Genomic DNA, 1,153,433 nt, shown 5'->3' on the forward strand with positions numbered 1-1,153,433 from the left:
TCGAAGCGTCGAGCTTCTTGATGGGCTTCGCTTCGATCCATTTCGTGAACTTGTCGACTGCCACCAACAGATGTGTGTATCCACCTTGGCCTGTCTTGAACGGGCCGACTGTATCTAATCCCCACACTGCAAACGGCCACACCGGAGGGATCGTCTTCAACACAGACGTTGGCTTGTGGGACTTGTTGGAGTAGAACTGGCAGCCCTCACATCGATCAACCATATCCTTAGCCATCTCGTTAGCCTGCAGCCAAAAGAAGCCACCCCTGAATGCCTTGGCTACGATTGCTCTCGAAGAAGCGTGATGACCGCAGGTTCCCGAGTGAATATCCTCCAGAATCAGCTGCCCCTCCTCTGGGGAGATGCATCGTTGAAGAACGCCCGAGATACTTTCCTTGTACAATTGGCCTTCAATGACAGTGAATGACTTCGACCTGCGGACTATCTGCCTGGCTTGGACTTCGTCTTCTGGAAGTTCTTGCCTCAAGATATATGCCATGATCGGCACAGTCCAATCGGGAATGACAACCAGAATCTCCATGACCAGATCAACCACAACAGGTACATCGACTTCAGTCGGATCTGTTGTGCTCTTGGGTTGTACCGGTTCCTCTGTGAAAGGATCTTCTTTGACTGAGGGGAGGTGGAGGTGCTCGAGGCAGACGTCACTCGAGACTGGTCTCCGAGTGGATCCGAGTTTTGCTAACTCGTCAGTTGCTTGGTTTTTCAGTCTTGGAACATGGTGGAGCTCTAGACCTTCAAACTTCTTCTCCAGCTTCCTCACTGCATTGCAGTATGTGGTCATGGTGGGGTTCCTGACGTCCCACTCTTTCATCACTTGATTGACCACCAAATCCGAATCGCCGTAGACCATGTAGCGACGGACGCCGAGTGAGATGGCCATGCGCAATCCGTAGAGGAGAGCTTCATATTCCGCCTCGTTGTTGGAGGAATCAAAGTGTATCTGCAACACGTACTTGAGCTTGTCGCCCTTTGGTGATATGATCACAACACCAGCGCCGGAGCCATTCAACATCTTAGACCCATCGAAGAACATTGTCCAATGAGCCGAGTAGATGTGGGTGGGTTGCTGTTGTTCTACCCATTCTGCTATAAAGTCAGCCAGGGCTTGGGACTTAATAGCTTTCTTGGCCTCGAACTTGATGTCACAGTACAACATCTCCATTGCCCACTTCGCCACTCGGCCTGATGCGTCTCGATTGTGGAGAATTTCCGACAACGGAGCATCAGAAACGACGGATACCGAGTGGTCTTGGAAATAATGAGCCACCTTCTTCGCAGTCATGTAGATCCCATAGATAAGTTTTTGATAATGGGGATACCTCTGCTTGGAAGGAGTCAGGACTTCGGAGACGTAGTACACTGGCCGCTGAACTTTGTATGCTTTGCCTTCTTCTTCTCGCTCGACTGTAAGAACAGAACTAACAACTTGATTTGTAGCCGCGATATACAGAAGAAGGGGCTCTTTACTGAGCGGAGCAGTAAGAACCGGCTGGGTGGAAAGTAGGACTTTGAGGTCGTCGAATGCGACTTGGGCTTCGTCTGTCCACTCGAAGGTATCTGATTTCTTCATGAGTCGGTACAGAGGAAGTGATTTTTAGCCGAGTCAACTGATGAACCTGCTCAAAGCCGCCAGGCAACCTATGAGCCGTTGAACATCGTGTATTCTGACCGGCCTCTCCATTCGGACGATGGTCCCGATCTTTTCGGGGTTGACGTCGATCCCTCGTTCGGAAACGAAGAAACCGATTAACTTTCCGCTGGGAACACCGAATGAACATTTGGCTGGGTTGAGCTTGATATCGTACCTACGAAGGTTGGCGAATGTTTCTGCCAAGTCAGTCAGCAGGTCGGAACCTTTGCGTGACTTGACTACGATATCATCCATATATGCCTCCACATTGCGACCGATCTGGTCGAGGAGACATTTTTGGATCATGCGCATAAAGGTAGCTCCTCAATTCTTCAGACCGAAAGGCATAGTGATGTAGTAGAAGCACCCGAATGGGGTGATGAAGGCTGTCTTTAACTCATCGGGACCATACAGACGGATCTGATGATAGCCCGAGTAGGCATCAAGAAATGACAAACGCTCGCAACCCGCAGTCGAATCGACAATTTGATCTATGCGGGGGAGCGGAAAATGGTCTTTCGGGCAGACCTTGTTGAGATGCTTGAAGTCGATGCACATTCGGAGTTACTTGTCCTTCTTGGGCACCATGACAACATTGGCGAGCCACTCGGAGTGGTGCACCTCGCGAATGAAGTTGGCTGCCAGCAGCTTGGCCACCTCTTCCCCGATTGCCTTCCTCTTGTGCGCGGCGGACCGGCGCAGGCGTTCTCGGACAGGCCGAGCCGTGGAATCCACGTGCAGTCGGTGCTTAGCCAACTCCCTGGGTACAGCTGGCATGTCAGAGGGTTTCGATGCGAAGATGTCCCAGTTCCCACGGAGGAATTGGGTGAGCTCGGCTTCCTATTTAGGATCGAGGGTGGTGGAGATGTTCGTCGGGGCAGCAGTGGCGTCTGTCGGGTGGATGCTGACCTTCTTCGTCTCTCCCGCCGACTGAAATGCAGACTCTGAAGCTGGCTTTTTCGAGCGCATCAGGTCGGCGGGGTCGACTGTTTTCTTGTACTTGTCCAGCTCGAGGACGGCCATCTGCTGGTCGGCGATTCTTGATCCCTGCTGCAGACACTCTTCAGCCCGCTGCCGATTGCCTGTGATGGTGATCACGCCCTTCGCGCTTGGCATCTTCAGCTTCAGGTATACGTAACATGGACGGGCCATGAAGTGCGCATACGCTGGGCGACCCAGAATTGCGTGATAAGCGCTCTGGAAGTCAACCACTTCGAACGTCAGCTTCTCCTTGCGGAAGTTCTTGTCGGAGCCGAAAACGACGTCCAACGCGATCTGGCCGAGTGATTTGGCCTTCCGTCCAGGAATGACTCCGTGGAACTACATGCTGCTCTCGCTGAGTCTGGACATCGGTATGCCCATCCCCTTGAGGGTGTCGGCGTACATGATGTTCAAGCCACTGCCGCCATCCATGAGGACTTTGCGCAGTCGGACTCCTTCCACCACCGGGTCGACAACCAGGGCCTGTCTTCCTGGGGTGGGTACATGTGCCGGGTGATCCGACTGGTCGAAGGTGATCGCAGTTTGGGACCATTTCAGGAACTTGGGACTGGTCGGAGTGGCCATGTTCACCTCTCTGTTCACCAGCTTCAGTCGGCTCTTGCTCTCGACGTCAGCAAAGATCATCAGGGTTGCATGGACTAGGGGGAACGGATCCTCCTTATCCTCCTCATCCTGTTCATGGTCCTTCTCACTCGGTTACCCTTCCCTGAACCCCTGGATCAGGAGACGACACTGTCGAGTGGTATGCTTCGCATATATGGGGTTGCCTTCTTCGTCCATCTTCGTGTGAACCGGACAGGGCTGGTCCAAGATGGGATTATTGAACTGCTTCTTCTTGGGGGTAAACTACGCCTTCCCTTTGCCCTTGAACTTGGCATTGGTCACGGCTGCAGCTTCTGCTTGCGGTGTGGGCGGAGCTTTCTGTTTCTGATTCCGAGTGTTACCTCCGTCAACATCGCCGACTGTCTTGTGCTTGCCGCTCCGGATGCGGTCCTCTTCTTCTCCATTTGCATAGCGAGCCGCTATCTCCATCATCTTACTCATGGAGATGTCGCCTATTCGACCGAACTTTAGGTACAGCTCTTTGTACCGTACGCCTGCCTTGAAGGTGCAGACTGCTTGATGCTCGGTGACGTTCTCCACCGTGTGGTAGAGAGTTGTCCATCGCTGGATGAAGTCGCGCAGGGGCTCATTCGGCTTCTGGACACAGTGCTGGAGCTCCACAAGGCCTGCAGGGCGTTTGCACGTCCCTTCGAAGGTCCTGACGAACACTCGGGCCAGATCCGCCCAACTGTAAATGCTCGAGGGGGCCAACTGGTTCAGCCACGCTCGCGCCGAGCCGTCGAGCATCAGAGGGAGGTGTTTCATAGCGGCATGGTCGTCCCCTCCTCCGATCTGGACTGCCACTCGGTAGTCATCCAACCATGTTTCCGGCTTGGACTCTCCTGTAAACTTACTGATTCCCGTGGCCAATCGGAAGTTGGGCGGGATGTCAGCCGAGCGGATGGCTCGACTAAAACACTCGGGGCCGGACACGATGGCCCTGCTTCCACTCGGACGGTCGATATCGCGACCATCGCGGTGGGCTCGACCTCTGTCGACTCTTCGTTGGGCGATACGTCCTCTTGCGTCGGGTCTTGGGTCGTAAGTGTCGCCGGCTGAACGCCGATCATCATGATGTCGGGACCCATAGGGCCCACCCCGCGGAGGGGTGCGTGAGCGGCGACGATCTTCGTGAATCACGGAACGACTGCCTCCCCTGTGGCGCTGATGGGAACCAGGGCTAGGAACCGACCGATGGGTGTTTGCGTGGACGGAACTATTGTAGATCCGGTTGTGCGACTGGGAGACTGCCGAATTCTGCTACTGCGCCGTGTGCAACAGGCTCGGATTTGCTCGATCCCTCTACCAGCTTCTGAATCAGTCGGCTGGAGGGAATCGGCTATTTTGGCAGCTGCAGCCAAGTTGAGGAGAGGTGTGCGGAACAGCTCCACGTTGCTGCGCCGAGTGTGCCGACTAGCAGAACGGCGAGGCGGACGACGTGCGCCGGATGTTTCGCCGATCTCGCGCTCGTTCCGGCCAGCCTGACGGGGATCTTCATGGGAGTTGGCCATGTGTACTTCTGCTGCAGGCCCGCGACCGGCGTACTCGGAAGGAAACTCAGTCGGAACCGAGCCCGAGCGCTGGGAACGCGGGGCAACCACAACAGACTCCAGAACTGCCACTTGAGAAGTCATGATCTGACGCGCTCGGGCATGCTGCACCCAACGTTGGAGACGCGGACGGCGGGACCGCTTGTTGCGGCACATGACGGAGGTGCAGGTCGACAACGGAGCCGATTGTTGGAGAAGAAGAACGCCGCGGGCGCCGGCACGGATGTGCGTGGCCCCGCGACGGGGAAGCACCTCGACGTCGAGAGGCGCCTCCCGAAGCCACGCCGAATTGTCGACGGTGAAGGAGAGAGCGCCGAAGAAGATCTGGTGACCCATGCTCGAATCTCCACCGGACGACATGACGAAAAGAAGCAGTCGCAAACTCGCCGGAAGTCGCTTAGACGTCTGCCCCAAGGTGGGCGCCAACTGTCGTGGGTATAAGCCTGACAGTAGATGTATAGGGTACAAATGAGATGGGCAGAGTCCTAGCTACGACGAGGTTGTATGAGTTCAGGCCCCTCTGCGGTGGAGGTAATAGCCCTACGTCTCTGTGCTGTCGGAGCTTGTTGTCGAGTGTAATATGGAATACAATGATTTGCTAACCCCCCTACCAGTGGAGGAGGGCGGCTTATATAGAGTGCGCTGCCCTCCGCAACGGTTCCGGTACAGGGGTGGAGTAACGGGGGTTGAATGCGTACGTTATAGGTATCGTATGCCCTAAATGATAATAAATGCATCCGGAAACGTACGACAGTTTCCCTCCAGAGAGGTTACGATGTACCGAGGGTAGCCAGTCGGTTAGCCTGGTATCCTTCGAATGCTAATCTCCGACTAGATGATTCAGGACCTGTTACCGACTGAATGATGGGGACTCCTTAATTCAGTAGGGGCAGACTTAGGGCCGTGTCCTTTGTGTGGGGTAGTCTTTGGGTAGGGCCTGTATGGCAGGCCTATGACCCTACCCCAGGACTATGACCCCATCAGCTACTCTAAAATACATGGAAAATAGGTCCCTAGAGCGTGAACATTTTATCTACGGCATACGAGCAACCCAGTCTTGCGCGAAAAATAATTACGGGCACTATCCTATTAGAACAGCACGCTAATCTATGCATTCGACACGTCAAACAACGTGAAATAATTATGCAAGTTTTAAAATCATATTCTACTCGAAATTCTACACGAAAAACATATACAACTCATCGCGATCCGACTTACTGATTAAAAACTACGGACGTTTTAATATACGTATATCTACTGGAATTTAATTATATCGCAAAAAATAGGAAAAAGGATAACGGGCCGAATCTACACATGGGCCGATGGGCAAGACGCTAAATGTCGCCCGGGGCGAGGGATAGTCGCTGGAGCTCACCTTGGGCTCGGCCTGGTCGGAGGACGCTGCTGGGCCGGCTGAAGAGGCGAGGCAGGCCGGCCTCGGCGGTGCAGCAGATGGGCCGGCGGATCTGGGAGCGGCCTACCTGGCGCTGCTGCGGGGCCCTTGGGAGGAGGCCCAAGCGGGGGGGGGGAGCCGGTCGTCGTTCTCCTCAGGCACAGGCACGCAGCCATGGAGGCGGCAGATCCTGGGCCTCCGGTCCCATTCCGTCCGGTTACAGCACGAGCCGGTGGCCGGAGGGAGAGATCGCGGCGAGCTTCCATGGCGGCGGGAAAGGGAGCTGTGGGGCCAAGGCGGCGGCTCCGACCGACAAGGGGCGGGGCTCCGGTGGCGGTTCCCGGTGTCGGAGGCTCCTACGACTGAGGGGAGGAGCGGGGTACGCACGGGGCAGCTCGTGAGCCGCGGGCTCTCGGGAGCTAGCTCGGGGAGAGGGCGCGGGGGCTTCTCGGGCAGAGAGAGAGAGGCGGCGGCGCGATGGGCTCGGTGGGCCGGTTGCGGGCTCGGCGGGCACGGTGGCTCTGCTGAGGAGAGAGAGACCGGCGGCAGGGGGTAGGGTTTCAGGGGTAGGTGGCGCGGATCCCGAGGTGGAAGGGGGGCTGTCTAAAAATGCACATGGGGACTATATATAGACCAATGGGGGGGCTAGGTTAAGCGAAATTTCAACCCGGATCCAATCTTGTGGTCGGATTCGGATGATTCCGCACACGGGAACGGTTACGAGGCCGTCTAGAGGGGATATCCGGAGACGAGAGGGAGATTGGGCGGCGCGGCCACGATTTTTCAAACACCGATAACCGTCTGACGGTAGACCGAATACGGTGCCGCTAAGGTCGACCGTTCGGGTACCAGACGAACTCTGATCGCGACGAAATTCGACAAGCAGCCTGGCTATAACTAATTACGATTGCATGACAAGTTTCACCCCGATCAGAGAAAGTTTTAAACGCACTTTTAAAACAGGGTTTCGACGATGCCGCGGGCGCGTGCGTGTGCGGTCGGGCTCAGAACGGACAACGACGAGAACCGGCAACTAACAACGGATGCAACTTTTGAAAACTGGTGGCAACGGAGATGCCGATGCAATGCAGATGATGCGCATAATGCGATGACGATCCGACAACATAAAATAGACACACGACGAAAACGGAATAGAAGGGGAATCTTCTGGATCGCCGGCATCGGGCTGTCACAATTAGGACCTATCTTTACCTATTAGCGTGTAGGTTGCTTGGACGTAATAAAAATGGCGAACCTAATTAACCGATGAATATAAATGCTAAGTTATATAAATATATTTCTTCTATCTTTAGTAGCTAGGCAAGATGAGTGATCGTGCGTGGATGTATACCGGTCACCCTAGTCAGAAGGAGATGACGAAAGAATGGTTTGTAAAAACAAAGGAATTTGTGAATGTCGCATTCGCAAATGGCGAGGAAAGAAACTATTGCCCCTGTCCTGTATGCGACAACTATAAAAAGACGACAGAGGCTGTAATGATTAAACACCTGCAGAGGAGGGGTTTTAAGCCTAATTATACGGTGTGGACATTTCATGGTGAGTCTATACAACGCACCAGAGCTGAGGTGGTCCGTCGTCGCACGGACGAGCATGGTACCGGGATCGAAGACATGGTGCAAGACTTTGATGATGCTCGGGATTCGGAAGATGAGATGGAGGAATCTGCAAAGGCCTTTTATGAAATGTTGGAGTCTTCAAAATGTCCTCTCCATGAGCACACTGAGCTGTGTCAGCCGGATGCAATTGCACAAGTAATGGCTCTGAAGGCTCAGTTCAACTTGGGAAGAGAATGCGACGACGCGATGATGAGACTATTTGGACGCTTCCTACCCAAAGGCCATGTCATGCCTGCAAACCTGTACCAGTTGGATAAAATACTTCGTGTACTTAAGATGCCCTATGAGAAGATAGATGCATGTGAGGAAGGATGTGTCTTATTTAGGAAGGAGTATGCACACTTGGACTATTATCCCAATTGCGAGTCTTGCAGGTATCTTGTGGTAGACAACGATATGGGTGAGAAGAGGCAGACCAAAATTGCAGTTAGTGTTCTTCGGTATATGCCAATCGTACCAAGACTTCAACATATTTTCATGGTCGAAGAGACACAAGACAGATGACATGGCACAACTTGGGCAAAAGAACCGAACTAGATGCGGATGGGAATAAGATGGTGGTACACACATCGGATGGGGAAGCGTGGAAACATTTCGATGGATTGCATCAGGATAAAGCGGCAGATCCAAGGAATCCTCGAGTCTGCATCGCCACGGATGGTTTTAATCCCTTCGGCATGACGGCAACCAAATATAGTAGTTGGCCTGTATTTGTCATTCCACTTAATCTCCCCCCAGACAGATTATGCAAAGAAAGAACATATTTCTGACGTTGATAATTCCAGGGCCCAATTATCCGGGGAAGAATATGAATGTGTACCTGCAGCCGTTTAAGGATGAATTGGAAGACGCTTGGGATAATGGGGTCAAGACATAGGATGCCGCTAGAAAACAGAACTTCAAAATGCATGTGTGGTGCATGTACTCTATGCATGACTTGCCGGCGTATGCACTATTCTCTGGATGGTGTGTGCATGGAAGGTTCCAGTGCCCCCAATGCAAGGAAGCTCTTCAGTTTCATTGGTTGCAGGAGGGTCCAAAGTATTCTTGCTTTGACTTGCATAGACAGTTCCTGGATCCTGACCATCAGTTCAGAAAAGACAAGAAGAACTTTACCAAAGGTAAAGTTGTCAAAAACTTGGCACCACCTGCGTTGACAGGCCAACAGATCCTGAGTCAGTTAAACGCACTCGAGCGTGATCCAGAGCGTCCAGGGTATTTCAAGGGGTATAATTCAAAACTCGCCTGGACTCACAAGCCATGCTTCTGGGATCTGCCTTACTTCAAATACCTCCTTTTTCCACACAATATCGACATGATGCACACTGAAAAGAATATCGGAGAGGCTATTTTTTGTACATTGTTCGACATAGATGGGAAGACAAAGGATAATACTAAGGCTGGAGTTGATCAAGAGACACTATGTCATAGACCGTTACAAAACATGCGAGAAGGCAAAGGAAAGCAGAAGTGGTCGAAGCCAAAGGCCTGGTTCAATCTTGGAAGGCCAGCTATGAGGGAAATTATCTTGTGGGTCAAAATGCACTTGATGTTCCCCGATGGGTATGCAGTGAATCTAAAGAGGGGAGCGAGTCTTGAAAAATTAAAAATCTTTGGTCTCAAGAGTCATGATTTGCACATATGGCTAGAGCGGGTAATGCCGGTGATGTTACATGGCTTTATTCCTGAGGATGAATGGCTAGTACTGGCGGAGCTGATCTATTTCTTCCGTGTTCTTTGTGCGAAAGAACTGTCGCCTGGCGTGGTAGAAGACATGGAGGAGTTTGCACCGGAGTTCTTGTGCAAGTTAGAGAAGATCTTTCCACCGGGCTTCTTTAATCTAATGCAGCATTTGATTTTACATCTACTGACCGAGGCAAGATTGGGTGGGCCCGTGCAAGATCATTGGTGCTATGCAATTGAGAGGATGCAGAAGACCCTTCGAGCTAAATGTAAAAATAAGCGTCGAATTGAAGCATCGATGGCTGAGGCATTTATTACTGAGGAGGTGGCAAACTTTGTGACAGCACACTACGAAGCGAAAAATCATCATTTGCATAATCCGAAGCCTCGGCACAATGATGCAGACCCTAAAAAAGGTGGGTACACCCTCAGCCTATTCAAAGGGAAGCTCGCACCAGCCGGTGCTTTGAAACCAAGAACGTTGTATGTCAAAGAATGGTGGAACATTTCGTTGTATATCTTCAACAACCTAACAGAGGTGCGACCGTACATCGAGTGAGTTCTCGGCACATTTTCCCGTAACTTCTAATTCATTTGAAGTGCACTTATTCCTGGATATTTAAAACAGCCGTTATGTCGCCAAATTCTCGGATGGAGCGGTGATCGAAAATGATTCCGTCGAAGAGTATGAGGTTCTGTCAAAGACAGGAGGTGGCTATCCCAGTTTCCCGGTCCTTGGTGTGCTTTGCCGGACAAATTTCCAGGGGTTTGTCACGTTGCCTGGTGAGGGTCAGGTTCCTAAACTAGGATTTTCCTGGGAGCACTACCAGGCTGCGCAGGCCCCGCCGGAGGAGATTATAGATGGTGTCTTGTGCCACACGAGGGCTGAGATGGTGATCAAGAGCTTTTGGGAAATTATCGTTTTGTACTAATCGGTGTTTTCACGTTTGATTGCAGACCTTCTATAGGTGTGATGATGGATATGAGGAGGAGGCGGCCAAGGTTCTCGAGGCCGAGTGTAGGCGGTTACTACAGAACTTACGCCACGAGGTCGGCCAAAGGGTATTCGAGACTACTACGCGACGCGTGGTATTCAGAAGTAGAAGAAGGATTATCCGTGGAAAGTTTCTGAAGAAGGAGCAATACATGAAGGTAATTACCTATTCTTAAGTCCTTCTACGTAGTTTTCTTGATTTCATTCATAGGCGTAGCGCTCACAATTCTTTCTTATAAATTACTGGTGCCCCCGAGATGGTGTGCGGATAAGATGGATTGTTGGGAGGCGTTGGTTGATGAGTGGTGCACATGCAGCTGGCGAGCCGTCCACGAGAATGCGAAGGATCGGCGTAGCCAAATGGTTGGTGTGCCACACCATCAAGGCAGCGCCAATTTACTTCAGTTCGGACGAAACTGGGTATGTGATTTGCTTCATGATTCATGCAATTCATTCTTCATGCTAATATTTTGTTCCTCTCTTTTAGGCGCATCACAATAAAATGGAGATGCCACACTTGTACGACCTTTATGGCATGATCCATACTGCCTCATACAAGAAGGCAAAGGCATTCTCTGAGTCTGACCTAGATGATCCAAATAACTTCACCAACATATCATCCCACCACAAGCTCGTGGCATACAGGGACACGGGGAAGGCTACGAAAGGGGATGACTTTAAGCCTAGCCAGGAACCTTTGGATCCAGAGCTGGTGATGATATCTGGTGGCGGGAGGCCCCATGGCTCGATAGCCATTGGAGATGGGATAATACGTTGTCCACTCACTCTCTCGGAGATCAAGGCGCGCTAGTCGAGCAGCTGTCCTGAGATAACGCGTCGTCCATGACCAGTCGATCTTGCCATCGAGGTTAGTTGTACGGACTAAGAACACTTTCATCCATTTCATTATGTGTGTCACCATAGATCATTACTGTGGTAACGAGGAATGGTGTTTCAGGCTGCTCTTTAGAAAGAGAGATTGGCAAACCAGGCTGCTCTTGAGAAAGAGAGATTGACAAACCAGGCTGCTCTTGAGAAAGAGAGATTGGCAAGCCAGGCTGCTCTTCAGGCTGCTCTTGATGAGAGGGACCAAACCACGACACGATTGATTGAGGAGGAGACGGCCAGGAATGAGGTGGGTCAACGAGCCCTGTACGAGTTTTTTGTGGTAAGTTTTTTTTTAGATTAGCCAAATCATGTGTGTAATGTCTGTTTCATTACTAACTAATACGACCCACTCTTCAAGGTTTGTGCAAGAAGAGCGGTCAAGTCCCTCCGCCGATGCCCGTCTTCTCTTCGATTGACACGGTGAGTTTCATTATAAACTAGTATTAATAATTGAGTGTCATAATGCTAGCTGAGACATTGCAAAATATCTATTCTGTAGAATAACTCCCGAGCGGCATCGCACGACCCTTCTCCAAGTGTTTCTCCTCCTTGATGACCACTAGGGTAAGTTTCTCTTCTCCTCTTTCATGTTCTCTTTGCCTTAATTTCCCCAGCAATGACATAATTAGCCCATTCAGCTCCAAAAAGACATAGTTAGCTAATTTAGCTCCAAGAAGAGGAGAAGAGGAGAAATGAAAAGGAAGAACAATAAGAAGAAGAGAAAGAGAAGAGAAGGAGAAGGAGAAGAAGGAGGAGGAGAAGAAGGAGAAGGAGGAGGAGGAGGAGGAGAAGGAGGAGAAGGCCAAGTACCTTCTAGTCCTTCTGCTACTCCTCCTGCTTCTCCTCCTTCTTCTTTATTTCTTCTTCTTCTCCTCCTCCTCCTCCTCTTTCATCTCCTCTTTCATATTCTCCTTGCCTTAATTTCCCCAATAATGATATAATTAGCCCATTTAGCTCCAAAATGCCATAATAACCTCAAAATGGCATAAGAACCTTGGTTAGCTCATTAATATTATATACTTAGCTTGTTTTCCTCTAAAATGGGATAATTAGCCCATTTAGCTCCCAAAAGACATAGTTAGCTAATTTAGCTCCAAGAAGAGGAAAAGAGGAGAAGAAATAGGAAAAATGAAAAGAAAGAAGAAGAAGAAGAAGAGAAGAAGGAGATGGAGGAAGAGGAGGAGGAGGAGAAGGAGGAGAAGGCCAAGGACCTTCTAGTCCTTCTCCTCCTTCTCCTCCTTCTTCTTTATTTCTTCTTCTTCTCCTCCTCCTCCTATTTCTTATCCTCTTTCATATTCTCCTTGCCTTAATTTCCCCAACAATGACATGATTAGCCAATTTAGCTCCAAAAAGACATTATAAGCTCAAAATGGCATAAGAACCTTGGTTAGCTCATTAATATTATGTACTTAGCTTGTTTTCCTCTATAACGACATAATTAGCCCATTTAGCTCCAAAAATACATAGTTAGCTAATTTAGCTCCAAGAAGAGGAGAAGAGGAGAAGAAATGAGAAAAATGAAAAGAAAGAAGAAGAAGAAGAAGAGAAGAAGGAGAAGGATGAGGAGGAGGAGGAGAAGGAGGAGAAGGCCAAGGACCTTCTAGTCGTTCTCCTCCTCCTCCTCCTTCTCCTCCTTCTTCTTTATTTCTTCTTCTTCTCCTCCTCGTCCTCTTTCTTCTCCTCTTTCATATTCTCCTTGCCTTAATTTCCCCAACAATGACATAATTAGCCAATTTAGCTCCAAAAAGACATTATAAGCTCAAAATGGCATAATAACCTTGGTTAGCTCATTAATATTATATACTTAGCTTGTTTTCCTCTATAATGACATAATTAGCCCATTTTGGTCCAAAAATACATAGTTAGCTAATTTAGCTCCAAGAAGAGGAGAAGAGGAGAAATGAAAAGGAAGAATAAAAAGAAGAAGAGAAAGAGAAGAGAAGGAGATGGAGAAGAAGGAGGAGGAGAAGAAGAAGAGAAGAAGGAGAAGGAGGAGAAGGAACCCTCCTTATTCTCCTTCTTCTTCCCTCCTTCTTCTCCTCTTCTTCTTCAATTTAGCTTATTTTCCACAACAAAGATATACTTAGCCAATTATCATCCCAAATGACATAATTAGCTTAGTTAGGTAAAAACATCATAAGAACCTTGGTTAGCTCAATAAAATGACTAATTAAGCTCCTAAAAGACATAATATGCTCAAAATGGCTTAAAAACCTTGGATAGCTCATTAATATTATATACTTAGCTTGTTTTCCTCTAGAATGACATAATTTGCCCATTTAGCTGCAAAAAGACATAGTTAGCTAATTTAGCTCCAAGAAGAGGAGAAGAAGAAGAAGAAGAGAATAAGAAGAGAAGGAGAAAGAGAAGAAGAAGAAGGAGGAGTAGAAGAAGAGAAGAAGAAGGAGAAGGAGAAGAAGAAGGAGAAGGAGGAGGAGAAGGAGAAGGAGCCCTCCTTCTTCTCCTTCTTCTTCTCTCCTCCTTCTTCTCCTTCTTCTTCTCTTCTTCTTTTTTCTTCTTCTCCTCCTCCTTCTCCTTCTCCTTCCCCTCCTCCTTCTCCTCCTCCTCCTCCTCCTTCTTGTTTTTCTTCACCTTGTTCTCTTCTTGCTTCTTCTCTTTCTTCTTCAATTTAGCTTATTTGTCATATATATGTTGTTGTTGTTCTTTTTCTGACTTTCTTATTCCCATTTTGTAGATTGGATGTACTACATGCATGGAAGCTGGCATTGATGGAGTGCTTTAGTTCTAGTTTTCATTTGAGTTGATGAACAATGTGGAATTATATGTATATGTATATATGGATGAATAGTATATGTGGAACTATATGTATATGTGTTGTGACCTATATATGTGCTATGAATATGGATGAAACTTTGTGCTATGAATATGAGTTGTGACCTATATATGTGCAATGAATTATATGTGCTATGTATATGTATATGTGTTGTGACCTATATATGTGCTATGTATATGTATATGTGATGTGAAATAAACAAAAAAAAAACAAAACTGTGACAATATGGGCTCTTTGCCGTCTGTCAGCGGATGGCAAAGGCCTTTGCCATCAGTTGACCGACGGCAAAGGTGCCACGTGGCGCCCAGCTGTGCAACCTGGGTAGCAGCAGCTGCCCATATAGTATCTTTGCCGTCTGCTTCCAGGGGGGCAGACGGCAAATAAGAGGGCACAGAGGAGGGGGGAGGAGCGGTAGGCAGACGGCAAAGAGTGGAGGGGGGAGGAGGTGGAGGCAGACGGCAAAGAAGAGGGGGGAGGCAGACGACAAAGAGTGAGGGGGGAGGAGGTGGAGGCAGACGGCAAAGCCTCCGTTAGCCCCTAACGGAGGCAACGCCTGCCGGCTGCCGTCTCGACATATTTGCCGACTGCTCTTGTGAAAAGATGACGGCAAAGCTCTTTGCCGTCCGCTTTGGTGAGGCAGACGACAAAGAAGCTACAATGTCGTCGTAGGCTGACGCAGAAATTTTGCCGACAGTGGGATTATTTGCAGTCTGTGATTTACTCTTTGCCGTTGGTGATGGCAGATGGCAAAGAAGCTAATTCCTATTTAGACTTCGCGAGGAAGAAGAGATGCTTCTTCCTGAGAAATATATGGATTATGACAGCATGGTTCGCCATGATTTTCTGGATAGAGATGCTAGTAGACGGATGATTTATAACCTGGTATTTAGTCAGGGTACTCGAGAGACTATTACTTTGCCTGCTCCTTCTTTGTTCGATCTTCATGCAGGTAGGTACACTATTATGCCTTCGGACATCTACGCATATTGGAGCTTAGCCCAACCACAGGTGCCCGTGCCCGAGGCGCCAGTCGAGTACCACACGTCAATTTATGAGTGGGAGCGAGAGGAGCTCACACAGCAGTGGCATCCACAGTCCGCTCCGGAGTATCTCGGAGCTGGTTATTTCCCGCCTTGGGAGTAGACCAAGCTAGGCCAAAACCTAAGCTTGGGGGAGTACGTGTTCCCACCGACCTTACATTCATGCTTATGCTTTCACTTTGTTCCTCGGTGTTCACACTTTGCCACTGTATTATCCATGCTAGTTTATTTTCGTTTTCTTATTTTCTTGTTTTGTGTCCTTTAAAAAAATCCAATTTTTTTCCTTTCTTCTTTTTGCTTGTTGGGAGCTTTCCCGTGTAAATAATTTTCTTTTTTCTTTGGGTCAAGGTAGAAGATATTGGTGACAATGTTTAGTGGCTCTTGCATGGATACCTGTTTAGCTTTCGAAGAGCCATATTACTTTGTCTTATCCTTTGTGTTTTCCTGCAGATTCAGCTTAGTCCAATGCACGAGCACGCTTATTATTGTTCACATCGTTCGATCGTGCAAGTGAAAGGCAATAATGATGATATATGATGAAGTGACTGAGACTGGAAAAGCTGGTATGAACTATATCTATTTTGTTTTTGTAAATATGACTAGCTTGTCGTCCCAGATTCAGCTTTGTTGTGAAAGAACCATGTTTATAATGACAACTTAGAGATCATAGTTTCCGATGCCATGCTTATTTAGCTAGGAGCTTATAATGGTTTGTCTTGATTGCCAACATAGATGTTGAGATGACTATGATGTAGTATGATAGGATGGTATTCTCCTTTGAATGATTCAAGTGGCTTGACTTGGCGCATGTTCATGCATGAAGTTGAAGGAAAATCAACATAGCCTCTATGGTGTTCGTGTTCATGGTGATTTATATCCTGTTCATGCTTTCACTCCATGTTAGTCAAACTCATTGCATCTTGATGACTATTGTCGCTCTCTAGTTGGTCGCTTTCCAGTCTTTTGCTAGCCCTCATTTGTACTAAGCGGAATACTGCTTGTGCATCCACTTCCATAAACCCAATTTTTTTTCCATGAGAGTCCACCATACCTACCTATTTGCGGTATTTACGTGTCGTTCCAAGTAAATTTGCATGTGCCATTCTCTAAACCTTCAAGAAATAATCTGTTTTGCATGCCTGAACCGCTCATGTGGTGACAGAGGGCTATTGGTATCTTCCATGTTTGGTGTGTTATCCTCGACATGTGTTTATTCACTATCATTCACGAGAAAGGGGCCGGTAATTGGAATGCCCAGTTCCATGCTTAAATCGAAAACATAACTGTAAAACAAGACTCCCCCGGATTGATGTTAGTACGGACGGTACCCGAGGATTCCGCTAGCCGTGGAGTGTGATTGATTGGTGGTGGGGGAGTTAGAACTTTACTTTTCTGTTTGGGAACCGCCTATAGAATGAGTAGCGTGGAAGATATTGAGAATTCTTGGTCATTGCGTTGACATTGAAAGCATGCCACCCAAAAATATTACCTCTGTTTTCAAAGCTTGAGCTCTGGCACCTGTGCAAATCAATGCTTCCCTCTGTGAAGGGCCTATCTATTTATCCTCTTCTCATTTAAGCACCAATTAGAGAGCACCTCTATCATTTTTATGCTTTGCTTTTGATTGATATTGAGTATGACTATGACTGGATCTTCGTTGCTATGAATTACAATATTTAGTCAGCCCTTGATCTTTGAAAGTGCTCTGCATTTATGTTTTGCGGTGTCAGAAAGAGCTAGCGAGATACCACCTATTCATATTGCTTCATGCTTATTTTGATTGGGTTGTTGGTATCTGAAACTCATTATTATTTGCTTGCTAGCTAATTATGCCATTGATATTAGTTTACCGTGAGACTTTTGTGTCACTTGCTTATGTGGTTAGCTTGTGATCTTGCTGAAATTCTGGTTATGAGTTAGACATAGCTGCAACAACAAGATCAAACAGAGTTTGTCAAAGTTTTTCTTTCTCTTTTAGTTTGTCAACTGAGTTGCTTGACGACAAGCAAGGTTTTAAGCTTGGGGAGTTTGATACGTCTCCATCGTATCTACTTTTCCAAACTCTTTTGCCCTTGTTTTGGACTCTAATTTGCATGATTTGAATGGAACAAACCCGGACTCACGCTGTTTTCACCAGAATTGCCATGGTGTTGTTTTTGTGCTGAAATGAAAGTTCTCGGAACGTCCTGAAAATTTACGGAGAATTTTTCTGGAAAATATGAAAAATACTTGCACAAAGATCCACCGGAGGGGATGGGCCAGTGGGCCACAAGTCGTGTTGCCGCGGCCACCTGGCCGCGGCAACCAAGCTTGCGGGGCCCATGTGGCTATGCCGCCCCTAAACTCAGCTCTATAAATTCACTTTCGCCCACAAAAAAATCAGAAGAGAAGATTTCGTCGCGTTTGCTATACGGAGGTGCCGACACATCCTGTTCTTCATCTGGAGGACAGATCTGGAGTTCGTTTTAGGCTCCGGAGAGGGGAAATCGTCGCCATCGTCATCATCAACCTTCTTCCCTCTCCAATTCCATGAAGCTCTTCTTCGCTCGTGAGTAATCTATTCGTAGGCTCGCTGGGCGGTGATGAGTAGGATGAGATCTATCCTGTAATCGAGTTAGTTTTGACGGGGATTGATCCCTAGTATCCACTATGTTCTGAGATTGATGTTGCTACTACTTTGCCATGCTTAATGCTTGTCACTAGGGCCTGAGTGCCATGATTTCAGATCTGAAATTATTATGTTGTCACCAATATATGTGTGTTTTAGATCCGATGTTGCAAGTTGTAGTTACCTACTATGTGTTATGATCCGGCAACCCCAGAGTGACAATAACCGGAACCACTCCCGGTGATGACCATAGTTTGAGGAGTTCATGTGTTCACCGAGTGCTAATGCGTTGTTCTGGTTCTTTATTAAAAGGAGAACCTTAATATCCTGTAGTATCCTTTTGGACCCCGCTGCCACGGGAGGGATGGACAATAGATGTCATGCAAGTTCTTTTCCCTAAGCACGTATGACTACACACGGAATGCATGCCTACATCACATTGACGAACCGGAGATAGACACATATCTCTCCGTGTTATAAGTGTTGCATGATGAATGTCATCCAAACGAATCACCGGCCCATTGCCTACGAGTTTGTCCCACTGCTGCTGTTACTGTTGTTACTTGTTTTGCTGCTACTGCTGTTACTACTATTGCTGCTATTGATACTTGCTACTGCTGTTACTTGCTACTGTTGCTACTTGCTACTGCCGTCACTACCGTTGTTCCTTGCCACTAATGTTACTCATTACACTGCTACTACCTGCTACAATACTTTTTCGCTCGCCGTTGTCGGGAAAAGACTATTCTCGTCCACGAGCAACTTCTGGCACCATTGATACAACAGTTAGGAATAGTCTGCCGTCAACAGATCGTTTCTGGCACCGTTGCTATCATACTACTTTGCTGCTAATACTTGCTTGTAGATACTAATCTTTTAGGTGTGGGTGAATCTGACACATTCAGCTGCTAATACTCGAGAGTATTCTCTCACTTCCTGCCTGGCGAATCAACAAATTCGGGTTGAATACTCTACCCTCAAAAACTGCCGCGAACCCACGCGTTGGTGGGCCATTGCAAGACAATTGCTAATTGTTGAGCAACTGGGAGCAGTTCTGGCTCTGTTGTCGCGAAGGCATCAAGTCAGGAACACGTCAACAACATTGTTCTAGTGTCGTTGCCGGGGACTGCCGTTAGCACCCCTCACCCCACCCCGCACGCATCTCGTCAGCCCCCGGATCCGGAGTCAGCAGGAGGAGAGGAGAAGCAGTCGCAGCGCGTCCTTAGTTCATCCTTCGACAAGAGAAGGGGAGCAGCAGCCGCACCAGCCAACACGCACCTCGTCGCCACCTCTCCTCACCTTCTCTCAGGTTCCCTATCTAGAGCAGGAGGCACATAGGCTGGCGAGGCTAGCCTACCCTTGACACGCAGGTACTCCCCCTCTCCCCTTTGTGCCCTCTCTCTTTTCCCCGACCTCTCTTTCTTGGTACACACAGATTCATTGGAGCAACACACCGTATGAATCCAGAGTTACTCACGTGCTTCTTGCCTCTGTCTCCCTCCTTTTCACATGTACTCTCCTAGTTTTAGATATTTCTTAACTTCTCCTATTTGCTATTGTTGTGTGAGAACTGATGGATATCAATGATTGCTGCCTTCAAGTTATGTTCCCCGGTAGAAGGACTCCTTTCAGTCAATTATTTTTATGGCTGCAGATGTGGAATTTTCTGCACAATCAACTTTGAAATAATTAGCAAGTAGTGGTGTCAATGGCATCCGTGGGAGCCATTTTGGTGGCACATGGACATCATGTTCTGGAATAAAGTAAATCTCACAATCAACTTGGGAAGATGATGTAGGCTGCCTTCAATTTTCTATCTCGATAGCAGCAACAAGTTCATGAATCTGTCGCTTGTTGCCTTTATTATTGTGATCAATGCAAAAAGTAAATTTACCCTATCATTTATGTGTACTTTTCTTCTATTACAGATTTTGCCTCATTGACAAAGTGCAACAAAGAAAAAACTTATTATTCATATAGGTATTAAAATTCATTGTTGTTGTGTCTCTTTCTACATGATATTCACCGTGTTCCATGACAATTTTTAGTGTTTTTTAATAGGACCTGCATTTCAAATGAATGTGAATTATATTCAGATCTCCGTTATCATGTAGTATCCCATGAGTGATTTGGAGGGAAATGTATCCTGGTTACTACACTGGTCAGTCAGGCATGCTCGCACCTGCAACCCTGAGCGGTGGGACAAAGGATTCAGCCGTGGGAAGGTAAGAGGAATCTGCCAGTATCCTTGTGTGCGCGTCCTTGTTGCTGCCACTTCCTCCATGACCTCCATGTCTTGTATTTTTATGTTTTTAGCATTCTTGCCAAATACATACGACTAGATCTTGTGGCTCCTCCATTGCACCATGGGATTAGCTTGACAAGTAGCGCACGTTGAACAGCGGCAAGCATGGCTAACGAAACAACCTAACCCTATTGGTTGGCTCTCCGTGAACACATATGTTCCTGTCACATTTATCCACACCAAGGTGAGCTTCACCAACTCCAATCATCTATTGTCCCATTATCTCTCTGGGCAAAGTGATGGATATGGTCATTTGAGATTTTTGTATTAATGTTTTGATTTGGACTGCTTCATTTCGTTTTAATAGATGATTAGCTAAATTGTAAAAGTAGTGTCCTGGCTTGATGAATTATTTGAGAGTTTTGGAAAGATTCACTTGGGAAGAACAATTATGCTCTCAATGCTTCTAGGGAGCTGAAGACGCGGTGAGAGCGGTGGTCAAGACCGTGGTCATGACTTCAGGGGACAACGGTCACGACTTTGGGGGGTTGGGTTGCGCACACGTCAAGCAACGGCGGACGACAAAGGGTCACGACGGCCAAAGCCGGCGGCGTCCCTGCAGGAGAGAGAGAAGATGAGGGGGAGAGAGAGAAGGTAGGATAGGAGGGACAAATAGAGGATAATGGAGAGGGAGGTGCAACATCGAGAGAACAATGCAATGGAGAGTAGTCTTCTGGAGGTGCATCTTGTCCATACCAACCAGCGATTTCCTCAGTGTGGATTCCACTTAATGCCTTTCATCGAATCCAGAGAAGAACATTTATCACCACCAGCAGACATGTTCTTGGCTTGACTTGGGCTCATCTTTACCTGTACTTGCAGGGAAGGAGACCCATACGTGATCTAAGTATTTTGATCGGTTGTATGGAAATAGGGATTTACTCTGGAGATGTGGGTAGTGGTGTTCTCTGCACCCTCATGTTTCATAACTTTTCCCCTTGGACACCCTCCCATCTGATATGTCTCTCTTACCAATTTCATGTTGGTTCACATGCAGGTTCAGAGAGTAGCAGCATGCATGATGAGTGTTGATGATCTGTCTATTGCGAGACAATACTTTTGTGTTTCCTGAGATATATGGTCATTCTCAAAAGGTAGATCTACTATAAATTGATTGAAAATTGCATAGTTGTGCTCTTACATGACCACCTAATGTGTTGTTTAATATATTTTATTTTTCATTGCAAAGGAAGAACTTTTGGAGACTCTTGCTTATTTTTTCGGTAATAATAGGGTGTCTTTGGTGTCACAGTAAACTTCGCAACCTGCCCTATGGACCGCGGTTACATTTTTATTAAGTTCTTGAGATATTTGCACGGAGCATCTTGAATTCTTCAGTTGCAATTGTTCTGTTCATTTCCTTTTTGCCTTCTTGATTGGCTCATCATGCTCATCGTGAACGGCTAAGAGTTTATCCATCTTTCGGTATTCGCCCGATTTGAGGATGTGCGCCCTCTTCATATATCAGCCAAGACTGAACAAAAAATTGCACAACCATCTTGCTTGAAGATTACAAAACACAGAGATTGCTTGCCACACTCCTTCCCCCACTCTCTCTCTCCCTCTCTCTTGATTTGATCCCAATAAATTATCAGCTTTATTTGTGTGGGTTCTGTTTTATCTATGCCTCCTATGTGTTAGACAAAAATCCAAGCAGGCTGAGGGGAAGATTTTTTTCTTTGTTTTTACTCAATTATTTCATATTTTTCCTGAAATTTAGCTCCATTGAACTGAAATTATTTGGCATCCATTTCTTTTCCGCAGGTCATTCATCATCTCATCTCACCACGCTCATGCCAAATAATCTGGTGAGCTCACTCCTTATTCTGTTCTATGTACCATAGCTTTATTCATTAAACTGAGAGATGATGTTTGTGCTTAGTTAGCTCCTTGCTCGATTTTGACCATGCTAGCTTCAATAATCAATCTATTCACATGGGACCTATAAGCTATCCTTTGCTCATGTATGGTTCCAAATCCTAGAGCTATTCTTGATGTATTGAGAGACATTTGTCCCATTATCCTCTTATTTGGCTGTAATTCCTTGTTCTGTTAGTTGTGTTAATAAACTGAACTAAGGATGTTTGTTAATTTTTTATGGCTCGGGATCTTGCAGTTGCCGTCGTTCACTATGTGTGGCGGGGGGTTACTTCTCCTTGTGCAGTAGTACCATTTTGGAATGTCCTGTGTTTGCAACTATCCTTATCTACAATCCATGCTAACAAGGCACCGATTTAGAGAAAATCAAAGGGACAAACAAAGTAAGCTGCAAATAAATATATCCACTGAGCCTCCTTTTTTTGTTATATGCGATTTGTCCTGGCTAAATTAACCTTTTTCTGTATGCCCAGTTTTGCGTCCCGTGGGTTTTTCAGACATTGATGTCCGTTCTTTTATATGTACGCTCAGATGGACGATGCGTGGAAACAATGGCGGCGATGGATCGAGATAAGGGGAGAAGAGGTTTCCTCCAGGCTCCATCCATTAATGGCATCAGTCCAATGCCTCAGGTAATTTTTTGCTCTTCCTTCATTTCTTCATCTTAAGTTGAAGAATCATCCCTCTATTGTCTTCTTGAAGGGTGGCATGCAGCTATGTCGGGGACCAGCAAGGAAGATGGTTGTTGTACATCCTTTGGTATAAAGTTGAAGTAAGCTCTCAGCACCACTGAGCCTACCTCGCACTTGCTACATCTGTTTTTTTCTTAGTTACACACTTTGCTACTTCTCTTGGGTTATGAGGGTGATGTTATGAGTGTTGCACTAGTTAGGACATGGTGAGCCTTGTGGCGCCAAGCTAGGAGCACACAGCGACAAGTCGAGCGCACTGGTCTCAACCGCAAGAGATGTACACCATGAGGTTCACTTCCTTCCTTGCTTGATTCACGTGTGAGCCAAATAATTATGTTCATAGTGTAACAAGCTTCTTCTCTTCCCTAATGTACTTTGATCAATGTCTTGAAACTTCAGATTGGAGATTTCTAGCTAGAGAAAGGGAATAAAATACTTGTACTAATATCACTGATTTTACATGCTCAGTACGATAGGAAGAATTGCAATAATTTGCATGAAAGTTTTGGATTCTTTCACACAAAATGGGTCATACACTACTGGAATCCAATAATTTGTCATCTGCTGGCTGATGGCAAAGAAGCTCTTTGCCGTCAGCTGATCTAAAGCGGATGGTAAAAGGCTCACTGATGGTAAACACAATGTTTGCCATCGGCCAGGGCTTTGCCGTCTGCCTGTGGACGGCAAAGAGACCTAGGCCAGACGGCAAAGAGGGCAGATGGGTCCCACTAGACCTTGGGCCTGGCTAGGTCCAACGGACGGGCTCTTTGCCGTCCGCCTGGCCTTTGCCATCCGTCGTGGGGCCCTTTGCCGTCCGGGCAGACGACAAAGCTGATGTCCCTATAACGGCCGTCGTGCGCGCCTCCCTCCTGCACCACCGGCAGCCGGCCACCCCTATGCCCCCCCTACGCCGACCCCTGCGCCACCCCCTGCGCTGCCCCCTCCCCTTACCTGCCCCGGCGCCGTCCACTCCCCTCACTGGCTCCCGGCGCCGCCCCTCCTCTCATCGGCTGCAGGCACCGCCCACTCCCCTCACCGGCCCCTGGCGCCGCCCACTCCCCTCACCGGCTCCCGGCGCCGGCCCCTCCTCTCACTGACTGCAGGCGCCGCCCACTCCCCTCACCGGCCCCCGGCGCCGCCCACTCCCCTCACCGGCTCCTGGTGCCGCCACCTCCCCTCACCGGATCCCGTCGCCGCCCCCTCCCCTCCCCGGCTCCCTGCGCAGGCCCCTTCCCTCACCAGTTCCCGGCGATGCCCCTCCCCTCACCGGCCATCCCCAACTTCGGTGAGTGCCTCCGGTACCCAATTTTTTCAGTTTTTTTCTTTTAAATTAGATAGTTAATTTAGATAGTTAGTTTATTAGGTTACTAGTAGTTTATGTTAATTAGGTTAGTGCAAGATGTAAAGAAAATGAAGAAGAAGAGGAGGAGGAGAAGAAGAAAAGAAGAAGAAGAAGAAGAAGAAGGGGAATAAAAGGAAGAAGAAGAAGAAGAAGAGAAAGAAGAAGAAGAAGAAGAAAAAGAGAAGAGTAGAAGAAGTGTAGTAGAGGAGAGGAGGAGGAGAATAAAAATAAGAAGAGGAGGAGGAGGAGGAGAAGAAAGAAGAGGAGAAAGGAAAAGAAGGAGCTATATTTTAGTTACTTAGTGATATAGATTCTGTTTTTGTTATTTTTTTGCTGTTTAGTGCTATATAGGTTTAGCGATAGGTTTAGTTAGCTTGGTTAGTTAGGTTAGTTAGTTAGTTAGCTTAATAGAAAGAAGAGGAAGAAGAAGAGGAGGAGGAGGAGGAGCAGAGGAGAAGAGGAGGAGGAGGAGAACAAGAAGAAGAAGAAGAAGAAGAAGAAGAGGAAGAAGAAGAAGAAGAAGAAGAGAAGACAAATATAAGGAGTAGAAGAGAAGAAGAAGATAAGAAGAGAAGAAGATGAGAAGAAGAAAAAGAGAAGAAGAGAAGAAGACATAATTAGCCCATTTAGCTCCAAAATGCCATAATAAGCTCAAAATGGCATAAGAACCTTGGTTAGCTCATGAATATTATATTCTTAGCTTGTTTTCCTCTAAAATGGCATAATTAGCCCATATAGCTCCAAAAAGACATAATTAGATCATTTAGCTCCAACAAGAGGAGAAGAGGAGAAGAAATAGGAAAAATGAAAAAGAAGTAGAAGAAGAAGAAGAAGAGAAGAAGAGAAGAAAAATACCTTCTCCTCCTTCTCCTCCTCCTCCTCCTCCTTCTTGATTTCTTCTTCTTCTCCCCCTCCTCCTCTTTCTTCTCCTCTTTCATATTATCCTTGCTTTAATTTCCCCAACAATGACATAATTAGCCCATTTAGCTCCAAAATGCCATAATAACCTCAAAATGGCATAAGAACCTTGGTTAGCTCATGAATATTATATACTTAGCTTGTTTTCCTCTAAAATGACATAATTGGAATATTTGTGTTGATCAGGTGGATTTACATGTGATAGTTGTCTCATCGCTGTGAGGTCTACTGTGCAAAGACCTGCACGTGCGTTGTACGAGCTCCGCCCCTGCATTCGTGGGTTAGTACAAATTTCATATCCTCCCCGCCCCTTCATTTACTGTGGCTCGGTTTCCGGATGAAACTTTCTAGATTTAGGTAAATCGATTAATTTATCAGTATGCGTGACCAGTATGCGTCTCCCATTCGAAAGGGCGACATCTATAAATATGCATGTCTTTGCATATTTATAACCGCCATCCTTTCGAATTGTCCAACATTATCCATGGACAGCCCGAGTATGTGTAGATTGGGTTCGTTTTCTCGTATGCTGTGCTCTGGATGTGATGCGGAATTTCGTCAGTGCCTCCCTGTTGTTCTCCGGATGCACATCCTCTCTGTTTATTGCGGAGACGTGTATCAGGCGAACAGCTGGGAGGTGCTGCCGAAATTTTGCGTTGGATCCGGAGCAGAGCATGGGAAAACGAACCCAATCTACACATACTCGGGTGGGATTAGGACCCATCTTTACCTATTAACGTGTAGGTTGCCTGGACGTAATAAAAATGGCGAACTTGATTAACCGATGAATATAAATGCTAAGTTATATAAATATATTTCTTCTGTCTTTAGTAGCTACGCAAGATGAGTGATCGTGCGTGGATGTATAACGGTCACCCTAGTCAGAAAGAGATGACGAAAGAATGGTTTGTAAAAACAAAGGAATTTGTGAATGTCGCATTCGCAAATGGCCAGGAAAGAAACTATTGCCCCTGTCATGTATGCGACAACTATAAAAAGACGACAGAGGTTGTAATGATTAAACACCTGCAGAGGAGGGGTTTTAAGCCTAATTATACGGTGTCGACATTTCATGGTGAGTCTATACAATGCACAAGAGCTGAGGTGGCCCGTCATCGCACGGACGAGCATGGTACCGGGATCGAAGACATGGTGTAAGACTTTGATGATGCTCGAGATTCGGAAGATGAGATGGAGGAATCTGCAAAGGCCTTTTATGAAATGTTGGAGTCTTCAAAACGTCCTCTCCATGAGCACACTGAGCTCTGTCAGCTGGATGCAATTGCACAAGTAATGGCTCTGAAGGCTCAGTTCAACTTGGGAAGAGAATGCTACGGCGCGATGATTACACTATTTGGACGCTTCCTACCCAAAGGCCATGTCATGCCTGCAAACCTGTACCAGTCGGACAAAATACTTCATGTACTTAAGATGCCCTATGAGAAGATAGATGCATGTGAGAAAGGATGTGTCTTATTTAGGAAGGAGTATGCACACTTGGACTATTGTGGTAGACAATGGTATGGGTGAGAAGAGGCAGACCAAAATCGCTGTTAGTGTTCTTCGCTATATGCCAATCGTACCAAGACTGCAACGTATTTTCATGGTCGAAGAGACAGCCAGACAGATGACATGGCACAAATTGGGCAAAATAACCGAACTAGATGCCGATGGGAATAAGATGATGGTACACACATCAGATGGGGAAGAGTGGAAACATTTCGATGGATTGCATCAGGATAAAGCGGCAGATCCAAGGAATCCTCGAGTGTGCGCCGCCACGGATAGTTTTAATCCCTTCGGCATGACGGCAACCCAATACAGTTGTTGGCCTGTATTTGTCATTCCACTCAATCTCCCCCCCCCCCGGGTAGGTTATGCAAAGAAAGAACATATTTCTGACGTTGATAATTCCAGGGCCCAATTATCCGGGGAAGAATATGAATGTGTACCTGCAACCGCTTAAGGATGAATTGGAAGAAGCTTGGGATAATGGGGTCAAGACATACGATGCCGCTAGAAAAGAAAACTTCAAAATGCATGTGTGGTACATGTACTCTATGCATGACTTGCCAGCGTATGCGCTATTCTCTGGATGGTGTGTGCATGGAAGGTTCCCGTGCCCGCAATGCAAGGCTGCTCTTCAGTTTCATTGGTTTCAGGAGGATCGGAAGTATTCTTGCTTTGACTTGCATAGAAAATTCCTGGATCCTGACCATCAGTTCAGAAAAGACAATAAGAACTTTAGCAAAGGTAAAGTTGTCAAAAACTTGGCACCACCTGCGTTCACAGGCCAACAGATCCTGGATCAGTTAAACACCCTCGAGCCTGATCCAGAGTGTCCAGGGTATTTCAAGGGGTATAATTCAAAACACGCCTGGACTCACAAGCCATGCTTCTGGGATCTGCCTTACTTCAAAGACCTCCTTCTTCCACACAATACTGAAAAGAATATCGGAGAGGCTATTTTTGGTACATTGTTTGACATAGATGGGAAGACAAAGGATAATATTAAGGCTAGAGTCGATCAAGAGACACTATGTCATAGACCGTTACAAAACATGCGAGAAGGCAAAGGAAAGCAGAAGTGGTCGAAGCCAAAGGCCTGGTTCAATCTTGGAAGGCCAGCTATGAGGGAAATTATCTTGTGGGTCAAAATGCACTTGATGTTCCCCGATGGGTATGCAGCGAATCTAAAGAGGGGAGCGAGTCTTGAAAAATTAAAAATCTTTGGTCTCAAGAGTCATGATTGGCACATATGGCTAGAGCGGGTAATGCCGGTGATGTTACGTGGCTTTATTTCTGAGGATGTATGGCTAGTACTAGCGGAGCTGAGCTATTTCTTCCGTGTTCTTTGTGCGGGAGAATTGTCGCCTGGCGTGGTAGAAGACATGGAGGAGTTTGCACCGGAGTTGTTGTGCAAGTTAGAGAAGATCTTTCCACCGGGCTTCTTTAATCCAATGGAGCATTTGATTTTACATCTACCGACCGAGGCAAGATTGGGTGGGCCCGTTCAAGATCGTTGGTGCTATGCCACTGAAAGGATGCAGAAGACCCTTCGAGCTAAATGTAAAAATAAGCGTCGAATTGAAGCATCGATGGCTGAGGCATTCATTACTGAGGAGTTGGCAAACTTTGTGATAGCACACTACGAAGCCAAAAATCATCATTTGCAGAATCCGAAGCCTCGGCACAATGATGCAGACCCTAAAAAAGGTGGGTCCAACCTCAGCCTATTCAAGGGGAAGCTCGCACCAGCCGGTGCTTCGAAACCAATAACGTTGGATGTCGAAGAATGGCGGAACATTTCGTTGTATAGCTTCAACAACCAACAGAAGTGCGGCCGTACATCGAGTGAGTTCTCGGCACATTTTCCCGTAACTTCTAATTCATTTGAACTGCTCTTATTCCCGGATATTTCAAACAGCCGTTACGTCGCCAAATTCTCGGATGGAGCGGTGATCGAAAATGATTCCGTCAAAGAGTATGAGCTTCTGTCAAAGACAGGAGGCGGCTATCCTGGTTTCATCTCTTGGTTCAAACAAACGGTAATTATCAATAATGGACCATTTCATTCTTGGTCTAACTTGCGGCTAATGCAACAACCGTTTCGTATTAAACTTGTAGGCTAATTCAGAGTCTATGGACGCTGAATTGAGACAAGTCGCTAATGGTTTTGGCTATAAGGTCCGTTCATTTGAGAAATACAACATCAACGGGTATCTCTTTCGTACCTTTGGCAAAGAGCTATCTATGCCCGACCAGAAATCTACAAATTGTGGTGTCTCTGCTATCGGCGAAGGTGTTATCGAGTATTATGGAAGAGTTGAAGCAATTTATGAACTTCAATTCTATGGTGAAAACCCACCGAACGTCGTAGTCTTCAAATGTTATTGGTTCCAGCCGAAAAAGACTTGAAGGACTCATGAACATATAGGACTAGTCAAAATCAATCCAAACACCCATTTAGATGTTCCCGATGTCTATATTACGGCTCAACAGGCGACCCAAGTTTTCTATCTACCGTGGGCATGCCAAACGGATAAGAATCTGGAAGGTTGGTATGTTGTTTATGAAGTGCCGCCACATGTCAGACCACCTCTCCCAAATGAACATGATTATGAACCTCACATTAACCCAGACACATATGACGGAGAATTCTTCCAAAAACACGTCTTTCCAAGAAACGTTTCAAGAACCGCCGTGCTTCACCCAAGAACATGGAAGTAGACAGCGACAATGAATCAGACTCCAGCCCTGAGCCGGAACCAGAAGACCTGGAACTCGTAGAGGTTACTGATGCAGATGACCTGTCAATGCTTCAACGATTAAAAGAAGGCCTTTCACAACTTCACGCCGTTGAACCCGACGAGCACGTCATTCATGAAGACATGCGTGATAGTGATGATGATGATGCATTTATTGATGATGATTATTAGTTTGTAAGATTCACAACTTAAATTACATATATTTTAATCTTTATTATTCATGTACATATTATTAGTCATGTCAATTATTCATTTTTTTATGTTGTACTAATTTCTTTTAATCTTTATCATGGCAGGTCACCAGGCGTGGAAAGATGGTGGGCACTGGTCCAGATCGCTCGACGGGTTCTTCCCAGGCGCACCACACGAGGGGTGGTACTTCCCTTCCACCCCTATCTCTCCGTAGAGCCTTGGCAGACAGTCTGTCGACACCACCCGTGGGTTCTTCTTCGTCGGCGGCATTGCCCACTGGGAGAGCTGCTGGTTGGGTAGGGAAGAAGGGGAAGGGTACAGGGAGAGGTGGTGGCCGCGGAAGATCTAGGAGGACTGTTGAGCCGTCCTCGCCACCACCACCATCTCATTCACCCGAGCATAGGACTACTATGGTCGACTCGTTTGCGGACGAGGCTACGAGGACTCCGTTCCAGGAGCCTGTTGTTGACGGGCATTCGTCCCATGAGACTCCGGTCCAGGAGCAACCTCGGGTCGAGGTGCATTCGGCCCAGGAGCAGCCGGGGGAGACTACGGTTCCGGAGGCTTCATCCGACGTGGAGAGGCCCGGATGGGAGACCTAGCCGGATCGTACCGAGTTGCCGGACTGGACCGAGGGTCCAGGTGGCTCAGGGGGCGGGGATGGCGGGGATGAGCTTACGGATAGTGAGGGCAATGTGTAGGTGGACGGGGCCACCGTGTACACGCGTGGTAGTATACGTCTCCCGGTCGCGCCGGCTACCCGCAAGAAGAGGCCGGTGATTAAACCTGAAGGAGATAGGTAAGTACATTTACTCTTTTCTTAGCTTTTGCATTCAAGTTTGTTGAAATATCTAATGCGTTGACCTTATCATACTGCAGGGTATGGGTACACCCTCTTGGAGTCCGCAGGCCGAACTCCGACCTTGGTGTGCTTTGCCGGACAAATTTCCCGGGGTTTGTCACATTTCTTGGTGAGGGTCAGGTTCCTAAACTAGGATTTTCCTGGGAGCACAACCAGGCTGCGCAGGCCCCACCGGAGGAGATTATAGATGGTGTCTTGTGCCACACGAGGGCCGAGATGGTGATCAAGAGCTTTTGGGTAAATTATCCTTTTACAGAATCTAAAATTAACAATATAGCTAATTATTGTACTAATCGGTATTTTCACGTTTGATTGCAGACCTTCTATAGGTGTGAGGATGGATATGAGGAGGAGGCGGCCAGGGTTCTCGAGGCCGAGTGTAGGCAGCTACTACAAAACTTGCGCCACGAGGCTCGGCCGCACGCTATTCGAGATTACTACACCACGCGTGGTATTAAGAAGCAGAAGAAGGATTGCCGTGGAAAGTTTCTGAAGAAGGAGCAATACATGAAGGTAATTACCTATTCTTAAGTCCTTCTACGTAGTTTTCTTGATTTCATTCATAGGCGTAGCGCTGAAAATTCTTTCTAATAACTTACAGGTGCCCCCGAGATGGTGTGCGGATAAGATGGATTGTTGGGAGGCGTTGGTTGATGAGTGGTGCACAGGCAGCTGGCGAGCCGTCCACGAGAATGCGAAGGATTGGTGTAGCCAAATGGTTGGTGTGCCACACCATCAAGGCAGCGCCAACTTACTTCAGTTTGGACGAAACTGGGGATGTGATTTGCTTCATGATTCATCCAATTCATTCTTGATGCTAATATTTTGTTCCTCTATTTTAGGCGCATCACAATAAGACGGAGATGCCACACTTGTACGACCTTTATGGCATGGCCCATACTGCCTCGTACAAGAAGGCGAAGGCATTCTCTGAGTCTCACCTGGATGATACCAATAACTTCACCAACATATCATCCCACCAGAAGCTCGTGGCATACAGGGACGCGGGGAAGGCTACGAAAGGGGAGGACTTTAACCCTAGCCACGAACTTTTGGATCCAGAGATGGTGATGATATCTGGTGGCGGGAGGCCTCATATCTCGATAGCCATTGGAGATGGGATAATACGTTGTCCACTCACTCTTTCGGAGATCAAGACGCGCCAGTCGAGCAGCTGTCCTGAGATAGTGCGTCGTCCACGACCAGTCGAACTTGCCATCAAGGTTAGCTGTACGGACTAGGAACACTTTCATCCATTTGATTATGTGTGTCACCATAGATCATTACGGTGGTAACAAGGAATGGTGTTTCAGGCTGCTCATCAGAAAGAGAGATTGGCAAACCAGGCTGCTCTTGAGAAAGAGAGATTGGCAAGCCAGGCTGCTCTTGAGAAAGAGAGATTGGCAAGTCAGGCTGCTCTTGATGAGAGGGACCAGACCACCACACGATTGATTGAGGAGGAGAGGTCCCGGAATGAGGCGGGTCAACGGGCCCTATACGAGCTTTTTGTGGTATGTTTTTTTTTTCACATTAGCCAAATCATGTGTGTAATGTCTGTTTCATTACTAACTAATATGACCCACTCTTCAGGGTCTGTGCGAGAAGAGCGGTCAAGTCCCTCCGCCGATGCCCTTCTTCTCTTTGATAGGCACGGTGAGTTTCATTATAAACTAGTATTAATAATTGAGTGTCATCATGCTAACTGAGACATTGCAAAATATCTATTCTGTAGAATAACTCCTGAGCGGCATCGCACAACCCTTCTCGAGGTGTTTCTCCTCCTTGATGACCACTACGGTAAGTTTCGCTTCTCCTCTTTCATATTCTCGTTGCCTTAATTTCCCCAACAATGACATAGTTAGCCCATTTAGCTCCAAAAATACAAAATTAGCCCATTTAGCTCCAAAATGCCATAATAACCTCAAAATGGCATAAGAACCTTGGTTAGGTCATTAATATTATATACTTAGCTTGTTTTCCTCTAAAATGAGATAATTAGCCCATTTAGCTCCAACAACACATAGTTAGCTAATTTAGCTCCAAGAAGAGGAGAAGAGGAGAAGAAATAGGAAAAATTAAAAGAAAGAAGAAGAAGAAGAGAAGAAGGAGAAGGGGGAGGAGGAGGAGGAGGAGAAGGAGGAGGAGAAGGCCAATGACCTTCTAGTCGTTCTCCTCCTCCTCCTTCTCCTCCTTCTTCTTGATTTCTTCTTCTTCTCCTCCTCCTCCTCTTTCTTATCCTCTTTCATATTATCCTTGCTTTAATTTCCCCAAAGAGACATAATTAGCCCATTTAGCTCCAAAATGCCATAATAACCTCAAAATGGCATAAGAACCTTGGTTAGTTCATGAATATTATATACATAGCTTGTTTTCCTCTAAAATGAGATAATTAGCCCATTTAGCTCCAAAAAGACATAGTTAGCTAATTTAGCTCCAAGAAGAGGAGAAGAAATAGGAAAAATGAAAAGAAAGAAGAAGAGGAAGAAGAGAAGAAGGAGAAGGAGGAGGAGGAGGAGGAGAAGGCCGAGGTCCTTCTAGTCCTTCTCCTCCTCCTCCTTCTTCTTCTCCTCCTCCTCCTCTTTCTTCTCCTCTTTCATATTATCATTGCTTTAATTTCCCCAACAATGCAATAATTAGCCCATTTAGCTGCAAAATGCCATAATAACCTCAAAATGGCATAAGAACCTTGGTTAGCTCATGAATATTATATACTTAGCTTGTTTTCCTCTAAAATGGGATAATTAGCCCATTTAGCTCCAAAAGGACATAATTAGGTAATTCAGCTCCAAGAAGAGGAGAAGAAATAGGAAAAATGAAATGAAAGAAGAAGAAGAAGAAGAGAAGAAGGAGAAGGAGGAGGAGGAGGAGGAGGAGAAGGAGGAGAAGGCCAAGGACCTTCTAGTCCTCCTCCTCCTCCTTCTCCTCCTTCTTCTTGATTTCTTCTTCTTCTCCTCCTCCTCCTCTTTCTTCTCCTCTTTCATATTATCCTTGCTTTAATTTCCCCAACAATGACATAATTAGCCCATTTAGCTCCAAAATGCCATAATAACCTCAAAATGGCATAAGAACCTTGATTAGCTCATGAATATTATATACTTTGCTTGTTTTCCTCTAAAATGGGATAATTAGCCCATTTAGCTCCCAAAAGACATAATTAGGTAATTTAGCTCCAACAAAAGGAGAAGAGGAGAAGAAATAGGAAAAATGAAAAGAAAGAAGAAGAAGAAGAAGAAGAAGAGAAGAAGGAGAAGGAGGAGGAGGAGAAGGAGAAGGCCAAGGACCTTCTAGTCCTTCTCCTCCTCCTCCTTCTCCTCCTTCTCCTCCTTCTTCTTTATTTGTTCTTCTTCTCCTCCTCCTCCTCTTTCTTATCCTATTTCATATTATCCTTGCTTTAATTTCCCCAACATTGACATAATTTGCCCATTTAGCTCCAAAATGCCATAATAAGCTAAAAATGGCATAAGAACCTTGGTTAGCTTATGAGTATTATATTCTTAGCTTGTTTTCCGCTAAAAATGACATAATTAGCTCAAAAACATCATATTTTGTTCTTCTTCTGACTTTCATATTCACATTTTTGCAGATTGGATATACTACATGCATGGAAGCTGGCATTCATGGAGTTGAACAATGTCGATGGATGAACTTTATATTTATATCATCTAGTTTTCATTTCAGTTGATGAACAATGTCGAACTATATGTATATGTATATATGGATAAACGGTGCAATACTTTGTATGTTGGTTCTTTCGATATATGGGGATGTACATTGATTTATATGTATATCATATATGTGTGGTGAATTATATATATGTGTTGGCAAGTATATGTGTGGTGAACTATATATCATATATGTGTGGTGAATTATATATATATATATATATATATATATGCTGTGAAATATATATATATATATATATATATATATATAACTTTATATTTATATCATCTAGTTTTCATTTGAGTTGATGAACAATGTCGAACTATATGTATATGTATATATGGATAAACGGTGCAATACTTTGTATGTTGGTTCTTTCGATATATGGGGATGTACATTGATTTATATGTATATCATATATGTGTGGTGAATTATATATATGTGTTGGCAAGTATATGTGTGGTGAACTATATATCATATATGTGTGGTGAATTATATATATATAACTATATATATATATATGCTGTGAAATAATATAAAACAAAAAACAGGTACTATATGGGCTCTTTGCTGTCTGCCAACTGATGGCAAAGACATGTGCCATCAGCTGCCACATGGCAAAGGTGCCACATGGCACCCAGCTATGCATCCTGGGGTGTCTATATAGGCTCTTTGCCGTCTGCCTCCAGGGTGGGCAGACGGCAAAGAAGAGGGCACAGAGGAGGGGGGAGGAGGAGGCAGACGACAAAGAGTGGAGGGGGGGGGGGGGAGGAGGAGGCAGACGGAAAGCCTCCGTTAACCCCTAACGGAGGCAACGCGTGTCGGCTGTCGTCTCGAGCACTTTGCCGACTACTCCTATGGAAAGCTGACGGCAAAGCTCTTTGTCGTCCGCTTTGTGGAGACAGGCGGCAAAGAACGTACGATGCCGTCGTAGGGTGTCGCAGAAATTTTGCCGGTCGTGAGATTCTTTGCCGTTTGTGGTATTCTCTTTGCCGTCCGGGATTTAGTCATTGCCGTCTGTGATGGCAGACGGCAAAGAAGCTGATTCCTGTAGTGATATACTAAAGCAAACAATCCGTGAATTGTTTTGTAGGAGTTCGAATTATTCTGAGAACCTTTTTTAAGAGTTTGGACTACTCGCCTCCTGTAGCACCCCACAAATATTTCTTGCTCTGCAGGAGCCTCCTAGCGCAGGTCGTCCTTTCTCTCCTTTCTCCTCCTCCACCCTCCTTCTAGAGCTCATTGTAGCTTTTATGTGAAATAGGCTTTATCATGGGCATGAGTAGAGAAGATTCACATTTCATTGGTGCGCGTGGATTAGCACTGAAATTGGAAGGATTTCTTTTCCGATGTGATCTGATTGATTAGTGTGTGTGCCTGAGCATCATTCCTAAATATAGCTCATCATTTATACATTTCTTTTTGGTCCATGACCACATCGATGTGGATGTTCTAAACAAAGGCCTAAAATTGATAATCTTTGATTAGTAGTCATTAGTGTATTCCATGATTTATACTTGCCTAATCTCCCCTTCCTATGCTTAGGTTTGCCTGCCAGGTTTCCGTTTACTGTGAGATGTTATGAACACGCATACACACACACACGCATGGATGATTCATGATATATGTCATCATATGAAGGTGAAAGAATGAAGTTTCTGCACTGGTCAAGCTACTAGTCCTTGTTGCGTGTATACTTCCTGTTCAACGCCTAAATAATTGATTAGTACATTATCACACATGCTGATCTCCTATTTTCTTGGTGCATGAAAGATGGTACATCCATGCATACTCTACAGTGCACATAAGCTGAAATATCTTTTATTCTCTTTTTTATCATACATCACTGCCTATGTAGCTCGCTTTTTAAAAGCAATGTAAAAAAGGCAAATAATGGACTGATCTCATGCATTTCTAATAACGCTGTGTATGAACATCGTGACATCATATTGAAATATTTGTTTCCTAACGCTTCAAGGATTTTATGATCAGTCTCTAAATATTCTTACATGCATCAGCGCAACGGGTCATCTGCTCCAGATGGTTTGGCTATATAACCATCACCTTTTAAAGATTTCCAAATGCCTCTCGAGTTGTATCATGCAAACATTATCCACCAATGATGCTTTGCTCGAGATGGTTTATCTGTATACTCTGCTCATTGTAAATAATCTATCGTAGGCTTCTTATACTACTATGTATCAGAAGTGGGTTGTCTTAGAATGCTATTTGTCAACACTAAGTTTCTATTTGCTTCTCCTCATTGTAGACTTCAATGATTCATGTCGTCATTAAGTCCTCTTGGAACACTATGCATAAACACTACATTTCTATTTGGTTATGTTGTAATCAAGGCCAGGTATTTTTATATCTTTAAACTGATCTACGACGTCTTTGCTTTATGAAGTTGATGTATGCTATTATCAAATCATGTAATTACTTCCTCTTCACTATCATGATACCACTATCACAAACACATGGTTTCAAGGCTGGGCTGGCCGATGCTTTTTGCGCCATCGGCCAACGGGTCATCTAGTTGGTTTAACAGGGGATGGATGGTGTGTGTGCATCAAGTTCCTGAATGTTGGGAAAGGATTTAATTTGTGTGCAGTTTTTGTGTGTATGATAAGAAGTAGTAGATTCCTTTGGGATTTTTCTCTCGCTTGAGTTTTGAATCTGAAAGCTAGCCTGTGTGCTATTCTTGAGTAGCATGCATTCGCTATGTCACATGTGCTTTTATATGATCAGTCTTTATTGCTTTGAGCCCTTTTCCAATGTAATGAAGGCATGTGTGCCACTTCTCTATAGTTTGTTTGAAGGATAATGAGAAGAAACATAAACTATAAATTGACACTAACTTCTTGCAAATTATGATGAAGTGGTTGATTCTTTTGTTTTTAAGGGTAGTTCCCTAACATGTTTGATATATATAATTAGATAATTGATGCCAAGATATTAGTTAGTACATGGTTACAAATTTTGAATGGATAATCTTATATTTCAGCTCCTGACATATTCTGAACAACAAAATAACAGACACGTCTTTGCGCAGGTGGTAGATTCAGAGTTTTCATATGTGAGAGCTGTCACCCCACATAAGAGATGAACTACTTTCAGAGAACTCTCTATGGAAGTGATGGATCTAAATGCTTCATGCACATTGGTTCAGTCGGCCAGCGTCTGTATGGTGCGTCCATGTCACCTATATATCACGGTGTAGACAACACGTAGAGTGGCCGACAGTTTGGCCGACTACAACTCTCCAACTGCGTGTCAATCAAGCTAATCAACTGACCTAGTTTGTTTGTGATCTACCGTATGTTTGCATCAGGTCTGATAACACTTGCCTAATTAAACATATTCGGAGGCAGCAGCTGCATCATTCTATGGCTGCTTGTCCCCGCTGTGGAGTGAGGAACGGCGGCAACGTGCTCGGCCGTGGTGACGTGCTGACCCCATTCTCAAGAGCTGAAAAAAGGACACACGAGAAGACAGGTCGAACACATCCTGATTTGATTAAGAGGCATGGTGTAGAAAGAGAATTTAAGGACTACCAAGTCACGACTCTAAGCAATGATCGTGGAGAGGAAAGCGTGCTCGGTCTGATCATTCACGGGAGAAGTTGGAGAACAAGATCTATCCGGTGAACAATATGCGACGACCTCGCTACAATGGGAAATATGCCGTCTGTAAGCAGCGATTTGTATGGGAAAAGACTGTCGTTATTTCTGCAGACGGACCTGATCAGTTTTTTGTTTTTCTCTCCCCATGTCATATATTTTCTTAAGTGGCTAGAGTTATAGACGGCTGATTGTACACCATTGTACATGCAAGTGTATTGAAATGTAACTGGCCACATATATTTCTATCTCCATGTGTTTTTTGAAAACTTCAAGACTACATGCACGCATATCTGCTGGTCATTATGAATATAGTCAAATTGGTGTTTTTCACAAATCATTGATAATGAAAATTTCACTCTTGATTTTTCTGAGTGTTCTTACTATGAATTACTTAAACCCAGAATCTAGAGATTTCATTAATAGTTAGGTGTGAAGACATATGATGACCGACAAGTATAGGGATCAATCATAGTTCTTTCTATAAATAAGTGTGTCAAACTCAACGAGGAGTGGAGATCAATCATAGTTCTTTCGATAAGTAAGTGTGTCAAACTCAACGAGGAGCAGAAGGAAGTGACAACCGGTTTTTAGCAAGGTATTTTTTGCAGACAGTGAAATTGTTAGTAACTGATAGTTTTGTAGCAAGATAATTTATAATGAATAAGTAATAATAATAGTAAAGAAGTGCAGAAAGGTAGCCTAATCCTTTTTGTAGCAATGAATAGACCGGAACAGTCTCTGATAATAAGTAAAACGTTCTCGAGGACATATGGAAATTTCATCTAGTCACTTTCATCCTGTTTGTTTGATTCGCGTTTGCTACTTTGACAATTTGATATGTGATGGACTGGTGCTTGGGTGTTGTTCTTACTTGAACAAGCCTTCCACTTATGATTAACCCCTCTTGCAAGAATACGCAACTGCGAAGGAAGAATTAAGATAACATCTAACCATTACATTAAACATATGGATCCAAATCAGCCCCTTACGGAATAGCACATAAAGTAGGGTTTAAGCTAGTGTCACTCTAGCAACCCATCATCTAAAAACTAATCCGTAATGCTTTCCCTTAGTCCCAAAGATGGTGACGTTTCATGTAGGCGACGTTCACATAACAACACTAAGGGAATCACAACATACACATCATCAAAAATATCGAACGAATACCAAATTCACATGATTACTTATGACAAGACTTCCCCCATGTCCACAAAAACAAAAGCTACTACTCACAAATCATATTCATTCTCAATATGAGAGGGATAATAAATATGATAATGGATATGAACATTTAATCTTCCTCCAAATAAACCAACTAGCATCAACTACAAGATGTAATCAACACTACTAGTCACCCACACGTACCAATGAGATGTTTTGATACAAAAATTGAACACGAGAGATGAACTACGGATTTGCGATGATATTTTTGGAAATATGCCCTACAGAAATAATAAATTATTTATTATCATATTTCCTTGTTGATGATAATCATTTATTATCCATGCTATAATTGTATTGATTGGAAACTCAAATACATGTGTGGATACATAGACAACACAATGTCCCTAGCGAGCCTCTACAAGACTAGCTCGTTGATGAAAGATGGCTAAGGATTCCTAGACAGATACATGAGTTGTCATTTGATAACATGATCACATCATTAGGAGAATGATGTGATGGACAAGACCCAAACCTTAAGCATAGCGTTTGATCGAATCGAGTTTAGTGCTATTGCTTTGTGTATGTCAATGTATCTGTTCCTATGCCCATGAGATCATGCAACTAACTCACACCACAGGAATGCCTTGTGTGTATCAAATGTCACAATGTAACTGGGTGACTATAAGTATGCTCCACAGGTATCTCCGGATGTTTGTAGAGTTGGCATGGATCGAGACTGGGATTTCTCACTCTGTGTGAGGGAGAGGTATCTCGGGGCCCACTCGGCAATACCACATCACAACAAGATTTTAAGTAATGTGTCTAAGGTGTTAGTCACGGGATCATGTATTACAGAACAAGTAAAGAGACTTGTCTGTAACGAGATTTAACTAGGTATGGAGATACCGATGATCGAATCTCGGGCAAGTAACATACCAATGGACAAAGGGAACTCCATGCGGGATTAATTGAATCCTTGAAATCGTGGTTCGGATGATAAAGATCTTTGTAGAATATGTAGGAATCAATATGGGCATCCAGGTCCCGCTATTGGTTATTGAACGTAGAGGTGTCTCGGTCATGTCTGCATAGTTCTCGAACCCACACAGTCTGCGCACTTAACGTTCAGTGACGATATAGATATAGTTGAGTTATTGTGTTGGTGACTGTAGGTTTTTGGGAGTCCCGGATGAGATCTCGGACGTCAAGAGGAGGTCTAGAATGGTCTCTAGGTGAAGATTTATATATAGGAAAGTGGTATTCAGGTATCGGAAAAGGTTTGGTGTTTTCCGGTATTGTACTCGGAGTGCCGAAAGGATTCCGGGGGTCCACCGGGAGGGCCCACCCACCCCGGGGGCCACATGGGCCTAAGAGGTGGCGCACCAGCCCCCGGTAGGCTGGTCAGCTTGCCCCAAAGAGGCCCATGCAGCCAATTGGTTAGTGGGGAGGTGCCTTGAGGAGGAGGGACTCCTCCTCTTTGGAGCCCACCTCCATTGTTGGAGGTGGAGTCCTCCCCACTTGGCCGGTCAACCCTTCTTGGAGGATGGTCCAAGGTTTCACCCTACGTACCCCCTCCTCCTCTATATAGAGAGGGAGAGAGAGGGTTGCATGACCCCAAAAAGGCATAGGTGTAGCCCTACCTCTCCCCCTAGATCAGTTTCTCCTCTAGATCGTCGCATTAGCGCTTGGCAAAGCCCTGCCGGGACAGCTTCACTACCACCACCGCCACGCTGTCGTGCTGTCAGAGAATTCATATACCTCTCCACCCTCGCTTGCTGGATCAAGGAGGCGGAGACGTCATCGAGATGTATGTGTGCTGAACGCGGAGGTGCCGTCCGTTTGGCGCTTGATCGGGACGGATCGTGATAGGATCGCAGAACAGATCGTGATTGGATCGTGAAGACGTTTGACTACATCAACCATGTTATATACGGTTCTGCTTAGCGATCTACAAGGTTACGTAGATGCACCCTCCCTCTCGTAGATGTTGATCTCCATAAATAGATCTTGGGTGCGCGTTGGAATTTTTTGTTTCCCATGCAACGTGCCCAATAGTGGCATCATGAGGAAGGTCTATGCATAGATGACATCACGAGTAGAACACAAATGAGTTTGTGGGCATTGATATTCAGACTGCTTCCTTCCTTAGTCTTTTCATGATTCAACGATATTGTGGGATGAAGCGGCCCAGACCAACTTTACTCGTCCATGTATGTGAGACGGTTCCATCGACTGACACGTGACTTTGTTGCATAAGATAGCTAGCGGGTGTCTGCCTCTGCCACCTTAGTTGAATCGGATTTGACAAAGCTGTTCCATGTAGAAAGTTAAATATCAACTTGTATATCACCTTGTGGTTTTGCATAAGTAAGAATCATTCTTGCTAGATACCCAATGCAGCCACGTAAAACATGCATCAACAAATTAGAGGACGTCCAACTTGTTTATGTAGGGTACGTTGTGCTATGATATTGCCAAATACATGATGTAATATATTTGATGTATGAGATGAGCATGTTTTGTAATAGTTATTATCAAGTTGCATGTCGATGCATACGGCAGCCGACACGAGCCATATGGTTGTCTTTAATTATTGTATGAACTGCGTGTCAATCATTAAGCGCTATGTAATTCTTTACTTTTTTGCTAAAAGGTAGCAATAGTAGTAGAAGCATGGTTGGTGCGACAACCCTGATGGCAACACAATGATGGAGATCATGATAATGGAGTCATGGTGTCATGCTGGTGGTGATGGAGATCATGTCAGTGCTTTGGATATGGAGATCAAAAGCACAACATGATGATGGCCATATCATGTCACTTATATGATTTGCATGTGATGTTAATCCTTCATGCATCTTACTTTTCTTAGGACGACGGTAGCATTATAAGATGATCCCTAACTAAAATTTCAAGATGAAATTGTGTTATCCCCAAGTGAGCACCATTGCGAAGGATCGTCGTGTCGAAGCAACACGTGATGATCGGGTGTGATAGACTCTACGTTCACATACAACAGGTGTAAGCCAGTTTTGCACATGCAAAACACTTGGGTTAAACTTGACGAGCCTAGCATGTACACATATGACCTAGGAACACAGGAGATCGAAAGGTTGAACATGAGTCATATAGTAGATATGATCAACATGCAGATGTTCACCATTGAAACCACCTCATCTCATGTGATGATCGTACTTGGGTTGCTAGATTTGGATCATGTCACACTCGAACAACATAAGGGATTTTGAGTTGAGTCGGATTTATTAAGTAATATGATTAATTGAACTCGTTATCATGAACATAGTATAAGTTGTCTTTACAAAGTATGTTGTAGAACAATAGCTTGCACTGTAGCTTCCATGTATTTTTGATGTGTTCCTAGAGAAAACTAAGTTGAAAGATGATAGTAGCGATTATGCGGACTAGGTCCCTAAACTGGGTATTGTTCTCATTGCTGCACAAAAGGCTTATGTCCTTAATGCACCGCTCGGTGTGCTACCCCCCAAGCGTCGTGTGTGGATGTTACGAACATCTGACATGCATGTTTTAATGACTACATGATAGTTCAACATGTCAGGCTTTACGACTTAGAATTGAGGCTCCAAACATGTTTTGAATGTTATGGAACATATGAGATGTTCCAACAGTTGAAATTACGATTTCAGTGATCGTGCCCGTATTTAGAGGTAGGAGACCTCCGGAAAGATTCTTTGCCTGAAAGATGAAGGAGAATAGCTCAATCAGCGAGCATGTGCTCAGATTGTGTGGGCGCTACAATTACTTGAATCAAGTAGAAGTTGATCTTCCAGATAAGATAGTGATTGACATAATTCTCCAAGTCACTACTACCAAGCTACTGGAATTTTTGATGAACTATAACACACTAGGGATGGAGATGATGATCCCTGAGCTATTCGCGATGTTTTACACCACGAAGGTAGAAACCAAGAAGGAGCATCAAGTTTTGATGGTTAGTAAAACTGCCAGTTTCAAGAAGGGTAAGGGAAAGAAGGGAATCTTCAAGGATGACAAGCCAGTTGTCACTCTAGTGAAGAACCCGAAGATTGAACCCAAACCCGAGACAAAGTGTTTCTGTTATGAGGGGAGTGGTCACTCGAAGCGGAACTGCCCGAGATACTTGGCAGATAAGAAGGTTGTCAATGTCAATAAAGTTATATTTGATATACATGTTATTGACGTGTGCCTTACTAGTTCTCATTGTGGCCCCTAGGTATTTGATACCGGTTCAATTGCTAATATTAGTAACTCGAAACATGAGTTCGGGAATAAATGAAGACTAGCTAAGGGAGAGGTCTCGATGTGTGTTGGAAGTGTTTCCAAGATTGATGTGATCACCATCGCATGCTCCATCTACCTTCGAGATTAGTGGTAAACCTAAATAAATGTTATTTGATGTTTGCGTTTGATAAGACCTCGATGACGCCTAGAGGGGGGGGGGGTGAATAGGCTATTTAAAAACTTCTTCGGATTTGGCTTGAACCTAATGCAGAAATAAACTAAGAGGGTACTTGTCAAGCACAAATGCTAAATGCACTAGGCACTGCAACGTGTATCAACAAGACGATCTACCAAGATGGACAAAATACAGTTACTAACAAGCACAAGTAAGTTACACAAACTTACTTGAGCTATATCACACGACAAGTAGGTGAATGACACAAGATACTAGATCACACTATATCACACGATATCTCAAAGCTGCAAGTGTGAACGTGTGGATATAGAGGGTATGCTTGAATGATTAATCTTGTACAAGAAATAGCCAACACAATATAATGAGCACAACCAATATGCAATGTATGTATGCTCAAATAACACAAGTAAACCACAAGTGAGGAGTTAGGGTTAAGGATAACCAAGGTCACTGAGATGAAGATGTATCCCGATGTTCACTTCCTTGGAGGGAAGCTAGTCACTGTTAGAGAGGTGGATGTTACCACGAAGGCACACCAATGCCATGAAGGCTCACCCTATTCTCCCTTTGAGATAACACCACGAAGGCGTTTCTCAACCACTAGTGGTAAGCCTTTGAGGTGGCTTCCAAACCCTCACAAACTTTTCCGGGGGAAATCACACGAATTGATTCCTCTCCGAAGAACTCCTATCGCCTAGGAGTCTCCAACCTCCAAGAGTAACAAGATCACGGGGAATGCTCAAAACTTCCTCAAATCACAAATATCTTGGGTTGAGAGAAGGAGAGGGAGACGATCTATCTTTTGATTGGAACAACTCTCAAAGGGGCTCACAAATGCTCTTGGGATCTAAGATTTGGAGTGAGCAAATGTGTGTGAGGTGGAAATGTGTTCTTATGAGGATAAGGCTGTGTTGGACAACCCTCTCACGAAGTGGGAGGGGGGCACTTATAGTGGGGAGAGAAATACAGCCGTTGGGGATACTTTAAGTCACACAGGGTCCGGACGTCCGACAGTTGTCGGAAGTCCGGGCGTCCACGAGGGGTCGGACGTTCGATAGGGGTCGGTCGTCCGAGGCCTGTAGATACGACTGAAAGTATTTTGAATTACACAACGACGGGACGTCCGGAGAGGACCGGAAATCCGAGTTATACAACTCAACTTCTACTGGTGGTAGGTTCTGGATTTCGGACGAGGGTCGGACGCCCGGCCCTCGGACGTCCGGAGGGAGCCGGAAATCCGAGTTATAGAGCTCATGTTCTTCTGATGCAAGGCTCCGGATTTCCGAAGCCTGTGGGTCGTCCGAGCCTTGACCGGCCCTCGGATGTCCGGAGGGAGCCAGAAGTCCGAGTTATATGGCTCAAGTTTCTCTGGTGCATAGTTCCGGAATTCCGAAGCTCGTCGGCTATCCGGGCCTCGGACGTCCGGAGAGAGCCGGAAGTCCGAGTTATATGGCTCTGATTTCTGTGGTATAGGATTCCGGATTTCCCAAGCTGTCGGTCGTCCGGCCCTCGGACGTCCGGAGGAGGCCGGATGTCCAAGGCACTGGTTCTGTTTTCAGATAACAGCAGAGCAGTGGAGATGTGGTCTGAACAGAAAGAGAAGATGTAGTTTGAGCAAGTTCATTGCAAAAACCTGTGATCCCCTCTTAATAGTGCGGGATCCCTAAGGACTCAAGAATCATAAAAGAGTACTGATGATCCATACTTGAGTGTATACTTTTATTCGCTGATCATTACTCCGCACCACTAACGTCAAAGGAACTGATACCTTTGAGTTAGCCCTTTCACCTAAGCTTGGTGTTGTTGTTCCTTCTTGGCTCAAGTTGAAAGCAAGACATGATGAAGTCTTCAAGTAGCTTTCCATACACAATGCGGAAAGCCTAGCTTATGTATTCATCTTCATTTGTCCACCATTTGAACATCCACAAGGATCAAGCATGAAGTTCTCAAGAATGCTTATGTTGATCTTGTCCTGTCCACCATGTGAACATCCACAAGAAGCAAGCATGTAGTGCTCAGGAATGCTTATCTTGATCTTGTCGTTATTAGCACACGAGGTTTTCCTTGTCAGCACATGATCATTGACAATAGTTTCAATGATATATTTGTGTTGATCCGCTTGAACTTGCACACCACAATCTTGATGACGATCACCACTTGACGTCATCCTTCATGGGTTGTATGAGATCTTCCTTTTGATGCAAGCCCAATGGAAGCACACCTAACCCCCACATAGGAGTCTCACAAAGACCATGGGTTAGTACACAAACATGTAATCGACAATGCTTACCATACCATGGGATCACTTGATCCCTCTCGGTACATCTTGTACGCTTTGTGTGTTGATCATCTTGATTTACTCTTTGTCTGAGATCTTGATCAACCTAGTGTTTCTATGACCATTCTTTGGATAATACCTTGAATAACATCTTGGTCATCATATAAACTCCTTGAACCCAACAGATGGACTTCAAGAAGTTCCTATGGACAAATCCTATAAATATAACTTAAAGCAACCATTAGTCCATAGGAGTTGTCATCAATTACCAAAACCACATATGGAGATATATGCTCTAACAATCTCCCCCATTTTGGTAATTGAAGACAACCACTTCAAGAGAGTTTATATAAGGAGATAAGCATAACCAAGCGCACACATACAAGGTAATAATGCATGTGTGCAAGATGTAAATCCTTACGCAATAAAAGCAAAGCCCTCTAAACATATCCAAAGTAAACTCTCTAAACTTCTCCCCCATTGGCATCGATTGCCAAAATGGACGAAAAGTTTAGAAAGCCAATATAGTAGGTGGTCCTCCAAAAAGTGTGTACTTCTCAACAAATGAGTGCAAAAAAAATACACAAATACAATGATAAGTAGTTGGAGGAAAATAGACTATATTGAGGACCCAAAGATTGCAAATAAAAGGATCATATGCCAAAAAGACATATAAAAATAGAGGCAAGCAATCGAAAGATTCCTGATGGAACAAAACAATCATATGGTCCTTCGAACCACGTGAATAGAAGATATTATGATAAAGGCAACAAAGTGTTTTATCAAGAAAACTAGAGAAGCTCCCCATGATTTGTGCACTAATACGATATTTTTGTATTTGATACAGGTGCACAAAATAGGATCATTTCTCCCCCAAAATTAATAAAAACACACAACGAGTGCAAGAAGATAGATGAGACAATAAGCATATCGATTGCACAAAGCAAATGGTTGAGCAACATGTAATAGAAGCAACTTAAGAATAGGCTCAAACAAAGTAATGTGTATGAGTCATGGCAAAGCACTTGAGAAGACTAAGATAAGGATGAGCATTACTCATCAACATAGTCTTGATGAAATGAGATACAAAGTGCAAGACATATCATTCCCACACACACATACTAGAAAATGGGTTCACAAGCTTACTAATAAACAAAATAAGAACCAACGCTTGTGACAACCCATTGTGAAGATGGGAAGTAAGAACCTTGTCAAGAGGAGGGATACTAATTGAAAATGACAAAACCCTCATCAAAACAAGTATGAGGAAAAATAATCTTCACGGCCAAAAAGTGCATCAAGAAGTAGGAAAATAAGATACGCACTCAAAACAAATTCTTTCACGAAGCCACCAAAACTGAAGAAAGGAAATGTAACGATGGACGTGAAAGAAAAGAGGATATCAATTAGAGATGTAACTTCTCTCATGTATAAAAGATTCTAAGTAGAAGACAATCATGATGATATTTATCCACAAAGAAGGATATACACACAAAATGGTTACAAGAAGGAACAAACTAGATATCCAAACTTGGCTCCAATAATGCATGAAGTGGATACTTGTTACCGAGACAACATTGGATTGATGTAGTAGATAGTTGTTCTTTGATCATCCTAACTTGGCTCCAATAATCACATGGTCTCAACATCTTCCTTATAGGTGAGCCGAGCATCCAATGCATCTCCAGTTGTTCCTGGAACAGCAAAACAAACAAAATGGTGGCCAAACTCATTGGGACCAAAGAGTTAGAAAACCAGCAATACATAGGACAAACTCCACACACATATGTGCATATAGATATGAATTTGAATTTCATGCACACTTTAGCCGATTTATGACAGGGTGGAGTTTCCCTTATATATTGGGTCAAAGGAGGAAAGCAAGCAAAAGAACTTGTATATAGTAGCTAGATGCGCATGCTCAAGACTCTCAAGAATCAACTCAGCACAAAGTTGATAAGTCACCAAAAGACAAGGTATCAAGTGATAATAAGATCCTAAAACAAAAGAACTATCACTTGAAGGATATCAATTAAAAGATACCTCAAGGAATGAGATATCCATTGACACATGCCAAATTGAAGGCAAAAAGAAACCAATTGAAGGAAAACAAACACAAAGTATCTAGTTTCCAAGAGAGAGCTAGGTTCCAACAAACAAAGCCCTCTACAAATTTTCATGATGGCACAACGCATCATAAGGAGCAAGACTTGCCTCCCATCAACACACACTTGATGGGGATCAGATGATTTTATGATGGGTGAATAAAGAGAGTGTTTTAAAGAGAATAGGATAGCTCCCCCAAGGGACGTGCATTATATAGAACTTGCATTTGAATACAAAACGCACACGATGGGATCATCACTTTCTCTATATCTATAAAAACACTAGACATGTTAAAAATAGATTCATAAGAGGCAAGGAAGACAAACGAAACACAAAATCCAATGTAAAGATGATTAGCAATTCCAATCACATGATGGGAATACCAATTGTCAAGGACAAGAAGTATTTTTGAAATGATACTCATTGGTAGATCAGAAATATATCCAAGATCATCTTTACCCATAAAACGCAAGCAAATGACACTTGTAGAGCTAACATGCCATCTAGGAACAAGATAATTTACAATATCAACACTAAGTGGCAATACGTCAAATTTACACATTTTCTAGGTTTGTAATATGCACATAGCATATTACTCCCCCATAATGTGAGAAACCAATAACATTAACAAGTGGCAAATTAAATCCAACAAGAGATACTTAATGGACCATATAGAATTTGAATTTCTCATGAGTAAGACATACCACATAGACACTAGATAATCTTGAAGCATCAAAACTAAGTGGTATTCCCCATGTATACACATTTATAGGATTGTGAGGTGTGCAAAGCACATCAGTCCCCCACAATGGGATAGTCCATTAATCTCTCACAAGAGCCAACAAAAATACAGACAAGATGCAAATAGGCTCAATACAAGACGCACATGTACATGATGTGCAAACCAACATACACATACTCGATTACTCAAGATAAGCAAGTTGGAAGCACAACATATACAAACGCATGCAAGGTACAAAACCACAACATGCAAAGGGGCAAGCACCTAACAATGTAAACAGTTTAAGTATAAGTTACCGCAAGGAGGCACATTGAATATAAGATAGAAACTCGATAATCCAAATGACTTGGCTTGAGATAATATGAATGGTGAAGACCCCTTAATTCTTCATTATGTATCCAAGTCTCTAATGTCCTCCAAAGTCACCTATTGATCAAGTTTGAGCTTGTTGGTCCCCAACTACGTTGGGTCCTAAGAGGTTAATCACAATAGGCTTGGCAACCCAAATGGTTCTTTTCTTGATACCATCTTGAGTACCAACAAACTTGCAAACACATTGCCAACCTTATCCTTCCCAAGGGAATAGATATCATCAATAGTGATTGGGTTGGATAAGTTACCTGTTGTGCAAGATGAAGCGACGTGACCCTTCTCACGACATAAGTAGCAACATCTACCCTTTGCTTTCTTCCCAGCTGATTTCTCACCTCGGGGAGTGTTGGCTTGGGTCTTATTGGGAAGAGGCCTTCCTTCAACTTTTAGCTCAATATGTGATTGAGTTTGTGGCCGCTTTGTAGCGACCCGACTCAAGACGAGTCAAGCCTCTGTGTTTCTGTGCCATCCCTGGATCAGTATGCTGGCACACACAGTACATCAATGTATATATCAAAGTGCAATCACATGTAAAATAGCGTAAAACTGATATATACCTTAATTTCCTCAGCGGAAGCGGTCAAGGGAGTGGAGTCCCAATAAACACCAACGGCAAGTTGAGTGTAGAACGTAACCCTGAATCGTACTCTTACTCGTCGAAGAAAAAGATCTGCAACATAAGACGTTGCAGCCGTGTAGGTCAGCATATTGAATATGCCGGCAAGTCACATAAGAGAGGGGTAAAATGTCATCTATACTATATGCATATATGGCAGGTGGGGCTGTAAGTTTTAGCGTAAAGCAAACTTTTCTCCTACAACAAGAGAGGGGCTAAAAGCAAAATATTACTAGGTAGTTGGTTGTTAATGAGATGGTTCCGCCAACCAGTTCTCATACCCGAGTTGTCAATAATTATCGTCATCAAATATATATATATATATAATGGTGTTGAGAAATCCAGCAAACTTCACTTCCTTTGACTCAAGTTGTCCATGACCGTGGACACGGCTAATCGATTAGGTTTGAGTACTCTGCAGAGTTTTGCACACGTTCCCCACAAGATTTGATCGCCTCCGGGTATGTCCTCGCACTTCAGGGTGTTTGAAGACCGGATGATCATAACATGGTCTTTCAACGGGTCCCTCTGAATCCCTGTCGGTGCCCATCCATTCCTACCGTTCTTCTACATCTGCTAGCACCGCCTGTCCAGAGTCGCCGCGTTGTCCAACCAAGCCAGAGCCCATAATGACTTGTGGCTGTGCAGGTAAGCCTTGGGTCTTGAAAATATCCGTCCGTCTCTTTGAGCCTGGGTGAAGCTTTCCGCAGGATGTCATGGCCGTCCACAGCATCCCGGGCATCCACTGGGTTCTCCAGGGAGCCGATCAACCGTCCTTCACCCAGAGGTGCATTGCGTCCGAGGTCTTGAAAATCTTGTCTTAACCGGTCTTGATTACTTAATCAACCTCGCATCACTCGTGTTATGCACTCAACCGAAATCCCGTCTACTCAAGCATAGCAATATGAAATTTGTCATCCCGGGCCAAGTATCGGGGTTGTTGTGTGCCTACCACATGATACTACAATCTATACTAAAATTTCCAAGTACCTAAGCAGCATGTAATTGGGCATAGGATGGTAGAACTACGATGCATAAAACATAGGTGATAGTATGATCAAAGTGACTTGCCTGGTGATGTTGACGAAGAAGAATTTCTCGAGAAAATAACTTGATAGACTACTCGTCACTCTCCGATGAAATCAATATAGCAACATATCATTCACATAAGCACTCATACTAGCAATCATTCTAGCAATCAAAACAAAAGAGAGAGAGAGCGAATAAGAAACCGAAAGAGACTTCAAATAAGACTAGGGAGTCTTCTACTACGTCAAACACTAAATAGTTTTTGTCTAACAGAAAAATAATAACAAGGAACTGAGATATAAGTTTAACTAAGATAAAATAAAGTATTTTTCACAAAACTACTTGAAAGGATTTTCCAAACGGGATTTGAAACAATGCGGAAACCAATTGCAAGTTACTAAGGAACTAGAATTGATTTCATGAAACAAATAAAAATAAAATAAAAACTTGTTGCAAAACAACTGTTTAACTAACATAAACAAAACAATAATGTTTCTGAAATAATAAAGAAAATATTTTAAAACAAAGATAGAAAAGGAATTAGCTGAAATCCTAAAAGAGGTGAAACGGAAATTGTTTCACAAGAAAGAGTGAGCTAAAATACTCAAACAAATCTTAAGTTTAAACCACTGATAAATAAGATCACTAGTGATCAGTACCAAAAGGAATCAAATTAAAAGCTATTTTTAAACTCCTGGAATAGGCAAAACAAGGTTTAAACTAAATCGGATCTAACTTATATTTTAAAATTTGGAGCATAGACAAATTATATGTTTTTAAAAACTACAGGAAATTTGTGAGCTACTGGAAAAGGAATCAACATCATTGGATTTGGGATCAAAAGTTATGGCCAAAACAAAACAGAAACTTTGTTGTTTTTGCAACTAGACAGAAAAAGAGAAAAACTAGCTAACTAATAGGGGGTAGACGTGGCGTGCTGTGATATGCTGCGGGGGTGTTTGTTGCAAGGTTATAAACAAACGGCCGAAGGCTAACAAAACTACTGGCTAACCGTGTTAAGTGAAAAAAAGCCAGCACGGTTTTCTAATCTAAACCGAAGAGGTATCCTAAGAACTAATCTAACCCGTACATATTAGATCTAACGGTGCAATGATGAAAAGAAAAAAAAGAACAGAAAGAGGAGGGAGTCTCACCGGCAGTGGGAGGCAACTCCGGCGAGGGTGGTGCTGCCGGCGAGGGAAGAGGCTCCGGGGGCGGTGGAGGGACGGGGAGGCGGCGGCGGCAGTCCTCCATAGAGGGGAGGCATTGGGCGGAGCGAGGAGCTCGGGGTGGCTGCTCCCCCAGGTGCAGCCGAAGGTGCAGCTCGGGCTGCTGCCGGCGGTGGTGGCGGGACGGGCTCTGGCGGCGGCTCCACGTGGGCAGGGTGTGAACGGGGTGTGCCGGGGCTAGGGGCCATTTATAGGCCGAAGAGGGGACCGGGGAAGGAAGGAGTAGAGGGATCCGAGATGATCCCGAGTTCCAGGGAAGGCCTGGCTCGGTTCGGGCACAAACTTGGAAGGAGGAGGGACACGACCGCGGGGTGGGAACGGCCGGCCAGGGGTGGGCCCGCGTGGCAGTGGGGGAGGTTGCTGGGAAAAAGAAAGGGCGGCCACAATTAAAGGGATTCAGTCCGTGGGCTGTGGGGGTGGCGGCCCACAGCTATTAAGCGCTCGGGGCGGTTGCCAAAAAAAACAAGACTTTCCTATTTCTATATCTTTTCCGAAACAGAAAATCAAAAGCGAAAAAAGGAAATAAATAAAAATAGTTAATATAGGATATTATATACCAAAAAAATCAGAAAAATATCCTCTACCCGAATAACATTTTTCCAAAGCAAAAATAAAAACTTAAAAAAATGTTTTTTTCAGAAATTCCCTAAATTGCTTTATTTTCTTTTTGCAAAAATAATTTTCAAATGACCCTCTAAGTTTGAGGGTTCAAATAACTTTCAAAATGCCCGTGGGTTCGGGGGTCATGTTCCTCCTCTCTTTTTTCTGTTTGACAGAATGTATTTCCCGACATTTCTTGCACGAAGAAAACGAATAGCAATGCAAAAGAATTCAAATGCAAATATCTCCGTTCAAATTATTTATAGTTGAAGAAGTCATGTCATCTTCTCTCTTTGCTTTCAAAAGATTGAATTTGAATTCACCGGAGATGGGGAAAGTCATTTTATTCCCTCTCTTTCAAAAGTTTCGAAAAGTTTCAAATTTCACACAAGTTTCAATCACTCAGGCAACCAACGAACAATTTAATAATAATATTAACATTCTAAAATTCACAATTTTGGGATGTTACAAACTACCACACTTAAAATGAATCTCGTCCTCGAGATTCGAAGAGGCTACAAAGAAAGGTTAGGGTTTGGGGGTCTTCTAACAAATCCAATCCCCGGCAAGGTGGGATGCTACCACACTTAAAATGAGAGATACTGGTCCCTCAAAATGCTTTAACGATCCTCTGGGGTTCTGGCAACTGACGTCGCACAGTCTTCATATTAAATCCTTTGGTGATGCTCTCCCGTTGATATAAGCTTCTTCCGTCACTGGGTCTTCTTAAATGATAGTCTCGTGGTCAATTCTAAATAACATATCGATGATTCTCATGGTGGTCTACCATTTGTGGTTATCCTACAGAGAGAGGGGTCTTGGTTTCATCCTCACCGTAAAATTTCCTACGCGTGACAACAAGTGCCATGTACATGGGGCGTTCATCATACCATTCTAAGGCTTAAACAAAAGCTTCAAAAAACGTCGTCTCTCACTATGGGTAAGTCTCTCAGATTTACCATTCCGAATAGCAAGGTAAATGATAAGAGTAAGTCGTCATGGTGATCAATCCATTCCGCACCCAAATCATTTCTCTGTATAAGGTTTAGCGAATCTCGCATTCTAACATTTGGGCATTCTCACAAGCGTTGCAGAATTTCTCTTGTCCACGAAAGAAGTTCGGATAATCCATTGGTTCTGCAAGCTGAACGAAACATCTATCGTTTCTTCACAACTCTCATGTTTTCGTAAGCTCCTAAGAAAACGTTTGCTGATCCATCATAAATCATATTCATTTCATAATCAATCCTTTATTACATCCTTAATTTCTCCTCAAAAACTCCAATTCAAAAGTACTCTATTACAGATGCTGCCATTCACATTGTTCGGTATGGTCGAGCATTTCTGCCAACTTTATTCATCTGCCTCTCTTGGAGGTAATTAGGTTCCACTCGAACTTTCCTAGGTGCTTCTTGAAATCATCCATCTTTTGCTTCATCATGGTGGTCATGAGCTTCATCTCCATCATCTCCGCACGTACCTCACTCAGGTATTCCTGGGTATGACGGAGTCTTGCTTCAAGTATTTCTCCGATCTGACGTATGGCTTCCATGGCAGCTTCACGAATAGCCCCATAGTATTTGGACAAACTCCTTTCACATGGTGGAGGTGTACTTCCACGTACCAAAGTTCCACTCCGTTCTCCATGAATGGGTAGCCTTTGTAGACTGCATCTCCTTCAAGATGAATGTGCTTCATCATGTCCTTCACGATTTTCGGGTAGTCGTGATCACTGGTCAGGGTCATGATCGTTTCTCGGCCCTTGAGGAATGACTCGTAGAGAGTTGTCATCTGCAGGTGTCAGTAAATAGGTACTCAGAGGAATGTATATGTCTCCTTGGTACATTCCTTCTAAGTGGATCCTGTGGGTTTTACCGGTTGCTACCACACTTAAATGAGTTATACTCATGCCCGCATAGACCATGTTTTCTCATATCCTCATAATTGTTCAGAGATCTTTGTTCGAAGAGAAACAACGCATACAGTTTCAACATAGGTAATCATGAGACAATAAATTCCATTTATTCATGATGTTATTACAATCTCAGGAACTTCTGTTACAAAAATTTCACTCCATGATCTCATGAGAAACTAGAGTGCTACAGATTACACTTATTGCCATGGTCAAAACTTAACTACTCCATTCTAGCTTTCTTCTTTTGTGGACAACCGCTGGCAAAATGTCCCGCTTCCTTGCAACAAAAGCAAATGAGTTCTGACAAGTCTCGAGGCGTCTTAGTGTTTGCCTTTGCTCCTTGGGTTCCCGGCTTCCTTCCTGAGCACATGTATTTGTGGTGGCCAAATTTCATACACTTGGAACATCTGACATGACTCTGGTCTTTGTATGCAGAGATTTGGCTCTTCCGTGGGTACTTTTCTTCTTTCTGAACTCCTTCATTTTGGCTAGTTCTTCTATTTCAAATGGATCAAACTCCACTTCTTCCGTCGGGAAGTTTCCCAGATACTCTTGGTGTCTCTTCGTGCAGTCCTGTGAATAATGACCTTCTTCTCCACATGAGTAGCATGCATTGGAGAAAAATCTGGTCAGACCTTGTCCATCAGGGTGTTCAATATTTTTGTTCATCACCGGCTCTTCTAGAATCTTCTTCTTGAGTGTTTCCTTCATTGCATATTTCAGCTGCTGGACAACTTGTTGTACCTTGGGGTAAATGTGACACTGAGCTGGGTAGTGGGTGGTTCCTTCACACAAGAAACAAGTCACCTGACTAGTTGGGCATTCCTCACCTGGGTGATTTTCTTCACAATGAGTGCATCCATTCTTGTGTTCTTCCTGGGTGTGTCCTATTTATCCACAGATCTTGCATTCACAAGCCTTCTCCTTCGGATTATCATAGCCCTATTGAATGAGATGGGATCTTAACAGAGTCTTCTTGAATTCTTCCCAACTTTCTGCTCCACTAAATCCTTGTATGGCATGATGCATTTTCCACCAGATAGCAGCACTTTGTGTAAAGTACTGAAGAGCGTGTTCCACTTCATACTTCCTTGAGATCAAGTTACTCCCGAAGTGGTTCTCCATGTTCTGAATCCATATTTCAGCTTCCAGCTGGGTCATTGGTCCAGAGACTACAAGTCCAGCTTCAAACTCCATCTGGTAGGGTTGAGGTTTTTGGGATGAGACGGGTAAGAGAGGGAGGGAGATACACACAATACAAACAATATTTTTGAGAATAGGTTTTAGTTGTGGCCGTCGGGAAACACACACAATTGACGGCTCACAAATCATCGTAACTAACGTGGGTATATAATTGGGGTTTGGACTTCTAATAAACATTGGAACGTTTCAGGGTCTTCGAGTTCTTCGGGTCTTGAGAGTCTTCAATTGGTGTAGCTTCAACTGCATGATGAAATCCTCTTTACATTGAAGTGGGAGTCGGTTGATCCTTCACGTGGTCAAAGGGGAAAGGGCATTGTCTAACTATTTCAGGTGAGAGAGAACGTTTGATGAAATCAGAAGAGATGAGAAGTAAAAGGTGTTATTGAAGAATTTTTAGAGAGATCCTATCCTAAGAAATTTCCAGTTTCTAGGGTCACGTCCTACAGTCAACATGTGCTCTGATACCATCTCTGTAGCGACCTGACTCAAGACGAGTCAAGCCTCTGTGTTTCCGTGCCATCCCTGGATCAGTATGCTGGCACACACAGTACATCAATGTATATATCAAAGTGCAATCACATGTAAAATAGCGTAAAACTGATATATACCTTAATTATCTCAGCGGAAGCGGTCAAGGGAGTGGAGTCCCAATAAACACCAACGGCAAGTTGAATGTAGACCGTAACCCTGAATCGTACTCTTACTCGTCGAAGAAAAATATCTACAACATAAGACGTTGCAGCCGTGTAGGTCAGCATATTGAATATGCCGGCAAGTCACATAAGAGAGGGGTAAAATGTCATCAATACTATATGCATATGTGGCAGGTGGGGTTGTAAGTTTTAGCGTAAAGCAAACTTTTCTCCTACAACAAGAGAGGGGCTAAAAGCAAAATATTACTACGTAGTTGGTTGTTAATGAGATGGTTCCGCCAACCAGTTCTCATACCCGAGTTGTCAATAATTACCCTCATCAAATATATATATATATAATGGTGTTGAGAAATCCAGATAACTTCAGTTCCTTTGACTCAAGTTGTCCATGACCGTGGACACGGCTAATCCATTAGGTTTGAGTACTCTGCAGAGTTTTGCACACGTTCCCCACAAGATTTGATCGCCTGCGGGTATGTCCTTGCACTTCAAGGTGTTTGAAGACCGGATGATCATAACATGGTCTTTCAACGGGTCCCTCTGAATCCCCGTGGGTGCCCATCCATTCCTACCGTTCTTCTACATCAGCTAGCACCGCCTGTCCAGAGTCGCCGCGTTGTCCAACCAAGCCAGAGCCCATAATGACTTGTGGCTGTGGAGGTAAGCCTTGGGTCTTGAAAATATTCGTCCGTCTCTTTGAGCCTGGGTGAAGCTTTCCGCAGGATGTCATGGCCGTCCCCAGCATCCCGGGCGTCCACTGGGTTCTCCAGGGAGCCGATCAACCGTCCTTCACCCAGAGTTGCATTGCGTCCGAGGTCTTGAAAATCTTGTCTTAACCGGTCTTGATTATTTAATCAACCTCGCATCACTCGTGTTATGCACTCAACCGAAATCCCGTCTACTGAAGCATAGCAATATGAAATTTGTCGTCCCGGGCCAAGTATCGGGGTTGTTGTGTGCCTACCACATGATACTACAATCTATACTAAAATTTCCAAGTACCTAAGCAGCATGCAATTGGGCATAGGATGGTAGAACTACGATGCATAAAACATAGGTGATAGTATGATCAAAGTGACTTGCCTGGTGATGTTGACGAAGAAGAATTTCTCGAGAAAATAACTTGATAGACTACTCGTCACTCTCCGATGAAATCTATATAGCAACATATCCTTCACATAAGCACTCGTACTAGCAATCATTCTAGCAATCAAAACAAAAGAGAGAGAGAGCGAATAAGAAACCGAAAGAGACTTCAAATAAGACCAGGGAGTCTTCTACTACGTCAAACACTAAATAGTTTTTGTCTAACAGAAAAATAATAACAGGGAACTAAGATATAAGTTTAACTAAGATAAAATAAAGTATTTTTCACAAAACTACTTGAAAGGATTTTCCAAATGGGATTTGAAACAATGCGGAAACCAATTGCAAGTTACTAAGGAACTAGAATTGATTTCATGAAACAAATAAAAATAAAATAAAAACTTGTTGCAAAACTACTGTTTAACTAACATAAACAAAATAATAATGTTTCTAAAATAATAAAGAAAATATTTTAAAACAAAGATACAAAAGGAATTAGCCGAAATCCTAAAAGAGGTGAAACAGAAATTGTTTCACAAGAAACAGTGAGCTAAAATACTCAAACAAATCTGAAGTTTTATCCACTAGTAAATAAGATCACTAGTGATCAGTACCAAAAGGAATCAAATTAAAAGCTATTTTTAAACTCCTGGAATAGGAAAAACAAGGTTTAAACTAAATCTGATCTAACTTATATTTGAAAATTTCAAACATCGACAAATTATATGTTTTTACAAACTACAGGAAATTTGTGAGCTACTGGAAAAAGAATCAACATCATTGGATTTGGGATCAAAAGTTATGGCCAAAACAAAACAGAAACTTTGTTGTTTTTGCAACTAGACAGAAAAAGAGAAAAACTAGCTAACTAATAGGGGGTAGACGTGGCGTGCTGTGATATGCTGCGGGGGTGTTTGTTGCAAGGTTATAAACAAACGGCCGAAGGCTAACAAAACTACTGGCTAACCGTGTTAAGTGAAAAAAAGCTAGCACGGTTTTCTAATCTAAACCGAAGAGGTATCCTAAGAACTAATCTAACCCGTACATATTAGATCTAACGGTGCAATGATGAAAAGAAAAAAAAAGAACAAAAGAGGAGGGAGTCTCACCGGCAGTGGGAGGCAACTCCGGCGAGGGTGGTGCCGCCGGCGAGGGAAGAGGTTCTGGGGGCGGTGGAGGGACGGGGAGGCGGCGGCGGCAGTCCTCCACCTAGGGGAGGCGTCGGGCGGAGCGAGGAGCTCGGGGTGGCTGCTCCCCCAGGTGCGGCCGAAGGTGCAGCTCGGGCTGCTGCCGGCGGTGGTGGCGGGACGGGCTCGGGCGGCGGCTCGACGTGGGCAGGGTGGGAACGGGGTGCGGCGGGGCTAGGGGCCATTTGTAGGCCGAAGAGGGGACCGGGGAAGGAAGGAGTAGAGGGATCCGAGAGGATCTCGAGTTCCAGGGAAGGCTCGGCTCGGTTTGGGCAGAAACTTGGAAGGAGGAGGGAGACGACCGCGGGGTGGGAACGGTCGGCCAGGGGAGGGCCCGCGTGGCAGTGGGGGAGACGGCTGGGAAAAAGAAAGGGCGGCCGCAATTAAAGGTATTCGGTCCGTGGGCTGTGGGGGTGGCGGCCCACACCTATTAAGCGCTCGGGGCGGTTGCCAAAAAAAACAAGACTTTCCTATTTCTATATCTTTTCCAAAACAGAAAATCAAAAGCGCAAAAAGGAAATAAATTAAAATATTTAATATAGGGTATTATATACCAAAAAAATCAGAAAAATATCCTCTACCCGAATAACATTTTTCCAAAGCAAAAATAAAAACTTAAAAAAATGTTTTTTCAGAAATTCCCTAAATTGCTTTATTTTCTTTTTGCAAAAATAATTTTCAAATGACCCTCTAAGTTTGAGGGTTAAAATAACTTTCAAAATGCCCGTGGGTTCGAGGGTCATGTTCCTCCTCTCTTTTTTCTGTTTGACAGAATGTATTTCCCGGCATTTCTTGCACGAAGAAAACGAATAGAAATGCAAAACAATTCAAATGCAAATATCTCCGTTCAAATTATTTATAGTTGAAGAAGTCATGTCATCTTCTCTCTTTGCTTTCAAAAGATTGAATTTGAATTCAACGGGGATGGGGAAATTCATTTTATTCCCTCTCTTTGAAAAGTTTCGAAAAGTTTCAAATTTCACACAAGTTTCAATCACTGAGGCAACCAACAAACAATCTAATAATAATATTAACATTCCAAAATTTATAATTTTGGGATGTTACACGCTTCCCTTGTTGCTTGTGACTTTGAGACTTCGTCTTCAGAGGGCAAGATCTAACATGGTGCTCTTTAACTTTGCACTTGAAGAAAATGATTTTGGCCGAATTCTTAACTTGTTCTAGGCCCCTCTTGTTCTTATTTGAGTTTACTCCAAACTCATTTTTGTCATTCGGAGATGTTTGCTCACACAGGATGTTGTTGAGTGTGGGCATCCCTTCATGACATTGTTCCAAGTCTTTCTTCAAAGAAGTGACTTGGGCCTTGAGCTCTTTGATTTCCTCTGCACGCTTAGTATCAATGCAAGTACTAGAGGAAGTGTAAGCTTCAATGTTAGAGCAACAAGGCAAGGAAAGTAATTCATCACACGAGGTAGCAGCATTATGAGTAGACGAATTACGACGACTAGCACATGGAAATATAGTACTTTGACTAGAAGTAGTGCCATTGTCCACATGAGGCTCGCTTGATTTTACCTTGGTGATGATAGCCTCATGAGCTAACTTTTGCACATTATGGGATGTTAGAAGATCATCATGAGAGCTTGTGAGCATTATATGGTTTTCTTCCAACTTCCCATAATTGCTAGTTAGTAAATCAAGTTGAGCACGTAGCTCAACATTCTCCTTCAATGTTGATACTTCAAATGAGGTAGAGTTAGATGTACAAGTATCATCAACAATATGAGAGGAGTGAGTAGCAAATAGAGACTTCTCATGAGTAGATTGAAGCTCCTCATAGATCTTAGAGGTTTTGATGAGCTCTCCCTTGACATTATTGCATTCAAGGAGAAGGACCTCAAAATCCTTTTTAAGTTTATCATGAGCAACTTCAATCTCTCCTTTGGAAGATGTTAAGTCTCTATATGCTTGATGACTCTTCTCAAGTTCATGTTCAAGTTGTTCACTTTTAGCTTGTTCTTGATTAAGTGAATCATTACAATTATCAAAGTAAGCAAGAACATCTTGGAATCTTTGAAGAGCGTTATTTTTAGCTTTATGAAGAATTTTATTGATCACATAGATATTTTCAGTCAAGTCATCATCATCATCCTCATCGCAAATATCATCGTTATTGCACAGGGACGATGATACCTCATTATTACCTCTTGCCATGAGGCACATGTGAACTGGAGGAGTTGATGATGATTCTTTTGGTGAATCATATTCTTCATTAGTAAAAAGTACTTCATATTTCTTGATATCCCCTAAATGATTAGTCATAGAGAAACTAGGGAGAAACAAGATATTTTGAGCAAGAGGACACGAGGAAGCAGGCATATCACCACAAACATTTGTCAAGGAATCTTTAGGTGAAATGCATGACCTATCAGCACAATAATTTACACTCTGTGTGGTGCTAGATATGCTCGTGTCCATAGAGGCGATGACATTTTCATCAACATATATTTCTTCACTCACCATGTCATTACCTTGTGAGATTGAAGATGCTGAGGTGTGCAAGCAATCGGATATGGAAGTAGTGGTGGACTCTTTAAGATCGAAAAGAGTGAAGAGTTCATGCACCAAATCCTTCATCATAATACCGTCTTCATCAAGATTGGACCCACCATATATATCTTCAAGTTTAGTCCAAACTACATGAGCTGACTTGCAAGTCGAGATAGACTTAAGCACTTCAGGACTTATGGTTCGATGAATGGCAAGAAAGGCCTCACAATCAAGATACATTTCATTAGTAGATGAAGATGCATCATCCTTTTTGTCGGCAATCCCAACAAGAAGAATTCGTAAAGTATTTGGGCCCATGGCCCGAAAGTGATGAAGCATACGAATTCTCCATAGGGTATAATTTGTGCCATCAAAGTCAAAGATGCCATTGTGCACTAATCCAATAGTCGACATCGATACTCTCTAGGTCGTGAAACCTAATTAAAGAGAGACCTAGCTCTGATACCAATTGATAAGATCTCGATGGTGCCTAGAGGGGGGGTGAATAGGCTATTTGAAAACTTCTTCGGATTTGGCTTGAACCTAATGCGGAAATAAACTAAGAGGGTACTTGTCAAGCACAAATCCTAAATGCACTACGCACTGCAACGTGTATCAACAACACGATCTACCAAGATGGACACAGTACAGTTACTAACAAGCACAAGTAAGTTACACAAACTTACTTGAGCTATATCACACGACAAGTAGGTGAATGACACAAGATACTAGATCACACTATATCACACGATATCTCAAAGCTGCAAGTGTGAACGTGTGGATATAGAGGGTATGCTTGAATGATTAATCTTGTACAAGAAATAGCCAACACAATATAATGAACACAACCAATATGCAATGTATGTATGCTCAAATAACACAAGTAAACCACAAGTGAGGAGTTAGGGTTAAGGATAACCAAGGTCACTGAGACGAAGATGTATCCCGATGTTCACTTCCTTGGAGGGAAGCTAGTCACCGTTAGAGAGGTGGATGTTACCACGAAGGCACACCAACGCCACGTAGGCTCACCCTATTCTCCCTTTGAGATAACACCACGAAGGCGTTTCTCAACCACTAGTGGTAAGCCTTTGAGGTGGCTTCCAAACCCTCACAAACTTTTCCAGGGGAAATCACACGAATTGATTCCTCTCCGAAGAACTCCTACCGCCTAGGAGTCTCCAACCTCCAAGAGTAACAAGATCACGGGGAATGCTCAAAACTTGCTCAAATCACAAATAGCTTGGGTTGAGAGAAGGAGAGGGAGACGATCTATCCTTTGATTGGAACAACTCTCAAAGGGGCTCACAAATGCTCTTAGGATCTATGATTTGGAGTGAGCAAATGTGTGTGAGGTGGAAATGTGTTCTTATGAGGAGAAGGCTGTGTTGGACAACCCTCTCACGAATTGGGAGGGGGGTATTTATAGTGGGGAGAGAAATACAGCCGTTGGGGATACTTTAAGTCACACAGGGTCCGGACGTCCGACAGTTGTCGGAAGTCCGGGCGTCCGCGAGGGGTCGGACGTCCGACAGGGGTCGGTCGTCCGAGGCCTGTAGATACGACTGAAACTACTTTGAATTACACAGCGACCGGACGTCCAGAGAGGACCGGAAATCCGAGTTATACAACTCAATTTATAGTGGTGGTAGGTTCCGGATTTCCGACGAGGGTCGGACGCCCGGCCCTCGGACGTCCGGAGGGAGCCGGAAATCCGAGTTATAGAGCTCATGTTCTTCTGGTGCAGGGCTCCGGATTTCTGAAGCCTGTCGGTCGTCCGAGCCTTGACCGGTCCTCGGACGTCCGGAGGGAGCCAGAAGTCCGAGTTATATGGCTCAAGTTTCTCTGGTGCATAGTTCCGGAATTCCGAAGCTGGTCGGCTATCCGGGCCTCGGACGTCCGGAGAGAGCCGAAAGTCCGAGTTATATGGCTCTGATTTCTCTGGTTTAGGATTCCGGATTTCCGAAGCTGTCGGTCGTCCGGCCCTCGGACGTCCGGAGGAGGCCAGATGTCCGAGGGACTGGTTCTATTTTCAGATAACAGCAGAGCAGTGGAGATGTGGTCTGAACAGAAAGATAAGATGTAGTTTGAGCAAGTTCATCGCAAAAACCTGTGATCCCCTCTTAATAGTGCGGGATCCCTAAGGACTCAAGAATCATAAAAGAGTACTGATGATCCATACTTGAGTGTATACTTTTATTCGCTGATCAATACTCCGCACCACTAACGTCAAAGGAACTGATACCTTTGAGTTAGCCCTTTCACCTGAGCTTGATGTTGTTGTTCCTTCTTGGCTCAAGTTGAAAGCAAGACATGATGAAGTCTTCAAGTAGCTTTCCCATACACAATGCGGAAAGCCTAGCTTATGTATTAATCTTCATTTGTCCACCATGTGAACATCCACAAGGATCAAGCATGAAGTTCTCAAGAATGCTTATCTTGATCTTGTCCTGTCCACCATGTGAACATCCACAAGAATCAAGCATGTAGTGCTCAGGAATGCTTATCTCGATCTTGTCCTTGTTAGCACACGAGGTTGTCCTTGTCAGCACATGATCATTGACAATAGTTTCAATGATATATTCGTGCTGATCCGCTTGAACTTGCACACCACAATCTTGATGACGATCACTACTTGACGTCATCCTTCATGGGTTGTATGAGATCTTCCTTTTGACGCAAGACCAATGGAAGCACACCTAACCCCCACATAGGAGTCTCACAAAGACCATGGGTTAGTACACAAACACGTAATGGACAATGCTTACCATACCATGGGATCACTTGATCCCTCTCGGTACATCTTGTGCGCTTTGTGTGTTGATCATGTTGATTTACTCTTTGTCTAAGATCTTGATCAACCTAGTGTTTCTATGACCATTCTTTGGATAATACCTTGAATAACATCTTGGTCATCATATAAACTCCTTGAACCCAACAGATGGACTTCAAGAAGTGCCTATGGACAAATCCTATAAATAGAACTTAAAGCAACCATTAGTCCATAGGAGTTGTCATCAATTACCAAAACCACATATGGAGATATATGCTCTAACAGCGTTGAGCATGAACATTATATTGATTTTGTTTATTATGAGATGATTATTCACGTAAGTTAGAGAACAATTGGGTTATTTTCTTTACATGAATAATATCTTTCATGATCATGCACCCAATGTGAATGGTTTACTGAATCTTGATCGGAGTGATACACACGTTTGTAGTATTTATGCCAAAAGATACAAAGTTTGTAATGATAGTACCACTTACTTGTGGCACTGCCACTTAGGTCCTATTGGTATAAAACGCATGAAGAAACTCCATTTTGATGGATCTTTGGACTCACTCGATTTTGAATCATTTGAGACATGCAAACCATGCCTATTTGTGTAAACACATGAAGAAACTCCATGTTGATGGATCTTTTAGACTCACTTGATTTAGAATCTCTTGAGACATGCAAACCATGCCAGATGGGCAAGATGACTGAAGGCCTCATTTTCCCATGAGATGGAACGAGCTAGTGAGTTATTGGAAATAATAAATTTTGATGTATGCGGACTAATGAGTGCTGAAGCACGCAGTGGATATTGTTATGTTCTTAGTTCACACATGATTTGAGTATATACGTGTATATTTACTTAATAAATCACAAGTATGAAATGTTTAAAAGTTCAAGCAATTTCGGAGTGAAGTTGAAGATCGTCGTGACAAGAGGATGAAATGCCTACGATGTGATCGTAGATGTGAATATCCGAGTTACGAGTTTGGTATACATTTAAGACCATGTGGAAATTGTTTCACAACTCATGCCACCTAGAACACCATAGTGTGATGGTGTGTCCGTACGTCGTAGCTGTGCCCTATTGGATATGGTGCGTACTATGATGTCTCTTGCAGATTTGTCACCATCGTTTTGAGCTTATGCATTAGAGAAAACCACATTCACTTTAAATAGGGCACCATATAAATCCGTTGAGATGACACTGTATGAACTATGGTTTGGCAAGAAACCTAACTTGTCGTTTCTAAAAGTTTGGCTGCGATAATCATGTCAAAAGGCTTCAACCTGATAAGCTCGAACCCAAAGCGGATAAATGCATCTTCTTAGGATACCCAAAGGATACCCATAGGTATACCTCTTATCTCAGATCCGAAGGCAAAGTGTTTGTTGTTAAGAATGGGTCATTTCTCGAGAAAGAGTTTCTCTTGAAAGAATTGAGTGGGAGGAAGATAGAACTTGATGAGGTTGTTGAACCTTTACTTCAACGAGAGAGTGGCGCAATGAAGAAAGATGTTTCTATGGAGCCTACATCAATTGAACAGGAAGCCAATGATGATGCTCATGAAGCTCTGGATCAAGTTACTATCAAACCTCATAGGTCGACAAGGGCATGCACTGCTCGTGAGTGGTATGGTAACCCTGACTTAAAGTTCATGTTGTTGGACAACGGTGAACCTACAAAGTATGGAGAAGTGATGGTGGGCCCGGATTCCAACAAATGGTTAGAGGCCATGAAATGTGAGATATGATCCATGTTTGAAAACAAAGTGTGTACTTTGGAAGAACCACTTGATGGTCGTAAGTCTATTAAGTACTAATGAATCTTTAAAAGGAAGACATACGATGATGCTAATTGTCACCATATAGAAAGCTCGACTTGTCGCAAAGAGGTTTCCGAGAAGTTCAAGAGGTTGACTATTATGAGAATTTGTCACCCATAGTGATGGTAAAGTCTGTTGGAATTATGTTAGCAGTTGTTGCATTTTTCAATCATGAAATCTGGTACATGGATGTCAAAACATTGTTTCCTTAACAGTTTCCTTCAGGAAAGGTTGTATGTGATACCACTATAAGTTTTTTTTTCAATTCTAAGGATGCAAAAAGGCATGCGAGCTCCAGTGATCCATTTATGGACTGGTGCATGCATCTTAGAGTTGGAATAAGCGCTTTGATGAGTGATCAAAGCTATTTTATACCCAGTTTATGAAGAACTTGTATTTACAAGAAAGTGAGTGGGAGCACTATAGAATTTCTGATAAGTATATGTGGTTGACATATTGTTGATTGTAAATGATGTAGAATTTCTGAAAAGCATAAAGGGTTGTGTTAAAATATTTCTCAAAGGAAAACTTGGATAAAGCTACTTAAATATTGGGGATCAAGATTTATAGATATAGGTCCATACTCTTGATAAAACTTTCCATGAATACATACAAGATTTTGAAGGAGTTCAAAATAGATCAGTCAAAAAAGGAGTTCTTGGCTGTGTTGTAAGGTGTGTATTTGAGTAAGACTCAAAGCCCGACCAGGGAGAAGAAAGAGAAAGGACGAAGGTCGTCCCCTATGCCTTAGCCGTTGGCCCTATAGTATGCCATGCTATGTACCACATCTGATGTGTGCCTTGCCATGAGTATGTCAAGGGGTAGAAGAGCGATCCAGGATTGGATCAGTGGACATTGCTCAAAGTTATCCTTAATAACTAGAGGACTACGTAAATGTTTCTCGATTATGGAGGTGATAAAGGACTTCGTCGTAAAGGGTTATGTCAATGCAAGATTTGACACCAATCCAGATGACTCTCAGTTGCAAACCAGATTCGTATAATGGAGCAGTCATTTGGAATTGTTCCAAGTGAAGCATGGTAGAAGCATCTACAATATGACACGGAAATTTGTAAAGTACACACGGATCTGAATGTTGCACACCCATTGACTAAAGACTTTGTCACAAGCAAAACATGATCAAACCCCATAACTTACTGGGTGTTAATCAAAAGGTGATGTGAACTAAATTATTGATTCTAGTGCAAGTGGGAGACTTTGGAAATATGCCCTAGAGGCAATAATAAATTGGTTATTATCATATTTCCTTGTTCATGGCAATCATTTATTATCCACGCTATAATTGTATTGATTGGAAACTCAAATATATGGGTGGATACATAGACAACACCGTGTCCCTAGTGAGCCTCTACTAGACAAGCTCATTGATCAAAGATGGCTAAGGTTTCCTAGCCATAGACATGAGTTGTCATTTTATAACGGGATCACATCAATGATGTGATGGACAAGACCCAAACCTTAAGCATAGTGTTTGATCGTATCTGGTTTACTGCTATTGCTTTCTGTAGGTCAATGTATTTTTTCCTATGACCTTGAGATCATGCAACTCTTTGAAACCGGAGGAATGCCTTTTTGTGTATCAAACGTCACAACGTAACTTGGTGACTATAAATATGCTCTACAGGTATCTCTGAGGGTGTTTGTGGAGTTGTAATGGATCAAGACTGGGATTTGTCACTCTGTGTGACGGAGAGGTATCTCGGGGCCCACTTGGTAATACATCATCAGAACAAGCTTGCAAGTAATGTGACTAAGGAGTTAGTCACGGGATCTTGTATTATGATACGAGTAAAGAGACTTGCCGGTAACGAGATTGAACTAGGTATAGAGATACCGACAATCGAATCTGGGCAAGTAACATACGATGGACAAAGGGAACTCCATACTGTATTAATTGAATCCTTGACATCATGGTTTGACCGATAAGGATCTTCGTAGAATATGTAGGAACCAATATGGGAATCCAGGTCCCGGTATTGGTTATTGACCATAGAGGTGTCCTAGTCATGTCTGCATAGTTCTCGAACCCGAGGGTGTGCCGATATAGATATAGATATATTTGAGTTATTTTGTTGGTGAGATAAGGTTGTTCGGAGTCTCGGATGAGATTCCAGACATCACGAGGAGCTCCGAAATGGTCTAGAGGTAAAGATTTATATATAGGAAAGTGGTATTCGGGTTTCGGAAAAGTTTTGGGGTTTTCTGGTATTGTACCAGGAGTGCCGAAAGGGTTCCGGAGGTCCACTGGAAGGGGCCCACCCACCCGAGGTGCCACATGGGCCTAAGAAGTGGCGCATCAGCCACTCGTGGGCTGGGCAGCCAACCCCAAAGACGCCCATGCACCCAAGTGTTAGGTGGGGAGGTGCCTTGAGGAGGAGGGACTCCTCCCCTTGGGCGCCCACCTCCCTTGTTGGAGGTGGACTCCTCCCTACTTGGCCGGCCAGCCCTCCTTGGAGGTGTGTCCAAGGTTGCACCCTACCTACCCCTCCTCCTATATATCGAGAAGGAGAGAGAGGGTTGCACGACCCCAAAAAGGCATAGATGCAGCCCTACCTCTCTCCCTAGATCGTCGAGGTAGTACTTGGCAAAGCCCTACCGGGACAGCTCCACCACCACCTCCACCATGCCATCGTCCTTCCGGAGAACTCATCTACCTCTCCACCCTCGCTTGCTCGATCAAGGAGGCGGAGGAGTCATTGAGCTGTACGTGTGCTGAACACAGAGGTGTCATCTGTTTGCCGCTAGATCAGGACAAATCGTGATTGGATCACGAAGACGTTCGACTTCATCAACCGTGTAATATATGCTTCCGCTTAGCGATCTACAAGGGTATGTTGATGCACTCCCCCTCTCGTACATGCTGATCTCCATAGATAGATCTTGGGTGCACGTAGGAACTTTTTTGTTTCCCATACAACATTCCCAAGAGAGATGGTGCTTGTGAAAATGTTGATGAAGATTGATCCTCCCAAGGTGAGAGGGTTGTTGGTGATGACAATGGCTTCGATTTCACCCCCCGGAGGGAAGATCCCATGTGAAATCGCTCCGCCGGAGAGCAAAAGTGCTCCTGCCCAAGTTCCGCCTCGAGATGGCGGTGCTCCGTCCCGAGAGTCCTCTCTTCATTTTTTCTAGGGAAAATGGTCTTATGTACCAGAAGATGGGCACTCGAGGCTTCCCAGGGATACCACTACCCACCAGGGTGCGCCGGGGCCGGGAAGAGGGGTTAGGTGCGCCCTGGTGCCCAGTAATTTTTATATATTCCAGAATAAACCTCCATGAAATCTCAACTTATTTGGAGATGTGCATAATATGTATCTCTGACATAGCTTTTTCAGGACCAGAATTCAAGCTGCTGGTAATCTCCCTGTTTGTGTAGACCTTGCATATTATGAGAGAAAAGACATTAGAATTACTCCACAAAGTCTTATATTGAATGAAAACACTATAAATAACAATAGGAAAACATGATGCAAAATGGACGTATCAACATAGCACTGATATTCTTCATTCAGACAATATTACTTTAATTTTTCTACTTCCATAAGCACTAAATTAAGTGGATTAACAATGATTTGGAAACGACGAAGTGCTAATTATAGAAGATGGAATATTAAGTTGAATCTGATCTATTTATTGGAGTATAGTTCAGATACAAATCATGTTATTGTCATATAATTAGAAATGTGTTCATATTGTAAGCTTTTTAAGGGTCCATGAATTCAAGAATTAGTTGAGCCATAGGTTAAACCGTTATGTTCATCTAAATGTGAAATCATTCATATGCACATCATTCTAAAAGTGTTTTATGGCCTTTGATGCTAAATCCGGGTACAAGTTCAAAATTGATGTCGCACATGGTGCAAGACTCTACGGTTATGCGTTGCAATATAATACTAGCAATATACTCTTTGATGCATGCACTAAATTTTGTAGTGTTTTTTGCATGAGATGAGCCTAGTTTTAATAATTTGTGAACTGGTTTGCACTAGCAAAACTCCATACAACAACACTGGTTGTAGATTTTTTTTGAGTGGTAAACCAACCTTTATTAATTAGGGGAACAATTTACACGAATAACAAAAGGGTCATGGGGTGAACCCAGCCACAGGTGGCGCTCGTCATCTAAACTAGAATTAAATTTAGCTAAATTATGCGCATCAACATTCTTCTCACGACCTTCAAAAACAAACTCGCATTTGGTAAAATTATGAGCAGCTAGTTCTATCTCCTTGACATTGGCAATGTATCTTCCCACTGTGTCGCACATGATTTCTTTGACAACTGCTTCACTCTCACATGCAATAACAACTTAATCCAAGGACAGATCAAGCGCTAGGGCCATAGCTTCTCGACATGAAAGTGCTTCAAGAGTTGGTGGATCCGTAACTCCAGAGAAAACCACTACTGAAGAACCTAAGAAATGTCATTTATGATAACAACAAATAGTTGCCACTGCACCTTTTCTGCCATTCTTGGAGAGTCCCCCATCAACCTGAATCTTGGCCACTCCATGAGGTAGGGCTACCCACCTTGTTGGCCGAATCATGTAAGTGCCTACAGTTGACTGAATTCCTGTTTTTTCTTTATCCTTCATGCTTGCTAGTTCTGCAATATAGCTGGTTACGAAAGCATTTATTGTATGGAGGATCTGCAGGATACATTCATGGATAGCCGGGCGTCGCACAAACCAAATAGCCCATTGAGTAACCAACATCTTAGTCAAGCTAGCATGAGGCAAATCCTCAAAAGCTACAAACAACCACTGTTTTGCTCTCGGCTCTGCAGCGGCCTAAATATAATCAGCAATATCTTCATCCACTAGATCCCATACGTACCATGCGACCGAGAATCCGATAAGAGAATGTCTCCACGTGTCTTGCACCCCGCACAACTGAGACTTGTCATTGTCCGCCATGTTTCTATTTTGACGAACATCTTCAGTGGGAATCGAGTGCCTGGCCAGTCGCCACAAGAAATGATGGATTTTGCCAGGAATTTGAGCATACCACAGGAAAGTCCACGCCTTGGAATCATCAAAAGAGGACGACCCCGCATTGCCCTCTAGCCAATCCTATCTTCGCCTCTTAGTGTCAACTAACATGCGGTATGCCGATTTCACAGTGAAGAGCCCATTTTTCTCATAGTTACATGCTAAATGATCATCTATCTGTCAAGTGCAGATAGGAATGCTCAAAATAGCTGCCGAGTCAGCTGCTACAAAGGTTTGGTTCAAAATTTCTCTATTCCAGGCAACATTGTGGCTATATATCAGCTCACTAACCATCGAGGGCAGGTTGGCTGACAAGCATGCAATCGGCCTGAGAGCTGCATACTTTGGAATCTAATTATCTGTCCATATATGTGTGGTTGCTCCGTCACCAATCATTCTTATCACGCCCTGATTCAAAACTTCTTTCCCCTCCATAATAGACCGCCATACCTGCGATGGCTTGTTTCTAAGCTTGGCTCAGAGGATCAATCCATGCTGGTAATATATTGCCTTCACTGAGAGCGCACATAGTGAATCTGGTTGCTGTAATAATCTCCAAGACTGTCAAGCCAACAATGCTTGGTTGAATAGCTCAAAGTCTCGAAAACCTAGGCCTCCCATGTGTTTAGGTTGCGTCATGTTGTCGTGGAATAACATGAGCACCTATGGAGCCTGCGGGCTCCTTACGGTTCAGCAGGGGAGAAGGATGCACCAAGGGTAGTCCTAAGGATTGGGGCAACAATCTTTTTTTACCTAGGTTCAGGCCCCTCGGGGGCGTAAAACCCTACTCCTGCGTCATGTTGATGGTATCAAGAATTATCGGCTGCTTGTGTCAATCGTCAGATTGTCTAACCTCACCAAATGCATGCCTAAGGCCTCCTTTTATAGGTGAAAGGGGCCTCCCACAGGGGCAGCATCGGTTTTCACAAGGTGCATAGTGCACCCACAAGTTATACAATAAGCTAGAGCGGTTTTGGCGTCTTAGCAGACGCATTAAAAGCTTCGACAGGTGCCTTAGAGATGGGACAAGCGTGCGTCCCATCGGCACTCTGCTCCCACATTGTGCTTGACATGCGTCGACTGGAACGACACTATGACGCCCTCGATTCGTTCGTACGCTAATCATACACGCAAATGCGTACGATCAAACTCGAGGACTCACGGGAAGATATCACAACACAACTCTAGACACAAAAAAATACAAGCTTCAAATTACAAGCCAGGGGCCTCGAGGGCTAGAATACAGAAGCTCGATAAACACACGAGTGAGCGGAAACAACAAATATCTGAGTACAGACAGTAACATGAGGTGCCTTAGAGAAGGCTAGCACAAAAGATACAACGATCGAATGAGGCGAGGCCTCCTACCTGGGAGCGTCCTAACTACTCCTGGTCTTCCGCGGCCTCCACGTAGTAGTAGGCACCGTCGGAGTAGCAGTCAACATCGACGGGATACTCCATCTCCTGGGCTCCATCATCTGGTCGCAGCAACGGATCAATGGGACAAAAGGGGGAGCAAAGCAACGGTGAGTACTCATCCAAAGTACTCGTAAGACTGACATCAGAACTATGCTAAGTATGCACCACTATCAAAGAAGGGGTTTATATGTGGACTGACAGCAGCAATGCGGGAATAGAGAGAAGGCCGAGTCATATTGTTGCAGCAATAATTAAATGACTTCACGCCCACAGATTCTCCCTCGAGTCCCTGCAAGGAAGCAATACCGGAGCAACTATTCCAGTTAAGTAACATTTGTAGTTGTATAAGATCGGGGCACAACTCCAAGTCGTCCTGTAACCATGGACACGGCTATCCGAATAGTTAATTTTCATGCCTGCAGGGGTGCACCAAGTTTCCCGTCACGCTCGATAACACTCTGGCCGGACACACTTTTCTGGGTCATGCCCGGCCTCGGAATATCAACACGACGCAACCCCACCTAAGCTCAATAGAGAGGCCAGCCCGCTGCTCTAAATCCTAAGCACAAAGGGGTCATGGGCCCACTTGCCCTCTGCACTCCTGCACGATGCAAGGGCGACCGATGTTAGTCCTAGCACACCTTAATACAAGGGTGATGCATCTCGGGACCACTCAGGCGCGCGCCGATCCATTGCTGGCGTCTGAAGAACTTCGGCTGATACCACGACGCCGAGTACCCATAACTTCTCCCGCGTAGCCGGTTAGTGCGAAAAGGTCTCCGACCAACCCAGATCAAATACCCAAATCCATTAACATTTTAATTAACTCATGGACACATCCACATGGGAATCCACCCGCCTAACATCTATTCATCAATGATCCCAGTATCATGGTCAAGTAACTGTGTGGTTGTAATATCAGGGGGATCCGAGGCATCACCCTCGTTGGATTCCGAACGATGTAACCGTCAAGGTGGACCTAGAGGAATCACCCTCGAGGGAGTGGGGAAGGAGGAATCACCCTCCATAACCACGACCGACTAGCTGCACTACAGAGATAGCATCATGAGTACTTCGCGAGATGTCACCCTCGGTACCTGATAGTAGCTCTGTAGCATCGTACAACTAAGGGGGTGTAATTGCTGTGTCGGGTCTTGGCTCATCGATCAGGGAACGAGACACGACAGTAAAGCGGGGCACCTGGACTAAGGGGCCGGAGGGGATGACTGCTCCACCTATACTAAGCAATTTTAAGGTGCAGTACTGAAAGTAGCAGTTCATCATAAATAGGCTATGCATCAGATATAGGAGCTAACAAATACAGTAGCAAAATTCTAATGCAAGCATGAGGGAGAATGAAATGGGCGATATAGGAATGATCAAGGGGGTTTGTTTGCCTTGTTGCTCTACGGCAAAGGGCTGGTCGTCAGGGTTGTAGTCGTATTGGGCAGCAGCGGCAGTCTCGGGGTCTACCGGTAAGAAGAGGGGGAAGAAACAATAAATACAAAGCACAGATGCAACAGTAAGCATGACATGACAAAATGCAGGCTAGGCATGAGCTAACGCTGTAACATACGACATAGAAGGGTCAGGAGAATATCGGATGATATTTCCCGGGTATCTGGCTACTACCGGTTAGATGGAAAACGATGGAAATGTTCTCCGTTTGCTATGCCAGGGACGCGTGACAAATGAATAGACCGCGTATCCAGGTTCGTCTCGTTCTCCTGATCAACTTTCATGTTAAAAATATTTTCATCTGAGCTACAATTTATTTGATATTAACTTTCAAAGTTTTATTAATATTCTAGAATTAAAAGAGATTAAATTAAATCAATTAAATGTAATTATGACATCAACATGATGGCATGCTAACATGAGCAGTCAACACGGTTTGACTGGTCAAACTGACTAGTGGGTCCCATGTGTCATAGGCACAATTGAAATGTTTAGATTAACTAATAATTAATCAGATTAATTAGTGGGGGACCGACGTGTCATACTCTGTTAGGATAATTTAATTACCTAATTAACAGATAATTAACTAGTCTAATTAATCCTTAATTATCTAATTAATTAATTAATTAATTAATATAACTAATTATTTATTTACTATTATTATTATTATTATTTTAAAACATATATATATATACACATATATTTTATCCTGTTTTTTCTTTTTTGTTTATAGTAGTTTAGAGGGGGGGGGTTCTTGGGCCCCCTTTGTCATTCTCACACAAAAAGGGGTTAGTGGGGGGAGGTTAATCCCCCCACTAACCAGACCGGCCACGGGCAACGAGGGGGGTGCCTGGTAGTGCCCCCACCTGTGGTTCGTCGGTGGTCGGGCTGGCCGTAGCTGGCGGTGGGCAGGGTTGGGCCGAGGGGGAGAGGAGGAGGGATGGGAGGAGTCCGAAGGCTCACCGGCGATGTAGAGGTCGCAGAGGCGTGAGGAGGCTGTTGCGGTGGTGCTGGTGGCCGGCCGATGGTGGAGAGGCGGCCGACGCAATGGTGGTTGCCGGGGTGGGGCGCCGTGGCATCGCCGGCGCGGCCCTGGTGCGTGGCACGGTGGGTGGCGACGTGGGGGAGGAACGACGACGTTGGAGGAGGCCGGCGGTGTGGCGGGGACTCGGGCCGGCCAGTGGCGCCAGGGAGAGGAGTGTGACGTGGGGAGGGATATGGGGAGGGAGGATCCGACGGTGGGGGCCGCAGGTTACCGGAGGTGGGGGCGGTGGTGGCAGTCGGAGGGAGGTCGCAAGGAGGGCTCGGTCCCAGTGGCGGCTCGCTCGCTGGGGGAGAGGCCTCGAGGAAGGCAGGCCGCTCGAGGGAGTGAGCTAGAGAGTGGTGCGCAAGGGGAGAGTGGGGTGATGAGGGGCTTGGGGTAACGAGGGAGCCATCCCTCCTGGATTCCGTGGCGGCGGGGTGTGGGCGAGCGGGAGTGGGGAGAGGAGCGCTTTAGGGTTCGTGGGGGGGGGGCTTTATACCCCCCCGGTACCTTTTGGTTTTTTTAATTACTTTCTTTTATTATTAATAGTTTTTATTTTAGTGCAATAATTACTTCTAAATTTTACAATTCCTAAATGACAATTCTTCTAGATAATATTTGACACACCCGAACATTTTTTTATTTTTTTGCATTCGAAAAGTTTCATCCTTTGACTTTATTTTTAATTTGGAATTTGAATTGGTTTCAAACTAACACGAGATTAGCGATAGAAATTACGGTGATGTGGCATCATTAGCGTGGGATCACTGTAGATTAATTACGTACAACACTGTAGCAAAAGCTGAGGATGTCACAACTCTCCCCTACTAATAAGAATTCTCGTCCCAGGAATTAAGAGGTAGAAGGAAAGAGCTCGGGGTATTCATCACGAAGATGATCCTCGCATTCCCAAGTGGCTTCATCTTCAGAATGATTTCACCACTGCACTTTAAGGAACTTTGTGACTTTGCGACGAGTCTGACGATCTGCCTGGTCGAGAATGCGAACCGGATGCTCTTTGTAAGAGAGGTCTTGCTGCAGCTCAAGCATATCATGATCCATTCCTCGAATAGGTTATTTGAAGCAGCGACGGAGCTGAGACACATGGAAGACATCGTGAACCTGAGAAAGGTTCGCCGACAGTTCGAATTGATAAGCCACTTTTCATGCCTTTCAAGAAGAGTGAAAGGACCAATATAGCGAGGAGCTAACTTGCCCTTGATCCCAAAACGGTCTGCACCTCTGCACCTCTCATTGGTGTCACACGAAGATAAGCCTTTTCGCCAGGTTGTAGACCATATCTTGATGATGACGGTTATACTAACTTTTCTGACAAGGCTAAGAAGCCTTCAGATTGTCATGAATAATGCAGACTTGATCTCCAACATGCTGGATAACTTACGGACTGAAGAGTGATCGGTCCATTGAACGATGGCTCTAGAATCTGATACGAAGCCAAGTGTAAAAGGATACTTTGGAGCCAAAAGATGTATAGGAGAGTCATGTTTTGATCCCGTAGAACTTTGGGTTATGGGTCCACCATGTGGGCCAAGAGTAGGCCGAGCGGTGGCACCTTATACGGTCTTGGTAATAAGACATGTGAGAGGATAGCCTGTCAGTTATGTTGGCAACAACATCGGTACCAAGGGCGGGGGACGAATAGAACCATTTTCCTGCTCGTTGCAACGAGGCGGTTCAATAGGCAAAGTTCTCGTCCACCTACGGCTACCGGAATAACATCCACAATAGTAACTAGGTCTTACTGACAGAGTTGTATACCGAGGTTGTTACCTAAGCAGGGAATTAACACTGCTTAGATAAGTTAAGATTCAAGAAAGTTCAAATGGACCAATGGGAAGGAAAATGTGTTCACGCACACAAGTATTAAAGTATACCATTCTCGAGGAAAAATAGGGTATGGTATACATGATAGGTCATCAAGTACATAACCATTTAGATAAAGAGGCAAGAAGCATCATGATATTTACCAATACCATGTGTTTCTGGATAATTGATCAGGAACAATTTAGCATTGCACTTCCAATGTTCCTGTTGACAATTGAAGTAACCTATTTGTGCTTCGAGGTAGCACTGGCATGGTCATCCGATAAAGGTCGGACCTTGGGTAAAGAAAAGGATCCATGAGGAACAACTTATAAAATTTAGTCATACAATTTCCTCATGATAGAATGGCTAAGCTTACCAAGGGAGATAATATAACAACAGGTGCTTCGGCCCGGTGTCCTAGACAAGACATCACTGTACGAGGTTATATAAAGACCAAAGTTATAATTATTGGGAAATGTCGCAACCATCATATCTGCCTGTGATTCAGATCTGATTGGTGTCAGGATACCTCAGGCTTGGGATGCCTGATAATAAATGGGGGCGACAAAATCGGCAAGATGGTGATGCAAGATCCTCGGGATATGAACTTCAGGAGCATGTATTGAATCATGAGTTGGATTGTAAGACACGTGAACACAATGCCAAGACATTCGTGCCCATGTGGAACTCTTACAACCTCATGCAACCGAGCTCTGATTTGAGAATCCTCATCGAGGATATCGAGGTCCTTGTGTAAGCCTCAATTAGCTCTTATGAAGGAACTTCTTTTCCTTGACCAAATCAATCAGTAGCTTGGGGTGCTAAGAGGAATTATATGAAGTGAAGATAGCAAATCTTCAAAACATATAAGACTTCTTACATGCGTGAATGACTTGGGATGATACTAGAGGAAGCAAAACAATACTTTCACATATTCACGGTGATAAGATCGCACATGAACTTTGGGAAAACATTTCTGCTATCAAACACATTCTTCATGAGCTTGGCACAAAGATAATGCTTTCAAGAGTTTCATCGTCGAACAAGGAGAAAGTTGACGGTGTGACCGATGGGCTCAGCAACAATCCCACAAGATTTCGATAGAGATGAATTTAACAGATTATAAGATCAAGGAGATAGCATTTGTCAATCAAATGGTATAATGTCGTATGCTTGAGGGAACAACAACAATTAAACATTGGTCGACGGATGCACTCGGAAGTATGGACTGAGTAGCACAACCAATGCTAAAATGATGCGTCAACAACCAACACACCAAGAATGAAACTATCAGTCATTAATATTCAAGGAAACATGGTTGCCAGAAGTACTGGAATTAATTAATTATTCTTATTCTTGTTATTATTATTTTAAGAAAAATATATATTTTATTTTATTATCTTGTTTTTTATTTTTTGTTTATAATAGTTTAGAGGGGGGGTGGGTTCGTGGGCCCCCTTTGTCATTCTCACACAAAAAGGGGGTTAGTGGGGGGAGGTTAATCCCACCCACTAACCAGATCGACCACGGGCAACGAGGGGGTGGGCCTGGCAGAGCCCCCACCTATGGTTCGCCGACGGTCGGGCATGGTTGAGCCGGGGGGGAGAGGAGGAGGGACGGGAGGAGCCCGAAGGCTCACCGGCGATGTAGAGGTGGCAGAGGCGTGAGGAGGCCGTTGCAGTGGTGCTGGTGGCCGGCCGATGGTCGAGAGGCGGCCGACGCAACGGTGGTTTGCCGGGGTGGGGCGCCGCCGCATCGCCTGCACGGCCCTGGTGCGTGGCGCGGTGGGTGGCAACATGGGGGAGGAACGACGACGTTGGAGGAGGCCGGCGGTGTGGCGGGACTCGGGCCGGCCGGTGGCGCCGGGGAGAGGAGGCCGACTTGGGGAGGGATCTGGCGAGGGAGGATCTAGCGGTGGGGGGCCGCAGGCTACCAGAGGTGGGGGCGGTGGTGGTAGCCGGAGGGAGGTCGCGGGGAGGGGCTCAGTCCCGGTGGTGGCTGGCTCACTGCGGGAGAGGCCTCGAGGGAGGCAGGCCCGCACGAGGGAGTGAGTGAGAGAGTGGTGCGCGAGGGGAGAGTGGGGTGACTAGGGGCTAGGGTGACGAGGGAGCCAACCCTCGCGGCTTCCCTGGCGGCGGGGTGTGGGCGAGCGGGAGTTGGGAGAGGAGCGCTATAGGGTTCCTGGGGGGGGGGGGTTATACCCCCGGTTAGAGAGGGCTGTGGCGTTGGCCGGCTGGGCCGGTTGGCCCAGGTGGGCCAGGGCCTTTTGGTTGTTTTTTTAATTACTTTCTTTTATTATTAACAGTTTTTGGTTTAATTTATTTTAGTGCAATAATTAATTCTAAAATTTACAATGCCTAAATGAGAATTCTTCTAGGTAATATTTGACACACCCAAACATTTTTTATTTTTATGCATTCGAAAACTTTCATCCTTTGACTTTATTTTTAATTTGGAATTTGACTCGATTTCGAACTAACACTAGATTAACGATAGAAATCACGGTGACGTGGCATCATTAGCATGGGATCACTGTAGCTTAATTACATACAACACTTTAGCAAAATGTGAGGATGTCAGAGACACGTATCAAGTTGCTAGGGGCAGCTGGCTGTTGCGCTGGCAGGCTGCGCTTCGGGACCGTGCCGAGCTTGCTTGTGTGCTGGTGCGTTGGGAACTCCCCCGACAAGGAGCTTTCCGGGGTCCTACTACTTTCCTCCCGGCAAAAGGGGCTTGCTGGGGCCTTATTGCTGATCTTCGGTCTTGCGGATTCGGGGGCCTTCAAGGCATCTTCTTGCGGGCACCATTGAGGCCCTGTTGAGACCCTCTCGCCGGGGACCCTACTTACCCCTGGCCCGGGGTTCTGCTGCTCCTGTGCGAGCCTCCCCCGGCAAAAGGGGCCTGCCGGGGTTAGTGTCGTACTGCCTACCCGAGAGGTTCTCATGGGGTTTTCCCCTGCCGCTCGGTGTCCCTTGCAAGGCTTGCCGAGGGCTACTACTGCCCGTGCATAGGTGAGGGGCGCTAAAGCCCCCTTCTTTAGTGCAACCACACGAGCCCCTGGGCCTGGGCCATACACACGTGTGAGGCGTTGTTGGGCTAGGCCCAAACGGTGCACGGGCATGCGTGGCCGAGACTCGAGGCCTGGTTAGGGCTTCAGCTTCACTTGCTAAGTTTTCTACTGCACGCCTCTGAATGCGCGCAGTGGGAGTCATGCACGGGGTGGCCGAATAACCCGCGCGGGGGGCGGGCCTACCACGATTGGCCGTTTTCGCCACGCGTGCTGCATGCACAGCTGTGGCTAGGCACGCGGCATTGTGGCTTTAAAGCTTCTGACGAACACCGCACCCCTGATTGGAGGAGTGGGGCGGCGGCCTTCTCGCCCGTGATCGTGGGCGAGCAGATTGGTGGGAGTGGGCGGTGGCTCTTGGAACTGGGGAAGCGCCAGCCCCCGCACCCCGCCCTATAAATCTGGGCGTTTGCAGGAGGTGACACTCATCCTTCTCCCTAGGAGCTCCTCCGTCCAACTTCCACCTCCATCTCTGATTCGTGTATCCCTCCCCCTCGACAATGGCAAGGAGATGAGGGCACATCCTTCTATCTGCCTCAACAACCAGGGGACTCGTTCTCATCGTGCCATTGCTTTAGCCGCATCTGCGGAGGGTGGCCCGAGCGCCCGAGGCGGAGGAGGGGCGAGGGGTCGCTGTCGCCGCGGTGGTCGACGACGGGGGAGACGGGGCACTGCTCCAGTGCCATCTTCGCCGGCTCCGACTTCTTTGTTTAGGGAGGGCCATGCAGACGGAACGTTAGTGGAATTCTTGTAGAGCTGCACTTCCCTCCCCGAGGCCATGTGCACCTCCCTTGCCCCTTTGCCAGCTCAATGGAGGTTGACAAGGCTCCCGTTGTGTGGCTGTGGGTGCATGGGTGATCTCACGGTGCCATGAGGGCAGACGTGGAGTACCCGAAGCACCACGCCATGCTCTTTGGGCGCGGCTGGAAGGCCTTCGCCCGCGCCCATGGTCTCGAAGACGGGCATATCCTCCGCTTCAAAATGGTGGAGGCCGATATGCTCGCCATCAAGTTTTATGGGTGCTCACGTGCGCGTCTTGGCTGCTGCGAAGAGCGTTCGAGTGGCGTCGAATGCCCCTCCTCAAGCGTCAGTGACGAGGAGGACAGTGATGGTGACGATGATGGGGACATGTCAGGATCTTGGGGAATCAAGATGAAGTACGATACCCCGAGCTCTGACTGACCGTCGACTGCACTATCACGGCCATCTCACGGCTCTCCCCTTCTCCGATAGTGTTGGGCTGCCGGGCGCCACGACGGTGCCTCATGTTCCAGGAGGAGGCACGCTCGTGGGCCCCGGCTTCTCCATCCCTTCCCGTCGTCCTGTCCTTTGCAGCAGGTGCAGAGAGACCCGACTGGGCCTGTTGAGGGTCCCTCCGCTCTTTGTCTTCTTATAGCCACCATCCCTCGTCAAAGACAGTAGCATCTTGAGTTAGAGTAGCGGTGGCTATCTTTATGTAATATATCACATTATCATGAATGAGAATATAAGATATTTTCCCTGTTCGTCTCTCCCTATACGATAGAAGGAAATCCCTATGCTGTCTAGCTACTTGTCGGCACGAATGATCCCTGCCAAGAACGCTTAGAGGACGGATCCTCTGTAATCTGTCGAGGGTGCTGCTGCCGGCAAGCCACCTTGTCGCGACCGACCTTGGCGGTGCATACAACCCCGCTGTAAGCGCTTGAAGGAGCGGGTCCTGGGTAGCTTGTCGGGGTCGTAGCCCCGGCAAGGTATCGCGACAAGGCCCCTTTCCGCGTGCAGGTTCCTGGTACCGAAGGAAGTTGAAGACCCACAGGAAAAGCAAAATGCTTCGTCGGGAGCTTTGCCGGCGCGGCTGGCCCTGCCGAGGGTGCTTAGAAGAGCAAATCCTTAGTAACTTCCTGGAGGCACCATCGCCAGCAAGGTTTCCTCGGCGCTACGGACGTCGCCGCTTGGGTCGCTGAGCAGGGCTCGAAGCAAGACAAGGGTACGCCCGACTACGCGAAGTTCCCCTCGCGGCATGTCTCGGGAACTGGTTCATCAATCCATGCTGGAGGTAAGCGTAACGCAAATCTATGTATACCGAGCATATAATAAGATTGGTAGAAACTGCGAAACGCTTAACTTTTTTACTTACGTCGTGCACAATATTCTGCTCTTCTCTGCGCGAAGGTTCATATGCCTTGCTGACAAGAATTGCGCAAAGGGAAGACTGCCAGGAGCCCCCGGCATCTGAGCTTCGTGGGCTGCCGGCAAGGATGTTGCCGGCCTACGGGCGGTCAAGGCAGTGCTCGACCTCCTTGGGAGCGACAGGTCCCGACAAAGAGTTGTTGTCCTGTCGGGGGTGCTCTCCATTGTGTCTTCGATGGCAGCCCACACTCCGAGGGGCGTGCCTGCTAGAACGTGCGCCTGGGGTCTAGCCGGAGCCCCCTGGCACGTTCTCAACAACGGCGCATCACCCCTGAGGTGTGCGCTCATTGGAAGGTGTCATGTGTCCTAACGAAGTTCCCGACGCATGCGCTCGATCGCGGCACGACACCCTGGAGGAGGTGTCTTCGCCGGAGTGCGTGGAGGTCCTGGCTCCCTACCCCTCTCTTATCTTTGCTCGAGCCGCCATTCGCTTAGACGGCAGCGGACGCGACCGTGGACCATCGAGCCACCACGATCGCCCTTCCTTAAGAGGGCGCCGCGGCTCCCGTCGCTAGGTCAGATTAGCGAACCTTTAGCCCCTACCTGGCGCGCCAAAGATGTCGTGGCGCGACGCGCACGCTTGTGGTTCTTGTGGGCTACTTACGGTTCGGCGGGGGAGAAGGATGCACCAAGGGCAGTCCTAAGGATCGGGGCAACGGTCGTTTTTTACCCAGGTTCGGGCTGCTCGGGGGCGTAAAACCCTACTCCTACATCGTGTTGGTGGTATGAAGATTATCGGCTGCTTAGCGTCAACCGTCCGATTGTCTAACCTCCACAAATGCATGCCCAGGGCCTCCTTTTATAGGTGAAAGGGGACTCCCACAGGGGCAACATCAGGTTTTCACGGGGTGCACAGTGCACCCACAAGTTATACAGTAAGCTAGAGCGGTTCTGGCGTCTTAGCAGACGCATTAAAAGCTTCGATAGGTGCCTCAAAGATGGGACAAGCATGCGTCCCATCGACATTGTGCTCCCAGATTGTGCTTGACACGCGTCGAATCAAACGACACGTCTCAAGTTGCTATGGGGCAGCTAGCTGTTGCACTGGCACGCTGCGCTTCGGGACCCTGCCAGGCTTGCTTCTGTGCTGGTGCACTGGGAACTCCCCCGACAAGGAGCTTGTCGGGATCCTACTGCTTTCCTCCCAACAAAAGGGGCTTGCAGGGGCCTTGTTACTTATCTTCGGTCTTGAGGCTTCGGGGGCCTTCAAGGCATCTTCTTGCGGGCACCATCGCGGCCCTGCTGAGACCGTCTCGCCGGGGACCCTGCTTACCCTTGGCCCGGGGTTCTGCTGGTCTTCTGCCAGCCTCCCCCGACAAAAGAGGCCTACCGGGGTTAGCGCCGTACTGCCTGCCCGAGAGGTTCTTGTGGGGTTTTCCCCTGCCCCTCGGCGTCCATGGCAAGGCTTGCCGAGGGCTACTACTGCCCGTGCACAAGTCAGGGGCGCTAAAGACCCCCTTCTTTAGTGCACCCACACATGTCTCTCCAGGAAACCCACACTGGCTTACATTTTCCTTCTTTACCCCCCACGAAAACTGTCTGATCAACTTGTTTAGATGCTCACACAAGCCCCTTGGTAGTTTGAAGCAAGACATCGAGGAAACCGGGACTGCTGGTGCTATTGAGTTCACTAGAACCTCCTTTCCAGCCGACGATAAGCACTTCTCTATCCACCCCTTTACTTTGCTCCACAATCTATCTTTCAGACACTTAAATGCACCATTTTTTGATGTACCTTTGTCCGAGGGCATACCTAGATACTTGCCATTCAATGTCTCGTTGGGCACATTTATAATGATTTTAATCTCTTTAGTGTTGGCAGGGTACCCCTTACTAAAGAACATAGAAGACTTTGTTGTGTCGATTCGCTGACCTGAAACTTGACAATAACTTTCCAACAGGTTTGACACTTCTGTCGCTGCTCCAACATTAGCTTTGAAGAACAGCAGGCTATCGTCTGTAAAAAGTAAGTGATTAACCATTGGTGCCGAGGGCGCCACGTGAATACCACCGAGTTGGAATACTTGACAAAAAACTACCACATTAGGGGTTGTTGTCCCACTAAACTACCACTTTCTAAAAATGATTGATAACTACCAAAAAATTCTAATTTTGTGACATAAAACTACCAAGTTGTGTTGATGATCGTTTTAGCCACTTTAATCGTTTTCCTGGCATTTCTAGCCCACATGGCAGGCCGACACGAACCCTAACGGATAACTGCGCCCTTCTAGCGGCCGTTAGTATCACTGCCCAGTCGGAACCAACCCGGCCACATCAGAACGGCCACCTGGCCAAGATAGAGAAAGGGGGAGAGTGAGAGAGAGATGAGTTTCAGCTGAGCCAGTCGGCCATTCTGATCTGGCTGGGCCGTGGCACTAATGACCGCCAAAAGGGCGTCGTTAGCCGTTAGGGTTCGCGTTGGCCTGCCATGTGGGCCAGCAATTGCAAGAAAACAATTAAAATGGCTAAAACGATCATCAACAAGACTTGGTAGTTTTTTTGTCACAAATTAGAAAATTTCGGTAGTTATCGGTTATTTTTTTGAAAGTGATAGTTTGATGGGACAGCAACCCCTAATGTGGTAGTTTTTTGTCAAATACTCACCGAGTTGATATGACTGGTTGTAGATAGATACATAAATCATGCATCTCTTAAGTTTCTGAGCTCCAAGAAAATGATGGCGTTTGACGCATTAAGGCTTTAGGAAGAACTCGTTGGCCCATTGTAAGTAGATAGTTCGTGGCCTGAGGTGTTCAGTCGGCTTTTTACCAGGTTTTGGTCGACCCACATTGGACGAGGTGTACTGAATCGTGTTGCTTTCTCTTGCCATGCTGCGTCTCAGGGGACCATGCGTCCTTAGTGGTCGGTGAAGGGAAACGGCTTCGCAGGGAGGGTCAAAATCGGTGCCGCTGATGATGTGTTCCTCTACGGCACCAGTGATTCCCACTCGAGGCCATCCGGAGTGACATTTTGAAGGGTAGCATGGGGCTGGGAGCACGCTGTGTCTGTTAAAATAAATCCGAGGTACGCGGTCGATCCATCGAGGAACAAGCAATCACAACACAATGACGACACTGAGATTTGTTAACGAGGTCCGGCGTACTCGCCTACTCCCCGGGGCAATGACTACGGGCGCTTCTCCCCGAGATACCACAACACCGGCCACCCGGGCGCCGACACAAGCCGCCGGCTCCCCCTTGCGAGCCTGTCGCTATCTAGTCGTCTTAGGTTACAACATGGGATGCCTCCTCATATATAAGAGGTCAACGGTACGACGTGTCCGACTACGACACTACATGTATCCTACCCACACTACAACACCAAGTCCATATGTAACCCAACTCGTGCACAACACAACTCTAACAAACTCCACCTTGGCGAATATTTTCACCACTTTGAATTTGTCCGTGCATCAAACTTCCATGTACTCCGGACTTGTGTTGTCTTCTTCGTAGCTTACCGAGAGCTACCCGACGAGTCTGCCCCAGACCCGCCGCCTCCGTGGAAACCTGCTGCTACTCCTGCAACTCCAGTCTCCGTGACTCCACCTGCAATAGTGCTTCCTTGCAACTTGTAAAGATGCGAAGCCGTCCTTGCTCCAATCATCACGGTCACTTGATCTTCCATGATTTCCATGGTCTTCTTATCCCGATCACAACGGAATACCATACCACCATCATGAAGAACTCCAAGCGAAATTAGATTCCTCCTTAGCCCCGGCACATGCCTGACTCCCCGAAGCATCCGCTCAACTCCGTCAAACATCTTGATTTTAATGTCACCTACTCCAGCAACACGATAACCAGTGTCATCGCCCATATAGGCTAAACCAAAATCACCAGATTTGTATGAAGAGAACCACTCCTTGTTGGGTGTCGCATGAAAAGAGCAAGCTGAATCCAACATTCACGCTTCACTTTTGGTTGACCGCCTGTCTGATACTACGAGGGTATCACTACTGCTGTCTGAGTCATTACCATGAATTGCCATATTAGCACTTGACCCACCATTGAGCTCTGGAGAGTCCTTTTTAATATGTCCCCTCTGCTTACACTTGTGACACTGTATTTTCTTTTTCTTTTTCTTGTTCTTCCCTGCCTCATATCCCTTCCGCCAATCTTCACCCTTGACTAGCAAACCATCACCATGAGAGACTTTCACCGCATTCTTCTTTCTCATATGATAAGATAGCAAGGCCGCAGTAATATCCTCATTCTTGACGGTCTCCTTGCCTTGCGTCAAAGTAGTGATCAAATGGTCATAGGACGATGTCAATGAACAAAGAAGCAGAATTGTCCTATCCTCGTCATCAATCGTCGCACCCAAGCGTGCTAGATCCGTCACGACTTGATTAAATGCGTTCATATAATCCACAAGATCCAACTCCTCCTGCATCTTCATCTCATACAACTTTTGCTTCAGATACACCTTGGTCGTCGCAGTCTTGGACATAAATTGACTCTCTAGCTTCTCCCAGATCTTCTTCGACGAATTCTCATCCATCACATGATAAATAACCTGGTCCGACAGACACAACCGTACAGTTCTGACTGTCCTCAACTGTAACTCCTCCCAGTCCTCAGCCTCCATCTTAGCTGGCTTGGCTTCCTGCAACAATGCCTTCAAGCATCCCTGTTGTGCCAACAAATCCTTCACCCTTGTCTGCCATAACCCAAAGTTTCCAGTCCCGTCAAACTTCTCCACCTCAAACCTGGTACCCACCGGCGCCATGGTTCTTTGTACGGATGACTGTGTGAAAAAATAATCCGAGCTTCCAACACGTGTTCAAGTACACAAGATTTACTAGTAGCAAATTCCTACCAAAAAATCCTCCCGAGTAGTATCTCTTGAGCCAACTACCGATGTTGTAGCAATTTTTCTTTGCCTTGCCGATGGATGCATGCAACGCTGGACGTTCCCTGATTTGATCTGGCTGCTTTTTTCTCTCGTCACGTCCTCATACCGAGTGCCTGCACAAGCTTTTATAGCCTAGCTACAACCCAGCACGAGTCCAACCTTCTGATGACTTCTTGTGGGACTCGATCCCTGTTTTAACTTCTGTAAACAAATCCAGTTACCTACTGCGCTTCGGATTGCACCCACGTATCGCTAGATTTTGTATGCCCAAAGATCGATCGAGTCAACTCACAGTCGTTCCCTGCCTGCACGTGTCCTTCCGTCGCTTGGGTTGCCTGTCCGTGTTTCCGCTGGACTACCCTTGGCCCATCTGCGTTTCCACAAGCCACGTCCCAACCTCACCGACTCCTAGGACAACTCGGCATCCACATAACAGTGACGCACGCCAATTCTTCCGATCTCGCCGACGACAAATTCTTGCACGATATCTTCGCCTCAAGATCAACACGAGCTGTCGCCTCGAAACAACCTAGCTCATGATATCACTTGTTAAAATAAATCCGAGGTACGCGGTCGATCCACCAAGGAACAAGCAATCACAGCATGATGACGACACCGAGATTTGTTAACGAGGTTCGGCGAACTCGCCTACTCCCCGGACAATGACTACGGGCGCTTCTTTCCGAGATACCGCAACATCAGCCATCCGGACGCCGGCACAAGCCGCCGGCTCCCCCTTGCGAGCATGTCGCTATCTAGTCGTCTTAGGTTACAACGTGGGGTGCCTCCTCATATATAAGAGGTCAAGGGTACGACGTGTCCGACTACGACACTACAAGTATCCTACCCACACTACAACACCAAGTCCATATGTAACCCAACTCGTACATCAATATTCGACACAACTCTAATAGTGTCAGTGGCGTGTGCGGCTGAAGGGTCAATGGCTAGGATCACATGGTATGAGGGTTGTCCATATTTGGGTGTGGCGGCTGGGAGCACCCAGGCTGAGGGCGCTCTTTGTTTAGCCGCTCAGCAGTTCCGATCTGAACAACTAGGACATTGTTTCTTCTCCCTGAAGAAGTCTTGGCTTAACTCTTCCAGATCGTCATTGTAGCTAAATCCAGTTCGTAATCTGGTGCTCTTCGGACTTGCCACAACCGGTGTGGTTGGCAATGTCGCTCTCCTGCACCATAGTATAGGGGGGATGCCTGCGGTAGAGCTCCCCGGTCTGAAGGGCCACGGGCGGTGTAGGTAGGACGAACAGGGACGGGAATACTACCGATGCTGCTGAAGAGCGTGATGGCGGTGATGGTGAGTGGTGACCATGGCACGGGGGGTTGATGGTGTGTTAGCACAGGCCCGACCTCGCCGCTGCAATCCGCCGTGTACTTTCTAACGATACACGCGTACGAGAGTAGCTCGAGTATTTTCCGAGCTAATCGGTTTGTGTCGGAGACGTAGACGTAGACGCTGACGGTGTGCACACTTACACGAAGCAAGCAGGCAGCCTGGTTGATGGATTCCTCACGTACGTAACTAGTTATGTAACCAGCACAACGCACAAAGGAAAAATCCAGCCGCCGGCAGCTTTGATCGCGCACACACCGGAATACGCGAGGGCACGAGAGCTTATGGCTACAGGAGCGTGTCGCTCCTGATTCTCTATTACTTTGATCTGATTTGAGTCACAAGGGGTACATAGAATTATATAGTAGAAGCTAACCTGCCAACTAATACAATCCTACTCCGTGATGGTCTTGTATCCTAACCGGACACTTGCATACGCATATACGGAAGAGCCCATGTCGGGTTTAACTCCAACAATCACCCCCCTAAATACGACATCGTTACGTCACAGCTCCGACGTCGATCCTTCTTCGCATCTTGAAGAACTTCTCCCGATCCAAAGCCTTGGTCAGGATGTCCTCAACTGATCATTGGTGCGATTGTAGTTGACCTTCGCCTTCTCTTCTTCCACGCAGTCCTTCATGTAGTGATACATCGTATCAATGTGCTTGCTCCTATCATGTCGCGCTGGATCCTCACGTAGAAAGAATATAGACTCGTTATCAACATTGAGCACCACTTGTTCCGGATCTTGATCCATGAGATCACCGTGTAGCCTTAGCCACACATTTTGACACTCTGCTTCACTTGAAGTCGATGTCACCACTTTCTGCTTTCATGATAGCCAACTTACTATGCTTTCACCAAGGAAATATACCACGTCAAAGTTACCCTTATGGCCGTCAACAATTTCTTCCTTGTCACTATCACTATAGCCAAGTAGTCTCACCATCTTCTTCTTGCTCAGCTCAAGACGACGTTTCGTTGAAGCGTCAATTGGATTGCAATCTTTCATGCTACAACTTTCAAGTACCTTTCTTTCATATGCCCCCTGGCATAGTGTGACCCCTTCCGACTTTTGATGTACCTCTGGCCCAAGGTAGCAACTCAAAAGACCTAGATCATCCATCTTGAAAAGCTCCTTCATTTGTAGCTTGAACTTTGCAATCACCTCTTCATCTGCTCCGGTTATCAATAGATCATTGTCGTAGATGCCAACTAGTAGACGATCCCTTCCTTCACCTCTCTTGTACATTGCATGCCCAAGTGGGGCTTTCTCAAATCCAAGATAAATCATAGTCTGATCAAGTTTGATGTTCCACGTCCGAAGCTCTTGTCGTTGCCCATACAAGACTTTGTGTAGCTTCGATAACTTGTGCTCTTCTCCCTCTTCGATGAAGCTCGGTGGCTGATTCACACACACACACCTTCTATCTCACCGTTCAAAAACATGTATTTTACATCCATGTGATGTATCTTCCATGATTCTTGAGCCGCGAGAGCGATGAGTAATCTCACTGATTCCATCCGTGCAATGGGAACAAACACTTCTTTGAAGCCCACACCTTCATCTTGCACGTCCTCTTTGACCACTAGCTTAGCCTTGTGCTTCACACAATTTTCTTCAGCTTCTTTCTTGATCGCAAATTCTCACTTGAGATCCATGGCTTTTTCATTGTTGGGAAGATCCACAAACTCCCATGCATTTTTGTCGTGGATCGACCCCAACTCTTCTTCTATAGCATGACGGCAACACTCCTTCGTATTTACGTCTTCAAATTTTGCCGGTTCCTTGGCGCTTGCTAGACACTGTCGCTCACTCCCTTTCACTTTTACTGGATCAATTAACATCGATTGTAGCTGTACGGGTGTAGGTGATGTTATCCTTTCCTCCATTACCATCGGAAAATTTTCTTTGAAAGTTGCCACACTTTCAATTACTGGCGGTCCAGCTAACTTGGTCACTTGTGGACCTATACCACATGACAGGCTTAGTCCACCACCTGCTGTCTCTAGCGCTCCAGCTAGACTCCTAGCAGAAGCACCTTGGGATGTACTTGCGGTTTCCACATGAGCTGGGCTGTTGTGCGTTGGTGCCATGGTCCCTTTTGGACGACTACTTACACGAGCCACCTGCTCACTCGCGAGCATGCCGCTCGGTGCAACGCCTCCACTCACGCCTGAAACAACTGTGTCACACTTATGAGTGCCACGACTCATGACGTCTGTGGTCGTACCTGAACCGGCTGGCTTCGGGTACACTCGTCGTTCGTCCGCATTGTCTTCTCCTGGCACAACCACGTCGGTCGGTGTGCCATGGATATTTGGCGCCATAACAAATGTGTCATATACTTTTGACATCACGTCTTCTTCTATTACTGGACAGTGTGGCAAGGCTGGTGCGCACGTGCCTACTTTTGCATCAGCATACTTTGATTCGTGGTCTTCACGCGTCACGTACACCGAAGTGACATTCATGTCCATAGCATCGATACAAATTTCAGACTTATGCATCGCGTCAGTAGCTTCGACACGAATTTTGAAATCATCCCTCATGTTTGTAACAAGGCCGCTTCTCCACGGCCGAGCGCATGCAATGAGCGCTTCCTTCGCTCCAGCAAAGATAGCACTTACACCCGTAGCATTGGTGTAAGTTTCGGAATCACCCCCCCGCATCCATAGCATCGACACGAGTTTCCGAATCATGATCTTGAGAGCAAACTTTTCATTCATGGAGCGCGGCAATTTCTTTAGCCGACCCTTGAAGAACTGGATCCTCCTCGTCCACGAGTTCACACATCAACATCATGTCACCTTTATCTCCTTGCTGGGCCATGAGCGCCTTCTCCTTTGGGGGATTCTTGCACTCCGATTTGAAGTGCCCCATGATGCCACAATTGTGACACTTGATCTTGCGCTTGTCGAACTTCTTCTTCTTCTTCGGAGCGCCATCGCCGGCGTCCTTTTGATTTTGTTCGTTTGGCACACGATCTTGGCGTCCGTAACTACTAGAGCCCTCACCTTCTCTCCTTGAGTCCAGCGCCTGCCACTGAGCCCGCATGAGCATGTCAAGCTCATCGTTCCTCCCGGCCCCGAGACTGTACTGCATACGCTCGTCGTGAGCCTTGTAGCGTCCGACGAGATCATCCATTGAGAGGATCGCGAGATCGACGCACTGCTCGATCGCCGTGACAATTTGCACGTACCGGGGAGGAAGCACACGCAAGAACCGATGGACAACCGAGGCCTCCGTTAGATTCTCTCCAAGTGCACGGATCCGATTGACGAGAGTAGCTACCCGTGAAGCAAACGCGTCCACGGACTCATTGTCGCCCATGACTAAAGTCTCATAGTTCCTTCAGAGAGTTTGGACATTGGCTTGCTTGACGCGGTCGTGTCCCTCGAACATGAGCTCCAAGGTATCCCACACCTCCTTTGCCGTTTCTTTGGCGATCACGTGTTGAAGGACATCCATCGGCATCACCGAATAAATCGCCGACGCCGCCTGCCGATCCTTCCGATGCTCAGCTCCCTCCTTCTTGAAAGCGTCGCCTCCTGGATCGACTGCGTCCCACAATACGTTGGCGCGGAGACCACACTCCATCAGGGCCTTCCAGACCCCGAAGTTCTCGGGATCAAATTGTGGGTACGACGAACTCGCCGGAGCAGCAAATACTTTAGCCACACCGGAGTACGTCGCCATCTGCTTGGCCTTGTCGTCCTCCGACATGATCTTCCGTTACTAGGAGATCAACCTCGCTCTAGATACCAATTTTTAGCACAGGCCCGACCTCGCCGCTGCAATCCGTCGTGTACTTTCTAACGATACACGCATACGAGAGTAGCTCGAGTACTTTCCGAGCTAATCGGTTTGTGTCGGAGACGTAGACGTAGACGCTTACGGTGTGCACACATACACGAAGCAAGCAGGCAGCCTGGTTGATGGATTCCTCGCGTACGTAACTAGCTATGTAACCAGCACAACGCGCAGAGGAAAAATCCAGCCGCCGGCAGCTTTGATCGCGCACACACCGGAATACGCGAGGGCACGAGAGCTTATGGCTATAGGAGCGTGTCGCTCCTGATTCTCTATTACTTTGATCTGATTTGAGTTACAAGGGGTACATAGAATTATATAGTAGAAGCTAACCTGCCAACTAATACAATCCTACTCCGTGATGGTCTTGTATCCTAACCGGACACTTGTGTATGCATATACGGAAGAGCCCATGTCAGGTTTAAATCCAACGTGGTGTTCATGCAATCACGCTAGAGAGGACTACCAAGGTCATAGTGACCTCTGCCATGGTGCAACTCCAGGGGCATGGCCTTCTCGCACTCGGTGCCTCCATGTCTGTAACGACCAAGATGCGGTCCTTTCCGATCTGGGGGTCGAGGCCCCGAATAGGAAAGAAACGCATCTAAGTGTTTTGCAAGCAAGTAAACATAGCGCATAATAATAAATAAAGTAGACAATCTGGGATTCAACTGTCTTCTTATTAAAATACAGAGTACAACGCAGATACAAACAAGGTAGTTCCGGTACGGACTACAAAACACGGAAAATGCTATGCTACCCGCTGCAGGCCCACGATCACGACCACGGCTCAGTCCTCTGGATAGTTCACGTAAAGGCGATCTGTCTCCTCGTCGTACTGCCATGCCAGCTGGGTGCCGTCGGGATCATCTGCCTCTGGGGTACCTGTACCTGCTGGGAGTTTCGGAGGAATCCATGAGTCACGGGGACTCAGCAATCTAAGACCTTGGTGCCAGAACTAGTCATGTTATTGGGTAAGGAAGGGGTGAAGTGTTTCAGGCTGTTGCATCCTAAGGTTGAATAAGAGGCTAGCTTACGCAAAGGAGAAGTGACAGTGTTCCATACTAACGATCGTGAATACTTGATCAGAAAGTGATCCTGAACACCTTCCTACGGCATTCATAACCCCACCGTGTCCCCGATCGAAGAGAGCTCTTCGAAGGGACAGTCACGGTTTCGCACACAGTTGGCATATTTTATTAGTTTATGTTTAAGTTTTCTAATACCGGATGTTAACAAAATATTCCAAGTTGCCACATAACCGCGGGCACGGCTTTCCGAAAGATTAAACCGTGCAGGGGTCTCCAACTAGTCCATCACAAACGAACACAGGCCGCAAAGGCATCCTCTATCACGAATCTCGTGATCTCGTCGGATTCCTTAGAGGAAAACCTCAACTCTCGGGAAAACCAAAGCTTCACCGGGATTCCGTACGCAAGATATACCGCTAAGGCAAGACAAGACTAGCAGGACCTCCCGACGTGTCGACGACCCTGATAAGAGCCGCGTATCTCAGTCTCAGGACACGCCGGATGAGCGATGGTTACCACGCCAAAACTCCGAGTTGCCCCGGGGAGCGTAATAAGCTGCTCTGGTTTGGACCAACACTCATGAGGAGCACTGGCCCGGGTTGTTGATTAAGAAACCTCGGGGTAGCTATACCCTATGCAGTTTATTATTAAGTGATTAGCAAATAGTACCAATGTTGGGTCCTGCCGGACAAGCCTTAACACTACGCGATTTATCAAGGGGGTCCCCATAACAACCCCGCACGTGTTAGGAGCGAACAATATGGAATTAAACACCGGTAACCGGTAACTAAGGCGGCAATAACGGAACAAGACACCTGGCAAAAGGCTAGGCCTCCCGTCATTTACCAAATATATAGGTTCATTAAATAAATAACAGAAATTAATATAATGATATCAAGCTCATGGCAACTCATGAGTTATAAACACCTCCAACTAACAATGCTAACATTAGTAGCCGAGCAAGCCTACCTAGCCATGCAAATTTGCTAGGAAAGAGTAAGGTGTTTGGGCTCATGGCATATGAAGAGGCAATATATTATCAGTGGTAGGCAGCGAGCAATATGACGTGGAATCGAAACTAACATAACAAGTCTAGATATGGGATCAAGGTCATGTCATCTTGCCTGTGATATCCTCAGCTTGGAATGGTTCTGGATCGTCCTGCACGTACTCTCCTGACTCCACGTATTCGGTCTCCGCTCCCGGTGCTACCCAATGCAAGAACAACAGCCAATGAACAGAAGCACCACAAAATGCAACAATCACATGATGCATGAGATGAACGTTGAGCAAGCATCCCTATTTCTAACACTAGCACAAGCAAGAATAACTACAACAAGTTCCTGGGCAGAACTTTGCACTAAACTATTTGGACATGCATGGTAATGAAATGAACAGATGCATCTCGTAAAAACGGTGCAAAACCATATAAAGAACTTTGCAAACGGAGCTACGGATCAACGGGAAACAACGAAACACGATATGAAGCCCTACGTGAAAGATTCATCACCACACACACAATTGGCACAAATCTGGTGTTCCCAGGTTGCCAAGACATATATGAACCCAACATGAATGAAATGGAGCAAGGTATAACACTCCAACAACAATTAAACGCAAACTTTGAACAAAATGTCAAAACTACGCAATCTGCCAGTTTCTGCATCTTAGCTGTTTGAGAGCAACATGCAACATAGCTACAGGTCTTCAAACATGACAAATAATATATGTGGCTGTTTCCAACCAAGAACACTACCATATCCAGCAAGAATCACAGCAAAAGGAATTAAACTCTAGAAGATACAAGGCCACAAACTTTCCAAAAACCATCAGTTCTCAGGGACTTAGTGAAAATTCCTGCACCTGAGTTACTGTTTCTGTTCTGAAGCTTTTTGACAGCAATCAAAACACACGCTACTGGACACCAAATGACTTGAACATTGACAGGAAGCTTCACAACCATACCAGGTTCAAAACACTAGCACTGAACTAAGTCCAGTTCTTAACAGAATGACCAGCACAACCTTATCTACAGGGGAAGAAAATGTTCTCAGCATTCCAGACTTAGTGAAATTTTCAGAGTTCAAAATCTGGAGTTTTCCAGCCACATGCCCACTTTGTCTAGGCATAGTTTGCACACACATGTCCCCAAGAGGTGTTTGACACCACTATGGTGTTGAGCACAAACCCCTACAACTAGCACACCAAGACCCATGCCTTTGGGCTCCTTCTATACCATGGGAACAAGGCCCAAACTTTCAACAAAGTGCAAATGCAATCCATAAGGTATGCTTCTAAGATGACAAGTAAATAGGAGAGTTTCATGTGCACAATGACAAAGTGACATGGGGGTTTGAACCCCATGTTTGTGTCATGCACATCAACAACACCAACACCCATATCACAATACTACTAGATTCAAGCACAACACAATAGGATTCTAAGCTAACAAGAGAGTATGCACACCTCCACATATGGGCATGTGATGGTGCACACTCTCACATATATTCCACTTCATTTACAACAACATCATGCCCTTAAACCTAAGGAAAACTAGAGGGGGTAAGAAACAAGTAACTTGGTAGCATCATCTCTCAAACACTTTTAGTAGGTACCACAAGTGGGGTGCACTCACAACAACATCATCTCCATTCCTACACATGTTATGATGGCAATGAACACTAGGATAAGCTCTCACACACAATTATATGTGGTGGGGAGGGCACCCCTACATCCACACACTTGCACAAGGCCACCCTCATGAGGGAAACTAGCACCCACATGCACTAGACTAGCAGGGCACCCAAGTGAGAGCACCAATATAAACACACTCTCACACACATCACACCTCAAGCACCATTTACGAGCACCTAGGCCCACACCACTACTACCATCACAATACTTCTCCTACTTCCCCAACAGGTGACATGGAAGGGAGGAACATAGGCATGGATTCACACCACTACTATCATCACAAACTACTCCTACACCTCCTACAATTAACATGGAAGGGAGAAATACATAGGACAAAATATACTCTGAGCTGGACATGGGGTTGCTCACATAGCAAGGAAAAAAAAGACTGCAAAACAGGAAAAAAAGAACAAAAGAAAAAGAAATCTGGGCTGACTGGGATTCGAACCCCAGCCCCCTGATACAACAACACCACAACCCACCACTACGCTGCTGCTACGGTTGTTAACAAGAGAGGAGGGAATAGCAAGGTAAGCTGACTGCATGCCCATTGATACGAATAAAATCAAAAACAACCACCAAAAGGCGCCGAGGGGGGGACTCGAACCCGCGCCCTCCCACAGGCGTATTCATAAGACTGTGCACTTCTACCAACAGGCTACGGTTCGTTGACTCGCTAGAATGGGAAGGGAAAGCAGGTAAAGCCACTCCGCTGCGGAGGAGAGCTCCGCCGGCGGCCGGACCCGAGGACGCTGGCGGCGCCACTCCCGGCCACCACCGGCAGGGGAAACCGTCGGCGGGGCCCGCGGGACTCCCGGGGGATCCATTTTCGCCCTGAGCACGGGAGAAGGTGCCTCCTTGGCTGCCTTGAACTGCAATGGTGTTCCTGCTAAGCTGCACCGTCCGCCTGGGAGCACGGGACATAGAGCTCCGGGCGCGCCACCCTGCGGGAACTGCTGCGCTGCTAGGCTACCTACTGCTGCCGGCTGCTACTACGAACACGCACGCACACAACTCGCCCAGCTACTGCACCGTACGCACTGTTGCCGACCTACTGACAGGGAAGAAAACCGAAGCATCACAGCGACTCCGGCCGACCCAAGAAGGAAGAAGCACAGGGGCGACGTGCAGCCTCACCTTGGGGCGAAGAGGGGGCGCCGAACCGACGGAGAGGAAGCCGGACCGGGGAAGGAGACGCTGAAGAAGTTCCTCCGCCGTAGACCGAAGCAGGGAAGGAGACGCCCGGTTCGGCTCGTTGACGAGGACGAGCCCGACGGGGGGGCGCTCCTCGGGGTCCTAACGCCGGGAATGGGATGCGGGTAGCCGCCCCGAGCCCCCGGACATGGAGGCCGTGCTGCCCGACGACGCACGCGGGGGGTAGGCGCCGGCGATTCTCTCTTCTCTGCTACTTCTACAGAAACTTACCAGGGGAAGAAAAGAGAGTAGGTGGGAAGGTGGCGGCGCTGGGGAGAAGGAGAGGGAACCCTAGGGTGGAGGAGGAGGACCTGGGCTCCTTATATGGTCTCGGGAGGCGAGCCCGAGCCGCTGGATTGAGGGGGAGGCAATCGGGAGGTGGAGGCTCGGTCGTACGAGAGTGACGTCGGGAGGAAGAAGAAAGCTACTCGCCAGTGGGCTGCTGGAGCGAAGGCACTTGGGCCAGGGAAGATGGATATGACCCAAGTTGGCTCTAGGTAGAGAGAAAGAAATCATGAGATTGATTTCTAATAAAAGTAGGGCCTGAGAGAAAAGAAAAAAACACAGCCACCTAGTAGGGAAAATAAATAAAAGAAAAAAAACCCCTGGTCTTGCAAACATATGACCTAATAAAATAAAAGAGGAACACAATATTTGGAGCCTTTCGAAATAAATGCAAAACAGTAATTAATCTACTGTTTTGGGTTTATTTGCACCTTTAAAATTCGAAGATCAAATCAGCAAAATTGCACCTCCTCATAATCACAATTAACTCTAATCACAAGACATTTTAGAATCATTTTTGGGAAGAAGGAATTTTGACATGGGGAAAAAAATAGGAGGGGAAAAGAGTTTAAATAGCAAGAGCTTAAAATGACTAGCACTCACTCCTACACTCACACACCATTATCACATGCATCACAAGATAATGCAATACCACCACTTAACCCTAGCAAGGTCACATGCACTCACAACACCACAACACTACTCCTATTAAACTCAAATGCAACATGATCATGGCATGCAATCATAAGTATGGCAAGGAATGATATGTAATTCATGCATGCAAGGGAAGTAAGCACTAGGGAACACACATGAATTCATGGCACAAAATGATATCATCAAGATCTCTGACAAGGTGGCCCCACATGGAAGGTTACAAGAAGGGAAAGTTCTACACTTGGGGCATTACAATGTCGTCCTGCCACGTGGTCGGCGATGTACTCTTCCCTATCTGCCTTAGGTTTGTTAAGGATTAATTAAAATTATAAGGGCATGTACAATGATGCTATCTTAGTAATGCCATGTAGGATAAATGATGAAGTGAAGGAGAGAGAACTTATAAAAAAATGTTTGTCTTCTCTTATTTAAGAGAGAACAATAGGTGACCTCTTAGCACAATACGTCTCACCATATTTTTTAGAATAGCTAGTTATTTAAGATAAGTCTAAGAAGTGATCCATTATAAGACAATTTTTGTGTCATCTCTAAACTACATGCCAGACTTAAGATAGGACCATCTTATCAACCATTGTACATGCCCTAATAATCCATGCTTTATGCCGGTTGTGTAGTTAGCAACCGACTATGTAGTTACAACCTTGTAGTAGCTATAAATACCCCAACATTCATTAATGAGAAAGACAGTTCACTCCATCACTCTTTCGCTCTCTCTTTTCTCTTAATATGTTATCACGCACGCCTCTTCCAGAGAGCAGTTAGGCCAATAACGGCAGCGGAGAAGGAAAGAAATTGACGACACCAGCGTCCATGGCCATGGGCCTGATGCATGCTGTGGCAGCGACGCCCTCTGGCGCCAAGAACACAGCTACCCTCCGCCTCGACAGCGGTCCGGCGGCACACCACCAGCGTGCGATGCACGCGACAGAGGCACCCCCATGGTCGACGACGCCGTCCTCTGCATGCGCATCGAAGCAGCACCCTCCGGTGCTTCAACCAGCCACATGACTGCTGACGGCAGCGGCAGCAAACCACAAGGCTTCGCCATGGCCTTCGGCAATGACCCAACCTCCCAACGCAGCTGCACGCCTCCGACACGACGCGGACGCTGGTGACCAGCCATGCCTCCATGCATGGCAGTGTCACCCTTCCTACGACGCACGCCGGACTCGAATGCGAGGTACAACCGCGTGGCAAGCGCCCTCAAGCGCTTGAGTCGCAGCCCCGGCGCACGTCTGCGTCGTCGACAAACAGCCGGTGCTTTGCGCGACGTTGAAGTGGATCGATTCGTAACCACCAGTCGGCAGCACTGCACAAGAAGAATTGATGGATTCCAATCCAAGTACGCATGCAAAGGAAATTGGATTCCTATCCACACACACGCACAGGATAAGCATTCGGTCAAACCTTACCCTTATACAGTTTTGCAATTTCGTCCTTCCTATACTTATTATCAATAGGAAGGCCATGCGTTTCTGTGTTAATCTCTCAGGCTTCACAGATTTGACGGATTTCTATCATCAATTTGTTGATGCATAAAAGCCTTTATGCTTATTGTAACGTCTGATTAGGTCATTGTCAGTACAATATATACCCTCGGGTTCTTCTACATTACATTCATGTTTTGTAAGTAGATATTATAGAACTATTTCCTAGAACATTCCTGGTGCAACAACTATGTTTTTCAGTAAAAAAGTGTCTTGCATATCCTGACATGAAAATAGAAGTATCATGAAGTGTCATACTCACAATGACCAGTTTGAGATTTATATTTGTGAATCAAGGTATTTGATGACATCTAATGCATATTTCACAAATTATCCATCATTACTGTGAGATCTCATTTTGTCATTTTGTCAAGATGACTATCTTTAACACGCTCTTCCAAATATTAATGTGTATATCGCCCAAATGTTATTTGCGAGTCACAAGGTATTGGTGGCATCTAGTGCATCATTTGCATATTATCCACCTCTACTATGAGGTCTACATCCTGTCATTTTAATGAGATGCTTACCTTCAAAATGGTCTTCCAAATATTAATATTATGTGTGACTACCTCTAGATATCATAAGGTAATACTAACATCTATGACATAATTCTGCAGATTACCCACAAGTACTGTGAGGTCTATATCATGTCATACTGACATATGACTACCTTCAAAGTGATTTTCATAAATATGGCATAACATAAGGTAATAGAGATATGAGCAAAAACTCACACTATGTTTTCTATTACTGCGAGATCTATTCCATATTGGTGATTATCTTCAAAGTGTTATCCTATATAAATTGCGGTCTACACATATGGCTATATGGCATCAGGCATACTAGAATTTGCTCCTCCGAAGCATTTATTATTGTTGTTCACTAAAATATTTTACTCTCATAGTAAATATTGTCTTGCACATTTTTTTATATATACTAAAATGGTATTTTTGTGCTAATATAAACTACTGAAGCCTCACTTGGCTTGAATATGTCATAGAAAACTATGCAAATGTGTGCATGTACCAGTGATTACCTTTTATTTACATATGTAAATTACATGGCACTCGAGCCTATGTCACTAGTTTTAATTATCATGTACCTATCCATCAGGATGGCACCCTAATTTATAGCAACAAATGAGTGTCTCAACACTGTTGCAATGTCCACATCACACTGTGGTTATACTTTCGTACGAACTAACCAATGTTAAACATGCAAGTCTATACGTTTTGGCAATGACTCTAAAGTCACACACTTCCTCAAGAATGAAGTCCAAAAAATAGCAATAATTCCAACACATGTGTTGTATTAAAGGATACATCGACGTTCACCAAGGTTCACCTTGGCCATGATTATTCTCAAACAAATCATTTATTCATAGATGCCACTTACTCCTAGAAGTAAATTAAATAAATTCATTATCATTTTCATGTAACACATGGCTGACATTTCCAAATACAGGAAATGCATGATTTGGTGGGAGTATTTATTGTAAGATAATTCATGACATCAATTATTATATCCACATGCGACATTTGTGGCCACTATAACTCCACCTTTGCAATATGTGTCATGGTTATTCTCTTAATAGCTAAGTACGTGTTGGAGAACGTTGCATGGGAAACAAAATTTTCCTACGCACACGCAATACCTATCCATGGTGATGATCATCTACTAGAGGGGAGAGTGAATCTACATACCCTTGTATATCGCTAAGCGGAAGCATATATAACGCGGTTGATGTAGTGGAACATCTTCGCGATCAAAATTGCAGCCCGTCCCGCGATCTCATCACGATCCGTCCCGCGATCCCATCACGATCTATCTTGATCTAGTGCCAAACGGACGACACCTCCGCGGTCAGCACACATACAGATCGATGATGATCTCCGCCTTCTTGATCCAGCAAGAGGAGCGAAGAGTGAGATGAGTTATCCATCACGGCGGCATGGTGGTGGTGGTGGTGGAGCTATTCCAGTAGGGCTTCGCCTAAGCACCGCTGAAACTAGACTAGAGGAGAAACATATCTAAAGAGAGAGGGCAACACGTGGCTGTTTTTCTGAGTCTCAAAAACCCAAAATACCTCTAGTATATATAGGAGGGAGGGAGGGGAGGAGGCAGCCTCAAACCCTCATGGTTTTGCCGAAATTGGAGGCGGAGGAGTCCTACTCCAATCCTACTAGGAGTAGGATTCCTCCTTTCCACCTTTTCCACCTTTGAGTTTTTTGCCTCTCAAACCTCATGGGCTTAGTGGGAGCTTATGTCAGCCCACTAGGGGATTGTTTGTATCATCCCAAAGACCATAAGGCCCCTCGGGGCGTGAAACGCCTCCCGATGGTCCGCGGTAACCTTCCAGCACTCCCGGTACAATACCGATGAGCCCGAAACTTTTCCGGTGACCAAAACTGGACTTCCTATATATCAATGTTTACCTCCGGACCATTACAGAGCTCCTCGTGACGTACGGGATCTCATCCGGGACTCCGAACAACTTTCGGTTACCAACACCTATAACTCAACTATACCGAAACATCACCAAACCGTAAGTGTGCAGACCCTGCGGGTTCGAGAACTATGCAGACATGACCGAGACACCTCTATAGTCAATAACCAATAGCGAGACCTGGATGCCCATATTGGATCCTACGTATTCTACGAAGATCTTTATCGGTTGAACCTTTGTGTCAAGGATTCAGTTAATCCCGTATGTTGTTCCTTTTGTCCTTCGGTATGTTACTTTCCCGAGATTCGATCGTGGGTATCTCTATACCTAGGTCAATCTTGTTATCGGCAATTCTCTTTACTCATTCCGTAATACAAGATCTCGTGTCTAACTCCTTAGTCACATTGCTTGCAAGGCTTATTGTGATGTTGTATTACCGAGTGGGCCCCGAGACACCTCTCCATCATACGGAGTGACAAATCCCACTCTCGATTCATGCCAACCCAACAGACACCTTTGGAGATACCTGTAGAGCACCTTTATAGTCACCCAGTTACGTTGCGACGTTTGATACACACAAGGTATTCCTCCGGTGTCCTGGAATTGCATGATCTCATGGTCATAGGAACAAATACATTGACATGCAAATAATAGTAGCAATAAACTGACACGATCATATGCTACGTTTATAGTTTGGGTCTTGTCCATCACGTTATGCTCCAAATGATGTGATCCCGTTATCAAGTGACAACACTTGTCTATGGCTAGGAAACCTTAACCATCTTTGATCAACGAGCTAGTCAACTAGAGGCTTAGTAGGGACAGTGTTTTGTATATGTATCCACAAATGTATTTGAGTTTGCAATCAATACAATTATAGCATGGATAATAAACAATTATCATGACCAAGGAAATACAATAATAACCAATTTTTTATTGCCTCTAGGGCATATTTCAAACAGTCTCCCACTTGCACTAGAGTCAGTAATCTAGTTCACATCACTATGTGATTTTGATGAATCTAACACCCATACAGTTCTGGGTTTGATCATGTCTTGCTTGTAAGAGAGGTTTTAGTCAACATGCGGAACCTCTCAGATCTTAGTGTGTTATACAAATCTTTATGTCATCCTATAGGTGGCGCTACCAACGTGCCATTTCGAAACTATTCCAAATGACTGCTCCACTATACGAATCCGGTTTACTACTCAGAGTTTTCTGGATTAGTGTCGAAGCTTGCATCGGCATAACCATTTACGACGAACTCTTTTAACACCTCCATAATCGAGAAAAATTTCCTGAGTCCACTTGTTCCTAAGGATAACTTTTGACCGCTGTCCAGTAATCCATTCGTGGATCACTTTCCTACCCCTTGACAAATCCATGGCAAGGCACCCATCAGGTGCGGTACACAACATAGCATACTATAGAGCGTATGGCTAATGCATAGGGGACGACCTTTGTCCTTTCTCTTTCTTCTGTCGCGGTCGGGCTTTGACTCTTACTCAAATTCACACCTTAAAAACAGACAAGAACTCCTTCTTTGTCAATCTATTTTGAACTCCTTCAAAAACTTGTCAAGGCATGCATTTCATTGAAAGTTTTATCAAGTGTCTTGATCTATCTCCATAGATCTTGATGCTCAATGTTCAAGTAGCTCAATCCAGGTTTTCCTCTGAAAACACCTTTTCAAACAACCCTATATGCTTTCCATAAATTCTACATCATTTCCGATCAACAATATGTCAACCACATATACTCATCAAAAATTCTATAGTGCTCCCACTCACTTCCTTGTAAATACAACTTTCTCACAAACTTTGTATAAACCCAAAAGCTTTGATCATCACATCAAAGCGCATATCCAACTCCGAGATGCTTACTCCAGTCCTTAGAAGGATCACTAGAGCTTGCATACTTGTTAGCATCCTTAGGATAGATAAAACCTTCTAGTTGTATCACATACAAACTTTCCTCAAGGAAACCGTTGAGGAAACAATGTTTTGAAATCCATCCGCAAGAAGCAGCAACTGCTAACATAATTCCAACAGACTTTTAGCATCGCTACGAGTGAGAAAGTCTCATCGCGGTCAACTCCTTGAACTTGTCGGAAACCTATTTGCAACAAGTCGAGCTTTCTTAAATGGTGACTTTCACCATCATTGTCTGTCTTCTTTTAAAGATCCATCTATACTTAATAGTCTTACGACCATCAAGTAGTTATTCCAAAGTCCACACTTTGTTTTCATACATGGATCCTCTCTCGGATTTCGTGGCCTCCAGCCATTTGTCGGAATCCGGGCCCACCATCGCTTCTCCATAGCTCGTTGGTTCATTGTTGTCCAGCAACATGACCTCCAAGACATGATTACCGCACCATTCTGTAGTAGCGCGTATCCTTGTCAACTTACGAGGTTTGGTAGTAACTTGATCCGAAGCTTCATGATCACCATCATTGGCTTCCACTTCAACTTGTGTAGGCACCAGAGGAACAACTTCCTGCGCCCTTCTACTCTCTCGTTGAAGTGTTGGTTCAATAACCTCATAAAGTTCCTCCATCCTCCCACTCAATTCTTTTGAGAGAAACTATTTCTCGAGAAAGGACCCGTTTTCTAAAACAAACACTTTGCTTATGGTTTTAAGATCGGAGGTATACCCAACTATTTTGGTTATCTTATGAAGATGGATTTATCTGCTTTGGGTTCGATCTTATCAGGCCGAAGCCTTTGGACATAAGCATCGTAGCCCCAAACTTTTAAGAAACGACAGCTTAGGTTTCTCCAAACCATAGTTCATACGGTGTCATCTCAACGAAACTATGTGGTGCCCTATTAAAGTGAATGTTGTTGTCTCCAAATCATAGCCCCAAAACGATAGTGGTAATTCGATAAGAGACATCATAATATGCACCATATCTAATAGGGTGCGGCTACAACGTTCGAACACACCATCACACTATGGTGTTCCAGGTGGCATTAGGTGTGAATTTTTTTTCACATTGTCTTAAATGTATACCAAACTCGCAACTCAGATATTTACCTCCACAATCACATCATGGACATATTATCCTCTTGTCATGACGATCTTCAACTTCACTCTGAAATTGCTTGAACCTTTCAATAATTCAGACTTGTGTTTCATCAACTAAATATACCAGTATATACTCAAATCATCCGTGAAGTAAGAACATAATGATATCCACTATGTGCCTCAACATTCATTGGACTTCCTACATCAAAATGCATTACTTCTAAATAGTTACTTTCTTGTTCCATCTCAATCGAAAACAAGGCATTCAGTCATCTTGCACATGTGGCATGATTTGCATGTCTCAAGTGATTCAAAATCAAGTGACTCCAAACGATCCATCTGCATGGAGTTTCTTCATGCGTTTACACCAATAGGGATGGTTTGTATGTCTCAAACGATTCAAAAACGAGTGAGTCCAAAGATCCATCAGCATGGAACTTCTTCATGCGTTTTACACCTATATGACTCAAGTGTCAGTGCCACAAATAAGTCGTACTATCATTACTACTTTGCATCTTTTGGCATCAATATTATGAACATGTGTATCACTACGATCGAGATTCGATGAACCATTCATATTAGTGCATGACCATTGAAGGTATTATTCATGCAAACAGAATAACTTTTATTCTCCAACTTAAACGAATAACCGTATTGCAATAAACACAATCAATCATATTCATGCTTAACACAAACACCAAATAACATTTATTTAGGTTCAACACTAATCTTGATGGTAGAGGGAGCATGCGATGTTGATCACATCAACCTTGGAAACACTTCCAACACATCGTCACCTTGCTTTTAGCTAGTATCTGTTTATTCCGTAGATTTTATTTCGAGTTACTAACACTTTGCAACCTGAACCGGTATCTAATACCGTGGTGCTACTAGGAGTACTAGTAAAGTACACATCAAAATCATGTATATCCAATATACTTTTGTCGACTTTGCAAACCTTCTCATCTACCAAGTAACTAGGGTAGTTCCGCTTTAGTGATTGTTCCCCTCATAATAGTAGCACTTAGTCTCGGGTTTGGGTTCAACCTTGGGTTTCTTTACTAGAGTGGCAACTGGTTTGACATTTCATAAAGCATCCCTTTTAACCCTTACCCTTCTCAAAACTAGTGGTTCTACTAACCATCAACACTTGATGCTCCTACTTGATTTCTACCTTCGCGATGTCAAACATCGCAAATAGCTCAAGGATCATCAATTCTATCCCTGGCATGTTATAGTTCATCGCGAAGCTCTATAGCTTGGTAGCAATGACTTTGGAGAACTATGCCAATCACTATCTTATCTGCAAGATCAACTCCCACTCGACTCAAGCGATTGTAGCACCCAGACAATCTGAGCACATGCTCAACGATTGAGCTTTTCTCCCTTACTTTGTAGGCAAAGAATCATGTCGAAGGTCACATACCTCTCAACATGGGAACGAGCCTGAAATCCTAATTTCATCTCTTAGAACATCTCATATGTCCCGTGACGTTCATAACGTCTTCGACGCCTTACTTCTAAGCCGTTTAAGCATTACGCACTGAACTATCATGTAGTCATCAAAAACGTGTATGTCAGATGTTTGCAACATCTACAAACGACGCTCTGGGTTTAGCACGCTGAGCGGTGCATTAAAGACATAAGCCTTCTATGCAGCAATGAGGACAATCGTCAGTTTACGGACCAGGTCCGCATGATTGCTACTATCATCTTTCAACTAAATTTTCTCTAGGAACATATCAAAACAGTAGAGCTACAGCGCAAGCTACAACATAATTTGCAAAGACATTTGGACTATGTTCATGATAATTGAGTTTAGCTAATCATATTACTAATAAACACCCCCTCAAATAGACATCCCTCCAGTCATTAGTGTGGCGCATGATCCAAATCCACTAACTCAAGTCCGATCATCACGTGAGTTGTTTATAGTTTTAGTGGTGAACATCTCCATGTTGATCATATCAACTATATGATTCATGCTCGACCTTTCGGCCTCTTGTGTTCCGAGGCCATGTCTGTACATACTAGGCTTGTCAAGTTTAACCCGAGTGTTCTGCGGGTGCAACTGTTTTGCACCTGATGTATGTGAACGTTGAGTCTATCATCCCGATCATCACGTGGTGTCTCGAAACGACGAACTATCGCAATGGTGCACAGTTGGGAACAACACAATTTTATCTTGAAATTTTAGTGAGGGATCACCTGATAATGTTATCTCGTTCTAAGCAAAATAAGGTGCATAAAAGGATTACCATCACATGGAAATCACAAGTGACATGATATGGCCATGAACTTGTGCTTCTTGATCTCCATCACCAAAGCAGCGGCATGATCTCCATCATCACCGGCACGCACCATGATCTCCATCACCAAAGCACCGGCATGATCTCCATCACCAACGGCGCCGCACCATGATCTCCATCATCGTGCCGCCATTGAGGTTGTCGCGCTATCTACGCCATTACTACTAAAGTTACAACCTAGCGATATAGTAAAAGCATCTGCAAGCACAAACGTTAGTTCAAAGACAACCCTATGGCTCCTGCCGGTTGCCGTAGCATTGATGTGCAAGTCGATATTTAACTATTACAACATGATCATCTCATACATCCAATATATCATATCTTGTCTTTGGTCATATCACATCACATGCATACCCTGAAAAAACAAGTTAGACGTCCTCTAATTTGTTGTTGCATGTTCTACGTGGCTGCTATGAGTATCTAGTATGATCACATCTTACTTACGCAAAGCCACAACAGTGATATGCAAATTGCTATTTAACCTTCTCGAAGGACCACCTCGGTCAAATCCGATTCAACTAAAGTTGAAGAAATAGACACCCCACAGTCATCTTTATGCAACAAGTTGCATGTCAGTCGATGAAACCAGTCTCTTGTAAGCGTACGAGTAAAGTTGGTCCGGGCCGCTTCATTCCAACAATACCTCCGAATCAAGAAAAGACTAAGGAGGGCAGAAAATTGAACATCAACGCGCACAAACTCTTTTGTGTTCTACTTGAGATATCATCTACGCAAGAACCTAGCTCATGATGCCACTGTTGGGGAACGTTGCATGGGAAACAAAAATTTCCTACGCACACGCAATACCTATCCATGGTGATGATCATCTATGAGAGGGGAGAGTGAATCTATATACCCTTGTAGATCGCTAAGCGGAAGCGTATATAACACGGTTGATGTAGTGGAACATCTTCGCGATCCAAATCGCAGCCCGTCCCGCGATCTCATCATGATCCGTCACGCGATCCCATCACGATACATCCTGATCTAGTGCCGAACGGACGACATCTCCGCGGTCACCACACGTACAAATCGATGACGCTCTCCGCCTTCTTGATCCAGCAAGAGGGGCGGAGAGGTAGATGTGTTCTCCAGCACGACGACATGGTGGTGGTGGTGGAGCTATTCCAGCAGGGCTTCGCCTCAGCACCGTTGAAACTAGACTAGAGGAGAAACTGATCTAGAGAGAGAGGGCAGCACATGGCTGTTTTTCTGTGTCTCGAAAACCCTCAATACCTCTAGTATATATAGGAGGGAGGGAGGGGAGGAGGCAGCCTCAAACCCTGAAGGTTTGGCCGAAATTGGAGGTCGAGGAGTCCTACTCCAATCCTACGAGGAGTAGGATTCCTCCTTTCCACTTGGAAACCCTTTCCACCTTTGGGTTTTTTGCCGCTCAAACCTCATGGGCCTTAGTGGGAGCTTATGTCAGCCCACTAGGGGCTGGTTTGTCTCCTCCCACAGCCCATAAGGCTCCTCGGGGTGTCACACCCCTCCCGATGGACCCCGGTAACCTCCCGGCTATCCCGGTACACTACCGATGAGCCTGAAACTTTGTCGATGACCAAAACAGGACTTCCTATATATCAATCATTACCTCCGGACCATTCCGTGGCTCCTCGTGATGTCCGGGAATCTCATCCGGGACTCCGAACAACTTTCGGTTACCAACACCTATAACTCAACTATACCAAAACGTCACCGAACCTTAAGTGTGTAGACCCTGCGGGTTCGAGAACTATGCAGACATGACCGAGACACCTCTACGGTCAATAACCAATAGCGGGACCTGGATGCCCATATTGGCTCCTACATATTCTACGAAGATCTTTATCGGTTGAACCTCTATGTCAAGGATTTAGTTAATCCCGTATGTTGTTCCCTTTGTCGTTCGGTATGTTACTCTACTAGAAAAAATGCTATTAGTGGCGCACCTATTTTGGCTATTAATGGCGCACTATAGGTGGGCCACTATTATCATGCCACTACTAATAAATAGTAATGGTGCACCCCTGGTGCGCCACCGTTAATATACATAACAGTGGCGCACCACGTGGTGCGCCATTACTATCCCAGACACTAATGGCACACCTGCTGGTGCGCCATTACTATCCCACACACTAATGGCGCACCATCTGGTGCGCCACTAAAGTGCAATTTGGGGCGCCACTACTATGAATATTAGGATTTTTATTTTTTTTGCTTTTCTGATATTTGCACAGGTTACAAAATACATTCTAGCACAGAATATAAACAGCACAACATATAAACATCAGATTTATCGAATACAACAGAAGATTAGTCTCCGAATACAATTCATCATATTAGTCTCCGAATTCAAAATAACAAACAAACTTAGAACATTACGAGTCTCGAGACTGCGAGTAGCGAGTTTGTCTTCACATTACAAGTCGATATCTAAACTACCATCACATAGAAGAGGGTTGTGGTCACGATGAGCATCATCGCGATGAAACTGATCTTCATCCGGTTCCTCCTCCGCTCCCTCCTCTCTCATGCTAGATAGCGCGCGTATCTAGCTTCCGCCTCCGCCCTAGTGGTGTACCCTTTGTAACTGTTCCCGCTGAAACGGTGAACCTGTCTCCGACACTCCTCCCAGTCGTCGTAGACTCCGGGAACCTCACCCTTGTACACGACATACGATGGCATCTCTATGCACTAGACAAACAAAACGTTAGTAGAAATTTACAGATAATATATAAGCAATATATAAGTATGAAACAAAAGGATCCGAAGAGAAAAGAAACACATTAATAGCACGATTCATGGTCCTACTAATAAATAGCATCGACTACATATAAGTTGAACGACTGTCCAAACTAAAGAGACATACAAGTTCATTAAAGTTTAATTACTACATGAGGCGGCTGTTTGACGCATTCTTTGAGATCATTTGGTAGCATACGGTGATGCTGGTCCCGTACGATCGCCCGCATGTGATGGAGGGCGTAGTAGGCATCCGTTTGACTCCTAGGCGGCTGCTTGACGCAGGGGAACATCGTTACGTGGGTGAACACATGCTTGCCGGACCTAAAAATTGGCCTCCTGAAGGTGCCTCCAGATTTGGCGTAGCCAGGGAGTACATCATCAAGAACTTTCTTGATATTTGTGTAGTCTTTCTTCGACTGACGGTCCGAGTCGAAATACGTGGCCATGGAATATTTCGGGCTTAAGAGGATGAGTGTGCAATGTGTGTCACTGCACAAAACACAGAATGTTAGAAAAAAAAGAACGATAAAAATATAAGAAATCATATGTTACGGGGCGATGAGGGGATGACTTACTCGGAAAAGTAAGGCACGAGGAAGTTATCCTTATCTGCGTTCGCCAGAATGACGCCTTCGAGGTATGAACTCGCGACTTGCCGGTCCCCAGCGTCGCCCAAGAGTTTGGCACACAGGTAGAAGGGGTCGACTATCACGATGTCCGGCGTCTTGTCTCTACTGATCCGCATCTCCATACTGAGCGAAAAAAGCTGAATGAAGGTGTAGTGCAGCGAATAAAGGTTAAGCATAGCAAAGATGTCATCAAACCGCAGGACGATCATACGCTAGATGGTGCTATCGACAAAGCCCTTGCCCTCTGGCACCTTGGCCACGAAAACTGGGTATGTCACATAATTCTCGGAGAGACGCCACTTCTCCATATAAAGAACAACGTCATGCAGACTTCGCATAGCACCGGTTGCAGCATTGACCAGATTAGCAGGTAGCATCGGCCTACCCACCACATGCACCCTCTTCTCAATATCCTTAGATATTGGTGGGCCGTCCTGAGCACGGATCATACTCGGTGCCGACTGGCTCGCACCCTTGTTATTTTTTCTTTTCCGTCCCTTCTGCTTCTTCTGCTGTAATGGGATCGAGTTCTGCTCATAGACCACCTTCTTGAGTGTGTTGGGGCTGATAATATTTTGCACCTCGTCTATTTGAGTCTCGGTGAAGGCAGCAGCTGGAGGCGTCTCCTGAGAACTGAACAGACGATGCATGTTGAAACTGGGTTTCTCCGTGGTACCAGCTAGATCACCATTGTCTTTTGCAGGGTTGGGTTCTTGAGAAGGAGGCCCGAAGAATTCATCACTGTACCCATGTTCGTTGATGTACTTATCGACGTTGGAAATTGTATCGTCGTCGTCCGGATCGTGTGCCATATGCATGTTTGGATCAGCTGACAGCGGTAGCGTTGCGCTGGTCTTCCCATGGCTTGGCGCCGGCACGACTCGCGGTGTTGTCTATGTGGTGGTGTCCCCCGCCCCCAGACGAATCTGGCTCTTCGGCCAAAGCATGGACCAGTTTAAGCTGGCGCTGAGGGTCATCACATCATCTTCGTCGGCCCCAGCGGGTCGATACGGAGGTAACAAGTCGTTGCATCCCCGCAGGACCCGAACCAGTTGAACCCTATACACGGTGGGTGGCATCACATTACCGTGGAACACGCGGTTGCCGGTTCAACGATTTTGGCGTTGGCGACATCGATCAACTCGCCGTCCACGAAGTGCAGGAGAGTGCATGGAACGTTGGCGGCGCCCTGCGAAAACATGTAGGGCGTCAGGGATGCCCAATCAAAGGCAAGGAGATGAAGTCATCGACCGAGGCTTAGTTACCGTGATGGCGTCGAGCTCGGCTAATGTCGAGGCACCACCAACGGCGGGCGTGCAAGTGATGGAGGGGCCACTTGATGCCGAGGTGCCGGCCGGTGTATTCTTACCACACACAGGTGCATTAAGCTCCAATAGCGGCGCCGACGCCGGAGGCACCTGCAATGCCGTCTCCACCGGAGACACTGATGCCGGCATGTTGTCCGAGTTGCTGCCCGTGAAGCTAGGAATCGGGGGAGGCCCCTGTTGGCCGCCCGCAATCCACCCCCACAGCCCCTCAAACAAGGAAGGCATAATGGCGGTGATCGTCGCTCCCAGTTTGTCTCGCACTTGCTCTTGGACTATCTCCGGAATCCGCGCCACTTGTGCCTTGAGTTCTTTAACCTCGCGATCCTGGCTTTCCGAGATGGTCTTTCTCTCCTTTCGCCCAGCCTTATAGTATTCCGACCATTTCGTGGACAAGCCTTCGCCGGCCACACGACCAGCTGACGACGGCTTACTGAGCATATCCTTGTGTTTCATTACGTTCAACGCCCTATTTAAAGGGGCAGACGGGGAGCTCGGAGACCCCGCACTAGTGCTTTCAGTTTCCTGCGGAAGGAACGTGAACCATTTAGAAATTTGGCTTCATTAATTAAAATGCAACCATATGGAGCTAATTACGCGGGGGTGTATTCCTTACCAGAACACGCTCAAACTCCTTCACCTTCGGATACGTGGTAAGCTCCTTTGTTACCGGGTCCACCTTTTACCGGGCCCTGACATAGTTCCTGGTCTGCTATTCATGGCATTTATCGAAGAGGGGCGGTAGGATTTGCTCGGCACGCTCCACGTCCTCCTTGTCCCATTTAGGTTCCGCCACTCTGTAACCGCCGGGACTGAGTTTGTGGACCCCTAAGTTCAAGTGCCGCATATCTTTCCCCCACTGACTTGGTTCCGTGGATGCGTTGCTCTTGCACTTCATCTTGAACTCCAGGTAGTCAGCTTCGCTGATTGAAGGATTTGTCTCCTTGATCTTTTCATAACTATCACCTCTTAGAATCCTTCTCTTCACAGAGGCCCTCCAAGTACCTAGGGCCATGCCCATCTTCGTGAGGGCGGCACTATTCACTTTATTCCCTGAGAGGCGTGTATTTCGCGACGTCACTGGGGAACTTGTATCGTTCGTGCAGCTTCGTGAAGAGGAGGTTGCGCAAATTCGCTCGGCCTTGATGCCTTAGGTTCTTGGTGTTGATTGAGACGGTGCTCCAGAGAATGCACCAGAGTTGTCCCGCGTACCCACCGACTAATTGTTTGGGTGCCTTTGGATGCCCACTAGAGAACACTTCAGTAAATTCCTCCCTGACGGTGCCGACCACGTTCGGGTGCCAGTCCTTCCGTTGCTTCTTCGGTTGCCTGCCATCTGTGCGTTCGCTGCCATGATCAGTGGTGGCATCCCCGGCGGCACCATCAGTGGTGTCATCCCCGACGCCACTAGGGGTTGTGTAGTCGGGATCGGTGTGTTCCGCAGCGTCGTCATAGCGGTGAGGTTCTTCCTCCAGCTCCTGGGACAACTCCCAGAATGGCTTTCCCGAACCACCGGCCTCATCGTTGTTGGTCATGTTCGCTCTAAATAGGGAAAAAGGCTACTAGATTTATTGGATGAGATCAGGGTAGTATCTATTCTTCTCAGATTTAGAGCAAAACTGAGAATAAAATATGCAAATTGATATGATGAAGATGAAGATTTGGGAGCAGAGCTTAGGTTAGAGTGATGAGAGTGGTGTTATCATTTCCTAGCTCGCTGCCTTATCCATTATTTGGGCTTAGCAGACATGGGGACAAACAGATGTGCAGGTTTGCACACTCATACTTGGCTTGGAGAACATAAGGGTAGATGGTCTTGTGTCGACGATTATCAATTTGCAGGAAAGGCAAATGGACGTTGAATTCCCTTCTTTTTGAAAAATGGACGCTTAGGAATATTTGCTTTGTAGAAATAACATTGTCACTAAATGTTGATTAATTTTTGTTTCAGAATCGGGCACCTTCTAGGTCAAGAAAATTGGGCATGACCTTTGCTAATTTTCTTGACCTAGGAGTGCCCCATTCTCAATCGAAACAGAAATTAATCAACATTTCAGGAGAAAGGGATGACCTTCAGAACACAAGTAGTAAGTTGAAAAGGTGATACCCACCGGAATAAGCAGTAAGCTCATTATATATAGATGATAACCACCAGATGATACCCACCGAAATGATAACAGTGTGAGTACATTTTTACCTAGGCTACTCAACAAATAAATACGGAATGAGTGAGACAGGAAGCAAGGCCGCCTTTCGGAACAAAAACACAAAAAATAACATGAATCAAGTTCCCATTTAAAAAATTATATATACGTTTGAGACGTATCAAGTTATGAGTACTCTAGCACCTCATGTGAGATAAGTAGAGGTACAAATTGGATTGCATATCACTCTTTGTGTCCAAACCATGAATCATGACAGCAAATTCAGTTAGACATACAAGATAATTATGCCTAGTAGGCAACGTGGAAATTTAATATAATAGTGAATCTAGAGCGAAAGTATGTTCCTGATCGTCATACTGTCAGCATGCAGAGCAAAAGTATCGTTCTCAGCTAGAAGAACATTCATCTCAGTGTACCTTAATAAATAGATCAAATATTAAGTTTAGTAAACTCCCATGACATCACAACAAAGGTTTGCACTATGGATACTCGATTGAAGATGAACTAATAATGAGGAAATTAGTACAGTACCATCAAAAAATAGGCATAAATTGGAAAAATACCATCCAGTGTAAGGATGACATGCAGGGCCACGTGTTAGTGTCACTTGATATATATAATTTTTCAACTTGATGTAAATAGACCATTGTTGTGCTAATTGGAGAGGTTTTGTAGTTATGGTAATAAATTTCACATTTTAGACACTTTTTCAGTATTCGCAATAAAAAACAGGTGTAACAGCAATAATATAACACAAGAAGTTATGCTGCACTGTAGAGATCTCCCATTCTTTATCATTATCTACAGACATTGTTCTGTCCTACCTTGATGTAAAAAGGCCCCAAGCATATCAAGGTCTCACGGAACTGAAATGGAGAAAATGACAGCCACACAAGACACTCAGTTCCTCCACAAATAGAACAAGTAGGTAACATGAAGGAAGGAAGGAAGGAAGGAGAAAGAAAAATACCTTCTCTGCTCGTTTATGCACGTCTCCGAGCAATAAATGCCAAATAGTAAGCTTCACAACATGATAAGAGATAGTTGCTGCCCTCTAGAGTGCAAGGAACGGATCAAGGCCACGGTCAGCAAACAGCGTATGGGAACTTGATCCGAGGATTCTTTTGAACTGTGTTTCCAGCGACTCCTTTCTGATCTTTGCGTACTCCGATGACGGCCTCCCACCGTGCACGCTTGTGAATGCACTCGAGTAGCTGCAAAACAGGAAACATAACTGTCTTAAGAATCATGTCTCCAGGGTCTAGTCAGACAACGCTAGAACTATTTAACCTGCGGTTGGAGTGAGTGAAGCCGTTAATTATCTTCCCTTGAACTGGCTAGCTATTTCATGGTCAGGTGGCAAGTCCACACTTACCACCGAATGGAATAAATAAGTTAGCATTGCATTTTCCGAGTCGATTTAACTAGGCTCGAGAATCTCTACTAGCGAGGTTAAGAAAGCCTGGGGTAGGACGAAGCCTGTCGCCGGAGTGATGATCAGGCTGGATACAGTCATTTCAGAGATTTGCATGCGCATCATTCAGTTATAACCCAAAAAAATAGTACAACATTGCAGTCATGCATAATTGAGTGATGGACACCACAAAGTACAACCGGTGTAGCTCCACATGCGTATCAATCAATCTCTAACTATGTACGCAAGCAAAACGATAGAAGCCGCAAAGGGATCAGTTTGGCGGTCACAAATAAGGAGCGCTGGGCAGAGGAACAAATGCGTAGATGACAAACGTGTTCCTCCATGTCTAGGTACATTCAGCAAATACGGGTGCGGCGCATCCAAATTCCGAATGGAAGATGAAGAAGAAGAAAAATATGCACGGCTATCACCTCCTGACAAATGGCGCGGAGGAGGGGGATCGTAGGGGGAGGTCGACGGACTGGAGGGGGCGGAGGAGGAGGAGGAGGAGGGGCCGGTGGCGGGCGAGGTCGGCGCCGCGGCGGTGGCCGGGGGCAGTGGCAGCAAACCCTAACCGGCGCTGGGTGGAGGGAGGGGAGATGGGAGGGAGGGAGGGGTGCGGTTGGAGTGGAGATGTGGGGGAGAGGCGAGTGAGGGGAGGGAAGAAGGGGATAGTACGGGGGAGGGTTAGGAATGGTGCACCATTTAGGGGTGCGCCATAAGTGGCATATCAGTGGCGCACCTTTAATTGGTGCGCCATAAGTGGGGAGGGATAGCGATGCTTCTGGTGCGCCATTACTAACTTTTTTTTATTTTTTGGATTTTTAGTTGCATGTAATAATTTTGGTTAATTATCACTTTTTAGTTGCATGTAATAATTTTGTTACATATTGCATGATGATATTGTTCTCATGATGATCTTCTTTTTGCATTAATTTTAGTCTTCTACCACTTATCCATACACTTTTAACAAGGTTTCTGCCACAACGCGTGGGGTATTGTCTAGTTATCTAAATTTTTTGAGACGTATTGCATGCACATGACTTAATAACCGAAAAGTAATGGAATAGCACATGAAATAACAGTCATCAAAGATTGAGCTTGCCACTAACACACACATACGTCCGACACGTCATGATTCGATCTTAGCTATCTTTTCACAATGATCTTCTTGCCCTTCTTTCTCGCGGTTGAATAATTTAGCCCTGGAACCCCTTGAATTCTTCTCTTGAACGTACGTCCTTTAGGTAGGGTGGTCCTGCTTCTTCTTGTGGTGTGTGCTACTTCATCGTCGTCGTCATCTTCCATCTTTGGGTCACCGTACTTGTCGAAGTCTTGCTCATTGGCGACTCCATCCATTCCAATGATGTTCCTTTTGCCTCTACTCACGACAGCATGACTGGGCTTTGACGGGTCGGTAATGAAGAAGCATTGGTCCACTTGGCAAGCCAGTACGCATGGCTCATTTTTCGTGGTGATGTTTGCGCTCGCGGTCTTGGATTTGGCTTCGTGTATAACCGTGGTGGTGAAATACCGGTCTTCTTTTAGGACGCTCTTGCCCCATCTGACACGGACGGATCCTTCTCTCTAGCGTAGCTCAGCTCCCAGATCTGCTCGATCCTTCCGTAGTATTTGTCCTTGTCGTTACCGGTGTAGGATTCCATCGTTACCTCGGAGTTCCGATAATCGCTCTTCATGTCCTTTTCCTCGGTGTAGAATGTGTAGCCGTTGATATCGTACGCCTCATAGGTCATCAGGTTGTGCTCGGTGCCGTGTGACAAGGTGAATATGAGTTTTTCTTCCGTGGAAAAATCCTCATGTAAAGGGTACGAGAGAAGCTTGTCCTTGAACCAACGCGTGAAATATGAGTTGTGCTCTTTGATTATATCTCCGTCCGTCCTCTGTTGGCCTTGTTCATTGTACGTCTTCTCAATAAAGGTTTTTTGCTCTACCACCCAAGGATCGACCACGTCTATGTGTTCTAGCGCGACTAGGTTTGCTCTTTCAAAGTCGGCGAGTTGACCCTTGAAGTCGACATGTATTTCGCGGCGACCCTCGCGGTGACCCCATCCAGCGAGCCTCCCGAAGTGCCTACAGACCAACGGGGTTCTCGATGCCTAGATAATTCGTGCAGAAGGAGATGCACTCTTCGGTCAGAAAGCCCTCGGCTATGCTTCCATCTGGACGTGCCCTGTTGCGAACGTATCCTTTGATGACACCATTCACCTTTTGAACGGCATCATGCTGTGCAGGAACGTCGGCCCGAGTTGGATGATATCCTCCACGATATGGACCAGCAGATGCACCATAACGTCGAAGAATGCGGGCGGGAAGTTCATCTCAAGCTCGCATAGTATCACCATGATCTCTTCCTGTAGCCTTCTGAGTTGCCTCACGCCAACCGACTTCCCAGAGATGACGTTGAAAAAGTTGCATAGGCCAAATAGCATTTCACGGACGTGCGCGTCCATGATCCCACGGATTGCAAGTGGAAGTATATGTGTCATCAGCACATGACAGTCGTGAGACTTCATCCCGCTGAACTTCTGCTTCGCTAAGTCTAGGTATCTGCTTATCTTCCCCGCGTAACCGTAAGGAAGTTTTACTCCTACGAGGCAGGTGAAAAACTGATCGATCTCCTTCTGACATAGAGTGAAGCACGCCGGAGGGCATTTATATTTGATCTTCTTGGCCTTTTTGCCTTTGGGATGACTTTCCGTGTCCTTCGCATCATCATCATCATCATTACGGCGTTTTGCGTGAAGCTCCTCCCTGATGCCCATTGATTGCAAGTCTGCCCTTGCTTTCGGCCCATCTTTGGTCCTCTCTGGCATGTTGAGAAGGGTACCAAGCAGACTCTCGCACACGTTCTTCGTGATATGCATGACATCAAGGCTGTGAGGCACACGAAGGATCTTCCAGTACGGCAAGTCCTAGAAAACAGACCTCGTTTTCCATACCTTCAGCAGCGGCTCTGGCGCCTTTCTCTTCTTTCCCTGTGGTGGGAACTCTTTCCAATTTTTCAAGAGCTCGTCTATTTCCTCGCCGCTCCTCATACGTGGGGGTCTTCGGGGTTCAGTTTCACCATCCAAGAGATCCTTGCGTTTTCTCCATGCGTCATCGTCACGAAGCCACCTTTGATGTCCCATCAACATGGTTTTCGAAGACCCGGGATCTCTATCTAGCTGGCGATACGTTGTGTCATCCATGCACCTGACGCATGCACAAAATCCGTGGACCACCTGCCCCGCGACATATCCATAACCGAGATAGTCGTGCACCATCGTGAGCAGTGCGGCTCTCATAGGGAAATATTGTTTCGCTGCGGCGTCCTACGTATTGGCTGGTGTTTTCCACAGCGTGTCTAGCTCCTCTTTCAGCAGCCCCAGATACAGATTGATGTCGTTCCTTGGTTGTTTCGGCCCTTCAATTAGTATACTCATGTGAATGTACTTCCTCTTCATGCACATCCAGGGGGAAGGTTGTACATCCACACAAACACATGCCAGGTGCTATGTGTGCGTCTCTGGCTGCCAAACGGATTGACTCCATCGGTGCTCGCGCCCAGCATGATGTTCCTTGGATCGTCCCCAAATTCTAGGTGTTCGAAGTTCAACACTTGCCACTGGCTCACATCCTTAGGGTGACTCAGCATCTTTTATTTTTTATTTATCTCTGGATCATTTCTGTCATCTTCTCGCTTCTTCTCCTCCCTATCCGCGTGCCAACGTAGGAGCTCTGCTTGCTTAGGGTCCGCGAAATACCGCTGCAGACGAGGAGTGATCGGAAAGTACCATGCCACTTTTTGAGGAGCTTTCTTCCTCTTCTTGTATCGAGTGACGCCGCACACCGGACATATGGTAGAATCCGCGTGCTCGTCCCGATAAATGATGCAATCGATCAGGCACACATGCTATTTCACATGCGGTAAATCTAGAGGACACACGCTTTTCTTTGCCTCCTCGAAACTGGTCGGGCACTTGTTCCCCATGGGAAGACGTTCGTGCCAGAATGACATGTTCTCGTTGAAGCATGTGTCGGTCATTTTGTGTTTTACCTTCATCTCCAAAGCCGTGAGCGTTACTTTCAGGCGGGTATCCTTGGGCCTGCATCCTTCATACAATGGAGTAACAACGTCTATCTCCAGTTGATCCATCTTGGCTTTCTCTCGGGCGGCAGCTCTTGCGTTACCCGTCTTCTTGAGAAGCAGCTCTTGAATATGAGGGTCCTGCACCCAGCCCATCGATGGTCCATCGTCGTCTACTCCGGCATCTTCATCTTCATGATCATGCCCTTCGTCTTGATCTTCCTCATCATCATGTCTGACATCTTCTACATGATGACCGTGTCCTGCATGTACTTCGTGATCATGTCCTGGTGATTCTTCGTCTTCTCGCCCGCCCTCGCCGCTATTGTCTTGCAGCCCTTCCTTATTACTAATGGCGCACGTGGTAAGAATGCGCCATTAGTAGTTTTTGAAAAAAAACTGAAAAAAGAAAATTGTTAGTAGTGGCGCACCTTGGATGTGGTGCGCCATTACTAGTTAAAGCTAGTAATGGCGCCCTGATACGTCCATTTTGCATCATGTTTTCATGTTGATATTTATCGCTTCTTGGGCTGTTATTTAACTTCACGGTACAATTCTTATGTCTTTTCTCTCTTATTTTGCAAGGTTTACATGAAGAGGGAGAATACCGGCAGTTGGAATTCTGTCCTGAAAGTGGAGCAAAGTTGAGATATCTATTCTGCGCAACTCCAAATGCCGTAAAAATCAACGAGGATTTTTTTCTGGATTTATAAAAAATACTGGGCGGAAGAAGCGCCAGAGGGGCTCCAGGGGGTGGCCACAAGCCTGCACGGCGCGGCCACCCCCCCAGGCCGCGCCATGAGGGCTTGTGGGCACCCTGTTGGCCCACTTGCCCCCCTCTTCTGCTATATGAAGGGTTTCGTCTAGAAAAAAAATAAGAGAAGAGCTTTTTCATGGTTTCGCCACCGCCATGAGACGGAACTTGAGCAGAACCAATCTAGATCTCCGGCACGACGTTCCTGCCGGGGAAACTTCCCTCTCGGAGGGGGAAATCGTCGCCATCATCATCACCAACACTCCTCTCATCGGAGGGGACTCATCACCACCAACATCTTCATCAGCACCATCTCATCTCCAAACCCTAGTTCATCACTTGTAACCAATCTCCGTCTCGCGACTCCGATTGGTACTTGTAAGGTTGCTAGTAGTGTTGATTACTCTTTGTAGTTGATGCTAGTTGGATTATTTGGTGGAAGAGTTTATGTTCAGATCCTTGATGCTACTCATTACCTCTCTGGTCATGAATATGATTATTTTTTGTGAGTAGTTACTTTTGTTCCTGAGGACATGGGATAAGTCATGCTAATAGTAGTCATGTGAATTTGGTATTCGTTCGGTATTTTGATGTGTTGTTTGTTGTTTTTCATCTAGTGGTGTTATGTGAACGTCGACTACATAACACTTCACCATTATTTGGGCCTAGAGGAAGGCATTGGGAAGTAGTAAGTAGATGATGGGTTGCTAGAGTGACAGAAGCTTAAACCCTAGTTTATGCGTTGCTTCGTAAGGGGCTGATTTGGACCCACTAGTTTAATGCTATGGTTAGACTTTGTCTTAATTCTTCTTTCGTAGTTGCGGATGCTTGCGAGAGGGGTTAATAATAAGCGGGATGCTTGTACAAGTAAGTGCAGTACCCAAGCGCCAGTCCACCCACATATCAAGCTATCAAAGTAACGAACGCGGACCATATGAACATGATGAAAACTAGCATGACAAAAATTCCCGTGTGTCCTCGGGAGCGTTTTTTTCTCCTATTAGACTTTGTCCAGGCTTGTCCCTTGCTACAAAAGGGATTGGGCCACTTTGCTGCACCGTTGCTACTTTTGTTACTTGTTGCTTGCTACAAATCATCTCACCACACAATCACTTGTTACCGACAATTTCAGTGCGTGCAGATTTCACCTTGCTGAAAACCACTTGTCACATCCTTCTGCTCCTCGTTGGGTTCGACAGTCTTACTTATCGAAAGGACTACGATTGATCCCCTATACTTGTGGGTCATCAAGACTCTTTTCTAGCGCCGTTGCCGGGGAGTGAAGCGCCTTTGGTAAGTGGAACTTGGTAAGGAAACATTCATATAGTGTGCTGAAATTTATTGTCACTTGTCACTATGGATACTAATCCTTTGAGGGGCTTGTTCGGGGTATCTTCACCTCGAACAGAAGCACAAAGAATTGCTCCTCAACCTGCTGCACCTACTGAAAATATTTTCTTTGAATTTCCTTCGGGTATGCTTGAGAAACTGCTGGCTAATCCTTTTACAGGAGATGGAACACCACATCCAGACTTTCATCTAATCTATGTAGATGAACTTTGTGGTTTATTTAAGCTTGCAGGTTTACCCGAGGATGAGGTCAAGAAGAAGGACTTTCCTTTATCTTTGAAGGATAAGGCGTTGACATGATATAGGCTATGTGATGATACTGGATCATGGGACTACAATCGGTTGAAATTGGAATTTCATCAAAGGTTTTATCCTATGTAGTTAGTACATCGTGATCGGAATTATATTTATAATTTTTGGCCTCGTGACAGAGAATGCATCAGTCAAGCTTGGGGGAGGCTTAAATCAATGTTATATTCATGCCCCAACCATGAGCTCTCGAGAGAAATTATCATTCAGAACTTGTATGCTCGGCTTTCTCATGATGATCGCACCATGCCTGACACTTCTTATACCTGTTCTTTTATGAAGAGAGATATTGACTTCAAATGGAATTTATTGGAGAGAATTAGACGCAACTCTGAAGATTGGGAGCTTGAAGAAGGTAAGGAGTCATGTATGAATTTCACGTTTGATTGCGTTAAATCCTTTGTTGAGACAAATACTTTTTGTGACTTTAGCGCTAAGTATGGACTTGATTCTGAGGTAGTAGATTCATTGTGTGAATCTTTTGCTGCTCATATTGATCTCCCCAAAGAGAAGTGGTTTAAATATCATCCTCCTTTAGAAGTCAATGTAGTTAAACCCAATCGAGTTGTAGAGAGAGTCATAGCCTAAAATGATCCTGTGGTTCCCAGTGCTTACATTGAGAAACCACCTTTCCCTGTTAGGATAAAGGATCATTCTAAAGCTTCAACTGTGATACGTAGAGGCTATATTAGAACACCTACACCCCCTGAGAAAATTAGAGTTGAACCTAGCATTGCTATTATCAAAGATCTTCTGTCCGACGATGTTGAGGGACATAATATTTACTTCTGTGAAGATGCTGCTAGAATTGCTAAACTTCACGCTAGAGACAAACATGGGCCTGTTGTTGGATGCCTGTGGTTTTTGTTAAGATAGGAGATCATTGTTATCATGGTTTATGTGACGTGGGTGCTAGTGTTAGTGCAATACCTCAATCCTTATACGATGAAATCAAAGACGAGATTGCACCTGTTGAGATAGAGCCTCTTGATGTCACTATTCAGCTTGGCAATAGAGATACTATCTGCCCTGTGGGAATTGTTAGGGATGTTGCAGTCTTGTGTGGTAAAACAAAGTATCCTGCGGATTTCCACGTTCTTGCTACTGCACAAGATAGCTCTTGTCCCATCATAATTGGCAGAATTTTCTCAATATCGTCAATGCTCATATTGACTGTGATAAGCAAACTGTCACTGTTGGCTTTGAAGGTGTGTCACATGTGTTCAATTTCTCCAAGTTTGGTAGACAACCTCATGAAGAGGAGTTGCCTAGTAGGGATGAAACTATTGCCTTAGCTTCTATTGCCATGCCTCCTACTGATCCCTTAGAGCAATATTTGCTTGAGCATGAAAATGATATGCATATGGATGAAAGGGATGAGATAGATAGAGTTGTCTTAGAACAATATCCTATCCTTAAGAATAACTTGCCTGTTGAACTGCTTGGGGATCCACCCCCACCAAAGGGTGATCCTGTGTTCGAGCTTAAACAGTTGCATGATACTCTTAAGTATGCCTATATTGATGAAAAAGAGATATATCCTGTCATTATTAGTGCTAGCCTCTCAGAGCATGAAGAAAAGAAGTTGCTAAAAACTCTGAGGAAACACCGTGCTGCTATAGGATATACTCTTGATGATCTTAAGGGCATTAGTCCTACTCTATGCTAGCACAAGATTAAAACTGATCCTGATTTCAAACCAGTTGCTGATCATCAAAGGAGATTAAATCCTAAGATGAAAGAGGTAGTAAGAAAAGAAATACTAAAGCTCCTGGAAGCGGGTATTAGCTATCCTGTTGCTCATAGCGATTGGGTGAGTCTGGTGCACTGCGTCCCTAAGAAGGGAGGCATTACGGTTGTCCCAAATGATAAGGATGAATTGATCCCACGGAGGATTATTACTGGCTATAGGATGGTGATCGATTTCATAAAACTGAATAAAGCCACTAGGAAAGATCATTACCCTTTGCCTTTTACCGACCAAATGCTAGAAAGGCTGTCTAAACACACACACTTCTGCTTTCTAGACGGTTATTCTGGTTTCTCCCAAATACCAGTTGCACAATCTGATCAGGAGAAAACCACTTTCACCTGCCCTTTCGGTACCTTTGCTTATAGACGTATTCCTTTTGGCTTATGTAATGCACCTGCCACTTTTCAAAGATGTATGATGGCTATATTCTCTGAATTTTGTGAAAAGATTGTCGAGGTTTTCATGGATGACTTCTCCGTTTACGGGTCTTCTTTTGATGATTGCCTCAGCAACCTTGATCGAGTCTTACATAAATGTAAAGACACCAATCTTGTCTTGAATTGGGAGAAGTGCCACTTTATGGTTAGTAAAGGCATCGTCTTAGGACATAAAATTTCTGAAAGAGGTATTGAAGTCGATAAGGCTAAGGTTGATGCAATCGAGAAAATGCTATACCCCACAGATATCAAAGGTATAAGAAGTTTCCTTGGTCAGGTTGGTTTCTATAGAAGGTTCATTAAAGATTTTTCTAATATTTCTAGGCCTCTTACCAATCTCTTGCAAAATGATATTCCTTTTGTTTATGACGATGATTGTGAGGAAGCCTTCGAAATACTTAAGAGGGCTTTGATAACTGCACCTATTGTTCAACCACCTGATTGGAACTTACCTTTTGAAATCATGTGTGATGCTAGTGATTATGTTGTTGGTGCTGTCCTAGGGCAAAGAGTTGATAAGAAGTTGAATGTTATTCACTACGCTAGTAAAACTCTAGACACTGCCTAGAGAAACTATGCTACTACGGAAAAGGAATTTTTAGCAGTCGTGTTTGCATGTGAAAAGTTGAGGTCTTACATAGTTGATTCCAATGTCACTATTCACACTGATCATGTTGCTATTAAGTACCTCATGGAGAAGAAAGACGCTAAACCTAGACTTATCAGATGGGTTCTCTTGCTACAAGAATTTGATTTGCACGTTGTCGACAGGAAGGGTGCTGATAACCCTGTAGCAGATAACTTGTCTAGGTTGGAGAACGTTCTTGATGACCCACAACCCATTGATGATAGCTTTCCCCATGAGCAATTGAATGTCATCAATGCTTCACGTAGTGCATCGTGGTACGCTGATTATGCAAACTATATCGTTGCCAAATATATACCACCTAGTTTCACGTACCAGCAAAAGAAGAAATTCTTCTTTGACTTGAGACATTACTTCTGGGATGATCCTCGCCTTTATAAAGAAGGAGTAGATGGTGTTATTAGACGTTGTGTACCTGAACATGAATAGGGACAGATCCTACAGAAGTGTCACTCCGAGGCCTACGGAGGACACCATGCGGGAGATAGAACTGCGCACATGGTATTGCAATCAGGTTTCTATTGGCCCACTCTCTTCACGGATGCCCGTAAGTTTGTCTTGTCTTGTGAAGAATGTCAAAGAATAGGTAATATTAGCAAAAGTCAGGAAATGCCTATGAACTATTCACTTGTCATTGAACCATTTGATGTTTGGGGCTTTGATTATACGGGACCTTTTCCCAAATCCAATGGGTATTCTCATATCCTAGTTGCTGTTGATTACGTCACTTAGTGGGTAGAAGCTATCCCCACTAGTAGTACTGATCATAACACTTCTATCAGGATGCTTAAAGAAGTTATCTTCCCTAGATTTGGAGTCCCTAGATATCTAATGACCGACGGTGGTTCACATTTCATTCACGGTGATTTCCATAAAACGCTTGCTAAGTACGATGTCAACCATAGAATTGCGTCTCCCTATCACCCTCAGTCCAGTGATAAAGTAGAGCTAAGCAACAGAGAGATTAAACTAATTCTGCAAAAGACTGTCAACAGGTCTAGAAAGAATTGGTCTAAGAAGCTCGATGATGCACTGTGGGCTTATAGAACTGCCTATAAGAATCCCGTGGGCATGTCTCCGTACAAAATGGTGTACAGTAAAGCATGTCATCTACCTCTTGAGCTAGAACATAAAGCTTATTGGGCAATCAAAGAGCTCAACTTTGATTTCAAACTTGCCGGTGAGAAGAGGTTATTTGATATTAGCTCGCTTGATGAATGGAGAACTCAGGCCTATGAGAATGCCAAGTTGTTGAAAGAAAAGGTTAAGAGGTGGCATGATAAGAGGATATCGAAGCGTGAGTTCAATGTAGGTGATTATGTCTTGCTATATAACTCTCGTTTAAGATTCTTTGCAGGCAAGCTTCTCTCTAAATGGGAAGGTCCCTATGTTGTTGAGGACGTATATATCAAGATCAACAACATGGAAGGTAATTGCCTGAGAGTGGTAAATGGGCAGAGAATCAAGCATCATATCTCAGGTACTCCCATAAATGTTGAAAGCAATATTATCAATACCATAACTCCGGAAGAATACGTAAGGGATATTTATCAGCCCGTTTCAGACTCCGAAAACGAAGAGGTATGTGATTCGGTAAGAAAACAGAGTCCAAAACTTTTCCAGTAGGAAATTTTCTTCGTTTTGGAATATTTGAAAAAATGCAAAAATAGGAAGTACTCCGGAAAGTGCGCGAGGAGGCGACAAGCCTGCACGGCGCGGGCTCACCCCCTGGCCGAGCCGTGATGGCTTGTGGCCACCTCGTGCGCCTCCCGGACTCTGTTTTCGTGCGGGGTACTCCTTCTGGTCTGAAAAAAATCATTATATATACTCCCGTTTGGTCTACTTGCATCATGCAGATTTCCTTTGTTTTTTGTTTCGAGCCTGTTGCTGTTGCAGATATAGATCGCTATGACTTCCCCAAAAGCTCCGAAGGACAAGATCTTCGAGAAGGTCATCAATCCCTACCTCACGGGAGTGCTGCAACACCCTCAATCTATCGAGATGCGTAAGGGGATGTTGCACATCCGTGATGTTGAGGGGCCGAAGAAGACCGGAAGCATGGAGACGAGGCTCAAAGCAATAGAGCAACAAGTCTTCAAGTGCCAAGGGATGGTGGAGCATGGACTCAACGCCAACCACATGATGATCACAAAGTTCACCAACAAGCACAGGATTGATGCCAATGACATTGGGAAGCACCTCTCCAGGCTCTATGACAGGATTGATCAACTCCTGGCCCTGGTCTATGACCTGCAGAACCAAAACTGTGAGTATGAGTATAGATTTAAATCAATATGGTTGGCTGCATATTTGAGGATTCTGGAGACTCGTTTATCTTTCCATGATGGAGCACCTATGCCTTGGAAGATGGAGGATCAAACTCATGTTGCAACAACTCCTCCACCACCACCAAAGGAAGACAACAGAGCATTGGTATGGGCAATCCCCTTGGCTTGTGCCAAGATTGCGGGAGTTTCCCCGGTATCGTATCACCATCACATCTTTTGCCTTTACCTTTGTTTTAGTTTTCCTTTTCACTTTCCTCTTTCTCTAGTAGATAAAAGTCTTAGTGTTTTAGTCTTAAGTTTTGCTTTGTGTCACCCCGATGTATTTGAGCTCGTGAGACATATAATAAAGAGTGTCTTAGTTGAATGGCTTTGCCTCTTGCCATGATCAAAAGAGTGAGAATAGAACAAAAGCATATAAGATCATGTAATGATCTTATGGGAAGTGATGGCTTGACGTATAAAAAGAATGAGGATTGAAACTTGTTGAGGGTAGGCAAACGTAGACCTTGGTCATTGTTGCAATTAATAGGAAGTGATAAAGAAGGAGAGGTTCACATATAAATACATCATCTCTGACACCATCTATGATTGTGAACACTCACTAAACTATTGCATGCCTAGAAGTAGATGTTGGACAACGAAGACAACATAATGAGTTGTGTTTGCTTGGCTCCGAACAATGTTATATGATTAGAGATCCCTTAGCATGTGACGATTGCTTCCACCTCACATTAGCCAAACCTCCCGCACCAAGTAGAGATACTACTTGTGCATCCACAAACCTTCAAACCAGTTTTTCCATGTGAGTCCACCATACCTACCTATGGATTGAATAAGGTCCCTCAAGTAAGTTTTCATCGGTGCAAGCAATAAAAATCGCTCTCTAATATGTATGATCTATTAGTGTGTGGAAAATAAGCTTTGTACGAACCTGTGATGAGGAAGATATAAAATCGATAGACTGCATAATAAAGTTCTTTATCACATGAGGCAATATAAAGTGACGTTCCTCCACACTAAGAGGACATGCATCCAAACCTCAAAAGCGCATGACAACCTCTGCTTCCCTCTGCGAAGGGCCTATCCTGTACCTTTACTTTTTTGCCCTTGAAAGAGTCATGGTGATCTTCACCAATTCCTTATCTCGCCTTTATCTTGGCTAACGTCATATGCTTGGGAAAGATCTATATTCATATGTCAACTTCGAGGTAAGTATTCATGAATTATTATTGTTGACATTACCCTTGAGGTAAGCACTTGGGAGGCAAAACTATAAGCCCTTATCTTTCTGTGTGTCCAGCTGAAACTTTGATCTATGAGTACCACATGAGTTATAGCAATTGTAGAGAACGAAAGAATGATTGAGTATGTAGATTTGCTGTACAAGCTCTTATTTGACTCTTTCTGATGTTTTGATAAATTGCAATTGCTTCAATTACTAAAGGCTATCGGTTGTTACTTCTCGGTAAGGTTCTTGATCCATTCTTTACCTTGTGAAGGAATTATCACTTTAGCATGAGAGATTATATGTTGGTATTGTTGTTCTGATCATGATCACGATGCCTGCATGTTTGTATCTTGTTTTGTCGACACCTCTCTCCCTAAACATGTGGATGTAGCGACCCGACTCAAGACGAGTCAAGCCTCTGGTGTTTCCGTACCATCCCAAGATCATGCTGGTACACACGCAGTACATAATGTATATATTCAAGAGTTCAATCACACAACTTTATTAATCGAAATCTCATAAAGAGTACTTTATTACAATAAAGGATTACAATAAAGTGGCTGAAGGCCATCTCATGAGATATCTAACGAAGACTAGCGGAAGCATCAGGTAGACGAGTCCATCCGACTCCAAGGGCATGTCGTTGAGGGTAGATCGTAGCCTCACTCCTGGTCGGAAAAGTACTCTGCAACATGATAAGTTGCAGTCGTGTAGGTCAGCATATTGAATATGCCGGCAAGTCATCAAAGAGAGGAGTAAAAATGATAATCAACTATCTCTACATGCATATTTGGCCAGTGGGGCTAAGTTTTGCATAAAGCCAGTTTTATCCTACAACAAGAGGGGTTGGAAGCAAAATATTACTACATTGTTTGTTGTTAATGAGATGGTTCCGCCAACCAATTCTCGTACCCGAATAGTTGTTAACACCCACATCATTATTAAGTTGTGTCGAGAGTTCAGGGGAATTTCAATGCCTTTGGCTCAAGTTGTCCATGACCGTGGACACGGCTAATCAATTAGGTTGGGCACTCTGCAGAGTTTTGCACACGTTGCCCACAAGATTTGATCGCCTCCGGGTTTGTCCTCGCACTTCAGGGCGTTTGAAGACCGGATGATCAAAACATGGTCTTTCAATGGGTCCCTCTGAATCCCTATCGGTGCCCATCCATTCCTACCGTTCTTCTACATCTGCTAGCACCGCCTGTCCAGAGTCGCCGCGTTGTCCAACCAAGCCATGAGCCTTGAAGTCTCCGTCCGTCTCTTCGAGCCTGGGTGAAGCTTTCCGCAGGATGACATGGCCTCTCCAGCGTCCCGGGCATCCACTGGGTTCTCCATGGAGCCGATCAACCGTCCTTCACCCAGAGTTGCATTGCGTCAGAGGTCTTGAAAATCTTGTCTTAGCCGGTCTTGATTATTTAATCAATCTCGCATCACTCGTGTTATGCACTCAACCGAAAACCCGTCTACTCAAGCATAGAAAATATAAAACTGTCGTCCCGGGGCCAAGTATCGGGGTTGTTGTGTGCCTACCACATGATACTACAACTTATACTAAAGTTTCCAAGTACCTAGGCAGCATGCAATTGGGCAAAGAAAGGTGAACTACCATGCATCGAAAACATAGGCAAATAACATGATCAAAATGACTTGCCTTGATGATAGTTGTCTCGCTCGAGCGCTTCTAAGTAACACTCTTTGCACTCCGAATGATCTACCGATACAAACACAAAACACACCATAAGCACTACGATCAAGCAACAAGTAAAAATAACATCACAAGTAAGGATTTGCTAATGCCTAAGTAAAAGAATTCAACACGCGTCACTATGGCAGAAACTTGTTTCTGTTGAAAACACCAGTAAAGATACTTTAAAATTTTTGAAACTTCTACCACAGTAATATTTAATCACTAGGAAGCAGTAGCAAAAAGAATCAAGTCAAAATCATTTTTAAACTCCTGGAATAGGCAAAAAAACGTTTCAACTAAATCTGATCTAACTTATATTTGCAAATTTCAAACATAGACACATTATATGTTTTTAAAAACTACAGAAAAATTGGAGTCTACTGGAACAAGAATCAATATCATTGGACTTCGGGATCAAAAGTTGTGGCCAAAACAAAACAGAAACTTTTCAGTTTTTGCAATAAGACAGAAAAAAAGAAACTAACTAGCCAACTAACAGGGGTATACGTGGCGTGCTGTGATAGGCTGCGGGGGTGTTTGTTGCAATTGTTAGGAGCAAACGGCCGAGGGCTAACAAAAACTTGCTGGCTAAAGAATAAGTGAAATAAAACCGATGGTTTTCTGAGCTAAACCGAACAGGTATTCTAAGAACTAATCTAACCCGTAGGATATGGATCTAAGTGCTAACAAAACAAAAGAAAAAACAACAGAGAGAGGAGGGAGTTACCGTGGCGGTGGGAGACAACTCCGGCGAGGGGAGGTGGTCGCCGGCGAGGAGAGGGGCTCCGGGGGGCGGTGGAGGGACAGGGAGGTGGCGACGGCGGTCCTCCACCGAGGGGGGCGTCGGGCGGAGCGGGGAGTGGCTGCTCCCCCAGGTGCGGCCGAAGGTGCAGCTCGGGATGCTGCCGGCGGTGGTGGCGGGACGGGCTTGGGCGGCGGCTCGACGTAGGCGGGGTGGGAACGGAGTGCGGCGGCGGCTAGGAGTATTTATAGGCCGAGGAGGGCGCCGGGGATGGAAGGAGTAGAGGGGATCCGGGGGATCCCGAGTTCCTGGGAAGCTCGGCTCGGTTCGGGCAGAAACTTGGAAGGAGGAGGGAGACGACCGTGGGGAGAGAGGGGGTCGGCCAGCGGGAGGGCCCGCATGGCAGTGGGAGGAGGGGGCGGGGAAAGGAAAGGGCGGCCGCAATTAAAGGGATTAGGTCCCTGGGCTGTGGGGGTGGCGGCCCATAGCTATTAAGCGCTCGGGGCGGCGGCCTAAAAAAAAAAGACTTTTCTATTTTTATATCTTTTCCCAAACAGAAAAACAAAAGTGAATAAAAGGAAATAAATAAAAATATTTAATATGGGGTATTATATACCAAAAAAATCAGAAAAATATCCTCTAGCCGAATAACATTTTTCCAAAGCAAAAATAAAAACTTAAAAAAATGTTTTTTCAGAACTTCCTCAAAATGCTTTATTTTCTTTTTTGCAAATATTTTTGCAAATGATCTTTGGATTTCTTGGCTCAAATATTTCAGAAATTGCCCGCAGTTTGGAGGGTCATTTTCCTGCGCTCTCTCTCTTGTGTGCAAGAGAGTATTTCCCCGGGCATTTCTAGTGCGAGGAAAAAGATGGAAATGCAAATCAAAAGACGAAAGAATTCAAGTGCTAAATTTATTTCAATCAATATGCATAGATGCTTAGCTACAATGTAAAACATTCCCTATTAGGAAAATTGGGATGTTACACTGGACATATTTATTGAGCTAGGCTTTCCCTTGAGGACAAGCGAGGTCTAAGCTTGGGGCAGTTGATATGTCCATTTTGCATCATGTTTTCATGTTGATATTTATCGCTTCTTGGGCTGTTATTTCACTTCACGGTACAATTCTTATGCCTTTTCTCTCTTATTTTGCAAGGTTTACATGAAGAGGGAGAATACCGGCAGCTGGAATTCTGGCCTAAAAGTGGAGCAAAGTTGAGATACCTATTCTGCGCAACTCCAAACGCCGTAAAAATCAACGAGGATTTTTTTCCAGATTCATAAAAAAATACTGGGCTGAAGAAGCGCCAGAGGGGCGCCAGGGGGTGGCCACAAGCCTGCACGGCGCGACCACCCCCAGGCCGCACCATGAGGGCTTGTGGGCACCCTGCTGGTCCACTTGCCCCCCTCTTCTACTATATGAAGGGTTTCGTCTGGAAAAAAAATAAGAGAGGAGCTTTTTCGTGGTTTCGCTGCAGCCACGAGGCGGAACTTGAGCAGAACCAATCTAGAGCTCCGGCAGGACGATCCTGCCGGGGATACTTCACTCCCGGAGGGGGAAATCGTCGCCATCAACATCACTAACACTCCTCTCATCGGAGGGCACTCGTCACCATCAACATCTTCATCAGCACCATCTCATCTCCAAACCCTAGTTCATCACTTGTAACCAATCTCCGTCTCGCGACTCAGATTGGTACTTGTAAGGTTGCTAGTAGTGTTGATTACTCTTTGTAGTTGATGCTAGTTGGATTATTTGGTGGAAGAGTTTATGTTCAGATCCTTGATGCTACTCATTAGCTCTCTGGTCATGAATATGATTATGTTTTGTGAGTAGTTACTTTTGTTTTGAGGACATGGGATAAGTCATGCTAATAGTAGTCATATGAATTTGGTATTCGTTCGATATTTTGATGTGTTGTATGTTGTTTTTCCACTAGTGGTGTTATGTGAACGTCGACTACATAACACTTCACCATTATTTGGGCCTAGAGGAAGGCATTGGGAAGTAGTAAGTAGATGATGGGTTGCTAGAGTGATAGAAGATTAAACCCTAGTTTATGCGTTGCTTCGTAAGGGGCTGATTTGGACCCACTAGTTTAATGCTATGGTTAGACTTTGTCTTAATTCTTCTTTCGTAGTTGCGGATGCTTGCGAGAGGGGTTAATAATAAGTGGGATGCTTGTCCAAGTAAGGGCAGTACCCAAGCACCGGTCCACCCACATATCAAACTATCAAAGTAACAAACGGGAATCATATGAACATGATGAAAACTAGCATGACAGAAATTCCCGCGTGTCCTCGGGAGCGTTTTTGCTCCTATAAGACTTTGTCCAGGCTTGTCCCTTGCTACAAAAGGGATTGGGCCACTTTGCTGCACCATTTCTACTTTTGTTACTTGTTGCTTGCTACGAATCATCTCACCACACAATCACTTGTTACCGACAATTTCGGTGCGTGCAGATTTTACCTTGCTGAAAACCACTTGTCAGATCCTTCTGCTCCTCGTTGGGTTCGACACTCTTACTTATCGAAAGACTACGATTGATCCCCTATACTTTTGGGTCATCACGCACTTTCCCTGGTGCGCCACTGATAAGTCTAGGAAAGGGTGTGGGGCCAGGACAAAGATAGTAATGGCGCACCACACACAAGGTGCGCCATTAGTAATATGGACAATAATGGCGCTCCTGTATCTGGTGCACCACTGCTATATAGCAGTGGCGCACCACATACATGGTGCGCCCTTAATGTCCATATTAGCTATAGCCCTTTTTCTAGTAGTGCTTGCCCGATATTCGATCGTCGATATCTCTATACCTACTTCAATCTCGTTATCGGCAAGTCTCTTTACTCGTTCCGTAATACAATATCTCGTGGCTAACTCCTTAGTCACATTGCTTGCAAGGCTTATTGTGATGTTGTATTACCGAGTGGTCCCCGAGATACCTCTCCTTCATACGGAGTGACAAATCCCAGTCTCAATTCACGCCAAACCAACAGACACCTTCGGAGATACCTGTAGAGCACCTTTATAGTCACCCAGTTACGTTGCAACGTTTGATACAGACAAGGTATTCCTCGGGTGTCCGGGAGTTGCATGATCTCATGGTCATAGGAACAGATACATTGACATGCAGAAAACAGGAGCAATAAACTGACACAATCATAGGCTACGTTTATAGTTTGGGTCTTGTCCATCACGTCATTCTCCTAATGATGTGATCCCGTTATCAAGTGACAACACTTTTCTATGGCTAGGAAACCTTAACCATCTTTGATCAACGAGCTAGTCAACTAGAGGCTTACTAGGGACAGTGTTTTGTCTATGTATCCACACATGTATTTGAGTTTCCAATCAATACAGTCATAACATGGATAATAAACGATTATCATGACCAAGGAAATATAATAGTAACCAATTTGTTATTGCCTCTAGGGCATATTTCCATCAGTACGTACATATGTATTTCATCTGTCACCAAAACTTAGTTCTCATACTAAGTACGTAATGGATGAATATTTATTCACCTTGAATATTTCCCTTAAGAGAAACATGTTGCCATGAGCACATTTGGAATGCTCAACCACTAAACTTTCAAGAGCTCAAAGTCTATCAAAGCTCGCTATTGTGTCACCTGATCAACTTCAAGTTGAGATCTCATGATGAGGCATTTTCGTATGGAGATCGGATTGAAATGTCCTTGATACACATTACATCTTCTTATGATGGTATTACCATTTTGCATGGTAAAGAAACATAAAACAATTCCTTGAAATCACCAGATTCACCCAACGGGTGCTATTCCATTATTTGAAATTCTTGCTAGTAGCGCGAATACTAAGCAAGTCATTGGTCACAAAATAGGACCATGATGAATTAAAAATAAAGTGGAGGCTAAAAGACAACCAAAGATAGAATTAACTCTTTACAGGGAATATGTCGTTTTCAAACGATTACAAAGACAACTCTCAAGTTTGTCAAATGTGTGGTTACATAAATATCGTACATATGATTACCAAACCCTCAAACATATGGTCAAACCACACCATGAATTTACTAAAAGCAAATAAGTTCATTGGGATATTTCAAATTTTGGAAACATACAACCAGAAACTATTCTCGTAAATGATGTTATCAAATCTTCATGAGAAGGAGAACCAAAAAAATAATGATATAAAAGAATGATCAATTCTTTTGCACTTATGATATGTTTACATCATTAATTTTTCAATAATATGGGAGACCTCATGTAATATTATGATTATTCCCAAAATATCATTAGCTTATACTATTGCTACTATATGTAGTGTGATGTCCATTATCCTATTGCTTGGACATTATATTTGATAAATTTTGAATGTATGGATCAATTCATACTCAGTTTTGTTGTGTACAAAATAATTTTCTAAATCTTACAAAATATTTTGCTTTAAGCCTTACAATCATGGGGGGTTGGATTATAAAAATTATTGGCAATTCTATTGGTCACGACTTTTGAAGTTACACTATCTCCCAAGTCAACAGATTTTATATGCACCACATGTGTCATATGGGAAATAAGTTTTAAGGCTCTCTCACCTTAAAATTCTAAATGAGCCACTCATTCTTCCTTGAACATGTTCAGAAGATATGTGAATTACTCAACCATTATGTTGTATTATTTAGATACTTCATGTCACTCATGGAAACATTTACAAAATGATTTCATGTGTGTCTCTTGCCACACACAACCATGAATGACCTTACCAAATTAATCGCTCAACTTATCAAAGTAAGAGATATCCTAAACAACGGATATACCCATTTGAATGGACAATGTTGTTGAACCCATTTCATTAGCAATGGTACCTTGTGTACATACCCGAAATGGTTTAATTAAATATATTAGCAAAGATAGTGAAATTAATTACATGACCAATCTTAAAGAATTTTAAATTTCCCTGCCCCTTGTTCGACAACTATGACCTTACACAACGTAAGTATGATCTAAATCATACCAACTGCATATCATACTACTTTCCCCTTGTAATAATTACGTGGAAATCAACAAAGTATTTTCTATCTGCGATAATTCGATTACATATCGATATCACCACTCGAGTATACATCAATGGGCCCTCACACAAAATTAGGGATCTATGTGAGGAATAACAATTTATCCGTCAAACAAAATTATTCTTAGCCCGTATGCTAATTGCATCAGCAATAATGACATTTCTGGAATTAGGGGGAGATTAGTACCACAAAGAATGCTGAGAAATAAATTACTAATGTTATTGACATTCAGTCCTTATATCCACGTACTCAAAGAATGTGACCAAGAAGTTTAGAATCACATATTTGTAACTCAGTGCTAATCTGCCACATACATTTACTGTCACTCAATTTTATATTCCTACAGTAAACTGTCAGAAAGAGTGGAGGTACCTGATAAACCACTCTTCTCCCCAAATGAGAGCGACAAGGGGAGAAATCTAACCACACGATATATAATCTAGCATATGCTTCCGCGGAAATAGAGGAAATCAAATCATCAACTAGTAAATGTAATTCAACATCAAGTTGAAAGACATCCCAGTGGATGCTCATCATCCAAAGCTCGACATAAATGTGCACAAATGTTTTGTTGTCGGGACTTCGAGACACGGTCACACCCTGTTTTTACTACCACTTTCTTTGTAATGCAAAAATCTGAGCTTGTTAAAACTTTTTCAAAACTAATTATGAGAGTACCATGATTTGTCATTGTATGCTTGTGTATTTGATCATGTGATGATAAAAACCCATTTCACAATATTAAATTATTTCCAAAAAGCTTTACTTGTTTGTGATCAAGGTAAAACCCTACTTTGAGTTGCACTACATGCCGTTGATGGCAAGGAGTGTTTCTACCCAAATTTACTGATATGATTTTAAATTCATTTTAGTGCTTCAAAACCACAAAATAATTATTTTTAGAATTATTTTCCTAATTAAATTACATGTCCATTTCTGAGGCCAGAATTGGTATTCCTACTTGGAAAAATACTTTTCTGCCTTAGAAAAACCTGATTAAATTTTGAGATGATCAGAAGGACATATATTTTCCATACATAAGATTTTAAACCCCTATTTATATTATAATTATTTGAGTAAAACTCTAAAAACCATTTCTGTCTGTTTTGACCTTTTGAAATATTTCCAATGGAAATATTCTCAATAAAATCCTAGAAAAATTCAGTGGTATCCCTAAGCCATATTTGGTGTGCACGTAAAGTTTCACCTTGATCCAAGATGATTAAGGACCCCAAATAACCCTAAAACCCCTTCTGTCCAGATTGGAGTTAGAGCAACTCTACATAGCAAAGTTTGTCCTATGATGCTGAAACTTTGCAGGAGTGCCTAATACCTCAAATGAGGGCTACAAACCAAAAATGGGATTTGTGGGACTTAGTTTGCCCACACTCTCTTTGGAAGGGACAGATCTGGTGAAATGGTGGTGTATTCAAGTTTACAAAGCTAAACTGGTCCAATGGAGCTCAAACTTGGTGAAGCCCCATGTTTTAGCATCAAACTTAAACCTGTTAAGTTGCATCACCAGTTGTGGGGTGCAACCCCCTCAAACCACTGTCGAGCACCTTCCGACGGTTAGGAAAAAGCCACCTTAGCCACAGCTAAACCCAACCCATTTGCTCCAAACTCATAGATTAGGTGGCGAGTATCAATAACTAATGCCAGTAAACTGGCCCGTCACTCGTTCAAAGTAGAAAGGCCAAAAACTCCAATTTAGGCTTCAGTTCAAGGCTGACAGCACCAGAATTTCGTGTCTCCCTTGACCAGCCAAAGCTCCCACGAGACCCAAACGGCTAGCCACACTCCCAGCTAGTGCCAGGACATGCTAGACATGTCCAAAGTGCCTCAGAGCTCACCAGCATGCCGTGGCATGCCAAAACTACGCTCTGGGCGCGCTACAGGAAGCTACCAAGGTGGGGACGACGCCCTCGGCCAGTTCCAGCCTCCCCCGAGGTGTCCAACCTCTTCCCCGACAACCCCTCTGCATCGAGCGACCATTAGGGAACCTCCTCTCCGACGCTAGAGCTCGTGCGACGCGTGCCCGCACGCACCAAAACCGGCCAGGGTTGCGCGGCCACGGATACTTGACTCCTCTCTCTCCCCCTCTGTTGCAGATGGTTCTGGCAGTCCAAAACCATGTCCAGAGACCGAGGTTTCAACCCCAGCCCCTCTCTGCACCCCATGCGCGCCACGGTGAGTCACCGGCGCTCCCGAATCGGCTCACCGTCATGGGCCTATAAATAGCCCTCCCCCTCGCTCCTGCACCTGTGAGACAGCTTCGCCACGACCACTAGCACCTCCCTAGCCACCCCCGCAAGCTAGAAGAGCAACGGTGCTCGAGATCGACCGAGGCCCCTCCGCCTCAGAGCTCCGGTCGATCTCCGGCTAGACGACGGCTCCTGCGTTCCTCGACCCCCCAAACTGATCCCCTTGACCTCGGGAAGCTTTCCCCCAACGTTCCCGAGCATTTCTGTTCCCTAGCTACCCTCTCGACCACCTCCCGAAACTCCTCCGCCACGGCCTCCTCGTCGCCGGCGAACCCGTGCCTCTCCGTCGTTGTTCCGACCATTAGTAGGCATGCGGCGTCGAGCCGAACCCATTTCTGTCCTCGTTGGGGCTTGAGAGCGTCGGCAGCCTCGCCGGCTTGCTCCTCCTCCTCTCTGGCCAGAGGTAGGAGACGACCCCGATAGGTGTGACCCACCTGTCGGTGGCCCAGCCCTCTCCCCCTCGCTGCCCGCAGCTGCTGACCGCAGGACTCCGCACATTAGGTTCAAACCTGACGGCGCGTGCGCCTGGGTAGGCTGTCGGCTCGCCTTGGGCCAACCCAGTTCTAGGCCGAGCCAGGCCAGGGACTTAGCCCATTTTTCTTTTGTTTTAAAAATCTGATTTCAAAGATTTTTACAAAAATATTTAACCAGTGTAAATATATATTTTTCCATTGATATTCTTCTAAAAATATGTAGTATTTAATGAAACCATTGGATGAATTTTTCAGCAACTATTCTGTTTTACAATAATTAAAAGGACTAAATTGGAATAGTTTTGCTTTTGTTTGGTTGATTTTAAAAATGTTCCTTCATTGGAATCAGAGGCAAATATGTTTCAAAATAGCCACATGGATTTATCAATAATAAAGAACATTTTTAAAATGACTTTGTGATCTGTTTTTGAGTGAGCTATTTCTTATTTATTCTTTTGACGATGATAGAAAATCCGTGTGACGAGGGAATCGGAGTGGAAGACCTCGAAGACCCCGGATACCTAGCTGACCACGGCAAGCAGCCCTTTGACCATGACTGAGGATATTCTATATTGCATGCTAGTGTAGCAAAATGTTTCCGTTGCATATGATCATAAGTGCCGGTAAATCATTGATGTGATATTACCGATGGCTCCTCCGGAGCACATGCGTAGAGCTTGATCCTACCCCCTTTTGAGGATCATGCTAGTATCATGTTGACAAGTAAAGCTAGAGTAACTGTAGCATGAGCATGTGTTGGTATAAATCAAAGGTTTATAAAAACCCCGTCGGGTGCCACTAATGCCCGAGGGTGATGATGAGTTAGGTGGCCACTTTCGGAGAATTGGTGCACCGGGTATTTGTGTGAGTATGGTTTTGGAAATGGGATTAGATTTATGATGTGTCGACCGTCCCAACCTTACCTGTATGATAACGTTACCCCTTTATGGGACGGGGCTTTGTTGATTACTCTCGTCGGTACTAGCAAAGATCCACATTACTAGTAGCGGGAGTGATATGTGGTCACTCTCGTGATGGGGTCATGCCAGGTAGGGCGACTATGCCATTTTATGTGTTCCAGGCACACCGTTGGTACCCGCATGGTTGATACTGTCCAGAGTTGATGCTCGTAATACGTACAACATGTGGGCTGGGTACCAATCGAGTGGACCTCTTTGTCTAGTATCGGCTGGGGAAAGGCATTGATCGGGTACTTACCTCGGGTATGTTATATACCGGGAGTCGTGGATTACACGGAAGTTTCCCGGATCTCGTGGGTCTAGCGTACTAATGATACCTCTCCAACGTATCTATAATTTTTTATGGTTTCATGCTATTATCTTGTCAAACTTTGGATGTTTTGCATGCCTTTTATATATTTTTTGGGCCTAACTTATTGACTCATTGCCAAGTGCCAGTTCCTTTTTTTTCATGTTTTGACCCCTTTCAGAGGAGATTTTGAAACGGAGTCCAAATGGAAGAAAATCCCCGAAAAGATTTTTTTCGTAATGGAAGAAGATCAGGAAGCTTGGGAGCCAAGGCAGGGGAGCCTCAGGGGCCCCACAAGCCCCCACCCTACGGCGAGGGGGGTAGGTCGTGACGCACAGGCTTGTGGGCCCCCTGGGCACCCTCTGCCCTAGGGGTTGCGCCTATATGTTCCCTAAAAATCCCAAAAAAAATCAGGAGAACATCGAAATCACTTTTCCGCCGTCGCAAGCTTCTGTCTCCGCAAGATCCCATCTGGGGCATGTTCTGGTGCCCTGCCGGAGGGGGATTCGAACACGGAGGGCTTCTTCATCAACACCATGACCTCTCCAATGATGCGTGAGTAGTTCACCATAGACCTACGGGTCCATAGCTAGTAACTAGATGGCTTCTTCTCTCTCTTGGATCTTCAATACAAAGTTCTCCATGATCTTCATGGAGATCTATCCGATGTAATCTTCTTTTGCGGTGTGTTTGTCGAGATCCAATGAATTGTGGATTTACGATTAGATTCTCTATGAATCTTATTTGAGTTTCTTCGGATCTCTCTTATGCACGATTTCATATCCTTGTAATTCTCTTCGAGTTGTGAGTTTTGTTTGGCCAACTAGATCTATTATTCTTGCAATGGGAGAGTGCTTGGTTTTGGGTTCATACCGTGCGGTGACCTCACCAAGTGACAGAAGGGGTAGCGAGGCACGCATCATGTTGTTGCCATCAAGGGTAAAAAGATGGGGTTTTCATCATTGGTTTGAGATTATCCCTCTACATCATGTCATATTGCTTAAGGCGTTACTCTGTTCCTCATGAACTCAATACACTAGATGCATGCTGGATAGCGGTCGATGTGTGGAGTAATAGTAGTAGATGCAGAAAGTATCGGTCTACTTGTCTCGGACGTGATGCCTATATGTATGATCATTGCCTGAGATATCGTCATGACTTTGCGCGGTTCTATCAATTGCTCGACAGTAATTTGTTCACCCACCATGATATTTGCTATTTTGAGAGAAACCTCTAGTGAACACTATGGCCCCCGGGTCTACTCCACACCATATTTTCTGCCTTAAAATTTTTACTTCGTTGCACTTTCCGCCTTCAGATCTCACTTTGCAAACAATCTTGAAGGGATTGACAACCCCTTTGAAGCGTTCGATGCAAGCTTGTTTGTGTTAGCGCAGGTACTCTGGACTTGACGAGACCCTCCTTCTGGATCGATACCTTGGTTCTCAAAGTGAGGGAAATCCTTACTGCGCCTGTGCTGCATCACCTTTTCCTCTTCAAGGGAAAAAACAAACGTAAGCCCAGTCTCCATCAACGTGTCAATTTCTGGCACTGTTGGTTGAGAAGTAGCAACTACCTCAGCAGAGTGTAAAACTATTCGAATAGCCGTGTCCACGATCAAGGACAATTGGGTGGTTCTGCTTAAACTACGTCTCGTTGTTTCCACATAAACCAAGTGTGTGTGAGTTTGTGGTATATGGAGTTAATATAAAAGTGATGATATGACCATGTTTGGTGACTTGGCATATAGGGTGAGCCCGGATGGCTCAACCCTTGACAGATATACTGATAACTGTAACCTGTTCTTTAAAAAGTAACCCTTTAACTTGATGCATATTCATGATCATTCCACCAAAGATGCATGTTATTGTTATCCTTCACTTTCATTGTTCATAGCATGGGCTGCTTGCGAGTACATTCAAAGTACTCATTGGCTTGCCACTGGTTATATTGTTGACCAGACATGAAAGGACCGAAGTTTGGAGATGAGTACGTCTTCAGAGATGCCCCTGCGAACTAGGACGCTTCCGAGATAGAATGCCTGTCGGTGTAGGCTTGATGGTATGGGCACCTGCTTAGCACCTTCGATTTCCGCTATCAGTTGTATCAGTATGATTTGGCCTTAGGCCCAAACTTGTCAACTTGACCATTCGGTCACGTGATGTAATAACTCAGTACTTGGATGTAAGACTCTTATTATTAAGTATATGTGTGTTCGGTGAGCATTGATCTCTGGGATCACTCAGCACGTTCACCCGGCGATCTCGACTTGTAAGTCGGGGTCCCCACAGACACCTTGACTCGATTGTTGTAGGAAATCACAAAGAGTTAAAAGGACTAAATATATTTCCAAAAATTTCATTGATTCCACCAGAATCATATAAAATAAAGACTACATTTGTCGACAGATATTTCTTCTAAAAATTGCTAAAACCTTTTGGGCCCTGAACCGAAATCCATGGTAGAGTGCCTCTTGTACTCATCCTGGTTTACATAAAAGGAAGAAAGTAATGATGAATAGACCTTGCTGTGCAAACAAGTGGTATTTACCAAAGTAATACCTACTCCTCATAAGTATCTTCCATATGGAATACTAAAACTTCTCATTCATAGACAAACTCAATGAGGTGGTGAGAAAGCGAGGCTTGTAGCAAAAGGGTTCATGCAGAGATCCGACATCGATTACGATGTAACATACCCTCTTGGTATGAGTGGAGCTATGTTTCGATAGTAAATATCATTGGCACTACAAATAATATTATCCATGTAATTAATGGATGCAGTGACTACATACTCATATGGGTTACTCATTTCGTAAATTTATAACAAAGTCCCTGAAGGGCTTATAGTTCCGAATCCAAAAAGTAATCGCGACATGTATTGTGTAAACCTTCATAAGTCAATCTAAGGATCGAAATAGTCGTAAATCATATGGTACTGCCGACTAGATGAATTCCTTCTTCAAAGGATTTCTCAAAGGATGATGATTTTTTTATGTGTTAATAAAGGAATCCCAAATTTTGATTTCCTTACATCACCTGAGTGTATATCGATGATTTCGTCATCAATGTCTCTACAAGACAAAAACATACACAAAATCATCTCAAAGACGGAAAATTTGGATTAAACCAAATTTAGCTTAAGTTTACAACTTGAGCATTCTCCCAAGAATACATATCAGTATACATATATCCAAAAGATATACGAGAAGTACAAGTTGGATATATCGTATCAATAAATGACATATATGGTCATACTGCCTTGATCGGGTACAAATATATTCTTACCTGAAGTTCTATCTCACTAATATCAAAGCACTCACATGATTGCAAACTAATTCAGGCCTGACACCATATTTGCTATGTTTGTTTAGAGTGCAACCCCCAATAAAGGGTACATGCTTGATATATGGAATATCATCCTATATCTGAAGCTCACAATAAATCTTGGACGTTTCCATCAGAAAATACAAGATATGACTATGATATGATGTAATGATTTTGGCTTTTTATTTGATCCCCAAAATGCCATATCAATGACTGAATTTGCTGGAATAGCCTTCATATTGAAGTCATCTAAATTGACTTTATCATTGTGACATAATTGCTTTATTTAAAGGCACTGTAAAATATAAGTGATTTGTCAGAATGATTAACCACACTTAAAATCATGTGGTTGAGATTCATCACAATCACATAACTTGTTTTATCAAAATTCTAGCACTTGTGTTACTCGATATGTATAGGTTATATGAAGAGCAGTATCATATAGTACATTGCTCAAAATTCACTTATCCTCACGAATTAATGGAAGTGAAGAAACAATTTGCAAACAAAATATTGGAAAATCCAATGGATTATTCATAATGTCTTGATCATGCCAATGGAATTGGTCTGACACATCCTTTAGATTTCCAAATTTCAGGGGGAGTAATCTCCCAAAGTATAACTTATTAACAATCATTAGATTGCATATATTCTACTCCTTTTCCCTTCATGAGTTTTTCCTTAATGGTTTCTCATAAAAGGTTTTTAGCGAGACAATATAAATACAAGTGTTCACATATGTCATAGTAGTCATAGTAGCGAGACAATATAAAAGGAGTTTTAAATGGCATGTCAGATCGCACACTTTTCCGTTATGAGTTTACTCTCAAAGTTTCTTATAATTGTTTTTAATGAGGCAATATCTTCGCAAAGATCATATGTCATGCTTTGTGTTTTCCCTATCAGGGTTTTTAAAGGAAGTACTCAAGACATATTTATTGTTCTCTAAACTCAAATACGAGTTTCACCTTCTACAAAGGTTTTCTCAAATGAGTTATCATGAGACAATAATCATTATATGTTGTATCATTTTCTCTTTATTTTCCCTGCAGGGTTTAAAGGAGTTTTAACAACATATAAAATACTAATCCCCTCATATTTTTCCCATAGGGTTTTTGGAGGAGACTTTAAAGATTATACAAGGATTTCTCAAGATGAATATGATGAACATTTTCAAGGGTGGCTATATATTAGCACAAGTATACCAAAATGTTGTACATTAACCTAGTCAAGCGTAGATTAGGGGGAGTGTTGAGGATTCATTAAAATCCTATTAATCCATGCTTAATGTCGGTTGTGTAGTTAGCAACCGACTATGCAGTCACCGCCTTGTATTGGGTATAAATACCCCAACATTCATTAATGACAAAGACTGTTCATTCCAGCACTCTTTCGCTCTTTGTTTTCTCTTAATAAGGTTCAGTGTCATTGTCATTTATGATGCCATGGGTACCATCGCAGACTGAATTGAGCTGGTGCTGCTACCATTGCTTTATCCATTGCATGATTCTTCTATTTAGTTGCACGATGATTTTTTTGGACGAGCCAATTGTATACTGTGAAGCAAAGCAGAAGCAGCTTGTTATTTGGGAGAGTCGGCTATTTTCAAGTTATGTTAATGGGTGAATGAGTGGAATTCAGCTCACACTTGTGTAGTTTGTATCGAATTATTCATGAGGGATAAACTGTCAAATTTTCAACTCATAATGATGCTAATGTTTGGTCCATGCTAGATTTACTAGGATTTTTTGGGTTGATACCAATCCTATCAATTGTTACATTGTATGAAAGTGTGTACAATTTGATGTTGATAAGTAAAATATCTAAATTGACACTAATACATATTGAGCTTATCCTATTGTGTGTATCTAAATTCTGATGGATGTTGAACATTGAACTCAGGAAGTTCAATGAATACATACTCACCCGACTGCATGTACAGTTTCATTATTCCGGTTACATCTATGATTTCATTGTTAAACAATATACTAACCACTTCCTTTAACTAAGAGAAATTTTAGTTTTATGTTGTTCCTGTATTGTTTCTCTTAGCCAAAATGGACATACTCGCTATTTGCCCATTTGAAACATTTGTTTCTCATGTGAGGGGATCAATATGCTCATAAGACTCCTTAATCGTGCCATTTCTGTCCATTATTCATACATTAGCGAGTTTTTCAACCGATGAGTTTGGAAAAGAAGTACTACAAGGTTTTGTGGCCTTATAAGGCATCTACTGGAGAGCCTATATCTGTACATATATATAGTAAGTAGAACGCTCATATGGCTGATGATCTTGGAAGCACTGCAACTTTTGTGTGCTTTCTCTTTGATATAACCAGCTTTCAAGCTTCAATGTAACACTATGACGAAATCTGTTCCTGTGACTATTTATTTTCCAGGGGAAAATATGGGATGCCATGTTTAACATGTTTAGCACAAGCACAATAATATTTTCATCGATATATAATATATGTGCTATCCTTGTAACTGGTCCATATTTTTTTATGTAAACTATATGGCACAACAAATTGTGATGCCTAGTGTGAGCGACAATGATCCATTTTCCCCATATGTGAGTTGTCTCACATAATAATGTCAATTCAAGATGACACAACGAAGCGCGTGTTTGCCTCTAGTTATAGTGATATATTGCTTAAGTAAATTGGTCAATAGCTATGTCACACGGAATAATCAACTTGTGACATATGATAAGTTAATGATAAATAGATTTATGAATAAATATTGTTCTAATGCATAACAATTTCTAAGTTGAATCATACAAAGAGTAAAATTTGGCCACTTATCTCGCTTTTATGTTGGATAATTGGAATATTGGGCTTAGCATTTTGAAAATTACCTCCCATAATCTTATTTGGATATGGATATATCCACTTCCATAACCATATTATTGTCAAAATTTCATACTATATTTATCATTTTTTATTAAATAAGGTCCGATACCGATAATTTTCATTTCCATTTTGGTTCGAATGCGGATGTTTAAGATACGAATAGTCATTTTCTTGAATACGGATATCAGATATTCCGATTATCCACTGCCACTTTTCACCCCTAGCCACCGCCCAACTCATCGAGTTATTAAGCGTGTGCAAGTGTACATGCTGGGAGGTAACCGAACCACTATCTCATTTTGCTCACTAGTCCAAAACTGTATGCAAAGTTTATGTTAGAGAAAAGTGGAATCCCTTAATCCGTTTATGTGCAGGAATCTGCACTTTATACATAGAGGGGAGACGTGACGATCCTAGGGGATGCGTGAGTTCCACGGAGATGAGACGGTTTCAAGGGACAAGGCGTTTCTGCATGTGCAACCTCACATCCTTTGGGCAAGGGGAGATTCCCCTTAATTACATATTGTAATTTAATCTTAACACTCCCTCTAATCTATGCTTGACCATGTAGAATCATCCCACGATTGTCCGGGTAGTGCTATCATCTCCAAAGGATTCTCCTCCAAAAAGTTCTTCATGAAAACTTGATGAGGACCTGAAACATAAACTCACAAAGAGATAACATAATGTGATGTCATAAACAAGGATATCTCAAGAAGAGACTCCCCCTGATGCCTGCAAGTCCCTAAGTCATCTCATACCAATTACATGAACATATTTCTGAAATGTTGAGTTTGGTAGAGACTTAGTAAATAAATCAGAAAGGTTGTCACATGATTTTACTTGCAAGATGCTTATTTCCCCGCTTGTTTGAAGATTATGGGGGGAAATCACTTAGGATAAATATGCTTAGTGACATTACTCTTGTTGTATCTCGTTTGCATCTGTCCAACACACGCCGCATTATCCTCATAGATAATGGTGGGTGATCTTATCGAAAAAATTCCACATGACTGTTGTATGTGGTTTATCATTCTGCGAAGCCATACACATTCACATGATACTTCAAATAATGAAATTATTTCAGAATGATTTGTAGATGTTTCCACTAGAGTTTGTGTTGAATAATTCCATGATATAGAAGAACCACCATGTAGGAACACAAAGCCGGTCTGTGATCTGGCATTATGGGGATGAGACAAATAACTGGCATCTGCTTATCCAATCATATCAGAGTCTAGATTTATGTGGAACTTGAAAAAGAGTCCAAGATCCTTTGTGCCTTGGAGACATCAAAATATATTATTCACTCATACGTCTCAAACGTATCTATATTTTTTGATGGTTTCATGTTGTTATCTTGTCAACTTTGGATGTTTTATATACCTTCTATATCTTTTTGGGACTAACTTATTAATTCAGTGCCAAGTGCCAGTTCCTGTTTTTTGTGTTTTTGACTCTTTTCGGATCTGATTTTGGAACGGAGTCCAAACGGAATAAAATCCCCGAAATAAATTTTTCCAGAACAGAAGAAGATCGGGGGACTTGAGGGCCAAGGCAGGAGGCCCATAGGGAGCCCACAAGCCCTGTCGCCGCGGCCAGGGGGGCCCGCGGCCACCAGGCTTGTGGCCTCCCTGGAGCTCCCCTGCCCTAGCTCTTTGGCCTATATATTCCCTAAAATCCCAGAAAAAATCAAGGCATCCACGAAACCACTTTTCCGCCGCCGCAAGCTTCCGTTTCCGCGGGATCCCATCTGGAGACCCTTCCCGGTGCCCTGCCGGAGGGGACTTTGGAACTGGAGGGCTTTTATATCAACATCATTGCCTCTCCAATGACTCGTGAGTAGTCCACTTCACACCTACGGGTCCGTAGTTAGTAGCTAGATGGCTTCTTATCTCTCTTGGATCTTTAATACAAAGTTCTCCATGATCTTCATGGAGATCTATCCGGTGTAATCCTCTTTGGCGGTGTGTTTGTCGAGATCCGATGAATTGTGGATTTGTGACCAGATTATCTATGAATTATATTTGAGTCTTTGCTGATTTCTTATATGCATGATTTGATATCCTTGTAAGTCTCTCCGAGTCTTGGGTTTTGTTTGGCCAACTAGATCTATCATTCTTGCAATGGGAGAAGTGCTTGGTTTTGGGTTCATACCATGTGGTGACCTTTCCCAGTGACAGAAGGGGCAGCAAGGCACGCATCATGTTGTTGCCATCAAGGGTAACAAGATGGGCGTTCATCATAGATTTGAGATTGTCCATCTACATCATGTCATCTTGCTTAAGGCGTTACTCTGTTGTTATGAACTCAATATACTAGATGCATGCTGGATGGCGGTCGACGTGTGGAGTAATAGTAGTAGATGCAGAAAGTATGGGTCTACTTGTTTTGGACGTGATGCCTATATGTATGATCATTGCCATAGATAACGTCATGACCTTGCGTGGTTCTATCAATGGCTCGACAATAATTCGTTCAGCCACCGTCTACTTGCTTTCATGAGAGAAGCCACTAGTGAATACTACGACCCCCGGGTCTATTCACAACTATCATCTCAGCTATTACTTTTACTTTGCTTTGTTTACTTTTTGCTTTCAGTTCTCACTTTGCAAACAATCTATAAGGGATTGACAACCCCTTCATAGCGTTGGGTGCAAGCTCTCTGTGTTTGTGCAGGTACTTGTGACTTGACGCGATACTCCTACTCGATTGATACCTTGGTTCTCAAACTGAGGGAAATACTTACCGCCATAGTGCTACATCACCCTTTCCTCTTTAAGGGAACACCAACACAATGCTCCAAGACCGCGGGGAATCCTTTGCATATTTGCCAAGCAAATCCCTATAGGCGTAGCCAGCAGCAGAAGGATTTCTGGCGCCGTTGCCGGGGAAGGTCTGTTGTTACCGTAGCAGAAGGATTTCTGGCGCCGTTGCCGGGGAGAGATCAAGTCAAGATCTATCCAAGTAAGTGTCACAAACTCATCTCTTGCATTTACCTTTTTTGCCAGTTGCCTCTCGTTTTCCTCTCCCCCACTTCACATTTACCGTTTTCATTTGCCTTTCTCCTTTGCCGTTTTCATTTGCCTTTTTGCCGTTCCCTTTTTGCCGTTTTACTCGCTTACTTCCTCCTCGTTTGTGTGTGGGATAGTCCATCAATGGCTATACCCACATCTCCAAACGATACCCCTGAGAACGAAGTTCTCAATTTCAAGTAGAACGAGGAAGAAAATGTAAAGGACGCTTGGTACAGGATTTGCAATGCTCAAAGTAGTTCTACTCGTAAGCAATCCACTACCGTTCTTCTTCGTAGTTTTTATGTTGGAATCTCTCCTTGGAATAGGTATATTCTTGATACCATCGTAGGCGGGAATTTTTTGGGGAGCCATACTGTTGACTCCAATGGAGCTATCATGAATTTGGTAGGCTCACCCCGGCTCATGGTTAATGGAACTACCTTGACCTTGGAACACGTGATGCAAAGGCTTGACGCCATTGAAAACAAAATTTCCACAATTGAACTTATTGAGGATTTGGATAGAAAGATCCACAATCAAATTACTCAGTACGGATCCAAAGTGGGAATGGTTTTGAAAAATTTAAGGGAGAAGGAACCTATAGTTAATAATTCCTCTAGAATTGGCAAACTACAAGATGTCATAACCAACTTGGGTTCTGCTTTTGCTGCTGTGCAAAATACTCCAAATCTCACTCTCAAAAAGACCGTCAAGTCTGTTTTTGTTCCTAAAGCTAGTGGTGAGTCATCCAATAAAGATGAAGATCTTAAGATGATAAATGATCACACTACTTATGGTTTGAGCACCAAAGATGACTATACGTGATTCCATCACCTTATGCCTAGCTAAGGGCGTTCAACAATATCGCTTGTTGGAAGGCAACCCAACGAATCTATCCTTTTCTTTCTGTTTTGTGTTTTCCACACTTTCATAATTCTGTTATGATTGTTTTTTTTATGTTTCTTTTGCGTTTGTGACAAGTAAAACCGTTATGATTAGTCTTGGGGATGATCGTTTGATCATGGTGGAAAAGACAGAAACTTTCTGCTCACGAAAAGAATTGTCATTTTTTCTGTGAGAGCTTTTGAGTTGATTCTTTTTGCTGCTGATTTCTACGCAAATTCTTCAGACTGTCGTAATGTTTCAGTATTTTTGAAGGACCAGAAGTATACGAAGTATACAGATTTCTATAGACTGGTCTGCTGTTAACAGATTCTGTTTTTGTTGAGTTGGTTGCTTATTTTGATGAAATTATGGATAGTATCGGGGGGTATTATCCATGAAAGATTGAAAATACAGTAACCCAACATCAACATAAGTAGAATTTATGTTTTCTACAGTACCTAAGGAAGTGGTGGTTTGCTTTCTTATACTAATGTTATCACGAGTTTCTGTTTAAGTTTCGTGTTGTGAAGTTTTCATGTTTCCGGTGAAGTTATTAACGCCAAAGATATAAAGAGTGGCAAGAGCTCAAGCTTGGGGATGCCCCAGGCACCCCAAGTTGATTCAAGGATGTCGAAAAAGCCTAAGATTGGGGATGCCCTGGGAAGGCATCCCCTCTTTCCTCTTCAATCCATCAGTAACGTTACTTGGGGCTATATTTTTATTCACCACATGTTATGTGTTTTTCTTGGAACGTCTTGTACCGTAGGAGTCTTTTATTTTTGTTGTGTCACAATCTTCCTTACTGCACACCTAGAGAGAGAGACATGCACTCACCGTGATTTTGTCGAGCTTCACTTATATCCTTTGGTTAGGCAATTCAACTCACATGTGTTTCACTTATATCTTTTGAGCTAGTTGATTTTGCTCTATGAGCTTCACTTCTATCTTTTAGAGCATGGAAGCGCGTGGCATGGTAGTTGATCTATGCTATTAAAGTAGTCTCAAAAGGGATAGTTATCCAAAGGGATATGAATACTTCCACCTTCATGTGCATTGAGTAGTTAGAGAAGTTTGATTCATCTCAATTAGTTTTGAGTTGTGGTTGTGGTAATATTGAAGTTATACTAGTAAGGTGTTGTGGATCTAGAAACACTTGTGTTGAAGTTAGTGATTCTCGTAGCATGCACGTATGGTGAACCGCTATGTGATGAAGTCTGAGCATGATTAGTTTATTGATTGTCATTCTTTGTGTAGCGGTCGGGATCACGCGATGGTTTATACTTACCAACCCTTCCCCTAGGAGTATGCGTTGAATGCTTTGTTTCGATTACTACTAAATTTTTTGCAACAAATATATGAGTTCTTCATGACTAATGTTGAGTCCATGGTTTAGATGCACTTTCACCTTCGACCATCACTATCTTCTTTAGTGTCGTGCAACTTTTCCCAGTGCATAAAACCACCATTAGCCTCCCTCAAAACAACCACCATACCTACCTACTATGGTTTTTCAAAGCCATTCCGAGATATATTGTCATGCAACTACCACCATGACATGTACCACAGCTTCTACGTTGCCATTGCATGATCATAAGATAGCTAGCATGATGTTTCCATTGATGTCTATGCCATGCTAGATCATTGTCACGGTACACTACCGAAGGCATTCCATATAGAGTCATCATTGCTCTAAGTTTTGAGTTATAAGTGTGATGATCATCATTATGGAGCATTGTCCCATGTGAGGAAATAAAAGAGGCCAGCGAAGCCCATTTACAAAAAGAGGCCAAAGATGCCCACCAAAAAAAAAGAGGCCAAAGAGCCCACCAAAAAATGAGAGAAAAAGAGAGAAGGGACAATGCTACTATCTCCTTTCCACACTTGTGCTTCATATTAAGCACCATGATCTTCATGATTGAGAGTCTCTCGTTTTGTCACCACCATATAGCTAGTGGGAAATTATCATTATATAACTTGGCTTGTATATTCCAATGATGGGCTTCCTCAAAATTGCCTTAGGTCTTCGTGAGCAAGCAAGTTGGATGCACACCCACTAGTTTTCTTTAAGAGCTTTCACATACTCTTAGATCTAGTGCATCATTTGTATGGCAATCCCTACTCATTCACATTGATATCTATTGATGAGCATCTCCATAACTCATTGATATGCCTAGACGATGTGACCATCTTCTCCTTGTTTGCCTTGCAACCTCCACCACACTCCATTCCACTTATAGTGCTAAACACATGGCTCACGCTCATGTATTGCGTGAGAGTTGAAAAAGTTTGAGAAAGTAAAGGTGTGAAAACAATTACTTGGCCAATACCGAGGTTGTGCATGATTTAAATTCGTTGTGCAACGATGATAGAGCATAGCCAAACTATATGATTTTGTAGGGATAACTTTCTTTTGGCCTTGTTATTTTGAAAATTCATGATTACCTTGCTAGTTTGCTTGAAGTATTATTGTCTCCACGTCAATAGAAAACTATTGTTTTGAATCTAACGTATCTGAACATTCATGTCACATAAGACGAGTTACAAAGGACATCTATGCTAGGTAGCATGAAAGCATCAAAAATTCATTCTTTATCACTTCCCTATTCGAGGACGAGCAGGAGTTAAGCTTGGGGATGCTTGATACATCTCAAACTTATCTATAATTTTTGATGGTTTCATGCTGTTATCTTGTCAACTTTGGATGTTTTATATACCTTTTATATCTTTTTTGGGACTAACTTATTAATTCAGTGCCAAGTGTCAGTTCCTATTTTTTCTATGTTTTTGACTCTTTTCAGATCTGATTTTGGAACGGAGTCCAAACGGAATAAAATCTCTAAAATAAATTTTTCCAGAACAGAAGAAGATCGGGGGACTTGAGGGACAAGGCAGGAGGCCCACAGGGAGCCCACAAGCAGTGTCGCCGCGGCCAGGGGGCGCGGCCACCAGGCTTGTGGCCTCCTTGGAGCTCCCCTGCCCTAGCTCTTTGGCCTATATATTCCCCAAAAATCCTAGAAAAAATCAGGGCGTCCACGAAACCACTTTTCCGCCGCCGCAAGGTTCCGTTTCCACGAGATCTCATCTGGAGACCCTTCGCGGTGCCCTGCTGGAGGGGACTTTGGAGCTGGAGGGCTTCTACATCAACATCATTGCCTCTCCGATGACTCGTGAGTAGTCCACTTCAGACCTACGGGTCCGTAGTTAGTAGCTAGATGGCTTATTCTCTCTCTTGGATCTTCAATACAAAGTTCTCCATGATCTTCATGGAGATCTATCCGATGTAATCCTCTTTGGCGGTGTGTTTGTCGAGATCCGATGAATTGTGGATTTGTGATCTGATTATCTATGAATTATATCTGAGACTTTGCTGATTTCTTATATGCATGATTTGATATCCTCGTAAGTCTCTCCGAGTCTTGGGTTTTGTTTGGCCAACTAGATCTATGATTCTTGCAATGGGAGAAGTGCTTGGTTTTGGGTTCATCTCATGCGGTGACCTTTCCCAGTGACAGAAGGGGCAGCAAGGCATGCATCGTGTTGTTGCCATCAAGGGTAACAAGATGGGCTTTCATCATAGATTTGAGATTGTCCATCTGCATCATGTCATCTTGCTTAAGGCTTTACTCCGTTCTTATGAACTCAATACAATAGATGCATGCTGGATAGCGGTCGACGTGTGGAGTAATAGTAGTAGATGCAGAAAGTATCGGTCTACTTGTTTTGGACGTGATGCCGATATGTATGATCATTGCCATAGATAACGTCATGACTATGCGTGGTTCTATCAATTGCTCGACAGTAATTCGTTCACCCACTGTCTACTTGCTTTCATGAGAGAAGCCACTAGTGAACACTACGACCCCCATGTCTATTCACAACTATCATCTCAGCTTTTACTTTTACTTTGCTTTGTTTAATTTTTGCTTTCAGTTCTCACTTTGCAAACAATCTATAAGGGATTGACAACCCCTTCATAGCGTTGGGTGCAAGCTCTTTGTGTTTGTGCAGGTACTTGTGACTTGACGCGATCCTCCTACTGGATTGATACCTTGGTTCTCAAACTGAGGGAAATACTTACCTCCGCAGTGCTACATCACCCTTTCCTCTTCAAGGGAACACCAACGCAAGGCTCCAAGGCCGTAGGGAATCCTTTTCTTATTTGCCAAGGAAATCCCTATAGGCGTAGCCAGCAGCAGAAGGATTTCTGGCGCCGTTGCCGGGGAAGGTCTGTTGTTGCCGCAGCATTCACTGTCAAGTAGATTCACTTCAAATGCAATATCAGGTCTTGTGCAATTTGCAAGATACATAAGCGCTCCAACGGCACTGATATATGGAACTACAGGTCCCAACTCCTCTTCTCCATCATCCCTTGGCCTGAACGGATCTTTCTCTACGTATGGAGATCAAACCACCATAGGAGTTTTAAGTGGATAGGATTTGTCCATATTGAATTTCTCCAATATTTTCTATATATAGGCAGCTTGGTGTACCATGATTCCCGAGGGAAGGTGCTCAAGTTGGATACCAAAATAAAATTTGGTTTTACCCAAATCCTTCATCTCAATTTCCATATTTAGGTGATTGTGTACTTCATTAATGTCTAATGTGTTGCCAATGATGTTGAGATCATTAACATACACAATAATGATGCAAAATCATGTAGAGGACTTTTTGATGAAAATCATGGGTAATCATCACTATTGGGGTAACCTTTCTGAAGAAGGAACTCACTGAGTCGGTTGCACCACATCCGTCCCAACTTCCTTAAGCCATATAATGACTTATTCATCTTTACACATTACATCTTACGATTAGCACTTCTATTCGAGGCAGAGATTCTGTCACGAACCTTCATATATATGTTTGAATCTAGTGACCCATAAAGATGTGCGGTCAAGACGTCCATCAATTGCATGGATAGACGATTTTGCACTAGCAAAGGTATAAGATATCAGAAAGTGGTTCCACTCATTACTTGAGAGTATGTTTCATTTAAATCAATACCGGGTTTCTACGTGAAACCTTCTGCTACGAGCCTTGGTTTATATGTCACCACCTCATTGTTCTCATTTCATTTCCGGAGATAAAAACCATTTGAATCACATGGAAAACATTCGGAGGTGTAGGTATTGCTTTAGTGAATACCTTTCCTTTGTTAAGCGAGATAATTTCTGCTGGATTGCATCCTTTCATTTAGGCCAGTCAGAGCACCTTTGGCACTCAACGATAGACCTTGGATCGTGATCAATGAGAAGGGGATTTGCAATTTTTCAGCAAAATATATGTCTATAGTCATAGTCTTATGGTAAAATGATTTTCTAGAATCAACATAGTTGATGGAAATTTCCTGCACCCCTAAAGACTCTTCGTGGTTTCCCAATACGATTGAGTCTAGGTGTTCCGATGTTCCAGCCAGTTTGTGCACACTCGAGCTCGATTGTGGAGGTTTCCCTTCCAATGGGTGTATACTACCCATCAGGTGTTTGTCAATGTTGAGTTGACCTGCATTTACTAACTCTGAGGTTTTTCTCCTTGATTTCCTTTGCTGCTTGCTAGAAGGTTGCTCCAGGTGAGAGGCCGAACTACTCCCCCTCTTTTTAGGAACAGGGAGTTGAGTGATTTTTATTGGTACCTCCACTCTTTTGGTGCATATCTGATCGGATTTAAAGATTTTGTAACACCTTTTAGATTAGTAATTGAATCTCGAAGATTATTTGCAAGATGTTGCAAACTAATGATCTTCCGAACTTGAAGTTTGGTCTCATGGGTATGTGGATCAGAAGATGAAATGGCATAAGCATTCCAATCAATTTTCGGGCATTCTTTCTGGTACTTGAGATCTCCCCTAATGCAGGGAAATGTTCCTCATTGAATATGCAATCAGCATGACGGCTATGAATATATCCCAAGAAAGGGGTTCCGCGTACTTGATAATCGATGGTGATTTGTACCCCACATAGATCCCCACACTACTAGGGAAAGGCCTAGCAGCAGCGCGGGTTTTAGGCTTATTAGTAGTGCGGGCTCTCATGCTACTAATACGGCGCTACAGCTAACCTTTAGCAGTAGCGCAGGTTCGCCCGCGCTACAACTAACATGTAGCAGTAGCGGGTGTTGGCCCGTGCTAATGCTATGCATGAGTAGTAGTAGCGGGCTTTACATAAGCGCGCTGCTGCTATACATGCGTAACAATAGCGACCTTTACATAAACGCGATGTTGCCATACATGCGTAGCAGTAGCGAGCTTTGCTAAGCCACGCTACTGGTAAGGGTTTCTGTTTTTTTTTGCATATTTGTTTTGTATTTGAGCAGGCTCTATACAATAATATTTAAGCACATACAAATGTCATCATCATTCACATACAAATGTAATCATAGCACAAACATACAAATAGTCTCATCAAATCATGTCATCATCATAATCATCATCCAACACAAAGTGGTCTCTCGTCATCATCTCAAAAATGGCGATACAAGTCTCGAATACTTGCAACTACATCGTCATCCATCTAAACAATGATATACGCGAGAAGAACTAAAACTATGAGTGAGAGCAAAACTATGCAGTACATGAGGTGGCTGTTATGAGCCCTCTCTCGCGCTAGCGTGAGCCACACGTAACTAGCTTCTGCTTCTTGTCTGCTTTTGAAGCCTTTATGGCTGGCGCCCAAGACCCCCTCCACTTTCGCGTGACACTCGGACCACTCGTCGTATACTCCCGGAACCTTTACTTTGTACACAACATAGCGCCGGTACTTCGCTATCAAGAATCTAGGTACCCCTGTTAGAGATGCATCTTTATCAAGAGAATGTACAATCATATGCAACAAAATATACTTGAGCAACACAAAAAAGAAAGGGTTAGCAACTAGATGCAACATATAGTAAACATAAATAATCAAGACAGTTTCATCGTACGGAAACTAATTAACTAGTGGTACGCACGTCATCGTACCCAAACTAACAAAGTATCATTACGCAAGTTCGGTAGGGACCGTGGACATCACAAAGTTTCATCGCTACAGAAAGTATATACAAGTTCAACCGACACATATCATCATCATCGGCATCATAAATCACTAGAACTTCCATCCTTCGAAATCATCGAGGATGGACCCTAGCTTCTTGAATGGCGTGAGGTCCTGACGTTGCATGCCTACGTAAGTTCGGACGTCGGCTCGCGATGTAGGGTCGTGGTGGAACATCCCCTTCACTTTGACGACTTCTTTCATGATGATCGTCGCAATGTCTCTCTGGATGCGAAAGAAGTCATCTTTAAGTTTATAATCTGCTTCTCCTTGAGATTCTACCCACTTCAGGATATGGTCATCGTTTCTGGTTGTCATGCGAAGCTTTTGGTGATACCTTCTGAACTCCATCATGATATGGAGGAGGTATAATCCATCGTTCGTACTTGATTTTGGGACATGGATGCAACAGAAGTTGGTTTTATGCCAGAAACCAGTCTCGCGGTTCCTTTGTTTCCTGATCTGTATGTGGCCACCCCTGAAGTTGAAGCCTTGGAGAGCACCATCTAGAATATTCATTAGGTGGGTGTAGTCCTTCTTCTCGTTGTTTCTGGTAGGGTCGAAATACAAGGCGTGGGAGACTAGTGGGTAAAGAACGATAAGGACGGCACGATCGTTGCTGCTGGGAAAAACACCTCAAATTATTTTCCATATGAGAGAGAAGGAATGATTGAAATCTACGAAAGGGTTGTCCGACACTGACTTACTTTGGATGATAAGGCAGGAGGACAATTTCATGGTCCTTGTTCTGTACCATGAAGTTCTCGATGTACTCCCTAGCAGTTTTACTCTCAAAGTCGCTGAGACTCAAGAAGGACTCGTGCATGTAGTATGGATCCGCGACACAAATTTGCGAGACTTCTTCTCTCTTCATGACGGAGCTCATATGTAGCGCAAAAAGGTGGATGATTGTACAATCGAGCTGCCTTGTCAGAAACATGTCGAAAATATGATCATACCGCAGGAAGACCACCTCCGCGGGCCGTGTGTGGACGTAGCACTTCCCCTCAGGCACACGAGCCATGTATGTCGGATATCCTAGATCCTTCGAGGCTACTAGGATTTTCTCAGTCGACAACACATGGTCGTGCAGTCCCCTGAGATCCTCATATATTGCCTCTAGCAGTTTCGGCGGTAGCATCGGCTCGCCCGTGACATGCATCATGGCCACCGGCTGGCAGCTATGTGCTCTTGCTTGTTTGTAGGCAACTGGGCCTATCTTACTCGATCTCTTCCTCTCCTTTTTCTTGGGCGGACCTTCCAGACCTTTCCTTAACCCATGCCCCAATGTTGTCGGGCAAAGCACTACCGTACGACCCCTTGCATCTTCAGGCGTGTCCTGTGAGGATTGCATGAAGAGAGACTTCTTGCAATCCCTGCTAGGACGTTCCTGCCCGAGCATATCATCCATATCCTCATTTGCTTGCTGATAGCCCGAGCCGTCATATGCTTGACTCATCATATGTAAGTCACCGTCACCGGCGCCTGTATTGAGGAACTGAAGAGGGTACTCCTCCATCTCATCATGCATTCTTTGTTCTATGGGAGCGATTACATCAACCACTATTGGACCCCCTTCATCACGTCGTCCGCCACTCTCACCCAGCACTACATGCGCTGGTAATTGCGTAGGCGGGGTGGTGGTGTCCATACCTGCTTGTTGATGTGTGGTTATTGGTGTGCTCTCGGCCGGCTCCAAACGAAGAAGATTCTTCGGCCATAGCAGCACCCAACCCTTGTAGCTTCCAATCCTCGACGGGGTCTTGTCGTCCTCTCCCCCTAGCCGTACTGGAGGAGGCAAATCCTCGTGCCCCGACTTCACACTCGACAAGGTAACCCTCCAGTGCCCAACGGGCATTTGCTCGCCGTGGAACGTGAGTTCCAAGGGCTTCGTTATCACCCCCTTTCCCATGTCCACCTTATGACCTTTGATCAAGTAGAGTACGGTGCACGGGGTTTCATCGGCCTGCAAACACATGTATGCGGCATAAAACCTCTGAAAGGCAACAAAAATGGAATATTCTAGATATATGTTGGTGCGACATGTAATTACCGTGAGGTCATCGAGCTAAGCCAAAGACACAGGCCCGCCTAGCGCGGCAGAGACTGAGGACGGGCTGCTATGAGAGGGTGCGGGTGCGTGTGTGGGAGCAGGCCCGGTTGCGTGAGAAGGTGATGGTGCGGTGGTGTTGTTCACTCAGTAGCTCCCGACGAAACTGGGCATGGGGAAATCATGTACCGTCTTCTCTGGATTTTCCTTCGTCTAGTTGATGATAGTTGGGATCAAGTTAGTAGCGAATTCATTTCTGCATGCATGTACAGCTGCGTCGACTGCCTGTTGTAGCAACTCGTTTTTCTCCTCGGCTGCTTTTTCCGCGTCCTCAGCTGCTCTTTTCTCGAAGGCAAGCTTCACCTTCTCGTCGATGTCCGTCTGACTAAACTTCTTTTCGGCTTCTTGGCTTCTGGGCCCTTGTTGTAAAACACCTTCCACGTGGCACCGTCTCCGGAGCCGTGCACACTTCCTTATTGCGGCTGCGGGCCCAAAGGGAGTCCCTTTAGTTCGTTCAAGGCCCGGTTTAGAGGGGTGTCCCACTTGGGCCTCATCGGCGAAGTAGGGCTTTTGGTGCAAGCTGGTGTTGCTTCTCGTGCAGAAGGAACGTGAACCATATACGAATCTGTAGTCGACTTGATCAGAAGCTAAATGTAAGGTGGTAAAAGAATAATTACCAGTATTCTTATCAATTTCCTCGTGATCTGGTCCGTCTAAAAGACCTTCTTTTCCTTGTCCCACTTGTAGCGGGCCCTCATGAAGTCACGCTCCATGGGGTTGGTGAACTTTGCGAAAGGGGTCTGGGAGACCCGCGACTTCACATTCTGCGTCCTCCTTATTCCATATGGGCCTTTTGCCAAGGTATCCATGGCTTCCGAGGCGATGCTTCCCCGTGTTCCTTTGCTCAAGGCTCTTGAATTTCGCAGCCTTAGCCTTGGCTGCCTCGGTAGCGCAAGTGCCCTTGAACTTTTTGAACTCCTCTTCTGTAAGTGTCGGATTTTCCTCCAGAACCTTGGACATGGGATCCTCAGCCTCAATAGCTCGTTTCACCCTCCCTTTCCAGGAGGCCAAATCATTGTTGAACATGCCCAGTGCATGATTGTTAATCTTTTTCATCTTCTTATCATCCCACCGGTGTTCTATGGTGTCATCCCGGTCGGGGAACTCGAATCTCTTGTGCAGCTTCGTCAGGAGCAACTACATCAAATGTTGTTTACCCCTTATGTCATCGTCGTTGATGCTCACGCATTCCCGTAGGATGCATCCTACTTGGTTCCCATAGCACTTGTGAGGTTCTTCCCGCTCTAATGGCTCAAACTTGCCAGGGGCCATCTTTGTGATCACCAGTCGTCCGATGCCCAGTTTGTTAGGTTTTCGTATCCTCTGCTTCTTCTGCTTCTTCTTTTCGGTAGCGACATCGGCGCCGGTACCTTCCCCGACGGTACCTTCCTTGCCGGTCTCAGTGCCGCCATCGATGCCGGTGCCGTGGGTGTCGATGTCGGCGTCGGTACCATCATCTAGGCCGATCTGCAAACCTTGACTGTGCTTACCAGACAAAAAGTTGAGGTACTGTTGTTCACCCTCATAATCCATCTAGTGTGCATCTTGGTCAGAAGGCCCGGATTCTTCGTTGTTCAACATGTTTCCTATGACGAAGTCTCCTCGTTTAATTCTCAAACTATGTTTGCCAGAATGTCGTTTCCCAGCAAAATCCCAGCATTCGATATGCCTACTTTCTAGCACAAGTCATGCCAAAATTCACGGAAAATTTCGGCATGAACTTTGCTAAAAAGTGGACATATGGAGCACCTGAAATTCATCAGAACGAAAATGAATCAACATTCGTGCGAAACATAGGCCACTCAGATCATCAACCCTGCACATAATCATCATTTTCCAAATATGACATGTCCAAAACAATACATGTCCAAATATGACGTGTCCAAATTCCAAATATGACATGTCCAAATCACATGTACACATATCACATGTGCACTTCAAATTTGCATATAAAAGGAGGAAAAATATAGAACTTGAACAAAAATGTAAGAAGTACTAAGTTTCATACTAACTAGGGTTTAAAATATAGCCAAATTAACCTACTGGTTTGATAACTAGGGTTCATAACTAAATAGATAACTTAATTAACCTACTTCCCTAACTAAAACCTAAGTAAATTAACACAAGAACCCTAGCTAGCAGAGAGAGGAGGAGCGGTGGGGGCTTACAGAGGGTGCAGGGGCGAGGAGGCAGGCCTGACGGAGGCCGAGGTTGGGAGGGTACAAAGGAGAGGAGGGAGGCGTGGCGCGCCGGGGCCAGGGTCGGGGGCGAGGGCGATGTCACCGGGGTTGGGGGGTCGGGGGCGACCGCCGGGGTCGGGGGCGAGCGCCGGGGTTGGGGGCGAGGGCAGGACTCCGGCGAGGTCGAGGGCGAGGTTGAGGGCGAGGGAGAAGAGAGTATGGGGATTTGGGGGAAGAAGCACAGGCATGATGCAGATTTTGGGGTTAAGTACCTATAGCAGTAGCGCGTTTCTAGGAAATGCGCTGCTACTACCACAAGTAGCTATAACGCGTTTCTCGAAAAAACGCTACTGCTATAACCCTGTAGCAGTTTTCCTTTTTGTTTCTTCTATTGTCTTTTCCTTTATTTTCTCTTCCTTTTATTTTCTTATTTTTCTTTTCCTTTTTCCCAAGAGCAGGAATGAAGGGAGGGTGATACAATGTATATAACTAAGGCGATATATATTGCATCATTTGACGGTTAAGTATGTATACAAAATAGGAACATATAGATTACATCATTTAACCCATGCATAAGGTTAAGTGTGTACACAAAATAGGAACATATATATTACATCGTTTGACCGATAACGGTTCCTCAGCGTCGATGTTTTTGTTTTTGAGTGAGCTTCTTTCCCTTCTTGTTCGTCGAAGAATAATTGAGCCCCTCACTGCAACTTTTCCTTTTCCATGGAGCATGATCTTTCTTAGATAATGTAGTATTGATTCTTATTTTGACATATACTTCATCTTCATCGTCATCTTCCCTCATTGGGTTGCCGTAGTGGTCGTAGTCTTCCTCGTTGGCGACTCCATCCATTCCAATGATCTTCCTTTTGCCTCTCCTCACGACAACACGACTGGAATTGCACAGGTCGGTTATGAAGAAGCATTGTGTCATGTGCTTAGAGTGTACCCATGGCTTGTTTTTTGTGATAGCGTACACGGTACCACTCTTGGCCTCGGGTATAGTCATGGTAGTGAAATACCGGCTTTGTCTTTTGACATTCTTAGCCCATCTGGCACCGAACATCGTCGCGTTGTGCAGTCTAGAGGAGTCAAGCTCCCAGATCTCCTTGACCCTTCTGTAAAATCTCTCAGTTGCGCCGTTGTTGTTGTCGGTCATGCATTCCATCGTCACCCCTGAGTTATGATCATCACTGTCCATATCTTTGGCCTCCGTGTAGAATGTGTATCCGTTGATATCGTATGCCTGATAGGTGAGGAGGTTGGGCGAGGGGCCATGTGCTAAGGCGTATATGAGCAATCCGTCCTTAGAACCCTCTTCCGGGGGATTAGCAATAATATACTCTTTGAACCAATGCAGGAAAGTGGAGTTGTGCTCTCTAGTAACTTCAGCGTCCGTCCTGCATACCCCCCAGTCACGATACTTCTTTGTGATAGTTTCTTTGTGAAGTGTCGCGAAAGGATCCACCTGGTGTAGGTGTTGTAGCACTACCAAGTTGGCTCTATCAAAGTCGTTGAGTCGATCTGAGTAGGCCACATGCAGTTCCCGCGACCATAGGAGTGACCTTCTCCTTCGAGCCTCCCATCGTGCTTGTTAACGGGCAATCCAACACCACGCGGCCGGTCTGCGCCATATGGAAAATGCTCGCAGAAAGAGATTCACTCTTGTGTCAGATAGCCCTAGATGATGCTCCCCTTGGGACGGGACATGTTACGAACGAATCCTTTGATGATACCATTCATCCTCTCAAAGGACATCATGTTGTGTAGGAATGACATCCCCGGGTCTATTATGTCGTCCACAATATGGACACACAGATGCACCATGACGTTAAAGAATGCGGGCGGGGAGTACATCTCAAGCTCATTTAGTATGACAACGATCTCTTCTTGTAGCCTTCAGAGGTGCTTCACACTGATCGCGTTTCGACAGATGACGTCGAAAACGTTGCAGAGACCAATAAGCGTCTCACGGACGTGCTTGTCCATTATCCCTCTAAGGGAAAAGGGTAGTATCTGCGGCATCATCACATGAAACTCATGGGACTTCATCCCGCTGAACCTTTTCTTCTTCGTGTCCAGATATCTGCTTATCTTGCCACAGTAGCCGGAACTAACTTTGATTACGGTAAGGCACTTGAAGAATTGATCGATCTTAGCCGGACTTAAGGTGAAGCAAGAAGGGGACAATAATCCTCTTCCTTTACTTTTTTGCCCTTCTTCTCCAACGCCTGTGTCTCCATCTCTATCTCCTCCGACTTTTTATGGGGTGGCATTTGCAGATCTGCCCTAATCTCCAAATCTTGCAAGTCTTTTCTTGCCTTCGGCCCATCCTTGGACTTATCCGGCATGTTCATCAGTGTCGCAAGCAAGCTCCTAAGGACATTCTTACAGATATGCATTTGATCAAGGGAATGAGGTGTGTCGAGTTTGTGCCAGTACTCCAAGTCACAGAAAATAGACATCGTCTTCCATATATTCAGCAGCGGCTCCGGTGCCTTTTTCATGGTCTTTCCCGGCACGGGGCACTGTTCCCAGTTTTTCAACAGCTCATCGATTTTGGTGCCGCTCCGCTTACGTGGAGGTCCTCGATGCTCAGCCTCACCATTGAATAGATCTCCACGATTTCTCCAAGGGTTGTCCTTCTCGAGCCATCTTCGATGACCATGTACATGATTTTCCCAGACCCACCATCTTTCCTTGACGTTAGCTACTGAGATGTCGAATCATCCATGCACCCCGTGCATCCGCTATATCCATGGCACACCTGTCCTGTGACATATCCGTAACCTAGATAGTCGTGCACCGTCATGATCAACACGGATCTCATATAGAAATACTCGCCTTTACTAGCGTCCCATGTCTTGGCCGGTGTTTTCCATAACGTGTCTAACTCCTCTTGAAGTATCCCCAAATACAGATTAATATTATTTCCTGGTTGTTTCGGCCTTTGAATCAGCATGCTCATTTGTATGTACTTTGACTTCATGCACAACCAGGGGGGAGGTTGTACATCCATACAAAGATGGGCCATGTGCTATGGTTGGTGTTTTGGTTCCCAAACGGATTCATGCCTCGTGTACATGAGCCGAGCACGATGTTCCTTGCATCACATGCAAAATACCGATATTCGCCGTTCAACGCTCTCCACTGGCTTCCATCCATGACGTGTCCCAGCTTCGGATCATCTCCATTGTCGGGCTTCTTCCTCTCTGCATGCCAGCGCATGAGCTTTGCTTCCTTGGGATCTACAAAATACCGCTGGAGAAGGGGAGTGATCGGTAAGTACCATACAACTTTCTGGGGAGATTTCTCCCCGGCCTTCTTGTATCGAGAACCATTGCACACCGGACAACTTGTTCTTTCCGCGTGCTTCTTCCGATAAATTATGGAATCGTTGATGCATGCATGGTATCTAACATACGGCAGATCAAGAGGGCACACGATCTTCTTGGCCTCATCCACACTAGTAGGAAATAGATTCCCCGCAGGAAGGACATCCTTTAGGTACCTGAGAAGCTCATCGATACTAGTGTCGGTCCATTTGTTTTTAGCCTTCATCTTCAGGAGTTCGAGCGTGAAACTCAAGAGGGTCACCTGGGATTGCAATCATGATAGAATGTAGTGTTCGAGTGTACCACCAATTGCTGTAGCTTGGCCTCCTCTCAAGAAACAACTCTCTCAGTACTTCTCTCCTTACGAAGCAGTGCTTGAACATGAGGGTCCCGCATGATGGATCTTAGTACCGACGAATTCTGCGGCGTGGATTCCACGTTTTCTCTGCGGCCATGTCTGGCCCCTTCTCCGTCGCCTTGTCCGGCGCCCTCTTCCCCGTCGCCATGTCCGGCCCCTTCTCCGCCGCCATGTCCGGCCTCTTCCACGCCACCATGTCCAGCCTCTTCCCCGCCGCCATGTCCGGCCCCTTCTCCGCCGCCATTACCGATCATCTCTTCGCCTGGCCCCGTGTCGTCATTGCCTACCCCATCGGCGTCCTCAGTATCATCATCATCATCTTTAATTATCCACCGAGTATAGACATCCATGAAACTAGTCATCAGCAGGTGCGCCATCACACGACCATCGTCATAGGGGTTGAGCCAAGCTCGTCCTTTGCATCTTCGACATGGACATAAAACATGTGTCAGGTTATTTTTCTTTCATGTACTGCACCGCCGACCGCAACCACATGTCCACCACCATTCCACTAACCATCATGAACACCTGAACGGTAATAATAATAAACAAATTGATTATAAAGATGCATGCATGCATCAAAGTCATACAGAAATCCGGTATGCCCTTCCCTAAACATAGGACATATAGAGTTTGCCCGGTATTCGCTGAAATAGAAATAAATCGACATTTCAGCAAAACATAGGCAAATCACAAGCACAATTCGGCGGCAACTCATGCCACACACACAATTTCCATCATATCGCCCGATTATGTCATATCGCACACATACACATATTTCCATTCTTGCAAAAGCAGAATTTTTTAATCACCCATCTCGAGATCGAGCATGGTGATGATGATGTTGATAGGTGTCACCACACACACCTATGGAATGATCAAAAGTGGACAAAGCTCTTCTTGACAAGGCTATAGATCTAGTTAGGGAGGTACATAGGTCACTTCACTGAATGCTAGCTGGATCTACCTAGCTTGCTAGTTTGGGAGGAGACAAGTTCAACTAGTGGATGGGGAAGGAAAAATAGAAAGGTGATGCATTAATGGAGGTTGGCATAGTTAGCTAGGAGTAATAAAAAGAGAGAAATATAGGTAGAAGAAGGAGGGTAATGGGGGGAGAAGTAGTGTGGAAGAACCAAAGTGAGGGAGAGAGGAGGTGGGAGCTAGGGGAAAGTGAGTAATAGAGGAGGGGAGGGGAGGGGAGTGGGGAGGAAAAAGGTGGTATGGATATGGTTTAGCAGTAGCGCGGGTAGAAAACCGTGTTGTTGCTAATAATGTAGCAGTAGCGCGTCTTTGTCACACGCACTACTGCTAAGCGGGGCCCGCCATGTGGCGAGTTTCAGAATTAGTAGTAGCGACATGAAAAAAAGCATGCTACTACTATCACGTTAGCAGCAGCGCAGTTATTCCAAGTGCGCTACTGCTAAACCTGGCGTGGTAGGAACTATCGGTCAATTTTAGTAGCTGTGCGCTTCTACCGAGCCGTGCAGCTGCTAAGTTTATAGCAGTAGCGCTCGTATTTAGAACGCGCTGCTGCTAAGTAGCAGTAGCGCTCCTTCCTGTCCCGTGCTGCTGCTAAAATTCTGTGAATATGGTTTTCCCTAGTAGTGCCAACTTTTTGTGTGGGCCCATAGATGTCCTCTGTGGTGGTGAGATCAGGATGTATGCACAACATCCGAACTTACGCAGATGGTAAATTCTAGGAGGATATCCACGTACCAATTCCAAAGGAGAAGAACTATGATATGCAGTTAGCCTCAATTGTATCAAGACAACATCGTGTAAAATAGCGTGACACCAACAAGATGTTGGCGAGTTGGAATTCATCAACAAAGGCCTTGCAATGAGTTTAATCCTCTTAATCATTGCTTTAGCCAAACCATTTTGTGTGTGAACATATGGAACAGAGTGCTGAACTTCAATCCTCAAAGCCATGCAATAATATTGAAAGCACATGAGGAGAATTCTACATTGTTATCCATTCAAATTGACTTAATTTGACTTTTAGGATAATGGGCTTGCAATTGAATGACATGGCTCATTATCTTTGCAAATTCATGATTCTGTGTGGATAGAAGACACACATGTGACCATCGTTGTCACATCCCTGGATTCCCCATTAGGGTTTTAGCAAGTTTGAGCTCATATTTTCTTCCATCGCATCTTAAGATTTTGATTTGCATTGAAGGAAGGAAAATAAATCCAAAGCAAAGTAAAGAAAACCAAAGCAAAACCCTAGCCACCTTTTATTCAAAAGATTTCCAACAAGTGCCAAATCAATGAACCCAAAATGGCCATTAGAAATGTTCATCTTTTCTGATAAATATAGAAAACAATATATCAGAGATGAAAACTATTTTCAAAATACTTTTGGCATTTTAAATTTAATTTAAAATCTACTGAAATAAATTTTATATTTGTTTTCAAATAATTCAAAGTTTCCAAAAATGTTGAAAACTTTATGAGTGGTTGGAAATATTCCAACTAACACTCTAGTATTTTTCAAACTATTTTAGGAATAGTTTGGAGCCAAAAATAAAACAAAACAAATGTCAGAAAGAATAAACAGAAAACAGAAAAGAAGAAAAATGGGAAGAAGCTTACCTGTCACTCACCTGAAGCCCAGCCCACCTAGCGCTGTCGTCTTCCTTTCCCAGCGAGCAGCAGGAGGTGGCTGTCGCGTTCCCCGGCGCGCCCACGCAGCTGCGTGCCTGCCTGGCCGCCGCGTCGCGCTAGCACGAACGGGGATAAGCTCCTCGAGGCCTCCCCGAGGTCATCCCCTCCTCATTCGCCCTGCTCTCTTCTCCCCCTCTCGGCCGCCATGACCACAAGCTCAAGATTGAGCTCGTCTTCGCTCCTCCCGTGTCCCTCTCTCCTGAGCTGTGCAACACCTTCGCCGTGATCCCCTGAAGCTCTCCAGCTAGTCGCTCGACGCCGAGAAGCTCTGAAATGCCGTGGCGCCATCGTCTTCCTCCTCGGGTCACATGAGCTCGCCGTCGTCGTTCTCCCTCCTCGGGCCATCCCCGAGCCCACTCTCGACACCTCTGCTCTCCCTGTGAGCTCAGGGTCCTTTCCACTAAGTCTTCTCCCTCGATCCCTTACTCTAGACCCCGATTCCACTGGAGCCCGACGAGATCCGTCGTGGGACCTAGTTGCCGGTAGCTCTCCGGTGATCGGCTGGTCCTTCTGAGGCCACCAATGGCTTCAGTGCGTCGCATAGATGCTGTAGGATCCCAGCCCCGCGTGTGATGCCCTTTTGTTTGGATGACCCCGATGATGCCCGAGCTTCGGCCGCCGCCAAGCTCGTCGCCGACGTCATCTTTGGCCATCTTAGCCTCGGGTCTTTGCAGAAATGGAACTGCGGCTGTGTGCTGATTCGTTTGGTGCCCTCCGTCATGCATTTGGTCATCGGAGATGCATTCCCAAGCCCCTCCGCCGTTCTGGTGGTCGCCGGAGGCTCACCGCCGGCGAGATCGACCTCGCCGCCGGTGGATTTGACCCCCCTGAGCCTATGACACGTGGGGCCAGCCCCCAGGCTAATTAGGATTAGTCTAATAAAAATAATTAATTAAATAAAAACTTAAATAGACACTAACAGTCCTACTCTGTTAATTAACTAATTAAGTTAAATCTAAATTAAAAACTGGCCAGAGTCACTGACCAGTGGGTCCCAATAGTCAGGTTTAACTTTCAACGGCCAGATTGACATACTGATGTCATGCTGATGCAACAAAACCTTTTCTATTCAAAAATAATTCCAGAATAAGTTCAAAACTTTGGAAATTCATAGAAATTTGAAATAACTCCAAATTTGACAAATAATATATGTAAATGGATCAGAAAAATCCAAGGAATCCAATGGTTCTATTCTCATGCATGAAAAACAAAGTTATGAAACAACATCAGGTCATATCAATTAAAAGAATGTAATAAATTATAATTCAAATGATATTTGAATTATGATTTCAAATCAAGATCACCCCAAAGGGTTCTGCTAGTCATCTCAAACCATGCTACATTGCATTTCATGCATCATTTTGTTGCATATGTTTGATATTGTTTGGTTGTTGTTATTCCGGTAGGCTCCGCCCCTCCGGATATGTTTGATTATCCGATTGACGGATATCATCCCTCTGTTGAGCAACAAGGCAAGCAAACGTTTTGATCATCCCGATAAATCCCATGTTCTCGCTCCTGCTCTTATTTATTGCATTAGGTCAAAATGCTTTCACTTCTTTTATCACGTTAGTTGAACCCACTTCCTTTGCATGACATGTCCTTGTCACAGTAAATAGCTGAACCTTGCAACCTAGCATACCTGGTAAATGCTTGAGCCATGATGTGCCTTATCCTGCTATGTATGCTATGCTTAGAGTTGTGTATGGTCTGTCATCTGGGTGATGAACATAATTGTGAGAATGTGTTCAGTGAGTAAAGGTGGTGTGTTAAACCTGATTTGGTAAAGGTACCGGTGAAAGGCTATGTAGGAGTACATGGCGGGTTGTTTCATTGGAACCGTCCTTAGGAACTGAGTTCCGTGTATGTAATCCAAGACAAGATACTACCACATGCTGGGCCCTGAAATATGACCACGCTCGACTTATTAATAGCTTAATACTCGGACCAGGAGTTGCAACTAGTTTCTGGTGTTTATAGTCATGCTGGAGGCCGTGCGTAGCGCTGACCTTAGAGGTGGGCTATGATGCGGTAGGAAGTGGCACGGTGTACCAAGTGGCAGCCGGATGGTGGGCTTGGGAACCCTGCGCACATCGTTTGGGGCCGTGACAGAAACCTCGGCCGAACTTCCGTGCGGGTTACCCTCAGATAGGCGATAGACCTGGACTAAGTATTAGCATGGTTAACGGTCGTGGCCGACTCCCTCGCTGGGCTTCCGCTTGAAGGTTGCCGAGGTGCATGACGTGCACATGGCGATAAGTGGCGAGAGCATGTGTGAAGAAGTACACCCCTGCAGGGTTATGATCTATTCGAATAGCCGCGTCCGCGGATATGGACTACTTGGAAACATATGTTGTTCATAGATAACTATAATGGCTACTCATAAAATTGTCAAGATAAGCGTGAGTGTCGTGGACGGCATTTCCGTAGGGAGACGGAATGATTCCATGATGTAGTATTGTTGTGGTGTTAGTGGACTCGTGTGCGAGAAATCAAAGTTGTTAAAACTATTTAAAAATGCAAATTGTCTAGCCAAGAGTCAAATGTTGGCTTTCCGGATGAAACCCCACGACTCCTTGTTGATACATTGCATGAGTAGATAGATTTCCTAAAGTCTTGCTGAGTACTTTTGTACTCACGTTTGCTTAATAATTTGTTGCAGAGGTTGTTAATGACCCTAATGGAGGGTTCTACCTAGACATCGACGACGACGAGTAGCTGGTATCCCAGCTACGATCTGGCCCTAGGTTGGGTCTGTAGATAGTCAGGCCATGTGCCTTTATCTTTCCATCTGTCTGTACTCAGACAGTTATAATTTTCCGCTAGATTGTAAGACTTGTGTGTATGAATTGTGATGATGGGTCGTGAGACCCCTATCTGTGTAATATTATGTGTGTGGCTCGTCTGAGCCTTCTAAAATAAGTTTGTATGTTTATGGTTATGTTGTGATGCCATCGATGTATCTATGCATATCGTTATGCCATGCGTACGTGTGTTGTACTTGATATGTATGGGGTTCGAATACCTAGTCATATGCCTTAGTAGCACTCCATACGGGGAAATGCCCCTTTGTGATTCCATCGAGCCATGGTAGTTCGCTACTGCTCCGGACACATTGGTTGACCGGCATGTGTCCTTCTTAGGTGTTGTGTATTTCCCTTTGGGAAATGTCACACGATGTAATGGAGTCCTTGTAGCTTGCTACGACTCGTCTACATTCGCTGATGACCGACACCTGCTTTGCTGGGTCAAGTATGCATGTCCCTGTACGGAACTGCCACTTTAGTTTATGACTGGACATGTCGATCCGGGTTCTTTGACATTGGATTGCCAGCGACACAATTGCATACGCGAGTCAAAAGGCGCAAACGGTCCCCGCTAAGGTAAGGTTGCAGCCGTGGGGATAACCGTGCGTGAGAGCGCAAAGAGATGCGATGTGTTACAGGTTGGATTCCTATGGCTTAGGATCGGGGTCCCTACAATCGTGTTGATGCGTCAATGAGAACTATGAAATGCGTGAAAGGTCTAGATAATGGTTGAATGGGACCACAAATGTCTCCTTGAATATGTTCAAGGAACCGAAGTGGTTCACCTTGTATTTTGAGATGCAAGCGCCTCAGAAATAGCTTTCCCGTGGCACAAGATATGCACACAAAATCAGAAGATTGAGGAAATTTTGACTCAAGAAAATTATGACCAATGAAATTGCTAGTATTTTATCTCATCATCCCGATTCCAGGATCGCCCAGGTGATCATGCCAGGTTTGGAATGCGTCAACATTCTGAAAAATTACTTTGTATGCAACATGTTCCACGGGTTTGATATATGTTTAATACAAACCAGACGATAGAGAAGGAATTTTCTCATGTGCCTTTTTTCCATATCCATGATCTTTAGTAAACAATACATACTCCTCTTTGTTGTCTTCATGGGTTTCTATATGAAAACCATTCTTACAAATAACTCGATTACTGATCAGGGTACATGATGAGTGGGGATTATATCTGGCCTGGGCCAGGCCTAGGCCGGGCCTAAAAAATCCCATAGCAGAAAACTGAGGCCTAGGCCCGTCCCTGGCCCTACCATCGTGCCTACTTTTCAAGCCCAAGCCCGACCCCTCTATCGAATAGTCCGTTGGGCCTAGGGCCATGGGCCGGGCCTCTTCCTTAAAATCTCAATAAGCCAAGCCCAAGCCCAACCCGGTCCTATTACCAGGCTCAAAACTTAGGCCCAAGCCCGGCCCACGGGCAAGCCCGTTGGGCCTAGGACTTGGATTTTTGCGTCGGGCTTGGGCGGGCGGGCTAGGCCGGGTCGGAGATGTCCAGGTATAGTGGGGAAACAATAAAGCATCCTTGATCGTCACTTGTGCACCACTTGGGAGGGTGAATATGGTACGTCCAATACCAACAATCAGTGTATCGCATCCAATGATAGTTATAATATCTCCATTCATCTTTTCTAGTGTTTGGAAATATTTCATCTCCCTGAGTATGGAGTTTTTGGTACCACTGTCCACAAGGCATAAATCCTCTTCCATCGGATTGTTCCCATAGAAAACTATATAAAACAAAAGAATTTTCAATAGGAAAACCTTTTAATACATAGAATACAATCTTATTATATCAAATGTGTTGATACAATACAATATAGTACAAAGACAACAACAAACTTATGTTCTTATTACAATCATCACAAATGGAGATAATTAAGTAGATCTGTAAGGAGATCGAGGGACTAGTCAAAGTCGGCAAACATATTGTTTGAGGTGTACTCAAGAAACAGGGCCTCCGTTTCAGCAGGGTCCTCAAAAGGATAAGGAATCATGCAGTTTCTCGGTCCGAGAGGAACATCGTGCGAATCACCAGCTCCAGTTGTGATGTGTGGATGAAGGTTGAAGTTGGTTCAAGCCTTTTCCCTTGAGGTTCTTTGCGTCCCTGAGATTGCTGGTACAGCATAACCACATGCTTGGGCATTGAGCACTTTTTAGTAGAATGCATGTAGCATTAACTTGTTGCAAAGCTTAGATTTATCAAACCTGGGCTTTGCAGTGACTTTTTCCTTGCGTGTGTTTTTGAATTTTCTATTCCCATTGCGCTTTCTCTTGTGCTCAAAATTGGATTATTTACCTTGAAAGGTACCATTAAACTTCTGGCTATTTGCGACATTCATATGAACTTCAAGTAAATTTTGTGTCCTAACCGCGCGCTGAGAGCCATTCTTAGTGAGTAGCTCATCATGCTTTTTAGCCTGAAGTAACATGTGAATATGCTCAGAATAAACAATGTAGTTACGAGCACGGTATTGCTGTTCGAGGATCTTGTGTGAAGGGAACATAATAGACAGAGTTTTTTCTATCTTCTCCCACTCAGTAGGTTCCTTCCCACAAAAGCGTAGTTTGGAACATATCTTATGAACAACATGATTGTACTCACCAATGGACTTGAAATCCTGAAGGCGGAGATGAGTCCAATCATGGAATGCTTCTGGGAGGACTACTGCCTGCTGATGTTCATACCTCGTTTTTAGAGTGAGAAATAGAGTACTCGGAGATTCCTCGTGTAAATACTCAGGCTTGAGATTTGGATGAATATGGTGCCTTATGATGAATAAGGCAGCATACTTCTATTGTTCTGTTAGCGTCGTGGCTCCAGCCGGAAGTGAAGTCTCCAATGGCTGGATTGCATACACTATCCCATCGACGCAAGACTGATCTTGATGTCCATAGCCCATGTTGGGTAGTTGTGGGCATTGAGGTCAAGCTCCTCAAACTCTTTGCCAGTCATATTTGCTTACATGGGGCACTAGAGATAATTAATTTACGGGCTGTAAATTAAAAACCATCATAGTTATGTAATAAGAATGCAAAAATTTGATAGTCAAGTGAAAACTTGAAAAAATCTCAACCTCAATTGCATGAAAATAACACATTGTAGATCACTTAATCCTCACAGTAATATGCTACATTGCCATTACCGTGTGTATGCTACACTTAGATATAAAGAATACACATTGGAGATAATCGTTTGTCGAGATTGACAAAACGTAGACCTCATAGTAAGAGAGGATAGTCTGCAAATGAGTAGTAGATCCTAACTCATTACCTTGTGATTCCAAATATAATAAGAAAGGAAAAATATTCAAAAAAATGCTAGTTTGATACACGAGAGAAGCTGATCTCAATTGCAAAAACATGTTCAAGAGATATGTGGTAAACACATGGAACATGTCATTCTTTCCGGATGAAATCTGGTACTTTATTTATATTATCAAGCCATTGTTGTGGGATCAATAGAAGAGGTGTCTAGAGGGGGTGAATATATTAATTGCAAAAATTAAAATCCTAGCCTTTTTCCAAATTAATGGTTGGTAGATTTTAGTGATTCTAACAAGTCTAGTGCACCCTACACATGCTAGTCAAAAAATATGGCAGCAAAAAGTAAATACTTTGCATATGTAGTAAGGAGTAGAATTCAGGAAGATCAACCACGAAGAAGTTGACATGATGATTTTTAGGCATGGTTCCAATAGGTGGTGCTATCGTATATCCATGTTAGTGGAGGCTTCAACACACGGAGGGCTCCACTCACTAGGGGTCCACTAAGAAGCGGCCTTGTTTATTCAACCACGGCTTCCGTCCACATAGGACTAGCCTGACTCACGGTAGATCTTCATGAAGTAGGCGATCTCCTTGCCTATTCAAAAATCTTTGTTCATCTCCACAACACGAAGTAGGAGGCTCCCAAGAAACACCTAACCAATCTAGGAGGCACCACCCTCCAAAAGATAATAGATACGGTAGAACGATGAACTCATTGCTCTTGTGCTTCAAAAGATAGTCTCCTCAACACTCAATCACTCTCTCAGATTTGGCAGGGGTAGGAGAGATTGATCTTGTGGAAAGAAACTTGGGGAGGCTAGAGATCAAGTTTCATAATGGTTGGATTGGAATCTCTTGATCTTAACACATGAGTAGGTGGCTCTCTCTCACAGAAACGGATCTGGCAAGTGTAAGTGTGTTTTGAGTGCTTCCTCTGCGAATGAGAGGTAGGTGGAGGGGTATATATAGGCATCCCCGAAATCCAACCGTTAAAACATTATTTCCCAACTCGATGACACGGAAATGAATCTCGATGGTACCGAGTTGCACTAAATATGGCAAATTTTGGAATCTCGATGGTACCGACACGATGATCTAGACCAGTTTCCAATTCTTGGTGAGACCGATTTCAAACTCAGAATTTCCGATTCTTGAAATCTTCTCCGCATAAAGTTGGTCACTGAATCTCGATGGCACCAATGTGAAAGTTGGTGGTACAAAGATGGTAGGGTTTGCCATAGGATCTGTCAAATGTAAAATCGATAGGGCGGCGTGGAAATTGTTGGTGGCACTGATTTTGCTGGTTTGGCTTTGGGCAGAGATATTTCGTGGGAGAATGGGTGAGTATTTTGGTGGCTACGTCTAAGCACTTGAGCAACCAATTCATCATAATACCTCACCCTATTTTAATAGTATTGGCTTCCTATGGACTCAAAGTGATTTCTCACAAATATAAAACGTAGAGTTTTCTTGCTTGGAGCTTGAGCCAATCCTATTCTTTTCCTTCATCAAGGGGCTTCTCCACACAATCCTATAGACAAGGCTCTTTGTGGACTATACCTGAAATATAGTAGGTAAAAGATTTAGCCAAGATACAATGTATGTTTTCATGAATTATCAAAACCGCCAAGGGAGCATATGTGCTTTCAATTGCATAATATAAACACACTAATAATTACACAAGTTCTATTCTAGAATAAATGTAGAACTAGACTAAATGTAAGTAGTCAAATAAGGTACTAAACAGTACTAGATATAGTCTAACATTACACTAATACAATAATTAGTACTAAATATAACTCAAACAAAGAAACAAAATGAAAACCAAATCCTGGAAGGGGTAGCCGGGCGCTTGGGCCGCCATGGCCTTTCGCCGGCCCACTCCAGCCACCGCATAAGAGAGAGGGGAGGGAGGGGTTGTTACATTATAAGGCTATAGCCTCCCCACACCACCCACGAGCCCCACGACCTCCTCGATCGAGCCGACGGGAGCAGAAGCCGTCGGTGCCTCCTTGCTCCACTCCGACGGTCACCGACGAACCACGGGGGAATCTTCCTCGTCGAAGGAAGAGGCGACTAGGATAGGGTCGAGGCCTGCCAGATCCCATGAGCTGGCGCGTAGGCCGGGGCGATGGTCCATGGCAGAGACAACGCGCTCAAAGAGGCGGCCGAAACGCCTCTCCATGCGGCTGCTACAGCCTGGAACCATCTCCGGCTGAGGCAGAGTGGTGGTGCCGATGCGCTTCATCCTAGCACCAAGGTGGATGACGCCGGAGGCGCAAGTTGGTGCCGAGACGGAGGCGAGTGCCTCCTCCGCATCCACGAAACTGCGCATAGGCATGTGGACGTAGCCGGGCGGGCCGCGACTCGGGCCGGCGGTGTTTGGGACAACAGCCAGTGCTGGTGTAACGCCCCGGACACACCCTCCGACAGTCGTTATTCCTGACGGGATATATACTGGCCCCACATATCAATACTAGTCTTTTTTGCGCACTTTGTCCTCACTCATGTGCATCCGGGATTAACTTCCCGGTTGATCACCCATCCTAGAACTTCTCCAAGCCGAGCACGCTTAACCTAGGAGTTCTGTTCGAATGGGCTCCTGAAAAAGGAGGAATCCTTATTGATATGAGTAGTCTATCATCCTTAATAAGCCTGGCTATCACATACACCACCACTCAGAGGAACCGACGTTCTCGTCGGGCCACACGAGCGTTCCCTCTTGGCACAAACGTATGTTCATCCAGTCCATTACATGTGGCATGTCGTGTGCCACGACGGGTGACAAACATCATGAACAACATGAGTGCACACCTGTCTGCAAACATCCGTGTAACCGCGAGGGTCAACTCTGATACCACTTGTAACACCTCGGACACACCCGCCAACGGTCGTTACTCCTGGTGGGACCTAGACTGGCCCACATATCAATACTAGTCTATTCAACAAACTTTGTCCTCACTCATGCGCACCCGGGATCAACTTCTCAGTCGGTCATAGGGAGGTGAGGGACTTCGGCTGATTTGCTAGAAATTGATTCAGATAAGCAAACTGTTGACCACCATTGTTGAAATTACCCTATTGCCCTTGGTTCCTCTCTTGCAATAACTAAGTGTTGAGTGTTTGCATTGTTTGTCGCCATCATAACATGACATGCCTCATGAGGAGGAGGCAGAGGGGGTGGTAGAGGGTTTGACTGCTCGCCCTCATGGCCCGGATTCTAGCGAGTTGGTGGAGCCATCCTGGAGATGGACAACAACATTAGACCAGAGATGAAAAGTTTTGAGATGAAGCTGATTCAATGGACAGAAATATGTGAACCAGAATTCTTAGCAACTACACTCGAACTAAATTAGTAAGAATGCTTCCACAAAATTACTATCGACAACATCTGATTCAAAGCCACTTGCAAATGACAAGTATGAGCTAGGATTGCTCAGAACAAATGTATATTCCCAACATACATCTGATGAAAGAATTCCTAAGTTACTAATGGAATTCCCACCTAAGAACTTCCAAAATTTCTGGTCATGCAATCGGGTCCACTGAAACAAGGAGAAAAATCATCACTCAGCTCCTAGCAATAACACTTACCCATCGAGTGTATCACATCCGTCAACACATAACCAAAATTTTGGAAACTCGTCTATCTCGGACCCTCGTAATCACAAGGATACTTAGTATGACAGTAGATCTGAATGCTCTCCACTAGTACTAGGGATGCGGAACTCCTCTCGCCACTACTATTATTGAAGCGATTTTGAACATCCTCCATCCTGAGATACTAAGAAATCTGATCGATAACGATGTGCTCAAGAATCCTCTGGAGCTCAACTCCTCGGAAGAAATCAAGTCAGACAGGAGGCACCAAGTCAGAACTCCATCACATCGGTATCATATAGATTCCAAAATATCCGCGTGATCCTAAAAAAATTGAGCGATAAGAGGTGTAGAATCAAAATTTCCTAAGTCGTGAACCTCACCAGAGCATACTAGAGGAGTAAAAAGAAACCTACTCTTCGATATAACTAAGACTCAAAATATTTTTCACTAGACTCAACTCGGCCAAGTACGATCAAGCAAAGGCTACTATGGTCGTACGGCTCTGATTACCAATAAGGAATATTAGGGATGATAGGCTAGTCATATCAATAAGGAATTCCTTCTTTTTTGGGAGCCCATTCGAAAAGAACTCCCAGGTTTAGCGTGCTCGGCTTGGAGTAGTTCTAGGATGGGTGACCTGTTGGGGAACATTGCATGGGAAACAAAAAATTTCCTACGCACACGAAGACCTATCATGGTCATGTCCATCTACTAGAGGATATTTGGATCTATGTACCCTTGTAGATCACACAGCAGGAAGTGTTAAGAAATGCGGTTGATGTAGTGGAACGTCTTCACATCCCTCGATCAGCCCCACGAAGCATCCCGCGATCGGTCCCACGATCCGTTCCGATCTAATGCCGAACGGACGACACCTCCGCGTTCAGCACACGTACAACTCGACGATGATCTCAGCCTTCTTGATCCAGCAAGCAAGACGGAGAAGTAGATGAGTTCTCCGCCAGTGTTACGGTGCTCCGGTGGTGGTGACGATCTACTCCTACAGGGCTCTACCCGAGCTCCGTAGAAATACGATCTAGAAGTAAAACTATGGTGTCTAGATCAGAGTTGCACGTGGCAAAAGTTCTTTCAAATCAGCCATTTATCACCACTATATATAGGAGGGAGGGGGAGGAGGCTTGCCTTGAGGCCCAAGCCGTCAAGGGTGCGCCGGCCAAGGGAGAGAAGGAGTCCTACTCCAATTAGGATTGGAAAGTGGAGTCCTTCTCTTCCTTCCCACCTCTTTTTCTTTTTCTTTGGTTTTCTTTCCTTGGTGCCAAGGCCCTCTTGGGCTGTCCCACCAGCCCAGTAAGGGCTGGTGCGCCATGCCTAGGGCCATTGGGCTTCCCCCAGGTAGGTTGCCCCTCTCCCAGTGAACTTCCTGAACCCAGTCTTCATTCCCGGTACATTCCCGGTAATGCCCGAAAACATTCCGGTAACCAAATGAAGCCATCCTATATATCAATCTTCATTTCCGGACCATTACGGAAACCCTCGTGACGTCCGTGATCTCATCCGGGACTCCGAACAACATTCGGTAACCACACATATAACTCAACTATACTAAAACATCATCGAACCTTAAGTGTGCAGACCTTGCGGGTTCGAGAACTATGTAGACATGCCCCGAGGTACTCCTCGGTCAATATGCAATAGAGGGAATTGGATACCCATATTGGATCCTACATATTCTCCGAAGATCTTATCGGTTGAACCTTAGTGTCAAGGATTCATATAATCCCGTATGTCATTCCCTTTGTCCTTCGGTATGTTACTTGCCCGAGATTCGATCGTCGGTATCCGTATACCTATTTCAATCTCGTTACCGGCAACTCTCTTTACTCGTTCCGTAGTACAAGATCCCGTGACTTACACTTAGTCACATTGCTTGCAAGACTTGTGTGTGATGTTGTATTACCGAGTGGGCCCTGAGATACCTCTCTGTCACACAGAGTGACAATCCCAGTCTTGATCCATACTAACTCAACGGACACCTTCGGAGATACATGTAGAGCACCTTTATAGTCACCCAGTTATGTTGTGACGCTTGATGCACACAAGGTATTCCTTCGGTGCCAGTGAGTTATATGATCTCATGGTCATAGGAACAAATACTTGACACGTAGAAAACAATAGCAATAAAACGACACGATCAATATGCTACGTTCATAGTTTGGGTCTAGTCCATCACATGATTCTCCTAATGATGTGATCCAGTTATCAAGTGACAACACTTGCACATAGTCAGAAAACCTTGACTATCATTGATCAATTGGCTAGCCAACTAGAGGCTTGCTAGGGACATTGTTTTGTCTATGTATCCACACATGTATCTATGTTTTCATTCAATAAAATTATAGCATGGATAATAAACGATTATCTTTAAATAGGAAATATAATAATAACTATTTATCATTGCCTCTAGGGCATATTTCCAATATGACCGACCGGTAAGTTGATCCCGCCTGCGCATTGTTGGGGAACGCCGCATGGGAAACAAAAAAATTCCTACGCACACGAAGACCTATCATGGTGATGATCATCTACGAGAGGGAGATCAGATCCACATACCCTTGTAGATCGCTAAGCGGAAGCATTAATAAACACGATTGATGTAGTGGTAGGTCTTCACGATCCATCCCACAAACCGTCCCACGATCCGTCCCACGAACCGTCTCACGATCCGTACCGATCAAGTGCCGAACGGACAACACCTTCGCGTTCCTCACACGTACAACTCGATGACGATCTCTGCCTTCTTGATCCAGCAAGAGAGACAAGGATGTAGATGAATTCCCCGGCAGCGTGACGGTGCTCCAGTGGTGGTGGTGATCTATTCCTGCAGGGATCCGCCCGAGCTCCGTAGAAAACCGATCTAGAGGAAGAACTACGAAGTAGAGGTTTAGGGTTGCACGTGGAAAAGTTGTGTCTTAAAAACACTTAACACTCTAGTATATATATGAGGATGGAGGGGCTAGGCCTTGTGCCACAAGGGAGGAGCCCTTGGGTCGACGGAAGTGGAGGAGGGAGGAGTCCTCCTCCAATCCCACTTGGATTAGGACCCCTTCCTAAATTGCCCACCTCTTAAGGATTTTGCACCTTCTTCCTCATGGGCTTTCCTTGGATGACTTGCCAGCCCATTAAGCATTATGGCGCATCCAATAAACCCATGTGGACCCCTTGGGGCTTGGTGGGCCCACCCAATGGGCCCCCGGAACCAATTTGTCACTCCCGGTACACTGCCGGCAATGCCCGAAAACCTTCCGGAATCCAAATACCAACTTCCTATATATCAATCTTTGTTTTTGGACCATTTCGGAACTCCTCGTGGCATCTGGGATGTAATCCGGGACTCTGAACAAAACTTCGGTCGCCAACACATATAACACAACTATACCGAAACATCACCGAACCTTAAGTGTGTAGACCCTGCGGGTTCGAGAAGTATGCACACATGACCTGAGACACTCTCTGGTCAATAACCAATAGCGGGACCTGGATGTCCATATTGGCTGCCACATATTCTACGAAGATCTCTAGCGGTTAAACCTCTATCTCAAGGATTCAGTTAATCCCGTATGTTGTTCCCTTTGTCCTTCGGTATGTTACTTGCCCCAGATTTGATTGTCGGTATCTCCATACCTAGTTCAATCTCATTACCAGCAAGTCTCTTTACTCGTTCTGTAATACAAGATCGTGTAACTATCTCCTTTATTCACATTGCTTTCAAGGCTTGTTGTGATGTTGTATTACCGAGTGGGCCCCGAGATACCTCTCCCTCACACGGAGTGACAAATCCCAGTCTTGATCCATGCCAACCCAACATACACCTTTGGAGATACATATAGAGAACCTTTATAGTCACCCAGTTACGTTGCGACGTTTGATAACCCACAAGGTATTCCTCAGGTGTCCGGGAGTTGCATGAGCCATGGTCATAGGAACAGATACATTGACATGCAGAAAATAGTAGCAATAAACTGAGACAATCATATGCTACGTTCATAGTTTTGGGTCTTGTCCATCACATCATTCTCCCAATGATGTGATCCCGTTATCAAGTGACAACACTTGTCTATGGCCAGGAAAACTTGACCATCTTTGATCACCGAGCTAGTCAACTAGAGGCTCACTAGGCACAGTGTGTTGTCTATGTATCCACATATGTATTTGAGTCTCCAATCAATACAATTCTAGCATGGATAATAAACAATCATTATGAACAAGGAAATATAATATTAACCAATTTATCATTGCCTCTAGGGCATATTTCCAACAGTCTCCCACTTGCACTAGAGTCAATAATCTAGTTCACATTACTATGTGATTGTAATGAACCTAACACCCATACAATTATGGGGTTTGATAATATCTTGCTTGTGAGAGATGTTTTTAGTCAATGGGTCTGAACTTTTCAGATCCGTGTGTGCTTAAAAATCTCTATGTCATCCTATAGATGCTGCTACCACGCACCATTTGGAACTATTCCAAATGACTGCTCCACTATAGGAATCCGGTTTACTACTCAGAGTTATTGGGATTAGTGTCAAAGCTAGCATCGACGTAACCCTTTACGATGAACTCTTTAATCACCTCCATAATCAAGAAAAATTCCTTAGTCCACTAGTTACAAAGTATAACTTTGACTGTTGTTCAGTGATTCAATCTTGGATCACTCTTTGTACCCCTTGACAGACTCATGGCAAGGCACACATCAGGTGTGGTACACAGCATGGCATACTTTAGAGCCTACGACTAAGGCATAGGGGACGACCTTCATCCTTTTTCTTTCTTCTGTCGTGCTAGGGCTTTGAGTCTTACTCAAATTCACCCCTTACAACATAGCCAAGAACTCCTTCTTTGCTGATCTGTTTTGCACTCCTTCAAAAACTCGTCAAGGCATGCATTTCATTGAAAGTTCTATTAAGCGTTTTGATCTATCTCTATAGATCTTGATGCTCGATGTTCAAGTAGCTTAATCCATGTTTTCCTTTGAAAAACACCTTTCAAACAACCCTTTATGCTTTCAAGAAATTCTACATTATTGCCGATCAACAATATGTCTACCACATATACTCATCAGAAATCCTATAGTGCTCCAACTCACTTCTTTGGAAATACAAGTTTGTCACAAACCTTGTATAAACCCAAAAACTTTGACCATCTCATCAAAGCGTATATTCCAACTCCGAAATGCTTGCACCAGTCCATAGAAGGATCACTTGAGCTTGCATACTTGTTAGCATCCCTAGGATCGACAAAACCTTCTAGTTGTATCACATACAACCTTTCCTCAAGGAAACCGTCGAGGAAACAATGTTTTGACATCATGTGTGCAATATTTCATTAATAATGCAGCAACTGCTAACATAATTCCAACAGACTCTTAGCATCGCTACGAGTGAGAAAGTCTCATCATAGTCAACTCTTTGAACTTGTCAGAAACTTCTTTGCAACAAGTCGAGCTTTTCTTAATGGTGACTTTTCACCATCATCGTCTGTCTTCCTTTTAAAGATCCATATGTACTTAATAGTCTTACGACCATCAAGTAGTTCTGCCAAAGTCTACACTTTGTTTTATACATGGATCCTCTCTCGTATTTCATGGCCTCCAGCCATTTGCCGGAATCCGGGCCCACCATCGCTTCTCCATAGCTCGTAGGTCCATTGTTGTTCAACAACATGTCCTCCAAGACAAGGTTACCGTACCACTCTATAGCAGTACGCGACCTTGTTGACCTACGAGGTTTGCAGTAACTTGATCCAAAGCTTAATGATCACTATCATCAGTTTCCACTTCAATTGGCGTAGGCGCGACACGAACAACTTCCTGCGCCATACTACACACTGGTTCAAGTGATGGTTCAATAACCTCATCAAGTTCCACCACCCTCCCACTCAATTCTTTCGAGAGAAACTTTTCCTCGAGAAAGGACCCGTTTTCTAGAAACAAACACTTTGCTTCCGGATATGAGATAGGAGGTATACCCAACTATTTCGGGTGTCCTATGGAGATGCATTTATCCACTTTGGGTTCGAGCTTATCATGCTGAAACTTTTCCACATAAGCATCATAGCCCCAAACTTTTAAGAAACGACAGCTTAGGTTTCTCCATACCATAGTTCATAGGGTGTCATCTCAACGGAAATATGTGGTGCCCTGTTTAAAGTGAACGCAGTTGTCTCTAATGCATAACCCATAAAAGATAGTGGTAATTCGATAAGAGACATCATAGTATGCACCATATCAAATAGGGCGCGGCTATGACGTTTGGACACACCATCACACTATGGTGTTCTAGGTGGCATGAGATGTGAAACGTTTTTTCACATTTGTCTTAATTGTGTACCAAACTCGCTACTTAGGTATTCATCTCTATGATCATATCGTAGACATGTTACCCTCTTGTCACGACGATCTTCAACTTCACTCTGAAACTATTTGAACCTTCCAATAATTCAGACGTGTGTTTCATCAAGCAAATACACTAGTATCTACTCAAGTTATCTGTGAAGTAAGAACATAACGATATCCACTGCATGCCTCAGCACTCATTGGACTGCATACATCCAAATGTATTACTTCCAACAAGTTACTTTCTAGTTCCATCTCACTAGAAAACGAGGCCTTCAGTCATCTTGCCCATGTGGTATGATTTGTATGTCTCAAGTGATTAAAAATCAGGTGAGTCCAAACGATCCATCTGCATGGAGTTTCTTCATGTGTTTTATACCAACATGACTCAAGCGGCAGTGCCACAAGTAAGTGGTACTATCATTACTACTTTGTATCTTTTGGCATCAATATTATTAACATGAGTATCACTACAATCGAGATCCAATAAACCATTGAAGGTATTTATTCAAGAAAATAGAATAACCATTATTCCATTTAAATGAATAACCGTGTTGTAATATACACGATCTAATAATGTTCATGCTCAACCCAAACACCAAATAAAAATTATTTAGGTTTAACACTAATCCCGGTGGTAGAGGGAGTGTGCGATGTTGATCACATCAACCTTGGAAACACATCCAACACATACCGTCACCTCGCCTTTAGCTAGTCTCCGCTTATTCCGTAGCTTTTATTTTGAGTTACTAACACTTAGCAACCGAACCGGTATCTAATACCGTCGTGCTACTAGGAGTACTAGTAAAGTACACATCAATATCATGTATATCAAATATACTTCTCTCGACTTTGCCAGCCTTCTCATCTACCAAGTATCTAGGGTAGTTCCGCCTCAGTGACCATTCCCTCATAACAAAACCACTTAGTCTCGGGTTTGGGTTCAACCTTGGGTTTATTCATTAGAGCATCAACTGGTTTGTCGTTTCATGAAGTATCCTTTCTAGCCCTTCCCTTCTTGAAACTAGTGGTTTTACTTACCATCAACAATTGATGCGCCTACTTGATTTCTACTTTCGCAGTGTCAACCATTGCGAATTGCTCAAGGATCATCATATCTATCCTTGATATGTTATATTTCATCACGAAGCTCTAGTAGCTTCGTGGCAGTGACTTTGGAGAACCATCACTATCTAAGGTGAAAGATTAACTCCCACTTGATTCAAGCGATTGTTGCACTCAGACAATCTGAGCACGTCCTCAGCGATTGAGCTGTTCTCCTTTACTTTGTAGACAAAGAATCTTGTCGGAGGTCTCATACCTCTCAACAAGGGCACGAGCATGAAATCCCAATTTCATCTCTTAGAACATCTCATATGTTCTGTGACGTTCAAAACGTCTTCGGCGCCTCAATTCTAAGTCGTTAAGTATTACACACTGAACTATCACGTAGTCATAAAAAATGTGTATGTCAGATGTTCGCAACATCCACAGACGACGCTCGAGGTTCAGCACACCGAGCGGTGCATTAAGGACATAAGCCTTCGGTGTAGCAATTAGGACAATCCTCAGTTTACGGACCCAGTCCGCATAATTGGTACTATCATCTTTCAACTAAATTTTCTCTAGGAACATATCTAAAAACAATAGAGCTACAGCGCAAGCTACAACATAATTTGCAAAGACCTTTTGACTATGTTCATGATAATGAGTTCAATTAATCATATTACTTAAGAACTCCCACTCAAATAGACACCCCTCTAGTCATTCGAGTGGTGCTTGATCCAAATCCACTAACTCAAGTCCGAGCATCACGTGAGTTGAGTATAGTTTCAATGGTGAACATCTCCATGTTGATCATATCAACTATATGATTCATGCTCGACCTTTCGGTCTCTTGCGTTCCGAGGGCATGTCTATACATGCTAGGCTCGTCAAGTTTAACCCGAGTGTTCCGCGTGTGCAACTGTTTTGCACCCGTTGTGTGTGAACGTTGAGTCTATCACACCCGATCATCACGTGGTGTCTTGAAACGACGAACTATTACAACGGTCGGGGAGAACACATTTTTATCTTGAAATTTTAGTGAGGGGTCACGTGATAATGCTACCGTCGTTCAAAGAAAAATAAGGTGCATAAAAGGATTAACATCACATGCAAATCATAAGTGACATGATATGGTCGTGATCTTGTGCTTCTTGATCTCCATCACCAAAGCACCGGCATGATCTTCATCGTCACCGGCGCCACCCAATGATCTCCATCATCATGATCTCCATCATTGTCCCTCCATCGAGGTTTTCGTACTATCTATGCTATTACTACTAAAGATACTACCGAGCTATATAGTAAACGCATCTGCAAGCACAAACGTTAGTTTAAAGACAACCCTATGGCTCCTGCCGGTTGCCGTAGCATGGACGTGCAAGTCGATATTTTAGTATTACAACATGATCATCTCATACATCCAATATATCATATCATGTCTTTGGCCATATAACATCACATGCATACCTTGCAAAAACAAGTTAGATGTCCTCTAATTTGTTGTTGCGTGTTTTACGTGGCTGCTATGGTTATCTATTATGATCGCATCTTACTTATGCAAAGCCACAACGGTGATATGCAAATTGCTATTTAACCTTCTCCAAGGACCGCCTCGGTCAAATACGATTCAAGTAAAGTTGAAGAAAGAGACACCCGTCAGTCATCTTTATGCAACAAGTTGCATGTCGGTCGATGAAACCAGTCTCTCGTAAGCGTACGAGTAAAGTTGGTCTGGGCCGCTTCAATCCAACAATATCGCCGAATCAAGAAAAGACTAAGAAGGGCAGCAAATTGAACATCAACGCCCACAAACTCTTTTGTGTTCTAATCGAGATATCATCTACGCATGAACCTAGCTCATGATTCCACTGTTGGGGAACGTCGCATGGGAAACAAAAAATTTCCTACGCACACGAAAACCTTTCATGGTGATGATCATCTACGAGATGGAGATCGGATCCACATACCCTTGTAGATCACTAAGTGGAAGCGTTAATAAACGCGGTTGATGTAGTGGTACGTACTTACGATCTGCCCCACGAACCGTCCCAGGATCCGTCCCACGAACCGTCTCACGATCCATCCCGATCAAGTGCCGAACGGACGACACCTCCGCATTTTGCACACGTACAGCTCGATGACGATCTCCGCCTTCTTGATCCAGCAAGAGAGACGGGGATGTAGATGAATTCCCCGGCAGCGTGACAGCCCTCCGGTGGTGGTGGTGATCTATTCCTGCAGGACTCCGCCCGAGCTCTGCAGAAAACCGATCTAGAGGAAGAACTACGAAGTAGAGGTTTAGGGTTGCATGTGGCAAAGTTGTGTATTAACAACCCTAAACACTATAGTATATATAGGAGGAGGGAGGGTCTAGGCCTTGCACCACAAGGGAGGATCCCTTGGGTCGGCCGAAGTGGAGGAAGGAGGAGTCCACCTCCAATCCCACTTGGATTAGGACTCCTTCCTAAATTGCCCACCTCTTTTGGATTTTCCACCTTTTTCCTCATGGGCTTTCCTTGGATGACTTGCCAACCCATTAAGCCTTATTGCGCATCCAATAGATCCATGTGGACCCCTTGGGGCATGGTGGGCCCACCCAGTGGGCCTCCGGAACCCATTCGTTACTCCCGGTACACTGCCAACAATGCCCGAAAACTTTCCGGAATCCAAATACCAACTTCCTATATATCAACCTTCATTTCCGCACCATTCTAGAACTCCTCGTGACGTCCGGGATCTCATCCGGGACTCCGAACAAAACTTCGGTCACCAACACATATAACTCAACTATACCGAAACGTCACCGAACCTTTAGTGTGTAGACCCTGCGGATTTGAGAACTATGCAGACATGACCTGAGACACTCTATGGTCAATAACCAATAGCAAGACTTGGATGTACATATTGGCTCCCACATATTCTATGAAGATCTCTATTCGTTGAACCTCTATATCAAGGATTCAGTTAATCCCGTATGTTGTTCCCTTTGTCCTTCGGTATGTTACTTGCCCGAGATTCGATCGTCGGTGTCTCCATACCTAGTTAAATCTCGTTACCGGCAAGTCTCTTTACTTGTTCCGTAATACAAGACCCCGTAACTAACTCCTTTAGTCACATTGCTTGCAAGGCTTGTTGTGATGTTGTATTACCGAGTGGGCTGCGAGATACCTCTCCGTCACATGGAGTGACAAATCACAGCCTTGATCCATGCCAATCCAACAGACACCTTTGGAGATACCTGTAGAGCACCTTTATAGTCACCCAATTATGTTGCGATGTTTGATAACCCACAAGGTATTCCTCCGGTGTCCGGGAGTTGCATGATCTCATGGTCATAGGAACAGATACATTGACATGCAGAAAACAGTAGCAATAATCTGACCCGATCATATGCTACGTTCGTAGTTTTGGGTCTGGTCCATCGGTTATCAAGTGACAACACTTGTCTATGGCCAGGAAACCTTGACCATCTTTGATCAACGAGCTAGTCAACTAGAGGCTCACGAGGGACAGTGTGTTGTCTATGTATCCACACATGTATTTGAGTTTCCAATCAATACAATTCTAGCATGGATAATAAACGATTATTATGAACAACGAAATACAATAATAACCAATTTATTATTGCCTTTAGGGCATATTTCCAACACACATGAGTGAGGACAAATCGCGCGGAAAAGACTTGTATTGATATGTGGGGCGGCATGTTGGCCGCGTTCAATGGCACGCCAGTCACGACCAGTGATGCTCAGGCCGCGTCCAGTGATGCTTAAGCCGCGTCCAGCGGTAACATGGCAACGACGGGCAAGGAAACGACACCGACAGTTTTCCTCATTGATGAGGCGGAGGAAGAACAAAGTGAGGGGCGACATCCCACCGGAGGCAAGCGCTCATTCTCGTCTCTCTTTCTCTGTTGCTTTTTGCTCTCTCTGGTAGACAAGTGCTGATATACACTTTATACATCTCTTAATCCATTGATGTGCATGAATATGCACCTTATACATAGAGGGAAGACGCGACGATCCGAGGGGATGCATCGGCTCGAGGGAGATGCGACGGTTGCGAGGGACAAGGCATCCGTTCGTGTGCAACCACACATCCGTTGGGCAAAGGGATATTCTCCTTAATTACATATTGTAATTTAATCTTAAAAGTTTAGAACTACATTGATCTGACTAAAGGAAATGTAAGTGCAACAAAAATTCCATTGCGAGAGCAAAATGCGCCATGCATGCTCCAATAAAAAGGGATTTGTTCACCTACACGAGAAAAGGCCCCCCACCACATCTCGTATTAATCCCAACCAGTAGGACATGGAGAAAACACCCAAACTAAACAAGCAACATATTGACCCAAATATTGTTGTGCCCAAAGTAGAAAAATATGATAGAGTAGAGTGAAGTTGTACTCACGTGAGGCGGAGGATCTCCTTCGACGGAGAACTATGCCATAATAGACTATCTGATGCTAGCTCCCCAATTCATTGGTTCTTCGTGATCCCTTTGTACATCTCCTTGACAAAGCACGCGAGCTTCTCTAATTGTGTCTCCTCGGGTGTAGGTTGCTCTAAATTTGTCACGTTGGTGAAGAAGATGGAGAAAAGTAGATAGACTCCACCGGGATCTGTGTCTCTCGATCTGGTCAGGCCTGCGTGGATCTAATGGAGGGGCGAGCAGTAGAGACGGCAGGTTCCTCTAGTGGAGGGTGTGAGGAACCTGGCCTTGGGTAGTGCTAGTGACTTTAGTCCCACCTCGGATATGGAAGGATGCTAGGAGCTCCTTATAAGGGAGGGTGCCACACTTCCTTCAGACCGGTCTTTTGCGATGTTGTGGGATCTTTGCTTGTAGTGGAGTGTCTGATGCGCACTGAAAACGTCCAAACATATGCCGATGGACCGGGAGCTGGGCCTAGGCTGCTAACAAATGATATCAAAGCTAGACCCCACGCCACCCTAGGGGGCTTCCCTAGGAGGGTGGGGTGCTAGGAGCTCCTTATAAGGGAGGATGCCACACTCCCTTCAGGCCGGTCTTTTGGGATGTTGTGGGCTCTTCGCCCGAACATATGCCGATGGACCGAGAGGTGGGTCTAGGCTGCTAACAAAGGGGGAGGCCGGCGGTGACTAAGGTGAGTGGAGTGCACGTGGGTCGCCTGCTCAGGGTGGTGTCGACAAGGCCACATGGAGCGTGTCGGTGCAATGTGCGGGTTGCTGGGAGTCGAGGAGGTTCGGTAAGGGGTCCAGGAGGGAGGCGAGGCTCCAGCCGATGGTTGTCCTTCGAGGACGCTTTGATCCACCAGTAACGGATCTGGCGATCTGGTCCCCCGCATCTATGGAGGCCACCAAGCAAGGGAGGACGACATCGTTGGGCCACTCCCTTGACCTCTCGGCGCGACGCCCTTGTTAGAGCATATATCTCCATATGTGGTTTTGGTAATTGATGACAATTCCTATGGACTAATGGTTGCCTTAAGTTATATTTGTAGGATTTGTCCATAGGCACTTCTTGAAGTCCATCTGTTGGGTTCAAGGAGTTTATATGTTGACCAAGATGTGATTCAAGTTATTATCCAAAGAATGGTCATAGAAACACTAGGTTGATCAAGATCTCAGACAAAGAGTAAATCAAGATGATCAACACACAAAGCGTATAAGATGTACCGAGAGGGATAAGTGATCCCATGGTATGGTAAGCATTTTCCATTACGTGTTTGTGTACTAACCCATGGTCTTTGTGAGACTCCTATGTGGGGGTTAGCTGTGTTTCCATTGGGCTTGCGTCAAAAGGAATATCTCATACAACCCATGAAGGATGACATCAAGTGGTGATCGTCATCAAGATTGTGGTGTGCAAGTTCAAGTGGATCAGCACGAATATATCATTGAAACTATTGTCAATGATCATGTGCTAACAAGGACAAGATCAAGATAAGCATTCCTGAGCACTACATGCTTGATTCTTGTGGATGTTCACATGGTGGATAGGACAAGATCAAGATAAGCATTCTTGAGCAATACATGCTTCATTCTTGTGGATGTTCGCACATGGTGGACAAATGAAGATAAATACATAAGCTAGGCTTTCCGCATTGTGTATGGGAAAGATACTTGAAGACTTCATCATGTCTTGCTTTCAACTTGAGCCAAGAAGGAACAACAACATCAAGCTCAGGTGAAAGGGCTAACTCAAAGGTATCAGTTCCTTTGACATTAGTTGTGCGGAGTGATGATCAGCGAATAAAAGTATACACTCAAGTATGGATCATCAGTACTCTTTTATGATTCTTGAGTCCTTAGGGATCACGCACTATTAAGAGGGGATCATAGGTTTTGCGATGAACTTGCTCAAACTACATCATCACTTTCAGCTCAGACCACATCTCCACTGTTTTGTTGTTATCTGAAAACAGAACCAGTTCCTCGGACATCCGGCTTTCTCCGGACGTCCGAGGACCGGACGACTGACTAGTTCGGAAATCCGGAATCCTATACCAGAGAAATCAGAGCCATATAACTCAGACTTCCGGCTACGTCCGGACGTCCGAGGCCCGGATGTTTGGCCAAGTCCCGGAAATCCGAAAGCCTGCACCAGTAGAAGTTGAGTTCTATATCTCGGAAATCCGGCTCCCTCCGGACGACCGAGCGCCGGAGGTCCGACACCCGTCAGAATTCCGGAACTATGCACTAGAGAAACTTGAGCCATATAACTCGGACTTCCGGCTCCCTCCAGACGTCCGAGGGCCGGTCAAAGCTTGGACGACCAACAGGCTTCGGAAATCCGGAGCCCTGCACCAGAAGAACATGTGCTCTATAACTCGGATTTCTGGCTCCCTCCGGACATCCGAGTGTGGGACGTCCGACACCCGTCGGAAATCCGGAACCTACCACCAGTAGAAGTCGAGCTGTATAACTCGGATTTCGGGTCCTCTCCAGACGTCCGGTGGCTGTTAAATTCAACATAGGTTCAGTCGTATCTACAGGCCTCGGACGATCGGCCCCTGTCGGTCGTCCGGCCGCTGATGAATTCAGAAGAGCTCCAGTCATGCCTAAAAGTCTCGGACGTCCGACCCCGGTCGGACGTCCGGTCCCTCACGGACGCCCGGACTTCCGACAACTGTCGGACGTCCGAACCCTGTGTGACTTAAAGTGTCCCCAACGGCTCTTTTTCTCTCCACACCATAAATACCCCCCTCCCACTTCGTGAGAGTGTGGTCTAACACAGCCTTATCCTCATAAGAACACATTTCCACCTCACACACATTTGCTCACTCCAAATCTTAGATCCCAAGAGCATTTGTGAGCCCCTTTGCGAGTTGTTCCAATCAAAAGATAGATCTTCTCCCTCTCCTTCTCTCAACCCAAGCTATTTGTGATTTGAGCAAGTTTTGAGCATTCCCCGTGATCTTGTTACTCTTGGAGGTTGGGGACTCCTAGGCGGTAGGAGTTCTTCGGAGAGGAATCAATCCGTGTGATTTCTCCCGGAAAAGTTTGTGAGGATTTGGAAGCCACCTCAAAGGCTTACAACTAGTGGTTGAGAAACGCCTTCGTGGTGTTATATCAAAGGGAGAATAGGGTGAGCCTTCGTGGCGTTGGTGTGCCTTCGTGGTAACATCCACCTCTCTAACGGTGACTAGCTTCCCTCCAAGGAAGTGAACATCGGGATACATCTTCGTCTCAGTGACCTTGGTTATCCTTAACCCTAACTCCTTACTTGTGGTCTACTTGTGTTATTTGAGCATACATACATTGCATATTGCTTGTGCTCATTATATTGTGTTGGCCGTTTCTTGTACAAGATTAATCATTCAAGCATACCCTCTATATCCACACGTTCATACTTGCAGCCCTTGATATATCGTGTTGATATAGTGTGATCTAGTATCTTGTGTTGTTCACCTACTTGTCGTGTGATATAACTCAAGTAAGTTTGTGTAACTTACTTGTGCTTGTTAGTAACTGTATTGTGTCCATCTTGGTAGATCGTGTTGTTGATACACGTTGCAGTGCCTAGTGCATTTAGGATTTGTGCTTGACAAGTACCCTCTTAGTTTATTTCCGCATTAGGTTCAAGCCAAATCGGAAGAAGTTTTTAAATAGCCTATTCACCCCCTCCCTCTAGGCGTCATCGAGGTCTTTTCAATTGGTATCAGAGCTAGGTCTCTCTTTAATTAGGTTTCACGACCTAGAGAGTATCGATGTCGACTATTGGATTAGTGCACAATGGCATCTTTGACTTTGATGGCACAAATTATACCCTATGGAGAATTCGTATGCTTCATCACTTTCGGGCCATGGGCCCAAATACTTTACGAATTGTTCTTGTAGGGATTGCCGACAAAAAGGATGATGCATCTTCATCTACTAATGAAATGTATCTTGATTGTGAGGCCTTTCTTGCCATTCATCGAACCGTAAGTCCTGAAGTGTTCAAGTCTATCTCGACTTGCAAGTCAGCTCATGAAGTTTGGACTAAACTTGAAGATATATATGGTGGGTCCAATCTTGATGAAGACGGTATTATGATGAAGGAGTTGGTGCATGAGCTCTTCACTCTTTTCGATCTTAAAGAGTCCACCACTACTCCCATATCCGATTGCTTGCACACCTCAGCATCTTCAATCTCACAAGGTAATGACATGGTGAGTGAAGAAATATATGTTGATGAAAATGGCATAGCCTCTATGGACACGAGCATATTTAGCACCACCCATAGTGTAAATTATTGTGCTGATAGGTCATGCATTTCACCTAAAGATTCCTTGACAAATGTCTGTGGTGATATGCCTGCTTCCTCGTGTCCTCTTGATCAAAATATCTTGTTTCTCCCTAGTTGCTCTATGACTAACCATTTAGGGGAAATCAAGAAATATGAAGTACTTTTGGCTAATGAAGAATCTGATTCACCAAAAGAATCATCATCAACTCCTCCAGTTCACATGTGCCTCATGGCAAGAGGTAATAATGAGGTATCATCTTCCCTGTGCAATAACGATGATATTTGCGATGAGGATGATGATGATGACTTGACTGAAAATATCTATGTGATCAGTAAAATTCTTCATAAAGCTAAAAATAACTCTCTTCAAAGGTTCCAAGATGTTCTTGCTTACTTTGAAAACTGTAATGATTCACTTAATGATGAACAAGCTAAAAGTGAACAACTTGAACATGAACTTGAGAAGAATCATCAAGCATGTAGAGACTTAAGATCTTCAAAAGGAGAGATTGAAGTTGCCCATGATAAACTTAAAAGGGATTTTGAAGTCCTTCTCCTTGAATGCAATAATGTCAAGGGAGAGCTCATCAAAACCTCTAAGATCTATGAGGAGCTTCAATCTACTCATGAGAAGTCTCTATTTGCTACTTACTCCTCTCATATTGTTGATGATACTTGTACATCTAACTCTACCTCTTTTGAAGTATCAACATTGAAGGAGAATGTTGAGCTACGTGCTCAACTTGATTTACTAACTAGCAATTATGGGAAGTTGGAAGAAAACCATGTAATGCTCACAAGCTCTCATGCCGATCTTCTAACATCCTATAATGTGCAAAAGTTAGCTCATGAGGCTATCATAACCAAGGTAACACCAAGCGAGCCTCATGTGGACAATGGCACTACTTCTGGTCAAAGTACTATATTTCCACGTGCTAGTCCTCGTAATTCGTCTACTCATAATGTTGCTACCTCGTGTGATGAATTACTTTCCTTGCCTTGTTGCTCTAACATTGAAGCTTACACTTCCTCTAGTACTTGCATTGATACTAACCGTGCAGAGGAAATCAAAGAGCTCAAGGCCCAAGTCACTTCTTTGAAGAAAGACTTGGAACAGTGTCATGAAGGGATGCCCACACTCAACAACGTCCTGTGTGAGCAAACTTCTCCGAATGACAAAAATGAGTTTGGAGTAAACTCAAACAAGAACAAGATGGGCCTAGAACAAGTCAAGAATTCGGCCAAAATCATTTGCTTCAAGTGCAAAGTTAAAGGGCACCATGTTAGATCTTGCCCTCTGAAGACGAAGTCTCAAAGTCACAAGCAACAAGGGAAGCGGCCACAAACTCAATCACATATTCAACTACAAGTTGAAGGAAGGCATCTTCCCAATAAGACCCAAGCCAACACTCCCCAAGGTGAGAAATCAACTGGGAAGAAAGAAAAGGGTAGATGTTGCTACTTATGTCGTGAGAAGGGTCACGTCGCTTCGTTTTGCACAAGAGGTAACTTATCCAACCCAATCACTATTGATGATATATATTCCCTTGGGAAGGATAAGGTTGGCAATGTGTTTGCCAAGCTTGTTGGTACTCAAAATGGTGTCAAGAAAAGAACCATTTGGGTTTCCAAGCCTATTGTGATTAACTTCTTAGGACCCAACGTAGTTGGGGACCAACAAGCTCAAACTTGATCAATAGGTGACTATGGAGGACACTAGAGACTTGGATACTAATGAAGAATTAAGGGGTCTTCATCATTCATATTATCTAAAGCCAAGTCATTTGGATTATCAAGTTTCTATCTTATATCCAATGTGCCTCCTTACGGTAACTTATACTTAAACTGTTTACATTGTTAGGTGCTTGCCCCTTTGCATATTGTGGTTTTGTACCTTGCATGCGTTTGTATATGTTGTGCCTCCAACTTGCTTATCTTGAGTAATCAAGTATGTGTATGTCGGTTTGCACATCATGTACATGTGAGTCTTGTATTGAGCCTATTTGCATCTTGTGTGTATTTTTGTTGGCTCTTGTGAGAGATTAATGGATTATCCCATTGTGGGGGAGTGATGTGCTTTGCACACCTCTCAATCCTATAAATGTGTATACATGGGGAATAACACTTAGTTTTGATATTTCAAGATTATCTAGTTTCTATGTGGTATGTCTTACTCATGAGAAATTCAAATTCCATATGGTCCATTAATTATCTCTTGTTGGTTTCAATTTGCCACTTGTTAATATTGTTGGTTATCACATTATGGGGGAGTAATATGCTATGTGCATATTACAAACCTAGAAAATGTGTACATTTGAGGTGTTCCCACTTAGTGTTGATATTGTGCATTATCCTGTTCCTAGGTGGCATGTTAGCTCTACAAGTGTCATTTGCTTGCGTTTTATGGGTAAAGATGATCTTGGATATATTTGTGATCTACCAATGAGTATCATTTCAAAAATACTTCTTGTCCTTGACAATTGGTATTCCCATCATGTGATTGGAATTGATAATCATCTTTACATTGTATTTTGTGTTTCGTTTGTCTTTCTTGCCTCTTATGAATCTATTTTTTAACATGTCTAGTGTGGTTATAGATATAGATAAAGTGATGATCCCATCGTGTGCGTTTTGTATTCAAATGCAAATTCTATATAATGCACGTCCCTTGGGGGAGCTATCCTATTCTCTTTAAAACACACTCTTTATTCACCCATCATAAAATCATTTGATCCCCATCAAGTGTGTGTTGATGGGAGGCAAGTCTTGCTCTTTATGATGCTTTGTGCCATCATGAAAATTTGTAGAGGGCTTTGTTTGTTGGAACCTAGCTCTGTCTTGGAAACTAGATACCTCGTGTTTGTTTTCCTTCAATTGGTTTCTTGTTGCCTTCTAATTGGCATGTGTCAATGGATATCTCATTCCTTGAGGTATCTTTTTAATTGATATCCTTCAAGTGATAGTTCTTTTTGTTTTAGGATCTTATTATCACTTGATACCTTGTCTTTTGATGACTTATCAACTTTGTGTTGAGTTGATTCTTAAGAGTCTTGAGCATGCGTATCATATCTACTATATACAACTTCTTTTGCTTGCTCTCCTTCTTTGACCCAATATATAGGGGAAATTCCACCTTGTCATAAATTGGCTAAAGTGTGCATGAAATTCAAATTCATATCTATATGCACATATGTATGTGGAATTTGTCCTATGTATTGCTGGTTTTCTAACTCTTTGGTCCCAATAAGTTTGGGCACCATTTTGTTTGTTTTGTTGTTCCAGGAACAGCTGGAGATGCATTGGATGCTCGCCTCACCTATAAGGAAGATGTTGAGACCATGTGATTATTGGAGCCAAGTTAGGATGATCAAAGAACAACCATCTACTACATCAATCCAATGTTGTCTTGGTAACAAGTATCCACTTCATGCATTCTTTTCTTGCAAAGGACCCAACCTGTCTTTCCTTTTCCAGGTTGCATCATGGCATGAATCTCTTGATTCGTTCTTGTAGTACTTGTTTGCTTTCTCAAAGCATCCGAACGATGATGTCTTACTACTAGTTGGGATGTCTTTGATGTTCGTATGTTGGAAGTTCATATTATACAATAAGAAAATATTAGGCCATGTGCTATGCTTCCAAGCAAAAGATCTCATTGATATATTTATGACTTCCCTTTTTGGATATCTAGTGTTCTTCCTTCTTGTAACCATTTCGTGTGTACATCCTTCTTTGTGGATATATATATCATCATGATTGTCTTCTACTTAGAATCTTGGTCACATGAGAGAGGTTACATCTCTAATTGATATCCTCTTTTCTTTCACGCCCATCGCTGCATTTCCTTTTTCGGTTTTGGTGGCAACGTGAAAGGATTTGTTTTGAGTGCGTATCTTATTTTCCTACATCTTGGTGCACTCTTTGGCCGTGAAGATTATTTTTCCTCATGCTTGTCTTGATGAGGGTTTTGCCATTTTCAATTAGTATCCCTCCTCTTGACAAGATTCTTACTTCCTATCTTCACAATGGGTTGTCACAAGCGTTGGTTCCTATTTTGTTTATTAGTAAGCTTGTGAACCCATTTTCTAGTATGTGTGTGCGGGAATGATATGTCTTGCACTTTGTATCTCATATTCATCAAGACTATGTTGATGAGTAATGCTCATCCTTATCTTAAGTCTTCTCAAGTGCTATGCCATGACTCACACACATTACTTTGGTTGAGCTTGTTCTTAAGTTTCTTCCTTTACATGTTGCTCAACCATTAGTTTTGTGCAATTGATATGCCTATTGTCCCATCTATCTTCTTGCACTCGTTGTGTGTGTCTATTAATTCTGGGGGAGCAACGATCCTATTTTGTGCACCTGTGTCAAATACAAAAATCTCATATTAGTGCACAAATCATGGGGAGCTTCTCTAGTTTTTGATAAAGCACTATGTTGCCTCTATCATAATATCTTTTAGTCATGTGGTTCGAAGGACCATATGATTGTTTGTTCCATCTGGAATTCTTTGATTGCTTGCTTCTATCATAATATCTTTTATTCATGTGGTTCGAAGGACCATATGATTGTTTGTTCCATCTGGAATTCTTTGAGTGCTTGCCTCCATCTTTGTATGTCTTTGTGACATACGATCCTTTTATTTGCAATCTTTGGGTCCTCAATATAGTTTGTTTTCCTCCAACTACTTATCATTGTATTTGTGTCTTTTTCTGCACTCATTTGCTGAGAAGTACACACTTTTTGGAGGACCACCTACTATTTTGGCTTTCTAAACTTGTCATCCATTTTAGCAATCGATGCCAATGGGGGAGAAGTTTAGAGAGTTTACTTTGGATATGTTTAGAGGGTTTTGCTTTTATTGCGTAAGCATTTACATCTTGCACACATGCATTATTACCTTATATGTGTGCGCTTGGTTATGCTTATTTCCTTATATAAACTCTCTTGAAGTGGTTGTCTTCAATTACCAAAATGGGGGAGATTGTTAGAGCATATATCTCCATATGTGGTTTTGGTAATTGATGACAATTCCTATGGACTAATGGTTGACTTAAGTTATATTTATAGGATTTGTCCATAGGCACTTCTTGAAGTCCATCTGTTGGGTTCAAGGAGTTTATATGTTGACCAAGATGTTATTCAAGTTATTATCCAAAGAATGGTCATAGAAACACTAGGTTGATCAAGATCTCACACAAAGAGTAAATCAAGATGATCAACACACAAAGCGTATAAGATGTACCGAGAGGGATAAGTGATCCCATGGTATGGTAAGCATTGTCCATTACGTGTTTGTGTACTAACCCATGGTCTTTGTGAGACTCCTATGTGGTGGTTAGGTGTGTTTCCATTGGGCTTGCGTCAAAAGGAAGATCTCATACAACCCATGAAGGATGACGTCAAGTGGTGATCGTCATCAAGATTGTGGTGTGCAAGTTCAAGTGGATCAGCACGAATATATCATTGAAACTATTGTCAATGATCATGTGCTAACAAGGACAAGAGCAAGATAAGCATTCCTGAGCACTGCATGCTTGATTCTTGTGGATGTTCACATGGTGGATAGGACAAGATCAAGATAAGCATTCTTGAGCACTACATGCTTCATTCTTGTGGATGTTCACACATGGTGGACAAATGAAGATAAATACATAAGCTAGGCTTTCCGCATTGTGTATGGGAAAGCTACTTGAAGACTTCATCATGTCTTGCTTTCAACTTGAGCCAAGAAGGAACAACAACATCAAGCTCAGGTGAAAGGGCTAACTCAAAGGTATCAGTTCCTTTGACGTTAGTTGTGCGGAGTGATGCGAATAAAAGTATACACTCAAGTATGGAGCATCAGTACTCTTTTATGATTCTTGAGTCCTTAGGGATCCCGCACTATTAAGAGGGGATCACAGGTTTTGCGATGAACTCGCTCAAACTACATCATCACTTTCAGCTCAGACCACGTCTCCACTGTTTTGTTGTTATCTCAAAACAGAACCAGTGCCTCGGACATCCGGCTTTCTCCGGACGTCCGAGGACCGGACGACTGACTAGTTCGGAAATCCGGAATCCTATACCAGAGAAATCAGAGCCATATAACTCAGACTTCTGGCTACCTCCGGACGTCCGAGGCTCGGATGTCCGGCCAAGTCCCGGAAATCCGAAAGCCTGCACCAGTAGAAGTTGAGTTCTATATCTCGGAAATCCGGCTCCCTCCAGGCGACCGAGCGCCGGAGGTCCGACACCCGTCGGAATTCCGGAACTATGCACCAGAGAAACTTGAGCCATATAACTCGGACTTCCGGCTCCCTCCGGACGTCCGAGGGCTGGTCAAGGCTCGGACGACCGACATGCTTCGGAAATCCGGAGCCCTGCACCAGAAGAACATGTGCTCTATAACTCGGATTTCTGGCTCCCTCCGGACGTCCGAGCGCCGGACGTCCGACACCCGTCGGAAATCCGGAACCTACCACCAGTAGAAGTTGAGCTGTATAACTCGGATTTCTGGTCCTCTCCGGACGTCCGGTGGCTGTTAAATTGACCATAGGTTCAGTCGTATCTACAGGCCTCGGACGACCGACCCCTGTCGGACGGCCGGCCGCTGATGAATTCAGAAGAGTTCCAGTCATGCCCAGAAGTCTGGAACGTCCGACCCCGGTCGGACATCCGGCCCCTCAGGGACGCCCGGACTTCCGACAACTGTCGGACGTCCGGACACTGTGTGACTTAAAGTGTCCCCAACGGATCTTTTCTCTCCACACTATAAATACCCCCCCTCCCACTTCGTGAGAGTGTGGTCTAACACAGCCTTATCCTCATAAGAACACATTTCCACCTCACACACATTTTCTCACTCCAAATCTTAGATCCCAAGAGCATTTGTGAGCCCCTTTGAGAGTTGTTCCAATCAAAAGATAGATCTTCTCCCTCTCCTTCTCTCAACCCAAGCTATTTGTGATTTGAGCATGTTTTGAGCATTCCCCGTGATCTTGTTACTCTTGGAGGTTGGAGACTCCTAGGCGGTAGGAGTTCTTCGGAGAGGAATCAATCCGTGTGATTTCCCCCGGAAAAGTTTGTGAGGGTTTGGAAGCCACCTCAAAGGCTTACCACTAGTGGTTGAGAAACGCCTTCGTGGTGTTATCTCAAAGGGAGAATAGGGTAAGCCTTCGTGGTGTTGATGTGCCTTCGTGGTAACATCCACCTCTCTAACGGGGACTAGCTTCCCTCCAAGGAAGTGAACATCGGGATACATCTTCGTCTCAGTGACCTTGGTTATCCTTAACCCTAACTCCTTACTTGTGGTTTACTTGTGTTATTTGAGCATACATACATTGCATATTGCTTGTGCTTATTATATTGTGTTGGCCGTTTCTTGTACAAGATTAATCATTCAAGCATACCCTCTATATCCACACGTTCATAGTTGCAGCCCTTGATATATCGTGTTGATATAGTGTGATCTAGTATCTTGTGTTGTTCACCTACTTGTCGTGTGATATAGCTCAAGTAAGTTTGTGTAACTTACTTGTGCTTGTTAGTAACTGTACTGTGTCCATCTTGGTAGATCGTGTTGTTGATACACGTTGCAGTGCCTAGTGCATTTAGGATTTGTGCTTGACAAGTACCCTCTTAGTTTATTTCCGCATTAGGTTCAAGCCAAATCTGAAGAAGTTTTTAAATAGCCTATTCACCCCCCCTATAGGCGTCATCGAGGTCTTTTCAGCCCTCACGTGTAGGGGCGGCGACTGGAGCAGTCATCGGCTGTCAAGTTTTCCGTCATGAGCGCACGTGGGGCCTGGGTCGCCAACCTCTCGACTGTCATCACACGGGATGATAGCGCTAGTGTGGGATCCTTGTTGCTACTCTTGCGAACGTGGGAATGGGAATGACAGAGTTTTCGCCCTCCTAGGAAAATGCTAAGCGTAGCTTGGGATATGGGTTAGTGTAATCTCGACGGTTAGATAAAATTATGTGATCTTATTGAGGGTTGTAATTCTTTCGTGTAGTTATGTGTAGACTAGGCTAAATGCATTTTGAGCGATGAATATGTTTGCCTGTTTAATAGTACAACTGAATTTTATGCAGGTTAAAAATAATACAACATAATTGTCACACCGAAAAAAAAGATAATTGCATTTCTTAGGTTTAATACTCACCAGTCAACAAAAGCTCCAATATTCAAGAATGTACTGCCTCTTGAATCTTAATCAACAATCACATATTATCACATGTGTACAAGGGAAATGATACTTACCTACTAAATTCGCCATCGCTAGAGGCGGAAACGGATCAGATGCGGATTAGATAGTGCTCTTACCACTTCCGTTTTCATATTTTCAAAATGAATACATATGTTATTGGATACGAATGCGGCTCGAATGATGTTCGAATACGGATACATATCGGATGTTTGTTCTATTTGGAACGGATAAGAATAATAGTGATATATTGCTGAAGTAAATTAGTCAATAGCTATGCGACATGAAATAATCAACTTGTGACATAAGATAAGTTAATGATAAATAGGTTTACGATGAGTAGATATTGTTGTAAATGCATACTAATTTCTAAGTTAAATAATACAAAGAGTAAAATTTGGCCACTTATTTGGTTTTTACGTTGGATAATTACAATATTGGGGCTAGGATTTTGAAAATTATCTCCCATAATCTTATTCGGCTACGGATATATCGACTTCCACATCCATATTTGTGTCAAAATGTCATACCATTAAATAAAGTTGGATACGGATAATTTCCATTTCCATCTTGTTTACAATGCGGATGTTTCAAGCGAATAGGAACTTTCTCGAATACGAATGTCGGATATTTTAGATTATCCACTACCACTTTTCACCCCTAGCCACCGCCGATCTCATCAAGCTGTTAAGTGTGTGCGGGTGTACAGGCTGGGAGGTAATCGGACCACCAACTTGTTTAGCTCACAAATCCAAAAATGTGTACAAAGTTTAGAACCACACTGATCCGTCTAAAGGAAATGTAAGTGCAGCAAAAATTCGATTGCGAGGGCAGAATCCGCCATGCCTACCCCAAACCAGTACCACACGGATAAAACAACCAAATTAAACAGGCAACACATTGACCCAAAGATTGTTGTGCCTAGAGTAGAAAATACGATAGAGTAGAGTGTAGTTGTACTCACCTGCGGCGGAGGATCTCCTGTTAGGTTGATCTCTCCGCATGGGCCCAACGGCCCACCGGACCCTTGATCCATATGCGCCCTGATCGGAGGCGTCCAACCAAACCATGGTTGATGGGCCCTTGTCGCCGCGCTGTATATAAAGGGGTGTGGAGCCAGCCGCACAACTCACGAGGTTGATCATGCGACGCCGTCGCAGCCAACATCCCCTTCCGATTTAGGGTTTCTAGCGCGTGCTGACAGGAAGCACCACCACCACTCCATCACGTACACCGCCGCCGCCTCTACACATCTTTGTCACCGCTGCCGTCTCGAACTCACCAAGGACGCCGGCGGAAGTTCCTCGAGTGCAGGACAAGGTAAAACCCTCTACTCCTACCGGACTAATCTAGCCTAGTAGATCAAAGGATCTAACAATGGTTTCGGAGCCACTAGGCATCAGATTTGTTTCGGTAGAAAGCACATCAAAGAAAAACCCTCCCCAAAGAACCCAAAAGGGTAGAAGTCACCGGAACCCTCTCCGGCAAAGAGCGCCTCCGCCTCGGCCGCACCTGTTCCCCTCGATCCCCACACGCATCGGCAAGCCGAGGTGTGGGGAAGAAGAACACCACCCCTCATCAGGGCAAAGATACTACCCCTCCGGGGGCAAAGCACAGATCGGACCGGATCCGAAAACAAAGAGAAAAAAAGGCAAAGTCCACGGGCGCCAACATTGGGGCCACTTGACGGCGACGCGCTCACCGGAAGGTGGACGTGCACAGAGGCAAGGGGGCCAACTGGGTGCCGCCGTCCGTCTGCCGCCTCTGCTCACTGTAGGCTGGTGGTGGTTGGAGAAAGAAAAGAAGAGGGGAAAAGAGCTCCGTCGATGGAGCAAGCCCCAGGGCTCGCTAGAAAGGAGAAAGAGGGCGCCGCGGCCAACCCACTCGACGGTGGCGCGCTCACCCCAAGGGAGCGTGCCACCGGAGAAAGGGGAGGCAACGACGCCGTTGACAGCACCGACAAAGGGGAAAACGAAAGAGGCGCGGCGAGAGGCAGTAGCAGCGCTCGATGCGCGGTGGTCTTTCGACCACGTCGCCGGCGGACGGACTGCGCCCTGCAGGAGATCCGCCGCCGGGGGCGGACCGCTGCCCTGCTGGCATTGATGCGCGCGCGAGAGAGTAGGAGAGCGGCGCGGGGGGCAGGTCGCAGCGCGTGCGGCGCGGAGGGCTCTGCCCCGATGCCGGCGGTTGGACTTTGCTCCGCCGTTTGGTGGCTGCTACTGTCTCGTACGAGAGAATGAGCTCTACTGGAGAGCAGCCAGAACAAGAAAGGAGGAGAGCCTCGCGGTCAATGAAAATGGGGTTAGAGTTTTTTTTGCTGGAGGGGGCTGTGGCAGTTTTTGTACCAGCCGAAATGGGTGGGCAACCATCGGATTAGATCCGATGGCCCCGATCGATCCACACCGAAACTCTAGCCCCAGCCGGGCCTTTTGGGCCAAAGAGGAGGATAGGCCGAAGCAGGCCCGGAACGCGCGGGAGCACTTGTCGGGCCAGGCTGCTTTCGGCCGAGAAAGGCTGTGTCGGATTTTCTTTTATAAAAACGAGGTTTCTGTTTTTTTTTCCAACGGAAAATTTCTTTAGAAAATAGAAATTTTTCTGCAAAAAAAAAATTAAACGTTTCTGGAAATAAAATAGAGATTTTGCAGAAAAATGCAATCTTCATGGATTTTATAAAAGGGTTAATAAAGTTCATGAATTTTATATTCACGTCTTCCGCTGCAAAGTAATTTAATAGTGCTCTTGTACGAAGTAAATAAAAGTTTAGAGAGAATAAACATTAAGAGCATATTAAAGTGATTATTGAAATAAATATGGTTATGTTATTTTTCTGACCAACATTGTTAAGAGCATGATCATGTTGTATTATTGGCATTAAAGATGCATTTATTTCTATTATTTGCCCAACGGTAATATATATTTATTTGCATAAACATTTGTATGTTTAATTTGACCAACGTTAGATTATTACATATAGGTGTTGTACTGATCTCACTTAAATTGTGATTTCAGGAGGTTTCCACCTGATGAGTTGCCTAAAAGATGTTCCTACACTCAAAGGTGATAACTACTATGAGTGGAGGAAGAAAATAGACATGGCTTTTGTCTGTGCTGAGGTTCACTCGGTTTTGGAGGAACCACAACCCGTTAAACCTACAAAGCCAGTCAGAGAGGCCGATGATGCTGATGATGCATGGGTGAAAAAAAGAGGGATCATGCTCCAGTGGAGTTGTCCTACTCCCAAAGCAACCAAAAGTGTGTAAATCCCAACAAAATGTGTCTGGCATTCATAAAGAATACAATTGAGAACGCCATTGTGGGCTCAATTACAGATTGCACTTCCGCAGGGGATATGCTAACAAAGATAAAGATCTAGTTCACTGGCTCTTCAAAGACATATGCCACCAAGTTGATCAAACAACTGGTAACTGAGAACGACAGTAAAGCTCAAGCCAATGGGCGCGGATCTGGAAATCAAACTAGCACTCCTTGTACACTTGGTCATGGCTTCACTGCCAAAGGAGTTCGAAACTTTTGTTGTGAACTATAACATGTCCCCGGAAACATAGGACATTGAAAAGACAATAGCAATGTGTGTCCAAGAAGAGGCTAGACTGAAAGCTACACATGGTGGTTTAGTCAACTATGTGAAGGACAATAAGAAAAAGAATTTCAGTCAAAACAGCAAAAGGTTCTCCTTCAAATCCACATGGTAAAGTCCCCGTGCATTTTCAGCATCAGCAAAAGCCTCTTCCAGTGGACAAGGACACTTGTCTCCACTGCGAGAAAACAGGGCACTACAAAAATGATTGCACTGACTGGATCAAGGCCTTCATGGCAAAGAGAGGTAACGACATCGTTTCCCTTGTTAATGAATCCATGTACTCATAGTTTTCAAAATCTACTTGGTGGATTGACTTAGGTGTCATGTTGCAAACTCTTTACAGGGATTCAGTTCGACGAGGATTATGCAAAGAAAATAAAGAAGTATGGAAGTTGCAAATGGTTCCAAGCAGAAGTTGAAGCTGTCGGTGACGTCTCCTTGGAGCTAACCGCAGGATTCAATCTTTCGCTTAGAGATGTTCTATTTGTTCCTTCATGTAATAGAAATTTAATTAGCATTTCATGTTTGGATAAAGACAATTATGAATGCTATTTTCGACATGGAAAATGTACCATTTGGTATAATTATGCTTATGTGGGTGATGCTTTCCTTCACAATGATCTTTATTTATTATTACTTTGTGAAAAAGCGCATTATGTGTGTAATGTAAATGAGTTTAGTTTTTCATCGACAAAGAACAAAAGAAAAGAAAGACAACTCACAACTCCTCCACTACAGGAATCAGCTTCTTTGCCGTCTGCCATCACAGACGGCAAAGAGGACTCAACCGACGGCAAATGTCTTTGTCGTCCGCCACCTGTCGGCAAAAATTCTGCGTCAGCCTACGACGGCATTGTAGCTTCTTTGTCGTGAGGCTCACCGAAGCGGACGACAAAGAGCTTTGCCGTCAGCTTTTCATAAGAGCAGTCGGGAAAGAGGTCGAGATGGCAGCCGACAGGCGTTGCCTCCGTTAGGGGCTCACGGAGGCTTTGCTGTCTGCCTCATGTCTTCTTTCCCGTCTGCCTCGCCCTCTTCTTTGTTATCTGCCTCCAGCTCCTCCCCCCTCCACCCTTTGCCGTCTGCCTCGCCCTCTTCTTTGCCGTCTGCCTCCACCTCCAATCTTTGCCGTCTGCCTCCACCTCCTCCCTCCTCCACTCTTTGCCGTCTGCCTACCCCTCCTCCCCCTCCTCTGTGCCCTCTTCTTTGCCGTCTGCCCCCCTGAGGAAGCAGACGACAAAGAGACTATATGGACACCTAGGGAGCACGGCTGGGTGCCATGTGGCACCCACGCCGTCGGTCAGCTGATGGCAAAGGCCTTTGCCATCAGCAGGCAGACGACAAAGAGCCTATATTGTCACATTTCTGTTTTCATTTCTCCTCTTCTACTCTTCTTGGAGCTAAATTAGCTAACTATGTCTTTTTGGAGCTAAATGGGCTAATTATGTCATTATAGAGGAAAACAAGCTAAGTATATAATATAAATGAGCTAACCAAGGTTCTTATGCCATTTTGAGCTTATAATGTCTTTTCGGAGCTAAATGGGCTAATTATGTCACCGTTGGGGAAAGTAAGGCAAGGAGAATATGAAAGAGGAGAAGAAAGAGGAGGAGGAGGAGAAGAGTAAGAAATAAAGAAGAAGGAGGAGAAGGAGGAGGAGGAGGAGGAGAAGGACTAGAAGGTCCTTGGCCTTCTCCTCCTTCTCCTCCTCCTCCTCCTCCTCCTTCTCCTTCTTCTCTTCTTCTTCTTCTTCTTCTTTCTTTTCATTTTTCCTATTTCTTCTCCTCTTCTCCTCTTCTTGGAGCTCAATTAGCTAACGATGTCTTTTTGGAGCTATATGGGCTAATTATCCCATTTTAGAGGAAAACAAGCTAAGTATATAATATTAATGAGCTAACCAAGGTTCTTATGCCATTTTGAGCTTATAATGTCTTTTGGGAGCTAAATGGGCTAATTATGTCATTGTCGGGGAAATTAAGGCAAGGAGAATACGAAAGAGGAAAGAAAGAGGAGGAGGAGAATAAGAAGAAGAAATAAATAAGAAGGAGGAGCAGGACTAGAAGGTCCTTGGCCTTCTCCTCCTTCTCCTCCTCCTCCTCCTTCTCCTTCTTCTCTTCTTCTTCTTCTTCTTCTTCTTCTTTCTTTTCATTTTTCCTATTTCTTCTCCTCTTCTCCTATTCTTGGAGCTCAATTAGCTAACTATGTCTTTTTGGAGCTATATGGGCTAATTATCCCATTTTAGAGGAAAACAAGAAAAGTATATAATATTAATGAGCTAACCAAGGTTCTTATGCCATTTTGAGCTTATAATGTCTCTTTGGAGCTAAATGGGCTAATTATGTCATTGTTGGGGAAATTAAGGCTAGGAGAATATGAAATAGGAGAAGAAAGAGGAGGAGCAGAAGAATAATAAGAAATAAAGAAGAAGGAGGAGAAGGAGGAGGAGGAGGAGAAGGCCTCCTTCTCCTCCTTCTGCTTCCCCTTCTTCTCTTCTCCTTCTTCTTCTTTCTTTTCATTTTTCCTATTTCTTATCCTCTTCTCCTCTTCTTGGAGCTCAATTAGCTAACTATGTCTTTTTGGAGCTATATGGGCTAATTATCCCATTTTAGAGGAAAACAAGCTAAGTATATAATATTAATGAGCTAACCAAGGTTGTTATGCCATTTTGAGCTTATAATGTATTTTCGGAGCTAAATGGGCTAATTATGTCATTGTTGGGGAAATTAAGGCAAGGAGAATATGAAAGAGGAGATGAAAGAAGAGGAGGAGGAGAATAATAAGAAATAAAGAAGAAGGAGGAGAAGGGGGAGGAGGAGGAGAAGGACTAGAATGTCCTTGGACTTCTCCTCCTTCTCCTCCTCCTCCTCCTCCTCCTTCTCCTTCTTCTCTTCTTCTTCTTCTTCTTCTTTCTTTTCATTATTCCTGTTTCTTCTCCTCTTCTCCTCTTGTTGGAGCTCCTATAGCTAACTATGTCTTTTTGGAGCTATATGGGCTAATTATGCCATTTCAGAGGAAAATAAGCTAAGAATATAATATTCATGAGCTAACCAAGGTTCTTATGCCATTCTGAGCTTATATTGTCTTTTCAGAGCTAAATGGGCTAATTATGTCATTGTTGGGGAAATTAAGGCAACCTAATTTGAAAGAGGAGAAGAAAGAGGAGTGTGAGAAGAAGAAGAAGAAATAAAGAAGAAGGAGGAGAAGGAGGAGGAGGAGGAGAAGGACTAGAAGGTCCTTCGCCTTCTCCTCCTTCTCCTCTTTCTCCTTCTTCTCTTCTTCTTCTTCTTCTTCTTCTTCTTTCTTTTTATTTTTCCTGTTTCTTCTCCTCTTCTCCTCTTGTTGGAGCTCAGTTAGCTAACTATGTCTTTTTGGAGCTATATGGGCTAATTATGCCATTTTAGAGGAAAACAAGCTAAGAATATAATATTCATGAGCTAACCAAGGTTCTTTTGCCATTTTGAGCTTATAATGTCTTTTCGGAGCTAAATGGGATAATTATGTCATTGTTGGGGAAATTAAGGCAAGGAGAATATGAAAGAGGAGAAGAAAGAGGAGGAGGAGAAGAATAAGAAGAAATCAAGAAGAAGGAGGAGAAGAAGGAGGAGAAGGACTAGAAGGTCCTTGGCCTTCTCCTCCTTCTCTTCCTCCTCCTTCTCCTTCTTCTCTTCTTCTTCTTCTTCTTCTTCTTCTTTCTTTTCATTTTTCCTATTTCTTATCCTCTTCTCCTCTTGTTGGACCTCAATTAGCTAACTATGTCTTTTTGGAGCTATATGGGCTAATTATGCCATTTTAGAGGAAAACAAGCTAATAATATAATATTCATGAGTTAACCAAGGTTCTTACGCCATTTTGATGTTATTATGGCATTTTGTAGCTAAATGGGCTAATTATGTCATTGTTGGGGAAATTAAGGCAAGGAGAATATGAAAGAGGAGAAGAGAAGCTTACCGTAGTGGTCATCAAGGCGGAGAAACACCACGGTTGCTCGCGGTGGCTTCGTTTGGAGACGGTTGCCCAAGAGAAGGGTCGTGTGATGCCGCTCGGGAGTTATTCTGCAGAAAAGATACTTTGCAATGTCTCAGTTTACCTCAAGCGTGGCAGCTGACTGGCAGCCCTCGGCCGCTTACCGTTTACCTCAACAGTCCAGGACTACGCCGACCGATTCCAAGCCCTGGCATGCCACGCGCCAGGCATATCCGGGACTTCGACGCCCTCACGATGACATTCTGGCGGCTGGGACGCCAAATTGGCCTTGGCCTCCTCCTCCTCCTCTTTATGTCTTTTTTGAGCTAAATTACCTAATTATGTCTTTTTTGAGCTAAATTACCTAATTATGTCTTCTTGGAGCTAAATTGGCTAATTATCTCATTTTAGAGGAAAACAAGCTAAGTTTGGAGGAGAAACTTACCGTAGTGGTCATCAAGGAGGAGAAACACCACGGTTGCTCGTACCGGCTTCGTTTGGAGATGGTTGCCCTGGAGAAGGGTCGTGCGATGCCGCTCGGGAGTTATTCTGCAGAAAAGATATTTTGCAATGTCTCAGTTAGCATGATGACACTCAATTATTAATACTAGTTTATAATGAAACTCACCGTGCCAATCGAAGAGAAGACGGGCATCGTTGGAGGGACTTGACCACTCTTCTTGTAGAGACCCTGAAGAGTGGGTCGTATTAGTTAGTAATGAAACACACATTACACACATGATTTGGCTAATGTGAAAAAAAAACTTACCACAAAAAGCTAGTACAGGGCCCGTTGACCTGCCTCATTCCGGGCCCTCTCCTCCTCAAGCAATCGTGTCGTGGTCTGGTCCCTCTCATCAAGAGCAGCCTGAAGAGCAGCCTGGCTTGCGAATCTCTCTTTCTCAAGAGCAGCCTGGTTTGCCGCTCTCTCTTTCTGAAGAGCAGCCTGAAACACCATTCCTCGTTACCACAGTAATTATCTATGGTGACACACATAATGAAATGGATGAAAGTGTTCTGAGTCCGTACAACGTAACTCGATGGCAACATCGACTTACCGTGGAGGACGCGTTATCTCAGGACAGCTGCTCGACTGGCGCGTCTTGATCTCCGGGAGAGTGAGTGGAAGACATATTATCCCATCTCCAATGGCTATCGAACCATGGGGCCTCCCGCCACCAGATATCATCACTAGCTCTGGATCCAAAGGTTCCTGGTTCGGGTTAAAGTCATCCTCGTGTCCCTGTATGTCACGAGCTTGTGGTGGGATGATATGTTGGTGAAGTTATTTGTATCATCCAGGTCTTTGAAGTAAGGCAGATCCTAGAAGCATGGCTTGTTAGTCCAGGCGTGTTTTGAATTATACCCCTTGAAATACCCTGGACGCTCTGGATCAGGCTCGAGGGCGTTTAACTGATCCAGGATCTGTTGGCCTATCAACACAGGTGGTGCCAAGTTTTTGAAAACTTTACCTTTGGTGAAGTTCTTCTTGTATTTTCTGAACTGATGGTCAGGATCCAGGAACTGTCTATGCAAGTCAAAGCATGAATACTTTTGACACTCCTGCAACCAATGAAAGTAAAGAGCTGCCATGCATTGGGGGCACGGGAACCTTCCATGCACACACCATCCAGAGAATAGTGCATACGCCGGCAAGTCATGCATAGAGTACATGTACCACACATGCATTTTGAAGTTTTGTTTTCTAGCGGCATCGTATGTCTTGACCCCATTATCCCAAGCTTCTTCCAATTCATCCTTAGGCGGCTGCAGGTACACATTCATATTCTTCCCCGAATAATTGGGCCCTGGAATTATCAACGTCAGAAATATGTTCTTTCTTTGCATAATCTGTCCGGGGGGACATTGACTGGAATGAAAAATACAGGCCAACAACTATATTTGGTTGCCATCATGCCGAAGGGATTAAAACCATCCATGGCGATGCAGACTCTAGGATTCCTTGGATCTGCCGCTTTATCCTGATGCAATCCATCGAAATGTTTCCACGCTTCCCCATCCGATGTGTGTACCACCATCTTATTCCCATCCGCATCTAGTTCAGTTCTTTTGCCCAATTTGTGCCATGTCATCTGTTTGGCTGCCTCTTCGACCATGAAAAGACGTTGAAGTCTTGGTATGATTGGCATATACCGAAGAACACTAACTGCGATTTTGGTCTGCCTCTTCTCACCCATACCGTTGTCTACCACAAGATACCTGCAAGACTCGCAATTGGGACAATAGTCCAAGTGTGCATACTCCTTCCTAAATAAGACACATCCTTTCTCACATGCATCTATCTTCTCATAGGGCATCTTAAGTACACGAAGTATTTTGTCCGACTGGTACAGGTTTGCAGGCATGACATGGCCTTTGGGTAGGAAGCGTCCAAATAGTGTCATCATTGCGTCGTAGCATTCTCTTCCCAAGTTGAACTGAGCCTTCACAACCATTACTTGTGCAATTGCATCCAGCTGACAGAGCTCAGTGTGCTCGTGGACAGGACGTTTTGAAGACTCCAACATTTCATAAAAGGCCTTTGCAGATTCCTCCATCTCATCTTCCGAATCCCGAGCATCATCAAAGTCTTGCACCATGTCTTCGATCCCAGTACCATGCTCGTCGATGCGACGACGGACCACCTCAGCTCTTGTGCGTTGTATAGACTCACCATGAAATATCCACACCGTATAATTTGGCTTAAAACCCCTCCTTTGCAGGTGTTTAATCATTACAGCCTCTATTGTCTTTTTATAGTTGTCGCATCCAGAACAGGGGCAATAGTTTCTTTCCTGGCCATTTGCGAATGTGTCTTTCACAAATTCCTTTGTTTTTACAAACCATTCTTTCGTCATCTCTTTGTGACTAGGGTGACCGGTATACATCCACGCACGATCACTCATCTTGCCTACTTACTAAAGACAGAAGAAATATATTTATATATAATTTAGCATATCTATTCATCGGTTAATGAGGTTTGCCATTTTTATTACGGCCAAGCAACCTACACGCTAATAGGTAAAGATAGGTCCTAATCCCACCAGAGTATCTGTAGATTGGGTTCGTTTTCCCATGCTCTGCTCTGGATCCAACACAAAATTTCGGCAGCACCTCCCCGCTGTTCTCCTGATAACGTCTCTGCAATAAACATAGTGGATGTGCATCCTGAGAACAACAGGGAGGCAGTGACGAAATTCCGCATCGGATCGAGAGCACAGCATACGGGAAAACGAACTCAATCTACACATACTCGGGCTGTCCATGGATAATGTTGGACAATTAGAAAGGATGGCGGTTATAAATATGCAAAGACATGCATATTTATAGATGTCGCCCTTTCGAACGGGAGACGCATATTGGTCACGCATACTCATGATTGAAGAAACCTATATATAGCTAGCAAGTTTCATCGGCACGAAGACCGGGACAGAGCAAATTAAGGGGGTAGGAGGAGAAGTCATTTTTGCTCACCAACAAACATAGGGGCGGAGCTCGTCCAATGCACGTGGAGTTCGTGGAACAACTGCACATTGAAATTCACCCGATCAACACAAATATGATGTTTTTATAAGATAATCAGAAAATATGTGACGTAACTCTTATTCTTCTTCTTGTTCTTCTTCTTTTCTCCTTCTTCTCTTCTTATTTTCTTCCTCTTCCTCTTTGGCCACTTCCTCTTCTTCTTCTTCTCCTCCTCCTTCTAATTCTTCTTCTCCTTCTTCTTCTTTTCTTCTTCTTTTCTTCTTCTTCTCTTCCTCTCCTATTTTTCTTCTTCTTCTTCTTATTTTTATTTTATTTTTTATTGTTTCCTCTTATTCTTCTCTTCCTCTCCTAATTGTCTTCTTCTTCTTCTTCTTATTTTCTTTTTTCTTTTTTCCTCTTATTCTTCTTCTCCTTCTTCTTGTTTTCTTCTCCTCCTCCTCCTCCTCTAGCTCTTCTTCTTCTTCTTCTCCTTTTTTCTTCTTCTACTTATTCTTCTTCTTCTACTTTTTCTTATTTTCTTCTACTAAACAGGAAACTAACCTAAGACTAAACATAAACCAAAACTAAACTAAAACTAAACCTAAACTAAAACTAAACCTAAGACAAAAACAAACCTAAAACCTTTAACTAATTAAACAAAACTATTACAAAAAAAGCTAAAAAACTCAGCTCGATTCGGTGGCGCAGGGAGGAGAGGCGCGGGGAGGAGGGTCGCAGGGGGGAGGGGCGCGAGGAGGGCGTGGGGAGGAGGGCCGCAGGGGGAGGGGCACGAGGAGGAGAGGCGCGGGGATGAGGGCCGCAGGGTGAGGGGCGCGAGGAAGGCATGGGGAGGGCGTGGGGTTGCGTGGCTGCGGCGGCGCTGGGGTGGGGTGGGGCGGCGGCGCTGGGGTGGGGTGGTGTCGGCGGTGCTGGGGATGGAGGTTGCGGTCGAGAGAGAGGAGAGATAGTGAGAGAGAGTGGGGGAGCGGGTGGGCAGGACGACCGTTAACGTTAGGGGTCCATCCCCTTTGCCGTCTGCCGCAGACGACAAAGTAAGTTAGGCAGACGACAAAGGGGTGGGGTGGGGCGGGGTGGGGTGGGGAGAGAGGAGAGGTGGGGTGGAATAGGTTTGCCGTCTGCCTTCACTACCTTTGCCGTCTGTTGATGGACGGCAAAGAGGTGGCTGATGGCAAATAGGTATTTTGCCATCAGCCATATCTTTACCGTCTATTTTCTCAAAGCTGATGGCAACTAGGTTCTTTGTCGTCCACTGGCTGACGGTAAAGATGTGGGAGACGACAAATATATGAATTCCACTAGTGCTCAAAGTTATGGCATTGTCGTTTGGGCCATATTTCTTAAGGGAGGATAGAAAGACTAATTAAAAGTGACATTCTTCCTCCACTAGAGTTCTCAGATCTAGAACAATGCATTGATTGCGTTAAAGGAAAGTATGTAAAACAAATTAAAAAGGGTGCAAACCGAAGCACTGGAACACTAGAAATCATCCAAAGTGATTTATGTGGACCATTTCCCGTGAAAAGTGTGGATGGCTATGACTCATTCATAACATTCACAGATGATTACTCCCAATTTGTTTATATTTATCCAATCAAAGAAAGAAATGGAGCATTGGATAAATTTAAAATATTCAAAGCTGAAGTTGAAAATCAGCTTGACAAATAGATAAAGATAGTGAGGTCTGACCATGGGGGGAGTACTACGGTCGACACACTCCATATAGCCAAGTCCCTGGACCTTTTGCAAAGTTCTTTCAGGAGACTGGCATTGTAGCCCAGTATTCAATGCCGGGCGAGCCTCAACAAAATGGAGTAGCTGAGAGGTGTAACCGTACCCTTATGTATATGGTGCGCAGCATGATGAGTTACTCCAACCTGCCATTGGGATTATGGAAGGAGGCGCTTAAAACTGCCATTCACATTCTCAATAGAGTACCAAGCAAGTCTGTGCCCAATACACCGTACGAGTTGTGGACAGGAAAAGTACCATCCTTGGAACACTCAAAAGTGTGGGGATGCCCAGCGGAGCCCAAGATGTTTAATCCAAATATTGCAAAGTTAGATCCCAAAACAGTGAGTTGCCACTTCATTGGCTATCCTGATAGATCAAAAGGTTTTCGTTTCTACTATGCAGAAAGATACACAAAGTTTGTAGAAACAAGACATGTAATCTTCTTAGAGGATGAAATGATGTGGGGAACCTGGTAGCTCGAAAAAATTGATCTTGAGGAGAAGAGGGTGCATGCACCTAATCCAATGATTCAAGATCCATTTTTCGCACTACCTGTTGTAAGTCCAACGATGAAAATTATGGGATAAGATCCGGAACATGTCCTTCAGGATCCGACTGAAGCTGTTGTTGAGCATGAAACGGAGGTACAACAAAAAATTTTAGAGGATGTGTCAGAGAATGAGGCACTTAGAAGGTCTAACGGGACAAGAAGATCAGCTATATCTGCTGATTATAAAGTTTATAACACACAATTGGTTCATATGGAAGGTGATCCCACTTCATATGAAGAAGCGATGAGAAGCCCTCACTCATCGAAGTGGCTGCAGGCAATGGAAGACGAGATGAAATCGATGAGTTCCAACAATGTTTGGGACTTATAAATTATTCCTAAAGGAGCCAAAACAGTAGGATGTAAATGGGTCTACAAAACAAAGTATGACTCTAATGGGAATATAGAAAAGTATAAAAGCACGACTCGTCGCAAAAGTATTTACACAAAGAGAAGGGATAGACTACAATGATACTTTTTCCCCAGTCTCATGTAAGGATTCCTTCAGAATCATAATGGCATTAGTTGCACATTTTGATTTAGAGTTGCATCAAAATGATGTAAAGACGACATTTCTGAACGGAGATTTAGAAGAAAATGTCTACACGAAACTACCCAAGGGTTTTATCATGGAGGGCAAGGAAGATATGGGATGCCGCCTAAAGAAATCCATTTATGGACTAAGGCAAGCCTCTAGACAGTGGTATCTAAAGTTTAGCGGTACTACTAAAAGATTTGGATTTAAAGAAAATGTTGAGGATAACTGCATTTATGCAAGGTTCAAAAATGGGAAATACATTTTCCTAATCTTGTATGTGGATGATATCTTGCTTGCAAGCAATGGTGTTAGTCTTCTACAAGAGACAAAGAAGTTTTTATCCTCACACTTTGATATGAAAGGCCTTGGTGATGCTTCATATGTTTTCGGAATTGAATTTCACAGAGATAGGAAAAATGGAGTCTTAGGATTATCATAGAAAGCATATTTAGAGAAGGTTCTCAAAAAGTACAATATGCATGCGAGTAAGGCCACACCTGCTCCTATAGTCAAGGGCGACAGTTTTGGGAAATTGCAATGTCCCAAGAACTAGTACGAGCTCGATGAGATGAAAGCAGTCCCATATACTTCGGCTGTTGGAAGCTTACAACACTACTGGAATTAATAAATTTGCCGTCTACCATGCCTTTGCCGTCCGCTGACACATGGCAAAGATCCTCTTTGCCGTCAGCTGGTACAAAGTGGATGGCAAAGAGGTTGCTGATGGCAAAGGTTTTCTTTGCCGTCGGCCACCTCTTTGTCGTCTGCTGACGCATGGCAAAGGCCCCCCAAGTGGACGGCAAAGAGCGCGCAGATGGCAAAGGGGCTCCACCCTAACGGCCAAACCCCGCCCCACCCCACCCACCCCTTGGACGTCTGCCTCCCAGCCTCTGCAGACGGCAAAGGGGTGCTCCCCCTAACGGCGCCCAACCCCCACCCCCCGTTCCCTGAACGGTAGTCCACCCCGGCTGCTCCCCGCGACCTCCTGCCTCTCTCTCGCGCGCCCCTTGCCCACTCCAGCGCCACCGCCACCAGCACCTGAGCCGCTCCCGCCCACCACCGCCGCCCACGGCCGGAGCTCCCCCCGCCCCTCCTTCCCGCGCCCCTCCTCCCCGTGCCCTGCCCACCCCAGCGTTGCCGCCACCACCACCGGAGCCGCTCCGGCCCACCACCTCCGCGCGGCCGGAGCACGCCCTCCCCTCCTCCCCGCGCACTTCTTCCCCATGCCCCTCCTTCCCGCGCCCTGCCCACCCGAGCGCCGCCGCCACCACCACCGTAACCGCTCCGGCCCACCACTGCCGCGCGGCCGGAGCTCGCCCTCTCCCCCCCCCCCCCCGCGCACCTCCTCCCCACGCCCCTCCTCCCCGCCGCCCAGGGCCGGAGCTCGCCCTCCCCTCCTCCCACTGCCCCTGCACAGGTAATGTTTTTTTTCTTTTTGGCTTTATTTCCTGTTTTTTCTTTTAAATTAGATAGTTAATTTAGATAGTTAGTTTATTTTGTATTTTTTTGTTAAACTAGATAGTTAGTTTTTTTTCTGTTTTTATGTTAAATTAGATAGTTAGTTTATTAAGTAGAAAAAGTAGATAGAAAAGAAAAAAAATACATAGAAAAAACTTAGAAGAAAATAAGAGAATAATAAACTAGAAGAAGAAGAAAGAAGAAGAAGAAGAAGAAGAAGAAGAAGAAGAAGAAAGAGGAGAGGAGGAGAAAGATAAAAGAAAGAAGAAGAAGAGGAGGAGGAGGAGGAGGAGAAAAAACAATAATAATAATAATAAGATGATCAAGAAGAAGAAGAAGAAAAAGAGGAGAGACGAGAAGAAGAAAGAAGAGCAACCCGACCCCCGGCCCACGACGACCGACGCTACCAACCCGTGACCCACGACCCCCGACCTCTGAAGCCACTGACACCCGACTCCCGACCGCCGATGCCCGACACCACTGAACCCCGACCCCCAACCCCCGACTCCACTAACCCCCGACGCCCGACGCCCGACTCCAATCAAGTGGCGTCACTTATCTTTTAGCACTGCTTTCCATCCCCAATCAAGTGGTCAAGTAGAAAGAGTGAATCAAATCCTAGAAGATATGCTCCGAGCTTGTGTTATATCGTTCGGTATGAATTGGGAGAAGTGCCTTCCATTCGCCGAATTCGCTTATAATAATAGTTATCAATCAAGATTGGGCAAAGCTCCTTTTGAAGTTCTCTATGGACGAAGATGTCGAACACCTCTTAATTGGTCAGAAAACGGAGAGAGGCAACTCTTTGGCCCCGATATGATCCAGGATGCAGAAGAGCAGGTTCGCATTATTCGTGAAAAGTTGAAAACAGCCCAGTCTCGTCAAAAGAGCCAATATGATCGTCATCATAAGGCTGTGACCTTTGAAGTTGACGAGAAGGCTTACCTTCGGGTTACACCTTTGAAGGGTACCCATCGATTCGGTATCAAGGGCAAGTTGGCTCCTCGTTACATTGGTCCTTTTCGCATTCTTGCTAAACGAGGAGAAGTTGCCTACCAGTTGGAACTTCCTCCGCATCTTTCTAAGGTTCATGATGTCTTCCACGTCTCGCAACTCAAGCGTTGCTTTTCGGATCCTATCCGTGAAGTGGACCACGAAACGCTTGATCGCCAAGATAACCTTTCATACCGAGAATACCCCGTGCGTATTCTTGATCAAGTTGAGCGTACCACTCGACGTCGAAACCTCAAGTTTCTTAAAGTTCAATGGTCAAATCATTCTGAGAAGGAGGCAACTTGGGAAAGAGAGGATCGTCTCCGACTTGAGTATCCTGCGTTATTCCCGACGACTTCTAAATCTCGGGACGAGATTCTTTTGAGTGGGGGTGAGTTGTCACATCCCTGGAACCCTAACCAAGGTTTAGCATTGTGCTCATATCTTCTTTGTGTTGCATCCAAGAGAATTGCAACAAGAACAAGAAAGTGGTGGTAGGAACACTCAAAAACCCTAGCCACTTCTCTAATTCAAAGGAATTATAAACTTGTTCAAATCAATGAACCCAAAATGGCCTCAAGAAAAGTTCAACTTTTCGGATAAATCATGGAAGTAAATAAGCAATGAAGAAAACCATTTTCTTGATACTTTAGGAATTTTAAATAAATGCAAAAAGCTACTGGTTTCATGTTTAAATTTGATTTCAAAAACTCTAAGTTTTAAAAAATGTTGTAAACTCCAGGAAAGATTGGATATATTCCAACAAATATTCTGGTGTGTTCAAAATAGTTTTTTTACAAACTATTTTGGAGCTAAAATAAATAGCAAATCAAATAGTTAGTAAAACAGAAACAAAGCAGAAAAAAGGAAAGAACTACCTGTCGCTCACCTCAGCCCAGGCCTAGTAGCGCTGTCGTCTTCCTCCTCGCCAGTAGGAGCAGGAGGTGGCCGCTGCGTCGCCGCGCGCCTCCACGCAGCTCTCTGCCTGCCTCACCGCTGCTTCGCGCTGGCAAGCACGGGGATAACCTCCCCGAGCACGTAGCTATCCATTCCCGTGCTCCTTCTTCACCCTCTCCTCTCGGTTCTTCCGATCCCCACTGCCTCCATTGACAGAAGCTCGAGCTCGAGCTGCCCGTGCCCCTAGCCACAAGATCTTCCTCCCGAGCGTGTCATTAGCTCCGCCTCAACGAGCTTGTCCTCCCTGCAGAAGCCAAAGCCTCCCCGAGCCCTCCAACGCCCACGACACCGTCGTCTTCAACCTTCGGCCGTTGGCGAGCTCTGCTCGATTCGTCGCCCTAAGTGCTTCCCTGAGCCGTCCAAGCCCTCCTCTGCACTCCTCGTGAGCTTGCGCAACTTTCCCCTAAGATTTCCCTGTCGATCCCCTCCTCTAGTCCTAGTTCCGCCGGAGCCCGACAAGGACTGCCGCTGCAGCTCATCGCCGGTAGCCCTCCGGTGAAGGGTTGGTCCATCTGAGGCCACCAGCAGCCTCAGGACATCACGTAGATGCTTTAGGAGCCCATCCCCGCGCGTTTTGACCCTGTGATCGATGGCTTCGACGATGGCCGAACTTGGTCACCGCCAAGCTCATCGCCGGCGTCGATTCCGACCACCCCAGCCCCTGGGGTTTGTGCCATCGTCCGCGCCATCGAGTGGTCGTTCTCCCCGTGGTCTCTGCCGTGAGTTTGGTCGTCGGAGGCGAGTTTCCGATGTCCTCCACCGTACTGGTGGTCGCCGGAGGCTCCTCGCCGGCGAGGACGACCTCGTCGCCGGTGGATCTCAGCTGGCCTGAGCCACTAACGTGTGGGGCCAGCCTCTGTATAATATGGAATAATAAAAATAAAATCAAATATTCTAATCAGTCACTGACATGTGGGTCCAGTGAGGTTAATTAGCTAATTAAGATTGATTCTAATCTAAAACTGACCAGAGTCACTGACCAGTGGGTCCCACTGGTCAGGTTTGACTTTCAACGGCCAGTTGGACCTCCTAATGGCTGGTGTGTGCATGGAAGGTTCCCGTGCACCACATGCAAGGCAGCTCTTCAGTTCCGTTGGTTGCAGGCTGGTCGCAAGTATTCTTGCTTCGACATGCATAGACAATTCCTGTATCCTGACCATAAGTTCAGAAAAGACAAGAAGAATTTCATCAAAGGTAGAGTTGTCAAAAACACTGCACCAGCTGCGTTGACAGGCCAACAAACCCTTGATCAGTTAAATGCTCTCGAGCCTAATCCTTTGCATCCAAGATACTTCAAAGGGTATAATGCGGAACATGCCTGGACTCACAAGGCATGCTTATGGGATCTGCCTTACTTCAAAGACCTCCTTTTCCCACACAACATCGATGTGATGCACACTGAAAAGAATATTGCGAAGGCCATTTTTGGTACATTGTTCGGCATAGAGGGGAAGTCAAAAGATAATCCTAAGGCTAGAATTGACCTGGAGGCTCTATGTGATAGACCATTGCAAAACTTGCGACAACGGAAAGGAAAGCAACGCATGGCGAAGCCAAAGGCATGGTTCAATCTTGAAAGGCCAACTATGAGGGAAATGCTATTGTGGGTGAAAATGCGGTTGATGTTCCCCGATGGGTATGATGCGAATCTAAAGAGGGGAGCGAGTCTTGAGAAATTGAAAATATTTGGTCTCAAGAGTCATGATTGGCACATATGGATTGAGCCGGTAATGTCGGTGATGTTGCATGGCTTTATCCCTGAGGATGAATGGCTAGTACTGGCAGAGCTGAGCTATTTCTTCCGTTCTCTTTATGCGAAAGAACTATCGCCTGGCGTGCTAGATGAAATGGAAGAGTTGTCGCCGGAGTTGATCTGCAAATTAGAAATGATCTTTCCACCGGGCTTCTTTAATCCAATGCAACATTTGATTTTGCATCTCCCGACCGAGGCAAGAATGGGGGGCCCGTTCAAAATCGATGGTGCTACTCAATTGAGAGGATGCAGAAGACGGTTCGAGCTAAGTGTAAAAATAAACGTAGAATTGAAGCATCGATGGCCGAGGCATTCATTACTGAGGAGGCGAAAAACTTCGTGACAGCACACTACGAAGCCAAAAATCATCATTTGCATAACCCGAAGCCTCGGTACAATGATGGCGATCCAAAAAAAGTTTGATCCAACCTCAGCCTATTCAAAGGTAAGCTCGCACCATCCGGTGCTTCTAAAGGGAAATCGTTGGATGTCGAAGAATGGCGGACCATTTCATTGTATATCTTCACCAACCTAACAGAAGTGCGGCCGTACATCGAGTAAGTTCTCGGTAATTTATTGTTCTGCAACTTATAATTGCTTTGAACTACTCTTATTCCCGGATATTTGATATAGTCGATACGTCGCCGAATTCTCGGATGGAGCGGTCTTCGAAAAGGATTCCGTCGAAGAGTATGAGCTTCTCGCAAAGCATGGAGGCGACTATCCCGGTTTCATCTCTTGGTTCAAACAAAGGGTAATTAATTACCATTAAGGGCCCATTTGATTTCTTGGTCTAATTTGCGGCCAATGCATCCATTCTTTCGTATTAAACTTGTAGGCTGATGCAGAGTCTATGGACGCCGAGTTGAGACAAGTCGCTAATGGTTTTGACTATAAGGTCCGTTCATTTGACAAATACAACATCAACGGGTATCACATTCGTACCTTTGGCAAAGAGCTATCTATGCCCGACCTAAAGACTACAAATTGTTCTGTCTCTGCTATCAGCGAAGGAGACACCGAGTATTATGGAAGAGTTGAAGCAATTTATGAACTTCTATTCTATGGTGAAAACCCACCGACCGTCGTAGTCTTCAAATGTTGTTGGTTTGAGCCGAGGGAGACTAGAAGGACTCATGAACATATAGGACTAGTTGAAATCAACCAAAACGCCCACTTAGATGTTCCCGATGTCTATATTACGGCTCAACATGCGACACAAGTTTTCTATCTACCGTGGTCCTGCCAAACTGATCCAAATCTCAAAGGTTGGGATGTCGTTTATGAAGTGCCACCACATTTTAGACCACGTACCTTCAATAAAGAGGATTACGAACCTCACATTAACCCAGACACATATGAAGGAGAATTCTTCCAAGAAACACGTATGTCCAAGAAACATTTCAAGAACCGCTCTACTTCACCCCAGAACATTGAAGTAGACAGGAATAGTGAATCCGTCTTAACCCCTGAGCCCGAACAGGAAGAGCTGGAATAAGAAGAGGTTACTGCTGCGGATGACCTGTCACTTCTGCACCGATTACATAATGGTGGCCTTCCACATGTTCTTCGTGATATTGATGATGATGATGCATTTATTGATTACAGTGATGATCATGATGCATTTATTGACCACGAAGCATATATAGACGAGCACGATTATTATTAGTTCATGTCTGGTATTCAACTATTATACTATATATAAATTTTGAGTTCATGTTAGGTATTCAATTTTTATTAGTCATGTTGGTATTTATGACAATGATACACTTAAATTATATAAATTTTATTACTCATGTTGGTATTTATGTTGTACTAATTTCATTTACTCTTTGTCATGACTGGTGTTGAAAGATGGTGGGAAAGGTCGAAAGCACTCCGCGGCTCCTTCTTCGTCGGCGGGTGATGGGATGGGTACTTCAATTCCTGCCTCGCCTCTTCGGAGAGCATTGCTCTCTACTCTGCAAGGAGCGCCCCCCGTGAGAGGAGGTCAACCCCCCACGAAGCCGAGAGGTACTAAAGGTACACGTTGTACTCATGTTGGTATTTATGTTGTACTCATGTTGTATGCATATTGATATTTATATACATTTTATTACTCATGTTGGTATTTATGTTGTACTAAAGGTACACGTGGCCGCGGGAGAGGTAAGGCGGTGGCTGCCACGCCTTCTAAGGTGGAGGCTACACGGTCTGCGCCACCACCCCAAGCTGATTCACTTGAGCACAGGACTTCTAGGGTGGATTTGTCTTAGGTGGAGGCTACACGGTCTCCGGTTCACGAGCCTCGGGTCGACGAGCCTCAGGTCGACGAGCCTTTGACCCACGAGACTCGTGTCCCAGAGGCTTCGTTCCAGGCGACTCCGGAGCAAAGTAGGGATGAGGGTACGCCCCAAGAGACCCAGTGGGATACCTGGGCTGAGCCAAGTGGTCATGGTGGCAGCGACGAGGAGCTGGGTGAGGGGTCTACCGTCTACCAGCATGGTAGTTCGGGGCTCCCGCTCGTGTCGGCGACCCCCGAGTAGAGGTGGTCGATTAGGCCAAAAGTGGGACAAGTAAGTTAATTTACTCTTATTTAACCTTTTGCCTTCGCGTTTTCTCAAATAACTAATGTTTTGGATTTAATTTTTCATACCGTAGGGGTTGGATTGTTGCCAAGGGTGTCCGCAAGCCCAACAACGTCCTTGGTGTGCTTTGCCGTAAAAATTTCCGAGGGTTTGTTATGTTGCCCGGTCGGGAGCGAGAGGTAGGAATGATCTGGGAGCACTACTTGGGTGCCCCGGCCCCGCCGGAGGTGGAGACCGACGGTGTTTTGTGACACACGAGGGCCGACATGGTGATTCAACAGTTCTGGGTAATTTCTCCTTCACACAATTATAAATCAACCATAGCTATTTATTGTACTAATCGGTGTTGTCTCGTTTGCGGACCTACTACAGGTGTGAAGAGGGATACGAGGAGGATGCGACAAAGGTTATCGAAACCGAATGTCGCCGCCTACTTCAAAACTTTCGGCACGAGGCTCGGGTGCACGCTGTTTGAGACTACTATGCCACACGGCGTATTAGGATTGACAAGGCGAAGTGCCGTGATACTAAGATGGAGAAGGAGCATTACATGAAGGTAATTACATATTATTAAGGCTTTGTAGTTAGTTTCCTTGATTTGGTTCTTACGCGCTCAAATTTCTCTTTATTAACTTAGGTGCCCCCGAGATGGTGTGTGGATAAGATGGATTGTTGGGAGGCCTTCGTGGATTAGTGGTGCTCCGAAACATGGTAGGCCAGCCACAACAACGCCAAGGAGAGGCGTGGCAAAATGGTTGGTGTGCCACACGATCAAGGGAGCACCAACTTAATCCAATTTGGCGATAACTGGGTATGTGGTTTGCTTCATGCCTCATGCAATTCATTCTTAATGCTATCTTGAGCCCTTTACTAATACAATTTTCCTCTCTATCTCTTTTAGGCGCATCACAATAAGACGGAGGTTCCACAGATGTATGACCTGTATGCGATGGCCCATACTGCCTCGTACAAGAAGGTCAAGGCATTCTCTGAGTCTGACCTCGAGCATCCAGAAAACTTCACCAACATCTCCTCCCACCATAAGCTCGTGAAGTACATAGATCACGGGAAGGCGAGGAAAGGGGAGGAGTTTAACCCGAGCGAGGGGCCTATTGATCCAGAGCTGGTGATGATAGTTGGCAACGGGAGGCCCCCATGGATCGATCGCCATTGGAGACGGCCTTATACGTTGTCCTAGCACTCTCCGGAGATAAAACGTCGTCCACGGCCAGTCGAGCTCGCCATCGAGGTTAGTTTAATGGACTCAAGTATCTTTCCGCATTATGTTCTGCATTGGAACCAATATGATTACATTGCTAACAATGAGTTGTGTTGCAGGCTGCTATTCAGAAAGAGAGAGAGGCAATGCAGGCGGCTATGGTGGAGAAGGATAAGCAGATTAGGGAGCTGGAGGAGAGGACGACTACATTGGTGGAGGCGGAGAGGGCACGGAATGATGCGTCTAACAGGGCCATATACGAGCTCTTAGTGGTAAGTTTCTTCTTCATGTTATTTCAAATCTTGCATTTGAATGTCCGTTTCATTAATAAATAAAAAAGTTTGACTTGTCGAAACCAAATGTACAGTCTATGTGCGAGAAGAGCGGCCAAGTCCCTCCACCGATGCCAGTCATTAACGTGGCGGGGACGGTGAGTTTCATTTTAGTGCAGTGATCTTAAGAGTGTCCTCATGCTAACGACACATTGCAAATGATGTTTGGTGAAGAATATCTCCCGAGACGCATCGCACGACCCTCCTGTAGTGGAGCCTTCTCCAGGGCAGCCTTCTCTAGGTGAAACAAGCCAGAGCCACCGTGCTTCACCGCGGTGATGACGATAATGGTATGTTATTTCTAGTGTTTTAATAAAAATTAGGTAGACTTCCATCTAAATGACATAATTAGCTTAGTTAGCACCAAAATGGCTTAATAAGCATAGTTTGCTCCGGAATGGATTAATAAGCTTAGTTAGCTCCAAAATGGCTTAATAAGCTTAGTGAGCTCCAAAATGACCTATTTAATAAAAAAAATGACCTATAGTTATCTAAATTCTCTCCTAAATGACATAATAAGGCTTACGTAGCTGCAAGATGACCTATTCCCCCTAACTTAGGTATTAAATGGCCTATAATTAGCGTAGCTAGATCCAAAATGGCTTTAAGCATAGTTTGCTCTGGATTGACCTATTTTACCCAAGTTAGCTCAGAAACGACCTATAGTTAGCTAGGCTTCCACCTAAATGACATAATTAGCTTAATTAGCTACAAAATGGTCTATTTAATAAAACATGACCTATACTTAGCTAATTATCCTAGAAATGACATAATTAGCTCCAAAAAGGCATTCTTAGCTAATTTAGCCCGAAGAAGGGGACAAGAGGAGAAGAAAGAGGAAAAATGAAAGGAAGGAAGAAGAAGAAGAAGAGAAGAAGAAGAAGGAGGAGGATAATAAGGAGAAGAAGGAGTAGAAGAAGGAGAAGGAGCTCCTCCTTCTTCTTCCTTCTTCCTCCTTCTTCCTCGTTCTCCTTCTCCTTCTTGTTTTCTTCTTCTTCTCCTCTTCCTTCTCCTTCTCCTCCTCCTCCTCCTCCTCCTCCTCCTCCTCCTTCTTCTTCTTTTACTTCTTCTTCTCTTCTTGCTTCTTCTCTTTCTCTTCTTCTACGTAGATTAGACTCATCCAAGAAATACTAAATTGGCTAATTATCCTACAAAATGACATAATTAGCTTAGTTAGCTCCAAAATGACCTATTTAATAAAAAATGACCTATAGTTAGCTAAGTTCTCTCCTAAATGACATAATAAGGCTTACGTAGCAGCAGATGACCTATTCCCCGGAACTTAGGTATTAAATGGCCTATAATTAGCCTAGCTAGATCCAAAATGGCTTAATAAGCATAGTTTCCTCCGGAATGACCTATTTTACCCAAGTTAGCTCCAAAACGACCTATAGTTAGCTAGGCTTCCACCTAAATGACATAATTAGCTTAGTTAGCTCCAGAATTGTCTATTTAATAAAACATGACCTATACTTAGCTAATTATCCTCAAAATGACATAATTAGCTCCAAAAAGGCATTCTTAGCTAATTTAGCCTGAAGAAGGGGACAAGAGGAGAAGAAAGAGGAAAAATGAAAGGAAGGAAGAAGAAGAAGAAGAGAAGAAGAAGAAGAAGAGAAGGAGGAGGATAAGAAGGAGTAGAAGAAGGAGAAGGAGCTCCTCCTTCTCCTTCTTCTTCCTCCTTCTTCCTCCTTCTCCTTCTCCTTCTTCGTTTCTTCTTCTCCTCTTCCTTCTCCTTCTCCTCCTCCTCCTCCTCCTCCTCCTTCTTCTTTTACTTCTTCTTCTCTTCTTGCTTCTTCTCTTTCTCTTCTTCTACGTAGCTTAGACTCATCCAAGAAAGACAAAATTGGCTTATTATCCTACAAAATGACATAATTAGCTTAGTTAGCTCCAAAATGACCTATTTAATAAAAAATGACCTATAGTTAGCTAAGTTCTCTCCTAAATGACATAATAAGGCTTAGGTAGCTGCAAGATCACCTATTCCCCCCAACTTAGGTATTAAATGGCCTATAATTAGCCTAGATAGATCCAAAATGGCTTAATAAAGCATAGTTTGCTCCGGAATGACCTATTTTACCCAGGTTAGCTCCTAAACGACCTATAGTTAGCTAGGCTTCCACCGAAATGACATAATTAGCTTAGTTAGCTCCAAAATGGTCTATTTAAAAAAACATGACCTATACTTAGCTAATTATCCTCGAAATGACATAATTAGCTCCAAAAAGGCATTCTTAGCTAATTTAGCCCAAAGAAGGGGACAAGAGTAGAAGAAAGAGGAAAAATGAAAGGAAGGAAGGAAGAAGAAGAAGAGAAGAAGAAGAAGGAGAAGGAGGAAGAAGAAGGAGAAGGAGAAGGAGAAGGAGGAGAGAAGCTCCTTCTCCTTCTTCTCCTCCTTCTTCTCCTTCTTCTTGTCCTTCTTCTTTTCTTCTTCTTCTCCTTATCCTCCTCCTTCTCCTCCTCCTCCTTCTTCTTATTCTTTTTCTTCTCCTTATTCTTCTCTTCTTGCTTCTTCTCTTTCTTCTTCCACGTAGGTTATTTTCCCCAACAAAGACATACTTAGCTTATTATCCTCCAAAATGACATAATTAGCATAGTTAGGTAAAAACATCACAAGAACCTTGGTTAGCTCATTAAAATGACTAATTTAGCTCCAAAAGGACATAATAAGGTCAAAATGGATTAATAATCATAGTTGGCTACAAAATGACATATTTTTATCCAAGTTTGCTCTAGAATGACTACACTTAGCTAAGTTGTCTCCTAAATGACATAATAAGGCTATGTAGCTCCAAGCTGACCTATTCCACCTAACTTAGCTATTAAATGGCCTATACTTAGCTAATTTCTCCTCGAAATAACCTATATACTTCTTCATCTAGTATTATACTTCTAACTTTCTTATTTGTCATTTTGCAGATTACATTCACTACACGCGAAGCTTGGATTATATTGATGGAATGATTGAAGATGATTTCTTGTACCATGGCTTCACGGAATCTTGTATAGAAACTATTGTAGTATATGGATATATGTGGAACTTTGTATGCATCTGGATGAAACTGGTGTAATATATGGTTTGCTACGGATGCAACTTGCATAATATGTATGTACTATGGATTAAAGTTATTTTCATATGGTTATGAGTACGGAAAGAAATTTATGTATGTCAAATATATATATATATATCCTGATTATTGTGAAAAATGCTAGATATAATAAGAAATAAATTAAAAAGGGGCTGGTTCCCCCCTTTGTCGTCTGCCCCCACATGGCAAAGGGGGGATGGAAGACGGCAAAGGGGGGGAGAGGGGCTGGTTCCCCCCTTTGCCGTCTGCCCCCACATGGCAAAGGGGGATGGCAGACGGCAAAGAGGGGAGAGAGAGGAGCTGGTTCCCCCTCTTTACCATCTGCCCCACATGGCAAATGGGGAAACAACCCCCCTCTCTCCCCTCTTTGTCGTCTGCCCCCACATGGCAAAGGTGGGATGGCAGACGGCAAAGAGGGGAGAGAGAGGGGGCTGGTTCCCCCCTTTGCCGTCTGCCCCCACATGGAAAAGGGGGGATGGCCGACGGCAAAGAGAGGAGGCCTGCCGTTAACACATAACGGGGCCGTTGGTGTATGTGCTGTCCCATTTAATTTGCCGTCTGGCCCCTAATGGAAAAGATTCTTTGACGTCCATTTAAAAAAAGCAGACAGCAAAGAACCTCTTCACCGGATTTTTTTGCCGTCTACTTTGCCGTCTGCTGACCGACGGCAAAGCCTTTGCCGTTAGTGGTTCCCCCCTTTGCCGTCCGCCATGGCAGACGGAAAATTTCTGAATTTCAGTAGTGCAGAATGCACAAGTGTGCACCCGCCCTGACATAGCTTTTATCACCAGGGTACTCGGTAGATATCAAGAGAATCCAGGCCTAGAGCACTAGAAGATGATAAAGAAAGCATTGCGCTATGTGCAAGGCACAAAGGACATCATGCTAATATACAGAAGATCTGATTGCCTAGAGATAAAAGGGTATTCAGACGCAGATTTTGCGGGAGATAGAGATGATAGAAAATCCAGGTCAGGATACATGTTCACTCTCGCTGGAGGAGCTATTTCATGGAAAAGCTCCAAACATACCATAGTTGCATCGTCCATGATGCAAGCAGAGTTTATATCATGTTTTGAAGCCACCGGGCAAGTGATATGGTTAAAGAAATTTATACTCGAATTGAAAGTGGTAGATTGTATTCACAAGCCACTAAAGATATACTGTAACAACCAGCCTGCAGTATTTTATGCTCACAACAACAAGTCGAGTAATGCTTCCAAGACAATAGATATAAAGTATTATGTTGTCAATAGGATATGCTTCTGGATCCGCTAAAAAAGGCTTACCACCCAATGTGTTCAAGGAACACTTAGCCGGCATGGGGTTAATGGAAAGCCTATGATTCCTCGATCATAAGAGGCCCAAAAGTAACAAAATTTGTTTCAAAACAAAACGTTTGTTGTGGTTGTATGATTCTATTGGCAATTAAGTTGTGACGATGAGACATGCTCTACGTGCCTATATGTGATGGAACAAATAAAATAGAAAGTATAAAGTTAAAGTAAAAGTTGAGATCAAGGGGGAGAATGTTAGGTTGATCTCTCCGTGTGGGCCCAACGGCCCACCGGACCCTTGATCCATATGCGCACTAATCGGGGGCGCCCAACCAAACCACGGTTGGTGGGCCCCTATCGCTGTGCTATATATAAAGGGGTGTGGAACCGGCCGGACAACTCACGAGGTTGATCGTGCGACACTACCACACCCAACATGCCCTTCCGATCTAGGGTTTCTAGGGCGTGCCGACGGGAAGCACCACCACTCCATCATGCACACCGCCACCACCTCTACACCTCTCTGTCACCACCGCCGTATCGACCTCACCACGGACGCCGTCGGGAGCTCCTCGAGTGCAGGACAAGGTAAAATCCTCTACTCCTACTAGACTAATCTAGCCTAGCATATCAAAGGATCTAACATCTCCGTCAATGGATAACTACATCACCATAGACAATATGATGCTAGCTCCTCAAATCATTGGGTCTTCGTGATCCCTTTGTACATCTCCTCGAGAAAGCACACAAGTTCCTCTAATTGTGTTTCCTCGAGCACAGACTCCTCTAAATTTGTGACTTTGTTGGTGAAGATGGACATAAGTGGATAGACTCCACCGGGATCTCTGTCTCTTGATCTAGTCGGGCCGGCGTCGATCCAATGGAGCCATGGAGGGATGAGCAGCGGAGATCGGAGGATCCTCTAGAGAGGGATGCCGGTGGTGACTGAGGTAAAGTCCACAGGAGAACTGCTAAAATTTCATTAAGAAGAAGTACGCCGCCAATGAGAACGACTCGGTTTATTGAAGGAAAATCGGGTGAAAACCTGTACAACAGACAACCCCACCTAGCTTTACTAGGCTAACTGCACTGAAAGACATACGAAGATGCCGGACAAACTAAACATGATAGACTAGAGCACACCATAGCTCCATTACAAAGTCATCATATATCACACGGCGACTCCGACTTCACAGGAACAAAATAATGAGCGCCTTCAACGAGCATGTTCGCCACAAGCGTGTTCATCAACCTCACCGACGTTGGATAGAGAAGACATTCCAAAGAGAGGCGGAGATGTGCCACTCCGACTACAAATGGAGGACAAACACGATTTGGCTGACGTTCCCCGCATGCCATCGAGCTTCAGTTATCAACACCACCGTGCAAGGGTAAGCCACGAGCGGACACGACAACGCAGACTCTACCACCATCACCAATCGGGTGCATCGACCAAGAACCTCTCCAAAGCAATGCTTTAAACAAAGTAAGGCTGCTAAGGCCGCACCATTGCCAATCCGACGAGGTGGATTTAGGTTTTCACCCGGAATAGGGATCCCAAATGGCAAAAGGGTGACAAATCTCCTTGGTGATGCCTTGAAGAAGGAAAACATCATCCATGGATGTTACCATCACCTGCCTAAAGCAAGACTTTCGTCCGGAGGATCTGCCCCCAACGCCGAACCACCACCAGCAAACCACGCACCACCACACGCTGCTCCACTCCAACACATCGTGCATGGTCTCACCTCACGTCACTCCAAAGGCGACCAATGCACCCAACGCACTCAGGACGCGACCAGATCTGGCCTGCCAACCTGCTCGCATCCATCCACTACGGGAATCAGGTAATTTTTCGTCTATTAAGATCTTTGCAGTCAGCTTTTCATCGTGAATGATGGCAAAGAGCACTTTTTCCGTCAGCTGCTGACGGCAAAGAATGAGTGACGACGTAAACATATTTTACCGTCTATAATAAAAATTGTAGACGGCAAAAATATTTCGCCGTTGGTAAAAATAAACGGATGACGACAAAGACATAATTTGCCATCTGTAACAGAAACTGATGACGACAAAGAAGAAGCACAATACACGGATTGATCACGCAGATCGATGCTGGGGCAAGATCTGAGACACACCAGCCCACCCCATCCCACCACGCACAGACGTGAGTGGAAAACTATTTTGCCATGTGTAAAATTAACCGGATGACGACAAAGACATAATTTGCCGTCTATAAAAAAATGGCAAACGGCAAAGAAGGATGACACCACGCGGATCGATCACACGGATCGATGATGTGGCAGTATCCACACCACACATCTTTTCCCATCCAGCACACCCTGAGTCCCCACCCCACCGACGCACATCCCACCACCCCACGTCTCTGTTTCTTCTCTCCTTCACCAGCCACAATCTGCCACCCCCCCGCCCACCCCCCGCGCCCACCACCACCCACTCGTAGCTCCAACGCCTAGCACCCCCTCCCTCCGGTGCCCGACAACCCACCCTACCTCCGACGCACCACCACCCATGCTCCCGATCAGGTCGCCGGCAGCGCTGCCCCACCCCTCGCGCCAACCACCACCCACCCCTACCTCTGATGCCCAACCACCCCCTCCCTCCAGCGCCTCGCCAACCACCCCTACCTCCCGCGCCCCACCACCCTCCCTCCAGACCAGGTCTCCGGTGGCGATGCCCCCACCCCCCGTGCCCACCACCACCCATCGCGTCAGATCCGGCGACCTGAGGCACAAATCCATCGATTCGGCCCCGGATCCGACGACCTGAGCCACCATGACACTACCCGACGCCACCGCAGCTCGCCTCTCACGCGGCCCCGCCTCCTTCCTGCGCCTCCATCGGCTCGGCCTCGGGGTGGCTGGCCCCGGATCCGGTAAGATCCGTGCGGCGCGGCTGCGGGAGTCGGATGGGGTGCCCGGGGAGCTCCTCCCTGCCTACTGGCCCTGCACCCGCCGACTGCTGGCCCCACACCCTCCGCTTGTTGGCCCGGTTCGATGATGTGCTGCGTCCATGCAGTGGAGAACAAGCCAAGGGACCTAATTGCTTTTTTATCTTTAGTTCCAGGGTGCTTTATGTAATATGTGAGGACTGCTTTAGTAGTTGTGCTAATGTCAAGGTCCTTTGTGTAAATTTATATCAACTCGTTGGCTGATTTAGTTTCCACGCCCTTTTGTGCCATTTTGGTTCAGTGAGCGACAATGGATCAGATCTGCACCTGGGTAAAGAGTTAAAGATCCTTTGTGTAAATAATTTTTCTTTGTCTATTGATAACAACTGACGGCAAACTCCTAACCTTTGCCGTCTTGCATTCCGGTTCAACTGACGAGAAAGAGTTAACGCCGTTCGGGTGGTTCTGTTAGGTTTTTGTTGTCTGCCTCATAATAGCTGACGGCAAACCATTTTCATTGACGACAAATTTTTTGCCGTCTGCCAGAAAAAATGCTGACGACAAAATTACCCTTTGCAGGCACATGGGTTGATGACATTTTTTGTCGTCATGAGCTGACGGCAAAATTGTTGCCGTCTGTAATATTCTGTTTGCCGTCTATAGCGTCATGACGGCAAAATGCCCAATTCCTCTAGTGATTGCTGCCTCCCCACCCGAGGCGAGGCTACTTGCTGCCTCCCCACCCGAGGCGAGGCAACGCCCCCGCTTGGGATTCGCCCCACACAGCTGGCCCGTCGAGGAGCCCCCGCTGGAGCCACCAGAGCCCGCCATCGACCCGGAGCAGGCCAAATCTGGCAGTCCCACCCGCATCCTCTGTAGCAAGCCCGCGCCCACGCCTGCGTCCGCAACCTCCATCGACGGCCACCTCCACTACCGCTCGTAGCCGAACCAGCCCGAGATCCGGCAGGCAACCGACAACCGAGGATTTGCCTCCTGGAGATGCCACTTGCAAGAAGAAATGCCCCACCGCCACCATCCCTGTGGCCGGTCGGACTTTGCCGGAGAGCCCTCAGGCGACGGTGAGGAGAGGGAGGAAGGGGAGGTTGGACGGCGCCGGATCTGCAGTTTCTCCCCCCGAATCGCCAGAGGAGGGCGACACGGGGTCGGGTGCCTCGGTATCTCAGACTGACTAATGTGAGTGGTGTGCGCGTGGGTCTCCTGCTCAGGAAGGTGTTGGAAATGCCACGAGTAGTGTGCCTGTGCGCGTACCGGCAAGTGGGAGTCGGGGAGGTCCAACAAGGGGTCAGGGAAGGAGGCGAGGCTCCGGCCGATGGTTGTCCTCCGAGCACGCTTCGATCGGCCAGCGACGGATCCAACCATATGCACTCTTGTGGATGTGGGAATGATAATGGCAGAGTTTTCGTCCTCCCAAGAAAATGCTAAGCGTAGTTTTGGATATGGGTTAGTGTAGTTTCAATGGTTAGATGAACTTATGTGATATGATCGGGAGGTTGTAATTTTTTTATAGTTATGTGTAGGCTAGGATGGATGCATTTAACATGAATACATTTGCTTGTTTAATAATAGTATAGATTCATTACCCAATACATTTTTAGGAAAATGTATTGAGGGCTTATCTAAATATGACGTAACTATGTCACTTCTAAGATGACATCACTAATTTTTCGTGGCCCTTTGTATGATCTTATTTATTTGTTGGGAAAATCTAAATAATGCATGCCGTACAACGACCGTCCTATGTGGAAGACTCGTGAGCATTGTGACTTTGCATGATGGTGCTACGTGGAAGACTCGTGAGCATTGTGACTTTGCATGATGGTGCTACGATGCGCTATACTCCCTCTGTTTTTTACTTCGCGTATAAGATTTGCGTCAAGTCAAATTTTATGAAATTTGATTAAATTTATATTAAAAAATATCAGTACCTATAATATCATATATATATATATAATATGCATATACATTCCATTAAGAATCTAATGATATTGATTCGGCGTTATGAATGTTGGTACTTTTTTCTATAAATTTGATCAAAATAAAGATACTTTAACTTTAGATGAAAATTATATGAAGACTAAAAAGAAATGGAGGGAGTACATTTTTTCATTGCTACAATACCTTGCATTCTTGCTCTGCGTTGTGCTACAATACACCTTTTTCCCTTTTGCTATGCAATAGGGCTAAACTCCGACATTACTTTTCTTTGAGTTATATTGCACACATGTCATAAACTTGGAGCGCATGGTGTACTTTGGTTCTTGAACTTTAAAAGGAATGCACATGACCTCAAACTTGGCTCGCCCGTGACGAGTTAGTGACAAGCCACTCATAACACACCCGCTGGCAGTCACATCGTCTCACTAGTGAAAGTGGGGGAGCTAGGGGTGGTCGGGTGGGCCACGACCCATCGTTGGATTGGGCCTCCCTTGATAGCAAGGATATAAAAATATGAAAATATAGTAATTATAGAAACAATTTTCACTATTTTCCCACCATGGCCTATTAGGCTAACCCCGCTATTGACTAGTGACACTCTTATTGGCCTTTGGAACCTTGTTGATAAGCCCATGTTGCCTATCGGAATGAACCCGCACTATTTAGCATCATTCTCGATCCAACTCGGCCGACATGGTTTTTAATATGGCGATCTTGTCCTATCACTTGTCACTCCCTATCTCTTTAGGGCCCTGTGCAGGCAGGAACCTCACTTCCCAAACCCTAAATCTCGGTTCGATGCGGGTTGATCATGGTGAGAGGCATGCAAGCAGTCTCCACGATGGTCGCGCTCGTGCCCCTCTCAGTCTCATGCGTTGTTGGTTCTCTAGAGACCATCTTCACCCGAACTCGTGATCGCCAAGCCACCGGTCGTCATGGTCTCTTGGAATGATGGCGTGAGCAGCGACGACTCCGTGGTGTTGTTCGACTCTCACATATGCTCCTCGCTCCTTGATATTGTAGGGTTAGGGTTGCTAGAGATTTGGGGATTCATTAAGTTTGGATCTCCATTTGAACCAATATGACCACAATCTAGGCTTCTCCAACTATGGAAGACTTTGATTTTGAGGGCTAAGTCGACATTGTTTGCGACCACAAGAAAAATGTGATGAAAATTGTTGCTTTCGATGGCACTGTGAGTGAAAGGAGGTTCTATTGTTGTGCACAGGTCCATTGTCTCTTCACATTATGATGTATGTGAATTTTCTAGATGTGATATTTGGTACTAGCTTTAAAAGCAAGTTCGTATAGTGATATGTGAAAAGTGTATTGTGTTCCTTCAAAACTAAATGTATTGATGCATCTATTTGTTTTATTGCTCTGAATTGTCTTAACTGAAAAGTGGATGTATTTAGTAGATTTAACCAAGTTAATGTGGTGTTATGTGAATCATGTTCAGTGATGGAAATTTAGTTTTTTTAGTTTTAATACTCTACAAAGGTGGATAGAATGTAAGCTCGGTGCATTGAACTATCACCATTTTGCTAGGTGTTCATTGTTGCTTTGAATTTCTTTGTTACAAAGTTCCGTTGTGTAAAACTGTAAAATGCTTGCATTAACTACAAAGTGGCATTGGTCTGGTTGTTAAACATTTGTGGATTTCTTCAATGGGTTGACCAGGAGTGGCCTGAAGCATCGAAGAAGGCACTACAAAAGTTGTGGGATAATATGAGGACTTGATTCAAGAAGGCCTCGCTCCTTTATATTGTAGGGTTATGGTTGCTAGAATCCAAGAAGGGCTTGATCATGTAGATGAAGTGCTCAATCTTCTAAGACAAGAACATGTAGTTGGACATTTAATACACAAAGCTTGTTGCAGATGTGAACAAGCTAATGAAGTAGACAGTACAAAAGGTGCAATAACAGAATTACCATAAAATAACGACAAAGGACACTAAAGCCGTGCATAAGTAGTTAGAGAACACTATGTGATCAGTGATCTAAAGGTCATTCAGGTTATTCGAGCAGAAGTGATCAGAAACACAAGGAAGGAGAAACATGAGCTAAAGGTGGATAGGGGTATCATACATCTTCGTCATATCTATATACTTTTATTGTTTGTGCCAATATTCTACAACTTTCATATACTTTTGGCAATATTTTATATTGTTTTTGGGACTAACAAATCGATCCAGTGCCTAGTGCTAGTTCCTGTTTTGTGTGTGTTTTTATTTCATAGAAAATCCATATCAAGCAAAGTCCAAACGCGCTAAAACATACCAAAGATTTGTTTTGGAATATATGTGATTTTGGGAGTTGGAAGCAATGCAAGACGATGCTCGAGGTGGTACCAATGTATCTTGGTACGACCAGTGGGTATGGGTGCTCCGGGTTGCCTGGGAACTCCCTTGTAAGTCAGTTGGGGCCCATCTTTGTCACAATAAACATAATCTGGTGAGAAAAATGTGGAGGAATATAGTAATTTCAAAACAATTCCTATGTCACAATAGTATCTATCTATGGAGAAACCAGCAACGAGCAATGGGGTAAAGCATCTTCATACCTTTGAAGTTCGCTAAGCGGAAGCGTTGCTAGAACGCGGTTGATGGAGTCGTACTCGCAGCGATTCAGATAGCGATGGATTACGTTCTATGCACCGAACAACGTGCCTTCGCGTTCAACAGACGTGCAGCCCGGCGACACCTCCAACACCTTGATCCAGCAAGGAGGGAGGAGAGGTTGAGGGAGAGCTCCGGCAACACGACGGCATGGTGACGGTGGAGCTGTGTGGTATTCCGACTGGGCTTCGCCAAGCACTACAGAGGACGAGGACGAGGAGGAGTTGGGCTGCGTCGTGGAGGTGGAAAATTAGTGTTCTTTGCAGCCCTAAAACCCCACATATATATAGGGGGAAGTAGTAGGAGGGCCGGCCACCCCTAGGGAAAGCCTAGGAGGTGCGGCGGCCAAGATGGGAAGGAGGGGCGACGCCCTAGGGTGGCCTTCGGGCCCAAGGCAATCCATCCACGCCTAGGGTTTGGCGCCATCCACCCCTTGCTGTGCCTTGAGCCCTTCGTGGTGGCGCACCAGCTCACCTAGGGGCTGGTTCCCATCCACTTTTGGCCCATGAAGCCCCTTGGGGCTGGTGCCCCTCCCCGTGGATGCCCGGAACCCTTCCGGTGGTCCCGGTGACGCCCGAATCCCTTCCGGCGATCAAATCCTTACATCCTATGTATGAATCTTTACCTCAGGACCATTCCGGAACTCCTCGTCACGTTCGGGGTCTCATCCGGGACTCGGAACAACCTTCGGTAACCACATACACTATTCCCATATAACCCTAGCGTCATCGAATATGAAGTGTGTAGACCCTACGGGTTCGGGAAGCATGCAGACATGACCGAGACACCTCTCCGGTCAATAACCAACAACGGGGTCTGGATATCCATGTTGGCTCCCACATGTTCCATGATGATCGCATCGGATGAACCACGATGTCGGGGATTCAATCAATCCCGTATGCAATTCCCTTTGTCTACCGGTATGATACTTGCCCGAAATTCGATAATCTGTATCCCTATACCTTGTTCAATCTCGTTACCGGCAAGTCTCTTTACTCGTTTCGTAACACATCATCTTGTGGCTAACTCTTTAGTCACGCTGAGCTTAGTATGATGATGGATTACCGAGTGGGCCCAGAGATACCTCTCTGTAACATGGAGTGACAAATCCTACTCTCGATTTGTACAACCCAACAAACACTTTCGGAGATACCTGTAGTGCACCTTTATAATCACCTAGTTAAATTGTGATGTTTGATACACCCAAAGCACTCCTACGGTATCCGGGAGTTGCACAATCTCATGGTCTAAGGAAACAATACTTGACACTAGAAAAGCTTCAGTACACGAACAATACGATCTAGTGCTATGCTTAGGATTGGGTCTTGTCCACCACATCATTCCCCAATCATGTGATCCCGTTATCAATGACATCTTATGTACATGATCAAGAAACCATGATCATCTATTGATCAACGAGCTAGCCAACTAGAGGCTCCCTAGAGAGACATTGGGATCTATATATTCACACATATAATATGGTTTTCGTTTAATGCAATTATAACATGAATAATAGACAATTATCATGAACTAGGAAATATCATATTAACCACTTTATTATTACCTCTAGGGCATATTTCCAACAAAAAATCCCCTAAGAATTTCATCCTAATTGGAGTTAGGGATATATCAATATTTGAGAAACGATGAAATGCCAGAAAAGTAATATGAAAACAAAAGAGAAACAGATAGAGAGAGAGAGAGAGATCCAATCTCGGAGGGGTTCCTGCCCACCGGGAGCCATGGCGGCCATGGACGAGAGGGGAAACTCTACTACCATCTAGGGGGAGACCAAGGACGAAGAAGAAGGAGGGGGAGGGATCCCTTATCCTCTCTCCCAACAACACTGGAACACCGTCGGGCCAATCACCGTGTTACGGCGATCTACTCCAACAACTCTATCATCTTCATCAACACCTCCATCACCATCCATCATCTATTTTCAGCCATGTACTCTACCGTAATCCACTGTTCTCCTTACTTGAACATGGTGCTTTATGCTTTAAATTATTTTCCAATGATGTGTTGCTATCCTATGATGTTTGAGTAGATTTTGTAGTCCTATGGGTGATGGTGAATTGCCATGATTGATTTAGATTGCTTGTGGTTATGTTGCTGTCCTTTGGTGTCCATCATACGAGAGCACGCGTGGATCAAACCATAGGATTAGTTGTATGTTGATAGGACTAAGCATTGGAGTGTAAGAATGACAAAAGCTTCTTCCTAACATAGAAATTGATTCATACGAGATTGAAGGGGAGCCCATATATCTTAATTGTATGGTTGGGCTTTAACTTAGTGAATGTTAGTAGTTGCGGATGCTTGTTAATAGTTCCAACCATAAGTGCATAGAACTCGAAGTAAGGGATGACATGCTAGCAGTGACCTCTCCCACATAAAAACTTGCTATCGGTCAACTGACTTAGCCAATCGCTTAGGGAGAATTCCGCAAATCCCACTCATATGTCTCCAACGTATCTAAATTTTTTGTTTGTTCCATGTAACTAAGTTATCACTCTAGGATACTTTTTAGGGAGTTACTTGCTATTTTACATAATTTTGAGCACTAACGTATTAACTAGTACCAATTGCCAATTGTTGTTTTCTACATGTTGCTGGCTTTTCAGGTTTACAGTACGAAACGAAGTCCCAATACACTAAAACTTTTTTATGGTTTTTTCTGGACCAAAAGGACACTTGGATGCTTCAGGAGTAGACTGGAGGCCCCAAGAGGGCCCCATATGCCAACATGGCGCACCCAGGGGGTGGACGCACCGTGATGGCTTGTGGCTGCCTCCCCCGGCCTCCGATGCCCTCTTTGTCCTATAAATTCTATTAAATCCCGAAAACCCTAGAGAGCCTCTCGAAACACTTTTTTTGCTGCTTCAAGTCTTTGTTCCGCCATGTGCCCATTTGGAGCCCATGACCTGTGCCATTTCGGAGGGGGGATCGATCATTGAGGGCCTCTACATCAACGTTGCTTCTCCCATGGTGATGTGTGAGTAGTTCACCAGAGACCTATGGGTCCTTAGTGAGTACCTAGATGGTGATACGTCTCCATTGTATCCATAATTTTTGATTGCCACATGTAATTATATTATCACTTGAGGATACTCTTTGAGTAATAATTTACCAATTTATATTATTTTTTAGCACCAACCTATTGACCAGTGCCTAGTGCGAGCTGCTATTTTCTGCGTGTTTTTTACTTTTCAGGTTTACAGTACCAAATGAATTCCAACTTCCCCGAAACTTTTTTATGAACTTTTCTCGAGCAAAAGAAGAACTAGAAGCCTTGGGAGAAGACCGGCGGCTACACGAGGGAGGCACAAGCCAATAGGGCGCGACAAGGGGGTTAACGCGCCCTCATGGTCCCTCCGTGATGGCACCCGTACCTTCGCTCTCTGGCCTATAAATTCACATATATTCCAAGAACCCCAAGGAGCATCGTGAAATACCTTTTCCGCCACCGCAAGTCTCTGATCCTATCTGCAGCTCCATTCCACCACCATGTCGGAGGGGGATCAATAACGGAGGGCCTCTTCATCAAACTTGATGCCCTCATGATGATGTGTGAGTAGTTGACCATCGACCTACGGGTCCGTAGTTAGTACCTAGATGGCTATATCTCTCTCTTTCTTGATCTTCAATACAACGATCATCACATCTTCGCTTTGATCCATTCAATGTAATACTTTTGTATGGTGCATTTGTTTCGATCCGATGGATTGTGGGTTTATGTTGAGATTATTCATGAAAAGTATTTGTGTCTTCTCTGAAATTATTATGTTTCTTAATTGCATGATCATTATAGCTTTGTAAATCTCTGTGATCTATTGAATTGCTTTAGCCAAGTAGCTTGGTATTTGTTAAGTGAGAGGGGTGCGTTCTAATGGGTTCAACCTGACGGGTTTCTATATCCCAGTGACAGAATGGTACAAGATATGTCTTTGTGTTGTCGCTAATAAGGATAAAACAATGGGGTTTATTCATATCGATTGAGTTTACTTTGTGTACATCATGTCGTCATTCTCCAAGCATTACTCCGTTTGTTATGAACTTAATACGTAGAGAGGCAAGCATAGAAATGCTCTTGAAGTGGAGTAAAAGTAGTAGGTGGAGGCAGGAGTCGGCCTATTTTCTTCTGAACGTGATGCCAATATACACATGATCATTGCCGTGAAAATCGCATAACTATCCATTTTTCTGTCAACTGCCCAACAGTAATTTGTTTACCCATCGTATGTTGCTTTCACGAGAGATGCCATTAGGGAACAGTATGGCCCCGGGTCTATTCACTTATATATTCATGAAACTTATCTTTACCTTTCTGCCTTTATTTTTCTTTTCTTTTATTTTTCAATTTACAATTGTCTACAATTATTTACACACCTCATTTGCTTGCAAATAACGAGGTCAAGGGGGTTGAAAACCCTCTTGCCTGCGTTGGTGGAAGTTTTTTGCTCTTTTGTGTGCAACCGCTCAAGACGGTTGAGGATTAATTTTCCTATTGGTTCGATAAACCTTGGTTTCTTAACTAAGGGAAATATTTACCTGTATTATGTTTCAATTGCCCCTTCCTCTTCACGGAAACACAACACAGATCACAAGTATCACATCTCTCTCTCTCTTTCTCTCTCTCTCTCTCTCTCTCTCTCTCTCTATATATATATATATATATATATATATATATATATATATGTTCTTAATTGCCAAGATCACCGTAAGTCCTGCGATAATCTATCTTATGTAATTACTTCACGGTGTATTTGTTGGGATCCGATGAACTCTGGTTTATGTTCAGATTAGTCATGAAAAATATTGGAGTCTCTTCTGAATTTTTATTTGATTCTTATTTGCATTATCATTATAGCATCATAATTCTAACTGATCTATTGATTTGGTTTGGCTAACTAGATTGATCTATCTTCAATTAGAGGGGTGCATTGTAGTGGGTTCAATCTTGCGGTGCTCCATATCCGAGGGACAAAGTAGGGGAGAAGACACGTATTTGTATTGCTGCCACTAAGGACAAAATGATGGTGTCTATTCATATTAACTAGATTTACTTTGTCCACATCATGTCATTGTTCTCCAAGCATTACTCTGTTTTACTTAAGACTTTAGATGCATGCTCGACAGCGGTCGATGGATGGAGTAATATCAGTAGATGTTGGCAGGAGTCGGTCTACATGCTTATGGACATGATGTCCATATAAACATGATCATTGCCATGAATAAATATAGCATAACTATGCGCTTTTCTATCTATTGCCCAACAATAATTTGTCTATCCACCATATGCCTTCTCCGAGAGAGAAGCCTCTAGCGAACACTATAGCCCCGGGTCTGTTCACATATATATTTACAAACGCTCTCAATACATTTCTGCCATTATTACTTTTTATTTATTTTTCAATTTAAAAATATCAACTATCATCTACACTAATCATATTCTTGCAAGGAATGAGTTCAAAGGGATTGATGATACGTCTCCGTAGTATCTACTTTTCCGAACTCTTTTGCCCTTGTTTTGGACTCTAACTTGCATGATTTGAATGGAACTAACCCGGAATAACGCTGTTTTCAGCAGAATTGCCATGGTGTTCTTTTTGAGAAGAAATAAAATTTCTCGGAATGACCTGAAAATTTACGGAGAATTTTTCTAGAATTAATGAAAAATACGTGCGCAAAGATCCACCGGAGGAGGTGTGCCAGTGGGCCACAAGCCCCTGGGCCGCGACCACCCCCAGGCCGCGCCGTGAGGGCTTGTGGGGCCCACGTGGCACCACTGCCCCCGAACTCAGCTCTATTTATTCCGTCTCGCCCGGAAAAAAATCAGGGAGGAGGATTCATCGCGTTTTACGATACGGAGGCGCCGCCACCTCCTGTTCTTCATCTTGAGGGCAGATCTGGATTCCTTTCTGGCTCCGGAGAGGGGAAATCGTCGCCATCGTCATCATCAACCTTACTCCATCGCCAATTCCATGATGTTCTTCACCGTTCGTGAGTAATCTCATCGTAGGCTTGCTGGACGGTGATGAGTTGGATGAGATCTATCATGTAATCAAGTTAGTTTTGACGGGGATTGATCCCTAGTATCCACTATGTTCTGAGATTGATGTTGCTACTACTTGGCTATGCTTAATGCTTGTCACTAGGGCCCGAGTGCCATGATTTTAGATCTGAACCTATTATGTTGTCGCCAATATATGTGTGTTTTAGATCCTATCTTGCAAGTTGTAGTCACCTACTATGTGTTATGACCCGGCAACCCCGGAGTGACAATAGCCGGAACCACTCCCGGAGATGACCATAGTATGAGGAGTTCATGTATTCACCACGTGTTAATGTGTTGGTCCGGTTCTTTATTAAAAGGAGAACCTTAATATCTCGTAGTTTCCATTAGGATCCCGCTGCCACAGGGGGGATGGAAAATAGATGTCATGCAAGTTCTTTTCCCTAAGCACGTATGACTACATACGAAATACATGCCTACATTAGATTGTCGAACTGGAGCTAGTTACTTATCTCTCCATGTTATAGCTGTTACATGATGAATCACTTCCGGCATACTCATCCATCACAGATCCACTTCCTACGAGTCTTTTACTACTGGTCCTTGCTACGTTACTTTGTTGCTGCTGCTGTTACTCTGTTGCTACTGCTGTTACTCTGCTGCTACTGCTGTTACTTGCTACTTTTGTCACTACTGCTGTTACTTTCTACTGTTGTCACTAGTGCTGTTACTTGCTACTTGGTTGTTACTTGCTGCAACACTTTACTGGCGCCATTGATACAACAGTTAGGAATAGTTTGCCGTCAACAGACCTGTTTCTGGCACCGTTGTTGTCATACTACTTTGCTTGCATACACTAATCTTTCAGGTGTGGTTGAATTGACAACTCAGCTGCTAATATTTGAGAATATTCTTTCGCTTCCCCTGAGTCGAACCAATAAATTTGGGTTGAATACTCTACCCTCGAAAACTGTTGCGATCCCCTACACTTGTGGGTTATCAACACCTTTTTCTAGCGATATTCTCCCATCAACGTTCCATTTTTCTGGCGCCGTTGCCGGGGAAGCACAATTATATTCTCTAAGTCACTTGGGACTGATGTCTGCTGATCACTATGAGGAATCCGAAAGATCCAAGAATAGAAATCTTACCCTCCACTACGAGGACAGGTAAGGAACTGCCATCTAGCTCTGCTCTTGATTCACCCTCAGTTATGAGTAAGTTTGCGACATCACCTCCTGCTAGAAATCTTGATTTGTCGCCTGTGCTTCATACTACTGTGCTTGATGATGCTACTTCTGCTTCCCATGATGCTTATGATAATGCTATGCTTGATACTATGCCTGATGATGCTATGCCTGATCTACTTTGCCTGATGATGCTATGCTTGATACTACTTTGCCTGATGATGCTATGCTTGATACTACTTTGCCTGATGATGCTATGCTTGATACTGCTTTGCCACTAGGTGCATTCCTTGATGCACAAATTGCTATAGTTGCTGCTAGATGTGACGATACTTCTGAAACTTCTGATGCTACTGAAGTAGAACCTGCTACTATGCCTGAACTGCCTGTTATGCCTCAGAGCTATGTTTTGGAGGGAGAGATAGCTGAGGATTTTCGTGCGTGTAAGGATAGCTATGATGTTGAGAAACTACTGCGCAAGTGGAAAGAAAATCTCTGAATGCTAGGATGAAATACGACCCGAAGTTTGCTACTTCGCCTATCTTTGTGACCGATAAGGATTATGAATTCTCTGTCGACCCTGAGTTAATCACTCTGGTCAAATCTGATCCTTTTCACGGCTATGAGTGTGAAACGGTTGTAGCCCATCTTACCAAACTGCACGATATAGCCACCCTATTCACTAGTGAGGAAAAGATCCGCCACTACCATATCCTCAAGTTGTTTCCTTTCTTGCTAAAGGATGATGCTAAGACCTGGTTCGCTTCTCTTGCTCCTGGTTGTGTTCGTAGCCCCCAGGATATGGTCTACTACTTCTGTGAAAAATATTTCCCTACCCATAAGAAGCAAGCTTCCTTGCAAGAAATATACAACTTTGCTCAAACTGAAGAAGAGAGTCTCCCACAAGCTTGGGGGAGGCTCATCCAGCTACTGAATGCTTTGCCTGATCACCCTCTTGAGAAGAATGAAATACTTGATATCTTCTATAATGGACTCACCGATGGTTCCAAGGACCACCTAGATAGTTGTGTTGGTTGTGTTTTTAGGGAACGAACTGTAGAACAAGATGAGCTCCTATTGAATAACATCTTGTGCAATGAGAATGCTTGGACTATTCCCGAACCACCTCCCAAGCCAACTCCGAAGGAAAGAGGTATTATATTCCTCAGTCCTGAAGATATGCAAGAAGCCAAGAAATCTATGCGAGAGAAAGGCATTAAATCTGAAGATGTCAAAAATCTACCACCTATCGAAGAGATCCACGGTCTCGATAACCCGATATAGGTAGTAGAAGTAAAATCTCTGCGTAGGTTTGATGAGAGTGATATTCCTTTTGATAAACCTGCTAGCTTATGCCTGGATGAATTTGAAAACTTGTTGCCAAAGAACAGAGTTTCAATGATTATGTTAGCAGACAATTGGAACAGAATGCTCGTATGCTTAGTCATTTAAGTGCTTGTGTGGACAGAAATGTCAATGATCTTAAGCTTCTGAGTAAACATGCCTCTATGGTTACTACTCAGGTAGAACAGGTACTTAAAGCTCAGAATGACTTGCTCAATGAGTTGAATGACAATTCTATCAGAGTCGTTACTAGAGGCGGTAGAATGACCCAGGAACCTTTGTACCCTGAGGGTCATCCGAAGAGAGTTGAACAAGATTCTCAAGGAGTTAGCACTGATGCACCTAGTCATCCTGGAAAGAAGAAGAAAGATGATAGGAACCTGCACGCTAACAACCCTGTTGCTGCTACCCATGAGAGTCCAAACGATGTCTCTGTTTATGATGCTGAAACACAATCTGGTGATGAACATGAGCCTAATGATGATATCAATAGTGATGTTCATGTTGATGCTCAACCTAGCAATGATAAGGATGTGGAGATTGAACCTGTTGATCTTGATAACCCACATCCTAAGAATAAGAGATACGATAAGAATGACTTCGCTGCTAGGAAGCATGGTAAGGAAAGGGAACCATGGGTTCAGAAACCCATGCCCTTTCCTCCCAAACCATCCAAGAAAAAGGATGATGAGGATTTTGAGCGATTCGTTGAAATGATCAGATTTGTCTTTCCGCAAATGCGTTTGACAGATATGCTCAAAATGTCTCCGTATGCTAAGTACATGAAAGATATTGTGACTAATAAGAGGAGGATACCAGAGGTTGATATTTCCACCATGCTGGCTAATTATACCATCAAGGGTGGAACTCCTAAGAAACTAGGTGATCTCGTTGTGCCCACTATACCTTGCTCCATTAAAGGTAACTACGTGAGAACTGCTTTATGCGACCTTGGAGCCGGTGTTAGTGTTATGCCTCTCTCTCTTTATCGTAGACTTGAACTGGATAAGTTGACACCCACTGAAATCTCTCTGCAAATGGCCTAAAAATCAACTGCTTTCCCTATAGGCATTTGCGAGGATGTGCCCGTTGTGGTTGCTAACGTCACCATCTTAACAGACTTTGTTATCTTGGATATTCCCGAGGACGATGTCATGGCGGCCATCCTCGGAAGACCCTTTTCAAACACTACGGGGGCTGTTATAGATTGCAACAAAGGAAATGTCACTTTCCATGTCAACGGTAATGAGCATACGGTGCACTTTCCGAAGAAACAATATCGAGTACATTGCATCAATGCTATCGAAAAAACTTCATCGATTCTTATTTGGAGCTTTGAATGCCCTATTCCTCGTGTCAAGATGAAGTATGATTTGCTTGTTGGGGAAATACACATCACCATAGAGGTCACCTAGTGACTATTCGAGAATTCTCCGTTCTCTTTTGCGGTTGGAAAAGTTTTGTCAAAAAGGCTTGATCAACCTCACTGACGGATTTCTTTCGATGACCATGAGATGGATGAATCGAGGAGTCACGAACCTCTGTTCCAAGCTTTCACCTTCGGTTGCTTAGAAGAATAATGATAGATTTAGTTTAGTTTTCCCTGTTTTCTGTTTTAGCATCCGGTAGAAAAGTACCCCGAATATAAAAGTTCTCCGAACGTCCTGAAAATCAAGTATGATTTTTTCTGGAATTTTTGAAAAATACTGGGACGAAGAGCTTGTCTGGGGGCTGCACCAGTGGGCCACAAGCCCTTGGGGCGCGGGCACCCCCCTGGCCATGCCAACCAGGATTGTGGGGCCCACAGGCACCCCCTCCACTCATTCTTTCTCTCATCTGATTCTCATACCTCCAGAAAAAATTGTTTCGCAGCTCAAACCTGTGTTCTTGCTCCTCTTGCCGGGATTCTTGATCTTTGATCAAATCACCATTCTCCGAACTATTTTCGTGAAATTAATCCTTGGTAAGTGACTCCTCCATTGGTCCAATTAGTTTTTGCTCTAGTGCCTTATACTCCGCATATTTATGCTGCCTTGGTGACCATGTTCTTGAGCTTTGCATGCTGATTTTAGCTGGTCGCAAGTAGTTTTGATGCGTAATATGTCCTCTAGGCACTTGTGGGAGTAGTTGCTACGAGTTTCGTTGAGCCTTATTCACTTTTCCTTAGAATCACTAAAAATTTCAGAAATTTTCAGAGATAGAAAAGGGAAAAGATGAGGAGGTTCTTAAGAGGCTCTTCAAGCCGTGACCCCAACGATGATGGGAGTGAGAAGAAGCCCAAGTATCAGGTCCCTCGAGTCGCAAAAGTTCGAGCGTGTGAGTGGCCAAGCGATGTGTTCTCAATCGCCGCTGGAATTTATGAGGACTTTTATCACTTGGTGTAAAACGCATGCCTTACCGCCTTCCTTGAAGATAAGTGTCCGCAATACCTCCTCCTCACTAATATCTTTGTACAAAGCTTTAACTTCTATCCGAGGAAGCATCCTCCTATGGTTGAGTTCAAACTTTATGATATACCCAACGCATGTCACTCTAAGATTTTTGCAATGTCTGCAAAGTACCTTACGTTGGGGATATTCATGAACCTCGTCCACGGGACTTGGAAGCGTTCATCGGTACAATTGATGTAGGAGAGGAGGGAGGAGTGTCTTGCGCTAGAGCTGCTAGCATTCATTTTCCCGTGCTTCGGTACTTCTCATTATTTGTGGGAAAATGTTTGATTGTCCGTGGGAAAGCTGGGTCACTTAGTTCCCCAGATCGTGCGGTCTTGCGGAAGCCCTTTATAACGATAAAACTTATAGCTTGGGCGCCATAGTAGCTCAACGGTAGAACAGAACCATTCTAAGGGCATTGTCTATGGAGGTATCTATGATGCCCGTCTTGCGAGACACTTTGAGATACCCATTAGACTAGAGGAGGAATAAGAGATTCTTATTCCCGAGAGATATCTAGATTACGATAGCATGGTTCGCCATGACTTTCTTGATAGATATATACGTAGAAGGATGATTTATAACCTGGTATTTAGTGAGGGTACTCCTGAGACTATTACTTTGCCTGCTCCTTATTTGTTCAATCTTCATGCAGTCAGGTACATTATTATGCCCTCGGACATCTACGCATATTGGGGCCTAGCCCAACCACAGGTGCCCGTGCCCGAGCCACGAGTCGAGTACCAGATGCCAATTTATCAGTGGGAGCCAGAGGAGCTCACACAGCAGTGGCATCCTTAGTCCACTACGGAGTATCCCGGAGCTGGTTATTTCTCTCCTTGGGAGTAGACCAACTTAGGCCAAAAGCCTAAGCTTGGCGGAGTACGTGTTCTCACCGACTTTACATTCTTGCTTATGCTTTCACTTTGTTAGCCGGTGTTCACACTTTGCCACTGTATCATCCTTGTTAGTTTATTTTATTTTTCTCGTTTTCTTTTCGTGTGTCTGTCTAGTTTGAGAAAACCCAAAAAGATTTCCTTTTTCTTCTTTTTGCTTGTTGGGACCTTTCCCGTGTAAATAGTTTTCTTTTTCTTTGGGTCAAGGTAGAAGATATTGGTTACAGTGTTTAATGGCTCTTGCATGCATACCTGTTTAGCTTTCAAAGAGCCATATTACTTTATCTTCTCCTTTGTGTTTGCCTACAGATTCCAGCTTCAGTCCAATGCACGAGCACTCTTATTATTGTTCACATCGTTCGGTCGTGCAAGTGAAAGGCAATAATGACGATATATGATGAAGTGACTCAGCCTGGAAAAGCTGGTATGAATTGGATCTATTTTGTTTTTGTAAATATGACTAGCTCATCATGCCTGATTCACCTTTGTTGCGAGAGAAACATGTTTGCAATGACAACTTAGAGATCATAGTTGCTTATGCCATGCTTAGTTAGCTAGGAGCTTATAATGGTTTGTCTTGGATGCCCACATGAATTTTGAGATGATTGTGTTGTAGTATAATAGGATGGTATCCTCCTTTGAATGACTCAAGTGGCTTGACTTGGCGCATGTTCTCGCATGTAGTTGAAACAAAATCATCATAGCCTCTATGATGTTCATGTTCATGGTAATTTATGTCCTACTCATGCTTACACTCAATGTTAGTTAATATCAATGCATTTTGATGACTGTTGTCGCTCTCTAGATGGTCGCTTCCTAGTCTTTTCCTAGCCTTCACTTGTACTAAGAGGGAATACTGCTTGTGCATCCACCTCCATAAACCCAAACTTCTTCCATATGAGTCCACCATACCTACCTATATGCGGTATCTACCTGCCGTTCCAAGTAAATTTGCATGTGCCACTCTCTAAATCTTCAAGAAATAATCTGTTTTGCATGCCCGAACAGCTCATGTGGTGACAGGGGGCTATTGGTATCTTCTATGCTAGGCGTGTTATCCTCGATATGTGTTTATTTACTATCATTCATGAGAAAGGGGCCGGTAATTGGAATTCCCAGTTCCATGCTCAAATCGAAAAGATAATTGGAAACAAAACTCCCCCATATTGATGTTGGTATGGACGGTACTGTTCCATGCATCTTCCCAGTTCCATGCATTTTGGGGTGGAGTGTGATTGATTGGTGGTGGGGGAGTCAAAACTTTACTTTTCTGTTTGGGAACCGCCTATAGCATGTGTATCATGGAAGATGTTGGGAACTCTTAGTCATTGCGTTGACAATGAAATCATGCCACCCCAAAATTATTATCTCTATTTTCAAAGCTTGAGCTCTGGCACCTCTGCAAATCAATGCTTCCCTTTGCGAAGGGCCTATCTATTTATGTTCCTGTTGCGTCATCCTCCTCTTACAAAAGCACCAATTAGAGAACACCTCTGTCATTTTTATGCTTTGCTTTTAACTGTGTTGAGTATGACTGTGACTGTATCTTCTTTGCCATGAATTACAATGTTTAGTCAGACCTTGGTCTTTGAAGGTGATCTGCATTTATGTTTCGCGATCTCAAAAAGTGCTAGCGAGATAACACCTATTCGTACTGCTTCATGTTGTTTTGATTGAAGTGTTGACATTTGAGGCTTATTATTATTTGCTCGCTAGTTGATTATGCCATTGATATGAGTTTACCATGAGACCTAGATGTCATTTGCTTATGTGGTTTGCTTGTGATCTTGCTGAAATTCTGGTTGTGAGTTAGACATAGTTGCAACCACAAGATCAAACACAGTTCGTTAAAGTTTTTCTTTTGTCTCTTTCAGTTTGTCAACTGAATTGCTTGAGGACAAGCAAGGCTTTAAGCTTGGGGGAGTTGATACGTCTCCGTCGTATCTACTTTTCCGAACTATTTTGCCCTTGTTTTGGACTCTAACTAGCATGATTTGAATGGAACTAACCCGGACTAACCCTGTTTTCAGCAGAATTGCCATGGTGTTGTTTTTGTGCAGAAATAAAAGTTCTCGGAATGACCTGAAAATTTATGGAGAATTTTTCTGGAATTAATGAAAAATACCCGCGCAAAGATCCACCGGAGGAGGTCTGCCAGTGGGCCACAAGCCTCTGGGCTGCAGCCACCCCCCAGGACGCGTCGTGAGGGCTTGTGGGGCCCACGTGGCACCACCGTCCCCAAACTCAGCTCTATTTATTCCGTCTCTCCTGGAAAAAATCAGGGAGAAGGATTCATCGCGTTTTACGATACGCAGGCGCCGCCACCTCCTGTTCTTCATCTGGAGGGCAGATCTGGAGTCCGTTCTGGGTTCCGGAGAGGGGAAATCATCGCCATCGTCATCATCAACCTTCCTCCATCGCCATTTCCATGATGCTATTCACCGTTCGTGAGTAATCTCATCGTAGGCTTGCTGGACGGTGATGAGTTGGATGAGATCTATCATGTAATCGAGTTAGTTTTGGCGGGGATTGATCCCTAGTATCCACTATGTTGTGAGATTGATGTTGCTACTACTTGGCTATGCTTAATGCTTGTCACTAGGGACCGAGTGCCATGATTTTAGATCTGAACCTATTATGTTGTTGCCAATATATGTGTGTTTTAGATCCTATCTTGCAAGTTGTAGTCACCTACTATGTGTTATGACCCGGCAACCCAGGAGTGACAATAGCCGGAACCACTCCCGGAGATGACCATAGTATGAGGAGTTCATGTATTCACCACGTGTTAATGCGTTGGTCCGGTTCTTTATTAAAAGGAGAACCTTAATATCCCGTAGTTTCCATTAGGACCCTGCTGCCACGGGAGGGATGGACAATAGATGTCATGCAAGTTATTTTCCCTAAGCACGTATGACTACATGCGGAATACATGCCTACATTAGGTTGACGAACGGGAGCTAGTTACTTATCTCTTTGTGTTATAGATGTTACATGATGAATCACATTCGGCATACTCATCCATCACCGATCCACTGCCTACGAGTCTTTTACTACTGGTCCTTGCCACGTTACTTTGCTGCTGCTGTTGTTACTCTGTTCCTACTGCTGTTACTCTGCTACTACTGCTGTTACTTGCTACTGTTGTCACTACTGCTGTTACTTGCTACTGTTGTCAGTACTGCTGTTACTTGCTACTTGGCTGTTACTTGCTGCAACACTTTACTGGCGCCATTGATACAACAGTTAGGAATAGTCTGCCATCAACAGACCCGTTTCTGGCACCGTTGCAATCATACTACTTTGCTTGCAGACACTAATCTTTCAGGTGTGGTTGAATCGACAACTCAGCTGCTAATACTTGAGGATATTCTTTCACTTCCCCTCAGTCGAACCAATAAATTTGTGTTGAATACTCTACCCTCGAAAACAGTTTTGATCCCCTACACTTGTGGGTTATCAATTGAGAACCCTCTTGCCCGCGTTGGGTGCAAGTGTGTGCTCTTTCGTGTTTGGGTGCTGAAGACGAGAAGTTGTGTGATCCTCCTATTGGTTCAATAACCTTGGTTCTCACTGGGGAAAATACTTATCTATACTGTGTTGCATCATCCCCTCCTCTTCGGGGAAAACCCCAATGCAGATCAGAAGTATCAAAAAGGATTTCTCGCGCATTTGCCGAGGAGTATCATCAACTTACGATGAAGTACCTTCTCAAAAATTACCAATCACCTGTTATACTTTTATTTCCTGATATATTTTTCTTTCTATAAAAATGAAAAATGCAAAAATATTTCGCTTTGTTAGTTTACTTGCTTGCTCGCCTGCTATAATGTATGCATGACGAGTTAATGTTTCACTTGATTCTGAAATACTATTTTGAACAAAAACATGGTGAGAGTATGAAGGATGCTTGTATCGTATAATCGAGTTTCACCATAATACTAATACAAAAAATGATACGAATATACTTCTTCATAACTTTTATATAGGACTAGGAATGTCCAATAGACAAGTCCTTGACGTTGCTACAAAAGGAAATTTTATTTAATTGGACCCTAATGCCACCTATGAAATAGAAGAAGGAATAGTAGGAACTCCTCCGTTACCTCAAATATCTTCTTTTACACACGAGGGAGTCAAAATATTAGATAAGTTGGCTGATTTTCAAAAAAACTATTAGTGCGATAGAAAAGGTTAATGAACATATCAAAAATTTAGGCCCTAGCCTTCATCGTATGAATTCCTTCCTCACCACCTCCACTAAAAAACTTGAGTCACTTCAAAAATTGGTGACTTCACTTTCATAGGTTATGAATAAAAAGATAGGATCCTCTGAGGATCGATAAGGGTCCCGCTAAATTGGTTAAGGTGGATGAAGTCACTTGAAAGTATGCATTATGCCTAGCTAGGGGCAAAAAACAATAGCACTTGTTGGGAGGCAACCCAACAGTCATATTATTTTTCTTGTTTTACTTTCTATTTGTGCAAGATAATATGATTATTTCTAGTGTAATGATTGTGTTTTTATGTTTAAATTAGTGTTTGTAATAAGTAAAGCCATTGGGATGATTTGAATCATACGTAGAATTGATATGGTGCAAAAATAGAAGCTTTTGTGTCCAATGCAGAATTTCTCTAATTTTACTGGATGCCTTTTTGATATGATTTTTTACAAAGTATTTATATATAGATTCCTCAGGTTTTTCTAGTATTTAAGAATTTTTTCAAGTTACAGAAGTAGGGTGTCCTTGCTGATCACTACATATTGTTGTGTTTTAGACACATTCTATTTTTTGCTTGCATAGTTTTCTTTTTTTGACTATGTTATGGATTTTATCGGGGAGTATAAATCATGGAGAAGTTAGAATACAATACATTATGAAATAACAAAATATGAATCAATTTATAATGGTACCTCAAGTTTATGGTTCTCCTAGCCTACTAACAGATCTCATGAGTTTTCTATTGAGTATTGTGTGTTGAAGTTTTCAAGTTTTGGGTGTTATCATGATGGATGAAGTAATAAGGACCAGCAAAGAGCTTAAGTTTGGGGATTACCGAGGCACACTAAGTAAAATTCTAGGAAGACTCAAGCTTCTAAGCTTGGGGATGCCGTCTCTTTTATCTCAATCCATTGGTATGTCACTTGGAGCTATATTTTTATCCATCACATGGTATAAGTTTTGCTTGGAGCATCGTGGATTATAGTTTGATTTAGTTTTAGTTTTCCACAATCATTGTTTTTTGGACACAACCACTTGAGATATACACATGTTCACGATGATTTGTTAGAATACTTCATATGCTTCACTTATATCTTTTGAGCTAAGTAGTTTCTTTTGTTCTTCACTTAGATCTTTTAGAGCACGGTGGCGTATATATTTTATAGAAATAATTGCACTCTCGTTCTTCACTTTAATTTGTTTGAGAGTCTACAGGGAGCAACAATAATTTGCATGGGTTATATTGCTAGTCCAAAAAGGTTAGGTATTCATTGTTGATATAATAAAAACTTTCATGTAGCACACAAGAGAGAAACTGTGGCTTAACGATATTGATGTGGTAATATGAAAGGGAGTGAGTACCGTGTTGTTGGTTAGTATAAATATGGATAGTTAAAGGGTGTTAACTTGTTGTTCATCTAAATATTGGTTATGGCATGGTGATGATATGTGAGCATTCTAATTCCTCGTTGAAATCCTAGTTATGTTTAGGTCGGGGGCGTGTGGTGGTTAACTCCTACCAACCTCCTCCCTAGGGGCATGTGAATAGTACTTCGATTAGAGAGAGTTAATAAATCTTTGGAATAAGTATGTGAGTTCTTTATGAATAACGTGAATTCATGGATGTGCACACTCTGACCTTTTCTTATTTGCTCGCCTCTTCGGTACCGTGCATTGCCGATTCTCACCTCGAGGATCGATGCAAAATTTGCTGGTGCTTCCAAACCCCATGACATGATACGCTGTGTTGCACATAAACCATCTTATATCTTCCTCAAAATAGCTACCATACCTACGTATCATGGCATTTCCATAGCCATTCTGAGATATATTGCCATGAAACTTCCACCGTCATATCATATGACTAGTACACTCTTTGTCATATTGTTGTGCATGATCATCTAGGTGACATAGTATTTATGGCAAAGCCACTGTTCATCATTATCATACATGTTATGCTAGATCATTTCATATCCCGGTACACTGCCAAAGGCATTCATATATTCATATTGTTTAGTAGTTTTTCATATTGAGTTGTAAATAAATGAAAGTGGGATGATATTCATTATTAGGGCACTCCCTAAGTGAGGAAAGGATGAAGGATACACTGATTCCCCCACAAGTCACGATGAGATTCCAGACGGAAAAAAGAAAGGAAAAGAAAAAAAGAGAAAAAAAATAAAAAATAAAAAAAGAATATAAATAAATAAATAAGATAAAAGAGAGAAGCGACAGTGCTACTACCCCTTTTTCCACAATTTTGCTTCAAAGTAGCACCATGTTTTTCATAGAGAGACTCTCATGTTTTGTCACGTTCATATGCTAATGGGAATTTTTCATTATACAACTTGTCTTTTATATTCTGATGATGGGCTTCCTTAAATGCCCGAGGTCTTCATGAGCAAGCAAGTTGGATGGAAACCCACTTAGATTCAGTCAAGCTTTCATACACTTATAGCTGTAGTGCATCATTTGCATGGAAATCCCTACTCCTCACATTGATATGTATTGATGGGCATCTCCATAGCCCGTTGATTTGCATAGTTGATGCGGGACTTTCTTCTCCACTTTTTACCCCTTTGAAACCTACCATCATATTTTGTTCCACCTATATGTTATATCCTTTGTTCACGCTCATTTACTGAGTGAGTAATAAAAAGATGAAGCATGTTAAGAAGTACGATCCAATTGCGTGTCTTAACACTGTGGTGCTTGACATTTGTATTTACGTGGTGAAGACGGATCCATGCCATGCTAATATGAAAAAATGAAAGGGCCAGGGGGTAAACATTCTTTAAGGATTGTATATTTTGAACATTTATGATTATTTTACTTCTATTCATGGATACTACTATGTTGACGTTTCTTAATTCATCATTTCTCAATGATCATACGTGGAAAAGATTACAAGTTGGGTAGCATGTCACATCAAAAAATCTATTTTTATTATTTACCAACTTGAGGACGAGCCAAAATTAAGCTTGGTGATGCAGATATGTCTCCAACGTATCTATAATTTTTGATTGGTCCACGCTATTATATTATCATTCTAGGATACTTTTTAAGCATTTACTTACTATCTTAAATTATTTTTGAGCACCAACGTATTAACCTAGTGCCAAATGCCCATTGTCGTTTTCTGCATGTTTTTCGCTTTCCAGGTTTACCGTACCAAACAATATCCAAATACCCTGAGACTTTTTGATGATTTTTTGGGACCAAAAAGAGACTTGGAAGCTTCAGGAGAAGAACGGAGGCCACATGAGGGCCCCACAAGCCAACAGGGCGTGCCCAGGGGTGGTGGTTCTGCCTTGATGGTTTGTGGCCGCCTCCCTCGGCCTCCGACGCCCCTATGTATCCTATAAATTCTATTAAATCGACAAAACACTGGAGAAGTAGGCAAATCACTTTTTTTGTTTCCGCAAGTCTCTGTTCCACCGTGTGCCCATGTGGATCCCTGTTCCGGTGCCCTGTTGGAGGGGGGGGATCGATCACGGAGGGCCTCTACATCAACCTTGCTTCTCCCATGGAGATGTGTGACTAGTTCACCACAAACCTACAGATCCATAGATAATACCTAGATCTCTCTCTCTCTCTCTCTCTCTCTCTCTATATATATATATATATCCATCTATCTATCTATCTATCTCTCCCTCCCTCCCACTCCCCCTCCCACTCCCTCTCTCTCTCCCTCTCTCCCTCTCCCTCTCTCCCTCTCTCTCTGTGTATGTGTTGGGGATATTACGTGCGGTGTAACCTGCCCTAACTGGGCCTGGACACTAAAGGGGCGACTCATACATGGTTAATGCAAGCCTTAGCCCAGGGGCCCATGAACCGGATGGCGGTTCAGGATTGACGCAGAAGATAAGCCGCCAAGGAGGTTTCCAGTCTTGGAAGGCACGTCGACTTAGAGATATGGAAGGCCACGATCTGTAGCATGGCTAGGACTCTTGTAAAACCTAGGGCCTCGACCTATATATAAAGGCGAGTCTCTGGGGTAGATAGGGCAAGTAAGAAATCATCGAGAGCTAGGCCAGGCGAGTTACGCCCTCCTTGCAATCGAATTTATAATCAATCTACACAAAGCAGGACGTAGGATTTTACCTCCACGCGACGGGAGGAACCTGGGTAAATCTGAGTCTCGCTTTCGCTCACCCCCTTTAAGTCGCCACCAAGGTGCGATGGCTCCTTCACTAAGTCCTTTCACGAGGACATCTTCCATGACAAAACCATGACAGTATGTGTGTGTGTGTATTCTTCATTGCCAAGATCACCACGATTCCCGAGGTGATCTATCTTATGTAATCACTTTTTCCGGTGTGTTTGTTGGGATCCGATGGATCGTGGGTTTATGTTTAGATTATTCATGAAAATGATTTGAGTCTCCTCTAATTATTATTTATTCTTATTTGCATGATCATTATAGCTTCGTAATTCTGTCTGATCAATTGATTTGGTTTGGCCAACTAGATTGATCTATCTTCAGTGAGAGGGGTGCGTTGTAGTTGGTTCAATATTGTGGTACTCTATATCCCAGTAAAAAAGTAGGGGACAAGACACGTATTTGTATTGCTGCCACTAAGGATAAAATGATAGGGTATATTCGTATTAATTGGATTTACGTTCCCTACATCATGTCGTTTTTCTCCAATCATTACTCTGTTTTACTTAATACTCTAGATGCATGCTGGATATCGATTGATGGTGGACTGATAGTAGTAGATGCACACAGGAGTCGGTCTACTTGCTTATAGACGTGATGCCTATATACACATGATCATTGTCGTGAATAAATATTGAAAAACTATGCACTTTTCTAGCAATTTCCCTATAGTAATTTGTCTACCCACTGTATGACTTCTTTGAGAGAGAAGCCACTAGGAACAATATGCCCCCGGGTCCATTCATACACACACACACACACACACACACACACACACACAAACACACACAAACACAGACGCACACATACACACACGCACACGCACACACACACACACACACACACACACACACACAGATATATATATATATATGTCACACCATGTGTTTCTACCACTTTGCCACAATATGTTTTTATAAAATTTGGTACCAGTCTTTTGGTGTGCTTGTGATGCTTGATTTGATTTCTATTTGCTTGCTTGCTTATTTGGGTTTTTAAATTTGCAGAAGATTCTCCTTCTCTCAAGACTCATCTTGTTGCTCCAAATCATTTCCCAATGACCATGCCATGTGTATACGGCGTAAAACTATTTTTAGCAAATATTATTTTGACCAAAAAGAGTTTATTTAATTTTAGCTTTCCAAAACCAATGAATTGAGGTTTGTACTACAAGTACTAAAATTGGGTGGAATATTTTGCCCCAAAGACTTCATTTGGAACCTACCACATATAAGACTTCCCAAAACCACCAAGTATTTATTTTAAAAATCATTTTCCTACTTATTTTAAATTCTAGTTTTTGAGGACATAAATGGAATTTTATAAGGAAAAATATTTTCTAACTTCAAAAATATTTGACAAAATTTAGGGAAACTTAGTGGGCATATATTTTCCATATATAACAGTTTCGGCACATGGTCATGTTTAAAATATTGGACAAAACCTTTGAAAAACTTTTATGCCTATTCCAAGCCTTTCATATATTTCCATAGGAAATATTCTCAATAAATTCCAAGAAAATTCTAGAAAATCACACATGATACATGTGATAATCTTGCCAAGTTTCATCCTAGTCCAAGTTGATATGGTTCAACAAAATATTCCAAAATCCTCCGTGTCCAGAATCAAATTTGAGCAACTCTACATTGCCAACTTTTCCCATTTACTCCCAAACTTTTTGGGCATGCTCTAATCGCCAAATAAAGCCTTCAAACCAAGTTGTGCATTAGGAGGAAAGGTATTGCATGGTTAGATCTACATAAACCTAATTTTGTCCATTTCTAGGGTTTTTCGTGTATACATTTTCAACTTTTCTCAAATGAGCTCAAACCATGTGATCTCTCTTATTTTTACCCACCATTCAATACTGTTAAATATCACAGTAAGTGGGTAAAATTACCTTGCTCAAAACAACATCAAAAACCTTTTGGTGATTTGGTAAAAGCCATGTTTTGACCCCTTCTTTCCTTCCCCTTCACCTCAAACTTTTACCATAGTGCGTGTTATGTCTCTTGTACCTCTAGTAAAAAATACCTAGCCCTTTTGTCAATGATGGGTAGGGTACAACCCCCATTTTATCCCCCTGCACAAGAAAGATCAGATCCTTTTTTCCTCCCCACCTTCTTACCTCTATTCTCCTTAGCCTCCCTAGCCCCTAGAGCATCTTAAGTACCACCACAAGGTAGTGCACAAAGTGGGGCACGCCGAGAGCACGTATACATGCCATGGCATGCCAAAATGGCGCTCTGGAGCGCCCTACAGTGCGCTCCTGCATTGTAGCTGTTGCCCAATGGCCAGCCCCGACCGTCTCGAGCCTCTCCCTGGTGTCCCCCGAGGTGCCCTCAGCGTCCGGGACACAACACTTGGTCGGCCCCCTCCTCTCTCCTACTCCTTGTCTCCCCTCCCAAGCGTGCCGAGCACCGCAAGCTCAACGAACCTAAAGCTTCACACGCGCGAGCTCACTTCCTCTTCTCTCCGTTCCTCCCGTCATGGACAAACTCCAGGAACAGCCCCAAGTCACCCCCGCTCGCCCATGTGCCTCTAGCATGGAGTGTGTCCTCGCTAGCGCACTAGCATGCGGTGGGTCACGGCTGGGCTATACAAGCCAGCCCTGAGCCCCATCCTCTCCATACCTGGCCTTCAGGCACCCCTAATAGACCCCCGTGAACTGAGCATTCATCCTGCCCTGCTTCCTGTGGGCGGGATCGACCGAAGATCGCCACATCAGCTCAGTGTTGATCCGCTCGGTACATGCTCTCTCCGTCCTCGTTCTTCTCCAACACAATCCTCTCTCACGTCCCTTGTCCCTTCTCCTCCTTTTCCTGTGCGCTTTGCATCTAGGGGCGTCGACTTCGACCACCTCCTGAAGCATCTCCGCCTGGAGTCCTTGTCACTAGCAACCTAGGGCCCTCTGGCGCTCCTCTCTCGTCCCGCGTGACCTACGGCAGCTCCCAGAGCTGAGCCGTTCCTGCCAACCAAATCGCCGTCGCCCGAAAATACCATGGTGAGTTCCTCTACCGCCCTTGCGCAAGGAAGAAGATGACAAGTAGGCCCTCCTTGTCATACTCCCTTCCCTCTCTCTCTATCTCTATGGTAGACGGGGGCCATCGGTTGGATTCAAACACCGACCGACGTGTGCACCCCTTCTCCCTTGGGCCGATTCTTTTGGGCGGTCTCGGGTTCCCCTCTGATGCGGCCCATAGTTAACAATGCTAAATATCTTTTTTGTACTTTATCAGACACTTGAAAAAAATCCCCAAGTAGCAAAACTTGGTCAAATTGGATGATACCAATTTCTAAAAACTCTAAATATTCAACTCTATTTAATAGTACCACTTGTGGAATTTTGTCAGAAACTTTTACACACTATTTGTAGTTAAAACCTAGTTCTTAATATTTTATCCATGTGTTAAAATACCTTTTGATACTTTTTACACTTCAAAAACCAAAATCCAGTAACTTTTACAAAGCTTATATTCACCCTATTATTTTACAAAAATGGTGTAACATTTTTAGGAAGACTTTATTTCTCTTTTTTTGTCATGGTCTTATTATTCTCATTATAATTGCAACGATCGATTACGTTGTTGACAAATGAGTTGGACTTGAAGACTTTGAAGACCTTGGAGACTTTGTTCAGCCACGCAAGCAGACCCTGGACCATGACTTGAAACCATTTTTGCATGGCATATAGCACCTACTTTCTTGCATTGAATCATGATGACTTCGCTGACCACCTTGATGGGTTGTCTCCATTACTTCCTCCTTGATACTTGCATGACTTGACTCTAATTGTTCTTACAATTGGGTGTGTGGGAAGTAGATAGGTTGCTATGTAGTTGTTGCACAAATGGGAAGGATTGTGCATGTTTTGGAAACAACGATGTTTTCAAAGACCTTTCAAAAACCCCACCGGGTACCACAAATGCCCGAGGGAGGTGGTGATGGGTTTGGTAACCACTTGAGAAAGAAGTGGTGTACCGAGGCAAGGTGTGTGTGTTTTCTCAAAAATGGATTAGATTTAAGACATGCTGACCGTACCAAACTTACAAGCGCAACCACGATACCCCTATGGGATGGGGCTTCATTGATTAGTATGGTTGCTACTAGCAAAGAGCTTGCATTAGTAGTGGCGGGAGTGATGTGGTCACTCTTGAGACAGGGTCATGCCCAGAAAGGACGACCATGGGCTATTTTTATAGACACTTGGCACAGCGTAGCATGCCCTCGTGGATGATACTAGTGATGTACATCACCAGGTATGGCACCAACAATTGGACACTTAGTTAGTATCATCATGGGAAAGGGATTGTTCGGGTACTTACCTCAGGTACGAAAAATACCATGAGCCGTGAATTACCATGCAAGTTTCCCGAGTCTTGTGGGTAAAGTGTGCAACCTTTGGAGAGTGTAAAACTATTCGAATAGCCATGTCCATGGTCATGGACAGTTGGTGGTCCTCCTTAGACTATGTCCACATGTTTTCACAACTTGGTGTGTGTGTGTGAGAAAGATGATGGTGTGATACTTGAGTTAAGTCAGATGCCTTGGAATGGTGGGTGAACATGAGACGTTCAAGCCCGATTTATATTGATAGATGTAACTTGTTCATATGGATATCGGTTTCCTCATAATGCATACCCTCATAAGACATGAACAGTTTGTTGGAGACGAACATGCAAACTAGGACACTTCCCAGTCAGAATTCTTGTTAGGTTAAGGCAGATGGCATGGGTTCACACTTTCATTCAGGATTTCCACTGTTAGTTGAGTTTGGTGTGTTGGCCTTCATGGCCCTATCTATGTAAGAATTGACCTCCATGGTCCTTATTTGTATCAAGCAGTATGAATGGATGTAAGACTCTTATTATTCAGCTTATGTGTATTAAGTGATCATTGATCTCTAGGATCACTATACATGTGCATTCAGTAAGCATGACTTATGAGTTGGGGTCCCCACATAGCTGGTATGAGAACCAACCTGACTATAGGAAGCCTTAGTTAGCATGGACGTTAATTAGGATAAAACCCCTTGCAAAAACTATACCTAAAACCTATACTTAGGAAGTACTTCACTTCTCACCTCCTCTACTCTACTTCAAAACCTTACTGACACCCTCCCCTTTCAAACCTTTGTAGATGGGCGTCGTACCCGAAGACCTACTAGCATACGACTTTCCCCTACTCCTGGAGGAGAGCCTTGAGAAGTGCCAAATCCTACAATCTCCCGTTTTACTCTACCACGAGCACTGGTTTGCTGACGCCATGAAAGAGTACCACATTGGTGTGGTCGTGAAGGAAAATGAATCCCCGATGAGTTGGTTCTTCGGAGGAACACATATGAAGATCTTGGTGATCGCAGTCGAGACTGCTGCACGGAAGGAACTCATTCACCCTCGAGACATCATCCCAGAGATGGGTGACGAGCCCTCTACTCGCCACTTTCCTTTCAGGAGGGATGATATTGCCAAGAGTTGTACATTGATCCCATCCAAGGAGGATGGAACACCACTTAGATTCCAAACCTATTTCAGACTCTCTGCCGACAGTCTAGCTCACAACCTGAGTAAGGAGTCCGTGAAGATCCTCAAGGAACTTCACCACACCCGTGAGCTACTTTGACTAGCAAAGGCGAAGCCAGACAAGATTAAGAAGGATGGATCCCCCGAGGGACGACCAGCTATCGCTTACACAGGAGAAGTACACTACAGGAATCACCTTCTTTGCCGTCTGCCATCATAGACGGCAAAGACAAATACCCGGACGACAAAGATTGTCACGGCCGGCAAATTTTCTGCGTCAGCCTACGACGGCATAGGACCTTCTTTGCCGTCTGCCCCCTTAAAGCGGTCGGCAAAGCTCTTTGCCGTCAGCTTTCCTGAGGAGCAGTCGGCAAAGAGTTTGGGACGGCAGCCGAGAGGCGTTGCCTCCGTTAGGGGTTAACGGAGCCTTTGCCGTCTGCCTCCTCGGCAACCTTTGCCATGTCTGCCTCCTCGGCAACCTTTGCCGTCTGCCCCCTCGGCAACCTTTGCCGTCTGCCCCTTCGGCAATCTTTGCCGTCTGCTTCCTCGACAACCTTTGCCGTCTGCCGTGTCACCTCCACTTTTGTATTCTGCCCCCTCCTCTGTGCCCTCTTCTTTGCCGTCTGCCCACCCAGCAGGCAGACGGCAAAGAGACTATATGGCCAACTCCTACTACCCAGGTTGCACAGCTCGGCGCCACGTGGCACCTTTGCCGTCTGCTGGCAGACGGCAAAGGTCTTTGCCATCAGCTGGCAGACGGCAAAGAGCCTATATTGTCCCATTTTTGTTTATTTTGTCTATTTCACATCACATATACATATAATTCAGAGCACATATATCATAAGTAGATCACAACACATATATAATATACATATAAAGCTCATCAATGCCATTTGTTCATCAACATACATCCCATATATCAAAAGAACCAACACATACGAAGTTTCATCCATATATACATACATATTGTTGCACATATATTGTTCATCAACACATACAAAGAACCAACACATTGTTCATCAACTCAAATAAAAACCGAAACTAAAGCACTCCAACGCCAGCTTCCATGCATGTAGTACATCCAATCTGCAAAATGGGAATAAGAAAGTAAGTAGAACAAGAACAACAACATATATATGACAAATAAGCTAAATTGAATAAGAAAGAGAAGAATCAATAAGAGAACAAGGAGAAGAAAAACAAGAAGGAGGAGGAGGAGGGGAAGGGGAAGGAGAAGGAGAAGGAGAAGAAGAAAAAAGAAGAGAAGAAGAAGGAGAAGAAGGAGGAGAAGAAGGAGAGAAGAAGAAGGAGAAGAAGGAGGGCTCCTTCTCCTTCTCCTTCTTCTTCTCCTCCTTCTTCTCTTCTTCTCCTCCTCCTTCTTCTTCTTCTCCTCCTCCTCCTTATTCTTCTCCTTCTCCTTCTATTCTTCTTCTCTTCTTCTTCTTCTTCTTCCTTCTCCTTCTTTTTGAGCTAAATATTCCAATTATGTCATTTTAGAGGAAAACAAGCTAATTATATAATATTCATGAGCTAACCAAGGTTCTTATGCCATTTTGAGCTTATTATGGTATTTTGGAGCTAAATGGGCTAATTATGTCATTGTTGCGTTAATTAAAGCAAGGATAATATGAAAGAGGAGAATAAAGAGGAGGAGGAGGAGAAGAAGAAGAAATCAATAAGAAGGAGGAGGAGGAGGAGAAGGAGGAGGAGGAGAAGGATAGAAGGTCCTTGGCCTTATCCTCCTCCTCCTCCTCCTCCTCCTCCTTCTTCTTCTTCTCTTCTTCTTCATCTCTTCTTCTTCTTCTCCTCTTGTTGGAGCTAAATTACCTAATTATGTATTTTTTGAGCTAAATGGGCTAATTATGTCATTTTAGAGGAAAACAAGCTAAGTATATAATATTCATGAGCTAACCAAGGTTCTTATGCCATTTTGAGATTATTATAGTATTTTGGAGATAAATGGGCTAATTATGTCATTGTTGGGTTAATTAAAGCAAGGATAATATGAAATAGTAGAAGAAAGAGGAGGAGGAGGAGAAGAAGAAGAAATCAAGAAGAAGGAGGAGGAGGAGGAGAAGGAGGAGGAGGAGAAGGATAGAAGGTCCTTGGCCTTCTCCTCCTCCTCCTCCTCCTCCTCCTCCTTCTTCTCTTCTTCTTCATCTCTTCTTCTTCTTCTCCTCTTGTTGGAGCTAAATTACCTAATTATGTCTTTTTTGAGCTAAATGGGCTAATTATGTCATTTTAGAGGAAAACAAGCTAAGTATATAATATTCATGTGCTAACCAAGGTTCTTATGCCATTTTGAGCTTAGTATGGTATTTTGGAGCTAAATGGGCTAATTATGTCATTGTTAGGTTAATTAAAGCAAGGATAATATGAAAGAGGAGAAGAAAGAGGAGGAGGAGGAGAAGAAGAAGAAATCAAGAAGAAGGAGGAGGAGGAGGAGAAGGAGGAGGAGGAGAAGGATAGAAGGTCCTTGGCCTTCTTCTCCTCCTCCTCCTCCTCCTCCTCCTCCTCCTCCTCCTTCTCTTCTTCTTCATCTCTTCTTCTTCTTCCCCTCTTGTTGGAGCTAAATTACCTAATTATGTCTTTTTTGAGCTAAATGTGCTAATTATGTCATTTTAGAGGAAAACATGCTAAGTATATAATATTCATGAGCTAACCAAGGTTCTTATGCCATTTTGACCTTATTATGGTATTTTGGAGCTAAATGGGCTAATTATGTCATTGTTGGGTTACTTAAAGCAAGGATAATATGAAAGAGGAGAAGAAAGAGGAGGAGGAGAAGAAGAAGAAATCAAGAAGAAGGAGGAGGAGGAGGAGAAGGAGGAGGATGAGAAGGATAGAAGGAGGAGGAGGAGAAGGATATTATCTTTTGTTGCCCGGCTCTCCAAGGAGCCGGAACCCTAGCCTCCGCCGCACCTAACCCTAGCCGCGACGGTGCCATCTCGCCGGCGGGTCCGCTCCAGCCCTCGCTCCCCTCCTCCCTGCCCTTACAACCTACGCCGGAGGCCCGGTAGGAACCCTAGTCCTACCAATTTGGTATCTAGAGATTCCAGGCTGATCATGTCGCTCCCTCCACCACCGCCGCCGCTCAACACCACCACCGCCCCACTGCCGCAAACCACCACCACCGCCCCGTCGCAGCTGCCGCTCACGTCCGGGTCCGCTCCCTCGCCAGTGCCGATCATCACCGCGGAGGAGCCGCTCCCCATACTCTCGCCCGAGGCGATATCGGGCGCCCTGCGGGAGCTTGTCCAAGCGGTCCGAGGCATCAGCCTCTACCTCGCTGGGACCCAACCCCCGCCGCCGAGCGTCGCCCACACTACCTACGGGCCGCCGTCGCTGCCGTGGGCCACCCCGGCCTTCCAGCCACTCCACGGAGGGGCGCCGCCGCCGCCGCCGCAGCTGCTGCTGCAGCACTACCACGCCGCGGGCACTCCCTGGCCGGTGTGGCCGGCCACCACCGCGCCGCTGGGGGGGCTACCCCAACAGTCGCTACCGGCCACCACGGCGCAGGCTCCGGCACCGCACTAGCAGCCGCCGCCGCCATCGACAGCAGCACCTCCAGCGCCCCGAACCACCGGTCGGCCCCTGCACCAGGTGCAGTTCCCGTCATCGCCATCGCCAATTCCCGCGTGGGCAGCCGGATCATCTTCGGGTCCGATCTATACCCCGGCACCAGAACACCCGGCGCCCTCTCTGCCGTTCGAGCGGTCCTCCAGCTCGGCGCCCTACAGCCCGGAGTTTCCCGACCCGGCATACGCGAGGCCACCGATATCCGCGGCTCCCGAACACGGCGGGCCGACATCTCCTCGGTTCGCTAAGCTGAACTTCACCACTTACGACGGCGCGGAAGACCCCCTCAACTGGCTCAACCAGTGCGAGCAGTTCTTTCGGGGGCAGCGGACGCTCGCGTCGGATCGCACCTGGCTCGCGTCCTATCATCTCCGTGGTACTGCCCAGACTTGGTACTACGCCCTCGAGCAGGACGAGGGCGGCATGCCACCGTGGGACCGCTTTCGCGAGCTCTGCCTTCTCCGGTTTGGCCCCCCCATCCGTGGCAGCCGACTGGCAGCCCTCGGCCGCTTACCGTTTACCTCAACGGTCCAGGACTACGCCGACCGATTCCAAGCCCTGGCATGCCACGCGCCAGGCATATCCGGGACTTCGATGCCCTCACGATGACATTCTGGCGGCTCAGACGCCAAATTGGCCTTGGCCTCCTCCTCCTCCTCCTCCTCTTTATGTCTTTTTTGAGCTAAATTACCTAATTATGTCTTTTTTGAGCTAAATTACCTAATTATGTCTTCTTGGAGCTAAATTGGCTAATTATCTCATTTTAGAGGAAAACAAGCTAAGTTTGGAGGAGAAACTTACCGTAGTGGTCATCAAGGAGGAGAAACACCACGGTTACTCACGCCGGCTTCGTTTGGAGATGGTTGCCCTGGAGAAGGGTCGTGCGATGCCGCTCGGGAGTTATTCTGCAGAAAAGATATTTTGCAATGTCTCAGTTAGCATGATGACACTCAATTATTAATACTAGGCTATAATGAAACTCACCGTGCCAATCGAAGAGAAGACGGGCATCGGCGGAGGGACTTGACCGCTCTTCTCGCACAGACCCTGAAGAGTGGGTCGTATTAGTTAGTATTGAAACAGACATTACACACATGATTTGGCTAATGTGAAAAAAAACATACCACAAAAAGCTCGTACAGGGCCCGTTGACCCGCCTCATTCCGGGCCCTCTCCTCCTCAAGCAATCGTGCCGTGCTCTGGTCCCTCTCATCAAGAGCAGCCTGAAGAGCAGCCTGGCTTGCCAATCTGTCTTTCTCAAGAGCAGCCTAGTTTGCCGCTCTCTCTTTCTGAAGAGCAGCCTGAAAAACCATTCCTCGTTACCACAGTAATGATCTATGGTGACACACATAATGAAATGGATGAAAGTGTTCTTAGTCCGTACAACTAACCTCGATGGCAAGTTCGACTGGCCGTGGACGACGCATTATCTCAGGACAGTTGCTCGACTGGCGCGCCTTGATCTCCGGAAGAGTGAGTGGACAACGTATTATCCCATCTCCAATGGCTATCGAGCCATGGGGCCTCCCGCCACCAGATATCATCACCAGCTCTGGATCCAAAGGTTCCTGGCTAGGGTTAAAGTCATCCCCTTTCGTAGCCTTCCCCGCGTCCCTGTATGCCACGAGCTTCTGGTGGGATGATATGTTGGTGAAGTTACTGGGATCATCCAGGTCAGACTCAGAGAATGCCTTCGCCTTCTTGTACGAGGCAGTATGGGCCATGCCATAAACGTCGTACAAGTGTGGCATCTCAGTCTTATTGTGATGCGCCTAAAAGAGAGGAACAAAATGTTAGCATAAGAATGAATTGCATGAATCATGAAGCAAATCACATACCCAGTTTTGTCCAAACTGAAGTAAGTTGGCGCTGCCTTGATGGTGTGGCACACCAACCATTTGGCTATGCCGATCCTTCGCATTATCGTGGACGGCTCGCCAGCTGCCTGTGCACCACTCATCAACCATTGGCTACGTAGGACTTAAGAATAGGTAATTACCTTCATGTATTGCTCCTTCTTCAGAAACTTTCCGCGGCAATCCTTCTTCTCCTTCTTAATACCACGCGTGGCGTAGTAATCTCAAATAGCCTGCGGCCGAGCCTCGTGGCACAAGTTCTTTAGTAACCGCCTACACTCGACCTCGAGAACCCTGGCCGCCGCCTCCTCATATCCATCCTCACACCTATAGAAGGTCTGCAATCAAACGTGAAAACACCGATTAGTACAATAATTAGGTATATGCTTAATTTTAGATTTTGTAAAAGGACAATTTACCCAAAAGCTCCCGATCACCATCTCGGCCCTCGTGTGGCACAAGACACCATCTATAATCTCCTCCGGCGGGGCCTGCGCAGCCTGGTAGTGCTCCCAGGTAAATCCTAGTGTAGGAACCTGACCCTCACCAGGCAACGTGACAAACCCCGGGAAATTTGTCCGGCAAAGCACACCAAGGACGGAGTTCGGCCTGCGGACTCCAAGAGGGTGTACCCATCCCCTGCAGTATGATAAGGTCAGCGCATTAGATATTTGAACAAACTTGAAGGCAAAAGCTAAAAAAAGGGTAAATGTACTTACCTATCTCCTTCAGGTTTTATCACCGGCCTCTGCTCGCGGGTAGCCGGGGCGACCGGGAGACGTCTACTACCACGCTTGTACACGGTAGCCGGGGCCCCGTCCACCTGCACATCGCCCTCGCTATCCGTAAGCTCATCCCCGCCATCCCTGCCCCCTGAGCCACCCGGACCCTCGGTCCAATCCGGCAACTCGGTACGATCCGGCCAAGGCTCCCATCCGGACCTCTCCACGTTGGGTGAAGCCTCCGGAACCGTAGTCTCCTCCGGCTGCTCCTGGGCCGAATGCACCTCGACCCGAGGCTGCTCCTGGACCGGAGTCTCATGGGAAGAATGCCCGTGAACACCAGGCTCCTGGACCGGAGTCCCCGTAGCCTCCTCCGCAAACGGGTCGACCATACTAGTCCTATGCTCGGGTGAATGAGCTGGTGGTGGTGGCGAGGACGGCTCAACAGTCCTCCTGGATTTTCCGCGGCCACCACCTCTCCCTGTACCCTTCCCCTTCTTCCCTACCCGACCATCACCTCTACCAGCGGGCAATGCCGCCGACGAAGAAGAACCCCCGGCTGGTGTCGAAAGACTGTCTGCCAAGGCTGTACGGAGAGATAGGGGTGGAAGGGAAGTACCACCCCTCGTGCGGGGCGCCTGGGAAGAACCCGTCGAGCGCTCTGGACCCGCGCCCACCATCTTTCAACACCTGCCATGATAAAGATTAAAAGAAATTAGTACAACATAAAAAAATTGAATGACAGACATGAATAATAATATGTACATGAATAATAAATATTTAAATATATATAATTTAAGTTGTGAATCTTACAAACTAATAATCATCATCAATAAATGCATCATCATCATCACTATCACGCATGTCTTCATGAATGACGTGCTCATCGGGTTCAACGGCGTGAAGTTGTGAAAGGCCTTCCTTTAATCGTTGAAGCATTGACAGGTCATCCGCATCAGTAACCTCTACGAGTTCCAGGTCTTCTGGTTCCGGCTCAGGGCTGGAGTCGGATTCATTGTCGCTGTCTACTTCCATGTTCTTGGATGAAGCACGGCGGTTCTTGAAACGTTTCTTGGAAAGACGTGCTTCTTGGAAGAATTCTCCATCATATGTGTCTGGGTTAATGTGAGGTTCATAATCCTGTTCATTTGGGATAGGTGGTCTGACATGTGGCGGCACTTCATAAACAACATACCAACCTTCCATATTCTTATCCGTTTGGCATGCCCACGGTAGGTAGAAAACTTGGGTCGCCTGTTGAGCCGTAATATAGACATCGGGAACATCTAAATGGGTGTTTCGATTGATTTCGACTAGTCCTATATGTTCATGAGTCCTTCTAGTCTCCTTCGGCTGGAACCAATAACATTTGAAGACTACGACGTTCGGTGGGTTTTCACCATAGAATTGAAGTTCATAAATTGCTTCAACTCTTCCATAATACTCGATAACACCTTCGCCGATAGCAGAGACACCACAATTTGTAGATTTCCGGTCGGGCATAGATAGCTCTTTGCCCAAGGTACGCAAGAGATACCCGTTGATGTTGTATTTCTCAAATGAACGGACCTTATAGTCAAAACCATTAGCGACTTGTCTCAATTCGGTGTTCATAGACTCTGAATTAGCCTACAAGTTTAATATGAAACGGTTGTTGCATTAGCCGCAAGTTAGACCAAGAATGAAATGGTCCATTATTGATAATTACCGTTTGTTTGAACCAAGAGATGAAACCGGGATAGCCGCCTCCTGTCTTTGACAGAACCTCATACTCTTCGACGGAATCATTTTCGAGCACCGCTCCATCCGAGAATTTGACGACGTAACGGTTGTTTGAAATATCTAGGAATAAGAGCAGTTCAAATGAATTAGAAGTTACGGGAAAATGTGCCGAGAACTCACTCGATGTACGGCCGCACTTCTGTTAGGTTGTTGAAGATATACAAAGAAATGTTCCGCCATTCTTCGATATCCAACGTTATTGGTTTCGAAGCACCGGCCGGTGCGAGCTTCCCTTTGAATAGGCTGAGGTTGGACCCACCTTTTTTAGGGTCTCCATCATTGTGCCGAGGCTTCGGATTATGCAAATGATGATTTTTGGCTTCGTAGTGTGTTGTCACAAAGTTTGCCACCTCCTCAGTAATGAATGCCTCAGCCATCGATGCTTCAATTCTACGCTTATTTTTACATTTAGCTCGAAGGGTCTTCTGCATCCTCTCAGTTGCATAGCACCAACGATCTTGCACCGGCCCACCCAATCTTGCCTCGGTCGGTAGATGTAAAATCAAATGCTGCATTGGACTAAAGAAGCCCGGTGGAAAGATCTTCTCTAACATGCACAACAACTCCAATGCAAACTCCTCCATGTCTTCTACCACGCCAGGCGACAATTCTTTCGCACAAAGAACACGGACGAAATAGCTCAGCTCCGCCAGTACTAGCCATTCATCCTCAGGAATAAAGCCACGTAACATCACCGGCATTATCCGCTCTAGCCATATGTGCCAATCATGACTCTTGAGACCAAAGATTTTTAATTTTTCAAGACTCGCTCCCCTCTTTAGATTCGCTGCATACCCATCGGGGAACATCAAGTGCATTTTGACCCACAAGATAATTTCCCTCATAGCTGGCCTTCCAAGATTGAACCAGGCCTTTGGCTTCGACCACTTCTGCTTTCCTTTGCCTTATCGCATGTTTTGTAACGGTCTATGACATAGTGTCTCTTGATCGACTCTAGCCTTAATATTATCCTTTGTCTTCCCATCTATGTCGAACAATGTACCAAAAATAGCCTCTCCGATATTCTTTTCAGTGTGCATCATGTCGATATTGTGTGGAAGAAGGAGGTCTTTGAAGTACGGCAGATCCCAGAAGCATGGCTTGTGAGTCCAGGCGTGTTTTGAATTATACCCCTTGAAATACCATAGACGCTCTGGATCAGGCTCGAGGGCGTTTAACTGATCCAGGATCTGTTGGCCTGTGAACGCATGTGGTGCCAAGTTTTTGACAACTTTACCTTTGGTAAAGTTCTTCTTGTCTTTTCTGAACTGATGGTCAGGATCCAGGAACTGTCTATGCAAGTCAAAGCAAGAATACTTCCGACCCTCCTTCAACCAATGAAACTGAAGAGCTGCCTTGCATTGGGGGCACGGGAACCTTCCATGCACACACCATCCAGAGAATAGCGCATACGCTAGCAAGTCATGCATAGAGTACATGTACCACACATGCATTTTGAAGTTTTCTTTTCTAGCGGCATCGTATGTCTTGACCCCATTTTCCCAAGCTTCTTCCAATTCATCCTTAAGCGGTTGCAGGTACACATTCATATTCTTCCCCGGATAATTGTGCCCTGGAATTATCAACGTCAGAAATATGTTCTTCCTTTGCATAATCTGCCCGGGGGGGAGATTCAGTGGAATGACAAATACACGCCAACAACTGTATTGGGTTGCCGTCATGCCGAAGGGATTAAAACCATCCGTGGCGGCGCAGACTCGAGGATTCCTTGGATCTGCCGCTTTATCCTAATGCAATCCATCGAAATGTTTCCACGCTTCCCCATCCGATGTGTGTACCATCATCTTATTCCCATCCGCATCTAGTTCGGTTGTTTTGCCCAATTTGTGCCATGTCATCTTTCTGGCTGTCTCTTCGACCATGAAAAGACGTTGAAGTCTTGGTACGATTGGCATATACCGAAGAACACTAACTGCGATTTTGGTCTGCCTCTTCTCACCCATACCGTTGTCTACCACAAGATACCTGCAAGACTCGCAATTGGGACAATAGTCTAAGTGTGCATACTCCTTCCTAAATAAGACACATCCTTTCTCCCATGCATCTATCTTCTCATAGGGCATCTTAAGTACACGAAGTATTTTGTCCGACTGGTACAGGTTTGCAGGCATGACATGGCCTTTGGGTAGGAAACGTCCAAATAGTGTCATCATCGCGTCGTAGCATTCTCTTCCCAAGTTGAACTGAGCCTTCAGAGCCATTACTTGTGCAATTGCATCCAGCTGACAGAGCTCGGTGTGCTCATGGAGAGGACGTTTTGAAGACTCCAACATTTCATAAAAGGCCTTTGCAGATTCCTCCATCTCATCTTCCGAATCCCGAGCATCATCAAAGTCTTGCACCATGTCTTCGATCCCAGTACCATGCTCGTCCGTGCGACGACGGACCACCTCAGCTCTTGTGCGTTGTATAGACTCACCATGAAATGTCCACACCGTATAATTAGGCTTAAAACCCCTCCTCTGCAGGTGTTTAATCATTACAGCCTCTGTCGTATTTTTATAGTTGTCGCATCCAGGACAGGGGCAATAGTTTCTTTCCTGGCCATTTGCGAATGCGGCTTTCACAAATTCCTTTGTTTTTAAAAACCATTCTTTCGTCATCTCTTTCTGACTAGGGTGACCGGTATACATCCACGCACGATCACTCATCTTGCGTAGCTACTAAAGACAGAAGAAATATATTTATATATAATTTAGCATTTATATTCATCTTTCGCCATTTTTATTACGTCCAGGCAACCTACACGCTAATAGGTAAAGATAGGTCCTAATCCCACCCGAGTATGTGTAGATTGGGTTCGTTTTCCCATGCTCTGCTCCGGATCCAATGCAAAATTTCAGCAGCACCTCCCCGCTGTTCTCCCGATACACGTCTCCGCAATAAACAGAGAGGATGTGCATCCGGAGAACAACAGGGAGGCACTGACAAAATACCGCATCGGATCCAGAGCACAGCATACGGGAAAACGAACCCAATCTAAACATACTCGGGCTGTCCATGGATAATGTTGGACAATTCGAAAGGATGGCGGTTATAAATATCCAAAGACATGCATATTTATAGATGTCGCCCTTTCGAACGGGAGACGCATACTGGTCACGCATACTGATAAATTAATTGAATTACCTAAATCTAGAAAGTTGCATCCGGAAACCAAGCCACAGTAAATGAAGGGGCGGGGAGGAGATGAAATTTGTACTGACCCACGAATGCAGGGGCGGAGCTCGTACAACGCACGGGCAGGTCTTCGCACAGCAGACCTCACAGCGACGAGACAACTATCACATGTAAATCCACCCGATCAACACAAATATTCCAATTATGTCATTTTAGAGGAAAACAAGCTAAGTATATAATATTCATGAGCTAACCAAGGTTCTTATGCCATTTTGAGCTTATTATGGTATTTTGGAGCTAAATGGGCTAATTATGTCATTGTTGGGTTAATTAAAGCAAGGATAATATGAAAGAGGAGAAGAAAGAGGAGGAGGAGGAGAAGAAGAAGAAATCAAGAAGAAGGAGGAGGAGGAGGAGAAGGAGGAGGAGGAGAAGGATAGAAGGTCCTTGGCCTTCTCCTCCTCCTCCTCCTCCTCCTCCTCTGTTATGACCGGCTTGGCCTATGGCCGGCGTAGGCCCATTGGGCGTTAATATTAGCGGCTTGGCCTGCAAGTTATCTTAGGTAAATTACTTTAGGAAAGTTATCTTAGGCTCGAGTTATAAATACTAGTTGTAAGACATCAATTGAGATCAAGCAATAAAGATATTATCTTCTGTTGCCCGGCTCTCCAAGGAGCCGGAACCCTAGCCTTCGCCGCACCTAACCCTAGCCGCGACGGCGCCATCTCGCCGGCGCGTCCGCTCCAGCCCTCGCTCCCCTCCTCCCTGCCCTTACAACCTACGCGGGAGGCCCGGTAGGAATCCTAGTCCTACCAATTTGGTATCCAGAGATTCCAAGCTGATCATGTCGCTCCCTCCACCACCGCTGCCGCTCAACACCACCACCGCCCCACTGCCGCAAACCACCACCACCGCCCCGCTGGGACCCAACCCCCGCCGCCGAGCGTCGCCCCCACTAGCTACGGGCCGCCGTCGCTGCCGTGGGCCACCCCGGCTTTCCAGCCACTCCATGGAGGGGCGCCGCCGCCGCCGCCGCAGCTGCTGCTGCAGCACTACCACACCGAGGGCACTCCCTGGCCGGTGTGGCCGGCCACCACCGCGCCGCTGGGGGGGCTGCCCCAACAGTCGCTACCGGCCACCATGGCGCAGGCTCCGGCGCCGCACCAGCAGCCGCCGCCGCCATCGACAGCAGCACCTCCAGCGCCCCGAACCACCGGTCGGCCCCTGCACCAGGTGCAGTTCCCGTCATCGCCATCGCCAATTCCCGCGTGGGCAGCCGGATCATCTTCGGGTCCGATCTATACCCAGGCACAGGCACTGCGGCAACCGCCCGGACGGGGCGGCCACCAGCCTAGTCGACCCGTGCCGACCCTTCCAGCACCGGGCCGGCCTCCGCGAGCCGCAACGGCCGCACCTCCGGCCGCCACACGGACCTTCCGCAGGTTGTCCCCGGCCGAGCAGCAGGAGCGTCGACGTCAGGGTCTTTGCTTTAACTGCGATGAGCCCTACACGCCGACACATGTCTGCCCCGCCTCTTCTACTTGGAGACGGTCGACTACAGTGAGGCGGACGAGACGAACGACGCACCAGACCCGGCCGCAGATTCTACGGCGACGGCCTGCGTCGTCTCTCTCCACGCCCTCGCCGGCATCCGCCATGAGCGGACCATATTGCTGCCCGTGACGATCCATGGCGAGCAGCTGGTCGCCCTGCTGGATACGGCTCCACTCTTCTTATTTTTTTCTTATTTTCCTTTTGCCTTTTCCTTTTATTCCTTCTTATTTTCCTTCTTCTTCTTCTTCTTTTTATTCTTCTTCTTCTCCTCCTCCTCCACTAGCTCTTCTTCTTCTTCTTCTCCATTTTTCTTCTTCTACTTATTCTTCTTCTTCTACTTTTTCTTATTTTCTTCTACTAAACAGGAAACTACCTACTAAATCTACTAATTAACTAACAGAAACTACCTACTAAATCTACTAATTTATTCTTCTTCTTCTTCTTCTTATTTTATTTTTTCTTTTTTCCTCTTATTCTTCTTCTCCTTCTTCTTGTTTTCTTCTTCTCTTCTTCTTCTTCTTCTTCTTCTTCTTCTTATTTTCTTTTTTCCTCTTATTCTTCTCTTCCTCTCCTATTTTTCTTCTTCTTCTTCTTGGTTCTTCTCCTTCCCTTCCTTTTCCTTCTTCTTCTTTTCCTTCTTCTTCTTATTTTTTTCTTCTCCTTTCTCCTTCTTCTTCATCTCCTTTCTCCTTCTTCTTCTTATTCTAAACCTAAACTAACTAAACCTAAACTAAAACTGAAACTAAAACTAAAACTAAACTAAAACTGAAACTAACCTAACTAAAACTGAAACTAACCTAACTAAATCTGAAACTAACCTAACTAAAACTGAAACTAACTAAACTAAAACTGAAACTAACCTAACTAAACCTAAACTAAAACTGAAACTAAAACTAAACTAAAAGTAAGAACTAATTAAACAAAAACTATTAAAAAAAGAAGAAACTTACCAGGGGAGGAGGGCCACAGGGGGAGGAGGCCGGCGGTGGAGGAGGGTGCAGGGCGGCGGTGGGGTCGGGTGGGGAGGTGGGGTGGGGGGTGGCGGCGGCGGCGGCGGCAGCGCGGGCGCAGGGAGGAGGAGGAGGGCCGCAGGGGGGGGCGCAGGGTGGCGGTGGGGTGGGGAGGTGGGGTGGGGGTGGCGTCGTCGGTGGCGGCGGTGGGGCGGTGGCGGCGGCGGTGGTGGGGCGGCGGCGGCGCTGGGGGCGCAGGGAGGAGGAGGAGGGCCGCAGGGGGGGGCGTAGTGTGGCGGTGGGGTGGGAGAGGGAGAGAGTGCGTGGGGGAGAGGAGAGAGGTGGGGCGCGCGGCGACCGTTAACTTTTGGGGGGTCCATCCCCTTTGCCGTCTGCCACTGATCCCCTTTGCCGTCTGCCACGGATGACAAAGCTACTCAGGCTGACGGCAAAGGGGTGGGTGGGGCCGGGGTGGGATGGGGAGAGAGGGGGGGTGGGGTGGGATAGCTTTGCCGTCTGCCATCCCTACCTTTGCCGTCTGTTGACAGACGGCAAAGAGGTGGCTGATGGCAAATATTTATTTTGCCATCAGCCTCCTTTCTACCGTCTGTTTTTTGCCAACACACGGTAAAGAGGTTCTTCGCCGTCCGCTGGCTGATGGCAAAGATTTGGCAGACGGCAAATATAGGAATTCCAGTAGTGGTACTCCTAGCTAGGAGTGCACCCACTCCAAGAGCATCTCAATGATGTCGCATGAGTGCGGAGTTGCTTCGTGTGCTCTATGTTGGCCCACCGATGAAGCATCACCGAAATGGACCTCCTTGTTGTTCGACTCCCTCGACTGGAGACGATGCCCATACCGGAAACGACCAGGACGAAGACCCTTAGGAGCGTGAGTACGAGACCGAGCATTCCACCACTTGAGTCCGAGAACCCCCTAGGGTAGGATAAGTCATGTATCCCTCATGCGAAGTCGAGTCCGTGTAAAGGTTCAGATGAAACCATGTGCGCTTGTTGTTTGTTTTGTTATTCGTGTTTTGATGCAAGTCGCGCTTTTGCCTTACGCAACATGTAAGCGACTACATCGCCCCTCTAATCTTAATGTTATGTGTTTGGTATTTCGACCTTTTGTTTTGTCACACTTGCACTGTACCAAGCCCCTTAGGCGTGTCCTCCTCTTGTTGCTTTTCCCTTTTGCCTATTCTAGTCGTTTGACTTGGATGCTCCATGTAGGATGGTGAGTGCAACCCGCACCACCACTTTCGGCAACCCCATCTCCAACAACTCTAGCCAACAGCCGGGGGCTTGTGGATCTGCTTAGTTTGGAGATCACGAGGAGTAGAAACAAGGCAATATTCCCCCGCCACCACCTCCAACGGAGAACACGACCATAGCTCAATTTCATCAAGTTCTCTGGGAGGAAAGTCAAGCCAACACTACCGCTGTCCAACAGAAGCATCAAGTCCTTGTGAACGACCAACAACAAACTAGGAAAGACAATGGTCGTTCCACTTTGTCGGAGTTCATGGGCAATTCTCCCCCAACCTTCATCGAGACTGTTGAACCTTTGGATGTTGATCACTAGATCTGCACCATCGAGGACCTCCTTGCATTGGTCAACTGCAATGAGGATGGTGAGAAGGTTCTCTATGCCTCTGACTGCCTCGAGGGAACCGCTAGCGCTTGGTGGGATGGATTAATGGTCATGCAAGGTGACTGTGTGATCACCTAAGCTGATTTCTAGCAAGCATTTTGCACTGCCCACACTCCTTTAGGAATCATGACTATCAAGAAGCAGGAATTTCGAGCGTTGAAGCAAGGAAGTGGCTCTATGAAGGAGTTCATGTAGAAGTGCAACTTCCTATCAAGGTATGTGTCGGCATTTTGGGAATGGGGGTACCCAGACCTACCTGCCTGCGGCCCAGGGCCGTCACACTTCATCAACCTCAAAACAACGGGCCCGACACAACTCAGGAAAAGACCCTCGCGATGGGCCAAGCCTCGCGAGGAGGAGCAGCATCAAGACCCGCAGGGGAACTCCTCAGGACCACTCCAAAGCGACGGATATTCCAAAGCAAGGCCCAGCGTTAGGAGTCGAGCGTGACGCGGAAGAAGTACAGGCGAGGAGCTGACAACGAGGCGGTGAAGTTTCCCCTTTAGTGCAAAGGGGGCAAGGATGTACCAGAGGTTCCCAAGGCATCACCAAAAGGTTTCCAATCTGGTGCAACGAGGCCATGGCCGCCCGCCGGCAGGACGAACGTCATCCCTCAACCAGCCCCTGTAGCACTGGCAGTTACATTGCATGCGAAGACCAGTTTTGGACAAGGGAAGCATGTTCCCCTGTCCCCCTTTGAAATTGGCCGTTGTGGGATCCCTTCCCGTCGAAACGGTAAGGGAAGAAGGCTAAGGCCGCCACTATAAATAGAGGATAGGTAGCTTCGTAGAAGGGGATCCGATCGAATCTCATCCACACACCCACACACTTCCAAGGCCATCCATCCTTTGGAGGCCGAAGAACACTGTACTAGTTCATCCACCAGCCTCCGCGAGAGGCAATCCACCAAAGCAAGAGTAGGGTTTTACGCCTCGCAGCGGCTCGAACCTGGGTAAACTGTTGTGTTCCGTGTTTCCCTCACCATCGAGTGAGTCCTTCGTCGTTCCCATTGTGCAGCGTGCTAGGCGAGGTTAAGCAAGGAGAGATCTTCATACACGCCCCTGAGTTTGAACCTTTAGGGTTTTGCGGAGCCCGAAATCGTACATTTGGCGTGCCAGGTAGGGGGCATGTTAAGGTCTTCTCCGAGCTTCGTCTTTTCTGGGCCCGCTGCTCCGATGGCCGGCGCCCAACCAGGTTCTTCGAGCCTCTCGAGCTAGCCTCCAACCACTAACTCACAGCGGCCGGGAGCGCGCACGCTGGCATTGTGGTACAGGGCGGCTCGTACGAGATCGTCAACGTCGTCTCCACCATCGCAACCACCCGCGCCACCCAGGCGCACGGCGGCTGGGTGGTACCCCCGGCACCCACGACGCACCGCATCAAATTGAGGAACCTCGGCACGCCCGACGAGTTGCAGATGGCGAGCTACATGCTATGTCAACAGCTGATGCAAGGGGGCTTCAACGCCTGGGCGGACCACGTCACGGAGCTGATTGCCATTGCCGAGAAGACCATCCAACCCCTCTCTTCTTCAAGGCCGCAAGCGTCGGGCGCTGGGGGCTCGCGCCTCGTGCCGGCCCCCAGGCCTGCAGGCAATGGGACCCTTCCTGCACTAGGCGGGGCCGAAAGATACGCGCCTCGTGCAGCCCTCCTCCTCCTCAGGTCCCGGCGGCCGGCCCTGAGGCGCATCACACTGACAGCCACGAGGGGCGCGAAGAGAACAGCAGAACGATCGATGCACACACCAGTGTGCATCGCCAAGACCAGGTCGGCCCCCGAGAGCCCGGGGCGGCCAGAAAAGAGCGCTCCCTCCAGCGCAGCCAGCAAAGGGCGGAGGCGTTGGCGCGGGCAAACTACGACAATGGAGACATGCCGGGGCACCAAGGGGGGAATCAACACCGAGCGGCGCCGGGACCAACCAACAACAGCAACAGGAGCAAGCAACTTCGCGTAGAGGCTTATCGCAGAATGATCTCTGAGCAGTGTGGCCAGGGGGACGCCCCTCCACCACCGAGAGGGACCGCCACCTGTCGCGCTGCTGAGCGGCCATGGAGGGCGATTGAGCGCCTACATGGACCCGTACGTGCCGGAGTATGCGGCATCACCTCACCCTCTCGACGAGGAAGAGCTTCTGGCGCCCCCTAGACGCCTATCTTCCTTAGGAGTGAGGAATGCTTCGGGGCTGCTCCTTGAGCTGGGCCCAAGAGGTGCGGGCAGGGAGGCGCCCTTGAGCCGTGGGACGCGGTGCGAACCGCCTTCCCTGCGGAGGAACTACGAAGGGCCGAACCGCAGGCCTCAGGAGGACGAGTCAAATGCAGCGACGAGACACAAGTGGCACGGGTCACCCGCGACAACCATGATGCAGGCGTGGGCACCAAGGGCCAGGCCTCGCGAGGCGCTCCTCATGCACAAGGAAGCTATTCGAGGTAATTTTTTGGATTTACCTCCTTAGGAAGTGTCTGCTGACCGCAGGGACTTCAAATATTCAGGGCATACTTCTGCCCGTCGCATGGTTTGCGCAATCTTTTACAATTTCTGTTGCAACCACTTGGCGACCAGACACATTGCCTTGCTTGGATCTTCGGGCGTTCTACCCCCCTTCTCTCGGGGGCTCCGGCCGGTGCGCATCGCCCCAACGCGGGGACTGGGAAGCCCCGCGGCTCCCCACGGCCACGATCAACATGATAAAATGAGAGTCACTTGAGCGTCAAAGGGGCCTCCTGAGCATCGCGCCTCAGGGGCCTTACATGTCACAAGGCTACCTGCTGCCCTTGATATCGTCATTGGATAGTCGGTCGTTATCAAAGTGGTACGGCTTCACCCTATGGCTGAGATCGTCCATTCGGTTGCAAGCAGCGGCGATCGGGAGCGGGACCGGGTCCTGGCGACGCAGAGTTGGTTGAGCGTCAAAAGAGGCCTCCTGAGCATCGCGCCTCATGGGCCTTACCTGTTACAAGGCCACCTTCCGCCCTTGACATCGTCCTCGGACATCCGGTTGTTATGAGGGGTGGTAGGGCTAGACCCCGTAGCTACATCCATTCACTCGGTCAGACGCAATGGCGGTTGGGCAATGTGCGGGACTGGATCCTAGCGACGTAGAGCCGCACAAATGTAAGGGTGGTTCCTGAGCATCGCGCCTCAGGAGCCTTACCGGTCACAAAGCCACTTGACCACCCTGGTGTCATCCAGGTTTGGTTGGTATCGGGGGGTGTCGAGGCCTTGCCTCGTGAGGCGCCTCACGATGGCAGGGAAATGTGAGGGATTGGGTCCTGTCGATGTAGAGCCATAGAAAAGCCCTTAACTGGCCTCATGAGAATGAGCACGTAGGACCTGCATCGACCCGTCGCACCTCTGCACCATCCTTCAATCCTTCCGGAACCTACTTCATCCCGTGACACTCTCACGTAATAACGAGCCGAGGCTGTATGGACTCCACGCCTAGTGGTAGCCCTATGCTCAGCGCTGGGGAGAAGACGGCGAAAATCAACACAGTCCACCAATGACTTCCGGAATCAGGCGCCTAATGCCTCAGGGGTAGGGACACTCGCGAGGCCAAAGCGTCCTTGCGACCTGCCATATACACCCGCACCATGACACTCTCATGTAATAACGAGAAGAGGTTGTATACACCATCCCCCCTCCCCCCCCCCCCCCCCGAGGACACAGAAGGGGTGCACCCCATGCCTAGTGGAAGCCCTACGCTCAATGGTGGGGAAGGGGGCACCCAATACAGTCTGGCCATGACTATGCCCCCGGCTTGCAAAGGAACCAACACAGTCCACCAATGGTTGTGCCAGCTTAGGTGCCGGAGGCGTGTTTTTGCTTGCCTCTTCTTGGGTCTTGAACTGTCTTCTACTGGACTTAAACTTGTACATTTCAAAAGTTGGTTTTTAATTCTCAGTGCCTGACTTTTGGAAAACAAAAAAGGGGGGAAAACTTTCTCTTGCGCTTTCTCATTTCGCTCACTCTCAAGCCTCCCGTACGGAGGATATTTTCGGAGATCAATGCTCCGCACCACCCCTAGGAGTCAAGGAGCACGAAAGCAAGGACTTTCCACCCCAGGGGCAAGCATTTTTCAGTAGTCAATCCACGCTCGGGGGTACGGACCGAAACTTGATACTACCACAAAGAGTCTCGGGAGGCCTCAGGGCCCCGTGGGGCGATGACCAAAGGAACGGAGTGCGGAATCGCTCGAGCGGTAGAAGGTGGGCTCCTGGGCACTGCCTCAGGAGCCTTACCGGTCATAATGCCACTCGCCACTATTGGCACCATCCGGGAGCTCCGGTCGGTGTCAGGAATGGGGGGCCCCGCCTTGTAAAGTGAGAGCCTAATGACGGTGGGGAAATGTGCAGGACCGGGGCCTCACGACGTAGAGTGTCTTGAGTGTCAAGGGGGGCTCCTGAGTAGCACGCCTCAGGAGCCTTACTGGTCACAAGGCCAAATGGCATCCGGGCCAGGGCTTTGCCCCGTGAGGAACAACCTTGTTAACGGGTTGCGCATTACGAAGGCAGGGAAATGTTCGGTACCGGAACCTGCAGACATAGAGCGGCAAAAGGGTCTTGACCCCGTCCCACCTACAAAACAGGAGCTACTCAAGGGGGACTATGCGGGGGAGCAGCGCAAACCCACGAGTTAAGTACCCCGCAGACCCAGACTGGGACCCTCTTCTCTCACGTCAAACTAGCAATGAGTTAAAAACATGCGTACTAACGAAGGGATGTAGAGCCTAAGGATTCAGCCACGGCAAGGAAGGGGGCAATCAGCCGAGCACGCGGCGGCGTGAGCGGCGCCTCGGGAGGAAAGGACCTCCTGAGGGTCCTGACCCCCCGTCACCCCCGAGCGATGGTTGGGCCGGTGATGAACCCTAAACTTCGAAGCCAGGCCGCGACGACCACCGACGAGCGAGCCATCAATTCGGCAGTAAAAGGAAAAATGAATAATTACGAAGGTAACGAACAAAAGTTTAACGCCCAACAGGGGAAGTTCTTGATCCACATCGCATGAGAAGATAAGCAGAAGTTGGGGGACGCTTAACGGGAGAGGTTGCCGGCGATGCCCTTGACGACCGCGGCCTTGGTGTCGGAGTCCTCCGCCTCACTGGAGACGGGCACCCGAGGGCACCGCCCTACCAGGACGTCCACGTGCGAGCGGACCTCGTCCCGAAGACGATGCCGGGACTCAGCAGTCACCGTCTCGACGACACGCTGGAGGTCGAGCTCCAGAGCAAGGCGACGTACGTTGGTGAAGACTAGCGTCAAGGCTAGGCCCAGAAGCTCAAGCGCATCGGCCGTGTTGTCCTCCTCCATGTAGGAGACGCCGGTCTCTAGCGTTTGCACCACCTTCTAGAATAAGGAGAGGTAGCCCCCGTTGCTCATCACATTAGGCAGCGCCGGGGCCTCCCCCACCAATTGGTGCGTAGCGACGGCCACCCGGCCAACGATGCCCGCGAACTGCTTGGCGCGCTGTTACGCCATCGTTCGGGCATACGATGCCTTGTCCTTGGAAGCCAGGACGGGGTCGGTCGCCTCCTCGACCTACTGCTGCAGCGACGCCAACTCCGACTTAGCCTCTGCCTCGCCATGGCAGGCGACCTGAAGGGTGACCTTGGCTCTATCAAGCTGGGCCCGCAACCCTTCCACCTCCTCCTGAAGCTCGCCAAGCTTGGATTTCTTGGAAGAGGGCGCACTGGAGAAGAGGGGAAATAAACCACCAAGCAGTAGATGAAGCAACAAGTAAAGAAGATGCATACAAGGGGCTTACTCGACGGCCAGAGCACAACGGTGACGAATGCGCGGAGTCCCCGAGGGCCCTCCACCGCTGCCTCCGGGGGCGGACGAAGGCGCAGGAGGCGCCGCGCGCTTCCCCTAGCCAAGACTGTCTCTGGGAGACGCCATGAAGACAAGGAACAAAGGGGAGAAGAGGTTTTTCGTGGCGAGCAGAGGAAATAGAGAGGAAGCTCAAGATTGCAGTGCCTCCCCCCTGGCGGGGGCGGGGCAGATTTATAGGCGATCCAAGGCCACCAACCGTCGTGGGAGCGGGAGTGTCGCGCGCCCCACGAGGGTCGCGAGGCGGGCCGACGGGAGCACTGCCGCCCATGTCGCCTCACCTGTCCACTGAGCGGTCACGTTCGCGAGGGTCGTTAGGTGTGGTCAGGCCACACCTGTGCCATTCAATGGGAGGAATGATGGAATGCGCGCCTCTTGGAGATCGTGCCATCGTGGCCTGGGACACCCAGGACGCCTCGAGGAGCGAGAGCGTCACCACATGGCTGTTGGACACGTGTGCTGCCTGGCCCGCATGCCAATAGGGCCCGGGATGCTTCAGGCCGCCCTCGAGGCTTCGCCAAGAAGCCAACCATGGCAAGCCTTGGGCCCGGGGGCTACTGTCAGCGTTCAGGGAATGGGGGTACCTAGACCTCCCTGCCTGCAGCCCAGGGCTAGCCCACTTCAGCGACCTAAAACCAACGGGCCCGACACAACTCAGGACAAGGCCCAGGCGAGGGGCCAAGCATCGCGAGGAGGTGCAGCATCAAGATCCGCAGGGGGCCTCCTCACGACCCCTCCAAAGCGGTGGATATTCCAAGGCAAGGCCCATCCTCAGGAGTCGAGCGTGATGCAGAAGAAGTACAGGCGACCAGCGGACAGCGAGGCGGTGCAGTTTCCCCTTTAGTGCAAAGGGGGAAAGGACGCACAAGGGGTTCCCAAGGCATCCCCGAAAGGTTTCCACTCGTGTGCATCAAGGCCATGGCCGCCCGTCGGCAGGACGAACGTCATCCCTGAACCAGCCCCCGTAGCGCTGGCAGTTACTTTGCTGGCGAAGACCACTTTTGGACAGGGGAAGCATGTTCCCTTGTCCCCCTTCGAGATTTGCCATTGTGGGATGCCTTCCCGCCGAAACAATAAGGGAAGAGGACCAAGGCCGGCACTATAAATAGAGGATCCGTTGCTTCGTAGAAGGGGGTCCGATCGACTCTCATCCACACACCCACACACTTCCAAGGCCATCAAGCCTCTGGAGGACGAAGAAGACTATACTAGTTCATCCACAAACCTCCACGAGAGGCAATCCACCAAAGCAAGAGTAGGGTTTTACGCCTCGTAGTGGCCCGAACCTTGGTGAACTGTTGTGTTCCGTGTTTCCCTCACCATCGATTGAGTTCTTCGTCGTTCCCATCGTGCAGCATGCTAGGCGAGGTTAAGAGGGGAGAGATATTCGTACACGCCCCTGAGTTCGAATCCTTAGGGTTTTGCGGAGCCCGAAATCCGACAGTATGCACTGAAGATGTCACTACTGAGGCAGCCAAGATAGAACGCTTCATGCAAGGACACCAACAAGCACTGAAGTATCAACTTGTTGTGTGCGATTGTTGAACCTTCTTCGAGTTGGTGAACAAGGGCCGCATGCTTGAGGACAAGCATCGTTCCATGGAAGAAACTCTCATGAGCAAGATGATCAACAAGGAAGTTCTAGGAACAAGAAGCCTCACCCCTGGCAACCAGCCCCAGCTAAGCCAAGCTTTCAGCCTCATCAAGTCATGACTCCTCCACCTCATCTGAGTTACTAGCCTCAACAGTATGCGAACCCCAGGCCTACATACAACAACCCTAATAATAACACTGGTGGCAAGATTAAAAACTTTGGGCAGGTCACGTGCTTTGGGTGTGGTCAGCCTGGACACATCTCGAAGCAGGAAGTCAGATGCACCGCGCCCTAATGTGCCAAGCCAAGGACAAGGTTGAGGAGTGTCACCAAGGAACCAAGCTCCCTGCAACTAGCCCAACAATGACAAGGGTTGTGTGAATCAAATCACCACTCAGGAAGCCCAGGAAGACTCAGATGTTGTACTGGTACGTTCCTTGTCAACTCAACATCAGCAACAGTTATGTTTTATTATGGTGCTTCACATTATTTTGTTACCCAAAAGTTTGAGCTAGAGATTGGTATGAAGCCTACACCTTTGGGTACTCAAATGGTGGTACAAACCCCGGGTGCAGTATTAAGGATCAATATAGGATGTAAAGGAGTTGGGATTAACATCAACAAGGTAGACTTCCAAGCAGACCTCATAGTTTTGGATTCGCCAGGCTTGGACGTCATCCTTGCCATGAATTGGTTGACCAAGCACCCAGGCTTGCTAGACTGCTCTAAGAGAATTGTTTCCATGACCAATATCCAAGGAGTTGACGTCAAGTATGTTCCCAACCCTACCTCCACTCAAGCCCCTCAAGTAAATTGTTTGTCGGGAATTGAGTTGGATCAAGTACCAGTGGTATGTGAATACTGAGATGTTTTTCTGATGAGCTGCCTGGAATGCTTCATCACCAGGACATTGAGTTCACCATTGAGCTAGGACTCATCTATAATAAGCCCTATAGAACGGAATCTTAATGGTTGGTTGATCTGAAGAAGCAACTAGCAGAGCAGCCCATGAAGGGATTTATTCGTCCTAGTGCCTCTCCTTGGGGATCACCTGTTCTATTTGTGTCAAAGAGGGACGGAACTATTGGATTGTGTGTCGATTACCATTCTCTCAATGAAGTGACAATAAATAACAAGTACCCACTCCGCAAGATTAAAGATATGTTCGATCAGCTGAATGGTGCCAAGGTGTTCTCCAAGATCAATCTCAGGTCTCGGCACTACGTGTTGAAGATCAGACCCCAAGATATTTCGAAGACGACATCTGTGACCAGGTATGGTCTGTATGAGTACCCGGTCAAGTCCTTTGGGTTATGCCCCAACCTACTTCATGTACCTCATGAACAAAGTCTTCATGGAGTATTTATACAATTTTTTAATTGTATTCATCAACGACATACTTGTCTTCTCCAAGTCTGAAGAAGAGCATGAGGAACCCTTGAGGATGGTCCTGGATAAGCTTCAAGAGCACCAGCTTCATGCCAAATTCTTTAAGTGTGAATTCTGGCTGCATGAAGTTGGATACTTGGGTCATGTGTTGACGGCAAAAGGATTGTCAGTGGATCCTGCCAAGATTGAAGCCGTGACTAAGTGGCAATCTCCAAGCAATGTGATGGAATTCAGAAGCTTCCTCGGACTTGCGGGATATTACCACAAATTCGTTGAAGCATTCTGAAACATTGCTCGACCTAGGACTCAGTTCTTGAATAAGGAAAAGAAGTTTGAATTGACGTCAAACTGTGAAGAGAGCTTCCAGAAGCTCAAGAAGAGATGGGTAATGGCCCTAGTTTTGGCCACTCCCGGTATTGACAAGGAGTTTGTGATATATTCTGATACATAAAGAACTAGGCTTGGTGATGTTATGACGCAGGAAGGAAGGGTCATAACATATCTATCTAGATAGCTACACCCTCCTGAAGAGAACTATGCCAGTCATGATATTGAGTTGGCAGTTGTAGTTCATGCCTCGGATACATGGACACATTACCTTCTCGAAAAGCGATGTGAGATATACACAGACCAAAAAAATTTAAAGTATTTTTTTCACCGAAGAAGAATTGCACATGAGGCAATAAAAATGGTAGTAGTTAATCAAGGAATATGACCTGAGTGTTTAATACCACCCTGGGATGGCCAATGTGGTAACTGACGCCTTGAGAAGAAAGGCTTGTTCCTTGAATGCTATGATTAAGGAAAGGCTACCCGACTTGTATGAGGAACTTGAAAGCTTCGGGTTGGAGCTAGTCGCACTAGGAATTTTGGCCAACCTCGAAGCGAAACCTACATTAATGGACGATATCAAGGATGCTGAGAAGGGACACGAGAGCATCAAAGGCATCAAGAACAACATCAAGAAAGGCAATACCCTAGGTTTCTTAGTGGATGAACAAGGAGTTCTACGGTTTGGGAATCGCATTTGCGTACCCAACAAAGCTGAACTCAAGAACTTGCTCTTGCAAGAAGCCCATGACACTCTCGATTCCATCCATCCTGGAGGAACCAAGATGTACCAAGACCTCAAGGCAAGATTCTGGTGCCATGGCATGAAGAGAGAAATACCATCCTTTGTGGATAAGAGTGACACATGCGAGAGAGTCCCAGTTGAGCGTCAGCAGCCCGGTGGACTCTGGCAACTGCTCAAAGTGCGTTAATAGAATTGGGACAAAGTCGAGATGGACTTCATCACCGGATTACCCAGGCCAAGCAAAGGACATGATTCCATTTGGGTCATTGTTGATCACCTGACGAAGGTGACTGACTTCATTCCCATCAAGGCCTCTTACTATGGACTCAAGCTAACCGGTCTGTACATCGAGCGTATTGTGAGCCTCCACGGAGTTCCAAAGGAGATCGTGTCAGATCTAGGTATGCAGTTTACCTCAAGATTCTAGAAGCAATTTCAAGAAGCCATGGGCACCAAGCTATCCTTCAACACCGCTTTTCACCCTCAGATAGGCGGACAAACGGAATGAGTAAATCAGATACTCGACGACATGCTCCATGCCCGTGTTCTGGCATATGGAGCCAAATGGGAAGACTTCTTACCCTTCGCCGAGTTCTCCTACAACAACATCTACCAGTCCAGTCTCCAGGTTGCGCCATTTGAGGTCTTGTATAGGCACAAGTGTTGCACTCCCCTCAAATTGTCAGAAACTAGAGAAGGGCTAGTCTTTGGACCAGGTATTCTTCGTGAAGCAGAAGAGAAAGTTCAACTTGTCAGACAACGTCTAGGGGCTGCCAAGTTAAGACAGAAGAGCTACATTGACTCCCGACGCCAAGATGTAAGTTTCAACAATGGAGACCACGTCTACCTTCGAGTCACGCCTCTCAAGGGGAATAATCGCTTCCACGTCAAGGGGAAACTCACACCAAGGTACATAGGCCCCTTCAAGATCACATCAAGACGAGGAGAAGTTGCCTACCAGCTAGAGATATCCTCCGAGCTTTTAGATGTGCACAAAGTTTTCCATGTGTCATAGCTCCAAAGGTTCCTTCAAGATCTAAACCGGCCCCATCTCTACAAGGACATCGATCATCACGTCATCGACCTTCAGCCAGTCCTCACTGAAGTAGAAGCTGAGCATATCTTGGATGAAGCGGAGCGTTGCAACAGAATCCACACCATTAAGTACTTCAAGGTCTAGTGGACCAACCACACTAAAGCAGAAGCAAGAAGGGAGCATGAAGACTACCTTAGATCCGAGTTACCTTATCACTTTAGCTCTTATCTTAGGAATCTTGGGGACGAGATTCTTGTAACGGGAGTAGGTGTGTCACACCTTGTGTTTGTACCACTTTGCCACAATATGTTTTTATAAAGTTTGGTACCAGTTAAGTTTTTTTGGTGTGCTTGTGATACCTAATTTGATTGCTATTTGCATGCTTGCTTATTTGTGTTTTTAATTTGCAAAAGATCTCCTTCTCTCAAGACTCACCTACTATCACACCCTCTTTTCACTTTTTTCAATTGTAGTCTTTTCAAAATCGAGTTTATTAAAACTTTTTAACAAATTTCATGAGTGCCATGATTGCCATTGTTTTGTGTGGATGCTTGCGTGTGTGGATCTAAAAACAATATTTTTATAAGATAATATTTCCAAAAAGATCCTTTTCTCATTTTTTATTAAATCAAAACCTTGCTTTGGGTTTGCACTACAAGTCCCTGATTCCAAGGGAGTGCCTTCACCCAAAGATTGTATTATGATTTTAGCACTATTATAACTCTCCAAAATCATAAAATAATTATTTTATAAAATATTTTTCTATTTTATTTGCATGTCCTTTTCTTAGGCCAGAAATTATATTTCTGAATGGACAATTATTTTTCTGCCTTGGAAAACTCTGAGAAAATTTGGAGATACTCAAAGGACATATATTTTCCATACATAAGATTTTAAACCCGTATTTAAGTTCAAAATATGTGAGCAAAACCTTGAAAACCAATTCTGTCTATTTAGACGTTTTGAAATGATTTCAAAGGAAATATTCTCAGTAAATTCTCAGAAACTTCTAGCATGCTTCCCAAGCTATATTTGGTGATCATGCCAAGTTTCACCTCATTTCAATGTTGTTTGGTTCACCAAATAGTCCTAAAACCCTTCCTGTCCAAAAGCAAATTGTAGCAACTCTACATAGCAAAGTTTGTCCAAATGGCCTGAAACTTTGTAGGAGTGCTCAATACCCCAAATGAGGAGACCCAGCCAAGTATTAGATTTTTGGGAATTAATTTACCCACATTCTCCTTTAATAAGATAGAACTGTCCATTTGGGGGTGTTTTCAAGTTTACACCGTCAAACTTGTCCAATGGAGCTCAAACTTGGTAGAGCATCCTACTTTTGCCTAAAACACAATCCTGTTGGCTTTCATCATCATTGGTGAAGATTAAATGCCCCAAACCCAAATCAAAGACCTTCAGCCAGATTGGTCAAACAACCCCCAACACTCTCTACACCCACTCCCTTCTCATAAAACTCCTAGCACAGACTGCCATCACCACTCCTCAATAGCAGACGAGTGGCCCCTCTTTGGTTCCAAGCATCTAACCCAAAATCACAAATTTAGTCTCTGATTCAAAGCTGACAACATCTCCTAAAGCACTTCCCATTGACCAGCAATGCATCTTTTGGCTCCTAATAGCCGAGGGGCATCTAAGCCACCCCCCAGACACGCCAGACAGGGTAAAAGCACCCAAGAGTGCGCCGACATGCTGTGGCATGCTAAATCTGCACTCTGGGCGTGCTACAGGGCGCACCCAAGGCAAAGGAGGCCAGCCCCGGCCGGTTCTCAACTCCCCTCGTTGTCTCTCCGCGTCTCCGACAACCACCTGACTCCGGGCAGCCTCAAGGCCCCCTTCTTTTCCTCTCTACTGACCCAACCGACGCGTGCCCACGCGCACCTGATTTGGTTCGTAGTGCGCGGCCCCGCAGCACGCGCACACCGAGCCCCCTCTCCCTCTTGTTGAGTCTCTGGAGTCTCAAACCACGTCCGTGAAACCTTGGTTTTGACCACCAGCGCACCGCCGCTCGGTGCACCATTGCTGGCATAAAAATAGGCCCTCCCCCTTCACTCCAGCACCTCACCCCTCTCCTCCAGACCCTCAATCGAGCCCCTAGCCACTCCACTCGAGCAAGAAGAGCTCCGGTGCTCGAGATCAACCGAGGCCCCGTCGCTTTGGAGCTCCATCGATCTCGAGCTAAAGGCCAGCTCTCGCGCTCCTCTCACCTCCTCCGTGACTGTAGTGAGCTCAAGAAGCTTCTCCACCTCTTCACCGAGCCTTTACCTGCCCGTTGCACCCATCTCCACCACCACCCGAATCATCTCCACCGCGGCCATGTCGTCACCGGTGACTGAGGACCTCTCTATCGTTCCTTCGACCACTACTAGGTAGGCGATGATGCCATGGTGTTATTCCTGCTATTTCATAGCCACGAGGCCGTCGGAGCCGCCCCAATATCTAGAGGAGGAAGACGACCCCGATAGGCATGCCCCACCAGTCGGCGGCCAGCCTCTCCCCCTCTCTGCTCTCTCTGCCGCTGATCACAGTGTCGATGCACTAAAGACCGGGGTCTCCTGTGCCCCAGACTTGTGCATGGGCACCGGCAACACCCTTGGCGGCAGTGCACGAAGAGGGCTGACGGGAAGATAAACCCAAGCTCACCAAGGCCACACCCCTCCAAGGGTGTAAAGAACAAGCCCAAGCTACAAGGCCCCGACAATCCCTCCTTGTCGTGATGACCAATAAGGCCCCATAAAGCCCTCCTTGTCGGGAAGAACCACAAGGCCCCGGCAAGCCCTCCTTGCCGGGGAGACAGGCAAGGCCCCGACGAGCCCTCCTTGCCGGGAAGACGTCCAAGGCCCCGGAAAGCCCTCCTTGCCAGGAAGACAGGTTAGGCCACCAGCAAGGACGCCAGGCCGGCAAGCTCCCTTCGCTCGCCAGGTGTCCCTCCTGCCACAATGCCACTGACTGCCACTACTCCAGCGCATCCCTCATGCGCTAGCACAAAGCTCAAGTGTCAAAACACCTGGATACGTGTCGATGCCACCTTGATGCAGGTCAGGGGGCCTGACAAGGCATCTACTGCCCCTGACGCTACGGTAGATAGATAGCGGTGAACCCTGTTCACTGTGTGACTCGTGAACCCACTGCAGAGCTCTGTTGGTGACCCCTTTGCCTATAAAATAGGCCCAAAGCTCAGTTCTAGGGTTTGGACCTTTTGGGGGTTTAGACTCTTTGATCACCAGCCGAAAGGAAATTACTGTAGCAAGTAACCCTACAGTAAGCACCCAATACAACAAGCAAATCAGGAGTAGGGTTTTACACGTTAAGCAGCCCGAACCTGGGTAAAAACCTTGCCGGTGTTGATCGCTAGCTTTCCTCTTGGCACCACCCATCTTCCCGCTGAACGATCAAGGGATACGTCGAGGTTCCCATAGGCGCATCAATTTTCTTGACATCTTTGGCACGCCGTGTAGGGGGTTGAGAGCTTTTTTGCAAATCCGAGCGAGCTCTGCACCAGATATTTGGAAGTTGAGCGCACCACCGCGGTTCCCCAAAGTGCGACGCAACGGTGGTCGCTCCACTCTGCCATAGCCTCCTAGCGCGTGCGTAGGCGCGCTGCTGCACAAGCGTAGGCCAAAGAGATGGAGACCTCGAGTTCGACGCCATCAGGCTGATGTGCCGCTCTAGGGCAGTGCGTTAATGTCGAGGATGTGCATGGGGGCTTCGGCGTCGCCTCTGACGAATACTCCGCCAGACGCACCTCTACGGAGTGATGCATAACCGTGAGAATGCACCAACACGTCCCTAAGCCCCGACAGGCACTCCAGCAGAAACGTTTTCTCCCCTGGAAGCGTCGCGTCGCCGCCGAAGATGCGCTCGGGGGCTTCGCCAGCACGACCTGGCAAAAGAGAGAAAGGAGTTACACCCCAGCAAACCCCTTTCATACGTGATAGTCACAGACTATCGACAAGAACCTTGCCGATGGGGAGGTTGCTGGGAGGGTGTAACATCCTGCTTGGTAGGGATCTTAGGCCCCGCCAAAAGATCCAGACGTCACTGGAAGAAGTGCCATGGCACAACAGATAAGCGATAAAAATTATAGATGAAATTGTTGAGTAGATAGTTATTTCCTTTCTAGAAATCCTAATCTTTGTTTGAGAAACCTACGCGCAGAAGGAACCTTGCCAGGATCAGTGCACCTTGAATCTGTTTTGAACTCGTTCAACGACCTGAACGGCCATAGAGCGCCTTCACAGTATTTCAAACTTGCTCAACAAACCAAGCGGCTATGCAGCGCCTTATTTCGCCTCGAGCCGCGCTCGACGATTTAACGGTTGCACTAATTGCGACAAGGAGTCTTGATGGTAATGACCCCTGATGTCCGTTATGCACAAAAGACCTTTCTGTGGCGCCAGAAATGGGCACGTTGACGGCACCAGGAATCCTTCTGCGTTGGTGTTCCCTTGAAGCGGAGAGGATGATGTAGCACATCGGAGGTAAGTATTTCCCTCAGTTTGAGAACCAAGGTATCAATCCGGCGGAGGAGTATCTCAAGATCCTGCACAAACACGAAAACTTGCACCCAACGCTATGAAGGGGTTGTCAATCCCTTATAGATTATTTGCCAAGTGAGAACTCAAAGGAACAAAGTAACAAAGCAAAGTAAAAGCGGAGTTGTAAATGATGGATGTGAATAGACCCGGGGGCCGTAGTGTTTACTAGTGGCTTCTCTCATGAAAGCAAGTAGACGGTGGGTGAACAAATTACTGTCGAGCAATTGATAGAACTGTGCAGAGTCGTGACGATATCTATGCAATGATTATTTCTATAGGCATCACGTCCGAAACAAGTAGACCGATACTTTCTGCATCTACTACTATTACTCCACACGTCGACCGCTATCCAGCATGCATCTAGTGTATTAAGTCCATAAGAACAGAGTAACGCCTTAAGCAAGATGACATGATGTAGAGGCATTATCTCAAACCAAAGATAAAAACCCCATCTTTTTACCCTTGATGGCAACTGCTTGATGTGTGCCTTGCTGCCCCTACTGTCACTTGGAAAGTGCACCACATGGCAGAACCCAAAACCAAGCACTTCTCCCATTCCAAGAATCATAGATCTAGTTGGCCAAACAAAACCCAAGACTCGGAGAGACTTACAGGGATATCAAATCGTGCATATAAGAAAGCAGCAAAGACTCAAATATATATCATAGATAATCTGATCACAAGTCCACAATTCATCGGATCTCGACAAACACACCGCCAAAGAAGATTACATCGGATACATGTCCATGAAGATCATGGAGAACTTTGTATTGAAGATCCAAGAGAGAGAAGAAGCCATCTAGCTACTAACTACGGACCCGTAGGTCTGAAGTGAACTACTCAAGAGTCATTGGAGGGGCGATAATGATGATGAAGAAGCCCTCCAACTCCAAAGTCCCCTCCGGCAGGGCGCCGGGAAGTGTCTCCAGATGAGATCTCGCGGAAACGGAAGCTTGCGGCGGCGGAAAAGTATTTTTGAGGCTCCCCCGATTTTTTGCGGAATATTTGGGAATTTATAGGCCAAAGACCTAGTTCAGGGGGCGGCCAGGGAGGCCACAAGCCTGCCCACCACCTCCTCCCCCTGGTGGCGGAGTGGGGGCTTGTGGGCTCCCTGGAGCCCACCTGGCTTGGCCCAAAATCCCCTAGACTTCTTCCGTTAAGGAAAAATTAATTTCGGGGTTTTTATTCCGTTTGGACTCCGTTCCAAAATCAGATGTGAAAAGAGTCAAAAACATGAAAAAACAGGAACTAGCACTTGGCACTGAATTAATAAGTTAGTCCCAAAAAGATATCAAAAGGTACATAAAACATACAAAGAAGGCAAGATAATAGCGTGAAAACATCAAAAATTATAGATACGTTTGAGACGTATGAGGCATCCCCAATCTTAACTCCTGCTCGTCCTCGAGTAGGGAAGTGATAAGAATGAATTTTTGATGCTTTCATGCTACCTAGCATAGGTGTCCTTTGTATTTCCTCTTATGTGGCGTGAATGTTCAGATCCATTAGATTCAAAACAATAGTTTTCTATTGACGTGGAAACAATAATAATTCAAGCAAACTAGCAAAGTAATCATGAAATTTCAAAATAACAAGGCCAAAAGAAAGTTATCCATACAAAAGCATATAGTCTGGCTATGCTCTATCATCATTGCACAATGAATTTAAATCATGCACAACCCCGGTATTGGCCAAGTAATTGTTTCACACCTTTACTTTCTCAAACATTTTCAACTCTCGTGCAATACATGAGCGTGAGCCATGGTTATAACACTATAGATGGTGTGGAATGTGGTGGGGGTTGCAAGACAAAAAGGAGAAGATAGTCACATTAACTAGGCATATCAATGAGCTGTGGAGATGCTCATCAATAGATATCAATGTGAATGAGTAGGGATTGCCATACAAATGATGCACTAGAGCTACAAGTATCTGAAAGCTCTTAAAGTAAACTAGTGGGTGTGCATCCAACTTGCTTGCTCACGAAGACCTAAGGCAATTTTGAGGAAGCCTATCACTGGAATATACAAGCCAAGTTATATAATGAAAATTTCCCACTAGCTATATGGTGGTGAGAAAAACGAGAGACTCTCAATCATGAAGATCATGGTGCTTAATATGCACAAGTGTGGAAAAGTGTTAACATTGTCCCTTCACTCTTTTTCTCTCATTTTTTTTGGTGGGCTCTTTGGCCTCTTTTTTTTATTTTTTTATATTTTGGTGGGCATTTTTGGCCTCTTTTATTTCTCGCATGGGACAATGCTCCATCAATGATGATCATCACACTTTCAACTCAAAACTTAGAGAAATGATGACTCTATCTGAAATGCCTTCGGTAGTGTACCGTGACAATGATCTAGCATGGCATAGACATTAATGGAAACATCATGCTAGCTATCTTACGATCATGCAATGGCAATGTAGACATGGTGGCACATGTCATGGTGGTAGTTGCATGGCAATATATCTCAGAATGACTTTGAAAAAGCCATAATAGGTAGGTATGGTGGCTGTTTTGAGGGAGGCTAATGGTGGGTCTTGTGCATCGGCGAAAGTTGCACGGCACTAAGAAGATAGTGATGGTGGAAGGTGAAAATGCATCTAAACCATGGACTCAACATTAGTCATGAAGAACTCATATACTTGTTGCAAAAGTTTTATTAGTAATCGAAACAAAGCATTCAATGCATACTCCTAGGGGAAGGGTTGGTAGGTATAATCCATCGCGCGATCCCGACCGCCACGCAAAGGATGACAATCAAAAGACTAATCATGCTCAGACTTCATCACATAGCGGTTCACCATACGTGCATGCTACGGGAATCACTAACTTCAACACAAGTATTTCTAGATCCACAACACCTTACTAGCATGACTTCAGTATTACCAAAACCACAACTCAAAACTAATTGAGATGAATCGAACTTCTCTAACTATTCAATGCACATGAAGGTGGAAGTTTTCGTATCCCTTTGGATAACTACCCCTTTTGAGACTACTTTCAAAGCATAGATCAACTACCAAGCCACGCACCGCTGTGCTCTAAAAGATATAAGTGAAGCACATAGAGCAAAAGTATCTAGCTCAAAAGATATAAGTGAAGCACATGTGAGCTGAATTGTCTACCAAAAGATATAAGTGAAGCTCGACAAAATCACGGTGTGTGCATGTCTCTCTCTCTAGGTGTGCAGCAAGGATGACTGTGTGACAACAAAAATAAAAGACTCCTACGATACAAGACGCTCCAAGCAAAAACACATAACATGTGGTGAATAAAAATATAGCCCCAAGTAACGTTACCGATGGATTGAAAACGAGAGAGGGGATGCCTTCTCGGGGCATCCCCAAGCTTAGGATTTTACAACATCCTTGAATCTCTTGGGTGCCTTGGGCATCCCCAAGCTTGAGCTCTTGCCACTCTTTATCTCTTTGTCCATAAGAACTTCACCCAAAACTTGAAAATTTCACAACACGAAACTTAAACAGAAACTCGTGATAACATTAGTACAAGAAAGCAAACCACCACTTCCTTAGGTACTGTAGCAAACTTAAATTCTACTTGTGCTGATGTTGGCTTACTGTACTTTCAATATTCCATGGCTAATACCCCCCGATACTATCCATAGTTTCATCAAAATAAGCAACCAACACAACAAAAATACAATCTCTTAACAGTACACCAGTTTGTATCAATTTGTATGTTTCGTATACCTCTGGTACTTCAAAAATTCTGTAAAATTACGACAGTCTGAAGAAGTTGCGTAGCAATCAGCAGCAAAAAAAATCAACTCAAAAGATCTTACAGAAAAAAATGAAAATTCTTTTCGTGAGCAGAAAGTTTCTGTCTTTTCCAGCATGACCAAACGATCATCCCCAAGACTAATCATAACGGTTTTGCTTGGCACAAACGCAAAAAGAAACACAAAAAACAGAATCATCACAGAATTATGAAAGTGTGGAAAACACAAAACAGAAAGAAAAAGGATAGATTCGTTGGGTTGCCTCCCAACAAATGCTATTGTTTAACGCCCTTAGCTAGGCATTCAATGATGCTCTCACGAAAGACAAGAATTGGAGCACAACGAGAGCATCCTAAAGCATGTGAAAATCACATCTAAATCTAACGTACTTCCTATGCATAGGCATTTTATAGTAAAACAGATTGTCAAGACAACCAATAGTTGCCATATGCAAGGAAGAAGAAAGAGACAATAGCGATCTCAACATAGCGAGAGGTAATTTGGTAACATGAAAGTTTCTACCACAATATTTTCCTCTCTCATAGCAATTACATGTGGGATCATATTCGAATTCAACAATGTAACTATCACATAGGATATTCTTTTCATGATCCACATGCATGCAAAGTTGACGCTCTTCAAAAATTGTGGGATTATCATCAAATAAGGTCATAACTTCTCCAATCCCACTTTCAATATTGTTGCAAATGTCATATTCATCATGAGGTTTGAACAGATTTTCAAGATCATAAGAAAGATCATCACCCCAATCATGATTATTGCAACAAGTAGTGCACAAAGCAAAACTAGCATCCCCAAGCTTAGGGTTTTGCATATTCTTAGCATGATTTTCACTAATAGGATTTATAGTGAAACCATTGCAATCACGCTTTTCATTCCAGGAGCCCTCATGAATCACTTCATAAGTTTCTTCATCACGATTTTTAGATTCTCGCATCTCAAGCAAAACTCCATAAAGATAGCCAAGGGCCCTCAACTCACTAGCAATTCGTTCTACATAAGTGGGTCTCTTAAAGAGATTAGCATGTGGATGAGGATTCATATCACTAGATTTTCAGCAAACGAAGATGCAAGCATATTGAAGGCACATAGCACACAAGCAACAGAAAGGCAAATGAGAGAAAAGGGCGAACGAAAAAGGGAAATGAAAAAGGCAAAGGAGAATGGCAAATAAAAACGGCAAATGTGAAGTGGGGGAGAGGAAAACGAGAGGCAACTCGCAACAAAAGTAAATGCAAGAGAAGAGTTTGTGAGACCTACTTGGATAGATCTTGATTTCTCCTCCCCGGCAACGGCGCCAGAAATGCTTCTGATGTCCGTTATGCTACTGCACAAAAGACCTTCCGGTGGCGCCAGAAATGGGCACGTTGACGGCACCAGGAATCCTTCTGCGTTGGTGTTCCCATGAAGCGGAGAGGATGATGTAGCACATCGGAGGTAAGTATTTCCCTCAGTTTGAGAACCAAGGTATCAATCCGGCGGAGGAGTATCTCAAGATCCTGCACAAACACAAAAACTTGCACCCAACGCTATGAAGGGGTTGTCAATCCCTTATATATTATTTGCCAAGTGAGAACTGAAAGGAACAAAGTAACAAAGCAAAGTAAAAGCGGAGTTGTAAACGATGGATGTGAATAGACCCGGGGGCCGTAGTGTTTACTAGTGGCTTCTCTCATGAAAGCAAGTAGACGGTGGGTGAACGAATTACTGTCGAGCAATTGATAGAACTGTGCAGAGTCATGACGATATCTATGCAATGATTATTTCTATAGGCATCACGTCCGAAACAAGTAGACCGATACTTTCTGCATCTACTACTCTTACTCCACACGTCGACCGCTATCCAGCATGCATCTAGTGTATTAAGTCCATAAGAACAGAGTAACGCCTTAAGCAAGATGACATGATGTAGAGGCATAATCTCAAACCAAAGATAAAAACCCCATCTTTTTACCCTTGATGGCAACTGCTTGATGTGTGCCTTGCTGCCCCTACTGTCACTTGGAAAGTGCACCACATGGCAGAACCCAAAACCAAGCACTTCTACCATTGCAAGAATCATAAATCTAGTTGGCCAAACAAAACCCAAGACTCAGAGAGACTTACAAGGATATCAAATCGTGCATATAAGAAATCAGCAAAGACTCAAATATATATCATAGATAATCTGATCACAAGTCCACAGTTCATCGGATCTCGACAAACACACCGCCAAAGAAGATTACATCGGATAGGTCTCCATGAAGATCATGGAGAACTTTGTATTGAAGATCCAAGAGAGAGAAGAAGCCATCTAGCTACTAACTACGGACCCGTAGGTCTGAAGTGAACTACTCACGAGTCATTGGAAGTCCCCTCCGGCAGGGCGCCGGGAAGGGTCTCAAAATGAGATCTTGCGGAAACGGAAGCTTCAGCGGCAGAAAAGTATTTTCGAGGCTCCCCCGAATTTTCGCGGAATATTTGGGAATTTATAGGCCAAAGACCTAGGTCAGGGGGCGGCCAGGGAGGCCACATTCCTGCCCACTGCCGCCTCCCCCTGGTGGCGGTGTGGGGGATTGTGGGCTCCCTGGAGCCCACCTGGCTTGGCCCAAAAGCCCCCTGGACTTCTTCCATTCGGGAAAAAATCATTTCGGGGTTTTTCTTCCGTTTGGACTCTGTTCCAAAATCAGATCTGGAAAGAGTCAAAAACATGGAAAAAACAAGAACTCGCACTTGGCACTGAATTAATAAGTTCGTCCCAAAAATATATTAAAAGGTTCATAAAACATACAAAGAAGGCAAGATAACAGCGTGAAAACATCGAAAATTATAGATATGTTTGAGACGTATCAACCCCTTCGACGAACTGCTAAGGATCCATTCCTCAAAGCACTAGCGGCAGGACCAGTCACGGCGGCAATCTTTCGGAAAATGCAAAGGGTGTATCATACAAAGAGGGGGAACAGACAAAAGGGAAAACAATATTTCATTCATTTGTTTGAGGCAAGCTTAGACCTATTAGATGGATGACTTTTACTACTCTAACGTATGATATTGTCTTTGGCGACGGACAATGCTTGCGGGACAGAAGTTCAAAAATACAAAAAGCAGCAAGGTCCCCGACGCAACCCAGGCTGGCTCCTCCTAGACCAGCACTGCGCGGAGGAGAACGGGGCGAGAAGGGACGGCGGAGCTGGGAACCAAGCGCTGCCAGCAATCTGCAACAACGTTTATTCTTCCGGCTCGTCGGTCCCAACTCGGGAGGAGGAGAGCCGCAGACTGATGGTGATGGTGCGACCGGCGGTCAATCCGAGGTCAGGTCTTCGTACCCAGGCTTAGCCTGCCGAGGATCTGACCCGTATCCGTTGTCGCTCTCGTATGTCCCGTCCTCGTCGCCCTCGCGTGAGGAAGGGCTTTCAGTCCCGCTCGAGCTCTCTTCGCAACAGCTCAGGCATACACCTGAGCTCCCGTATATGTTGACAGAGAGCAAGTTGTCTGCCATCATCTTGAAGTGAAGAACGTGCCCGTCCCAGAGATTGTGGGCATGAGCGAAGCTCTTCCACCCGCGACCAAGGAACAGGAGCCGAGGCCCCGGTTGCTCCATAGCCACCGGTATGGCGCCTTTGTCGCAGCCATGCACCCGAAGCCATAACATCGGGAGCTTCTCTTTGCTCGTCGCCCTGGCGAAGGCGATGGGGACTTGAAGCCGGGTCCTGATGCGGCCTTGCAGTTTGACAAGGAACTCTAACGGAGTCCTTTCAACATGAGTCCCTGTGAGAACAAGCCTTGGAGAAGGCGGGGGTGCTGGAGTAGCATCCCGCCTTCCTTGGCCATGCCCTCAGCGTCGACTGCGACCCCTCGCCCCTCCACCATCTCGGGCACTTGAGCCGGCCTCCACAGCCGTGGCTCGTGAAGCTGTGGCATGATCCGAACAGGGTCCTCTCGCCAGCCTGGCGGCTGATGGTGGCCGCCCTCGTCCCCTAAGCGTGGTTAGGGACGAGCGCCACGTGAAGCTAAGAAAGATACTACAGAAGAAGCTGGGGATGATGAGTGTTTCACGTGTTGGATGGATGAGAAAAAACCCCTCGCAAACCCCCTAATTTATAGGGAGAGGAGCGGGGGCTAGTCCTCCTCGCTCCAGAAACCGCCGCCCCTCTCACCCAATCACCTATAATCACGGGCAAATAGGGGGCTGCCCTGTTGCAGCAATGCATGCGGGGGCGGGCCCTGCCACGACTGCGACCTTTAAGGCCACCATCTCCACTTGCCTGACCGTTACTACGCATGCCTCACGCGTGGTAGTAATTTTTCGGGAGGTGCGACGACCACTTTGCGCACGCCTCTCCACCTCGCGCGCTCGGTGCGCGACGTGGGGAAAGGCCACTTGCAACGGCTCCAAACTGCAAAATACCATGTTACAGAAGCCCGTGCACCACTTTGGCCCTGGCCCAACGAAGCCTCGCGCTTGTGTGTAGCCCAGGCCCGGAGTCTCCTGTCGGTGCACTGAAGACTGGGGTCTCCTATGCCCCAGACTTGTGCACGGGCGTCAGAAACACCCTTGGCGGCAGTGCACAAAGAGGGCTGACGGGAAGATAAACCCAAGCTCGCCAAGGCCACACCCCTCCAAGGGTGTGAAGAACAATCCCAAGCTACAAGGCCCTGATAACCCACAAGTATAGGGGATCAATTGTAGCCTTTATCGATAAGTAAGAGTGTCGAACCAAACGAGGAGCTAAAGATAGGACAAATATTCCCACAAGTTCTATCGACCACCGATACAACTCAACGCACACTTTACGTTCGCTTTACCTAGAACAAGTATGAAACTAGAAGTACTTTGTAGCTATGATAGGCTAGGTTAGCAAGAAAAAGTAAATAAAAACTACGGGTTGGTTAGATAAAGAAACAATTTCGTTAGTTTAACGAGTGTGGAAAAGTGGTGGTAGGAGTTGCGGAATTGTCTCTATGCAATTGACTACGTTACTAGACCGATAGCAAGTTTTATGTGGGAGAGGCCACTGCTAGCATATAATCCCTTACTTGGAATTCTATGCACTTATGATTGGAACTATTAGCAAGCATCCACAACTACTAACGTTCATTAAGGTAAAACCCAACCATAGCAATAGGATATAGTGGTCCCCCTTCCATCCCGTATGCATCAATTTCTATGCTAGGCTGATGCTTCTGTCACCCTTGCCCTCCAATACATAGTCCTATCAACATACTACTAACCCTATGGTGTGATCCACGCCCGCGCTCATATGATGGGCACCAAAGGACATAAACATAACCACAAGCAAATTAAACCAATCATAGCAATTCATCAATCACCGATAGGACAACGAAAATCTACTCAGACATCATAGGATGGCAACACATCATTGGATAATAATATGAAGCATAAAGCACCATGTTCAAGTAGAGGGTACAGCGGGTTGCGGGAGAGTGGACCGCTGAATATAGATGGGGGAAGGTGTTGGAGGTGTTGGTGAAGATGACGGAGGTGTTGGTGTAGATCGCCGTCACACGATGATGTCCAGGGAGGCATTCCGGCGCCGCCGGGAGAGAGGGGGAGAGAGACCCCCTTCTTATTCTTCTTCCTTGACCTCCTCCCTATATGGGAGAAGGGTTTCCCCTCTGGTCCATGGTCTCCATGGCGGCGGAGGGGTGAGAGATCCTCCGATATTGGAGATCTCTATCTGTGTCCTTCTGTTTGTGCACTCCGAGATTCTGCCTTTCACCGTTTCTTAAATTCCCGGAGATCCCTAACTCTGATTGGGCTGAACTTTTAACACGATTTTCTCCCAGATATTAGCTTTCTTGCGGCAAAAGAAGGGCCCCAACCGCCTTAGGGATTGGTCACAAGCTTGGCTGCCGCGCCTGTGGGGGTAGGCCGCGCCTCCTAGGCTCGTGACCCCCTCGGGTATCGTTTCGCATTGATTCTTTTTCCCAAAAATCATAAATATTTCAAAAAAATCCCCGTAGGTTTTTATATTGCGTTTGGACTTTGTTTGGTATGGATAATCTGCGAAACAAAAAAATGCAACAAACAGGAACTGGCACTCGGTAGTGGATCAATATGTTAGTCCCAAAAATAGTATAAAAAGTTGCCAAAAGTATTTGAAAGTTGTAGAATATTGGCATGAAACAATCAAAAATTATAGATACGATGGAGACATATCAACATCCCCAAGCTTAATTCCTGCTGGTCCTCGAGTAGGTAAATGATAAAAAAGATAATTTTGTATGTGGAATGCTACCTAGCATAATCTTGATCATATAATCTAATCATGGCATGAATACTAAAACACGAATGATTCGAAGAAATAGTCTATCATTTGACATAAAGACAATAATATTTCAAGCATAATAACAAAGCAATCATGTCTTCTCAAAATATAATGGCCAAAGAAAGTTATCCCTACAAAATCATATAGTCTCGCTATGATCCATCTTCCCCACACAACGTATTTAAATCATGCACATCCCCAGTTTTAGCCAAGCAATTGTTTCACACTTTAGTGTTCTCAAATTTTTTCAACTTTCACGCAATACATGAGCGTGAGCCATGGACATAGCACTATAGGTGGAATAGAATATGGTGGTTGTGGAGAAGACAAAAAGGAGGAGATAGTCTCACATCAATGCTACGGCAAGAAAAGTCCTTCCCAAGCAACGCCAGGAATTCTTCTTGCTACTTCTCTTGTTTGCGTCGGTTTTTCCCTTGAAAAGGAAAGGGTGATGCAGCACAGGAGCAGTAAGTATTTCCCTCAGTTTGAGAACCAAGGTATCGATCCAGAAGGAGGGTCTCGTGAAGTCCAGAGTACCTGTGCAAACACAAACGAGCTTGCACCCAACGCTTCAAAGGGGCTGTTAATCCCTTCAAGATTGTTCGCAAAGTGAGATCTGAAGGCGGAAAGTGCAACAAAGTAAAAAGTGTAAGGCTGAAAATATGGTGTGGAGTAGACACGGGGGCCATAGTGTTCACTAGAGGCTTCTCTCAAAATAGAAAACATCATGGTGGGTGAACAAATTACCTTCGAGCAATTGATAGAACCCCGCAAAGTCATGACGATATCTAAGGAAATGATCATACATATAGGCATCACGTCCGAGACAAGTAGACCGATACTTTCTGCATCTACTACTATTACTCCACACATCGACCGCTAGCCAGCATGCATCTAGTGTATTGAGTTCATGACGAACAGAGTAACGCCTTAAGGAAGATGACATGATGTAGAGGGATAATCTCAAACCAATGATGAAAACCCCATCTTTTTACCCTTGATGGCAACAACACGATGCGAGCCTCGCTTCCCCTTCCGTCACTGGGTGAGGTCACTGCACGGTATGAACCCAAAACCAAGCACTTCTCTCATTGCAAGAATCATATATCTAGTTGGCCAGACAAAACCCACAACTCGAAGAGAATTACAAGTATATGAAATCATGCATAAGAGAGATCAGAAGAAACTCAAATAAGATTCATAGATAATCTGATCATAAATCCACAATTCATCGGATCTCGACAAACACACCGCAAAATAAGATTACATCGGATAGATCTCCGTGAAGACCATGGAGAACTTTGTATTGAAGATCCAAGAGAGAGAATAAGCCATCTAGTTACTAGCTATGGACCCGTAGGTCTATGGTGAACTACTGACGCATCATCGGAGAGGTCATGGTGTTGATGAAGAAGCCCTCCGTGTCCGAATCCCCCTCCGGCAGGGCACCAGAACATGCCCCAGATGGGATCTTGCGGACACAGAAGCTTGCAGCGGCGGAAAAGTAATTTCGATGATCTCCTTATTTTTTTGGGATTTTTAGGGAATATATAAGCGCAACCCCTAGGGCAGAGGGCGCCCAGGGGGCCCACAAGCCTGTGGGCCGTGACCTACCCCCTGGCTGCGGGGTGGGGGCTTGTGGGGCCCCTGAGGCTCCCCTGCCTTGGCTCTCAAGCTTCCCGATCTTGTTCCGGTACAGAAAAAATAGTTTTGGGGATTTTCTTCCGTTTGGACTCCGTTTCAAAATCTCCTATGAAAGGGGTCAAAAACATGGAAAAAACAGGAACTGGCACTTGGCACTAAGTCAATAAGTTAGTCCCAAAAAATATATAAAAGGCATGCAAAACATCCAAAGTTTGACAAGATAATAGCATGAAACCATCAAAAATTATAGATATGTTGGAGACGTATCAAGCATCCCCAAGCTTAACTCCCGCTCGTCCTCGAGTAGGGAAGTGATAAAGAACGAATTTTTGATGTGGAATGCTACCTAGCATAGTTGTCCTTTGCAACTTCTTTCACGTGACATGAATGTTCAGATCTGTAAGATTCCAAACAATAGTTTGCTATTGACATGAAAACAATAATACTTCAAGCAAACTAGCAAGGTAATCATGAACTTTCAAAATAACAAGGCCAAGGAAAGTTATCCCTACAAAATCATATAGTCTGGCTATGCTCCATCATCCTCACGCAACTAATGTAAATCATGCACAACCCGAGTATTGGCCAAGTAATTGTTTTCGCACTCTCACTTTCTCAAACTTTTTATAACTATCACACAATACATGAGCGTTAGCCATGGATATAGCACTATAGGTGGAGTAGAGTGTGGTGGTGGTTGTGAGACAAAAAGGAGGAGATGCTCACATTGACTCGTCGTATCAAAGGGCTATGGAGATGCCCATTAATAGATATCAATGTGAATGAGTAGGGATTGCCATACAAGAGATGCACTAGAACTATAAGTATGTGAAAGCTCAAAAGGAAAACTAGTGGGTGTGCATCCAACTTGCTTGCTCACGAAGACCCAGGGCAATTTTTAGGAAGCCCGTCATTGGAATATACAAGCCAAGTTTTATAAAGAAGATTCCCACTAGCATATGGTGGTGACAAAGCTATAAGCTCTCAATCATGAAGAACATGGTCCTATTATGTTGCACAAGTGTGGAAAAAGATAGTAGCATTGTCCCTTCTCTCTTTTTCTCTCTTTTTTTTCATTTGGGCTCTTAGGCCTCCCTTTTTTCTATTTTTTTGGGCTCTTTGGCCTATTTTTTTATTTCCTCACATGGGACAATGCTCTAATAATGATGATCACCAAACTTTTATTTACTGACAGCTTCAAAGCTCAAAATGATGATGACTCTATAGGAAATGCCTCCGGCAGTGTACCGGGATGTGCAACGATCTAGCATGGCGTATGATGTTGAAAACATCTCTCTAGCTATCTTACGATCATGCAATGGCAACATGATAGTGACGACACAAGTCATGAGATGGAACGGTGGGAGTTGCATGGCAATATATCTCGGAATGGCTATTAAAATACCATAGTAGGTAGGTATGGTGGCTATTTTGAGGAAGGCATATGGTGGGTTTGTGTACCGGCGAGAATTGCGCGGCACTAGAGATGCTACAATGGTGGAAGGTGAAAGTGCATATATACCATGGACTCACATTAGTCATGAAGAAGTCACATACTTATTGCGAAAGTTTTTACTAGTAATCGAAACAAAGTGTTGAACGCATACTCCTAGGGGAAGGGTTGGTAGGTCTAAACCATCGTGCGATCCCGACCTCAACACAAAGGATGACAATCAATAGATCAATTATGCTCCGACTTTCTAAGATAGCGGTTCAGCATACGTGCATGCTACGGGAATCACTAACTTTAACACAAGTATCTCTAGATTCACAACACCCTACTAACATAGCTCTCAATATTATCAAACCCACGTCTCAAAACTAATTGAGAGCAATCAAAACTTCTCATTCTACTCAATGCACATGAATATGGAGGTTTTTGCATCCTCTTTGGGTACCTATCACATTTGGGACTACTTTCATAGCATAAGCCAACTGCCAAATCACGCACTGCCATGCTCTAAAAGATATAAGTGAAGCACTATGAGCATTCTAGCAAAATCACGATGAGTGCATGTCTCTCTCTCTCAAAAAGGTGTGCAGCAAGGATGATTGTGACACAACAAAAAGAAAATACTCTTAGAATACAAGACGCTCCAAGCAAAACAAATATCATGTGGTGAAAAATATAGCTCCAAGTAATGTTACCGATGGATTGAAGACGAAAGAGAGGATGCCTTCTTGGGGCATCCCCAAGCTTAGGCTTTTTGGTGTCCTTGAATTTGGATTGGGATGCCTTGGGCATCCCCAAGATTGAGCTCTTTCCACTCCTTATATCTTTGTCCATGAGAACATCACCCAAAACTTGAAAACTTCACAACACAAAACTTAAACAGAAACTCGTGATAACATTAGTACAAGAAAACAAACTACCACTTCAATTGGTATGGTAGCAAACTTGAATTCTATCTATATTGGTGTTGGGCTAATGTATTCTCACTTTTACATGGCTAGTACCCCCCCCCCCCCCCCCCGATACTAACCATAGTTTCATCAAAACAAGCAACCAACTCAAGAAAAACAGAATCTATCAAAAACAGACCTGTCTGTAGCAATCTGTATACTTGGTATACTTATGGTACCTCAAAAATTCTGACACCTTGCGACTGCCTGTGAAAAAGGCATATAAACCATCAGAAAAAAGAATAAACTCAAAATCTATTTCTGAATAAAAATGAAAAATCATCTCGTGAGCGAAAAGTTTCTGTCTTTTTCCAGCAGGCTCGAACAACCATCACCAAGACTAGTCATAAAGGTTTTGCTTGGCTCAAACACAAAAAGAAACACAAAAGACACAATCATAACAGAATTATGATGGTGTGGATGCAACAAAACAGAAAGAAAAAGATAAATTCATTGGGGTGCCTCCCAACGAGCGCTATTGTTTAACGCCCTTAGCTAGGAATTGATAAATCAATGATGCTCACACAAAAGAGAAGAATTGAAGCACAATGAGAGCATCATAAAGCATGTGAAAATCACATCTAAGTCTAAGATACTTCCTATGCATAGGAATTTTATAGGAAAACAGATTGTCAAGACAACCAATAGTTGTCATATGCAAGGAAGAAGAAAGAGACAGTAGCAATCTCCACATAACGAGAGAAAATTTGGTAACATGAAAGTTTCTACCACAACATTTCCCTCTCTCACAGCAATTACATGTGGGATCATAATCAAATTCAACCAAATAGCTATCACAAAGGATATTCTTTTCATGATCCACATGCATGCAAAGTTGACGCTCTTCAAAAATAGTGGGATTATCAACAACTAATGTCACGACTTCTCCAAACCCACTTTCAATATTATTGCAAATATCATTTCAACAAGTAGTGGACATAGCAAAACTAGTATCCCCAAGCTTAGGGTTTTGCATATTTTTAGCATGATTGTCATTAATAGAATTTACAATAATATCATTGCAATCATGCTTTTCATTCAAGGAGCCCTCGCGAATCATTTCATAAATTTCTTCATCACGATTTTTAGATTCACGCATCTCAAGCAAAATTCCATAGAGAAAGTCAAGTGCACTCAACTCACTAGCAATTGGTTCCACATAAGTAGATCTCTTAAAGAGATTAGCAAGTGGGTGAGGATCCATATCACTAGATTTTCAGCAAGCGAAGATGAAGCATATTGAAGGCACATAGTACACAAGCAAAGGAAAGGCAAACGAAAAAGGCAAATTGTGAAGTGGGGGAGAGGAAAACGAGAGGCAACTGGCAAACAAAGTAAATACAAGAGATGAGTTTGCGACACCTACTTGGATGAGTTCTTGACTTGATCTTCCTCCCCGGCAACGGCGCTAGAAATTCTTCTGCTACGGCAATAAAAGTCCTTCCCAAGCAACGCCGGGAATTCTTCTTGCTACTTCTCTTGTTTGCGTCGGTTTTTCCCTTGAAGAGGAAAGGGTGATGCAGCACAGGAGCAGTAAGTATTTCCCCCAGTTTGAGAACCAAGGTATCGATCCAGAAGGAGGGTCTTGTCAAGTCCAGAGTACCTACGCAAACACAAACGAGTTTGCACCCAACACTTCAAAGGGGTTGTCAATCCCTTCAAGATTGTTTGCAAAGTGAGATCTGAAGGCGGAAAGTGCAACAAAGTAAAAGTGTAAGGCTGAAAATATGGTGTGGACTAGACCCAGGGGCCATAGTGTTCACAAGAGGCTTCTCACAAAATAGCAAATATCACGGTTGGTGAACAAATTACAATCGAGCAATTGATAGAACCACGCAAAGTCATGACGATATCTAAGGCAATGATCATACATATAGGCATCACGTCCGAGACAAGTAGACCGATACTTTCTGCATCTACTACTATTACTCCACAATCGACCGCTATCCAGCATGCATATGGTGTATTGACTTCATGACGAAGAGAGTAACGCTTTAAGCAAGATGACATGATGTAGAGGGATAATCTCAAACCAATGATGAAAACCCCATCTTTTTACCCTTGATGGCAACAACACGATACGTGCCTTGCTACCCCTTCTGTCACTAGGTGAGGTCACCGCACGGTATGAACCCAAAACCAAGCACTTCTCCCATTGCAAGAATCATAGATCTAGTTGGCCAGATAAAACCCCAACTCAAAGAGAATTACAAGGATATGAAATCATGCATAAGAGAGATCAGAAGAAACTCAAATAAGATTCATAGATAATCTGATCATAAATCCACAATTCATCGGATCTCGACAAACACACCGCAAAAGAAGATTACATCGGATAGATCTCCATGAAGATCATGGAGAACTTTGTATTGAAGATCCAAGAGAGAGAATAAGCCATCTAGTTACTAGCTATGGACCCGTAGGTCTATGGTGAACTACTCACGCATCATCGGAGAGGTTATTGTGTTGATGAAGAAGCCCTCCGTGTCTGAATCCCCCCTCCGGCAGGGCACCAGAACGTGCCCCAGATGGGATCTTGCGGAGACAGAAGCTTGCGGCGGCAGAAAAGTGATTTCGATTATCTCTTTATTTTTTTGGGATTTTTAGGGAATAGATAGGCGCAAACCCTTGGGCAGAGAGTGCACAGAGGGCCCACAAGCCTGTGGGCCGCGGCCTACGCCCCTGGCCGTGGGGTGGGGGCTTGTGGGGCCCCTGAGGCTCCCCTGCCTTGGCTCTCAAGCTTCCCGATCTTCTTCCGGTACAGAAAAAATCTTTCCAGGGATTTTCTTCCGTTTGGACTCCGTTTCAAAATCTCCTCTAAAAGGGGTCAAAAACATGGAAAAAGAGGAACTGGCACTTGGCACTAAGTCAATAAGTTAGTCCCAAAAAATATATAAAAGGCATGCAAAATATCCAAAGTTTGACAAGATATTAGCAGGAAACCATCAAAAATTATAGATACGTTGGAGACGTATCAATCAACTAGGCGTATCAACGGGCTATAGAGATGCCCATCAATAGATATTTATGTGAGTGAGTAGGGATTGCCATGCAACGGATGCACTAGAGCTATAAGTGTATGAAAGGTCAAAAAGAAACTAAGTGGGTGTGCATCCAACTTGCTTGCTCACAAAGACCTAGGGAAATTTGAAGAAGCCCATCATTGGAATATACAAGCCAAGTTCTATAATGAAAATTTTCCACTAGTATATGAAACTGACAACATAGGAGACTCTCTATCACGAAGACCATGGTGCTACTTTGAAGCACAAGTGTGGTAAAGGATAATAGCATTGTCCCTTCTCTCTTTTCTCTCTTTTTTTTCTCTTTTTTTTGTGGGCTTCTTTGGCCTCTTTTCTTTATATTTGGGCTTCATTGGCCTCTTTTATTACTTCCTCACATGGGACAATGCTCTAATAATGATGATCATCACACTTTTATTTATTTACAACTCGATATTTAGAAAAAAATATGACTCTATATGAATGCCTCCGGCGATGTACCGGGATGTGTAATGATCTCTCGTAGCAATGAAATCACAAAACGGACAAGCCATGAAAACATCATGCTAGCTATCTTACGATCATGCAAAGCAATATGACAATGATGGTGCGTGTAATAATAAACGGAACGATGGAAGTTGCATGGAAATATATCTTAAAATGGCTATGGAAATGCCATAATAGGTAGGTATGGTGGCTGTTTTGAGGAAGGGTATATGGTGGATGTAATGCACCGGCGAAACTTGTGCGGTACTAGAGAGGCTAGCAATGGTGGAAGGGTGAGAGTGCGTATAATCCATGGACTCAACATTAGTCATAAATAACTCACATACTTAATGCAAACGTCTATTAGTCATCGAAACAAGGCACTACACGCATGCTCCTAGGGGAAGGGTTGGTAGGAGTTAACCATCGCGTGATCTCAAGGATGACAATCAATAAATAAATCATGCTCCGACTTGGTCACATAACGGTTCACCATACGTGCATGCTACGGGAATCACAAACCTTAACACAAGTATTTCTACGAATACACAATTTCTCACTAGCATGACTCTAATATCAAATCTTCATGTCGCAAAACTATTGCAAGGAATTAAACATATCATATTTAGTGATCTACAAGTGTTATGTAGGATTTTATGACTAACCATGTGAATGACCAACTCATGTGAACTCTCTAAATAGGTATAAGTGAAGCATGAGAGTTTAATTCTTTCTACAAAAGATATGCCCCGCTCTAACAAATATAAGTGAAGCAAAAGATCATTCTACAAATGGCGGTTTTCTATGTGTAAGGAAACAGGCAATCCAAACTTCAAATGATATAAGTGAAGCACATGAAGCATTCTATAAATCCATACTCAATAGATATAAGTGAAGTGCAAAGAGCATTCAATAAATCAACCAAGGACTATCACATACCAGCATGGTGCATAAAATAAAAAGGAAAAAATAAACACAAAAGACGCTCCAAGCATTTGCACATTTCATGTGACGAATAAAAATATAGCTCCGAGTAAAATTACCGATAGATTGTAGACGAAAGAGGGGATGCCTTCCGGGGCAGCCCCAAGCTTAGACGCTTGAGCCTTCCTTGAATATTACATTGGGGTGACTCGGGCATCCCCAAACTTAGTCTATTGCCTCTCCTTATTCCTTCATTCATCGTGGTCTCACCCAAAACTTGAAAACTTCAATCACACAAAACTCAACAAAACCTTCGCGAGATCCGTTAGTATAATAAAGTAAATCACCACTTTAAGTAGTGTTGTGAACTAATTCCAAATTCATATTTGCATTATATATACTGTAATACAACTTCACCATGGTTCATACCCCCCGATACTACGCATAGATTCATTAAAATAAGAGGACAATGCAAAGAAAACAGAATCTATCAAAAACAGAACAGTCTGTAGTAATATAAACATTTACCATACTTCTCATACTTCAAAAATTCTGAAAAAAATATGATAATTAAGACAATTTTTATATCAATTTTCAGCAAAAACAATCAACTCAATAGCACTCTCTGTATATAAATAAGAAATGATTTCGTGAGTGCAATGTTTATGTCTTTTTCAGCATGATCAAACAACTATCACCCAAACAAATCATAAAGGCTTAACTTGGCACATTATTTTTATAATACAAAGGAATTGTACAAGGGGATAATTATTTTTGCGAGAAGCTTCCATGAAATATTCTTCATTGTTTCCATGAGCATGAACACAAGTGTTCATGGTCGACCCTCAGTTCCGCAATGCATCACCTTTCAATCGCTTCTCTTTTTGAAAAAGTTTTAAGTTACCCTCTATATTTTTTTTGTTTTTGAACTATATAAAATCACTCAACAGAAATAAATGACTCCCTAAAACTTCTGGGTTGTCTCCCAAGCATCGCTTTCTTTAAAGTCATTAAGCTAGGCATAAAGTGCTCCAGTTATGGATCCACCCGGATCCCAAGGTATATCAAAGCCAATTTTAATTAACAATGATTTGTAATTTAGTAGTGAGCACAAGGTAACCTATATCATGCAATGACGAAGTCTAACTCTCTTGCTATGCATTGGCATGTCATAAAAGAACAATTCATGCACATCAAGTAAAGGCCAATACATAGCATAAGCAGTTTCTTGCAATTTTATCGAATTGGAAACATAGAGAGGTGGAGATCTAGTTCCTCTCTCATAATAATTGCAAGTAGGAGCAGCAAGCACATTCATATTATATTCATCAAAATCATCGTGTGTAATAGTAGAAGGCTACCCATCTATGTAATCCCTAATAAGAGCAAACTTCTCCGATATAGTGTAGTTGGGAGAGTTCAAAAAGACAATAGGACTATCATAAGTGGGTGCGATAGCAAAAATTTCAAGTTTAACATAAGGAACTATAGCAAGTTCATCTTCCTAAGCATCATTCATATTGGCATCATGGACACAAGCATAGCAAGCCTCAAGTTCATCAAAAAGGGATATTTCAAATGAATCCAAGGGATCCTAGTAATCAAGATAGCATTCATCCTTCGGTAAGAACGAAGGAAAATTAAACAATGTATGAGTTGAAGAGTTACTCTCATTAGAAGGTGGGCACGGGTAGCTAGTCCGCTCTTCCTCCTTTTGTTCTTCACTCTCCTCGTCATCTTTTTCATCTAATGAGCTCATAGTTTTAGCATTTTCTTCTTCCATAGTTTCCTGCAAAATATTAGTCTCTTCTTGGGCAGCGTAGAATTTCTCCATAAATTGATAAATATGGGCATTATATTCATAATTAGTATAACAATAATGAAGCATAACCAAATTGTCAGAATGGTAAATAGCATCTTCATTATCATCACACCTTTTAAACAGAGCTTCAATTTCATAAGCACCCATAAAAGCAACAAACTATTCTATTTGTTCCACATCATAGTAATCATATATACCATTAGCATAAGAAGCCAAGGTTTGATTAGCATTAAATTTACAAGAAAAGGGAAGGTGTTCAACCTTCATCCTAGAGCAACAAGTAATATCATATCTCAAGCATTGATCCCGAGATACCATTTCAACATATGAATTTGATCCCATAATAGTTCCCCTTTTTGACTCAAGTGATAATCCCTAAAGTATTCACGTTGACCCAACGTGTATCCCATTATATAATTGAATGGGGTTTTCTCAGGATTATTAAAGAAGTGCATAATATTTTCCACATAATGAGCATCGAGGGTTTTAGGAGATTCCCCATCTCCATGAGTAGCAAGTACACCTAATTTTTTTGGTATTTCGTGTTCCATATCCATAACTAAAGATAGAGAACAACTTAGAACAACAAATAAATCTACATAGTGATAAAGCAAACAAGCACACACGAGAATATTCACCCCATGCTATCTCTCCCTAGCAACGGTGCCAGAAAAAGGTCTGGATAACCCACAAGTATAGGGGATCAATTGTAGCCTTTCTTGATAAGTAAGACTGTCGAACACAACGAGGAGCTAAAGGTAGGAAAAATATTCCCTCAAGTTCTATCGACCATGGATACAACTCGACGCACACTTTACGTTCGCTTTACCTAGAACAAGTATGAAACTAGAAGTACTTTGTAGGTGTGATAGGCTAGGTTAGCAAGAAAATGTAAATAAAAACTAGGGGCTGGTTACATAAAGAAACAATTTCGTTAGTTTAACGAGTGTGGAAAAGTGGTGGTAGGAGTTGCGGAATTGTCCCTAAGCAATTGACTACGTTACTAGACCGATACCAAGTTTTATGTGGGAGACGCACTGCTAGCATGTCATCCCTTACTTGGAATTCTATTCACTTATTATTGGAACTATTAGCAAGCATACGCAACTACTAACGTTCATTAAGGTAAAACCCAACCATAGCAATAAGATATATTGGTGCCCCTTCAATCTCGTATGCATCAATTTCTATGCTAGGCTGAAGCTTCTGTCACCCTTGCCCTCCAATACATAGTCCTATCAACATACTACTAACCCTATGGCGTGACCCATGCGCGCGCTCATATGATGGGCACCAAAGGACAACAACATAACCGCAAGCTAATTAAACCAATCATAGCAATTCATCAATCACCGATAGGACAATGAAAATCTACTCAGACATCATAGGATGGCAACACATCATTGGATAATAATATGAAGCATAAAGCACCATGTTCAAGTAGAGGGTACAGCGGGTTGCGAGAGAGTGGACCGGTGAATATACATGGGGGAAGGTGATGGAGGTGTTCGTGAAGATGACGGATGTGTTGGTGTAGATCGCCGTCACATGATGATGTCTCGGCGGCGTTCCGGCCGCCGGGAGAGAGGGGGAGAGAGACCCCTTGTTCTTTTTCTTCCTTGACCTCCTCCCTAGATGGAATAAGGGTTTCCCCTCTGGTCCATGGTCTCCACGGCGGCGGAGGGGCAAGATCCCCTCCGAGATTGGATTTCTCTCTGTGTGTCCTTGTGTTTCTGCACTCCCAGATTCTGCCTTTCACCGTTTCTTAAATTCCCGGAGATCTGTAACTCCGATTGGGCTGAAATGTTAAAACGATTTTATTTCAGATATTAGCTTTGTTGCGGCGAAAGAAGGGCCCCAACCGCTTTAGGGATTGGTCACAAGCCTGTGGGCTGCGCCTGGGGGGTACGCCGCGCCTCTTGGGCTTGTAACCCCCTCGGGTATCGTTTCCCGTTGATTCTTATTCCCAAAAATCATAAATATTTAAAAAATATCCCCGTAGGTTTTTAATTGCGTTTGGAATTCGTTTGGTATGGATAATCTGCGAAACAAAAAACACGCAACAAACAGGAACTAACACTGGGCACTGGATCAATATGTTAGTCCCAAAAATAGTATAAAAGTTGCCAAAAGTATATGAAAGCCCTCCTTGCCGGGAAGATCCACAAGGCCCCAACAAGCCCTCGTTGTCGGGAAGACCCACAAGGCCCCGGCAAACCCTCCTTGCCGGGAAGACCCACAATGCCCCGGCAAGCCCTCCTTTCCGGGAAGACCCACAAGGCCCCGACAAGCCCTCCTTGCCGGGAAGACACGCAAGGCCCCAGCGAGCCCTCCTTGCTAGGAAGACGTCCAAGGCCCCGGCAAGCCCTCCTTGCCGGGAAGACAGTTTAGGCCACCGACAAGGACCCAGGCTGACAAGCTCCCTTCGCCGCTACGTGTCCCTCCTGCTAGAGTGCCACCGATTGCCACCGCTACAACGCATCCCTCATGCGCCAGCAGAAAGCCCAGGTGTCAAAACACCTAGGTACGTGTCGATGCCACCTTGATGCAGGTCAGGAGGCCTGACAAGGCATTTACTACGCCTGACACTGCGGTAGATAGATAGCGGTGAACCCTGTTCACTATGCGACTTGTGAACCCACTAGAGAGCACTGTTGGTCAGCACTTTGCCTATAAAAGGAGGCCCAAAGCTCAGTTCTAGGGGTTGGACCTTTTTGGGGTTTACACTCTTTGATAACCAGCCGAAAGGAAATCACTGTAGCAAGTAACCCTACAGTAAGAACCGAATACAACAAGCAAAGTAGGAGTAGGGTTTTACGCGCTAAGCGGCCCGAACATGGGTAAAAACCTTGCCGGTGCTGGTCGCTAGATGTGCTCTTGGCGCCACCCATCTTGTTGGTGAATAGTCACAACATATGCAATCGGTTGCCTAAAATCGGTGAGAACCGAAGTGGCAACAGAGGGCACTAGGGGTGATGTTTGTACAAGCATGGAATGCACGATGTACCCAGGTTCAGGGCTCTCCGTAGAGATAATACCCCTAGTCCCGCCGGAGTGTATGATGTATATGGATGGATTACAAGGTTGCTCCTGGAGCTGTGTTGCGGAGGAGGAAGAGGGGAGCAGCCGGCTGGTCTCTGCCTCTCCTATGTGGTTGGTGAGTGTGTGTGTAATCTGTTGACCGACCCTCTGCATGGAGGGGGGCCGGGGGGTTTTATAGGCGAACCCACCGGCTAACAATATGGATAATGGGTACAAGAGTGGGACCCGGCTGGCAGCCTCGCCGGCTGGCCAGGGGGGCCACGAGGGTCTCGTCTTGTCGCTTGAGGGGCCCGCAAGCTGTGAGGTCCCGTCGGGCTGTGGGACCCGCCAGCTAGCCAATGGAGCTCTCGCGTAAGGTTGACCCAGGGCACGCGCGGTACGTCCGGCGTCGTCCAACGAGATTCGTCATGGACAGACGGTACGACTGCCTCAAGTGTTCCCATGCCGAGTGCAGTAATGGAGTGGGAGTTTGACGGTTCGACACTATGTTGGGTGATGGATCAGAGCTGGGGTAGGTCAGCGGAGTGGCCGACGATGCTGGTACCTGCCGTGCACTCCAATCCAGTACCTTTGCTGACGGGTAGCCACCTTTAATCGTAGGGTCTCGTCATGACCTACGATCTGATGTGACTTGAGATTCCCGGCCGGCTAGCCAGCTTGGCTAGCTGGCTTGGGCACAGCCGCCTCGTCCCTAGCCGGCTGGCTTGGCCTAGGCGGTCAGGAAAAAGGTAGACGTCTCACCTCTAGTTGGCAGGTGTTGCCTGGCCGGCCAGAGAGTTAGCAGTATCGCCCTTAGCCGGTAGGTGTGGCCTAGCCGGCCAAAGGGCTTGGGCCTTGCAGAATGGTTTCTGGTCATTCTTTTGGGGCCGGAGATAAAGAGGAGGCTCGTTGAGCCTACCCCGGGGTTATCCCCCCGACAGTAGTCCCTGAAGCTGGAGAGGCCCGCCCCATGCTCGCGTGTGGCCTCACCGGCTTGTTTGTAGTTACTGTATTCCTGCCGCCACCCGTGGCACGGTTCGCTGGTTGGCTTCGAGGCGACGCCTCGGCTTCATCGTAGGCTGCACAGATCGCTCCATGTGCCAGGCCTGGCTTGACGTAATGATGGTTATTACTGGTGACGGTACCGGGCCTCGGCCCTGGGTCTCGCCACGACGCCCCCTCGGCCTCCGCACGGAAGATCCTCTACGGATTTACTCCGCGACAGTTGGGTTTCGGGAAGCGTTATCGCCCGTAAGACACGAGGTTAGTGGGGCTCCGCGCGCACCGGATCCCCTCCCGACGATGCTTCGTGGGGTTTAAATGGGATGTGGGGGGTTCCGAGGAGGCCACTCACCCCCTTCTCGTCCTGAATCGACGCCCTCTTCCTCCCTGAGCCCAGAGAGAAAGAGCACGCCCACTTCGTCTTCTTCTTCCCCGTCGCCGTCGAGCCTCCAACCTTCCCAAGCTCCGCCACCCGCAGCCTTGGCCGGCCGGTCTTCCTCGAAGAAGAGTTCGTCTCAGGGAGCCTGGCTTGGCAGCGAGATCTGCGAAATCCGCATCGAGGCGCTTTGCCACCGCCGGTTGCTGCCCCTGGCTTCCCAGGTGCTGGTGCTGATCCCTGGCGCCGAGACAGCCCCAACACCGGTAGAGGGAGAGATCGTCGTTTTCGACGAGCACTTCTAGATGGGCTTTGGGCTCCCGGCGAGCCCCTTCTTCTCTGAATGGCTCCACTTCTTCGGCTTGCAGCCGCACCACCTGGCGCCGAACGCCATCTTGCAGCTGTTGGTCTTCGTAGTTTTGTGTGTGGGCTACCTGGGGATCAAGTCCCGCCTTGATCTCTGGCGAAGCTTGTTTTTCTTCAAGCAGCAGTAAATTGTGATGGACAAGGCTGAGCTGGACAAGCTCGCGGGGCCACACCTGATGAGGCCGTGCGAAGACGCACTGGTGCATCATTGTTCGTAGTCCGACTTCCCCCAGATGCCGCTATAGGAGTCCATAAAGCAGTGGTAGAGGGGCTTCTTCTACATGAAGAATGACGACCCTGCTCACGACGCCCTCAACATGCCCCTGTTCAACATTAACCCTCCGATGAAGTTGAATTGGGGGGCGAAGTTCCTGAAGCCGATTCCCGAGGTGGTGCAGATCAGCGCCCACCTCGACATCTTGCAGGATCGCAGCCTCCTTGGCCGTGACCTGCTTACCATCATGGTGACCCGCAGTATTCTGCTGCTGCAGAGGCGGCCCCACCTGGTCTGCCAGATGAGTGGCCGGCACGACCCCTGCCGGACCTCCACCAAGATATTCAACCCGGCACGGTGGCGCGGGGGGTAAACAGATTTCCACCGCCAGCATGGACGACAGTGGGAACTGGTCGTGGGGGATGGCCCCTTACTGCAGGTCCCGTCCGCCTTCGGTGGTAAGCATTCTTCGTTGCTATGTTCTTGCTGTTTGTCTCGTGGTCGGCCGTCTTCTTCAGCCGTCCATCAACTCCTTCGTGGAGGTGTTCGAGAAGCTGCTGGCAGCACTCAACCCGCCTGCCCCTGACGTGCCGACGTCTGACGCCTTGGAGATCAAGGACGAGGGCATGATCAAGTCCCACTCTGCCTCCTCCGAAGGCTCGGAGTATGCGCTGGAGTCGGAAGGGACGGAGCCATCTGGTGAGCATCTGTGGCCCTCCATCATAGATTGGACGGACGATGACGAGACTCCTTCCTCCCTACCTGATGTAGCCTTGGAGGAAGACTCCGACGGGGTGGAGGAGGTCACCAGGCCGCCTCGGACGGGCGGATGGCGTCATAGGGCCGAGGCGGCCGGACCTGACGAGGCGGCCAGGAAGAAGGGCAAGGGTGCCACAGCTTCCTGGCCGGTCCTAAGCGCCCGGCGACGGGTCCACCAGCCAGAGCACGGGCAGGCGGCGCTAAGAAGCGCCGTGCTAGTGGCGGCAGGAGGAAGGTGCCCATCGTCGGAGGATAAGGGTTCCCCTCCCTTCTTTTTATTTTCTTTTGTGTGAAGCTTCGTTCCTCAAAACGTCGCCTGACAGGGAGGCAGAAGACATGGAAGAAGGCACCACCTCCGCAGCCGAGCGAGCCGGCTAGGCAGCGGCTGACGCTACCTGGAAGGATCTCGACGAGCAGTCTACCCGCCGGTGGAATGCGGCCGCGGGGAAGACGACCGAGGGCCAGTCTCGCCCCAGCCGGGCCGAGAAGCCGGCGGAGAAGCGTACGAAGTCTAGACATGACCGCTCCTCGCATGCTCGCGTGGAGAAGCCAGCTAGTGAGGCGGTGCCGAGGCGCGCCCCGAGGACCAAGGAGGCCCGTCCATCCGAGCTTGACGCCTCTGCGCTGGTGGATCTAGAGGTGATCCCTGATTCACCTGGGGCCGAGGCGGCACCCGGCGCGCCGGAACTGATCCTGGACGCGCCAGACGCGGCCCCGGATGCGCCAGGGGTCAACATAGATGCGCCGGACGTGGCCCATTGTGGGGACCCCGACTGGTAAGTCGGGATCGCCGTGCCCAGTGATCCCAAGGATCAATGCTCACTAAACACAGATACTGAATAATAGAGTCTTACATCCATACATACCGTTTGATACAATAAATGACCACTTCGGTCGAGTCTTACACACATAGGGCCTTAAAGGCCAAAGCACCAAACTAGACCAATAGCGGAATTATTGGTTGAAAGCGTGAACCCATGCCATCAGCCTTAACCTACAGGCATTCTGACTGGGAAGCATCCTAGCTCGCAAGAACGTCACCGAGTTAATCTTCACTGTATCCTGTCTTTCACACCTGGTCAATGAAATAACCAGTGGCAAACCAATGAGTACTTTGAATGTACTCGCAAACAGCCCATGATACGAACAATGAAAGTGAACGATAATGATATCATGCATCTCTAGTGTAACTCATCTGGGTGGAATGATCATGAATATGCATCAAGTTAAAGAATTACTTTTGAAGAATAGGTTACAGATATCAACATATCTCCTAAGGGCTGAACCATCCGGGTTCACCCTATATGCCAAGTCATCGGACTTGTCATAACCTCAATGTATTAATCAGTGCTAAACCATCCGGGTTTACCCTATATGCCAAGTCACAGAACTTGGTCATATCAATTCCTCAAGTAACTCCGGTTATTAACACCATCCACCAAACTCACTCACACACACACACTTGGTTTACGCGGAAACGCTTGACATAGTTTAAGCAGCACCACCCAACTGTCCTTGTCAGTGGACACGGCTATTCGAATAGTTTACACTCTGCAGAGGTAGTACGCTAGACCCACGAGAAACGGGAAACTTCCGTGTCATCCACGACTCGCGGTATATCACATATACCCGAGATAAGTACCCGATCATCATCTTTCCCCTGACGATACTAGACAAAGAGGTCTACTTGATTGGTACCCAGCCCACATGTTGTACGTCTTACGAGCATCGGCTCTGGACAGTATCAACCATGCGGGGACCAACGGTGTGCCTGGAACTCATAATAATGGCACAGTCGTCCTACCTGGCACGACCCCGTCACGAGAGTGACACCGATCACTCCCGCCACTAGTAATGTGGCTCTTTGCTAGTACCGACCAGAGTAATCAACAAAGCCCCGTCCCATAAAGGGGTATCGTGGTCGTACTGGTAAGGTTGGGACGGTCGATACATCATAAATCTAATCCCATTTCCGAAACCATACTCACACCAAAACACCGGTGCATCACTTCACCAAAAGTGATCACAAACCCATCATGACCCTCGGGCATTAGTGGCACCCGACGGGGTTTTCATAAACTCTTTATTTAACTCATCATCATGCTTGTGATAATATTCTCTATCTTTACTTGTCAACATGGTATTAGCATGACCCTCAAGGGTAGGGTCAAGCTCAATGCAATAATCTAACTCTACTAGTGAACATGACAATAGCATGATCCTCGTAGATGATAACATCAAGCTCATCATGCTCATGCTTCGAGGAGCCATATGAATAACATCACTACCGTGCAAGGGCTTTGAAGAAGCCTCCGGTGCCATCACCACAATGATGAACCAGCATCGTGATCACATGCAACGGGAAAGTACCAACTATACTAGCATGCAACAATGTTTATGTTCAAGTCATGGTCAAAGGCTGCTTGCCTTGCTCACGTAAGTCCTCAGGGTCTTCGAGGTCTTCCGCTCCGTCCCCGAATACTCCGTCTACCGTCAACTATCGTCGGAAACAACTATAGTAAGCCATATAGCAAGCAGAATAAAAGTGTTCTATAAATAGAAGTTTTATTTTTCTTGGACCTCCCTAGTCATAAGAAAAATACCTGAAGCTTCTCACAGGAGATTTGAATCATCAAGGATTTTTGAATAGCTGAAAGGAGCAATAGGTGGCCATTGAAGAAGCCAACAAAATCATTCTGTTCAAAATGAGTGGAGGCACCCATTTAACAGAGAATGATTTTAGAAATATTTAGGAAGTGGTTTCACTGGATTTGGAGATGGTATGAATATTCTAGAGATTTTACAATGAGGAATAAATAGCAATAGGAGCTATTTATTTATTGCAACAGAAATAAGTCACACAAAAATGTTGACCATGGTTCTAAAAATGGAGAAGGATTTTAGAAGTCTCTGGAAGTTTGAATCACTCCATTTGGAGTTGAAATGAAGCCTATGGGATTTTTGAAAGATGGGGTTAATAATATCCACATGTGGATTTTAATTAACACACCACAGAAACATGTCTTGGAAAAATGTGCAAAGCACATGGGTGGATAGAGTTTGAATTTAGGAACCTGCGGAAATTTGAACCAAGTGATTTGCAGTTAGAATGATTTTACAATGGATTTTACAAGATAGGAACAAAAGAAAAAGGAGAAAGGGGGGTACTTATCCCTTGAGTTAACAAGTGCCAGGGGCGGTAGATAGCGAATGGGCCGGCCTGCTGGCTCGGCCTGGCGCGCAGGGCCATGCAGGAGACGTATTCAATAGAATACGCCTCCGGCTGGGTGGACGCGCAGAGCGCCTGGAGCGTCTCCACTTATCTGGTGGGCCTCTGCCCTGGCCCACCGACGAGGGGGCCCCGCCTGCCAGGTGCTTCCCCTACCTCCTGCCCTCACAGGAGAACAGCAGGGGCGTGGTTGTCGCGGGGCGCCGCGCCTCGGGCAACCCCCTGCCTAGGCGAGAGTGCCGGCGGGCTCAGAAGGCCGCGCCGCCTCCATTCCCACCCACGGCGCCCCTGGAGAGGGGATGCACAGGGGAGCCGACGCGCATCTGCGGAAAGCCGACGACGTCGTTGCCCTCGGCAACTGCAGCGAGGAGGAGGGCCCGGAGGGGCTCGAAAGAGGGCGGTGTAGTGGCCTGGGGATCTCCAGCAGGGAGGAAGGAGGCGAAGGGAGGCCATGCATGCCAACTCGCAGAGGCCGAAGCTCCCCCCCTTCGGCCATGGCTATGGCAGGAGGAGGGGGAGGCTTGGGGAGAGAGCAGGGAGGAGAAGAGGGCTCCGGGAAGAGAGGGAGAGCTTCTGGAGGCTTAGGGAGCTCGGAAGGGAGCCATATGGGGAGGGGGGAAAAGGAGAGAAAGCCCAGGAGCCTTTGGAGCTCTCTGGTGCATGGATGCCACGCATGTCTGAGGGGGTCTGGAGGGTAGCTAGTGATCGGCAGTAGCTTGGAACGGTCAAGGGATGCTCTGAGACATGTTGGGGCAACCTGCCTCGCCAAGAAACGGTCGGGAGGAGAGAAACTAGGTGCAGAGCACCCGGTTTGCACGTCAGGGTGGTGGTCACCACGGCCACTCACGCCCACAGGTTTGCAAAGACCAGTCAATCATGTCTGGGAGGTGGGGCATGCTATCAGGAAGAGAACTCTGGAGTTTGGAGGCTAGTGAAGTTGATTTGAATGGCTCTTCACTGCCGCAAAGTTCCTAACAACAAATTTGGACCTGATAAAAGTGGGTCTTAGGTGGGGATCCTTGGAGAGAAATTATGTCTGGCAGTGCTAGACTTGGAGGGACTTTAATAGTGGAGAGTTTCAATTCAAACAAAGGAGGATAGCTACTACTTGTTGTTCAAAGCCATGATTCAGCCAGAAATCCATTTGAAGAAGTGCTGCTCATTTTTCCCACATGATCATGCCATATCTTGGTTCTAAATGAAGCCTTGGCATATATTAGATGCTCTGGAAAGAGTTGGGGGTGATAGCTTAAGCAAAAGAATGGGAAGAAGGGTAAAACAGTGTTGCCAAGGGTGAAAATGAGAGAAAGTTACAAAGGAACCTTCTCCAATAATTGACCAGTGGTCATGGGAAAGTTACTGGAGGTGAAATGTAACTATGTGAGGCTGTGGTAGAAAGTTGAGCTCAAGGAATAAAGTGGAACGGGCAATAGAAGCCAAATTAGTGAGTGCACACAAGGTGTTTGATCTGTGGTTGGGCCACCAGATGAATTCCAATGGCTATGAAACTTAACAAGATCAAATAATAGATGAAAATAGGTTCGCACACCAAATTTGGGATTTGCTGGAGGAGTTTTCCAATGTAGACTTGAAAAACCCTAGAAATGGGAAGAAATGGGTTTCTTCTTAGAACCCTATTCAAATGAATTCCCACAAATCCAATATTTGGTGTAGGGGCATTATTTGAGCATTAAGGCATGCACAAAAAGTTTGAGGATAGTTGGAGAAACTTTCTAATGTAAAGACTGTCAAATTCAGAAATCAACAAAGAGGGTTTTCAGGATCTTAGGACAAGTTCCTCTATTCTCCTTGGTGTACCACTTGGTGTGGATGCCTTATTGGAGTATTAGAACATGTCCACCAAATTTGAGCACAATTGGAGACACTTCACAATGTAGAGTTGCTCAAATTTGATTCTATGCAGATAGGGTTTTAGAGTGATTAGGGGAGCCAAATCAACTTGGAATGAAATGAAACTTGGCAAGATCATCAATAATATCATAGATGACATGCTAGAATTTTACTAGAATTTATTGAGAATATTTCTTATAGAAATATTCCAAAAGCTTGAAATAGGCAGGAATGGTTTTGGAGGGGTTTGCCAAATATTTTGAACATGACCATGTGTTGAAACTCATAAATATGGAATAAATACATCCACTGAGTTTCCCTAAAGTTTCTTAAATATTTTGAAGGCAATAAAAATAACTTTCCTTCATAGGAGACCATTTCTGGCCTCACACAAGAGCTTTTAAATAAAATAATAAAATAACTTTAAAGTAATAATATGGTGGTTTTTGAAAGTCATTTTGATAATGGTTTTAAATAAAACAATTGGTGCAAAAGAAACTCCCTAATTTGAGGACTTGTAGTACAAACCTCATCTCGGGGGTTTGAAAGTTTAATTCAAAGATAAGCTTTTTGGTGAAAATAATATTTGGTAAAAATAGATATTTATCCTAAACACATGGCATGATCATTAGGCAGGAGATCATGGAGTGAGGAGGTGATTAGGAGGATGGCAAGAATGAATGGGGAGCAATCACATGCATTCAAGCAAACAGGCAAACAATAGTCACTCCAAGCATCACAATCATTCACAAAAATTTTAATTGGTCCTAAATTTTGAAATAAGTTACTTAGTCAGGAAAGCCAAAAATTGGGGTGTGATAGGCCTTACCCTCTTAAGAAAATCTCGTCCCCGAGATTTCTAGGCTAGGGGTTGGTGAGATACAAAATCTTGAGTCGGAGGTGGTCTTCATGTCTCCATGTTGTTGTGGTGGTCTTGAGGTGCTTGATGATACAACTTTAGAATGTCCGCACGTCCATGACTGATCATGAGCGGGATCGGGCAATAAGTTAGGCTTGACCGAGGTCAAGGGCTTGGTAAGCTAAGTCCGTGCAAGGTTCTGGCTTGCGAGTGTATTCCAAGTGAGAATACGTGGCAAGATAGTGTATCTGGGATCTAGTCCTGAGCTTCGCATGCCGGTTAGTGACATCAAGATGTCTCGTGTTAGAACACACTGTCAAGTCTTCGCATGGCTTCCTGCTTACGGGGAAATCCTTGACTTCCTTTCGGCAGGCAAGCTATGGTCACAAATAGTCTTCGTAGGCTTCTCGTGAAAGGGTCCGGGTTGGGTCTCAGCTACGAGCCTAAGCTCGGAGGCTCAGAGTCCAGAACAGGTCCTGCCATCTTGGGAGTTTGCGAGGGTTTCTGGATAAGCTGGCTACCCAAGAGTATAGACCAGTCATCCAATCCCAAGGTCTGCGACTCGACAAGCGGAAATCACCTTTAGCAGGTTTCCACCACGACCTACTAGTACTTGCGTCCTTAATATGGACCAAGGAGAGGTCGTCTGATCCTTTCGCTTGTCGAAGGGCTTCATCATCTTGAATCGTCGAGGTTTCTTGACGTCGTTGATGTGGTCGTTGCGTAGTCGGTGGTTGACTTCTGTTGCTTCATCGTCATTGTCGTGGCTTCCTCGTCACGGGACGAATCTCTTTGAGTTTCTTTTCTTGCTTTGCTTCTTTAGCGGGGGCGCGCTAGCGCACCAACTGGGTGTAGTCCCCGAGAATCGGGCTGGTTATGACTTAACCATGACGAATCTTTCTTCTGCTTTTTCCTTGCTTTGTAGGATATTTACGATGCCCAGGTGCAAGCCTACAACATGCTGCGGGCTCAAAACCAGGCGGCTGATGGCCAGGTTGCCGAGCTTCAAGCCCGCCTAGGCGAGGTTGTCGTGGAGCGGGATGCCCTGCGCGATGCGGACGGCCGGCTCCAGCAACAGCTGGCTCTTCTCTAGACGCGGAAGAAGGAGCTTGAGGCGGCTAGCCGGGCCGAGCTGGAGCAGCTGCGCGCCTCTCTGCAGGATAAGGACGCCTCCCATACTGCCGACGTGGAGCGTCTTGAGACGCTTCATCTCGGGGAGATGAAGCTCAAGGATGTTGCCTTGAAGGAGAAGCGGAACGCCCTGATCCAGAAGCCGGTGCAGCTGGCCAAGGCCCTCGACGCGGCGGCGGCTCTCCAGGACGAAGTCGCCCACCTCACTCAAGCAAGAAAGGTGCGGGTGCTCGAGGCCCTGGAGATCGCCCATGAGACTGATAGCGCCTTCGACCGTGAGTCCTCTTTTGTTTTGTCTTAAACTTTGTTTGTCGTCTCTTCTTCTTACTCTTTTTTGCGCCCCCTCCCCCATCTCAGGCCTCTTCCCTGAGACACGGGACGCGGCCAACACGGCCGAAGAGGTTAGCCGCGAGGAGCACCGCGCGGCCGGGCAGGAGGTAGACGCTACCTCCGGCTGGAGCGTGGAGGAGATCGGGGTGGGCCTTAGGGCCCGCCTGCGCGTCCTGGGCGGGTCCGTGGCTCGGCTCCAGATCGCAGGCTCGTCGATGGTGGCAGCCTTGTGGCCTGAAGGCGTGGAGCCGGCGTCGATGAGCCGGCTCTCCCGCTGGCTTTCGGCAGGTGAGGACCGTCTTGACGCATGGCACGCTTCAGCCGCGCGCGCTGGAGCCTACATGGCCCTGCACTTGGCCAAGTCTTGGTACCTAAACCTGGACTTGGGCAAGCTCGTCGCTCAGCAAGACGGCTCGGAGGTGGAGCTGCAGGCCGTGGAGGAGGAGCTGCGCGTAAGGGCCAGCGACATCGCCTCGTACGGCGCCTGGGATGAGCTCAACTTGGAGCGCGGCAAAGTCGGCAATGTGATCCTTGAGGATCTGCATGGCCTTCTGCCCTATGACGCCGATGGCAGCTCCGACGAGGCGGCCCATGAGGTGGAGAATGCTGCCGCCTCCAGCGACGCGGCGTATGCCGACTCCGACGCGGACAGAGCCGGGAGCCCTCGCGGAGGAGATGGCGCCACCGCCTCGGGAGCAGCCGGCGATGGTGAAGCCACCACTTCAGGAGCAGCAGCCGGGGCGATCGACGAGGCGGTAGCCCCTTAGCCGATCCTGCTTTTTCTTTTTGTTGTGTGAAATTATCTATTCAGTCCAACAGTTCCACCCACTAGGGGGTGTAATGAACTTCGGCCGTGGGCCAATGCATTTTGAATGTATGTATTCAGCATTATATTCGTATTGCTATGCGTGTTGTTTTATATCTTTATCTTTTGATTCCTGTTTGACTTCTTTTTCTCCAATTCCTGTACCCCCCCAAGTTTCCACCCCGCCAGCCCGACAGTCGGGGGCCGATATGTGACTGTGTCGAGGTTTCTGACTTTGAGAATATAAGATTTAGATTTTTCAAAGCCATCAAGACATAAATATTTAGACATAAACCAGCAGAGGTCGGCTAGAATGAGTTCATAAAATAGATCAAGCCAACCCGAGCCGGCGACCTTTTTCTAGTCAAACTTTGAATGCATGCGGCCTTACCTGGCGTCGCCTCGCTAGCCGAACAGCCAGGAGCCGGTCTGTAGATGTTACGAGGTGATCAGGGATTGGTCCGGCGTACACTATGTGTTTTTCTACAACATAAGGAAGGCGTCCAGGCGGCTAGCGAGCCCCCGAGCTTATTAGAGCCAGCAAGGGGCTTCACAGAGTGAGCACTCTAGATATGAACTTAAAAAGAAGCATAAGGCATGCTCTTTTCATTGCATTCATTAGAAATACCTGAAGAGGGAGAAAGATACATAAGTGCATGCTCTTTCGATGTTTGATACTTGCCTTCTAGCAATAGAACTGGCGAAGCAACGCCGCGTTCCTGGCCGGAGTCGTCCCTCTTGCACTTCCTTGGCTTCTGGGCAGCGATCAAGTAGTATGCATTGTTGTGCAATGCCCTACTGATGATGAAGGGTCCCTCCCATGGGGAGGAGAGCTTGTGCTGGCCGGCGGTGCGCTGGATTCTTATGAGCATCAAGTCTCCCTCTCTGAAAGAGAGAGGCTTGATCTTGTTGCTATGGTAGTATCTCAGCTTCTGTTGATAGATGGCCGTCCGGCTCAAGGCCAAGCCCCTTGCTTCCTCAAGGAGATCAACACTGTCTTCTCTTGCCTCCTTCGCCTCCATTTCCGTGTACAAGGTGACCCGAGGCAAGTTGAACTTGATATCTGTAGGATTGATGGCCTCGGACCCGTATACAAGAAAGAACGGAGTGAAGCCGGTTGACCGGTTGGGCGTGGTGCGGAGATCCAACAGTACAGCCGGCAGTTCTTCGATCCAGCAGCTGGCTGACCTGACAAGTGGTGCCACCATCTTGGCTTGATGCCGGCTAGGATCAGGCCGTTAGCCCTCTCCACCTAGCCATTGGACTGGGGATGTGCCACTGACGCCAAGTCGAGCCGGATGCCTACCTTGGAGCAGTAGAGTGCTAGAGCGCCCTTGGCAAAGTTAGTGCCGTTGTTGGTGATGATGTTGTGGGGGATGCCATATCGAACAGAGATGTCCATGTTGAACTTGACAGTCGTGGGGCCATCAAGCTTCTTTATGGGCCTAGCCTCGATCCACTTGGTGAATTTGTCGACGACCACCAAGAGGTGAGTCAAGCAACCACGAGCCATCTTGAAAGGCCCCACCATGTCCAGCCCCCACACGGCGAAAGGCCATGACAAGGGGATGGTTTTGAGAGCGGAAGGCGACATGTGGCTCTGTGTGCCAATGAATTGGCAGCCCTCGCATTTGTTGACCAAGTCCACAGCCTCTTCGAGGGCCATGGGCCAGTAGAATCCATGGCGAAACGCCTTGGCTACCAGGGTTCTAGAGGAGGCATGATGCCCACACTCCCCCTAGTGAATTTCTCTGAGGATCTCCTGTCCCTTTTCTGATTCGACGAAGCGGTGGAACACGCCAGTCATGCTACGCCGAACCAGCTCGCGATTGATGATGGCGTAGGCTGCAAATCTGTGTTGGATCGGCCTCGCCTCCGCCTCGTCTTGAGGAAGCTCGCTGCAAAGGAGGAAAGCCAAGATGGGTTGAGCCCATGACGAAGCCGACACAAGAGCTGGCTCCATCTCGACCTGACTATCAGGGGCTTCTGCAGCCCCCGCGCTTGATGAAGCAGTAGTCATGGGCTCGATACAAGGTGTCTCTCATGCCGCCGTGGTGGCCGGATCAACGTCTACCTCTATGACTTCCACCCACTGGGTGTCGAGACGACATGATTCGAGGCAGGGCGGAGCCGGAGTTGTTGTTGTAGCCGGCGCCGCAATTGGAGTCGGCAGAGCCATTGTAGCCGGCAGAGGAGGTGTAGCCGGTGTAGCTGGTGGAGCCGACGACACTTGCACCGAAGATTCAGCCGGTGTCGCCATTGGAGTCAGCGGAGCCAGCGTAGCGGGGACGGGAGCTGTAGCCGGTGTAGCTGGTGGAGCCGACGGCGCTTGCACCGAAGATTCAACCGGTGCCGCAATTGGAGTCGGTGGAGCCAGCGTAGCCGGCACAGGAGCCGTGGACGGTGTATGTGGTGAAGCCGACGACGCTTGGACCGAAGATTCAGCCGGCACGAAGATCGATGCCGACTCTGGAGACGACCTGATAGACGACTTGTGGAGCTTTTCGAGGGAGACGCTGGCTGGGATAGCCTGTGTCATGGAGCCAATCTTGGCCAATGTATAGGCCGCCTCATTGTCCGCCCCGGGAACGTGGTAGAACTCGCTACCCTTGAAGGGGACGCTGAGCTGCTGGATGAGGAAGCGGTAGCTTGCCATGTTGGTGTAACTGGCGTCTCATTCGCCAAAAACTTGCTGCACCACCAAGTCTGAGTCGTCGAAGCAGATGAGCCGCCAGATGCCAATCTCCTTGGCGAGCCGGAGGCCATGAGCGAGCGCTTCGTACTCGGTGACGTTGTTGGAGGCGGCGAAGTGGATCTGGAGAGCTTACATGAGCTGGTCTCCTTTCGGAGACGTCAAGACGATGCCGGCTCTGAGACCAGTCCGCATATTTGAGCCGAGAAGTGCATCCGCCAATGCATAGAGTCTGGAGGTGGTGGCTCAAACTGGGTTTCGGCCCAGTCGACCAAGAAGTCGGCCACCACCTGAGATTTGATGGTGGTGCGAGGCTCATAGCGGATATCGTGGTCCGCCATGGCGATGGACCACTTGGCGATCCTACCAGTTGCATCACGGTTTCCCATTATTTCTGAAAGCGGAGCAGTGCCCACCATGGTGATAGCATGCTCTTGGAAGTATTGCTTCAACTTCTTTGCAGCAAGGTAAACGCCATAACATATTTTTTGGTAGTGGGGATAGTTCTGCTTGGAGGCAGACAAGACCTCGCTGAGGTAGTAGATAGGGCACTGTACTAATAGTACTTTGCCCTCCTCCTTGTAGTGAACTACCAACACTACACTAACCACGCGAGTGGTCGCTGTAATGTATACGAGTATGGGTTCCCTTTCAGCCAGCGCTGCCAAGATTGGTCGGCTCGAGATGACCCGCTTGAGGTCGCGAAAGGCTTAATCCGCCTGGTCGTTCCACTCGAACTTCGTCGTCTTCTTCATGAGCTGGTAGAGTGGAAGGGGTTTCTCGCCAAGCCGGCTGGCGAACCGGCTAAGGGACGCCAGGCAACCGACGAAGTTCTGCACGTCTAGGATCCGAGCCGGCCTCACCATCCACTCGATGGTGCCAATCTTCTCGGGGTTCGCCTCGATGCCACGAGCGGACACGAAGAACCCCAAGAGCTTGCCGCCTCGAACCCCAAATACGCACTTCTCCGGGTTGAGCCGGATCTTATATTCGTGCAGGTTGGCGAACGTCTCCCGCAAGTCATCGAGGAGGCTGAAGTGCTGCTTCTTCTTAACGACGATGTCAGCCACATACACGTGGATGTTTCTGCCGATCTACGGCAGTAGGCACTGCTGCATGCAGCGTTGGAACGTCGCACCGGCGTTCTTCAGACCGTACGTCATGGTGGTGTAGCAGTAGGCCCCGAAGGGCGTGATGAAGGAGGTCTTCACGCGATCAGCTGGATCCAGCTTGATTTGATGGTAGCCTGAATAAGCATCCAGAAATGACAACATTTCGCAGCCTGCAGTGGAGTCGATCACTTGATCTATCCTAGACAACGCGAAAAGGTCTTTCGGACAGGCCTTATTCAAGCTAGTGTAGTCGATACACATTTTCCAGGTATTGTTCTTATTCAGCACCAGGACAGGATTGGCCAACTAGTCCAGGTGGAAAACGTCCATGATGAAGCCGGCTGCAAGGAGTCGGGTAATCTCGTCTCCAATTGTGCGCCGCTTCCCCTCGGCGAAGCGGCGCAAAGGTTGTTTACCGGCTTTGCATCCGGTCGCACGTGAAGTTTGTGCTTGGCGTACTTCCTCGTAACACCCGGCAAGTCTTTGGGGGACCATGCGAAGATGTCCCGATTCTCACGGAGGAAGACGACGAGCTCGCCTTCCTATTTGGGGCTAAGGCCAGCCCCGATGGAAACGCACTGCTTGGGGTTTGCAGGGTCGAGTGGCACCTTCTTGGTCTCTTTGGCCGACTTGAAGGACCTTCGCCGGCCGACTGGGACGGAGGAGAAGGGATCGCCAGCTGCTCGGTAGCATGGGCCACGAGCCGGTCGATCTGTCTCTTCTCCTCAACAATCACCATGGCGTCGGCCAGGCGGCTGCTGTCTTGTGCGCACTCGAGCGACTTCTTGCAGTCCCCAGCAATGGTGATGATGCCCTTCGGACCCGGTGCTGTGGCAACAGACAACAGCGCCAAAAATTGGCACGTTAACGGATACTGGGCTTGCGTTGGTTTTTCCCTTGAAGAGGAAAGGGTGATGCAGCACAGGAGTAGTAAGTATTTCCCTCAGTTTGAGAACCAAGGTATCAATCCAGTAGGAGAATCTCGTCAAGTCCTGAGTACGTGCGCAAACACAAAAGAGCTTGCACCCAACGCTATAAAGGGGTTGTCAATCCCTTCAAGATTGATTGCAAAGTGAGACCTGAAGGCAGAAAGTGCAACGAAGTAAAAGTGTAAGGCTGAAAATACGGTGTGAAGTAAACCCGGGGGCCATAGTTTTCACTATAGGCTTCTCTCAAAATAGCAAATATTACGGTGGGTGAACAAATTACTGTCGAGCAATTGATAAAACCGCGCAAAGTCATGACGATATCTAAGGCAATGATCATACATATAGGCATCAAGTCCGATACAAGTAGACCGATACTTTCTGCATCTACTACTATTTCTCCACACATCAACCGCTATCCAGCATGCATCTAGTGTATTGAGTTCATGACGAACAGAGTAACGCCTTAAGCAACATGACATGATGTAGAGGGATAACCTCAAACCAATGATGAAAATCCCATCTTTTTACCCTTGATGGCAACAACATGATGCGTGTCTCGCTACCCCTTCTTTCACTAGGTGAGGTCACCGCACGGTATGAACCCAAGACCAAGCACTTCTCCCATTGTAAGAATCATAGATCAAGTTGGCGAAACAAAACCCACAACTCGAAGAGAATTACAAGGATATGAAATCATGCATATAAGAGATCAGAAGAAACTCAAATAAGATTCATAGATAATCTGATCATAAATCCACAATTCCGGATCACGACAAACACACCGCAAAAGAAGATTACATCGGATAGATCTCCATGAAGATCATGGAGAACTTTGTATTGAAGATCCAAGAGAGAGAAGAAGCCATCTAGCTAATAGCTATGGACCTCGTAGGTCTATGGTGAACTACTCACACATCATCGGAGAGGTCATGGTGTTGATGAAGAAGCCCTCCGTATCCGAATCCCCCCTCCAGCAGGGCACCAGAATGTGCCCCAAATGGGATCTTGCGGAGACAGAACCTTGCGGCGGCGGAGAAGTGTTTTCGTTGATCTCTTGATTTTTTCTGGGATTTTAGGGAATATATAGGCGAAAGACCTAGGGCAGAGGAGGCCCAGGGAGCCACAAGCCTGGGAGACGTGGCCCCCTAGCCGCGCCATGAGGGTTGTGGGGTCCTTGGTGACCCTCTGCCTTGGTTCTCAAGTCCCCCGACCATCTTCTGTTTTGGAAAAAAATCTTTTCGGAAGTTTTATTCCGTTTGGACCCCGTTGAAAATTCTACTCTGAAAAGGGTCAAAAACACGAAAAAAACAGGAACTGGCACTTGGCACTGAGTTAATAAGTTAGCCCCAAAAAAGATAAAAAAGGCATACAAAACATCCAAAGTTTGACAAGAGAATATCTTGAAACCATCAAAAGTTATAGATACGTTGGAGACATATCAAGCATCCCCAAGCTTAACTCCTGCTCGTCCTCGAGCAGGGAAGTGATAAAGACTGAATTTTTGATGTGGAATGCTACCTAGCATAGTTTTCCTTTGTAACTTCTTTCATGTGACATGAATGTTCTGATCCGTAAGTTTCAAAAAAATAGTTTGCTATTGACATGAAATCAATAATACTTCAAGATAACTAGCAAGGTAATCATGGAATTTCGAAATAACAAGGCCAAACAAAGTTATCCCTACAAAATCATATAGTCTGGCTAGGCTACATCATCCCCACACAACTAATTTAAATCATGCACAACCCCGGTATTGGCCAAGTAATTGTTTTTTCACACTCTTAATTTCTCAAACCTTTTTAACCTATCACACAATACATGAGCGTGAGCTAGCTATATCACACAATACAGGAGTGTGGTGGTGGTTGTGAGAGAAAAAGGAGGAGATGGTCACATTGACTCGGCGTATCAAAGGGTTATGGATATGCCCATTAATAGATATCAATGTGAATGAGTAGGGATTGTCATACAAAGGATGCACTAGAGCTATAAGTATGTGAAAGCTCAAAAGGAGAACTAGTGGGTGTGCATCCAACTTGCTTGCTCACAAAGACCTAGGGCAGTTTTGAGGAAGCCCACCATTGGAATATGCAAGCCAAGTTATACAATAAAGATTCCCACTAGTATATGGTGGTGACAAAGCAAGGAGCTCCCAATCATGAAGAACATGGTGCTATTATGAAGCACAAGTGTGGAAAAAGATAGTAGCATTGTCCCTTCTCTTTTTTCTCTTTTTTTGTTTGGGCTCTTTCCATATCTTTTTTTTATTATTGTGGGCAACTTTGGCCTCTTTTTTTATTTCCTCACATGGACAATGCTCTAATAATGACGATCATCACACTTTTATTTACTCACACCTCAAAGCTTAGAACGATGATGACTCTATAGAAAATGCCTCCGATAGTGTACCGGGACATGCAATGGCAATATGAGAGTGGCGGCACAAGTTTTGAGATGGAACGGTGGGAGTTGCATGGCAATATATCTCGGAATGGCTATGAAAATGCCATAGTAGGTAGGCATGGTGGCTGTTTTGAGGAAGGCATATGGTGGGTTTGTGCACCGGCGAAAATTCCGCGGTACTAGAGAGGCTAACAATGGTGGAAGGTGAAAGTGCATCTATACCATGGACTCACATTAATCATGAAGAACTCACATACTTGTTGCGAAAAATTTTATTAGTAATCGAAACAAAGTGCTAAACGCATACTCCTAGGGGAAGGGTTGGTAGGTGTTAACCATCGCGATCCCGAACGCAACACGAAGGATGACAATCAATAGATCAGTTATGCTCCGACTTCCTAACATAGCGGTTCACCATACGTCCATGTTACGGGAATCACTAACTTCAACACAAGTATTTCTAGATTCACAACACCCTACTAACATAACTCTTAATATTACCAAATCCACGTCTCAAAACTAATCGAGAAGAATCAAAACTTCTCTTTCTACTCAATGCACATGAAGATGGAGGTTTTTGTATCCTCTTTGGGTATCTATCACCTTTAGGACTACTTTCATAGCACGAGCCAACTACCAAGTTACGCACCGCCGTGCTCTAAAAGATCTAGGTGAAGCACATAGAGCAAAATTATCTACCTCAAAAGATATAAGTGAAGCACGATGAGCATTCTAGCAAATTCACGACGAGTGCATGTCTCTCTCAAAAGGTGTGAAGCAAAGATGATTGTGACACAACAAAAAAAAAGACTCCTACGATACAAGACGCTCCAAGAATAACACATATCATGTGGTGAATAAAAATATAGCTCCAAGTAATGTTACCGATGGATTGAAGACGAAAGAGGGGGTGCCTTCCCGGGGCATCCCCAAGCTTAGGCTTTTTGGGATCCTTGAATTTGGCTTGGGATGCCTTGGGCATCCCCAAGCTTGAGCTCTTTCCACTCTTTATCCCTTTGTCCATGAAAACATCACCCAAAACTTGAAAACTTCACAACACAAAACTTAAACAGAAATTCGTGATATCATTAGCACAAGAAAACAAACTATCACCTCTTTAGGTACTGTAGCAAACTTGATTTATATTTATATTGGTCTTAGATTACTGTATTATCACTTTTCCGTGGCTAGTACCCCCCGATACTATCCATAGTTTCATAAAAATAAGCAATCAACACAACAAAAACAGAATCTGTCAAAAACAGACCAGTTTGTAGCAATCTGTATACTTTGTATACTTCTGGTATCTCAAAAATTCTGAACCATTACGACAATTTGGGCAAAAGTCATATCAACCCGCAGCAAAAAGAATCAACTCAAAATCTCTTTCTGAATAAAAATGAAAAATAATATCGTGAGAAAAAAGTTTCTGTCTTGTTCCAGCAGGATCAAACAACCATCACCAAGACTAGTCATAAAGGTTTTGCTTGGCTCAAACACAAAAATAAACACTAAAGACACAATCATAACAGAATTATGATGGTGTGGACGCAACAAAACAGAAAGAAAAAGATAAATTCATTGGGTTGCCTCCCAACAAGCGCTATTGTTTAACGCCCTTAGCTAGGCACTGATAATTCAATGATGCTCACACAAAAGACAAGAATTGAAGCACAACGAGAGCATCATAAAGCATGTGAAAATCACATCTAAGTCTAATATACTTCCTATGCATAGGAAATTTATAGGAAAACAGATTGTCAAGACAACCAATAGTTACCAAATGCAAGGAAGAAGAAAGAGGCAATAGCAATCTCAACCTAACGAGAGGTAATTTGGTAACATGAAAGTTTTTACCACAAAATTTTCTTCTCTCATAGAAATTACATGTGGGATCATAATCAAATTAAACAATACAGCTATCACAAAGGATATTCTTTTCATGATCCACATGCATGCAAAGTTGACGCTCTTAAAAAATAGTGGGATTATCAGCAACTAAAGTCATGACTTCTCCAAATCAACTTTCAATATTATTGCAAATATCATAATCATTACGAGGGTTAAATTTTTTTTCAAGATTATAAGAAAAATCATTACCCCAATCATGATCATTGCAACAAGTAGTGGACATAGCAAAACTAGCATCCCCAAGCTTAGGGTTTTGCATATTTTTAGCATGATTGACACTAATAGGATTTATAGTGAAACCATTGCAATCATGCTTTTAATTCAAGGAGCCCTTGTGAATTACTTCATGAATTTCTTCATCACGATTTTCAGATTCACGCATCTCAAGCAAAACTCCATAGAGAAAGTCAAGTGCACTCAACTCACTAGCAATTGGATCTCTTAAAGAGATTAGCAAGTGGATGATGATCCATATCAATAGATTTTCAGCAAGCAAAGATGCAAGCATATTGAAGGCACATGGCAACACAAGCAAACAGAAAGCATGCAAAAGAAAGGGCGAACGAAAAAGGCAAGTATTTTTGTAAATTTTTGTTTTTCAGAAGTGGGGGAGAGAAAAACGAGAGGCAAAAAAGTAAATGCAAGAGATGAGTTTGCGACACTTACTAGGATGAGTTCTTGACTTGATCCTTCCCGGCAACGGCGCCAGAAATTCTTCTGCTACGGCAACAAACAACAGCACCAAAAATTGACACGTTGACAGAGGCTGGGCTTGCGTTGGTTTTTCCCTTGAAGAGGAAAGGGTGATGCAACACAGGAGCAGTAAGTATTTCCCTCAGTTTGAGAACCAAGGTATCAATCCAGTAGGAGAATCTCGTCAAGTCTAGAGTTCCTGTGCAAACACAAAAGAGCTTGCACCCAACTCAATAAAGGGGGTGTCAATCCCTTCAAGATTGATTGCAAAGTGAGATCTGAAGGCGGAAAGTGCAACGAAGTAAAAGTGTAAGACTGAAAATATGGTGTGAAGTAAACCCCGGGGCCATAGTGTTCACTAGAGGCTTCTCTCAAAATAGCAAATATTACGGTGGGTGAACAAATTACTGTCGAGCAATTGATAGAACCACGCAATGTCATGCCGATATCTAAGGCAATGATCATAATTATAGGCATCACGTCCGAGACAAGTAGACCGATACTTTCTGCATCTAGTACTATTACTCCACACATCGACCGCTATCCAGCATGCATCTAGTGTATTGAGTTCATGACGAACAGAGTAACACCTTAAGCAAGATGACATGATGTAGAGGGATAAACTCAAACCAATGATGAAAACCCCATCTTTTTACCGTTGATGGAAACAACACGATGCGTGCCTCACTACCCCTTCTGTCCCTTGGTGAGGTCACCGCACGGTATGAACCCAAAACCAAGCACTTCTCCCATTGCAAGAATCATAGATCAAGTTGGCGAAACAAAACCCACAACTCGAAGAGAATTACAAGGATATGAAATCATGCATATAAGAGATCAGAAGAAACTCAAATAATATTCATAGTTAATCTGATCATAAATCCACAATTCATCGGATCGTGACAAACACACCGCAAAAGAAGATTACATCGGATAGATCTCCATGAAGATCATGGAGAACTTTGTATTGAAGATCCAAGATAGAGAAGAAGCCATCTAGCTACTAGCTATGGACCCGTAGGTCTATGGTGAACTACTCACGCATCATCGGAGAGGTCATGGAGTTGATGAAGAAGCCCTCCGTATCCGAGTCCCCCTCCGGCAGGGCACCAGAACGTGCCCCAGATGGGATCTTGCGGAGTCAGAAGCTTGCGGCGGCGGAAAAGTGTTTTCGTTGATCTCTTGATTTTTTTCTGGGATTTTAGGGAATATATAGGCGAAAGACCTAGGGCAGGGGAGGCCCAGGGAGCACACAAGCCTGGGAGGCGCGGAACCCCCTGGGCGCACCATGAGGGCTTGTGGGGTCCCTGGTGACCCTCTACCTTGGTTCTCAAGTCCCCCGATCATCTTCTGTTTCGGAAAAAATCTTTTCGGAAGTTTTATTCCGTTTGGACTCCGTTCAAAATTCTCCTCTGAAAAGGGTCAAAAACACGGAAAAAATAGGAACTGGCACTTGGCACTGAGTTAATAAGTTAGTCCCAAAAAAGATATAAAAGGCATACAAAACATCCAAAGTTTGACAAGATAATAGCATGAAACTATCAAAAATTATAGATACGTTGGAGACGTATCACCCGGCATCTTCATCTTCAGGTAGGCATAGTTCGGGATAGCCATGAACTTAACCAGAGCCGGTCTGCCAGCAACACGTGATACGGGCTGCTGAGGTCCACTACCTCGAACCATATGGACTCGTGGCGGAAGTGAGCCTTGTCGCCGAAGAGAACGTCCAGCTGGATTTTGCCGATAGGCGAGCAGGACTGCCCAGGGACGATGCCGTGGAAGACAGTGCTGGTCGGTAGGACGTCCGCCTCCTTGAGCACGAGCTTGTGGAGAGTGCCGACGTAGAGGATGTTGATGCTGCTGCCGCCATCGACCATCACCCGGGAGAACCGGCAGGTGAGCCTCTTGGAGGCGAAGGTGGGGTCGAGGACGAGCGCGTATGAGCCCGGGTTGGGCATCACTGCAGGATGGTCTACCCGGCTCCATGTGATTGGTCTGTCAGACCAGTGCATGTATTGGGGAACCGGGGGGACCGTAGCATTCACCTCACGCCGTCGTTGGCGCAGGCAATGCTTGTCGTCGCCTTCAGTGGTGAAGACGACGAATGCTCCGTGTTGATGGGGGTAGTCCTCGTGGAGGCGGCCGTCGTCGTGAGGCGCCGGCAGTGGAGCTGGTACAGGACCAGGAGCCAGGGCTTGAGGCGCAACCTGTGCACCTGGGGCAGCCGGCAGGCCCTCCCCCTGCGACAGATGTCGTGCGAAGCTGCACTGTTGAAGGGTGTGGGTAGAAGGTTGTGCCCCAGAATGTGTCTTGCAGGGGGCGTCAAGCAGCTGCTCGAAGGTCTTCTTGGGCAACCATTTTGTATTGCCCCTGTTTGGGCCGCTTCCGCTGAGAGCCAGCTTGAGAAGTCGACGCCTCACCCTCCACGCTAGCTACCAACTTGTTGTTGGAGCGCGAATCTAGCTGATCTGCCTTGCGCTTGTTGTTGTTCTGGCCTCCTCTACTGTCTCCACCCGGCGTGGGAGTAGCCGGCGTAGGGACAGCCTTGTCCGAGGTGTTTACCTTGACCCACATCGCGTAGTCGGCCGTGGTGTACTTTTCCACCTTGACCATGAGCACCGCCAGAGAAGTGGGCTCGGAGCACATGAGCTTGTGCTTGAGGAGGGTACCGTCTCAGAAACCGTCGATGAAGTACTGGATGGCCTGTACCTCATGCACCACCTCACAGGAGTTGCGAAGCTCCGTCCAGCGAGTGACGTAGTCGCGAAGGCGTTCGTCGGGCCTCTAGACGCACATGGCCAACTCGCAAGGCCGGCCAGGGCCCTTGTAGGTACTAGTGAAGTTGGGGACGAACGCCTCCTCTAAATCCACCCATGAATTGATGCTGCCGGCTGGAAGGCTGTTGAGCCAAGTCCGAGCCGAGCCGGCCAACATGAGTGCCACGTACCGGACTGCTATGCGCTTGTTGCCCCTGGCAATGCCAACGGCGGTGGTGTAGTCGATCAGCCAGTCCTCTGGCTTGGCGGTGCCGTTGTACTTGGGAGTGTCCCGAGGCAAGGTGAAGCCTCGGGGAAACGGCTCCCCTCGGATCTGGGGGCCGAAGCAGGCCGGACCGATGGGGCTGTCCTCCTCCAGGGGGGCTGACTCGGCCAGGTCGTTGAGACGCCTGCGGGCGTCCTGGTCGCCATGGGGAACGCGAGTGCCGATTCGAGCTGCGATCGTAAGTGCACCTTACGAACCGGTGGCATGGGTCCTCCCCGGACGAGGAACCTCATACACCGAGTCGCTCTCGTCGCCTCCGCGACGCCTGCTCGAGGTATGCTTGCTCTGGGGCTGGGAGCGCCTGTCTTGACTTCCCTCTCCCCTCCGGCCGGAGGTGCGATGCGAGGAAGATCCCTCCACATGGTGATGACCGCTAGGGTTGCGGCGCGCTCCGGGGTGGGGTCCCACAGACTCTGACTTGTCCGGACCAGGGTCAAGCCGTGTCTACTGCTTGTTGGCGGCATCAAGGAGATCCTTGACCCGCTTCTCCTGGAAGGCGCACTCCTCGCCCTCCAAGCTCGGCAATTCTTCCATGGCCGCCAGCGCCGCCCGCAAGTTGGCTGCAGGGGTCTCGTAGACGGGCTGCTTGCCGCCTAGAATCTCAGCAATGAACCGGCCGCGACCGCAGACCGACCCAAGCCGGCTAGGCGCCTCGGAAACTAGAGTGAGGCCGTATGCGGAGTTATACTCGCGCTGCGTGGCCTCCATCCGACGCTTTGTCGAGGCGAGGACAATGCCCTCCTCCAAGATCTGCTTGCGAACCTCCTCCATCGAGGCTCGGGCATCGTTAGGGTCCATGGAGGCGGCAATGTGTGTCTTCAGGCCGGCAAGCGCAACCTAAAGAGTGTCAGCGGTGACAGCAGCAGGCTCACCAGCATCCGCTGACGCCTTGCCATGAGCCGTGCTGGTGCCAGCACCGATGAGCATCACCTCCATGACGTTGGAGATGGTGGCGACATGGTATGGGGTGAAGAACCCCACTGACGGCGGAGGGCCATCGAAGACGAGTACGTTGCTGGGGTACACGTCATGTGCAGGCATCTCAGCGATAGAGAGCCTACTGAAGCTGGCGCACAGCGCCTCAAAATCGAAGTCCTCTCCGAAGTAGCGAGGACCATAATTGAGACGCAGGTCGCTAAAGAGAACGCTGAGATTCTCCATAGCAGCGACGACGACGCTAGGAGGCGCCTCATCATCAGAATCTTTATCCGAATCCGCATGGTGGACTGGGAAATCGATCATCATCGGTGTTGCCTCATCGAAGGCGGTCTCCACGGGCATGCAGATCGATCCGGAAGCGATGCATCCGGTGGTGTAGGTGCGGGGCCCCGCCCAGCGTGTGAAGCCAGCCGATGCCGCGATCGGCCCCACGGTGGGCGCCAAATGTCGGTGAATACTCACAACATATGCCATAGGTAGGGTAACGTCGGTGAGAACCGAAGTGGCAACGGAGGGCGCTGGGGGCGAGGTTGGTACAAGCATGGAACGCACGATGTACCCAGGTTCGGGGCTCTCCGTAGAGATAATACCCCTAGTCCTGCCGGAGTGTATGATGTATATGGATGGATTACAAGGTTGCTCCTGGAGCTGTGTTGCGCAAGAGGAAGAGGGGAGCAGCCGACTCGTCTTTGACTCTCCTATGTGGTTGGTGAGTGTGTGTGTAATCTGTTGACCGACCCTCTTCATGGAGGGGGACCGGGGGGTTTTATAGGCGAACCCACCGGCTTACAATATGGATAATGGGTACAAGAGTCGGACCCGGCTGGGAGCCTCGCCGGCTGGCCAGGGGGCCCACGAGGGTCTCGTCTTGTCGCTTGAGGGGCTCGCCGGCTGCGAGGTCCCGTCGGGCTGTGGGACCCGCCGGCTAGCCAATGGAGCTCTCACGTAAGGTTGACACAAGGCACGGGCGGTACGTCCGGCGTCATCCAGCGAGATTCTTCATGGGAAGACGGTACGACTGCCTCCACTGTTCCCATGCCGAGTGCAATAATGGGGTGGGAGTTTGACGGTCCGACACAATGCTGGGTGATGGATCACAGCCGGGGTAGGTCAGCGGCGTGGCCGCCGACGCTGGTACCTGTCGTGCACTCCAATCCAGTACGTTCGCTGACGCGTAGCCACCTTTAATCATAGGGTCTCATCATGACCTACGATCTGATGTGACTTGAGATTCCCGGCCGGCTAGCCTGCTTGGCTACCCGGCTTGGGCACGGCCGCCTCGTTCCTAGCCGGCTGGCTTGTCCTAGGCGGTCTGGAAAAAGGTAGCCGTCTCACCTCTAGCCGGCAGGTGTTGCCTGGCCGGCCAGAGAGTTAGCCGTCTCGCCCCCTAGCTGGTAGGTGTGGCCTAGCCGGCCAGAGGGCTTTGGCCTTGCAGAATGGTTTCTGGTCATTCCTTTGGGGACGAGAAAAAGGAGTAGGCTCATTGAGCCTACCCCGGGGTTATCCCCCCGACACATCTCCCCGCCGAACGATCAAGGGATCCGTCGAGGTTCCCATAGGTGTCACTTTCGCGACACGCACGGGCCCGTGCGTCAGGTTTAAACCTAACGGCGCACGCGCACCTGTGTTAGATGCCTGGCTAACTGACCAGTTGGGTCGCCCAACCACTGGCCGAGCCAGGCCAAGGGTTGAGCCCTTTTTTTCTAGTTTAAATATTATCTTTAACTATTTTAGCAAGGTAAAATATTTAATCAAATTTAAATATCTTTCCACCACAATTCTTCTAAAAATGTGTAGAATTTATTAGTGCTAGTGTGCCAGTTTTTGCAAAGACTTTAATACATAGGTTTAATTAAAATGCCTAGTTTAAATATTTTAGCTCCTGTTTAACAACTTTTGAAAATATGTTTTTTCATCAAAACCAGATACAAACATTTTTAAAACTATAGTTAAGATTTCTCAGAATAGCTTAACATTTTTAAAGTGAGTTTGTGCTATGTTTTTTAATGTTCTTCTTATTATCGTTACTATTCTTACGGCGATAGATCACACATTTGATGAAGGGATTTGACCTGGAGACCCCGAAGACTCCAGATAACTAGCTGATCAAGGCAAGCAGCCCTTTGACCATGTCTGAGAAAAAAAATTCATGCATGCCAAGTTGAATGCTTTATTTCGATGCATATAGTTAAAGTTATTCGGTGCACCCAAGCATGTTGTAAACAATGGATCCTCCGGAGCACTTGCATGGAGAATGGCCCTACCACCTATGAGGGTCACACTGATAAAATTTTTACAAATAGACATTAGTACTACGCCTAGGATGAGCATATGCATGATGATGGTAACATAAAGGTGATATCAAAGGTTTTACGAAAACCCCGTCGGGTGCCACTACTGCCCGAGGGTGATGGTGTTGAGCTGGATGACCACTTGAGAAAGAACTGGTGTACCGGAAATGTTTTGTGTGAGTGGTTTCAGAAATGCGATTAGATTTATGATGTGTCGACCGTCCCAAACTTACATGTGCGACCACGATACCCCTTTATGGGACGGAGCTTTGTTGATTAGTTTGGTCGGTGCTAGCAAAGAGCCTACATTACTAGTGGCGGGAGTGATATGTGGTCACTCTCGTGATGGGGTCGTACCAGGCAGGTCGACTATGCCGTTTTTACGTGTTCCGGGCACACCGTTGGTCCCTGCATGGATGCTATGGTCTAGAGTTGGTGCTCGTAAGACGTACATCATGTGGGATGGCTACCAATCGAGTGGACTCTTTGTCTAGTGTCGTCAGGGGAAAGGCAATAATTGGGTACTTACCTCGGGTATGTTATATACTGCGAGTCGTGGATGACATGAAAGTTTCCCGGATCTCGTGGGTACAACGTACAACCTTTGCAGAGTGTAAAACTATTCGAATAGCCATGTCCATGATCAAGGACAGTTGGGTAATCCTGCTTAAACTATGTCGAGTCGTTTCCGCATAAAGCAAGTGTGTGTGTGTGTGTTCACAAGTGTTATCTGAAGAGATGATATTGTCAAGTTCGATGACTTGGCATATAGGGTGAACCCGAAGTGTTCATTCCTCAGCAGATATGTTGATATCTGTAACCTGTTCTTATGATGACCATCTAGCTTATGATGCACATCCATACAAGTAATTGACGATGCATATTCTAAAGTAAAACTTGTTTTCCGCAAAGGCTGCATAGTACTTATTGTCATACCAACTGCATTATCCACATGATGGGTTGTTTGTGAGTACATTCGAAGTATTCACTGGCTTCCCACTGGTTACTTTATTGACCAAACATGGAGGAACCGGAGTACGGAGAAGAATTTTTCATTGGAGATGGACACGCGAACTAGGATGCTTCCCAGTCAGAATGTGTGTCGGTGAAGGATGATGGCATGGGTTCCCGTTTACTACCAAGTTTTCCGCTAGTAGATGAGTTGGTGTGATTGGCCTTATAGGCCCTACCTATGTAAGACTTGACCATGATGGTCAATTGATGTATCAAACGGTATGTACGGATGTAAGACCCTATTTATTATGTTTGTGTGTGAGCATTGATCTCTGGGATCACTCAGCACGTTCATTCGGCAATCTCGACTCGCAAGTCGGGGTCCCCATAGAGCTTGTATCAGAGCCATCCTCACTATATGAAGCCTTAGGTAGCATGGACAATAGCCGCAAGAATTAACACACTCAACCCTTACACTTCAGATTTTGTACACCCTACTACCATTTCAAACCATCCACAAATTTCTAACCCTCTCCTAAAAACCTTGTAGGTGGTCGTCGTACCTAAGACGCTTCTAGAGACTGGCTTTCCTCTACTCTTGGGAGATAGCTTGGAGAAGTGTCAAGTACGCCACACGCCCGTTTTTCTCTACCGCGAACACTGGGTTAGTGTCGACACAAAAGAATGTCATGTGGATGTGATGGTGAAGGCAAACGACTCCCCAACTAGTTGGTTCTTGGAAGAACCACATATGGAGAATCTGGTGTTGGAAGTGGAGACAACAACACGACAGGCGCTCGTAAATCTCCGTGATATCCTTCCCGAAATGGCCAACAAGTCGGCTACTCGTCACCGACCTTTTGTTATGGACGGGTTTGACGGGAGCTGGACAATCAACCAATCCCCGGAAGACGGGTCACCACTCAGGTTTAACACCTACTACAGCCTCTCCGTCGACACCCTAACTCACCTTCTGATCAAGGAATTTGTGATGCTCTGCTAAGAAGTTCACCAAGTCGAGGACCTACAACGCCTAGAAAATATGAAGACATGCAATGTCAAGAAGGACGGAGCACCCGGAGGGCAATCTGCCATCACCTTCCGAGGAGGAATATCACCGCTCCAGGACACTCCTATACAGAGTCGTCGTTTGACCACAGAACAATACACTCAGCTCCTCACCACTTCGCCGACAAAGTATTGTCATGATGGACTTCTCCTTCCCCCACACCCAGAACGAAGAAGACACCTGCACCGACGAGGATGAAGAGGAAGACCCTCAAGAACCCGCGTACGAGACCGAGCAATCCGTCGCTTAGAGGAATGCCTTAGGACAAGTAGGAGTCTCCCATGCGAAGTCGAGTCCGTGAAATGGTTCATGAGAAACCATGAATGATGTGTGCTTCCTGTTTATGTTTTGATGCAAGCCGCGCTCTTGCCTTAGGCAACATGTACGCGACTTCATCACCTATCTTAATTAAAGTATTTCCATAAGGTTCCTTAAACCTTTTTGTTTGACACACTTGCACCATACCAAAAACCCCTTATGTAGGCGCGTCATACCTTAATGATTTCCCCTCGGCCACTTCGGAATATTGACCTGTCTGCTCCAAATAGGATGGTGATTTCTACTCGGACGAGTACCTTCGGCAACCCAAGCACTGGCACCTCTAGCCAGCAGCCAGGAACCGGTGGGTCTGCCCAGACTAGAGATCGCCCCGAGCAGCACCAAGGCGACATTCCCCCACCACCACCTCCTCCAGGGAGCATGACCATAGTGCGGTTCCTCCAATCTCTCTGAGAGGAACGTCAAGCCATCAATGCCGCCATCCAGTAGTTGGCTCAAGTCTTAGCGTACAACCTGCCGCAGGGCGGAAATGGCAATGGTCCCTTCACTCTGTCTGAGTTTATGAGGACTACGCCCCCATATTCATAGAGACAACTGAGCCCTTGGATGCCGATGACTAGATCCACACCATTGAAGAGCTCATCGCGCTGGTTAAGTGCACCGATGACAGCAAGAAAGTCCTTTATGCTTCTCACTATATTGGAGGCACGACCACAGCTTGGTGGGACGGGTTCCAAATTATGCGGGACGCGGATGCTATCACTTGCACTATCTTCAAGGAAGGATTCCGCGCGGCTCACATTCCCTGTGGGATGATGATCATTAAGAAATGGGAATTCCAAGTTGTGAGGCAAGGCGGCGGAACAGTCCAGGAGTACCTACAGAAGTTTAACCTTTTGTCGAGGTATGCACCAGATGACGTCAACACTGAAGTCGCAAAGGTGGAACACTTCATGGAAGGGCTTCAACAGTCGCTACAATACGAGCTTGTTGTTTGTGAATTCTGGACTTTCTGCAATCTGGTGAACAAGGTCCTCATGCTGGAGGACTAGTGTCGAGCAATGGATGACACCCGCAAGAGCAAGCTGATGGACAATGGAGGTTCCAGCAGCCAGAAGGCATCTCCATGGCAATCCACCCCGACAAGACCTACCTATCAGCAGCAGCAGTACAAGACACCTGCATTCCGTCCGAACTATCAGCTCCAGCAACAGGCCAACCCCAAGCCAACGATCAATCCGCCCAACAGCAGTGGTGTCAAGCCCAACATTCCAGGGCACGTTACCTGCTTTGATGTGAACAGACTGTACACTACTGCACGCAATGCCCCAACAAGAAGCCCGATGCATCGCGCCCCAATGTGTCTAATCAAGGACAAGGTCATGGAGCACCAAGGAGGAACAAGTCTCCCAGCAACCAGCAGTACCACAGCAGGGTACGCGTGAATCACATCTCCGCAGAAGAAGGCCAGGAGGACCCGGACTGCATTTTGGGTACATTCCTCGCCAACTCCACCCGAGCAACAGTATTGTTTCATTGTGGTGCTTCGCATTCTTTTGTCACCCAAAAGTTTGCTACAAAGTGTGTTTTATAGCCTACCCTCCTTAATGGTCAAATGGAAGTACATACTTCGGGAGCAGTGCTAAGAACCCACCTAGGATGTAGAGTACTTGGGATCAACATTAATAGGATAAGCTTCATAGTAGATCTCATCGTCCTTAAGTCACAAGGCTTGGACGTGATTGGTTGGCTAGGCAGCAATGTATACTGGACTGCACCAAGAGGGCTATTACCATGACAAGTGACCAAGGGGTCAAAGTCAAATATGTACCTGAGCCTACCTCCACTCAAGTCCCTCAGGTTAATTGCCTTTCGGAAAAAGAGTTGGAATGAGTGTCAGTAGTTTGTGAATACCCGGACGTCTTTCCTGATGAACTGCCTGGGATGCCTCCTGATCGAGACATCGAGTTCATCATTGAACTCATGCCTTGATCGAGGCATATCTATAAGAATCCCTATAGGATGGGATCCGAAGAGCTTGCAGATTTGAAGAAGCAGTTAGATGAGCAACTCAGGAAGGGATTCAACCATCCAAGTGCATCACCTTGGGGATCACCTGTTCTATTCATGTCCAAGAAGGATGTGACTATCAGGCTCTCCATCGATTACCGTTCCCTCAAAGAGGTCACGATAAAGAACAAGTAGACACACCTCAAAATTTAAGACCTATTTGACCAGTTAAATGGTGCCAAGGTATTTTCCAAGATCGATCTAAGATCGTGGTATTACCAACTAAAGATTCGGCCCGAGGACATACCTAAGACGACATTCGTGACCCGGTACGGTCTGTACGACTGCACGATCATGTTGTTTGGGTTGACCAATGCCCCCGCATATTTCATGTACCTCATGAACAAAGTATTCATGGAATACCTCTATAAGTTTGTTGTCGTCTTCATTGATGACATACTAATCTTCTCCAAATCTGAAGAACATGAGCATCACTTGAGGCTAGTGATGGAAAAACTTTGAGAGCACCAACTTTATGCCAAGTTTAGCAAATGCGAATTCTGGCTACACGAAGTTGGATTCTTGGGTCATACCATAACGGCAGATGGATTGGCAGTCGATCCTTCCAAGATTACCACGGTAACCAACTGGGAGTCGCCAATCGATGTGAAGGAAGTTAGAAGCTTCCTCGGACTCGCGGGATACTACCACAAGTTCGTCGAAGGGTTCTCGCACATAGCCCGACCAATGACACAACTCTTGAAGAAGGGCAAGAAGTTCGAATGGATGCCGGAGTGGGAAGAAAGATTCACGAACTGAATAAGAGATTGACCACTGCCCCGGTACTGGCCACTCCAGATATCAACATGGAATTTGTGATATACTGTGATGCCTCAAGAATCGGGCTCGGTGGCGTCCTAATGTAAGACGACGGGGTCGTGGCTTATCTGTCATGGCAACTGGGCCTACATGAGGAAAACTACACCACTCATGATCTCGAATTGGTAGTTGTAGTGCATGCCTTGAAGACGTGGTGACATTACCTTCTGGGGAAGCGATGTCAAATATACACCAACCACAAGAGTCTGAAGTATATTTTTACCCAAAGGGAGTTGAATGTGAGGCAGCGAAGATGGTTGGAACTGATTAAAGACTACGACCTCAACATTCAATACCACCCCGGTAAGGCCAACATGGTGGCCGATGCCTTGAGCCAGAAGGCTTGCACCTTGAATGCTATGATCAAGGAAAGGCTACCCGCCCTATATGACGAGCTGGAGAGCTTCGGGTTAAAGCTGGTTGAACAAGGATTCCTGGCTAACCTCGAAGTCAAACCCTCTCTGGTAGACGACATCAAAGAGGTGGAGAAGGGACACGAGAGCATTGAAGGCATCCATTAGAAGATCTAGGAAGGCAAGGCCCCAAGATCCTCCATGGATGAACAGGTATTTGTGTGGTTTGGGAAACATCTATGCGTACCCAACAAGTCTGAACTCGAGAATTTAATATTGCAAGAAGCCCATGACACACCCTACTCAATTCACCCCGGTGGGACCAAGATGTATCAAGACCTCAAGGAAAGATTCTGTTTGCATGGCATGAAGAGGAAAATAGCTTCCTATATCGCCATGTGCAACGTATGCCAGCGGGTCAAGGCTGAGCACCAGCGACCTGTTGGGCTGTTACAACCGCTCCAAGTACCTGAATGGAAGTGGGATAAAGTCGGTATGGACTTCGTCACCGGTCTACCTAGGTCCAACAGAGGCCATGACTCCATATGGGTCATCGTCGATCACCTGACCAAGGTCTCACACTTCATTGGTGTCAACACCACTTATGGTGGTGACAAGCTGGCTAGTCTCTACATTGAGCGTATTGTGAACCTCCATGGAGTTACCAAGGAAATTGTGTCCGATCGAGGCACGCAGTTCACCTCAAGATTCTCGAAGAAGTTCCAAGAAGCTTTGGGAACCAAGCTCTCTTTCAGCACCGCCTTCCACCCGCAGACGGGCGGACAGACAGAGCGAGTGAATCAGATACTTGAGGATATGCTCCGCGCTTGTGTCTTAGCACATTGGACCAAATGGGAAGACTATCTGCCATTCGGAGATTTCTCATACAACAACAACTATCAGTCCAGTCTCCACATAGCCCCATTCGAAGTGCTATACGGACATAAGTGCTGCACCCCGCTCAACTGGTCCAAAACTGGTGAAGGGTTCATTTTTGGGCGAGACGTTCTTCGTGAAGTTAAAGACAACGTACAACTTGTCAGGGAACACCTAAAAGCTGGGAGGTTGTGACATAAGATATATGCGGATTCTCACCGCAGAGAAGTGGAGTTCAACCCCGGAGACAAGGTGTACCTCCACGTCACACCTCTCTAGGGGACTAAGCGTTTCCACGTCAAGGGGAAAATGTCTCCAAGATTCATTGGACCTTTTAAGATCACGGAAGGCGTGGAGAATTTTCTTACCAGTTGGATCTACCTCCGGAATATTCGGGTGTTTACAACGTCCTCCACGTGTCACAACTTCAGAAGTTCCTTCAACCGCCAAACCGTCCATATCTTTATAGGGACATCGACCATCAAGCCATCGACCTTCAACCTGATCTCACTTATCGCGAGAGACTGATCCGCATCCTCAACGAAGCTGAGCATTGTACCAGAATCCTTACCATCAAGTACTTCAAGGTTCAGTGGAGCAACCACACCGAAGCAGAAGCAACATGGGAGCGTGAATACTACCTCCAATCCGAATTTTCGTACCTTTTTAGCACCTAGCTTAGGAATCTCGGGGACGAGATTCTTGGAAGGGGTTTAGGTCTCTCAGACCCTATTTTCACTTTGTTTCAACTGTAGTCTTTCCAAAATTGGAGTTTATCAGAAGTTTTTAACAAATGCCATGAGTGCAATGCTTGCAATTGTTTATTCAGATGCTTGAGTGTGTGGGTCTAAAAACAATATTTTTATAACATAATATTTTCAAAAAGATCCTTTTCTCATTTTTGATTAAATCAAAACCTTGCTTTGGGTTTGCACTACAAGTCCCTGATTCCAAGGGAGTGCCTTCACCCAAAGATAGTATTCTGATTTTAGCACTATTATAACTCTCCAAAATCATAAAATAAATATTTTGTAAAATATGTTTCTATTTTATTTGCATGTCCTTTTCTTAGGCGAGAAATGATATTTCTGAAAGGCAAATTATTTTTGTGCCTTGGAAAAATCTAAGAAAATTTGGAGATACTCAAAGGACATATATTTTCCATGCATAAGATTTTCAACACCTATTTATGTTCAAAATATTTGAGAAAAACCTTGAAAACCTAATCTGTCTGTTTTGACCTTTTGAAATATTTTCGAAGGAAATATTCTCAGTAAATTCTCAGAAACTTCTAGCATGCTTCCCAAGCTCTATTTGGTGATCATGCCAAGTTTCACCTAATTTCAAGGTGGTTTGATTCACCAAATGGTCCTAAAACCCTTCCTGTCTAGAAGCAAATTGTAGCAACTCTACATAGCAAAGTTTGTCCAAATGGCCTGAACCTTTACAGGAGTGCTCAATACCCCAAATGAGGGGACCCTGTCAAGAATTGGATTTGTGGGGATTAATTTACCCACATTCTCCCTTAATAAGACAGAACGGTCCATTTGGGGGTGTGTTCAAGTTTACACTATCAAACTTGTCCAATGGAGCTCAAACTTGGTGGAGCATCCTACTTTTGCCTAAAACTCAATCTTGTTAACTTTCAGCATCATTGGTGAAGGTTAATTGCCCCAAACAAAGATCAATCACCTTCAGCCAGATTGGTCAAACAGTCCCCAACACTCTCTAGACCCACTCCCTTCTCATTAAACGCCTAGCACAGACTGCCACCACCACTCCTGAACTACACATGAGTGGCCCCTCTTTGGTTCCAAGCATGTAAGACAAAATCACCAATTTAGTCTCTCATTCGAAGCTGACAGCATCTCCTAATGCACTTCCCATTCACAAACAATGCACCTCTCAGCTCCTAACAACCGAGGGGCATCTCAGACAACCCTCGGACACGCTAGACAGGGCCAAAGTACCCCAGAGCGCGCCAGCATGCCGTGGCATGCCAAATCCCCGTGCTCTCGGCGCGCTACAGGGTGCACCCGAGGCAAAGGAGGCCAGCCTCGGCTGGTTGTCACCTCCCCTCAGTGTCTCTCCGCGTCTCCGACAAGCACCTGACTCAGGTCAGCCTCAGGGCCCCCTACTTTTCTTCTCTACTGTCCCAGGTGACGAATGTCCGCGCGCGCCTGATTCGGTCAATGGTGTGCAGCCCCGCAACACACGCACCGCTAGCCCCCTCTCCCTCTCGTTGAGTCTCTGGAGTCTCAAACCAAGTTCGCGAAACCGTAGTTTCGATCCCGAGCTCTCTCTCCCTCTCCTACAGCCGTGGTGTAACCACCGGTCGCTCCCCAGCTCGGTGCACCGTTTCTGGCCCATAAATAGGCCCTCCCCCTTCACTCAAGCACCTCACTCCTTTCCTCCAGACCCTCAATCAAGCCCCTAGACACTCCACTCGAGCAAGAAGAGCTCCGGTGCTCGAAATTGACCGAGGCCCCGCCGCTTCGGAGCTCCGCCGATCTCGGGATATAGGCCAGCTCTCGCACTCCTCTCACGTCCTCTGTGACTGTAGTGAGCTCTAGAAAGTTCTCCACATATTCCCCGAGCTTTTCCCTGCCCGTAGCATCCATCTCCACCACCACCCGAATCATCTCCGCTGCAACCACGTCATCGCCGGTGACTCAGGACCTCCCCGTCGTTCGTTCGGCCACCAGTAGGTAGGCGATGATGCCATGGTGCCATTCGTGCTATCTCCTGGCCACGAGGGCGTTAGAGTCGCCGCCAGAGTGCCTCCCCTCCCCTCTGTCCATTGGAGGAAGACGACCCTGACAGGAATGCCCTACCTGTCAGTGGCCAGCCTCTCCCCCTCTCTCCTCTCTCTGTCGCTCACCACAGGGGCCCATGCGTGAGGTTTAAACCTGACGGCGTGCGCGCACCTGGGCTAGCTGGCTAGCTAACTGGCCAGTTGGGCCATCCCAGCCATTGGCCGAGCCGCGCCAGGGGTTGAGACGCTTTTTATTTTTTCTTTTAAATCTGATTTTATACTATTTTTGCAAGGTAAAATATTTAATCAAATTTAAATACTTTTCCACTACACTTCTTGTAAAAATGTGTAGGCTTTATTAGTGGTGTCATGCAAATTTTTGCAATGACTTTTATACATAGCTTTAATTAAAATGCCTAGTTTAAATATTTTAGCTCCTCTTAAATAGATTTAAAAAATATCTTTTTACATCAAAACCTGAGACAAACATTTTTAAACTATAGTTAAGATTTCTCAGAATAGCTTAACATTTTTAAGGTGAGCTTGTGCTCTGTTTTTGAATGTGCTTCTTATTATCGTTACTATTATTTCGGCGATAGATCCTGCGTTTGATGAAGGACTTGGACCCGAAGACCCCAAAGACCCCAGATACCTAGTTGATCAAGGCAAGCAGCCGTTTGACCATGTTTGAGAAAATAATTTCATGCATGCCAAGTTGAATACTTTATTCCGATGCATATATTTAAGGTTATTCGGTGCACCCGAGCATGGTGTTACCGATGGCTCCTCCGGAGCACTTGCATGGAGCATGTCCCTACCACCTATGAGGGTCACACTGATAAAATGCTGACAAATACAGTAGTGCTACGCCTAGGATGAGCATATGCATGATGATGGTAACACAAAGGTGATATCAAAGGTTTTATGAAAACCCCGTCGGGTGCCACTAATGCCCAAGGGTGATGGTGTTGAGCTGGATGACCACTTGAGAAAAAGTGGTCTACCTGAAATGTTTTGTGTGAGTGGTTTCGCAAATGGGATTAGATTTATGATGTATCTACTGTCCCAACCTTACATGTGCGACCACTATACCCCTTTATGCGATGGGGCTTTGTTGATTACTTTGGTCGGTGCTAGCAAAGAGCCCGCTTTACTACTGGCGGGAGTGATATGTGGTCACTCTCGTGACGGGGTTGTACCAGGAAGGTCGACTATGTCGTTTTTACGTGTTCCGGGCACATCGTTGGTCCCTGCATGGATGATACGGTCTAGAGTATGTTCTAGTAAGACGTACCTCATGTGTGCTGGGTACAAATCGAGTGGACTCTTTGTATAGTGTCGTCAGGGGAAAGGCAATGATCGGGTACTTACCTCGGGTATGTTATACCGCGAGTCGTGGATGACACGGAAGTTTCCCGGATCTCATGGGTACAGCATACAACCTGTGCAGACTGTAAAACTATTTGAATAGTCGTGTCCATTGTAAAGGACAGTTGGGTAATCCTTCTTAAACTACGTCGAGTTGTTTCCGCATAAACCTAGTGTGTGTCTGTGTGTTCACAAGTATTATCTGAAGTGATGATATTGTCAAGTTCGGTGACTTGGCATATAGGGTGAACCCGAAGTGTTCAACCTCAGCAGATATGTTGATATGTGTAACCTATTCTTATGATGACCATCTAGCTTCTTATGCATATCCATACAAGTAATTCAGCATGCATATTCTTAAGTAAAACTTGTTTTCCGCAAAGGCTGCATACAACTTATTGTTGTACCAACTCCATTATCCACATCATGGGCTATTTGCGAGTACATTCGAAATACTCACTGGCTTGCCACTGGTTATGTTATTGACCAGACATGGAGGAACGAGAGTACGGAGAAGAATTCATCGTCGGAGACGGACACGCGAACTAGGACGCTTCCCAGTCAGAATGCCTGTCGGTGAAGGCTGATGGCATGGGTTCCCGTTTACTACCAAGTTTTCCGCTAGTAAATGAGTTGGTGTGATTGGCCTTATAGGCCCTACCTATGTAAGACTTGACCATGATGGTCAATTGTTGTATCAAATGGTATGTACGGATGTAAGACTCTATTTTTTTAGTTTCTATGTGTTCGGTGAGCATTGATCTCTCGGATCACTGAGCACGTTCATTCGTCGATCTCGACTCGTAAGTCGGGGTCCCCACACCTACTTGCTCCAAACCTTTGCCGAATGAAAATGCCATGTGTATAGGACATACAACTATTTTTACCAAATATTATTTTGACCAAAAAGAATTTATTTTATTTAAGCTTTCCAAAACCCGTGAATTGAGGTTTGTACTACAAGTACTCAAATTGGGTGGATTGTTTTACCCCAAAGAGTTTATTTGGAACCTACCATATATATATATAAGATTTCCCAAATCCGCCAAGTATTTATTTTAAAATTTATTTTCCTATTTTATTTAAATACTCCTTTTTGAGACCAGAAATGGTCTTTTATATGGAAAAATGTTTTGTTACTTAAAAAATATTTGAGAAAATTTAGGGAGACTCACTGGCTTGCCACTGGTTATGTTATTGACCAGACATGGAGGAACGAGAGTACGGAGAAGAATTCATCGTCGGAGACGGACACGCGAACTAGGACGCTTCCCAGTCAGAATGCCTGTCGGTGAAGGCTGATGGCATGGGTTCCCGTTTACTACCAAGTTTTCCGCTAGTAAATGAGTTGGTGTGATTGGCCTTATAGGCCCTACCTATGTAAGACTTGACCATGATGGTCAATTGTTGTATCAAATGGTATGTACGGATGTAAGACTCTATTTTTTTAGTTTCTATGTGTTCGGTGAGCATTGATCTCTCGGATCACTGAGCACGTTCATTCGTCGATCTCGACTGGTAAGTCGGGGTCCCCACACCTACTTGCTCCAAACCTTTGCCGAATGAAAATGCCATGTGTATAGGACATACAACTATTTTTACCAAATATTATTTTGACCAAAAAGAATTTATTTTATTTAAGCTTTCCAAAACCCGTGAATTGAGGTTTGTACTACAAGTACTCAAATTGGGTGGATTGTTTTACCCCAAAGAGTTTATTTGGAACCTACCATATATATATATAAGATTTCCCAAATCCGCCAAGTATTTATTTTAAAATTTATTTTCCTATTTTATTTAAATACTCCTTTTTGAGACCAGAAATGGTCTTTTATATGGAAAAATGTTTTGTTACTTAAAAAATATTTGAGAAAATTTAGGGAGACTCAGTGGACATATATTTTCCATATATAAGAGTTTCAGCACATGGTCATGTTCAAAATATTGGATAAAGCCCTTCCCGTCTATTCCTATGTAATGAATTATTTCCATAGGAACTATTCTTATCAAATTCCAAAAAAATTCTACAAAATCACACATGAGACATGTGATGATCTTGCCAAGTTTCATACCAATCCATGTTGATTTGGTTCACCAAAATATTCCAAAACCCTCCATGTACAGAATCAAATTTGAGCAACTCTACATTGCCAAGTTTTCCCATTTACTCCCAAATTTTTTGGGAATGCTCTAATCACGAAATAAAACCTCTGCATTAAGTTGTGTAATAGGAGGAAAGGTATTGCATGGTTAGATCTACAAAAACTTGATTCTGTCCATTTCTAGGATTTTTCATGTTTACATTGGCAAATTTGCTCAAATGAGCTCAAACCTTGTGATCTCTCTTATTTTACCCATTATTCTATCCTGTTATATATCATGGTAAGTGGGTAAACTTTCCTTGCTCAAAACCACATCAAACACCTTCTGGTGATTTGGTAAAAACCATGTTTTGTCCCCTTCTTTCCTTGCCCTTCACCTCAAACTTTTACTATAGTGCCTGCTATCCCTATTTTACCTCCAGTATAAAATCCATAGACCTTTGCTCAATGATGGGTAGGGTAAAACCCCTATTTTATCCCACTGGACAACAAAGACAGTATCCATTTTACCTCCCCAGCTTCTTACCCCTATTCTCCTTGGCCTCCCTAGCCCCTAGAGAATCTTCAGAACCACCACAAGCTAGTGGAAAAAGTGGGGCACGCCCAAAGCATGCAGACATGCCATGGCGTGCCAAAATGGCGCTCTAGAGCATGCTACAGTGCGCTCATGCACTGTAGCCGCCACCCAAAGTCCATCCCTAACGGTCTCGGGCCTCTCCCCCGTGTCCCCCGAGGTGCCCTTCGCGTTCGGGACATGACCCTTGGTCGACCCCTCATCTCTCCTCCTCCTTCTCTCCCCTCCCACGTGTGCCCAGTGCCGCGAGCTCAACCAACTGAAATCTTCACATGCGTGAGCTCCCCTGCTGCATTGGCTCGCCGTCTAACCGCTCGGTACAAGATCTTTCCACCCCCGTTCTGATCCTCCATGATCCTCTCACATGACCTTTATCCCTTCTCCCGTGCACTTTGTGGCTGGGGCATCGACTTGGACCACCTCCGAAAGCACCTCCAGCGCCACCTGACCTACGGAAGCTCTCGGTGCCTGCCAACCACCTCACTATCGCTAGAAAACACCACTTCGAGCTCCTCCGCTGCCCTCACGAAAATAAGGAGATGATAAGGGGGGCCCTCTTGTCATACTCTCATCCTTCCATCTCTCTGGCAGATGGGGGCCACTGGTCGGGTTCAAACACCGGTCACCGTGCTCACCTGTTCGCCCCCTTGGCCGATTCTTCTAGGTCGACTTGGGTTTCCCTTTAATGCGGCCTAGAGTAAACAGTGCTAAGTATGTTTTTCTAGTTTATCAAAAACTTGCAAAAGATCCACGAGTTGCAAAACTTGTCCAAATTGGATGATAGCAATTTTTCAAAATCTAAATATTCCACACTATTTAATAGTAACACTTGTGGAATTTTTACACAAATTTTTATACACTATTTGTAATTAAAACCTAGTTTGAAATATTTTCACCATCTATTAAAATGACTTTTGATACCTTTTAAACTTCAAAACCAAAATCCAATAAGTTTTACAAATCTTATATTCACCCTACTATTTTACAAAAATCGTGTGCCATTTTTAGGAAGACTTTAGTTTCTCAGTTTTTGCCGTGGTCTTATTATTCTTGTTATAATTACGACGATAGATTGAGTTGTTCACGAAGGAGTTGGAACAAAAGACTTTGAAGACCCCACAGATTTTGTTGAACCAGGCAAGCAGCCCCTTGACCATGACTTGAAACCATTTTTGCATGGCATATAACACCTACTTTGTTGCATTGAATCATGATGACTTCGGTGACCGCCTTTATGGGTTGCCTCCATTACTTTCTCATTGATACTTGCATGACACGACTCTACTTGTGCTTAGAGTTTTGTGGGTGGGAATTAGATATGTTTCTATGTAGTTGCTAAACAAATGGGAAGGATTATGCATGTGTTGGAAACAATGGTATTTTCAAAGACCTTTCAAAAACCCTATAGGACACGACTAATGCCCGAGGTAGATGGTGATGGGTTTGGTAACCACTTGGGAAAGAATTGGTGTACCCAGTCAAGGTGTGTGTGTGTTTTCTCACAAACGGATTAGATTTAAGATGAGTTGACCGTCCCAACCTTACATGCACAACCATGATACCCCTTATGGGATGGGGCTTTGTTGATTACTATATTGGTACTAGCACAGAACCGACATTAATAGTGGCAATAGTAACGTGGTTACTCTCGAGAGGGGTGATGACCCACAAGTATAGGGGATCAATCGTAGTCCTTTCAATAAGTAAGAGTGGCGAACCCAACGAGGAGGAGAAGGATCTGAGAAACGGTATTCAGCAAGGTAATAACTGCAATCACTGAAAGTAGCGGTAACAAGTTATGGTGTAGTGAGGTGAAGCGCAGCAAGCGAAAAGTAACAAGTAACAAGTAGTAGCAATGGTGCAGAAAGTGGCCCAATCCCTTTTGTACCAAGGGACAAGCCTGAACAAAGTCTTATAAGAGGAAAAGCGCTCCCGAGGACATACGGGAATTTCTGTCATGCTAGTTTCATCGTGTTCATATGATTCGCGTCCGTTACTTTGATAGTTTGATATGTGGGTGGACCGGCGCTTGGGTACTGCCCTTACTTGGACAAGCTTCACACTTATGATTAACCCCTCTCGCAAGCATCCGCAACTACGAAAGAAGAATTAAGACAACGTCTAACCATGGCATTAAACTAGTGGATCCAAATCAGCCCCTTATGAAGCAACGCATACACTTGGGTTTAAGCTTCTGTCACTCTAGCAACCCATCATCTACTTACTACTCCCCAATGCCTTCCTCTAGGCCCAAATATGGTGAAGTGTTATGTAGTCGACGTTCACATAACACCACTAGAGGAAAAACAACATACAACATATCAAAATACCGAACGAATACCACATTCACATGACTATTATTAGCCTAGCTTATCCCATGTCCGCAGGAACAAATGTAACTACTCACAAAGCATAATCATAATCATGATCAGAGGTGTAATGAATAGCATCAAGGATCTGAACGTAAATTCTTCCACCAAGTAATCCAACTAGCATCAACTAGAAAGAGTAATCACCACTACTAGCAACCTTACAAGTACCAATCGGAGTCGCGAGACGGAGATTGGTTACAAGAGATGAACTAGGGTTTGGAGAGGAGATGGTGCTGATGAAGATGTTGATGGAGATGCCTCTCCTCCGACGAGAGGAGTGTTGGTGATGACGATGGCGACGATTTCCCCCTCCGGGAGGGAAGTTTCCCCGGCAAGATTGTCCTGCCGGAGCTCTAGATTGGATCTGCTCAAGTTCCGCCTCGTGGCGGCGGCGAATCCACAAAAAAGCTCCCCCTTTGATTTTTTTTTCGGACGAAACCCTTCATATAGCAAAAGAGGGGGCCAGTGGGCCACCAGGGTGCCCACAAGCCCTGTTGTCGCGGCCAGGGGGTAGGCCGCGGCAACCAGGCTTGTGGGCCCCTGGTTGCTCCTCTTTGACACTTCTTTCGCCCAGTATTTTTTATAAATTCCAAAAAAAATCCACGTTGATTTTCAGGGCATTTGGAGTTGCGCAGAATAGAGGACTCAGACTTGCTCCTTTTCTAGTCCAGAATTCCAGCTGTTGGTATTCTCCCTCTTCAAATAAACCTTACAAAGTAAGAGAGAAAAGGCATAAGTAAGGTTCCACAAAGTATAATAACAGTCCATAAAGCGATAAATATCAACATGAAAGCATGATGCAAAATGGACGTATCAACTCCCCCAAGCTTAGACCTCGCTTTTCGTCAAGCGAAAACCAAGACCCAAAACATGTCCACATGTTTAGGGATGAAGGTATCGATAAAACAAAATACGGACCTGAGGGCATCATGATCGCACAAAGAACAACAATACATCATAGAGATTCTTATGGGAAAGTAACAATTCCTTCACAAAGCAAAGTATGAGACAAAAACCTTACCGAGAAGTGGCCAACAACAGTCCATAGTCATTGAAGCAATTGCAATTTATCATATTATTAGAAAGAGTCAAATAAGATCTTGCAAAGAAAATCCACATACTCAATCATCTCTTTTGTTTTCCATAATTATTACAACTCACGTGGTACTCATGGTATCAAAGTTTCAGTTGGACACAGAGAAAGATAGGGGCTTATAGTTTTGCCTCCCAACAATTTACCTCAAGGGTAAAGTCAACAATAATAAAGCATAAGTACTCAGCTCCAAGTTGATATATGAATGTAGATCTTTCCCAAGCATATGACGTTCACCAAGAAAAAGGCTAGATAAGGAATTGGTGAAGATCACCATGACTCTTACAAGGGCAGAAAGTAAAGGTACAAGATAGGCCCTTCGCAGAGGGAAGCAGAGGTTGTCATGCGCTTTTGAGGTTTGGATGTGTGTCCTCTTAGTGCGGAGGAATGTCACTTTATATTTCCTCCTATGATAAAGAAATTTATTATGCAGTCTGTCGCTTTTATGTCTTCCTCATCACAGGTTCGTACAAAGCTTCTTTTCCACACACTAATAGATCATACATATTAGAGAGCAATTTTTATTGCTTGCACCGGTGACAACTTACTTGAGGGATCTTATTCAATCCATTGGTAGGTATGGTGGACACTCATGGCAAAACTGGGTTGAAGGTTTATGGATGCACAAGTAGTATCTCTACTTGGTGCGGGAGTTTTGGCTAATATGAGGTGGAAGCAATCGTCACATGCTAAGGGATCTATAATCATATAACATTGTTTGGAACGAAGCAAACACAATTCATTATGTTGTCTTCCTTGTCCAACATCTACTTCTAAGCACGTAATAGTTTGGTGAGTGCTCACAATTATAGAACGTGTCTAAGATGATATATTTATATGATAACCTCTCTTTCCTCATCACTTCTTATTAATTGCAACAATGACTGAGGTCTATGTTGGTCTACTCTCAACAAGTTTCAATCATCATACTTGTTATATGTGAAGCTATCACTTTCCATAGGATCATCTCATGATCTTTCATGATATCATTCTTTTCATACTTTTGATCACGGCACAAAACAAAGCCCTTGACTAAGATACTCTTTATTATATAGCTCCCAAGCTCGAATACATCGGGGTAGACACAGGGCAAAAGACTCAAACTAAAACACTAAAGACTTATTCCACTAAGAGAAGAAATAAAAACTAAAAGATATAAAGATGATACGATACTAGGGCAACTCCCCCAAGCTTGGCAAAAGCTAAGGGGATTGCCCATACCAATGCTTAGTTGTCTTCATTTGGTGGTGATGGTGGTGGTGTTGTTGGAGCAGTCTTGAGCTTGTCTAATTTCCACTTGAGCAAAAAGTTCTGCTCCCTCAGATAGTCCAGGTTGGGGTAGAGGAGCCTCCTCTTCATCGGAACTCGTTTGTTCCTTCCCCTTGGGATCATAGTCCTCTTCCTCGTCAGTGGTCTAGCCATAAGGTTCCAAGTCCCCATTAATCCTGGAGTTAGCACGATCATCGGCCACATATATCTCTTCTTCTGAATCTTGAGAAGGCATCTTGACCTAAATCTACGACACACAACAGGCTCGAAACGAAAACATAGGAAAATTGCGCGATACGGAGATCAAAACCCTCGGGAGTATATATAATGATTTTTTTAGACCAGAAGGAGTGCTCTGCAAGAAAACACAGTCCGGGAGGCACACGAGCTGCCCACAAGCCCTGTTGCCGCGGCCAGGGGGGAGGCCGCGGCAACCAAGCTTGTGGCTGCCTCGTGCGCTCTCTGGACTGCTTTTTATTTTTCTATTTTTCTGAACATTCCAAAACGGAGAAAATTTCCTATTGGAAAAGTTTCGGAGTGCAATTACTTACCGAAAGAGATACCTCTTGGTTTTTAGGGTCTGGAACAGGCTGATAAACATCCCTTATGTACTCCTCTGGAGTTATGATATTGATGATATTGGTCTCACATTTATGGGAGTACCGGAGATGTAATGCTTGATTCTTTGCCCATTTACCACTCTAGGAAAATTTCCTTCCGTGTTATTGATTTTGATGGCACCGCAACGGTATACTTCCTCGACAACGTAGGGACCTTCCCATTTAGAGAGAAGCTTGCCTGCGAAGAATCTTAAACGAGAATTGTATAGCAGGACATAATCACCTACATTGAACTCTCATTTTTGTATTCTTTTATCGTGCCATCTCTTAAGCTTTTCCTTGAACAACTTGGCATTCTCATATGCCTCGGCCCTCCATTCATCTAATGAGCTGATATCAAACAACCGCTTCTTACCGGCAAGTTTGAAATCAAACTTGAGCTCTTTGATTGCCCAATAAGCTTTGTGTTCCAGCTCAAGAGGTATATGACAAGCCTTACAGTAAACCATTTTATACGGCAACATGCCCATGGGATTCTTATAAGCAGTCCTATAAGCCCATAGTGCATCGTCAAGTTTGCTAGACCAATTCTTTCGAGATCTATTGACGGTCTTTTGTAAGATCAATTTGATCTCCCTATTACTCAACTCCACTTGACCACTAGACTGAGGATGGTAAGGAGATGCAACTCTATGGTTGACATCGTACTTAGCGAGAATCTTGCGGAAAACACCATGAATGAAGTGTGATCCGCCGTTAGTCATCAGATATCTAGGGACTCAAAATCTTGGGAAAATGACTTCTTTAAGCATCTTAATAGAGGTGTGGTGATTAGCATTTTTAGTGGGGATAGCTTCCATCCACTTAGTGACATAATCCGCAACAACTAAGATGTGAGTGTACCCATTGGAACTCGGGAAGGGTCCCATATAATCAAAGCCCCAGACATCAAATGGTTTAATGACAAGTGAATAGTTCATAGGCATTTCCTGACATTTACTGATATTCCCTATTATTTGGCATTCGTCACAAGACAAGACAAACATACGGGCATCCTTGAAGAGAGTGTGCCAATAGAAACCTGATTGCAATACCTTATGAGCAGTTCTGTCCCCAACATGGTGTCCTCCGTAAGCCTCGGAATGACACTTCTGCAGGATCTATCCCTGTTCATGTTCAAGCACACAACATCTAATAAAACCATCTACTCCTTCCTTATAAAGGTGAGGATCATCCCAAAAATAGTGTCTCAAATCAAAGAAGAATTTCTTCTTTTGCTGGTAGGTGAAACTGGGTGGTATGTACTTGGCTACGATATAGTTTGCGTAATCAGCATACCACGGTGCACTATGTGAAGTGCGGATGACATTTAATTGCTCATCAGGAAAGTTGTCATCAATAGGTCGTGGGTCATCAAGGACATTCTCTAGCCTAGACAAGTTATCTGCTACAGGGTTATCAGCACCCTTTCAGTCAACAACGTGCAAATCAAATTCCTGTAGCAGGAGAACCCATCTGATTAGCCTAGGCTTAGTGTCCTTATTCTCCATGAGGTACTTAATAGCAGCATGATCAGAGTGAATAGTGACTTTGGAGTCAACTATATAAGATTTGAACTTTTCACATGCAAATACGACTGCTAAAAACTCTTTCTCCGTAGTGGCATAGTTTGTTTGGGCACTGTCTAGAGTTTTACTAGCCTAGTGAATGACATTGAACTTCTTGTCAACTCTTTGTCCTAGAACTACACCAACGGCATAATCACTAGCATCGCACATGATTTCAAAGGGCAAGTTCCAATTAGGTGGTTGAAAAATAGGTGCGGTTATTAAGGCCTTCTTCAGTATTTCGAAAGCTTCCTCACAATCCTCATCAAAAACAAAAGGAACATCCTTCTGCAAGAGGTTGGTAAGAGGCCTAGATATCTTAGAGAAGTCTTTAATGAACCTCCTATAGAAACCAGCATGACCTAGGAAACTTCGTATACCTCTGATATTTGTGGGGAAAGGCATTTTCTCAATTCCATCAACCTTAGCCTTATCAACTTCAATGCCTTTCTTAGAGATTTTGTGTCCTAAGACGATGCCTTCATTAACCATGAAGTGGCACTTCTCCCAGTTCAAGACGAGGTAGGTATCTTTGCATCTTTGTAAGACTCGATCAAGGTTGCTGAGGAAATCGTCAAAGGAAGAACCGTAGACGGAGAAATCATCCATGAAAACCTCAACAATCTTTTCACAAAAGTCAGAGAATATAGCCATCATACATATTTGAAAGGTGGCAGGTGCATTGCACAAGCCAAAAGGCATACGTCTATAAGCAAAGGTACCGAAGGGGCATGTGAAGGTGGTTTTCTCTTGATCAGATTGTGCAACAGGTATTTGCGAGAAACCTGAATAACCATCTAGAAAGCAGAAGTGTGTGTGCTTAAATAGCCTTTCTAGCATCTGGTCGATAAACGGCAAAGGATAATGGTGTTTCCTGGTTGCCTTGTTCAGTTTCTGGAAGTCTATCACCATCCTATAGCGAGTAATAATCCTCTGCGGGATTAGTTCATTCTTATCATTAGGAACGACGGTGATACCTCCCTTCTTAGGTACGCAATGTACTGGACTTACCCAATCACTATGAGCAACAGGATAAATGATTCCTACTTCCAGAAGCTTCAATATTTATTTCTCATGACCTCTTTCATCCTCGGATTTAATCTCCGTTGATGATCAGCAACTGGCTTAGAATCAGGATCGGTTTTAATCTTGTCCTCATCAAGATAGACATAGAGTGGGACTAATACCCTTAAGATCATCAAGAGTATATCCAATAGCAGCACGGTGCTTCCTCAAAGTTTTTAATAACTTCTTCTCTTCGTGATTCGAGAGGTGAGCACTAATAATAACAGGATATATCTCCTCCTCATCAAGATAGGCATACTTAAGAGTATCTGGTAACTGTTTCAGCTCGAACATAGGATCACCCTTTGGTGGGGGAGGATCCCCAAGCAATTCAACAGGCAGGTTATTCTTGAGAATAGGATATTGTTCTAAAACAATTTTATCTATCTCATCTCTTTCATCCATATGAATATCATTTTCATGCTCTAGCAGATATTGCTCTAAAGGATCCGTAGGAGGTACGGCAATAGAGGCAAGAGCAATGATTTCATCCCTACCAGACGACTCTTTTTCATGGGGTTGTCTTCCAAACTTGGAGAAGTTAAATTCAGGAGACACACCCTCGAAACTAATAGTGATAGCCGGTTTGATGCAATCAATGTGAGCATTGACAGTGTTGAGAAAGGGTCTACCAAATATGATGGGGCAAAAGCTATCTTGTGCAGTAGCAAGGACGAGGAAATCAGTAGGATACTTTGTCTTACCACACGGTCTTCTACATCTCTCACAATTCCCACGGGATAGATAGTGTCTCTATTAACTAGCGTAATAGTGACATTGATGGGTTCTAACTCAGCAGGTGCAATCCATCTTTGATTTCATCATATAGGGAACGGGGTATTGCACTAACACTAGCACCCATATCACATAAACCATGGTAACAGTGATCTCCTATCTTGACAAAAACATAGGGCAGGCCAACTACAGGTCCGTATTTGTCTTTCACGTGAGGTTTAGCTATTCTAGCGGAGTCCTCACAGAATTTGATAACATGGCCATCTTTGTCTTCGGCTAAGAGATCTTTGATAATAGAAACACTAGGTTCAACTCTAATTTCCTCAGGGGGTGCAAGTGGTCTAATGTAACACCTACGTATCACATTGGGAGCTTTAGAATAATCCTTTTTTCCTAGCAGGGTATGTTGGTTTCTCAGCGTAGGCACAAGGAACAATAGGATCACTAAAGGCAATGGCTTTCTCCTCAACTAGATTGGGTTTAACTATGTTGATTTCTACAGGAGAATGATACTTAAACCACTTCTCTTTGGGAATATCAACATGAGCAGCAAAAGATTCACATAGAGAAGCTACTATCTCAGAGTCAAGTCCATACTTAGCACTAAAATCTCTAGAATTGTTTGTTTCAACAAAAGATTTAACGCAATCAAACTGGAAATTCATCCCTGACTCCTTACCTTCTTCCAGCTCCCAATCTTCAGAGTTACGTTTGATTCTTTCCAATAAATTCCACTTGTGGTCAATATCCTTCTTCACAAAAGAACCGGTACAAGAAGTGTCAAGCATGGTATGATCTTCATGGGAAAGTCGAGCATAAAAGTTTTGACTGATAATTTCTCTCGAGAGCTCATGATTGGGGCATGAATATAGCATTGATTTAAGCCGCCCCCAAACTTTATCTATGCTTTCCCTGTCACAAGGCCAAAAGTTATAAATACAATTCCGATCATGATGTACTAAATGCATAGGATAAAACTTTTGATGAAATTCCAATTTCAACCGATTGTAGTCCCATGATCCAGTATCATCACATAGCCTATACCATGTCAAGGCCTTATACTTCAAAGATAAAGGAAATACTTTCTTCTTTACCTCATCCTCGGGCAAACCTGCAAGATAAAATAAACCACAAACTTCATCTACATAGATTAGATGCATGTCTGGATGTGAAGATCCATCTCCTGTAAAAGGATTAGCCAGCAGTTTCTCAAGCATACCCGAAGGAATTTCATAATATATATTTTCAGTAGGTACCTCAGGTTGAGGAACAACCCCTCGTGCTTCCGTTCGCGGTGAAGATACCCCGAACAAACTCCTCAAAGGAATAGTTTCCATAGTGACAAGTGACAATAAATTTCAGCACAATATATAAATGTTTCCTTACCGAATTCCACTTAGCAAAGGCGCTTTCCTCCCCGGGAACGGCGCCAAAAAAGAGTCCTGATGACCCACAAGTATAGGGGATCAATCGTAGTCTTTTTGATAAGTAAGAGTGTCGAACCCAACGAGGAGGAGAAGGCTCTAATAAACGGTTTTCAGCAAGGTAATAAGTGCAAGCACTGAAAGTAGCGGTAACAAGTGATGCTGTAGTGAGGTGAAGCGTAGCAAGAGAAAAGTAACGAGTAACAAGTAGTAGAAATGGTGCAGCAAGTGCCCCAATCCCTTTTGTAGCAAGGAAAAAGCCTGAACAAAGTCTTATAAGAGGAAAAGTGCTCCCGAGGACACACAGGAATTTCTGTCATGCTAGTTTCATCATGTTCATATGATTCGCGTTCGTTACTTTGATAGTTTGATATGTGGGTGGACCGGCGCTTGGGTACTGACCTTACTTGGCCAAGCATCCCACTTATGATTAAACCCTCTCGCAAGCATCCGCAACTACGAAAGAAGAATTAATACAACGTCTAACCATAGCATCAAACTAGTGGATCCAAATCAGCCCCTTACGAAGCAACGCATAGACTGGGGTTTAAGCTTCTGTCACTCTAGCAACCCATCATCTACTTACTACTCCCCAATGCCTTCCTCTAGGCCCAAATATGGTGAAGTGTTATGTAGTCGACGTTCACATAACACCACTAGAGGAAAAACAACATACAACATATCAAAATACCGAACGAATACCAAATTCAAATGACTATTATTAGCCTCACTTATCCCATGTCCGCAGGAACAAAAGTAACTACTCACAAAGCATAGTCATAATCATGATCAGAGGTGTAATGAATAGCACCAAGGATCTGAACATAAACTCTTCCACCAAGTAATCCAACTAGCATCAACTACAAAGAGTAATCAACACTACTAGCAACCTTACAAGTACCAATCGGAGTCGCGAGATGGAGATTGGTTACAAGAGATGAACTAGGGTTTGGAGAGGAGATGGTGCTGATGAAGATGTTGATGGAGATGCCTCCCCTCTGACAAGAGGAGTGTTGGTGATGACGATGGCGACAATTTCCCCCTCCGGGAGGGAAGTTTCCCCGGCAGGATCGTCGTGCCGGAGTTCTAGATTGGATCTGCTCAAGTTCCGCCTCGTGGCGGCGGAGAATCCACGAAAAATATCCCCCTTTGATTTTTTCGAGACGAAACCCTTCATATAGCAAAAGAGGGGGCCAGTGGGCCACCAGGGTGCCCACAAGCCCTGTTGCCGCGGCCAGGTGGGTAGGCCGCGGCAACCAGGCTTGTGGGCCCCTGGTTGCTCCCCTCTGACACTTCTTTCGCCCAGTATTTTTTATAAATTCCAAAAAAATCCACGTTGGTTTTCAGGGCATTTGGAGTTGCGCAGAATAGAGGACTCAGACTTGCTCCTTTTCCAGTCCAGAATTCTAGCTGCCGGTGTTCTCCCTCTTCAAATAAACCTTGCAAAATAAGAGAGAAAAGGCATAAGTAAGGTTCCAAAAAGTATAATAACAATCCATAAAGCGATAAATATCAACATGAAAGCATGATGCAAAATGGACGTATCAAGGGGTCGTGCCAAGAAAGGACGACCATGGGCTGTTTTTACACACAACAGACATACCGTTGCGTACCCTCATGGATGATACTAGTAATATATATCACAAGGGATGCCACCAATGAGTTGACTCTTCGTTAGTCTCGTCATTGGAAAGACATTGTTTGGGTACTTACCTCGGGTATGAAAAATACCGTGACTCGTGGATTGCCATGAAAGTTTCCCGAGTCTTGTGCGTAAAGTGTGCAACCTCTCGATAGTGTAAAACTATTCGAATAGCCGTGTCCATGGTCATAGATAGTTGGTGGCCCTCCTTAGACTATGTCGAGATGTTTTCACAACTTGTCGTGTGTGCGTGAGAAATATGATGGTGTGACACTTGAGTTAATTGAGATGACTTGTCATGGTGGGTAAACATGAGACGTCGAACCACGTATTATAATACTATCTATAACTTGTTCATATGGATATCTGTTTCCTCGTGATCCATACCCTCATAAGATATTGATCATGTCAATGCACTTAAAATCTAGCTTGCTGCAATTTACCTATTAGTGTTGTAATTTGCATTGTTGTTGCCTTGTTCCAAACATGGGTTGCTTGCGAGTACATTAAAAGTACTCATTGGCTTGCCACTAGTTATTTCATTGCTTAGGCATGGAAGGGCAGGAGTTTGATGAAGAGTTCGTTCAAGACGAACATGCGAACTAGGACGCTTCCCAGTGAGAATGCATGTAGGGTTAAGGGAGATGGCATGGGTTCACACTTTCGTTCACAATTTCCGTTGTTAGCTGAGTTTGTTGTATTGGACTTCATGGCCCTATCTATATAAGACTTGACCACCATGGTCCTTATTTGTATCAAAAGGTATGAATGGATGTAAGCCAATTATTATTTGGCTTACGCGTGTTCGGTGATCATTGATCTCTCGGATCACTACACACGTGCATTCGGTGATCATGACTTATGAGTCAGGGTTCCCACAGTGCTGGTACTAGAGCCAACCTATTTGTAGGAAGCCTTAGTTAGCATGGACATTAGTTAGGATGAAACCCCTTGCAAAAACTATACCTAGAACCTATACTTAGGAGTTTCTTCACTTCTCACCTCCTTTGCTCTACTTCAAAACCTTACTAACACCCTACTCTTTCAAACCTTTGTAGATGGCCGTCATACCCGACGACCTCCTACCATCCGGATTTCCCCTATTCCCGGAGGAGAGCTTGGAGAAGTGCCAAATCCGAAGATCCCCTGTTTTCCTCTACCACGAGCACTAGGTCAATCCCGCCACGAAGGACTACCACGTTTGTTAGGGCATATTTCTCTCTAAGTACTTTTAGTGATTGATGACAATGCATTTGTGGACTAATCGTGTGCATTGAGCATTTCAGATAATTCATATCTAGGCACAAGATGGTTTGTTGCTTTAATCATTTCTCTTTCGTGGATTTGAGTCATAGGAAAGCCATACAATTTAGAGGGGGTCCGCGGCGGAAAGGTTTAGTTGGAATCATCACGTGCACATTTAGCGCACCACCTTTCCCTTGCTACAAAGGAGCACCATACCTATCTTTGATGCTTATGCAAAAGGGCCAGCGGTAGTACCGCTGGTGTCAATGGTAGTACCGCTATAAGCGCAGTAGTATTTTTTTACTAACGCTCCATGAGCGGTACTACCGCCCTCGGGGCGGTAGTAGTTTTTTTACTACCGCTCTAACGGACTTTTTTGCATACTTTTCCCCCCAGAGTAGTAGGCACAGTAGTATTTTCTTACTACCGTGGTTGGTGAGATGCAGAGCGGTAGTACCACTCTTAGGAGCGGTAGTACCGCTCCTAGGGCGGTAGTACCGCTTGGCTATTATTGTGGTGGGTGGGTAACAGTTGGACTTTACCCCCCCCCCCACTATATATAGGTGCCTTCTTCCTCTAGAACCTTACCTCTTACCTCTCCAAGCTCCATTGTTGCTCCATATGCTTATTCTTGCCCGTTCTCTCTCCCTAGCCAATCAAACTTGTTCTTCGGGTCATTGGCAAACCCAGCTGACTTCTTCTTCTTTTAGAGTGAGACAGGGTGTGTGATACCTCAGTTGGCCTGCAAGTATAAGCTTCGAACGGAGCCCCCAAGCGGGGGCCGACCGCCCAAAAATACAAGCAAGGTAGAATGTTAGGGTTTGAAATGGGTGCGATAAAAACAACTGAAGCATGCATAAATGAATGTAGCGGCTAGGGAGTGCCCTGAGCTCGTGGAGGCCGCATGGCTCTGGGCGCTCTTGGAGACCGTGAGGCAAAAAGTTACCTCGCAATAGCCAAGAAAAAGTCAACTGGCGGCAATGCTGCTGAAGAGCCGAGGGCGCCACCGTCGACCGATCTCCTGCTTCCACGGTCGCGACCTTCACGGGTCCGCCGTCTCCCGAGGCTCGGGACCTTCGCTTGGCCCGAGCATCTCCTCCTCCTCCTCGCCATGCCCCAGCAGGCAAGGCATTAGCATGGCCCGCTTGCGCCGCTGGTAGGTGGCAGCCGCGTTCCACAGCCCGAAGGTCATGAGGGTGCCCGCGCCCGGGTACACCCACCGATGGTCAGCTGGCATGGGCCAGAAGCGGGATTGAGTCATGGCTTTGTCGGTGGCAAGCGCGTTGATGCAGATGCGGGGCCGATCGACCGTGCCGACGACGGCGACTGTGATTGGTGGTGAAGGGCAGTCCCCGCCTTGCATGGCCTGGGCCTCTCGAAGTTCTTGGATTGCTCTGATGACGGACTCATGGGAGATGGGCGGATGTGTGGCGAAGCTCGCCCTAGGGTTGTGCTCTAGCGCCAACCTCGCCTCACTAGTTAGGCCTGGAACCTCCCCGATGCGATCCCCCAGCCCTGACCCAAGGGGGGCGTCGATCGTGCCTTCCTATGCGATGGAAGGCATGACCCCGTCCCCGGGCACGGAGCCCGATGCCCCAGGGCGCTCCGTGGGGAGGAGCTGCTTCTTCTTCTTGCATGGGTCCCCGCGAGGTGGCTCGTCTTCTTCGTCATCCGAGTGTTTCGCCGCCTCTGCACGGTAGGCGTGCTCGAGTGTACACACGACATCCTTCTCGTCGCAGGTGATGGCGATGACGTCGCCGCTCCATGGCATCTTGAGGACGTTGTAGCCATGGTGGGTCACTGCCATGAACTTTGCGAGAGCCGGGTACCCAAGGATCGCGTTGTACGGCAGGTGGATGTGCGCGACGTCGAAGACGATGATCTCAGTGTGGTAGTTTTTGCGCTCGCCGAACGTGACTGGCAGATGCACCTGCCCGATTGGCATGGTGGACCCCTCGATGACTCGTGAGAAGGGCTTGGTCGGCATGAGCTGTTCGTACGGTAGCTGGAGTTTCTCGAAGGTCTCGACCGAGAGAACGTTGAGCCCCAATCCATTGTCGATAAGGGTCTTAGTGACGAGGACGTTGCTGATGGTCGAGGTGCACATCATGGGGAGTTTGTCGACCATGAACGGGCACCTGAGCTGATCACTTGGGTCGAAGGTGATGGTAGTTTCAGACCAGTTGAGGGGGCGCATCGCTTCAGGCCTCGGGAGAGCGACATTCACCTCCCGGGCGAACTGCTTGAAATCACGATTCGAGGTCGGGGTATGGGCGCCGCCCAGGATGGAGGCCACCGCCCTGACCTCCTCGAAGCCCCCAGCCCCATCATTCTGCCTGTCCTCATCTCTCCTTCTAGGTGGAGGGGGCAGAGGAGGCAGCCCGACCTTATGAGGGCGAGCCTCACGAGGCTGACCGCGTCCTTGCCCCTCCCGAGGGTCGTCGCGCCAGTGGTCATCCCGGGCCTGGCCGCGCCAGCGGTCGTCCTGAGGCTGGCCACGCTAACGGTCTTCATGAGGCTATTCACGCCACCCCTGACGCGGCTCCCGATCGTCCCAACAACCACCACTACAGCCACCGCCGCACGCGGGGCCTCTGTCGACCCATCCGGGGAGTCTGCTGAAGTGTTCGGCCCGGACCAGTCGGAGCTCTTGGAGCTCGGAGGTATCATGGCCGCTGGTGTCGTGGAAGATGCACGATGGGCCCCACCAGACGGACACTCTCCCCCTCGATCGTTCTTCGCCTTAGGCTCGGCTGCAAGCACCACCGGAGCCTTGCTCTTCGCCTCCTTGGCCTTGGTCTTCTTCTCTTCTGGTTCCCCCGCATGGGGCCCGTGGAGGGATAGGCGACCTTCTTCAGCCCTAGCACACTTGTTTGCTAGGTTGAACATTTCCAGTGCAGTGCTCATCTCATCACTCATGGCGAGCTCCTCCTTCATCTTGAGGTCGGTGTCTCCGTCGGAGAAGGCAGAGATGACGGCTTCTCCGATGCCTTGGGGATCTTGAGGTGCATGACCGTGACACGCTGTATGAACTTGTGCAGGGTCTCCCCCTCATGCCGCTTGATGCACCATAGGTCATTCATGGTGGGAGCGCGGTCGTGAGTGCCCTGGAAGTTGGCGACGAAGCGTTCACGTAGGTCATCCCAGGAGCTGATGGACGCTTTTGGGAGGTTGAGGAGCCAAGAGGGCGCTCCGCCCATGAGCGCCGTGTGGAACCAGCATGCCATGACCTTATCGTCTCCTCCTACCGCCCTGATGCTCAGCGTGTAGAGTTGCAGGAACTCGGCCGGGTCCAGGGTGCCGTCATAGCGCAGGGGTAGGTCGAGCTTGAACTTGCAGGGCCACATAGTTGGGTAGAGCTCAGGGGCGATGGCGAGGCACCGCACCGATCAAACGGGTGCAGCGCGCGCGGGGGCGACCTGGTCCTGTTGTTCCACTCAGTCTGCTTCGGGCGGGGCATGCTCGTGGCGCGGGACTTGCAGCGCCGGGAGTGCGCTCGCATCGACGTGTGGCCGAGGAACCACCCGATAGCTTGCTTCATCCCCTGGCCTCGCCCTGGGTTCGTGTGGTCGGTCATGGGGACGTGCTTCTTGCCTGGGCTCAAGGAGCGCGTCACACCATGGAGGTGGGGGTGGCGCGTCTTGCTCCTCGTCATTCGCCAGGGACTGTTGGGGTCGAAACGAGCAGTAGAGTGCCATGGAATTACCAGCAGCGGCGACGAGCTCCTCGATGCGCTGGAGCCAATCGTTGTGGCGGTGAGGGGCGGGTCGGTAGCAGAGCAACTCGGTGACCATGGCAAGCGCGTGCCGGCCGTGTGGCATCTCCGGCTAGGCACGCGAGGCCGACCTGGAAGCCTGGACGAGCGACAGAGTGGCGGTGCGGCCGTCGGGATACTAGGTAGCCGGCTGGGAGGAACCTTGTTGTTCTTGAGTGTCGGGGCCCGTGGCAATGTTCACCACGGGTGACGGTGACCGGCGTGCGCCAGTGGGGCCCGCAGTCGCCGCCTGAGCAACGCAGGTGGCGCGGCGCTTGGTGCGAGACCGACGAGCATGAGCCATCAGAGTGGCGGAGCTTGGTGAAGGCGGAGCTTGGAGGAAACCTTGACACGCCCCCTACCTGGCGCGCCAAATGTCGGATTTTGGGCTCCGCAAAACTCTAAAGATTTGAACTCAGGGGCGTGAACGAAGATCTCTCACTGGCTCGCCTCACCTCACTTGCTACTCGCTGGGAATGGCAGGGAAATCACTCGATGGTGAGGAAAGCACGGATCACGGCAGTTTTCCCAGGTTCGGCCGCAGCGAAGCGTAATACCCTACTCCTGCTTTGGTGGATTGCCTCTCGTGTAGGTTGGTGGATGAACAAGTACAGTGTTCGAGAGCCTCCGGAGGCCGGAAGGCCTTTGTGTGGTGCCAGAGGTTGAAGTGAATGAATCTGGGTCAGATCCATTGCTCTACAAAGTATCCTACCTTCTATATTTATAGTAACGGCCCCGGTCCTCTTCCCTTGTCGTTTCGGCGGGAAGGGATCCCACAACGACCAATTTTGAAGGGGAACATGGGAACATGTGTTGGAAATATGCCCTAGAGGCAATAATAAAAATGGTTATTATCATATTTCCTTATTCAAGATAATCGTCTATTATTCATGCTATAATTGTATTAATAGGAAACAGTAATACATGTGTGAGTAAATAGATCACAATGTGTGAATTAGATGTCATTGATAACGGGATCACATCATTGGGAGAATGATGTGATGGACAAGACACAATCCTACGCATAGCACTATATCGTATTGTTCGTATGCTAAAGCTTTTCTAATGTCAAGTGTCTTTTCCTTCGACCGTGAGATTGTGCAACTCCTAGATACCGTAGGAGTGCTTTGGGTGTATCAAACGTCACAACGTAACTGGGTGACTATAAAGGTGCACTACGAGTACCTCTGAAAGTATATGTTGGGTTGGTACGAATCGAGATCGGGATTTGTCACTCCGTATGACGGAGAGGTATCTCTGGGCCCACTCGGTAGAACATCATCATGAGCTCAATGTGACTAAGGAGTTAGTCACAGGATGCACTACAGGAATCAGCTTCTTTGTTGTCTGCCATCACAGACGGCAAAGACTAAATCCTGGACGGCAAAGAGAAAACAACAGATGGAAAAGGATCTCACGGCCGGCAAAATTTCTGCGTCAGCCTACGACGGCATAGGACCTTCTTTGCCGTCTGTCCCCCCAAAGTGGACGGCAAAGCTCTTTGCCGTCAGCTTTCCTTAGGAGCTGTCAACAAAGTGCTCGAGACGGCAACCGACAGGCGTTGCCTCTGTTAGGGGTTAACGGAGGCTTTGCCGTCTGCTTCCCCCATATTCTTTGCCGTCTGCCTCCCCCTTATTCTTTGTCGTCTGCCTCCCCCTTATTCTTTGTCGTCTGCCTCCTCCTCCTCCCCCGTCCACTCTTTGCCGTCTGCCTCCTCCTCCCCCCCTCCTTTGTGCCCTCTTCTTTGCCGTCTGCCCACCCTGGAGGCAGACGGCAAAGAGCCTATATAGCCACCCCAGGATGCACAGCTGGGTGCCATGTGGCACCTTTGCCATCTGCCAGCTAATGGCACATGTCTTTGCCATCAGCTGGCAGACGGCAAAGAGCCCATATAGTACCTGTTTTTTTGTTTTATATTATTTAAGAACACACACACACACACATATATATATATATATTTGACATCACATTTATATAATTCACCACACATATATGATATATAGTTCACCACACATATACTTGCCAACACATATGTATAATTCAACACACATATATGATATACATATAAATCAATGTACATCCCCATATATCGAAAGAGCCAACATACAAAGTATTGCACTGTTTATCCATATATACATATACATATAGTTCGACATTGTTCATCAACTCAAATGAAAACTAGATGATATACATATATTAAGTTCATCCATCGACATTGTTCAACTCCACGAATGCGAGCTTCCATGCATGTAGTATATCCAATCTGCAAAAATGTGAATAAGAAAGTCAGGAGAAGAACAAAATATGATGGTTTTCAGCTAATTATGTCATTTTTAGCGGAAAACAAGCTAAGAATACAATATTCATGAGCTAACCAAGGTTCTTATGCCATTTTTACCTTATTATGGCATTTTGGAGCTAAATGGGTTAACTAAAGAAAGGATAATATGAAAGAGGAGAAGAAAGAGGAGGAGGAGGAGAAGAAGAAGAAATCAAGAAGAAGGAGGAGAAGGAGGAGAAGGAGGAGGAGGAGACGGACTAGAAGGTCCTTGGCCTGCTCCTTCTCCTCGTCCTCCACGTCCTTCTCCTTCTTATCTTCTTCTTCTTCTTCTTCTTCTTCTTCTTTCTTTTCATTTTCCTATTTCTTCTCCTCTTCTCCTCTTGTTGGAGCTAAATTACCTAATTATGTCTTTTTGGACCTAAATGGGCTAATTATCCAATTTTAGAGGAAAACAAGCTAAGTATATGATATTCATGAGTTAACCAAGGTTCTTATGCCATTTTGAGCTTATTATGGTATTTTGGAGCTAAATGGGCTAATTATGTCATTGTTGGGGAAATTAAAGCAAGGATAATATGAAAGAGGATAAGAAATAGGAGGAGGAGGAGGAGAATAAGATGAAATCAAGAAGGAGGAGAAGGAGGAGAAGGAGCAGGAGGAGAAGGACTATAAGGTCCTTGGCCTTCTCCTCCTCCTCCTCCTTCTCCTTCTTCTCTTCTTCTTCTTCTACTTCTTCTTCTTTTTCTTTCTTTTCATTTTTCCAATTTATTCTCCTCTTCTCCTCTTGTTGGAGCTAAATTACCTAATTATGTCTTTTTGGAGCTAAATGGGCTAATTATCCCATTTTAGAGGAAAACAAGCTAAGTATATAATATTCATGAGCTAACCAAGGTTCTTATGACATTTTGAGCTTATTATGGCATTTTGGAGCTAAATTGGCTAATTATGTCATTGTTGGGGAAATTAAAGCAAGTATAATATGAAAGAGGAGAAGAAAGTGGAGGAGGAGGAGGAGAATAAGAAATCAAGAAGAAGGAGGAGAAGGACTAGAAGGTCCTTGGCCTTCTCCTCCTCCTCCTCCTCCTCCTCCTTCTCTTCTTCTTCTTCTTCTTCTTTCATTTCATTTTTCCTATTTCTTCTCCTCTTCTCCTTTTGTTGGAGCTAAACTACCTAATTATGTATTTTTGGAGCTAAATGGGCTAATTATCCGATTTTAGAGGAAAACAAGCTAAGTATGTAATATTCATGAGCTAACCAAGGTTCTTATGCCATTTTGAGCTTATTATGGCATTTTGGAGCTAAATGGGCTAATTATGTGATTGTTGGGGAAATTAAAGCAAGGATAATATGAAATAGGAGGAGAAAGAGGAGGAGGAGGAGAAAAAGAAGAAATCCAGAAGAAGGAGGAGAAGGAGGAGAAGGAGGAGGAGGAGAAGTACTAGAAGGTCCTTGGCCTTCTCCTCCTCCTCGTCCTTCTCCTTCTTCTCTTCTTCTTCTTCTTCTTCTTTCTTTTCATTTTTCCTATTTCTTCTCCTCTTCTTGGAGCTAAATTACCTAATTATGTCTTTTTGGAGCTAAATGGGCTAATTATCCCATTTTAGAGGAAAACAAGCTAAGTATATAATATTCATGAGCTAACCAAGGTTCTTATGACATTTTGAGCTTCTTATGGCATTTTGGAGCTAAATTGGCTAATTATGTCATTGTTGGGGAAATTAAAGCAAGTATAATATGAAAGAGGAGAAGAAAGTGGAGGAGGAGGAGGAGAATAAGAAATCAAGAAGAAGGAGGAGAAGGACTAGAAGGTCCTTGGCCTTCTCCTCCTCCTCCTCCTCCTCCTCCTTCTCTTCTTCTTCTTCTTCTTCTTTCATTTCATTTTTCCTATTTCTTCTCCTCTTCTCCTTTTGTTGGAGCTAAATTACCTAATTATGTATTTTTGGAGCTAAATGGGCTAATTATCCGATTTTAGAGGAAAACAAGCTAAGTATGTAATATTCATGAGCTAACCAAGGTTCTTATGCCATTTTGAGCTTATTATGGCATTTTGGAGCTAAATGGGCTAATTATGTGATTGTTGGGGAAATTAAAGCAAGGATAATATGAAATAGGAGGAGAAAGAGGAGGAGGAGGAGAACAAGAAGAAATCCAGAAGAAGGAGGAGAAGGAGGAGAAGGAGGAGGAGGAGAAGTACTAGAAGGTCCTTGGCCTTCTCCTCCTCCTCCTCCTTCGCCTTCTTCTCTTCTTCTTCTTCTTCTTCTTTCTTTTCATTTTTCCTATTTCTTCTCCTCTTCTTGGAGCTAAATTACCTAATTATGTCTTTTTGGAGCTAAATGGGCTAATTATCTCATTTTAGAGGAAAACAAGCTAAGTATATAATATTCATGAGCTAACCAAGGTTCTTATGCCATTTTGAGGTTATTATGGCATTTTGGAGCTAAATGGGCTAATTATGTCTTTTTGGGGAAATTAAAGCAAGGATAATATGAAAGAAGAAAAGAAAGAGGAGGAGGAGGATAAGAATAAGAAATAAAGAAGAAGGAGGAGAAGGAGGAGAAGGAGGAGGAGGAGAAGGACTAGAAAGTCCTTGGCCTTCTCCTCCTTCTCCTCCTCCTCCTCCTCCTTCTCCTTCTTCTCTTCTTCTTCTTCTTCTTTCTTTTCATTTTTCCTGTTTCTTCTACTCTTCTCCTCTTCTCCTCTTCTTGGAGCTAAATTACCTAATTATGTCTTTTTGGAGCTAAATGGGCTAATTATCTCATTTTAGAGGAAAACAAGCTAAGTATATAAAATTCATGAGCTAACCAAGGTTATTATGCCAGTTTGAGGTTATTATGGCATTTTGGAGCTAACTGGGCTAATTATGTATTTTTGGGGAAATTAAATCAAGGATATTATGAAAGAGGAGAAGAAATAGGAGGAGGAGGAGAAGGAGAAGAAGAGAAGAAGGAGGAGAAGGACTAGAAGGTCCTTGGCCTTCTCCTCCTTTTCCTCCTCCTCCTCCTCCTGCTTCTCCTTCTTCTCTTCTTCTTCTTCTTTCTTTCTTTTCATTTTTCCTATTTCTTCTCCTTTTGTTGGAGCTAAATTATCTAACTATGTCTTTTTGGAGCTAAATGGGCTAATTATCCCATTTTAGAGGAAAACAAGCTGACTATATAATATTCATGAGCTAACCAAGGTCCTTATGCCATTTTGAGCTTATTATGGCATTTTGGAGCTAAATGGGCTAATTACGTCATTGTTGGGGAAATTAAAGCAAGTATAATATGAAAGAGGAGAAGAAAGAGGAGGAGGAGGAGAAGAAAAAGAAATCAAGAAGGAGGAGAAGGAGGAGAAGGAAGAGGTGGAGAAGGACTGGAAGGTCCTTGGCCTTCTCCTCCTTCTCATCCTCCTCCTCCTCCTCCTTCTCTTCTTCATCTTCTTCTTCTTTCATTTCATTTTTCCTATTTCTTCTCCTATTCTCCTTTTGTTGGAGCTAAATTACCTAATTATGTCTTTTTGGAGCTAAATGGGCTAATTATCCAATTTTAGAGGAAAACAAGCTAAGTATATAATATTCATGAGCTAACCAAGGTTCTTATGCCATTTTGAGCTTATTATGGCATTTTGGAGCTAAATGGGCTAATTATGTCATTGTTGGGGAAATTAAAGCAAGGATAATATGAAATAGGAGAAGAAAGAGGAGGAGGAGGAGAACAAGAATAAATCCAGAAGGAGGAGAAGGAGGAGAAGGAGGAGGAGGAGATGTACTAGAAGGTCCTTGGCCTTCTCCTCCTCCTCCTCCTTCTCCTTCTTCTCTTCTTCTTCTTCTTCTTTCTTTTCATTTTTCCTATTTCTTCTCCTCTTCTTGGAGCTAAATTACCTAATTATGTCTTTTTGGAGCTAAATGGGCTAATTATCTCATTTTAGAGGAAAACAAGCTAAGTATATAATATTCATGAGCTAACCAAGGTTCTTATGCAATTTTGAGGTTATTATGGCATTTTGGAGCTAAATGGGCTAATTATGTCTTTTTGGGGAAATTAAAGCAAGGATAATATGAAAGAGGAGAAGAAAGAGGAGGAGGAGGATAAGAAGAAGAAATCAAGAAGAAGGAGGAGAAGGAGGAGAAGGAGGAGGAGGAGAAGGACTAGAAGGTCCTTGGCCTTGTCCTCCTTCTCCTCCTCCTCCTCCTCCTCCTCCTCCTCCCTCTGTTCTTCTTCTTCTTCTTTCTTTTCATTTTTCCTATTTCTTGTCCTCTTCTCCTCTTATCCTCTTCTTGGAGCTAAATTACCTAATTATGTCTTTTTAGAGCTAAATGGACTAATTATCTCATTTTAGAGGAAAACAAGCTAAGTATATAAAATTCATGAGCTAACCAAGGTTCTTATGCCATTTTGAGGTTATTATGGCATTTTGGAGCTAAGTGGGCTAATTATGTCTTTTTGGGGAAATTAAATCAAGGATAATATGAAAGAGGAGAAGAAAGAGGAGGAGGAGGAGGAGAAGAAGAAGATAAGAAGGACGAGAAGGACTAGAAGGTCCTTGGCCTTCTCCTCCTTTACCTCCTCCTCCTTCTCCTTCTTCTCTTCTTCTTCTTCTTTCTTTATTTTCATTTTTCCTATTTCTTCTCCTTTTTTTTGGAGCTAAATTAGCTAACTATGTCTTTTTGGAGCTAAATGGGCTAATTATCCCATTTAAGAGGAAAACAAGCTGAGTATATAATATTCATGAGCTAACCAAGGTTCTTATGCCATTTTGAACTTATAATGGCATTTTGGAGCTAAATGGGCTAATTATGTCATTGTTGGGGAAATTAAAGCAAGTATAATATGAAAGAGGAGAAGAAAGAGGAGGAGGAGGAGAAGAAGAAATCAAGAAGGAGGAGAAGGAGGAGAAGGAGGAGGAGGAGAAGGACTAGAAGGTCCTTGGCCTTCTCCTCCTTCTCATCCTCCTCCTCCTCCTCCTCCTCCTCCTTCTCCTCCTTCTCCTTCTTCTCTTCTTATTCTTCTTCTTTCTTTTCATTTTTCCTATTTATGCTCCTCTTCTTGGATCTAAATTACCTAATTATGTCTTTTTGGAGCTAAATGGTCTAATTGTCTCATTTTAGAGGAAAACAAGCTAAGTATATAAAATTCATGAGCTAACCGACGTTCTTATGCCATTTTGGAGCTAAATGGGCTAATTATGTCTTTTTGGGGAAATTAAAGCAAGGATAATATGAAAGAGGAGAATAAAGAGGAGGAGGAGGAGAAGAAGAAGAAATCAAGAAGAAGGAGGAGAAGGAGGAGAAGGATTAGAAGGTCCTTGGCCTTCTCCTCCTTCTCCTCCTCCTTCTCCTTCTTCTCTTCTTCTTCTTATTCTTATTTCTTTTCATTTTTCCTATTTCTTCTCCTCTTCTCCTATTCTCCTGTTCTTGGAGCTAAATTACCTAATTATGTCTTTTTGGAGCTAAATGGGCCAATTATCTCATTTTAGAGGAAAACAAGCTAACTATATTATATTCATGAGCTAAGCAAGGTTCTTATGCCATTTTGAGGTTATTATGGCATTTTGGAGCTAAATGGGCTAATTATGTATTTTTGGGGAAATTAAAGAAAGGATAATATGAAAGAGGAGAAGGGAAACTTGACGTAGTGGTCATCAAGGAGGAGAAACACCACGGTTGCTCGCGGCGGCTTCGTTTGGAGACGGTTGACCTGGAGAAGGGTCGTGCGATGCCCCTCGGGAGTTATTCTGCAAAAAAGATATTTTGCAATGTCTTAGTTAGCATGAAGACACTCAGTTATTAATACTAGTTTATAATGAAACTCACCGTGCCAATCGAAGATAAGACAGGCATCGGCGGAGGGACTTGACCGCTCTTCTCGCACAGACCCTGAAGAGTGGGTCGTATTAGTTACTAATGAAACAGACATTAGACATATGATTTGGCTAATGTGAAAAAAACATACCAAAAAAATCTCGTACAGGTCCCATTGACCCGCCTCATTCCGGGTCCTCTCCTCCTCAATCAATCGTGCCGTGGTCTGGTCCCTCTCATCAAGAGCAGCCTAAAGAGTAGCCTGGCTTGCCAATCTCTCTTTCTCCAGAGCAGCCTGGTTTGCCGCTCTCTCTTTCTGAAGAGCAGCCTGAAACACCATTTCTCGTTGCCACAGTAATGATCTATGGTGACACACATAATGAAATGGATGAAAGTGTTATTAGTCCGTACAACTAACCTCGATGGCAAGTTCGACTCGCCGTGGACGACGCGTTATCTCAGGACAGCTGCTCGACTGGCACGCCTTGATCTCCGGAAGAGTGAGTGGACAACGTATTATCCCATCTCCAATGGCTATCGAGCCACGGGGCCTCCCGCCAACAGATATCATCACCGGCTCTGGATCCAAAGGTTCCAGGCTAGGGTTGAAGTCATCCCCTTTCGTAGCCATCCCCGCGTCCATGTATGCCACGAGCTTCTGGTGGGATGATATGTTGGTGAAGTTATTGGGATCATCCAGGTCAGACTCAGAGAATGCCTTCGTCTTCTTGTCCGAGGCAGTATGGGCCATGCCATAAAGGTCGTACAAGTGTGGCATCTCTGTCTTATTGTGATGCGCCTGAAAGAGAGGAACAAAATATTAGCATCAAGAATGAATTGCATGAATCATGAAGCAAATCACATACCCAGTTTCATCCTAACTGAAGTAAGTTGGCGCTGCCTTGATGATGTGGCACACCAACCATTTGGCTACGCCGATCCTTCGCATTCTCGTGGACGGCTCGCGAGCTGCCTGTGCACCACTCATCAACCAATGCCTCCCAACAATCCATCTTATCCGCACACCATCTCGGGGGCGCCTATAAGTTATTAGAAATAATTTTCCGCGCTACGCCTATGAATGAAATCAAGAAAACTATGTAGAAGGACTTAAGAATAGGTAATTACCTTCATGTATTGCTCCTTCTTGAGAAACTTTCCACGGCAATCCTTCTTCTGCTTCTTAATACCACGCGTGGCATAGTAATCTCGAATAGCCTACGGCCGAGCCTCGTGGCGCAAGTTCTGTAGTAACCGCCTACACCCGGCCTCGAGAAACCTGGCCACCTCCTCCTCATATCCATCCTCACACCTATAGAAGGTCTGCAATCAAACGTGAAAACACCGATTATTACAATAATTAGCTATATTGTTAATTTTAGATTCTGTAAAAGGATAATTTACCCAAAAGATCTTGATCACCATCTCAGCCCTCGTGTGGCACAAGACACCATCTATAATCTCCTCCGGCGGGGCCTGCGCAGCCTGGTAGTGCTCCCAGGAAAATCCTACTGTAGTAACGTGACCCTCACCAGGCAACGTGACCAACACCGGCAAATTTGTCCGGCAAAGCACACCAAGGACGGAGTTCGGCCTGCGGACTCCAAGAGGGTGTACCCATCCCCTGAAGTATGATAAGGTCAATGCATTAGATATTTGAACAAACTTGAAGGCAAAAGCTAAAAAAAGAGTAAATGTACTTACCTATCTCCTTCAGGTTTAATCACCGGCCTCTGCTCGCGGGTAGCCGGCGCAACCGGGAGACGTGTACTACCACTCTTGTACATGGTGGCCCCGTCCACCTGCACATCGCCCTCACTATCCGTAAGCTCATCCCCGCCATCCCCACCCCCTGAGCCACCCGGACCCTCAATCCAATCAGGCAACTCGGTACGATCCGGCCAGGTCTCCCATCCGGGCCTCTCCACGTCGGGTGAAGCCTCCGGAATCGTAGTCTCCTCCGGCTGCTCCTGGGCCGAATGCACCTCGACCCGAGGCTGCTCCTGGACCGGAGTCTCATGGGACGAATGCCCGTCAACAACAGGCTCCTGGAACGGAATCCCTGTAGCCTCCTCCGCAAATACGTCGACCATACTAGTCCTATGCTCGGGTGAATGAGCTGGTGGTGGTGGCGAGGACGGCTCAACAGTCCTCCTGGATCTTCCGCGGCCACCACCTCTCCCTGTACCCTTCCCCTTCTTCCCTACCCGACCAGCACCTCTCCTAGTGGGCAATGCCGCCGACGAAGAAGAACCCACGGGTGGTGTCGACAGACTGTCTGCCAAGGCTCTACGAAGAGATAGGGGTGGAAGGGAAGTACCACCCCTCGTGTGGGGCGCCTGTGAAGAACCCGTCGAGCGATCTGGACCAGCGCCCACCATCTTTCCACACCTGGTGACCTGCCATGATAAAGATTAAAAGAAATTAGTACAACATAAAAAATTGAATAACTGACATGAATAATAATATGTACATGAATAATAAAGATTATAAAATATATAATTTAAGTTTTGAATCTTACGAACTAATAATCATCATCGATAAATGCATCATCATCATCACTATCACGCATGTCTACATGAATGACGTGCTCGTCGGGTTGAACAGCGTGAAGTTGTGAAAGGCTTTCCTTTAATCGTTGAAGCATTGACAGGTCATCCGCATCAGTAACCTCTACGAGTTCCAGGTCTTCTAGTTCTGGCTCAGGGCTGGAGTCGGATTCATTGTCGCTGTCTACTTCCATGTTCTTGGGTGAAGGACGGCGGTTCTTGAAACGTTTCTTGGAAAGACGTGTTTCTTGGAAGAATTCTCCATCATATGTGTCTGGGTTAATGTGAGGTTCATAATCCTGTTCATTTGGGACAGGTGGTCTGACATGTGGCGGCACTTCATAAACAACATACCAACCTTCCAGATTCATATCCGTTTGGCATGCCCACGGTAGATAGAAAACTTGGGTCGCTTGTTGAGCCGTAATATAGATATCGGGAACATCTAAATGGGTGTTTGGATTGATTTCGACTAGTCCTTCTAGTCTTTTTCGGCTGGAACCAATAACATTTGAAGACTACGACATTCAGTGGGTTTTCACCATAGAATTGAAGTTCATAAATTGCTTCAACTCTTCCATAATACTCGATAACACCTTCGACGATAGCACAGACACCACAATTTGTAATTTCCGGTCGGGCATAGATAGCTCTTTGCCAAAGGTACAAAAGAGATACCCGTTGATGTTGTATTTCTCAAATGAACGGACCTTATAGTCAAAACCATTAGCGACTTGTCTCAATTCGGCATCCATAGACTCTGAATTAGCCTACAAGTTTAATACAAAACAGTTGTTGCATTAGCCGCAAGTTAGACCAAGAATGAAATGGTCCATTATTGATAATTACCGTTTGTTTGAACCAAGAGATGAAACCGGGATAGCCGCCTCCTGTCTTTGACAGAAGCTCATACTCTTCGACAGAATCATTTTCGATCACCGCTCCATCCGAGAATTTGACAACGTAACGGCTATTTGAAATATCCGGGAATAAGAGCAGTTCAAATGAATTAGAAGTTACGGGAAAATGTGCTGAGAACTCACTCGATGTACGGCCGCACTTCTGTTAGGTTGTTGAAGATATACAATGACATGTTCCGCCATTCTTCGACATCCAACGTTATTGGTTTCGAAGCACCGGCTGGTGTGAGCTTCCCTTTGAATACGCTGAGGTTGGACCCACCTTTTTTAGGGTCTGCATCATTGTGCCGAGGCTTCGGATTATGCAAATGATGATTTTTGGCTTCGTAGTGTGCTGTCACAAAGTTTGCCACCTCCTCAGTAATGAATGCCTCAGCCATCGATGCTTCAATTCTACGCTTATTTTTACATTTAGCTCGAAGGGTCTTCTGCATCCTCTCAGTTGCATAGCACCAACGATCTTGCACGGGCCCACCCAATCTTGCCTCGGTCAGTAGATGTATAATCAAATGCTGCATTGGATTAAAGAAGCCCGGTGGAAAGATCTTCTCTAACTTGCACAAAAACTCTGGTGCAAACTCCTCCATGTCTTCTACCACGCCAGGTGACAATTCTTTCGCACAAAGAACACGGAACAAATAGCTCAGCTCCGCCAGTACTAGCCATTCATCCTGAGGAATAAAGCCACGTAACATCACCGGCATTACCCGCTCTAGCCATATGTGCCAATCATGACTCTTGAGACCAAATATTTTTAATTTGTCAAGACTCGCTCCCCTCTTTAGATTCTCTGCATACCCATCGGGGAACATCAAGTGCATTTTGACACACAAGATAATTTCCCTCATAGCTGGCCTTCCAAGATTGAACCAGGCCTTTGGCTTCGACCACTTCTGCTTTCCTTTGCCTTCTCGCATGTTTTGTAACGGTCTATGACATAGTGTCTCTTGATCGACTCTAGCCTTAATATTATCCTTTGTCTTCCCATCTATGTCGAACAATGTACCAAAAATAGCCTCTCCGATATTCTTTTCAGTGTGCATCAAGTCGATATTGTGTGGAAGAAGGAGGTCTTTGAAGTAAGGCAGATCCCAGAAGCATGGCTTGTGAGTCCAGGTGTGTTTTGAATTATACCCCTTGAAATACCCTAGACGCTCTGGATCAGGCTCGAGGGCGTTTAACTGATCCAGGATCTGTTGGCCTATGAACGTAGGTGGTACCAAGTTTTTGACAACTTTACCTTTCGTAAAGTTCTTCTTGTCTTTTCTGAACTGATGGTCAGGATCCAGGAACTGTCTATGCAAGTCAAAGCAAGAATACTTCCGACCCTCCTGCAACCATTGAAACTAAAGAGCTTCCTTGCATTGGGGGCATAGGAACCTTCCATGCACACACCATCCAGAGAATAGCGCATACGCTGGCAAGGCATGCATAGAGTACACGTACCACACATGCATTTTGAAGTTTCCTTTTCTAGCGGCATCGTATGTCTTCACCCCATTATCCCAAGCTTCTTCCAATTCATCCTTAAGCGGTTGCAGGTACACATTCATATTCTTCCCCGGATAATTGGGCCCTGGAATTATCAACGTCAGAAATATGTTCTTTCTTTGCATAATCTGCCAGGGGGGAGATTGAGTGGAATGACAAATACAGGCCAACAACTGTATTGGGTTGCCGTCATACCGAAGGGATTAAAACCATCCGTACAGTGCAGACTCGAGGATTCCTTGGATCTGCCGCTTTATCCTGATGCAATCCATCGAAATGTTTCCATGCTTCCCCATCCGATGTGTGTACCATCATCTTATTCCCATCCGCATCTAGTTCGGTTCTTTTGCCCAATTTGTGCCATGTCATCTGTCTGGCTGTCTCTTCGACCATGAAAAGACGTTGAAGTCTTGGTACGATTGGCATATACCGAAGAACACTAACTGCGATTTTGGTCTGCCTCTTCTCACACATACCGTTGTTTACCACAAGATACCTGCAAGACTCGCAATTGGGACAATAGTCCAAGTGTGCATACTCCTTCCTAAATAAGACACATCCTTTCTCACATGCATCTATCTTCTCATAGGGCATCTTAAGTACACGAAGTATTTTGTCCGACTGGTACAGGTTTGCAGGCATGACATGGCCTTTGGGTAGGAAACGTCCAAATAGTGTCATCATCGCGTCGTAGCATTCTCTTCCCAAGTTGAACTGAGCCTCCAGAGCCATTACTTGTGCAATTGCATCCAGCTGACAGAGCTCAGTGTGCTCATGGAGAGGACGTTTTGAAGACTCCAGCATTTCAGAAAAGGCCTTTGCAGATTCCTCCATCTCATCTTCCAAATCCCGAGCATCATCAAAGTCTTGCACCATGTCTTCGATCCCGGTACCATGCTGGTCCGTGCGACAACGGACCACCTCAGCTCTTGTGCGTTGTATAGACTCACGATGAAATGTCCACACCGTATAATTAGGCTTAAAACCCCTCCTCTGCAGGTGTTTAATCATTACAACCTCTGTCGTCTTTTTATAGTTGTCGCATCCAGGACAGGGGCAATAGCTTCTTTCCTGGCCATTTGCGAATGCGGCTTTCACAAATACCTTTGTTTTTACAAACCATTCTTTCGTCATCTCTTTCTGACTAGGGTGACCGGTATACATCCACGCACGATCACTCATATCTTGCGTAGCTACTAAAGACAGAAGAAATATATTTATATATAATTTAGCATTTATATTCGTATGTCAATCAGGTTCGCCATTTTTATTATGTCCAGGCAACCTACACGCTAATAGGTAAAGATAGGTCCTAATCCCACCCGAGTATGTGTAGATTGGGTTCGTTTTCCCATTCTCTGCTCCGGATCCAACGCAAAAATTCGGCAGCACCTCCCCGCTGTTCTCCTGATACACGCCTCTGCAATAAACAGAGAGGATGTGCATCCGGAGAACAACAGGGAGGCACTGACGAAATTCCGCATCGGATCCAGAGCACAGCATACGGGAAAACGGACCCAATCTACACATACTCTGGCTGTCCATTGATAATGTTGGACAATTAGAAAGGATGGCGGTTATAAATATGCAAAGACGTGCATATTTATAGATGTCGCCCTTTCGAACGGGAGACGCATACTGATAAATTAATTGAATTACCTAAATCTAGAAAGTTTCATCCGGAAACCGAGCCACAGTAAATGAAGGGGCGAGGAGGAGATGAAATTTGTAGTGTCCCACGAATGCAGGGGCGTAGCTTGTACAACAAACGGGCAGGTCTTCGCACACTAGACCTCACAGCGACGAGACAACTATCACATGTAAATCCACCTGATCAACACAAATATTCTAATTATGTCATTTTAGATGAAAACAAGTTAAGAATATAATATTCATGATCTAACCAAGGTTTTTATGCCATTTTGTAGCTAAATGGGCTAATTATCTCATTGTTGGGGAAAATAAGGTCAGGAGAATAAGATAGAGGAGAAGAAAGAGGAGGAAGAGAAGAAGAAGAAGAAATCATGAAGAAGGAGAAGGAGGAGGAGGAGAAGAAGGAGGAGAAGAAGGAGGAGGAGAAGGTATTCTTCTTCTCTTCTTCTCTTCTTCTTCTCTTCTGTTCTTCTTCTTATTTTTGTCTTCCGTCCTCCTATTCTTCTTCTTCTTCTTCTTCTTCTTCTCCTCCTCCTCCTCTTCTCCTCTTCTCCTCCTGCTCCTCTTCTTATTCTTCCTATTCTTTATATTAAGCTAACTAACTAACTAACCTAACTAACCAAGCTAACTAAACCTATCGCTAAACCTAGATAGCACTAAACAGGAAAAAAATAAGAAAAACAGAATCTACCACTATAACAAAAATAGAATCTACCACTAAGTAACTAAAAAAGAATCTAGCTACCACTAAATACCAAACAATAAAAAATCAACTTCTTCTTCTTTTTTCTCTTCTTCTCCTTCTTATTTTTTCTTATTCTCTTCTTCTCTTCTTCTTTACTTCTTCTCCTTCTTATTTTTTTCTTCTCTTCTTCTTCTTCTTCTTCTTCTTCTCCTTCTTATTTTTTCTTCTCTTCTTCTTCTTCTTCTTCTTCTTTTTCTTCTCCTCCTCCTCCTCCTCCTCTTCTTCTTCTCCTCTTGTTGTCCTCCTCGTCCTCCTCTTCTCCTCTTCTCCTCCTCCACCTAACTAACCAAGCTAACTAACTAACCTAACTAAAACTACTAACCTAACTAAATCTACCACTAAAACTACTAACAATAACAACTACTAAAAAATAATAAACCTACTAAAAAATAATGCGGGTGGGGGGGTGGGGGTGGGGGTGTGGGGGCTCACCGGGAGGGGCCGGGGTGTTGGGGTGGCGGGGCGGTGCTGGGGGCACAAGGGGCGGCGGCGCGACGGTGGTGGGGCAGCGGCAGCGGGGGCGAGGTGGGGGGAGAGAGAGGGGCGGCGGCGGGGGCGACATGGGTGACAGGGGCGGCAGTGGGGGCGACGGGGGCGGCGACGGGGGCGATAGGGGCGGCGACGCTACAGGGGCGGCGGCGCGGCGGTGGTGGCGGCGGCCGTTACAGAGAGAAGAGCGAGCGGGGTGGGGAGAGAGAGAGTGGGGCACGCGGGGTGACCGTTACAGAGAGAGAGGGGGGAAGGAGCCGTTCACGGTGTTAGAGCGTTGCCGTCTGCCGGCGGACGGCAAAGAGTCTAGATTCTTTGCCGTCTGCCTCCGGACTCTTTGCCGTCCGCTAGCAGACGGCAAAGGTCCGACTCCAGTTTGACCTAGCCACCCCGCGGTAAGGTGGGCCTATCTATATCTTTGTTGTCTGCCTCTGGACTCTTTGCCGTACGCTAGTAGACGGCAAAGATGTGACAGATGGAAAAAAGACTTTATGCCATCAGCCTGTGCTTTGCCGTCTGTTTTGCTGAAGCTGACGGCAAAGACACTCTTTGCCATCAGCTAGCAGACGGCAAAGACTAGGCATATGGAAAAAAATTGTTTTCCAGTAGTGATGACGTGCTACGGAATGAGTAAAGAGACTTACCGGTAACGAGATTAAACAAGGTATAGGTATACCGGCGATCGAATCTCGGGCAAGTTCTATACCGACAGACAAAGGGAATTGTCTACGGGATTGATTGAATCCTTGACATCGTGGTTCATCCGATGAGATCTTCGTGGAACATGTGGGATCCACCATGGGTATCCAGATCCCGCTGATGGTTATTGGCCAGAGAGTGTCTCGGTCATGTCTACATGCCTCCCGAACCCGCAGGGTCTACACACTTAAGGTTCAATGACGCTAGGGTTATAGGGAATTGTTATTCGAGGTTACCGAAGGATGTTCAGAGTCCCAGATGAGATCCCGAACGTAACGAGGAGCTCCGGAATGGTGCGGAGATAAAGATTGATATATAGGATGGATGGGTTTGGACGCCGGAAATGTTTCGAGCGTCACCGGTAGCGTACCGGGACCACCGGAAATGCTTCTGGGGGTCTACTGGGAAGGGCCACCAGCCCCAAGAGGTAGCATGGGCCAAAAGGTGGAGGGCAGCCAGCCCAAAGTGGACTGGTGTGCCACCCACAAAGGGGCCCAAGGCGTAGGAGGTGGAGAGTGGGGGGGGGGAATCCTAGGCGCTGGTGGGCCTAAGGCCCACCTAGGGGAGCGCCACCCCCTCCCCCTACCCTGGCCGCCGCACCTCCCATCTAGGGGGCTGCCACACCACCTAGGGTGGGAACCCTAGGGGTGGCACCCCCCGTCCCCTCCTCCTATATATAGAGAGGGTTTTGGGGCTGTTTTGCATACGGTTTTCCCTCTCCCTGGGCGCAGCCCTGCTCCCCTCCTTCCTCCTCTCCCATGGTGCTTGGCGAAGCCCTACTGGGAGACCTCGTCTCTCCATCCACACCACGCCGTCGTGCCGCCGGAGATCTTCCCCAACCTCTCCGTCCTCCTTGCTAGATCAAGGTGCAGGAGACGTCACCGGGCTACACATGTGTTGAATGTGGAGGTGCCGTGGTTCGGCACTAGATCGGAATCACACCGCGATCTAAATCGCCGAGAGTACGACTCCATCAACCGCGTTCTAGCAACGCTTCCGCTTAGCGATCTTCAAAGGTATGAAGATGCACTCACCCCTCTATCGTTGCTGGTCTCTCCATAGGAAGATCTGAATATGGCGTAGGATTTTTTTTGAATTTATGCTGAGTTACCCAACAGTGGCATCCGAGCCAGGCTTTCTATGCGAAGATTCTATGCACGCGTAGAACACAAAAGGTTCTGGATAATGATTTGTCAATTGCTTGCCGCTACTAGTCTTATTCTTTTCCGGAGGTATTGTGGGATGAAGCGGCCTGGACCGACCTTACAGGTACGCTTACGTGAGACTCGTTCCACCGACAAACATGCACACCGTGCATAAAGGTGGCTAACGGGTGTCTGTCTCTCCCACTCTAGTCAGATTGGATTTGATGAAAAGGGTCCTTATGAAGGGTAAATAGCTTTGGCATATCATCGTTGTGGCTGTCACGTAGGTAAGAAGGCGTTCTTGCTAGAAACCTAAATCAGCCACGTAAAACTTGCAACAACAATTAGAGGACGTCTAACTTGTTTTGCAGGTTTTGACATGTGCTGTAATATGGCCAAAGTCGTGATGTTGCATGTATGATGTATGAGATGATCATGTTACTGTAATAGGTATCACGACTTGCATGTCGATGAGTATGACAACCGGCAGGAGCCATAGGAGTTGTCTTAATTTATTGTATGAGATGCAACGCCATGTGCTTACTACTTTTACTTCATTGCTAACGGTTAGCTATAGTAGTAGTGGTAGTAGTAGTTGGCGTGACGACTTCACAGAGACACGATGATGGAGATCATGGTGTCACACCGGTGACAATGATAATCATGCGATGCTTGAAGATGGAGATCGAAAAAGAAAATATGATAATGGCCATATCTTGTCACTATATGATTGCATTGTGATGTTTATCATGTTTTTTATCTTATTGCTTAGAACAACGGTAGCATAATAAGATGATCCCTCTTAAAAGTTTCGAGAACTTATTCCCCTAAGTGTGCACCATTGCAAAGGATCGTTGTCTCGAAGCACCATGTGATGATCGGGTGTGATAGATTCTAACGTTCGCATACAACGGGTGTAAGCCAGATTTACACACGCGAAACACTTAGGTTGACTCGACGAGCTTAGCATGTACAGACATGACCTTGAATACAAGAGACCGAAAGGTCAAACATGAGTCGTATGGTTGAATACGATCAGCATCAAGTTGCTCACCATGACGACTAGTCCGTCGCACGTGATGATCGGACACGGGTTAGTCAATGTGGATCATGTATCACTTAGATGACTAGAGGGATGTCGATTTAAGTGGGAGTTCATACCAAATTTGATTAAATGAACTTAATTGTCATGAACTTAGTCTAAAAGTTGTCTTTATAAATATTGTAGCTGGCCAACGTCAACCTCAATTTCAATGCATTCCTAGAGAAATACAAGTTGAAAGATGATGGTAGCAACTATGCGAACTGGGTTCGCAACTTGAAGCTCATCCTTGAAGCAGCTAAAAAGGCTTATGTCCTTGATGTGCCGCTAGGTGACCCTCCTGCTCCCGCAGCAGCCGAGGACATTCTGGTCGTCTGGAAAACGCGGAGTGATGACTACTCTCTGGTTAGGTGTGGCATGTTATACAATTTGGAAATGTGGCTCCAAAGGCGTTTTGAGCAACACGATGCATATGAGATGTTCCAAGAGCTGAAACTAGTTTTTCAAGCTCATGCCCGTGTCGAGAGATATGAAGTCACCAACAAGTTCTTTAGCTTTAAGATGGAGGAGAACAGTTCTGTCAATGAGCACATACTCAAAATGTCTGGGTTACACGGTCATTTGACTTCACTTGGAGTCGAACTTCCGGATGATGCTATAACTGACAGAATCCTCTAGTCTCTCCCACCAAGCTACAAAGGTTTTGTGCTGAACTACAACATTCAAGGGATGGAGAAGACCATTCCCGAATTTTTCTCGATGCTCAAGTCTACAGAAGTAGAAATCAAGAAAGAGCATCAAGTGTTGATGGTCAACAAGACCACCAGTTTCAAGAAGGGCAAGAACTTCAAGAAATACGGCAAAGCCATTGCCGCGCCCGGTAAGCCTGATACCGGGAAGAAGAAAAAGAATGGACTCAAGTCTGAGACTGAGTGCTTCTATTGCAAGGGAAAAGGTCACTGGAAGCGGAACTGCCCCAAGTACTTAGCGGACAAGAAGGCCGGCAACGTTAAAGGTAGATATAATATACATGTTATTGATGTGTACCTTACCAGTGCTCGTAGTAGCTCCTGGGTATTTGATACTGGTGTTGTTGCTCACAAATGCAACACAAAGCAGGAACTGCGGAATATGCGAAGACTGGCCAAGGACGAGGTGACGATGCGCGTCGGGAATGGCTCCAAGGTCGATGTGATCGCCGTCGGCACGCTGCCTCTATATCTACCGTCGGGATTTGTTTTAAACCTTAATAATTGTTATTTAGTACCAGCTTTGAGCATGAATATTGTATCAGGGTCTTGCTTAATGCGAGACGGCTACTCATTTAAGTCAGAGAATAATGGTTGTTCTATTTATATGAGTGATATGTTTTATGGTCATGCTCCGTTGGTGAATGGTTTATTCTTGATGAATCTCGATCGTCATGTTACACATATTCATAGTGTGAGTACCAAAAGATGTAAAGTTGATAATGATAGTCCCACATACTTGTGGCACTGCCGCCTTGGTCATATCGGCATTAAGAGCATGAAGAAGCTCCATACTGATGGACTATTAGAGTCTCTTGACTTTCAATCATTTGACACATGCGAACCGTGCCTCATGGGCAAGATGACTAAGACTGCATTCTCAGGAATAATGGAAAGAGCGACCGACTTATTGGAAATAATACATACTGATGTGTGTGGTCCAATGAACGCTGAAGCTCGTGGTGGCTACCGTTAGTTTCTCACACTCACCGATGATTTGAGTAGGTATGGGTATATCTACCTGATGAAGCACAAATCTAAGACGTTTGAAAATTCAAGGAATTTCAGAGTGAGGTTGAGAATCAACGTGACAGAAAAATTAAGTGTGTACGATCTGATCGTGGAGGAGAATATTCAAGTCACGAGTTTGGCACACACCTAAGGAAGTGTGGAATCGTTTCACAACTGACGCCGCCTGGCACACCGCAACGCAACAAAGTGTGTGAACGTCGTAATCGCACTTTATTGGATATGGTACGACCTATGATGTCTCTTACCGACTTACCGCTATCATTTTGGGGATACGCATTAGAAACTGCAGAATTCACTTTAAATAGGACACCGTCTAAATCCATTGAGACGACACCGTATGAACTATGGTTTGGCAAAAAACCTAAGTTGTCGTTTCTTAAAGTTTGGGGCTGCCATGATTATGTGAAGAAACTTCAACCAGAGAAGCTCAAACCCAAAGCGGAGAAATGCGTATTCATAGGATACCCTAAGGAAACTATTGGGTATACCTTCTATCTTAGATCCGAACGTAAGACCTTTGTTGCCAAGAACGGATCCTTTCTAGAGAAAGAGTTTCTCTCGAAAGAAGTAAGTGGGAGGAAGGTAGAACTTGATGAGGTAATTTCACCCCCTCTCGAACCGGAAAGTAGCACAGCACGGGAAATTGTTCTTGTGGGGCCTACACCAACTAAAGAGGAAGTTAATGATGATGATCATGAAGCTTCGGATCAAGTTGCTGCTGAACCACGAAGGTCCACAAGGGTATGCTCGGCACAAGAGTGGTACGGCAACCCTGCGATGGAAATCATGTTGTTAGACAACGGTGAACCTTCGAACTATGAAGAAGCAATGGCAGGCCCGGATTCCAACAAATGGCTTGAGGCTATGAAATCCGAGATATGATCCATGTATGAGAACAAAGTATGGACTTTGGTGGACTTGCCCGATGATCGGCGAGCCATAGAAAATAAATGGATCTTCAAGAAGAAGACTGATGCAAACGGTAATGTGATCGTGTATAAAGCTCGACTTGTCGCAAAGGGTTTTCGAAAAATTCAAGGAGTTGACTACAAAGATACTTTCTCTCCCGTAGCGAAGCTAAAGTCAGTCAGAATCATGTTAGCAATTGCCGCATTTAATGATTATGAAATTTTGCAAATGGACGTCAAAACAGCGTTCCTTAACGGGAATCTTAAGGAAGAGTTGTATATGATGCAACCAAAAGGTTTTGTCGACCCCAAGAGTGCTAACAAAGTGTGCAAACTCCAGCACTCCATCTATGGGCTGGTGCAAGCATCTCGGAGTTGGAACATTCGCTTTAATGAGGTGATTAAAGCGTTTGGGTTCATACAGGTTTATGGAGAAGACTGTCTGTACAAGAAAGTCAGTGGGAGCTCTGTAGCTTTCCTTATACTGTATGTGGATGACATATTATTGATGGGGAATAATATAGAGATGTTGGAGAGCATAAAGGCCTATTTGAACAAGAGTTTTTCGATGAAGCACCTTGGAGAAGCTGCATACATATTAGGCATCAAGATCTATAGAGATAGATCGAGACGGCTCATAGGTCTTTCAAAAAGTACATACCTTGACAAGATATTGAAGAAGTTCAATATGGAAAACTCAAAGAAGGGTTTCTTGCCAATTTTGCAAGGTATGAGATTGAGTAAGACTCAGTCACCAACCACGGCAGCAGATAGAGAGAAGATGAGTACTCTCCCCTACGCTTCAGCTATAGGCTCTCTAATGTATGCCATGCTTTGTACCAGACCTGATATAAACCTTGCCATAAGTTTGGTAGGAAGGTACCAAAGTGATCCCGGTATGGAACACTTAATAGGGGTCAGGAATATCCTTAAGTACCTGAAGAGGACTCAGGAGATGTTTCTCGTTTATGGAGGTGACGAAGAGCTCGTCGTAAAGGGTTACGTCCATGCTAGCTTCAACACAGATCCGGATGACTCTAAGTCAGAGACCATATACGTGTATGTTTTGAATGGTGGGGCAATGAGCTGGTGCAGTAGCAAGCAAGAAGCCGTGGTAGCATCTACATGTGAAGCGGAGTACATAGCTGCTTCAGAAGCGGCTCGTGAAGGAATTTGGATGAAGAAGCTCATCACCGACCTTGGAGTGGTTCCAAGCGTGTCGGGTCCAATGACACTCTTATGTGATAACACTCGGCCATTGCCATAGCCAAGGAGCCCAGGTTTCACCGGAAGACCAAGCACATCAAATTCCGCTACAACTCCATCCAGGACCATGTCCAGAGTGGAGTAATAGATATTTGTAAAGTACACACGGATCTGAATGTAGCAGACCCGTTGACTAAACCTCTTCCTCGAGCAAAACATGATCAACACCATAATGCTATGGGTGTATGATACATCACAATGTAACTAGATTATTGACTCTAGTGCAAGTGGGAGACTGTTGGAAATATGCCCTAGAGGCAATAATAAAATGGTTATTATCATATTTCCTTGTTCATGATAATCGTCTATTGTTCATGCTATAATTGTATTAACAGGAAACAGTAATACATGTGTGAATAAATAGATCACAATGTGTCCCTAGCAAGCCTCTAGTTGGCTAGCTCGTTGATCAAATTGATGATCATGGTTTCCGGATCATGGGCATTAGATGTTATTGATAACGGGATCACATCATTGGGAGAATGATGTGATGGACAAGACACAATCCTACGCATAGCACTATATCGTATTGTTCGTATGCTAAAGCTTTTCTAATGTCAAGTGTCTTTTCCTTCGACCGTGAGATTGTACAACTCCTAGATACCGTAGGAGTGCTTTGGGTGTATCAAACGTCACAACGTAACTGGGTGACTATAAAGGTGCACTACGGGTACCTCTAAAAATATCTAGTGAGTTGGTACGAATCGAGATCGGGATTTGTCACTCCGTATGACGGAGAGGTATCTCTGGGCCCACTTGGTAGAACATCGTCATGAGCTCAATGTGACTAAGGAGTTTGTCATAGGATGACGTGCTATGGAACGAGTAAAGAGACTTACCGGTAACGAGATTAAACAAGGTATAGGTATACTGATGATCGAATCTCAGGCAAGTTCTATACCGACAGACAAAGGGAATTGTATACGGGATTGATTGAATCCTTGACATTGTGGTTCATACGATGAGATCTTCGTGGAAAATGTGGGAGCCACCATGGGTATCCAGATCCTGCTGATGGTTATTGGCCGGAGAGTGTCTCGGTCGTATCTGCATGCCTCCCGAACCCATAGGGTCTACACACTTAAGGTTTGATGACGCTAGGGTTATAGGGAATTATTATATGAGGTTACCGAAGGATGTTCGTAGTCCCGGATGAGATCCCGAACGTCACGAGGAGCTCTGGAATGGTCGGGAGGTAAAGATTGATATATAGGATGGATGGGTTTGGACGCCGGAAATGTTTCGGGCGTCACCGGTAGCGTACCGGGACCACCGGAAATGGTTCCGGGGGTCCACCACAGGGGCCACCAGGCCCAAGAGGTAGCATGGGCCAAAAGGTGGAGGGCAACCAGCCCAAAGTGGTCTGGTGCGCCACCCACAAAGGGGCCCAGGGCGCGGGAGGTGGAGAGGGGGGAAACCCTAGGTGCTGGTGGGCCTAAGGCCCACCTAGGGGTGCGCCACCCCCTCCCCCTGCCCTGGCCGCCGCACCTCCCATCTGGGGGGGCTGCCGCACCACCTAGGGTGGGAACCCTAGGGGTTGCACCCCCTCCTCTCCTCCTATATATACAGAGGGTTTCGGGGCCATTTTGCACACGGTTTTCCCTCTCCCTCGGCGCAGCCCTGCTCGCCTATTTCCTCCTCTCCCACGGTGCTTGGCGAAGCCCTATCGGGAGACCTCGTCTCTCCATCGACACCATGCCGTCGTGCTGCCGGAGATCTTCCCCAACCTCTCCCTCCTCCTTGCTGGATCAAGGTGCGGGAGACGTCACCGGGCTGCATGTGTGTCGAACGCGGAGGTGCCGTGGTTCGACACTAGATCGGAATCACACCGTGATCTGAATCGCTGCGAGTACGACTCCATCAACCGTGTTCTAGCAACGCTTCCGCTTAGCGATCTTCAAAGGTATGAAGATGCACTCACCCCTCTCTCGTTGCTGGTCTATCCATAGGAAGATCTGAATATGGCGTAGGATTTTTTTTGAATTTATGCTACGTTACCCAACAACATGCTCCCTTGCCCAAAGGTGGTCTTCGCGTGCAAAGTGGCTGTCGGTGCTTGATACGTCTCGAAAGTATCTATAATTTTTGATGGTTTCGTGCTGTTATCTTATCAACATTGGATGTTTTAAATACCTTTTATATCTTTTTTGTGACTAACTTATTAATTCAGTGCCAAGTGCCAGTTCCTGTTTTTCTGTGTTTTTGACTCTTTTCAGATCTGATTTTGGAATGGAGTCCAAATGGAATAAAATCCCCGAAATAAATTTTTCCAGAACAGAAGAAGATCGGGGGACTTGAGGGCCAAGGCAGGAGAGCCACAGGGGGCCCACAAACCCTATAGCCACCACCAGGGGGGCGGCGGCTACAAGGCTTGTGGCCCCCCTGGAGCTCCCCTGCCCTAGCTCTTTCGCCTATATATTCCCTAAAATCCCTGAAAAATTAGGGCATCCACGAAAACACTTTTCCGCCGCCGCAAGCTTACGTTTCCGTGCCATCTTATCTGGAGACCCTTCTCGGTGCCCTGTCGGAGGGGACTTTGGAGTTGGAGGGCTTCTACATCAACATCATCGCCTCTCCAATGACTCGTGAGTAGTTCACTTCAGACCTATGGGTCCGTAGATAGTAGCTAGATGGCTTCTTATCTCTCTTGGATCTTCAATACAAAGTTCTCCATGATCTTCATGGAGATCTATCCAATGTAATCCTCTTTGGCGGTGTGTTTGTCGAGATCCGATGAATTGTGGATTTGTGATCAGATTATCTATGATTTATATTTGAGTCTTTGCTGATTTCTTATATGCACGATTTGATATCCTTGTAAGTCTCTCCGAGTCTTGGGTTTTGTTTGGCCAACTAGATCTATGATTCTTGCAATAGGAGAAGTGCTTGGTTTTGGGTTCATACCGTGTGGTGACCTTTCCCAGTGACACAAGGGGCAGCAAGGCACGCATCGTGTTGTTGCCATCAATGGTAACAAGATGGGCTTTTATCATAGATATGAGATTGTCCATCTACATCATGTCATCTTTCTTAAGGCGTTACTCTGTTCTTATGAACTTAATACACTAGATGCATGTTGGATAGCGGTCGACGTGTGGAGTAATAGTAGTAGATGCAGAAAGTATCGGTCTACTTATTTTGGACGTGATGCCTATTGATATAATCAGTGCCATAGATAACATCACGACTTTGCGCGGTTCTATCAATTTCTCGACAGTAATTCGTTCACCCACCGTCTACTTGCTTTCATGAGAGAAGGCACTAGTTAACACTACGGCCCCCGGGTCTATTCACAACTATCGTCTCCACTTTCACTTTTACTTTGCTTTGTTTAATTTTTGCTTTCAGTTCTCACTTTGCAAATAATCTATAAGGGATTGACAATCCCTTCATAGCATTGGGTGCAAGCTCTTTGTGTTTGTGCAGGTACCTGTGACTTGACGCGATCCTCCCGCTGGATCGATACCTTGGTTCTCAAAACTGAGGGAAATACTTACCGCCGCTGTGCTACATCACCCTTTCAGCTTCGAGGGAACACCAAGGCAAGGCTCCAAGGCCACGGGGGAATCCTTTGCATATTTGCCAAGGAAGTCCCTAAAGGCGTAGCCCGTAGCAGAAGGATTCCTGGCGCCGTTGCCAGGGAGGATCGAATAGTCTCCCGTCAACACGCTCATTTCTGGCGCCGTTGGAAGGACTTTTGTTGCCTAGCAGTGCTGCAGGGGCGGGTGCAGGGATGACGTCCGTCCTGCTGGCGGGCGGCGCCGGCCTTGTTTCACTAGAAGGGAAACCTTTGGAAGATTCCTTGGGAACCCTGATACGTCCTTGCCCCCTTTGCACTGAAAGGGAAACTGCTCCGCCCTGCTGGCTGTTGCTCGCCTGTCCTTTCCCCCAAGACATCCTTGCCTCGGAACATCTGCCGCTCCGGAGGGGTCCTGGGGAGTCCCCCTTCGGGTCTTGATGATGTTCCTCCTCACAAGGCTTGGCCCCTCGCGAGGGCTTGCCTTGAGCGGTGTCGGGCCTGTTGGCTTGCTCGATGAAGTGGGCCATCCCTAGGACACAGGCAGGCAGGTCTGGGTACCCCATTCCTTGAACACAGACAACCATGGCTTCACTCGAGACGTTTGTGACGACCGAAGTCAAATCCATGCTTAAATAATTACTTGAGGGGATGAGGAATTCTCCCGACCCGTTGCTTGTGGCTAAACCCACCTCATCGGTGACGGAGGCCAAGCGGCTAAGGTACTGAAACTTCCTCCCCTCATGACAAGAATGGGACGGGGACTTTTGCCTCATTTCTCCCTCCCCCGGTCTATGGAGGACCGGTTCCTACACCGCACATTAACAACCTAGGACCTCCTCCAAAACTTGTTAAAGGTGATTTCGCTAATTGTGTTTTTCCATCAAGTCTCATTTGAATCACAGCTCAACAAATCTTTGAAGAATCATCGAGGAAGGCTATTACTCTCATGATCCAAGGAACCTTACTCCAAGAGAAGAGGCGGACAACTAATACAATCATTCCACATTGTTCATCCTTCAATTTGTAGTTTTACCAGAAGATCTCCCACACCTGCGCCCCTTCACTCGTGCAAAGAATTGTTGGGAGCACATCTTGGTGTTGTACAAGGGGAGATCAAGCATTCAACGGTCTAACTTTGAAGCGGTCCTTGATCAGGCCGGTGAGTTTGTGATGCTAGAAGATGAGGATCCCGTGATCTCTCTCGTAGGGTGACTGCGCTCGGTGTTGCTCTCCACGACCATGGGAGCAAAGATACGGATGACACGTGGATCAAGCGCATATTTCTCAAGGCCATCATGCCTTTCAGCAAAGTGATGTCTTCCGTCATTCGGCAAAGACCAGATTTCCACTCCTTGACCTTAGGCGAAGTGTTGGATGAGTTCATTGCTATGGATGTTATGAACAAGATCGCCGACAATGCCCTTGCTCGTGTTCGGTGAAAAACAGCATCACCCAACCTTGCCTTAAAGACCAAGGAAATTGTTGATGAAGAAGAAGAGGAAGAAGATGGCTCCCCCGAAGACACTAAATGCACTTATCATGAGCACTTGGCTCTTCCTTCAAGGCAGTTTTGTGGAAACAAAAGAAACTCAAGACCCAACTTCTCCAAGGACAACACAAGTGGGTCCAAGAACAAACAACGAGTATGGACATGCTACAACTGCGGCAATGTGAGTCACTTTGTGGCAGATTATCCTTATGATAAGAGGGAAGACAACGGGAGCAAGCTCATTCGCAAGGACAGGCCCAAGTCTTTCCCTAGCAAGAAGACCTTCACCAAGAAGACTCATCCAAGGGGCTTGGTGGCCCATGAAGAGTACACCTCCAATGATGAAGAAGAAGATACATGCCGTGAGGGGATGGCAACGGCCACCGTCGCCATTGCCACTTCCTCCCCCAAGGCATCTCTCTTCGGCACCACCAACGAGAACCGTATCGCCAAGTGCCTCATGACCAAAGGTATCAATAAGGCAACCCCCAGCATCAAGACAACTCTCACTACCTCTCATTCCTTGTTAGGTTGTGTTGATAATAGTGAGGTAGTAGAACTTGATGAAAATGAGTTTGATAAATTCTTGTGTAAGATCAAAGGTGAAAGCAAAAGACACTTTGTTGCTCTTTTGGAACAACTTGGTGAAGCCAATGATCTCATTGAGACTCATGAGGATACTATCTCCAATATGCAAGAACATAGTCGTGATTATGTCGATGGGATAGCAAAACTATTCATTGCTCTAGAAGAAGTGTGTGGTCTTCGTTTGGCTCTTGAGGAGTCACACAACGTTGATCATGCTAAATTACAAAAAGATCTTGATCATGCTAGTGTTCTTACTCATGTGCTTAAATCTGAGAAGGTTGCACATGGGGTTGGCCATGATTGTCTCAAGGAAGAATTTGACATACTTGACAAGGCCCACAAGGTCTTGAAAAGTACTCATTCCTCCCTTAAGGAGTCTCATGATCAACTCCAAGTAAAACTAACCAAGGAGATTTCCACTTGTCGTCCTTGTGTTTTAATTGATAAAGCTTGTGCTGCTAACCCTTGTTGTGAGCATGTGCATCTTGTGGAGGAGAATAAAAAGTTGAAAGAACAACTTGAAAAGGGCCTTGTGACGTGCATCCAAGGCGAGAAAAATCTAAATGATCATTTGAGTAATCGAAAGGAAGTTGCAGGAAAGAAAGGACTTGGGTTTGCACCCAACTCTAAGAAGAAAAAGAAAATAAAGACCAATATATCTTCCTCTCTCAAGTACATCTTTGTCAAAGAGGGTGAGAGTACTCATGAGAAGATGAAGAACAGAAAAGGGGGTGACAATGTCGAGAAGGGCAACACCACCCCACCAACACTGCCGGCGATTTTAACCTATGTTTTATGCCATGCTAGTGATGGGCATGTTTATGCGAAATTTGTTGGTTCTTATTATGAGTACATTGAGTGGGCTATTTGGGTTCCTAAGACCCTTGTTTCTAACATCAAAGGGCGCATTCAAAAATGGGTACATAAGTCCAAGCATTGAGCTCCTGCAGGAGTTTGCTTCCGGTGGAGTGATATGGTTGCTCGATAGTGGAGAAATAAATCATATGACCAGGAGCAAGGACTTGGTGGTGGATGTACATCCAATACCATCTATGCCCACCCATGTCCAATTTGCTGATGCTTCAACATCTAAGGTAATGGGATTTGGTAAGGTGGTCATCTCTCAAGATTTATCTATTGAGAAGGTCATGCTTGTTGAGTTCCTTGCATTCAATTTGCTTTCCGTTTGTCGGCTTGCAATTATGGGCTTTGCCACATTCTTTAATCTTGATACCGTGGCCCTTTTGTGGAGCAAGACTCTTAAAGTAGCCTTTGTTGGATATGTCGAGAACGTTCTCTATGTGGATAACTTTTTGGAGTGACCTACTAAGATTGTGGATGACTACTCAAGATACACTTGGGTATATTTCTTCAAGAGGAAGAGTGAGACTCCACAAACCATCATCGACTTTGCTAATGAAGCTCAACGTCAACATGAAGCAAAGATATTGATGATTATAAGTGACAACGACACTGAGTTCAAGAACTACAGCTTAAATGAGTTCCTTAGTGACGACGGGATCAAGCATCAATATTCAGCACCTTATTCCCCCCAATAGAACAGTGTTGCGGAAAGCAAGAACTAGACGTTGATGGACGCGACAAGAACCATGATGGCAGAATTCAAATCACCTTTCAAATTTTGGACTAAAGCCATTAGCACCGCGTGTCATGCATCCAATTGGCTCTACCTCCACAAAGGCTTGAACAAGACTCTGTATGAGATTCTTACCGGGAACAAGCCCAACCTCAAGTACTTCTGGGTGTTCGGTTGAAAGTGTTTCATACTCACTAAAAGTGTTCGTTTGTCTAAATTTGTAGCTAGAGATGAAGAGGGCATATTTGTTGGTTATGCTACAAACTCTCATGCTTACCGTGTTCTCAACAAGTCCACCGGACTCATTGTGGAGACATGTAAAGTGGAGTTTGATGAAAATAATGGCTCCCAAGTGGAGCAAAGTGGTCTTTGTCATGTAGGTGATAAAATTCCTCCTAAAGCCGTAAGAAGAATGGGGATTGGTCAAATACTCCCCATTAAGGAATCCCTTCTGGCCAAAGGAGAAGGACAATGCTGTACTCAAGTGGAGCCATCACCCTCGCTAGACCCACACGCTTCCGAAGAACAAAGTGAAGGTCCTCAAGCCGTCGAACCTGACCAAGGATAGGATCAACCTCGTGAAGATGGTGTCGCACCAAATGATGTCCAAGATCATGCTCCAGATTTAGAGCCTGTTCAAGATCAAGTGGAACCCCAAGATCAAGTGCAACCACAAGATCAAGGGAAATCTATTGAGAAAGCTCAAGATGGTGACCAAAGTGTTCAAATAGAAACCCCTCAATTATCAAGTAGGGAAGTCATGAAGCATCATGTTGCCAGGATAACCAACAAGCTCCGAGTTCGATAACATATCTTCAAGAATGTGCTTGGCAGCTTCAATAGAGGGTAACCACTTGTCAACAATTATCAAACTTTTGTATGCATCACACGTTTGTTTCGTGTGTTGAACCCCAAAAGGTACATGATGCGCTCGATGATGAGGATTGGGTTGAAGCTATGCATGATGAGCATAACAACTTAGAGTGCAATCAAGTTTGGAAATTAGTACCAAGGCCAACGAAGGAACATAATGTCATCGGAACCAAATGGATCTTCAAGAACAAGCAGGATGAAAATGGTGTTGTCATTCGAAACAAGGCAAGACTGGTGGCGCAAGGCTACTCCCAAGTCGAGGGTATCGGCTACGGTGAAACCTTTGCTCCTATCGCTCGTCTTGAATCTATTCGCATGTTACTTGCTTTTGCTTCTCATAATGACTTTAAATTTGCAACAAATGGATGTGAAGAGTGATTTTCTTAACGGTCCATTAAATGAGTTGGTATATGTTAAACAACCCCTGGGATTCGAGGATCCCAAGTTCCCCACTCATGTATACAAACTCATGAAGGCACTCTATGGTCTTAAACAAGCCCCACGTGCATGGTATGAGTATCTTACTGAGTTGTTGCAAGATCGTGGGTTTGAGATTGGGAAAATTGATCGCACTCTTTTTACCAAGAAGGTCAAAGGGGATCTGTTCATATGCCAACTATATGTTGATGATACTATATTTGGTTCTCCTAACAAATCTTTCATGTAAGAGTTTGCTGCACTAATCACCGAGAAGTTTGACATGTCGCTGATGGGAGAGTTGAAGTTCTTTCTCGGGTTTGAAATCAAACAAGGAAGACAAGGAACCTTCATCAAACAAGCCAAGTACACTCAAGACAAGCTCAAGAGGTCCGAGCTCGAGGACGTCAAGCCAGTCAAGTTTCCCATGTCAACAAAATGCAAGCTCGACGGTGATCTCAATGGTAAAGCCGTGGATCAAAAGGTATATCGTTCCATGATTGGATCCTTGCTTTAACTTTGTGCATCTAGACCCGATATCATGCTGAGTGTGGGAATCTATGCACGGTTTGAATTCGCACCAAAGGAAAGCCACTATGCGGCAGTCAAACGAATATTTCGATATTTGGCTCATACCCCAAACTTTGGCTTATGGTACCGCAAAGGAGCAAGATTTAGTCTAGTAGGTTACTTAACTCAGATTGGGCTAGAGACTGTGTTGGAAGGAATTCAACCTCTGGTGGATGCCAATTCCTTGGTTGTTCTTTGGTAAGTTGGTCTTCAAAGAAGCAAAACTTTGTGTCACTTTCTTTCATCGAGGCTAAGTACGTAGTTGCCGCAAGTTGTTGTGCTCAATTATTATGGATGAGGCAACTTTAAAGGATTAAGGTGTCACTTGTGAAAAAGTGCCTCTTCTGTGTGATAATGAGAGTGCCATCAAGATATCTCTTAATATGGTGCAACATAGCAAGAGCAAGCATATTGATATACGTCATCATTTCATTCAAGATCATAGCAAGCAAGGAGATATTGAGGTCATGTTCATCAAAACTCCAGAGCAACTAGCAGATATTTTCACCAAACCTCTAGATAAAGCCAGGTTTCGCGAGTTAAGGCATGAGCTAGATATCATCAATTCAAGTAATGTCGATTGAAACCAGGCACACCACACCTCACTCATCATTATATTTGGCTCTAGGTGTAGTCATGGATATAGGGGGAGTGTTATTCTCTCAACGAACTTCCCGTCCCACTATTATGCATAAATTGATCAAGTCTTTCACATTAGCCATTGGTGATGTCACTTGTACTTCAAAGACGAGTTGTGGTCATGAACCCAAGGATAATTCTTCGCGGTGTCATGCCATTTGTCTCAAACATTGGTGGATTCGGCCACCACCCTCCCTTCATCAGAAGATTCGGTTCTATGTTCTGGTGTGAACGTGCCTCTTCTTATCTTCGTTTGGGTTTTTCTGTGTTTTTTCCTTGTTCACTGGCCAAGTTGAAGTCCTTTTTTATCGAGGAGAGTAGAGCAAGTTTTCCAGGGTGTTTTGTCAACAAGGTCGCGGTACTACCACCCCCAACACGGTACGAAAATTTTACTACCACTCGGCGAGCGGTACTACCGCTCTGCGAGCGGTACTACCACCCCTAGCATGGTAGTAAATCTTTACTACTGCTGGGTGAGCGATACTACCGCTGTCCAAGCGTTACTACCGCAATGAGAGCGGTACTACCGCGCCGCCACGACCTCAGGGGTTATTTTAGGGCAGGGGCAGTTCTTTTCCCCCTTACCAATTCATCTCGTGTTCTTCTTGTTTTCCTCTCTCTCCTCTCTCAAGTTCCTGACCAAAGGACTCACCGGATCTCCATCTCCGGCCACCCTTCTTCGATTCCGTTTGGTGGGATCCTCTCCCTCGTGCCATGGACCTCGGTACTGCCCCTCGTTCCCTCCGTTTTTGCTTAGTTTTTGTTGAATCTAGGGTTATGGGCATGTATGTGTTCTTTTCTTCATGGCACCATATCCTCTTCCTAGAAGGATTGGGGAGTTCTTGGGTGGTAAATCTTTAATGTAGTAGGGCGACTTGTGTGTTGGGGTCCCCTGTAGTTCCAGATCTAAGTTTTTGTTAGAAGGATTGAGGAGTTTTTGTTTCATGGAACTGTCAGATCTGGTACTCTGCCTCCCGTGCGGTACAATCGCTCCTCCTGGAGTAGTACTACCGCTATGGCGCAGTAGTACTGTTGTTAGAGCGATAGTAAAATTTTACTACCAATCCAGCGGCGGTACTACCGCCCTTCCTTTAGCACACACATTGTACCCTCTCTTTTTGGGATTTTATGTTGCATAGTGATCTTTGCCTTGACTTCTTGTGTCCTTTGTGATGTGTTTGCTTTTTGCTTGTGATAGGTGGTGGCTCCAAGCACTCTAACCCACCTCGGGATGCCAGCTCCAAGCGTCCACGCTCATCAGATGTCCCCGAAGATTCTAAAGCTCCAAAGCACAATTTTAAGAAGACTGCTCAGAAGCCCAAGAACATTGTTGACTGGGTTGCCATGCCACTTGCAGAATTTTAGCTCCACCGAAAGGTCAACCCCAACACCAGCAATAGGGTTCAGTTCCCTGGAGGTGACATGTTCTGGACCAAGGACCAGTTTCTTATTTATGAAGACGTCCTCAAATCGAAGAAGAATCTGTATGTTCCAATGCAGTGGGTTGATCTCAACCATTTGAAGAAGGACCCTGCCTACTTTGATGATGCTCTGTCCATGGTGGAACAACTTTAGTTTAGGAGCTCATCACTTTTTTGCAAGATTTTGATTATGAGGTAGTGGTCCATTTCTTCGCTACTGTTCACTTCAGAGTGATGACGACCGCACTATAACCTGGCTGACAAATGGGGAATTACTGTCTGCTAAGTGGAAGGACTTCATGAACCTTCTCAATGTCCAGGCTCTGGGGCTGGACCACCTAGTTGGCTTGCACCCACATGCTAATACTGCTGCTCTAGGAAAGGAGAAGTTCCTGCCAAACTATATTGTGAAGGAAACCCCATCTGGTGAGGTCTCCTACGTTATGAACCCTTTTCTGGACGTCATGCACCGTATTTTTCACAACACACTGTTTGCATGAGTTGGCAATAAGGACCAGGTCTACTCATACATGGTAGATATGCTTATCATGTTTCAGAAAGGGCGGACTCGCTCCTCTAGACCACTGGATGTCTCTCATGTTATGTGAAGCGAGATGTACTCCACAGTCTTCAACCGTAAGTTCCCAATCTATGGTCCTTATCTGTTTTACCTTATCAAGACGACGTGGGCCAAGGCATTTCCAGCTATTGAGTTTCTTGCTCCTAATTGGATTCGACATGATCCCATCAAACTATGCCAGAAGGACAAATGGGCCAACACCACAACTACACCTGCTGCCCCTAGGGATTTTGATGAGGACGTGGGTGCTGCTGAGGATGAGGCTGTTCCAGAGTCACGTATGCCTTCCTCTGCCGAGCAGTCATGGGCCAAGAAGCTCACCGACATCATGAAGATCCTGTTTTTCTTGCAGGCCAAGGGACAATACATGATCCATGTCGCTCGGAAGGAGAGCCGTCAGCGTGACAAGCTGATCATGAGGAAGCTTGGCGTGCACATCTCCAGTGGGTCTGAGCGAGAGATCACACCGGAGGGTGAGTGGGCAGAAGAACAATCTTCAGTGGGCTGCATTTGACACGGACTCTGAGGAGGAGATCGAAGACGACACATATGAGGAGTATGTTCAGGAGGAGACTGAAGTATGATGGTTGTGTTCTCTCTAGTTGGAGCTACCACCTATGTCGTAGGTGTCCTCTCTGCCTTTTTGGTGTCCCGTTGCCAAAGGGGGAGAGAGTGTAGGATTTCCTCGTTTTCTCGTTTTCATGCTTGATTTATTTGTTGAAATTTAGTTGCTTAGCTAGTTCTCTTTGCTTTATGGGTGAAACTATGAGACGTCAGACTTTATCATATGGTGTGAGACATATGATATACCTTCCCTATATTTTATCTCATTATTATCTAATTTATTAGTAGCTTGTGAGTCTTATTATCTTGTGCATTTTTCTTCATGCTCACATGATATGCCTTGCTTCCATATATAAATGTTTATTCTATTATGTTGCAAGGATTGCTTAGTCTATAAAATCTAGGGAGTGTATTTTTCTTTGGTTGTGCGTTGGTATGCACACATCCAAGGGGAGCTTGTATCTAGTTTGTAGATCTTGTGTCTTGCATATGCTTTATCTATATCCTTTTTGTGCAAATCCTGTATTGTCATCAATCCACCAAAAAGGGGGAGATTGTTAGGGCATCATTCTCGCCAAGTGGTTTTAGTGATTGATGACGATGCCTGTGCGGACTAATCGTGTGCATCGAGCATTCCAGATAATTCATATCTAGGCACAAGACGATTCGTTGCCCCTCGGAATATCTCGAGAAATGGTTGCTTTCTACGTTTCTGTTTGGTGGATTTGAGTCTTAGGAAAGTTTTACTATTAAGAGGGGGTCCGCGTCGGAAAGGTTTGGTTGGAATCATCATGTACACATTTAGTGCACCACCTTTCCCTTGCTACAAGGGAGCTCCATCCCTATCTTTGATGCTTATGCGTCGGAAAGGTTAGTACCGCTGGCATAGTGGCACAGCGGTAGTACCTCTGGCATAGAGGCACAGCGGTAGTACCGCTCTAAGAGCGGTAGTAATTTTCTACTACCACTCTATGAGCGGTAGTACCGCCCTTGGGGCGGTAGTACTCTTTTACCACCACTCCGACGGACATTTTTGCATACTCCCCCCCCCACGGTAGTAGGCACGGTAGTATTTTATTACTACCGTGGTTGGTGAGATGCAGAGCGGTAGTACCGCTTGGCTATTGCTGTGGTGGGTGGGTAACGGTTGGATTTTACCCCCCCCCCACTATATATAGGTGTCTTGTTCCTCTAGAAGATTACCTCTTACCTCTCCAAGCTCCATTGTTTCTCCATAAGTTTATTCTTGCCCGATCTCTCTCCCTAGACAATCAAACTTTATGATTTTCTAGGGATTGCTTGAGAGGGCCTTGATCTACACTTCCACCAAGAGATATTTGATTCCCCCACTAATCCATTGCGGATCTTGTTACTCTAGGGTGTTTGAGCACCCTAGATGGTTGAGGTCACCTCGGAGCCACTTTCCATTGTGGTGAAGCTTCGTGGTCTTGTTGGGAGCCTCCAAGCTTTGTGTGGAGATAGACCTAACCTTGGTTGTAAAGGCCCGGTTGCCGCCTTCAAGGGCACCAATAGTGGAATCGCGACAGCTCGCATTGTGTGAGGGCGTGAGGAGAATACGGTGGCCATATTGGCTTCTTGGGGAGTATTTTGCCTCCACACCGCTCCAACGGAGACGTACTTCCTGTCGAAGGGAAGGAACTTCGGTAACACATCCTCGTCTCCACCGGTTCCACTTGTGGTTATCTCTTACCTTTACTTTGTACTTAGTATTGTTGTGGCGTATTCTTTGCTTGCACTTGTTATCCTTGTAGTTAGCATCATATAGGTTGCTCACATAGAGAACCTTTTGTTGCTAACGCTAATTTGTGAAGACAAGCTAAAAATTGGTAGTTTCCTATTCACCCCGCTCCTCTAGTCAACCATATCGATCCTTTCAACGTTGATGTGGTCGTGAAGACAAACGACTCCTGAACGAGTTGGTTCTTCGAAGGAACATAGATGAATACCTTGGTGACCGCAGTCGATATGGCTGCATGGAAGGCACTCATCCACCTTCGAGACATCGTCTTAGAGGTGGCTGACGAGTCGGCTACTCGCCACTCTCCTTTCAGGAAGGATGAAATTGGCAAGAGTTGGAAGTTGATCCCCTCCAAGGAGGATGGTACACCACTCAGATTCCAGACCTACTTTAGGCTCTCCGCTGATAGTCTGGGTCACAACCTCATTAAGGAGTCAGTGAAGGTGCGCAAGGAAATTCATCACACCCATGAGCTACTTGCTACTTCTTGAGCTTGCGTTGGTTTTCCCTTGAAGAGGAAAGGGTGATGCAACATAGTATATAAGTATTTCCCTCAGTTTGTTGAGAACCAATGTATCAATCCAGTAGGAGGAGAAAGCAAGGCCCCAATCTTAGCACCTATACAAACAATCAAACACTTGCACCCAATGCTAAAAAGGGGTTGTCAATCCCTTCACAGTTATTTGCAATGATGAGGTCTCATAGAGATACATATAAAAGATTGCTAGAACTAAAAATAACACAAAAGTAAATAAATGTCAGCAATATATTTTTGGTATTTTTGGTTTATGGACCTGAAAGTATAACATGGAAAATACATCCCGGGGCCATAGGTTTCAATAGAGGCTTCTCTCATGAAGGAAAATAATACGGTGGGTGAACAAATTACTATCGAGCAATGGATACAAAAGTGAATAATTATGAAGATATCCATGGCAATGATTATGCATATGGGCAACACGTCCGTGTCAAGTACTCCACTAATCGACCGACTCCTACCTGCATCAAGAGTATTAAGTTCATGAAGAACAGAGTAACGCATTAGGTAAGATGACATGATGTAGAGGGATAAACTCAAGCAATATGATGAAAACCCCATCATTTTATCCCCGATAGAAACAATGCAATACGTGCCTCACTACCCCTACTTTGTCACACGGTGAGGACACCGCAAGATTGAACCCAAAACTAAGCACTTCTCCCATTGCAAGAATTACCAATCTAGTTGGCCAAACCAAACCAATAACTCGAAGAGACTTGCTAAGATATGAAATCATGCATATAAAAATTCAAGGAAGATTCGAATAATATTCATATATCATCTGAACATAAACCCACAATTCATCGGATCTCGACAAATACACCACAAAAGATTAATACATCGGATAGATCTCCATGAAGATCGTGAGGAACATGGTATTGAAGAACAAAGACAGAGAAAAAGCCATCTAGCTACTAGCTATGGACCCGTAGGTATATGGTGAACTACTCACGAATCATCGGAGGGGCAATGGAGTTGATGTAGATGCCCTCCGTAATCAATTCCCTCTCTGGCAGATTACCGGAAAAGGTTCCCAGATTGGATCTCATGCGAACAAAGGCTCCCGGCTGCATAAAAGTATTTTTTGGTCTCGTTCTGGTAGTGGGGGAATATTTGGGAATTTATAGGACGAAGATTAGGGCTAGGTGTCCTGCAGGGGGGGCCACAAGCCAGGGGGTGCGACCCCCCCTAGGGCGCGCCCTGCATGCTTGTCGTCTCTCGGCAGCTCTCCTGCACCTTCTCCCAAGTCTGTCAGGTTTCTTATGGTCCAAGAAAAATCATTCCGTAGATTTTATTCATTCGGACTCCGTTTAATATTCCTTATCTGCAATAGTAAAAAACATGGAAACAACATAAACTTGCACTAGGCTCTAGGTTAATAGGTTAGTCCCAAAAATAATATTAAATAGCATAATGCATATAAAACATCAAAAACAAATAATATAATAGCATGGAAAAATCGAAAATTATAGATACGTTGGAGACGTATCAAGCATCCCCGATCTTAATTCGTGCTCGTCCTCGAGTAGGTAAGTGATAAAAACAGAATTTTTGATGTGGAATGCTACCTAACATATTTATCCTTGTAATATTCTTTATTTTGGCTTGAATATTCACATCCATAAGATTCAAAACAAAAGTCTAATATTGACATAAAAACAATAAGTGGTTGTGCAAAAGATTAAATTCCACTAGTTATATGAAAGTGACAAAATAGCAGACTCTCTATGAAGAACATGGTGCTAGTTTGAAGCACAAGTGTGTAAAAAGATAGTAGCATTGTCGGTTCTCTCTTTCTCTCATTTTTTTGGTGGGCATCTTTGGTCTCTTTTATTTTTTTATGGGCTTCGCTGGCCTCTTTTATTTTTTTGTAATGTCCGGAGATTCATCCCAACTTCTGAGGGAATAATAGCTTCCATCATCCTTTTCTCACATGGGAAAATGCTCTACTAATGCAAATCATCACACTTTTATTTACTTACAACTCAAATATTCCAACTCGATGTCTAGAACAAAATATGACTCTATAAGCAATATGGAAGTGATGGTCCGTGTCATAAAAAGACGGGACGGTGGTGTTGCATGGCAATATATCTCGGAATGGCTATGAAAATGCCATAATAGGTAGGTATGGTGGCTGTTTTGAGGAAAGTATATGGTGGATGCTTTGAGGAGGGTGGGTTTAATGTACCGGCAAAAGTTGCGCGTATTAGAGAGGCTAGCAAAGGTGGATGGTTGAGAGTGCGTATAATCCATGGACTCAATGTTAGACATAAAGAACTCACATAGTTATTGCAAAAGCCTATTATTTATCGAAGAAAAATATTAAACGCATGCTCCTAGGGGGAGGGTTGGAAGGAGTTAACCATCGCGCGATCCCGACCTCCACAAAAAGGTTTACAATCATTAAATAAATGATGCTCCGACTTCACCACATAACGATTCACCATACGTGCATGCTACGGGAATCACAAGCTTTAACACAAGTATTTCTTCCAATTCAAAATTACTTACTAGCATGACTCTCATATTACCATCTTCATACCTCAAAACTATATGCAAGGAAATAAACTTCTCATCATATTCAATGCACTTAATATGAAAGTTTTATTATATCCCTCTTGGATGCCCATTATATTAGGACTAAATTCATAAACTAAGGCAATTACCATGTTGTTTAAAAGACTCTCAAAATAATATAAGTGAGTACGAGAGTTTAATAATTTCTATAAAATAATACACCACCGTGCTCTAAAAGATATAAGTGAAGTACTAGAGCAACATTGCCTAGCTCAAAAGATATATGTGAAGCACATAGAGTATTCTAACAAATTCATGATTTAGTGTGTTTCTGTCAAAATATGTGTGCATCAAGGATGATTGTGGCAAACTAAAAAGTAAATACTCGTATCATACAAGATGCTCCAAGCAAAACACATATCATGTGGTGAATAAAAATGTAGCCTCAAGTAAATTTACCAATGGATTGAAGAGGAAAGAGGGGATGCCCCTCTTTGGTATCCTTGAATATTTCTTGGGGTGCCTTGGGCATCCCCAAGCTTAGGCTCTTTCCACTCCTTATTCCATTGTCCATCAAATCTTGACCCAAAACATGAAAACTTCACAACATAAAACTCAATAGAAAACTCATGAGATCCGTTAGTATAAGAAAAATAAATCACCACTTAGGTACTGTTGTGAACTCATTCTTTATTTATATTCGTTCAATATTTACTGTATTCCAAGTTATCCACGGTTCATACCCCCCGATACAACCCATAGATTCATCAAAATAAGCAAACAACACAAAGAAAATAGAATCTATCAAAAACAGAAGAGTGTGTAGCAATCCATAAACTTCGAATACTTTTGTAACTCCAAAAATTCTGAACAATTCGGAAAACCAGGGCAATTTGTAATCAATCTTGTGTATAAAAATCAGATCAAAAGCATGTTCCATTGAATTTACAAAATTCCTAGACTAAGAGCGAAAGTTTCTGTTTTTCAGCAGAATCAACTTGCAAACACCGTAGACCATCCAGAGGTCTTACTTGGCTCAAACACTAATTAAACCAAGAAAACACAATTATTACACACGTAATAATGCTTCCAGCACTCAAAAAAGAAGCAAAAACAAAAGCACAAAAATAAAATTGGGGTTCCTCCCAATAAACGTTTTACTCCCCTAGCTAGGCATGATGATCTCAATGATGCTCGCATAAATGTAAAGAATTGAAACATAAAGGGAGCATCATGAATCACATGGCAAGCATATTTAAGTCTAACCCACTTTCTATGCATAGGGATTTGGTGAGCAAATAAATTATGGGAACAACAATCAATTAGCATAGGCAGGCAAAACAAGTATAACTTCAAAATTTCCAACACATAGAGAAGAAACGGGATATTATTGCAATATGTAAAAGCATATGTTCCTCTCTCATAGTAATTTTCAATAGCATCATGAATAAATTCAACAATATAACTCTCACAGAAAGCATTATTTTGATAATCCACATGCATAAAAGTCTTACAATCTTCCAAGGTAGTGGGATTAACATTTACTAAAGTCATGACCTCTCCAAACCCACTTTTATAAAAAAAAACATAAGATTGAACACACTCCAAATATGTGGGATTCTTTGTACCTAAAGTTGACACTCTTCCAAACCAACTTTTGATACTATTGCAAACCTTATTATCAATTACATATGCATTATGAGAATTAAATAAATTTTTAAGATCATAAGAAGCTTCACCCCAATCATAATCATTACAATGAGTAGTGGACATGACAAAATTATCATCCCCAAGCTTGTAGTTTTTCATATCATTAACATAGCTGACAATAACATAATCTATAGTAACATCATTGCAATCATGCTTTTCAATCAAGGAGCTATCATGAATCACTTTATAAATATCTTCTTTCAACACTTCATAAAAAAATTCAGATTCATGATTTTCGAGCAAAACTTCATAGAGATACTCAAGTGCACTCAACTCACTAGCAATTGGTTCAAAATAATTTTGCCTTTTGAAAAGATTAGCAAGTGGATGAGGATCCATATCAATATATTTTTAGCAAGCGAAGATGCAAGCAAATAGAAGGCACATGGCAAGACAAGCAAAGATAGCAAACAAGGAAAGTGGCAAACTCAAAAGAGGGCGAATAAAAACGCAAATCTTTTCGGTATTTTCTGTAAATCATTTTAGAAGTGGGGGGAGGAAAAGTAGAGGAAAATGGAAAATAAAGTAAATGCAAGAGATGAGTTTGTGATGGGTACTTGGTAAGCTTGATCTTGCTATGTGTCCTCCTTGCTACTTCTTGAGCTTGTGTTGGTTTTGCCTTGAAGAGGAAAGGGTGATGCAACAAAGTAGATAAGTATTTCCCTCAGTTTATTGAGAACCAAGGTATCAATTCAGTAGGAGGAAAAAGAAAGGCCCCGATCTTAGACCTACACAAACAATCAAACACTTACACCCAACGCTAAAAAGGGGTTGTCAATTGCTTCACAGTTATTTGCAAGGATGAGATCTGATAGAGATAGATATAAAATATTGCTAGAACTAAAAATAAAACAAAAGTAAATAAATGGTAGAAATATATTTTTGTATTTTTGTTTTATAGATCTGAAAGTATAATATGGAAAATAGACACGGGGCCATAGGTTTCACTAGAGGCTTCTCTGATGAAAGAAAATAATACGGTGGGTGAACAAATTAATGTCGAGCAATTGATAGAAAAGCGAATAATTTTGAAGATATCCAAGGCAATGATTATGCATATAGGCATCACGTCCGTGTCAAGTAGACCGAAACGATTCTGCATCTACTACTATTACTCCACACATCGACCGACTCTTGCGTGCCTCTAGAGTATTAAGTTCGTGAAGAACAGATTAACGCATTAGGTAAGATGACATGATGTATAAGGATAAACTCAAGCAATATGATGAAAACCCCATCTTTTTATCCTTGATGGCAACAATGCAATACATTCCTCGCTACCCCTACTTTGTCATTGGGTGAGGACACCGCAAGATTGAACCCAAAACTAAGCACTTCTCCAATTGCAAGAATTTCCAATCTAGTTGGCCAAACCAAACCAATAACCTAAAGAGACTTGCTAATATATGAAATCGTGCATACAAGAATTCAGAGGTGATTCAAATAATATTCATAGATAATCAGAACATAAACCCACAATTCATCGGATCTCGACAAACACACCGCAAAAGAGTATTACATCAGATAGATCTTCAAGAAGATCTCGAAGAACATGGTATTCAAGAACAAAGAGAGAGAAGAAGCCATCTAGCTACTAGCTATGGACCCGTAGGTCTATGGTGAACTTGTCACACCCTGTTTTCACTATCACTTTTTCTGTAATTCAAAAATATGAGTTTATTAAAACTTTTTTGAAACTAATGTTGTGTGTAACATGATTGTCATTGTATGCTTGTATGCTTGATTATGTGATATCGAAAACCATATTTCACCTAAACTATTTATTTTAAAACCCTTTTTCTTATTTCTGGTAAATGCAAAACCCTGCTTTGGGTTGCACTACAAGTCCTTGATGGCAAGAAGTGCTGTCACCCAAAGTTGCTGATTTGGTTCTAAAACCATTGTTGCTCACCAAAACCATAAAATAATTATTTTATGAATTATTTTCCTATTATAGTTGTGTGTCCATTTTTGAGGCCAAAAATGATACTCCTATATGGAAAAATACTTTTCTGCGTTAGAAAATCTGAGAAAATTTGGAGATACTCAAAAGGACATATATTTTCCATACATAAGTTTTCAACCCCTATTTATATTATAATTATTTGAGTAAAACCCTCAAAACCTTTTCTGTCTGTTTTGACCTTTTGAAATATTTCCAAAGGAAATATTCTTAATAAATTCCTAGCAAATTCCAGTGATATCACTAAGCCATATTTGGTGCCCACATAAAGTTTCACCTTGATCCAAGGTGGTTAAGGTCACCAAATAATTGAAAAACCCCTTCTATCCAGTATGTAGTTAGAGAAACTCTACATAGCAAAGTTTATCCAATCGAGCTGAAACTCTGCAGGAGTGCCTAATACCTCAAATGAGGACTCCATGCCAAAAATGGGATTTGTTGGACATGATTTTCCGACACTCCCTTTGGAAGGAACATATCTGGTCATTTAGGGATGTTTTCAAGTATACAAAATAAACTTGTCCAGTGGAGCTCAAACTTGGTGAAGCCCCATGTTTTCGCACCAAACCAAATCCCGTTAAGTTGCAAAGCCAGTGGTGGGGTGCAACCACCCCAAACCACTGTCGAGCACCTTTTGACAGTTGGGTAAAACCCCTCCTAACCTTAGCTAAACCCAATCCCTTTCTGCCAAACTCATAGATTAGGTGGGTGACATCAATGCCTAACTCCAGTCAAGTGGCCCCTCTCTTGTTCAAATTAGATAAACCAAATCTCCAATTTAAGCTTGAGCCCAGGGCTGACATCACCTGTTTTCTTGTCTTCCTTTGACCAGCCGAGGCCACCACAGGACTCCAACGGCTAGGCATCTCCAAGCCAGTGCCCAGGACATGCTAGAGACATCCCAGGCACCCCCCAGAGCGTGCCAGCATGCCGTGGCATGCCAAAGTTGTGCTCTGGGCATGGTACAGAGAGAAACCGAGGTGGGGGTGACTCCCTTGGCTAGTTCCAGCCTCCCCGCGATGTCTCTTCTCTCCCCCGACAGCCTCCCTGCATCAGGCAGCCCTCAGGGCCCCTACTTTCCCGCGCTAAGAGATGATGCGACACATGCCCGCACGCACCAGAAGCGCCAGAGGAGCGCGGCCACGATAGCTCGCCTCTCCTCTCTCCCTCTCTCTCGTAGTGAGTCTTGGAGGTCCAAAATCACGTCCTGAGACCGTGGTTTCGACCCCAGCCTCTCTATGCACCCCTATGCATGCCATGGTGGATCACCGGCGCCCCCGAGTCGGCTCACCGTGGCGGGCCTATAAATCCCCACCCTCGCTTCACCTCATCGAGACCTCAATCACCTCCCTAGCCACCCCATTGAGCAAGCAGAGCCCCAGTGCTCGAGACCGACCGAGGACCCTCCGCGTCGGATCACCGGCGCCCCCAAGTCGGCTCTCGCGTCCCTCTGCCCCCCAGAGCACTCCCCGTGACCCCATGAAGGTTTCCCCCCTCTTCCCCAAGCGAATCTCTGCCCGTAGCTGCCACATCCACCTTCACCCGAAACCCCTCCACCGTGGCTACCTCGTCGCCGATGAACCGGAGCCCCTCCATCATCGACTCGAACACCAGCAGGTAAGCGACGACTAGCCGGACCAATTTCTATCATTGTTAGGGCCCGAGGACGTCGGTAGCCATGCCTGCGTGCTCCTCCTCCTCTCTGGCCACAGGTAGGAGACAACCCCGACAGGTCTGCCCCATTTGTCGGTGGCCCATCTCTCTCTCCCTTGCTGCCCGCAACCACTGGCCGCACGGGCCCGTGCGTCAGGTTCAAACCTGACGGCGCGCGCCTCGGCAGGCTGGTTGGCTGGCCAGTGGGCCGGCCCATTCCTAGGCGAAGCCAGACCAGGGGTTGTAGCCCTTTTCTTTTTATTTAAAACTTGATTTTAAATGACTTTTGTAAAAAGATTTAACTAGTCAAAAATTATGGTTCTTTCACTGTTATTTTTCTAAAAATGTGTAGTATTTAACAAAACCATTGGATGAATTTTTGCAACAACTATTTTTGTTTTATAATAATAAAAAGGGTTAATTTGGAATAGTTTTGCTTCTGTTATATTGATTTTAAAAATATTCATTCACCAAAACCAGAGACAAATATTTTGAAAATAACAATATGGAATTACCAGAAATAAACAACATTTTTAAATTAGCTTTTTGGTCTGTTTTGGAGTGAGCCACTTATTTATTACGATGATAGAAAACCCATGCGACGAAGGAGTTGGACTTGAAGACCTCGAAGACCCGGGATACCTAGCTGACCAAGGCAAGAAGCCCTTTGACCATGTCTAAGCATATGCTATATTGCATGCTAAGTAGCACAAATATTTATGTTGCATGTGATCATAAGCATCGGTAAATCATTGAAGTGATGTTACCGATGGCTCCTCCGGAGCACTTGCATTTTGAGCATGATGCTACCACCTATGAGGGTCACACTATTATCAAGTTGACAAGTAGAGATAAGAATAGAAGCATGAGCATGTTATAAATCAAAGGTTTATGAAAACCCCATCGGGTGCTACTATTGCCCGAGGGTGATGATGAGTTAGGTGACCACTTTTGGTGAAGTGGTGTACCGGGTATTTTGAGTGTGTATGGTTTTAGAAATGGGAATAGATTTATGATGTGTCGACCATCCCAACCTTACATGTACGACCACGTTACCCCTTTATGGGATGGGGCTTTGTTGATTACTCTGGTCGGTGCTAGCAAAGAGCCAAATTACTAGTGGCAGGAGTGATGTGTGGTCACTTCGTGATGGGGTCGTGCCAGGTAGGGCGACTATGCCGTTTTTACGTGTTCCTGGCACACCGTTGGTCCCCGCATGGATGATATTGTCTAGAGACGGTGCTCGTAAGACGTACATTATGTGGGCTGGGTACCAATCGAGTGGATCTCCTTGTCTAGTATCATCAGGGGAAAGGCATTCATCAGGTACTTACCTCGGGTATGTTATATACTGCGAGCCGTGGATGACACAGAAGTTTCCCGGATATCGTGGGTCCAGTGTACTACCTCTACATAATGTAAAACTATTCGAATAGCCGTGTCCATGGTTAAGGACAGTTGGGTGGTGTTGCTTAAACTACGTCCAGTCGTTTCCGCATAAACCAAGTGTGTGTGTGTGGTCAATAGTGTTAATATGACAGAGTTGATATGACCAAGTTTGGTTACTTGGCATAAAGTGTGAATCCGGAGTATTCAACCCTTGACAGATATGTTGATATCTGTAACCTGTTCTTCAAATCAACATCTAGTTTATGATGCATATCCATGATCAAGTTTATTCATAGATAAGGAGTTATCCACAAAAGATGCATATTGCTTGTTATACTTTCAATTGCATTGTTCATATCATGGGTTGTTTGCGAGTACATTCAAAAGTACTCATTTTCTTGCCACTGGTTATGTTATTGACCAGACATGGAAGGACTGGAGTTTGGAGAAGAGTACGCCTTCGTAGACGGTCCTGCGATCTAGGACGCTTCCCAGTCAGAATGCCTGTTGGTGTAGGCTGATGGCATTGGCACCCTCTTAGCCCCAAGATTTCCGCCACTAGTTGTATTCATGTGATTTGGCCTTATAGGCTCTACCTTGTGAACTTGACCTCTCGGTCACGTGATGTAATAATTCGGTACTTGGATGTAAGACTCTTATTATTCAGTGTTTGTGTGTTCGGTGAGCATTGATATCTTCGATCACTGAGCATGTTCATTCGGCGATCTCGACTTGTAAGTTGGGGTCCCCATAGAACTACTCACGCATCATCTGAAGGGTGCTACCTCTTGAGCTTGTGTTCGTTTTCAATTGAAGAGGAAAGGGTTGCACCGAAGTAGATAAGTATTTCCCTCAGTTTGTTCAGAACCAAGGTAACAATCCAGTAGGAGGAACAAACAAGACTCCAATAGTAGTACCTACACAAATAATCAAACACTTGCACCCAACGTTATAAAGGGGTTGTCAATCCCTTCAGAGTTATTTGCAAGGATGAGATCTGATAGAGATATATATAAAATATTGATAGATCTGAAAGTAAAACTTAAGTAAATAAATTGGAGCAAAGTATTCTTGGTATTTTTGGTTTATAGATCTGAAAACATGATATAGAAAATAGACCCGGGGGCCATAGGCTTCACTAGAGGCTTCTCTCGTAAAGGAAAATAATACAGTGGGTGAACAAATTACTGTCGAGTAGTTGATATAAAAGCAAATAATTATGAAGATATCCAAGGCAATGATTATGCATATAGGCATCACATCCGTATCAAGTAGACCGAAACAATTCTGCATCTACAACTATTACTCCACACATCGACCGACTCGTGCCTGCATCTAGATTATTAAGTTCATGAAGAACAGAGTAATGCATTAAGTAAGATGACATGATGTAGAGGGATAAACTCAAGCAATATGATGATAACCCCACCTTTTCACCCTAGATGGCAACAATACAATACGTGCCTCGCAACCCCAACTGTCACTGGGTCAGGACACCGCAAGATTGAACCCAAAACTAAGCACTCCTCCCATTGCAAGAATTACCAATCTAGTTGGCCAAACCAAACAAATAATTCGAAGAGACTTGCAGAGATATGAAATAAAACATATAAGAATTCAGAAGAGACTCAAATAATATTCATGGATAATCTGAACATAAACCCACAATTCATCGGATCTCGAGAAACACACCGCAAAAGAGTATTACATCACATATATCTCCATGAAGATCATGAAGAACATGGTATTGACGATAAAAGAGAGAGAATAAGCCATGCTTGCTATTAGCTATGGACCCATAGGTCTGTGGTGAACTACTCACACATCATCGGAGGGGCAAGGGAATTGATGTAGATGCCCTCCGTGATCAATTTCCTCTCTGGCAGATTACCAGAAAAGGCTCCTAGATTGGATCTCTCGGGAACAAAGGCTCCCGATGGCGTAAAAGTATTCTTGTTGCTATTTCTTGATGTTTCTGGAATATTTGGGAATTTATAGGCCAGGAATTAGGGTTAGGAGACTTCCTGGGGGCCCACAAGCCAGGGGGCGCGGGCACCCCCCCACGGCGCGCCCTGCAGGCTTGTGGCCTCTCGACAACTTCCTTGCCCTCTACTCCAAGTCTGTTGCGTGTCTTCTGGTCCACAAAAAATCTTTCTGGAGATTTTATTATTTTATACTCCGTTTAATATCCTTATATGCAATATTCAAAAACATGGAAAAAACATAAACTGGCACCAGGCTCTAGGTTAATAGCTTAGTCCCAAAAATAATATAAAACAACATATTATTGCATATAAACATCCAAAACATATAATATAATAGCAAGGGGCAATGGAGTTGATGTAGATGCCCTCCGTGATCGATTCCCTCTCCGGCAGATTAATGAAAAAGACTCCCAGATTGGATCCCATGGGAACAGAGGCTCCACGCGGCGGAGAAGTATTTTTTGGTCTCGTTCTTCTATTGGGGGAATATTTGGGAATTTATAGGACGAAGACTAGGGTTAGGAGGCCTGCAGGGGGGCCACAAGCCAGGGGCACCCCCCAGGGCGCGCCCTACAGGCTTGTTGTCTACCGGCAGGTCTCCTGCCCCCTTCTTGAAGTCTGGCAGGTTTCTGCTGGTCCAAGAAAAATCATTCCAGAGATTTTAATCCGTTTGGACTCTGTTTAATATTCCTTATCTGCAATACTCAAAAACAAGAAAAAAATAGAAACTGGCACTAGGCTCTAGGTTAATAGGTTAGTACAAAAAATAATATAAAATAGGATATTAATGCATATAAAACATCCAAAACAGATAATACAATAGCATGGAACAATCAAAAATTATAGATACGTTGGAGACGTATCACTACTCCGACTATCCAAACCAAAGCCAGACAAGAGCAAGAAGGATGGAGCCCCCGAGGGACGACGAGCTATCTCTTACAAAGGAGGATTACCCCCAACAAGAGGTGCACCCACTCCAGGAGCATCTTAACGATGTCGCATGAGTGTGAAGGAGTTCCATGTGCTCTATGCTGACCCATCGGCGAAGCGTCAACGGAATGGACATCCTCGTTCTTTGACCCCCTAGACCGGAGATGATGCCCCTACCGGACACGACAAGGAGGAAGACCCAGAGGAGCGTGAGTACGAGACCGAGCATTCCACCACTTGAGTCTGAGACCCCCTAGAGTAGGATAAGTCATGTATCCCTCATGCAAAGTCGAGTTCGTGTAATGGTTCATATGAAACCATATGTGCTTGTTGTTTGTTTTGTTGTTCGTGTTTTGATGCAAGTCACGCTTTTTGCCTTAGGCAACATGTAAGCGACTATATCGCCCTCTTATTTTTGACCTTTTGTTCTATCATACTTGCACCGTACCAACCACCTTAGTCACGTTTTCCCCTTATTGCTTTTCCCTTTTGGCTATTCTAGTAGTTTGACTAGGCTGCTCCAAGCAGGATGGTGACTGCAACCCGCACCAGCACCTTTGGCAACCCTGGCACTGAAAACTCTAGACCGCAGCCGGGGGCTGGTTGGTCTGCTTAGTCTGGATATCTTGTGGAGGAGCCACAAGGAGACATTCCCCCGCCACCTCCTCCACTAGAGCACATGGCCATAGCTTAGTTTCTCCAAGTTCTTCAGGAGGAACTTCAAGCAACACTGACGCTATCCAGCAGATGGCTCAAGTCCTTTTGAACAACCAGCGGCAAGGCAGGAACCTCAATGGTCGTTCCACTCTGTCAAAGTTCATGAGGAATTCTCCCCTAACCTTCATTGAGACTGATGAACCATTGGATGCTGATGACTGGATCTGCACCATCAAAGACCTCCTTGCATTGGTCAACTGCAATCAGGATCATGAGAAGGTTATCCTCTCATTGCCTCGGGGGAACCACCAACGCTTGATGGGATGGATTCAAGGTCATGCAAAGAGACCGTGTGATCACCTAGGCTGATTTCACGCAAGGATTTTGCACCGCCCACATTCCTTCAGGAATCATGGTTATCAAGAAGCAGGAATTTTGAGCGTTGAAGCAAGGAAGTGGCTCTGTCAAGGAGTACGTGAAGAAGTTCAACTTCCTATTAAGGTATACACCCGAAGATGTCAGCAGTGAAGCAACCAAGATAGAACACTTCATGGAAGGACACCAACAAGCACTTCACTATCAACTTGTTGTCTGCGACTGCCAAACCTTATTTGAGTTGGTGAACAAGGTCCTCATGCTTCAGAACAAGTGTCATGCCATTGAAGACACTCGCAAGCACAATATGATCAACAAGGGCAGTTCTGACAACCAAAAGCCAAACCCCTAGCAACCAACCCCAACTAATCCAAGTTATCAACCTTGGCAAGTCAGGACTCCTCCACCTCGCCCGAGCTACCAGCCTCAGCAGTATGCAAACCCAAGGCCGACATACAACAACCCCAATAAACATTGGTGGCAAATCCAAAAACTTTGGATAGGTCACGTGCATTCACTACAAGAAATATGATAACTTGTGACCATCAATATTGGTCACTGAATGGTCATTATTTTTCATGTGCGACCTTATTGTGACCAAAAACAGTTGGTCAAAAGCTTACCATCTTTAAAGAAACTTGAAGGTGTTTTCTCTGAAATGGTCTTAGAAGGTTACGACCAATAGAAAAGGTCATAGAGTTTATGACCCATTTAATATATATTTTCCTACCACTTTGTTAGGATTTGGCCTTCTACAGTCGAGTTTTCTTTTGGGCTTGAGCCTTTTTAAAGTCCATTTCTATTTTGGGCCTCAAGAACAAACATTCAGAAACTTGTGGTTATTCGAGCAACAAAGTGAAACATAGAGGGAAGTCAAAAAAGCATGGATCAAGATCATTTTGTTTCTTTCAACAGCCACGACACAAGAGTAGGTACATTCCATAGACTCGATTAACATAAAAATGAAGCAACAGAAGGTAGTCCAATCACAAAAACTACACAACATGGGACTGGAGCTATCATTTCTACCAACAACAGCAACTACCTGAAAGAAAGGGAGTTAAGCTAACAACGACCATCCATCATCAATTATACTAGAAATGAGTGGCAGCAGCGACATTCCAAAGACTTGAGACCGCCTCTCCTGCTGTTGCTCTTCTAATCCGCGTGGGCGTTGATCTTCTTGATGTACTCGGCCTTCAGCTTCTCAGCCTTGGTAACATAGGAAGCTTTCTCCTGCAATTCATAATTCATTCAAACACAGGAGAAACATTAGTGTGATGCAAGGCGATAGGTCTCAAGATAACAATTAGAAAAAGAGGAATACTTGAACAAATGGCGCAAAATGGCATGAAAAATTTCGAAACTAACATTCGAGAAATAGTTTGAATCGATGAACATAGACTGTACAAATCATAACGAGGATACAAACATTTGAACACACCAAACCATAAATTTGAACAACCATATCAAGAACAGGCAATATATCAACAATTGCATAGCGGCTAAGTTTAAAGTCTCACTAACCAACAAGGTCGAACAATTAGGCTGTGTTTGGCAACAAAGTATTCTAGAAACCGAAGTATTGGAAAACTACGGTATTTTTGTGTGTTGGCATAATTTACCACAATTTGTATATATTAAATATTTTAAAGTATGAGCGATACACTGTACCTGTCTGATAATGTCATTAGGAGTGCTGTTAAAATTGCTAGGAAGGCTTTGCATGCAAACTATAGTGGCTAGCTAGCCCAATGCACGAAGCTAGCTAGTCATTGAATGAAAACTGTAGATGTAGCTAGCCACATGCATGAAGAATAGCCATTCACAAGACTTGTAGATTACCAACGAGAAACAAGTATGATTCACAACATGGTGTAGGTACGTCTCAGCAGGCGGAGCTACGAAATGGATGACGAGACTGTTTGCCCTCCTTTCGGCACACAGTCGAGGCGTGTGGAGCAACACCCATTGGCCGGAGCGGAGAGGTGGGTAGAGCAGCGAAGAAAATAAAGTGTGCATGTGATGTCTCTTTTCACTTGCTCTGTTTTTAAAAAAGAGGTCTCGGGTTCTTTTGTTTTAAAAAAAAATATACCACGGTTTTGGTAATACTACAGTATCAATACTATAGTTTTTGGGGTTTGCCAAACAGCTTATAGTAAGTAAAACCATGATACTTTAAAAAACTATAGTATTCTTATAATACTTAGATAAAACTGAACTGTCAAACTAGGCCTTAGTTAGGACAAGTTGCTGACAGCATTTTGGACAACAAAATAGAACTATGACAATATGACAATTGACAAACAATCTTCTTCGACAATTGAGTGTCTAGTGCTATATTTCACCGTGTTACCTGCATAATGGTAATTTATAATTCACATTAGGAAATCAAGCACGAGGAGGTAATCAAACTTTAGTGCGGTACATCTGCTTACAACTAGTGGTGGTCGTCTTCACGGTACGGAAGCAAATGTCATAGAGCGCCTCGTTGTCCAGCACCATGCACTCGCTGACGCTCTTCACCAGCTGATGAACTGAGAGGGTAGCATTGTAGGGCTCGACCATCATGTCGGACACCTTCGGGAAATGGGAAATGTTTGAATAAGAGCATTTGCTGAAACTATATCATATTATGTATACAATGACGAACATGTCAAAATACTAAAACAATATGTTCATTGAAACATTCTATATTGTGTTAAACTCAAATGTGGCATACCTACAAATAAGTTCTACGATACAATAAACCTTTAAGGGGTAATATTTTATGAATCCTACCACTCGATAGGCGACATAAACTGAAACACATACACAGTATTACATAAAAACTTCTTACTAAAACTGACACTCAAAGTGTCAAAGGACCAAAATAATAACCCTACAACCAATCAATTGAATAGTTTTGTTCATCTAAATTATCTTCATGGGTTGCACACGAACTGAACGGTTCCCTTCCATCTGCCCATAAGGTGGCATTGTACAGGTATTTATGCATTAAGAAAGTCAATAGAGAATGAAATGGATGATATGATACACCGGATCTGAATTTACTGCATGCTCTCTTTCTATCATCAATATTAGAGGATACATCAGGAATCGACATTAGTAGAGCATAACTAAGAGTCATTGCAATTCATCACTTGAAAAATTCTGCAAACGAATTTACCAGAACCATCACCGAGCACTTGGATTGACATGACCTGCAACCAACATAGTGAAAATCACTTCAAAGGAAATGAACAGAGTTGAATCACGAGTAGAGAAGGGATTGTGTGGTGGAGAGAGAGAGAGAAAATTGTCGAGAGGTTGAAGATGGAGGGCCAACCTGGTGGATCAGAGACGTATGGCTGCTAGCCTGCTACAGGGGGAAGCTCCATGGCGTTGGTGGGGCAGAGTAGGCTGCGAAGTGTATGTAGGCTTAGGGGGAGGGGGACCTGGTTGTCGCGGCCGATGTTACGGAGGAGGTTGTGGAACTCGCGGGGCTTGACATCGTCAGGGAGGCTAGCGATGAAGAGCATGGCGACGCCCTACTGCGGGTCCGTGTGTTGGAGGGGCTGTGGTGCATACATGTGGTGGAAAGGGTCTCCCGCTAGCGATGCGGCGGGCGGCAGGTGGGGCGACGGTTGGAGAGGCTCATCTCGACGGTCATACGGCATGGCAGAGGGGAGAGGGTCGCGATCGTGCGATGGTGGCAATGTGATCCTTCCGATTGCGACCAAGGGGTGCATCGTCGGTGAGGAGTGGAGGGGTGTAGATCCCTCCGGCAAGAGAAAGTCGGCCGGGGGCGGTGTGGTCGGTGGGTGGGTGGGGGCCGCGACGGTGTGGCCATTGGGTGGGTGGGGATTCATAGGATCTAGGAGAGGAGTGGGCTTGGAGTGGCGCGAGGGGATCTGATGACAACCGAGGGTGATTCGGTGAGGGGTGAAGGTTGCCACTTCCGTTGGATTCCATGGCATCCGACGGTGTTTGATGCACGATTAGCGTGAGATGATGACGTTCCAACCAAAACACAATACACATGTAAGACCATTTAAATTGGTCTTAACTGACTAAAAGTAAGGCGTTAAATCATGCCAACTATTTTATGACCTAAAAATTGAATAATAAATAGAAAACCTACTCATTGTGTCACCAAATGTGACCTAGTGTTCTCTAAAACTAACACAAATATCTTTAAAGAAGTGCTCTAAAAATTGAGTTTAAAAAAAATAAATTTCTATTTTCGATGTGCCAAAAAAGATATATTTTCATGAAGAACCTACCAAATAATTGCTGCCAAATGGCGCCACTCCATTCATCAAAACCAGTAGACCACACTTTATATACAATTGGCAAAATAGTTGTATGTCAAATATTTTTGATCCACCTCTTATCAAAAAGACAAATTTACATCAATTCAGAAGTAACTCGGTCATATTTAACTACAAGTGATTGATAATTTTCTAGTTTTAAATAATATTATTTCTAGGCACGTAAGTAGCTATTTCATCAGTGATCCAACCAAAGTTTTTCAAGATTCAATGCCTAGCTAGGAACGGTCATGTCGCCATTTTGACTGCATTTTGAAAAATGGGTATAAAAAATTAAAAAAATGGAAAACCTTCACATTTCGCCATTATAAGTGACCTAGTTACCAAAGAAAATAAAAAACATTAAATGCGACAATTATTTTAAGAAATTATCCCCAAAAATGAATAATCATCTATGAGGATTCATGGCTTTCAAGCCAAATTACGAGTGTTGTGGCCACTTTCATGACACGGTTTGTTAAAAATATCTCATATTGTGCAAAATTATGCATATTGGAATGGCAACTAATGTTGTCGAAGGGAGTTTTCGTTTCTTCGCCGAAAAAAACATTTCTCATTGTTCGAGTGCACAAAATGGGTTTTTTGTGAATGACCTACCAATTTCTTCTTTCCAAACAGAACTACTCCATTTTTAAAACATATTACATCATATTTTATGTACATTTGAGCAAATGGTTGGGCCTAAAAAGTTTTCCATCCACCTCTCATCAAATTGACAAATTTCTGTCGATTCAACGGGAAGCGGGTCAAATTTGAACTAGAGCTCCCTCATAGTTTGCCCTTTATTTTTTGCAAAAATCGTTTTAGGTATGGAAGTATCTATTTCATCATAAAAGCACCAAAAGTTTCACAATATTCCATCCCTAGATAACAACGGTCGTATCGGCAAACTTGACCGCATTTTGAAGCCGTTATAGTAAATTCAAAATATTGGAAAACATTTACATTGTGTCATTATATGTGACTAAGTTACCAGGAAAAATGATAAACTTGTAATACGGTAATTATTTTAAAAATGTGTTCTCACAAATGAGCTATCATGTGTGAAAATTCATGGTTTTCAAGCCAAATGATCAATCTTATGGCCACATTCATGGCATAGTCTAATCAAATGATCTAATATTGTGCGAAAGGGTGCATCTTAGAATGTCAAACAATGTTGCCTAAGGAATTTTTCATTTTCTTTGGACGAAAATTTCATTTTCCATTTTCTGTGTGCTCAAAATGAGTTTTTTGTTGAAGGATCAACCATATCTTCGTTATAAAATTGGACCAAATCATTTTTCTAAAATATCAGGCCATATTTAATGTACAATTGACAAAATGGTTGCGTGTCAAAAGCTTTGATCCACCTCTCATAAATAAGACATATTTTCGCCGATTCACTAGGAAGTGGGTCAAATTTGAAGTGCAGCTGCCTCATAGTTTCCTATTTATTTTTTCCAAAAATAATTTCTAGGTATAGAAGTATCTATTTAATCAGAGAAACACGAAAAAAAAATCCAAGATTAAATAACTAGCTAGGAATGGTGATTCCTCCAGTATTGAAAGGGGCATGAAAAAATTAAAAAACAAATTGGAAAACCTTCGCATTGTGTCACTATATGTGACCAAGTTATTAGGAAGAATAATCAACTTGTAATACGGTAATTGTTCTTAAAAAGTGTCCTCATAAATGAGCTATCATGTCTAAAATTCATGACTTTCAAGCCAAATGATCAATCTTGTGGCCACATGCATGGCATAGTTTGTTTAAATGACATAATATTGTGCACAAGGGTGCATCTTGGAATGGAAAAACATTGTTACCTAAGGAAGTTTTCATTTTCTTTGGATGAAAAGTTAATTTCCCATTTCTTGAGTGACCAAAACCAGTTTTTTGTGAAGGACCTACCATATATTTGTTGCAAAATTGTACCAAATGAATTTTCTAAAATATTAGGCCATATTTAGTGTATAATTGACAAGTGGTTGCGTGTCAAAAGCTTTGATCCACCTCTCATGAAAAAGATAAATTTCCGCCGATTTAGTAGGAAGCTGCCTTATAGTTTGCTCTTCATTTTTTCCAAAAATCTTTTCTAGGTTCATAAGTATGTATTTAATGAGAAATATATCGTGTGGTGGTGAGACGTCGAGGTTTGGACGATGGGCGAGGGCCCTGATACGTCTCAAACCTATCTATAATTTTTGATGGTTTCATGCTGTTATCTTGTCAACTTTGGATGTTTTATGTACCTTTTATATCTTTTTTGGGACTAACTTATTAATTCAGTGCCAAGTGTCAGTTCCTGTTTTTCTGTGTTTTAAACTCTTTTCAGATCTGATTTTGGAACGGAGTCCAAACGTAAGAAAATCCCCGAAATATTCTTTTCCAGAACAGAAGAAGATCGGGGGACTTGAGGGCCAAGCCAGGAGTGCCACAGGAGGCCCACAAGCCGTGTAGCCGCCACAAGGGGGGCCGACGGCTACCAGGCTTGTTGCCCCCCTGGAGCTCCCCTGCCCTAGCTCTTTCGCCTATATATTCCCTAAAATCCCAGAAAAAATCAGGGCATCCACGAAAACACTTTTCCGCCGCCGCAAGCTTCCGTTTCCGTGAGATCTCATCTGGAGACCCGTCCCGATGCCCTGCCGGAGGGGACTTTGGAGCTGGAGGGCTTCTACATCAACATCATCGCCCCTCCAATGATTCATGAGTAGTTCACTTCAGACCTATGGGTCCGTAGTTAGTAGCTAGGTGACTTCATCTCTCTCTTGGATCTTCAATACAAAGTTCTCCATGATCTTCATGGAGATCTATCCGATGTAATCCTCTTTGGCGGTGTGTTTGTCGAGATCCGATGAATTGTGGATTTGTGATCAGATTATCTATGAATTATATTTGAGTCTTTGTTGATTTCTTATATGCATGATTTGATATCCTTGTAAGTCTCTCCGAGTCGTGGGTTTTGTTTGGCCAACTAGATCTATGATTCTTGCAATGGGAGAAGTGATTGGTTTTGGGTTCATATCGTGTGGTGACCTTTCCGAGTGACAGAAGGGGGAGCAAGGCACACATTGTGTTGTTTCCATCAAGGGTAACAAGATGGGCTTTTATCATAGATATGAGATTGTCCATCTACATCATGTCATCTTGCTTAAGGCGTTACTCCGTTCTTATGAACTTAATACACTAGATGCATGTTGGATAGCGGTCGACGTGTGGAGTAATAGTAGTAGATGCAGAAAGTATCGGTCTAGTTGCTTTGGACGTGATGCCTATAGATATAATCATTGCCATAGATAACGTGACGACTTTGCGCGGTTCTATCAATTGCTCGACAGTAACTCGTTCACCCACCGTTTACTTGCTTTCATGAGAGAAGCCACTAGTAAACACTATGGCCCCCGGGTCTATTCACAACTATAGTCTCCACTTTCACTTTTACTTTGCTTGGTTTACGTTTTGCTTTCAGTTCTCACTTTGCAAACAATCAATAAGAGATTGACAACCCCTTCATAGCGTTGGGTGCAAGCTCTTTTGTGTTTGTGCATGTACTTGTGACTTGACACGATCCTCCCACTGGATCGATACCTTGGTTCTCAAAACTGAGGGAAATACTTACCGCCGCTGTGCTACATCACCCTTTCCGCTTCGAGAGAACACCAATGCAAGGCTCCAAGGCCACGGGGGAATCCTTTGCATATTTGCCAAGGAAGTCCCTAAAGGCGTAGCCCGTACCACAAGGATTCCTGTCGCCGTTGCCGGGGAAGATCGCTTGAATAGTCTCCCGTGAACACGCTGATTTATGGCGCCGTTGGAAGGACTTTCGTTGCAGTAGCAGGCCCCAACTCCAGAGCGCGTAAACTGGCATGCCAGCCGCGTGGTCACCACGCGACCGTGGCGTTGCCACGCGTTCTAGGTGGCCTAGGCATGTCTGGTGGGTTGGAAACTCCCTCGGTAGGTGTTAGGAAGAAGAATACAATAGAAGAATCTCACGAGGATACTGAACTAAGCTCAAACATGAATTAGCAGCCGAGTGTTTGATTAGCGACGAGGGAATTGCACATGGAAAATGGGCCTGATTTTTGGTTGAGTATGATCATTTACTAAGGAGATTGTCTTGGCATATTTTTAGCGCAAATGGAGGAGCCTAGGTGGCACTTGCTTTGCAAAGTACCACACTTGGCAGAAATATGGACGTTGGCGCTGGGCTCAAATGAATGAATGGAATGAGCTGAAATTTGGTGGATGAAGTTCATTTGGACATAGGAAAGTAGTGTAGATATTTGATACCATTTGGACATGCCAAAGTGACACTTCCTTCACAATTCTCTTATATGGACAGAAAGTTCAGAAAATTATTGAGAGGAATTGGCAAAATGAAAATGAGCTCAAATTTGGTGGAGGTGAGTTATATAGGTAGGAACATGCCTTGGTAAATTATAAGAAATATAAATTATAGTTCCTTCACAAACTAAAAATATGACCAGAATAAAAATTTGGATGATGATCTCACATTGATTGCTGGACAGAGCTCAATTTTTTTTGAGAGTGATGATTTGAGAATATGGAATATTTGGAAAAATCTCACATCATTTGGATAATCCTAGCTAGTACTTCCTTTAAAAAGTTTCTCTCTCGATAGAAACATTGGAAATTTGCTGAGGAAGATTTACTAGGCAAATGGAGCTGAATATTAGCATGTGACAATGATTTGGATATGGAATAGTTCCCAAAAAGTTTGAGGGCAATAGTAGGGGTCTAGATAGCACTTGCTTTCCGATGTGCAAACCTCGACAGAAAATAGAAATTGAAGTTTGGCTCACTTAGATGACTGGATTGCGCTGCAATTTGGAGGAGGATGATAATTTAGGCATACGAAGGCAGTGATAAAATTTCATACCATTTGGATAAATAAAAATGGTACTTCCTTCACAATGTTCTCCAATGAACAAAACATTGGGAAAAATATTGAGGGAAATTTACTAAATTAAATGAGATAAAATTTTGTGGAGGGAGGTTCTATGGTGAGGTTCATGTCCTGGTAAATTTTCATCAATTATAAAGCGAAATAAAATGTAGTTGCTTCACATACTGAAAATATTACTAGAAACAAAGATTGGATGGTGAGCTCAGATGGATAGTTAGATGCGGCTCAAATTTTGTGGAGAGCAATGATTTGGGCATATATAAGATGTGGCAAAAATTCAACTCATTACGATATTCCTAGATAGTACTTCATTCACAAAGCTTCTAGTACAACAGAAACTTTGGAACTTTGCTGAGAATGATTTACTAGGCAAATGGAGATGAATTTTTTCATCACGCAATGATTTGGATACGAAAGAGTGCCCAAAATTTTTGAGGGCAATCATGGAAATATAAATAGCACTTCCTTCACAAAGTGCTATTCTGAACATAATAGGAAAATGAATATTGCTGAATTATTTTTGAACTAGGGAAGGAAGGGTTTTGACATATTTGATGAATATATGATCCAAAGAATTTATGAGAATTTTTTGGGAATTTTGGGAATGAAAGAAATGTAGGCTATTTCATAACCTAGGGCAAAATTTGACAAATGGACATGACACATAGGCCAAACTGATGAGGTCGTGCCTAGTTGTAGCAATGCACCACAACTTACAAGGCTATGACCATCTATATTGGTCATGATCAGCTAGAAATAAGGCAGTGGACCAGTACTGTCTGCTTTAGGAGCATTTCGTGTAAGGAAATTACGACCTTTCTCACCAATTGGTCGTTATGGTTTAGCATTTGGAACCCCCAAACAGCTGATGACCAATTGATGTCAAACAGTTGTAGATTTGCTATCAATTGGTCATTAAAGTAGTATGGAAGTAACGGTAACTGTGGAAATGTGACAGTAGCAGTTTTGTAGTGATTGTAACAATAGCAGCGGAAATGTAACTTAGCAAAGACCAATAAGTGGAAAGCTCGTAGGCAATAGATCACTGATGGATAATTATGTCGGATGGTATTCATCATGCAACAATCATGACATAGGGTGATATAGAACTAGCTCCAATTCATCAATGTAATGTGGGCATGTATTCCATATATAGTCAGACGTGCTTATGGAAAAGAACTTGCATGACATCTTTTGTCCAACCCTCCCATGGCAGCTGTGTCCTAATGGAAACTAAGGGATATTAAGGCCTCCTTTTAATAGAGAACCAGACAAAAGCATTACCACTTAGTGAATACATGACCTCCTCAAACTACGGTAATCACCGGAAAGCATCCGAGTTATTGTCACCCTAGGGGATGCGGATCATAACTCGTAATAGGTGTCTATAACTTGCAAGATAGGATCAAGAACACATATATATGCATGAAAACATAATAGGTTCAGATCTCAAATCATGGCACTCGGGCCCTAGTGACAAGCATTAAGCATAGCAAAGTCATAGCAACATCAATCTCACAACAAAATGGATACTAGGGATCAAACCCTAACAAAACTAACTCGATTACATGATATATCTCATCTTACCCATCACATGTCCAGCAAGCCTACGATGGATTACTCATGAATGATGGAGTGCATCATGAAATTGGTGATGATGGATGGTTGGTGATGACGACGGCATCGATTGCCCCTCTTCCGATCCCAAATCAGACTCCAGATCTGCCCGTATCATAAAACGCGATGAACTCGTCCCTCTGATTTTTTCTTCGCATATAGGAGTATATAGGAGTGGAGACAAGGTCGATGGAGCTCGAGGGGTCCCACAAGCCAGGGGCGCGGCCTAGGGGGTAGTTAATTTATTAGTAGGTGTTAGCCATTTGATTTATCATCCATTTGAAGAGAGATTTCAGTAGGTGTCAATTTATTCAAGTCAAGTCTACGATATAAAGATAACGACATAACACTAACACCAGCTCCAAGGTCACATAAAGCAGTTCTAACATAATTTGCCTCAATGGAGCATGGTATAGTCGGTACTCTGGGATCTCCTAATTTCTTTGGTATTCCACCCTTAAAAGTGTAATTAGCAAGCATCATGGAGATCTCAGCTTCCGATATCTTTCTTTTAGTAGTAACAATATCTTTCGTTTACTTAGCATAGGGAGACATTTTCGGAATATCAGTTAAGCACATACGTAAGAAAATAGGTCTCAACATTTCAGCAAAGCGCTCAAAATCCTCATTATCCTTATTTTTGGATGGTTTAGGAGGAAAGGGCATGGGTTTCTGTACCCATGGTTTTCTTTCTCTACCATGCTTCCTAGCAAGAAAGTCTGTTTTGTCGTATCTCTTATTCTTAGGTTGTGGGTTATCAAGATCAACAGCAGGTTCAATCTCCACATCATTGTCATTACTAGGTTGAGCATCAACATGAACATCATCATTAATATTATCGCTAGGTTCATGTTCATTACCAGATTGTGTCTCAGCATCACAAATAGAGGTGTCATTTGGTTTTTAATGTGACTCTATATCAGGTTCAATAGTAGCATGCAAAGTCCTATCATCATTCTTTTCTTTTTATTACAAGGACCAGGTACATTAATATTATCTCTATGAGAGTCTTGCTCAATTCTCTTAGGATTTCCCTCAGGATACAAGGGTTCCTGAGTCATTCTACCACCTCTAGTGACAAGTCAAAAAGCATGATCATCGTTCTTACTAGTCATCTCATTGAGCAAATCATTTCGATCCTTAAGTACTAGTTCTACTTCAGTAGTTACCATGGCAGCATGTTTACTAATAAGCCTAAGGTCATTAATAGTTCTACTCATATATTCACCCAAGAGATCAAGTAGGTAAGCATTATGTTTCAATTGTCTACTAACATAAGCATTGAAATTTTCTTGTTTAACTACAAAATTATCAAATTCATCCAAGCATTGGCTAGCAGACTTATTATAAGGAATATCACCTTCATCAAATCTATGAAAGGAATTTACCTCCACTACCTATGTCGGGTTATCAAGACCATGTATTTCTTCAATAGGTGGTAGATTCTTAACATCTTCAGCTTTAATACCTTTTTATTTCATAGATTTCATTGCCTCTTGCATATCTTCAGGACTGAGGAATAGAATACCTCTTTTCTTCGGAGTTGGTTTTGCAGGTGGTTCGGGAATAGCCCAATCATTATCATTGCTCAATATATTATTCAATAGTAGTTCAGCTTGTTCAACAGTTCGTTCCCTGGAAGCACAACCAACACAACTATCTAGGTGGTCCCTAGAAGCATCGGCTAGTCCATTATAAAAGATATCAAGTATTTCATTTTTCCTGAGAGGGTGATCAGGCAAAGCATTAAGTAACTAGAGAAGCCTCCGCCAAGCTTGTGGGAGACTCTCTTCTTCAATTTGCACAAAGTTAAATATTTCTTGCAAAAGGTAGCTTGTTTCTTATGGGCAGGAAAATATTTTTCAGAGAAGTAGTAAATCATATCCTAGGGACTACGCACACAACCAGGAGCAAGAGAATTTAATCATATCTCATCATCACCCTTTAATGAGAACGGAAAAATCTTAATAATAAAATAGTAACAAAAAATTTCCTCATGAGTAACTAGGGTGGCTATATCATTCAATTTAGTAAGGTGTGCCACAATAGTTTTAGATGCATAACCATGAAAAGGATCAGATTCTACCAAAGTAATTAACTCAGGATCGACAAAGAATTCATAATCCTTATCAGTAATATAGATAGGTGAAGTAGCAAACTTGGGATCATATTGCATTGTAGCATTCAAATATATTTCCTGCCACTTGCATAGCAATTTCTTAAGATCGTCTCTATCCTTACAAGAAAAAAAGTCCCTAGATACTAGGCAATTCATATCTTGGAGAGCTAGGTCTTGTAGGTGAATCATAGTGTATTGTTTCATCAGATTCAGCAATATTATCAGTTTCAGCATTCACTCTAGCAATTTGTTCATCAAGATATTCACCAAGTGGCATAGTAGTATCAAGCAAAGTATTATCATAAGCATCATGCATAGCAAAAGTAGCATCATCATTTACTTGCGACATATCTCATTCAGTAGTAGGTGGTGGTGTCGCAAATTTACTCATAACAGACGGTGAATCAGGTGGAGAGCTAGATGGAAGTTCCTTACCTGCCCTCTTAGTTGAGGGGTAGATCCTGGTTTTAGTGTCTTTCAGATTCTTCATAGTGATCAACAGATATAAATTCCAAGTGACTCAGAGAATAAAGCTATGCTCCCAGGCAACGGCGCCATAAAAAGGTCCTGATAACCCACAAGTATAGGGGATCGCAACAGTTTTTGAGGGTAGAGTATTCAACCCAAATTTATTGATTCGACACTAGGGGAGACAAAGAATATTCTCAAGTATTCGCAGCTGAGTTGTCAATTTCACCCACACCTTAAAGACTTAATATCTGCAACAAAGTATTTAGTAGCAAAGTAGTATGGAAGTAACGCTAACGGTGGCAAACGTGACAGTAGTAGTTTGTAGTGATCATAACAATAGGAGCGGAAAAGTAACTTAGCAAAGACCAATAAGGGGAAAGCTCGTAGGCAATGGATCAGTGATGGATAATTATGTTGGATGGCATTCATCATGCAACAGTCATAACATAGGGTGATATAGAACTAGCTCCAATACATCAATGTAATGTAGGCATGTATTCCATATATAGTCATACGTGCTTATGGAAAAGAACTTGCATGACATCTTTTGTCCTACCCTCCCGTGGCAGCGGGGTCCTAATGGAAACTAAGGGATACTAAGCATTAACACTTAGTGAATACATGAACTCCTCAATCTATGGTAATCATCGGAAAGAATCCCAGTTAGTGTCACCCTAGGGGATGCAGATCATAACTCGTAATAGGTGTCTATAACTTGGAAGATAGGATCAAGAACACATATATATTCATGAAAACATAATAGGTTCAGATCTGAAATCATGGCACTCGGGCCCTAGTGACAAGCATTAAACATAGCACAATCATAGCAACATCAATCTCAAAACATAATGCATACTAGGGATCAAACCCTAACAAAACTAACTCATTTACATGATAAATCTCATCCAACCCATCACCTGTCCAGCAGGCCTACGATGGAAGTACTCACAAACGATGGAGAGCATCATGAAATTGGTGATGAAGGATGGTTCATGATGACGACGGCATCGATTTCCCCTCTCCGGAGCCCAAATTAAACTCTAGATCTGCCCTCCCAAGGAAGAACAGGAGGTGGCGGCGGCTGCTCCTTATCGTAAAATTCTATGAACTCTTCTATTTGATTTATTTTTCTCCGCACATAGGAATATATAGGAGTGGAAACAAGGTCGGTGGAGCTCCAGTGGCCCCACAAGCGAGGGGGCGTGGCCTAGGGGGGCATGCCCTACAGGCTTGTGGCCTGCGGGTGGCCCCTCTCCGGTAGATTCTTTCGCCAGTATTTTGTACTAAATCCAGAAATATTCTCCGTAAATTTTCAGGTCAATCTGAGAACTTTTACTTCTGCACAAAAATAACACCAAGGCATTTCTGCTGAAAACATTGTCAGCCCGGGTTAGTTCCACTCAAATCATGCAAATTAGAGTCCAAAACAAGGGTAGAAGAGTTTGGAAAAGTAGATACGTTAGAGACGTATCACACCGCGCCCCAATGCTCCAAGCCAAGGACAAGGCCATGGAGCGCCACCAAGGAACCAAGCTCCCTACAACCAGCCTAGCAATGGCAAGGGTTGTGTGAATCACGTCACCGCTGAGGAAGCCCAGGAAGACCCGGATGTTATACTTGGTACATTCCTTGTCAACTCAACCCCACCAACAGTTTTGTTTGGTTGTGGTGCTTCACATTCTTTTGTTACCCAAAAGTTTGCACTAGAGAGTGGTATAAATCCTACACCTCTCGGTAGTGATATGATGGTACAAAATCCAGGTGCAGTATTGAGGACCAAGATAGGATGTAAAGGAGTTGGGATTAACATCAATGGGGTAGACTTCCAAACAGACCTCATAGTTTTGCGTTCGCGAGGCTTGGATGTCATCGTTGGCATGAGTTGGTTGACCAAGCACCGAGGCTTACTAGACTACACTAAGCGGACTGTTACCATGACCAATAGCCAAGGAGTTGAAGTCAAGTATGTTCCCAACCCTACCTCCGCTCAAGACCCTCACGTCAATTGACAATCAGGAATTGATTTGGATCAAGTGCTAGTGGTATGTGAATACCTAGATGTTTTTCCTGATGAGCTTCTCGAAATGCCTCATGACCGTGACATTAAGTTCATCATAGATTGCGTTGTTGACGAAGGAGATGGACCAGAAGACTTTGAAGACCCCGGAGACTTTGTTGAGCTAAGCAAGAGGCCCCTTGACCAAGACTTAAAACCATTTTTGCATGGCATATAGAACCTACTTTGTTGCATTGAATGATGATGACTTCGGTGACCACCTTCCTCCATTACTTCCTCGTTGAAACTTGCATGACATGACTCTACTTGTGCTTAGAGTTGTGTGGGTGGGAACTTGATAGGTTGCTATGTAGTTGCAATGCAAATGGGAAGGATTATGCATGTGTTGGAAACAAAGGTCTTTTCAAAGACCTTTCGAAAACCCCGTCGGGTGCCCCTAATGCCCGAGGGGGGTGGTGATTGGTTTGTTAACCACTTGAGAAAGAAGTGGTGTACCGAGGCAAGGTGTGCGTGTGTTTTCTCGAAAATGGATTAGATTTAAGATGTGCTGACCGTCCCAACCTTACATGCGCAACCATGATACCCCTTATGGGATGGGGCATTGTTGACTACTATGGTTGGTATTAGCAGAGAGCCTGCATTACTAGCGGCGGGAGTGACGTGGTCAGTGTCGAGACAGGGTCGTGCCAAGAAATGACGAGCATGGGCTATATCTACAGACACCAGGCACACCGTTGCACGCCCTCGTGGATGATACAATTGATGTACATCACAAGGGATGGAACCAACGAATTGACTCTTTGTTAGTATCGTCATGAGAAAGGAATTGTTCGGAGGTACAAAAATACTGTGAGTCCTGGATTTCCACGGAAGTTCCCCGGGTATTGTTGGTCAAGTGTGCAATCTGTGTAGAGTGTAAAACTATTGGAATAGCTGTGTCCAGGATCATGAACGGTTGGTGGTCCTGCTTAGATTGTGTCCACATATTTTCACAACTTAAGGTGTGTGCGTGAGAAAGATAATGATGTGACACTTGAGTTAAGTCAGATGACATGGCATGGTGGGTGAACATGACATGTTCAACCATGGTTTATATTGATATATGTAACTTGTTCATATGGATATCGGTTTCCTCGTGATGCATACCCTTATAAGATATTGATCATGTCATTGCACTTAAAAGTTAACTTTGTGAAATTTACATATTAGTGTTGTATCATGCATTGTTATTGCCTTGTTCCAAACATGGGCTGCTTGAGAGTTCATTTAAAGTACTCGTTGTCTTGAAACTGGTTATTTAATTGGCCTTGTTCCAAACATGTGCCGGGGTCCCCACAAAATATATGCATATATATATATATGTATATATATACATGTATATATATGTGTGTATATATATACACTCACAGACACACACACACACACAAATGCTCTCAATACCTTGCTCACATTATTTACATTTTAATTATTTTCCAATTTACAATTATCAACTATCATATATACTACTCATTTCTTGCAAGTAACGAGTTCAGGGGGATTGACAACCCTCTTGCCCATGTTGGGTGCAAGTCTGGGCTCTGTTGTGTGTAGCTGATGAAGACTGGAAGTTGTGTGATCCTCCTATTGGATCGATAACCTTGGTTCTCACTAAGGGAAATACTCATCTAAAATGTGCTGCATCACCCCGTCCTCTTCAGCGAAAACCCACCATAGATCACCAGTATCACCTACCACCATTTGCCAACACCATTGTATTTACTTTATTGTTCTTTTACTAAAACATCACCTACTTTTATTTCCATGTTCTTTATTATCTGGCAAAACTATCTCATTACACCTACAAACTACTTTTAGTTTTATTCCCGCAAAGTAGTTTATTTCTTGTACTAGGTATGGTGAATATTGTTGCACGTAGAGTTGTATCGGTGGTCTATGGAACTTCCGGGGAAAACCCAAGCTTAGGCTCTTTGCTATCCTTGAATATGTCTGGGCGTGCCTTGGGAATCCCCAAGCTTAGGCTACTTCCACTCCTTATTCCGTAGTCCATCAAATCTTTACCCAAAACTTGAAAACTTCACAACACAAAACTCAACAGAAAACTCATGAGATTCGTTAGTATAAGAAAAATAAATCACCACTTAGGTATTGTAGTGAACTCATTCTTTATTTATATTCGTGTAATATTTACTGTATCCCAATTTCTCCAGGGTTCATACCCCCCCCCCCCCCGATACAACCCATAGATTCATCAAAATAAGCAAAGAACACAAAGAAAACAGAATTTTTCAAAAATAGAACAATTTGTAGCAATCTATAAACTTTGAATACTTCCGTAACTCCAAAAATTCTGAACCATTAGGACAATCATGGCAATTTGTATATCACTCTTGTGTATAAATATCAGATCAAGAGCATATTCCAGTGAATTTACAAAATTCCTGGACTTAGAGCGAAAGTTTCTGTTTTTCAGCAAAATCAACTTGCAAACACCATAGACCATCCCAAAGGTCTTAATTGGCTCAAACACTAATTAAAACAAGAAAACATAATTATTACAGAGGTAATAATGCGTCCAGCACTCAAAAATTCTGTTTTTCAGCAAAATCAACTTGCAAACACCGTAGACCATCCCAAATGTCTTAATTGGCTCAAACACTAATTAAAACAAGAAAACAAAATTATTACACAGGTAATAATGCGTCCAGCACTCAAAAACAGAAGCAAAAACAAAAGCATAAAAATAAAATTGGGTTGCCCCCCAACAAGCGCTATCGTTTTACGCCCCTAGCTAGGCATGATGATTTCAATGATGCTCGCATAAAGGTAAATAATTGAAACATAAAGGGAGAATCATGAATCACATGGCAAGCATATTTAAGTCTAACCCACTTTCTATGCATAGGAATTTTGTGAGCAAACAAATTATGGGAAAAACAATCAATTAGCATAGGTAGGCAAAACAAGTATAACTTCGAAATTTCCAACACATAGAGAAGAAACGGGATATTATTGCAATATGTAAAAGCAAATGTTCCTCTCTCATAGTAATTTTCAGTAGCATCACGAATAAATTCAATGATATAACTATCACAGAAAGCATTATTTTCATGATCCACATGCATAAAAAGTCTTACAATCTTCCAAGGTAGTGGGATTAACATTTACTAAAGTCATGACCTCTCCAAACCCACTTTTATCAAAAAAACTCATAAGATTGAACACGCTCCAAATATGTGGGCTTCTTTGTATCTAAAGTTGGCACTCTTCCAAACCCACTTTCGATAAAATTGCAAACCTTATTATCAATTAAATATTCGTCATGAGGATTAAATAAATTTTCAAGATCATAAGAAGCATCACCCCAATCATAATCATTACACTGAGTAGTGGACATGACAAAATTATCATCCCCAAGCTTGTAGTTTTTCGTATCATTAACATAGTTGACATTAACATAATATATAGTAACATCATTGCAATCATGCTTTTCAATCAAGGAGATATCATGAATCACTTTATAAATTTCTTCTTTCAACACTTCATCAAAAATTTAAAATTCATGATTCTCAAACAAAACTTCATAGAGATAATCAAGTGCACTCAACTCATTAGCAATTGCTTTATCATAATTTTCCTTTTGAAAATATTAGCAAGTGTATGAGGATCCATATAAATATATTTTTAGCAAGCGAAGATGCAAGCAAATAGATGGCACATGGCAACACAAGCAAAATAGTAAACAAGGAAAGAGGCAAACTGAAAAGATGGCGAATAAAAAGGCAAATCTTTTTGGTATTTTCTGAAAATTGTTTTAGATGTGGGGAGAGGAAAATGAGAGGCAAATGGCAAATAAAGTAAATGCAAGAGATGAGTTTGTGATGGGTACTTGGTAACTTGATCTTGCTATGTATCCTCCCGGGCAATGGCGCCAGAAATCCTTCTTGCTACTTCTTGAGCTTGCGTTGGTTTTGCTTTGAAGAGGAAAGGGTGATGCACCAAAGTAGATAAGTATTTCCCTCAGTTTGCTCAGAACCAAGGTATCAATCCAGTAGGAGGAACAAACAAGACTCCAATAGTAGTACCTACACAAATAATTAAACACTTGCACCCAATGCTATAAAGGGTTTGTCAATCCCTTCAGAGATATTTGCAAGGATGAGATCTGATACAGATACATATAAAATATTGATAGATCTGAAAGTTAAACTAAAGTAAATAAATTGTAGCAAAGTATTTTTGGTACTTTTGGTTTACAGATCTGAGAATATTATATAGAAAATAGACCCGGGGGCCATTGATTTCACTAGTGGCTTCTCTCATAAAGGACAATAATACATGGGTGAACAAATTACTGTTGAGCAATTGATAGAAAAGCTAATAGTTATGTAGATATCCAAGGCAATGATTATGCATATAGGCATCACGTCAGTATCAAGTAGACAGAAATGATTCTGCATCTACTACTATTACACCACACATCGACCGGCTCCTGCATGCATCTACAATATTAAGTTCATGAAGAACAGAGTAATGCATTAAGTAAGATGACCTGATGTAGAGGGATAAACTCAAGCAATATGATGAGAACCCCATATTTCTACCCTTGATGGAAACAATATAATACGTACCTCGCTACCCCTACTATCACTGGGTGAGGGCACCACAAGATTGAACCCAAACTAAGCACTTCTCCCATTGCAAGAATTACCAATCTAGTTGGCCAAACCAAACAAATAATTCGAAGAGACTTGCAAAGATATAAAATCATGCATACAAGAATTCAGAAGAGACTCAAATAATATTCATGGATGATCTGAACACAAACTCACAATTCATCGGATCTCGACAAACAGACCACAAAAGAGTATTACATGGATAGATCTCCACAAAGATCATGAAGAACATGGTATTGAAGATCAAAGAGAGAGAAGAACCCATCTAGCTACTAGCTATGGACCCATAGGTCTGTGGTGAACTGCTCAGACATCATCAGAGGGGCAATGGAGTTGATGTAGATGCCCTCCGTGATCAATTCCCGCTCCGGCAGATTACCGAAAAAGGCTCCCAGATTGAATCTCTTGGGAACACAGGCTCCCGACGGTGTAAAAATATTCGCGTTGCTCTTTTTAGGTGTTTCTAGAATAGTTGGGAATTTGTAGGCCAATAATTAAGGTTAGGAGACATGTAGGGGGGCCACAAGCCAGGGGGCGCGACCCCCTCCCAGGGCGCTTCCTGCAGGCTTGTAGCCTCCCCACAACTTCGTTGCCCCTACTCCAAGTCTGTTGTGTTTCTTCTGGTCCAGAAAAAATCTTTCCGGAGATTATGTTCTGTCTGGACTCCGTTTAATATTCCTTATCTGCAATATTCAAAAACATGGAAAAATAGAAACTAGGACTAGGCTCTAGGTTAATTGGTTAGTTCCAAAAATAATATAAAACAACATATTAATGCATATAAAACATATAATATAATAGCATATAACAATCAAAAATTATAGATATGTTGGTGTCGTATCAGCATCCCCAAGCTTAATTCTTGCTCGTCCTCAAAATAGCATGGTATTTAAAAGTTATCCCTATTAATAAGGTAATTGCTTCCTTTCGAAATAGCATGGTCTTAAAAAGTTATCCCTACTAAATCATATGGTCTAGCTATGCTCCATCTTCACCACAGAAAGCATCTAAAGCATGCACAACCCGGGTGGAAATCAAGCAATTGTTTCACACTCTTTATGTTCTCAAACCTTTTCAACTCTCACACAATACATGAGCGTGAGCCATGGATATATCACTATAGGTGGAAGAAGATAGTCTCACATCAACTAGGCATATCAACGGGCTATGGAGATGCCCATCAATAGATATTAATGTGAGTGAGTAGGGTTTGCCATGCAACAAATGCACTAGAGCTATAAGTGTATGAAAGCTCAAAAAAACTAAGCAGTTGTGCAAAAGATGTGTACCACTAGTTATATGAAAGTGACAACATAGGAGACTCTCTATGAAGAACATGGTGCTATTTTGAAGCACGAGTGTGGAAAAAGGTAGTAGCATTGTCCCTTCTCTCTTTCTCTCATTTTTCCTCTTTTTTTCTTTTTTTTGAATGGGCTTCTATGGCCTCTTCTATTTTTTATGGGCTTCGCTGGCCTCTTTTCTTAGTATTGTCCGGAGACTCATCCCAACTTGTGAGGGGAATCATAGGTTCCATCATCCTTTTTTTCTCACATAGGAAAATGCTCTAATAATGCAAAAATCATCACACTTTTATTTACATACAACTCAAAAGATTACAACTCGATAGCTAGAACAAAGTATGACAAGCAATATGGAAGTGATGGTGCATGTCATAAAAACGAGACGGTGGTGTTGCACGGTGATGTCTACGCATGCTTCTATTCTTGTAGACTATGTTGGGCCTCCAAGCACAGAGTTTTGTAGGACATCAGCAATTTCTCTCAAGTGGATGACCTAAGTGTTGGGGAACGTTGCATGGGAACAAAAAAATTCCTACGCACACGAAGACCTATCATGGTGATGTCCATCTACGAGAGGAGATTTGGATCTATGTACCCTTGTAGATCGCACATCAGGAAGCATTAAGAAACGCGGTTGATGTACTGGAACGTCGTCACGTCCCTCGATCCACCCTGCGAACCGTCCCGTGATCCGTCCCACGATCAGTTCCGATCTAGTACCGAACGGACGGCACCTCCGCGTTCAGCACACGTTCAGCTCGACGATGATCTCAGCCTTCTTGATCCAACAAGCAAGATGGAGAAGTAGATGAGTTCTCCGGCAGCGTGACGGTGCTCCGGTGGTGGTGAAGATCTAATCATGCAGGGCTCTTCCCGAGCTCCGCAGAAATACGATCTAGAGGAAGAACTATGGTGTCTAGATCTAAGTTGCACGTGGCAAAAGTTGTCTCAAATCAGCCCTAAATCACCACTATATATAGGAGGGAGGGGGAGGAGGCTTGCCTTGAGGACAAAGTCCCCAAGGGTATGCCGGCCAGGAAGGGAGTAGGATTCCTACTCCAATCCTACTAAAAATAGGATTGGAAAGTGGAGTCCTACTCTTCCTTCCCACCTCCCCCTTTTTTTCTTTGGTTTTCTTCTTATAGCGCATAGGCCTTCTTGGGCTGTCCCCCGGGTGGGTGTCCCCACTAAGGGCTGGTGTGCCACCCCCAAAGCCAATGGGCTTCCCCCAGGTGGGTTTCCCCCCTCTCGGTGAACTTCCGAAACCCATTCGACACTCCCGGTACATTCCTGGTAATGCCCAAAAACCTTCCGGTAACCAAATGAAATCATCCTATATATCAATCTTCATCTCCGGACCATTACGGAAACCCTCATGACATCCATGATCTCATCCAGGACTCCGAACAACATTTGGAAACCACACATATAACTCAACTATACTAAAACATCATCGGACCTTAAGTGTGCACACCCTGCGGGTTCGAGAACTATGTAGACATGCCACGAGGCACGCCTCGGTCAATATCCAATAGCGGGAGCTGGATGCCCATATTGGATCCTACATATTCTCTGAAGATCTTATCGGTTGAACCTCAGTGTCAAGGATTCATATAATCCCGTATGTCATTCCCTTTGTCCTTCAGTATGTTACTTGCCCGAGATTTGATCATCGGTATCCGCATACCTATTTCAATCTCGTTACCGGCAAGCCTCTTTACTCATTCCGTAATACAAGATCCCATGACTTACACTTAGTCACATTGCTTGCAAGGCTTGTGTGTGATGTTGTATTACCGAGTGGGCTCCGAGATACCTCTCCGTCACACGGAGTGACAAATCCCAGTCTGGATCCATACTAACTCAACGAACACCTTCGGAGATACCTGTAGAACACCATTATAGTCAGACAGTTATGTTGTGACGTTTGATGCACACAAGGTATTCCTCCGGTGCCAGTGAGTTATGTAATCTCATGGTCATAGGGACAAATACTTGACACGCAGAAAACAATACCAATAAAACCACACGATCAATATGCTACGTTCATAGTTTGGGTCTTGTCCATCACATGATTCTCCTAATGATGTGATCCCTTTATCAAGTGACAACACTTGTCTATGGTTAGGAAACCTTGACCATCTTTGATCAACGAGCTAGTCAACTAGAGGCTTACTAGGGACAGTGTTTTGTCTATGTATCCACACATGTATTTTAGTTTCCAATCAATACAATTATAGCATGGATAATAAACGATTATCATTAACAAAGAAATATAATAATAACTAATTTATTATTGCCTCTAGGGCATATTTCCAACAGTCTCCCACTTGCACTAGAGTCAGTAATCTAGTTCACATCACCATGTGATTTTAACGAATCCAACACCCATATAGTTCTGGGGTCTGATCACATCTTGCTCGTGAGAGAGGTTTTAGTGAGCGGTTCTAAAACTTTCAGGTCTGTATGTGCTTTAGAAATCTTTATGTCATCTTATAGATGCTGCTACTACGTGCTATGTGAAAATACTCCAAATATCTACTCCACTATACGAATTCATTTTACTACTCATAGTTATTAGGATTAGTGTCAAAGCTTGCATCGACGTAACCCTTTACGATGAATTCTTTAATCACCTCCATAGTCGAGAAAAATTCCTTAGTCCGTTAGATACTAAGGATAACTTTGACCGATGTTCAATGATTCAATTCTGGGTTACTCTCTGTACCTCTTAACAGACTTGTGGCAAGGCACACATCAGGTGCGGTACATAGCATGGCATACTATAGAGTCTACGGCTAAGGCATACGGGACGACCTTCGTCCTTTCTCTTTCTCCTGCTGTGGTCGGGCTTTTGAGTCTTACTCAAATTCACACCTTACAACACAGCCAAGAACTCCTTCTTTGCCGATCTATTTTGAACTCCTTCAAAAACTTGTCAAGGCATGCATTTCATTTTAAAGTTCTATTAAGCGTTTTGATCTATATCTATAGATCTTAATGCTCAACGTTCAAACAGCTCTATACAGATCTTCCTTTGAAAAACTCCTATCAAACAACCTTTTATGCTTCACAGAAATACTACATTACTTCCGATCAACAATATGTCAACCACATATACTTATCAGAAATTCTATAGTGCTCCCACTCACTTCTTTGGAAATACAAGTTTCTCATAAACCTTGTACAAACCCAAAAGCTTTGATCTTCTTATCAAAGTGTATATTCCAACTCCGAGATGCTTGCACCAGTCCATTGAAGGATAGCTGGAGCTTGCATACTTGTTAGTATCCTTAGGATCGACAAAATCTTCTGGTTGTATCACATACAACCTTTCCTCAAGGAAACCGTCGAGGAAACAATGTTTTGACATCCTATGTGTAATATTTCATAAATAATGCAGCAACTACTAACATGATTCCAACATACTTTTAGCAATGCTACGAATGAGAAAATCTCATCATAGTAAATTCTTTGAACTTATCAGAAACATCTTTCCGACAAATCGAGCTTTTCTTAATGGTGACCTTTCACCATCATCGTCTGTCTTCCCTTTAAAGATCCATTTTTACTTAATAGTCCTACGACCATCAAGTAGTTCGTCCAAAGTCTACACTTTGGTTTCATACATGGATCCTCTCTCGGATTTCATGGCCTCCTAACCATTTGTCGGAATCCGGGCCAACCATCGCTTCTCCATAGCTTATAGGTTCATCAGTGTTTCAACAACATGACCTCCAAGACAAGGTTACCGTACCACTCTGTAGTAGTACGCAACCTTGTCGATCTATGAGGTTTGTAGTAACTTGATCCGAAGCTCAATGATCACCATCATTAGTTTCCACTTCAATTGGTGTAGGTGCGACATGAACATCTTCATGCGCGCTGCTACACACTATTTGAAGTGATAGTTCACTAACCACATCAAGTTCCACCACCCTCCCACTCAATTCTTACGAGAGAAACCTTTCCTCGAGAACGGACCCATTTCTAGAAACAAACATTTTGCTTCCAGATCTGAGATAGGAGATGTATCCAACTATTTTGGATATCCTATGAAGATGCATTTATCCGCTTTTGGTTCGACCTTATCAGACTGAAACTTTTTCACATAAGCGTCGCAGCCCCAAACTTTTAAGAAACGACATCTTAGGTTTCTCCAAACCATACTCTATACTGTGTCATCTAAACGGAAATACGTGGTGCCCTATTTAAAGTGAATGTGTTTGTCTCTAATGCATAACCCATAAACGATAGTGGTAATTCGATAAGAGACATCATAGTATCCACATATCAAATAGGGCGTGGCTATGACGTTCGGACATACCATCACACTATGGTGTTCTAGGTGGCATGAACTGCGAAACAATTTCCACATTGTCTTAACTGTGTACCAAAAACTCGCAACTCAGATATTCATCTCTATGATCATATCGTAGACAGTTTATCCTCTTGTCACGATGATCTTCACTCTGAAATAGCTTTGAAATTTACAATATTTCAGTCTTGTGATTCATCAAGTAAATACTCCTGTATCTACTCAAATCATCAGTAAAGTAAGAACATAAGAATATCCACTGCGTGCCTTAGCACTCATTGGACTGCACACACAAAAAATGTATTGCATCCAACAAGTTAATTTCTTGTTCCATGTGGTATGATTTTGCATCTCTCAAGTGATTCAGAATCAAGTGAGTCCAAACGATCCATCTGATGGAGTTTCTTCATGCATTTACAACAACAGGTATGGTTTGCATGTCTCAAACGTTTTAAAAATGAGTGAGTACAAAGATCCATCGGTATGGAGCTTCTTCATGCATTTTACACCAACATGACTCAAGAGGCGGTGCCACAAGTAAGTGGTACTATCATTATTACTTTATCTCTTTTGGCACTAATATTATGAACATGTGTAACACTAGGATCGAGATTCAATAAACCATTGAAGGTAATTATTCAAGCAAATAGAATAACTATTATTCTCTTTGAATGAATAATAGGATTGCAATAAACACGATCCAATCATGTTCATGCTCAACGCAAACACCAAATAACAATTAGTTAGGTTTAACACCAATCCCGATGGTAGAGGGAGCGTGCGATGTTTGATCACATCAACCTTGGAAACACTTCCAACACTTATCGTCACCTCGCCTTTAGCTAGTCTCCGTTTATTCCGTAGCTTTTACTTCGAGTTACTAATCACTTAGCAATCGAACCGGTATCTAATACCCTCGTGCTACTAGGAGTACTAGTAAAGTACACATCAATGTCATGTATATCAAATATACATCTGTCGACTTTGCCAGCCTTCTTATCTACCATGTATCTAGGGTACCTCTGCCTTAGTGACCGTTCCCCTCATAACACAAGCACTTAGTGTCGGGTTTGGGTTTAATCTTGGGTTTCTTCATTAGAGCAGCAACTGGTTTGCCATTTCATGAAGTATCCTTTCGCGCTCTGTCTGATTACCATTGTAGCCAGACGGTCGCCGCACATGCCAGCCCAGGAAATCACTCTGGCATGCACGTTTACAACAGGTATCATGAACATAGGCATTTCTATTAATGAATATAAGAGTTTTACAAGATGAGCTACAAGGTGATGCAGCGGAAAAGCTCTATCTAAGGCAGCATGGTCTTGATGCAGCTCCAATCCATAGGGATCTAACTCGGTTACGCTCCTAGCCTGCGAATGCTCCAGATCCTTGCATACGACGGATCCTTATGTGAACCTGGCCACGTTAAAAGCCCTTGAGTACTTTTGAATGTACTCGCAAGCAAACCAAGCTAACATATACACTAAGCAAAGCAATCCATGGTATTCAAGCATGTATTTGTTATTAAAACAATGTTAATCATCATATAAATAGCATACCTATCTAGCAAGGTTAATTATCCAGGTATAACAGGGTTATCTAACAAGATAACTTCTGAAGTAAATGCGGTAAGGCAAAGCATATTAGGTAAATGATTTATACTCCGACTATTCTCATGATCCAGTCTAAATCTGATCCAAATCCAATCCAACTCATGTGGTCATCGACCACTCATCTCATAGCCATCCCATGGCTAACATGTCATCCAACTCATGTGGTCATCGACCACTCATCTCATAGCCATCCCATGGCTAGTATATCATATGCCGGACATCTTCCGATGTCTATACCAGACGAGTTCTTCCATCATTATCATCACTCTTATGGTTGATCACCTTACTGAGGTCTGGTCGGGCTATCCAATACCATGGACTCGGCAATTCGAATAGATTTGACACTCTGCAGAGGTTGCACACTTTACCCACACTCTGGAGCACTAATCTCGTGACCCCATTCGGGTGGACCAACATTACTTCGACGAAACTTGCTTGAACCGTGATACTCTCATCGTACCACCGGCAACTACTCCCTTCCGGAGTCTTGCCCTGGGTAGCACTATGTCCTCGTGACACATGTGTCCTCATGACACCAACCACCGTCGTGGCCAAACAAAAATGTACCAACCGGCGACGGGCCCAACTCAACTTAACTGGGCTCACAAGGTTATCACCGCCTACCTGATCAGGGTCAGCGCACGTGCATGACCCTCCCTCTTTGGACGTACCGGTGAGAGCGATCACGCGAACAGCTCAAGTAACGGCCGTCCCATATCGGCAAATGTGGTTGCATGGATAAGCCTAGACAGGTGAGAGCATCCGCAATGACTTAACATGATGATGATCAACTCATTAGGTTTGGTTTAAACAACATATTTATTAAGCATGGTTGTTGTCAGCAATGACTTAACATGATGCTGATTATGCATGAAATAACGAAGGTAAAAACACCTCAACCTATCTCCATATTACGAGTCATTAATAAGACAGTATGTAAATGACAGGTTATTACTTGACGATTACTAACTTTAAGTAGACCCTCGGAACCCTCGCATGAAACCGGGAAATAAGTCTGTAGCCACCAGAATGGTCTTTACAACACAGATCTAGGACGTTACCGGAATAACTCAACCCCGACTCAAGACGGCTGGAAAGCAGGTCAGAGCATGAGGCGGTGTTTATAAGAAGAATGTAGCAGTTCCCTAAGATGGCCGAAGATCAGCTCAGAGCACAGGGTCGCTACCACAGAAAGAAATTCAACAGCTGCCCGCGACGGTCGAAAAGCAGCTCAGAACACGGGTCAGCGAATGACAAGAGAAATATGAAGTTGGCACCCACCCCGGACGGCCAAAAGCAGCTCAGACTCAGGCGTGGTGCCATCATCAAAGAAAATGCGAGCAAGGGTTCGTCAACATCTCATACAGCGCATTACTATACACTAGGACATAAGCATATTGAATTAAATATGCAAGAACATCACAAAGCAAAGCTTGAGGGCATATATTAGATGGTCAGCTTGCCTGTGGTTGAAGAATACTCCCGAAAGAGGTGCGGAGAGTCCGCATAAAGGATCGCCGGATACCGCTCTCTCTCAAAGGGGGCTGAATGAAGACAAGGGCAAAAGGGTTATTTTCACTGTGTCACCACCTTGATGAGACGAAGACGAGGGCTTTGGAATCACCCCAATCGGAGTCCCAAGCAAAAAAGATACAAGCCCTTTTCTGTTAGGGACCTATTTGCAAAAATAATATTTCCACAAGGGTCCCTGGCAGCTCGACGACTTGCGCACTTTGGAAGAATATGCTTTCCCTAAGGGAAAGCGTAATCTTCGCCACGCCATCTCCACTTAACCAGCTGGCGGCTGCACTCTCACCAACGCGTGGGGTCGGGGCCCACTTGTCGGGTCCCTTCCTCTCTCTCCTCTCCCTCCTCTCCCTCCTCTGCTCCTACCTTCTTCTTCCTCTCGCCGTAGGAGAGGGGGAGATCGGCTGCCGATGCAGCCGTCCATTTGTGGCCGCAGGAACGCCGGCTGGCGGGCAGAGGGGGTCGGGCGTCCCTCGCCATGCCCGAGGGTGGCCGCAGGGTCGTCGGAGGCGAACCACGGCGACGCCACGACAGGAGGGGATGAGGTGGCCGTCGGGCGCCCCAGATGCCATTCCTGCAGAGCCTCCCCGAGGAGCCTGAGGACGGCGGCTGCTCTAGCGGCTCGAGTGGACGCTGCCCAAGAAGAAAGGAAGGATCAGGAGGGCTCAGGGGCGGAGCTCGACCGCGGGAGCGAGAGCGGCGAAAATGGCACTGGCGGTCCTAGGGCTCGAGAGGGCTTGGAGTAGGGCTTGAGAAGCTGCTGGCGAGGAGGGCGAGCTCGGAGGCAACTTGAATAGGCTCGGGGGAAGCTCTGGAAGGCATGGGAAGGGGCCGAAGCTCCAGGAAGATCGGCGACGCTCCGATGACGGCAGATGCATCCATGGCAAGGAACAGAGGAGGGGAAATGACCGCACGATCACGAGCTATCTACTGGACATGGAGGGGACGCGAGAGGCAGAGGAAGTGGACGAGGTCGAGGGCCCAAATGCATAGAGCTTGCATTTGGCGCGCTCTGCCGTTGGTCACCACGTGCACCACCCCCTGTGTCACTTTCCTTCGTGACCAATCATGTCCAACAGGTCTTTCACAGCTCCAGGAGATAGGAACGGGGGTTGGAATGAGCTAGAAGGCTCTGGGGGAGAAGAAACTTGGTGGAGAAGATCCTGGCAGCAAGGTGTTTGATATGATTTATGAGAAATTGGGTAAGAGAAACAAGCTAGATTTTGGCATGGAGGGGTGATCCACTAAGGTGATCATGATGCCAAAATTTAAGCACCAATGGACCAGTGTAGATGGTACTTCCTTTGTAACCAAGTACTCTGGCCAGAAATTGAAATGTTGATGCTGGACAAAAATGGCTAGATGAATTTGGCTAAAATTTGCGGAAAGATGATGATTTGAATATACGGAGATGCTGGAAACAATTCAGCTCATTTGGGAATGCCTACATGGTACTTCCTTCACAGAGCTTCCAAATAGGCAGAAACTTAGGAGAATTTCGTGGACAACATTGAAGAAAGGGATGGAGCTGATTTTTGGTATTCACAAATGATTTAGCAACAAAAACCTCCATGCAAAGTTTCAGATCAAGGAGATCAATGAATAGAGCACTTCCTTTGCAAATTTCCCAACTGGACAGAATTTGCAATTTGATGTAGTGCTCAAAACTTGAACTAGGGAACTTGGTATTTTGATGGAATTGGAGAATATATGGGTAGGAGAAGTTCCACAAATTATTTGGGATTTTTCCTGGCTACCAAAATGGTAGTTCCTTTAGAAAGTGCCCAGAATGCAATATTGGCATTAAATAGGAAAATGCAATTTTCCTTTATTCTATGATGGCCAATATTTTATGGGAGCTCAATATGATCACCAAGAATATCTCTACAAGTTTTCATGAACATTGGATATGGATAGCTGTTTTCCTGGATTTAATTCCTTCAACTAGCAGAAAAAGGAATTAATTATAAATAAAAAATATTGCAAATGACTTAGCAATATTTTTGCATATCCAGGGTTTAAAGACAGGGGATGATCCCTAGGAAAAGGTTTGGGAGGCAACAGGGCAAAAGGAATTGGGGTTCCTTTGAAACACCAGAGATCAGGGTTTCCCTTCCGGCAATTCGGAAGGTAAGGTTTTGACGACAAAACCCCGAGAAGATATCTTGGGTGGAAAGGCTAGACTGGGGAGAATCTATGTAAGGCAAGGCTAGATGACCATCTTCACATACCCAAGAGCGAAAGAAATCCGGTAACATCGAGAAAAAAGACGGGAGTCAAATCCGCAAATGGAAAAAAACCAGGGAGCGAAAACCAGGGTGTTACATATACCTTCTAGACCTTGCCCTTCTTGAAACTAGTGGTTTTACTAACCATCAACAATTGATGCTCCTTCTTGATTTCTACTTCCGTAGTGTCAAACATTGCCAATCACTCAAAGATCATTTATCTATCCTTGATATGTTATAGTTCATCACGAAGCTCTAGCAGCTTAGTGACAGTGACTTTGGAGAACCATCACTATCTCATCTCGAAGATTAATTCCCACTTGATTCAAGCAATTGTTGTACTCAGACAATCTGAGAACATGCTCAACGATTTGAGCTTTTCTCCTTTACTTCGTAGGCAAAGAATCTTGTCGGAGGTCTCATACCTCTTAACAAGGGCACGAGCATGAAATCTAAATTTCATATCTTAGAACATCTCATATGTTCTCCGATGTTACAAAACGTCTTCGGCGCCTTGCTTCTAAGCTACTAAGTATTATGCACTGAACTATCACGTAGTCATCAAAAACGTGTATGTCAGATGTTCGCAACATCCACAAACGATACTCGAGGTGCAACTCGCCGAGTAGTGCATTAAGGACATAAGCCTTTTGTGCAGCAATGAGGACAATCCTCAGTTTTATGGACTCAGTCCGCAAAGTTGCTACTATCAACTTTCAACTAAATTTTCTCCAGGAACATATAAAAACAGTTGAGCTATAGGGCAAGCTACATCGTAATTTGCAAAGACCATTAGACTATGTTCATGGTAATTAGTGTTGGAAATATGCCCTAGAGGCAATAATAAATTAGTTAATATTATATTTCTTAGTTCATGATAATCGTTTATTATCCATGCTATAGTTGTATTGATTGGAAACAAAATACTTGTGTGGATACATAGACAAAACACTGTCCCTAGTAAGCCTCTAGTTGACTAGCTCATTGATCAAAGATGGCCAAGGTTTCCTGGCCATAGGCAAGTGTTGTTACTTGATAACGGGATCACATCATTAGGAGAATTATGTGATGGACTAGACCCAAACTAATAGACGTAGCATGTTGATCGTGTCATTTTGTTGCTACTGTTTTCTGCGTGTCAAGTATTTGTTCCTATGACCATGAGATCATATAACTCACTGACACCGGAGGAATGCTTTGTGTGTATCAAACGTCGCAACATAACTCGGTGACTATAAAGATGCTCTACAGGTATCTCCGAAGGTGTTCGTTGAGTTAGTATGGATCGAGACTGGGATTTGTCACTCCGTGTGACGGAGAGGTATCTCGGGGCCCACTCGGTAATACAACATCACACACAAGCCTTGCAACCAATGTGACTTAGTGTAAGTTGCGGGATCTTGTATTACGGAACGAGTAAAGAGACTTGCCGGTAACGAGATTGAAATAGGTATGCGGATACTGACGGTCGAATCTCGGGCAAGTAACATACCGAAGGAGAAAGGGAATGACATACAGGATTATATGAATCCTTGGCACTGAGGTTCAAACGACAAGATCTTCGTAGAATATGTAGGATCCAATATGGGCATCCAGGTCCTGCTATTGGATATTGACCGAGGAGCCTCTCGGGTCATGTCTACATAGTTCTCGAACCCGCAGGGTCTGCACACTTAAGGTTCGACGTTGTTTTATGCGTATTTGAGTTATATGGTTGGTTACCGAATGTTGTTCGGAGTCCCGGATGAGATCACGGACGTCACGAGGGTTTCCGAAATGGTCCGAAAACGAAGATTGATATATAGGATGACCTCATTTGATTACCGGAAGTTTTCGGAGTTACCGGGAATGTACCGGGAATGACGAATGGGTTCCGGGAGTTCACCGGGGGGGAGCAACCCACCCCGGGGAAGCCCATAGGCCTTGGGGGTGGCGCACCAGCCCTTAGTGGGCTGGTGGGACAGCCCAAGAAGGCCCTATGCGCCATAGGAAGAGAATCAAAGAGAAAAGAAAAAAAAGGAGGTGGGAAAAAAGGGGGAAGGACTCCTCCTTCCAAACCTAGTTGGATTCGGTTTGGAAGGGGAGGACTCCCCCCCCTTGGCTCGGCCGAACCCCTTGAGGCTCCTCGGACCACAAGGCAAGGCTCCCCCTCTTCCCCCTATATATACGGAGGTTTTAGGGCTGATTTGAGACAACTTTGCCACGGCAGCCCGACCACATATCTCCACGGTTTTACCTCTAGATCGCGTTTCTGCGGAGCTCGGGCGGAGCCCTGCCGAGATAAGATCATCACCAACCTCTGGAGCGCCGTCACGCTGCCAGAGAACTCATCTACCTCTCCGTCTCTCTTGCTGGATCGAGAAGGCCGAGATCATCGTCGAGCTGTACGTGTGCTGAACGCGGAGGTGCCGTCCGTTCGGCACTAGATCGTCGGACTGATCGCGGGACGGTTCGCGGGGCGGATCGAGGGACGTGAGGACGTTCCACTACATCAACCGCGTTCAAGAACGCTTCTGCTGTGCGGTCTACAAGGGTACGTAGATCGAATATCCCCTCTCGTAGATGGACATCACCATGATAGGTCTTCGTGCGCGTAGGAATTTTTTTGTTTCCCATGCGACGTTCCCCAACAGTGGCATCATGAGCTAGGTTCATGCGTAGATGTCTTCTCGAGTAGAACACAAAATTTTTTGTGGGCGGTGATGTGCGTTTTGCTGCCCTCCTTAGTATTTTCTTGATTCCGCGGTATTGTTGGATCGAAGCGGCTCGAACGGACATTACTCGTACGCTTACGAGAGACTGGTTTCATCGCTATGAGTAACTCCGTTGCTCAAAGATGACTGGCGGGTGTCAGTTTCTCCAACTTTAATTGAATCGGAATTGACCGAGGAGGTCCTTGGATGAGGTTAAATAGCAATTCATATATCTCCGTTGTGGTGTTTACGTAAGTAAGATGCGATCCTACTAGATACCCATGGTCACCACGTAAAACATGCAACAACAACATTAGAGGACGTTTAACTTGTTTTTGCAGGGTATGCTTGTGATGTGATATGGCCAACAATGTGATGTGATATATTGGATATATGATATGATCATGTTGTAATAGTTCATATCGACTTCCACGTCAATGGTACGACAACCGGCAGGAGCCATAGGGTTGTCTTTAAACTAACATTTGTGCTTCCAGATGCGTTTATTATATTGCTAGGACGTAGCTTTAGTAGTAATAGCATGAGTAGCACGACAACCCCGATGGCGACACGTTGATGGAGATCATGATGATGGAGATCATGGTGTGACGCTGGTGCCAAGAAGATCGTGCCGGTGCTTTGGTGATGAAGATCAAGAAGCGCATGATGATGGCCATATCATGTCACTTATGAATTGCATGTGATGTTAATCCTTTATGCACCTTATCTTACTTAGAACGACGGTAGCATTATGAGGTGATCTCTCACTAAAATTTCAAGATGAAATTGTGTTCTCCCCGACTGTGCACCGTTGCGACAGTTCTTCGTTTCGAGACACCACGTGATGATCGGGTGTGATAGACTCAACGTTCACATACAACGGGTGCAAAACAGTTGCACACGCAGAACACTCGGGTTAAGCTTGACGAGCCTAGCATGTGCAGACATGGCCTCGGAACACATGAGACCGAAAGGTCGAGCATGAATCGTATAGTTGATATGATTAGCATAGGGATGCTTACCACTGAAACTATTCTCGACTCACGTGATGATCGGACTTGAGATAGTGGATTTGGATCATGTACCACTCAAATGACTAGAGAGATGTACTTTTTGAGTGGGAGTTCTTAAGTAATATGATTAATTGAACTAATTGTCATGAACATAGTCTAATGGTCTTTGCGAATTACGATGTAGCTTGCGCTATAGCTCTACTGTTTTTATATGTTCCTAGAGAAAATTTAGTTGAAAGTTGATAGTAGCAAACTTTGAAGAGGATTGTCCTCGTTGCTGCGCAGAATGCTTATGTCCTTGATGCACCACTAGGTGTGCTGCACCTCGAGCATCGTCTGTGGATGCTGTGAACATCCGACATACACGTTTCTGATGACTACACGATAGTTCAGTGCAAAATACTTAATGGCTTAGAAACAAGGCACCGAAGACGTTTTGAAACGTCACGGAACATAAGTGATGTTCTAAAGAGATGAAATTGTGATTTCATGCTCATGCCCTTGTTGAGAGGTACGAGACCTCCGACAAGATTCTTTGTCCACAAAGTAAAGGAGAAAAGCTCAATCGTCGAGCGTGTGCTCAGATTGTCTGAGTACGACAATCACTTGAATCAAGTGGGAGTTAATCTTCCAGATGAGATAGTGATGGTTCTCCAAAGTCACTGCCACCAAGCTGTGAGAGCTTCGTGATGAACTATAACATATCAAGGATAGATACAATGATCCTTGAGCGGTTCGCGATGTTTGACACTGCGAAAGTAGAGATCAAGAAGGAGCATCAATAGTTGATGGTTTGTAAAACCACTAAGTTTCAAGAAAGGCAAAGGGCTAGAAGGGATACTTCGTGAAACGGCAAAACAGTTGCTGCACTAATGAAGAGACCCAAGATTAAACCCAAACCCGAGACTAAGTGCTTCTGTAATGAGGGGAACAGTCACTGAGGCGGAGCAACTCTAGATACATGGTAGATAAGAAGGCTGGCAAAAGTCGAAAGAAGTATATTTGATATACATGATGTTGATGTGTACTTTACTAGTACTCCTAGTAGCATGAGGGTATTGGATACCGGTTCGGTTGCTAAGTGATTAGTAACACGAAATGAAAGCTACGGGATAAACGGAGACTAGCTAAAGGCGAGGTGATGATACGTGTTGGAAGTGTTTCCAAGGTTTATATGATCAAACGTCGCACGCTCCCTCTACCATCGGGATTGGTGTTAAACCTAAATAATTGTTATTTGGTGCTTGCGTTAAGCATGAACATGATTGGATCGTGTTTATTGCAATACGATTATTCATTTAAAGAGAATAATGGTTACTCTGTTTGCTTGAATAATCACCTTCAATGGTTTATTGAATCTCGATCGTAGTGTTACACATGTTCATAATATTGGTGCCAAAAGACACGAGGTAATGATGATAGTACCACTTACTTGTGGCACTGCCGCTTGAGTCATGTCATTATAAATTGCATGAAGAGGCTCCATGCTGATGGATCTTTGTACTCACTTGATTTTGAATCACTAGTGACAAGCAAATCATAACACATGAGCAAGGCCTTGTTTTCATTGAGATGAAACAATATAGCAACTTGTTGGAAGTGATACATTTTGATGTATGCAGTCCAATGGGTGCTGAGGCACGCAGTGAATATCATTATGTTCTTACTTCAATGACGATTTGAGTAGATACAAGAGTATTTACTTAATGAATCACAAGTCTGAAATATTGAAAGGTTCAAATCTGTTTCAGAGTGAAGTTCGCCGTAACGAGAGGATAAACTGTCTACGATATGATCATAGAAATGAATATCTGAGTTACGAGTTTTGGTACGCAGTTAAGACAACGTGGAAATTGTTTCGCAGTTCATGCCACCTAGAACATCATAGTGTGATGATGTGTCTGAACGTCATAGCCACGCACTATTTGGTATGGTGCATGCTATGATGTCTCTTATAGAATTACCACTATCATTTATGGGTTATGCACTAGAGACAACCGCATTCACTTTAAATAGGGCACCGCGTATTTCCGTTGAGATGACACAGTATAGATTGAGGTTTAGAGAAATCTAAAATGTCGTTTCTTGAAAGTTTGGGGCTTCGACACTTATGTGAAAAAGTTTCAGTCTGATAAGCTCGAACCCAAAGCGGATAAATGCATCTTCATAGGATATCCAAAACAGTTGGGTACATCTTCTATCTCAGATCCAAAAGCAAAGTGTTTGTTTCTAGAAACGGATCTTTTCTTGAGGAAAGTTTTCTCTCGAAAGTATTGAGTGGGAGGGTGGTAGAACTTGATGAGGTTATTGAACCATCACTTCGACCAGTGTGTAGCAGGGCGCAGGAAGTTGTTCCTGTGGCGCTTACACCAATTGAAGTGAAAGCTGATGATGGTGATCATCCAGCATCGGATCAAATTACTACAAGCCTCGTAGGTTGACAAGGTCGTGTACTACTACAGAGTGGTACGGTAGCCCTGTCTTGGAGGACATATTGTTGAGCAACACTGAACCTACGAGTTATGGAGAAACCAATGGTGGGCCCAGATTCCGACAAATGGCTGGAAGCCATGAAATCCGAGAGAGGATCCATGTATGAAAACAAAGTGTAGACTTTGGAAGAACTACTTGATGGTCATAGGACTATTGAGTAAAGATGGATCTTTAAAAGGAAGACAGACGATGATAGTGATAAGTCACTATTAAGAAAAGCTCGACTTGGCGCAAAGATGTTTCCGACAAGATCAAACAGTTGACTATGATGAGACTTTCTCACTCGTAGCGATGCTAAAACTCTGTTAGAATTATGTTAGTAGTTGTTGCATTATTTTTGAAATATTGCACATAGGATGTCAAGACATTGTTTCCTCGACGGTTTCCTTGAGCAAACATTGTATGTGATACAACCAGAAGGTTTTGTCGATCCTAAAGATACTAGCAAGTATGCAAGCTCCAGTGATCCTTCAATGGATTGGTGCAAGCATCTCGGAGTTGGAATATACACTTTGATGAGATGATCAAAGATTTTTGGTTTGTACAAAGTTTGTGAGAAACTTGTATTTCCAAAGAAGTGAGTGGGAGCACTATAGAATTTATGATAAGTATATGTGGTTGACATATTGTGGATCAGAAGTAATGTAGAATTTCTGTAAAGCATACAAGGTTGTTTGAAAGGAGTTTTCGAAGGAATACCTGGACTGAGCTACTTGAACGTTGAGCATCAAAGATCTATGGAGATAGATCGAAAGCGCTTAATGGAAGTTTCAACAAGATGCATGCCTTGACAAGTTTTGAAGGAGTTCAAAATAGATCAGCAAAGAAGGAGTTCTTGGTTGCGTTGTAAGGTGTGAATTTGAGTAAGACTCAAAACCCGACCACGGCAGAATAAAGAAAATAGACGAAGGTCGTCTTCTATGCCTTAGCCGTAGACTCTAAAGTATGCCATGCTGAGTACCGCACCTGATGTGTGCCTTGCAGCAAGTCTGTTGAGAGGTACAGAGAGTGATCCATGATTGAATCACTAGCAGCGGTCAAAATTTATCCTTAGTAACTGATGGACTAAGGAATATTTCTCGATTATGGAGGTGGTTCAAGAGGTCGTCGTAAAGGGTTACGTCGATGTAAGCTTTGACACTAATCCGAATAACTATGAGTAGTGAAACGGATTCGTATAGTAGAGTAGATATTTGGAGTATTTCCGAATAGCACATAGTAGCATCATCTATAAGATGACATAAAGATTTGTAAAGAACACACACATCTGAAAATTTCAGAACCGTTGACTAAAACCTCTCTCACGAGCAAGACGTGATGAGACCCCATAACTATATGGGTGTTGCATTCGTTGAAATCACATGGTGATGTGAACTAGATTATTGACTCTAGTGCAAGTGGTAGACTGTTGGAAATATGCCCTAGAGGCAATAATAAATTAGTTATTATTATATTTCTTAGTTCATGATAATCGTTTATTATCCATGCTATAATTGTATTGATTGGAAACACAATACTTGTGTGGATACATAGACAAAACACTGTCCCTAGTAAGCTTCTAGTTGACTAGCTCGTTGATCAAAGATGGCCAAGGTTTCCTGGCCATAGGCAAGTGTTGTTACTTGATAACGGGATCACATCATGAGGAGAATCATGTGATGGACTAGACCCACACTAATAGACGTAGCATGTTGATCGTGTCATTTTGTTGCTACCGTTTTCTGCGTGTCAAGTATTTGTTCCTATGACCATGAGATCATATAACTCACTGACACCGGAGGAATGCTTTGTGTGTATCAAACGTCGCAACGTAACTGGGTGACTATAAAGATGCTCTACAGATATCTCCGAAGGTGTTCGTTGAGTTAGTATGGATTGAGATTGGGATTTGTCACTCCGTGTGACGGAGAGGTATCTCGGGGCCCACTCGGTAATACAACATCACACACAAGCCTTGCAAGCAATGTGACTTAGTGTAAGTTGCGGGATCTTGTATTACGGAACGATTAAAGAGAGTTGCCGGTAAACGAGATTGAAATAGGTATGCGGATACTGACGATCGAATCTCGGGCAAGTAACATACCGAAGGACAAAGGGAAGGACATACGGGATTATATGAATCCTTGGCACTGAGGTTCAAACGATAAGATCTTCGTAGAATATGTAGGATTTAATATGGGCATCCAGGTCCCGCTATTGGATATTGACCGAGGAGTCTTTTGGGTCATGTCTACATAGTTCTCGAACCCGCAGGGTCTGCACACTTAAGGTTCGACGTTGTTTTATGCGTATTTGAGTTATATGGTTGGTTACCGAATGTTGTTCGGAGTCCCGGATGAGACCACGGACGTCACGAGGGTTTCCGTAATGGTCCGGAAATGAAGATTGATATATAGGATGACCTCATTTGATTACCGGAAGATTTTCGGAGTTACCGGGAATGTACCGGGAATGACGAATGGGTTCCGGGAGTTCACCGGGGGGGAGCAACCCACCCCGGGGAAGCCCATAGGCCTTGGGGGTGGCGCACTAGCCCTTAGTGGGCTGGTGGGACAGCCCAAGAAGGCCCTAGGAGCCATAGGAAGAAAATCAAAGAGAAAAGAAAAAAATGAGGAGGTGGGAAAAAAGGGGGAAGGACTCCTTCCAAACCTAGTTGGATTCGGTTTGGAAGGGGAGGACTCCCCCCCCCTTGGCTCGGCCGAACCCGTTGGGGTTCCTTCGACCCCAAGAAAAGGCTCCCCCTCTTCCCCCTATATATACGGAGGTTCTAGGGCTGATTTGAGACAACTTTGCCTCGGCAGCCCGACCACATATCTCCACGGTTTTACCTCTAGATCGCGTTTCTGCGGAGCTCGGGCGGAGCCCTGCCGAGATAAGATCATCACCAACCTCCGGAGCGCCGTCACGCTGCCGGAGAACTCATCTACCTCTCCGTCTCTCTTGCTGGATCAAGAAGGCCGAGATCATCGTCGAGCTGTACGTGTGCTGAACGCGGAGGTGTCGTCCGTTCGGCACTAGATCGTGGGACTGATCGCGGGACGGTTCGCGGGGCGGATCGAGGGACGTGAGAACGTTCCACTACATCAACCGCTTTCACTAACGCTTCTGCTGTGCGGTCTACAAGGGCACGTAGATCGAATATCCCCTCTCGTAGATGGACATCACCATGATAGGTCTTCATGCGCGTAGGAAATTTTTTGTTTCCCATGCGACGTTCCCCAACAATTAGTTCAATTAATCATATTACTTAAGAACTCCCACTCAAAAAGTACATCTCTCTAGTCATTTTAGTGGTACATGATCCAAATCCACTAACTCAAGTCCGATCATCAAGTGAGTTGAGAATAGTTTCAGTTGTAAGCATCTCTATGCTAATCATATCAACTATATGATTCCTGCTCGACCTGTCGGTCTCATGTGTTCCGAGGCCATGTCTGCACATGCTAGGCTCGTCAAGCTTAACCCAAGTGTTCCGTGTGTGCAACTGTTTTGCACCTGTTGTATGTGAAGGTTGAGTCTATCACACCCGATCATTACATGGTGTCTCGAAACGACGAACTGTAGCAACGGTGCACAGTCGGGAAGAGCACAATTTTGTCTTGAAATTTTAGTGAGAGATCACCTCATAATGCTATCATCGTTCTAAGCAAAATAAGGTGCATAAAAGGATTAACATCACATGCAATTCATAAGTGACATGATATGGCCATCATCATGTGCTTCTTGATCTCTATCACCAAAGCACCGACACGATCTTTTTGTCATCGGCGCTACACCATGATCTCCATCAATGTGTCTCCATCGCGGTTGTTGTGCCACTTATTCTATTACTACTAAAGCTATGTCCTAGAAATATAGTAAACGCATCTGCAAACACAAACGTTAGTTTGAAGACAACCCTATGGCTCCTGTCGGTTGCCGTACATCGACGTGCAAGTCGATATTAACTATTACAACATGATCATCTCATACATCCAATATATCACATCACGTCATTGGCCATATCATATCACAAGCATACCCTGCAAAAACAAGTTAGACGTCCTCTAATTTGTTGTTGCATGTTTTATGTGGCTCCTATGGGTATCTAGTATGATCGCATCTTACTTACGCAAAAAACACAATGGAGATGTGCAAATTGTTATTTAACCTCTCGAAGGACTGCCTCGGTCAAAACCAATTCAACTAAAGTTGAAGAAACCGACACTCGCCAGTCATCTTTATGCAACGAAGTTGTATGTCAATCGATGAAACCAGGCTTCCGTAAGCGTACGTCTAAAGTTGGTCCGGGCCGCTTCAATCCAACAATGCCGCCGAATCAAGAAAATACTAAGGAGGGCAGCAAATCGAACATCACCGTCCACCAAACCCTTTGTGTTCTACTCAAGATAACATCTACGATCCGCCCCGCGAACCGTCCCACGAACCGTCCCGCGATTCGGCCCACGATTCGTTCTGATCTAGTGCCGAACAGACGGCACCTCCGCGTTCACCACATGTATAGCTCGACGATGATCTCGGCCTTCTTGATCCAGCAAGAAAGACGGAGAAGTAGATGAGTTCTCCGGCAGCATGACAGTGCTCCGGTGGTGGTGAAGATCTAATCCTGCAGGGCTCCGCCCGAGCTCCGCAGAAATACGATCTAGAGGAAGAACTATGGTGTCTAGATCTGAGTTGCACGTGGCAAAAGGTGTCTCAAATCATCCCTAAATCACCACTATATATAGGAGGCAGGGGGAGGAGGCTTGCCTTGAAGAGAAAGTCCCCAAGGGTGCGTCGTCCAGGAAGGGAGTAGGATTCCTACTCCAATCCTACTCGAAATAGGATTGGAAAGTGGAGTCCTTCTCATCCTTCCCACCTCTCCTTTTTTTTCTTTGGTTTTCTTCTTATGGCGCATATGCCTTCTTGGATTGTCCCACCAGCCCACTAAGGGCTCGTGTGCCACCCCCAAGGCCAATAGGCTTCCCCTGGGTGGGTTGCCCCCCTCCCGGTGAACTTCCAGAACCCATTCGTCACTCCCGGTACATTCTCGGTAATGCCAGAAAACTTTCCGGTAACCAAATGAAATCATCCTATATATCAATCTTCATCCGCGGACCATTCCGGAAACCCTCGTGACGTCCGTGACCTCATCCGGGACTCCAAACAACATTCGGCAAACCACACATATAACTCAACTATACTAAAACATCATTGAACCTGCGGGTTCGAGAACTATGTAGACATGCCCCGAGGCATTCCTCGGTTAATATCCATTAGCGGGACCTGGGTGCCCATATTGGATCCTACATATTCTCCGAAGATCTTATCGGTTGAACCTCACTGTCAAGGATTCATATAATCCCGTATGTCATTCCCTTTGTCCTTCGGTATGTTACTTGCCCGAGATTTGATCATCGGTATCCGCATACCTATTTCAATCTCGTTACCGGCAAGTCTCTTTACTCGTTCCGTGATACGTCTCAAACGTATCTATAATTTTTGATGTTTTCACACTCTTATCTTGCCTTCTTTGTATGTTTTATGTACCTTTTTATATCTTTTTGGGACTAACTTATTAATACAGTGCCAGTTCATGTTTTTTCCGTGTTTTTGACTCTTTTCAGATCTGATTTTGGAACGGAGTCCAAGAAGAAGAAAACCCCCAAAATGATTTTTTCTCGAACGGAAGAAGTCTAGGGGGATTTTGGGCCAAGCCAGGTGGGCTCCAGGGAGCCCACAAGCCCCCACTCCGCCACCAGGGGGGACGCGGCGGTGGGCAGGCTTGTGGCCTCCCTGGCTGCCCCCTGACCTAGATCTTTGGCCTATAAATTCCCAAATATTCCGCCAAAAATCAGGGGAGCCTCGAAAATATTTTTCCACCGCCGCAAGCTTCCGTTTTCGCGAAATCTCATCTGGAGACCCTTCCCGATGCCCTGCCGAGGGGACTTTGGAGTTGGAGGGCTTCTTCATCATCATCATCGCCCCTCCAATGACTCGTGAGTAGTTCACTTCAGACCTACGGGTCCATAGTTAGTAGCTAGATGGCTTCTTCTCTCTCTTGGATCTCCAATACAAAGTTCTCCATGATCTTCATGGAGATCTATCCGATGTAATCTTGTTTGGCAGTGTGTTTGTCGAGATCCGACGAATTGTGGACTTGTGATCAGATTATCTATGATATATATTTGAGTCTTTGTTGATTTCTTATATGCATGATTTGATATCCTTGTAAGTCTCTCCGAGTCTTGTGTTTTGTTTGGCCAACTAGATCTATGATGCTTGCAATTGGAGAAGTGCTTGGTTTTGGGTTCTGCCATGTGGTGACCTTTCCTAGTGACAGTAGGGGCAGCAAGGCACACATCAAGTAGTTGCCATCAAGGGTAAAAAGATGGGGTTTTTATCATTGGTTTGAGATTATCCCTCTACATCATGTCATCTTGCTTAAGGCGTTACTCTGTTCTTATGGACTTAATACACTAGATGCATGCTGGATAGCGGTCGACGTGTGGAGTAATAGTAGTAGATCCAGAAAGTATTGGTCTACTTGTTTCGGACGTGATGCCTATAGAAATAATCATTGCATAGATATCGTCATGAATCTGCACAGTTCTATCAATTGCTCGACAGTAATTTGTTCACCCACCGTCTACTTGCTTTCATGAGAGAAGCCACTAGTAAACACTACGGCCCCCGGGTCTATTCACATCCATAGTTTACAACTCCGCTTTTACTTTGCTTTGTTATTTGTTGCTTTCAGTTCTCACTTGGCAAACAATCTATAAGGGATTGACAATCCCTTCATAGCTTTGGGTGCAAGTTTTAGTGTTTGTGCAGGATCTTGAGATACTCCACCACCGGATTGATACCTGGGTTCTCAAACTGAGGGAAATACTTACCTGCGCTGTGCTACATCATCCTCTCCGCTTCGAGGGAACACCAACGCAGAAGGATTCCTAGTGCCGTCAACGTGCCCATTTTTGGCGCCACCGGAAGGTCTTTTCTGCAATAGCATAACGGACATCAGAAGCATTTCTGGCGCTGTTGCCGGGGAGGAGAAATCAAGATCTATCCAAGTAGGTCTCACAAACTCTTCTATTGCATTTACATTTGTTGCCAGTTGCCTCTCATTTTCCTCTCCCCCACTTCACATTTGTCGTTTTCGTTCGCCTTTCTCCTTCGCCGTTTACTGTTGCCCTTGCCGTTTTCCTTCGTCAGTTTCTTGCTTGCTTGTGTGCTTGTTTGTTTGTTTGTTGAAGACTTCATGTCTGAAAACACCAAACTTTGCGACTTCTCGAGCACTAATAATAATGATTTTATTAGTACTCCGATTGCTCCCGCCACTAGTGCGGAATAGTATGAAATCAAAGCAGCTTTGCTGAATCTTGTTAGGAAAGAGCAATTCTCTGGCCTTCCTAGTGAAGATGCCGCATCCCATATCAATACCTTCATTGAGCTTTGCGATATGCAAAAGAAAAGAGATGTGGATAACGACGTGATTAAGTTGAAACTTTTTCCTTTCTTGTTGCGAGATCGGGCAAAAACTTGGTTTTCTTCTTTGCCTAAAAATAGTATCGATTGTTGGGATACGTGCAAAGATGCTTACATATCCACGTATTTTCCGCCGGCTAAGATCGTCTCCTTACGTAACGATATCATGAATTTCAAGAAACTTGATCATGAACACGTTGCACAATCTTGGGAGAGGATGAAGCTTATGATTAGAAATTGTCCTGCTCATGGCTTGAGTTTGTGGATGATTATACAAATCTTTTACGTTGGCTTGAATTTCGCTTCTTGCAATATCTTGGACTCCGCCTCAGGTGGAACGTTCATGGAAATCACGTTAGGAGACGCTACAAAACTCCTAGACAATATCATGACCAACTACTCTCAGTGGCACACTGAAAGGTCGCCTGCTAGCAAAAAGGTGCACGCTATAGAAGAGATTAACTCACTTAGTGCTAAGATGGACGAGTTGATGAATTTGGTTGCTAGTAGAAACGCTACCGTAGATCCTAATGACATGCCACTATCTTCTTTGATTTAGAGTAGCAACGCTAGTTTCTACAAAAATTTTGTTGGTAGGAACAATTTTGGCAACAACAATGCTTTTAGAGGAAACTATGTTCCTAGGCCTTTTCCTAGTAACTCCTCTAACAATTATGGCAATTCCTGTGGCAACACTTATGGAAGTCACAACAAATTACCCTCTGATCTAGAGAGTAATATAAAAGAATTCATCAACTCTCAAAAGATATTCAATGCGTCCATAGAGGAAAAACTACTCAAAATAGACGATTTGGCTAAGAGCGTTGATAGGATGTCTTGTGATATTGATGCTTTGAAAGTTAGATGCGCTCCTCCCAAGATCAACTTGGATGAAACTTTGAAAGCTATGTGTATCTCCATGAATGAGAACAAAGAAAGAACCGCCCAAATTCGTGCTAGACATGAATGGTTTAAAAGGGTGCATTCTAGTGATGCAAATCACGAAGATCTTAAAGTGCTTGGTGTGTCTCCTCTTGAATCTTTGTTTTTGCGTGTCAAACCTACTTATGGAGGGGCTGGATATGAATCCACTTTGGTTGAAAAACGCCCCGATGATTCGGAGTCCACCTATCTTGATGATAAAGGTGTGGAGAGTGGAGTAGAAGAAGTCAGAATTTTGGGTAGTGATGAAACTGCCACTTTGGATTTCAAGGAATTCAATTATGATAATTCCTTCTTGTTTGAATGCATTTCTTTGATGCAATCCATTGCAAACTCTCCACATGCTTATAGCCAAAGTAAAGCCTTTACCGCGCATATCGTAGATGCTATGATGAAATCTCTTGAAGAGAAGCTCGAATTAGAAGTCTCCATACCTAGAAAACTTCATGATGAGTGGGAACCTACTATGAGAATCAAGATCAAGAACTATGGGTGCAATGCTTTGTGTGATTTGGGTGCTAGTGTTTCCACGATTCCAAAGTCTTTATGTGATATTCTTGGTTTTCACGAGATTGAAGAGTGTTCTCTTAATTTGCATCTTGCGGATTCTATTATCAAGAAGCCCATGGGGAGGATCGATGATGTTCTTATTGTTGCAAATAAGAACTATGTACCCGTGGATTTAATTGTACTTGACATGGAGTGCAATCCTTCATGGCCCATTATTCTTGGTAGACCTTTCCTAAGGACTATTGGTGCTAGCATCGATATGAAGGAAGGGAATATTAGATTTAAATTTCATTTAAAGAAGGGCATGGAGCACATTCCTAGAAAGAAAATAATATTGCCTTATGAATCTATGATGAGGGATACCTATGGTTTGAGCACCAAAGATGACTATACATGATTCCATCACTTTCGCCTAGCTAAGGGCGTTAAACAAAAGCGCTTGTTGGGAGGCAAACCAACGAATCTATCCTTTTTATTTCTGTTTTGTGTTTTCCACACTTTCATAATTCTGTGATGATTGTGTTTTTTGTGTTTCTTTTTGCGTTTGTGCCAAGCAAAACTGTTATGATTAGTCTTGAGGATGATCGTTTGGTCATGCTGAAGAAGACAGTAAATTTCTGCTCACGAAAAGAATTTTTTTACTTTTTTCTCTAAGGGCTTTTGAGTTGATTCTTTTTTCTTCTGATTGCTACGCACATTCTTCATACTGTCGTAATTTTTCAGAATTTTTGAAGTACCAGAGGTATACGAAACATACAGATTGCTATAGACTGGTCTGCTGTTAACAGATTCTGTTTTTGTTGTGTTGGTTGCTTATTTTGATGAAACTATGGATAGTATCGGGGGGTATTAGCAATGGAAGATTGAAAGTACAGGAACCCAACATCAGCACAAGTAGAATTTAAGTTTGACACAGTACCTATGGAAGTGGTGGTTTGCTTTCTTGTACTAATGTTATCACGAGTTTCTGTTTAAGTTTCGTGTTGTGAAGTTTTCAAGTTTTTGGTGAAGTTCTGATGGACAAAAAGATAAAGATTGGCAAGAGCTCAAGCTTGGGGATGCCCAAGGCACCCCAAGAGATTCAAGGATGCCGTAAAAGCCTAAGCTTGGGGATGCCCATGGAAGGCATCCCTTCTCTCGTCTTCAATCCATAGGTAATGTTACTTGGGACTATATTTTTATTCACCACATGTTATGTGTTTTTGCTTGGAGCGTCTTGTATCGTAGGAGTCTTTTATTTTTTTTGTGACAAAATCATCCTTGATGCACACCTAGAGAGAGATACATGCACACACCATGATTTTGTCGAGCTTCACTTATATGTTTTGGTAGACAATTCAGCTCACATGTGCTTCACTTATATCTTTCGAGCTAGATACTTTTGCTCTGTGTGCTTCACTTATATCTTTTAGAGCACAGCGGTGCGTGGCTTGGGAGTTGATATATGCTTTGAAAGTAGTCTTAAAAGGGGTAGTTATCCAAAGGGATACGAAAACTTCCACCTTCATGTGCATTGAATAGTTAGAGAAGTTTGATTCATCACAATTAGTTTTGAGTTGTGGTTATAATAATATTGAAGTCATGCTAGTAAGGTGTTGTGGATCTAGAAATACTTGTGTTGAAGTTAGTGATTCCCGTAGCATGCACGTATGGTGAACCTCTATGTGATGAAATCTGAGCATGATTAGTATATTGATTGTCATCCTTTGCGTGGCGGTCGGGATCGCGCGATGGTTTATACCTACCAACCCTTCCCCTAGGAGTATGCGTTGAATGCTTTGTTTCGATTACTGATAAAACTTTTACAACAAGTATATGAGTTCTTCATGACTAATGTTGAGTCCATGGTTTAGATGCACTTTCACCTTTCACCATCACTATCTTCTTAGTGCCGTGCAACTTTTGCCGGTGCACAAAACCCACCATTAGCCTCCCTCAAAATAGCCACCATACCTAACTATTATGGCTTTTCAAAGTCATTCCGAGATATATTGCCATGCAGCTACCACCATGACATGTGCCACCACGTCTACTTTACCTTTGCATGCTTGTAAGATAGCTAGCATGATGTTTCCATTGATGTCTATGCCATGCTAGATCATTGCCACGGTACACTACCGAAGGCATTCCATATAGAGTCATAGTTGCTCTAAGTTTTGAGTTGAAAGTGTGATGATCATCATTATTGGAGCATTGTCCCATGTGAGGAAATAAAAGAGGCCAAAGAAGCCCATAAAAAAAGAGGCCAAAGAGCCCACCAAAATAAATAAATAAAAAAATGAGAGAAAAATAGAGAAGGGACAATGCTTCCACTTTTTCCACACTTGTGCATATTAAGCACCATGATCTTCATGATTGAGAGTCTCTCGTTTTGTCACCACCATATAGCTAGTGGGAAACTTTCATTATATAACTTGGCTTGTATATTCCAATGATATGCTTCCTCAAAATTGCCTTAGGTCTTCGTGAGCAAGCAAGTTGGATGCACACCCACTAGTTTACTTTAAGAGCTTTCACATACTTGTAGCTCTAGTGCATCATTTGTATGGCAATCCCTACTCATTCACAGTGATATCTATTGATGAGCATCTCCACAGCTCATTGATATGCCTAGTTAATGTGACTATCTTCTCCTTTTTTTCTTGCAACCCCCACCATATTCCACACCATCTATAGTGCAATAACCATGGCTCACGCTCATGTATTGCGTGAGAGTTGAAAATGTTTGAGAAAGTAAAGGTGTGAAACAATTACTTGGCCAATACCGGGGGTGTGCATGATTTAAATTTGTTGTGCAATTATGATAGAGCATAGCCAGATTATATGCTTTTGTAGGGATAACTTTCTTTTGGCCTTGTCATTTTGAAAGTTCATGATTACTTTGCTAGTTTGCTTGAATTATTATTGTTTCCACGTCAATAGCAAACTATTGTTTTGAATCTAATGGATCTGAACTTTCACGTCACATAAGAGGAATTACAAAGGACACCTATGCTAGGTAGCATGAAATCATCAAAAATTCATTCTTATCACTTCCCTACTCGAGGACGAGCAGGAGTTAATCTTGGGGATGCTTGATACGTCTCAAACGTATCTATAATTTTTTATGTTTTCACGCCGTTATCTTGCCTTCTTTGAATGTTTTATGTACCTTTTTATATATTTTTGGGACTAACTTATTAATTCAGTGCCAAGTGCTAGGTCCTGTTTTTTCCGTGTTTTTGACTCTTTTCAGATCTGATTTTGGAACGGTATCCAAACGGAAGAAAGTCCCCGAAATGATTTTTTCCCGAACGGAAGAAGTCCAGAGGGCTTTTGGGCCAAGCCAGGTGGGCTCAGGGAGCCCACAAGCCCCCACTCCGCCACCAGGGGGAGGCGGCAGTGGGTAGGCTTGTGGCCTCCCTGGCCGCCCCCTGACCTAGGTCTTTGGCCTATAAATTCCCAAATATTCCGCAAAAAATCAGGGGAGCCTCGAAAATACTTTTCCGCCGCCGCAAGCTTCCATTTCCGTGAGATCTCATCTGGAGTCCCTCCCGGCGCCCTGCCGGAGGGGACTTTGGAATTGGAGGGCCTCTTCATCATCATCATCGCCCCTCCAATGACTCGTGAGTAGTTCACTTCAGACCTACGGGTCCGTAGTTAGTAGCTAGATGGATTCTTCTCTCTCTTGGATCTTCAATACAAAGTTCTTCATGATCTTCATGGAGATCTATCCCATGTAATCTTCTTTGGCGGTGTGTTTGTCGAGATCCGACGAATTGTGGACTTGTGATCAGATTATCTATGATATATATTTGAGTCTTTGCTGATTTCTTATATGCATGATTTGATATCCTTGTAAGTCTCTCTGAGTCTTGGGTTTTGTTTGGCCAAATAGATCTATGATTCTTGCAATGGGAGAAGTGCTTGGTTTTGGGTTCTGCCATGTGGTGACCTTTCCCAGTGACAGGAGGGGCAGCAAGGCACACATCAAGTAGTTGCCATCAAGGGTAAAAAGATGGGGTTTTTTATCATTGGTTTGAGATTATCCCTCTACATCATGTCATCTTGCTTAAGGCGTTACTGTGTTCTTATGGACTTAATACACTAGATGCATGCTGGATAGCGGTCGACATGTGGAATAATAGTAGTAGATGCAAAAAGTATCGGTCTACTTGTTTCGGACGTGATGCCTATAGAAATAATCATTGCATAGATATCTTCATGTCTCTGCATAGTTCTGTCAATTGCTCGATAGTAATTTGTTCACCCACCGTCTACTTGCTTTCATGAGAGAAACCACTAGTAAACACTACGGCCCCCGGGTCTATTCACATCCATCGTTTACAACTCCGCTTTTACTTTGCTTTGTTACTTTGTTGCTTTCAGTTCTCACTTGGCAAACAATCTATAAGGGATTGACAACCCCTTCATAGTGTTGGGTGCAAGTTTGTGTGTTTGTGCAGGATCTTGAGATACTCCTCCGCCGGATTGATACCTTGGTTCTTAAACAGAGGGAAATACTTACCTCCGCTATGCTACATCATCCTCTCCGCTTCGTGGGAACACCAACGTAGAAGGATTCCTGGTGCCGTCAACGTACCCATTTCTGGCACCACCGGAAGGTCTTTTGTGGAGTAGCATAATGGACAGCATTTCGTAATACAAGATCCGTGACTTACACTTAGTCACATTGCTTGCAAGGCTTGTGTGTGATGTTGTATTACCGAGTGGGCCCCGAGATACCTCTCCATCACACGGAGTGAAAAATCACAGTGTTGATCCATACTAACTTAACGGACACCTTCAGAGATACATGTAGAACACCTTTATAGTCACCCAATTACGTTCTGACGTTTGATGCACACAAGGTATTCCTCCGGTGCGAGTGAGTTATATGATCTCATGGTCATAGGAACAAATACTTGACACGCAGAAAACCTTTGCAATAAGACGACACGATCAATATGCTACGTTCATAGTTTGGGTCTTGTCCATCACATGATTCTCCTAATGATGTGATCATGTTATCAAGTGACAACACTTGTCTATGGTTAGGAAACCTTGACCATCTTCGATCAATGAGCTAGTCAACTAGAGGCTTACTAGGTCCAATGTTTTGTCTATGTATCCACACATGTATTTGAGTTTCCAATCAATACAATTATAGCATGGATAATAAACGATTATCAAGGACAAAGAAATATAATAATACCTAATTTATTATTGCCTCTAGGGCCTATTTCCCACACTAAGGTTTATCAAACTTAGGGAAGTAGAGGTTGAAGATGGTTTCACTGAAGCAACCTTGCAATTAAGATACAAGAAGTCTCTTGTGTCCCCAAGACACCTAATACAATTGTCACTTGTATAGGTGCACTAGTTCGGCGAAGAGATGTTAAAAGGTAAGTGATATGGATGGAAAAACAAGGTAATATAAATATGAAATAAAAATGGCGGCAAGGAAACATGACACAAAACTAAAAGTAAACAGTGTTCAATGGTGGAAAAGAAGGCCTAGGCTTCATACTTTCACTAGTGGCAACTCCCAACAATATTAACATAATCTAATCACATGATATTTCCACTAAAACATGCAATGGAGACGTACTTGGAGGTCATTCCTTTGTTATCAAGAGAGGACGAGAATTATGTAGGGCTAGAAAAGCACACCTCAAAGTTTGTAGTTCTCTTCTATGGATTTCCCAATGTCACTGTGACTGCCCGAGATCGATGCTCGAGAAGATTCCCCCTTTATTCCGTTTTCGTCGTGTGGCTTATTTGTTTATCGCATCATCATTTCATCATGTGCATCATCTGCACTGCATCGGCACTCCGTTGCCGCCAGTTTTCAAAACTTGCATCCGTTATTACGTGCTGCTTCTCTCCGTTCTCGTCGTTGCCCGTTTTGAGCCCGACCACAGTCGCAGGCGCCCTGTGGCATCGTCAAAACCCTCTTTTTAATAGTGTGCATAAAACTTTCTCTGATTGGGTTGAAACTTGGTGTGCGGTCTTATTTAGATATAGGTAGGCCACCTGCAAATTTTAGTCGCAATCGGAGTCCGTGTGGTACCCAAAAGGTTGACCGTAGCGGCACCGTCTTTGGTTATTCGTCGGACATTTTTTGGTGTTTTAAATCGTGTTGCCGCGCCGCACCATTTCCCTCTCATCCCAAGCTAGCCTACTCTAGACAGCCACTTAGCCTTCCCCGCGTTCGAGACCATACGATTTAGATCGCGCTGCTGAAACCCGGGGGGCATTCTGCTAACCCTAGCCCCTGTCTATAAATAGACAGCCCCACCTGCCTAATCTAGCCCCTCTCTGTCTCCTCCTAGAATCCCGTGCCAAACCCCAAACCCTAGCGCAGCCAACCTCCCTGTCTCCCTCCTCCAGCCGCCGGGCGCGCCCCGGCCCGAACCAAGCCCGTCGAAGCCCATCTGGGCCTGGGGATCGCGCTGCCGCCCTCCCGAGCAGCCCCACTCCCGATCGCACCCGCGCCTCCCCTCGCCGAGCCAGCCGCCCCTGCTGTTCGCCGGAGCACCGCCGCGTTGGACCCGAGGCCGAGCCGCACCCCTCTCTCTACCTACCCTTCTTCGCTCGTCTTCTTCCTCACCTTTCTTCGTTCTCCTACGCAGGTCCCAATCGCCATGGCCGCCCGCCCTTCCAGCGACGGGAACGGGTCCCTTGGACCTGGAACCGCCGGATCTGCCACCCCCGTCCTGGCCGCATACCTCGCCGGAGCGCCGGCCCCCACCAGGAGCGCCGCCGCTGGCCCCTGTGCTCCCTCTTGTCCTGAGGAGGAAGGAGCAGCGGTGGGCTGCCCCCAACCGCCGCGTGGGCCACTAGCAGCGCATCCCCAAGCTGGCCCATCTCCATCTCTAGATTCGCCGGCCCAAGAGCCACGTGGGTGAGCTGCCTATCCCCCGCTCACGCACTAAATTGCTAAGTTGCGCCCCCTTATTTTCGGCCCATTTAGATTTTAGGATTTTTTCAGAGATTTATTTTATTCCAGAAAATGCCGGATTTCGAAACGCCCGTAGTTAATTAACCGCGCATCGGATCGGAATGAATTATATATGTAACTCGTGTAGAATTTCGTGTAGATTATGATTTTAGAATGTGCATGCATGTTTGAAGTGGGTTGAACCGCCGTATGCCTAGATTGGTGTGATGTCCTAATATGCTAATTATTCTGTAGCTATTTTCATGCGTGTCCGGATTATTCAATACCATAGATAATAATGTTTGTGTTATTCGGACCCCTTTGCCATGTATTTTAGAGTAGTTGTTTGCGTTTTTGCATATAGGTTCTGTCACTAGTTTGTTATGTCGTGTTTAGGATAAAATCTCGCATATTTGTATGGCGTAGTTTTATTTTTTCAAACCCCACATATTTTATATGTTTTCGAGGTAGAAAAATCCATTGAATTTAACTGTGCCTTTAGTTTTAGCTTTTGAGCAAGTTAGTGCGCGTGATATTTTGCCATGTTGCCCTTTTGTTTATTTTGTGGGATTTAATCCATGCATGATATGAATGAGTGGTCAACTAGAGATATGCCCTTGGATGTGTAGTCTAGACTCTGGTAATTTTGGTTGCAATAGAAATCCATGTTTAGGTGTTGTTTGCTTGTTGCCAACATGCTACAAAATAGTGCTGTTTTAGAGATGCTGAAATATTTCTAAGTCTGAAATCAGTTATATTTTGTTTGTGTCTTGCCATGAGTTTTTCTGGTGATCTATAGCTCTTATGAGGTTGATGCAATGGAGTTAGTTGTAGCCCTTAAGATTCTATAGCATGCTGTGCATTTTCATGCCATTTAGAGTCGTGTAGACTATAGTTTTGCTGATGTGAATATGCCTTCAGATCAAAAACTGCACTATCAAAAACTGTGTGTGAGATGCGATTTTGTGAGTTCTTTTCCTAGTGTTCCATGCTTCCATGATAAACGTTATTAGTAGTATGTTGTAGTGCATCTTGACTACTACTCTCTCATGTCTTGTTTGAGCATTTTGGATTTATGTAGCTTATTCTTTTGGGGTGTAGAAAATGCCATGTTGCTGATTTTGGTAGATTATTACTATTTCCTGTGTAGCTTGTATTTGTTGAACCGTTGCTCCGTCTTGATCGTGCCCTATATGAAACTTGCTTAGAGTCTTGTGTAGTTTCATATTTTGTTGCTTCCTTCTTGGTTTCGGATGCTTGTGACTGTCGTGGCACACATATTGCATTCATGCCATAATATCTTGCGGTGTTCGTATCTTTTGAACCGTTGCTCCGTTGGAGATGTTCTCTATGTGTAAATTGATTAAAACGACGCGTAGAAACACGTGAACCCATTTATTTTGCTGTTTAACAAATATTAAAACGTGTTATTTCAGATCTGGATAGAATTATAAAGTAACATATGAGGTTAGTTCGGAGATGCTATAAATCGTTTCCAACCTCATTTAAAAATGCCTAGATAGATAGCTTAGTTACGCTTCACCTCTTGCCATGTTTAACCAACATTTAATATTTTCGTGTACATGATCGGGATAGAACTAAATAACTCGTAGGTGTAGTTTCGTCAATATGCAACTCGATGCATATTGAACTTCACTGAATGTGTAGTGTTTGATTGTTGTGAATTGCCATGCCATGTCTTGCATATATTCAACTGATCATGCATCATATGTGGATTGCATCTTTTCGTGCATGTGTTGTGGTGTATATCGTGTGTTGATTCTTATTTCTAGTTTGCTTCATCTCGATAGAGTTCCGTAAGCGTGTCAGATTGTGAGGACCCGTTCGACTATATCGGTTCGTCTGCTTCACGGAGTCGTTCTTCTTCCAAGCGGGATCTCAGGAAAGATGACCATTTCCCCAGATACTATTACTATCATTGCCATGCTAGTTTTATCGTTTCTATTGTTATGTCTCGCTGCCTACCACCTGTTAAATATCAGCCTCTCAGCATTGCCATGAAAACCTTCAACCTGTTCACAACCTAGCAAACCAATGATTGGCTATGTTACCGCTTGCTTAACCATGTGTTAGCGTTGCTAGTTGCAGGTGCAGTTGCTTCCATTTGACAACATGGGTTCCTTGTTATATCACCCTATTAATTGCTATTTAATTTAATGCACCTATATACTTGGTAAAAGGTGGAAGGCTCGGCCTTTCTAGCCTGGTGTTTTGTTCCACCTTTGCCCCCTTAGTTTCGGCTACCAGTGTTATGTTCCGTAATTGAGCACTCCTAACACGATCGGGGTTGTTATGGTGACCCCCTTGATAATTCGTCTTAGATTAAAACTGGTCTGGCAAGGCCCAACATTGGTACTATATTTGACCAACATAATAATTCTGTTAATACTGAAAAACGTAGGGAGTTAGCGCTACCCGAGGAGTAATTCAACATAATACAGGAGGGCCAGTGATGTTGGTGCTGGTCCAAACTAGAGCCATTTGCGGGGCCAACCCGGGGCAACTCGGGAGATGTCTATCAGGCCACCGTACGCTGTGCTTATCCTCCGTGTCTTGAGAACGAGATACGCGGCTCCTATCGGGATCGTCGACACATCGGGCGGCCTTGCTGGATTAGTTTTACCTTTGGCGAATGTCTTGTGCATCAGGATTCCGGTGATGCTTTCGGTAATCTCAGATTTGAAGTTTTCCACTAAGGAGTACGACGAGATCGCGAGCTTCGTGATCGAGGAAATCTATGCGGCTTGTGGTAATTTGTGATGGAGTAGTTGGAGCACCCTTGCAGGGTTAAATCTTTCGAAAAGCCGTGCCCGTGGTTATGTGGCAACGTGGAAACTTTGTTTAACACTGGTTCTAGATAACTTGAAGTTAACTTAATTAAAATATGCCAACTGAGTGTGTAACCGTGACTGTCTCTTTCGCGAGTTCCTTCTCCGATCGAGGACACGGTGGGGTTATGTTTGACGTAAGTAGGTGTTCAGGATCATTCGTTTGATCATCAGTAGTTCACGTTCGTTATACGTAGATCATCCCCCTCTTATTCTTGTACTCGTAAGTTAGCCACCTCATATAATGCTTAGTCGCTTGCTGCAGCCTAACCACTTAACCCTATCTCACCTATTAAGCTTTGGTAGTCTTGATACCTTTGGAAATGAGATTGATGTGTCCCGTGTGGCTCACAGATTACTACAACATGAGTTGCAGGTAAAGGTATGGTTATTAAGACATGAGCGTGATGATTATTCATTTGGAGTTTCTTCTTCTTCTTCTTCATCGATCTAGGATGGGTTCCAGGCCGGCAGCCTGAGATAGCAAGGATGGACGTCGTTCTTTTCTCGTTTGTTTTCGTCCGTAGTCGGACCCTGCTCTTCTTCGTGACATTTATGTATTGTACTGATGTGACTCTGATGTAGCTTGTGGCGAGTGTAAGCCAATTCTATATACTCTTCTCTTTAGTACATGTACTTGTAACGATATCCATTCTTTCGAAACGACGAGATGCGCTTCTATCCCTGTCGAGGACCTCGTGCGAAAATAAAGATAGGATCGCATATTGGGCGTTACAGTCACCGCGGCTATCCAAAGAGAGTACCACAATCACCACAACATATCTCAAGGATAGTCAAAGACAAGCACCAAGAGACACTCAATCTTAAATCAATTCACAAAATAGGAAATCACTCATGAAAATATTCTTCTAATCCATGTCCAATAGACCGTTATCACCATGGTCTCGGGGATTATACTAGATAAGATGAAGTAAGTACATCAATCCAATACATAGAAGAAGGGGAAACATCATGGGATCACCCTAGATTAACATAACCTATGATCACAATCAAGATCACATCATGGGAGAGAGATATGACCAGATAGCTACACGTAGAAGACATCAGCCCCGAGGGAGACTGCTCACACATGGCCATGGTGAGCAAGAGGTTGATGTAGAGGTGCAGCCCGGAGAGGAGACGACAGTCGACGGCGGCCACAGCGGCGACCCTTGACCTCCCCTTCTTCCTTGGAGATGGTGTTGATATGGAGGTGGTTCTCCACCCCAAGGCGGCTGCCTGGGAGGAGGAAATCTCGTAGGTTTTGGTGGCTCTCGAGAAATCAGGTTTTTCCTCTCCTTATATGAGTCAGGACGGTCATCCTTGGCCCTCCGATGGATGCCCCTTTGATATAAGGTCTCTTGGGCACCTCTAGAACCTTCCTATGAACCCCTCTCAGCCCTAATGAGGTCCCCAAGTCGTGGCTTGGCCGAATCCTTCTAATATGGTAAGAGTTGGATTCAATCATGTCACCAATTCCCGTAATCTAGTAATCAGATATTTGTCCTCTAGTAAAAATGGCTTTCCTGGAGCGTCCGAACTCCAAATGGGCCGAATTGTATGTCTAGAATTATCAACATAAAATTCCCCACAAGTTTCGCATGTATTATTGTTCCATTTGACGTCATTTTCAGGCGGAAACAGACGATCTCTAAAATCTATAGGGGGACAGATTTCAGGAAAGTCAGAGTCCCACTCCAACAACGTTTCCTCTTCTATTTCTGGTAGTTCCTACACATCAAAGTGTAAAACAAGAACATTGTGCAGTTTTGCAACTATTAGTAGGTTAGTCCAAATAAATCAAAAGCATAAAAGTAGCATGAAACCATCAGAAATTATAGATACCTTTTCGACGTATCACATGGCAATATATCTCGGAATGACTATGAAAATGCCATAATTGGTAGGTATGGTGGCTGTTTTGAGGAAAGTATATGGTGGCAGTTTTGATGTACCGGTGAAAGTTGCGCGGTACTAGAGAGGCTAACAAATGTCAAAGGGTGAGAGTGCGTATAATCCATGAACTCAACATTAGTCATAAAGAACTCACATACTTATTGCAAAAGCATATTAGTTATCGATACAAAGTATTATACGCATGCTCCTAGGATAATGGTTGGTAGGATTTAACCGTCATGCGATCCCGACCTCCACACAAAGCTTGACAATCATTAAACAAGTCATGCTCCGACTTTATGACACAATGGTTCACTATACGTGCATCGTACGGGAATCACAAGCTTCAACACAAGTATTTTTGCTAATTCAAAATTACTTACTATCATGACTCTCATATCACCATCCTCACATATCAAAACTATATGCAAGGAATCAAACTTCTCCTCATATTCAATGCACTTAATATGAAAGTTTTTATTATATCCCTCTTGGATGCCTATTATATTAGGACTAAATTCATAGCCTAAACTAATTACCATGCTGTTTAAAGAACTCTCAAAATAATACAAGTGAAGAACGAGAGTTTAATAATTTCACAACACTATCGTGCTCTAAAAGATATAAGTGAAGTACTAGAGCAACATTGCCTAGCTCAAAAGATATAAGTGAAGCATAAAGAGTACTCTAATAAATTCAAGATCCAGTGTGTGTGTCTCTCTCTCAAAAGATGTGTGCAGCAAGGATGATTGTGGAAAACTAAAAATTAAATACTCATATCATACAAGACGCTCCAAGAAAAATACATATCATGTGGTGAATAAAAATATAGCCTCTAGTAAATTTACCAATGGATCGAAGACGAAAGAGGGGATGCCTTCCGGGGCATCCCCAAGATTAGGCTCTTTGGTATCCTTGAATATGGCTTAGGGTGCGTTGGGAACCCCCAAGCTTAGGATCTTGCCACTCCTTATTCTCTAGTCCATCACATCTTTACCCAAAACTTGAAAACTTCACAACACAAAACTCAACAGGAAACTCATGAGATCCGTTAGTATAAGAAAAATAAATCACCACTTAGGTACTGTTATGAACTCATTCTTTATTTATATTTATGTAATATTTACTGTATTATCACTTCTCCATGGTTCATACCCCCCGATACAACCCATAGATTCATCAAAATAAGCACACAACACAAAGAAAACAAAATATGTCAAAAACAGAATAGTGTGTAGCAATCTGTTTACTTTGAATACTTCTGTAACTCTAAAACTTCTGAACAATTAGGTAAATCTAGGAAATTTGAAAATCAATATTGTGTAAAAAATTCACATCAAATCACGTTCTAGTGTATTTACAAAATTCCTGGACTGAGAGCGAAAGTTTGTGTTTTTCAGCAAAATTAACTTGCAAACACCGTAGACCATCCCAAAGGTCTAACTTGGCTCAAACACTAATTAAAACAATAAAACAAAATTATTACAGAAGTAACAATGTGTGAAGCAGTCAAAAACAAAAGTAAGAACAAAAGCATAAAAATAAAATTGGGTTGCCTCCGAACAAGCGCTATCGTTTTATGCCCCTAGCTAGGCATAGATAATTTTAATGATGCTCTCACGGAAGACAAGAATTGAAGCACAAAGATAGGATCATATAGCATGTCAAAATCACATTTAAGTCTAACATACATCCTATGCTTAGGCGCTTTATAAGAAAATAAATTATCAAGGTAAGCAAAAACTAGCATATGCAAGGGAGAAGAATAAAGCATTAAGAATCTCAGCATAATGAGATGTAAAGTAGTAATATGAAAATTTCTAGGAACATATTTTGCTCTCTCATAATAATTGCATGTAAGACTGTACTCAAATTCAACAATATAGATATAATATAAATTTTTCTCTTCATGATCTACACGCATGCAGAGTTGACACTCTTCCAAAATAGTGGGATTATCATCAAATAAATTCATGGCCTCTCCAAACCCACTTGTATCCAAAACTTCATAAGATTGAACACTCACCAAATATGTGGGATTCATACTCTTCCAATCCCACTTTCGATGTCATATTCATCAAGAGTATTAAATAAATTATCAAGATCATAAGAAGAATTATCACCCCAATCATGGTCATTGCAATAAGTAGTGGTCATGGCAAACTCATCAAATATAGCATCCCCAAGCTTGTGGGGTTGCATATCATTAGCACAATTGGTATTAGTAGAATTTATAACAATATCATTGCAATCATGCTTTTCATTCAAGGAAACATCGTGAATTACTTCATCACAATTGTTAGATTCAAGAATCTCAAGATAAACTTCATGGAGATAATCAAGTACAATCAACTCACAAGAAAATGGTTCATCATAATTGGATCTCTTGAAAATATTAGAAAGTGGATGAGGATCCGTATCAATAGATTTTTAGAAAGCAAAGATGCATGCAAATAGAAGACACATGGTAATACAAGTAGACAAAAAGAGATCCGACGAAAAAATGGCGAATAAAACGCCAAATTGGTGAAGTGGGGGAGAGGAAAACGAGAGGCAAATGGAAAATAAAGTAAATGAAAGAGATGAGTTTGTGATGGGTACTTGGTGATATTGCTATGTATCCTCCCCAACAACGATGCTAGAAATCCTTCTTGCTACCTTTTGAGCTCGTGTTGGTTTTTCCTTGAAGAGGAAATGGTGATGCAGCGAAGTAAATAAGTATTTTCCACAGTTTGTTGAGAGCCAATGTATCAATCCAGTAGGAGGAACAAATAGGACTCCAAAAGTAGTACCTACACAAATAATCAAACACTTGCACCCAACGCTATAAAGGGGTTGTTAGTCCCTTCAGAGTTATTTGCAAGGATGACATATGATAGAGATAGATACAAAATATTGATAGATCTGAAAGTAGAACGAAAGTAAATAAATTACAGAAAAGTATTCTTGGTATTTTTGGTTTATAGATCTGAAAATATTATATAGAAAATTGACCCGGGGGCTATATGTTTCACTAGAGGCTTCTCTCATAAAGGAAAATAATACGGTGGGTTAACAAATTACTCTTGAGTAATTGATAGAAAAGCAAATAATTATGAACATATCCAAGGAAATGATTATGCATATAGCCATAATATTTGTATCAAGTAGACCAAAACAATTCTGCATCTACTACTATTACTCCACACATAGCCAACTCATGCGTGCATCTAGAGTATTAAGTTCATGAAGAACAGAGTGACGCATTAAGTAAGATGACATGATGTAGAGAGATAAACTCAAGCAATATGATAAAAACCCCATCTTTTCACCCTTGATGGCAACAATACAATACGTGCCTCACTACCCCTACTATCGTTGGGTGAGGACACTACAAGATTGAACCCAAAACTAAGTACTTCTCCCATTGCAAGAATTACCAATCTAGTTCGCCAAACCAAACAAATAATTTGAAGAGACTTGCATAGATATGAAATTACGCAAATAAGAATAAATAAGATACTAAAATAATATTCAAGGATAATCTCAACATAAACTCACATTTCATCGGATCTCGACAAACACAATGCAAAAGAGTATTACATCGGATATATCTCCATGAAGATCAAGAAGAACATGGTATTGAATATCAAAGAGAGAGAAGAAGTCTTCTAGCCACTAGCTATGGACCCGTAGGTCTGTGTGAACTACTCACATATCATCGGAGGGGCCAGGGAGTTGATGTAGATGCCCTCCATGATCATTTCCCTCTCTGGAAGAATACCTAAAAAGGCTCCCGGATTGGATCTCTCAGGAACAAAGGCTCCCAGGGACATAAAAGTATTCCCGTTGCTATATTTTTGTGTTCCTGGAATATTTGGGAATTTATTGGCCAAGAATTAGGGTTAGGAGACCTATAGGGGGGCCACAAGCCAGGGGGGCGCGGCCACCCCGCATGGTGCACCCTGCAGGCTTGTGGCCTCCCGACAACTTACTTGCCCCCTACTCCAAGTCTGTTGCGTATCTTTTGGTCGACAAAAAATCTTTCCAGAGATTTTATTCCGTTTGGACTCCGTTTAGTATCCTTATCTGCAATATTCAAAAACGTGGAAAAAACAGAAATTGGCATTAGGCTCTAGGTTAATAGGTTAGTCCCAAAAATAATATAAAACAGCATATTAGTGCATATAAACATCCAAAACATATAATAGAATAGCATGGAACAATCAAAAAATATAGATACGTTGGAGACGTATCAAGGGGCAATGGAGTTGATGTAGATGCCCTCCGTGATCGATTCCCTCTCCGGCAGATTAACGGAAAAGGCTCCCACATTGGATCTCACGGGAACAGAGGCTCCAGACAGCGGAAAAGTATTTTTTTTTGGTCTCGTTCTGGTATTGGGGGAATATTTGGGAATTTATAGGACGAAGATTAGGGTTAGGAGGACTGCAGGGGGGCTACAAGCCAAAGGGCACCCCCCTAGGGCACGCCCTGCAGGCTTGTCGTCTGCCGATAGGTCTCCTGGCCCCTTCTCGAAGTCTGACAGGTTTCTTCTGGTCCAAGAGAAATCATTCCGGAGATTTTATTCCGTTGGACTTCGTTTAATATTCCTTATCTACAATACTCAAAAACATGGAAAAAACAGAAACTGGCACTAGGCTCTAGGTTAATAGGTTAGTCCCAAAAATAATATAAAATAGGATATTAATGCATATAAAACATCCAAAACAGATAATACAATAGCATGGAACAATCAAAAATTATAGATACGTTGGAGACGTATCACTACTACGACTATCTAAGGCGAAGCCACACAAGATCAAGAAGGATGGAGCCCCCGAGGGACAACGAGTTATCGCTTACAGAGGAGGAGTAATGTCACATCCCTGGAACCCTAACCAAACTATAGCATTGTGCTCATATCTTCTTTTCATTGCATCTAGGAAAATTGCAACAAGATCAAAGCAAGTGGTGAAGCAAAACTCAAAAACCCTAGCCACTTCTCAAATTCAAAGAAATTCCAAACTTGTCAAAAACAATGAACCCAAAATGGCCTCAAGAAAATTTCAAATTTTCTGATAATTCATGAAAACAAATAATCAGGGAAGAAAACTATTTTTGAAACATATTTGGAATTTTATTTAAATTCAAAAAGCTACTGATTTCAAGTTTAAATTTGAATTCAAAAACTTTAAGTTTTCAAAAATGTTGAAAACTTCAGGAATGGTTGGAAATATTCCAACTATTATTCTGGTGTGTTCAGAATATTTTCATAATCTATTTTGGAGCTGAAATAAATAGCAAATCAAAATAGTTAGCAAATCAGAAAGCAAAACAGAAAAAATGCAAAACACTTACATGTCGCTTACTTGGCCAAGGCCCAGCTCCTCCTGTCGTCTTCCTCCTCGCCAGTGGGCAGCAGGAGGTGGCCGCCGCGACGCCCGGCGCCTCCACGCAGCTCCCTGCCTGCCTGGATGTCTCGGTGCGCTGGCAAGGTGAGGATAACCTCCCCGCAGTCGACCCTATCCATCCCCGTGATCCATTCCTCCCGTCTCCTCTCGTTTGCTTCGTACCCCACTGCCGCTATTGATAGGAGCTCGAGCTCGAGCTGCCAGTGCCTCTGGCAACAGGTTCCCCCCCCCCCACCCCGAGTGCTCCATTCGCTCCACCTCAACAAGTTTACCGTCCTTGCCCAAGAAGAAGGTCCCCCGAGCGCTGCAACGCCCTCGGCACCGTCGTCTTCAACCTTAGGCCGTTGGTGATCTTTGTTGGATTCGTCACCCACAGCGCCTCCCCGAGCCGTCTGAGCCTTCCCCTGCACTCCCCGTGAGCTTGCTCTCGTTTCCCCTCTTCTTCCCCTCGGTTTCGTGCCCCCTAGCCACTGGACCGACGAGCCCGAGCTCCGGCCGTCGCCTCAGCTTGTCGCCGGTGACCTTCGGTCCTCCCCAGTCCTCCCTGAGGCCAGTACTGGATAAGGCCGAGCCTGGGGATCCTCCAAGTGCTCTTGTCCCTCGATCCCGAGCACCACAGCCATCTCCGGCGACTCTCCGGCAAAGATCCACCACGGATCTGGTCGTCGCCGGTCAGTCTCCGGCAGGGGATGACCTGGCCTCGCTAATCCATGTTTAAAATGCTAAGCAGTCACTGACAGTGGGCCCAAGTCGCAAGTCAAACGCCATCAGGGGCTGGTCAGCGTGGTGTTAACCCTGTGAGGCTGACGAGTGTGTCCCCCCTATCGGGTTTGACTCCAATGAAAATAAATTATATATGAAAAATATCAGGAAAATCCAAGGAATCTGAATATGTCATTTTCAAACATGTTTGAAAATGGTACTTGACCAAACATGTAAAATGATGAATAGGTTAAATTTAATTAATGCTTTGGAGTTGGAATTTGAAAATCATTTGAATTCCACTTCAAATTCTATGATCAAACATTGTTCAATCACAACCAGCAACTTAACATATCACTGCCATGCATGTTAAAAACAAGTTGATCTGAGCATCAGGTCGAATCAATTAAAATGGTATTCGAGAATACCTCGTTTGAAGTGATATTTGAATCTGTTTCAAATCCACTTCAACCTAATAATGGTAGCTACATTAGCATACCAACTTGCATCCTCATGCCATGCTCATGCATCATTTTGTTGCATATGATTGTTATTGATTGATGTCACTTCTATCGGTAGGCTCCGCTCCTCCGGATTCCACCGACTATCCGACTGACGGATATTGTCCCTCTACTGAGCAACAAGGCAAGAAACCATTTTGATCATCCTGATAAATCCCATGTTCTCGCTCCTGCACTTACTTATTGCATTAGGATCAAATGCTTCAAATTCTTTTGCCACGTTAGTGGAACCCACTTCCTTTGCATGACCTGTCTTTGTCACAGTAAATAGCTGAACCTTGCAACCTAGCTTACCTGGTAGATGCTTGAGCCGTGATGTGCCTTATCCTGCTATGCATGCTATGCTTAGAGTTGTGTATGGTCTGTCATCTGGGAGATGAATAGAGTTGTGAGAATGTGTTCAGTAAGTAAAGGTTGTGAGTTGAACCATATTTGGTAAAGGTACCGGTGAAAGGCTATGTAGGGATACATGGCGGGTTGTTTCATTGGAACCGTCCTTAGGAACTGAGTTCCGTGTATGTAATCCAAGACGAGATACTACCACATGCTGGGCCCTGAAATATGACCCCGCTCGACTTATTAATCGCCTAGTACTTGGTCCAGGAGTTGCAAGTAGTTTCTGGTGTTTATAGTCTTGTTGGAGGCCGTGCATAGCGCTGACCTGAGAGGTGGGCTGTGATGCGGTAGGTAGTGGCACGGTGTACCAAGTGGCACCCGGATGGTGGGCTTGGGAACCCTGCGCACATCGTTTGGGGCCGTGGCGGAAACCTCGGCCGGACTTCCGTGCGGGTTACCCTCAGATAGGCGATAGACCTGGACTAAGTATTAGCGTGGTTAACGGTCGTGGCCGACTCCCTCGCCGATCTTCCCCTTGAAGGTTGCCGAGGTGCATGACGTGCACATGGCGATAGGTGGCGAGAGCGTGTGTGAAGAAGTACACCCCTTCAGGGTTATGATCTATTCGAATAGCATCGTCCACGGATATGGACTACTTGGAGACATATGTTGTTCATAGATAACTTTAATGGCTACTCATAAAATTGTCAAGATAAGCGTGAGTGTCATGGACGGCATTCCCGTATGGAGACGGAATGATTCCACGATGGGGTATTGTTGTGGTGTTAGTGGACTCGTGTGCGAGAAATCAATGTTGTCAAAATTATTTAAAAATGCAAGTTGTCTAGCCACGAGTCAAATGCTTGCTTTCCGCATGTAACCCCACAATTCCTTATTGATACATTGCATGAGTAGATAGTTATACTAAAGTCTTGCTGAGTACCCCTGTACTCACGTTTTCTTAATAATTTGTTGCAGAGGTTTTTAATGACCCTAATGGAGGGTTCTACCTAGACGTCGACGACGACGAGTAGCTGGTATCCCAGCTACGATCTGGCCCTAGGGTGGGTCTGTAGTATAGTCAGGCCATGTGCCTTCTAGTTTCATCTGTCTGTACTCAGACAGTTCATCTACTTCCGCTGGCTTGTAACTTGAATGACTGTTATGATGGGTCGTGAGACCCCTACTGTGTAATATTATGTGTGAGGCTCTTCCGAGCCTTTTAAATAAAGCTTGTATGTTTATGGTTATGTTGTGATGCCATCGATGTATCTATACATATCAGTATGCCATGCGTACGTGTGTCGTACTTGATATGTATGGGGTTCGATTACCTAGCCGTAGGCTTTAGTAGCATTCCTTACAGGGAAATGCCCCTTTGTGATCCAATGAGCCATGGTAGTTCGCTACTACTCCGGACACATTGGTTGACCGACATGTGTCCTTCTTAGCTGTTGTGTCTGTCCCCGTTGGGAAAATGTCACACGATGTAATGGAGTCCTTGTAGCTTTCTATGACTCCTCTACATTTGCTGGTGACCGACACCTGCTTTGCTGGGTCATGTATGCATGTCCCTGTGCGGAACTGCCACTTTGGTCTATGACTAGCCATGTCGATCCGGGTTCTTTGTCATTGGATTGCTAGCGACACAATTGCATACGCGAGTCAAAAGGCGCAAACTGTCCTGGCCAAGGTAAGGCTGCAGCCGTGGGGATAACCGCGCGTGAGACCGCAAAGAGATGCGATGTGTTACAGGCTGGATTCCTATGGCTTAGGATCGGGGTCCCGACAAGTACCCCGAGCTAGAGGTGCACCCACTCCAGGAGCATCTCAATGATGTCGCATGCGTGTGAACGAGTTCTGTGTGCTCTATGCTGACCCATTGGCGAACCGTCAACGGAATGGACCGGAGAGGATGCCCCTACCAGAGACGACCCGGAGGAAGACCGAGAGGAGCGTGAGTACAAGACCGAGCATTCCACCACTTGAGTCCGAGAACCCCCTAGGGTAGGATAATTCTTGTATCCCTCATCCGAAGTCGAGTTCATGTAATGATTCATATGAAACCATATGTGATTGTTGTTTGTTTTCTTGTTCGTGTTTCGATGCAAGTCATGCTTTTTGCCTTAGGCAACATGTAACCGACTACATCACCCCTATTATTTTGGACCTTTTATTTTATCATAGTTGCTCCGTACCAACCCCCTTAGTCGCGTTTCCCCCTTATTGCTTTTCCCTTTTGCCTATTCTAGTAGTTTGACTTGGCTGCTCCAAGAAGGATGGTGACTGCAACCCGCACCATCACTTTTGCCAACCGCAACACCAACAACTCTAGACGGCAGCCGGGGGCTGATTGGTCTGCTCAGGCTGGAGACCTTGAGGAGCAGCCACAAGGCGACATTCCCCCACCACCTCCTCCACTAGACAACTGCTAAGTTACTCCAAGTTCTTCGGGGGGGAACTTCAAGAAACACTGCCGCTATCCAGCGAATGGCTCAAGTCTTTTTGAACAACCAGCAACAAGGCAGGAACCTCAATGGTCATTCTACTCTGTCGGAGTTCATGAGGAATTCTCCCCTAACCTTCATTGAGACTGATGAACCTTTGGATGCTGATGTCTGGATCCTCACCATCGAAGACCTCCTTGCATTGGTCAACTGCAATGAGGATCGTGAGAAGGTTCTCCTCTCATTGCCTCGGGGGAACCGCCAACGCTTGATGGTCTGGATTGAAGGTCATGCAAGGCGATCGTCTGATCACGTGGGCTGATTTCAAGCAAGGATTCTGCATCGCCCACATTCTTTCAGAAATCATGGTTATCAAGAAGCGGGAATTTTGAGCGCTGAAGGAAGGAAATGGTTGTGTCAAGGAGTATCTGCAGAAGTTCAACTTCCTATTAAGGTATAGACCCGAAGATGTCAGCACTGAAGCAACCCAGATAGAACACTTCATGGAAGGACACCGGCAAGCACTGCACTAAGAACTCCTTGTCTGCGACTACCAAACCTTCTTCGAGCTGGTGAACAAGGTCCTCATGCTTGAGAACAAGCGTCATGTCATGGCAGACACTCGCAAGCACAATATGATCAAGAAGGGCAGTTCCGACAATTAGAAACATCGCCCCTAGCAACCAGCCACAACTAAGCCAAGCTATCAACCTCGGCAAGTTAGGACTCCTCCACTCGTCCGAGCTACCAGTCTCTGCAGTATGCCAACCCAAGGCCGACATACAACAACCCCAATAATAACACTAGTGGCAAGACCAACAACTTTGGGTAGGTCACGTGCATTCACTACAAGAAATATGCTAACTTTTTACCATCAATGTTGGTCACTAAATGGTCATTACTTTTAATTTGCGACCGTTTTGTGACCGAAAAAGTTGGTCAAAAGCTTACCATCTTTAATGAAACTTGAAGACCTTTTCTATGAAATGGTCTTAGAAGGTTACAACCAAAAGAAAAGGTCATAGAGTTTACGACTAATTGTATTGATCACTGGTTGTGTGACCAAACCATGTCGGATCTGAAGTGGCAAGCCCACATGGGAAAATTACGACCACATGAAAACGTCGTTGATCAAAAAATCAAACTGGTCCACTTCGATCATCTATATGGGCCAAGCCCATTTAACATATATTTTCCATTCACTTTGTCTCTACTACGTGGACCAAGCCTAAGAATTCGGCCATTTTATTTTGTTAGGACGTGGCCTTCTACAATCGAGTTCTCTTTTGGGCTTCAGCCTTTTTAAAGTCTATTTCTATTTTGGGCCTCCAGAACTAACCACTGGTATAAAATGGCTCATTTGTCCCAGTTCCAGAGGCCGATGAGCCCCGGTTCTTGAACCAGGACTAAATGGTCAGGACTAAAGCCCAAACTAATAAGCAACCATTTAGTCCTTCTACAGAATATCATCTATATTGACTTACCAACTACTTGGTACAAGCACATTACGAGAATATATAGAGTTCAACCAAAGTGATAAACAAACATGGTAATGATATATTGATGAGAATTTGAATCAATTAGAGATGCGCAGAACTAGGTAATACTACTTACTGGGGGTGCGCAAATTTCAACTCTTTGGGTATACCGCAAACCTTATTTGTGAACTTCTTCCAAACCCTGCCAGGCAAAGAAAATGATTACTTGATATCAAGATATTAACGAAAGGTGCATGCCGGTATGGTCCCGGTATTAAGTGAACTTACTTCTTGACCATTGCAGTTATGTCCGAATAATCCTCGGGATCTTTACGTCTCGAGTCAAAGACAATTACTTTTGTCGAGTCAAGCTTAATGAATAGCAGAATAAAGTGGTAATTGTTCACGCATATATAACTCATTAATTGCATTTACTAATTAACCTCGAGTAAGCGAAACCGAATATACAGAGAAGACAACAACACTCACTTGAAGTTGTAAGGAAAGAGTATTTCCCTTTTGTTTTGATTTACAAGCAACAAATTTAGCAACTTAACCTCGATCTCTTTGGTTTAATTTCGTACCGACAGTACATTTACTGATTCTGGGCTAATGAACCCAACGTTGAAGGTTCCTGCTTTGTTTAATTCGAGGATCTTCAATCTGCATAATATATATAGTGAGGATAATTATAGATACATGCAATGAACGAGATTGGCTAGAGACTTAACTATAGAAGTAATACTTACAAACAGTAGGAAGTCAGGAGTTGTTTGTCGATGGCCAGTTCACTATATAACTGAAATAACTCCTCAAATTCAACAAGCAACATTGTAGCTCTGATGAATTCGTGATCTTTTTTCACTCTCATATACACAGACGTTTTTCTCCATGAAGATGTTCATGTAGCACTCAGCAATTCGTGCATCCTCGGTGTTAGAGGTGGATGACCAGGTTTGACGAGAGGCTTCCCGAGCACGTATTTATATGTTTCTTCATTTGTTACCTTAGCTATCTCAAAAATTACTGAATCGTTCACATAATCACCAGGATTGGTGCCGGGCAGCAACCCCGAATCATTAGCGACAACGATATCGCTAGACACCTTGAGCGGGGGGCACGATTGCTTCTTCTGTTGGCTGAGCTGGGGAATTGTTTTCCCACTTCTTCGTTTTGCTAACATTGCATCACTGCTAGCCGCCAAAGCGTCGGCGGAGTCTGTCTTCCGCTTGAGAGAAGGAGGAGGAGGCAACATCTTTCTTACTCATGTAATATTCAGCGGAGCGGCGATGATGTCTGTCTTTCGCCGTTGCGGAGGAGGCGGACTGCTCCGACGCGCGTGAGGAGGAGCCGAAGGAGGAGGACTGCTCCGATGTGCCTGAGGAGGAGCCGAAGGAGGAGGACGGCTAAGACGCGCCTGAGGAGGAGCCGAAGGAGGAGGACTGCTCCGACGTGCTCGAGGATGAGCCGAAGAAGGAGGCGGAGTGCTCCGCCGCGTCGGAGGAGGAGCCGAAGAAGGAGGTGGACTGCTCCGACGTGCCGAAGGAGGAGTCGAAGAAGGAGGCGGACTGTTCCGACGTGCCGGAGGAGGAGGACTACTCCGACGCACCGGAGGAGGAGCCGAAGAAGGAGGCGGACTACTCCGACGCGCTGGAGGAGGAGCCAAAGAAGGAGGCAGACTGCTCTGACACGCCGGAGGAGGAGTCGAAGAAGGAGGCGGACTGCCCTCACACACCGGATGAGGAGCCGAAGGAGAAGGCGGAGTGCCCTCACGCGTCGGAAGAGCCGGAGTGCCCTGATCATTCGCCGTAGGAGGATGAGGAGTGCCCTGATCAGTCGCCGAAGGAGGATGAGGAGTGCCTTGATCACTCGTCACAGGAGGAGGAGGATGCGTCCAGTTTGGAAGCTTGATGTACTCCTTCTACCATAAACGTGTACTCCTCAAAGCATGAACCAGCTTATTCTCATCTTCACCTGTAGGGTGGTCAAGCTCGAGCTGCTCAAAATCTTCCTTTACTTCATCCACCATCACAATAGCATAGCCACGTGGAATCGGACGGCAGTGAAAAGTTCCGTTGGATTGAGGAGGTGCAACAACGCCGATAGCAGCCTTGAAAGTGAGGTTCTGACATTTCGTCGAAAGCTCGCAAGGTCGAGACTCCGTGATAGTATCCACGGGATAGCTAGGAGCCGAGAAGTCATGTTGAACGAGCTCCGTGGAAGCCATGCTGCATCTCCACTGAGATGGCGGGGTAAATTCTGGGGTAGTTTTGTGACGCTGAGATGGTTGGTCGATAGCTCTCTGCTCTTAAGTTCCTCTAAAATTTGTAGTTTTGCATTGATCTTCTGCATGTCGCTCAGCTCCGCTTTCCTCTTTCTCACTCGGCTTATGTAACCGACTGCGTCGGGAAACACAAGCTTCCACGGAACGGAGCCTGGTGTGCCTCATGTTCATCCAGGGTGCTCAGCATTCCCTAGGGCCTCAGTCAGCTCGTCCTTCTCTCTTTCGGGAAAGAACGCCCCTTCCTGTGCTGCGGTGATACATTGTTGAAACTTGTTGATGGGTGTTGCAAGTTGTTCGTCCGTCCAACGACACCCCCTGTTTCAGGGTCCTAAGTTCCCCCAACTCCGAAGAACCAATTCCTTGAACGGTCGGACCAGTTCCATGTCTGTGGTTGGACCCCTTTATCAATCATGTAATTATCAGCTTTGTCCCACAACGGACGGCCTTTGAGGTAGCCACCTGACCCCGTGTGATGGTGATACTGCTTCTTTGCAGCATTGTTCTTGTTTCTCTTTGACATTTCCTTACTCTTGTTCGATGACTTGTAGGCCACAAATGCGGGCGAGTGATCTCCCATCTTCTCAAATTGGCCGACAAATTCTGGAGTCCTCCCTTTGTCGACATACTTTGATTTCAACTCTTTCTTTCACCTCCTGAATAGTTCTGCTACCTTTTTAAGAGCACACGCCTTGACCAGTGGCTCTATAACTGGCTTATTCGGATCCTCCTCTGAAGGTAGGGTGAAATTTTCCTTCAACGCGGTCCGAAGATCATCTTTCAGCCTATCAGTGACATAATCACCTTAAGTGACGTTGTCGCCCTTAGTCTTATTCCATATCTTGATGCTGATTCGGATGTTGTCCCTGACAATAGCTCCGCACTGAGCAGAAAATGCGTCCCTGGTCCGCTTGGGTTCAATCGGTAGGCCATCGCTCGACAGTTCTGTGATCGTGAACTTTTGATCCTTGCCCAACCTTCTCGTCGGGCCTAATCTCATTACCGAAGTTTGGCTTGATCTAGACTTTTCAACAGCTCCCTCCTCCGTTCGGTCACCGGAGCCGTCATCATGGTCTCCTTCCTCCGGGATTCGGTAGTCACCGAACCCATCATGATAATGTCCTTCCTCCGGGATTCGGTAGCCGCTCAGCAAAAATTCGACATTACTACCGTCGCCAGGGATTATATACCCCAATTTTTTTTCTTTTTCCATGTCTCTTGGAATATCCATTGTTTCTGCAAATATTACAAAGTGGGGGAAGCCCTTTACACATAATCCCAACTATTAACATAAAAACTTAATTTGTAACTTAATCTAATCTAAATATTTTTATAATTTCTAGAACTTTATTTTCTATTGAAAATGAATATAATCTTAATATTTTTTATAGTTTTTATAACTTGTTCATATTGGGGAGCTCAAAAATATACCCAAAATATTCTAATATGACTGTAATACATACACATGGATTCACAATTAGACTATGTCTTCTCACACACATGGATTTGCAAATAGGGACATGGAGAGTTCGATGGACGTGCTACCAGTGCATCAACGGGTGACGACGGCGGGCTTCGGAACGACGACGGGCTACGGGCGGCGACGACGACGGTGATGGGCTCGGGGGCTACGACAACAATGGCAACGGCGACGACAGGCGGCGACGCGCGACGACGACGACAACGATGGGCTCGGGGGCGACGGCGAGAACGATGGGCTCGGGGATGACGGCGACGACGATGGGCTCGGGGAGGACGATGACAACGATGGGGTCGGGGACAACAGCGACGACGATGGGATCGGGGACGACGGCGACGATGATGGGCTCGGGGGTGACGGCGATGGCGACAACGACGACGACGACTCGGGAGCGACGGCGACAACGATGGGCTCAGGGCGAGACCAGGCTCGAGAGCGACGGCGACGGCAACGATGGGCTTGTGGAGGAGGCGCAGGCCGGCGGCGACGGGCTCGGGTGTGACAGTGATGAAGAGAGAACATGGGGGAATGGAAGTTGGTGGAAATTTCGACAACTACCGCAATGTACGAACATCTTTGTTCTGGTTGGTGAATCAAACCGGGACCAAAGCAAACCTTTAGTCCTAGGTTGTTACACCAACCAGGACTAAAGATCAATTTCGACAACTCCCGCACTATATCCGAAACCTTTGATTTCGGTTGGTGGCACCAATCGGGACCAAGTCCGCACTTCCGTTGGCTTAAAAATGCGGGAAGAAGAGTACTTTCGTACCGGTTGGTGGCTAGAACCGGGACAAAAGGTCCGTCGACCCGTTTGATATTTTTCATACATTTACTGATTTTTATTTTGCACTAAATGACCCTTAAATTGAAAAGCACTACAAATGAACTTTGAAAATGTTGAAAGTTGGCATGGCATAATCATTTCACACACATAGCATATGCTAAAATGTTGAGAGGGTTGCGGGAAAAACTAGATGCACATCGTGTACAAAACTGACAATCTCTTTCGAAGTATTAGGGTTTCATACAAAACTCATCTGTTACAAAGGGATTTCATTTTTTTGAACTTGTTTGAACTCCAGACTTTTCGTGTGTTCAAAATGCACCATTCAAAGACACATCATCAATTTTCAACTATTTCTGGCTTCATTTGGTATTTTTCATGCATTTACTAAATGTTTTTGAGCTAAATGACCCTTAAATTGAAAAGCACTCCAAATGAACTCTGAAAATGTTGAAAGTTGGCATGGTATCATCATTTCACCCACATAGCATGTGCTAAAAAGTTGAGAGGGTTGCGGCAAAACTGGATGCACTTCGTGTACAAAATGGACAATCTCTTTCGAAGTGTCAGGGTTTCATACGAAAATCCATCTGTTATAAAGGGACTTAATTTTTTTGAACTTATTTGAACACCAAACTTTTTGTGTGTTCAAAATGCACCATTCAAAGATACATCATCAATTTTCAACTATTTCTGACTTCATTTGGTATTTTTCATGCATTTACTGAATTTTGTGAGCTAAATGACCCTTAAATTAAAAAGCACTACAAATGAACTCTGATAATGTTGAAAGATGGCATGGTATCATCATTTAACCCACATAGCATATGCTAAAAAGTTGAGAGGATTGCGGCAAAAACTGGATGCACTTAGTGCACAAAACGGACAATCTCTTTTGAAGTATCAGGATTTCATATGAAAACTCATCTGTTACAAAGGGATTTCATTTTTTTGAACTTATTTGAACTCCAGACTTTTTGTGTGTTGAAAATGCACCATTCAAAGACACATCATCAATTTTTAACTATATCTGACTTCATTTGGTATTTTTCATGCATTTAGTGATTTTTTTGAGCTAAATGACCCTTAAATTGAAATGCACTACAAATGAACTCTAAAAAGGTTGAAAGTTGGCATGATATCATCATTTCACCCACATAACATGTGCTAAAAAGTTGAGAGGGTTGCAGCAAAAACTGGATGCACTTCATGTACAAAACGGACAATCTCTTTCGAAGTATCAGGATTTCATACGAAAACTCATCTGTTATAAAGGGATTTCATTTTTTTAACTTATTTGAACGCCAGACTTTTGTGTGTTCAATATGCACCATTCAAATCAACATCATCAATTTTCAAATGTTCAATTGCACCATTCAAAGCCACATTGCGGATGAAAAGCACTACGAAAACTCATGTGTTACAAAGGGCATTTCATTTCTTCACTTTTTCTTCGCTTGTGTTCCTTGCTTATTGCATCGTAACCATGGATAATCTTCATCGTTTAATAGGGTGCTTGGGTCAGCCTTGACTTTGAAGGGAGGAATTTCATGAAACTTTTCATAATCTTCAGACATGTCTGTCTTGACCTCTAATCCCACAATGTCTCTTTTTCCTGAAAGAACTATATGGCGCTTTGGCTTATCGTATGATGTATTCGCTTCCTTATATTTTCTTTCTCTCGGTTTGGTAGACATGTTCTTCATATAGAAACCTGCGCCACATGATTGGCTAGGACGAATGGTTCCTCTACGTGCGCAAGATTGTTCAGATCCACTATTGTCATTCTGTACTGTGGGTCTATGTGTACCCCGCCTCCTGACAGATTGACCCATTTGAAATGAAACAAAGGGTCCTTCAAATCATGTCCATAGTCAAGTTACCATATGTCCACTATGTAACAATAATATGCGTCCTTTCCCCTCTTGGTTGCTGCATCAAAGCGGACACCGTTCTTTTGGTTGGTGCTCTTTTGATCTTCGGTGGTCATGTAAAATGTATTCCCATTTATCTCATACCCTTGGTAAGTCAATACAGTCGAAGATGGTCCCCTAGCCAATGAGTACAGCTCATCCGAAATAGTGTTGTCACACATGAGACATTTTTGCAACCAACTACCGAAAGTCATGATGTGTTCAAATGTAATACAGTCGTCACACTACTCCGGGTGTATGGAGCTCAGAATATTCTTGTGTTCATCGACATATGGAGTCACCAAGGTAGAATTCTGTAGAACTGTGTAGTGTGCTTGAGACCAAGAATACCCGTCCATACACATTATAGATTCCGCTCCTAGTTTGCCTTTTCCAGTCAGTCTCCCCTCATACCGCGATTGAGGGAGACCAATCTTCTCAAGGTCAGGAATGAAGTCAACACAAAATCCAATGACATCCTCTATTTGATGGCCCATGGAGATGCTTCCTTCTGGCTTAGCACGGTTACGAACATATTTCTTTAAGGCTCCCATGAACCTCTCAAAGGGGAACATATTGTGTAGAAATACATGGCCCAGAACGACAACCTCGTCGACTAGATTAACTAGGACGTGCGTCATGATATTGAAGAAGGATGGTGGGAACATAGGCTCTAAACTAACAAGACATTGCACCAAATCACTCCTTAACCTTGGCAGGATTGCTGGATCGATCACCTTCTAAGAGATTGCATTGAGGAATGAACATAGCTTCACAATGGCTAATCGAACGCTTTCCCATAGAAGCCCCCTCAATGCAACCGGAAGCAGTTGTGTCATAATTACGTGGCAGTCATGAGACTTTAGGTTCTGGAACTTTTTCTCTGCCATATTTATTATTCCCTTTATATTCGATGAGAAGCCAGATGGGACCTTCATACTTAGCAGGCATTCAAAGAAGATTTCCTTCTCTTCTTTGGTAAGAGCGTAGCTGGCATGATCTTCATACTGCTCTAGATGCATGCCATCTTTTTCATGCACACATTGATGTTCCTCCCATGCCTCCGGTGTATCTTTTGTCTTCCCATACACTCCCAAGAAGCATAGCAGAGATTCTTCTTCATGTGCATCACGTTGATTGCAGAGCGGACCTCTAGGTCTTTCCAATAGGGTAGATCCCAAAATATAGATTTCTTCTTCCACATGGGTGCGTGTCCCGCATCGTCATTCAGAACACATAGTCCACCAGGACCATTTCAAATATTACTTGTAAATCATTGACCATATCAAGTATGTGATCACCAGTACAGAGGGTCGGCTTCTTCCAGTGATCTTCCTCACCTTTGAAATACTTTCCTTTCTTTCGACATTGATGGTTGGTCGGAAGAAATCGACGAAGCCCCATGTACACATTCTTCCTGCATTTGTCCAAATATATACTGTCGATGTCATCTAAATAGTGTGGGCATGCGTTGTATCCCTTATTTTTCTGTCCTGAAAGGTTATTGAGAGCAGGCCAATCGTTGATGGTTACAAATAGCAACGCATGTAGGTCAAATTCCTCCTGTTCGTTCTCATCCCACACACGTACACCATTTTCATTCCATAGGTGTAAAAGTTCATCAACTAATGGCCTTAGGTACACATCAATGTCATTTCGGGTTGCCTAGGGCCTTCGATATGCACTGGCATTATAATGAACTTCCGCTTCATGCACAACCAAGGAGGAAGGTTATACATACATCGAGTCATGGGCTATGTGCTATGCTTGCTGCTCTGCTCCCCAAAAGGATTAACGCCATCTGCACTTAAACCAAACCATACATTCCTTGGGTCACGTGTAAAGTTGCTCCACTTTCTCTCGATCTTTCTCCACTGCGACCCCTCAGCGGGTTATCTCAACTTCCCGTCTTTCTTACGGTCTTTTATGTGCCATCGCATCAACTCGGCATGCTTTTTATTTCTGAATAGCCGTCTCAACCGTGGTATTATAGGAGCATACCACATCACCTTGGCAGGAACCATCTTCCCGGTGCGCTAGCCCTCAACAACACCAGGATCATCTCTTCTGATCTTGTACTGCAATGCACCGCATACTGGGCATGCGTTCAAATCCTCGTATGCATCGCGGTAGAGGATGCAGATATTAGGGCATGCATGTATCTTCTGCACCTCCAATCCTAGAGGGCATAGAACCTTCTTCGCTTCGTACGTACAACCGGGCATTTCGTTATCCTTTGAAAGCTTCTTCTTCATTAATTTCAGTAGCGAACTAAATGCCTTGTCACATAGACCATTGTCTGCCTTCCATTGCAGCAATTCCACTATGTTACCGAGCTTTGTGTTTTCATGTTCGCAATTTGGATACAACCCTTTTTGTGATCCTCTAACATGCGACTTCCCCCTTTCACTTTTGCATTTTCTATGTGCATCAACAATGACCGACGAAGATCATCATTGGGCAAATCGTCTGGTTCCTCTTGATCTTCAGCTTCCCCCATTGCAACATCACCGTATTCAGGGGCATGTAGTTGTCATCATCCTCTTCTTCTACGGTGTCTTCCATCATAACCCCTCTTTCTCCATGCTTGGTCCAAACATTATAGTGTGGCATAAAACCCTTCTGAAGCAGGTGGAAGTGAAGGGTTTTATAGTCCGAGAATTCCTTTGTATTCCCACACACAGTGCATGGACAATGCATAAAACCATTCTGCTTGTTTGCCTTAGCCGCTTCGAGAAAATTATGCAGTCCATTAATATACTCGTAGGTGCTCTGGTCACCTTACATCCATTGACGGTTCATCTACGTCCGTTACATAATAAAGTGTATTAATAACTACACAAATCTTGATGAAAATGGAGCTTGGACAAGGAGCTTGTAAAGGAGAAAGCTTAAGTGTGGCTCGGGCATTTCATCGAACACCTCATGTACGTTGGTCTCGGTTTGTGGCTGGAACCGAGACCAAAGGACAACCTGAGGTCCCAGTTCCAACCACAAGCTAGGACTACTAGTTGTGGGCCAGGAACGAGGCACATTGGTCCCAGTTCGTGTCTGGAACCGGGATCGAAGGTGACAACGAACCGGGACAAATGGCCCACGAGGCCCGGGCGGCGCCCTGGCCTCACGAACCGGGGCCTCTGACCACATGGGTCCCGGTTCATGAGTGAACCAGGACTAACGGGATTTCATTAAGTGGACCAAAGCCCTTTTTTCTACTAGTGAGCATTTAGAAACTTGTGATTATTCCAGCAACAAAGTGAAACACATAGGGAATTCAAACAAGCATGTATCAAGATCATTTTCTTTCTTTCAACAGCCACGACACGAGAGTAGGTACATTCTATGAACTGGATTAACATAAAAATGAAGCAACAGAGGGCAGTCCAAGCACAAAAACTACACAACATGGGACTGGAGCTACCATTTCTACCAACAACAGCAGCCACCTGAAAAAAGGGAGTTAAACTAACAACGACCATCCATCATCAATAAATTACACTAGCAATAAGTGGTAGCAGCGACAGTCCAAAGGCTTGAGACCACCTCTCCTGCTGTTGCTCTTCTAATCCGCGTAGGCGTTGATCTTCTTGATGTACTCGGCCTTCAACTTCTCAGCCTTGGTAACGTAGGAAGCCTTCTCCCGCAATTCATAATTCATTCAACCACAAGAGAAAACATTAGTGTGATGCAAGGCGATAGATCTCAAGATAATAATGAGCAAAAGAGGAATACTTGAACAAATCATGCACAATGGCATGACAAATTTGGAAACTAACATTCGAGAAACAGTTTGAATCGATGAACATAGACTGTACAAATCCTAACGAGGCTACAAACATTTGAACACACCAAACCATAAATTTGAACAACCAAATCAAGAACAGGCAATATATCAACAATTTCATAGCGGCTAAGTTGAAAGTCTCACTAACTAACAAGGTCGCACAATTAGGCCGTGTTTGGCAACAAAGTATTCTAGAAACCAAAGTATTGGAAAACTACTGTATTTTTGTCTATTGGCATAAGTTACCACAATTTATAGATATTAAATATTTTAAAGTATGAGTGATACAGAGTACTAGTCTGAAGTGTCATTAGGAGTGTTGTAAAAATTGTTGGCAAGGCGTTGCATGCAAACTATAGTGGTTGGCTAGCCCAATGCACGAAGCTAGCTAGTCATTGAATGAAAACTGTAGATGCATCTAGCCACATGCATGAAGAACAGCCTTTCACAAGACTTGTAGATTACCAACGAGAAACAAGGATGGTTTACAACATGGTGTAGGTATGTCTCAGCAGGCGGAGCTACGAAACGGATGACGAGACTGCTTGCCCTCCTTCCGCTACACAGTCGAGGTGTGTGGAGCTGCGCCCATTGGCCGGAGCAGAGAGGCAGGTACAGAAGCAAACAAAATAAAGTGTGTGTGCGATGTCTATTTTCACTTGCTCTGTTTTAAAAAAAGAGGTCTCGGGTTCTTTTTTTTAGAAAAAGAAAATACCACAGCTTTGGTAATACTACAGTATTAATACTATAGTTTCGGGGGGTTGCCAAAGAGCTTACACTAATTAAAACCATGGTATTTAAAAAAACTATAGTACTCTTATAATACTTAGATAAAACCGAACTATCAAACTAGGCCTTAGTTAGGACAAGTTGCTGACAACATTTTGGACAACAAAACAGAACTATGACAATATAACAATTGACAAACAATCTTCTTTGACAATTGAGTGTCTAGTGCTATATTTCACCATATTGCCTGCATAATGGTAATTTATCATTCACATTAGGAAATCAAGCACGAGGAGGTAATCAAACTTTGGTGTGGTACATCTTCTTACAACTAGTGGTGGTCAGCTTCACGGTGCGGAAGCAAATGTCATAGAGCGCCTCGTTGTCCAGCAGCATGCACTCGCCGGCGTTCTCCACCAGCTCATGAACTGAAAGGGTAGCATTGTAGGGCTTGACCATCGTGTCAGACACCTTGGGGAAATGGGAAATGTTTGAATGAGAGAATTTACTAAAATTATTTCATATTATGTATACAATTATGAACATGTCAAAATACTAAAACCAATATGTGCATTGAAACATTCTATATTGTGTTAATCTCAAATGTGGCATGCCTAAAAATAAGTTCTATGGTACAATAAACCTTTAGGGAAGGTTTGGGAACGAAGGGATTTGAGGGGATTTGGTGAATCCCGTTCTTCCACCCAATCCTCTCAAATCCTCGGGGCTTTGCTTCCACCAGCCCCTCGAGGAGGATCCTCAAACACATGGATAGGAAGGGATTAAAGAGGAACAGAGGGGATTCGGCTAAGCAAACCCCTCTTACCAAATGGGCGCCCGAGATTCTGTGGGATTTTTGACCCCCCCCCCCTGAAGATTTTCCTCTCGAAACCTCCTGAATCCCTCCGTGCCAAACGAGGCCTCAAGGGGTAATATTTTATGAATCCGACCACTCGATAGGCGATATAAAATGAAACACATACACACTATTACACAAAAACTTCTTACTAAAACTGACAGTCAAAGTGTCAAAGGACAAAAATAATAACCCTGCAACCTTATCAATTGAATGGTTTTGTTCATCTAAATTATCTTCATGGGTTGCACACGAACTGAACGTTTCCCTTCCATCTGCCCATAAGGTGGCATTGTACTGGTATTTATGCATTAAGAAAGTCAATAGAGAATGAAATGGATGATATGATACACCTGATCTGAATTTATTGCATGTTATATTTCTATCATCAATACTAGAGGATACATCAGGAATCGACATTAGCAGAGCAGAACTAAGAGTCATTGCAATTCATCACTTCAAAAATTCCGCAAACGACTTTACGAGAACCAGCACCGAGCACTTGGATTGACATGACCTGCAACCAACATAGTGGAAATCACTTCAAAGAAAATGAACAGAGTTGAACCACAAGTAGAGAAGGGATTGTGTGGTGGAGAGAGAGAAAATATTGTGGAGAGTTTGAAGATGGAGGGGCAACTTGGTGGATCTGAGACGCATGGCTGCTAGCCTACTACATGGAGGAAGCTCCATGGCGTCGGTGGAGCGGAGTAGGCTGCGAAGTGCATGTAGGCTTAGGGGGGAGGGGGACCTGGTTGTCGCGGCCGATATACACGAGGAGGTTGTCAGTCTCGCGGGGCTTGACATCATCAGGGAGGCTGGCTATGAAGAGCATGTCGACGTCCTGCCGTGGGTCCGTGTGCTGGAGGGGCTGTGGTTCATAGATGTGGCGGAAGAGGTCTACCGCCAGCGATGCAGCGAGCGGTAGATTGGGCGACGGTGGGAGAGGCTCATCTCGATGGTCATGCGGCATGATGGAGGGGAGAGGGTCACAACGATGCGATGGTAGCGATGTGATCCTTCCGATTGTGACCAAGGGGTGCCTCATCGGTGAGGAGAGGAGGGGTGTAGATCCCTCCGGCAAGAGAAAGTGGGCCGGGGGCGGTTTTGTCGGTGGGTGGGTGGGGGCCGCGACGGTGTGGCCATTGGGGGATTTTTTCACTGTTCTAACCTATTGTTTGAAGTTGTGCACAAAATAAACCCGGATTAAAAATATTTCACGATCTAACACTTTTTGAAACGCCATAAGCCGTGGCATTGCAGTCCCACTACCAAACGCCACTCAAGTGTGGCGTTTCTTACCACCACCAAAACACGAGTTTGTTGTGGCGTTTGCATTTCACTGCAACTCCATGCTAGTGTGGCGTTTCTGCCAAGAACGGCAATGCCAACAGCTATGGCGTTTCTACCTGCCTATTTATTATGGGGCCACCCTCCACTCACTCTCTTCTTCCACCACTCTCACCCTCCACCCCCTAGCTGCAGCCAGTTTTCCCCCATTTCTCACCCACTTCTCCCCTCTCAAATCCTTTCAAAAGGATTGGTTTGGTCCGTGGATCCGGTATCATTTGCATTGCGTGAGGTAATCTCCTTCATCTCCTCATTTTTTATTGGTTGTAATTGTCTATTTGGGTGGCTTTTTCCTCATTTGTTGTAGCCCTAATAATGAGTATATTTTTTTGCAATAATTAGTGTAGATGTTGTTTGTTTATCTACTAATGAGTATAGTTGTTCCATTTATGTTGCATTATATTTGTTGGTTTATGATTATTGATAAGATTTAGTGTTAGGGTTAGGGTTAGGGTTTGGGTTATGCCTGATTTGGATGGACAAGGGTTAGGGTTAGGGTTTGGGTAATGTTTTGAAAGTTGTTTTGTTAGGAATGTGTTATACTTAGCATTGGTAATTTTGTTCACTTTTTTAGATGAACAAGATTGTGAATATTCATTATGTTGACAAAGAGGCATTATTGAATGTTGATATTGTTGACAAATATGAGGAAGTGTTGACATTTCTTGATAGTCCTACTTATGAAGAGGTTGTGGCCGACACTCGGATAAGATTGAAGTGGGTTGATCCAAGTGACCAAGTAGAATTATTAGGAAGATATGATGTTGGTTCGGCACACAATTGTCGAATGAAGACAATGCCTATCAAGTCCAATTTTCCTTGGGTTCCATACAAGGAGGTTGTTGCATCCTTGCTACGGCAACAACAGACCTTCCCCGGCAACGGAGCCAGAAATCCTTCTACTGCTCGCTATGCCTATAGGGATTTCCTTGGCAAATATGCAAAAGATTCCCCCGCGGCATTGGAGTCGTTGGTGTTCCCTTGAAGAGGAAAGGGTGATGTAGCACTGCGGCGGTAAGTATTTCCCTCAGTTTGAAGGGGTTGTCAATCCCTTATAGATTGTTTGCAAAGTGAGAACTGAAAGCAAAAAGTAACAAATAAAAGTAAAAGTAAAAGCTAAGATGATAGTTGTGAATAGACCTGGGGGCCGTAGTGTTCACTAGTGGCTTCTCTCATGAAAGCATGTAGACGGTAGGTGAACGAATTACTGTCGAGCAATTGATAGAACCGCGGAAAGTAATGACTTTATCTATGGCAATGATCATACATATAGGCATCACGTCCAAAACAAGTAGACCGATACTTTCTGCATCTACTACTATTACTCCACACGTCGACCGCTATCCAGCATGCGTCTAGTGTGTTGAGTTCATAAGAACAGAGTAACGCCTTACACAAGATGACATGATGTAGATGGACAATCTCAAATATATGATGAAAGCCCAGCTTGTTCCCTTGATGGCAACAACATGATGCGTGCCTTGCTGCCCCTTCTGTCACTGGGAAAGGTCCGCATGGTATGAACCCAAAACCAAGCACTTCTCCCATTGCAAGAATCATAGATCTAGTTGGCCAAACAAAACCGAAGACTCAGAGAGACTTACAAGGATATCAAATCATGCATATAAGAAATCAACATAGACTCAAATATAATTCAGAGATAATCTGATCACAAATCCACAATTCATCGGATCTCGACAAACACACCACCAAAGAGGATTACATCGGATAGATCTCCAAGAAGTTCATGGAGAACTTTGTATTGAAGATCCAAGAGAGATAAGAAGCCATCTAGCTACTAACTACGGACCCGTAGGTCTGAAGTAGACTACCCACGAGTCATTGGAGAGGCGATGATGTTGATGTAGAAGCCCTCCACCTCCAAAGTCCCCTCCGGCAGGGCACCGGGAAGGGTCTCCAGATGTGATCTTGCGGAAACGGAAGCTTGCAGCGGCGGAGATTTTTTGTGTGATTTTAGGGAATATATAGGCCAAAGAGCTAGGGAAGGGGAGCTCGAGGGAGGCCACAAGCCTGGTGGCCGCGGGCCCCCCTGCCGCGGTGACAGGGCTTGTGGGCTCCCTGTGGGCCTCCTGCCTTGGCCCTCAAGTCCACCGATCTTCTTCTATTCTGGAAAAATTCATTTCGGGGATTTTATTCCGTTTGGACTCCGTTCCAAAATCACATCTGAAAAGAGTCAAAAACATAGAAAAAACAGGAACTGGCACTTGGCACTGAATTAATAAGTTAGTCCCAAAAAAGGTATAAAAGGTATATAAAACATCCAAAGTTGACAAGATAACAACATGAAACCATAAAAAATTATGGATACATTTGAGACGTATCAATCCTCGATAGTCAAGTCACTCGAAGTGTTTGCTAGTATGGTGGTGAGTGGTCCTCTTTTCCATGTTGACTTGAACCAACCCTTAGTAGATGATTTGAGCCCGTATAGTGGTGTGGCACCTATTGTTGAGCATAAAGTTGAAGTGGAAGCCAATAAGTATCCCCAATATGAGTTCGGAGGTAGTGCATCGATGATAGATGATGGTCATGACTCCGACAAAGAGTATGAGAGGCACCACAACATTGTTGGTGACGTATAGCCTCAAGTAAGGCATGATGACATGGACCCTGACATTGTGTATCAGTGTGCTTGTGTGGATGAGTCGGATGATGAAGGCCCGGTGAATGAGTTGGATGAGGATGGCTTCACTGAGAAAGAAGCGGAGTGGTATACAAAAATCACTGGTAGGGATCACAAAGTTCCCTTGTTTTGTGATGTTAGCCTTGCAGATAAGGCTTTAATCGACGGTGGCATGAGCAAGACAATTGAGGCTAGAATGTTCCCAAGTAGCACACCCGACGCGATTTCTACGTATTACCTAAAGAAAGGTTTGACGTTCGAGCACATGCTAGAATACAAGATGTGGTTGTGTGAGTATGCCGTCAAACACTACAGGCCTTTCATAGTTGTGCACTCGGACTGCCACGCGCGGTACATCATGAAAGCGAGGTAGAAAAATGCAAATGGAAAGTCAGCGGAAGACTCAGGAAAGATGGTTGGTGGAAGACAAGTAGTTGTAGTGCAACTCAGCAATGCACACCGCCGACAGATGAAGCACCAATGAAACACCGTGTGTTAACCTCGGAATTCACCGGTTATAAATACCAGAAACATATAGATGAGGATCCAACCATTAAAGTGAAGTTGTTGATGAGTTTGGTTTACAAGAGGTTTGGATATAAGGTCAAGTAGCGGAAGACATGGAAGGCCAAACAAGTCACTTTTGGAATGTTGTACAGTGGATGGGAAGAGGCATACAACATGCTACCCCGGTTGCTGGGCGCGATGTACCACTATGTCCAAGATATTGAAGGAGTGTTCCGTCGTGCCTATCGGACGTTTGGCCATGCATTGCAGCTTTTGAGCATTGTCGTCCGGTTTTGTCTATAGATGGAACATTCCTGATAGGCAAATACAAGGGCACACTAATGATAGCAATGGCACATGATGCTAATGATCAGGTGTTGCCTGTGGCATTTGCTTTGGTGTTAGTGGAGAACCAAGACAACTGGGAATGGTTCATGAGACTTGTGAGAAGCACGGTCATTCTTCCCAATAGGGAGGTATGCATCATATCCGATCGGCACCAGGGCATATTGAAGGCCGTGGATGTTCACATGCCAGGGCATGCGAGGCCTCACCATTGATGGTGCATGAGGCACTTCGTTGCAAACTTTTACAGGGATTGTAAGATCAAGGATCTGGCGAAGGATCTTAACTCCGCATGTGTGGCCTTCTCCATTGAGTCGTTCACGAAACATTTGAACATAATCTATGAGAAGGCAAATGAAGGTGGGAAAGAATTCCTGGAAAGGAATATAGATGAGATACATAAGTGATCACGGGCATGTGACGAAGGAGGCATGAGATATGGCGACATGACAAGCAATCTTGTTGAGTGCTTCAACTTTGTCTTGAAGGGGGCACGTCAGTTGCCCGTGACGGCAATAGCTGAATATACCTTTTACAAGCTCAATGCGTATTTTTTGAAGCACTCTGAATAAATCAACAAGTTGATTTGTGAGAGTGAGAAGCCTCCTAATGAGATCTATCCGAAGAAGGTTGCCGAGTGGCTAGAGTTTCAAAAAGAGAAGTCAGCCATGTAGTGAGCCACTTGTTTCGATAAATCACAGCATAATTCATACTTCAACAGCATAACTGTCTTCATAATTCATACTTGAACAGATAAATACTTAAGAGACATAGTTCATAGTTCATACTTCAACAGACAAAGTTCATAGTTCATAGTTCATACTTAATACTTAAGAAGATAAATACTTCATAGTTTAACAGCATAACACTCAGAATACTGAATAGGTCATAACACTTCACTTCCTCCCTCTCTTTGTAGCCATCTTGCCCTTAGTAACGTAGCCCTTTGGAGTGTTCTGTCTGATGTTCCTTGAGCTAGCTCGGCGTGTTTCCTCTGTTGGCTGAGTGGGTTGACTTGGCTGCGGAGCATCTTCCGTCTGCAAAGCCCCAAACTCAAAGAAGTTCGGATCCGCGGCCTCGTCATCTGTCTCCTCTTCTTCTTCAAACTCCTCAACATGTGCTCGGCTAGAAGAAGCATGTGGTCGGCTCGAAGATGGACGAGCGGAAGTAGCCCGTGGACGGCTGGAAGACGGACGAGCGGAAGATTGCACATCCATTCTGTACTGCGCACGTGCCCTTACATCGGTGGACGAAACACCATGGCAAGAAAGTAAAGCGGCTAGTGTGCGGCACCGATTGGCGACCTTCTGCGCATGAAAAGAAAATGACAGGTCAATATGGTAACAAAGCTACGAAGACTAAAACAACGGTTAACAAGACATCTAACCTGCAGAGTACTTCTAACAAGCTTGTCCATTTGTGGACATAGGGCACGACCAAGGACCACGTTACTATCGTTGATACATCTACATAGCTCTGTGGCCTGGCTAAAAGATATGTGACATACCACCCACGAATAAATGACACTTGTTCATATTTTAAAGGATGGACGTAACACTCGGTCATGGAGAGGGCCACAGTCAAGATGAGCTCCAACTGTCTCCCTAATAGAATTGTTGAATGCAGCATCAGCAGCCTCACTTGGCAGTAAGTCCAAGCAATCGGAACGAGTCCAGGCACCCTTCTGGATAACTGTGTACTCTGTACGCATCCACTCCAAATGCCTTAAATATGCAGCCTCGTCAGTGTCGAGTGTTTGATCAGTTTCAACTCGACTATGCCTCTAAGCATTCCACATGTCCACCCACATAATGTGGTGCTCCTCCCAATTGATGACACTCTTATTGTTTTGCCGGTTTGTCCTTCAAAGCATTTCAATACTACATCAGTTCCATTTTCTCGTGTTAGACATTGATCAACAGGATAAACACGTGATACGAAATACTCACTTGTGTAGCACCACACTTGTCTCGACATGATCCGGCGGGTTGTGTTGTTGGACTCTGAACTGCTTTGAAACACGATGAGGAAGATGCCACTCCACCACAAAAAACATAACATGGGGCACTACACACGGCAAAGATGTTGGTCATGAAGGCACATGTTGCTCAGAGGGAACTTCCTAAGTATCGTGTACGACCTCCAATTCACTTACATAACAACAAGTCAATCGACCATCGATCCAAAATTTCCAGAAAATTTGCTAAAGCATTTACCTGTTCATAAGTCAGCATGTCTAGCTTGCTTATGTATGCCTTATACCGCCCCATAGCTGCGATACTCGTCCATTGGACATTAGCCCATGTGTGTGCGATAGTGGGATACCGCTCCTCATCTCCATCAAACGGGTACATCCAAGGTTCTTCCGGAGGAAGGCTGAGGTTACGACCAACACAGATACGCTCCCACATCCAAACCTGTAGGGCCCAAACAAAACCTCCAAGAGTGAACGTCGACTTGCTCCTCATACATGCTCCATCCAACTAAAGATTTAATAAAATGAAAATGCAACATATACCCATTTAATATAATGAAAATGCATCATACACCCATTGAATAAAATGAAAATGCATGATATTAAGCCGTACCTGACGGTACAAGAAGGTTAGTGCCGCCGAACCCCAACTCCACTTAACATCCCAGTCACAAAGAGGATCCAAAAACATCCACGAGGTTGTGTCCCCCATGCCATCCGAAAACACCACTTGGGTCAAAAGATTGTAGAGGTAAGCCCTGGCGAACCTCTCCACAACAGACGGACTAGCATCCCTTGTGCACTTGCAAAAATGTCTCTGTATCCAAGAGGACAACACACCGGATGGCCTAGGACCCTTTCTGGTTTCATGAATCCATGGCTCGGGTTCAACACCAACCAATGCTGCAACCCGTTGTCGCCACCCATCGAACCTAACCTTCCCTGTAAGAGCCCTTCCCTCGATCGGAAGCCCGGTGATCATAGCAATATCCTCCAGAGTTATGGTCATCTCACCAAGAGGAAGGTGAAAAGAGTGCGTCTCCGACCTCCAACGGTCCGTAAGGGCGGTAAGGGCCGTGGCGTTCAACCATGGTGGTGTGCCTTTAAAGTTGAGCACAAACTGAAGAAGATCCATTTTTCTAAAATAAGGATCGTACCGAGGGTCATATAAGAGAGAATCATTCGAGTTGTGCCCCCTCAAATGAAGTAGTGGAGGAACCTAAACCAGCAAACGCATAATTTTTTAGTTGTCTCAACTTGTCACAATATGAAAATCATGGAATATACAAAAATAATCATCAAGGCCATCATAATTACCTCTCCTCTTTCCACTAGCACCGCACAATGCTTCTGTTCGTAGAACTCATCAAGGCCCGGATATCTATCCGGCTGAAACATCCTACATAATATGAACATAATTCTTTTAGGCATTAACCCAGTGTCAAAAACAATCACACTACACCTAGTGCCAAAAACCTAGGCATTCACCTAGTGTCAATAATATGTACAAAACCGGGTATCCTACAAAACCTAGGCATTCACCTTGTGCCAATAATATGAACTAAACCTAGGCATTCACCTAGTGCAAATCATATGAACTAAACCTAGACATAAACCTAGTGCAAATAATATGAACAAAACCTATGTTATACCTACAGCCTCCAAAAACTACACCTATTTCCAAAAATCTATGCATTAACCATCACAAAATAGATTTTACTCCAAAACATACGTTACACCTAGTGCAAAAAAAGCTACACAAACACTAAGGTATTGCAAAAACTAAATGGAGGGATTGGAGGAGCTTATCGGCCTCTTCGATTTGCCCCAAATAACCCACCAAAAAGTTGAGGGAGGAGGGAGATCGAAGGGGGGATCTGGAGGAGGAGGGAGAACTTTTTCGTGTAAGCTCGGAAGGAAGAGGAGGAAGAATAGGTGGTTGGTGGCGACGGGGTCGGGCTGGGCAGTTATCTCCTTAAGAAACGCCAGGGTGCCTCGCGTTTCACTCTTGGCTTGCAATACCACAATAGTATGGCGTTTCACGAGTGACCTGCAACACCACGCTGGACTGGCGTTTGATAAGTGACATGAAACACCACGGTTTATGGCATTTTTAAAAAGGGTCAAAACGTGAAATTGTTTTGAGGTGAGTTCGTTCTGTGATTTTTTTACCACTAGTGGGTCAAAATAGTGAAAAAACCCGCCATTGGGTGGGTTGGGATCATTAGGATCTCCGAGAGGAGTTGGCTTGGAGTGGAGCTAGGGGATCTGATGACAACATGAGGGTAAGTGGGTGAGGGGGTGAAGGTTGCCACTTCCGTTGGATTCTATGACATCCCGCGGTGTTTGATGCACGATAAGCGTGAGATGATCATGGACCAACCAAAACACAATACACACGTAAGACCATTTAAATTGGTCGTAATCGACTAAAAGTAAGGTGTTAAATCATGTCAACTATTTTTTGACCTAAAAATTAAAAAATAAATAGAAAACCTACTCATTGTGTCACCAAATGTGACCTAGTGTTCTCTAGAACTAACACAAATATCTTTAAAAAGTGCACTAAAAATTGAGTTTTGAAATTATAAATTTCTATTTTCCGTATGCGAAAAATGATATATTTTCATGAAGAACCTACCAAATAATTGATGCCAAATGGCGCCACTCCATTCAACAAAAACAGCAGACCACATTTTATATACAATTGGCAAAATAGTTGTATGTCAAATATTTTTGATCCACCTCTTATCAAAAAGACAAATTTACGTCAATTCAGAAGTAACTCGGTCAAATTTAACTACAAGTGCTTGATAATTTGTTATTTAAAAAAATATCATTTCTAGGCACATAAGTAGCTATTTCATGAGCGATCCAACCAAAGTTTTCCAAGATTCAATCCCTAGCTAGGAATGGTCATGTCGCCTTTTTGACTCCATTTTGAAAAATGGGCGTAAAAAATAAAAAAAAAATGGAAAACCTTCACATTTCGCCATTAGATGTGACCTAGTTACCAAAGAAAATAAAAAACTTGAAATGCGGCAATTGTTTTAAGAAATTATTCTCAAAAATGAATAATCATCTATGAGGATTCATGGCTTTCAAGCCAAATTACGAGTGTTGTGGCCACTTCCCTGACAAGGTTTATTAAAATGATCTCATATTGTGCAAAATTGTGCATATTGGAATGGCAATTAATGTTGTCGAAGGGAGTTTCGGTTTCTTCGCTGAAAAAAACGTTTCTCATTTTCCGAGTGCAAAACATTGGTTTTTTGTGAATGACCTACCAATTTCTTGTTTCAAAACAGAACTACTCCATTTTTCAAATATATTACATCATATTTTATGTGCATTTGACCAAATGGTTGGGTGTAAAAAGTCTTCCATCCACCTCTCATCAAATTGACAAATTTGTGTCAATTCAGCGGGAAGCGGGTCAAATTTGAACTAGAGCTCCCTCGTAGTTTCCCCTTTATTTTTTGCAAAAAATCATTTTTAGGTATAGAAATATCTATTTCATCATAAAAACACCAAAATTTTCACAATATTCCATCCCCAGATAAGAACGATCGTACCGACAAACTTGACCGCGTTTTGAAACCATAATAATAAATTAAAAAAATTGGAAAACATTTACATTGTGTCATTATATGTGACTAAGTTACTAGGAAAAATGATAAACTTGTAATACAGTAATTATTTTTAAAAGTGTTCTCAGAAATGAGGTATCATGTGTGAAGATTCGTGGCTTTCAAGCCAAATGATCAATCTTATGGCCAAATTCATGGCATAATTTGATCAAATGATCTAATATTGTTCGAAAGGGTGCATCTTAGAATGACAAACAATGTTGCCTAAGGAAGTTTTCATTTTCTTTGGACGAATATTTCATTTTACATTTCCTGAGTGCCCAAAATGAGTTTTTTGTTGAAGAACCTACCATATATTTGTTGTAAAATTGGACCAAATCATTTTTCTAAAATATTAGGCCATATTTAATGTACAATTGACAAAATGGTTGTGTGTCAAAAGCTTTGATCCACCTCTCATAAATAAGACATATTTCCGCCGATTCACTAGGAAGTGGGTCAAATTTGGAGTGCAGCTGCCTCATAGTTTCCTCTTTATTTGTTTCCAAAAATAATTCCTAGGTATATAAGTATATATTTAATGAGAGAAACACCAAAAAATACAAGATTCAATAACTAGCCAGGAACGGTCATTCCCCCAGTTTTCAAAGGGGCATGAAAAAATTAAAAATATTAAAAAATTGGAAAACCTTCGCATTGTGTCACTATATGTGACCAAGTTATTAGGAAAAATAATCAACTTGTAATACGGTAATTATTTTTAAAAAGTTTCCTCATAAATGAGCTATCATGTGTGAAGATTCATGGCTTTCAAGCCAAATGATCAATCTTATAGCCAAATCATGTGGTGGCCACATATCGTGTGGTGGTGATACGTCGAGGTTTGGACGATGGACGATGGCCCCAACTCTAAAGCGCGTAAACTGGCATGCCAGCCGCGTGGTCACCACTTGACCATGGCGTTGCCACGCGTTTTGGGGGGCCTTGGCATGTCTAGTGGGGTTGGAAACTCCTTCGGTAGGTGTTAGGAAGAACAATACAATAGAAGAATCTCACGAGGATATTGAACTAATCTCAAACATGAATTACCAGCCAAGTGTGTGATTAGCGATGAGGGAATTGCACATGGACAATGGGCCTGAATTTTGGTTGAGTATGATCATCTACTAAGGAGACTGTCTTGGCATATTTTTAGCTCAAATGGACGAGCCTAGGTGGCACTTTCTTTGCAAAGTACCACACTAGGCAGAAATATGGATGTTGGCACTGGGCTCAAATGAATGGATGGATTGAGCTGAAATTTGGTGGATGAAGTTCATTTGGGCATAGGAAAGCAGTGTAAATATTTGATACCATTTGGACATGCCAAAGTGACAATTATAAGCAATGACATCACAATTATCTTCTATAGATAGAAAACTTCGGAAAACTATAGAGAGGAATGGAAAAAAGAAATGACATCAAATTTGGAGGAGGTGAGTTATATAGGTAGGAACATGCCTTGGTAAATTATAAGCAATATAAAATATAGTTCCTTCACAAACTGAAAATATGACCAGAATGAAAGATTGGATGATGATCTCACATGGATTGCTGGATAGAGCTCAAATTCTTTTGAGTGAGATGATTTGAGAATATGGAATATTTGGAAAAATCTCACATCATTTGGATAATCCTAGCTAGTACTTCCTTCAAAAAGTTTCTCTCTAGATAGAAACCTTGGAAATTTGCTGAGGAAGATTTACTAGGCAAATGGAGCTGAATATTAGCATGTGACAATGATTTGGATATGGAATTGTTCCCAAAAAGTTTGAGGGCAATAGTAGGTGTCTAGATAGCACTTTCTTTGCGATGTGCAAACCTTCACAGAAACTAGAAATTGAAGCTGGGCTCACATAGATGATTGGATTGTGCTGCAATTTCGAGGAGGATGATAATTTAGGCATACGAAGGCAGTGACAAAATTTCATATCGTTTGGATAAATAAAAATTGTACTTCCTTCACAATGCTCTCCACTGAACAAAACATTGGGAAAAATATTGAGGGAAATTGACTAAATTAAATGAGATAAAATTTGGTGGAGGGGCGTTCTATGGTGAGGTTCCTCTCTTGGTAAATTTTCCTCAATTATAAAGCAATATAAGATGTAGTTGCTTCACAAACTGAAAATATTAATAGAACAAAGATTGGATGGTGAGCTCACATGGATTGTTAGATGGGGCTCAGATTTTGTGGAGAGGTATGATTTGGGCATATATATTATGTGGCAAAAATTCAACTCATTATGATATTCCTAGATATTATTTCATTCACAAAGCTTCTAGTACAACATAAACTTTGGAAATTTGCTGAGATAGATTTACTCCGCAAATGGAGATGAATTTTTTCATCACCCAATGATTTGGATACGAAAGAGTGCCCAAAATTTTTGAGGTCAATCAAGAAAATATAAATAGCACTTCCTTCACAAGGTGCTATTCTGAGCAGAATAGGAAAATGAATATTGCTGAATTATTTTTGAACTAGGGAATGAAGGGTTTTGACATATTTGATGAATATATGATCCAAAGAATTTATGAGAATTTTTCGAGAATTTTGGGAATGATAGAAATGTAGGTTGTTTCATGACCTAGGGCAAAAATTGACACATGGACATGACACATAGGCCAAACTGATGAGGTGGTGCCTAGTCGTAGCAATGCACCACAACTTACAAGGCTATGACCATCTATATTGGTCATGATCGGCTAGAAATAAGGGAGCGGTCCAGTGCTGTCTGCTTTACGAGCATTTCGTGTAAGGAAATTATGACCTTTCTGACCAATTGGTCGTCATGGTTTAGCATTTGGAGCCCCTCAAATAGCTGATGACCAATTGTTGTCAAATGGTTGTTGATTTACGACCATTTCTTCCAATGTCACTCCTAGAAGGTCACAAGTTGACATATTTCTTGAAGTGTTTGGGTGTGGTAGGCATGGACACATCTCGAAGCAGTGCCCCAACAAGAAGCGAGATGCACCGTGATAACCCAAAAGTATAGGGGATCGCAATAGTTTTCGAGGGTAGAGTATTCAACCCAATTTTTTTATTCGACACAAGGAGAGCCAAAGAATATTCTTGAGTATTCGCAGATAAGTTATCAATTCAACCACACCTGAAAGACTTAATATCTGCAACAATGTATTTAGTAGCAAAGTAGTATGGAAGTAGCGGTAACGGTGGCAAACGTGACAGTAGTAGTTTTGTAGTGATTGTAACAATAGCAGCGGAAAAGTAAGTTAGCAAAGACCAATAAGTGGAAAGCTCGTAGGTAATGGATCAGTAATGGATAATTATTTTGGATGGCAAAGGATCATATTCTACCAAAGAAATTAACTTAGGATCGACAGAGAATTCATAATCCTTATCAGTAATATAGATAGGTGAAGTAGCAAACTTGGGATCATATTGCATTCTAGCATTCAAATATCTTTTTCCTTCCACTTGCATAGCAATTTCTTAAGATCATCTCTATCCTTACAAGAAAGAAAGTCCCTAGCTACTTCTCCTTCCATAACATAAGCCTCGGGTATATTAGGCAATTCATATCTAGGAGATCTAGGTCTAGTAGGTGAGTCATAGTGTTCAGTTTCATCAGATTCAACAATATTATCAGTTTCAGCATTCACTCTAGAAATTTGTTCATCAAGAAATTCACCAAGTGGCACAGTAGTATCAAGAAAAGTATTATCATAAGCATTATGCATAGCAGAAGTAGCATCATCAATTACTAGCGACATATCCGATTCAGTAGTAGGTGGTGGTGTCGCAAATTTATTCATAACAGATGGTGAATCAAATGCAGAGCTAGATGGCAGTTTGTTACCTGCCCTCGTAGTTTAGGGGTAGATCTTGGTTTTAGCGTCTTTCAGGTTCTTCATAGTGATCAAAAGAGATAAATTCCAAGTGACTCAGAGAATGAAGCTATGCTCCCAGACAACAACGCCACAAAAAGGTATTGATAATCCACAAGTGTAGGGGATCGCAATAGTTTTTGAGGGTAGAGTATTCAACCCAAATTTATTGATTCGACACTAGGGGAGGCAAAGAATATACTTGAGTATTTGAAGCTGAGTTGTCAATTTCACCCACACCTGAAAGACTTAATATCTGTAGCAAAGTATTTAGTAGCAAAGTAGTATGGAAGTAACGGTAACGGTGGCAAACGTGACAGTAGTAGATTTGTGGTGATTTTAACAATAGCAGTGGAGAAGTGGCTTAGCAAAGACCAATAAGGGGAAAGCTCGTAGGCAATGGATCAGTAATGGATAATTATGTTGGATGGCATTCATCATGCAACAGTTATAACATAGGGTGATATAGAACTAGCTCCAAGACATCAATGTAAGGTAGGCATGTATTCCATATATAGTCATACGTCCTTATGGAAAAGAACTTGCATGACATCTTTTGTCCTACCCTCCAGTGGAAGAGGGGCCTTAATGGAAACCAAGGGATATTAAGGCCTCCTTTTAATAGAGAACCGGGCCAAAGCATTAACACTTACTGAATACATGAACTCATCAAACTATGGTAATGATCGGATAGAATCCCAGTTATTGTCACCCTCGGGGATGCGGACCATCACTCATAATAGGTGTTTATGACTTGCAAGATAGGATAAAGAACACATATATATTCATGAAAACATAATAGGTTCAGATCTGAAATCATGGCACTCAGGCCCTAGTGACAAGTGTTAAGCATAGCACAGTGATAGCAACATCAATCTAAGAACATAATGGATACTAGGGATCAAACCCTAACAAAACTAACTCGATTACATGATAGATAACATCCAACCCATCACCTGTCCAGCAAGCCTATGATGGAATTACTCACGAACGATGGAGAGCATTATGAAATTGGTGATGAAGGATGGTTGGTGATGACGACGGCGTCGATTTCCCCTCTCCGGAGCCCAAATCAAACTCCAGATCTACCCTCCCGAGGAAGAACAGGAGGTGGCGGCGGCTCCGTATCGTAAAACGCGATGAACTCTTCTCTCTGATTTGTTTCTGTGCGCATAGGAATATATAGGAGTGGAAACAAGGTCGGTGGAGCTCCAGGGTCCCCACAAGCGAGGGGCGCGGCCTAGGGTCGCGACTTGCAGGCTTGTGGCTTGGGGGTGGCCCCTCTCTGGTAGATTCTTTCGCCAATATTTTTTATTAAATCGAGAAATATTCTCCGTATATTTTCAGGTCAATCCGAGAAATTTTATTTCTGCACAAAAATAACACCAAGACAATTTTGCTGAAAAAAGCGTTAGTCTGGGTTAGTTCCATGCAAATCTTGCAAATTAGAGTCCAAAAAAAGGGCAAAAGAGTTTGGAAAAGTAGATACGTTGGATACGTATCACACCGCACCCCCAATGCTCCAAGCCAAGGACAAGGCCATGGAGCGCCACCAAGGAACCAAGCTCCCTACAACCAGCCTAGCAATGGCAAGGGTTGTGTGAATCACGTCACCGCTGAGGAAGCCCAGGGACCCGGATGTTATACTTTGTACGTTCCTTGTCAACTCAACCCCACCAATAGTTCTGTTTGGTTGTGGTGCTTCGCATTCTTTTGTTACCCCAAAGTTTGCACTAGAGAGTGGTATAAATCCTACACCTCTTGGTAGTGATATGATGGTACAAACCCCAGGTGCAGTATTAAGGACAAAAATAGGATTTAAAGGAGTTGGGATTAACATCAATGGGGTAGACTTCCAAACAGACCTGATAGTTTTGGATTCGCGAGGCTTGGATGTCATTGTTGGCATGAGTTGGTTGACCAAGCACCGAGGCTTGCTAGACTACACTAAGCGGACTGTTACCATGACCAATAGCCAAGGAGTTGAAGTCAAGTATGTTCCAAACCCTACGTCTGCTCAAGCCCCTCACGCCAATTGACAATCAGGAATTGGGTTGGATCAAATGCTAGTGGTATGTGAATACCTAGATGTTTTCCTGATGAGCTGCCCGGAATGCCTCGTGACCGAGACATTAATTTCATCCTATATTGCATGGCTGACAAAGAAGCTGGACCAGAAGACTTTGAAGACATCGGAGACTTTGTTGAGCCAGGGAAGAGGCCCCTTGACCATGACTTAAAACCAGTTTTGCATGGCATATAGCACCTACTTTGTTGCATTGAATCATGATGACTTCTGTGACAACCTTTATGGGTTGCCTCCATTACTTCCTCATTGAAACTTGCCTGACATGACTCTACTTGTGCTTAGAGTTGTGGGTGGGAAGTAGATAGGTTGCTATGTAGTTGCAACGCAAATGGGAAGGATTATGCATGTGTTGGAAACAAACGTCTTTTCAAAAACCTTTTGAAAACCCCGTCGGGTGCCACTAGTGCCCGAGGGATATGGTGATAGGTTTGGTAACCAGTTGAGAAAGAAGTGGTGTACCGAGGCAAGTTGTGCGTGTGTTTTCTCGAAAACGGATTAGATTTAAGATGTGTTGACCGTCCCAGCCTTACATGCACAACCACGATACCCCTTATGGGACGGGGATTTGTTGATTACTATGGTTGGTATTAGTAGAGAGCCTGCATTACTAGTGGCGGGAGTGACGTGGTCAGTCTCGAGACGGGGTCGTGCCAAGAAAGGATGACCATGGGCTATATTTGCACACACCAGGCACACCATTGCACGTCCTCGTGGATGATACTAGTGATGTACATAACAAGGGATGGAACCAACAAATGGACTCTTTGTTAGTATTGTCATGGGAAAGGCATTGTTCAGATACTTACCTCGGTACGAAAAATACTGGGGGTCGTGGATTGCCATGAAAGTTCCCCGAGTATTGTGGGTAAAGTGCTCAATCTGTGTAGAGTGTAAAACTACTGGAATAGCCGTGTCCAAGGTCATGGATGGTTGGTGGTCCTGCTTAGACTATGTCCACATGTTTTCACAACTTAAGGTGTGTGCGTGAGAAAGATGATGGTGTGACAGTTGAGTTAAGTCAGATGACATGGCATGGTGAGTGAACATGACATGTTCAACCCTGGTTTATATTGATATATGTAACTTGGTCATATGGATATCATTTTCCTCATGATGCATACCCTATAAGATACTGATCATGCCATTGCACCTAAAGTTAACTTTGTGCAATTTACATATTAGTGTTGTATCATGCATTGTTATTGCCTTGTTCCAAACATGGGTTGCTTGCGATTTCATTCAAATTACTCATTGTCTTGCCACTGTTTAATTAATTGGACTGGCATGGAAGATCAATATTTTGATGCTGAGTTCATTGGCGACGAACATGCAAACTACGATGTATCCCGGTCACAATGCGTGTAGGGTTAAGGCAGATGGCATGGGTTCACGCTTTCGTTCAGGATTTCTGTTGTTAGTTGAGTTTGGTATGTTAGCCATCATGGCCCTATCTATGTAAGACTTGACCTCCATGGTCCTTATTTGTATCAAACAGTATGAATGGACGTAAGCCTGTTATAATTCAACTTATGTGTGTTCAGTGTGCATTGATCTCTGGGATCACTGTACATGTGCATTCGGTGATCACGACTTATGTGTCGGGGTCCCCACAAAATATATGCATACATATATATATATATATATATATATGTGTGTGTGTGTGTGTGTATGTATGTATGTATATATATATATATGTATATATACATATAGATATACACTCACAGACATACACATACACACACAAATGCTCTCAATACCTTGCTCACATTATTTACATTTTAATTATTTTCCAATTTACAATTATCAACGATCATCTATACTACTCATTTTCTTGCAAGTAATGAGTTCAGGGGATTGAAAACCCTCTTGCCCATGTTGGGTGCAAGTCTGTGTTGTTTTGTGTGTAGCTGCTAAAGACGGGAAGTTGTGTGATCCTCCTAGTGGTTCGATAACCTTGGTTCTCACTAAGGGAAATAGTTATCTATATTGTGATGCATCACCCCCTCCTCTTCAGGGAAAACCCACCACATATCACAAGTATCACCTACCACCATTTGCCAAAACCATTGTATTTACTTTATTGTTCTTTTACTAAAACATCACCCACTTTTATTTCCATGTTCTTTATTATCTTGCAAAACTATCTCATTACACCTACAAAGTACTTTTAGTTCTATTCCCGCAAGTAGTTTATTTCTTGTACTAGGTATGGTTAATATTGTTGCGCGTAGAGTTGTATCGGTGGTCTATAGAACTTGAGAGAATATTAATTCTACCTTTAGGTACTTGTTGGTTTTAACACTCTTACTTATCGAAAAAGTCTACAAGTGATCCCCTATAATTAGGGTTATGAAGACCTTTTCCTGGCACCGTTGTCGGGGAGCAATAGCTTGGGGTTGATATTCTAGTGTGTGATTGTTTGCTTTATCACTAAGTAGATTTTATTTTCTATCACTAAGCATATTTTATCTTTTGTTCTAAGTTGTTCTCTGTCTTTAGTTAGGGATATGGAACAAGAAACACCAAAGAAATTAGTTGTACTTGCTACTGATGGATATGGGGAACCTCCTAAACCCCTCGATGCTCGTTATGTGAAAAGATTAAATACTACTTTGTTAATCCGAAGAAATCCTCATTCAACTTTATAATGGAGACATGTTGGATCAAAGTGAGTACTTTAGGGATTACCGTTTGACTGAAAAAGGGAAACACTTACGGGATCAAATTAAAATTACGTTGGTATGATTGGGATTTATGCTTGAATTGTGGTTATACTTCTTGCTCTAAGATGAAGGCTCAAAATTTTCCCTTTCAATGTGAATTTAATGATAATGAAACCTTGGCTTTGTATGCTAATGCTATATATGATTACTATGATGTGGAACAAATAGAAGAATTTTTTGCTTTTAATGGTGTTTATGAAATTGAATCTTTGTTTGAAAAGTGTGATAACTATGATGATGATGTTTATAGATCTGGAAATAATGCTATACTTTAATATTGATATGATAAGTATGAATATAATTCCTGTAATGATGAATTTATTGAGAGAATGTATGCTGCCTTGGAAGAGATTAATATTTTGCAGGAACCTATGGAAGAAGAAATTGCTGAAATTGTGAGATCATTAGATGAAAAAGATGAGGGGGGTGAAGAACTGAAGGAGGAAGAGCGGATTAGCTACCCGTGCCCACCTTCCAATGAGAGTAATTTTTTATCCCACACATTGTTTAATTTCCCTTTGCACATATCTAAGGATGATTGCTATGATAATGGCTATGAACCCTTGGATTGGTTTGAAATATTCCTTTTTGATGAACTTCATGCTTGTTATCCTTGTGCCCATGATGCCAATATGAATTATGCTTATGAAGATGAACTTTATATAGTTCCGTATGTTAAACTTGAAACTTTTGCTATTGCACCCACAAATGATAGTCCTATTATATTTTTGAATTCTCCCAACTACACTATATCGGAGAAGTTTGCACTTGTTAAGCATTACATTGATGGGTTGCATTTTATGACTACAGATGATGATTTTCATGAATATAACATGCATGTGAATTCTATTCCTACTTGCAATTATTATGTGAGAGGAACCAAATCTTCACCTCTCTATGTTTCCAATATGATAAATTTGCAAGAGAGTACTTATGCTATGTATTGGCCTTTACTTTGTATGAATGAATTGTTCTTCTACGACATGCCAATGCATAGGTAGAGAGTTTGACATTGTTGTTAAATGATGTATGTTGATTTTTTTCTCACTATTTAAATAAAAATCATTGTTAATTAAAATTGACTTTGATATACCTTGAGATCCAGGTGGAGCAATTACTTGAGCACTATATGCCTAGCTTAATGGATTTTGAAAAATGCAGCCAGGGAGACAATCCGAAAGTTTTAGAGAGTCATTTTATTTTGTTATGTGCTTTTAAAATAATTAAAAACAAGAAAATAAAGTGGGGAACTTAAAACATTTTAAAAAATAAAAGTGAAAGTGAGAAACATGAGCATCGTTGAAGTGGGGGCGTCCTTGAACTTTTGTTCATGCCCGTGGAAACTTCGTGAATCTTGATTATAGAAACTTATCAAAACAAATAATTATACCCTTGTACAAATCCATTGTTATAAAAAATTATGTTCCAATATTTACTTTTAGGATGTTTAAATTGCTTGTTTAATATGTGTTTTGCAAAAATAGAAACTTTTGGGTGTAGTGTTTGAATTTTCCTATTTTACTCGAACGTCAAAACCTTCTAAATTTTTGTACAATACTGTTATACAAATTGTTTACCATGTCCTAATTTTTTGAAATTTTGTGAGTTAAAGAAATATATGTTTCAGTTGCATATTCACAGAATTTTGTTCAGATCAAAAATGGGGCTCAATGAGTATGGCTTTATAGAATGCTTCGTGTGCTTCATTTATATAACTTGAAGTTTGGATGCTCTCCTCTCTACATTGTGAACACCGTTATTTGTAGAATCCTGTTTTTCTACACATATATTTAAGAGAGCATGTCCAGGTCTTTTGTACAAAGAATAAACTCTCATGCTTCACTTATACCTATTTAGAGAGTTAAAATGAATTGGCCATTCACATGGTTAGTCATAAAATCCAACATAAAACATGTAGATCATTAAGTATGATATGTTAAATTCCTTGCAATAGTTTTGTGATATTAAGATAGTAATATATGAGGGTACTAGTGAATGATTGTGGTTTAGTATTAATATTGGTGTTAAGGTTTTTGATTCCCAAAGCATGCACGTATAGTTTCTAGTTATGCGGTGAAGATGGAACATAATTAATCCTATACTCGAGTCCATTGTGCTATTATAACAGGGGGGCACAATCGTTAACTCCTACCAACCTCCTTCCTAGGGGCATGCGAGTAGTACTTTGCTTTGAGAGAGCTAATAGGATTTATAATAAGTATGCAAGCCCTTTATGACTAATGTGAATCCATGGATATATGCACTCTTGCCTTTCCATAATTTCCAGTGCATTACCCATTCTCACCTCGAGGATCGTTGTATCCTTCGCCAGTGCATGCAAACCCCGTGACATGATATCCTCTATCACACATAAGACACCCTATATCTTCCTGAAAAAAGCCACCATACCTACCTAGTATGGCATTTCCATAGCCATTCCAAGATATATTGCCATGGATTTTCCATCATCATCATATATGTGACTTAAGCTTTCATTGTCATATTGCTTTGCATGATCGTAAGTGTCGGTGCACTAGAGAATGGGGTCCCTCATGCCCCAGACTTGTGCACGGGAATCGACGACGCCCCCGGCAACAGTGTACCGGGAAGACGGCAGAGAGGCAATCCAAGGCCACGCCCTTCCCCTCTCGAAGTGGGGCATGGTATGCATGGGCTCCATACGCAAGGCCCCGGCAGGCCCTCCTTGCCGGGAGGACTCCCAAGATCCCCGGCAGGCACGCTCTCCCGGGAAGAATACCCGAAGATCAGCAAGACCACGACAAGCTTCCCTTGCTGGGAAGACTCGAGGCCCCCGGGAAGCCCTCCGTGCCGGGAAATCATCCAAACCTCCAGCAAGCCTTCCTTGCCAGGAAGGTGACCAAGTCACCCGAAGGAGGCTCCAGGCCAGCAAGCTCCTGTCGCTCGCCAAGTGTCCCCGCAGGTTTCTACTGTAATCCGACCGCTCCAGCACATCTCCCGTGTGCCAGCGCAGATCCCAGGTGTCGATTCACCTGGGTACGTGTCGCTAACCCCTTGCTGTAGGTAAAGGGCCACACAAGGCATTTACATCCCCTGACACGACCGAAGAAGCAAAGCGGTGAACACTGCTCACTTTACACTCCTTGAGCACACTGTTGGTGACCCTTTGCCTATAAAAGTAGGCCCAAAGCTCATTCAGGGAAGGTTGGACCTTTTGGGGATCAGGGACTCCCTAATCACCATCTAAGTTACTATAGCAAAATCAACCTACAGTAAACCTACAATAAAACTAAGCAGGAGTAGGGTTTTACGCGCCAAGCGGCCCGAACCTGGGTAAAAAGAACGTTGCCGGTGTTGATCGTTAGTTCTGCTCTCGACGCCATACCTCCCTCTCCGCGCCAAACGATCAAGGGACTCCTCAAGCTTCCCATAGGTGTTGGTTTTCCTCGACATCTTTGGTGTGCCAGGTAGGGGGCAGGGCGTCTCGTTGATCCGACCTAGCCGTCAGCACACTAGTCCCTCTTCATCACCATGGTGCCCAAGAGAAGGGGTGCTCCAGAGACAAACACACCCGTGGCCAACGGTCCTACCCCGGCGCGGGATGCCGAGGGTGTGGGCGCAGGACAAGGAGGCGGAGGTCCCGAACCTCCACAACATTCTAGGGAGCAGACCCGGACTTGTGGTATCGTTCACGACCACGACGACCGTCCGCACGCCGGGCCGTCGAAAGATGCGGCTCCGTAGGCAACGGGTGGCGCCGCCACCCCAAAGGATGTGAGGGCATCCTCGAGGACGACGACGCGGACAGACACACCGCGGCCTACTCAGGGCGCACACGGCGGGCCACAGCGGAGCGGCGGCGGGTCTCCACCCTCACGAAGGACTCCGGGGCTTTACTCCCAATATTCAGAGGGCCGACACGCCCGCTCCGCGACCGGCCAAGGCAGCACACCGCCGCGAAACCAAAGGGGTGCTCCTTCTAACATAGTTAGAAGTAAGATCCCCTCACGGTCTTCGCACATATCACCGCCGCCCATGCCGACGGAAGCCTTGAAATGGGCCCAACTGCTCATGGACTTCTTGCCAACGGCAGACAGGCTCGAGGAGTGGACTTCTACCATCTAGAACCTCGTCGCCCTCGCCAATGGGGATGGCCCCCAGCAGGTGGGGACGTCGAAACGGCCCTCCAACAAACGCGCCCACGGCCGCACCGAGAAGACTGGAGCCACCACCGCGACGGTGCACTCTCCTCCACGGCGGCGACAAATGATTGTCGTCTCTGATGATTCGACTCGGTCTTCCGACCCGTGGACCCGCCGCGATCAATGTGATCTCCTTCACGAGCGACGCAAGGAGGATACACATACTCTCATCAAGCGGCGGCGAGATACACGCCGTCAATCAGACAGACGGACACGAGCCGCTATGGACGACCCCACATCCCGGTACCTCGGCGAGCTACCTTCTGAGGTGAGTTGTCCGGCATTTACCTCCGAGTTGCGGCAGTTCCATTGGCCCAGCTCTCGTAGCTTCAAGCCAGAAATACCGGAGAAGTACGATGGCAAGACCCACCCGTCCTAGTTCCTAAGCATCTACACCATCACGGTGCATGCTTCTGGGGGACGGGACGACAAGGTACTGGCCAACTACTTCCCATTGGTTCTCAAGCCCAATGTCTGGTCGTCGTTGATGCAATTGCCCAAGAACTCCATTTCCTCTTGGAAGGAGTTGTGCCAGGACTTTGTTGGCGCTTTCGCACGCAGCCATCGGGCCCTTGGCGAGGAAAGCGACTTTCACATCATCCCCTAGAAGGAGGGTGAGACTCTGTGCAAGTACATCCAGAGATTCAGCCGCATACAACACAACATCCCGGACGTCCACTGCTAGCAGTCCCGGGCAACGACACTAGAAAAATGTTGTTGACATGTTCCTGGCTTGATGCCTCCATGGCAATGGAGCCAGAACTGTTCCCAGTTGCTCAACAATTAGCAATTGTCTTGCAATGGCCCACCAGCGCGTCGGTTTGCGGTAGTTTTCGAGGGTAGAGTATTCAACCCAAATTTGTTGGTTCGCCCGACAGGAAGTGGAGGAATATTCTCAAGTATTAGCAGCTGAATGTGTCAGATTCAACCACACCTGAAAGATTAGTATCTACAAGCAAAGTATCAGTAGCAAAGTAGTATGATAGCAATGGTGCCAGAAACGATCTGTTGACGGCAGACTATTCCTAACGGTTGTATCAATGGCGCTAGAAGTTTCCCGTAGACGGGAAATAGTCTTTTCCCGGCAACATCGAGAGAACAAGTATTGTAGCAGGTAGCAGCAGTGTAGCGAGTAACAGAAGTGGCAAGGAACAGCAGTAGTGACAACAGTAGCAAGTAACAGTAGAAGCAACAGTAGTAACAACAGCAGAGCAAAACAAGTAACAACAGCAGTGGGACAAACTCGTAGGAAATGGGTCGGTGATTTGTTTGGATGATATTCATCAACCAACAGTTATAACTCGGAGAGATATGTAGCTAGCTCCCGTTCGTCAATATGATGTAGGCATGCATTCCGTGTGTCGTCATACGTGCTTAGGGAAAAGAACTTGCATGACATCTATTGTCCATCCCTCCCGTGGCAGCGGGGTCCAAAAGGATACTACGGGATATTACGGTTCTCCTTTTAATAAAGAAACGGAACAACGCATTAGCACTTGGTGAACACATGAACTCCTCAAACTATGGTCTTCACCAGGAGTGGTTCCGGTTATTCTCACTCCGGGGTTGCCGGATCATAACACATAGTAGGTAACTACAGCTTGCAAGATTGGATCTAAAACACACATATTGGTGACAACATAATAATTTCAGATCTGAAATCGTGGCACTCGGGCCCTAGTGACAAGCATTAAGCATGGCAAAGTAGTAGCAACATCAATCTCAGAACATAGTGGATACTAGGGATCAATACCCGTCAAAACTAACTCGATTACATGATAGATCTCATCCTATTCATCACCGTCCAGCGAACCTACGAATAGATTACTCACGAACGACGAAGAGCTTCATGGAATTGGAGAGGGAAGAAGGTTGATGATGACTGACGTCAGTTGTGCTTCCCTGGCAATGGCTCCAAAAAAGGGTTGATCCTGCAATCTCTGGCGTTAGCTAGACAAATGCTTATAACAACAAACCTTCTCCTGCAACAGCACCAGAAGAATGCTGATAGCACTCCCCGGCAATGAGAGTGGAAGAATGTTGTTGATGCCCACAAGCGCGTGGGTTCGCAGCAGTTTTCGAGGGTAGAGTATTCGACCCAAATTTTAGGTAAGCCAGTCAGGAGGTGAGAGTATACTCTCAAGTATTAGCAGCTGGATTTGTCAGATTCAACCACACCTGAAAGATTATTATCTGCAAGCACAATAGTAATAGCAAAGTAATATGATAACAACGGTGTCAGAAACGATCTGTTGACAGCAGACTATTCCTAAAAATTGCATCAATGGCGCCTTCGGTGCCGCGTCGATGGAAGTTGTCAGTTCCCGTCAACGGTCGGTGAATCAACAGTGTAGCAGGTAGTAGCAGTGTAACGAGCAATGGCAGTGGCAAGGAACAGCAGTAGTGACAACAATAGCAAGTAGCAACAGTAGTAGCAACAGTAGTAGCAACAGTAGTAGCAGCAGCAGTAGAGCAAGACAAGTAAGAGCAGTAGCAACAGTAGTAGCAGCAGAGCAAGACAAGTAATAGCAGTAGCAACAGTAGTAGCAGCAGAGCAAGACAAGTAACATCAGTAGCAACAGTAGTAGCAGCAGAGCAAGACAAGTAACACCAGTAGCAACACTAGTAGCAGCAGAGCAAAACAAGTAACAGTAGTAGCAACAGTAGGACAAACTCGTAGGCAATGGGTCGGTGATTTGTTTGGATGATATTGATCATGCAACAAATATAACACGGAGAGATATGTGGCTAGCTCTCATTCGTCAATGTGATGTACGCATGCATTTCGCGTGTCGTCATACGTGCTTAGGGAAAAGAACTTGCATGACATCTATTGTCCATCCCTCCCGTGGCAGCGGGGTACAAAAGGAAACTACGGGATATTAAGGTTCTCCTTTTAATAAAGAACCGGACCAACGCTTTATCACTTGGTGAACACATGAACTCCTCAAACTATGGTCATCACCGGGAGTGGTTCCGGTTATTGTCATTCCGGGGTTGCCGGATCATAACACATATATAGTACGTAACTACAACTTGCAAGATCGGATCTAAAACACACATATATTGGTGACAACATAATAATTTCAGATCTGAAATCATGGCACTCGGGCCCTAGTGACAAGCATTAAGCATGGCAAAGTAGTAGCAACATCAAATCTCATAACACAGTGGATACTAGGGATCAATCCCCATCAAAACTAACTCGATTACATGATAGATCTCATCCTACTCATCACCGCCCAGCGAGCCTACGAATAGATTACTCACGAACGACGAAGAGCTATATGGAATTGGAGAGGGAAGAAGGTTGATGATGATGATTTCCCCTCTTCGGAGCCCAAGACGGACTCCAGATCTGCCCTCCAGATGAAGAACAGGAGGTGGCCGCGCCTCCGTATCGAAAACGCGATGAAAACTTCTCTTTTTATTTTTTCTGGGACGAAAGGTAACTTATAGAGATGGAGTTAGGGCGGCATGTGCCTGTGGGCCCCACAAGCCTGCCCACCGCCACCAAGGGGGTGGCGGAGCAGGGGCTTGTGCCCACTGGCCCACCCCCTGAGGTGGAACTTGGCGCAGGTATTTTTGATATTTTCCAAAACTGCTCCCCGTATATTTTCAGAACGTTTGGAGAACTTTGATTTCTGCACAAAAATAAAACCAAGGCAATTCTGCTGAAAATAGCGTCAGTCCACATTAGTTCCATTCAAATCATGCAAATTATAGTCCAAAACAAGGGCAAAAGAGTTTGGCAAAGTAGATACGTTGGAGACGTATCAACTCCCCCAAGCTTAAAACCTTGCTTGTCCTCAAGCAACTCAGTTGACAAACTGAGAGAGAAAGAAAAACTTTGACAAACTCTGTTTGATCTTGTTGTTGCAACTATGTCTAACTCATGACCAGAATTTCAGCAAGATCACAAGTTAACCACATAAGAAAATGACACAAAGGTCCCACGGTAAACTAATATCAATGGCATAATCAGCTAACGATCAAATAATAATGAGTTTCAAATACCAACACTTCAATCAAAACAAGCATGAAGCAATATGAATAGGTGGTATCTCGCTAGCTCTTTCTGAGACAAAAACATAAATGCAGAGCACTTTCAAAGATCAAGGGCTGACTAAACATTGTAATTCATAGCAACGAAGATCCAGTCACAGTCATACTCAGTATCAATCAAAAGCAAAGCATAAAAATGACAGAGGTGCTCTCTAATTGGTGCTTATATAAGAGGAGGATGACTCGATAGGAAAATAAATAGGCAGGCCCTTCGCAGAGGGAAGCATTGATTTCCAGAGGTGCAAGAGCTCAAGCTTTGAAAACTAATTTTGGGTGGAATGCTTTCATTGTCAACGCAATCACCAAGAGTTCTCAATATCTTTCATGCTACTCATGCTATAGGCGATTCCCAAACAGAAAATAAAGTTTTAACTCCCCCACCACCAATAAATCACACTCCATGGCTAGCCGAATCCTCGAGTACCGTCCATACTAACATCAATCCGGGGGGAGTCTAGTTTTACAGTTATGTTTTCGATTTAAGCGTGGAACTGGGCATCCCAAATACCGGCCCCTTTCTCGTGAAGGACTGTGAATAAACACATGTCGATGATAACACTCCTAGCATGGAAGATACCAATAGCCCTCTGTCACCACACGAGTGGTTCGGGCATGCAAAACAGATTTATTTCTTGAAGGTTTAGAGAATGGCACATGCAAATTTACTTGGAACGACAGGTAGATACCGCAAATAGGTAGGTATGGTGGACTCTCATGGAAAAACTTTTGGGTTTATGGAAGTGGATGCACAAGCAGCATTCTCGCTTAGTACAAGCGAAGGCTAGCAAAAGACTGGGAAGCGACCAACTAGAGAGCGACAACAGTCATCAAGATGCAATGAGTTTGACTAACATTGAATGCAAGCATGAACAGGATACAAATCACCATGAACACGAACATCATAGAGGCTATGTTGATTTTGTTTCAACTACATGCATGAAAGTTTCAACTACATGCATGAAAATGCGCCAAGTCAAGCCACTAGAGAAATTCAAAGGAGAATACCATCCTATCATACTACATCATAGTCATCTCAAAATCTATGTTGGCAATCAAGACAAACCATTATAAGCTCTCAGCTAAATAAGCATGGCATCAAAAACTATGATCTCTAAGTTGTCATTGCAAACATGGTTCTCTCACAACGAAGCTAAATCTGGGTTGACAAGCTAGTCATATTTACAAAAACAAAATAGATAGAGTTCATACCAGCTTTTCAGTCTCAATCACTTCATCATATATCATCATTGTTGCCTTTCATTTGCACAATCGAACGACGAAAATGATAATAAGCACATTGGACTAAGCTGAATCTGCAGGCAAACACACAGGATAAGACAAAGTAATATGGCTCTTTGAAAGCTAAATAGGTAAGCATGTAAGAACCACTAAACATTGTAACCAATATCTTCTACCTTGACACAAAGAAAAAGAAAGGTATTTACACGGGAAAGCTCGCAACAAGAAAAATAAGAAAGAAAAATCTTTTTGGGTTTTCTCAAAAGGACACAAAACAAGAAAACAAGAAAATGAAAAGAAACTAGCATGGATAATACATCGGCAAAGTGTAAACACCGGCTAACAAAGTGAAAGCATAAGCATGAATGTAAAGTCGGTGAGAACACGTACTCCCCCAAGCTTAGGCTTTTGGCCTAGCTTGGTCTTCGCCCATGGATGATCCTAGCTAAACCCAAAGTCATAATGGGTGTTATGCGGGAATGTTGCAGCCACTGCCTGAATAGCTGCCTCACGAAGTCGAGCAGCAGTCGCCTCCCTCTCATACTCCTCTGCCTCTCATATGGTTATGTAGTATCTTTGTTTAACCTGAAAGTCAAAGAAAGCAGGAGCAGGAAGGATAATATGGAAAACACGCTGCCGGTTAAATATCAAGCGGTATAGGAGAGATCCATGATCTCTCTCAAGGAACTGAGAGCGTGTTAGAGCGACACAGTCAAGGTAGGCTGTATGGAGAGGAGGGTCTTCTGGACGGATGGTTACTCCAAGAAAATTTGCTAAGCGTGTATCATTAATTCCACCAAGGAAATCCCCCTCACTAGCATTTTTATTCAGCCTCCTTGCTATAATAGCTCCCATATTGAAGCTCCTGTCACCTGTTACTGCGCTCTTAAGGATACTAAGGTCGGAAGTGCATAGGTGACAATGTGCACCCTTGCCGTTAATGCACCTACCTATGAAGAGGGCAAGGTAGTGCAAGGTAGGGAAATGGATGCTTCCTACGGTGGCTTGCGTGATATCTCTGGTTTCTCCAACAGTTATACTGGAGACAAAGTCTGTGACCGAAGACTTAGGAGGATCAATAACACTACCTCCATCGGGTATCTTGCAAATCCTATTGAAATCCTCCAGACCCACGGTATAGGATTTATCGTACAGATCAAACAGTATGGATGAGTCATGGCCAGCTAAAAATTTAAATCTACGCACGAAAGAGGCAGTGAGCATAACATACTATTCACATTTATCTGAGAGGAATTCTTCTAACCCGGCATTGCGGACAAGTGCATCAAACTCATCCTTGAAGCCTGCTTCGATCCTGAACTCATCGGAAGGCCATTCACATGGTTGCACCGGTGCGTCCCTTCGTTGAAAAGGTTCGGGCTCCCGAAAGGAGAGACGAGGACCCTTCTTACTTGAGGAACCACCATGAAACTTCCTCTTGAACATAATTTCCTTTTGCTGAAATTTTTGAAGTTCAAGAGAAAATTGAATGAGGACCAACCATACCTTGTAGCAACTACTCCTACTAGTGCCTAGAGGCCGTATCACGCGCTAAAACTACTTGGGACCAGCTAAAATCAACTCTTCTAGCTCAAGAACAGGGTCACCAAGGTAGCAATAATTCGCGAAGGATAAAGCACTAGAGCAAAAACTAATTGGAACAATGGAGGAGTCACTTACCAAGGAGTAATTTCCCCAAAATGGTTCTGAGAATGGTGCTTTGAGCAAGGAGATCGAAAATCATAGCCAAATGAGCAAGAGCACGGGTTTGAGCTGTGAAACAATTTTTTCTGGAGGTGGAAGAAGAGGCTGGGAGCTAGAATGAGTGGAGGGGGTTCCTGTGGGCCCCACAAGCTTGCACCCCGCCACTAGGGGGTAGGTGGCGGTGGGGGGCTTGTGGCCCACTGGTCAGGCCCCCTGACCAGCTCTCAGGCCCAGAAATTTTCAAAAATTCCAGAAAAAAACATACTAAATTTTTAGGACCATCGGAGAACTTTTATTTTCGAGGTATTTTTCTCCGGGACGCTAAAACAAAAAACAGGAAAAGCTAACTAATTCTATCATTTTACTTCTAAGCAACAGAAAAAGAAAACTCAAAACAGAGGTATGTGACTCTCTGATTCATTCGTTTCATGGTCATCGGAAGAAATTCGTCAATGGGGTTGATCAAATCCTTATGACAAAACCTTCTCGAATCGCAAGAGAGAACGGAGAATTTTTGAGTAGCCACTAAGTCACCTCAATGGGGATATGGATCTCCCCAACAAGCAAATCATACTTCATCTTGACGCGAGGAATAGGGCATTCAAAGCTCCCAATGAGAATGGATGAAGTCTTTTCGATAGCATTGATGCAATGTACTGGATATCGTTTCTTTGGAAAGTGCAGTGTGTGCTCGTTACCGTTGACGTGGAAAGTGACATTGCCTTTGTTGCAATCAATAACAGCCCCTGCAGTGTTTAAAAAGGGTCTTCCAAGGATAACAGCCATGGCATCGTCCTCGGGGATATCCAAGATAACAAAGTCTGTTAAAATAGTGGTATTAGCAACCACAACAGGCACATCCTCGCAAATGCCGATAGGGAAAGCAGTTGATTTGTCGGCCATTTGCAGAGAAATTTCAGTGGGTGTCAACTTATCCAACTCAAGTCTACGATAAAGAGAGAGCGGCATAACACTAACACCAGCTCCAAGGTCACATAAGGCAGTTCTTACGTAGTTTCCTTTAATGGAGCAAGGTATAGTGGGCACTCCGGGATCACCAAGTTTCATAGGAGTTCCACCTTTGAAAGTGTAGTTGGCAAGCATGGTGGAGATCTCAAGATCTGGTATCTTCCGTTTATTAGTCACGACATCTTTCATGTACTTGGTATACGGAGACATCTTGAGCATATCAGTTAACCGCATCTCCAGAAAGACGGGTCTTATCATCTCAACGAAGCGCTCAAAATCCTCATCATCATTTTTCTTGGATGGCTTAGGAGGAAAGGGCATAGGTCTGTGAACCCTTGGCTCTCTTTCTTTATCATGCTTCCTAGCAGTAAAGTCATTCTTGTCGTATCTCTTAGGTTGTGGATTACAGGATTAACCGTAGGTTCAATCTCCACATCCTCGTCATGGCTAGGTTGAGCACTATTATGAACATCACTGTCCACATTGTCACCAGGTTCATGTTGATCACCTGATTGTGTTTCTGCATCAGACGCATAAATATCATTAGGTTCTTCAGGTGTGATAGTATTTGGTGAACTGGCGTGCAAGTTTCTATCGTACTTCTTCTTCTCATTAGGATGACTGGGTGTATCAGCATTGATTCCTTGAGAATCTTGATCAATTCTCTTAGGATGAACTTCAGGATATAAAGGTTCCTGAGTCATTTTGCCTCCTCTAGTAATGACTCTGACAGAGTTGTCCTTCAATTCATTGAGCAGGTCATTCTGATCTTTAAGTAGTTGTTCTACCTGAGTAGTAATCATAGAGGCATGTTTACTCAGAAGCGTCAGAGCATTGACATTTCTGTCTACACAAGCACTTAAATGGCTAAGCATACGAGCACTTTGTTCCAAATGTCTGCTAACATAATCATTGAAACTCTGTTGTTTGGCAACAAAGTTGTCAAATTCGTCAAAGCATAGGCTAGCAGGTTTATCAAAAGGAATATAACTCTCGTCAAACCTACGCAGAGAATTCAGTTCCACTACCTGTATCGGGTTATCGCGACCGTGGATCTCTTCGATAGGTGGTAGATTTTTGACATCTTCAGATCTAATGCCTTTCTCTTGCATAGATTTCTTGGCTTCTTGCATGTTTTCGGGACTGAGGAGTAGAATACCTCTTCCCTTAGGAGTTGGCTTAGGAGGTGGTTCTGGAATAGTCCAAGCATTATCGTTGATCAAGATGTGATTCAGTAGGGTCTCAGCTTGTTCTACAATTCGTTCCCTAAAAACACAACTGGCACAACTATCTAGGTAGTCTCTAGAGGCATCGGTAAGTCTCTTATAGAGGATATCAAGTATCTCGTTCTTCTTAAGAGGGTGACCAGGCAAAGCATTTTGTAGCTGGACGATCCTCCCCCAAGCTTGTGGAAGACTCTCTTCTTGGAGTTGAGCAAAGTTGTATATTTCCTGCAAGGCAGCTTGCTTCCTATGGGCAGGGAAATATTTCTCACAGAAGTAATAGACCATCGCCTGGGGACTACGCACACATCCAGGAGCAAGAGAGGTGAACCAGGCTTTAGCGTCATCCTTTAGAGAGAAAGCAAACAGCTTAAGGGTATAGTAGTGGCGGATCTTCTCCTCATTAGTGAAAAGGTTGGCTTTTTCGGATAGTTTGGCAAGATGGGCTATGACCGTCTCAGACTCATAACCGTGAAAAGGATCAGACTCGACCAGAGAGATTATCTGAGGGTCGACAGAGAATTCATAATCCTTATCGGTGACAAAGATAGGCGAAGTGGAAATTTCGGATCATTTTTCATCCTAACTTCCCGAGATTTTTCCTTCCACTTGAAAATTAATTTCTCAGCATCATAGGCATCCTTACACGCAAGAAAATCCTCAGCTATCTCTCCCTCCATAACGTAACCCTCAGGTATATAAGGCAATTCATATCTAGGAGAGCTAGATCTAGCAGGAGGAAAAGCAGGTTCTATCTCAATAGCATCGGCAATTTCAGAAGCATCACGAGCATTGACAGTAACTCTAGAAATATGAGCATCAAGGAACACTCCTAGTGGAACTTCAGGCAAAGGAGTATCTCTAGCAGTATCAAGCATAGCATCATCAGGCAAAATAGCATCTCTAGCATCATCAGGCAAAGCAGTATCAAACATAGCATCTCTAGCAGTATCAGGCATAGTATCAAGTATAGTATCAAGCATAGCATCATCAGGCATAGTATCAAGCATAGCATCATCAGGCATAGTATCAAGCATAGCATCTCTAGCAGTAGTATCATAAGCATCATCAAGCACAGGTGACATATCAAGATTTCTAGCAGGAGGTGATGTCGCAAACTTACTCATAACTGAAGGTGAATCAAGTGCAGAGCTAGATGGCAATTCCTTACCTCCCCTCGTAGTTGAGGGCAAGACTTCGGTCTTCGGATCCTTCAGATTCTTCATAGTGATCAGCAGATATAAATCCCAAGTGACTCAGAGAATATAGCAATACCTCCCCGGCAACGGCGCCAGAAGAATGCTGACGTCAGTTGTGCTTCCCTAGCAATGGCTCTAGAAAAGGGTTGATCTTGCAATCTCGGGTTTTAGCTAGACGAATTCTTATAACAACAAACCTTCTCCTGCAACGGCACCAAAAGAATGCTGATAGCACTCCCCGGCAATGACACTGGAAGAATGTTGTTGATGGCCCACCAGCGCGTGGGTTCTCAGCTGTTTTTGAGGGTAGAGTATTCAACCCAAATTTGTAGGTAAGCCAGTCAGGAGGTGAGAGTATACTCTCAAGTATTAGCAGATGAATTTTTCAGATTCAACCACACTTGAAAGATTAGTATCTACAAGCACAATAGTAACAACAAAGTAATATGATAACAACGTGTCAGAAACGATCTGTTGACAGCAGACTATTCCTAACAATTGTATCAATGGCGCCTTCGTTGCCGCGTCGACGGAAGTTGTCAGTTCCCGTCAACGGTCGGTGAATCAACAGTGTAGCAGGTAGTAGCAGTGTAACGACCAATAGCAGTGGCAAGGAACAACAGTAGTGACAGCAGTAGCAAGTAGCAACAGTAGCAAGCGACAGTAGTAGCAACAGTAGTAGCAGCAGCAGCAGAGCAAGACAAGTAACAGCGGTAGCAACAGTAGTAGCAGCAGAGCAGGACAAGTAACATCAGTAGCAACAGTAGTAGCAGCAGAGCAAGACAAGTAACAACAGTAGCAACATTGGTAGCAGTAGAGCAAGACAAGTAACAGTAGTAGAAACAGTAGTAGCAGCAGAGCAAGACAAGTAACAGCAGTAGGAACAGTAGGACAAACTCGTATGCAATGGGTCGATGATTTGTTTGGATGATATTCATCATGCAACAGCTATAACACGGAGAGATATGTAGCTAGCTCCCGTTCGTCAATATGATGTACGCATGCATTCCGTGTGTCGTCATACGTGCTTAGGGAAAAGAACTTGCATGACATCTATTGTCCATCCCTCTCGTGGCAGCGGGGTCCAAAAGGAAACTACGGGATATTAACTTCTCCTTTTAATAGAGAACCGGACCAACGCATTAGCACTTGGTTAACACATGAACTCCTCAAACTATAGTCATCACCAGGAGTGGTTCCGGTTATTGTCACTGTGGGGTTGCCGGATCGTAACACATAGTAGGTAACTACAACTTGCAAGATCGGATCTAAACACACATATATTGGTGACAACATAATAATTTCAGATCTAAAATCATGGCACTCGGGCCCTAGTGACAAGCATTAAGTATGGCAAAGTAGTAGCAACATCAAATCCCAAAACATAGTGGATACTAGGGATCAATCCCCATCAAAACTAACTCGATTACATGATAGATCTCATCCTACTCATCATCGCCCAGCGAGCCTACGAATAGATTACTCACGAACAACGAAGAGCTTCATGGAATTGGAGAGGGAAGAAGGTTGATGATGACGATGGCGACGATTTCCCCTCTGAGGAGCCCAAGACGGACTCCAGATGTTCCCTCCAGATGAAGAACAGGAGGTGGCGGCGCCTCCATATCGAAAACGGGATGAAAACTTCTCTTTTTATTTTTTCTGGGATGAAAGGCAACTTATAGAGCTGGAGTTGGGGGCGGCAGGTGCCTGTGGGCCCCACAAGCCTACCCACGGCCACCAGCGTGTGGTGAGGGAGCAGGGGCTTGTGGCCCACTGGCCCACCCCCTGAGGTGGAACTTGGCACAGGTATTTTTGATATTTTCCAAAACTGATCCCCGTAAATTTTCAGGAAGTTTGGAGAACTTTGATTTCTGCACAAAAATAACACCAAGGCAATTCTGCTGAAAACAGCGTCAGTCGAGGTTAGTTCCATTCAAATCATGTAAATTATACTCCAAAACAAGGGCAAAAGAGTTTGGAAAAGTAGATACGTTGGAGACGTATCAATGACGATGGTGACGATTTCCCCTCTCCGGAGCCCAAAACGGACTCCAGATCTGCCCTCCAGATGAAGAACGGGATGTGGCGGCGCCTCCGTATCGCAAACGCGATGAAATCTTCTCTCTTCATTTTTCTGGGACGAAAGTGTCAGGACCCCGATCCTAAGCCATAGGAATCCAGCCTGTAACACATCGCATCTCTTTGCGGTCTCACGCACGGTTATCCCGACGGCTGCAGCCTTACCTTAGCCGGGACCATTTGTGCCTTTTGACTCGCGTATGCAATTGTGTCGCTAACAATCCAATGTCAAAGAACCCGGATCGACATGTCCAGTCATAAACTAAAGTGGCAGTTCCGTTCAGGGACATGCATACATTACCCAGCAAAGCAGGTGTCGGTCATCAGCCAATGTAGACGAGTCATAGTAAGCTACAAGGACTGCATTACATCGCGTGACATTTCCCAAAGGGACAGATGCAGCAGCTAAGAAGGACACATGCCGGTCAACCAATGTGTCCGGAGCAGTAGCGAACTACCATGGCTCGATGGAATCACAAAGGGGCATTTCCCTATAAGGAGTGCCACTAAGGCATGCGACTAGGTATTCGAACCCCATACATATCAAGTACAACACACGTACGCATGGCATACCGATATGCATAGATAAATCGATGGCATCACAACATAACCATAAACATACAAACTTATTTTAGAAGGCTCAGAGGAGCTAGACACATAATATTACACAGATAGGGGTCTCACGACCCATCATCACAATTCATACACATAAGTCTTACAAGCCAGCAGAAGATTATAATTGTTTGAGTACAGACAGATGGAAAGATAAAGGCACATGGCCTGACTATCTACAGACCCAACCTAGGGCCAGATCATAGCTGGGATACCAGCTACTCGTCGTCGTCTATGTCTAGGTAGAACCCTCCATTAGGGTCATTAACAACCTCTGCAACAAATTATTAAGGAAACGTGAGTACAAAAGTACTCAGCAAGTCTTTAGGAAATCTATCTACTCATGCAATGTATCAACAAGGAGTTGTGGGGTTTCATGCGGAAAGCCATCATTTGACTCTTGGCTAGACAATTTGCATTTTTAAATAGTTTTTACAGCTTTGATTTCTCGCACACGAGTCCACTAAAACCACAACAATAATCCATCGTGGAATCATTCCGTCTCCCTATGGAAATGCCGTCCACGACACTCACGCTTATCTTGACAATTTTATGAGTAGCCATTATAGTTATCTATGAACAACATATGTTTCCAAGTAGTCCATATCCATGGATGCGGCTATTCGAATAGATCATAACCCTGCAGGGGTGTACTTCTTCACACACGCTCTCGCCACTTATCGCCATGTTCACGTCATGCACCTCGGCAACCTTCAAGCGGAAGCCCAACGAGGGAGTTGGCCACGACCGGTAACCACGCTTATACTTAGTCCAGGTCTATCGCCTATCTGAGGTTAACCCGCATGGGAGTCCAGCCGAGGTTTCTGTCACAGCCCCAAACGATGTGCACAGGGTTCCCAAGCCCACCATCCGGGTGCAACTTGGTACACCGTGCCACTGCCTACCGCATCATAGCCCACCTCTAAGGTCAGTGCTACGCACGGCCTCCAGCATGACTATAAACACCAGAAACTACTTGCAACTCTAGGACCGAGTACTAAGTGATTAATAAGTCGAGCGGGGTCATATTTCAGGGCCCAGCATGTGGTAGTATCTTGTCTTGGATTACATACACGGAACTCAGTTCCTAAGGACGGATCCAATGAAACAACCCGCCATGTACTCCTACATAGCCTTTCACCGGTACCTTTACCAAATCAGGTTTAACACACCACATTCTCACAATTCTATTCATCACCCAGATGACAGACTATACACAACTCTAAGCATAGCATGCATAGAAGGATAAGGCACATCATGGCTCAAGCATCTACCAGGTATGTTAGGTTGCAAGGTTCAGCTATTTACTGTGACAAGGACAGGTCATGCAAAGGAAGTAGGTTCAACTAACGTGATAAAAGCGGTGAAAGCATTTTTACCTAATGCAATAAATAAGAGCAGGAGCGAGAACATGGGATTTATCGGGATGATCAAAATGGTTGCTTGCCTTGTTGCTGAGCAGAGGGGTGATATCCGTCAGTCGGATAATCAGACGTATCCGGAGGGGCGGAGCCTACCGGAATAACAACAACCAAACAATATCAAACATATGCAACAAAATGATGCATGAATTGCAATGTAGCCTGGTTTGAGATGACTAGCAGAACTCTTTGGGGTTATCTTGACTTGAAATCATAATTCAAATATCATTTGAATTATAATTTATTACATTCTTTTAATTGATTTGACATGATGCTGTTTCATAACTTTGTTTTTCATGCATGAGAATGGTACCATTAGATTCCTTGGATTTTTCTGATCCATTTACATATATTATTTGTCAAATTTGGAGTTATATTCAATTTTCTATGAATTTCCAAAGTTTTGAACTTATTCTGGAATTATTTTTAAACAGACAAGCTTTTATTGCATCAGCATGACATGAGTAGGTCAATCTAGCCGTCGAAAGTCAAACCTGACCAGTGGGACCCACTGGTCAGTGACTCTGTCCAGTTTTTAATTTAGATTTAACTTAATTAGTTAATTAACAGAGTAGGACCCACATGTCAGTGTCTGTTTAAATTTTCATTTAATTAATTATTTTTATTAGACTAATCCTAATTAGCCTGGGGCTGGCCCCACCTGTCATAGGCTCACGCAGGTCAGATCCACCGGCGGCGAGGTCGATCTCGCTGGCGGTGAGCCTCCGGCGACCACCACAACGGCGGAGGGGCTCGGGAATGCATCTCCGACGACCAAATGCACGACGGAGGGCACCAAACGAATCAGCACACAACCGCAGTTCCATTTCTGCAAAGACCCGAGGCTAAGATGGCCGGAGATGACGCTGGCAACGAGCTTGGCGGCGGCCGAAGCTCGGGCATCATTGGGGTCATCGAAACAGAGGGCATTACACGCGGGGTTGGGCTCCTGCAGCATATACGCGACGCACTGAAGCCATTGGTGGCCTCAGATGGACAAGCCAACCACCGGAGAGCTACCGGCGACGAGGTCCCGCGGCGGATCTCGTTGGGCTCCGGTGGAATCGGGGTCTAGAGGAAGGGATCGATGGAGAAAACTTACGGGAAAGGATCCTGAGCTCACGGGGAGTGCAGAGGCGTCCAGAGTGGGCTCGGGGATGGCCTGAGGAGGGAGAACGACGGCGCGAGCACCGGTGACCCGAGGAGGAAGGCGATGGCGTCACGGCGTTTCATAGTTTCTCGGCGTCGAGCGACTAGCTGGAGACCTTCAGGGGATCACGGCGAAGCTGTTACGCAGCTCGGGAGAGAGGGAGAGGGGAAGGCGCGACGACGAGCTCAAGCTTGAGCTTGCGGTCATGGCGACAGAGAGGGGGAGAAGAGAGCAGGGCGAATGAGGAGGGGATGAGCTCGGGGAGGCCTCGGGGAGCCTATCCCCCTTCTTGCTAGCGCGACGCGGTGGCTAGGTAGGCATGCAGCTGCGTGGGCACGCCGGGGAACGCAGCGGCCACCTCGAGCTGCTCACTCGCAAAGGAAGCCGACGGCGCTAGGTGGGCTGGGCTGCAGTTGAGCAACAGGTAAGCTTCTTCCCATTCTTATTCTTTTTTGTTTTCTGCTTATTCTTTCTGACATTTGTTTTGTTTTATTTTTGGCTCCAAACTATTCCTAAAATAGTTTGAAAAATACTAGAGTGTTAGTTGGAATATTTCCAACCACTCGTAAGTTTTCAACATTTTTGGAAACTTTGAATTATTTGAAAAAAAATATAAAATTGATTCAGTAGCTTTTAACTTAAATTTAAAATGCCAAAAGTATTTTGAAAATAGGTTTCATCTCTGATATCTTGTTTTCTATATTTATCAGAAAAGATGAACTTTTCTAATGGCCATTTCGGGTTCATTAATTTGGCACTTGTTGGAAATCTTTTGAATAAAAGGTGGCTAGGGTTTTGCTTTGGTTTTATTTACTTTGCTTTGGATTTATTTTCCTTCCTTGAGTGCAAATCAAAATCTTAAGATGCAATGGAAGAAAATATGAGCTCAAACTTGCTAAAACCCTAATGGGGAATCCAGGGATGTGACAACTCACCCCCACTCAAAAGAATCTCGTCCCAAGATTTGGAAGTCGTCGGGAATAGCGCGGGGTACTCAAGTCGGAGACAATCCTATCTTTCCCATGTTGCCTCCTTTATGGAATGATTTGACCATTGAACTTTAAGAAACTTGAGGTTTCGACGTCGAGGGGTATGCTCAGCTTGATCAAGAATACGCACAGGGTATTCTCGGTATGAAAGGTTATCTTGGAGATCAAGCGTTTCGTGGTCCACTTCTCGGATAGGATCCGAAAAGCAACGCCTGAGTTGCGAGACGTGGAAAACATCATGAACCTTGGAAAGAAGTGGAGGAAGTTCCAATTGGTAGGCAACTTCTCCTCGTTTGGCGAGAGTGCGAAAAGGACCTATGTAACGAGGAGCCAACTTGCCCTTGATACCGAATCGATGGGTACCCTTCAAAGGTGTAACCCGAAGGTAAGCCTTCTCATCAACTTCAAAGGTCACAGCCTTATGATGACGATCATATTAGCTCTTTTGACGAGACTGGGCTGTCTTCAACTTTTCACGAATAATGCGAACTTGCTCTTCTACATCCTGGATCATATCCGGACCAAAGAGTTGCCTCTCTCCAGTTTTTGACCAATTAAGAGGTGTTCGACATCTTCATCCATAAGAACTTCAAAAGGAGCTTTTCCCAAGCTTGATTGATAATATTGTTACAAAACGAACTTAGGGAATGGAAGGCACTTCTCCCAATTCATACCGAACGATATAACACAAGCTCGGAGCATATCTTCTAGGACTTGATTCACTCTTTCTACATGACCACTTGACTGAGGATGGAAAGCAGTGCAAAAATATAAGTGAGTCCCCATGTCATTCTGAAAACTCTCCCAGAAGCGAGAAGTAAAGATACTTCCACGGTCTGAGATAATCTCCAAAGGAACACCATAAAGAGACATTATTCGGGCGATATATAACTCTGCTAGCTGGCGAGCTGTTATACTCTCACGAACTGGAAGAAAGTGAGCTACTTTGGAAAGATGGTCAATGACCACAAAGATAGCGTTATTTCCTTTCTTGGTCTTGGGAAATTCGGTGATGAAATCCATACTTACTTCATCCCATTTCCATTCAGGAAGAGCTAAAGGTTGAAGGGTGCCAGCAGGACTTTGATGTTCCGCCTTAACTCGACGACGAACGTCACAGTTAGCAACGAACTCAGCAATTTCTCTCTTCATCCTAGTCCACCAAAACCTCTGGTGTAGGTCCTGATACAACTTAGTACTACCAGGATGAATGGTGAGAGGAGAATCATGAGCCGCCTTAAGGATTAACTGCCTTAGATGTGGATTCTTGGGAACCACTAGACGATTCTGGAAGAACACAACATCTTGATCAGTCATGGAGAATTACTTAGCATTTCCGCTAATAATATTCTCCCTATCCGTGATATACCCTTATCACGCTTCTGGCCAGCTATGATTTGATCCTTAAGAGTAGGCTTCGCCACCAGGGTAGAAAGGAATCCTTGAGGAACAATGTGGAAATTTAACTTCCGAAATTCCTCATAGAGATGTGGTTGACCTCGTTGTAGCATCAGGTTGTTACAACAATACTTACGACTTAGTGCATCAGCCATAACATTGGCCTTCCCCGGGGTGTAAGTTATCCCTAAGTTGTAATAGGTGATCAACTCAATCCACCGTCTTTGCGTGAGATTCAAATCCGGCTGGGTGAAGATATATTTCAGACATTGGTGATCAGTGAATATTTCACAACGATTACCAAGAAGGTAATGTCGCGAGGTTTTAAGTGCATGGACTACCGCTGCAAGCTCAATATCATGTGCGGGATCATTATCCTCATGTGGAAGCAACTGTCGAGATGCGTATGCAATCACACGACGATCCTGCATGAGAATGCAAACTAATCCTTGTCGCGAGGCGTCGCAGTAGATAACAAAGTCCTTAGAGAAATCTGGTGGTAGCAACACAGGTGCGGAAGTCAGGCGTCTTTTCAGTTCCTGAAAACTATGCTCACACTGTGGTGTCCACACGAACTTTTTATCTTTCTTGAGGAGTTCAGTTAGAGGCTTTGCAACCTTCAAGAAATTCTCGACAAAGCGGTGACAATAGCTCGCTAGACCAAGAAAACTCCTAACTTGCTTAACCGATTCAGGTTGAGTCCAATCAAGGACGGCTTGAACTCTCTCGGGATTGACAACAATACCCTTATCAGAGATTACGTGACCTAGATAGGTCACTTCTGGTAACCAAAATTCACATTTTGAAAACTTGGCATAAAGGCGATGCTCTCTAAGTTCCATCAATACCAGCCTTAGATGCTCTGCATGTTCTTGTTTGTTCTTCGAGTAGATTATAATATCATCGAGGTATACTACAACGAATTTATGCAAATACTCGATGAAGATTGAATTCATCAAGCGAGAGAAGGTGGCTGGGGCATTGGTTAAACCGAAGGACATGACGGTGTACTCGTATTGGCCATAACGAGTGACAAAAGCCATTTTTGGAATGTCCCCGTTCTTGATCTTGATTTGATGGTAACCCAACCTCAAATCCATTTTGGATAAGACTGAGGATCCAGCGAGCTGATCATACAGGTCATTGATCCTGGGGAGCGGATACTTGTTCTTTATGGTGACCAGGTTAACTGGTCGGTAATCTACAACCATCTGATCCGTTCCGTCTTTCTTCTTAACGAAGAGGACGGGACAAGCCCAAGGAGAAGAGCTAGGACGAATGAAACCTTTATTCAAGGCCTCATCTAGTTGCTTCTTAAGTTCGGCTAGATCCAGGGGTGCCATCTTATAAGGTCTTCTGGCTATTGGAACGGTTCCCGGAACAAGGTCTATCACAAACTCTACATCTCTGTCAGGTGGAATTCCTAGCAGATCCTCTGGAAAAACATCCGGGAAGTCACGGACTACTGGAATGTCTTCAAGTTCTAGAAGAGGGTTGGCATTGAGGGAATAGAGTTGGCATTTGGCAACTCGAGTAGAGACATTGACCATGTCACCCGAGGGATGGGTAAGCTGAACATTTTTAGAATGAGTATCAATCTTGGCATAATGAGCTGACATCCAGTCCATACCCAAGATGATACTGATATCCGAAGATTTTAGGGCTATCAAGCATGCTAGAAAAAATGGCCTGTCTACTAGAATTTCATTATCATAGGTTATCCTGGAGGTTTGCCACTTACTACCAGGGGTTTGGACAACCAATGGGATTGGCATATCACAGAAAGACATGTTATGCAACTGTGCATAACTTTCTGAAATGAAGGAATGAGATAACCGAGTGACAAAAAGAACAGACGATGGGTGATGATTAACAAGGAGCATACCCAGTATGACGTTGGGATCCTCTGCAGCTTCTTCTGCTAAGACATAGTTCACACGGCCACGTGCAGGAGTTGGCTTCACATAGTAAGCTTTGCCCGATTTGCCTTGCCCAACGGACTTTGGGGGTTGCTTGGCACCCATATTCTGAGGACACTCTCGGGAATAGTGCCCTGGTTCTCCACACTTGTTACAGATCACCTGATTGGCATGTGGTGCAGCATTGCTAGCTGGACCACCATAGGTTTTTGCTGGAGGGTTGGTCTGATTCATCTGAGGCACTCCATAGGATGGCCTCGGAGTGTATCTTGGCGGCAGAGAACTATTTGGAACCCACAACCTGCGTTTTGGGAACGCGGAACCAGATGACGAGCCAGAGTCAGGGGAGTGCTTCTTTGTGGCTTCATAGTCGGTATGACCAGTCTCGGCACTGATCGCCTTGTTGACAAGAGCTTGAAAGCTTGTACATTCGTGGAGGCGCAAATCACGACGAAGTTCAGGGCTCAGACCCTTACGGAATCTTGCTTGCTTCTTGGCGTCAGTTGACACCTCTTCAATTGCATAGCGGGCGAGGTTACCGAACTCGCGGCTATAGGCATCCACGGTCAATTTTCCCTGGGTGAATGCACAAAACTCCTCTCTCTTTTTGTCCATCAGGCCCTCTGGAATATGGTGCAGACGGAAGGCTGCACTAAAGTCTGTCCATGTGGCTACTGGTCCAGTAGGAAGCATCGCTTCAAAGTTTTCCCACCACAGATTGGCGGGTCCTTCCAGAAAGTATGCCGCAAAGGTCACCTTGTCGGCCTCAGAAACATTTGCTGAGCGAATCTTGCATGAAATACCGCAAAACCAATCATCAGCGTCGAGGGGATCGACGGAGTGATGGAACTTTGGAGGATTCAGCTTCACAAAGTCATTGAGGGACACTGCATCATTCCTAGGCTGACGAGTCGTATTTTTCTCAATACGCTTTAACAGACGGTTGGTCTCCCTTTTGTTTCTCTCTGCCTCAAGCATAACTTCCGCCAGAGAGGGCGGGTGAGGCAGTTCCTCCTGCGATGCTTGACTACCCTCTCCGTGCTCATGAGCAGGGGCACGGTTCAACCTGGTGAACACCATCTTGACAAACAAACTCACAGCTTAGACCAATATCAACATCAACACTAACTATGGATTAAGAATGCACTGAACACATGGAATGCGGAAATGAACATCCGAACAACATGGTAACAAGCAACTGCTATATATACACCATGGTTCATACATACCATTACATAGTTCAGTACAACCTTAACCGAAGAGGAAACTACTCAAAACATGAAACTACTCATCAGAGGCTTCCAAGCTTCCTATACATTATTTATCTATGCCTCCGAAATTCATCTCACGACACAAGCATACTCCACAAGTCACACAGGACTGTGGAAGTATAACTACTACGAGACTATCCTTCCACTCACGGGTTTCAGGCATCCGCATAGAACATCTCATAAAGGTTGCGTCCATGGCCTGGAAGCTCAACCTGCGGATCGGGAAACACTCGAGCCCAAGACCCCTGGGATCCGTAAGGACACGGTTGCGGCCTTGGTCCCCTGACTGGTGGTAGTAGAGGTCCCCGAAGAGGGTTGAATCCTCCTATAGCAGGGCAGTCTACATGAGCCGGAAGATGGGTCCTAATAGGGTTCAACATCTCCATATCTCCATACCCTGTCTGGACTACAGGTGCCAGCTATGTCAAAGCCGTCCACAGACGGGCACGTGTAGCATAGAGCTCCATACAAAGGGCACGAGCATCCCTGTCTCCATTCTCAAGCATCTCAGCGGTGGACTGCAACAGCGGATCCTCCATAGAGGAATCAAAGTAGACCCCACTAAGGTATCCTTCTTCACCTGGCTGAGAGGCAGGAACATAGCAGAACTCTGAATTCTGCAGCAGTGCATGTCTGGCCCTCATGATGGCCAACATTGAATAGGCAGCATCTAGTACTGCCATGTCAACAGTGACCCCCAATCCATAAGACCAATGGATCGGCTCCTCAGCTCCAGGGTAATCTGGGAATACCCTAACAGTGCAGAGGTACTGACTCTGATTAAAATCCCGGTACTGCTCCTCTAGTGTGTACTCTGGGTACCAGCGGTAACCGGATACTGACATCATCCTGACTAGCATGGCCGTGTGACCCGGCACATCAATGCACCTAGTCAAACGGACCACCTGACGAGAAGGACGGCTAGGCATATGAAAATAGAGAGTAATGCAAAAGCATTATATCTCTGAAGACAAAATTGGGCAGCATAACGACTGTAAATGCTCAAAAACAATTTTGAGACAACCCGTAAAAATAGGATAGCGTAAGCACTCAACTACCAAGTTCAATTCCATGGTCATCAAAACTTACTTTCTTTTCGTTGGAATAAAAGAAACCCGAAGTAACTCTCGACTCGTTGTCCTATAATCTACCGATCAGACACATGAGCCTAAGAGAAAGATAAGTAACCTACTCCTTAATCCCCGCAGAAAAGACGAGGATGGCCAGAATAGAATAACTTGAGAAGAGAAGCAAGAGTCTTACGTTCCCTTCCACAAACAATTCCCTTATATATAACTAAAATAATTCTAGACTCAACTTCGACCAGTATGGCTTAGTAATCCTATAGTAAGTCAGGCTCTGATACCAACGCTATCGGGACCCCGATCCTAAGCCATAGGAATCCAGCCTGTAACACATCGCATCTCTTTGCGGTCTCACGCACGGTTATCCCCACACCTGTAGCCTTACCTTAGCCGAGACCGTTTGCGCCTTTTGAATCGTGTATTCAATTGTGTCGCTAGCAATCCAATGTCAAAGAACCCGGATCGACATGTCCAGTCATAAACTAAAGTGGCAGTTCCGTACAGGGACAGGCATACATGACCCAGCAAAGCAGGTGTCGGTCATCAGTGAATGTAGATGAGTCATAGAAAGCTACAAGGACTCCATTACATTGCGTGACATTTCCCAAAGGGACAGACACAGCAGCTAAGAAGGACACATGCCGGTCAACCAATGTGTCCGGAGCAGTAGCGAACTACCATGGCTCGATGGAATCACAAAGGGGCATTTCCCCGTAAGGAGTGCTACTAAGGCATACGACTAGGTATTCGAACCCCATACATATCAAGTACAACACGCATATGCATCGCATACCGATATGTATAGATACATCGATGGCATCACAACATAACCAGAAACATACAAACTTATTTTAGAAGGCTCAGACGAGCCACACACATAATATTACACAGATAGGGGTCTCACGACCCATCATCACAATTCATACACACAAGTCTCACAAGCCAGCGGAAGATTATAACTGTCTAAGTACAGACAGATGGAAAGATAAAGGCACATGGCCTGACTATCTACAGACCCAACCTAAGGCCAGATCGTAGCTAGGATACCAGCTACTCGTCGTCGTCGATGTCTATGTAGAACCCTCCATTAGGGTCATTAACAACCTCTGCAACAAATTATTAAGCAAACGTGAGTACAAAAGTACTCGGCAAGACTTTAGGAAATCTAGCTACTCATGCAATGTATCAACAAGGAGTTGTGGGGTTTCATGCGGAAAGCCAGCATTTGACTCTTGGCTAGACAATTTGCATTTTTAAATAGTTTTGACAACTTTGATTTCTCGCACACGAGTCCACTAACACCACAGCAATACTCCATCGTGGAATCATTCTGTCTCCCTACGGTAATGTCGTCCACGACACCCACGCTTATCTTGACAATTTGATGAGTAGCCATTATAGTTATCTATGAACAACGTATGTTTCCAAGTAGTCCATATCCGCGAACGTGGCTATTCGAATAGATCATAACCCTGCAGGGGTGTACTTTTTCACACACGCTCTCGCCACTTATCGCCATGTGCACGTCATGCACCTCGGCAACCTTCAAGCGAAAGTCTAGCGAGGGAGTCGGCCACGACCGTTAACCACACTAATAATTAGTCAAGGTCTATCGCGTGTCGGAGGGTAACCCGCATGAAAGTCCGGCCGAGGTTTCCGTCACTGCCCCAAACGATGTGCGCAAGGTTCCCAAGCCCACCATGCGGGTGCCACTTGGTACACCGTGCCACTGCCTACCGCATCATAGCCCACCTCTAAGGTAAGCGATACGCACGGCCTCCAGTATGACTATAAACACCAGAAACTACTTGCAACTCCTGGACCGAGTACTAAGCTATTAATAAGTCGAGCGGGGTCATATTTCCGGGCCCAGCATGTGGTAGTATCTTTTCTTGGATTACATACACGGAACTCAGTTCCTAAGTACGGTTCCAATGAAACGACCCGCCATGAACTCCTACAGAGCCTTTCACCGATAACTTTACCAAATCAGGTTTAACACACCACCTTTACTCACTGAACACATTCTCACAATTCAGTTTATCACCCATATAACAGACCATAAACAACTCTAAGCATAGCATGCATAGCAAGATAAGGCACATCATGGCTCAAGCATCTACCAGGTATGCTAGGTTGCAAGGCTCAGCTATTTACTGTGACAAGGACAGGTCATGCAAAGGAAGTGGGTTCAACTAAAGTGATAAAAGGAGTGAAAACATTTTGACCTAATGCAATAAATAAGAGCAGGAGAGAGAACATGGGATTTATCGGGATGATCAAAATGGTTGCTTGCCTTGTTGCTCAGCAGAGGGGTGATATCCGTCAGTCGGATAATCAGACATATCCGGAGGGGCGGAGCCTACCGGAATAACAACAACCAAACAATATCAAACATATGCAACAAAATGATGCATGAAATGCAATGTAGCATGGTTTGAGATGACTAGCAGAAACCTTTGGGGTTATCTTGATTTGAAATCATAATTCAAATATCATTTGAATTATAATTTATTACATTCTTTTAATTGATTTGACATGATGTTGTTTCATAATTTGTTTTTCATGCATGAGAATAGCACCATTGGATTCCTTGGATTTTTCTGATCCATTTACATATATTATTTGTCAAATTTGGAGTTATATTAAATTTTCTATGAATTTCCAAAGTTTTAAACTTATTATGGAATTATTTTTAAACAGAAAAGCTTTTATTGCATCAGCATGACATGAGTAGGTCAATCTAGCCGTTGAAAGTCAAACCTGACCAGTGGGACCCACTCGTCAGTGACTCTGGCCAGTTTTTAATTTCGATTTAACTTAATTAGTTAATTAACAGAATAGGACCAACATGTCAGTGTCTGTTTAAGTTTTCATTTAATTAATTATTTTTATTAGACTCATCCTAATTAGCCTAGGGGCTGGCCCCACCTGTCATAGGCTTAGGGGGGTCAGATCCACCGGCGGCGAGGTAGATCTCGCCGGCGGTGAGCCTCCAGCGACCACCAGAACGGCGAAGGGGCTCGGGAATGCATCTCCGTCGACCAAATTCACGGTGGAGGGCACCAAATGAATCAGCAAACAGCCGCAGTTCCATTTCTACAAAGACCCGAGGCTAAGATGGCCGAAGATGGTGCCGGCGACGAGCTTGGCGGCGGCCGAAGCTCGGGCATCATCGGGGTCATCGAAACAGAGGGCATCACGCGCGGGGATGGGCTACTACAGCATGTACGCGATGCACTGAAGCCATTGGTGGCCTCAGATGGACCAGCCGATCACCGGAGAGCTACCAGCGACGAGGTCCCGCGGCGGATCTCGTCGGGCTCAGGTGGAATCGGGGTCTAGAGGAAGGGATCGAGGGAGAAAACTTAGGGGAAAGGACCCTGAGCTCACGGGGAGTGCAAATGCGTCGAGAGTGTGCTCGGGGATGGCCTGAGGAGGGAGAAAGACGGTGGCGAGCTCCGGTGACCCGAGGAGCAAGACGATGGCGTCACGGCGTTTTAGAGCTTCTCGGCGTCGAGCGACTAGCTGGAGAGCTTCAGGGGATCACGACGAAGCTGTTGCATAGCTCAGTAGAGAGGGAGAGGGGCAGGAGCGACGGCGAGCTCAAGCTTGAGCTTGCGGTCATGGCGGCCGAGAGTGGGAGAAGAGAGCAGGGCGAATGAGGAGGAGATGAGCTCGGGGAGGCCTCGAGGAGCTTATCCCCGTTTGCGCCAGCGCGACACGGCGGCCAGGCAGGCACGCAGCTGCATGGGCACGCCGGGGAACGCGGCGGCCACCTCTTGCTACTCGCTGGCAAAGGAAGACGACAACGCTAGGTGGGTTGGGCTTCAGGTGAGCGACAGGTAAGCTTCTTCACATTTTTCTTCTTTTCTGTTTTCTGTTTATTCTTTCTGACATTTTTTTTTGTTTTATTTTTGGCTCCAATCTATTCCTAAAATAGTTTGAAAAGTACTAGAGTGTTAGTTGTAATATTTCCAACCACTCATAAAGTTTTCAACATTTTTGGAAACTTTGAATTATTTGAAAACAAATATAAAATTGATTTCAATCGCTTTTAACTTAAATTTAAAATGCCAAAAGTATTTTGAAAATAGGTTTCATCTCTGATATCTTGTTTTCTATATTTATCAGAAAAGATGATCTTTTCTAATGGCCATTTTGGGTTCATTGATTTGGCACATGGAAGTCTTTTGAATAAAAGGTGGCTAGGGTTTTGCTTTGATTTTCTTTACTTTGCTTTGGATTTCTTTTCCTTCCTTGAGTGCAAATCAAATTCTTAAGATGCAATGGAAGAAAATATGAGCTCAAACTTGCTAAAACCCTAATGGGGAATACTGGGATGTGACGGAAAGTGAATTTATAGAGCTGAGTTTGGGGGCGGCAGAGCCACGTGGGCTCCACAAGCTTGGTAGCCGCCACGAAGGGGTGGGCGGCTACAGGGCTTGTGGTCCACTCGCCCATCCCCTCTGGTGGATCTTTGCGCAGGTATTTTTCATATTTTCCAGAAATATTTTCCGTAAATTTTCAGGATGTTCCAAGAACTTTCATTTCTGCAGAAAAACAACACCAAGGCAATTCTGCTGAAAACAGCGTCAGTCGAGGTTAGTTCCATTCAAATCATGCAAATTAGAGTCCAAAACAAGGGCAAAAGAGTTTGGAAAAGTAGATACGATGGAGACGTATCAACTCCCCCAAGCTTAAAACCTTGCTTGTCCTCAAGCAACTCAGTTGACAAACTGAAAGAGAAAGAAAAACTTTGACAAACTCTATTTGATCTTGTTGTTACAACTATGTCTAACTCATAACCAGAATTTCAGCAAGATCACAAGTTAACCACATAAGCAAGTGACACAAAGGTCTCATGGTAAACTAATATTAACCGCATAATCAGCTAGCAAGCAAATAATAATGAGTTTCAGAAACCAACAATTCAATCAAAACAAGCATGAAGCAATACGAATAGGTGGTATCTCGCTAGCTCTTTCTGAGACCGCAAAACATAAACATATAGCACTTTCAAAGATCAAGGGCTGACTAAACATTGTAATTCATAGCAACGAAGATCCAGTCATAGTCATACTCAATATCAATCAAAAGCAAAGCATAAAAATGAAAGAGGTGCTCTCTAATTGGTGCTTATACAAGAGGAGGATGACTCTACAGGAAAATAAATAGACATGCCCTTCGTAGAGGGAAGCATTGATTTGCAGAGGTGCCAGAGCTCAAGCTTTGAAAACAGAGATAATAATTTTGGGTGGCATGCTTTCATTGTCAACGCAATGACCAAGAGTTCTCAATACCTTCCATGCTACTCATGCTGTAGGCGGTTCCCAACCAGAAAAGTAAAGTTTTAACTCCCCCACCACTAATCCATCACACTCCACGGCGAGCCGAATCCTCGGGTACCGTCCATACTAACATTAATCCGGGGGAGTCTTGTTTTACAGTAATGTTTTCGATTTAGGCGTGGAACTAGGCATTCCAATTACCGGCCCCTTTCTCGTGAATGACAGCGAATAAACACATGTCGAGGATAACACGCCTAACATGGAAGATATCAATAGCCCCCTGTCACCACATGAGCGGTTCGGGCATGCAAAACAGATTATTTCTTGAAGGTTTAGAGAATGTCACATGCAAATTTACTTGGAACGGCAGGTAGATACCTATAATAGGTAGGTATGGTGGACTATCATGGAAAAAAAATTGGGTTTATGGAATGCACAAGCAGTATTCCGCTTAGTACAAGTGAAGGCTAGCAAAAGACTGGGGAGCGACCAACTAGAGAGCGACAACAGTCATCAAGATGCAATGAGTTTGACTAACATTGAGTGCAAGCATGAACAGGATATAAATCACCATGAATACGAACATCATAGAGACTATGTTGATTTTGTTTCAACTACATGCATGAACATGCGCCAAGTCAAGCCACTTGAATCATTCAAAGGAGAATATCATCCTATCATACTACATCATAGTCATCTCAATATCTTTGTTGGCATTCAAGACAAACCATTATAAGCTCTCAGCTAATTAAGCATGGCATCATAAAGTATGATCTCTAAGTTGTCATTGCAAACATGGTTCTCTCACAACAAAGCTGAATCTGGGACGACAAGCTAGTCATATTTACAAAAACAAAAAAGACAGAGTTCATACCAGCTTTTCCAATCTCAGTCACTTCATCATATATCATCATTATGGCCTTTCACTTGCACGATCGAACGATGTGAACGAGTGCTCGTGCATTGGACTACGCTGAATCTGCAGGCAAACACAAAGGAGAAGACAAAGTAATATGGCTCTTTGAAATCTAAACAGGTATGCATGCAAGAGCCACTAAACATTGGAACCAATATCTTCTACCTCTACCCAAATAAAGATAAAACTATTTACACGGGAAAACTCCCAACAAGCAAAAGAAGAAAGGAAAATCTTTTGGGGTTTTCTCAACAGGACACAAAACAAGAAAACAAGAAAACGAAAATAAACTAGCATGGATAATACAGTGGCAATGTGTAAACATCGACTAACAAAGTGAAAGCATAAGCATGAATGTAAGGTCGGTGAGAACACGTACTCCCCCAAGCTTAGGCTTTTCGCCTAACTTGGTCTACTCCCAAGGTGGGAAATAACCAACTCCGGGATACTCCGGAGCGGACTGTGGATGCCACTACTGTGTTAGCAACTCTGGCTCCCACTGATAAACTGGCGTCTGGTACTCGACTAGCGGCTCGGTCATGGGCACCTGTGGTTGGGCCAAGCCCCAATATGCGTAGATGTCCGAGGGCATAATAGTGTACCTGCCTGGATGAAGATCGAACAAAGAAGGAGCAGTCAAAGTAATAGTCTCTCGAGTACCCTGACTAAATACCAGGTTATAGATCATCCATCTATTAGCATCTCTATCCAGAAAATCATGGCGAACCATGTTGTCATAATCCAGATATTTCTCAGGAAGAAGCATCTCTCCTTCCTCCCCCAGTCTAACGGGTATCTCAAAGTGTCTGGCAAGACGGATAGCATAGATACCTCCATAGACGGCACTCTTTGAACGGTTTGTGTTCAACCGCTGAGCTACTATAGCACCTAGGCTATAAGTCTTATCGTTATAAAGGCCTTTGCGCAAAACCGCAAGGTCTAGAGAACTAAGTGATCCAGCCTCCCCACGCCCAATCAAACATTTTCCCACAAATAATGAGAAGTACCGAAGCACAGGAAAATGTATGCTAGCAATTCTAGCGCGAGACACTCCTCTCTCCTCTCCCACAACAATAGGACCTATGAAATCCTCCAAGTCCCGTGGACGAGGGTCATGAATATCCCCAACATAAGGTAATTTGCATACATTGCAAAAATCCTGTACTGTCATGCACTGGGGGATGTCGTATAACATGAACTCAACCATGGGAGGATTCTTCCTCGGATAAAAGTTGAAGCTTTGAACGAAAATATTGGTGAGGAGGAGGTATTGTGAGCACTTATCTTCAACGAACACGGTAAGACCTGCGTTATCCACCAAGTAATAAAAGTCTTCATAAAGCCCGACTGCGCGCAAAATTTCATCACTTGGCCACTCGCACGCTCGAACTTCTGTGACTCGAGGAACCACGTACTTTGGGTGGTTCTTCTCATCCTCCTTGGGGTTACGTCTTGAAGAGCCTCTCAAGAACCTCCTCATCTTTTCCTTTTTTTAGCTCTGAAAAATTCTGTCGGGACCCCGATCCTAAGCCATAGGAATCCAGCCTGTAACACATCGCATCCCTTTGTGGTCTCACGCACGGTTAACTCCACGGCTGCAGCCTTACCTTAGCCGGGACCGTTTGTGTCTTTTGACTCACGTATGCGATAGTGTCGCTAGCAATCCAATGTCAAAGAACCCGGATCGACATTTCTAGTCATAAACCAAAGTGGCAGTACCACACAAGGACATGCATACATGACCCAACAAAGCAGGTGTCGGTCATCAGCGAATGTAGACGAGTCGTAGCAAGCTACCAGGACTCCATTACATCGCGTGACATTTCCCGAAAGAGGACAGACACAGCAGCTAAGAAGGACACATGCCGGTCAACCAATGTGTTCGGAGCAATAGCGAACTACCAAGGCTCATTGGATCACAAAGGGGCATTTCCTTGTAAGGAGTGCTACTAAAGTTCACGACTAGGTAATCGAACCCCATACATATCAAGTACGACACACGTACGCATGGCATACCAATATGTATAGATACATCGATGGCATCACAACATAACCATAAGCATACAACCTTTATTTAAGAGGCTCGGAAGAGCCACACACATAATATTACACATTAAGGCTCTCACGACCCATAATAGCAGTCATTCAGTTACAAGCCAGCGGAAGAGTTTAAACTGTCTGAGTACAGACAGGGCAACTAGAAGGCACATGGCCTGACTATACTACAGATCCAACGTAGGGCCAGATCATAGCTGGGACACCAGCTACCCGTCGTCGTCGATGTCTACGAAGAACCCTCCATGAGGGTCATTAGCAACCTCTGCAACATGTATTAAGCAAACATGAGTACGAAGGTACTCAGCAAGACTTTAGGATAACTAACTACTCATGCAAGGTATCAAAAGGTATTGTGGGGTTTCATGCGGAAAGCCAGCATTTGACTCGTGGCTAGACAACTTGCATTTTGAAATTATTTTTGACAACTTGATTTCTCGCACACGAGTCCACTAACACCACAACAATACACTATCGTGGAATCATTCCGTCTCCATACGAATATGCCGTCCACGACACTCACGCTTATCTTGACAATTTTATGAGTAGCCATTGAAGTTATCTATGAACAACATATGTCTCCAAGTAGTCCATATCCGCGGACGCGGCTATTCGAATAGATCATAACCCTGCAGGGGTGTACTTCGTCACACACGGTCTCGCCACTTATCTCCATGTGCACGTCATGCACCTCGGCAACCTTCAAGCGGAAGCCCAGCAAGGGAGTCGGCCACGACCGTTAACCACACTAGTACCTAGTCCAGGTTTATCGCCTATCTGAGAGTAACCCATATGGAAGTCCGGCCGAGGTTTCTGCCACGGCCTCAAACGATGTGCGCAGGGTTCCCAAACCCACCATCCGGGTGCCACTTGGTACACCGTGCCACTGCCTACCGCATCAGGGCCCACCTCTCAGGTCAGCACCATGCACGGCCTCCAGCATTACTATAAACATCAGAAACTACTTGCAACTCCTGGACCGAGTACTGCGCGATTAATAGGCCGAGCAAGGTCATATTTCAGGGCCCGGCATGTGGTAGTATCTAGTCTTGGATTACATACATGGAACTCAGTTCCTAAGGACGGTTCCAATGAAACAACCCGCCATGTACTCCTACACAGCCTTTCACCGGTACCTTTACCAATCAGGTTCAACACACAACCTTTGTTTACCGAACACATTCTCACAATTCTGTTCATCTCCCAGATGACAGACCATACACAACTCTAAGCATAGCATGCATAGCAGGATAAGGCACATCATAGCTCAGGCAACTACCAGGTATGCTAGGTTGCAAGGTTCGGCTATTTACTGTGACAAGGTTAGGTCATGCAAAGGAAGTGGGTTCAACTAACGTGGCAAAAGCAGTGGTAGCATTTGATCCTAATGCAATAAATAAGTGTAGGAGCAAGAACATGGGAATTATCTGGATGATCAAAAGGGTTGCTTGCCTGGTTGCTCAGAGGAGGAACGATATCCGTCAGACGGATATTCGGTGGAATCCGAGGGTGCGGAGCCTACCGAAATGAATGGCAACATTCAATAACAATCATATGCAATCAAAATGAGCATGTCATGAGAATGCAAGGTGATAAGTTATTATTTTCAACATGTATTAGGTTTAGATTTGATTTGAATCACATTCAAATAGCAATTCAAACGGGGTATTCTCGAATACCAATTTAATTGATTCGACCTGATGCTTAGATGAACTTGATGTTAACATGCATGAAATGTCATGTTAGGGTACTGATTGGTTATTAGAACAATGTTTGATCATGTCATTCATAATGAAATTTGAATATTTTTCAAATTCCATTTATAAAGTAATTATAGGAATTGACTTATTCATTAATCTACATGTTTGGGTTCTGTAACTTTTTCAAACATGAATGAAAATAGCATATTCAGATTCCTTGAATTTTTCTGATACCTTTTGAGATATAAATTATTTTCATTGGAGTTACAGATTAATTTCTATGAATTTTACAAGTTTTACCAATTTCCTGGAATTATTTTTATACTGGAAAATACTTTTATTGCATCAGCATGACATCAGCAGGTCCAACTAGCAGTTGAAAGTCAAACCTGACCAGTGGGACCCACTGGTCAGTCTCTCAGGTGAATTTTATATTATGATTAATCTTATTTAGTTAATTAAACCCACTGGACCCACATGTGAGTGTCTTATTATTTTTACTGATTTATTTTTATTATTTCTAATCCTGCCAGAGGCTGACCCCACCAGTCAGTGGCTCAGGCCAGCCGAGATCCACCGGCGGCGAGGTCGTCCTCGCCGGCAGGGAGCCTCCGGCGACCACCAGCACGGCAGTGGGGCTCGGAAACGGCGCACACGGGGCCAAATGCTGCGCGGAGAGCACCAGAAGAACGGCACACCTCTCGCAGCTCCATTTCTGCACTTAGATGGGGCTGAACTGGCCGGAGATGACGCCGGCGACGAGCTTGGCGGCGGCCAAGGCTCGGGCGTCATCGGGGTCCTTGATTCAGAGGGAACTACGCTCGGTTCTTAGCTCCTATAGCATCTACGCGTCGACCTGAAGCTGCTGGTGCCCTCGGAAGGACGAGCTGATCACCGGAGGGCTACCGGCGACGTGCTGCAGCGGCGGTCCTCGTCGGGCTCCGGTGAAACTAGAGCTAGAGGAGGGGATCGACGGGGAAAACTTAGGGGAAATGACTGCATGCTCACGGGGAGTGCAGAGCAGGGCTTAGACGGCTCGGGGAAGGCCTGGGGGCGACGAATCGAGCAGAGCTCGCCGGCGGCCGAAGGTTGAAGACGACTGTGCCGCGGGCGTTGCAGGGCTCGGGGTGGCTTCGGCTTCTGCGAGGAGGACCAGACCAACGAGGCGGAGCTAACGGCGTGCTCTGAGAGGGGATCCTATGGCTAGGGGCACGGGCAGCTCGAGCTTTGCTCGGCTCCAATGGCGGCAGGAGGGGGAGGAGAGATCCAGGAGGAAGGAGAGAGCCAACGCTAGGAATGGATAGAGGAGGCCTCGGGGAGCTTATCCCCGGCCTTGCCAGCGTGAGGCGGCGGCCAGGCAGGCGCACAGGTGTGTGGCCGCGCCGGAGAAGGCGGCGGCCACCTCCTACTCCTACTGGCGCGAGGGAGACGACAGGAGCTGGGATGGGCCAGGCGAGTCTAGGCGACAGGTAAGCTCTTTTCCATTTCCTTCTGTTTTAATTTCTGACATTGATTTGCTATTTATTTCAGCTCCAAAATGGTGGTCAAAATTATTTTAAACACACCTGAATATTTGTTATAATATTCCCAACCATTTCCAAAGTTTTCAACATTTTTCAAAATTTATAGTTTCTGATTTCAAATTTAAAGTTTGAAACCAGTGGCTTTTGCATTCATTTAAAATGCTTAAAGTGTCAAGAAAATAGTTTTCTCCAATGCTCATTTACTTTCATGACTAATCAGAAAGTTTGAACATTTCTTGAGGCCATTTTGGGTTCATTGATTTTAACTAGTTTGAGATTTTCTTTATTTAAAGTAGTGGCTAGGGTTTTGAATTTTTCCTTTGCCACTTTCTTATTCTTGTTGACAATTCTTAGATGCAAATGTAAATAAGACATGAGCACAAGGCTAACTTGCTTAAGGATTAGGGATGTGACAAATTCTGAAATTTTTAGAGACTTCGAAAGAAAAGTGAGTAAGGATTAACCCAACTCGTAGCAACTACTCCTACTAGTGCCTAGACACCGTATCACGTGCTAAAACTACTTGGGACCAGCTAAAATCAAAATTTCAAACTCAAGAACAGGGTCACCAAGGTAGCAAGAATACACGAAGGATAAAGAACTAGAGCAAAAACTAATTGGACCAATGGAGGAGTCACTTACCAAGGAGTAATTTCCCCAAAACGGTTTGGAGAATGGTGCTTTGAGCAAGGAGATCGAAAATCTCAGCCAAATGAGAAAGAACACGGGTTTGAGCTGCGAAACGATTTTTTCTAGAGGTAGTAGAAGAGGATGGGAGCTGGAATGAGTGGTGGGGGTCCCTGTGGGCCCCACAAGCTTGGTAGCCACCACTAGGGGGGCGGCGGCTACAAGGGTTGTGGCCCACAGGTGTGGCCCCCAAGCCAGCTCTCAGTCCGAGTATTTTCCAAAAAAATCCAGAAAAAATCATACTAGATTTTCAGGACCATCGGAGAACTTTTATTTTCGGGGTATTTTTCTCCTGGATGCTAAAACAGAAAGTAGGAAAAACTAAACTAAATCTATCATTTTTATTCTAAGCAACATAAAGTGAAAGCTTAAAACAGAGGTATGTGACTCCTTGATTCATCCATTTCATGGTCATTGAAAGAAATCCGTCAATGGGGTTGATCAAATCCTCATGAGAAAACCTTTTCGAATCGCAAGAGGAAACGGAGAATTGTCGAATAGCCACTAAGTCACCTCAATGGGGATATGTATCTCCCCAACAAGCAAATCATACTTCATCTTGACATGAGGAATAGGGCATTCAAAGCTCCCAATAAGAATCGATGAAGTTTTTTCGATAGCATTGATGCAATGTACTTGATATCGTTTCTTCGGGAAGTGCACTGTATGCTCATTACTGTTGACATGGAAAGTGACATTGCCTTTGTTGCAATCTATAACAGCACCTGCAGTGTTTAAAAAGGGTCTTTCGAGGATGACAGCCATGGCATCGTCCTCAGGAATATCCAAGATAACAAAGTCTGTTAAGATGGTGGTGTTAGCAACCACAACAGGCACATCGTCGCAAATGCCGATAGGGAAAGCAGTTGATTTGTCGGCCATTTGCAGAGAAATTTTTGTGGATGTCAACTTATCTAGTTCAAGTCTACGATAAAGAGAGAGCAGCATAACACTAACACCGGCTCCAAGGTCGCATAAGGCAGTTCTTACGTAGTTTCCTTTAATGGAGCAAGGTATAGTGGGCACTCCGGGATCACCAAGTTTCTTCGGAGTTCCACCTTTGAAAGTGTAATTGGCAAGCATGGTGGAGACCTCAAGATCTGGTATCTTCCGTTTATTAGTCACGATATCTTTCATGTACATGGCATACAGAGACATTTTGAGCATATCAAATAACCGCATGTGCAGAAAGACGGGTCTTATCATCTCAACGAAGCGCTCAAAATCCTCATGATCCTTTTTCTTGGATGGCTTAGGCGGAAAGGGCATGGGTCTCCGAACCCATGGCTCCCTTTCTTTACCATGCTTCCTAGTAGAGAAATCATTCTTATCGTATCTCTTAGGTTGTTGGTTATCAGGATTAACCGTTGGTTCAATCTCCACATCCTTATCATTGCTAGGTTGAGCCTCATTATGAACATCGCTGTCCATATTGTCACCAGGTTCATAATCATCACCAGATTGTGTTTCTGCATCAGACGCAGAAATATCATTTGGTTCTTCAAGTGTGACAGTGGTATGTAGGTCTCTATCATCCTTCTTCTTCTCCTTAGGATGACTGGGTGTATCAGCATTAATTCCTTGAGAATCTTGATCTATTCTCTTAGGATGGCCTTTAGGATACAAAGGTTCATGAGTCATTTTGCCTCCTCTAGTAATGACTCTGACAGAGTTGTCATTTAATTCATTGAGCAAGTTATTCTGAGCTTTAAGTACTTCTTCTACCTGAGTAGTAATCATAGAGGCATGTTTACTCAGAAGCTTCAGATCATTGACATTTATGTGTACACAAGCACTTAAATGACTAAGCATACGAGTACTTTGTTCGAAATGTCTGCTAACATAATCATTGAAACTCTGTTGTTTGGCAACAAAGTTGTCAAATTCATCAAAGCATAGGCTAGTAGGTTTGTCAAAAGGAATATCACTCTCATCAAACCTACGCAGAGAATTCACTTCTACTACTTGTATCGGTTTATCGAGACCATGGATCTCTTCGATAGGTGGTAGATTTTTGACATCTTCAGATCTAATGCCTTTCTCTTGCATATATTTCTTGGCTTCTTGCATATCTTCGGGACTGAGGAATAGAATACCTCTTTTCTTAGGAGTTGGCATAGGCGGTGGTTGGGGAATAATCCAAGCATTATCGTTGATCAAGATGTTATTCAGAAGGATCTCGGCTTGTTCTATAGTTCATTCCCTAAAAACGCAATCGACACAACTATCTAGGTGGTCTCTAGAAGCATTGGTAGGTCCGTTATAGAAGATATCAAGTATCTCGTTCTTCTTAAGAGGGTGATCACGCAAAGCATTCTGTAGCCGGATGAGCCTCCCCCAAGCTTGTGGGAGACTCTCTTCTTTGAGTTGAGCAAAGTTGTATATTTCCTGCAAGGCAGCTTGCTTCTTATGGGCAGGGAAATATTTCTCACAAAAGTAATAGACCATATCCTGGGGACTACTCACACATCCAGGAGCAAGAGAAGTGAACCAGGATTTAGCGTCATCCTTTAGAGAGAAAGGAAACATCTTAAGGATATACTAGTAGCGGATCTTCTCCTCAGTAGTGAAAAGGGTGGCTATATCGTGTAGTTTGGTAAGATGGGCTACGACCGTCTCAGACTCATAACCGTGGAAAGGATCAGATTCGACTAGAGAGATTATCTCAGGGTCGACGGAGAATTCATAATCCTTATCGGTGATAAAGATAGGTGAAGTGGCAAACTTCGGGTCGTATTTAATCCTAGCTTTCAGATATTTTTCCTTCCACTTGAGAAGTAATTTCTCGGCATCATAGGCATCCTTACACGCAAGAAAATCCTCATCTATGTCTCCCTCCATAACATAACCCTCAGGTATATCAGGCAATTCATATCTAGGAGAGCTAGATCTAGCAGGAGCAAAAGCAGGTTCTATCTCAATAGTATCGGCTGTTTCAGAAGCAACACGAGGATTGGCAGTAACTCTAGCAATATGAGCATCAAGGAATACCCCTAGTGGCATATCGAGCAAAGTAGTATCTCTAGAAGTATCAAGCATAGCATCATCAGGAAAATAGCATATCTAGCAGTATCAGGCATAGTATCTCTAGCAGTATCAGGCAAAGTATCTCTAGGAGTATCAGGCATAGTATCTCTAGCAGTATCAGGCATAGTATCTCTAGCAGTAGCATCATAAGCATCATCAAGCACAGGCGACATATCAAGATTTCTAGCAGGAGGTGATGTCGCAAACTAACTCATAACTGAAGGTGAATCAAGTGCACAGCTACATGGCAGTTCCTTACCTCCCCTCGTAGTTGAGGGAAAAACTTTGGTTTTGGGATCTTTCAGATTCTTCATAGTGACCAGCAGATATAAATCCCAAGTGACTCAGAGAATATAGCAATCCCTTACCCGGCAACGGCGCCAGAAAAATGTTGCTAGCAGTCCCCGGCAACGACACTAGAAAAATGTTGTTGACATGTTCCTGATTTGATGCCTCCACGGCAACGGAGCCAGAACTGCTCCCAGGTGCTCAACAATTAGCAATTGTCTTGCAATGGCCCGCCAGCGCGTGGGTTCTCGGCAGTTTTCGAGGTTAGAGTATTCAACCCAAATTTGTTGGTTCGCCCGACAGGAAGTGCAGGAATATTCTCAAGTATTAGCAGCTGAATATGTCAGATTCAACCACACCTGAAAGATTAGTATCTGCAAGCAAAGTATCAGTAGCAAAGTAGTATGATAGCAGCGGTGCCAGAAACGATCTTTTGACGGCGGACTATTCCTAACGGTTGTATCAATGGCGCCAGAAGTTGCCCGTAGACGGGAAATAGTCTTTTCCCGGCAACGTTGAGAAAACAAGTATTGTAGCACGTGGCGGCAGTGTAACGAGTAACAGAAGTGGCAAGGAACAATAGTAGTGATAGCAGTAGCAAGTAACAGTAGCAACAACAGTATTAACAGCAGTAGAGCAAAACAAGTAACAGCAGTAGTGGGACAAACTCGTAGGCAATGGGTCGGTGATTTGTTTGGATGATATTCATCAAGCAATAGTTATAACACGGAGAGATATGTAGCTAGCTCCCGTTCGTCAATGTGATGTAGGCATGCATTCTGTGTGTCGTCATACGTGCTTAGGGAAAAGAACTTGCATGACATCTATTGTCCATCCCTCCCGTGGCAGCGGGGTCCAAAAGGATACTACGGGATATTAAGGTTCTCCTTTTAATAGATAACCGGAACAACGCATTAGCACTTGGTGAACACATGAACTCCTCAAACTATGGTCTTCACCGGGAGTGGTTCCGGTTATTGTCACTCCGGGGTTGCCGGATCATAACACAGAGTAGGTAACCACAACTTGCAAGTTCGGATCTAAAACACACATATATTGGTGACAACAGAATAATTTCAGATCTGAAATCATGGCACTCGGGCCCTAGTGATAAGCATTAAGCATGGCAAAGTAGTAGCAACATCAATCTCAGAACATAGTGGATACTAGGGATCAATCCCCGTCAAAACTAACTCGATTACATGATAGATCTCATCCTACTCATCACCGCCCAGCGAGCCTACGAGTAGATTACTCACGAACGATGAAGAGCTTCATGGAATTGGAGAGGGAAGAAGGTTGACGATGACGATGGCGACGATTTCCCCTCTCCGGAGCCCAAAACAGACTCCAGAGATGCCCTCCAGATGAAGAACAGGATGTGGCGGCGCCTCCGTATCGCAAACGCGATGAAATCTTCTCTCTTTACTTTTTCTTGGACGAAAGTGAATTATTTGAAAACAAATATAAAATTGAATTCAGTAGATTTTAACTTAAATTTAAAATGCCAAAAGTATTTTGAAAATAGGTTTCATCTCTGATATCTTGTTTTCTATATTTATCAGAAAAGATGAACTTTTCTAATGGCCATTTTGGTTTCATTGATTTTGCACTTGTTGGAAATCTTTTGAATAAAAGGTGGCTAGGGTTTTGCTTTGGTTTTCTTTACTTTGCTTTGGATTTCTTTTCCTTCCTTGAGTGTAAATCAAAATCTTAAGATGCAATGGAAGAAAATATGAGCTCAAAATCTTAAGATGCAATGGAAGACAGTAGGCATTTGCTTCACAATCTGCTTGTGTTCAGACTTTGAAGCCTTTGGTGGTGCTAAGGGTTTTGATGCGGATGCTGGTGTAGCTTTTTGAGGCATTTTCTCCTGAGGCTTTGAAGCTTATGGTTTTGGTGGCACATAATTCACTTGAGGAATGGTCGTGCCAGAAGTTTCAGCTGCAGAGGAGGTGGCGGCAGTAGCAGCAGCAGGAGATTCTTCATTAAATTTCCTGACGGTAGCTTCTGCGTGCTTCTGAAGCTTTGACAAATGTTTTGTCTTTTCCTCAGGATAGTCATCAATTGTCTTGAGGCTTGAGGGGTGTACATCCTGATAATCCTCAAGAAGAGGCCGTTTTCCAGGAGGCTTATGAGCAAATTTCTTCGCGTACTTGGGAGTGATGAATCTATATTATTTCCACTCCTTCACCCACCGGCGTTCTATCTTCTGAAGCCTTATCTTCCTCTTGGGCATTGTCTCTTGCTCATCAGGTGTGCAGTATTCCAGGTATATATCCTTAGGAATGTCAATGGTAGTGTTCTGTTCAGGCTTCTAGCCACCCTTTTGCTTCCTTTCATCTTCCATTTTCTTCAGCTGAGGCTTTTGGTGAGGAAATTGAACTCTTGAGGATTCTGATGAAACTTGCAAATTTTCTTCAAGAAACGCTGTAAATGAGTTAAGTTGATGAGAACCTAGAGATTCATCAGCTGACATTTTTGTACCTGTGAACAGAGTATAGTTGCAAGGAATTTGGAGAGGTCATATGCGTTCTCAGATTTGATGGAATTGTAAATTTTAAAGTTGAGGAAATTGACCAGTGGGTTGAGGAATTTGTCTAAGCACTCTGATCTTGGGTTCCAGAGTTGTACAGATTCAAAAATTTGCACAATTGAGGAATCTCGTGAAGACTTTTAGATGCTTAGTAAAATTCATCAACAGTTGAGGAATAAGCAGTGTTGGAGGAATAGATACTGATATACACTTGAGGAAAAACATGTTTCACAAATCTATGGTAAAATAGTAGATCAAAAGGGCTGTAAAAATAGGGTTTTTATTTACCCTATATAGCGCGCACGAAGAACAGAGAGAGAAGCAGCAGTAGATTCTCTTCGGTGCGAGTCCACTGCGCCCTAACTCGGCAACAGAGGATGGCTATGGCGGCGGCGGACGACGACGTTCTGGTTCCGGCGTGATTTCGACGATGAAGAGGTCGAGGCAGTGAAGATTTTCCTCGCCAGCGACGAAACTTCTAGCATTGGCGCTAGGGCTTTGATGTAGCGGAGAGGAGGTCGAGAGAGAGAACGAAGAGTTTTGACCGGAGGGGGTAAGGACATATTTATAGCCCAGGTGAAAACTGTCTGGCCGATTCTTTCAGACCAAACTACCCCTATCCTTTCGTCTCCGCATGACACGTGTAGCAACCGTTTATAGCGGTGGAGATCGTGCTTATCTGATTGTGGGAAGTGGGGTTCAGTTACTGTGTAACAATATAAAAATCATTTTTGAAGATTTGAGGATTTTGTTACAAAATCATCAGCTGACAAGGACGTAGTGAAGATTTTGAACAAAGTTTCAATTAGAACGCATATGAAGAACTGAATAGACTGGGTGAGAGTAGCATAGAGGGAAAGTAGGGTCCGATCACATTCACTTAGATGAAATATCAAATTGAAGAAATAGCTATAAGTGAATGTTGTTGAGGACTTTGAACTCACAGTCTATATATATATATATCTAGGTAAATGAAAATCATCAAGTGTTTTTGAAGATTTTGCTTAACTTGAGGATTTTGTGAAAAAGCGTCATGATGATGAATTTTAGTTTCGAAGAAAGACAAGTTTGAAGAACAACTACTTTGAATAAAATCAACATTGAAGAAATTCAGCTTTGAAGAAATTCAACTTGAGGAATTTCAAGTTGGGTGGTGGCGTGACCCACCATATAAGAATGTTGATTTCAGAGGCCGCGTCCAATTGTCGTAGGGCCGTGAGAATCAATTTCTTCGTTGGTTTCCTCACACTAAGAGTGATATTCTTCATTAGTTGAAGACAATCGATTCTTTGAGTGTTGCACATCTAAGTCATCAATTTTGCAAAAGAGTTAACATGTGTGCATGTTTTTACAAAACATTTGAAGATTCTAAGATATTTAGCTCACACCGCAACTTGCAAAACCTTTTCTCATCCAAGGGCTTAGTGAAGATATCTGCCAGTTGATCGTCAGTCTTCACATGGTCGATGAGGATATTGCCCTTTAGCACATGGTCCCGAAGAAAATGATGACGAATCTGGATGTGCTTAGTCTTCGAGTGCTATACTGGGTTGTATGCAATCTTGATTGCACTCTCATTGTCGCAGTAGAGAGGCACATTCTTCATATTGATGTTGTAGTCCTAGAGGGTTTGCTTCATCCATAGCAATTGAGCACAACATGAACCAGCAGCAATGTACTCAGCTTCGGTAGTGGAGAGTGAAACGCAGTTCTGCTTCTTTGAGGACCAACAGACTAGTGATCTTCCGAGGAAATGACATCTGCCAGAGGTTGACTTGCGATCCACACGGTCACCAACATAGTTAGAATCAGAATATCCCACAAGATGAAGATTTGAGCCCTTGGGGTAGCATAATCCTAGTGTTGGTGTGTGAGCTAAGTATCGAAGAATATGCTTCACAGCCTTATGGTGTGATTCCTTCAGTTCTGCTTGAAAACAGGCACACATGCAAACACTAAGCATTATATCTGGCCTAGATGCACACAAATACAGTTTAGAGCCAATCATGGAGCGATATACCTGCTGATCGAATTCTTTACCATTTTCGTCAGTGCAGAGGTGGCCGTTGGTAGGCATTGGAGTCTTGGCCCCTTTGCATTCATGCATGTCAAACTTCCTCAGAACATCCTTGAGGCATTTCTCCTGTGATATGAAGATTCCATTGCGTTGTTGACGAATTTGAAGACCTAATAAGAACTTTAGCTCCCCCATCATAGACATCTGATATTCTTCACTCATCGTGTAAGCAAATTCATCACTGTAACGTTTGTCAGTACAGCCAAATATGATGTCATCGACATATGTTTGGCACACAAATAGTTCATTATCATAGGATTTAGTGAAAAGAGTTGGATCGAGTGAACCAGGTTTTAAGCCTTTCTTCATGAGGAATTCCTTGAATGTATCATAACACGCCCGAGGAGCTTTCTTAAGACCATAGAGCGCCTTTTTGAGTGTGAAGACTTTGTCTGGATTCTTTGGATCCTAAAAACCTAGGGGCTGAGCAACGTATACTTCTTCCTCACGCTTACCATTGAGGAATGCACTTTTCACATCCATTTGATATAAGATAATGTTATGATGATTAGCATAAGCAAGTAGTATTCGAATAGCTTTAAGTCTAGCAACAGGTGCAAAAGTTTCATCAAAATCTATTCCTTCATCCTGCGTGTAGCCTTGGGCTACAAGTCGTGCCTTATTCCTCACCACTTGACCATCCTCATCTTGTTCGTTTCAAAAAATCCACTTGGTGCCGATGATATTGTGCTTGCGAGGATCTGGTCGTTTGACGAGCTCCCATACATCATTGAGCTTGAATTGAAGAAGTTCGTCTTGCATGGCTTGGATCCACTCCGGTTCCATGAAAGCCTCAGCAACTTTTGAAGGGTCTGTGATAGACGCAAAGGAGAAAGGCCCACAAAAGTTTACCAAGTGTGAAGCTTTTAAGCGAGTTAGAGGACCTGGCGCGTTGATGTCATCAAGGATTTTGTCAAGTTCTACTTCATTTGCAATCCTCGGATGAGCTGGTTGAGGATTTCATCTGGGCTGAGGAATTGGTTCTGGAGCAATTTCCTCAGGAGCATCTTCATGATTTTCATCAGTGCTGGGAATGAACTCTTCATCAATTTCCTCAGTGGGAACAATGTCTTCAATAGCTTTGAGCTTTATTGCTTCCTCAGGAAACATCTTATCTGGATCACGAGGCAATTGCTTTCTTCGCGAGCCATTAGTTTCATCGAACCGCACATCTACAGTCTCAACAACCTTGTTGTGATAGTTGTTGAAGACTCTGTAGGTGTGCGGGTCATTTTCATAACCGAGCATAAAACCCTCATGTGCCTTAGGTGCAAACTTTGAGCTATGGTGAGGATCTCTAATCCAGCATTTTGCACCGAGGACTTTGAAATAACTTACATTGGGTTTCTTGTCAGCGAGGAGTTCATATGAGGTTTTCTTGAGGAATTTGTGAAGATATACCCTGTTGATGATATGGCATGCAGTGTTAATTGCTTCAGGCCAAAAGCGACGAGGAGTGTGATATTCTTCAAGCATGGTTCTAGCCATCTCAACCAGAGTCCTGTTCTTCCTTTCAACGACACCATTCTGTTGAGGAGTATAAGAAGCAGACAATTCGTGAGTAATACCAAGTTCATCAAGATAATTATCAAGACCAGTGTTTTTGAACTCTGTTCCATTATCACTCCTGATGTTTTTGATCTTGACGCTGAAGTTCGTCGAGGCCCTTGAGGAAAATCGTTTGAAGACTTCCTGCACTTCAGTTTTATATAAAATGATATGCACCCATGTAAAGATGTTGCATTTGTTAGTGTGGCATAATGAGTAGGTCCAAAAATATCCATGTGAAGCAATTCAAATGGACGAGTAGTGGTCATGATAGTCTTCGAGGGGTGCTTCGACCTGGTCATTTTCCTAAACTCACAAGCACCGCAGAGGTGGTCCTTGAGGAATTTGACCGATTCGATGCTGATGACATGCTTCTTCTTCGCGAGCGTGTGCAAATTCCTCATGCTTGCATGACCAAGTCTTCGATGCCACATCCACCCTTCTAAGGTTTTTGCTAGTAGGCAAGTGGCCGGTTGAGGACCTATAGAGAAATCAACAATGTACAAATCCCCTCTGCTAACACCGTCGAAGACTTTCGATCTGTCAGATTCCATGATGACAACACATCTATATCATCCAAAGATAACAATCATATCAAGATCACAAAGCATTGAGACTGGCATGAGGTTAAATCCAAGGGATTCAACAAGCATCACTTTGTCAATGGGCCTATCCTTGTAAATAGCCACTTTGCCAAGTCCCAATACCTTGCTTTTACCTTTGTCAGCATATGTGATTTGCTTCAGGGGTGATGCAGTTAGTGGCATATTCATCAGCAAGCTTTTGTCACCAGTCATGTGGTGTGTGCAGTCACTATCAAGAACCCACTCAGTACTCTTGGGTTTGTCATCCTGCAGATGAATTAGTACAACTTACCATCTCATATGCTTCAGACTTGAAGAATATGATGTCAATTTCATCAGATATGAATTTCATCATAAACATAATTATAAGGACGAGTGAAATATTTCTATTTCATCAATATTAGCTTGCGTCCCATCAAGCGTTTTCCTTAGGTCTCCAGCAAATTCTTCAGATGATGATTTTCATCTGGAGACCTGACCTGTAGAAGTGATTAGTTCAATTTCTTCACCACCCACATCTGAAGGGGTGGTAAAGCATTCATCATCCTGTGAGCACCATATGAGAAAGGGGGCATTGAAGGTAATGCACTTCTCTTAACAGTTGGTGGGTTAAAATACTCAAATGAATATGCACAGAACTTATTTGAGAATTTATGAACATGATGATTTGAAGAATAACGCTCATATTCATATTCCTTGAAAATTTCCCTGCATATTAGAAGCATTACCACGGGTACGAGCATAGTTTTGACCAGTTGAGGATTTTGATCCTCTTGAAGACTTTGGTCCTCCTGAGGAATTTGATCTGGGGTTCAAATTCTTTATTGGTGGTGTCATGAGGACATTCACCTGAAGATTTTCAAGGAAACTTTTGGGAACCCAGATTTTCCTCAGGGGAGCCCATTCCTGCAGTTAGTTCCAACATATCAAGCAAATACTTCACCAGATGGAGTTTTGAATAGTTTATAGTTGGAGTCAAATGACTCATCTGAGGAATAGGATAATTCACATGAAAATCCTGTTAGATTGGATGGATCAAAAGGAGGCCCTTTAGCAGCAACCCATGAGGTTTTGTGATATTGCTCAGGTTTCCAATAAGATCCATCAGCATTCAATTTCCTGTCGAAGGCAATTCCTTCTTTCTTCGGGTTCCTGTTCAAGATCTGCTTTTTGAGCACATCACAAATGGTTTGGTATCCTTTGAGACTTTTGTATATGCCTCTCAAATACAATTCCTTCAGCCCTGCATTTTCATCGGTGACATTTGTGGTTTCCTCAAGTGAGGAATTTGACACTACAGGAGCAGTTGAAGAATTTGTAGCAACAGAAGCATTTGATGATTCTGGTGAAGAATTAGCAATTTCGGATTCAATGCATTTAATACATGGAGGAACAAATTCAGCTTGAGCAGCACTGATTTGTTGAGCTAGTAATGAATCATTTTCCATACGAAAATCATCATGAGAAATCCTCAACTTCTCAAGATCAAGCTTCCTTTGAAGAAATGCATAGGAAAGTTTCTCATGATCAGCGAGGACTGTATCATGACAATCTTGAAGATTATCAAATCTGAACTGAAGACTTTTCATATCTTCGATGAGGATTTGGGTAAGATTCATTTCATCATTCAACACATCATCGCTTCTGTCTAGCAGTTTCTGAAGCTTTTCCAGGGCAGTTTGTTGTTTAGTGGCAATGATAGCAAGTTTACTGTAACCGGGTTTTATAATCATCACTTTCACAGTCACTTGAATCAGAGGAGGAAGCATCATTCGGTACCTTTGAACCTTTTGCCATGAAGCTATAGGTTCGAGCGAAGTCATCAGCATAGTCATCAGTGTGGATGGTGCTATCATTTTCTTCAAGGTTGAAGATTGACTTGTTGACGAATGTGGTTGCAATTGCAAGCCTAGCTTGTCCAGATTATGAGTCTTCATGAGAACCCTCCTCTTCATCACATTCCTTGGATTCTGCCTCCGAATCCATTTCCTTGCCAATAAGTGCCCGAGCCTTTCTGAAACAAGTCTTCTTGTGCGATGAGGACTTTGAGGATGAGGATTTTGAAGATTTCTTCTTTTTCTTCGAGTCATCAGAACTTTCATCCTTGTATTTCTTCTTATTTGATTCCTTTCCCCAACAAGGACAATCAACAATGTAGTGACCTGATTTTTTGCATTTGTGGCAGGTTCTTTTCTTGTAGTCCTCAGATGAAGATTCTGATTTCCTCATATCTCTTCTTGAAGATTTACCAAACTGGCCACGTCTTGTAAACTTCTGGAATTTCCTCATGAGCATTGCAAGCTTCTGTCCAAATTCTTCAGGATCACCAATGCTACCATCCGAGTCTTCTTCTTCAGATGAGGAAATTGCTTTGGCCTTCAGTGCACGTGGTCTAGAATAGCTTGGTCCATATAGATCTCTCTTTTCTTCTTGTTGGAATTCATGAGTATTGAGTCTTTCGAGTATATCAGCTCGATCAAGCATCTTGTAGTCTGGTCTCTCTTGAATCATCAGAACTAAAGTATCAAATGAAGAATCCAAAGATCTTAGCAATTTCTTCACAACCTCGTGATTAGTGATGTCTCGAGCTCCCAGTGCTTGCAGTTCATTTGATATGTCAGTGAGGTGATCAAAGGTATCTTGGAAGCTTTCATTGTCAAGCCTCTTGAAGCGATTGAAGAGATTGTGAAGAACATCAACACGAGAATCATGTTGGGTTGATACTCCTTCATTTACTTTGGACAGCCTTTCCCAGATATGTTTTGCTGAGCCCAAAGCACTCACTCTGCTATACTGGCCCTTGCTTAGATGGCCATAGATGATATTCTTTGCTTGAGAGTCAAGTTGCTTGAATTTCTTCACATCAGCGGCAGAGACAGTAGCAATGACGATAGGGACGCCATGTTCCACAATATACCAGAGATCGCTGTCAATAGCTTGTAGATGCATCTGCATCTTGGTCTTCCATAAGGGAAAGTCCTTTCCTTCAAAAGTAGGACATCCTGCAGTAACCTTGATCATGTCTGCAGTCGACATAACTAAAACTCTAGGTAGTTAAACCAAAATCACACAAAACAAGGGAGTACCTTGCTCTGAAACCAATTGAAAGTGAGTTATTTCGACTAGAGGGGGTGAATAGGAGATTTTTATAATTTCATCACTGAGGAAATTCCTTTTGAGGAAATTCCTCACTGATGACTAACTTGCAGCGGAAAGAGCAAAGGATCAGGAGTGCAAAGTATCACTACAACAGTTTTCAAGGTGAAGAATATGAAAAACAGTTGGCACAGTATGCAGGCACGGAGAAAACAGATGAGGATTAACTCCGTGAAGAATTTGGGGTTGAGGAATTTCAGAGAAAGTCTTTAGTAAATTCTTCAAACAGTGATAGTGAAAATCATCAACATACAATATGAGGAATTTAAACAGTTGAAGAAATAGAACCCGCATCACAGTGAAGAGAGTGGTTGATGACCCAGTTCCAACTGTTGTGACATTTGTACATCTGGTTTGGAGCGGCTTGGTATTGAAACCGAAAGACACACAGTCCCTACCGTATTCTCTTTGGGCTAAGAACACACAGTCCTCGCCCAACACTCGTGATATGTCTTCAGGGCAGACTTCCAAACCCTCACAAACTTGGTCGCCTGGCGATCCACAATTGACTGCTGGATTTCTCTAGACCATGACGCCTAACCGTGTGGAGGATGCACAGTCCTCAAAGGTAAAAGGCTTGAGTCCCACACAGGAACAACTTCTTAAGTGATACTCAATCACTTGGTTTTCGGTTTGTGGTTTGTTGTTTGGGGTATTTCCTCACTGATGAATTATCTCGAAGACTCTGAGGAATTTGGGTTGCTCTTATGACAAGTGTCAGTTTCCAACGGAGCAGCCAACCAGCTAATGGTTGTGGTTGCGGCTATTTATAGCCTGGGAGCATCCCGACATGATTTGACATTAATTCCTTAAATAATATGACTGTTGGTGTGGATAAGATCAGTGATGTGGCGCGACTTGCGGCAACGGTCGGGACTCTCAACTATGAGAGTCCTGATGTCTCTCATACTCCTCACTTGAGGCTTTTGGTAGGATTAGGCTTGGGTTGAGCATCATGAGGAAATTCATTCCGAAGTGTTACCTCGACCCCCTTTAATAGTACGGTGTTCCTATTACTCAAGTGTGATGAAAATAAAATAGAAAGGATAAATATTCATGCTTCAAAGTCTTGAGATTGATTTTCTTCAGGACACACCGAATTCCTCAATTTCAATATTTTCATGAGGAATATCAATTTCATCGCAAATTCTTCGCGATTCAATTCTTCAGCTTCAGACCAATTTCTTCAGCCGAAGATATACATTTTTAGGGGTCTATATTCATCGAATATTTCAAACTCCTCAGTGACTTATACATCCTGTGTACACTCATGAACACATTAGATACTTAACCTATAAGTCTTCAAACCACCAAAATCATTATAGGGCACTAGATGCACTTACACCATCGAAACATCCGGCAGCGGCGACGCCTCCAAGAAGGCGAAGGCCGAGGCTCCCGGCAAAGATGGGGATGGATGCAGCTCTTGCCAGGCCTTGGCAGCCACCGACAAGTCGGAGGGCCATGACGCCCAATACTGCAAGATCCACCGCACCAAGGGTCACGACCTCCAACACTTCCTGCAAGTTGAACAACTTGCCGAGAAGCAGAGGGTGGAGTACTAGACACGCAAAAAAAGGCCCGAGATGGTGGCGAAGGATCAGGCAGGAAGAAAGGTGGCCAAGGGGGTCCCCCAGACAAGATTAGGAACAAGAAGGCGAAGCCCACGCCATCGTGGGAAAAGAAGGAAGGAGATGAGGATGAAGACTGTCCAGATGACGACTCCAGTGACCACGACTTCCAGAAGGCAACGGACATGATGTGCCTTGATGGAGGGACGTCGCTCCACTCTTCTCACCGCCAACTGAAGAAGTGGGCGCCTGAGGTGAGCGCGGTGGAGCCCTCCATCGGCACTCATAGGCCCTTAAAGTGGTCACGCACACCGATCATCTTCAACTCAGAGGATCACCCAGACCGCGTCACAGCGGTCGTGTGTGTGTGTCGTTATTGGTCTCCCCAACAATCCACAACCTCAGTCTGACGAAGATGTTGGTGGATGGCGGGTCAGGCCTCAACCTCATCTCCCCCGATGTGATCCGGAGGTTGCAAATCCCCGACGAAGATCTAGAGGAAACGGGAGCATTCCAAGGGATCAACCCGGGGAAGATCCAACCAAAGGGAAAGATCACGCTGCTGGTGAATTTCGGCAGTGACCAGAACTACCGGATGGAGAAGATCATCTTCGACGTTGCTCACAACCCGTTCGCCTACAACGGGATCCTCGGGCGCCCTGCGCTGGCCAAGTTCATGGCCGGCTCCCACTACGCTTACAACACCATGAAGATGCCTGGGCCGGTTGGTCTCATCGTTATCAACGCGGGCAAGAAGGACGCGCTCGTGTGCACCAACAACCTCTACCGGGAAGCAGTGGCGGTGCCTCCCGCCAAGGCACCATCTCCCAGAGAGAGGAACCCCAGCAAGAGGGCTTTCCGCACTGATCCCGGCAAGCACGTCTCTCCGGAATACCTCGCTGCCACTGAAGACGCGCCTAAAAGCTCCACTGCCCAGAACAAGAAGTCCAAGGCTGCCCCACCAGAGACCAAGAAGATACCCGCCCGGGAGGACGACACGGTTGGAACTTTCACCATAAGTTCCGCCCTGGGCAGCAAATTGGAAAGCGCGCGCGTCGCCTTCCCATGGGAGAATCTTGATGTTTTTGCCTGGCAACCATCAGATATCCCCGGTGTTCCCAGGAAGGTGATTGAGCACCACCTCGCTGTCTGCGCCCACGCACGGCCAGTCAAGCAGAAAGTGAGGAAGCAAGCCTCGGAGCGGCAAGAGTTCATCACCAAAGAAATCAAGAAGTTAGAAGCAGCAGGACTCGTTAGGGGAGTCATCCATCCCACCTAGTTGGCCAATCCGGTCGTGGTGCGCAAGGCAAATGGGAAGTGGCGGCTCTGTATTGATTTCACCGATGTCAATAAAGCTTGCCCAAAATACCCTTTTACCTTGCCGCGCATCAACCAAATTGTCGACTCAACCGCTGGCTGTGACCTGCTGTCCCTTCCACTACAGAAATCAGCTTCTTTGCCGTCTTCCATCACAGACGGCAAAGAGTAAATCCCGGACGACAAAGAGAATACCACGAACGGCAAAGAATCTCACGGCTGGCAAAATTTCTGCGTCAACCTACGACGGCATCGTACCTTCTTTGTCGTCTGTCTCCCCAAAGCGGACGGCAAAGAGCTTTGCCGTCAGCTTTTCATAGGAGCAGTCGGCAAAGTGCTCGAGACGGCAGCCGACAGGCGTTGCCTCTGTTAGGGGTTAACGAAGGATTTGCCGTATGCCTCCCCCTCTTCTTTGCCGTCTGCCTCCCCCCCTCTTCTTAGCCGTCTGCCTCCTCCTCCTCCCCCCCCTCCACTCTTTGCCGTCTGCCTCCTCCTCCTCCCCCCTCCCTATTCCCTCTTCTTTGTCGTCTGCCTGCCCTGGAAGCAGACGACAAAGAGCCTATATAGACACCCCAGGATGCACAGCTGGGTGCCACGTGGCACCTTTGCCGTCTGCCAGCTGATGGCAAAGACCTGTGCCATCACCTGGCAGACAGCAAAGAGCCCATATAGTACCTGTTTTTTTGTTTTATATTATTTCACACCATATATATATATATATATATATATATATATTTGACAGCACATTTATATAATTCACCACACATATATGATCTATAGTTCACCACACATATACTTGCCAACACATATATATAATTCACCACACATATATGATATACATATAAATCAATGTACATCCCCAAATATCGAAAGAACAAACATACAAAGTATTGCACTATTTATCCATATATACATATACATATAGTTCGACATTGTTCATCAACTCAAAATATGATGTTTTTGAGCTAATTATGTCATTTTAGCGGAAAACAAGCTAAGAATATAATCTACATGAGCTAACCAAGGTTCTTATGCCATTTTTAGCTTATTATGGCATTTTGGAGCTAAATGGGTTAATTATGTCATTGTTGGGGAAATTAAAACAAGGATAATATGAAAGAGGAGAAGAAAGGGGAGGAGGAGAGGAAGAAGAAGAAATCAAGAAGAAGGAGGAGAAGGAGGAGAAGGAGGAGGAGGAGAAGGAGGAGGAGGAGAAGGACTAGAAGGTCCTTGGCCTTCTCCTCCTCCTCCCCCTCCTTCTCCATCTTCTCTTCTTCTTCTTCTTATTCTTCTTTCTTTTCATTTTTCCTATTTCTTCTCCTCTTCTCCTCTTGTTGGAGCTAAATTACCTAATTATGTCTTTTTGGAGCTATATGGGCTAATTATACTATTTTAGAGGAAAACAAGCTAAGAATATAATATTCATGAGCTAACCAAGGTTCTTATGCCATTTTGATCTTATTATGGCATTTTGGAGCTAAATGGGCTAATTATGTCATTGTTGGGGAAATTAAAGGAGGGATAATATGAAAGAGGAGAAGAAAGAGGAGGAGGAGGAGAAGAAGAAGAAATCAAGAAGAAGGAGGAGAAGGAGGTGGAGGAGAAGGACTAGAAGGTCCTTGGCCTTCTCCTCCTTCTCCTCCTCCTCCTCCTCCTCCTCCTTCTCCTTCTTCTCTTCTTCTTCTTCTTTCTTTTCATTTTTCCTATTTCTTCTCCTCTTCTCCTCTTGTTGGAGCTAAATTACCTAACTATGTCTTTTTGGAGCTAAATGGGCTAATTATCCCATTTTAGAGGAAAACAAGCTAAGTATATAATATTCATGAGCTAACCAAGGTTCTTATGCCATTTTGAGGTTATTATGGCATTTTGGAGCTAAATGGGCTAATTATGTCATTGTTGGGGAAATTAAAGCAAGGATAATATGAAAGAGGAGAAGAAAGAGGAGGAGGAGGAGAATAAGAAGAAATCAAGAAGGAGGAGAAGGAGGAGAAGGAGGAGGAGGAGAAGGACTAGAAGGTCCTTGGCCTTCTCCTCCTCCTCCTCCTCCTTCTCCTTCTTCTCTTCTTCTTCGTCTTCTTCTTCTTTCTTTTCATTTTTCCTATTTCTTCTCCTCTTCTCCTCTTGTTGGAGCGAAATTACCTAATTATGTCTTTTTGGAGCTATATGGGCTAATTATACCATTTTAGAGGAAAACAAGCTAAGAATATAATATTCATGAGCTAACCAAGGTTCTTATGCCATTTTGAGCTTATTATGGCATTTTGGAGCTAAATGGGCTAATTATGTCATTGTTGGGGAAATTAAAGGAGGGATAATATTAAAGAGGAGAAGAAAGAGGAGGAGGAGGAGAAGAAGAAGAAATCAAGAAGAAGGAGGAGAAGGAGGTGGAGGAGAAGGACTAGAAGGTCCTTGGCCTTCTCCTCCTTCTCCTCCTCCTCCTCCTCCTCCTCCTTCTCCTTCTTCTTCTTCTTCTTCTTTCTTTTCATTTTTCCTATTTCTTCTCCTCTTCTCCTCTTGTTGGAGCTAAATTACCTAATTATGTCTTTTTGGAGCTATATGGGCTAATTATACCATTTTAGAGGAAAACAAGCTAAGAATATAATATTATGAGCTAACCAAGGTTCTTATGCCATTTTGAGCTTATTATGGCATTTTGGAGCTAAATGGGCTAATTATATCATTGTTGGGGAAATTAAAGCAAGGATAATATGAAAGAGGAGAAGAAAGAGGAGGAGGAGGAGGAGAAGAAGAAATCAAGAAGAAGGAGGATAAGGAGGAGAAGGAGGAGGAGGAGAAGGACTAGAAGATCCTTGGCCTTCTCCTCCATCTCCTCCTCCTCCTCCTTCTCTTCTTCTTTCTTTTCATTTTTCCTATTTATTCTCATCTTCTCCTCTTGTTGGAGCTAAATTACCTAATTATGTGTTTTTGGAGCTAAATGGGCTATTTACCCCATTTTAGAGGAAAACAAGCTAAGTATATAATATTAATGAGCTAACCAAGGTTCTTATGCCATTTTGAGGTTATTATAGCATTTTGGAGCTAAATGGTCTAATTATGTCATTGTTGGGGAAATTAAGGCAAGGAGAATATGAAATATGAGAAGAAAGAGGAGGAGGAGGAGAAGAAGAAGAAATAAAGAAGGAGGAGAAGGAGGAGGAGGACGAGAAGGACTAGAAGGTCCTTGGCCTTCTCCTCCTTCTCCTCCTCCTCCTCATCCTTCTCCTTCTTCTCTTCTTCTTCTTCTTCTTTCTTTTCATTTTTCCGATTTCTTCTCCTCTTCTCCTCTTCTTGGAGCTAAACTAGCTAACTATGTCTTTTAGGAGCTAAATGGGCTAATTATATCATTTTAGAGGAAAACAAGCTAAGTATATAATATTAATGAGCTAACCAAGGTTCTTTATGCCATTTTGAGCTTATTATGGCATTTTGGGGCTAAATGGGCTAATTATGTCTTTTTGGAGCTAAATAGGCTAACTATGTCATTGTTCGGGAAATTAAGGCAAGGTGAATATGAAAGAGGAGAAGAGAAACTTACCGTAGTGGTCATCAAGGAGGAGAAACACCTGGAGAAGGGTCGTGCGATGCTGCTCGGGAGTTATTCTGTAAAATAGATATTTTGCAATGTCTCAGTTAGCATGATGACACTCAATTATTAATACTAGTTTATAGTGAAACTCACCGTGCCAATCAAAGAGAAGACGGGCATCTGCGGAGGGACTTGACCGCTCTTCTCGCACAGACCCTGAAGAGTGGGTCGTATTAGTCAGTAATGAAACAGACACTACACACATGATTTGGCTAATGTGAAAAAAAACTTACCACAAAAATCTCGTACAGGGCCCGTTGACCCGCCTCATTCCGGGACCTCTCCTCCTCAATCAATCGTGTCGTGATCTGGTCCCTCTCATCAAGAGCAGCCTGACTTGCCAATCTCTCTTTCTCAAAAGCAGCCTCAAGAGCAGCCTGGCTTGCCAATCTCTGTTTCTCAAGAGCAGCCTGGTTTGCCAATCTCTCTTTCTGAAGAGCAGCCTGAAACACCATTCCTCATTACCACAGTAATGATCTATGGTGACACACATAATGAAATGGATGAAAGTGTTCTTAGTCCGTACAACTAACCTCGATGGCAAGATCTACTGGTCGCGGACGACGCATAATCTCAGGACAGCTGCTTGACTCACGCACCTTGATCTCCGGGAGAGTGAGTGGAGAACGTATTATCCCACCTCCAATGGCTATCGAGCCATGGGGCCTCCCGCCACCAGATATCATCACCAGCTCTGGATCCAAAGGTTCCTGGCTAGGGTTAAAGTCATCCCCTTTCGTAGCCTACCCCGCGTCCCTGTATGCCACGAGCTTCTCGTGGGATGATATGTTGGTGAAGTTATTGGGATCATCCAGGTCAGACTCAGAGAATGCCTTCGCCTTCTTGTACGAGGCAGTATCGGCCATGCCATAAAGGTCGTACAAGTGTGGCATCTCTGTCTTATTGTGATGCGCCTAAAAGAGAGGAACAAAATATTAGCATCAAGAATGAATTGCATGAATCATGAAGAAAATCACATACCCAGTTTCGTCCGAACTGAAGTAAGTTCGCACTGCCTTGATGGTGTGGCACACCAACCATTTGGCTACGCCGATCCTTCGCATTCTCGTGGACGGCTCGCCAGCTGCCTGTGCACCACTCATAAACCAATGCCTCCCAACAATCCATCTTATCTGCACACCATCTCGGGGGCACCTGTAAGTTATTAGAAAGAATTTTTAGCACTACGCCTATGAATGAAATCAAGAAAATTAGGTAGAAGGACTTAAGAATAGGTAATTACCTTCATGTATTGCTCCTTCTTCAGAAACTTTTCGCGGCAATCCTTCTTCTGCTTCTTAATACCACGCGTGGCGTAGTAATCTCGAATAGCCTGCGGTCGAGCCTCATGGCGCAAGTTCTGTAGTAACCGCCTACACTCGGCCTCGAGAACCCTGTCCGCCTCCTCCTTAAATACATCCTCACACCTATAGACGGTCTGCAATCAAACGTGAAAACACCGATTAGTACAATAATTAGCTATATTGTTAATTTTAGATTCTGTAAAAGGATAATTTACCCAAAAGCTCTTGATCACCATCTCGGCCCTCGTGTGGCACAAGACACCATCTATTATATCCTCCGACGGGGCCTGCGCAGCCTCGTAGTGCTCCCAGGAAAATCCTAGTGTAGGAACCTGACACTCACCAGGCGACGTGACAAACCCCGGGAAATTTGTCTGGCAAAGCACACCAAGGACGGAGTTCGGCCTGCGGACTCCAAGAGGGTGTACCCATCCCCTGTAGTCTGATAAGGTCAACGCATTAGATATTTGAACAAACTTGAAGGCAAAAGCTAAAAAAAGAGTAAATGTACTTACCTATCTCCTTCAGGTTTAATCACCGGCCTCTGCTCGCGGGTAGCCGGCGCGACCGGGAGACATGTACTACCACGCTTATACACGGTGGCCTCGTCCACCTGCACATCGCCCTCACTATCCGTAAGCTCATACCCGCCATACCCGCCCCCTGAACCACCCGGACCCTCGGTCCAATCCGGAAACTCAGTATGATTCGGCCACGTCTCCCATCCGGGCCTCTCCACGTCGGGTGAAGCCTCCGGAACCGTAGTCTCGTGGGCCGAATGCACCTCGACCCGAGGCTGCTCCTGGACCGGAGTCTCATGGGACGAATGCCCATCAACACCAGGATCCTAGAACGGAGTCCCCGTAGCCTCCTCCGCAAACGGGTCGACCATAGTAGTCCTATGCTCGGGTGAATGAGCTGGTGGTGGTGGCGAGGATGGCTCAACAGTCCTCCTGGATCTTCCGCGTCCACCACCTCTCCCTATACCCTTCCCCTTCTTTCCTACCCGACCAGCACCTCTCCTAGTGGGCAATGCCGCCGACGAAGAAGAACCCACGGGTGGTGTCGACAGACTCTCTGCCAAGGCTCTACAGAGAGATAGGGGTGGAAGGGAAGTACCACCCCTCGTGCGGGGTGCCTGGGAAGAACCCGTCGAGCGATCTGGACCAGCACCCACCATCTTTCCACACCTGGTGACCTGCCATGATAAAGATTAAAAGAAATTAGTACAACATAAAAAAATTGAATAAATGACATGAATAATAATATGTACATGAATAATAAAGATTAATATATATATAATTTAAGTTGTGAATCTTACAAACTAATAATCATCATCAATAAATGCTTCATCATCATCACTATCACACATGCCTTCATGAATGACATGCTCGTCGGGTTCAACGGTGTGAAGTTGTGAAAGGCCTTCCTTTAATCGTTGAAGCATTGAGAGGTCATCCGCATCAGTAACCTCTACGAGTTCCGGGTCTTCTGGTTCCGGCTCAGGGCTGGAGTCGGATTCATTGTCACTGTCTACTTCCATGTTCTTGGGTGAAGCATGACGGTTCTTGAAACGTTTCTTGGAAAGACGTGTTTCTTGGAAGAATTCTCCATCATATGTGTCTGGGTTAATGTGAGGCTCATAATCCTGTTCATTTGGGAGAGGTGGTCTGACATGTGGCGGCACTTCATAAACAACATACCAACCTTCCAGATTCTTATCCGTTTGGCATGCCCACGGTAGATAGAAAACTTGGGTCGCCTGTTGAGCCGTAATATAGACATCGGGAACATCTAAATGGGTCTTTGGATTGATTTTTACTAGTCCTATATGTTCATGAGTCCTTCTAGTCTTTTTCGGATGGAACCAATAACATTTGAAGACTACGACGTTCGGTGGGTTTTCACCATGGAATTGAAGTTCATAAATTGCTTCAACTCTTCCATAATACTCGATAACACCTTTGCCGATAGCAGAGACACCACAATTTGTAGTTTTCCAGGCGGGCATAAATAGCTCTTTGCCAAAGGTACGAAAGAGATACCCGTTGATGTTGTATTTCTCAAATGAACGGACCTTATAGTCAAAACCATTAGCGACTTGTCTCAATTCGGCGTCCATAGACTCTGAATTAGCCTACATGTTTAATACGAAATGATTGTTGCATTAGCCGCAAGTTAGACCAAGAAATGAAATGTTCCATTATTGATAATTACCATTTGTTTGAACCAAGAGATGAAACCGGGATAGCTGCCTCCTGTCTTTGACAGAAGCTCATACTCTTCGACGGAATCATTTTCGATCACTGCTCCATCCGAGAATTTGGCGACGTAACGACTGTTTGAAATATCCGGGAATAAGAGCATTTCAAATGAATTAGAAGTTACGGGAAAATGTGCCAAGAACTCACTCGATGTATGGCCGCACTTCTGTTAGGTTGTTGAAGATATACAACAAAATGTTCCGCCATTCTTCGACATCCAACGTTATTAGTTTCGAAGCACCGGCTGGTGCGAGCTTCCCTTTGAATAGGCTGAGGTTGGACCCACCTTTTTAGGGTCTGCATCATTGTGCCGAGGCTTCGGATTATGCAAATGATGATTTTTGGCTTCGTAGTGTGCTGTCACAAAGTTTGCCACCTCCTTGGTAATGAATGCCTCAGCCATCGATGCTTCAATTCTATGCTTATTTTGACATTTAGTTCGAAGGGTCTTCTGCATCCTCTCAGTTGCATAGCACCAACGATCTTGCACGGGCCCACCCAATCTTGCCTCGGTCGGTAGATGTAAAATCAAATGCTGCATTGGATTAAAGAAGCCCGGTGGAAAGATCTTCTCTAACTTGCACAACAACTCCGGTGCAAACTCCTCCATGTCTTCTACCACACCAGGCGACAATACTTTCGCACAAAGAACACGGAAGGAATAGCTCAACTCCGCCAGTACTAGCCATTCATCCTCAGGAATAAAGCCACGTAACATCACCGGCATTACCCGCTCTAGGCATATGTGCCAATCATGACTCTTGAGACCACAGATTTTTAATTTTTCCAGACTCGCTCCCCTCTTTAGATTCGATGCATACCCATCGGGGAACATCAAGTGCATTTTGACCCACAAGATAATTTCCCTCATAGCTCGCCTTCCAAGATTGAACCAGGCCTTTGGCTTCGACCACTTCTGCTTTCCTTTGCCTTCTCGCATGTTTTGTAACGGTCTATGACATAGTGTCTCTTGATCGACTCTAGCCTTAATATTATCCTTTGTCTTCCCATCTATGTCAAAGAATGTACCAAAAATAGCCTCTCCGATATTCTTTTCAGTGTGCATCATGTCAATATTGTGTGGAAGAAGGAGGTCTTTGAAGTAAGGCAGATCCCAGAAGCATGGCTTGTGAGTCCAGGCGTGTTTTGAATTATACCCCTTGAAATACCATGGAAGCTCTAGATCAGGCTCAAGGGTGTTTAACTGATCCAGGATCTGTTGTCCTGTAAACGCAGGTGGTGCCAAGTTTTCAACAACTTTACTTTTGGTAAAGTTCTTCTTGTCTTTTCTGAACTGATGGTCAGGATCCAGGAACTGTCTATGCAAGTCAAAGCAAGAATACTTCCGACCCTCCTGCAACCAATGAAACTGAAGAGCTGCCTTGCATTGGGGACACGGGAACCTTCCATGCACACACCATCCAGAGAATAGCGCATACGCTGGCAAGTCATGCATAGAGTACATGTACCACACATGCATTTTGAAGTTTTCTTTTCTAGCGGCATCGTATGTCTTGACCCGATTATCCCAAGCTTCTTCCAATTCATCCTTAAGCCGTTGCAAGTACACATTCAAATTCTTCCCTGGATAATTGGGCCCTGGAATTGTCAACGTTAGAAATATGTTCTTTCTTTGCATAATCTGCCCGGGGGGGGGAGATTGAGTGGAATGACAAATACAAGCCAACAACTGTATTGGGTTGCCGTCATGCCGAAGGGATTAAAACCATCCGTGGTGGCGCAGACTTGAGGATTCTTTGGATCTGCCGCTTTATCCTGATGCAATCCATCGAAATGTTTCCACGCTTCCCCATCCGATGTGTGTACCATCATCCTATTCCCATTCGCATCTAGTTCGGTTCTTTTGCCCAATTTGTGCCATGTCATCTGTTTGGTTGTCTCTTCAACCATGAAAAGACGTTGAAGCCTTGGTACGATTGGCATACACCGAAGAACACTAACTGCGAGTTTGGTCTGCCTCTTCTCACCCATACCGTTGTCTAGCACAAGATACCTGCAAGACTCGCAATTGCGACAATAGTCCAAGTGTGCATACTCCTTCCTAAATCAGACACATCCTTTCTCACATGCATCTATCTTCTCATAGGGCATCTTAAGTATAGGAAGTATTTTGTCCGACTGGTACATATTTGCAGGCATGACATGGCCTTTGGGTAGGAAGCTTCCAAATAGTGTCATCATTGCGTCGTAGCGTTCTCTTCCCAAGTTGAACTGAGCCTTCAGAGCCATTACTTGTGAAATTGCATCTAGTTGACAGAGCCCAGTGTGCTCATGGAGAGGATGTTTTGAAGACTCCAACATTTCATAAAAGGCCTTTGCATATTCCTCCATCTCATCTTCCGAATCCCGAGCATCAACAAAGTCTTGCACCATGTCTTCGATCCCGGTACCATGCTCGTCCGTGCGACGACGGACCACCTCAGCTCTTGTGCGTTGTATAGACTCACCATGAAATGTCCACACCGTATAATTAGGCTTAAAACCCCTCCTCTGCAGGTGTTTAATCATTACAGCCTCTGTCTTCTTTTTATAGTTGTGGCATCCAGGACAGGGGCAATAGTTACTTTCCTGGCCAATTGCGAATGCGGCTTTCACAAATTCCTTTGTTTTTACAAATCATTCTTTCGTCATCTCTTTCTGACTAGGGTGAACGGTATACATCCACGCACGATCACTCATCTTGCGTAGCTACTAAAGAGAGAACACATATATTTATATATAATTTAGCATTTATATTCATCGGTTAATCAAGTTCACCATTTTATTACGTCCAGGCAACCTACACGCTAATAGGTAAATATAGGTATAATCCCACCCGAGTATGTGTAGATTGGGTTCGTTTTCCCAAGCTCTGCTCCGGATCCAACGCAAAATTTTGGCAGCACCTCCCCGTTGTTCTCCTGATACACGTCTCCGCAATAAACAGAGAGGATGTGCATTCGGAGAACTACAGGGAGGCACTGACGAAATTCCGCGCGGATTCAGAGCACAACATACGGGAAAACGAACCCAATCTACACATACTCGGGTTGTCCATGGATAATGTTCGACAATTCGAAAGGATGGCGGTTATAAATATGCAAAGACATGCATATTTATAGATGTCGCCCTTTAGAACGGGAGACGCATACTCGTCACATATACTGATAAATTAATTTAATTACCTAAATCTAGAAAGTTTCATCCGGAAACCGAGCCACAGTAAATGAAGGGGCAAGAAGCAGATCAAATTTGTACTGACCCACGAATGCAGGGGCGGAGCTCGTACAACGCACAGGAAGGTCTTCGCACAGTAGACCTCACAGCGACGAGACAACTATCACATGTAAATCCACCCGATCAACACAAATATTCTAATTATGTCATTTTATAGCTAAATGGGATAACTATCTCATTGTTGTGGAAAATAAGGTAAGGAGAATAATAAAGAGGAGAAGAAAGAGGAGGAGGAGAAGAAGAAGAAGAAATCAAGAAGAAGCAGGAGGAGGAGGAGGAGAAGAAGAAGGAGGAGAAGAAGGAGAAGGTATTTTTCTTTTTCTTCTTCTTCTTCTGCTCCTCCTCCTCCTCCTCCTCATCTCCTCTTCTCCTCCTCCTCCTCCTCTCCTTTTCTCCTCCTCCTCTCCTCTTCTTCTCCTTTCACGGGAAATTTCGGCATGACATGTCCAATTTCCAAATATCACGTGTCCAAATCACATGTCCACATATGACATGTCCACATCAAATTTTCAAATAATAGGAAGAACAATATAGAATTTGAAGCAAAATGCAAGAGTCTTTTTTCTTCGCAACATTTGGAACTAGTGTTAATCAATTCTGTTTTTTTCTTTAAATAGCCTATATGAAACTTGAAGAAAAATTCGCAACCTAATAAAAATTAACCTAAGAACCTAATAAAAATTAACCTAAGTAAATTAACCTAAGTAACTTAACTAAATTAACCTAAACAACTTAAAGTAAGAACCTAATAGCAACAATAACCTAATAACAATAACCTAACTAAATTAACCTATGTTACTTAACTTAACTAAATTACCCTTAGCAAAGAGGCAAAGAGAGGAAAGGAGGGCAAGCCGACTTACAAGGGGCTAGGGGAGACGTCAGCGACGAGGTGGAACTTGGGGGAAATGTCGGCGGCAAGGTGGACCAGGGGCACGAAGAGGAGGGGGCGGTGGTGGAGAGGGGGTCACAGGGAAGAGGGGGCAGTGGTGGAGCAGGGGAACGGAGAGGAGGGGGCGCTGGTGCAGCAGGGGCACGATGGTGGAGGAGGGGGTCGCCGGGAGGAGGAGGGGCGAGCTCCAGTGGGGGGTCGCGGGGAGGAGGGAGGAGGGAGGACGAGCTCCGGCTGCGGTGTAGGGAGAGAGTCGGGGGCTGTGGTGAGCCGTTACGGGCGAGAGAGAGGGGGTGGGGTGGGGGTTGACGACGTTAGGTCTAGTTACCTCTTTGCCGTCTGCCCCCGACGGCAAAGTGGTAACAGGCTGACGACAAAGAGGTGGACCTTTAATGGGTTAAAGGGTGGTGTGGGGTGGGTTCTTTGTCGTCTGCGTGCATGTGCTTTGCCATCAGCTGGCAGACGACAAAGAAGCAGCAGATGGCAGAGATGATGTTTCCCATTAGCCTGCTCTTTGCCGTCAGGTTTTGGGTAGCTGATGGCAAAGAGTGTCTTTGCCATCAGCTAGCAGACGGCAAAGAAGCAGCAGATGGCAAATTCTCTGATTCCAGTAGTGTTCCTCGACGCCTATTCCGGATATCACCAGATTTACATGGCCGAGGAGGATGAAGAGAAAACCGCGTTCATCACCCCCTGCGGCACATACTGCTTTGTACGCATGCCTTCCAGGCTGAAGAATGCCGGCTCCACCTTTGCAAGAGTGATCCAGATTGGTTTTGAACCCCATCTCCACAGGAATCTGGAAGCCTACATGGATCATGTCGTGGTCAAAACCAAGGAAAGGTAAACACTAGTGCAAGATCTGGAAGAGACATTCACCAACCTACGCAAGATCAACCTCAAGCTCAACCCCGAATAGTGTGTCTTCGGTGTCCCGTCCGGCAAGCTTCTCGGGTTCTTCATGTCTCAACACAGAATCGAAGATAACCCCGACAAGATCAAGGCCATTGAACAGATCGAGGCACCGAAGCGTGTCGAGCATGTGCGACGACTTGCACGCTGTGTAGCCGCCCTGAGCAGGTTCATCTCCAAGTCCGGCGAGCACGCCCTGCCTTTCTTCAAGATCTTGAAGAAGGCGGGACTGATGGAGTGGACCGCCGAGGCGGAAACAACACTACAAGACCTGAAGCGATACCTCTCCTCTGCGCCGATCCTGGTGGCGCCCAAATCACAAGAACCGTTGCTCCTGTACTTGGCAGCAACCAACCAGGTGGTTAGCGTCGTCCTGGTGGCACAGAGGAGACGAAGGTATCCAAATCACAGAGGGAGGACGACGAATGTATCCAAGCCAAGGCGCCGCCGCCATATGAGGAAGCGAACCCCGGCAATCAAGGGGACCTGACAGGATCCAGGACTAATCAGGAGGAAACCCCGCCAACGGACGAGCTAGTGCTGAAGAATAAGATTGTGCAACGCCTAGTATATTTCGTCACTTCCCTCCTATAGGGAGCTAGGTCGAGATACTCCGGGGTGCATCAACTTCTTTTCGTCCTTCGCTTGGCCTCGAGGAAGCTGCGCCACTACTTCCAAGCGCACGAGATCACCGTCATCACTCGCTTTCCACTGCAAAGGGTTTTGCGAAACCCCGATGCGACTCGCAGGATCATGGAGTGGGCTTTGGAGTTGTCTAGTTTCGGCCTCAAGTTCGAAAGCACATCAACCATCCAAAGCAGAGCTTTGCCTGAGTTCATTGCCGAATGGACCCCAACGCCAGATAAGAAAATACCAGAATCAACCCTCCCCGGCAAGGAATCCAACCAAGAATGGATCATGTACTTCGATGGAGCATTCTCACTGCAAGTTGCTGGGGCCGGCGTGCTACTAGTTGCACCTACCGGAGAACATCTCAAGTATGTGACCCATATGTATTTTCTCGGAGAGAAGTCCACCAACAACACCGCTGAGTGCGAAGGGCTGCTTGCCGGCCTCGGGATCGCGGAAAACTTGGGAATCCGAAGGCTCATCGTCAGGGGAGACTCTCAGCTGGTAGTCTGGCAGGTCAACAAGGGTTACCAAAGCCCGTTGATGGAAGCCTATGTCAAGGAAGTGAGGAAGTTGGAAGAGCGCTTAAATGGTCTACAGGAGGAGCACGTTCCTCATGTCGAAAACACCATCACCGACGACTTGTCGAAGCGCGAATCTCTTAAGTTACCTGTGGAACCAGGAACTTTCGTGCTACGACTAACTCAACCCTCCGTATCTCCATCACCATGCCGGAACAGAGGAGAAGGCTAAACTCTGGCAAGCACTTTCCGGCAGACCTACGGAGGGACCCCGGCAAGGACCTTGCCGGAAGAGAAGCATTCGGGGAAGATACAGAGCCTATCGGGGAGGACTCCATCCTGGCAGAGCAGATGCCTTTAGTCCTTGCCGTCGAACCACATCCTCCATCATGGGCGCAACATATAGTCCATTACCTCCACACTGGGGACCTGCCTGAGGTACAGGAAGAAGTGAAAACAGTAGCCCGTCGGTCCAGCATGTACCAATTCATGGACAATGCCCTATACTGAAGGGGACTGGGCGACGTGAAACTAAAGTGCATTCCCCAAGAGGAAGGGATGGAGATGTTGGTCGTGATACATGAGGGGATATGTGGCTCCCACATAGGGTCGAGAACCCTTGTCGTCAAGGCATTCTGACAAGGCTTCTTCTGGCCCACAACCCTCCAGGATGCAACTGCACTAGTAACCAAGTGTGAAGCATTCCAGATTTATTCAAGGAAGCTTCATCAACCAGCCCAAGCTCTCCAGACGATTCATTCAAGGAAGCTTCATCAACCAGCCCAAGCTCTCCAGACGATCCCCATTCTTGGTCTGGGGGCTCGAAATTCTCGGCCCTTTTCGTTGCGTTATCGGGGGCTTTGAGTACTTATATGTCGCAATCGACAAGTTCACAAAGTGGCCAGAAGTAGAACCGGTGAGAAAGGTGGCCGCTCAATCAACCGTCAAGTCCTTGATAGAAATTGTCTACAGCTTCGGAGTCCCAAACAGGATCATCATGGACAACGGCACCCAATTCGCTTTTTTCGCCCATCCAAGGAGCAATGGTGAAGCCAAAAGAGAAAATGCCGAGGTACTCCGGGGGCTCAAGACAAGAACCTTTGACAAGATAAAAAGACACGGAAATCACTGGATTGATGAACTTCCGGCTTCTTTGGTCGATCAGAACGACGCCAAATCGAGCGATCGGCCAGACACCCTTCTCCCTGGTCTATGGGGCGGAGGCAGTTCTTCCCACGGAACTCATCTATAGGTCACCTCGAGTGCTTTCTTATGATGATCTTGAGCAAGAGCAATTTCGCCAAGATGACGCAGTGCTCCTTGAGGAAACTCAGATTCAGGCGGCTTGTTCTTCGGTACGTTCAGTCGGCAAGGAATTCAGACAAGTTGACGCCAAAGTGGGAAGGCCCATATTGGGTAGCACGAGTCATTAGACCCGGAGTTGTCCGCCTGGAGACCGAAGATGGTACACCGGTGAGCAACTCATGGAACATTGAACATCTTCGAAAGTTCTACCCATAGGGAGAGGTCGTCGGCCTCCCGGCGACCACTTTTTGTATAAGTCTTTACAATGTCGCATGTGATCCTTTGTACAAAGCAAGGCGAAGACCCTGTGCGCAGTTAAATAAAGCTTAGCGTTCCAGAGCATTGTTTAGATTTTCATGTTAGATCATATGCATGCATAATCTGAGATTTTTTGAACGTGAACTAATGAACTGCCAAAGTCGCAACACATATTTTCCCTCTTTCTTTTTCTTAAAAGACAGATACAACCCCGCGCACAAGTTTGCCAGGGGGAAGATAGTGGGGACGCCCACGGCAGCGAAAAGAACAAGGACGGTCTCCCCAAGACAAAAGAAGGACCGCGGCCTAAAGATAAGTTGTGAAAACTTCAGGTAAGTCTTTGGGCAGACATGACCCTCCCCTTTACGTATCGACAACACATTCGTGTATGGAAAACTAGTGCGCGAAGGAACTCCTCCGCAAGCCTCCCAAACTTTTCTCGAAGTGCGCCCGACAAGCTTAGGTGGCCCACCTTGCATGCCCCTTTGGCATAAAGAGCGTGCTTGACAACCTGTGGTTAAATCCGGAGGGATGCAAGGCACCTTGTTGGCGATGACGACTCCGGCAAAGGCCACCCCTTGGAGAGCTTGCGGCAAAGCAAATTGAGCTAACGAGCCATCAGCGGAGCACAAGAACGAACCATGTAAAAAGAATAATAAGGGAGGAGAGTAGCACTCATTAGTAATGTATATTACAATACTAACAGTATTAAACAAGATACAACAGCTTTCGATTGAGGATCGCAGCACCGGAAGAACTAATCCCGACGTGGGCCCTGCAACGTCTTGACCTGGTCCACCTTGTCGACAATAGGCATGACCAGGTTCTCGAGCTCCTTGAGGTTTGCTTCTTTTGGCAGGTGCCCCAGGAGGACGTTGATCCCGGAATTCTTGTACACCAACTTGGTGAGGACCTTGAGGAGAGCGCCTCGGCACAACCTTCGGGACTCATTTGCCAGGTGCGCCGACTCACTGCCCAGAATCTGCTTCGAAGCGTCGATCACGCTTTCGAAGAACAAGGATAGCTTGGCACTCGAAGACACCTCCGGGTCCGGGGAATAACCGAAGCCCTGAAGGTCCATGGAGGACATCTGCACGGCGATCCCCTCCACGGCGATGACAAGACGCTCAGTACACAGCTCCACGCTCCGTGCATAACCCTCGCGGGCAGTAGAGGCGGCCTCAAGCTGCTCCGTTACGACAAGGAGCTTTTGGGTCAAAGCCTCCTCACGGGTTTTGCTTCCTTCAAGAGCCCGCTCTAGAGGACCCAGCTTATCCTTCAAGGTGACAAGGGAGGCGTTGGCGGAACTGAGCTGAGCACTCTTGTCGGAAAAGGCAGCTTAGGTCTCCGCCAAATCGGAGAGGGTCTTTTCTCTCTCTACTGTGAGGGCAGAGACCTCCTTGCCGAGGCCTTCAAGATCCTCTTCCAGTTTTATTAGTCTACCAACGAGCTCCTCTCTGGCGGCATCGTCCCTCGCAGCCTTGCCGGCAACCTCGTGCAACTCGCTGGCATGCTTTGAGGCCTGAGCAGCAAAGGCGTCCTTATGATGGTCTCGGAGCTATTGGGTGCGCCGCGCCACGAGCCTCTGCACTTCTTTGTCTTTGGCACAGAGCCTGCCATCAAGCGCCTTCTTGCGATAGGCAAGCTCCTCCTCATGGGACTCGAGGCTGATCCGAAGCGCGTTGAGGCGAGCACCGTCGTCGGAGATATGGTGGCGAGCCTCTTCCTCCTCCTTCCGGATGTCAGACAACTTCAAGAGGAGCTCGTCCCGCTCAGACCTTAGCTTTTCCTATTACACCTTCAGCTCCTGGTGAGCCTCGGTGAAGTGGGCCCGCGTCTCCTCAAAGAGTTTCTCCAGGGCATCCTCCACTGCCCCGACAAATGCCACCCGGGAATCCAGTATCTCCTTCCGAGCCTGGTAAAGGGCCTGGAGCTGGCTGATGTTGTCCCTGATGGACTCAAAGATCTGCTCTTTGGTGAGCTTCCCACCGCGGGCCCCCGATCCATCCACAATCTCGAGCCGTGCACTGTTGGAGACTTCGGCGTCGGAGCCCTCCCCCTCCACGGCTATCCTGGTACGGCACACCCACGGCAGATTGATGTACCGACCCTTGCTGGCACGAACATATTCCCTGGTTGGCGGAGGCCCTGACGGGGGGGGGGGTTGGTCGCCAGCAGCACCTTCACTGGCTGGTGGAGGCCCTGGCACAGAAGGCTGGTCTCCTTGATGACGAAATCGACATTCATCTCTTCCGCCGAGGAGAAGCTTGTGGCACAAAACAGAGAAAAGGACGATTAGAACAAGGCAAACATCCGAGAAGGCGCATGGAGAAGCTTCCGGGCGTCCTTCGCCAGAACACTCACCCTCGTCAAGCTGGTGAGGGACAGTTGTCCCATCTTCGGCAACATCAGTTGCCAGGGGCTCGTCCTCGGGCGCCGCACGCCTTGGTGACTCCCGTTGGGGGCTCTGCCGGGGGCTGTACGCCGGAACGGTGGAAGCAGGCAGCGGCACCCCGGAGGCACTCACCAAAGGGTTGCCGCCTGCCGACACCCTAGCCCTTTTTGCCATCCTATGTGCCAATGTTTCCGTGTCCTAAGAAGAAAAACCGGTGCATGATGAATAAAGATTGAGGCGAAGGGTTCGAAGGGGGTAAAAATCAAACACTTACTCTTCCTCCTCCCCCGAGCTGAGGGTGGAAAAATCAAAATCCACGTCCTCCTCGGTATCCACCGGTGGAGACACGGATTTGGGGCGCTTGGTAGGCGCCGCGGGCGGAGTTTACTAGATGGGGGTGTTGGAGCCAGCGTGTCGAAGCACCCGCCTGGGCCTCTAGCGAGCCAGAGACACCTCCTCTTCTTCCTCCTCCTCCTCCTCGATGTCGGGCGCCCGTCCCTTCGAAGGACCCCCTGTCGCCAAACTGTTTGGCCCTCTGGTAAGCTCCTCGTCCTGCAGCGCCTCCTCATCGGGCACCCTCTCATCGAACAAGACGACGCTCCCGGCCACCTCGGTAAGGGCCCGCTCCTCGGCCCGGCTCGCATTGAACGCCACTTCATCGTCGGTGGTCTCACGGATGAGGCCCGTCTCCTCTCTGATGGGATTCTCCGACAAGCAGTCGACGAAGGCCAAGACATCCTCTTCCATAGGCTCGATCCAAGTCGCAACCACGCCGTGAACATTACACTCTAGCATCATTGCCACGAGCGAGCTGAGGGTAGAGTTGTTGCACAAGGGGACGACGCCATGCGGCAGCCGAGGCCTCACGTCTGACTTGAACATCTTCTAGCAGATGGAGGCATGCCCCATCACTGTCAAGTTGTTGTTGTAGTCGGTCCATAGTCGCATGATGTCCACAACATTCACATAGGCCGAGGCTAGCCTTCCTACCCTATGCTGGAGGGGAGCGATGCGCCTGCAGATGAAATCGGCGCCCACCATCTCCATCGTCGGCCCTGGGACCCGGAGACGCGAGATCCTGTTGACGGCGAGAGTCAACTTCTTATCATCAGGCATGAGGTCGCTCCAGTGCTTGTCGCGGGAGTAAATCTTGGCGGTCCCTGGCTTCCAGAAGGCAGATACTTCTCCTCGCGGATCCAACAACACCTCATGCGCCATTCCTCCCACTTCTCCTGAAGGGCCCCATCCAGATATGTCTCATTGCATCCGGTCGTCGGAATCCAAGCAATGGAGCCCGACAGAGCGTCCCCTCCATGGATACGGGGGTGAGGTAGTGGCGGACACTACTGGAATCTGAGAATTTTCCATCTGCTGCTTCTTTGCCGTCTGCTGGCTGATGGCATAGACCCTCTTTGCCATCAGCTACAGAAAACCGGACGGCAAAGAGCAGACTGATGGCAAAGATACTATTTGCCATCAGTCTGCTCTTCGTCGTGTGCCAGCTGATGGCAACAAGCATCTAGGCAGACGGCAAAGAGCACGGGGCGGCCCACCGTGCACCCACTCTCTCACGCTAATGACATCTTTCTTTGTCGTCCGCCTTTTACCACTTTGTCGTCGGGGGGCGGACGGCAAAGAGGCACATTCCTTAACGGCCGTCGCCCCCACCCCCACACCCACTCTCTCAACTAACGGTCGTCGCCCCAACCCCCACTCTCACCCTCACTCTCACTCCCCTCTCTCCCCGACGCCCACCGCCGCCACCGTCGTCGCCACCCCCTCCACCCTCCCCTCCTAACTCTCTCCTCGTGCCTCTCGCACCCGGCCGGATCCGACGGCCCCGCCTGCCGCCTCGTCCCCGCCGGCCGTCGTTGGCCCCCCTCACCGGCCTCCTCGTCCCCGCCGACCGCCATCGGCCCCCCTCACCGGACTCCTCGCCTCGTCGGCCGCCCTCGGCCCCCCTCACAGGCCTCCTTGCCTCGCCCTTGAGCCGTTGCTTCCCCTCCACCGGATGGTGAGGCCACCCCCTCTTCTCTTTCATTCCCAACCTCCAGCGACCGCACCCCCGGGCCCCCTCCAACGAACCCCTGTGCCGTGTGCCCCTCCCTGGACAGCTCACGCCCCTCCCCCTCCCTGCTGGCCATGCCCACCTCGTATCGCCTCACTTGTCAGCGCCGCCGCGCCATCGGCCTCCTCGCCCCGCCATAGGTTAGTTAGGTTAGTTAGGTTAGTTAGTTTAGTTAGTTTAGTTAGTTTATTAGGTTATTTAGGTTAGTTGTTAAGATGAAAAGAACAATAGGTAGAAGAAGAGGATAAATAAAAATATAAATAGAAATAAGAGGAGGAAGAAGAATAGGAGGAAGAAGAGGAGAGGAGGAGGAGGAGGAGGAGAAGAAGAAGAAGAAGAAGAAGAGAAGAGGAGAAGAAATAGGAAAATGAAAAGAAGGAAGAAGAAGAAGAAGAGAAGAAGAAGGAGGAGGAGGAGGAGCAGAAGGAGAAGGAGGAGAAGGAGGAGGAGGAGAAGGAGAAGGAGGAGGAGGAGAAGAAATGGAAGAAGAAGAAAAGGAAGAAGAGGAAAAAAAGAGGAAGAAGAATAAAATGACAACCTCACACCCTGACACGATGCCCCGACAGCCCGACACGACATCTTGACACCGCAGCACGAAACTCCGCGCAACTGTTAATACACCGTATATTTGTCCTAGGTCGTATATTTTTTGATTTTATTAATGAACACAAAATATTCGTGTTGATCGGGTGGATTTACATGTAACAGTTGTCTCGTCGCTGTGAGGTCTGTTGTGCAAAGACCTCCTCGTGCGTTGTACGACCTCCGCCCCTGCATTCGTGGGTGAGTACAAATGTCATCTCCTCCTCGCCCCTACATTTACTTTGGAGCGGTTTTAGGATGAAACTTGCTAGATTTAGGTAATTAAATTAATTTATCAGTATGCGTGACCAGTATGCGTCTCCCGTTTGAAAGGGTTACAATTATAAATATGCATGCATTTGCTTATATTTATATCCGTGATTCTTTCGAATTATCCAACGTTATCCATGGACAGCCCGTGTATGTGTAGATTGGGTTCGTTTTTCCATATGCTTTGTTCCGGATCCGATGCATAATTTTGTCAGTGCCTCCCTGTTGTTCTCCGGATACACATCCTCTCTGTCTATTGCGAAGACATGTATCAGGAGAACAGCGGGGAGTTGCTGCCGAAATTTTGTGTTGGATCCGGAGCAGAGCATGGGAAAACAAACCCAATCTACACATACTCGGGTGGGATTAGGACCTATCTTTACCTATTAGCGTGTAGCTTGCATGGACGTAATAAAAATGGCGAACTTGATTAACTGATGAATATATATGCTAAATTATACTAAATATATTTCTTGTGTCTTTAGTAGCTAGGAAAGATGACTGATCGTGCATGGATGTATACCGGTCACCCTAGTCAAAAAGAGATGACGAAAGAATGGTTTCTAAAAACCAAGGGATTTGTGAAAGCCGCATTTGCAAATGGCGAGGAAAGTAACTATTACCCCTGTCCTGGATGCGACAACTATAAAAAGACGACAGAGGCTGTAATGATTAAACACCTGCAGAGGAGGGGTTTTAAGCCTAATTGTAACGTGTGGACATTTCATGGTGAGTCTATATAACGCACCAGAGCTGAGGTGGTCCGTCGTCACATCAACGAGCATGGTACTAGGATTGAAGACATGGTGCAAGACTTTGATGATGCTCGGGATTCGGAAGATGAGATGGAGGAATCTGCAAAGGCCTTCTATGAAATGTTGGAGTCTTCAAAACTTCCTCTCCATGAGCACACCGAGCTCTGTGAGCTGGATGCAATTGCACAAGTAATGGCTCTGAAGGCTTAGTTCAACTTGGGAAGAGAATGCTACAACGCGATGATGAAACTATTTGGACGCTTCCTACCCAAAGGCCATGTCAAGCCTGCAAACTTGTACTAGTCGGACAAAATACTTCGTGTACTTAAGATGCCCTATGAGAAGATAAATGCATGTGAGACAGGATGTGTCTTATTTAGGAAGGAGTATGCACACTTGGACTATTGTCCCAATTGCGAGTCTTGCAGGTATGTTGTGGTAGACAACGGTATGGGTGAGAAGAGGCTGACCAAAATTGGAGTTAGTGTTCTTCGGTATATGCCAATCGTACCAAGGCTTCAATGTCTTTTCATGGTCGAAGAGACATCCAAACAGATGAAATGGCACAAATTGGGCAAAAGACCCGAACTAGATGCAGATGGGAATAAGATGGTGGTGACACCGGATGGGGAAGCGTGGAAACATTTCGATGGATTGCATCAGGATAAAGCGGTAGATCCAAGGAATCCTCGAGTCCGCGTCGCCACACATGGTTTTAATCCCTTCGGCATGACGGCAACCCAATACAGTTGTTGGCCTATATTTGTCATTCCACTCAATCTCCCCCCCGGGGCTGATTTTGCAAAGAAAGAACATATTTCTGACATTGTTAGTTCCAGGGCCCAATTATCCGAGGAAGAATATGAATGTGTACCTGCAGCCGCTAAGGATGAATTGAAAGAAGCTTGGGATAATGGGGTCAAGAAATATGATGCTGCTACAAAACAAAACTTCAAAATGCATGTGTGGTACATGTACTCTATGCATGACTTGCCAGCATATGCGTTGTTCTCTAGATGGTGTGTGCATGGAAGGTTCCCGTGCCCCCAATGCAAGGCAGATCTTCAATTTCATTGATTGCAGGAGGGTCGGAAGTATTCTTGCTTTGACTTGTATAGACACTTCCTGGATCCTCACCAGCAGTTCCGAAAAACCAAAAGAACTTTACCAAAGGTAAAGTAGTCAAAAACTTGGCACCACATGCGTTGATAGGCCAATCCATCCAAACACCCATTTAGATGTTCCCGATGTCTATATTACGGCTCAACAGGCGACCCAAGTTTTCTATCCACCGTGGGCATGCCAAAGTGATAAGAATCTCGAAGGTTTGTATGTTGTTTATGAAGTGCCGCCACATGTTAGACCACCTCTCCCAAATGAACGGGATTATGAACCTCACATTAACCCAGACACATATGATGAAGAATTCTTCCAAGAAACACGTCTTTCCAAGAAACATTTCAAGAACCGCCGTGCTTCACCCCATAACATGGAAGTAGACAGCGACAATGAATCCGACTTCACCCCTAAGCCGGAGCCAACAGAGTTGGAACTAGAAGAGGTTACTGATGCGGATGACCTGTCAATGCTTGACCGATTACAAAAAGGCCTTCCACAACTTCATGTCGTTGAAACCGATGAGCACGTCTTTCATGAAGACATGCCTGTAGTGATGATGATGATGCATTTATTGATGATGCTGATTAGTTTGTAAGATTCACAACTTCAATTATATATGTACATATTATTATTCAAGATGGTGATTATGTTGTACTAATTTCTTTTAATCTTTATCATGGCAGGTCAAGTCCATCCGCCGATGCCCGTCTTCTCTGCGATTGGCACGGTGAGTTTCATTTCAATGGTCATTATAAACTAGTATTAACAAGTTTAATGGGTGAGGGAGTGTCCACCACATATGAGAGAAGAAGAATGCCGACTGTTGTCGTGGGGGTCCTTTCTCCTCCTTCTCCTTGTGCTAGATATTTGTTATGCACTAGGGGAAGTAGGAGTAGCGACCATCATCGACGGTCGAAAAATCAGGTGAGGGAGTGTCCACAATATATGAGAGAACAAGAATGCTGACTGTTGTTGTGGGTGCTCGATATTTGTTATGCACTAGGGGAAGAAGGAATAGCGACCATCATCGACGGTCGAAAAATCAAGTGAGGGAATGTCCACCATATATGGGAGAAGAAGAATGCCGACTGTTGTCGTGGAGGTCGCTTCTCCTCCTTCTCCTTGTGTTTGCGCTAGGGGAAGTAGGAATAGCGACCATCATCGACGGTCGAAAAATCGGTGAGGGAGTGTCCACCATATATGAGAGAACAGTGTCCATCATATGTCGTTTATTTGAGTTCCTCAACCACATTTATTAAGTAATTTATGTCGTTTATTTAAAAATATTTGACAACTAATTTCTATTGACAACTTATTCTCATACTTAGCCCATTTAGCTCCAAATGACAACTTATTTGACAACTAATTTCTATTGACAACAATGACATACTTAGCCCATTTAGCTCCAAATTGACATAATAAGCCCATTTAGCTCCAAAAAGACATAATTAGAAATTTTAGCTCCAAGAATTGGAGAAAAGGAGAAGAAATAGGAAAAATGAAAAGAAGGAAGAAGAACAAGAATAAGAGAAGAAGAAGAGAAGGAGGAGAAGGAGGAGAAGAAGGAGGAGGACGAGAAGAAGGAGAAGGAGGAGAAGACATTTTCCTTCTCCTCCTTCTCCTCCTCCTCCTCCTTCTCCTTCTACTTGATTTCTTCTGCTTCTCCTCCTCCTCCTCTATCTTCTCCTCTTTCATATTCTCCTTACCTTATTTTCCCCAACAATGACTTAATTAGCCCATTTAGCTACAAAATGACATAATAAGCCCATTTAGCTCCAAAAAGGCATAATTAGAAAATTTAGCTCCAAGAATAGGAGAAGAGGATAAGAAATAGGAAAAATTAAAAGAAGGAAGAAGAAGAATAAGAAGAAAAGAAGAAGAAGAGAAGGAGGAGAAGGAGGAGGAGAAGGAGGAGGAGCAGAGGAGGAGGAGAAGAAGGAGGAGGAGAGGAGGAAGAGAAGAAGGAGAAGGAGGAGAAGACCTTTTCCTTGTTCTCCTCCTTCTCCTCCTCCAACTCCTCCTCCTCCTTCTTCTTCTCCTCCTCCTCCTCTATCTTCTCCTCTTTCATATTCTCCTTACCTTATTTTCCCCAACAATGACATAATTATCCCATTTAGCTCCAAAATGACATAATAAGCCCATTTAGCTCCAAAATGACATAATTAGCCCATTTAGCTCCAAAAAGACATAATAAGCTCAAAATGGCATAAGAACCTTGGTTAGCTCATTAGTATTATATACTTAGCTTGTTTTCCTCTAAAATGATATAATTAGCCCATTTAGCTCAAAAAGTACATACTTTGCTAATTTAGCTCCAAGAAGAGGAGAAGAGGAGAAATGAAAAGAATGAAGAAGAAGAAGGAGAAGGAGCCCTCCTTCTTATCATTCTTCTTCTCTCCTCCTTCTTCTCCTCCTTCTTCTCCTTCTTCTTCTCTTCTTCTTTTCTTCTCCTCATCCTTCTCCTTCTCCTTCTCCTTCTCCTCCTCCTCCTCCTTCTTCTTCTTGTTTTTCTTCTCCTTCTTCTCTTCTTGCTTCTTCTATTTCGTCTTCAATTTAGCTTATTTGTCATATATATGTTGTTGTTGTTCTTCTTGTTTCTTCTATTTCCCATTTTGCAGATTGGATGTACTACATGCATGGAAGCTGGCACTGGAGTTATTCAGTTCTAGTTTTCATTTGAGTTGATGAACAATGTGGAACTATATGTATATGTATATATGGATGAACAATATATGTGGAACTATATGTATATGTATCTATGGATGAAACTTTGTATATGTTGGTTCTTTTGATGTATGGGATGTACATTGATGAACAAATGGCATTGATTAACTTTATATGTATATCATATATGTGTTGTGACCTATATATCATATATGTGCTATGAAATAGAAAAAATAAACAAAAATGTGACAATATGGGCTCTTTGTCGTTTGCCAACTGAGGGTAAAGGCCTTTGCCGTCAGCTGCCTGACAGCAAAGGTGCCACGTGGCACCCAGCTGTGCAACCTGGGAGCAGCAGCAGCTGGCCCATATAGGCTCTTTTCCGTCCGCTTCCTTGGGAGGCCGACGGCAAAGCGGACAGGGGCAGACGGCAAAGAAGCCGACAGGCGCTGTCCCAACACTATGCTGGCCCATAGACGGCAAAGAGGGGGCGGGAAGCAGACGTCAAAGAGGGGGAGGGAAGCAGACGGCAAAGCCTCCTATTAGCCCTAACGGAGGCGTCGCCTATCGCCTGCTGTCTCAATCTATTTGTCGACTCCTCAGTGTCTGACACGGATGGCAAAGAGCTTTGTCGTCCGCTTAGGGTGGGCTGACGGCAAAGAAGCTACAATGTTGTCATAGGCTGACGCAGCATCTTTGCCGACTCCTCGCAGACTACAAAGATCATTTCCATCAGTGTGGACCTCTTTGCCGTCTGTGATGGCTGGCGGCAAAGAAGCTGATTCCTGTAGTGGGAAGAGGGCAGTGTTGGGGGTAACCCCGACAAAATTCTCACAGAGATGCGTGAATATGGACATGCATGACATCGCATTCGGCTTAAGGTCCAAAAGGTGGAAGCCATAGGTGTGCATGATGTCAATGAAGAACTCGGAGAAGGGCGGGCAGAGCCCACAATAGAAGTAATCGACGAAGAAGGTATACTTGTCTGGGCACCACTAGCTTCCCCCGGGGTCACTTGGCTGGTCGGATGTGCTTTCATTTTGGCCGCCCACATCCCCTGATAGCCCTCCTTTAGAAAGAATGCATCGGTCATCGGGCGGAAATAGGCGAGCTCCTTCCTCATCTTCACCAACTCCTTCTTCGCAACAACGGTTTTCCCTTCTTGCATTTTGATCCATTTGGCGCCATGGCAACGACGGAAGTTTCGGTCGTCCAGAGGACGACCTCAAGGGCAAGAGTGTAGTTGGGGGAGGGGAGGACTTCCACAGGAAGAGGGAGGCGGCGGCATTGTCGATATTGAAGAGAGCTAGGAAAGAATGAAGGGCTTGGGCGGTTGTGTTTTCCTTCTCTTATAAGAAGAAAGGTGGGTGCACCGGACGTCCCTCGCGTTTCCAAACAACGGCTCAGCGCGCGCGTGGCCACCTTGGCCACAACGCGCATGCCTCCCCACTTCGAGCGATCAATGCGCGACATGGGGAAGGGCCGCCTCCAACGGCTCCAAGACTCCAAAGTTCCCTCCTAGGGAAGACCGTGCACTACTTTGGGCCTAGCCCATCAACGCCCCGAGCACGTGCGTGGCCCAGGCCCGGGCGCTCATGTTGGTGCACTAGAGACTGGGGTCCCTCGTGTCCCAGACTTGTGCACGGGCATCGACGACGCCCCCGGCAACAGTGTACCAGGAAGACAGCAGAGAGGCAATCCAAGGCCACGCCCTTCCCTTCTCGAAGTGGGGTGTGAGATGCAAGGGCTCCAGACGCAAGGCCCCGGCAGGCTCTTCTTGCCGGGAAGACTCCCAAGGCCCTCGGCAGGCACGCTCCATCGGGAAGAATACCCGAAGATCAGCAAGACTCCGGCAAGCTTCCCTTGCCGGGAAGACTCAAGGCCCCCGGCAAGCCCTCCTTGCCGGGAAAGCATTCAAGCCTTCCTTGCCGGGAAGGTGACCAAGTGACCCGAAGGAGGCTCCAGGCCACCAAGCTCCTGTCGCTCGCCAGGTGTCCCCGCAGGTTTCTACCGTAATCCGACAGCTCCAGCACATCTCCCGTGTGCCAGCTCAGAGCCCAGCTGTCGATTGACCTAGGTACGTGTCGCCACCTCCTTGCGGCAGGTCAGGGGCTAAACAAGGCATTTACTGCCCCTGACACACCGAAGAAGCAAAGCAGGGAACATTGTTCACTGTACACCCCTTGAGCGCACTCTTGGTGACCCCTTTGTCTAAAAAAGGAGGCCCAAAGCTCATTCGGGGAAGGTTGGACCTTTTGGGGATCAGGGACCCCCTAATCACCATCTAAGTTACTGTAGCAAAATCAACCTACAGTAAACCCACAATACAAACTAAGTAGGAGTAGGGTTTTACGCGCCAAGTGGCCCGAACCTGGGTAAAAAGAACCTTGCCGGTGTTGATCGTTAGTTCTGCTCTCGATGATGTACCTCCCTCTCCCCGCCAAACGATCAAGGGACTCCTCGATCTTCCCATAGGTGTTGGTTCTCCCCGACAATAAGATAGCTAGCATGATATTTACGTGGCTTGTCAGTTTTTTATATCTTTGCTACGCTAGATCATTGGACATCTTAGCAAACTACTAGAGGCATTCATATAGAGTCATCTTATATAGCTTTATCATTATATCAAGTTGTAAGTAAATAAAGGTGTGTTGATCATCATTATTAGAGCATTGCCCCAGACAGGAAAGGATGATGGGGACTATGACTTCTCCACAAGTCGGTATGAGACTCAGGATGAAAAATAAAAAATTGGGGAGGCCAAATGAGCCTGAAAGCACATATGCTCCCTTGGTGATTTTGATAATTCATGACAACATACATTATCTCTTGGACTAACACTTTTACCTAAAGATATTTCAGGATTAGTCCATGGAGAGCTATGGCATAAGGTTTATGTGAAGATGCCCCTTGATGCAAGAAAGGAATAATATTGGCTCAAACTCCAAGCTCAAAGACTCTTCATTTTATATTTGTGAGAAATCACTTTTGAGTCCATAGGAAATCCAATACTATTAAAAGTTGGTGAGGTAGTAAAATGAAAAGATTGCTCAAGTGCTCAAAGTTAACCACCAAAGCACTCAGTCATTTTTCCCACATATCCACTCTGTCAAGTTCCACATTCACAAATTCGGTGTCACAAGAATTTCTATATCGGACCCATCGAGTTTCAACCTCACACATAACCCTAGCCATTCCCACCAAATAGGTGCAACCGAAACTGCATCGGTGCTACCGAGTTTGGATGACCAACATTCTGTTGCCAAGATACACAAAATCGGAATTTCCGAGTTTGAGTATCGGTGCCACCAAGTTTGTCCATCAGTTCGTTAGTCACCTTTTTGGTGCCACCGAGTTGTATATATCGGTCTCGCCGAGATTCAAAATTTCACACCTTGAGTGCTAGTCGGTACCACCGAGTTTCCAACTTTGGTGTTAGCGAGTTTCCTCTTTTGTGTGTAATGGTTGGATTTTGGCTGCTGCCTATATATACCCCTTCACCCACCTCTCATCCATGGGAGAAGCACTCAGAACACACGCTTCATTTCCCGATCCATTTTCTAAGAGAGATCCACCTACTCATGTGTTGAGACCAAGATATTCCAATCCAATCATTTGAAAGTTGATCTCTAGCCTCCCCAAACTGCTTTCCACCAAATCAACCTGTCCTACCCATGCATATTATGTGAGAGAGTGATTTGTGTTGAGGAGACCATCTTTGGAAGCACTAGAGAAAGGAGTTCATTGAGTACCACATCAATTACCTTTTGGAGGGTGGCACCTCCTAGATTGGTTAGGTGTCGCTTGGGAGACTCCTACTTCGTATTGTGGAGTTGAACCAAGATGTTTGTAAGGGAAAGGAGATCGCCTACTTCGTGAAGATCTACCGTGAGTAAGGCTAGTCCTCCGTGGATGAAAGCCGTGGTGGGATAGACAAGGTCGTTTCTTTGTGGACCCTCCGTTGGTGGTGCCCATCATGGACTCTCGCAGCCGTTACTAAGTGGGTTGAAGTCTCCACTAACATGGATGTACGATAGCGCCACCTATCGGAACCATGCCCAAAAACGACGTGACAACCTCATGCGTTTGATCTCGCTACCTTACTCCTCTACATTACACTTGCATGTTTTACTTTCTGCTGCTATACTCTAAGAACTGCATGTGTAGGGTGACCTAGACTTGTTACAACTGTTAGATTTCTACCCTCCTAGAAATTAGGTTAGGCTAGAATTTTTATCTTGACAAGTAGTCTATTCACTCCCCTCCCTCTAGACACATCTTCTATCGATCCCTCAATTGGTATCAGAGGAAGGTCTCCAAAACCTTGGTTAAACTGCCATTGGAGGAAGATGAATGTGACTAGTTCCCAGATTTTTAGTTGTAGAGTGCCTATTCTTGATGGGGAGTACTTTAGACAATCGAAAGACGAAATGCTTGATATATTCGATGAGTTCCATTTGTGAAAGTATATTGAATATCCCTATGCGCTTCCCATTGACCCCATACATCCTTCTCGTGGTGATGAAGTTAATATGCTTGGTAATCTTAACACTATCAATCTAATCATTAGAGGTTTACCAAGATATGAGCTTAATCAGTTGCAAAACTTTGAGTGTGCTCATACCTTGTGGAAATACATAGAGAAAGGATATCCAAATTATTCCTTGAAAAAACTTGATATCATTGTTGACAAGTACATTGCTTTCCATAAGATGAAGCCAACCGAGCCTAACTTCGATAAATGCCTATTTGAGCTTCATGACCTCATGTGTGCCAAAGGAAATGTCATTACCATCAACAACATCATTGTTGAAGGCATTCGAATGCATAAACTTGAATATTGTAATAGTCAAATTTCTGAAGAAACTTTTGTCTCTTACAAGGAAACTTCATCCAATGATGACTATGCGGAACGTGGCTACTACGATGATGATGAGAACTTCGACACCGAGTATGAGAAGACCATGAAGAATCTCAGTCTTACGGCTAACTTTAAAGACTACATGGCCAGTGGTAAGGAGTGGGTTCTCGACAGTGGATGCACTGATCACATGACCGGAAATAAATACATGTTCCGTGAAATCACACTGAATCGTGGACCTCGAAGGTATGTAACTTTTGGAGACAACTCCAAAGGTAAGGTTCTTGGTCTTGGTAAGGTGGTCGTATCTCATGACAGTTCTATTCAGAATGTCATGCTAGTAAAATCTCTTCACTACAATCTACTTTGAGTATCTAGACTAGAAGATTTCGGTTTCAATGTGCTATTTACAAAAGTTGAATGTCGAGTGTTTTGTAGCGACAATCATAACATCGTCTTTACTAGTTCCGTAGAGGTGATCTATACGTTGTTGATTTCTCTAAAATATCCAGACCCCGTACATGCCTTATTGCAAAATATTCTAAGGGTTGGTTATGCCATAGAAGACTTGGACATGTTGGTATGCGTAATCTTGACAAACTTATCAAAGGTGATCATATTCTTGGTGTTAAATATGTTATCTTTGACAAAGATAGACTTTGGAGTGCTTGTCAAGCAGGAAGTCATCGTGTGAAGAACATCATGACCACAAGAAGACCCCTCGAGTTGCTTCACATGGATCTCTTTGGTCCCAACGCTTATAAGAGCCTCGGTGGAAATTCTTATCGTCTAGTTATTGTTGATGATTTTTCTAGATTTACATGGGTGTTCTTTCTCAATGATAAGTCACAGGTACAAATGATCTTCAAGAAGTTTTCTCGAAAAGCTCAAAACCAGTTTGAAGTGATGATCAAGAAGGTTCAGAGCGACAACGATACGGAGTTCAAAAACACTAATGTAGATACTTTTCTTGACGAAGAAGGTATCTTACATGAGTTCTCGGCGACGTACACACCTCAACAAATGGAATTGTTGAGAGGAAGAATGGGACGCTCATGGAGATGGTGAGAATGATGCTTGAAGAATACAAGACTCCAAGACACTTTTGGGAGATAGTCGTGGAAACATCTTGCCATGCCATAAACCGACTCTACCTACACAATCTTCTCGGTAAAACGGCATACGAGCTCCTCACCGGTAACAAACCCCAAGTTGGATACTTCCGAGTATTCGGCTCTAAGTGTTATATTCTTGATAAGCATCGGCGATCTAAATTTGCACCTAAATCTTATGAAGGTTTACTTCTTGGTTACGGATCAAACCCTCATGCTTACCGTGTCCACAAAAACTTCACTCGAAAGGTTGAAGAGACGGTAGATGTGAAGTTTGAGAAGACTAACGGTTTGCAAGTCGAACATTTGCCAATTGACATGGGAGATAAGGAACCTTCAGAAGCTATCCAATATTTGTCCATTGGCAAGATTAGTCCCATGGAGGTGAATGAAAGCACTTCATCAACTCAAGTGGAAGCTCTCACTTCGCGTCAAGGCGAACTGCAAAACGACATGGAAGCATCCACAAGCGGTACACGACATGATGAAGAAGAGGAAGAGAAACATCTTGATGATCCACCTCAACCTTCCTCACCACCACCTCAAGGAGAAGATGACACCAACGACAATGCTCGAGATGATGATGAAGAAGAAGAAGATCCTCCATCCAACAAGAAGAAGCTGTCAAGAGTAAGAGCAAGAGTGGACAGAGATCATCTGCTAAAACAAATCTATAGCGACATAAACAAAAGGAGAATAACTCACTCTAAAACTCGACTAGCTAACTTTTGTGAGCATTATTCATTCATATCTAGCATTCAACCCTTGAAGGTAGAAGAAGCTCACCAAGATCTAGATTGGGTGAATGCCATGCATGAAGAGCTACACAACTTTGAGAGGAACCAAGTATGGACACTTGTTGAAAAACCAGAAGGCGGGCAGAATATCATTGGTACAAGATGGATGTTTCAGAACAAGCAAGTTTAAGATGGACAATTTATACGTAACAAAGCACGTCTCGTAGCCCAAGGATACACGCAAGTCGAAGGTATGGACTATGGTGAGACTTATGCTCTTGTTGCTAGACTTGAAGTTGTTCGTATTATTCTAGCTTATGCCAATCAACATGATATAACTCTCTACCAAATGGATATTAAAGTGCATTTCTCAATGGAGAAATTGAAGAGGAAGTTTATGTTAAACAACCTCCTTGTTTTGTGAACCCTAAGAAACCTGATCGTGTTTACAAACTTTGTAAAGCTTAATATGGTCTTAAACAAGCACCTAGAGATTGGTAGAAATGACTAACGAAGTTTCTAATTGAAAAGGGTTTTGAGATTGGCAAAATTGATGCAACCTTATTCACTAAAAGAGTAAATGTAGAACTATTTGTTTGTCAAATATATGTGGATGATATTAGCTTTGGCTCTACTAACTTACATTTTGGTGAAAATTTTGGAAAGCTGATGTGAGATAAGTACGAGATGTCCATGATGAGTGAACTGAAGTTCTTCCTTGGATTGCAAATCAAACAATCGAGAGAAGGTACGTTCATCTCTCAAACCAAGTACACCAAGTACTTGATCAGGAAGTTCAATATGCAAGAATGCAAAGGTATGAGAACCCCCATGCCTACTAGTGGACATTTTGACCTCACTAAGGATGATGCACCCGTTGATCAAAAGGTTTATCGATCAATGATTGGTTCATTGTTATATCTATGTGCCTCTCATCCTGATATCATGCTAAGTGTTTGCATGTGTGCCCACTATCAAGTAGCACCTAAAGAGTGTCATCTATTGGCTGTGAAAAGGATAGTGAGATATCTTATCCATACACCAAACTTTGGCATATGGTATCCTAAGGAATCTTCTTTTGATCTTGTTGGATAATCCGACTCGGACTATGATGGAGACAAGGTTGCTAGAAAATCCACCTCGGGTACATGTCAATTTCTTGGGAGATCTCTTGTCTCTTGGACATCCAGGAAACAAAACTAGGTATCCTTATCAACTGCCGAAGCTGAATACATTGCCGCTCGATCATGTTGTGCTCAATTACTATGGATGTCTCAAACGCTTAAGGATTATGGCATTCATGTTAGATAAGTCCCATTGTTGTGTGACAATGAAAGTGCTATTAAGATTGCATATAATCCTTTGCAACATTCTAGAACCAAGCACATCCAAGTGCGACATCATTTTATCAGTGATCATGTTGCCAAAGGACATATTGATCTCACACATGTTCGTACTGACAAACAATTGGCTGACATTTTCACCAAACCACTTGATGAGAAACTGTTTTGTCATTTGAGGAGTGAGTTGAACATCATAGATGCTTCAAACTTGAGCTAGACTCACTCGGATGCATGCAAGCGAATGAGCTTGACTAATTGTTCCTTGATGTCATTGATATGACTATCTTATGTCTTGGAAACTATGCTCCCTTGTACAACATCTAACCTTTTGTAGGTACTTGGATGAAATACCCTCCACAAGATGGCAATCAACTCACATCAAAAGCAATCTTGACATGGCCAAGTATCAACAACCTTTTCTTCGGAGATGAAGGAAGAAGACAACAAAATCATATCCTTGACAATTCTATGACATTGAATTTCACTCATGTCATTTAAATATAATATGTTCTTCCTTGCGTGACTAACCATTGTAGCTGAAAAGTGAACCAAAACGTCATGGATAGCTCCCAACTCAAGATGATCTTCATCAACTTTGAGCATCCACAACAAATTCACCTACATGCCACGACATCAACATCATTCCAAGGTATGTACTCATATCCTTGATAAATCTCTACACCAATTCATGGTGTACAACAACTCAAGTGATATGAAGACATTGAAATGCTTAATCGAAAAATGGCAACCCCATTTCGCACTTAACGATGAGTATGACCTATGATCAAGCATCCTTGCTTGACTCCTCAAGTCAAATACTCTAATATAGGTGACCTAGTCACCGCCCCATATCTAGATGGAGAATATCGTATGGTTCACATTTGATCTTTCACATTCTTAGAACCATTCCACTCTCATCTATATGTGTGTATTCAAAAAAAATTGTCTCTTATTCTTCTTACTTTTACTTATTTGTCTCAGTTAGAATTATCATTCTTTTGGACTCTTGACCTTATAAAACAATTCTTTCAATCAGCCTATTTTTGTTAAAGAGTTGACTATCATTGCAACTCGGTTTCACAAGATCGGGAAACTCGGTCCAACCGATTTCACCAAGAGGCCTAAATTTCAATCTCGGTTCTACCGAATCATTATGCCTCAGTGACTCCAATTTTTCTGACTTTGTTGCTCTCATAATTTCTTCTGGACTATTGTCTTAGGGGGAGACAACTTCTCCAGGGGGAGAAAAATCTCAGTGATCCCATGAAATATAAGAGTGGGAATCCTCTAGGATCCCTAACTTAGGGGGAGATCATTCAAGGAACTCATATCGATACCTAAGAGGGATAACATTCAATTAATCCTACAAAATATCTAAGGGGGGGAAAAGATAAAATCCAGTAACCCTTACAAAAGAGAGAAGTATCCAGGATTCTTTTTCTCTTAATGAGCCCTTACCCCCTGACCTTTCTTCTTGGTAATTGTGGCAAAGGGGAGAAATATCATAAAAAATTCCATTTAGTGAACCTATTTATAGGGGAGAAAGACTATCAAATACTATCAAGAAGGTTAGACCAAAGAGGGAGCAACAACACTAAGGGGAGATAGTTGTATCAAGCCCTACACATTAAGGGGGAGAGATAAATATCGTTTTAATTGGATTTATTGGTTTGAACTTATTTTCCCTACCTACTTCCAATATGTACATGCCATGATTCAGGGGAATAGGAAACTTTACATACTCATTTTTAGGGTAGAAAAAGTTCTTGTTCCCTCGAAACATATTCTTTCATCAAATCCTATCTTAACTATGTCCTCAATTTCTTGGTACTTTTGAATTTCTTTGCATCTTTACAATAGGGTACTCTTCTGTTATCTACCATTTGTTTTCCCAAGTGTACTCCTATGTCAAGATGCTCAAGATTCTCAAGGTAAGTATATGCATCATATCCTTGTTCATGATGACCTCTTATTTCTTGCACATATTGTTTGCAAGAGGGAGTCTTAAACATGGAAGTATTTCATTCACATATGTTTGATGCATATAGCCAAGAATCCAATGACTTGTCTTGTCCTTCTACCTTGTGTGTGCCCATGCATTCCAAAGCAACTATCTTTTAAAGGGATTGCACACATTTAGGGGAGCTTGTACTAGTCATATTTCGTTCAAAGATGTCATATCCTTATGAGTATCTTTATTTGAAGCTTTGATTGTATGTTGTCATCAATTACCAGAAAGGGGGAGATTGAAAGCACATATGCTCCCTTGGTGATTTTGATAATTCATGATAACACACATTGTCTCTTGGACTAACACTTTTACCTAGATATTTCAGGATTAGTCCATGGAGAGCTATGGCTTAAGGTTTATGTGGAGATGCCCCTTGATGCAACAAAGTAATAATATTGGCGCAAGCTTCAAGCTAGAAGACTCTTCATTTTATATTTGTGAGAAATCACCTTTGAGTCCGTAGGAAAGCCACTACTAATAAAAGGGGGTGAGGTAGTAAAATGAACTGATTTCTCAAATGCTCAAAGTTAGCCACCAAAACACCCAGTCATATTTCCCAAATATCCACTCCGTCAAGTTCCACATTCACAAATTCGGTGTCACCAACATTTCTATATCGGACCCACCGAGTTTGAACCTCACACAGAACTCTATCCATTCCCACCAAATCGGTGCAACCGAAACTGCATCGGTGCTATCGAATTTGGATGACCAACATTTTGTTGCCAAGATACACAAAATCAGAATTTCTGACTTTGAGTATCGGTGCCACCGAGTTTGTCCATCTGACTGTTAGTCACCTTTTCGGTGCCACCGAGTTGTATATATCGCTCTCACCAAGATTCAAAAGTTCACACCTTTAGTGTTAGTCGGTACCACTGAGTTTCCAACTTCGGTGTCACCGAGTTTGCTCTTTTGTGTGTAACGGTTGGATGTTTTCAACTTCCTATATATACCCCTTCATCCACCTCTCATTTGTGGGAGAAGCACTCAGAACACACACTTTATTTCCAGATCCATTTTCTGAGAGAGAACCACCAAGTCATGTGTTGAGACCAATATATTCCAATCCAATCATTTGAAACTTGATCTCTAGCCTCCCCAAACTGCTTTCCACCAAATCAACCTCCCTACCCATGCATATAGTGTGGGAGAGTGATTTGTGTTGAGGTGACTATGTTTAGAAGCACTAGAGCAAGGAGTTCATTGATCTACCACATCTATTACCTTTAGGAGGGTGGTGCCTCCTAGATTGGTTAGGTATCGCTTGGGAGCCTCCTACTTCGTGATGTGGAGTTGAACCAAGATGTTTGTAAGGGCAAGGTGTGACAGTCCGAGACCTACGCTCCAGAAGATTCCCCTTTTATTCCGTTGTCGTGGGGTTAATTATTGGTTGTCGCATTCATCAGCGCATCATCCGCATCATCACCATTGCATCGGCACTCTGTTCCGCCGGTGTTCAAAACTTGCATCCATTATTACTTGTCGGTTCTCTCTGTTATTCGTCGTTGACCGTTTTGAGCCCAACCACACACGCACGCACCCTCGGCATCAAAAAATATTGTTTTTAAAAGTGCATATGAAATGTTTTCGGAGTGGGTTGAAACTGGGCGTGTCGTCTTGTTTTAATATAGGTAGGTCACCTATCAATTTTCATCGCAATCAAAGTCCATCTGGTACCCGAACGGTCGACCGTAGCTGCATCGTATTCGGTTTATCGTCGGACCATTTTTGGTGTTTAAAAATACGTTGCCGTGTGCCTGTTTTCCCTCTCATCTCTGGCTAGACTACTCTACACACCCACCTAGACTATTCCCGCGTGCGAGACTGTTCGATTCCGATTGTACGATTGAAACCGGGGCGAAATTCTGCTAACCCTAGCCCCCTATCCCTATATAAACACCCCTACCGTGCCTATTTGGGCGCCCCCTCCTCTCTCGGGATCTGTTCCCCCAAAACCTAGCCTCCCACCTCTCTCTCCTCAGCCTAGCCTCCAGGGCCCACAGAGCCCGAAGCAGGCTCGCGCCGAGCCCGGATCAGATCCAGCCTCAAGGCTCCTCCCGAGCCCCCATGCTGCTCGAGTTGCTCCCGCTTGCCGCCGGTCGCCGCGCCGGTGTGCTGCGAGATCCCACCGCCCCGGTGCAGCCTCGCCAGATCCCAGTGCTCCGCCGCCGAGAACACCAGCCGTCACCCCGATCTGGATCGGCCGCAGTCCAGATCCTCCACCAACCACTAGGTCGGCCTGCCTCGCCCCACCGAGCCGGCCCGAGCCTCCCAAGCTCCTGGGCCAGATCCAGCCCACGAAGGTGAGCCAACATCCGAGCCTCTATCCTGCGGCCTGTGCGCAATATAGTATTAGCCGCTTGCCCATGTTAGGCCCGTTAAGCTCCAGATTTAGCCCGTAGGTTTTTTTATTTATCCACTGAATTTATTAGTTTCAGAAAATGCATAGTTTTTAATACCTTCATAGTTTCTAAATCGTGCATCGGATCGGAATGATTTAAATATGTAACTTGACTAGAATTTCATGTAGATTAATTCTCTCCAACTCTCATGCATGATTAAAACTGTTAACCTTGTTATTTGCATGGGTTTGTGTGTCGACGTGTTAAAAACTGTCTAGGTCATAATTAATTAACCGTAGCTCCGTTGGAGATGGTCCATATATGAAAATGGACTAGAACGACACATAGATTAATGTTCTCCACTTTGTTTCTCTATTTAACAAACATAAAATGTAATTAGGACAAATATGGACAGAATTAGAATTTAGCGCGTGGGGTCGTCTCGGAGATGCTATATGTCGTTTACGACCTCATTTACAATGCCTAGATATGTAGCTTAATTACGCTTCACTTCTTGCCATATTTAAACATATTTAATATTGTCGTGTACCTAAACAAGAGCTAACTAAATAATTATATGTGGAGTTTCATCAATATGCAACTCGTTGCATATTTATCTTCACTTAATGTGTAGTATTTGGTTGTTGTGAATTGCCATGTCGTGCCTTGCATAAATAAACTGAACATGCATCATATGTGAAGTGCATCATGTCGTGCATGTGCCGTGGTGAATATATGTGTGTTGATTCTTGTTTCCGGTTTGCTTCGTCTCGATAGAGTTCCGCAAGCGTGTCGGAATATGAGGATATGTTCGACTACGTCGGTTCGTCTGCTTCACGGAGTCATTGTTCCTCGAGGCAGGATCTTAGGGAAGATGATAATTATCCTAGATACCATCACTATCATTGCCATGCTAGTTGTCTCGTTTCTTTCGATATGTCTCATTGCCTACCACCTGTTATATGTCAGCCTCTCAACATTACCATGAAACCTTCAACCTCTTCACAACCTAGGAAACCACTGATTGGCTATGTTACCGCTTGCTTAACCATGTATTAGCGTTGCTAGTTACAGGTGCAGTTGCTTCCATGTGATAACATGGGTTCTTTGTTATATCACCATATAATTGCTAATTAATTTAATGGACCTATGTACTTGGTAAAAGGTCGAAGGCTCGGCTTTCTAGCCTGGTGTTTTGTTCCACCTTTGCTGCCTTAGTTTCGGCTACCGGTGTTATGTTCCATGATTGAGAGCTCCTACCACGATCAGGGTTGTTATGGGGACCCCCTTGATAATTCGTTTTAGATTAAGACTGGCCTGGCAAGGCCCAACTTTGGTACTACATTTTCCTAATGACCTAATAAAATTGCATAGGGTCTTTCCGGACCCCCTGGATAATTAATCAACCCCCGTGCCAGTGCTCTGCATGACTGTTGGTCCAAACTGGCAGACTACGGGGCCACCGCGGGGCAACCTGAGGTTTGGTTTTACTCCTAGTGTGACCCATCTTTCGTGTCTTGAGAACGAGATACGCGACTCCTATCGGGATTATCGACACGTTGGGCGGCCTTGCTGGATTAGTTTTACCTTTGACGAAATATCTTGTGCATCGGGATTCCGGTGATGCTTTGGGATTTCTCAGAGTTGAGGTTTTCCACTAAGGAATTCGAGGAGGTAGCAAGTTTTGTGATCGAGGATTTCTATGCGGTTTGTGGTAATTTTTGATGGACTAGTTGGAGCACCCCTGCAGGGTTAAATCTTTCGAAAAGTCGTGCCCGTGATTATGTGGCAACGTGGAAACTTTGTTTAACATCCGGTTCTAGATAACTTGAAGTAAGCTTAATTAAAATAAGCCAACCGAGTGCGTAACCGTGACTGTCTCTTTCGTGAGCTCCTTCTCCAATTGAGGACATGGTGGGGTTATGTCTGACGTAAGTAGGTGTTCAGGATCATTCATTTGATCATCATTAGTTCATGTCAGTTTTGCGTAGTTCATCCCTCTCTTTATTCTTGTACTCGTAAGTTAGCCACCTCAATAAATGCTTAGTCGCTTGCTGCAGCCTCACCACTTAACCAAAGCTCACCCATTAAGCTTTGCTAGTCTTGATACCTTTGGAAATGAGATTGATGAGTCCTTGTGGCTCACAGATTACTACAACACTAGTTGCAGGTACAGGTAAAGGTTTACTTGACGCGAGCGCGTTGATTGTTCATTTGGAGTTTCTTCTTCTTCATCATCGATCTAAGATGGGTTCCAGGCCGGCAGCCTTGGATAGCAAGGATGGACGTCGTTCTTTTATTGTTTGTGTTCGTACGTAGATGGACCATGCTCTTCTTCTTGATGATTGTATGTACTTTACTATTGTGACTCTGATGTAGCTTGTGGCGAGTGTAAGCCAACTCCTTATACTCATCTTTTCAGTACATGTACTTGTAATGATATCCATTCTTCTGAAACGAGGAGATGTGTTTCCATCCCTGTCGAGGTCCTCACGCCAAAATAAGGATATAGCCGCATCTTTGGGGTTACAAGTTGGTATTAGAGCAGTACCAACCAAGGAGCCCCCTTGATTGATCAAACATGGCCGAGTCGAGTCTAGTGAAAGACTGCTTTGAGTCTAGTTATATATCGGAGAGTAGGATTCTTTATTCTCCTCTTCTATGCTATGGTGAGGAATCTTGACATAATAATTTAATTATACTCCTGTTCTCACTCAAAAAAATTTAGGATCACGCGGATATTTTTGGAATCTATATGATGTTGATGTGACGGAGTTCTGTCTTGGTGCCTCCTATCTGACTTGATTTCTTCCGGGGAGTTGAGCTCCAGGGGATTCTTGAGCACACCGCTATCATTCAGATTTCTTTGTATCTCATGACGAGGATGTTCGAAATTTCTTCAATACTAGTAGTGGCGAGAGGTGTCCGGCTTCCCTAGTACTCATGCAGATAGGTCCGGATGTATCGCCACACTTAGTATCGTTGTGATTACTAGGGTCTCAGATAGATGAAGTTCCGAGATTCTGGTTATGTGTTGACGGATGTGATACACTGGATGGGTTAGTATAGGAGTTGAGTGATATATTACTCCTTGTATCCGTGGACCAGATTGCATGACCAGAAATTTTCGGGAGTTCTTAGGTGGGAATTCAAGTAGTTACTTATAGGACAATCTATCAACAGATGCATGATGTGAGGTTGGGGTTCGACATCTAGTGGATTCGTTTGTTCACAGTCGTCTTACAGCGGTTCTCGTTGTGTCTTAAAGAGTCCTTGTAGCTTGCTACGACTCGGGGTTCGACATCTAGTGGATTCGTTCTGGCTTGTGTTGTAAGCGTCATCCTTTGTTTTGCTGGAATGTGGTAATTTGAGTTGCTTCGATGTCAAACGGTGATTTCATATCTTTTCCAAGATGTGTTCTTCTATTATTATGGGCATGCAAATTCTTTTGCTCAATCAAGTGTCTTATCAATTCTTTTCAACCAGAGTCGTCATGTCTATTCTTTTCCACCCGGTGTGCTTTTCTTCAAGTCAATTCCATCCTCTCCAATTTTGCAACATTAATCTCTCATATCTTTCTGGAATTTCTCATTTGTCCCAAGTTGTCTTTGTTTTCCCCGCCCTCCCTCCCTTTTCTTCAGTGATTGAATTCTCATCCAAGTATCTTCTTTTCAATTTTGCTTCTGCTATCTTCTCTTTCGTGTCGTATCCGGTGATTCATTGTGAAGATTCTCAGGAGTTCTGAGTTCATCATTTTTCATTTGTGTTCTCTTTTCCGGTGAATTTAGTTCAAGCTCTCCGTGTTTTTCATATCTTTTTCATCCTTTAAATTCTTTCCCGTGTTGAAAATTCTTATCCAAGTCTTTCTTGTTTTTCTTTCATCTCTCTCCATTCTATCCGGTGTGCTGAAGATGTCTGAGAAGTTTGTTGTTTTTAATTATTTCGAGGTTCTCACCTAATTAAGTTTTCATTTGTACTAGTGCAATTTCTCTCTTTCTGAGCAATCCTTTGAATGGTGTTTCTTTTGAGTCGGCCCATAACCCACAGGTTCTTTCCCAAGATCTTATCTAGCTATTGTAATCTTTCCCGAAGATCTCTAATTCTTTTTCAAATATGACGTAAGAATGATTTCCATCAGTCATATCCCTTCTCCAAGATCTATTTGAATTAATTCTCATCTTTGGCTTACCTTTTCCTTATTCTTATTCCGCAGTGTCTTAGTAATTCTTGGTGGTTTTCTCCTCATCATTTTCAGCTTGGAAGACCGAAGGAGTGTTTCTCTCAAATCTTGTCCATCCCTTCAAGATTGGCATCTCGGCTTCATGTTATCCTCTCAATTGTTCTCGATCATGAGAAATTCCTTCCATATCTAACTGGTGCATTTCAGATTTGTTTTCGTTCTTGATCCTCCGAAGGCCATCAATTCAAAAGATTTCTTCATTCTTAGCTTTCAGCTTTCATCCTCAAATTCTTCTCAGTTGTTGTCTCTTCGTTCGTCTCTCAATTATTCCGGTCCCTTGTTCAAGTTGTTCTCTCAGGTGAATCATGATCTCTTTGTCCTCATGTATCTCCATTCATTCTTGTTGTCCCCATTCATTCCAATTCTTAACGGTGTTTCTTTCAAGATTTCTTCTAGTTTGTGCTCATATCTGTCCTCAATCTTTTCAGAGGAATAAGTAGTATGCTAAATCCGTGACTGCCATCAATTTAACTTGATGAAGGATCAGCATAACATAATTCTTATTCTTGTTTCATAGTGATTTCAATTCTTCTTCCAGAGCGGCTCATGATATCAATTCTTGTCCCAACTGCTCCATCTTGTCTTTTCCTTTATCCTTTGAGGTGGTGTTATAACGTTCTTGTTAGTGGAGGAGTCTCGAAGAGAAGTTGATTCAATAATTAAATATGTAAACCCACCAAATCCTTTGATCGTGCGATATTTGACACATGATTTCTTCATTGAGCTATCTTGGTTTGGATTTCACCTAAAGCTTTTCCTATGGATTGTTGCTATTATGGTGATTATTGTTCATCCAAGTTTTCAATGTATCCTCTTGGTGTAAGAAGTGTGCATATCTTTTGCTCTCAATCAATCCTTATTTTCCAATAGTGGTTGGTTGTCATCTCATAATTGTTGAGAGGGCTTTATTAATCCCACTACAAGCTTGTTCTTTTCGTTGTTGGTTTTCCAACAACGCAGTTCAATTCTTCTTGCAAGGCTGCTTCTCAAATTCAATTGTGGTAGTAGTTGTCATTCTTTTCTTCATTCCTTCTTCCCAATGATCTACTTTATTTCTCTTGTTCCAGAGTTCTTGTGATGGTGCTCTCTTCAATCTATCATCTTGTTCTATCAAGATCATGTTCTCTCGTTGCTTATTCAATTTAATTAGTTTGTTGTGAATCTTGTCAAGATATTTCCATCTTTGTCTTCAATTTTTCTACCGAAGTGCTCCCGAAATTTTGTGTGAATTCGTACTTGTTTATCATATCATTCTTCATCTCTTTGCAACCTTCAAGAATCGTTGGTTTCACTCGTTTGTCAAACAACCGACTAAGTTTTACCTCTTCCTTTTCTTTTCCGCTTCCCCTTTCATTCTTGGATCTGGGGCCGAGATCCTCTTGAAGTGTAGGAGAGTTGTGACAGCCCGAGACTGATGCTCCAGAAGATTCCCCTTTTATTCCGTTGTCGCCGGGTTATTTATTGTTTGTCAGACTCATCATCGCATCATTCGCATCATCAACATTGCATCGGCACTCCGTTGTCGTCGGTTTACAAAACTTGCATCCGTTATTAGTTCTCGGTTCTCTCTTTATTCGTCGTTGACCGTTTGAGCCCAACCACACACGCACGCACCCACGACATGGAAAAAATATTGTTTTTAAAAGTGTGTATAATTTTTTCAGATTGGGTTGAAACTTGGCGTGTGGTCTTGTTTTAATATAGGTAGGCGTATTGCCAATTTTCATCGCAACCGGAGTCCGTCTGGTACCCGAACGATCGACCGTAGCGACAACATATTCGGTTTATCATCAGACATTTTTGGTGTTTAAAAATCTGTTGCCGGGTGCCCGTTTTCCCTCTCATCTTCGGCTAGCCTACTCTACACAGCCACCTAGACCGTTCCCGCGTGCGAGACCGTTCAATTCCGATCGTACGGTTGAAACCGGGGCGAAATTCTACTAACCCTAGGCCCTTTTCCCTATATAAACACCCCTACCCTGCCTATTTGGGCACCCACCGTCCTCTCCTCGGGATCCATGCCCCCAAACCCTAGCCTCCCACCTCTCTCTCCTCAGTTCGGCCGCCAGGGCCCGCAGAGCCCGGAGCAGGCCCACCCCGAGCAAGGATCAGATCGAGCCTCGAGGCTCCTCCCGAGCCCCCATGTTGGCTGAGTTGCTCCCGCTTGCCACCGTCGTCGCGTCGGTGAGCTGCCGGATCCCGTCGCCCAGTGCAGCCTCGCCAGATCCCAGTGCTCCGCCACCGAGACCGCCAGTCGTTGCCCTGATCTGGATCTGTCGCGATCCAGATCCTTCTCGTCTCTGCCCAGCCGCGCTGGAGATCGCTCCCGCTCCGCCACCGACTCCATCCATCGCCGTTGTCGGGAATGGACCGGCCGCCCCAGATCCGGCCCCCACTGGCTCGCCCCGCCTAGACCCTCACCCCTCCCTCACTGCGTCGCCGGAGTTTGAAACCGCCGCCGCCGCCCTCATCCTCGGTCTTGTCGGGATCGGGAGGATGACGAGGCCCCAAGCGCCCCGCCTCGCGACCTGGGCCGACCTCCCCCACATGGCCCAGCAGCCCCGATGCGTGGCCGCATCGTTGTCCCAACCACACCCTGGGCCCAGCCGGCCTCCTCCACCAACCACCAGGTCGGCTTGCCTTGCCCCACCGAGCCGGGCCGAGGCTCCCAAGCTCGTGGGCCAGATCTAGCCCACGAAGGTGAGCCAGCATCCAAGCCTCTATCATGCGCCCTCTGCGCAATATAGTATTAGCCACTTTCCCATGTTAGGCCCGTTAAGCTCCACATTTAGCCCGTAGGTTTTTTATTTATCCGACGAATTTATTAATTTCAGAAAATGCATAGTTCTTAAAACCTTCGTAGTTTCTAAACCTTGCACCGGATCGGAATGATTTAAATATGTAGCTTGACTAGAATTTTGCGTAGATTAATATTTTCGAAGTCTCATGCATGATTAAAACTGTTAACTTTGTTGTTTGCATCGGTTTGCGTGTCGACGTGTTAGAAACGGTCTAGGTCATAATTAATTAACTATACCTCCGTTGTAGATGGTCCATATATGAAAATGGACTAGAACGAAGCGTAGATTCACGTGATCCACATTGTTTCCCTGTTTAACAAACATAAAATGTGATTAGGACAAATCTGGACATAATTAGAATTTAGCAGGTGGGGTCGTCTCGGAGATGCTATATGTCGTTTCCGACCTCATTTAAAATGCCTAGATAGGTAGCTTAATTATGCTTCACCTCTTGCCATGTTTAACCACATTTAATATTGTCGTGTACCTAAACAAGAGCGAACTAAATAATTATATGTGGAGTTTCGTCAATATGCAACTCGTTGCATATTGAGCTTCACTTAATGTGTAGTATTTGGTTGTTGTGAATTGCCATGTCGTGCCTTGCATAATTAAACTGAACATGCATCATATGTGAACTGCCTCATGTCGTGCATGTGTCGTGCTGAATATATGTGTGTTGATTCTTGTTTCCGGTTTGCTTCGTCTCTATAGAGTTCCGCAAGTGTGTCGGAATGTGAGGATCTCTTCGACTATGTCTATTCGTGTGCTTCACGGAGTCATTCTTCTTCCAAGTAGGATCTCAGGCAACATGATCACATCCCTAGATACCATTACTATCATTGCCATGCTAGTTGTCTTGTTTCTTTCGATATGTTTCATTGCCTACCACCTGTTAAATGTCAACCTCTCAACATTACCATTAAACCTTCAACCTGTTCACAGCCTAGCAAACCACTGATTGGCTATGTTACCGCTTGCTTAACCATGTATTTGCATTGCTAGTTGCAGGTGCAGTTGCTTCCATGTGATAACATGAGTTCTTTGTTATATTACCATATAATTGCTAATTAATTTAATGGACCTGTATACTTGATAAAAGGTGGAAGGCTCGGCTTTCTAGCCTGATGTTTTGTTCCACCTTTGTCGCCTTAGTTTCGGCTCCACGTTTTATGTTCCATAATTGAGCGCTCCTAACACTATTGGGGTTGTTATGGCGACCCCCTTGATAATTCGTTTTAGATTAAGACTGGTCTTGCAAGGCCCAAATTTGGTACTACATTTTCCTAATAACCTAATAAAATTGCATAGGGACTTTCCGGACCCCGTGGATAATTAATCAACCCCCTGCCAGTGCTCCGCATGAGTGTTGGTCGAAACTGGCAGACTACGGGGCCTCCACGGGGCAACCCAAGGTTTGGTTTTAGTCCTACTGTGACCCATCCGTCGTGTCCTGTGAATGAGATACGTGGCTCCTATCGGGATCGTCAACACGTCGGGCGGCCTTGCTGGATTAGTTTTACCTTCGACGAAATATCTTGTGTATCGGGATTCCGGTGATGCTTTGGGATTTCTCAGAGTTGAGGTTTTCCATTAAGGAATTTGAGGAGGTCGTGAGTTTTGTGATTGAGGATTTCTATGCGGTTTGTGGTCATTTGTGATGGACTAGTTGGAGCACCCCTGCAGGGTTAAATATTTTGGAAAGTTGTGTCCGCGGTTATGTGGCAATGTGGAAACTTTGTTTAACATCCGGTTCTAGATAACTTGAAGTAATCTTCATTAAAATATGCCAACTAAGTGTGTAACCATGACTGTCTATTTCTTGAGCTCCTTCTCCGATCGAAGACACAGTGGGGTTATGTCCGACGTAAGTAGGTGATCAGGATCATTCATTTCATCATCATTAGTTCATGTCCGTTTTGCGTAGTTCATCCCTCTCTTTATTCTTGTACTCATAAGTTATCCACCTCAATAAATGCTTAGTCGCTTGTTGCAGCCTCACCACTTAACCATACCTCACCCATTAAGCTTTTCTAGTATCGATACCTTTGGAAATGAGATTGCTGAACGCTGTGGCTCACAGATTACTACAACACCAGTTGCAGGTAAAGGTAAAGGGTTACTTGACGCGAGCGCGTTGATTGTTCATTTGGAGTTTCTTCTTCTCCGTCGTCGATCTAGGACGGGTTCCAAGGTAGCAGCCTGGGATAGCAAGGATAGACGTCGTTCTTTTATCGTTTCTTTTCATCCGTTGACGGACCCTGCTCTTCTTCTTGATGATTATATGTATTGTATTGGTGTGACTCTGATGTAGCTTGTGCCGAGTGTAAGCCAACTCCTTATACTCAACTTTTCAGTACATGTACGTGTAACGATGTCCATTCTTGTGAAACGACGAGATGTGTTTCCATCCCTATCGAGGCCCTCGCGCCAAAATAAGGATAGAGTCGCATCTTGGGCGTTACACAAGGAGATCGCCTACTTTGTGAATATCTATCGTGAGTAAGGCTAGTCCTCCGTGGACGGAAGCCGTGGTGGGATAGACAAAGCCACTTCTTTATGGACCCTCTGTGGGTGAAACCCTCCATGGATTCTCACATCCATTACACTGCGTGGGTTGAAGTCTCCACTAACATGGATGTACAATAGCGCCACCTATCGGAACCATGCCTAAAATCATCGTGTCAACCTCATGCGTTTGATCTCCCTACCTTACAACTCTACATTACACTTGCATGTTTTACTTTCCGCTCCTATACTCTTAGAACTGCATGTGTAGGGTGACCAAGACTTGATTCAACCGCTAGATTTATTCCCTCCTAGAAATTAGGTTAGGCTAGAATTTTTATCTTAACAAGTAGTCTATTCACCCCCTCTAGACACATCTTTTATCGATCCCTCATAGTCCCCCAAGAAAAAAATAAAAAAATAAAAAGAAAAAAAGAATGAGAGAAAAATAGAGGAGGAGCAATGTTACTATCCTTTTACCACACTTGTGCTTCAATGTAGCACCATGTTCTTCATATAAAGAGTCTCCTAAGCTGTCACTTTCATATGCTAGTCGGAATTTTTCGTTATAGAACTTGTCTTGTATATTTCGATGACTAGATTCCTTAAATGCCTGAGGTCTTCATGAGAAAGCAAGTTTGATGCACGCCCACTTAGCTTCCGTTCAGCTTTCATACACTTACAGCTCTAGTGCATCCATTGCATGGCAATCCCTACTCCTCGCATTGATATCGATTGATGGGCATCTTCATAGCCCATTGGTCCGCCTAGTTGATGCGAGAGTTTCTTTCCACTTTGACTCCTTTTGATCTATATCACCATACTCTATTCGAGCTATATCTTATATCCATGGTTCACACTCATATATTTAGTGAAGTTGAAAATGATGAAGCACATTAGAAGTATGAGTCAATTGCTTGGTTTGACACCAGGGTGCTCATGATTTATACTTTATGCTAGCCATACTAAGCATGAGAGGCTATATGATTTTGTAAGGATAGCGTTCTTTACCATTGTTATTTTAAAATACATGATTGTTTCTTGGCATACCTAAGTATTGATGTCTTCATATCAAATGATAGACTATTGCCTTGAATCAATTTTATGTTAATATTCCTTTCATTATTAGGTATTTGTTCAAGATTATTGTTGGTAGCATTACACTTCAATAATTATCTATATATCATTTACCTACTCGAGGGCGAAAAGGAATTAAGCTCGGGGATGCTGATACATCTTCTTCATATCTATAATTTTTTGTTGTTTCAAGCTAATATTCTACAACTTTGATATACTTTTGGCAATATTTTATATTATTTTTGGGACTAACAAATTGATCCAGTGCATAGTGTGAGTTCTCGCTTTTTTGTCTTTTTATTTTACGGAAAATCCATACCAATCAAAGTCCAAATGCGATAAAAATTTATGGAGATTTACTTTGGAATATATGTTATTTTGGGGAGTTGTAGTTGATACGTCTCCAACATATCGATAATTTTTACTGCTCCATGCTAATGTGTTATCATCCTAGGATACTTTTTGGGTCATAGGTCACCAATGTATATTATTTTTTAGCACTAAACTATTGACCCAGTGCCCATTGTCAGTTGTTGTTTTGTGCATGTTTTACTTTTCAGGTTTACCGTAGAAAACGAAGTCCGATTACCCCGAAACTTTTTTATGTTTTTTTGTAGACCAAAAGAAGACCTGGAATATTCAGGACGAGGCCGGAAGCCTTACGAGGGAGGCACAAGCCAATAGGACGTGGCCATGAGGGTCGACGCACCGTGATTGTTTGTCCCTCCCTAGTGGCTCCACTTCCTCCAATCTCTGGCCTATAAATTCACATATATTCCAAAAAAGCTAAATATTAGAGGGAAACACTTTTCCACCGCCGTAAGTCTCTATTCCACAAAGATCTGGAGCTTCGTTCCGGCACCCTACCGGAGGAGGGATCAATCATGTCGGGCCTCTTCATCAACCTTGCCGCCGTCGTGATGATGTGTGAGTAGTTCACCATAGACCTACGGGTCCGTAGTTAGTACCTAGATGGCTATCTCTCTCTCGATATTCAATACAATGATCATCGCATCTTCGATTTGGTCTATACGATGTAATTCTTTTGTACTGTGTGTTTGTTGGGATTAGATGAATTGTAGATTTATGTTCAGATTATTCATTATAAGTATTTGAGTCTTCTGAAATTGTTATGATACTTATTCGCATGATCATCATAGCTTTATAAATCTCTCTGATCTATTGAATTGCTTTGGCCGAGTAGTTTGGTATTTCTTTAGTGAGAGGGGTGTGTAGTAGTGGGTTCAACCATACGAGTTCATATATCCCAGTGACAGAAGGGGACAAGTTGCATCTTCGTGTTATTGCCATTAAGGATAAAACAATGGGATTTATTTATATTGGTTGAGTTTACATTGTCTACATCATCTCATCATTCTCCAACCATTACTTTGTTTTTCATGAACTTAATACGTAGAGAGGCAAGCATAGAAGCGCTCTTGAAGTGGAGTAATAGTAGTAGGTGCACGCAGGAATCGGCCTATTTGCTTATGGACGTGATGCCTATATAAACATGATCACTGGCGTGAAAATCACATAACTATCTATTGTTCTCTCAATTGCCCAAAAGTAATTTGTTTACCCACCATATGTTGCTTTCATAAGAGATGCGACTAGACACCACTATGGCCCCCGGGTCTATTCATTTATATATTCGAAAACTTATAATTTCCTCGCTATTGTTAATTTTCTTTTATTTTATTTTCAATTTACAATTCTCTACAATTATCTACACAACTCATTTGCTTGCAAATAACGAGATCAAGGGGATTGCCAACCCTCTTGCCCGCGTTGGGTGCAAGTTTTTTGCTCTTTTTTGTGTAGCCACTGAAGACGATTCAGGATTGATATTCCTATTGGTTCAATGAACCTTGGTTTCTTAACTAAGGTAAATACTTACCAATATTGTGCTGCAATTACCCGTTCCTCTTCACGAAAAACCCAAGGCAGATCACAAGTATTAGGAAGGATTTGTAGCACCATTGTCGGGGAATACTATCACCAACGACCAAGTAACTTCACACAAATTATCATTCACTTGTTCTTCCTTTTGTTTGCTGTTATATTTTAATTACTTAAAAGATCAAAAATACAAAAAATAGTTATGTTTGCTTGTTACTCCTTTACTTTCTTTGCTTGTCACTTTTGCTTGAAAGTTGTTATCCTATTTGAGTTTGAAATTAGTGATGCCTCTGCCTCTATTGCGGAAGCCCTTGATTATCCAACTTCAATTTGGAGTGTGAATGCTAAAAGAAACTTTGATGAAGTCGCTAATGAAAAACTTGATAATCTTGCGGATGATGTTCCTTCTAAGGTAGAACCTATTATGCAAACTAATAAACTCCGCATGGGTGGTGGTAATATTATTGTAAAGAGTGTGATTCAAGATTTTTTTTCACTTGTGTGTGATCACTACCCATGATAGGAGGTTCTATTGTTCCTAGAAGTATAAGTTATATGGATGGTATATATTTCCTTATAGTACAATTGGAGAGAAAAATTGTGCACATGCATCCTTTCATACAATGGTTGTTTCTACAATTCTCTAATATTCATGAAGCTGCTACCAAACGTTTAGCCACTATATTTCTTGTTCAAGAATTTAGTAATACCATGCAAGAGGCTAGACATATATTTTCTCATTATAGGGTTAACGGTGAGTGCCCACCCATTGAGGGGATTCTTTATGACATGAAAGAAATAACAAAACTAAGATCAAGTGGCTATGTTTCTTATGATGAGAATCTTAGAAAGAAGGTTCCACCTAATGTATTAGTTGATAAAATTTCTGAACTCAATGACCAATTTTTTGTACCAAAACTCATATCAGGTTATGACATTGAAATAGAATTAATAAAATACCCATATTGGAACTTATACAAGGAGGAGTTGACTATCACTTATGAAAAATCTAAACAAGAGCCTCATGTTCCTCCGTAGGTAGATCTCACAGATCCTTGTGTTGTGCAATTCAGTCCTTTCAACTATTTCTGCTTACCAATTAGAAAAATTGCTGCTGAAATGAGGGAATATGATTATAGCTTGATGGGTCATCTTTGAAAAGACGACAACACTTGATCATATGCATTATTCCTAGCTAGGGGCATATAACATTAGTGCTTGTTGGGAGGCAATCCAATAGTTATCTTAATTTTTTCTTTTTTACTTTCTATTTTGGTGTGATGACATTATTATTGCCGCTATAATAATTGTTTTTTTATGTTTACATTAGTGTTGGTACCAAGTAAATGCTTTCGGATGACTAGTATGATAAGTATAATTCATATGATGCAAAAACAGAAACTTTGACGTCGAGTGCAGAATTTCTTCAATCTTAGTGGACGTCTTTTGAAGCTGAATTATTTACATAGTATTACAGTAAAAATTCCTTAGGGCTTCCTAATTTTTCTTAATTTTTGGAATTGCATAAGTGTACATTTGTTACAGATCACTATAGATTGTTCTGTTTTAGACATATTTTGTTTTTAATTGCATAGTTTGCTTATTTTGATGATGCTATGGATTGTATCGGGGGTATAAGCCATGTAGAAGTTAGAATACAGGACCTATTATGCTATAATGAAATATTAATCAATTTACAATAGTACCTAAGTATTTGATATTTTTCTTTTACTAATGGATCTCACAAAGTTGTGTTGAAGTTGTGTGTGATTGAAAATTTCAAGTTTTGGGTGTTATCATGATGGACAAAGGAATAAGGAGCAGAAAGAGCCTAAGATTGGGGATGCCCAAAGCACCCCAAGGTAATATTCTTGGAGGACTCAAGCGTCTAAGCTTGGGGATGCCCCGAAAGGCATCTCCTCTTTCGTCTTAGACCATCGGTATGTCAGTTGGAGCTACATTTTTATTCGTAACATGATATGAGTTTTGCTTGGAGCGTCGTTTGCTTTTTATTTTTAGTTTGCCACAATCATCATTTTCTGGACACACCAACTTGAGAGAGACAAACATTCATCATGATCTGTTAGAATATTTTGTGTGCTTCACTTATATATTTTGGGCTTAGAAGTTGCTTCAGTACTTCACTTATATCTTTTTGAGAATGGTGGCGTGTAGATTTTATAGAAATATTTGCACTATAGTTCTTCTCTTATATTTTTGTGGGAGTTAAAAAATAGTAACGGTAATTTGCATGGGTCATAAAGCTAGTCCAAAAATAATAGGTATTCAATGAATGATGATCAAAACCATCAAGTAGCATACAAACAGAAATTGTGGGTTAATGATATTAATGTGCTAATATGAAAAAGGTGTGAGTGCATCATTGCTGATTCATAGAAGTACCGGCAATAATAGGTGTTAATTTCTTGTTTATCTAAATATTGAAAATCCATGACGGGGATGTGTGAGCTTTTTTATTCATAGTTAAAATCCTAATGTTGTTTCGAGTTAGAGTCACACGATGGTTAACTCCCCCCAACCCTCTCCCTCGAGGCATGCGGGTAGTGCTATAATTTGTGATCAAACTAATAAAACTTTTCAATAAGTATATGAGTTATTCATATCTAGTGAATCCATGGACATACGCAATCTCACCTCCTCATATTTTGCTAGTCCTCCAGTATCGTGCATTGCACATTCTCACCTCGAGGATCGACGCAAACTTCGTAGGTGCATCCAAACCCCGTGGCATGATATGCTCTGTCACACATAAGCCTTCCTATATATTCCTTAGAACAGCCACCATACCTACCTATCATGGCATCTCCATAGCCATTTCGAGATATATTGCCATGCAAATACCACCGTTACATCATATGACTAGTTCATTCATCACCATATTGCTTTGCATGATCATATAGAGCTGATATAGCATTTGTGGCAAAGCCACCAATCATCATATTGCTGATATATGTCATGCTAGATTATTGCACATCCCGGTACACTTCCAGAGGGATTCCTATTGAGTCATATTGCTTCATAGCTCTTCATATCGAGCTTTCATGAGTTGTAACTAAATAAAAGTGTGATGATCATCATTTCTAGAGCATTGTCCCTGTGATAAAAGGATGATGGAGATTATGATTCCCCGGGAAGTTGAGGTGAGACTCTCGATGAAAAAAAAATGGGGGAGGTCAAATGAGCCCACCATAATAAAAAAACGAAAAACAATAAGGAGAGAAAAATAGAGAAGGGGCTTTGCTACTATCCTTTACCACAATTTTGCCTCAAAGTGTCACCTTGTTCTTCATATAGATAGTCTGATGATATGTCATTTTCGTATGCTAGTGGGAATCACTTTTTCATTATTATAAACTTGGCTTGCATATTTCAATGAAGGACTTCCTCAAATGCCCGAGGTGTTCATAAGCAAGCAAGTTTGATGCACACCCCACTTAGCTTCATTTGAGTTTTCATACACTTATAGCTCTAGTGCATCATTTGCATGGCAATCCCTACTCCTTGCATTTACATCTACCGATGCGCATATCCATAGCCCGTCAGTATGCATAGTCGATGTGAGACTATCTTCTCCACTTTTTACCCCATTGACATCTACCACCATATTCTATTCCACCCTTATGCTATGCCCATGGTTCACGCTCATGTATTGCGTAAACAATAAAAAGTTGATTCACATTGAAAAAGTACAATCCAATTGCCCGACTTGGACACCGTGGTGCTTGACATTTGTATTAATGTGGTGAAGACGGATCCATGATTTGCTAATATGAAAAATGAATGGGCGTAAGAGATCTTTTAGGATCGTATACTTTGAAAGATTGATGATTTTTTTGCTTATGAATATAATTATTACTATGTTGATGTTTGTTAATTCACCATTTGTCAATGAGAAAACATGCAAAATAATACATATTGGGTAGCATGTCACATCAAAAATTATGCTTTTATCATTTACCTACTTGAGAACGAGGAGGAATTAAGCTTGTGGAAGCTTGATACGTTTCCAATGTATTTATAACTTTTTATTGTTCCATGATGATATATTATCAAACTAGGATACTTTTTGCGTCATAATTCACAAATTTATATTATCTTTGAGCACTAACCTACTGATCCAGTGTCGAGTGCTAGTTGTTGTTTTCTCTGTGTTTTTATACTTTTCATGTTTAAAGTACTAAACGAAGTTCGATTGCCCCAAAACTTTTTTTGTGATATTTTCTAGACCAAAACAAGACTTGGAAGTTTCGGGAGGAGGCGGGAAGTGTCACGAGGTAGGCACAAGCCAACAGGGCACGGTCAAGGGGGTCTACACGCCCTGATGGCTTTTCAATCCCTGGTGGCCCCACTTCCTCCAATCTCTAGCCTATAAATTCACATTATCCAAAAAAACTAAATATCACAGAGAAAAACTTTTTCCACCACCGCAAGTCTGTGTTCCACAGCTATCCCATATGGAGCTCCGTTCTGGCACAGTGTCGAAGGGGGGATTGATCACGGAAGGACTCTTCATCAACCTTGCGGCTGCCATGATGATGTGTGAGTAGTTCATCATAGTCCTACGAGTCCATAGTTAGTACAAATATGTCAATCTATCTCTCTATCTTGATCGTCAATAGAATTATTTTGACCTATCCAATGTAATTATTTCGTATGGTGTGGCTGTTGGGATCCGATGAATTGTGGGTTTATGTTCAGATTATTCATGAAAAGTATTTGAGTCTTCTCTAAAATTATTATGATTCTTATTTGCATGATCATCATAGCTTTGTAATTCTCTCCGATCTACTGAATTGCTTTGGACAAGTAGTTTGGTATTTGTCCAGTGAGAAGGGTGCGTAGTAGTCGGTTCAACCAGACGAGTTTCTATATCCTAGTGAAAGAAGAGGACAAGTTGCATCTTTGTGTTTCTCAACTTAGGATAAAATCATGGGGTTTATTCATATTGGTTGAGTTTACTTTGTATACATCATGTCACCACTCTCCAAGCATTAGTCTGTTTGTCATGAACTTAATACGTAGAGAGGCAAGCATAGAAGCAATCTTGAAGTCGAGTAAAAGAACTATGTGCAGGCAGCAGTCAGACCATTTGCTTATGGATGTGATGCCTATATACACATGATCATTGCCGTGAAAATCACTTCACTATCCTTTGTTCTGTCAGTTGACCAATAGTAATTTATTTACCCACCATATGTTGCTTTTACGAGAAATGCCCTTAGAGAACACTATGGCCCCCGGGTCTATTCACTTATATATTCAAAAAACTTATAATTTCCTCACTGTTATTATTTGTCTTTTATTTTATTTTGCAATTTACAATTCTCTACAATTATCTACACACCTCATTTGCTTGCAAATAACGAGATCAAGGGGATTGACAACCCTCTTGCCCGCGTAGGGTGCATGTTGTTTGCTCTTTTCTGTGCAGCCGCTGATGACGGTTGAGGATTGATTTTACTATTGGTTCGATAAACCTTGGTTTCTTAACTGAGGGAAATACTTAAACATATTGTGCTACAATTACCTGTTCCTCTTCACGGAAAACCGAACGCAGATCAGAAGTATCAGGAATCAATGCAAGACGGTGCCTGAGGTGGTCCCAAGGTATCCCGGCGTGGCTAGGCTATACGGACATGCCAGGTTACCTTGGAAGTCCCTCATAAGTCGGTTGGGGCTCTTATTTATGTGCAAGAAATATAATTTCCTGAGAAAAATCCTCTCAAAATTTCAGCCAAATCGGAGTTACGGATCTCTAGATATTTAGGAAACATTGAGACGCTAGAAAATAGACGCGAAAATAGAAGAGAAACATAGAAAGAAAGATCGAATCTCGGAGGGGATTCTGCCCTCTAGGAGTGCTACTGCGACAACAGACCTTCCCTGGTAACGGCGCCAGGAATCCTGCTGCTGCGGCTACGCCTATAGGGACTTCCTTGGCAAATATGAAAAGGATTTCCCTGCGGCCTTGGAGCCTTGCGTTGGTGTTCCCTTGAAGAGGAAAGGGTGATGTAGCATAGCGGCGGTAAGTATTTCCCTCAGTTTTTAGAACCAAGGTATCAATCCAGTAGGAGGAGAACGTCAAGTCACAAGTACCTGCACAAACACAAAGAGCTTGCACCCAACGCTATGAAGGGGTTGTCAATCCCTTATAGATTGTTTGCAAAGTGAGAACTGAAAGCAAAGAGTAAACAGAGCAAAGTAAAAGTGAAAGTGGAAACGATAGTTGTGAATAGACCCGGGGGCCGTAGTGTTCACTAGTGGCTTCTCTCATGAAAGCAAATAGATGGTGGGTGAACGAATTTCTGTCGAGCAATTGATAGAACCGCGCAAAGTCGTAACGTTATCTAAGGCAATGATTATATCTATAGGCATCATGTCCAAAACAAGTAGACCGATACTTTCTGCATCTACTACTATTACTCCACATGTCGACCCCTATCCAGCATGCATCTAGTGTATTAAGTCCAAAAGAACACAGTAACGCCTTAAGCAAGATGACATGATGTAGATGGACAATCTCATATCTACGATAAAAGCCCATCTTGTTACCCTTGATGGCAACAACACGATGCGTTCCTTGCTGCCCCTTCTGTCACTGGGAAAGGTCACCACACGGTATGAACCCAAAACCATGCACTTCTCCCATTGCAAGAATCATAGATCAAGTTGGTCAGACAAAACCCAAGACTCGGAGAGACTTACAAGGATATCAAATCATGCATATAAGAAATCAGCAAAGACTCAAATATAATTCATAGATAATCTGATCACAAATCCACAATTCATCGGATCTCGACAAACACACCGCCAAAGAGGATTAAATTGGATAAATCTCCATGAAGATCATGGAGAACTTTGTATTGAAGATCCAAGAGAGAGAAGAAGCCATCTAGCTACTAACTACTGACCCGTAGATCTGAAGTAGACTACTCACGAGTCGTTGGAGAGGCGATGATGTTGATGTAGAAGCCCTCCAACTCCAAAGTCCCCTCCGGCACGGCACCGGGAAGGGTCTCCAGATCAGATCTCGCGAAAACGGAAGCTTGCGGCGGCGGAAAAGTGTTTTCGTGGATGCCCTGATTTTTTCTGGATTTTTAGGGAATTTATAGGCCAAATACCTAGGGCAGGGGAGCGCCAGGGAGGCCACAAGCTTGGTTGCCGCGCCCCCCCTGGCCACGACAACAGGGCTTGTGGGCTCCCTGTGGGCCCACTGCCTTGGCCCTCAAGCCTTCCGATCTTCTTCCGTTCTGGAAAAATTTATTTCGGGGATTTTATTCCGTTTGGACTCCATTTCAAAATCAGATCTGAAAAGAGTCAAAAACACAGAAAAAACAGGAACTGGAACTTGGCACTGGATTCATAAGTTAGTCCCAAAAAAGGTATAAAAGGTAAACAAAACATCCAAAGTTGACAAGATAACAGCGTGAAACCATCAAAAATTATAGATACGTTTGAGACGTATCAAGGAGCCATGGTGGCCATGTACCATAGGGTAAACTCTCCTCCCATCTAGAGGGATACGAAGGAAGAAGAAGAAGGAGGGGGCACTCTCCCTCTCTCTCCCTGCGGCGCCAGAATGCATCCAGGGCAATCATCATGTGATGTCAATCTAGTACAACAACTCGGCCATCTTCATCAACACCTCCATCACCTTGCCTCATCTACTTTCATAGATCCGCTCTCCCGCAACCCGTTTTACCCCCTACTTGAACATGGTGCTCTATGCTTCATATTATTTCCAATGATGTGTTCAGTAGATTTTTGTTGTCCTATGGGTGATTGGCGAATTGCTATGATTGGTTTAAATTGCTTGCGGTTATGTTGTTGTCCTTTCTTGTCCATCATATGAGAGCTCTAATGGATCACACCATAGGGTTAGTTGTATGTTGATAGGACTATGCATTCGAGGCCAAGAATGACACAAGCTTCTTCCTAACATAGAAATTTATTCATACGAGATTGAAGGCGGATCAGTATATCTTAATGTTGTGATTAGGTTTTACCTTAATGAATGTTAGTAGTTGTGGATGCTTGCTAATAGTCCCAATCATAAGTCCGTACAATTACAAGTAAGGGATGCCATGCTAGCAATATCCTCTACCGCATAAAAACTTGCTATTAGTCTAGCGATATAGCCAATCACTTAGAGACAATTCCACAAATCCTACCACCACTTTTCCATACTCTCTATATTTACGTTGTTGTTCTTCTATTAAAACAACACATAACTTTTATTTCCACATTCTTTATTATCTTGCAAAACTATCTTACTACACCAACAAAGTACTTCTAGTTTTATTCACGCAAAGTAATTTATTTCTTGTACTAGGTATAGAGAACATTGTTGCGCCTAGAGTTGTATCGGTGGTCGATAGAACTTCAGAGAATATTAACTCTAGCTTTAGCTCCTCGTCGAGTTTGACACTCTACAATTGATGCCCTATACTTGGGGGTTATCAGGATGGGCTGAAGAAGGAGATGGATCTGGTCAAGAGGACGATTCATGACTAGAACAAGGATAAGTAATAGCTCAAGAAGAAAAATAGATGAGCTCAAAAATGATAACAAGATGGAATCTTCCATAGTTGATCTAATTAAGGTGGCCAAACTCAAGAACCCAGTGGTGTAGAGACGTCCTATACAAATGGTTTTTACCCCCTTTCTGCGACAGAGTTTCAAATCATCGCCTTGCATGTGTTTGCGATAGGGGGGCCATCCCACACGACACTCAAAAAACATCTACGATATTGAGTGAGAATTCAAACGTTTGGGAGAACTAAGCGTGTGTGATGTGTGTATCCATCACAAATGAGAGTAATTAGTAAACCGTTTGGGATGTCTCATATTTCCCAAACTAACCATCCTTGCTACTTGTGTGGGGTCACATTACCATCGCATGCGCTTTCCTGTGGTGCATTGTTTATGATGCACACGGTATCACAAATAATTCATGATTGTAAAATGTGTATGATAAGGAGACTATCACACACATTTAGTTCTAAAAACTCGTCTGTGATCGGACCTCAGAGTGCATACAGTTGTGTGTATAAAACCGTATGCGACGGCTGAATCTATCCCACACATTGCGCCCACGGTAAACGACTATCATATATAAAATATAACAAATGTTTCATCTATAGTACCCGTGTCGGATGAAGACCTATGGCACTCGTTCTTGTATGACCAAAATTTATGATGGAGACGACATCATAATAGTTCATGCTTCCAAAGCGTGTGTGATAAGGAGACTATCATAAACACTTGATAAGAAGGAACTATGTGCATTGCTGTTGTTAATCTCACATGTTATTTCCTGGCTGATTGTGTGTGCATTAGATATTCATCGCACACATTGTGAGTGGAGAAACGTGTGTGATTTGAAGTTGATCACAAACATTTTGCTTTCTCAAACTATGTGCATTGTAATTGACCGCATATCATAATTTACCCGCAATTTAATCCGTGCATTTAAAATTCATAGATTTTAAATTTGAAAGTACGCAATCGCTTATTTCATATCAAATAATGTTTACAAATATCAAGAATGCATAATTTGATTCACAACTACATATATTGAAGAACTACTGAAGCACTAACTGAAAAAACTATAGAAGTACAAAATAAACAATGATGAACAAAAGTTGTAGTAAACATGGCAAACATATAGTCAAAAAACATTCTGGTTGCTAGAGAAGGTGAAGCATGATGCCCATATTGTTCCCTCCCCCATGCCTAGCACACGCACAACTCTAGGCCAACCCCTTGTGATGGCCACCCACCCATCCTTCAACGTCTTCATTACGACTTCTCGATACTCATTGTAGTTTTTATGTACTATGCAAGGTAATCCTGAGTAAAATGCTTTGGGAACCACTCCAAAAGAAAAAAAGATTGAGACGTTGTTATGTAACAAATCATTATGGGCACTAAAAAGACAAGGCTAGAGAATTTGTAGTTACCATCCTACAGCTCACGGTTGTGTTGGATAGAGCATAAAAAATAGAATAATTGACATTGTTTGTTTCTTTTTCCTAACAATCCTTATTAGTTTCCTCACTTGATGCTGGTTGGTGAATGTTTCATTGCCCCATACGCAAAAAGGGTCCAGGCGTCTATCTGTACCAAGGATATATGTACCTACAAGCGAAAATCAATATTAGAAGCTAAAATGAAAATATAGAATGGTGTAACATAATACTCCCTCCATTCCACAATGTGTTGCATATAAATATTTTGAGAAGTCAAACTTAACTAACTTTGACCAAGTTTGTAGTGAAAAACATATACATCTAGAATACCAAATACATTTCATTATATACAACACAAAACTTACTACCATATTGTATATATTTTGGTGTGGTATATACAAATAATATTATTTATAAATTTTAGTCAAACTTTGCATAGTTTGACTGTTCGACACATCTATATGCACTACATTATGGAACAGAGGGAGTATAAGCCGAGGGATGAAACTAACCTCGGTGGAAAATGTTGGCCACTCCCATTCTTGTCATGTGTATGTACATGGGAAGTCATGGTAAGTACAACATGCTTAACAACGACCAAATATAGACAAAGTAAACAACGTAATCTCCAAATGATAGCTTGAATGTGTTGGTTTTAGCATGCTATTAAAGAAGATAAAAAATTGTAGGGGGTGTTGGTTATAATAGGCTTAAGAGTGACAAAATATTGTAATTGAAACAACTATTGTTCAAAATGAACAAAATGTAGCTCATGCTTAAACATCACGAAGGATAAATATGTAAACAGAAGTGAAGGGCACGTATTGACAATATGAAGTATAAAATATTCTATAGATGAAATTGAACTGCATTGTTCATATTTGTATGTAGTGAACATCACAACAAATATAGCCATTGAAAATAGGACAAATTCTCATGGTAACAAACCTAACAACCAGATACAAAAAAGCAAGACACATGCTTGAAAACTAGACAAATGCTCGCTGCAACCAACCTAACAACCAAATAAAGATAAACAAGGCATATGTTCACTATAGCAACCAAATATAGCCATTGGTGAAATTGAATAGGTCAATACATGCTTACACAGCAGATAGCCCTATTAAACAATACATTTTTGGATAAGTGTAATAATTGAACACAACATAGTTAAAATATAAAGCTATTACACCAATGGGTATGAGTGGTCTGGCTAGAAAAAGTAGAATTTTCTCACATGATGTTGTCTTACTTCTCATGGATGGGCTCCTTCCACTTGGAAGAGCACATACCAAAGGTGCGCTTCCTGATGTTGCAGATGGGGTGTTTCCCCTAGGAAGAGACGTAGTGGGTTCCCTTCTTGTGGTATTGGTCGATGTGATCTGATTTTGCAGCTAAGGATCCCAAGCCACTCGTAGAATGTGTCCTTCTGAAACGACAAAAGAGACTCAATGACGTACAAGGATCGATTAACGGAAGGGTGCTACTTACAAACGGCATTCTGATTTTCCCCGAAGAGGAGGGGAGATGCAACACAGTAGAGATAAGTATATACCTCAGTGAGAACCACGATTATCAGACCAATAGGAGGACCACAAAAATGCCCCCTTCAGCGCCTACACACAAAAGAGCACACACTTGCATTCTTTGCGGGCAACAGGGTTGTCAATCCCCTTGAACTCGTTACTTGCTAACGATAAGTAGTGATAGGTAGATAATATAAATGTAAAATAAACTGAAGGTAAATATATGGCGGCAATATTTTTAGTGTTTCGTAATTTTACTTTTGAAGACTCGGGGGGCCATAGTTTTTGCTAGAGGCTTCTCTCTCATAGAAAGCATACGGTGGGTAAACAAATTATTGTTGGGAAACTGGTAGAAAAGTGCATAGTTATGCAATATATATTCATGGAAATGATCACACATATAGGCATCATGTCTGTAAGCAAGTAGACCGAATCCTTCTTGCATCTACTACCATTAGTCCACTCATAGACCGCTATCCAGCATGCATCTAGAGTATTAAGTAAAACACAGTAACGCTTTAAGCAAGATGACATGATGTAGACGAAGTAAAATCAACTAATATGAACGAAACCCATCATTTTATCCTTAATGGCAGCAGTACCAATATGTGCCATGCACTACAGGAATCGAGCATTTTTCCATCATGACGCTACAGACGGCAACAATTTTGTCGTCAGCCCGTGACGGCAAAAACTGTCGTCAACCCATGTGCCCGCAAAGGTAATTTTGCTGTCAGCATTTTTCTGGCAGACAGCAAAAAAATTGCCATCAGTGAAAATGGTTTGCCGTCAGATATTATGAGGCAGACAAAAAAAACCTAACAGAACCACTCAGACAACATTAACTCTTTGCCGTCAGCCGAACTGGAATGCAAGACGGACAAGATTACGAGTTTCCCGTCACTTGTTATCAATACGTGATGACAATGAATTTTCTTTTAAATATAAACAACAGCCAGGTGCAGATATGGTCCATTGTAGCTCACTGAACCAAAATGGCACAAAAGGGCGTGGAAACTACATCAGCCAACGAGAGGATATAAATTTACACAAAGGACCTTGACATTAGCACAACTCCTAAAGCAGTCCTCATGTATTACATAAAGCACCCTGGAACTAAAGAGAAAAAATAAATCAGGTCCCTTGGCTTCTTCTCCACTGCATTGATGCAGCACATTGTCGAACAGGGCCAGCAGGCGGCGGGTGCGGGGCCGGCAGGCGGCGGGTGCAGGGCCAGCAGGCGGAGAGGAGCTCCTCGGGCACCCCATCCGACTCCTGCAGTCGCGCCGCACGGATCTTAACAAATCCAGGGACGGACGCCCTAAGGCCGAGCTGATGGAGGCGCAGGAAGGAGGCGTGGTCATGTGAGAGGCGATCCGCGGTGGCGCCGGCGAGTGTCATGGTGGCTCAGGTCGCCGGATCCGGGGCCGAATCGATGGATTTGTGCCTGAGGTTTCTGGACCTGACGCGATGGGTGGTGGTGGGTACGGGGGTTGGCGGCGTCGCCGCCAGCGACCTGATCTGGAGGGTGGGTGGTGGGGTGCGGGAGGTAGGGGTGGTTGGTGAGGCGCCAGAGCGAGGGGGTGGTTGGGCGTTGGAGGAAGGGGTGGGTGGTGGTGGGCGCGAGGGGCAGGGGCGCCGCCGCCGGCGACCTGATCGGGAGCGTGTGTGGTGGTGCGTCGGAGGTAGGGGTAGGTAGTTGATACGTCTCCGTCGTATCTACTTTTTCGAACTCTTTTGCCCTTGTTTTGGACTCTAAGTTGCATGATTTGAATGGAACTAACCCGGAGTGACGCTGTTTTCAGCAGAATTGCCATGGTGTTGTTTTTGTGCAGAAATGAAAGTTCTCGGAATGTCCTGAAAATTTACGGTGATTTTTTCTGGAATAAAAGAAAAATACCTGCGCAAAGATCCACCGGAGGGGGTGCCAGTGGGCCACAAGCCCACATGCCGCGGCCAACCCCTAGGCCGCGTCGTGCAGGCTTGTGGGGCCCACGTGGCACCACCGCCCCCAAACTCAGCTCTATATCTTCCGTTTTGCCTGGAAAAAATCAGAGAGAAGCTTTCATCGCGTTTTGCAATACGAAGGGCAGATCTGGAGTCCGTTTCAGGCTCCGGAGAGGGGAAATCGTCGCCATCGTCATCATCAACCTTTCTCCATCCAAAATTCCATGATGCTCTTCATCGTTCGTGAGTAATCTCATCGTAGCCTTGCTGGACGGTGATGAGTTGGATGAGATCTATCATGTAATCGAGTTAGTTCTTAACGGGGATTGATCCCTAGTATCCACTATGTTCTAGATTGATGTTGCTACTACTTGGCTATGCTTAATGCTTGTCACTAGGGCCCGAGTGCCATGATTTCAGATCTAAACCTATTATGTTGTCGCCAATATATGTGTGTTTTAGATCCTATCTTGCAAGTTGTAGTCACCTACTATGTGTTATGACCCGGCAACCCCGGAGTGACAATAGTCAGAACCACTCCCGGAGATGACCATAGTATGAGGAGTTCACGTATTCACCGCGTGTTAATGCATTGGTCCGTTTCTTTATTAAAAGGAGAACCTTAATATCGCGTAGTTTCCATTAGGACCCCGCTGCCACGGGAAGGATGGACAATAGATGTCATGCAAGTTCTTTTCCCTAAGCACGTATGACTACATACGGGATACATGCCTACATTAGATTGATGAACGAGAGCTAGTTACATATCTCTCCGTGTTATAGCTGTTACATGATGAATCACATCCGTCACACTCATCCATCACCAATCCACTGCCTACGAGTCTTTTACTACTGGTCCTGGCTACGTTACTTTGCCTAGGCTTGACCCTTGCTACAAAAGGGATTGGGCCACTTTGTTGCTGCTGACACTACTGTTGTTACTTGTTACTTTGTTATTGCTGCTACTACTGTTCCTTACTACTCCGCTGTTACTTTTTGCAATACTTTGTTGGCGCCGTTGCCGAGGCTAGGTAAGCAGCACTAACATCCCGTCAACAAGGCTTTTTCTGGCACCGTTGCTATCGTACTACCTTGCTACTGATACTTTGCTTGAAGACACTAATCTCTCAGGTGTGCTTGGATCTGACACATTCAGCTGCTAATACTTGAGAATATTCTTTCGCTTCCCGTCGTGCGAACCAACAAATTTGGGTTGAATACTCTACCCTCTTAAACTGCTGCGATCCCATACGCTTGTGGGACATCAAGGCTTTTTCTAGCGCCGTTGCCAGGGAAGCATATCTATATTCTCTAAGTCACTTGGGATTGACGTTTGCTGATCACTATGTGGAATCCGAAAGATCCAAGAACTAAAATCCAACCTTCCAGTACGAGGAGAGGTAAGGAACTGCCATCTAACTCTGCACTTGATGCACCTTCAGATTTGAGTAAGTTTGCGACTTCGCCTCCTACTAGAATTCTTGATATGTCGCATGTGCTTGATGATGCTACTTCTGCTGCCCATGATGCTTATGATGCTATGCTTGATACTATGCGTGATGATGCTATGCTAGATACTATGCCTGCGATGCCTGATACTGCTTTGCCACTTGGTGCATTCCTTGACGCACATATTGCTAGAGTTGCTGCTAGATGTGATGATACTTATGAAACTGTTGATACTATTGAAGTAGAACCTGCTACTATGCCTGAATTGCCTGTTATGCCTCATACACGCTATGTGATGGAGCGAGAGATATCTGAGTACTTCCTTGCGTGTAAGGATAGCTATGATGTTGAGAAACTTCTACGCAAGTGGAAAGAAAAATCTCTGAACGATAGGATGAAATACGACCCGAAGTTTGCCACTTCGCCTATCTTTGTGACCGATAAGGATTATGAATTCTCTGTCGACCCTGAGTTAATCACTCTGGTCGAATCTGATCCTTTTCACGGTTATGAGTCTGAAACGGTTCTAGCTCATCTTACCAAACTGCACGATATAGCCACCCTATTCACTAGTGAGGAAAAGATCCGCCACTACTATATGCTCAAGTTGTTTCCTTTCTCGCTAAAGGATGATGCTAAGACCTGGTTCACTTCTCTTGCTCCTGGTTGTGTGCGTAGTCCCTAGGATATGGTCTACTACTTCTCTGAAAAATATTTCCCTGCCCATAAGAAGCAAGCTGCCTTGCAGGAAATATACAACTTTGCTCAAGCTGAGGAGGAGAGTCTCCCACAAGCTTGGGGGAGGCTCATCCAGCTACTGAATGCTTTGCCTGATCACCCTCTTGAGAAGAATGAAATACCTGATATCTTCTATAATGGACTTACCGATGCTTCCAAAGACCACCTAGATAGTTGTCCCGGTAGTGTCTTTTGGGAACGAACTGTAGAACAAGCAGAGATTCTACTGAATAACATCGTGTGCAATGAGAATGCTTGGACTATTACCGAACCACCGCCTAATCCAACTCCGAAGAAAAGAGGTATTCTATTCCTCAGTCCTGAAGATATGCAAGAAGCCAAGAAATCTATGCGAGAGAAAGGCATTAAATCTGAAGATGTCAAAAATCTACCGCCTATCGAAGAGATCCATGGTCTTGATAACCTGATACAGGTAGTAGAAGTAAATTCTCTGCGTAGGTTTGATGAGAGTGATATTCCTTTTGATAAACCTGCTAGCTTATGCATGGATGAATTTGATAACTTCGTTGTCAAACAACAAAGTTTTAATGATTATGTTAGCAGACAATTGGAAAAGAATGCTCGTATGCTTAGTCATTTAAGTGCTTGTGTGGACAGAAATGTCAATGATCTTAAGCTTCTGAGTAAGCATGCCTCTATGGTTACTACTGAGGTAGAACAAGTACTTAAAACTCAAAATGACTTGCTCAATGAGTTGAATGACAATTCCGTCAGAGTCGTTACTAGAGGCAGTAGAATGACCCAGGAACCTCTCTATCCTGAGGGTCATCCGAAGAGAGTTGAACAAGATTCTCAAGGAGTTAGCACTGATGCACCTAGTCATCCTAGAAAGAATAAGAAAGATGATAGGTAGCTGCATGCTAGCAACCCTGTTGCTGCTACACCTGAGAGTCCAAACGATGCATCTGTCTCTAATGCTGAAACACAATCTGGTGATGAACATGAGCCTAATGATAATATCAATAGTGATGTTCATGAAGATGCTCAACCTAGCAATGATAAGGATGTGGAGATTGAACCTAGTGTTGATCTTGATAACCCACAGCGTAAGAATAAGAGATACGATGAGAATGACTTCACTGCTAGGAAGCATGGTAAAGAAAGGGAACCATGGGTTCAAAAATCCATGCCCTTTCCTCCTAAACCATCCAAGAAAACGGATGATGAGGATTTTGAGCGATCCGTTGAAATGGTCAGACCTGTCTTTCTGCAGATGCGTTTGACAGATATGCTCAAAATGTCTCAGTATGCTAAGTACATGAAAGATATTGTGACTAATAAGAGGAGGATACCTGATCTTGAGATCTCCGCCATGCTTGCTAACTATACCTTCAAGGGTGGAACTCCGAAGAAACTAGGTGATCCTGGTGTGCCCACTATACCTTGCTCCATTAAAGGTAACTACATTAGAACTGCTTTATGCGACCTTGGAGCCGGTGTTAGTGTTATGCCTCTTTCTCTTTATCGTAGACTTGAACTGGATAAGTTGACACCCACGGAAATCTCTCTGCAAATGGCCGACAAATCAACTGCTTTCCCTATTGGCATTTGCGAGGATGTGCCTGTTGTGGTTGCTAACACCACTATCTTAATAGACTTTGTTATCTTGGATATTACCGAGGACGATGCCATTGCGGTCATCCTCGGAAGACCCTTTTTAAACACTACAGGGGCTGTTATAGATTGCAACAAAGTCAATGTCACTTTCCATGTCAACGGTAATGAGCATACGGTGCACTTTCCGAAGAAACAATATCGAGTACATTGCATCAATGCTATCGAAAAAACTTCATCGGTTCTTATAGGGAGCTTTGAATACCCTATTCCTCGTGTCAAGATGAAGTATGATTTGCTTGTTCGAGAGATACACATCCCCATTGAGGTGACTTAGTGACTATTCGAAAATTCTCCATTCTCATTTGCGATTCGAGAAAGTTTTGTCGAGGGGATTTGATCAAGCCCATTGACGGATTTCTTTCGATGACCATGACATGGATGAATCAAGGAGTCATAAACTTCTGTTCCAAGATTTCACTTTAGGTTTCTTAGAAGAAAAATGATAGATTTAGTTTAGTTTTCCCTGTTTTCCAATTTAGCGTCTGATAGAAAAGTACCCCAAAAATACAAGTTCTCCGAACGCTGTGAAAATCTAGTATGATTTTTTCTGGAATATTTGAAAAATACTGGGACAAAGAGTCTGTCTCTGGGCCACACCAGTGGGCCACAAGCCCTAGGGGCACGGGCACCCCCCCTGGCCAGGCCACCCAGGCTTGTGGGGCCCACAGGAACCCCCTACACTCACTCTTGCTCTCATCCGCTTCTCCTACCTCCATAAAAAATTGTTTCACAGCTCAAACCCGTGTGCTCGCTCCTCTTGCTGGGGTTTTTGATCTCTTTGCTCAAATCACCGTTCTCCGAACTGTTTTGGGGAAATTACTCCTTGGCAAGTGACTCCTCCATTGGTCCAATTAGTTTTTGCTCTAGTGCCTTATACTCCGCGTATTTTTGTTGCCTTGATGACCATGTTCTTGAGCTTTGCATGCTGATTCTAGCTGGTCCCAAGTAGTTTTGATGCGTAATATGGTCTCTAGGCACTTGTTGGAGTAGTTGCTACGAGTTTTGTTGAGCCTTATTCACTTTCCCTTAGAATCCCTAAAAATTTCAGAAATTTTTAGAGATAGAAAAGGGAAAATATGAGGAGGTTCTTAAGAGGCTCGTCAAGCCATGATCCCAAGGATGATGGGAGTGAGAAGAAGGCCAAGTATCCGGTCCCTCGAGTCGCAGAAGTTCGCGCGTGCGAATGGCCAAGCGACGCGTTCTTACGCGATGAAGGAATTTATGACGACTTTTATCACTTGGTGGAGAAAGCAGGCCTTACCGCCTTCGTTGAAGAAAAATGTTCGCAATACCTCCTCCTCACTAATATCTTCGTACAAAGCTTTAACTTCTATCCGAGGAATAATCCTCCTATGGTTGAGTTCAAACTTTATGATGTCCCCCAGCGCATGTCACTCTAGGACTTTTGCAATGTTTGAAAATTACCTTATGTTGGGGATATTCATGAACCTCGTCCACGGGACTTGGAATATTTCATCGGTACAATTGTTGTAGGAGAGGAGAGAGGAGTGTCTTGTGCTAGAGCTGCTAGCATTCATTTTCCCGTGCTTCGGTACTTCTCACTATTTGTGGGAAAATGTTTGATTGGCCGCGGGAAAGCTGGGTCACTTAGTTCGCCAGATCTTGCGGTCTTGCGCGAAGCCCTTTATAACGAGCTTGGGCGCCATAGTAGCTCAACGGTAGAACCTAAACCGTTCTAAAGGTGTTGTCTATGGAGGTATCTATGCTACTCGTCTTGCCAGACACTTTGAGATACCCATTAGACTGGAGGAAGAAGAAGAGGTTCTTCTTCCCGAGAGATATCTCGATTACGATAGCATGGTTCGCCATGACTTTCTTGATAGAGATATAGGTGGAAGGATGATTTATAACCTGGTATTTAGTCAGGGTACTCGTGAGACTATTACTTTGCCTGCTCCTTCTTTGTTCAATCTTCATGCAGGCAGGTACACTATTATGCCCTCGGACATCTACGGATATTGGGGCCTAGCCCAACCACAGGTGCCCATGCCTGAGCCATCAGTCGAGTATCAGACGCCAATTTATCAGTGGGAGCCAGAGGAGCTCACACAGCAGTGGCATCCACAGTCCACTCCGGAGTACCCCGGAGCTGGTTATTTCCCTCCTTGGGAGTAGACCAAGTTAGGCCAAAAGCCTCAGCTTGGGGGAGTACGTGTTCTCACCGACTTTACATTCTTGCTTATGCTTTCACTTTGTTAGCCGGTATTCACACTTTGCCACTTTATCATCCATGCTAGTTTATTTTCTTTTTCTCGTTTTCTTTTCGTGTGTCTGTCTAGTTTGAGAAAACCCAAAAAGATTTTCTTTTTCTTCTTTTTCTTGTTGGGAGCTTTCCTGTGTAGAAAGTTTTCTTTTTCTTTCGGTCAAGGTAGAAGATATTGGATACAATGTTTAGTGGCTCTTGCATGCATACCTGTTTAGCTTTCAAAGAGCCATATTATTTTGTCTTCTCCTTTGATTTTGCCTGCAGATTCCAGCTTTAGTCCAATGCACGAGCACTCTTATTATTGTTCACATCGTTCGGTCGTGCAAGTGAAAGGCAATAATGACGATATATGATGAAGTGACTGAGCCTGGAAAAGATGGTACGAACTCGATCTATTTTGTTTTTGTAAATATGACTAGCTCATCATGCCTGATTCATCTTTGTTGTGAGGGAAACATGTTTGCAATGACAACTTAGAGATCATAGTTGCTTATGCCATGCTTATTTAGCTAGGAGCTTCTAATGGTTTGTCTTGGTTGCCAACATGAATGTTGAGATGACTATGATGTAGTATGATAGGATGGTATCCTCCTTTGAATGTTCCAAGTGGCTTGACTTGGCGCATGTTCACGGATGTAGTTGAAACAAAATCAACATAGCCTCTATGATGTTCATGTTCATGGTGATTTATGTCCTACTCATGCTTGCACTCAATGTTAGTTAATCTCAATGCATTTTGATGACCGTTGTCGCTCTCTAGTTGGTCGCTTCCCAGTCTTTTGCTAGCCTTCACTTGTACTAAGCGGGAATACTGCTTGTGCATCCACCTCCATAAACCCAAAGTTGTGCCATACGAGTCCACCATACCTACCTATGTGCGGTATCTACCTGCCGTTCCAAGTAAATTTGCATGTGCCACTCTCTAAGCCTTCAAGAAATAATCTGTTTTGCATGCCCGAACCGCTCATGTGGTGGCAGGGGGCTATTGGTATCTTCCATGCTAGGCGTGTTATCCTCGATATGTGTTTATTCACTATCATTCATGAGAAAGGGGCCGGTAATTGGAATTCCCAGTTCCATGGTCAAATCGAAAAGATAATTGCAAACAAAACTCCCCCGGGATTGATGTTGGTTTGGACGGTACCCGAGGATTCGGCTAGCCATGGAGTGTGATTGATTGGTGGTGGGGGAGTCAAAACTTTACTTTTCTGTTTGGGAACCGCCTATAGAATGTGTAGCGTGGAAGATGTTGAGAACTCTTAGTCATTGCGTTGACAATGAAAGCATGCCACACAAAATTATTATCTCTGTTTTAAAAAGCTTGAGCTCTCGCACCTCTGCAAATCAATGCTTCCCTCTGCGAAGGGCCTGTCTATTTATGTTCCTGTTGAGTCATCCTCCTCTTATAAAAGCATCAATTAGAGAGCACCTCTATCATTTTTATGCTTTGCTTTTAATTGTGTTGAGTATGACTATGACTGGATCTTCATTGCCTTGATTTACAATGTTTAGTTAGCCCTTGGTCTTTGAAGGTGCTCTGCATTTATGTTTTGCGGTCTCAGAAAGAGCTAGCGAGATACCACATGTTTGTACTGCTTCATGTTGTTTTGATTGAAGTGTTGACATTTGAGACTTATTATTATTTGCTCCCTAGTTGATTATGCCATTGATATGAATTTACCGTGAGACCTAGATGTCATTTTCTTATGTGGTTTGCTTGTGATGTTGCTGAAATTCTGGTTATGAGTTAGACATAGTTCGTCAAAGTTTTTCTTTAGTCTCTCTCAGTTTTTCAACTGAGTTGCTTGAGGAAAAGCAAGGCTTTAAGCTTGGGGGAGTTGATACATCTCCGTCGTATCTACTTTTTCGAACTCTTTTGCCCTTGTTTTGGACTCTAATTTGCATGATTTGAATGGAACTAACCCGGACTGACGTTGTTTTCAGCAGAATTGCCATGGTGTTGTTTTTGTGCAGAAATTAAAGTTCTCGGAATGTGCTAAAAATTTATGGAGATTTTTCCTGGAATAAAAGAAAAATACATGCGCAAAGATCAACCGGAGGGGGCGTGCTAGTGGGACACAAGCCCACAGGCCGCAGCCACCCCCCTAGGCCGCGCCGTGCAGGCTTGTGGGGCCCACGTGGCACCACCGCCCCCAAACTCAGCTCTATATTTTCCGTTTCGCCTGGAAAAAATCAAAGAGAAGGTTTCATCGCGTTTTGCGATACGGAGGCGCCGCCACATCCTGTTCTTCATCTGGAGGGCAGATTTGGAGTCCGTTTCGGGCTCCGGAGAGGGGAAATCTTCGCCATCGTCATCATCAACCTTTCTCCATCGACAATTCCATGATGCTCTTCATCGTTCGTGAGTAATCTCATAGTAGGCTTGCTGGACGGTGATGAGTTGGATGAGATCTATCATGTAATCGAGTTAGTTCTTGACGGGGATCGATCCCTAGTATCCACTATGTTCTAGATTGATGTTGCTACTACTTGGCTATGCTTAATGCTTGTCACTAGGGCCAGAGTGCCATGATTTCAGATCTGAACCTATTATGTTGTCGCCAATATATGTGTGTTTTAGATCCTATCTTGCAAGTTGTAGTCACCTACTATGTGTTATGACCCGGCAACCCCGGAGTGACAATAGCCGGAACCACTCCCAGAGATGACCATAGTATGAGGAGTTCATGTATTCACCGCGTGTTAATGCGTTGGTCCGGTTCTTTATTATAAGGAGAACCTTAATATCCCGTAGTTTCCATTAGTACCCCGCTGCCATGGGAGGGATGGACAATAGATGTCAGGCAAGTTCTTTTCCCTAAGCACGTATGACTACATACGGAATACATGCCTACATTAGATTGACGAACGGGAGTTAGTTACATATCTCTCCGTGTTATAGCTGTTACATGATGGATCACATCCGTCACACTCATCCATCACCGATCCACTGCCTACGAGTCTTTTACTACTGGTCCTCACTATGTTACTTTGCCTAGGCTTGTCCCTTGCTAGAAAAGGGATTGGGCCACTTTGCTACTGCTGTCACTACTACTGTTACTTGTTACTTTGCTGCTGCTGCTACTACTGTTCCTTACTACTCCGCTATTACTTGTTGCGAGACTTTGTTGGCGCCATTGCCGAGGCTAGGTAAGCAGCACTAACATCCCGTCAACAAGGCCTTTTCTGGCACCGTTGCTATCGTACTACCTTGCTACTCATACTTTGCTTGCAGACACTAATCTTTCAGGTGTGGTTGGATCTGGCACATTCAGCTGCTAATACTTGAGAATATTCTTTCGCTTCCCGTCGTGCGAACCAACAAATTTGGGTTGAATACTCTACCCTCGGAAACTGTTGCGATCCCATACGTTTGTGGGACATCAATGGTCGGGCACCGGAGGGAGGGGGTGGTGGGCGTCGGAGGTACGGGTGGGTGGTGGTGGGCGCGGGGGGTGGGGGCGGGGGGTGGCAGATCGTGGCTGGTGGGGGAGAGAAGAAATGGAGACGTGCGGTGCAGGGATGTGCGTCGATGGGGTGAGGACTCAGGGTGTGGTGGGTTGGAGAAGATGTGTGGTGTGGATACTGCCACGTCATCGATCCGCGTGATCGATCCGTGTGATGTCCTCCTTCTTTGTCGTCTACCATTCTTTTTACAGAAGGCAAATTATGTCTTTGCCGTCATCCGGTTAATTTTACAAACGGCAAAAAAATTTCCACCCACGTTCGTGCGTGGTGGGATGGGGTGGGCTGGTGTGTCTCAGATCTTGCCACGTCATCGATCTGCATGAACGATCCGTGTGTTGTGCTTGTTCTTAGCCGTCATCAGTTTCTATTACAGACGACAAATTATGTCTTTGCCGTCACCCGTTTATTTTTACAAACGGCAAAATATTTTTTCCGTCTACAATTTTTCTTATAGACGGCAAAATATGTTTACGCCGTCAGTCATTCTTTGCCGTCATCAGCTGACGGCAAAAGTTATCTTTGCCGTCATCTACGATGAAAACCTGATGGCAAAGATATTAACACATGGCAAATTACCTGATTCCCATAGTGATTTCCTTTCTGTCACTAGGATTGAGCACTGTAAGATTGAACCCATTACAACGCACCACTCCCGCTGAAGATAAATCAATCTAGTTGACCAAACCAAACTGGAAGATCGAACAAAGCTATCATAATCATGCATATAAGTATTCAGAGATAACTAAAATACTTTTCATGAATAATCTGAACAAAAACCCACAATTCATCGAATCCCAACAAACACACCGCAAAAGAGTGATTACATAAGATAGATCACTGCGGGAATCGCGGTGATCTTGGTGATGAAGAAAATAGAGAGAGAGAGAGATAGCCATCTAGGTACTAACTACAAACCCTTAGGTTTGTGGTAAACTACTCACACATCACCATGGGAGCAGCAAGGTTGATGTAGAAACTGGTGCATCGACGTGCTATATAAACAGTTTCAACCCCTTTCCATGACGTTGTTTAATCGGGGGGTTCATCCCACACGAACCAAAAAATCGTCGGGGATGGTGACCTATGAACACAAATCTTTCGCAAAACTAAGCATATGGGATGTTCGCATCTATTAGAAATAACAAGTAAGAGATATCAGACAACCATTTGAGATGTGTCATATTTCCCATATGGCCCATCTTTGCTACTCGTGTGAGATCGCATTACCATCGCAAGAGCTACTATGTGGTGCATCATTTAGGATGTGCACCCCATCACAAACAGTTCGTAACTATAAGTTGTGTATGATGAGGAGACTATCACACACATTTTTCCTACAACATCGTTTGCGATATACCAAGATTCCAAACGATCGAACTGTCATAATCGTGTAGGATGCATATGACATAACAAACAATGAACCATTATAATGCGTGTAAGATAAAGATACTATCACAAACATTTAGGTTAGTTTAACCTTTTTATATTGTCTAACATCACACACATTTTTGCACGTGACAATTGTGTGCGTTGTCGCACATGATTTCTCTCTCTCGGACGTGTCAAATCCTCACGTATATCACATACGTTCTGCTTTATAAACCGTGTGGGGTGTAATGACATCCACAACATATTTTTTTCGTTAATTTAATCGTCACAATTTTTAATTCTACAGAAACTGAATTTCAAAGAATCTATAGAATTTTTCATATCCATCTTATATAGATATATATTCAACAACCAATGCATTATTCCGTTGACCAAATAAAGAATGATGAACCTCGGTTGCATACTTGTATTAAATATGGTAAATCAAGAGGCGAAAAACATTCTGAGAGTTGTAAAGGATGAAGTGGAATGCCCATATTGTGTCCTCCTCATGCAAATGCAAACACCACTCGAGGCCAGCCCCTTGTGATGGCGGACCGCCCATCCTTCTCTGTATTGATGAGAAATCTACATAGTCATCATGGCCTTTTAAATATACTTTAACTTTTGCATGTTGAAAGCACAATTGCTTCCTACGGTGGTTTTGATAATGATCACCACATATGCATCATTGGACTAATGTGTTTTCCAAGTATATTTCAGAAAAGTTCAAAAGATGCTATGGCTTAAGGTTTTTGTGGAGATGCCACTTGATGCAAGAAAGGAATAATATTGGCTCATGTTTCAAGCTAGAAGACTCTTCATTTTATATTTGTGAGAAATCACTTTTTGAGTCCATAGGAAAGACAATACTATTAAAAGGGGGTGAGGTAGTAAAATGAACTGATTGCTCAAATGCTCCAAGTTAGCCACCAAAACACTGAGTAATTTTTCCCACATATCAACTCTGTCAAGTTCCACATTCACAAACTCGGTGTCTACAACATTTCCACATCGGACCCATCGAATTTGAACCTTAGACAGAACCCTAGCCATTCCTGCCAAATCGGTGCAACCGAAACTGCATCGGTAGTATCGAGTTTCGGTGACCAACATTCTGTTGCGAAGGTACACAAAATCTGAATTTCCAAGTTTGAGAATCGGTGCCACTGAGTTTGGCCATCCGTAGAACTGCATGTGTAGGGTGTACTTGACTTGTTATAACTACCATAGCTGCCTCTCATGTAAAATTGGGAAAAGGCAAAAAAATTATGTTGTCAAGTAGTCTAATCACCCCCCCCCCCTCTAGACATACTTTCGATCCTACACATGTCCACTAATCATGTAGCTTGAGAGTTAGTCTTGAGTAAATTGCTTTGGAACCTGCTACAAACAAAAAAGATTCATAATTGTAAATTTGGAAACTACTACTCATTATGGACAGTAAAAGAAAGGTAGAGAGTTCTTAGTTACCATCCCGCGGTTTATTGTTGTCTTGCATATGGTGTAAATAAATAGTTTAATTGTCATATTTTGTCCCATTTTATTAAAAATATTTATTAGTTTTGTCAATTGATGCTGGTTCATGAATATCACATTGTCCCATAAGCAAAAAGGGTTGACACGCGGATCTTTACCAGTGACATATGTACCTACAAGCAACAAGTTAGTATAAGAAGGTTGAAAGGACGTGGATGTCGCCTAGAGGAGGTGAATAGACGCTTTAAAATAATTATGGTTTAGGCTTGAACAAATGCGGAACAAAACTAACGTTTAATTTGTCAAGCACAAAACCTAAAACAACTAGGCTCACCTATGTGCACAAACAACTTATGCTAAGCAAGATAAACAACTAAGTGATAGAAAGATATATAACAAGAAACAATATTGCTATCACAAAGTAAAGTGCATAAGTAGAAGGCCCGGGTAAGAGATAACCGCGACGCATGGAGACGACGATGTATCCCGAAGTTCACACCCTTGCGGATGCTAATCTCAGTTTGGAACGGTGTGGACGCATAATGCTCCCCAAGATGCCACTAAGGCCAGCGTAATCTACTCAAGACCTCGCACAATATAAGATGTCGTGATTCCACTAAGGGACCCATGAGGGTGGTCACCAAAACCATACAATCAAGGTTCGGTCAATCTCCACAACTTAATTCGAGGCTCCCAACAACACCAAGAAGCTTCACCACAATGGAATGTGGCTCCGTGATGACGTCAAATGCTCGGGGCAATCTCCACAATTTAATTGGAGACCCCGACAGTTGCCCCTAGCTTTACACCACAATGACTGAGCTCCGAGGTACCACCAAGCTGCTAGGACGCCAAAGCATCCACGAAGAACAATCTTTAGGATACCAAGCACCGAAGGGTAATAAGCTTCTCAAATTTCACTTCCACATATCACCGTGGAGAAGTCAAACCTATGCACCATATGCAATGGAAAGGGCACACGTAGTGCCCAAGTCCTTCTCTTTCAAATCCCATCACAACAACAAATGCTATCGTGGAAAATGAGAGGAAGAATGAAGAAGAACACCAAGAACTCCAAGAACTAGATCCAAGGGGTTCCCCTCACATAGAGGAGAAAGTGAATTGCGGAAATGTGGATCTAGATCTCCTCTCTCTTTTCCCTCAAAAAGGAGGAATAATCATTGGAGGGATTGATAGTTAGCAAGCTCTAAGATGGTCAACAATGGGGGGATACGAGCTCAAGAGTTGGGGAACCATTGGGGGAGAAGACCCCCTTAAATAGGTCCCCACAAATCAGCCTATTATGTGCAGAATAACACACGGGCAGTACAACCGGTGATGTGGGCGGTACAACTAGTTAATGTAATATAGCGGTATAACCGGCCCACAACCTCCCAAGAACCGCACCAAAACAGAACCTAGTCTAGTGATAGAGCGGTACATGGGCGGAACAACCTCCAGACCAATTCTGAAGTGGTAAAACCGCTCCAAACACCTGTTCTACGGATCGAGCGGTGCAACCTCTCTTAGGGGCGGTACAACCTCTGAGTCAAAAATAGGTTAGACAAAAACAACCATAACTTCTGCATACGAGCTCCGAATTGATGCAAATGAACTCCTTTTTCGATGAACTTGAGCTTGTTATAAAGATGACGATAAGCTCTACAACACATAAAGAGAACCAGCAAACAAGAACCAAGAAATATGATGCAAGAATACAAATGGTTTGAGATCTCAACAAACCGTGCGATCAAGCTACTCACTTGAGAGCCCCCCTTGACAGTACGATAATCTATCCTAAAATAGAAAAACCTATCAAGGGCAAACCGATACCTTGCACATAGTCCACTTGAGCTAGATTATGACGATCTTGACATTCGCAAGATGGACCACCTTTCCTGGTTGCGCTCGCTTGATGAAGACTTGTAAATTGCTCCCCCATACTCCACTATGGGTGAGCGACTCTTCAACACATCTAGACAAGTTAGTTTCCACCACAATGGATGGCAAGCTCCAAGCATGATGTCTTCATGATGCTCCACTTGAACTTGCACACCACAATCTTGATGACGATCACCGCTTGGCATCATCCTCCATGGGTTGCTTGAGATCTTCCTCTTGATGAAAGCCCATGGAAACATACCTAACCCTACATAGAACTCTCACGAAGACCATGGGTTAGTACACAAAAGTGTAATGGACAATGCTTACCATACCATGGGATCACTTGATCCCACTCGGTACATCTTGTACGCTTTGTGTGTTGATCAAATTGATTTACTCTTTGACTTAGTCTTGATCAACTTGTGTCTTTACGATCAATATTATGATAAAACCGTGAATGACACCTTGGTCATATATAAACTCGTTGGAACCAACAAATGGATTTCGATAAGTGTCTATGGACAAATCCTTTGAATATAACTTAAGGCAACAATTAGTCCATAGAGATTGTCATCAGTTACCAAAACCACATATGGAGAAATATGCTCCAACAATCTCCCCCATTTTGGAAATTGATGACAATCACTACAAGAGATTTTATATAAGGAAATAAGCATAACAAGCGTGCACATACAACGCAATAATGCATGCGTACAAGATGAAAATGCTTAAGCAATAAAATCAAAACCCTCTAAACATCTCCAAACTAAACTCTCTAAACTTCTCCCCCATTGGCATCGGTTGCCAAAATGGACGAAAAGTTTAGAGAGCCAATATAATAGGTGATCCTCCAAAAAGTATGTACTTCTCAACAAACGAGTGCAAAGAAATACACATATACAATGATAAGTAGTTGGAGGAAAACGAACTATATCGAGGACCCAAAGATTGTGAAAAGGATAGTATGGCACAAAGACATACAACACAGAGAAGCAAGCAATCAAAATATACCAATAGAAACAAACAATCACATGGTCCTTCGAACCACGTGAATAAAGGATATTATGATATGGTCAAAAGAGTGTTTCATAAAAACTAGAGAAGCTCCCAATGATTTGTGCACTAATAAGAATTTTTTGTATTTGATACAAGTGCACAAAATAGGATTGTTTCTCCCCCAAAAATTAAAAAAAAACACAACAAGTGCAAGAAAGTAGATAGGACAATAAGTATAACACTTGCACAAAACAAATGGTTGAGCAACATTAAAAAGAGGCAACTTAAGAATAGACTCAACCAAAATGATGTGTGTGAGTCATGGCAAAGCACTTGAGAAGATTAAGATAGGATGAGCATTACTCATCAACATAGTCCTGATGAAATGAGACACAAAGTGCAAGACATATCCTTCCCCCACACACACTACTAGCAAATGGGTTCACAAGCTTACTAATAAGCAAATTAAGAACCAACGCTAAATAATAACCTTGTTAAGAGGAGGGATACCAATCTAAATGGAAAAAGCCTCATCAAGAGAAGCATGAGGAAAAATAATCTTCACCACCAATGAGTGCATCAAGATGCAAGGATATAAGATTTGCACTCAGGACAAATTCTTTCACAAAATCACAAAATCATCAAATGGACATGAAAGAAAAGAGGATATCAATTAGAGATGTAACTTCTATCATGTGTAAAAGATTATAGGTAGAAGACAATCATGATGATATATATCCACAAAGAATGATGTGCACACGAAGTAGTTACAAGAAGGAACAAACAAGATATCCAAAAGGAAGTCATGAATATACCAATAAGATATTTGCTTCGAAGCATAACACATGGCCTAGTATTTTCTTCCTGTACATAAATGAACTTCCAACTCATGAACATCAAATATATCACAACTAGCAATAAGACATCATCGTTGGGATCCTTTGAGAAAGGAAACAAGTATCACAAGAACGAATCAAGAGATTCATGCCATGGTGCAACCTACGAAAGGTTCAATGCAAGAAATGTTTGCATGAAGTAGATACTTGTTACCGAGATAGCATTGGATTGATGTAGTAGATAAATGTGTGTTGATCAACCTAAATTGGCTCCAATAAGCACATGGTGTCAACACCTTCCTTGTAGGTGAGCCAAGCATCCAATGCATCCCCAATTGTTCCTAGAATGACAACACAAACAAAATGGTGCCCAAACTCATTAGGACCAACGAGTTAGATAAAAAAATACATAGGACAAACTCCACATAAATATGTGCATAAAGCTATGAATTTTAATTTCATGCACACTTTAGATAATTTATGACAAGGTGGAGTTTCTCCTATATATTGGGTCAAACAAAGAAAGCATGCCAAAGAAACTACATATAGTAAATATGCATTCTCAAGTCTTTCAAGTATCAAATGAACACATAGTTGATAAGACACAAAAAGTCAAGGTATAGAGCGAGAATAAAATACCAAATGATGAATTATCACTTGAAGGATACGAACTAAAAGATACATCAATGAATGTGGTATCCATTGACACATTCCAAATAAAAGGAAACAAGATACCAATTGAAGGAAAATAAACACGAGGTATCTAGTTCCCAAAAGAGAGCAAGGTTCCAAACAAACCAAACCCTCGACAGATTTTCATGATGGAAAAAGCATCATAAAGAGCAAGACTTGCCTCCCATCAACACACTCCTGATGGGGATCAAAAGATTTTATGATAATCACATGAAGAGAGTGTTCTAAAGAAAATAGGATAGCTCCCCCCAAGAGATGTGCATTATAGAATTTGCATTTAAATACAAAATGCACAAGATGGGATCATCACTTTCTCTATATCTATAGAAACACTAGACATGTTCAAAAAGATCAACAATAGGCAAGGAAGACAATCGATACACAAAATCCAATGTAAATATTATTAGCAATTTCTACCACATGAAGGGAATACCGATTGTCAAAGGGCAAGAAATATTTGGAAATAATTCCCATTGGTAGATTTCAAAAATATCCAACATAATCTTAACACCAAAAACACAAGCAAATGACACTTGTAGAGCTAACATGCCACCTAGGAACAAGATAATTTACAATATCAACACTAAGTCGCAATACCTCAAATGCACACATTTTCTAGGCTTGTAATATGCACATAGCATATTACTCCCCCGTAATGTGATAACCCAACATTATTAACAAGTGGCAGATGGAAACCACCAAGAGATAATTAATGGACCATTTGGAATTTGAATTTCTGATGAGTTAGACATACCACATAGAGACTAGATAATCTTGAAATATCAATGTTAAGTGATATTCCTCATGTATACACATTTATAGGATTGTGAGGTGTGCAAAGCACATAACTCCCCCAAAATGTGATAATGCATTAATCTCTCAAAAGAGCCAACAAAGATACAAACAAGATGCAAAAATTCTCAACACACGACTCACATGTACATGATGTGCAAACCAATATACAAATACTTGATTACTCAAGATAAGCAAGTTGGAAGCACAACATATACAAACACATGCAAGGTACAAAACCACAACATGCAATGGGGCAAGTAACTAACAATGTGAAAAATTTAAGTAGAAGTTACCACTAGGAGGCACACTTGATATAAGATAGAAACTCGATAATCCACATGACTTGGCTTGAGATAATATGAATGATGAAGATCCCTTAATTCTTCATGATGTCGCCAAGTATCCAATGCCCTCCAACATCACCTATTGGTCCCTTAAGTTTGAGCTTGTTGGTCCCCAACCAAGTTGGGTCCTAAGAGGTTAGTCACAATAGTCTTGGCAACCCAAATTGTACTTTTCTTGACACCACTTTGAGTACCAATAAAATTGGCAAACACATTGCCAACATTATCCTTCCCAAGAGAATAGATATCATCAATAATGATTGGGTTGGATAAATTACCTTTCGTGCAATAAGAAGCAAAGTGACCCTTCTCACGACATAAGTAGCAACATCTACCCTTTCCTTTCTTCCCAATTTATTTCTCGACTTGAGGAGCATTGGCTTGGGTATTCTTGGGAAGAGGCCTTTCTTGAACTTGTAGTTGAGTATGTGTTCGAACTTGTGGCAGATTCCCTTGTTACTTGTGACTTTGGAGCTTCTTCTTCAATGTGCAAGATCTAACATGGTGCGCTTCAATTTTGCACTTGAAGCAAACAATCTTGGCTGAATTCTTGACTTGTTCTTGGCCCTTCTTCTTAAAGCTTTTGGACTTATTCTTCTTGTTGGAGTTGAATCCTAGTCCACCTTTGTCATTTGGGGATTTTTGCCCATGCAAGACATTGTTGAGTGCGGACATCCCTTCATGACTCTTTTCCAAGTCTTTCTTCAAAGAACTGACTTGGGCCTTGAGCTCTTCGATTTCCTCTACATGGTAAGTATAAACACAAGTACTAGAGGAAGCATAGGGATCATTGTTATAGCAACAAGGCAAGGAAAGTAATTCATCACAAGATCTAGCAACATTACGAGTAGATGAATTATGAGGACAAGCAAATGGCAATATAGCATCTTGACTAGAAGTAGCCCTAATGTCCACATGAGGCTCACTTGATGTTACGTCGGTAGTAATAACCTCATGAGCTAATTTATCACATTATGGGATACTAGAAGATCCTCATGAGAGCTTGTGAACATTGCATGACTTTCTTCCAATTTTCCTTAATTGCTAGATAGCAACTCGAGTTGAGCCCTTAGCTCATCATTCTCCTTTAATATGGATGCTTCACAAGAAATAGAGTTAGTAGCACAAGCATTATCATTAACAACAAGAGGAGAATGCACCTTGGCAATCTCTTTAGCATGTGAAGCTTCAAGTTGACCATGAGACTCGCTGAGTTCGTTGAGCGAGCTCTTGATAGCCCTTGAGCCATTTTTTAGCTGCTCATAGTCCTCAAGGAGTCTAGCATATTCAACTTCAAGCTTATCATTTTTTGTTCTAAAAAGATTAGCCACCTAGAGAGCTCTATCATGGGATTCCTTTAATCTAGATAATTCTAGAGCAAAGGTATCCTCAAGAGATTCCTTGGTGGTTTGATAATTTTCAAGAGCTTGAGATAGCTCTGCGATCTCATTAGCGTAATCACGCTCATGGCCTTCCATTATCTCAATGGTGGCCGCATGCTCCTCGAGATGGGCTTCCAACTCCTCAATATATATCTTCCATCAATGACAATAGACATGATTTCCATGAAGTTGGAATGAGGAATTTTATTCTTATGAATATATTTAAAAATCATTTCACCCCTAATTTTTAAGGATGAAATATTATCACTCTCTTCATCATTATCCTCATCCTCATTATCATCCACGTCATCATCATGAGATATATTGGGATTCAAAGTAGGAGATACCTTTGAAGCCTTAGCCATAAGGCAAAAGTGAGAAACAATAGATGATGTAGGATCCCTTTAAGCATCATTTAAGGCCACATATTTTTCCATGGAGTGATGGATTTCCTCTAAATTGTTAGCACAAAAACTTGAGGAAATAGATAAATTTTTATCATGGCAACAAGATATAGAAAGCATATCATCATGAGATATAGTCAAGCAGTTTTTACATGACATGCAAGGACAATAAACACAAGCAGGTAAAATATTTATAGTGCTCGAAGTGTTAACGCCCAAAGATGAAGCATTGCAATCATATAGTGATGAAGGATCATCAACAATAGGCCCACTATCATCATTGCAATGATCACCACTACACAACATATCATTACCTTGTGGCAATCCACATGTAGGTGAAGTAGATGAAGTTGAGAAGACCACACCACCGGAGGTGGAGGGAGAACAATCATTCCCAAAAATCTTGGACACACCATATTTATCTTGAAGCTTTGTCCACAACTCATGAGCATCCCGGTATGGCATGAGTTGAAATATAACTACATTGCTAAAAGCATCAAAAGGCACATTAGAAGCTTCAGCATTGAGATAAGAGTTTTTCTCATCCTCTAAAGATATATTTTGAGAAATCTTTGGAGGAGAAAAACCCATCTCTACAATTCTCTCTAAATTTGGGTCCTTGACCCTAAAGAGATTAAGCGTGCGAATTACCCAAACATCCAAATATGTGCCATCGAAACTTAGAGTGTCAGAGAAGCCTAATTCCCTAGTCGGCATCCTTACTCTCTAGGAGGTAAAAACTAATAATGAGAGATCTAGCTCTCATACCAATTGAAAGGACATGCATGTCGCCTAGAGGGGGTGAATAGGAACTTTAAAATAATTATGGTTTAGGCTTGCACAAATGCGGAATAAAACTAACATTTAATTTGTAAAGCACAAGACCTAAAACAACTAGGCTCACCTTTGTGCACCAACAACTTATGCTAAGCAAGATAACCAACTAAGTGATAGCAAGATATATAACAAGAAATAATATGGCTATCACAAAGTAAAGTGCATAAGTAAAAGGCTCGGGTTAGAGATAACCGAGGCACGCAGATACGACGATGTATCCCGAAGTTCACACCCTTGAGGATGCTAATCTCCATTTGGAGCGGCGTGGAGGCACAACGCTCCCCAAGATGCCACTAAGGCCACCGTTATATCCTCACACCCTCGCACAATGCAAGATGATGTGATTCCACTAAGGGACCCTTGAGGGTGGTCACCGGATCCGTACAATCAAGGTTGGGGCAATCTCCACAACTTAATTGGTGGCACCCAACAACACCAGAAAGCTTCACCACAATGGACTGTGGCTCCGTGATGACCTCAAATGCTCGGGGCAGTCTCCACAACTTAATTGGAGATCCCGACGCTTGCCCGTAGCTTTACACCACAATGATTGAGCTCCGAGGCACCACCAAGTTTCTAGGACGCCAAAGCATCCACGAAGAAAAGTCTCTAGGGTACCAAGCACCAAAGGGTAATAAGCTTCTCAAACTTCACTTCCACGTATCACCATGGAGAACTCAAACCTATGCACCAAATGCAATGGCAAGGACACATGGAGTGCCCATGTCCTTCGCTGCCAAATTGCACTACAACACTAATGTTATGGTGGAAAATGAGAGGAAGAACAAAGAAGAACACCAAGAACTCCAAGAACAAGATCCAAGGGTTCCCCTCACATAGAGGAGAAAGTGATTGGTGGAAATGTGGATCTGGATCTCCTCTCTCTTTTCCCTCAAAAAGGAGCAAGAATCATTGGAGTGAATACTAGTTAGCAAGCTCTAAGAAGGTCAAGAATGGGGGGGGGGGACGAGCTCAAGAGTTGGGGAACCATTGGGGAAGACGACCTCCTTAAATAGGTCCCCACAAATCTGCCCGTTATGTGGAGAATAACACACGGGCGATACAACCGGTGATGTGGGCGGTAAAACCGGTCAATGTAATATGGTGGTACAACCATCCCACAACCGCCCAATAACCGCACCAAAACATAACCTAGTCTCGTGGTAGAGCGGTACATGGCCGGAAGAACCTCTGGACCAATTCTGGAGTGGTACAACCGCTACAAACATCTGTTGTACTGATCGAGCGGTACAACCTCTCTTACGGGCACTGCAACCTCTTACTAAAAAATAGGTAAGACAAACACGGCCATAACTTACGCATAAGAGCTCCGAATTGAGCAAAGTCAAGATTGTTCGATAGCAGATGAATGGTTATAGCAAGAAGAGGTAGTATAAAAATGCCAATGATATAGAGATCTGAAACCTCTATTAATGAAGATAATTGGCTATATGTGGGGTTGCCGATGCATTCTATCCCAACTCACATGGATCGGCAACCCCACATATCTATACATCGATGAAAAACATGATGAGTTGGGTTAATCAAGATGAAACACCCTGAAAGGACGTGGATTTCGCCTAGAGGGGGTGAATAGGCGCTATTAAATAATTTCGGTTTAGGCTTGGATAAATGCGGAATAAAATTAAAGTTTAATTAGTCAAACACAAAACCTAAAACAACTAGGCTCACTAATAGCCCACAAGTATAGGGGATCGCAACAGTTTTCGAGGGTAGAGTATTCAACCCAAATTTATTGATTCGACAGAAGCGGAAGCCAAAGAATATTCTCAAGTATTAGCAGTTGAGTTGTCAATTCAACCACACCTGAAAGATTTAGTATATGAAGCAAAGTATTAGTAGCAAAGTAGTGATAGCAACAGTAGCAACAGAGTAATAGTAGCAACAGAGTAACAGTAGCAGCAGCGACAACAGTAGCAACAGAGTAACAGTAGCAGCAGTGACATCAGTAACGGAAAAGTAACCTAGCAAGGACCAGTAGGAAAGACTCGTAGGCATTGGATTGGGGATGGATGATTATGCCGGATGTTATTCATCATGCAACAGTTATAACACGGAGAGATATGTGACTAGCTCCAATTCGTCAATGTAATGTAGGCATGTATTCCGTATGTAGTCATACGTGCTTAGGGAAAAGAACTTGCATGACATCTATTGTCCATCCCTCCCGTGGCAGCGGGGTCCTAATGAAAACTACGGGATATTAAGGTTCTCCTTTTAATAAAGAATCGGACCAACGCATTAACACTTAGTGAATACATGAACTCCTCATACTATGGTCATCTCCGGGAGTGGTTCCGGCTATTGTCACTCCGGGGTTGCCGGGTCATAACACATAGTACGTGACTACAACTTGCTAGATAGGATCAAGAACACACATATATTGACGAGAACATAATAGGTTCAGATCTGAAATCATGGCACTCGGGCCCTAGTGACAAGCATTAAGCATCGCAAAGTAGTAGCAACATCAATCTCACAACATAGTGGATACTAGGATCAATCCCCGTCAAAACTAACTCGGTTACATGATAGATCTCATCCAACCCATCACTGTCCACCAAGCCTATGATGAGATTACTCACGAACGGTGAAGAGCATCATGGAATTGGCGATGAAGAAAGGTTGGTGATGACGATGGCGACGATCTCCCCTCTCCGGAGCCCAGAACAGACTCGAGATCTGCCCTCCAGAGGAAGAACAGGAGGTGGCGGCGCCTCCGTATTGTAAAACGCGATGAACTCTTATCCTTGATTTTTTTCGGACGAAACGGAATAAATAGAGATGGATTTTGGCCCCACAAGCCTGCCAGGGGGCCCGCGCCTGGTGGGCTTGTGGGCTCCACGCTCCGCTTCCTCGGTTGATTCTTGCGCTAGTATTTTTTGTATATTCCACAAAAAATCCCTATAAATTTCTAGGTCATTCCGAGAACTTTTATTTCTGTGCAAAAACAACACCATGGCAATTCTGCTGAAAACAACGTTAGTCCAGGTTAGTTCCATTCAAATCATGCAAATTAGAGTCCAAAACAAGGGCAAAAGAGTTTGGAAAAGTAGATACGTTGGAGACGTATCAACTCCCCAAGCTTAAAACCTTGCTTGTCCTCAAGCACTTCAGTTGACAAACTGAAACAGACAAAAGAAAAACATTTACGAACTCTGTTTGATCTTGTTGTTGCAACTATGTCTAACTCATATCCAGGATTTCAGCAAGATCACAAGCTAACCACATAAGCATATGACATCTAGGTCTCACGGTAAACTCATATCAATGGCATAATCAACTAGCGAGCAATAATAATAAGTTTCAAACGTCAACACTTCAATCAAAACAATCATGAAGCAATATGAACAGATGGTATCTCGCTAGCTCTTTCTGAGACCGCAAAACATAAATGCAGAGCACCTTCAAAGACCAAGGGGCTGACTGAACATTGTAATTCATGGCAAAGAAGATCCAGTCACAGTCATACTCAATATCAATTAAAAGCAAAGCATAAAAATGACAGAGGTACTCTCTAATTGGTGCTTTTTGAAAGAAGAGGATGAGTCAACAGAAACATAAATAGATAGGCCCTTTGCACAAGGAAGCATTGATTTGCAGAGGTGCCAGAGCTCAAGCTTTGAAGATAGAGATAAATAATTTTGGGTGGCATGCTTTCATTGTCAACGCAATGACCAAGAGTTTTCACCATCTTCCATGCTACACATACTATAGGCGGTTCCAAACAGAAAAGTAAAGTTTTGAGTCCCCCACCACCGATCAATCACACTCCATGACTAGTCGAATACTCGAGTGTCGTCCATACCAATATCAATCCAGGGGAGTTTTGTTTGCAATTATCTTTTCGATTTGAGCATGGAACTGGGCATTCCAATTACCGGCCCCTTTCTTGTGAGTGATAGTGAATAAACACACATCAAGGATAACACGCCTAGCATGGAAGATACTGATCGCCCCTTGTCACCACATTAGCGGTTTGGGCATGCAAAACAGATTATTTCTTGAAGGTTTAGAGAGTGGCACATGCAAATTTACTTGGAACGGCAGGTAGATACCGCATATAGGTAGGTATGGTGGACTCACATGGAACAACTTTGGGTTTATGGAAGTGGATGCACAAGCAGTATTCCCGCTTAGTACAAATGAAGCCTAGCAAAAGACTGGGAAGCGACCAACTAGAGAGCGACAACAGTCATCAAAATGCATTGAGATTAACCAACATTGAGTGCAAGCATGAGTAGGACATAAATCACCATGAACATGAATATCACAGAGGTTATGTTGATTTTTTTCAACTACATGCGTGAACATGCGCCAAGTCAAGCCACTTGAATCATTCAAAGGAGGATACCATCCTATCATACTACATCATAGTCATCTCAAAATTCATGTTGGCATCCAAGAGAAACCATTATAAGCTCCTAGCTAATTAAGCATGGCATCAAAAACCATGATCTCTAAGTTGTCATTGCAAGCATGTTTCTCTCACGAACAAAGCTGAATCAGGAACGATGAGCTAGTTATATTTACAAAAATAAAATAGATCGAGTTCATACCAGGTTTTCCAGGATCAGTCACTTCATCATATATCGTCATTATTGCCTTTCACTTGCATGACCGAATGATGTGAACAATAATAAGAGTGCTCGTGCATTGGACTAAGCTGAAATCTGCAAGAAAATACAAAGGAGAAGACAAAGTAATATGGCTCTGCTACGGCAACAAAAGTCCTTCCCTGACAACGCCAGGAATTCTTCTTGCTACTTCTCTTGTTTGCGTCGGTTTTTCCCTTGAAGAGGAAAGGGTGATGCAGCACAGGAGCAGTAAGTATTTCCCTTAGTTTGAGAACCAAGGTATCAATCCAGAAGCAGGGTCTCGTCAAGTCCAGAGTACCTGCGCAAACACAAACGAGCTTGCACCAAACGCTTCAAAGGGGTTGTCAATCTCTTCAAGATTGTTTGCGAAGTGAGATCTAAAGGCGGAAAGTGCAACGAAGTAAAAAGGTGTAAGGCTGAAAATATGGTGTGGAGGAGACCCGGGGGCCATAGTGTTCACTAGAGGCTTCTCTCAAAATAGCAAATATCACGGTGGGTGAACAAATTACTGTCAAGCAATTGATGGAACCGCGCAAAGTCATGACGATATCTAAGGCAATGATCATACATATAGGCATCACGTCCGAGACAAGTAGACCGATACTTTATGCATCTACTACTATTACTCCACACATCGACCGCTATCCAGCATGCATCTAGTGTATTGAGTTCATGACGAACAGAGTAACGCTTTAAGCAAGATGACATGATGTAGAGGGATATTCTCAAACCAATGATGAAAACCCCATCTTTTTAGCCTTGATGGCAACAACATGATGCGTGCCTCGCTACCCCTTCTGTCACTGGGTGAGGTCATCGCATGGTATGAACCCAAAACCAAGCACTTCTCCCATTGCAAGAATCATAGATCTAGTTGGCCAAACAAAACCCACAACTCGAAGAGAATTACAAGGATATGAAATCATGCATAAGAGAGATCAGAAGAAACTCAAATAAGATTCATAGATAATCTGATCATACATCCACAATTCATCGGATCTCGAGAAACACACCGCAAAATAAGATTACATCGGATAGATCTCCATGAAGATCATGGAGAACTTTGTATTGAAGATCCAAGAGAGAGAAGAAGCCATCTAGTTACTAGCTATGGACCCGTAGGTCAATGGTGAACTACTCACGCATCATCGGAGAGGTCATAGTGTTGATGAAGAAGCCCTCCGTAACCGAATCCCCCTCCGGCAGGGCACCAGAACGTGCCCCAGATGAGATGTTGCGGAGACAGAAGCTTGCGGCGGCGGAAAAGTACTTTCAATGATCTCCTGATTTTTTGTGGAATTTTTGGGGATATGTAGGCGCAAATCCTAGGGCAAAGGAGGTCCAGGAGGCCCACAAGCCTGTGGGTCGTGGCCTCCCCCTGGCCACGGGGTGACGAATTGTGGGGCCCCTGGGGCCCCCTGCATTGGCTCTCAAGTCTCCTGATCTTCTTCTGTTACAGATAAAAACTTTTCGGGGATTTTGTTCCATTTGGACTCCGTTTCAAAATCTCCTCTGAAAGGGGTCAAAAACATGGAAAAAACAGGAACTGGCACTTGGCACTGAGTTAATAAGTTAGTCCCAAAAAATATATAAAAGGCATGCAAAACATCCAAAGTTTTACAAGATAATAGCATGAAACCATAAAAAATTATAGATATGTTGGAGACGTATCAAGCATCCCCAAGCTTAACTCCTGCTCGTCCTCGAGTAGGGAAGTGATAAAGAATGAATTTTTGATGTGGAATGCTACCTAGCATAGTTGTCCTTTGCAATTTGTTTCACGTGACATGAATGTTCAGATCCGTAAGATTCGAAACAATAGTTTTCTATTGACATGAAAACAATAATACTTCAAGCAAACTAGCAAGGTAATCATGAACTTTCAAAATAACAAGGCCAAGGGAAGTTATCCCTACAAAATCATATAGTCTGGCTATGCTCCATCATCCTCACACAACTAATGTAAATCATGCACAACCCCAGTATTGGCCAAGTAATAGTTTTCATACTCTTAATTTCTCAAACTTTTTATAACTATCACGCAATACATGTGCGTGAGCCATGGATATAGCACTGTAAGTGGAATAGAGTGTGGTGGTTGTTGTGAGACAAAAAGGAGGAGATGGTCACATTGACTCGGCATATCAAAAGGCTATGGAGATGCCCATTAATAGATATCAATGTGAATGAGTAGGGATTTCCATTCAAGAGATGCACTAGAGCTATAAGTATGTGAAAGCTCAAAAAGGAAAACTAGTGGGTGTAAATCCAACTTGCTTGCTCACGAAGACCTAGGGAAATTTTGAGGAAGTCCATCATTGGAATATACAAGCCAAGTTTTATAATGAAGATTCCGACTAGCATATGTTGATGACAAAGCAAGAAGCTCTCAATCATGAAGAACATGATGCTATTATGAACTACAAGTGTGGAAAAAGATAGTAGCATTGTCCCTTCTCTCTTTTTCTCTTTTTTCCTTTTTTTCATTTGGGATCTTAGGCCTCTTTTTTTCTCTTTTTTTGGGCTCTTTGGCCTCTCTTTTCTTATTTCCTCACATGGGAAAATGCTCTAATAATGATGATCATCACACTTTTATTTACTCACAGCTTCAAAGCTCAAAATGATGACGACTCTATAGGAAATGCCTCCAGCAGTGTACCGGGATGTGCAACGATCTAGCATGGTGTCTGACGTTGGAAAAATCTCGCTAGCTATCTTACGATCATGCAATGGAAATATGAGAGTGACGGCACAAGTCATGAGACGGAACAGTGGGAGTTGCATGGTAATATATCTCGGAATGTCTATGAAAATGCCATAGTAGGTAGGTATGGTGGTTGTTTTGAGGAAGGCATATGGTGGGTTTGTGTACCGGCGAGGATTGCGCGGCACTAGAGAGGCTAGCAATGGTGGAAGGTGAAAGTGCATCTATACCATGGACTCACATTAGTCATGAAGAACTCACATACTTGTTGCAAAAAATTTTATTCGTAACCGAAACAAAGTGCTAAACGCATACTCCTAGGGGAAGGGTTGGTAGGTGTTAACCATCGTGTGATCCCGACCTCAACACAAAGGATGACAATCAATAGATCAATTATGCTCCGACTTCCTAACATAGCGGTTCACCATATGTAGCGACCCGACTCAAAACGAGTCAAACCTCTGTGTTTCTATGCCATCCCTGGATCAGTATGCTGGCACACACAGTACATCAATGTATATATAAAAGTGCAATCGCATGTAAATAGCGTAAAACTGATATATACCTTAAATATCTCAGCGGAAGCAGTCAAGGGAGTGGAGTCCCAATAAACACCAACGGTAAGTTGAGTGTAGACCGTAACCCTGAATCGTACTCTTACTCGTCGAAGAAAAATGTCTGCAACATAAGACGTTGTAGCCGTGTAGGTCAGCATATTGAATATGCCGGCAAGTCACATAAGAGAGGGGTGAAAAGTAATCATCTATACTATATGCATAAATGGCAGGTGGGGCTATAAGTTCTTAGCGAAAAGCAAGTTTTATCCTACATCAAGAGGGGGTTAAAAGCAAAATGTTATTACATTTTTGGTTGTTAACGAGATGGTTCCGCCAACCAGTTCTCGTACCCGAGTTGCCAATAATTGCCCTCATCAAATATATTTAATGGTGTTGAGAAATCCAGATAACTTCAGTTCCTTTGGCTCAAGTTGTCCATGACCGTGGACACGGCTAATCGATTAGGTTTGAGTACTCTGCAGAGTTTTGCACACGTTCCCCACAAGATTTGATCGCCTCCGTGTATGTCCTCGCACTTCAAGGTGTTTGAAGACCGGATGATCAAAACATGGTCTTTCAACGGGTCCCTCTGAATCCCTGTCGGTGCCCATCAATTCCTACCGTTCTTCTACATCTGCTAGCAGCGCCTGCCCAGAGTCGCCGCGTTTTTCAACCAAGCCAGAGCCCATAATGACTTGTGGCTGTGCAGGTAAGCCTTGGGTCTTGAAAATATCCGTCCGTCTCTTTGAGCCTGGGTGAAGCTTTCCGCAGGATGTCATGGCCTCTCCAGCATCCCGGGTCATCCACTGGGTTCTCCAGGGAGCCGATCAACCGTCCTTCACCTAGAGTTGCATTGCGTCCGAGGTCTTGAAAATCTTGTCTTAACCGGTCTTGATTATTTAATCAACCTCGCATCACTCGTGTTATGCACTCAACCGAATTCCCGTTTACTCAAGCATAGCAATATGAAATTTGTCGTCCCGAGGCCAAGTATCGGGGTTGTTGTGTGCCTACCACATGATACTACAATCTATACTAAAATTTCCAAGTACCTAAGCAGCATGCAATTGGGCATAGGATGGTAGAACTACGATGCATAAAACATAGGTGATAGTATGATCAAAGTGACTTGCCTGGTGATGTTGACGAAGAAGAATTTCTCGAAAAAATAACTTGATAGACTACTCGTCACTCTCCGATGAAATCTATATAACAAACATATCATTCACATAAGCACTCATACTAGCAATCGTTCTAGCAATCAAAACAAAAGAGAGAGCGAATAAGAATCCGAAGGAAACTTCAAATAAGACTACGGAGTCTTCTACTATGTCAAACACTAATTAGTTTTTGTCTAACAGAAAAATAATAATAAGGAACTAAGATATAAATTTAACTAAGATAAAATAAAGTATTTTTTTCACAAAACTATTTGAAAGTATTTCCAAACGGGTTTTGAAACAGTGCTGAAACCAATTGCAAGTTACTAAGGAACTAGAATTGATTTCATGATAACAAATAAAAATAAAATCAAAACTTGTTGCAAACCTACTGTTTAACTAACAGAAACAAAACATAATCTTTCTGAAATAATAAAGAAAATAATTTAAAAACAATTTACAGAAAAATAAATAGCCATAGTCCTAAAAGAGGTGAAACAGAAATTGTTTACCACTCATAAATAAATCTTAAATCTTAAATGTTTACCACCGATAAATAATGTCACTAGTGATCAGTAGCAAAAGGAATCAAATTAAAATCTATTTTTAAACTCCTAGAATAGGCAAAACTAGGTTTAAACTAAATCTGATCTAATTCAAATTTGAAAATTTCAAACATAGACAAATTATATGTTTTTGAAAACTAAAGGAAATTTGTGAGCTACTGGAAAAAGAATCAACTCCATTGGACTCGTGGATCAAAAGTTATGGGCTAAACAAGATTGGAACTTTTCTGTTTTTGGAATTAAACAAAAAAAAAGAAAAATCCAACTAACGGACAAGGGGTACACGTGATGCTCTCTGATTGGCTAAGGGGTGTTTGCTGCGAGACATATAAGCAAACGGCCGAAATCTAACTAAAAGCTCTGGCTAATAGTTAAGTAAATAAAAACCAGCGTGGTTTTTGTTTAAAAACCGAAAGGGTAAGTACCTTCTAATCTAAACCGTGGGATCTAGATCTAAAGGTAATACAAAAAAAACAGAACAAGTAAAAGAAAAAAAGAATGGAAGGAGGAGAGGGAGCCTTACCGTGGCTGGGAGTAGCTCCCGCGGTGGCAATGGTGGCCGATGGTGGCTGGGGTCGGGGTGGAGCTCCGGTGGGGTGGGGTCGCCGGTGGGGGGTGGGGTGGCTGGGGGCGGTGGAGGGGGCGGCGAGGTGGAGGGGCCTGCAGGGGGGGGGCGACGGGAGGAGTTCTTCCTGGTCGTGGCGATGTGGGGGAGCAGGGGGGGTGGCCGACGGGGTGGGGTGGTGGAGGAGGGGGGCGAAGGGGTGGGGAGGCGCGGCAAGGGTGGGCTGGGGTGCAGCGAGGTAGGGGAGGGGGTGCAGGGGCGATGTGGAGGAGCACGGCGAGTTCTCTGGTGACCGACTCCGGCGATGGTGCAGGGGGAGGAGGAGGTGGGGAGAGGCGGCGGTTTCAACGGGAATGGAACGAGGAGGACCGGGGCCTTCTTATAGGGGCGACGGGAGGTGCTGGGAGGGAAAGAGCTTCGTGAATCCCGGAGGTGAAGATCTCCCTGTCCATGGCTAAGGAAAGCTCCTGTGACGTGGGGAAGAGATAGAGGAGGAAGAAGATCCTCTGTTGGGCCAAAATAGGAAAACTCTTGATGGGCCAGCAGGTGTTTCCAAATAAAAGTGATTCCTTTCCTATTTTTAAAACTAGGAAACTAAAACGATAAAAGGGAATTCAAATCAATTCGGAATAAAGAGTTTCTATATACTAAAATTATCAGAAAAATAAAATATAAATGATGGGCATTTTTCCACGGCCAAAATAAAAACTTCAGAAAAAATTATTTTCACAAATTTGCCTAAAAGATTTATTTTCTTTTGCAAATAATTTTCAAATGACCCTCTAAGTTTTAGGGTTCAAATAACTTTCAAAATGCCCGTGTTTTTTAGGGTCATGTTCCTCCGCTCTTTCTTGTGTGCAAGAATTTTGTCGGGGCATTTTCTCGGGGAAGAAAAATATAGAAGCAAGGGAAAATATTTTGAAAGGATTCAAATGCAAACTCCGTTCAAATTCTTTATAGTTGAAGAAGTCATGTCATCTTCTCTCTTTGCTTTTTAAATGATTGAATTTGAATTCACTTGAGAAGGGGAAAGTCATTTTATTCCCTCTCATTCAAAAGTTTTTGAAAAGTTTCAAATTTCACACAAGTTTCAATCACTCAAGCAAACAAACAAACAATCAATCTAATAATTATCTTAACATTCCAAAATTTATAATTTTGGGATGTTACACCATACGTGCATGCTACAGGAATCACTAACTTCAACACAAGTATTTCTAGATTCTAGATTCACAACACCCTACTAACATAGCTCTTAATATTACCAAATCCACGTCTCAAAACTAATTGAGAGGAATCAAAACTTCTCTTTCTACTCAATGCACATGAAGATGGAGGTTTTTGCATCCTCTTTGGGTACCTATCACATTTGGGACTACTTTCATAGCATAAGCCAACTACCAAGTCACGCACCGCCGTGCTCTAAAAGATATAAGTGAAGCACATAGAGCAAAAGTATCTAGCCCAAAAGATATAAGTGAAGCACTATGAGCATTCTAGCAAAATCATGATGAGTGCATGTCTCTCTCTCTCTCAAAAAGGTGTGCAGCAAGGATGATTGTGACACAACAACAAAAAAGACCCCTATGATACAAGACGCTCCAAGCAAAACACATATCATGTGGTGAATAAAAATATAGCTCCAAGTAATGTTACCGATGGACTGAAGACGAAAGAGGGGATGACTTCCCGAGGCATCCCCAAGCTTAGGCCTTTTGGTGTCATTGAATTTGGCTTGGGATGCCTTGGGCATCCCCAAGCTTGAGCTCTTTCCACTCCTTATCTCATCGTCCATGAGAACATCACCCAAAACTTGAAAACTTCACAACACAAAACTTAAATAGAAACTCGTGATAACATTAGCACAAGAAAACAAACTACCACCTCTTTTGGTACTGTAGAAAACTTGAATTCCATCTATATTTGTGTTGGAATACTGAATTCTCACTTTTCCATGGCTAGTACCCCCCCCCCCCCCCCCCCCGATATTAACCATAGTTTCATCAAAACAAGCAACCAACTCAATAAAAACAGAATCTGTCAAAAACAGACCAGTCTTTAGCAATCCGTATACTTCGTATACTTCTGGTACCTCAAAAATCTGAAAATTTATGACTGCCTGGGAAAAAGTCCTATCAACCAGCAGCAAAAAGAATCAACTCAAAATCTCTTTCTGAATAAAAATGAAAAATCATGTCGTGAGCGAAAAGTTTCTGCCTTTTTCCAACAGGATCAAACAACCATTACCAAGACTAGTCATAAAGGTTTTGCTTGGCTCAAACACAAAAAGAAACACAAAAAACACAATCAAAACAGAATTATGATGGTGTGGACGCAACAAAACAGAAATAAAATATAAATTCATTGGGTTGCCTCCCAACAAGCGCTATTGTTTAACGCCCTTAGCTAGGCATAAGGCGATAGTTCAATGATGCTCACATAAAAGATAGCAATCGGACACGAAGAGAGCATGATGAAGCATCGGAAGAGATGCGGCAGGACCCAGGGCCAGACCAAGTTGGGTTGGGGTATAGAGTCGTAAGCGCGGTGGGGGTGACAGAGGATGTGCTCGTACGGTTCATAGTTGGGTATGATATTCTCGTGGATTGTTGGGAACGTCCTCTATATTCGAAATATGCCTTTCGAGGAGCATTACGATCTGCAGCCCCCCTATTAGTCAAGTACCCCTCTTCCTATTTAGTTTAGGGGTTAAGGCGAGAAATGGCTTGATGAACCCTTCCGTTCACCACGCACCGGCCCCATTCACTTGCAACTCGTAGAGGCTGTAAGTAAACAGTGCCCCACTAAATTCAAAGTGACGGTGGGATTGAAAGACGAGAGTGCCTACCTCCGAGCCGAGAGTGCCCGCCCTTTCTGTCAAGTAGGCTACGTTTTCCAGAACACAGTCCAGAATAAGAATTTTTTTCATTTCAAATACTTCTTCTTATTGAAAAGAGGGAAGGAGAAAAACCGAAATCTTCCTACTCGAACACTAAGTCCTTTTGTTTACATGTCTTCTTTATATAGTAATTCGACCTATTTCTCTGGATCCCCGTTTACTAGGAAGATAAGAAACAAAAGGATCGAACTACCTAACTACGAGATCACCCCAAGGACGCCTTCGGCGTCCAGGGGTCACGGACCGACCATAGACCCTGTTCAATAAGTGGAACACATTAGTCGTCCGCTCTCCGGTTGGGCAGTAAGTGTCGGAGAAGGGAAATCACTCGTTCTTAAGTGAAAATCACGTCTAAGTCTAACATACTTCCTATGCATAGGCATTTTATAGGAAAACAGATTGTCAAGACAACCAATAACTGCCATATGCAAGGAAGAAGAAAGATACAAGAGCAATCTCAACATAACGACAGGTGATTTAGTGGTATGAAAGTTTCTACCACCATATTTTCCTCTCTCATAATAATTACATGTGGGATCATGTTCGAATTTAACAATGTAACTATCACATAGGATATTCTTTTCATGATCCACATGCATGCAAAGTTGACGCTCTTCAAAAATAGTGGGATTATCATCAACTAAAGTCATGACTTCTACGAACCCACTTTCAATATTATTGCAAATATCATAATCATCATGAGGGTTAAACAAATTTTCAAGATCATAAGAAAAATCATCACCCCAATCACGATCATTGCAACAAGTAGTGGACATAGCAAAACTAGCATCCCCAAGCTTAGAGTTTTGCATATTTTTAGCATGATTGTCATTAATAGAATTTACAATGAAATCATTGCAATCATGCTTTTCATTCAAGGAGCCCTCGTGAATCACTTCATAAATTTCTTCATCACGATTTTCAGATTCACGCATCTCAAGCAAAACTCCGTAGAGAAAGTCAAGTGCACTCAACTCACTAGCAATTGGTTCCACATAAGTGGATCTCTTAAAGAGATTAGCAAGTGGGTGAGGATCCATATCAATAGATTTTCAGCAAGCGAAGATGCAAGCATATCGAAGGCACATAGCACTCAAGCAAAGGAAAGGCAAGCGAGAGAAAAGGGCGAACGAAAAAGGCAAACGAAAAAAGGCAGAAAAATTTGTAAATTTTTGTTTTTCAGAAGTGGGGGAGAGGAAAACGAGAGGCAAAAAAGTAAATGCAAGAGATGAGTTTGCGACACTTACTTGGATGAGTTCTTGACTTGATCCTCCTCCGTGGCAACGGCGCCAGAAATTCTTCTGCTACGGCAACAAAAGTCCTTCCCCAGCAATGCCAGGAATTCTTCTTGCTACTTCTCTTGTTTGCGTTGGTTTTTACCTTGAAGAGGAAAGGGTGATGCAGCATAGGAGCAGTAAGTATTTCCCTCAGTTTGAGAACCAAGGTATCGATCCAGAAGGAGGGTCTCGTCAAGTCCAGAGTACCTGCCCAAACACAAACGAGCTTGCACCCAATGCTTCAAAGGGGTTGTGAATCCCTTCAAGATTGTTTGCGAAGTGAGATCTGAAGGCGAAAAGTGCAACGAAGTAAAAAGGTGTAAGGCTAAAAATATGGTGTGGAGCAGACAAGGTTTAAACTAGTGATCAGTAGTAAAAGGAATCAAATTAAAATCGCTCCTCCACATCGCCCCTGCACCCCCTCCCCTACCTCGCTGCACCCCAGCCCACCCTTGCCGCGCCTCCCCACCCCTTCGCCCCCCTCCTCCACCACCCCACCCCGTCGGCCACCCCCCCTGCTCCCCCACATCGCCACGACCAGGAAGAACTCCTCTCGTCGCCCCCCCTGCAGGCCCCTCCACCTCGCCGCCCCCTCCACCGCCCCCAGCCACCCCACCCCCCACCGGCGACCCCACCCCACCAGAGCTCCACCCCGACCCCAGCCACCATCGGCCACCATTGCCACCGCGGGAGCTACTCCCAGCCACGGTAAGGCTCCCTCTCCTCCTTCCTTTCTTTTTTTCTTTTACTTGTTCTGTTTTTTTTGTATTACCTTTAGATCTAGATCCCACGGTTTAGATTAGAAGGTACTTACCCTTTCGGTTTTTAAACAAAAACCACGCTGGTTTTTATTTACTTAATTATTAGCCAGAGCTTTTAGTTAGATTTCGGCCGTTTGCTTATATGTCTCGCAGCAAACACCCCTTAGCCAATCAGAGAGCATCACGTGTACCCCTTGTCCGTTAGTTGGATTTTTCTTTTTTTTGTTTAATTCCAAAAACAGAAAAGTTCCAATCTTGTTTAGCCCATAACTTTTGATCCACGAGTCCAATGGAGTTGATTCTTTTTCCAGTAGCTCACAAATTTCCTTTAGTTTTCAAAAACATATAATTTGTCTATGTTTGAAATTTTCAAATTTGAATTAGATCAGATTTAGTTTAAACCTTGTTTTGCCTATTCTAGGAGTTTAAAAATAGATTTTAATTTGATTCCTTTTGCTATTGATCACTAGTGACATTATTTATCAGTGGTAAACATTTAAGATTTATTTGAGAATTACAAGGATATGAAATCATGCATAAGAGAGATCAGAAGAAACTCAAATAAGATTCATAGATAATCTGATCATAAATCCAGAATTCATCGGATCTCGACAAACACATCACAAAAGAAGATTACATCGGATAGATCTCCATGAAGATCATGGAGAACTTTGTATTGAAGATCCATGAGAGAGAAAAAGCCATCTAGTTACTAGCTATGGACTCGTAGGTCTATGGTGAACTACTCACGCATCATCGGAGAGGTCATTGTGTTGATGAAGAAGCCCTCCGTATCCGAATCCCCCTCCGGCAGGGCACCAGAACGTGCCCCAGATGGGATTTTGCAGAGACAGAAGCTTGCGGCGGCGGAAAAGTACTTTCGATGATCTCCTAATTTTTTGTGGAATTTTTGGGGATATATAGGCGGAAACCCTAGGGCAAAGGAGGTCCAGGGGGCCCACAAGCCTCTGGGCCGCGGGGTGAGGGCTTGTGGGGCCCCTGGGGCCCCCTGCCTTGGCTCTCAAGTCTCCTGATCTTCTTCCATTACGGAAAAAATCTTTTTGGGGATTTTATTCCGTTTGGACTCCGTTTCAAAATCTCCTCTGAAAGGGGTCAAAACATGGAAAAAACAGGAACTAGCACTTGGCACTGAGTTAATAAGTTAGTCCCAAAAAATATATAAAAGGGATGCAAAACATCCTAAGTTTTACAAGATAATAGCATGAAACCATCAAAAATTATAAATACTTTGGAGGCATATCAGGCTCTTTGAAAGATAAACAGATATGCATGCGAGAGCCACTAAACATTGTAACCATGGTCTTCGACCTTGACCCAAAGAAAAAGAAAACTATTTACACGGGAAAGCTCCCAACAAGCAAAATAAGAACGGGAAATCCTTTTGGGTTTTCTCAACTAGACAAACACACGAGAAGAAAGCAAGAAAAAGAAATAAACTAGCATGGAGGATACAGTGGAAAAGTGTGAACACCGACAAACAAAGTGAAAGCGTAAGCAAGAATATAAAGTCGGTGAGAAACACGTACTCCCCCAAGCTTAGGCTTTTGTCCTAAGTTGGTCTACTCCCATGGATGGTCCGGGCGATACCCAAAATCATAATGGGCGTTGTACGGGAGCGCGGCAGCCACTGCCAGAATAGCTGCCTCTCGGAGGCAAGCAGCCTTTGCCTCCCTCTCATACTCCTATGCCTCTCGTTTGGTTATGTAATATCTCCGTTTTACCTGAAAGCCAAAGAAGGCAGGAGCGGGAAGGGTAATATGGAAAACACGTTGTCATTTAAATATTAACCGGTACAGGAGGGATTCATTATCCCTCTCGAGGAACTGATAGCGTGTCAAGGCGACGCGATCAAGGAAAGTTGTATGGAGTGGGGGATCTCCTTCGCGGATGGGTACTCCAAGAAAATTTGCTATGCGAGTGGCATAGATCCCACCAAATAAATCCCCTTCATTAGCATTATTATTCAGCCTCCTTGCTATTATAGCTCCCATGTTGAAACTTCTATCCCCGTTATTGCGCTCTTAAGAATTCTAAGGTCGGGTGCGTAGAGGTGACAATGCTTAATCTTGCCATTAATGCATCTACCTATGAAGAGGCCAAAGTAATGCAAGGCAGGAAAATGAATGCTCCCCATGGTAGCATGCGTAATATCTCTAGTTTCTCCAACAGTTATACTAGAGAAAAAATCCCTAACAGAAGATTTAGGAGGATCATTGAGACTACCCCAACCAGGTATCTTGCAAATTCTATTGAAATCCTCTAAATCCATGGTATATGATTTGTCATAGAGATCAAACAGTACGGATGTGTCACGGCCAGCTGAAAATTTGAATCTACGAACAAAAGAGGCAGTGAGAGTAACATAATGTTCACATTTATCGGAGATGAATTCTTTGAGTCCGACGTTGTGAACAAGTGTATCAAACTCATCTTTGAAACCTGCCTCAATCATGAATTCATCACAAGGCCATTCACATGGTTGTACATGTGCGTTCCTCTGTTGGTAAGGGTCGGGTTCCCGAATCGCGAGACGGGGACCCTTCTTGCTTGAGGAACCACCATGATAGTTTCTCCTAAACATTTTCCTCTTCTAAAATTTTCAGTGACTCAAAGGAAAAGTGAACAAGGCTCAACTAAACTCATAGCAACTACTCCGACAAGTGCCTAGAGGCCATATCACGCATCAAAACTACTTGGGACCAGCTAAAATTAGCATGCAAAGCTCAAGAACAGGGTCACCAAGACAACAAAAATACGCGACGTATAAGGCACTAGAGCGAAAAGTAATTGGACCAATGGAGGAGTCACTTACCAAGGAGAAATTTCCCCAAAACAATTTGGTGAATGGTGCTTTGCACAAGGAGATCGAAAATTGCAGCAAGAAGAGCAAGAACACGGGTTTGAGATGCGAAACGATTTTTTCTGGAGGTAGGAGAAGCAGATGAGAGCTAGAATAAGTGCAGGGTGTACACATGGGCCCCACAAGCCTGGTAGGCGCGGCTAGGGGGGTGCCCGCGCCTCTAGGGCTTGTGGCCCACTAGTGCAACCCCCTGACTAGCTCTCCATCTAAGTATTTTTCAAAAATTCCAGAAAAAAACATACTTGATTTTTACGGCATTCGGAGAAATTTTATTTTCGGGGTACTTTTCTACGGGACGCTAAAAGAAGAAACCAGGGAAAATAAACTAAATCTATCATTTTTCTTCTAAGCAACCGAAGGTGAAAGCTTGGAATAGAGGTTGGTGACTCTTCGATTCATCCATCCCATGGTCATCGAAAGAAATCCGTCAATGAGGTTGATCAAGTCTCCTTGACAAACTTTTTCGAATCGCATAAAAAATAACGGAGAATGTTCGAATAGTCACTAGGTTACCTCAATGGGGATGTGCATATCCCCAACAATCTAATCATACTTCATCTTAACAGTAGGTATAGGGCATTCAATGCTCCCAATAAGAATCGATGAAGTTTTTTCAATAGCATTGATGCAATGTACTCGATATTGTTTCTTCGGAAAGTGCACAGTATGCTCATTACCATTGACATGGAAAGTGACATTGCCTTTGTTGCAATCAATAACAGCCCCTGAAGTGTTTAAAAAGGGTCTTCCAAGGATGACCACCATGGCATCATCCTCGGGAATATCCAGAATAACAAAGTCCGATAAGATAGTAACGTTAGCAACCACAACAGGCACATCCTCGCAAATGCCGATAGGGAAAGCAGTTGATTTGTCGGCCATTTGTAGAGAGATTTCAGTGGGTGTCAACTTATCCAGTTCAAGTCTACGATAAAGAGAAAGAGGCATAACACTAACACCGGCTCCAAGGTCGCATAAAGCAGTTCTAACGTAGTTTCCTTTAATGGAGCAAGGTATAGTGGGCACTCCGGGATCACCTAGTTTCGTAGGAGTTCCACCCTTGAAGGTATAATTAGCGAGCATGGTGGAAATCTCAACCTCAGGTATTCTCCTCTTATTAGTCATAATATCCTTCATGTACTTGGCATAGGGAAACATTTTGAGCATATCTGTCAAACGCATTTGCAGAAAGACAGGTCTAACCATTTCAACAAATCTCTCAAAATCCTCATCATCCTTTTTCTTGGATGGTTTGGGAGGAAAGGGCATGGGTTTCTGAACCCATGGTTCCCTTTCTTTACCATGATTCCTAGCAGCGAAGTCGTTCTTCTCGTATATCTTATTCTTAGGCTGTGGGTTATCAAAACAACACTAGGTTCAATCTCCACATCCTTATCATTGCTACGTTGAGCATCTTCATGAACATCACTATCAATATTATCATTAGGCTCATGTTCATCACCTGATTGTGTTTCAGCATCAGAAACAGAGACATCGTTTGCATTATCGGGTGTAGCAGCAAAAGGGTTGCTAGCGTGCAGATTCCTATCATCTTTCTTCTTCTTCTTAGAATGAGTAGGTGCATCAGTGCTAACTCCTTGAGAATATTGTTCAATTCTCTTAGGATGACCCTCAGGATACAAAGGTTTCTGGGTCATTCTACCGCCTCTAGTGACGACTCTGACAGAATTGTCATTCAACTCATTGAGCAAGTCATTCTGAGCCTTAAGTACTTGTTCTACTTGAGTAGTAACCATAGAGGCATGTTTACTCAAGAGCTTAAGATCATTGACGTTTCTGTCCACAGAGGCACTTAAATGACTAAGCATACGAGCATTCTGTTCCAGTTGTCTGCTAACATAATCATTGAAACTTTGTTGTTTGGCAACAAAGTTATCAAATTCATCCAGGCATAAGCTAGCAAGTTTGTCAAAAGGAATATCACTCTCATTGAATCTACGAAGAGAATTCACTTCTACTACCTATATCGGGTTATCGAGACCATGGATCTCTTCGATAGGTGGTAGGTATTTTACATCTTCAGATTTAATGCCTTTCTCTTTCATAGATTTCTTAGCTTCTTGCATATCTTCAGGACTGAGGAATACAATACCTCGTTTCTTCGAAGTTGGCTTTGGAGGTGGTTCAGGAATAGTCCAAGCATTCTCATTGCACAAGATGTTATTCAATAGGATCTCAGCTTGTTCTACGATTCGTTCCCTAAAAACACAACCGGCACAACTATCTAGGTGGTCTCTAGAAGCATTGGTAAGTCCATTATAGAAGATATCAAGTATTTCATTCTTCTCAAGAGGATGATCAGGCAAAGCATTCAGTAGCTGGACGAGCCTCCCTGAAGCTTGTGGGAGACTCTCTTCTTCAACTTGCGCAAAGTTGTATATTTCCTGCAAGGCAGCTTGCTTCTTATGGGCAGGGAAATATTTCTCACAGAAGTAGTAGATCATATCCTCGGAGCTACGCACACAACCAGGAGCAAGAGAAGTGAACCAAGTCTTAGCATCATCCTTTAGCGAGAAAGGAAACATCCTAAGGATATAGTAGTGGCGGGTCTTTTCCTCACTCGTGAATAGGGTGGCTATATTGTGCAGTTTGGTAAGATGTGCTTCAACCGTTTCAAACTCATAACCGTGAAAACGATCAAATTCGACTAGAGAGATTAACTCAGGGTCGACAGAGAATTCATAATCCTTATCGGTCACAAAGATAGGCGAAGTAGCAAAATTCGGGTCGTATTTCATCCTAGCTTTCAAAGATTTTTCTTTCCACTTACGCAACAACTTCCCAACATCATAGCTATCCTTACAAGCAAGAAAGTCCTCAGCTATATCTCCCTCCATAACATAACCCTCAGGCATATCAGGCAATTCATATCTAGGAGAGCTAGTTCTAACAGATAAAATAGCAGGTTCTACTTCAATAATCTCAGCAGTTTCAGAAGTATCATCACATCTAGCAGAAACTCTAGCAATTTGTGCATCAAGGAATGCACCTAGTGGCAAATTAGTATCAAGCATAGCATCATCAAGCATAGACAACATATCAAGATTTCTAGCAGGAGGTGGTGTCGCAAACTTACTCATAACTGAAGGTGAATCAAGTGCAGAGCTAGATGGCAGTTCCTTACATGTCCTCGTAGTTGACGGTAGGACTTTAGGTCTTGGATCTTTCAGATTCCTCATAGTGATTAGCAGACATAAATCCCAAGTGACTCAGAGAATATAGCTATGCCTCCCCGGCAACGGCGCCAGAAAAAGGTCTTGATAACCCACAAGTATAGGGGATCGCAACAGTTTTCGAGGGTAGAGTATTCAACCCAAATTTATTGATTCGACACAAGGGGAAGCCAAAGAATATTCTCATGTATTAGCAGTTGAGTTGTCAATTCAACCACACCTGAAAGATTTAGTATCTGCAGCAAAGTATCAGTAGCAAAGTAGTGATAGCAACAATAGCAACAGAGTAACAGTAGCAGCAATGACAGCAGCAGCGGCAAAGTAACCTAGCAAGGACCTGTAGGAAAGACTAGTAGGCATTGGATCGGTGATGGATGATTATGCCGAATGTTATTCATCATGCAACAGTTATAACACGAAGAGATATGTGACTAGCTCCAGTTCGTCAATGTAATGAGGCATGTATTCTGTATGTAGTCATACGTGCTTAGGGAAAAGAACTTGCATGACATCTATTGTCCATCCCTCCCGTGGCAGCGGGGTCCTAATGGAAACTACGGGATATTAAGGTTCTCCTTTTAATAAAGAACCGGACCAACGTATTAACACTTAGTGAATACATGAACTCCTCATACTATGGTCATCTCCGAGACTGGTTCCGGCAATTGTCACTCCGGGGTTGCCGGGTCATAACACATTGTAGGTGACTACAACTTGCAAGATAGGATCAAGAACACACATATATTGACGAGAACATAATAGGTTCAGATCTAAAATCATGGCACTCGGGCCCTAGTGACAAGCATTAAGCATCGCAAAGTAGTAGCAACATTAATCTCAGAACATAATGGATACTAGGGATCAATCCCCGTCAAAACTAACTTGATTACATGATAGATCTCATCCAACACATCACCGTCCAGCAAGCCTACGATGAGATTACTGACGAACGGTGAAGAGCATTATGGAATTGGTGATGAAGGAAGGTTGGTGATGACGATGGAGACGATCTCCCCTCTGCGGAGCCCAGAACGGACTCCAGATATCCCCTTGAGAGGAAGAACGGGAGGTGGCGGCGCCTCCGTATCGTAAAACGCGGTGAACTCTTCTCCTTGATTTTTTCCGGACGAAAGGGACTAAATAGAGCTTGATTTGGAGACGGTGGAGCAACGTGGGCCCCACAAGCCTGCCAGGCGCGACCAGGGGGGCCCGCGCCTGGTGGGCTTGTGGGTTCCATGCTCTGCTTCCTCGGTTGATTCTTGCGCCAGTTTTTTTATATATTCCACAAAAAATCCCCGTAAATTTCGAGTTCATTCCGAGAACTTTTATTTCTTCGCAAAAACAACACCATGGCAGTTCTGCTGAAAACAACGTTAGTCCGTGTTAGCTCCATTCAAATCATGCAAATTAGAGTCCAAAACAAGGGCAAAAGAGTTTGGAGAAGTAGATACGATGGAGACGTATCACTCACCTATGTGCACCAACCACATACGCTAACAAAGATAAACAACTAAGTGATAGCAAGATGTATAACAAGAAACAATATGGTATCACCAAGTAAAGTGCATAATAAAGGGCTCGGGTAAGGAATAACCGAGGCACGCGGAGGCGACAATGTATCCCTAAATTCACACCCATGCGGACGCTCATCTCCGTTAGGAGCGGTGTGTGGAGGCACAATCCTCCCCAAGATGCCACTAAGGCCACCGTTATCTCCTCATGCCTTCGCACAATGCAAGATGTCGTGATTCCACTAAGTGACCCTTGAGGGCGGTCACCGAACCCATACAAACAAGGTTGGGGAAATCTCCAAAACTTAATTGGAGGATCCCAACAACACCATGAAGCTTCACCACAATGGATTGTGGCTCCGAGATGACCTCAAATGCTCGGGGCAATCTCCACAACCTAATTGGAAACCCTGATGCTTGCTTGGAGCTTTACACCACAATGATTGAGCTCCAAGGCACCACCATGCTTCTAGTATGCCAAAGCACCCAAGAAGAACAAGCTATAGGGTTCCAAGCACCCAAGAGTAATAAGCTTCTCAAATTTCACTTCCACGTATCGCCGTGGAGAACTCAAACCTATGCACCAAATGCAATGGCAAGGGCACACGGAGTGCCCAAGTCATTCTCTCCGAAATTGTTCCACAACAACTAATGATATGGAAGAAAATGAGAAGAAGAACAGAGAAGAACACAAGAACTCCAAGATCTAGATCCAATGGGTTCCCCTCACGTAGAGGAGAAAGTGACTGTTGGAAATGTGGATCTAGATCTCCTCTCTCTTTCCCTCAAGAACTAGCAAGAATCATTGGAGGGATTGCGAGTTAGCAAGCTCAAAGAAGGTCAACAATGGGGGAAGACCACGAGCTCAAAGGATAGGCCTCAATGGTGAAGAAGAACCCCTTTTATAAGAAGGGGGGAATCTGCCCGTTACCCACCAAATCTGCCCGACTTAGAGCGGTACAACCGCTCTTGAGAGTAGTACTACAGATGATAAGAGGTAATACCGCTCGAGAGTGAGCGGTACTACCGTTTAGGCAGAGGGAGGCCGAACTGGGCGGGGGCAAGGCCAAAAGTACCGCGAGGAGCGGCAGTACTACCTCCCAGCACTACCACAAAGTACGACCAAAAAAGTGTCGATCTTATGGGCAGCGATACTGGCAAGTGGTACAAGCTGGGCCACTACTGTCCTAGAGTGGTACGACCACCGGCCGGGTGGTACTACCGATGATAAGAGGTAGTACCGCTCCGCTTGGATCATTCTAGGTAGACCACAAGCAACAGATGAAAGACATGAATACCAGAACTGCCATATCTTTCGGATACCAACTCCGAATTGAGCAATCTCAAGCTTGTTGGATTCAAGACGACAAGAGCAATCCAACAACCAATGATATAGATATGTGAAAACCTCTATGAGTGAAGAACCGGAAAAAACTCCAACATCTAAAACATCATAGAAGATGCATATGGACTCTGTTTTCGATGAACTCGAGCTTGTCATAAAAATGACCATAAGCTCTAATACTCACAAAGAGAAACACCAACCAGGAACCAAGAAATATGATGCAAGGATGCAAATGGTTGGAGCTCTCAAAAAATGATATGATCAAGCTACTCACTTGAGGGCCCCCTTGACAGTATGGCAATATATCCTAAAATAGAAAATCTATCAAGGGAAAACCTATACCTTGCACATAGTCTACTTGAGCTAGATGATTACGATCTTAACTTCCTCAAGATGGACCATCTTTGTTATTGTGTTGGCTGGATGAAGACTAGTTGATTGCTCCCCCATACTCACTATGGGTGAGCCACTCTTCAGCACATCTTCACATGTCCATTGCCACCACAATGGATGGCAAGCTTCAAGCATGATATCTTTGTGATGCTCCACTTGAACTTGCACGCCGCAATCTTGATGACGATCACCTCTTGATGTCATCCTCCATGGGTTGTGTGAGATATTCTCTTGCCGCAAGCCCATGGATACAAACCTAACCCCACATAGAACTCTCATGAAGACCATGGGTTAGTACACAAAGCGTCATGGACAATTCTTACCATACCATGGGATCCCTTGATCCCTCTTGGTACATCTTGTACGCTTTCTGTGTTGATCAACTTGATTCACTCTTCGACTTAGTCTTGATCAACCTTGTATCTTTATGACCAATCTTTGCATAAAACCTTGAATACCACCTTGGTCATCATATAAACTCCTTGAAACCAATGGATGGACTGCAAGAAGTGCCTATGGACAAATCCTTCGAATATAACTTAAGGCAACCATTAGTCCATAGGGGTTGTCATCAATTACAAAATTCACATATGGAGAAATATGATCTAACACACCCCATGTAGAAACTTCTAGTAGTATGCAACAAAGTATTACAACTTTTTATTCATCAGCAAATAACTTGCAATATGTTAATCTAGACATGCCGATGGATGGTATAATTGGTCATGTTACTAGCTATTCGACCAATTAACCTCAACCAACATATGCTACACCTCATCTTAGTGATTTTGTGGCACCATATGCAACTGTTGATGTCCATTATTTGGCTTCGTACCTTCACATTCAAGGTCAAATAATTGAAACTTCTGCATGAGCACAAATGCCTCCACCTACTACCATGGCTTATCATGTTCCCCCTACACAATTATAGAATTTCAACTACAACTCATTGCCTAAAGAGTCTAAAGGAATCGGGGGCAACCATATCGAGGTTTGTCAATTGAGAACAAGCTTGTATTCTCTTGGAATTTGTGCCATGCTATTCACTAGGAACTAATAGAAGGTGACAAGCCTAATGATTTTGCTGCTCTAAAAGCTAGAGTTGTGCAAATGATGCATTCACCTAGTACAATAGCATCAAGTGTACCCCTAAACAATTGCAATGTTTTTGGAAAATCATTGCTGAAAGAGCCTCAAAGCATCGGGAGATAATCTCACGAAGAGTGGATGGAAACTGACATAAAAAACTAAAGCTCGCCAAGCTGACATATGGGGAAAAATTGGACAAGAGCGAGAAGCCTTGCAAATTAGAAAATAGAAAGGTAATGATTTGGATAACAAAGACAATTCGGTTATTTAATAAGTCGAATCAAATAGAACATGTGTTGAATGTATTCAAGAAAAACATGATGACGAGCTGTTGGGGAGATATTTGAAAAAAGGAACAAGATATCATTCAAGTCGTACAACCATCATACTCTCCTAACATATTTGAAGAGGTATGGCTAGCAAGTGATTTTCCTAATTTCCTATTTGGACATAACTTTATTGTAGATGCTTATATAAAAAAATTCTCATAAGTAATTTTGAAAGACTAATGAAGAAGGGTAATTTATTTGTTAGCAATAAAATCATTATAGAGCATATCGGTCAACACATTGTACCATTCGTACAGACCGATAGTGACTTATTATTGCAACCAAAGCTTGTGCCATTGCTTTATTTAAATTTCATATCTCCATGGATAGCTTTGCTTGTTTCATACTTGGCATCAGCCCGAGTATGTTCTAACTATTTTGATTTCAGAAATTTCAAACCAAGGTCAAATTTTATTGAAAAAACTGAAGCGAGTATAATATCTTATCCAGTGACATCAAAAAACATTGTGAGAAAAAATTCATAGCCGAATGGAAATATGCCAAATCAGAACCTTTCATGTGCTTAGTTTCAAAGCTGCTCCTACATCAAGATCAGCTAGAAAGCAAGAAGTTTACCTTCAATTCGAACATGTGTGATCAAATCTTTGATCTGTTGATGAGAAATAATTACGTCACAATTCTTGATCACCATGTCAAGCCATCAGCCCGAGGATGAATGTATTGTAAGTTGCATGATTCATTCAAGCACAAATTTGAGGATTGAAATATGTTTCGTCAAATAGTTAAATTGGCCATAGACAAAGGACAATTGAATTTTATGAAACATGAAGAGATGACCAGTCTATTATGATTGGTCCTAGTGGCAAAAAGTATTTGTATCGGCTGCTTCAAGACGATCCATTTAAAGGGAAGGTGAAAAATGTAGGTGACCGGATGAAGCTTTGAATTAAAGAAGTTGTTCAACACAATGAATATAATCTTGAAGGATGAGTTCTATAGAGGTTACAATGAAAATGCCAAGCATTGCGAGGCAACAAGAAAATCCAACAATCAATGTAAGCACAACAAAGAAAACAAAGGCCTAAATAAGCACAAGAATAAGAGACTGAAAAACCTTTGTAGAGCTATCAGATAAGTATCAAAAGAACAGTGATGAAAAGAATGCTTAATGGCCAAATCATGCAAAGAAACCAAGATCACCCCACCTTCGCAAATGTGAGGACTAGTACTGTCAAAGGGAGAATTTCAGTGCAACATTTTAACTCCCAAGATATGATCCTATCCGTATTTCAGCATGAGGGCCTCGATAGGGATAGAAGTGCACCTCGTTGTTTTGCAAGAACGGATATCGTTACAAGTACATGTAAAGAAGAGATGAGTATATGGAATTGGCTTCACTAGCAATAAGCTAATCATTACCATCTCAATACAACAAATACATTAAATCACTATATAGAAGAGAAGGGTCCGACTACGGACAAAATCAAATGATAACGACGTCCATCCTTGCTATCCCAGGCTGCCAGCATGTAACCCATCCTATGATCAAAGAAAAAGAAGAAGAAGAAGCAAAAGAAACTCCAAATAGAACAATCATCATGCTCACGTCAAAGTATTGCTTTACATGTACCTACAACTATTGTTGTAGTAATCCATGAGCCACAAGGACTCAGCAATCTCATTTCCAAAGGTAGAAAGACTAGCAAAGTTTAATTGGTGCGGTATGGTTAAGTGGTGAGGCTGCAGCGAGCACTAGCATTTATTTGAGTGGATAACATACGAGTACAAGAATAAGAGGGGGTGATCTACTCATAAACGGAAATTAAATGTTCAAGAAATGATCCTGAACACCTACGTACGAGTCAAACATAACCCCACTGTGTCCTCTCTAAGATAAGAACTCACGAGAAGAGACAGTCATGGTTACGCACACAGTTGGCATATTTTAATTGGGTTTACGTCAAGTTTTCTATGATCGGGTGTTCAACAATAATTTCAAGTAGCCACATAACCGCAGGCACGGATTTCCGAAAGATTTAACCCTGCAGGGGTGCTCCAACTCATCCACCACAAACTAGCCACAAGCTACGTGAAAACCTCAACCACGGAAAGCACGTAGTCTCCTCGGAATCTCGTTGGAAGACCTCTATGGCATCTCCGTATTATGCTACAGTAATCATTTAATTAAGCTACAGTGATGGCCAATATTAAGCTAATGCTTTTGCTAATCCAGTTATGATCACGGTTGGAATCAAACTTTAATTCAAATTCTTTTGCAATTCAAATTCATTCTAAATGTGGATTTAAAAGTTTTTCAAACTTGAAATTAAAAATCATGCTTGGCTTGCAAATAGTCCCTAAGTATTTGTAAAATTGAAACCAACATTTTTCCAAGTATTTGAGTGCCTCAAAATAATTAAAACTGAGGCTAAGAATTATTAATAAATGTCCTTTGATTTAAATCAATTCCAAATGAATTCTAAAGGCTCCAAATCATTTTGTCGCGGTACAAAATACTCCAATAAAATTATTGGGCTCAGTCACCAATTTTTACAAATGTAATTTTGTAACTAAAATAAATAAACAATAGAATAAATTAAAATGAAAAAAGAACCCCCCCCCTCTACCTCGGCCGGCCCAGCCCAACCGGCCCAAACCAGCCCACCCCATCGCGTGGGGTATAAAACCCCCTCCCCAAACCCTAACCAGCCCCCACACCCATTTCCCCCCGCACCCATCTCTCTCCCCCCGAGTCACCCCCTAGCGGCTCTCCCTCGCCCGGACAGGATCCGGCCAGATCCCCACCCCGTGGCCCGACGCCCCACTGATGTCTACTACGCAACCTTCTCCTTGTAGACGTTGTTGGGCCTCCAAGTGCAGAGGTTCGTAGGACAGTAGCAATTTTCCCTCAAATGGGTGACCTAAGGTTTATCAATCTGTGGGAGGCGTAGGATGAAGATGGCCTCTCTCAAGCAACCCTGCAACCAAATAACAAAGAGTCTCTTGTGTCCCCAACACACCCAATACAATGGTAAGTTGTATAGGTGCACTAGTTCATCGAAGAGATAGTGATACAAGTGCAACATGGATAGTAGATATCGGTTTTTGTAATCTGAAATTATAGAAACTGCAAGGTAATTAATAATAAAAGTGAGCACGAACGGTATTGCAATGCGTGGAAACAAGGCCTAGGGTTCATACTTTCACTAGTGAAGTTCTCTCAACACTGATAACATAATTGGATCATATAACTAGCCCTCAACATGCAACAAAGAGTCACTCCAAAGTCACTAATAGCGGAGAACAAACGAAGATATTATTGTCGGGTACGAAAGCACCACAAAGTTATTCTTTCTGATCGACCCATTCAAGAGTCCATAGTAAAATAACACGAAGTTATTCTTTCCGTTGAATATATCCTAGAGTTTGTACTAGAATAACACCATAAGACACACATCAACCAAGACCCTAATGTCACCTAGATACTCCATTGTCACCTCAAGTATCCGTGGGCATGATTATACGATATGCATCACACAATCTCAGAATCATCTATTCAACCAACACATAGAACTTCAAAGAGTGCCCCAAAGTTTCTACTGGAGAGTCAAAACATGTGGCATCCCATATGCATAGGTTCCCAATGTCACGAAACCCGCAAGTTGATCACCAAAACATACATCAAGTACTCACATGAATATCCCATTGTCACCACAGATAGACACATGCAAGACATACATCAAGTGTTCTTAAAGACTCAAATCGGTAAGGTAACTTCAAAGGGGAAACTCAATTCATTACAACAAGGGAGAGGGGGAAGAACATCATAGGATCCAACTATAGTAGCAAAGCCCGAGGCACATCGAGATCATGACATCTCAAGAACATGAGAGAGAGAGAGAGAGATCAAACGCATAGCTACTGGTACATACCCTCAGCCCTGAGGGAGAACTACTCCCTCCTAGTCATGGAGAATGCCGGGATGATGAAGATGACCACCGGAGATGGATTCCCCCTCCAGGAGGGTGCCGGAACGGGCTCCCGATTGGTTTTTGGTGGCTATAGAGGCTTGCGGCGGCGGAACTCCCTATCTAGGTTTATTTCTGGAGGTTTCTGTATTTATAGGAGCGGATGGCGTCGAGAATAAGTCAGGGGGACCCACGAGGGAGTCACGAGCCCCCCAGGCGCCCCAGGGGGGTGGGCCGCCTCCCTGGCTCGTGGCTTCCTCGGGACTCTCCTCCCATATATTTTTCTTCTGGTATTTTTGATATTTTCCATAAAAAATCACGGCGAAAGTTTTATTCCGTTTGGACTCCGTTTGATATTCCTATCTGAAAAAGGTCAAAAACAAGGAAAAACATAAACTAGCACTGGGCTCTAGGTCAATAGGTTAGTGCCAAAAATAATATAAAATAGCATATTCATGCATATAAAACATCTAAAGTTGATAATATAATAGCATGGAACGATCAAAAATTATAGATACGTTGGAGACGTATCAAGCATCCCCAAGCTTAATCCCTGTTCGTCCTCGAGCAAGTAAATGATGAAAACAAATTTTTTGATGTGGAATGCTACCTAACATATATTGTAATATGAATATTCAGATCCATATGATTCAAAGCAAAAAGTTTAATATTGACATAAGAACAATAATACTTCAAGCATACTAACAAAGCAATCATGTCTTCTCGAAATAACATGGCCAAAGAAAGTTATCCCTACAATATCATATAGTCTGGCTATGCTCCATCTTCCCCCACACAGCGTATTTAAATCATGCACAACCCCGGTATTAGTCAAGCAATTGTTTTCACACTTTTACTTTCTCAAACCTTTTCAACTCTCACGCAATACATGAGTGTGAGCCATGGACATAACACTATAGGTGGAATAGAATATGGTGGTGGTTGTGAGGCAAAAAGGAGGAGATGGTCACATCAACTAGGCATATCAACGGGCTATGGAGATGCCCATCAATAGATATCAATGTGAGTGAGTAGGGATTGCCATGCAAGAGATGCACAAGAGCTATAAGTTTATGAAAGCTCAAAAAGAAACTAAGTGGGTGTGCATCCAACTCGCTTGTTCATGAAGACCTAGGGCAATTGAGGATGCCCATCATTGGAATATACAAGCCAAGTTCTATAACGAAAATTCCCACTAGTATATGAAAGTGACAATATATGAGACTCTCTATCATGAAGATCATGGTGCCACTTTGAAGCACAAGTGTGGTAAAGGATAGTAGCATTGTCCCTTCACTATTTTTCTCTCTTTTTTTGTTTGGGCTCTTCGGCCTCTTTTTTCATTCATTTTTTTTGGTGGGCTCTTTGGCCTCTTTTATTTTCTTTTTATTTTAAGTCCGAAGTCTCATCCCAACTTGTGAGGGAATCATAGCTTCCGTCCTTTCCTCACATGGGACAATGCTCTAATAATGATTATCATCACACTTTTATTTACTTACAACTCGATACTTAGAACAAAGATATAACTCTATATGAATGCCTCCGGCAGTGTACCGGGATGTGCAATGACTCATGAGTGACATGTAAGAAAGGTAACGGTGGCTTTGCCACAAATACGATGTAAACTACACGATCATGCAAAGCAATATGAAAATGATGATGTGTGTCATAATAAACGATACGGTGGAAGTTGCATGGCAATATATCTCGGAATGGCTATGGAAATGCCATGATGGGTAGATATGGTGGCTGTTTTGAGGAAGGATATATGGTGGGTGTATGCACCAGCGAAAGTTGTGCGGTACTAGAGAGGCTAGCAATGGTGGAAGGGTGAGAGTGTGTATAATCCATGGACTCAACATTAGTCCTAAAGAAATCACATACTTATTGCAAAAGTTTATTAGCTATCGAAGCAAAGTATTAGACGCATGCTCCTAGGGGAAGGGTTGGTAGGAGTTAACCATCGCGCGATCCCGACCTCCACACAAAGGATGACACTCAATAAATAAATTATGCTCTGATTTCATCACATAACGGTTCACCATACGTGCATGCTACGGGAATCACAAACTCTAACACAAGTATTTCTATCAATCCACGATTACTCAATAGCATGACTCTAATATCACCATCCTTATATCGCAATACTACGTGCAAAGAATCAAACTTCTCATAGTATTTGATGCACTCTATATGAAAGTTTTTATTATATCCCTCTTGGATGCCCATCATATTAGGACTAGATTCATAACCTAAGCAAATTACCATGTTGTTTAAGACTCTCAAAATAATATAAGTGAAGCATGAGAGTTCAACTATTTCTATAAAATAAAGCCATTTCAATGCTCTACAAAGATATAACTGAAGCACTAGAGCAAAAGACAAACTACTCCAAAAGATATAAGTGAAGCTCAATGAGTAGTTGAATAATTATATGGCTATATGAAGACTCTCCCATCTAAGAATTTTAGATACTAACTACCTTATTCAAACAAAATAAAAAAACACTTCAAATATAGCACGAAACATGTCAAGAAGTAATTAAACCTTATTCAAATATAGCAAATTACCATGTTGTTTAAGACTCTCAAAATAAAAAAAACTTAGTTTAAACCGATAATTGTTGTAGAAGAAAGGTGGGATGCCAACCGGGGCATCCCCAAGCTTAGACGCTTGAGACTTCTTGAAATATGGATTGGGGATGACTTGGGAATCCCCAATCTTGAGCTTTTTGTGTCTCCTTAATTCCTCTCATATGACGGTTTCCGAAATCTTAAAAACTTCATCCACACAAAACTCAACAAGAACTCGTGAGATAGTTTAGTATAAATCAATGCAAAACTTTATCATACTCTACTATAGAAAATAACTAAAATCATTATTTTACATTTCATACTAAATGCCTCTGCATATTTAAAACTCCCATCCTCAAATGGAATCATTAAACAAGCAAACATATGCGAACCATAACAGCAATCTGCCTAAACAGAATAGTGTGTGAAGAATGCAGAAAGATCCATACTTAATTAACTCCAAAAAATCTTAAGACATTCCACGTTGTAGTTAATTTATAAGAGCATACTGTGTCCAAATTTCAAGTTATTCTGAAATACAGAAAATTCTAGGAAATGTTTGCACTACAAGCAAACTTTCTGTTTTGGAACAACAACTCCTAAACTTGCAAATCAAGCATGGTAAAGGCTATCCTTGACATTTTTATTGAAATAAATGATGCAAAACATTAATATAAATAACAGCAAGCAAGTACTAATAAAAGAAAATGACGCTCCAAGCCAAAAAACATATCATGTGGTGGATAAAAATATAGCCCCAAGTAAAGTTACCGATGGATTGAAGACGAAAGAGGGGATGCCTTCCCGGCTCATCCCCAAGCTTAGGCTCTTTGGTGTACTTAAATATGGCTTTGGGGTGCCTTGGGAATCCCCAAACTTAGGCTCTTGCCACTCCTTGTTCCATAGTCCATCGAAACTCTACCCAAAACTTGAAAACTTCATAACACAAAACTTAACGAAACTTCGTGAGATGGGTTAGTACGATAACGAGCAAATCAATCACTTGGGTACTGTCAAAACAAGACTCATAATTATTTTCACACAATTCCTACTGTATCTTACTATTTACACAATTTATATTACTTAATATAATCTATGGAAACACCAAAACAAGCAAACTATGCATTGAAAATAGAATCTGTCAAAAACAGAATAGTCTGTAATGATCTGAATGATAACCATACTTTTGCACTTGTAAAAATTCTGAAACAATTATGAAAATTAAGGAAATTTGTATATAAATCATAATAAAAAATAATCAACCTAAAATCACTCTCTGGATAGAAATTAGAAATGATTTCGCAAGCGCAAAGTTTCTGTCTTTTTCAGCATTATCAAACAACTTTCACCCAAACTAATCATAAAGGCTTTACTTGGCACTTTATTGAAACTAAGGCAATAAAACATGACTAATACAGTAGCTTAATCATGTGAACACACAGAAACAGTAAGGATACATATTGGGTTGTCTCCCAACTATCACTTTTCTTTAATGCCTTTCAAGCTAGGCATGATGATTTCAATGATGCTCACATAAAAGATAAGAATTGAAACATAACGGGAGCATCATGAAGCATATGACTAACACATTTAAGTCTAACCCACTTCCTATTCATAGGGATTTTGTGAACAAACAACTTATTGGAGCAAGAATCATCTAGCATAGGAAGGCAAAACAAGCATAGCTTCAAAAAAAATTAACACATAGAGGGGAAACTTGATATTATTGCAATACGTAAAAGCATATGATCCTCTCTCATAATATTTTTTTGTAGCGTCATGAATGAATTAAACAATATAACCAACACCGTAAGAGATGAGTTCTCAACTTTGCCACGGCATCGAGAACTAAAATAAGGAAAGATGTCGTCTCTCTCCCACCTCCCCGGGCGGCGACCCAATGGCGATCTGGAACTCTAGCCGGCACCTCATCCATCTTCGCTGCCCCTCTGCTCAGGTGAACCTTTCTCGACCCTTCTCTCGCGGTCGGACATGGCCTGCATGGGGGGTTCCATGTTGGATCTGGATTTCTCGCATGGATTGGCTTTCTCTCATGAGGTTTATCGCCACTCGGGTTTTACGGTGCACCCTATGAAGCATCGTCGCCCTTTATTTATGGTGATCTCTTTTGGTCGTCATGTGTTCTGGCTATCGCCTGACACAGTGGCTGCAGCTCCGTAATCGGTGATTGGTGGTTCGGCTATCGAGTTTCGAGTTTCTCAAATCACAGATTCGGTTTTCTCCTTCAAGGTCTCATGCATGCAAGTTGGTTTTCACATTCTGGAATTGCGCTCTTTCAAGTGCTCAAGTTTTAAGTGCTTCTTCCATCTTTGGGGACATGGAGGTCCTAATTGGCGTCGAGAATTTGCTCTCTGGAAGAAACAATGTGATGCCGAGTGGATTATTGTGAGCACCTCCAAGAGGAGGGCCTCTCTAGGTCTGATGGCCATGCATTCCAGACCACTTAAGTCTTCTCTCAAATCTGGATCTTCTGTTCGTAAGAAGCTATCTTTTGCATCCCTACAACAATATGAGGTTTGCAAGGGCTATAGGTATCCTGTTTCCCATGATGAGCTAGTCACTCTTGAGCAGGCTGGTTATTCGGTGCCTACCCCTGAACGTGTCATCATCTCTGCACCACCGCCGGCGGAACTCCGGTGGACGGCAGCCACGCCGCATATTACGTTTGGCACAGTTCCTTGCCAAGTTTCATCCCCCGGTTCTCCCGGCGAGAATTTTCAAACTGCCAAAATTTTCGGAACTTCCCACGTGCAGCAAGAGGATACAGCTAATTCAGCCCAGATTCATGGTTCTTTGAATAGTGGGAATCAATCTTCGGGGGAAAGTTTGGATTCTGGACAAATCTCCTCTCTCATTAATGAGCCTGCTAAGGTTTTTTCATCCTCTGGGCCCGAACCTATTCCCATCATGGATATTCCTTCTTCTCAGGAGGCCCATATGGCCTTTGACGAACTTATTAATAGTATGGTTGAGGATATCTTTTCTTGCTCTATTTGCAGCGCTCGGGGCCATCTAGCTGCAAACTGTACGGCTTCGCCCGGCTACTCTGACAACGCGGTGGGCCACGCACGATCTAGAGGCGCCTCTTTTATGCGTAATAATTGTCTTACTTGGAACTGTAAGAGACCCACCACCTCCCCTGTCGCTGATATCTCGGGAACTGCTGATACTCTTGGCGAAACAGCAACCCCTGCGAAACAGTTCCGTCCTGTCTCATCGCCGTTGCCTCCTCGAACTCCCTCAGCGACACCACCGGTCACTCCGCCACCGCCACCAGCAATGGCGAACTTCGAGCTTGACCCTGAGTTCTTCCTCCCGCCTGGTCACAACATCATTGATGGAGGGGTCGACCGGCTGCCTCGGACCTACACCACGCCGGCAATACCCATCACCAGACGCCACGAGCGCTTCGTCATTGCTACAGTTAATCCAGCGCCGCCGGCCGACGAGGTGATTCAGGTACGACAAGAAGTCGCTGCCCTTCTCCTGCATCAAGGGTTCCATGCCCGGTCTGCTCAACCTTGGATTGAGGGAGTGGGTTTGTTTGAGCTCCGGGATGCTGCTGAGACTTATGCTACGGTCCACATGGTTCCACAGCCTCTTGCAAACTCTGTGGTGCGCTTCATACGTCATGATCATGGTCTCGGATTCCGCGGCCAAGAGGGTTTTCGTCAGGGCTGCCTCATGCTTCTGGTGGTACAGTTGGACTTCCGCAACACTGAAGATCTCAGGGTGGCTGTTAACACCTTTGGGGAGTTTCGTCATTGGGTCAGTGATGACCCATATTTGGTTCGTTCTATTGTATTTGCTGCCTTCCCAGAAGACCGGCTGGTACCTCGCAGTATCAGTTTCTCAGAATATTCTTCTTGGGGTGGCGCAAAGGTGTCCTGGTCTGCTCCTGTGTACATTTTGGGTATGGCAGCTGCAGAGATTCTTCCCAATGATGAGGACCCGATGCCTCTCAATGGAAACCCTCATCCGCTCCCTGGGTAGCTTGTTCATGACAATTTGCAATTTGCTTTGCCCCCATATCCTGCACTTGGCTGGAATGCGGTGCCGCTCTCCCCTGGAGACCATGGGCCTGCTGCTGCGGATGCTGACGACGGTGGCTGGGGGCCGCCGCGTGTTGATCTTGAGGCTGGAGGATGGGGTCAACCGCCTGCTGATGGAGGAGACTGGGAACCGGCTGTCGCACTTGATGCGCCTGCCGATGCACCTGCTGATGTTCCAGTTCAAGACCACGAATCAATGGTGATTGATCAGCCGAGTCCCTCTTCTTCGGACTCGGTGCATGAATTGGTGGACCTTGATCCGCAGCAGGATGATATGGTGGCTGAACCGGCCGCTCAAGAACCACCAATGCATCTCCCTGATGCTGCTAATGCTGATATTGCTGATGCTGATATTGCTGCTCCTGCTGATGCCTCGGACAATGTTGCTGTGCCGGAGGCTGGTGCTGCTGGTCCTGATGCTGGCCCGGACAATGGGGCTGAGCTGGAGGAAGAAGAGAATACGCTGGAGGAGGTGCAAGATAAAAACCCTCTGGCAATGGTTCTCTACAAACCCCCCCCCCCACCCACCCGCTCAGTCCAAACTCATTGTTGGGGCAGCTGGGGTTTTATATGGGCCTCCATTGCCCCCAGTGATGTCCTGGACACGCACTTTTGATACTCTGATGGGCCCTGCTGCTGCTATGCATGTACCTTGTCAGTTCCAACTGCCAATCCTTGAGCCTATCCTGATCCCCAAGCGATCCTGGGACGTGGCTTTTGATGCTGATACTCCAGGACCTTCACTGTCGGACCCTGTCTCTGCCTCGCTCTCATTACAGGAGGTAACCCCTATCAGCCCAACTTCTTCCTCAGAGGACTTATCCTTCTGCTCTCCTGCTCCATCCAAGAAGGGGTCCCGCAAGAAGGCCACCCCGATGGTGGACTCCTCGGTGCGGCGGTGTACTCGTGGCTCAATCAAGCGCGATGGCTTCAAGCCAATTCTGCAAGAGCTACCTGCACACATCCCCAAGAAAAGGAAGCCCAAAGCCAAGCCTATGCCCTCAACGTCACACGAGACTGAAGATGTACCTCCCGCCACTCCTATCCCAGTGATCCAGGAGGTCGGGCAGTCATTGGGCATAGCCCCTGAGAAGCTCACGGTGGATCGACTTATGGAAGATCCTGCTGACTCTGCGCCCACATCTTCTGATGTTTAATCCGTCCATGTTAAGCTCTTACTGTACTGGTTCTATGTACTGTCGAACTTCTGTTTGCTCTGACTTTTGGTGTTTGGAACTATGGTTGCAGTGGCTATTACATAGCCTTGCTTTTGCTATATCTATAACCTGCAATGGATAATCGTTCAACGAGGAGTTGGCGTGTGCTGTGCTGGAATGTGCATGGCGTCAATTCGGATCATAGGCAACGGGCAGTCCGTAACAAAATTGATGCGAGCCTTGCTGCCGTGGTCTGCTTGCAGGAAACAAAGATGCAGCCTATCGAGTTTCGGGCAGTTAAAGGTTTCTGCCCCAAACATTTTGATCAATTTTCTTACTCCCCTTCCAGGGGTGCATCAGGAGGGCTCATCACCCTTTGGAACTCATCCATTCTCACTGGTCATTTAGTAGAATGCACCCCATATGGCTTGATCACCTCCTTTACCTCAAATCACACGGGTGAATCATGGACTTTAGTTAATGTCTATGGGCCATGTCAAGGGGAGGCCCGTGATCTTTTTGTGCGCTGGCTTTACAATCTTAATATCCCCACTGGGGCTAATTGTCTGCTCCTTGGGGACTTTAATTTCATTAGATCTCTTGATAACAGAAACCTCCCTGGGGCTGATGTCAATGACATGTTCATCTTCAACGAAATTATTGGGCACCTGGGATTGTTGGAGCTTCCCATCAAAGGCAGATCCTACACTTGGTCCAATATGCAAGACAACCCTCTTCTAGAGCAGCTGGACTGGTTCTTTACATCCACCAGCTGGATCTCCTCTTATCCTCTTACCCAAGTGCTCCCTCTGGCAAAGACTGCATCTGATCATGTGCCTTGTGTGGTGACTGTTAACACCTCCATCCCCAAATGCAACTTATTTCGTTTCGAGAACTATTGGGTTGAAATGGAGGGTTTCATCGAATGTGGGCAACAATCCTGGCTCGTTCCTTCAAGAAAGACACACATCTCTGCTATTATCATGGATAAGATGAAGCATCTCAGGCAGGCTCTCAAGAAATGGCAGACGTCTCTGTCTCAGTTAAAACTTCTTATTTCCAGATGTAATCAAGTGGTGCTATGCTTGGATGAGCTTGAAGAGCTGAGATCCCTTTTCAGACCAGAAGCTAACTTCAGGAAAATTGTTAAACTACATTTGGAACATCTCCTTCACCTTCAGTGTCTATACTGGAAGAAGAGGGCCACTATCCGCTTTGTTAAGGTTGGTGAGGAAAACACTAAGTTTTTTCATGCTATGGCCACTGAACGGTATAGGAAGAATTCCATTGCCTCTCTCAAGTTAAATGATGGTTCTATCATCTCTGATCATGATCAAATTGCTGCATGCTTCTGGGCATCTTTCAAAGATCGAATGGGAACTTCTCTTGGCATTAATATGGCTTTTGACTTACACTCCATACTGGATGAGGTTCAGGGCCTTGACATTCTCACAGAACCTTTTTCCAAGTCTGAAATGGATAAAACTGTGCAAGATATGCCTATTGACAAAGCTCCAGGGCCTGATGGTTTCAATGGGCTTTTTTTCAAGAAATGCTGGCACATTATCTCCCCTGAGTTTTATCGGCTCGCTGCTGAATTTTATGCTGGACAAGCCCAGCTGGTAAACATGAACTCCTCCTATATTACACTCATTCCCAAAAAGAGATCACCTGAACATGTGGGAGACTATAGACCAATATCTCTTACTGGAATGGGTCTCAAATTTTTGTCAAAAATGCTTGCCAATAGGCTATAGTTGCAGATTGTTAAATGTCTTCACAAGAATCAATACGATTTTATCAAATCTAGGACCATTCAAGATTGTGTGGGCTGGACTCTGGAGTATCTGCATCAATGTCATCAATCCAAGAAGCCTATAGTTATCCTTAAGCTGGACTTTGAAAAGGCATTTGATTCTGTGGAGCATGAATTCATCTTCCAGATTCTTAAGTCCAAGGGCTTCAATGATAGATGGATCCTTTGGGTTAGGCAGCTTCTAGCCTCTGGATCTTCTTCAGTACTAATCAATGGTGTGCCTGGAAAGAAGTTCATGTGTAAAAAAGGTGTCAGGCAGGGAGATCCTTTGTCCCCACTGTTGTTTGCTATTGCTGCTGACTTTTTACAAACTCTGGTTAATCAACTGCTGGTGGATGGGCTGCTACAGTTGCCTATACCTTGTCATGATAAGGATTACCCTATAGTGCAATATGCTCATGATACTCTTATCATCCTACCAGCTGACAAATCCCAATTGTTGCAGCTTAAGAAAATGCTTTTGCTTTTCTCCCAGTCCAGTGGATTACAGGTGAATTATCATAAATCTGCACTCCTACCTGTCAACACTTCTTCTCAGCATCTGCAGGACCTGGCAGACTCCATTGGTTGTAAAGTGGGATCTCTACCCTTCACATATCTGGGACTGTCTGTTGGGACAACTAAACCTTGAATCATTGATCTCATGCCTCCGGTGGATAACACGGAAAGAAGGCTCAGTGCTAGTTCCTCTTTTCTTGCTCAGGGGGGAAGACTGCAATATGTAAACTCAGCACTGTGTGTTGTTCCCATTTTCTTCTTATGCAGCCTAGATATACCACCAGGTATACTAAAGAAATTGGAGAGGATTCAGAGGCAATGTCTATGGATAAGAAATGTGAATGATCATGCACCCTCTCTTGTCGCTTGGCCCCTAGTGTGCAGGCCTAAAAATAAAGGGGGATTAGGGATTATGAATTTAGCAGTTCAGAATGAAGCACTCCTGCTCAAACATGCTGATAAATTCCTCAATCATGCTGATATCCCTTGGGTTCATCTGATTTGGAACACTTACTATCATAACATTGTACCTCAGGTTACTGCACTTTGTGGTTCCTATTGATGGAAAGACATCTGCAAATGTCTTGACAAATTGAGAGATGTTACCTATGTTCTGCCTAATAAGGGTGACTCCTTCTTGTTTTGGTCTGATTCCTGGTTACTTGGAAATTCCACTATGCCATTGGCAGCCAGATTCCAAAGATTGTTCTCCTTTGTGGCTGACCCTTTCTGCACAGCTCAAGAAGTCTTCGCTGCTTTTTCTGATGGCAGTATGATCTCCATGTTTCACCTTCCACTGTCTGCTCAAGCTTATCAGGAACTGACTGCGGTCCAATCTTTACTTCTGGACCTGGACCTTGATCATCAGGCCTCTGACCGATGGGTAGGGCGTAAGGATGCTAAGGTCTACACAGCCAAGGCATACTATGCTCATGTTCATAGCAGTATTGTACCTAACCCTTTGCTTAACTGGATCTGGAAAAGCTGATGTACCATGAAGGTTAAGATGTTTGCCTGGATGCTCATCATGGACAGGCTGAACACTCAGGACATGCTGGAGAGGCGTCACTGGAACGTCTCTGATTCTAATCTCTGTGTTTTATGCCATGCTCGAGTCAAGGAAGACAGAGATCATTTATTCTTCACATGCCTATTCAGCACCAGGGTTTGGAACTACCTACAGATCACTTGGCAGGGGTCATCTATGTGGACTGCTACTGCTGCAGCTAGAAAGGACTTCCCTCATCCTTTCTTTGCTGAGGCTGTTTTCACTGCGTGTTGGAATATCTAGACTACCAGAAATGCAAAGGTCTTCAACCAGGAGCAGCCAAAGTTCAGGAAATGGAGAGCTGGATTTCTTCATGACATTTCTTTGTTAGCTCATAGAATTAAGGCTAGTTTCAGGGATGATCTCCTTAAGTGGATTTCCTTTTTGCCTCCTTGAGGTTTGTATCCCTCTGCTCCTCCCCCCTTTGTACATTCTACAACCCCGATTGTACATACAGTTTCCATAGTTGAAATATAGAAAATGGCTGTGGGGGGTTTTCCCTAGAGTAGCCGGTCAAAAAAAATATAACCAACACCTACAGCATTCTTTTCGTGATCTACAAGCATAGAAATTTTACTACTCTCCACAATAGCAAATTTATTCTCGTGATTAATAGTGGGAGTATCGTAAAAGACTTGAACACTACGAATTGTTTCCACATTAAAAGAGTAATGTTCATTAAAAGGTACTCATAATTGTGACAAGTTTTATCATCTTTCTTATTTATAGCATAAGTATCATCACAAAAATAATCATAAATAGGGGGGCATGCTTTCATCATAATAAATTTGATCATTCAAAGTGGGGGAACTGAAAAGATCGTCTTCATCAAACATAGCATCCCCAAGCTTGTGGCTTTGCATATCATTAGCATCATGGGTATTCAAAGAATTCATACAAACAACATTGCAATCATGCTCAACATTCACATCTTTTATGTCAAGCATTCTATGCAATTCTTCTTCTAGCACTTGAGCACAATTTTCCTTCCCATCATTTTCACGAAAGACATTAAAAAGATGAAGCATATGAGGAAACCTTAATTCCATATTTTGTAGTTTTCTTTTATAGACTGAACTAGTGATAAAACAAGAAACTAAAGATTTGATTGCAAGATCTAAAGATATACCTTCAAGCGCTAACCTCCCCGGCAACGGCGCGAGAAAAGAGCTTGATGTCTACTATGCAACCTTCTCCTTGTAGACGTTGTTGGGCCTCCAAGTGCAGAGGTTTTTAGGACAGTAGAAATTTTCCCTCAAGTGGGTGACCTAAGATTTATCAATCCGTGGGAGGCGTAGGATGAAGATGGTCTCTCTCAAGCAACCCTGCAACCAAATAACAAAGAGTCTCTTGTGTCCCCAACACACCCAATACAATGGTAAGTTGTATAGGTGCACTAGTTCGGCGAAGATTTGGTGATACAAGTGCAATATGGATAGTAGATATAGGTTTTTGTAATCTGAAATTATAAAAACTATAAGGTAATTAATAATAAAAGTGAGCAGGAACGGTATTGCAATGCGTGGAAACAAGGCCGAGGGTTCGTACTTTCACTAGTGAAGTTTTCTCAACAATCATAACATAATTGGATCATATAACTAGTCCTCAACATGCAACAAAGAGTCACTCCAAAGTCACTAATAGCGGAGAACAAATGAAGAGATTATTGTCGGGTACGAAACCACCACAAAGTTATTCTTTCTGATCGATCTATTCAAGAGTCCGTAGTAAAATAACACGAAACTATTCTTTCCGTTCAATCCTAGAGTTCGTACTAGAATAACACCTTAAGAGACACATCAACCAAGACCCTAATGTCACCTAGATACTCCATTGTCACCTCAAGTATCCGTGGGTATGATTATATGATATGCATCACACAATCTCAGAATCATCTATTCAACCAACACATAGAACTTCTAAGAGTGCCCCAAAGTTTCTATCGGAGAGTCAAAACGTGTGCCAACCCATATGCATAGGTTCCCGATGTCACGAAACCCGCAAGTTGATCACCAAAACATACATCAAGTACTCACATGAATATCCCATTATCACCACACATAGACACGTGCAAGACATACATCAAGTGTTCTTAGAGACTCAATCCGATAAGGTAACTTCAAAGGGGAAACTCAATTCATTACAAGAAGGGAGAGGGGGACGAACATCATAGGATCCAACTATACACTACAGGAATCAAATAATTTGCCGTCTGTGAAGATCTTTGCCATCAGCTTTTCATCATGAATGACGGCAAAGACCTCTTTTGCCGTCATCTGCTGACGGCAAAGAATGCCTGACAGCGTAGACATATTTTGCCGTCTTTAATAAAAACTGCTGACGGCAAAGATATTTTGCCGTCTGTTAAAAAAAACTGATGACAGCAAAGACCTCTTTTGTCGTCCGTAAAAAAATGAATGACGGCAAATATATATTTTGTTGTATCTAAAAAAATTGATGACGGCAAATAATTTTTGCTGTCTATAATAAAAAAGAGAGACATCAAAGAAGAAACACATCTCACATATCAATCTCCTGGATCGATGAGGTGGCATGATCAGGCACCGCATGCTGCCTATCTATGATCTCTCTGTCCCACGCCTACCCCACCATCTTCTCCCTCACACGTTCTCTCTCCCTCGTACATCTCTCTCTCTCACGCATCAGATCCAGAGCACCCCGGCCCCTGCCTCTTCCCGCTTCCTCCCCGGCGCCGGTGCCCCTGACCCCATGCCCCGGCGACCCCGGCCTCGCCGCCGCACCCCCCGGAGACCCCGGCACAACCCCCACACCCCCGCATGCCTCCTCGCCACAGCGTCGCCGGCCTCCTCGCGTGTTTCCACTGGCACCTCCGCCCTCCTCACCCCAGCGCCGCCGGCCTCCTCGAGTGTCGCCCCCGGCACCCCCGCGGGCCTCCTCGCCCTAGCGCTGCCGGCCACCTCGCGTGTCGCCCCCGGCACCTCCGCCCTCCTCGCCCCAGCGCCGCCGGCCTCCTCGCGTGTCGCCCCGGCACCTCCGCCCACCTCGCCCTAGCGCCGCCGGCCTCCTCACGTGTCGCCCCCGGCACCTCCGCCCTCCTCGCCCCAGCGTCGCCGGCCTCCTCATGTGTCGCCCCCGGCACCTCCGCCCTCCTCGCCCGTCACCCCCAGCATCGCCGACTTCCTCGCCTGTCCCCCCAGCATGCTTTAACACGAGGTTAAGGTGATGAATTGATGATACATGGCTGCTTTGCTCTATTCCTCATATGTTGTATCAATATGAGTTAGCGTTGCTGCCAGATCTATTTGTGTGGCTATATCCTTTTCAATTGCACCTCAGATACTTCATACATCATGACACGTTTCCTGAGCCACATGCTTCCCATCTCAATTATTTTCAGGATTGTGTTTCTTTCCTGAGCCGTTCTGTTTAGGGAAAAGATGGGTCACAACTGTTCGTTTGGTACTTCTATAGTTACAAAGGTCACGTGTTACAGACCAAATGCTTATGAATTCCCTACAGAGTTGGAACTCTGAAGATCAGAGTACTGCTTTTATAGCACAAACCAATTTAAGTTGAAGTGCAAATAAGTTGAAGTTATTTTTCCATGTATGTTTATTTCCTATATTTAAGTTGAGAGCAATGACCTATACCTCATATTATGTATGTTTATTTCCCCAATGCTGAATTTTTAGGTTCACAATCGTCTTAGCACTACCTCTTTCCCTTGCATCCTTGATATATAGTTATGCAATGCTTGATGGTTCCACCTAAAAGCTTTTACTTTACACTCCAACTCCTTATTATGGCCTTTGCGGTGTACATAAATTCAATTTTTACGCCTTGGTCTTTCAAATTCTTTCATTTAGCTGAACTTGCACATGCCTTCTCGCATTGGTCATGTTTGGCATTCTGCACGTAAGAAGGAAGGAATGATATACAAGACGTGTAAGTAAACATATCTGTAATACCTAACGGATTATCGTTGCTTTTCTGATTTTACATGCCTGCTCTCAGTTATGTGGGGTTTGGGTAAAAAGGCTAACAACTAAGAACTCTGCAATTTTCTGTATTTCTGGTCACCCTTATATCTTTAGACTACTAATTCATTTGATACTTCATAGTTCTATGCAATACGTATAACTAGATTTATGTAAGATTCTAACATAATGGCTTATTATCTATTTATATGAGACAACAAAGGCTCCTAAAACGCTATAGTATTACTTCAGATATTTCCATATATGCATTGGTTGTGGGTCCCGACGGGTCCGATGGCTTTATTTAGGTTTGTCAACTTCCTCTGCATATTCTGCTAGCAGCCTCCGCAGTTGTATACTATTGCCACTACTTTTGTAAAATATGGCTTATTATGGCATGCCCGAGTATGTTTATCCTAATGGAATGGTTGAGCACCCCAATTTATCTTGTTCAATTCTACTTCCATTTGTACATAATTATTGAGAATATTATTGAGGGACAATGCCAAGGATGCAAAGGAGCAGCCAGTAGTAAATCTATTCTGTAGTAATGCTTGCATGCAGTACAATTTAATTTGATCACTCATATTTATTCAGTGTGCTATCAAGTGTATGCCAAGGAACTCAAATAGTGTGTTGTATTTATATATTGCTGATGCTCATCTGATCTGAGCTTGCTAAGGGCAAGGATAAAGCCACAAGGGAGCTTCAAACTTCCACTACTCATCTAAACAAGATTCAAAACATTAGGTACGTATCTTGTACATCACCATCCCATGATTTCCATAAATAAATTGTTCCTGCATTTACTCGAAAAATATTGGAAATGCATTACATCAATTTTAGACACCTGTGGGTGGGCATTATTACACATAAAACCATCTAGTATTCTAGCCTTATGCTTTTGTGCACATGTTGATGCCTAGTGAAGTTATTTTTGTGCCCCAAATAACTGTTTCTTGTGTCTGTTGTATGTGGATGTGAACCTTTCTTGGTCTGCTGTGGTGCAGGTGCTGGATGAACCAGCCGAGCTTCTTCGACCAGCAGAAGTTGGCCCAGCGACGATGAAGGAGTAAAAGGAGCAGCAGTTGCCATCGTGCTCAAGAAATGTATGTCGCTTCCTGTAGTGGGTCTAGCATGTAGCTTGTATCTTAGGTGACAAATCTTGTAGTGCCAAAATTTCGCATAGTGATATCTATTTATCTATGTGTGATATGGATCACCATGACATATGTGATATATATGGATCATGCATGAACATGTTCTGTTCATATATGTGATATGGATCAATTGTACTATGTGTGTCAGTTGCATTCGTGTAAACATTTTTGTCTATACGGATCATCGGTGTTTATAAGAATATGTATTGTCTGTTGAAGTACCAAAATAAAGTAATGCAAACAAAAAAAGTGTGTACATACGCTTTGCCATCTGCAGATGATCCCTCGCTGACGGCTAAGTATCATTTGCTTTGCCGTATGTAGAACCTCGGGAGACGACAAAACCCTCATTTGCTTTGTCGTCTGTAGAACCTCGGGAGACGGCAAAACCCCCATATAATTTGCTGTCTGTAGTTCTTTGGCTGACGGCAAAGAGTTAACGCAGTCCGGGTGGTTCTGTTATGTATTTTGCCGTCTGCCTCATAATAGCTGACGGCAAACCATTTTCACTGACAGCAAAAATTTTGCCGTCTGCTAGAAAAAACGCTGACGGCAAAATTACCCTTTGCGGGCACATGGGTTGACGACATTTTTTGCCGTCATGGGGATGACGGCAAAAAATTTGCCGTCTGTAATTCTCTCTTTGCCGTCTGTAGCGTCCTGACGGCAAAATACCCGATTCCTGTAGTGATAGTAGCAAAGCCCGCGGTACATTGAGATCATGACATCTCAAGAACACGAGAGAGAGAGAGATCAAACACATAGCTACGGGTACATACCCTCAGCCACGAGGGAGAAATACTCCCTACTTGTCATGGAGATCACCGGGATGATGAAGATGGCCACCGGAGATGGATTCCCCCTCCGGCAGGGTGCCGGAACGGGCTCGTGGTTGGTTTTTGGTGGCTACAAAGGCTTGCGGCGGCGGAACTCCCGATCTAGGTTTATTTCTGGAGGTTTCTGTATTTATAGGAGCGAATGGCGTCGAGAACAAGTCACGAGGACCCAAGACGTATCTCCCACCGCCGGCCCCACCTCACCGCGGGTGCCGCCCCGCCGTCATCTCCTCCCCCACGCCTTGATACGTCTCAAACGTATCTATAATTTTTGATGGTTTCATGCTATTGTCTTGTCATCTTTGGATGTTTTATGTACCTTTTATATCTTTTTTGGGACTAACTTATTAATTCAGTGCCAAGTGCCAGTTCCTGTTTTTCTGTGTTTTTGGCACTTTTTAGATCTGATTTTGGAACGGAGTCCAAACAGAATAAAATCCCCAAAATAAATTTTTCCCGAATGGAAGAAGATAAGGGGGCTTGAAGGCCAAGCCAGGAGAGCTACAGGGGGCCCACAAGCCCCCTAGCCGCCAGCTGGGGGCGGCGGCTAGCAGGCTTGTGGCCTCCCTGGCGCCCCCTGATCAAGCTCCTTCGCCTATATATTCCCTTAAATACAAAAAAAATCAGGGAATCCACGAAAACACTTTTCCGCCGCCACAAGCTTCCGTTTCCGCGAGATCTCATCTGGAGACCCTTCTCGGTGCCCTATCGGAGGGGACTTTGGAGTTGGAGGGCTTCTACATCAACATCATCGCCCCTCCAATGACTCGTGAGTAGTTCACTTCAGACCTACGGGTCCGTAGTTAGTAGCTAGATGGCTTCTTCTCTCTCTTGGATCTTCAATACAAAGTTCTCCATGATATTCATGGAGATCTATCCGATGTAATCCTCTTTGGCGGTGTGTCTATCGAGATCCGATGAATTGTGGATTTGTGATCAGATTATCTATGATATATATTTGAGTCTTTGCTGATTTCTTTTATGCATGATTTGATATGCTTGTAAGTCTCTCCGAGTCTTGGGTTTTGTTTGGCCAACTAGATCTATGATTCTTGCAATGGAAGAAGTGCTTGGTTTTGGGTTCTTACCGTGTGGTGACCTTTCCCAGTGACAGTAGGGGCAGCAAGGCACACATCGTGTAGTTGCCATCAAGGGTAACAAGGTGGGCTTTGTCGTAGATATGAGATTGTCCATCTACATCATGTCATCTTGCTTAAGGCGTTACTCTGTTCTTTTGGACTTAACACACTAGATTCATGCTTGTCGGGACCCCGATCCTAAGCCATAGGAATCCAGCCTGTAACACATCGCATCTCTTTGCGGTCTCACGCACGGTTAACCCCACGGTTGCAGCCTTACCTTAGCCGGGACCGTTTGCGCCTTTTGACTCGCGTATGCAATTGTGTCGCTAGCAATCCGATGACAAAGAACCCGGATCGACATGTCTTGTCATAAACCAAAGTGGCAGTTCCGCACAGGGACAGGCATACATAACCCAGCAAAGCAGGTGTCGGTCACCAGCGAATGTAGACGAGTCGTAGCAAGCTACAAGGACTCCATTACATCGCGTGACATTTCCCCAAAGGGGACAGACACAGCAGCTAAGAAGGACACACGCCGGTCAACCAATGTGTCCGGAGCAGTAGCGAGCTACCATGGCTCGTTGGATCACAAAGGGGCATTTCCCTGTAAGGAATGCTACTAAAGTCTACGGCTAGGTAATCGAACCCCATACATATCAAGCACGACACACGTACACATGGCATACCGATATGTATAGATTCATCGATGGCATCACAACATAACCATAAACATACAAGCTTTATTTAAAAGGCTCGGAAGAGCCACACACATAATATTACACAGTAGGGGTCTCACGACCCATCATCACAGTCATTCAAGTTACAAGCCAGCGGAAGTGATTAAACTGTCTGAGTACAGACAGATGAAACTAGAAGGCATATGGCCTGACTATACTACAGACCCACCCTAGGGCCAGATCGTAGCTGGGATACCAGCTACTCGTCGTCGTCGATGTCTAGGAAGAACCCTCCATTAGGGTCATTAACAACCTCTGCAACATTTATTAAGCAAACATGAGTACGGAGGTACTCAGCAAGACTTTTAGGATAACTATCTACTCATGCAATGTATCAATAAGGAATTGTGGGGTTTCATGCGGAAATCCAGCATTTGACTCGTGGCTAGACAACTTGCATTTTAAAACAATTTTTGACAACTTGATTTCTCGCACACGAGTCCACTAACTCCACAACAATAATCCATCGTGGAATCATTCTGTCTCCATGCGGAAATGCCGTCCACGACACTCACGCTTATCTTGACAATTTTATGAGTAGTCATTGAAGTTATCTATGAACAACATATGTCTCCAAGTAGTCCATATCCGCGGACGTGGCTATTCGAATAGATCATAACCCTGCAGGGGTGTACTTCTTCACACACGCTCTCGCCACTTATCGCCATGTGCACGTCATGCACCTCGGCAACCTCCGAGCGGAAGCCCAGCGAGGGAGTCGGCCACGACTGTTAACCACACTAATACTTAGTACAGGTCTATCACCTATCTGAGGGTAACCCGCACGGAAGTCCGGCCGAGGTTTCCTCCACGGCCCCAAACGATGTGCGCAGGGTTCCCAAGCCCACCATCCGGGTGCCACTTGGTACACCGTGCCACTGCCTACCGCATCATAGCCCACCTCTCAGGTCAGCGCTATGCACGGCCTCCAACATGACTATAAACTCCAGAAACTACTTGCATCTCCTGGACCGAGTACTAAGCGATTAATAAGTCGAGCGGGGTCATATTTCAGGGCCCAGCATGTGTTAGTATCTCATCTTGGATTACATACACGGAACTCAGGTCCTAAGGACGGTTCCAATGGAACAACCCGCCATGTACTCCTACATAGCCTTTCACCGGTACCTTTACCAAATCAGGTTCAACACACAACCTTTACTTATTGAACACATTCTCACAATTCTGTTCATCTCCCAGATGACAGACTATACACAACTCTAAGCATAGCATGCATAGCCGGATAAGGCACATCATGGCTCAAGCATCTACCAGGTATGCTAGGTTGCAAGGTTCGGCTATTTACTGTGACAAGACAGGTCATGCAAAGGAAGTGGGTTCAACTAACGTGGCAAAAGCATTTGAGCATTTGATCCTAATGCAATAAGTAAGTGCAGGAGCGAGAACATGGGATTTATTGGGATGATCAAAATGGTTGCTTGCCTTGTTGCTCAGAGGAGGGACAATATCCGTCAGTCGGATATTCGGTGGAATCCGGAGGAGCGGAGCCTACCGAAGAAAATGACAACAATCAATAACAATCATATGCAACAAGATGATGCATGAGCATGGCATGAGGATGCAAGGTGGTATGCTAATATAGCTTACATTTATTAGGTTTGAAGTTGATTTGAATCAGATTCAAATACCACTTCAAACGAGGTATTCTCGAATACCATTTTAATTGATTCGACCTGATGCTCAGATCAACTTGTTTTTAACATGCATGGAAATGACATGGTAAGTTGCTGGATGTGATTGAACAATGTTTGATCATAGCATTTGAAGTGGAATTCAAATGATTTTCAAATTCCATCTCCATAGTATTTATAAAATTTGACCTATTCATTATTCTACATGTTTGGTCCAGTAACATTTTCAAACATCTTTGAAAATGACATATTCAGATTCCTTGGATTTTTCTCATACTTCTTCATATATAAATTATTTTCATTGGAGTTACAGATTAATTTCTATGATTTTTAGAAGTTTTGGCATTTTTCTGGAATTCTTTTAAATCAGAAAACTCTTTATGGCGTCGTAACCACGTCAGCATTGCGTCAGCAGGTCAACTGACCTAGTCAGGACAAACTTGACAGGTGGGGTCCACTGGTCAGCGTCCCAGGAGCTAATCCCGCACTAACCAGCCCCTAAGTGGGTTTGACCCACTGCTAGGGCCCACTATTAGTGGCTGCTTAGCGCTAATCCACCGGGATTAGGCCGGTCACGTCGTCCCTCACCGGAGATTGACTGGCGGTGACTAGATCCGCAGCGGATCATCGCCGGAGACGCACCAATCCCGCTGTGGTGCTCGGAATCGAGTGCCATGAGCACTGGGATGATCCCCAGGCTCGGCCTCATCCTCTACAGGCATCAGGAGGGGCTATGGGTCGCCGGAGCATGCCGGCGACGAGCCGAGGCGGCTGCCGGAGCTCGGGTTCATGGGTCTCGGGGCTAGAGTGCCGGAGAGAGAGGGGAAACAGAGGGGAAATGCTCGCAAGCTCACGGTGGAGGCGAAGCTGGGCTTAGACTGCTCGGGAAGGGGCTGTAGCCGGCGATCCACCGTCGATTTGACGGCGGCCAAAGGTTGAAGACGACGGCACTGGGGGCGTCGCAGGGCTCGGGGAGGACGGTTTCGTCGACGTGCGTGTCTGGCTCGACGTTGCGGAGGGGATGGAACACTCGGGGGGCTTCCCTGTGGCCAGAGAGCGCGGGCTCCTCGAGCTCAAGCTTCTGTCAATGGCGGCAAGAGGAGAGGGATGAAACCGAGAGGAGGGGAGGAATGGATAGCGGGGATGGATAGGGACGCGCTCGGCGTTGTCATCCCTGTTGTCGCGTTGTCCTGGGGGCACTGGACGTCGCCACGGCGAAGCAGGAGGTGGAGGAGACCGCCGTAGTCGATCTCTCCTCTGCCAGAAGGCAGAGGAAGAAGACGACCCTGCCCCTGGTGGGCTGGGCCTCGCAGGTAAGCGTAGAATAGGGTTTTTTCCATTTTCTGCTATTTCTGTTTCTATTTTAATTACTAACATTGATTTCCATTTATCTTGGCTTCAAAAAGCAAACTAAAAATAGTTTGAAAAATGTTGGGGTGTTAGTTGGAATATTTCCAATCACCCATAAACTTTTCAACATTTTTGAAAACTTAAAGTTTTTGAATTCAAATTTTAAACTTGAAACCAGTAGCCTTTTGCAGTTATTTAAAATGCCAAATGTGTTAAGAAAATGGTTTTCTTCATTGCTTATTTGCTTTCAAGAATTATCATAAAAGTTGAACTTTTCTTGAGGCCATTTTGGGTTCATTGATTTGAACAAGTTTATAATTTCTTTGGATTTGAGAAGTGGCTAGGGTTTTTGAGTTTTTCTTCACCACTTGCTTTGTTCTTGTTCAAATTTCCTTGGATGCAATGCAAAGAAGATATGAGCACAATGCTAACTTGATTAGGGTTTCAGGGATGTGACAACTCACCCCCACTCAAAAGAATCTCGTCCCGAGATTTAGAAGTCGTCGGGAATAACGCAGGATACTCAAGTCACAGACAATCCTCTCTTTCCCATGTTGCTTCCTTTTCAGAATGATTTGACCATTGAACTTTAAGAAACTTGAGGTTTCGACGTCAAGTGGTACGCTCGTCTTGATCAAGAATACGTACAGTGTATTCTCGGTATGAAAGAGTATCTTGGAGATCAAGCGTTTCGTGGTCCACTTCACGGATAGGATCCGAAAAGCAAAGCCTGAGTTGCGAGACGTGGAAGACATCATGAACCTTGGAAATATGCAGAGGAAGTTCCAACTGGTAGGCAACTTCTCCTCATTTGGCAAGAATGCGAAAAGGACCAATGTAACGAGGAGCCAACTTGCCCTTGATACCGAATCGATGGGTACCCTTCAAAGGTGTAACCCGAAGGTAAGCCTTCTCGTCAACTTCAAAGGTCACAGCCTTATGATGATGATCATATTGGCTCTTTTGACGAGACTGGGCTGTTTTCAACTTTTCACGAATAATGCAAACCTGCTCTTCTGCATCCTAGATCATATCCGGGCCAAAGAGTTGCCTCTCTCCGGTTTCTGACCAATTAAGAGGTGTTCGACATCTTCGTCCATAGAGAACTTCAAAAGGGGCTTTGCCCAGGCTTGATTGATAACTATTGTTATAAGCAAATTCGGCAAATGGAAGGCACTTCTCCCAATTCATACCGAACGATATAACACAAGCTCGGAGCATATCTTCTAGGATTTGATTCACTCTTTCTACTTGACCACTTGATTGAGGATGGAAAGCAGTGCTAAAAGATAAATGAGTCCCCATAGCATTTTGAAAACTTTCCCAGAAGCGAGAAGTAAAGATACTCCCACGGTTTGAGTTAATCTCCAGGGGGACACCATGAAGAGACACTATTCGAGAGATATATAACTCCGCTAGCTGGCTAGCTGTTATACTCTCACGAACTAGAAGAAAATGAGCTACTTTGGAGAGACGGTCAATGACCACAAAGATAGCATTATTTCCTTTCTTGGTCTTGGGAAATCCGGTAATGAAATCCATACTGACATTATCCCATTTCCATTCAGGAATAGCTAAAGGTTGAAGGGTGGCAGCAGGCCTTTGATGTTCTGCCTTAACTTGACGACAAACGTCGCAGTTAGCAATGAACTCAGCAATTTCTCTCTTCATCCTAGTCCACTAGAACCTCTGGCGTAGGTCCTGATACATCTTAGTACTTCCGGGATGAATGGTGAGAGGAGAAATATGAGCCTCCTTAAGGATTAACTGCCTTAGATGTGGGTTCTTAGGAACCACTAGAAGATTCTGGAAGAACACAACACCTTGATCATTCATGGAGAATTCATTAGCGTTTCCGCTAATAATATTCTCCTTGATCCGTGATATCCCCTTATCACGCTTTTGGCCAGCTATAATTTGATCCCTAAGGGTAGGCTTCGCCACCAGGGTAGAAAGGAGTCCTTGAGGAACAATATGAAGATTTAATTTCCGAAATTCCTCATAGAGATGTGGTTGATCTCGTTGTAGCATCAAGTTGTTACAATAAGATTTACGACTTAGTGCATCAGCCATCACATTGGCCTTCCCCGGGGTGTAAGTTATCCCTAAGTCGTAATCCAAGATCAACTCAACCCACCGTCTTTGCCTGAGATTCAAATACGGCTGGGTGAAGATATATTTCAGACTTTGGTGATCAGTGAATATTTCGCAACGATTACCCAGAAGGTAATGTCGCCAGGTTTTTAGTGCATGGACCACAGCTGCAAGGTCAAGATCATGTGTGGGGTAATTATCCTCATGTGGACGCAACTGTCGAGATGCGTATGCAATCACATGAAGATCTTGCATAAGAATGCATCCTAATCCTTGTCGCGAGGCGTCGCAATAGATAACGAAGTCCTTAGAAAAATCTGGTGGTAGCAACACATGTGCGGAAGTCAGGCGTCTTTTTAGTTCCTGAAAACTATGCTCACACTGTGGTGTCCACTCGAACTTTTTATCCTTCTTGAGGAGTTCAGTTAGAGGCTTTGCAGCCTTGGAGAAATTCTCGACAAAGCAGCGACAACAGCTCGCTAGACCAAGAAAACTCCTAACTTGCTTAACCGATTCAGGTTGAGTCCAATCAAGGACGGCTTGAACTCTCTCGGGATTGACAGCAAACCCTTACCAGAGATTACGTGACCTAGATAGGTCACTTCTGGTAACCAAAATTCACATTTTGGAAACTTGGCATAAAGGCGATGCTCTCGAAGTTTCATCAATACCAGCCTTAGATGCTCGGCATGTTCTTGTTCGTTCTTCGACTAGATGAGAATATCATCGATGTATACCACGACGAATTTATCCAAATACTCCATGAAGATTGAATTCATCAGACGTGAGAAGGTGGCTGGGGCATTGGTTAAACCGAAGGATACGACGGTGTACTCGTATTGGCCATAACGAGTAACAAAAACCATTTTTGGAATGTCCCCGTTCTTGATATTGATTTGATGGTATCCCAACCTCAAATCCATTTTTGAGAAGATTGAGGATCCAGCGAGCTGATCATACAGGTCATTGATCCTGGGGAGCGGATACTTGTTCTTTATGGTGACCAGATTAACTGGTCGGTAATCTACAACCATCCGATCCGTTCCATCCTTCTTCTTGACGAAGAGGACGGGACAAGCCCAAGGAGAAGAGCTAAGACGAATGAAACCTTTATTCAAGGCCTCATCTAATTGCTTCTTAAGTTTGGCTAGCTCCAGGGGTGCCATCTTATATGGTCTTCTGGCTATTGGAACAGTTCCCGGAACAAGATCTATCACGAACTCTACATCTCTGTCAGGTGGAATTCCTGGCAGTTCCTCTGGAAAAACATCCGGGAAGTCACGGACTACCGGAATGTCTTCAAGTTCCGGAAGGGGGTTGGCATTGAGGGAATAGAGTTGGCATTTGGCAACTCGAGTAGAGACATTGACTATCTCACCCGAGGGATGGGTAAGCTGAACATTTCTAGAATGAGTGTCAATGTTGGCATAGTGAGCTCACATCTAGTCCATACCCAAGATGATATTAATATCCGAAGATTTCAGGGCTATCAATGAGGCTAGAAAAACTATCTGTCTACTAGAATTTCATTGTCATAGGTTATCCTAGAAGTTTTCCACTTACTACGAGGAGTTTGGACAACCAATGGAATTGGCATATCACAAAAAGACATGTTATGCAACTGTGCATAACTTTCTGAACTGAAGGAATGAGAAGACCCAGTGTCAAAAAGAACAGACGCTGGGTGATGATTAACAAGAAGCGTAGCCAGTATGACGTCGGGATCCTGTGCAGCTTCTTCTGCTGAGACATAGTTCACACGGCCACGTGCAGTAGTTGGCTGCACATAGTAAGCTTTGCCCGACGGACTTTCCGGGCTGCTTGGCACCCACATTCTGAGGACACTCTTGGGAATAGTTCCCAGGTTATCCACACTTGTAGCATATCACTTGGTTGGCACGTGGTGCAGCATTGCTAGCTGGACCACCATAGGTTTTTGCTGGAGGGTTGATCTGATTCGTCTGAGGCGCCACGTAGGATGGCCTCGGAGTGTATCTTGGCGGCAGAGAACTGTTTAGAACACACAGCCTGCGTTTTCGAAACGCGGAACCAGATGATGAGCCAAAGTCACGGGAGTGCTTCTTTGTGGCTTCGAAGTTAGTATGACCAGTCTCGGCACTGATCGCCTTGTTGACCAGGGCTTGGAAGCTTGCACACTCGTGGAGGCACAGATCACGACGAAGCTCAGGGCTCAGACCCTTACGGAATCTTGCTTGCTTCTTGGCGTTAGTAGACACCTCCTCTGTTGCATAGAGGACGTGGTTACCAAACCCGCGGCTATAGGCATCCACGGTCACCTTTCCCTGGGTGAATGCACAGAACTCCTCTCTATTTCTGTCCATTAGGCCCTCTGGAATATGGTGCAGACGGAAGGCTGCACTAAAGTCTGCCCATGTGGCTGCTGGTTCAGCAGGACGCATAGCTTCAAAGTTCTCCCGCCATGGATTGGCGGGTCCTTCCAGAAAATACGCCGTAAAGGTCACCTTGTCGGCCTGAGAAACATTCGCACAGAAAATATTACGTGAGATACTGCACAGCCAATCATCAGCGTCGAGGGGATTGACGGAGTGATGGAACTTTGGAGGATTCAGCTTCACAAAGTCATTGAGGGACACTGCAACATTCCTAGGCTGACGAGTCGTATTCTGCTCAATACGCTGTAACAGTCGGTTGGTCTCCCTTTTGTTCCTCTCTGCCTCAAGCATCACTTCCGCCAGAGAGGGTGGGTGAGGCAGGTCTTCCTACGACGCTTGACTACCCTCGCCTTGCTCATGAGCAGGGGCCCGGTTCAACCTGGTGAACACCATCCTGACAAACAAACTCTCAGCTTAGACCAATATCATCATCAATACTAGCTATGGATTAAGAATGCACTGAACACATGGAATGCGGAAATGAATATCCGAACAACATGGTAACAAGCAACTGCTATATATACACCATGGTTCATACACACCCTTACATAGTTCAGTACAACCTTAACCGAAGAGCAAACTACTGAAATTATGAAACTACTCGTCATAGGCTTACAAGCTTCCTATACATTATTTATCTAGGCCTCCGGAATTCATTTCACATCGCAAGCATACTTCACAAGTCACACAGGACCGTGAACGTACGGCTACTACCATACTATCCTTCCACTCACGGTTCAGGCATCCGCATAGAACACCTCATAAAGATTGCCTCCATGGCCTGGAAGCTCAACCTGCGGATCAGGAAATACTCTGGCCTGAGATCCCTAGGATCCATAAGGACACGGATGTGGCCTTGGTCCCTTGACTAGTGGTAGTAGGGGTCCCCGAAGAGGGGTGACTCCTCCAATAGCGGGCCAGTCAACATGGGCCGGAAGATGGGTTCTAACAGGGTTCAGCATCTCCATATCTCCATACCCTGTCTGGACTACCGGCGCCAGCTGCGTCAAAGCCATCCACAGACGGGCACGTGTGGCATAAAGCTCCATGCGGAGAGCACGAGCATCCCTGTCTATGTTCTCTAGCATCTCAGCAGTGGACTGCAGTAGCGGATGCTCCATAGAGGAATCAAAATAGACCCCGCTGAGGTATCCCTCTTCACCAGGCTAAGAGGCAGGAACATAGCAGAACTCTGAATTCTACAGCAGTGCATGTCTCGCCCTCATAATGGTCAACATTGAAGAGGTAGCATATTGTACTGTCATGTCAACAGTGACTCCCAATCCATAGGACCAATGGATTGGCTCCTCAACTCCAGGGTAGTCTGGAAATACCCTAACAGTGCAGATATACTGGCTCTGGTTGAAGTCTCGGTACTGTTCCTCCACTCTGTACTCTGGGTACCAGCGGTAACCGCACACCAACATCACCCTGACCAGCATGGCCGTATGACCCGGCACATCAATGCACCTGGTCAGACGAACCACCTGACGAGAAGGACGGCCAGGCATCTGAAAATAGAGAGTAATGCAAAAGCATTAGAGCTCTAAATGCAAAGTTGGGCAGCATAACGGCTGTAAATGCTCAAAAAAGATTTTGAGACAACCCAAAAAAATAGAATACCGTAACCACTCAACTATCAAGTTCAATTCTCTGATCATCAAACTTACATCCTTTTTCCTAGGGATAAAGGAAACCCAAATATCTCTCGACCCGTAGTCCTATAATCTACCGATCAGAAACACGAGCCTAGAAGAAGATGAGCAACCTAGTCCTTAATTCCTGCAGAAAAGACGAGGATGACCAGAATAGAATAACTTGAGAAGAGAACAAGAGTCTTACGTTCCCTTCCTCAAACAATTCCCATATATATAAGTAGAGCAATTCTAGACTCAACTTGGACCAGTTTGGCTTAGTAGTCCTACAGTCAGTCAGGCTCTGATACCAACGTTGTCGGGACCCCGATCCTAAGCCATAGGATCCAACCTGTAACACATCGCATTTCTTTGCGGTCTCACGCAGGGTTAACCCCACGGCTGCAGCCTTACCTTAGCCGGGTCCGTTTGCGCCTTTTGACTCGCGTATGCAATTGTGTCGCTAGCAATCCAATGACAAAGAACCCGGATCAACATGTCTAGTCATAAACCAAAGTGGCAGTTCCGCACACGGACATGCATACATGACCCAGCAAAGCAGGTGTAGGTCACCAGCGAATGTAGACGAGTCGTAGCAAGCTACAAGGACTCCATTACATCGCGTGACATTTCCCCAAAGGGGACAGACACAGCAGCTAAGAAGGACACACGCCGGTCAACCAATGTGTCCGGAGCAGTAGCGAGCTACCATGGCTCGTTCGATCACAAAGGGACATTTCCCTGTAAGGAATGCTACTAAAGTCTACGGCTAGGTAATCGAACCCCATACATATCAAGCACGACACACGTACACACGGCATACCGATATGTATAGATACATCGATGGCATCACAACATAACCATAAACATACAAGCTTTATTTAAAAGGCTCGGAAGAGCCACACACATAATATTACACAGTAGGGGTCTCACGACCCATCATCACAGTCATTCAAATTACAAGCCAGCGGAAGTGATTAAACTGTCTGAGTACAGACAGATGAAACTAGAAGGCATATGGCCTGACTATACTACAGACCCACCCTAGGGCCAGATCGTAGCTAGGATACCAGCTACTCGTCGTCGTCGATGTCTTGGAAGAACCCTCCATTAGGGTCATTAACAACCTCTGCAACAATTATTAAGCAAACATGAGTACGGAGGTGCTCAGCAAGACTTTTAGGATAGCTATCTACTCATGCAATGTATCAACAAGGAATTGTGGGGTTTCATACGGAAAGCCAGCATTTGACTCATGGCTAGACAACTTGCATTTGAAAACAATTTTTGACAACTTAGTTTCTCGCACACGAGTCCACTAACAGCACAACAATACTCCATCGTGGAATCATTCTGTCTCCATACATAAATGCCGTCCACGACACTCACGCTTATCTTGACAATTTTATTAGTAGCCATTGAAGTTATCTATGAACAACATATGTCTCCAAGTAGTCCATATCCGCGGACGCGGCTATTCGAATGGATCATAACCCTGCAGGGGTGTACTTCTTCACACATGCTCTCGCCACTTATCGCCATGTGCACGTCATGCACCTTGGCAACCTTCAAGCGGAAGCCCAGCAAGGGAATCGGCCACGACCGTTAACCACACTAATACTTAGTCCAGGTCTATCGCCTATCTGAGGGTAACCCGCACGGAAGTCCGGCCGAGGTTTCCGCCACGGCCCCAAACGATGTGCGCAGGGTTCCCAAGCCCACCATCCGGGTGCCAATTGGTACACCGTGCCACTGCCTACCGCATCACAGCCCACCTCTCAGGTCAGCGCTATGCATGGCCTCCAGCATGACTATAAACACCAGAAACTACTTGCAACTCCTGGACCGAGTACTAAGCGATAAATAAGTCGAGCGGGGTCATATTTCAGGGCCCAGCATGTGGTAGCATCTCATCTTGGATTACATACACGGAACTCAGGTCCTAAGGACGGTTCCAATGAAACAACCCGCCATGTACTCCTACATAGCCTTTCACCGGTACCTTTACCAAATTAGGTTCAACACACAACCTTTACTTACTGAACACATTCTCACAATTCTGTTCATCTCCCAGATGACAGACCATACACAACTCTAAGCATAGCATGCATAGCAGGATAAGGCACATCATGGCTCAAGCATCTACCAGGTATGCTAGGTTGCAAGGTTCAGCTATTTACTGTGACAAGACAGGTCATGCAAAGGAAGTGGGTTCAACTAACGTGGAAAAAGCATTTGAGCATTTGATCCTAATGCAATAAGTAAGTGCAGGAGCGAGAACATGGGATTTATCGGGATGATCAAAATGGTTGCTTGCCTTGTTGCTCAGAGGAGGGACAATATCCGTCAGTCGGATATTCGGTGGAATACGGAGGAGCGGAGCCTACCGAAGAAAATGACAACAATCAATAACAATCATATGCAACAAGATGATGCATGAGCATGGCATGAGGATGCAAGGTGGTATGCTAATATAGCTAACATTTATTAGGTTTGAAGTTGATTTGAATCAGATTCAAATACCACTTCAAACGAGGTATTCTCGAATACCATTTTAATTGATTCGACCTGATGCTCAGATCAACTTGTTTTTAACATGCATGGAAATGACATGTTAAGTTGCTGGTTGTGATTGAACAATGTTTGATCATAGCATTTGAAGTGGAATTCAAATGATTTTCAAATTCCATCTCCATAATATTTATAAAATTTGACCTATTCATTATTCTACATGTTTGGTCCAGTAAAATTTTCAAACATGTTTGAAAATGACATATTCAGATTCCTTGGATTTTTTTGATACTTTTTCATATATAAATTATTTTCATTGGAGTTACAGATTAATTTCTATGATTTTTAGAAGTTTTGGCATTTTTCTGGAATTCTTTTAAATCAGAAAACTCTTTATCACGTCATAACCACGTCAGCATTGCGTCAGCAGGTCAACTGACCTGGTCAGGTCAAACCTGACAGGTGGGGGCCACTGTCAGCGTCCCAGGAGCTAATCCCGCGCTGACCAGCCCCTAAGTGGGTTTGAGCCACTGCTAGGGCCCACTGTCAGTGGCTGCTTAGCGCTAATCCACCGAGATTAGGCCGGTCACGTCATCCCCCGCCGGAGACTGACCGGCGGCGACCAGATCCAGGCGGATCTTCGCCGGAGACGCACCAATCGTGATGTGGTGCTCGGAATCGAGTGCCGAGAGCACTGGGATGATCCCCAAGCTCGGCCTCATCCTCTACAGGCATCAGGAGGGGCTATGGGTGGCCGGAGCATGCCGGCGACGAGCCGAGGCGGCTGCCAGAGCTCGGGTTCATGGATCTCGGGGCTAGAGTGCCGGAGAGAGAGGGGAAACAGAGGGGAAATGCTCGCAAGCTCACGGTGGAGGCGAAGCTGGGCTCAGACTGCTCGGGGAGGGGCTGTAGCCGGCGATCCACCGTCGATTTGCCGGTGGCCGAAGGTTGAAGACGTCGGCACTGGGGGCGTTGCAGGGCTTGGGGAGGACGGTTTCGTCGACGTGTGTGTCGGGCTCGACATTGTGGAGGGGATGGAACACTCGGGGGGGCTTCCCTGTGGACAGAGAGCTCGGGCTCCTCGAGCTCAAGCTTCTGTCAATGGCGGCAGGAGGAGAGGGAAGAAACCGAGAGGAGGGGGAGGATTGGATAGCGGGGATGGATAGGGACGCGCTCGGGGTAGTCATCCCCGTTGTCGCGCTGTCCTGGGGGCACCAGAGGTCGCCACGGCGAAGCAGGAGGTGGAGGAGGCCGCCGTGGTCGATCTCTCGTGTGCCAGAAGGCAGAGGAAGAAGACGACCTTGCCCCTGGTGGGCTGGGCCTGCAGGTAAGCATATAATAGGGCTTTTTCCATTTTCTGCTATTTCTTTTTCTGTTTTAATTACTGACATTGATTTCTATTTATCTTGGCTTCAAAAAGAAAACTAAAAATAGTTTGAAAAATGCTGGGGTGTTAATTGGAATATTTCCAATCACCCATAAAGTTTTCAACATTTTGGAAATCTTAAAGTTTTTGAATTCAAATTTTAAACTTGAAACCAGTAGCCTTTTGCGTTTATTTAAAATGCCAAATGTGTTAAGAAAATGGTTTTCTTCATTGCTTATTTGCTTTCAGGAATTATCAGAAAAGTTGAACTTTTCTTGAGGCCATTTTGGGTTCATTGATTTGAACAAGTTTATAATTTCTTTGGATTTGAGAAGTGGCTAGGGTTTTTGAGTTTTTCTTCACCACTTGCTTTGTTCTTGTTGAAATTTTCTTGGATGCAATGCAAAGAAGATATGAGCACAATGCTAACTTGATTAGGGTTTCAGGGATATGACAATGCTGGATAGCGGTCGACGTGTGGAGTAATAGTAGTAGATGCAGAAAGTATCGGTCTACTTGTTTTGGACGTGATGCCTATAGATATAATTATTGCCATAGATGATGTCACGACTTTCCGCGGTTCTATCAATTGCTCGACAGTAATTTGTTCACCCACCGTCTACTTGCTTTCATGAGAGAAGCCACTAGTAAACATTACGGCCCCCGGGTCTATTCACACCTATCGTTTCCACTTTGCTTTTACTTTGCTTTGTTACTTTGTTGCTTTCAGTTCTCACTTGGCAAACAATCTATAAGGGATTGACAACCCCTTCATAGCGTTGGGAGCAAGCTTTTTGTGTTTGTGCAGGCACTTGTGATACTCCTTCACTGGATCGATACCTTGGTTCTCAAAACTGAGGGAAATACTTACCACTGCTGCGCTACATCACCCTTTCCGCTTCGAGGGAACACCAACGCAAGGCTCCAAGGCCGCGGGGAAATCCTTTGCATATTTGCCTAGGAAGTCCCTAAAGGTGTAGCCGTAGCAGAAGGATTCCTGGTGCCGTTGCTGAGGAGAATCAAGACATCTCCCGTCAGCACGTGTTTCCGGCACCGCTGGAAGGTCTTTTGTTGTAGTAGCACGCCTCTACTTCCCAATATACTCGTGGTGATCCCCCGGTCTCCACCCCTCCTTCCCTCGCCCCCCTGGGCACACTCCGGTGACTCCGCGTCTCCCTGCAGCCGCCCCCGGCGCTATGCACCCCACGTCGCTCGCCCGTCGCCCGTCCGCTGTGCAGCGTCCTCCCCCGGTGCTGAGCGCCCCCCCCCCCCCGACCGTGCAACCTCCCGTTGCACCTCGGGCCACCGCGGCCCTGCAATTTTCCCATGCCGCCCCGCGTGTGGCCGCGCCACGACCAACCGCGCGCGCGCCTACACCCATGCACGGGCCCCGTGCTCGACTATGTCGCACCGCTGTAGTGCTCAGCACTCCCCAATTTTCCCCTCCATCGTTGGTGGCCCCCACCGTCGGCAACCACGATCGTCGATGACAACCACGGCCCTTGCCCTCGAGTCCCCTCCGCAAGCCCCGGCTCCCCTTGGTTTGCTTCGGCCCCGTTGGATTAGTGGGGGATTGACTACCCCACTAATCCCCCTAGAGAGAATCACATGGGGGCCCACGCCCCCTAAACATATTTAAAAAAATATTAAAATAATAATAATAATACTAATTAATTAATTAGTTAATTCACTTAATTAGAGTAATTAGATAATATTAACAATCTATTAAGTTAATGTGAGAATGAGATGTGGGACCAGACCCAATTAAAACTAATTAAATTTGTTTAGTTAAACTTGTTAATTAGTTTAGTTTAATTAGAGAATGACACATGGGTCCCACTCCACCTAAATTAGTCTGATTAATTATTAATTAAACTAAATTAAAATGTGAGTATGACACGTGGGACCCACTGGTCAGTTTGACGAGTCAACACGACTCTTGAATGTTGATGTCATAGTTATTTAATGAATTTAATAAAATCTGTTTAATGCTTAAATATTTAATAAAACTTTAAATATTAATATAAATTAATCCGTAATCCGGATGAAAATATTGTGTACATGAAAGTTGATGAGAAAACGAGACGAACCCGAATACGTTATGCGTTCGTGTGTCACGCATCTCTATCATAGCGAACATGGAACTTTTCCATCTATTTCACGTGTTTGATAGAAGCCAGAGACCCGGGAAAAATCGTCACATATATTCCAGGTCTATCCATGGCAGGTGATACTACGTTAGTGCATCCCTAGGCCTGCATATTGCCATGTCATGCATCATGTTGCATTTGTCCTTTATATTTACTGTTTCTTCCCCCTCTTCTCTCAGGTAGTCCCCGAGACTAATGTTGTTGTTGGGTACGACTACCCTCCTAACGACCAGCCCTTTGTCGCATAGCAACAAGGAAAGCAAACCACCCCTTGATCATTCCAACATCGCCTATTCTTTCTCCCTCATGCTTGCATTAGATTTTGGTACTGTTGTAGTTAGCTCCTATATGTGATGCATAGCCTGTTTTTGACGAACTGTTATTTTACTCTACTGCACCTTAAATATTTAGTATAGGTGGAGCAGTGATCCCCATTTACCCCCCCCCCCCCCACCTAGTCTAGTTGCCCCTCCTTTTTCACCAAGTCTCGATCATCTGATCGACGAGCCAAGACCCGTCACATGACTCACACCCATTTAGTTGTACGATGCTGCAGAGCTACTATCGAGTACTGAGGGTGACATCTCGATACATACTCCTCACGTTAGCTTTGTAGTGTAGTTGACCGGTAGTGGTTCTCGGAGGGTAATTCCTCCTTCTCCACCTCTGATAACGACTCGGTCGTACAACCCATCAAGCGTGGTCCATCGAGCGTGAATCCTCGTTGGCCACCTTGATGGTTACATCATTTGGAATCCATCGAGGGTGATATCTCGGATCCCTGTGATGTTACAACCACTCAGTAACTTGACCGTGCTACTTGGAACGTGAAAGGTGTGTTGCGAGTGGATTCCCACGTGAATGTGACAAGGCGTGGCAGGACATTCTGGTCCTTGTCACACATCCTCGAGATTAATTAAAATGCTAATGGATTTGGGTATTTGATCTGAGTTGGTCGGGAGACCTTTTTTGCACTAACCTTCACATGGGAGAAGTTATGGGTACTCGATGTCGTGGTATCAACCGAAGCTCTTCAGACATCAGCAATGGAGCGGCGCACGCCTGAGTGGCCCAGATAAGCATCGTTCTTGTATAAGAGGTGCCAGGACTGACATCGGCCGCCCTTGCATCATGCACGAGCACAAAGGGTGATGGGCCCATGACCCCTGCACTCTTAGCATTTAGACCGGTGGGTTGGCCTCTTTGTTGAACTTAGGTAGGGATGCGATGTGTTGATGTTCCGAGGCCGGACATCGCCCAGGAAAGTGTGTCCGACGAGAGTTTATCAAGCGTGTTGGGTACTGTGGTGCACCCCTGCATGGATGAAAATTAACTATTCGAATAGCCATGTCCACGGTTAGAGGATGGCTTGGAGTTGTGCCTCGATCTTACACAACTACAACTATTACTTAAATGGAATGTTTCCTCCGAGATTGCTTTCTCACACGGAGTCGAGGAAGAATCTCTAGGCGTGACCTGAATTAAAATTGCAACAACAATATGACTATTAATTGTGGTACTTGCTCTATTTTCGTCTATTCCTATAAGATGCTGAAGATGCTAGTCTTTGCTAGGGCTAGTTCCCCCTCTCTATTCTTGCATTGCTGCGGTCAGTCCACATATAACCCCATTCCTTTGATACTGATGCATACTTAGTATAGTTCTGATGTCAGTCTTGCGAGTACTTTGGATGAGTACTCACTGTTGCTTTGCTCCCCTTTTCCCTTTGATATGACTGTTGCGACCAGATGATGGCGCCTAGGAGATGGCGTATCCCGCCGACAACGACTGCAATCCCAACGGTGCCTACTACTACATGGAGGTCGCTGACGACCAGGAGTAGTTTAGGAGGTTCCCAGGTAGGAGGCCTCGCCTCGTTCGATCAATGTATCTTTTGTGAAAGCCTTCTCTAAGACATTATCCTGGTTTTATGTGTGTACTCAGAAATTTGTTGCTTCCGTTGACTCGTGTGTTTATCGAGCTTTTGTATTCTATCCCTCGTGGCACCTGCTTGTAATATGAAGCTTATATGTTTTTATTTGTGTCTAGAGTTGTGTTGTAATATCATCCCGTGAGTCCTTGAGCTTGGTCGTATGCATCTACATGTATGATTATCGTACAATCAAATCGAGGGCGTCACAAGTTGGTATCAGAGCCCACTACCTATTGGTAGCCCCCTTTCCAACTCCTTGGCCAAAGTTGAGTCTATTATTTGAAAAACTTTTACTAACATTGATGTGTGGCTTACGGGCCCACATCTCAACCGGGTGGTATTAGTATCTTTTGCTCCTCTTCTATACTCTGGGTTGTGATCTCTCTTCTCTTTCGGGTTACAAATGTTGCTAACTCCAACATTAGGTTCTCGTAATCACATCGACCCAGAGAGCTGGATTATCTACTTTTGTTCTTCTAATAATATGTTACACACACTATCATTTGACATCCTTGAATCTTCCTTTTTAGATGTGTCCCACAAGGTAGATCATACGCCTGGCTTTGGCTGTCAATGCGACTGGGTTCTCGTCCATGCTAGTCGACCTCTTGATCAGGCTGGGATATCGCTGGTACCCCGAGTACATTGTGTACGAGGACTTTCGCGAGTTCAAGCAGGGGTAGTACCAGGCTGAGGTTCGCATCTTCGGTCGGACGGACATCTCCACCAATGATCTGCACACCTTCTACAGAGTTGGGTTGCCGATCGATATGGCCGTCCATGATGTTTCCTATATCGCTATCACCTGCCTTCGTGGAGCGTACCTTTGCCTGGAGGAGACTGCTTTCAGATACATCCCGTATACTCCTGTTGGGGATGAGACTGGATCTGATCTCACTGCCTACACCGCCACCGTTCGGGAGCACAATGACAGATCTGACGTCGCTGTCTGTACCCCCTACGTGAGATGTTGCTACGACCCACAGGTTCTGGTGCAGTACACCGAGGCGCTGGATCGTGCGTTCCGAGCTCAGACTGTGGAGTTGTACGCCATGCGGACCCGTCTTTACGACACATTGACACAGTTGGTGCGAGGAGTCGAGGCGAGGATCCACCCTGAGTACATCCTCCACCTGTGTGGGACAGAACTACCACCAGGCCTTGATAGGCCTATTGTTGGAGGAAATACCCCTGCACTTGGACCTCGGCTCCCCGGTTGGATGCAGTACGAGCACATGAGTCGCAACGAGATGCAAAATCCTGCTCCTAGGTTCTCCTATCACGGTCACCGTCAGCTACCTGGATTTTGTCGTTGTCTCTCACATTGATGTAGCCTTATCGCTCTGTCTCGTTGTTGTATACCTCCACCACGTGCGTGTGTGACGCCTAGTGAGTCCAAGTTATCGCCAAATTTTGAATCTGTAGTCGATGGTCTATAAGCAAACTTATGTATGGGTCTATATGTCGAAGTTGGCTACTATGAAGTATCTATTACATCTCCTTTTTTCATGCTTGATTGCTTCAAGAATGACTACAATACCCCTGCAATTACTTTATGCTAAAGTACACCTATTAAATTTTAGCAGGATGGTTAGACCAGCTGGTCACCCGCGTGGCGCCGCAAATGATGCACCACCGCCGCCTCGTGTATATATGGCTCGGATGATCCAACAGTTTGAACTGAACCAACAGTTTATGCAAGGGCTCATGGACCAGTTTCCAAGGCTGAATTTGAACCAGCAGCAAGGCGTGTGATACGTCTCCAACGTATCTGCTTTTCCAAATTCTTTTGCCCTTGTTTTGGACTCTAATTTGCATGATTTGAACGGAACTAACCCGGACTCACGCTGTTTTCAGCAGAATTGTCTTGTGTTATTTTTGTGCAGAAATAGAAGTTCTTGGATTGACCTGAAAATTTCCGGAGAATGTTTTTGGAATTAATAAAAAATACTGGCGAAAGAATCTACCTGAGAGGGGCCACCCCGAGGACACAAGCCTACAGGGCGCGGACCCCTTAGGTCGCGCCCCTGGCTTGTGGGGTCCCTGAGGCTCCACCGACCTTGTTTCCACTTCTATATATTCCTATCGAGGGAGCAAAAAATCAAGTAGAAGAGTTCATCGCGTTATACGATATGGAGCCGCCGCCACCTCGTGTTCTTCCTCGGGAGGGCAGATCTCGAGTCTGATTTGGGCTCCGGAGAGGGAAAATAGACGTCGTCGTCATCACCAACCATCCTTCATCACCAATTTCATGATGCTTTCCATTGTTCGTGAGTAATTCCATCATATACTTGCTGGACCGTGATGGGTTGGATGATATCTATCTTGTAATAGAGTTAGTTTTGTTAGGGTTTGATCCCTAGTATCCATTATGTTCTGAGATTGATGTTGCTATGACTTTGCTATGCTTAATGCTTGTCGCTAGGGCCCTAGTGCCATGATTTTAGATCTGAACCTATTATGTTTTCATGAATATATATGTGTTCTTGATCCTATATTGCAAGTTATAGACACCTATTACGAGTTATGATCCGCATCCCCGGGGTGACAATAATCGGGATTCTTTTCGGTGATGACCATTGTTTGAGGAGGTCATGTAGTCACTGAGTACTAATGCTTTGGTCTGCTTCTCTATTAAAAGGAGGCCTTAATATCCCTTAGTTTCCATTAGGACCCCGCTGCCATGGGAGGGTAGGACAAAAGATGGCATGCAAGTTCTTTTCCATAAGCATGTATGACTATATATCGAATACATGCCTACATTACATTGATGAATTCGAGATAGTTTTGTATCACCCTATGTTATGAGTGTTGCATGATGAATGCCATCCGACATAATTATCCATCACTGATCCATTGCCTACGAGCTTTCCACATATTGGACTTTGCTAAGTTACTTTTCCGTTGCTATTGTTACGATCACTACAAAACTGCTATTGTTACGTTTGTCACCGTTACCGTTACTTCCATACTACTTTGCTACTAAATACTTTGCTGCAGATATTAAGTCTTTCAGGTGTGGTTGAATTGACAACTCATTTGCTAATACTCGAGAATATTCTTTGGCTCCCCTTGTGTCGAATCAATAAATTTGGGTTGAATACTCTACCCTCGAGAACTGTTGTGATCCCCTATAGTTGTGGGTTATCAAGACCTTTTTCTCACGCCATTGTCGAGTCACTTGGAATTTATTTCTGTTGATCACTATGAACAATCTTAAAGATGCTAATACGAAGATCTACCACTCAACTACGAGGGTAGGTAAGGGACTGCCATGTAGCTCTGCACTTGATTCACCGTCTATTATGAGTAAATTTGCAACACCACCACCTGCTACTGAATCTGATATGTCGCAAGTAATTGATGATGCTACTTCTGCTATGCATGATGCTTATGATGATACTTTTCTTGAAACTACTGTGCCACTTGGTGAATTTCTTGATGAACAAATTGCTAGAGCGAATGGTGAAACTGATGATATTGCTGAATCTTATGAAACTGAACACAATGATTCACCAGCTAGACCTAGCTCTCCTAGATATGAATTGCCTAATATACCTGAGGGCTGTGTTACGGAAGGAGGAGGAGTTAGGGACTTTCTTGCTTGTAAGGATGGAGATGATCTTAAGAAATTTTTATGCAAGTGGAAGGAAAAATCTTCGAATGCTAGAATGAAATATGGTCCCAAGTTTGCTACTTCACCTATCTGTGTTACTGATAAGGATTATGAATTCTTTGTCGATCCTGAGTTAATTACTTTGGTAGAATCTGATCCTTTTCATGGTTATGAATCTGAAACTATTGTGGCACACCTTACTAAATTGAATGATATAGCCACCCTATTTACTCATGAGGAAAAAAATCGTTATTACTATATTCTTAAGTTGTTTCCATTCTCACTAAAGGGTGATGTTAAGATATGGTTTAATTCTCTTGCTCGTGGTTGTGTGTGTAGTCCCCATGATATGGTTTTCTACTTATCTGGAAAATATTTTCGTGCCCATAAGAAACAAGCTACCTTGCAGGAAATATTTAACTTTGTGCAAATTGAAGAAGAGAGTATCCCACAAGCTTGGAGGAGGCTTCTTCAGTTACTTAATGCTTTTCCTGATCACCCTCTCAATAAAAATGAAATACTTGATGTCTTTTATAATGGACTAACTGATGCTTCTAGGGACCACCTAGATAGTTGTGCTGGTTGTGTTTTCAAGGAATGAACTGTTGAACAAGCTAAACCACTACTGAATAATATATTAAGAAATGATAATGATTGGACTATTCCCGAACCACCTCCAAAACCAACTCCGAAGAAAAGAGGTATTCTATTCCTCAGTCCTGAAGATATGCAAGAGGCAAAGAAATCTATGAAAGAAAAAGGTATTAAAGCTGAAGATGTTAACAATCTACCACCTATTGAAGAAATACATGGTCTTGATAACCCGACACAGGTACTAGAGGTAAATTATGTTCATATATTCGATGAAGGTGATATTCCTTATAATAAGTCTGTTAGCCAATGCTTGGATGGATTTGATAACTTTGTTGTTAAACAAGAAAATTTCAATGCTTATGTTAGTAGACAATTGAAGCATAATGCTTACATGCTTGATCGCTTGGGTGATTATATGAGTAGAACTGTCAGTGACCTTAGGCTTATTAGTAAACATGCTTCCATGGTAACAACTCAAGTAGAATAGGTATTTAAGGCATAAAATGATTTTCTCAATGAGATGATTAGTAAGAACAATGATCATTCTGTTAGAGTTGTGACTAGAGGTGGTAGAATGACTCAGGAACCTTTATATCCTGAGAGCCATCCTAAAATAATTGAGCAAGATTCTCACAGAGTTAATATTGACGTAACTAGTCCTTGTAATAAAAGGAAAAAGAATGATGATAGCACTTTGCATGCTGCTAGTGAACCTGATATAGAGTCACATGAAAACCCAAATGATGTCTCTATTTCTGATGCTAAGACACAATCTGGTAATGAACATGAACCTAGTGATAATATTAATGATGACGTTCATGTCGATGTTCAACCTAGTAATGACAATGATGTGGAGATTGAACCTGCTGTTGATCTTGATAACCCAGAACCTAAGAATAAGAGATATGATAAAAGAGATTTTGTTGCTAGGAAGCATGGTAGAGGAAGAGAACCATGGCTTCAGAAACCCATGCCCTTTCCTCCTAAACCATCCAAGAAAAAGGATGATGAGGATTTTGAACACTTTGCTGAAGTACTGAGACCTGTCTTTTTACGTATGCGCTTAGCTGATATTCTAAAAATGTCTCCTGATGCTAAGTACATGAAAGATATTGTTACAAATAAAAGAAAGATACATGAAGCTGAGAGTTTCACCATTCTTGCTAATTATACTTTTAAGGGTGGAATACCAAAGAAACTAGGAGATCCCAGAGTACCCACTATACCATGCTCCATCAAAGGAAATTAAGTTAAAACTGCTTTATGTGACCTCGGAGATGGTGTCAGTGTTATGCATTTCTCTCTGTGTTCTGCATTTCTCTTTATATCATAGACTTGATTTGAATAAGTTTGACACCTACTAAAATCTATCCACAAATGGCTGATAAATCCACTCTTTACCCATCGGTATTTGTGAGGATGTGCCTGTTGTGGTTGCAAATGTTACTATCCTAACGAACTTTGTTATCCTTGATATTCCCGAGGACGATAGTTTGTCGATCATCCTTGGTAGACCCTTTCTGAATACTACAGAGGTTGTTATTGCCTGCAACAAAGGCAATGTCACTTTTCATGTTAATGGTAATGAGCATATGGTAAACTTTCTGAAGAAACAATCTCAAGTTCATAGCATCAACTCCATTGAAACAATTCCAACATTCACTTTTGGAGACTTTGAATTCCCTCTTCCTACAGTCAATAAGAAATATGATATACTTATTGTTGGGGACATGCATATCCCTATTGAGGCAACCTAGTGCTATTTGAAAAATCTTCGGTTCCATGTCTTTCAAAAAAAGTTTGTTAATAAGACTTGATCAACGTTATTGATGGATTCTTTTTGATGGGCATGAGATGGATGAATTTAGAAAACACAACCTTCTATACCCAACCTTTATTTTTTGTTCCTTAATTTCACTTTAGTAAAAATGTTATTATTTCTCTATTTTCCGTTTTATCCGTGCATTAGAAAAATTACCTAAAAATAAAATTTCTCAGAACGCCCTGCAAATGTAGTATGATTTTTTCTGGATTATTTAAGAATTTCTTGCACTGAGTATACATCACGGGACTACACCAGTGGGCCACAAGCCTGTAGGGTGCACCCACCCCCTGGGCACGCCCCCTGGCTCGTGGGTCCCACGTGGGGCCCCTTCACTTATTCCAGTACCCATCCACTCCTTCTTCCTCCAGAAAAAATCCCATAATTGCTCAAACCCGTATTTTAGCTCATCTTAGTGCCATTTTCGATCTCCCTGCCCAAAGCTCCATTTGCAAAACTATTTTAGGGGATTGTTCATCAGTATGTGACTCCTCCAATGGTCCAGTTAGTTTTTGTTCTAGTGCTTTATATATTGCAAAATCTTGCCGTTGTGGTGACCTTGTTCTTGAGCTTGAATGTCAAATTTGTAGGGTCCCAAGTAGTTTTGATGCATGATATAGCTTCTAGGAATTTTGTGGGAGTAGTTGCTATAAGTTTTGTTTGGGTTTTGTTCATTTTTATGTGGAGTCACTAAACATTTCAGATTTATTTTTAAGAGAAAGAAAAATGTTAAGGAAAATATACCAAGGTGGTTCCTCGAGCAAGAAAACCCCAAGACTCGTGATATGCGAGCCCGACCTTGAACACCCAAGGGAAGATCAAGTGCGGCCTTATGAATGGTCATAAGAATCATTCATGGTCCAGGCCGGATTCAAGGAAGAATTTTACGCAGAGGAGGCATACGAGTACGAGTGAGAGACGAAAGCCGCTCGCCTTCATGCAGAAGCCGTTCAGGCAGGAGCTGCCGCAGCCCTATACAACCCCAACTATGACGTTGGATATTATCCAGGCCATCCATGGCCTTAGACCAACTTAGGCCAAAAGCCTAAGCTTGGGGGGTACTTATTTCTCACCGACATTACATTCATGTTCACACACTTATTCCAGTTGTCGGTGTTTATACTTTTTCCTTGTACCATCCATGGTAATTTATTTATTCCTTTTGTTTTCTTCTTATGTGTTTCATTAACCTTGAGAAAATCCAAAAAAATAGTTCTAGCTTTACCTTCTAGTTTGTTTAGTTGTAGTGTTAAAAGAAAACTCAAAAAGATTTTTCGTTCTTCTTTTGCTTGTTGCAGGCTTTCCCGTGTAAATATTTTTTTCTTTCTTCTTTGGGTCGTAAGGAGAAGACCACGATGACATGCTGAGTGGCTCTCATATTCATTATCGTTTATCAATCAGAGAGTCCATACTACCTTGTCTTCTCCTCTGAGTTATTGCTTCCAGATTCCAGCTTAGTCCAATGCATGTGCACTCTAATTATTATTATTTTCACACCGTTCGGTCGTGCAAGTGAAAGGCAATAATGAAAATATATGATGAAGTGACGGAGATGGAGAAAAGCTGGTATGAACTCGACCTATTTTGTTTTTGTAAATATGATTAGCTCATCATTCTGGATTCAGCTCATTATGGATTGAACATGTTTGCAATGACAATTAGAGATTAGAGTTACTTATGACATGCTTAATTAGCTAGGACTGAATAATGGTTTGTCTTGAGTGCCAACATGCATATTTAAATGGTTGTGATGTAGTATGATAGAATGGTTTCCTCCTCTGAATTATTCGAGTGGCTTGACTTGGTGCATGTTCACGCATGTAGTTGAAACAAAACCAACATAGCCTTCATGATGTTTATGTTCATGGTGATTTATATCCTACTCATGCTTGCATTCAATGCTGGTTAATCTCAAAGCATGTTTGTGACTATTACCGCTCTCTAGTTGGTCGCTTCCTTGTCTTTTTCTAGCCTCCACTTGTACTACGCGGGAATTCTGTTTGTGCATCCATTTCCATAAACACAAAGTTATTTCACATGATTCCACCATACGTACCTATATGCGGTATTTACCTACCGTCCCAAGTAAATTTGCATGTGCCATACTCTAAACCTTCAAATAAATATTATGTTTTGTATGCCCGAATCGCTCATGTAGTGGCTAGGGGCTGTCAGTATCTTCCATGCTACGTGGGTTATTCTCAATATATGTGTTGATTCACTATCATTCACGAGAAAGTGGCTGGTAATCGCAATGCCCAGTTCCATGCTCAAAAGTCAAATCAAATTTAATGAAACAAAACTTCCCCAAGATTGTAGTTTGTATGGACAGTACCCGTGGATTCGGCCCGCCATGGAATGTGATCAATTGGTGGAGGGGGAGTAAAAACTTTACTATTCTGTTTGGGAACCGCCTATAATGTATCTAGCATGAAAGATATTGAGATCTCTTAGTTGTTATGTTGACAATGAAAGCATACCACCCAAAATTTTGTTTCATCCCTGTTTTAGAAGCTCGAGCTCTGTCACCTCTGTAAATCAATGCTTCCCTATACAAAGGGCCTATCTATTTTACTTTATTGTTGGGTCATCCTCTTCTTATAAAACGCACCAGTTAGAGAGCACATCAGTCATTTGTATGCTTTGTTATTAATTGATATTGAGTATGAGTATGACAGGATCTCTTTTACCATGAATTACAATGTCTAGTTAGTCATTGTTCTTTGGAGGTGCTCTGCATTTGTGTTTTGCGGTCTCGGAAAGGGCTAGCGAGATACCAGTTTATCATATTGTATTATGATTGTTTTGATAAAATTGTTGTCATCCGAGACTTATTATTATTTCTCGCTAATTGATTGTGCCATTGATATAAGTAAATATGAGACCTAAATATTATTCTCAATCTGGTTAGTCTATCTTAGTTGAAGATCTGAACCTAAGTTAGACATATTTACAACAACAAGATCAAACAGAGTTTGTAAAAGTTTTTCTTTATCACATTCAGTTTATCAACGGAATTGCTTGAGGACAAGCAAAGGTTTAAGCTTGGGGAGTTGATACATCTCCAACGTATCTACTTTTCCAGACTCTTTTGCCCTTGTTTTGGACTCCAATTTGCATGATTTGAATGGAACTAACCCGGACTGACGTTGTTTTCATCAGAATTGCCTTGGTGTTATTTTTGTGCAGAAATAGAAGTTCTCGGATTGACCTGATAATTTACGGAGAACATTTTTGGAATTAATAATAAATATTGGCGAAAGACCGGAGAGGGCCCACTCCCAGGCCACAAGCCTGCAGGTCGTGCCCCCTAGGTCGCACCCCCTGGCTTGTGGGGTCCCTGAGGCTCCATTGACCTCGTTTCCACTTCTATATATTCCTATCCTCGGAGAAAAAAATCAAGGAGAAGAGTTCATCGCGTTTTACGATACGGAGCCACCGCCACCTCCTGGTCTTCCTCGGGAGGGTAGATCTGGAGTGTGATTTGGGCTCCGGAGAGGGGAAACTAACATCATCGTCATCACCAACCATCCTTCATCACCAATTTCATGATGCTCTCCATCGTTCGTAAGGAATTCCATCATAGGCTTGCTGGACAGTGATGGGTTGCATGAGATCTACCATGTAATCGAGTTAGTTTTGCTAGGGTTTGATCCCTAGTATCCATTATGTTCTGAGATTGATGTTGCTATGACTTCGCTATGCATAATGCTTGTCACTAGGGCCCGAGTGCCATGATTTCAGATCTGAACCTATTATGTTTTCATGAATATATATGTGTTCTTGATCCTGTCTTGCAAGTTATAGACACCTATTACGAGCTATGATCTGCATCCCCCAGGGTGACAATAATCGGGATTCTATTCGGTGATTACCGTAGTTTGAGGAGTTCATGTATTCACTAAGTGTTAATGCTTTGGTTCGGTTCTCTATTAAAAGGAGGCCTTAATATCCCTGAGTTTCCATTAGGACCCCGCTGCCACGGGAGGGTAGGACAAAAGATGTCATGCAAGCTCTCTTCCATAAGCACGTATGACTATATATGGAATACATGCCTACATTACATTGATTAATTGGGGCTAGTTCTGTATCACCCTATGTTATGACTATTGCATGAAAAATGCCATCCGACATAATTATCCATCACTGATCCATTGCCTACAAGCTTTCCACATATTGGTCTTTGCTAAGTGACTTTCCCGTTGCTATTGTTACAATCACTAAAACACTGGTATTGTTATGTTTGTCATCGTTACCATTAGTTCCATACTACTTTGCTACTAAATACTTCGATGTAGATATTAAGTCTTTCAGGTATGGTTGAATTGACAACTCATCTACTAATACTCGGGAATATTCTTTGGATCCCCTTGTGTCGAATCAATAAACTTGGGTTGAATACTCTACCCTCGAAAACTGTTGGGAGCCCCTATACTTGTGGGTTATGAGCGTGACACTGCTAGACTTCTGTCGCCTCAACCCTGCTATTTACCGCAGCTCAACTAAGCCTCTTGATGTTTATGACTAGCTCCGTGACATCACTTACGAGCTGGAGTCTGCAATTGTGCCCCTGGCGCGCTATGTCAACTTTGTAGCTTACTTTCTGAAGGGTCCCGCACAGTCACAGGCGCTCTAAGCGTGCTCGAACTATCATCACTTGGACGGAGTTCCAAGCTGCTTTTCATGCCCGCTACATTCCTCACAGAATCATGGACCGAAAGAAGTGTGAGTTCCGCAACCTTGTCCAGGGCAACAAGACTGTGGATGCTCATCACTGGGAGTTTCTGGACATATCCCGCTATGCAGAAGAATACATTGCAATTGATGCATGCAGATAGGAGAAGTTCTGTGATGGCCTCCACCCTGACATCAAACTGGCGCTCCTTGTACAGGACTATGTTGATTTCACCACCGTGGTGAACAAGGCCATTCAGGTTGAAACTGGTCTCCAGGAATACAAGGATAGTAGCAAGCACAACGATGACATGGGCTCATCTTCGGGCTCATCTGCACAGAAGCGGAAGATCTGGATCCCCCACAACATGTATCATGCACCTTCTCCTGCTCCAAGGTCGTCTTATGTTGCATCTCATCTGCCTCCTCCACCACCTAGGCAGTCGAGGCTTCCAGCTCTACCGCCTCAAGCTCCTCCTTCCCGTCCTGAGGACGGGGTGTGCTTCAAGTGTGGCCGTCTAGATCACTGTGCAAGAAACTGAAGGCAGAATTTTAACCAACTGGCACTTCCCTCTATCGTGAGTGGCAACAATCAGAAATGCAAAAACAATGTCAAGCCTGCTTATGTTCGTGGTCAGGCCAACAACATTGATATGGGTCAAGCTTGGGACCAGTCTTCTACCGTGATGGGTACACTTCTCGTTAACTCAATATCTGCTTTTGTATTGTTTGATACAGGAGCATTCCATTCCTTCATGTCGGAAAATTTTGCATTCACGCATGACATTAAATACGAAGAAATGAACATGCCGATAGTGGTAAACACCCCCGTGGGCCAATGTCGACCCTCTATGGTTTGCCCCAATGTACCCATTGAAATTGAAGGATTGGAATTCCTTGCCACTCCCATGTTACTGAAGTCTTCCAACATTGACCTCATATTGGGAATGGACCAGTTGAAAGCTCATACGGCTTCAATTGTTCGTGCCACCAAAACCGTCCACCTCTTACACCCTTCAAATGAGTTAATAAGCTACCATGCTCATCTCGTTCGAGATGCGGAGGCACGACTATATGCCTTGAATGCATTAAATGTGTCGCCTCTTGAAGGGATCGAAAACATTCCAATTGTCCAGGAATTCCAAGATGTTTTTCCAAAAGAACTTCTGGGGATTCCCCCTGCTCGAGTTGTCGAGTTTGTCATGGACTTGGTACCCGGTACCACTCCTATCGCCAAGAGTCCTTATAAAATGCCACCACATGAACTTCTTGAACTTAAGCAAGTAATTGACAATTCGCTTCGCGAGGGTTTCATTCGTCCAAGTTTCTCTGCTTGGGGAGCACCTTCTCTCTTTGTGAAGAACAGGGATGGAACAAATCTTTTGGTTCAAGACTACCATCCTATCAATCAGGCCACTATTCAAAATAAATATCCTATTCCTTGGATAAATGGTTTGTATGATCAACTTGTTGGTTCCTCGGTCTTCTCTAAGCTTGACTTGAGGTTGGGATACCACCAGATCCGTGTTCGCAAAGAGGATATCCCAAAGACCGCCTTTGTTAGTCGCTATGGATCATACGAGTACACCGTCATGTCCTTCGGCTTAACCAATGCCCCGGCAACCTTCTCTCGATTGATGAATTATATATTCATGGACTACCTCGAGAAATTCATCGTGGTATATCTAGATGATATTCTGATATATTCGAAGAATAAATAAGAGCATGCCTAACATCTTCGTCTTGTACTGGATAAGCTTCGGGAGCATCAACTTTATGCAACGTATCACATTTTGACTAGACGAAGTGACGTACCTAGGTCATGTGATTTCCAAGGATGGTATTGCGGTCAACCCCGAATGAGTTCAAGCTATTCTTGACTGGACTCCCCCGAAGAATGTTAAGCAAGTTAGAAGTTTTCTCGGACTCACCACCTATTGTCGTCGATTCATCGAGAACTTGTCCAAGATTGCAAAGCCCTTAACCAACCTGCTTCACAAGGTGTTAAGTATGAGTGGACTGATAAATGTCAGGAAAGTTTCGAGACACTAAAGGACAAACTGACATCCGCTCCAGTACTTCCTCTATACTAAAAGGGATTTCGTCATATATTGTGACGCTTCTCGTCAAGGATTAGGTTGTATCCTAATGCAAGATTGCAAAGTGATTGTTTATGCCTCTCGTCAGCTACGTGCTCATGAAGAAAACTATTCAGTTCATGACCTCGAACTTGCTGCCTTGGTGCATTCACTAAAAGATTGCCGACAATACCTTCTTGGTAATCGCTGTGAGATCCACATCGACTATCAAAGTCCGAAGTACGTGTTCACTAAGCCGAATCTGAACCTCCATCACCAGAGATGGATGGAGCGCATATCAGATTTTGACTCTGGTATATCTTATACCCCCGGCAAGGCTAATGTAATGGTTGATGCCTTGAGCCGCAAGTCGTACTACAACCACCTCCAGACTCATAAAGTTCACGACCCTCTTCAAAAGGAATTCCATAAGCTAAACCTCCGTATTGTTCCCGGGGGTTAGCTTGTTCCCCCTCCTGAAGAGTTTCGCAAGATGAAACTTGATGACCCACAAGTATAGGGGATCAATCGTAGTCCTTTCGACAAGTAAGAGTGTCGAACCCACCGAGGAGCAGAAGGATCTGACAAGTGGTTTTCAGCAAGGTAAAATTTGCACGCACTCAAATTATCGGTAACAAGTGATTGTGTGGTGAGATGATTCGTAGGAAGCAACAAGTAACAAAAGTAGCAACGGTGCAGCAAAGTGTCCCAATCCCTTCTGTAGCAAGGGAGAAGCCTTAACAAAGTCTTATAGGAGGAAAAGCGCTCCCGAGGACACACGGGAATTTCTGTCATGCTAGTTTTCATCATGTTCATATGATTCGCGTTCGTTACTTTGATAGTTTGATATGTGGGTGGACCGGCGCTTGGGTACTGCCCTTACTTGGACAAGCATCCCACTTATGATTAAACCCTCTCGCAAGAATCCGCAACTACGAAAGAAGAATTAAGACAAAGTCTAACCATAGCATTAAACTAGTGGATCCAAATCATCCCCTTACGAAGCAACGCATAAACTAGGGTTTAAGCTTCTGTCACTCTAGCAACCCATCATCTACTTACTACTTCCCAATGCCTTCCTCAAGGCCCAAATAATGGTGAAGTGTTAAGTAGTCAACGTTCACATAACACCACTAGAGGAAAAACAACATACAACACATCAAATTACCGAACGAATACCAAATTCACATGACTACTATTAGCATGACTTATCCCAGGTCCTCAGGAACAAAAGTAACTACTCAAAAAGCATAATCATATTCATGACAAGAGAGATAATGAGTAGCATCAAGGATCTAAACATAAATTCTTCCACCAAGTAATCCAACTAGCATCAACTACAAAGTGTAATTAACACTACTAGCAACCTTACAAGTACCAATTGGAGTCGCGAGACGTAGATTGGTTACAAGTGATGAACTAGGATTTGGAGATGAGATGGTGCTGATGAAGATGTTGATGGTTACGAGTCCCCTCCGATGAGAGGAGTGTTGGTGATGATGATGGCGACGATTTCCCCCTCCGGGAGGGAAGTTTCCCCGGTAGGATCGTCATGCCGGAGCTCTAGATTGGTTCTGCTCAAGTTCCGCCTCGTGGCGGCGGCGAATCCACGAAAAAGCACCTCCTCGATTTTTTTCCCGAACGAAACCCTTCATATTTCAGAAGAGGGGGCCAGTGGGCTAGCAGGCTTCCCACAATCCCCTAGGCGCGGCCAGGGGGGTGGCCGCGCCTAGCAGGCTTGTGGCCACCTGCTGGCGCCCCTCTGTCACTTCTTCAGCCCAGTATTTTTTATAAATCCGGAAAAAAAATCCTCGTTGATTTTTACGTCGTTTGGAGTTGCGCAGAATAGGTATCTCAAACTTGCTCCAATTTCAGGCCAGAATTCTAGCTGCCGGCATTCTCCCTCTTCATGTAAACCTTGCAAAATAAGAGAGAAAAGGCATAAGTATTGTACCGTGAAGTGAAATAACAGCCCAAGAAGCGATAAATATCAACATGAAAACATGATGCAAAATGGACGTATCAACTCCCCCAAGCTTAGACCTCGCTTGTCCTCATGCGAAAGCCTAGCTCAATAAATATGTCCACATGTTTAGGGAGAGAGATGTCGACAAAACAAGATACGAAAATGCATGCATCATGATCATGATCAGAACAGCAATACCAACATATAATCTCTCATGCTAAAGTGATAATTCCTTCACAAAGTAAAGCATGGGTCAAGCACCGAGAAGTAACAACCGATAGCCTTTAGTCATTAAAGCAATTGCAATTTATCACAACATCAGAAGGAGTCAAATAAGAGCTTGTAAAGCAAATCCACATACTCAATCATCCTTTCGGTCTCTACAATTGCTACAACTCACGTGGTACTCATGAGATCAAAGTTTCAGCTGGACACAGAGAAAGATAGGGGCTTATAATTTTGCCTCGCAACTGCTTACCTCAAGGGTAATGTCAACAATAATAATTCTTGAATACTTACCTCCAAGTTGACATATGAATATAGATGTTTCCCAAGCATATGACGTTAGCCAAGATAAAGGCGAAACAAGGAATTGGTGAAGATCACCATGACTCTTTCAAGGGCAAAAAGTAAAGGTACAAGATAGGCCCTTCGTAGAGGGAAGCAGAGGTTGTCATGCGCTTTTGAGGTTTGGATGCATGTCCTCTTAGTGCGGAGGAATGTCACTTTATATTGCCTCCTGTGATAAAGAACTTTATTATGCAGTCTATCGCTTTTATGTCTTCCTCATCACAGGTTCGTACAAAGATTATTTTCCACACACTAATACATCATACATATTAGGGAGCAATTTTTATTGCTTGCACTGATGACAACTTACTTGACGGATCTTATTCAGTCCATAGGTAGGTATGGTGGACTCTCATGGCAAAACTGGGTTGAAAGTTTATGGATGCACAAGTATTATCTCTACTTGGTGCGGCGGTTTTCGCTAATAAGAGGTGGAAGCAATCGTCACATGCTAAGGGATCTCTAATCTTATAACATTGTTCGGAACCAATCAAACACAATTCATTATGTTGTCTTCCTTGTCCAACATCTACTTCTAGGCATGCAATAGTTTAGTGAGTGTTCACAATCATAGATGGTGTCAGAGATGATATATTTATATGTGAACCTCTCCTTCTTTATCATTTCCTATTAATTGCAACCATGACCAAGGTCTACGTTTGTCTACCCTCAACAAGTCTCAATCATCATTCTTTTTATATGTGAAGCCATCATTTCCCATAAGATCATTACATGATCTTTCATGATTTTGTTCTTTTCTCACTCTTTTGATCACGGCAAGAGGCAAAGCCCTTCAACTAAGACATTATTTATTATATGGCTCGCGAGCTCGAATACATCGGGGGTGACACAAAGCAAAACTCAAGACTAAAACACTAAGACTTTTAATCTACTAGAGAAAGAGAAAACTGAAAAGGAAAACTAAAACAAAGGTAAAGGCAAAAGATTTGATGGTGATACGATACCGGGGCAACTCCCCCAAGCTTGGCACACGCCAAGGGGATTGCCCATACCCATGTTTAGTTGTCTTCCTTTGGTGGTGATGGTGGTGGAGTTGTTGCAATCTGGGTTTGATCCTCCGTCTTCCAAGGCATAGGTGCTCCATCATGGAAAGATGAACGAGTCTCCAGAATCCTCAAATCTGCAGCCAATCGTATTGATTTAAATCTATACTCACACTCACAGTTTTGGCTCTGCAGGTCATAGCTCTGGGCCTGGAGTTGATCATTCCTGACATAGAGCCTGGAGAGGTGCTTCCCAATGTCATTGGCATCAATCATGTGCTTGCTGGTGAACTCCGTGATCATCATGTGGTTGGCGTTGAGTCCACGCTCCACCATCCCTTGGCACTTGAAGACTTGTTGCTCCATAACTTCGAGCCTCGTCTCCACGCTTTCGGTCTTCTTGGGCCCCTCAACATCACGGATGTGCAACATCCCCTCATGCATCTCGATAGATTGAGGGTGTTGCAGCACTCCCGTGAGGTAGGGATTGATGACCTTCTCGAAGATCTTGTCCTTCGGAGCTTTTGGGGAAGTCATAGCGATCTTGATCTGCAACAGAAACAGGCTCGAAACAAAAACAGAGGAAATCTGCGTGATACGGGGGTTAGACCAAACGGGAGAATATATATTGATTTATACCAGACCAGAAGGAGTACTCCGCACGAAAACGGAGTCCGGGAGGCGCACGAGGTGGACACAAGCCCGCCAGGCACGGCGAGGGGGTGGGCCCGCGCCTGGCAGGCTTGTCGCCTCCTCGTGCAATTTCCGGACTACTTCCAATTTTTGTATTTTTTTTTCAAATATTCCAAAACGGAGAAAATTTCCTACTGGAAAAGTTTTGGACTCTGTTTTCTTACCGAATCACATACCTCTTCATTTTCAGAGTCTGAAACAGGGTGATAAATATCCCTTAGGTATTCTTCCGGAGTTATGGTATAGATAATATTGCTTTCAACATTTATGGGAGTACCTGAGATATAATGCTTGATTCTCTGCCCATTTACCACTCTCGGACAATTACCTTCCATGTTGTTGATCTTGATAGCACCGGAACGATATACTTCCTCAACAACATAGGGACCTTCCCATTTAGAGAGAAGCTTGCCTGCAAAGAATCTTAAACGAGAGTTATATAGCAAGACATAATCACCTACATTGATCTCACGCTTTTGTATCCTCTTATCATGCCACCTCTTAACCTTCTCTTTGAACAACTTGGCATTCTCATATGCCTGAGTTCTCCATTCATCAAGCGAGCTAATGTCAAATAACCTCTTCTCACCGGCAAGTTTGAAGTCAAAGTTGAGCTCTTTGATTGCCCAATAAGCCTTATGCTCTACTTAAGGGGTAAATGGCATGCTTTACCGTACACCATTTTGTACGGAGACATGCCCATGGGAATCTTGTAGGCAGTTCTATAAGCCCACGGTGCATCATCGAGCTTCTTAGACCAATTCTTTCTAGACCTGTTGACAGTCTTTTGCAGAATTAGTTTAATCTCTCTGTTGCTTAGCTCTACTTGACCACTGGACCGAGGGTGATAGGGAGATGCAATTCTATGGTTGACATCCTACTTAGCAAGCTTTAAACGGAAAGCACCATGAATGAAATGTGAACCACCGTCGGTCATTAGATATCTAGGGACTCCAAATCTAGGGAAAATAACTTCTTTAAGCATCCTGATAGAGGTGTTGTGATCAGCACTACTAGTGGGGATAGCTTCTACCCACTTAGTGATGTAATCAACAGCAACTAGGATATGAGTATACCCGTTGGATTTTGGAAAAGGTCCCATATAATCAAAGCCCCAGACATCAAATCGTCCAATGACAAGTGAATAGTTCATAGGCATTTCCTGATGTTTACCGATATTACCTATTCTTTGACATTCGTCACAAGACAAGACAAACTTACGGGCATCCTTGAAGAGACTGGGCCAATAGAAACCTGATTGCAATACCTTGTGTGCAGTTCTATCTCCCGCATGGTGTCCTCCGTAAGCCTCGGAGTGACACTTCTGTAGGATCTGTCCCTGTTCATGTTCAGGTACACAACGTCTAATAACACCATCTACTCCTTCCTTATAAAGGTGAGGGTCATCCCAGAAGTAATGTCTCAAGTCAAAGAAGAATTTCTTCTTTTGCTGGTACGTGAAATTAGGTGGTATATATTTGGCAACGATATAGCTTGCATAATCAGCATACCACGGTGCACTACGTGAAGCATGGATGACATTCAATTGCTCATCAGGAAAGTTATCATCAATAGGTTGTGAGTCATCAAGCACGTTCTCCAACCTAGACAAGTTATCTCCTACTGGGTTATCAGCACCCTTCCTGTCGACAATGTGCAAATCAAATTCTTATAGTAAGAGAACCCATCTGATAAGTCTAGGTTTAGCGTCTTTCTTCTCCATGAGGTACTTAATAGCAGCATGATCAGTGTGAATAGTGACTTTGGAATCAACTATGTAAGACCTGAACTTTTCACATGCAAACACGACTGCTAAAAATTCCTTCTCTGTAGTAGCATAGTTTCTTTGGGCACTGTCTAGAGTTTTACTAGCGTAGTGAATAACATTCAACTTCTTATCAACTCTTTGCCCTAGGACAGCACCAACATCATAATCACTAGCATCACACATGATTTCAAAAGGTAGATTCCAATCAGGTGGCTGAACAATAGGTGCAGTTATCAAAGCCCTTTTAAGTATTTCGAAGGCTTCCTCACAATCATCGTCAAAAACAAAAGGAATATCGTTTTGCAAGAGATTGTTAAGAGGCCTAGAAATCTTAGAGAAGTATTTAATGAACCTTCTATACAAACCAACATGACCAAGGAAACTTCTTATACCTTTGATATCTGTGGGGTATGGCATTTTCTCGATTGCATCAACCTTAGCCTTATCAACTTCAATACCTCTTTCAGAAATTTTATGTCCTAAGACGATGCCTTCATTCACCATAAAGTGGCACTTCTCCCAATTAAAGACAAGATTGGTATATTTACATCTCTGCAAGGCTCGATCAAGGTTGCTGAGGCAATCATCAAAGGAAGACCCGTAAACGGAGCAGTCATCCATGAAAACCTCAACAATCTTTTCACAGAAGTCAGAGAATATAGCCATCATACATCTTTGAAAGGTGGTAGGTGCATTACATAAGCCAAAAGGCATACGTCTATAAGCAAAGGTACCAAAAGGTTGGGTGAAAGTGGTTTTCTCCTGATCAGATTGTGCAACTTGTATTTGGGAGAAACCAGAATAACCGTCTAGAAAGCAGAAGTGTGTGTGTTTAGACAGTCTTTCTAGCATTTGGTCGATAAAAGGCAAAGGGTAATGATCTTTCCTAGTGGCTTTATTCAGTTTCCTAAAATCAATCACCATCCTATAGCCAGTAATAATCCTCTATGGGATCAATTCATCCTTATCATTAGGGACAACGGTAATGCCTCCCTTCTTAGGGACGCAATGCACCGGACTCACCCAATCGCTATGAGCAACAGGATAGATAATACCCGCTTCCAAGAGCTTTAGTATTTCTTTTCTTACTACTTCTTTCATCTTAGGATTTAATCTCCTTTGATGATCAGCAACTGGTTTCAAGTCAGGATCAGTTTTAATCTTGTGTTGGCATAGAGTGGGACTAATGCCCTTAAGATCATCAAGAGTATATCCAATAGCAGCACGGTGCTTCCTCAGAGTTTTTAGTAACTTATTTTCTTCATGCTCTGAGAGGCTAGCACTAATTATGACAGGATATATCTCTTTTTCATCAAGATAAGCATACTTAAGAGTATCAGGCAACTGTTTGAGCTCGAACACAGGATCACCCTTTGGTGGGGTGGATCCCCAAGCAGTTCAATAGGCAAGGTATTCTTAAGAATAGGATATTGTTCTAAGACAACTCTATCTATCTCATCCCTTTCATCCATATGCATATCATTTTCATGCTCAAGCAAGTATTTCTCTAAGGGATCAGTAGGAGGCACGGCAATAGAAGCTAAGGAAATAGTCTCATCCTTGCTAGGCAACTCCTTTTCATGAGTTTGTCTACCAAACTTGGAGAAATTGAACTCATGTGACACACCTTCAAAGCCAACGGTGACAGTTTGCTTCTCACAGTCAATATGAGCATTGACGGTATTGAGGAAGGGTCTGCCAAATATGATGGGACAAAAGCTATCTTGTGCGGTAGCAAGAACGAGGAAATCAGCATGATACTTCGTTTTACCACACAATACTCCAACATCCCTAACAATTCCCACAGGGCAGATAGTATCTCTATTGGCAAGCTGAATAGTGACATCAATGGGTTCTATCTCAACAGGTGCAATCTCGTCTTTAATTTCATCGTATAAGGATTGAGGTATTGCACTAACACTAGCACCCACGTCACATAAACCATGATAACAATGATCTCCTATCTTAACAGAAACAACAGGCGTGCCAACAACAGGCCTATGTTTGTCTCTAGCGTGAGGTTTAGCAATTCTAGCAGCATCTTCACATAAGTGAATATTATGTCCCTCAACATCGTCAGACAGAAGATATTTGATAATAGCAATGCTAGGTTCAACTCTAATTTGCTCAAGGGGTGTAGGTGTTCTAATGTAGCCGCTCTTATCACAGTTGCAGCTTTAGAATGATCCTTTATCCTAACAGGGAAAGGTGGTTTCTCAATGTAAGTAGTGGGAACAACAGGATCATTATAGGCAATGACTCTCTCTTCAACTGGATTGGGTTTAACTACATTGACTTCTAAGGGAGGATGATATTTAAACCACTTCTCTTTGGGGAGATAAATATGAGCAGCAAAGGATTCACACACTGAGGCTACTATCTCAGAGTCAAGTCCATACTTAGCGCTAAAGTCACAAAAAGTATTTGTTTCAACAAAGGATTTAACACAATCAAACGTGAAATTCATACCTGACTCCTTACCTTCTTCAAGCTCCCAATCTTCAGAGTTGCGTTTAATTCTCTCCAATAAATTCCATTTCAAGTCAATATCTCTCTTCATAAAAGAACCGGAACAAGAAGTGTCAAGCATGGTGCGATCATCATGAGAAAGCCGAGCATAGAAGTTCTGAATGATAATTTCTCTCGAGAGCTCATGATTGGGGCATGAATATAACATTGATTTAAGCCTCCCCCAAGATTGAGTGATGCTTTCTCTATCACGAGGCCAAAAATTATAAATATAATTCCGATCACGATGTACTAAATGCATAGGATAAAACTTTTGATGAAATTCCAATTTCAACCGATTGTAGTCCCATGATCCAGTATCATGACATAGCCTATACCATGTCAATGCCTTATCCTTCAAAGATAAGGAAAGACCTTCTTCTTGACCTCATCCTCGGGCAAACCTGCAAGCTTAAATAAACCACAAACTTCATCTACACAGATTAGATGCAAGTCTGGATGTGATGTTCCATCTCCTGTAAAAGGATTAGCCAGCAGTTTCTCAAGCATACCCGAAGGAAATTCAAAGCAAATATTTTCAGTAGGTGCAGCGGATTGAGGAGCAACTCTTTGTGCTTCCGTTCGAGGTGAAGATACCCCGAACAAGCCCCTCAAAGGATTAGTTTCCATAGTGACAAGTGACAATAAATTTCAGCACACTACAGGAATGTTTCCTTACCAAGTTCCACTTACCAAAGGCGCTTCACTCCCCGGCAACGGCGCCAGAAAAGAGTCTTGATGACCCACAAGTATAGGGGATCAATCGTAGTCCTTTCAATAAGTAAGAGTGTCGAACCCAACAAGGAGCAGAAGGATCTGACAAGTGGTTTTCAGCAAGGTAAAATCTGCAGGCACTGAAATTATCGGTAACAAGTGATTGTGTGGTGAGATGATTCATAGGAAGCAACAAGTAACAAAAGTAGCAACGGTGCAAAAAAGTGGCCCAATCCCTTTTGTAGCAAGGGACAAGCCTGGACAAAGTCTTATAGGAGGAAAAGCGCTCCCGACGACACACAGGAATTCGTGTCATGCTAGTTTTCATCATGTTCATATAATTCGTGTTCGTTACTTTGATAGTTTGATATGTGGGTGGACCGGCATGGGTACTGCCCTTACTTGGACAAGCATCCCACTTATGATTAACCCCTCTCGCAAGCATCCGCGACTACGAAAAAAGAATTAAGACAAAGTCTAACCATAGCATTAAACTAGTGGATCCAAATCAGCCCCTTACGAAGCAACGCATAAACTAGGGTTTCAGATTCTGTCACTCTAGCAACCCATCATCTACTTACTACTTCCCAGTGCCTTCCTCTAGGCCCAAATAATGGTGAAGTGTTATGTAGTCGACGTTCACATAACACCACTAGAGGAAAACAACATACAACACATCAAATTACCGAACGAATACCAAATTCACATGACTACTATTAGCATGACTTATCCCATGTCCTCGGGAACAAAAGTAACTACTCACAAAGCATAATCATATTCATGACCAGAGAGGTAATGAGTAGCATCAGGGATCTGAACATAAACTCTTACACCAAGTAATCCAACTAGCATCAACTACAAAGAGTAATTAACACTACTAGCAACCTTACAAGTACCAATCGGAGTCGCGAGATGGAGATTGGTTACAAGTGATGAACTAGGGTTTGGAGATGAGATGGTGCTGATGAAGATGTTGATGGTGACGAGTCCCCTCTGATGAGAGGAGTGTTGGTGATGACGATGGCCATGATTTCCCCCTTCGGGAGGGAAGTTTCCCTGGCAGGATCGTCCTGCCGGAGCTCTAGATTGGTTCTACTCAAGTTCCGCCTCGTGGCGGTGGCCAATCCAGGAAAAAGCTCCTCCTCGATTTTTTTCCGAACGAAACCCTTCATATAGCAGAAGAGGGTGGCCAGTGGGCAAGCAGGCTGCCCACAAGCCCCCTAGGCGCGGCCAGGGGGTGGCCGCGCCTAGCAGGCTTGTGGCCACCTGCTGGCGCCCCTCTGGCACTTCTTCGTCCCAGTATTGTTTATAAATCCGGAAAAAAATCCTCGTTGATTTTTACGGCGTTTGGAGTTGCGCAGAATAGGTATCTCAAACTTGCTCCAATTTCCGGCCAGAATTCCAGCTGCCGTCATTCTCCCTCTTCATGTAAACCTTGCAAAATAAGAGAGAAAAGGCATAAGTTTTGTACCGTGAAGTGAAATAACAGCCCAAGAAGCGATAAATATCAACATGAAAACATGATGCAAAATGGACGTATCAAACCTCTGTGTTGTTAATGAGGGTTCCCTTAGTAACCTCGTTGCTGAACCAAATCTCGTGGGTGTCATCAAGACTATTCAACTCTGTGATGATGATGTAGAAAGAATTAAACAATATCTTGCAGAGGGTAAACCATCTTACTTCACTATGGCTGAGGATGGCGCGTTTTACTTCAAGGGTCGCCTATTCGTTCCAAATAAGAAGGAAAACCTCAGAATGACTGGAAGGGATAAAAGAAGCTCACGACACATTGTTGTCTACCCATCCGGGTAGTACCAAGATGTACCAAGACATCCGTCAAATACTCTGGTGGCCAAATATGAAACAAGACATTCCACGCTAGTCGCAAAATGTGATAATTCCCGGCGAATCAAAGCAGAACATCAAAAGCCTGGTGGAACTCTGTAACCTATCTTTATTCCTGAATGGAAATGGGACCATGTTGAAATGGACTTTGTCATCGGTTTTCCCAGATCTCAGAAAGGTAATGATGTTCTTCTTGTCGTCATTGACTGACCATCCAAAGTTGCACATTTTCTAGCCGTCAAAGAAACAATTACTGCTAGTCAACTGGCAGATATTTGTATGTCCAGAATTGTTCCACTTCACGGTATTCCGTTGGTAATCAGTTCGGACCATCGCATCTTGTCCACTTCAAAATTCTGGGAAAGTTTTCACAAGGCTATGGTGACTCATCATTCTTTTAGCACCGCATTTCACCCTCAATCCCAGGGACAAGTTCAATGAGTCAACTAAATTCTCAAAGAAATGCTTCGAGCTTGTGTCATTTCTTTCGATAAGAAATGAGAGGAATCTCTCCCGTATGTCGAGTTCTACTACACTAATAGCTATCAAGCTAGTCTGAAGATGGCCCCCTTTGAAGTATTGTATGGACAAAGGTGTCGAACTCCTCTGAATTGGTCACAAACTTGGGAACGATCACTCTTCGGTTAGGATATTATCCAACGCGCTGAAGATCAAGTCCGCATTATTCATGAGAATCTGAAGGCTGCTCAGTCTCGTCAGAAAAGTCAGTATGACCGTCATCACCTTGATATGGTCTATCAACCTGGCGAAGAGGCTTATCTTCGAGTCACACCAATGAGGTGTACACCATTTCGGGATCAATGTCAAGCTAGCTCCTCGCTATATTGGTCCATCCACTATTCTCGAAAGGAGTGGAAAAGTAGCTTACCAATTGGAACTACTGGCGAACCTTTCTCAGGTTCATGGTGTCTTCCATGTGTCTCAGCTCCGCCGCTGCTTCAAAGATCCTGTTCGAGCAGTGGATCATGATATGCTTAAACTACAACAAGACCTCTCTTATAAAGAGCATTCGGTCCGCATTCTCGATTAGACTGAACGTCAGAGTCATCGCAAGGTCACCAAGTTCCTTAAAGTGCAGTGATCAAATCATTCTCAAGATGAAGCCACTTGGGAATGCGAGGATCATCTTCGTGATGGATACTCCGAGCTCTTTCCTTCTACCTCTTAATTCTCAGGACGAGAATTTCATATAGTAGGAGAGAGTTGTGACATCCCTAGTTTATGCTACAGTAATCATTGTAATTAAGCTAAAGTGATGGCCAAGATTAAGCTAATGCTTTTGCTAATCCAGTTATGATCACGGATCGAATGAAACTCTGATTCAAATTCTTTTGCAATTCAAATTCATTATAAAAGTGGATTTAAAAGTTTTGCAAACTCCAAATTAAAAATCATGCTTAGGTTTCAAATAATCCCTAAGTATTTATAAAATTGAAACCAACATTTTTCCAAGTATTTTAGTGCCTCAAAATAATTAAAATTGAGGCTAAGAATTATTAATAAATGCCCTTTGATTTAAATCAATTCCAAATAAATTTTAAAGGCTCCAAATAATTTTGTGGTGGTACCAAATGTTGCAATACAATTATTGGGCCGAGTCACCTATTTTTACAAATATAATTTTGTCACTATAATAAATAAACAACAGAAAAAAAGTAAAAAGAAAAAAAAGAACCCCCCTCTACGTGGGCCGACCCAGCCAAACCGGCCCAAACCATCCCACCCTGCCACCTAGGGTATAAAACCCCCTCCCCAAACCCTAACCGCCCCCTCTCCCATTTCCCCCTCCCCTCCCCCTCCCTCTCCCCCCCGAGCCACCCCCTAGGGGCTCTCCCTCGCCCAGACCAGATCCAGCCTGACCCCCCCCCCCCCCCCGCGCGGCCAGGAGTCCCACCGCCGGCCCCACCTCACCACCGACGCCGCCTCGTCGTCGTCTCCTTCCCCGCGCGTGTGCTTTCCACTACAGCCGTGGTGAGCACTTAGGCTCCACCCCTCCTTCCCTCTTTCCGCCCTTCGGTCGCACTCCCACGATGCCGCACCACCCTATAGCCGCCCCCGGCGCTCTGTACCAAGCGCCGCTCGTCCGTCGCCCGTCGCTGCGTAGTGTTGTCCCCTGGCGCCGGGCGCCCGTCCCCCCGGGCCGTGCAACATCCCTCTGCACCTCCGTCCAATGCGGCCCTGTGGTTTTCCCTTGTCGCCCCACCTGTGGCCGCACCATGACGAGCCGCGTGCCAGCCCCGTGCTCGCCTACGCCGCGCCACCGTAGTACCCCACACTCCCAATTGCGCCCCTCCACCATTGGTGTCCACCACCATCGGTAACCACGCTCGCTAGCGGCAACCAAGGCCCTTGGCTTCGCGTCCCCTCCGCTAGCCTCGGCTCCCCTCGGTTGGTTTCGGCCCCGCTGGATTAGTGGGGGAATGACCACCCCACTAATCTCCCCCTAAGAGAATGACATGAGGGACCATGCCCCCTAAACATAATAATAAAAACAATATATAATAATAAAAAATTAATTAATTAATTAATTAATAGTTAATTCACTTAATTAGAGTAATTAGATAATATTAACAATCTCTTAAGTTAATGTGAGAATGACATGTGGGACCAGCCCCAATTAAAACTAATTAAATTTGTTTAATTAAACTTGTTAATTAATTTAGTTGAATTAGAGAATGATACGTGGGTCCCACCCCCTAAATTAGTCTTGTTAATTATTAATTCAACTAAATTAAAATGTGAGTATGACATGTGGGAACTACTCATCAGTTTGACCAGTCAACATGAGTGCTCACTCGTCATGTGAGCATGAGATCACGCTGATGTCATAACTATTTAATGAATTTAATTAAATGCGTTTAATTCTTAAATAATTAATAGAACTTTAAAAATTAATATAAATTAGTCCTCGTCCAAATGAAAATATTTTGTACATGAAAGTTGATTAGAAAAATGAGACGAACCCGGATACGCTATCCGTTTGTGTGGCATGCATTTCTATCATAGCGAACATGGAACTTTTCCATCTATTTCGCCTATCCGGTAGTAGCCACAGACCCGGGTGATACTGCGTTAGTGCATGCCTAGCCCTGGATATTGCTATGTCATGCATCGGGTCGCATATGTGCTTTATATTTATTGTTTCTTCCCCATCTTCTCCCCATAGACCCCGAGACTGACGTTGTTGCCGGGTACGACTACCCTCTTGACGACCAATCCTTTGCCGCGGAGCAACAAGGCAAGCAAACCCCCTTGATCATTCTTATATCGCTTATTCTTTCTCCCTCATGCTTGCATTAGATTTTGATATTATTGTAGTTAGCTCCTATGTCTGATGCATAGCCTGTTTTTGATGAACTGTTACTTTACTCTACTGCACTTTAAACTGTTTAGTATAGGTAGAGCAGTGATCCCCATTTACCCCCCCCCCAAGTCCAGTTGTCCCTGCTTTTTCATGAAGTCTCAATCATCTGATCGACGAGCCAAGACCCGTCACATCACTCACACCCCCTTAGTTGTACGATGCTGCAGAGCTACTATCAAGTATCAAGGGTGACACCTCGATATGTACTCCTAATGTTAGCTCTATAGTGTAGTTGACCGGCGGTGGTTCTCGGAGGGTGATTCCTCCTTCTCCACCTTCGATAACGACTCTGTCATACAACCCACCAAGCAAGGTCCATCGAGGGTGATTCCTCGCTGGCCACTTTGACGGTTACATCGTTCGGAATCCGTCGAGGGTGATACCTCGGATCCCTGTGATGTTACAACCACACAGTAACTTGATCGTGCTACTTGGAACATGAAAGGTGTGTTGCGGGTGGATTCCCGCGTGAATGTGACGAGGCGTGGCAGGGCGTTCTGGTCTATGCCACACATCCTCGAGATTAATTAAAATGCTAATGGATTTGGGTATTTGATCTGAGTTTGTCGGGAGACCTTTTTTGCACTAACCTTCACGTGGGAGAAGTTATGGGTACTCGACGTCGTGGTATCAGCCGAAGCTCTTCAGACATCAGCAATGGAGCGGCGCATGACTGACTGGCCCGGATTAGCATTGTTCTTGTATAAGAGGTGCCAAGACTGACATTGACCGCCCTTGCATCATGCAGGAGCACAAAGGGTGATGGGCCCATGACCCCTGCGCGCTTAGCATTTAGACCGGCGGGTTGGCCTCTTTGTTGAACTTAGGTAGGGATGCGATGTCTTGATGTTCCGAGGCCGAGCATGGCCGATGAAAGTGTCTCCGACTAGAGTTTATCAAGTGTGTTGGGTACTGTGGTGCACTCCTGTAGGGATGAAAATTAACTATTCGAATAGTCGCGTCCACGGTTACAGGACGATTTGGAGTTGTGTCCCGATCTTATACAACTACAATAGTTACTTAACGGAAATGTTTGCTCCGGGATTGCTTTCTCATAGGGAGTCGAGGAAGAATCTCTAGGCATGACTGCTACGGCAACAAAAGTCCTTCCCCGGCAACGCCAGGAATTCTGCTTGGTACTTCTCTTGTTTGCGTCGGTTTTTCCCTTGAAGAGGAAAGGGTGATGCAGCACAGGAGCAGTAAGTATTTCCCTCAGTTTGAGAACCAAGGTATCGATCCAGAAGGAGGGTCTCGTCAAGTCCAGAGTACCTGTGCAAACACAAACGAGCTTGCACCCAACGCTTCAAAGGGGTTGTCAATCCCTTCAAGATTGCTTGCAAAGTGAGATCTGAAGGCGGAAAGTGCAACGAGGTAAAAAGTGTAAGGCTGGATATATGGTGTGGAGTAGACCCGAGGGCCATAGTGTTCACTAGAGGCTTCTCTCAAAATAGCGAATATCACGGTGGGTGAACAAATTACTGTCGAGCAATTGATAGAACCGCGCAAAGTCATGACGACATCTAAGGCAATGATCATGCATATAGGCATCACGTCCGAGACAAGTTGACCGATACTTTCTGCATCTACTCCACCATGCATCTAGTGTATTGAGTTCATGACGAAGAGAGTAACGCTTTAAGTAAGATGACATGATGTAGAGGGATAATCTCAAACCAATGATGAAAACCCCATCTTTTTACCCTTGATGGCAACAACATGATGTGAGCCTCGCTACCCCTTCTGTCACTGGGTGAGGTCACCACACGGTATGAACCCAAAACCAAGCACTTCTCCCATTGCAAGAATCATAGATCTAGTTGGCCAAACAAAACCCACAACTCGAAGAGAATTACAAGGATATGAAATCATGCATAAGGGAGATCAGCAGAAACTCAAATAAGATTCATAGATAATTTGATCCTAAATCCACAATTCATCAGATCTCAACAAACACACCGCAAAAGAAGATTACATTAGATAGATCTCCATGAAGATCATGGAGGACTTTGTATTGAAGATCCAAGAGAGAGAAGAAGCCATCTAGTTACTAGCTATGGACCCGTAGGTCTATGGTGAACTACTCATGCATCATTAGAGAGGTCATGGTGTTGATGAAGAAGCCCTCCGTATCCGAATCCCCCTCCGGCACGGCACCACAACGTGCCCTAGATGGGATCTTGCAGAGACATAAGCTTGTGGCGGCGGAAAAGTACTTTCGATGATCTCCTGATTTTTTGTGGAATTTTTGGGGATATATAGGCGCAAACCCTAGGGCAAAGGAGGTCTAGGGGGGCCAGAAGCCTGTGGGCCGCGGCCTCCCCCCTGGCCGCGGGGTAAGGGCTTGTGGGGCCCCTGGGGCCCCCCTTCCTTGACTCTCAAGTCTCCTGATCTTCTTCCATTACGGAAAAAATCTTTTCGGGGATTTTATTCCGTTTGGACTCCGTTTCAAAATCTCCTCTGAAAGGGGTCAAAAACATGGAAAAAGCAGGAACTGGCACTTGGCACTGAGTTAATAAGTTAGTCCCAAAAAATATATAAAAGGCATGCAAAACATCCAAAGTTTGACAAGATAATAGCATGAAACCATCAAACATCAAGCATCCCCAAGCTTAACTCTTGCTCGTCCTTGAGTAGGGAAGTGATAAAGAATGAATTTTTGATGTGGAACGCTACCTAGCATAGTTGTCCTTTGCAACTTCTTTCACGTGACATGAATGTTCAGATCTGTAAGATTTGAAACAATAGTTTGCTATTGACATGAAAACAATAATACTTCAAGCAAACTAGCAAGGTAATCATGAACTTTCCAAATAACAAGGCCAAGAAAAGTTATCCCTACAAAATCATATAGTCTGGCAATGCTCCATCATCCTCACACAACTAATGTAAATCATGCACAACCCCGGTATTGGCCAAGTAATTGTTTTCGCACTCTTACTTTCTCAAACTTATTATAACTATCATGCAATACATGAGCGTGAGCCATGGATATAGCACTGTAAGTGGAATAGAGTGTGGTGGTTGTTGTGACACAAAAAGGAGATGATCACATTGACTCGGCGTATCAAATGGCTGTGGAGATGCCCATTAATAGATATCAATGTGAATGAGTAGGGATTGCCATTCAAGATATGCACTAGAGCTATAAGTATGTGAAAGCTCAAAAGAGAAACTAGTGGGTGTGCATCCAACTTGCTTGCTCACGAAGACCTAGGGCAATTTTGAGGAAGCCCATCAGTGGAATATACAAGCCAAGTTTTATAATGAATATTCCCACTAGCATATGGTAGTGACAAAGCAAGAAGCTCTCAATCACGAAGAACATGGTGCTATTATGAAGCACAAGTGTGGAAAAAGATAGTAGCATTGTCCCTCTCTCTTTTTTCTTTCTTTTCTTATTTTTCATTTGGGCTCTTAGGCCTCTTTTTTCTCTTTTTTTGGGCTTTGTGGCCTCTTTTTTTTAATTTCCTCACATGGTACAATGCTCTAATAATGATGATCATCACACTTTTATTTACTCACAGCTTCAAAGCTCAAAATGATGATGAGAAATGCCTCCGGAAGTGTACCGGGATGTGCAACGATCTAGCATGGCGTATGACGTTGGAAACATCTCGCTAGCTATCTTACGATCACGCAATAGCAATATGAGAGTGACGGCACAAGTCATGAGATGGAATGGTGGGAGTTGCATGGCAATATATCTCGGAATGGCTATGAAAATGCCATAGTGGGTAGGTATGGTGGTTGTTTTGAGTAAGGCATATGGTGGGTTTGTGTACCGGCGAGAATTGCACGGCACTAGAGAGGCTAGCAATGGTGGAAGGTGAAAGTGCATCTATACCATGGACTCACATTAGTCATGAAGAACTCACATACTTGTTGCAAAAGTATTTACTAGTAATCGAAAAAAAGTGTTAAACGCATACTCCTAGGGGAAGGGTTCGTAGGTGTTAGCCATTGCGCGATCCCGACCTCAACACAAAGGATGACAATCAATAGATCAATTATGCTCCGACTTCCTAACATAGCGGTTCCCCATACGTGCATGCTACGGGAATCACTAACTTCAACACAAGTATTTCTAGATTCACAACACCCTACTAACATAGCTCTTAATATTACCAAATCCACGTCTCAAAACTAATTGAGAGGAATCAAAACTTCTCTTTCTACTCAATGCACATGAAGATGGAGGTTTTTGCATCCTCTTTGGGTACCTATCACATTTGCGACTACTTTCATAGCATAAGCCAACTACCAAGTCACGCACCGCCGTGCTCTAAAACATATAAGTGAAGCACATAGAGCAAAAGTATCTAGCTCAAAAGATATAAGTGAAGCACTATGAGCATTCTAGAAAAATCATGATGAGTGCATGTTTCTCTCTCTCAAAAAGGTGTGTAGCAAGGATGATTGTTAAACAACAAAAAGAAAAGACTCCTATGATACAAGACGCTCCAAGCAAAACACATATCATGTGGTGAATAAAAATATAGCTCCAACTAATGTTACCGATGGATTGAAGACGAAAGAGGGGATGCCTTCCCGGGGCATCCCCAAGCTTAGGCTTTTTGGTGTCCTTGAATTTGGCTTGGGATGCCTTGGGCATTCCCAAGCTTGAGCTCTTTCCACTCCTTATCTCATCCTCCATGATAACATCACCCAAAACTTGAAAGCTTCACAACACAAAACTTGAACAGAAACTCATGATAACATTAGCACAAGAAAACAAACTACCACCTCTTTTGGTACTATATCAAACTTGAATTCCATCTATATTGGTGTTGGGCTACCGTATTCTCACTTTTCCATGGCTAGTACCCCCCCCCCCACCCGATATTAACCATAGTTTCATCAAAACAAGCAACCAACTCAACAAAAACAGAATCTGTCAAAAACAGACCAGTCTGTAGCAATCCGTATACTTCGTATACTTCTGGTACCTCAAGAAATCTGAAAAATTACGACTGCCTGGGCAAAAGTCATATCAACCAGCAGCAGAAAGAATAAACTCAAAAGCTCTTTCTGAATACAAATGAAAAATCATCTCGTGAGCGAAAAGTTTCTGTCTTTTTCCAGCAGGATGAAACAACCATTACCAAGACTAGTCATAAAAGTTTTGCTTGGCTCAAACACAAAAAGAAACACAAAAAACACAATCACAACAGAATTATGATGGTGTGGACGCAACAAAACAGAAATAAAAAGATAAATTCATTGGGTTGCCACCCAACAAGCGCTATTGTTTAACGCCCTTAGCTAGGCATAAGGCGATAGTTCAATGATACTCACACAAAAGACAAGAACTGAAGCACAACGAGAGCATCATAAAGCATGTGAAAATCACATCTAAGTCTAACATACTTCCTATGCATAGGCATTTTATAGGAAAACAGATTGTCAAGACAACCAATAGTTGCCATATGCAAGGAAGAAGAAAGAGACAATAGTAATCTCCACATAACGAGAGGTAATTTGGTAACATGAAAGTTTCTACCACAATATTTTCCTCTCTCATAGAAATTACATGTGGGATCATAATCAAATTCAACAAAATAGCTATCACAAAGGATATTCTTTTCATGATCCACATGCATGCAAAGTTGACGCTCTTCAAAAATAGTGGGATTACCATCAACTAAACTCATGAATTCTCCAAGCCCACTTTCAATATTATTGCAAACATCATAATAATCATGAGGGTTAAACAAATTTTCAAGATCATAAGAAAAATCATCACCCCAATCACGATCATTGCAACAAGTAGTGGACATAGCAAAACTAGCATCCCCAAGCTTAGGGTTTTGCATATTTTTAGCATGGTTGTCATTAATAGAATTTATAATGAAATCATTGCAATCATGCTTTTCATTCAAGGAGCCCTCATGAATCACTTCATAAATTTCTTCATCACGATTTGCAGATTCACGCATCTCAAGCAAAACTCCATAGAGAAAGACAAGTGCACTCAACTCACTAGCAATTGGTTCCACATAAGTGGATCTCTTAAAGAGATTAGCAAGTGGGTGAGGATCCATATCCATAGATTTTCAGCAAGAGAAGATGCAAGCATATTGAAGGCACATAGCACTCAAGCAAAGGAAAGGCAAGCGAGAGAAAAGGGCGAACGAAAAAGGCAAACGAAAAAAGGCAGAAAATTTTGTAATTTTTTGTTTTTCAGAAGTGGGGGAGAGGAAAACGAGAGGCAAAAAAGTAAATGCAAGAGATGAGTTTGCGACACTTACTTGGATGAGTTCTTTACTTGATCTTCCTCCCTGGCAACGGTGCCAGAAATTCTTCTGCTACGGCAACAAAAGTCCTTCCCCGGCAATGCCAGGAATTCTTCTTGCTACTTCTCTTGTTTGCGTCGGTTTTTCCCTTGAAGAGGAAAGGGTCATGCAGCACAGGAGCAGTAAGTATTTCCCTTAGTTTGAGAACCATGGTATCGATCTAGAAGGAGGGTCTCGTCAATTCCAGAGTACCAGCGCAAACACAAACGAGCTTGCACCCAACGCTTCAAAGGAGTTGTCAATCCCTTCAAGATTGTTTGCAAAGTGAGATCTGAAGGCGGAAAGTGCAACGAAGTAAAAAGGTGTAAGGCTGAAAATATGGTGTGGAGTAGACCCAGGGGCCATAGTGTTCACTAGAGGCTTCTCTCAAAATAGCGAATATCACGGTGGGTGAACAAATTACTATCGAGCAATTGATAGAACCGCGCAAAGTCATGACGATATCTAAGGCAGTGATCATGCATATAGGCATCACGTCCGAGACAAGTAGACCGATACTTTCTGCATCTACTACTATTACTCCACACATCGACCGCTATCCAGCATGCATCTAGTGTATTGAGTTCATGGCGAACAGAATAACGCTTTAAGCAAGATGACATGATGTAGAGGGATAATCTCAAACCAATGATGAAAATCCCATCTTTTTACCCTTGATGGCAACAACACGATGCGTGCCTCGCTACCCCTTCTGTCACTGGGTGAGGTCACCGCACTGTATGAACCCAAAACCAAGCACTTCTCCCATTGCAAGAATCATAGATCTTGTTGGCCAAACAAAACCCACAACTCGAAGAGAACTACAAGGATATGAAATCATGCATAAGAGAGATCAGAAGAAACTCAAATAAGATTCATAGATAATCTGATCATAAATCCACAATTCATCGGATGTCGACAAACACACCGCAAAATAAGATTACATCGGATAGATCTCCATGAAGATCATGGAGAACTTTGTATTGAAGATCCAAGAGAGAGAAGAAACCATCTAGTTACTAGCTATGGACCCGTTGGTCAATGGTGAACTACTCACGCATCATCGGAGAGGTCATGGTGTTGATGAAGAAGCCCTCCGTATCCGAATGCCCCCTCCGGCAGGGCACCAGAACATGCCCAGATGGGATCTTGCGGAGACAGAAGCTTGCGGCGGCGGAAAAGTACTTATGATGATCTCCTGATTTTTTGTGGAATTTTTGGGGATATATAGGCGCAAACCCTAGGGAAAAGGAGGTCCAGGGGTCCCACAAGCCTGTGGGCCGCGGCCTCCCCCTCTGGCCGCGAGGTGATGAATTGTGGGGCCCCTGGGGCCCCCTGCCTTGGCTCTCAAGTCTCCTGATCTTCTTCCATTACGGAAAAAATATTTTTGGGGATTTTATTCCGTTTGGACACCATTTCAAAATCTCCTCTAGAAGGGGTAAGAAACATGGAGAAAATAGGAACTGGCACTTGGCACTGAGTTAATAAGTTAGTCCCAATAAAAATATCAAAGGCATGCAAAACATCTAATGTTTGACAAGATAATAGCATGAAACCATCAAAAATTATAGATACGTTGGAGACGTATTAGTGACCTTAATTAAAATTGCTTCAATGATATGACTATTAATTGTGTTACTTGCTCTATTGTCGTCTATTGCTTTAAGACGCTGAAGATGCTAGTCTTTGATAGGACTAATTCCCCCTCTCTATTCTCGCATTGCTGCAGTCAGTCCACATATAACCCTATTCCTTTGACACTAATGCATACTTAGTATAGTTTTGATTTCATTCTTGAGAGTACTTTAGATGAGTACTCACCGTTGCTTTGCTCCTCTTTTCCCCTTGATGCGATTGTTGCGACCAGATGATGGAGCCGAGGAGATGGCGTATCCCCCCGCCGATGACTGCTACCCCCGACAGTGCCTACTACTACTACGTGGAGGCCGCTGACGACCAGGAGTAGTTTAGGAGGTTCCCAGGCAGGAGGCCTCGCCTCATTCGATCACTGTATATTTTGTGCTAGCCTTCTCTAAGGCATTATCCTTGTTTTTTATCTGTACTCAGATATTTGTTGCTTCTGCTGACTCGTGTGTTTATCGAGCTTCTGTATTCTAGCCTCGAGGCCCCTGGTTTGTAATATGAAGCTTGTATGTTTTTATTTGTATCTAGAGTTGTGTTGTTATATCTTCCCGTGAGTCCTTCAGCTTGGTCGTACGCATTTGCGTGTATGATTAGCATACGATCAAATCGACGGCGTCACAACCTCAACCTATAGATAGCCCAAAGTATCCTCGGAATCATGTGCACAAGATATTTCATAAAAGGTAAAACAAATCTAGCAAGGCCACGCGACGTGCCGACACACTCGATAGGAGCCGCCTATCTTGTTCTCAGGGCATAATCGAATGAGCTAGATGTCGAGTTGGATGATACCCCAGGTGACCAGGGGGTGCCGAACATCGCTCAGTTTGGACCAACACTCATGAGGAGCACTGGCCTAGGGGGTTGATTAATTATCCATGGGGGTCGATGGGTCCCTATGCAATTTTATTAGTTATTAGGCAAATTTAGTGCCAAAGTTGGGCCTTGCCACAAGAGTTTTAGTCTAAGACGAATTATCGAGGGGGTCCCCATAACAACCCCAAGCATGTTAGGAGCGCTCAATTATGGAACATAACACCGGTACACAAGTAACTAGGGATACAAAGGTGGAACAAAACACCGATCTAAATGTCCAAGCCTTCCACCTTTTACCAAGTATATATGCGCATTAAATTAAATAGCAATAATATTGTGATATATCAAGGAATCCATGTTGTCACATGGAAGCAACTTGCACCTCAACTAGCAACGCTATAAGAAGGGTTGAGCAATCGGTAACATAGCCAAACAAAGGTTTACTGGGATGTGGAGAGGGTTAGAGGCTTTTCATGACAATGTTGGGAGGCTGACATTTAAGTGGCAGGTAACAAGACATAACGATAGAAGAGAGACAACTAGCATAGCAATGATGGTAGTGGTATCTAAGGAAATGATCATCTTGCTTGAGGTCCCGCTTGGAAGAAGAATGAATCCGTGAAGTAGACGAACCAACGTAGTCGAACGAATCCTCACACTCTGACACGCTTGCGGAACTCTATTGAGAAAAAGTAATCAGGAAATAGTTGTCAACACACGATAAACACCACCACATATGCATGACATGATGCACAAATAAATATGATGCATGTTCAATTTATTATGCATGGTATGGAAAGCACAAAAATCAACTCATACACATTAAGTGAAGCTCAATATGCAACGATTTGCATATTAACGAAACTTTGTATTTGAATTACTTAGTTCACTCCCATTTAGATATGCAACAATGTTAAATGTTGTTAAACATGGCAAGAGGTGAAGCATGAATAATCTACACTATCTGCGTATTTTAAATAAGGTCGGAAACAATATATAGTATTTCTCAAAGGACCCCATATGTTAATTTTGAAAATTGGTCCAGATCTGAACTAACCGCATTTTATATTTATTAAATAGGGAAACAAATGCAACATGTGATTCTACACATCATTCTAGTCGATTTACCTATATAGATAATCTAAAACACATTTACGGTCTACAAGATACGACCCACACAAGATAAGATGTCATGAATGCAAAATGTATGCAAATGACAACCACAAACATGTTGAAACATGGATGCATCAAGATATTATGAAACTACATGAGATTCCAAGCAAGTTTCATATATAAAACATTTTAATCGGAGTTATAGTTATTTAGTTATGAAATAAATTGTTTTAACATGGCATTTGTACAAATTAAATGTAAACAACAATTTAAATATTTTTTTCATTTGTGAGAATGGAATATTACGAATCTATATGAAATCCTAAGCATTTTACATATATGACATGATTTAATCCGATGTATGGTTATTTAATTATGAGTAATTCAAAATAATGGCATTTTACAAATATGCAATTTATTTTAGAGAAGAAGACAACTCACAACTAGATACATCATGGGATAACCAGTGCCCATGACACTGGGGCCACAGGGGTGGTCAGCAGGTCAATTGTGACCGGTCAACACGCTGCGCTCGGACCCAGACGTCATTCTAATAAGAAAAGAAATAGTCTAAGAAGCCAACAAAATGGGAGAACCTCGGATTCGATCCGTGGACTCCTGGATAGATGCATGCATGGATGACCAGTGTGCTACAAAGAAACTTTGATATGAAATAGATGTTGCATGATATGAATCATACACTAGCGCTATTTGACGAAAACAAAATCAGCCATAGATCGATTGGCTCGGGTCGCAGGGGTCAACGCACGCGGCGCGTGTTGGGGAACGTTGCATGGGAAATATAAAAATTCATATGGACACGAAGACCTATCATGTTGATGTTCATCTATGAGAGGGAGATTGGATCCACATACCCTTGTAGATCGCTCAGTGGGAAGCATTAAAAAACGCGATTGATGTAGTGGTACAGCTTCGTGATTCAAATCACCATCGTCCCGCGATCCGTCCCGATCTAGCACCAAACGGACGGCACCTCCGCGTTCAGCACACGTACAGCTCGATGACGATCTCCGGCTTCTTGATCCAGCAAGAGAGACGGGGAAGTAGATGAGTTCTCTGGCAGCGTGATGACACGCCGGTTATGGTGATGATCTATTCCTGCAGGGCTCCGCCCGAGCTCCGCAGAAAAACCGATCTAGAGGAAGAACTCCGAGGTATAGGTTTGATTTGCACGTGGCAAAGTTGTGTCTCAATAATCCTAAGACCTCTAGTATATATAGGAGGAGGGGAGGGGCTAGCCTTGGGGCTCAAGGGAGCCCGTAGGGCGCCGACTGAAGTGGAGAGGAGGACTCCAACTCCAATTCGGTTTGGGGAAGGAGGAGTCCTCCTCTTCCTTCCCACCTCCCTCCTTTTCTTCTTTTCTTTTGGTTTTCATTTCCTAGCACCATAACACACTTGGGATGGCCTCACCAGCCCACTAAGGGCTGATGCGCCACCCTTGGACTATTGGGCTCACTCTCGGCTGGGTGGGCCCCTCCCGGCGAAAACCCGGAACCCATTCGTCACTACTCGTACACTACTGGTAATGCCCAAAATCTTTCCGGAGACCAAATGAAACCATCCTATATATCAATCTTCGTTTCTAGACCATTCCTGAAACCCTCGTGACGTCCGTGATCTCATCTGAGACTCCGAACAACCGTCGGTCCCAACTCCTATAACTCAACTATACTGAAACGTCACCGAACCTTAAGTGTGTAGACCGTGCGGGTTCGAGAACTATGCAGACATGACTTGAGACACTCCCCGGTCAATATCCAATAGCGGGACCTGGATGTCCATATTGGATCCTAAATATTCTACGAAGATCTTATCGGTTGAACCTCTGTGCCAAGGATTCATATAATCTCGCATACCATTCCCTTTGTCCTTTGGTATGTTACTTGCCCAAGATTTGATCATCGGTATCCCTATACCTATTTCAATCTCGTTACCGGCAAGTCTCTTTACTCGTTCCGTAATACAAGATCCCGTGACTAACACTTTAGTCACATTGCCGAGTGGGCCCCAAGATACCTCTCCGTCACACGGAGTGACAAATCCCAGTCTTGATCCATGCTAACTCAACGGACACCTTCGGAGATACCTGTAGAGCACCATTATAGTCACCTAGTAACGTTGCGACATTTTATACACACAAGGTATTCCTCTGGTGTTAGTGAGTTACATGATCTCATGGTCATAGGAATGAATACTTGACACACAGAAAACAATAACAACAAAATGACACAATCACATGCTACGTTTATAATTTGGGTCTTTGTCCATCACATCATTCTCCTAATGATGTGATCTAGCCATCAAGTGACAACAGTTGCATATGGTCAGAAAACCTTAACCATCCTTGATCAACTGGCTAGTCAACTAGAGGCTTACTAGGGACATTGTTTTGTCTATATATCCACACTTGTATCTATGCTTTCATTCAATACAATTATAGCATGGATAATAAACGATTATCTTGAAATAGGAAATATAATAATAACTATTTTATCATTGCCTCTAGGGCATATTTCCACTAGTCTCTCACTTGCACTAGAGTAAATAATCTACTCTCACATCGCTATGTGATTTACATTGGAATGAATCTAACACCCATACAGTTCTGGTGTTGATCATGCTTCGCTCGTGGAAGAGGTTTAGTCAACGGATCTGCAACATTCAGATCCGTGTGCACTTTGCAAATGTTTATGTCCTCTCCTTTGACATAGTCGCGGATGAGTTTATAGTGTCGTTTGATGTGTCTGGTCTTCTTGTGAAACCTTGGTTCCTTTGCTAGAGCGATGGCACCAGTGTTGTCACAGAACAGGGTTATTGGATTTAGTGAGCTCGGCACAACTCCAAGATCCGTCATGAACTGCTTCATCCAGACACCCTCCTTAGCTGCCTCCGAGGCAGCCATGTACTCCGCTTCACATGTAGAATATTCTACGACGCTTTGATTGGAACTACACCAGCTTACTGCATCCCCATTAAGAATAAATATGTATCCGGGTTGAGACTTAGAGTCATCTGTATCAGTGTCAAAGCTTGCATCAACGTAACCCTTTACGATGAGCTCTTCGTCAACACCATAAACCAGAAACATTTTCTTAGTCCTTTTCAGGTACTTCAGAATATTCTTGACCACCGTCTAGTGATCCACTCCTAGAGTACTTTGAAACATGCCTGCCATACTTATGGCCAAGCTGACGTCCAGTCTTGTGCACAGCATTGCGTACATGATAGACCCTGTGGATGAAGCATAGGGGACGGTACTCATCTTTTCTCTATCTTCCGCAGTTACTGGACACTGAGTCTTACTCAACTTTATACCTTGTAATACTGACAAGAACCCCTTCTTGGACTGCTCCATTTTGAACTTCTTCAAAACTTTATCAAGGTATGTGCTTTGTGAAAGTCCTATTAGGTGCCTCCTTCTATCCCTATAGATCTTAATGCCTAATATGTAAGCAGCTTCTCCTAGGTATTTCAGTAAAAACATTTTTTCAAGTAATCCTTTATGCTCTCTAAAAACTCCACATTGTTTCCAATCAGCAATATGCCATCCACATATAATATTAGAAACGCTACAGAGCTCCCAATCACTTTCTTGTAAATACAAGATTCTCCAACAACTTATATAAACCCAAATGCTTTGATTACCTCATCAAAGCGATTATTCCAACTCCAAGATGCTTGCACCAGTCCATAAATGGATCGCTGGAGCTTGCATACTTTGTTAGCATTCCTTGGATCGACAAAACCTTCGGGTTGCATCGTATACAACTCTTCCTTAAGAAAACCATTAAGGAACGTCGTTTTGACATCCATCTGCCAGATTTCATAATCGAAAAATGCAGCTATTGCTAACATGATTCGGACGGACTTAAGCATCGCTACGGGTGAGAACGTCTCATCAGAGTCAACTCCTTGAACTTGTGAAACACCTTTGCCACAAGTCGAGCTTTATAAACGGTCACATTATCGTCCACGTCCGTCTTCTTCTTAAAGATCCATTTGTTCTGAATAGCCTTGCGACCTTCAGGTAATACTTCCAAAATCCACACTTTGTTTTCATACATAGATCCTATCTCGGACTTCATGGACTCCAGCCATTTGTTGGAACCCGGGCCCACCAATGCTTCTTCATAATTTGCAGGCTCATTGTTGTCTAACAACATGATAGATAAGACAGGATTACCGTACCACTCAGGAGCAGTACGTGATCTTGTCGGCATGCGAGGTCCGACAGTAACTTGATCTAAAGCTTCATGATCATCATCATTAGCTTCCTCCTCAAGCGGTGTTGCCTCGATAGGGGTTTCGCCCTGCCCTGTGCCACCATCTAGAGGGAGCAGAGGTTCTACAACCTCATCAAGTTCTATCTTCCTCCCACTCAATTCTTTTGAGAGAAACTACTTCTCAAGAAAAGCTCCGTTCTTAGCAACAAACACTTTGCCGTCGGATCTCAGATAGAAGGTGTACCCAACTGTCTCTTTTGGTAACCTATGAAGACGCACTTTTCCGCTTTGGGTTCCAGCTTTTCAGGCTGAAGCTTTTTGACATAAGCATCACATCTCCAAACTTTAAGAAACGACAACTTTGGCCTCTTGCCATGCCATAGCTCATATGGTGTCGTCTCAACGGATTTTGATGGTGCCCTATTTAAAGTGAATGCAGTTGTCTCTAATGCATAACCCCAAAACGATAACGGCAAATCGGTAAGAGACATCATAGATCGCACCATATCTAACAAAGTACGATTACGACGTTCGGACGCACCATTATGCTGTGGTGTTCCAGGCGGTGTCAACTGTGAAACGATTCCACATTGTCTTAAGTGAGCTCCAAACTCGAAACTCACATATTCACCCCCTCAATCAGATCGTAGGAACTTGATCTTCTTGTTACGATGATTTTCAACTTCACTCTGAAATTGCTTGAACTTTTCAAACGTTTCAAACTTGTACTTCATCAAGTAGATATATCCATACCTACTCAAATCATCAGTGAAGGTGAGAAAATAACGATATCCGCCCCGCGCCTCCACACTCATCGGACCGCACACATTAGTATGTATGATCTCCAACAAGTCACTTGCACGCTCCATTGTTCCGGAGAACGGAGTCTTAGTCATCTTGCCCATGAGGCATGGTTCGCATGTGTCAAGTGATTCGAAATCAAGTAACTCCCAGATCCCATCAGCATGGAGTTTCTTCATGCACTTTACACCAATATGACCTAAGCGGCAGTGCCAAAAAAACGTGGCGCTATCATTGTTAACTCTACATCTTTTGGTCTCAATGTTATGTATATGTGTGTCATCACAATCAAGATTCAATATGAACAAACCCCTCACATTGGGTGCATGACCATAAAAGATATTGGGAAACACTTTCTATCAGGAGTCTGATAGAAGTTTTCCATCAGACCGCTCCAACGCCGTTGATATTTCTAAGCAACTCTCCTATCCCGTCAATTAATTCCACGATTTGCTCAATCCCACGTAAATCTTTACCTAATAATAAAGAGGATATCGCTTCCGTCGGAAAACCCACCGAGGTGATATTACAAAAAAGCCCTTATTGTTTATGACATTAAATTCGTAGTATATATTAAATATATTTTTAAATACTCATATTTTTTAAACCGTAACTCCAAATTTAACATATTATACATGGAATTTGATTAGAAAAATATGTAGAATTTAAATATGATATTATTTTATCTGTTAAACGTTTAATAAAAATACTATCTAGGGTGCAATCTTAATAAATAAGTCATTATTCGTCTTTATTTCATACCGGTACTCATTCGGGTTGGGGATGAACACGTCAACAAAATCAGGATTAGAGATGAAACTGAAGGTCACTTGATTGATTCTTTGTACGTATTAAATCTACATGCAAGCCGTGTTAAAATAGAAGACCTGTGAAATTTTGAACTGCATTTTTATAGGATAAGACCATCTTTATTTGTATCATAACTATAAATTCTCAAATTATAGACATTTTTTATAAATTAAGAGCGTGTGCCTGTGTGTTATTTATTTCTCCCGTTGCAACGCATGGGCCCTTTTGCTAGTCTCTCCTAAAACTTCATCCCAACCACCACACCACGTCACCTCTCCAGGGCGAGTAAATCTCTCCTGCCCGACTTACCACCGCCATCCCGGCCATGTCGCATCCCATGGACAAGCAAATCTCGGAGATCGATCACGGCGACGACTACCTCCGCCACCACCTTCGACGGTGACGGCTACCTCCGCCACCACCTTCGACGCCCCGGTCCACGGCCAGATGTTGCCCCGTCACCGCCCCTCCCACCATGCCAGTGCGCTGTTTCAGCTCGGTCAAGAAGTTGATCACCATGGTGGCGACGACTCTGACGAAGACGACCCATGGAATGCACGTCCTCGCTATCCACGGCTTCAGTAACGTGAGGAAAAACAATGTGACGCAGATGGCTTTCTGTACTCGCCGACCTTCACCATCGGCGGCCTCGACTGGGCCGTATGCTACTACCCCGACGGAGGCCGACCTTCACCGTCGGCGACCTCGACTGGGCCGTCCGCTACTACCCCGACAGCAATATATACCCACGATGCTGACGGCAACTCGGAGCGGTCGGACCACGTGGCCACCTTCGTCAAGCTAGTGACCAAGGGCGCCCCGGCTTGGGCGCACGTCGGGTTCGGGCTGGTGGACCACACCACCGGCGAGACGGTACCGTTGTTCCGCGAGAAGGACCCGATCATGTTCGACGCCAGCAGCGAGGACACGTGCACCTCGGGCACCGGCGAGGTCCTCAGGAGGAGCCACCTCCATGCTGGTTCGTGCTATGTCCTTGGGGACCGCCTCAAGATCGAGTGCGCCATCGACGTTTGCGGCGACTTCCTCACCTTCGATGACCCGCCACCGACGCCGTCCTCCGGCCTGCCGCTCTTCCAGCGAGTCGGCTACGGCAAGGGGGAGCCGGACGTGATCACCCAAGTCGAAGGAGGGACTATTGGCGCATACTACTGCATCCTCGAAGCTCATTGTACATAGAAGCAAATTCTGACATCATAAGAAGCAAATACTATTTCCGTTGGAAACATTGTTTCATTGGATAAGAAATTTATGTTTTTCATGCTCCTTCCGTTATATACTCTCATGCTTCCTAACAAAATTAAGCCGGACATGTTTTCCAAGCCATCTCCTAGTTGATGTAATTCTATGCTACCATGCTACTTCATAATTTCCAAGCCATCTGCTAGTTAGATAGTAGAAACAAATCACGTTTTGGGTGGAAGCAAATTTTGTATTTGACCGAAACACATTGGAAGCAAATATATTGGATGCAATTTTTGTTAGACAGAAACAAATCTTATTTTTGATGGAAGCAAAAAAATTGTTCGGGCAGAAACATATTCGAATCAAATATTATTTTCGACATAAACTTAATAGTAGTACTATGAAAGCATAGTTTATTTTTCAATGGGGAAGCAATTTATTTTACAGTGGGGAAGCAATGCGTGATGAAAGGACAATTTTATTTTCCTAGATATTAGTTGGAGGAAGCAATAAAATAAGGAAAACACTTCCCTACGTCCGGCTGATAACGTGTAAGCGTCCGCCTCCTCTGCTGCCAACCACGTGTCCTGTGACATCCACTATTTGTTCATCGTCTAGCCTTCACGTGTCCTGGCGCACGAACTGCACCATCCATTGACCCATCTCCTCGAGGTACGTTGTACAGTTTCTGCAATATTATCTATGTTGCACAAATTTTCTGCAACTAGACCTTTGTTGCAAAAAAATATAAATGTTTATGTAACATGATTTCTATTGTAAAAATATTACAAATATTTCTGTAACATGATCTTTGTTGCAGAAAATATTCTATAACAAACATGGTTGCAAAAAAGAATTATATAGATGTTTTCGCAACACGGTCCTTGTTGCAAAAAATATTTGTATAACAGACTTTGTTTCAAAAAATATTCTACTTATGTTTCCAGAATAAACTCTTTGTTGCAGAAAATATTTTACACGTATTTCTCCTGCAAATCTTTGCACGACACGGATCTGTAGAGGCTCGGACGAAGCAGTGGTTTCTGCAACAAAGTCGTCGTTGCGGGAATTAATGAGTAGGGGAGAGGACAAACAAGGCGTGGCAGGAAATTGATCGGATGACTGCCCACGGTAGATCCAACGGCCATCGAGGTGGTGGACGTATAGTACACGTCCGCCAGTGGACGCGTAGCAGTTCCCATAAAATAACATGAAAAGGATGTACATGGATGGAGCACGACGTGTATGGTAGATCACATGTAATTGACGGGAGCAATTATAGGAAGCAACAATTAAGGAGATCCATGCATCATGCATGTAAGGTAACAAGCGAGGCCGATGGATGCGGGAAGAATTATGATGGAGCAATCAATTAACAAAGCGAATTAACTTACCGGAAGTCAACTACTACATCGGACGTTCATCACGCATTTGATCGGACAGCCTACCACTAGTCTGATAAAAGCAAAAAATCTGTAGTCTGAAGGCTAGTGGTGTCCAAAGATATTACTCATAAAAAATAGAACAACCATTATTCTCTGACTTAAATGAGTAACCGTCTCGCAATAAACAAGATCCAGATATAACTTCATGCTTAACGCATGTAGTAAATAACAATTATTTAAGTTCATAACTAATCCTGATGGTAACGGAAGTGACACTGTGCCGACGGCAATTGCATCAACCTTGGAACCATTTCCCACGTGCATCATCACCTCATCCTTCGCTAGCCTTTGTTTATTTCGTAGTTCGTGCCTCGAGTTGCAAATATGAGCAACAGAACCGGTATCAAATACCCAAGCACTACTACGAAAGCTGGTTAAGTACACATCAATAACATGTATATCACATATACCTGGTTTGGCGTTGGCCGCCTTCTTATCAGCCAAATACTTGGGGCAGTTTCGCTTCCAATGACCCATCCCCTTGCAATAATATCACTTTGTTTCCGTCTTAGGTCCAGCCTTGGGTTTCTTCGTCATATTGGCAACAGTTTTGCTGATCTTCTTGGAGTTACCCTTCTTGCCTTTGTCGTTTCTCTTGAAACCAGTGGTCTTATTGACCATCAACACTTGATGCTCTTTCCGTAGTTCTGACTCTGCGACTTTCAGCATCGCGAATAACTCGCCCGGCGATTTGTTCATCCCTTGCATGTTATAGTTCAACACAAAGCTCTTGTAGCTAGGTGGCAGTGATTGAATAATTCTATCCGTGATAGCCTCTTGCGGGAGTTCAATCCCGAGCTCAGCTAGACGGTTTGAGTACCCAAACATTTTGAGCACATGTTCACTGACAGACGAATTCTCCTCCATCTTGCAAGCATAGAATTTATCGGAGGTCTCATACCTCTCGATCTGGGCGTTCTTCTGAAAGATAATCTTCAACTCCTCGAACATCTCATATGCTCCATGACGTTCAAAGCGTCGTTGAAGTCCCGGTTCCAAGCCATACAAGACTGCACATTGAACTACTGAGTAGTCCTCCTTCCGTGATTGCCAAGCGTTCAAAACATCTTGGTCAGACATAGCGGGTGGTTCATCTCCTAGCGCAGCATCAAGGACATAATTCTTTTTCCCAGCTTGTAGGATAAGCCTAAGATTACGAGGCCAATCTACAAAGTTGCTACCATCATCTTTCAGCTTAGCTTTCTCTAGGAACGTGTTGAAATTAAGGGTTGCTACTGCGTGAGCCATTGATCTACAACATAAAATATTGCAAAGTGGACTCAGACTATGTTCAAGATAATTAGAGTTTAACTAATCATATTGCTAATAAACTCCCACTCAAATAGACATCCCTCTAGTTACTTGAGTGTGGCATGATCCAAATTCACTAACCCAAATCCGATCATCACGTGAGTTGGGTATACTTTTAGTGGTAAACATCTCTATGCTAATCATATCAACTATACGATTCATGCTCGAACTTTCGGTCTCTTGTGTTCCGAGGCCATGTCTGCACATGCTAGGCTCGTCAAGTTTAACCCGAGTGTTCCGTGTGTGCAACTATTTTGCACCCGTTGTATGTGAACGTTGAGTCAATTACACCCGATCATCACATGGTGTCTTGAAACGACAAACTCTCGCAACAGTGCACACTCGGGAAGAACACAATTTTATCTTGAAATTTAGTGAGAGATCACCTTATAATGCTACTGTCGTTCTAAGCAAGATAAGGTGCATCAAATGATTAGCACCACATGCAATTCATAAGTGACATGATATGGCCATGATCTTGTGCTTCTTGATCTCCATCACCAAAGCACCTGCATGATCTTCATAGTCACCGGCGCTGCACCATGATCTCCATCATCATGCCGCCATCGAGGTTGTCCTGCTATGTAATGCCCCAGATGTAATCCTTGCCATTTTGAGATCATTTCCTTTTGTGGAACCATGTTCTCGTTCTTATAAAGTCATCATTTCAAGTGGATCATTTCATGTCATCATCTTTGCATCATGCCATCATCCATTTCATTTGTTTTGCTTTCACTCTGGTGTTTGTAGTTGTTCCATCTTGTTTGATAGCTTGCTTGTAGACATGTGATGTTGTGGTGTTTTTCAACCATTGGTTTAAAACAATGCTTCTCAAAATATACTTTTCAAACAAGGCAAAGCCCCTTTTGGTATTTCTAAACTTGTGTGTCAAACCTTGCTAGATCCTGTTTTAAAAATGTATAACATTCAGAGTATTAACTTGTGATTGAGGGGGTATTGTCTTTTGGTTTTTAAGCTTAAGTCATATGGGGTTTTAATTAACAAAAAACAGCATTAAAAATCTTGTTTTGAATATAATTTAGTTGTCCTAAAAATCATATTTGTATTTTATTTAAATGGGGCATAATGCCCTCATGCCCGAGGTGTTCTTATTTTTATTTTCAAAACCCTGTGCTGCTCTGGGTATTTTGATTTGTTGTGATGTTATTTTAAAAGGAAAACCCTTTTCTCTTATTTCACAGAGACCCAAGTGCGCTGGCTCCCTCCTCTTACCTGGGCCTTGCCACTTTTTTTCTTTCCTTCGCTAGCGCCTAGCCCGCTCGGCGACCCTCTTATTTCTCCTGGCGCCGTTGTGTTTTCCCCACCTTTCCGTCAGAGAGAACGTCGCCGTGTGAGAGAGAGCTCCCAACGCCGTGGCTTCACGGACGTCGAGGCCATTCCCCCCAATCTCCTATTTAATCCCTCGACGTGCGGGCCTCGTCTAGGGTTCCTCTCCCCGCCGCCACCTCGTTCCCATCTCTCTCCCTCTCCCTCTGCAGGTAAGCTCCAGAGAGATTCAGAGAGTCTCCGTCGCGATCTCGCGTCCTCCTCTTCGCCGGCAGCCTCCCCCGCGGCGTCCGAGGCGTCCATGAGGATGGGGGTTCTACCCCCGTTCCATTCCCGTCGCTAGCGGGGCGGCTCCCCCTCCGTGGCGCCTCCTCCATGACGACATCGCCGGAGCGGAGCTTCTGGTCGTCGCAGGCGTCCTCCCCTTCTTCCTCTTCTCGGTAGCGTGCGCTTCTCCGAGCACACCAGGGTGAGTTGCTCCTTCCTCCTCCTTTCTCTTCTCCTCGCCGTAGGTCTCTGTTAGCGCCTAGTTGTCTCCGTTGTCGCCGTAGTTAGGTGCTCCGTTGCGCCGCCGCCATGGGTCACCTCCTGTTGCATTTGGCTCGGGAATGGAGCCCCCATAGACCCCATGTTCCGAGCCATAGCCTACCGGCCCGATTAGATCGCCGGATGGTCGTCGGAGCGTTTCCCCTGTTCCGCCCGCCGCATGGTTGTGCTAGTTGCAGAGGGGCAGCTCAAAAGAGATGCTCCCCTCTCTTTTAAGTGTCTCCCCCGTAGCGCAGTGGCTACCGAGCCTGGGAACGCGCAACGCGTCGTGGGTTCGATCCCACGCAGGCCCCTTTTTCTTATTTGTGTTTTTCGCTAGTAGCAAAGCAGCGCAGAGAAGCTTAGCTTGCTTCTTTCCCCTTCTCTGTCGAGTGCCGAAGCACTAGCCTGGTGGTGTTGTGCCTGTGGAGTAAGCAGGGGGTTTTGGGATCGACTCCCACTCCCACCCCCTTTTTGTTTTCTTGTTGATTTAATTTTTTCCTTTCTTTTCCTTTTGTTGTTGAGTTTTGTTTTTCTTCTTTTAAAACCAGGGTGTATGTGAGTGTATGTGTGTGCACATGAGTGCATATGCATGTGTGTGTGAGTGTATGTGTGTGCACATGAGTGCATGAGTGTGTGTGGTGCACATGAGTGTGTGTGTGAGCACATGCATGTGTGTGTGTACTCATGTATGTGAGTGTGTGTGCATGGGTGCATATGCACTTGTGCATGAGGGCCTAACCCCTCATGTTTGCCACTATGTTGGTGGTGATGTGTGTATAGTGCTTGTGTGTGTGCATGTGTAGGTGTAGGTGGTGTGTATATGAGTTGCACATGCGTGTGTGTGTGGGCAACCACATTTCTATATGATGGTATGACATGTTAGTGAATACATGTTATGCCTAGTTGGGTGTTCTTTCCCTAGTGTTGTTCATGTGTAGGTGATGCAATATGTGCTAGTTTCTACATGTGATGATAGTCATTGTAGCTAATAGGATTCTATGTGATATTTTTCGAGCTAGCTATGTGCCTTGTTGTTACATGCAAGTACCCATGTATTATATATGATTTTGGGATAGAATCATCCCAAGAATCCATTGGTGCAATCAGATTTCACTTTAGAGCAACTTCATAAAACTGTTATTTTCTGTCATGATGCCACGTTTAGTGCTTTGTATTAGGTGGTGCCTTGACCCTTTGAGGATGATTCCTTGATGTAGTGGTAGTGGGTGAACCCCTCTACAACATGGGGTCTTTGTTTTATTCTGAGGAATTTGTATGCACCTATTGTTCCCTGTCAAAGTGGACACTTGGCTGAAACTGACAGATTTGTGAAACCTTGTGATTTTCACTAAGTCTAGGAATCTGATGTTATTTTCTTCCCCTGTTGTCTTGGATGAATTAGCTCCTCTGTTGGGAATCAGCCCATGCAACAAACAAAAGTTTGTGAGATTTTATGTTTGTTTAGCTCCCTATTAAATTTCATGCTTATAAACTTCCTGTAGATATCATTTTGGAGGCTGCCAAAATGCTTCAAAGCATAAGCAGCTGGTGAAAATCTGTGATTTTCACTAAGTCCCAGAATCTGTGATATTTTGTCCAAGTTAGTGCCTACAGATCTGCTCATGGGTGATTCCTTTGCATTAGCTAATTGTAAAGGGTTGTAGAGCTTTTGGATGGCTTTTGCCTCATATATTGTGTGACACTTTTAGCTGGTTGTAGCTACTTTTAATATTGTAGACAAACTGCTATGTTGCTGTTGAAAACAAATTGCATGTTTATGTTGATTTAAAGCTTGTGTGGGAATTGTTGATGGTGTAGTGTGTTCCCATACACCACCCCACTTATATAATTGTTGCTTGATCATGTGTCTACCTGGTAACACCAGGGAGTGCCCATTGGAGTGTGTGTGTGGCTGATTTGAACCGTAGGTCTCCATATCTTGTTTTGTAGTTTCCGATTGATCCGTGGCTCCATTGTCTACGTTCTTTATATGTTTTTGCATCATTTTTTCGTGATGCACATGTTCATGCCATATTCATGCATGTCAAGATAACTTAATATGAGGTTCTGTCCAGAATTCAATTAACTCAACTAATGCATATGAAAGTGACTAGTATAGTGATGCATGCTTCCTTCTTCACACATGCATCTTATTGCTTGTTGCATTATGTTATGTTGGTGTTCATTGGCTGTTATCTTATCTTAGGTAGCATCCGGATCGGAGAGCGAGTACGTGGGTTCTGGAGAGTACGTGCAGGAAGATCAAGAGCAGTTCCAAGCTGAAGACATCACTGGCAAGATGATCGTGACCTTGACACCGTATCTAGCTTTGTTACGCTTAGAATCATGTTTCCTTCATTACATGCTCGCTGCCTACCACTTGATATAATGCCACCTATCTTTGCCATGAACCCAAACACTTCCCTCTCCTAGCAAATGTTGTTTGGCTAAGTAGGCTTCCTCAACCACTAATGAGTAGCTTTGCTAGTTGCAGGTGCCAGCTGTCTCATGTGATAACATGAGTAATTTGATATCATTATGTTTTAAACTGCTATTTAAATTAATGCACCTATATACTTGGTAAATAACGGAAGGCCTAGCCTTTTTCCGCGTGATTTGTTCCGTTGTTGCCGCCTTAGTTTCGATTACCGGTGTTTGATTCCATAACTGATCGCTCCTGACACATTCAGGGTTGTTGTGGGGACACCCTTGATAAATCGTGTAGTGTTAAGGCTTGTCCGGCAGGACCCAACATCGGTTTTAGTTTGCTAATAACCAATAATAATTTGCATAGGGAATAGCTACCCCCGAGGAATTAATCAACAACCCGGGCCAGTGCTCCTCATGAGTGTTGGTCCCACCTGAGCGATGTTCGACGCCCCCTGGTCACCCAGGGTTTAGCCAACCCGGCGTCGAGCTCATCCATCGTGTCATGAGACTGAGATACTCGTCTCTTATCGGGGTCATCGACGCGACAGGAGGTCCTTCTAGATTTGTCTTACCTTAGCGATATATCTTGCGTATAGGAATCCCGGTGAAACTTTGGGTCTACTCAAAGTTGAGGTTTTTCTCTAAGGAATCCGACGAGATCACGAGTTTCGTGATAGAGGATGACTTTGCGGCCCGTGGCAATTTGTGATGGACTAGTTGGAGCACCCCTGCAGGGTTTAATCTTTCGGAAAGTCGTGCCCGCGGTTATGTGGCAAACATGGATATTTTGTTAACATCTTGTTCTAAACAACTTGAAGTAACTCTAATAAAACTGCCAACTGTGTGCGTAACCGTGACTGTCTCCTTCGGAGATCACTCTTCGATTAAGAACACGGTGGGGTTATGTTTGACGTAGGTAGGTGTTCAGGATCACTTAGTGATCAATCTATTCGATGGCTCGTGTTGACCACCATATGAATACTCTGATCAACGTAAGCTAGCCACCATATGTGCTTAGGTTGCTGCAAACCCATACACAAAACCTTCCTCACCTAATAACTTGGCTAGATTCAGTACCAAGGTCATTAGATTGTTGAGTCCCCGTGGCTCACAGATACCTACAACCCCCAACAGGTACGGGTACGCCCGACGTAGGAGATCCTGATGACAACTAGCTGAAGTGGGAGTTCGATGAGGACTCTGGCCGCCTGTATGTGAACTATCCGGAAGACTCAGGCCGTGGTCGTGATCGTGGGCCAGCAGTCGGGATGTTTTAGTTCATCTGTTTCTTTTTTGTTTAAGTCTGTAGCTGGACCTTCTGCTACTCTGAATAATGTGTGTATGTAAGCTGTATGCTATAATCTTAACAGATGGCAAGTGTATGCCCTACTTGTTATTTTGTTAATTATGTATTGTGATGATTATCCCGTTTGCGAAACGCATAGATGCGCCCCTTTCCCCTTTTGAGGCCTCGACCCCAAATAAGGAAAGGGCCGCATCTTAGTCGTTACAAGTTGGTAATCACAACCTTACGACCATAGGAGCCTTCGTGTGATCGAACTTGGCCGAGTCGAGTCTAGTAAAATGTTTTGAGTCTTAGTTATATCGGAGAGTAGGTTTCTTTTTTTCTCCTCTTCTATGCTGTGGTGAGGTTCTCGACTTAGGAAATCTTAATTCTACTCCTCTTCTCGCTCAAAAAAAATTAGGATCATGCAGGTATTTTGAAATCTATATGATATCGATGTGACGGGGTTCTGTCTTGGTGCCTCCTGTCTGACTTGATTTCTTCTGGGGAGTTGAGCTCCAGGGGATTCTTGTGCACATCGCCATCATTCAGATTTCTTAGTATCTCAGGACGGAGGATGTTCGTAATTGCTTCAATACTAGTTGCGACGAGAGGAGTCCGGCTTCCCCAGTACTGGTGCACAGAGTTCGGGATGTATCGCCACACTTTGTATCGTTGTGATTGCGAGGGTCTGTAGTAGATGAAGGTCCGAGATTCTGGTTATGTGTTGACGGATGTGATACACTGGATGGGTTAGTATAGGAGTTGTGTGACATATTACTCCTTGTATCCGTGTACCAGATTGCATGACCAGATATTTCGGGAATTCATAGGTGGGTTATCAAGTAGTGACTTATAGGACAATATTCCTACAGATGCATGATATGAGGTTGGGATTCGACATTCAGTGGGTACGTTTGTTCACGGTCGTCTTACAGGGGTTCTCGTTGTGTCTTAAAGAGTCCTTGTAGCTTGCTATGACTCGGGGATGCTTCGTAAGTCGTGTGCACTGCCTTGCACATGATGGCTACTGTAAATTCGAGCCCGTGCGATCATATCCAGGAAGATATCGGATGGAATCTCTACCATACGTTTGTTCCGAGCAGTTCTAGCTCATACTTGGTTTTCAAGTGGTCTTTAATCAGATTTTGTCGACAGTCACTTTGAGGAAGCATTCTTACTATTTTGTTCGAGTGCAATTGCTAAATATTCTTGTTCAGATATTCCTGCCTTTTGATTCAGCTTTACCTTGAATGTTATTCTCTGGGCTAATGTGTTGTCCGTCTTCAGGATGGCTCCACCAACTCACCAGAATCCGGGTCGCAAGGGTGCTGATGCTCCGCCACCACCTCCTTCGCCTCCTCCTCCGCCGCCACCTCCTCCTGTAGAGGCTTGGCAAGGGGTGATGGCTGCAACAAATGCTAACACCCAGATGTTAATCCAGCTGTTGCAAGAGAGGACCAATCAGCAGCAGGGCAATTTCAACCATGGTTGTTATCAGTTTGCATCTCTAAATCAATTCCTGGCGAACCAGCCGAAGACCTTCACGTCTTGTGACTAGCCGTTTGGCACTGAGGACTAGATTCGGGACATGAACAAGCATTTTGAGTGCAGCAATGTCTGTCCAGAGGACTTCGTCAAGTTTGCAACGTTTCAGCTCAAGGGGCAAGCAGCAGTTTGGTGGCAGCAGTTGAAGGACTCCAGGGGTGGCAGAATGATCAGTTGGGATGAGTTCTACAGAGATTTCAGGTCTCACTATATCCCATCTAGCTTTGTGGAAGAGATGCGTGAGAAGTTCATACACTTGAAGCAAGGTGGTTCCTCTGTGTACAAGTACAACGTCGAGTTCCATGAGCTGGCTCGATATGCTTTGCAGGACATTCCAGATGAGAAGAGCAAGATCTATCAGTTCAGAGGTGGTCTGAGAGAGAACTTGCAGCTGGCCCTTGCCTTGCACGATCCCGATGAGTTTGATAAGTTCTATAACTTGGCTCTCAGGCTAAGGCAGCTTTGCTCAGGGTGGAGAATTAGAGGAAGGGTTTCATGAAGTCCAGTTCGTCGCCCTCAACTCAGGTGGTCCCGAAGCAGCAGAAATACTGGGTGTCTACTCCTCCTCCTCGACAGACTCAGCAGTTCAAGCAATCAGGTGGTCGTGGTTCTTCCCACCCACCCAACCCAGCTTTCTAGCAGAGGTTTCAGCAGCAGAAGCAAGGGAATCCTAGGGTGCAGTTCCGTCAGCCAACAGATGTTACTTGTCACAAGTGTGGGCAGAAGGGTCACTATGCCAACAAGTGCACCTCTCAGCTGCGTCTTCTGCCACCTCCTCCCGGGAAGCCTCCAAGCAATGCTATAGTGAAGTTCAACCCCAGGTCTGCGAGAGTCAATATGGTGAATGCAGCTGAAGTAGAGAACTCCTGAGACATGATTATGGGTAATCTCTTGTTTAATAATATTCCTGGTAAGGTTTTGTTTGATTCTGGTGCTTCGCAGTAGTTCCTCTCCATTCCATTTGCATCCAAGCATAATTTTCATGTAGACGAGCTACCTAGACCGTTGTCAGTAGTATCTCCGGGCAAGTTCATGCATGCAAGTACTCGAGCCCCATATGTCTTTGTTAAGATGGGTAATTATGCATTTCTGGCTTCTCCTATTGTCCTTGGCAAGTCTGATCTCGATTTGATCCTTGGGATGGATTGGTTGGCTATGAACAAGGCGTCTATTAATTATGAAGCTAAAGAAGTGAAGCTAACTCATTCTTCGGAGGACGTGATTATCTTCGCAGCGCGTGATGACACGGTTCGTCTGTTTTCCTTGAATGAGAAGGGTGAGATCTCTCCAATTTCGCAAGTCCGAGTGGTCTGCGAGTATGAAGATGTTTTTCCGGAAGAACTGCCAGGAATGCCTCCGCACCGAGCAGTTGAGTTCACAATTGAGCTTTAACAGGCTACTGAGCCTGTGTGTAAATTGTCGTACAAACTGGGTCCAGAAGAGTTCAAGGAGCTGAAGAAACAACTTGATGAGCAAGAGCGTCTGGGTCTGATCAGACCAAGCTCATCTCCGTGGGGTTGTGGAGTTCTTTTCGTCAAGAAGAAGGATGGTACGGAACGACTCTATGTCGATTACCGTCCACTGAATAAGAAGACGATCAAAAACAAGTATACACTTCCTAACATCAATGAGTTGCTTGAGCAATTGAAAGGGGCTAAGATCTTCTCGAAGCTTGATCTCAGGATGGGTTATCATCAGATTCGCATTCGCAAAGAGGACATTCCAAAGACTGCATTCAGAACAAGCTTTGGCTCGTATGAGTACACGGTGATGTCTTTCGATCTGGCTAATGCTCCACCGACGTTCTGTCAGATGATGAATTATATCTTCTCCAATTCAAGAATGAATTCGTCTTGTTGTATCTTGATGATATTCTGATCTTTTCAGAAACCGAGGAAGAGCATGAAGAACATCTCAGGCTTGTGCTTGATAAGCTAAGAGAGCATAAGTTCTATGCTAAGTTTTCCAAATGTGAGTTCTGGTTGAAGGAAGTTCTCTACCTTGGGCACATCATCTCTGCCGAGGACATCAAAGTTGATCCGTCGAAGGTGCAGGCCATTGTTGAGTGGGAACCTCCACAAAATGTGAAGCAGCTCCAAAGCTTTCTCGGGCTTGCAAGCTATTTCAGAAGATTCGTTGAGAATTTCTCCAAGATTGCTAAGCCTCTCTCAAGTCTTCTTCAGAAGGGTGTGAAGTATGTCTGGTCTCCATAGTGTCAGTTGGCCTTCAACACACAAAAAGAGAAGCTCACTTCTACTCCAGTCTTCATTCCTCCTGATGACTCCAAACCTTATCAAGTGTTCTGTGATGCCTCTCTTCAAGGTCTTGGTGCAGTGTTGATGCAAGACAATAAAGTGGTAGCTTATATCTCGAGCCAGTTGAAGCCAAGTGAGAAGAATTACCACACTCATGATCTTGAGTTGGCTGCAGTGGTACATGCTCTGATGACTTGGAGACACCTCTTGTTGGAGAGAAAGGTTGAAGTGTTCACCGATCACAAGAGTCTCAAGTACATCTTCACCCAGCCTAACCTCAATCTTCGGCTAACTCGTTGGGTGGAAATGCTCCAAGATTTTAATCCGAGCGTTGAGTACACTCCAGGCAAAGCTAATGTCGTGGCAGATGCTTTGAGCAGGAAGGCTTACTGCAACTGTCTCATTTTGAAGCCTCTCCAGCCTGATCTTCGTGAATCTTTCAGAAAGCTCAACCTTTAGTTAGTACCTCAGGGATTTCTTGCTAATCTTCAGATTTCTCCTACCTTGGAAGACCAAGTCCGACAAGCTCAACTTCTTGATGCAATGGTGAAGAAAGTTAAGATTGGCTTGGCAAAGAGAGTTCCAAATATAAGTGCTTCAGTGTTGATGCCAGAGATACATTATTCTTTGAGGATCATCTTATCATTCTGAAAGGGGATCTCAGAAAGGTTATCATGGAAGAAGCTCATAACTCTCTTCTCTCGATACATCCAGGAAGTTCCAAGATGTATCAGGATTTGAAACAGACCTTCTGGTGGACTCGCATGAAGTGTGAGATTGCTCAGTTCGTAAATGAATGTGATGTATGTCGAAGGGTGAAAGCAGAGCATCAACCTCCAGCAGGTCTTTTGCATCCCTTGCCCATTCCCGAGTGGAAGTTCGACCATATTGAGATGGATTTCGTCACCGGGTTTCCGAAGTCAAAGAAGGGTAACGATGCCATCTTCGTCGTCATCGACAAGTTGTGAAAAGTCGCTCATTTCCTTCCAGTCAAGGAGTCTATCTCGGTAGCTCAGCTTGCAGAGCTGTATACGTCAAGGGTAGTCTCATTGCATGGTGTTCCAATGTTGATTTCTTCGGATCGAGGAAGCATCTTTACTTCCAAGTTCTGGGACTCATTTCAGTCTGTGATGGGTACTAAGATTCGATTCAGCACAGCCTTTCATCCTCACACTAGTGGGCAAGTTTAGAGAGTCAATCAGGTCCTCGAGGATATGCTAAGAGCCTGTGTCATTTCCTTTGGCATGAAGTAGGAAGACTTCCTACCTTTTGCTGAATTTTCATATAGCAACAGCTATCAGGCAAGTTCAGGAAAAGCTCCGTTCGAGATTCTCTATGGCAGGAAGTGTCGTACCCCGCTCAACTGGTGTGAGACTGGTGAGCGCCAGATTCTTGGGAATGACATGATTGAAGAAGCAGAAGAAATGTGTCGTGTCATTCAGGATAATCTCAAAGTAGCGCAGTCCCATCAGAAGAGCTACTATGATAGTTAGCATCATGACATGTCTTATGAGCTCGATGACTTCGTCTATCTTAAAGTGTCTCCTATGAAGGGCACTCAGCACTTCGGCATCAAAGGGAAGCTTGATCCTTGTTTTGTTGGGCCTTTCAGAATTGTTGGCAAGAGAGGCGACCTTGCATATCAATTAGAGCTCCCTTCAAACTTCGCAAATGTGCATGACGTGTTCCATGTCTCTCAGCTCCGGAGATGCTTCAAGACTCCCGAGCGCATAGTTGATCTTCAGGATATCGACCTTCAACCCGACCTATCCTATCATGAGCATCCAGTTGCAGTTCTTGAGACGACCGAGCACAAGACCCGCAATAAGTCAATCAAGTTTCTCAAGGTGCAATGGTCACATCATTCCGATAAATAGGCCACTTGGGAACGCGAGGATCACCTCCGTTCCGAATTTCCCGAGTTCTTTAAGTCCTAGATCTCGGGTCGAGATCTTCTTGTAGTGTGGGAGAGTTTGTAATGCCCCAGATGTAATCCTTGCCATTTTGGGATCCTTTCCTTTTGTGGAACCATGTTGTGGTTGTTATAAAGTCATCATTTCATGTGGATCATTTCATGTCATCATCTTTGCATCATGCCATCATCCATTTCATTTGTTTTGCTTTCACTCTGGTGTTGCTAGTTGTTCCATCTTGTTTGATAGCTTGCTTGTAGACATGTGATGTTGTGGTGTTTTCAAACCATTGGTTTAAAACAATGCTTCTCAGACTATACTTTTCAAACAAGGCAAAGCCCCTTTTGGTATTTCTAAACTTGTGTCTCAAACCTTGCTAGAACCTGTTTTAAAAATGTTTAACATTCAGAGTATTAACTTGTGATTGAGGGGGTATTGTCTTGTGGTTTTTAAGCTTAAGTCATATGGGATTTTAATTAACAAAACAGCATTATAAATCATGTTTTGAGTATAATTTAGTTGTCCTAAAATTCAGATTTGTATTTTATTTAAATGGGGCATAATTCCCTCATGCCCGAGGTGTTCTTATTTTTATTTTCAAACCCTGTGTTGCTTTGGGTATTTTGGTTTGTTGTGATGTTATTTTAAAAGAAAACCCCTTTTCTCTTATTTCAGAGAGACCCAGGTGGGCTGGCTCCCTCCTCTTACCTGGGCCTTGCCCCTTTCTTTCTTTCCTTCGCTAGCGCCTCGCCCGCTCGGCGACCCTCTTCTTTCTCCTGACGCCGTTGCGTTTTCCCCTCCTTTCCGTCAGAGAGAGCGTCGCCGTGTGAGAGAGAGCTCCCGACGCCGTGGCTTCACGGGCGTCAAGGCCATTCCCTCCCATCGCCTATTTAATCCCTCACCGTGCGGGCCTCGTCTAGGGTTCCTCTCCCCGCCGCCGCCTCGTTCCCATCTCTCTCCCTCTCCCTCTGTAGGTAAGCTCCACAGAGATTCAGAGAGTTCAGAGAGTCGCCATCGTCGATCCCACGTCCTCCTCGTCACCGGCAGCCTCCCCCGCAACGTCCGAGGCGTCCGCGAGGATGGGGGTTCTCCCCCCGTTCCATTCCCGTCGCTAGCGGGGCTGCTCCCCCTCCCTGGCGCCTCCTCCACGACGATATCGCCGGAGAGGAGCATTGGGTCGTTGGAGGCGTCCTCCCCTTCTTCCTCTTCTCGGTAGCGTGCGCTTCTCCGAGCACACCAGGGTGAGTTGCTCCTTCCTCCTCCTTACTCTTCTCCTCGCCGTAGGTCTCTGTTAGCGCCTAGCTGTCGCCACCGTCGCCGTTGTTAGGTGCTCCGTTGCGCCGCCGCCATGGGTCTCCTCCTGTTGTGTTTGGCTCGGGAATGGAGCCCCCATAGACCCCATGTACCGCGTCATAGCCTGCCGGCTCGATTAGATCGCCGGATGGTCGCTGGAGCGTTTCCCCTGTTTCGGCCGCCGTGTGGTTGTGTTAGTTGCAGAAGGGCTGCTCAAAAGAACATGCTCCCCCTCTGTTATGTGTCTCCCCCGTAGCGCAGTGGCAACCGAGCCTAGGCACGCGAAGCGCGTCGTGGATTCGATCCCCCGCAGGCCCCTTTTTCTTATTTTTGTTTTTCGCTAGTAGCAGAGCACTGCAGAGAAGCTTAGCTTGCTTCTTTCCCCTTCTCTGTCGAGTGCCGAAGCAGTAGCCTCGTGGTGTTATGCCTATGGAGTAAGTAGGGGGTTGTGGGATCGACTCCCACTCCCACCCCCTTTTTATTTTCTTGTTGATTTCATTTTTTTCCTTTCTTTTCCTTTTGCTGCTTAGTTTTGTTTTGCTTCTTTTAAAACCAAGGTGTATGTCAGTGTATGTGTGTGCACATGAGTGCATATGCATGTGTATGTGAGTGTATATGTGTGCACATGAGTGCATGAGTGTGTGTGGTGCACATGAGTGTGTGTGTGTGAGCACATGAATGTGTGTGTGTGTGCTCATGTATGTGAGTGTGGGTGCATGGGTGCATATGCACTTGTGCATGAGGGCATAACCCCTCATGTTTGCCACTATGTTGGTGGTGATGTGTGTATAGTGCTTGTGTGTGTGCATGTGTAGGTGTAGGTGGTGTGTATATGAGTTGCACATGCGCGCGTGTGTGTGGGCAACCACATTTCTAAATGATGGTATGACATGTTAGTGAATCCATGCTATGCCTAGTTGGGTGTTCTTTCCCTAGTGTTGTTCATGTGTAGGTGATGCAGTATGTGCTAGTTTCTACATGTGATGATAGTCATTGTAGCTAATAGGATTCTATGTGATATATTTCGAGCTAGCTTTGTGCCTTGTTGTTACACGCAAGTACCCATGTATTATATATGATTTTGGGGTAGAATCATCCCAGGAATCCATTGATGCAATCGTATTTCACTTTAGAGCCACTTCTTAAAACTGTTATTTTCTGTCATGATGCCATGTTTAGTGCTTTGTATTAGGTGGTGCCTTGACCCTTTGAGGATGATTCCTTGATGTAGTGGTAGTGGGTGAACCCCTCTACAACATGCACCTATTGTGCCCTGTAAAAGTGGACACTTGGCTGAAACTGACAGATTTGTGAAACCTTGTGATTTTCACAAAGTCTGGGAATCTGATGTTATTTTCTTCCCGTGTTGTCTTGGATAAATTAGCTCCTGTGTTGGGAATCAGCCCATGAAACACACTAAAGTTTGTGAGCTTTTATGTTTGTCTAGCTCCCTGTTAAATTTCATGCTTATACACTTCCTGTAGATATCATTTTGGAGGCTGTCAAAATGCTTCAGAGCATAAGTAGGTGGTAAAAATCCGTGATTTTCACTAAGTCCCAGAATATGTGATATTTTGTCCAAGTTGGTGCCTACAGATCTTCTCATGGATGATTCCTTTGCATTAGCTTCTTGCACAGGGTTGTAGAGATTTTGGATGCCTTTGCCTCATATCTTGTGTGACTCTTTTAGGTGGTTGTAGCTACTTTAAATATTGTAGAAAACTGCTATGTTGCTGTTGAAAACAGATTGCATGTTTGTGTTGATTTGAAGCTTGTGTGGGCATTGGTGATGGTGTGGTGTGTTCCCATACACCACCCCACTTATATAATTGTTGCTTGATCATGTGGCAACCTGGTAACACCAGGGAGTGCCATTTGGAGTGTGTTTGTGGCTGATTTGAACCGTAGGTCTCCATATCTTGTTTTGTAGTTTCTGGTTGATCCGTGGCTCCGTTCTCTACGTTCTTTATATGTTTTTGCATCGTTTTATCGTGATGCACATGTTCATGCCATATTCATGCATGTCAAGATAACTTAATATGAGGTTCTGTCCAGAATTCATTTAACTCAACTAATGCATATGAAAGTGACTAGTATAGTGATGCATGCTTCCTTCTTCACACATGCATCATATTGCTTGTTGCATTATGTTGTGTTGGTGTTCATTGGATGTTATCTTATCTTGGGTAGCATCGGGATCGGAGAGCGAGTACGTGGATTTTGGAGAGTACGTGCAGGAAGATCGAGGGCAGTTCAAAGCTGAAGACATCACATGCAAGATGATCGTGACCTTGACACTGTATCTAGCTTTGTTATGCTTAGAATCACGTTTCCTTCGTTACATGCTCGCTTGCTACCACTTGATATAATGCCACCTATCTTTGCCATGAACCCAAACACTTCCCTCTCCTAGCAAATGTTGTTTGGCTAAGTAGGCTTGTTCAACCTCTAATGAGTAGCTTTGCTAGTTGCACGTGCCAGCTGTCTCATGTGATAACATGAGTATTTTTATATCATTATGTTTTAAACTGCTATTCAAATTAATGCACCTATATACTTGGTAAATAACGGAAGGCCTAGCCTTTTGCCGGGTGATTTGTTCCGTTGTTGCCGCCTTAGTTTCGGGTACCGGTGTTTGATTCCATAACTGATCGCTCCTCACACGCTCAAGGTTGTTATGGGGACCCCCTTGATAAATCGTGTAGTGTTAAGGCTTGTCCAGCAGGACCCAACATTGGTTTTAATTTGCTAATCACCAATAATAATTTGCATAGGGAATAGCTACCCCGAGGAAATAATCAACAACCCGGGCCAGTGCTCCTCATGAGTGTTGGTCCAACCTGAGCGATGTTCGGCGCCCCCTGGTCACCCAGGGTTTAGCCAACCCGACGTCGAGCTCATCTGTTGTGTCCTCAGACTGAGATACGCGACGAGAGGTCCTGCTAGATTTGTCTTACCTTAGTGATATATCTTGCGTATAGGAATCCCGGTGAAACTTTGGGTCTCCTCAAAGTTGAGGTTTTTCTCTAAGGAATCCGACGAGATCATGAGTTTCATGATAGAGGATGACTTTACGTCTGTGGCAGTTTGTGATGGACTAGTTGGAGCACCCCTGCAGGGTTTAATCTTTCAAAAAGTCGTGCCCGCGGTTATGTGGCAAACATGGATATTTTGTTAACATCCGGTTCTAGACAACTTGAAGTAACACTAATAAAACTGCCAACTGTGTGCATAACCGTGACTGTCTCCTTCAGAGATCACTCTTCGATCGAGAACATGGTGGGGTTATGTTTGACGTAGGTAGGTGTCCAGGATCACTTAGTGATCAATCTAGTCTTCGATTGCTCGCGTAGACCACCATATGAATACTCTAATCAACGTAAGGTAGCCACCATATATGCTTAGGTTGTTGCAAACCCATACACAAAACCTTCCTCACCTAATAACTTGACTAGATTCAGTACCAAGGTCATTAGATTGCTGAGTCCCCGTGGCTCATAGATTCCTACAACCCCCAACAGGTAAAGGTACGCCCAACGCAAGAGATCCTGATGACAACTAGCTGAAGTGGGAGTTCGATGAGGACTCTGACCGTCTGTATGTGAACTATCCGGAAGACTAAGGCCGTGGTCGTGATCGTGGGCCAGCATTCGGGATGTTTTAGTTCATCTGTTTATTTTTTGTTTAAGTCCATAGCTGGACCTTCTGCTACTCTGAATAATGTGTGTCTGTAAGCTATATGCTATAATCTTAACAGATGGCAAGTGTATGCCCTACTTGTTATTCTTTTAATTATGTATTGTGATGATTATCCTGTTTGCGAAACACATAGATGCGTGATATGTCTCCATCGTATCTACTTTTTCAAACTCTTTTGCCCTTGTTTTGGACTCTAATTTGCATGATTTGAATGGAACTAACCCGGACTGACGCTGTTTTCAGCAGAATTGCCATGGTGTTGTTTTTGTGCAGAAATGAAAGTTCTCGAAACGTCCTGAAAATTTACGGAGAATATTTCTGGAAAATATGAAAAATACCTGCGCAAAGATCCACCGGAGGGGACGGGCTAGTGGGCCACAAACCCTGTAGCCGCGGCCTCCCCCCTGGCCGCGGCTACCAGGCTTGTGGGGCCCACGTGGCTCTGCCACCCCCAATTCCAGCACTATTTATTCCCTTTCGTCCCGGAAAAAATCAAGAGAGAAGAGTTCATCGCGTTTCACGATCCAGAGGTGCCGCTGATACGTCTCCATCGTATCTATAATTTTTGATTGTTTCATGCCAATTTCTACAACTTTCATATACTTTTGGCAACTTTTTATACTATTTTTGGGACTAACATATTGATCGAGTGCCCAGTGTTAGTTCCTGTTTGTTGAATGTTTTTTGTTTCGCATAATATCCATACCAAACGAAGTCCAAATGTAATAAAAACTTACGGGGATTTTTTTTTGGAATATTTGTGATTTTTGGGAAGAAGAATCAACGCGAGGCGATGCACGAAGTGCCCACAAGCCCTGTCGTCGCGGCCAGGGGGTGGGCCCCGGCAGGAAGGCTTGTGGCCACTCCTTAAGGCGGTTGGAGTCCTTCTTTCGCCACAAGAAAGATAACATCCGGCAGAAAATCGTGTTAAAATTTCAGTCCAATCGGAGTTATGGATCTCCGGGAATTTAAGAAACGGTGAAACGCAGAATTTGGGAGCGCAGAAACAGAAGGACACGAAGAGAGAGAGAGATCCAATCTCGGAGGGGCTCTCGCCCCTCCGCCGCCATGGAGACCATGGACCAGAGGGGAAACCCTTCTCCCATCTAGGGAGGATGTGAAGGAAGAAGAAGAAGGAGGGGGGCTCTCTCCCCCTCTCTCCAGGCAGCGCCGGAATGCCGATCGGGACATCATCGTGTGACGGCGATCTACACCAACACCTATGTCATCTTCACCAACATCTCCATCATCTTCCCCCATCCATATTCAGCGGCTCACTCTCCCGCAACCCGCTGTACCCTCTACTTGAACATGGTGCTTTATGCTACATATTATTATCCAATGATGTGTTGCTATCCTATGATGTCTGAGTAGATTATCGTTGTCCTATCGGTGATTGAAGAATTGCTATGATTGGTTTAATTTGCTTGTGGTTATGTTGCTATCCCTTGGTGCCCATCATATGATCGCGCACGTGGATCACACCATAGGGTTAGTTGTATGTTGATAGGACTATGTATTGGCAGGCTAGAGTGATAGAAGCTTCAAACCTAGCATAGAAATTGATGCATATGGGATTGAAGGGGGACCAATATATCTTATTGATATGGTTGGGTTTTACCTTAATGAACGTTAGTAGTTGTGGACGCTTGCTAATAGTTCCAATCATAAGTGCATAGAATTCCAAGTAAGGCATGACATGCTAGCAGAGGCCTCTCCCACATGATACTTGCTATCGATCTAGTAATGTAGTCAATTGCTTAGGGACAATTCCGCAACTCCTACCACCACTTTTCCACACTCGTTAGACACTCGTAGTTGTTTCTTTATCTAACCAGCCCCTAGTTTTATTTACGTGTTCTTTACTTTCTTGCAAGCATATCCTATCACTCCTACAAAGTACTTCTAGTTTCATACTTGTTCTAGGTAAAGCGAACGTAAAGTGTGCGTAGAGTTGTATCGGTGGTCGATAGAACTTGAAGGAATATCTGTCCTACCTTTAGCTCCTCGTTGGGTTCGACACTCTTACTTATCGAGAAAGGCTACAATTGATCCCCTATACTTGTGGGTTATCAGCCGCCACATCCTGTTCTTGCCCTGGAGGGCAGATCTGGAGTCTGTTTTGGGCTCCGGATCAAGGAGATCGTCGCCATCGTCATCATCAACCTTCTTCCCTCTCCAATTCCATGAAGCTCTTCATCGTTCGTGAGTAATATATTCGTCGGCTCGTTGGGCGGTGATGAGTAGGACGAGATCTAACATGTAATCGAGTTAGTTTTGATGGGGATTGATCCCTTGTATCCACTATGTTCTGAGATTGATGTTGCTACTACTTTGCCATGCTTAATGCTTGTCACTAGGGCCTGAGTGCCATGAATTTGGATCTGAAATTATTATGTTGTCACCAATATATGTGTGTTTTAGATCCAATCTTGCAAGTTGTAGTTACCTACTATGTGTTATGATTCGGCAACCCCGGAGTGACAATAACCGGAACCACTCCCGGTGATGACCATGTTTGAGGAGTTCATGTGTTCACCAAGTGCTAATGCGTTGGTCCGGTTCTTTATTAAAAGGAGAACCTTAATATCCCGTAGTATCCATTTGGACCCTGCTGCCATGGGAGGGATGGACAATAGATGTCATGCGAGTTCTTTTCCCTAAGCATGTATGACTACACACGGAATGCATGCCTACATCACATTGACGAACGGGAGCTACCCACATATCTCTCCATCTTATAACTGTTGCATGATGAATGTCATCCAACAAATCACCGATCCATTGCCTACAAGTTTGTCCCACTGCCACTGTTACTTGCTTTGCTCTGCTACTGTTACTACTGTTGCTACTACTGTTACTTGCTGCTAGTGTTACTTGCCTTGTCCTGCTGCTGCTCCACTACTGTTGCTACTACTGTTACTTGCTGTTGCTGTTACTTGCTACTGTTGCTACTTGCTACTGATGTCACTATTGTTGTTCCTTGCCACTGTTGTTACTCGTTACACTGCTACTACCTGCTACAATACTTTTCTGGCGCCATTGATACTTCAGTTAGGAATAATCTATCATCAACAGATTCTTTCCTAGCACCGTTGCTATCATACTACCTTTGCTGCTTATATCCTGCTTGCAGATACTAATCTTTCAGGTGTGGTTGAGCCGACAACTCAACTGCTAATACTGGAGAATATCCTTTCACTCCCATCATGTCGAACCAACAAATTTGGGTTGAATACTCTTCCCTCGAAAACTGTCGCGATCCCACACGTTGATGGGCCATTGCAAGACAATTGCTAATTGTTGAGCAACTAGAAGCAGCTCTTTTCTGGCGCCGTTGCTGGGGACTGCTAGCAGCTCTTTTCTGGCGCTGTTGCCGGGGAGGGATAGCTATATTCTCTGAGTCACTTGGGATTTATATCTGCTGATCACTATGAAGAATCTGAAAGATCCAAGAACCAAAGTCTTGCCCTCAACTACGAGGGGGGGGTAAGGAACTCCCATCTAGCTCTGCACTTGATTCACCTTCAGTTATGAGTAAGTTTGCGACACCACCTCCTGCTAGAAATCTTGATATGTCGCCTGTGCTAGATGATGCTAGAGATGCTACTGCTATTGATGATGCTTATGATGCTACTATGCTTGATACTATGCCTAATACTGATAGAGATACTATGTCTGATACTGCTAGAGATACTATGCCTGATACTGCTATCCATGATGCTATCCTTGATACTGCTTTGCCTGATGATGCTAGAGATGCTATTTTGCCTGATGATGCTATGCTTGATACTGCTAGAGCTACTACTTTGCCTGATATGCCACTAGGGGTATTCCTTGATGCTCATATTGCTAGAGTTACTACCAATGCTCGTGATGCTTCTGAAACTGTCGATACTATTGAGATAGAACCTGCTTTTGCTCCTGCTAGATCTAGCTCTCCTAGATATGGATTGCCTGATATACCTGAGGGTTATGTTATGGAGGGAGAGATAGCTTAGGATTTTCTTGCGTGTAAGGTTGCCTATGACGCTGAGAAATTACTTCTCAACTGGAAGGAAAAATCTCTGAAAGCTAGGATGAAATACGACCCGAAGTTTGCCACTTCACCTATCTTTATCACCGATGAGGATTATGAATTCTCTGTCGACCCTGAGATAATGTCTCTAGTCGAATCTGATCCTTTCCACGGTTATGAGTCTGAGACGGTCGTAGCCCATCTTACCAAACTACACGATATAGCCACCCTTTTCACTAGTGAGGAGAAGATCCGCTACTACTATATCCTTAAGTTGTTTCCTTTCTCTCTAAAGGATGACGCTAAAGCCTGGTTCACTTCTCTTGCTCCTGGATGTGTGAGTAGTCCCCAGGATATGGTATATTACTTCTGTGAGAAACATTTCCCTGCCCATAAGAAGTAAGCTGCCTTGCAGGAAATATACAACTTTCCTCAACTCAAAGAAGAGAGTCTCCCACAAGCTTGGGGGAGGCTCATCCAGCTACAGAATGCTTTGCTTGATCACCCTCTTAAGAAGAACGAGATACTTGATATCTTCTATAACGGACTTACTGATGCTTCTAGAGACCACCTAGATAGTTGTGCCAGTTGTGTTTTTAGGGAACGAACTATAGAACCAGCTGAGATTCTACTGAATAACATCTTGATCAACGATAATGCTTGGACTATTCCCGAACCACCTCCTAAGCCAACTCCTAAGAAAAGAGGTATTCTATTCCTCACTCCCGAAGATATGCAAGAAGCCAAGAAATCTATGCAAGAGAAAGGCATTAAATCTGAAGATGTCAAAAATCTACCACCTATCGAAGAGATCCATGGTCTCGATAACCCGATACAAGTAGTAGAGGTGAATTCTCTGTGTAGATTCAATGAGAGTGATATTCCTTTTGACAAACCTGCTAGCCTATGCTTTCATGAATTTGACAACTTTGTTGCCAAACAACAGAGTTTCAATGATTATGTTAGCAGACAATTGGAACAAAGTACTCGTATGCTTAGTCATTGAAGTGCTTGTGTAGACAGAAATGTCAATGATCTGAAGCTTCTGAGTAAACATGCCTCTATGATTACTACTCGGCTAGAACAAGTACTTAAAGCTCAGAATGACTTGCTCAATGAATTAAATGACAACTCTGTCAGAGTCATTACTAGAGGAGGCAAAATGACTCACGAACCTTTGTATCCTGAAGGCCATCCTAAGAGAATTGATCAAGATTCTCAAGGAATTAATGTTGATACACCCAGTCATCCTAAGAAGAAGAAGAAGGATGATAGAAACCTACATGTCAGTTCACCAAATATTGTCACACCTGAAGAACCAAATGATATTTCTGCGTGTGATGCACAAACACAATCTGGTGATGAACATGAACCTGGTGAAAATATGGACAGCGATGTTCATAATAATGCTCAACCTAGCAATGATAAGGATGTGTAGATTGAACCTACGGTTAATCCTGATAACCCACAACCTAAGAGATACGATAAGAATGACTTCACTGCTAGGAAGCATGGTAAAGAAAGGGAGCCATGGGTTCAGAGACCTATGCCCTTTCCTCCTAAGCCATCCAAGAAAAAGGATGATGAGGATTTTGAGCGCTTTATTGAGATGTTGAGACCCGTCTTTCTGCAGATGCGGTTAATTGATATGCTCAAAATGTCTCCATATGCCAAGTACATGAAAGATATCGTGACCAATAAACGGAAGATACCAGATCTTGAGATCTCCACCATGCTTGCCAATTACACTTTCAAAGGTGGAACTCCTGAGAAACTTGGTGATCCCGGAGTGCCCACTATACCTTGCTCCATTAAAGGAAACTATGTAAGAACTACCTTATGTGACCTTGGAGTCGGCGTTAGTGTTATGCCTCTCTCTCTTTATCGTAGACTTGAACTGGATAAGTTGACACCCACTGAAATTTCTCTGCAAATGGCCGACAAATCAACTGCTTTCCCTATCGGCATTTGCGAGGATGTGCCTGTTGTGGTTGCTAACGTTACTATCTTGACGGACTTTGTTATCCTCGATATTCCTGAGGATGATGCCATGGTGATCATTCTTGGAAGACCATTCTTAAACACCGCAAGGGTTGTTATAGATTGTAGCAAAGGCAATGTCACCTTCCATGTCAACGGTAATGAGCATACAGTGCACTTTCCGAAGAAACGATATCAAGTACATTGCATCAATGCTATCGAAAAAACTTCATCGATTCTTATTGGGAGCTTTGAATGCCCTATTCCTCGTGTTAAGATGAAGTATGATTTGCTTGTTGGGGAGATTCATGTCCCCATTGAGGTGACTTAGTGGCTATTTGACAATTCTCTGTTTCCTTGCGATTCGAAAAGGTTTTGTCGAGGGGATTTGATCAACCCCATTGACGGATTTCTTTCGATGACCATGAAATGGATGAATCAAGGAGTCACATACCTCTGTTTTAAGCTTTCACTTTATGTTGCTTAGAAGAAAAATGATAGATTTAGCTTAGTTTTTCCTGTTTTCTGTTTTAGCGTCCCAAAGAAAAGTACCCCGAAAATAAAAGTTCTCCGATGGTCCTGAAAATCAAATATAATTTTTTCTGGATTTTTTAGAAAATACTAGGACAGAGAGCTGGCCTGGGGGCCACACCAGTGGGCCACAAGCCCTGTAGATGCGGCCTCCCCCCTGGCTGCGGCTACCAAGCTTCTGGGGCCCACAGGGACCCCCTCCACTCATTCCAGCTCCCTTCCACTTCTTCTACCTCCAGAAAAAATCGTTTCGCAGCTCAAACCCGTTTTCTTGCTCATTTGGCTGTGATTTTCGATCTCCTTGCTCAAAGCACCATTCTCCAAACCGTTTTGGGGAAATTACTCCTTGGTAAGTGACTCCTCCATTGGTCCAATTAGTTTCTACTCTAGTGTTTTATCCTTCATGTATTCTTGCTACCTTGGTGACCCTGTTCTTGAGCTTGAAATGTTGATTTTAGTTGGTCCCAAGTAGTGTTAACACGTGATACGGTCTCTAGGCACTAGTAGGAGTAGTTGCTACAAGGTTTGGTTGGTCTTTATTCACTTTTCTCTTGAACTTCAAAAATTTCAGAAAAAAGAAATTATGTTCAGGAGGAAGTTTCATGGTGGTTCCTCAAGTAAGAAGGGTCCCCGTCTTTCTATTCGGGAGCCCGATCCTTATCAACTAAGGGACGCACCGGTATAACCATGTGAATGGCCTTCCGATGAGTTCATGATCGAAGCAGGCTTCAAGGATGAGTTTGACACACTTGTCCGCAATGTCGGGTTAGAAGAATTCATCTCCGATAAATGTGAACAGTATGTTGCTCTCACTGCCTCTTTTGTTCATAGATTCAAATTTTCAGCTGGCCGTGAGACATCGGTACTGTTTGATCTCTATGATAAATCGTATACCATGGATTTAGAGGATTTCAATAGAATTTGCAAAATACCTATTTGGGGTAGCCTCAATGATCCTCCTAAACCTACAGTTAGAGATTTTTGCTCTGGTATTACGGTTGGAGAAACTAGAGACATCACGCAAGCTACCATAGGAAGCATTCATTTCCCTGCCTTGCACTACTTTGCCCTCTTCATAGGTAGATGCATTAAGGGCAAGGTTGAACATTGTCACCTATGCGCATCCGACCTTAGTATCCTTAAGAGCGCAGTAATAGGTGACAGGAGCTTCAACATGGGAGCTATAATAGCAAGGAGGCTGAATAATAATGCCATTGATGGGGATTTCTTTGGTGGGATTTATGCTACGCGCTTAGCAAATTTTCTTTGAGTACCCAACCGTTCAGGAGATCCCCCTCTCCGTACAGCCTACCTTGATCGTGTCCCTCTGACACGCTATCAATTTCTCAAGAGGGATGAGGAATCCCTCGTTTAGCGGTTAGTATTTAACCGGCAGCGTGCTTTTCATATTACGCTTCCTGCTCCTGCCTTCTTTGACTTTCAGGTTAAACGAAGATATTACATAACCATTGGAGAAGCAGAGGAGTATGAGAGGGAGGCGACGGCTGCTCATCTCCGTGAGGCAGCTATTCAAGCAGTGGTTGCAGCGCTCCCGTATAACCCCGATTATGATTTTGGGTAGTACCCGGACCAGCCTTGGGAGTAGACCAAGCTAGGCCAAAAGCCCAAGCTTGGGGGAGTACGTGTTTGCACCAACTTTACATTCTTGCTTATGCTTTCACTTTGTTAGTCGGTGTTTACACTTTTCCAATGTATTATCCATGCTAGTTTATTTTTGTTTTCTTGTTTTGTGTCCTTTTGAGAAAACCCAAAAAGATTTTCCTTTCTTCTTTTGCTTGTTGGGAGCTTTCCCGTGTAAATAGTTTTCTTTTTCTTTGAGTCGAGGTAGAAGACCATGGTTACAATGTTTAGTGGCTCTCGCATGCATACCTGTTCATTTGTTAAAGAGCCATATTACTTTGTCTTCTCCTTTGTGCTTGCTTGCAGATTCAGCTTAGTCCAATGCACGGGCATTCTTATTATTGTTCACATCGTTCGATCGTGCAAGTGAAAGGCAATAATGATGATATATGATGAAGTGACTCAGACTGGAAAAGCTGGTATGAACTCTATCTATTTTGTTTTTGTAAATATGACTAGCTTGTCGTCCCAGATTCAGCTTTGTTGAGAGAGAACCATGTTTGCAATGACAACTTAGATATCATAGTTTCTGATGCCATGCTTAATTAGCTAGGAGCTTATAATGGTTTGTCTTGAATGCCAACATAGATTTTGAGATGACTATGATGTAGTATGATAGGATGGTATTCTCTTTTGAATGATTCAAGTGGCTTGACTTGGCGCATGTTCATGCATGTAGTTGAAACAAAATCAACATAGCCTCTATGATGTTCGTGTTCATGGTGATTTATATCCTCTCATGCTTGCACTCAATGTTAGTCAAACTCATTGCATCTTGATGACTGTTGTCGCTCTCTAGTTGGTCGCTTCCCAGTCTTTTGCTAGCCTTCACTTGCACTAAGCGGAATACTGCTTGCGCATCCACTTCCATAAACCCAAGAGTTTTTCCATGAGAGTCCACCATACCTACCTATTCGCGGTATCTACCTGCCGTTCCAAGTAAATTTGCATGTGCCATTCTCTAAACCTTCAAGAAATAATCTGTTTTGCATGCCTGAACCGCTCATGTGGTGACAGGGGGCTATTGGTATCTTCCCTGTTAGGCGTGTTATCCTCGACGTGTGTTTATTCACTGTCATTCATGAGAAAGGGGTCGGTAATTGGAATGCCCAGTTCCACGCTTAAATCGAAAACATAACTGTAAAACAAGAATCCCCCCGGATTGATGTTACTATGGACGGTACCCGAGGATTCGGCTAGCCGTGGAGTGTGATTGATTGGTGGTGGGGGAGTTAAAACTTTAGTTTTCTATTTGGGAACCGCCTATAGCATGAGTAGCATGGAAGATATTGAGAACTCTTGGTATTTGCGTTGACAATGAAAGCATGCCACCCAAAATTATTACCTCTGTTTTCAAAGCTTGAGCTCTGGCACCTCTGCAAATCAATGCTTCCCTCTGCGAAGGGCCTGTCTATTTATTTTTCTTGTTGAGTCATCCTTTTCTTATATAAGCACCAATTGGAGAGCACCTCTGTCATTTTTATGCTTTGCTTTTGATTGATATTGAGTATGACTATGACTGGATCTTTGTTGCTATGAATTACAATGTTTAGTCAGCCCTTGATCTTTGAAAGTGCTCTGCATTTATGTTTTGCGGTCTTAGAAAGAGCTAGCGAGATACCACCTATTCATATTGCTTCATGCTTGTTTTGATTGAATTGTTGGTATCTGAAACTCATTATTATTTGCTCGCTAGCTGTTTATGCCATTGATATTAGATTACCGTGAGACCTATGTGTCACTTGCTTATGTGGTTAACTTGTGATCTTGCTGAAATTCTGGTTATGAGTTAGACATAGTTGCAACAACAAGATCAAACAGAGTTTGTCAAAGTTTTTCTTTCTCTTTCAATTTGTCAACTGAGTTGCTTCAAGACAAGCAAGGTTTTAAGCTTGGGGAAGTTGATATGTCTCCATCGTATCTGCTTTTCCAAACTCTTTTGCCCTTGTTTTGGACTCTAATTTGCATGATTTGAATGGAACTAACCCGGCCTGACGCTGTTTTCGGCAGAATTGCCATGGTGTTGTTTTTGTGCAGAAATGAAAGTTCTCGGAACGTCCTGAAAATTTACGGAGAATATTTCTGGAAAATATGAAAAATACCTGCGCAAAGATCCACACGAGGGGACGGGCCAGTGGGCCACAAGCCCTGTGGCCGCGGCCTCCCCCCTGGTCGTGGCTACCAGGCTTGTGGGGCCCACGTGGCTCTGCCGCCCCCAATTCTGGCGCTATTTATTCCCTTTCGTCCCGGAAAGAATCAAGATAGAAGAGTTCATCGTGTTTCACGATCCGGAGGTGCCGCCACATCCCGTTCTTGCCCTAGAGGGCAGATCTGGAGTCCGTTTTGGGCTCCGGATCAAGGAGACCGTCGCCATCGTCATCATCAACCTTCTTCCCTCTCCAATTCCATGAAGCTCTTCATCATTCATGAGTAATCTATTCGTAGGCTCGCTGGGCGGTGATGAGTAGGATGAGATCTATCATGTAATCGAGTTAGTTTTCATGGGGATTGATCCCTAGTATCCACTATGTTCTGAGATTGATGTTGCTACTACTTTGCCATGCTTAATGCTTGTCACTAGGGATCGAGTGCCATGAATTCAGATCTGAAATTATTATGTTGTCACCAATATATGTGTCTTTTAGATTCGATATTGCAAGTTGTAGTTACCTACTATGTGTTATGATCCGGCAACCCCGGAGTGACAATAACCGGAACCACTCCCGGTGATGACCATAGTTTGAGGAGTTCATGTGTTCACCAAGTGCTAATGCGTTGGTCCAGTTCTTTACTAAAAGGAGAACCTTAATATCCCGTAGTATCCATTTGTACCCCGCTGCCACAGGAGGGATGGACAATAGATGTCATGCAAGTTCTTTTCCCTAAGCACGTATGACTACACACGGAATGCATGCCTACATCACATTGACGAACGGGAGCTAGCCACATATCTCTCCATGTTATAACTATTGCATGATGAATGTCATCCAAAAAATCACCGATCCATTGCCTATGAGTTTGTCCCACTGCCACTGTTACTTGGTTTGCTCTGCTGCTGTTACTACTGTTGCTACTATTGTTAATTGATGCTACTGTTACTTGCTTTGTCCTGCTGCTGCTGCCACTACTGTTACTTGCTGTTGATGTTACTTGCTACTGTTGCTCCTTGCTACTGATGTCACTATTGTTGTTCCTTGCCACTGTTGTTACTCGTTACACTGCTACTACCTGCTACAATACTTTTCCGGTGCCATTGATACTTCAGTTAGGAATAATCTGCCGTCAACAGAATCTTTCCTAGCACCGTTGCTATCATACTACCTTTGCTGCTTATATCGTGCTTGCAGATACTACTCTTTCAGGTGTGGTTGAGCCGACAACTCAACTGCTAATACTGGAGAATATCCTTTCACTCCCATCGTGTCGAACCAACAAATTTGGGTTGAATACTCTTCCCTCGAAAACTGTCGTTATCCCACACGCTGGTGGGCCATTGCAAGACAATTGCTAATTGTTGAGCAACTGGAAGCAGCTCTTTTCTGGCGCCATTGTTGGGGACTGCTAGCAATGCGCCCCTTTCCCCTTTTGAGGCCTCGCCCCCAAATAAGGAAAGGGCCACATCTTAGTCGTTACATGGTATCTATGCTATTACTACTAAAGCTACAACCTAGCAATATAGTAAATGCATCTGCAAACACAAACATTAGTTTAAAGACAACCCTATGGCTCCTGCCGGTTACCGTAGCATCGACGTGCAAGTCGATATTAACTATTACAACATGATCATCTCATACATCCAATATATCACATCATGTCTTTGGCCATATCACATCACAAGCATACCCTGCAAAAACAAGTTAGACGTCCTCTAATTTGTTGTTGCATGTTTTACGTGGTTGTTATGGGTGTCTAGTATGATTGCATCTTACTTACGCAAAAACCACAATGGAGATGTGCAAATTGCTATTAAACCTCTCTCCAAGGACCGCCTCGGTCAAATCCAATTCAACTAAAGTTGAAGAAGCACGCACCCGCCAGTCATCTTTATGCAACGAGTTGCATGTTAGTCAATGAAACCGGTCTCTCGTAAGCTTACGAGTAATGTTGGTCCGGGCCGCTTCAATCCAACAATACCGTTGAATCAAGAAAAGACTAAGAAGGGCAGCAAATCAAACATGAACACCCACAAAAACTTTTGTGTTCTACTCGAGATAACATCTACGCATGAACCTAGCTCATGATGCCACTGTTGGGGAACGTTGCATGAGAAACAAAAATTATCCTACGCACACGAAGGCCTATCATTGGTATGTTCATCTACGAGAGGGAGATCGGATCCACATACCCTTGTATATCGCTCAGCGGGAAGCGTTAAGAAACGCGGTTTATGTAGTGGTACAGCTTCGTGATTCAAATCACCGTCGTCCCACGATCCGTCCCGATCTAGCACCGAACGGACGGCACCTCCGCATTCAGCACACATACAGCCCAATGAGGATCTCCGCCTTCTTGATCCAGCAAGAGAGACGGGGAAGTAGATGAGTTCTCCGGCAGTGTGACGGCGCGCTGGTGATGGTGATGATCTATTCCTTCAGGGCTCCGCCCGAGCTCCACAGAAAAATGATCTAGAGGAAGAACTACGAGGTATAGGTTTGAGTTAAACGTGGCAAAGTTGTGTCTCAAAAACCCTAACACCTCTAGTATATATAGGAGGAGGGGAGGGGCTAGCCTTGGGGCTCAAGGGATCCCATAGGGTGCCGGTCGAAGTGGAGAGGAGGACTCCAACTCCAATTTGGTTTGGGGAAGGAGGAGTCCTCCTCTTCCTTCCCACCTCCCTCCTTTTTTTCTTTTCTTTTGGTTTTCTTTTCCTAGCGCCATAGCCCACTTGGGCTGGCCTCACCAGCCCACTAAGGGTTGGTGCACCACCCTTGGACTATTGGGCTCACTCCCGGGTGGGTGGCCCCCTCCCGGGGAAAACCCAGAACCCATTCGTCACTACCGGTACACTACTGGTAATGCCCGAAATCTTTTCGGAGACCAAATAAAACCATCCTATATATCAATCTTTGTTTCCATACCATTCCGGAAACCCTCGTGATGTCCGTGATCTCATCCGGGACTCCGAACAACCTTCGGTCACCAACGCCTATAACTCAACTATACCAAAACGTCACTGAACCTTAAGTGTACAAACCCTGCGGGTTCGAGCACTATGCAGGCATGACCTGAGACACTCCCCGGTCAATATCCAATAGCGGGACCTGGATGTCCATATTGGATCCTACATATTCTACGAAGATCTTATCGGTTGAACCTCTGTGTCAAGGATTTGTATAATCCCGTATACCATTCCCTTTGTCCTTCAGTATGTTACTTGCCCGAGATTAGATCGTCGGTATTCCTATACCTATTTTAATCTCGTTATCGACAAGTCTCTTTACTCGTTCCGTAATACAAGATCCCGTGACTAACACTTTAGTCATATTGCTTGCAAGGCTTATATGTGATGTTGTATTACCGAGTGGGCCCCGAGATACCTATCCGTCAGACGGAGTGACAAATCCCAGTCTTGATCCATGCTAACTCAACGGACACCTTCGGAGATACCTGTAGAGCACCTTTATAGTCACCCAGTAACGTTGTGACGTTTTATACACACAAGGTATTCCTCTAGTGTCAGTGAGTTACATGATCTCATGGTCATAGGAATGAATACTTGACACGCAGAAAACAATAGCAACAAAATGACACGATCACATGCTACATTTTTAATTTGGGTCTTTGTCCACCACATCATTCTCGTAATGATGTGATCCAGTCATCAAGTGACAACACTTGCATATGGTCAGAAAACGTTAACCATCCTTGATCAACTGGCTAGTCAACTAGAGGCTTACTAGGGACATTGTTTTGTCTATATATCCACACATGTATCTATGCTTTCATTCAATACAATTATAGCATGGATAATAAGCGATTATCTTGAAACAAGAAATATAATAATAACTATTTTATCATTGCCTCTAGGGCATATTTCCAACAGTCTCCCACTTGCACTAGAGTCAATAATCTAGTCTCACATCGCTATGTGATTTACATTGGAATGAATCTAACACCCATACAGTTCGGGTGTTGATCATGCTTCGCTCGTGGAAGAAGTTTAGTCAGCGGATCTGCAACATTCAGATCCGTGTGCACTTTGCAAATGTTTACGTCCTCTCCTTCAACATAGTCGCGGATGAGGTTGAAGCGTCGTTTGATGTGTCTGGTCTTCTTGTGAAACCTTGGTTCCTTTGCTAGAGCGATGGTGATGTCTACTACCCAACCTTCTCTTTGTAGATGTTGTTGGGCCTCCAAGTGCAAAGGTTTGTAGGACAGTAGCAATTTTCCCTCAAGTGGGTGACCTAAGGTTTATCAATCCGTGGGAGGCGTAGGATGAAGATGGTCTCTCTCAAGCAACCCTGCAACCAAATAACAAAGAGTCTCTTGTGTCCCCAACACACCCAATACAATGGTAAATTGTATAGGTGCACTAGTTCGGCGAAGAGATGGTGATACAAGTGCAATATGGATAGTAGATATAGGTTTTTGTAATCTGAAATTATAAAAACAGCAAGGTAATTAATAATAAAAGTGAGCACGAACGGTATTGCAATGCGTGGAAACAAGGCCTAGGGTTCATACTTTCACTAGTGGAAGTTCTCTCAACAATGATAACATAACTGGATCATATAACTAGCCCTCAACATGCAACAAAGAGTCACTCCAAAGTTACTAATAGCGGAGAACAAACGAAGAGATTATTGTCGGGTACCAAACCACCACAAAGTTATTCTTTCTGATCGATCTATTCAAGAGTTCGTACTAGAATAACACCTTAAGACACACATCAACCAAGACCCTAATGTCACCTAGATACTCCAGTGTCACCTCAAGTATCTATGGGCATGATTATACGATATGCATCACACAATCTCAGAATCATCTATTCAACCAACACATAGAACTTCAAAGAGTGTCCCAAAGTTTCTACCGGAGAGTCAAAATATGTGCCAACCCATATGCATAGGTTCCCGAAGTCACGAAACTCGTAAGTTGATCACCAAAACATACATCAAGTACTCACATGAATATCCCATTGTCACCACAGATAGACACATGCAAGACATACATCAAGTGTTCTTAAAGACTCAATCCGATAAGATAACTTCAAAGGGGAAACTCAATTCATTACAAGAAGGGAGAGGGGGAAGAACATCATAGGATCCAACTATAGTAGCAAAGACCGCGGTACATCGAGATCATGACATCTCAAGAAAACGAGAGAGAGAGAGAGAGAGAGATCAAACACATAGCTACTGGTACATACCCTCAGCCCCGAGGGAGAACTACTATCTCCTCGTCATGGAGATCGCCGGGATGATGAATATGGCTACCGGAGATGGATTCCCCCTCCGACAAGGTGCCGGAATGGGCTCCCAATTGGTTTTTGGTGGCTACAGAGGCTTGCGGCGGCGGAACTCCCGATCTAGGTTTATTTCTGGAGGTTTCCGTATTTATAAGACCAGATGGCATCGAGAACAAGTCAGGAGGACCCACGAGGGAGTCACGAGCCCCCCAGGCGCGCACAGGGGGTGGGCGCGCCTCCCTGGCTCGTGGCTTCCTCGGGACTCCTCTCCGGTATCTTTTTCTTATGGTATTTTTGATATTTTCCATAAAAAATCACGGCGAAAGTTTTATTCCGTTTGGACTCCGTTTGATATTCCTATCTAAAAAAGGTCAAAAACAAGGGAAAAACAGGAACTGGCACTGGGATCTAGGTCAATAGGTTAGTCCCAAAAATAATATAAAATAGCATATTCATGCATATAAAACATCCAAAGTTGATAATATAATAGCATGGAACGATCAAAAATTATAGATACGTTGGAGACGTATCAGATGGCACCGGTGTTGTCACAGAACAGAGTTATTCGATTTAGTGCGCTCGGCACAACTCCAAGATATAATAATAAATATTTTATCATTTCCTCTAGGGCATATTTCCAACAACGCGCTGGTCCATCCATGGTTGGACGCAGGTGGAGCAGAGGCTAGGCACTGGCTCGCAGCTGCTCCTCCTCCTCTCGAATAGGAAGCAGCAGCAAGACTCGGCAGCGTCCCACGATGGCTTGGGTCAATAGAGGGGGACTAGCCTTGGCAAAAGATGCAGGTTTTCGGTGGCGCTAGGGTCTTCGGCGAGGGCAAGATGGGGAGCAGTCGGCGTTGGAGCTCGGCGACGTCCGGACCCAAGAGCGAGGGAGGTCGGTCGAGGAGGGGTCTCGTTGCACGGAGGCGAGTTGATCGTTGGGCAAGCTTGAGGAGTTGCGTCCATGGCATCGGCGAGGCAACCTAGACAAAGAGAGAGCTGGAGAGGTTAGAGATAGCAAAGGAAAGACGTGGTAGGAAAAGAGAGGGGCGAGGCATGTCGCTGGACGTGCGGCTCTGGTGGCCAGTGACAAGAGGCCGGACCTGACGTCCTACGGCTGGCGTTGCGCTGCACATGGTTGAGCTGTTGCCGGTCCACGCGATAGAGGAGGTGGCTGGTTAGGCACTTCAGGATGAATACAAGGCAATATAGCGGCAGCAGGGCACGCACGACGCTGCTCCTTCCTACAAGACATGGCAGAGGGAGAGAGATCGTGAGAGAGAGAGGGAGAAGAAGGAGAGGAACGAGAGAGGGAAGCAAGAGCACGATGTAAAATAGGTTGGAAGTGTTGAACCCTTTGCTCGGGCCGCGTATGTATTTATATTGGGCAAACCTTGGATTACAAGAAAGAGATCGATGATCTCATGTGTTCGGTTTAAACAGGGAAAGGAAGAAGAGATAGAATAGGTTACAAGTTTAAACAGATATCCTATCTTATACATAATCTAACACTCCCCCTCAATCTAAACCTCATGAGCTTCTGCCAAGGTTGAGATTGTACTTGAACTCATCCAACTTCCTCATAGTGAGTGGTTTTGTGAATCCATCAGCAAGTTGATCTCCTCTAGGAATGAACCGAATCTCAAGAAGCTTTCTGGCTACTCTTTCTCTGACGAAATGAAAATCAACTTGAATATGTTTTGTGCGTGCATGAAAAACAAGATTGGCTCATAGATAAGTTGCACCAATAATATCACACCATAGTCTGGCAGCTTTTGGAATTTTAATTCCAAGCTCATAGAGTAGTTTGTGTATCCACATCACTTCAACTGTGACATTTGCCAGAGCTTTGTATTCAGCCTCAGTGCTTGATCTGGAGACTGTAGCCTGCTTTCTTGCACTCCATGAAACAAGATTGGTTCCCCAAAAACACAGCAAATCCACCAGTAGACCTTCTATCATCAACACATCCTGCCGAGTCAGCATCAGAGTAGGCAGTAACAAGCATAGAAGAGGATTTGGTAATCTGAAGTCCACGCCCTTCGGCAAACGTAAGGTACCTCAAAATTCTCTTGACTGCAGTCCAATGAGTAGTTCTAGGGGCATGAAGAAATTGACATACCTTGTTTAGAGCATAAGAAATATTAGGGCGTATAAGTGTCAAGTATTGTAAAGCACCCACAACACGGATGTAGTTTGTTGCATCCTCTGAACCAAGTGCATCTCCACTTTCAACTGGAAGTTTCTCTGAGGTTGAGATGGGTGTACTTATAGGTTTACAATTTCCCAATCCTACCCTCCTGAGTATGTCAGTTGGAGAAGTATACCATCTCTTATTTGTTTGACTTCTATGTCAAGGAAGTAATGAAGATCTCCCAAGTCCTTGAGAGCGAACTCTAACTTGAGATCTTTAAGCAGACAAGTAGTAGCACTTGAACTTGAACTAGCCACAATGATATCATCAACATAAACAAGCACAAAGATAGTGACATTCTCTATTGTAAAAGAATAATGAGGTGTCTCCCTTGGATGATCTTAATCCAAGTTGTTGTAATTGCATACTCAATCTAGAGTACCAAGCTCTTGGGGCCTGTTTCAAACCATATAAAGCTTTATCCAACTTACAGACATAATGTGGTGTACCTTGATCCTCATAACCTGGTGGCTGCCGCATGAACACCTCTTCCTCAAGAACACCATGAAGAAACGCGTCCTGAACATCTAGTTGTCTTAGACTCCAACCTCTGGAGATAGCAATAGACAAAATAAGTCGAATAGTAGCTGATTTAACAACACGACTGAAGGTGTCCTCATAATCAATGCCAAATCTCTCTTTGAAACCTTTTGCAACTAATCTGGTTGTGTATCTGTCTATACTTTCATTAGATTTTCTTTTTATCTTGTGCACCCACTTACAGTCAATGACATTTCTACCACTCTTTGGTGGTTCTAGGTGCCAAGTTTTATTTTTCATAAGTGCATCATACTCATTGTCCATGTCTGCTTTCCAATCTTTGTGAGCCAGAGCATTAGACAAATTAACTGGTTCACGAGTAGTAGTGAGAAAAGCTCGTTTTGTTTTGTCATACCTTCTTGTACCATCTATATATTCCTTCTTCTTGACGATACCTGACTGAGACCTTGTATGCCGGCGAGAAGCAATGGGGGAGCTGGACATTGAGAAATCATTTGTGCAACAATTTCTACAACAGAAGAAGGTGACACAGAAGATCCAGGCCCCTGATCCGCCTGGTCAGGGCTCTCCTCGGGATCGCCCTCCGTATCCACGCGAGTGGACGCGTGTGTCAGGATAGTCGGGCTGGACCCAGCCGTTGTCGCCTGATTGGCCACCCCTTGACCCGCGGACTCGTGGCGAGAGGAGAGTCGCCCCCGCGCGCGCCTGGATTGGTGGGCTCCACGTTGTCGGCTACTAGGTCGTCAGCCGCCCGCCGAGGGGAAGAATCCCCCTGGGATCGCACGCCAAATCGTCTGCTGGCAAGATCCTCCTCAGGACAAGCGCCAGTTGTGTTGGCTGCATCTTTGCACATGAAATCATGGTCCAGATATGCACATGAATTAGTAGAAATAAAATTTTGCATGGATTTATTCACATGATCTGCTTTAGAAAATTCACCCCCGTGATCAGAAATTGTATCATAGTCTGGGAGAAGTGCTATTTCAGCACGTAGAAGGGCTCCTGCATTGGGATGAAGTTTGGCAAACGGAAAGATAGCTTCATCAGAAACAACATCTCGAGAGATATAGATACGTCCAGTTGCAATTTCTAGGCACTTGTATCCCTTATGAAGATTGCTATAACCAAGGAAGACACATTGAGTGGACCGAAACTCAAGCTTATGATGATTGTATGGGCGTAGATTGGGGTAGCACGCACACCCAAAAAATTTGAGAGTTGCAGTCAGGTTTTTGATGGTATAGATGTTCCAACGGAGTGGAATTGCCAATGAATTTACTAGGAAGTCAATTAATGAGATAGGTTGCTATGATGAATGCTTCATCCCAATATTTGAGATGCATTGATGCATGAGCTAGCAATGAGAGACCAACTTCAACAATGTGACGATGTTTTCATTCGACACAGCCATTTTGTTGATGAGCATGTGGGTAAGAAACATGATGTTGAATGCCTATGCTACGAAAGAAGGAGTTGAGTTTTTCATACTCCCCTCTCCAGTCACTTTGTACTGTCAGGATTTTCCTATTAAAGTGCCTTTCAACAAGTCTCTCAAACTCTTGGAAGATGGAAAAATTTCAGACTTATATTTGAGCAAATAAATCCAAGTGAACTTGTTATAGTCATCAATGAAACTAGCATAATATTTTTCTTCCAAAGGAATCTCTGGCATGAGACACACTATCACTCAATATAAGCTCTAAAGGAGCATGAGACACACTATTTGAATTGGGATAAGGAAGTTTATGAATTTTGGCACATTGACAGGCCTCACAAGCTAACTCACTAATTTGACTATGTGACAATGGAAGTTTGTCTATATTGACTACATGTTTAACTATGATCGATGACGGATGTCCTAATCTTTGATGCCACCTTGCCAAAGACGGATTGATAGCGGAGTAGACTTGACGACGTTTGCGACTAAGTGCTCCGGATCTGATGGTGTAGAGCCCTCCATTGCATCTACCGTGATGAAGGAGTTTCCTCGTTACCCGGTCCTTTATAAAAAAATACTGAGGGTGAGTTTCAAAGAAGACATTATTATCAGTGGCTAGACGAGATATAGATGCAATGTTTTTATCGGCTTGTGGAACATGAAGGACATCTCTAAGGACTAGATCACATTTGAGAGTAGGGGAATTGTTAGAAGCTTGACCAATGTGACACATATCCATACCACCACTGCTTGCGGTGTGAATTTGGTCGTTGCCGAGGTATCTTTCACGAACAACAAAGTTGCTCTAGTTCGCTTGTGACATGGTCTATTGCACCCGAGTCGACGTACCAGGCGCCATCTCCTCCATCTTCACGAACAGCGGCGGCGGCATGACGAGCGTCGGGGACATAATCTTATTCATAGCGATGCCAGCAGTCCATGACCTCATGACCTGGCTTTTTACACAGCTCGCAGCGAGAGCGTCGAGACGAAGAAGAGCGCCGGTTGTTGTTGTTGTTGAATCCACCACCACCCGTGTTGCCGCCGTAGCCGCCACCACCAGGGCGACCGCCCTTGCCCTGGTTGTTGCCACGGCCTCGGCTGCTACTGTTGGTGTTGCGGTTCTGCTCCTGGTGACCGTGGCCGCGTCCGCGGCCGCGGGAAGCAGAGTTGGCGGAGGACTACCTGATGTTGGTGCCATTAAGAAGGGTCAGGCGGGCATCAAAGCTCAAGAGCTGGCTATATAGCTCATGAACCGAGACTGGCTCAACCCTAGCCACCGGGGTAAACACAACTGAATTGTACTCCAGATCGAGTCCAGTCAAGATTTTGGAGACGATCTGGGCGTCAGGAAGAGGAGCTCCGGTGGAGCATGTGATTTCATCTGTAAGAGTCTTGATTTTGCCGAGATATTCAGCCATGGTGATGTTACCTTTTTGCAGGTTCGTGAGCTTGATGCGGGTGTTGATGACCTGGGCTTGGCTTTGAGCAGCGAACATGGCGTGGATGGCACTCCACACCCCTGTCGGCGTCTGGAGCGTGGCGACTTGTGCAAGGATATCACGGGAGAGGGATACCATCAGATACCCTTGAAGTTGTTGCTGTTGTGCGTACCAGAGGGATCGGGCTAAGTTAATGATGTGTTCTTCTTTCCCGTCCTTGGTGATGGTGAGGGTGGCCGGCGGTACCGGACTCTTCGAGGTGGTGCTCCATCAGTGCACCTCTGATTTGAGGAAGCACAACGACCTTCCATAGAAGGAAGTTTCCCCTCGTCAGCTTCTCCTGAGGTGGCAGTCCGAGGGAGGTAGCGTTGTTGCTGGATGATGGTGAAAAGGTGGAGGGTTCGGAGGCGGTGAGCAAGCTCATGCGGGAAGATAGGGCTGCAGAAGAAGACATGATCTCGGCCGCGGGAGAGGTAGCTAGATGCGATCTTCGATCTATGAGGAAGATGCTCTGATTACCATGTAAAATAGGTTGGAAGCGTTGAACCCTTTGCTCGGGCCGCATATGTATTTATATCGGGAAAACCTTGGAGTAGAAGAAAGAGATCGATGATCTCGGGTGTTCGGTTTAAACAGGGAAAGGAAGAAGAGATAGAATAGGTTACATGTTTAAACAGATATCCTATCCTATACATAATCTAACATGCGACGGTCCTGGGGATCGCTGTCTCTAGTGGCGGCGCCAGTCGCCATCAGCGCGAGGAGGTGCACGGGAGGCTTGGGGAAGAGGCTATGCAAGGGAAGGAGCTGCGGGCATCGGGCACTGATTGGATGGATGGTTCGGCTGGTGGTTGGCGCGGTGGAGAAATTGAGAGAGTGGGTGCGGCTGGGTTGGATCCGGCAGATCCTGATGAAGGGGAGACCAGGGGAGAAAATGGCGGCGGGGAGGAATGAATGGACGGGGCATATTGCTAGGGCTAGGGTTTGACTGGTTATATATAGGCAAGGGGGATTTATTCATTTTCTAAATGTTTGATCTCGATCAGATAGTCCAGAAGCGGAGGGACTAGCAGGGCTAGTGGGCTATGTAGAGGGGCAGAGCTAAGAGAAGAGAGAGAGAGGTGAGCGGCCCAGCACAGTTTTTTAAAACACTGAAATGTCCGACAATAAACCGACTATAGTGCCGCTATATATTTAACGGTTCGAGTATCAAACGACCTCCAAATGTGACGAAATTTGGCGGGTGGTCTACCTACAATAAAATAAGACCGCACACCAACTTTCAACCAATTCCGAACAAGTCTTATACGCACTTTAAAAACAATATATTTAACGATCCGCGGGTGCGTGCGTGTGTGGTTGGTCTCGAAACGGTCGTCGATGAGAACTGAGATAACCGGTAACTAATAATGGATGCAAGCTTTTGAAAAATAACGGCAATAGAGTGCCGATGAAATGCATATGATGCGCATGATGCGACAATGAATGTGACAACCAAATGAATCACATGACAACAACGGAATAAAAAAGGAAACCTTCTCGAGTGTCAGTTCTGGGCTGTTACAAACATATTCATATCCTTATATTGGGCCGCCAATACAAATGTCATGGATGTATCCTCGTGCTCATGTAAATATGTATCCATCATGGGATAGGTATGATACATGTTGGAAATATGCCCTAGAGGCAATAATAAAGTGATTATTATTATATTTCCACTTCATGATAATTGTCTATTATTCATGCTATAATTGTATTAACCGGAAACCGTAATGTATGTGTGAATATATAGATCACAATGTGTCCCTAGTGAGCCACTAGTTGGCTAGCTCGTTGATCAATAGATGATCATGGTTTCCTGATCATGGAGATTGGATGTCATTGATAACGGGATCACATCATTAGGGAATGATGTGATGGACAAGACGCAATCCTAAGCATAGCACTACATCGTGTTGTTCGTCTACTAAAGCTTTTCTAATGTCAAGTATCATTTCCTTAGACCATGAGATTTTGAAACTTCCGGATGCCGTAGGAGTGCTTTGGGTGTATCAAATGTCACAAGGTAACTGGGTGATTATAGAGGTGCACTACAGGTATCTCCGAAAGTGTATGTTGGGTTGTACGAATCGAGACTGGGATTTGTCACTCCGTGTGACGGAGAGGTATCTCTGGGCCCACTTGGTAATTCATCATCATAATGAGCTCAATGTGACTAAGGAGTTAGTCATGGGATGTTGCGTTGCGGAATGAGTAAAGAGACTTGCCGGTAACGAGATTGAACAAGGTATAGGGATACCGACGATTGAATCTTGGGCAAGTATCATACCGGTAGACAAAGGGAATTGCATAAGGGATTGATCGAATCCCCGACATCGTGGTTCATCCGATGATATCATAGAGGAACATGCGGGAACCAACATGGATATCCAGACCCAGTTGTTGGTTATTGGCCGGAGAGGTGTCTCGGTCATGTCTGTATGCTTCCCGAATCCGCAGGGTCTACACACTTAAGGTTCGATGACACTAGGGTTATAAGGGAACAATGTGTTGGAAATATGCCCTAGAGGCAATAACAAAATGGTTATTATCATATTTCCTTGTTCATGATAATCGTCTACTGTTCATGCTATAATTGTATTAATAGGAAACAGTAATACATGTGTGAGTAAATAGATCACAATGTGTCCCTAGCAAGCCTCCAGTTGGCTATCTCGTTGATCAATAGATGATCATGGTTTCCTGATCATGGACATTATATGTCATTGATAACGGGATCACATCATTGGGAGAATGATGTGATGGACAAGACCCAATCCTAAGCATAGCAATAGATCGTGTTGTTCGTATGCTAAAGCTTTTCTAATATCAAGTACCTTTTCCTTCGACCGTGAGATTGTGCAACTCCCGGATACCGTAGGAGTGCTTTGGGTGTATTAAACGTCACAACGTAACTGGGTGATTATAAAGGTGCACTACGGGTACCTCTGAAAGTGTCTGTTGGGTTGGTACGAATAGAGATCGGGATTTGTCACTCGGTGTGACGGAGAGGTATCTCTGGGCCCACCTGGTAGAACATCATCGTAATGAGCTCAGTGTGACTAAGGAGTTAGTCACGGGATGATGTGCTACGGAACGAGTAAAGAAACTTATCGGTAACGAGATTGAACAAGGTATTGGTATACCGATGATCGAATCTCGGGCAAGTTCTATACCGACACACAAAGGGAATTGTATACGGGATTGATTGAATCCTTGACATCGTGGTTCATCCGATGAGATCATCGTGGAACATGTGGGAGCCACCATGGGTATCCAGAACCCGCTGATGGTTATTGGCCGGAGAGTGTCTCGGTCATGTCTGCATGCCTCCCGAACCCGTAGGGTCTACACACTTAAGGTTCGATGACGCTAGGGTTATATGGAATTGTTATACGAGGTTACAGAAGGTTGTTCGGAGTCCCAGATGAGATCCCGGACGTCACGAGGACCTCCGGAATGGTCCGGAGGTAAAGATTGATATATAGGATGGATGGGTTTGGACGCCGGAAATGTTTCGGGCACCACCAGCAAATTGTCGGGACCACCGGAAGGGTTCCGGAGGCCCACCGAGAGGGGCCACAAGCCCCAAAAGGCTATATGGGCCAAGTGTGGGAGGGAACCAGCCCGTGGGTGGGCTGGTGCGCCCCCACACCCATCCCATGGCACATCAGAGAGGAAAGGGGGGAACCCTAGGCGCTGGTGGGCCTAAGGCCCACCAGGGGGTGCGCCACCCCCTCTCCTACCCTCGCCACTGATACGTCTCCAACGTATCTATAATTTTTGATGGTTTCATGCTATTATCTTGTCAAACTTTGGATGTTTTGCATGCCTTTTACAATTTTTTTGGGACTAACTTATTAAGGCCCTGTTTGGATTCATCCAGTTTATATAATCTGGTTTTTATAAGCTATTATGTTTCCAAACAGGGCAGTTTATACTATAGATTATAAAAACTAGATGACCAGATTATTAAAAACTCATAAGCTACTCTAACCCAGCTAAAATCAGATTATGGATTAATAAAGACATGTTACCCTTATTAACTTTGAGCTATTTACAAGGTACTACCACCGCACCGTTTTCCCATCGCATCTTCCTATCAGCGCGGCGCAGTCTTTCTTCCCCATCGAGCCCGTCTTTCTTCCCCCATCGCGCCCGTCTTTCTTCCCCATCGCGCCCTAGGCTGCCGCCACCGCTGCCAGTACCCCCTCAGACCTGCGGCCGGAGACCACCGCCGCCACTACCGCTACTACCACCGCACGGAGATGGCGTCGCAGCGAGAGGACGAGGCGGAGCAACAATACCAGCGGGATTCAATCCCAGCGAGGAGGAGTGAGCAGGTCTGTGTCCATGGCAATCCCCTCGATTCGAGCTTCGTCGGCGAATGCGGTTGTCTCCCTGCCCATGGATCCAGCATGTTTGGAGGATTGGACCTCAATTCGCAGACTTCTTTCATGGACCTGATGCATTTATCTGATTTGTACGAAGAAGGGCAGGAGTTCGTGGCTGGAGGTGCCAGAGGCGGTGGCCGTGGTGCAGGGGCGGGCACAGGCCCGACCGTGGTGCAGGGGCGGGGCACAGGCCCGACCGTGGTGCTGGACGCTCGACTGCTGGCCGTGGGGGGCGCAGCAGTACTGGCCGTGCTGGTCGCGGTGGACGCCGTGGCCGCGTCCCTGTTCTGGGATTAGAAGAGGAAGCTGGTGGTCGGGGTGCTGGACGTGGGCGTGGTGTAGGCCGCAGTGGGCAGACCGGTCGTTCATCCTCTCTGCCGTATCGAGTGCCCCGTGCTAGCAGCGGTTCAATGGAGATTGAAGGTGTTCCTGGTACAGAGGATGAGCCAGACGACTCCCACTTCCATGATCAGTATTATGATGGTGTTGGAGAAGATGAATCGGTAATATTTCCTCAATGTTTAATTAATTTCTGCCATTTGGTCAATGTTATGTGAGCAGGATAGAACATTAATTTAAAAGTACAATTGTTCTTAGTTTTTATGTACCAGCAGTTCATGCTATGTATAACATTAACATGCTTGTGTACTAGAACGATGATATTGATAAGGCTGAATGGACCAATAGTGAAAACACTGCTGCATTTTGTTCACTCTGTGTTGAGGAGATCATAGCTGGCAACAGGAGCAATGGATTCATGAATGCTAGAGGTTACAAAAATATTGCTATCAAGTTTGAACAGAACAGAGGGCTACGACACTCTAGGATACAATTTAAGAACAGATGGGAAGAACTAAAACGCTTCTACTCATTTTGGTTGTGGCTTAACAAACAAACTGGACTAGGTCGATCCCCTAGTGGGGGAATTGTGGCAAGTGATGAATTTTGGAAGAAACATACTAAGGTACATTTGTTGCAAATTTTTATTTTGATGGTTCATATTGGTGTATCATGCACATAATACTTATCATTCTCCTTTACTTTGGGCAGGGACATGCTGCATGGAGGAAGCTTAAATATGGACCACCAGAGAACCTTTCTGAGCTTGAGATCATGTTCGAACATACTGCTGTAGATGGATCAACATCTTGTGTGGCAGGAGAACAAATGGATGATGAAGTCGATTTTGGAGAGGAGGGAGGAGATGAAGTCGATGTGACTCCCTTGAGTGTTAGCAACAAGAAAAGAAGCTCCAACAACACTGCAACAGTCATTAGTCCAAAGAAGAAAATCAAAAGTCCTATGGTGAGAATAATGAAGGGGATGTATGAAGAGATGAAAGAAACCAATGCAGCAGCACAAAAGGCAATGCAGGATAAGGTTGTGCAAGCGGAGAAGGTATTGCAGGAGAAGAAGGATTCCATTACCAAATGCATGTCCTTGGCTGTTGAGAGTGGGGCATTACAAGGAAGTGCTGAGCATTTCATGGCTGGTACATTGTTCGTAAAGGAAGAACACCGGCAAGTGTTCCTCACTATAACTACTAGTCCTGGGAGGCTAGCCTTTTTGAAGAGGTGGTGTCGGGCAAAGAATGTCGAATAGCTACATGTTTTGTTTGTTAGTGGGTTGTTCCTATTCTTTACTTATTACCATAGGCCTTCATGTAATGATGTCATATTTCTCTATATGGATTGTCCGTACCTTTAATATAAATGCACAACATTGATGACCCTATTTTATTTACTGGATTGTTCCTACCTTTCACATAAATGCACAACATTGATGACTCTATTTTGTTTGAATTTAATGTAGATGAATTGGTCAAGTGATGATTTATTTGAATATTCTTCAAGTGATGATGGAGTGGTTAGCTTGCATGGGAGTGATGTGGAGGACGACACAATTCAATTTGCAAGACAAACTTTGAAGCGGCATGCAGCTGTAGCGTGCATGATTGGTATGTACTATGAAGTGACTTTCTTGCAAAATAAAAAGAGGTCAGTACATGCAGAAGAAGGTGAGTCTGGTTATGATTGGACTATTCGAACTTTAAAAGACCCAATTGAGTGTTATAACATGTTTAGAATGAGTAGAGAACTGTTTTACAAGCTCCATGATTTGTTAAGGTCAATATATGGACTGAAGTCATCAGAAAAGATGTGCACTCTAGAATCTTTGGCGATGTTCTTATGGATGGTTGGTGCCCCACAATCTTTTCAACAAGCTAAAAATAGATTCAGAAGGTCACTTGAGACAGTTAGTAGGAGGTTTGATCATGTTTTGGAAAGTGTGTATAGGCTATCTGTTGATATTATTAAAGTGAAAGATCCAACATATAGTACAATTCATGCGAAACTACAAGAAGCACGCTTCTCACCACACTTTGATAATTGCATTGGAGCAATAGATGGGACACATATACCTGTCCAAGTGCCAGCTGCGAAAGTGCTTCAATGTGTCGGGCGTCATGGTTATTCTAGTCAGAATGTGTTGGCAATATGTGACTTTGATATGAGGTTTACATTTGTTGTTGCTGGTTCGCCGGGTTTCGTACATGACATGAGAGTATTCAATGATGCTTTAAACAAATATGATGACAAGTTTCCTCATCCTCCACTAGGTAACTAGAGAAATTTTAATCATGTTGATATTATTTTTACTTATCTTTGATACATGCTCATATCCGCTCATAACATTGTAGGTAAATTTTATCTTGTCGACTCGGGGTAACCAAACAGAAAAGGCTATCTTGCACCTTACAAGGGGACGAAGTACGATTTGCCAGAATTTCGTCAAGGTCCAAGACCACAAGGTAGCAAAGAACTATTCAATTACTACCATTCGTCTCTTCGCAATGTCATTGAAAGGTCTTTTGGAGTTTTGAAGATGAAATGGAGGATTTTATCAGCCATACCGACGTACCCATTAGAGAAGCAAAGTAAAATCATTCTGGCATGTATGGCTCTACATAATTTCATCCGAGAGAGTGCGTTGAGTGACCAAGAGTTTGATAAGTGTGATGAAGATGAAAACTATATGCCCATGCCGCCACAAAATCATCCTGGACAAAGCTGTGATAGCACTCAAGATACCGACATGAATGCCTTCCGTGACACTATATGTAATGCTTTGATCGGCGAAGTAGAGAAGATTTGATATTATATGATAATTTAATAATGTAGTTATTAATTTCTCATGGACAATGTAACTATGTTCTTCATTCGGATGAGATTTTCCTTCAAAGTTAACGATGTGTGCCCATCGTATTTTTTTCATACAATGATTAGTCTACAGTTTAAATTTGCCGGGAAATAACACGTTCGTACATGGCTAGTACAAATGTCTATCTATTCAAACTTGGCGCCAAGCAAACCAAATGGCAAGATGAATTAAAAAAATGACCGTTGCAAAAAAAACAGAGGGCAAACATGTCATTGCACAATTTAAAAGCTGGTTTACAGTTTATATAATCTGGCCTCCAAACATGCCCACCTAGATTATTTTTATAAACCAGTTTATATAATCTATGTTCATAAACCAGATTATTATAATCTATTATGGTTCCAAACAGGGCCTAACTCAGTGCCAAGCGCCAGTTTCTGTTTTTTCCAGGTTTTTGACCCCTTTCAGAGGAGGATTTTGTACGAAGTCCAAACGGAATGAAACTGCCAAAAAGATTTTTTCCGAAACAGAAAAAGATCGGGGAGACGGAGAATCAGGGCACGGGGCCACCATGGACCCCACAAGCCCTCATGGCGCGGCCAGGGGGCGCGGCCCCGTGGCTTGTGGGCTCCCTGAGGCTCCGTTGCCCTAGGTTTTGCGCCTATATATAACATAAAATTCCATAAAAAATCAGGAGATCATCGAAAGTACTTTTCCGCCGTCGCAAGCTTCTGTCTCCGTAAGATCCCATATGGGGCACGTTGTGGTGCCGTGCCGGAGGGGGGATTCGGATACGGAGGGCTTCTTCATCAACACCATGACCTCTCCGATGATGCGTGAGTAGTTCACCATAGACCCACGGGTCCATAGCTAGTAGCTACATGGCTTCGTCTCTCTCTTGGATCTTCAATACAAAGTTCTCCATGATCTTCATGGAGATCTATCCGATCTAATCTTCTTTTGCGGTGTGTTTGTCGAGATCCGATGAATTGTGGATTTATGATCAGATTATCTATGAATCTTATTTGAGTTTCTTCTCATCTCTCTTATGCATGATTTTATATCCTTGTAATTCTCTTCGAGTTGTGGGTTTTGTTTGGCCAACTAGATCTATGATTCTTGCAATAGGAGAAGTGCTTGGTTTTGGGTTCATACCATGCGGTGACCTCACCTAGTGACAAAAGGGGTAGCGAGGTACGCATCGTGTTGTTGCCATCAAGGGTAAAAAGATGGGGTTTTCATCATTGGTTTGAGATTATCCATCTGTTGGAATTATGCCCTAGAGGCAATAATAAATATAGTTATTATTATAATTCCTGTATCAAGATAATCGTTTATTATCCATGCTATAATTGTATTGAATGAAGACTTATATACATGTGTGGATACATAGACAAAACACTGTCCCTAGCAAGCCTCTAGTTGGCTAGCCAGTTAATCAAAGATAGTCAGGGTCTTCTGATTATGAACAAGGTGTTGTTGCTTGATAACTGGATCACGTCATTAGGAGAATCACGTGATGGACTAGACACAAACTAATAGACGTAGCATATTGATCGTGTTATTTTGTTGCTACTGTTTTCTGCGTGTCAAGTATTTGTTCCTATGACCATGAGATCATATAACTCACTGACACCGGAGGAATGCTTTGTGTGTATCAAACGTCGCAACGTAACTGGGTGACTATAAAGATGCTCTACAGGTATCTCCGAAGGTGTTCGTTGCGTCAGTATGGATCGAGACTGGGATTTGTCACTCCGTGTGACGGAGAGGTATCTCGGGGCCCACTCGGTAATACAACATCACACACAAGCCTTGCAAGCAATGTGACTTAGTGTAAGTTGCGGGATCTTGTATTACGGAACGAGTAAAGAGACTTGTCGATAAACGAGATTGAAATAGGTATGCGAATACTGACGATCGAATCTCGGGCAAGTAACACACCGAAGGACAAAGGGAATGACATACGGGATTATATGAATCCTTGGCACTAAGGTTCAAACGATAAGATATTCGTAGAACATGTGGGATCCAATATGGGCATCCAGGTCCCGCTATTGGATATTGACCGAGGAGTCACTCGGGTCATGTCTACATAGTTCTCGAACCCGCAGGGTCTGCACACTTAAGGTTCGACGTTGTTTTATGCGTATTTGAGTTATATGGTTGGTTACCGAATGTTGTTCGGAGTCCCGGATGAAATCACAGACGTCACGAGGGTTTCCGAAATGGTCCGGAAACGAAGATTGATATATAGGATGACCTCATTTGATTACCGGAAGGTTTTCAGAGTTACCGGGAATGTACTGGGAATGACGAATGGGTTCCGAGTATTCACCGGGGGGGCAACCCACCCCGGGGAAGCCCATAGGCCTTGGGGGTGGCGCACCAGCCCTTAGTGGGCTGGTGGGACAGCCCAAGAAGGCCCTATGCGCCATAGGAAGAAAATCAAAGAGAAAAGGAAAAAAAAGAAGAGGTGGGAAAAGGGGGAAGGACTCCTCCTTCCAAGCCTAGTTGGCTTCGGTTTGGAAGGGGAGGACTCCCCCCCCTTGGCTCGGCCGAACCCCTTGAGGGTCCTTGGACCCCAAGGCAAGGCTCCCCCTCTTCCCCCTATATATACGGAGGTTTTAGGGCTGATTTGAGACAACTTTGCCATGGCAGCCCGACCACATATCTCCACGGTTTTACCTCTAGATCGCGTTTCTGCGGAGCTCGGGCGGAGCCCTGCTGAGATTAGATCACCACCAACCTCCGGAGCGTCATCATGCTGTCGGAGAACTCATCTACCTCTCCGTCTATCTTGCTGGATCAAGAAGGCCGAGATCATCATCGAGTTGTACGTGTGCTCAACGCGGAGGTGCCGTCCGTTCGGCACTAGATCGTGGGACTGATCGCGGGACGGTTCGCGGGGCGGATCGAGGGACGTGAGGACGTTCCACTACATCAAACGCGTTCACTAACGCTTCTGCTGTGTGATCTACAAGGGTACATAGATCGAATATCCCCTCTCGTAGATGGACATCACCATGATAGGTCTTCGTGCGCGTAGGAAAATTTTTGTTTCCCATGCGACGTTCCCCATCAGTGGCATCATGAGCTAGGCTCATGCGTAGATGTCTTCTCGAGTAGAACACAAAAGTTTTTTGTGGGCGGTGATGTGCGTTTCTCTGCCCTCCTTAGTCTTTTCTTGATTCCGCGGTATTGTTGGATTGAAGCGGCTTGGACCGACATTACTCGTACTTACGAGAGACTGGTTTCATCGCTACGAGTAACCCCGTTGCTCAAAGATGACTGGCAAGTGTCAGTTTCTCCAACTTTAGTTGAATCGGATTTGACCGAGGAGGTCCTTGTATAAGGTTAAATAGCAATTCCTATATCTCCGTTGGGGTGTTTGCGTAAGTAAGATGCGATCCTATTAAAAACCCATGGTCACCATGTAAAACATGCAACAACAAAATTAGAGGACGTCTAATTTGTTTTTGCAGGGTATGCTTGTGATTTGATATGGCCAACAATGTGATGTGATATATTGGATGTATGAGATGATCATGTTGTAATAGATAATATCGACTTGCACGTCGATGGTACGGCAACCGGCAGGAGCCATAGGGTTGTCTTTAAACTAACGTTTGTGCTTGCAGATGTGTTTACTATTTTGCTAGGATGTAGCTTTAGTAGTAATAGCATGAGTAGCACGACAACCCCGATGGAGACACGTTGATGGAGATCATGGTGTGGCGCCGGTGACAAGAAGATCGTGTCGGTGCTTTGGTGATGGAGATCAAGGAGCACGTGATGATGGCCATATCATGTCACTTATGAATTGCATGTGATGTTAATCCTTTTATGCACCTTATTTTGCTTAGAACGACGGTAGCATTATGAGGTGATCTCTCACTAAAATTTCAAGACGAAATTGTGTTCTCCCCGACTGTGCACCATTGCTACAGTTCGTCGTTTCGAGACACCACGTGATGATCGGGTGTGATAGACTCAACGTTCACATACAACGGGTGCAAAACAGTTGCACACGCGGAACACTCGGGTTAAGCTTGACGAGCCTAGCATGTGCAGACATGGCCTCCGAACACATGAGACCGAAAGGTCGATCATGAATCATATAGATGATATGATTAGCATAGGGATGCTTACCACTGAAACTATACTCAACTCACGTGATGATCGGACTTGAGCTAGTGTAAGTGGATCATGAACCACTCAAATGACTAGAGAGATGTACTTTTTGAGTGAGAGTTTAGCGAGTAATTTGATTAAGTTAAACTCTAATTATCTTGAACATAGTCTAAGTCCACTTTGAATATATTTGTGTTGTAGATCATGGCTCACGCGACAGTCACCCTGAATTTTAATACGTTCCTAGAGAAAGCTAAATTGAAAGATGATGGAAGCAACTTTGTAGACTGGGCTCGTAATCTTAAGCTAATCTTACAAGCTGGGAAGAAGGATTATGTCCTTAATGCTGCGCTAGGAGATGAACCACCCGCTACGGCTGACCAGGATGTTAAGAATGCTTGGTTAACACGTAAGGAGGACTACTCAGTAGTTCAATGTGCAGTCTTGTATGGCTTAGAACTGGGACTTCAACGTCGCTTTGAGCATCATGGAGCATTTGAGATGTTCCAGGAGTTGAAGTTCATCTTTCAGAAGAACAACCTGATCGAGAGGTATGAGACCTCCGATAAATTATATGCTTGCAAGATGGAGGAGAACTCGTCTCTCAGTGAACATGTGCTCAAAATGTCTGGGTACTCAAACCGTCTAGCTGAGCTGGGGATTGAACTCCCGCAAGAGGCTATCACTGACAGAATCCTTCAATCACTGCCGCCAAGTTATAAAGGCTTTGTGTTGAACTACAACATGCAAGGGATGAACAAGTCACTCGGCGAGTTGTTTGCGATGCTGAAAGTCGCAGAGTCTGAACTCCGTAAAGAGCATCAAGTGTTGATGGTGAATAAGACCACTAGTTTCAAGAGAAACGGCAAAGGAAAGAAGGGTAATTCAAAGAAGAGCGGCAAGCCTGTTTCCAATCCAACGAAGAAACCCAAAGCTGGACCTAAGCCTGAAACAGAGTGTTACTATTGCAAGGGTATGGGTCACTGGAAGCGCAACTGCCCCAAGTATCTGGCTGATAAGAAGGCGGCCAAAGAAAAATCGGGTATATTTGATATACATGTTATTGATGTGTACTTAACCGGCTCTCGTAGTAGTGCTTGGGTATTCGATACCGGTTCTATTGCTCATATTTGCAACTCGAAACAGGAACTGCGGAATAGACGAAGGCTGGCGAAAGATGAAGTGACGATGCGCGTAGGAAATGGTTCCAAGGTTGATGCAATCACCGTCGGCACAGTTTCACTTCAGTTACCATCAGGATTAGTTATGAACTTGAATCATTGTTATTTAGTGCCTGCGTTGAGCATGAACATAATATCTGGATCTTGTTTATTGCGAGACGGTTACTCTTTTAAGTGAGAGAATAATGGTTGTTCTATTTCTATGAGTAACATCTTTTATGGTCATGCACCCAATGTGAGAGGATTGTTCATATTGAATCTTGATAGTGATACACACATACATAACATTGAAACCAAAAGAGTTAGAGTTAACAATGATAGCGCCATATTTTTGTGGCACTGCCACTTAGGTCATATTGGTGTAAAGCGCATGAAGAAACTCCATGCCGATGGACTTTTGGAGTCACTTGACTTTGATTCACTTGACACGTGCGAACCATGCCTCATGGGAAAGATGACTAAACTCCGTTCTTCGGAACAATGGAGCGTGCAAGTGACTTGTTGGAAATCATACATACCGACGTGTGCGGTCCGATGAGCGTAGAGGCACGCGGTGGATATCGTTATTTTCTCACCTTCACAGACGATTTGAGTAGATATGGTTATGTCTACTTAATGAAGCACAAGTCTGAAACATTTGAAAAGTTCAAGCAATTTCAAAGTGAAGTTGAAAATCATCGTAACAAGAAGATCAAGTTCCTACGGTCTGATCGTGGGGGTGAATATCTGAGTTTCGAGTTTGGTGCTCCCTTAAGACAATGTGGAATTGTTTCACAGTTGACACCGCCTGGAACACCACAGCGTAATGGTGTGTTCGAACGTCGTAATCATACTTTATTAGAGATGGTGCGATCTATGATGTCTCTTACCGATTTGCCGTTATCGTTTTGGGGTTATGCATTAGACACAGCTGCATTCACTTTAAATAGGGCACCATCAAAATCCGTTGAGACGACACCATACGAACTGTGGTATGGCAAAAGGCCAAAGTTGTCGTTTCTTAAAGTTTGGGGATGTGATGCTTATGTCAAAAAGCTTCAGCCTGAAAAGCTGGAACCCAAAGCGGAAAAGTGCATCTTCATAGGTTACCCAAAAGAGACAGTTGGGTACACCTTCTATCTCAAATCCGAGGGCAAAGTGTTTGTTGCTAAAAATGGAGCTTTTCTCGAGAAGGAGTTTCTCTCGAGAGAATTGAGTGGGAGGAAGATAGAACTTGATGAGGTTGTCGAACCTCTCATCCCTCTAGATGGTGGCGCAGGGCAAGGGGAAACCTCTGTCATTGCAACGCCGGTTGAGGAGGAAGTTAATGATGATGATCATGAAACTCCGGTTCAAGTTCCTGTCGAACCACGCAGGTCGACGAGACCACGTGCTACTCCAGAGTGGTACGGTAATCCCGTCATGTCAATCATGTTGTTAGACAACAATGAACTTGCAAATTATGAAGAAGCAATGGTGGGCCCAGATTCCAACAAATGGCTAGAGGCCATGAAGTCCGAGATAGGATCCATGTATGAGAACAAAGTATGGACTTTGGAAGTACTACCTGAGGGCCGCAAGGCTATTCAGAACAAATGGATCTTTAAGAAGAAGATGGACGCTGACGGCAATGTGACCGTTTATAAAGCTCGACTTGTGGCAAAGGGTTTTTCACAAGTTCAAGGAGTTGACTACGATGAGACATTCTCACCCGTAGCGATGCTTAAGTCCGTCAGAATCATGTTAGCAATAGCTGCATTTTTCGATTATGAAATCTGGCAGATGGATGTCAAAACGGCGTTCCTTAACGGTTTCCTTAAAGAAGAGTTGTATATGATGCAATCCGAAGGTTTTGTCGATCCTGAGAATGCTAACAAGGTGTGCAAGCTCCAGCGATCCATTTATGGGCTGGTGCAAGCATCTCGGAGTTGGAACAAACGCTTTGATGAGGTGATCAAAGCATTTGGATTTATACAAGTGATTGGAGAATCTTGTATTTACAAGAAAGTGAGTGGGAGCTATGTGGCGTTTCTAATATTATATGTGGATGACATATTGCTGATTGGAAACAACTAGAGTTTTTGGAGAGCATAAAGGATTACTTGAATAAAAGTTTCTCTGTGAAGGACCTAGGAGAAGCTACTTACATTCTAGGCATTAAGATCTATAGGGATAGATCGAAACGCCTGATAGGACTTTCACAAAGCACATACCTTGATAAAGTTTTGAAGAGGTTCAAAATGGAACAGTCCAAGAAAGGGTTCTTGCCAGTTTTATAAGGTACGAGATTGAGTAAGACTCAGTGCCCAGCAACTGATGAGGATAGAGAGCATATGAGCACCGTCCCCTATGCTTCAGCCATAGGTTCTATCATGTATGCAATGTTGTGCACTAGACCGGACGTTAGCTTGGCCATAAGTATGGCAGGCAGGTTCCAGAGTAATCCAGGAGTGGATCACTGGACGGCGGTCAAGAATATCCTCAAAGAAGCAGAACTGTGTATCACTCTCCACTGCCTAAGCTGAGTACATTGCTGCTGGTTCTTGCTGTGCTCAATTACTATGGATGAAGCAAACCCTCAAGGACTATGGCATCAACATGAAGAATGTGCCTCTCTACTGTGACAATGAGAGTGCTATCAAGATTGCATACAACCCAGTACAACATTCGAAGACCAAGCACATCTAGATTCGTCATCATTTTCTTCGGGACCATGTCCTCAAGGGAAATATCCTCATCGACCATGTGAAGACTGATGATCAACTGGCAGATATCTTCACTAAGCCCTAGGATGAGAAAAGGTTTTGCAAGTTGTGGTGTGAGCTAAATATCTTAGAATCTTCAAATGTTTTGTAAAAACATGCACACATGCTAACACTTATGCAAAATTGATGACTTAGATGTGCAACACATGATGAATCGATTTTCTTCAACTAATGAAGAATGTCACTCTGAATGTGAAGAAATCAACGAAGAAATTGATTCTCAGGGCCCTACGACAATTGTACGCGGCGTCTGTAATCAACATTCCTATATGGTGGGTCACGCCACAGCCCAATGTGAAATTCCTCAAGTTGATTTTCTTCAAGTGTTCTATTTCCTCAAAATGTGTTTTTCTTCAAAACAGCTGTTCTTCAGTGTGACGATTTATCACAAAATCTTCAAAAAAAACACTTGATGACTTTCATTTGACTAGATAGACTGTGATTTCAAGTCCTCAACAGCATTCACTTATTGCTATTTCTTCAAGGTGATATTTCTGCTAAGTGAATGTGATCGGACCCTACATTCCCTCTATGCTATACTCATCCAGTCTATTCAATTCTTCATTTGCGTTCTACTTGAAACTTTGTTCAAAATCCTCACTGCATCCTTGTCAGCTGATGATTTTGTAACGAAAATCCTCAAATCTTCAAAAATTGTTTCTTTAATACACAGTAACTGAACCCCATTTCCCACGATCGGATAACCACGATCTCCACTATCTCCACCGCACTGTTCGGGAGCTACACGTGTCCTGCGGAGACGTAGAGGCAGGGGCGGTTTGGTCCGAAATTTTCACGCCAACAGTAACTTTTGGCTATAAATATGTCCTTATCCCCCTCGGCATACTCTTCTTCGCTCCATCGCTCTCCTGCCACAGCATACACCACTGAACCCTAGCGCCATCGCTGGTAGTCTCGTCGCCGATGAGGAAGAGCTTCACTGCCTCGACTTCTCCGTCGCCGGAACCACGCCGGAGTCGGACCATCTTCGTCCGCCGCCGCCGTAGATGTCCTCTGTCGCCGGGTTAGGGTGCATTAGACACGCGACCGAAGAGCTTCTCCACACACACCTTTCTGTGTTCTTCGTGCGCACCTTCCAGGGTAAATAAATCCCATTTTTACCGCAAGATTAGATCTAAAATTTTATGTCTTCTATGTGAAATCTGTTTTTCCTCAAGAAACGATAAGCACTTGATTCCTCAAACACTGCCTATCACCACATCATTGATGAACTATGCTAAGCATCTAAGATTTTCACGAGATTCCTCAATTGTGCGAATTTTCGGATCTGTACAACTCTGGAACCCAAGAACAGTATGCTTAGGCAAATTCCTCAACCACTGGTTATATTCCTCAAACTGTCAAACTTTTTCATTTTCTTCAAATCTGAGAACGCATATGACCTCTCCAAATTCCTCGCAACTATACTCTGTTCACAGGTACACGCATGTCAGCTGATGAATCTCTCAGTTCTCATCACATTAACTCATTTGCATCGTTTCTGGAAGAAAATCTTCAAGTCTCATCAGAATCCTCAAGAGTTCAATCTCATCAGCAAAATCCTCAGCTGAAGAAAATGGAGGATGACAGAAAACAGAAGGGAGGAAAGAAACTTGAGCAAAACACAGCTGTGGATATCCCTGAGGATATTTACTTGGACTATTGCACGCTTGATGAAAATGAGACAATGGCCAAGAGAAAGATACGTCTGTAGAAGATAGAACGCCGATGGGCGAAGGAATACAGGTTTGTGACTCCCAAGTATGCGAAGAAATTCGCTGTGAAGCCCCCTGGCAGACTGGCCATAAGTTTGGTAGGTAGGTACCAAAGTGATCCCGGTATGGAACACTTGACAGCGGTCAAGAATATCCTGAAGTACCTGAAAAGGACTAAGGAGATGTTTCTCGTTTATGGAGGTGACGAAGAGCTCGTCGTAAAGGGTTACGCTGATGCTAGCTTCGACACAGATCCGGATGACTCTAAGTCACAGACCATATACGTGTATTTTTGAATGGCGGGGCAGTGAGCTGGTGCAGCAGCAAGCAAGACGTCATGGCAGCATCTACATGTGAAGCAGAGTACATAGCTGCTTCAGAAGCGGCCCATGAAGGTATTTGGATGAAGGAGCTCATCACCGACCTTGGAGTGGTTCCAAGCGCGTCGGGTCCGATGACACTCTTCTGTGATAACACTGGAGCCATTGCCACAGCCAAGGTTTGTAATCTTGATTTTGCCTGATTTTTTCTAATTAACTAAACGATTCTTCTTCTTAATCAATAAAAATGGCAAATTTTTACATCATCTCAAAATAGCACCGACTGGAGTGGCCCATCTCGAGATCCGAGACACCAATCGCAGTGGCTCGCCTAAGGATGGCAATTTTATCCACGGGTACGGGTACCCCGCGGGTACCGTACCCGCATGGGCTATTTATGGGTAGTACTCATACCCTACCTGTTAAATCATGGTTAGGGTACAAGTATATAGCCTTGTACCCGTGGATATACCTATACCCTGTCCATTTGTGAACTAATGTTATGTTATTGTCAATTAATTATTAATTTATTATGTGACTCATCTACTCCTATTAACTTATGAGTATGTTGTGATTTTTTAATTTTGCTCATGGTCATGTACTCATCTATTTGTGTCAAATGTGCTATCAATGGGTGTAAAGTTGTGAACAACTTGTGTACTATTTATTCTACCCGATGGGTATTCAATGAATACAGATAATCATCGGGTATGGATATGTGTAAAGTTTTATACCCATAGGTATAGACTAGCAAAAGGGCCCGTGCGTTGCAACGGAAAAAAATACCACATGTTTTAAATATTTTTATAATCATTTTGATTTATTAAAATAATAAGGTAACTAACTAATGTAGTCAGTCCTATCCTATTTTGTTGAGAAATCAACCCGTCCATTGTTAATTCCATCATAATGAGAAATTGAGCGGGACAAGCAAAGCAAACACAAAGAGGCTACGTGAATTGATCAATGGACTGTTATCTTATTTCACTCATGGGGTAGATAATGTGGGATCAGATGACAAACTGAAGGTGGTGTTCCATTCCCTCTCTCTACAACAATGCAATCTTACATTCAATACATTCATCCATCAGCAAACAAACTCCCACAAAACAAAATTTCTTGCCGGTGCTTGGCACACAGTTGGAGGCATGGGGAGGGGATCTCACCAGATGATGAGTTCCTGCCGGAGGAGGGGATACGATGAGGGGAGCAAGGGTTAGGCGCCTCTATCTGGCCATAAGGAGTCGCCGTTGCCGCGCCATAACCTCGGAGTTTCCCGTGTGAGCCATGGAGGCCCGTCTCCACCTGCAAGTACTTCGCTCCGCCGCGCCTTATCCGCGCGCCGCCGCCGTTCTGCATCGAGCAGACGCATCATCCCAAGTCGATGTAGCTGTCGCGTTGATTTGATCCAGAAGTTGTGCTCGAGCGCCGAAACAGGGGCAGCAAGCGGGCAGAGGTACGACCACGGAGGCGAGTGGTTTGAGATCGACAACAGTGGTGGTTGAGGTCGGCCGTGGCGGCGAGTGGTGTGGCAACGACCTGGGCACAGGCCAGGGTGGACCAGGGTCGACGCGATGCGCTCGAGCGCCGCAACGGGGGCAGTGAGCGGGGAGAGGTACATCCGCGGAGGCGGGTGGGTTGAGATCGGCAGCGGTGACGGTTGATGCCGGCCGCGGCGGCGAGTGGTGTGGCGGCGGCCTGGGCACATGCCAGGGTGGCCCAGGGTCGACGGGAGGAGGCGATGCGTACGGGTATAATTTTTGCAGCGAATCGTTTTTTCCTTTTGCGTTGCAGATAAATGATGAAGCGCGGGTTGAATAACAAAAATTACAGGGGCTTTTTTATAAAAATGTTGTAATGGGTTTTCCGACGAAAGCAATAGCCGCTTTATTATTAGGTATAGACTAGCAATAGGGCCCGTGCGTTGCAACGGAAAAAAAATACCACACGTTTTAAATATTTTTATAATCATTTTGATTTATTAAAATAATAAGCTAACTAACTAATGTAGTCAGTCCTATCCTATTTTGTTGAGAAATCAACCCGTCCATTGTTAATTCCACCATAATGAGAAATTGAGCGGGACAAGCAAAGCAAAACAAAGAGGCTACGTGAATTGATCAATGGACTGTTATCTTATTTCACTCATGGGGTAGAGAATGTGGGATCAGATGACAAACTGAAGGTGGTGTTCCATTCCCTCTCTCTACAACAATGCAATCTTACATTCAATACATTCATCCATCAGCAAACAAACTCCCACAAAACAAAATTTCTTGCCGGTGCTTGGCACACAGTTGGCATGGGGAGGGGATCTCACCAGATGACGAGTTCCTGCCGGAGGAGGGGATACGATGAGGGGAGCAAGGGTTAGGCGCCTCTATCTGGCCATAAGGAGTCGTCGTTGCCGCGCCATAACCTCGGAGTTTCCCGTGTGAGCCATCGAGGCCCGCCTCCACCTGCAAGTACTTCGCTCCGCCGCACCTTATCCACGCGCCGCCGCCGTTCTGCATCGAGCAGACGCATCATCCCAAGTCGCTGTAGCTGTCGCGTTGATTTGATTCAGAAGTTGTGCTCGAGCGCCGAAACGGGGGCAGCAAGCGGGCAGAGGTACGACCGCGGAGGCGAGTGGGTTGAGATCGACAACAGTGGTGGTTGAGGTCGGCCGTGGCGGCGAGTGGTGTGGCAGCGGCCTGGGCACAGGCCAGGGTGGACCAGGGTCGACGCGATGCGCTCGAGCGCCGCAACAGGGGCAGTGAGCGGGGAGAGGTACATCCGTGGAGGCGGGTGGGTTGAGATCGGCAGCGGTGACGGTTGATGCCGGCCGCGGCGGCGAGTGGTGTGGCGGCGGCCTGGGCACATGCGAGGGTGGCCCAGGGTCGACGGGAGGAGGCAATGCGTACGGGTATAATTTTTGCAGCTAATCGTTTTTTCCTTTTGCGTTGCAGATAAATGATGAAGCGCGGGTTGAATAACAAAAATTACAGGGTTTTTTTTATAAAAATGTTGTAATGGGTTTTTCAACGAAAGCAATAACCGCTTTATTATATAAAATATTTATATAGGTATAGATATGGGTAGAATTTTATACCCATTAACTATACGGGTATGGATATGATATTGCTGTACACTGCCCATACCCTACCCATTGCCATCCTCGCTCGCCCACACTATTATCGGCGTAAGCAGACATCTCATCCCAAATCCGGATTTCTCATCGCATCCCATCCGCTTCGACTCTCCCCGGAGCCGAGGTCGTCGCCTTCCCACTCTGCGGCTCGCCCCACCAGCCTCAATGGCGACCGCGTGCCCGCCCCTCTCGCTGCCGTCCACTTCCCTCCTCCGCATGACAACCCGCGCCGGCGCAGGCCTCGCCCGCCAGCCGCTCCCCTCCATCCGCTGCAGCGCCGTCGGAGGTGAGCTGCCCCCTCCTCTTTTCACCAGTTTGGTGGCTTGGCACAAGATTTTTATGAGAGATGTAAGCGTCTAGGGGTTATTTTGGTTGGGGGTGTTTCAGAGGCTGTTGCGGAGGCGGCTGTGGCCGGGACGGCGGAGGAGCCGCTGCTAGTGAGCGCAATCAAGGGGAAGAAGGTGGAGAGGCCGCCTGTCTGGCTCATGAGGCAGGCCGGGAGGTACATGAAGGCAGGTTCATTCTAAATAACGACATGATCTGAAACGGCGCTTATTCTCTTCACAAGCATTTCCCAGTTAGCACCCAGGCATGCAATTAGAGAAATAAAGTCGAAAACAGTTAGAGAAAGAGAGTCACTAACTCAAGACGCAACTGGACAGAGCGAATTTAAATTACTTGAAGTTGCTATGGTTTCAGTAAGAATTGAGCCTGAGAAAATCACATCGAACTATAAGTTTATAACAAGATAATACATGATTGTAAACTACATTAGTAATTACTAGTTTAATAGGGCGTGAGATGTCTTGACTAGTTAAGGTAACCAGAGGCTGGCATAACTATCTGCAGAATGCAGAAATAGTGACCATTCCTAGTGTATCCTGTTTTCAAATCCTCCAGGTACGATTTTAATTGCAGTTCTGTTCATAAAAAACAAATCAAGTTGTTGGACGGCAGAATATATTTTGTTTATTTTTAAAGTAAACATGAATTTTTTTTTCATGGTTTTTGAGTAATGACTGATCGCTCCTTTTCGTTGTGCTATTTTTCTTTTGTACCAAGAAAAGAGGGCCCTTCTTTTCTTAACATGTTGGCATTTTGATTTTTGTAACAGAGCTACCAAAATCTCTGTGAGAAATATCCTTTGTTCCGTGAAAGATCAGAAAATGTTGACCTTGTTGTTGAGATCTCTCTGCAGCCATGGAAGGTTTTCAAGCCTGATGGAGTAAGCTGTGGACTTTGGCCCTTTCTGTATGTTTTTTGAAATTTCTCTTTTGCAAGTCTCAAAGGCTTACACAACTTGAGATGTTGCCAGTATCTGATGTTCAATTATTGATGCAGTTTTTTTTGGTCATTTGCCTTTCCTAGGTTATCTTGTTCTCGGATATCCTTACTCCACTTCCTGGGATGAACATACCTTTTGACATTGTGAAAGGAAAAGGTCCAGTGATATATGATCCCTTAAGAACAGCAGCGGCTGTGAACGAAGTCAGAGAATTCGTTCCAGAGGAGTGGGTCCCTTATGTAGGACAGGCTTTAAATTTGCTGCGAGGAGAGGTTAGTATACTCTTCAGAGTTGCATGGGAATTTGAAATAGGTGTTTCTTTCAAAAGCATTCTTGGATACTTGGATAGCAACATTTCATTTACACTTTTATGGTCCATCCAGACCTTTCTTCTTCAAAGTGTGACATTCTAATACATCAATTATCAAGTTGCTAACTAGTTGTATCAATTTCTCAATGTTGCATTACTTGGAGCTTTTCAGAGTTATGATAATATTGTAGATAAGTTGAATCATGATAGTGTTATATCTGAATCTGAAAAGCTCGCGTGCATGCTTTTGCATTGGTTTCATGGCTTCATTGGAACTCCACATTTTAAAAGCTATAACTTCATCTGATTCTTAAATTACCCATTGTACCTCTATTTGGTCCTCTGTCCGTAAACAACTTTTAGATACTTTTGATATATTATTTACTTTTGGAGACTTGCTTTGTTATGACCGGTATACAATATAGCTGGAGGGGGTCCACTGGCGCGTGGTCTCCCTCCATGCCCTCGTGGTCTCTCTCCATGCCCTCGCGGGTATACGGGCGGAGAAGACTATGCTGCTGCCGGTGACAGTCAATAGGGAGCGCCTCCTAGCCCTCCTGGATATGGGCTCCACCCATAACTTTCTGCCCGAGTCTACCATGTGTCGCCTGGCGCTCCATCCGACGGGCGGGGAACAACTCTGGGTTACCGTGGCTAACGGTGACCGCCTCCACTGCCAGGGGATTGCGCGGCATGTCCCCATTGTCATCAGCGACGAGCACTTCGCCATCACGTGCGTGGGCATCGACTTGGGCTGTTTCGACTTCATCCTCGGCGTCGACTTTTTGCGGACCCTGGGTCCCATCCTTTGGGACTTCAACGCCCTGTCGATGACCTTCTGGCGGCTGGGTTGTCGCGTTCGGTGGAAGGGCATGGGTGACGCTGCACCAGCGGCCCCTCAGCCACAGCTGACGGTGGCTGCCGTCGAACCAGAGCCGCCCCTGTTGGCTCGTCTTCTACAGCAGCACGACGACCTCTTCGACGAGCCAGAGGGCCTCCCGCCAGCCCAGGTCTACGACCACCGCATTCACCTCCTCCCGGGCACAGCCCCCATCGCCATACGGCCATACCGCTACTCACAGCTTCAGAAGGACGAGCTGGAGCGACAGTGCGTGGTCATGCTCGCCTTGGGCATCACCCGGATCTCTACCTTGCCGTTCTCGGTGCCGGTGCTCCTCGTTCGCAAGACCGACGACTCGTGGCGCTTCTGCATCCACCATTGTGCTCTTAACACCAAGACGTCCAAGGTCAAATTTCCCATACTAGTCGTGGATGAGCTTCTGGACGAGCTACACGGGGCACGCTTCTTCACTAAGCTCGACCTTCGCTCAGGCTACCACCAGGTTCGGATGTACCCGGACGACGTCCCCAAGACGTCATTTCACACCCATCACGGCCACTTCGAGTTCTTGGTGATGCCTTTCGGCCTCTCCAATGCACCGGCGACATTCCAGGCCTTGATGAACGACGTCCTTCGCCCCTACTTACGGCGGTTTGTGCTCGTTTTCTTCGGCGGCATTCTCATCTACAACTCCTCATGGGCGGAGCACTTGGAGGACATCGCCATCATGTTCAACGAGCTTCGGGCGCACCAGCTGCACCTCAAGCGCTCGAAGTGCTCGTTCGGCATGACGTCCGTCGCCTATCTGGCCACGTCATCTCGGCAGAGGGAGTCGCCATGGCTGCCGACAAGGTTGCGGCTGTCGCATCCTGGCCGAGGCCGCACTCGCCGCGGGCCCTCTGTGGTTTTTTGGGCCTCGCGGGCTACTACCGGAAGTTTATCGCCGCACCGCTCACCCGATTGTTGTGCCGCGATGCCTTCTCTTATGATGGTGAGGTGGCTTACGGCTTCCGGTCACTTAAGGAGGCTCTTACCATAGGACCGGTCCTCCAGATGCCTGACTTCGATCAATAGTTCATGGTCGACTGCGATGCTTCGGGAGTGGGGTTCGGCGCCGTCCTACACCAGGGCGCCGGGCCGTTCGCGTTCTTCAGCAGGCCGTTCGCCACGCGTCACCACAAGCTCGCGGCCTACGAGCGGGAGTTCATTAGTTTGGTCTAGGCTGTGCGCCCACTTACGGCCGTATCTATATGGGAGGCCTTTCCTGATTCGCACAGATCACTACAGCCTCAAGTTTCTGCTGGACCAGCGCCTATCCACCGTTCCGCAGCACTAGTGGATCAGCAAGCTTTTTGACTTCGACTTCACGATTGAGTACCGGCCCGGCCACCTCAAGATCGTGGCGGACGCCTTGCCCCGTCGCGACACCGACCACGACGCGGGCGCCATCGACACCGAGGGCGCCGCCCTTTGCATCAGCTCCGGGCCGTCGTTCGCCTTCCTCGACGACATCCACCGAGCCACGGCGACGGCCGCGAATGGGCAACTCCTTCGGCAGTGCCTTGAGGAGGGCGACTTGCCGGCACCGTGGCGCATGGACGACGGGTTACTCCTGCACGGGCGGCGCCTCTTCGTGCCGGATCACGACGATCTCCGTCACCAGGCTATTCTACTGGCGCACTCGGCCGGCCGCGAGGCGGAGTTTGCAGTGGGCGACTGGGTGTGGCTGCGGCTTCTCCACCGCACTATGCAGTCACTCGACCCCCCGCGCCAAGTGCAAGCTGGGTCCTTGCTATGCTGGTCCGTTTCCGGTGTTGGAACGCATCGGCAACGTCGCCTACCGCCTAGCGCCCGCATCCACGGCGTCTTTCATGTGGGCTTGTTGAAGCCCTTCCGCGGTGAGCCACCGGCGGCTGCGTCGGATCTTCCACCGACCTCCGATGGCCGTCTCCTTCCTGGTCCAGCGAAGGCGTTGAAGGCCCAGCAAAGCCGGGGTGTGTGGCGCCTCTTGATCCAGTGGCAAGGCCTTCCGGAGGAGGACGCTACTTGGGAGCCCCTGGACGAGTTCCGCAAGCAATTCCCCGACTTCCAGCTCGAGGACGAGTTGTTTGCGCACGCGGGGAGAGATGTTATGACCAGTATACAATATAGCGGGAGGGGGCCCACTGGCGTAGGCAGTTAAAAGGCCTGGCCAACTATCTTATCGTTATTAGGGGCTTAGCCCAGTTTATCATATTTGTTAGCATAGGGAGATTATATATACTCATGTAAGGACTCAGTTTTAATCAAGCAGAAGCAATCATATTTGCTCGGCTCCCATCAGGAGCCGGCGCATCAAACCCTAGCCGCCTCGGTTCTCCCTCTCTCTTGCGATCACGGCGCCTCGCCGCCGTCGACCGCGCGCCTCACCTCGTCAACCCCTCTTCCACCCCTATAATCTGAGGCCTCGCCCTGGTAGGGACTCAGTTCCTATCATGCTTACTGGGAGTCTTTAGGCTATATAGTATCATGCTCTCCATGGCAATAGGCTTCTTCCGTATTTTCATATATGAATTGTACGCAGCTCATTGGCATTGGTATCAGTAGTACTCCCCCCGTTTTTGTATACAAGGCCACTTCGTATTTTTATGTCTAACTTTGACCATTATTTTTACCAACAAAATGTGAGTTATATGCCATAAAAAGTATGCCATTGGATGCACATTTCATAGAACTTTCTGATATATTTTTGATGACACATAACCCATATTCTGTTGACCAAAATTATAAGTCAATGGTTGACACAGAAAACAAGTGGCATTGTATACAAAAACGAGGGAGTACCATTACTTTCTGAATCTGTACAATTGCAGTAGCACATCCAGTAATGGGTATGCATGCTATTTGTCATGACGAGTGCTCGATATTGCAATGTTCATTTAAATAACATTTTCATCATTATAATACAATTAGATTATTTATTAACGACACAATTTTGGAGCTGTAAATATCATGGTAATTATTATAATTGGAACAGTTTCAATATTTATTGACTGTTTAAACTAACAGAATATTTTCCTTAAAGAGCATGAGGCTATGAGTGCTCGACTCTGCTGTTGTTTTAGCAGTAACAACATTTTAACAGGGGGATTCCACTGTTTTCTTCTCAGGTTAAGAATGAAGCTGCTGTGCTTGGTTTTGTTGGAGCTCCCTTTACCTTGGCATCTTATTGCGTGGAGGGAGGTTCATCCAAGAATTTCTCAAAGATAAAGAGAATGGCCTTCGCAGAGCCAGCGGTATTGTAGATAATCCTAGTTCTAATCAATATTTTTGCACAACACATTTTCTTCCTTCCGAGTCAATTTACTATTTCTTCCTTCGAAACTATCCCAGTGCTGAATAGGTTGAAACTTGCGGATAGTGCCTTTTGTAGTCGACTTACTGATAGTGCTGCTGTTAGCAATCCCATAATAATAATTTAGTTGGCTTATATAGTTATATGTTAATACACTGCAAATGACAGCATTATATTTTATTAGCATGAATCATATGGGAAATCTGTTGTCATATTCATTATTCTTATTTATTGTTCAGTGAATGAAATGAGAGATATGTAGTTGGGTTATGTTTCCTTTCCTTCTAACCTTCTCTGATGTTGTGTGGTCTTGTGAAAATAAATATTGACCTTGATCGCTGCTCTCTATTTCTTGTAGATTCTACATAATTTGCTACAGAAGTTTACAACTTCCATGGCTAACTACATTAAATACCAAGCTGACAATGGCGCCCAAGCTGTCCAAATTTTTGACTCGTGGGCGACAGAACTCAGCCCAGTTGATTTTGAGGAATTCAGCTTGCCATATCTTAAGCAAATCGTGGATTCTGTCAAGGAAACACATCCTGACTTACCTCTGATATTATATGCAAGCGGATCTGGTGGATTGCTGGAAAGGCTTCCGTTGACGGGTGTTGATGTTGTTAGTTTGGACTGGACAGTTGATATGGCTGAGGGTAGGAAACGATTGGGATCCAACATAGCAGTTCAAGGGAACGTGGACCCTGGTGTTCTTTTTGGATCGAAAGAGTTCATAACCAAGCGGATTTACGACACCGTGCAGAAGGCTGGTAGTCAAGGACATGTATTGAACCTTGGTCATGGCATTAAGGTGGGGACTCCCGAGGAAAATGTTGCCCATTTCTTTGAGGTTGCAAAAGGGATCAGATACTGAAAGACCTTGGTTGTTGAATTTGTTCCTTTCTCCCAGCCGGCAGAAGTTGTAGATGCCACTGCTTGAGGATAGATGCAGGAAGCCACATGTCTAGCATAGGGTACCTGACGAACACATCTTTTTGTGATTGCTTATGTGTTCTGCATTTCAGTTTCCATTTCATTGTAATACTCTAAGCATATATTGCATATACTAATTGAGGTGTAAGAAAGTGCCTACTTGTTTATACCATGTATACTACGTACTTCAATCTTATCCACCTAGTCGAGAATATCGATTTGTATTTGTATGAAGAAAGCACTCTTACTTAAAATATTTAAGCTGCAAGTTGGATTTATTTATCTGATACTGTTCTTAAGCCTGACTTTGTCTCGAGCTCACTAAATAGTGTTATGGTTTGTCTGTTGGTGTAGTTTATTGAGAAATTTGTACTGCACTTCTCCATGGTTCATTTGCCTTGTAATCCCTAATTTGTTAGTAGTATGATGTTTTTGCTTTAAAATGTCAGAAAGTTTTGAACTGTACGCAGTTTTTATTACCTGAACTGTATGCAGCTTTTGATGACTAGTCGAATGATTCCATTAATCAAGCATCCTCATTCTAGTGCTATGCCAAAAAAAAAATAATTCGAAATACCTGACTCTGCCTACATGCTATGTATGACGAGCATCAGCCTAACCAATGTTTCCAAGTAAGAATACACTAAGCCAAACTGGTTTATATTGAGAAAATTGATTGTAGAAAAATACACTACAGCCAAACTGGTTTATATTGAGAAAAATGATTGTAATAGCCTGATATTTGTTATCGGTGTTGATGTTTTTGTTGGAAGTTTCTGGCTAAGCAAACTCGTGTCTGTAAAACGTGATTGTTGGAAAACTGCTTGACACCCTAAGACGGGTGTGGCTATTTCATATATATATAGGGATATACAAAGGTGTACATTATAGTTTACAAGACATATACAAAGGCCGAAAATTCTCTTTGGAGGCCGAGCACGCTGGAGCTCGCTATCTTGGGCGTCGGTCTTCCCAGTGATCAGGCGCAGATCCGTACTTGTCTCACGTATTCCACCCGGCAAGCTTTTATACGACACCGTATTGCACAGTGGCAGCAGATCTTAACTAGTGACCGTACCATCGCACGAACAAGTGCCAGCATTTAGTACTGGGAGAGATCACAACACACTGTTCCTCCGGCTAGTTAACAAATCTGCGCCACCTCGTCCGATTTGGTGTATCAAATTTCTAGGACAAATAATTATCGTGTAACCACCAACATAATATGTGCGTTTTAGTACAGGAATCACTGAAAAACATCATTTCTTCGTTGACATTTAAAGAAAAAAAAGAGAAATTATGCAGATTGGAATTGCTTTTACAGCCACACCTTGGAATGACATTTTTAACTTCACATGCATTGTCTAGATGCCTTTTCCACATTACTTTGCGTTTTTTGTCAGAAAATTCCGCTGACAAATTTGCTATGCAAAGTGACTTCCTCTCAAAGTCTTGCTCTAGTTTTTTGCAGGGGAAAGTCATGCTCTTTTAAACGGGTAATGTAGCAACCACTCTTTATGTGAGACACACATAAGTGTACGCCGGCCAACCTCGCAAGTATACAACAACTTATTCAGGATATGGTCAATTTTTCACACACTATGAACATAAATGCATCCGGGTTCTTTATCATTTTATACTAGCAGTTTATTCTAAAAACAATCATGCCCTAGAGTAATTCCGTTTCTAACTTTTTTTTGAACAAAATAAAATCGTGGTCGTCAAGATACACGAGCATGTAGTCACCTCTATGAATGCACGCACGCACATCCTATGTCTATGAACACCTCTGAGAGACAGGGCCGGTCCTGACATTTTGGGGGGCCCGAGACTAAATTAAAACTCGAAGCCCTTAATATAGGCATCACATAATAATAACAATTAGCACATATATGTATATATATACACAATTATTACTATCGGTAGGACCTGAATTAACCCGAAGTATGTGTATCAAATAATCTATAGATATTGCCTTAAAATATTCTTCTAACATTCCTCGATGCAAAGTGGCTTCTGATGGGGGTGATGTCAATCTCATCCAATGATTTCTTTTCATTGGATAATGTTGCCAAACTATTTAACCTCTCTTTATTCATTGTTGACATCAGACAGTTCTTCAATAATTTCAATTTTCAAAAGCTTTTCATCCCATGTGAATGTTGCACACATAGTAAATACGGTCTGGCAAAGTGAATGGCACACATAGTAAAAGCTTTTCGGCAGATAGTACGTGGTCTGGCAAAGTGAATATCAGAATCTTCATTTCGGAAATAAGATCATATACCTCAACATGAGATGAACCATCAAGAGAGAAAGTTCATGAAATTTTGTGCAACACCCTTTTATAGTTCATAATCACCTCATGACTTAAGGGTGTCCAGGCTCAATAAAAATCCAAATATATATTTAAATACCATGACTTTTGTGATTGTACCGATTGATCCACAACCTTTTTGCTTTTCCTTTTTTTGCAACCCGATGCATATATGGCACGATAACACACAGCGCTGGAAAAATAGTATTGCATCAATTGTTGAACAGTACCCACTATGCATCAAGGAACGGCAATATTATATACCTGATGATCAAATCGGTTATGAGAAATCAACAGCAAATTCGGAAGGAAATTACCACGAGTACAGGAGGAAGGTGGCAACAGTACCATTACCAACGTCGGGCGTCGGCGGCCTAGGGCTGGAATAGCTGCTGCTTTCTTTGACAGAGGGCCATAGACTACCTAGTTACTGCATATCTATCTCTCCGTGTGGGGGCCAAGGCGACCGCCCCTTGCCGAAAGACTAAGCCAGCACAACACCTTGAGATTGACGAAATCATCAAAGAGACCTTCATTATCGATGAGAACGTCTCCTTCCACTAAAAACACATCGTCGAAAGATTTAAAATAAATCAAAAAAATATAAGCACCAACGTCAAGCCCGAGACTTGAACTCTGATTAACAAGAGATTTCATTGTCCTCCTAACCACACAACCACAGGTTGGTTTGCAATTCTGTTTCCAATTGAACATACATCCTCCTTTAGTTCGTCCATGTCATACCACAACTGCTCCTCAGGTTAACCCATGGCAATCCAAGTCTACTAATCAGCATTTTTCAGATGTAAAATTTCAAGAAATTCTCATCTTTTATACTCGCATGGGAACATGATCAATCACCCATACAAAATGATAATTTATGTTGGGCCCCTCTAGCAAAGGCTGGAAACCATTCGGCTATTGTCACTCGTCAAGTTTTTAGCCAACCGCAGATCCTACATCAGTGTTCCTAATCTTTTCAATTGAGATGCCCCTCTAGCACTTCTTTATAGGAAACTGTAAAAATCATTATGCTATTTTTATTTTTAAATAATATTTCTTATTTTCTTAATCAACTGAAATAAGATGCACTCTGCCTGATACAGTCATATTTTTATTTTTAGATCAGGTACGCGCACCAGGTTCATCACTGATTTTCTATTTTCTAACTGACACCATGTTACGTAGAACGAAGATTTGTACCAGGAATTGTGTTTCTTGGGTTCGTTGCATCACCCTAGCTGATATTCCCCGCACACCCAACCGATTACCAAAACTAAAATAAGTGTAAATTTTGATAAATTTACGATTATCCTGAATTGCACTTCTCCAATAAGAATTCCATCCCTATCCCATCCATGGCTAAATCGCGCCTGTTAGCGTGCCAGAGGAAGAGGACAACCGGTATAAAGAGGCAAACCTGTCTATCGCCTCCTATTAAAATTTTCCTTTTTTTAAAGATCGCTTCCAATTAAATGCAACATGCATGATTTGTATCATGAAAAAATCTAAACTGCACACAGTGCACAGCCGCTTTCCTCGTACGGCGACTCATGCGCACAAATTCGAAGAGCTTGCTTAGCGATGTTGTATTTTAAAAAAGATTTATCTCTCAAACCGTTATTTAATTAATGTTCCGCTTTTACCACTGACTTTATCGTGATGAGATCTTCAAAACTAGATCCCATGTCGATATGTTTCGATAACTTTTGTTTTTCGTCGTTACTTGCCAGATTACTATCACTTACTTGTCACATTATCTGTTACATAGTTCTCACATTAAATTAACTTGGTTATCAGATTTATGAATGTCGATATACCCTACTAAAAAACATGATTCATTGTGCTTGAGCTGGTTCATGCATTTACTTGCTTATTGTTAGTGCTTTAATATCCATTTTTTAGCTTCACATAACACTGCAATATTTAAAAAGTATTCCCTCTGTAAACTAATATAAGAGTGTTTAGATTACTAAAATAGTATTCTAAATGCTCTTATATTAGTTTACGGAGGAAGTATAAAATTATTGTCCGATAACTATGTATAATTTTTATGACAACTGTACACTCGTAAAATGACAACTATGATGACATAAATGTGGCAATTAGGAACGACGATTTTTTTTTCAACAAAACATGTCAACATGGGATCTTATTTTGAAGGTCTCGTCGAGACGAACCTAACGGTGAAAGTGAATCTTCAATCAAAGTATTAATCTATGAGATAAATCATTTTTTCCAACCCGCATGCATGCATGCATGCATGCATAGAGCAGATGCTGGTTGAAAGCGACATATGCAAATTTTACTGAGAAGCGACATGCATGCATAGAGCAGATGGTGGTTGAAAGCGACAGGTGCAAATTTTACTGAGAAGCGACATGCATGCATAGGGCACCTGTGTATTCTCGACCGTACATGCATAGCAAATACCCCCTCCGTTCCTAAATATAAGTCTTTTAAGATATTTCATTAGAAGTCTGTCACATCCCTGGAACCCTAACCAAAGTATGGCATTGTGCTCATATCTTCTTTGCATTGCATCCAAGAAAATTGCAACAAGATCAAAGCAAGTGGTGAAGCAAAACTCAAAAACCCTAGCCACTTCTCAAATTCAAAGAAAATTCTAAACTTGTTCAAATCAATGAACCCAAAATGACCTCAAGAAAAGTTCAACTTTTCTGATAATCCATGAAAGCAAATAAGCAGTGAAGAAAACTATTTTCATAACACATTTGACATTTTATTTAAATGCAAAAAGCTACTGGATTCAAGTTTAAATTTGAATTCAAAAACTTTAAGTTTTCAAAAATGTTGAAAACTTCAGGAATGGTTGGATATATTCCAACTAATATTCTGGTGTGTTCAAAATAATTGTATAAACTATTTTGGAGCTGAAATAAATAGCAAACCAAAATAGTTAGTAAATCAGAAAACAAAACAAGAAAAAAAAGGCAAAACACCTGCCTGTCGCTTACCTGACCCAAGCCCAGTCCCTGTGTCGTCTTCCTCCTCGCCAGTAGGAGCAGGAGGTGGCCGCCGCGACGCCCGGCGCCTCCACGCAGCTCCCTGCTTGCCTGGCCGCCGCTTCGCGCTTGCACGCACGGGGATAACCTCCCCGAGCACAACCCTATCCATTCCCGCGAGCCATTCCTCCCCTCTCCTCTCGGTTCCTTCCTCCCCTTCTGCCGCCATTGACAGGAGGTCGAGCTCGAGCTGCCCGTGCCTCTGGCCACTAGTTCTTCCCCCCGAGTGCTCCAATCACTCCGCCTCGATGAGCTGGACATCCGTGCAGAAGTAGAAGTCCCCCCGAACCCTGCAACGCCCACGGCACCGTCGTCTTCAAGCTTCGGCCGCCGGCGAGCTTCGTTCGATTCGTCGCCCACAGCGCCGCCCCGAGCCGTCTAAGCCCTCCACTGCACTCCCCGTGAGATTGCGATCATTTCCCCTCTTCTTCCCCTCGGTTTCGTGCCCCCTAGCCACTGGACCGACGAGCCCGAGCTCCGGCCGTCGCCTCCGCTCGTCGCCGGTGACCTCCGGTCCTCCCCAGCCCTTCCTGAGGCCAGTACTGGATGAGGCCGAGCCTGGGGATCCTCCGAGTGCTCTCGGCTCTCGATCCCGAGCACTACAGCCATCTCCGGCGACACTCCGGCACAGATCCGTCGCGGATCTGGTCGCCGCCGGTCAGTCTCCGACAGGGGATGACCTCGCCTCACTAATCCATGTTTTAAACGCTAATTAGCCACTGACCAGTGGGCCCCAGGCCAAGTCAAACGCAATCAGGGGCTGGTCAGCGCGGGATTATCCCTGTGAGGCTGACTAGTGGGTCCCCCCTATTGGGTTTGACCTGATCAGGTCAGCCGAGGGTTGACGCCATGATGACGTGGGGCTGACGCAATAAGTGCATTTTCTGATTTAAAAGAATTCCAGAAAATGCCCAAAACTTCTAAAAATCATAGAAATTAATCTGTAACTCCAATGAAAATAATTTATATATGAAAAAGTATTAAAAAATCCAAGGAATCTGAATATGTCATTTTCAAACATGTTTGAAAATTTTACCGGACCAAACATGTAGAATAATGAATAGGTTAAATTAAATAAATGCTTTGGAGTTGGAATTTGAAAATCATTTGAATTCCACTTCAAATGCTATGATCAAACATTGTTCAATCACTACCAGCAACTTAACATATCTTTCCCATGCATGTTAAAAACAAGTTGATCTGAGAATCAGGTCGAATCAATTAAAGAGGTATTCGAGAATACCTCGTTTGAAGTGATATTGAATCTGATCCAAATCAACTTCAAACCTAATAAATGATAGCTACATTAACATACCACGTTGCATCCTCATGCCATGCTCATGCATAATTTTGTTGCCATTTCTTTCGGTAGGCTCCGCTCCTCCGGATTCCACTGAATATCCGACTAACGGATATTGTCCCTCCTCTGAGCAACAAGGCAAGCAACCATTTTGATCATCCCGATAAATCCCATGTTCTCGCTCCTGCACTTACTTATTGCATTAGGATCAAATGCTTTTGCCACATTAGTTGAACCCACTTCCTTTGCATGACATGTCTTTGTCACAGTAAATAGCTGAACCTTGCAACCTAGCATACCTGGTAGATGCTTGAGCCATGATGTGCCTTATCCTGCTATGCATGCTATGCTTAGAGTTGTGTATGGTCTGTCATCTGGGAGATGAACAGAATTGTGAGAATGTGTTCAGTAAGTAAAGGTTGTGTGTTGAACCTGATTTGGTAAAGGTACCGGTGAAAGGCTATGTAGGAGTACATGGCGGGTTGTTTCATTGGAACCGTTCCTAGGAACTGAGTTCCGTGTATGTAATCCAAGACGAGATACTACCACATGCTGGGCCCTGAAATATGACCCTGTTCGACTTATTAATCGCTTAGTACTCGGTCCAGGAGTTGCAAGTAGTTTCTGGTGTTTATAGTCATGCTGGAGGCCGTGCATAGCGCTCACCTGAGAGGTGGGCCGTGATGCGGTAGGCAGTGGCACGGTGTACCAAGTGGCACCCGGATGGTGGGCTTGGGAACCCTGCGCACATCGTTTGGGGCCGTGGCGGAAACCTCAGCCGGACTTTCGTGCGGGTTACCCTCAGATAGGCGATAGACCTGGACTAAGTATTGGTGTGGTTAACGGTCGTGGCCGACTCCCTCGCTGGGCTTCCGCTTGAAGGTTGCCGAGGTGCATGACGTGCACATGGCGATAAGTGGCGAGAGTGTGCGTGAAGAAGTACACCCCTGCAGGGTTATGATCTATTCGAATAGCCGCGTACGCGGATATGGACTACTTGGAGACATATGTTGTTCATAGATAACTTTAATGGCTACTCATAAAATTGTCAAGATAAGCGTGAGTGTCGTGGACGGCATTTCCGTATGGAGACGGAATGATTCCACGATGGAGTATTGTTGTGGTGTTAGTGGACTCGTGTGCGAGAAATCAAGTTGTCAAAATTATTTAAAAATGCAAGTTGTCTAGCCACGAGTCAAATGCTGGCTTTCCGCATGAAACCCCACAATTCCTTATTGATACATTGCATGAGTAGATAGTTATCCTAAAGTCTTGGTGAGTACTCTTGTACTCATGTTTGCTTAATAATTTTTTGCAGAGGTTGTTAATGACCCTAATGGAGGGTTCTGTTGGGGAACGTCGCATGGGAAACAAAAATTTTCCTACGCGCACGAAGACCTATCATGGTGATGTCCATCTACGAGAGGGGATGAGTGATCTACGTACCCTTGTAGATCGTACAGCAGAAGCGTTTAGAGAACACGGTTGATGTAGTGGAACGTCCTCACGTCCCTCGATCCGCCCCGCGAACAATCCCGCGATCAGTCCCACGATCTAGTACCGAACGGACGGCACCTCCGCGTTCAGCACACGTACAGCTCGACGATGATCTCGGCCTTCTTGATCCAGCAAGAGAGACGGAGAGGTAGAAGAATTCTCCGGCAGCGTGACGGCGCTCCGGAGGTTGGTGATGACCTTGTCTCAGCAGGGCTCCGCCCGAGCTCTGCAGAAACGCGATCTAGAGGAAAAACTATGGAGGTATGTGGTCGGGCAGCCGTGAGAAAATCGTCTCAAATCTGCCCTAAAAGCTCCATATATATAGGAGGAGGGAGGGGGACCTTGCCTTGGGGTCCAAGGGACCCTCAAGGGGTCGGCCGAGCCAAGGGGGGGAGGACTCCCCCCCCCAAACCGAGTTGGACTTGGTTTGGTGGGAGGAGTCCCCCTCCCTTCCCACTTCCTCCCTCTTTTTTTTTCTTTTCCTTTGATTTCTTTTTCTTGGCGCATAGGCCCCCTTGGGGCTGTCCCACCAGCCCACTAAGGGCTGGTGTGTCTCCCCAAAGCCTATGGGCTTCCCCGGGGTGGGTTGCCCCCCCCGGTGAACTCCCGGAACCCATTCGTCATTCCCGGTAACTCCGAAAACCTTCCGGTAATCAAATGAGGTCATCCTATATATCAATCTTCGTTTCCGGACAATTCTGGAAACCCTCGTGACGTCCGTGATCTCATCCGGGACTCCGAACAACATTTGGTAACCAACCATATAACTCAAATACGCATAAAACAACGTCGAACCTTAAGTGTGCAGACCCTGCGGGTTCGAGAACTATGTAGACATGACCCGAGAGACTCCTCGGTCAATATCCAATAGCGGGACCTGGATGCCCATATTGGATCCTACATATTCTACGAAGATCTTATCGTTTGAACCTCAGTGCCAAGGATTCGTATAATCCCGTATGTCATTCCCTTTGTCCTTCGGTATGTTACTTGCCCGAGATTCGATCGTCAGTATCCGCATACCTATTTCAATCTCGTTTACCGGCAAGTCTCTTTACTCGTTCCGTAATACAAGATCCCGCAACTTACACTAAGTTACATTGCTTGCAAGGCTTGTGTGTGATGTTGTATTACCGAGTGGGCCCCGAGATACCTCTCCGTCACACGGAGTGACAAATCCCAGTCTTGATCCATACTAACTCAACCAACACCTTCGGAGATACCTGTAGAGTATATTTATAGTCACCCAGTTACGTTGCGACGTTTGATACACACAAAGCATTCCTCCGGTGTCAGTGAGTTATATGATCTCATGGTCATAGGAATAAATACTTGACACGCAGAAAACAGCAGCAACAAAATGACACGATCAACATGTTACGTCTATTAGTTTGGGTCTAGTCCATCACATGATTCTCCTAATGATGTGATCTCGTTATCAAGTGACAACACTTGCCTATGGCCAGGAAATCTTGACCATCTTTGATCAACGAGCTAGTCAACTAGAGGCTTACTAGGGACAGTGTTTTGTCTATGTATCCACACAAGTACTGTGTTTCCAATCAATACAATTATAGCATGGATAATAAACGATTATCATGAACTAAGAAATATAATAATAACTAATTTATTATTGCCTCTAGGGCATATTTCCAACAGTCTCCCACTTGCACTAGAGTCAATAATCTAGTTCACATCACCATGTGATTCCAACGAATCCAACACCCATATAGTTATGGGGTCTGATCACGTCTTGCTCGTGAGAGAGGTTTTAGTCAACGGTTCTGAAACTTTCAGATCCGTGCGTTCTTTACAAATCTTTATGTCATCTTATAGATGCTGCTACTACGTGCTATTCGGAAAAGCTCCAAATATCTACTCTACTATACGAATCCGTTTCACTACTCATAGTTATTCGGATTAGTGTCAAAGCTTGCATTGACGTAACGCTTTACGACAAACTCTTTAACCACCTCCATAATCGAGAAAAATTCCTTAGTCCATTAGTTACTAAGGATAAATTTCGACCGCTGCTAGTGATTCAATCATGGATCACTCTCTGTACCTCTCAACCTACTTTGAGTCAAGGCACACATCAGGTGCGGTACACAGCATGACATACTTTAGATTCTACGGCTAAGGCATAGAAGATGACCTTCGTCTATTCTCTTTATTCTGCTGGGGTCGGGTTTTGAGTCTTACTCAAATTCACACCTCACAACGCAACCAAGAACTCCTTCTTTGCTGATCCATTTTGAACTCCTTCAAAAACTTGTCAAGGCATGCATCTTGTTGAAACTTCCATTAAGTGCCTTTGATCTATCTCCATAGATCTTTGATGCTCAACGTTCAAGTAGCGCAATCCAGGTATTCCTTTGAAAAACTCCTTTCAAACAACCTTGTATGCTTTACAAAAATTCTACATTACTTCTGATCCACAATATGTCAACCACATATTCTTATCAGAAATTCTATAGTGCTCCCACTCACTTCTTTGGAAATACAAGTTTCTCACAAACTTTGTACAAACCCAAAATCTTTGATCATCTCATCAAAGTGTATATTCCAACTCCGAGATGCTTGCACCGGTCCATTCAAGGATCGCTGGAGCTTGCATACTTGCTAGTATCTTTAGGATCGACAAAACCTCATGGTTGTATCTCATACAATGTTTGCTCAAGGAAACCATCGAGGAAACAATGTTTTGACATCCTACATGCAATATTTCATAAATAATGCAGCAACTACTAACATAATTCTAACAGACTTTTAGCATCGCTACGAGTGAGAAAGTCTCATCATAGTCAACTGTTTGATCTTGTCGGAAACATCTTTGCGACAAGTCGAGCTTTTCTTAATAGTGATTTATCACCATCATCGTCTGTCTTCCTTTAAAGATCCATCTTTACTCAATAGTCCTATGACTATCAAGTAATTCTTACAAAGTCTACACTTTGTTTTCATCCATGGATTCTCTCTCGGATTTCATGGCTTCCAGCCATTTGTCGGAATCTGGGCCCACCATCGCTTTCTCCATAACTCGTAGATTCACTGTTGCTCAACAACATGACCTCTAAGACAGGGTTACCGTACTACTCTGCAGCAGTACGCGACCTTATCGACCTACGAGGTTTGTAGTAACTTGATTCGAAGCTCAATGATCACCATCATCAGCTTCCACTTCAATTGGTGTAGGCGCCACAGGAACAACTTCCTGCGCCCTGCTACACACTGGTTGAAGTGATGGTTCAATAACCTCATCAAGTTCTACTACCCTCCCACTCAATTCTTTCGAGAGAAACCTTTCCTCGAGAAAGGATCCGTTTCTAGAAAACAAACACTTTGCTTTCGGATCTGAGATAGGAGATGTACCCAACTGTTTTGGATATCCTATGAAGATGCATTTATCCGCTTTGGGTTCGAGCTTATCAGACTGAAACTTTTTCACATAAGTGTCGAAGCCCCAAACTTTCAAGAAACGACAGTTTAGATTTCTCTAAACCTCAGTCTATACTGTGTCATCTCAACGGAAATACGTGGTGCCCTATTTAAAGTGAATGCGGTTGTCTCTAATGCATAACCCATAAATGATAGTGGTAATTCGATAAGAGACATCTTAGTATGCACCGTACCAAATAGTGCGTGGCTATGATGTTCACACACATCATCACACTATGATGTTCCAGGTGGCATGAACTGCGAAACAATTTCCACATTGTCTTAACTGCGTACCAAAACTCGTAACTCAGATATTCATTTCTATGATCATATCGTAGACAGTTTATCCTCTTGTTACGACGAACTTCACTCCGAAACAGAATTGAACTTTTCAATATTTCAGACTTGTGATTCATTAAGTAAATACTCTAGTATCTACTCAAATCATCATTGAAGTAAGAACATAATGATATCCACTGCGTGCCTCAGCACCCATTGGACTGCATACATCAAAATGTATCACTTCCAACAAGTTACTATCTTGTTTCATCTCAATGAAAACAAGGCCTTGCTCATGTGGTATGATTTGCATGCCACTAGTGATTCGAAATCAGGTGAGTACAAAGATCCATCAGCATGGAGCCTCTTCATGCAATTTATACTAACATGACTCAAGTGGTAGTGCCACAAGTAAGTGGTACTATCATCATTAACTCGTATCTTTTGGCACCAATATCATGAACATGTGTAACACTATGATCGAGATTCAATAAACCATTGAAGGTGAATATTCAAGAAAACAGAGTAACCATTATTCTCCTTAAATGAATAATCGTATTGCAATAAACACGATCAATCATGTTCATGCTTAACGCAAGCACCAAATAACAATTATTTAGGTTTAACACCAATCCCGATGGTAGAGGGAGCGTGCGACGTTTGATCATATCAACGTTGGAAACACTTCCAACACGTATCGTCACCTCGCCTTTAGCTAGTCTCCGTTTATGCCGTAGCTATCATTTCGTGTTACTAATCACTTAGCAACCGAACCGGTATCCAATACCCTCATGCTACTAGGAGTACTAGTAAAGTACACATCAACATCATGTATATCAAATACACTTCTTTCGACTTTTGCCAGCCTTCTTATCTACCAAGTATCTAGAGTTGCTCCGCCTCAGTGACTGTTCCCCTCATTACAGAAGCACATAGTCTCGGGTTTTGGGTTTAATCTTGGGTCTCTTCATTAGTGTAGCAACTGTTTTGCCGTTTCACGAAGTATCCCTTCTAGCCCTTGCCTTTCTTGAAACTTAGTGGTTTTACAAACCATCAACTATTGACGCTCCTTCTTGATTTCTACTTTCGCAGTGTCAAACATCGCGAATCGCTCAAGGATCATTGTATCTATCCTTGATATGTTATAGTTCATCACGAAGCTCTCACAGCTTGGTGGCAGTGACTTTGGAGAACCATCACTATCTCATCTGGAAGATTAACTCCCACTTGATTCAAGTGATTGTCGTACTCAGACAATCTGAGCACACGCTCAACGATTGAGCTTTTCTCCTTTACTTTGTGGACAAAGAATCTTGTTGGAGGTCTTGTACCTCTTAACAAGGGCACAAGCATGAAATCACAATTTCATCTCTTTAGAACATCACTTATGTTCCGCGACGTTTCAAAACGTTTTCGGCGCCTTGCTTCTAAGCCATTAAGTATTTTGCACTGAACTATCGTGTAGTCATCAGAAACGTATATGTCGGATGTTCACAACATCCACAGATGACGCTCGAGGTGCAGCACACCGAGTGGTGCATTAAGGACATAAGCCTTCTGCGCAGCAATGAGGACAATCCTCGGTTTTACAGACTTAGTCTGCAAAGTTTGCTACTATCAATTTTCAACTAAATTTTCTCTAGGAACATATAAAAACAGCAGAGCTATAGCGCAAGCTACATCGTAATTCGCAAAGACCATTAGACTATGTTCATGATAATTAGTTCAATTAATCATATTACTTAAGAACTCCCACTCAAAAAGTACATCTCTCTAGTCATTTGAGTGGTACATGATCCAAATCCACTATCTCAAGTCCGATCATCACGTGAGTCGAGAATAGTTTCAGTGGTAAGCATCTCTATGCTAATCATATCAACTATATGATTCATGCTCGACCTTTCGGTCTCATGTGTTCCGAGGCCATGTCTGCACATGCTAGGCTCGTCAAGCTTAACCCGAGTGTTCCGCGTGCGCAACTATTTTGCACCCGTTGTATGTGAACGTTGAGTCTATCACACCCGATCATCACGTGGTGTCTCGAAACGACGAACTGTAGCAACGGTGCACAGTCGGGGAGAACACAATTTCGTCTTGAAATTTTAGTGAGAGATCACCTCATAATTCTACCGTCGTTCTAAGCAAAATAAGGTGCATAAAAGGATTAACATCACATGCAATTCATAAGTGACATGATATGGCCATCATCATGCGCTTCTTGATCTCCATCACCAAAGCACCGGCACGATCTCCTTGTCACCGGCGCCACGCCATGATCATCCATCAACGTGTTGCCATCGGGGTTGTCGTGCTACTTATGCTATTACTACTAAAGCTACATCCTAGCAAAATAGTAAACGCATCTACAAGCACATATGTTAGTATAAAGACAACCCTATGGCTCCTGCCGGTTGCCGTACCATCGACGTGCAAGTCGATATTTCTATTACAACATGATCATCTCATACATCCAATATATCAAATCACATCGTTGGCCATATCACATCACAATCATACCCTGCAAAAACAAGTTAGACGTCCTCTAATTTTGTTGTTGCATGTTTTACGTGGTGACCAAGGGTATCTAGTAGGATCGCATCTTACTTACGCAAACACCACAACGGAGATATATGAGTTGCTATTTAACCTCATCCAAGGACCTCCTCGGTCAAATCCGATTCAACTAAGGTTGGAGAAACCGTCACTTGCCAGTCATCTTTGAGCAAAGGGGGTTACTCGTAACGATGAAACCAGTCTCTCGTAAGCGTACGAGTAATGTCGGTCCAAGCCGCTTCAATCCAACAATACCGCGGAATCAAGAAAAGACTAAGGAGGGCAGCAAAACGCACATCACCGCCCACAAAAACTTTTGTTTTCTACTCGAGAAGACATCTACGCATGAACCTAGCTCATGATGCCACTGTTGGGGAACGTCGCATGGGAAACAAAAATTTTCCTACGCGCACGAAGACCTATCATGGTGATGTCCATCTACGAGAGGGGATGAGTGATCTACGTACCCTTGTAGATCGTACAGCAGAAGCGTTTAGAGAACGCGGTTGATGTAGTGGAACGTCCTCACGTCCCTCGATCCGCCCCGCGAACAATCCCGCGATCAGTCCCACGATCTAGTACCGAACGGACGACACCTCCGCGTTCAGCACACGTACAGCTCGACGATGATCTCGGCCTTCTTGATCCAGCAAGAGAGACGGAGAGGTAGAAGAGTTCTCCGGCAGCGTGAGGCGCTCCGGAGGTTGGTGATGACCTTGTCTCAGCAGGGCTCCGCCCGAGCTCTGCAGAAACGCGATCTAGAGGAAAAACTATGGAGGTATGTGGTCGGGCAGCCGTGAGAAAATCGTCTCAAATCTGCCCTAAAAGCTCCATATATATAGGAGGAGGGAGGGGGACCTTGCCTTGGGGTCCAAGGGACCCTCAAGGGGTCGGCCGATCCAAGGGGGGGAGGACTCCCCCCCCAAACCGAGTTGGACTTGGTTTGGTGGGAGGAGTCCCCCTCCCTTCCCACTTCCTCCCTCTTTTTTTTTCTTTTCCTTTGATTTCTTTTTCTTGGCGCATAGGCCCCCTTGGGGCTGTCCCACCAGCCCACTAAGGGCTGGTGTGTCTCCCCAAAGCCTATGGGCTTCCCCGGGGTGGGTTGCCCCCCCGGTGAACTCCCGGAACCCATTCGTCATTCCCGGTACATTCCCGGTAACTCCGAAAACCTTCCGGTAATCAAATGAGGTCATCCTATATATCAATCTTCGTTTCCGGACCATTCCGGAAACCCTCGTGATGTCCGTGATCTCATCCGGGACTCCGAACAACATTCGGTAACCAACCATATAACTCAAATACGCATAAAACAACGTCGAACCTTAAGTGTGCAGACCCTGCGGGTTCGAGAACTATGTAGACATGACCCGAGAGACTCCTCGGTCAATATCCAATAGCGGGACCTGGATGCCCATATTGGATCCTACATATTCTACGAAGATCTTATCGTTTGAACCTCAGTGCCAAGGATTCGTATAATCCCGTATGTCATTCCCTTTGTCCTTCGGTATGTTACTTGCCCGAGATTCGATCGTCAGTATCCGCATACCTATTTCAATCTCGTTTACCGGCAAGTCTCTTTACTCGTTCCGTAATACAAGATCCCGCAACTTACACTAAGTTACATTGCTTGCAAGGCTTGTGTGTGATGTTGTATTACCGAGTGGGCCCCGAGATACCTCTCCGTCACACGGAGTGACAAATCCCAGTCTTGATCCATACTAACTCAACCAACACCTTCGGAGATACCTGTAGAGTATCTTTATAGTCACCCAGTTACGTTGCGACGTTTGATACACACAAAGCATTCCTCCGGTGTCAGTGAGTTATATGATCTCATGGTCATAGGAATAAATACTTGACACGCAGAAAACAGTAGCAACAAAATGACACGATCAACATGCTACGTCTATTAGTTTGGGTCTAGTCCATCACATGATTCTCCTAATGATGTGATCTCGTTATCAAGTGACAACACTTGCCTATGGCCAGGAAACCTTGACCATCTTTGATCAACGAGCTAGTCAACTAGAGGCTTACTAGGGACAGTGTTTTGTCTATGTATCCACACAAGTACTGTGTTTCCAATCAATACAATTATAGCATGGATAATAAACGATTATCATGAACTAAGAAATATAATAATAACTAATTTATTATTGCCTCTGTGGCATATTTCCAACAGGTTCTTCCTAGACATTGACGACGACGAGTAGGTGGTATCCCAGCTACGATCTGGCCCTAGGGTGGGTCTGTAGTATAGTCAGGCCATGTGCCTTCTAGTTTCATTTGTCTGTACTCAGACAGTTCATCTACTTCCGCTGGCTTGTAACTTGAATGACTCTTATGATGGGTCATGAGACCCTACTGTGTAATATTATGTGTGAGGCTCTTCCGAGCCGTTTAAATAAAACTTGTATGTTTATGGTTATGTTGTGATGCCATCGATGTATCTATACATATCAGTATGCCATGCGTACGTGTGTCATACTTGATATGTATGGGGTTCGATTACCTAGTCGTAGGCTTCAGTAGCATTCCTTACAGGGAAATGCCCCTTTGTGATCCAACGAGCCATGGTAGTTCGCTACTGCTCCGGACACATTGGTTGACCGGCATGTGTCCTTCTTAGCTGCTGTGTTTGTCCCCTGTGGGGAAATGTCACGCGATGTAATGGAGTCCTTGTAGCTTGCTACGACTCGTCTACATTCGTTGATGGCCGACACCTGCTTTGCTTGGTCATGTATGCATGTCCCTGTGCGGAACTGCCGCTTTGGTATATGACTAGACATGTCGATCCGGGTTCTCTGTCACTGGATTGCTAGCGACACAATTGCATACGCGAGTCAAAAGGCGCAAACGGTCCCGGCTAAGGTAAGGCTACAGCCGTGGGGATAACCGTGCGTGAGACCGCAAAGAGATGCGATGTGTTACAGGCTGGATTCCTATGACTTAGGATCGGGGTGCCGACAAAGTCTACATACGAAGCAAAATAAGTGAATCTACACTCTAAAGTATGTCTATATACATCCGTATGTAGTCCATTAATAAAATCTCTTTAAAGACTTATATTTAGGAATGGAGGGAGTACATGCTGCATACATCACATCATGTCAACGGAAGGCCTAGATAACGGCCTTCAGGTAGCTCGGTCTCCAAAACGCTTCACTCGTACGAAGGCTACATATAATACAGTCTAACAACCTTCCTCAATCTTAACTATGGCCTCTGGTACAAAGTAAGTTAGGAGTGCGTCTGCAACCTACAAACTATGACTATGAAAAAGACGTACGCCGGTAGACCTACACGAAGCTGCACGGGGGCGGAGGACGACGGCGAGTCGGTCCGGCCGTGGCACAGACCTCTTCCAAAGGTTTGTCTCAACATACTAACTATTTCAGATTTTGCATACATCCTGCTGCGTGGCATGTAGTTCAAAAAAGAAGAAGAAACGTCCGCCGCCGGGGGAGGCCGCTCCAGCGTCGGCAATCTCAATCTCAAAGATCCGATCGAGGCGTTTGACTTTGTTGCTGGGCCCAACTGGGCTGCCCAAAGCTGACACAGTCGTGGGTCCTGAAGTGAATGGGTATGTGGCCCATCTCGGAGCCCAAACTGGCAGCGAAGGAGTGATTTCTAGCGATACGGTGTCCTCGTGCGAACAGACTCGTTCAGATCGTGCTTCCGCCTCCTCTAGGGCCAACCGCCGGAACAAGTCGGGCTACCGTCGACTGGGACGAGGCAGGGCGGCTCGGATCCCACCTCTGTTGAGATCGGTCATGGCGGGGAGAGGACAGCAACCCCCCAATGCGCCGGCTGGGAAGGGTACCAACGGAGGACTGGGTTGGGGTGATGGTCAGCCGGCTGCTCGAGGGCGCGGAAGCTACGTCAGAGGTCGTGGGCACACGCAGACTGCCGGAAGGGGCTTTGCCGTAGGCCGATGGGGAGATGATGGATATAACGTATATGGTCATGGGGTACACCGGGGCTCGTCTTCGACCGGTGGAGGGCGCGGCGACGGCGCCAACTGGTTCGACGGCCCCCTGGCCAGTTTGTCGAAGGAGCCTCCGGTCCAAATAACAGAAACCGGCCGACTTACCGTGCCAATCACATGGGGTGGGGCGCCGGACGTCGGCCGCGAGGGCCTAACCCATCGCGTGTTGATCCACCGGTGCTGCCTATAGACGATGCGGGTCAAGTTCATGCAAAAACAATGAATGTCGTGAGCAAAGGGGCACTTTCTGCTACTGCACTTGAGATGGTGCGTGACCGTGGTCGAGGTGCCAGCCGCGTCGACGGTTCCTACTCGAGGTGCTACGACAGATAAAGCCAACGACAAGTCGGAAGGTGAGAGAGCTACCAAGTGGGCTTGGAAGAAGGAGAAGATGACATGTTACCATTGCGGTGGACAAGGACACTTTGTGGTCGAATGCACGGTTGAGCTGTGTGACATCTGCCGCAAGCCCAAGCATGAAATGGGCGACTGTCCTTTACTTTCAAAGCCGAAGCCGGTTGTCACCATGTATGGGGCATTGTTGCTCGGAGCTTATGTTTTTCGAGTCAGCTTTGGCAGTCACGCAAGTACCAGAAAGCAACAAGACTGGAGTCGTTAAGGTTACTCGTGGTACAATGACCATCGAACAAATTGTACAGTGTCTACGTGAGCTGGTCTCTGCTTCTTTCCAATGGGACCCCATCAAACTTAACGAACAGATGTTCAGAGTCGAGTTTCCTACTAAGGAGGATCTTGCCAGGTTGCTTAAGTTTGGAATGAGTCGTGTTCCAAACAACACATGCGTCCTCGAGTTTGATGCATGGACACAGAAGGATCCTGAAGGAACTCCTCTTATGCAGCTTTGGGTGCGGTTTAATGGAGCTCCTCGTCGGGCTATAGAAGATTTCTTGGTTACCTGGAGCCTTGGATCGTTGATTGGTAAGACTGAGAAGGTTGGCATGCCTTTTACACGAGCGCAGGGAATCACTCATCTCCTTGTTTCTGTGATCAGCGTTGAGCATATTCGTGAGACCGTCAGATGGACGTATGATGGCAGGGGTTTTTCCCTTGATATTGAGCTAGAGGAGAGTGAGGATTTCCACGAGATGGGTAAGGAGGTTGACATGGACACGGACGAGGGACATGAAGATAAAGTAAACTTGGACAAGGGGACGGAGCCGAGAGATGGTTCTGACAGAGGCTCATTATCTGCTGACAAACCAGAGGAGAATGCTACCATGAAGCAGTCCCTTGGTTCGTCATTTTCATATCAGTTGACATTTGGATCCTTCGGGTCTTCATCGGCGCCTTCCAAACTCTGGGGTGCCAGGGCTGACAGTGATGACCCGGCGGAGCATGAGCTGCCGGCGCTATCACCGGTGGAGTCATCGAGAGGTGGTAGCACACCTCTATCATGGACACAGGGTACTACTGGCAGGCATGCCATAGTTGGAGTGGACTCACCAGCACATGCCGACCAGGGAGCTGCCGTTTCGACCGGGACACGGTCTGCAGGTCGCGGAATTTAGCTGCACCGTTGTCTCCGGTTGCTTCTGGAGTCGATGTAGATTTAGTTGCAACGACGGGTGTGCTCATGCCCAGCTTACCGCATGCAGCCAGGGTAGGCAGCAGCGGTACTTCATCTGCTACGGTACTCTCTTCCGCGAGCCCGCTGCAGGAGCCGGCTAGGGCTGCGCTGTCTGCAGATGGTGAGAGGGCACGGGATGGGTCGGTTAAACCGACTGGCCTCACCATGACAGAGATTGATGGTGGCGTTTCGGATGGCTAGACTAGGCTCATGGCAGGAGGTCATAGCACGTCGGGGCCCTCCACTCAGGAGGTGATCGAGTTTGGAGGCATTCCAGACCCGGCAACACATGCTAGGCGATCGAGTGCTCGTCTGCAAGCCCAAACAGATGTTGACGAGCTACAGTTGGGCCGTGCTATGCGCGCGGCTAAGCTTCGCGACATGGAGACTTCTTCAGGTATGTCTATTGATGAGAGTTGTTCAATTTTGCATTTTTCTGAAGATGATATAATTAGAAACGCCACCGAGATTGGGCTATCTTTTGGTAGTAATGGGCAGGAGATATCTAGATCGGTAAATGACTTGTTAGACTTAGAGGCAGAGAGGGCAATTGAGATGGTGAGAAAAATTGCAGCCGTAAAACCTATGAATGATTCTGGTATAAATGCATTGGGGTTGGGAGCTTTAGAGCATTTGTGTGAGGATCTTGCACCACCCCCTTTTGCTTGAAGACACAAATGATATCGTTCAGGAGGGGTATGAGGCTCGTCCACAAACGAATGCTAACGCATAAGAGTTGAACGGTTATGTGAACCAGTCGGATGTTCAGGATAGGCCAAAAAGAACCTGGAAGAGAAAAGTCTATCCTGTTTCAGCTGTGCATCGTAGTGCTAGATTTAAAACGGCTAAGAAATTTCATGATGAACGATGAAAGGAATATTCTGGAATAGCAGAGGTCTAGCAGACTTGGTTAAAAGAAGATTCCTAGTTGAAACAACTATTGAACACAAATTAGATTTCATTGCATTGTTGGAAACTGGAAGAGATAACTATACAACGCAGTTTTTAAACACGCTGTCTGGAGGTTCTGAATTTGACTGACATTGTCTACCTCTAAGAGGAAGATCCGGTGGGATCTTGCTTGGGGTCCGGTGCAAGACACTACAAGTACGAAACATGGTGTATGGGGACTTTCAGTTAAATTTAGAGTTCACTCCAAAGATGATGGGTTCCAATGGGCACTCGTAGCTGTGTACAGGGCGGCCCAACTTGAGTTCAAGAGAGATTTCTTGATTGACCTTATCCGAATTAGCAGGGATGAGAGACTGCCGATTTTAGTAGGGGGCGCTTTTAATATAATCTGAAGGCGGGATGAGAAAAACAATGATAACTTTGAGGGCAGATGGTCATTTATGTTTAATTCAATCATCGAGAGCCTTAATTTGCGGGAGATTGAGCTATCAGGGAGAAAGTTTACTTAGGCGAACTCTTTACCTAACCCAACTTTTGAGAAGTTGGACCGGGTTCTCACGAGTGTGGAATGGGAGCAGAAATTCCCTCTTATCACAGTTCGAGCGTTACCAAGAGCTATCTCCGATCATACCCCATTGTTTGTAGACTCAGGAGAAGCAAGACACGTGGGAAATAAAAACCTTTTCTTTCGAATTGGGATGGTTTGAAAGAGAGGGGTTTGTGGACCTCATAGCTAGAGAATGGGCTATGTGCATGGAAGGTGATTCGAATGTTGACAGGTGGCAAAATAAGATAAGACACCTGAGGCAATTCTTAAGGGGATGGGCAAAGGATGATAGTGGAATTTATAAGAAAGAGAAACAAAGGCTTCTCAAACTTATAAACACGCTAGACATAAAAGCCGAACAAACGTTATTAGATGACAATGAGAGGTCACTGAAAACGGAGGCTGAACTAAAGCTCAAACAATTACTCAAAGAGGAGGAGTTGAAATGGGCACTTAGAGCGAAAGTCCGCCAAGTGGTACAAGGAGATGACAACACACAATATTTCCATCTGATAGCTAATGGAAAGCATAGGAATAAAAAATTATCCAGCTAGAACAAGATGAGGGTACAATTGTGGGACATGAGAATCTCAAACTGTATATATCTGAATACTATAAAAAAAATATTCGGGGCTCCCGTTGATAATTTTGTATCCATGGATGAGCATATGGTCGGTGACATACCTCAGTTCGGGACAGACGAGAATGAGGTATTATCCTCACCTTTTACGAAGAAAGAGGTATTTGAAGCTATATCACAAATGAAAAATAATAAGGCACCAGGCCCAGACGGGTTTCTGGCTAAGTTTTCCAAGAGATGGTGGCACATTATCAAAGGTGATTTGTTACCTATGTTCCAAGACTTATTCAACAGAAACCTGCAGTTATTCCATCTTAATTTTGGGACAGTGACACTGTTGCCAAAGAAGGAAGGAGCGGTGCGTATAGAACAGTTTAGACCTATTTTCCTTCTGAATGTCAGCTTCAAGATTTTCACAAAGGTAGGAATGAATAGGTTGACGAAGATTGCACATGAGGTGGTGCAACCTAGTCAAACAACTTTCATGCTGGGCATGAACATACTGGAAGGTGTGGTAGTCCTTCATGAAACACTGCATGAAATTCATTCGAAGAAACTAGATGGGGTAATCTTCAAGGTGGATTTCGAGAAGGCCTATGATAAGGTCAACTGGCCTTTCTTACAACAGTTATTACGTATGAAGGGATTCGATGAAATATGGAGAAGACATATTGAATCCTTTGTACAAAAAGGGAGTGTTGGGATTAAAATCAATGATGACATTGGCCATTTTTTCCAAACACTCAAAGGTCTCAGGCAGGGAGATCCAATGTCACCTATCCTATTTAACATAGTTATTGATATGCTAGCAATCCTAATAGGAAGGGCTAAACATGAAGGCCGTGTAGGTGGACTCGTGCTGCATCTGGTGGATGGTGGTGTCTCCATTCTGCAATATGCTGATGATACTATCATGTTCTTGGAACATGATATAGCAAAAGCTCGAAATATGAAACTCATACTTTGCCTATTTGAACAATTGTCAGGTTTGAAAATTAATTTTCATAAGAGTGAGCGGTTTTGCTTTGGGAAAGCCAAAGACGAACAAAACGCTTATAAACAATTGTTCGGATGTGAACTGAGATTCACCATCAGAAACTTTCCAACAGTGAGTGGAAATGCATCAAAGATCGGTTTGAGAAAAAGTTAAGCTGCTGGAAGGGCAAGCTGTTATCTTATAGGGGAAGATTAATTCTGATAAACTCGGTACTGACAAGTATGCCGATGTTCCTCCTATCCTTCTTTGAGGTACCAGTAGGGGTACACAAAAGGTTGGATTTTTATCGATCAAGATTCTTTTGGCAGAGTGATGAGGACATAAAGAAATACAGGTTAGCCAAATGGGATATTATTTGTAGACCTAAAGACCAGGGAGGTCTGGGGATGGAGAATTTAGAGGTAAAGATAGATGTTTGCTCAGCAAGTGGTTGTTCAGACTTCCTGTAGAGACAGAGGGTATGTGGGTACAAATTTTGCATAATAAATACCTACATTCTAAAACCTCAGCTCAGGTAAATGTCAGACCAAATGACTCACCATTCTGGAAAGAAGTAAGGTCAACCTTTTTCCAGAGGACTAAATTTATTATCAGAAATGGTGAGGGGACGAGATTCTGGGAGGATACGTGGTTGGGGGACATGCCTCTAGGTATTGAGTATCCAACCCTATACAATATAGTGCAACGTAAGGATGCATATGTTGCCACAATTCTACAGTCAAATCCTCTAAACATCCAATTCCGTAGAGCTTTAATTGGACAACGATGGGACGATTGGCTCCACTTGGTGAGGAGACTCATCGATGTACGTTATCACATGACCCTGATAGGGTGCATTGGAAGCTTACGAATAGTGGATTTTTTCCCGTCAAATCTATGTATCTCAATCTTATTGATATTACTACCATCCCCAAATCTCTGAATATTTGGAGGGTAAAGGTACCCTTAAGGGTCAAAGTATTCATGTGGTTTGTTCACAAGAAGGTGATTCCGACTAAGGATAATTTGGCTAAACGAAATTGGGGTGGCAGTACTAGATGCAGCTTCTGTGATAAACACGAGAACATTAAACACCTATTTCTCCATTGTCCACTTTCTAGAGTTCTATGGCAGACAATTCGTATAGCCTTTAACATTACGCCTCTGGATAGCATGGACACGTTATTTGGAACGTGGCTAGATGGAGTCGACAAAATGATTGCAAGACACATCCGTATAGGAGTTTGTGCACTTCTTTGGGCTAAATGGAATTGCAGGAATGATGTGGTTTTTAACAGACATATCAATACTCATTTTTTACAGGTATTACACAGAGCGGCGGCCTTGATCCGTACGTGGTCATTACTCACTCCTTCGGAAACCAGGGAGCCTTTGGTTACTGGGTCTACCCGATGGGAGACGATAGCGTGGGATATCTAGAACCGGTTTGGATGGCAGTCTAGTGATAGGATAGATGGTTAGGCATCTAGGCCTATTTTGCCGGTTGTGGCAGTTTTTGGTTTACTCTTACGTATTTACTGCTTTATCGGAGACTATGTTGAACCAAGATTCATTTGATTATCTTCAATAAAGGGGCCATATGCATCGTGCTGATGCAGAGGCCGGAGGTTACCCTCCTTTTCTAAAAAACAAATGAAAGAGGCTTCGTGAAGATGTCAATAAGTTGATATCTAGAGGAGATGAACTTGATGTGAAGTAGTTTCTGTGCAACGCGTTCCCTCAAAAAATGATAATCAACTTCGATGTGTATGGTGCGAGCATGAAAAACTGGATTAGATGACAGATATGTCGAACAAATGTTGTCACACCAAAGAATCGGCGGCTGAGCTTAAGAGACGCCCAACTCTCTCAATAAGGATTGTACCCATATGATATCAGTTGTGGCATTAACAACTGTCTTGTACTTAGCTTCAGTACTACTGCGAGACACCGTAGACTGTTTGCGAGCGTTCCAGGCGATCAAATTGGGACCAAGGAGGACTACATATCCCCCCGTGGATCGCCTGTCATCATGACACCCATCCCAATCCGCATCAAAGAAGGCTGAGATATCTCCAGAGGATGCAGGCTGAAGAAGTAATCCATACAAGGCAGTAAGACAGATGGAGCGTAGGATAAGCTTCACAACTGACCAATGTGAAGTCTGGGGAGCATGAAGATACTGGCATAGACGATTAACTGCAAAAGAGATGTCCGACCGAGTGATAGTCATGTGCTATACACCACCAACAATACTACAATACTGAGTGGCATCATCAGAAGTGAGACGATCCCCGTCAAGAAACGACAACCGATTAGTGACATCCATCGGAGTAGGAGCAAGCTTGCACTTCAGCATATCTGCTCGACGCAACAAGTCCAGGGAGTACTTGTGTTGTGTGAGAGTCAATCCAGCGAAGGACCGAGAGACTTCCAACCCAAGAAAATAATGCAAAGTTCCCAAGTCCTTGAGGGTAAACTCACCACTCAGAGCAGACAGGAGATGGTCAGCAGCAGCATCGGAGGAGCTAATGAGAATAATGTCATCAACATAGAGCATCAGATACATTGTCATCTCAGGTCGATGGAAGAGAAACAATGATGTGTCAGCAGTGGATGGAACAAAACCAAGAGCCCGAAGAGTGGAACCAAGCCGAGCATGCCATGCACGCGGAGTCTGCTTCAGCCCATAAAATACCTTTACCAGACGACACAGGTGACGAGGACGATCAGGATCAACAAACCCTGGGGGCTGGGGCATATAAACCTCCTCGTCCTCCAAAACACCATGAAGAAAGGCATTCTGGAAATCCAGCTCGTGAAGAGACCATCCTCTAGTAACAACCAAAGAAAGCAGTAAGTGGATGGTAGTTGGCTTAACAACATGACCGAAAGTATCTTCGTAGTCTAGACCATATCGCTGTTTGAAGTCTTTAGCCACCAACAGTGCCTTGTAGAGTTCAATAGAGCCATAAACATGTTTCTTGACCTTGAAGACCCACTTGTAATCAATAACATTGACAACAGAGACCGGAGGAACCAACCGCCAAGTACCGGTTTTCAACAGTGCATGATATTCCTGCTCCATGGCATTCCGCCAGTGCGGAATCCCAAGGGCATCCTTAAAATGTCGAGTTTAGAAGACAGATCTTCACCCAACTGAGCCACACAAGCTGCAATCCACGCAACCGTCCCATACGTGCGTTCCTTTGGACGAACAATCCTATACTGACTGTGTATACGAGGCCTTAGAGCGACAACCACTCGTGGTGATTGTTGGGGATATTATCTACGGTGTAATCCGCCCTAGTTGGGCCAAGTCACCAAGTGGGCGACTCATCCTTTGGCGATTCAAGCTTTGGCCCGATAGGCCCAGGAGCTGGATGGCGGTTCAAGATCCACGTGGAGAACCAATTATCGGGGAGTTCTCCAGTCTTGGAAAGCACGGTGATTTAGAGATAGAAAGATCATGACTTACGTTAAGGCAATGACTCTTGTAAACCCTAAGGGCTCGACCTGTATATAAAGGCGAGTCCCTCGGAAGGAGAGGGGAGGTTAGAAATCATCGAGAGCTAGGTCAGGCGAGTTACACCCTCCTTGTAATCGAAACATCATCAATACAACACAAAGCAGGACGTAGGCTTTTACCTCCTCACGAGGGGCCGAACCTGGGTAAATCTGAGTCTCGCTCCCGTTCAAGCCCTTTGAGTCGCCACCAAGGTGCGATGGCTCCATCATTAAGTCCTTTCACTAGGACATCTGCCGTGACAAAACCACGACAGTTGGCGCCCACCGTGGGGCCTACGCACGGTGGAGTTGAGTTCTCGAAGGGAGCCCTACCAGGTCAGGGAGCTATGCGGGTGGGCTCATGACCCGGAGGCGTCGCGGAAAGTACTACATCGACAACTCGCTGTGGGTGCCCGAGGCCGATTTAATCGATTCCGGCTACAGAGTCCCCTTCGGCAAGGTCAACATCTTCATTGGCATGGTCGGTGCACCCATGCCTGAGCCAGACATCTTCACCGACACCGTCGAGCCGGCCAGGTATGTCTGTCCCATTGCGCTGCCAAGCCTGACGCGCCCGGTCTTCGTCGGCTTCACGCAGGGATCTGATGAACCAGAGCGATCGGCGACTCAGGAGACTACGCCGGTCAACACTGACGACGAGTCGTCCATGGGCGACATAGATTCAATCCAGTCCCTGCACGAAGGCTGCCTCGGAGATCTGTCGCTGGCAGTGGATCCCGAAGTCCTCGACCGGACCCGCCGTTAGATCGCCGTATACATGGCGGGGGCAACACAGTCCCAGCAAAACCCTGCAGGCAACAATGAGGCTGGCGAACCATCCAAAAGCCGAGCTGCGGTCCTGGTGGACCTGTCGGCGGAGATAACGAGGATTATGGCGACCCCTGTGACGGCAGAAAATCAAGGAACAATAAACGCCGAGTTGGCAAAGCTGCGAGATGAGATGGCGAAGGCCCAGCGAGATGCAGAAGCAAAAGCCGTCAGGATTGAGACTCGGCAAGCTCAGATCACCGTGGAGACGGCCCGTTTGAACACCGAGAATTGGCGACTTGAAAGACATCAGCGCGCGTCCGACGCTGTCCATCAGAGGAGGCACCAGGGGCGTTTACCCCCTGATCTGAACCCTACCCGCCTTTTCGACACTCCGTGCACCCCCGGGGCAGGAACCGTTCCAGGGGGAGGGCCGGCTCAGCCACCAAACCCGCCGCCTCAGCCAGCAGATGATCGCGTTCCCCGTTTCCAGACGCCTCAGGGCCACTTTTTCAACCCCATGGACAACGTGCTCGCCGCGACTCGCCACTTAGAATCCTTTCTGATTTATGGCAACACCCCGGCTGAAATAGAAGCAAGAAACGCCATTGAGATGTTGAAAACGGCGGTGGTCTAGAACACGCAATTCGAACACAGCCTCGATCGGGTGCACTCCACCCCCCAGGCGAGCCGCACCAGAAGCCGGCCGAAGGACCAACCTGCCATAACCAGCGGACCGCGACACCTACCTCAGGGTAACCCGCCTGACCATAGGGACCCTCCCGCCCGCAACGCCTTTGGTACGACGGGCCAGGATCAACATGGCAACATCCAACCCCACCCAGCACCACTTAGCGGAGGCGGCAGGCAAGTCGGGGTGCCATGCTTGGCCCTTGCCTTGCGCAACGAGCGAATGCCGAAGGACTTTAAAGGACCAAGGAAGGTGCCCAACTACACCCTGGACCTTGAGCCGGCGTCGTGGGTTGAGAGTTACGAACTCGCAATGGACATGCTCGACGTGAGTGAAGCAGTCTGTGCCAGGTACTTTGCAATGATGCTCGAAGGGACGGCACACACTTGGTTGAAAAACCTGCCACCCAATTCCGTCCAGACTTGGGCTGAATTGAAGGAACGTTTCATCAAAAACTTTCGAGGAACTTGCAAATGCCCAATGACGATCATCGACTTACAACATTGCGTTCAACGCCCCGATGAGTCGGCCCACTACTGGACGCGACGGGTTGCGGAAATCATCCACTCGTCAGACGGCATCACGGCGGCTCAGGCCATAATGATCCTGGAGCAAAACTGCCACTATGAGCCCTTGGTACAGAAGCTGGGGCGACTCAAGCGCAAGGTCCAGGATATGGGCGAATTGATGGACACCCTCACCCGGTACGCCGAAGTAGACGATACTAAAGATCCAGGAGAGGGCGGCAGCAAGGCCAACTCGCCGAGGAAAGGTGAGTCATCCAAGAATCACTCCCGGTTTCAGGGACGCGGCTACCATAATCATGGTGGAAATGGCAAAAGAAGGCAGCATGAAGGATCCACGGACTTCGTCGCCAACACCAATGCTAACAATGGCAACCAGCGCCAGAAGAAGAGGGGTTACAGTGGCAAGAAGCCGCGTAACTATAACGAGATACTTAAGGGCCCCTGCCCGCATCACGCCACGGCGGAAGGACCGGCGATCTACTCTTGGGAAGATTGCTACGTAATGCAGGAATTTCGGGGGAGGCACTCAAGAAAGGCCAAACTGGTGACCAGAGCCAACGGCAGGAACAGTTCGGTGCGCCTAATCAACGCCAGAACCCGTTCGGCGGTTTTCCCGAACCAGGGGCCCAGGGCGGCTCGCAACCAAGCAGTGGCCAGTACCTTGTGCATAACCAGCAGCGGTATAACCTGCCCGGAGTGTTTCAGCAGTCACCCCCACAGGGGGTTCCCCAGGGGCAAGATAATAATGGCGGATTCCGCAGCAATCCCAAACAATTAAACAACGGACAATACCATGTGTTCACCACCAATGCCTGTAAGCGAGACAAGAAAGTGAAGCACAAGACGTATAGCGTGTCCGAGCCGGCGCTCCCCAGGTACCTCCATTGGTCTGAGCAGACTATCTCTTGGAGTAGGGAGGACCACCCTCCCAGAATCGACAACCCCGACGACTTAGTATTGGTCGTGGCCCCCCAAGTCGGGGGATATACCCTTTCAAAGGTTCTTATGGATGGAGGTAGCAGCACCAACATACTATATTTCGACACCTTTTGAAGGATGAACCTCTTGGAAAAAGACCTAATGCCGTCAACCACGGTATTCCACGACATCGTCTTGGGTAAGTCGGCATATCCAATTGGGCGGGTCAAACTTAATGTGGCTTTTGGTACAACATCCAATCACAGGAGTGAGTCGCTCATATTTGAGGTGGTCAAGCTAAAGAGCCCTTACCATGCGTTGTTTGGGCGGACGGCTTACACCCGGTTCATGGCTCGCCCTGCTATGTCTACCTTAAACTCAAGATGCCTGGCCCTAAGGGACCCATCATGGTCGATGGTGATAGGAGGATAGCAAAGGAGTGTGAGGAAGGAGATGCGGCTTACGCAGAAATCGCCTGCGCTGCGGAAGAACTCAAGTATCACCAAGCCAATGTTGACCCGGCGGACATGTCGCCCCTCAAGAAGCCAACAATTGATGCCGAGCCCCTCCTCAAGTTTAAGCCAACCAATGACACTAAGATGGTGGACTTTACTCCTGGCGATTCATCCAAGCAGTTCACTATCGGGGCGGGTCTGGATCCCAAATAGGAAAGCACGCTCATCGAATTCATCCATGCGAATCGGGACATCTTCGCATGGAAACCTTCTGACATGCCTGGTGTACCGAGAGAATTCGCTGAGCACCATTTTAATGTTGACCCTAAAGCAAAACCGATTCAGCAATATCTTCCCAGGTTTAATGAGGAGCGACGCAAGGCGATCGAAGAAGAAGTCGCCCGTCTTTTGGCCGTCGGATTTATCGTTGAGGTCTTCCACCCTAAATGGTTGTCTAACCCGGTCCTGGTGCTCAAGAAGAATGTCACTTTCCGCATGTGCATCGACTACACCAACCTCAACAGAGCTTGCCCAAAAGATCCTTTCGCCCTTCCCCGCATTGATCAAATCATTGATTCGGTTGCGGGCTGCGAGCGTTTGTGTTTCTTGGACGCCTACTCTGGATATCACCAAATCAAAGATGGCTATGGAAGATCAGGAGAAGACAGATTTCATAACCCCGTTTGGGGCTTTTTTCTATGTGTCCATGCCGTTTGAGCTCAAGAGTGCTGGGGCGACTTACCAGCGTTGTATCCAAAACTGTCTCCGCGGCCAAATTTGACGCAACGTCCACGCTTATGTTGATGACATCGTGGTTAAATCTCGCAAGAAGGAGCCGCTATTGGAGGATCTCAAGGAAACCTTTGACAATCTACGGGTGTATCAGATGAAGCTTAATCCCACCAAATGTGTCTTTGGCATCCCGCAAGAAAGCTTTTGGGTTTTTTGGTGTCTGAACGCGGCATTGAGGCCAACCCGGACAAAATCGAGGCAATCACTTCGCTCGGGAAACCAGCGAATATCAAGCAAGTTCAACGCATGGCGGGTCGTATTGCGGCCTTGAGCCACTTTACAAGCCGCCTGGGGGAGAAAGCTATTCCCCTCTATCAGTTGCTTAAGAAAGCTGATCGTTTTGTTTGGATGGACGAGGCCAACGAAGCTTTTGAAGCTCTGAAGCAGCAGTTGGTCAACCCGCCGGTTCTGGCCGCCCCGACTGAAAAGGAGCCTATGATTTTATACATCGCGGCGAATACCAAGGCGGTGAGCATGGCAGTGGCTATTGAACGGAAGGAAGAAGAAAAGGAATACCCGGTACAGCGCCCGGTGTACTTTATCAGCGAGGTGCTAACCCTCTCCAAACAACGTTATCCGCATTGGCAGAAGTTGGTTTATGGGGTCTTTATGGCGAGTCAGAAGCTAAAATATTATTTCCAAGAACATCCTATCATGGTGGTTAGCTCCGCCCCTCTTGGGGACATCATCCAGAACCGAGAAGCAACGGGGAGAATCGCCAAATGGGCAATTGAGCTTGGGCCGCACCACGTGCGGTATGCTCCTCGCACGACTATCAAGTCCCAGGCATTGGTCGACTTCATCAATGATTGGACCGAGTTGCACATTCCGAAAGACAGGCCTGATCTCACGTATTGGACTATTTATTTTGATGGGTCTAGGCAATTGGAAGGCTCGGGGGCTGGCGTGGTGTTGATTTCACCCCAGGGAGACAAGTTCTGTTATGTTCTCTGACTCATGTTCCTGTGTACCAACATCGCTGCGGAGTATGAAGCCCTGCTTCATGGTTTGTGGCTCGCCAAGGAGATGAACCTCACACGTGTTAGATGTTTTGGCGACTCCGATCTGGTGGCTCAACAAGTTTCAGGTACAAGGGATTCCCGGGACCCCCTGATGGCGGCTTACAGAAGGGCTGTGTCCGATGTGGCGGGTCATTTCCATGGTTATCAAGTCGATCATATCGACGAGCGACTTAACGAAGCAGCTGATGCCCTCTCGCGTCTCGGCTCGCAACGTAAGCCGGTTCCTCCTAATGTCTTTCTGTATATTCTGCATAATCCTTCCGCGAGGTTGCCCTCGGAAGAAGAGTTGGCGATACCAGATCCCGTGCCCCAGTTTGTGGCGGCTCTCCGTGTTATGCCGGAATCGGTTCTTCCTTACTTGGCGTACCTCACACGAGGCGAGTTACCTTCGGATGAGGTGTTGGCCCGTCAAATCGTTCGTCGGAGCAAATCCATGGTCATCACCAATGACGAGTTATATAAGCGAAGTACTTCTAGGGTATTTCAAAGATGCGTTTCTTCTGATGAAGGGTGCGTAATTCTGAACGAGATCCATGCCGGGGATTGCGGGCATCATGCCGGGCCACGTTCCCTGGTTTCCAAGGCGTTCCGACATGGATTCTTTTGGTTGACGGCTCATGTGGATGCAGAAGAGATAGTTCGTCGATGTGATGGTTGTCAACGTTTTGGACGACAGGCTCATGTGCTAACTCAAGAACTAAGGATGATCCCTATCACTTGGCCTTTCGCGGTCTGGGGGTTAGATATGGTTGGCCCTTTTAAGATGTCATCCAATAAAAAAACTCATCTACTGGTGGCGGTTGATAAATTCACCAAGTGGGTCGAAGCAGAGCCTGTTGGCAGCTGTGATGCAGAAACGGCCGTCAAATTCTTGAAAAAGTTGATTCTCCGGTTTGGATACCCACACATCATTATCACTGATAATGGTACCAATTTATCACAAGGGGCGATGCAGGAGTTTTGCAATCGGGAGAACATACGGCTTGATGTGTCTGCGGTTGCTCATCCCCAATCTAATGGGCAGGCAGAACGGGCGAATCAGGAAGTACTACGAGGAATCAAGCCCCGACTTATGGTTCCCTTGGAGCGCACCCCAGGGTGTTGGATTGAGGAGTTGCCTTCGGTATTATGGAGCATTCGAACCACCCCGAACCGTTCTACTGGTTTTACTCCTTTCTTCCTGGTGTACGGAGCAGAAGCCATTCTTCCCAGTGACATTAGGCATGACTCGCCCAGAGTCGCCGCTTATGTGGAATAGGATAATGAGTTGGCACATCAGGATTCTTTGGATGCTTTGGAGGAAGCACGCGATTTGGCTGCCTCCTGATCGGCTATCTATCAGCAAGATTTGCGGCGTTATCATAGCCGTCGGGTCAAGAGCTGAGCTTTTCAGGAGGGCGACTTAGTGCTCCGTTTGATCAAAGATCGCAGTGGCATGCATAAGTTGTCACCACCATGGGAAGGATCATTTGTCGTCAGCAAAAACCTTCGCAACGGGTCATACTATTTGGTGGATCTTCGGCCTGATCGGCCAACCACGGAGGCTGAGTCAACTCGGCCCTCAAACATAGCCCATCTACGGCCTTACTACACTTGAGCTATTGGCTCCGCTTTTTTCCTTTCTCTCCCATCTTTGAAGGTTGTAAGTCTCTCATTTATATAAAGCAATAAAGTTGATACCCATGAATTCTGGGTTTTTCCTGCCACTTCATCTTCTTGAAAGCATGGATCTTTATTGTTCGTCGATAAGTCGCCCAAACATGGACGCTATCAATACCAGGGAGCATAAGTCGCCATGTTGCACTTATTACAACACTGGGTATTGATAAGCCAAAGAGGATCAAGTCGCTACACGCGCACGATTCAAACATGGGCGCCTTATATGATTCTGAGGATTAGGCCGGCTTACTTGGGGGCTATCGACCCCAAGTCGTTTTGTGGTAAGAGCGTATACGCTTCTACAATCCTATGACCGGTCTTTCCCCTAATCATAGGTCACTTGGGGGCTTCCTCTCACTGAGATCAGCCTAATTACCCATTTGGCTAGCGAAAAATTACCGCACTACTGGTTATACTGGACTGTGTGTTGGCCAAATCGCCATATGGACCCATGAATTCTTGGCGAGTCAATCCACTATTTGTACCCTGAACTCACCTTGGTTAAAACATGCATGGTACCGGCTAGCGCCCCACATGGAAAATAGAGAAACCATTGGTTCATTGAACCTGCTTCACCGAAGCTTGACTCGCACCTGATCAGCCGGTCTAAATACTTGAGCTTTTTTATACAAAAAGTCTCCCTTGGGTAGCACTTGAGTTTGTCTAACTCGTCCTATCCTGTCGCGACTTGAACGAGCCGACGAAATTCTTACTCTCACCTTCCTGGCACTGCCACAAGGTTTCACAGATTTATAAGACTCACCGGATCTTGTTGAGCTGGGTTTTCTTCATATAATTCGCCAGAACACCTTGAGACGGTTATTATTTATTATCGTCCATTACTCATTGAGATGGTTTGATGTACGTTTTTGTTAGCCCAACAGGTTGGTGATCAAAATCTTTACTGACACGACGGTTCAAGCATCATAGGTGCCCCAAGGGCGGCACAAGGTTTTTTAAGGATCACAGAAGAGTTCCGCAATAGGCATAAGCAAGGGATTGTTTTCTACAATAACCTATTACATGGCTCGGATGGCCAAATCAGTAAGATCTATTCTGCTGGTGCCTCTGGGTCAACTTGCCCTGAGCTCTAGCCAACTTCAAGTTGTAAACTGCCCAGTACCCAATTACACTTGGATAGAGCGGCAAATTCGTCTTCATCATTCAAAAATGCCGAGAGATCCGCCTCCAAATCAAAAGGGTTTTTGGGCCGATGAGGAGTCAAGCTAGTTATCACAAAGGTTGGCGGGTTTACTTTCTTGTTCTTGTCATCATAAGCGGCTTGGTACTTTGATAAATCCAAGCTTGCTGCTAGCTGAGTCGCCGCCGATCGTGATTCCCGGAAGACACACTGATAATCATCTTGAGTAAACTCCGACTTGTCGTCCTTGAGCTGTGGGAAGCCCGTTGCTACTTCTTCGGGTTTCAGTTCTGGAGCATACGCCAAACACCGACTCAACGTAGTCAGCGCCCCCTTCCGGGCGGCTGATCGGGTTAGCTCACCTATCTGAGGCGGAAGGGTAGATAAGCCGCCAAGCATCTTTTTGATTGATGTGATTGGTTCCTTGGCGTCCATCACTACCTTCACGGTCAGCATGCTCCCAGTATACAGCTGCTCAGTCAGTGTGTAAATCGCCTTTAACTTCAAGATACAGTTGTCCTGAAGGTTGGCGGCTCTCGGGCCTGCATGAGGGACAATAATGGTTAGTACTTTTTTCACACTAATTTTCTCTTTTAAAGATACAAAACCAGGGATTCTTCTTACCAAAGATGGCCTCTGTCATGTTGGAGATATGTTTCTTTAAACCGGCCAGCTCTTGTTGCACGGCTTCCAGTTTTGTTTCAGCCATTTCCGCTCACTTTAGTGCGGTGGCCTGATCAGCTTGAAACTTCTTGTTGGCGGCTTTCAGCTTTTCCATATCAGCTAAGATCGCCTGGTAATTTTCTTCTCCTCTAGCCCGCGCGTCTTGCTGGTCAGCTAAACTTTTCTTTAAGTCGCCCAACGTCGACTCAGGTTGGGCCAGAGATTCCTATCAACATATTATCAAGGGACAAGTCTCAGAATTATTGCAAGCAAGACCCCTGACATTTGGGGGCTAATGTATAATTTTTTAGACAAAATTATACCACAATCAAGACCCGACTCATCTTTCAAAAGATGACCCGGCCCTTGAGGGTTACAGGTCGAATTTTTTTTCTACATCAAGACCCGACTCATCTTTCAAAAGATGACCCGGCCCTTGGGGGTTACAGGTCGAAAGTTTTTTCTACATCAAGACCCGTCTCATCTTTCAAAAGATGACCCGACCCTTGGGGGTTACAGGTCGAAATTTTTTTCTACATCAAGACCCGACTCATCTTTCAAAAGATGACCCGACCCTTGGGGGTTACAAGTCGAATTGTTTTTCTACATCAAGACCCGGCTCATCTTTCAAAAGATGACTCGACCCTTTGGGGTTACAGGTCAAAAGTTTTTTCTACATCAAGACCTGGCTCATCTTTCAAAATATGACCCGGCCCTTGGGGGTTACTGGTCGAAAGTTTTTTCTACATCAAGACCCGGCTCATCTTTCAAAAGATGACCCGGCCCTTGGGGGTTACAGATCGAAAGTTTTTTCTACATCAAGACCCGGCTCATCTTTCAAAAGATGACCCTACCCTTGGGGGCTAATGAGGAGGGTATGCATTAAGGCGTACCTCATGTTTATTCTTCATCATATGGAGCAGATTCTTCTCCATTTCATAACTTGTTTCCAGGCGACTTGCCAAGCCGGAGCAGAGCTCATTAAACTCAAGTTTTTCATATTGAGAAAGTTTGGCCTTGGAAATTTCATGTCCGGTGGAAGGATGGGACGATGTTGATACATTCTTCGATAAGATTGCCAAAGCCGGCTTAGAGAAGCCAGTACCAGTAATGATTACAGCGTCAAGATCTTCATCCGCCTTCAACGGATTTGGAGGGTTGGGCGCTTCCATGCCTTCCTTGGGAGAACTTGGAAGGTCAACTCGGTCATCAGATATATCTTTTGCCGGGTCAGCACGAGCCCGTGCTGGGTTTTGTTTAAGTTCTGGAGCCGGAGTGGAAGTCGAGCCGCTAGTTTTTCTCTTCTTCGCTCGCGCTCTAAGGAAAAGCGGGTCATGCTTAAAGCAAGCATCATTATCATCAGGAAAGACATAAGTATTATAAGGACTTACCCTTGTACGCGAATCATTGGCGGAAGGGCCGACATCACTGAGTCGCCCGACGAAGGGGGAGAAGTCTGCAGAAGTAATATCTCAAAATGTGACCGAGTTACAAGTGTGGTCCAAAAGAAAACGAAGGTGGACAATGATAGAGGGTACCTCATTTTGCCGTTTCTTGGTAGGGGTTTTTACTGGTAACCCGGACAACAAATCTCCTGAGTGGCTCCGAGTCTTCCGAAAGGAAGCATGTTGTGCTTTCTTCAAGAGGAAATTAGGGTCCAGACAAGCATTCAGGTGAGACATGGGAACTTTCCCACAAACCCGCCTGGCCGGCTTAGGCGAAGGAGAAGATGAGTCGGAAGAAATAGAAATTACCTCTACGGCGTCATCCTGGCTTTCGTTATCATCATTCTATACATAGAACTGCAGAGATATAAGCACAAATTAGAGCAAGGGGCATCAAGACAAAGAAGATAAAATTTTACCTCTAAAGACGCCTCGCCGACTTGGGATTCGTCCACATCAGACGATTCGGCGATGGCGGTTTTGTTTTTACCCTTGGTTTTCTTCATTTGAGGCGGTTTGGCTTGCTTCAGGGCAATCTTTTTCGGCCTTCTTGACCAGAATCGGTCACCTTTCTGAGGTGGAATTGTCATTATGCAAGTCAGAATCCGAGTAAGTCGGAAAGAATGAACCAAGGGCGGGTTAAATTATTTACCTTAGGAACCGGGTGAATCTTGCAGAATGGCTTAAGCCCTATCTGGCTGCACTTGGCCAAAGGCTCGCCGGTTAGCTTCTTGATGATGCTCACAATGTCTTCCTCTGTGAGTGCTGTGTGGAAGTAGCATTGGGGATGGTCCAAAGTACCATCAAACTCGCACATCAAGCCGTCTCAGCGACTTAAGGGAAGGATGCGCCATTCCACCCTCAACGGATTAGATCAACTCCAGTAAGACCGTTGTTTGTTGAAGATCGCAACTCAGATAGCACTCGAATGAAATCCGACTCTTCTTCTTCAGTGAGCTTGTCTGGAAGTTTGAAGTTTGTGGGCAGACGTTCCTTCCTATAGCCGAGGAGTTTGTTTTCACCCGGAGGGGAAGTGTCCCGGTAATAGAACCAAGACTCGCCCCAGCCTTTGGGGTGGCTAGGCATGGCGAGCGATGGGAATGAGCTATCCCTGCATCGTTGAACGTTAACACCTCCAAGTTCTAAGATAGGGCCGTTGGAGAACTCGGTCTGGCGATTCAGATGGAAGAAGTACCAAAACAAAGGGACTAATGGTTCCATTCGCAGGTAAGCTTCACAGAATACTTGAAACTGGCACATGTTGCTGATCGAGTTGGGGCCTAGGTCTTGGAGATGGACGTTCATGAAGGCCATAGCGTCTCTGAGGAACTTTGATCCTGGCGGCTTAAACCCCCGTTCGAGGTGTTCAGCAAAAAACAACTATCTCCCCTTCCTTCGGGTTGGGAATTTCGTCGCCTAGTCCAGATCGCCATCCGATGACTTCCTTCGGGTCAAGGTTCCCAGTTTTTACGCAATCCTCGAGGAAGGCATCATCAACTTTGGTTGGGAGCTAGTCGGCCTTGAAAATGGCACCCATAGCTACAGAGGAAAGCGTCATGGGTAAGTTAACCCGTCTAATACTTGTTGAGTGGCTAAGAAAATCCTTCAACTCGCCAAATACTTGTTGAGTGGCTAAGAGAATCTCTCAACTCGCCGAACACTTGCCGAGTGGTTAAGGGAATCTATTAACTCGCCAATAGGGTCCAGATTTGGGCACAAGGGCGATTTAGGATTTTCCTATTACTCAGAGAAGGCATCCCAGGGCATCAAAGACGCGGTAAAATGATGAAGTCTGAATCTACAAACAGTTTTCTACACGGTAAGAAGTATAATGCGGATCTACGAGCAAGGTAAAATAACAAAAAAAGGCTTGGATGAAACAAAACGGGTTGTGACTGGAAATGAATATGGCAGAGATGATTTGGCCGAAGTTTTTTCGGTTTTCAAATAGGAAAGTATTTAATCAAGGATGCGGCTAACACTATGACATCAGTTACTACCATTGACCTATCAACATGCAAAGGAAAGCTCGAAGTGTTCTAACAACATGGCAGGTGGCGGATATCGAAAGATACGGATCTGATTGCAACTGATGAACTGACCTGCTAATGGCGTCTGGAAGCGGTTGTGCTGGTGCACGGCGAGGACGGATTTCTTGCTAGCTTGAGGGTACGTCGGACGCAGTGGGCGGTGATGGAATCCCTCGAGCGACGACCGAACTTCACAGGCGGCGGCGGAGTCCCTCGGGCAGCGGTGGAGACCCTCGAGCGGCAACAGAGCTCCGCAGGTGGCGACAGAATCCTTCGGGCAGCGACGGAGCTCTTCGAGGAGATGTTGGATGTCTTTGTGTGGTCCCAAGGAAGAAGAAGCTAATGGGACGAGTAGGTGAAGATTCCCTCTGTTCCTGTTCCCGAGCCTACTTAATAGGTCGGGTGCGGGGATCAAGGCGCCTCGCGCGGGAACGAAAACGGTAGACTAAAGATTCACACTTATGGCGCCAAGATTTTTGAGATATTTGTGCCACTAGATCCGCTGGAGATTGCGTCATCATTTTCCGAGGATAAAGGGATAAGGTGATGTCTTCAAGACACGGTTCGGCGACTTGGATATTTCCATGGAGGATGGCGGCTTAAGCGTATGATGCATGAAAGGAGTGGAGTGAGTCGCCCCTAAACTAGGTGAGAGTATTGGCGTGAACAGGTTCAAGTCAATCCCGGGCCTAATGTTGGGGATATTATCTGCGGTTGTAAGTGCATCTAGTGCCCCTTAGTGATTTTGGTGGTTTGAAGACTTATAGGTTAAGTATCTAATGTGTTTTTGAGTGTACACATGATCTATAAGTCATTGACGAGTTTGAGATATTTGAAGAATATCGACCCCTAAAAATATATGTCTTCAGTTGAAGAAATTGGTGTGAAGCTGAAGAAATGAATCGCGAGGAATCTGCGATGAAATTGATATTCCTCATGAAGATACTGATATTGAGAAGTCCGGTGGTTCGTGAAGAAAAGCACTCTGAAGAATTGAAGCATGAAGATTTACACTTTCTGTTTTACTTTCTTCGCATTCGAGTAATAGGAACACCGTACTGTTAAAGGGGGTCAAAGTTACACTATGGAATGAATTTCCTCATGATGCTCAACCCAAGCCTAATCCTACCAAAAGCCTCAAGTGAGGAATACGAGTGACATGAGGACTCTCACAGTTGAGGGTTCCGACCGTTTCGATAGCCACGCCAAGTCACTGGTCTTATCCACTCCAACGGTCATATTATTTAAGGGCATTAGTGTCAAATCATGTCGGGATGCTCCCAGGCTATAAATAGCCACCCCCACAACCACTAGCTGGTTGGCTGCTTCGTTATAAATTGACACTTGTCATAAGAGGAACCCAATTCCTCAGAGCCTTCGAGAGTAATTCATTAGTGAGGAAATACACCACCCACCGAAACCACAAACCAAACCTAGTGATTGAGCATCACTGAAGAAGTTGTTCCTGTGTGGGACTGAAGCCTTTTACCTTTGAGGACTGTGCATCCTCCAGACGGTTAGGCGTCATGGTCTAGAGCTTTCCAGCAGTCAATTGTGGATCACCGGGTGACCAAGTTTGTGAGGGTTTGGAAGTGTGCCCTGAAGACTTACCACGAGTGTTGGGCGAGGACTGTGTGTCCTTAGCTCAAGGAGAATACGATAGGGACTGTGTGTCCCGGGACTGGGTGTCCTTTGGTTTCAATACCAAGCCGCTCCAAACCAGATGTACGACTGTCACAGCAGTTGGAACTGGGTCATCAACGACTGTCTTCTCTGAGAAACGGGTTCTAATTCCTCAACTCTTTACTTTCCCCGTATTATGTGTTGATGACTTTCACTCTGACTGTTTGAAGAATTTGCTGAAGACTTTCTCTGAATTTCCTCAACCCCAAATTCTTCACGTTAGTTATTCCTCATCTGTATTCTGCGTGCCTGCTCAGTGTGCAATCTGTTTTCACATTCTTCACTCCGAAAAACTGCTGTTGTGAAACTTTGCACTTCTGATCCTTCACTGTTTCCGCTGTAAGTTAGTCATAAGTGAGGAATTTCCTCAGTGATGAAATTCTAAAAATCTCCTATTCACCCCCTCTAGTCGATATAACGCACTTTCAATTGGTATCAGAGCGAGGTACTCCCTTGTTCTGTGTGATTTTGGTTTAATCACCTGGAGTTTTAGTTATGTCGATTGCAGGCATGTTTAAGGTGACTGCAGCATGTCCTACCTACGAAGGAAAGAACTTTGCCTTCTGGAAGAACAAAATGCAAATGCATCTACAAGCTATTGATAATGATCTCTGGTATATTGTGGAAAATGGCGTCCCCATCATCTCTGCCAGTGTCACTGCGGCTGATGTGAAGAAATTCAAGCAACTCGATTCTCAAGCGAAGAACATCATCTGTGGCCATCTGAGCCCAGGCCAGTTTGGAAGAGTAAGTGCTTTGGGCTCTGCAACACTGATCTGGGAAAGACTGTACAAGGTAAATGAAGGAGTATCAACCCAGCATGACTCTCGTATTGATATTCTTCGCAATCTCTTCAATTGCTTCAAGAGACATGACAATGAAATCTGCCAAGACACCTTTGATCGCCTCACTGACATATCAAATGAACTGCAAGCACTGGGAGCTTGAGACATCACTGATCACAAAGTTGTGAAGAAACTGCTGAGATCTTTGGATTCTTCATTTGATACTTTAGTTCTGATGATTCAAGAAAGACCAGATTACAAGATGCTTGATCCAGCTGATATACTAGAAAGGCTAAATACTCATGAATTCCAGCTAGAAGAAAAGAGAGATCTATATGGACCAAGCTATTCTAGACCACGTGCACTGAAGGCTAGAGCAATTTCCTCATCTGAAGACGAAGACACAAATGACAGTATCTGTGACCCTGAAGAATTTGGACAGGAGCTTGCAATGCTCGTGAGGAAATTCCAGAGATTTACACGACGTGGTCAGTTCGGTAAATCTTCAAGAAGAGACATGAGGAAATCAGAATCTTCATCTGAGGACTACAAGAAACGAACCTGTCACAAGTGCAAGAAATCAGGTCATTACATTGCTGATTGTCCCCGTTGGGGAAAGGAATCAAAGAAGAAGAAATACAAGGATGACAGTTCTGATGACTCGAAGAAGAAGAAGAAATCTTCAAAATCCTCATCTTCAAAGCCCTCATCGCACAAGAAGACTAGTTTCCGAAAGGCTCGGGCACTTATTGGCAAGGAAATGGACTCCGAGGCAGAATCAGAGGAATGTGATGAAGAAGAGGGTTCTGATGAAGACTCATAATCCGGACAGGCTAGTCTTGCACTGGCAACCATTTTCGTTAGCAAGTCAATCTTCAACCTTGAAGAAAATGATTGCACCATCCTCACTGATGACTATGCTGATGACTTCGCTCCAACCTTTTGCTTCATGGCAAAAGGTTCAAAGGTACCAAATAATGCCTCCTCCTCTGATTCAAGTGATTGTGAACCTGATAATTATAAGAAACCCAGTTACAATAAACTTGCTATCATTGCCACTAAACAACAAACTGCTGTGGAAAAGCTTCAGAAACTGTTAGATAAAAGTGATGATGTGTTGAATGATGAAATGAAGCTTACCCAAATCCTCGCTGAAGATGTGAAAAGTCTTCAGTCTAGATTTTATAATCTTCAGGATCGTTATGATACACTCCTCACTGATCATGAGAAGCTTTCCTATGAATTTCTTCAAAGGAAGCTTGATCTTGAGAAGCTGAGGATGTCTCATGATGATCTTCGTATGGAAAATGATTCATTACCAGCTCAACAGATCAGCGCTGGTCAAGTTGAATTCATTCCTCCATGTCTTAAATGCATTGAACGTGAAACTGCTAATTCCTCACTAGAATCATCAAATGCTACTATTGCTACAAATTCTTCAACTGCACCTGCTGTGTCTATTTGCTCACTTGAGGAAAACACAAATGTTACTGATGAAAATGCAGGGTTGAAGGAATTGTACGTGACAGGCATGTACAAAAGCCTCAAAGGACATCAAACCCTTTGTGATGTGCTCAAAAAGCAGATCTTGAACAGGAACCCGAGGAAAGAAGGAATTGCCTTTGAGAGGAAATTAAATGCTGATGGATCTTATTGGAAACCTGAGAAGTATCCCAAAACCTCATGGGTTGCTGCTACTGGGCCTCCTTTTGATCCATCTAATCTAACTGTTTTTTCATGTGAATTATCCTATTCCTCAGATGAGTCATTTGATTCCAACTATAAACTGTTCAAAAATCAATCTGGTGAAGTATTTGCTCGATATGTTGGAACTAACTGCAGTAATGGCCCTCCTCTGAGGAAAATCTGGGTTCCCAAAAGATGTCTTGAAAATCTTCAGGTGAATGTCCTCATGACACCACCACTGAAGAATCTGAACCCCAGATCAACTTCCTCAGGAGGACCAAAGTCTTCAAGAGGATCAAAATCCTCAACTGGTCAAAACTATGCTCGTACCCGTGCTAATGCGTCTAACATGCAGGGAAACTACAAGGAATATGAATATGAGCGTTACTCCTCAAATCATTATGTTCATAAATCCTCAAACCAGTTCTGTGCATATTCATATGAGTACTTTAATCCCCCAACTGTTAAGAGAAGTGCATTGGCCTCAATGGCACCTTTCTCATATGGTGCTCGCAGGATGATGAATGCTTTGCCACCCCTTCAGATGTGGGTGGTGAAGAAATCGAACTAATCACTTCTGCAGGTGAGGTCTCCAGATGAAAATCATCATCTGAAGAATTTGCTGGAGACCTGAGGAAATGCTTGATAGGACGCAAGCTAATGATTGATGAAATAGAAATATTTCACACGTCCTTACAATTCTGTTATGATGAAATTACTGATCTGATGAAATTAGTATCATATTCTTCAAATCTGAAGCATATGAGATGGTAAGCTGTACTAATTCATCTGCAGGATGACAAACCCAAGAATACTGAGTGGGTTCTTGATAGTGGCTGCACACATCACATGACTGGTGATAAAAGCTTACTGATGAATATGCCACTAACTCCATCACCTCTGAAGCAAATCACGTATGCTGACAAAGGTAAAAGCAAGGTATTGGGACTTGGCAAAGTGGCTATTTCCAAGGATAGGCATATGGACAAAGTGATGCTTGTTGAATCCCTTGCTTTTAACCTTATGTCAGTCTCGATGCTTTGTGATCTTGATATGATTGTTATCTTTGGTAGATATAGATGCGTAGTCATCATGGAATCTAATAGATCCAAAGTCTTTGAAGGTGTAAGAAGAGGGGATTTGTACACTGTTGATTTCTCTACAGGTCCTCAATCAACCACTTGCTTACTAGCAAAAACCTCAGAAGGATGGCTGTGGCACCGAAGACTAGGTCATGCAGGTATGAGGAATTTGCACATGCTCGCGAAGAAGAAGCATGTCATCGGCATCGAATCAGTCAAATTCCTCAAGGATCATCTCTGCGGTGCTTGTGAATCTAGGAAAATGACCAGATCCAAGCATCCCTCTAAGACTATCATGACCACTACACGTCCATTCGAATTTATTCATATGGATTTATTTGGACCTACTCACTATGCCACACTAACCAATGCAACATCTTTATATGGCTTCGTCATAGTTGATGATTATGCCAGATACACTTGGGTGCATATCATAGTGTATAAAACTGAAGTGCAGGAAATATTCAAACGATTTTCTTCAAGGGCCTCGACGAACTTTGGCATCAAGATCAAACATATCAGGAGTGATAATGGAACAGAGTAAAAAAACACTGGTCTTGATGATTATCTTGATGAACTTGGTATTACTCACGAATTGTCTGCTCCTTATACTCCTCAATAGAATGGTGTCGTCGAAAGGAAGAACATGACTCTGGTTGAAATGGCAAGAACTATGCTTGAAGAATATCAGACTCCGCGTCGCTTTTGGCCTGAAGCAATTAACACTGCAGGCCATATCATCAACAGGGTATATCTTCACAAATTCCTCAAGAAAACCTCATATGAACTCCTCACTGACAAGGAACCCAATGTAAGTTATTTCAAAGTCTTCGGTGCAAAATGCTGGATTAGATATCCTCACTATAGCTCAAAATTTGCACCTAAGGCACATGAAGGTTTTATGCTCGGTTATGGAAAGGACTCGCACACATACAGAGTCTTCAACAACTATCACAACAAAGTTGTTGAGACTGTAGATGTGCGGTTCGATGAAATTAATGGCTCGCAAAGAGAGCAATTGCCTTCTGATCCAGATAAGCTATCTCCTGAGGAAGCAATAAAACTCAACCCTACTGAAGACATTGTACCCACTGAGGAAATTGGTGAAGAAATGATCCCTATCACTGATAAAAATCAAGAAGATGCTCCTGAGGAAATTGCACCAACACCACTTCCTCAGCCCAGACAAAATCCTCAACCAGCTCACCCAAGGATTGCAAACGAAGTAGAACTTGACAAAATCCTCAACGACATCAAGGCGCCAGGTCCTCTCACTCACTCAAAAGCTTCACACTTAGTTAACTTTTGTGGGCATTTTTCCTTTGTATCCATCACAGAACCCTCAAAAGTTGTTGAGGCTTTTCTGGAACCGGAGTGGATCCAAGCTATGCAAGACGAACTTCTTCAATTCAAGCTAAATGACGTATGGGAGCTCGTCAAACGACCAGATCCTCGCAAGCACAACATCATCGGCACCAAGTGGATTTTCCGAAACAAGCAAGATGAGGACGGTCAAGTGGTGAGGAACAAGGCACGACTTGTAGCCCAAGGCTACACCCAGGTTGAAGGAATAGATTTCGATGAAACTTTTGCACCTGTTGCTAGACTTGAAGCTATTCGAATACTACTTGGTTATGCTAATCATCATAACATCATCTTATATCAAATGGATGTGAAAAGTGCATTCCTCAATGGTAAGCTTGAGGAAGAAGTATATGTTGCTCAGCCCCCAGGTTTTGAGGATCGAAAGAATCCAGACAAAGTCTTCAGACTCAAAGAGGCTCTTTATGGTCTCAAGCAAGCCCCTCGGGCATGGTATGATACATTGAAGGAATTCCTCATGAAGAAAGGCTTCAAACCTGGTTCACTCGATCCAACTATTTTCACTAAATCCTATGATAATGAGCTATTTGTGTGTCAAATATATGTCAATGATATCATATTTGGCTGTACTGACAAAAGATACAATGATGAATTTGCTTACATGATGAGTGAAGAATATCAGATGTCCATGATGGGGGAGCTGAAATTCTTCTTAGGTCTTCAAATTCGTCAACAAAGCAATGGAATATTCATATCATAGGAGAAATACCTCAAGGATGTTCTGAGGAAATTCGACATGCACGAATGCAAAGGTGCCAAGACTCCAATGCCTACCAACGGCCACCTCGACACTGATTAAAATGGTAAAGATTTCGATCAGCAGGTATATCGTTCTATGATTGGCTCTTTATTGTATCTATGTGCATCTAGGCCAGATATAATGCTTAGTGTTTGCATGTGTGCATGTTTTCAAGCAAAACCGAAGGAATCACACCATAAGGCTGTGAAACATATTCTTCGATACTTAGCTCACACACCAACACTAGGATTATGGTATCCCAAGGGCTCCAATCTTCATCTGGTAGGGTATTCTGACTCAGACTATGCTGGTGACCGTGTGGATCGCAAGTCAACTTCTGGCACATGCCATTTCCTCGGAAGATCACTAGTTTGCTGGTCGTCAAAGAAGGAGAACTGCGTATCACTCTCCACTGCCGAAGCTGAGTACATTGCTGCTGGTTCTTGCTGTGCTCAATTGCTATGGATGAAGCAAACCCTCAAGGACTACGGCATCAACATGAAGAATGTACCTCTCTACTGTGACAATGAGAGTGCTATCAAGATTGCATACAAGCCAGTACAACACTCGAAAACCAAGCACATCCAGATTCGTCATCATTTTCTTCGGGACCATGTCCTCAAGGGTAATATCCTCATCGACCATGTGAAGACTGATGATCAACTGGCAGATATCTTCACTAAGCCCTTGGATGAGAAAAGGTTTTGCAAGTTGCGGTGTGAGCTAAATATCTTAGAATCTTCAAATGTTTTGTAAAAACATGCACACATCCTAACACTTATGCAAAGTTGATGACTTAGATGTGCAACACATGATGAATCGATTTTCTTCAACTGATGAAGAATGTCACTCTGAATGTGAAGAAATTAACGAAGAAATTGATTCTCAGGGCCCTACGACAATTGTACGCGGCGTCTTTAATCAACATTCTTATATGGTGGGTCACGCCACCGCCAAATGTGAAATTCCTCAAGTTGATTTTCTTCAAATGATCAATTTCCTCACAATGCGTTTTTCTTCAAAACAGCTGTTCTTCATTATGATGATTTATCACAAAATCTTCAAAAATACTTGATGACTTTCATTTGACTAGATAGACTGTGATTTAAAGTCCTCAACAACCTTCACTTATTGTTATTTCTTCAAGTTGATATTTTTGCTAAGTGAATGTGATCGGACCCTACATTCCCTCTATGCTATACTCATCCAGTCTATTCAATTCTTCATATGCGTTCTACTTGAAACTTTGTTCAAAATCCTCACTGCGTCCGTGTCAGCTGATGATTTTGTGATGAAAATCCTCAAATCTTCAAAAATTGTTTCTTTAAATACACAGTAACTGAACCCCACTTCCCACGATTGGATAACCACGATCTCCACTATCTCCACCACACTATTCGGGAGCTACACGTGTCCTGCGGAGACGTAGAGGCAGGGGCGGTTTGGTCCGAAATTTTCGCGCCAACAGTAACTTTTGGCTATAAATATGTCCTTATCCGCCTCGGCATACCCTTCTTCGCTCCATCGCTCTCCTGCCACATCATACACCACCGAACCGTAGCGCCATCCTTGGTAGTCTCGTCGCCGGTGAGGAAGAGCTTCACTGCCTCAACTTCTCCGTCGCCGGAACCACGCCGGTGTCGGACCATCTTCGTCCGCCGCCGCTGTAGACGTCCTGTGTCGCCGGGTTAGGGTGCATTGGACACGCGACCAAAGAGCTTCTCCACACACAACTTTCTGTGTTCTTCGTGTGCACCTTCCAGGGTAAATAAATCCCATGTTTACATCAAGTTAGATCTAAAATTTTACATCTTCTATGTGAAATCTGTTTTTCCTCAAGAGACGATAAGCACTTGATTCCTCAAACACCGCCTATCACCACATCATTGATGAACTATGCTAAGCATCTAAGATTTTCACGAGATTCCTCAATTGTGCGAATTTTCGGATCTGTACAACTCTGGAACCCAAGAACAGTATGCTTAGGCAAATTCCTCAACCACTGGTTATATTCCTCAAACTGTCAAACTTTTTCATTTTCCTCAAATCTGAGAACGCATATGACCTCTCCAAATTCCTCGCAACTATACTCTGTTCACAGGTACACACATGTCAGCTGATGAATCTTCCGGTTCTCATCACATTAACTCATTTGCAGCGTTTCTGGAAGAAAATCTTCGAGTCTCATCAGAATCCTCAAGAATTCAATCTCATCAGCAAAATCCTCAGCTGAAGAAAATGGAGGATGACAGAAAACAGAAGGGAGGAAAGAAACTTGAGCAAAACACAACTGTGGATATCCCTGAGGATATTTACTTGGACTACTGCACGCCTGATGAAAATGAGACAATGGCCACGAGAAAAATACGACTGCAGAAGATAGAACGCCGATGGGCAAAGGAATGGAAGGAATACAGGTTTGTGACTGCCAAGTATGCGAATAAATTCGCTCTGAAGCCCCCTGGCAGACGGGCCCCACTTGAGGATCATCAAGTAGCACATCCCTCAAGCCTCAAGACCATTGATGACTATCCAGATGAGAAGGAAAAGCATCTAGCTAAGCTCAAGAAGCAGGCAGAAGCTGCAGTGAGGAAATTAAATGAATCCTCAGCTGCTGCCTCAGGTGCTGCTACTTCCTCTGCCGCAGAAACCTCAGGCTCAGAAATTCCTCAAATGCAGTCTATGCCATCAAAGCCAAGGGCTCCAAAGCCTCAAGAGAAGTCTGCTCAGGCCTCAGTCACAAAACCCTCAGCCACAAAACCCTTAACACCAAAACCATCAGCGTCAAAGCCCTCAGTACCAATCTCCTCAGTACCAAAATCCTTAGCTCCACCTCCAAACCCTCAAGAGAAACCAGTACAGAAGCAGGTCATGAAGCCTACGACCACCAGCTCCAGCTCCTCACTCCCAGCTGCAACCAGCTCAGAGACAAAGTCTTCAGCACCTCCTGCGAAGACTTTGGTAACTGCTGAACATGCAACTTTGCCAAGCCCCAGCAAAATCATCACCGTCCCGTCTGCATCTGAGGATAGTGATGAATATGATGATCAAACCGTGCAAGCCATCATCAGAAACAAGCAGGAAAGAGTAGCTCAAGCATCAGGCAGTGCCATTCCTCTGGCCATGGACAAACATCTGGTATGAGGACCCAAACACTCCGCTTGATGATTTGAAACTTCCCCCTGGCATTAGCCACATGGTGGCCACTTCCATAAATGAAGCCAAGTGGAAAGAACAGCAGACCAGGCAGGCCAAAGTTGCAAAGATTAAAAAGGAGAAATTCCTCAAGCAGAATCTCCTCAAATTGACTCCTGATGCACTGGTGACAACACAAGAAGATGTGAAGAAATTGACTGACAAGTACGCCAAGCTGTCAGATCGAAAAAGCCTCATGAGAAATTTCATCAAGCTGGCCACTAGTGCTGTTGCTGACTACAACAAGAGAGCTGCACCCCCAGCACCAACTCCTCAGCCCTTGATTGAGGAGCCAGCAGATGAATCTCCTCATGATGAGGAAACTCCTCAAGCTGAGGAAGTACACAAAGAGCGCCGTGTTGATGAACCGGCTATTGAAGAAATCATCATGGAAACTCCAGCTGATGAATTTGCTGCAGCCGATGAGACTGCCCCTGACCTAGTTGCTTCGCCAAAGCAAGCTGATGACTCTGTTCCAGCTGGTTCCTCAATACTAGCTGAAGAATCTGTCAAGAAAACCCCTTTCACCAAAAGCTTCAACGGTGAAGAAGATGACTCCGTATGCATCAGACGTGAAGAAAACCAGGGTTGCTGAGAAGGAAGCCAAGAAGAGAAAGGCCTCCTCAGCAGAAGAAGAAACAGAGGTGAAGGGCCTCAAAGCACTTGAAGAAACTACTCCTCTGGACCCCATGCCACTGAATATTGCTCCTTCCTATGAAATTATCATCATTGATGATCCAGCAAAAAAGGCAGATGAGGAAATGAAAGGTGTCACCTCTGAGGAACACACTGATGGGAAATTCAGATAGACGACAGTCCTCAACCTTTCAATCCTCAAACAGAAAATGTTCAAGCATCAGCTGCATCAGCTGACGAAACTTCATCTGCCACCAAGCCAGCTGAGGAAGAACAAACTGAAAATCCTCAAGATGATGAAATTCAACACTCTGAGCAGAATCCTCAAAATGAGGAACAGGCTGATCCAGCTCCTCCAACTGAGCAAGAAGCAGAAATTCCTCAGCCTGAAGCACAGCCAGAGCCATCTCCTCAGCCTGACGCCCAGCAAGCACCATTTCCTCAGCCTGAAGTACCAGCTGCTGAAATTCCTCACCCTGAGGAACATGCTGAAGAGAATGCACCTGCCCAAGACAATGCATTCGTTGCGCTCAACCCAGAGACTGCTATTGTTGTCTCCCCTCCTATTCCTCAGCAAAATCTTCAGTCAGTTTAGCGTCAGCCGTTCTCCAAGCGTCCAAAGTTTCAAAAGGAAAATTTCTTTGAAGAACGCATGTACTTCATCCGAGAGAACCCCTATGAAAAGCCTCAAATGAGGCATCTGAAGTTTTGGACTAGGACTCAGATGAACTACTATGCCTCTGTGCTCTGTGGACGAAACAAGATATTCCAGCACAGGCATATTCCTCATGTTGAGCTTGAAGCAATACCGTGCGTGGAGCCAGTCCTCAGTGTCCTTCATGATGCAGGTTTACTCCCAATGTGCTCTGACATATCTGACTGGAACAACGAGTTAATTCTTCAGTTCTATGCCACTCTTCACATATCTGGCAACCCTGAAGACATTAACACATGGGTGTTTGATTGGATGACCCAAAACACTCACTACAAGGCTCCTGCTACTGAACTCCTCAGAGAACTGCCCGTACCAATTCCCTCAGATGAGGCTGTGAAGCTTTATGGTGAGCATGAGCTGCCAAATGGAATGATGGAAGTCCTCATAAAGCCTTTGGCTGAAGGAAAATCTCCGAGAACAACCTTTCTCGTCCACGAGCTCAAGTACACACCCAGGTCTGTCTACAGAATCCTCTGCAGTGTGCTCGCACCGATCAAAGTCCATGACGATGAAGAAGATGTTGTAGGCCTCATGAAGAATATCCTCTTCAACATCATTCATGGTATTCCTATCAACATCCATGATTTCTTCTTGAGGACTTTGGCCGACAATGCTATGTGTCCATTTGATCACAAGATATATGCCCCATGGATCATGAGATTCATCAGGACAAGGACATGCATCAACTTTCTCGCCGAGTGCCAAAACCATGTTGGTTATATGCCTCCCATCCGGGTCAACAAGAAGACTTTCGAGTCCATTGAAGGCAAAGGAAAATCTATGATTGAAGAAGGCAGTAGGCCCCTTGATGGCCAGTTCAGAGAGCCAGAAGCTTATTCTTCATGGGATGATACTGAGACTCGTCCGGCAAGCCCCGTTCCTCCTCCCGTGATGAATACCAGAGAGCTCCTCCTCAGTCTTCACCAGAAGGTGGATCGCAACCACAAATGGGTCAAACGCCAGTTTGGTGCCATTGTGAAAACCCTCACTGAAACATAGAACTCTGTGAAGCTCAACCATCACTATCTGCATGAGGTTTTTGATCGCACCTGGGCTACACTTGCACATCTGAAGACTCAGAATGAGCTTGAAGAAATGGACTTTGAGCGAGACTTTGAATGGTCGTGGCCTCCCAAGAAGAAGTTCAGGCCTATTCCAGTGCCAGACCTTGAAGACAGCTCCTTTTCTTCATTCCGCACTGCTGAAACTGATGAAGAACAGCTCGACACTGCTACCGGTCCAAGGAAGAAGACTACCCCCAAGAAGCATCACGGCTCTTCCTCAACCGCCAAGGAGTGAAGTCTTCACGGGCGTTAATCCTCAGTTTGTCCCTTTTTGTCACTTGATGACAAAGGGGGAGAAACTTGAGAGTTAGTCTTCAAACGGGATATTTTTGGGGCTTATGAACTATATTTAAGTTACAAACTCTTGGCTCTTCTGAAGTTTTTATGTAATGAGTTGTAACTTAAGCCCGATGGTACTCTGACGCTTTTGAACGTTTTTCTTCGCATGCTTATTCCAGAAGTTTTAATGCACGCATGCTGGAATTCGTCAGATACCATCTCCCATCATGCATTTTCATTTTCTTCATATGATATGTTATATGTATGCATGATTTACAAGACTCAGGGGGAGATCTCCATGATATAAATCATCAATGTGCATTTGTTGTGAAAAGCAAAATCCTCAAGATATGCACATCTTTAGGGGGAGTCTCTCTGAATCTTGATTTCAAATTCCTCAAAATGAGTATTTACACTTCATATTTTTGATCCCTGTTGAAGACTTAACCTAATTGTCATCAACCACCAAAAAGGGGGAGATTGTAAGGGCATCTAATGCCCCTTAGTGATTTTGGTGGTTTGAAGACTTATAGGTTAAGTATCTAATGTGTTTTTGAGTGTACACAGGATCTATAAGTCATTGAGGAGTTTGAGATATTTGAAGAATATCGACCCCTAAAAATATATGTCTTCAGTTGAAGAAATTGGTCTGAAGCTGAAGAAATGAATCGCGAGGAATCTGCGATGAAATTGATATTCCTCATGAAGATACCGATATTGAGAAGTCCGGTGGTTCGTGAAGAAAAGCACTCTGAAGAATTGAAGCATGAAGATTTACACTTTATGTTTTACTTTCTTCGCATTAGAGTAATAGGAACACCGTACTGTTAAAGGGGGTCAAAGTTACACTATGGAATGAATTTCCTCATGATGCTCAACCCAAGCCTAATCCTACCAAAAGCCTCAAGTGAGGAATATGAGTAACATGAGGACTCTCACAGTTGAGGGTTCCGACCGTTTCGATAGCCACGCCAAGTCACTGGTCTTATCCACTCCAACGGTCATATTATTTAAGGGCATTAGTGTCAAATCATGTCGGGATGCTCCCAGGCTATAAATAGCCACCCCCCACAACCACTAGCTGGTTGGCTGCTTCGTTATAAACTGACACTTGTCATAAGAGGAACCCAATTCCTCAGAGCCTTCGAGAGTAATTCATCAGTGAGGAAATACACCACCCACCGAAACCACAAACCAAACCTAGTGATTGAGCATCACTGAAGAAGTTCTTCCTGTGTGGGACTGAAGCCTTTTACCTTTGAGGACTCTGCATCCTCCAGACAGTTAGGCGTCATGGTCTAGAGCTTTCCAGCAGTCAATTGTGGATCACCGGGTGACCAAGTTTGTCAGGGTTTGGAAGTCTGCCCTGAAGACTTACCACGAGTGTTGGGCGAGGACTGTGTGTCCTTAGCTCAAGGAGAATACGGTAGGGACTGTGTGTCCCGGGACTGGGTGTCCTTTGGTTTCAATACCAAGCCGCTCCAAACCAGATGTACGACTGTCACAACAGTTGGAACTGGGTCATCAACGACTGTCTTCTCTGAGAAACGGGTTCTTATTCCTCAACTCTTTACTTTCCCCGTATTATGTGTTGATGACTTTCACTCTGACTGTTTGAAGAATTTGCTGAAGACTTTCTCTGAATTTCCTCAACCCCAAATTCTTCACGTTAGTTATTCCTCATCTGTATTCTGCGTGCCTGCTCAGTGTGCAATCTATTTTCACATTCTTCACTCTGAAAAACTGCCGTTGTGAAACTTTGCACTTCTGATCCTTCACTGTTTCCGCTGTAAGTTAGTCATCAGTGAGGAATTTCCTCAAAAGGAATTTCCTCAGTGATGAAATTCTAAAAATCTCCTATTCACCCCCCTCTAGTCGATATAACGCACTTTCAGCTGTGTGACCCGCCCTAGTTGGGCCGGGTCACCAAGTGGGCGACTCATCCTTTGGTGATTCAAGCTTTGGCCTGATAGGCCCAGGAGCTGGATGGCGGTTCAAGATCCACGTGGAGAACCAATTATCGGGGAGTTCTCCAGTCTTGGAAAGCACGACGATTTAGAGATAGAAAGAATCATGACTTGCGTTAAGGCAAGGACTCTTGTCAACCCTAAGGGCTCGACCTATATATAAAGGGGAGTCCCTGGGAAGGAGAGGGGAGGTTAGAAATCATCGAGAGCTAGGTCAGGCGAGTTACGCCCTCCTTGTAATCGAAACATCATCAACACAACACAAAGCATGACATAGGATTTTACCTCCTCACGAGGGGCCGAACCTGGGTAAATCTGAGTCCCGCTCCCGTTCAACCCCTTTGAGTCGCCACCAAGGTGCGATGGCTCCGTCATTAAGTCCTTTCACTAGGACATCTGCCGTGACAAAACCACGACAGTGATGGTGGTGGTGAAGGCAACGCGGTCGACACATCAAATGATGTAGATGACGGTGTTGTTGGCATGGTTGAGCTGGACTCAGGGCGTTCTAGGCGAGCCAAGCGTAGGGCTTGGTGAAGACGGCCCAGTAGGAGCCGTGATGGAGGACCTTGAGGAGGCCTCCCTGGACGGGCGACCGACCGATGAGTCAGGCGAAGCTGGCCCAGGTGACGGGATAGGCGACAGACGCGAGGGTGGGTTAGGCGTGCATGACATATGCACCTGATTGATGTCCCTCAATGGAACATGGGAGGGCGCCTGATCCTCTAGCAGTTCTAGACGAGCTCCACGACCAATACGTGCAACATGGTTAGGAAGCAACACGGGAGAGTATGTAACATCAACAAACTAATCAGGCAATGGTAAGATGGAAGGCACAAGTGTTTGAGGAGTGGTGTGAGAAGTTGGAAAAGAGGAAAAGGGGAACACATTCTCGTCGAACACAACGTCACATGATGACGATGACGACGAATCCCCCTATTTGGAGCCCCAGACGGACTCCAGATCATCCCTCCGGAGGAAGTACAAGAGGTAGCGGCGGCTCCGTCTCGTGAAACACAATGAGAACTTCGCTCTTATTTTTCTCTCTAAAGATGTGATTTTATAGGACTAGAATTAGGGTCGGAAGAGCCACGTGGGCCTCACAAGCCATGAGGGCGCGACCTGGGGGCCTGTTTGCTTGTGCCCCCTCGCACACCTCCTTCGGCAGGTCTTCACTCCTTAATTCCTTATAAATCCCAGAAATAATTCACAAAAAGTTTTGTCTCATTCCGAGAACTTGTATTTGTGCACAAAAATAACACCAAGGTAGTTGTGCTAAAAACAACGCCAGTCTGGGTTAGTTTCATTCAAGTCATGCAAATTAGAGGTCAAAACCAGAGCAAAAGTGTTTGGAAAAGTAGATACGTTCGAGACGTATCAACTCGCCCAAGCTTAACTCATTGCTTGTCCTCAATAAATTTAGTTGATAAACTGAAAGTGACAAAGAGAACTTTTACAAACTCTTTTGTTCTTGCCATTATACATATGCTTAGCTAATTGTTCAAGTTTTCAGCATAAATCATAAGTAAACATATCCATGATAATAATTAAGCATCATATTCAATCATGGCAATACATAAGCAACTAGTAAGCTATAATAAGATATCTCACATGCCAACAATTTCTTAAAACAATCATGATATAATATGGTGACATGGTATCTCGCTAGACCATTCTGAGACCACAAAACATAAATGCAGAGCACATCTGAGATTCAATTAGTGACTAAATATTATAATTTAGAATAGAAAAGATCCTAGTCATACTCATATCCAACATTGATTAGACCCAATGCACAAAAATGACAATGGCTCTCTCCAGTCTGGTGCTGTAAGTAAGAGGGTGATGACTCAACATAAAAGTAAATAGATAGGCCCTTCACAGAAGGGATTATTGATTTTCAGAGGTGCTAGAGCTCAAGTTTTAAAGAAAGATTGAAAATATAATTTTGGGTGGTGTTTTTTATTGTCAACACTACGGCAAATGTTTTCAGTATCTTCCATGCTAAACTCCTTATCGGTGGTTCCCAAACAGAATTGTAAAGTTTTACTCCTATCCACCATCCATACACAACCATGGCTAGCTGAATTCATGGGTGCCCTCCAACATATCAACTTACCCAAGGAGTTTTGTGGTATTTTAATTTTGATTAAGCAGGACTGGGCATCCTTGTTACCAACCTCTCTCGTGCAATGACAGCGAATAAACGCCCTTCGTGAGAGTAACTCACTTAGCATGGAAGATACCTATTGCCCTGTCACTTCATGAGCAGTATTACTGCACAAAAATATGTTTGTTTTTAGGCTCTGGGCGCCGCACGTGTGAGCTCACCGGTTGGGGGTCTTGGGCGACAGCGAGCGCGCGTGGGAGGCAGCAGCAGGGGGACAGAGAGGAGGGGGCCGTTGCCCTAGCGGTTTGCGGGCGTCGAGATGTGGTGCCTTGCATGTGGGAGGGGCTCGAGGATGATGGGCGCGCGAGATCACCTCTTCGGCTGTCCGGTAGCACGCTCGAGAGCGCGCGTATGGCCGGCATTATGATGTTGCCGACACGCTCTCGCACGGTCACTGATACGTCTCCAACGTATCTATAATTTTTGATGGTTCCATGCTATTATCTTGTCAACTTTGGATGTTTTGTATGCATTTTATATCTTTTTTGGGACTAACCTATTAACTCAGTGCCAAGTGCCAGTTCTTGTTTTTTCCCGTGATTTTGACCCTTTTCAGAGAAGAATATTAAACGGAGTCCAAATGGAATAAAATCTTCGGAATGATTTTTTCCGCAACACAAGATATGCAGGGAACTTGAGAACCAAGGCAAAGGATCCCAGGGGAGGCCTCAAGCCCCCTAGCCACGGCCTGGGGGCGGGTGGGGGGGGGTGCCTACCAGGCTTGTGGCCCCCCCGGGATCCTTTGCCTTGATTCTTTTCTGCTAGTTCTTTTCGCTCACGAAATTACTGCCACGAAGTTGATTCACGAGGGCTCCTTGAATGAAATGATTGCAATGGTTTCACTATATGCAAAACCCTAAGCTTGGGGATGCTAGTTTTGCTATGTCCACTACTTGCTGCAATGATCATGAGTGGGGTGATCATTTTTCTTATGATCTTGAAAATTTGTTCAAGCCTCATGATGAATATGATATTTGCAATAATATTGAAAGTGGGTTTGGAGAAGTCATGACTTTAGTTGATGATAATCCCACTATTTTTGAAGAGCGTCAACTTTGCATGCATGTGGATCATGAAAAGAATATCCTTTGTGATAGATATATTGTTGAATTTGATTATGATCCCACATGCAATTGTTATGAGAGTGGAAAATATTGTGCTAGAAACTTTCATATCACTAATTCACCTCTCGTTATGTTGAGATTGCTATTGTCTCTTTCTTCTTCCTTGCATATGGTAGTTATTTCTTGTCTTGGTAATTTGTTTTCTTATAAATTGCCTATGCATAGGAAGTATGTTAGACTTAGATATGTTTGTCACATGTTTCATGATGCTCTCTTCGTGTCCGATTGCTATCTTTTATGTGAGCATCATTGAATTATCAATGCCTAGCTAAGGGCGTTAAACAATAACGCTTGTTGGGAGGCAACCCAATGAATTTATCTTTGCCTTTTTATTTCTGTTTTGTTGTGTCCACGCCATCATAATTATGTTATGATTGTGTTTTTTGTGTTTCTTTTTGTGTTTGTGCCAAGTAAAACTTTTATGACTAGTTTTGGTGATGGTTGTTTGATCTTTCTGAAAAAGACAGAAACTTTGCGTTCACGAAATTATGTTTAGTTCCTATCCAGAAAGAGCTTTTGAGTTGATTCTTTATTCTGCTGGTTTATATGCCAATTTACCTAATTTTCATAATTTTTCAGAATTTTTGAGATACCATAAGTATATGAAGTATACAGATTTCTACAGACTGGTCTATTTTTGACAGATTCTGTTTTTGTTGTGTTGATTGCTTATTTTGATGAAACTATGGATAGTATCGGGGGGTAATAGCCACGAAATAGTGAGAATACAGTAATCTAACATCAATCTAAATAGAAATCAAGTTTACTACAGTACCTAAAGAGTTGGTAGTTTGTTTTCTTATGCTAATGATATCACGAGTTTCTGTTTAAGTTTTGTGTTGTGAAGTTTTCAAGTTTTGGGTGATGTTCTCACGGACAATGGGATAAAGAGTGGAAAGAGCTCAAGCTTGGGGATGACCAAGGCATCCCAAGACAAATTCAAGGACGCCAAAAAGCCTAAGCTTGGGGATGCCCCGGGAAGGCATCCCCTCTTTCGTCTTCAATCCATCGGTAACATTACTTGGAGCTATATTTTTATTCACCACATGATATGTGTTTTGCTTGGAGCGTCGTGTATTATAGGAGTCTTTTATTTTTGTTGTGTCATAATCATCCTTGCTGCACACCTTTTTAACAGAGACATGCACTCATCGTGACTTTGCTAGAATACTCATTGAGCTTCGCTTATATCTTTTAAGTTAGGCAATTTAGCTCGCATGTGCTTCACTTATATCTTTTGAGCTAGATAACTTTGCTCTAGTGCTTCACTTAGATCTTTTTAGAGCATGGCGGTGTCATATTTTGGAGAAATAAGAACTCTCGATCTTCACTTATATCTTTTTGAGAGTGCTCTCTCTGAGTAACTTGGTAATTGGCTTTTGCTATGAAAGTAGTCCTAAAGATGATAGGCATCCAAAGAGGATATAATAAAAACTTCCATATTCATGTGCATTGATTATAGAGAAGTTTGATTCCTCTCAATTAGTTTTGAGACATGGATGCGGTAATATTAGAGTTATGTTAGTAGGGTGTCGTGAATCTAGAAATACTTGTGTTGGAGTTAGTGATTCCCGTAGCATGCACGTATGGTGAACCGCTATGTTCGGAAGTCGGCGCATAATTGATTTATTAATTGTCATCCTTTGTGTGGCCGCCGGGATCGCGCGATGGTTAACACCTACCAACCTTTCCCCTAGGAGTATGCGTTTAGCACTTTGTTTCGATTACTAATATAACTTTTGCAATAAGTATATGAGTTCTTCATGACTAATGTGAGTCCATGGTATAGATGCAGTTTCACCTTCCACCATTGCTAGCCTCTCTAGTGCCGCGCAACTTTCGCCGGTGCACAAACCCACCATATACCTTCCTCAAAACAGCCACCATACCTACCTATTATGGCATTTTCATAGCCATTCCGAGATATATTGCCATGCAACTCCCACCGTTCCGTCTCATGACTTGTGCCGTCACTTACATATTGCCATTGCATGATTTTAAGATAGCTAGTGAGATGTTTCAACGTCATACGCTAAGCCAGATCGTTGCACATCCCGGTACACTGCTAGAGGCATTTCCTATAGAGTCATCATTGTTCTAAGTATTGAGTTGTAAGTAAATAAAAGTGTGATGATCATCATTATTAGAGCATTGTCCCATGTGAGGAAATAAAAAAAAGAGGCCAAAGATGCCCACCAAATAAAAAATTGATGAAAAGAGGCCAAAGAGCCCAACAAAAAAATGAGAGAAAAAGAGAGAAGGGACAATGCTACTATCTTTTTCCACACTTGTGCTTCACAATAGCACCATGTTCTTCATGATTGAGAGTCTCTTGTTTTGACACTTCCATATACTAGTGGGAATCTTCATTATATAACTTGGCTTGTATATTCCAAGGTTGGGCCTCCTCAAAATTGCCCTAGGTCTCGTGAGGAAGCAAGTTGGATGCACACCCACTAGTTCTCCTTTTGAGCTTTCACACACTTATAACTCTAAGTGCATCCGTTGCATGGAAATACCTACTCATTCACATTGATATCTATTAATGGGCATCTCCATAGCCCTTTGATACGCCGAGTCGATATGACCATCTCCTCCTTTTTAGCACACAACCTCCACCACACTCTATTTCACCTATAGTGCTATATCCATGGCTCACGCTCATGTATTGCGTGAGAGTTGAAAAAGTTTGAGAAAGTAAGAGTGCCAAAACAATTACTTGGCCAATACTGGGGTTGTGCATGATTTAAATTCGTTGTGTGGGGATGATGGAGCACAACCAGACTATATGATTTTGTAGGGATAACTTTATTTGGCCTTGTTATTTCGAAAGTTCATGATTACCTTGCTAGTTTGCTTGAGGTATTATTGTTTTCATGTCAATAGCAAACTATTTTTTTAATCTTACGGATCTGAACATCCATGTCACATGAAAGAAGTTACAAAGGACTAATATGTTAGGTAGCATTCCACATCAAAAATTCAGTCTTTATCACTTCCCTACTCGAGGACGAGCAGGAGTTAAGCTTGGGGATGCTTGATACGTCTCCAAAATATCTATAATTTTTGATAGTTCCATGCTATTATCTTGTCAACTTTGGATGTTTTGTATGCATTTTATATATTTTTGGGACTAACCTATTAACTCATTGCCAAGTGCCAGTTCCTGTTTTTTTCCGTGTTTTTGACCCTTTTCAGAGAAGAATATTGAACGGAGTCCAAACGGAATAAAATCTTCGGAATGATTTTTTCCGCAACAGAAGATACGCAGGGAACTTGAGAACCTAGGCAAAGGATCCCGGGGGAGGCCACAAGCCCCCTAGCCGCGGCTTGGGGGGGGGGGCTACCAGGCTTGTGGGCCCCTCGTGGCTCCTTTGCCCTACCTCTTCCGCCTATAAATTACCTAAAAATTTGAAACCACGGGAGACAGCCAGGAAAATACTTATCCGCCACCGAAAGCTTCTGTCTCCGCAAGATCCCAACTGGGGCACTTTCTGGTGCCCTGCCGGAGGGGGGATTCGGACACGAAGGGCTTCTTCATCAACACCATTGCCTCTCCGATGATGCGTGAGTAGTTCACCACAGACCTTCGGGTCCATAGCTAGTAGCTAGATGGCTTCTTCTCTCTCTTGGATCTTCAATACAAAGTTCTCCACGATCTTCATGGAGATCTATCCGATGTAATCTTCTTTTGCGGTATGTTTGTCGAGTTTCGATGAATTGTGGATTTATGATCAGATTATTTATGAATTTTATTTGAGTTTCCTCTGATCTCTTATATGCATGATTTCATATCCTTGTAATTCTCTTCGTGTTGTGGGTTTCGTTTGACCAACTTGATCTATAATTCTTTCAATGGGAGAAGTGCTTGGTTTTGGGTTCATACGGTGCGGTGTCCTCACCCAGTGAAAGAAGGGGTAGCGAGGCACACATCGTGTTGTTGCCATCAAGGGTAAAAATATGGGGTTTATATCTATTACATGAATTTATCCCTCTACATCATGTCATCTTGCTTAAGGCGTTACTCCGTTTGTTATGAACTTAATACACTAGATGCATGCTGCATAGCGGTCGATGTGTGGAGTAATAGTAGTAGATGCAGACAGTATCGGTCTACTTGTCTCGGACGTGATGCCTATATGTATGATCATTGCCTTAGATATCATCATCACTTTGCATGGTTCTATCAATTGCTTGACAACAATTCGTTCACCCACTGTAATACTTGCTATCATGAGATAAGCCTCTAGTGAACACTATGGCCCCCGTGTCTACTTCACATCATATTTTCAGCTCTACACTTTTACTTCGGTGCACTTTCCGCCTTCAGATCTCACCTTGCAATCAATCGTGAAGTGATTGACAACCCCTTTATAGCATTGGGTGCAAGTTTGTTTGATTTTGCGCAAGTACTTTGGAGACTTGCCTTGATACTCCTACTGGATTGATACCTTGGTTCTCAAATTGAGGGAAATACTTACTGCTACTGTGCTGCATCACCCTTTCCTCTTCAAGGGAAAAACCAACGCAAGCTCAAGAGGTAGCAGTCACTAGTGTCAATAGGCTGCAGGAGGAACAAACAAAGGGGAATGAGGCCTTGGATGCTTTTCATGTTGGCAATGAGAGAGAGAGAGAAGAGACAGAGGGGAGGAAAAATGTTGTCCAGAGAGGGAAATGGGGTTTTGCACCCCTACAATCATGCACCTAGATGCTCGGGTGGTTACTGGGTGTGCTCTGGGTCACAGAGAAGCTGTGGTAAAATATTGGTGGCAAGGGGAATAGTTTTGGGGGTCAAAGGAGTTGTTTTAGGTTTTTTCCTGAAGGTGTTTCATGTTTTTTTGGCACGATACGCTTGTCCAAATGTTGCGATACTTAACAGGATGGATTTGTGGGTAAAAACAAGAGGGATGACCAAATTTGAGCTCATTTGAGCAAAGTTTGCAATGCAAACTTGAAAAACCCTATAAATGGACAAAATCAGATTTCTGAAGGCTAAGTTAGGCTAATCTATTCCCACAAATGCACAACTTGTTGTATGATCCTTATTTGGGGTCTAGATCACTCATGCAAAGTTTGAGATCCATTGGATAAACTTGGCAATGTAAAGTTGCTCAAACTTTGGTTCTGGACACAAAGGGTTTTGGGATATTTTGGGGAATCAAATCAACTTAGATTGAGATAAACTTGGCAAGATCTGCACTTATATCATGTGTGCCATGCAAGAATTTTCTTGGAGTTTATTGAGAATATTTCTTATAGAAATATTTCAAAAGTTTGAAATAGGCAGAAAGGGTTTTGAGGTTTTTTGTCCAATATTTTGAACATGACCAAGTGTTAAAACTGTTATATATGGAAAATATATGTCAAGTGAGTTTCCCTAAATTTTCTCAAATATTTTTAAAGTAAGGAAATATTTTTCCTATGAAATACTATTTGTGTTCTCAAAAAGAAGTATTTAAATAAAATAATATAATAATTTTTAAAATAATATTTTTTTTGATTTTTGGGAAGTCTTTTTTGATAATAGGATCCAAATAAAATCTTTGCGGTAAAACACCCCTCCTGAATTGAGGACTTGTAGTACAAATCCCAACCCATGGGTTTTTGAAAGCTTAAAAATAAATAAATGCATTTTTGTTGAAATAATATTTTATAAAAATAATCTCTGGTCCTACACCATGACATGATCATTGGGCAAAGGTTTGGTGTCAAGGTTATGAGTTCTTGAGAGAGGAATAATTTTTGTGAATAGAAACATAGTCAATAACACAAGCAAGTAGCAACTAGATCAAACATTATAAGCATGCAAAAAAGTTTTAATTGGCTCTAGATTTTATAAAAACATCATGTGGCAAAGTGGTACAAACATAGAGTGTGACTGTAAATAACAACATTGGAGTAGTACTAGAATCAAAAACTACATTTCAAATCCAAAACTCATCATCGATACACTAGTCTTGCACGTCCTTGCTAAAAGATCCTACAAAGATTACATGATTACTGCAACAACACAAGAATAAAAACACAGAGACTGCTCCCTCCACCCACGAGATGGGAGGGGCGACTGGTGCGGCGACGGAGGGGGCGACTCGGGCAATCATTCCTCCACCACCGGAACCGCCGTCAGGGTCAAATCGTCTTCCGCTCTCGTCACTATAGGAGGGGTCTAGGATGCCGTATGCGTTCTCTCGCACGAAGTGGAGGGACTGGGTCTCTGCTGCGGGTGAGGAGGGAATCGAGATGCGCCAAGGAGGGCTCCACCTTCATCCTCCCTCGGGGTGGATCACGGTGCGAGATGCCGCCGATGACATTCTCGCTGGCAAGTATTTGCAATAGGATGAAGAGGTTCTTGAGGGGGATCAAATGGAGATTGATACTTTTCCGATCATGGTTGGGAGTCCGATGCTGGTGCGGTCTTGCGAGCTTGAGTGTGATCTAAAGGTGAGTATTGATGTTACTGCATCTCCATTAGTCACTGATAACCGGCAGATCGGAGGCCATTTTTGTGTGCTGGCAGGGGTTGATGACGACTAAGATCTGGAGGAGTCGGCTACTTTTAGTGCTTCATCAGAATCATCGCTCACACATGAAGCCTGTCCAACATGGAAGATCAAGGAGGAGAAGGCTATGGCCCGTGGTCAGATGCTGACGAAGAAGAAGGTGGCGACGACAACGGCTGCAAGACCATGGATTGGTCCGATTCCTAATGTATGTTTACCTCCAATTACGTTGTCAGATTAGATTATATCAAGCCAGATTGCTGCACGATGGTAACCAAGAGAAAGAAGCAACGTTCAGTGTCGGGGCAGCCTTCAGCGGCAGTGGCGGTCCAGCTGATCCAGGAGATCCGAGAGGAAAATTTGAATTCTATTCTGGTGCTTCATGGGCTGGATGCTCAAAACTCCAACTTGGGCTCATTGGTTACTAGGTATACGACCTAGGTTAGAGCCCAAGAAAGGGAGGAGCGGCCCGATGTTTCTATCATGACGTCTGCGATCACGAGAGATCTCATACCCGTGATCACAACAAAGGCGACAACTAGGGTTGTCCCTGGACGAGCGAGCTTGGGGTTCCCTACGCTTGGACCAAGCCGTATTGCGTGCATAGCTCCGAAGCCTACTCTCTCGCATGCTCGAATGATTGGAGCCCCTCGGACGATGCCTCCTCCGCAAGAGCTGTCGGCTCAAGCTCCCCTGGCACCGGTCGTGGTGAGGCCGATAGTGGCTACAGGGAGGCTGACAATGGTCGCCAGCAGCCCTGAGGTTAGTGGGGCGATGATGGTTTCCACGCCTATGGTAATGGAGAGCACCGCAGTTCCTCTTCCACGGGTGGAGGTCGTGGTTATACTCGGAAAGGCAATGGAGGTGCGGGAAGAGGGTTTAACGGACCGTTCGACAACTTTGTTGAAGGACCATCTTGTCCTCCCTATTGGCAGCGAGGTGGATATCGTCCGACATGGGGCGGTAGGAGCGGTGGTTGGAAGCCCAGACCATCGGCTTCTCTTGTGTGGACTACGATGGAGGCTACGAGGACTGAGACAGTGTTGCCCGTGGAGGCGGTTGCCGTGTGAGCAGCGCCGGGGCTGTTGGGTGTGGAGGCGTCCATGGCTCGGGCTTTGGCTGTGGTTAAAGTACCCACGACAAAGGCCGCGATGGAGCATGCTGCTAACCGGGCTAGTGTAGCGGACAAGACTGATAGTGGTGAAAGAGTGTCCAAGTGGACACGTAAAAAAGAGAAGATGACATGTTATAGGTGCAGTTTGACGAGACATTTTGTGACTAAATATAAGGTAGAGCTGTGCGAACTTTGCCTCAAGCCAAATCACAAATCATGAAAGTGCCTTCTTATTTTGGGACTGACGCCGGCGGTCATGGTATATAGGGTTTGCTGCCCTGAGCTAATGTTCTTTGAGTTGCTGAGCACGACATCGGTTTTATCCATGATAATTGTTCCTTAACTGGCACAATGACTGTAACAAGTGGAAAGATGTGTGAGGAATAGGTGGTGTAACAATTGCGTGAGTTGGTTTCTACTAGCTTCAAGTGGGCACCTGTCAAAGTTGGCGACTAGGTGCTTCAGGTAAATTTCCCTACACGCTTAGATCTTGTGCGTCTCCTTAAGTTCGGATGAGTAGGGTGCCTAATAACAATTGTATGCTTGAGATTTATGCATGGATAAGCAAGGAGCCAGAGGGGACTCCTCTACCCCAGATTTGTGTCATTTTGGGGGGAGTTTGGGATCTCTCATTGGCAAGACGGAGAAGGCTCACATTTCACTCGCGTCGACGATGTTGCTCGGCTGTTGGTGAGTGTGGTTGAAATTGCACTGGTACCAGATGTGGTAACTTGGACATATGCAGGCATGAGTTATTTACTTCAGATAGAGATTGAGACTCCACCTTTATTTGATAAATGGAGTGGAGATAAGGACGTGCATATGGCTGATAGGGATGATGGAAGTGGTTCTAAGGATGGGAAGATAGATCACGACTCGATGATGGTTGCAATGGGGTGCAGGGCCGCCCTCAACTGTCCGCATCTACCTCTGATGGCACGGGGGTTGCGCCTTCTTCGACACCGGTGAACACACTCAAGTTTCGGTTAGGGCCGGTCCTGAGATTTTGGGGGCCCAGGGCGAAACTAGAACCAGGGGTCTCTTAATATATGTATCAAATTATAACCCCAGCTCATACATCCGAAAATTTTCTATCCCTAATTGTGTCCCATCAAGCAATTATCAATGGTCATGTTTCCACAAAACGAAGAAGCAATATTGATCATCATTTATAAATATAGTTCATTTTACCAATCGTTTTATTATAATAACTATTTGTGAATCATCATGGCAAAAGCACACGTGTATGTTATGAGAGTAGTAGCTTCTCGGATTCTCCCTAATCGACTATTTATATTTCTTCCAATGATCAAGCGAAAAGATCAAAGGGCAACCCCGACTCATAAATCTGAATAAATAATATATATTTCTAAACTTTGTCCTATTAATCAATTGCCAATGGCCATATCGCAACAACAATGAAGTAAATATCTAACGTTTTACCCAAATAAATAATTATCAGTAAAACGGAGTGCATATGTTATTAGAGCCATACCTTCTTTGATTCTCTCTAATCTGCTAGTTATATTTCTTCAAATCATGAATGGGTAGAATCAAAGTCAATGGCCTGAAATCAATTTGCGGTGGTAGTGAACACGGTGCTGATGCGGTCCCTTCTCAGGGTGGAGAGCCAGCAAATCTGCGATGTGGTGTCTCCAACAGGGAGTGTAGCATGGCCGTTCCTGGTTAGGCGTTCAATCGGTGAATCCCAGAAAAAGGAGGGCGACGACGCACAAGTGGAGCGAGGATCAAGCTCCTAACCTAGAAGGGTACACAGGGATTGATTTTTTTCATAGGTTACGTGTGTTGATGCATCGATCCCGTTGTGATGCGAGGCCTACATTAAGTGCGTATACTGGGTTTCCTACGGCTGCTTTGGATAAGGCCCTTCTCAGACCTGGGGGCCCCTTGGCTTCGGGGGCCCGGGTCGGTTGCCGCCTCTGCCCCCCTCGGGGCCGGGCCTGGTTTCGGTCATTCGACGCGACGTCTGCTGCAGGTCACCTTTGGAGCTAAAGGGTGAAGGTCGAGGACCCTGAGGAGCAACTGTTGCCGCCTCTGACGCCTACGACTGCACCTTGGGCCAATGATGGATTGATGGTACGGCCCTGCGAGCCGCAGTGCCCATCCTACTGTCCGTAACACTTCAGGAGTATTTAGAGGGGGCGAGGAACGATGGGCAGGCGGCCAAGTCGTCCTTCATTACCCGTCTGCTGACTGCGCGAGTTCCTCCTCTAGCTCTTATTGGTGGAGTGGGAGGACTAGTGCCGCAGACGGTTACTTCGCTTGCTCCTTTTGTTCTAGTCGCGCCAACGTGAAATGCATTGTCTCACCATGGGATTGCGAGGGAAGTCGACCTCAGGCGGCTTGGCGAGGCCGCATTCTCTCAAGGGGCCTGGGGCCTTGCCAGCGACTCCTCGGCTTTCAAGCTCGCCGCGTAGTGCTGGTGGGTAGTGTGCTCTACCGCTCTCGTACCCACAGTTTTTGTGGCCGCGAGAAGTGCAGATGGACGTATTGCAGGAGGTCATGTACCCATAGGCGCCGAGGAGGCTCCTTTGGCCGGGCCCTTCCCTGGTGGCAACATCATGCCGTGCCAGGTGACTGGTTTTGTCGGTCGTATGGCAGGTGGCCAAATCCCAACGTGACCCACTACTGATGATGTCATCACCTTTGGTGGGATTTTGGGTCTGGCAACTGGTGATCGAAGGACGAGCATGAGGATTCAGAATCAACCTGATGCTGATGAACTACAGATGGATCGAGCTATGCGGGTTGCCAAGCTTCATGACATCGAAGCATCCACATGTTTGATAGTTAATATGACATATCCCATTCTTCATTTTTTGGATCAAGAGATCATTAATAATGCCTAAGTAGTTGGTGTCAGTTTGGGTAATGCTGATATAGAAATTTCGAATTCTATTAAAGACTTGCTAGACTTAGAGGTCGATAGGTGTCGGTGTCAAAACCGGTTAATCTCGAGTAGGGGGTCCAGACTGTGGATCTAGGGTCGATGGGTAGCAAGAGACGATGAAGACAATGTTTTACCTAGGTTCATGCCCTCTTGATGTAGGTAAAATCCTATGTCCTACTCAATTTGTTATTGTTAGTATAGTACATAGTACAAAGATGATCTACTGCAAGATCGAATGTTGTGGTCTAACCCTAATTATAATGAGCTTAATCTGTCATACGAACTTTGGCCCCCTGGCTTATGTAGATGCCACGGGTACTAGAGTTACACAAGATAGGTTACAATATAGAAGGAATATGCTGATTACTACATCGCCTTTGACTGCACACCAAGTCTTTGGAAGAGTCCACCTCGAATCCAGTACTTCTGGCGACGTTCGAACATCCCAGAGAGTCCGGTCCATGAGAATAGATAGACGGCCCAAGGACCCCCTAATCTCGGACTCCATCAGTAGCCCCCGAACTCCAACGTCGCTGCTTAGGTTCACCATCTCCTCGTTTCTTAGCTCTTCGACTTGCAATGCGAGTTCCACACTATATTCGGCTGATCCTGTTCTGCATTTGTTTCTTTCATTTGTGACTAATGAAACATCACAGGACTCACACAGAGTGAATACTTTCTTCCCATGGAATTGAACACCTCCTCGATTCCCGTGCACCAATGGAAATTAGTGGTTCCTTCCCAAAGAAAAGAAGTTTGCGCATCATATAAACTACGCATACGCCTCATCAATGCCCCCATCATCTCCAACGTGTCAAGAAGAACATTACATGAACGAAGATATGGTGACTGCCCGAGGCTCCTTCTCCCGCCCTCATGGCTCTCTCCTAGTACACTGGGCTAGGTGTTCCGTCTCCCGCATGCGTCCGCGCGATCATGAGGTGCAAGGGTATTTACCTGATTCAGATCTGGCACCCTCCCGCCCTTGGCTGGCCTTCGCGAACAGTGATGCCTTCACAGAGAAATTCCCTACACCCAATACGTCGGAGAGGGTATGCTTCAAATTCGTTACCTTCCTCCTACGAGGTCTAGGATTCCCTATCCATCCCTTTCTTCGGGGCCTGTTGTAGTATTATGGCTCCAACTGCATCACCTTACCCCTGGATCTATTCTCCATGTTGCGGGGTTTGTCTCTCTTTGCGAAATGTTCCTCGACTGCAAAGCCCATTTCGAATTGTGGAAGAATTTTTTATGCCTCGTCCCCCGAACTGAGGGCAGGACCATTTATGAAGTTGGAGGAGCCGAAGTATGGCGCATAGTTGGGACTCGGTATCCGGTAGGTACCCCGAAGGCCACCCCCGAAGAGTGGATCTCGGAATGGTTCTATATTGAAGATGTGCCTCTGTTTGAACCCGTTCGAAGAGGTCTGCCCAAATTCTCAACCGCTCATCTTAAGAAGCGGTTCAAGTGGCGACCACGAAGCCCATATAAAGAAGATGATCCTGAGGTGAGACAACTTGTTGCCAAGGTAAAGCTATTGACACACTATCGGCTTACTGCGATCGACATAATGGCCAAGACCATAAGGCGGTTCATTGAACCCCTCCAACAGAGATCCCATCTTCCTTGGCAACTCAACGGTGCGAGTGCTGCCACCCAATATAAGAGGGAAGATTCGGCGGATCCGATGTCATTAGCCGTCGTATTGGTCGATCTTTATGATTGAGAAAAGGAAGGCTTTACCAGCCAGAACACCAAGAATGGTTATCCAAACCACAACCCCATCGAATGGGTTAGTATAGTTCAATTCCCCTAATTTGGATTCTTATGGCATCTCTGGTCTGACTAAGTCCCTGCAATTTTGTTTTTAAACGGTAATGGTGGTATGTGACAGAAAAAATCAGCTACCCTCCTCGTGAGTCAGATAATTATGCCAAGGACGACGACCTCAGATTCCTTGATGATCCGGATACGTCGATCATTTTTGCAAATGGGTTCTTTTATCACATGAGTATAAATGACACAAGGTCACCCTCATTGGTGACTATTCGAAGTTACCTCCGTTATCAAACAAGGAGGATAATTAGAAAACGCCTTCCCGAAAAGTATGCTCGACTGTCTCAACGGCCCCTCCCGCTACAATGGGTCATCGCTTCACATGCCAAACACCTATTACTATAGGGTCTGTCGAACCCGCACCGAATACTGGCCGGTCCTATAAACGTGGGGCCTCTGTAGGGACCGCTCCCACTGCCCCCTCCAAGAGGTATTAATTTTAGAATAAGCATTGTTTTTTCCAATAAACGACAAGCATTTACACCTATCGCTATATTCGATAGGACCCAAACACAACCACCTCCTTCAACGACGGTGGACAATGTGGAAGTCCCTCCTACAGGTCAGTCCAACAAGGATTATGACGATGTTTTGGTTACCAACTCTAAAGTGGAGAGTGTAATGGACCATCGTCTACGGAAAGAATCCATGCACCATCCCAATTTTACCGAACATGAGTTTAACGCCTTGAGTTCGGTTGATGCACACCTTGGAGCTGCCCGAGCAGGATTCAAAATAGTAGCCAGCCGTATGTCAACAAGCCTTAAGGTATGTATTCGCATTTTTGTCGTTGCGTACAAATTCCCAGCCACTAGCCCCCGATCCTCGATTGGGTAGCATGGCCGATCCGAGGGTCTAACCATAACTATCGACATGCCTGTTAGGCTATAAGGGACAAACATAATGAGTTGTCCGAGGAGATTGGGACTTACCGAACACAACTCGAGGCTGCTAAAGGTGAGTTAGAACAAGTGAAAGTTTCACAAGACAAGCACAAGGTAAGAATTTTTGTTTTAATCTCATAGGCAAAGTTGTCCTATTGTCCCCTTTTTTAATTTAAATTAAAGGACATTTTGTAGCAGCTGAATCTATAGGCCAGTCGCAAAAAGATCTGGAAACGGCCAAGGAATCACAATGATACACCGAATATCAGAATAAGGCAAGTTGCGACTCATTATTCCAAAGTGTCAACGAGAATAAGAAACTTAAGGCGGAAAAACAAGAACATATAAGCCAAATTGAGAGTTTAAATACTCAACTAGGACAAATCACCAAAGAAAACAAGAGACTGAAAAGTGGAATCTTTGGTAAGAATGTGCCAAACTGTATGAATATACCAAAATAACTTTTGATATCTTGATCAGTGATTCCATTCTTTTGGTATAGCACTCCTGACCGGGCATCCTGAGGAAGAAGACTATTTGTTTGGTGGTGACCTTCTAAAATAATTGTCCATAAGTTATGAGCGCAGGCGCAAAGCTATGAGAAGCATGCTAAAGGAGTTATGGCCGATCGAGAAGCTCCCGAAAAGGATGTCGGAACTGGCTGAGCGCTTTAAAGGGGCTCGGAGCCGATTTGAGATGTGGAAGATGTTGGCCTGTGAGGAAGGTGCTCGGGAGGCATGGGTGATACATCTCCAACGTATCTATCATTTTTGATTGTTCCATGCTATTTTAAGATCATTCTTGGATGTTTTAAGATCATTTTATAGCAACTTCATATCATTTTTTGGGACTAACCTATTGACATAGTGCCTAGTGGTAGCTACTATTTTTTGCAATTTTTTTGTTTGCAGAAAAACAATAACAGATGAAGTCCAAATGCCATGAAAGTTTTTGGAGATTTTACTGGACCAGAAGGAAACTTGGGGACCAAGGATGGTCACGAGAGGATGCCCAAGCGGCCCACTAGGCACCAGGGCGTGCCCAAGTCTCTTGGCACGGCTTGGTGGCTAGTGGAGGCCTCGGTAACCTCCTGCGCTGCGTGTGAGCTCTATAAATACCCCAATTTCAAGAAACCCTAGAGGAGAGGACAAAAAATTCTTTCAGCCACTGCAAGTCCCAGAAGCAAAGAAATCCAATCTAGAGCCCGTTCTGGAGGGGAACATAGTCACGGTGGGGTTCATCATCCTCAATGGTGCTCCTCCAATGATGCATGAGTAGTTCATATCAGACCTACGGGTTCGTAGGCAATAGCTAGATGGCTTTCTCTCTCGTTTTGCTTCTCAATACAATGGTCTCTTGGAGATCTATTTGATGTTATTCTATCTTTTGTGGTGTGTTTGTTGGGATCCGATGAACTGTGAGTTTATGATCAGATGTATGAAATTATATCCATTCTTTATTATTATAGCCTCGTATTTCTTCTCCGATATTTGGGTTTTGTCTAGCCAATTTGATCTTTTATCTAGCAATGGGAAGAGGTGCTTTGTGATGGGTTCGATCTTGCGGTGATCAATCTTGGTGACAGAAAAAGACATGACACACATGTATTGTTGCTATTAAGGATAAAATGATGGGGTCTATTCCTACATGAATACATCTTGTCTACATCATGTCATCGTTCTTAAAGCATTTCTTCGTTTCTCTATGAACTTAATACACTAGATGCATGGTGGATATCGGTCGATGTGTGGAGTAATAGAAGTAGATGCAGGCAGAAATCGTTCTACTTGTCTCAGACGTGATGCCTATATACATGATCATTGTGTTGGGTATCATCATAATTATCCACTCTTCTATCAATTGCCCAAAAGTAATTAGTCTACCACCGTTTGCTATTTTCTCGAGACAAGCCACTAGTGAAATCTACGACCCCCGGGTCTATTTTACATCATCTTTTTTGCAATCTCTATTTTTCTATTCGCGTTTCCATTTTATTTTCTCTTTTATTTTAAGATATATATTATAAAATACCCAAAAATACCTTGCTGTGTTTTATTTACCATCACTTTATTTGCATCTATCAATCTATCCTTATACCGTTTATTTTACCTACAAGGGGTTGACAACCCCTACATGCGTTGGGTTGCGAGGATTTGTTATTTGTTTGCAGGTATGATACGTCTCCAACGTATCTATAATTTTTGATGGTTTCATGCTATTATCTTGTCAACTTTGGATCTTTTATATGCATGAATATGCTATTTTTGGGACTAACCTATTAACTCAGTGCCAAGTGCCAGTTTCTGTTTTTTTTCCGTGTTTTTGACCTTTTTCAGAAAAGAATATTAAACGGAGTCCAAACGGAATAAAACCCGCGGGATGATTTTTTCCATAACAGAAGATACACAGGGGACTTGAGAACCAAGGCAGGAGACCTCGTGGGAGGTCACAAGCCCCCTAGGCACGCCCTAGGGGGGGCTCCTGGCAGGCTTGTGGGCCCCACCTGCCTCCTTTCCCCTACCTCTTTCGCCTATAAATTCTCTAAAATCCCGAAACCAAAGAAGAGAGCCACGAAAATACTTTTTCGCTGCCGCAAGCTTTTGTCTCCGCAAGATCCCATCCAGGGACCGTTCTGGTGCCCTGTCGGAGGGGGATTCGGACACGGAGGGCTTCTTCATCAACACCATTGCCTCTCAGATGATGCGTGAGTAGTTCACCACAGACCTTCGGGTCCATGGCCAGTAGCTAGATGCCTTCTTCTCTCTCTTGGATCTTCAGTACAAAGTTCTCCATGATCTTCATGGAGATCTATCGGATGTAACTTCCTTTTGGGGTGTGTTTGTCAAGATCCGATGAATTGTGGATTTATGATCAGATTATCTATGAATATTATTTGAGTCTCCTATGATCTCTTATATGCATGATTACGTATCCTTGTAATTCTCTTCGAGTTATGGGTTTCGTTAGGCCAACTTGATATATAATTCTTGCAATGGGAGAAGTGGTTGGTTTTGGGTTCATATCGTGCGATGTCCTCACCCAGTGTCAGAAAGGGTAGCGAGGCACGCATCGTGTTGTTGCCATCAAGGGTAAAAAGATGGGGTTTATATCATATTGCATGAATTTATACCTCTACATCATGTCATCTTGCTCAAGGCGTTACTCTGTTTGTTATGAACTCAATACACTAGATGCATGCTCGATAGCGGTGGATGTGTGGAGTAATAGTAGTAGATGCAGAAAGTATCGGTCTACTTGTCTCGGACGTGATGCCTATATGTATGATCATTGCCTTAGATATCGTCATGGCTTTACGCGATTCTATCAATTGCTCGACAGTAAGTCGTTCACCCACCGTAGTACTTGCTATCATGAGAGAAGCCTCTAGTGAACACTATGGCCCCCGGGTGTACTTCACATCATATATTCAGATCTACAAAAATACCAAAAATACTTTGTTGCACTTTTCACCTTCAGATCTCACCTTGCAAATAATCGTGATGGGATTGGCAACCCCTTTTTCGCGTTGGGTGCAAGTTTGTTTGTTTTCGCGTAGGTTCATTGGTGCCTCATCTTGATACTCCTATGGGATTGATACCTTGGTTCTCAAACTGAGGGAAAGACTTACCGCTACTTTGCTAGATCACCCTTTCCAATTCAAGGGAAAAACCAACGCAAGCTCAAGAGGTAGCAATAAGGATTTCTGGCGCTGTTGCCGGGGAGTATTCAAAGTGAAGAATATCCGAGTAACTGTCGCAAAATCATCTCTTGTGTTTACATTATTTGCCCTTTGCCTCTCGTTCTCCTCTCCCCCACTTTTGAAAAACAAAAATTTCAAAAATATTTGCCTTTTTCGTTCACCCTTTTCTTTCGCTTGCTTTCTGTTTGCTTGTGTGCTTGTCTGTTTGCTCAAGTCACCATGATTGAAAACACCAAATTGTGTGACTTCTCGAATACTAATAATAATGATTTTTTAGTACTCCGATTGCTCCCGCCACTAGTGCAGAATCATATGAAATCAATGCTGCTTTGCTGAATCTTGTTATGAAAGAGCAATTTTCCGGCCTTCCTAGTGAAGTTGCCGCATCCCATCTTAATACCTTCATTGAGTTATGCGATTTGCAAAAGAAGAAAGATTTGAATAATGATATGATTAAATTGAAGTTATTTCCGTTCTCATTACGAGATCGTGCAAAAACTTGGTTTTCACCTTTACCCAAAAATAGTATTGATTCTTGGAACAAGTGTAAAGATGACTTTATTTCCAAGCATTTTCCACCGGCTAAGATTATCTCTCTCCGTAATGATATCATGAATTTTAAGTAACTAGATCATGAACATGTTGCACTATCTTGGGAGAGAATGAAATTGATGATTAGAAATTGTCCCGCTCATGGCATGAGTCTTTGGATGATTCTACAAATTTTCTATGCTCGGTTGAATTTTGCTTCTAGAAATATCTTGGATTACGCCTCTGGTGGAACTTTTATGGAAATCACACTCGGAGAAGCCACAAAACTCCTAGATAATATCATGACAAACTATTCTCAATGGCACACTGAAAGGTCACCTACTAGTAAAAAAGTGCATGCTATAGAAGAAATTAACTCTTTGATTGCTAAGATGGATGAGTTAATGAAATTGTTTGCTAGTAAAGGTGCTCCTCTAGATCCAAATGATATGCTTTGTCTTCCTTGATTGAGAATAGCAATGAAAGTTTGGATGTTAATTTTGTTGGTAGGAATAATTTTGGCAACAACAATGCTTATAGAGGTAACTTTAATCCTAGGCCTTTTCCTAGTAATCCCTCTAATAACTTTGGCAATTCCTACAACAATGCTCATGGAAATTACAATAAATTACCCTCTGATCTTGAGAGTAATATTAAAGAGTTTATGAACTCACAAAATATTTTCAATGCATCCATAGAAGAAAAACTACTCAAAATTGATGACTTGGCTAGGAACATTGATAGAATGTCTCTTGATATTGATGCTTTGAAATCTACATGTGCTCCTCCCAAGATTAATATGGATGAAACTTTGAAAGCTATGCGTGTTTCCATGAATGAGAGTAAAGAAAGAACCGCCCAAATTCGTGCTAGACATGAATGGCTTAAAAGGCGTGTTCTCGTGATGATAATCACGAAGATCTTAAAGTGCTTGGTGTGACTCCTAATGAATCCTTGTTTTATAATGTCAATCCTAATGATGATGGGGCTGGATATGAATCCACTTTGGTTGAGAAACGCCCCAATGATTCGGAGTCCACTTATCTTGATGCTAAACACTGGAAGTGGAGTAGAGGATATCAAAACTTTGCGTAGTGATGAAATTAATACTTTGGATTTCAAGGAATTTAATTATGATAGTTGCTCTTTGATTGAATGTATTTCCTTGATGCAATCCATGCTAAACTCTCCACATGCTTATAGCCAAAATAAGGCTTTTACCGATCATATCACTGATGCTACGATGAAATCTCTTGAAGAGAAACTTGAGTTGGAGATATCTATTCCTAGAAAACTTCATGATGAGTGGGAACCTACTATCAAAATCAAGATTAAAAAGTATGAATGCAATGCTTTGTGTGATTTGGGTGCTAGTGTTTCCGCTATTCCAAAGTCTTTATGTGATTTTCTAGGCTTCAATGAGATTGATGAGTGCTCTCTTAATTTGCATCTTGCGGATTCTACTATTAAGAAACCTATGGGAAGGATCAATGATGTTCTTATTATTTCAAATAGGAACTATGTTCCTGTAGATTTCATTGTGCTTGATATTGATTGCAATCCGACATGTCCCATCATTCTTGGTAGACCTTTCCTTAGGACTATTGGTGCTGTTATCGATATGAAAGAAGGGAATATTAAATTTCAATTTCCATTAAAGAAGGGAATGGAACACTTTCCTAGAAAGAAAATAAGATTGCCTTATGAATCCATGATGAGGGCTACTTATGGTTTGAGCACCAAAGACGACGATACTTGATTCTATCGCCTTATGCCTAGCTAAGGGCGCTAAAGGATAGCGCTTGTTGGGAGGCAACCCAATGAATAAATTTATTTTTTCTTTTTGCTTTCTGTTTTGTTGTGTCCACACCATCATGATTGTGTTTTTTATGTTTTTTTTGTCTTTGTGCCAAGTAGAACCTTTATGATTAGTTTTGGTGATAGTTATTTAATCATGCTGAAAAAAGACAGAAACTTTGTGCTCAAGAAATTATTTTTAATACCTATCCATAAAGAGCTTTTGAGTTGATTATTTTTCCTGTTGATTGATATGCCAATTGCCCTAATTGTCATAATTTTTCAGAATTTTTTGGGATACCAGAGTTATATGAAATATACAGATTACTACAGACTGTTTTGTTTTTGATAGATTCTGTTTTCGTTGTGTTGATTGCTTATTTTTATGAAACTATGGTTAGTATCGGGGGGGGGGGGTACTAGCCATGGAAAAGTGAGAATACAGTAATATAACATCAATCTAAATAGAAATCAAGTTTACTACAGTACCTAAAGAGTTGGTGGTTTGTTTTCTTATGCTAATGATATCACGAGTTTCTGTTTAAGTTTTGTGTTGTGAAGTTTTCAAGTTTTGGGTGATGTTCTCATGGACAATGGAATAAAGAGTGGAAAGAGCTTAAGCTTGGGGATGCCCATGTCATCCCAAGCCAAATTCAAGGACACCAAAAAGCCTAAGTTTGGGGATGCCCCGGGAAGGCATCCCCTCTTTCGTCTTCAATCCATCGGTAACGTTACTTGGAGCTATATTTTTATTCACCACATGATATGTGTTTTGCTTGGAGCGTCGTGTATTATAGGAGTCTTTGCTTTTTGTTTTGTCACAATCATCCTTTCTGCACACCTTTTTGAGAGGGACATGCACTCATCATGAATTTGTTAGAATGCTCAATGAGCTTCACTTATATCTTTTGAGTTAGGCAATTTAGCTCGCATGTGCTTCACTTATATCTTTTGAGCTAGATAATTTTGCTCTAGTGCTTCACTTAAATCTTTTGGGAGCACGGCGATGTCATATTTTGTAGAAATAAAAACTCTCGATCTTCACTTATACCATTTTGAGAGTGCTCTCTCTAAGTAACTTGGTAATTTGCGTGTGCTATGAAATTAGTCCTAAATATGATAGGCATACAAATAGGATATAATAAGAACTTTCATATTCATGTGCATTGATTAGTAAGAGAAGTTTGATTCCTCACAATTAGTTTTGAGATATGGATATGGTAATATTAGAGTTATGTTAGTAGGGTGTTGTGAATCTAGAAATACTTGTGTTGAAGTTAGTGATTCCCGTAGCATGCACGTATGGTGAACCGCTATGTTAGGAAGTCGGAGCATAATTGATTTATTGATTGTCATCCTTTGTGTGGCGGTCGGGATCGCGCGATGGTTAACACCTACCAACCCTTCCCCTAGGAGTATGGGTTTAGCACTTTGTTTCGATTACTAATAAAACTTTCGCAATAAGTATATGAGTTATTCATGACTAATGTGAGTCCATGGTATAGATGCACTCTCACCCTTCCACCATTTCTAGCCTCTCTAGTGCCGCGCAACTTTCATAAGTGCACAAACCCACCATATACCTTCCTCAAAACAGCCACCATACCTTCCTGTTATGGCATTTTCATAGCCATTCTGAGATATATTGCCATGCAACTCCCACCGTTCCATCTCATGACATGTGCCATCACTTTCATATTGCCATTGCATGATCGTAAGATAGCTAGCGAGATGTTTCAACGTCATACGCTAAGCTAGATAGTTGCACATCCCGGTACAATGCCGAATGCATTTCATATAGAGTCATCATTGTTCTAAGTATTGAGTTGTAAGTAAATAAAAGTGTGATGATCATCATTATTAGAGCATTGTCCCATGTGAGGAAATAAAAAAATAGAGGCCAAAGATGCCCACCAAAAAAAAGAAAAAAAGAGGCCAAAGAGCCCGAACAAAAAAATGAGAGAAAAAGGGAGAAGGGAGAATGGTACTTGTGCTTCAAAATAGCACCATGTTCTTCATGATAGAGAGTCTCTTGTTTTCTCACTTTCATATACTAGTGGGAATTTTCATTATATAACTTGGCTTGTATATTCTAATGATGGGTTTCCTCAAAATTGCCCTAGATCTTCGTGAGCAAGCAAGTTGGGTGCACACCCACTAGTTTTCTTTTTGAGCTTTCATACACTTATAGCTCTAGTGCATCCGTTGCATGGCAATCCCTACTCATTCACATTGATATCTATTGATGGGCATATCCATAGCCCATTGATACGTCGAGTCGATGTGACCATCTCCTCCTTTTTGCCTCATAACCTCCACCACACTCTATTCCACCTATAGTGCTATATCCATGGCTCACACTCATGTATTGCGTGAGAGTTGAAAAAGTTTGAGAAAGTAAGATTGCGAAAACAATTACTTGGCCAATACCGGGGGTGCATGATTTAAATTCGTTGTGTGGGGATGATGGAGCATAGCCAGACTATATGAGTTTGTAGGGATAACTTTCTTTGGCTTTGTTATTTCAAAAGTTCATGATTACTTTGCTAGTATGCTTGAAGTATTATTGTTTTCATGTCAATAGTAAATATTGTTTTGAATCTTACGGATCTGAACATTCATGTCACAAGAAAGAAGTTACAAAGAACAAATATGTTAGGTAGCATTCCACATCAAAAATTCGGTCTTTATCACTTCCCTACTCGAGGACGAGCAGGAGTTAAGCTTGGGGATGCTTGATACGTCTGTGACGTATCTATAATTTTTGATGATTTCATGCTATTATCTGGTCAACTTTGGATGTTTTATATGCATGAATATGCTATTTTTCGGACTAACCTATTAACTCAGTGCCAAGTTTCTGTTTTTTCCATGTTTTTGACCTTTTTCAGAAAAGAATATTAAACGGAGTCCAAACGAAATAAAACCTGCGGGATGATTTTTTCCATAACAGAAGATACGCAGGGGACTTGAGAACCAAGGCAGGAGACCTCGTGGGAGGTCACAAGCCCCCTAGGTGCGCCGTAGGGGGGAGGCTGGTAGGCTTGTGGGCCCCATATGCCGCCTTTGCTCTACCTCTTTCGCCTATAAATTCTCTAAAATCCCGAAACCAAAGAAGAGAGCCACGAAAATATATTTCCGCCGCCGCAAGCTTTTGTCTCCGCAAGATCCCATCTGGGGACCGTTCTGGTGCCCTGCCGGAGGGGGATTCGGACACGGAGGGCTTCTTCATCAACACCATTGCCTCTCCGATGATGCGTGAGTAGTTCACCACAGACCTTCGGGTCCATAGCTAGTAGCTAGATGGCTTCTTCTCTCTCTTGGATCTTCAATACCAAATTCTCCATGATCTTCATGGAGATCTATCTGATGTAACTTTTGAAAGTGCGTTATGTCGACTAGAGGGGGGGTGGTGAATAGGAGATTTTTAGAATTTCATCACTGAGGAAATTCCTTTTGAGGAAATTCCTCACTGATGACTAACTTACAACGGAAACAACAAAGGATCAGGAGTGCAAAGTATCACTACAGCAGTTTTTCAGGATGAAGAATATGAAAACAGTTTGCATAGTATGCAGGCACGCACAAAACATATGAGGATTAACTCGCGTGAAGAATTTGGAGTTGAGGAATTTCAGACAAATTCTTCAGCAAATTCTTCCAATAGTGACAGTGAAAATCATCAACACACAATCTGAGGAATATAAAGAGTTGAGGAAATAGAACCCGTTTCACAGTGAAGACAGTGGTTGATGACCCAGTTCCAACTGCTGTGACAGTTGTACATCTGGTTTGAAGCGGCTTGGAATTGAAACCAAAGGACACACAGTCCCGGGACACACAGTCCCTACCGTATTCTCCTTGGGCTAAGAACACATAGTCCTCGCCCAACACTCATGATAAGTCTTCAGGGCAGACTTCCAAACCCTCACAAACTTGGTCACCTGGCGATCCACAATTGACTGCTGGATTGCTCTAGACCATGACGCTCCGGAGGATGCACAGTCCTCAAAGGTAAAAGGCTTCAGTTCCACACAGGAACAACTTCTTCAGTGATGTTCAATCACTTGGTTTTCGTTTGTAGTTTGGTGTTTGGGGTATTTCCTCACTGATAAATTACTCTGGAAGACTCTGAGGAATTTGGGTTGCTCTTATGACAAGTGTCAGTTTCTAACGGAGCAGCCAACCAACTAATGGTTGTGGGGGGCGGCTATTTATAGCCTGGTAGCATCCCGACATGATTTGACATTAATGCTCTTAAATAATATGACCGTTGGTATGGATAAGACCAATGATGTGGCGTGACTATCAGTAACGGTCGGGACACTCAACTGTGAGAGTCCTCATGTCTCTTATATTCCTTACTTGAGGCTTTTGGTAGGATTAGGCTTGGGTTGAGCATCATGAGGAAATTCATTCCAATGTGTTACCTCGACCCCCTTTAACAGTACGATGTTCCTATTACTCAAGTGTGAAGAAAATAAAACAGAAAGGATAAATCTTCCTGCTTCAAAGTCTTCAGATTGATTTTCTTCAGGACACACCGAATTCCTCAATTTCAATATCTTCATGAGGAATATCAAATTCATCGCAAATTCTTCGCGATTCAATTTTTCAGCTTCAGACCAATTTCTTCAACCGAAGATATACATTTTTAGGGGTCGATATTCATCGAATATTTCAAACTCCTCAGCGACTTATAGATCCTGTGTACACTCATGAACACATTAGATACTTAACCTATAAGTCTTCAAACCACCAAAATCACTAAGGGGCACTAGATGCATTTACAATCTGCCCCTTTTTGGTGGTTGATGACAATTAGGTTAAGTCTTCAACGGGGATAAAATATGAAGTGTAAATACTCATTTGAGGAATCTGAAATCAAGATTCAGAGAGACTCCCCCTGAAGATGTGCATATCTTGAGGATTTTGCTTTTCACAACAAATGCACACTTATGATTTATATGATGGAGATCTTCCCCTGAGTCTTGTGAATCATGCATACATGCGACATATAGTATGAATAAATTGAGGATGCATGATGACAAATGGTATCTGACGAATTCCAGCATGCGTGCATTAAAATTTAGGGGAATAAGCATGCGAAGAAAAAAGTTCAAGCATCAGAGTACCATCGGGCTTAAGTTACAACTCATTACATAAAACACTTCAGAAGAGCCAAGAGTTCGTAACTTAAATAAAGTTTATAAGCCCCCAAAATATACCGCGTGAAGACTAACTCTCAAGTTTCTCCCCCTTTGTCATCAAGTGACAAAAAGGGACAAACTGAGGACTAACGTCCGTGAAGACTTTCACTTCTTGGCAGTTGAGGAAGACGCGTGAGGATTCTTGGGAGCAGACTTCCTTCTTGGATCGGTGGCAGTGTCTTGCTGATCTTCATCTGATTCAGCAGTGCGGAATGAAGAAAACGAACTATCCTCAAGGTCTGGAACTAGAATTGGCCTGAATTTCTTCTTTGGTGGCCACGACCAGTCGAAGTCCTGCACAAACTCCAATTCTTCAAGTTCTGCTGGAGTCTTCAAATGAGCAAGTGTAGCCCAGGTGCGATCAAAAACCTCATGAAGATAATGATGGTTAAGCTTCATTGCATCGTGTGTTTCATTGAGGGTTTTCACAATGGCGCTGAACTGGCGTTTGACCCACTTGTGATTCCGATCCACCTTTTGGGGAAGACTGAGAAGAAGCTCTATGGTATTCATCACCCTAGGAGCAACAGGACTTGGAGGATGGGTTTTAGTGTCATCCCATGAGGAATAAGCATCTGGCTCTCGGAACTGGCTACCAAGGGGCCGACTGCCTTCATCAATGACAGACTTGCCTTTTCCTTTAACAGGCTCGAAAGTCTTCTTGTTGACCCTTAGAGGAGGCATATAACCGATATGATTCTTGAAATCAGCATGATAGTTGATGCTTGACCTGGGTCTGATGAATCTCATGATCCATGGAGCATAAATCTTCAGGTCAAAAGGGGCCATAGCATTTTCTGCCAGAGTCCTCAAGAAGAAATCATGGATGTTGATGGTAATGCCATGTGTGATGTTGAAGAGGATATTCTTCATGATGCCGACTACATCTTCTTCATAATCATGACCCTTGATTGGCGCAGAAACGCCGCACAGGATTCTGTAAAACGTCCTGGGTTCATATTTCAGTTCATGGACCAGGAAGGTTGTTCTTGGTGGTTGCCCCTTAGCCAAAAGCTTCATGATGACATCCATCACCTTGTTTGCCAGCTCACGTTCATCATACAACTTTACTGCCTGCTCTGGGGGAATTGACATTGGTAGTTCATGCAACAGCTCATTGGCAGGAGCCTTGAAGTGTGTTTCTGCGTCATCCAATCCAGCACCCATGTGTTGATGTCTATTGGATCTCCAGAGATGTGCAGAGTTGCATAGAATTGAAGAATGATTTCACTATCCCAATCACAGATATCTGAGAACATAGGGAGGAGTCCTGCTTCATAAAGGACGTTGAGGACTCGGGCGAAGCAAGGAATTTCTTCAAGCTCAACGTGAGGAATGTGCTTGTGCTGGAAAATCTTGTTTCTTCCACACAACCCAGAGGCATGGTAGTTGAGCTGTGTTCTTGTCCAGAACTTCAGATGCCTCATGCAAGGCTTGTCATAGGGATTTTCTCCGATGAAGAACATGCGTTCTTCAAAGAAGGATTCCTTTTGAAACTTTGGCCGCTTGGAGAAAGACTGATGCTGCATTGGCTGAAGATTTTGCGGCTTGCCTTGAGGAGAGACAACCATTGCAGTTTCTGGATTGAGGACGACATGAGCATTCTATGGATCTGGTGCATTTTCCTTAGCATGTTTCTCAGGATGAGGAATTTCATCTGCTTGTGCTTCAGGGTGAGGATCTTGCTCTGGTTGAGGAATGTCATCAATGGGAGCTTCTGGTTGAGGATTTTGCTTTGGAGGAGGAATTGGTTCATCCTGAGCCTCAGGTTGAGGATTTTGCTCGGGATTTTGAATTTCATCAGGCTGAGGATTTTCACTTTGTTTTTCCTCAGCATGAGGAGCTTGCTTGGTGGAGGAGCCAGATTCATCAGCTGGTGCAGCTGATCCTTGAGCAGTTTCTTCAGGAGGAATGAAGGTCTGAGGACTGTCATCAATTCGAATTTCCTCACCAGTGTGTTCCTCAGACTCAGCATTATTCATTTCCTCATCAGCCCCGTGCTCCTTGTCCTCGCTTTCGAAGGGAGTCATCTCATATGATGGAGCAACGTTGAGAGGCACATGATCCAAAGGTGCATTTTCTTCAAGAGCTTTGAGGCGCTTGGCCTCAGTGGATTCTTCTGCTGAGGAAGCTTTTCTCTTCTTGGCTTCCTTTTCAGCAGCTCTAGTCTTCTTCACGTCTGATGCAGACGGAGTCATTTTCTTCACCTTTGAAGCTTTTGGTGAAGGCGTTTTCTCAGCTGAAGCAGTTTCATCAGCTGGAGCAGAGTCATCAGCTGGCTTAGAAGCAGCTGGAGCAGGTTCACCAGCTGTAGTAGAATCATCAGCTGGATTTTCCTTGCCAATTTCCTCAATAGCCGGCTCATCACGCGACTTTCTTGAGGGATTTCCTCAGCATGAGCAGTTTCATCAGCTGGTTCTTCAATCAGAGGCTGAGGTGTTGGTACTGGAGGGGCAGCCTTCTTGTCGTAATCATCAACTGCGTTAGTGGCAAATTTGATGAAATTGTTTTTGAGACTTTGATGATCAGAGAGCTTAGTGTACTTGTCAGTCAAAGTCTTCAATTCAACCTGTGTTGACACAAGTGCATCAGGCGTTAGGTTGAGGAGATTCTATCTGAGGAATTTCTCCTTTTTGAGCTTTGCAACCTTAGCCTGTTTGGCTTGGTGCTCCTTCCACTTGGCCTCGTTGATGAATGTGGCCACCATGTGGCTGATGCCTGGGGGAAGCTTCAAATCATCGATTGCAGTATTGGGGTCCTCATACCAGATGTTGATGTAATCCAGGAGGACTTCTGGGTCCATGGCCAGAGGAATGGAGGTGCCAGAAGCTTGAGCTACCCTCTCTTGCTTGTTTCTGATGATGGCTTGCAGAGTGTCATCATCAAATTCATCACTACCTTCTGATGCAGAAGGAACCTTGATGATTTTGCTTGGGCTTGGTCTTGTTCCTCTCCCAGCAGTCACCTTAGTCTTCAGGGGAGTCGGTGAAGACTTTGTCTCGGAGCTTGTTGTAGACGGGACTGAGGAGCTGGAGACAGTGGGCAGTTGCTTCACTATCGGCTTCTGTTCACACTTTGAAGCCTTTGGTATTGCTGAGGGTTTTGGAGCTGATGCTGGTGCAGCTTTCTGAAGCATTTCCTCTTGAGGCTTTGAAGCCTTTGGTTTTGGTGGCACATACTTCATTTGAGGAATGGCCGTACCATAAGTCTCAGCTGCAGACGAAGTGGCGGCAGTTGCAGCAGCAGCTGATTCTTCATTGAATTTCCTCACACCAACTTCTGCTTGCTTCTGAAGCTTTGACAAGTGTTTTGAATTTTCCTCAGGACAGTCATCAATTGTCTTGAGGCTTGAGGGGTGTGCATCTTGATAATCCTCAAGAGGAGGCCGTTTGCCAGGAGGCTTCAGAGCGAATTTCTTCGCATACTTGGGAGTGACGAATCTGTACTCTTTCCACTCCTTAGCCCATCGGCGTTCTATCTTTTGAAGCCTTATCTTCCTCTTGGGTATGGATTCTTGCTCATCAGGTGTGTAGTATTCCAGGTATATATCCTCAGGCATATCTATGGCAGTGTTCTGCTCGAGCTTCTTGCCACCCTTTTGCTTCCTTTCATCTTCCATTTTCTTCACCTGAGGCTTTTGCTGAGGAAATTGAACTCTTGAGGATTCTGATGAAACTTGTATATTTTCTTCAAGAAACGCTGCAAATGAGTTAAGTTGATGAGAACCTAGAGATTCATCAGCTGACATGTTTGTACGTGTGAACAGAGTATAGTTGCGAGGAATTTGGAGAGGTCATATGCGTTCTCAGATTTGATGAAATGATTTTTTTTGAAAGTTGAGGAATTTGACCAGTGGTTGAGGAATTCGTCTAAGCACACTGGTCTTGGGTTCCAGAGTTGTACAAATTCGAAAATTTGCACAATTATGGAATCTCGTGAAAATCTTAGATGCTTAGTGAAGTTCATCAATAGTTGAGTGATAGGCAGTGTTTGAGGAAAAAGAAACTGATGGATACTTGAGGAAAAACAGATTTCTCATCCCTAAGGTAAAATAGTAGATCAAACGAGCTGTAAAAATAGGGTTTTTATTTACCCTAGATGGCTCGCAGGAAGAACAGAGAAGGGAGTAGCAGTAGATGCTCTTCGGTGCGAGTCCAATGCGCCCTATCTTGGCAACAGAGGAAAGCTACGGTGGCGGCGGACGAAGATGGTCCGGTTCCGGCGTGGTTTCGGCGACTGAGAGGTCGAGGCAGTCAAGCTTTTCCTCGCCGGTGTCGAGACTTCTAGCGGTGGCGCTAGGGCTTTTGAGCTTTGCTGTAGCAGGAGGGCGATGGGACGAAGAAGATTTTACGTAAGGGAGATGGGGACATATTTATAGCCAGGCGGTAACTGTTGGCGCGAAAGTATCGGACCAAATAGCCCCTGTTTCTACGTCTCCGCAGGACATGTAGCCCACAACCGAAGCGGTGGAGATCGTGGTTATCCGAATGGGGAAAGTGGGGTTCTGTTACTGTGTAACAAAAAAAATATTTTTGAAGATTTGAGGATTTTGTTACAAAATCATCAGCTGACAAGGACGCAGTGAGGATTTTGAACAAAGTTTCAAGTAGAACGCATATGAAGAATTGAATAGACTGGGTGAGAATATCATAGAGGGAAAGTAGGGTTCGATCACATTCACTTAGAGGAAATACCAAATTGAAGAATATAGCTATAAGTGAATGCTCTTGAGGACTTGAAATCACAGTCTATCTAGGTAAACGAAAATCATCAAGTGTATTTGAAGATTTTGATTAACTTGAGGATTTTGTGACAAAGCGTCATGATGATGAATTTCAGTTTGGAAGAAAAACGATTTTGAAGAACAACTGTTTTGAAGAAATTCAGCTTTGAAGAAATTCAACTTGAGGAATTTCAAGTTGGGTGGATGCGTGACCTACCATATAAGAATGTTGATTACAGACGCCGCGTACAATTGTTGTAGGGCCCTGGAATCAATTTCTTCGTTGATTTCCTCACACTAAGAGTGATATTCTTCATTGGTTGAAGAAAACCGATTCATCATGTGTTGCACATCTAAGTCATCAATTTTGCCTAAGTGTTAGGATGTGTGCATGTTTTTACAAAACATTTGAAGATTCTAAGATATTTAGCTCACACCGCCACTTGCAAAACCTTTTCTCATCCAAGGGCTTAGTGAGGATATCTGCCAGTTGATCGTCAGTCTTCACATGGTCGATGAGGATATTGCCCTTGAGGACATGGTCCCGAAGAAAATGATGACGAATCTGGATGTGCTTGGTCTTCGAGTGCTGTACTGGGTTGTATGCAATCTTGATTGCACTCTCATTGTCGCAGTAGAGAGGCACATTCTTCATGTTGATGCCGTAGTCCTTGAGGGTTTGCTTCATCCATAGCAATTGAGCACAGCATGAACTAGCAGCAATGTACTCAGCTTCGGCAGTGGAAAGTGAAATGCAGTTCTGCTTCTTTGAGGACCAGCAGACTAGTAATCTTCCGAGAAAATGACATGTGCCAGAGGTTGACTTGCGATCCACACAGTCACCAACATAGTCAGAATCAGAATATCCCACAAGATGAAGATTTGAGCCATTGGGGTACCATAATCCTAGTGTTGGTGTGTGAGCTAAGTAGCGAAGAATATGCTTCACAACCTTATGGTGTGATTCCTTCGGTTTTGCTTGAAAACATGCACACATGCAAACACTAAGCATTATATCTGGCCTAGATGCACATAAATACAGTAAAGAACCAATCATAGAGCGATATACCCGCTGATCGAATTCTTTACCATTTTCGTCAGTGCAGAGGTGGCCGTTTGTAGGCATTGGAGTCTTGGCACCTTTGCATTCATGCATGTCGAATTTCCTCAGAACATCCTTGAGGTATTTCTCCTGTGATATGAAGATTTCATTGCGTTGTTGACGAATTTGAAGACCTAAGAAGAATTTCAGCTCCCCCATCATAGACATCTAATATTCTTCACTCATCATGTAAGCAAATTCATCACTCTAACATTTGTCAGTACATCCAAATATGATGTCATCGACATATATCTGGCACACAAATAGTTCATTATCATAGGATTTAGTGAAAAGAGTTGGATCAAGTGAACCAGGTTTGAAGCCTTTCTTCATGAGGAATTCCTTCAATGTATCATACCATGCCCGAAGGGCTTGCTTGAGACCATAGAGCGCCTTTCTGAGTCTGAAGACTTTGTCTGGATTCTTTGGATCCTCAAAACCTGGGGGCTGAGCAACATATACTTCTTCCTCAAGCTTACCATTGAGGAATGCACTTTTCACATCCATTTGATATAAGATGACGTTATGATGATTAGCATAAGCAAGTAGTATTCGAATAGCTTCAAGTCTAGCAACATGTGCAAAAGTTTCATTGAAATCTATTCCTTCAACCTGTGTGTAGCCTTGGGCTACAAGTCGTGCCTTATTCCTCACCACTTGACCATCCTCGTCTTGCTTGTTTTGGAAAATCCACTTGGTTCCGATGATATTGTGCTTGCGAGGATCTGGTCATTTTACGAGCTCCCATACGTCATTCAACTTGAACTGAAGAAGTTTGTCTTGCATGGCTTGGATCCACTCCGGTTCCATGAAAGCCTCAGCAACTTTTGAAGGTTCTGTGATAGACACAAAGGAGAAATGCCCACAAAAGTTAACTAAGTGTGAAGCTTTTGAGCGAGTGAGAGGACCTGGCGCGTTGATGTCATTGAGGATTTTGTAAGTTCCACTTCATCTGCAATCCTGAGATGAGCTAGTTGAGGATTTCGTCTGGGCTGAGGAATTGGTTCTAGAGCAATTTCCTCAGGAGCATCTTCTTGATTTTCATCAGTGTTGGGAATGATTTGTTCATCAATTTCCTCAGTGGGAACAATATATTCAGTAGCTTTGAGCTTTATGGCTTCCTCAGGAGACAGCTTATCCGGATCATGAGGCAATTGCTCTCTTTGTGAGCCATTAGTTTCATCGAACCGCACATCTACAGTCTCAACAACCTTGTTGTGATAGTTGTTGAAGACTCTGTAGGTGTGCGAGTCCTTTCCATAACCGAGCATAAAACCCTCATGTGCCTTAGGTGCAAACTTTGAGCTATGGTGAGGATCTCTAATCCAACATTTTGCATCGAAGACTTTGAAATAACTTACATTGGGTTTCTTGTTTGTGAGGAGTTCATATGAGGTTTTCTTGAGGAATTTGTGAAGATATACCCTGTTGATGATATGGCATGCAGTGTTGATTGCTTCAGGCCAAAAGCGACGAGGAGTCTGATATTCTTCAAGCATGGTTCTTGCCATTTCAATCAGAGTCCTATTCTTCCTTTCGACGACACCATTCTGTTGAAGAGTATAAGGAGCAGACAATTCGGGAGTAATACCAAGTTCATCAAGATAATTATCAAGACCAGTGTTTTTGAACTCTGTTCCATTATCACTCCTGATGTGTTTGATCTTGATGCCGAAGTTCGTGGAGGCCCTTGAAGAAAATCATTTGAAGACTTCCTGCACTTCAGTTTTATATAAGATGATATGCACCCATGTATATCTGGAATAATCATCAACTATGACGAAGCCATATAAAGATGTTGCATTTGTTAGTGTGGCATAATGAGTAGGTCCAAAAAGATCCATGTGAAGCAATTCAAATGGACGAGTAGTGGTCATGATAGTCTTCGAGGGGTGCTTGGATCTGGTCATTTTCCCAGATTCGCAAGCATCGCAGAGGTGATCCTTGAGGAATTTGACTGATTCGATGCTGATGACATGCTTCTTCTTCAAGAGCGTGTGCAAATTTCTCATGCCTGCATGACCGAGTCTTCGATGCCACAGCCACCCTTCTGAGGTTTTTGCTAGTAAGCAAGTGGCTGGTTGAGGACCTGTAGAGAAATCAACAATGTACAAATCCCCTCTTCTAACACCTTCGAAGACTTTGGATCTGTCAGATTCCATGATAACAACACATCTATATTTTCCAAAGATAACAATCATTTCAAGATCACATAGCATTGAGACTGACATGAGGTTAAATCCAAGGGATTCAACAAGCATTACTTTGTCCATGTGCCTATCCTTGGAAATAGCCACTTTGCCAAGTCCCAATACCTTGGTTTTACCTTTGTCAGCATATGTGATTTGCTTCAGGGGTGATGGAGTTAGTGGCATATTCATTAGCAAGATTTTGTCACCAGTCATGTGGTGTGTGCAGCCACTATCAAGAACCCACTCAGTACTCTTGGGTTTGTCATCCTGCAGATGAATTAGTACAGCTTACCATCTCATATGCTTCAGACTTGAAGAATATGATATAAATTTCATCAGATATGAATTTCATCATAACAGAATTATAAGGACGTGTGAAATATTTCTATTTCATCAATATTAGCTTGCGTCCCATCAAGCATTTTCCTCAGGTCTCCAGCAAATTCTTCAGATGATGATTTTCATCTGGAGACCTCACATGCAGAAGTGATTAGTTCAATTTCTTCACCACCCGCATCTGAAGGGGTGGTAAAGCATTCATCATCCTGCGAGCACCATATGAGAAGGGGGGCATTGAAGCTAATGCACTTCTTCTAACAGTAGGGGGTTAGAGTACTCAAATGAATATGCAGGGAATTTATTTGAGGATTTATGAACATAATGATTTGAGGAATAACGCTCATATTCATATTCCTTGTAATTTCCGTGCATGTTAGAAGCATTAGCACGGGTACGAGCATAGTTTTGACCAGCTGAGGATTTTGATCCTCTTGAAGACTTTGGTCCTCCTGAGGAAATTGATCTGGGGTTCAAATTCTTCATAGGTGGTGTCATGAAGACATTCACCTGAAGATTTTCCACGCAACTTTTGGGAACCTAGATTTTCCTCAGGGGAGGGCCGTTCCTGCAGTTAGTTCCAACATATCGTGCAAATACTTCACCAGATTGATTTTTGAACAGTTTATAGTTGGAGTCAAATGATTCATCTAAGGAATAGGATAATTCACATGAAAAGCCTGTTAGATTGGATGGATCAAAAGGAGGCCCAGTAGCAGCAACCCATGAGGTTTTGGGATACTGCTCAGGTTTCCAATAAGATCCATCAGCATTCAATTTGCTCTCAAAGGCAATTCCTTCTTTCCTCGGTTCCTGTTCAAGATCTGCTTTTTGAGCACATCACAAAGGGTTTGATGTCCTTTGAGACTTTTGTATATGCCTGTCACATAAAATTCCTTCAGCCCTGCATTTTCATCAGTGACATTTGTGTTTTCCTCAAGTGAGGAATTTGACACTACAGGAGAGTTGAAGAACTTGTAATAATTGAAGCATTTGATGATTCTGGTGAAGAATTAATAGTTTCACGTTCGATGCATTTAAGACATGGAGGGATGAATTCAGCTTGAGCAGCACTGATCTGTTGAGCTAGTAATGAATCATTTTCCATACGAAGATCATCATGAGAAATGCTCAGCTTCTCTAGATCAAGCTTCCTTTGAAGAAATTTATAGGAAAGTTTCTCATGATCAGCGAGGAGTGTAACATGATGATCTTGAAGATTATCAAATATGGACTGAAGACTTCTCATATCTTCAGTTAGGATTTGGGTAAGATTCATTTCATCATTCAACACAGCATCGCTTCTTTCTAGCAGTTTCTGAAGCTTTTCCAGGGCAGTTTGTTGTTTAGTGGCAATGATAGCAAGTTTACTGTAACTGGATTTTTTTATAATCATTAGGTTCATAGTCACTTGAATCAGAGGAGGAAGCATGATTCGGTATCATTGAACCTTTTGCCATGAAGCAATAGGTTGGAGCGAAGTCATCAGCATAGTCATCAGTGTGGATGGTGTTATCATTTTCTTCAAGGTTGAAGATTGACTTGCTCACGAATGTGGTTGCAAGTGCAAGACTAGCTTGTCCGGATGCCGAGTCTTCATCATAAGCCTCCTCTTCATCACATTCCTCGTATTCTGCCTCGGAATCCATTTCCTTGCCAATAAGTGCTCGAGCCTTTCTGAAACTAGTCTTCTTGTGCGATGAGGACTTTGAAGAAGAGGATTTTGAAGGTTTCTTCTTTTTCTTCGAGTCATCAGAACTTTCATCCTTGTATTTCTTCTTCTTTGATTCCTTTCCCCATCGAGGACAATCAACAATGTAGTGACCTGATTTCTTGCATTTGTGGCAGGTTGTTTTCTTGTAGTCCTCAGATGAAGATTCTGATTTCCTCATATCTCTTCTTGAATATTTACCGAACTGGCCATGTCGTGTAAACCTGTGGAATTTCCTCACGAGCATTGCAAGCTACTGTCCAAATTCTTTAGGATCACCAATGCTACCACCCGAGTCTTCTTCTTCAGATGAGGAAATTGCTTTGGCCTTCAGTCTGGCCCGGTCCTGAGGGGGGCGGGAGGGGCGGTCGCCCCGGGCCCCTGGGTGCAAAGGGCCCCCAGCCTGTATGTTGCTTTGTATTGGGCTGGACCAAAGTGGCAATCACAAAGCTACGATACCGCTGAGATCGTTCCTTGCTTTTCCAAAACAAAAAAAAGATTGCTCCTTCCAACTATGGCGCATAATCTTTGGAATTGTGTGCGGTTCCTTATTCTGCGGCATGGTCTAAGCAGCAAAGACAATAGCGTTAGAAATCGAGGGGATGGAAAGATTGTCGGATTGTATAGGATTTTACGACAACCAGCAAAAGATGTGCGCCATGCTTATCTGACTAATCGGCTGATTAGGGGTTTTGCTGGGTCGACAACAAGGTAAGAGCATGAGGTTCTGTTGTGCTTTCTTTTTCTATGATTCTGCGTATGATTCGGGTCATTACCTTGTTAATTCTAGCTAGGCAAATTTGTGTTAAAATGATGCTGAAAATCGATGGTTAATCTGCTTGTATTATATCAGCTTCCCACATTAACTCTGATTTCGTCAGCTTTGTCCAAATCTAACTGTTGGGTTGTGCCTGTAAAAATACTACAGACTTTTAGAACTCAGGGAAAACGATTTCATCAAATGATAAGTTATTGTCTATTATTTGTCCAACTTGAATAAAAAGATGGAAAAAGCCATAAGGTAGCGTACCATTATTCTTCTTTACATGAATTTCAATCACTAGCTACCATCCTATGCCTATTATTTGCTACATCTCATGCCTATGTGCGTTGCCACATACCTAATTCAGTTGTCTTGATGTCATTTTGTAGCATTGTGGACTCAGTAACCTCACTAATTATTTTGAAATGCTACATCAACAAATTCATGAAGGCTTATGCTCTCACTGATTTTTTATTCATCAATTGAATCATACCACTTTTCAGATGGATTGGACCAACTCCAACATGCTCTATATATTAAGGTTCCCGTTTTTTAGTTTGCCCCGGGCCCCTAAAATCTCAGGACCGGCCCTGCCTTCAGTGCACGTGGTCTAGAATAGCTTGGTCCATATAGATCTCTCTTTTCTTCTTGTTGGAATTCATGAGTATTGAGTATTTCTAGTATATCAGCTGGATCAAGCATCTTGTAGTCTGATCTTTCTTGAATCATCAGAACTAAAGTATCAAATGAAGAATCCAAAGATCTTAGTAGTTTCTTCACAACTTCGTGATCAGTAATGTATCGAGCTCCCAGTGCTTGCAGTTTATTTGATATGTTAGTGAGGCGATCGAAGGTATCTTGGCAGCTTTCATTGTAGGACCTCTTGAAGCGATTGAAGAGATTGCGAAGAACATCAACACAAGAATCACGCTGTGTTGATACTCCTTCATTCACTTTGGACAGCCTTTCCCAGATAAGTTTTGCTGAGCCCAAAGCACTTACTCTGCCATACTGGCCCTTGCTCAGATGGCCACAGATGATATTCTTTGCTTGAGAATCAAGTTGCTTGAATTTCTTCACATCACCGACAGAGATAGTAGCAGTGACGATAGGGACGCCATGTTCCACAATATACCAGAGATCGTTGTCAATAGCTTGTAGATGCATCTGCATCTTGGTCTTCCAGAAGGGAAAGTCCTTTCCTTCGAAAGTAGGACATACTGTAGTAACCTTAATCATGCCTGCAGTCGACATAACTAAAACTCCAGGTGGTTAAACCAAAATCACACAGAACAAGGGAGTACCTTGCTCTGATACCAATTGAAAGTGCGTTATATCGTCTAGAGGGGGGTGAATAGGAGATTTTAAGAATTTCATCACTGAGGAAATTCCTTTTGAGGAAATTCCTCACTGATGACTAACTTACAGCGGAAACAACAAAGGATCAGGACTGCAAAGTATCACTATAGCAGTTTTTCAGGATGAAGAATATGAAAACAGTTTGCATAGTATGCAGGCACACAGAAAAAAGATGAGGATTAACTCGCGTGAAGAATTTGGAGTTGAGGAATTTCAGAGAAAGTCTTCAGCAAATTCTTCCAACAGTGACAGTGAAAATCATCAACACACAATCTGTGGAATATAAAGAGTTGAGGAAATAGAACCCGTTTCAAAGTGAAGACAATGGTTGATGACCTAGTTCCAACTACTGTGACAGTTGTACATCTGGTTTGGAGCGGCTTGGTATTGAAACCAAAGGATACACAGTCCCGAGACACACAGTCCCTACCGTATTTTCCTTGGGCTAAGAACACACAGTCCTCGCCCAACACTCATGGTAAGTCTTCAGGGCAGACTTCCAAACCCTCACAAACTTGGTCACCTAGCGATCCACAATTGACTGCTGGATTGCTCTAGACCATGACGCCTAACTGTATGGAGGATGCACAGTTCTCAAAGGTAAAAGGCTTCAGTCCCACACAGGAACAACTTCTTCAGTGATGCTCAATCACATGGTTTGGATTGTGGTTTGGTGTTTGGGGTATTTCCACACTAATGAATTACTCTCGAAGAGATTGAGGAATTTGGGTTGCTCTTATGACAAGTGTCAGTTTCTAACGGAGCAGCCAACCAGCTAATGGTTGTGGGGGGAGGCTATTTATAGCCTCGTAGCATCCCGACATGATTTGACATTAATGCCCTTAAATAATATGACCGTCGGTGTGGATAAGACCAATGATGTGGCGTGACTATCGGTAACGGTCGGGACCCTCAACTGTGAGAGTCCTCATGTCTCTCATATTCCTCACTTGAGGCTTTTGGTAGGATTAGGCTTGGGTTGAGCATCATGAGGAAATTCATTCCAATGTGTTACCTCGACTCCCTTTAACAGTACGGTGTTCCTATTACTCAAGTGTGAAGAAAATAAAACAGAAAGGATAAATCTTCATGCTTCAAAGTCTTCAGATTGATTTTATTCAGGACACACCGAATTCCTCAATTTCAATATCTGCATGAGGAATATCAATTTCATCGCAAATTCTTCGCGATTCAATTCTTCAGCTTTAGACCAATTTCTTCAACCGAAGATATACATTTTTAGGGGTCGATATTCATCGAATATTTTAAAATCCTCAGCGACTTATAGATCCTGTGTACACTCAGGAACACATTAGATACTTAACCTATAAGTCTTAAAACCACCAAAATCACTAAGGGGCACTAGATGCACTTACAACTTTCTTTTGCGGTGTGTTTGTCGAGATCCGGTGAATTGTGGATTTATGATCAGATTATCTATGAATATTATTTGAGTCTCCTCTAATCTCTTATATGCATGATTTCGTATCCTTGTAATTCTCTTCGAGTTATGGTTTTCATTTGGCCAATTTGATCTATAATTCTTGCAATGGGAGAAGTGCTTAGTTTTGGGTTCTTACCGTACGGTGTCCTCACCCAGTGACAGAAAGGGTAGCGAGGCACGCATCGTGTTGTTGCCATCAAGGGTAAAAAGATGGGGTTTATATCATATGGCATGAATTTATCCCTCTACATCATGTCATCTTGCTTAAGGTGTTACTCTGTTTGTTATGAACTCAATACACTAGATGCATGCTGGATAGCGGTCGATGTGTGGAGTAATAGTATTAGATGCAGAAAGTATCGGTCTACTTGTCTCGGACGTGATGCCTATATGTATGATCATTGCCTTAGATATCGTCATGACTTTGCGCGATTCTATCAATTGCTCGACAGTAATTCGTTCACCCACCGTAATACTTGCTATCATGATAGAAGCCTCTAGTGAACACTATGGCCCCCGGGTCTACTTCACATCATATATTCAGATCTACAAAAATACTAAAAATACTTTGTTGCACTTTTTACCTACGGATCTCACCTTGCAAATGATCGTGAAGGGATTGACAACCCCTTTTTCGCGTTGGGTGCAAGTTTGTTTGTTTTTGTGCAGGTTCATTGGTGCCTCATCTTCATACTCCTACTGGATTGATACCTTGGTTCTCAAACTGAGGGAAATACTTATCGCTACTTTGCTGCATCTCCCTTTCCTCTTCAAGGGAAAAACCAACACAAGCTCAAGAGGTAGCAAGGTACCACTTACATAGTCTTGTGGGTCTTCCCACTGGATTGATACCTTGGTTTCATAACTGAGGAAAATACTTGCCATGACTGTGCTACATCACCCTTTAAGCTTGGAGGGAAACCAACACAATTAGCGATGTGTCCAGATTTCTGGCACCGTTGCCGGGGAACATCAAGTCAAGATCCATCACGTTCCTACACACAAACTCTCATATCCTTGCAATTATATTTTTTTCCATTTGCCTCTTCTTTTCCTCTCTCTCGCTTCACAAACATTTGCCTTTTTATTTTCCTTCTTTCCGTTTTCCATTTTCCTGTCGGTTCTCTTGTTTGTTTGTGTTCTTGTTTGCATAGTAACGATGACCCAAGAAAACACTAAGTTGTGTGATTTTTCCAATACCAACAAGAATGATTTTATTAGCATTCCGATTGCTCCTCCCTCCACTAGTGCGGAGTCTTATGATATTAATGTCGCTTTGTTGAATCTTGTTATGAAGGAGCAATTTTACGGTACTCCTAATGAGGATGCCGCATCCCATCTAAACATTTTTGTAGTATTGTGTGATATGCAAAAGAAGAAAGATGTGAACAATGATACTCTTAAGTTGAAATTGTTTCCGTTCTCTTCGCACAATCGTGCTAATATTTGGTTTTCTGCTTTGCCACGAAATAGTATAGATTCTTGGAACAAGTGCAAAGATGCTTTTATCACAAAGTATTTTCCTCCCATGAAAATTATTTCTCTTAGAAATCAAATTATGAATTTTTAACAACTTGAGCATGAGCACGTTGCCCAATCTTGGGAAAGGATGAAATTGATGATAAGAAATTTCCCAACTCATGGTTTGAATTTGTGGATGATCATACATTTTTTTTATCCGGGATTGAATTTTGTTTCTCGAAATCTTTTAGATTCCACACGGGTGGTACTTCTATGGAAATTACTTTGGGTGATGCTATTAAATTTCTTGATAATATTATGGCTAATTATTCACAATGGCATACTGAAAGAGGTCCTACTAGTAAAAATGTTAATTCTATTGAAGAAATTGATGCTTTGAGTGATAGAGTTGATGCTCTTATGAAATTGGTTGCTAGTAAGCATGCTCCTATTGATCCTAATGATGTGCCTTTTTTACTTTGATTGAGAAAATAATGATCCCATAGATGTGAATTTCTTCTTGCGAAACAACTTTAATAATAATGCATATAGGAATAATTTTAATCATAGGCCGTATCCTGGAAGTTCTTCAAATAATTATGATAATTCACATAATAATAATGCTAGGATACCCTCTGATCTTGAGAGTAATATTAAGGAATTTATCAATGCGCAAAATCTTTCAATACTACGATAGAAGAAAAGTTGAATAAGATTAATGATATGTCTAGAAGTACTGATAAAATTTCGCATGATGTAGAAAATTTCAAGATTTCTTTCCTAAGGTTGATATTATTGAATAAATTAAAGCTTTATATGTTTACATAGATTAAAGTAAGAAAATAACCGCTATGCTTAGAGCTAAAAGAGAAATTCTAGAAAGAGCGTTTCCCGATTGCTTTCATAAAAATGATGAAGATATTAAAATGATTGGTGTTTCTTATATTGACCGCCTCTTTAGCAATGTTAAAATTAATGATGAGGGAACTGAAAGTGGGAATTTCCCATGATTTGAGGGCGAAAGTCCTATTGAAAAAAATGATAAAGGTGGGACTGAAGAGGTCAAAACTTTAGCTAGTGATGCACCCACTATGTCAGATTATAAATACTTTAATTTTGATAGTTGCCCTTTGATTTAGTGTATTTTTATGCTCCAGTCTATGATAAATTCACCCAATGCCTATGAACAAAACAAAGCTTTTACTCAACATATTTCTGATGCGATAATAAAAGCTTTGGAAGAGAAGTTAGAACTAGAGATTTCAATTCCTAGAAAATTATATGATGAATGGGAACCCACAATTAAGATCAAGATTAAATTTTTTGAGTTCTATGCTTTATGTGATTTGGGGGCAAGTGTTTCCACAATTCCGTAATCTCTTTGTGATGAGCTTGGTCTTACCAATATTAAAGAATGTTCTCTCAATTTGCACTTGGCGGATTCTACTATTAAAAAGCATGTGGGCAAAATTAATGATTTTCTTATTCTTGATATTGATTGAAATCCGTCTTGTCCAATAATTCTTGGTAGACCGTTTTTGCATACTATAGGGGCCGTGATTGATATGAAAGAAGGGAATATTCAATTTCAATTTCCATTAAAAAAGGTATGGAACACTTACCTAGAACTAAAATTAAATTACCATATGAATTAATCATGAGGGAAACCTATGGAAAAAGCAACAAAGATGACAAAACGTGAAATCTATGCTTTATGCCTAACTAGGGGCGTAAAACAATAGTGCTTGTTGGGAGGCAACCCAATGAATACAATATATTCTTCACTTTTGCTTCATGTTCTTGAATTTTTGAACAATTATTGTACTGTTATAATTGTGTTTTTATGTTTCAATTAGTGTTTGTGCCAAGTAAAGCCTTTAGGATCATGTGGGGGTGTTAGTTGCTTTAATCTTGCTGTAAAACAGAAACTTTTGCGTTCAGTATAAAAAATTCTAAAATTTATAGAAGCATCAAAAGTATCTGAATGTTTTTCTAAAAGATTAATATAAAAATTCCTTATGTTGACCTAATTGTTCAGAATTTTTGGAATTATAGAAGTATGGGTAAAATTCAAATCTTTACAAACTATTCTGTTTTTTACAGATTATGTTTTCTTTGCGCTGTGTGCTTATTTTTATGATTCGCTGGTTTGTATCGGGGGGTACGAAAAATGGTAAATTTAGAATACAATAGGTATAATGTAAAAATAAAACTGGAATAGTTTTTCAACAGTACCTAAAGTAAAGTTTGGTTTCCATATACTAACGGATACATGAAAGTTCTGTTGAGTTTTGTGTGATTGAAGTTTTCAAGTTTTGGGTGAGATCACGATGGATGAAAGAATAAGGAGTGTTAAAATCCTAAGATTGGGGATGCCCCATGGCACCCCAAGGTAATATCCAAAGAGTACCAAGCAATTAAGATTGGGGATGCCCCGGAAGGCATCCCCTCTTTCTTCTAACAACCATCAGGAATCTTACTTGGAGCTATATTTTTATTCGTCACATGTCATGAGTTTTGCTTGGAGAGTATTTTATTATATGAGTATTTTCTTTATTTGTTGGTTAGTTTGTCATAATAAACCTTGCTGGACACACCCACTTTAGAGAGCCAAAATATGCTATGATTTGTTAGGATCACTCTTTATGCTTCACTTAAATTTTTTTAGAGCCATGGAATTGCTCTAGCGCTTCACTTATATCTTTTTGAGCATGATGGTGCTGTTATTTTGAAGAAATTTGCTCTCATGCTTCACTTAGATTCTTTTGAGAGTTAGTAGAAATTTTGAAACAATCCTCCCCACCACGCCAGCCCACCTCCACCCCTGTCGGCCCACCTCGGGGCCTATACCCCCTTCCCACCGGCACCGACAACCCACTTCCCTCACGATCCCCCTCGTCTTTCGACCCCGATCTGGATCGGGCCTACACCATGCCAGATGCCGACCGCGTCACCCACCTCGTCGACCATCGCCCAGGCCCCCCTCGTGAGTTGCCTTTCCCTCGAGCCACTCCGGTCGTCCCCAGCTCCTCCCCACCGGCGTCGCCTTGTCGACGCCCATCGCCCATGCGACATCTACCATCGTCGTTGCCACCGTGCCGCCCCGTCGCACCTCCACAAGCCTACTTCCCCCTCTACGTGTCGCTGGTGAGGCCATGGCCTACCCCCATACGTCCTTTCCCTCTCCCCTCGCCGCATGCCCGTATTGCCACACCACTGTGTCCCTCGCTCCGCTCACGGTGCACCCTGGCCGTTCCCGCGGGCCTTTGGACGTGAATGGCTGCGCCCGGCTATGCCATGCGCGTAACTGTCGCATGACCCTGCGCCCGCATCTTCCCTGCATCCCATAGCACGTTGCTCACCTGCAACATGCACCGCTATGCGCCCCACCCACATGCCCTCTCGCCGCGCCGTGAGCCCCTGGCCATCACACCACGCCTGGCCGGGCTCCTGCCCACTCGACCTTGCCCGTACAGGCGCATGCCCACGCGTGTTTACGCGCATCTCGCCACTTGCCGCCGTCATGGTCGCTGTCGCCTTATGTATTCCCGCTGCCTTCTGCTGCTCCCGGCCGACTCGTGCTCGCCCGGGTCGCACAACCACCGTGCCCCGCCTCCGGCCATGCTGCCGCGGGCCGCAAGGCCTAAGTTGGCCTCGGGCCTAACCCCGATCTGGTTAGTGGGGGTTAACCGCCCCACTACCCCCTAGGACCATTGGCATATGGGGCCCACGCCCCTAAAACATAGTTACAATTAAAAAACAAAAAATATATTAAAGTAATTTATTAATTTATTAGTTAATTAATTAGTAAATTAATCAGTTAGTTAACTTAATAAGATTAATTGGATTAAGTAAATCAATTTTGATATTTAGTAAAACTATGACATGTGGGACCCTCTACTAATTAACCCATTTTAAACTAATTAAATCCTCTTTAAACCCTTACTCTATAACATAGGGGCCCCACTGGTCGATTTGACGAGTCAAACCTGACTATTGACTAGTGATGTCAGCATGAGATCATGCTAATGTTATAATTGGACTTTTGAATTTAATTAAATCTATTTAGTTCCTAATTAATTATTAAAACTTTAAAAATTAATATAAAATAATCCATAATCCAGATGAAAATATTTTGCACACGAAAGTTGATCAGGAAAACGAGACGAACCAGGATACGCTATCCGTTCATGTGTCACATATCTCTATCATAGCGAACATGGAACTTTTCCATCCGTTTGGCCTGTCGGGTAGTAGCCACAGTCCCGAGAAATATAGCCAGATATTTTCTCGATCCGTCCATGATGTATAGCACCGCGTTAGCTCATGCCTAGCGCTACCTTTAGCCATGTCATACTTTGTGATGCATTTGATTGCTCTGTTATTTATTGTGTTTCCCCTACGTTACTTCTTTTCTGGTAGACCCCGAGACCGATGATGATCCGGTGATCGACTACTACCCGGTCGAGGATCCGTTTTTGTATGTAGAGCAACCAGGCAAGCAAACCCCCCTTGATCATTCCTATATCACCTATTTCATTCTCCCTCATGCTTGCATTTGATTTTGCTACTGCTGTAGTTATCTCCTATATATGATGCATAGGCTGTTTTTGATGAACTGTTACCTTATTGTACCGTACTTTAAACTGCTTAGTATATGTGGAACATAGATTCCCTTTGGCCATTATTCCAGCTGCCCCTTCTTTTTTTCATCAAGTCTCGATCAACCGATCGACGAGTCATGACCCGTCACATCACTCACCCCGTTAGTTGTACGACACTTTAGATCTACTATCGGGTACCGAGGGTGACACCTCGATACGTACTCCTGATGTTAGCTCTGTAGTGTATTTGATCGGGGGTGGTTCTCGGAGGGTGATTCCCCCTTCACCACCTCCGATAAACGACTTTGTCGTACAACCAATAAAGTGTGGACCATCGTGGGTGATTCCTCCTTGGCCACCTTAATGGTTACATCATTCGGAATCTATCGAGGGTGATACCTCGGATCCTTTTAATGTTAGAGCCGCACAACTACTTGACCTTGTACTCGGAACTTGATGGATGGTCTGTCGCTGGTGGATTCCCGCGTGGATGTGAAGATGTGTTAATTAAAATGCTACTGGATTTGGGTATTTGATCTGGGTTGGTTGTAGAACTTTTCACACTCGCGTCGATGTGGGAGAAGTTATGGGTACTCGACGTCGTGGTATCAAGCGAAGCTCTTCAGATGTCAACAATGGAGCGGCGCGCGGCGAAGTGGTCTGGATAAGCATCGTTCTTGTATAAGAGGTGCCATGATTGACATCGGCCGCCCTCGCAATGTGCATGAATGTAATGGGTGATGGGCCCATGAACCCTTCATGCTTAGGAGTTAATACGGCGGGCTGGCCTCTCTGTTGAGCCTAGGTAGCGATGTGACGTGTTGATGTTCCGAGGCCGAGCATGACCGTGGAAAGTGTGTCCGGCCAGAGTTTATCAAGTGTGACGGGTAAGAGGGTGCACTCCTGTAGGGATGAAAATTAACTATTTGAATAGCCGTGTCCATGGTTACATGACGATTTGGAGTTGTGCCCCGATCTTATACAACTAGAATTGTTACTTCACTGGAATGTTGCTCCGGGATTGCTTTCTCAGAGGGAGTCAAGGAAGAATCTGTGGGCGTGACCTAAATTAATATTGCTGCAACATTATGACTATATATTTGTGCTGCTTGCTCTACTCTCGTCTACTGCTGCAAGACGCTAAAGATGCTAGTCTTTGATAGGACTAGTCCCCTCTCTTTATTCTCGCATTGCTGCAGTCAGTCCACATAAACCCCCCTCCCTTTGATACTAATGCATACCTAGCATAGTTCTGATGTCAGGCTTGCGGGTACTTTGGATAAGTACTTCGTTGCTATGCTCGCCCTTTCCCCCTTGATACAATTGCTGTGACCAGATGATGGAGCCGAGGAGATGGCGTACCCCGCCAATGTCGAATGCTACACCGACGGTGCCTACTACTACGTGGAGATCGCTGACGACCAAGAGTAGTTTAGGAGGTTCCCAGGTAGGAGGCCTCGCGTGGTTCAATCGTTGTATATTTTGTGCTAGCCTTCTCTAAGGCATCATCATGTTTCATGTCTGTACTCAAATATTCGTTGCTTACGCTGAATCGTGTGTTCATCGAGCTTCTGTATTCTAGCCCTCGAGGCCCCTGACTTGTAATATGAAGCATGTATGTTTTTATTTGTCTAGAGTTGTGTTGTGATATCTTCCCGTGAGTCCTTGAGCTTGGTCAGATGCATTTGCGTGTATGATTAGCGTACGATCAATTCGAGGGCGTCACAAGTTGGTATTAGAGCCAACTGCCAGTAGGCTGCCCCCTTTCCAACTCCTTGGCCGAAGTTGAGTCTAGTACTTGAAAAACTTTTATTAACATTGTTGTGTGGCTTACGGGACCATCTTGATAACCCACAAGTATAGGGGATCAATTGTAGCCTTTCTCGGTATGTCAGAGTGTCGAACCCAACGAGAAGCTAAAGGTAGGACAAATATTCCCTCAAGTTCTATCGACCACCGATACAACTCTGCGCACACTTTACATTCGCTTTACCTAGAATAAGTATGAAACTAGAAGTACTTTGTAGGTGTGATAGGATAGGTTTGCAAGATAATAAAGAACACGTAAATAAAAACTAGGGGCTGTTAGATAAAGAAACAATTACGTTAGTTTAACGAGTGTGGAAAAGTGGTGGTAGAAGTTGCGGAATTGTCCATAAGCAATTGACTACGTTACTAGACCGATAGCGGGTTTTATGTGGGAGAGGCCACTGCTAATATGTCATCCCTTACTTGGAATTCTATGCACTTATGATTGGAACTATTAGCAAGCATCCGCAACTACTAACGTTCATTAAGGTAAAACCCAACTATAGCAATAAGATATATTGGTCCCCCTTCAATCCCGTATGCATCAATTTCTATGCTAGGCTGAAGCTTCTGTCACCCTTTCCCTCCAATACATAGTCCTATCAACATACTACTAACCCTATGGTGTGATCCACGCGCGCGCTCATGTGATGGGCACCAAAGGATAGCAACATAACCACAAGCAAATTAAACCAATCATAGCAATTCATCAATCACCGATAGGACAACAAAAATCTACTGAAACATCATAGGATGACAACACATCATTGGATAATAATATGAAGCATAAAGCACCATGTTCAAGGAGAGGGTACAGCGGGTTGCGGGAGAGTGGACCGCTGAATATATATGGCGGAAGGTGATGGAGGTGTTGGTGAAGATAACGGAGGTGTTGGTGTAGATCGCCGTCACACGATGATGCCCCGGGCGGCGTTCCGGCGCCGCCGGGAGAGAGGGGGAGAGTGCCCCCCTTCTTCTTCTTCTTCCTTGACCTCCTCCCTAGATGGGAGAAGGGTTTCATCTCTGGTCCATAGTCTCCATGGTGGCAGAGAGGCGAGAGCCCCTCCGAGATTGGATCTCTCTCTCTGTGTCCTTCTGTTTCTGCGCTTCCAGATTCTCGCTTTCATCGTTTCTTCAATTCCCGGAGATCCGTAACTCCGATTGGGCTGAAATTTTAAGACGATTTTCTACCGGATATTAGCTTTCTTACAGGGAAAGAAGGGCCCCAACTTCCTTAGGGATTGGTCACAAGCCTGCTAGCCGCGCCCTAGGGGGCGCCTCCTGGGCTTGTGACCTCCTCGGGCATCGTTTCACGTGGATTCTTCTTCCCAAAAATCATAAATATTCCCAAAAAAATCCCGTAGGTTTTTTTATTGCGTTTGGACTTCGTTTGGTATGGATAATCTGCGAAACAAAAAACATGCAACAAACATGAACTGGCACTGGGCACTGGATTAATATGTTAGTCCTAAAAATAGTATAAAAAGTTGCCAAAAGTATATGAAAGTTGTAGAGTATTGGCATGAAACAATCAAAAATTATAGATACGATGGAGACGTATCAGCGTCCCCAAGCTTAATTCCCGCTTGCCCTCGAGTAGGTAAATGATAAAAAGGATAATTTTTTGATGTGGAATGCTACCTAGCATAATCTTGATCATATAATCTAATCATGGCATGAATACTAAAAGATGAGTGATTCGAAGAAATAGTCTATCATTTGACATAAAGACAATAATATTTCAAGCATACTAACAAAGCAATCATGTCTTCTCAAAATATCATGGCCAAAGAAAGTTATCCCTACAAAATCATATAGTCTGGCTATGCTCCATCTTCCCCACACAACGTATTTAAATCATGCACAACCCCGGTTTTAGCCAAGCAATTGTTTCATACTTTAGTATTCTCAAACTTTTTCAACTTTCACGCAATACATGAGCGTGAGCCATGGACATATCACTATAGGTGGAATAGAATATGGTGGTTGTGGAGAAGACAAAAAGGAGGAGATAGTCTATCAACAAGCTATGGAGATGCCCATCAATAGATATCAATGTTTTCATGGCATGAAAACATCAAAAAGGAGGAGATAGTCATGCCATGAAAACATCAAAAAGGAGGAGATAGTCTATCAACTAGGCGTATCAACGAGCTATGGAGATGCCCATCAATAGATATCAATGTGGGTGAGTAGCGATTGCCATGCAACAGATGCACAAGAGCTATAAGTTTATGAAAGCTCAAAAAGAAACTAAGTGGGTGTGCATCCAACTCGCTTGCTCACGAAGACCTAGGGGAATTGAGTATGCCCATCATTGGAATATACAAGCCAAGTTCTATAACAAAAATTCCCACTAGTATAGGAAAGTGACAATATATGAAACTCTCTATCATGAAGATCATGGTGCTACTTTGAAGCACAAGTGTGTTAAAGGATAGTAGCATTGTCCCTTCTCTCTTTTTCTATCTCTTTCTTTTTTTGTTTGGGTTCTTTGGCCTCTATTTTTCATTTTTTGGTGGGCTCTTTGGACTCTTTTATTTTCTTTTTATTTTAAGTCCGGAGTCTCAACCCGACTTGTGAGGGGATCATAGCTTCCGTCCTTTCCTCACACGGGACAATGCTCTAATAATGATGATCATAACACTTTTATTTACTTACAACTTGATACTTAGAACAAAGATATGACTCTATATGAATTCCTCCGGCGGTGTACCGGGATGTGCAATGATCTAGCTTTGCAATGACATCAAAAAACGGACAAGCCATGAAAACATCATGCTAGCTATCTTACGATCATGCAAAGCAATATGACAATGATGGTGTGTGTCATAATAAATGGAACGATGGAAGTTGCATAGCAATATATCTCGGAATGGCTATGGAAATGCCATAATAGGTAGGTATGGTGGCTGTTTTGAGGAAGGGTATATGGTGGGTGTAATGCACCGGCGAAAGTTGCGCGGTACTAGAGAGGCTAGCAATGGTGGAAGGGTGAGAGTGCGTATAATCCATGGACTCAACATTAGTCATAAAGAAATCACTTACTTATTGCAAACGTCTTTTAGTCATCGAAACAAGGTACTACACGCATGGTCCTAGGGGAAGGGTTGGTAGGAGTTAACCATCGCGCGATCCCGACTTCCACACAAAGGATGACAATCAATAAATAAATCATGCTCCGACTTCGTCACATAATGGTTCACCATACATGCATGCTACGGGAATCACAAACCTTAACACAAGTATTTCTACGAATACACAATTACTCACTAGCATGACTCTAATATCACATCTTCATGTCGCAAAACTATTGCAAGGAATCAAACATATCATATTCAGTGATGTACAAGTTTTATGTAGGATTTTATGACTAACCATGTGAATGATCAACTCCTGTTAACTCTCTAAATAGGTATAAGTGAAGTATGAGAGTTTAATTCTTTCTACAAAATATATGCCCCTCTCTAACAAATATATGTGAAGCAAAAGAGCATTCTACAAATGGCGGTTTTCTATGTGTAGGGACATAGGCAATCCAAACTTCAAATGATATAAGTGAAGCACATGAAGCATTCTATAAAGCCATACTCAAAAGATATAAGTGAAGTGCAAAGAGAATTCTATAAATCAACCAAGGACTATCTCATACCAGCATGGTGCATAAAAGAAAAAGAAAAAATAAACACAAAATACGCTCCAAGCATTTGCACATATCATGTGACGAATAAAAATATAGTTCCGAGTAAAATTATTGATAGATTGTAGACGAAAAAGGGGATGCCTTCCGGGGCATCCCCAAGCTTATACGCTTGAGTCTTCCTTGAATATTACCTTGGGGTGCCTTGGTCATCCCCAAGCTTAGGCTCTTGCCTCTCCTTATTCCTTCATCCATCGTGGTCTCACCCAAAACTTGAAAACTTCAATCACACAAAACTCAACAAAACCTTCGTGAGATCCGTTAGTATAATAAAGTAAATCACCACTTTAAGTCCTGTTGTGAACTCATTCCAAATTCATATTAGGATTATATATACTGTAATCCAATTTCACCATGGTTCATACCCCCCGATACTACCCATAGATTCATCAAAATAAGAAAACAATGCTTAGAAAACAGAATCTGTCAAAAACATAACAGTCTGTAGTAATCTGAACGTATATCATACTTCTGATACTCCACAAATTCTGAAAAATTATGATAATTAAGGTAATTTTTATATCAATCAGCAGCAAAATGAATCAACTCAATAACACTCTTTGTATAGAAATACGAAATGATTTCGTGAGTGCAAAGTTTCTGTCTTTTTCAGCATGATCAAACAACTATCACCCAAACTAATCATAAAGGCTTTTACTTGGCACATTATTTTTATAATACAATGGAATTGTACAAGGGAATAATTATTTTTGCGAGAAACTTCCATGAAAAATTCTACATTGTTTCCATGAGCATGAACACAAGTGTTCAAGGTCGACCCTCACTTTCGCAATGCACCACCTTTCAATCGCTTCTCTTTTTGAAAAAGTTTTAAGTTCCCCTCTATATTTTTTGTTTTTAAACTATATAAAAGCACTGAACATAAAAAAATGACTCTCTAAAACTTCCAGGTTGTCTCCGAGGCAGCGCTTTCTTTAAAGCCATTAAGATAGGCATAAAGTGCTCAAGTAATGGATCCACCCGGATCCCAAGGTATATCAAAGCCAATTTTCATTAAGAATGATTTGTAATTTAGTAGATCGCACAAGGTAACATATTTCATGCAATGACGAAGTCTAACTCTCTTCCGATGCATTGGCATGTCATAAAAGAACAATTCATGCACATCAAGTAAAGGCCAATACATAGCATAAACAGTTTCTTGCAATTTTAGCGTATTGGAAACATAGAGAGGTGGAGATGTAGTTCCTCTCTCATAATAATTGCAAATAGGAGCAGCAAGCACATGCATATTATATTCATCAAAATCATCATGTGTAATAGTAGAAGGCAACCCATCTATGTAATCCCTAATAAGAGCAAACTTCTCCGATATAGTGTAGTTGGGAGAGTTCAAAAAGATAATAGGACTATCATAAGTGGGTGCGATAGCAACAATTTCATGTTTAACATAAGGAACTATAGAAAGTTCATCTTCATAAGCATCATTCATATTGGCATCATGGCCACAAGCATAGCAAGCATCAAGTACATCAAAAAGGGATATTTCAAACGAATCAAAGGGATCATAGCAATCAACATAGCATTCATCCTTCGGTAAGAACGAAGGGAAATTAAACAATGTATGAGTTGAAGATTTACTCTCATTAAAAGGTGGGCACGGGTAGGTATTCCGCTCTTCCTCCTTTTGTTCTTCGCTCTCCTGGTCATCTTTTTCATCTAATGAACTCACAATTTCAACATTTTCTTCTTCCATATTTTCCTGCAAAATATTAGTCTCTTCTTGGGCAGCGTAGAATTTCTCCATAAATCGTTAAATATGGGCATTATATTCATAATTAGTATAACAATAATGAAGCATAACCACATTTTCAGATCAGTAAGCAACATCATCATTATCATCACACCTTTTAAACAGAGCTTCAATTTCATAAGCACCCAGAAAAGCAACAAACTCTTCTACTTGTTCCACATCATAGTAATCATATATACCATTAGCATAAGAAGCCAAGGTTTCATTAGCATTAATTTACAAGAAAAAGGAAGGTGTTTAGCCTTCATCCTAGAGCAACAAGTAATATCATATCTCGAGCATAGCTCCCAAGCATACCATTTCAACATATGAATTTGATCCCATAATATTTTCCCTTTTTGAGTCAAGCGATAATCCCTAAAGTATTCACGTTGATCCAACGTGTATCCCATTATATAATTCAATGGGTTTTTAGCAGGATTATTAAAGAAGTGCATAATATTTTCCACATAACGAGCATCGAGGGTTTTAGGAGGTTCCCCATCTCCATGAGTAGCAAGTACACCTAATTTTTTTTGTATTTCGTGTTCCATATCCATAACTAAAGATAGAGAACAACTTAGAACAACAAATAAATCTACTTAGTGATAAAGCAAACAAGCACACACGAGAATATTCACCCCACGCTATCTCTCCTCGGCAACGGCGCCAGAAAAAGGTCTTGATAATCCACAAGTATAGGGGATCAATTGTAGCCTTTCTCGATAAGTAAGAGTGTCGAACCCAACGAGGAGCTAAACGTAGGACACATATTCCCTCAAGTTCTATCGACCACCGATACAACTCTATGCACACTTTACGTTCGCTTTACCTAGAACAAGTATGAAACTAGAAGTACTTTGTAGGTGTGATATAATAGGTTTGCAAGATAATAAAGAACACGTAAATAAAAACTAGGGGCTGTTAGATAAAGAAACAATTACGTTAGTTTAATGAGTGTGGAAAAGTGGTGGTAGGAGTTGCGGAATTGTCCCTAAGCAATTGACTACGTTACTAGACCGATAGCGAGTTTTATGTGGGAGAGGCCACTCCTAGCATGTCATCCCTTACTTGGAATTCTATGCACTTATGATTGGAACTATTAGCAAGCATCCGCAACTATTAACGTTCATTAAGGTAAAACCCAACCATAGCAATAAGATATATTGGTCCCCCTTGAATCCCGTATGCATCAATTTCTATGCCAGGCCGAAGATTCTGTCACCCTTGCCCTCCAATACATAGTCCTATCAACATACTCCTAACCCTATGGCGTGATCCATGCGTGCGCTCATATGATGGGCACCAAAGGACAGCAACATAACCACAAGCAAATTAAACGAATCATAGCAATTCATCAATCACTGATAAGACAACGAAAATCTACTCACACATCATAGGATCGAAACACATCATTGGATAATAATATGAAGCATAAAGCACCATGTTCAAGTAGAGGGTACAATGGGTTTCGGGAGAGTGGACCGCTGAATATATATGGGGGAAGGTGATGGAGGTGTTGGTGAAGATGACACAGGTGTTGGTGTAGATCGCTGTCACACGATGGTGTCCCGGGCGGCGTTTCGGCGTCGCCGCGAGAGAGGGGGAGAGACCCCCCCCCCTTCTTCTTCTTCTTCTTCCTTGACCTCCTCCCTAGATGGGAGAAGGGTTTCCCCTCTGGTCCATTGTCTCCATGGCTGCGGAGGGGCGAGAGCCCCTCCGAGATTGGATTTCTCTCTGTGTGTCCTTCTGTTTCTGCGCTCCCAGATTCTGGCTTTCACCGTTTCTTAAATTCCCGGAGATCCGTAACTCCTATTGGGATGAAATTTTAACACGATTTTCTGCCGGATATTAACTTTCTTGCAGCGGAAGCAGGGCCCCAACCGCCTTAGGGATTTGTAACAAGCCTGCCAGCCGCGCCCTAGGGGGGCTGCGCCTCCTGGGCTTGTGACCTCTTCGGGCATCCTTTCGCGTAGATTCTTCTTCCCCAAAATCATAAATATTCCAAAAAAAAAAATCCCCGTAGGTTTTTTATTGCGTTTGGACATGGTTTGGTATGGATAATCTACGAAACAAAAAACATGCAACAAACAGGAACTGGCACTGGGCCCTGGATCAATATGTTAGTCCCGAAAATAGTATAAAAAGTTGCCAAAAGTATATGAAAGTTGTAGAATACTGGCATGAAACAATCAAAAATTATAGATATGATGGAGACGTATCAGCCCACATCTCAATTGGGTGGTATTAGGATCTTTGACTCCTTTTCTATACTCTACATTCTGATCTCTCTTCTCTTTCAGGTTAAAGATTTTGCTAATTCTAACTTTAGGTTCTCGTAATTACTTCCTCCCGGAGAGCCCCTCATTACAGATGATGGCTTGATTCATCAGAAGACTCCGAAGATACTCTCTGATGTTCTCTCGATAACTTGTTCTCATTGCTTTTGTGATTTCCCTTCCTCCATCAACCCCTATGGATGAATACATACAAATGTTGTTCATATTTTCTTTCGAGTTGCTCTTGTTATACAAGGTACATCGAATTATATTACCGGAGATTCGTTCATCCTTAGTTTTCATGGGTTTCGCAAGTACTTCGGATTGTTATCTAATCTTCTGAAATCCTCAGTAGCCTACTGCTTTTGACTTTTCTCACCTGCTTGCATTATTCTTAATTTCATATGTCTAACATCATTCATTAAAATCCTTTGTGATTGTTCTTTGATCTTATTGACTCAACCACTATGTTAATGCACACAGTCATTAGTTGATATTCATAATTATCTTTTCGGCTCGGACGTCTTTCCAAACAGGATCTGGTTCTCGACAAATCAACCTTCTTTGATTGTCCAATCTAAGTCCATTCAACTTGCTTGTACTTGATCGGAGTTTAGGATTCTAATACACAAACCTGGAAATCATAATTCCTTTGGTAATTAAGTATCAATATTTTTCAGATGTTCTATAATCCGATGCCTTGCATTGTACCTCCCTCTGATTGAGTACCGATACTCACATCAGGTTATTTGTGGACCGTCAGCCCCATTGTTGGGTTATTACCGATGATATCCTTTACTTTCAAAACTTCTTGTGATATGCTCCCCCTTATACATGAGGCCATCAGTAAATTGTGTCTTCTCCCTCTGACAGGTTCTATCCTATGCTTTTGTCAGCCATGCTCTGTTGTCAAGCATGTGTTAATTTCTCTTGAAGTTTGTGCTATATGTTCCTAAGATGCCCCGATGGGTTGAACCTATGCCTACCTAAATCAATGTGACTCCAAGAGTTTTCACGAGTCTTACTCTTCTGGTGTTTGGTCAGATGATATTTCCAAGCTACAAATTTATCATGGCGAGGAGGAAATGGCACGTGATGCATTGATGAAGTGGGAGTCGACCTTGAACTTTATGTTCATGCCCATGGAAACGACATTAATCCTATCATAGAAGCTTCTCGTATCATAATCATTTATTGTATGATTTGATCTTGTATCTGTGATTTGATACTTCGCAATCGTGGTTCCGACTATGTTGACCTACCTTGATTTCATTCTCAGACGTGTTAAAGTGATTGTATTCCACACGTCAATACACTAGTCTAACCTTTAGTATGATCTACCTCTGAGTATTATCCCTAGTATCTCGAAAATATCACGGAGCCAAGGTAAGACAACTTGTTGCCAAGGTAAAGCTATTGACACACTATCGGCTTACTACGATTGACATAATGGCCAAGACCATAAGGCGGTGCATTGAACCCCTCCAACAGAGATCCCTTCTGCCTTGGCAATTCAACGATGCGAGTGCTGCCACCCAATACAAGCGGGAAGGTCTGACGGATCCGAAGTCATTAGCTGTCGTATTGGCCGATCTTTATAATTGAGAAAAGGATGGCTTTACCAGCCAGAACACCAAGAATGGTTATTCAAACCACAACCCCATCGAATGGGTTAGTATAGTTCAATTCCCCTAATTTGGATTCTTATGGCATCTCTGGTCTAAGTCCCTGAAATTTTGTTTTTAAACGGGAATAGAGGCATGTGATAGAAAAAATTAGCTGCCCTCCTCCTCAGTCAGATAATTATGCCAAGGACGACGACCTCGGATTCCTTGATGATCCGGATATGTCGATCATTTTTGCACATGGGTTCTTTTATCAGATGAGTATAAATGACACGAGGTCACCCACATTGGTGACTATTCGTAGATACCTCCGTTATCAAACAAGGAGGCGAAGTAGAAAGCGCCTTCCCAAAAAGTATGCTCGACTGTCTCAACAGCCCCTCCCGCTACAATTGGTCATCGATCCACATGACAAACACCTATTACTATAGGGTCTGCCGAACCCGCACCGAATACTGGGCGGTCCTATAAACGTGGGGCCTCTATAGGGACCGCTCCCACTGCCCCCTCCAAGAGGTATTAATTTTAGAATAAGCATTGTTTTTCCCAATAAACGACAATCATTTACACCTATCGCTATATTCGATAGGACCCGAACACAACCACCTCCTTCGACGGCGGTGGACAATGTGGATGTCCCTCCTACAGGTCGGTCCAACAAGGATTATGACGATGTTTTGGTTACTAACTCTGAAGTGGAGAGTGTAATGGACCATCGTCTACGGAAAGAATCCATGCGCCATCCCAATTTTACCGAACATGAGTTTAACGCCTTGAGTTCGGTTGATGTGCACCTTGGAGCTTCCCAAGCAGGATTCAAAAGACTAGCCAGCCGTATGTCAACAAGCCTTAAGGTATGTATTTGAATTTTTGTCGTTGCGTACAAATTCGCAGCCACTAGCCCCCGATCCTCGATTGGGTAGCATGGCCGATCCGAGGGTCTAAGCGTAACTATCAACATGCCTGTTAGGCTATAAGGGACAAAAATAATGAGTTGTCCGAGGAGATTGGGACTTACCGAACACAACTCGAGGCAGCTAAAGTTGAGTTAGAACAAGTGAAAGTTTCACAACACAAGCACATGGTAAGATTTTTTTTTGAACTCATAGGCAAAGTTGTCCTATTGTCCCCTTTTTAATTTAAATTAAAGGACATTTTGTAGCAGCTGAATCTATAGGCCAATCGCAAAAAGATCTAGAAACGGCCAAGGAATCACAAAGATACACCGAATCTGAGAATAAGGCAAGTTGCAGCTCATTATTCCAAAGTGTCAACGAGATAAGAAACTTAAGGCGGAAAAACAAGAACATATAAGCGAAATTGAGAGTTTAAATACTCAACTAGGAAATCACCAAAGAAAACAAGAGACTGAAAAGTGGAATGTTTGGTAATAATGTGCCAAACTATATGAATATACCAAAATAACTTTTGATATCTTGATCAGTGATTCCATTCTTTTGGTATAGCACTCCTGACCGGGCGCCCTGAGGAAGAAGCCAGTTTGTTTGGTGGTGACCTTCTAAAATAATTGTCCATAAGTTATGAGCGCAGGCGCAAAGCTATGAGAAGCATGCTGAAGGAGTTATGGCCGACCGAGAAGCTCCCGAAAAGGATGCCAGAACTGGCTGAGCGCTTTAAAGGGGCTCGGAGCCGATTTGAGATGTGGAAGACGTTCGCCTATGAGGAAGGTGCTCGGGAGGCGTGCGTGATACATCTCCAATGTATCTATAATTTTGATTGTTCCATGCTGTTATATTATCATTCTTGGATGTTTTAAGATCATTTTATAGCAACTTTATATCATTTTTTGGGACTAACCTATTGACATAGTGCCTAGTGGTAGCTACTATTTTTTGCAATTTTTTTGTTTGCAGAAAAACAATAACAGATTAAGTCCAAATGCCATGAAAGTTTTTGGAGATTTTACTGGACCAGAAGAAAACTTGGGGACCAAGGATGGTCACGAGAGGAGGCCCAAGCGACCCACTAGGCACCAGGGCGTGCCCAAGTCTCCTGGCACGTCTTGGTGGCTAGTGAAGGCCTCGGGCACCTCCTTCACCGCGTGTGAGCTCTATAAATACCCCAATTTCAAGAAACCATAGAGGAGAGGACGAAAATCCGTTCAGCCACTACAAGTCCCAGAAGCAACGAAATCCAATCTAGAGCCCGTTCCGGAGAGGAACACAGTCACGGAGGGGTTCATCATCCTCACTGGTGCTCCTTCGATGATGCATGAGTAGTTCATATCAGACCTACGGGTCCGTAGGCAATAGCTAGATGGCTTTCTCTCTTGCTTTGCTTCTCAATACAATGGTCTCTTAGATATCTATTTGATGCAATTCTATCTTTTGCGGTGTGTTTTTTGAGATCCGATGAACTGTGAGTTTATGATCCGGTCTATGAAATAATATCCATTCTATATTATTATAGCCTCGTATTTCTTCTCTAATATTTGGGTTTTGTCTAGGCAATTTGATCTTTTATCTAGCAATGGGAAGAGGTGCTTTGTGATGGGTTCGATCTTGCGGTGATCAATCTTGGTGACAGAAAAAGACATGACACTCATGTATTGTTGCTATTAAGGATAAAACGGTGGGGTATATTCCTACATGAATACATCTTGTCTACATCATGTCATCGTTCTTAAAGCATTTCTTCGTTTCTCTATGAAATTAATACACTAGATGCATGGTGGATAGCGGTCGATGTGTGGAGTAATAGAAGTAGACGCAGGCAGAAGTCGGTCTACTTGTCTCAGACGTGATGCCTATATACATCATCATTGTGTTGGATATCATCATAATTATCCACTCTTCTATCAATTGCCCAAAAGTAATTTGTCTACCACCGTTTGCTATTTTCTTGAGACAATCCACTAGTGAAATCTACGGCCCCCGGGTCTATTTTACATCATCTTTTTTGCAATCTCTATTTTTCTATTCGCGTTTCCATTTTATTTTCTCTTTTATTTTCAGATATATATTATAAAATAACCAAAATTACCTTGCTGAGTTTTATTTACGATCACTTTGTTTGCATCTATCAATCTATCCTTATACCGTTTATTTTACCCACAAGGGATTGACAACCCCTACATGCGTTGGGTTGCGAGGATTTGTTATTTGTGTGCAGGTACCACTTACATAGTCTTGTGGATCTTCCCACTGGATTGATAACTTGGTTTCATAACTGATAAAAATACTTGCCATCACTGTGCTACATCACCCTTTAAGCTTGCAGGGAAACCAACGCAACTAGCGATGAGTCAAGATTTTTGGCACCGTTGCCGGGGAACATCAAGTCAAGATCCATCACGCTCCTACACACAAACTCTCATATCCTTGCAATTATATTTTTTGCCATTTGCCTCTTCTTTTCCTCTCTCCCGCTTCACAAACATTTGCCTTTTTATTTTCCTTCTTTCCGTTTTCCATTTTCTTGCCGGTTCTCTTGTTTGTTTGTGTTCTTGTTTGCATAGTCACGGTGACTCAAGAAAACACTAAGTTGTGTGATTTTTCCAATACCAACAAGAATGATTTTATTAGTATTCCGAATTCTCCTCCCGCCACTAGTGCGGAGTCTTATGATATTAATGCCGTTTTGTTGAATCTTCTTATGAAGGAGCAATTTTACGGTACTCCTAAGTTGAAATTGTTTCCGTAGTATTGTGTAGTATGAAGTAGCAATTTTACGGATGCCGCGTCCCATCAAAACACTTTCGTAGTATTGTGTGATATGCAAAAGAAGAAATATGTGAACAATGATACTCTTCAGTTGAAATTGTTTCCGTTCTCTTTGCACGATCGTGCTAATATTTGGTTTTCTGCTTTGCCACGAAATAGTATAGATTCTTGGAACAAGTGCAAAGATGCTTTAATCACAAAGTATTTTACTCCCATGAAAATTATTTTTCTTAGAAATCTAATTATGAATTTTTAACAACTTGAGCATGAGCACGTTGCCCGATCTTCGGAAAGGATGAAATTGATGATAAGAAATTTCCCAACTCATGGTTTGAATTTGTGGATGATCATACATTTTTTATCCGGGATTGAATTTTATTTCTTGAAATCTTTTAGATTCCACACGGGTGGTACTTCTATGGAAATTACTTTGGGTGATGCTATTAAATTGCTTGATAATATTATGGCTAATTATTCACAATGGCATACCGAAAGAGCTCCTACTAGTAAAAAAGTTAATTCTATTGAAGAAATTGATGCTTTGAGTGAAAAGTTGATGCTCTTATGAAATTGATTGCTAGTAAGCATGCTCCTATTGATCCTAATGATGTACCTTTTTGTACTTTGATTGACAAAATAATGAACCCATAGATGTGAATTTCTTCTCACGAAACAACTTTAATAATAATGCATATAGGAACAATTTTAATCATAGGCTGTATCCTGGAAGTTCTTCAAATAATTATGGTAATTCACATAATAATAATGCTAGGATACCCTCTGATCTTGAGAGTAATATTAAGGAATTTATCAATGCACAAAATCTTTCAATACTACGATAGAAGAAAAGTTGAATAAGATTAATGATATGTCTAGAAGTATTGAAAGAATTTCTTATGATGTAGAAAATCTCAAGAATATTTTTTCCTAAGGTTGATATTATTGAATCAATTAGAGCTTTATATGTTTCCATAGATTAAAGTAAGAAAAGAACCTCTATGCTTATAGCTAAAAGAGAATTTCTAGAAAGAGCGTTTCCTGATTGCTCTCATACAAATGATGAAGATATTAAAATGATTGGTGTTTATTCTATTGACCCCCTCTTTAGTAATGTTAACATTAATGATGGGGGAACTAAAGAAGAGTCAACTTTAGTTAGAGGACGTTCCCATGATTTGATGGTGAAAATCCTATTAAAAAAATTGATAAAAGTGGGACTGAAGAGGTCAAACCGTTAGCTAGTGAAGCACCCACTATGTCGGATTATAAATACTTTAATTTTGGTAGTTTCCCTTTGATTTAGTGTATTTTTATGCTGCAGTCTATGATAAATTCACCCAATGCCTATGAACAAAACAAAGCTTTTACTCAACATATTTCAGATGCGGTAATAAAAGCTTTGGAAGAGAAGTTAGAACTAGAGATTTCAATTCCTAGAAAATTATATGATGAATGGGAACCCACAATTAAGATCAAGATTAAATATTTTGAGTTCTATGCTTTATGTGATTTGGGTGCAAGTGTTAGCACAATTGTGTAATCTCTTTGTGATGAGCTTGGTCTTACCAATATTAAAGAATGTTTTCTCAATTTGCACTTGGCGGATTCTACTATTAAAAATCATGTGGGAATAATTAATGATTTTCTTATTCTTGCGAATAGGAATTACGTGCCCATAGATTTTATTGTTCTTGATATTGATTGAAATCCGTCTTGTCCAATAATTCTTGGTAGACCGTTTTTGCATACTATAGGGGCCGTGATTGATATGAAAGAAGGGAATATTCAATTTAAATTTCCATTAAAAAGGTATGGAACACTTACCTAGAAATAAAATTAAATATTATATGAATTAATCATGAGGTAAACCTTTGGAAAAATCAACAAAGAGGACAAAACGTGAAATCTACACTTTATGCCTAGCTAGGGGCGTAAAACGATAGTGCTTGTTGGAAGGCAACCCAATGAATACAATTTATTTTTCAGTTTTGCTTTCTATTCTTGAGTTTTTGCACAATTATTGTACTCTTATAATTGTGTTTTTATGTTTCAATTAGTGTTTGTGCCAAGTAAAGTCTTTAGGATCATGTGGGGTGTTAGTTGCTTTAATCTTGCTGTAAAACAGAAACTTTTGCGTTCCATAGAAACAATTTTAAAATTATAGAAGCATCAAAAGTATCTGAATGTTTTTATAAAAGATTAATATAAGAATTCCCTACGTTGTCCTAATTGTTCAGATTTTTTGGAATTATAGAAATATGGGTAAAATTCAAATCTTTACAAACTATTGTGTTTTTGACAAATTATGTTTTCTTTGCGCTGTGTGCTTATTTTGATGATTCGATGGTTTGTATCGGGGGGGGGGGGTATAAGCCATGGTAAATTTACAATACAATAGGTATAATGTAAAAATAAAATTGGAATAGTTTTTCAACAGTATCTAAAGTAAAGTTTGGTTTCCATATACTAACGGATACATGAAAGTTTTGTTGAGTTTTGTGTGATTGAAGTTTTCAACTTTTGGGTGAGATCACGATGGATGAAAGAATAAGGAGTGTTAAAATCTAAAATTGGGGATGCCCCATGGCACCCCAAGGTAATATCCAAAGATTACCAAGCAATTAAGCTTGGGGATGCCCCGGAAGGCATCCCCTCTTTCTTCTAACAACCATCAGTAATTTTACTTGGAGCTATATTTTTATTCGTCACATGTCATGAGTTTTGCATGGAGCGTATTTTATTATATGAGTATTTGCTTTATTTGCTGGTTAGTTTGTCATAATAAACCTTGCTGGACACACCCACTTTAGAGAGCCAAAATATGCTATGATTTGTTAGGATCACTCTTTATGCTTCACACTTCAATTTTTTTAGAGCCATGGAATTGCTCTAGCGTTTCACTTATATCTTTTTGAGCACGATGGTGCTTTTATTTTGAAGAAATTTGCTCTCATGCTTCACTTAGATTCTTTTGAGAGTTAGTAGAAATTTTGAAAAAATACTCCCCACCACGGGAGCCCACCTCCACCCTTGTCGGCCCACCCCGGGGCCTATACCCCCTTCCCACCGGCACCGACAACCCACTTCCCCACGATCCCCCATTTCTCTCCCCTCAATGATGACCCACAAGTATAAGGGATCAATGTAGTCCTTTCGATAAGTAAGAGTGTCGAACCCAACGAGGAGCAGAAGGCTCTGATAAACAGTTTTCAGCAAGGTAATAACTGCAAGCACTCAAAGTAGCGGTAACAAGTGATGGTGTAGTGAGGTGAAACATAGCAAGCGAAAAGTAACAAGTAACAAGTAGTGGCAATGGTGTAGCAAGTGGACCAATCCCTTTAGTAGCAAGGGACAAGCCTGAACAATGTCTTATAGGAGGAAAAGCGCTCCTGAGGACACACGGGAATTTCTGTCATGCTAGTTTCATCATGTTCATATGATTCGCGTTCACTACTTTGATAGTTTCATATGTGGGTGGACCGGCGCTAGGGTACTGCCCTTAATTGGACAAGCATCCCACTTATGATTAACCCCTCTCGCAAGCATCTGCAACTACGAAAGAAGAATTAAGACAACGTCTAACCATAGCATTAAACTAGTGGATCCAAATCAGCCCCTGACGAAGCAACGCATAGACTGGGGTTTAAGCTTCTGTCACTCTAGCAACCCATCATCTACTTACTACTCCCCAATGCCTTCCTCTAGGCCCAAATATGGTGAAGTGTTATGTAGTCGACGTTCACATAACACCACTAGAGGAAAAGACAACATACATCATATCAAAATACCGAACGAATACCAAATTCACAAGACTATTATTAACATGACTTATCCGATGTCCTCATGAACAAAAGTAACTACTCACAAAGCATAATCATAATCATGATCAAAGGTGTAATGAATAGCATCAAGGATCTGAACATAAACTCTTCCACCAAGTAATCCAACTAGCATCAACTACAAAGACTAATCAACACTACTAGCAACCTTACAAGTACCAATCGGAGTCGCGAGACGGAGATTGGTTACAAGAGATGAACTAGGGATTGGAGAGGAGATGGTGCTGATGAAGATGTTGATGAAGATGCCTCCCCTCCGACGAGAGGAGTGTTGGTGATGACGATGACGACGATTTCCCCCTCCGGGAGGGAAGTTTCCCCAGCAGGATCGTCCTACCGGAGCTCTAGATTGAATCTGCTCAAGTTCCGCCTCGTGGCGGCTGCGAAACCACGAAAAAGCTCCCGATTGATTTTTTCTGGAATGAAACCCTTCATATAGCAAAAGAGGGGGGCCAGTGGGCCGCCAGGGAGCCCACAAGCCCTGTAGCCGCCACCAGGGGGTGGCGGCTACCAGGCTTGTGGCGCCCTGGTAGCTCCCCTCTGCTACTTCTTTTGCCCAGTATTTTTTATATAATACCATGAAATTCCACGTAAATTTTCACGACATTTGCAGATGTGAAGTATAGAGGACTCAGATTTGCTCCTTTTCTAGTCCAGAATTCCAGCTGCCTGAATTCTCCCTCTTCAAATAAACCTTGCAAAATAAGAGAGAAAAGGCATAAATATGGTACCACAAAGTAATATAACAGCCCATAAAGCAATAAATATCAACATGAAAGCATGATGCAAAATGGATGTATCACTCACCTTTCGACCCCGATCTGGATCGGGCCTAGACCACGCCCGACGCCGACCGCTTCACCCCCCTCGTCGGCCACCGCCCTGGCCCCCCTCATGAGTCGCCTTTCCCTCGAGCCACTCCGGTCGTCCCCAGCTTCTCCCCACCGGCATCGCCTTGTCAACGCCCATCACCCATGCGACCTCTACCGTCATCGTCGCCACCGTGCCACCTCGTCGCACCTCCAGAAGCCTACTGCCCCCTCTACGCGTCGCCAGAGAGGCCATGGCCTACCCCCATACGTTTTTCCCTCTCCCCTCGCCGGACGCCCGTACTGCCACACCACCGCGTCCCTCGCTCCGCTCACGGTGCACCCTGGCCGTTCCCGCGGGACTTTGGACGTGAATGGTTGCGCCCGACTGTGACATGCGCGTAACTGTCGCATGACCTGCGCCCGCATCTTCCCTGCATCCCATAGCACGCTGCTCACCTGCAACATGCACCGTTATGCGCCCCACCCACATGCCCACTCGCCGCGCCGTGAGCCCCTAGCGATCACACCACGCCTGGTCGGGCTCTTGCCCACTCGACCTTGCCCCTACAGGCGCATACCCACGCGTGTTTACACGCATGTCGCCACTTGCCGCCGTTGCGGTCGCTGTCGCCTTATGCATTCCCGCTGCCTTCTGCTGCTCCCGGCCGACCCGTGCTCGCCCACGTCGCACAACCACCGTGCCCCGCCTCTGGCCACGCCACTGTCGGCCGTAAGGCCTCAGTTGGCCTCGGGCCTAACCCCGATCTGGTTAGTGGCGGTTAACCGCCCCACTACCCCCTAGGATCATTGGCATATGGGGACCACGCCCCTAAAACGTAGTTACAATTTAAAAACAAAAAGTATATTAAAATAATTAATTAGTTAATTAATCAGTTAGTTATCTTAATTAGATTAATTAGATTAAGTAAATCAATTTTGATATTTAGTAAAACTATGACATGTGGGACCCTCTACTAATTAACCCATTTTAAACTAATTAAAGCCTCTTTAAACCCTTACTCTATAACATAGGGGCCCCACCGGTCAATTTGACGAGTCAAACGTGACTATTGACTAGTGATGTCAGCATGAGATCATGATCATGTTATAATTGAACTTTTGAATTTAATTAAATCTATTTAGTTCCTAATTAATTATTAAAACTTTGAAAATTCATATAAAATAATCCGTAATCCAGATGAAAATATTTTGTACACGAAAGTTGATCAAGAAAACGAGACGAACCCGGATACGCTATCCATTCATCTCTCACGCATCTCTATCATAGCAAACATGGAACTTTTCCATCCGTTTGGCCTATCCGGTAGTAGCCATAGTCCCGGGAAATATAGCCAGATATTTTCCCGATCCGTCCATGACGTATAGCACCGCGTTAGCTCATGCCTAGCGCTGCCTTTAGCCATGTCATACTTTGGGATGCATTTGATTGCTCTGTTATTTATTGTGTTTCCCATACATTACTTATTTTCTGGTAGACCCCGAGACCGATGATCCGTTGATCGACTACTTCCCGTTCGAGGATCCGCTTTTGTATGTAGAGCAACCAGGCAAGCAAAGCCCCCTTGGTCATTCCTATATCACCTATTTCTTTCTCCCTCATGCTTGCATTAGATTTTTCTACTATTGTAGTTAGCTCCTATATCTGATGCATAGCCTGTTTTTGATGAACTGTTACCTTACCGTACCGTACTTTAAACTGCTTAGTATATGTGGAACATAGATTCCCTTTAAACATTATTCCAGTTGCCCCTTCTTTTTTTCATGAAGTCTCGATCAACCGATCGACGAGTCATGACCCATCACATCACTCACCCCCCTTAGTTGTACGACACTTTAGAGCTACTATCAGTTACCGAGGGTGAGACCTCGATACGTAGTCCTGATGTTAGCTCTGTAGTGTATTTGATCGGCGGTGGTTCTCGGAGGGTGATTCCTCCTTCACCACCTTCGATAAACGACTTTGTCGTACAACCAATAAAGTGTGGACCATCGAGGGTGATTCCTCCTTGGCCACCTTAACGGTTACATCATTCGGAATGCATCAAGGGTGATACCTCGGATCCCTTTAATGTTAGAGCCGCACAACTAATTGACCTTGTACTAGGAACTTGATGGATGGTATGTTGCTGGTGGATTCCCGCGTGGATGTGAAGATGCGTTAATTAAAATGCTACTGGATTTGGGTATTTGATCTGGGTTGGTTGTAGAACTTTTCACACTCGCGTCCACATGGGAGAAGTTATGGGTACTCGATATCATGGTATCAGCCGAAGCTCTTGAGACGTCAGCAATGGAGCGGCGCGCGCCTAAGTGGTCTGGATAAGCATCGTTCTTGTATAAGAGGTGCCATGACTGACATCGGCCGCCCTCGCAATGTGCATGATTGTAATGGGTGATGGGCCCATGAACCCTGCACGCTTAGGAGTTAGAACGGAGGGCTGGCCTCTCTGTTGAGCCTAGGTAGGGCTGTGACGTGTTGATGTTCCGAGGCCGGGTATGACCGTGGAAAGAGTGTTCGGCCAGAGTTTATCAAGTGTGACGGGTAAGATGGTGCACTCCTGTAGGGATGAAAATTAACTATTCGAGTAGCCGTGTCCACGGTTACAGGACGACTTGGAGTTGTGCCCCGATCTTATACAACTATAATTGTTACTTAACTGGAATGTTGCTCCGGGATTTCTTTCTCAGCGGGAGTCGAGGAAGAATCTCTGGGTGTTACCTTAATCAATATTGCGGCAACGTTATGACTATATATTTGTGTTGCTTGCTCTACTCTCGTCTACTTCTGCAAGACTCTAAAGATGCTAGTCTTCGATAGGACTAGTCTCCTCTCTCTATTCTCGCATTGCTGCAGTCAGTCCACATAAAACCCCTTCCCTTTGATACTAATGCATACCTAGCATAGTTCTGATGTCAGGCTTGCGGGTACTTTGGATGAGTACTATGTTGCTTTGCTCCCCCTTCCCCCCTTGATACGATTGCTACGACCAGATGATGGTGCCGAGGAGATGGCGTACCCCTCCAATGACGACTGCTACCCCGACGGTGCCTACTACTACGTGGAGGTCGTTGACGACCAAGAGTAGTTTAGGAGGTTCCAAGGTAGGAGGTCTCGCGTGGTTCGATCGTTGTATCTTTTGTGCTAGCCTTCTCTAAGCCATCATCATGTTTCATTCGTTGCTTACGCTGAATCGTGTGTTTATCGACCTTCTGTATTCTAGCCCTTGAGGCCCCTGACTTGTAATATGAAGCATGTATGTTTTTATTTATGTCTAGAGTTGTGTTGTGATATCTTCCCGTGAGTCCTTGAGCTTGGTCAGATGCATTTGCGTGTATGATTAGCGTACGATCAAATTGAGGGCGTCACAAGTTGGTATTAGAGCCAACTGCTAGTAGGCTTCCCCATTTCCAACTCCTTGTCCGAAGTAGAGTCAAGTACTTGAAAAACTTTTATTAACATTGTTGTGTGGCTTACGGGCCCACATATCAATCGGGTGGTATTAGGATCTTTTACTCCTTTTCTATACTGTGCATTCTGATCTCTCTTCTCATTCAGGTTAAAGATTTTGCTAACTCTAACTTTAGGTTCTCGTAATTACTTCCTCCCGGAGAGCCCCTGATTCAAGATGATGGCTTGATTCATCAGAAGACTCCGAAGGTACTCTCCGACGTTCTCTCGAGAACTTGGCCTCATCACTTTTGCGATTTACCTTCCTCCGTCAACCCCTATGGATGAATACTGATGACCCACAAGTATAGGGGACCAATCGTAGTCCTTTCGATAAGTAAGAGTGTCGAACCCAACGAGAGCAGAAGGCTCTCATAAACAGTTTTCAACAAGGTAGTAACTGCAAGCACTAAAAGTAGCGGTAATAAGTGATCGTGTAGTAAGGTGAAACGTAGCAAGCGAAAAGTAACAAGTAACAAGTAGTAGAAACGGTGCAGCAAGTGGCCCAATCCCTTTTGTAGCAAGGGACAAGCCTGAACAAAGTCTTATAGGAGGAAAAACGCTCCCAAGGACACACGGAAATTTCTGTCATGCCAGTTTCATCATGTTCATATGATTCGCGTTCGTTACTTTGATAGTTTGATATGTGGGTGGACCGGCGCTTGGGTACTGCCCTTAATTGGACAAGCATCCCACTTATGATTAACCCCTCTTGCAAGCATCCGCAACTATGAAAGAAGAATTAAGGCAACGTCTAACCATAGCATTAAACTAGTGGATCCAAATCAGCCCCTTACGAAGCAACGCAAAGACTGGGGTTTAAGATTCTGTCACTCCAGCAACCCGTCATCTACTTACTACTCCCCAATGCCTTCCTCTAGGCCCAAATATGGTGAATTTTTATGTAGTCGACGTTCACATAAGACCACTAGAGGAAAAGACAACATACATCATATCAAAATACCGAACGAATATCAAATTCACATGACTATTATCAGCATGACTTATCCCATGTCCTCATGAAGAAAAGTAACTACTCACAAAGCATAATCATAATCATGATCAGAGGTGTAATGAATAGCATCAAGGATTTGAACATAAACTCTTCCACCAAGTAATCCAACTAGCATCAACTACAAAGAGTAATTAACACTACTAGTAACCTTACAAGTACCAATCGAAGTCGTGAGACGGAGATTGGTTACAAGAGATGAACTAGGGATTGGAGAGGAGATGGTGCTGATGAAGATGTTGATGGAGATGCCTCCCCTCCAACGAGAGGAGTGTTGGTGATGACGATGGCGACGATTTCCCCCTCCGTGTGGGAAGTTTCCCAGCAGGATCGTCCTGCCGGAGCTCTAGATTGGATCTTCTCAAGTTCCGCCTCGTGGCGGCGGCGAAACCACGAAAAAGCTCTAGATTGATTTTTTTTTCTGGAACGAAACCCTTCATATAGCAAAAGAGGGGGGCTAGTGGGCCGTCAGGGAGCCCACAAGCTTGCTAGCCGCCACCAGGGGGTGGCGGTGGCAGGGCTTGTGGCGCCCTGGTAGCTCCCCTCCGGTACTTCTTTCGCCCAGTATATTTTTATATAATCCCAAAAAATTCCACGTAAATTTTCACGGCATTTGGAGATGTGCAGAATAGTGGACCAAGATTTGCTCCTTTTCCAGTCCAGAATTCCAGCTGCCTGAATTCTCCCTCTTCAAATAAACCTTGCAAAATAAGAGAGAAAAGGCATAAATATGGTACCACAAAGTAATATAACAGCCCATAAAGCAATAAATATCAACATGAAAGTATGATGCAAAATGGACGTATCAACTCCCCCAAGCTTAGACCTCGCTTGTCCTCAAGCGAAAACCAAGTTCCATAAACATGTCCACATGTTTAGGGACGAAGGTGTCGATAAAACATAATACAGACATGAGGGCATCATGATCACACATAGAACAGCAATACATCTTAAAGATTCTTATGGGAAAGTAACAATTCCTTCACAAAGCAAAGCATGAAGCAAAAACCTTACCGAGAAGTAACCAACAACAGTCCATAGTCATTGAAGCAATTGCAATTTATCATAACATCAGAAAGTGTCAAATAAGAGCTTGTAAGGCAAACCCACATACTCAATCATCTCTTTTGTTTTCCACAATTGTTACAACTCACGTGGTACTCATGGTGTCAAAGTTTCAGCTGGACACAGAGGAAGATAGGGGCTTATAGTTTTGCCTCCTAATTATTTACCTCAAGGGTAAAGTCAACAACAATAAAGCATAAGTTCTCAACTCCAAGTTGATATATGAATATAGATCTTTCCCAGGCATGTGACGGTAGCTAAGACAAAGGCAAAAATAGGGAATTTGTGAAGATCACCATGACTCTTACAAGGGCAAAAAGTAAAGGTACAAGAGAGGCCCTTCACAGAGGGAAGCATAGGTTGTCATGCGCTTTTGAGGTTTGAATGTGTGTCCTCTTAGTGCGGAGGAACGTCACTTTATATTGCCTCATGTGATAAAGAACTTTATTATGCAGTCTGTCGCTTTTATGTCTTCCTCATCACATGTTCGTACAAAGCTTATTTTCCACACACTAATAGAACATACATATTAGAGAGCAATTTTTATTGCTTGCACCGATGACAACTTACTTGAAGGATCTTATTCAATCCATAGGTTGGTATGGTGGACTCTCATGGAAAAACTGGGTTGAAGGTTTATGGATGCACAAGTAGTATCTCTACTTGGTGCGGGAGTTTGGGCTAATATTAGGTGGAAGCAATCGTCACATGCTAAGGGATCTCTAATCATATAACATTGTTTGGAAGCAAGCAAACACAATTCATTATGTTGTCTTCCTTGTCCAACATCTACTCCTAAGCATGTAATAGTTTGGTGAGTGCTCACAATTGTAAAAAGTGTCTAAGATGATATATTTATATGTGAACCTCTCTTTCCATATTACTTCTTATTAATTGCAACAATGACTGAGGTCTATGTTGACTTATTCTCAACAAGTTTCAATCATCATACGTCTCATGTGTGAACTTATCACTTTCCATAAGATCGTCTCATGATCTTTCATGCTATCGTTCTTTTCATACTTTTGATCACGACATAAAGCAAAGCCCTTGACTAAGATACTCTTTATTATATAGCTCGTAAGCTCGAATACATCGGGGGAGAGACAAAGCAAAAGACTCATACTAAACACTAAGGACTTATTCCTCTAAGAGAAGAAATAAAAACTGAAAAGGAAAGAACTAAAACAAAGGTAAAAGCAAAAGATATGAAGGTGATACGATACCAGGGCAACTCCCCCAAGCTTTGCAGAAGCCAAGGGGATTGCCCATACCAATGCTTAGTTGTCTTCCTTTGGCGGTGATGGCGGTGGTGTTGTTGAGGTAGTCTGATCCTCCGTCTTCCAAGGCATAGGTGCTCCATCATGGTAGGATGAACGAGTCGCCGGAATCCTCAAATCTGCAGCCAACCTTATTGATTTAAATCTGTACTCATAGTCACAGTTTTGGTTGTGCAGGCCATAGATCTGGCCCTGAAGTTAGTCAACCTTGTCATAGAGCCTGGAGAGGTGTTTCCCAGTGTCAATGGCATCCATCTTCTGATTTCTGGTGAACTCCATGATCATCATGTGGTTGGCGTTGAGTCCACGCTCCACCGTCCCTTGGCATTTGAAGACTTGTTGCTTCATTCCTTCGAGCCTCGTCTCCACGCTTCCGGTCTTCTTAGGCCCCTCAACAGAAACATGCACGAAACAAAAACAGAGGAAAACTGCGCGATACGGAGATCAAAACCTTCGGGCGAATATGTATTGATTTTTTCTGGACCAGAAGGAGTGCTCTGCAAGGAAACGGAGTCCGGGAGGCACACGAGGTTCCCACAAGCCCTCCATCCGCCACTAGGGGGGTAGGTGGAGGCTTCCAAGCTTGTGGCCGCCTCGTGCGCTCTCCGGACTGCTTTTTTATTTTTATAATTTTCCAAAAATTCTAAAACGGAGGAAATTTCCTATTGGAAAAGCATCAGAGTCCAATTTCTTACTGAAACAGATACCTCTTCATTTTAAGGGTCTGAAACAGGCTGATAAACATCCCTTATGTACTCCTCTAGAGTTATGACATTGATGATATTGGTCTCAACATTTATGGGAGTACCAGAGATGTAATGCTAGATTCTTTGCCCATTTACCACTCTAGGAAAATTTCCTTCCATGTTATTGATTTTGATGGCACCGGAACGATGTACTTGCTCGATAACGTAAGGACCTTCCCATTTAGAGAGAAGCTTGCCTGCGAAGAATCTCAAACGAGAATTGTATAGCAGGACATAATCACCTACATTGAGCTCTCGTTTCTGTATTCGTTTATCATGCCATCTCTTAACCTTTTCCTTGAACAACTTGGCATTCTCATATGCCTGGGGCCTCCATTCATCTAATGAGCTGATATCAAACAACCGCTTCTCACCGGAAAGTTTGAAATCGAAGTTGAGCTCTTTGATTGCCCAATAAGCTTTGTGTTCCAGCTCAAGAGGTAAATGACAGGCCTTACCGTAAACCATTTTATACGACGACATGCCCATGGGATTCTTATAGGCAGTCCTATAAGCCCATAGTGCATCGTCAAGTTTGCTAGACCAATTCTTTCGAGATCTATTGACGGTCTTTTGTAGGATCAATTTGATCTCCCTATTACTCAACTCCACTTGACCACTAGACTGAGGATGATAAGGAGATGCAACTCTATGGTTGACATCATACTTAGCGAGCATCTTGCAGAAAACACCACGAATGAAGTGTGAACCGCCATCAGTCATCAAATATCTAGGGACTCCAAATCTTGGGAAAATGACTTCTTTAAGCATATTTATAGAGGTGTGGTGATTAGCATTTTTAGTGGGAATAGCCTCTACCCACTTGGTGACATAATCCACATCAACTAAGATGTGAGTGTACCCATTGGAACTCGGGAAGGGTCCCATATAATCAAAGCCCCAGACATCAAATGGTTCAATGACAAGTGAATAGTTCATAGGCATTTCCTGACGCTTACTGATGTTCCCTATTATTTGGCATTCGTCACAAGACAAAACAAACTTACGGGTATCTTGAAGAGAGTGGGCCAATAGAAACCTGATTGCAATACCTTATGGACAGTTCTATCTCCAGCGTGATGTCCTCCGTAGGCTTAGGAATGACACTTCTGCAAGATCTGTCCTTGTTCATGTTCAGGCACACAACGTCTAATAACACCATCTACTCCTTCCTTATAAAGGTGAGGATCATCCCAAAAGTAGTGTCTCAAATCAAAGAAGAATTTCTTCTTTTGCTGATAGGTGAAACTGGGTGGTATGAATTTGGCTACAATATAGTTTGCGTAATCAGCATACCACGGTGCACTATGTGAAGTGCAGATGACATTTAATTGCTCATTAGGAAAGTTGTCATCAATAGGTAGTGGGTCATCAAGGACATTCTCTAGCCTGGACAAGTTATCTGCTACACGGCTATCAGCACCCTTTCGATCAACGACGTGCAAATCAAATTCCTGTAGCAGGAGAACCCATCTGATCAGCCTAGGCTTAGCGTCCTTCTTCTCCATAAGGTACTTAATAGAAGCATGATCAGAGTGAATAGTGACTTTGGAGTCAACTATATAAGATCTGAACTTTTCACATGCAAACACGACTGCTAAAAACTCCTTTTTCCGTAGTGGCATAGTTTCTTTGGGCACTGTCTAGAGTTTTACTTGCGTAGTGAATAACATTCAACTTCTTGTCAACTCTTTGTCCTAGAACAGCACCAACAACATAATGACTAGCGTCGCACATGATTTTAAAGGGAAAATTCCAGTCAGGTGGTTGAACGATAGGTGCGGTTATGAAAGCCTTCTTAAGTATTTCGAAAGCTTCCTCACAATCCTCATCAAAAACAAAAGGAACATCCTTCTGCAAGAGGTTGGTAGGAGGCCTAGAAATCTTAGAGAAGTCTTTAATGAACCTTCTATAGAAACCAACATGACCTAGGAAACTTCGTATACCTCTGATATATGTGGGGCAAGGCATTTTCTCAATTGCATCAACCTTAGCCTTATCAACTTCAATGCCTATTTTAGAAATTTTGTGTCCTAAGACGATACCTTCATTAACCATAAAGTGGCACTTCTCCCAATTCAAGACGAGGTTGGTATCTTTGCATCTCTGTAAGACTCGATCAAGGTTGCTGAGGAAATCATTAAAGGAAGAGTCGTAAACGGAGAAGTCATCCATGAAACCTCGACAATCTTTTCAGAAAAGTCAGAGAATATAGCCATCATACATCTTTGAAAGGTGGCACGTGCATTGCATAGGCCAAAAGGCATACGTCTATAAGCAAAGGTACCAAAGGGTCAGGTGAAAGTGGTTTTCTCCTGATCATATTGTGCAACAGGTATTTGCGAGAAACCTGAATAACCGTCTAGAAAGCAAAAGTGTGTGTGTTTGGATAGCCTTTCTAGCATTTGGTCGATAAACGGCAAAGGATAATGATCTTTCCTGGTTGCCTTGTTCAGTTTCCGGAAGTCTGTCACCATCCTATAGCCAGTAATAATCCTTTGTGGGATTAGTTTATCCTTATCATTAGGAATGACGGTGATACCTCCCTTCTTAGGTATGCAATGTACTGGATTTACCCAATCACTATGAGCAACAGGATAAATGATTCCTGCTTCCAGAAGCTTTAATATTTCTTTTCTAACGACCTCTTTCATCTTAGGATTCATTCTCCTTTGATGATCAGCAACTGGTTTAAAGTCGGGATTGGTTTTAATCTTGTGCTGACATAGAGTGGGACTAATACCCTTAAGATCATCAAGAGTATATCCAATAGCATCACGGTGCTTCCTCAGAGTTTTTAATAACTTCTTCTCTTCGTGCTCTGAGAGGAGAGCACTAATAATAACATGATATATCTCCTTCTCATCAAGATAGGCATCCTTAAGAGTATCAGGCAACTGTTTAAGCTCGAACACAGGATCACCCTTTGGTGGGGGAGGATCCCCAAGCAGTTCAACAGGCAGATTATTCTTGAGAACAGGATATTGTTCTAAGACAATTTTATCTATCTCATCTCTCTCCTCCATATGCATATCATTTTCATGATCAAGCAGATATTGCTCTAAAGGATCCGTAGGAGGTACGGCAGTAGAGGCAAGAGCAATGATTTCATCCCTACTAGACGAATCTCTTTCATGGGTTATCTTCCAAACTTGGAGAAGTTAAATTCATGAGACACACCCTCGAAACTAACAGTGACGGTCTGCTTAATGCAATCAATGTGAGCATTGACAGTGTTGAGAAAGGGTCTACCGAATATGATGGGACAAAAGCTATCTTGTGCAGTACCAAGGACGAGGAAATCACTAGGATACTTTGTCTTACCACATAGGACTTCTACGTCTCTCTCAATTCCGAGAGGGCAGATAATGTCTCTATTAGCTAGGGTAATAGTGACATCAATGGGTTCTAACTCAGTAGGTGCAATTTCATCTTTGATTTCATCATATAGAGAATGGGGTATTGCACTAACACTAGCTCCCATATCACATAAACCATGGTAACAGTGATCTCCTATCTTGACAGAAACAACGGGCAGGCCAACTACAGGCCCGTGTTTGTCTTTCGCGTGAGGTTTAGCAATTCTAGCAGAGTCCTCACAGAATTTGATAACATGCCCGTCTACGGCTTCGGCTAAGAGATCTTTGATAATAGCAACACTAGGTTCAACTCTAATCTCCTCAGGGGGTGCAAGTGGTCTAATGTAACCCCTACGTATCACAGTTGGAGCTTTAGAATAATCCTTTATCCTAGCAGGGTATGGTGGTTTCTCAGTGTAAGCAGAGGGAACAACAAGATCACTAAAAGCAATGACTTTGTCCTCAACTAGATTGGTTTTGACTATGTTGCTTTCTACAGGAGGATGATACTTAAACCACTTCTCTTTGGGAAGATCAACATGAGCAGCAAAAGATTCACATAGAGAAGCTACTATCTCAGAGTCAAGTCCATACTTAGCGCTAAAATCTCTAGAAGTGTTTGTCTCAACAAAAGATTTTACGCAATCAAACTGGAAATTCATACCTGACTCATTACCTTCCTCCAGCTCCCAATCTTCAGAGTTACGTTTGATCCTTTCCAATAAATTCCACTTGTGGTCAATATCCTTCTTCATAAAAGAACCGGTACAAGAAGTGTCAAGCATGGTACGATCTTCATGAGAAAGACGAGCATAAAAGTTTTGAATGATAATTTCTCGCGAGAGCTCATGATTGGGGCATGAATATAGCATTGATTTAAGCCTCCCCCAAGCTTGAGCTATGATTTCCCTGTCACGAGGCCAAACATTATAAATAAAGTTCCGATCACAATGTACTAAATGCATATGATAAAACTTTTGATGAAATTCCAATTTCAACCGATTGTAGTCCCATGATCCAGTATCATCACATAGCCTATACCATGTCAACGCCTTATCCTTCGAAGATAAAGGAAATAATTTCTTCTTTACCTCATCCTCGGGCAAACCTGCAAGCTTAAATAAACCACAAACTTCATCTACATACATCAGATGTAAGTCTGGATGTGAAGATCCATCTCCTGTAAAAGGATTAGCCAGCAGTTTCTCAAGCATACCCGAAGGAATTTCATAAAAGATATTTTCAGTAGGTACCTCATGTTGAGGAACAACTCCTCGTGCTTCCTTTCGTGGTGAAGATACCCCGAACAAACTCCTCAAAAGAACAGTTTCCATACTGACAAGTGACAATAAATTTCAGCACAGTATATAAATGTTTCCTTACCAATTTCCACTTACCAAAGGCGCTTCACTCCCCGGCAATGGCGGCAGAAAAGAATCTTGATGACCCACAAGTATAGGGGATCAATCGTAGTCCTTTAGATAAGTAAGAGTCTCAAACCCAATGAGGAGAAGAAGGCTCTGATAAACGGTTTTCAGCAAGGTAATAACTGCAAGCACTGAAAGTAGCGGTAACAAGTGATGGTGTAGTGAGGTGAAACGTAGCAAGCGAAAAGTAACAAGTAACAAGTAGTAGCAACGGTGCAGCAAGTGGCCCAATCCCTTTTGTAGCAAGGGACAAGCCTGAACAAAGTCTTATAGGAGGAAAAACGCTCCCGAGGACACACAGGAATTTCTGTCATGCCAGTTTCATCATGTTCATATGATTCGCGTTCGTTACTTTGATAGTTTGATATGTGGGTGGACCGGTGCTTGGGTACTGCCCTTACTTGGACAAGCATCCCACTTATGATTAACCCCTCTCGCAAGCCTCCGCAACTACGAAAGAAGAATTAAGACAACGTCCAACCCTAGCATTAAACTAGTGGATCCTAATCAGCCCCTTACGAAGCAACACATAGACTGGGGTTTAAGCTTCTGTCACTCCAGCAACCCATCATCTACTTACTACTCCCAATGCCTTCCTCTATGCCCAAATATGGTGAAGTGTTATGTAGTCGACGTTCACATAACACCACTAGAGGAAAAGACAACATACATCATATCAAAATACCGAACGAATATCAAATTCACATGACTATTATCAGCATGACTTATCCCATGTCCTCAGGAACAAAAGTAACTACTCACAAAGCATAATCATAATCATGATCATAGGTGTAATGAATAGCATCAAGGATTTGAACATAAACTCTTCCACCAAGTAATCCAACTAGCATCAACTACAAAGAGTAATCAACACTACTAGTAACCTTACAAGTACCAATCGGAGTCGTGAGATGGAGATTGGTTACAAGAGATGAACTAGGGATTGGAGAAGAGATGGTGCTGATGAAGATGTTGATGAAGATGCCTCCCCTCCGACGAGAGGAGTGTTGGTGATGACGATTTCCCCCTTCGCGAGGGAAGTTTCCCCTGTAGGATCGTCCTGCCGGAGCTCTAGATTGGATCTGCTCAAGTTCCCTCTCGTGGCGGCGGCGAAACCATGAAAATGCTCCCGATTGATTTTTTCTGGAATGAAACCCTTCATATAGCAAAAGAGGGGGGGTTAATGGGCCGTCAGGGAGCCCACAAACTTGCTATTCGCCACCAGGGGGTGGCGGTGGCAGGGCTTGTGGCGCCCTGGTAGCTCCCCTCCGGTACTTCTTTCGCCTAGTATTTTTTTATATAATCCCAAAAAATTCCACGTAAATTTTCATGGCATTTGGAGATATGCAGAATAGTGGACTAAGATTTGCTCCTTTTCCAGTCCAGAATTCCAGCTGCCTGAATTCTCCCTCTTCAAATAAACCTTGCAAAATAAGAGAGAAAAGGCATAAATATGGTACCACAAAGTAATATAACAGCCCATAAAGCAATAAATATCAACATGAAAGCATGATGCAAAATGGACGTATCAAATACATACAAATGTTGTTCATATTTTCTTTTGAGTTGCTCTTGTTATACAAGGTACATCAAATTATCTTACCGGAGATTCGTTCATCCTTAGTTGTCATGGGTTTCGCAAGTCCTTCGGATTGTTATTTGATCTTCCAAAATCCTCATTAGCCTATTGCTTTTGACTTTTCTCACCTGCTTGCATTATTGTTAATTTCATATGTCTAACAGCATTCATTAAAATCCTTTGTGATTGTTCTTTGATCTTATTGATTCAACCTCTATGTTAATGCACATAGTCATTAGTTGATCCTCGTAATTATCTTTTCGGCTCGGACGTCTTTCCAAACAGGAGCTGGTTCTCGACAAATCAACCTTCTTTGATTGTCCAATCTAAGTCCGTTCAACTTGCTTGTACTTGATCGGAGTTTAGGATTCTAATACACGAACATGGAAATCATAATTCCTTTGGTAATTAAGTATCGATATTTTTCAGATGTTCTATAATCCGATGCCTTGCATTCTACCTCCCTCTGATTGAGTACTGATACTCACATCAGGTTATTTGTGGACCGTCAGACCCATTTTGGGTTATTATCTGACGGTATCCTGTACTTTCAAAAATTCTTGTGATATGTCCCCCTGATACATGAGGCCATCAATAAATTGTGTATTCTCCCTCTGATAGGTTCTATCCTATGCTTTTGTCAGCCATGCTCTGTTATCAAGCATGTCTTAATTTCTCTTGAAGTTTGTGGAATATGTTCCTAAGATGCCCCGATGGGTTGAACCTATGCCTACCTAAATCAATGTGACCCCTAGAGTTTTAACGAGTCTTACTCTTCTGGTGTTTGGTCAGATGATCTTTCCAAGCTACAAATTTATCATGGCGAGGAGTAAACGGCAGGTGATGCATTGATGAAGTGGGAGTCGACCTTCAACTTTGTGTTCATGCCCATGGAAACGACATTAATCCTATAATAGAAGCTTCTCTTATCATAATCATTTATTGTATGATTTGATCTTGTATCTGTGATTTGATACTTTGCAATCGTGGTTCCGACCATGTTTACCTACCTTGATTTCATTCTAAGACGTGTTAAAGTGATTGTATTGCACACGTCAATACACTAGTCTAACCTCTATTATGATCTACCTTCGAGTATTATCCCTAGTATTTCGAAAATATCACGGAGCTGTATAACTTCTTATGAGCTCCGCATCAACTATGATATTTTGTTGATTCCAGTTTTCCTTGTGTTCTGAGTTGTTGGAAACTCAAGGACACCAATAGCTAAATCGGGTACGCATTGCGGTTCAATAACTCTTAGTAATCTTCTCTCCTTATGAGTTTGTACTCGATCATGTCTTTCCAAGTTGTTAAGCAACATCATCATCGTCATGCTAAAGCTTGACCATGCTATCTATGTCCTTCATCCCTAGAACACATTTCTAACAGTACATGAAGCTTATATCAAGCTTTCAACGTCAAGTTGGTTGTCTTGAGAGGCAATTTCGATTCTGAGCTAGCGCTCTTATCTGTGGTTCCGACAAACTTTTCCTTCTTCATTCCTTTGCTTGATGTCATTGCTGAACGATTACATCTTCATGAAACTTCTCGACAGATGTGTTGTGATCATCATTAGCATTCTGGGCTATCCTAGGATATCAATCGAATTCATGATGAGAAATACCATCCTTTCCCCTTGATGATTTGTGTTACCATCGGCAAACCTTTTTGCCTTCCCTCCAACACTTGTTCATGTTTTGTGTTGTCCCTTAAGTTCCTTACTATTCAGCTTATGTTATCTTCAATCTTGGGGTATTACCATCTTTTATATCAAGAATGTTGTGAGAATTGATGCACCTCTTAAGAATTCTTGATATGGTGTTACTTCTCTCCATCACTATTCATTCTTGGTCCTCGTGTTGGTTCTAACCGGATTACCGACAAGTGAACTCTGATGTACGGTTACAATACTTCTGGCAACCCTATTGCTTTGAAGTTAATGATTGATAGTTTCATTCTTGGTATGTTGGTTGTTGACTCACCATTCTAGCATTGGTCGTGCTACTCATTCTATATTTCTGAGTGCACCCTTCGACCAATGTTTAATTGTTGTTGTTCCCTCAAGCATACGTCATTATTTCACTTGAGTTGACAAATGCTATCTCCTTGATCTTATAATTTTGGAAATTCATCCCTATCAAAATCAGTAAGGGATTGTTGCTGAGCCCGTCGGCCACACCCTGAACTTCTCCATGTTCCATGATGGAGCTCTTGAAGGGATTATCTTTATGCCTAGCCCATGAAGAATATGTTTGATAGGAGAAATGTTTTCCCAAAGTTCACGTGCATTCTTGCCGCCGTGAATATGCAAAAATTTTATGTTGATTCCTCTCGGGTCATCCCATATCATTCACCCGTGTGCGAGGTGTTATATGTTTTGAAGATTTGCTATCTTCACTTCATATAATTCCTCTTAGCACCCCATGCCACTGACTAATTTGATCAAGGAAAATAAGTTCCTTCATAACAGCTAATCCACACTTACGTAAGGACCTTGATATCCCTGATGATGGTTCTCAAATCAAAACTCGGTTGCATTTCATGGTAAGAATTCCATTTGGGCAGAAATGTATTGAAATTATGTTCACGTGTCTTACAGTCCAACTCATGATCCAATACTTGCTTCCGTAGTCCGTATTCCAAGAATCTTTCATCATCATCTTTCTTCTCAGGCATCCTGGGCCTGAGGTATCCTGACACCAATCAGATCCGAATCTCGGTCAGATATGATGGTTGGAACATTTCCCAATAATTATAACTTTGGTCCTTATGTAACCCGGTACGGTGATGTGTTGTCTAGTACACCTGGCCGAATGACCTATCGTTATATTATCTTCCTTGGTAAGGTTAACCATTCTTCCATGCGGAAATTGTATGACTTATTTTATAAGTTGTTGCTGGTGGATCCTTTGTGTACCCAAGGTCCGACCTTCACCTGATGACCATGTCAGTGCTACACCGAAGCACGGTTGTGGTACTTCAAATTTCAACAGGAACATTGGAAGCATCATGCTAAGATGTTCTTGATCAATTATCCAAACATTATTTCATGGGTAAACATCATGATTCTCCTTGGCGTTTATCTAAATAGTTCTGTGCTTGAGGACCTATCATGTATAACATGCTCCGTTTTCCTTGGGAAAGGTATACTATAATACTTGTGTGTGAACACATTTTCCTTTACAATTGTTTGCTTAAACCTTCTCGTAATCTAACTTATCTGAGCAGTGGTAATTCGCTGCTTAGGTAAAAACCTTGGTGAACAACTCTGTCAGTAAGACCCTGTTACTATTGTGGATAACATTCCGGTAGCCTCGGGTGGACGAGAGCCTGACGTATTGGTCCGCCTCGTTTCATCGAGCAGGAACATGGATCTATTCGTCCCCCGCCCTTGGTACCGATATTGTTGCCAACATAACTGACATGCTATCCCCTCATATGTCTTGCTACAAAGACCGTACAAGATGTCACCGCTGCGCCTACTCTTGGCCCGCATGATGGGCCCATAACCCAAAGTTTCACACGATCTAAACCTGACTCTCCTGTACATCTTTGACTCCAAAGTATCCTTTGCACCTTGTTTCGTCTGAAAATCTGAGCCACAGTCCAATGGGACGGTCTATTCTTGTATCAGACCCAATACTTATTTTCGTTTCTCTAAATCCACTTTCAAATCTGTTTAGGCATCAAACGATTGCCTAACCATTTGAAACCTTTGTACCCTCGCATGTTACTCTCAATGAAATACGTGAGTTACGACTTGAGGAATAGTTCGTGTCGTCTTCTTTGAGTTTTCCGTTAGATGCGCAACTTTGTGAAGCTATTTTCTTTCAAATTTTTCGCTATTATTGCATTCGTAGGCCGATGAAGATCCCGAAGGAAGGATGGGAATTCATCAGGATGACCTAAGTCGTAGGATTGAAGACTCCAACGAAGAGGATAAATTTCTTCGGGAAGAACAAACAAGACAAGAAGACTCGATAGAATTTCGTATCCAAATATTTCCCCCTTACCTCTACCTGTTAATTCTCGGGACAAGAATTTCTTTTAGTGGTGGAGAGTTGTGACGCCCGGTAGTTAAGCTACAATAACCACACACTAATGGTGCCACGTCATCAAGCTTAACTAAGTTAAATTTCCACTTGATAAAAATCAAAGCCAATTTAAAGTTAAAAATGAAGTCAAATAAATTATTTCATTAAACTGTAAAATTAAAATGTTGGCTCAGTTGCAAATATTGACTAAGTAATTGTCATGTCGAAACAAGCATCATTTGACTCACACATAAATCCCTAAGAAACTAATAAGTTGTTCAACAATAAATAACTTGATCATTTTAATTTGTAAAAATGTTTAAACCTTTCCAAACGACATGAAACTTTTTGTGCAGCTCTTGTATGATACAAAGTATTTTGTGGAAATTTTCACCCACAACTAACATCATTTGCTTTTAAAATAAAATGCAAAACATAGTTAATAAAAAAATGCAGTAATAAAAAAAGGCCCCCCACTCGGCCTCTTTCCCGAGCTCGCCGGCCGAGCCTAGCCTCCCCACCAGGCCGGCCCACTTCCCCCCACCGGCCCACCCCGGGGCCTATACCCCCCTTCCCACCGACACCGATAGCCCACTTCCCCCACGATCCCCCCATTTCTCTCCCCTTACCTCCCGATCCCGATCAGGAACGGTGCCAGACTGCGCCCGACGCCAGCCACGTCACCCCCCTCGCCGGCCAGTGCCCTGGTCCCCCCTTGCTAGTGGCCTAGCCCTCGAGCCACTCTGGTCGTCCCCAGCTCCTCCCCGCCGGCGCCACCTTGTCGACGCCCACCGCCCCTGCGACCTCTACCATCGACGTCACCACTGCATCGCCCCGTTGCTTCTCCACAAGCCCACTGCCCCCTCTACGCGCCACCGGTAAGGCCATGGCCTACCCCCTACGTCCTCTCCCTCTCCCCTCAACATGCGCTCGTACTGCCGCAGCACCGCGGCCCTCGCTTCGTTGATGGTGCTCCCTGGCCGTGCCCGTGAGCCTTTGGCCGTGTATGGCTGCTCCATGCGTGTGATCGTCGTGCGACCCCGTGCGCGCATCTTCCTCGCACTCCGTAGCGCGCCGCTCGACTGCACCATGCGTCGTTGTGCGCCCGACCTATATGCCCTCTCGCCGCGCTGCGAGCCCCTGGCCGTCACGCCATGCCTGGCCGGTCTCCTGTCCGCTCGACCTTGCCCCTACACGCGCCCGCCCACGCGTGTTTACGCGCATGTCACCGCTTGCCGCGGCCGCGGTCGCTGTTGCCTCGTGCACTCCCGCTGCCCTTTGCTGCTCCCGGCCGACCCGTGCTCGCCCGCATCGCGCCGCCACCGTGCCCTGCCCCCGGCCACGCCGCCGCTGACCACAAGGCCTCGGGCCTAACCCCGATCTGGTTAGTGGGGGTTAGCCGCCCCACTAACCCCCTAGGCCCATTGGCATATGGGGCTCACGCCCCTAAAACGTAGGTACAATTAAAAAACAAAAATATATTAAAATAATTAATTAATTAATCAGTTAACTAATCACTTAATTAACTTAATTAGATTAATTGGATTAAGTAAATCTGTTTTGATATTTAGTAAAACAATGGCAGGTGGGACCATCTACTAATTGACCCATTTTAAATTAATTAAATCATGTTTAAACCCTCACTCAATAACATCAGGCCCCATTGGTTAGTTTGACCAGTCAAACCTGACTATTGACTCGTGATGTGAGCATGAGATCATGCTGATGTCGTAATTGGTCATTTGAATTTAATCAAATTTGTTTAGTTCCTAATTAATTATTAAAATTTTGAAAATTAACATTAAATAATCCGTAATCCGGATGAGAATATTTCGTACATGAAAGTTGAACAGAAAAACGAGACGAACCCGGATACACTCTCCATTCATCTATCACGATTCACTATCATAGCGGACATGGAACTTTTCTATCCGTTTCGCGTGTTTGGTAGTAGCGAGAGACGCGGGAAATATCGTCACATATTTTTCTGATCGGTCCATGACGTATATGTGAGTGCCCCAGTGCACCGCCTTTTCTTTTATGTAATATTTCCTTGTATGGCAACCTTGGATTATTAATAAGAGGGATGTGAGACTTAGTGGTGTCATCATTTCATGTGCTTCATGCATCATGCATATCATTATATTCTTGTCTTCTTGTTTTGATCCTTGTGTTGTTGTGTCACCTTGGTGGTGTATGTGCGTGCATGTGTGTATGGGTTGGTCTTGGCATGAGAGTGGGTCCAACAAGTGCATCTAAAAACCCCTTGTTGCACCATAACACCTTAAACTCCCCCTCTCTCCCCATTGTGTTGTGGATGTTTTTAAGTTTCAGATTTGCAGAAAAAAATGTTCGTCTTCTTTTAAAAAACCCTATTGTTAATTGTGGAGGCAGCCTGTGGTTTTATTTTTGTGTTTCCCTTTTATTTTATTTTAAAAAAGATCCAATTTCAAATAAAAACCATTTATTTTCTTTACTCTAAAAATGCCCCATCCATTTTTATAAATAGGTGGAACCTTTTAGAAACGTAGTTTTATTTTTATTTTTATTCTTTACCTCTTTTTCCACCGTGACTTTATTTCAAAGGCTGTTTGGTTTTAGTTTAAAAGAAACCCCAGGTATTTCTTTTTCTTTGAGTGAGAGAGAGGCAGCTAGGCCTAGTAGACCTTTTCAGCCTAGCCTGGGGTTTCCCCTCAAAGAGAGAGAGAGAGAGGCCGAGAAGAGTGGGTCGGTCTAGCCCACCCCACGACCTTCTTCCTCCTTCGACGTCACCCCTTGTACGACATTCTCCTCCACCACCGATGCTCTCCGGCTTGTATAAAACGGCCAGGAGCGCGTGGATCAGGATATTTAGGATCCCCAACCCATCTCTAGCCATAACCCTCTCCATTTCCCTCCTCCCTTCCTCCCTAGTGCCGTCAGGCAGCCCCCGAGCACCAACACCGCGCTATGACTGGCGCCTGCTCAAGCTCGTCGCCGGCATAGACGCTGCCCCGCTTCCTCATCGACCATGCGAGGAGCACGCGACGTCCGTGGGGATCCATTCCCGCGGAGATCAGTCGTGGAGACCGACGCCGTCGACGTCCCTGACGACCTCCTCTTCGACTTCGCCGGCAACGCCTTCCTGGAGCAGATCGTCGCCGAAACCTCCCCATTGCCGAACCCCTCTCCTCTACCGTGGGTGAGTGCAGCTCCTTATCCTCCGGCTTCCCCTTACCTCTGTAGCCGCTCGAGCCGTGTAGATCGTCGGCGTTGCTTTGTTCGACGTAGAGCAGCAGAGCAGCTGCGCAGTAGTGCAGCAGTAGCAGCGTTCGTTCAAGGTAGAGCAGAGCAGCACCTGCGTCTGCTAGAGCGGCCACGTAGAGTAGCTTACCTTGGCCCCTCTTAATTTTACCGTGTGTGTGGTGTGTGTGTGTGTTGCGTGTTGTCTGTGTGTGGGCTGACAATGGGGCCCACGTGTCATCCAGTGAGGGGCCCTGGCCACTGCCAGGTGGGCCCCCCTCCTCATTATTTTTTTCCTATTTTATTTTTTTGTTTGTGTTCTTTTGTTATAAGTTAGGAATATTTCCATTTCTGGAATATGTCCATATTTGCACTTGCCAAATTGGGTAGGCTCAAGAACAGTCATGTTCTTGATATAGCTAGAGTTTGATTCTGTGCCATTTTTCTGTTATTGTTTGTGGTGCTTTTATGAATGCAACATTGGCGGTATGATATCTGGATTTGGGGTAGAAAATCCCAAGGAATCCAATGGTGGTACTGGAATCTGGTTTTGAGCATTTTTGGAGAAAGTCTCCTTGTGGTGAGGTGGCAATAGTTTTACGTGTGTAGGGTTGTTATGTGCATGGTTAGAGGTTGTGCATGCATGCATCATTATGTCCGTGGCATCATCATTTTGCTAGTATTTATTTCGTGCTTGTTTCTTTTGTGTAGCTTATGGGGCCGGAAATGAGTTCGTAGAGTCCGGTGAGTTCATGCAGGAAGATCAGGATCAGTTTCACTCTAAATAAATCACAGGCAAGATGATCATGACCTTGACACCATTTCTAGCTTTGTTTTCCTTAGTGACTCGTTTCTATCGTTACATCTCCGCTGCCTACCACATGATATATAGGCCATCAAACACTGCCATGAAACCTCAAACACCTCCCCTCCTAGCAAATATTGTTTGGCTTAGATATGCTTGCTCAACCACTAGTTGTCAGCGTTGCTAGTTGCAGGTGCCAGTTGGTCCATGTGATAACATGGGCAATTTGATATCATCATACTTAATTGCTATTTAATTAATGCACCTATATACTTGGTAATAACGGAATTTCCGGGTGATTTGTTTCGTTGGTGCCGCCTTAGTTTTGGCTACCGGTGTTTTACTCTATAACTGAGCGCTCCTAACACGTTCGGGGTAGTTATGGGGACCCCCTCGATAAATCGTTTAGTGTTAAGGCTTGTCTGGCAGGACCCAACTTTGGTGTTAATTTGGTAACAACTTAAAAAAAGCATATGGAATAGCTACCCGGAGGAATTAATCTACAACCCGGGCCAATGCTCCTCATGAGTGTTTTGGACCATCGCTCATCCGTCGTGTTCTGTGTCCTGAGAACGAGATACGCGACTCCTATCAGGATTGTCGACATGTAGGGAGGTCTTGCCGGACTTGTCTTACCTTAGCGATATATCTTGCGCACTGGGATTCTAGTGAGACTGTGGGTCTTCTCAGCGTTGAGGTTTTCCTCTAAGGAATCCGACGAGATCACGAGTTTCGTGGTAGAGGATTACTGTGGGGCCTGTGGTAATTTGGGACGGACTAGTTGGAGAACCCCTGCAGGGTTTAATCTTTTGGAAAGCCGTGCCCGTGGTTATGTGGCAAACATGGATATTTTGTTAACATATGGTTCTAGATAACTTGAAGTAATTCAAATAAAAACTTGCCAAATGTGTGCGTAACCATGACTGTTTCTTCGAGAGCTCCTTCTCTGATCGAGAACATGGTGGGGTTATGAATGACGTAAGTAGGTGTCCAGGATCACTTAGTGGTCATTCTAGTCTTCGACCGTCTTACGTAGACCACCATATTTTATTTCTGTTCTTCGTAAGTTATCCACCATGTATGCTTAGGATGCTGCAACTCAAACACTTAACCCTACCTCGCCTATTTAACTTAGTTAGACTCGATACCAAGGTCATGAGATTGTTGAGTCCTCGAGGCTCACAGTTTACTACAAATACCCACACGTACAGGTACCCCAGATGCAGGTGTTCTAGAGGATATCCAGCTGAGGTGGGAGTTCGACGAAGACAGTGGCAGACTGTATGTGTCGTATCCCGAGGACTAGAGGCGCATGGTCGTGATCGTGGGACTAGCAAGGCGGGATAACATGATTTTTCTGTTTATCTTGTACGTAGTCAGACCATGTATTATGTATGAATAATGAATGCTTGTGTGCATTGTAATTTAGCATGTGGCGAGTGTAATCTGAATCTTATACTCTTCTCTCTATTTATGTAATGGCATTGTTATCCTGCTTGCGATACGCTTAGATGTGATCCTTTCCCCTTTTGAGGCCTCGCCCCCAAATAAGGAAAGTGCAGCATCCTAGTCATTACAGTATAGCACCGCGTTAGCTCATGCCTACCGCTGCCTTTAGCCATGTCCTACTTTGTGATGCATTTGATTGCTCTATTATTTATTGTGATTCCCCTATGTTACTTACTTTCCGATAGACCCCGAGACTGATTATGATCCGGTGATCAACTACTTCCCGGTCGAGGATCCGTTTTTTCTGCAAAACAACGATGCAAGCAAACCTCCTTGAACATTCCTATATCGCCTATTTCTTTCTCCCTCAAGTTTGCATTAGATTTTGCTACTATTGTAGTTAGCTACTATATCTGATGCATAGTCTGTTTTTGATGAACTGTTGCCTTATTGTACCGTACTTTAATCTGCTTAGTATTGGTCGAACAGTGATTCCCTTTGACCATTATTCCAGTTGCCCGTTCTTTTTTTCATCAAGTCTCGATCAACCGATCAACGAGCCATGACCTGTGACAACACTCAACCCCCCTTAGTTGTACGACACTGTAGAGCTACTATCGGGTACCGAGGGTGACACCTCAATACGTACTGCTGATGTTAGCTCTATAGTGTAGTTGACCGACGGTGGTTCTCGGAGGGTGATTCCTCCTTCACCACCTCCGATAAAAACTCTGTCGTACAACCCATCAAGTTTGGACCATCGAGGGTGATTCCTCCTTGGACACCTTGATGATTACATCATTCAGAATCCATCGAGGGTGATACCTGGGATTCCTCTCATGTTACAGCTGCACAACTACTTGACCTTGTATTGGGAACTTGATGGATGGTGTGTTGCGGGTGGATTCCCGCGTGGATGTGAGGATGTGTTAATTTAAATGCTAATGTATTTGGGTATTTGATCTGGGTTGGTTGTAGACCTCTTCGCACTCACCGTCCACGTGGGAGAAGTTATGGGTACTCGACATTGTGGTATCATCTGAAGCTCTTGAGACGTCAGCGATGGAGCGGCCCGCGCCCGAGTGGTATGGATAAGCATCGTTCTTGCATAAGAGGTTCTAGGACTGACATCGGCCGTCCTCGCAACATGCAGGAGCGCAATGGGTGATGGGCCCATGAACCCTGCATGCTTACGAGTTAGACCAGCGGGCTGGCCTCTCTATTGAACCTAGGTAGGGCTTTGACGTGTTGATGTTCCGAAGCCGGGCATGACCCTGGAAAGTTTGTCCGTACAGAGTTTATCAAGCGTGACGGGTAAGATGGTGCAACCCTGCAGGGATGAAAATTAAGTATTCGAATAGCCATGTCCTCGATTATAGGTCGACTTGGAGTTGTGCCCCGATCTTATACAACTAGAACTGTTACTTAACTGGAATGTTACTCCGGAACTGCTTTCTCGCACGGAGTCGAGGAAGAATCTCTAGGCATGACCTCAATTAATATTGTTGCAACAATGTGCCTATATATTTGTGCTGCTTGCTCTACTCTCGTCTACTGCTGAAAGACCCTGAAGATGCTAGTCTTTGATAGGACTAGTCCCCTCTCTCTATTCTCGCATTGCTGCACTTAGTCCACACAAAAAACCCTTCCCTTTGATACTGATGCATACCTAGCATAGTTCTGATGTCAGTCTTGCGAGTACTTTGGATGAGTACTCACCGTTGCTTTGCTCCCCCTTTTCCCCTTGATACAATTGCTGCGACAAGTTGATGGAGCCCAAGAGATGGCGTACCCCACCGATGACGACTGCTACCCCGACGGTGCCTACTACAACGTGGAGGGCGCTGTCGACCAGGAGTAGTTTAGGAGGTTCCGAGGTAGGAGGGTTCGCCTCGTTCGATCGTTGTATATTTTGTGCTAGCCTTATATAAGGAATTATCATGTTTCATGTCTGTACTCATATATTTGTTGCTTCTGCTCACTCATGTGTTTACCGAGCTTCTCTATTCTAGCCCTCAAGGCCCCTGGCTTGTAATATGAAGCTTGTATGTTTTTATTTTTGCCTAGAGTTGTGTTCTGATATCTTCCCGTGAGTCCTTGAGCATGGTCGTACGCATTTGCGTGTATGATTAGCGTACTATCAAATCGAGGGCATCACGGAAAGCTCCGATGATTTATTTAGCATGACAGATATTGGAAACTCTTATTCATTTTCGTAGACAGGGAAAGCATACCACCCAAAATATTTTATATCTAAATTTTTCACTCTGAACTCTCGCACCTCTACAAATCCCTTCTTCCCTTTACGAAGGGCCTATCTATTTACTTTATGCAATTTTTATTTCTAAATTTGAGTCTCCATCTTCTCTTATAAAGCACTAACTAAGGAACACTATTATCATACTTGAGCATTGAATGTAGCTAATATTAGGGTGTGTTTCATGAATGGATCAATCATGTACCGTGATGGGCTATGGATATCGTTCTTTAGCGTTGATATTTTGAAAGACTTGGTTGCTTGTTCATATGCTTGAGTATTGAAGTTTTCATGTCATATTATATTCTATTGATTTGAATCATCTACAAGTCCATATGTCCATGCTAAAAAGAAAAATAATATGATGAACATGTTAGGCGGCATTCCACATCAAAAGTTATGTTTTTTTATCATTTACCTTCTAGAGGACGAGCATGAATGAAGCTTGGGGATGCTGATACGTCTCCAACGTATCTATAATTTTTTATTGTTCCACGATATTATATTATCATTATTGGATGTTTTATGATCATTTTATAGCAACTTTATATCATTATTTGTGACTAACCTATTGACATAGTGCCTAGTGCGAGTTGCTGTTTTTTACTGTTTTTTCATTCGCATAAAATCAATACAAGATGATGTCCAAATGCCATGAAATTTTTTGGAGATTTTTTCTGGACCGGAATGAAACTAGGGGGACCAAGTATGATCATCAGAGGAGGCCCAGGCGTCCCACTAGGAACCAGGGCACGCCCAGGGCTCCTGACGCGGCTTGGTGGCTAGTGGGGGCCTTAGCCACCTCCTCCACGGCCTCTCAGCTCTATAAATACCGCAATATTCCAGAAACCCTAGAGGAGAGAATGAAACAATGTATCAGCCGCCGCAAGTTTCAGAAGCCATGAAATCCAATCTAGAGCTTGTTCCGGAGAGGAACACCGTCACACAGGGGTTCATCATCCTCATTGGTGCTCCTACGATGATGTGTGAGTAGTTCACATTAGATCTACGGGTCCGTAGGAAGTAGCTAGATGGATTTCTCTCTCGTTTTTCTTCTCAATACAATGATCTCTTGTAATACCCCAAAAAATTGAACCATGTTTTCTTAATTTAAAATTTGGCCATGATTGTTTAATTTTTAAATTTCTGGATTCTCTGTTAATTTCAAAAACTTGTCCTAATCTTTGATCTTTAATTTTCCCTCCAAGTAGAAGTTTTTGAAAAATATTGTGGCACTTGAGTGCTTAAATAAAAGCATTTTACTTCATTTGGTAAATTCAGTGGAAGTATTTTCATAAGTTTTTTGCCTAGCTTCACTTCTTTAAAAATGGCTTTTTATTACTTTAAGGACCTATTCTGAACTACAACCATTTCAAAATATTTGTAGATGTCATGTGATGTCCCTGGATTATTTTTATGAAGAAACCCGACCAAGATTTTTTGAAAATTTGAGCAAACCATCCTCTTTTACATTCTCGTCCAGTTTGATGTTTTGAATTGCAACCCTAATTTATTTTTCCCCAATGCCCTTGGGATTTTTACTGCTTGTAGTAGACCCTACCAAGCCCTTAAGTCCAGGAATGAACCCCTTTTGGATATTTTAAGCCCATGCAATAAATCCCTGAAGTTGGTGTCCAGAAATGATTTTCTCAAAAAAGTGCATTAACAAGTTTTTGCTTTGGCCAATCTAACCTTGGCATCTTATTATGAATCCAAAGAGACTTTGATATGGAAATTTTGGTGGCCAACGAAATCCCATAGATGGCCCTAGCATTTTGTCGAGCACCTTGTGCACCTAGCCAGAATTGGCATGATTATAGATTGGCATTATGGACTAGCTCTAGTGACCAAACCAACATGTCCCTCAGCCATCCCTTGCCCTCTAACCTAGCTCCCTCAAGTTTAGTTGGCGTTGGATCCCTTTTAAGAGCGCTGGCATTTTGTCAAGCACCTTGGGCGCGCGCCAGAGCGCACGTTTTACACGTCCCGGCCAGCGCGTCGCCGCGCCCACCTGCCCTGCACCAGTGACCTTCCCTAGTAGCAAATATGCAACCTTTCCCCTTCTAACATCGTTGACTGTTTCCCTGCACGCCCGAGCCGCCGCTACAGCCATTCTGCCCGCTGACCGCGAGCAGCGTCTTCCTGTGCAATGGCACCACCACCCAAGCCACCGCAGCTCGCCATATTGTTACTCGGAGCAGTCCCCATTCATCCACTATCCCTACTACTAGCCTGCCCCCCACCGACCACCTCGTTCATCGCCACGTCGCCCCCTCCACTACCATGGTCGAGCCACCATGCTTATCCACAGGCACTGTGGGAACCAACATCATCTGCCTATATAAGGGGTCCTCAATGCTCTCTCAATGGAATATGATCACTGCTCACTCACCTGGTACCTCCCTAGAGCAACCATACCAACCGGGAGCTCGTCCCCTCTCGCCTCCAGCCGAGGCACCCTCCATCGCCAACCGATCATCTTCGACCAAACGAGAGAAACCCCCTCCCCATTATTACCCACCATTAGCTTCACCGTGACCCCGCCGGACCATTTTAGTTGCCATTTTTGCCTAAGTGAGCCCGTGGTAGAAGTCCCTTCTTCACCGGAGTTCTCCTTCGCCATGGATGAAGGGTTGCTCACTCTCGAGCTCCGTCGCGCCCCTAACCACCGCAAATGGACGCGACATCTCCTCTCGAGCATCTCCATATGAAGAGCACCCCAAGTGGTAACCTGTGTCACAGGGAATCGCCGCTGGAGTTTAGCTTTGTTCCTCCCCAAACGCGTGGAAGGTGGGGGATAAATCCTCTCCCTCAACCGTGCACCTGTGCTCGCGCACTTTCCCCGTGAGGAGTCTTATTTCAGTGAGTACATTTTCCTCTTTAAGAGATGCTTTCTGAGTGAACCGTTTTCTTTTGTGTTTATTTTAAAAAACAGAAGTTTGACCCAAGTTTAACTTGCTTTATCTTTTAAACCAAAACTCCAATTGACTTGAATTTTCTCTCTTGTGTCTCAAATTTTATCTAGTTTATTTTATAAAAAATCAAACAACATTTTTGTAATGTTTAAATTGTATGTTGATTTGAGTATTTTCAAAATAGGATTTTGGAGGGAAGATTAAAACTTTCAAAAAGTTTTGGTGTGCACCTCACCTCTCTACACCTTGAAGGCAAGCATTTTGAACTTGGATATAATAGTAGTTGTATGTTGTTTGCTTTGACAAATATACTTTATCACTATGCTGAAGTGGAGTGACATTATGTCATGTGGAGTTATAATCATGCCTATAAGTAAACGATGAGAATTTATTTCTGTTGCATATGAGATGCATGTGAGAGTAGTCACTACCTTATGCCACACATGCCTACTAGATGAGATCCGGAGGAGTCTCTGTCTTGGGAATACACGACCTTGGAGCTGACATCTCGTAGATACGAGGATAATTAGTGAGGCATGATGGAGTATGATAAGTGGTGGCCCTGTCTGGAATTGTGAAACATACTTGTTGTGCTAATCATGCAGGGAAAAATATAAGCCTCCTAAGTTGACCGTAGATTGAGTCTTGGTCCAGTAACCTCCCTTACTTGTTTCGTACTACCGCTTGTCTCTGTCAAAGGTAGGGTACGGTTGAGTAAGTCGTCAAGCCATTTCTTAGCACACACCATAAAGGAGATGCCATAGTGGAAGATATCAGTGGCCCTTGGTAGGCCTGTCACTTCGTCCGGGGACATGGGTATTTCGGTCTCGGACCGAAGGGGTTAGCTCCCCCGTGTGTGTACGTTATAAATATTGTGATCCCATGCGAATAAAGATTTGGAATCTTACCACTGAGAGTTTTACTTAACGAGTGCTGTAGGTGTACCCACGCATTAGGAAGTTGGAACTGTTGTGTCCAAGTTAGGTGCGTTTTCAACTCAAAGACCAAAATCAGAATTAGTTGACATCTCTGGTTGACTAAATAATTCGTTATAAGTGGGGTAGCCGTGTCCACGGTTGAGGACTATTGTCCGGGATAGGTCAAGTGTTAGTCTGAGTGTCGGTCTTCGAAGGAAGTTAACTTAACCATGAGAATAATCGTGAAATATGGTGGATGATTATAATTATTTCTTTTTCCATGGACTAACCCTTCTGATATATGAATTTTGAATATCCGTGGGACGGTTCTACCTCATGGATATTTATTCTTATTATTCCATATAAGCCCTTTTTTTGATGTCGCTCAAACGTATACATGGCCATCTTTGTCCCGGCCCGGCCAGCCTGCCCATGTCCAGCTCGAAAATCCAAGGCCTAGGCCCATAGTCCAGGTTTGGGCCAAAGTTTTGAGCCCACTAATAGGGCCGAGCTGGGTTTGGGTTGGGCATATTGATATTTTAAGAAAGCGGCCCGGCCCACGGCCCTAGACCTAATGGGATTTTCAATAGATGGGCCGGGCTTGGGCTTGAAAAGTCGGCCCGATGGTATGGCCAGGGCCGGGCCTGCGCCTTAGTTTTCTGTTATTGGCTTTTTAGGCTCGGCCCAGGCCCCGGCCCAGCCCGACCCATGGCCCGCTATAGTTAGACGCCCAACTGTGGCAACTGATATTATTACCATATAAAGCCGATTATGTGGTGTCCCGTAGACGCCCGACTATGGCATGTATTTTATTATTTCATATAAGACCTTTATGTGGTGTCTCTCAGAAGCCTGATTGTGGCCGCACTTTATTATCTCATATAAGCCCTTTCTGCGGTGTCACTGAGAAGCCCGGCTGAGGCATTTCTATTATCTTTATCCTTTCCCGGCGTCGCTCCAGACACCTGATCGGACTATTTCCTGTTTTTGGAAATATTCGGGACGATTACCTCCCAATATTCCATTTAATTCTATTTCATTGATGGCTTATTAAATTCTCAATATGGATAAATCACATGTTTACCTGCATTTATGATGTCAGCTTGTGACTCGCGTAGTACCAAGGAAATATTTTTAAGTGCATAGTAACCACCTGCTATTTTATGTCTGTTTTCATGGTGTTTGCAAGTACATTCAAAGTACTCAGTGGCTTGTACCTGGCTATTGTCTTGGACAGATGCGTGTTTAGAGAGGAGCATCCCGATAATAGCCCCAGAACCTAGGCACCGAAGACAGCAGTCGCGTGAGATAGGAATTATCCAGGTGAGGTGTTCTTGTGGGAAATGGAGCCCCACAGACACTGGAGACCGCCAAACTGCTTCCGCCATCAACCACTAGAAACCTTTTGTTGTACTCCATAGGCCTTCATGGTCTTGTACTTAAAATTCTGCAATTGCTTGGATATTTGTATCAAGGAATTGTGCACCAGCTAACAGTATTCATGGGGCTGGTATGCACAAGGGTCATTTTGATGAGAATTTAATATCCCGAAAAAACCATCCCTCACAACCTTGGTATCAGTGCGAGGATGACCATTGGCTAATCCTATCTTAGACGAGTCAATAAACCCTAGGTAACCACCCAATCGAGCCAATGCCATAACCACAACCAAGCCTGTCCTAACCAGTAGCCTGAATAGTGTTAACCGATACCTTTCGGTAGTCAGTGTCCAACCAATCAGACTAGTTGTGTTGTCACATGCCCGTGACCGACGTCTGAGTTGTCCCATTCGCAAGCGTGCTAGGGAAGACTCCATTTTATTTTCTATAAAGGGAACGATTGTCCCAACCCAACACACCACAGCCACAACCGCCTCCCAAAATGCTAGGCCCGATTGTTCACAAGGAGACCACTACAGCTGAACAAGGAGGTTTTGTAACCATCCTTGCCAACCTCACCCGCCATGCCTTTGCAATGGAAGAGCCCGCTTAGTATGTTGTGTACCAAGAGCACACGAGTGATGCCACCTGCCACTTCCGGGCCATGGTACACATCTATGGCAGGAGTATCACCCCATAGCGCCCCTATCGGTTCACTGGAAGGTCAACTTCCTACAGGCACAAGCCATCGAGCTAGCATCTTGAGAGGCAATAGTTTAACTTCAGCACCTATCACCGAGGGTTAACTACCGCTCGTTCTACAACTACCCTAACCGTGAAGGTTATGGTAGGCCGCTCCAAGTCGCCAGCGGAGACCATGAGACCGACCCCGCTCTGTTGCATCTTGTGCGCTTCATGAGAGCGCAAGAGGCACTGGATGAGCAGGTCACACTCGATCTAATTGGAGCTTGTGGAGAGCTGCCTCGTCTTGACCCAAGGAGGAGAGAAGTAGAGGCCGACACCACCAACCCGGTAGTGCTATTTGGAAGACCGATTGAGCCCTTGAGGCCTAACCCTACTGCCAACCCTAATCATGTGCTTATCTCCCCTGAGGGGCTTCGCCGCATCTTGGGATTTCCTTCAATGAGATGGTAGCACAACACCCTGCAATGGACACCATTGCTACCCCAGTCTTGTAGCCCTCTTCTTCCCCGAGTAACACCAACACCGTAGTTCGAGCAACCTCAATGCCCGCGAGACCCGCTCACCGGGACGTCAACGAAGTAGACTAAGCCATAACCCAACCTTAGTATTCCTATGCCATGTAATATTATAAGCTAGTATTATCACAAATAAATGGGTAGAATGTTTGTGTGCCATTATTTTAATAGTACCACTCGTGGCCAGATATGTATGCCATTGGCCATGTAGTGTATATTTGAGCAAAACCGCCGGGAGCCAATCCCAACCGATCACCATAGTAATATGTCACATTTCATGGACTTATATCTATGGCTTTGATAGACCACGTTAGAGTAGGACCGACCACCAAGACCAACCCAAACCGAAACATGTGCCCTAGCCCAACCCTATATAAGAGTCACTCAGCAACCTTTCCCAACAACCCCCACCTTGTACACTGCCTTCACAACCTTTTTCCATGCCTTATTTTGTGATTTATCATATGCAAATGTTATAATTTCAATTGTTTTATTACTGCGATTTATAAATAGATTGTTTTCCTTATAACAATCCTTCGAGTGAGATTTTCTTAATACACCACTATGGCAAAACTTTTTCTAACATAAGTTTAAATTGCATGCCAACCGGCTCACAACCACACTCACTATGCGACATGCACTAAGAGACGCACACATTTAACACCTAGCTAATTTCCTCGCTAGGACACCACATTTTTCCCAAGAGGAAACATTTGTGGGTATTTTATTTTTGTGGAGTTGCTGCGAGCACACTAGCACCCACTCGCGCACATGCGTACGCCTAGTCCTCGTGGTCACCGCTGCCGCGGAGAGCCACCACTCGAGCAGTAGAATCATGGAGATCATCGTGGATGATAACGTAGAGGAGCACTGAGAACCCGATGAATGCCACCACCGCTCCGGCTATGAGGATTGTAAGCCACCCTAGAAGCTCGTCCGCCATTAGAGCCTCGCCTCGTGCTCGTGCAAACACAAATGAAGAAGGAGGAAGAAATAGGAGTGATGCCATATGAGAGGAAGACAAGAGGAACGACACGGTCATTTTATAGCTCGAGTTCGGTATACGGTGGGCGCAGTACACCAGCGCCACGGGTCGCTCCATCGCCGGTATTCAGAGGCGAATCTGCGAGCAGTGCCGACATGGCACTCGCCCGCGAGGTGAGTGCATGCTGCTCCGATAGTTAGGGAGCCGCGCACTACCGCAAAATGGCCTAGACGCCCTACGTGCTAGGCACCACATGTGGAGAGAGCGCAAAATGCATGAGAGGAGAACCTAAGGAAGAAGAAGAGACTGACACTGGGCCGTGGGTCCACCTACCAACCAAAGAGAGCACTGTGTACTCGGGTACGACAAGCACAATTTCGAAATTGAGAGCTTTCCTTTTCCGAATATTGTCGTGGCCATTAGTAGGAGCACCTCGATTGCCCAACTATATATTTTATTAGCAGCACCAGTACCACACCACAATTACACCAGTCGTCGGTGTTTTTATTGTAACCATGAGATATCGTTTAGATAGTGTATTTATTTTTGTGTTGATATTGCAGGGTCATAGGAGTAAATATTTTGCAACGTCCTTAGCAAAGCTAGAGGACGACATTTTCTTAAGGGGGTAGAGTTAGTAACACCCCAAAAAAATTAACCATGTTTTCTTAATTTAAAAATTGGCCATGATTGTTTAATTTTTAAATTTCTAGATTTTCTATTGATTTCAGAAACCCGTCCTAATCTCTGTTCTTTAGAATTTTCCCTCCAAGTAGAAGTTTTTGAAAAATATTGTGGGATTTGACTGCTTACGTCAAAGCATTTTATTTCATTTGGTAAATTCAGTGGAAGCATTTTTATAAAAAAATTGCCAAGCTTCACTTCTTTTAAAAAATGCTCTTTATTCCTTCAAGGACCTCTTCTAAACTACAACCATTTTATATATTCATTCAAAAATTCCAAAAAAATTTGTAGATGTCATGTGATGTTTGTGGATCATTTTTATGCAAAAACCCAGCCACGTGTTTTGGAAAATTTGAGCAAATGATCCTCTTTTAAATTCTGGTTCAGTTTGATGTTTTGAACTACAACCCTAATTTATTTTGCCCCAATGCTCTTGGGATTTTTACTGCTTGTATTAGACCCTACCAAACCCTAAAGTATAGGAGATCATGCCCTTCTAGAAATTTTAAGACCATGCAACAAACCCTTGAAGTTGCTGTCGAGAAATGATTTTCTCAAAAAGTGCACTAACAAGTTTTTGCTTTGGCCAATCTACCTTGCCATCTTATTGTGCATCTAAAGAGACTTTGATCTGGAAATTTTGGTGGCCAGCATAACCCCATAGATGGCCCTAGAATTCTGTCGAGCACCTTGTGTGCGTGGCCAAAATTGGCATGATTATAGATTTGCTTTATGGACTAGCTCCAGTGACCAAACCAACATGTCCCTCAGCCATCCCTTGCCCTCTAACCTAGCGTCCTAGCCTTGTTAAGTTTCGTAGGCGTTGGATCCCTTTTAAGGGCGCTGGCATTTCATGCTGCCAGCCAGCGCCACCGACCACCTCCTGCATCGCCACGACGCGCCCTCCACTGCCATGGCCGCGCCGCCGTGCTTATCCACGGGAACCGTGGGAACTGACATCATCTGCCTAAATAAGGGGCACTCGATGCTCTCTCGGTGGAATATGATCACTCCTCACTCACCTAGTACCTCCCTAGAGCAACCATATCAACCGGGGAGCTCGTCCTCCCTCGCCTCCGGCCGAGGCACCCACTGTGGCCTACCGATCATCTCGGACCAAACCGAAGAAAATCTCCTCCCCATTCTTCCCCACCATTAGCTTTACCACGACCCTGCCGTAACATTTCAGTTGCCATTTTTCCTAAGCGAGCCCGTGGCGGAAGTCCTTTCTCCACCGGAGCTCCCCTCCACCATGGATGAAGTGCTCCTGACCCTCGAGCTCCGCCGCGCCCCTAAGCATCTCAAATGGACGCGACATCTCCTCCCGAGCATCTCCGTATGTAGATCACACCCAGTGGTAACCTGTGTCGTCAGGAATCGCCGCTGGAGTTCACCTCTATTCCTGCCGAGACACGGGACGGTGGGGGATAAGCACGACACGTGGGTCCCACCTGTCGGTGAGGCAGCCTCTTCCTCGATCGTGCAGCTGCGCGGGTGCACTTTCCCCGTCAGGAGGCATATTTCATTGAGTATGTTTTCCTCTTTAAGAGACCCTTTATGATTAAACCGTTTTCTTTCATGTTTATTTTTTTTAAAACAGAAATTTGAGCCAAGTTTGACTGGCTTTATCTTTTAAACCAAAGCTCCAATTGACTCGATTCTTTTTCTGTTGTTTCTCAAATTTCATCTAGTTTATTTTAAGATTTATTTCAAAAAAAAATTCAAACAACTTTTAGTACTTTTTAAATTGTATGTTGATTCGAGTATTTTCAAAATAGGATTTTGGAGCGAAGATTAAAACTTTCAAAAAGTTTTGGTGTGCACCTCACCTCTGTGCACGTTGAAGGCAAGCATTCTGAACTTGGACATAATAATTGTTTTGTGTTCTTTGCTATAACAAATAAAGTTTGCCGCTATGCTAAAGTGGAGTGACATTATTTCATGTGGAGTTATAATCATGCCTATAAGTAAACAATGAGAATTTATTTCTGTTTCATTTGAGATGCATGTGACAGTAGTCACTACCTTATGCCACACATGCCTACTGGATGAGATCCGAAGGAGTCTCTGTCTTGGGAAGACACGACCTTGGAGCTGACATCTTGTAGAGATGAGGATGATCAGTGAGGCATGATGGAGTATGATAGGTGCTGACCCGTTCTGGAATTGTGAAACATGCTTGTTGTGCTAATCATGCAGGGAAAAATATAAGCCTCCTGAGTCGACCATAGATCGAGTCTTGGTCCAGTAACCTCCCTTACTTGTTTCGTACTACCACTTGTCCCTATCGAAGGAAGGATACGGTTGAGTAAGTCGTCAACACCTTTCTTGGCACACTGTACAGGAGGAGCCATTGTGGAAGATATGAGTGGCCCCTCATAGGTATGTCACTTGGTCCGGGGGCATGGGTTTTTCGGTCTACGACCGAATGGGTTAGCTCCCTTGTGTGCACTTGTTATAAATATTGTGATCCCATGCTAATAGATATTTGGAATCTTCCCACTCAGAGTTTTACTTAACGAGTGTTGTGGGTGAACCCAGACATCAGGAAGTTGGAACTGGTCTGTGCAAGTTAGGTGTGTTTTCAACTCAAAGACCGAAATCGGAATTAGTTGACATCTTTCATTGACTAAAAGACCCATTACTCGTGGGTAAAGAGTACACCTTCTACAGAGTTTTATACCTATTCGGGTAGGCGTGTCCGCCGTTAAGGACTACAGTCTAGGATAGGACAAGTGTCGGTCTTCGGAGGAAGTTAACTTAACCATGAGAATAATCGTGAAATATGGTGGATGATTATAATTATTATTTTTCCATGGACTAACCCTTCGGATATATGAACGTTGAATATCCGTTGGACGGTTTTACCTCCTTGATATTCATTGTTATTATTTCATATAAGTCCTTTATGTGGTGTCTCTTAGACGCCCAACTGTGGCAACTATCATTATTACCATATAAAGTCCTTTATGTTGTGTAGCGTAGACACCCGACTGTGGCATGCATTTATTATAAGCCCTTTATGTGGTGTCGCTCAGATGCCCAATTATGGTTGCACTTTATTATCTCTTATAAGCCATTTCTGCGGTGTCGTGCAGATGCCTGGCTAAGGCGTGCTTATTATCTTTATCCTTTCGAGGCGTCGTTCCACACAGCCGATCGGAGTATTTCCTATTTTTGGAAATATTCCGGAGGATTACCGCCCGATATTCATTTAATTTTCTTTCATTAATTTTTTATTAAATTTTCAGTATGGATACATCTCATGCTTACCTTCATTTATGATGTCAGCTTGTGAGTGGCGTAGTACTAACGAAATATTTTTAAATGCAAATTAACCACCTGCTATTTTATGTGTGTTTTCATGATGTTTGCGAGTACATGCAAAGTACTCATTCGCTCGTCCCTGGCTATTGTCTTGGCCAAATTCCGTGTTTGGAAAGGAGCATCCCGATGATAGCCCCACAACCTAGGCCCCGAAGACAGCAGCCACGTGAGACAGGAACTATCCAGGTCAGCTATTCCTATGGGAAATGGAGTCCTAGAGAAGTTGGAGACCCTCGAACCACTTCCGCCATGAAGCACTAGAAACCTTTTGTTGTACTCCATAGGCCTTCATGGTCTTGTACTTCAAATTCTGTAATTGCTTGGATATTTGTATCAAGGAATTGTGCACCAGCTAAAAGTATTCCTATTGCTGGTATGCGCAAGGGTCATTTTGATGGGAATTTAATATCCCAGAAAAACCGGCCCTGACACATCTTCCCAAGGAAATAGTTCCTTTACAGGTTCCTTTCTCAAGGTTTTGTGAGCATCCATTATGTATGGAGCTATTGTATGTTTGGGAATGTTAATCCTTGGTGTTAACCACCAAATTATTGTTATTACCTTCGTTTGCCACACCAATTCATCATTGAGAACCCTAGCTTTCAGCTTCACCCATCTGAGGTATGTATCCGGATTATCCGGTCGTAACAATCGCTCAGGTGCTCCCTTTATCCTCTAGCCGAACAATCGAGAACATAGAGGATAAATATAGTTGCGAGGGAACCCCGCTTGGTAAAATCTTAAAGCCGTGTTTGGATTCTCGTTTTTCTCCTAAATACACTTGTAAAATATATACAGATCCCGAGTGATTGTTTTGGTTTCTGGTTGTAAATAGCTCTTGGCCTGTAAATTACACCCGGAAAGTAAATACACTTGTATTAAATTACAACCAAACCAAGCGCGACATAAGTCAAATTTAGTGCATATTGAGGATTTAAGTATAGGAAGATAAGACACATTACAAAAATGATGCATGAATGTATTATCATCGGCTATAGATATTACATATTTCATGGACATAGTTCAGTTAATCCGAACATGAACTGAGATACACTAATCCCCTTTGACTGAGGAAAAAGGATACAGAAAATTGAAAAAAATAACAACGAGGAAATGAGTAAGCGTAACTACAACAGCTTAGTTGTAGAAATGCCAAATACGAGCCGCGTTCCATGGGTTTGGTTCAAGATGAATACCCAATGCGTTACAGAGACGATATGCCACTCCGGTAAGTACGTCGTCGACGATAAAGGGACAATCCCATTTGAGTGGAAGTTTGTTCCTTTTCTTCTCAGGGAGGCATAGCACAAGCTCGCCCATGTTGTAAGTCTTTGCATGAACATCCCTGCTCTGATAGCACCAAGCCCGCTGTTGATAAAAGGTGGACCTTGCCAGGGCTATGTCACGTTCTTCTTCCAATGGGACAGAGATGACCCAAACACGAAAAGCTGGTATGCAAAGCTGGAGGTTGCACGTAGTGGATCAAAACTGATACCACCTACACTCACCAGATCAATTGTTAGCAATAATATAATAATCTATATGCATTATATGCAACAATAAAATTTAACGATCAAGTGCAGCAAACCGTCTAGACTCTGTACTATGGGTTTCTAACGCTCGCGTGAACTAGGACGTCCTACATCCAAACCTGCTCTGATACCAAGTCCGTGGCACCCCGGCTAAAAAAGACCGGAACGCCCCATATTCCCTCCCAGAGATAAGTCTTTGGGAATACACATTGCTAGGCATATAACAAATCAGGTCTTTATTACAAAATGATACAGATACAATGGTTTCGATATCACAATGAATTACATCGGCACGGCGACGCTACGCTAGCTCGGGTTTGCGCTATGTTAGCAGCAGGATACATAAAGCATCGGAATAACTTATAGTAGCAAAACAATGATGACTGTGGTGACCTCCACTCCACAGGGACTCTGGCTCGAACGCTTAGCCTAGCTCAACAACGCGTCAAGCAGTCAATCATGGCATGACCTGCAAACTGAAATGACATGCCAGGGGAGTACTTTGGATGTACTCGCAAGCTCACATCAACCAAAGCAATCAAGACAAACAATAGCATGGCAATTACAGGTTTAAGCAATGATGCACATGATATCGCTAGGACAATATAAGCATGGCATGAACATATGAACATTATGATACTAGCATGCAACATGTTTAAACAATCATATTCCAACTTATTCTGGTCGGGGTTATCTTGTATTCACCACATGTATCAACTTACCATCATGGACATCACACGATAAACTCAGGATCAAATCAAGCTTGGTATTATCAATACCATACTAATCAAAACATGACCACAAGGACCTTAATCTTTACCCAAAATTACCACATGACACCAAAATATTCACCAACCTGGATATCCATGACACCACTTTGATCCTCTCATGATCACATAACGATCAACCAACTTCTTTTCTCATCGAATCAGGGTAGTTTATTAAGCAGGTTATTATTATTAAGAATTTGCATCAACAATAACAGAGCACTTAGTATACTGGATGCAAATGAAAATGGCATGACGATGATCACTCATATCACACGTACTTCTCATAACCGACAATAATCATGCATCAGATGAACACTAATATCACTAGCATGTAATAAGAACAAACATGAAATGTGAGAATAAGACTAGCAAGTAGTCACATAACTAGCAGGGTGCATGAGACCATAGCATGATGATAAGCATTGATCCACAAGCATATTGGAAATAGGAATAACAGTAGTAACCGAGCAAACAATCATTAAGTATTCAAGTGTAAACCATGGCTACTGGAAGTCCATCATGCAAGTCGTTATCGTGGCTTGCTTGAGGATGAAGGATCCATCGAGGAGAGGTGCGAGAAACTCTCAGAATGAATCGCTGGAAATACTTCTCTCATGAAGGGGGCTAAACAAGGGCACGTGAAAAATGGTCATTTTCACAATGTGAAAACATCATGAAAATGATACTAATAGTACGGGCTCGACGAGATAAAGTCGAGGACTTTGGAATCACCTGAATCGGAGCTACGGGCGCGAAGATACAGAAGATTGGAATCGCGGGAATATTTTGTAAAAATAATATCCACAAATAAGTCCTTGGCGGAAAAAACAGAAAACGCCTTTGGGGAATATGCCTTCTACAATATAAAAGGTATTTTTAGTTGGATAAGAACCCGAATAAGCTTTCCATAAATTGAAGACATACTTCCGGAAGTACGCTTCGAGTTAAAACTGCACGGGCCCCGGGTTTCGTCCACTGACACACGAGGCCCATGCCGGCAGGGTTGTCGCTTCACCACTCGAGAGGACAGGCCGACAGGAAAGGGAGCATGACCGCTCATCACCGCGCCCAAGGGTGGCCACGGGGGCAACCAAGGCAATCCACAACGTTGGCACCACCAGAAGAGCACGACGGCGGGAGAGTCTCATTGGGAGAAGTGCCGACAAGGATTTTCCGGACGGATAGAGGCCGACGACGTGTTGGCGAGCTCTTGGGGAGGCCGCTCATGAGTAAGAAAATGGGGGGGGGGGCTTCGAGGAGGAGTTGTCCATGGGGATGGACGGCGGCAGCTTCGGCCATGGGGGAAATGGGGAGGCTCCAAAGCTTGGGGAGGGGGATGCAGATATCGATGATCTCTGGGAGGGCTCAAGGAAACCTATTATAGGGTCGGGGGAGATTTGGTGAGCTTGGGCAGTAAGCAATGGGGAGGAAGAAGACAACAGTCATAGGCAGCTCTGTTCCTTCGACGGGGATGACTCGAAGAGGAACAATCTGGAGGGGGCGGGGGGTCGAGGGCGAGGACGACGACTAGAGGAATCTGCTAGACATGGAGAGGTGTCAAAAACTAGAGGAAAGAAACAAGGAGGACGGGTGCTATCGCTTGAGCTTGCGTCGGTTTTCCCTCGAAGAGGAAAGGGTGATGCAGCAAAGTAGATAAGTATTTCCCTCAGTTTGTTGAGAACCAAAGTATCAATCCAGTAGGAGGAACAAGCGAGACTCCAATAGTAGTACCTACACAAATAATCAAACACTTGCACCCAACGCTATAAAGGGGTTGTCAATCCCTTTAGAGTTGTTTGCAAGGATGAGATATGATAGAGATAGGTATAAAATATTGATAGATCTGAAAGTAAAACTAAAGTAAATAAATTGCAACAAAGTATTTTTGGTATTTTTAGTTTATAGATCTGAAAATATGATATGGAAAATAGACCCGAGGGCCATAGGTTTCACTAGAGGCTTCTCTCATAAAGGAAAATTATACGATGGGTGAACAAATTATTGTGGAGCAGTTCATAGAAAAGCCAATAATTATGAAGATATCCAAGGCAATGATTATGCATATAGGCATCATGTCCGTATCAAGTAGACTGAAACGATTCTGCATCTACTACTATTACTCCACAAATCAACCGACTACTGCCTGCATCTAGAGTATTAAGTTCATGAAGAACAGAGTAACACATTAAGTAAGATGACATGATGTAGAGGGATAAACTCAAGAAATATGATGAAACCCACATCTTTTTACCCTTGATGACAACAATAGAATACGTGCCTTAATCTTGCTACCCCTACTGTCACTGGGTGAGGACACCGCAAGATTGAACCAAAAACTAAGCACTTCTCCCACTGCAAGAATTACCAATCTAGTTGGCCAAACCAAACAAATAATTCTAAGAGACTTGCAAAGATATGAAATCATGCATATAAGAATTCATAAGAGACTCAAATAATATTCATGGATAATCTGAACATAAACTCGCAATTCATCCGATCTCGAGAAACACACCGCAAAAGAGTATTACATCGGATAGATCTCCATGAAGATCATTAAGAACATGGTATTGAAGATCATAGAGAGGGAAGAAGCCATCTAGCTACTAGCTATGGACCTGTAGGTCTGTGGTGAACTACTCACACATCATCGGAAGGGCAATGGATTTGATGTAGATGCCCTCCGTGATCAATTCCCTCTCCGACAGATTACCAAAAAAGGCTCCCAGATTGGATCTCTCGGGAACAGAGGTTCCCGGCAGCGTAAAAGTATTTTCGTGGCTCCTTTCTGTGTTTCTGGAATATTTTGGATTTTATGGGCCAAGAATTAGCGTTAGGAGACCTGCAGGGGGCCCACAAGCCTGTGGGAGCGGCCACCCCCCTGGGACGTGCCCGACAGGCTTGGGGCCTCCAGGCAACTGCCTTGTCCCCTACTTCAAGTCTGTTGCGTGTCTTCTCATCAAAGAAAAATCTTTCCGGAGATTTTGTTCCATTTGGACTGAGTTTAATATTCCTTATCTGCAATATTCAAAAACGTGAACAAACAGAAACTGGCACTAGGCTCTAGGTTAATAGGTTAGTCCCAAAAATAATATAAAACAACATATTAAAGCATATAAAACATCCAAAACATATAATATAATAGCATGGAACAATAAAAAATTATAGATAGGTTGGAGACGTATCACCATCCCCAAGCTTAATTCTTGCTCGTCCTCGAGGAGGTAAATGATAAAAACAAATTTTTTGATGTGGAGTGCTACCTAACATATTTATCCATGTAATATTCTCTAATGTGACATGAATATTCAGATCCATAAGACTCAAAACAAAAGTCTATATTGACATAAAAACAATAATACTTCAAGCATACTAGTAAGGTAATTGCTTCCTTTCGAAATAGCATGGTCTTAGAAAGTTATCCCTACAAAATCATATGGTCTGACTCTGCACCATCTTCACCACACAAAGTATCTAAATCATGCACAACCCCGGTGAAAATCAAGCAAGTATTTCACACTTTTTATGTTCTCAAACCTTTTCAACTCTCACGCAATACAAGAGCGTGAGCCATGGATATAACACTGTAGGTGGAATATAATGTGGTGGAGGTTGCAAAAAGAAAGGAAGAAGATAGTCTCACATCAACTAGGCATATCAACGGGCTATAGAGATGCCCATCAATATATATTAATGTGAGTGAGTTGGGATTGCCATGCAACAAATGCACTAGAGCTATAAGTGTATGAAAGATCAAACAGAAAACTAAGTGGTTGTGCAAAATATGTGTACCACTAGTTATATGAAAGTGACAACATAGGAGACTCTCTATGAAGAACATGGTGCTATTTTGAAGCACAGGTGTGGAAAAAGATAGTAGAATTGTCCCTTCTCTCTTTCTCTCATTTTTTGTTTTTTTCTCTCTTTATTTGGATGAGCTTCTATGGCCTCTTTTATTTTTTATGGGCTTCGCTGGCCTGTTTTATTTTTTTGTAAAGTCCGGAGACTCATCCCAACTTGTGAGGGAATCATATCTTCGATCATCCTTTATTTCTCACACGGGAAAATGCTCTAATAATGCAAAATCATCACACTTTTATTTACTTACAACTCAAAAGATTACAACTCGACATCTAGAACAAAGTATGACAAGAAATATGTAAGTGATGGTGCGTGTCATAAAAACGGGACGATGGTGTTGCATGGCAATATATCTCGGAATGGCTATGAAAATGCCATAATAGGTAGGTATGGTGGCAATTTTGAGGAAAAGATATGGTGGCTGTTTTGAGGAAGGTGGGTTTATTGTACCGGCAAAAGTTGCGCGGTACTAGAGAGGCTAGCAAAGGTGGAAGGATGAGAGTGCGTATATTCCATGAACTCAACATTATTCATTAGAAACTCACATACTATTGCAAAAGCTTATTAATTATCGAAGCAAAGTATTAGACGCATGCTCCTAGTAGAAGGGTTGGTAGGAGTTAACTATCACGCAATCCCGACCTCCACACAAATGTTGACAACCATTAAACAAGTCATGCTCCGACTTCATCACACAACGGTTCACCATACGTGCTGTTGGAAATATGCCCTAGAGGCAATAATAAATTAGTTATTATTATATTTCTTTATTCATGATAATCATTTATTATCCATGCTATAATTGTATTGATTGGAAACACAATACTTGTGTGGATACATAGACAAAACACTGTCCCTAGTAAGCCTCTAGTTGACTAGCTCGTTGATCAAAGATGGCCAAGGTTTGCTGGCCATAGGCAAGTGTTGTTACTTGATAATGGGATCACATCATTAGGAGAATCATGTGATGGATTAGACCCAAACTAATAGATGTAGCATGTTGATCGTGTCCTTTTGTTGCTACTGTTTTCTGCGTGTCAAGTATTTGTTCCTATGACCATGAGATCATATAACTCACTGAAACCGGAGGAATGCTTTGTGTGTATCAAACGTCGCAACGTAACTGGGTGACTATAAAGATGCTCTACAGGTATCTCCGAAGGTGTTAGTTGAGTTAGTATGGATCGAGACTGGGATTTGTCACTCCGTGTGACGGAGAGGTATCTCGGGGCCCACTCGGTAATACAACATCACACACAAGCCTTGCAAGCAATGTGACTTAGTGTAAGTTGCGGGATCTTGTATTACGGAACGAGTAAAGAGACTTGCCGGTAAACGAGATTGAAATAGGTATGCGGATACTGACGATCGAATCTCGGGCAAGTAACATACCGAAGGACAAAGGGAATGACATACGGAATTATATGAATCCTTGGCATTGAGGTTCAAAAGATACGATCTTCGTAGAATATGTAGGATCCAATATGGGCATCCAGGTCCCGCTATTGGATATTGACCGAGGAGTCTCTCGGGTCATGTCTACATAGTTCTCGAACCCGTAGGGTCTGCACACTTCAGGTTCGACGTTGTTTTATGCGTATTTGAGTTATATGGTTGGTTACCAAATGTTGTTTGGTGTCCCGGATGAGATCACGGAAGTCACGAGGGTTTTCGGAATAGTCCGGAAACGAAGATTGATATATAGGATGACCTCATTTGATTACCGGAAGGTTTTCGGAGTTACCGGGAATGACGAATGGGTTCCGGGAGTTCACCGGGGGGGGGGGGCAACCCACCCCGGGGAAGCCCATAGGCCTTTGGGGTGGCACACCAGCCCTTAGTGGGCTGGTGGGACAGCCCAAGAAGACCCTATGCGCCATAGGAAGAAAATCAAAGAGAAAAGAAAAAAAAGGAGGAGGTGGGAAAGGGAAGAAGGACTCCACCTACCAAACCAAGTTGGACTCGGTTTGGGGGGGGGAGACCTTACCCCCTTGGCTCGGCCGACCCCATTGGGGCTCCTTGAGCCCCAAAGAAAGGCTCCCCCTCTCCCCCCTATATATACAGAGGTTTTAGGGCTGATTTGAGACGACTTTTCCACAGCAGCCCGACCACATACCTCCACGGTTTTTCCTCTAGATCGCGTTTCTGCGGAGCTCGGGCGGAGCCCTGCTGAGACAAGATCATCACCAACCTCCGGAGCTCCGTCACGCTGCCGGAGAACTATTCTACCTCTCCGTCTCTCTTGCTGGATCAAGAAGGCCGAGATCATCCTCGAGCTGTACGTGTGCTGAACGCGGAGGTGCCGTCCGTTCGGCACTAGATCGTGGGACTGATCGCGGGACGGTTTGCGGGGCGGATCGAGGGACGTGAGGACGTTCCACTACATCAACCGCGTTCACTAACGCTTCTGCTGTATGGTCTACAAGGGTACATAGATCACACATCCCCTCTCGTAGATGGACATCACCATGATAGGTCTTCGTGCGCGTAGGAAAACTTTTGTTTCCCATGCGGCGTTCCCCAACAGTGGTATCAGAGCTAGGTTCATGCGTAGATGTCTTCTCGAGTAGAACACAAAAGTTTTTGTGGGCGGTGATGTGCGTTTTGCTGCCTTCCTTAGTCTTTTCTTGATTCCGCGGTATTGTTGGATCGAAGCGGCTCGGACCGACATTACTCGTACGCTTACGAGAGACTGGTTTCATCGCTACGAGTAACTCCGTTGCTCAAAGATGACTGGCGGGTGTCAGTTTCTCCAACTTTAGTTGAATCGGAATTGACCGAGGAGGTCCTTGGATGAGGTTAAATAACAATTCATATATCTCCATTGTGGTGTTTACGTAAGTAAGATGCGATCCTACTAGATACCCATGGTCACCACGTAAAACATGCAACAACAATTAGAGGACGTCTAACTTGTTTTTGCAGGGTATGCTTGTGATGTGATATGGCCAACGATGTGATGTGATATATTGGATGTATGATATGATCATGTTGTAATAGTTAATATCGACTTGCACGTCGATGGTACGGCAACCGGCAGGAGCCATAGGGTTGTCTTTAAACTAACGTTTGTGCTTGGAGATGCGTTTACTATATTGCTAGGACGTAGCTTTAGTAGTAATAGCATGAGTAGCACGACAACCCCGATGGCGACACGTTGATGGAGATCATGATGATGGAGATCATGGTGTGACGCCGGTGACAAGAAGATCGTGCGAGTGTTTTGGTGATGGAGATCAAGAAGCACATGATGATGGCCATATCATGTCACTTATGAATTGCATGTGATGTTAATCCTTTTTGCACCTTATCTTGCTTAGAACGACGGTAGCATTATGAGGTGATCTCTCACTAAAATTTCAAGACGAAATTGTGTTCTCCCCGACTGTGCACCGTTGCGACAGTTATTCGTTTCGAGGCACCACGTGATGATCGGGTGTGATAGACTCAACGTTCACATACAACGGGTGCAAAACAGTTGCACACGCAGAACACTCGGGTTAAGCTTGACGAGCCCAGCATGAATCGTATAGTTGATATGATTAGCATAGAGATGCCTACCACTGAAACTATTCTCGACTCACGTGATGATCGGACTTGAGATAGTGGATTTGGATCATGTACCACTCAAATGACTAGAGAGATGTACTTTTTGAGTGGGAGTTCTTAAGTAATATGATTAATTGAACTAATTGTCATGAACATAGTCTAATGGTCTTTGTGAATTACGATGTAGCTTGCGCTATAGCTCTACTGTTTTTATATGTTCCTAGAGAAAATTTAGTTGAAAGTTGATAGTAGCAAACTTTGAAGAGGATTGTCCTCGTTGCTGCGCAGAAGGCTTATGTCCTTACTGCACCACTCGGTGTGCTGTACCTCGAGCATCGTCTGTGGATGCTGTGAACATCCGACATACACGTTTCTGATGACTACACGATAGTTCAGTGCAAAATACTTAATGTCTTAGAAGCAAGGCATCGAAGATGTTTTGAAACGTCACGGAACATAAGTGATGTTCTAAAGAGATGAAATTGTGATTTCATGCTCGTGCCCTTGTTGAGAGGTATGAGACCTCCGACAAGATTCTTTGTCCACAAAGTAAAGGAGAAAAGCTCAATCGTTGAGCGTGTGCTCAGATTGTCTGAGTACGACAATCACTTGTATCAAGTGGGAGTTAATCTTTCAGATGAGATAGCGATGGTTCTCAAAAGTCACTGCCACCAAGCTGTGAGAGCTTCGTGATGAACTATAACATATCAAGGATAGATACAATGATCCTTGATCGATTCGCGATGTTTGACACTGCGAAAGTAGAAATCAAGAAGGAGCATCAATAGTTGATGGTTTGTAAAACCACTAAGTTTCAAGAAAGGCAAGGGCTAGAAGGGATACTTCGTGAAACGGTAAAACAGTTGCTGCACTAATGAAGAGACCCAAGATTAAACCCAAACCCGAGACTAAGTGCTTCTGTAATGAGGGGAACAGTCACTGAGGCGGAGCAACTCTAGATACTTGGTAGATAAGAAGGCTGGCAAAAAGTCGAAAGAAGTATATTTGATATACATGATGTTGATGTGTACTTTACTAGTACTCCTAGTAGCATGAGGGTATTGGATACTGGTTCGGTTGCTAAGTGATTAGTAACAGGAAATGGAAGCTACAACATAAACGGAGACTAGCTAAAGGCGAGGTGATGATACGTGTTGGAAGTGTTTCCAAGGTTGATATGATCAAACGTCGCACGCTACCTCTACCATCAGTATTGGTGTTAAACCTAAATAATTGTTATTTGGTGCTTGCGTTAAGCATGAACATGATTGGAACGTGTTTATTGCAATACGATTATTCATTTAAAGAGAATAATGGTTACTCTATTTTCTTGAATAATCACCTTCAATGGTTTATTGAATCTCGATCGTAGTGTTACACATGTTCATAATATTGGTGCCAAAAGACACGAGGTAATGTTGATAGTACCACTTACTTGTGGCACTGCCGCTTGAGTCATGTTGTTATAAATTGCATGAAGAGGCTCCATGCTGATGGATCTTTATACTCACTTGATTTTGAATCACTAGTGACATGCAAATCATACACATGAGCAAGGCCTTGTTTTCATTGAGATGAAATAAGATAGTAACTTGTTGGAAGTGATACACTTTGATGTATGAAGTCCAATGGGTGCTGAGGCACGTAGTAGATATCATTATGTTCTTACTTCAATGACGATTTGAGTAGATACTAGAGTATTTGCTTAATGAATCACAAGTCTGAAATATTGAAAAGTTCAATTCTGTTTCGGAGTGAAGTTCGTCGTAACAAGAGGATAAACTGTCTACGATATGATCATAGAAATGAATGTCTGAGTTATGAGTTTTGGTACGCAGTTAAGACAATGTGGAAATTGTTTCGCAGTTCATGCCACCTAGAACATCATAGTGTGATGATGTGTCTGAACGTCATAGCCACACACTATTTGGTATGGTGCATGCTATGATGTCTCTTATCGAATTACCACTATCTTTTATGGGTTAAGCATTAGAGACAACCGCATTCACTTTAAATAGGGCACCGCGTATTTCCGTTGAGATGACACAGTATATACTGATGTTTAGAGAAATCTAAACTGTCGTTTCTCGAAAGTTTGGGGCTTCGACAGTTATGTGAAATAGTTTCAGTCTGATAAGCTCGAACCCCAAGCGGATAAATGCATCTTAATAGGATATCCAAAACAGTTGGGTACATCTCCTATCTCAGATCCGAAAGCAAAGTGTTTGTTTCTAGAAACGGATCCTTTCTCGAGGAAAGGTTTCTCTCGAAAGAATTGAGTGGGAGGGTGGTAGAACTTGATGAGGTTATTGAACCATCACTTCGACCAGTGTGTAGCAGGGCGCAGGAAGTTGTTCCTGTGGCGCCTACACCAATTGAAGTGAAAGCTGATGATGGTGATCATCGAGCATCAGATCAAGTTACTACAAGCCTCGTAGGTTGACAAGGTCGCGTACTACTACAGAGTGGTACGATAACCCTGTCTTGGAGGTCATGTTGTTGAGCAACAGTGAACCTACGAGTTATGGAGAAAGTAATGGTGGGCCCAGATTCCGACAAATGGCTGGAAGGCATGAAATCCGAGAGAGGATCCATGTATGAAAACAAAGTGTAGACTTTGGAAGAACTACTTGATGGTCATAGGACTATTGGGTAAAGATGGATCTTTAAAAGGAAGACAGACGATGATAGTGATAAGTCACTATTAAGAAAAGCTCGACTTGTTGCAAAGATGTTTCCGACAAGATCAAACAGTTGACTATGATGAGACTTTCTCACTCGTAGCGATGCTAAAAGTCTGTTAGAATTATGTTAGTAGTTACTGCATTATTTATGAAATATTGCATGTAGGATGTCAAAACATTGTTTCCTCGACGGTTTCCTTGAGCAAACATTGTATGAGATACAACCATGAGGTTTTGTCGATCCTAAAGATACTAGCAAGTATGCAAGCTCCAGCGATCCTTAAATGGACTGGCGCAAGCATCTCGGAGTTGGAATATACACTTTGATGAGATGATCAAGGATTTTGGGTTTGTACAAGGTTTATGAGAAACTTGTATTTCGAAAGAAGTGAGTGGGAGCACTATAGAATTTCTGATAAGTATATGTGGTTGACATATTGTGGATGAGAAGTAATGTAGAATTTCTGTAAAGCATACAAGGTTGTTTGAAAGGGTTATTCAAAGGAATACCTGGATTGAGCTACTTGAACATTGAGCATCAAGATCTATGGAGATAGATCAAAACGCTTAATAGAAGTTTCAACAAAATGCATGCCTTGACAAGTTTTGAAGGAGTTCAAAATAGATCAGCAAAGAAGGAGTTCTTGGTTGCGTTGTGAGGTGTGAATTTGAGTAAGACTCAAAACCCGACCACGGCAGAATAAAGAGAATAGACGAAGGTCATCTTCTATGCCTTAGCCGTAGACTCTAAAGTATGCCATGCTGAGTACCGCACCTGATGTGTGCCTTGCAGCAAGTCTGTTGAGATGTACAGAGAGTGATCCATGATTGAATCACTAGCAGCGGTCAAAATTTATCCTTAGTAACTGATGGACTAAGGAATTTTTCTCGATTATGGAGGTGGTTAAAGAGTTCGTCGTAAAGGGTTACGTCGATTCAAGCTTTGACACTAATCCGAATAACTATGAGTAGTGAAACGGATTCGTATAGTAGAGTAGATATTTGGAGCATTCCGAATAGCACGTAGTAGCAACATCTATAAGATGACATAAAGATTTGTAAAGAACGCACGGATCTGAAAGTTTCAGAACCGTTGACTAAAACCTCCCTCACGAGCAAGACGTGATCAGACCCCAGAACTATATGGGTGTTGGATTCGTTGGAATCACATGGTGATGTGAACTAGATTATTGACTCTAGTGCAAGTGGGAGACTGTTGGAAATATGCCCTAGAGGCAATAATAAATTAGTTATTATTATATTTCTTTGTTCATGATAATCGTTTATTATCCATGCTATAATTGTATTGCTTGGAAACACAATACTTGTGTGGATACATAGACAAAACACTGTCCCTAGTAAGCCTCTTGTTCACTAGCTCGTTGATCAAAGATGGCCAAGGTTTCCTGGCCATAGGCAAGTGTTGTTACTTGATAACGGGATCACATCATTAGGAGAATCATGTGATGGACTAGACCCAAACTAATAGACGTAGCATGTTGATCGTGTCATTTTGTTGCTACTGTTTTCTGCGTGTCAAGTATTTGTTCCTATGACCATGAGATCATATAACTCACTGACACCGGAGGAATGCTTTGTGTGTATCAAACGCCGCAACGTAAATGGGTGACTATAAAGATGCTCTACAGGTATCTCCGAAGGTGTTAGTTGAGTTAGTATGGATCGAGACTAGGATTTGTCACTCCGTGTGACGGAGAGGTATCTCGGGGCCCACTCGGTAATACAACATCACACACAAGCCTTGCAAGCAATGTGACTTAGTGTAAGTTACGGGATCTTGTATTACGGAATGAGTAAAGAGACTTGCCGGTAAACGAGATTGAAATAGGTATGCGGATACTGACGATCGAATCTCGGGCAAGTAACATACCGAAGGACAAAGGGAATGACATACGGGATTATATGAATCCTTGGCACTGAGGTTCAAACGATAAGATCTTCGTAGAATATGTAGGATCCAATATGGGCATCCAGGTCCCGCTACTGGATATTGACCGAGGAGTCTCTCGGGTCATGTCTACATAGTTCTCGAACCCGCAGGGTCTGCACACTTAATGTTCGACGTTGTTTTATGCGTATTTGAGTTATATGGTTGGTTACCGATTGTTGATCGGAGTCCCGGATGAGATCACGGACGTCACGAGGGTTTCCGGAATAGTCCGGAAACGAAGATTGATATATAGGATGACCTCATTTGATTACCGGAAGGTTTTCGGAGTTACCGGGAATGACGAATGGGTTCCGGGAGTTCACCGGGGGGGGGGGGGGCAACCCACCCCGGGGAAGCCCATAGGCCTTGGGGGTGGCACACCAGCCCTTAGTGGGCTGGTGGGACAGCCCAAGAAGGCCCTATGCGCCATAGGAAGAAAATCAAAGAGAAAAGAAAAAAAAGGAGGAGGTGGGAAAGGGAAGAAGGACTCCACCCACCAAACCAAGTTGGACTCGGTTTGGGGGGGGGGGGAGACCTTCCCCCCTTGGCTCGGCCGACCCCCTTGGGGCTCCTTGAGCCCCAAGGCAAGGCTCCCCCTCTTCCCCCTATATATACGGAGGTTTTAGGGCTGATTTGAGACGACTTTTCCACGGCAGCCCGACCACATACCTCCACGGTTTTTCCTCTAGATCGCGTTTCTGCGGAGCACGGGCGGAGCCCTGCTGAGACAAGATCATCACCAACCTCCGGAGCGCCATCACGCTGCCAGAGAACTCTTCTACCTCTTCGTCTCTCTTGCTGGATCAAGAAGGCCGAGATCATCGTCGAGCTGTACGTGTGCTGAACGCGGAGGTGCCGTCCGTTCGGCACTAGATCATGGGACTGATCGCGGGACGGTTCGTGGGGCGGATCGAGGGACGCGAGGATGTTCCACTACATCAACCGCGTTCACTAACGCTTCTGCTGTACGTTCTACAAGGGTACATAGATCACACATCCCCTCTCGTAGATGGACATCACCATGATAGGTCTTCGTGCGCGTAGGAAATTTTTTGTTTCCCGCGCGACGTTCCCCAACACGTGCATGCTACGGGAATCACAAGCTTCAACACAAGTATTTTTCCTAATTCACAATTAGTTACTAGCATGACTCTCATATCACCATCCTCACATCTGAAAACTATATGCAAGGAATCAAAGTTCTCATCATATTCAATGCACTTAATATGAAAGTTTTTATTATATCCCTCTTGGATGCCTATTATATTAGGACTAAATTCATAACCTAAACCAATTACCATGCTGTTTAAAGAACTCCCAAAATAATATAAGTGAAGTACGAGAGTTTGATAATTCCACAACACCGCCGTGATCTAAAAGATATAAGTGAAGTACTAGAGGAACATTGCCTATCTCAAAAGATATAAGTGAAGCATAAAGAGTATTCTAATAAATTCACGATTCAGTGTGTGTCTCTCTCTAAAGATGTGTGCAGAAAGGATTATTGTGGAAAAATAAAAAGTAAAGACTCATATCATACAAGATGCTCCAAACAAAACACATATCATGTGGTGAATAAAAATATAGCATCGAGTAAATTTACCGATGGATTGAAGACGGAAGAGGGGATGCCTTCCGGGATATCCCCAAGCTTAGACTCTTTGGTATCCTTTAATATGGATTGGTGTGCCTTGGTAATCCCCAAGCTTAGGCTCTTTCCACTCCTTATTCCATAGTCCATCAAATCTTTACCCAAAACTTGAAAACTTCACAACACAAAACTCAATAGAAAACTCATGAGAACCGTTAGTTTAAGAAAGATAAATCTGCACTTAGGTACTGTTGTAAACTCATTATTTATTTATATTGATCTAATATTTACTGTATTATAACTTCTCCATGGTTCATACCCCCTGATACAAGCCATATATTCATCAAAATAAGCAAACAACACAACAAAAACAAAATCTGTCAAAAACAGAATAGTCTGTAGCAATGTGTTTACTTTGAATATGTATGTAACTCCAAAAATTATGAAAAATTAGGAAGACCTGGGAAATGTGTAAACAAATCTTTTGTAAAACATTCAGATCAAAATCACGTTCCAGTGAATTTATAAAATTCCTGGACTGAGAGCGAAAGTTTCTGATTTTCAGCAAAATCAACTTGCAAGCACCATAGATCATCCAAAAGGTCATACTTGGCTCAAACACTAATTAAAACAAGAAGACACAATTATTACAGAGGTAATAATATGTGCAACACACAAAAACATAAATAAAAAAAGCAAAACAAATAAAATTGGGTTTCCTCCGAACAAGCGTTATTGTTTAATGCCCCTAGCTAGGCATAATGGAATAGATTTAAGTATTATCATCTTTGGTATGCAATTCCTCAATTGAACACTTGTGAAACCTAGGAGATCCTTTGGTTTTATCAATAATCATACACCTAGGTGAGAAATCCATAATTTCACTTGTAGTAATGAGTTCCCTAATAAAGCTAGGCTGAACGCTTACCATCTTAAGATCTTCATCACTTTTTCTAGAGCATTCACCCTTGTTTCTAGGAACATAAAAAACATGGAAGTATTAGGAGGAATGGTTTGAATAGAGGTAATGGAGGAACCCAAGTTTGTAATAATGTCCTCAAGCTTTCCAATTCTAGAAGAATCTTGATCCAATTTTTCGTTAACTATGGGTTCCTTTTCCCTTAGGTTTTTTAAAGTAACTCCTATCTTAGATCCAAATTGAGTAATATGATTATGAATATTTATTTCACAGCTTACGATGAGCTCAACAGTAGCAACTTTATTTTCAATAGCATCAAGCCTACGCATCACATGTTCCAAAATTAAGATTTGTTTCATTAACCATCAGTGGGGGTGAACCTACCAGATTTGTGATATCATTATAAAAATCAAAGGTGTGGCTACCCAAGAAGTTTCCTCCCGTGATGGTATCTAAAACGTATCTAATCCAAGGAGAGACACCCACATAGAAATTGCGAAGGAGAACGGTAGTAGATTGCCTACGAATAGGTCTATTTTGATCGTTGCAAATTCTATACCAAGCATCCTTTAAGTTTTCTCCCTCCCTTTGCTTAAAATTAAGAAATTCATTCTCATGAATACAAGCGATAGTAGCAAGGCCAACCATGAGTTTAAGTGATATAACACCTAAGCAAAAGAGAATTAACCGAAAAGATGGACAGGAAAAGGGCGAATAAAAAGGCAAATCTTTTTGGTCTTTTTTGAAAAAAATTTAGAAGTGGGGGAGAAGAAAACGAGAGGCAAATGGCAAATAAAGTAAATGCAAGAGATGGGTTTGTGATGGGTACTTGGTGATCTTGCTATGTATCCTCCCCGGCAACGGCTCCAGAAATCCTTCTTGCTACCTCTCGAGCTTGCGTTGGTTTTCCCATCAAGGGGAAAGGGTGATGCAGCGAAGTAGATAAGTATTTCCCTCAGTTTGTTGAGAACCAAGGTATCAATCCAGTAGGAGGAACAAGCGAGACTCCAATAGTAGAAAAAAGTACCTACACAAATAATCAAACACTTGCACCCAACGCTATAAAGGGGTTGTCGATCCCTTCAGAGTTATTTGCAAGGATGAGATCTGATAGAGATAGATATAAAATATTGATAGATCTGAAAGTAAAACTAAAGTAAATAAATTGCAGAAAAGTATTTTTGGTATTTTTGTTTTATAGATCTGAGAATATGGTAAGGAAAATAGACCCTGGGGCCATAGGTTTCACTAGAGGCTTCTCTCATAAAAGAAAATAATACGGTGGGTGAACAAATTATTGTCGAGAAATTAATAGAAAAGCAAATAATTATGAAGACCGAAATGATTCTGCATATAGGCATCACATCCGTATCAAGTAGACCAAAATGATTCTACATCTACTACTATTACTCCACACATCGACCGACTCTTGCCTGCATCTAGAGTATTAAGTTCATGAAGAACGGAGTAAGGCATTAAGTAAGATGACATGATGTAGAGGGATAAACTCAATCAATATGATTAAAACCCCATCTTCTTACCCTTGATGGCAACAATACAATACATGCCTTGCTACCCTACTTTCACTGGGTGAGGACACCGCAAGATTGAACCCAAAACTAAGCACTTCTCCCATTGCAAGAATTACCAATCTAGTTGCCAAACCAAACAAATAATTCGAATAGACTTGCAAAGATATGAAATCATGCATATAAGAATTGAGAAGAGACTCAAATAATATTCATGGATAATCCGAACATAAACTCACAATTCATCGGATCTCGACAAACACACCGCAAAATAGTATTACATCGAATAGATCTCCGTGAAGATCATGAAGAACATGGCATTGAAGATGAAAGAGAGAGAAGAAGTCATCTAGCTACTATATTTGGACCCATAGGTCTGTTGGGAACTACTCACATATCATTCGAGGGGCAATGGAGTTGAATGTAGATGCCCTTCGTGATCAATGCCCTCTCTGAAAGATTACCGGAAAAGGATCCAAGATTGGATCTCTCGAGAACAGAGGCTCCCGACGGCGTAAAAGTATTTTCATGGCTCCTTTCTGCATTACTAGAATATTTGGGATTTTATAGGCCAAGAATTAGGGTTAGGAGACCTGCAGGGGGCCCACAAGCCAGGGGCGTGGCCGCCCCCACGGCATGCCCTACAGGCTTGTGGCCACCCAGCAACTCCCTTGCCCCCTACTCCAAGTCAGTTGCATTGTCTTCTGGTCCAACAAAAATATTTCCAAATATTTTATTCCATTTGGACTCCATTTAATATTCCTTATCTCCAATATTCAAAAACATGGAAAAACAGAAACTCGCACTAGGCTACAGGTTAATAGGTTAGTCCCAAAAATAATATAAAACAAAATATTAATGCATATAAAACATCCAAAACATATAATATAAATAGCATGGAACAATAAAAAATTATAGATACATTGGAGACGTATCAAGGGGGTCTACGTCTTAAAGCGCGCGCATGGCATGCTAAACACGTGGTCATCGCGCGAACACAACGACGACACACGTTTTTCCCAGCCAAACATAGTCTTCTCGAAGAGTCACTCACCGCAAAGAGCCAATATTCAAAAGAATAACACAGAGGGCCCCGGATACGACTGCACCTTGCTAAATTCCAAACTGACAGCAAGGTGTTTGATATGAAGACAAGGCAGACGTATAGCTCAATTGGGCATGTGATTTGGATGGGGGTGGTCCTCTACTAAGGTGACCATTGAGCCAAAATTTCAGCCAAAATGGACCGGGCTAGCTGGTACTTGCTATGCGAAGTGCCAAACTGGCTAGAAATGCCAAATAGGAAGAGGCACTCACATGCTTGCTTGGATTGAGCTGCAATTTGGGGGAGATCAATAATTTGGGCATATGCATTGCAAAAAAATTCATATCAATAAGATACAACAAAATGGTACTTCCTTCACAATGCTTCATTCTGGACAAAAACTAAGAAAAATTCTATAGCGCAAATGGCTAAATGAAATGATCCCACAATTGGCACAGAGTGCTTATATGGGTAGGAGAAGGTCCTAGTAAATTTTCAGCAATAGGGAAGCAAAATAAAATATAGTTGCTTCATAAACTGAAAATCTGACCAAAACCTAAGATTTGATGCTGGGCTGACATCTATAAAGGGGAAATGCTCGAATATAAAAGAGAGCTATTATTTTAGCATATGATGCCCTAATATGGATAGCAAAGAGTCCATAAATTTCTTGAGGTCAAACGAGATGATAGAAATGACACTTCCTTCACAAAGTGCCATTCAGGATAGAATAGCAAAAGAATTCTCGTGAATTATTTTTGAATTATAGAAGGGATTATTTTTAGATATTTGTGAAATATATGACCCAAACAATTTATGAGAATTATTTGAGAATTTTTGGAGAGACAGAAATATAGGTTGTTTCACAACCTAGAGCAAAAATAATTATTCCTTTAATAGAAAAAGGTATATACCCACCAACAATAATTTGAATTAGGCTAAAATGTAAATGGAAAGGTTGTGGGAAGAATTTGAGAAAGACAATCCACTTTGCAGACTAGGAAGAGATGATCTTCGCATGTTTCTACACCACACAGCCATAGAAAAACTATTTCAAATAAAATCTTCAAGAAATTAAAAAGGAAAAGATAGGGCCAAACTAGAGGGTGTCACAAACCTACCCCCCTTAAATAAATCTTATCCTTGTGATTTGGTTGCTCCCGGAACAAGTATGAATATTCTTACTTAAGGAAACGTTCCCAACTCGGGTATCCTTTTTTCCTTTATATGATGTCCCCACTGAATTTAATCATATTGACTTGACTGTCTCGCTTCGGGGTCGTTTTTTCATTGTATCCTCATTCTAACTCGTGTTACCTCACATGATCGTGCTCACACTAGCTCCAATTCTGTTCATATCTGTCAGCTTAGCTGAGCATGATAGCTTATCTGACTGAGATATATCTCCTTCTAATGAGTCCGAGAGTGATATTTCAATAGATGTGGCCTCCAGCACTGACAACATTACATGGAGTTGTGAACATTTTTTCTCGATGGCACCAAATCTTTTATTCCTTGCATTGGTTGGCTCAAATAGATGCATGTCCTCTGAGTTCAAAACAGTGTGGTGAATCATAACCATTCTCCTAGCGGAGTTTGACTTCTTGTAGGGATTCCTGTATCATCTTAGATGGTACCACTGTCTTGAGTATCAGGCTGATACCAAAGATTTGACTGTAGTCTGTGATGACTAGTAAAAAGGAGTACGACCTTATAACAAGAGCATCTCGGGATTTGATGGATGGTGGTTCTGACAAAAGAATCTTGTTTACGGCATGCTATTCTTTAGCTGATTCCCGTATGCGAGAGCACATGCTTCTTGACTGTTGTTCAACATTATGCTTTCTCCTTCCGTCTATATATCCATGTGGATAGTAGGCTGTGTAGTGCTTTAACACGGTCACGTAAGCCAATCTGTTGAGCTGGTCTTTGGTCCGACGTGACAGACTTGGATTGTCGATACTGCCAACTTCTGAGCACAATAGTTAGCTGAGCAGGTTACCATGATGCGAGATCCTTACCGAAACAGAGTAGACCCCTATTAGGAGTATATTCATGGTGATCGATACTGAATTAGACTATCCTGGATATTTGTACCATGTTGGTCATGCAACAATCATCCTACCAGTATTTTTGGTCTTGCTCCTTCATTATTGTTTTCCTTGTCTAGATCATTTGCTGAAAGAACTTGTCCATATATATTTCTTCATTTCTTCATGTGACCAGAGGTGCTGTCATATGGAATATTTGGACCATCATACCTTGGCCTTTTTTATGGCTCGGGCCATAGGATATACGCTAGACTTGCATGTGCTTATACGGAGCTCATTGTTGTCGTCCATCATACAAGCTGGTGAGAAGGGTCTCCTTGTCCGATGTGAGGAAGCTGGCCTGAATAAGCATTGTAAAATCCTTTTTTCTCATGTTGTCTTTCAACAAAGCTTGTCGGTCCTTGGACCACTCCATGAAGTGTATAAATGGCTTTCTTCTTCTTGTATAAATGGTGGGGTTTTCGGATCTCTACCATGATTTTTTCATCGCATGAGTTACTTGCATGAATTTAACAGGATGCTCACACCGTATATGGAAGTATCTAATTCCTGAGGTAGAATTGTGTTCTCCCTGATTCTTGCTTCTGACCAAACTGTTGCAGATTTGATTCTTGGGATGAAGTGTCATATACAACCATCTCACTATTGTAGGATCGAAAGTATTTCTAGAGGGGGGGGGGGTCATTAGACTACTTGAGAAGATAAAAATTTAGCCTTTTCCCAATTTTAGTTGAGGGACAGATTTGGCAGTTATGACAAGTCAAGTACACCCTACACATTCAGTTCTAAGAGTGTAGCTACAGAATGTAAAAACATGCAAGTGTAAAGTAAGGAGTAAGTAGGAAGATCAAACGCATGAGATTGACACGGTGATTTTTGGCATGGTTCTGATAGGTGGCGCTATCATACATCCATGTTAGTGGGGACTTCCACCCACTGAGGGTAACGATTGCGAGAGTCCACGAACGGCTCCACCCACAAGGGGTCCACGAAGAAGCGCCCTTGTCTATTCCACCACGACATCTGCCCACGAAGGACTAGCCTTACTCACGGTAGATGCTCATGAAGTAGGCGATCTCCTTGCCCTTACAAACATCTTGGTTCAACTCCACAACACAATGTAGGAGGCTCCCAAGAGACACCTAACCAATCTAGGAGGCACCACCCTACGAAAGGTAATAGATGTGGTAGAACGATGAACTCCTTGCTCTTGTACTTCTAAAGATAGTATCCTCAACATAAAATCGCTCTCTCACACAATAGGCATGGGTAGGAGAGATTGATTTGGTGGAAAGCAACTTGCGGAGGCTAGAGATCAAGTTTCAAATGATTGGATTGGAATATCTTGGTCTCAACACATGAGTAGGTGGCTCTCTCTCAGAAAAATGGATATGACAATGAAGTGTGTGTTCAGAGTGCTACTCCCACGAATGAGAGGTGGGTGAAGGGGCATATATAGGAAGCACACAAATTCCAACCGTTACACCTAAAGTGGAAAACTCGGTGACACCAAAGTCATAAACTCGATGGTATCGACTTGCACTAAAGGCAACAACTTTTGTATCTTGGTAGGACCGATATACACAACTCCGTGACACTGAAAAGGTGGCTAACGGTCAGATGACACAACTCGATGACACCAATACGCAAACATGGAAATTCTGATTTTTTGTACCGAGGCAACAGAACTCGGTAACACCGATATGGTTTCGGTTGCACCAATATGGTGGGAATGGCTAGGGGTTTGTATGATATCAAACTCGGTGGAGCCGAAATGGGAAAGTTGGTGGCACCGAATTTGAGTGTGTGGAATTGGACAGAATGGTTATGTGGGAAAATGACTCAGTATTTTGGTGGCTAACTTTGAGCACTTGAGCAGCCCGTTCACTTTAATACCTCACCCCCTTTTAATAGTATTGTCTTTCCTATGGACTCAAAAGTGATTTCTCACAAATATAAAATGAGGAGTCTTCTATCTTGAATCTTGGGCCAATCTTATTCCTTTCTTGCATCAAGGGGCATCTCCACAAAATCCTTTGGCCAAATCATCTTTTGAACTTTTCTGAAATATACTTGGATAAACATATTAGTCCGATGATGCATATGTTGCGATCATTTATCAAAACCACCCTTGAGAGCAATTGTGCTTTCAACTATGTAATATCTTGCACCGGTGTCGTACTGAGGAGGGTTGGACATCTTATGTTGGAAGCCATAAAGAATATCGTGGTGTGTAGCTTAGGCTCGAAGCTTTCATCGGGGCAACTTGTTGAGGAAGACTGGGTACCGTACTTCCGAAGCTTCCCCCTTAAAGACTTGCCGGGGAAGAATCGGTACCTTATGCCCGAAGATTTTGTGGTAGCTTATTGAAGAAGCGTGAGTATCTTGCACGGGAAATCGTCCATATATCGTACTGAGGAAGATAGAGGAATCTTGTATTGGAAGCCTCACAGGTAGCTTGCGAGGGAAGACTGGGTTGCTTACACCAGAAGGTTCTATGTGGGATATATTGACTTAATTCCAAATATATACCCTTTAGTACTTCTACTTCCGGATACTTGTATGAAAAAGGTTGTTCGAATATCCTTCTTTTTGGCTATTGAATTCATATCAAATATTTGCTTGCTTCTGGGGTATAGCATGTTTCAAATCATACTCAAAGTAGAAACAAAACTTGCATCTGAATAATACCTTTGTCTCGAAATATATAATTTGTCTTCCGACAGACTTCAACATTACTGTTGTGAAAATTGTACGCTGAGGTAGAATTGGTGATGATATTCAAGCGAGAGTATCATTTATATTTCCACGTATTCCCAATGTAATGGAGTCGACTAAGAATTTTATAATGTTTAACTGAGCTTCCAAATATTTGAAATCCTCACTGATTCTTTGGGTCCGGTGTTGGTTGATGAGAAAATTTTATAAGGGGAAATAATGTAACACCGAGGGCCCAAAATAATAAGCAAAAGAAACGAATGGAACAAAAGCACACAAGGCATACAAATAATATCATATTCAAGCAACATCATATTTGATTGCTATTCACACCAATATGCATGCATGCCTAAGCACACAAATATGATGGAAACTCCGGTACCACGATCTAATATGTAGTGACGGTCTGCAAGAAAGTGAATCTACGCATGGAAGGAGTGGGCGCAAGCAAAGCTACGCCTAGCATTGGCTTAGTACTGGTTCCATGTAGATGGGCTCATGGATGAGGACGAACTTGGTGATCATGTAGCGACACACGAATTTCACGACCACATCATTATCAAGTGGATTGAAGGGAGCCGTACACGTCCATAGAATGGGTGACAGAATAGGATAGCGGTGAACAACAAGGCTTGTTGGCATTGCCCTTTTCTGATAGCAAAGATCAGTAAGGGCTGCCAACGCAGCAGGTTGAATGGAATGATTCGGGATAGGAACATGTCTATCACCAAAATGATAGGTGGTGCTGATGAAAAGACATCTATGCAATACCTGAGCATGTTGGATTGAAAGTATGTCTAGAGGAGGGCTGATTAAACTACTTGACAAGATAAAAACTTAGCCTTTTCCCAATTTCAAGTGTGGGCCAGTTTTAGCAATTATGACTAGTCAAGTACACCCTACACATGCATATCTAAGAGTATTGCAGCGGAAAGTAAAACATGCAAGTGTAAAGTTCACGGTAAGGTACGGAGATCAAACGCAAAGGTTGACACGGTGATTTTTGGCATGGTTCCGATAGGTGGCGGTATCGTACGTCCATGTTAGTGGAGAGTTCAACCCACAGATGGTAACGGCTACACGAGTCCTCGGAGGTCTCCACCCACAAGGGGCCATGAAGAAGCATCCTTGTCTATTCCACCACGGCTTCCTCCCACAAAGGACTAGCCCCACTCATGGTAGATCTTCACGAAGTAGGAGATCTCCTTGCCCTTACAAACATCTTGGTTCAAATCCACAACACGAAGTAGGAGGCTCCCAAGCGACACCTAACAAATCTAGGAGGCACCACCCTCCAACAGGTAATAGATGTGGTAGAACGATGAACTCCTTGCTCTTGTGCTTCAAAATATAGTCTCCTCAACACTCAATCACTCTCTCTCAGGTTTGGCTTGGGTAGGAGAGATCGATGTTGTGGAAAGCAACTTGGGGAGGCTAGAAATCAAGTTTCAAATGATTGAATTGGAATCTCTTGATCTGAACACATGAGTAGGTGGCTCTATCCCAGAAAAATGGATCTGGCAAGTGTAAGTGTTTTCTGAGTGCTTACTCTATGAATGAAAGGTAGGTGGAGGGGTATATATAGGCATCCCTCAAAATCTAACCATTACAACATTATTGCCCCACTCGATGACACCAAAAATAATCTTAGTGAGGGATCGATAGAAGATGTGTCTAGAGGGGGGTGAATATACTACTTGTCAAGTTAAAAATCTAGCCTATCCCAATTTCTAGGAGCAGAAATCTAGAAGTTGTAACAAGTCTAAGTCACCCTACACATGCAGTTCTAAAAGTAGAGCAGCGGAAAGTAAAACATGCAAGTGTAAAGTAGAGGAGTACGGTAGGGAGATCAAACGCATGAGGTTGACACGATGATTTTTGGCATGGTTCCGATAGGTGGCGCTATCATACGTCCATGCTATTGGAGACTTCAACCCATGGAGGGTAACGGATGCGAGAGTCCACACAGGGATCCACCCATAAGTGGTCCACAAAGAAGCGGCCTTGTCTATTCCACCATGGCTTACGTCCACACAAGACTAGTCTCACTCACGGCAGATCTTCACGAAGTAGGCGATCTCCTTGCCCTTACAAACATCTTGGTTCAACTCCACAACACATAGTAGGAGGCTCCCAAGAGACACCTAACCAATCTAGGAGGCACCACCCTCCAAAAGGTAATAGATGTGGTAGATGAATGAACTCCTTGCTCTTGTTCTTCTAAAGATAGTCTCCTCAACACAAATCACTCTCTCACAGAATATGCATGGGTAGGAGAGGTTGATTTGGTGGAAAGCAGTTTGGGGAGGCTATTTACCAAGTTTTAAATGATTGGATTGGAATATCTTGGTCTCAACACATGAGTAGGCATTTCTCTCTTAGAAAATGGATCTATAAATGTAGTGTGTGTGTTCTCAGTGCTTCTCCCACGAATGAGAGGTGGGTGAAGGGGTATATATAGGCAGGAGCCAAAATCCAAACGTTACACACAAAAGTGCAAACTCGGTGACACTGAAGTGGATAACTCGATGGTACCAACTAGTACTAAAGGTGTGAACTTTTGAATCTCGGTGAGACCAATATATAGAACTCAGTGGCACCGCAAAGGTGACTAACGGTCAAATGACCAAACTCGGTGGCACCGACTCAAACTCGGAAATTCCGATTTTGTGTATATTGGCAACAGAATGTTGGTCACACTGAACTCAGTAGCACCGATATAGTTTCGGTTGCACCAATTTGGTGGGTATGGTTAGAGTTTTCTCTGAGGTTCAAACTCGGTGGGTCCGAAGTGGCAATGTTGGTTACACCGAATTTGTGTATGTGGAACTTGACAGAGTGGATATGTGGGAAAAATGACTGAGTGCTTTGGTGGCTAACTTTGAGCATTTGAGCATTCAATTCATTTTACTACCTCATGCCCTTTTAATAGTATTGACTTTCTGATGGACTCAAAAGTGATTTCTCACATATAAAATGAAGAGTCTTCTAGCTTGAATCTTGAGCCAATATTATTCCTTCCTTGCATCCAGGGGTATCTCCACACAACCTTTAGCCAATGCTCTCTATGGACTTTTCCTAAAATGTCTAGGTAAATATGTTAGTCTAAGGTACAATGTATGTTGTCATGAATTATCAAAATCACCAAGGGAGCATATGTGCTTTGAGTCTCCCCCTTTTTGGTAATTGATGAAAACATACAATCAAATCTTCAAATAAAGATACTCATAAGGATATGACAACTTTGAAGGAAATATGAAAAGTACAAGCTCCCTTCAAATGTGTGAAATCCCTTTAAAGGATAGTTGCTTTGGAATGCATGGGAACACACAAGGTAGAAGGACAAGACAAGTCAAATGAGTCTTGGCTATATGCATCAAACATAAGTGAATGAAGGACTTTCATGTTTATGATTCCCTCTTGCAAACAGTATGTGCTAGAAACAAGAGGTCATCATAAACAAGGATACGATGCATATACTTACCTTGAGGATCTTGAGCATATTGACATAGGAGTACACTTGGAAAACAAATGTTAGATAACACAAGAGTACCCTGTTGTAAAGAAGCAAAAGAAATTCAACAGTACGAACAAATTGAAGACATAGTTAAGATAGGATTTCATGAAAGAATATGTCTTCAAGGAATAGGAACCTTTTCTCCCTTAAACAATGAGTATGTAAAGTTTCCTCTCCCATTGAATCATGGCATGTAGATATTGGGAGTAGGTAGGGAAAATAAGTTCAACCAATAGAGACAATTAAAATGGTATTTATCTCTCTCCCCCTTAATGTATAGGGTATGATACAAGTATCTCCCTTTAGTGTTGTTGCTCCCTCTTTTGTATGTATAAGCTTCTTGATAGCATATGATAACATTTCTCCCCTATAAATAGGTTCACTGAATGGAAGCTTCGATGATATTTCTCCCCCTTTGGCATTGATTACCAAAAAGAGAAGTCAGAGGGTAAGGGCTCCTTGAGAGTAAATAAAGGTTTCCTGGATACTTCTCTGTTGTAAGGGTTCCTGGAATTTGTCTTCCCCCCCTTAGATATTTTGTAGGGTTCATTGAATGATCTCCCCCTTAGGTATGGATAAGAGTTCCTTGAATGATCTCACCCTTATTTAGGGGTCCTAGAGAATTCTCACTCTTCTATAGCATGGGATCATTGCGATTTTATCCCCCTAGAGAAGTTGTTTCCCCCTAAGGCAATACTCCAGAAAAATTATCAGAGCAAAAAAGTAAAAAAATCGGATTCACTGAGGCATAATAATTATGTAGAACCGAGATTGATAGTTAGGCCTCTTAGAAAAATCGGTTGGATAAAGTTTCCTAATCCGGTGAAACCAAGTTGCAATGATAGTCAAATCTTGAATAGAAAATAGGTTGATTGGAAGAATTGTTTCAAAGGTCAAGGGTCCAAAAGAATGATAATTCCAATTGAGACAAATAAAACAAAAGTAGAATGATTTTTTTAAGATACATACATATATATGAGAGTGGAGTGGTTCTAAAAATGTAAAAGATCAAATCTGAACCATACAATATTCTCCATCTAGATGTGGGGCGGTGACTAGGTCACCTATATTAGAGTATTTGACTTAAGGAGTCAAGCAAGGATGCTTGATCATAGATCATACTCATCGTTAAGCTTCCCATTACGCGCTTAAGCATATTAATGTATTCATATCACTTGAGTTCCTGTACACCATGAATTGATGTAGAGCTTTATCAAGGATATGAGCACATACCTTCGAATGATGTTGATGACGTGGCATGTAGGTGAAATTGTTGTGGATGCTCAAAGTTGATGAAGATCATCTTGAGATGGGAGCTATCCATGACGTTTTGGTTCACTGTTTACCTACAATGGTTAGTCACGCAAGGAAGAACATAATATATCCAAATGACATGAGTGAAATTCATTATCATAGAATACTCAAGGATATGATTTTGTTGTTTCCTTCCTTCATCTCCGAAGAAAAAGGTTGTTGATACCTGGCCATGTCAAGATTGCTTTAGATGAGAGTTGGTTTGCAATCTCGTGGAGTGTTTTTCTTCCATGTACCTACAAAAGGTTAGATGTAATAAGAGGGAGCATAGTTCCCAAGACATAAGATAGTCATATCAATGGCATCAAGGAATAGTCAGTCAAGCTCATGCCCTTGCATGCATCCGAGTGAGTATAGGTCAAGTTTTAAGCATCAATGATGTTCAACTCACTCCTCAAATGACAAAACACTTTCTCATCAAGTGGTTTGGTGAAAATTGTTGGAAATATGCCCTATACGCAATAATAAATTGGTTATTATTATAAATTTCCTTGTTCATGATAATCGTTTATTGTCCATGCTATAATTGTATTGATTGGAAACTCAAATACATGTGTGGATACATAGACAAAACACTGTCCCTAGTAAGCCTCTAGTTGACTAGCTCGTTGATCAAAGATGGTTAAGGTTTCCTAGCCATAGACAAGTGTTGTCACTTGATAACGGTATCACATCATTAGAAGAATGATGTGATGGACAAGACCCATACTATAAACGTAGCATATGATCGTGTCAGTTTATTGCTACTCTTTTCTGCATGTCAATGTATCTGTTCGTATGACCATGAGATCATGCAACTCCCGGAAACAGGAGGAATACCTTGTGTGTATCAAACGTCGCTACGTAACTAGGTGACTATAAAGGTGCTCTACAGGTATCTCGGAAGGTGTTTGTTGGGTTGGCATGAATCGAGACTGGGATTTGTCACTCCGTATGATGGAGAGGTATCTCGGGGCCCACTCGGTAATACAACATAACAATAAGCCTTGCAAGCAATGTGACTAAGGAGTTAGCCACGAGATCTTGTATTACGGAACGAGTAAAGAGACTTGCCGATAACGATATTGAACTAGGTATAGAGATACCGACGATCAAATCTCGGGCAAGTAACATACCGAAGGACAAAGGGAACATCATACAAGATTAACTCAATCCTTGACATAGAGGTTCACCCGATAAAGATCTTCGTAGGATATGAAGGAGCCAATATGGGCATCCAGGTCCCGCTATTGGTTATTCACCGGAAAGGTGTCTCGGTCATGTCTGCACACTTCTCGAACCCGCAGGGTGTGCACACTTAAGGTTTGGTGACGTTTCGGTATAGTTGAGTTATAGGTGTTGGTAACTGAAATTTGTTCGGAGTCCCGGATGAGACCCCGGACGTCACGAGGAGCTCCGGAATGGTCCGGAGGTAAATATTGATATATAGGAAGTCCTGTTTTGGTCACCAAAAAAGTTTCGGGCCCATCTGTAGTGTACCGGGAGTGCTGGGACGGTACCAGGGACCATTGGGAGGGGTATCACGCCCTGAGGGGCCTTATGGGCCGTGGGAGGATAAAAACCAGCCTCTAGTGGGCTGACATAAGCTCCCGCTTAGGCTCATGAGGTTTGAGAGGCAAAAAACCAAAAGGTGGAAAAGGTGGAAAGGGTTTCCAAGTGGAAAGGAGGAATCCTACTCCTAATAGGATTGGAGTAGGACTCCTCCACCTCCAATTTCGGACAAACCTTGAGGGTTTGAGACTTTCTCCTCCCCTCCCTCCCTCCTATATATACTAGAGGTATTGAGCATTTTTGACACAGAAAATTTCGTCCACGTGCTACCCTCTCCTCTAGTTTGTAGTTATTCCACTAGATCGTATTTCTGCAGTGCTTAGGCGAAGCCCTACAGGAATACATCACCACCATCACCGGCGCGCCATCACGCTGACACAGAACTCATCTACCTTTCCGCCCCTCTTGTTGGATCAAGAAGGCGGGGATCGTCATCGAGCTGTACGTGTGCTAAACGCGGAGGTGTTGTCCGTTTGCCACTAGTTCAGGATGGATCATGATGGGATCGCAGGACGGATCATGATGAGATCGTGGGACGTGATGCGATTTGGATCGTGAAGATGTTCAACTACATCAACCACGTCATATGCGCTTCTGCTTAGCGATCTACGAGGGTATGTAGATTCACTCTCCCCTCTTGTAGATGACCATCACCATGGATAGGTATTGCGTGTGCGTAGGAAATTTTTTGTTTCCCATGCGTCGTTCCCCATCAGTGGTATTAGAGCTAGGTTCATGCGTATATGATATCTCGAGTAGAACACAAAAGAGTTTGTGGGCGTTGATGTTCAATTTTCTGCCCTCCTTAGTCTTTTCTTGATTCGGCGGTATTGTTGGATTGAAGCGGCCCGGACCAACTTTACTCGTACGCTTATGGGAGACCGGTTTCATTGAATGACATGCAACTTGTTGCATAAAGATGATTTGCAGGCGTCTGTTTCTTCAACTTTAGTTGAATCGGATTTCACCGAGGTGGTCCTTGGAGAAGATTATATAGCAATTTGCATATCATCGTTGTGTCTTTGTGTAAGTAACATGCAATCATACTAGATACCCATAGCAGCCACATAAACATGCAACAACAAATTAGAGGACGTGTAACTTGTTTTTGCAGGGTATGCATGTGATATGATATGGCCAAAGACATGATATGATAAATTGGATGTATGAGATGATCATGTTGTAATAGTTAAATATCGACTTGCACGTCGATGCTACGACAACCGAGAGGAGCCATAGGGTTGTCTTTAAGCTAACGTTTGTCCTTAGAGATGCGTTTACTATATTGGTAGGTAGTAACTTTATTAGTAATAGCATAGATAGGACGACAACCTCGATGGCGGCATGATGATGGAGATCATGATGATGGAGATCATGGCGTGGCGCCGGTGACGATAAAGATCATGTCGGTGCTTTGGTGATGGAGATCAAGAAGCACAAGATCATGGCCATATCATATCACTTATGATTGCATGTAATGTTAATCCTTTTATGCACCTTATTTTCCTTAGAACAACGGTAGCATTATAAGGTGATGCCTCACTAAAATTTTAAGATAAAATTGTGTTCTCCCCGACTATGCACCGTTGCGACAGTTCGTTGTTTCGAGACACCACGTGATGATGGGGTGTGATAGACTCAACGTTCACATACAACGGGTGCAAAACAGTTGCACATGCGGAACACTCGGGTTAAACTTGACGATCCTAGCATGTACACACATGGCCTCGGAACACAAGAGATCGAAAGGTTGAGCATGAATCATATAGTTGATATGATCAACATGGACATGTTCAGCATTGAAGCTAAACTTCACTCACGTGATGATCAGACTTGAGTTAGTGGATTTGGATCATTCGCAACTCGAATTAATTGAGGGATGTCTATTTGAGTGGGAGTTCTTAAGTAATATGATTAACTGAACTCATTATCATGAACATAGTCAAAAGGTCTTTACAAACTATGTTGTAGCTTGCGTTATAGCTCTACTGCTTTAGATATGTTCCTAGAGCAAATTTAGTTGAAAGTTTATAGTAGCAATTATGCGGTCTGGGTCCGTAAACTGAGGATTGTTCTCATTGCTGCACAGAAGGCTTATGTCCTTAATGTACCGCTTGGTGTGCTAAAACTCGAGCGTCGTCTGTGGATGTTGCGAACATCTGACATACACGTTTTTGATGACTACGTGATAGTTCAGTGCGTAATGCTTAATGACTTAGAATGGAGACGCAAAAGATGTTTTGAACGTCACGAAACATATGAGATGTTCCAAGAGATGAAATTGGTATTTCATGCTCGTTCCCTTGTTGAAAGGTATGAGACCTCCGACAAGATTCTTTGTCCACAAAGTAAGGGAGAAAAGCTCAATCGTTGAGCCTGTGCTCAGATTGTCTAAGTACTACAGTCGCTTGAATCAAGTGGGAGTTAATCTTCCAGATGAGATAGTGATGGTTCTCCAAAGTCACTTCCACCAAGCTACTAGACCTTGGTGATGACCTATAACATATCAGGGATAGATATGATGATCCTTGAGCTATTCGCGATGTTTGACACCCTGAAAGTAGAAATCGAAAAGGAGCATCAATTGTTGATGGTTAGGAAAACCACTAGTTTCAAGAAGGGCAAGGGCAAGAAGGGATACTTCATGAAAACATCAAACCAGTTGCTGCTCTAGTGAAGAAACCAAAGGTTGAACCCAAACCCGAGACTAAGTGGTTCTAGGGAAGGGTCACTGAGGCGGAACTACCCTAGATACTTGGTAGATGAGAAGGCTGGCAAAGTCGACAAAAGTATATTGGATATACCTGATATTGATGTGTACCTTGCTAGTACTCCTAGTAGCACCAGGGTATTAGATACCGTTCAGTTGCTAAGTGTTAATAACTCAAAATTATAGCCATGGATTAAATGGATACTAGCAAGGTTGAGTGATAATGTGTGTAATTCTAAGGTTGATGTGATCAAACATTGGACGCTCCCTCTACCATCGAGATTAGTGTTAAACCTAAATAATTGTTATTTGGTGTTTGCGTTGAGCATATACACGCTTAGATTGTGTTGATCGCAATATGGTTATTCATTTAAAGAAAATAATGGTTACTCTTTTTATTTGAATAATACCTTCAATGGTCTTGCACATGAAATGAATGGTTTATTGAATCTCGATTGTAGTGATACACATATTCATAATATTGATGCGAAAAGATACAAAGTAGTAATGATAGTACCACTTACTTGTGGCACTGCCACTTGAGCCATATTGGTATAAAATGCATGAAGAAGCTCCATGTGGATGGATCTTTGTACTCACTCGTTTTTGAAAGGTTTGAGACATGCAAACCATGCTTGTTGGTATAAACGCATGAAGAAACTCCATGCAGATGGATCGTTTGGACTCACTTGATTTTGAATCACTTGAGACATGCAAATCATACCACATGTGCAAGATGACGAAAGGCCTCGTTTTCCAGTGAGATGGAACAAGAAAGTAACTTATTGGAAGTAATACATTTGGATGTATGCAGTCCAATGAGTGCTGAGGTACGCAGTGGATATCGTTATGTTCAGACTTCACAAATGATTTGAGTAGATACTAGTGTATTTTCTTGATGAAACACACGTCTGAATTATTGAAAGGTTCAAGTAGTTTTAGAGTGAAGTTGAAGATCGTCGTGACAAGAGGATAACATGTCTACGATATGATCATAGAGATGATTGTGTGAGTTGCAAGTTTGGTACACAATTAAGACAAATGTGAAAATTGTTTCACATCTCATGCCACCTAGAACATCGTAGTGTGATGGTGTGTCCGAACGTGATAGCCACGCCCTATTTGATGTGGTGCATACTATGATGTCTCTTATCGAATTACCACTATCATTTATGGGTTATGCATTAGAGACAACCGCATTCACTTTAAATAGGGCACCACCTATTTCCGTTGAGATGACACCTTATTAACTATGGTTTGGAGAAACCTGAGCTGTCATTTCTTAAAAGGTTGGGGCTGCGATGCATATGTGAAAAAGTTTCAGTCTGATAAGCTCGAACCCAAAGCGGATAAATGCATCTTCATCGGACCCCCAAAGTTGTTGGGTATATCTCCTATCTCAGATCCGTAAGAAAAGTGTTTATTTCTAGAAACAGATCCTTTCTCGAGGAAAAGTTTCTCTCAAAAGAATTGAGTGGGCGGATGGTGGAAACTTGATGAGGTTATTGAACCGTCACTTCAACCATTATGTAGAAGGGCGCATGAAGTTGTTCCTGTGGCGCCTACACCAATTGAAGTGGAAGCTCATGATAGTGATCATGAAGCTTCGGATCAAGTTGCTACAAACCTCGTAGGTCGACAAGGTCACGTATTGCTCTAGAGTGGTACGGTAACCCTGTCTTTGAGGTCATGTTGAACAACAATGAACCTACGAGCTATGGAGAAGCGATGGTGGGCCCGGATTTCGATGAATGGTTGGAGGCCATGAAATCCGAGAGAGGATCCATGTATGAAAACAAAGTGTGGACTTTGGAAGAACTACTTGATGGTCGTAAGACTGTTAAGTACAGATGGATCTTTAAAAGGAAGATAGACGATGATGGTGAAAAGTCACCATTAAGAAAGCTCGACTTGTCGCAAAGATGTTTCCGACAAGTTCAAAGAGTTGACTATGATGAGACTTTCTCAAACATAGTGATGCTAAGAGTCTGTTGGAATTATGTTAGCAGTTGCTGCATTATTTATGAAATCTTGCGTATAGGATGTCAAAACTTTGTTTCCTCAATGGTTTCCTTAAGGAAAGGTTGTATGTGATACAACAAGAAGGTTTTGTCAATCCTAAAGGATGCTAACAGGTATGCAAGTTCCAGCGATCCTTCTATGGACTAGAGCAAGCATCTCGAAGTTGGAATATATGCTTTGATGAGATGATCATAGTTTTTGGGTTTATACAAGGTTTGTGAGAAACTTGTATTTCCAAAGAAGTGAGTGGGAGCACTATAGAATTTTTAATAAGTATATGTGGTTGAAATATTGTTGATCGGAAGTAATGTAGAATTTCTAGAAAGTATAAAGGGTTGTTTGAAAGGAGTTTTGGAAAGGAAAACCTGGATAGAGCTACTTGAACATTGAGCATGAATATCTATAGAGATAGATCAAAACGCTTAATAGAACTTTTAATGAAATGCATGCCTTGACATGTTTTTGAAGGAGTTCAAAATAGATCGGCAAAGAAGGAGTTCTTGGGTGTGTTGTAAGGTGTGAATTTGAGTAAGACTCAAAACTCGACCACGGTAGAAGAAAGAGAAAGGACGAAGGTCGTCCCCTATGCATTAGTCGTAGGCTCTATACTATGCTACACTGTGTACCGCACCTGATGTGTGCCTTGCCATGAATCTGTCAAGGGGTACATAAGTGATCCAGGAATGGATTACTGGACAGCGGTCAAAAGTTATCCTTAGTAACTAGTGGACTAAGGAATTTTCTCGATTATGGAGGTGATAAAGGAGTTCGTCGTAAAGGGTTACGTCGATGCAAGCTTTGACACTAATCCAGATGACTCCGAATAGTAAACCGGATTCGTATAGTGGAGCAGTCATTTGGAATAGTTCCAAAAGGGCACGTTTGTAGCAGCACCTACATGATGAGATAAAGATTTGTAAAGCACACTTAGATCTGAAAGGTTCAGACCCATTGACTAAAACCTCTCTCACAAGCAAGACATGATCAAACCCCAGAACTGTATGGGTGTTAGATTCATCAAAATCACATAGTGACGTGAACTAGATTATTGACTCTAGTGCAAGTGGGAGACTGTTGGAAATGTGCCCTAGAGGCAATAATAAATTGGTTATTATTATATTTCCTTGTTCACGATAATCATTTATTATCCATGTTATAATTGTATTGATTGGAAACTCAAATACATGTGTGGATACATAGACAAAACACTGTCCCTAGTATGCCTCTAGTTGACTTTCTCGTTGATCAAAGATAGTTAAGGTTTCCTAGCCATAGAAAAGTGTTGTCACTTGATAACGGGATCACATCATTAGGAGAATGATGTGATGGACAAGACCAAATTACAAATGTAGCATATGTTCGTGTCAGTTTATTGCTACTGTTTTGTGCATGTCAATGTATCTGTTCCTATGACCACGAGATCAAGCAACTCCCGGACACCGGAGGAATACCTTGTGTGTATCAAATGTCGCAACTTAACTGGATGACTATAAAGGTGCTCTACAGGTATCTCCGAAGGTGTTTGTTGGGTTGGCATGAATCGATACAGTGATTTGTCACTCCGTATGATGGAGAGGTATCTCGGGGCCCACTCGCTAATACAACATCACAATAAGCCTTGCAAGCAATGTGACTAAGGAGTTAGCAATGAGATCTTGTATTACAGAACGAGTAAAGAGACTTGCCGATAACGAGATTGAAATAGGTATAGAGATACCGGTGATCGAATCTCGGGCAAGTAACATACCGAAGGACAAAAGGAACAACATACGGGATTAACTGAATCCTTGACATAGAGTTTCAACCGATAAAGATCTTCGTAGAATATGTAGGAGCCAATATTGGCATCCATGTCCCGCTATTGGTTATTGACCGTAGAGGTGTCTCGGTCATGTCTACATAGCTCTCGAACCGCAGGGTCTGCACACTTAAGGTTCGGTGACATTTCGGTATAGTTGAGTTATAGGTTGTTCGGAGTCCCGGATGAGATCCCGTACGTCACGAGGAGCTTCGAAATGGTCCGGAGGTAAATATTGATATATAGGAACTCCTATTTTGGTCAACGGAAAAGTTTCGGGCTCATCGGTAGTGTACCGGGAGTGCCGAGAGGGTACCAGAGACAATCGGTAGGGGTGTCACACCCTGGGGGGCCTTATGGGCTAGGGGAGGATACAAACCAGCCCCTAGTGGGCTGACATAAGCTCCCGCTAAGGCCCATGAAGTTTGAGAGGCAAAAAACCCAAAGGTGGAAAAGGTGGAAAGGGTTTCCAAGTGGAAAGGAGGAATCCTACTCCTAGCAGCATTGGAGTAGCACTCCTCCACCTCCAATTTCGCCCAAACCTTGAGGGTTTGAGGCTACATCCTCCCCTCCCTCCCTCCTATATATACTAGAGGTATTGACGGTTTTTGACACACAAAATTTCAGCCACGTGCTACCCTCTCCTCTAGTTTGTAGTTCTTCCTCTAGATTGGATTTCTGCGTTGCTTAGGCGAAGCCCTGTTGGAATAGATCACCACCATCACCGGCGCGCCGTCACGCTGCTGGAGAAGTCATCTGCCTCTCCGCCCCTCTTGCTGGATCAAGAAGGCGGGGATCATCGTCGAACTATACGTGTGCGGAACGCGGAGGTACCGTCCGTTGGGCACTAGATTGGGATGGATCGTGATGGGATCGCAGGACAGATCGTGATGAGATCGCGGGACGGGTTGCGATTTGGATCGCGAAGATGTTCCACTACATCAACCGCGTTATATACACTTCCGCTTAGAAATCTTCAAGGGTATGTAGATTCACTCTCGCCTCTCGTAGATGATCATCACCATGGATAGGTATTGCATGTGCGTAGGAATTTTTTTTGTTTCCCATGCGTCGTTCCCCATCAAAAATATCAGCCAGCTGTTTGTCAGTACGAAAATGCGTGAGATCGATATCTCTTTTGGCTACATGATCACGGATGAAATGATGTCGCACTTGGATGTGTTTGGTTCTAGAATGTTGCACAAGATTATATGCAATCTTAATAGCACTTTCGTCGTCACACAACAAAGATACTTTTCTAACATGAATACCATAATGCTTAAGCGTTTGAGGCATCCATAGCAACTGAGGACAGCATGATTGACGTCAGCTGTGCTTCCCTGGCAATGGCGCCAGAAAAGTGCTGATCCCGCAATCTCTAGTGTTAGCTAGACGAATGCTTATGACAACGAACCTTCTCCTGCAACGGCACCAGAAGAATGCTGCTAGCACTCCCCGGCAATGAAACTGGAAGAATGTTGTTGATGGCCCACCAGCGCGTGGGTTCGCAGTAGTTTTCGAGGGTAGAGTATTCGACCCAAATTTGTAGGTAAGCCAGTCAGGAGGTGAGAGTATACTCTCAAGTATTAGCAGCTGAATTTGTCGGATTCAACCAAACCTGAAAGATTAGTATCTGCAAGCACAGTAGTAATAGAAAAGTAACGAGTAACAGCAGTGTAACGAGCAATAGCAGTGGCAAGGAACAACAGTAGTGACAGCAGTAGCAAGTAGCAACAGTAGCAAGCAACAGTAGTAGCAACAGTAGCACCAGTAGCAGCAGAGCAAAACAAGTAACAGCAGTAGCAACAGTAGTAGCAGCAGCAGAGCAAGACAAGTAACAACAGTAGCAAAAGTAGGACAAACTCGTAGGCAATGGGTCGGTGATTTGTTTGGATGATATTCATCATGCAGCAACTATAACACGGAGAGATATGTGGCTAGCTCCCGTTCGTCAACGTGATGCAGGCGTGCATTCTGTGTGTCGTCATACGTGCTTAGGGAAAAGAACTTGCATGACATCTATTGTCCATCCATCCCGTGGCAGCGGGGTCCAAAAGGAAACTACGAGATATTAAGGTTCTCCTTTTAATAAAGAACCTTACTAACGCATTAGCACTTGGTTCACACATGAACTCCTCAAACTATGGTCATCACCGGGAGTGGTTTCGGTTATTGTCACTCCGGGGTTGCCGGATCATAACACATAGTAGGTAACTACAACTTGCAAGATCGGATCTAAAACACACATATATTGGTGACAACATAATAATTTCAGATCTGAAATCATGGCACTCGGGCCCTAGTGACAAGCATTAAGCATGGCAAAGTAGTAGCAACATCAAATCTCAGAACATAGTGGATACTAGGGATCAATCCCCATCAAAACAAACTCGATTACATGATAGATCTCATCCTACTCATCACTGCCCAGCGAGCCTACAAATAGATTACTCACGAACGACGAAGAGCTTCATGGAATTGGAGAGGGAAGAAGGTTGATGATGATGATGGTGACGATTTCCCCTCTCCGGAGCCCAAGACGGACTCCAGATTTGCCCTCCAGATGAACAACAGGAGGTGGCGGCGCCTCCGTATCGAAAACGCGATGAAAACTTCTCGTTTTATTTTTTTCTGGGAAGAAAGGCAACTTATAGAGCTGGAGTTGGGGGCGGCAGGTGCCTGTGGGCCCCACAAGCCTGCCCACCGCCACCAGGGGTGTGGTGGCGGAGTAGGGGCTTGTGGCCCACTGGCCCACCCCCTAAGGTGGAACTTGGTGCAGATATTTTTGATACTTTCCAAAACTGCTCCCCGTAAATTTTCAGGACGTTTGGAGAACTTTCATTTCTGCACAAAAATAACACCAAGGCAATTCTGCTGAAAACAGCGTCAGTCCAGGTTAGTTCCATTCAAATCTTGCAAATTATAGTCCAAAACAAGGGCAAAAGAGTTTGGAAATGTAGATACGTTGGAGACGTATCAACTCCCCCAAGCTTAAAACCTTGCTTGTCCTCAAGCAACTCAGTTGACAAACTGAGAGAAAAAGAAAAACTTTGACAAACTCTGTTTGATCTTGTTGTTGCAACTATGTCTAACTCATAACCAAAATTTCAGCAAGATCACAAGTTAACCACATAAGCAAATGACACAAAGGTCTCACGGTAAACTAATATCGATGGCATAATCAGCTAACGAGCAATACTAATGAGTTTCAAATACCAGCACTTCAATCAAAACAAGCATGAAGCAATATGAATAGGTGGTATCTCGCTAGCTCTTTGTGAGACCGCAAAACATAAATGCAGAGCACTTTCAAAGATCAAGGGCTGACTAAACATTGTAATTCATAAAAACGAAGATCCAGTCATAGTAATACTCAATATCAATCAAAGGCAAAGCATAAAAATGAAAGAAGTGCTCTCTAATTGGTGCTTATATAAGAGGAAGATGACTCGACAGGAAAATAAATAGACAGGCCCTTCGCAGAGGGAAGCATTGATTTGCAGAGGTGCCAGAGCTCAAGCTTTGAAAACAAAGATAATAATTCTGGGTGGCATGCTTTCATTGTCAACGCAATGACCAAGAGTTCTCAATATCTTCCATGCTACTCATGCTATAGGCGGTTCCCAAACAGAAAAGTAAAGTTTTAACTCCCCCACCACCAATCAATCACACTCCACGGCTAGCTGAATCCTCGGGTACCGTCCATACTAACATCAATCCGGGGGGAGTCTTGTTTTACAGTTATGTTTTCGATTTAAGCATGGAACTGGGCATCCCAAATACCAGCCCCTTTCTCATGAATGACTGTGAATAAACACATGTCAAGGATAACACTCCTAGCATGGAAGATACCAATAGCCCTCTGTCACCACATGAGCGGTTCGGGCATGCAAAACAGATTATTTCTTGAAGGTTTAGAGAGTGGCACATGCAAATTTACTTGGAACGGCAGGTAGATACCGCAAATAGGTAGGTATGGTGGACTCTCATGGAAAAACTTTTGGGTTTATGGAAGTGGATGCACAAGCAGTATTCCGCTTAGTACAAGTGAAGGCTAGCAAAAGACTGGGAAGCGACCAACTAGAGAGCGACAACACTCATCAAGATGCAATGAAACACTACTGGAATCCAGAAATTTGCCGTCTCCTTGGCCTTTGCCGTCAGCTCACACATGGCAAAGGTACTCTTTGCCGTCAGCTGCCACAGTGCTGACGGCAAAGAGGTGTCAGATGGAAAAAGATTATTTTGCCGTCTGCCACTTCTTTGCCGTCCGCTGGCCGACGGCAAAGAAGCCCTAAGCGGACGGCAAAGGGAGGCGGACGGCAAAGCCCCGCCACACAACGCAAAGGGAGGGCGGCGGACGGCAAAGGTGTCGGCGCCCACCAACCCAACCACCCACCCGGTGCCCTCGCCCCCCCCGGGACCTTTGCCGTCGGCCTTGGCTGCCTTTGCCGTCAGCCTAGGAGCGCGGCGGACGGCAAAGGTGTCGGCGCCAACCAACCCAACCACCCACCCGGTGCCCTCCCCCCCGGGACCTTTGCCGTCGGCCTTGGCTGCCTTTGCCGTCAGCCTAGGAGCGCGGCGGACGGCAAAGGGCCGGCAGCCTAGCCACGTCCACGCGCACCCCCACCCCCCTTCCAACCGTTCCCACGTAGCCCCCCTCCAACCCCCGCCGCCTACCAACGTCCCGCGCCGCCGCTGCCCTGCGCCACCGCTGCCCCGCGCCGCCGCTGCCCCGCGCCGACGCCTGCCCCGCGCCGCCGCCTGCCCCGCGCCGCCGCCTGCCGCCGCCTGCCCGCGCCGCCGCCTGCCCCGCCCCGCCGCCTGCCCCGCGCCGCTCCTCCTCCCTGCCCCGCGCCGCCGCCTGCCCCGCGCCGCTCCTCCTCCCTGCCTCGCGCCGCCGCCTGCCCCGCGCCGCTCCTCCTCCGTGCCCCGCGCCGCCGCCTGCCCCGCGCCGCCCCTCCTCCGTGCGCGGCCCACTCCCCTGTCGCCTGCCCCTCCCGGCGCCGCCCCTCCTACACCGCCCCTCCTGCGCCACCCCTCCTCGCTGCGGCACCCCTCCTCCCTGCGCCTCCTCCCTGCGCCGCCCCTCCTCCCTGCACCGCCCTTCCAAGATAGGTAAATTTATTTCTGTTTTTTTGTTTTTTTCTCTTTTCTCATTTTTAGGTTCATGGTAATTAGTTTGTGGTAATTAGTTTGGGGAAAATCTAAGTGGAGGCGTGCGCATTGCTTCCTTCCCGTGCGGCGGTGCAATTATCTTAAATATTTATGGGTACATGCAGCTGTAGCGCAGCAGTGTGGCTTTAGATAAAAAAATCTCTCTTTTTGTGGGCCCACAACATCATTACTGGCTCGAGCGCGTATTACCTCATGGCTACAGTAACAGCTGCTACAGTGGCTTGCTTCTTTTTATAACTACAGTTGGCTTGTTGTGCAGTGTACGGATGCCTTCTCCATTGTCTAATCAGTACTCGCTATTGGAACCTAGCCGAGAAAAGTTTAGTAGCTGACAAAAAATTATGATAATTAATCTGAAAACATTTTATTACTGAGATAATAATTTGATAACTACAACTTTCTTCACCAGGTAACTACACTGATTTGTTGCTTAAATCTGACAACTACGATCGCTTAAGTCCGAGAACTACATCTATTTAAACTGATAACCATGTGTAAATATGTGACAACCGTATCCACTTAAATCTGACAATTACACTTGCTTAATCATGGCAATCCTGTACTGAGAACATGTAATGCAACTTAACATGTTTAATTTTTTTGGCAACTAAGCACTTCATAATCTGGTGACTAATACGTTTAGCTAGCAGCCAATTAGTATTTATGTATGTGGCAACTAATCACTTTATAATTTGGAAACTAAATATTTTTAATTTGACAAGTACAATAATACAACAAATCATGCAATAATTAACTTGACAAGAACTTGGCTGCCAACTCTACCTAGCTCTGACATGCAATGCATGCTCCTCGTTTTGGACTTTTGCGACCCTTTATATGCGTGAGCTTGCATGTCATCTCGCCCCTTATTTTTTTTCTGGAAGAGAAAAGCCGATGCATGTGGCACATACATGCCGCTGTTGTCCATGAGAAGGCCTAGAGAATTGTGTCGCAGGTGCACGGGAGCTAAAACGTGATTTCACATGTGGATTACTGTCATGCCCCTGATGATGTGTTTCAAGAAAAAAGTGGTGTCATTAGAAAAGAAAAAGGTTTAGGGTTGAGCACATTATTCTATCTTCGAAGATCGACCCAGTACCCTCCCAATAAAAAGATCGTCCCGGTCCAGCTGATTCGTGAGCACAGCGACGTGGGAAGCACTATGTTGTGGTGTGTGTGCTTCCATCGGACAGAACAATGAAATTTTGAAACATGGACGCGGCGCCGGACCAGGCGTTGACGGCGGAGGCGGCGGTCGTGCTCTCCCCGAGCGGGCCGGTCAGGTAGCTGATGAAGTTGAAGGAGATGCCGTAGTACGCGAACCCCCGACCCCCGACGCCACTGACCCCTGACCCCCGACGCCACTAACCCTCGACCCCCGACCCCCTACCCCGACCGTGACGCCATTGACCCCCAACTCCCGAGCAAGAAACGTTTCAAGAACCGCTCTACTTCACCCCAGAACATTGAAGTAGACAGCGACAGTGAATCCGTCTTAACCCCTGAGCCCGAACAGGAAGAGCTGGAAGAAGAAGAGGTTACTGCTGCGGATGACCTGTCACTTCTTGACCGATTACATAATGGTGGCCTTCCACATGTTCTTCTAGATAGTGATGATGATGATGCATTTATTGATGATAGTGATGATCATGATGCATTTATTGACCCCGAAGCATATATAGACGAGGACGATTGTTATTAGTTCATGTCAGGTATTCAACTATTATACTATATATAAATTTTGAGTTCATGTTAGGTATTCAATTTTTATTAGTCATGTTGGTATTTATGTTGTACTAATTTCATTTACTCTTTGTCATGACAGGTGTTGAAAGATGGTGGGAAAGGGTCGAAAGCACGCTGCGGCTGCTTGTTCGTCGGCGGGTGATGGGATGGGTACTTCCATTCCCGCCTCGCCTCTTCGGAGAGTGTTGCTCTCTACTATGCAAGGAGCGGCCCCCGTGAGAGGAGGTCGACCACCCGCGAAGCCGAGAGGCACTAAAGGTACACGTTGTATTCATGTTGGTATTTATGTTGTACTCATGTTGTATGCATATTGGTATTTATATACATTTTATTACTCATGTTGGTATTTATGTTGTACTAAAGGTACACGTGGCCGCGGGAGAGGTAGGGCTACACGGTCTCCGCCACCACCCCAAGCTGATTCACCTGAGCACAGGAGGACTTCTAGGGTGGATTCGTCTGAGGTGGAGGCTACACGGTCTCCGGTTCACGAGCCTCGGGTCGACGAGCCTTAGGTCGACGAGCCTTTGACCCACGAGACTCGTGTCCCAGTGGTTTCCTTCCAGACGACTGCGGAGCACAGCAGGGATGAGGGTACGTCCCAAGAGACCCAGTGGGATCCCTGGCAAGAGCCAACTGGCCATGCTGGTAGCGACGAGGAGGTGGGTGAGGGGGATACCGTCTACCAGCGTGGTAGTTCGGGGCTCCCGCTCGTGCCAGCGACCCCCGAGCAGAGGTGCTCGATTAGGCCAAATGGGGACAAGTAAGTTAATTTACTCTTATTTATCCTTTTGCCTTCGCGTTTTCTCAAATATCTAATGTTTTTGCTTTAATTTGTCATACTGTAGGGGTTGGATTGTTGCCAAGGGTGTCCGCAAGCCCAACAGCATCCTCGGTGTTCTTTGCCGTCAAAACTTCCCAGGGTTTGTTACGTTGATCGGTCGGGAGCGAGAGGTAGGGATGACCTGGGAGCACTACTTGGGTGCCCCGGCCCCGCCGGAGGTGGAGATCGACGGTGTTTTGTGTGACACGAGGGCGGACATGGTGATCCAAAAGTTCTGGGTAATTTCTCTTTCACACAATTATAAATTAACCATAGCTATTTATTGTACTAATCGGTGTTGTCTCGTTTGCAGACCTTCTACAGGTGTGAGGAGGGATACGAGGACGACGCGGCAAAGGTTATCGAAACCGAATGTCGCCGCCTACTTCAAAACTTTCGGCACGAGGTTCGGGTGCAGGCTGTTCGAGACTACTATGCCACGCGGCGTATTAGAATTGATAAGGCGAAGTGCCGTGATGCTAAGATGGAGAAGGAGCATTACATGAAGGTAATTACATATTATTAAGGCTTTGTAGTTAGTTTCCTTGATTTGGTTCTTACGCACTCAAATTTCTCTTTATTAACTTAGGTGCCCCCGAGATGGTGTGTGGATAAGATGGATTGTTGGGAGGCCTTGGTGGACCAGTGGTGCTCCGAAACGTGGGAGACCAGCCACAACAACGATAAAGAGAGGCGTGGCAAAATGGTTGGCGTGCCACACCATCAAGGGAGCATCAACTTAATCCAATTTGGCGAGAACTGGGTATGTGGTTTGCTTCATGCCTCATGCAATTCATTTCTAATGCTATCTTGAGCCCTTTACCAATACAATTTTCTGCTCTCTCTCTTTTAGGCGCGTCACAATAAGACGGAGGCGCCACAGATGTACGACCTGTATGCGATGGCCCATACTGCCTCGTACAAGAAGGTCAAGGCATTCTCTGAGTGTGACCTCGAGCATCCCGAAAACTTCACCAACATCTCCTCCCACGACAAGATCGTGAAGTACAGAGATCACGGGAAGGCGAGGAAAGGGGAGGACTTTAACCCGAGCGAGGGGCCTATTGATCCAGAGCTGGTGATGATAGCTGGCAACGGGAGGCCCCATGGCTCGATCGCCATTGGAGACGGCCTTATACGTTGTCCTAGCACTCTCCGGCAGATAAAGGCACGCCAAACGAGCTCTTGTCCGGCGATAACACGTCGTCCACGGCCAGTCGAGCTCGCCATCGAGGTTAGTTTAATGGACTCAACTATCTTTCCGCATTATGTTGTGCGTTGGAACCAATATGATTACATTGCTAGCAATGAGTTGTGTTGCAGGCTGCTATTTATAAAGAGAGAGCGGCAATACAGGCGGCTATGGCGGAGAAGGATAAGGAAATTAGGGAGCTGGAGGAGAGGACGACTCCATTGGTGGAGGCGGAGAGGGCACGGAATGAAGCGTCTACCAGGGCCATATACGAGCTCTTCGTGGTAAGTTTCTTCTTCATGTTATTTCAAATCTTGCATTTGAATGTCCGTTTCATTAATAAATAAAAAGTTTGACTTGTCGAAACAAAATGTACAGTCTATGTGCGAGAAGAACGGCCAAGTCCCTCCGCCGATGCCAGTCATTAACATGGCGGGGACGGTGAGTTTCATTTCAGTGGAGTGATCTTAAGAGTGTCCTCATGCTAACTACACATTGCAAACGATGTTTGGTGCAGAATATGTCCCGAAACGCATCGCACGACCCTTCTACAGTCGAGCCTTCTCCAGGGCAGCCTTCTCCAGGTGAAACAAGCCAGAGCCACCGTGCTTCACCCTAACTTAGGTATGTTATTTCTAGTGTTTTAATAAAAAATAGCTAGACTTCCATCTAATGACATAATTAGCTTAGTTAGCTTCAAAATAGCTAGACTTCCATCTAATGACATAATTAGCTTAGTTAGCTCCAAAATGGCCTATTTAATAAAAAATGACCTATACTTAGCTAATTATCCTCGAAATGACATAATTAGCTCCAAAAAGGCATTCTTAGCCAATTTAGCCCGAAGAAGGGGACAAGAAGAGAAAAAGAGGAAAAATCAAAGGAGGGAAGAGGAAAAATGAGGAGAAGAAGGAGGAGAGGGAGGAGGAGAAGAAGAAGGAGAAGGAGGAAGAAGAAGCAGTAGGAGGAGAAGGAGCTCCTCCTACTCCTTCCTCCTTCTCCTTCTTCTTCTCCTTCTCCTTCTCCTTTTCTTCTTCTTCTCCTCTTCCTTCTCCTCCTCCTCCTCCTCCTCCTCCTCCTCCTCCTCCTCCTTATTTTAGTTCTTCTTCTTCTCCTTCCCCTTTTCTTCTTCTTCTTCTTCTTCTTCTTCTTCTCCTTCCCCTTCTTCTTCTTATCCTCTTCCTTCTTCTCCTCCTCCTCCTCCTCCTTATTTTACTTCTTCTTCTCTATCTCTTCTTCTACGTAGCTTAGACTTATCCAAGAAAGGCTAAATTGGCTAATTATCCTACGAAATGACATAATTAGCTTAGATAGCTTCAAAATGGCCTATTTAATAAAAAATGACCTATACTTAGCTAATTATCCTCGAAATGACATAATTAGCTCCAAAAAGGCATTCTTAGCCAATTTAGCCCGAAGAAGGGGACAAGAAGAGAAAGAGAGGAAAATGAAAGGAAGGAAGAGGAAAAATGAGGAGAAGAAGGAGGAGAGGGAGGAGGAGAAGAAGAAGGAGGAGAAGGAGAAGGAGCTCCTCCTTCCCCTTCTTCTTCCTCCTTCTTCCTCCTTCTCCTTCTCCTTCTTCTTCTCCTTCTCCTTCTTCTTTTCTTCTTCTTCTCCTCTTCCTTCTTCTCCTCCTCCTCCTCCTCCTCCTCCTTATTTTACTTCTTCTTCTCTATCTCTTCTTCTACATAGATTAGACTTATCCAAGAAAGGCTAAATTGGCAAATTATCCTACGAAATGACATAATTAGCTTAGTTAGCTCCAAAATGGCCTATTTAATAAAAAATGACCTATACTTAGCTAATTATCCTCGAAATGACATAATTAGCTCCAAAAAGGCATTCTTAGCCAATTTAGCCCGAAGAAGGGGACAAGAAGAGAAAAAGAGGAAAATGAAAGGAAGGAAGAGGAAAAAGGAGGAGAAGAAGGAGGAGAGGGAGGAGGAGAAGAAGAAGGAGAAGGAGGAGGAGAAGGAGAAGGAGCTCCTCCTTCCCCTTCTTCTTCCTCCTTCTTCCTCCTTCTCCTTCTCCTTCTTCTTCTCCTTCTCCTTCTTCTTTTGTTCTTCTTCTCCTCTTCCTTCTTCTTCTCCTCCTCCTCCTCCTCCTCCTTATTTTACTTCTTCTTCTCTATCTCTTCTTCTACATAGCTTAGACTTATCCAAGAAAGGCTAAATTGGCTAATTATCCTACGAAATGACATAATTAGCTTAGTTAGCTCCAAAATGGCCTATTTAATAAAAAATGACCTATACTTAGCTAATTATCCTCGAAGTGACATAATTAGCTCCAAAAAGGCATTCTTAGCCAATTTAGCCCGAAGAAGGGGACAAGAAGAGAAAAAGAGGAAAATGAAAGGAAGGAAGAGGAAAAAGGAGGAGAAGAAGGAGGAGAGGGAGGAGGAGAAGAAGAAGGAGAAGGAGGAGGAGAAGGAGAAGGAGCTCCTCCTTCCCCTTCTTCTTCCTCCTTCTTCCTCCTTCTCCTTCTCCTTCTTCTTCTCCTTCTCCTTCTTCTTTTGTTCTTCTTCTCCTCTTCCTTCTTCTTCTCCTCCTCCTCCTCCTCCTCCTTATTTTACTTCTTCTTCTCTATCTCTTCTTCTACATAGCTTAGACTTATCCAAGAAAGGCTAAATTGGCTAATTATCCTACGAAATGACATAATTAGCTTAGTTAGCTCCAAAATGGCCTATTTAATAAAAAATGACCTATACTTAGCTAATTATCCTCGAAGTGACATAATTAGCTCCAAAAAGGCATTCTTAGCCAATTTAGCCCGAAGAAGGGGACAAGAAGAGAAAAAGAGGAAAATGAAAGGAAGGAAGAGGAAAAAGGAGGAGAAGAAGGAGGAGAGGGAGGAGGAGAAGAAGAAGGAGAAGAAGGAGGAGAAGGAGAAGGAGCTCCTCCTTCCCCTTCTTCTTCCTCCTTCTTCCTCCTTCTCCTTCTCCTTCTTCTTCTCCTTCTCCTTCTTCTTTTCTTCTTCTTCTCCTCTTCCTTCTTCTTCTCCTCCTCCTCCTCCTCCTCCTTATTTTACTTCTTCTTCTCTATCTCTTCTTCTACGTAGCTTAGACTTATCAAAGAAAGGCTAAATTGGCTAATTATCCTACGAAATGACATAATTAGCTTAGTTAGCTCCAAAATGGCCTATTTAATAAAAAATGACCTATACTTAGCTAATTATCCTCGAAATGACATAATTAGCTCCAAAAAGGCATTCTTAGCCAATTTAGCCCGAAGAAGGGGACAAGAAGAGAAAAAGAGGAAAATGAAAGGAAGGAAGAGGAAAAAGGAGGAGAAGAAGGAGGAGAGGGAGGAGGAGAACAAGAAGGAGAAGAAGGAGGAGAAGGAGAAGGAGCTCCTCCTTCCCCATCTTCTTCCTCCTTCTCCTTCTCCTTCTTCTTCTCCCTCTCCTTCTTCTTCTCCCTCTCCTTCTTCTTTTCTTCTTCTTCTCCTCTTCCTTCTTCTCCTCCTCCTCCTCCTCCTCCTTATTTTACTTCTTCTTCTCTATCTCTTCTTCTACGTAGCTTAGACTTATCCAAGAAAGGCTAAATTGGCTAATTATCCTATGAAATGACATAATTAGCTTAGTTAGCTCCAAAATGGCCTATTTAATAAAAAATGACCTATACTTAGCTAATTATCCTCGAAATGACATAATAAGCTCCAAAAAGGCATTCTTAGCCAATTTAGCCCGAAGAAGGGGACAAGAAGAGAAAAAGAGGAAAATGAAAGGAAGGAAGAGGAAAAATGAGGAGAAGAAGGAGGAGAGGGAGGAGGAGAAGAAGAAGGAGAAGAAGGAGGAGAAGGAGAAGGAGCTCCTCCTTCCCCTTCTTCTTCCTCCTTCTTCCTCCTTCTCCTTCTCCTTCTTCTTCTCCTTCTCCTTCTTCTTTTCTTCTTCTTCTCCTCTTCCTTCTTCTTCTCCTCCTCCTTATTTTACTTCTTCTTCTCTATCTCTTCTTCTACGTAGCTTAGACTTATCCAAGAAAGGCTAAATTGGCTAATTATCCTACGAAATGACATAATTAGCTTAGTTAGCTCCAAAATGGCCTATTTAATAAAAAATGACCTATACTTAGCTAATTATCCTCGAAGTGACATAATTAGCTCCAAAAAGTCATTCTTAGCCAATTTAGCCCGAAGAAGGGGACAAGAAGAGAAAAATAGGAAAATGAAAGGAAGGAAGAGGAAAAAGGAGGAGAAGAAGGAGGAGAGGGAGGAGGAGAAGAAGAAGGAGAAGAAGGAGGAGAAGGAGAAGGAGCTCCTCCTTCCCCTTCTTGTTCCTCCTTCTTCCTCCTTCTCCTTCTCCTTCTTCTTCTCCTTCTCCTTCTTCTTTTCTTCTTCTTTTCCTCTTCCTTCTTCTTCTCCTCCTCCTCCTCCTCCTCCTTATTTTACTTCTTCTTCTCTATCTCTTCTTCTACGTAGCTTAGACTTATCCAAGAAAGGCTAAATTGGCTAATTATCCTACGAAATGACGTAATTAGCTTAGTTAGCTCCAAAATGGCCTATTTAATAAAAAATGACCTATACTTAGCTAATTATCCTCGAAATGACATAATTAGCTCCAAAAAGGCATTCTTAGCCAATTGAGCCCGAAGAAGAGGACAAGAAGAGAAAAAGAGGAAAATGAAAGGAAGGAAGAGGAAAAATGAGGAGAAGAAGGAGGAGAGGGAGGAGGAGAAGAAGAAGGAGAAGAAGGAGGAGAAGGAGAAGGAGCTCCTCCTTCCCCTTCTTCTTCCTCCTTCTTCCTCCTTCTCCTTCTCCTTCTTCTTCTCCTTCTCCTTCTTCTTTTCTTCTTCTTCTCCTCTTCCTTCTTCTTATCCTCCTCCTCCTCCTCCTCCTTATTTTACTTCTTCTTCTCTATCTCTTCTTCTACGTAGCTTAGACTTATCCAAGAAAGGCTAAATTGGCTAATTATCCTACGAAATGACATAATTAGCTTAGTTAGCTCCAAAATGGCCTATTTAATAAAAAATGACCTATACTTAGCTAATTATCCTCGAAATGACATAATTAGCTCCAAAAAGGCATTCTTAGCCAATTTAGCCCGAAGAAGGGGACAAGAAGAGAAAAAGAGGAAAATGAAAGGAAGGAAGAGGAAAAAGGAGAAGAAGAAGGAGGAGAGGGAGGAGGAGAAGAAGAAGGGGACAAAAGGATAAGAAGAAAAAGGTGAAGAAGGAGAAGAAGAAGGAGAAGAAGGAGAAGAAGAAGGAGAAGGAGCTCCCGCTCCTTCTCCTTCTTCTTCTCCTTCTTCTCCTTCTTCTTCTCCTTCTTCTTCACCTTCTTCTTCTCCTTCTTCTCCATCTTCTTCTCCTTCTTCTCCTTCTTCTTCTTCTCCTCTTCCTTGTCCTTCTCCTCCTCCTCCTTTTTCTTCTTCTTCTCCTCTTCCTTCTCCTTCTCCTCCTCCTCCTCCTTCTTTTACTTTTTCTTCTCTTCCTCTTCTCCTATAGTTAGCTAGGGTTCCACCTAAATGACATAATTAGCTTAGTTAGCTCCAAAATGGTCTATACTTAGCTAATTTCTCTCCGAAATAACCTATATATACACTACTTCATCTAGTATTATTTTTCTAACTTTCTTATTTGTCATTTTGCAGATTACCTTCACTTCACGGGAAGCTTGGTTGATGGATTGCTTGAATATGATTTCTTGTACCATGGGTTGTATTGAAACTATTGTAGTATATGAATATATGAAACTTTGTATGCACGTGGATGAAACTGGTGTAATATATGGTTTGGTACGGATGTAACTTCCATAATATGTATGCACTATGGATGAGAGTTATTTTAATATGGTTATGAGTATGGAAAGAAATTTATTTATGTCAAATATATATATATATATCCTGATTATTGTTAAAAATGCTGGATATAACAAAAAATAAATAAAAAAGGGGCTGGTTCCCCTCTTTGCCGTCTACCAACACATGGCAAAGGGGTGGAGGCACATGGCAAAGGGGGAATCTGCCCCCTCTCTCTCCCCTCTTTGCCGTCTGCCAACACATGGCAAAGGGGGGGAGGCAGACGGCAAAGAGGGAATCTGCCCCCTCTCTCTCCCCTCTTTGCCGTCTGCCCCCACATGGCAAAGGGGGGGAGGCAGACGGCAAAGAGAGAATCTGCCGCCTCTCTCCCCTCTTTGCCGTGTGCCCCCACATGGCAAAGGGGGGGAGGCAGACGGCAAAGAGAGAATCTGTCCCCCTCTCTCCCCTCTTTGCCGTCTGCCCCCGCATGGCAAAGGGGGGGAGGCAGACGGCAAAGAGAGAATCTGTCCCCCTCTCTCCCCTCTTTGCCGTCTGCCCCCACATGGCAAAGGGGGGAGGCAGACGGCAAAGAGAGAATCTGCCCCCTCTCTCTCCCCTCTTTGCCGTCTGCCCCCACATGGCAAAGGGGTGGAGGCAGACGGCAAAGAGAGGAGGCCTGCCGTTAACACTTAACGGGGACGTTGCAATATATGCCGTCCCACTTATTTTGCCGTCCGCCCCCTCATGGCAAAGATTCTTTGTCGTCCGCTTTGTTAAAGCAGACGGCAAAGAGCCTCTTCACCGGATTTTTTTACCGTCTACTTTGCCATGAGGGGGCAGACGGCAAAGCCTTTGCCGTCCGTGGTTGCCCCCTTTGCCGTCCGCCTTGGCAGACGGCAAATTTCTGAATTTCAATAGTTTTTGACTCATGAGTTTGACTAACATTGAATGCAAGCATGAACAGGATATAAATCACCATGAATACGAACATCATAGAGGCTATGTTGATTTTGTTTCAACTACATGCATGAACATGCGCCAAGTCAAGCCACTTGAAACATTCAAAGGAGAATACCATCCTATCATACTACATCACAGTCATCTCAAAACCTATGTTGGCAATCAAGACAAACCATTATAAGCTCTCAGCTAAATAAGCATGGCATCAGAAACTATGATCTCTAAGTTGTCATTGCAAACATGGTTCTCTCACAACAATGCTAAATCTGGATCGACAAGCTAGTCATATTTACAAAAACAAAATAGATAGAGTTCATACCAGCTTTTCAGTCTCAGTCACTTCATCATGTACCATCATTGTTTCCTTTCATTTGCACGATCGAACGATGAAAACGATAATAAGCGCATTGGACTAAGATGAATCTGCAGGCAAACACAAAGGAGAAGACAAAATAATATGGCTCTTTGAAAGCTAAACAGGTAAGCATGTAAGAACCACTAAGCATTGTAACCAATATCTTCTACCTTGACACAAAGAAAAAGAAAACTATTTACACGGGAAAGCTCCCAACAAGCAAAAGAAGAAAGAAAAATCTTTTTGGGTTTTCTCAAAAGGACACAAAGCAAGAAAACAAGAAAACAAAAAGAAACTAGCATGGATAATACAGTGGCAAAGTGTAAACACCGGCTAACAAAGTGAAAGCATAAGCATGAATGTAAAGTCGGTGAGAACACGTACTCCCCCAAGCTTATGCTTTTGGCCTAGCTTGGTCTACTCCCAAGGATGATCCTGGCGAAACCCAAAGTCATAATGCGTGTTATACGGGAGTGCTGCAGCCACTGCGTGAATGGCTGCCTCACGATGTCGAGCAGCCGTCGCCTCCCTCTCATACTCCTCTGCCTCTCCTATGGTTATGTAGTATCTTCGTTTAACCTAAAAATTAAAGAAAGAAAGAGCAGGAAGGGTAATATGGAAAACACGCTGCCGGTTAAATATCAAGCGGTATAGGAGGGATCCATGATCTCTCTCAAGGAACTGGTAGCGTGTTAGAGCGACACGATCAAGGTAGGCTGTATGGAGAGGAGGGTCTTCTGGACGGATGGATACTCCCAGAAAATTTGCTAAGCGTGTAGCATAAACTCCACCAAAGAAATCCCCCTCACTGGCATTTTTATTCAACCTCCTTGCTATTATAGCTCCCATATTGAAGCTCCTGTCACCTGTTACTGCGCTCTTATGGATACTAAGGTCGGAAGCTCATAGGTGACAATGTGCACCCTTACCGTTAATGCACCTACCTATGAAGAGGGCAAGGTAGTGCAAGGCAGGGAAATGGATGCTTCCTATGATGGCTTGCGTGATATCTCTGGTTTCTCCAATAGTTATACTGGAGACAAAGTCTCTGACCGAAGACTTAGGAGGATCATTAACACTACCTCCATCAGGTATCTTGCATATCCTATTGAAATCCTCTAGACCCACGGTATAGGATTTATCGTACAGATCAAACAGTATGGATGATTCACGGCCAACTAAAAATTTAAATCTATGCACGAAAGAGGCAGTGAGCATAGCATACTGGTCACATTTATCTGAGAGGAATTCTTCTAACCCAGCATTGCGGACAAGTGCATCAAACTCATCCTTGAAGCCTGCTTCGATCATGAACTCATCGGAAGGCCATTCACATGGTTGCACCGGTGCGTCCCTTAGTTGAAAAGGTTCGGGCTCCCGAAAGGAGAGACGAGGACCCTTCTTACTTGAGGAACCACCATGAAACTTCCTCCTGAACATAATTTCCTTTTGCTGAAATTTTTGAAGTTCAAGAGAAAAGTGAATAAAGACCCACCACACCTTGTAGCAAGTACTCCTACTAGTCCCTAGAGACCGTATCACGCGCTAAAGCTACTTGGGACCAGCTAAAATCAACTTTTCTAGCTCAAGAACAGGGTCACCAAGGTAGCAAGAATTCGCGAAGGATAAAGCACTAGAACAAAAACTAATTGGACCAATGGAGGAGTCACTTACCAAGGAGTAATTTCCCCAAAACAGTTCGGAGAATGGTGCTTTGAGCAAGGAGATCGAAAATCACAGCCAAATGAGCAAGAACACGGGTTTGAGCTGCGAAACAATTTTTTCTGGAGGTGGAAGAAGAGGCTGAGAGCTGGAGTGAGTGGAGGGGGTGCCTGTGGGCCCCACAAGCTTGCACCCCGCCACCAGGGGGATAGGTGGCGGTGGGGGGGGCTTGTGGCCCACTGGTCAGGCCCCCTGACCAGCTCTCAGGCTCAGAAATTTTCAAAAATTCCAGAAAAAATCATACTAAATTTTCAGGACCATCGGAGAACTTTTATTTTCGAGGAATTTTTCTCCGGGACGCTAAAATAGAAAATAGGAAAAGTTAAACTAATTCTATCATATTTCTTCTAAGAAACAGAAAATGAAGACTCAAAACAGAGGTATGTGACTCTCTGATTCATCCGTTTCATGGTCATCAGAAGAAATTCGTCAATGGGGTTGATCAAGTCCTTATGACAAAACCTTCTCGAATCGCAAGAGAGAATGTAGAATTTTCGTATAGCCACTAAGTCACCTCAATGGGGATACGTATCTCCCCAACAAGCAAATCATACTTCATCTTGACACGAGGAATAACACATTCAAAGCTCCCAATGAGAATCGATGAAGTCTTTTCGATAGCAATGATGCAATGTACTGGATATCGTTTCTTCGGAAAGTGCACGGTGTGCTCATTACCGTTGACATGGAAAGTGACATTGCCTTTGTTGCAATCTATAACAGCCCCTGCAATGTTTAAAAAGGGTCTTCCGAGGATGATAGCCATGGCATCGTCCTCGGGAATATCCAAGATAAGAAAGTCTGTTAAGATAGTGGTATTAGCAACAACAACGGGCACATCCTCGCAAATGCCGATAGGGAAAGAAGTTGATTTGTTGGCCATTTGCAGAGAAATTTCAATGGGTGTCAACTTATCCAATTCAAGTCTATGATAAAGAGAGAGTGGCATAACACTAACACCGGCTCCAAGGTCACATAAGGCAGTTCTTACGTAGTTTCCTTTAATGGAGCAAGGTATAGTGGGCACTTCGGGATCACCAAGTTTCTTAGGAGTTCCACCTTTGAAAGTGTAATTGGCAAGCATGGTGGAGATCTCAAGATCTGGTATCTTCTGTTTATTACTCACGATATCTTTCATGTACTTGGCATACGGAGACATCTTGAGCATATCAGTTAACCGCATCTGCAGAAAGACGGGTCTTATCATCTCAACGAAGCGCTCAAAATCCTCATCATCCTTTTTCTTGGATGGCTTACGAGGAAAGGGCATAGGTATCTGAACCCATGGCTCTCTTTCTTTACCATGCTTCCTAGCAGTGAAGTCATTCTTATCGTATTTCTTAGGTTGTGGGTTATCAGGATTAACCGTAGGTTCAATCTCCACATCCTCATCATTGCTAGGTTGAGCATTATTATGAACATCACTGTCCATATTGTCACCAAGTTCATGTTCATCACCGGATTGTGTTTCTGCATCAGACGCAGAAATATCATTAGGTTCTTCCGGTGTCACAGTATTTGGTGAACTGGCATGCAGGTTTCTATCATCCTTCTTCTTCTCCTTAGGATGACTAGGTGTATCAGCATTGATTCCTTGAGAATCTTGATCAATTCTCTTAGGATGACCTTCAGGATATGATGGTTCCTGAGTCATTTTGCCTCCTCTAGTAATGACTGACAGATTTGCCATTTAATTCATTGAGCAAGTCATTCTGAGCTTTAAGTACTTGTTCTACGTGAGTAGTAATCATAGAGGCATGTTTACTCAAAAGCTTCAGATCTTTGACATTTCTGTCTACACAAGCACTTAAATGGCTAAGCATACGAGTACTTTGTTCCAAATGTCTGCTAACATAATCATTAAAACTCTGTTGTTTGGCAACAAAGTTGTCAAATTCATCAAAGCATAGGCTAGCAAGTTTATCAAAAGGAATATCACTCTCATCAAACCTACGCAGAGAATTCACTTCCACTACCTGTATCGGGTTATCGAGACCGTGCATCTCTTCGATAGGTGGTAGATTTTTGACATCTTCAGATCTAATGCCTTTCTCTTGCATAGATTTCTTGGTTTCTTGCATATCTTCGGGACTCAGGAATAGAATACCTCTTTTCTTAGGAGTTGTCTTAGGAGGTGGTTCAGGAATAGTCCAAGCATTATCGTTGATCAAGAGGTTTTTCAGTAGAGTCTCAGCTTGTTCTACAGTTCATTCCCTAAAAACACAACCGACACAACTATCTAGGTGGTCTCTAGAGGCATCGGTGAGTTCGTTATAGAGGATATCAAGTATCTCATTCTTCTTAAGAGGGTGATCAGGCAAAGCATTTTGTAGCTGGACGAGCCTCCCCCAAGCTTGTGGAAGACTCTCTTCTTGGAGTTGAGCAAAGTTGTATATTTCCTACAAGGAAGCTTGCTTCTTATGGGCAGGGAAGTATTTCTCACAGAAGTAATAGACCATCTCCTGGGGACTACGCACACATCCAGGAGCAAGAGAGGTGAACCAGGCTTTAGCATCATCCTTTAGAGAGAACGGAAAGAGCTTAAGGATATAGTAGTGGCGGATCTTCTCCTCATTAGTGAAAAGGTTGGCTATTTCGGATAGTTTGGCAAGATGGGCAATGACCGTGTGAGACTCATAACCGTCAAAAGGATCAGATTCGACTAGAGAGATTATCTCACGGTGAACAGAGAATTCATAATCCTTATCGATGACAAAGATAGGCGAAGTGGCAAACTTCGGGTCATTTTTCATCCTAACTTCCCGAGATTTTGCCTTCCACTTGAGAATTATTTTCTCAGCGTCATAGGCATCCTTACACGCAAGAAAATCCTTAGCTATCTCTCCCTGCATAACATAACCCTCAGGTATATCAGGCAATTCATATCTAGGAGAGCTAGATCTAGCAGGAGCAAAAGCAGGTTCTATCTCAATAGTATCGGTAGTTTCAGAAGTATCACGAGCATTGGCAGTAAGTCTAGCAATATGAGCATCAAGGAACACTCCTAGTGGAACATCAGGCAAATGAGTATCTCTAGCAGTATCAAGCATAACATCTCTAGCAGTATCAGGAAAAATAGCATCTCTAGCATCATCAGGCAAAGCAGTATCAAGCATAGCATATCTAGCAGTATCAGGCATAGTATCAAGCATAGCATCATCAGGCATAGTATCAAGCATAGCATCTCTAGCAGTAGCATCATAAGACTCATCAAGCACGTGCAACATATCAAGATTTCTAGCAGGAGGTGATGTCGCAAACTTACTCATAACTGAAGGTTAATCAAGTGCAGAGCTAGATGGCAATTCCTTACCTCCCCTTGTAGTTGAGGGCAAGACATTGGTCTTCGGATCCTTTAGATTCTTCATAATGATCAGCAGATATAAATCCCAAGTAACTCACATAATAAATCAATACCTCCCCGGCAACGGCGCCAGAAAAATGCTGACGTCAGCTGTGCTTCCCTGGCAATGGCGCCAGAAAAGTGTTGATCCTGCAATCTCTAGTGTTAGCTAGACGAATGCTTATGACAACGAACCTTCTCCTGCAATGTCACCAGAAGAATGATGCTAGCACTCCCCAGCAATGAAACTGGAAGAATGTTGTTGATGGCCCACCAGCGCGAGGGTTCGCAGCAGTTTTCGAGGGTAGAGTATTCGACCCAAATTTGAAGGTAAGCCAGTCAGGAGGTGAGAGTATACTCTCAAGTATTAGCAGCTGAATTTGTCGGATTCAACCACACCTGAAAGATTAGTATCTGCAAGCACAGTAGTAACAGCAAAGTAATGAGTAACGGCAGTGTAACGAGCAATAGTAGTGTTAAGGAACAACAGTAGTGACATCAGTAGCAAGTAGCAACAGTAGCAAGCGACAGTAGTAGCAACAGTAGCAGCAGAGCAATACAAGTAACAACAGTAGCAACAGTAGTAGCAGCAGCAGAGCAAGACAAGTAACAACAGTAGCAACAGTAGGACAAACTCATAGGCAATGGGTCGGTGATTTGTTTGGATGATATTCATCATGCAACAGCTATAACACGGAGAGATATGTGGCTAGCTCCCGTTCGACAACATGATGTAGGCATGCATTCCGTGTGTCGTCATACGTGCTTAGGGAAAAGAACTTGCAGGACATCTATTGTCCATCCCTCCCGTGGCAGCGGGGTCCAAAAGGAAACTACGGGATATTAAGGTTCTCCTTTTAATAAAGAACCGGACCAACACATTAGCACTTGGTGAACACATGAACTCCTCAAACTGCGGTCATCACCGGGAGTGGTTCCGGTTATTGTCACTCCGGGGTTGCCGGATCATAACACATAGTAGGTAACTACAACTTGCAAGATCGGATCTAAAACACACATATATTGGTGACGACATAATAATTTCAGATCTGAAATCATGGCACTCGGGCCCTAGTGACAAGCATTAAGCATGGCATAGTAGTAGCAACATCAAATCTCAGAACATAGTGGATACTAGGGATCAATCCCCATCAAAACTAACTCGATTACGTGATAGATCTCATCCTACTCATCACCGCCTAGCGAGGCTACGAATAGATTACTCACGAACGACGAAGAGCTTCATGGAATTGGAGAGGGAAGAAGGTTGATGATGACGGTGGCGATGATTTCCCTTCTCTGGAGCCCAAGACAGACTCCAGATTTGCCCTCCAGATGAAGAACAGGAGGTGGCGGCGCCTCCGTATCGAAAACGCGACGAAAACTTCTCTTTTTATTTTTTTTCTAGGACCAAGGCAACTTATAGAACTGGAGTTGGGGGCGGCAGGTGCCTGTGGGCCCCACAAGCCTGCCCACAGCCACCAGGGGGGTGGCGGAGCAGGGGCTTGTGGCCCACTGGCCCACCCCCTGAGGTGGAACTTGGCGCAGATATTTTTGATATTTTCCAAAACTGCTCCCCGTAAATTTTCACGATGTTTGGAGAACTTTGATTTCTGCACAAAAATAACACCAAGGAAATTCTGCTGAAAACAGCGTCAGTCCAGGTTAGTTCCATTCAAATCATGCAAATTATAGTCCAAAACAAGGGCAAAAGAGTTTGGAAAAGTAGATACGTTGGAGATGTATCAATGATCCTGCAGCAATGTATTCCGCTTCGATAGTTGATAAGGATACCGAGTTTTGTTTCTTGGATGTCCAAGAGACAAGAGATCTCCTAAGAAATTGACATGTACCCAAGGTGGATTTTCTATAAACCTTGTCGCCAGCATAGTAAGAGTCGGAATTGCCAACAAGATCAAAAGAAGATCCCTTCTGATACCATATGCCAAAGTTTGGTTTGTGTATGAGGTATCTGACTATCCATTTCACAGCCAATAGATGACACTCTTTAGGTGCTTCTTGATAGCGGGCACACATACAAACACTTAGCATGATATTAGGACGAGAGGCACATAGATATAACAATGATCCAATCATTGATCAATAAACCTGTTGGTCAATAGGTAGATCAACCTTAATGAGGTCAAGATGTCCACTAGTACGCATGGGGGTTCTCATACCTTTGCACTCTTGCATGTTGGATTTTCTGATCAAGTCCTTGGTGTACTTGGTTTGAGAGATAATTGTACCTTCTCTCGATTGTTTGATTTGCAATCCAAGGAAGAACTTTAGTTCACTCATCCAGGACATCTCGTACTTCTCTAACATCAGCTTTCCAAACTTTTCCCTAAAATGTGGGTTAGTGGAACCATAGATAATACCAGCCATATATATTTGACAAACAAAGAGTTTGCCATTTACTCTTTTACTGAATAAGGTCGCATCAATTTTGTAAATCTCAAAACCCTTTTCAATGAGAAACATCATTAGGCATTTGTACCAAGCTCTAGGTGCTTGTTTAAGACCATATAAAGCTTTTCAAAGTTTGTAGACATGATCAGGTTTCTTAGGGTTCACAAAACCAGGAGGTTGTTTAACATAAACTTCCTCTTCAATTTCTCCATTGAGAAAGGCACTTTTTATACCCATTTGGTAGAGGGTTATATTATGTTGATTGTCATAAGCTAGAAGAATACAAATGGATTCAAGTCTAGCAATAGGAGCATAAGTCTCACCATAGTCCATACCTTCGACTTGCGTGTATCCTTGGGCTACGAGTAGTGCTATGTTGTGTACAACTTGTCCGTCTTCATCTTGCTTGTTCCGAAACACCCATCTTGTGCCAATGATATTCTACTCGCCTTCTAGTTTTTCAACAAGTGTCCATAGTTGGTTCCTCTCGAAGTTGTGTAGCTCTTCATGCATGGCATTCACCCAATCTGGATCTTGGAGAGCTTCTTCTACCTTCAAGGGTTCAATGCTGGATATGAAAGAATAATGCTCATAAAAGTTAGCTAAACGAGATTTAGAGCGAGTGTTTCTCCCGCTTTTTATGTCGCTGTAGATTTGTTTGAACGGAAGATCTCTCTTCACTCTTGCTCTAACTCTTGATAGCTTCTTCTTGTTGGATGGAGGTGCTTCTTCTTCTTCATATTCATCTTGAGCATTGTCGTTGGTGTCATCTTCTTCCTGAGGTGGTGGTGAGGAAGATTGATGTGGATCATCAAGATGCTTATCTCCCTCTTCTTCATCATGTCGTGTACCACTTGTGGATGCTTCCATGTTGTTTTGCGGTTCGCCTTGACGCGAAGTGGGAGCTTCCACTTGCGTTGATTAAGTGCTTTCCTTCACCTCCATGGGACGAATCTTGCCAATGGACAAATCTTTGATAGCTTCCGAAGGTTCCTTATCTCCTATATCAATCGACAATTGTTCGACTTGTGAACCGTTAGTCTCATCAAACTTCACATCTACCGTCTATTCAACTTTTTGAGTTAAGTTGTTGTAGAGATGGTAAGTGTGAGAGTTCGATCCGTAACCAAGAAGGAAACCTACATAATATTTAGGTGCAAATTTAGATCGATGATGCTTATCAACAATATAGCACTTAGAGCCGACTACTCGAAAGTATCCAACTTGGGGTTTGTTACCGGTGAGTAGATGATATTCCTATTACCAAGAAGCTTGTGCAGGTAGTGTCAGTTTATGGCATGGGAAGCTGTTTCCACAGCTTCCGCCTAAAAGTGTCTTGGAGTCTTGTATTCGTCAACCATCGTTCTTGCTATCTCTATGAGCGTCCGGTTCTTCCTCGCAACAACTCCACTTTATTGAGGTGTGTACGTTGCCGTGAACTCATGTAGAATACCTTCTTCGTCAACAAAAGTATCCACATTAGTGTTCTTTAACTCCGGTCCGCTGTCGCTGCGAACATTCTTGATCTTCACTTCGTACTGATTTTGAGCTTTTCGAGCAAAGTTCTTGAACATCATTTGTACCCGCGACTTATCAATAAGAAAGAACACCCACATAAATCTGGAAAAATCATCAACAATAACTAGACCATAACAGTTTCCACCGAGGCTCTTATAAGAGTTGGGACCAAATAGATCCTTGTGAAGCAGCTCGAGGGGTCTTCTTGTGGTCATGATGTTATTCACGAATGACTCCCTCCAACTTGTTTTCCTGCTTGACAAGCACTACAAAGTCTATCTTTGTCAAAGATAACATCTTTAACACCAATATGATCACCTTTGATAAGTTTGTCAAGATAAAGCATACCAACATGTCCAAGCCTTCTATGCCATCACCAACCTTTAGAAGATTTCATAATAAGGCATGTACGGGGTTTGGATATTTTGGTGAAATCAACAATGTATAGATCACCTCTACGGAAACCAGTGAAGACGATGCTATGATTGTCACTATGAAACACTCGGCATTCAACTTTCGTAAATAGCAGATCGAAACCAAAGTCTGCTAGTCTAGATATGGAAAGTAGATTGTAGCCAAGAGATTCAAGAAGCATGGAATTCTAAATGGAACTGTCATGAATTACGACCACCTTACAAAGACCAAGTACCTTACCTTTGGAGTTTTCTCCAAAAGTCACATACTTCCGAGGTCTACCGTTTGGTGTAATCTGATTGAACATGTCTTTATCTCCGGTCATGTCATCAATGCATCCACTCTCGAGAACCCACTCCTTACCACCGGCCATGTAGTCTCTAAGTTAGCCATAATACTAAGGTTCTTCATGGTCTTCTCATACTCGGTGTCTAAATCCTCATCATCATCGTTGTAGTCATGTTCTGCATAGTCATCATCGGATGAAGGTTCCTCGTAAGAGACAAAAGTTTCATCAGAAATTTCACTATTAAAATATTCAAGTTTATGCATTCGAATGGCTTCAACAATGATATTGTTATGGTAATGACATTTCCTTTAGCACGCATGAGGTGACGAAGCTCAAATAGGCATTTATCAAAGTTAGGATCGGTTGGCTTCATCTTAAGGAAAGCAATGTACTTGTGAACAATGATAACAAGATTTTTCAAGGAATAATTTTGATATCTTTTCTCTCAGTCTTGACACAAGGTATGAGCACACTCAAAGTTTTGCAACTGATTAAGCACATTTCTTCGTAAACCTCTAATGACAAGATTGAGATTGTTGAGGTTACCAAGCATATTAACTTCATCATCATGAGAAGGATGTAAGGGTTCAATGGGATGCGCATAGGGATATTCAATATATCTGCGCAAATGGAACTTATCAAATATATCAAGCATTTTGTCTTTCCGTTGTCTAAAGTACTCCCCATCTAGAATAGGCACTCTATAACTAAAAATTTAGGAACTAGTCACATTCATCTTTCTCCAATGGTGGTTAAACCAAGGTTTTTGAGACCTTGCTCTAATATCAATTGAGGGATCACTAGAAGATGTGTCTAGAGGGGGAGGGGTGAATAGACTACTTGTCAAGTTAAAAATCTAGCCTATCATAATTTCTAGGAGGGCAGAAATCAAGCATTTGTAACATGTCTAAGTCACCCTACACATGCAGTTCTAAGAGTATAGCAGCGGAAAGTAAAACAAGCAAGTGTAAAGTAGAGGAGTAAGGTAGGGAGATCAAACACATGAGGTTGACACGATGATTTTTGGCTTGTTTCCGATAGGTGTCGCTATCATACGTCCATGTTAGTGGAGACTTCAACCACAGAAGGTAACGGCTGCGAGAGTCCACACAGGGCTCCACCCACAAGGGGTCCACAAAGAAGCGGCCTTGTCTATTCCACCATGGCTTACGACCACACATGACTAGCCTCAATCACGATCTTCACGAAGTAGGCGATCTCCTTGCCCTTAAAAACATCTTGGTTCAACTCAACAACACATAGTAGGAGGCTCCCAAGCGAGACCTAACCAATCTAGGAGGCACCACCCTCCAAAAGGTAATATATGTGGTAGATTAATGAACTCCTTGCTCTTGTGCTTCTAAAGATAGTCTACTCAACAAAAATCAATCTCTAACAGAATATGAATGGACAAGAGAGGTTGATTTGGTGGAAAGCAGTTTGGGGAGGGTAGAGATCAAGTTTAAAATGATTGTATTGTCCTATCTTGGTCTCAACACATGAGTAGGTGGTTCTCTATTAGAAAATGGATCTGGAAAGGAAGTATATGTTCTGAGTGCTTCTCCCACGAATGAGAGGTGGGTGAAGGGGTATATATAGGCAGCAGCCAAAATCCAACTGTTACGCACAAAAGTGCAAACTCGGTGACACCGAAGTGGACAACTCGGTGGTACCGACTAGTACTAAAGGTGTGAACTTTTGAATCTTGGTGAGACCGATATGTAGAACTCGGTGGCATCAATAAGGTGACTAACGGTCAGATGACCAAACTCGGTGGCATGGGTAATCAAACTTGGAAATTCCAATTTTGTGTATCTTGGCAACAAAATGTTGGTCACACTAAAGTCGGTAGCACCGATGCAATTTTGGTTGCACCGATTCGGTGGGAATGGCTAGGGTTCTATCTGAGGTTCAAACTCGGTGGGTCGGATTTGGCAATGTTGGTTACACCGAATTTGTGTATATGGAACTTGACAGAGTGGACATGTGGGAAAAATGACTGAGTGTTTTGGTGGCTAACTTTGAGCATTTGAGCATCAGTTCATTTTACTACCTAACCCCCTTTTAATAGTATTGGCTTTCCTATGGACTCAAAAGTGATTTCTCACAAATATAAAATGAAGAATCTGCTAGCTTGAAGCTTGAGCCAATATTATTCCTTTCTTGCATCCAGGGGTATCTCCACACAACCTTTAGATAATGCTCTCTATGGACTTTTCCTAAAAGATCTAGGTGAAGATGTTAGTCCAAGAGACAATGTATGCTGTCATGAATTATCAAAATCACCAAGGGAGTACATGTGCTTTCACTCGGTGGTACCGAGTTGCACTAAATGTGGCAACTTTTGAATTCATGGTGTGAGCAATATATGAATCTCGGTGGTACCGATACGATGACCTAGACTAGTTTCCAAAACTCGGTGAGACCAATTTCAACCTCGAAAAATCCAAAAATTGAAATCATCTCAACAGAATGTTGGTCACCAAATCTCGGTGGCATCGATAGGAATGTTGGTTGTACCGACATGGTGGGTTTGTCATAGGATTTGTCTAAGTGTAAAATCGGTATGGCCGAGTAGGCAATGTTGGTGGCACCGATTTTGCATATGTGGCTTGCGACAAATATATTTTGTGGGAAAGTGGCTGAGTATTTTTGCTGGCTATCTCTAGGCACTTGAGCAACCAATTCATCATAATACCTCATAGCCTTTTAATAGTATTGGCTTTCCTATGGACTCAAAGTGATTTCTCACAAAGTATAAAATGAAGAGTCATCTTGCTTGAAGCTTTAGCCAATCCTATTCCTTCCTTGTATCAAAGGGGCATCTCCACACAATTCTATAGCCAAAGAATCTTTGAACTTTTCTAAAATATACTTGAATGAAATCATTAGTACAACGATGCACATGTTGTGATTAATTACCAAAAGCACCTTAGGGAGAAATTGTGCTTTGAGTCTCCCCCTTTTTGGTAATTGATGACAACATATAGATCAATGCTTCGACAAAAGATATAATCAATGAATAGCATCAACGCTTTGAGAGGTATGTGAAAAGCAAGAGCTCCTCCTAAATTTGTGCATTGTTTTAAATTTGCGTTTGAATGGAAATTCATAGTTGATTAGGATTATGGGTCACTCTTCCATGTCACATACAACTTGGTGGTGCGCATAAATGATATGAATGAATAGTAATGCACATAGCACCAAACAAGTAAGTGAATGATCATAATGAAGATAGCTCAAAAGAAATAATGAAGTAGCATCAAACAATCAAAGTGTATGATCAAAGACATCTCGAAATGCTATGAATTTATCCTTTTTGCATCCAAAAGACCAAAAGATTTTAAAAACCATACGAGAGCAGATGAAGTCAAAAGTTCTCCTCTCTCAAAGCCCTATTGATCTATACACTTCTCCCCCTTTGGCAACAAGTACCAAAAAGTTCAAAGGTCTAGTCTAAGTGTCTCTGTGGGCACAATCTCCTCGTGTAGTGGAAGTTAAGTAGACAAGAGAGCATCGACGAAGGCTTGTGGAGATGTCGCTGGAGCTGGAGGTGGAGGTGTAAATACTAGAGGTGCCGGAGTAGGAGATGAAGCTTGAGTTGATGAAGACGATCTTTCTTCCGGTACTAGCACAAGGACTAACCTAGTCTAGGTCCTGAACTGAGTGTTAGTACGAAGAGGTGAATCATCGTCATCATCATCATCTTCTTCATCATGAGAGCGTGGAATCTTCACTGAGTCAACTTCATGCTGAAGCTGCTCAACACTAGTGGTCAACCCTGTTACCTTCACATCTAGGTCATGGAATTTTGTCTCCACGATCCCGTCTAAACTCTTCCGGTTCAGCAAAATCTCTGAAATATTCTTTTCCATCCCTTGGATGGTGCTGACCAAGAAAGACATATGTTCTTCTTTGGTTTTGAGTTGTCGGGGTTGAGCTGGAGCATTCCTAGTAGCCTCTACAGATGCTGCCTCTCTAGCAGTAGATGAGCTGGGATGGGTGTCATCCATCACAACTACATTATCATCATACTCTGGCTGAAGTGGCAAATGAGGATGATCAAGCTAATATGCATGCTTGCCAATTTTGGCATTGACGAGCATCTGAATGTATGGGGCATATCCACATGATCTCTTCTCGTCTGCAGTAGTCCTCCTCACATTTTGCAAACCAAACAAACAAGCTGACACACAGACTGGCTGAACCTGTGAAAAGATATGGAAGAGCTTGAAAAGATAAGCATCATAAAATTGCAGAAGTTTTGTCAAATTTGAACTCTAAAAATTTAGTTTTAACTTTTAGCAAAATTGGATTTCGGTTCCAGCGAGTTAAAAAATTTGGAGCCACCGTGACACATGCTCTCTTTAATAGAAACTTTGCACCCTTTTTCGGATTCACCGAAAAGAAGAACTTGGTTCCACCAAGAACATTCTCAGCAACCCTAAAACAAAAATTGATACTACCGACTTTTTCAACTCGGTGACATCAAGATTACATGTGGCGGACTCTTAAACGTAAAATCTTCATTTCTTGCTATTCTACTGGATTTTTCTTCTGGATAGAATACTTATCATCATGGATTGAAATAGTCAGGACTTAATTTGTGCAAGAATTAGAAGGGGAGCGCAAAAAGTGATCGAATCCATACCCTAACTTGGTGTGGATCTCCTACGGCAGCGACGACGGTGAAGATTCTGTCGGTGGCGAGGACTCCAATTGCGAGGGTGCACAGGAGGATCAAGATTGATGTACAGGGGACTAGAGCACGACAACAAGGGTGCAGTGAGGCAACATTTTAAAGAAAGTTTTCAACAGTTGGGTCCGGTGGTATTTATATCCCCTCACTGTTGGTGACACCACGTTGTGATTTTCGATGCCACCGAGTTCCATAACCATCAACTGACAGGGAAACTCAGTGAGGCCAAAAAGGCAAACTTGATTACACCGAGATGAACAAAACTTATCAACCCTAGGCTTTGGTGGGACCGATATTTTGACTTGTCACACCAAAATGCACTTTGGGAGGTTTTGGGATTCATCCCCCGTCGAGACAGATCTCCGATTGCTCTTCACACAGAGTTTCCCTAAAGTGCTTGCTCAAATTATGTGATGTAGCATGAATAAAATTTGAGACGAGAAAGCATAGATATCTAGAGGAGGGTACTTAGGCATTCTTGTATATCGAATTGGCCAAAATAAATAGGAAGCCAAATAATAACAATTGGATATCCTTGAATGAGCAAAAATATGTATACCAACATACTCACACAATAAGATGTCCAAGAAAACATGGTGAACATTCACAAAGAATCTAGCATCTATCAAGCACTTTGGCGATGACAAAGTCATCTATATATGAGTATATTGATATAGGAGCGAAGTAAGAATACTTGCTCATAGGTCATACTCATCGATTAAGCACAAGTGGGGTTACCACTTTTACATAATGCATTAATGTGTTCACATCATTTATTAGACGCCGGTACTCAAGTCTTAGAGTAAAGCTCCCCCTAGATGTGACATCCCCCCTAAGAGGGATCAACTAACCTTGGTTTCCGTCATTGAAGACTTCAAGTGGGTGAAGTAGTGGTGGATGCTCATTGTAGATGAAGTTCATCTTGAGTTGGGAGCAATCCTTGTTGTTTCTTACTCTTCTCACCTACATGGATTAGTCCCAAAGAAAAAAAGACAAGCACACGAAAATATCTATGGACATAGAATGAAATACGAAAATATCTACAAGGAATGTGTGACTCGTTGAACTAATGCATATGGTCGTAGTTGATTGCATATAGTTATTGCTAAAATGAATAAGAGTGAATTTCATTGGCGGAGTCACCCCTCAATAACTATCTAGTTCTTCCTCTTGGGGACCCACATCACCATGATGGGGATCATAGGAGTTGCGGTAGCACTTGATGAAGTAGTACTAGAAGTGTCCTTGGGAACCCACTCGACCTTGGACTGGGGTTCTTCCTCAAATGAGTCAATGTCCTCTTGAAGCTTTCCCTTGACCCTGTGGTCTTGTGGTAGAAGGACATCTTGAGAGCTTGTTCCCTTGGGAGGAGTAGGATCATACTTCTCCTCTTGAGGAACAAACTTGGGAATGGGATGTGGACCTTCTTCCCAAACATCTCCATTGACGTTGAAGTAGCCAACACCTTGCTTCTTCCGATGTCCTCCTTGCTTGTGCACAATTTCTTCAAATTTATTACTTCCGGCAAGAGTCTTGAATACACCTATCTCTATAAGTCCTTTCAATAAATCATTTTCTTACTGAAGTGTAACTTGGCTAAGAGAATCATTAGTGGAATCAAGAGAGCTACTAGCAACAATATCATTTGATCTAGGTTTAGCATTTTTGTTACTAGATGAAGAAACTTTCTTGCCATTGTTACTAGTGTTCTTAGGTTTAACTTGTGGAAAAAAATTAGACCGGAGTAATCATTTGGCTAGATAGGAGGAACTCTTCTTTTAAAGATCATCATTGATTGCTTTTAGGAACTCGTGCACTTGCTCTAAATTTAGCTTCTCGAAGTGTAGCTTCTCAAGAGTTCTTGCAAGCTCTTTGTGATCTTCTTGAGTAGTTTCGTGAGCTAACTTAAGAGTGTTCAATTATTTAGTTAGTCGTTCAATCTCACACTTAACATCATCATTCTCTCTTGACTAGTGTGATTATTAGCAAGTTCATTTTCAATGTTATCACTAGTCTTATCAAAGAGCAAGTCATCTTCCCCTAACAAGTCATCATCATCACTATCAAAGTCAAAATACGTGGGGTGTGATACCTTGGGGCCTTTTGCCATGAAGCAGTTTCCAATCACTTCATTTGGTGAATGAAATAAGTAGTAGGAGTTGGAGGAAACGAGTGCAATGCCGGCAACACATTCATCTTAACTGTAGTCAGAGTTGGAGTGATAACTTCTCTCGGAGTGTTTTCCGGACTCGGAGATGGAAACCCATTCACCAGCATGAGCTTGATGTCTTCTTCTTGAACTGCTCTTGATGTACTTGTCCTTCTTCTCTGATTCTCTGCTTCCCCGGGAGTGTCTTCGTTCTTAATGATCTTCTCTACTCCTTCTCTCTCTGTGAGGTGACTCATCTCTTGAGCTTCGTCTTCTAGGTGGCCCTTCTCTTTGTTTGTGGGGAGCGAGCACTCATTGTAAAAGTGTCCGGGCTTTCCATAGTTGTAGCAGTTTCGGTCACGACTAGACGAACGCTTCTCATCATATCTTGCGCTTGAGTTTATTTCTTTGCCTGTACTCTTGTAGAACTTGTTGAATTTTCCGACCATGAGCCTGATCTCTTTATTGGTAACAAGGTTGTCAGTTGAAGTAGTGGGAGCATCAACTGAAGCTTTGTAAGCACCACTTGACTTGTTGTGCAACTAATGTTTGTCCTAGAGTGTCATTTCATGAGCAACAATCCTTCCAATGACCTCAGTAGGCTTCAGATCCTTGTAGTTGGGCATCATTTGGATTAATGTGCACACAGTGTCATATCTTCCATCCAAAGCTCTAAATATCTTGTTGATGATGAATTTGTCCGTCATCTCTTTGCTTCCTAAGCGGGTAATCTCATTTTTTATCAGAGCTAGCCTAGAATACATGCCAGCCACTCCTTCATCTTAAACTTGTCAAGCTGACTTTGAAGCACATCCAACTTAGATTGTGGGAAAGTGACTGAGTATTTTTGGTGGCTATATCTAAGCACTTGAGCAACCAATTCATCATAATACCTCATCCCCTTTAAATAGTATTGGCTTTCCTATGGACTTAAAGTGATTTCTCACAAAGTATAAAATGAAGTCTTCTTGCTTGAAGCTTTAGCCAATCCTATTCCTTCCTTGCATCAAAGGGGCATCTCCACACAATCCTATGGCCAAAGCATCTTTGAACTTTTCTGAAATATAGTAGAATAAATGATGCATATGTTGTGATTAATTACCAAAACCACCTTAGGGAGCAATTGTTCTTTGAGAGCATCAATCCAAGAGATGGTGTCTCGAACACTAGGTACCTCAGCATCACTCTGCTCAGACAGAGATGATGCTAAACACCGAAAAGCAATATGCAAAGGTGGAGGGTGCAGGTAGTGGATCAAAACTGATGCCACCTACACTCACCAGATCAACTTTCGCAATAAGATAATAATCTATATGCATGTTATGCAGCAATCAAATGGAGCGATCAAGTGAAGCAATGATACGTCTCAAACGTATGTATAATTTTTGATGGTTTCATGCTTTTATCTTGTCATCTTTGGATGTTTTATGTACCTTTTATATATTTTTTGGGACTAACTTATTAATTCAGTGGCAAGTGTCAGTTCTTGTTTTTTCTTTGTTTTGGCTCTTTTCAGATCTGATTTTGGAACGGAGTCGAAACGGAATAAAATCCTCGAAATAAATTTTTCCCGAACGGAAGAAGATCAGGGGGCTTGAGGGCCAGGCCAGGAGAGCTACAGGGGGCCCACAAGCCCCTAGCCGCCACGAGGGGAGCGACGGCTAGCAGGCTTTTGGCCTCCCTAGCGCCCCCCTGACCTAGCTCCTTCGCCTATATATTCCCTAAAATAGAGAAAGAAAATCAGCGAATCCGCGAAAACACTTTTCCGCCGCCGCAAGCTTCCGTTTCCATGAGATCTCATCTGGAGACCCTTCCTGGTGCCCTGTCGGAGGGGACTTTGGAGTTGGAGGGCTTCTACATCAACATCATCGCCCCTCCAATGACTCGTGAGTAGTTCACTTCAGACCTACGGATCCGTAGTTAGTAGCTAGATGGCTTCTTCTCTCTCTTGGATCTTCAATACAAAGTTCTCCATGATCTTCATGGAGATCTATCCGATGTAATCCTCTTTGGTGGTGTGTTTGTCGAGATCCGATGAATTGTGGATTTGCGATCAGATTATCTATGATATATATTTGAGTCTTTGCTGATTTCTTTTAAGCATGATTTGATATCCTTGTAAGTCTCTCCGAGTCTTGGGTTTTGTTTGGCCAACTAGATCTACCATTCTTGCAATGGGAGAAGTGCTTGGTTTTGGGTTCTTACCGTGTGGTGACCTTTCCCAGTGACAGTAGGGGCAGCAAGCCACACGTCGTGTAGTTTCCATCAAGGGTAACAAGGTGGGCTTTGTCGTAGATATGAGATTGTCCATCTACATCATGTCATCTTGCTTAAGGTGTTACTCTGTTCTTTTTTACTTAATACACTAGATGCATGCTGGATAGCGGTCGACGTGTGGAGTAATAGTAGTAGATTTAGAAAGTATCGGTCTACTTGTTTTGGACGTGATGCCTATAGATATAATCATTGCCATAGATGACGTCACGACTTTGGGCGGTTCTATCAATTGCTCGACAGTAATTGGTTCACCAACCGTCTACTTGCTTTCATGAGAGAAGCCAGTAGTAGACACTACGGCCCTCGGGTCTATTCACACCTATCGTTTCCACTTTGCTTTTACTTCACTTTGTTACTTTGTTGCTTTCAGTTCTCACTTGGCAAACAATCTATAAGGGATTGACAACCCCTTCATAGCGTTGGGAGCAAGCTTTTTGTGTTTGTGCAGGCACTTGTGATACTCCTTCACTCGATCGGTACCTTGGTTCTCAAAACTGAGGGAAATACTTACCATCGCTGCGCTACATCACCCTTTCCGCTTCGACGGAACACCAACGCAAGGCTCCAAGGCCGCGGGGAAATCCTTTGCATATTTTCCTAGGAAGTCCCTAAATGCGTAGCCATAGTAGAAGGATTCCCGGTGCCTTTGCTGAGGAGAATCAAGACATCTCCTATCAGCACCTGTTTCTGGCGCCGTTGGGAGGTCTTTTGTTGCAGTAGCAGACGTATTTCTGGCACCGTTGCCGGGGAAGGAGAGATCTATCCAAGTAGGTCTCACAAACTCATCTCTTGCATTTACTTTTTTGCCAGTTGCCTCTAGTATTCCTCTCCCCCACTTCACATTTGTCGTTTTCATTTGCCTTTCTCCTTTGCCATTTTCTTTTGCCCGTTTCACTCTCTCTTCCTGCTCGTTTGTGTGTGAGATAGTCCATCAATGGCTAGACCCACCACTCCAAATGACACCCCTGAGAATCATGTTCTCAATTTTAGGCATAATGAGGAAGAAAGTTTAAAGGACGCTCGGTACAGGATTTGCAATGCTCAAAGTAGATCTACTCGTAAGCAATCCACTACCGTTCTTCTTCGCAGTTTCTATGTTGGAATTTCTCCTTGGAATAGGTATATCCTTGATACCATTGTAGGCGGGAATATTTTGGGGAGCCATACTATTGACTCCTATGGAGCTATCATGAATTTGGTAGGCTCACCCCCGCTCATGGTTAATGGGACTACCTTAACCTTGGAACACGTGATGCAAAGGCTTGACGCTATTGAAAACAAAATTGCCACAATTGAACTTATTGAGGGTTTGGATAGAAAGATCCACAATCAAATTACTTAGTATGGATCCAAAGTGGGAAATTTTTTGAAAAATTTAAGGGACAAGGAACTTATAGTTAATGATTCTTCTAGAATTGCGAAACTAGAAGATGTCATAACCAACTTGGGTTCCGCTTTTGCCGCTGTGCAAAATACTCCAAATCTCACTCTCAAAAAGACTGTCAAGTCAGTTTTTGTTCCTAAAGCTACTGGTGAGTCATCCAAAAAAGATGAAGATATTAAGATGATAAATGATCACACTACTTATGGTTTGAGCACCAAAGATGACTATACGTGATTCCATCACCTTTTGCCTAGCTAAGGGCGTTAAACAATAGCGCTTGTTGGGAGGCAACCCAACGAATCTATCCTTTTTGTTTCTATTTTGTGTTTTACACACTTTTATAATTCTGTTATGATTGTGTTTTTGTGTTTCTTTTTGCGTTTGTGCCAACCAAAATCGTTATGATTAGTCTTGGGGATGATCGTTTGGTCATGCTGGAAAAGAATTTTCATTTTTTTTCTGTAAGATCTTTTGAGTTTATTCTTTTTGCTTCTGATTGCTACACAAATTCTTCAGACTGTCGTAAGTTTTCAGAATTTTTGAAGTACCAGAAGTATACGAAGTATACAAATTGCTACAGACTGGTCTGCTGTTAAAAGATTCTATTTTTGTTGTGTTGGTTGCTTATTTTGATGAAACTACGGATAGTATCGGGGGGTATTAGCCATGGAAGATTGAAAATACAGTAACCCAACATCAGCATAAGTAGAATTTAAGTTTGCTACAGTACCTAAGGAAGTGGTGGTTTGCTTTCTTATACTAATGTTCTCACGAGTTTCTGTTTAAGTTTCGTGTTGTGAAGTTTTCAAGTTTTGGGTGAAGTTCTTATGAACAAAAAGATAAAGAGTGGCAAGATCTCAAGCTTGGGGATTCCCAAGGCACCCCAAGAGATTCAAGGATGCCGTAAAATCCTAAGCTTGGGGATGCCCCGGGAAGGCATCCCCTCACTCGTCTTCAATCCATCGGTAACGTTACTTGGGGCTATATTTTTATTGACCAAATGTTATGTGTTTTTCTTGGAGCGTATTATATCATAGGAATATTTTATTTTGTTGTGTCACAATCATCCTTGATGCACACCTAGAGAGAGAGAAATGCACTCACCGTGATTTTGTCGAGCTTCACTTATATCCTTTGGTAGACAATTCAGCTCACATGTGCTTCACTTATATCTTTTGAGCTAGTTGATTTTGCTCTGTGTGCTTAACTTATATCTTTTAGAGCATGGCAGTGCGTGGCTTGGTAGTTGATCTATGCTTTGAAACTAGTCTCAAAAGGGGTAGTTATCCAAAGGGATATGAAAACTTCCACCTTCATGTGCATTGAATAGTCAAAGAAGTTTGATTCATCTCAATTAGTTTTGAGTTGTGGTTGTGGTAATATTGAATTTATGCTAGTAAGGTGTTGTGGATCTTGAAATACTTGTGTTGAAGTTAGTGATTCCCGTAGCATGCACGTATGGTGAACCTCTATGTGATGAAATCAGAGCATGATTAGTCTATTGATTGTCATCCTTTGCGTGGCGGTCGGGATCGTGCGATGGTTTATACCTACCAACCCTTCCCCTAGGAGTATGCGTTGATTGCTTTGTTTGGATTACTAATATAACTTTTTCAACAAGTATATGAGTTCTTCATGACTAATGCTGAGTCCATGGTTTAGATGCACTTTCACCTTCCACCATCACTATCTTCTTAGTGTCGTGCAACTTTCGCCGGTGCACAAAACCCACCATTAGCCTCCCTCAAAACAGCAACCATACCTACCTACTATGGCTTTTTCAAAGTCATTTCGAGATATATTGACATGCAACTACCACCATGACATGTGCCACCACTTCTACATTGCCATTGCAAGATCGTAAGATAGCAAGCATGATGTTTCCATTAATGTCTATGCCATGCTAGATCATTGTCACGGTACACTACCGATGGCATTCCATATAGAGTCATCGTTGCTCTAGGTTTTGAGTTGAAAGTGTGATGATCCTCATTGATGGAGCATTGTCCCATGTGAGGAAACAAAAGAGGCCAAAGATGCCCACCAAAAAAAAAGAGGCCAAAGAGCCCACCAAAAAAAATGAGAGAAAAAGAGAGAAGGGACAATGCTACTATCCTTCCACACTTGTGCTTATTAAGCACCATGATCTTCATGATTGAGGGTCTCTCGTTTTGTCACCACCATATAGCTAGTGGGAAATTTTCAATTATATAACTTGGCTTGTATATTCCAATGATAGGCTTCCTCAAATTTGCCTGAGGTTTTCGTGAGCAAGCAAGTTGGATGCACACTCACTGGTTTTCTTTAAGAGCTTTCACATACTCTTAGCTCTAGTGCATCATTTGTATGGCAATCCCTACTCATTCACATTGATATCTATTGATGAGCATCTCCACAGCTCATTGATATGCCTAGTTAATGTTAACATCTTCTCCTTTTTGTCTTGCAACCTCTACCACACTCCACACCACTTATAGTGCTAAAACCATGGCTCACACTCATGTATTGCGTGAGAGTTGAAAAGGTTTGAGAAAGTAAAGGTGTGAAAACAATTACTTGGCCAATACCGGGGTTGTGCATGATTTAATTTCGTTGTGCAATGATGATAGAGCATAACCAGACTATATCCTTTTGTAGGGATAAGTTTCTTTTGGCCTTATTATTTTGAAAGTTCATGATTACCTTGCTAGTTTGCTTGAACTATTATTGTTTCCAATTCAATAGCAAACTATTGTTTTGAATCTAATGGATCTGAATATTCACGTCACATAAGAGGAGTTACAAAGGACATCTATGCTAGGTAGCATGAAAGCATCAAAAAATTCATTATTTATCACTTCCCTACTCGAGGTCGAGCAGGAGTTAAGCTTGGGGATGCTTGATACGTCTGAAACGTATCTAGAATTTTTGATGGTTTCATGTTGTTATATTGTCATCTTTGGATGTTTTATGTACTGTCTATATCTTTTTTGGGACTAACTTATTAATTCAGTGCCAAGTGCCAGTTCCTGTTTTTTCTGTGTTTTTGGCTCTTTTCGGATCTGATTTTGGAACGGAGTCCAAACGGAATAAAATCCCCGAAATAAATTTTTCCCGAACGGAAGAAGATCAGGGGGCTTGAGGGCCAATCCAGGAGAGCTATAGGGGGCCCACAAGCCCCTAGCCGCCACCAGGGGGCGGCGGCTAGTAGGCTTGTGGCCTCCCTGGCGCCCCTCTCACCTAGGTCCTTCGCCTATATATTCCCTAAAATACAAAGAAAATCAGGGAATCCACGAAAACACTTTTCCGCCACCGCAAGCTTCCGTTTCCGCGAGATCTCATCTGGAGACCCTTCCCGGTGCCCTGCCAGAGGGGACTTTGGAGTTGGAGGGCTTCTACATCAACATCATCGCCCCTCCAATGACTCGTGAGTAGTTCACTTCAGACCTATGGGCCCGTAGTTAGTAGCTAGATGGCTTCTTCTCTCTCTTGGATCTTCAATACAAAGTTCTCCATGATCTTCATGGAGATCTATCCGATGTAATCCTCTGTGACGGTGTGTTTTTCGAGATCTGATGAATTGTGGATTTGTGATCAAATTATCTATGATATATATTTGAGTGTTTGCTGATTTCTTTTATGCATTATTTGATATCCTTGTAAGTCTCTCCGAGTCTTGGGTTTTGTTTGGCAAACTAGATCTACGATTCTTGCAATGGGAGAAGTGCTTGGTTTTGGGTTCTTACCGTGTGGTGACCTTTCCCAGTGACAGTAGGGGCAGCAAGGCACACATCGTGTAGTTTCCATCAAGGGTAACAAGGTGGGCTTTGTCGTAGATATGAGATTGTCCATCTACATCATGTCATCTTGCTTAAGGCGTTACTCTGTTCTTTTGGCCTTAATACACTAGATGCATGCCGGATAGCGGTCGACGTGTGGAGTAATAGTAGTATATGCAGAAAGTATCGGTCTACTTGTTTTGGACATGATGCCTATAGATATAATCATTGCCATAGATGAGGTCACGACTTTGCGCGGTTCTATCAATTGCTTGACAATAATTTGTTCACCCACCGTCTACTAGCTTTCATGAGAGAAGCCACTAGTAAATTCTATGGCCCTCGGGTCTATTCACACCTATCATTTCCACTTCGCTTTGTTACTTTGTTGCTTTCAGTTCTCACTTGGCAAACAATCTATAAGGGATTGACAACCCCTTCATAGCGTTGGCAGCAAGCTTTTTGTGTTTGTGCACGCACTTGTGATACTCCTTCACTGGATCGATACCTTGGTTCTCAAAACTGAGGGAAATACTTACCACCGCTGCGCTACATCACCCTTTCCGCCTCGAGGGAACACCAACGCAAGGCTCCAAGGCTGCGGGGAAATCCTTTGCATATTTGCCTAGGAAGTCCCTAAAGGTGTAGCTGTAGCAGAAGGATTCCTGGTGCCGTTGCTGAGGAGAATCAAGACATCTCCCGTCAGCACGTGTTGTTGGCGCCGTTGGAAGGTCTTTTGTTGCAGTAGCAAGCAACCATCTAGACTCTGTACTACCAGTTTCTAATGCTCGCGTGGACTATGGCGTTCTACAGCCAGACTTGCTCTGCTACCAAGTCTGTGGGACCCCGGGTCAAAGAGACCGGAACGCCTCCTATTCTAGTCAAGATATAAGTCTTTTGGAATGCATCGCTTCTTGGCATATAACAAATAGACTCTTTATAACAAAATGATACACATACAATGGTTTTGATATTACAACGAATTACATCGGCATGGCGACGCTGTGCTAGCTCGGGTTTGCGCTATGCTAGCAGCAGAATACATCACAGCAGCGGTGTCGGAATTGAGGCTCGGCAGACCCGAGGAAAGGTTCGAACACTGGGGTGCGCTCTCTCTCCAACCCTGTTCAACCTCTCTACCTCACAGCGGCTCTACGGTGGCGCGAGCTAAGACGGCGAGCTAGGACACGACAATTTACCCAGGTTCGGGCCACCTTGTGGTGTAAAACCCTACTCGTGCTTCGGTAGTTTGCTCGAGGTGGAAGGACGGTAGAAAGGTTGGTTCTTGCCCAAGTAAAACACACTAAGCTCCCCCTCCCTACGTAGGCCGGGCTCCTATTTTATACCGGCCTTGGTCTTCTTCCCAGAAAACACACTCAGCGGGAAGGGCAACCACAACAACCATTTTGAAAGGAGATAACACTGCAGCTCGTCCTGACAAAGATGGTCTTCGCGTGCAAAAGCTTCTCTTAGTGACGCGTGGATGGGCTCGGGGGTGACCTCTGCCCTGCCGAGCCCCCAGCTTTGGTCCTCTTGCATCGATTAGGAAACCATTGGCGGGTCGCCTCGTGAACCCGCAGCTGGATTCGGTCCCCTTAACACCAAAGTAAAAAACCTTCTCATCTATGCCCGCTAGCACCGGCCATGGTGCTGCGGAGAGCGGTCCACGTCACCGACATGAGAAGGCCGGACCATGTGACCCTGTCAAGCCGCCCTTGGCGGAACCGCTCCTCAGGAGGAAGGGTGTCAGGAGGTGCTTCCCTCTCGCGAGCCTCACGAGGAACCTTCTTGGGAGAGGGCCCCGTGAGCGGCCCATCACGAGGAAGGGTCCTCATGAGTGATGTATCCCCGGGCCTTTATAGGGGGTGCTTTGAGGCCCGCAAAGTGCAGTGGGCCCTGGACCGTAGGTCGGCGGGCCTGGGTACCCCCGCTCCGAGAGCCCACACAGTAGCCCCCGAGCCCACGGTATTTACGGCTCAGTAAACTGGGACGAGACGGTGTGGGGTCTCATCGCCTGCAGGCCTAGCCTAGTGCGCGATGCGAGTCGGGACGCGGGGCGCCCCACCTTGCCGTAGTGCATCAGTATTCGCCCTCGTAGGCATAAAGCAAGTACGTGGGTTTGCACTGTAATTACTCTCTTCCACGCCATTCTCGCATTCCTGCAACTTCTCCTTCCGTGCTAGGGCGTGTTAGATCCAATCCTTGAGCAAGTCGCCTCCTCACCCCCTTCGCGGCTTCGGACAAAAAATTGTGCCCACAGGTAAGAAGGGGAACACCGCGGTGCCTCCCACGAGCGTTGCCCCTACCAGGTCGGCTCTCTTGCCTTCTCGTGTCTCAAAGGCGGAGGATCTGGGTCCGGTGCTCCCGTTCATGGCCGGAGACACGCACGAGTGGAGAGTGACCACTGTTTGGCCGAGCTCAGCAGCGCCGAGCATCTTGGTGAGGTCTCCCTACCCCTTCTTCCTCCAGAACGTTTACACTTGGATGGTCCCGCCGTCCTTCAACTTTTTCTATGCCATCCTCTGCCACTACCCGATCTGGGCTCTGCACCTCCAGCCCAACTCCGTTCTCCTCTTGGCCGTCTTCGCCTTCTACTATGAGGATTTCATGGGCGTGAGGCCCTCGGTGGCGCTGTTTTTTCACTTCTTCAGTCTGCGGTCTACCACCCTGGGCCAGCACTCCGCATGCATCTCCTTCATCAATGTCGGGGGCACGGGCACCCACTTGAAGGTTGGGAAGAAGGTCGAAGGATACCGGAGCCGCTCGGGCTTCATGCATGTGCATCGGGAGAGGTCGTCCTTGGAGATCCCCTTAAGCCCACCCGAGCAGACCCCCGGGTAGAGCCACGAGAAGCTCACTCCCCGATGTAGGGGCCTGTCTTGGACAGAATGGCCTCCCTCATGGAGGCCTGCGTCATAGAGGCAATGATTATCAAGGAGTTCCTGGGGCATTGCATCACACCGCTTCAGGTGCACTTGTGCCCCTTATGGGTGTTCACCGCCGGTGGTGACCCGATATGCTTGTACGTCAGCAGACTGATGCATCATGAGATGGACGGAGTCTTGGGGGCCTTGCTGGGTTATTATCCCGAGGATCTCCCTCAGACACGATATGTTATACACCTGCTTCGATGAATGGGGGTTCGCAGGGCTGCTCGAGGGCTCCCCCATCGCGGTTTTGTCCTCAAGCGGGGGCAGCAACGACTAGGATTCGGAGGTGACGGAGGGGCAAGAGGAAGACACCGGCCGGATTCCACCGCCCAACCTTGATCCATCCTTACGCGTCCTTGGGGATGATGCAGTTCCTGACGAGCAGCACGAGATTGTCCCTCCTCAGCCCATAAACTTTGGAGACTGAGCGGGGCTGGGCTCCACGACGGTCGATGGGTCAAGGGAGGGAGCCCCCGGTGATTTTGCCTCGCCTCCCCCGATGTAGGCCGTGTGCCTATTGGAAATATGCCCTAGAGGCAATGATGAATAGTTATTATTATATTTCCTGTTTAAAGATAATCGTTTATTATCCATGCTATAATTGTATTGAATGAAAACATAGATACATGTGTGGATACATAGACAAAACAATGTCCCTAGCAAGCCTCTAGTTGGCTAGCCAGTTGATCAAGGATAGTCAAGGTTTTCTGAATATGTGCAAAGTGTTGTTACTTGATAACTGGATCACATCATTAGGTGAATCATGTGATGGACTAGACCCAAACTATGAACATAGCATATTGATCGTGTCGTTTAATTGCTACAGTTTTCTGCGTGTCAAGTATTTGTTCCTATGACCATGAGATCATATAACTCACTGGCACCGGAGAATGCCTTGTGTGCATCAAACGTCACAACATAAGTGGGTGACTATAAAGGTTCTCTACTGGTATCCCCGAGGGTGTCCTTTGAGTTAGTATGGATCAAGACTGGGATTTATCACTCCGTGTGACGGAGAGGTATCTCGGGGCCCACTCGGTAATACAACATCACACACAAGCCTTGCAAGCAATGTGACTAAGTGTAATTCACGGGATCTTGTATTACGGAACGAGTAAAGAGACTTGCTGGTAACGAGATTGAAATAGGTATGCAGATACCGACGATCGAATCTCGGGCAAGTAACATACCAAAGGACGAAGGGAATGAAATACGGGATTATATGAATCCTTGACATTGAGGTTCAACCGATAAGATCTTCGGAGAATATTTAGGATTCAATATGGGCATCCAAGTCCCGCTATTGGATATTGACCAAGGAGTACCTCGGGACATGTCTACATAGTTCTCGAACCCGCAGGGTCTGCACACTTAAGGTTCGGCGACGTTTTTAGTATAGTTGATTTATATGTGTGGTTACCGAATGTTGTTCAGAGTCCCGGATGAGATCACTGACGTCACGAGGGTTTCCGGAATGGTCCGGAGACGAAGATTGATATTTAGGATGACTTCATTTGGTTACCAGAAGGTTTTCGGGCATTGCCGAGATTGTATCGGGAGTGACAAATGGGTTCCGGATGTTCATCGGGACGGGGGAAACCCACCCGGGGGAAGCCCAAAGGCCCTAGGGGTGGAGCACCAGCCCTTAGTGGGCTGGTGGGACAACCCAAGAGGGCCTATTTGCCATGGAAAGAAAAACAAAAGAGAAAAAAGAGAGGTGGGAAGGAACAAAAGGACTCCACTTTCCAATCCTAGTTGGACTAGGATTGGAGTATGGCTCCTCCTCCTCCCTGGAAGGCGCACCCTTGAGGACTTGGACCTCAAGGCAAGCCTCCTCCCCCTCCCTCCTATATGTAGTGGTGATTTAGGGCTGATTTGAGACAACTTTTGCCACGTGCAACTCAAATCTAAACACCAAAGTTTTACCTCTAGATCGTATTTCTGCAGAGCTCGGGCGGAGCCCTGCCGGAGTAGATCCTTCACCAACACCGGAACGCCGTCACGTTGCCGGAGAACTCATCTACTTATCCGTCTTGCTTGCTGGATCAAGAAGGCCGAGATCATCGTCGAGTTGTATGTGTGCTGAACGTGGAGGTGTCGTTAGTTCGGCACTAGAGCGGAGCGGGTCGTGGGGCGGATCTCGGGACGGTTCGTGGGACGGTTCGCGGGGCCGATCAAGGGTCGTGAGGACGTTCCACTACATCACCCGCGTTTCTTAACACTTCTTGTTGTGCGATCTACAACGGTACGTAGATCCAAATCTCCTCTCGTACATGGACATCACCATGATAGGTCTTCGTGTGCGTAGGAAATTTTTTGTTTCCCATGCAACGTTACCCAACAGAGGCATCATGAGCTAGGTTCATGCGTAGATGTTATCTCGAGTCAAACACAAAGGGTTTTGTGGATGGTGATGTTCGATTTTCTGCCCTTCTTAGGCTTTTCTTGATTCGGCGGTATTGTTGGATTGAAGCGGCCCCGACCGACATTATTCGTACGCTTACGGAAGACTGGTTACATCGATTGACATGCAACCTCGTTGCATAAAGATGACTGGCGGGTGTCGGTTTCTTCTACTTTAGTTGAATTGATTTTGACCGAGGCGGTCCTTGGAGAGGTTAAATAGCAATTTGCACATCTTCGTTGTGCTTTTTTTGCGTAAGTAAGATGCGATCTACTAGATACCCATAGCAGCCACGTAAAACATGCAACAACAAATTAGAGGACGTCTAACTTGTTTTTCCAGGGTATGCTTGTGATATGATATGGCCAATGACGTGATGTGATATATTGAATGTATGATATGATCATGTTGTAATAGTTAATATCGACTTGCACGTCGATGGTACGGCAATCGGCAGGAGCCATAGGGTTGTCTTTAAACTAACGTTTGTGTTTGCAGATGCGTTTACTATATTGCTAGGACGTAGCTTTAGTAGTAATAGCATAAGTAGCACGACAACCCCGATGGCGACATGTTGATGGAGATCATGATGATGGATATCATGGTGTGGTGCCGGTAACAAGAAGATCGTGTCGGTGCTTTGGTGATGGAGATCAAGAAGCACAAAATGATGGCCATATCATGTCACTTATGAATTGCATGTGATGTTAATCCTTTGATGCACATTATTTTGCTTAGAACGACGGTAGAATTATGAGGTGATCTCTCATTAAAATTTCAAGATGAAATTGTGTTCTCCCCGACTGTGCACCGTTGCTACAGTTCGTCGTTTCGAGACACCACATGATGATCGAGTGTGATAGACTCAACGTTCACATACAACGGGTGCAAAACAGTTGCACACGCGGAACACTCGGGTTAAGCTTGACGAGCCTAGCATGTGCAGACATGGCCTCGGAACACATGAGACCGAAAGGTCGAGCATGAATCGTATAGTTGATATGATTAGCATAGAGATGCTTACCACTGAAATTATTCTCAACTCATGTGATGATCGTACTTGAGTTAGAGAATTTGGATCATGTACCACTCAAATGACTAGAGAGATGTACTTTTTGAGTGGGATTTTAGCAAGTAATTTGATTAGTTAAAGTCTAATTATCTTGAACATAGTCTAAGTCCACTTTATAAATATTTGTGTTGTAGATCAATGGCTCACGCGACAGTCACCCTGAATTTTAATACATTCCTAGAGAAACCTAAGTTGAAAGATGATGGAAGCAACTTTGTAGACTCGGCTCGTAATCTTAAGTTTCTCCTGCAAGTTGGGAAGAAGGACTATGTCCTTAATGATGTGGTAGGAGATGAACCACCCGCTATGGCTGACCAAGATGTTATGAACACTTGGTTAACCCATAAGGAGGACTACTCAGTAGTTCAATGTGCAGTCTTGTATGCCTTAGAGCCGGGACTTCAACATTGCTTTGAGCGTCATGGAGCATTTGAGATGTTCCAGGAGTTGAAGTTTATATTTTAGAAGAATGCCCGGATTGAGAGGTATGAGACCTCCGATAAATTCTATGCTTGCAAGATGGAGGAGAATTCGTCTATCAGTGAACATGTTCTCAAAATGTCTGGGTACTCAAACCGTTTAGCTGAGCTGGGGATTGAACTCCCGCAAGAGGGTATCACTGACAGAATTCTTCAATCACTGCCACCAAGCTACAAGATCTTTGTGTTGAACTATAACATGCAAGGGATAAACAAGTCACCTAGCGAGTTATTCGCGATGCTGAAAGTCGCAGAGTCAGAACTCCGTAAAGCGCATCAAGTGTTGATGGTGAATAAGACCACTAGTTTCAAGAGAAACGACAAAGGAAAGAACGGTAATTCCAAGAAGAGCGGAAAGCCTATTGCCAATCCGACGAAGAAACCCAAAGCTGGACCTAAGCCTGAAACGGAGTGTTATTATTGCAAGGGTATGGGTCACTGGAAGCGCAACTGCCCCAAGTATCTGGCTGATAAGAAGGCGGCCAAGGAAAAATCAGGTATATTTGATATACATGTTATTGATGTGTACTTAACCAGCTCTCGTAGTAGTGCGTGGGTATTCGATACCAGTTTTGTTGCTCATATTTACAACTTGAAATAGGAACTGCGGAATAAGTGAAGGCTGGCGAAATATGAAGTGACGATGCGCGTGGGAAATGGTTCCAAGGATGATGCCATCACCGTCGGCACAGTTTCACTTCAATTACCATCAGGATTAGTTATGAACTTAGATAATTGTTATTTAGTGCCTGCATTAAGTGTGAACATTATATCTGGATCTTGTTTATTGCGAGACGAATACTCGTTTAAATTAGAGAATAATGGTTGTTCTATTTCTATGAGTAATATCTTTTATGGTCATGCACCCAATGTGAGAGGATTGTTCATATTGAATCTTGATAGCGATGATACACATATACATAACATTGAGACCAAAAGAGTTAGAGTTAACAATGACAGTGCCATGTTTTTGTGGCACTTCCGCTTAGGTCATATTGGTGTAAAGCGCATGAAGAAACTCCATAACGATGGACTTTTGGAGCCACTTGACTTTGATTCACTTGACACGTGCGAACCATGCCTCATGGGCGGGATGACTAAGATTTCGTTCTCCGCAACAATGGAGCGTGCAAGTGACTTGTTGCCAATCATACATACCGATGTATGCGGTCCAATGAGTGTGGAGGCACGCGGCGGATATCATTATTATCTCACCTTCACTGACGATTTGAGTAGATATTATATAGAACATGCCACGACCGGCCGAGCTTCATAACAAGGTGAGTTAATGCTAATAAACAGGGAAGTTACATGAAACGGCAGCTATAACACTTAGCATTACTGGTAACATGGGTCTTTGATGTTTGCCGTGTATCCGTTGCAATGGCGCCAGAAATAGTTGTGTCGACGGCACCAGGAATCCTTCAGCTACGGCTACACCTTAAGGGACTTCCTAGGCAAGTATGCAAAGGATTTCCCCAGTGGCCTTGGAGCCTTGCGTTGGTGTTCCCTCGAAGAGGAAGGGTGATGTAGCACAGCGAAGACAAGTATTTCCCTCAGTTTGAGAACCAAGGTATCAATCCGGCGGAAGAGTATCTCAAGATTCTGCACAAACACAAAAGCTTGCACCCAACACTATGAAGGGGTTGTCAATCCCTTATAGATTGTTTGCCAAGTGAGAACTGAAAGCAACAAAGTAACAAAGCAAAGTAAAAGCGGAGATGTAAACGATGGATGTGAATAGACCCGGGGGCCGTAGTGTTTACTAGTGGCTTCTCTCATGAAAGCAAGTAGACGGTGGGTGAACAAATTACTGTTGAGCATTTGATAGAATTGTGCAGAGTCGTGACGATATCTATGCAATGATTATTTCTATAGGCATCACATCCGAAACAAGTAGACCGATACTTTCTGCATCTACTACTATTACTCCACACGTAGAACAGAGTAACGCCTTAAGTCCATAAGAACAGAGTAACGCCTTAAGCAAGATGACATGATGTAGATGGATAATCTCAAACCAATGATAAAACCCCATCTTTTACCCTTGATGGCAACTGCTTGATGTGTGCCTTGCTGCCCCTACTGTCACTGGGAAAGGTCACCACATGGCAGAACCCATAACCAAGCACTTCTCCCAATGCAAGAATCATAGATCTAGTTGGCCAAACAAAACCCAAGACTCGGAGAGACTTACAAGGATATCAAATCATGCATATAAGAAATCAGCAAAGACTCAAATATATATCATAGATAATCTGATCACAAGTTCACAATTCATCGGATCTCGACAAACACACCGCCAAAGAAGATTACATCGGATAGATCTCCATGAAGATCATGGAGAACTTTGTATTGAAGATCCAAGAGAGAGAAGAAGCCATATAGCTACTAACTACGGACCCGTAGGTCTGAAGTGAACTACTCACAAGTCATTGGAGGGGTGATGATGATGATGAAGAAGCCCTCCAACTCCAAAGTCCCCTCCGGCAGGGCGCCGGGAAGGGTCTCCAAATGAGATCTCGCGGAAACAGAAGCTTGCGGCGGCGGAAAAGTATTTTCGAGGCTCCCTTGATTTTTTGCGGAATATTTGGGAATTTATTGGCCAAAGACCTAGGTCAGGGGGCGGCCAGGGAGGCCACAAGACTGCCCACCGCCGCCTCCCCCCTGGTGGCGGAGTGGGGGCTTGTGGGCTCCGTGGAGCCCACCTGGCTTGGCCCAAAAGCCCCCTGGACTTCTTCCGTTCGGGAAACAATCATTTCGGGGTTTTTCTTCCTTTTGGACTCCGTTCCAAAATCAGATCTGAAAAGAGTCAAAAACACGAAAAAAACAGGAACTGGCACTTGGCACTGAATTAATAAGTTAGTCCCAAAAATATATAAAAAGGTACATAAAACATACAAAGAAGGCAAGATAAAAGCGTGAAACCATCAAAAATTATAGATACGTTTGAGACGTGTCAGTCTTCATTTCACTTCGTGTGACTGATTAAGTCCTTATCCATTGCAGCCTCTTCACTGTCATCATCTTGTTGTGGTCTGAGTGCCAGGATGCATACGATTGACACAAGGCGGCCCGAGTGACTTCAGGAAGGCTGAGTGACGGTATGTTGTACCGAGTGAGGACAAGACAACACGTGATACTTGAAGGACACTGATGTTTCTAAGGGTTCCTAGGTGGGCCTATTGAAGCACGTCCGTAGGCCTACCCCTAATGTACAACCCCACCAGTAGCCCCCAAATCGGTCGAGGTTTTGCAGACCAAGTGAATGACTTCCTTAGACGTCTCCCACGTTTTGGAGAAGCTTGGGCCGTAGCTCGGGGTGGCATCATTCAGACTCTCGGCAAACCTCCACAGATTCAAGAGTAACGAATTCCGATTGCCTGATCATACAGGTATGCCTCCAGTCGGTAGTGATCGACTATCTTTCAGGAAAATAGATTCCACGAGTTGGGCGAACAAGAGCTCTGAACTATGCCTGCCCAATCGGCGAGGTGGGACGGATCCCTGCTTGCATTGAAGTAAGGACGGCTAGGTCACCTTCATTGGTTACCCAAATGATCGAGGTCTTGTGGAGGGACGAGCGAAAAGAAAATTTGGCTCACCTCGTCAGACATCGTGGCTACAAGATCCATTCGGGATATGAGGTGGGACGGTTTTCTCGCAGCTTTTCGAATTGAAGAAGCGCGTGCGGGAGCGACGGTTTCGGCGGAGGCACACATAGTGGAGGTAGTGGGGCGACGCCCTGATTTCCACGCCCGTGATGTCGCTGTCATGCTATAGTGCATGCCATCCTCGGGATACTGCGGATCTTCCTCGGTCAGGTCGCGTGCTCGATGGGGATTCTTCCCGTTGGGTATTTACGGTGCAAGGTGGAAGGGAGAGGAGACCGCGCCTCAGATCCAGGTCCTTTCCATCTCGGCTCCCCCCTCTTACCACCAAAGCCGAGAACTGTCGGCTGCCCTCGACGATTCCTAGCCCCGAATTCTGTGCCGCACAACATGGTGAAGGGAGCTATGGCAAAGGCTGAGCGGGCCAAGAAAGGGTCACGCGGATCATCTTCGAGAGCCGGAGTGCTCCCGCAAGGATGGATTCAGGGCAACTGGATGCCGTCCCGAGTCTCGGAGGGGCGGTTACTGGAGCCGGAGAGCGAAGGCCTGATCGCCCAGGGGAGGTGGCGACTGCCCGAGGATTGCGCGTTAGAAGCCGCGCCTCAGAACGGCCAGCGAGTGCTCCTAGTCACCCATGTCGAGAGAGGTTTTTCTTTGCCTCCGCATCCCTTTTTCAAGCGTTTCCTGGTTTCTTCGGGGCTCAGCTCCACCAGCTTCCCCCAATGTTGTCTCATACCTAGCCGCATTTTTGTCCTTGTGCGAGAATTTCCTAGAGTGTCACCCGCATTGCACGTTGTTCAAGTGCTTGTTCAAGTGTCGAGTGATAACCGTGAAGAAGTCTTCCCCATCAGGGGGAGAACCAATGTGGCGCATGTTTGTGGTGTCATACGCATTCACTCAGGGGCAAGAGTGGCTTCCCCCAGATGAGTTTCCCAGATTCGTTGAAGAACTGACATGATTCATGGTTTTATTGCTAAGACGTCCCAGTCTGCGAGGGTCGTCTGGGCCTTCCGCCCTCTACTGTTGATAGGATCTGGTCAGCTCCTTCCTTGACCGTGCCCAAGGAGAAGAAGAATGATGTAGATATCTTGATGATAGCGCTAGTTGCTTTGATCCAGAAGGGTGTGAAGAAGATGGACCTCTTGGAAGTCTTCTTCCAGTGTAGGATCCGGCCTCTCTAGGCTAGAGTCCATGCAATGTGGAAATATGAAGGGCCGAATGATCTGAGATTAGTCCATCCTAAGGAGATCAGGGAAGAGGCGCTGGAGAATAAACTCAAGGCCATTACTCCAGTGAGGGATAACCCGAGGGGCTCCAGGCAGGTGCCTCCTTTCTTGGCGGAGCAGCTACCGAATGAGGTAAGCCATCGAGCATCCATACCGAGGGAATTTCTTCGTTGTTTCAACTCCCATTTGTGATTTTGCTTTCATCATTCGGCAGGTTTTTACAAGGCTGGTCAGTTCCATACCGGAGGTGTGCGGACCCCGACTTACCAGTCGAGACCGCCGTGCTCAGTGATCCCAGAGATCAATGCTCACCGAACACAGATACCGAATAAAAGAGTATTACATCCATATATACAGTTTGATACAATAAATGACCACTTCGGTCGAGTCTTACATATGTAGGGCCTTAAAGGCCTACACTCCAAACTTGACCAATAGCGGAATTAAGCGTGAACCCATGCCATCAGCCTTAACCTACAGGCATTCTGACTGGGAAGTGTCCTAGCTCGCCAGAACGTCACCGAGTTAATCTTCACTATATCATGTTCTTTCATACCTGGTCAATGAAATAACCAGTGGCAAGCCAATGAGTACTTTGAATGTACTCGCAAACAGCCCATGATATGAACAATGAAAGTGAAGGACAACAATATCATGCATCTTTGGTGTATCTCATCTGGGTGGAATGATCATGAATATGCATCAAGTTAAAGAATTACTCTTGAAGAACATGTTACATATATCAATATATCTGTTGAGGGCTGAACCATCCGGGTTCGCCCTATACGCCAAGTTACCGAATTTGGTCATATCATTGCTATCATAGCAACACCTTTCTCAACACCACACACACACACACACACTTGGTTTATGCGGAAATAATTGGACGTAGTTTAAGCAGGATTACCCAACTGTCCTTGACCGTGGACACGGCTATTTCAATAGTTTACACTCTTCACAGGTAGTACGTTGGACCCACGAGATCCGGGAAACTTCCATGTCATCCACGACCCGCGGTATATCACATACCCAAGGTAATTACCCGATCAATGCCTTTCCCCCGGCGATACTAGACAAAGAGGTCCACTCGATTGGTACCCAGCCCACATGTTGTAAGTCTTACGAGCACCAACTCTAGACAGTACCAACCAACGGTGTGACTGTAACTCATAAAAATGGCATAGTCGTCCTACCCGGCATGACCCCATTACGAGAGTGACCACACATCACTCCTGCCACTAGTAATGTGGCTCTTTGCAAGCACCGACCAGAGTAATTAACATAGCCCCGTCCCATGAGGGGTAACGTGGTCGTACTAGTAAGGTTGGGACGGTCGACACATCATAAATCTATTCCCATTTCCGAAACCATACTCACACAAATACCGGGTGCATCACTTCACCGAAAGTGATCACCTAACTTATCATCACCCTCGGGCATTAGTGGCACCCGACGGGATTTGAGTAAACTCTTGCTTTTTGTCAATAACATGCTCATGATAACACTACTTCTATCTTAACTTGTCAACATGGTATTAGCATGACCCTCAAGGGGTAGAGTCAAGCTCAATGCAAGTGCTCCGGGGGAGCCTTTGGTAATATCATATCAAATGATTACCGACACTTATGATCATATGCAACGAGAATACTTGCTATTTTAACATGCAAAGTAACATATGCTCAGTCATGGTCAAAGGACTGCTTGCCTTGCTCACGTAAGTCCTCGGGGTCTTTGAGGTCTTCCGCTCCAACTCCGAATACTCTATCTACCCATCAACTATCGTTGGAAACAACCACGGTAAGCCACATAGCAAGCAAAAAATAAAAGTGCCACAAAAATAGAAGTTATATTTTTCTTGGACCTCTCTGGTCATAAGAAAAATTCCTAAATATTTGCCAAGGGGCTTTGGATCATCAGGGGTGTTTGAATGGAGGAAAGTAGGAATAGGTGATTGTTGAAGAAGCCTACAGAAATCATTCTCTTAAAAATGAGTGGAGGTACTCAATAAACAGAGCATGATTTTAGAAATATTTAGGAAGTTGTCTTACAAGATTTGGTGTTGAGAAGAATATTCTAGGAGTTTTCTAATATGGAATAAATAGCAATAGGAAGCTATTTATTTATTGCAACAGAAGTAAGTCACACAAAAATGTTGACCAAGGTTCTAAAAACAGGGAATGCTTTTAGAAGGCCCTAGGAATTCGAATCACTCCATTTGGAGTCTATTTGAATCTACTAGAAATTTTGAAAGGTGGGATATTTTATATCAGGATTTGGATTAGAGTGATAAAACTACAGAAAACCTTCCTGGAAAAATGTGCAAAGCACATGTGTGGATAGAGCTTGAATTTATGAAACTGTAGAAATTTGAATCAATTAAATTGGATCCAAAATGAATTTATGATGGAACTTATAAGCTATGGATAAACTAAAAATGAGAAAAACTCAGCCTCTGGGGTTATCTTGCTACCAAGGAGCCCGATAGGCCTTCGGGCCGGCCCAGTGGCTCGGGCCACCAGCGAGGGAGGCCACGCAGGAGGCGCCTTGCGGGCAATACGCCTTCCGCACGAGGAGGCGGCCTACGGCCAGGGGCGCGACCACTAAACGAGGCGGGGCCACCCTTCAGCTTCCCCCACCCGGTCGATGACACGCGGGCCCGACCTCTGACGTCGTCTTCAACCTCCATCTGTGCGGAGGCAGAGGGCTCGATGAGGCTCGCGGGCGCTACAGGGCCCCGTTCCCGACGGCCCGGCCATCGGGGCGCTCGTCGGACCTAGCCGCACCTCCCTGGTTGCCTCACTCCCGCCGGAGGGCACTAGGCCGAGTGGTGCACTAGCCGCACCTCCCTGGTTGCCGGTGGAGCTTGAACTCAAGCTCGGCCGAAGCGGAGCCGAGGTGGCCATTCAAGGGGCAGGAGAGCTCAAGAGGGAAGAAGGGGAGGTTCAAGAGGCTCATAGGAAGGAGGTGGTTTGATCTAGAGGACTCAGGGCGCTTGGGGAGGCCATATGGAGAGGGGGAGAGGAGAGAAATCTCGGATGCTCCGTGGTGCTCCCTGGGCATGGTGGCCACGCGTGCGTGAGCCACCTTGGCTGCATCCTGGCGTCGGGGAAGAGCTTGGACCAGTCAAGGGAGATGCCCTGGTGCTCTGAGACATGATGAAACGGCTGGATACACCCTGGATAAAGAAGACAAGGTGCAGAGCACCGTTTCTGCACTCCAGGGAGGTGTTCACCACCCCACTTGGTGTCCTGGGCCACCCCCTGGCCAGGCCAAGGTGTCAAACATGCAAGGCATGCGTGCCACGAAGCACTGGTGGAGTTTGAACCCAAGAGGACCAGTTTTGACTGGGGTTTGACTGCTGTTAAGTTTGCAACAGCAAACTTGGAGTTAAGGAGAGTGTGTCTCAAATGGAGAGTCTTGGGAAAACATTGTGGAGGAGGGTAGCTAGCACTTGCTGTACAAAGCTATATTTTAGCCAGAAATGAAGTTGTAGATGTGCTGCTCATTTTCTCCACATGAGCAGGCCATATCTTGGTTTGAAATGAAGAATTGACACACTAGAGAGGCTCTGGAAAGAATTGGGGGTATTAGCTTAAGCACAAGTATGAGGAGAGAGGTAAAACAGTGCTACCAAGGGTGAAAATGAGAGGTAGATACAAAGGGTCTCTCTCCAATAATTGACCAGTGGCCATAGGAATGTTACTGGAGGTAAAATGCAACTATGGATAGTTGTGGTAGAAAGTTGAGCTCAAGGATAAAAGTGGAAGGGGTCAAAGAAGCCAATTTAGTGAGTGCACACAAGGTGTTTGATCTGTGGTTGGGCTACTAGATGGATCCAATGGCTATGAAACTTAACAGGATCAAATAATAGATGAAATTTAGCTTGCACACCAAATTTCGGATTTGCTGGAGAAGATTTCCAATGTAGACTTGGAAAACCCCTAAAATGGCTTTATAATGTAAAGTTTACCAAAGTCAGAAATCAACAGAGAGGGGTTTGAGGGTCTTAGGACAAGTTCTTCTATTCTCCTTGATGTACCACTTGGTGTGGATGCCTTATTGGAGTATTAGAACATGTCCACCAAATTTCAGCGCAATTGGAGACACTCCACAATGTAGACTTGCTCAAATTTGAATCTGGACAGATAGGATTTTAGAATACTTAGGGGAGTCACATCAACTTGGATTGATATGAAACTTGGCAAGATCATCAATAATATCATAGATGACATGCTAGAATTTTATTGGAATTTATTGAGAATATTTCTTATAGAAATATTTCAAAAGCTTGAAATAGGAAGGAATGGTTTTGGAGGGATTTGACCAATATTTTGAACATGACCATATGTTGAAACTCATATATGGAATAAATATATCCACTGAGTTTCCCTAAATTTTCTTAAATATTTTGAAAGCAATAAAAATAACTTTCCTTCATAAGAGACAATTTCTGGCCTCACAAAAAGGCATTTAAATAAAATAATAAAATAACTTTCAAAATAATAATATTGTGGTTTTTGGAAGACATTTTGATAATAGCTTTTAAATAAAATAATTGGTGCAAATTAAATTCCCTAGTTTGAGGACTTGTAGTACAAGTCTCATCTCAGGGGTTTGAAAGTTTAATTCAAAGAAATGCCTTTGGTGAGAAGATATTATTTGGTAAAGATAGAGTTTGGTCCTAAACACATGGCATGATCATTAGGCAGGAAAACATGGGCTAAGGAGGTGAGTTGGAGAATAGCAAGGATTATTGGGGATCAACACAAGCATACCAGCAAGCAGGCAACCAATAGTCAATTCAAGCATCACAAGCATTCACAAAATTTTTAATTGGTCCTAATTTTTGAAGTAAGTTAACTAGTGACAAAAGCTAAATACGGGTTGTTACAGATCTTACCCCCTTAAGAAAATCTTGTCCCCCAGATTTCTAGGCTAGGGGTTGGTGAGACACAAAATCTTGAGTCGGAGGTAGTCTTCATGTCCCCATGTTGTTGTGGTGGTCTTGAGGTGCTTTATGTTACAACTTCGAATGCTTCGCACGTCCTTGCCTGATCGTGGGTGGGGTCTGGCAATAAGTTATACTTGACCGAGGTCAAGGCTTGGAGAGCTAAGTCTGTGCAAGGTTTCGGGTTGCAAGTGTATTCCAAAGTCAGAATACGTGGCAAGATGGTGTGTCCGGGTTCTGGTCCCGGGCTTCCCATGCCGGTTAGTGACATCAAGATGTCTCGTGTTAGAACGCACTGCCAAAGTCTTCATGTAGCTTCCGGCTTACGGGAAAGTCCTTGAGTTTCTTTCGGCAGTCAAGCTATGGTCGCAAATGGTCTTCATCCTTGAGGGCATTGCAGTGGTCTTCGAAGGTTTCTCATGAAAGGGTCCGGGTTGTGTTTTACCCATGAGCCTAGGCTCGGAGGCTCGGAGCCCAGAATGGTCCTGCCATCTTGGGGGGGGGGGGGTTTGCGAGGGTTTCTAGATGAGCTGGCTACCCAAGAGTATAGACCAGTCATCCATTCCCAAGGTCTGCGACTCAGCGAGTGTGTGAATCACCTTTGGCAGGTCTTCACCACGACTTACTAGTACTCGCGTCCTTGATTTGGACCAAGGGGAGGTCGTCTGATTCTTTCGCTTGTCCAAAGGCTTCATCATCTTGAATCATCGAGGCTTGTTGACGTCGTTGATGTAGTCGGCGCACGGTCGATGGGTGACCTTTGCTGCTTCATCGTCGTTGTCGTGGCTTCCTCGTCACGGCGTTTCTTCGTCTTGACTTGAGTAGGATAGACTTCCGTCGTCTTGAGATTGCTTCAAGAAGTCCACCTTCTCGAGATATCACTGTACCCTCGAGAGGCATAACAATCGGCGTTCCTGGGCTTGTCCAAACATTACTAAGGTGTGTTCTTCCTCTTACTATGTGAATAAGTATGTCATCAGTGAGGATGACAACATATTTTCCCCAAACAAGACATAAGCACAGTACTCAAGAGTCGGGTGAGGAGAACGGGGACTTGCTATGGTGGATCGCTGGCCGAGGGGGGGGGTTTACGTTCCACATGACATGGTCCTTTATGCCCATGTTTGTCATAGATACAATGGGCGAAGCTTTAGGGTATCATGGAACTAGGATGTGGGCGAACATTTATCATCTTATCACTAAGCACATTCCTTAGATGCCAATAGTTCGACCTCTAACTCGGGACAACATCACCTCATCTCATCAAATATACCATCCCACAGGGGTCAACTCCACACCGCTCATGCTAGTCAACTCTGGGTTGAGGGAAGAACTAAACCCAAACACTACAAACATGGTGTAGCTATGATGCACATGCATTCCTATGCAATAACCTCGGGAGGCATACGAACTCCTATGATTGAATTTAAGACACAACAAATCCAAATGTCCATCTAAGTCTTCCCACGGACAGGGTACTGCATTAGTATATTAAGGAAACACATAGTATATCAATCCAATATCTTGTTTCCTTTCTATGAGTCTGATCAAGTGATCCATCAATCCGATCAATCATCACTCGACCTATCACTCCTATAAATCCAATATTGACGGGGTTCTGCGTAATCTCTTTAGAGTCTTTCTAATTCGCATATTACTGCAAGGATTACGTCATGGTATGTCCACCAACTTCAATAATCATGGCCATCTAATCTTCGAGGCCACTCCACATAGGTTCGTAAACCTACCTGACAACTACAAGTATACGCACTCTATATCCACCGTGAAACATGGTATCACGATTGAGATTATTGGGCTAAATCCAATTTACTCCGAACCATGTGGTCTCTGTCATCCTTGATGCTCTATTAATATTACCTATTTAAATCCAAGACTCAAATCCAATAAGAAGTCTACTTGATACTCGAAGTCATTATGGTGAAAGCATCAATCATGCCAACTACTTGCTAAAGTCATGTATACCACCAAGAATATTGTTGTTCATGATTAGAATCGTTCTACTAAATCCAACCTTACTCCAGGAATATGTAGGTTACGCTACTATATCAACTTGTTCCACCAAATTCACCTACCTTCATAAGGGTCTCATGATCCACCAAGATAGTCTAGCTATATCCTCAAGACACATATAATCATCACCATGACAGTCTTTAGTCTATACTCTTATATCTGAGATCGGTCCTTCTTATGGCACCAGGGTTATGGTGTTATCTTAAGATTGAAGGATACTTTTTCACTGCGACCACTCGTTCCATAAGGAACCCGGTGGTAAGCGGGGTTTATCGGGGACCTACACGTGTTCTGCGAAGTCCGTGTACTAGACACATGACTAGAAAATTTGAGCCGGAAATGCTTGAGGAGGTTAGTCTGGTCTAGTGTGGTTTTCCATTATGAGGGAAAAGCACACTCCTACAGGTGGCGTGTGGTTAAGCATTGCAAAGTCAGTGTCTTCAATGGCAGTCGTCCTTCGAAGTGGATCCTTGGTGCATCTTGTCTTGGTGTCTTCAGTTGCCGAGAGGGTGAAAGAGAGAGAGACAGAGAGAGAGAGAGAGAGCACAGAGGGGAGGGTCTAGGGTCTTAGTGCAATCAAACAAGCATTGGAAAGTCAACTCAAACAAGTGTCAAAATCGTTCCGAACATCAACTAAGACGTGTGATATAACCGCATGCTTGTTGCCTAAGCAAAAGTGCGACTTATATCAAAGCACAAACAACAAAAACAAACAACACATAACATGGTCCATTTGAACCATTTCACTGACTCGACTTTGCACAGGGGATTCACGACTCATCTTATCCTAGATTCTGTGACTCGACAATCGTGCTAGCTTCATGCCTCGGAGAGGAGTCCGCTAAGTCTTCTGGACCTTCTCATGGTGTTGTCACGCCTCTTGTTGTCTCTTGCCGAAGCAATTCGCTTGCGTTGTAAAGAACTCTTGTTGTCTTCTCATCTGGGAAGTTGCTGATGAAGGTGGTTCTTCATGGTTGTCATTAACAAGATCTCCTTGTCTTCATGATCTTGTCAGTGTCTTCTTGTCTTCTGAGGCTTCGAGAGTCTCGAGTGGACATCTTCATGCACCGATATTTGCAAGACATGATAGAGTTCTGATCTATCAATCATACTAATTGCGATATCGACATCTAGAGCGGGGGATGAAGAGAACCGTTTTCCTGCTCACTAAGGTGAGGCGAACCAAATGGCGAGGTTCTCATCCACCGGTGGTGGTCGACACATTCCTTATAATTGTCAGGGTCGCTCTATTAGTGATGCGGATCATGGTTTTCATATATCATGTCCAGATTATCATAGGTGAAAGTGGCATCACTCTGGAACAGTTCCCAGGTTTTCACCATCTTCTAAGTCTCAATGTCCCTGTTCCTCATGGAGGTACTTGTGTTAGTGTCGTCTGGTCATAGAGTTGTCTTCTCTGTCTTTCAGCACAAGTGTTTTCCCGGACAGGTTACTTCCTTCCAGGCTACCCACGATGATTTAATTATTTCCGTGGTCACACGGCATATGGTACTAGCGACCATTTGCAAATTTAAAAAAAATAGACGAGGAGTGTCAAGAAAATAAGAGTGGAAGGCTAGAGCATAAATTTTACTTTCTTTGGAAATTTAGGAGAGTCGAGAAATTATATAGGTTTCGTAAGTGTTTTTGAAGGACCTGAAAAGCAGTTTTATCCTAAGCTAACGTCCGTGCTAACTAAGGCTTCCTACAGCCAGGATGGCTCTGATACCAGCTCTGTGGGGACCCCGACTTACGAGTCGAGACCGCCGTGCTCAGTGATCCCAGAGATCAATGCTCACCGAACACAGATACCGAATAAAAGAGTCTTACATCCATATATATCGTTTGATACAATAAATGACCACTTCGGTCGAGTCTTACATATGTAGGGCCTTAAAGGCCTACACTCCAAACTGGACCAATAGCGGAATTATTGGTTGAAAGCGTGAACCCATGCCATCAAACTTAACCTACAGGCACTCTGACTGGGAAGCGTCCTAGCTCGCAATAACGTCACCGAGTTAATCTTCACCATATCCTATTCTTTCATACCTGGTCAATGAAATAACCAGTGGCAAGCCAATGAGTACTTTGAATGTACTCGCAAACAACCCATGATATGAACAATGAAAGTGAAGGACAACAATATCATGCATCTTTGGTGTATCTCATTTGGGTGGAATCATCATGAATATGCATCAAGTTAAATAATTACTCTTGAAGAACAGGTTACAGATATCAATATATCTGTTGAGGGCTGAACCATCCGGGTTCACCCTATACGCCAAGTTACCAAACTTGGTCATATCTTTGCTATCATAGCAACACCTTTCTCAACACCACACACACAGACACTTGGTTTATGCGGAAATAACTGGACGTAGTTTAAGCAGGATTACCCAACTTTCCTTGACCACGGACACGGCTATTCGAATAGTTTACACTCTGTAGAGGTAGTACGCTGGACCCACGAGATCCGGGAAACTTCCGTGTCATCCACGACTCACGGTATATCACATACACGAGGTAAGTACCCGATCAATGCCTTTCCCCTGACGATACTAGACAAAGAGGTCGACTCGATTGGTACCCAGCCCACATGTTGTACGTCTTACGAGCACCAACTCTGGACAATACCAACCACCCGGGGACCAATGGTGTGGCTGGAACTCATAAAAATGGCATAGTCGTCCTACCCGGCACGACCCCATCACGAGAGTGACCACACATCACTACCGCCACTAGTAATGTGGCTCTTTCCTAGCACTGACCAGAGTAATTAACATAGCCCCGTCCCACGAGGGGTAACATGGTCGTAGTGGTAAGCTTGGGACGGTCGACACATCATAAATCTATTCCCATTCCCGAAACCATACTCACTCAAATACCGGGTGCATCACTTCACCAAAAGTGATCACCTAACTTATCATCACCCTCGGGCATTAGTGGCACCCAACGGGGTTTTAGTAAACTCTTGCTTTGTGTCAACAACATGCTCATGATAACACTACTTCTATCTTTACTTGTCAACATGGTATTAGCATGACCCTCAAGGGGTAGAGTCAAGCTCAATGCAGGTGCTCCGAGGGAGCCTTCGGTAATATCATATCAAATGATTACCGGCACTTATGATCATATGCAACGGCAATACTTGCTATTTTAACATGCAAAATAACATATGATCAGTCATGGTCAAAGGACTGCTTGCCTTGCTCACGTAAGTCCTCGGGGTCTTCGAGGTCTTCCGCTCCAACTCCGAATAATCCGTCTACCCGTCAACTATCGTCAGAAACAACCACGGTAAGCCACACAGCAAGCAGAAAATAAAAGTGCCACAAAAATAGAAGTTATATTTTTCTTGGACCTCTCTGGTCATTAGAAAAATACCAGAATCTTTCCCAAGGGGCTTTGGATCATCAGGGGTGTTTGAATGGAGGAAAGGAGGAATAGGTGATTTTTGAAGAAGCCTACATAAATCATTCTCTTAAAATGAGTGGAGGCACTCAATAAACAGAGCATGAATTTAGAAATATTTAGGAAGTTATCTCACTGGATTTGGTGTTGAAAAGAACATTCTAGGAGTTTTCTAATATGGAATAAATAGCAATAGGAAGCTATTTATTGATTGAAATAGAAGTAAGTCATACAAAAATGTTGACCAAGGTTCTAAAAATAGGGAATGATTTTAGAAGGCCCTAGGAATTGGAATCACTCCATTTGGAGTTGATTTGAATCTGCTAGAAATTTTGAAAGGTGGGATATTTTATATCCAGATTTGGATTTGAGTGATAACACTACAGAAAATCTTCCTGGAAAAATGTGCAAAGCACATGTGTGGATAGAGCTTGAATTTAGGAACCTGTAGAAATTTGAATCAATTAAATTGGATCCAAAATGAATTTATGATGGAATTTATAAACTATGGATAAAATAAAAATGAGAAAAACTCAGCCTCTCGGGTTATCTTGCTACCAAGGCGCCCGATAGGCCTTCGGGACGGCCCAGTGGCTCGGGCCACCGGCGAGGGAGGCCACGCAGGAGGCGCCTTGCGGGCAATACGCCTTCCGCGCGAGGAGGCGGCCTACGGCCAGGGGCGCGACCACTAAACGGGGCGGGGCCAACGGTCAGCTTCCCCCACCCGGTCGATGACACGCGGGCCCAACCTCTGACGTCGCCTTCAACCTCCATCTGCGCGGAGGCAGAGGGCTCGATGAGTCTCGTCGGCGCTACAGGGCCCCGTTCCCAACGGCCCGGCCACCGGGGCGCTTGTCGGACCTAACTGCACCTCCCTGGTTGCCTCACTCCCGCCGGAGGGCACTAGGTTGGGTGGTGCACCGGCCGCAGTGGCCCTAGCAACGACGTCCGTGGAGGCGGCATCTCTGGCCACCTAGACATGGGCAGGAAGAGCGGGGAGGCTGCAGGGGAGATCTGCGAGGGCTAGGCACGCTCCGGGAAGAGCTATATGGGAAAGGAGTGCCGATGGAGCTTGAACTCAAGATCGGCCGAAGCGGAGCCGAGGTGGCCATTGAAGGGGGAGGAGAGCTCAAGAGGGAAGAAGGGGAGGTTCAAGAGGCTCATAGGAAGGAGGTGGTTTGATCTAGAGGGCTCAGGGCGCTCGGGGAGGCCATATGGAGAGGGGGGGAGGAGAGAAATGTCGGATGCTCCCTGGTGCTCTCTAGGCATGGTGGCCACGCGTGCCTGAGCCACCTTGGCTGCATCCTGGCGTCGGGGAAGAGCTTGGACCAGTCAAGGGAGATGCCCTGGTGCTCTGAGACATGATGAAACGGCTGGATACGCCCTGCAGAAAGAAGACAAGGTGCAGAGCACCGTTTCTGCACGCCAGGGAGGTGGTCACCACCCCACTTGGTGTCCTGGGCCACCCCCTAGCCAGGCTAAGGTGTCAAACATGCAAGGCATGCGTGCCACGAAGCACTGATGGAGTTTGAACCCAAGAGGACCAGTTTTGATCGGGGTTTGACTGCTGTTAAGTTTGCAACAACAAACTTAGAGTTAAGGAGAGTCGGTCTCAAATAGGGAGTCTTGGGAAAACATTATGTCTCGCAGTGTTATCTATGAAAGGACTACAATACTGCCAAGTTTGAGATCAAGCAGAGGAGGGTAGCTAGCACTTGGTGTACAAAGCTATATTTCAGCAAGAAATGAAGTTGTTGATGTGCTGCTCATTTTCTCCACATGATCACGCCATATCTTGGTTTGAAATGAAGCATTGACACACTAGAGAGGATCTGGAAAGAATTGGGGGTATTAGCTTAAGTAGAAGTATGGGGAGAGAGGTAAAACAGTGCTGCCAAGGGTGAAAATGAGAGGTAGATACAAAGGGTCTCTCTCCAATAATTGACCAGTGGCCATAGTAATGTTACTGGAGGTAAAATGCAACTAGAGATAGTTGTGGTAGGAAGTTGAGCTCAAGGATAAAAGTGTAAGGGGTCAAAGAAGCCAATTTAGTGAGTGCACACAAGGTGTTTGATCTATGGTTGGGCTACCAGATGGATTCCAATGGCTATGAAACTTAACAGGATCAAACAATAGATGAAAATAAGCTTGCACACCAAATTTGGGATTTGCTGGAGAAGTTTTCCAATGTAGACTTGGAAAACCCCTAAAATGGGCAGAAATGGCTTTCTCATTACAACCCCATTCAAATCAATTCCCACAAATCAAATATTTGGTGTAGGGGCATTATTTGAGCATTAAGGCATGCACAAAAAGTTTGAGGTCAATTGGAGAAACTTTATAATGTAAAGTTTACCAAAGTCAAAAATCAACAAAGAGGGTTTTGAGGGTCTTAAAACAAGTTCTTCTTTTTTCCTTGATGTACCACTTGGTGTGGATGCCTTATTGGAGTATTAGAACATGTCCACCAAATTTGAGCACAATTGGAGATACTCCACAATGTAGAGTTGCTCAAATTTGAATCTAGACAGATAGGGTTTTAGAATAATTAGGGGAGTCACATCAACTTGGATTGATATGAAACTTGGCAAGTTCATCAATAATATCATAGATCACATGGTAGAATTTTACTGGAATTTATTGAGAATATTTGTTATAGAAATATTTCAAAAGCTTGAAATAGGAAGGAATGATTTTGGAGGGATTTGACCAATATTTTTAACATGACCATATGTTGAAACTCATATATATGGAATAAATATATCCACTGAGTTTCCCTAAATTTTCTTAAATATTTTGAAAGCAATAAAAATAACTTTCCTTCATAAGAGGCAATTTCTGGCCTCACAGAAAGGCATTTAAATAAAATAATAAAATAACTTTCAAAATAATAATATTGTGGTTTTCGGAAGGCATTTTGATAATAGGTTTTAAATAAAATAATTGGTGCAAATTAAATTCCCTAGTTTGAGGACTTGTAGTACAAGTCTCATCTGAGGGGTTTGAAAGTTTAATTCAAAGAAATTCCTTTGGTGAGAAGATATTATTTGGTAAAGATAGAGCTTGGTCCTAAACACATGGCATGATCATTAGGCAGGAGAACATGGGCTAAGGAGGTGAGTTGGAGAATAGCAAGGATCATTGGGGATCAACACAAGCATACCAGCAAGCAGGCAACCAATAGTCAATTCAAGCATCACAAGCATTCACAAAAATTTTAATTGGTCCTAATTTTTGAAATAAGTTAACTAGTCAGGAAAGCTAAACACATGGTGTTACAGGAGGTTGACCACTCGCCCATTGACGTGGAGAGATACAATGAAAACGAAGACACCGAGCACCCGGAGGGTACGGAGTACGATGAAGATGATTAAGGTGACGATGAGGAGACCGAGGAAAGCGAGGAGGCGCATGAAGACGAGGCAAAATCTTCTCCATCTGACGAAGTTCCAGTCGAGACTCGTTCCAAGGCGCAAAATGACCCTGGAGTCCGTGTAGGCTCCCCCCAAAACTCCATTGATGGTGAAGCTGAGTGCGACAGCAATGCCGACTCGCAGCTCCAAACAGGGTCGGAGCGAGCCCGAGGCGCTGCCGGAGCAGGCCACCAAGCATTCCAAGATCACGAGCTCCAAACCTTGTAAGGCCATTCTATCGCGCATCAAGGTCGACGTGCCGTGCAACTTCGGCACAAGTACTTTCACCGAGTGGAACGTCCCAATTTGAGCAACGTCTTCCAAATGATGATTGTGTTTATATTATTTTTGTTGTAGGCCTGATACTTCGACCGCTTCACTAGAGCCCAAGACCTGTGACAAAGTTAGAGACGACGTTGATGTCACTTCATCTAAAGGTAATTTAAGCTTTTCTAGCGATTCATTCGAAATTCAGGCTTTGGATATACGGGTGGCCTTTTGACTGTCTTGTGAACATGTGCAGATCCACGAGACGTGATTGAACTCGACGCCGACGTCCCCTCTATGGTTGGAGAAGTGCTGAAGCAGGCTCCGACTCCCAGCCAAGTGAACATCAAGTCCAAGACTCCCCTGGTGGAGAAGGCCGCCTCGACTGGAGCGTCACTCAGACTGTATACGCTGACCACTTCATCGCCTGTCCCCAAGGATCACAACATCTTCCAACTCCATCATACCCAGAGGACCAAGAGGGGCGCGCAAGGAAGTCTTGGCTCGGCTAGACGTGGTTTTTGGGAAATTGTAGGAGGAGTACGACGCGAGTGAAGCCATGGCAAAGAACATTCGGGTAAGTCCTTTATCTAGGCATTTGAATATGTTCCTTAGTAAGAATTCCATGTGGGCATGCCCATAGGCACACCCACTCAGTGTTTGCTTTCAGTGGGAGTGCGCTGAGCGCACCCACTGGGTGTAATCCCCAAGGCTACCGTCGACTGAGGCAGTCGGCGATATTCTTATTTTCCTTGTATGTTCGACAGAGTCCAGTAGGGTGCGGAGCCCTTTTCTTTCTTCCATCTTTCCAGTGGGGGTGCATTGAGCGCACCCACTGTGTGTAGTTCCCGAGGCTACTGTCGACTGGAGCAGTCGACAGTAGTCTTAGTTTCTTTGCTTTGGTTGATAGAGGCCGGTCGGGTGTGGATCCCTTATCCTCTATCATTCCAGTGGGGGTGCGCTGAGCGCACACAATAGGTGTAGTCCCCGAGGCTACCATCGCCTGTGGCAGTCGGCGGTAGTCTTAGAGCTGCGATATTATGTTATGCCTTACTTGTTTTTGTTTATGGAAAACTGCCTGTGGGCCTGTGGGCCGCGAGGACACCATGGAGAAAGAGTTGCACGAACTCCAACTAGTCCTCAATGCGGAAAAAATCAAGAACAACCGATTGGAGTAGGAAAAGCGAACAACTCAAGGTATGTTCTCGCCATCCGACTGAGTCTGCCTTAGGTTATCTTCTCTTATCCAACTAAGGCTATCTTGTCAGATCGCCTTTCTGAGATGCTGAAGAATTCCATTTCTCTAGTTACCATGAAGGATGCCCTCGAGAAGAGGGATGAAGAACTTGCATCCGCTTGGAGGGATGCCAAACTAAAGACCGAGGCAGCTGAGGCGAAGCTCAAGACAATTGGCACTTTGGAAAAAGAGAAGCGTCTTGTCAAAGCCGGTGCGGAGAAGACCGGAGTGGAGCTTGTCGAGCTGAAGAAGCACTACGCCGAGTAGGAAACCAACCTTGAGAAGGTCACTCCCAAGAAAGCTAAGCTGGAGAATTTTGTCGAGGACTTTAGCGTGGAACTCTATGAGAAGCTCAAAGGTATGTCGAGCGTCTGAACGTTTACCCATGATCACTCTGAAATTTCTGAGTGACGTTTCTCATCCTCTGTTTTTCATTGAGTGTAGCCTTTGCCGCCGATGTTGAAGAAGAGTCTACGTGAATAGATAAAGAGCTTGATCCCAAGAGAGGGCTACTAAAGGACAGTGCTGCTTTGTCTCTCCTTAAGATGGAGGATCACGTCAATTACGTACTAGCTTATTTCAAGTTGCTTCAGTTGGCTGTTGGGGACAATGATTAGGAGAAAGCCCCTAATAATGCTCTAGTGAAGGATGCCACGACCGTAGTATACCGCATGAAGGCCATACCCAATGAACTCGAGTCGTGAAGAAGTCGTCGGCAAGGGCCGGAGCTGACATTGCCCTTTCGCTCGTTCATATCCATTGCAAGTGTGTGGATGAAGAGAAGCTGAAGAATCTCCAGGTTGTCAACCGCAAAAGCGCCAAGTTTGAAGACATCATGGAGATGTTCATGGCGGCTGCCACACGGATCGCGGAGGGAATAGATCTTGACACCTTCGTGGAAGTGGTGGAATCTTCGGCCTTCGAGCGATGCTTGGAGGAAAAACCTTAGCCGAAACGGGTTTGCTACCAAGAAATGATTGTTTTGTTCATCTTGGCGTTTGAATGAAGATCTTGCCTTCATTCAGAACCGCTTTAACTTAGGCGAAGGCTGGTTCGCAGCTAAGCCCCCGAGTGTGGAGGCTTCCAGAATCACATAGGGAAGGGTTTACCTTAGGCAAAACAGGTTCACTACCAAGATGGTTTTGTTCCTGTGAACATGCTGATGGTCTGTCCATCTTGGTATACGGACGAAGATCTTGTCTTCATTCAACCATTTTAGCTTAGGTGAAAATGGTCTGCAACTAAGCCCCCGAGTGAGGAGATTCTCCGCAGTCAAGGAATGTTTTTCCTTAAGAGAAAATAGGTTCGCAGTTTAGGATTTTCCACTTACTAGGGCTGTGTTTCACCGGAGTGAAGTGTCTGTGGGCAGTTGAAAAAAGTAAGAACTTTATTTTTCTAATCATTGAGATTCATTACAGTAATGAAAAAGGAAAGTTCTATATGTAGAACTTGTGGAGGAGGTCTGCGTACCAGGTCATGGGTTCCTCTACATTGGTATCGATGTTGTATAGTCGATAATCTTTGTTGTATAGGACTTTGGAGATGGCGAATGGCCCTTGCGACGGCAGTGCGAGCTTGTGGTATTTCTGTTGGTCCAGACGGAGGACCAGATCCCCCTCTTGAAATGCCCGGCCCTTGACTTGCTTGTCATGGTAGCGTCGAAGGTCTTGCTGGTACGTCGTGGACCAAATGAGGGCTAGCTGTCTCTCTTCCTCCAGAAGATCCAAATTGTCTTGGCATGCTGCTTCAGGTTCAGTTTCATTGTACTTCTCCACTCGGGGAGAGTTGTGACGAAAGTAACTCGTTAGAACGACTTCAGACCCATATACCATGAACTACGGAGTACGCCTCGTTGAACAATTCGGAGTCGTTGTCATACCCCACACGACGGATGGTAATTCTTCTACCCATGCGCGAGCAGCATACTTGAGGTCTCTCATCAGCCGGGGCTTTAGTCCTTGAAGTATCATACCATTCTCCCATTCCGCCCGCACATTCGACTGCGGGTGCACCACAGAGGCATAGTAAACCCGAGTGCCCTAGAGTGGCAGAACTCGCGGAACTCATTCGAGTCAAAGTTGGTTCCGTTGTTAGTGATGATGTCATGAGGGACTTCGAATCTGAAGACGATATGCCGAATGAAGCTGACGGCAGTCGTCGTTGTCCATGTTTTTGATGGGGTTAGCTTTGACCCACTTGGTGAACTTATCCACCATAACTAGCAGGTGAGTGAATCGGCTCGTCCCGGTGCACAAAGGGCCGACCATGTCGAGGCCCCATACGGCCAATGGCCAAGTGAGCGGAATCGTTTTCAGTGCGGATGCAGGCATGTGCGACTGATTCTTTTAGAACTAGCACCTGACACACAGGTCCACCAAGTCTCTTGTTGCCTCATCGGCTGGGGTTCAATAAAAACATGCTCGAAAGGCCTTGACCACCAAGGTCCGAGAGGACGCATGGTATCCACAGGTTCCCGAGTGGATCTCGTGCAGGATTTGTAGTCCTTCCTCTAGGGAGATGCACTTTTGGCTGACTCCTGTAACGCTCTTCTTATACAGTTTGTCCCCGAGCACTTCAAAGGCTTTAGACAGCAGAATGATTTGGCGGGCTTCGTCTTCGTTCTCGGGAATCTCTTGCCGGAGTAAGCAAGCTAAATAAGGTTGTGTTCATTCGGGCGTGATGACCAACATCTCGTGGACGAGGTCAACCACGGCCGTGATATCGACCGCAGTCGGATTAGACGGACCGATTGCTTATGGGGGATCTTCTATGAAGGGATTCTTCTTGACTGAGGGGGAGTGTAAATGCTCGAGGAACAAGCCCTTCAGAATGATTTTCCAAGTGGACCCGATCTTCGCCAAGTCGTCGGCTGCTTGGTTCTTGGCTCGGGGCACATGGTGTAGTTCCAACCCTTCAAAGTTTGTCTCCATCTTCCTGACCTGGTTGCAATAGACTGTCATTGCTGGGCTTCGGATGTCCCATTCCTTCATTACGTGACTGACAATGAGATCTGAGTCACCATAAACTATCATTCGGTGGATGCAGAGTGAGATGGCCATGTGGATCCCATACACGAGGGCCTCGTACTCGGCCTCATTGTTGGATGAATGAAAGTGGATTAGGAGCACGTAGCTGAGACGATCGCCCCTCGGGGAAACAAGGACCACTCCGACCCCCGAGCCATGGAGCATTTTGGATCCATCGAAGAACATGGTCCAATGATCGGGGACATCTAGAGCCGGCTTATCTTGCTCTACCCACTCGGAAAGAAAGTCTACCAGGGCCTGAGACTTTATTGCTTTCTTGGTTTCAAACTTGATCTCTAGCGGGAGGAGCTCAACCGCCCATTTGGCCACTAGGCCAGTTGCATCCAAATTGTTGAGGACTTCCGCTAGGGGAGCGTCACTGATGATAGTGACCGAGTGATCTTGAAAATGGTGGACCACCTTCTTCACCGTGAAGTAGATCCCATAGACCATCTTATGGTAGTGTGGATACCTTTGTTTTGAAGGGGTCAGCACTTCGGAAATGCAGTAGATGGGCCTTTGCACCTTGTTCGCTTTGCCTGCTTCTTCACGATCTATGGTGAGTACGATGCTAACCACTTGTCTAGTGGCAGCAATGTACAGGAGCAAGGGCTCCCGGCTGCTCGGAGCAGCCAACACCAGCTGGGTGGAAAGCAAAGCTTTAAGTTGGTTGAATGTGACCTGCGCTTCGTCGGTCCACTCGAATCTATTGGATTTCTTCATCAATCGGTAAAGAGGAAGAGACTTCTCACCGAGTCTTGAGACGAAGCAGCTCATAGCTGCAAGGCAGCCCGTAAGCCTCTACGCATCATGGATGTGCTCAAGCCATGTCATCTGGATGATGGCTTCGATCTTGTCGCGATTGGCATCGATACCTCATTTGGAAATAAGCAAACCGAGTAGCTTTCTACCTGGTACACCAAAGGTGCATCTGGCCAGATTGAGCTTAATCCCGAGGCGTTGAAGGTTTGCGAAGGTTTTGGCGAGGTCAGCCACAAGGTTGGAACCTTTCATGGACTTCACCATGATGTATTCCATGTATGCCTCATCATTCCAACTGATCTGTTCCCGTAGACACTTTTGAATCATGAGCTCGAAGGTATCACTAGTATTTTTGTAGCCGAAAGGCATCATGATGTAACAAAAACAATCGAACAGGGTGATGAAGGATGTTTTTATTTTGTGAGGTCCATACATTTGGATCTGGTTGTACCCGGAGTACGCATCCAGGAACGACAAGCGTTCACATCTGGCAGTCAAATCTATGATTTGATCTATGCGGGGCAGAGGGAAGTGGTCCTTCGGGCAGGCCCGATTGAGGTGCTTGATGTCAATGCATATTTGTAGTGAATTGTTCTTCTTTGGCACCATCACCATGTTGGCCAACCACTCGGAGTGTTAGACCTAGAGGATGAACTCGACAGCTAGGAGCCGAGCGATCTCCTCGCCAATTGCCCTACGCTTCTCCACGGAGAAGCGGCGCGGGTGTTCCTTGACGGGTTTGACCTTTGGGTCCACTCGGAGGCGATGCTCAGCTAGATCCCTGGGAACCCACGACATGTCAGACGGCTTCCATGCAAAGATATCACAGTTTTCACAGAGGAACTGGATGAGCTCAGCTTCCTATTTCTCTCTAAGTGAAGTGGAGATGTTTGTCGTAGAAGTACTCAGATCGGTGGGGTGGATGTGGACCTGCTTCATCTCATCGGCCGACTGAAAGGGAGGCCAAGTAGCTGGCTATTTTAACTTGAGGAGGTCTACGGTGTCCAGTGCCTTCTTGTACCCATCAAGCTCGACTACGGGGACCTTCTCATTGGCGATCCTAGAGCCTTGCTGGAGGCACTCCTCGGCAAACTTCTGATTGTCAGTCACCATGATCACGCCTTTCGGCCCTAGCATCTTAAGCTTAAGATAGATGTAACATGGGCGGGCCATGAAATGTGCGTAGGCGGGCCTACCCAGGATGGTGTGATAGGCGCTATGAAAGTCAACCACTTCAAAGGTCAACGTCTCCTTGCGGAAATTCTTCTCGTTGATGGATACGACGTTCAAAGTGATCTGGCCGGGTGATTTGGCCGTATTTCCACGGATGACCCCATGAAACTGCATGTTACTCTTGCTCAGCCGGGACAACGGGATGTCCATGGCTTTGAGAGTGTCCACGTAAATCATGTTGAGGCCGCTGCCACCGTCCATGAGGACTTTCCGCAGTCAGAACCCATTGACTGCTGGATCGACCACCAACACCTGCCTCCCGGGGGTGGTTATATTGGCCGGGTGATCCGACTGATCGAATGTGATGGGCTTCTTCGCCTAGTCGAGGTATTTTGTGATAGTCGGGGCTTCTATGTTCAACTCCCGATTTATAACCTTCAATCGGCTCTTGCTCTCGACGTCAGCAAAGATCATGAGGGTCCCCTCAATGTTAGGATACCCGGAGGCATCCGCTATGTCATCGTCATCTTCCTTGTCCCCAGAGGGCTCTCCTCCCATCTCCTTCTGGAGAAGACGCCATTCGCGAGCCGTCTGCTTGGCGGGGATGGTCTCCCCTTCGTCGTCCTTGCGAGCATGAATCGGACATGGATGGTCCAAAAGGCTGCTCTTGGACTTGGCCTTCTTTTATCCTGCCCAATCCTTCTTCTTTTTATTGGACTTATTTTGGCTCTGCCCTGGGACATCAGCTACTTCGGCTTTGCCCGATGGGTTGCCTTTTCTCTTTTGTTTCTTCCCAGCATTGCCCGACTGAGGGGTTTCGTTGGCTCGGCCTTTGCCGTTGCGGAGGCGGTCTTCCTCTTCGCCATTCTTGTACCGGTTGGCGATATCCATGGCCCGACTAAGGAACAGGTCCCCTGATCGGCCAAACATGAGAATCAGCTCCCGATACCGAGTGCGTTCTTTGAAAGGGCACACAGACTGGTGCTCAGTGACATTGTCCACGGTGTTGTGCAGTGTGGTCCACCGCTGGATGTATTCCCTAAGAGTCTCGTTGCTCTTCTAGACACAATGTTGCAGCTCCGCCATGCCGCTTGGATGCTTGTATGTGCCCTCGAAGGTCTTGATGAACACTTGGGCGAGATCGCCCCACTTGTGGATGCTGCTGGAGGGCAGCTGATTGAGCCACGCCCTCGCAGACCCATCCAACACGAGGGGTAGATGCTTCATAACGACGTAATCATCGCCCCGACTATCTGGATGGCCACTCGATAGTCATCCAGCCAGGTCTCTGGCTTCGACTCCCCATTGAACTTTCCGATCCCCGTGGCCAACCGGTAGTTGGCGGGGATTTCTGCCTCTCGGATGTGTCGAACGAAGCACTCGAGGCCGGACACTCCCCGACCCTCTCGCGATCAATCTACGACGTGTTCCATGATTATTGACCGAGCGTTGAACTGAGGGGGCCGATAGTCGTTGTCCCCATCACCCCGACGCCGATTGGGGCTTGGACTACGGTCATGGGGACGGCGCCTGAGTGAGGCACTCCCTGGGAGAGGTGACCTGCTTCGGTCTCGGTGACCTTGTCTCCAGTCCCCTGCGGACCTATCGGAAGAGGAGGATACCTTTGGCGTCTTCCTTGTACGTGCGGGCTATGAGCCGATTCCACGGTGTCCGCCTGGACGGACTTGTTGTGAATGCAATGCCTCGACTGCGACACTGCAGAATTCTGCTACATGGAAGTCTTCAGTAGAGCCTAGATCTGTCGAATGCCTTCCCCGGGCGCACTGTCACTCAGCTGAATTGCAATCCGAGTGGTCGTTGTCAGGCTCAACAGAGGTGTCCGCATCAACTCGATGTGACGCTGGCGGTCGTTCGGGAACAACTGTCGATGACTGCGGCAGGAGCTCGGTTGATCGCTCGCGGCCCGAACGTCGAGCGGTTGCTGGAGTTGCTCGAGTAGCTCGCGCCCGGCCAGATTAGCCACACGTGTGTTCTCCAGCGCAATCTCCTCCGGGATGTTCCCATTATGGGGTTGCGGAGAGCTTGATCGCTCCTATGCCGAAGTTCCTCCCGCCACTGCTCAGTGCACGACTGTGAGTGGGGTGGTTGTCGTCGCTGTGGTGCCGCTCTCTGCTATCATGCACGAGAGAATTCACTGCGACGAAAGTTGTGTTGCCTCCCGTATTCGTGTCGGCCATCAAGACCTTGGTAGCACCCCTACTGCTTCCGTAATCGGAGTCACCGAGTGACTTCTCACTTGATGACGGAAAGAGGGTGAAGGTGGGCTCATCGGAGTTGAGCAGAGCCACCTGCACGGAAATGGTCTGATTGTCCATGGCATGCTTGATCAACCGCTGCATCCGCGAGCGCCTGGAGCGCTTGCGGTGAACAACAGTGGGGCGCAGGCCCGCCGAGTGATACGGCACCGACCGCCAAGTGATCAGGACTCCATGCGCAACTGCGCTGAAATGTGACGTACCTCGTGGAGGGAAGGCGTCAGTGTCCAGTGGCGCATCCCGCACCCACGTCGAGTCGTTGACGACGAAGTTGAGGGAACCAAGGAGGATCTCTCCGCCGAGTGTCATCATCTTGAGGAAAAATGCAATAAACCTCCAACTGCGCTGAATTTGCTAGACGCGCAGCCCCATCGTGGGCGCCAACTGTCGCGGGAATGACCCTGACAATACTACCTAGGGGTACGAACGGAGGGGCGAAGTCTAACTAGGCGCAGTGGATACAATAAGATGTACGAGTTCGGGCCCCACTCGGAAGTGGTAACAACCCTACGTCTCGAGCCCTGAGGCTGATGTTTTCTTATGGGGTATGAAAGATTACAAGGTGGTGAACCCTTGAGCTAGAGCCCGGGAGTGGCTTATATAGTACATAACACGACCGACCGAGCTTCATTACAAGGTGAGTTAATGCTAATAAATAGGGAAGCTACTAGAAACGAAAGCTATAACTCTTGGCATTACTGGTAATGTGGGTCTTCATTGCACTTCATGTGATGGATTAAATCGTTAGCTATTGCAGCCTCTTCGCTGTCATCACCTTGATGTGGTTCAAGTGCCAGGATGCATTCAACAAACACAAGGCGGTCCGAGTGATTTCAGGCACGCCAAGTGACGGTATGTTGTACCAACTAAGGACGAGACTTCACCTGAGACCTGAAGGATACTGATGTCCGTAGGAGGTCCTAGGTGGGCCTAGGGAATCATGTCCATAGGCCTACCCCTGATGTATAACCCCATCACACTAGATCAGTAATATTGTTGAATTATGTTCATCATGTATCAGTCATAACATAGGGCGACCCAGAACTATCTCCCGTTCATTGATATCTTGTAGGCATGTATTTCGTAAATAGTTATACATGCTTATGTAAAAGAACTTGCATGACATCTTTTGTCCTACCCTCCCGTGGCAGCAGGGTCCATAAGGAAACTAAGGGATATTAAGGCCTCTTTTTAATAGAGAACCGGAGCAAAGAATTAACACATAGTGAATACGGAAACTCCTATACTACGGTAATCAACGGAAATAATCCCAGCTATTGACACTTTGGGGTATGCGGATCCTAACACGTAGTAGGTACATATAATTTGCAAGATCGGATCAAGAATACATATATAACGGTGAAAACGTAAACGGTTTAGACCTAAAATCATGGCACTCGGGCTCTAGTGACAAGCATTAAGCATAGCAAAGTCATGTCAACATTAATCTCCGAACATAGTGGGTACTAGGGATCAAGACCTAACAAAACTAACTCAATTACATGATGAATCTCATACAGATCCTCATCGACCAGCAAGCCTAAGAAGGAATTACTCACTCCCGGTGGATATCATCACGGAATTGGTGATGAAGGAGGGTTGGTGATGACGAAGACCGGAGATTCACCTCTCCGGAGCCAGAAAAGGACTCATGATTCAGCCTCCCAATGGAGAACAGGAGGTGGAGGCAGCTTTGTATTGTGAAACACGGTGAAACTTCCTCTCCTATTTGTTTCTCCAAAATTGGATTTTATAACGCTGGAATTAGGGTCAGCCGAACCACGTGGGCACCACTAGCCACTAGGCCGCGCAAGTGGGAGTTGGCGCACCCTGGTGCCTAGTGGGCGCGTGGCGTATCCACTCTAGTAGGTCATGGTTCCATTATTTTTCCTTTATTCCACAAAAAAATCTCCAAAAGTTTCGTTCCGTTCCGAGAACTTTTATTTCTGCACAAAAACAACACAATGGTAGTTCTCCTGAAAACAGCGTCAGTCCGGGTTAGTTTCATTCAAATCATGCAAATTAGAGTCCAAAACAAGAACAAAAGTGTTAGGAAAAGTAGATATGATGGAGACGTATCAACTCCGCCAAGATTAACTAGTTGCTTGTCCTCAAGCAATTCAGTTGACAAACTGAAAGTGAAAAATAAAAACTTTTCTGAACTCTTTTGTTCTTGTTTACATATACATGCTTAAAGAGCACCCATGTTTTCAGCATAAATCATGACTAATCATATCGGCAATAACCCTTAGAAATTGTGTTAGCTCATATCTATGGCGTAACCAACTAGCGAGCAATAATAATATAACTCAGACACCAACACTTTGTCAAAACAATCATCATGTAATATGACAACCGTGGTATCTCACTAGCCCTTTGAGATAGGGAAAAACATAAATGCGGAGCACCATCAAAGTTCAAGCAGCGACTATACATTGTATTCATGGTAGAGGATATCTAGTCATGTTGCGAACAACGTTTAACTAGACACAAAGCATGAGGATGACAGAAGTGCTCTCAGGTCTGGTACTTATTGGAGAAGGTGATGGCTCAAAGTACAAATAAAATAACATGAAAGTAAATAGAAAGTCGCTTCTCATAGGTAAGTAGGGATTTATAGTGGTGCGAGAACTCATAGCAAAAATCAGAGATAACTTATTTTGGGAGGTACGCCCTTCCTATCTACGTTATGACCAAGAGTTATCAGTATGTTCCATGCTTAACAAATTAGTGGTTGTTCCCAAACTGTAAAAGTAAAGGTTTATTCTCCCTCCACCAACAAACACACTCCACGACAAGCGGAATCCATGGGTGACATCCATACCAACAACAATCCAAGGGGAGTTTTGTTTAATTAGCTGCGATTTATGATGTCGGGACTGGGACTCCCTTTTTACCAGCCCCTCTTGTGCAAGGATGAGCGGATAAACACTCATCATGGGAATAACCCGCATATCATGGAAGATACTGACCGCTCCCTATTACTCCATGAGCAGTCCAGACACACATAACAAAAGCTTATTTGAAATATTAGAGATGGCACATGCAAATTTACTTGGAATGGCAGGGTAATACCACGTATAGGTAGATATAGTGGACTCATCTCGAATAACTTTCTTTCAAGGATTTTTATACACAAGCAATACTCCAGCTTAGTACTGCCGAAGACTAGCAAATAAGTTGGGAAGCGACCAGCTAGAGAGCGAAGACGGTCATGAACATGCTTATGAATAATTATCATTGCATACTAGCATGAGTAGGATATAGACACCGTGAACATAAATATCGTGGAGGCTATTTTTGTTTTGATTCAACTACATGTGTCAACATGTGCCAAGTCAAGCCACTCAAACATTCAGAGGAGGATACCATATCATCATACTACATCACAACCATTTTAATGCTTGTTGACATCCAAGATAGTTCATTATCCACTCCTAGCTACTTAAGCATGGCATGAACAACTATAATCTATATTTGTCATTGTAAACATGTTTGGTCATAATAGACTAAATCATGGATACTTGTTTAAATAGATTTACAAAAACAAAAACAAGGTGAGTCCATACCCGCTTCTCCCTGCCACAGTCACTTCATCAAATGTCGTGATTATTGCCTTTCACTTGCATGACGAAACGGTAAGAAAATAATCATAGTGCAAGAGTGATGTGGACTAAGATGGAATCTACAAAAAATTATTCAAAAGGAGAAGACAAAATAATATGTGCTCTTTGTTAGATCAATAACAATGCATATGAGATACACTCAACATTTTCATCATGGTCTAACCCTTGGGTACAACTCAATAAAGGGAAAAGAAATTCTAAGGAACACACTAGAATATTTTTGGAGTTTTTAGTTTTTCAAGAAGAAATAAAATTAAAGAAGGGAAAACAAAAATGAGGAAAACTATTTACACGGGAAGGCTCCCAACAAGTGAAAGAAGAAAAGAGAAATCTTTTTGGGTTTTCTGTAATTTTTCAAACACACAAGAAGAAAGCAAGAAAATTAAGTTTAATATGGATAATACAATGAAAGAGTGTGAACACCGACAACTAGAATATGTGAGCATGAGTGTAAAGTCGGTGGAAACACGTACCCCCCCAAGCTTAGGCTTTTGGCCTAGCTGGGTAATGACCACCCGTACTGGCCTCGATAATAGTCACTATGATAACTCATGGAAGCCCTTGGTGCAGCCTCCACTGCCGCGTTGTACTCATGCACCTCCCTCTCATAGACATAATATATTCCTTTCCGTGATAATAAAAGAGGGAAGGTGCAGGCAAAATAACAGGTATAATACATTTCTTATAAATACTAGTTTGTAGTTATAATTAGTAGTTGTGGCCTTTATGAACTTGTGGCGCTTAATGGCCTAAAAATCGAAGTACTGAGTGGGAAGAATAGGGTCACTAGACCACGGTGACATGCTACACTTCTTAGCTAAACAGGAGGCACAAATTCCGCCATAAAAATGGCCACTATCAGAATTGTGTTGCAATTCGTGTACTACGATTGCTCCAAGATCATAGCACTTAATCCCAATTAACGCAGTATGCAGGAGACTCAAGTGTCGGCACATAAGGTACTAAAATCTTGCTTGCTCACTATGCAGTTTCCATTAAAGAGTGCTAGGTAACGAATTGAAGGGAAGTGTATGCTATTTATTCTACCTTGAGTGACTCCCCTATGTTCATCATAGCAAAGACTAGCTAAAAATACCTCGTATTCTAATTTTGGTGGTTCGTCTAGCGAACCCCAATATGGAATTTTACATGCATCACAGAAATCATCTAGAGACATGGTGAAGGAATTTTCATAGACGTTAAAGCACACTATGAATTCTCGAGCATAAAATTTAAACCCCTTGGTGAAAGTTTTAGTAAAATGATAATGTTGCATGTACTTATCTCCGATGAGGGGTGCCAGCTCTGTATTATGAATGTATTTCTCAAACTCTTCCTTAATGCCTACACCCAATGATGGGGTCATAGTCCTAGGGTAGGGTCATAGGCCTGCCATGCAGGTCTATGACCAAGGACTACCCCTCACAAAGGACAGGGCCCTTAGTCAGTCCCGACTGAATTAAGGAGTCCCCATCATCCAGTCGGTAACAGGTCCTCAATCATCCAGTCGGAGACTAGCATTCGGAGGATACCAAGCTAACCGACTGGTACACTCGGTACATCATAACCTCTCTGGAGGGAAACGGCCGTACGTTTCCGGGTGCATTTATTAGTATTTAGAGCATACGTTACCTGTAACGTACGCATTCAATCCCCAGTACTCCACCCCTGTACCGGAACCGTTGTGGAGGGCAGCACACTCTATATAAGTCGCCCTCCCCCACTGGTAGAGGGGTTAGCAAATCATTGTATTCCATATTACACTCGACAACAAGCTCCGAGAGCACTGAGACGTAGGGCTGTTACCTCCACCGCAGAGGGGCCTGAACTCATACAACCTCGCCGTAGCTAGGACTCTGCCCATCTCATTCGTACCCTACACATCTACTGTCAGGCTTATACCCACGACAGTTGGCGCCCACCGTGGGGCAGGTGTCTAAGCAACTTCCGGCGAGTTTGCGACTACTTCCTTTCGTCATATCGTCCGGTGGAGATTCGAGCATGGGTCACCAGATCCTCTTCGGCGCTCTCTCCTTCTTCATCGACGATTCGGCGTGCCTTCGGGATGCGTCCCTCGATGTCGAGGCGCTTCCCCGTCGCGGGGCTACGCACTTCCGTGCCGGCGCTCGCGGCATCCTTCTTCTCCAACAGTCGACTCCGGTGTCGACCTGCACCGCCGCCACGCGCCGCAGCAAGCGGTCCTGCCGTCCGCGGCTCCAGCGTTGGGTGCAACACGCCCAGGCGCGCCAGAACGTGTCTTCGCAAGTGGCGGTTCTTGAGTCCGTTGTGGTTGCCCCGCCGTCCCAACGCTCGGACTCGGTTCCGACTGAGTTTCCTTCCGAGTATGCGGGTCGCGGGCCCGCAGCAGAAGTACACATGGCCAACTGCCATGAAGATCCCCGTCAGGCTGGCCGGAACGAGCACAAGATCGGCGAAGCGTCCGGCGCACGTCGTCCACCTCGCCGATCCGCTTGTCGGCACACTTGGCGGAGCAATGTGGAGCTGTTCCGCACACCCCTCCTCAACTTGGCTGCAGCTGCCAAAATAGCCGATTCCCTCCAGCCGACTGATTCAGAGGCTGGTAGAGGGATCGAGCAGATCCGAGCCCTGTTGCACACGGCGCAGCAGCAGAATTCGGCAGTCTCCCAGTCGCACAACCGGATCTATAATAGTTCCGTCCACGCGAATACGCATGGTCGGTTCACAGCCCTGGTTCCCATCAGCGCCACATGGGAGGCAGCCGTTCCATGATTCACGAAGATCGTCGCCGCTCATGCACCCCTCCGTGGGGTGGGCCCTATGGGTCCCGACATCATGATGATCGGCGTTCAGTCGGCAACACTTACGACCCAAGACCTGACGCAAGAGGATGTATCGCCCAGCGAAGAGTCGACAGAGGTCGAGCCCACCGCGATGGTCGCGATATCGACCGTCCGAGTGGAAGCAGGGCCACAGTGTCTGGTCCCGAGTGTTTCAGTCGAGCCATCCGTTCGGCTGACATCCCTCCCAACTTCGGATTGGCGACGGGAATTAGCAAGTTCACAGGAGAGTCCAAGCTAGAAACGTGGCTGGATGACTACTCAGTGGCAGTCCAGATCGGAGGAGGAGACGACCATGTCGCCATGAAGCACCTCCCTCAGATGCTCGACGGCTCGGCGCGAGCGTGGCTGAACCAGCTAGCCCCCTAAAAAATCTACAGTTGGGCAGATCTGGCCCGAGTGTTCATCAAGACCTTCGAAGAGACGTGCAATCGCGCCGCTTGCCTTGTGGAGCTCCAGCACTGCGTCCAGAAGCAGAATGAGCCCCTGCGTGACTTCATCCAGCGCTGAACAACTCTCTATCACATGGTGGAGAACGTCACCGAGCATCAAGCAGTCTGCGCCTTCAAGGCAGGCGTGCGGTACAGGGATCTGTACCTGAAGTTCGGTCGAACAGGCGACATCTCCATGAGCAAGATGATGGAGATAGCAACGCGCTACGCGAATGGCAAAGAAGAGGACCGCATCCGAAGCGGCAAACACAAAACAGTCGCTGATGGCGATGGGGGCAACACTCGGAAGCAGAAGCAGAAAGCTCCGACCGCTCCGCAAGCAGAAGCTGCAGCCGTAACCAATGCCAAGTTCAAGGGCAAAGGGAAGGCGCAGTTTACCCCCAAGAAGAAGCAGTTCAATAATCCCATCTTGGACCAGCCTTGTCCAGTTCACACGAAGATGGACGAAGAAGGCAACCCCATATATGCGAAGCATACCACTCGACAGTGTCGCCTCCTGATCCAGGGGTTCAGCGAAGGGCAACCGAGTGAGAAGGATCATGAACAGGATGAGGAGGATAAGGAGGATCTGTTCCCCCAAGTCCATGCAACCCTGATGATCTTTGCTGACGTCGAGAGCAAGAGCCGACTGAAGCTGGTGAACAGAGAGGTGAACATGGCCACCCCTTCCATCCCCAAGTTCATCAAATGGTCTCAGACTGCGATCACCTTCGACCAGTCGGATCATCCGACACATGTACCCACCCCGGGAAGACAGGCCCTGGTCGTCGACCCGGTGGTAGAAGGAGTCCGACTGCGCAAAGTCCTCATGGATGGCGGCAGCGGCTTGAACATCATGTACGCCGACACCCTCAAGGGGATGGGCATCCCGATGTCCAAACTCAGCGAGAGCAGCATGCAGTTCCACGCAGTCGTCCCTGGATGGAAGGCCAAATCACTCGGCCAGATCGCGTTGGACGTCGTTTTCGGCTCCGACAAGAACTTCCGCAAGGAAAAGCTGACGTTCGAAGTGGTTGACTTCCAGAGCGCTTATCATGCAATTCTGGGTCACCCAGCGTATGCGCACTTCATGGCCCGTCCATGTTACGTATGCCTGAAGTTGAAGATGCCAGGCCCGAAGGACGTGATCACCATCACACGCAATCGCAAGCGGGCTGAAGAGTGTCTGCAGCAGGGATCAATAATCGCCGACCAGCAGATGGCCGTCCTCGAGCTGGACGAGTACAAGAAAACAGTCGACCCCGCCGACCTAATGCGCTCAAAGAAGCTAGCTTCAGAATCTGCATTTCAGTCGGCGGGAGAGACGAAGAAAGTCAGCATCCACCCGACGGACGCCACTGCTGCCCCGACGAACATGGCCACCACCCTCGATCCTAATTAGGAAGCCGAGCTCACCCAATTCCTCCGTGAGAACTGGGACATCTTCGCATGGAAACCCTCTGACATGCCAGGTGTACCCAGGGAGTTGGCTGAGCACCGACTGCACGTGGATTCCACGGCTCGGCCTGTCCGGGAGCACGTGCGCCGGTCCGCCGCGCACAAGAGGAAGGCAATCGGAGAAGAGGTGGCCAAGCTGCTGGCAGCCAACTTCATTCGCGAGGTTCACCACTACGAGTGGCTCACCAATGTTGTCATGGTGCCCAAAAAGGACAAGTCGCTCCGAATGTGCATCGACTTCAAGCATCTCAATAAGGTATGCTCGAAAGACCATTTTCCGCTCCCCCGCATAGATCAAATTGTCGATTTGACTGCAGGTTACGAGCGTCTGTCGTTTCTTGATGCCTACTCGGGCTATCATCAGATCCGTCTGTATGGTCCCGATGAGTTAAAAACAGCATTCATCACCCCATTCGAGTGCTTCTGCTACATCACTATGCCATTCGGTCTGAAGAATGCAGGAGCTACCTTTATACGCATGACCCAAAAATGTCTCCTCGATCAGATCGGTCGGAATGTGGAGGCATATATGGATGATATCGTAGTCAAGTCACGCAAAGGTTCCGACCTGCTGACTGACTTGGCAGAAACATTCCCAACCTTCGTAGGTACGATATCAAGCTCAACCCTGCCAAATGTTCATTCGGCGTTCCCAGCGGAAAGTTACTCGGTTTCTTCGTTTCCGAACGAGGGATCGACGTCAACCCCGAAAAGATCGGGACCATCATCCGAATGGAGAGGCCGGTCAGAATACACGATGTTCAACGACTCACAGGTTGCCTAGCGGCTTTGAGCAGGTTCATCAGTTGACTCGGCGAAAAAGCACTTCCTCTATACCGACTCATGAAGAAATCAGATACTTTCGAGTGGACAGATGAATCCCAAGTCGCATTCGACGACCTCAAAGTCCTACTTTCCACCCAGCCGGTTCTTACTGCTCCGCTCAGTAAAGAACCCCTTCTTCTGTATATCGCGGCTACAAATCAAGTCGTCAGTACTGTTCTTACAGTCGAACGAGAAGAAGAAGGCAAAGCATACAAAGTTCAGCGGCCAGTGTACTACGTCTTTGAAGTCATGACTCCTTCCAAGCAGAGGTATCCCCACTATCAAAAACTTATCTACGGGATTTACTTGACTGCGAAGAAGGTGGCCCATTATTTCCAAGACCACTCGGTGTCTATCGTTTCTGATGCTCCATTGTCGAAAATTCTCCACAATCGAGATGCGTCAGGCCGAGTGGCGAAGTGGGCGATGGAGATGCTGTACTGCGATATCAAGTTCGAGGCCAAGAAAGCTATTAAGTCTCAAGCTCTGGCTGACTTCATAGCAGAATGGGTAGAACAACAGCAACCGACCCACATCTACTCGGCCCATTGGACAATGTTCTTCGATGGGTCCAAGATGTTGCGTATGAAGCTCTCCTCTACGTGCTACAGATACACTTCGATTCCTCCAACAACGAGGCAGAGTATGAAGCTCTCCTCTACGGGTTGCGTATGGCCATCTCACTCGGCGTCCGTCGCCTGATGGTCTACGGCGATTCGGATTTGGTAGTCAATCAAGTGATGAAAGAGTGGGATGTCAGGAACCCCACCATGACCACATACTGCAATGCAGTGAGGAAGCTTGAGAAGAAGTTTGAAGGTGTAGAACTTCACCATGTTCCAAGACTGAAGAACCACGCAGCTGACGAGTTAGCAAAACTCGGATCCACTCGGAGACTAGTCCCGAGTGACGTCTGCCTCGAGCACCTCCACCTTCCCTCAGTCAAAGAAGATCCTTTTACAGAGGAACCAGTACAACCAAAGAGTTCAACAGATCCGACTGAAGTCGATGTACCTGCTGTGGTTGATCTGGTCATGGAGATTCTGGCTGTCATTCCCGATTGGACTGTGCGGATCATTGCATATATCTTGAGGCAAGAACTTCCAGAAGACGAAGTCCAAGCCAGGCAGATAGTCCGCAGGTCGAAGTCATTCACTGTCATCGATGGCCAATTATACAAGGAAAGCGTATAGGGTGTTCTTCAACGATGCATCTCCCCAGAAGAGGGACAGCTGATTCTAGAGGATATTCACTCGGGAACCTGCGGTCATCACGCTTCTTCGAGAGCAATCATCGCCAAGGCGTCCAGAGCCGGTTTCTTTTGGCTGCAGGCAAGCGAGATGGCTAAAGATATGGTCGACCGATGTGAAGGCTGTCAGTTCTACTCCAACAAGTCCCACAAGCCGACATCTGCGTTGAAGACGATCCCTCTTGTGTGGCCGTTTGCAGTGTGGGGATTACATACAGTCTGCCCATTCAAGACAGACCAAGGTGGATACACACATCTGTTGGTGGCAGTCGACAAGTTCACGAAATGGATCGAACCGAAGCCCATCAATAAGCTCGATGCCTCAACGGCCGTCAAGTTTGTCAGGGACATCATCTTCAGATTCGGTGTACCTCACAGCATAATCACAGACAACGGGACAAACTTCGACTCGGACAGATTCAAAGGTTTCTGTTCAAGACAAGGCATCCGAGTGGATTTTGCTTCCGTAGCACATCCCCAGTCCAATGGACAAGCAGAGCGGGCAAACGGACTTATTTTGCAAGGTTTGAAACCCCGACTCCTACGAGAGATAGGACATGCCGCTGGCGCTTGGGTTACCGAGCTACCTTCAGTGCTTTGGGGACTTCGCACAACCCCGAACAGATCGACAGGGCGATCGCCGTTCTTCCTCGTTTATGGAGCAGAAGCGGTCCTTCCGAGTGACTTGCTTCACAATGCGCCATGAGTCGAACTCTTCTCCGAAGCCGAAGCAGAACAAGAAAGGCAAGACGGAGTGGATCTCCTGGAGGAGGAGCGCGAGATGGCACTAACTTGCTCGACCATTTATCAACAAAATCTGCGTTGTTTTCATGCACGCCACGTCAGAAGTCGGACGTTCCAAGCAGGCGACCTGGTGCTCCGAGTGGATCAACAAAGACCTCACAAGTTGGCTCCGGCTTGGGAAGGACCCTTCATCATCTCCAAGGTGCTGAACAACGGAGCATACAGACTCTACAACATCGAGAGGGAGACAGACGAGCCGCGTGCATGGAACCGAGATCTCCTGAAGCGCTTCTACACGTGACCGTCGACTGAAGCAATGTAAAGAACAAGTATTGGCGAAACATTATAAAGCAGATTGAGTTTTTTGCAGGTTCAAAGTTCTTCCGCGGTCGCAGACTCCGGTCTAAAAAAAAAACCTTAGCTGCGATCCAGAATCGCCTAAGTACTAACTTTCTCCGAGTGTGCACTTAACGTCACACTAGGAGGCTTAGCTGCGATCCAGCATCGCCTAAGTATTAAACTTCTCCGAGTGTGCACTTCACGTCACACTCGAGGGCTTAGCTGCGATCCAGCATCGCCTAAGTATTAAATTTCTTCGAGTGTGCACTTCACATCACACTCGGGGGCTTAGCTGCGATTCAGCATCGCCTAAGTACTAACCTTCTCCGAGTGTGCACTTCACGTCACACTCCGGGGCTTAGCTGCGATCCAGCATCGCCTAAGTATTAACTTTCTTCGAGTGTGCACTTCACGTCACACTCGGGGGCTTAACTGCGATCCAGCATCGCCTAAGTATTAAACTTCTCCGAGTGTGCACTTAACGTCACACTCGGGGGCTTATCTGCGATCCAGCATCGCCTAAGTATTAACTTTCTTCGAGTGTGCACTTAACGTCACATTCGGGGGCTTAACTGCGATCCAGCATCGCCTAAGTATTAAACTTCTCCGAGTGTGCACTTAACGTCACACTCGGGGGCTTAGCTGCATCCAGCATCGCCTAAGTATTAACTTTCTTCGAGTGTGCACTTAACGTCACACTCGGGGGCTTAGCTGCGATCCAGCATCGCCTAAGTATTAACTTTCTCCGAGTGTGCACTTAACGTAACACTCGGGGGCTGAGCTGTGATTCAGCATCGCCTAAGTACTAACCTTCTCCAAGTGTGCACTTCGCGTCACACTCGGGGGCTTAGCTGCGATCCAGCATCGCCTAAGTATTAACTTTCTTCGAGTGTGCACTTAACTTCACACTCGGGGGGCTTAGCTGCGATTCAGCATCGCCTAAGTACTAACCTTCTCCGAGTGTGCACTTCATGTCACACTCGGGGGCTTAGCTGCGATCCAGCATCGCCTAAGTATTAACTTTCTTCGAGTGTGCACTTCACGTCACACTCGGGGGCTTAACTGTGATCCAGCATCGCCTAAGTATTAAACTTCTCTGAGTGTGCAATTAACGTCACACTCGGGGGCTTAGCTGCGATCCAGCATCGCCTAAGTATTAACTTTCTTCGAGTGTGCATTTCACGTCACACTCGGGGGCTTAACTGCGATCCAGCATCGCCTAAGTATTAAACTTCTCCGAGTGTGCACTTAACGTCACACTCGGAGGCTTAGCTGTGATCCAGAATCGCCTAAGTACTAACCTTCTCCGAGTGTGCACTACACGTCATACTCGGGGGCTTAGCTGTGATCCAGCATCGCCTAAGTATTAACCTTCTCCGAGTGTGCACTTCACGTCACACTCGGGGGCTTAGCCGTGATCCAGCATCGACTGTTTGCCTTTGGCTTCACCAAGAAATGCCAAACAAAAACTCGAATCAACATTGCAACAGAAGAGCAAAAATCGGATTCCAAAATTCTCGGAAAGATAGCTAACTCGGTGCGGATCAAGCTTACCCGCACCAATTTAAAAGTGTGACGGCCAACAGAAGTGGCCAAAGTACCTTACAGATAAACACTCGGCATACCGAGGATAAAGTTTCTTACGTGTCAGCTGGGCCGGCGCCAGGACTGGAGGGCTCCACGAAAGTGTCCAAGTCGATTCCGTCGGCGATGCGGGTAGCACTCTCAAGGAACGTCTCCATGAAGTCTTCGAATCGAAGCTTCTTCGTGTTGGCGACCATCAGCGTCTTCAGTTTTTCCTCACGCACCTCCTTGCATTGGACTCGGACCAAGGACAGAGCAACATCTGCACCGCAACGAGCTGCAGATTTCTTCCACGACTGCACTCTGTTGGGAATCTCCTCCAGTCGGGTCATCAGGTTCTCCATCTCCTGCCGCGACTCATCTTCTGGCCAAAGCTCCTTGTCGATTCGGCCGACGACTTCTCTCAGTCGACCGATGAAAGGACCAACTTTGCACACGCGGATGTGCGCACGGAGCAGATCTCAATTGGCGTCGTCGCCGAGTGGAACGTTCTCAAGAATCAAACGCTCCACGTCAGCCGCTTCAGCTTCGGCGTCAAAGCAAAAATCTGCGACAATAGGACAAACAGACAATAAGCGCCGAGTGTTACGCGCATAGCAGAACCACTCGGAAAAAGAAGAACTTACCAGCCAGACGCGTCATCATCTGCCGAGCCCAGTCGCTGACATATTTCTCTTGTGCTCTGCATCGTTTGTTCAGCACATCCATCTGACTCATCAGCGCAGTTCTCTGTTTCCCCGTCTTTTCCACTTCCTCAGTCAACACCTTGTTCACTTCACGCGCCTGCTCCAATGAGTTCTCCCGTTCCGCCAGAGCATCCTTCATGCCGGCCATTGCAAGCATGGCCGCATTAAGTTGACCAGCGAACTGCTTCCTCTCTGCCTTGAGAGTCTCATAGGCTGATCCCATTACCCAGGTTTTCTCCCACCAAACACCAAGAGACAATTAGAAAGTTCAACAGTTAAAAGTCTAAGTTCTTCAGACCCCTGCCGACGCAAGCAGTCGACAGCGGTTTCAGGGACTACACCCAGTGGGCTCACTAAGAGTGACCCCACTAGCATGCAGCTCAAGCAGGCCTGCCCTATTGAGATGCATGTTATCACCTACGCCTATGAGGCAAATGCTACCCGACCTGAGTACAACTTACTCTCGGAGACTCTTACAGTAAATGCACTCCGAGTGCCACAACTGCTAGCAGTCGGTCATATTATTTACAGACACGACCAAAGCAAAGACAATATGTATAAAGACAACTGTCGGTGCAAGCACTCGACAGAAGTCTCGGGGACTACACCCACTGGGTTCACTCAGAGTGAACCCGTTGCAAACAACAACTGCTATTCAAGAACACCTAGTGGGTTACAGGAGAAAAGTAAATACTTACTAGACCAGTTACTCGGATATCATCGCGCAGCTCCAAGCTCCGCTGGTACAAGGCCGCAACAGAGTCGTAGGCCCTCTTGGCTTCTCCAGCCATCAGCTCCGCCTGCACCATAGCCCCCTTCGCCGCTCCCACCTGCTCCTCCGGAAGACGCTGGATGCTGAATTCAGCATTCGACGAACCTGGAATCGTCGGAGGTTCCTGAGGCATCCCAAGGTCCGCTCCAGTCGGCTCCTCATCCACCAGCACCGGTTCAGTCTGTGGCAGCGCCTCAGTCGGCAGCACGTCGGCGGCGAGAGCGGCAGCAGGAGGAGCATCCTCGAGAACAGGCTCCACAGCTGGGTCGGCTCTCCCCTGATCGCCCTCATCCAAGCAAATCGCCCCTGACAGACCGAATGACATGAGGTCTCAGAAAAAGAAAGAAGCACCGGACTGGGACACGATAGTATAAAACACTCGACGTCCCTACAACGCACCTGGCTGGGACGAGACGACGTTGTCCGTGTCCATGGGGTCATCTTCCTGACGCGCCGGAGAGGTGGCAGAAGTAGCGACCCTGTCGAGTGAGACCCATTCGGCCAGTAAACAGAAGTTCACCCGGATTTAGAAAGAATTGAAAGCTGAGTACACTTACGTGGAGGTGACGGGGACAACAACCCTCATTCGCGGCAGAGCCTTCCGAGGCTTAGGCCCACTAGGCTTGGCCGCCTTAGAAGACTGACCCGTAGGATCAACGGCGACATCCCTGGTCCTCTTAGTGCTTCGAACACTCGGGACCGCCGGAGCAGCAGGCGGAGCACTCGAAGACGTAGGAGGAGCCGAGGGGAGGGCGGGCTCGTGTCGGCGCTTGGTCCGATGCTCTGGGTTTGGAGGTGGCAAGTCTTGCTCTTCGTCTTCTTCCTCCTCCTCGCTGGTCTCCTCCTCCGATTGCCCGCTGTCGGAGACGTATTCGGCGCTCTCCACGCTGCCCTCTTGGCTGCCTTCCTCCTCTTCCTCCGCCGGATTCCTGTTCGAGACGGGGGAGAACCAGTTGGTCCACTCCTGCATAAATTTCAGTCGGCAACATCAGACATCAGACAGAGATATAGACAAACGACAAGAATTGGGACAGTTCAGTGCACTCGGCAATGTCACTCACCTGATTCGGTGGAGGATGATCCGTGCTGTAAGGCCTCACTCGCCGAGATCCTTTGGGATTCTCGCAGGGGCCCGTGATTTGGAGCACCCACGAGGTCACCCTCTCCTCAGTCACGGCCACCACGTTGGTCCGAGTGGAGTCCTCAGGCCTGTGTAATGCCACATGGCATGGTCGCGAGCCTGTAGAGGCTGGATCCGTCGACCAAGAAAGACCTCCAGCAAGTCTATGCCGGTGACCCCCCTCCTGACGACGTCCACGAGTGCCTCAACCAAGCGTTGGACGTCGTTCTTCTCCGCCCTCGTGAGCGCGAGTTGCTTAGGTGGGGCAGGCCGATCCAGACTGAAGGGAGGCAGCCCTGTCGAAGCATTCGGACAGGCAATATCCTGGCAGTAGAACCACGTCGACTGCCAGTTCCTGACCGACTCACATAGCTGGAGAGCAGGATAACTGCTCCGACTCTTTTTCTGGAAACCTAGACCCCCGCAGAGCTGGAGAAGATGTGTTTTATCATCCGAGTGACTAAGTCGTTTGATGGTCTGGGATCTAGCAGAAAATATGTGCTTGAACAGCCCCCAATGGGGGGGACAGCCAATGAAACACTCGCACAAGACTATAAAGGCAGAAAGGTGGGCGATGGCATTCGGAGGGAAATGGTGAAGTTGGGCACCAAAGTGATTCATGATGCCCTTGAAGAAAGGATGCGGGGGCAAAGAAAAACCTCGATAGACGTGGTTGAGGAGCAAGACGCGCTCCCCCTCCCGGGGCGCCGGCTCGACCTCATTCTCCGCCAGCAACCTCTAGGACTTATGCACGATCATTCCGTGCTCCACCAGCTGCAGCAGATCCCCCTCCGTCACCGTGGAGGGGAGGAAATCGCCTTGAATCCACCCCGCCGGCAGCGGCCGCTGTCGCCGCTGAGCAGGCGCCGCCGCCTTGCCCTTCTTCTTCCTCGCGTCCATCTTGCTGGTCTGACCCTTAGTCATGGAGGCGACGGCGAACCCTCGGGAGGAAGGAGAAGGAAGGAGTGTAGGAGCGCTGGAGGTGGCGAGGAAGGCGGAGCAGGCGAGAGCAAAAGATTCGGCGAGCGTAACGAAGAAGCCTCGCCGCCCAGATTTAAATAGGGTTCCGACTGGGCCACTGGCGGGTGGCCCCGAAACCTTATCCGCCCGACCGGCCGCGGCAATATCAATGGAGGAGTTGAAGGCGCGAGAATCTAGGCATCAGGCGCTACTTGAGTGCGCTGGCGTCATCCCCGCTGAGCGCGCGGAACCCGAAATTTGAGATCCCGGAAAATCCGCCGCTGTCAGTTGACCGGTCGCGTCAAAAGATGCCGCGTAAGCACTCGGCTTCTGACAATCTGTTTCGCAAGCACTTCCACTCGGATCGTTGGTCAGAAAAGATAAAATGGATCGAGGCAAGCAACGCCCAAGCCAAATCTAATCCAGTCGGATCCAAACTTCAAGCACCGCTTCGTCGTTCCAACCCCAATCCATTTGGGGACTAATGATGGGGTCATAGTCCTAGGGTAGGGTCATAGGCCTGCCATGCAGGTCTATGACCAAGGACTACCCCTCACAAAGGACAGGGCCCTTAGTCAGTCCCGACTGAATTAAGGAGTCCCCATCATCCAGTCGGTAACAGGTCCTCAATCATCCAGTCGGAGACTAGCATTCGGAGGATACCAAGCTAACCGACTGGCTACACTCGGTACATCGTAACCTCTCTAGAGGGAAACGGACGTACGTTTCCGGGTGCATTTATTAGCATTTAGAGCATACGTTACCTGTAACGTACACATTCAATCCCCACTACTCCACCCTTGTACCGGAACCGTTGTGGAGGGCAGCGCACTCTATATAAGCCGCCCTCCTCCACTGGTAGAGGGGTTAGGAAATCATTGTATTCCATATTACACTCGACAACAAGCTCTGAGAGAACTGAGACGTAGGGTTGTTACCTCCACCGCAGAGGGGCCTGAAGTCATACAACCTCGCCGTAGCTAGGACTCTGCCCATCTCATCCGTACCCTACACATCTACTGTCAGGCTTATACCCACGACACCCAACATGAAGTCATCACTTGGCCAAAGGAACGATTTGGTGTGGTCTACGCGCATCGAAATTTCACTTGGCTCAGCTTAAGACCGTCGTATCGGAGCCTCTCTCAATGATGCCTCTGAGGACTTCCTCCTCGAAGAACTCCTCTTGAACCAACTAATTATTCCTACGTACAAATTCTAAATTGTTTTGGTCATAACATAAAGTTAACAAGACTTCACAAGAATGATAACAACTACTCATAAGGATGCGTAGAGCCTAAAAGAAGCATTCAAACTACTGGGAAATTCAAGAATTCAACATGAAAGCTCATCTGCAGTAGCACCTAGAGTAGCTTATTACTTCTAAGGTAAACCACCTAAGCAAAAACTAATTGGAGAAGTGCGAGAGTTACATACCAAGGAGAAGTTCCCCAAAGCAGTTTCAGAAATGGAGTTTCGAGTAAAGAGATCGAAATCCGTGGGTTTGAGAGCAAGAACCCGAGACAAAAGGCAATGGTGAATTTTTTCTAGAGGTAGGTGATGACATGGGCTAAAGAGATAAATGATGGAACACCCAAGGGGCCCACTACCCACCACGACATGCGTGGAGGGGGTAGCGCGCCCTAGTGCATAGTGGACACCTAGGACACCCCCTGTGTTGTTTTCACTCCTAGATATTCTCAAATATTCAGAAAACAATTGTGTGAAAATTTTAGGTCATTTGGTGAACTTTTTTTGGCACTTTTTATTGCATAAAGAATTCAGAAAATAGGATAAACATGGTATTTATTGTATTCAACTAAAAATAACAAGAAAACTAAAGTGGGTACAGAAAGTTATGTCTACTGAATTCATCGACCTCATGCCTCTTGAAAATGATTCATTAACAACGTTGACCAAGTCTTGTTAACAGCCACTTCCAATTAGCATGATCCGAACACCAAGTTACCTCAACAGCGATGTGCATATCCCCAACAATGAGTATCTCATATTTATTTTTGGCAGCACGTAGAGGTAGTTGAAAACTTCCATTGGTGATAGATGCAGATTTTTCAACAACATTAACACCATTCACTTGGAATTGTTTCGTCGGAAAAAATGCACTGTATGTTCTTTACCATTGAAACGAAAAGTGACTTTGCTTTTATTGCAATCAATAGAAGCCCCTGCATTATTTAAGAAAGTTCTACCAAGGAAAATCGACATGTTGTCACCCTTGGGCATATCAAGTATAATAAAGTCTGTGAAGATAGTAACATTAGCAACAACAACGGGAGTATGCTCACAAATACCGATAGGTATGGTAGTTGATTTGTCAGCCATTTCAATGAAATTTCTGTAGGTGTGAGTTTATTCAAGTCAAGTCTTTTGTATAAAGAGAAAGGCATGACACTAACACCAGCTCCTAGATCACATAGTGCAGTTTTCACATAGTTTCTTTTAGTGGAACACAATATAGTTGGTATTCCTGGATCTCCTAGTTTTAGGTACTCCATCCTTAAAAGAATAATTAGCAAGCATGGTGGAGATTTTAGATTTAGGTATTTTTCTTTTATTGGTGATGATGTCTTTCTTATACTTAGCATAAGGGGCCATCTTTAAAATATTAGTTAAATGAGTATGCAAAAAGACTGTCCTAAGTATTTCAGCAAAGCGTTCAAATTCTTCATCATCTTTTTTTCCTAGTTCGTTTAGGTGGATAAAGCATTGGTTTTTGAACCCATGGCTCTCTTTCTTTGCCATGCTTTCTAGCAGAAAAATCTCCTTTATCATAACGTTTATTCTTAGGTTGTGGGTTATCAAGATCGACAACAAGTTCTATCTCAACATCATAATCTAGTTATTTATCATTGCCAGGTTGAGCATCTGCATGAACATCATCATTTTCATTTTCATTATCACTAGGTGAATACTCGCTACCAAATTGAGTTTCAGCATTGGAGATAGAGATATCATTAGCATTATCAGAAGGTTTCTCTAATTCAGATTCACTAGAAGTATGCAAAGTCCTATCATTTTTCTTTTTATTTTTCTTCCTAGAAGGACTAGGTGCGTCAATATTAATCTTTGTGAATCTTGTTCGGTTCTTTGAGGATGGCCTTCTAGATATAGTGGATCTTGAGTCATTGTTCCTCCTCTAGTGATTACTCTAATAGCATGATCATTCATATTATTATTCATTTCATGAAGTAACTCACTTTGAGATTTAGCATCTTGTTTTAGTTTGGTTTGAACCATAGAAGCATGTTTTCCTACACCTCTTACACCATTGGTGATTCTAAATAACAAGTCACTTAAGCGAGCAATCATATCAGATTATTGTTTTAATTGTTTCATAACATCGGAGTTGAAATGATCTTTCTTTCTAATATAATTATCAAACTCATATAAGAATTGACTAGGATGTTTATTGTAATGGATGTCACCTTCATCAAACTTTAAAAGAGAATGTACGCCCACCACCTCTGGTGGTGTTTTGAGACTATGTATTTGTTCGATAGGTGGTAAATTCTTAACATCTTAGTGCCTTTCTCCTTCATAAATTTCTTTGCCTCTTGCATAGATTCAGGACTAAGGAATACGATACCCGTCTTCTTTGGAGTCGGTTTAGGCGGCGGTTCAGGAAGTGTCCATTCATCATGATTCTTCAATATATTAGTTAGTAACTCCTCAACTTGTTCAACGGTTCGTTCCTTGAAAACACAATGAGCACAACTATCTAGGTGGTCCCTAGAAGCATCAGTTAGTCCATTATAAAATACATCAAGTATTTCATTATTCTCAAGAGAATGATCAGGTAAAGCATTAAGTAATTGGAGAAGTCTCCCCCAAGCTTGTGGGAGTCTCTCTTCTTCAATTTGCACAAAGTTAAATTTTTCGTGTCAGGCAGCTTTTTTCTTATGAGAAGGAAAATATTTTTCAGAGAAGTAATAAATCATATCCTCGGGACTATGCACACAACCAGGAGAAAGAGTATTGTACCAAATCTTAGCATCACACTTTAATGAGAATGGAAATAATTTGAGAATATAGTAGTAGCGAATTTCCTCATGATGAATAAATAGGGTGACTAGTAATTTGAGAACTTAGTGAGATGTGCCACAACGGTTTCATTTTCATAGCTATGAAAAGGATCATATTCAACCAAATTAATTATCTTTGGGTTGACAGAGAATTTATAATCCTTATGGGTAACAAACATAGGTGAACTAGCAAACTTAGGATCATATTTCATTGTAGCATTCAAGGATTTTTCTTTCAACTTTCATATTAGTTTCTTAAGATCTTCTCTACCCTTACAAGAAAGAAAGTATCTAGATATTTCTTCATACATAACATAACCTTCAGGTATTTGCGGCATTTCACTTTTAGGATAGTCATGTCTATAAGGTCTTTCAATATTTTCAGTTTCAAATATTTCATGAGTTTCAACATGCTTAATTTCTTTAGCTCTAGCAAGTTGTTCATCGAGAAATTCACCTAGTGGCACAGTATCATCAAGCAAGGTACTAGCATCATAAGTAGCATCATTCATATCAGAGGTAGCATCATCAGTAAATTGCGACATGTCATAATTAATAGCATGTGGTGCTGGTGTTGCAAGTCTATTCAAAATAGAAGGTGAATCAAGTACACAACTAGATGGCAATTCCTTACCTCCCCTCGTCGTAGAGGGAATGATCTTGATTCTTGTATATTTTAGATTCTTCATAGTGATCAATAAATAGATATCCCAAGTGACTCAAAAGATATAGTTATGCTCCCCAGCAACGGCGCCAGAAAACATTCTTGATAACCCATAAATATATGGGATCACAATAGTTTTCGTGGCTACAGTATTCAACCCAAATTTATAGATGCGACACAATGGGAGCCAAAGTATTTGGAAGTATTAGCAGCTGAGTTTTCAAATCAACCACGGTTCAAAATTTAGTATCTGTAGCACAGTAATATGATAGTTCTAACAACACTAGTAACGGTAACATCGATATCAGTTTTGTAGCAGTTGTAACAACAGTAGCAACAGCAGTAACTCAGCAAGAACAATATGTGGAAAACTTGTTGGCCCTAGATCGGTAATATTTCTGGATGATATTCATCATGTATTAGTCATAAAATAGGGCGACACAAAACTAGCTCCCGTTCATCGATATACTGTAGGCATGTATTTCGTAAATAGTCATACGTGCTTACGAAAAATAACTTGCATGGAATCTTTTGTCCTACCCTCCCAAGGCAGCGGGGTCCATAAGGAAAATAAGGGATATTAAGGCCTCCTTTTAATAGAGAACCGGAACAAAGCATTAACACATAGTGAATACATGAACTCCTCATACTACAGTAATCACCGGAAAGAATGTCAATTATTGTCACTTTGGGGTATGCGGATCCTAACACGTAGTAGGTGCATATAACTTGCAAGATCATATCAAGAACATAGATATAATGGTGAAATCACAAACGGTACAGATCTGAAATCATGGTTATCAGGCCCTAGTGACAAGCATTAAGCATAGCAAAGTCATAGCAACATCAATCTCTGAACATAGTGGATACTAGGGATCAAACCCTAACAAAACTAACTTGATTACATGATGAATATCATCCAGCTCCTCACTGACTAGCCAGCCTATGAAGGAATTACACACTCCTAGTGGAGAGCATCATGGAATTAGCGATGAAGGAGGGTTGGTGATGACAAAGATGGAAGATTCCCCGATACAGACCCCAAAAGGACTCCACATTTGGCCTTCGGATGAAGAACACGAAGTGGCGATGAATTCGTATCATGAAATGCGATGAAACTTCATCTCCTATTTTTCTCTCCCAAAATAGGATTTTATAGCGCTCCAAGTAGGGTCAACCAAGCCCCATGGGCCCCACTTGCCACTGGGCCATGCCAGGGGGGATGGCGTGCCTTGGTGCCTAGTGGGCGCCTAGGGTCTCCCCTCCAGTGGGTCTTGGTTCCAGTTTTTTTCATTTATTTCATAAAAAATATACAAAAAGTTTCGTTCCATTCCCAGAACTTTTATTTTTACACAAAAACAACACCATGGTAGTTGTGCTAAAAACAGCGTCCTTCCGGGTTAGTTTCATTCAAATCATGCAATTTAGAGTCCAAAACAAGAGCAAAAGCTTTAGGAAAACTAGGTACGATTGAGACGTAATAACAATCGTGCCAGCACGATCAACTAGGACGTCGTTGAGATTCACGGTCTATAGACTTGAGAGGGACTTGACAATCCTTTCACTGATGGGGAGGTCTAGGTTGTGTCGTGGAACGATTCTGATAGTAGAGGTGAGGGCTACATAAGGAGAGGGCAAAGTCCTAGCTACGACAAGTTTGTATACACGATGTATGAGTTCAGGCCCCCCTCATGGAGGTACCAGCCCTACGTCTTAGTGCTCAGGAGCTCTTGTAGTGTGGAATATGTGTGTTACACGGGGTGCGAACCCTTGTGCCACAGGGGGTGGCTTATATAGAGTGCGCTACCCCTCATCAAGGCCGGGCAACCAAGGGTTTGATTAATAGAGATAAAGGCGTACGCTACTGATAACATATGTAATAAATGTTACTTGTGACGACCAGTTGAATGGCCGCTTGTTGGCCTCCCTGGAGTGGCTTCTGATCTTCTGCGGTGGACGGGCTTCTAGTTCTTTCGAGTGAAAGTCTGTCATTAAGTGAAGGAAGAAAGTCTCCGGTGGATGTTTTACCGAGTGACCATGCACAACGGGAGTTAGTCGAAGCCTTTCTTGTAATCTTTAAGTCTTTAATGTAGTGCCCTTGGATAGGACTTGTAGATCAGGCCTATGACCCTACCATAGGTACATATCCCCATCATTAGCCCTCGAATGGACCGGGTTCGAGTGAGCAAGGGGTCGATGCAGATTCTGATAAGACACGCAAACTCCGAACGCACTTTAGGGCTTAGCAGAAGTGTGCTCGATTGAAGTCTTTGTCGTTGACCCTGATTGATTTTATCTTGAAATACATCCGAGTGAATTTGAAAGTGAAAACTTCTCCAAGCGATCCACACAATCTTTTGATGTCATGGGTGATACGTCTGATACGTCTCCATCGTATCTACTATTCCAAACTCTTTTGCCCTTGTTTTGGACTCTAATTTGCATGATTTTAATGGAACTAACCCGGACTCACGCTGTTTTCAGCAGAATTGTCATGGTGTTGTTTTTGTGCAGAAATGAAAGTTCTCGGAACGTCCTGAAAATTTACGGAGAATATTTTTGGAAAATATAAAGAATACCTGCGCAAAGATCCACCAGAGGGGATGGGCCAGTGGGCCACAAGCCCTGTTGCCGCGCCACCCCTGGCCGCGGCAATCAAGCTTGTGGGGCCCACGTGGGTCTGCCGCCCCCAACTCCAGCTCTATAAATTCACTTTCGTCCCGAAAAAAATAAGAAGAGAAGATGTCATCGCTTTTGCAATACGGAGGCGCCGCCACATCCTGTTCTTCATCTGGAGGGCAGATCTGGAGTCCGTTTTGGGCTCCGGAGAGGTGAAATCGTCGCCATCGTCATCATCAACCTTGTTCCCCCTCCAATTCCATGAAGCTCTTCATCGTTCGTGAGTAATCTATTCGTAGGCTCGCTAGGCGGTGATGAGTAGGATGAGATCTATCATGTAATCGAGTTAGTTTTGACGGGGATTGATCCCTAGTATCCACTATGTTCTGAGATTGATGTTGCTACTACTTTGCCATGCTTAATGCTTGTCACTAGGGCCCGAGTGCCATGATTTCAGATCTGAAATTATTATGTTGTCACCAATATGTGTGTGTTTTAGATCCGATATTGCACGTTGTAGTTACCTACCATGTGTTATGACCCGGCAACCCCGGAGTGACAATAACCGGAAGCACTCCCGGTGATGACCATAGTTTGAGGAGTTCATGTGTTCACCAAGTGCTAATGCGTTGTTCCGGTTCTTTATTAAAAGGAGAACCTTAATATCCCGTAGTATCCTTTTGGACACTGCTGCAACGGGAGGGATGGACAATAGATGTCATGCAAGTTCTGTTCCCTAAGCACGTATGACAACACACGGAATGCATGCCTACATCACATTGACGAATGGGAGCTAGCCACATATCTCTCCGTGTTATAACTGTTGCAGGATGAATATCATCCAAACAAATCACCGACCCATTGCCTACGAGTTTGTCCCACTGCTGTTGTTACTTGTTTTGCTCTGTTGTTGTTACTTCTTTTGCTCTGCTGATGTTACTACTCTTGCTACTGTTGTTACTTGCTACTATTGCTACTTGCTACTGCTGTCACTACTGCTGTTTCTTGCCACTTCTGATACTCGTTACACTGCTACTACCTGCTACAATACTTTTTCTCGCGTCGTTGACGGGAAAGAATATTTTCCGTCCACGGTCAACTTCTGGCGCCATTGATACAACCGTTAGGAATACTTTGTCGTCAACAGATCGTTTCTGGCACCGTTGCTATCATACTACTTTGCTGCTGATACTTTTGTTGCAGATACTAATCTTTCAGGTGTGGTTGAATCTGACACATTCAGCTGCTAATACTTGAGAGTATCCTTTCACTTCCTGACGGGCGAACCAACAAATTTGGGTTGAATACTCTACCCTCGAAAACTGCCGCGAACCCACACGTTGGTGGGCCATTGCAAGACAATTGCTAATTGTTGAGCAACTGGGAGCAGTTCTGGCTTCGTTGCCGGGGAGGCATCAAGTCAGGAACACGTCAACAGCATTTGTCTAGTGCCATTGCCGGGGACTGCTAGCAGCATTTTTTCTGGCGCCGTTGCTGGGGAAGAGATTGCTATATTCTCTCAGTCACTTGGGATTTATATCTGCTGATCACTATGAAGAATCTAAAAGATCCAAAAACCAAAGTCTTGCCCTCAACTACGAGGGGAGGTAAGGAACTACCATCTAGCTCTGCACTTGATTCACCTTCAGTTATGAGTAAGTTTGCGACACCGCCTCCTGCTAGAAATCTTGATATGTCGCCTGTGCTTGATGATGCTTATGATGCTACTATGCCTGATACTGCTAGAGATGCTATGCCTGATACTGCTAGAGATGCTCTGCTTGATACTGCTTTGCCTCATGATGCTAGGGATGCTAATTTGCCTGATGATCCTATGCTTGATACTGCTAGAGATACTACTTTGCATGATATGCCACTAGGGGTATTCCTTGATGCTCATATTTCTAGAGTTACTACCAATGCTCGTGATGCTTCTGAAACTACCGATACTATTGAGATAGAACCTGCTTTTGTTCCTGCTAGATCTAGCTCTCCTAGATATGAATTGCCTAATATACCTGAGGGTTACGTTATGGAGGGAGAGATAGCTAAGGATTTTCTTGCTTGTAAGGATGCATATGACGCTGAGAAATTACTTCTCAAGTGGAAGGAAAAATCTCTGAAAGCTAGGATGAAATACGACCCGAAGTCTGCCACTTCACCTATCTTTATCACCGATAAGGATTATGAATTCTCTGTCGATCATGAGATAATCTCTCTAGTCGAATCTGATCCTTTCCACGGTTATGAGTCTGAAACGGTCGTAGCCCATCTTACCAAACTGCACGATATAGCCACCCTTTTCACTAGTGAGGAGAAGATCCACCACTACTATATCCTTAAGTTGTTTCCTTTCTCTCTAAAGGATGACGCTAAAGCCTCGTTCACTTCTCTTGCTCCTGGATGTGTGAGTAGTCCCCAGGATATGGTCTATTACTTCTGTGAGAAATATTTCACTGTCCATAAGAAGCAAGCTGCCTTGCGGGAAATATACAACTTTGCTCAACTCAAAGAAGAGAGTCTCCCATAAGCTTGGGGGAGGCTCATCCAGCTACAGAATGCTTTGCCTGACCACGCTCTTAAGAAGAACGAGATACTTGATATCTTCTATAACGGACTTACCGATGCTTCTAGAGACCACCTAGATAGTTGTGACGGTTGTGTTTTTAGGGAACAAACTGTAAAACAAGCTGAGATCCTACTGAATAACATCTTGATCAACGATAATGCTTGGACTATTCCCGAACCACCTCCTAAGCCAACTCCGAAGAAAAGAGGTATTCTATTCCTCAGTCCCGAAGATATGCAAGAAGCCAAGAAATCTATGCAAGAGGAAGGCATTAGATCTGAAGATGTCAAAAATCTACCACCTATCGAAGAGATCCATGGTCTCAATAACCCGATACAGGTAGTAGAAGTAAATTCTCTGCGTAGGTTTGATGAGAGTGATATTCCTTTTGATAAACCTGCTAGCCTATGCCTTGATGAATTTGACAACTTTGTTGCCAAACAACAGAGTTTCAATGATTATGTTAGCAGACATTTGCAACAAATTACTTGTATGCTTAGTCATTTAAGTTCTTGTGTAGACAGAAATGTCAATGATATGAAGCTTCTGAGTAAACATACCTCTATGATTACTACTCAGGCAGAACAAGTACTTAAATCTCAGAATGACTTGCTCAATGAATTAAATGACAACTCTGTTAGAGTCATTACTAGAGGAGGCAAAATGACTCAGGAACCTTTGTATCCTGAAGGCCATCCTAAGAGAATTGATCAAGATTCTCAAGGAATTAATGCGGATACACCCAGTCATCCTAAGGAGAAGAAGAAGGATGGTAGAAACCTACATGTCAGTTCACCAAATACTTCCGCACCTCAAGAACCAATTGATATTTCTGCGTGTGATGTAGAAACACAATCTGGTGATGAACATGAACCTGGTGACAATATGGACAGCGATGTTCATAATAATGCTCAACCTAGCAATGATAAGGATGTGGAGATTTTACCTACGGTTAATAATGATAACCCACAACCTAAGAGATACGATAAGAATGACTTCACTGCTAGGAAGCATGGTAAAGAAAGAGAGCCATGGGTTTAGAGACCTATGCCCTTTCCTCCTAAACCATCCAAGAAATAGGATGATCAGGATTTTGAGCGCTTTATTGAAATGATAAGACCCATCTTTTTGCAGATGCGGTTAGTTGATATTCTCAAAATGTCCCAATATGCCAAGTACATGAAAGATATCGTGACCAATAAACAGAAGATACCAGATCTTGAGATCTCCACCATGCTTGCTAATTACACTTTCAAAGGTGGAACTCCTAAGAAACTTGGTGATCCCGGAGTGCCCACTATACCTTGCTCCATTAAAGGAAACTACGTAAGAACTGCCTTATGTGACCTTGGAGCCAGTGTTAGTGTTATGCCTCTTTCTCTTTATCGTAGACTTGAACTGGATAAGTTGACACCCACTGAAATCTCTCTATAAATGGCCGACAAATCAACTGCTATCCCTGTCGGCATTTGCGAGGATGTGCCATTTGTGGTTGCTAACACCACTATCTTAACAGACTTTGTTATCTTGGATATTCCCGAGGACGATGCAATGTCTGTCATCCTCGGAAGACCCTTTTTAAACACTGCAGGGGCTGTTATAGATTGCAACAAAGGCAATGTCACTTTCCACATCAACGGTAATGAGCATACAGTGCACTTTTCGAAGAAACGATATCAAGTACATTGCATCAATGTTATCGAAAAAACTTCATCGATTCTTATTGGGAGCTTTGAATGCCCTATTCCTCGTGTCAAGATGAAGTATGATTTGCTTGTTGGGGAGATTCATATCCCCATTGAGGTGACTTAGTGGCTATTCGAAAATTCTCCGTTTCCTTTTGCGATTCGAAAAAGTTTTGTCATGAGGATTTGATCAACCCCATTGACGGATTTCTTTCGATGACCATGAAATGGATGAATCAAAGAGTCACATACCTCTATTTTAAGCTTTCACTTTCTGTTGCGTAGAAGAAAAATGATAGATTTAGTTTTCCTGTTTTCTGTTTTAGCGTCCCGGAGAAAAGTACCCCAAAAATAAAAGTTCTCCGATGGTCCTGAAAATCTAGTATGATTTTTTCTGGAATATTTGAAAAATACTGGGCCTGAGAGCTGGCCTGGGGGCCACCCAAGTGGTCCACAAGCCCTGTCACCGCGGCCACCCCCTGGTCGCGGCAAGCAAGCTTGTGGGGCCCACAGGGACCCCCTCCACTCATTCCAGCTCCCATCCGCTTCCTCTACCTCCACAAAAAAATGTTTCACACCTCAAACCCGTGTTCTTGCTCGTTTGGCCGAGATTTTCGATCTCCTTGCTCAAAGAATCATTCTCCGAACCGTTTTGGGGAAATTACTCCTTGGTAAGTGACTCCTCCATTGGTCCAATTAGTTTTTGCTCTAGTGCTTTATCTTTCGCGTATTCTTGCTACCTTGGTGACCCTGTTCTTGAGCTTGAAATGTTGATTTTAGCTTGTCCCAAGTAGTTTTAGCGTGTGATACGGTCTCTAGGCACTAGTATGAGTATTTTCTACGAGTTTGGTTAATCCCTATTCACTATTCTCTTGAACTTCAAAAATTTCAACAAAAAGAACTTATGTTCAGGAGGAAGTTTCATGGTGGTTCCTCAAGTAAGAAGGGTCCCCGTCTTTCTATTTGGGAGCCCGAACCTTATTAACTAAGGGACGCACCAGTACAACTATGTGAATGGCCTTTCGATGAGTTCATGATCGAAGGAGGCTTCAAGGATGAGTTTGATACACTTGTCCGCAATGCCGGGTTAGAAGAATTCCTCTCAGATAAATGTGAACAGTATGCTATGCTCACTGCCTCTTTCGTGCGTAGATTTAAATTTTCAGTTGGCCTTGACTCATCCATACTGTTTGATCTGTATGATAAATCCTACGCCATGGATTTGGAGGATCTGCAAAATACTCAATGGGGGTAATCTTAAAGATCCTACTGAATCTTCGGTTAGATATTTTGCCTCTAGTATAACTGTTGGAGAAACTAGAGACATCACGCAAGCTACCATAGGAAGGATTCATTTCCCTGCCTTGCACTACTTTGCCCTCTTCATAGGTAGATGCATTAACGGTAAGGTCGAACATTGTCACCTATGCGCATCCGACCGTAGTATCCTTAAGAGCACCGTTACGAGTGACAAAAGCTTCAACATGGGAGCTATTATAGCAAGGAGGCTGAATAAGAACGCTATTGAGGGAAATTTCTTTGGCGGCATCTATGCCACTCGCATAGCAAATTTTCTTGGAGTATCCATCCGCGCAGGAGATCCCCCTCTCCGTACAGCTTTCCTTGACCGCGTCGCTATGACACGCTACCAGTTCCTTGAGAGGGATGATGAATCCCTCCTATACCAATTGATATTTAACCGGCAGCGTGTTTTCCATATTACCCTTCCTGCTCCTGCTTTCTTTGACTTTCAGGTAAAACGGAGATACTACATAACCATAGGAGAGGCAGAGGAGTACGAGAGGGAGGCGACGGCTTCTCGTCTCCGTGAGGCAGCTATTCAGGCAGTGGCTGCAGCGCTCTCGTATAACCCCGATTATGATTTTGGGTTTCGCCAGGACCATCCTTTGGAGTAGACCAAGCTAGGTCAAAAGCCTAATCTTGGGGGAGTACGTGTTCTCATTGACTTTACATTCATGCTCATGCTTTCACCTTGTTAGCTTGTGTTTACACTTTGCCACTGTATTATCCATGCTAGTTTATTTTCGTTTTCTTGTTTTCTTGTTTTGTGTCCTTTCGAGAAAACCCAAAAACATTTTCCTTTCTTCTTTTGCTTGTTGGGAGCTTTCCTGTGTAAATAGTTTTCTTTTTCTTCGGGTCAAGGTAGAAGATATTGGTTACAATGTTTAGTGGCTCTTGCATGCATACCTGTTTAGCTTTCAAACAGCCATATTACTTTGTCTTCTCCTTTGTGTTTGCCTGCATATTCAGCTTAGTCCAATGCACGAGCACTCTTATTATTGTTCACATCGTTCGATCGTGCAAGTGAAAGGCAATAATGATGATATATGATGAAGTGACTAAGACTGGAAAAGCTGGTATGAACTCTATCTATTTTGTTTTTGTAAATATGACTAGCTTGTCGTCGCAGATTCAGCTTTGTTGTGAGAGAACCATGTTTGCAATGACAACTTAGAGATCATAGTTTCTGATGTCATGCTTAATTAGCTAGGAGCTTATAATGGTTTGTCTTGAATGCCAACATAGATTTTGAGATGACTATGATGTAGTATGATAGGATGGTATTCTCCTTTGAATGATTCAAGTGGCTTGACTTGGCGCATGTTCATGCACGTAGTTGAAACAAAATCAACATAGCCTCTATGATGTTCGTGTTCATGGTGATTTATATCATGTTCATGCTTGCACTCCATGTTAGTCAAACTCATTGCATCTTGATGACTGTTGTCGCTCTCTAGTTGGTCGCTTCCCAGTCTTTTCTTAGCCTTCACTTGTACTAAGCGGAATACTACTTGTGCATCCACTTCCATAAACCCAAAAGTTTTCCATGAGAGTCCACCATACCTACCTATTTGCGGTATCTACCTGCCGTTCCAAGTAAATTTGCATGTGCCATTCTCTAAACCTTCAAGAAATAATCTGTTTTGCATGCCCGAACCGCTCATGTGGTGACAGGGGGCTATTGGTATCTTCCATGTTAGGTGTGTTATCCTCGACATGTGTTTATTCATTGTCATTCACGAGAAAGGAGCCGGTAATTGGAATGCCCAGTTCCACGCTTAAATCGAAAACATAACTGTAAAACAAGACTCCCCTCGGATTGATGTTAGTATGAATAGCATGGAAGATATTGAGAACTCTTGGTCATTGCGCTGACAATGAAAGCATGCCACCCAAAATTATTATCTCTGTTTTCAAAGCTTGAGCTCTGGCACCTCTGCAAATCAATGCTTCCCTCTGCGAAGGGCATGTCTATTTATTTTCCTGTTGAGTCATCGTCTTCTTATATCAGCACCAATTAGAGAGCACCTCTGTCATTTTTATGCTTTGCTTTTGATTGATATTGGGTATGACTATGACTGTATCTTCGTGGCTATGAATTACAATGTTTAGTCAGCCCTTGATCTTGGAAAGTGCTCTGCATTTATGTTTTGCGGTCTCAGAAAGAGCTAGCGAGATACCACCTATTCGTATTGCTTCATGCTTGATTTGATTGAATTGTTGGTATCCCAAACTCATTATTATTTGCTGGCTAGCTGATTATGCCATTGATATTAGTTTACCGTGAGACCTTTGTGTCACTTGCTTATGTGGTTAACTTGTGATCTTGCTGAAATTCTGGTTATGAGTTAGACATAGTTGCAACAACAAGATCAAACAGAGTTTGTCAAAGTTTTTCTTTCTCTTTCAGTTTATCAACTGAGTTGCTTGAGGACAAGCAAGGTTTTAAGCATGGGGGAGTTGATACGTCTCCATCGTATATACTTTTCCAAACTCTTTTGCCCTTGTTTTGGACTCTAATTTGCATGATTTGAATGGAACTAACCCGGATTGACGTTGTTTTCAGCAGAATTGCCATGGTGTTGTTTTTGTGCAGAAATGAAAGTTCTCGGAACGTCCTGAAAATTTACGAAGAATATTTCTAGAAAATATGAAAAATACCCGCGCAAAGATCCACCGGAGGGGATGGGCCACTGGGCCACAAGCCCTGTTGCCGCGCCCCCTAGCCGCGGCAACCAAGCTTGTTGGGCCCACGTGGGTCTGCCGCCCCCAACTCCATCTCTATAAATTCACTTTTGTCCCGAAAAAAATAAGAAGAGAAGATTTCATCGCGTTTGCGATACGGAGGCGCCGCCACATCCTGTTCTTCATCTGGAGGGGAGATCTAGAGTCCGTTTTGGGCTCCGGAGAGGGGAAATCGTCGCCATCGTCATCATCAACCTTCTTCCCTCTCCAATTCCATGAAGCTCTTCATTGTTCAGGAGTAATCTATTTGTAGGCTCGCTGGGCGGTGATGAGTAGGATGAGATCTATCATGTAATCGAGTTAGTTTTGACGGGGATTGATCCCTAGTATCCACTATGTTCTGAGATTGATGTTGCTACTACTTTGCCATTCTTAATGCTTGTCAGTAGGGCCCGAGTGCCATGATTTCAGATCTGAAATTATTATGTTGTCACCAATATGTGTGTGTTTTAGATCCGATCTTGCAAGTTGTAGTTACCTACTATGTGTTATGACCCGGCAACCTCGGAGTAACAATAACCGGAACCACTCCCGGTGATGACCATAGTTTGAGGAGTTCATGTGTTCACCAAGTGCTAATGCGTTGTTCCGGTTCTTTATTAAAAGAAGAACCTTAATATCCCATAGTATCCTTTTGGACCCCGCTGCCATGGGAGGGATGGACAATAGATGTCATGCAAGTTCTTTTCCCTAAGCACGTATGACAACACACGGAATGCATCCCTACATCACATTGACGAACGGGAGCTAGCCACATATCTCTCCGTGTTATAACTGTTGCATGATGAATATCATCCAAACAAATCACCGACCCATTGCCTACGAGTTTGTCCCACTGCTGCTGTTACTTGTTTTGCTCTACTGCTATTACTTCTTTTAATGTGCTGCTGTTACTACTGTTGCTACTGCTGTTACTTGCTACTGTTCCTACTTGCTACTGATGTCACTACTGCTGTTCCTTGCCACTGCTAATACTCGTTACACTGCTGCTACCTACTACAATACTTTTTCTCACGCCGTTGACGGGAATGAATATTTTCCGTCCACGGTCAACTTCTGGCGCCATTTATACAACCGTTAGGAATAGTCTGCCGTCAACAGATCGTTTCTGGCACCGTTGCTATCATACTACTTTGCTACTGATACTTTGCTTGCAGATACTAATATTTCAGGTGTGGTTGAATCTGACACATTCAGCTGATAATACTTGAGAGTATCCTTTCACTTCCTGACGGGCGAACTAAAAAATTTGGGTTGAATACTCTACCCTCGAAAACTGCCGCGAACCCACGCGCTCGTGGGCCATTGCAAGACAATTGCTAATTGTTGAGCAACTGGGAGCAGTTCTGGTTTCGTTGCCGGGGAGGCATCAAGTCAGGAACACATCAACAACATTTTTCTAGTGCCGTTGTCGGGGACTGCTAGCAACGTCCCAAACATATCTATAATTTCCGCTTGTTCCATGATCTTTTGGGTGACATTGTTATATGTTTTGCTACACTTTTATATCATTTTAAACATATTTGGACTAACCTACAAACTTAGTGCACCCAGTGCCACTTTATGTCTGCTGATGACTATTTTGGAGTGGCTTTTACCCAATTTTCCAAAGCCCGATTTTGTTTTGGAAAAATATATAAAAAATCAACGAAACCAGAGGGGGACCAGGGGCTGCCCAAGCGACATGCTGGCGCGGCCAGGCCCTAACCCGTGCCAGGAGGTCGTCTGGGTGGGCCCCACCTCCTTCGGTGCCCTCCTTCGGCCTATATTTAGAGTCCCGAGAGGAAACCCTTCCACAACTTCCAGAATCGTGAATTTCTCCATCATTCCGCCGCCACAGCGCTTCCGAGATTGGGAGCGTCAAGAGACCTCTTCCCGGCACCCTGCCGGAGGGAGGATTAACCTTCGGGACCTTCTCCACCGCCATGGACGCTTCACGGACATGTCGTGAGTAGTCCTCCTTGGACCATGAGTCCATGACCAGTAGCTATGTGATGTCTTCTCTCCAATCTTGTGCTTCAATGATTAGTCCTTGTGAGCTGCCCTACATGATCAAGTCATCTATGTAATTCTCTTGCTATTGCTATGCTCAGTTTGTTGGGATCCAATGGATTATGAGATTATGTTCAAATTGTTATGAGTTATACATTTGATTATCCTTTTATATTATGTTCCATAGTGATTCATGCATGTCCTCCATTGCTATTTATTGCTTTGGCCAAGTAGTAGATTGTAACTCGAAGAGAGAGCATTATGCATGATTGTGGGTTCATGCCCCTCAGTGTCTAGCTTGAGTGACAGAAACATGAGACTTGGGGATGAGCTGTTGCCACCAGGGAGAAAACAACGGTGCTTGTGACCACGGTTGCAAGGATTGTTTGCCTTACGCATAGTTCGTTAATGCAGTTGTCCGTTGCTTTCAGTTTACACTTTGGGTGGGGCTCGCAACTTAATACCAGAGATATGTTCTCGATAAATATCTCAAGGTGGATGATTAGTAATTAGATGCTGATGAATAAACGGTCTACTTGTCTTGGCATACTGCCCATTACTATTGAACCTCTAACTATCAAGTAGCATAATTAGCATTGCGGTGCGTTCATAATTCTATCAATTGCCCAACTATGATTTGTTTACCCAAGCATAGTTGTTTATTGTCTTTTGTGAGAGAGACATTACTAGTGAACATCATGTGACTCCGGTCCATATCACCATCATTGTTTACACCTCCATCATTTACCGCTTTCATTTACTTTTCCGTTGCAATCACTATTACTTTCCCACTTGTGTTTTGATCCTTTGCAAACTACAAGGCCGGAGAGATTGACAACCTCTCTGTACTCGTTGGGAGCAAAGTTATTTGTTGTGTGTGCAGGTCCACGTCTTCTGATAGCGCCAGGGTAGAAGACACCTACTTGTTAATCCTAGGAGGCCTCCTGGTTCGATAAACCTTACAGTTCCCGTGTGAGGGAAAACTTGCTGCTGGCTACATCTCAACCTTCCACTTGGGGTAACCAACGAGGTGCGAGAAGTATATACATCATCTCGTCATCAAGCAAAGTTTTCTGGCGCCGTTGCCGAGCACTCCAGTCTTCTAGATAGGGGAGTTGCACGCTATCCTTTACCTTTGATTTTTAGTCTTGTTAGTTCGCTTTTTAGTTTTTGCTTTAGAGTCATATACCAAAAACCACAAATAAAATAGTTGCCTTGTTCTTGCTTGTTGCCGCTCCTATGGGTTCCACCCAGAACACCAAGTTGTGTGACTTCACTAGTCACAACAACGATGACTTTATCTCCACTCCTATTGCTGCTCCCGCCACTGGAGCCACGTCCTATGAGATTAAACCTGCTTTACTGAAACTAGTTATGAAAGATCAATTCTCCGGTGCTGGAGATGATGCTGCCTTGCACTTGAACAATTTTTTTGAACTCTGTGATATGCAAAAATATAACGAAGTAGATGGTGATATTGTTAAACTTAAGTTGTTTCCTTTCTCCTTGAGAGCAGGAGCTAAAGTGTGGCTTCAATATTTGCCTAGGAATAGCATAGATTCTTGGGATAAGTGCAAAGGTGCTTTTATTGGGAAGTATTACCCGCCTGCTAAGATTATCTAGTTGAGGAGTAACATTATGAATTTTAGGACATGTTGCTCAAGCTTGGGAACGTATGAAATCTCTTGTTAAGAATTGCCCTACACACGGTTTGACTATTTGGATGGTTACCCAAACTTTCTATGCAGGATTGAACTTTACCTCGCGGAATCTGTTAGCCTCGGACGCGGGAGGAACCTTTATGTGTGAGGCTGGTAGTTAACTTGGTTTTATTGCAAAGACATAGCAACTCCAAATATGTCGACTGGTCTTCCTCCCTTCACTTTGGAGCGACCCACTGCTCCGAGAATGCTGACTTTGTCAGAGGGGGAGAAGGTGAAGGTAGGAATTCTGGTGATTGCGCTAGTCGATCTGATCCATGGTGGGGTGACGGGGATGGGCCTACTTGAGACATTTCTCAGTTGGCGAATTGAGCCTGTTGAAGCAAAAGACCACGCCATGTGGCATTCTTCGTGTCCAGGAGACTCCACTCGGTCACACCCAAAGGAGGTCTGTGAAGAAACCGTGGCGCGGTGGCTCAGAAGCATCACTGGGGCCTATGACAACCCTTTGGGAGCCAAACGTGTCTTGCCCTTTTCTGCTGAGAATCGACCGCCGAACGTGGTGAGTTATGTCCTTGCCGAATACTTTCATATCTTTGTCGAGTGATTGAATCTCTAGTCGAGTGATTAGCTATTTATATATTGTAGGAGTTGACAAATATGCATTCGCCCATGCCGAACGGAGAGCAACTTGACGTTGGTGAAGAGAGCGCAGGTGGCAGCATGGACAGTGATTATGCCGAGGACAACGAAGACGGCTCGGGGGAGAGTGAAGAAGAGATTCAGTCTCCTCCGTGTAACAAGTCTCGATCCAAGCATCGCCAAGACCCGGCAGCTGCCCCAAGCAAGACCCTGGTGTCAACCACGAGGAATAGGAAGCATGATCGGGCCACAACAACTGAGTCGACAGAGAAGGTTGCGAAACAGCCCACACCCGATGCTCCCACACCTCAGAAAGCTTTGCCCTGAATGAGGATCGTTGTGCTAGTCACCTCAACGTGAGTGTTTATTTCCTTTCCTTTGTTGTTGTGGACTTTCATGCCTTTTATGAACGAGTGGGATTTGCTTGCCAAAGCTGCTTCCTCAGTGACGTCGCCTCCGGGAGACGAAGAGGATCACATGAACATGGATGCTGCAGATGTGGCCACCTCCCAAAGAGGTATAACAAATCTTCCCTCTGTTCTGTTTTTTGGATATACTTCATCGATTGGATAAACTAATATTGTCGACTGACAGCTACAAACGTCATCCACTTGGAAGACAATGATGAACTGCTGCGGTCGACTGCTGAATTGCCTTCATAACTTGGTGACTCGTCCCGAACCAAAACTGGGCTTGAGATTCCGCTGTCGAATGCACCTCCGGTGAGTTCAACCCTTGTGACTCTAGCACCGATTGAACAATTTCCGGTAACTCTTGTGACCTCGGCTATAGTGCCAACTCCTCCAATGCATGCATTCTCTCTGCACCATTTCCGAGAAGACCAGACTAGAGACGACAAGGAGGCCATGATCCAGGCCGAGCAAATGATGATGCAAATCAAGGAGGCGTATGAGGCCAGCAAGTTGGCGTATGATGCGAGCTCGGCGCTTCATACTAATGTCCGAGTAAGTGTGATTGTAAGTTCATTTCTGATTGGATTCTGTCCATATTGACTCTACACCCACTGGGTTTTTTCTTTTGGCGTATACTTGCTTGTTTCTGGTCCAGTGAGGGCACGCTGAGTGCACCCACTCGGTGTAGTCCCCGAGACCGCTCTCGAATGATAGTGATATCGGCAGGGGTCTTCGATTGGTTTTTGATAGTCGTTGACACTCGACGGGATAGACCTATGCGAGTGATAATAAGTCAAGTGGGGGCACGCTAAGTGCACCCACTGGTTGTAGTCGCTGAGACCCTCGTCGAGTGCTTGCATCAGCGGGGGTGTGATTGAGACAGTTGTAGATATGTGCTCTCTTTTTTGACTCAGACAGGCCGGACCTGGTCGAGTGGTGTCGTATCCAGTGGGGGCACGCTGATTGCACTCACTAGGTCTAGTCCCCGAGACTATTGTCGATCGTTTGCGATGGGCAGTAGTCTTAACAACTTGGACTCAGGGTCCTTTTTCGTACTTGTTGTACTTTTATCACCCGGTCTGTCTAGTGAATGTTTGTAGGGATGAAAAAAGTTCCAAAACCAGCAAGATTTATCCTACAGGTTTCATGGACATTATATCCATCAACCATGATATGACGCTTTGCACGGGTGTGGGGTGGGGCGGCGGACCGTCATCTAGTCGACCGAATCGCTCTTCTCCACTTGTGAGTGGAGAAATATTAGTGTCGACTCAAGTACTTCTTTCATGATTTCAGAAAACATGTGATCTTGGGACCAAGTACGTCGACTTGGAAAAGGAGAAGAACTAGATACAACTGGATTTGGAGGTAACCACAAATGAGCTGAACCTCTTGAAGAAGGCACTCGAAGAAAAGGACAAAGCACTTGCTGAGGCTATGGAGAAATCCAAGGCCCTGGAAAAGAAACTCACCGCAGCCAACAAATTGGAGGAGGAAAATTGCCAAACTGAAGCACGAACGGGTCGACTCGCATAAGAAGCTTGAATAGATGACCAAGAGGAGGAACGGCCTGGAGAGCTACTTGAGCGAATTCGGAAAGAAGATGTTCGGCATGCTTAGTGGTAACTTTGTTTTGCCGAGTGAATTTCTTCCATTTCCATCGAATGATAGTGTGACCAACTTTTCATTTTCCCTTCATGTAGACTTCTGCGAGGACTTTGACAACGAGAGTGAAAAGGTCGAGCCAAATCTGGACCCCACCAAGTCACCTATTGGGGATGTTGTGGCCATGAACATGTTTTGCCTTGACGCTCGTCTAAAAAAAGTTCAAGAATATGTCGCCCGACTGAGTGCTCCACTGGAGAGGATCAACAAGGAACTTTGTCCATAAGACACCCTCCAGACCGACCATGAGTCAATGATGAGCCGCCTTAACCAGAATTTTCAGTCGAGTGCAAGCATCGAAGAAATCCGATGCACGCTGCGGAGCTGACGTGGCTCTTTCACTTGTCCGGGTCCATTCCAAGGAGGCAAAGGAGGACAAACTGAAGGCGCTCGAGGTGGCCAATAAAAAAAAGCTTTAGTTCAAGAACTTCATGTAGACCTTCATCGATGCAGCCACCCGCATTGCTGATTGGATTGATCTAGACACCTTCGTAGAGCATGCGAGTCCTGGCGAGCCTTAAAAAAACTTTGATTGCAGTTCAAACTTTACTTGCCTCGGTATGCCGAGTGATGATGTAACCGCTTTAAACTTCATTCGGGCCTTAAGCCCTAGTACTTTCGTTTGATTAAACAACCTTAATCCATGTTGGAGATCTTGAGTTTATCTGCATTTTGCTTTCCAATCTTTTGCTTGACTAAGTTTGTTTGGTTTGCGAATGAGATTGATGTTCATTACTCGGAAGAATTTTGAGCTTAGATGAAACCTTGTTCATGGCTAAGTCTTTGAGTAAGAGGGGTGCTCGTCATTCGGGAAAGTATTTTACTTAGGGAAAGATTGATTCGCAGCTAAGTATCCGAGTGAATAGGTTGCTATTCACTCGGTTGGATTTTAACTTCGGCGAAAACTTGTTCGCAGCTAAGTTTCCGAGTGAGGGGGTTACTCACCACTCTAAGGGTTTTTAACTTAGGAGAAATCTGGTTCGCAGCAAAGTCTCAGAGCGAATACGTTGTTACTCACTCGGCTAAGTTTTAACTTGGGTGAAATCTTGTTTGCAGCTAAGCCCCCGAGTGGGAGGATAGCTCTCCACTTGGAGTGTTTTAGAAACTTAGGTGAAATCTTGTTCGCTGCTAAGCCCCCGAGTGAGAGGATCGCTCTCCACTCCGAGTGTTTTAGAAACTTAGGCGAAATCTTGTTCGCAGGTAAACCCCCGAGTGAGAGGATCGCTCGCCACTCAGAGTGTTTTACAAACTTAGACGAAATCTTGTTCCCAGGTAAACCCCCGAGTGAGAGGATGCTCGCCACTCGGAGTGTTTTAGAAACTTAGGCGAAATCTTGTTCGCAGCTAAGCCCCCGAGTGTGAGGATCGCTCCCACTCGTAGTGTTTTAGAAACTTAGGCGGAATCTTGTTCACAGCTAAGCCGCCGAGTGAGAGGATCTCTCGCCACTCGAAGTGTTTTAGAAACTTAGGCGAAATCTTGTTCGCAGCTAAGCCCCTCACTGAGAGGATCGCTCGCCACTCAGAGCGTTTTAGAAACTTAGGTGAAATCTTGTTCGCGGCTAAGCCCCCGAGTAAGAGGATCACTCTCCACTCAGAGTGTTTTAGAAACTTAGGCGAAATATTGTTCGCAGCTAAGCCCCCGAGTGAGAGGATTGCTCGCCACTCAGAGTGGTTTAGAAACTTAGGAAAAATCTGGTTCGCAGCTAAGCCCCTGAGTGAGAGGGGTGCTCCCCACTCAGAGCTTTTTTTAATATGAGATTGCACGATCGAAATCGACAAAAACTATGGGAGTCATAACTTTGGTAAACAAGCATTGTCTAGAACACTCTTATTACATCGAACCACTCAATCGTCAAGTGTAAAAACGTCGAAGTAAATCTGCGTTCCAAGCATGTGGTTCGTTAATTCTCTTCTTAAGGTTGAAGAGGTGGTAGGCCCCATTATTCCGCACTTTGGTAATGACGGAAGGACCTTCCCATGTGGGGGCTAGCTTGTGAGGCCGTTGTTGATCCACTCGGAGCACAAGATCACCTTCGTGGAATGATCGACTCTTGACATGCCTTGCATGGAAAAATCGCAAATCCCACTGGTATACTGTCGACCGAATCAAGGCCAGTTCACGCTCTTCTTCCAGAAGGTCTACACCATCCCGTCGCACCTGTTCAGCTTCAGCCTCATAATAAAGCTCTACTCGGGGAGAATTGTGAAGGAGATCACTCGGGAAGACGAATTCGGCTCCATATACCAAGAAGAAAGGAGTACGTTGAGTTGACCGGTTGGGAGTCATCCTCAAGCCCCATGGAACTGATGGTAATTCAGTAACCTAAGCTCCAGTTGCATGTTCCAGATCTCGCATGAGTCGAGGCTTCAACCCTTGAAGGATAAGGCCATTTGCTCGCTCAGCTTGACCATTTGTTTGGGGGTGCGCGACGGACACGTAATCCACCCGAGTGCCTTGGGCGGAGCAAAATTATATGAATTCTTCCGAGTCGAAGTTGGAACCATTGTATGTAATGATATTGCGGGGAACTCCATACCGGAACGTTATTTCCTTCATGAACTTGATAGCAGTGCATGAATCCATCTTTTTATGGGTTTAACTTCAGTCAACTTGGTGAACTTGTCGACTGCTACAAGCAAATGTGTGAATCCACTCTAGCCTGTTCGGAGAGGACATACCATATCCAAACCCCACACAGCAAAAGATCAGACGAGTGGAATAGTCTTCAGGGCAGACGTGGGCTTATGTGAAAAATTTGGGTAAAATTGGCATCCTTCGCAATGATCCACGATTTCCTTAGCAATTTCATTAGCGCATGGCCAGAAAAAACCAGCTCGGTATGCTTTGGCAACAATTGTCCGAGAGGATGCATGATGACCACATGTCCCCGAGTGAATTTCCTCCAGAATCAATCAACCTTCTTCGGGAGAGACCCACCACTAAGCTACGCTAGTTACACTTTCTCTGTAAAGTTGTCCATTCATTACAGTAAACACCTTGGACCTGCGGACATTCTGTCCAGCCTCAACCTCATCTTCTGGGAGTTGTTCCCTCTCTATGCATGCAATGTATGGCACCGTCCAATCGGGCATAATCACCAGAACCTCTGTGACCAGATCAATGACTGCTCGAACATCAACCTCAGCCGGATTGGAAGTGTTGATCGCTTGTGGGGGCATCTTCAGTGAAGGGATCTTCTTGCATCGAAGGAGAATGTAAGTGTTCAGGAAACAAATTGCTAGGTCGAGGCTTCCGAGTGGATCCAATCTTGGCTAGGTCGTCAGCTGCTTGATTCTTCACTCGGGGAATATGATGGAGTTCCAAACCTTTAAACCTCTTCTCAAGCTTTCTCGCTGCATTGCAACACCCAGTCATGGCAGGGTTCCTGACATCCCATTCCTTCATCACTTGATTGACCACCAAATCTGAATCACCGTATACCATCAGGCGTCGAACACCGAGTGAGATGGTCATACGTAACCCGTAAAGAAGTGCCTCGTATTCATCTTTGTTATTGGAGGAATCAAAGTGAATCTGGAGGACATAGCTGAGCTTGTCACCCTTTAGAGATACCAAAACCATATCAGCACCAGATACATTCAACATTTTAGAGCCATCAAAGAACATGGTCAAGTTTGCCGAGTGAATTTGAATTGGTTGCTGCTGTTCTACCCACTCGTCAATGAAATCAGCATGCGCTTGAGACTTGATTTCCTTCTTTGCTTCAAATTTGATATCAAAGTATAGGAGTTCGATTGCCCATTTGGCCACTCGACCAGTTGCGTCTCGGTTGTTGATGATCTCAGACAATGAATCATCACTGACGACTGAGACTGAATGATCTTGAAAGTAGTGTGCCACCTTCTCCGCTGATAAATATATGCCATAGAGGAGCTTCTGATAATGAGGGTACCTTTGCTTCGAAGGAGTCAGCACTTCAGAAATATAGTAGACTGGACGTTGCACTTTGTAAGCCTTGCCCTCTTCTTCTCGCTCGACAGTTAGGACTGTGCTGACAATTTGATTAGTAGCTTCAATATATAGGAGCAGGGGTTCTTTGCTGTGCGGAGCAACAAGCACCGGCTGGGTGGAAGGGAGGGCTTTTAGCTCAACAAATGCTTCTTCTACCTCGGAAGTCCACTCAAACATATCAGACTTCTCCATGAGTCGATATAAAGGCAATGCCTTCTCACCGAGGTGAGAAATAAACCTACTCAACGCCGCCAGGCAGACTATGAGTCTCTGGACATTGTCCACACGCTCAGGGCTTTTCATTCGGACGATGGCACCGGTCTTCTCAGGGTTGACGTCGATCCCCCATTTGGAAATGAGGTAACCGAGTAACTTGCCACCAGGAACTCCAAAAGTGCACTTAGCCAGATTCAACTTGATGTCATATTTCCTCAGATTGGCAAATGTTTCTGCCAAGTCAGTCAGCAGGTCGGAACCTTTGCGAGACTTGACTATGATATCATCCATATATGCCTTGACATTCCGATTGATTTGATCAAGCAAGCATTTCTAAATCATGCGCATGAAAGTAGCACCAACATTTTTCAAACATAAAGGCATGGTGATATACCAGAAACACCGGAAAGGGGTGATGACGGCCATCTTTATTTCATCTGGTCCAAACTAACGGATCTGATGGTAGCTAGAGTATGCATCAAGAAAAGATAAACGCTCACATCCCGCAGTCGAGTCGACAATCTGATCGAAGCGGGGGAGCGGAAAATGATCTTTCGAGCAGACCTTATTGATATGCTTAAAATCGATACACATGCGGAGACACTTGTCCTTCTTGGGGACCATGACAACGTTCGTGAGCCACTCGGAGTGGGAAAATTCGCGTATGAACTTTGCCTCCAAGAGTCGAGCCACCTCCTTGTCGGTTGCTTTCCGTTACTCTGCTACCGACCGATGCAAATGCTCTTTGACGGGCTTTGCCTTTGGATCAACCTCAGTTGGTGCTCAGCCAGTTCCCTAGGTACACCCGACAAGTTGGAAGGCTTCCATGCGAAGATGTCCCAGTTCTCACGAGGAACTGGATGAGCGTGGCTTCCTATTTGTTGTCGAGTGTCATTGAGATGTTGGTCAGTGCACCATCAGGATCTGTCGGGTGAATGCTCACTTTCTTTACGTCACCTGCCGACTGAAAAGCAGACTCAAAAGCGAGCTTCTTGGAGCGCATCAGGTCGGCACGATCAGTGTTCTTCCGGTATTCTTCCAACTCAGGCATAGCCATCTGCTGGTCGGCAATCTTAGACCCTTTTTTAGGCACTCTTGACCCCACTTTCGATTCCATGTGACTCTGATCACGCCCTTAGGTCCAGGCATCTTCATCTTGAGATATACGTAACATGGGTGGGCCATGAAATGAGCATAAGATGGACGACTAAGAATGGCATGATATGCGCTCTGGAAGTCCACAACTTCAAATGTTAACCTCTCCTTGCGAAAATTCTTGTCGGTGCCGAACACCACGTCCAACACTATATGACCGAGTGACTTGGCCTTTTTCCTAGGAATGACTCCATGGAACTGCATATTGCTCTCGCTGAGTCGGGACATCGGAATGCCCATCCCCTTGAGGGTTTCTTCATACAAAATGTTCAGACCACTTCCTCCTTCCATCAAAACCTTGCGTAGACGAGCGCCTTCCACAACTAGATCCACCACCAGAGCTTGTCGACCACGGGTAGCGACGTGAGCAGGGTGATCCGACTGAACAAATGTTATGGGGGTCGGAGACCACTTGAGGCATGTGGGGGTGGTGGAAACAGCCATGTTGACCTCTCTCTTTAGAACCTTCAATCGACTTTTGCTATCTACATCAGCAAAAATCATCAAAGTGGCATTGACTTGTGGAAAATCATCTTCATCTTCATCATCCTCCTTTTCAGGAGTTTTCTCACTCGACCGATCTTCTTTGAACTGTTGAATCAACAACTTGCATTGATGAGTGGTATGTTTGGGCAATATCAAATTGCCATCCCCATCTTTCTTCGTGTGGATTGCACAAGGAAAATCTAGGACATCTGTTCCCGACTGATTCTTCGTCTTTTTGGGAGGAAATTGTCGTTTGGGCTTCCCCTTATTCTTTCCTTGTGCCACTAGAGCGGCTGCTTCTTCCTGAGCAGAACCATCAGCCTTGTGCTTCTACTTCCGATTGGAATTGCCATCATCAGCGTCATTGTGGACTACCTTTCCCTTACTGTTGCGGAGGCGGACTTCCTCTTCACCATGGGCGTACCGAGTGGCAATCTCCATCATCTTGATCTTGGACATGTCTCCCCTTTGACCAAACTTCAAATAAAGTTCCCTGTACCTGACACCAGCCTTGAAGGCGCAGACTTCTTGATGCCCAGAAACGTTTTCCACCGTGTGATGGAGGGTGGTCCAACGCTGGATGTAATCTATTAGAGAATCACTCAGCTTTTGCACACAATGTTGTAGCTCGGACAAACCAGCAGGACGTTTGCACGTGCCTTCGAACGTTCTGATGAACACTCGAGCAAGGTCCTCCCAACAATAGATGCTAAAAGGAGCCAACTGATTTAGCCATGCCCGGGCCGAACCATCCAACATCAGAGACAAA

General features: G+C 44.4%; 1 protein-coding gene and 1 pseudogene across 1 annotated transcript; both read left to right on the forward strand.

The window, feature by feature from the left end:
* Nucleotides 1-770,595: 770,595 nt before the first annotated feature.
* On the forward strand, nucleotides 770,596-771,275 carry LOC123450549 (annotated as a pseudogene).
* A 60,966-nt stretch (nucleotides 771,276-832,241) lies between these two features.
* Nucleotides 832,242-839,117, forward strand: LOC123448678 (uroporphyrinogen decarboxylase). Its single transcript, XM_045125645.1, has 6 exons — nucleotides 832,242-832,533; nucleotides 832,635-832,759; nucleotides 833,362-833,472; nucleotides 833,616-833,804; nucleotides 837,833-837,958; nucleotides 838,376-839,117. The coding sequence occupies exons 1-6, from the start codon at nucleotides 832,413-832,415 to the stop codon at nucleotides 838,889-838,891; spliced, it is 1,188 nt and encodes a 395-aa protein (XP_044981580.1). The 5' UTR covers nucleotides 832,242-832,412; the 3' UTR covers nucleotides 838,892-839,117.
* Nucleotides 839,118-1,153,433: the final 314,316 nt, after the last annotated feature.

Source organism: Hordeum vulgare, chromosome 4H (assembly GCF_904849725.1).
Source record: "Hordeum vulgare subsp. vulgare chromosome 4H, MorexV3_pseudomolecules_assembly, whole genome shotgun sequence".
Lineage (NCBI taxonomy): Eukaryota > Viridiplantae > Streptophyta > Magnoliopsida > Poales > Poaceae > Hordeum > Hordeum vulgare.

Excerpts from the sequence above, each read along its gene's own strand:
- LOC123448678 (XM_045125645.1), top strand. The coding sequence starts at position 832,413 with ATGGCGACCGCGTGCCCGCCCCTCTCGCTGCCGTCCACTTCCCTCCTC. Across the intron at positions 832,534-832,634 it reads CCGCTGCAGCGCCGTCGGAG|AGGCTGTTGCGGAGGCGGCT; the intron begins GTGAGCTGCCCC and ends GGGGTGTTTCAG. Across the intron at positions 832,760-833,361 it reads AGGCCGGGAGGTACATGAAG|AGCTACCAAAATCTCTGTGA; the intron begins GCAGGTTCATTC and ends TTTTTGTAACAG.